This window comes from Podarcis raffonei, chromosome 10 (genome assembly GCF_027172205.1).
Source record: "Podarcis raffonei isolate rPodRaf1 chromosome 10, rPodRaf1.pri, whole genome shotgun sequence".
Taxonomy (NCBI): domain Eukaryota; kingdom Metazoa; phylum Chordata; class Lepidosauria; order Squamata; family Lacertidae; genus Podarcis; species Podarcis raffonei.
In genome coordinates, this window is record NC_070611.1 from 58,004,238 (window position 1) to 58,892,031 (window position 887,794).

General features: G+C 42.1%; 12 protein-coding genes, 1 long non-coding RNA gene and 1 other non-coding gene across 66 annotated transcripts; 8 read left to right on the plus strand and 6 right to left on the minus strand.

Moving 5' to 3' along the window:
* Positions 1–735: 735 nt before the first annotated feature.
* On the minus strand, positions 736–43,274 carry KDM5A (lysine demethylase 5A). 7 transcript variants are annotated; one of them, XM_053407135.1, is made up of 29 exons: positions 42,401–43,274; positions 39,501–39,578; positions 37,982–38,104; positions 36,022–36,192; positions 35,439–35,573; positions 30,619–30,724; positions 29,485–29,573; positions 27,841–27,999; positions 26,853–26,972; positions 25,119–25,277; positions 23,740–23,921; positions 22,709–22,871; positions 22,034–22,153; positions 20,044–20,238; positions 19,735–19,916; positions 19,383–19,507; positions 17,881–18,031; positions 16,481–16,595; positions 14,846–15,201; positions 13,719–13,857; positions 12,132–12,311; positions 11,426–11,587; positions 9,936–10,487; positions 8,702–8,845; positions 8,164–8,323; positions 7,636–7,856; positions 6,348–6,758; positions 3,313–3,375; positions 736–1,421 (listed from the first exon to the last, which is right to left on the minus strand). In XM_053407135.1, the coding sequence occupies exons 1-29, from the start codon at positions 42,575–42,577 to the stop codon at positions 1,209–1,211; spliced, it is 5,151 nt and encodes a 1,716-aa protein (XP_053263110.1). In that variant the 5' UTR covers positions 42,578–43,274; the 3' UTR covers positions 736–1,208. The 7 variants fall into 7 exon arrangements, 5 of the variants coding, with proteins under 5 accessions (XP_053263110.1, XP_053263109.1, XP_053263112.1 ...); XM_053407134.1 differs by having other exon boundaries at positions 16,481–16,598; XR_008332579.1 differs by lacking the exon at positions 3,313–3,375 and adding an exon at positions 5,793–6,010 and having other exon boundaries at positions 1,341–1,421; positions 16,481–16,598; positions 42,401–43,273.
* Positions 43,275–48,687: 5,413 nt separating this feature from the next.
* On the plus strand, positions 48,688–65,224 carry CCDC77 (coiled-coil domain containing 77). 3 transcript variants are annotated; one of them, XM_053407155.1, is made up of 12 exons: positions 48,688–48,954; positions 49,982–50,037; positions 50,945–51,161; positions 52,464–52,606; positions 53,566–53,662; positions 56,199–56,271; positions 56,402–56,496; positions 58,636–58,784; positions 59,720–60,242; positions 61,953–62,078; positions 62,203–62,355; positions 63,495–65,224. In XM_053407155.1, the coding sequence occupies exons 1-12, from the start codon at positions 48,703–48,705 to the stop codon at positions 63,639–63,641; spliced, it is 2,031 nt and encodes a 676-aa protein (XP_053263130.1). In that variant the 5' UTR covers positions 48,688–48,702; the 3' UTR covers positions 63,642–65,224. The 3 variants fall into 3 exon arrangements, with proteins under 3 accessions (XP_053263130.1, XP_053263131.1, XP_053263132.1); XM_053407156.1 differs by having other exon boundaries at positions 48,688–48,939; XM_053407157.1 differs by lacking the exon at positions 48,688–48,954 and adding an exon at positions 48,961–49,239.
* Positions 65,225–72,626: 7,402 nt separating this feature from the next.
* On the plus strand, positions 72,627–309,850 carry B4GALNT3 (beta-1,4-N-acetyl-galactosaminyltransferase 3). Of its 3 annotated transcripts, XR_008332580.1 has the most exons (21): positions 72,627–72,876; positions 120,477–120,580; positions 124,324–124,404; positions 129,022–129,117; positions 130,154–130,244; positions 131,399–131,499; positions 132,039–132,106; positions 133,704–133,782; positions 134,631–134,697; positions 135,185–135,328; positions 135,519–135,628; positions 136,906–137,006; positions 137,981–138,060; positions 138,905–139,910; positions 141,639–141,934; positions 143,663–143,816; positions 144,260–144,332; positions 145,238–145,391; positions 146,120–146,246; positions 146,773–147,690; positions 309,839–309,850. XR_008332580.1 is itself a non-coding variant. In XM_053407152.1 (20 exons), exons 1-20 carry the CDS (start codon positions 72,729–72,731, stop codon positions 146,876–146,878), a joined length of 3,186 nt encoding a protein of 1,061 aa, XP_053263127.1. In that variant the 5' UTR covers positions 72,627–72,728; the 3' UTR covers positions 146,879–148,416. The 3 variants fall into 3 exon arrangements, 2 of the variants coding, with proteins under 2 accessions (XP_053263127.1, XP_053263128.1); XM_053407152.1 differs by lacking the exon at positions 309,839–309,850 and having other exon boundaries at positions 146,773–148,416; XM_053407153.1 differs by lacking the exons at positions 72,627–72,876; positions 309,839–309,850 and adding an exon at positions 102,285–102,474 and having other exon boundaries at positions 146,773–148,416.
* On the minus strand, positions 150,040–201,029 carry NINJ2 (ninjurin 2). Of its 2 annotated transcripts, none has more exons than XM_053407164.1 (4): positions 200,770–201,029; positions 154,873–155,104; positions 151,632–151,812; positions 150,040–151,351 (listed from the first exon to the last, which is right to left on the minus strand). In XM_053407164.1, exons 1-3 carry the CDS (start codon positions 200,800–200,802, stop codon positions 151,643–151,645), a joined length of 435 nt encoding a protein of 144 aa, XP_053263139.1. In that variant the 5' UTR covers positions 200,803–201,029; the 3' UTR covers positions 150,040–151,351; positions 151,632–151,642. The 2 variants fall into 2 exon arrangements, with proteins under 2 accessions (XP_053263139.1, XP_053263140.1); XM_053407165.1 differs by having other exon boundaries at positions 151,621–151,812; positions 200,770–200,904.
* On the plus strand, positions 244,096–352,436 carry WNK1 (WNK lysine deficient protein kinase 1). Of its 21 annotated transcripts, none has more exons than XM_053407112.1 (32): positions 244,097–245,861; positions 279,376–279,548; positions 287,413–287,633; positions 289,404–289,561; positions 303,597–303,685; positions 304,756–304,975; positions 306,267–306,603; positions 309,280–309,467; positions 311,466–311,720; positions 313,091–314,299; positions 316,811–316,888; positions 318,746–318,889; positions 319,905–320,378; positions 321,669–321,944; positions 322,606–322,715; positions 323,455–323,617; positions 324,866–324,982; positions 325,845–325,991; positions 326,310–326,367; positions 326,527–326,664; positions 327,738–329,140; positions 331,395–331,478; positions 333,709–333,795; positions 335,267–335,336; positions 337,076–337,149; positions 337,729–338,372; positions 340,051–340,253; positions 342,284–342,463; positions 343,320–343,412; positions 346,455–346,496; positions 349,304–349,485; positions 349,643–352,436. In XM_053407112.1, the coding sequence occupies exons 1-32, from the start codon at positions 245,079–245,081 to the stop codon at positions 349,955–349,957; spliced, it is 8,715 nt and encodes a 2,904-aa protein (XP_053263087.1). In that variant the 5' UTR covers positions 244,097–245,078; the 3' UTR covers positions 349,958–352,436. The 21 variants fall into 21 exon arrangements, with proteins under 21 accessions (XP_053263091.1, XP_053263098.1, XP_053263087.1 ...); XM_053407113.1 differs by having other exon boundaries at positions 343,320–343,391; XM_053407116.1 differs by lacking the exon at positions 331,395–331,478 and having other exon boundaries at positions 244,096–245,861.
* A 1,040-nt stretch (positions 352,437–353,476) lies between these two features.
* On the minus strand, positions 353,477–371,155 carry RAD52 (RAD52 homolog, DNA repair protein). 2 transcript variants are annotated; one of them, XM_053407161.1, is made up of 12 exons: positions 370,891–371,155; positions 365,712–365,764; positions 364,808–364,909; positions 363,617–363,710; positions 361,263–361,330; positions 360,652–360,770; positions 360,480–360,555; positions 358,888–359,075; positions 357,116–357,249; positions 355,862–355,939; positions 354,610–354,819; positions 353,477–354,210 (listed from the first exon to the last, which is right to left on the minus strand). In XM_053407161.1, exons 2-12 carry the CDS (start codon positions 365,760–365,762, stop codon positions 354,149–354,151), a joined length of 1,182 nt encoding a protein of 393 aa, XP_053263136.1. In that variant the 5' UTR covers positions 365,763–365,764; positions 370,891–371,155; the 3' UTR covers positions 353,477–354,148. The 2 variants fall into 2 exon arrangements, with proteins under 2 accessions (XP_053263136.1, XP_053263137.1); XM_053407162.1 differs by lacking the exons at positions 365,712–365,764; positions 370,891–371,155 and having other exon boundaries at positions 364,800–364,905.
* A 113-nt stretch (positions 371,156–371,268) lies between these two features.
* Positions 371,269–534,887, plus strand: ERC1 (ELKS/RAB6-interacting/CAST family member 1). Of its 12 annotated transcripts, none has more exons than XM_053407141.1 (20): positions 371,269–371,345; positions 379,474–380,293; positions 392,042–392,458; positions 399,036–399,110; positions 399,582–399,737; positions 400,845–400,928; positions 403,238–403,405; positions 413,249–413,416; positions 416,463–416,600; positions 418,185–418,325; positions 420,960–421,100; positions 423,698–423,733; positions 426,605–426,798; positions 444,401–444,536; positions 449,852–449,983; positions 460,273–460,433; positions 488,860–489,004; positions 506,115–506,216; positions 515,571–515,759; positions 528,160–534,887. In XM_053407141.1, exons 2-20 carry the CDS (start codon positions 379,625–379,627, stop codon positions 528,295–528,297), a joined length of 3,390 nt encoding a protein of 1,129 aa, XP_053263116.1. In that variant the 5' UTR covers positions 371,269–371,345; positions 379,474–379,624; the 3' UTR covers positions 528,298–534,887. The 12 variants fall into 12 exon arrangements, with proteins under 12 accessions (XP_053263116.1, XP_053263123.1, XP_053263125.1 ...); XM_053407147.1 differs by lacking the exons at positions 371,269–371,345; positions 528,160–534,887 and adding exons at positions 371,499–371,752; positions 508,094–508,160 and having other exon boundaries at positions 515,571–515,676; XM_053407139.1 differs by lacking the exon at positions 371,269–371,345 and adding an exon at positions 371,501–371,752.
* An 8,518-nt stretch (positions 534,888–543,405) lies between these two features.
* Positions 543,406–668,779, plus strand: WNT5B (Wnt family member 5B). Of its 3 annotated transcripts, none has more exons than XM_053406540.1 (5): positions 543,406–543,691; positions 650,642–650,781; positions 651,976–652,223; positions 660,788–661,080; positions 668,204–668,779. In XM_053406540.1, exons 2-5 carry the CDS (start codon positions 650,651–650,653, stop codon positions 668,660–668,662), a joined length of 1,131 nt encoding a protein of 376 aa, XP_053262515.1. In that variant the 5' UTR covers positions 543,406–543,691; positions 650,642–650,650; the 3' UTR covers positions 668,663–668,779. The 3 variants fall into 3 exon arrangements, with proteins under 3 accessions (XP_053262515.1, XP_053262513.1, XP_053262516.1); XM_053406538.1 differs by lacking the exon at positions 543,406–543,691 and adding an exon at positions 573,939–573,975; XM_053406541.1 differs by lacking the exon at positions 543,406–543,691 and adding an exon at positions 650,216–650,320.
* Positions 619,365–623,621, minus strand: FBXL14 (F-box and leucine rich repeat protein 14). The gene has a single exon (XM_053406534.1). The coding sequence runs from the start codon at positions 622,872–622,874 to the stop codon at positions 621,672–621,674; it is 1,203 nt and encodes a 400-aa protein (XP_053262509.1). The 5' UTR covers positions 622,875–623,621; the 3' UTR covers positions 619,365–621,671.
* Positions 668,780–677,839: 9,060 nt separating the features above from the next.
* Positions 677,840–711,566, plus strand: ADIPOR2 (adiponectin receptor 2). 3 transcript variants are annotated; one of them, XM_053406542.1, is made up of 8 exons: positions 677,841–678,006; positions 691,788–692,023; positions 701,738–701,851; positions 702,928–703,099; positions 704,349–704,535; positions 704,965–705,152; positions 708,102–708,295; positions 708,945–711,566. In XM_053406542.1, exons 2-8 carry the CDS (start codon positions 691,856–691,858, stop codon positions 709,068–709,070), a joined length of 1,149 nt encoding a protein of 382 aa, XP_053262517.1. In that variant the 5' UTR covers positions 677,841–678,006; positions 691,788–691,855; the 3' UTR covers positions 709,071–711,566. The 3 variants fall into 3 exon arrangements, with proteins under 3 accessions (XP_053262519.1, XP_053262517.1, XP_053262518.1); XM_053406543.1 differs by lacking the exon at positions 677,841–678,006 and adding an exon at positions 681,154–681,304; XM_053406544.1 differs by lacking the exon at positions 708,102–708,295 and having other exon boundaries at positions 677,840–678,006.
* A 409-nt stretch (positions 711,567–711,975) lies between these two features.
* On the minus strand, positions 711,976–876,839 carry CACNA2D4 (calcium voltage-gated channel auxiliary subunit alpha2delta 4). Of its 3 annotated transcripts, XM_053406533.1 has the most exons (39): positions 876,712–876,839; positions 872,186–872,267; positions 861,244–861,360; positions 859,724–859,783; positions 856,281–856,443; positions 855,342–855,473; positions 853,070–853,130; positions 849,585–849,735; positions 845,662–845,736; positions 844,764–844,853; positions 842,069–842,182; positions 838,486–838,564; positions 837,565–837,698; positions 833,625–833,702; positions 832,105–832,185; positions 829,262–829,336; positions 827,334–827,420; positions 825,352–825,423; positions 818,364–818,425; positions 816,958–817,025; positions 816,262–816,307; positions 814,907–815,004; positions 812,459–812,552; positions 811,504–811,599; positions 802,002–802,129; positions 792,723–792,800; positions 745,196–745,257; positions 743,604–743,618; positions 739,418–739,462; positions 737,044–737,106; positions 735,995–736,065; positions 734,166–734,241; positions 730,723–730,775; positions 727,188–727,243; positions 725,926–725,946; positions 720,191–720,308; positions 716,083–716,195; positions 714,179–714,261; positions 711,976–713,683 (listed from the first exon to the last, which is right to left on the minus strand). In XM_053406533.1, exons 1-39 carry the CDS (start codon positions 876,837–876,839, stop codon positions 713,588–713,590), a joined length of 3,321 nt encoding a protein of 1,106 aa, XP_053262508.1. In that variant the 3' UTR covers positions 711,976–713,587. The 3 variants fall into 3 exon arrangements, with proteins under 3 accessions (XP_053262508.1, XP_053262507.1, XP_053262506.1); XM_053406531.1 differs by lacking the exons at positions 711,976–713,683; positions 714,179–714,261 and having other exon boundaries at positions 714,870–716,195; XM_053406532.1 differs by lacking the exons at positions 711,976–713,683; positions 714,179–714,261; positions 725,926–725,946 and having other exon boundaries at positions 714,869–716,195.
* On the plus strand, positions 751,897–782,015 carry LRTM2 (leucine rich repeats and transmembrane domains 2). 3 transcript variants are annotated; one of them, XM_053406536.1, is made up of 4 exons: positions 751,897–752,337; positions 774,677–774,830; positions 778,250–778,840; positions 781,332–782,015. In XM_053406536.1, the coding sequence occupies exons 2-4, from the start codon at positions 774,764–774,766 to the stop codon at positions 781,787–781,789; spliced, it is 1,116 nt and encodes a 371-aa protein (XP_053262511.1). In that variant the 5' UTR covers positions 751,897–752,337; positions 774,677–774,763; the 3' UTR covers positions 781,790–782,015. The 3 variants fall into 3 exon arrangements, with proteins under 3 accessions (XP_053262511.1, XP_053262510.1, XP_053262512.1); XM_053406535.1 differs by lacking the exon at positions 751,897–752,337 and adding an exon at positions 769,590–769,670; XM_053406537.1 differs by lacking the exon at positions 751,897–752,337 and adding an exon at positions 771,397–771,707.
* Positions 787,323–818,948, plus strand: LOC128422474 (uncharacterized). 2 transcript variants are annotated; one of them, XR_008332508.1, is made up of 3 exons: positions 787,323–787,797; positions 802,259–802,364; positions 818,820–818,948. It is a non-coding gene; the product is annotated as an uncharacterized LOC128422474 (long non-coding RNA). The 2 variants fall into 2 exon arrangements; XR_008332509.1 differs by lacking the exon at positions 818,820–818,948 and adding an exon at positions 804,554–805,638.
* LOC128422951 (small nucleolar RNA SNORA74) lies at positions 870,309–870,507 on the minus strand. The gene has a single exon (XR_008332630.1). It is a non-coding gene; the product is annotated as a small nucleolar RNA SNORA74 (small nucleolar RNA).
* Positions 876,840–887,794: the final 10,955 nt, after the last annotated feature.

Below are 887,794 nucleotides of genomic sequence, written 5' to 3' on the forward strand. Positions count from 1 at the left end.
CCTGCAGGCAGGTTTTTTCGTGTGTGTGTGTGAGCCTCTCTCTTTTTTCTGTGCTGCTGGTAACCGTGGTAAGTATAAAAACCAAAGAAAAATAATCTTTCTCTTTTTTTGTAGAACAAGTCAGTAGTCCGAGACATAGAAAAAAGTAAAAACCAGTCCTTTTTTAAAAATTGGTTTACTAAAACAATTGCCACCTGCTCCCCAAGTCGCCTCTCTTCCAGGAAAGCGGGGGCGGGGGGGAGAGAGAGATTGAGCCAGATTTGTAGCCAAGTGTAGGCCTTTAATCCATAGAAACCTAAAGGCGAGGAAGCAGGGCTGCAATCTGTAGACTGCATTTTTGGAAGTGTGATGCTGGGAATACTTGTGAGCTGACGTTTTTCACAGAAGCATGTCAGTGTGGAATCGTGAGGAAGCTGGACTACTCTCGGCCCCCATCTCCAACCCCATGCACTCGTGATACCTACCATACCAGCTGCACCTTGCTTCAGACAACTTAGTGACAGGGTGTCAAGCAAAGCCCAAGACAAGGGGAAATGGCCACCAGTGCAGAGAGGAGTGCTTTGCCAGGGAAACATACCCTCAGCTACATGTTAATTTATATGGTGAGCTTTCCCCAATGAGGGGAGGGACCACCAAAGGAAGGAGGGCAAACACAAAATCAAGGTCTGTTTCCAAGACCTATAGTTCCTTTGCCTTCTAACAACAAAACCAGGAGCTAATTTGTTTTTGCTTGTATTCCACCCACCCATCTCCCCCTGTGTGGTGCTCAACGCAAGTTCCTTGTCCACATAACATGGCCTAGGCACCTCTGCCCAATCAGCCCACCACTCAAGAGGCAAACTTGTGGGTTGCAGGATTCTCAACAATGACCCCCCATTTGAACCGTTGAGGCAAAGCAGCTTAATCCGTGGGCCTCATATCTGCTCAGCCTGAAGGTGGTATCTATGCTTAGCCTCTTTTTTTCTTAAAGGAAACATGGGAGTAAATACACTGGCTGGGACTTCCAACAGGGTGGTATCTGCATAGCTGGGTCAGTACCCCTGTGCCCATGACATCCCTTTTGCGTAAAGGAAGCCAGCTATATGGGGCCAGCTCCGCTATAGGGCCGTACGTCCGCAGAAGTGGAGCATTTCCAAGTGGCTACATTAGCTTCACGCCGCCATCTTAGTGTTCCATTTCCCTTACGTCCCAGTAAGACCAAGCGGCTGCTAACTCGTCTCCTTGAGGTCCTCCAAAGGTAGTTTGTAGCTCAGCAGGAAATGAGGAGGCGGTGCGTGTGTCGGACTGCCTGCCCCCTGCATCTGTTTCTTTGCACAGTTTATACAGATATAATCTTCACTCTCAGCCATTTCTGGCGAGACACCAACACAAACTTGATGAAACCACTCATCACAGCCGCCATCGCACTGCACCCAGTCTACCTGTAAGATACAATAGACACGTGTTAGTGACATCGCAACGGAAGAGAAACTCACGAAAGGTGACAGAATTCTCCAGCTTAGCATTACAGAAGCTGAGAAACTGGAGTACAAACCTATTCAGGTGTCATTAGAGAAGCAAGGGTTAATACATTCATTCTTTACCACCAAACCGGGCATCTTTGGAGGAGAGAACTGCATCTGGCCCCAGACCTTCAGCCTGTCCATTAGGAGCAGTGATAAGGATGCCAGAAACCAGCAGCAGATGCTACAGCACCTCATCAGTTGTTCCCAGGTAACTTCTGCTCAAGGGGACAGACTGAGGGGTGCAGAATACTTGGCTGGGAATTTACCAGGGAGGACGACTCCCTGGTTAATGCAACAGAAATGGGCAGGGAAAGCCTGTGAGAAGGAAAAGCCCCATTCTGTAGGATTTACCTGGAGACTTCATTTTTGAAACCAACATATCGCAGACACCTCCCATGGTTCAGATGTTTCAATTCTCATTCAAGTAACAAAGCAGGGTTTTCACAGCCTGCACCCAGAAGACTCAGAGATTCATACAACATCCTAGCTTGCATACAGTATGAGCATACATTACCTGCATAAACTTCATAACACAGAGGGGACTATGATTCCAGTAAGTGGGCAATTAGGCTCTTGCATTTCACCACCACGATACATGGCACTTTGCATAAAAAATAATCATGTGAAATGACGCGAGCACAATCCCAGTTCTTAAGATCACAAAGGCCAGGGACATAACACAGTGGGAATTAGCTGCTGCTGCTATACATTTAAGGCTCACTTTCTAGATAATTACAATGTCCATTTGTTCAATATACTCAATTTCTTCCTCGAGAACATACACACACACACACAAAGTATTTCCAGTATTAAGTTGTTCCTGACCAGAAACTGGCCCTTCCTGAAATCTGTGGTTTCAATGTCATGTACAGACAAAATTGGAAGTAAAAAAGTAAAGGGAGAGTCCACAGCTTTATGGCATAATATATGCATATATGAAGACATTCATGTTCAAGTCTGCAGCAAACCCAGACCTGGATAACTGCTGCCGGTCTAAGTAGCTGGGCCAAAGGTATCAGGCAACTTCATATATTCAACTCTACCATAGGTATCAAGTTGAAACAGACCATCATCCCCTAAATTAGTAGTTGGCTTGATTTTCAAGTAGTATCGGATTTTGTCCCCTAAATTAAGTGCACTCTACTTTAAAAGAATTTAAAATTTATTGACTATCTCAAAGTAGCCATAAACCCAATTCAATCATATTATTGTAAACCTTCTTAATTCAAGTCTATTCTAAACACAGTTTGCTTCCCCTTTTTGCTGTTCTGAGCCAAGCCTACTTTTTTGTTTCTAGCAATGCTTTAGTCACTGATCAAAGAATTCCTGCTTGTGTTTTTTTGCCCATATGTGGCAGAGGGTTAATGGCCACCATGCAGTGGCAGGAGCAAATAAAAGAGGAAGCGCAATGGGATGGAAGTGCTAAAATTATCAGTTAAACCGAAGGCAAGCATGCTGTCATCAAAAAGAGAAACACAAGCTTTGGTTCCCGACACTGAGCAGCATTTATTTCAGCAGTCAAAAGGATTTTAACTGAGCATCTGACCTTAATTCTACCCCAAAAGGTGAATGAAGTACAGTAAATTAAGATACTCCAACATTTGGACCCAATTCTCCCTCCTCTTGTCTCCAAGCAGAGCACTTCAAGAGTACTTGAGGAGGTGCTAATTCTGTGTCACTTCCTGCAATTGCTGGGGTGTCTTAGGGGTGCAGGGCTGTTGCCTCCAACCTGTCATGGTTGTTGGAACCGTCAGTGGGCAATTAAACATTTATTATCCATTATTTAATTCTGGATAAGGCCACTGACCTTGTTTGCGTTATGAGACCTGGCTGAGTAAGGCCTGGTTTTGGTCTCGTGCAAGTATCCAAACTGCAGTGGGGAGAGAGAAGTGTCAGTTATTGGTAAAGACAGTTATTGGTACCTTAGCTATGCATTAAGGTATGCGGTTCTTAGTTCATCGAATGCAAAATCTATTTCTGCAGTGCTGGAGGTTGGGCAGACCCATTATACTGGATAATTCAGCATACAAACCAAGGCCGGAGCTGACTTGAACTTCTTGGTCTCTGACAACCATGGGTCTACACCAATACCTGGCTCTGTTCATGCAACAGGGTAAGTTCTGGGATCCATGATCTGCCCTAGTCTGAAAGCCTATTAGGCAAGGTGGGTGACACCACTGCCAACTTGGAAGGCAGAGATCCCTCCCTCAGGTGCCCTCACTGAGGTAGTAAGGCCTTTTAGGCTGGTGTGCCACTGGATTCATGAAGCAAGCTGGATTCCGCAACTCTGGAGGATAAGCAACAGGGAATGGGTACCTGTCAATGGTCTGGCTGATGTGTACAACAGGTGGTTAACTTTAACCAGTGTTACTCCCAATAGCCTATTCATTGGCACTGTCTCCCTGGTTTAGGAAGTTGATGCACATGTCATTAACTCTTATTAATGACAAAACTGACCAATGGACACATCAGCCTTCCCTCTTTGCTGCCACTGTATCTGCAAAGCATCATCCAGTGGACCTGTTCCAAGTGGCAAATTGCACCCCAAAAATAATGTTTTCTAAAATGCCTGCCAATTTGACTTTTGGTCTAAATGGCACAGAGACTGTGATTGTGGCTTTTTGGTTGATTCCCATCTACAATGGGAGAAACAATCTCCTACAGGCCTTTTTAAGACTTCCTTGCAGCCTTTCAAAGCACTAGCCATGAGTCTTGGCGCCCCAGTTACAGAACTAATATTCATAGAATTGCTTGGCTATTGTGTTCATCCTTGAGAGAAACCCCAAAGGCCAGTAAGATGAGATTGCTCACCTCCCTGCCTCACCCCCACCAGCCCTTCTTACAGAATCCCATAATGCACACCCACTATGTATGAAACCACTGGGAGATATCAGGTGTAGGGATGGCATTAGGCATTATTCATGTACCGATCGCTATACTTTTTGTCCAATCCAGGTTCTGCAGAGTCTATGCCTGATGTCTGACCACTGATGATCAAAGTTAATTAAAGCCCTATCTAGATAAGACTAAGGTAGCAGGTAGGAAGATGGGGGCTTGAGCTTGGTCCTCAAGCTTGTAGCTTTGCTGCGGGCAGCAAACAACTCCACCTGTTCCAGCAACCTCAGATTCAGACTTAAGGAACCCTTCGTGTCTTCATAGCTTTGAGGCTGGAATGTCATAAAGTGGCAGGATGGAGTCCACACATTACTGTGCTCCAGCATCTGCATCAACTTTCTTATTACCTGGGTCCTTCTCCCTCTTCAAGACCATGGACTCTCCTTCACTGGAAGTTTTTAAAGCAGAGGTTGGATGGCCATCTGCAGGGAGTTGGACTAGATGACCCTCACGGTCCCATCCAACTCTACTATTTTATTATTCTTTGACCACCACTTTCCACAGGAGCAACCATTGGGTCTTAGAACAAGTGTGCCATCATAAGCAAAACAGTGCAAAACATTAGAATAAGAGAAATGTACAGAAACATTATTGATGGCTACTGTATGCCATAAAACTCTTTCTCCTATAGTTTGCCAGTGTTTAGCAGCCTCTTGGCACTGAAACGTTTATTTGTATTTTTTTGGACAAGTGCAAAGTGGGCAGGGCAAATATGAGTGGCAATATGTTTTAAACTGGTTTCTAAAAATATATATTAAGTTTATAAAAGAACAAATTAGCAAGGATGTTATACAATATTCTCTGACCTGAACTTGTGTGGATAGTGTGAGCGATCAGTCTAAAAAATAGGCAACTTAAAGCATCTTCATGGTGTGTTCCCTAGGTCTCTGCAGCTAAATTCTGCAGCAAACCCCTGGCTTTTGCAGCATATGGAAATTTCTGCAGCAGCTTATGCACTTGTGCAGGATTTACATTTTGAGGCGTGTGGCTTTTTTGCAAAAGGAAAGCTTTATTTTTCAACAAAGAACCACACAGCCAACAGCAATCTGCATTGTTCACCTGCACAAGAGCCCTCTGTTAGTGCATACCCTGTTTCCCCACCCCTGGGTAATTAAGTGCATTACTGCACATAGGCAACAGCTGGCATTGCCAACACACAAGTCAATCCTAGTTATGCGTGCACACACATGCAGAGCAGCTTTGTGGAATGTTCTCTGAACAGAAGCAGCACAAAACTGTGATGGAGTTTGAGTGTTGCTTCCAGGAGATTGCTCTTGCAGAGCTGAAAGTAGAGTCCAAAGTTGCTGCAAGTGGACCTGAAAAAAGGTCTCCAGGGCGGAAGAGATTTAATTTGCTATAATCCGATCAGTTCTAAAAGCTCTGCAGATTTACCTCCAGCAAGAAAAGTGGGGCAGTGCAGCATGTGGCTTCCCTCAACCTGCAGACTCATGGCTCACAGGCTTTATGCAAGAGCTTTTGGAAGATTAACTTTCCTAGACGAGGACCGCACGGCCAGCTTAGAGACTTTCACTTCGATACACACCAAGGCCTGGGAATACAGTTCTCTCTCAAGTCTGGAATTAACTCCTGGGTGTCAGTCAGCAGGTTTTCTAGAGTGCCAGCAGGGAAGGAAAGATGAGGAGATGGGAAAACTTATCAGATGGACGAACTATTTTCAGATTTACCCATTTCTCTACTGCATCTCTTAAACTGCATCTGTCAACAGTCAGAATCCAGTTAGCAAGACTGAATTCTGCTTCAGAACAGCCTAAGTCATACATGCACAAATGGTACACACGCATAAATTTCCTTGTTCATTATTATCAAGCATACATTTGTATGGTTTCTACCCTTTAAATAAAAATAAAATGACAGAATGCTAAGACAGCCTGAAATCTGAAGCAGGCTTGTACTGAGCTCTGAAAAGGTTCAGCCAAGGTGACCCACCTTGTCCTTGCAGGGCCTCTGGCAGTTCTGTGCAGCACATACTGCATTTTCATCATCAGACTCCTCAGCTCCTGACCAGTCATACTTGGAGGGGATATCCAAGATTTTCTTCTCCCTCTTTTTCTCTGTGCACTCTTTCACCAGCTCCACCTTGGCCGCAGCCGCCTTCTCACGCTTCTTCTTCCTCTCCTCCTCCTTGGCCAGTTTTTTGGCCAGTTTGTTCAGCTCCTTTGTCTTATCCATTGTCAGTTTTAGCTTCTTCTTCTTGGGTTTCTCCAACTTCTTCAGCTCTTTAGACTTCTGCTTCATTTCGCCAAAGAACTGCTCTGCTTTCTCTAGCTTGCGCTTCCGCTTCCGCTCAGAAGAGTCTCTTCCCCGCATTTTTAATGGCTTCTCGTCCATGCTGTCATCCTTAAAGAAAACATAGTTTGACAAAAGAAAGGTTAGGAAGACGGACATATCACAAAGCAAAGTCAAGGAACTAGGATTGTTTAAATCCTGTAGCGATTCCAGAGAGCGCAACACATACTGCTGTGATGCTACTTGGGTGACACTGTTCATTGCTGGAGTGGAGGCAAAGTGAAAACCCTTCATCCGCCCCACAACATTGGCCATTTCAGTCACCACTGGGAGAGCACAAAAGAGTGTATGTAATGCATATCAATAAGCAGAATGTGTGCACATATACACAGAGAGAGACAGGCTACATGACCCAGAAAGGCAGGTGCTGCAGTTCTAAGTTTTCTCAATCTTATACAGAAAATGACCAGTTGGTCCATCTAGCTCACACTGTGTACACCAGAGCTCAGGAACCAGTAGCCTTTGGATCCAGCCTGCAGCCTGCCTGCCTTCCCTCTACAACAGATAGGCTTAAATAAAAAGCTCTCACATACACATGACTGAGTTTGTTTTCCCTTGAGCCAAACTGCCTAGTAAGGAGGAGATTTTTGATGGGGTAGGGAAAGAGATGAAAAAGTGATGGGGGGGAATGAGGCTTTCCCTGCAGGACTGCAACCCTCAACATAGTAAAGATTCCCCACCCCTCCTCTAACTTAACTAGGCAGGGAAGAGAAGGTAGTTGCTGTTCTAGCCAATTTTGTTTCATCTCCTAGACCCAAAGCCACAGGCAGTCCTGCCTTCCTCAATGGATGTGGAAGAAACAGAGGGGAACCCTTAAGCAAGCATGTCTTGAAAAAGGACTTGGGGGAAGGAAAGAGATGGAAACTCTTCCTTTTGAAGGTAAGTTAAGGGAACTAAATGATTCTCAGTATGGAACATCCATCCTCACCTCCATAATATGTAGAAACCTATCCTCTGATGGTGGATGTGTTGCTTGCAAGATCCGCCAGATGTGCTGGGTCTCATCCAGAGAAACCTCTAGGAGATCTCCGATCATCATTAAATCTTCTAGCTGTGATTTGGCTCCAGGAGACAGCTCAAGCACAGGAGGTTCTAAACTGCGAGGTACCAGGGGGCTTTTGCGAGGCTGCTTCCTTGGGGTGTTGGAGCCTTTTAGAGAGAAGCAGAAAATGACACCAGACAAGTCAAAAGAGAATGGTTTAATTTTCCATTAACATAAAAATGATTAGAACAGACAAGACTTCAAATAAACATTTCAAATGCTGTATTTCTTAGTAGCGAATGGCAATTATTTCCCTTAATTATGGCAGACTGCAAAGTCTCTTGAATGATCAAACACAGCAGTGGAAGCTAGAATTATAGTTAATTACTCAAGAGCCACAAGGCACTCAAGTGTTACATGTTACTGTGAGGTCAGACAATCCCTTAGATGCCCCATATATATAGGAAATGTTACCTTGAGAGCAGCTTTTGGAAGCTGATGAGTATGCATGTTCAGCACAGAAGGAGGGGGCTGTCCACATGTGTGTTACAACTTCTTCAGATTTAATGGGAATTTCTTCATCACAAAACAAGTTGGGCTCCACACTGCTAGAGGATTTTACACTGGCATTGTCCTACGAGCAGAATGTAAGTGGGCATAAGCATAGAGTTATCTATTTTTGTGCCAACATATGTTAAGCTAGTGTGTTATAGGAACATGGGTTATGGTTTACTTTTTAACCACTGCAACAGATAGACAAGAGGGCCAATACCTCTCTCCAGATTTATGGGGACGGACAGTGCATTTCTGCTCATTTCCAGTCAGTTAATTCAAATGCAAACTCTGCAGTAAGATTAAAATCCATTACAAGCTTCACGACACATCTTGGATCACCTTGATGTGTCAAGCAACTTTTACAGCTGTGAATGTAAGCTACAGTAAATTGGCTGAAGTTTCATTGAAGAAATAAAACTGACATTAATGGCTCAAAGATTTTTACTGCAGTGCTGACCTTTATGTCATAGCCAAATCCTTCCCTGATGCCTTCATCTGAATCCGTCTCCTCGTCATCATAGTCTATAGTCTGTCGCGGAGATGACGACACACTACTCATTGCCCGGTTAAAGCCAGATTGCTGAAAACTAGTCAAGTGACCCTAAGGGGTAAAAAGTATTAGGAGTTTAAAACTAAGTTAATTTAGAAGAATTCAACAGGAGGTCTCCTTTGCTTTGCTCTGTGGATACAATTCAGATCCAGAAATGTAATCTTCACATCTAAATAAAATAGAGTATACTGTATTTTGGCAGAGAAAGGCAAAATATAAAAAGGAGTGAAGCAAACAGGAGGCAGGATACCAAAATGTGATTAGTAACTCTTCAAAGTAAAGCTATAATCCCATCAGTAAAACAATATGGGAAGTACACCTACATTCACCTGTCCTGATTGTCACATTTTACAATCTCTGGCTTTGCAGCCTATAAACCCCCTGCTGGTCAATGAATATACTTTATGTGATTAAAGAAAACGGATGTGATTTGGCCACTTAGCTACATTCGTAACAAACTTGAGTTTATTAAACTGTGAACCGACTCCTATTCAAACTGAACCTTATCACCTTATTTTGTAAGCCAGGGGTAGGTAACCTAAGGTCTGGGGGCCGGATGCGGCCCAATCGCCTTCTCAATCCAGCCCGTGGACAGTCCAGGAACCAGCGTGTTTTTACATGAGTAGAATGTGTCCTTTTATTTAAAATGCATCTTATTTGTGGGGCGTAGGAATTCGTTCATTTTTTTCTTTATTTTTTCAAAATATAGTCCGGCCCACAGCTGAAAAAGGTTGCTGACCCCTGCTGTAAGCCTTGTGACTTTATTTTTGTAACGCAAAAGAAAATATGATCAGCTGGAATTCCAGAGTAACTGGCCATTGTCTGAATGGTGCACTGCAGCTATGAAAACTGAATATACATTTTTATAAAGTTCTGTGCCTTATTTTTTTTTGTTGTTTTTGTGGAGGCCCTTATTGTGTATATCATTATAACCTTCACTTGTAGGCCCTACAAGACACCTAAGATTAAAAAAAATAATTCACCAGAAGCTTTGTTGCAGGAGATGGACTGCATTCAGATCAAACTAAGCGACAGTTCTTAATATGCAACAACTTTTCAAGTGTTCCCAGAAAGAAGCACTACATACCCCAGAGAAACAAACTACATCTTATGTATTGCTTAGGCCCCGCCTCACCCCTACCTGTAGGTCAGGGTTGGCTGCGGCCTTCTGTAGCTCTGCGCTGATAATTTTCTCTGTTTTCTCCCGGGCAGCCTGTTCCACCATACGTTGGCTCAACACAGAGAGCTTGGCCAATGCAGAGGACAGTTCATCTGTAGCCAGAGCTTGCCGTGCTCGGTCCTGCCAGCTCATAGCCCGCTCTGTCAAGCACTGGAGTGCCTCCCCCTCCGGCAGTCTGACCGGCAGCTTTTGCAAGGACACAAGCAGAGATAAGATGGTCTCAAGGCGGGGTCTTCGCGAACGCATGCAGAGTGGGCATAGGAACTTGACTTCTTTGGCAGGCCAGCTGGAGCCTTTCTTTTGGGAGCTGGTTTTGGGGAGGGGCACACAGGTGCTGTGAAACCAGTCTTTGCAGAGTTCGCACTGGAGCATGAACCCACTGGCTGTTTTGCGACAGATGCAGAACTTGATCTCCTCAATGCGGTCCACCATCATCATCTTTGCCAGGTTGGCTTCCCTGAGGGCATGCATGGCTTCAATCTCCTTCTGCTCACGGTCCTTGAAGACTGCCACCTATTGGACAGGGAGAAGAACAGGTGAAAACCCTTCACTCAGCTCAGCTGCTATACCCCATTTTCTTCCTTTAAGTGGGGAGCTGAGGAGGCAAAGAGGCCACAGCATCAAACTATGAATCAGAAGATCCCTTGTTTGAATCTCACCTCTGCCATGAACTAACTAGCTGGCCTTAGGCAAACTTTTCTCTCCATCTCTGGCACATTATTACTGAACACAAAAACTCATGTGAAGCACTATAGAAATATATCATTTTTAAATGTGCAGAAGAAGCTTCATCTTAATTTCCACAGAATTTCCTATGAACTTACGTTTACAGATTAGTCCAGTATTCAAAAGCAGTTCACATCTCTCCACATAATGAGGATTTACAGCATAATTATATCATTATCTTTATATGCAAATACATTTTATCATTCTTCCAAAATGCTTTCCATTTTTAATATAACTTTAAAAATTATGATTGAAAGCTTTCCATCTCAACACTGAAGAGACTTCCACTGAGCAAACAAGAACTATGTAGCATAGCTATTCTGTTTTATTTAATTTCAAAAAATTACAAACAACTACCTCTTTACCCGCCACCTAAAACTATATAGCAATGAGGCACGTTGCACCCTGGTTGGTAAGGCATTCCATTGGGTGACCAGGGAATGCCCTGGTCCTGGATGAGCTGGGCCTCAGGTCATGATCACAGCATGTGGAGAGGAGCCTACAAACGAAGGTAGACATTAAAATACCTAGAGTCCCAAGCCATTTAAGGCCTTAGTATCAACACTTTGTCCTGAGCCTGGAAACAAAAGGAGTGATCAAAAATTGGCCAAAATACCTGCCACAGGTAACAACACTCACAAGCATTTATTGTTCCATGAAGTTAGTATGTAAGGGCCCCCCATAGAAAAAATCAAACCTAGTGCAGTGCCATTATAGTTCCTTACCACAGTTGCAGTGTCTCTGGTCTCTTCTAGTCCATCCTCTAGCTCACTCAAGGACTCCAGGTCAAGCTCCTTCTCTTTCTCCTTCTCTATCAGCTCCTTGACTCTTTTTCGCCTGTTCTTACTGCTTCCATAAACACCAATGTCAGTTCGAGGGCTCAGAACCTGCAACCAAAAAGCAGACCAGTTATAAGATCACTCAGATTGAATGCTGCACAGAAAAATTTCAGACAAATTTCATTCGAAACCAGATTTAAATCAGAATTCACCAGTGGGCAAATTAAAATGATTTTGGTAAACAGTACTTAATTAGCAAGCTAAAACTTTTTTTGGGGGGGGATCAATTTCAGGCAAAGCAGACCCATTTTCCTAAAGAGAATACCTTTACATGGTACTGAAGTTCATGTATTTTCATCTCACATCTCACATGTGCAGATTTAATGCTTCTCAATCGGTTATGCATTAAGACACAGGAAAGTGTTATGGCTATAGCAGTGCCAAGCATCAGATAGAGATAGTCACTAACCTAAGGTTACCAGCCGTCCCCATTTCCCGGGGACAGTCCCCATACAAAATCCATTGAAGTTGAAAAGTGTCCCCGGATTCATTGAAAAAAAACTGGTAACCTTACACGAGCCTCAGTTAACCATTTGAAGGCAATGCTAAGGCCATTTCTACAGGCTCCAATACAAGATTACCCACAACTTACCTGCAAGAGTGTGTAGCTCGAGTTCTTCTTAAGGAACGTTCTGCCTGTTCGCTCTCTCCAGGCACGGGCTGCTGCTACCTGTGAGTCGACTTGCGGCAATGCCTCAAGGCGGACGGGTATCAGGCGGCCTTTTGCAGACAGATTCTCCAGCTGTTCTAAATATGCATAGTTGCTCCCATTCTAGGGGGTAAAGAATAATTCTCAGCTAAACATTCCCACCACCACAGTAAACTGAACTTTTGCCAACCTATGCAATCACAGGTGGATTTCAACACTGTTCAATTATATTAGGATAAAATGGGTAAGTGCAATAAAATCACATATGAGCATTAACACAGCATGACACAATAAGAGAATAAAATTACAACAGTAAAATAAAAGCAATTCACACTAATAGCCCTGAGAAAATAAAAGGGTCCATGTCTGCTGCCAAAAATACATTGGACGATGCCTTTTAGGAGAAATATTTACCCACCTAACCTGGCAATACTGACCACCATGGCAGTGGTTTCAGAGTTTCTTGCAGTGGTCTGTCCCATTACTTGCCACTTGATTTTTTTTAATGGAGAGGCCAGGGATTGAACATGGAACTTTCTCCATCCAACACAGGTGCTGTGTTGCTGCGCTATGGGCCCTACCCATAAAGTAGGAGAAGGCCCTAGGCAATCTTCCTTGGGATGAGTGTCCCGAGGCTGGGGTGCCAAAATTGAAAAGGCTCTTTCCTGCCAGACCTCAGAAGGCAGAAGCATTTGGAAAAGGGCCTCTAAGGATGACCTTAGTGTACTGGCAGGTTCATATGGAAGGAAGTGATCCCAAGCAGCCTATTACTCTACCAGCTCTCACCCATAAAACACACACATTTAATAATTTCCTACACATTTCAATAGTTTCCATAATTTACTCCAAAAGCAAATTTTATAATTTGTAAGTACATAATTTCAGAACACCTATCTGTAAATAACAAATGACTTCACTCTGCTTGTGAGGAACAAGTGAGCTTGTATGGGTGCATAAATATAAAATTGAAAACCTCTATAAAAGGACCTGTTCAATTTTTATTCAAGGAAACGCAGCTATAAGGCTAAGGCTGAGACATAAGGGGCAGGGTGGATGATGCCACATATTTAATTGGAGAAGGCTTCAGTATTCAAGTTGCTCCAACTGAGTAGTTGTCACCTGCAGTGACTATCCACCCTTACATTCTGAAGCCAGTTCAGAGAACTAAAAATGTCAGCTTTTATTCACAACTAAACACAATCACAACCAGGGAACAGAATCCCTACCATTCTTTGCTTAAAGAAATTTTACTGTTTTATTCTATTTTTGCTGTGTATTGCTTGCCGCCTTCAGCATCTCTATTTTTTATTTATTTTTATTTTTTATACAGTAAGTAAATATTAAGAAGACACTGCAACGCATTGCCAGGATGCATCAGGATTAAAAAGCATAGAAATGAATGGGACAATCAATAAATATCAGATTTCAAAATGAAAAAATGATGCTGTCTTTTCAAGGAAGGAAGCAAATGCCTGTTGGAAAGGATTTAAGGATATATATACCAGCTGCATTGCTTGCTGTGAACCATACCTGAATAGCCTCCACTTTGGATGTCCAGTCTCGCGCTCGCTGCAGGGCTTCTCTTAGTGCCAGCACATTGGGCAGGTAAGCAGGGATGTTCTTTGCTTCATTGACAATGCTCTCCAGAGCTGCTATGCTTTGCCGAGGCCTGGGGGTGCAGGGGGGCACAACCTAATTAGCACATGGTCTTGCTTTCTTATCAGTATACCTGAAGGAGCGTCTCCACCCCCATCGTTCAGCCTGGACACTGAGGTCCAGTGTTGAGGGCCTTCTGGCGGTTCCCTTGCTGTGAGAAGCCAAGTTACAGGGAACCAGGCAGAGGGCCTTCTCGGTAGTTGTACCCGCCCTGTGGAATGCCCTCCCACCAGATGTCAAAGAGAAAAACAACTATCAGACTTTTAGAAAACATCTGAAGGCAGCCCTGTTTAGGGAAGCTTTACATGTTTAGTAGACTATTGTATTTTAATATTCAGTTGGAAGCCACCCAGAGTGGCTGGGGAAACCCAGCCAGATGGGCAGAGTATAAATAAATTATCATCATCATCATCATCATCATCAAGTAAGTCCTAGCTACCATGTAGTCATTGCCTGAACAGCCATCACCCAAAACTAACCCCTTCTCTGTGGCAGTGCATTCTTCAGCGTTATTTCTCGGTAGTGGCGCCCTCCCTGTGGAACGCCCTCCCACCAGATGTCAAAGAGAACAACAACTACCAGACCTTTAGAAGACATCTGAAGGCAGCGCTGTTTAGGGAAGCTTTTAATGTTTGATGTATCACAGTATTTTAATATTCTTTTGGAAGCCGCCTATTATTATTATTATTATTATTATTATTATTATTATTATTATTATTTATTCCATTTTTAAGGCTGATAATGAAAACTGAATATCATCAACAGGATTCAAAGTGCAGTTTTAGCGAGACGCTCCCAAACTTATCTCTGAAGGACAGAATTAGAATGTGGTTTGGTTTCGTTTTTCGGCCATAAGGCAGGCACCGCTCCATAAACTTATTAGAGGAGTCAGTTCAGGTGTTGGGAGGCCAAGACTCGACTACAACTCATTGTGGCTTAAATGACACCGCAGTTCGGAGGTCCTGTAAACAGAGAACAGAATGACCAAGAGTAATACTCGCCTTGCTTGCAGGCAGACTTTAGCTTTCTCTTCCCACCTCTCGGAAACTGTGAGCAGCTCCTGCAATTCAGCCATGGCCTTCTCTACCGCATGGTGTGGGGCCAGCCCCACCCCTGAGTCAATCAGTTTCTTCATCACATCCAAGGTGACTCTCTGAGGATCTGAAAGGGTCACCCGCACCTCATCCAGCCAGCGTGCCTGCTGCAGCTCTTGCTTCAGGCGAGGCAATTCAGGAAGTTCCACATAGAGGCCAGTGCCCATGTCTATCAGCATCTGAAGCTTAGATGAGTCAGGGACCTCATCCATCATGGCCTCCTGAGCACGTTCATGAAACTCTTCAACGTCATCCAGCAGGTTCTAAGGGAGTGACAACAAGGTGCTCATTCACTACAGTGATGGCAACTGCCAGAGGGGTTGCAGACTCCGTAACTAGTTACTGGTATGTTTGGGATGAGCTGAACGTTCAGAACTATTGAGGTTCCAAGCAATGACAACTGATGTCAGGCAGAAAAAAAGCTACAATGAACAGTTTATTGCAAGAAATGCTGCCCAGAATAACTGACAAGGTAGAAAAAAGCGCTATTCTAAGTGCTTTGACACTTGCTTCTATCTGTTGTGTTAAACCTGAAACCCCTCCCCGTAAAACACTTTTCTTGACTATGACTACTGGAAGCAATCAAGTTCAGTCTTATTACTGTCCATGTTTTATTTTCCTGGGATGCTACAGTGTCCAGCTCACTGCTTCCCCCCTTTGAACAATTTGCTTCTCAAACCATGAGAAGAGCAAGCACTGCCAGGAAAACAATCTGCCTTTGTATCACTTTGGCTATATTTAGAGTACACAAAATGCAAATTATTTTTTGTTTAACATTAGGAAGATTTAAAGACCACAGAACTAAATGGAATAGTGTATTAAACACAGACCCCGGGTTGCATAATTTTCAAACTTAGATATGTTCATTAATTGATTATCTTGCAGAACGTTCATTTCAAACAGGAAATGGAAGCTCTAAATCAGAGGCAGCTGATTTCCAGATGAAGAGCCTGATCCAGCTCCCTTCCCCACAAACCCCACTGATTTTAGTGGCAGGAGGTAAAGAAAAAAAATAGAAAGTGCTAAGATTATTACAGTTCAGTGCCTTGATGGCAATCAAAATCACCACCTCATAAGATCAAACATCTGTTGAGCAGAGAGGGGTTGATAACACACCCATACTCCCTGCCACACACAGACACAGACACAGCTGAACTGCAAAGATCAGCTGAGGAGCAAGGGCTGCAGGCCTGCGCATGTCTGCATGTGCGGGATGAATACCCTTCAGTCACCTCCATTCTAAAGAGAACCAAAACTCAATCCAAGTACAGTGGTACCTCGGGTTAAGTACTTGATTCGTTCCGGAGGTCCGTACTTAACCTGAAACTGTTCTTAACCTGAAGCACCACTTTAGCTAATGGGGCCTCCTGCTGCTGCTGCTGGTGCCGCACCGCTGGAGCACAATTTCTGTTCTCATCCTGAAGCAAAGTTCTTAACCTGAAGCACTATTTCTGGGTTAGCGGAGTCTGTAACCTGAACTGTATGTAACCTGAAGTGTATGTAACCCGAGGTACCACTGTACAGCCTTCTCCAAAAACCCACCTTTACTTGCCGGGCCTGACTGATGACACAGGGAAGGCTAAACAGCTGCTGCACAAAAGCTTTCAGTTCTTCCACAGTCAGCTTGGTCCGTGTCCTTCCACTCTCTGGGGTCAGTCTACTATGGGGAAAGAAAAGAACCTTGTAAATCACATACACAGTTCCTGGACGGCAACAGAGTCAACAAACGGGCCAAGTTCAAGGTGTTGGTACTAGCATGTAAAGCCCTATACAGACCAGGACCAGTTGTTCTCTGGGGAAGTTTCTCCTGCAAATTCCAAACATCTCAGAAGCCCGCTCCGCAGTAATTTGGAGCAGGGCTTTTAATGTGGCTGCCCATTCTGTGGAACAGCATTCCTGTCAAGATGCAACAGGTGTCACTATCTGCACTTTTTAGCAACTTTTTTTGTTGCTGTTGTTCCAACAGGCTTTCCCAGCTGGATAAATAAGTCATTGCCATGAGTGTCTATTTTGTATCATTTTAGTTTTGTTTTAAATGTATTGGGTGTTTTGTGTTTAACTGTTTTTTATTCTTTTATTGCACATCGCCTTGAACCCATTGAGACAAAGGCAAATGTGATTAATAAATTAACAACAGCAACACATAGTAAATTTCCTCTGGTCACGTAAACAAATCTGTTACATAAAATAGAGGCTGTAGGGGAGTTTGAGGCCTTACCATCACATACTCTGAAAAATAGAGTTCAGATGTTAATTATGTAATAATTTAAAAGCTGTACAGCCCAATATTTTATCAAAATTAATAGTAGTGTAGATTTTCATGTAAAAATACAGAGTTAAAGTTTGCAAAAATCTCCACCAATTTTCACCTCACAACAAGCACAAATATTTAGGGACAACATTGCTCAATGCTGTCACCATCAACCTAACTTTTGAAGGTGAAGTAACCAGAGGAGGGCCTCCATCAGTGATTTTTATTAACATGCAAGTTCACATGGAGGAGAAAGGAGTCCTTCAGGATACCCATGTAAATATTAATTAGGTCTTTCTAGTTGCACCCAGAAGCAGCAAAATTCCTTCAGCGTGAGCAAAATATGATCAACACCAGTTTGGTCATTTTTGAACACATTATTTCCAATCTGAAATGTTTCACCAGTTCCCTAATTCTCTCGTCATTGCAAAAGTTTTCTACATGCATTCTCTAGGGGGTAGAATCCTTCTGATTTGACTTCTCTAAAAAACTTTCCAATTTCTCCCCCCTTCACGACCAAACTGTCTTTGGCACATCCCCCCAACCAACCACCAAACTTAATATATTCCATTTGAAAAGTGTCAATTCTGGCAAAGCATGCACAATTTATTTTGACAGTAGAATAAGCATTTTTGGGTTGCTGATTTATACAGTTACACCAAAAATCTACCTCCACCTTCCCTGGTCATACCTGTGCTTTTGTTTTTTGCTCAGAAGCAGTTGGGCCACTGAAGCACAAGTCTCTGCCTCTTTTACAGCATCTCTTAGCTTGCGGAAGAGGTCATTCTCTGGGTATTTCCTGTCTTCAGCATCCTCCAACATCACTCTCAGCTCAATCACATCTGCAAGAAATTAGCCAAGAGGCCATTTGCACATAAACACAAGCACAGCAAACTACTCCCCACACCCAACCACAAAGTCCCCAAGAACAGTAGACTGAACACATTCAAGTTATCATATGCATAGCTATCCATTCGTTATGAGCTATTTCCTACATCAAGAAAGTATTTGCTCCTCACTTTAGTCAAGATGCCTCAATTCATGGCAGTATTTTAGCCTTATTTCTGCAAAAAAATTGTCTGAAAGGCAGGCTGGCAATCCAATACTTCCACTAACTAATTAACCTTGACTATCTTGCCATATTGGCACTTTAAACAGAAGACTGTCTCACAAGGATGAGCACACTAGCTTGGTATCAGATATCCTGCACACATTGTGTAACACACCCATCACCTTGCTACATGGAATCAATGTTAAGTATTAAACCTTCTCAAGAACAGAAGAAGTTTCCAGGGTGATAGCCATCTGTTGTTTTTAAGAGTCAAACTACAAATTTAATTCTGAATTAGCCATCCCTTGCTGCAAATGTATGTCCCGCATGATCTAATGTTGAAAGCATTTGCTGCTTGATAAATGAGCAGCAGCTGATTGGCTGCTTCTGGGCAACTGGTCCATATATATATATATATATATATATATAATGAAACAGGAAGTCAAGCATGCAGTACTAAAAGCAACAAGTATTTCAGACGTCACAAGAAGTGACATTCCCAGCTGGAATGTCATATAAGCTTGCTTGGGTCATGTAAGCTTGCTCAGGTCAAATGCATACTGTCTCAATCTTATTTTGAAAGCAAGAAAACTATTCCCTCTCTGCAGGACATAGAGACACAGTGTAGAAATGTATGGAAGTAGCTTCACATACCAGCACAGCTTTTCTGACCCTGTAGCCCTTCTTTGTGTCACATTACAAGCTGTTCCTCTGAGCTCAGGGACACTTCCAAAGTATGTTTTAGTGTACATGGTTCTTCACTTGCCCCCATTTTGTATCTTCCCCACAAATCAGGCAGATTTGGCTGAGAGTGTGTGGCTGATGCAGTGAGCTTCATGGCTGAGTGGGGATTTCAAACTGATCCTAGCCAAACACGCTTAATTGCTATGCCACATTGGCTCTCTGGAACTCACTGTGTTAAATCATTTGCTGACTTAATTCAGTTCTATGTTGAACATTTCAGTATTTTTAGTTTTAAATACATGTTTACATGTCTTAGTGAAGTATTTTGTATAGCTTTCCCTGAACTTTATATATTGTTTTAGGATTTGGTTTTGCTCAAGCCCATCTCCCATTTGTGTTTCCAACCAATTGAAAATCTTCCTTAACAGATTCCAATAGGAAACAAAACTGCATCTAACCTTTCTTGTGGTTGAGGTTGGCCGACAGCGCATCTGTGACCCTGCTGACCCATGTATCATAGGACTGTGCTCTGACTTTCACTCCATACAACAAGGAAGGGAAGTCCTCTAGTGGATACCGGTATCTGGAGATAAACAAGGAAGAAGAACTTTCAAATGTACTGCAACTTTCAAGTGAGTAGAAGCAAAAAAAAGAAACGGGGAAGATAATAACATTATGTATTTGTCAGACTACTATGTACTGGATCTTTGAATAAGAGGGAACATTATTACTGTAAACATTTATCCTAGTTTAGAGGCAGAAAGTAAGGCAGTATACAAAAGGAAGCAGGATGGACTGGGAAGATAGTACCTTAAACATTTCTTCTGCATAGAGCATGAACACAAATCATTTGGATGATATAGGCATACAAGTCGTTCAGGGTTACAGGAACACGTAAGAGCAGACAGGAAACAGGTGGTCCTACAAGCTGCACACTGACGCTCATCATCTGGAACCAGCTCAAACACTTCCTCCTCTGACATCAGAACTCCCTAATGCAAAGAAAAAGCGACATCTAACAAAGATACTGGTCAGGGGAAGACCTTTTGTTTCCAAGGCCTCACACAATCTCTTTGTTCAGTCCCAAAGGGCATGAAAGCAGAGCTTCCCTGAACTCACCATCTGTATGACAGCCTCCCTTAAACGTGCCTCATCTTCTGTCATGAGAGTCATTTCTTTGCAGACCATGGCAGCCAGCCCCACATCCAAGCACTCTGGGTCTGCAGCCATCTTGAAAATTAGCTCCTCGTGAGAGAACACACAATGACGCCTCAGTCGCCGATAATGGCTGACACACTGCCGACCTATTGGAAGCTAGAAATGCGAGAAGCGAGATATCTGGTTTAGAACTATCCCCAGCTCATCTTGGGCTTCCACACTGGAGTTCATGAGAAAAACACGTTAAAATAGTCTCATTAAATGATATAGGCAATTATTATGAGCATTAAGTGTGTCACACTATCCAGGAGTAGGGTCTCCAGGGGCCTCGGTAAGCCAAGCTCTTTGGAGTCAACTTGGGGGACGGGATATGAGGGAATTGTTTGTGTGAGGTCTGGAACCCAAGGGCTTCATTTCACATGAAGCCAAAGGAGTCTCAAATAGCCTGTCTGAAATCAGCCTCTCCCCCAGAAACTCCAAGCCAACCACATAATTAGCTGGGAACAAAAAAAGATAAACAGCAATGGGGATGAGAAGCAAAAAAACAAGAGGAGTGAGACTTGAAAGTAAGTCTCTCAAGGGGATACCATCTCCTCATAATATCTGAGAAACCAAAGAAGCTGCAAGAGCCAACACATTTTAACAGAGGAAAATGATGTCAACATAGTAACAGAGTAAGATTTAGACTTACACTGCAAGACTTGAAGTATATCACCTAGTCTCCTGCCAAAAGTAATTATTTCAGCAAAAAAACAGGTGAGGCAACCTTAAAGATAAGATGTCCAAAAAAAGGAAATTTTGCCTCACTTGAATATGGAAAAAGTAGAAAATACAAAGGTTCTTTCAGAATGATCAACTTTGCATTATATTGCAACATTGCATTATACCAATTTTAATTTTCAAGCTCTGGTTCTATTAAAAAAGAAGGTGTCCAAATGCAGAGCAAACAGACAAAAGGACTTTCCAAAATATATAGTATATCCATTTCATGTTCTTCAGAGTGGTGAATAAAGGTTTGACTTTGTAAGTCAGTGGACGCTCAGGTTGCGAACGTGATCCATGCGGGATGCGTGGGTTGCGATTCAGCGCTTCTGTGCATGTGCAAAGCACGATTTAGCACTTCTGCGCATGCGCAACCGCCAAAACCCGGAAGTAACCCATTCCAGTACTTCCAGGTTTTGGCGGTCCACAACCTGAAAAACGCAACCTGAAGTGGCTATAACCTGAGGTATGACTGTACTGAACAAGTTTCAGTTTCCCCAATATGTGAGATTTAATTTCGAAAAAGACGATTACTACACAGAGCATGTCACAGCCTCTGGAAATTCTGCAATGTTTCAGCTTGCATCTAAGCTAGATAAAATACCCAGGCTTTGGACTGCAACAAGTGTTGTGCTTAAAATTGGTTTGATGCAAGGTATTTTGACCATTCAGCCTTATGTAACTTATCATCATAGCATGGTGTAATACAGTATGATATGCATAAATTATTCAAGGGGCTTATACGAGTGGACACAGAGGTAACAATAGTGTTGTGTCTTTTGCTCAATCAAAAAAAACACACAGACAATATGAGAAAATTTAAAAGCAAACCTTAAGCAATGTATCTAGATATGCTGGTTTAATAAAGTTTTAACGAGGTGTCTTAATACATGCCTGTCTAATGTAAACAGCATATTAGTATTTGGATACCAAACCACCATAGTTATTATAGTAAGTTGCTTGTTCCATACTAATGGCAAGAAGCAAATTGGAGAGCTGCCAAACCTTACCAGCAAAAAGCTAAATAGCCACAACTGTATTTTGCCCAATGTAGAGAAAACTGCACCTTGAGCTGTAACCAAAACAATAATCCTTTTCAGATGGGTACTACGTGGATGCCTTTTAATATATAGCACCAGACAGTGCCCAGATAAGAGGAAAAGCTAGGTTATGCCAGATGTATACAGACCCAGTCAGCAGTGCAGAAGTTCACAGCTTCAGCAAAATTGTATCCTTGATTAAATCCAGAATGATAGGCACGTGGAAAAGTCACAACAAATTCGCCAGCACACTGATTGGTCCGGTACACCTAGAGACAGTGAGAAGTGAGAGATTTTGGAAAGAAAGCATCATTATCGTATTCATCTTTCAGAAACAGAGATTAACATGGCTGGTAGTAACTACTAATTCATGCATGAACTATGCTATCACCTTTTCCCTTCTCAACCACTTCATAGAATCTACCAACTGATGCAGGCTGCAAAGAAACTGGTTTTTAAACCTCAATCTTTTTACATAAGGCTCTTGGGGCATATTGCCAAAGGAACATCTTTCCACTATCTACAAGTGAAATCACTAGTTGCCTAGATAAGGGTTAAAAGTGTTTAGAACACAATCTATACACAGAAGCTAGAAGGATGTCAGTGTTGATGGTGTTGATAGCTACGTAAGATTCTACTGGGAAACCTTCCTAGTCCAGTTCCTGGCACAGGTTTTTCAGACCTACCAAAGCAATCTCAGTTCATAATCAGGGCTGAAGCTGGATTGAAATGAATCTATAGACTGTTTAAAATGCTATTCCAAGTCATTCTGTGTGACACAAGACGAGTAACCTATACGCAGGTAAAGGTTCTGCAGAACTTACAGGCACACCATGCTCCATTAGCACATTGGGGTTCATGATGGTTACTAGCTGGTGCAGAAGGTCAGGTTGATTCTCAAATAGTTCCGGAGCAAGCTCTCGCATTACTTCCTCCAGCTGTTCTGCTGCATGGGAGGGCACTCCATACCACGTCTTTGGCTCCCCCCTAGCAAAACATATCATCCATTACCACAAAGAAAGCACATTCTAGCATGAGGCGTATTTTCCAACCCTAATCTACAAATAGGCCCAGTCTTCTAGAAGCAGAAGAAGTTTGCCAAGAATAAATTGAACTGGAAAACAAGATGCTTCAAGTCAAGGATGAGCTACTTATTTATAAGCCTGGTCTTCAGGTAATACACAAACAAGGAGGATGCTGAGCAATGGCAGGGAAACATATGATTGTTCAGAAATTGACTAAGGAAGTTCACAGACATTACTCTGGCCCGTCCTACATATTTGGAGTGTTTTGCAACTTAGACATATACCAACTTCTCTCATTAATAACTGTCTTTTCCCACTAAAGGTAAAGGTACCCCTGACCATAAGGTCCAGTCGCAGACGACTCTGGGGCTGCGCGCTCATCTCGCTCTATAGGCCAAGGGAGCTGCTGTTTGTCTGCAGACAGCTTCTGGGTCATGTGGCCAGAATGACTAAGCCACTTCTGGTGAACCAGAGCAGCGCACGGAAACGCCGTTTACGTTCCCGCCGGAGCGGTACCTATTTATCTACTTGCACTTGACGTGCTTTTGAACTGCTAGGTGGGTAGAGCTGGGACCAAACAACAGGAGCTCACCCCATCGTGGGGATACAAACTGCCAACCTTCCGATCGGCAAGCCCTAGGCTCTGTGGTTTAGACGACAGTGCCACCCGCGTCCCTTACTATGGGCCTTACTGGACACTCATTATTGTATTCAATGCTCTTCTCCCTTGAGCAGAGAACTTGTGTAACATTCTAGAAAAGATATGGCAAATAAGGGTGACACTACCTGGGCATGCACACCCACCCACCCAATGTGGCAGGAGTCCATACCAGTGAAGGTAGTTGATGGAATAACTCCAGTGATCCTCAATGTGCCAGCAGAAAGAAGAGAAGCACATTCCCACATAAAGCCAGGGCACCTTCATGCCAGAAATATCAGCATTGATGTGAGCAAGAACAGATTGTTCCAGCACTGGCATGTTGTTGAGGTTCCAACCAGAAAGGGCATACTCCTGCCAAAAGAACAAAGACGAGTTTGTAAAGGAACCGGACAGAAGACCATTAATATACCCTAACATAGGACAAGAGCCAGTTCTTTACACTCTCCTCCTAGACTGGCTATAATCCTCTGCCACATTCAGGCAGTAAATAAGGTTCTGCAGGTGCTTCACCATCCCTTGAACCCTGGGTTGGGGAAAGGAGGCTGGATGGGGTGGGGAGGCTGTAACTGATGGCAAACCTGACCTCCATCCCTTACACAGGTCAGCCCAACCTTCACTTACAACAGGGGTGAAGAAACTCTAGCCCATGGACCTAATTCGAATGGGCACAGGCCACAATTTGGCCCATGACACCATTTCCCCAAACCACATCCACCTGCCCCACATTTGGGGGCATATGTGACACCAGGTGTGGGGAAGACAAGGACATGGCTACAAAAGAACAATTGCTCCTTTGCAAGCAGGGTTCAATTGGAACTGACAGCAAGCCCCACTGTGACTGGATGCAGTAAGATGCTCCCCCTCTGAAGAGGAAGGTTTAAAAAAAACAGCTAAGGGCGTTTCAGCTAGAAAGAAAAAGTTTAAACACTCCCCTTCTGCCTCTTTACAACACCGATTACCACTTCTACTGGCATTGCTGCAAGAGGAGTCAGTGAAAGGTGTCATTTATCCCCCTACAACTTGTTGCTAAACCAGTAACAATAAAAGTGTTGGGGGGCTCTAAGTAAGTTGCCTAACATCCCACCCATCCTCGCCATTTATCAGATGGTGGAAGCACTCCTGGAACACACATGTACTGGCTGGTGCCTCCATGCTAGTGATAATGCATCCAACATGCATACATAAGGAATGAAGTCATTCATACAGCTACGCACACTCATTTGGACTAAGAACTCCACAGCACTCAGTGACACCAAAGGGCCACCACCCCCCCATAAGGAGCAGGGGCAGCATTGCTCGTTTGGCAATAATGAGAGGGTGCAAAGATCTGTTCAGCACCACTGCCAGCCTGCTGAGCTAAATCAGCAGCAGTGTGGCCTGGCCCCAAGCTTTCTGTCCACAATGCTAGTTGGGGCCAAGAGATATGAGAAAGAACTGTATGTTAAAACTGTTGCCTCTCAAAACTGAAATACCCCCAAATACATTAATCCTAATAACATGTAGAGTCAGCTTTCTAAAGTGCATGCAGATTGTGTATCCTAGCCACACCTCCTCTTCCGGCATCAGCTTTCGCCTGCCATCCTTTATAGGGAAACCACTTCCAAAGTCCTTGGATGAAATGTCGGCTCCATACTCCACAATTACATCCTCCTCAATGCTGCTCACAAGTCGCCAGAACTCCTTCTCCACCAACTCAGTGGGAACCATCTGAAAGCACAGAGGGAAGAGCTTTAAAACTAGCAGGTTACATGTCAATGGCATGGAGCAGCACTTACCGCCTCACTGGTGTTCAATGCTTTCCCAAACCCACATTTAAAGCCATTTTTCTCTCTAGACCAGAGCTGAGGAACTTGTGGTGTTCCGGTAGCTACTGGACTTCCATTTTCCCTAACCAGCACGGCCAAAGCACAGGGGAAATGGAAATTGTACTCCAACAACATCTGGAGTGCCAGGGTGTCCCCACACGGGGGGGGGGGTGCAGGTGCAGTGAAAGTGGGAGGAATCACACTTGAATGCTCCCCTTCTTCCCACTAGGGAAGCAAGGGTATGCATGTTAGAGAGAGAGAGAGAGAGAGAGAGAGAGCGCGCGCGCACCCACACAAGCACTCAGGCTAGGTTGTGAATTATAACAAATGCTGCTACTCTGCTCAAATTCTACATCTGGAGGAAACCAACCAGAGAGAATCAGTCACTGTGCTTGTTTTCTTGCAGCAACAGAGTGCTACTGCTACTTTTTTCACCACAGATCAAGGGTTCATAGGAAACAGAACGATAGGTGGGTGTTACAGATAATTTTTGTATGTTTTGTTCTATAACATTCTTGTTGGATCTGAATTTAAATAAATGATGACATCAGCATAAGAAAAGATCAATCATGATTAGGATTCATAATCCCTTTTATGATCTACCATTTTTCTAGCAACTAAAGCCAATTCATGAAAATAGCAAACAGTGGCGGGGGATAGAAGAAAGGACATACTGTATTTAAGCAAATCTAATGCACCACTGAATCTAACTCACACCTCAATTAGCAAAAACATGAAACCCAAAAAAGTATTTGCTTTGTCAAAGGTGTTTTTCAAGCTTGCAATCAAATCTAATGTGCCATCAAATAATGTGCACCATAATTTTCGCAATGTAATTTGGCCAAATAAGTGTGCATTACATTCGAGTAAATATGGTAGTTTAGTACTACTAAACATGCTTTGCATGTTGGAAGCCCCACATACCTAGAGAAGCAACAGGACTGGGAAAGAATTCTGTCTGGGGATCTGAGGAGAACCACTGACAGTTATAGAAGGTCATCTCTGGCCTAGATGGGTCAGTGGCCTTGTCAGTAAACAACAACCTTGCTATGGAGTGTTTATAAAAATACCTGAAAACATTTTTTCAAAATTGAAGACAAAATCCAACTCCTAATGCTGCCAGAATAAAAGCCCAACTGGATATTAAAGAGCTTGGCACCTGAACTGCATCCATTTTCCTTCCATTTTGAAATGCAAGGTTTTTACCATAGATGTAGAGAAGGAAAAAGGACTCCATTGGGGCTCTCTGGCCTCTAAAGCACATTCCCCCATTTTTGTCCCATGAACCCAATCTCTGAGATCTCTACAGAAGAGGACAGAATTCTAAATTCTGCAACATCAAAAATATAAAAAGAAATTTTTTAAAAAAACTATAAAATAGTTAACTAGCAAAGCTGTGTGGGCAAATCTGAACTGCCTATAGGTTTTCCAACTACTAGTGAGAACACTTTGACTGCAATATATATTACATACTTACGTGGACTGGCATGTTGAAGTAATCAGACTTGAAGTTATCTGCCATCTCACCAAAGCTCTGAAGGGTGTACTCTCGAACAGCCTGTTCAAATCCAAAGGCCTCACGTGGTTTGTTACATTCCTAGAAAAGAGGAAAAGTGTTATTTGGCATCACAGAAAGCAGTTTAATCAGAGCATCCTGCAAAAATGGAATGAAGTTCCTTCATTTAACTAAATTAAGAAAATATTAAGCTTTCATTTTTTTATCTCTCCAGGTAAGTTGACTTAGGCCAATAAGCGCATGCAGCAGTGTTGGTGGACAAGTGGACTTGCTTCCCAAAATACTGAGTATCTGTGCCTTTTGCAGTACAATGCTGTTGGGGAGAGAAAGACAAGGAAGAGAGCACAGCAAGCTGTACACAGCTCATCAGTGAACCTGGAATCCGACAAACATCTGGAGCAGGACCATTTGAAAGCAGGTTCCACTTCTCCATATTAATCTGTGTCTAACTCAGCTGTACAGGCAAGAACTCTGACAGAAGCTTGTTCAGCTGTTTTCTGGACTTAGGGCCTCTCCAAATATCATCAAGTCCCTACACAGAAACGCCTTCCAGATAGGAAGAATCATGAAAGATCACATATGACAGCTGCCCATGTCTCAGCAAGCCACAATTAACTGTAGCTACTACAAACTTCAAAACAGATGCATTTTCCTACTGTTAACGAAGAAGCCTTGTCTCCTGGACAAAATTCCTCAGAAGGGGTAAACCTTGGGTAGCTAGATGAAAAAGAAGACAGGATTCCTGAATCTCAACTAGTTGAACTGAAGAGGGAAGGTATTTCAGCAAGTGTAGCTCACATGCCAAGCTACAATTTCCAAAATTTCCTCTTCTATGCAACTAAAATGACACAGAAATCCTATCCTCTTTTCTTACCTGGCCACCTTAGTCGAACCACTAGTGTTTTGTTGCCTCAATGTTTCAAATACGCCAAAAACAAAAACAAAGTACCTCAGCAACGCATTTAGGGCATCTCCAGTCACCTTTGGGCACATCAGGCAAAGGGGGTATCAGGCAAAAAGTGTGGTAGCTGTCGTCACATCCATCACACAGCAACAATTTGTCCTCGTTGTTGCCCCGGCCACAGAACAGACAGACATATAGGTCAACCTATACAGGAAACAGCATCTTGAGTTTCATGTCTTCTATGCATAAGACAAACCTACCCAAATCCTTCATTACATCTAATGTAGCTGCATGCAGTGGCCTCCGCAAGAAGATTCTAAATAAGCCTCCAGTGGAAAGATGAAAGATGTCAATCATCATCCAAGGAAGCCATGGGCTCTTTACAGGGTTGGAATAGCATTTGCCGGGCACTGGCCAGCATGGGGAATCTCTGGTTGAGGAATTCATATTTATGCTTATTTTTTTCTGTATTTTCAAACTACAGTTAACAAAAGCAAATTAATGTATGACTTAAAAGGTAAAGGTAAAGGGAGCCCTGACCATTAGGTCCAGTCGTGACCGACTCTGGGGTTGCAGTGCTCATCTCGCTTTATTGGCCGAGGGAGCCGGTGTACAGCTTCTGGGTCATGTGGCCAGCATGACTAAGCCGCTTCTGGCGAACCAGAGCAGCGCACGGAAACGCCGTTTACCTTCCTGCCGGAGTGGTACCTATTTATCTACTTGCACTTTGACGTGCTTTCGAACTGCTAGGTTGGCAGGAGCAGGGACCGAGCAACAGGAGCTCACCCCGTCACAGGGATTCGAACCGCCGACCTTCTGATCAGGAAGTCCTAGGCTCAGCGGTTTAACCCACAGCGCCACCCGCGTCCAACGTATGACTTACCAATAACAAAATTCAGTGGTTAATACTACTATACACAACCCAATATTATTCCTGGGCTCACTGATTATAGCCAGGCACCTTTTTTGCATTTCCCCCTAAAAACCATCTATTCTCTCATTAAATATAATCCTCAGTTGTGTAGTATGTAAAGTTATGTAAAATTCAGCGATATCATCTCCCTAATACTAATTAACACGTTAGAGATGTCACATAATTAAGACTCATTAATTGACCCAAATTTTTCACATTCTGCTATTGGAACACTTGGAATGCATCAAGGTTACTCTGAAACCCAAACAAAATCTGGAGGGAGCTTTTTTTTAAACACCCATTGTACACATGCTTCTTCCATGAAATGCATAGACACAATAATGAGGATCTGGCAGCTCTCCAATTAGCACAGATTTTCTCTGTATAGGCAACTGCAAGCAGTCTTTCTTAAAGACAATGCATAAAGCCAGAAAGAGACTGAATAGCATTGCATAGTCTCAAAAACTAGTAGAGGTACTATTTGGTAACAAGTATCCAAGATGTTAACTGTGATCAAACAGAAAACGCCTTGAAATTTCAAATTTCTCATCTTGTAGACCTCTCTCATGAGGTTAATGCAAACAGTTCCAAACTGTAGCCTGAAGAAGAATTATACCTCTGCAACTACAGACTGGATTAGAAGTTGCTCTCAACCAAACTACAACACTACCAGCAATTTTAATAAAATGAAGGTGTTTTGCTTCCTTATCCCTTCATTCATCATTTCCCCAAGCCAGGTAAGAAGCAACATATCAGATGCTCAAGAGCAAACTTACAAAGTTGACAGAAAGGGCCCCTTTCCGCTGCCTCATCTGCATGCCGAAAGCCTCCGACCTAGTACCTTTCCGCCTTCGAGGTACTTCATCTAGAGAGAGAATGTTGTACTAGTTATAGTCTCTGCAAAGATTTCACAGGGTCAGTCTGGTGTCCTGAATGGAGCAGCAAGCGAAGCATGCTTAGCAGTAAACAAAGGAGTCATCACTTAACTGGGTTGCAATGGCACAACTAGCCACAGAATGTTTTCTCTATGGAATTGGGAAACTTGGTAGCATCTTAAGGGCCCAAACCTTTTGTGTTTAAGGTGAGCAAAATTTATCATGATAGCTGTAAAGCAGAACTTTAAAGCCTGTGAGCAATCTGTACCAAAGGAATGGAAACCAGAAGGACTTTGATATGATTCCTGAGACTTGGGTACCTCTTCAAGGCCACTAATCCTATCAACTCCATCACACATTCTTCTCTTACCTTCACAACCTTCATTCCAAAGTTCCCAGTTACAACCTATTTAAAACTGGAATGTGCACGAAACAAATTTTACCAGATGGAAGCATATAAATATATGCCTAACACCCCTTTTTTAAAAAGGGGGGAACACTGCTCAGGCATGCAAATGTGGAAGATCCATCTGGCCTGCATCTCACTAGCTCGTTAGCAGCATATCCACAATATGCACATTAGTAGGCTAGAAGGCTCACCTTCATTGAAATCCTTTCCCCCATAAACTTAACTAGGAATCACAGTGACATGTGAGATCTTTAAACTATATCATGTTCGATTATTTGTAAGGCACAAAGTTCCCTCGAGGTTTCAGCTAAGTACCACAGTAGTTTATTTCATGCTGGCTTCTCGTAGTACCAGTTTTAACAAATATATAAAACTCTGTTGCATCTGGAACTTACCAAAGGTTCTCAATGGGATGGGCATGCAGCTGCTATACAATTTTTGGAAATGCTCATGTCACCACCTTGCACCAGCAGCTAAATGATGAACCACCAGGCTCAAAACTCTATGTTGAAGAAGTTAACATACCTGTGATCCTCAGATGAAGGATGGTCATAGAAATTTAAAAAATAAAATAAAACAATAGCCTCGCTCCGCTTTAATTGCAGTGGCTCAAAGCTGCTGCTTACCTTCTTTTTCTTTTGCTCCCAAAGCCAATCCCATCATCTTTGGTCCTGCTCCAAAGATCTGGAGCTTCTTCAGTTCCGTGTTTCTACTCATCTCGCCTGCCTCTGCCTGAAAACAAGATCACATCAACTCACCATTAGTATTTACACAGAATGTAATTGCTCTCACAGTAGATGACCAGAGGAGTTATGGGGCTGGAGCTAACTCCTGCTCCACAGACATTGGTCTTTGCACAGTCACTGCCAAGAGCAGATACTTTGGAAGATAGTGTGGCATTTATCTCTACCATCATCATGTGTAACAAATTTCAGATAATCAATACAATTTACCTTGCTTGGAATGGCACCCAGCTGCAAAATGTCAAAAGCAGGAAGAAAATTAAAATTAGATGATATTTACTATCCCATTTCTACTAACTGACACCATCTGCTAATGCACTTTTTAAATCGTTTTGTAATGAAGAATAAAAACCTATCACATTAGTTATTAAAGGACAGTTCCAAAAATAAGGAACAAGAATAAGAGTTCATTATGCATATTCAATCTGCTTTGAGTTTTATAAAAATCAAGTGGTATATAAATTATAGGAAATAAATACTATTAAAATATAAAACTAAGTATTTGTCTTTGTTAATGAGATTGAGTCTTGCAGGCCTAGATGCTCTCCAGTACGTGTCTCGATTTTTGACACATGCAACATTTATCTATAACCATCATGCATCTTCTGCTACATTTCTAGTGTTTATTAAAACAGTCCAATCTGCTGTTCCTCAGAAATCCAGGAAAGGCTTTATCTTTCAACAGGCTTAAATCATTATTTTTTTCACATTTCCAAATTAAATTTTGTAACACTAAATAGTATATCTCATGTTCCTGTCAAGTTGTTTAAAATTCAAAAGGGACATGATTCTTAGTGAATGGAGATCACAGCAGTGCCTGAACAACGTAAGTCAATAAGTAGAAAGTGAGATGCAGTTTTAAAAAGAGATAGAGTGAGAGAGAAATTTCATTAAGGATTCTTCATTTTACATATCTTGCTTAACTTGTAAATGAGCAATTGCTAATTGCAATGTCTTCAACAATACTGTCTACCTCAAAGTTAGCCTTTAACAAAGCACTGTACGTTCCTTTTAACTGGGATCAGGTGATGGAGAGCATTAACTCGCACTCCCTAGACCTTCCCTTCTTACTCAACCACAGTTCAGGGATATGCTGGCACCAACATTTATTGCAATTAAGGCTAAGCAGATTCCATACTTTAAGGTTTCTTAAATCAGGATTTCTGGCTTGCTTAAGAAGTGGAACCCTTAACCAAAATTTTGGAAATGAACCCTGGTTAATGGGGGATTGTCTTTAAGGCCACACCTTCATCTCTCTTAACCATAGTTAAGCAGAAGAGATGATGGAGTGTACATGACCCTGAAAGCTTGTTCTTGGTCACATTTAAGAATGCCTTTGTTGTGCTATGCTGGCACTAAAATTGCGTTTTAGCTAGGTGAATCACAAATGACCTTGTTGGGAGCAAGCATCTCATTTGGAACATACACAATTGTAGCACCTGCCCCAATGTGGAGAGATTTTGTAGAAACCCTGTAAGGTTTCTGAAAATGGGGTTTTTGTCTTCTGAACAGTTCTATGCTAAGCTGTGGACTGAAAAAGCTGTACCAAGATTCCAATATAATTACAGAATAAACTGCTTTGAGTATTTCATAGGGTTTCCAAAATTGGTAAGAATGGCCCTGCCAATCTAAAGAACCAAAACAGGCCTATTCCATCCGCATCCAGATATATTTTATCCACATTTCAAGAGAAATACGCTTTGCTACAAACCACACTGCATTAAGAGCAGGGAAGTTGAAAAAGAAGATCAAGAATACTTTTAATGTTGGTCCGGAGGGAAGCATTTAAGCAGAGTCTGGGGAAAGCCACTCTACTCCACAAAAGTACACTATTGGGAATGGTCTAGCTAATTTACATATCCAATTCCAAAAAAACAAGATGAACCATGAGAATTGCTTTGGAAGACTCAAAAATAAATATGTTTCAACCTTCTTAAAGATTTGAAGGGAAAAAGAAACCAAATGTGATTATCCACACTCAGTTAACAAGACCAACAGTAGCAGTAGTAGTATTACTCAAGCATTTAAAGTACTTTATTCCATGTTTTGATTGCAGAAAACACATAGGGGATCCAGACTTTGTTGTGCTTAGAGGAAACTCACCAAAGTCAATGGGACTTAAATTAGTAATAACACTCAAGTCCCAAGTGATCTCAATGGGTCTGTTCTGAGCACAACTAAGTCTGGATTCAACCTAGGATTTGTTGCATAGTCAGATACCACCCAATGACCAAATCATACTCTGAGCAGACACACTGAAAAAAATCAACCAACATGAACCAAGTTCAGGGATTTCAGTGGGTCAACTCTGACTTGTATTGTATCCAAGTTAGAGCCAAGTTAGTCATGCCATTAATTTCAATGAGTCTACGTGGAGTATGACAAATGCTAGATATACTGTAGCCCTTTATTTTTCACTTCATACTGAGGGTTTTTCACGCTCACGGTTGAAATTATACATACAGGAATGCAATTCAGTTATTCTATCAAAACACTTAATTCTGGTAACTGTGGCTTATAAACCAAAATCAATTTTAAAGGGATGTCTTAATAAGATATTTCTGTTTTGACTGTCCAGACTCCTCCCCATCTTCATTTTTATTTTTCAGAATTTCACACTAGACTACACTTGAAGTCTTCAAGACCTAACTAATGTTATTTCATTTGAACTTTAAGAGACTTGTATACTATATATCTATGCAAAAACCATGATTACAAAACTACTAAGGACTAGTCAGAAAGATAGAAAACGTACTTTGAATGTATGTGCCTTCTACATACATTACATATTTTTTAAAATTACTGTTTCGGTAATCCTAATAAGCTTCACAAGGCCTCCCCTATTTGGCCTCCGAGGCCATTCTGGCCTCAACATCCACAGATAAATATGTAGTTGACTGTCAAGACTTGCAAAGCACAGGCAAAAATGTGTCACCAAATGTCCTTATGATGCCAGGTAACTGGCAGGTCAGCAGTCCCACTAACCAGTCAAATTTGGCCTGTGGGAATGGAGCAAAGAAAATAAGGATGGCCTACTGGCTTCATCCAGTTCTTCCACCTCTGTATTAACTTGATACTCTTAGGACACTTGATATTTGTGGAATATTTCTGTTGCGCTAGCACAACCCTCCCTATTCCCATACCTGCACCAGAGCAAGTAGAAAAGTGCAAGCAAAAACCAGACATACCAAATATACCTGGGAACCCTGCATAGCCAAGCTACGATGTACCAAGTGCAGGCATAGAGAGAAAACCCATCAAATTATTCCAAGTTCAGTCAAGAAACCATCTCCTCAATTATTATTTCAGCATCATTTAGCCTAAAAAATTAAACTATAATTGTCACTTCATACTTACTTGCAAATGTTAGAGGATTAACCAAAAAGCTAACTTTCCTTTAAAGCCAACTGACCAACCAGCAAAAAGCTACTAGAATGTTTTGTTCAATGAAGTACAGAACGTGTCTCTCCTTCCTGTTCAGTCTCCTTTTGCATAATCATTTATATCATCCTCAAATGTATCTGCAACTTAGTGTTTTTATGTTTTAAACTGAGCTATGGCCACCTCCCCTGTGAGCAATCACTCTTATGAGAGTTTTTGGTACCAGCAGAATGCTGATGCATATGGCTGGTGAGTTATAATTGTAGCAGATTTTTTTTTTAGTTGTTAAATGATGTAATGAAAATTTTAATTGTGCTTTGTTTTATATGCTGTGTTTTAACGTATTACATTCCCCACTTTAGGATTGCTGCTTCAGTGAAGAACAAGTAACAAATATTTTAATTAATTAATCAAAACATCAAGAATACTTACTTTAAACATACACAGAGTTTAACAATTAAAGAAAAAGACTGTCAATGCTAGGTTCAATTTTTCATATATTTATTTCACTCTGTTAAAAAAGAATTGGGCTTTTAAAGTAGCTTATATCATCACATGTTCTGGAAAAAAATACTCTTAACCTTCATGAAATAAAGTGGTTATATTAACTGAAATACTGAGAAATTTGAACAGAAGAAGTAGACAGTGCTTAGAAAGCCTTTACTGCTACAATCAATTTCTTCCCTTCAGTGTTAGGACTATTCTGAAGACTTCCGGCCACCACAACACACAAAAAGAAGGTTGTCTACAAATTAACTGAACCCAAGTTCCTACATAACTACTAGTTCTGCTGGTGTTAGTGTGCATCAGCCAATCTCCTCATACATACCAATACTAAGCATTTATACAGGACTTTTAAGTTTTCAAGAATACTCAAAACAAGCATTTCATTCATTCTTATAAACAATCCTGTAAGGTAGACCAGTTTATCACCTTTGTATTACAGCAAGTGGGGAGCTGAGGTTAAGAGATAATGGTTTGCTTAAGGCCACACGGCGAGGCCACAGTCCAAATGAAACCCAAGGAACTCCTCAGCTTAGCCACCAGCTCAAACGGATATAAAATTCAGAAGCTGGCATGAACACAAGTCTTTTTCCTCTTAACATAGTTGGCTTATTCAGTGAGAGAAACGTTAGTGAGGCCAGCACAATGTGAGTGTTTTTATCTAGCACGCTCACTTTTGATCTTTAAAAGGATGGCTTCCTCATGAGAAGTTTTGAGTGAGCCCCCACGGCCGGACAAAGGCTGTTGCATTTCCAATGCATCTGCACTGGTGCAAAGACTAAAGCACTCTGTCTACTGTGGCCAAGTGATCTGGGTACCTGGGACTTGACACGTCTGGTTCTCTTCAGCACAACGTTCACTCTTGTACCCTGCTTAGGGGGAGACTGGGCACCAATGCCGAGGTCCTCAACCTCCACTTTTTCCTTAAGGTCCAAGTTTTGCTTTTGGATGCCCTAAAGAATCAGAGCACAGAAGGACACCAGGTTGGTTGGATCTGGGATGGCAGACTCTGGTTTTCAAGATGAGCAGCACTACTGGGAGAAAGGGCTACCAACAATGACACACTGCATTACAAATGTCATCTGGACAGAGTCACCCACGAAAACTGAATAAAACTGATTTCTCAAGTGCTGCTGCCTAGCCAAGGAAAGATTCCTTCCCATGTTTGATTCTTTTCCAACAAAGTCCTCATCCTATCAAGGTTGACCTCAAGCATAAACAAAGAAGTAGATACCATCGCAAAACCAGATCACAGTATAATACATCTCTCTTGATCGTGATATAAGCAACTTGTTTCCATGAGGCAAATGCACAAGAGCACAAAACCTTGTGTTAGTATACAGTAGACAAGCAACATACTGTATCTCATATTACTCTCCTGCAAACAAAGCCATCTCTCACCATAAGGCTGACACCAGACTGGAAAAGCTCATATGGATATAAGATCCGTTCATAGTGTGACTTCAGCAGTGAGCCAGTTGCCTTTCCTGGTAAGTAACCAAGACGACTTGCAACTTTAGACCATTTCTTCTCTTTAGTGACCACTTCAAAGCCTCCTTTGCTGGCAACAATCTGAAATAAAAGTAAAACAGATTTTTATTTTTATTTTTAGAAAGCTACATACAAGTTTCTTAAAGCATACAGGTCACAGTCCAAATATAAAACTTCATCAGATCCTCTACTTAATAACAAGGGGATAGTTGTTCTGCAGAATCAAATTCATTTTTTGCTCCAAAAGCTTAATGCATAAAGACAATTTGGATGCCTGAAACCACACAAGAAGCAGTTCCCAAAGATGTTTGAAATAGCAGATACTCACTAACAGCAGCCAGAAACAGTTTGCTAACCTTGACTTTCCATCTTATGAAAAGCATTAATTTAACCTGCTGTTCAGTCCAGTTCAGAAGTCAGAAGAGCTGGAGATCAAGAATAGTGGCTATGCAGACACTCCCAGGAAAGAGTCTTAAGGCAACAGATCACTGCATGAGGTAAAACAGTCTGCTTCTTTCAAGTTGAAGGCGGCAGCCACAGCTATATTCAATTCTTAACTGATTCTTATCAATTTAGACCCTCAATGGCTCAATTAAACCAGTGTTTATTTGCCTTGAAGAAGATGCCATGAGAGTAATACAGTCAGCACCAGGCCCAGAGAGCCTTCCTCCAACACCATATTTCCTCCTCCCCTTAAATTGTCAAGTAAATTTGAACAGAATTACAAGGCAATTGTAAAATTCCCTTCCCTGGATATGTACAGCTTTCTACTTGTTCAAGTTCACATCTAACAAGCCACTGAGTTGTGAAATACTACTCAGCTCACTCAAAAGGGCCCATAGCTGTGCATGCCGCAAATCTGTGTTCTTCCTTCTTGGCATTCAGGGAGGTGACAAGGCACTTTTGAGAAGGCATTCAGCTGACAAATGAACTGCCATGAGACCAAAAGTGCTATTGCACAGTTGGAAGTCTCTGCACTACTACTATTATTACTAAACATTTTCTAAGCATTTCACAATTACTGAAAGACAAATCAATCTCTGTTCACAGACTCACAATCCAATAGTTAGAATACAGAAGGAAAAAAGGTAGGAGGGGGGAAGGAAAGCAGTTCCAACAAGTCCTTCACTAATTGATGAAAGGAATCAGGTTGTTCTGCCCCTTACCATGATGCCCTGAGAGGGAGGGATGCAGCCTCCCAGTGGCCCTTCACCCCCAGCTATGGCAGAAACCAGGCTGTTTCTATTGGTTTGCATTATACCAAGGTTGCAGGCTTTAAATAAGTTGTATGCTACGTGCAGCTTTGGAAAGGCAGGTTTAAAACATTTTATAAAAATAAACATTTAGTACCACAAGAGTTTAGCATGCTTTACAGGCACTTTTAAAACCCGCAACAATATTATTTAGCATTATTGTATTAATGATAGTTTTAAAATGTACTACTTGCTAGCAATTAAATCACAATTCACAGCTTTCTGCCATGATGCAATGCATATGCTATGAACTGGTATGGAAACACTAAGAAGCTGTGCAATGTGAACCCTATGTGCCTGAAAGTTACGTTCTAGTAGAGTAACCATATTAGTCTCCTGCAGCAAGACGCAACAAAGAGTCTTAAGACACTTTCAAATAATAAGAGTAATTTGCCTTGCTGGTATAGAAAGCTACTGCACCCAAAACTCCTTATTGCTTATGTACCCCGATAAAAATCCATGGACTTAATATGGAGGGAGGGGGAGTTATCAATGAACACACCATATTATTCAAGCCTTAAGCTAGTATATTTTATGATTCTCTATTACAGCAGGGAAAATGTGATTTTATGAGAAACCACTAACACCCTACCAAATGATTGTAGATTCACACTCACCTTGCTCAGTGAATAAAGATCCAGTATTTTTCTCTCCACGACTGGGATTTTTAATGTAGATCCTTGAAGTTCCCAAAATTTTGCCAGCTGATCTAAGAAGTCCAGCTTCACTCTAGTCATTGCCTATTAACAAAGCAAGGCAACAGATGGACGTCATACAAGTTAGGTATGAGAGAAGCACAATACCCAAGGAAAATAATGGCAGCATGCTCACAGTCAGCTCCTCTATTTTGAAAGTCTTCAAAACTTAGACCAGAATATGTCCTATCAGAACCAAGGCCATTTCAACAAATGACAAATCCGAATATAAGCCTTCTACATTCCTACAACTCTGGTGGAGACTTCTCCTTTAGCACTGGCAGATGTTTCTTGCACAGCAGAAGTCAAGAAAAAATATTAGGAATGAGGAGAAGAAACAGACGAATCCAAGTACAATGAAAAATACTACTTGAATGCAGATGCCTTGCATTTCCTCTTTTCAGAATTTTAAAAGTCTCTTGCAAGTTGCATGTATATCATTTAAGCATTTTCAAATCAAAATGCTGTGCAGTAAGAAATAAAGGTATCGATGTAAATTGAAGTTTAAAATATCAGAGTAATATCCTCATGGAAGAGTTTCATTCACTATCTGAAAGCTGAGGAGAGTCTACGTCTCACTAGACTATTATGCTGGTATTAAGCCTAATTTCAGCTCTAACCTATTTACTTGAAAACAAGTTCTACTAGAATCATTGAAACAAATCCTATTCAGGCATTCAAGCAAACACGCAAACTTTGCAAGGGACACGGGGCTGTGCAATGTCCCCTATATACAAGGACTGTCTGCTCCACCCCAATCTTCCTATAGTTGTCTAAATGTGTCTAGAATCCTCCTGAAACTCAAACTTCCCTATCATGAATAAGGTTCTAAATGTATTCAGCCAAACATGCTTACAATCCCCCTTCAAACCTACTGGAAAGATCAAAAGATTGGCTGGAGGGAGCAGGGAGGGACAGTGTGTGTGTAGATGTTAAGCAGTGAATGTACTCCCTACACAGTTTGTGCCCTCATGCATTCTTCTGAGCACCTGAATACGGTTATAGTTTCAGGAGATGTGTTTTAAACTGGTGTTGTAAGACATTTCCAGTAGGGTGTAAAGAGCTCCTGCAATGATGCATGGTAATAAAATGAAACATTGCTCATAGACACTTGAAGTTAAATTAATCAAATCATGTACCGTATTTTTTGCACCATAACACTCACTTTTTTACTCCTAGAAAGAAAGGGGAAATGTCTGTGCGTATTATGGAGGGAATGCCTACGGGTGGCATGCCTACGGATTTTCCTCCTCTAAAAACTACGTGCGTGTTATGGTCGGGTGCGTGTTATAGAGCGAAAAATACGGTAAATACAAATGATAGAAGGGTGAGATGCTCTAAACATTTCTTAAGACAATAACTTTGAACCTCATTATAAAAAAAAACAGGTCTAATGCTTTATGTAGGGGTACAGATTTATGCCAATGGTTGGGAAGCTCACCTCTAGTTCATTCAAACGCTGAACTCGTGGCGTGAAACGAAAACTTTGTACATCACAAGCAAAAGGAGGCTGCCAGTCCTAAAAAGAAAGGAGGGAATTTAGTTTCAAGATATAAGCCTTCAACGAATATCCAACACATCCCCATAGCTATTTCCCCGATATTTCATAAATACTGGATTTTTATTCTTACATGCAAGTTAAATCAATGCACACCTGAGAATATCTTCAGATGAATTAGAAAGTAAAAAGGCTTTTAAGAACAAAGTTAATTTATTTTAGAGCTGACAGAAAACAGTCAGAATGCTGGCATACTTGAGAATGTATCTGGCTTAAAAAGGCCCTAATTCTTCCAATGTCTATAGCCATGTGGGTCACTAATGTATACAAGCAGAAGCATAATCTGCAATCCAATAAAACCTTCACTCCTACAAAGAGATGTTGGCATGAGAGGAACACACAACTGAGGACAATATGCAAGGTAAACCCAAGGATTCATCATGTTGTAAACATGCTTAGACTCTGACTTCAGCAAATGCACTTCAATTTCTTGTCAGTACAGCAGTATGGCCTCACAAGTAACAAGTCCATAGAACACTTTACTTGCCTGTCTGCCTACATCTCTCTCTGCCAGTATGGCATGAGTCAACAACAGAAAAACCACTTGCCATAAACAATCAAATTACTACAAGCTTTTTTGTTTCAAAAACCTTTTAAGGCTAAACATGGAAATATCTATAAGGAAAGAGATAAAATCACTTGCAATGCAATATTTCAAAAACATTTAGAACAGCATACTGCTTAAAGCTTCTAATAATATCAAGCAAGCAAGTTATTCATTGCTGAATGAAGATTTAAATTATCTGCCAACGTAACCAGTTCACTATGCAGGTGCTGAGGCTGCTAGTAAGACTCAGAAGACATTTAAGCTCAACAGAATTTTGAGTTTTCATCTTAGGACCACAGCAGATACTACAAACAATCCAATGTATTTGATGTGGTCCTAAAATAGGCACCTACTTATAGAGCAACATGCCACAAGGCCAAGTAGGTGGATTCAAGAATAAAACAGAGGCAATAAAAAAACAAAGGCTACAAAACTTAATGGCACCTATTTTTCAGTATTTTAGTGAATGCTAAGAGTTGTTCCTGAAGTGCTTTTTAATCCTTATGCATTGCTACTACACTGTTTCAAAATTAAATGTTATGCTACTTTGCACTTGAGATTATACTCTAACTTGCAAGTAAAGTGCATTGCAAATGAATGCACAATGCTGAGATGCAAAATGATATCTTTTTAGCTGAACAACTTTGAAGCAATGTGCTCTTTTTAACAGTATGCAGTAGTAATCATCCATAATTGCAACTGAGGTTTGTCCTGAATAAAACCATGCTTTTTAAACACAATATAGTAATAGAACTGTAGCTTTTATTATCACTCATTCCCAATAAGGACTAAATGGGGCGCAACATTACTTCAGAATTCATTTCATTCAGTAACAGGTACCCAAAATATATTTAAAAATTAGTTAAAAGCCTATTGCCAGATCACTAGTACTCCAAAACCATCGCTCAATCCACTTTAGAAACCCCTCACTATTGTGAAATTAAAAAGAGAAACCCAAATACCCAACTCTTTTAGTGACAGACAGGGTGTCGACATCTTTTTCTGGCAACACTCCTTTTTCAGCACCTACCAAACTCAAGGTGCAAAAGCAATGCCAGGAAAAAAAGCAATTCTAATCATTGCTATTGCTTTTCCCTTTCTACAAGTTATTTGGGGCAGGGAGCTGAAAAACTGAGAATGAAAACTCCAGTACTTTAAACACGTCTTGGGATTAAAGGGAATGTGATGAGTAAAACCGTCTTTCATACACTGCCATGGAATATAAGTGGAATATTGTACATTGAAAATGCAGTAACAAAGATGGAAGACAGGATCTAGATTGACCTTGGATGGTGAAGGGGAATTAGCAACATTCAAAGCAGGATGCAGCAACTGGATCCCATTTCCCAAAGCCAGAAAAGGATTGTTCAAGGGGAGAACTAGGAACTTTTTTATGTAAAAAAATAATAATCACCCTTCATATGTTAAATTGATATTTTAGATTAGTGAAGCAATGTACTAGAGAAAAAATAAGGAGTGTAGGATGGATGACTTTGTTAAATTGGTATAGTGTTTTCTGCTACTACCAAGTTGCCTCCAGATAGACAAGCAAAAAGGCAATTTTACTAGATCAAGTTATGCAGGAACTGCACACAAATTTTTGATAGGGAATTTTATACACCTCAAAAGGCTTAGGGGCCCTTTACCCTAAAACTAACAAAAGTTAGTCTTTGTGGCCTAGGTCACTTGCTCTATGCAAAATGTAAACACGGTAACCCTCCCCCAAAGTGAAAGTAAGTATTCTTATTGTATTGATCATAGCTACTGTATCTTATATTGCTACAACATTGAATGGACCCTTAATCTTCTTCCTGTTTTCCTCCTTTTTTCTTGTATGCACCCACCCAGCTTTTGCTTTTTTGGAACATCGTTACGGAATTACAGAGTCAAAATTAAAAACAGGCAAGTATAACAAACAAAAATCAAGGAATCCAAAGGAGAAGTTGCCCCATCGTTAAGGAAGCACCATCCCTTGGGCACCTTTCACGGGCGAAGAAGCATCACAGACCGTGGCAGCTGGTGATGCGACCGGGCACGGGAGGCTGGGCCAGCGAGGAGATGAAAAGCCAGGGGAGCGACTGAAGGGGGGAAAGGGATCGGGGAGCGACTTCACGGGAAAGCCGAGATCCTGTTCCGAAGACCCAACGTGCCCCCACCTGCCCTTCCCACCACGGACCCCTTTCCAGGCCCTGAAGACCCACTTCCCCATCCCTCCTCCTCCTCCTTCCCCGGGTACCTTGGGAGGCCTGATCTTGCAGATGCCCGTTTTCTCGGCCAAGGGCCGGATGCGGCCGATGAAGCCGAGGGGGTCGCTGAACTCCTCCCAGCTGGGCTCGAAGACGGGGCATTCGGGCGGAGGCACGAACTCTGCCACGTAGTGAGACCCGCCAGGGCCGTCGTCGTCCCCCGACATGGCGGCGGCGGAGCCGTCGACGGTGATGATGCCGCCGCCTCAGGGCCGGGGAGGGAAGGGGCTTAGCTGCGGCGGCAGAGGAGGAGGCGGCAGGCGGGGAAGGAGTGAGAGAGGGAGGGCGAAGGGGGGAAGGCGAAGGGGAGGCAAAGAAGCTCAAAGAGGGGCCGGGGGGCGGAGGGACATCCCGGTGCCCATCGAGGAGGGGGCGCTGCTGCCCGCGAGCCCTGAGGCCCTCAGAAACAGGCGCCGGAGTCTCGCGGAGCCCGCGGCTGACGAGGCCTCCCGTTTGTTTTTGTTTCCCCCTTCGGGGGTTTGTTGTTTTTTCTTCTTCTTTCCTTTTCCTCCCCTTCTTGAGGCTCGCCGGAAGTGACGCGTCTGTTAAAAACCCTTTCTTGCGGAAGCGAGCCGTGTGAGAATATCCCTCCGCGAAGTAGTTTATGTTCAAAATAATTAGTACCGGCCTTCTCTACCTCGGGGCTTGAGCCGCTCCTCTCTTCGCGCGAAGCACCGGCTCGTATACCCGCCAAGTTCGCGAGTCGCCTCCTTTTGCTCCTGCAACGGGTCTAAACAGTAGGAGCAAGTTAGGCCGAGGCTCTTTTTTTCGGTTCGCGGAGGAATGTGCAGTGCGTTTTGTGTGATGAGGTTCACTTCGGCTAGAGAACTTCCGGTGCCGACTGTCCATGTACCCCATTCTCTCCGTGCGCGAACAGATTCTGCCCCGCCCCCCTCCGTGGAATCTTCGCAGAGCCCCGCCCGCCTCTACGAGCCTTAATGCGCTCCTTTCTCTCACCTTCCCCCCCCCCGCATCCACGGGCGGAAGCCGCCTCAGCTGCAGCTTCTCTCTTGACGTTTCGCTCCCCCACCCCGCGTTCGAAACGGCCCACCTGGACTCCACCCACTTACAGTTCCCACAGCAGCTGTCACTCTCAACATCTACCTTTCCTGCCCCGCCCTAACGGACGCCGCCGTCCGTTCTCGGTCGCCAGAGCAACCGTCCCTCCCCCCGAAGCGCCGCAGTTCCCTGACCCCCTCGGAGTCCCTCAGAGAACAATCCCTTGGGGGGCCTAGCTGTCTGTCTGAGGCGGTTTTAGCCATAGTGATTAATTAAAACGACTTTCCCAGTAAATAAACTTGCCAGCTAACCAGAAAAAAAGAAAACAAAAACCACGAGTTCAGTGTTTTAAAATCGTTTACCTGCCACTTTTCCTCCTGCTGGCTGCAGTTTGAAATATTTTTTTTAAAAACCTAGCCCTGACTCTCGCTGCCTTGCACCAGCTGATAAAATATATTTTTATTCCAGTAGGCAACAATTTTAAAAATTGCTTTTCTTTTTAAAACCTGCAAAGGTCATTTTTAAAATCATTGTTGCTTTTAAATGTATTTTTAACGTGTGTTTTTTAGGAGCATTATTCCGATTTTAAATTTTTGCAAGCCACCCTGAGGGATGTGTAATCACTAGAAGAGCAGGATAGATATAAATTAAAACAGGTTTCCCTGCCTACAACCATTTTAATCCTTGCAGCAATCTTTGCGAGGGCAGGATAGGATAGGCGGAGAAACAGCAGCCTACTTTGCAGGGCGTGAGGTTGCAGCACCCATGTTTGCTCAGAGAGATTCTGAGTAAAGAGATTTTAATCTGGATGCTGTACATCCACTGGCTCTCTACACATCAAGCCTTTCTCCCCCCAAAAAGATTGCTGGGAAGGTGCTGAGAATTGTAGCTCACCGAGTGGTAAATTACAGTTCCCAGGATTCTTATAGGGGTGCGTGTTTTGGCTGCCGTACTGCTCCTACTCTTTTTATGTCATGTTGGTGTGCAGAACTTCAGCCAGTGACTTTTTCATAACATGCATAATTGCATTATCCTCTTAAGGTCTTCTATTAATAGAACAATATCAGAGACTGGTTAAAAAAAATAACAACAAACCAATAGGGAAAAAATGGAGGTACTTTGTAATCTGTAGAGAATTGGGGCTCACCCCTCACAAACAAAGGCAAAAATTGGGTTGTTTGAAATTTAGACTCCATAATACAATACCATCCCTCGGCATCATCCCACAGCTTTTAGCTTAATTATAATTATAATCTTTTAATATCTTATAATATAATATTATAATATAATTATAATTTTTAATATGTTTTTTACTTTGTTACAATGATAATGTTTTGGTTTGGTTTTGTGTGGGGTTGTTTTGTTTTGTCTTTTGTTTACCTCTAAGAGCTTCTATTTACAATCAAGTGGTACATCCTTGCGTTGGGGTGAGGAGGGGGTATTATGCATGTCGGCTTGGGTGCCCGATGTTTGCATGCAAAGTGTGGACTTTGGGCACGTGTGTGTGAAAAAGCTTTGATGAGTGGAAGGTCACTCACTGCCTTCCAAAACCTGGAAACTGGAAGTGTTGAATAATAGGTAGATAACCTTATTTCAGGTTATTTCATATGGAATAAACTATGTACCCCTAGTTTTGTCATTAATCACCAACATCAACAAACTGTTGTAAACATGTATCGAAAGAAGAGAAAACAAACCAGCTATATGCGTATGATTGTTCAGTCTCTTCTATTTTGTGGACAAAAGGGTTACTAATCTGCTTTTTCCAGGCAGCTCCACAATAAAAGAGGGCGGGGACTGCTGTGATTCTGCTTTTGTCAAGGTCCTGAGCAAGAATTGGAAAGCGTATTTTCCATTCAATTTCATTATTTTATTTTAAGGATTTATAAAACGTCCTTCAAATATGTTTCTGGGGGACTTTCAAAAAACATAATAGCATCACAATAGAAATAACAGCAATTCATAAAGCAACAATTAGGACAACTAAACAAACACAGTATAAACCAATTGGGAAAATCCTGAGAAAATAAAAAGGTTGTTGTGTAATATAATATGGAAAGGTTGCCCTGTCTCACATTTATTCATTTTCATTTAATCTAAATTAATAACAAATGAATACCACCCCCCTGATTCTATGCTGACAGTTGCTAATAATGTTTAGGATTGCATTCTACTTGATTATGTACTGCAATAAATTCACAATTTATACCATTATGTAACCCCAGTGTTTACAGGAAGTTGGTTTGATGTGCTATGGCAAACTCTTGTCCACGATCCGTCTCACTGACTATTTGCCAGGTGGCAGGTGCTTGATGAGCCCCCTGTTTTCTTTTTACAGTCCCAGAAGGGCAAGAAAACCAGGAAATCAAGCCCTTCATGAGTTGTTATACATAGCTAGTAAGCTGAGCTTGATTTGGTTCATGTTTAGGCCAGAGCAAACTAATGTGTTCATTGCTTTTTAAAATATACTATACTTAACTCGATTCATGCCCATCCTTCAGCTGATTCCCTTTCAACAGCCATTTAACACCCATAAATCCTGCAGCTGAGGGTTTCCCCAACATATAGAATCAGTGCTAGGAAAAGCTTAGATTCCGCTCTGCGTCCTATAAATTAATGCTACTGACTTATTGGATCAGTAATTGATTTCCAACGCTATTCAGGATTATTCTGGGAACTTACAAACAGAACATGAATAGCCATTCCCTTGTTTGTGTGCAGCATCTGGTATTCAAGAAATATATTGCTTCTGAATATGGAGGTTTGATTATTTGTTAAATGTATATCACATCTTTCTTCCACGGACCCCAAGACAATATTTATAAAGCTTCCAGGCAGTCTCCTATCTGGACACTGACCAGTATCCATTTCTGCTTAGGGTTCAACACATCATGAATTAGTCTAATGCTATCTGCTGAACATAGGGACGTGGGTGGCGCTGTGGGTTAAACCACAGAGCCTAGGACTTGCTGAACAGAAGGTCAGTGGTTGGAATCCCTGCGATGGGGTGAGCTCCCCCGTTGCTAGGTCCCTGCTCCTGCCCACCTAACAGTTCGAAAGCATGTCAAAGTGAAAGTAGATAAATAGGTACCGCTCTGGCGGGAAAGTAAACGGCATTTCCGTGCGCTGCTCTGGCTTAGTCATGCCGGCCACATGACCCGGAAGCTGTACACCGGCTCCCTCAGCCAATAAAGCGAGATGAGTGCCGCAACCCCAGAGTTGGTCACGACTGGACCTAATGGTCAGGGGTCCCTTTATCTGCTGAACACCTGCTGACTTCCTGCTTGCCACACATCTAAACTAGTTCAAGGTTCTTGTCTTAATTTACAAAGCCCTTACCCTCTTGCACCCAGGATATCTTAAACACCACCTTTATATCCAGCCCAATTACTAAGATTGTTGGGGGAGTCTCTGTTGGTGGTCCCCCATGGCTCAGATACATAGCTCATCATAACTACTAAAAGTGCTATACAAATGAAATAAATAATGAATTGTTCACCTAAGAATATTTTCAGAATGCAACCGGTTTGGTATCTGGCAATGTTGTCATGGACTATTTGGATACAGAGGAATGGTGGGAGGAAGCAGCTGGGGAAGGCTCAGAGCCCAGGAAGTGGTGATAGGACAATGATGAGGGAGAAGGAAGTGTCAGAAGCTGAAGAGGTAGCAGGGCTTAGTGAGCAGACAGTGCTTATGGCAGAGAGAAGTCCAAAAGCAGACGCTAAAGCAAGTGGGATGAGGGAGGCCAAGAGGCAGAGATGAATCAGTCTGGTGAAGGTGCCAGGTGTCTCCCCATCTGCTACAACAAGCTCCCCTAGCTCCAGCCTGGTTACCCAGAGCCAAGAGAGGCATGAAGAGGATGACGGAGAAATTAGCGTCATACAGGCGCAGTCTCAGATTGCTTTGGGGAAACCCTGGAGACCCTTCAATCTCTGCAACTACTTCATAAGCGCACCTACCAAAGAAGAGCTGCTGTGCTTATTTGACCTAATACTCCTGTGCAGATCCTCCCCCCCCCCAATAAAGAGTTAACTGTACGTACTTTGTTGCTCACCAGGGCAAGATAAGCCAATCCTGGCCTTACTGCACTGGTACCAATTAGGATTTTTTTAAAGTACCACAATGTGTGTTGGAACAGTGTTTTGATAAATGGACTGTTGTCTACTTTTAAATTTACAGGATAGCCATGTTAGTCTGTTGTAGCAAAAAACTAGAGTATTGTGGCACCTTAAATACTTATAAATGTAAATGCAATAAACTTTCATGAACTATTTACCAGATGCCCAAAGATCCTGAATTGACAAGCATCAATACACATGAGGGAATTTAGAGGATTATTGTTTTAAGTATTATTGAAGGCTGTTTGATTTATAGTGATTTTACTATTTTTGTTGTTGTTCAGAGTGGTTTGGTAAGCAATGTAGTAAGCAAGCAATATAACAAACAAAGAGTTGTGGGGTGTGATCCCATCCACGCTTACAGCAAATACAATGGGGCTTATTTCTGAATATATATTTAAAAGGACTTCAGTTATAGACTAGCTGATTTATTCCTGCATTGCAGGGGGTTGGACTAGATGATCCTCAGGGTCCCTTCCAACTCTACAATTCTATGATTCTGTAACAGTCATCTACTCCAAAGTAAGCATGTACAGGATTGGAGCAAGGAACACAGTCGGATTTATTTCCAAGTAAATATGCACAGAATTGCAATGATAGCTGCAATCCTATGCACACCTCCCTAGGAATAAATACCATTAAACTCAGTGCCACTTTCTGCCGAGTAAGCTTATTAAAATTTGCAGTGTCATTGTCTTCCGGGGCACCAACCCTAGTTAAGTTTATTCAGAAGTAGATCCCACTGCATAACGCCTAAGAGTTAATGGATTTTTTTGCCTCTTAGTAAACATAGGAATGTGCTGTGCTTTTAAAAGTATCCCAAGGCTCTTAGTCAGGCATCCCCAACCTGCGGCCCTCCAGATGTTTTGGCCTACAACTCCCATGATCCCTAGCTAACAGGACCAGTGGTCAGGGATGATGGGAATTGTAGTCCAAAACATCTGGAGGGCCGGAGGTTGGGGGTTCCTGCTCTTAGTTGATGCTGCAAACTGATTAACAGGGCGACTTCTCTGGAAATAAACGACGTAGTAATTTATTACTCACTTAAATGGGGATTTAAGATACCAGAAAACGGTTTGCTTTGATTTATATTAATTCCCTCTTTGCTTTCGTTTTGGCGAAGGGTTTGCATTAACTTTTAACATGCCTCTATAAGCCTATCGCTGACTCATCGCATGTGCCGCTGCTTTCCTTTCTTCCCACGTTTGGGCTTCGTTTCCCCTTGTAAACGAGAGTTTAAAAGTATCGCTGGATGGCAAGAGAGCTGGGATTGGGCGAAAAGCTCCGACTCCGTTTCTTACAGCTCTTACGATTGGAGAATACTTGTAGGCGCAGAGGGGCCCTCGGCTTGGCTTTTTGGTTCGTCGGTTGAGAGGAGCACTAGCTGCGGCGCGAACGGGAGTGTTAGAGCGGTTAGTGTGTTTGGGGTGAGCGGCGGGGAGGCGCGGGATGGCCGAAGTGGGGCAGGAGCAGAGAGAGACACGATGCAAACTGCTTGCTCCGTGGGGCGGGTTCACGGTGCTTTGCTAGGACAGAAAGGAAGGGGCTCCTGTTTGATTTTCATCTTTAAAAGTTAAGTTGGGGGGCGTCTAATTCAGATGACTAGGAGAGTAAAGCTCCCCACCTATTATTATTACTATTACAGCGGGTTACAACCATTAAAACGCAATACTCAGAAGCAATGTAAAAGATCTTACAGCCACAGAAATCAGGTGGGTCCCCAAAAATATGCCCAAGCAGGCAAATATACAGGTTTACAGCCAGCCCTCCTAGATTATTTTGGGGTGTGGGGTTGGAGGCAACCAACGTGTTGTGTTGCCTAGCAATTTGGGCTTGGGGGGAGTTGGGTTTAAGTCCCTTTTTAGCTAAAAGTAATCCTGGACCAGTCACTGTCTCTGAGACCACTCAACCTCACAGCTGTTTCAGGGATAAAAAGCGGGGTGGGGTGGTAAAACGGTTTCACCAGCCCTAGGTACCTGCCTTGCTAGCATCTGCTCATAACAACTTGCCACAATTTAAGCCACCTGTCCGACAGTCATATTACTTTATTTCTCTCTACCCCTTCCCATGACATCCTTCCTGTTTTGACTATCCCTGCTACCTTTCCCATTGCGTAGCATACATTAGCCCCTGAAGAAAGGTAGGGGCCTTTTGGTTGAAATTCCTAGCTCTGTGTGATAGGATAAATGTAATAAATCATTTATATGTGCACTATCGTGTATGAAGCCTGTTACAAGTGCATAGTTTGCCATATCAGATTGAAAAATTGTTGGCTGCAGCATGGCTTGATTTAGCATGAATTTGGTTCTCAAACCACTTTCTTTGAGCACATGCATCTGTTTGTGAGGAAATAAAAATGGGCCACTAGAGAACCGTTAATACACTTTCTCTGAACCTTTGGCTTTATGCTTCCGTTACCAAAGAGTAAAAAAGGTATATTTGGCACTACTACAGGTGGTAGGAGTGAGCGACATGACTTCCTCTCCAAGAACACCCTCTGCCTCCAAAAGGTAAGTCAAGGATCTGACTGCTTGATTTCCTCTTCATTTGTATTAAATATTATTAATATCTTTTCTTGAAGACCATCTGCCATTCCACACTTAGAGGTAGAACATTGTATTGTAGCTTGGTACCTACCTACCCCTAAGACAGAGTTGTCCAACCTTTGTCGGTCCAAAGGCCACATTTCTAGTTGGCCAGCCCTTTAGGACTGCATAGGCCAAAAGCTGTGGCATAACCAAGGCTAAAGTGGGTGTGGGTACACCACTCTTGTGTACACACATGCAGACCACACACAACCAATTTTTGTCTTTGTGCTAATTTCCCCCTTTTTCCTTAAATGAGCAACACAAAGGAAAGTATCTGTACAGAGGACAAGGTGAGGAAATTCCCAAGAGCAGGTGGGAATTCAAATACCCTGAAATGCCCATGCATCTTTCAGGTGTTCCCTGCATGTATATGCTGATGCATGAGTGTGGTGAAGTGGAAGAGCCAATTTTGGATGTGGAACAATGCCAATTTTGACACCTTTGGATGTTTGGGTGTGCTTAGTCATGCCTTTGTCCAAAAAGGTTTCACAAAAGGTAGGGAAAAGGTACCTTCTTTAGGGGAAATTGAGTTTCTCAAAGATGGATCACTGAGGGTCCTCTCCCAAGGAGCAATAATACCACTCAGTTTTTGTCTAGTGGGAAAGAAAGTTTCAGAATCATTTCCAGGTGTTTCATTTTCCCCAAAGGGAGCCTGCCACAGCTTTTGAGAAACTGGAGGTGGGATAGATTAAATTCAGGTCTAGATTTTGTGACCTGTGTGAAACCGTTCTGTGTTTTTATGTTATTGCTAACTGCAAGAATTGAGGTTTGGTAGTCTTTATGACTTTGTAATAGAATTGTTCTTGTTATATTCAATCATGGTGTTCAGGTCAGCTGCCGGCCACGGCTCCCCCAAATCTCCTAGTTTCCCATCACCTCACCAGAATGATTGTACTCCTCTTCCTTCAATCAACGAACGTCTGGCCTTTCTCCGCCCTTCCCGGCAACTGCTGGAATACTACCGAAAGAAGATTGCAGACTTTGATGAAGAGCATGAGGAACTGGTCCAAAGGCTGGAGAAATATAAAGCATCACATGATGAGCAGGTATGGGAAAAGATGGGTGAATGGATCGGTTTATCTGGTGGTTGGCAAAGCCAGGTTTAGTATTTTGAATTAGGATTTAGTGTTTGCTGATGTGCTTTGTTACTTGGTTTGCAAAGAGAGTATTTGCCATCTTGGATTTTCTGGGAAATTCCAAGTGACGAGTGTTGGTCCATTTTGAAAATACAAAGAGGAGTAAATGTGAATGGAGTGGGGCCTGGCAGCAGCTGCCAGAGTTATCTATAGCTCTGGGAAGGACCCTTTAACTTAAGTATTGAGCACTGAAGTCTTTTTGCTGCTCAGTTTTAAAACTATAAACCTGGGTTTGAGTGTCAAACCCTTAAAAGGTAAAGGTAAAGGTACCCTTGCCCGTACGGGCCAGTCTTGACAGACTCTAGGGTTGTGCGCCCATCTCACTTAAGAGGCCGGGGGCCAGCGCTGTCCGGAGACACTTCCGGGTCACGTGGCCAGCGAGACAAAGCCGCATCTGGCGAGCCAGCGCAGCACACAGAAACGCCGTTTACCTTCCCGCCAGTAAGCGGTTCCTATTTATCTACTTGCACCCAGAGGTGCTTTCGAACTGCTAGGTTGGCAGGCGCTGGGACCGAGCAACCGGAGCGCACCCCACCGCGGGGATTCAAACCACCAATCTTTCGATCGGCAAGCCCTAGGCGCTGAGGCTTTTACCCACAGTGCCACCCGCGTCCCCGTCAAACCCTTAGCCTCATCCTAAATAAAATGAATTCTAATACGGCAACTATTAAACCAGTAGCTTATTTTATTGAAAACTAATATCAATCAAATATAGATGGGATGTAAGGGGTTGTGCCTAATGTAGGGTCAGAAAGGCAAAATGGGGATTTTGCTGGTGTCCTGCCAGTGCCGCTGCCCAGCAGCTTCTGTGACTGAACTGGCGGAGCTGGTGTTGGAGAATCCCAGAATGTTAGTTTTCAATAGTGGACCATCATATCATCCTGGAGTAACACAATAGTGGGGCACAATAGTGCCTTGTTGCCGTGGTCCCACTCCTACTTCCAGGGTCACTACCAGGACTAGCACTGGGAAACTTATGTGGCCTCATAGCAATTGTGCTGCTGGGTTCCACAGTGTTCTGTTCTGGTCTTTCGTACTATTTAATAGGTATATGAAACAGTTGCGAGTAGAAATCTGGGGGTTTGGAGCAAAGGTTATTTCATCAGTACAGTATTTGGTTCCCCGTGAGCAATGAAAAACCCTGTCTCTGCCCTACCTTTGCTGTAACGGCTAGGTGATCAATAACAATATGTTTCCCTTTCCCCCCTGCAGCACAAATTACAATGGGAAATGCGTCAGCGAGAAGAGGAAATCGCAGAGCTGCAGAAGGCTCTGAGTGACATGCAGGTTTTCCTCTTTCAGGAGAGGGAGCACGTCTTGCGCCTTTATGCTGAGAACGACAGGCTGAAAATCAGGTTTGTTAGGTGGGAAGAGTGAAAAAACAGCCTGCAGAACAGAGGGGAGCGGCATGTTTGTGCCATTTCTTTTTAAAGTGACAGGGATTGAGATACTTGCTGTTCTCTCCCGCATGAAGAGATCTACAGGGAAGAATGTGGTGCATGCTGCCTATCCTAAAGTAGATGTGCTGCTGTCCCATCCCCTCTGCTGCTGTCCTAGAGTCTCGGAAAAGGGCAAGCAAAATGATAAAGAGGTGGAGCAACTCCCACCCAAGGAAATGTTGCAGCATTTGGCACTTTTTAGTTTAGAGAAAAGACAAATAGGAGGTGACATGTTAGAAGTTTATAAAGTTACACATAGCATGGAGAAAGTGGATAGAAAAGAGTTTTTCACCCTGGACTCAGCTATACAGCTGCAAATAAAAGGTTTTTAAGTGTGTTGTAAAGTGCAATATACAAATGTGGCACTAGGTGGCGACAGTGCTCAGGTTCTGTTTGCAGGCTTCTCACAGGCAGCTGGTTGACCATGGTGAGAACAGAGTGCTTGACTAGATGGGCCATTGGCCTGTTACACCAGGCTGGAAGGGCTTCAGAGACTATTTCTTTCTTTTTTCCTGAACTACTGTGTTAGAATATGCAGAGCAGTTGGCAATCTGAGTCCTCATTTTGAGTAGGGAGGAGCTACTATATGCTCTGTCAATTCTTTGTGGAACAGATGCAACATTAGTGAGAAGAGAGAAAGAAATAGGATAGGGAAAACTTGGGGCCTTTCACTACACACTGTCTTAACGTAAGATCTTGTTCAGCAGCCAGATTCCACAGGAAAGAGAATTTCTCCAGTGTATGCAGACAGACAGGGGAGCTATCTATTCCCACTTCTTGGATGTTTCCTGGGCTTCCACTAGTTGGCCTTAGGGGTGCACCCACTAGTGCCTTTGGGAACAGAAATAAGTCACTGTCCTTTAAACTGATTTCAGAGAGCTGGAGGATAGAAAGAAGATCCAGCATCTTTTGGCTTTACTGGGAACAGACAGTGGCGAAGTTACCTATTTCTGCAAAGAACCACCTCACAAGGTAAGAGCACCTCTGTTAACCTACAAGACATTTTTATTTCAGGTTCTTTCTAAACTGTTCCATGTTGCCTCTGTGAGATATAAATTACATTAAAGGCATTGCCTTTGGTGGTTCACAAAGCATATTAAGACAATAAAGTACAGTAGGATGTGACATGTAAAGTAACAATAGTAAACCGTGACAGCAAAACCGTAAAGAATTGCAGCAATTTATAGTGAAATAGCTAGAGTAAATTTCTGGAGTGGAAATAACTATATGCCATGCTACACAATCCTGTGAATGTCTTCTCAGAAGTAAGCCCTGCTGAGTTCAGCCTGCTTCTGGGTAAGTGTGCAAAGGATTGCACTCTAAATCCCTAAGCAAAAGTAGGCTAACAGAACTATCCTTCTAAAATCTGTTAACTGTGGAATAGCCTTCACAAAGTAACCCATTAAGCAAAGCCTAATAAGTATATTGTGATACTGTAAAAGTTTCCATTGGTCAGAGCCCACTTTGTCAGATATCTAGCTCAACAGATCTGCGGTCTTTCCTTTTCTGAAATTGCTTATATGCTGTTATTCATTTCTTAATCTTCTGCTTTGCAAAAATTTAAGATAAAACAATGATAGCTGTAGTTATTCTGCCTATACCCACTTCAGGTATCTTAAAAATTGAAATTGATTAATAGGGATTAGGATCCTTAATTCCCTTAAGATGCATTTTGCTCATGGGATACTCCCATGGGGAGGTCATTTCTGACAGTTTCCCCCACATCCCCGGGTGCACTGTGAAAATCTTCTGCAGAAGGTTTAGAAATTGGTACTAGGGGCTGAAAGCCTGTCAGTAGGAACCCCCACTGCACTAAAGTTCTTCCTAAAAAGGGCAACTCAGGATCCAATCCAGGTTATGACTGTAGTTAATATTGTTGCTATTACAATGGTACCTCAAAACTCGAAAGGCTCCGTTCTCAAACGTTTTGGCTCCCGAACAACAATAAGCTGGCGGTAAGTGCTCCGATTTTCTAATGTTCCCTAGAACACTAATGTCTTACATGTGCAAAAACCTAGCTGTTGGCCAGTCGGAAGTCGCGCCTGGGAACTTGAATGGTCTTCCGGAATGGATTACGTTCCAGTTCCAAGGTACCACTGTCTTAAGAAGTAATTGGTGTGTGTGTGTGTGTGTGTGTGTGTAGGGAAGTTTTAATGTTTAATATTTTATTATTGTGTTATATCTGCTCAAAGCCGCCCAGAGTGGCTGGCTGGGGAAATCCAGTCAGTTGGGTGGGGTACTATTATTATTATTATTATTTATTAAAAGTGTGTGGACTTTATATCCCATACCACTAAATCCAGTGCCTTACATAGTTACAAATTCCAGTGGGTTGTCTTTAAAAAGCAACTGTTATCTCTGCAAAAACAGCTACTTAAAACAGTCTACGCAAATGATTTCAGCCAGCTGTCTACCATTATTCCGGAGGTTTGCTCATTTTTGATTTTGCCAGCAAGTATACAAAGATGAGAAAGACACTTGTAACAAGGGGCTTGGTGTCCAGTTTCCCGATTCTGAGCACATTTACTTGGTTACTTCCGCAAAAGGTTTTAGGAATGCTCAGGCCTAACAAGGACATGCTACTAGTGTGGGGGTTATAAGGTCAGAGCAAGAGCTACAACCCTGATCATTTGCATTTAACAGAAAAAGAAACTGACTCTGCAGGGCAGTAATGGTTTGCACATTCCTCCCAGGATGAAAAGACAGCACAATGGGTTGTAGCTCCACCTGTCTTCCAAAAGCAGGAAATGCATGCAACATTGTAGGAAGTAGGTGTGGCTTAGGCCTCCTCAACCCTAGTCAATGTTCTGTGTTTGTCTGAGCAACACGCCCCACACCAAAAAAAACCCCTTCTCCTTTCTGTCCCCCAACACTCCAGAGCACATCTGTGGAGCAGAAGGGAGAGAAAGGGAAAACTTCCGTTCTGTAAGCAGAAGCCTTTTCTGCGGCCAGATGGATATCATCCCCCTCTACCTAATTCTCTGCCTCTCTGAATTCTGTACATCTGAATGCATTCAGGAAGCTCTGACAGTGTTCACTTTGAAGCTGACAAGCACAAGACAAGATTGTAATTGTTTCAGCTGCCGTTCTGTGCTTCGCTTGTGACTTCATGGAGTACTACAGATGGGTGCATACAGACCCAGTCCTGTACATTGCAGTGCTAAGGGAGCAACGCTTAGGACCCAGAACACAATCTTGGTAATCGGGGGCAAGCTGACTCCTAATTCTGAAGCCCAACTCCAGCACCACCCATTTGGTGCTGTTGGGTGGCAGAACTAGATGAGACCTGTACACACAACATGGGTAGAAGTGCCCTTCTAGGAACTGGGCTGCTAGAGTAACGAAGCTGCAGGGAGAACCGAGCCACAAGTTCATGTTGCATTCTGGGATTCAGTCATGTGCCTGTTTTACTTTAAAATTCCTTTTCCTCTAAGGCTTTTTGCATTGTATTGCTTCCGAAGCCTATCTCAAAAGCAGAGCAGAAGATAAAGTATTTTTGTCCTTGCAGGCCACTATACCTCAAAAGCCAATCAAGGGCAGGGATTCACATGATCGAAGTGGCAAGCATACTTCAAAAGCAGGTAACTGAGAAGCTAAAAATTATCTCCATCAAAGACTGAAGAGAGAGGCTATTGTGGGCGTGGGGGGGACATCTAAATAAAGGAGTGACATAGCTTTTCTTTACCAATTTAACTTTTATTTCTGCTCTAGGTATAAAACACTGTGCCACAAAACCAGCAGAAAATGGAGAAAAACCAGAAAATGAGGATAGATACAAGAAAGATGAGCAAACACTCTTATTGCAGGTAAGTGGCTTTGTGCAGCCTGGGTGGACTTCTGTTGCTTTTAGATCTCTAAAACCAAATAGTTCTTCCGTGAAAAGTCAACTTTGCCAATGATGGGCATGATTTTATGCACATTGCCATCCATTGAAATCAGGGGAGCAAGTCAGTGATAATCCCCTGTACCAGGGGTCAGCAACCTTTTTCAGCCGTGGGCCGGTCCACCGTCCCTCAGACCATGTGGTGGTCCGGACTATATTTTGGAGAGAGAAAATGAACGAATTCCTATGCCCCACAAATAACCCAGAGATGCATTTTAAATAAAAGCACACATTCTACTCATGTAAAAACACCAGGCAGGCCCCACAAATAACCCAGAGATGCATTTTAAATAAAAGGATACATTCTACTCATGTAGAAAAACACTGATTCCCGGACCATCTGTGAGCCGGATTGAGAAGGCAGTTGGGCCGGATCTGGCCCCTAGGCCTTAGGTTGCCTACCCCTGCCCTGTACGATGGGCCATCCCCAGGGAGACAGAGACACCTTTGGGAGGTGAAAGGAAGAACTGCTCTGAACATTTCCTTTGACCCTGTGACCCTCCCCCAACTCTATTGTACTTACTGCAAAAAAAAAATGGTAAGCCAACTCAGGTGGGCTTTTAGCCCTTCCTGTTCATTTCGTGAAGTGGTCCTCCCAGAGCTTTGCTCCAAAGTCCTGTCCCAACAGTGCCACCAGGAGGAGAGGAGAGGAGAGGAAACATTCCTTCCATAAACTTTCTTCCATTAACTTATCTTAGAACGCTAGCCAACAAGAAGTATATCATTGCTTAATTTTATTCATTAAATTTGTATCCCAACCTTCCTCCCATAGGAGCCTAGGGCAGCAAACATCAGACTGTTAAAACAGCACAATTTAAAACAAATTATTAAAACATACTTAAAGCCATTCTAGAACACTAACCTTCCAGTGAGTTAAATGCAAAAGACTGCTTCCTGTGTTCGTGTTTTTGTTCCTGTTGTCAGTCAGTAAGGCATTCCTGTGGTGTTTGTTTTCAGGTATGTACTCTCAGGCATCTTAAAACAATACTGTAAATTTATTTGAGACCCTATTCTTTCTCTTTGCTTATGAACTCATCACACTCAATTAAACTTTGATCTTTGCTTTAAATGCTCAGAGCCAACAGTAAAAAGAGAGAGGCCACAATATTCAGAGAAGAGTTGTCTGTTTTGCATTGGACTTCAAAAAAATTAAATCTTTACTTAGGGTGGCTGATTGTGACAACACCCCCCCCACCCCACCTCCCCGAACTTGTAAACCAGTGTAGCTGATCTATTAGCAACTCATTCATATGGTGATGAATCAAGTGCATTTGAGGAAAAGGGAGGGAAATTGGGTAAATGGCTCCAGATCACTGGTTTGTCATATGACAATTGCAGTAATCGTAGTCAGTGAATAGCATGATCATTGAATTAGTAAAGGAACTTAAAAACAGAGTTCATTGATTTGGGTACTTAGCTGCCTTATTTCTCTTTCATTGTAGTGCTTGACTGCCCCAATCTATTTTACAATCTCTTAGCTTTCCAATTGGTTTCAGTATTGCTTTTATATTCCAAGATTGACAGTTTAGGTATGAAGGTATGAAGCTTTTTATTGTGCAAAACCTAGAGATTCAGAGTTATTTTTATAGCTGAATAAGGCTGCTTAAAGTTGCCTGTTAAAAAGCAATAACAAAAACCAAATCCAACATCAAATGCTACTCTTTTTTTCCTTTTTTGGTCTTTTAAAAATGCAATTGCAAGAACCTGACCCGGATTACTTTGCAAATGCATTTTTTTTACCAAATGACTCCCATAATGGTCTCACAACAGGAACAAAAAAAATAATATCCATGCTAGCTCTTTCTAAGGTCCATCTAGTTCAGCATCAAGTCTTCCATTGTGACAAAGAAAGAAATGACGAGAAAGTTCATAAGGAAGGTATGAAGCCATTTTCCTGCTATTCTCAAGCATCTAACTGCTCTGGACAGGTTTCAAAGAAGGTGGAAATCACACTTCTGAACATTACAGCTCCCAGTTATTCTTTGTGTATAGAACAATGTTAGCTGTTCTGCCAGAGGAAAACATAACAGAAAATTCTACCCGCTTTTCTGTACTTGTTTAGGTTGAAGCTCTTCAAGCTCAGCTAGAGGAACAGGCCAAGCTGTCCAAGGAACAAACTGAAGCATTGCTGGAGGACAGACGGATCCGAATAGAAGAGTCTCTGGTCCAGCATCAGAGGGACCAGGAGAAGATCAAGGAGCTTACTCAGAAGTAAGTGCAAGAAGAATGTGTCTTTGCTTTCAGTCTGAATACAAATCATTTTATTCATGGTATTTTACTTACATTTCTATCCCACCTTTTTTCATCGTGGAACCAATGGTGATGTACGTGTGGTTCTTAGGCAGTCGCCCACCTAGGTACTGACCAGACCCAGACCTACTTAGCTTCAGCAAGGTGGTCACTTCTTGTGCCTTCATAGCATATTGTGGGACCAATAAAAACAAACCTTACTGTGATGGACAGAAGTGCTGCTCAACTGTATTAAGACAGTGCATGGACCTCCTATTGGCGTTGATTTGATACTGTGTGAAGTCACAGGGTGCTTTGTGTCTCTCGTAGCAGGTATAAAGTGGCAAACATAACATGCGGTAGAAACCAGTCATACATTTGCACTGTCCTACTCCTTAGATATGAACTTGAGCTCATTATATGCATGCATACAGATAGCTCTTGTCAGTAGAGCGTCATATTTTTAATATGGTCCAGGGTTTGGGTCACCACTCAGGTATGGAAGAGAAGCATGGCTCTGGGTGCTGGCTTTAATTTGAGGGAGGGTTCACAGCTCAGTTGTAAGGCACATCCTTTGCATACAAAAAAGGTCCCAAGTTAGATAACCGGATCTCCAACTAAAGGAACTTGTGTATGGTAAGTCTGATGAGCTTCTGACAGTCAGAATAGACAGTATTGAACTAGATGAACAAATGACTCCAATATAAGGCATGGATCAAAGATTCTAATATAAGACAGCCTCATTATGTTGAGGTCCCTCACAGTGGTTTCATGTGGGTCCAAAGCCAGGGACAGCTGCCCGTTGACAAAGTGAATTGCACTGTCAAGCCATTGATCCCCACCCCGATTTGTAACTGGGATAATGGAAGAGCTGGGGAAGAAACTGGTGACCGGTTCATTGCCATTCCTCTCTCCAGTTACCACAAAGTTCAGAACTTGCTGCACGAGAGCACCAGAGATTTTCTCCAGATGAAGTTTGACGCACGGGCAAATGAGAAATCCTGGATGGCAGAGAAGGACATGCTGCTGAGGAAGCTGGACAAAAGAAAAGGAGCACCCAAGTGGAGCAGGATCCGGCGGGACAGCGGCCGAGGTCGGGAGGACATCAAGAGAAGGCAGGACGGTGGCCGAGTGTCGGAGGACATCAATAGAAGCCAAGACAGCGGCCAGCGAGACAGTGGCCAAGGTTCAGGAGACATCAGGAGAAGGCAGGACAGCGGCCAGCAAGGCATCAGTCCTGGGCGGTGGGACAGCAGCCCGGAACAGTGGGACAGCAGCCCGGAACACTGGGAAAGCAGCCCAGAGCGGTGGGACAGCAGCCCGTACCGGTATTCTATTGGCAGAGTTTCTCCTGGCAGGAGGAAAATGCAAGACAGAGGTGCCAAGCACGTTTCACGAGCAGAGCATGAATGCCGTAAACGGTACTGTGCAGAGATTAAGGTAACAGGGACTGCTATAACCTTACAGCGCTTTCTGAAGCTTCAAACATATATTACTATGAAATGTCAACATCCCCTGGTGCTGTGGCACATTGAGATGTAGCCCATTATTATTATTATTATTATTATTATTATTATTATTATTATTATTATTATTATGTTTTGTTTATACCACACCCTCCCCAGCCAAGACTGGGCTCAGGGCAGCTAACACCAGGTATAAAAACAATTGATTAAAATACAACTTAAAAACACAACATTAAAATGCAGCCTCATTTCAGTAGAAACGCAAATCAAAAACTTTTTGGGGATGAAAACGTCAAATCTTCACCAAGGCCAGCTATCCAGACTGGTCCTACGTGGGCCAGAAAAAAAGCCAGTCATTTCTTCTTTTTTAATTCCACGGCATCAAGAGTAGCTTTTTCCTCACCACAGGAAGATATTGTGCTCAAGGCCTGATTGTGAACTTCCCAGAGGCATCTGGTTGGCCACTAAGAGAACAGAAAGGTGGATTAGATTAGCCCTTGTTCTGATCTAGGCTGTTCATTTGGTGATGTAAAAGTTTGTATAAGATCTACATCCAGGTTGTTGATTGGGGCCGGTTATAGGGAACATACGTCTCCCTTGTTACAGCAGTTCCACTGGTGACTGGGTCTGTTTCCAGGCACAGTTCAAAGTGCTGGTTTTGACCTATAAAGCTCTGCCTATCTTGGGCCCAGGCTGTCTGAAACAACGTATTTCCTCATACAAACTTGCCCAGGTTTTGAGATCTTCAGGGGAGGCCCTTCTCTTGATCATGCCACCCCCACAGATATGCTTGGTAAGGATGCAGAAAAGGGCCTTCTTGGTGGCTGCTCCCATATTTTGGAACTCCCTCCCTAAAGAAGCTAGACTGGCTCTCTCCTTGCTGTCTTTCCACCAGCAGGTGAAGACTTTCTTGTTCCAAAAGGCATTTGGGAACTGATTGCTTTTAATGAAAGGGCTGGTCCTCTGCTGTTTTCATTGTAATTATTGGTATGTTTTTATAATTTTTATATATGTATCTAGTTTTAATTCTATTAATTTTTTTAAAATATTATGTTGTTAGCGGTTCTTATTTTTATCTGTAAGCTGCCTTACCATCAGGGAAAAAGGCAGAGTATAAATAAATTAATAATAATAATAATAATAATAATAATAATAATAATAATAATTCCTGACAGGTTAAGAGTGCCTCTTTCCTTCATTATCATTAGTAGTTCTGTAATTCATTCATTCCTTTATAGCATATCACTTGCCGCTGTTGTTGAAAGACTGAAAAAAATGGGTCTGTTTTAGTGTGCAGTGGAGGGGGAAAGGGGGTTAAGAATAGTCCTCAGACACACAAATAGTTATCTGTGTTCATTGTCCAGGCAACATACACACAACTCCGAACATAGTTCAGTTTGGTGCCCATTGTTCATTTGCTGCCCGTGCAAAGTTGACTTGTTGAATTCTAAAGTGTTGCAACTAGAGCATGTGAGCTAAAGTACTATTAGTGTCTCAAACCAGCTTAGATTTAAAACAAGCACAGGGTGGTCCTGCTAATGCCCTTCTTTGTCATAATAGAAGCCACTAATTATTCAGGGTGATCTAGTTGCCTTCTTAGTGCTGTTTAGGAAGCAAGTAGTTCTGCATAAGGCTTTACAGCATTTCATAAGCCAAGGTTTATATATATATGTCTCAATCACAGAGGCTACAGGAGCGATTAACGCAGGAACAGCGGCTATCAAACATGTTCCGAGAGCAGTGCGTTTCCCTGGAAGAGCAGCTGGCTAAGATTCGAGAGGAAGGAGATGTAGGACGAGAGATCTTCAAGGTAATGCCTTGCCCTGCTGCTGTCAAGCTTAGCAACCGCTTTGGCATGCTGTGATAGTCTCCTCCATCCTCTTTATTGCAAGAGTTATTCACGGGATCTGTAATCTTCTGTTTGCTTTCAAAAGGAACGCTCAGAAAAGATGGGGAAGCGCCTGCAGCTGATGACCCAGCGCTATGAGGCCTTGGAGAAACGGCGTTGCATGGAGGTGGAAGGCTTTAAGACAGACATCAAACAACTTCGGCAAAGTCTGAAGGAGGTAGAGCGACTGCTTTTCAAAGTAAGTGTTGTTATGACCAGGAGAAGGACAGGAGTGAGATCCACTAGGGTGGATCCTAGACACGTATAATAAACACTGTGAAAATCCTTTTTTTAAAAAACGTTTTGAAAAATATATTGAATTTGCCATAGCTCACTATCGCTATCTAGAGTCACATCTGTATAATGCACTTTACAACACTCTTAAAACGTTTTGTTTGCAGTTGTGTAGTTGAGTCCTAGGTAGAATTGATTTTGAATGTTCAGACAGAGAATTCCTCTGGTGCAATATTCAGTTCTGTTACAAGGAAGAAAAATAAACAAACACTAGCCCACAACTAAAAATCCTGCTAGCTGTGAATGGAGATGTTCAAAATTGATCTGGTATCCCTTTTGCTATAGTTTTGACTGGCCTTTTAATGAGTTTGTGGGACAGGGATTATTGGTTTGCTTTCGTTCTATTATGCATTTTGTGTTCTCATTTTTTATTTTTATGTTGTGACCCATCCAGTTTTTAAAAACAGATAGAAAAATGGGGTGAGGGGAAGGCTTGGATGGCCACAAACCTTTTTGCAACCCAACAGGGAGACCCACAAAAGCAGTCAAGAAAGCATTTTTGTAACCCTATAAGTTTTTTGAAAATGACGAATTGCAGGAAGGGACAGCAGTAGCCAACAGACCCCAGGATAGCCAAACCACAATCTAGAGCAGGCTTCCTCAAACTCAGCCCTACAGCTCCCATGAGCCCTAGCTAGCTGGACCAGTGGTCCGGGATGATGGGAATTGTAGTCTCCAAAACATCTGGAGTTTGAGGAAGCCTGATCTAGAGGATACCAGGTTGACTTAACCCTGCAATAGTCTAACCTGGAGATAACAAGAACAGAAATTACCACGGTGAGATCCAGCTTTTTTCGGGAAGCATTGTAGTTGCCATACTAGCTGAAGCTGGAAAAATGGTTCTCCGACTCAGTGTTGCTACTATTTTTTAAAGGACTCTTCTTCCTTTGCTAGACTAAGGTGGAAGATGCTTGTGTGGGACTATACAGGCATTTGATCCTGTCCATTATCTTCTTCATTTAGGGTGCCAATGCACCTTTTGAAAAATAATGGTCAAGTTGACTGAACCTTTATATATCCATCTGTTTTTGTTTCCCTCTCTAGGTGACGGCAACTGCGGGGCCAGAGCAAGACCTTGCAATTTTGCAGGAAGTTCGCCAGGGGAATAGGAGAACTAAAAAAATTCAAGGGGAATTGAAAAATTTAAAGTCAAAGATCTATGGGCTAGAAAATGAGCTCAGAGCCTGCTAATAAGAGACACGCCGGCCAACACCAGTGGCATGTAGATAAAGGCCATTGTTGCAACAGCTTTCTCGTATCTATATTTTGTGACACCACGTGGAGCTTACTGTGGCTCTAGGATGTAACTTTATACTCCAGGACTTAAGGAACCCATTAAACCTAATGTGAGGTTTGGAAGGAAACTCTCTTACTTTATTTTTATTTTTATTTTTTTACATGGGTTTAGAATTGGCTTCCTGCTTTTCTCAATGTCAGTTTATGCACAGATTGAGCTGGAGTCATTGGCTAACTTTTACGTTGCTCTTGCAGCTTGCAGGAATGTTTTCATCTGTTCTAAGAATGATGCAATATTCAGGCATCTCCAGAAACCAGCTCAAGTAGATCTCATACTATGTGTGTCAGTGGTTATTAAAAAGAGGGAAGCGACTTCCCTATGTCCCTCAGGAATTACTCTGTAATGGGTGGGTGACAGTTTGTTTGAAGAGAAGCCCTTGGTTACATCCACACTTGTGGGCAGTATTCAGCTAAATAGTTGCGCAAGCAGAACACCTTTTACTCACACAGTGGAACTCCACACACTTCCCGCGTATGTGCGTGCCCTACACAATCTCCAAATCTGCTCTGTTGTGTTGCCAGGGCAGGAAGAAAATTAAGAACCCCAAAGAATTTGCTTCCAAAGAAATGCGACTCGAGTCGGGTTGTACAAGTGCTGCTTTAGTTGTGGGTCTCGCTTAGGTTTTCTTACAGAATATCTTCTGCTGCAAGATAAACGCTTGAAGTGTTGTGAGGCAGCATCATTTGTCCCCTGCTATAGCATTAAACTTGACATTAATTTAACATTTCTCTTGGTAATTGTCACCAAGGCTTCCATTTCCTACGACCTCTGCAAGCCAAAATGCAAGTCTTAATACAAGCAATTGCTTGCCTTTGACCAATATCTCACACTTGGTTTCCATACTTTTTCCTAGAGGGAAGTGCTTTCCATGCAGGAAATATATAACCTTCCAAGTGATCCTATCTGAAGTCTTATCCCTTTTGAGGTTTCTGGTCTCCATTCTCTTGTGGCTTTGTGTGGGTACTCAAAACAGCCATATCACAGTGCTGCTAATGTGTAAACGCTAACGTGCACCTCCAGACAGAATTCACAACAAGAATCACTGCAGCTGGAAAGTCTGTTTGCGCCTCGTTGCTTTCTTTAAAGAAAGCCAGCAGTTACAGTAAGCAAGAAGCTGGGAATGCAAAACAGCAGGCAGGCAGATGGATTTTGGTTTTTCCCCCTTAGAAATCTGACACGGTAAGCAAGAGTAATGTAGATGAGACTGTTTGCACTGCAAATATTAAATGTGATGTGTTAGGTGCTCTTTGCCTGCACCGGTAACATAATAACATCAAAACTATATTGTCATCTGTCTTGAACTGGATTGTAATGATTTGGACATGCTTACACACAACAACACCTTGAGGATCTCTGAAGAGCAACATGCTGTACAGTAATTGAACATGCCTTAGCCGTGTCTCTTTGTATTTTGTACCTTCTGTGCTATACTTGTCGATTTATTCAAATTTTATAATAAAATTGGAGTTGAAACAGTTCTAATTAGATTAATTAAAAACACAGTTGTGTTATTCCTACAGGAATATTGGGGGGCAATCCAGTCAGATGGGTGGGGTAGAGAACCTGTGGCCCTCCAGATGTTGGACTCCAGGTCCTATCAGTCTCAGCCAGCATGGCCAATGGTAAGAGATTATGGAAGTTATAGTCCAGCAACATCTGGAGGGCTACAGGTTCTCATGTCTAAATTATTTTATGTGATCCTTCTCAAGTGCCTGGCAATCAAACCTGTAGGTTGCATGGCAAAGTCAATAAAAGATTGCACTAGCCAGTGTTGCCCAATTTCCTCCAAAACGTAGAGCCTATTCCCAGCTTTCCTTTCCCCCCGATTGCAGATCTTCCAAATCCGCTTGCTTGAAAGATGATACCAAGAATGCTTGTATATGATGAGATGAAGTCCTGAAATGCATTTGTACTTATGGTGGAAATAGAGATGACGAAAGGGGGGAACAGGGCAGCTACCATGAAATGAAAAGGCTAAGACTTCAAACATAAATTGGCTCACGCTCTGAACATATGTTGAGCCATTAGCGCAAGTGGATGTCCGTAGACAGCTGCCCCTAGGTGATTGGGATATGGGCATGTGCATCTAACTCTTAGCCATAAAGACGTGTGGAGAACTGAAGGCCAAATATATTAATTTCTATAATGCTGGAATATGGTAATATGTGAGTTTGACACTGGAGCGTCACCATATGAATGTGAAGATCACCATATCGGATCATGCTGGCATAGCATTACACAGCTTTTACGTCTTCAGTGGTTTCCTTACCACTTTCCAACATACATTTTAAAGATGCAAGTAGGGAAAAGTAATATAACTACCGCCACAGGAAGCTGCCTTATACAGAGCCAGACTTTCCATTCAGCGCAGTATTGGCTGCTCTGCCTGGGAGCAGAAGCTCCAGTGTCTCAGGGCTTGTTCACTGGAGATGCCAAGACTAAACCTGGAGCTTCTCCAGTCTCCCTTTCTGCAATGAACCCTTGCCTAAGGTCTCTATCCATAAAGTTAATCTGAACATAATTCCAGCCAATCCTTTATTACACACACACACACACACACCCTTTTATACATCTGCCCAGAGTTGCTGGGGCAACCTGGTCAGATGGATGGGGTATTATTGTTTTTATTATTATTCAGGCCACTCTTCTGAGTCTTTTATGATACTCTGCTTCAGGGATAAAACAAGTTAGCCCCAGAGCAAGGAGTAAAGTTTTTGAGAACATTCTCACTAGATCACTTCTGAAGTTTATAGATTCACACACACACATAATGTTTAGTATTGCTATATTTCTGTGTTTTTAGTTGTGCTAATGTGTATTTTTATGAATCTTATTGACATAAAATGTTATGATGGTCTGTGGACTGCAAATAAGGATTCGTGTTTTGTTGTTGTAACATAAAAAAGCACTAGGGGGCGCAGTTCCTCTGTTGTATTAAGTGGAGCAAAGGAACTGCTCTTTTTCTGCTTATTTATCCTATTACCGGACATAACGTGTATGCACAGTGTGATTTCATTTGTAACTATTTTTAAACGTGTGTGTCTCTTTAGGTTCCTTGCAAGGCTTTCTCTAAGTCTTCCTGGAGCTTTTGAGACAGATTTAATTCCTTTTGCCTTCCTACTGCAGCAGAACGCGGGTTGGCGAGGAAGTCGTGCTGCGCTTCCTGGTCTGGGAAGACTGTTCATCTTGACAGCAACTCTTGTTGCTCGCTGTCTGCGAGAGAGAGCAATCCAGGAGCCCATAATGCCCTGCTGGCCAATGTCCCATTTGTTTAAACTGCTGGATGGTTTTCTTATTGGGCCACAATGAAAGGAACTTCATATCAGCCCCCAAATCAGCACAACATTCGCCACTTTAGAAAACCCAGATGCATCTCCAGATGTTGCAAGAGCACACTTGGATACACAAACCAATCCCACTGCCTGTTTTAACACATCAAAGCTTCTGCTAGCTAGGATAGTAGGTAGGGAAGAATTGCAATGCATTCTCTATTACTTTATGCCAGGAAGATGGTACAAAAGCACTGCTGCAGTAATTTCTCTACATCCACATTCAGCTTCTGGAGTTATCTTCATGCTACGAAGTTGGAGTATCTTCAAATAGTACTTTTCCCTACTCTGTGCTCTATGGGGAAAGGGTGAGTGAACTTCTTCTGGAAGGAGCCTAGTACAACAACTTTATTAAAAAAATATTTATTTTTTTAACTTTTTATTTTTTAATAATTTTTTATTCAATACAAGTTAAAATACATACATAATCACAACAGAAGAAAATACAAAAGAGAAAAACAAATACATCTATCCAAGGAAAAGGAATTAGAGAATATTTTGTCTCTTTTCATATTTACAGTTATTTATACCTCTATAAAATGCTATTCATGATAACACGGTGAAATGAAATGTAAGGTATCAGAATAAAGAAAAAGGGAACAAAAAGAGAATAAAAAAGTAAGAAAAAAGGTCATATATGAAAAAAATTTTAAATTAGATAAGTACTCACAATAGTAAAGGTAAAGGTACCCCTGCCCGTACGGGCCAGTCTTGACAGACTCTAGGGTTGTGCGCCCATCTCACTTAAGAGGCCGGGGGCCAGCGCTGTCTGGAGACACTTTCCGGGTCACGTGGCCAGCGTGACAAAGCTGCATCTGGCGAGCCAGCGCAGCACACGGAAACGCCGTTTACCTTCCTGCCAGTAAGCGGTCCCTATTTATCTACTTGCACCCGGGGGTGCTTTCGAACTGCTAGGTTGGCAGGCGCTGGGACCGAACAACGGGAGCGCACCCCGCCGCGGGGATTCGAACCGCCGACCTTTCGATCGGCAAGCCCTAGGCGCTGAGGCTTTTACCCTATGTACTCACAATACATAGCCATTATTATTATTTATAATTATTATTAATAATAATATTTTATTATTAAGAAAATTAAACAGCTTCCATAAGGTTAAAGGTAAAGGACCCCTGAACGATTAAGTCCAATCAAAGGTGACTATGGGGTGCAGCACTCATTTCGCTTTCAGGCCAAGGGAGCTGGCGTTTGTCCACAGACAGCTTTCCGGCTCATGTGGCCAGCATGACTAAACCGCTTTTGGCACGATGGAACACCGTGATGGAAGCCAGAGCACACGGAAACACCGTTTACCTTCCTGCCGCAAGATTACCTATTTATCTACTTGCACTAGTGTGCTTTCGAACTGCTAGGTTGACAGGAGCTGGGGACAGAGCAATGGGAGCTCACCCCGTCATGCGGATTCGAACTGCCGACCTTCTGATCGGCATGCCCAGGAGGCTCAGTGGTTTAGACCATAACGCCACCCGCATCCTGCTACAACTTCCATAAAGCTGAGGCTGAAGGGGTTGTGCAGTACGTTAAAAAAGCCCTGCTGCATCAGACCAAAGTTCCATCTATTCCAATATCCTTTTCTTACTGTGGGCAACCAGATGACTATGAGAAGCCTTCAACCAGGACCCGAGTGCAAGAGCAATTTCCCCCACTTGCAGTTCCCAGCGACTGGTATTCAGAGGCAACTTGCCTCTGATGCCATCCATAGATGTTTTGACACAGAAGAAGGGGAAACAATGGGCAAGGAAGTTTATCCCTCTGGAGAAGGAGCAACGTGGGACTAGAGGACCTTCCTCCAATGGCTGCACTGAGACCGCATCACTCACGGCAGGCTGCCCTCTAGTTTCCTCACTAGCACAGCCACAACAGAGAGCCAGTATGGAGTAGTGGTTAGAACGTCAGACTAAGACCTGGGAGACCAGGGTTCAAATCCCCACTTGGCCATAAAGCTTACTGGGTGATAATGGGCCAGTCACCATCTCTCAGCCTAAGCAACCTCGGACAGTTTTTTTGAGGCCATGTATACCATCTTGGGGACGCGGGTGGCGCTGTGGGTAAAAGCCTCAGCGCCTAGGGCTTGCCGATCGAAAGGTCGACGGTTCGAATCCCCGCGGCGGGGTGCGCTCCCGTTGCTCGATCCCAGCGCCTGCCAACCTAGCAGTTTGAAAGCACCCCCGGGTGCAAGTAGATAAATAGGGACCGCTTACTAGCGGGAAGGTAAACGGCGTTTCCGTGTGCGGCTCTGGCTCACCAGAGCAGCGATGTCAGGCTGGCCACGTGACCCGGAAGTGTCTCCGGACAGCGCTGGCCCCCGGCCTCTTGAGTGAGATGGGCGCACAACCCTAGAGTCTGTCAAGACTGGCCCGTACGGGCAGGGGTACCTTTACCTTTACCTTTATACCATCTTGAGCAACTTGGAATAATAAATAAACCTGGAACAGATGTAAAGTGGGATAATTAGCCATTCAAGGAATAAAGCAGAATATATATCTAAATAAAATAAATAATAAATAAATATAGCGCCACGCTATTCACTTCCTTAGGTGTGGGCACCACTTTGCTCCTGTGAGTTTAGCATCTCAGTTCGAAACACAACCTGCTTTTAGAATACTTGAAGCACATGGCAAATGCAGCGCCTCATTTTGATAGCTGCCACTCCCCTGTTCTTTGAGTCCAGCTTTTATTAATGTTTCACTATGCCTGTTCCTAAAGCAGGGCTTTGCAGCCTTTGGTTTTCTGTCCCACAATCACATTTTAGTTCATGATACTCACAAAGCCAGGGAAGAAGCGCTGGGAACAAGGGTGAGGGGAGACCAGCAGACCTCCTGTTCACCAAGAGGCTGTTGTAGAGGCCAATGCATTCCATCTGCTGCCCCTGTGGATCCTACCACCCAAGGCAGTTGCCTCAGCCCTGCCTGAGTACAAAGTCCCTACATTCAAAGTCACCACATAAGGAGCTCATGAGACAGTGTGCCATGTCTTGGGAGGGAAGAAGAGAGCCTGAGACTGGCCCATCCTCAGTTTATATCCTGCTACTGCTGTGTGATCTGTGACGTCAGATCGCTAGTGGGTTTTTTCAGAGCTGTGTGGACAAGGCTTAACTTACAACTTGTTGCCAAGTAACATGTCCAGGATGAATGGGTTTAGGAGCCAGCATGTCCCCTCCTGCCCGTTCCAACTCCACCACTCCCCTAGAATGCCCACTTGGGGAAACTTACACTGGCATAAGATCTGCCAGTCCCAATGAGCGAGCTGAGCCCTAGCTCAGCTGGGATGGGGTAGTTACACTGGTACGTCCCAGCTAAGCCCGGATTTTGCCACCTGAGCCAAAGTTCCACCACAGCCTAAGTCTTTCAGCCTAATGGTTCTGAGCTCAAGATTACAGCCATAATCTCCGATCTTAGAAATACTTCACCAATAAGCTGCAGCATTTGTTTTAATTTGCCCCAATTTGTTTGCCTTGCTAATTTATACATTTTTGGGGGGGGGCTATATAAACAATTAAGTATATAACTGAGCTAATTACTACTACACTGTGGATGTGCCCATTGGTTGCACATTTTCAAACATGCAACTCTGTGTCTGCTGTAATGAGAACAGCCAAACCTCTATTCCTGCAAACAGACTTGGGTGCTTTAAAGCTTGGGAGAGCAAGTGCCTTGAAACCATACAGGTGGGCAGCATCCATGTCAACAAGCCATGATTATTGAAGACAATCAAATGATTGCATTTTAGTGTATTTCTTATAATTCAGGGATGTGAGGTTGACCTGGCTGCACCATGTCACCTCATTGACAGAACCCACATGATTTACATAGGAGACGTCACCAAATCCACCAGCAAATCACATTGAATCCATGGACTGAGCCATGAACATCATGAAGCCAGTGCCACCAGGAGCAGGTCTGTGGACCTGAGGTATGGATCCTCTGGATTTTTACTAGGGAGATCCACAAAATCTCTAATCACATCAGTAGCCACAGACTGCTCCACAAAAACCGCAGATCCGGTGATACAGGGCACCACAGGACACAGAGACATGAATCCAGAGCACAGATCCCTGTGAACCTGTTTATGTTTTATGTATCTTCCCCCCCTGCAAATGAAACCCATAAAACCAAGGATTTGACTAAGGCTTCGTGGGGATCCCTATGAAAATTCAGTGGATCCTCAAGGAATCTGTGCTTCCTATGACTCAGGTCATGGGCACAAATGGGATGGGATGGCTGCTGTTCTTGGATGACCACATATTAAAAAACCATGAGGATCCATGAGTCAACTTATTTTTGTGTCATGCACCAAAAGCCATAAAAGGTAAAGGTAAAGGGACCCCTGACCATTAGGTCCAGTTGTGACCAACTCTGGGGTTGCGGCGCTCATCTCGCTTTATTGGGCGAGGGAGCCGGCGTACAGCTTCCGGGTCATGTGGCCAGCATGACTAAGACGCTTCTCGTGAATCAGAGCAGCACACAGAAACGCCGTTTACCTTCCCGCCTATTTATCTACTTGCACTTGGATGTGCTTTCGAACTGCTAGGTTGGCAGGAGCTGGGACCGAGCAACAGGAGCTCACCCTGTCGCAGGGATTCGAACCGCCGACCTTCTGATCGGCAAGACCTAGGCTCTGTGGTTTAACCCACAGCACCACCCGGGTCCCTACCAAAAGCCGTAAGATCCTTGATTTTTACAGATCAGCCTGTGGAGACTGTTGTGACCTGTGATTTGGTTGTGGGGATAGTATCCCCTGTTTTGTTTGGTTTTGTTTTGATCACGTGCATTCAAGAAGTTGACTTGTAGACGACTAAATCCTCCTTAGAGAAGACTTACTGAAATCAGTGGTTGTGGCCAACTTTTAGGTCCAATGATGTCCATGAGTCAACTCCGAGTAGGACGTAGTTGGTTGGGTACAACCAGATCCGTGTTTGGGTTTGGTTCGATTTACTGCTTTCAAGGTATGGCGCGTCCTCATCCTGAGATTGGCACGAAGGAATCTCGTTGCCCTCAGCCGGTGGGTTGGGTCGGCTGGGGCGGACAGGTGCAGGAAGGGAAAGAAGAGCCTCTGTAACCAGAGGAGGAGACGCGCGGGCTGCCCTCGGAGATCCCTCCTCCCTGGAGAGACAGCGGGTGTGGGTGTTGCGTTTGCGGGGAAAGAGAGAGCGTGAATGAAAAGGGAGAAGACAAGCGGGCTCAGTGCCTGGAAAGGAAGGCGGGAGAGGAGGGCGACGAAAGGTGGGACGAGGCGACTGAGGAGGTGACTGTGGGGAGACAGAGCGCGCGGGAAGGGCCTGGACCGGCCACCCGAAGGAGAAGCGCGAAGGAAGGCACTGAGGAGAAGGTGGCTCCTGGGCTCAGGGAAGGCGGCGCGTCACAGGGCGAAGAGGCTCCCGCGGCGCCGCCGGAGACCTTACCGTCCGGGCAGCAGAGGGAGCAGGACCAGCCCCGTAGTAGTCCGTCCCCCCCGCCGCAACCGGACCTAGCGAGGGAGGGGCGACGACCGCAGCAGAAGTTGAGTTTGGGCGGCCCCGCGGCGGTGTGAGGCGACGCTGTTCCCGCCCGGCCGCGGGGAGGCGGCGGAGCGAGAAGCGGCGGCGGCGGCGGCGGGAGCAGCAGCATGGTCTTCCCCGGCGGCTTCGCCTGAGGCGGGATGAGGAGCCGCCCGTCGCAGCTGGGCAAGGTGCTGAGGAGGAGGTTCCGCCTCGTGCTGGTCTTCGGGGTGCTGGCCGTGGCGCTGTGCGCAGCCTACCTGGAGCTGGTGGTCTTGGCCGACGGCGGGGGACACCCCTTGAACCGCAGTGAGTGGAAAGGGGGTCGTTGGGGCTTAGGATTCCCACGCGAAGACTTCAGCCGAGTTTAAAGATCTTAGAAAACAGGCGGGCGTAACCGAGGCGAGAGTGTCTCTGAGCGTGTGCAGAGAGCCTTACCCCGCTCCTCGGGCCCAGGGGTTCCACTGGGGATTAGGGAGAAGGGAACGCGGCTTCCCAAGCAGATTCGGACTCAGGTGCCTCCCCCCCACAGTGCCTCACAGTGTCTGGTCTGATGGGGGCGCAGAGGGAGACAGGTGAGTGTAGGGGAGCAAGGCAGACCGCGCAGCTTCTGCCGACCTCACAATGCTGCTCACTCTGAGGCAGATATCCTGCACGTGCCAGAGCCGCTGTTTGTGAGTTGGTTAAGGGCGGAGAAGTTTCCTGATCTAGAACCTAAAGGCCTAGATTCATAGGATGAGAGGGTCAGGAGGGAAGCACACCTCAGTTGTGATCCCAGGCAGAAATGTCTGGCTACCTGGAGTGCTCATTCCAGAGATGGAGTCCTTCACCTCTCTGACTCAATGGAAAGGGAGTCCATCCTACTGCTCTTCTAGCCGGAGAGAAAAACCATAAGCAGGGGCGTTCTTAAGGGTTGGCCGCATGGCACCTTTTCACCCATGCGCTCCGTGGGCTACTCTTCCACTTCTTTGGGCCTTGGAGGAAGCCACTGGTGGGGTGTGAAAGGCAACAACAAAAAGCAAACTTTTTGAGTTTATGGTCCATGATCTGGGGGCTTGGGGTGTCACAAGGGATGGGAGGGCACCATCCAGGTCCTTGCCAAGGGAGCCAAGACATGCCTCTGACCATAAGGAATAGCCGTAGGGGAAGGTCCATGGTCAGTGTTAGAGTATCTACGGTACTTTCATAGAATCATAGAGTTGGAAGGGATCCTGAGGATCATCTAGTCCAACCCCCTGCAATGCAGGAATATGCAGCTGTCCCATACTGGGATCGAACCTGCAACCTTGGCATTATCAGTGCCACACTCTAACCAACTGAGCTATCCATGCTCAGGCTTTGGATGCAGAAGGTCCCAGGTCCATTCCTCCAACAGGGCTGGGACTGTCCTCTGCCTGCAACCCTGGAGAGCTGCTGCCAGCCAGTGTGGACAGTACTGAGCTTGATGGACCACTGGTCTGACTCAGTCTAAGGGTTAGGGTTAAGCTCTGGACGTCTTAACCAAGCCACTATCTCTCGACCTCTGCCCTCAGTATCTGTAATAGTGTGTTAATAGTGCAGACCAGTCCTATAGAGTTCTTGTAAGGGTTGAGGTAAAGGCTGTGTTCACATTACTGGCTAAAAATGCAGCTAAGTTGTTCCTTTCCTCAGTTTTGACCCAGCTTGTTATTTTTCTAAGAAATGACAGCATCAATAGCAGGATAGATATGGATTGTGACTAATGTCGTGTACACAGCGCTTCCCAAACTAGCAGTGGATGCAGAGTAAATAGGAGTGTGCACACAGCCAATGTATGTAAAATATTGAGCTCAGTAACTATGTAAATACTGGCGTTATTATATGTGCTGGAACATTGCCTTTAGTCCCCGGACTAACCCATTTGGACAGGACTTGCAAAATTAAGGCTGAAAACCCTATGCCCACTTATCTGGGAGTAAACCCCTTTGAATTCAGCAGGACTCCTGAGTAGAACATGTGTAGGATTGCGCTGTAAATTTAAAGATATCCTTGGGGTTAAAATGCACCTTTGGTGAATCTTTCCCCAAAGAAGCTGCCTAGAAATCATGGCCAGAGAGCATGCAATTAAAGACGCATCGAAGACACTGAGAACTGTAGCCAAAAACGTTTTGCCCAAGGTTGGAGTTGTCTTCTTGGGAGCCAAATGTGCCTTTGGCTAAGGCTAAGCCTTCCTCCAGAAAGGGGCTGTAATTAAAACCTGCCAACTGAAGACAAGAGATGAATCCTTTCTCATCAGGCAGTGTGAAATTAGTAGGTCCGGAAGAGGCACGTGTTGACAGTTTAGCCATAGGATATAGCAGAGCATGCAGGGGATGGTGATTACGATTTCAAACGTCCCACCACTCAGGACAACTACAGTAGAAGGATTTACTTACAGCTGGAATTGAAATGGGAGCATCCTATCTCCAAAGTAGGGGGAAATAGATAGTAATTTGCACCTATCTCTTTTTCTTATGTGCGCATCCAGAAATATGGGTGTACTCAAATCTGACAGAATATAGTTGATTGATTCATGTTTGGTTATTTCATTTCTATGCCGCTTAATATATTAACAGTATGAGAGTTGCACAGAAAACCGAAGCAGCAACAGAGAGCTTAGAGACAAAGTATTGCAAAAATACAGTTACATATAAAAATGTTACATTAATACAAAGTTACTAATATATATGTGTGTGTGTATTTTAAAAGTTGCTTCATCCTTTCACACAACCGCCCCTTTTCATGCATTGCAACCCTTTTAAAAATAGCAAAGCTAGTATCGTAAAACACTAGGGAGTAAGCCCATTGGACACAGTGGGACTTATTTCTGGGCAACTAATTACGTGTAGGATTGTTCTGCACAGCTGAACTCGGACAAATTTCTTTTCTCCATTGAAACAAGGTTGTCTGAAGGCCATAAAAGAGGGCACCATAAATTTGATAGATTCTGCTGCCTCTGGTGCACTTCAGACTATCTGCCAAAACCAGCTTGCTAGAAATCTGGTTATAATGTAAATTCATCATGCTTTAGACTTAGTCAGATGGCCTAAGGTGGATCCTAATGACAGTTTTCCTGGGTTTTTTCAATCTTCATCATGAAGAGGAAGAAAAAATGGTGGTGGCTTAATCGGAGCTTGTCCATACTGTTATTTAACGTGGGCCTTCCTGTATTGCCATTACCGTATTTTTCTGTCTATAAGACACCCCCTATTTTTGGAGGGGATACTATCCATGTATAAGACGAGCCCAGATTTTGAACATTATTTTAGAGTAAAAAAACATAGTCTTATACACGGAAAAGTACGGTAATTCTCTGTTGGATGTTCTCCTCCAAATCACTGCATTCTCACACCCATCCTTCAGTCTGGATTTTCTCATACCAGGGATACTATGGAAAGGAGAGGGTAAGACCATCTGGATTGAGGGAGGGGAAAATGTGGGAAGGCAGAGATTTGGAAAAGAACATTGTATGGACAGTGGAAAATTAATGGAGGTACAGGAAGCTTTTTGTCCACATTAAACAACAATATGGATGAGAGCTCAGTGATCCTGAGTTGAAACGTCAGATATTGAATTGCTCTAATGAATGGTTCACAGTGTATTTATATCGTAGGCCAACTCCACATTGCAAAAGTGGGTTGACTGAATGTGGATTAACATGTGGATTGCTCACAATATGTTTCATAAACCAGTAATTCAAATAATGAACCATGTACCTTTCATTCCGTGTTGCTTGATAAAGTCCTCTTACAATGGGGGGAAACTGGTGGACACAATTAACCCTTTTGCAGCTGATAAAGCAGACTGTAGTCCACAAAAGTTTAAACTGGTAATAAATTTGCAAAACGGTGCTCCCAGCTACCCTTTTGGCAATTGTAAAAATTTTACGTTTTTTGCACAGCTGTCAGCTTGTCTACCAGTTAAAACGAGAGCCAGTGTGGTGTAGTGGTTAAGAGCGGCGGACTTGTAATCTGGTGAACCAAGTTCAATTCCTTGCTCCTCCACATGCAGCTGCTGGGTGACCTTGGGCTAGTCACACTTCTCTGAAGTCTCGCAGCCTCACTCACCTCACAGAGTGTTTGTTGTGGAGGAGGAAGGGAAAGGAGATTGTGAGTCGCTTTGAGACTCCTTAAGGTTGTGATCAAGCAGGATATCAAATCCAAAATCCAAATCCATGAGTTTGTACTATTGGTTGTGGCATAAGAAGAGTGTGTGCTGTATTTATTTACATATTCACATTGCGTGGCAGCAGATAACCTTGTTGCATTTACATCAAAGGTTAGCAGCGAACTGTAGCTCAGTAGCAAGTGAGAAACGTATTACCAATTATCTAATCCAAAAAAGAAGGTGAAGGAGATTGAGGTTCTCCAAACATTTGAATACTGCACTGCATCCAGACTTCATCCAGACTGTGTGTGTATATGCAATAATGAAGATTGATTGTGCCTTGGTGAGAATGGGATTGAGGATTACTATTTCAGGCTCTATTAGGGTTATATAAGGGCAAACCATGATGGCTAAAAGAAAATCACAACCAAAATATGTTTTGGGAAATGTACACTTTTAAATTGTAATATGTTGTCCTCTAGGTACCTGACAAAAACTAGATGAAAATTAACGTCTGTGTTTAGTTTATGATTGAGAGGGGAGTTTTTTAGTGGCTTGTGGAGGTAAACTTTGAGACTGCCAGTGCTACCCTACTACCAATAAAAAAATCTATTTTGAGTTGTAGTAATGAAAAATAAATACATTTTTTTCATTTTGCCTTCCTAACTCAGTAAAATTTCCACCTTCTACAGGTACAGGCATGCTCTATGTTTGTTTTCTGTTAAAAAGAGCTGGTCTCAGGCTGAAGGAGACAGAGGATGTTAGGAGTGGAGTTCTTCCAGCGTTTTATTCATTCTCCTTTATTTTTGTTAAATCTTTCTTTATAGACTCCCAGGTGGAAAACCTAGTGACAACACATAATTGGGTACCAGCCAGCATTTATAGCATTGCCTTTGCTGATGCAATAGCCTCCTTCTGCGTCTGTTGTTCTGCATCCCAAAGGTAGATTTTTCTCCAGTAATTTTCCAGAGCTGGAAGTCAGTCTATAGATCATTATTTCCACCTCTGTTTGCAACAGAACACTCACTGTTTAACTTTCTCTGGAACGTACTTATGGCACATGGGATGTGTGGGATCCCAGCAGGCTCCCCCCCCCCCAAGCCTGGTGCTAGCATTCACAGCATTACTCTGGATTTATTACTCCTGTTAATGGAGGAATCCGAGGGCTCCCTTGGGCAAAAAACAAAGACACCAACCAGGACAATTTGGAGCAAAACAGCAGTCTGTAGGCTTGGCCTTTATTGGAAACTGTCGCGACAGGACTCCCACCCACAACAAGATGAAGCAAAATGGAAGCCCAGAACAAAAGAAGACCCCAACTTTTATTAGTTACTAATCCCCCAAACTACACCCCTAAGACTACATCACAACTACATCACAAAAAGGAGGGGTTGAGGGAGGAGTTGTGGAGGTAACCTGAGTATCTTGTCACCTGGCTGGTTCCTCCTTTCCCCCCTCCCCATGAGTACTTTCCAGGTGACAAAGGGGAGCTTGCAGTTTCCTGCCCCCAGAGGGAAGAGCTGATCATTGTCCTTTGTTCCAGTCCATGCTGAATCCACTCCTATATGCAAGTTTTTTGTGACCTTAATGGTCTTCTGCCTAGGACCATCAGGGTTGGCATAGCAACTGGGCAGGGCTCCTGTGTATGTGCTGGTATGCTCAAGGGATTATGGCTGACCTGTATCAAACCTTCCCCATTTTGTAGTCCTTCCTTCATGGAGTAAAATAAAAGTGGAACGATGCAGATCTGATGTATGGTTGATTTTCTATGAATTTATAACAGAAGCGTAGCGTATATAGTGTGTGAGTGTCAAGTTTGTACAAACTGAATGATTGGGGGGGGGGTTCCTGCGACACTCTGGATTATATTCTACTATGGCATTCCTACTTCCACTCACACAAACACCAAAAGACTGAAATACTTGCTTCTAATGGCTTTTGTAAGTGTTCTGCAACATCTGCAATGGGGTCAACTGATTACTGCTTCACATTTAACATTACTGAATAAGGAGAAGGAGCCCATTATGAATCGATAAACTATGTCAGAGGTCCATGATTATCAGAAACAAAATTCCATTCTTCCACCAAATGTGCCAGACCTCTAGCAAACATAGAGGACCCAAGGGAGAGGCGAAGTTGTGACTCATATGCACAAGACCAGTATCCAGCCAGTATCCATCTTTTAAAATTGGGTTTGCCACTAGGAAATACAGGCAAGGGAGCAGGCATCTGTTTCCCAGTGAGAAAAGATGGGTCTCTGTGCCAGGTTTGGGGAGCATGAGAACTGCCTACAGCCCGGGTGCAAGAGGGCATGTAAAGACTGCTGAATCAATTGCGATCGAAAGGCTGGGATTTTCAAAAAAGATCTGTATTTATCTGCCAAATTCCCTGCTTGATTTTTCAGTTTAAGATTGCTATCTCAAATATCTTTCTTCAGATCTATTTGCTTGTGTGAACTTGTCTTAATGAGTCTTGTAGATACACCTTCCTCCTATGCTTGGTCCTGGATGACTCAGCACTTCTGCTGGAGAAGGTTGGACTGTTTGTATACATATGGAAAAGTTCAAACTCTTAATGCAAGTGTAAGAAGCCTGGAAGAATTGCTACCTCCACCCATTAAACACATCAGATACTGCCGTCTGAGGAGTATTTTGAGGAGCCTGAAATGAATTTGGTCAAAAACAAGAAGCTCTTCTCATATGTTATATTACAGTTATATTTGCATTTAAAAAGCACACCTGCATTGAGCAAAAATGTATGTCTCCCTGACAAATCTGAGGAATTTCATCTGCACGACTGTCAGTGCTCAGAATGATTTGCAATAATCACTTGGCTTGTACTCAATCCTGTCAAACAGGTAATATTATTTGCATATTTCAGGATTAGGGATGGAGTGGGCAACCTGGCATTTGAACCTAGTAAGGCAGTAGTCACTAGATCCCCTGACTCATCCAAATAGTGCCTAATTTGGGCCTAATTGAAAAATGCCAAACATCTCTGTACAACTTTTGTCTTAATGATTGGAGACTTGGGGCCACTCCAAATTTCTTCATGGAAACTGAAGAACTGTTGTGTAATCTGCAATTAGATTGTCACATGTGATGGTTATGAGTTTAGGTACCTCACTACATGTTGATTAGCAGGAAAAATACAGTCCATCACAGTTTTTCTGCAACACCCCCCCCAATAAAATTGGTGCATATGCTTTTGTCACACATGGCAACCAATAGATATTGCCTGTTGTTGCCTATGCAGAAGTGCTTTCCATGTAGCCACTGTGTAGGGACATAATGGGAGACACCATGGTTGCAAAGGTTCTAGCTTCAATGTTCTCTCCCTGCTTGAACATAAAGTACCCCATACTCTCTAAGATTTATTTTAATCATTATTTACATCAGCATCAGTGTGAACATGGTGAAAGCAATCTAGGATTGTCTTTGTAGCCATCAAAACCAAGGAACAATGTGGGTTTACAAACCATGGTTAGGGGCAAGCCCTGATTAGCTTTTACCATGATTGTAATAGAGGGGAAAGGAAACATTTCGATGTGAAAGGGATATGGAAAGCCACATGCAAAATACATGCCTTTGTGTGCTTTAGGTTCCTTCTGTGCAGATTAACATCCTAGGAAACAATTGGAGGGTTGTGCGCCCATCCAAAGAGCCTCAGGGGTAAATGTGTTGTCAGCAAAATGACAGAAAAGAAAAGGGCCTCTGTCCAAACCTGCTCTCTTCCATCTTTCCACATCTTGTTTCCCTGCATTTTTTATAAGGTATGTGCTATATTTCTCTCTGGCCTGTGACACTCTATGAGTACTGCCAAACTTAAGCATAGTGGCAGCTCACCTACAATGCAGTCACACCCAGTATGCAAGTCAGTCTGTGGACTCTGTTATAAAGAAAACAAGAGCGCATCAGAAAGAGTGCTAATGACTCTTCTAAAGGACCCCGGGGGCTTTCTCACCCTCGAAGCAGAGCTTAATCACTGCTGACACTAAATGTTTTTATGAACTTACTTGCTAGCGCTTCCAGTACCCTAAGGTAAAATAGTTTACAGGCTTCACAAAGGCAGAGATAGCCTTTTCCTTTCCTTTCTAGGTCTTTGTCCTCATCTGTATCATCTCATATCCCCAGAGTATATTGTTATGAGTTTGGGGGGAGGCAGAGCCCCCATAATCTCTACAGTCAGTGGTTAGAATTTGAGCAAACTCATAAATTCTGGCCAGTTCTTCATCTATTTCCCACAATCCTTTCAGCTGCAAAGAGACATTTCGCTCTTTGCAGTCTAAAGGTAAATACAGTTTAAGGCAGTGGTTCTCAAACTTTTTTTCTCCTGGACCACACTTTCAGAATAAAATGTTGCTTGTGCTGTGATAGGAATTTTATGGTCTTAGATATATGGCAACGTTCATAACCACACGTACATAGATCAGCACAGGAAAGCCAACCTGGAACCATTTTGATTCCTAAACTGAGCAAATGTTTCTCTGCATGGTCAAAATGGAAAAGCCTCCCCATTGTCTCTTCCTTCACAAATCCTGTCTTAATCTGTGTTTGAATAAGGGTGTGAGCCTTATCATTACAAAAGACTGCCCAGGCTCCCCAAGAAATCCAATCAAGTAACCTGCCAGACAGGAAATAAACAAAGCGACAGGAGAAAACAACATGCAAATGTTCTGTTTTAGACCGCCTTATCTGAGGGGTGGTCTTAGGTTACACCCTTCTGTGATGAATGCATAATGTTTCTGGGGGTGGTCTTGATCTAGAGGATGGGAATTTCAAAAGTCTTTATAAGCCCTTGCACAGCATTTTTGGGGGTCCTCTTCCTCTCCTGCGTGTGAGGGGAGTACCCTGTTGCAACAGATCAATAAAGATCAAGCTTACTAGCTGCTTTGCTTCTCAATATTCTCTGGTTGACCTCTGTTATTTTCTCCTACCAATAGGAACCTATGTAAGGACTCTATATGGGCTCTTGGATACCCCATAAGGGAAAAGGGCATATTTTTATTTACAACAGTGCCATACCGAATTCTTTATTGGTAAGAAACACATTGGAAAACAGAGAAAGAAACAACAACTAGCCGTGCTTGATTTATAATGTAGAACACAATTGCTTTATAATATGATCGTGGGACACCCAGAAAGTATAAAACAATGCAGCTACATAAGAATGTGAATAAGCTCAGTTGGTTAGAGTATGGTGCTGATAAGGCCAAGGTTTTAGGTTTGATCCCCTCATGGGACAGCTGCATGTTGAACTAGATGATCCGCAGGGTCCCTTCCAACTTTACAATTCTATTATTTCTATGATTCCCAAAATATAGTTATAAATGAGTTAAGCCCTGTTCCCTACACACACACACACACACACTTTTCTGCTTGATGGGCCTGTGACAGCTACTTTACATTTTCATTGCTTACATGCAGTGGCCCTGTGCAATCTCTTTTATTTTAGTGTGCCTGTTTTGCAAGGGTCCCCTTCCAAACGCACAAAATCGTGGGTTGTTGTTTTTTCAATTTCAAGAAAATCCAACACGGACTAAAACTTTTGGCCTTTCACATCAGGGGGCGGGTCGCCTTAAATGTGCTTCATTGAGTTGCACCCAGCAAATGTGCACAGAGCTGCACCCAGCAGCCTTGTAGTACAGGTTGAATTACGATAGAACCCTCCCAGTAGCTACTAAAAGTGAACGAAGTGGAAGTACAGTAGTTCATTCACACAACCTGCTGTGGTAGCTGAGAGTGCAAAAACAAAAAAACAAAACCCCACTTGTGTAATATTTTTCAGGTCATATTATTTCCATCCACTCAAAGACAGTTTTAGGGTAGTACAACCGGTACTGTTGCACTGGGCACTGTCCTGCAAGGGGTGCCCCAAAATGCTGTAGAATGGACCACAAAATCCTCCTCCCCAATTTTTTTGCGTTACACAGGGTGCCACTGGAATTTGAGAACCTGAGGCATCTGATCAAGATTTGTATTTTAAAATGAGCTTAAAAAATATATATTTGTAAATGTTTGTATCTCTCATGCCAGGCAGAAACCATACTCTGGCAACTGTTTATCTTCTTGATCAAGGGCCCCCCTGATCTATAGCAGTGCCTCAGGGTTGTAAAAGGAAATTACAGGCTAGGAGCAAAAGGTCACACTGACCATACAAATTACAGAATAATCAAGTTGCAAAACACAATTAAGAGTTGGTAAATAGTAAGAATTATTGTGCCTCCCATTAGAGACTTGAGCCACATTTTCATAAGGTTAAAAGGGCAAATAGAAACAGCAGCTGGACTAGGCAAAGCAGCTCTCTGAAACTGCTTTGAATCTTTAGAGAACTTAGAATTTAGCTTAGCTTTTACTTAGTTCCCTTTCTTCTAAAAAACTATATATGTTATGAAATATATTGGCTTAAATGTAATTATGCAAAGGATTTAGAAAGTAAGAAATGTTAGATTCTTATTTCATAGAATCATAGAATCATAAAGTTGGAAGAGACCACAAGGGCCATCGAGTCCAAACCCCTGCCGAGCAGGAAACACCATCAGAGCACTCCTGACATAGGGTTGTCGAGTCTCTGCTTAAAGACCTCCAAAGAAGGAGATCTTTCATAGATGGTGTGTGAGGAGATGAACCCAAGATCTCTGTTTAAGATAAAATTAGAACCATTAGCCATCTGTTTTGCAGGGAATAGGGCAAGAGGGGCCAAAGGTTATCTGGTAATTAAGGTGCCTGGTCGAGGTAAATGTAAGATATATGACTACTTATTTGCCATTTATAAATAGAAGAAAATATAGCTCTCTGTCTCCCATAAAAGGTAATAGGAAATGGGTGTATCTTTTATGATTGGTTCTAGCAAACAGCCAATAGGAATTTCAACCAGGCTGATTGGACAGAGGCAGCCAAAGGAGGAGCAAGGGGGCTGGGCTGAGGGAATATAAGTGCTGGCCATCAGGGCTGAAAGGGCAGAGCTTTGGTAACCATATACCACTGTGTCTCTCATTTATTTGTCTGACAAATAAATTATTATTTTAATTTCTCTATTGCTGCGTTGAATATTTCATTCCAGCTAAGCGTTAACCACAAGCAGGGTGCTACAAACCCAAAGCCTGTCACTGCTCCACTTGTGGCCCTTTAACAAAGAGTAAACCCCATGACTCAGGGGAATTTGATGAATTAGTGCTTGCATGCTGCACACGTGACTGGGAACATCTCTGGAGAGCGATGATGTGTGTCAGGTTCACATTTATTTCCACAAGCAAGTTCAGGCAGGAGGATGGCATAGATTGGGTTGGTTTTTACTTACACTGCTGCTTTCACTCTAAGACTGAAGGCATGTGCAGGGCAAGGGTTGTCTGGGCATGTGAATGGGTGGGGATTAAAAAAAAAAACAGTGGTTGGTGTCCTCCCCCCCACCTTCTTACTTCCTGGTATTTATCATGGCTTTGTTTCCCACACTCTTAAATAAACAGCAAAAGTGCTTGTGGAGTTTTTATTTTGATGATTTACACAAGGTTTACCAAGACTCGGGGGGGGGCAGAATCAGAATTAATAGGATGAGGCTTTTAAAATTTTATTTGGCAAGCATTATGAATCAATGGCTCCAGGCAAAACTTGTCCTTGCTTTGTTCTCTCTGGAAAGTGAGAACAACCCAAAGGTTTTTTTTAATCAAGACTTACTTATTATATATTTTTATTTTATTCCATTTATATCCCACCTTTCCTCCAATGAGTTTGAGGAGGCTTCTATAGTTCTCCTCTTCCCCATTTTATCCTCACGCCAACCCTGTGAAATAAGTTAGGCTGAGAGGTGAGTGACTGGCCCTTTATCCAGGCATTTAACTCAGCATTGTAGAGTGGTGGCTAAACATAGCCATGTTCATGTAACTTGGTTTGAAGTGAAGCCCCTTCCAATACACCAGGCACCCCCAAACTTGGCCCTCCAGCTGTTTTGGGACTACAACTCCCATCATCCCTAGCTAAGAGGACCAGTGGTCAGGGATGACGGGAATTGTAGTTCCAAAACAGCTGGAGGGCCGAGTTTGGAGATTCCTGTAATACACCTTGAACACAGGATGTTGTGCCCACTGTGTGCACAGGTAAGACTAGCCCATAAACCTCCTCATACCCTCCAACATTTCTCTGATGAAAATAGGGACATCTTAAGGAAAAGCGGCATCAATTCAGAAACTGGGGCAGCTTCACCCAGTCAGATGGGCGGGGTATAAATAAATTAGTAGTAGTATTATTTCTGAAAATCCAGGACTGTCCCTGGCAAATAGGGACACTTGGAGGGTCTGATGCCTGAAATCCTCCTCACACATTATTTCAAATTGTGAGTAGATCATCTGGACCCCTCTTGTCTTTCTGCCTTATACAGTGGTACCTCGGGTTAAGTACTTAATTCGTTCTGGAGATCCGTTCTTAACCTGAAACTGTTCTTAACCTGAAGCACCACTTTAGCTCATGGGGCCTCCTGCTGCCGCTGCGCCGCTGGAGCACGATTTCTGTTCTCATCCTGAAGCAAAGTTCTTAACTTGAGGTACTGTTTCTGGGTTAGTGGAGTCTGTAACCTGAAGCGTCTGTAACCTGAAGCGTCTGTAAGCCGAGGTACCACTGTACTGAGGTCTTAGTCTACACAAAGGAATGACCTCTTATGGTAAGTAGTAAGCAGGGAACTGCCATGACATGAGGCAACCACATTGCTGAAACGTAAGTGGGGCCAGGGCTGATCAGTGCCTGCAGAGATGACTGCTCATCTACACTTTCTTAGGTTGCATGGCATGTATTAAGATAAAGAAAATGAATATTTGTTTGTTTTTATTATAAATATACTATAATAGGATCGCCTTTGGACTTCCATACCCAGTCCTGTGCTTTTTTAACTGTAGACTAGAAGAGCCATGGTTGAAATCACTGACAGGAAGTGCCTCAAAGTCTTTGTCTAGTGGGCTTCATTCCAGATTTCACACAGGCCAGCTTGAAGGCTCGGATCCTGCCAGCCCATTGGAATACTGTCTGCTTTGGCACTCCCTTGGGACTCTGTTTGCTGCCCAGATGCAACACTGTGCCTGGGGGAATAGAACAGAGTAGTTCTGGACAGCCAGATCCCATGTACGACAGCATCTTAGAAGCTCTGCAAAATTCCACAAAGGGGCCTTGTTCCAGACTTCCTACCACAGCAGAGCTCCAATGTGGTGCTCAGATGGATCAGTCCTTAAATAAATAATAGTCAAAGCAGGTGTGAATATGAATGAAACATGAAGAGACAGAGGTTAAAATTTATTAATGTCCATTGGGTGAAGCATCAGGCTGTGTGTGACAGAGCATTAAAAACAGTACGAGTAATTTTCTTGAAAAACATTGAGACCTTACATACGTTTGTAAGATTACTTACAGAAATGTCAGTTGGAGGCAGGAAAATGGCACCCCCATCTTCATCTTGCAAACTTGCGAAAGGATCTTCACATGATCTGCTTTTCAAGTTTTTATTTATTATTATTGATTGTCACAGTCCCAGGGGCCCATTCCCCTCGGTGGTCATCCAGCCATCTTTTGCTTTTTTCAGGCACAGACTGGCCTTCCTTCTCGATCTTACCAGAAGAGAGAAGACATGCTCTTCAAAGGGAGGGAGGGGGTGAAATAAATGAACCCACCTAGCACCCTTTGTTGTTGTTTAGTCATTTAGTCATGTCCGACTCTTCGTGACCCCATGAACCAGAGCATGCCAGGCACTCCTGTCTTCCACTGCCTCCCACAGTTTGGTGAAACTCATGCTGGTAGCTTCGAGAACACTGTCCAACCATCTCGACCTCTGTCGTCCCCTTCTCCTTGTGCCCTCCATCTTTCCCAACATCAGGGTCTTTTTCAGGGAGTCTTTTCTTGGGAGCACTCAGCAGTTACAATAACCTCATTTCCTGCCTTCCTAGGAGGCTTACAAGCAGTCGCCCACAGTCTGGATCTTAGCAACCCCTTCCCAGCTCCACATTTCCTCAGGTGTAGCTATCCTGGCTGGTTGGGCTCCTGCAATGAAGCAGCCCATTGACCTGCTTCTTTTCCACACCAGTGATTAGGCAGACAGCTGTATCTTCTGTTTCTGTTTCTTTTTAGGACAAATAAGGAGCTACAGCAGTACTGGATTAGTATGACTGCTGATAGCTTTTGAACTGAGTATGTGTCTGGGTTTTTTTTGAGAGTGGGGCACCTTTATTACAGGGGATGGAAAGATCAAGGCGAGGTCTTTATCGGCGATTCTTCCCAACGTGAAGAAGAACACACCATTCCTCCCCCTCCCATCGCCGGGGGGGGGGGGGAGAGACAGACAGAAATATATTTACATGCTTTTATTCCTGTCTTTCCAGCAGTACAGAGAAATCATGTCTGTACTCTCTCATCCCAACTGCAGAGAGAGAATAACTCCACCCATGTACTTCCAGTACAGGGTCATGTGCCACTCTGAGCTAACATCCGGTGCTCAGTGCACTGAATAGACTGTCCCTGGTTCCCACGGTACAGTCCCATAACATCAGCTTCCTGTTTACCATACCAGCCACCTGGAGCTCGCTTCTGCATTGCTCCTTTTTCGTAACATTGGATGTTGTTGTTAGAAGCTGCCTTGAGTTTTGGGGAGGCAGTATATAGATAATTGTTCTAAATACATGAAAAAATGAAAAAAAATGCTGTCATGTTCAATCAACCCCCTATCTCTTGACAGTTCACCTTGTTGCATGAAAGGCAGAGCAAGGAAATCCCATAATTACATGTAGTGCAGGCCAATCAGATATGATAACTTCTTGATGGAGTTGGATTGCCTGGGGCTTATCTGTACCCCCTGGGACTGCTAAGTCATCTTTCTGCAGGGTTGAATGAAGCCCATGTCACTTTTCAAAGTACAGTCATACCTTGGTTGTCGAACGCCCTGGAACTTGGACGTTTTGGCTCCCAAATGCCGCAAACCCGAAAGTGATCGTTCCGGTTTGGGAATGGTTTTTTTGAACCCGAACATCTGACAGGGCTTTTGCAGCTTCCGATGGGCTGCAGGAGCTTCCTGTAGCCAATCAGAAGCCTCACTTTGGTTTTCAAACATTTTGCAAGTCAAACAGACTTCCGAAACGGATTCTGTTCAACTTCCAAGATACGACTGTATTTAGGGAGAGGGGGTTATTGGTTTGTTTTGGTTTTGCTTTATTATGTATTTGGTATTTTCATTTGGTATTTTTATGTTGTGAACCATTATTTGGTACTCTTCAGATGAAAAGCAGCAGACAAATTAAATGAATAAAGTTTATAAACTTAATATTTGAGTATACTGACTGTGAAACTTGAATCAGAATATTTGTGCAGTGCAAAAAGTGTGACAAATCAAACATATATAGATAATAAACAGGTCAAGGAGTTAAAACTTCTTGTTGAAAGTACAGTATACTCAGTGCAAACCCAGGTTTGTTGCTGTGCAATGCTTAAAATGGCCCCAAGACCTGCTTCAGGCACAGAGAATGCAAGCTTGTTTCCTTACTTTGTGGTTGTGGAAGTAGGTTTATATTTAGCTGGGCAGTCTGTGGGCCTTGCGGGCGGCTCGAAAAAAGAAATAATCTCTCCCAATCATTACCTCACATTGCCTAGCTTCCCAGAGCATTTAAGCTGCCTGGGTGGAAAACTGGGTGATAAATTTAGATGAGATATTTCTTGCCAAGAGCCATGTATCTGACCTGGCCCGGCCTGGTAAGACAGAAAGGGAGAACGACATAAGATCTCCTCTCAGAAAGGAGCTCAAAGTTCTCCAAGCCTTCCATGTTTCCAAATGGAAAAAGAGAGTGCCTTTCTCAAGGACATTAAGAGTCCCATAGGAAAGCCCTTGGGAACAGATTACTGCAGTGGTAGCCTTGTGTTTATAGTGGAATGGCCAAGCTATATCTGTCTTGCATAGCATGGAGTAAATACCTTCTCCATTGAGCTCCCTAAGTATGCCAGCAGGCAGCTGATATGCTTATGTGTGGAATGCTATAGGGCTTTCCTGAAAGAAACCTGACACAGATATAAAGGCCTGCAGTGGCTGTCCTGAACTTCCAAATATTTGGGAGAGGGAAAATAAAATGTAAGGAATCCCAGAGAGCAAAGTACCTGGATTCCCTCCTTTCTAGCACACAGTAGCCTTGTTTGCATATCACTTTAAACCATAATTAAAAGCCTGCAACAAACCTTGGTTATAGCTCATGTTGTTGTTATTGTTTAGTCATTTAGTCGTGTCCGACTCTTTGTGACACCATGGACCAGAGCACGCCAGGCACTCCTGTCTTCCACTGCCTCCCGCAGTTTGGTCAAACTCATGCTGGTAGCTTCGAGAACACTGTCCAACCATCTTGTCCTCTGTCGTCCCCTTCTCCTTGTGCCCTCAGTCTTTCCCAACATCAGGGTCTTTTCCAGGGAGTCTTCTCTTCTCATGAGGTGGCCAAAGTATTGGAGCCTCAGCTTCAGGATCTGTCCTTCCAGTGAGCACTCAGGGCTGATTTCCTTAAGAATGGATAGGTTTGATCTTCTTGCAGTCCATGGGACTCTCAAGAGTCTCCTCCAGCACTATAATTCAAAAGCATCAATTCTTCGGATCTCCCATGAAACATGTAGTTTGACCCATGGCATAAATCTTGTTCTTATAGTTTTCACTTGCAGCTGTTTGGGAACACTAGTTTCTGCTCTGTCTCCTCCTCCATCTTGTCACTCAGTATGCATTTCCATATGGCATATGGGACCTGCTTAGTCTTGGGCATACCATATGAAACCCTTCCTACCAGCCATGTCTTATTATTGCCTGTCAAGTGCTTGACTGACACAGGCACACTCCTCCCCCCACCTCTTTCTCAGTCTCGGGCAAGGAGCACTTATCAAGCTCTTGATGGGTGCCAGATGTAACTAATGGGCTATGTTCAACTTTGTGGAGGTCTGTTGTACATATTTAAAACTTGAGTCCATTAACATTCGCCCTTGAACATATGCATGTGGACTCATCCCTGCTCTCCAATAACAGAGTTTACAGATGGTTTTTACTGTCCCTGATATTTTTTGCTACTTTAAATAATCCCTTTTTTGTTTGAAAGCCAGCTGTGCAGTCCTTTATGCGAGAGCCAAACTCGCTGATGGGTGCAAGTGCAAGGGTGTGGTCTACTAGTCAGAGCAAAGGGATGGATGCCAACACTCCCAGCAGTCTATATTTGGCTTGGCCAGCAATGCGTTGTGGGATTTTAAAGGAAGCCAGTTTACCTCACTCTGGCTGAGCAAGTTTTTTTGGGGGGGAAGTGTTTTTTTTTAAATAAATGTGTACTTGTTCATTCTTGGAAGATGCTGTGTTTTAATCTATGCTTAAAAAATGTGAAAGTTTCTTAAGCACAAGGGGACAGAATCAGTTGATGATGGACCGAAGAGATTCCACGTTAGACAGTAGGGAGCAGATGTTCTAAGACCCTCAACACTGTTGATAGTTTCTGGTTCCTCAACTTCAGTGGTTGAGAAATTACTCAAATATTAGCTGTGATGTCTGGAAAATATCTTTTAAAAAGCTACAGAATTTACCAGCTTCTTGGCCTTTATGAGCCTTCAGTCATACAACATGAAATGAAAACAATGAAAAACTCATTTTTCAAAGGTGCACATGTTTACCATGGAAACCTTTAAAGGTGGACTGCAATATGTGTAAGGATGTAAGAAGACAGGGATTTCCGTTACAACCTGCCATCATCACAGTTAGAACTGCTTCTGTTCTGCTGCAGTTCTGTTTCCAGCAAATACTGCACTGTTCATTTCATTGACTGCTATTTATCCTAATTTATGTTATGAATTTAATGCAATTAATGATGTAATTTTTTCTCACATCATTTCTTTTAGTGCAAAGACCATTCATTTCAATATTTGTTTTAGTGCAAAGAACATTCATTTTAATAATAACATCAAACATTAAAAATTTCCCTATACAGAGCGGCCTTCAGGTGTCTTGTAAAAGTCAGTTGTTTATTTCCTCGACATCTGACAGGAGTGCATTCCACAGGGTGGGTGCGGCTACTGAGAAGATCTTCTTCCTGGTTCCCTGTAATGAGGGAACCATTGCTCCTCTGCCTGGTTCACATTGAGGGAACTGCTACAAAGCCTCAGAGGTGGACCTCATTGTCCAGGCTGAACGATGGGGGCGGAGACACTCCTTCAGGTATACAGGGCTGAAACCATTTAGGGCTTTAAAGGTCAACACTAACACTTTGAATTGTGCTAGGAAACATACTGGGAGCCAATGTTGATTTTTAGGACTGGTGTTATATGGCCCTGGCAGCCATTCCCAGTCACCAGTCTGGCAGCCATATTCTGGAGTAGTTGATTTCTGAGTCACCTTCAAAGTAGAGCACATTACAGTAGTCCAAGTGCTAGATGCAATTGAAATGTGGGGAGTTACATTTTGTTTGTGGACTGGAAAGAACAGCAAGAGTGACGAATAGTTGGTACTGTACTTGCTGGATTCAGTTCCATTCCGGACATGGCACGAATAAGCATTGTTTCCACTTCCATTGGAATTCTCCAACATCCCTAGGGATGTGCCACCAAGCCCCAAACAATGGAGCTCTTTGAGTATGTGGATACGTTTTGTTGTTCAGACTCTATGTCACTTCATTTTTTGATAGCTTGTGGCATTTAAGATTTGTGCTTGTAAGAGACAACACAAGTGAACCACAAGGAAAAATACACACAACATCCTCTTAAAGATGCCAGTGAACAAAGAGTAGGAACTATAAGCAGAAAGAGGCAGAAAATCTGAAAAACCCAGTGTAGACATGACGTTGTTCATATGCATATTTCCACAGAAATGGTTCCTAAAACATTTCATTGGAGGCAAACATTACATACGAGCTAGTCCTTAAAGAAGTGTGCTACTTGTTGCTTTGCTAGACATGCATCTGTCTGGCCAGATAATAGCTTCTCCTTCCCAGTTGCAGCACCATGCAATTTTCATTCTAATTAACTAAGGAAAATCCTTTCATTTTCTTTGATGGAGACCAAGGGAGGAACCGTTAGGGTATTTATAACATGATGAAAAGACATAAAAATATCATTTTTCCAGTTTTCGTCCCAGACATTCTAATCTAAAACCAGAACCCTACAGTAGTTTTATACCATAATGATTTTTTAAAAAAACAAAAAACTACTGAAGTTCTGTTTGTTGCACTCCTTTGGAATACTCAAATCTGTGCTCCAGTGGCTGGGATTGTACTGTGGAGAAGCGCCTCCCACACTGCTGTGTATGTTTGTAATGGAAGTCTGAGGTGACCACAAGATTTGTCTTGTACCTGCAGCATTTGGAAGAAGCCTAATCTGTTTTGGATCTACTTGTGTCATTTCATTCAGATTCATTAAAGTGAGATTCTGATCTGTTACACACACTATAATGGGGAATCTAAAAACAGTGACAACTTTTTTCACATAAGTGGATGAAATTTCACATAAGTGGATGAAATTTGCAGGTAAAGGAGCACCCCTGTCCCAAAGTAAATTAATTAATCAGGCAAATGCATTTGGGGGTTTTCATGTAGAGAACCTTTCAATTGTTCGTTTGTTTAAAGAAAAGTCTTTCAGCTTAAAAAATAAAAAATTCTGAAGGAAGGATTTCCAACCCCTCATCTCTCAAGCTTTGGGTGCTTCTCCAGTCAGTCTGGTTTAATTTCTCAGAAAAAGAAAGTGGGTAATGCATTTAATTTTTTGGAAAAGCTGATACCAGAGAACAACTCAGAAGCTTAGGGGGTCTCTGATCCACCTTAAGATGCCTTGAGACACTTTGTCAACAGCACAATCCAGCTCAGCAATGTGAGATCATGACTCAAATCTGGCTCACCTTGCTCTTCGGGCTACACACTGAGCCCATGAACACCTCTAGTATTTCAAGGGAGCTTTAATCTTTGCAGTTGGGCACAGTAGAGAGAGTGGGGTAAAGCACAGTCAGAATTGCAAATGTATCTGTTTGGCTTTGTATTTTAAAATCCTTCATAATTGTCATAATTATTTGCAATTTATTTCTGCTCTTAGTCATAATAAAAAGTGAAAATCTTTCTCTTTGGACATTGGAGACATGACAAGGATGATGGTACCATTATGACATTTGCAATGTTCATTTCCGATTTCTTTATAAAGAAATCTGCCCTTTAGTATCTGTACATAATTTATAGTAAACACTTCCCTATGTTATCAACTTATGGTGTTTCTCTTCTACGTTTCCCCATTCTTCAGTGCTTGTTTGGATTATGTCTGCTGTGATCTGTTTGCATAAGAAGGCAAGCAATGAATAAGAAAACAGAAGTAGTAATTTTGCAGCTGTGTATACCAAAGTGAAATAACCTCCGGGAACCTTATTGTGCTTATGGTTTGCACAACCAGCCCAGCAAACTGACCTAGTGGGTGCAGTTTTCCAGTTCAAATACCACAACAGCCTGGCAGAGGCAGAAGGTCCACACGCAAGCTGCCTTTTGCATTGAATATGCTGAGCAATTGTAAGAAAAGTCTGCCTTGAAGGTAAACTTGCAAGATTAGCAGCTTTTCTTGTGAAAAGTCTCCAGCAAACACCTGTTCTCTTTTTGCTCTGTGTAGTCCACAGTTGCAGGAAAGACGACTTTCATGTACGGGCATTGATAGGTCTGAAACAGCAAGTAGCAAATGACCCATGATCATCTTGACTTGCCAACTTACTTGCTACTTCACAAAATCACATTTTATAAGAAGAGCACTGAGCATAATGACTTCTTTTTTTTATTTTTTTTTATTAAATATTTATTGGCATTTTCCAGAAACACACAACAGACACAAACAAGAAATAAACAAAACAAAAAAAAAAGAAACACAAAAATACATAATATTCAAAACTAAACAAAAAATAGAAAAAACACATAAAGTTTCTGATACTTATTATTCTTAACATTATTTCTCAGACCTCCTCACACCTCCCCTTCTTGTATTCCAATTTAAATTGTCAGTTCAGCAAGTCCTTAACTTATTTCTTTACCTTAACTTAAACATTTGTTCTAACATACTATTGTTTTACTTTACTTCTTTTTTCCATTTCCTCAATTTATTTTTAACAGCCTTATTTTCAATTAATTTAAAAAGAAAAAAAACCCAATTTTACCCTATTAAAATCACACATCAATACTTATACCCCATTAATTATTCTTAAACCTTTTTCCTAAAGTCGACCAAAATTTCCCTTCCACGATTTACCCAATTTCCTTACAACTAACAAAATATAAAAAAGCAAATTATCCTTATGTACCCTTTGGATTCCCAACCTCCACCCACCCTTTTCCCGGTTCCAGTCCCCAACCAATATCCATCAGTCTTTATGTTATTTATTTAGCCTGGTGATCTCACGTCCGAGGCCCTTATATCTCTCTCAGTTCCTTTCTGCCGGTCTCTTTGATAGTCCTTGATGTTAAGCCCCAAGTCTCGGAGGGGCTCCGGCCCAACAGAATCCATGTTGCTTCCAGCCAGTCCTCCATACTTAAAAGCAAAGCCTATGGGGTGCTCCAACTCTTGTTTCAAATTTCTTTCCGATCCAGATGTCCCCAAAGCTCCAGCTTTCACCTTCAACAAATTTGTAATCCTCAGGTCTTCAGATCTCCTCCAAAGGGGATCTCTCCATTTTCCAGACTCCCATTCAGACCAGGCTTTCCACATCCAATTTTTATTGTCCTTTTTTATCATCATGTCAGGCCTCATATTGTAACTCTCCTTTAACTCCTGCAAATCTCCTGCTCCTCCTTCATTTTCTTCAAAAACAACATATTGCTCCATCATGTCTACACTTTCAGTTTCATTTATTTGTTCAGTTGAATAGGCTTCCTGTTTCAAGTCCTTATCAGGCTCAAAACTGTTGTTTACTGTCCAGTGTAGTAGTGATACCTTTGTAGACAAAGCATTGTATTCATCTTGCAAGTTTCCCAAGAGAACGAGTGCTCTGTCCAATTCTGCTTGGATTTTACATACTCCAGCCATTTTTGTGATGTAGTGTCCCTATTACCCCTCTAGGGGGATTTTAGTTCCTTGATGTTCCTTTCAGCTCAAAACCAAAAGTCCAGTTATTTTGTATCAGCCCTCCTTATTTTCAACAAGTTATACCAAGTAAACCAGCAAAAACAGCAGAAACAGCAGAAACAAAGTTCTCTTTTTCCAGCTGACAACTAGCTGACTAACAGCTCACTTGACAGCTGTCAAAATCTTCAATGCAACAGGCTTTCTCATAGGACGTTCCCGGGTCTCGGGGGGGGGGTGAAATTTCAGCTCCCAAAATTCTTTTTATCCTCCAGTAAATCTTCTTATAGTGTCAAAACCGTGAAGTCAGGATCTTTCATTGAAAAACAAGAAACAGATTCTCTCGACCTTAGCTGCCCAGTCCTTTGCTTTAAATTGTTTACAAAGAGGGGGGGTGGACTTCCTTTTTAGCCCCTTCCCGCTCGTTCCAAATCCAAAATTAGAAATTTTTAAAGTTCCAATCTCCGTATTACTCACGGGTTTATGTTTTAGAGTCCAATCGGTCTTGGAAGAAGTTGGCGCTCTCTGTCAATGGCTTGCGGCTTCACTCCGTAGGCGAGGGAGTACTCTCAGCACCACGCCTCACCCTGCCTCCGTTCCGAAGCCTTTAAAAAGGCTCCGTCGCGGATTGGGGGGGCGCAAATGGTGCCCGCCGAGTCTCTGTGTTCACAGGCATCCGCGCCTGTGATTTTAAGGGTCTCCGCTTCGCCGCAGCGGCCAGACCCAGACGCTACGGAGCCGATTCCCTCCGGAGCTCGGAGGGAATCCGCCATTAAACAATGGCACCAACCCGGAAGTTGAGCATAATGACTTCTTATCTTATGCCAAAAGCAATGTGTCCAACTTCGTCTCATTTGACATTGAGACTTTGACTCTGAGTTGACTTATTGTTCTTGGCATGTTGACCAGCAAGTCTGATGGTATTTGAGACACATGGATGTATTAGTTCAACACATCACTAGCCCTGAGCAGTGAATTATAACCAAAAAAATCCAGCAGTAGAGCTGAATTTTCAGTTTCAGCTCAGATAATTCAGCACTATCAATTGTTTTAAGAAAAGGAAACAGCTGGAGTGTTTTACAAATCCACACTACATACAGGTTTTGTAGCCTCAAGTATGTTTTGTAGCCTCAAGTATGTTTTGTTTTCAAGAATGAAGATGGCTGGCATGAGAAAAATATTGCAAGAACAAATATTTATTGCATTGTTACTTAGCAGAATCTATGCACTGCTTGATTAAAGTAAAACCTCTAAGGAGTTTATAAGAATTAGTAAAATTTATTTGTTTGTGTATTGCTCATTGTTCACCATAAGGTCCCAGGGCAGGATACAGCCTTAAAACAACATTGAAAACAATTAAAAACAACTTACAACCATAAAAATAAGGTGTGATAAAATTATAAATAGAAGTTAAAAACAATTTAAAAGATAATTAAAATTAACAGAAGAAAGAATAAGACACATCAACATCAATGTTTCTGGATAGCCTTGCCTAAACAAAAATGTTTTAAGCAGGCACTGAAAAGAGTACAGTGAAGGCTATTTATTTTCCTTTATTACCATAGGAATGCAGAATGCTTGTGCATGTAAGGGACATTCCACCCATTAAATGTACTAGAAGTATTATATTTGAAGTGGTCACAAATGTGCCAAGGGGGGAAAAAAACATTTCTGGGGCCTGTGAATATGTAGCAAACTTGCTCACAGCATCATGCGTTTGGGCATGGCTCACAGCCTTTTCAGACCAGAATTTGGAACCTATAAAATTGCAATAAAACCAAATGAGGGTGGAGGGACCAACTGTTCTCTAGGTTTGACCATTTATGCATGCCAGACCATTAGTAAGAAGAGTTGCTGCCAAAATCCTCATGAGAAGTTCAGTCTGGAATAGTACCTTCATCATAATCACCACATTATAAGATGCTCCAACTGCGGTTTCTTTCAACTGGGGTGACTGTGGACCGTGGGCTATAAAGGGTTAATGAGAAATCTCAGCTCCTGAGGTTCTTTCTTTCACATTGTTGTCTGTAGGCAAAGTAGGTTGGTTGGTTGGTTGGTTGGTTGGTTGGTTGGTTGGTTGCTAGGTGTGTGCATAGTGTACTTCTGGCTGTAGTACCGTGAACATAGGCTTGGACTGTGGGCAAGTGAGCTGGCAACTTAGGAACCAGGGGCCATAGGGCTAAGTGAATAGTCAAAATCAAAGGGCAAGACAGGAGGCAGAACCAAGGCACAAATGAGGAGGCAAGTCCAAAGTGCTAGCCAGATGTTGAGACAGAGCGATGCAGAAATCACTTGTTGCTCAAGTACTACGGAGGATTTGGTGGGTGTGAAAGAAGTACTTTAAAATGTAATCTATCATGACACTTTCAGCATTTGGCTTCCATGTATGTCCATGAGTTCTAGTGTTAGGAAAGAGGGAGTAAAACTTGTCTATATCAACTTTCTCCACACCTTTCATAATTTTATAATTATGTGAGTGTGAGCTGTGAAAATAGGCTCTGAACCATGTCCCTGTTTGTCTGCAGGCTCAGACACTTGTTCAGCAATTCCCTTCATGTGCACTCCAAAGTGGGGTGGGGTGGGGAGTTAAAAAGTGCAAACTTGAATCTTGCAGGGGCAGGGAGTAAAAAACAAAACAAAACATTTTGCTCCAGTGTACTGAAACAAAAGTGTTGTGGATCTCATTGACTCTTAACATTGCTTTATCTGATTATAATTAGGCTGTACTAGGACCTGGGAAACCAGAGTTCGAATCCCCACTCAGCCATGATGATGCCCATTGGCTGACATTGGACCAGTCAGTATCTCTCAACCTATCTTACCTCCCAGGATTGTTGGGAAGATTAACATGGTGAGGGAGAGAAGTTTGCATGCCACCTTGATCTTCTTGCAGGAAAGGTGGGATATAAATGTAGTAATGAAATTAAACATAGACAGTAGGTGGCAGTAACAGGGCCTCTTCTGAGGTATTGCAAATGCTCTTAAATTCTAAAAAGTGTTGCTGGAATGGGAGCTGTGTTCAAATCTTGTATGACTTGGCTATGGCCAAGAACTCTCATTACCAGTGCAGTCAGTCAATGGTGAAGGGGACGATACCAGTATTAAGATGTTGTAAAGGCATTCAGGATATTGGGCTGTCAGTGGGAAGCAGGCAGAAGGACAACAAACTAAGCTTTAATGAAACAAGCCATGGTTTGCTTGGTCATCTGTGCGGCAACTCATGATTTGTTCTCGACAAACCACAGTTTATCATTGCGTGCAAACCTGGCCACTGTGTGCATCCATGTGGCTTTAAAAACAAAAACAAAAAAAGACTGGAATGCATTTATAGGAAAGATTGGGGGCCACAAACAATAAATCTAGTGTTCTGTGTAATATCTGAAAAGTATTGCAGTCTTCTTTCTCTGAAGGGAGGTGTGACCTTTTGCTGCTGAATGGGTACCTCTTGTTTGTTTTTTTAATAAGAAAAAAGAGTTTCACTCTAGGACGGTCTGGGTCCAGATGGTTAGATATCAAAGGTATGTGTAAGGGAATGTATTGTATGGTTGGTTGTTCTTGATATATTGTTAATCTGTTTTCCAGATACTACAGATAGTTTTCTTATAGTACAGCAGGACCCCTAGGCTGTTTAGGCTAGTTACTTCCTGGGTCAGACCACGGGACAGATGCCAATCTGTCAAACCTTGAATGTGACTTGTGTGACTTCGGGAGGGGTGGGGAGGTGAAGAGAGAGACTGACAACACTTTAATGGCTAAGTGAAAAATGTAGCTGCGTCTTGTGTTCACAATGGATTTATTGCAATGTAGAGATTAACAGTGGGATGTGGGTGGCGCTGTGGGTTAAACCACAGAGCCTAGGACTTGCTGATCAGAAGGTCGGCGGTTTGAATCCCCACGACGGGGTGAGCTTCCGTTGCTCGGTCCCAGCTCCTGCCCACCTAGCAGTTCGAAAGCACATCAAAGTGAATCATAGAATCATAGAGTTGGAAGAGACCACAAGGGCCATCGAGTCCAACCCCCTGCCAAGCAGGAAACACCATCAGAGCACTCCTGACATATGGTTGTCAAGCCTCTGCTTAAAGACCTCCAAAGAAGGAGACTCCACCACACTCCTTGGCAGCAAATTCCACTGTCGAACAGCTCTTACTGTCAGGAAGTTCTTCCTAATGTTTAGGTGGAATCTTCTTTCTTGTAGTTTGGATCCATTGCTCCGTGTCTGCTTCTCTGGAGCAGCAGAAAACAACCTTTCTCCCTCCTCTATGTGACATCCTTTTATATATTTGAACATGGCTATCATATCACCCCTTAACCTCCTCTTCTCCAGGCTAAACATGCCCAGCTCCCTTAGCCGTTCCTCATAAGGCATCATTTCCAGGCCTTTGACCATTTTGGTTGCCCTCCTCTGGACACGTTCCAGTTTGTCAGTGTCCTTCTTGAACTGTGGTGCCCAGAACTGGACACAGTACTCCAGGTGAGGTCTGACCAGAGCAGAATACAGTGGCACTATTACTTCCCTTGATCTAGATGCTATACTCCTATTGATGCCGCCCAGAATTGCATTGGCTTTTTTAGTGCAAGTAGATAAATAGGTACCACTCCGGCAGGAAGGTAAACGGCATTTCCGTGCACTGCTCTGGTTCGCCAGAAGCGGCTTAGTCCTGCTGGCCACATGACCTGGATGCTGTTTGCCAGCTCCCTCGGCCAATAAAGCGAGATGAGCGCCGCAACCCCAGAGTCGGTCACGACTGGACCTTTACCTTAGAGATTAACAGTAGAGATTTTAAGGAGGCTGTGATTTCCGACCTGTCCTCTTCTCAAACAGCGCTGTTTCCATCCTGCTACGATTTGGGTTCCACTAAAACCTATGTTACCTGTCCCACTGTCCACTACAGCCAAAACTAGTGTAATTAACTGCATAATTTCAGTGCATTTCAATGGAAGGGAAATGTGGAAAACAACACTATTATTTATGTAACAGTTGCCAACTAAAGAAGCAACTCTAGTGAATACTGCTTGTGTTCGCTTGCAGGATTTCTATTCCTGACCTCGGATGAACGTGCAAATTGCAGCAATTTCCATTTCCAGAGGAATTCTCCCACATCCTTAATTAACACTGTCCATTTAAATCTGCTGCTGAATCAGGAGACTCAATAGCTGCAGCCATTCCTACCGATTTCCCCCTCTGGTCCTGTTATCTGCCTCTGTTCCCCTGCTGCAGAATGCCTAAGGGTAAATGGTCCCAAACATTTCTGCAGAAAGTTTCAATTGGTCATTCAAATTTAGGGTGAAGCAGTGAGTCAGAATCTAGGAGAAGCAATCTAAGGTATAAACAGATAAGGAACATGTGTCACAGGACAGCACAGAGCTGAAAGTATTGCCTGCCAGCCTTAGAAGCATCCTCTTCCTGGTCCTTCATTTAACGTTTCTGGGAAGCTGCATAAATCAGGCTGATATGACACACATCTCCCAGTGAAAGCTGGAAGTGAGGGCAAGTCAGTGAAGTACATTTGCGTTTTTCCATATGACGAGCCAGCACTGAACTAGCTCAAGTGTGCCGAACTGGGTCCTGTATTTCGGTAGACTTAACTGTAATCAAACTGGAAAAACATGAGCTGCTACTGGCTGAGAACCAAACTAAGAAAGAAAGAAAAAGTCGTAATTGAGGTTTGATTCTCTGACTTCCAAATCAGCGCACATTGCATAATAGAATGCCGTTTCTACAAATGGATTGCTGCTTAATGAATCTCATTGCTGTTTTGGCCTTGCGCAGTTGAATGCTCTATCCAAACCTGATTAAGAAAATTTGAACTGAGATTTGAACACATTCTTTTAATTATGCAGTAGGTTGTAGACATGTGCATGCGTTCAACATAGATACCGTATTTTTTGCACCATAACACTCACTTTTTTCCTCCTAGAAAGTAAGGGGAAATGTCTGTGCGTGTTATGGAGCGAATGCCTACGGATGGCGGGGGGGATCTGCTGCAGTCGTGAGCAGAGGATCCATGGTTCCCCTTCCTTCCCTCCTCCGTGGCTTGCTTTGAAACAGCAAAGCAGGAGAAGAGCCGCTGAGTGGGGAGGAGAGAGGGACAGAACCTGTTTGCTTTAAAGGAGCAAAGCGGGAGAGGAGAGGAGCTGCTTACACGAGTGTAAGCGGCTCCTGTCCGGTTGGCTCCTTTAAAGCAAGCAGGCTCTCTGTCCCTCTCTCCTCCCCACTCAGCTGGCTAAATAGCAGCAAAGTTTTTCAGCGAGCCGGAGAGGAGGGAGAGAAGCAGAGCCTGCTTGCTTCTCCTCTTATACCCCTCTTCTGCATTATTAACAGCATCCTTCTCCACCCACCCCACACATGTTCCTTCTCCCCTTAAACCCCTCTCCTGCATTATTAGCAGCATCCTTCTCCACCCACCCCACGCATGTTCCTTCTCCCTTTAAACCCCTCTTCTGCATTATTAGCAGCATCCTTCACACACCCCACGCGTGTTCCTTGTCCCTTGAGTGCTTTTCCTTCCCTCCCCACTTAAAACGTGGTTACAAAGCATGGATCCACATGGATTCTCAGGATTTTTGTACTGGGTCACCCCAAATTCACCATCAGATCACGTAGCATGTCCATGGCTACATCTTGCACCAAAAAAATCACGCACCCACTGCACTGTTGCCTGGGGCCGCAGTGGTGCAAAAACGTGGTTACAAAGCATGGATCCACATGGATCCTCAGGATTTTTGCATTGGGCTACTCCAAACTCACTGTCAGATCACATGTCTGTGGCCACAGCATGAACCACAAAAATCATACATCCACTGTTTCGTTTAGAATATTTTTTTTCTTGTTTTCCTCCTCTAAAGACTATGTGCGTGTTATGGTCGTGTGCGTGTTATAGAGCGAAAAATACGGTACCTTTGTTTCTACTGAAAATTAGTAGATGAAATTAGCAAAGTCTTGCTGCTGTGTGTGTATTTGTTCCCCCTTCTTTTTGGAAAGTCAGTACATCAGGTCTACTGTCATGTGTGCTGTTAATTTGGAGGCCTAAGCCCCAGAAGGAAAAACCTAACAATGTGAACAATGCATATTGGGGCTGTCTTCTGTCAGTCAGTGCTGTAGGAAAGGGAGTAGCCTAGAAAGGTGTATGAGGACAGTTCCCACACCCAGTGGAACTGCAAACTACAGAGGAAACTGCTAAAGAAGGTAGACAGCTCAGCCATCAAAGGTATGCCTTCCATGCTGAGAGTTGCAACATTAAAGGATATGACTTATCCATTATATAAAGCATGGTTTTCCTCAATAAGGCCTTTTATCATTTCACCTGCAAACATATTGGAATGGGACACTGCCTGTAATTCCAGGATGTTTTTGACTCTGTACATTCTCTCTCTGAATATCCTTAGTTGCTCAAATATTCTGTGTTCTCCAGGTGTCTGCCAGTTCATCCTACCCTTCACTCAGCCCTGCCTCCTTCCCCCACCTTGCAAATCTGAACCAACCAGTTGAACAAGATCTCCTTAATAGCTTCACTTGCTCAACCAAGATGACCTTGTAGGGGCAACAACAAACCAGGAAGGAATGTCTGGGTGGCTGGTCAGTTCATGTGAAGTGACTGACTATAAATCTAGAATATGCCAATATGTAATGCTTTAAATTTGGTGCAACAGTGCCTGCATTGCAGTATCAAATTAGAATGGAAAGAATTCAAGGAAAGGAGGGATCAAAAGCTGCTGGTCTCCCGGAAGAGCTGATGGAGAGGCTGCCATATTATGTTTTCAGGTAATTGCTGTAGTGTTTGTCTGCAGGACAACAGTTATCTTTTCCTGAAATGTCCTGGAATGCTTGGTTGTTGTTGCTGACCAGTGTATAGGAAGACAAGAGAACTCTCACAAATTCTTCTGTACCCAAATTTGACTCTGTATAACATATAATCTGCATGCTATGTCCATCTTTTGAGGACACATTTTATCTGGTTTGTGGTGTCTGTGTTGCATGGTTTGTAACGTGAAATGACAGCTCCAGTTCTGCTGCCTAGTGGAAATAAATTTAGGTTTGTAATTTAGCTACCATCTGCAAGCTCAGCATCCACAATATCAATCAACCTGTGGTTATGTTGTTCTGGAGATTACAGTTATAGCAGGAACTTGACTATGTAACTAATGGAAATGAATGACTACTTCACACTAAATAACTTGACTAATGCAGTTCACTTCTCTGCTTTTTATGTTAAGCTCTGTTTAGGCCATTGTAATCTTAAAATGGATTTTCATGAATTACAACCTCACGCTGCCTAATTTCATAAGCTGCAAAATATTGTTTTTTAAAAATTCATCTTATCAGGGGGTCAATTTGTTTTCTCTAGGTAGCCAAGGATATGACGTTCCCCAGGTTAGCATATGTCATTAACATTTGCCCTCCTCAGGTATTTGTATAAGAACAAATTAATGGTGAACACAGAAAGCTGCATTATTGTACTTGAAGCAGCCTTTTGATGTTTGTGGAAGTCATTTTTGCAAGATGTGTTCTGTAAATTAAATATCTTCCTATATACATACCAATGTAAGGCTGTCGTCGCACAGCCCACTTTGGAAGATTTGTAGTGCTGTATCACAATCCTGGATTTGCATGAAGTCAGAGTGGGGGGAGGGGAGCAAAAGAGAAGGTAGGTCTTTTAAATGGTAATTTTAAGCAGCAGAGGTTGGAACAAACCAGGGGTGGAGGGACACAGAGAAGTTTTAAGGATATGGGTATGATCAAAGGACCCGTGAGGATACGAGGGGTTGAGTGTGGTGTATAATAGGTGGGAGGTTTGGTGGGGTATGCGAAGAACATGTGCCAGTACTGTTGTGATGTCATTGTCGCATCACAGTCAAAGCCTCCATTCCTTGCTAATCAATACTGATGGGCACAGAGGACTTTGTGCAGCCACATTCTACTTTGTAAAAACAGATAAAGAAATCAAGATTACAGTACTTGAAATTGTGAATAATGGAATCCTGTGAACATTTCTTGCCTCAAGCAAACCTTCTTCTGCTCTGTCCCTTCATTAGGTGGTGTCTCTGTATTTTCATTTTGCCATACACATCATGACATCTAGTTGCCTTAATAGGCAAAAGCCCTGCGTTGCACAAAGGAGAAGGGAACAATGGAGCAGCTGTTGAGCTGAGGCCTCTGCACTGCCTTTTTATGGAAATCTGTTCCATTATTTCCATAGGAACTCTTGGGGTTATTTTGGCATCCAAGACATTAGAAAGGACACTGAGCAGCTTTGTTAGACAAAGGCAGCCCTCCTGGTTGGCTCTGGCAAATACCTGTGTATCTTCCAGTGATAAGGTGGTTTCAAAAAGCACCCCCAAGCTATGCACCTGCTTTTTCAGAGGGAGTGCAATCCCGTGAACAGCTGGTCTTTCCCTTTAATTCCTGGACCTGGAAACCACCCAGCCAAAAGATGCAAGTATGATACATATCAGAGCATGAGACTCTTAATCTCTGGCTTGTGGGTTCGAGCCCCACATTGGGCAAAAGATTTCTGTGGTCCCTTCCAACTCTACAATTCTATGTAGAATAAAGTAGTAAATGCAAATTTCTCAATGTACAGTAAGCACTTTATTTTCAGAAAAGTGTCCATGGCACAGGAATGGTGCCAGATGTTGGAGAGGGTGCTTGGCATGGGGCATGGGGGGCCAGGACAGGGTGCAACTGAACTTGGCTGCTGTTCAGAAGTGACCCTACCACTGAAAAGCGTCTGGGGCTTGACGGGGAAGGCAGAGAATGGTGACATCCTGAGTCAGGCTGGTGAAAAGACTTTCTCTTCCCCTCAGGCCCCTGTTGGGTGCCTGAATGAACCAACTGCAGTCACTGGTTTCAGAAGTGAAGAGTTATGACAATAATTGCCACCATGGAGCCCTCTTCTTCTGTATTTATTGAGATTGTAGCTTTGTTGCAAAACGATGCATAGTGGACTTTGGCATTTAGATCTTAGAACTTCAGGTTTATAGGACACTTATAAATCTACAAAGCAGGGCCTGCCTGTCTGTGTTTAATTAATTCACACGTCTCTTCCAGAGTTGGGTCATCCTGTTTTACTGGCAGGAAACTGAGGCAGAGCAACACTGGTTTGCCCAAGACCACCTCTTTTGAATCAGTGACATGGGAGGCTTGGCTGAATTCTTCTTCTACCGACTGAGCCAACCAGCTCCCTTGTAGATTCACTGCCTTGAAATTAGGAATTGATATATGTAGTTGTAATAGCCTTGTGAACAGCAGGAGAGGAGAGATGACACCATATGCAGATTCTGCGTAAGAAACCCCCTGGGGCCTATTTCTGTGATGAAAGAGAAGTCCTGGCTTGCATACTCAGCTATTACTTTTCAGGTGCTAACACTGGTGGGAGGTTATTTTGCAGCCTTCTCTATTAACCATCTCTCTGTGTGGCATGAAAATCTTAGTGCTGTGCTTGGGTCATTGTCTGTGCCCTTATAACAAAGGCAGATCGCTTACTCGCTTGAGAAGAGGAGATGATGGGGAAATGAAGGACCTGGCGATCATTTATTTATGCCACAGTGTTGCATTTCCTTTTGACTCTTCCAGACTTTTAAAGTCTGTAGAGAAAGAGAGAGAAGTGATGATGTTTAAATAAAAATGGCTGAGAAACTTGAGAGGGGTGGCAGGAAAAGGGCTCCAGAAACGGGTCAGTAAGGCATGGGGTGTATATTGCTGTGGAAGTGTTGCAGCCTGGAGACACAGGCAATATAAATTAACATGTATTTGTATGTATTTATGCTCAAATTCTTTGCCTGCATTTCCTTCCAAAGACACTCTAAGCAGCTCACATCAAAAAATCTAGACTGTATGAATATGTCAAGGAAGATTTGGTTTGGTAAAGAAGTCCAGAAACAGGAGTAAAAGCAAGGGAGTTACTGCTGAGAATGGGAGAGGTTAGCTAGGCAGTTTTCTACACTGTGGCTAGGAAGGAAAATGTTTTTTGTGGTTTGTTGTTGTTGCTGTTATGAACTACTTCCAGTTGGGTTGATAACTTTTTATGGTAATGCTGTGCTTTACAGATTTCACAGCCTTCAATTATCCAGGCTTGCACAGTGAGTCTTTGCCTGCTATTAGGAATATCTCCCCTTTTCTACATCATTTGCAGATCCTTGGTCTCTGTCCATGTACCCAGGGATAGTCTTGGTCAGAGTTCCATTTCAGCTATATCTGACAAGACGTATGTCAGGAATGTTACGCCACTGGCTCCCCCAAAGCATGACGGACTTTCAAAGGGGGAACAGAAGAATTTTGGTTATATATAGTTATACCCCATGTCATTTACTCCTTTGTTTTCTTTTTTTTAAAAATAAATGTTTATTACAATTTTACAAAACAAAAGATTCATCATTTCAAAATGTATCATTTCCATACATAGAGCTCATATAGAAAACAAATACAACAGAAAAACAAAAATATATAGCAGAGAGAGAAAAAAAGAAAATTAATAAAAAATAAAAAATAAAAGCCCACTTTCTTAAATTTATAAAGTTCCATGCCCCTCTGTCTTGACCTCCTCACATCCCCCTTTTTTGTGTTCCTCTTTATTCCAGTCAAATTCAGCAAGTTCAAAACCTTATTTAAGCCATACTTAATTTTATATTCTTCTAATTATTATGTCCCAATTTTTCATTATTTTAGTCCATACCTCATCTTATATACTATGACATAATAATGTTCTGTTCATAACCCCCTATCCTTTTTAACATTCTTCTTTTCATTAACATTTAACCAAGTCACACAAACCCTGTTACCTTCACTTCCCACACATTTACTCCTTTGTTTTCATCCCAGTTGGGACTCGATATTGCATTTCCTCCTTGGAATGCTTTTCTGCTCCACATTCAGACCCCTTAAAAAGCTCTGTAGTAAGTATCATTGTGGGAAGGGCTGTGGCTCAGTGGCAGAGCATCTGTTCTGCATGCAGAAGGTGTGCCAGGTTCAATCCATGGCAAGTCCAGGTAGAGCTGGGAATCTTCCCTGTCTGAGAACCTGGACAGCCACTGCCAGTCAGTGCAAATAAAAAGGTAAAGGGACCCCTGACCATTAGGTCCAGTCGTGACTGACTCTGGGGTTGCGGCGCTCATCTTGCTTTATTGGCCGAGGGAGCCAGCGTACAGCTTCTGGGTCATGTGGCCAGCATGACTAAGCCGCTTCTGGCAAACCAGAGCAGCACACGGAAACGTCGTTTACCTTCCCGCCAGAGCGGTACCTATTTATCTACTTGCACTGGTGTGCTTTCGAACTGCTAGGTGGGCAGGAGCTGGGACCGAACAATGGGAGCTCACCCCGTTGCGGGGATTCGAACCGCTGACCTTCTGATCGGGAAGCCCTAGGCTCTGTGGTTTAACCCACAGCACCACCCGCGTCCCTTAGTCAGTGCAAATACTGAGGTATAAATGGACAAGTTCTCTGACTCAGTTGAAGGCAGTTTCCTAAGTATCACTTGGCCCTGCGTGGGAATTCTCAGCTGCTTTATACCTTTCCTCTGATGCGTAGTTGTTCCTTGGCTATCCCTGAAATAAGAGCCTTCCCATTATCACTGATGAAAAAGGCACAGTGATCTAAATATAAGCAACAATTTATTTCTGGTTGTTTGGCACTGCACAGGTTTTGAATCAAGAATGCTGACTATGGGACCCAGACATGCTCTCTGCTTATCTGTGGCAGCCACTGATGTACATTTCTAGAATGACAATTCCATTGTCTGGCAAGTGGGACTTCCTAGCTGCTCTAGAAAGCATTTCTTGGCAGGAGAATAAATTACAGTTGCCCATAGGAAACAATGGAGAAATTGAAGACTTTAGAAAAGCTATAACTGGGTAGCAGAAGAATGACACACACACCCCTCAGCCACCATAGGAAGATAAACAAGAAGTTCAGCTTCTTTCTAACCTAGGTCTTACTTTTCATGGGGGGGGAAATGAAATTTCTGCCGAGGGAGTGGTTTTTATGAGAGCACTGCAGTGTAGTCCAGTGGTGTTATCCCCACATGACACATTGGACAAGGGGATCACAACCGCCCCACATAACTGTGACATAAGTGGCAGGCAAATGAGATTGAGAACAAAATTGTCATAAGACTCTTTAGAAAAGGCTGTATGAATTGTCACTCTCTTGACACTTTGTTGAGGAAAGGTGTAATCATAGATCAACATCAGAGTACAAATGCTTCAAGTGATTTTTTTGCAAAGATTTGAAAGAACAGGTCAAGCAGTTAACTACTGGTTAATGAACAATACTGATTTCATCAAAGACTGTATTTGTTCATCTCTAAAGTACACTTTCAGGCAGCATATTGCAAATAATTTAGATGTACGTTTCTGATTATGGTTTTTGTCAGCGAAAATATTTGTGACTCAAAGAATTCATTATAAAAACCATGAATATACTCACTATTCCTTATAACAATCAGGATTGTTAAAAAGCACTTTAAAATGCTGCAGTAGGAGTAATACCTCTCCCGTGGTCAAAAAAAAAATAAATCCCTGGTGATTATTTCAGATACCCAGTGGGAAACGTTCCACAATATAAAATATATCTAGTTGCAACAAGCATCGCCTTGTTTGACACCTTCAGTCACCCTGCAAACTTAAAACCAGGACTCCCTGGAATGTACTGTGTACTGTTCCCAGGCAAATGGGAGCTTTGAGGGGATGGGATGATGTGTGGGCAATGGTCAAACCCCTCCTTCCTTGACAGCTCTGCAGCCCTGATACAGATCTGCCTGCCCATGGCTGCTATTACACATGAGCCTTTGACAATTCTTTTGGGGATTGTCAGAAAAGTAGTACTTTGCAGTGGTTCCATTCCTATCAGTAGGGATGGTTCCAAAGAGTAGCAGTGGGAGACTTTTCCTCGGCCCTGTGACATTTCTGCAGGTTTCAGTCTTGTCTCTCATGCTGTTCTAGATGTGGAGCCATCAGGAACAGTCCTTGTAGGATTGGGAGCAAAGTGCCATCAGGATGCTGATGACCCCCATCTGAATAGGGAGATGCAGCATAGGTGCTGAGCCATTGTCTGGAAGTGGTAGTGGGTTGGATGTGGGCCAATGAATTGCAACCGAATCCGGACAAGTTCTATGGTTGGATGGTTCTTCAATTCAGGATTTTGAAGAATGTCCTGTTTTAGATGGGGTTGCACTCCTCTCAAAGAAGCAGGCAACACAGCTTGGGAGTACTGTTCCGAGTCATCTTTGTCCCTGGAAACCCAGGTGGCTTCAGGGGCCCAGAATACTTATGCCCAACTGTAGCCATTCCTAGACTGTAATAGTCTAACTAGCTACCCATATTCAGTGAACCTCCAGATTGGACTATTGCAATGAGCTCTACATGGGGATACAGTTGAAAATGGTCCAGAGGTTAAAACCGGTGCAGAATTTGACAGCCAGGGCACTAATGGATGTTCCTGGTCACATGCATATAACACCAATTTCAAAAGAGTTGCATCGAATACCAGTGGTATTCTGGGTCATGTTGTGGGTGCACAAAGAGATATAGATGTCAGAGATGAAATGTATGAGTAAAAAGGATGCACTGAGCTATCATCAAACCTTTATTGCATTAGCATACAGCCATAGCAAGGTAAGACAAAAATGCTAGAGAGAAGCAACCTGATAAAACAGAATTCAAACGATATTACTGGCATTGTGACATTTAAATTACCCTAAAACAATAATATAAAAATTTAGTTGCCAGCGCCGGGAATCTAAAATGCAGATGTATATGAAACATATAATGGCCCCAAAATAGGCTCGGCACATTTGGTTAAAAAGGTAATACAAAGAATTAAAACAGGTCCAGGTCTGGGACACCCTACCCAGTCAGTGTAGCCCTAAGTTTCAAAGCCTGCACTATAAAGATTGCCACCCCACGTGAAATTTGGGGATTTGCGTCCACAAGAAGGAATTTCAAACAGTCTTCCTTAGATGTGATGGTGGGCGGGATCAAGAGGAGGAGCTTAGTTCTTATTAGCTCATAAATAGGGCAGTAGAAAAAGAAGTGTATGAAGTCCTCTACTTCATTCATTGTGCATGGACATAGACGCTGAGTAATGGGGGTCTTAAAGTAAATCCCCTGCAAGAAGGCCGTGGGTATAGAATGGAAACGGGCCATGGTAAACGCTCTTCTCAAATTGGGCTCCGTCAGGTCTATCAAGTAGTTGGCAAGTGATCTTACCACTTTCACTTTAGGGAGCCACTTGGAGAGGCGAGCTGTGGCGGACTGTGCCCGGTCCATGGCCTCGTCTCTTGTAAGAATCCAGGCCCGGATATTATGATGGTCCCAAGATGACAGCGTGTCAAGATCTGGGAGGGAGTAGCGTGCCGTGATGCACTGAGCTGGTTCAGATATAATGCTAAACCAACACAAATGTACAGGAATGTAGATCACAGTCATTTCACTCATCATGTACTCCTCCCGCTACTGTGAGCTGGACGATAGTGGTCCAAACCCAGCGTTCATGACTTGTCTCCGTTAGACAAGCCATGAGCTGTAAACCTGAGAACAAGCCTTGGCTGCAGCTCATAGTTTGACTATAGCAACACAAACCATAAGCCTGGGTTTGGACAACCTGCTACACCAAATCATGGCTTAGCTCAGTGCAGCAGCAAGATTAGAGGAGGAATAAAGCCACTGTGATCTCCTCTCTGGGAGTCTCCACACTTGTACTAAGCCATAGTTTGAGATGCTTGGGATGGACAACTGGTCAGCCACTTGCCCAGTCACCTGTAGCTAATACAGAAGAATTGCCTTTAAGCAACCAAGTGGGGAGCCAAATTAGTCTTCATTTTAAGCTGCAAATTATTAATATAGGTATGTGTAGTCAGGTGATTGGAATACAAACTGTTGTGGATTTATCTGTGAGGCTGGTTTACAGACATCATTAACTTTTTATGTGTACTAAACTATGGGACCGAGTTCTTGGATGTGTAAAAATAATCCAATCACATCCTTTGAGGTGAAGAAAGATGAATTCCTCTAGGAATCAAGAAGCAGTCTGCATCACTTTCTAAAAGCGGTAGACTTATGGGAGTTAGACGATTGTGCATTCTGCACTGAACATGATTGCATCTACTCTACTGCTAACCTGATTGGTAGTTATGTGCTATTAGCAATGGCACTTGAACTGATTGTTCTTTCCAAGAGCTTAATTTCAATTTGTTGGGCACTAACAATCAGTTGCTTTATTTTATTTTATTTTAATTTATATTTATTGAGGTTTTAACAATAAACTCAACAATAACAATAACAATAACAATAACAACAAAATCCACTACACACTACACAAATACAAAGAAGAAAAAATACGAAACAAGAAAGAAAGATGAACAATCAAACACGTACAAGAAAAAAAAAACAGCACATAAAATTAAACTTTCCAAAATGTCCTTTCATTAACTTGTTCCTTTGACTTCCTCTCGCCTCCCTTTTTGCATTCTATTTTAATTTGTTATTTTAGCAAATCCTTCTGATTTAACATTACCTGCTTTTTCATAATAATATATTACACACAATCTTAAAAACAACTTTTGCAAAAGTCAAATTGTTTAATACCAGTCTCTTTCTAAACTTCTTTAATTTTGCCGTATTTCTGTAAATAGTCTTTAAATTTCTTCCATTCTTCTTCCACCTTCTCTTCTCCCTGGTCTCGAATTCTGCTGGTCATTTCTGCCATTTCCATGTAGTCGATCATCTTCATCTGCCAATCTTCCCGGGTGGGTAAATCTTGTGTCTTCCAATGTTTTGCAATAAGTATTCTTGCTGCTGTCGTAGCATACATAAAGAAAGTTCTATCCTTCTTTGGCACCAATTGGCCGACCATGCCCAAGAGAAAGGCCTCTGGTTTTTTCAGAAAGGTATACTTAAATACCCTTTTAATTTCATTATAGATCATTTCCCAAAAGGCCTTGATCTTTGGGCATGTCCACCAAAGGTGAAAGAATGTACCTTCAGCCTCTTTACATTTCCAACATTTATTATCAGACAAGTGGTAGATTTTTGCTAGCTTGACTGGTGTCATGTACCATCTGTAAACCATTTTCATAATGTTCTCTCTTAAGGCATTTGTCAGAGGCTCAGGAGCAGAAGAGCAGGGGAGAGAGCAAATAGAGAGCGGAGGAGAGGAATCAGAGGGGAGCGTAGGGGAATATGACAGTGGACCGAGAGATTCCATGAGCTTCTCCAGCGAATCAGAAGATTCCCAGGAGGGGGCGCCTATGGTAAGGGCGAGGCGAGTCCCAGGGGGGACGATCCATAAACAAGGAACCAGAGGGGAGTCCCAAAGGAATAGCGGAGGATTAGGACCAGTTCCCCCACCAGAGCACAGTGGGGGGGAAGAGTCACGTGAGTCAGGACCAGCTTCTCCTCCATCGGGGAGTGGGGAAACGGAGGGAAGGCCAGGTCCAGCTAGCCTCCCCGAAAGGGGGAGCAGTGACACAAGTGTAACGGTCAGAAGGAAAGTGGGAGGCTGCGCGCGCGCGCCAAGTTCAAATGTGGAGGAGCGCGGGACAGCAGAAAACCCGGATTGGGAGCCAGGTCCTAAAGCCCGAAGGAGGGGGGGAGAAGAGTCGGCAGAATCAGCGTCAGAAGAATCTAGGAGGGCTGAGACTCCGACTAGCAGGAGGACCCAGAGAAAGAAGGAACAGAGGAAGAGGTGGAGTAAGGCTAGAATCTTAAGCTGGTGTCAGGGGGGAGGAGATTCAGATGGGACTTCTACGGTCTGATGCATAGACGTAGCGTTGCGCGCTGCGCGTCTGGAAATGAAACTGAACTTCAATAAAGACTTTTTAACTTGAGGAAGAAGCAGCGTTGGTCTTGTGTGAGCTGGGACCTTGGGCAGCGCTGACAGCATTGCATGCTGTAAATTTAATACCAGTGGTCCATAACTGTTCCCAGTCAGCCGCCATAATATTATGTCCAACATCCTGAGCCCACTTAATCATAGCTGATTTCACCGTCTCATCTTGAGTATTCCATTTCAACAGCAAGTTATACATTTTTGACAAATTTTTACTTTTGGAATCTAATAGCTGTGTTTCCAATTTTGATTTTTCCATCTGAAAACCAATTTTTTTATCCAAATTATAAACCTCCATTATTTGATAATAATGGAGGCAATCACGCACCTTACTCTTTAACTTTTCAAAACTCTGTAATTTCAACTTATCTCCTTCCTGTTCTAAAATTTCCCAATACTTCGGCCAATTGGCCTCCATATTGAGTTTTTTCAAAGCTTTTGCTTCCATTGGAGACAGCCACCTTGGGGTTTTGTTTTCCAGTAAGTCCTTATATCTTATCCAGACATTGAAGAGGGATTTTCTAACAATATGATTCTTGAATGCTCTGTGTACTTTGACCTTATCATACCACAGATATGCATGCCATCCGAATGCATTATTAAAACCTTCCAAATCCAAAACATCCGTATTTTCAAGCAGTAGCCATTCCCTCAGCCAGCAAAACGCAGCTGATTCATAGTAATAATAATAATAATAAATTTTATTTGTATCCCGCCCTCCCCAGCCGAAGCTGGGCTCAGGGCGGCTAACAACAATAAAACAATACAAAAGTACAACACAAACAACACTCTAAAATCATTCATTATAAAATTAATTATAAAATTAATAGTACAATTTAAAGTCCGGCAGGGCAAACCCACCCCTTTCTTTAGCATCAGTTAAAATCTTAAATTTTATTCGGGGTTTCTTGCCCTGCCAGACAAATCTTGAAATATCTTTCTGCCACTTCTTGAAACACTCCATCTTATCTATAATCTGCAATGCTTAAAACAGAAATAGCATTCTAGGCAATACATTCATCTTTATAACAGCAATTCGGCCCAGCAATGACAATTTCAAGTTCGACCAAACCTCTAAATCTCTTTTCGCCTCCGACCAACATTTTTCATAATTGTCTTTGTATAGGTTAACATTCTTTGCTGTCAAATTCACCCCTAGATATTTCACTTTCTTAACCAAAGTTAATCCTGTCTCTCTCTGGAATTTCTCTTTCTCACTGTCTGTTAAATTTTTCTCTAACACCTTAGTTTTCATTTTATTTAGTTTAAAACCAGCTACTATTCCAAACTCTTGAATTAATTCCAGTACTCTTTTTGTACTGGACTCTGGTTCCTGCAGTGTCAATACCAAATCATCTGCATATGCTTTCAATTTATACTGTTTTGCTCCCACCTGAATACCTTTAACCAATTGATCCCTTCTTATTATATTTAACAGGACCTCCAAAACAGATATAAAAAGCAATGGGGAGATTGGGCATCCTTGTCGTGTACCTTTCTCAATTTTAAATTCTTCTGTTACTACATTATTAACAATTAGCTTGGCCTTTTGCTCTGAGTAGATTGCACCTATACCATTCTCAAACCCCTGGCCAACCCCCATCCCTTGTAGATTTTTCTTCATAAAACTCCAAGAAATGTTGTCAAAGGGTTTCTCCGCGTCCACAAATATAAGAACAGCTTTAATATTAATGTCCTCTTGTAGTTTCTCCAAAATGTTTATGATGTTCCTTGTATTGTCAGACAAATGTCTGCCCGGGAGAAAGCCCGCTTGATCTTTATGAATTCCTTCAGCTAATACTTTTTTCAATCTTTTAGCCAAAATGTCTGCAAATATTTTGTAATCCACATTAAGTAGGGATATGGGGCGGTAGTTTTTAAGCTGTGTCTTTTCAGATTCTGTTTTTGGTATAAGTGTAATATAAGCTTCCTTCCACGACTCGGGTGCCCTTTTCCCATCCAGTATCTCATTGCAAACGTCCTTTAATGGTTGTATTATCCAATCCTTCAGTGATTTGTAGTACTTCGCGGACAAACCGTCCGGACCTGGTGACTTGCCCAATTGCATATTCTGAATGGCCGATTCTACTTCCTGATCCGTTATTTTATAGTTCAGCATTAATTTATTTTCTTGTGAAATTGTTGGTAGACCATTTAGTTTCAAAAAGCAATCAATGTCTATTTCTTTCTGCGGCTCCTGTGTATATAGCTGTTTAAAATACCTCTGGAAGCACTTTCTTATCTCTCCTGGGTTCTGTATGTTCTTTCCTTCCACTTCCAAGTTTGTTATGGTGTTCAATTTTTGTTTTGTTTTTTCAATTGCCAAGCCAACAGTTTCCCGCATTTATTTGCCGACTCAAAGGTTTTTTGTCTCATTTGTTTAATTTTCCACTCTATTTCTTGATTCATCAATTTCGTATACTGTACTTGGTATAACTTTATCTCTTTCAAAATCTCCTGTGATTTTGGATTCAATCTCAGTTTCTTTTCACCTTCTTTTATTTTTTCCAAGATTTTATCTTTTTTCTCATTTTGTAGTCTTTTCCTGATTGCGTTCTGCTGTATCAAAAATCCTCTCATAACAGCTTTACTTGTGTCCCATATTACTCTTTTCTCGACCGTTGTACTCAAATTTATCTCAAAATAGTCTCTCAGGGTTTTTTGGGCCTTTTTAATCATATCTTCATTTCTGAATAAAGAGTCATTCATTCTCCATCTAAAGGATCCAGTTGGCATTAATTTCAAATCCATCTTAACTGCATTATGGTCGGAGCAAGTTTTAGGACAAATTTCCACTTTCGTAATTTTCGGAGCCAGTCCTCTGGTTGCCCATATTTGATCAATCCTTGTCCATGTCAAACAAGCTCAGATATTGGTCTAATATGTTTTCACATATGAAATTGATTTTGATTTTCAGTGCATCTACTATGACTATCATTGGATATCACCCATTATTTATGATTATTGATAGCTGTATGTCGCCTGCACCAAAGTCCCTAGGCAACGTACAACATACAAAATAGGAAACACCATGAAATATAAATAAAGATGATCACATAAGAGCATAAGTAACCCACTCTTGTATTATTTAAAGCTCTACATAAAAAGCTTCCACATCTAAAATAACAACCCCAATTAACAGCACAGAAAATGATCAGCAGGATGAAGCTAATTGTAAAACCCTAAAAACTGTGCTACTGTTAAAACTACTAAAACTACTAAAATTTACTGAAATGCTTCAGGGGGCCACCACCATAAAGGCTTTCTCATTGCCACCCTTCACCCTTCCCATAGAGGGGGTACCCTGAGGCTTAAGGACATCGAATACTGGATCCTGGAAATGCAAAAACATGGATCAAGTCATGATCAAAGAGAATAATTTACTTTTACTCTTAAAACAGAAAAGTTCTTTCTGAAGACTTTTGTTAGGTTTTCTGGTTGTGCTGGAATTAAAGGCAAACTTCCCATAGGCATGCAGGGACTCTACTTAGTGGTTTTATCCTCATCCTCAAATTTAAACTGATGGTGCAGTTGGCTTTTTATAAAGCCAAAACACCAATAAAAGTTCACTAAACTTTTTTTTAATGCAGGTCAAACCACCTAATCTGCAACATGTGGGTCTGATTTTATATCTAGCTTTATTTATGTCTTTAAAAACAACTAGCTAGCTACCCCACTCCCCTTTTATTATTACAGTGGTACCTCAGGTTAAGTACTTAATTCGTTCCTGGGGTCTGTTCTTAACCTGAAACTGTTCTTAACCTGAAGCACCACTTTAGCTAATGGGGCCTCCTGCTGCTGCCGTGCCGCCGGAGCACAATTTCTGTTCTCACCCTGAAGCAAAGTTCTTAACCTGAAGCACTATTTCTGGGTTAGCGGAGTCTGTAACCTGAAGCGTATGTAACCTGAAGCGTATGTAACCCAAGGTACTACTGTATATGTTTTGGGACACGGTTGCTGATGGGACATAATTTTTTTCTTTTCTTTTTTGCATACATGTACATGAAATAAAAGAGCAAGCAAGAGATGGATGTTGGCAACATAATCTTGTGTATGGTGCAACATGGCCTAGATATTGCTGCACCATAAAATCTAATCAGGCTCCACAAACCCTGCTCTGTCTTCTCTTAATGTGCCAAGCTGGTGACTACAGGGACATACTGGGAAGGGAGCCAGTTTTAATTGCAGGATCAGGTGGAAAAATAAATATTCAGATAATCATGGCACCAGGTGTCTGACAAACACATCAATGGATTAATTGCTTCATCTGGTGCTGTTCTCTGCAGTTGTTTGGCTGAAATTGTATATAGCACTGCTGCTGTGTGTATGGTCAGATGCAGGGGTGGACCAACTGGACCACTGGCAGAGGGCCCAGGACCTCAGGGCAACACACAGTGCCTGGAACTGGACACCTCTCCCTTCCCAGTCTCTTTCCATTTTTTATATAAAAAAAGAAGAGTACGCCATTGGCACACCCACACAAAAAGCAAAACATGGCACTGCTGTGTTCTCAGCCAATGAGAGCGAGCAGAGCTGTTTTCAGCCAATGGGTGGGGACTCAGGACACGTGAGTTGTTTTGGTCAGCGGGTGATAGGATTCTATGCTGCTTGCCTAACTTCCTTCCCTGTGATTTCTTTCATCATAGAAACCAGGTTTTTTTGTTTTGTTGAGGCAGGTGCCTCCAATATTTATTTGTGTGTGTGTGTGCAAATATTAGTATTTCATGTGTATGTGGATCTTAAAGACACGCCCCCCCCCCGGCAAATTTCATGTATGCAGCAAAAATAAAGTCGATTTATTTTGCATTAAGAATCCACTATACAGTTACCTTTAAGGACTTAGGTATATAGTATGTCTGCTCAGCAGTAAGTTTTTTATGTTTAATGGAGCTTATTCCCAGTTAAATTAAATGGGGTATCAGGGTTGCAGTAATCAGACCAGATTAATATTGCTTGGAACTGTTTGGCAGGGTGGGGGGCAGAAAATATGGCCCTCCATAGAACATAGATGCATCACTGTTGTTAATGAAAGTAAAATTTGATGCCTACAATTCTTATGGGGAAACACCTCTTACTGTTACTTTTTGTAAGGATATTTATATATCTCCTGAAAAAGGAAAGGGGGATGCGGTAAAACTAGCAGCGCTGAACCATCTCTCTGCAGCAATATTTTGTGGACCTTTTTATTTTAACTATTATAAATAAAGGGTGTATTCTTTCTGATCTGGAATGTATGTGGAGTGGTGGATAGGGATTTCTGACTAAAAATAGTGACCCATTCCATGCAAAGCAGGCTATAGCGTGATTCCTACAGAGTCAGAGGTGATCTGCACGCAGTGCTACAGGGGGAAAACCAGACTTCTTGAAATTGTCTGGATAAGCTTTTACTAATTTACCCTGACTTGAATTTTCATAGGGAGTAACCTCCTTTATTACATATGTGAAATATGCTAACAAGGTAATAGATGTACGTACTCTAAACTACATTGGAAGAGAAATCAAATTAACAGAAGGTTATTAAAGGACTAATATACAATGATTACATAAACACCAAGCATTTATTTTGCAATGGAAAGATGTTCTATTATTTTGTGATACTCTTGTAACATTGCACTAGAAGTAAAAAAAAAAAGTGAATGAGATATATGTTAATTATATTTGCTCAGCTCTGCTTTTCTGGTACATTTCAGGGGCCTTCAAGGGAAAAATACTAGATTATAAATTGATAATATCTGACCCACTTTACCACTGTATGCATTGCATACACAGCATACATATAAAGTAGTTTGAAAGCACCCCACCTCAGAATCCTGGGAACTGAAATGTATACTTCGCAGAACTTTAGTTCCCAGCACCCTCAACAAACTATAGTTCCCAGGATTCTTTGGGGAGGTGCTTTAAAGGTATGGTGTGTATGCAGCCTTAGAATCAGCCGCATAAGAAATGCTCAAAGACTGAAGTCTCCTCTGGCGCTCACAGTCTGCAAATTCTTTTGGAAGGCATTCATCTCCACCCATTGATTTTTACACACTGGACCAGAAGGTTGCATATTCTTTTCCTGCCGTTCCCAGGAGCACATCTGGCTGGCATAATTCTGATCATACAGCAAAGGTGGCAGCATTTTGAGATCAAAGGCAAGCCTAAGAAGCTTGGAAGGAGTTGCTTTCCTTGAACTGGCTGTTCCCCTTCTGATATAATGAAATCTGATGCCAATAATTTATTTCATAATGCATAATTGGTATTCCACGCCTTCAACATGAATGTGATTTAGTTCATTCAGTTGGTTAGCATAAGAAGAGGCCTGTTGGATCAGACCAAAGGCTCATCTCTTCCAGCATCTTGGTTTTCTTTTCCCCAGGGGCCAACTAGATGCCTATGGGAAGCTTGCAGGCAGGACCAGAGTACAACAGCCCAGCAACTGACATACTGTCTCCAACAGGGGGCAGGCTAGAGCATTGCCATCATGGCTAGCAGCTCCTTGATAGCTTTATCCCCAGCTATTCATTGCTTCACATGGCCAGGAGTCCTAAAGTGATGGTCAGGGACTGGTTGGACGCAGGTTAAATAAGCGCTCTGAATTTTGTCATGCCCCTAGTCCCATGTCCAACTGTACTGTGTTGCTGGAAGAGAGTGGTCTTGGCTTGCCATAAAATGCCTGTACTGTAGTTTCAAGTTGTTTTAACCTATAATGTGGGTATCACAGTTCCCAAGCTTTAGACTCTCAATAATCTTTGTGCTTTTACATGGGATTAAGTCCCATGTAAACGATGAGGTGGGTTTGTAAGTAAATACACAGTGGATTTGTTTATATGGCACTTGATTATCTTTAACATATGGACAGCATTTTCTTATGCCTTATATAAAGGGGTGAGAAAACACTGCCAGCACGACGGCCATGTTCAGACCCTCCAAGCATCCCTATTTTCCAGGGACAGTCCTGGATTTAGAGAATGCATCCCAGTTTCTGATTTGGCACTGGAATGTCCCACTTTTCCTTAGGACGTCCCTATTTTCATTGGAGAAATGTTGGTGGGTATGGAGTTATCCAATCCCTGAGCCAAGGAGATAAGTAACTATGCAACTTTAGAAAACATCTGAAGGCAGTCCTGTATAGGTTTTTAATGTTTAATGTTTTATTCCTTTTTTATATATGTTGGAAGCTGCTCAGATTGGCTGGGGCAACTCAGTCAGATGGGCGGGGTATAGATATTATTATTATTATTATTATTCCAGTTACAGAAAGGTAGCCGTGTTGGTCTGCCATACTCAAAACAAACAAACAAACAAATTTCTTTCCAGTAGCACCTTAAAGACCAACTAAGTTAGTTCTTGGTATGAGCTTTCGTGTGCATGCACACTTCTTCAGATACACTGTATCTGAAGTGTATCTGAAGAAGTGTGCATGCACACGAAAGCTCATACCAAGAACTAACTTAGTTGGTCTTTAAGGTGCTACTGGAAAGAAATTTGTTTGTTTGTTTGTTTTTATTATTATTATTATTATTATTATTATTATTATTATTATTTAGGTCGTCCCTATTTTCATTAGAGAAATGTTGGAGGATATGCATGTTTACTTGTGGACAACCTGCCATGCAATGCATGACAGGGGTCCAAGGTCGAAAAGTGGGTGGAGCAAAGGATGTGACTCTTGTCTTTGCAGAGTAGGTCATGTTCCAGCCACACAAAAGCCTGAGTTTTCTAAAACAAACAAACAAACAAACAAACGACACACACCCCTCTCACTGAGATGTTATGACTGTTCAAGGACACAGTCCAGCCAGGCAAAGGCAATCTGAGGATAGTGCAGCTGCATTTAACCCTGAGGCAAAGAGGTTCCCCATTCCTAGCCTATAGGAATTGTTGGTGCTTCCATAATGATTGAATTGCCATTGTTTTTTTAACCTGAATGTTTATTTCCGCATTTTCCTTTTACCTTACAGGATATGGAAGCTGGAGTGAACTAGCTAAAGCTCTGAGGAACCAGGACAGCCCTATAGTGGATCCAAGCCTGCAGTTTTATCTGCCTCAGAAACCAGAAAATCTGGTAAGTTGAACTCATAAATCGTAATACATGCTCCAGATTTAAAAGCAAACGAATTCAAGTCTCGGGTTAGTGAAAAGAAATGGGGTTGCAAAATCAAGTTTCATCAGTGTACAGTCTCTGTACGTGTTTACAGTCTATGTTAATAGATAAGAACTGGATCCTGAATTGTTACACAAAGGTGTGGCTAAAATTATGCATTGCTTTTATTCCAAACAGTTTATGCCCCGCACACCTTAGACACCAGCTATGCTAATTACTCTCTTGGATACAATTGCAGTTGCAGAGGGCACTCTTTTAATAATTACAGATAATTATCAGGTATTTGCAGCAGGAACAAAAAGGGAGGCATTCTTTATGGCAGTCTATCCACTCCACCCCAATTACAGTAGGAACTCCCTGCCATTGCTGACTCACCTGACTGCTTTTCAAGAGCATTGGTAAGACCTGCCTATATGGGCTCAGTTTGTGTGATCATGGGAAGTCTAAAAAGGGTGGAGAAATCTCAATAAATTTTAGTAGGATGAATTCTTAATCTGCTCTGCAGAGAGTTGGTTTTTGGCATACTTTTATTACCTGCCCCTAACTTTTTATACCAAAATGAGTAATTCAATTCCTTAATCTTTTTATTGGAGCTCTGCATCGGGCAAAAGATTCCTGCATTGCAGGGAGTTGGAGTAGATGACCCTCATGGTCCCTTTCAATTCTACAATTCTGTGATCCTATGATTCTGTGATCGCTTTTTGCCACCTTAACTGTCAGAAAATGTACTGAAAGTAGCAAGAAGAAGGAGCACTTGGGTGTATTTGGCCCAAATACAAAGAGTACATGCCAGAAGAGAATAAACAGGATTCAGCAGCTTGATTTACCTCTCAGATTTTCATGGAAGACATATGGAGCATTCATTTTGTAGTCTAGACCAATGTAGTCCAGCCTTGTAGTTCAATAAAGCCTAGGGACCCAACTCCTATCACCCTCAGTGGCTTACCCAGTTGTCAGGGATAATGGGAGCTGCAGTCCCAACAACATCTGGGAACCCAGGATTGAAGAACATTGATCTTGGCTGCTCTGTCCATTTCTGAGTGACACATTTCCAGGAAGACGTTGACAAACTGGGGTGCTTACAGAGGAGACAACCTAGATGGTGAGGGCTTTCTGGAAACCAAGTCATAAAATAAATGACTGAAAGAGCACGTCATGTTTAAGCTAGGATATGAGATTAAAGGGAGGCATGATAGTTGTCTTCAAATATCTGCAGCGTTGTCCCATAGAAGATGGAGCAGATTTGTTCTCTGTTGCTGTAGTGGCAGGGAAGCAGGTTTCAGCTAAGATAAATTTTCTTTTTCTTTTTTCATAGATATTTATTGAGATTTTCAAAATATTACAAAATATAAAAAGAAATAAGAAAAATACAAAATGAAAAATACAAAATAAAAATAATTAAAAACAATTCCATCTTCATTTACTTAACTTTCATTTGCTTGTTTCCCGGACTTCCTCACCCCTCCCTTTTTTGTATTCCAATTCAATTTGTTAATTCAGCAAATCCTTTCCCACTTTATTTATCCTGATCTTTCATTACATTACCTTAATCTATTTTCATCATTATCTTATAAAAAAAACAACCTTAAAATTCAAAACTTAAATCTTATTTTTACTAACTTCTCATAACCATTGTATTCTTACCTAATCCTTTAAACATTTTTACTAAAGCCAAGCAATTTCCTTTCAAACATCCTTCTAACATTCATCAATTATATAAAACAATCCTAATAGCAAAATAAAGGAAATAAAACAATCCAATCTTCATCCAGCGTCCCTTCCTCCTGGTCCCGGGTTTTGTCAGTCCATTTTATCTCATTAAACTAGCACATTAACCTGGTAACCTTATATCCGAGGCCCTTAAGTCTCTTCCATGTCCCTTCCATGATTTTTCTTCATATTCTCCTTTCACTCATGTGAACTCCAACTTAATAATGTTTTTGTCCCTTTTCAACAAATCAGCCCCTTTTCCACAGTCCAGGCTGAACTCCATGTAGTATTTAAAAACATGTTTCAAAGTCCCTCCAAAATTGGGATCCCCCATAACTCCAAACCTCTCATGGCCCATTGCCAGACTCGGAAAGTCCATAGATCCCTGCTCAGGGGGGTCAATCCAACCCCCCATTTCCAAACCAGTCCAAACTTTATCTTTCCAAGTCTGATTTTTTCGAAGATAAATTGTAAAGTCCAAAGGCTCATGTTCCTGCAGGGCCGCAACTTCCTCCATCTCCGGCTCCATCTCTGGCTCCCAAGATTCAGCAGCGTCCTCTTCTTTCGTCTGTTCTGTCAGGGCAGACTCCTGGTTTGATTCCTGGGTAGACTCCATACCTTTTCCCACTGCCTGTTCCAAATTTCCCACTGCCTGCTTAAGATTTCCAACCAAGTCAGTCATCAAATTCGTTCTCTCATGTAATTCTTCCAGTAGGGCATTTGTTTTGTAAAAAGCACACAACAGCACTTCTGAATACATTGTCCTTCAAGGTCACCAGTCAATTCCCACGATTATAATCTGTAGCGGCTGAAAACTCCCTGGAAATAGTTACAATTTCAAGTCTCCCTCTAGGGGGAAAACTTCTATTGCAAATCCAACCACAAAGTTTCTTTTCTTTTTTTTGAGATACTTTGTCAATATTTGTTCCTTTAAAATGCGAAAGGAAACAGTGGAATCACAATGTTTCTCTTCTTTTAGCTATCTGTCAAAAGACTTCTGTCTCTGGTCAATGAGCTTCAAACGTCAGTCCTGACACCCGCTCCAGGGTCAGGACGGTGGAAAGTTACTTTACTTTAAGCTTACTTCTGCAGGTTTAAACAGTCCAAAGAAAAGCTCCCCCTTCTCCTCCTGCTACCGAAGGGGGGGTTCAACTATTTTAGATGATGAAATCCAGTCCTTTAATGGTGATTTTCAAGGCTCTAGTTTACTTTGTCTTTGCTTTTTTCAGTCTACAAAGAAACGGAAGGCTGACTTCCTGTTTAGACCTTCCCGTTTCAGTACCAAATTGAAATAAATTTTAAAGACCGATTCTTTTCTGTTCCCAATTCCTTATTTAAAGTCCAATTGTTCAAAGTTTGAGTACTCATGGGTAATTATTTTTAAAAGCCAAATTGTCCCAAGAAGAAGGCAGCGCTCTCCGGCAACGGCTATGCAGCTTCGCTCCACGGAAAGAGCAGTTGACTCACAGCACCGCGCCACTTCCCCCTCATCGTTTCAGAGCCCGTTAGTGGGTTCCTTTGCGGGTTGGGGGGGCACTAAGGGTGCCCGCCGAGTCCCACGGTCACAGGCTTCATCCGCCTGTGATTTTTAAAGGGTCCCCGCTTCGCCATAGCGGAAAGGACCCATTTCGCGCGGAGCTTGTCCCTCCAGTTCAGAGGGAGTCCGCCATTGCCGATGGCACCACCCCGGAAGTCCCCTCAGCTAAGATAAATTTTCTCCTCCTTCATTTTCTTTCTCATAGACACACCCACACACCATCCATCCATCCTGTCTGCCACACTTTTATCCAGTGGAAATTCAAGCTATTTTCTTCAGCAGTTAGACCAGGAGACTCTTCAGTCTGTGCAGTCCCCAATGCCCTCAGCATCTCTTTTATCTTTTGTTTTGAACAAGTTTTGATTTGCTTGTGCTCCACAAGCCACCAGTTGTCCACCTCTGAGACATATTCTAGCCAGCCACACAGACTTATTTTCTTGTTTTTCATTCTGTATAGGTTCAAAGCAGAGTTAACAGAAGAAGCAACAATAAGACAGATCCTGCAACTTTGATTAACTCTGTCACCTGGAGGCCTGAGGTTAGTGTTCAATATAAGGTCTTGCAACTGAATTAATAAACCCATTTAGGTAAGATGCATTTCATACATTTAGTCCGTGTTTATTCAGAAAATGCCCAAATTAGTTGGAATTAAAACTTAGTGAAGTTTTATTTATAAATATCCTCTGGATTGTGCTCCCAACAAAAGATCTAATATGCAAGCAGCCATTAAGCTGTTTGTTTACAGTGTTTGTAGGATATGAGAGATTAAATACATCATAATAAAAACTGTTAAACTTGTATAAAACTGAAAGTGTACAATTATGGCTCCTTGAACTCTGATATGCAACCCTTGAGCTGTCTGTGTCCATATGGTGAGGATGTAAGTGAGAGCCTTCTTGGTGGCTGCTCCCTTCCTTTCTAGAGAAGCTGGATTGGCTCCCTCCTTGTTGTACTCCTGCAAACATTTTTTTTATTCCAGCAAGCTCTGGGGAACCGACAGCTTTGACGGAAAGGGCTCTTGTGCTGTTTTTGTTTTACTATCTGTGTTTTAGTAGATATGTGGTTTTTTTACATTTCTTTAATTCCATAGATAGATTTGTTACTTTTTAGCAATAACTTTTTACATCTTTTATCTGTGTATATTTTATCTGTCTTTATTTTAATTTTTGTGAGCCACCTTGAGTCCTGGTTCTGGGTAAAAGGCTTAATAATAATAATAATACTTCTTGCCTGGGTGGAGGATAAAAAGGAGCGTGTCTAGAGAAAAGCCTAATGTACAAAGGTTAAATTCTCATCCATTACTTTGGCCACTTTTGTATCTAACCCCGTTCACCACTGGACTGTGGCTCTTGGCTCATAACGGTTTGGAAGTGTGCCTTATTGTCTTTGTTTAGTTATTTGGGCTTAAAGGCTTTCCATCTCATTTTTCTGGATTTGGTGAAGTTGTGTTGATAAAAGTTTGCAAAGCTATGGCAAATGCAGTTCAAAATGGCAAGTGGTTTTATTTCCACACACACCGACCTACAGTTTTGCTAATTCTGACAGAGACCCTTTGTAACCCAGATTCGTTTTACCAGTGATATCAGCTAACCTATATTGTCACTGATTTCTGTCAAATTTGGGGGGCAGGGTAACAGGGGCGGAGGAAGGGGGTGCAGTGGGGGCACACTGCCCCGGCTGTCTTCGCTGAGGGGGGTGACACTGGCACACCGCCCGCCCACGACTCCCAAGCCTACCCCAAGCTGTCGGGGGAAGTGGGGGAGCTGCGCCGCTTTGCCAGCGGCATTCCCCCCTTCCCCCTTCGTTTTGACCATTGGGGGAGGCTTTGGAATCACGGGCAGGTGGTGCGCCGAATGTCAGCCATGGGCGGCACTCCGTGCACCTGGGTGGCTATCGCATGCCTGGGAGGGCACCTTCCGCACCCCACACCCCTCAGCAGTGCGCCTGCCCTGGGCAGCGTGGGTATATGCTCTGCCGCTGCATGGTCATCTGAGGCAAATCAAAGGATTATGAACTGAACCCTGTTCTGTTCCTGAATTGATTTTTTTTTTTTTTTTTGTTCCTCAGATTAATTTACCGTTGAAACATAGCATTTTTGTGGATTAAGCATGAGAAATCCATACCACTTCACAAATTAATTACAGGGGGTATTCAAAACTTCTGTTGTATTGTCAGCATCTGCCTAAGCATGCTGTTGCGCTGTGGTTCCTGCGGCTGATAAAAGGGCCCAGAAAGAGGATTGGGGATGGTTTTATTTCTGCATGTAATAGAGCTAGTCTTCGTTTGAACAGAAGGTATGTGTTCCTGGCAATAAAAGGAGGTTTGCAACAACAAAGCATCTTTGACAGAAGAAGAGGTTTGGCATATTTCCCCCACATAGCAGTTTTTAAGAATGGAAAACCAGAACGGGGATTGGCCTTGAAAACCTGGTACTACGTCACTCATGAGGGTTGCAGTAGAACCCCATTTGTGTGGTGACTGTTTTTGCTCTTCTTTGTGCATCCAGGCCAGGGGTTAGCAACCTTTTCCAGCCGTGGGCCGGTCCACTGTCCCTCAGACCATGTGGTGGTCCGGACTATATTTTTTTGGGGGAAATGAATGAATTCCTATGCCCCACAAATAACCCAGAGATGCATTTTAAATAAAAGGACACATTCTACTCATGTAAAAACACGCTGATTCCCAGACCGTCCGCAGGCCGGATTGAGAAGGTGATTGGGCTGCATCCGGGTCCTGGGCCCTTGGTTGCCTACCCCTGATCCAGGCTGTGGTTCTGCCAAGCAAAAGTGCTCCTTATTACAGTGGTACCTCGGGTTACATACGCTTCAGGTTACAGACTCCACTAACCCAGAAATAGTACCTTGGGTTAAGAACTTTGCTTCAGCATGAGAACAGAAATCGCACAGCGGCAGCAGTGGGAGGCCCCATTAGCTAAAGTGGTGTCTCAGGTGAAGAACAGTTTCAGGTTAAGAACGGACCTCCAGAATGAATTAAGTTCTTAACCCGAAGTACCACTGTATTTGACCAGCAGCGGCAATTGTTAGAGAGCTCCCCCACCCTGTACTAAGGGAATTGAGTTTTCATGGTTGTTCAGTGTTCAAGAATGCAGGTGACTACAGGACAGTACAGACACATGTTGTTAAACTACAAGTCTTAAAGGTATTCTGGAACTGGCAGTCCTGAACTAGGATTTGTAATGGGGGTGCTACTGACTCTAGACAGTACTTGAAAGTGAACCATTTGCTTGTTGGAACAGGCAGTACCTGCAAGAATTGTTGACATTGCTGTCTTCTTTTTCACCTCCTCGCTGTACCTGAGAATAGAAGAGGTCCTTATTGCTGACATTTCTTAACAGATTTTTCACAAGTGCATAGTTTTGCATCTAAGTCATGACTATAGAATGACTATTAGCATTGGAAGTTTATCCAGGGAGGAGAAGCCTGGATGTTCAGTGGAGAAACACAAGAGTCCTATAGGCAAACCTGGGAGGGGGGGAATGTCATACGCAGCACCACAATGCCTCCATTCTTCTCTGGCTCAAACCTCCTTTTTGTCTAGTTTATCTTCACCTGCATTTACACATTCTTCAGATTGTGTGTAGCTGATCTGCCCCGGAGATACGGAACTGCCAAACAATAAAAAACAGAGCAAAGCTTTTTGTTTCCTTTATTTCTAGCAATTACAGACCCCTCTCCAAGGGGCTGCTTTCAATGCTGCATTTCTATATTTAGAGATTCGCAAGATGGCGACCAGAAAATGGCTGGTCCCGTGGAACTTGGGCATAGGGAGGAAGGCAGCCAAAGTGGTGTCCTCCAGATGTTGTTGTTGGACCCCGATTCCCATCATCCCAGTCAGCATGACCAGTGGTGCGGGATGGTGGGAGTTGGAGGTCCAACAATATCTAGAGGACACTTTGCTGTCTACACCATGACATAGGTCATTTTACAGCAACCGAGTCATCTTGCCTGATGCTAAGCAGTTTTGGGTGTGGTCAGTGCCTCTAAGGGTGACCACCTGGAATCCTTCCTTCCTTGAGGTTTCCTAGAGGAAAAGGACAAGGTATAAATGTAACACATAAACTATTTTTCTAGTTTGGGAATGGTTGCATCAGATGCACAAATGAGAGTGTTTGGATTTTTTGTATGGGGATCTTGAAATTTATTTTCTCGCTACTTCTCTTGTTTTATACTTTTTAATGGTTTTATGTTACTTTATTTATTTATTAAATTTTTATATTGCCCGTCACCCAAAGATCACAGGGCGATTTACAGTATATAAACACAAAAAAACTGCAGCATAAGAGCAACAACAAAAAGCAATATCCCCTTCCCTGTTTGTTTATTGCTGTAAACTGCTTTGTTGTTTTTTATGATATAGTGGTATAAGAATACATTTATAAATAAATAAAATATACCTTTTCAAAATATGGCTTAAGGAAGGTGTCCCAAGCTCTCTGTCCTCCCCTCGCCCCCATTCCTTTCTGTTTCAGCAACGTTTTGGCCTCTTATCTTTTCCTTGCCCTTAGTTCTCTTTTTCGAGGAACACGTCTGGCAGGAATAAATATTTGCTGTGTAGAAAGAGACAACCATTTTGCAGCCCGCGTGAGACTAGAGATTTATAGCCTCTCTTTGTTGTGCAAATCTGCTTCTCCCTATAAAGCTGTTTAGCCAGAAAGGGTTGGGCTGCAGGGTCTGATAACCTAGAATTCCATTTTAAAGTGAGTAGAAATCTCTAGGCCTCCAATGTGCAAGTCTAGTAATTCAAGTCAGCCAGCACTTCTGATAAAGTACGTGGAAAGACCTGTGCACACACCTGACTGTTAATACACCTGTTGAGTAAGCTTTAAATTAGGACTGTTGTCCAGCACTCATTTAGAATAGATCCCAGGCCTAGCTAGAGTTCTCTAAACCTTGGACAGGATAGTACTATGCAAAATTGGCAAGTGAAAGGCTTCATTCAATTTGGAACAGTTCTGGTTATTTCCATACTAAACCATAAAAAGCACCAGTCTCAGATGGGGAATACATTCCTCTTAAAAACCTTTGGCAAGTCAACATGCCCTCTTGCTATACCAGGTTGCAAATGAGTGGGTGTGCCATATGGGCACCAGATCATCTGGACTGTGATTAATAGGAGTATCTCCTTATGCTTGAAGTTCCAGGGCCAAGTCAACCTTCATGTCTTTGAGGACTGGTGCGGTGGCTCCGTGGAACAGCTGAGGAGGAACCTCCACTTTCCGCTGCATCCCCACGTGAGTCTTTTGTATCCTTGTGCCAAATGTAGGGTCCTCTTTTCTTAGGTTCTGCCCAGCTTCCTAACCAACTGTGAGTCAGTGGAGGTTGGTCCCGTATTGGCAAATAGGACACTGTCCCTCCAACCTCCTTCCACCTGCCTGCCTTCTTACCTACAACTTCTCGGGGTGTGGCTCCACCTACTTTTGGTCTCCCTGCCTTCCTCCCTACCTGTCCCAGTGGGCACCAGCCACTGCTGCTACAGTCAGCAGACGTTTGCTGCAAATGCTATATACACTTAGCTAGGAGTTATTCCCATTGAATTCACCGGGATTCATTCTGAGTAGGGTTTTGACTTGAAGAACCGCCAGCTTCATGGTTTGCTTGTTTGCATTGTGGAAGATACCCAGCCACTGAAATTTACCTCCAGAGAGTAGCTAGAAAGAGAAAAAGAGAGAGAGAGAGAGAGAGAGAGAGAGAGAGAGAGAGAGAGAGAGAGAAAATCTGTTTTAGCAAGGGCTTCACTGCAAATTCCTTCATGATCCTTGAGAAAGCTAAACTCCTACCACCCAACTGCAAAGGGAGAGGTAGGAGCACACTTTGCTCCAGAGTCACAAACAGGGTTTCACTGAACCCCCTGCTAACATGGAGCAAAAAAACCTTCAGTTGAGCAAGGCCTTCGATGCAACCCCCTTTGTGATCCTGGAGCAAGGTTCTTTGAAGGTGTGCTGGGAATGTGCCTTCAAAGAGGTTTGCTCCTGACATCATTGTGAGCGGTCCTACTCACCTGTCAGATTTGGCAGATGAGGGGTTGGGCTGATATAGGGGTAGGGCTGCATGTTTTTCATACTGACAAGGAAAACTCAAACCTGTAAAACACTCCAGGAAACGGAGAGCAAGGACCAACCCTGGGCCATTCCTTATTTCAGGTTACTCAGCCTTTGCTCTTCGTTTTCTGCTTCTGTGCTCCCTTCTCTACCTTCTCCCCATAGATGCTTCCCTGCCTCCAACCCAATTTCATAATTGCATACTTGCTTTTTCCCATTACACTTTCAGACACGGACTACCCTGAAGAAACTGGCGGCATCTCCAAAGTGGACAAACTATGGGCTGCGCATCTTTGGCTATTTGCATCCCTTCAGTGATGGTGAGGGAGAGACTGATATGGGCCCAGGTTGGAGGGAATCTGATGAAAACAGAAGGCTTTATTCCTGCACAAAACAACATTTTATGTTTTTTTATTTATTTCGGGTATTTATGCACGGTTTCCAGATATTAGAAGGAGGTCCATTCTTATTCGATGCTCATTTGAAAAGAAACTTATTGGGGTTTCTCACAGATGAGCAGTGGGGAGCCTGAGACCCTCCAGATGTTGCTAGACGCCAAACTCTCTTAAGCTGGAGTCAGCATAGAACCAATGGTCCAGGATGATGGGAGTTGTAGTCCAACAACATCTGGCAGACCATAGCTGCCTCCACCCCTGTAACAGAGAAAAGATGTGTGTCACTCCTTTACAAAATCTTTTCCCATACTGCTGTTTCAAAACGTGTATAGCATCTCAACAAGTTTTCCAGAATTATTAGTGATAGCTTGACCCTTTATAATAACCCATTTGATGCGAACAAGGGGGACTGTTTGCAGTTTGCTTTCAGATAGCCCAATGCTGTACTTAGAAGTCTCAGCAATAAGGGCTTCAAAGTGTAGCAACCCCTGATGTCACTAGGATGTCAGGTGACTGACAGGTGGGCATTCCAAGTGGCCTGCCAGGGTGGGGAGATAATGAACTGGCCTGCAGACTAGAAGAGCTTTGTCACTCCGGATATAGAGGTACTTAACAGACTTCTTGGCAACCTTGTAAAACTCCCATCCTTGGGGAGCAGCCTTTGCCAACCAAGTGCCCTCCAGATGTTGGACCAGAGCTTGCAGCTGGCTACGGCTAATGGGAGTTGTAGTCCAACAACCTGTGGTGGGCACCACATATAAATCCTGTTGGATAAATATATATATAACTAGATATTTCATCAGCAGTATGCATTCTAGTTCGTTGCAGTGCCCATGACTGGAGAGGAGAGTGCAACGAGAAACGAGTAGGTCAGGCAAAGAAGAGCACCTGGAACATTTCTTTCTGCTCTCATAGCACAAAACTAGAGGTTTAGGTGTCTACATTCTAGTTCTCTCCCCTTCCACCTTCAAAGGAGGGATTAAGGCTTGCCTTCTATTGGAGAAGAAAGCCATTCTCTCTTTGCCTCCCAAACAGAATTTCCTAATGTACCAGTTAATCCCAGGAATCTCTCTCTCTAGGTGAGTTTCAGTTTGCCATTTCTGCCGACGACAATGCAGAGTTCTGGCTGAGTCCAGGCGAGAGCACCTTGGACCTCCAGCTGCTGGCAAGTGTTGGCAAGGTACAGTACCTGGGGCCTGGTGGAGCAGCAGCGATTGGCACTGTAGCTAATGTGCAAGTCTATCAATGGTGTCACAATAGGCAATGAACTCCCTCGCAGGATATTGGACATCTACTGTTCTTTCAGCTGTGCTTTGCAACAGCTGGATGCTGCTCTGCCTCAAGGTTCAAGAATGACTAAAAATACCAATCAACAGCACTGGATCCACAGGAACATAAGGCGTGTCTGCTGGCCCATAAGGCTAATGACCCATCTATTCCAGCATCATGTTCTCACGGTGGCCGGCCAGATGTTTATGCGAAGCCTGCAAACTAGGCATGAGTACTCTGCCCACCTTGTGATTCCCAGCTCAGAGGCATATAATGCCTTTTGACAATGGAGGTAGAACATAGCCAACATATCCTTTAGTAAATTATTGAACACTTGCATTATTTAACTTGGGAAGGGCTCACAGCTGCTCAGTAAGCAAACAAGGAGTGTGTTGCAACTCCATCTGCATGAGGAATAACGTAAAGGGGACTTTTTCTGTCTTTGTACAGACTGGGAAGGAATGGACGGCACCTGGGGAGTTTGGGAAATTCAAGAGCCAGAAGTCGAGACCAGTGAAGTGAGTGAACTATTTAGCTGCTGCTTCTGTTTTGCCCAGCAGGCTGCAAGTCTACTCAGTTGTCACGGACCACCAAGGACCAACGCAGCCTCTTGCCCTTCATTAAACACGATCGGCATGCATTCTCTCATACTGATCTCCAAGTTTTTAAAAATACTGTTTTAGAACATTGCAACTTCAAGTGTGTGTGTGTAAGTTAAGGTTACCAGACATCCCCGTTTCCTGGGGACAGTCCCCAGATTTACAAACCAGTCCCCTCACAAAATCCATCCATTCTGACTGAAGTTGAAAAGTGTCCCTGGATTCATTGAAAAAAATCTGGTAACCTTCGTGTAAGTAAATTAAGCTTTCTCCTTATCAGTAGTATGCTGTGTGTCCTGCTTAAACCTTAAAATAACCTGAGAGTGCCTCCTGGTGGCTATTATCTGTATTTCCTAGAGACAAACTAATTTCTCTCTCTTACTTTTCTCTGATGAGATAAATTTCCCCTAAGATCTCAATAATCAAATGGCAACTATGGATTCAGTAAGTCAAAGTTGTCCATGTCTAGGCCGCAATAATCATTTGACAAACGTGCCATCTGAAAATTAGCCATCCACCCTGTCTTGTGTTGCTCCATTTCCCTGCTTTGAGGAACTGGAAGTTGTGGCTTCTGTAACTCTTGAGCTGCATGCACAGCACATGTTTGAAGCGCAGTCTCTTTTCTGTGCTCTGGGTGTTTCTTCTGCTTCTAAATAATCACACCCGCACCATACATGGCTTCCCCCACGAAAATATTGGGAACTGTAGTTTACCCTTCACAGAGCTGCAATTTCCAATACCCTTAACAAACTACAATTCCCAAGATTCTTTGGGGGAAGTCATGTGCTTTAAATGCATGGTGTGTACACCGTCCAAGGGGCTGAAGGCTCCACTGTGACTCTTACCCAGGCAGGTGCTCTTGTATACTGGTAGCCAGGGACTTCAGCTGTGGTTTTGAAGTTCCTGTCTGGATCACCATTTCCTTAGTTTCTGAGAGAGACAGGAGGGTATAGAACAGCCCAGGAAACTACCCAGGCAGCTGGTGTGGCAATCTCAACTCCTGAGGCAGGGATGGTTGGATCCAGTGACTCCATGGTTTATGGTTTCTAATCCTGCTGGACTCCATGGACTATGGTTTCTAATCCTGCTGCTCCTCCAAGGACACTTCAGGTTCTAGGTCTGGGCAGGACTGAACTCTGACACTCTGACAGTCTTTCAAATTGCACAGATTGACGCTGTCAGCAATGGCAGAAAGTATTCCCCATCTTCCATGGAGACTTTGCCATTAGATGAATTGACTTGTTCATTGCCTAATTTGAGCAAAGATGAAGGAAATCATAGAATCCAGTGGCTATATCCCTTAGCTGGAAGGAATAATTCATCAAAGGCTTAAATAGAACTCCAACCCAGTTTGAGTTCTTGGAAGACATCACTGTACAGAACCAATGGAATCCACCCCCTTTTGACCAAAGAATAGTAGTCCAAAGTGATGTGGCTACTTCAGTTTCCATGATTGCTTAAGTGGGGAAAGCTGTTCTGCCTTAATAGTGTTTCTTTGTCCACTTCTCTCTCGCAGGTTGTCTGCCACAAGCAAGTACTACTTTGAGGTGCTACACAAGCAAGATGACAAAGGAACAGACCATGTGGTAGTGGCAGTGAGTACTCAGGCTAGGGCTGCATTCTTATGGCACTTTATTTCATCATCCCAACATTTCCTTCCCAACTTATTTTTGCATTTTTATGTGATCTATCCCACATACTCAGAGAAGACCAATTAATTGATCGCTTGAAATGTCTGACATACTCCTGAGTGTTGCATTGTTGTTGCTGTTTTTAATTTAAGAAGACTAGAAAATCACGTACATCAGGCAGATGACAAATACTAAATTCGATTGAGCAACCAAAACAGTAACTGCAATGTATTCTTCCAGTACTATACATCTAATAATGCCAAAGGCACACACTAAGCTATCTCAGGAGCAAGGATTAAATTAAACAATGAGCAATGAGTGTTATTTTTGATATGCTCATCCCTTTTTCCCTGGATATTCCTCCTTTTAGAAAAGCCTCACTATCTTCACGCACAGTGTAATATATTAACAGGATCTGAAATTGGGAAAGGATTCCTTGACTTTGTAGATCACAATTGTATATTGTGTACCTTGGACCAGTCATGTATAAGTACAGAAGAGGTTAGGGCTCTTAATAGTTGTGCAGAAGAGGAAATTTTAGCAAAGGCAGCCTTTTCTACACAACTATTAAAGGTACAGAAGCCCCCATGCTGTCTCATTTCAGCCACCAGACCTGTATAGCAGTCCACCAGGGTAACAAATCTCCTGGCTTTTCTGCTTGCTAGAGATCTGTTGAACCACAATATGTAAGCAGTGGACTTTATATAGCTTGGCAAACTCCTAGTCGTGTGGATTTGTTGTAGACAGATCTCTCTTTCCTTTCCTAATTGTCAAATTTATAAACTTTGAATGCATCTGTCTTTCTCTTTCAGTGGAAGCTGAATGACCCAGAAACCAAGTTTGCTGTTATTGACTCTGAATCCCTCTCCCTTTATGCTAGTAAGTATCTTCCCCTCCTGCCCCCCAGGACTAATAAGGCTAAATGGGCTTTTTGTTGCTGTTAGTCTTCCTTCCTTCCTACCAACAGAAAAGCTTTGCCTCTAACCGCAGCACATCCTAGGCAGATGCAGAAATATTGCACTATACCCTTCACTTCATACCAGGTTTATTTCATAGGCTTTTGAGAGGCACTGAGCTTTGAGGGAGGGCAGAAAATAGCCTGGGAGGCTTGTGAAATGGGACTTGCATGTAATTTACTGAAATTTGGAATTCAGGTTGGGTTGCCAGATTAGCATTTAAAAATAAGGAGCACTTTGAGCTGTGAAATCCCTTGAAGCTTGTTAGCAGTATGTAACAGAATTGACAAGAGTTAGAGTTGCATGAAGAAGAATATATCCAGCTGTCCTAAGAAGGTAAATTATTCCTTCTTCCTTCCTTCCTACCCTTTCCCACTATTTCTCTCCCCACCCACCCTAATGTGCTTTAGATGAAACGCTTTTGAAAATGGACGAAGTTGGTCACATCCCGCAGACACTGGCTACGAATCCAAAACAGATTGTGTACAATCAGGGTGCAATGGAGCACTCAGCTGACATGCTCAAGCCTGACCCCCGGGACACCATTTATAAACGTAAGCATCTAGCTTGCTGCCAGAGCATAGGATTGCAGCCTTAGATGGCTTTGCTTGGGGCTGATCTAGAGCAGCTAGATACAAAAGAGAACAAGCTCCTATGTATTTAATGGTTAGTAGGAGCTCTCTCCCGACTGCTTTACGCCAATCTGCTTCTGTCATAGCCTCTCATTTATTTTCTGTTTCTCAGTGCCTCTCATAAGGAAGTCGCAGTTGCGCAAGATCCTTCCAGACTGCCCTTACAAACCAAGCTACCTGGTCAATGGATTCCCTCTGGAGCGCTATCAGGGGCTTCAGTTCGTAAGTCTTAATTCTCAACTCAAGTCTTTGCCCAGCTTGCAGCTGCCGCTAACACTGAAGCTTAGGTTAAAGTCTGGCTTTCCTTTTAGGAAGGTGTGTGTAGTTGTCCACAGTGGCATGTGATGTTAGTGGATCATCTAATCATGATCTATTGCTCCACTGTCATTTTGTGTGTGCTTGCATGAACTTTCTTTCAAAGTGGTAGCTGGATGTGAGCTCATGTGGTGATGCCCAAGCTCAGTAGATTGCCTCTGTTTTGCTTGCTCTGCTCCTCTAAGTTTGCCTCTGTTTTGCTTGCTCTGCTCCTCTAAGTTCAAACGTATCTTCTCCACTTATCTTGGGACCTTAGTAGGGAGCCGCTCAATTTTGGTTGCCACACATTTGATTGGCCGAACACCAATGGCATTCATTATTTCTCCAGTTTAGGAGCTAACTGGGATAACTTGCCACATTGAGTTTACACTTTCTTTTAACCAGTTCACCCAGATGAGAACATTCCTGTAACATGAAATAATGAATCTCTGTAGTGCAGAGCTTTCCAAACTTTTCATGTTGGTGACACACTTTTTAGACATGCATCATTTTGCCACACAGTAATTCAGTTTTACTAGCAAACCAGAAGTTAAACTAACCACTTTCCAGCCCCCCCCCGGAGGAGCGTGGGGCGTGTTCACATCACACACCTACACACTGCAGCCGACACACGCACATGTCGCGACACATAGTATGGAAAGCTCTGCTGTAGTGGATCAGTCAACATCTCAGACCTTAAATACCTTATGGGAAATGCAATTGATTATTTTGAGCAGTACTTGATGGTCATTTGAGTAGCATAGATGCTCAGTCACCCTGAAATTGCAGCTGCTGTCATGTGCTTCACTGTTTGTTTCTGTTACAGAAGAGTTAAACCCAGGGCTTTAAATGTTGTTCTTGTTAGCATATATCGGCTACCTTTTTCAAGCTCAAAAATAAGGAAAAGAGCTTCTAAATGTTTACAGGTGGTTATCTCTCCTCTTTCGTTTTGGAATAAGTGACTACAAAATCAATAGCACAACCGTTGTCCTTGATATGGAAAAACTAAGCATCTCTCTCAAAATTCTACACACGTACACAACAGTCAGTATAAATAAATCTGAGGCAAGTTTATTGATTTTGGGGCTAATAGACCTGAGCTGTGCTCTGAAAACTTTGGCTGTCCTTGATCACACAAAATAGTCCTGAAGTTTAGTTTTAGTACTGATATTTTTTGTGTGTGGACTCCTCCCCTCCCTTTCTAGGTCCATTTGTCATTTGTATATCCCAATGACTACACTCGTTTGACGCACATGGAGACACATAACAAGTGCTTTTACCAGGAAAATGAATATTTCCTGAACAGGTAAAGCCTTCCTTCTTGGTAACTGAACTCTGTTGCTTTGTCACTGGAAAGCAGGGGCTGAATTTTAGGAGAAAGGCATTTCTAAATAAAATATGTAAACTTTTTTTTTTGCTGTAGAAAGTCTTTTCAGTAACTTGGTTCCTGCTAAACATGATGGGATCTGAGGGTGCCGGGTGCCTTCAGAAAGTCAAAAGGAATAAAAGAATAAAGACTGCTTCACACCGGATTATTTCCTATGTGTTTTTCTACATGGAAGAGAGATCTGTATTGCCTTATGCAAGCAGAATCTAAAGCTGCTATTGTTGTTTGTTACAACCAATGTCCTGTTCACTGCCCTCACTTATTCAGTTAGCATTTATTATCTGTTTCTGTATCTAACATGGAGTCCATGGCAGCTTACAGTATATTTTTTGTTTCTGTCACTCAGTCCATGTAACTATATAAATCACCCTTCTTTTTATCTAAATATCTGGCTATCCAAATGCACTCGATACTCCCTACCCAGAATATTTGCTCGAAAGAGGGTTCACAGTTACCAGTATTGCAAGAAATATTTTTTAAGAAGCTGCAAGATACTTTTGGAACTGAAAAATAAGTAGGTTGCGTTGCCACCAGGTGGATTACAAGTGCAAGGAATGGGGATGTAGTAGGATTAAGGGCCAGTTTATATGATCAGCACATTAAAACACAAACTAGGTTGTGGAGATGAAGGGAACAGCCCAGACTTCTCTGTCATGTTACGTTTTCTATGGGCAGAGAGTTTTATCAAGGGAATAGCATAAGAATGCAACCTGCTACCTGCAGCCTGTAAGTAGTACAGTCCAAGCGGACTTTTACCACTTGATTCTACTGGTTGCATAAAATGACTCCCCTTAAGCAGAAGAGATGTTTAGCAGAGCAGAAATGTTGCATACTGGCTAAGCTTAAAGAGTGTGGCAATTGTAATGCTTGGGTTTGCTTTTTAACTCCTGCAGATTTGGATTCTCCAGGTATGTGAAAATGGACAAGCCAGAGGGGAGGAATTCAGTTTCTGAGGAAACAACTAAGTTGCCAGGTATGGAAAAACCTGGAAAAGTTGTTTTATGGTTGACTAATGAGTGATAAAGAAGAGAGAGACTGCAATGGGCACTGGTTTCATATCTACATCAAATGAGGAACAACCAGAATGGGAAACATGGCTGACTAAGATGCTTAGTTCATATGGAAGCATGTCCACCCCCCTGTTCAAAATGCAACAGTTATAGAATCATAGAATTGCAGAGCTGGAAGGGACCATGATGGTCATCTAGTCCAACCCCCTGCAATGCAGGAATCTTTTGCCCAATGTGGGGCTCAAACCCACAACCTTGAGATAAAGCGTCTCATGCCCTACCCACTGGGCTAAATGCATCAAAAGAGAAACTTGGGATGCCTTTATTTTTCACCTATAGGCCAGGGTATTGCTAAGTAGTTAAAGGACTTGGGGCACAGGTTCATGACACAAATTTGCATATGCTAAATTTTTATATATGGATGCCTCTGGAAATTAAGATGATGGATGACTGGATGGTCATTGCTCACCAGTATTGCACTATTCAGGCTGCATAAACACTGTACCTTTAAAGCACATGAATTCCCCCAAACAGTCATGGGAACTGTAGTTTGTTATAGGTGCTGCGAATGATAGCTCTGTGAGGGGGAAACACCAGTTCCCAGGATGCTTTGGGGGAGGCCATGTGCTTTAAATGTATGGTCTGTATGAAGCCCTGGTCACCATGTAAGTGTTGGGATTTTAGCTCCCACAAGCTGCCAGCTGCAGGATGTTGAGTTAAGAATTACTTCAAAATTAAGAAGAGAGAGCGAGAGAAAAACAACAACAACCAAGGCACAAGATATGTAATTGTGTTTGATCTTTGCAGGCTATGAAGGAGAAAATTTTGATGATGCTCAGTATGAAGACCCAGATGACATGCATCCTCCATTAAGCTCCTCCAGACCCAAAGTGAAAAGAGCTCCCATCCTGGCAGCGGAGTACGCCAATGTTTATGATTATTCCCCACTAAAGCCTCGGGCTCTCCTGTCAGTGGCTGGGAAAGGTACACAGAGCAAAGCTGCTAAAAAGCGGGTAATGACATTGGTCGACCAGACCAACAATAAAACCATCCCAGAAATAAATTCACCAGTAGGAAGGCTGTATCTGAACAGCAGAAACCAAGAGAACTCTCCTCACCGTGATAGAAGTGCCCATGAGTTGCCAGCTACCAAGAGGAAAGGAGGAGATGAGGGCATGCAGACTAACAAAAGGACCAAAGGGATTGGGGAACAAAATCCCATCAGTCGCAGGGATTCAGCTGGAAGGATCCCAAGAGAGACTTTGGGTTTTAATGCAAATGGAAATATGGACCTGTCATCATTAGAAACCACAAAAACAAGGAGGCAATCCCAGGTGCTTGACAAAGGAGCAGGGAAGGCAGCCCTCCAGGAACAGCCTGCTCATGAGGACCAATGGCTTAACCAAGTAGATTCGTATATAGCCCAGCACAAGGCAGCAGATGCTGCGAATGTCATTTTAGGAAGAGTGGATCTGGATCCCCAGCCACCTGTCAGGACTGATTCTGCCCAGCCAACAGTGCACAAGGTGGAGGATGAAGAAAAGGTGGTGGTGGTCGAGGAACAAGAGGAAGAAGAAGAGGAGGAGGTGGAAGGGGAGATAAATGAAGAAGAGGAGTTTCGTTACATGCCTGCATTTGACCAACTAGTGAACTGGCAGCAGACTTTCAGGGCAAGTAACTTGGACTTCCAGGTGCTGCGGACAGACTGGATTGACCTGAAGTGCAACACTTCAGGGAACCTGCTCTTAAAAGAGAAGGAAGCCCTTGAGGTCACTCATGCATTCCTAAAGAAGCTCAACCAGAAGAACAAAGGGTAAGCCAAAAGTCACCTTGCAGACTCTCTCTGGTCCTTATTAAGGCTGGCAACTCCTTGGGTCTGGATAGGTAGCTAAAAATGCTGTCAGATCTCATTGTGAAATGAGGACTGAGTCACTCTTCATCCTTAAAAGGGATGTTTGGATATGTTCTTCCGTAGTCTTGGGGAGCTAGGAACGAGCTCTGATTTCGTCTGGTCTTTATGTTTTGGCATTTTCACTGTCCTACTGAGTGCCACAGACTTAAACTTGGAACCTTTTTTTTAATTCACTGCATTTATATCACACCTTTTCATCCAAGGAGCTCAAAGTGGTGTACATGATTCTCTACCTCCTCATTTAATCCCCACAACAACCCTGTGAGGCCGAGAGGCAGAGACTGGCCCAAGGTCACCCATGACCAAGTGGGGATTTAAACCCTGGTCTCTCAGGCCCTAATCCGACGCTAACCACTACACCACTGAGCTATGATACCTTACTCTCTGCATCAACAGAGTCAATAGCTGGAGGGTGGAGTTACAAGGAGTTCAGTCCAGGGTGCTGACCTTCAGCTGCTTAGGGCTGGACCAGTCTCCCCTCAGCAGGTGCCCTCCAGATTCTACAGGGCCCCAGCTCTCATCATCCCTGACCCCCAGCCACATTGTCTGGCGCTGATGGAGTCAGACAACATCTAGAGGGAGTCAGTTTAGGGACAGCTGGGTAGACCTGGCCAATGCTTGGTCCTAGTCGCTTGACAAGCCCAGTGGTCTGTGGTCAGTATGGGATAGTTGCAAAGCAGGAAAGGGCTGAAAGGGGGCTGTCAACACTACAGGTTGGGAATCTGCGGTGGGCTTTGGGTCTGGACTGCTTGAAGACCACTGCAGGATATGAGGCAAGTTTGTTTGGGAGGTAGGAGTTGTCTTGCCTTGTTATGGAACTTGCCATTTTTATTTTAGTTTGGAAAGGGTTGGTGGCTGAACATAGTTGGGGGGGGGAACATTGGCATGGTGAAGGCATTAGTATCTGGCTGATCTCTTGCAGTGAAAACAAAAATTAGGCAAAGGGTAACAGTGCAAATGTTTTGCGCATCAGGCCTGTGGACCTGGTGCTTGGTCAGACACGGCCTAAGAACCTGGTGTGCAAACATGATGCTACATTAGAAAAGCCTGCTGGATCAGGCCAATGGCCCATCTAATGCAGCATCCTGTTCTCATACTGGCCAGCCAGTTGTGTGTGGGAAGCCTGCAAGCAGGATCTGAGCACAACAGCACTCTGCCGACCTGCAATTCCTCCACAAAGCTCAATACCACTTACGGAGAAGTACATCACCAAATAAATAACTCTGTATGTAGTTTCCAAAAATTCATTGTACAAGAAATTCAACACCTTCTTAAATGATATTTACAATACCAAAATAATACACAACTCAATATCTCTAAGCCAAACCCGCAATTCCTAGCAATTGGTGTTCAGAGGCATACTATCTCTGACATTGAGCATAGCCATCACGGTTAGTAGGCATACATAGGAAGACACAATTCCTTCGTATAATAGGAAGACACATTATACCAAGTCAGACCATTGCTCCATCCAGCTTAGTCTTGTCTGCATAGGCAGGGACTTCCCAAGTGTTCAAACTGGGAATGTTCCCAGACCATCCCTGGAGACGCCAGGGCTTGAACCTGGCACCTTCTGCATGCAACACATCTGCTCTGCCACTGAGCTGTGGCCCTTCATGCCAATTTCAGGCGATTCCAACTGCTGCGCATCGTCAATGTAGAGAAGCGGCAGGACCACCTGCGAGGCAGCCGCTACCTTCTGGAGCTGGAGCTGGTGGCACGGGACAAGCGCATTGTCCGTTTCTCAGAATACGTATTTGCACGGGACTGGCATGGTAGCAGCAGCGGTGAGGAGGAGGGTATTATGAAGGATCTGGCATGGGGCCGCCAGCGCCACTTGTTGGCCAGAAAAACTGAGCCAGCCCTGTGCTGGCCAGCAGGCTTTTCCTGGAACCATCGTGCCGTTGTCCACTTCATAGTGCCAGGTAAGGGGGATGTAATAGCTTTATGATCTTGTCAAAATAGCTGCAATGGAGAATGATGGGATTTTGACTTCTGCCACCTGTACTTCACCTGGTAGAGGTGCTATATCAGGGAGATGAAAAGTCTCAACCATAATTTCCCTCTGAGTTTGTATGCTATATCCTACATTATAGAACAGTATTTTTAGTTCCCATCTGGGACGCAGGTGGTGCTGTGGTCTAAACCACTGAGCTCCCATTGCTCTGTCCTAGCTCCTGCCAACCTAGCAGTTCAAAAGCATACCGGTGCAAGCAGATAAATAGGTACTGCTGTGACAAGAAGGTAAATGGTGTTTTCGTGTGCTCTTGGTTCCATCACGGTGTTCCATTGCACCAAAAGCAGTTTAGTCATGCTGGCCACATGACCTGGCAAGCTATCTGTGGACAAATGCTGGCTCCCTCGGCCCGAAAGCTAGATGAGCACCACAACCCCATAATTGCTTTTGACTGGACTTAAGCATCCAGGTGTTGTTTACCTTTTTTTTTTTACATTCCCATCTGGCAACCTTAATTTTTCTTCTTCTAACTCTCAGTGCCTGGTTAATGCTCCATGCTCTTTCTTATATTTCCGGAAGACACAGCATTTTGTTTCATGTATCTAAAATTGTCACATATCCTAAAATTCTCCTAGGACAAAATATCCATCTTAAGGTACTAAAACAGAATCGGTCGTCATATTTAGCTCCAGTTTTAGGTAACATCCGTCGAACTAAAGGATGTGTGATAAGTGTGTTTCACAGGAGCACAGAAAAGCCATAGGTGTGGGCTTGGGCTCTAAGAATCCAGCATCCTAAGAACTCCACATCTGTGTTGGTGTTTTGTTTTGCTTTGTTTTGGTTTTAAGTTATGCATGAAAGGAGCTAAGCAGAGGTTTTCCTCCAGAAAAATTCAAGGGATGGAATGTCTAGGTATTGAACCCCTCACAATCCTCATAACTATCGAAACCATATAATATATATGATTATTTGTGTGTGCATTTTTTTTTACCAAAATAAAGAGCAGGGTATCTATTGCAAAAGGAAGGAAATAGTGAAAACATGCTTAATTTGGACAATTTGTTTGTAGCTTTTGTCACAGAACTTGGGTTCCCTTAGCGCAGAATCAATTTGGATAATTATTTTGCACTCACAGCCCTAGGTTGATGCCACAGTGTCATTGAGCTATGCTATTTAGAGAATTCAATGATGAAGCATAGCAATTTTTCCCCTGATATTGGCCTAGATAGCCCACTAAAGATTCTGCCTATGGTTGGACAATACAAACTGGTCAGTGAAAGACTGATCCAGGAAAGCATACCTGCTTTCCTCTGAGCAAACTGCTTCATTCTCTTCACTGCGCCTCTTTGTTTACTGTATAGCAATAATGCTGTATATCTGTATTTGATAAATTAGTAAGCTCTTAAGCTGCCACAAGACTTCATATATTTTGCTGCAGCAGGCTGACATGGCTGCTCCTCTGGAAGCAGCTGCATTTGCATCTGTAGCTGAATAGGGATATGATGAGCAGCCTTATATTTAGTCAGACTCTATTCCATCTAGTCTCGTGTTAGAGGTGTCAGCAATTGCATATAGAGCCATGCCCCTGTTTACTAGAACAGGAAGCAAATTGTGTATGTGTGTGTCTTGCCCCCTTGGGACACAAAACCAACTCTGACCTCATTCTGTTTTTCTCTTTGTTCCCGGTGCCAAACAGTGAAAAACCAGGCACGTTGGGTGCTGCAGTTCATTTCTGACATGGAAGAGCTGTTCAGGGTTACTAAGGACCCCTATTTCAACGTCATCATCACAGACTACAGCAGTGACGATATGGATGTAGAAAAGGCTCTGAAAAAGTCCTCATTGCGCAGGTGAGGGCAGATTTATTGCATTTGCGAACAGGAACATGGGCCAGCATATTTGAAGCATATAAGGGACTGATGCAATAATAATAATAATCCTTACTCATAGAATCTTAGAGTTGGAAGGGACCTTGAGGGTCAACTAGTTCAACCCCCTACAATGCAGAAATCTCCACTAAAGCATCTATGCCAGATGGCCACCCAACCTCTGTTCTACTGTCAAACACCTCTTACCATATACTTCTGTTGTTGCAGCCTAGAATAGCATTAACTGGTTTTACTGCTGCATCAGCTTGTGGTCTACTACAACCCCTAGATCCTTTTCACACATACTATTGGAAAGCCAGGTGTCCCCCATCTTATATTTGTGCAGCTGATTCTTCCTGCCTAAGTGTAGAACCTTACAAAGCCTTACTTTGTCTGTAAAAATATAACCCATTTCTTGTCTTCAGGTACCAATATTTGCGGTTAACGGGGAACTTTCAGCGCTCCGCAGGCCTGCAAGCTGGGATAAACCTAGTGAAGGTGAGTGATAGCTGGCTAGGGCAGAAGCTGTGAACTACAACTCCCATCCCCCCTGACCATTGGCCATGCTGGCTGAAGGTAATGGGAGTTGTGGTCCAAAGTGTATGGAAGGCAGCAAGCTGGGGAAGGCTGAGCTAAAGCGCCTCAGCTCCTAAATGTTAGGTAGTTTCGGAATGATTTAAAGGGGTTTAATATAAGGTTTTCTTTGCTCTGGAGCTTTCTCTATGAAAACCAGCTCTGCAGCACTCAATTGGAGCAAATGTCAATCTGCAGAAAACCTGAATTGACATTTGTTCTGATGGAGTGCTAAAGAGTGGGTTAGCGGGGGGCAAAAATAATCAGCCTTGCCTGCTCTGACTCTCTACAGCAGCCTTTCTCAACCTTGGGTCCCCAGATGTTTTGGGACTACAACTCTCATCAACCCTAGCTAGCAAGACCAGAGCTCAGGGATGATGGGAGTTGTAGTCCAACAACATCTGGGGACCCAATGTTGAGAAACCCTGCTCTTGGGTTTCAGGTGGGATAATCCAAGCCTTATCTGGAGATGATAGGGATTGGGGCCTTCTGCAGGTAAGACAAGATGCTCTATGGCTGAATGAACATAAACCACATGGAAGTAGATGTAGGTTGAACATTTGGGTTCATCTTTCTAACTGAAAGAGTGGTTCATCCATAAAAAAAGTCTGCCTATAGTAGTGGAAACTCTTTACACACACACACAAAAATTCAGGTATCTGACAGGTTTGTTCTGCATATAAGAAGTTGTCTTGGAGCTGGAGGGTGTTGCATGATGTTGTGTGATGTTCACATCTTCCTTGAATGGGCGTTTCTGTGAGCCTTTCCCCACGTGCACGAGTGTACTGTGGATAACGACCTGACTGCTCCGTTTCTCTGCTTAATTACAGGATTTGCACAGCATCATTTTCCTGTGTGATCTTCACATCCATTTCCCATCAGGGATCATTGACTCCATTCGGAAGCACTGTGTGGAAGGGAAAATGGCCTTTGCACCTATGGTTATGAGGCTCCACTGTGGTGCATCCCCAAAATGGCCTGATGGTGAGGTGCTGCAGGGAGGTTTTTTGCATAAAACCCATATTCTTCTGGTCATCTTTCTTCCTCATTATCACAAACAGATTTTTCTACAGTTCATAGTTTAGCCTTGTAGAGATGGTTAAAACAGCGGGTTCATAACAGAGGGGGGAAGGTCTAGGACAGACAAGGAAAATATTCTGTATAGAAGGTTTGGTAAAATCTTTGTCAGCCCAAAGTCAGCAGTCCTTTCTGGGCAACTTCCCAGGGCCCATGTGCTAGTGGTGGCTTGGGGTGGAGAGAGGGAAAAGTGGGTGGGGAAAGGAATGTACAGTACTTTCCTTGGTTGGCTACTTTTTATGCATAATCATACATTCCTCTCTACCCTCCTTCCAGGCAAGTAGGAGGCAGTATCAGAATTCCAGGACATATTCCTGCCAGGCAAAACTATTCAGGGAGGGCGCAAAGCAGGGATCAGTGAGGGATGTGGCCTGGGGAGATTCATGAGGACTGCAGTTAGCCCTTCCACCCCCAAGTCCTGAAGTTCTTCACTCCGGCATCCTATTACTTCCCAATGAAGAGTGGTTGCAACTCATTAGGATGTGTGTGTGTGTGTAGAGGATTTTAGTTGGATCTTTCCCTATTAATCTGTTACATGTCTGGACCAGTGGGTGCCAAAAGTTAGTCTGAGAACTTTAATTTTTACTAATAAACCATGTAGATGTGGCTGATGCTTTTGTGTTTCGCTTTCATAGGCTACTGGGAAGTGAACGGCTTTGGCCTCCTGGGTATATACAAGTCAGATCTAGTTCGTGTTGGAGGCATGAACACCAGAGACTTTGGGGAAAAGTGGGGAGGAGAGGACTGGGAACTCCTGGACCGGTGAGTGACGATGTGCAGCAGCAACTGGCTTTGGGTTCTCTTCTCATAGGAACATAGGAAGCTGCCTTATACTGAATCAGACCATTGGTTCATCTAGCTCAGTAATGATGGATGAAGTCTAAGGGGGAAAGCACAATGTGGAACAACTAGCAAATAAAAGCAATTAACCAAACCGCTATTAAGCACTAAGTTTCATCCTCGTAAAAAACTTCCTCCTACACGCAAACAGAGCAATCTTACATATTCACTCACAAGTAAGTCCCATTGGTCCAATAAAAACCCACTGCCACTGAAGGGTCCCCCTTACTCTTAGTTGGAGGGGTAGTTTCCTGTGGCTGCCATTCCTGTCCCAACTTCTCACCCTCCGGATCACTTGCTTAATCAGTATTTAGAGTCCCGATCCTGATAAAGACCTGGCCCATGGTGCTTTAAAGATTCCCCCACCCTCCCAATCCAAGCTCCACAGAAGCAGGCAGTTCTAGTTAGCCTCTCATTCTAATCTCTCTCCTTCCCTCTCCTCCCACAGGATCTTTCAGGCTGGCCTGGAGGTGGAACGACTCTCTCTCAGAAACTTCTTCCACCATTTCCACTCCAAGCGGGGCATGTGGAACCGACGGCAGCTGAAGATGTGATGAACATTTGCACTTGCAGTGCAGACTTTATCCAGGCATGTCGAGGAGAAGATTCCAGTACTACAGAAGTCAGAATATGAATTTAGGCGTTATGAGAAAATAAGTTCAGGCGCAGAACTGAGAGCTTTAATCTTGTGAGAAAAATGAAAATGGGAAGAAAACGATCCTACCTCTAGTGTCTTACATCCACGACAGCGATCTTTTTAAGAGCACAAAACCAAACTTTCTCACCAGCATGTCACAGATGCACTTCTGGGAAGCAAAAAGCACACATAGGAAGCTGCCTTCCTCTACGTTAGACCAATTGGTCCATCTTAGCCCAGTATTGTCTGCACTGACTGGCAGCAGCTCTCCAGGGCTTCAAGCAGGAAACATTGTCTGCCCTACCTGGAAATGCCGCAGATTGAATACGGGACCTTCTGCATAAAAAGCAAGTGCTCTACCACCAAGCTATAACCCTTCCCCTTTCCTCTTCCTCTGCCTCAAAAGCCTCTTTTTGTGGTGCCTTCCTACTTCTTCCGAGGTTTTACTGAAATGCTTTCACTTCTTAGAAGCATCAGTAATGCCGCAGTTCTCTGGTCAACGGGTACAAATGAAAAGGAGTGCCTTCCACAGTGTGTTAGAAAGAGGAATATAGCCTCATTATGTGTAGTGTGAGTTGTTTTTAATGATGCTTCCTTTTTTGAGATACTTGAACAAAAACTGTGTCCTGAAATCCATGCCTTTGGACCAAAGTCACTCTGATATGTGGGCTGTGTCTGAATGTGCCTGTACATAAGCCCAGCCAGGACATACTAAAGGGGCCTAGCGGAGTCTTCTCCTCACTTAATGCATATTGTGCTCTGCTCAGGTACAGCAAAAAGAATTATGTTGAAGCCTTCACCTTGTGGCTTGCCTGCATCTGTATTTCTCAATAAGTGGCCTCTCTCTCTCTTACCATTAAGCTGAGTCAAAACCCTGTTAGGACTTGAGATAGGTTTTTGGCACAGAATTGTGTTTATCCTGACAGTCATATGAAATGGGGAAAACAGGGAACTGGAAATATGAACTTGAGACAACAACCCTTGAATAGCCTAGAACTCGAGAGATTAATGTACAGCAGAAATAAGGAAACTCTGGGCTCCCAGATGTTGTTGGGCTACAACTGCCTTCATCCCTACCTAGCAGGACCAGTGGTTAGGGATGATGGGAACTGTAGTCCAAAACAAGCTGGACACCCAAGTTTGGGAAACATTGATCCCTGACAACTGTCCATGCTGATCAGTTGGAATTCTAACAACATCTGAAGGGCCAAAGGTTCCCCATCCCTCATTTACAGTGCAATCCTGGGTATATATTTTAGAAGTCCCATTGAGTTAAATAGCTTTTATACACTGTCCTCCCACCCCTTCTATTTATTTTGTAGTTTTAATGTTGGTTTGTTTGTACTCTGATTTTAATGTGTTCCAAGCCACCCAGAGGCGGGGGAAATAATCTTTTTTGAAGGACAAGATATATTTTGTAAAATTAATTGATAAATTAAAGTTATGGTTTTGTTACTACGTTTTGGTACTGATTATGAATGAAGATCAGGTGTCCTTGCATCAGAAAATATGTAAGAAAATGAGCTATCTACGTTGCAGTTTTGGAAGGAGTGGGAAGAAGTTTTGCTAACTGGAAGCCTGACACCTTCAGGAAACAAACCAGTCCTTAAAGCAGGTCACACAAAATGGGTAACAGCTGTGTGTAAAATAAGGAGCTGAGTTGCAGGTGGGTTAAAGTGTGTGTGTTTATGTGTGCCAAATGATAATGGAAATGACATTTTCTGTCTCTGGAAACATATGTGTTTCCAGACTCCTTTCTTTTTTTAAGTCTTTCTTCACCCACTGTGGCCCCACCCCCATGCAGCATAAAATTATTATAGTTTTTCAAGCCTCAGTATGGAGCAGAGGAGGGGATGAGGCAAGGAAAGGAGGATGTGGGTTGGCCTGTGGGTCAGTGCTTCCCCCAACCCAATTTAAAAACAAAGTAAACCTCTTTTTTCAGAACTATTATTTAATCCTGTTTAAATGTGTGCAGATTTCATTGATTCAACAATATCTCTTTGACTTGGTGACACACAGATACATAAACATCAAAAGTTGGGTGTGTGGATCAGGATTGGGTTTTGCTATGAAGTCAAAGAAGGAAATTCTAAGGTCCTATCCTGAAAGGACTTACCTGTATGAATCTATTGTTTGTTTGTTTCAGTGTCATCAATGTCACCTTCACTGAAGTACCTCTACACCTTTTATAGCTTGTGTGAATATCTGAAATGTTCTTTCGTATATTTAAATTGAAATGTGTGCCTTATTGATGAGTCCCAAACCTTTTCTTACTTGCAAGAGGAAGCATAAGTGCCTCCGTTTACAAATACAGATTCCTTACAGAAAATGTGTGTGGTGTCTTTTTCTGACCCTCAAATGTCTGCCTACAAAGTGGACCAATCTAATGTGAAATTTTTGCATATGGGATCTGTCTCCTCTTCTGTATCTGGGTAGCTATGTACTATTCTATAAAAGGATATAAAAGAAAGATGTTTAGTGCTTAAGATTTTCATTCACAGTCTGCATTGAGTAATTTGATATACAGACCAAGCCACACCTTTGGATAAAATATACTTTAATAAATAAAGAGAAAGCAAATAGTTGGAATGTGCAAAAGATGCACCAGTTCTAAGTGGGATGACAAAATTGCAAGTCCTTTATAAAATATTGTAAGAGTGGCTAAGGACAGCATGGGAATAACTTTCAGAAGCAATGCACTGTTTACAAAAATCAAGGTTAACTTGTACAGCTTAAAATGCTTTGCATTACTATGCATAGTATTATTGCCACCAGCAGAGGTTTATAATGCAATTTATTTTTTGCCACATGCAAGCTGATGGTCTGTATTTCAACTATAATCCTAGTTTTATACCTTTTTTGTGTGTATACACAAACACAAAATACACTTTTAATTTTTATTTAAATAACAGAATTTGTATACAGCTCAATTGCAAAAAACTAAGCAGTTTTACATAACAATTTACACTCGTGGAGGAGCAGGACTAAGTACAATGAACGTCTGTGTGTGGAATTACCTCTCCTGCTTGGGCAAAACATAGAAACTATGGGAATCTTGGCTCCAGCAAAATAACAGGAGTTTCAGCTAGTTGCATCAGAGCCTCTGCACCACCACTGATTACTGGATCAGGGTAACATAATGCTCTTCATTTAATAATTGCATTTCTCAGTGTTTTAGTAGCTGGGGCAGACTCTTCTCTGAGCTAAAACTGGAGGTACACTTCTCATTCTTACTTTTAGGGTAAATAACTGTCCACCCTCTGAGGAGCCAACAACTTGTGCTCCTGTGTGAGTCACTATTTGGGACTGGTCATTCTGTTGCATCCCATCATTGAGAGCAGTTGATCCCATTACACAGCACAGAAACAAAGTCTCATCCGGAGACATGCATCCCACACTAATTCACTGCTCAGGTGGACGCAAAGCAAGAGCAATGAATCAAAAAGAAACACAGTGGGCAGCCTCTTCTCTGGGTGGATGCTGTGTGCTCATACAAGATGGCTTAGTCTGCAATGCTAACTCCACTCCCCTGGCAGCAAGCCCCACTGAATTCAACAGGACTGACTTCTTAGCAGTTGTGGTTAGGATTGCAGCCTTAAATCATTTTTTTCTCCTACTTTGCAAATCTGTCTTCATCTGACAACTTAGTGTCCTCTTGGACAAAATTTGAACTAGTGACCTAGCACCTGCCGCCTATCAATTGTGCTCATTTGTAATTCTCTTCCAATGTTTTATTTTGATACTGTTGTCCCTGTCGCTTACATTGACTGCTGCTGCCATTGATGGAGTACATCAAGTTGAATCACTGAGGGCTGCTCCTTTCCTGATGGGAGCTGGGAAGCTCTAGCTGAATGCAGTCCTCTGAATTGCAGAGGAATCTCATTACAGCCAGGGGCTGAGAACATTTTTCATACAGTCCCTTCTGGGGCAGAGACAGAGAAGGAACAAACTTTTTTTCATGTGTATGGTAGGCTAGTTTTTACACACACTCACACTCACTGAGGAAGGGTGCAGAGTAGGGCTAGTGGGTGATGTTAGCTGGGGAAGAGAGGAGTGTTCGGCTGAGGAAGAAGTCTAACTTTGGGAGAGTCCGAGAAAGGCCTGGAGGGCTGCATTTGGCTCTCTGGCCTGAAATTCCCCACTACTCCAGTACAGGAGACAAACATCATTATGGGTTGAGATGAGGAGAGGCTGCTGTCAAGATCAGCTGAAAAATTATTCACCTCTTCAGAGCTGTAAACATGTTGCAGAAGTAGCCCACAAGGAGCAACTGATGTAATTGCAATAGGGTTCACCCAGGCAGTTGTGTATCTTAAATGGATCATCAAGTCTGAGATCAATAAGACTATACGGAAAGGCATTCCAGCTATCTTCTACCATGTGCTCCAGCCTGCAAGGAAAAACAAGAGGCTCAGGCAGGTTGTGCATCTTACTGTTGATGGTGACAAGGATCAGACTCCTCTGCTGTGGAACTGTCTCCCTAGAGATAACCACCCTTTTCATATGGGGGGGGGGAGAGAGAAAGAGAGAAGAAAGAACTGCCATCATCCCACTTCATTACTTATGAACTGCCTAAGAATAATGATTGATGGAGTATCCTATGTCCAAATAGGCAAAAATGGATGGTGAGTGCTTCCAATCTGGAAGCATAAGACTCACTCTTTTCTTACCCTTCCAAGGCTTAGTAGATTCTCCGACCACCATAAATGCTAGGATAGAGACCCGTCTTCTGCACACCGAAAGCAGTAATGAAGATGTTGACGATGACTATGATGAAGACTAGGATTGTGGCGATGTTGTTGAGCAAATTCAGGCGCTGCTGCTTCGTCACATCATTCAGGTTCATCCGAGCTATGAAAAAGAAAAAACCAAGACAGAATTCAGAGAAAACTCTTCTGCTCACTACACTGCAGAAGGTGTGCTGCTGCCACCATTATTATTACTCTGTTAAATGTTTGATAGGCTTATATTTCCTTTCCTCCAATAATGTAAGGTCAGGAAACACAGTTTTACACACTATTCCTTTCCTTCCGTCTGGGAGGGCAGAGCCTAGATTGACTCCAGCTACAAAAGCCGAGGCTGCCAAACAGACACTTGGGCTGGGGTATCGTTGCTCTTATTGATATACTGGTGTGTGTGTGTGTGTGTGTGTGTGTGTGTGTGTGTGTGTGAGAGAGAGAGAGAGAGAGAGAGAGAGAGAGAGATCTTTGTGTAGTTTTTGATGTTTTATTTATGACTACTTTTGTTATGTTTGTGTTTATATGAATGTTTTCATGCCAGCTGCCATGAGCATGGTTTTAACTATGGAAAGGCAGCATACAAATAAAATGATGATGGTGATGAAACAATGCCTGGGTCAAACTCTTCCAGCGAGATTCTTATCTAAGTGTCATTTAAACCACAGATAGAATAGCTATGCTTCCCTTCTCTGCTCTGCAGCCTGGTGCAATGTTAGGATGTTGCCTGCCACCTTGAGTTGAAAATTTACTTATAAAAAAATAATCTGTGACCTAATTTTGCCCATGAGTACAGCTTTTTAGTCCTTTTCATATTTCCATGAGTTTTCTGCCTGAGTGCTGTGGTTTAGAGAAAAGGGTGGCTAATGTCCTTTAATGGTCGGTGTCCAGCTGTGCCAGCCACATCTTTCATTTGGAAAAAGCATGTTAAAGGCAAAGAATGGCCTGGGAGATGCCTCTCAACAGAAGCCAATGGCTAGGGGGGAAACTGGAGATTTCTCTGGAAGATAAGGAGAGCTAAAACCATTTTCTCCCACCCTAGCTCCAAGTGGGAAGCTGTAGTTTGGGAAGGATGGCAAGAGACATGGAAGCGGAGAGCTAGCCAAATCTAAAAAGGCTTGGACAAGGAGCTTTTAAGCATGGCTCTATGCCTGGAAAGAGCAAGGCAAAAGGTAGGTGTGGATAAGCCTTAAAATTGGCTACAACCCTCAGGTTTCCAGGGATCTCTCCCACAAAAGGAAGCTAAATCCTGCCCTTTCCTGATGCACAAGTATACACCTGAAAAGTCAAGCATGAGTGTGCCAAAAATGTTCTGGAAAGCATGTTTATTGTCCAGGTTACACTCTTCACAGAGTCAGGACTTGCTGCCAGCCTCGCTGAAACCTGTGCTCAGTGGCAAAAAGTGGTTTTCTTATAGCCTTCTCCAGCCTGGTGCCCATGCCCTGGTGTTTTGGACTACATCTCCCATTAGTTCTAGTGAGCTCAGCTGTATGATGCTGGGGCGGCTAGGAATTGTAGTCCAAGCCATCTAGTGGGCACCAAATTGAGGAAAACCTGCTGTGGTCTGTTGCTTTGTGCAATGCCTTAGATGCAGCCACCTCTTCAGTGTGGGCTAACTCTAAAACCAAAGGCAACCATCCAAAATGGCGAGGACCATTTTAATTTTTTAAAATAAAACAGACTACATCCAGCCTTTGAGAATCTGGTGCCCTCCAGCAGTTCTGGACTATAACTCCCATCAGTCCTAGCCAAGCTGGCAAAAGCTGAAGCAGATGACTATGAGACACATACCAGATATTTCCATTTTTAGATGGCTTTGGTTCTCTAGGGCAAGCCAGAGGCTGGAGGCCAACAGCAGCTGCGGATGCTGAGGAATGTTTGCGGTCAGGCCCCATAACGAGAGAAGAGATTCCATTGATGCAGCATTAGCTGTAGCCCAAGTTCACGACCCCTGCCATTCCTTTCAATGCCAAACTCACAAGCGGAGAAAGACAGGCCTGTGTTTATCATGTAAGTCTTATCATGTAAGGGGACAGTGGGGCTGACCCGGGGTCGGGCCAGACAGCTCTGGAGACTGTAGCCCTCTGTATATTAACTGTAGGGGCAGCAATGGAATGCGGGGGAGAAGGGAGGTGAAAGGGAGAAAGGGATGGGGGTTATAGCTGCAAATGATGGGGTTTAGGCAGGCGGGGATGGTAGAGACTGTGTAGGGCAGCTTGGGTAGAGCAGCCTTGTTTCCTACTTCAAAAAGGTGGCTCTCTATTCAAAAGCATCCTCTGAAGGACGGTCCAGTTGAAGGATGCAGAAACCTAAGAAGGGAGAGCAAGAGGGGCCTGGAAATTGTCCATTAACAGTGAGCACCCAGACAGCAAGCTAAGAAGGCACATAGGCCAGCAGGTCCCTATTGGTTCCCTATTTAAAATACAGTAATTATTTCTAAGTTTTCATCTATACATATAAATTATCATATGAATTTTATAAATTACCGTACTTTCATTGTAAATCAGTGCTCCTTAGCTGGTGACACATTTATTTCTCTTTTTGCCATCATGTTAAGTCGTTGCCCTAATCTGGAATGTCTCTGTGTGTGCTCAAACATTAAATGAGCATCCAACTTATTTCTTCCTAAGAGCTATTTTTTAAAGTCTTATGATTAAGAGCAACATTGGGCATTATGGAAATGAGATTCCTAACTGAGGCCTGTCAAATGGAGCATTCCTCAACACAGCCTTGAGAAAACTACATGGGTTCCTGGCCCTTACTTTTAATTCTAACTTTAAAATTACTTGCAAGATTAGATTACGCTCGCTATCTTATGAGCGTTTTTTAAAATTTATTTCTGGGGAGGTTAGATGACGTTGCATCAAAGTAAATGTTATCTTCACTTTCCAGGGCATTTCCCCACCACCCTCCTTACTGGGGGGCGGGGGGATAATCCCATATTTTGGGAGAGCAAGTTTGTTCAGCCAGGCAGATTTTCTACCACTGAACAGTCCCACCCCAGCTTCCAAATCACATGGCAATGTTTGAAATCTGGTAAATGACTCAAAGTAACACCTGAACTGCTCTGTCAAAAGCACTGGAGCACTGTGCTGTGTATCACTCTTTCCTCATATGATGATCCCTGGAATGAACTTTTGAAAAAAAGCAAAGAGGTCTGCAGAAAGAGACTTACCTATAATGATCAGGAGAATCCCAATGACAGTTTGGAAGAAGAGCGAAATGGTGATGAGAGCAGTCAGGACAGCATAATATTGGAAGGACGTCCCCTGCTCCAGCACTGCCTTCAGTTGCGCAGCGTTGGCCATGAAGAGCGCCACATCCAGCATGCTCTCAGCCACGCTTTTCTTGGTGGCGTAATGATTGATGTTGATGATGTTTTCCAACCTGGAGCCAGGAATGGATGGCTAGAGGAGGAGAAAGAGATTATCTTAAGAATGCAAAAGAGCCCTACTGGATCAAGCCAAATTCCCCTCTAGTCCAGCAGCCTGTTCTAAGTGCGGCCAACCAGATACCTGTGGGAAACAAGGAAGCAGGATTCAAGTAGAAGAGCACCAGGAAGTCCACAGGCAGGGCACAATCACACTCTCTCCCACTTGTGATCCCCAGCAGCTAGTGTTCAGAGGCATACTGCCTCCAACAGTGGAGGTACAGAATAGCCATCACATCCTGTAGACATTGCTAACCTTCTCCTCCATCAATTTGTATAATCCTTTTAAAAAAGCAGCAAGTTGGTGCCCATCATTAAAGATTCAGATCTTCAAATTCTACCATCTATTTTTAATAGTTATTACCTCCTGTTCTCATGGTGGCCATAGGGGGGAGCTCTGAGTAACCTCTAGTCTAGCAGCATTTGCCAGGAATGAATGGGCCAACTGCCCAACAGGATAGTACGGTAAATGTTGTTGAAAAGGAGCCAGAGCAAGATCATACTACCACTAAAGATAAACAAATATTTTGGGTACAGCCCAGAGAACCTCACTGGGTTTACTGCAACCACATTCAAATAGTCACTGCAGGTTAATTATTACCTAGCTGGAAAAGAGGTCACCCGCATGACGGCCAATTGCCTTTGCAGCTTCTTACTATCTTATGGACTGTTTTGGTGCTCAGAGCAAATACAATAAACAGCAAACTGCCATGCCGGATATTCATTAAAGGATGGCTTGCGCCAGAAACTAGGTGCAAAATGCAAGACCTGTGCTCCTTCACCCACCCTCCCTTATAGTTGCTTTTAACCATTTCTCCTTGCTTCTATCTTTTTAAGTATATATAATCCCCTTTTAATTACTAGCTTTATCCCTTACCTGCTTTAAGTCTTATGTGTTCAGTTTATCTGTACGTTTTATCTTATGCTGGTCTGTGGCCGAAATAAAGTTTGATACCGATTGAATAAACAGCAAACAACCCTACTTCCTTACATCCCTACAGCAGGTCTCCTTATTAGTTGTGGTTGTTGTTGCTTCATCGTTTCTCTCTCCAACAGCCATTTTATCCCCAGCACAAACTTCTTGAAAACCAAAGGCAGTACAGTCAATGGTCAGGGATAATGGGAGTTGCAGTCCAAAACATCTGGAGGGCACCAGATTGGAAAACACTGTGCTAAAAGGCAAGACTGAAATTTGTTCAGACATACCAGCTCAGCTTGCAAGGAATGTGAAGCCAAACAAAGAAAAGCACAGCTGCTTTACTCCCTGGACCCCAGAACCTGTTGCTGTAGCTAAGAAGCAGACCCTCTAAGTGTCCTTATTTTCCAGGGACAATCCTGGATTTACAGAAGCCGTCCTGGTTCCTGATTTGATTCTGGAATATCTCGCTTTTCCTTAGGACATCCCTATTTTCATCAGAGAAATTTTGAAGGGTATAGAATCATGTGGCCCCCGAGCCAAGGAGATAAGTAACTAGACAACCTTTAAATGTCACAGAAATAAACAACTATCTGACTTTTAGAAGACATCTTAAGGCAGCACTGTATAGGGAAGTTTTAAAATGTTTTATGTTTTATTATGTTTTTATGTATGTTGGAAGCCACCAAGACTGGCTGGTACAACCCAGTCAGATGGGCAGGGTATAAAGAAGAAAAGTATTATTAATTAAATAGGAAATCCCTATTTTCATTGGAGAAATAGGGTATGGAATGGGGTGCAGGTCAAGGAGCACCTCAAAACAACAGAACAAAAAAAGAGGGAGGAAACGCAGGGACTCAATAAAGAAAAAAAATATTTTTAAGATTTTAAAAAATAAACTAATGAAAATGTTGGATTGCATCCATTATGGGTTTTCGAAGGAATATTTGCAGAGACCTTTCATGGGCAGCAAAGGCCCTATGGCATAGGAGATACTGGTGGGCACCCATGGACATTGTGTGTGGGGTTTTGTTTGACCCTCTATCTGTTAGCCTTTAAGCCCCACAAGACTGCTACTTTTGCAGCAACTGACTAACATGACTACCCTTCTGGAAGCAGCTATCATAAACAAATATATATCATAGGTTGCTCATATCCCCTAGGTTACTGGGAGTGGAAACTGCTCGTGCTCACTTGCTCATCCCATGTTCAGAACAGAAATAAATCCAGTTAATACATCACTGCTGTTGTTTACAATCTGCAGATGATACGTGAAAATACGTAATTGATTACTCACCTCCCCATCCCATTTGTATTGTGTTTCCTTTGCAATGAAACCAGTGATGTGGAACAATGTAATGATAACATAATTAATTGCGCAAAATTTCACCATAGCAGTGAGACGAATAAAGGGTTTTTTTGTTGGAAGCCAAACTGCAGAGGAACAGAAACAGGGCAGCATATGACAAATATGGGGCAGGAAGGGAATCAATGCCTTCTTACATCCCTAGTTACCAGTGTCATTGCCCGCTTTGAGGTCTTTAGGCAGCGAGGGAAGAAACAAAAGGGCAACAGGAGAGCACGAGACAGAAAGACAGGGATCATGTGAATGATAAATAACCCTCTTTGAGAGTGTCTGCTGGCAGAGACTAGCTGTGGAGGCACTTTATTAAAAAGCCATTAATTCCAAGCAAGTTGCTGTGGGATTCCAAATAAAACGCAGAAAGACACCCAGGCAATTCACACACAGGGAACAAAAAAGGCATCGCATCCACTGGGTGCAGGAGTCCAGGCACTTTATGATTGTACAATCACACTGTTTTCTGAAGGCTAGAGATACAGAATTTGTTCAGCACTCACTGAGGTCACCACTAGAACTTGAGCCAAAAGGCAAGAGGAGAAGAAAGAAGGCAAAAACAGCCCCCTTTTTGCAAAAGCTTGTCCCTGTTTCTTAGCTTAACAGAAAAATGGGGAATCCATATTTCTAAAACACATCTGCCACTGAATGTCACCAAATCTTGATTTCCCCCCACAGCTTTATCTGCCACTAACCTGTATTTAAAATATACGAACACACACGTTTCAGAAATCTGACATGTTTTAGGATTTGCAACAAGAATTGATGTAAACCACATTAAGCATATTACGGAAAGCATATAAATACATATAAATTGATATACTCATTGGCATCAAGAAGGCCATTTACATCAGCAAGGTATTCACAACTGAGCTGTTCAAAAGCTCTGGGTTTGCCAATCTCAATGTTCAAAAGCCTCAAAGCCAAAATACTGTACTGTATTAACAGTCATGACATTTTAAAACATAATACATCTTCTGATATTCTCCTGCAATGCTTTCCATTTTCTGATACTTGGTTCTTTAACTGAAAGGTAAGATTTTTTAAAAATACGGTAGTTTAATCAGAATTTTACACTCCAATGAAAGTGCACTGCTAGTAAGCTAGTGTTAAATTCCAACTTTCAATCTTTCATCCTGTAAATGGCCCTGTATCAAGAAGTAATTCTTGACACATTTTTCATTCCCATGGCAACATATCACCTGTTGTTTACATAGCAGAAGGATGTGTCTAGCCACACCTGACCAGCAAGTCTAACACATAAACCCTCTTATTTAACCTCCAGTCTCGTAACAGATGCACACAGAGATCAGTTGTGCCCCAGACTGCTTAAATAAGGGCTGAGTCTGCGAAGTGGAGCAAATTTGAAGCTCTGCACCAAGAACAGGTGGTACAATCCAACTGCATTGACTGCATTCTGTTAACATTTCCACCCGTACCCATTTCCTGAAATATGTGTGCCAGTAACCTCCCACAAAGAGTTATTGCAAGTTAGGAAAATACCACACTTTTTCTTTATTTAACTCTTTATTAAATTTGTAGATCACTTCCCAGATGAAGTCCTCAGAGTGGTTCATAATAAAATAAATGTCTCAAATGATTTTAAACATTTATCATATAAACTAGTTTAAAACAACAATAAAATCCAAGGCAAAAATCAGTAACACTTCTCTAATTTAAAACATACCAACTAATACTTGTTCAGGGTAGATCCTGACTATGCAAAAAAACTCCCCAAAATGGCAATATTATTCACTAAGTGGTTTTCCTCCCCATGTTCTAAATGTGCAAAACTGAAGCTCAAATGTTAAAACTTCTCATTTTACTTGGGAGTCTTTTGTTTGAGATTTCACAAAGCTACACACTTCCCAGATGTGCTTTTTAAATGTTGTCCTCATGAAACTGGGCGGGGAGGCAAAGGGACAGAAGAGGCTGCCGATAGTGATCAAAGGGGAGACAAATATTTGTTTCCAAATCTGAGCTTAACAGACAACATTCAAACTGTTAATAGATGCGGTGCCGTGCTCCTGCTGACACATTCCCTTCCCAAGAAACAACATGGAATAAAGGACAAGAAGGAGATCTTGGCTTTGGCCCTGCAGCACACAACGTTTAAAGTGCAGGTAAATCACGGCAAAAGGATGCCGGTGGACAGCTTTATGGCTTCCCTGGAACACTTAAAAAGGCACACAGTCATTCCTTCAGAATCAAATGCCAATTAATTGCTTCTCATCCTTCCATCACACTCCCCTGATATTGTAATTGGGATTGCAGACAAATGTAAAAACAGCAAGTCTATTTATTTATTTTTAGCCTTCTAGGGAGTATTGGGGGTGTGCCATATCCAGGCGCCAACTTTAAGGAAGTCCCAAAGATGTCTTTCCCCTACCAAGGAACCTGCGTTTCACCAAAGGATGGAGACAGAACTGGGTAACAGCTGGGTTTTATAATTTATGATATGGAGGAGGAGGAGGAGGAGGAGGAGGAGGAGAAGAAGAAGAAGAGGAGGAGGAGGAGGAATTTGGATTTGATATCCCGCTTTATCACTACCCGAAGGAGTCTCAAAGCGGCTAACATTCTCCTTTCCCTTCCTCCCCCACATCAAACACTCTGTGAGGTGAGTGGGGCTGAGAGACTTCAAAGAAGTGTGACTGGCCCAAGGTCACCCAACAGCTGCATGTGGAGGAGCGGAGACGCGAACCTGGTTCACCAGATTACGAGACTACTGCTCTTAACCACTACACCACACTGGCATTGCATGCTCCTTCCCTGCAGTCCTGGGAGGGCAGCCTGAAATCTACACAGCACCCAGCAGAGCCTCGTTTCAGTGCCTTCAACCTCTTCCCCCTGTATCCCATCTTGCTTACCAGATGCAAACTCCATAGCTTCACCTTAGTCAATTTTTCTCCACCAACCCATCAGCTCTGTCTACCATCTAACCTGATGAGGAGTTCCTTGAACTCAAAGCTTGCACACTATTTTGTGACACTTCGTTTGGTCTAAAAAGAGGCTGCACCAGGTGACCACTCCAGGTGACTTCCTGATTTGCTGCACAAAGCTCACATGGTGGTTAGCCATTACTGATCAACCATTCTGATGTTACTGGGGTAGTTTAACAACAATGAGCATCCACCCTGCATTCATTCTGACTTGCTTGTGGGGTGTTTACACGTCTTACTGCTAGTCATTTGTTCATCCCACATTTTCTCTGCCACTTGCCAAACTACAACAAAATCAGCAGCATATCCTACACAAAGGTTTCATCTGGCTTTCCTTAGAGCTACAGCAGCAGCAAGCAACTGGGAAAGCTCATCAAATCCCAGTATTGCCATCTGGTTTAAATGCCTCTGGGATCACATTGTAATGGAAAAGTTTGCTCAAGCAAATGAAGGAAGCAGAAGGGCAGAGTTTGCAAGAAATATTCTACACCAACTGGTATCCTTTTCTCAATTATGCAGATCACTCATTGGGACAAATTTAAAACATGGCTGACTTGATGAAATGCCTTTAATGCTACCTTAATCTTTCATTGGAAAGATATATATTCAGCCTACAAGTTTTTTTAAAAAATATTTAAGGGTTTTCTAGAATCTAATATTTCCCCCTAGTTAATTTTATGCTCCTCTACCAGCTGATATTTTAGGTTTTCATTATTATATACATTTTAGTATTTTCCTTACATTTTTATCCTTACTATAAAGTACCCTGGGAATTTATTTTTGGTGAACAGCGTATAAATACTCAAAATAAATAAAAACACAAAAATAGGTTATTTGTCTGTACAGTGGTACCTTGGTTTAAGAACAGCTTAGTTTATGAACAACTTGGATTAAGAACGCTACAAACCTGGAAGTAGGGGTTTTGGTTTGTGAACTTTGCCTTGGAATAAGAACATGTTTCGCTTCCTGTTGAGTGTGTTCCATTTGTAAATTGAGTCCCCCGCTGCTATGGGAAAGCACGCCTTGGTTTAAGAATGCTTTGGTTTAAGAACGGACTTCTGGAACGGATTAAGTTCGTAAACCAAGGTACCACTGTATCTTCATTAGGCAAGTCTGTAATGTCAAGAGTAGGCGGTATCCAATGATGCCTCCCTGCTTGTGGAATAAGACCAGTGTCTGCCCATTCCGCCCTCCAAGTCTCTAACATGACCCCCAAATCTGATCAAAAGGGTTCTCCAACCTGCTGGAGCAGTTCTAAAGGGTGCTTGTGGGGCTACAGGTGGACAAAAAGAAGTGAGAAGCAGATGCCTGCTCGCGCAAAACTCTTAGGATAACTCTTGCTTTGATGCAACATCATCTAACCTCCACACATACAAATCAGAGTAAATGCTCATTAAATAGCCAACAGCCACCTAATCTCCCTGCAAACAAATCAGGGTGGAAGATCAATAAACAGGTCATCTGGAAGCACCCAGAGTTCACTTCTTAAGTTCCCTGCTAAAAAGAACAGTAGATTGCCAAGATGCAAGCTCCAGGAGGCTGCTGTGCATTGCCTCCTCCTGGCTGACCTAAACCTGACCTGGGTCAGCCACGACCATTAAAAACAGGACACTGACACTCTGTGAGAGCCCAGTATTCAGTGTGTTAGGTTTCAGCATGACCTGGCATGGAATGGGTGTGTGCAAAAGCACGCAAAGATTCATGTCCCAGATACTGTTGCAAATAACCTTGCTGGGTGGTGAGCAGGGGGAATCATCGGGGCGCTTCAGTGTTAATGCAGATTCAGATTCCTTTTTAATTTATATTTATACATTTCTGGATATGCTATAGCCTGCGATAACCAAGTATGCTCTTACAAAGACAACAGGTGCAATTGAGCCAAAATTAAGCACTTCTACATTCAACCGAGCTCAGTCAGAGAGTTAAGCATGTGCTTAACCCCTCGGAGTGTCATCAATGAGAAGCTCAGCGGTAAAGCGAATGCTTCGCATGCAGGAGGTGCCAATCCTGGCATTTCTAGTTAAACTGATCTCAGGAAGCGAAGTTGGGAAGGATTTATGCCTGAGACCAGGGAGCCACGGCCAGCTGGAGTGGACAGTGCACTGCAAGGCTAGGTAGGTCAGTGGCCTGGCTCAGTATAAGGTGGTTCCTATGCTTAACTATGAGAACCAGTTCTGCGTGGTGGTTAGAGTGTCAGACTAGGACCTGAGAGACAGAAGTTCAAATCCACACTTGGCCATGAAGCTCGTTGGGAGGCCTTGGGCCTCTCAGCCTAACCTACCTCAGAGGGTTGTTGTGAGGATGGGAAGAAGCGCGTGTGCCCCCTTGAGCTTCTTGGGGGGAAAGGGGGGCTGTAAACACAATAAGCAAGCAAGTCAAGTGGCCTGGAAAATTATGAGGGAGGACTGCAGCTTGGTGCCAGAACATCTGCTTCGCATGCAGAAGGTTCCATGTTCAAACGCCCACAAGTGGCAAGCTGGCATTGTTTTTAAAAGTGCTGGCACCCATCAACCATAGCCTTTCTCTGTGGGGATTCCTTCACCCACCCTCCGTGTCACACCTTTACCTTGGATATCATTCATCATGGATTGTCCAGAACAAATTTTTATCTCCAGCTACAATTGGCTGGGAGTAAAAACCAGGAGGTTTTCAACTTTCCTTTAGTAAATGGAAACATGTTATTGTGAGGGGTTACGTTTCCTGTCCCAACGGTGGTGGAAAACGCCTTTGGGCAGGATCATCGCCTGAGGCAGTGCCACAACAACAGGCCACAGTCCTCACTTAGGGCAGCCCAGCTGAACGTCGCTCACCTCAGCCTGCTAGCTGGTTCCCAAATGCTTGGTCTGCACCACAATGGGTGCTGCTATGTAGGCAACTCTCAAGGAGTGTGTCCGCCAGGAGAGCTGGTTGTGGTTTCAAACAGCGGGCAGGTTGCCATGCCAACCCCACACACTTGTTGCCAATAACGTTGTGGCCTACTTGAACCCATTCCACGGGCCGGTGTCTCATCTTGGGACATGCCATTGCATATATCGCACAAACAATGCTTCCATTTTACTTTAAAGGAACTCTTAAAAAGCTGCTTTTATTATTATTATTTACTACTTTAAGTGCATAGGCTATATATCTCCAAAATCCCACATGCTTCACTGGTTTGGATGTGGGCACTTTTCTAGCAGCACTTACAGTCCTTTAGGGTAAAGCCATTTCCCCTGTGCTGCGTCTACAGAGATGGTGTCTTAGTAACTAAGTCTCACCCACCCAAAATATGAATTAATCTCCTCAGCTGCTGTAAGTGGGGGTTCACCTCCAGGAGCGGCTAGGACAGGTTGCACACACTGGATAGCTCGCACTGTGAATAAAGGCAGATTAAGCGGAAACCTCAGCATAAGCAAAGAATGAGGACGACACATGCCTTTCGCGGCACAGTTATTTGAGACCAACCTGTCTCCCTGCTGTGGCCCACAAGAGACAACGCCAACTGTTCTTGAACGAGAGGAGCAGGCCTGCAAAAGTCTCAGAGGGGGGAGATTTCTTGTGGATGTGCACACACTCTCTCTCCCCCTTGTCCTTTGGCTGACATTGAAACACAATTCTGCTTCTCAGCTGTCTGGTTGCTTGGAACCTTCAGAAACTTTGCCTGTCAGATCAAGTGCACACTCCACAAAGCCTCCTCGAACTCTGCTACCTCCATATTTTTTTAAAAACCTACCATGTAGCACCTAGGAAAGCCTACCCTATTAAGGATGCTCCTCTTAATGCAGATCAAAGCAGACGTTGTGGTTTTAACACCAAGCTGGCCACCCCCACACCCCCACACCCCTTTGCTTAACTTCCAGCCTGATAAAGAGCTCTGGATATCTTGAAAGCTTGCTCACTATTTTGAGGAATTGGGGACATAGCCACACCGTAAGTTGAAATCACTCCTACACAACTTCTTAATAGTCATGGCCTCTCCAAAGAGTCCTGGGAACTGCAGTTTGTTAAGGGTGTTAGGAGAACAGGACAGTTAACCAAGCCCTTGTGTAGAGGAACATCAGACATAGATGTCAATGGGCAGTTGATTGGTTTGGTAGACACACAATGTACCGTATTGGCCTGAATATAAGCTGCACTTTCCCCCCAAATTCTGACTGTGAAAAATTAAAGTACGGCTTAAATTAGGGACCTTACCAAAACTGGCTTTTACAATATCACTGCTGAAAGAGACATACGGTAAAATGGAATGGGTGTCAGTGCCTGTGGAATTTTAAGGGAGCGGCTTATATTCAGGCCAATATGGTACATTGTCTTTTTTTCTTTTCCCCCCTTGAATTTTAAAGATGCGGCTTATATTCGGGTGCGGCTTATATTCAGGCTAATACGGCACATAATGGTCAGATGAATCATTATCACCCCCATATTGTTGATTGGGAATAACAAGTAGAAATGCGTAGGTGATGATGATGATGATGATGATGATGATGATGATGATTTGTGGACAAGCCCCAAATGATGTCATTGCCAGTGGGGCTGCTTGAGGATTTCATTCAGATTTCACTTTTAAGTGAAGCAGCCTGATTTGCAGTTCCTGGACTAATGTGTGGATTGGAGCACCATTGCCTTTTGGTTTTCACCCATCTCTGAATTTTGCAATTCAATTCCCAGCTCAAAAAAACAACAAAAAAACCCAAAATGCATATAAAATGTGCATTTTTGTTTTAGGATGGTATGAAAGTACATAATTTGGGCTAAACTGCATATCAAGTGTATTTTATAGTAAAATGAGTAAAACAGGTGCACATTTTGTGGGAAAACACAGTAAAAATAAGAATTTTAATGTGAATGGTTTTACAAATATTCTCAGATTGATACAGAAATAGGATGAAATGAATGAATATGTGTGAAACTGGCATTCACTTATAAATGAAAATGAGTGAAACTGATATCAGCTTGAACACTGATTGATATTGATTGATGATTAGTAATGATGAGAAGTAGTATTAAGAAGAAATATTTTTTCTCTTTGCTTGATGAGGCCCCATTTTCTTGATGTTAAAGTAACTTCAAATGAACATGAGCCTAAAAACTGCTTTGCAGAAGCTCTTGCCACTTGCTAATGCAGTTTCATATACAGTAGCTCCCAGGGGAAACCCTTTCCAAGATGAGAAGTGTCATGTGTACAAGGAGGATTACTTAGAATAATTATTTTAAAAACCAGGACACAGAAGCTCTATATATTTGACTCATTCCTATTTAGCAACCACAGCGGATTCCTCGCCAACAGTGCTTAAGGTAGGAAAAGAAATCAAATTAGAAAGACCCTGAAATTAAAAGTAGGTTAGCAGGAAGCGGAGGGGGAGGCATGTATTAAAAATGGAAGAGAAGTAGGGAAGTACAGGACAGGAATAAGCACATAATTATTCTTACAAATATAAAAGTGTAAAGGTTAACTAGTTTCCCAGGATTGCATGCTTATGCCCCAAAATACGAAGAGCCAAATCTAAGAAACATAAATGGCCTTTACATCTGAGGTTCAAGTAGTTCCCTTCTTACCCACAGTTATGATCCCAATTTGAAGAGCTTTTCTGTGAAATTTAGGTCCAAGATCAATGTTTCATCCAGAACAAAAGAGTAATGGATTTGTGCAGGAGAGAGCAGAAATTTGGGGGGTAGGTCCTTTTCTCATGCTTAGAGGACCCTGTGATGATCTAGTGACTACCTGTGACTATTAAGACGTCCTAGCATGTGATCTTGAGAACTACTTAAGAATATTTATTTTTAAAACCAGTTCTTTCAAAGAAGGAAGTAGCTTGAAAGCTACAATTTATCTATGGAAGTTGCTTGGCATGTTTTGACCACAACTTTTACCAAAATTACCAAAAAGGGCTGCTGCTGTTTCCATTGCCTCTGAATGCAGCCTGCCTCTAAATATAAGTTGCTGGGGCCCACAAGCGGGGAGAATGCTATTGCATTCAGGCTCCGCTTGCAAGCATCCCAGGAGGGGCAAAGGGTCTTGCCTTAGTTGCAGGGGGTTGGACTTGGGGTTCCCTTCCAAGCCTACAATTCAATGGCCTCAGAAGGTGGCAGGCTTTCATTCATGGGAGCTTTTTCAACAGAAGTTGGATGGCAACCTGTCATGGATTCTTCAGCCATGATTCCTACATTATGGGGGTTTGGATCAGATGACCTCTTGGGGTCTCTTCCATCTCTATGATTCTATGGTTGGCCACTGTGAGAACAGGGTAATAATAATAATAATAATAATAATAATAAAATTTATTTATACCCTGCCCTCCCCAGCCAAGACCGGGCTCAGGGCGGCTAACACCAGGTTTAAAACAATTAATTAAAATACAACTTAAAAACAAGATTAAAATACAACGCTAAAATGCAGCCTCATTTCAGTAGACACTCAAATCAAAAACTTTTTGAGAATGAAAAAGTCAAATCTTCACCAAGGCCAACTATCCAGACTGGTCCTACGTGGGCCAGAAAAAAGCCAGGGAAGTCCCCAAATAGGAGTTCCATCACAGAAGGAGAAAGGAAAAAAGCAAGAGGGGACTGACTAGATGGGATTTTGGCCTGCTGAAACAAGGCCTTTCTTATGCATTATGATGGTATCTTTATCAGGGGGAAATGAAGATACACGTAGCTTCTGGAGAAGGATGTTGCCTTTATGGCCTGTTTGTGGGATTCCCATATAGACATCTGATAGGCCTCTTTGTTTTATTCAGATGGGGTTTTTTGGGATGTTTTACATTCAATCCCTATACATAGTTACAGAAAAATAGACAATTCTTTAATGCCTTCTGCAAAAGTGGAACATTTCCTTGCTTGCAAAGATGTGACATAGAAATTATGGGCAGTTTGCCTAAAGATCTGTCATTCTGGTGGGCCCTTAATTGCTGCATTTGTGGCCACTGAGGCAAGATATGTCACACTTTTAATTATCTCTTTGGTTTGGACTACAGAAAATGTAATCAGCACTGCAGCCCCCTCACAAAGTTGCCAAACAATAATAGCTAGGGACCTGTATGAACCTGTTTTGCCTTTATTTTGTACTGTGAATACCTACTCCTGAAAATCCTCATAAACTTCAACTATTTCTAAGGTTGTTTTTTTAAGAGCACACACACACCAGTTGGTCAAATGAAATATATCCCTTTTACCTCTTTGGTGGGCAAATGTGAAAGTGAGAATGTCTCCAACGAAATGCATGGGCTTGCCCTGGAATGTACCTGTTGTCAAGCAGAGAGAGATATATGTTTCTTACATAACTGGAAAATCAAGATATACCCAGTGTATAAACTCTTGACCCATTCTGAAATGAGTGATGCTTTTCATGGCACTTGCACCATAGAAACCTTAATGCAATGCTCCCTGAACCATTTCTCAAGTTGCTGCCTGTCCACGTGATCTGCCTTGACAGGGAGATCGGCAAGAGGAATTATGTGAGGCAGGAGAATGGAACAATATATGGGCAGTCTTTTTCTTCAAGCAGCTGATATATTTTTTTAAACTCCACACTCAGACCAGCCCTACAATTAGTGCAGTGGCCCCCTCAGGCAGCGGTTGCTGGAGGTCGCAGCAAGTTGCTGGGGGAAGAAAACTGAGTGTGGTACACAGCCTGCCCTGCTAAGTTTGCTTGACGTTCTTCTGTATGTGGAATGTGTGTGCATGTGAGGCATGATGCAGTACAGATGTGGGCACCCACTTAAGCATGGTCGACTCGCATGTGATCACGTATACATATGGCACCATGAAATAAATAAATAAACAGAACCATACCAGGAAATGGTGGGAGAGAGATAGAGAGTCCGTGGGGCTCGCAAGAAGACACCCCCACCCAGAGCCCAAAGAGGACGTCTGTGAGGGCGGAGGACGCCCCAAAGAGATGGAGACACAGCGGGGCTTTGTTTGGGCTGCTCAGCCTCCCTGCCTAACAGCTGATGCATGGGGTAGCACAGCAGCAGCAGCATTCCTGCACGTCCTCCAGAATAACTCAGGAAGAGCAGATACAGAACATACTTCTACCATTGGGAGCACAGCAAGGAGTGTGCAATAGAGTCCAAGTCTGCTTTAAACTGATGGGCTTTAATCATAGTAGGATCAGCCTCTAACACCACTTGAAACATGAGACCTTAAGAACATAGGAAGAACCCTGCTGGATCAGGCCAAAGGTCCATCTGGTAAGTTCAACTTCCTGTTCTCATAGGGGCCAATCAGATGCCCATGGGAAGCCCCAAAGCAGGACCTGAGTGCAACTGGGCTCTCCACACTTGTGACTCCCACCAACCGACATTCAGCAGCATGCAGCCTCCAACAGCAGAAGCAGAACATGGCTAGCAGCCATTGATAGCCTCTCCCTCCAAAATTGATCTAACCCTCTTTTAAAGCCATCCAAGTTTGTGGCCACCATTGCCTCCTGTGGCAGTGAGTTCCACAGTTTACCTATGCACTGTGTGAAGAAGTACTTTCTTTTGTCTGTCCTTAATCTTCCAATATTCAGCTTCATTGGATGTCCTGGATTCTAGTGTTCTGCCAAGAGAAAAACTTTTCTCCGTCCACTTTTTATGCACCATGCGTAATTTAATATTCTTCCACCATGTCACTAACCTGCCTTTTCTGTCTTTAATATGCCCTTTTCCGTAAGCCTGTCTCTTTTTCTCCTTCTCACTCTTTCTTCTATCTTTGCCTTCTCTGTATTGTTCTCTTCCCCTTTCCATTATTCTATTGTATTCTTATTTCTAAAAGCAAACATATGGGCTATCCAGCAGGTGGTGCTGGGTGGTAAATCTACACTGAGCTTGCTCTCCGCCGCCCCCCCCCCCCGCTCTGAGTAATCTTTCCTAGTGCATTAATCATCTGCTCTCCATCCTTGTCGGCCTAATGCACCGGCAGATTTCCAGTGCATTATGGATTAGATGTGATAACGCCTAAAAGGGGTCATATGTTATCAGGATAATATATCCCACTCCTGCAAGAAACCACAAAAGTGCATTTGTGTAATTCAGAGGCAACCTGTATTATTATTAGGACTTGAAAGGATGGAGGTTAAGAGTTCAGAAACCAACAAAAAATGTTCATTTATATTTCCAGACACTTAATGCAACTTATTTAGAGCAAAGAACCGCAGCTTTATCAAGGACTGAGAGCTACCCTGCCCATATAAATACATACTCTAAAGAGGGCTCTTGGATGTGATCATTCTGTGCTGCATGAAAACCTATATTAGGATCCTAGCAGCACTAGAAAAGAAGAAACACAGGAAAACCAAGCCATGAAGAACATACAAGCAGCTTGAGGATCCCGCTTGAGGCAACAATGATCAAATTACACGCTGGATTGGGGCACATTAATGTGCTGGGAGAGGAGCTGGCATGTGCTTTGAAAAATTAAGCCACCATCTTGGATGTCTCCACCACTCCTCGTCCCTTGGAGCAACCGAGGGCAGATGCAGCACTGATACAAGAAATCAACCTTTTTTCATGTGGCAGCTTACTTTTGTAAGACAGCACTCAACTGTCTATTGCCACCAGACAGGTGCCTTCATTATACTGTACTCTTTTTGCTGTCTGCAAAACTTCCCCACATTTTTTGTTTAAGCAAGCCTACTAAGATATATAAAACATTGACACGGGTTTTAATCTGTTTTTAGTTTAGCACTGATTTTAATTGTCATTATTTGATTGTTTGAGTCTTTTGAACTGTTTTTACTGATAACCTGATTGTTTTGTTCCTTTTATAAATCACTTTTAGGTTTTTTAAAAAGAAATAATCATACAGTATATGAATTTCATGAAATAAATAAATATTTCCCCTTCATCCGAGTTCTGATACAGGAAGGCATAAAGCAGGCCAGTGAGGGTGGCAGCGTAGAAATCAGAGGTGTAGTCCAGAGAGGAGTTAGATAAAGAAGTCTGGAGGGCTGTAGTTATATACAGTGGTACCTCGGGTTAAGTACTTAATTCGTTCTGGAGGTCCGTTCTTAACCTGAAACTGTTCTTAACCTGAAGCACCACTTTAGCTAATGGGGCCTCCTACTGCTGCCGTGCCACCGGAGCACGATTTCTGTTCTCATCCTGAAGCAAAGTTCTTAACCCGAGGTACTATTTCTGGGTTAGCGGAATCTGTAACCTGAAGCGTATGTAACCTGAAGCGTATGTAACCCAAGGTACCACTGTACAGTACAAAGTATTGCAAAAATGACATGAATCTCCAGCACTCTCTCCTCCAAATGAAACCGGCCCTTGGGTCTTATTGATGCTCAAGGAAGTGAGGAGTATCAATTTTGGTTGATTATATGTATTGTGAGCTGCTTTTGAGGAACATTGTTTGTGGGGAAGTGGCATATAAATTCTAAGCGAATCTAGAAAGTGTGAGGGCTTGTCATCTGCCCAACTATTATTTGGAAATCTAGCCAAAGTTAAGCACTTTGGAGTTGGGATAACAGTCTGCTTAAATTTCATTTCCACTGAAATGCATGGGACTTTTAAAAAGTTATTTCTGTATCTAACTGATGAGGCAGTTGAAACGTCTTTTTTCGTCTTCTTCGGTTGAGCCAAAATGGACTTATGCGCATGCATTACGGAAAGTAACGCACAAAGGCTCATTACATTAGGGGAAATTGATTTGCAAAAAATGTATATATTAGGCAAAACTGCAAACAAACATGCATATTTGGAGATTTGCATTAAAATGCTAGTGAATTTTCTTGAGGACCTCAAAAGAAAATTGTGAGCTGATGTGGAAATGTGGAGAACTGTACTTAAAACTGGGACAATGAGAAACTGAGAGAAACCAAAGTAGATAGATTTCTCCATCCCTATACACCACTCTGCCCTCCAACAGAAGGACACAGCCAGGGGGTTCAGGAAAAAACCCTACTATCCCACACCAAACTGGGGCAGTAAGTCACTTCATTCATTGATCCTGCACAGCAGCTGTCTCTAGGGTTTCACACTGGAGACATTTCGAGACTCATCTGGAGATGTCATGAATTGAACCTGAGACCTTCTACATACAAATGACATGACTACCATTGAACAAGGGTTGGGCTCTATTCCCAAATTGCCTCTGTTCACCACAAGGAAAGGGAAGAACTACTTCCTCTCTAGAAAGTAGGGCAGTGAGAAATTGGGGCTGTCCTAGGATGACTTTGTATAACATGACTCTTCTAGTAAAGAATGTAGGCCCTGAGCATAAAATGCATGTCAGGCATAGGCAAAGTGGGCCCTCCAGATGTTTTGGGACTACAACTCCCATCATCCCAGACCACTGGTCCTGTTAGCTAGGGATGATGGGAGTTGTAGTCCCAAAACATCTGGAGGGCCAAGTTTGCCTATGCCTGGCATATGTGAACAGTGCAGTGGAAAGACACTGACTTCTGAAAAGCACTCAGCACAATTCACCCCACAGGAATGCAATCTCTGAGCATGATTCAGAGCCGTTACAGGAAAGCAATGCTGCATTGCAATGCTGATCCTCTCCACTTCCTTCACAATGGAAGTCCAGTGTTCTGATGTGCAAATGTATGAAATTAAGGCATGGTTTACTTCTGCAGGAGGGATGTGCTTATGTCTGAGGATCAATTCTGGATCTGCCTGAATCACTTAGCAAAGGGGAGGAGAGTCCAATTTGGACAGTGAAAGGAACAATAGGGGAGGGGTGCTGATCCTTCTCCCACATGTGGCTTACCTCTCTGCAGTATCAGTTTCTCTCTTATCACATCTGCACCATACACTTAAAGCACATTTAAAGTTCACGGCCAAGTTTGGCCACCACTGATTTAAAGCATGAACAAAGCAGAGTTGGGTTTAAGCAAATGGACCTGCTGTCACTACATCTAGTTTGGACCTGAAAGTCAAACAACCAGTCTGGCGAGTCACTCTGGGTGTTGCCAGAAGATGAAAGGAAATTGTTAAGGAAACTGCCTATCAGGAGTAAGTAACTGGCTGTGTGGTTGGCACCAAGCAACACATGGAGCCTGGGAAATGTGGGTGGGTGGTGCTTTTTCTTTTCTGGTTTTGTTTTACCTTCCCAAAACCAAAGAGCATTGACTGAGCGTTGCTTAGGAAGTAGGTCAAGAGGAAATCATCTCTCACTTCATATTCGTATCATTATTATTTTACATGAGCAAGGCAGTGTACTCCCCATCATTGCGGAGTGGAAACCGAAGACTGCTGATTCTTGGAAGGAAGTTTTGAAAAACAATGTGCACAGTCAAATATTGCCTCCAAGATGACATCCGGAGGCGGCGCGAAACAGCAATGGCGGTCCTCTTCAGTTGTTGAAGAGGGGCTCCGCGGAAAAGGGTCGTGCGCTGCGGCACAGCGACGACCCGTTTAGGAAAACCACGGGTAGAGTGAGCCCGTGGCCGTGGGATTCGGCGGGCACCAGGAGCGACCTCGGATACGCAGAAGGGACCCCGTAAGGGGCTCCGGAACGTGGAGGGGGTAGCGGTGCTGTGAATCCATCGCTCTTTCCGCGGAAGCGAAGCCGCGCGGCTGCTGCTGATGAGCGCTGACCTTTCTTCTTTGAACATTTGATTGGAAACAACAAACTCGTGAGTAAGAAATTTGAGGCTTTATTTGGACATCAAATTGGTGAATTTCGGCTGAAAGCGGGAGACGCTAAAAAGGAAGTCAGTCTTCCGTCCCTGTTTAAAGTACTGAGCAAAGTTTTTTTAAAGCGGAAGCGTTGAAAGGAGTTTAAAAGAAGTTGGAACTTACCCTGCAAGTTTGGATTTGATTGTGAGACTGTGCTATACCTCTCTATATTTTGTGGATTATAAAGTTATAAGCCCCAGCTCACGGGCTGCCTGGATACAAAGTAACATCAGACTGTGGCAACTGTGTATAGAGACATAAAGTTACATTGGGCTACTTTGCAGTTACAAAAAAGGAACTGTTGTTCACACCTTCGCAAAGAACCTTTATCATCTGCAGTTTAAAGTGAATTTAGAGGGTTTCCCCCCCTTATTTTGGATTTTACCATATTTGGGAATTAAATGGTGGAAACTTTTGGGGAGCTCCCCCTGCTGGATTGTGGAAATATAAACCTCTGAGAACTGCTGGTTGTTTTGGAAATCTTTTTGCCTGGATGATTGCTTTTCCCATGGGATTTACAATTTGACCTTGAAACCTAGACAGTTGTGGAATGAGTGTGGCAGGAAAAACAAGGGCTGCCAAGAAAGCAAAACAAACTGAACTATTGCAATCAACTTTGCCTGTGCAGCCACGTAGATCATCTGTTCCAATTGTGATAGGTCTGCAAGAAGGACAATTTAAACAGCCAGTTTTGGAGGATATGGCTGCAGGAGGATTAGACCCTATTTCTAAAGAAATATTGGATCAACTGGCAGCATTAAATAAGAAAGCTGATGAACAAGCGGCTAAATTTGACCAGGTTACAGCAACGATTAATAAGTTGACAGACCAAGTTGCTCAAAACACACAGGCGATAGGAAATTTTGAAAAGACTATATCAGAGAACCGAAAATTAGCTGAGGACGCAAACACGAAAGCAGACCAAAACAAAAAAAGGATTGAGGAATTAAGAGGGGAAGTAAGACCACTGAGTAGACAGGTCACTGAACAACAGGCCTATCTGTCTATGGCGGAGCTGAAAAACCGGGAAAGTAATCTTAGGATTAGAAATATTCCAGAACTAGAAAAGGAAGATTTGGCTGGCTTTTTGACTGCAGAAATATCCAAGTTCTGGGGTTTGGCAGAAGAGAAAGACTTCAAAATCGTCACCGCTTTTAGATTGGGAAGAGTGGCCAAGAAAGATAAACCAAGGGATTGCTTGATCATATTGAGATACAAGCAAGAAAAAGACAACATACTTGGCCTACATTTTAAAAACCCATTGGTGATACAGGGAAAGACAGCAGAAATCTTCAGAGACATACCAAAACAATTGTTGGACTTAAGAACTACATACAAGGATCTGGCAAGATTATTAAGAAACAACACAATCCCTTACAGGTGGGAATTCCCCCAAGGATTATCTTTTAATTTGAAAGGGAAGAAGGTGAGAATCAGAACAGCAGAAGAGCAAGAAAAATTCCTAAACGATCACGGGGAGGACCTTCGAAAAGGGACAGCAGGTACCTGGCCACCCCCCACGCCTGGTACAAAAGATCCACCTCCAGACATAGACGAGAAGGGAGACAACCCCATCGGCTAACAAGCTGATCCAGGATGTCTCTGCAGCTTTTTAGTTGGAATATCCATGGGGCAAATTCCCCTGAAAAAAGGAAAAGGATTTTTCACATTTTGAGGAAAGAACAACTAGACGTCATTTGTCTCCAGGAAACCCATGTGACTAGGCTCCACAGAAGAGTGCTAATAAACAAGCGACTAGGCCAAGAATTTATTTCATCAGCTAAAGAAAAGAAAAGGGGAGTCGTGATATATGCAAAGGAGAGCCTAGCACCAAAATTTGTGTTCAAAGATGAACAAGGAAGAATTTTGGCGATCGAAATACAATCACAAGGAGAAAAATTTTTGATAATTGGAATTTATGCACCAAATGAGGGGAAATCTGAATTTTATGGGAAGCTGCATGAGACAATGCTGGACCATATGGACTATAATAACATCATTCTGATGGGAGATATGAATGGGGTTGTCTCCACACACATGGATAAGTCACAAAATCAAAATGTGACTAAAGATGGCAGACTACCAAAGACTTTTTTTGAACTCACAGACAATATGGACTTGATTGATATCTGGAGGACAAAGAACCCCCTAGGTAGAGAGGGAACATTCTTTTCTGAGGCCCACCTATCCTGGACAAGAATCGACCAAATCTGGATATCTAGAGGACTGGCACCCAAGACCAAAAAAGTAGAGATCTGCCCTAAAACTTGCTCCGACCATAACCCCTTGAAAATGGACTTGAGACTTACACCAGCTGGATCCTTCAGATGGAGAATGAATGATGCATTGTTTAGAGACCAGGAGATAGTGAAGAAGGCCCAAAAGACGATGAAAGACTACTTTGAACTAAATTTGAACACTTCGGTGGAAAAAAAAACAATCTGGGACGCAAGCAAAGCTGTTATGAGAGGGTTTCTGATACAGCAGAATTCTATTAAGAAAAAACTCTGGAACGGTAAAAAGGACAAGATCTTGGAAAGGATAAAAGACGGAGAGAAAAAGTTGAGACTAAATCCAAAATCAAAAGAAGTTTTGAGAGAAATAAAATTCCATCAAGCACAATATGCAAAACTGATAAATCAAGAAGTTGAATGGAAAATCAAACAGATGAAACAAAGATCATTTGAATCGGCAAATAAATGTGGGAAGCTGCTATCATGGCAGCTGAAAAAGAGACAAAAACTGAACTTTGTTACCAATCTAGAGGTTGAAGGAGAATGTATTCAGAAACCAGAGGAAATTAGAAAGTGTTTCCAGAGATATTTTAAAAAATTGTTTTCCCAAGGACCCCAAGTGGAGACTGAAATAAATAAATTTTTAAAAAGCTATGGCCTACAAAAACTAACACAAGACAAACAAACTGACCTGAATTATAAAATAACCCAACAGGAAATCGAAAATGCCATTCAGAACATGCAACTAGGCAAATCCCCGGGCCCAGATGGACTTACCTCCAAATACTATAAGATATTGAAGGAATACCTGACTCAGCCATTGATGGAGGTATGTAATCAAATTATGGAAGGGAAGGGGGCACCAGAATCGTGGAAAGAGGCATTCATCACTTTGATACCAAAATTGGAATCTGAAAAGACTCAACTTAAGAACTACCGTCCCATCTCACTCCTAAACGTGGATTACAAGATTTTTGCTGACATTTTGGCAAATAGATTGAAAAAAGTCTTAAATGGAGTTATTCATAAAGACCAAGCAGGCTTTCTCCCTGGCAGGCATTTGTCAGATAATACTAGGAACATTGTTGACGTTCTGGAACTTCTACAGACAAATTTGAATACAAAAGCAGTTTTGATATTTATAGACGCGGAGAAGGCCTTTGACAATATATCTTGGAAATTTATGAAGAAGAATTTGGAAGGGATGGGAGTGGGAAGGGCGTTCCAAAATGGCATAGATGCAATATATTCAGAACAAAAGGCTAAATTGATAGTAAACAATGTGGTGACAGAAGAGTTTAAAATTGAAAAAGGAACACGACAGGGGTGCCCCCTATCACCCTTGCTATTTATTTCTGTCCTTGAGGTTTTGCTAAATTTGATCAGGAAGGATCAGCAGGTGGAAGGAATACAGGTCGGAGGAAAACAATATAAACTGAAGGCCTTTGCAGATGACTTGGTTTTGACATTACAGGAGCCGGTGTCCAGCACAAAAAGAGTATTGGAATTAATTTCTGAGTTTGGTCGGGTGGCGGGATTCAAGTTAAACAAACAAAAAACTAAGGTTTTGGCAAAAAACTTGACACCTTTAGAAATAGATGGGTTTCAGAAGGAAACAGAACTAAACGTTGTTAATAAAGTGAAATACCTGGGGGTCAACTTGACTGGGAAAAATTTGAATCTGTTTAAAGATAATTATGAAAAATGTTGGTCTGAAATTAAAAAGGATCTAGAAATCTGGTCAAGATTGAAACTTTCCTTGTTGGGAAGAATTGTAGCAGTAAAGATGAATGTATTGCCAAAAATGCTGTTTCTGTTCCAGACCCTACAGATCGTGGACAGAGTGGAATGTTTTGGAAAGTGGCAGAGGGACATTATGAAGTTTGTCTGGCAGGGCAAAAAGCCCCGAATAAAATTTAAAATATTAACAGATGCAAAGGAAAGAGGGGGTTTTGCCCTGCCGGACTTAAGGTTGTATTATGAAGCTGCATCCCTCTGCTGGCTGAAAGATTGGTTTTTGCTAGAAAACACTGATGTCCTAGATCTGGAAGGGTTCAACAATGCTTTTGGGTGGCATGCATATTTGTGGTACGACAAGGTAAAGTCTCATAAGTTGTTTAAAAACCATATTGTAAGGAAATCTCTGTTTTCTGTCTGGACTAAATACAAGGACTTATTTGAAAACAAGACTCCGAGGTGGTTATCACCGATGGAGGCTAAAGCCACAAAAATACTTAATATGGGGGGTGGCTGGGCAAAATACTGTGAAATAATAGAAAGAGTGGGTGACACTTGGAGGTTGCAGAGCTTTGAAAAATTGAAAGGGAAGGTGCGAGACTGGTTTCACTATGCCCAAATTTTAGAGATCTTTAAAAAAGATAAAAAAATTGGTTTCCAGGTGGAAAAATCAAAATTAGAACTAGAATTACTTGAACCTAAGACGAAAGTGCTTTCAAGAATGTACAACTTGCTGCTTAAATGGAATACTCAAGATGAGACAGTCAAATCAGCCATGATAAAATGGGCACAAGATATTGGATACAACATTATGTTTGAGGACTGGGAAAGGTTATGGACCACCGGTATAAAATTTACGGCATGTAGTGCCTTAAAGGAAAATATTATGAAAATGATGTACAGGTGGTACATGACCCCAGTCAAACTTGCAAAGATATACCATTTGTCTGATAATAAATGTTGGAAATGTAAGGAGGCTGAAGGAACTTTTTACCACCTCTGGTGGACATGCCCGAGGGTGAAGGCCTTCTGGGAAATGATTTATAACGAGTTGAAAAAGGTATTTAAGTATACCTTTCAGAAGAAACCAGAGGCCTTCCTCTTGGGCATTGTGGGCCAGAGGATACCTAAGAAAGACAGAACCTTCTTTCTATATGCAACGACTGCAGCAAGAATTCTCATAGCTAAATACTGGAAGGCACAGGAGCTACCCACACTGGAAGAATGGCACACACAACTGATGGACTATATGCAACTAGCCGAAATGACTGGCAGAATCCGAGACCTGGGAGAAGAGGCTGCGGAAGAGGATTGGAAAAAATTTAAGGACTATTTACAAAAACATTATAAGATATATGAATGTTAAAAATTTGCTAAGGTTTGAGGTAAATATGCTTCAGTATTGAAATTCGGAGTTGATAGAAACAAAGTTAATGATTGAGAAAAGTTTTAATTTCAGAGTGAATAATTAGATGAAAATACAAAAACACAGGAAACAAGGTATTAATTTGCTGTTTATATTTATTATAAAGAATGCAGGGATGGAGGAGATGGGGAAGTCCAGTGGATGATGAAAAAAAAAAAAAAAAAGACTTCGAAAAATGAATTTTTTCTTGTTTAATTTCTTTTTCTTTCTGTAAAACCGCTTTTGTTGTGTTATTGATGATGGATTTAGATTCTGGAAAAAAGCAATAAAAAAATTTATAAAAAAAAACAAGATGACATCTGCAAGCGATCTCCACTTTCAATTCCCCATTGCAAGTTTCCCCAGTAGTTAATTGAACAATTCAGGGGGGGGGGAATCTACCGCATGATGCACTTATTCCTATTACAGTGAAAGCCAAACTTTGTCATGCTCCTAGGATGCAGACCAATAACTGCCCTTTGCCAGTGGTGCTGGAGGAGTTACTGGAAACTCTTAAGGGCATCATCCATATGGAGCTGCAGTTTGCATCTGTTACTTTTCACTGAAACCAACAGCCCATTCCCATTGCCAAAATCCTTCATAGTGTGGACTGCTGGAAAGTACCCAGATCTTTGATTCACATTCCAGCAACATTTTTTTCTCCGAACACTGAAAAAAATCATGAGGGGAAAAGTTAGTTTTTGCATGTGATCACCTTGGCAATGGAAAATGGTTGCATTTCTCTCTCCCCCCCCCCTTTTTTTAAAAAAAAGACTAAAATGATTTGAGTTGTAGCTGTTTAAGAAGAAGATCTAATTTACTTAAGGTTGTAATTTGGAATATCTCTATTCGGAAAGACAATGATTTTTACACATGTGAAATTGGAGCAAACAACCCTCCAAGCGAAGTCTAGTTTCAGTAGCAGTAGCTCTTTCACCTTCAACTTAAATGTATTGTAGATGTAAATGAAAAACGTGGGGTTCTCCACATGTTGTTGGACTGACACCCATAGTGCCTGTTGATTGGCCATTCTGGCTGAGACTGATGGAAGTCCAGCAACATCTGGAGGCTGAGAGGTTCCACAACCTTGTCCTGCATCTTATACAAATATACATACATAGTGCCATGAGGGGGGGTTTTTTTTGGGGGGGAGTAGGCTGTATGCTGAGACCCATCTTTAGCAAAACAGCATATATGCTTAAAATTTAATATATCAGGTCTGGTGTATATACAGAATTCTGTTGCTAAGTCTATCATTTCCAGGTAGGGAGCTGATCTATGCATGCAAATTTGGATCACCTCCTTCCATGGAAGTGAATGGAGATCCGTACAGACACAAGAACTCTATGTGCATCAGAGAGCATGGCCACTCCCATGCACTCTTACTGTGAGACAAGTAAGTTCCATTGCACTCACAGGGCCTTACTACCCAGGCAGTGGCTTTGAACCAAAGCTCCATATCTATTCTGAGTCTGACCAACAGAACTCTGCCTCACCTTCTCATTGATTTCAGCACTGTGGGGCAGCTCTCTCTCTCTCTCTCTCTCTCTCTCTCTCTCTCTCTCTCTCTCTGTGTGTGTGTGTGTGTGTGTGTGTGTATCTCGGTGTGTTTATAATTTGGAAGAGGTAAGGCTATGTGAGTTGGCTAAAGGCTGAAGGCCTCTCTGAGGACCTGATGTGATTATAGGGCAGATCTGCTGCCTTCTAAGAGAGCCTGCTGACTGTTTGCATCCACTTACGCTCTGTTTCTATATTTGTAAATGAAGCAAGCATTGCAAAAACAGTGCAAGTCTTCAGTGCTCTCTCATCTAAAGGAGGCCAAGCCTGGGTAGCGCTGCCCGAGGAATTTGTCACCACTCGAGGAAGTGGGAAAGCAAGCAAGCAACAGAGTGAATCAATTAACTGTTAAGATCCTGCTGTCTAAAAACATGGATTCTGAAATATACTAAGAGTATATTTCATGCTCTTTATTGCAGCTTGTAAAACAGTGATTGAATTGCCCCCCCCCAAACCTCAGGCTTTTATATACATTATTTACACAATGAGTCCCGTCTGATTGGCTGATTCTGCTTCCCTCCTGGAGCCTGATTGGTCTTTTCCTGCAGGCCAATCAGTTGTTGCATTCTACGATCCTACCAGTCTAATAGGCTGATTAACTTCCTCCTGGAGCCTGATTGGTCTTCTCCTGAAAGCCAATCAGTTGTTGCATTCTAGGATCCTTCTTGTCTATTGTTCTAGGATCCAAGCTTAGTACATAACATACATAACATAACATAACATAACATAACATAACATAACATAACATAACATAACATAACATAACATAACATTTGTTGACCATCCTGCTAAAGTGCTTCCTCCTGCCATGTACAATGCATTCAGCTTCTCCTTGTTTTTCCCACAACATCCTTCACAGTCTTCACCATGGACCGATTTAACATGATTTGAATGTTTTAACAGCAAAGAAAGAGAAATGCCAACATTACTGCTGTCTCATTTTAATACATACATAGTCTAATGTTGCATGCTGCCCTGAACAGGATGTTCTAAAGCTCATAACCTTAATTCTCTCTTATATAACTTTAATCAACAGACAGACAGGTCACTGGAAGCATGAACTGGTTAAGTCAGAGATATGGACGAATATTGCAAAAGTATGAATACAATGAAGCACGAGTCTTTGTTTACTTCGCCTCTCATCATTCAAGCAACACTTTATTTCAAAGATGCATTTTGTACTCAGAAATGCTTAGAAAAATAAGGCCAGCTCTGTGTCCCATGGAACTGAAATTCAAACAACACCAATGCCCACACAGCTTTCCTTTTGACCCAGATTTCCCCATCCCCAGACAGCCCCTCTTATATGAGAGCAGTTGAATAGTGAGAATACAGCATTTCAATTTTAGATTTTAATGCTTCCTACTGCAATATGCACCACCATCATAATGATTATATGCATGCCATAAAAACACAAGTTTTTTGGACCAATTCCAGAAACTATCTAAACCAAACAGAGGGACAGAAAGAAGGGGCAGAGTACATATCTGGTGAAATGGTAACTATTCCTGAATGGCAAAGGGATTATCCTAGGAAAGGAGTAGCAACAGCTGAAGGGTAGCAAGGAGAGGAAAAAGATGCAATTAAACAGGAATTGGCAAAGAAACAACATACAGAAACTCCTGGCCTATTAAGCCTGGGTGTATGTCATTTCTTTTCAGATAATAAAGTAACTTTGTTTTAGCAAAAAATGGAAGAGAGGTTTAATTCAGTTTGCATTTAAAGGTGAACTGACCTAATTTACACTTTCCAAAATAAATACAGAAAATGAAACACAATCATCCTTTGAAATTCACACTTCTCCAAATTTTGAAATGCAATTTTCCAAGCAAGTAATATTTACCAAAAATATATATGCTAGGGTGTATATTAGTGAAAATCGCATGCTTCCTACTGCAATATATTATGGGGAATTGGTTTGCAAAAATGTGCCTATTAGGCAAAAATACCCAGAGAAATTTGAATTGAAACACTGGTGAATTTTCATGAAGATTAAAAAAAAATGACAAAACGTTTGTGGAGAATTGAGCATAAGACTGGAAAAATGAGAAACTGAAAGAAACTAAGATTGACAGGTTCCCTCATCCCTAGTACCGCAGGCACCATGCATGGCTATTTCTTCATCCCTGGCGTTTGCTTATCTCTCAGTCATAACTGTCGCAATCTTTGCAACTGGTAGTCGTGTGTTCATTTCAACAGTATTGTTGCCACACTGTTATTTCCTTGACCTGCTAAAACATGTGGCTGGTTTCTACTCAGAAGCATCAACGGAAATATAGTGCTGGAAGATCAAGGGAAGTAATAGTACCACCTTATTCTGCCTTGGTCAGCTCCCACCAGGGGTCTGCGCCCAGTTCTGGACACCACAGTTTAAGTAGGATATTGAGAAGCTGGAACATGTGCAGAGGAGGGCAACCAAGATGAAAAAGACTCTGGAAATGAAGCTTTATGAGGAATTGTTTAGCCTGGAGAAGAGAAGACTGGGAGGTGATATGATCAGGGCTATTTTCCCCAGCTGGAACTCAGTTCCGGCAGCTCTCAGGTGGACGCCATTGTCATTCTAAGAGAACAAGTGAGGTGTTCATGGTGAGTTCCGGCACCTCTTTTTCTAGAAAAATAGCAGTGGATATGATAGCCATTTTCAAATACCCGAAAGGCTATCCCAGGGAAGATGACGCAAGCTTGTTTTCTGCTGCTCCAGAAAGTAGGAACTGAACCAATGGATGAAAATTACAAAAAAGTACTGACTAAACATTAAGAAGAACTTTCTGATGGTAAAAGCTGCTTGACAGTGGAATGGTCTGCCTCAGAAGGTGGTGGACTCTCCTTCATTGGAGATCTCTAATAGAGGATGAATGGTCATCTGTCAAGGAGTCTTTCAGGGAGCTGGACTAGATGACCCTTGGGGTCCCTCCCAACACTATAATTCTGTGATCATGGGTAATATATGATTATTAATGAGATACCAGCCATATGATGAGAAAAGGGATGAACATTGTCAAAAGAGATGTCTCACCAAAAAAAAAATGAGGACACTGATTTGCATGAAGGTAATTTATGCAAATTTAGAAAGAATTAGTATAATTTAAATAAATAAAAAAGTACATCTCACTCTAACAGTGTGAGCAAGTAACCTGAGTGCTTTCTCTGTCGGCTGTCCAGGTTTCTCACTGTTAATTGATAACTTGAAGGCCCAATTACAGTGGTACCTCGGGATAAGAACTTAATTTGTTCTGGAGGTCCATTCTTAACCTGAAACTGTTCTTAACCTGAGGTACCACTTTAGCTAATGGTGCCTCCTGCCGCCACGCAATTTCTGTTCTCATCCTGAAGCAAAGTTCTTAACCCGAGGTACTATTTCTGGGTTAGCGGAGTCTGTAACCTGAAGCGTCTGTAACCCGAGGTATCACTGTACTCTCCCTTCTTAGGGTTCTTTATATTTCAATTTGACAGTCCTTAAAACAGAAGACATTTTCAAAACTGCACTGTCCTCTGATAGTCTTTCAAAATAGAGGGTCATATTCTGTAAAGTAGGGACCATGATCATCCTACATGAGAATAATATATATGGAGACATGACCATATAGCTGGGTAGGTGAGTGCCAATCCCACTCTCTCTGACCTGGTCACAGTTAGCTTTTGGCCCACTTTTCTCAGCCTTGCCCCATGTTTCTTTAAATCAGCCTTAAATCACTAGGAGAACAGCATGCTGGACCAGGTGAGCTTTTGGTTTGATCCATCAAGGCTTATGAGATTTTGTGGGCAGCAATCTGCATCATCGCCAAATGCATAAACTTATGAACACATTCAACTTTCCATCACACAGTCTAGGGAGTGTCCTTATATCATTACTGTCCAGTACAATTTCTATATATAGATATATATAATCAAGAAGCAAGGGGGAAACTTTGTTTACCTTAATACATTATTATTATTAACAAGATGACTTTTATTAATAATAACAATAAACCTCCACCATTCTAGATTCCTACAGAGATAAGGTACCCTGCCAGTCAGGAGGATATCTGTTTATTTAGCAGGATCTTTCCTGATCTTTTCCTCTGCCCTTGAACTTGGCAACATGCAGCCTTGTTTTTATAGGAACTCCTCAGGAAGGTTAAAACTATTAAAATGTATTCTGCAAGGGCCTTGCCTCAGATCACTCCAGCTGCTTTCAAACTATGAGCTGTCATAACAATTGGCATTTCCTACACCATTGTGTCCACTTGCCTGCTCGTGACTGTTCCAAAATTAACAAAATAATCTCCATCCCTACGACACGCACGCCTAATGCCCTGAATGCCAGCTTTACAAGATCTTGCAATACTTTACAGTGTATTTCACTGCGGATCTGAAATGTCTACTGTTCAGAGCCTACCTTGCTGCCAAGAGTAGCTTCCCACCTGGAGAAAATAAGCAGCTTCAGGGAAAAGGGATTTATTTTCCAGGAAGGAAGCATGGAGGGGATTATCTCCCACTCCTTGCATGCCTTGAACCTGTTTCCCACTCACTCTCACATGGCTTTTTAAAAATAATAATTTTAAAAGCAAAGACAAACATGAAATTGCACTCAGTGTAGTGAAGATAGCCCAGTTTACAGAATTTCTGCAAAGTGCACAGTGCTTGGATCCTCCCCAGTCTCCCTTTCATTTCACATCCCCGCCTGTCACAATGACAAGCCTTTTGCTTGTATAAAATGCTCTCAGGTCAAAACTGAGCATGCCGCTTCTCTCTGGCTCAACAGCAACACCATCATGTGTCTTTCCCTCCCTCTATATCCTTTCTACATTGATGGCTGCTGGAGCAACACCTTTCCCTGCAGCTGGCCAGAACAGTGAAGTCAGCTGCTTCTACCGGAGCCAGAACACTCCTTGTTTATACATTGTGAAAATGAGCCTGGAGGAAGAGCTTTAAAGTGACCCATTCAAATGAAAGCTCTCCCCACCCAAAGCGTAAATACCTGAGCTCACCACGAAGCTGGCCCAGTTCCTAGAGTTTCAAAAAATCCACTCTGTCAAGTAAAATCGCTACTGGCAGGGAGAAAGCAGTGCCCAAAAGACCACTAAGTCTTGGAGATCAGACTAGCCATTGGAGGGATATGTTGGATGGAATTAATTTGTACTAAGACAAGATCTGAAAGGGCTTGGTTCTGGCATAAAAGAAAAAGAAAGGCACAAGGGACAAATGCTTCTTTTTGGCATGACCAGAGTTCCTTTCAACTCACTGATCAGGTTCACACATAAGACAAAGCCATGGTTTATAAACCATGATTTAATTTAGTAAAGCAAGGTTTAATTTGATCATCCAAACTTGGCCTAGTGTCTTGACTATGGTTTCTTAACCATGAAAAAGCCACACTCCTAAACCATTGTTTGCTGCTTGTTTATAAACCTTGGTTTATGTAAAGCATGGCTTAGCATTATGTGCAAACCAAGCCATTAAAAAAGAAATCTATTATCATGCTGGGGAAATATTTCCAACAGAACCATTTTTCTCCAGGTTCTTACAAACGTTAACCTTTTTTTTTATCCTCTTGAACCACCATATTCCATACAAAACAGGCTGTGGAGGATCTGTTCTTTTGCCAGCACTCAAAACAGATTAATTTGAGAAAGACCTGTATAAACCCCATTAGTTCTTTAAGTGAGCAGGGAATCAGAAATTTAATTTTTTTCTTAAAGGCCTAATCCTCAAAACATTTCATTTGGAGTCCCAAGTAGTTTCTGTTTGGAGGAGCATGCTTAATCACCCTGAAGCCTGGCCTTCTAGTCTCAAACAGTACCACCCCACGGCCAGTAATTTCTTTTTGGTAAAGAAATCCTGCCATGGGCAAATGCTTCCTCACTTCGATGGAATGGGCTGTTCTCTCCACTTGTGATTCGCAGCAATTAGGGTGGGGTGCAAATAATAAAATTATTATTAAAATTATTATAAAAAACAGAGGCAGAGTAATGCAGGCAACTGATGGTATGTGGACAATTAATTGTGGCCTTCAATCTCATTGATTTAAATGGGCCTCAAAGTGCACTTAACCTACAGATTGCAGCTACCTATGTGGACGTTATTTTCACCACTTAGGTTACGTGCTGAGGATAACATCCCCATAATGCAATCAGCAGAAAGTTAAGCGTGCTTTAGTGCCTATTCATAATCATGGAGCTGAAGGGCACAGCTCCCTCTCTTATCCCTTCTGCGACTTTTGCTGCGTGTGGATCAAGCTGTCTTGTTTGCTATTTGGACTAACCTTTTAAAATATTGCTAAATAGGCCAGGGATCCTCATGGCTCGTACCTTCTCTCAGAGAGGCCCCAAAGCCGATGAGAAAAGAACCAACACAGGATAATGACGTATAGCGGTGGTGTGTTTTTTGTGGTTTTTTTTAAAGATAAAGATTAAAAAGATAGATAAACCAGGGCGGGCTGGAGAGGGGGGTGTTTGTGTCCTGCCCCTGATGTGTTTATTTTGCCTGTGTCAGCTGACCTTGTTTTTCTGAGCTGCCCCTTCATTCATGGTCTCTCTGCAGCTGTGCTGACTCATAGGCTTTCAGCAGAAAAATGGTGCCACTCAATGCAAAGGACCCAGGCATCACCAGCTCCCATTACAGCAGTTACATAGTGATGTCTCTTCTTCAGCTGCACAGTATCATGCTCTCCTTCTCAATGCCAGCTGAGTGGTGGAGCAGTGGTTCAACTGTTGGCCTGGGAGACCAGAATTCAAATCCTGCTTTGGCCAAGAAACATAAGGCTGGCCCAATACTAAATTAGCTTCTGCTATACACCAGTGGCAGGGAAGCTCAGGGTTCAAATGTGGCCCTCCACGTCTCTCTATGAGGGTTCTTCCCAGGCCAAATCCCTCCTCACACCTTACCCTTTCTCCCCACACCTTCCTTATTTCACACTCTCATTGTGTTGCCTGGCAGGAATGTGTTGCTGGACTGTGATTAAATCCTCTTGCTTGCCAGAATAGAGAGAAGGGTGTGTGCAGAGAACCCTCTGGCTTTTGTGTTGTGTTTTGTGAAGGCAGCTCTGTTTAGGGAAGCTTTTAATATCTGAAGGACTATTGTATTGTAGTATTTTGTTGGAAGCCGCCTAGAGTGGCTGGGGAAACCCAGCCAGATGGGCGGGGTAGAAATACGGTAATAAATTGTTGCTGTTGTTGCTGCTGCTGCTGTTCAAATATAGCTGTACAAAAAGTAAGTGTTGCATCTGTTGCCCCACCCATTTTCCCCTCTGGCCCCACCCACCGACAGAATGTGGTCCCTGGAAGGCTGTCCCCAGGAGTCCCCATGCCTGCCACAAATGTTTCCTTTAGGAAGTCCCACTGAACTCCATGGGACTTACTTCTGAGGAAAAACACAGAGGCTTGTGCTGAGAATTCATTTGCTCTTCTGCTGCTTATGGAGACATAGATAATGAAGAAGTTGTTCCTCCTGCCCCACAAGAATGCAGTCATGATGGAGCCTGTTGTCACAAGATTCTTCAGCCTGATTGTCACCCTGGAGGCTAAATTAATCCCTAGAATAAATCTATTAGCTTCGGTGGGAGTTACGGTACATAATGGGTGGCTTTAACTCCTGATGGTAAGCAACCTGCTTTATTCAAATTTCAAGACAACTCAACAAACAAATTTACTCAAATTTCAAACCAACCAACCCCTGGCAGTACAAAAGGTGCTTGATTCAAATTTCAAAGACACCAAGAAACAAACATTTTGAGATCTGTCCTGCACATTGTACAGAGAGATGGTTGCTTATGCATGGATTGGAACTGAAATCTGGCCTCAGGATTTTGGAAACGGTACTGGAAGACCAGACAAGAGACCTCTTTACTTTTAAAAAATATTTTATTTCGTTTTCACGAATAAGAAAAGTCCCAAAGAAAACCAGAATGCCACTAGGGACCATCTGTGGTCCCGGTCCCGGTTCCCCCCACCATCAAACAATACAGAACTTGATTTTCTCCTGCAAATATAACATTACTCTGTTTAGACTCTGACATACACAAAGTATTTCAGATTAAAAAGCAGCAGCTTCAAACTCAAGCTGTGCAAAGGACCATACAGAAAAGAGACTGCATTATCTATGCAATAAGCAGAATTACTGTCTTCATTGCCCTGGTCAGGGGAAACCGATGGGCTGCCTGGAGAGGTGGAGTCGTTCTGAAACCTGAGAGGACATAATCACCCTGGAAAGCTTTCAGTTTTCCAGGCCTCAAATGCCTCACCACTGGGGGCAGCAAAGCACAGATTTGGAGGCTCCAGTGGGAAAGAGAAGATAAATGTGAACTGTGTGCTTCACAACTGAAGTACAGTGGTACCTCGGGTTACATACGCTTCAGGTTACATACGCTTCAGGTTACAGACTCTGCTAACCCAGAAATAGTGCTTCAGGTTAAGAACTTTGCTTCAGGATAAGAACAGAAATCGTGCTCCGGTGGCACGGTGGCAGCGGGAGGCCCCATTAGCTAAAGTGGTGCTTCAGGTTAAGAAGAGTTTCAGGTTAAGAACAGACCTCCGCAACGAATTAAGTACTTAACCCAAGGTACCACTGTATTAAACAGGACCATCAAAAAAGGAGGGTCATAAATTCATGATCTGAAGTTACTTAGCTGTACCACTGCCTAGAACAGAGGTGAGACATCTGGTTCTCCAGATGTTGTTGGAATCCATCTCCCATCAGTTGCAGCCAACACTGTCAACAGTGAGGAGCAATGGGAGCTGTAGTTCAACAATATTTTGAGGCCCGACCTAGACAGTCCTGATAGCATATTGTAACACTCTTGCTGGATTATGTCCATGGTTGTATTAACTCTATAACAAAGGGAAGCCAAAGAATGCATCAGAGCTGAGCAGCAATGAGTAATAATTACATTGTCGGCCTTATTTCTGATTCCAAACTTCACATTAAATTATAGCTTCTACAATACAATTTGGTATGCATGAGAGGGGCAGAGCTATTTATATTTATTATTCACAGCTATAAGGGAAAATGCTGCATATGTTAGCAAATCATTACTTTCCATCATGCCTGCAGGTGGCGGTAAATAAATTTATAGCATAATTTCTAATCTTTGTCGGGCTTTTGAATAACCATCCTGGCTTTGCACTTCAAAATCTTACTTAGGGGGTCTTTCTATGAAACTTCTAACATGGTATCAGAAGTTTAGTTGAGTTTTAAATGGTTTTATCTTTTGGTTATGGCTCTAGGCACCACAGTCTTCTACAAAGTTTGTCAACAGCATTCCCTGTTGCAACTCCATTATTTTGCTCAGTAACAGAGCAACCACTTTGTCGGCAAAAGGTCCTAAATTCAATCCCCAGCATCTCTAGGTAGGGCTAAGTAAGCTCCTGCCAGTCCGTGTAGACAATACCGAGATGGATGGATAAATGGTCTGCCGCAGTAAAAGGCAGTTTCTTGCATTCCTACTCTATGTCTGTGCACACACCTACCCTTTTAAAAAGAAAAAAACATTTCAGCATGTCCAATTTCTTGGACAAAGCATGCTACAGTTGATTTACAACCAGAAGACTAGCCATTCAAGTTCCCAACAATGTGTTTCACAATTTATTTCCCTAGCCAATGACTGGCTGATGTGGAAGTATGTTGACAATGACTGCATGATGCAGTTGAGCAGTGACAGATAATTGCTCAGCAGCAGTACCATTAGCAAAATATAGCTCAATCAAAATGTCTGCATTCACTGTTGGTAGCCCACCAAGAGCATCCAAACAAAGACTTAAAATACTAAATTGCCCAAGTTCATTATTCTATCTAATCAAGCACTTGGAACAGCTTAATAAGCAATTGGCTCTAACTTAACAATGTCGAAGCTGAAGCCTTTTACAATTCTGAAGCATAGTTAAGAGAGTTTCCCACACCCTCCCATCATTGGCCTCAACTGATGGAAAGTTCAGCCTGATTAACGTAAGTAATAATCAGGTGTTGATGGTGACACCATCAGCTTCAGAGTGGAGATATCAAACAAACAAGAGTAGCACTGGCTGCTTAAAAAAGCAGGAGCAGCAGATAACTAAACCAGAGGCAAATACCAGAACGTTAGAGTTAGGGCCTGGAGAAAGATTTTGGTTTGGTCAAAACTACCAAATTCATGTTTCCTGAAACAATACAGGAACTGAAACACAGTTATCCTTTGAAAGTCACACTTCTCCAAATTTTGCAATGCAGTTCTCCAACCAAATAATGTCTACCAAAATGTGTGTAAAAAGGAAAACTGCATGAGAATGTACATATTAATTAAAAAAAATTAAAAGCATTATATTAGGGAAATTTGCATGCAAAAATGTGTCTATCAGGAGAAATGCACACTAAATTGCTGATGAATTATCGCGAGCACTTACTGGTATTTGTTTTTACGTGCAAAGGGATGCACAAATTTGGAGAACTGAATTTAAGATTGGAAAAATAAGCTGAGAGAAAATGTAACTGACAGATTTGCCTCTCATTGCACTGGGCACTGCCTCACTCCCTTGGCGAACAGAGGGTGAGGCTGGGCAGGGCAGTAGAGTGGCTACTTTACAGTCTTTTATCTGAAGTAGTCCTCTATCTGAAAGGCTGTCTGCTCCAAGTCTGGTTTAAAGATATAGACCCATAAGAAGGGAGGGCAGCAAGGAATCAGGAGCATGGAAGTAGTCCACTTGTACAGCAGACTGGACAGGCACACAGCTCACCTGGTCACTGTCCACACCATAGTAAGATGTACAGTATTGTGTTTCTATTTCAGTGATTCTCAATGGTGTGTGGAGCCACACTGGTGTGGCAGGAGTGTGACAGGAAGATTCAAGGACAGTCTCAGAATCATGTAAACGTTTCATTTGTGTTGATGAGGAGATAAGAGTTTGTCTCGAATTAGACCCAATATAAAGGAGATTACCTGGCAAAAGCAAGCTGACACCTCTCACTGAGTTTGTATACATACTTAAGGTACCTATGTAAGAGGCTTGTTTATAATCGTAAGTTGGGAATGAGTCATGGTCCTATGTAGCTGCATTGTTTTATGTTTTCTGGATGTCCCATGATCATATAATAAAGCGGTTGTGTTCTATGTTATAAATCAAACACTGCTAGGAGTTGTTTCTTTTTGTTTTCCAGTGAATTTCTTATCAATAAAAGTTTTGGTGTGGAGTGACTCAAGAGCAAAGTTTTATCCTGAAAGTGTGACCCAGAAAAAAAAGTTTGAGAACCACTGTTCCATGTAAATTACAGTGACTATTTACAAATTTCCATCTATATAAATTAGCACAAGCAACGTTTATGCAAATCTGTGTCCTATTTCTGATGATGCATTTCCTCATATCTGGCAATGGCTAAGTGGCCATCCTAGGGCTAGTGCAGAGCACAGTGGTGGCACATTCTGGATGGTGGCAAACTAGATGTTATGGAGCAGATAGAGGGGCAGGAAACAACATGGTACCATGGCAGTTCCACATCTACTATCGTGTCTAATTCTACCCGCAGGTAAGCTCTGGATTAAGTATCTCTCAACTCATACTCCTGGCTCATACACGATACCTCTCTATTTCTCTCTCTCTATATGCTCCAGTTCCTCCATGCAGAGTGACTATCTATAGGCTCCCTTTCTCCAATATGCAGAAAAATGTACCCCAGGGTAGTTATGATGAACGAGCAAAGGACAATTTAGAGGATAGGGGAGAAATATCACAGTTCAATTATACAACAAAGATAAAATTAGTGGCAACTTACAAAAAAATCCCTTCTGTGCATATTTTCATGCCCCAAGCTCTCTAGCATCACAATGTTAGGTTATTTGTGGAACACTTTCTAGCTCAGAGTACAGTCACAGCACTGTGTGAGTTTTGGAACAGACATAACTTTTGCTCCACATCTTAAATCACCATTATATTGGCAATATTATCTGGCCCTGGCTAAAGAGTTTGGACAAGTTTCAGATACCACCTGGATACGTTCCCTTCCACTTCTTTCTCCCCTTTCCTTTTGTACTTACAGGTTATACAGATGACCTTTAGCTGTCGAAGTGCCCTCAACTGCACGGAACCTTTTGCAGAATATCCTTCAATCCTCCAGTGCAGAGATGATAGGAGAACAACCCTTGCTGCCGAGTTATATGTGCTTATATGTTAAGTATACTTCTTTTACAAAATAATTAGGGCAGATATAACTCTGGAAAAGGGATGCTTACATAGTTGGATGAAAAAGATAGTATTTAATTTAAAAAATAAAAATGGAAGTCTTTTTAAGGGCTAGACAAGGATCGTGCACTGGAATGTTGCCCTAGGACACACTGAACCTCTAAAATCGTAGGGAAGGCACAGGAGGTGGAAACGTTCTGGTGGTGGTTAGTGATAACACAGCCATGACCCAATAGGCACCTACATCCACTACAAAAATACATTCTGTAGAGCACTTGCATTGGCAGTGGAGGTAGCAGTGGCAGATCTTGGGCTCTCAAATTTCAGTGGCACTCAGAGTGATGTTAAAATTCAGCACACACACACTCTTCACACGCTGCCTTCTACACCATTGTTGTGGCACCCCAGCAGTCGGCGCCCAGTGCAACCACACCAGTCACAATACCTTAAAACCGCCTCTGGAAGTGGTACGCAGTGCTTTTTCTTCTAGAAAAATAGGTGATGGTACTCACCATGAAGTTCTTACAGTAAGTGTCACACTTTTTAACAACAAAAAGAGGTGCCAATACTGCATACCCTTGAGTACCCCCTGAAGAGAGGAAAAAAGAACTGGTGGTACCTATGGGAAGAAGTGGAATATTATGAAGATGTCTGGATTCTTTAGAACAGCGATGACCATTCACCCTTAGTTGATAACTGAGTGTTTATGGGTCTTCCCTTAATCACACTTTTCAGTGCTTTCCCACTGTCACACTTTCCTAAAAACAGGAAGTCCAGGTTTTTTTGCTTTTATTCATTCTAACTACACACTTAAATTTCAGGCTGGTTGGAATCTCCTGCTAGATAGGCAGTCCCAAAGTCCCCTTCCCTACTTCTCCAGTGCTAGAGGCCCAGTTCAAATCCTTCCACCCCGGGATTGCTTTTAAAAGGTAACAGGAGATCTGATCATGGGCCTCCCAGGCCACATGCTCTTTGACCCTAAAAGGCCTTGCTTAAGTCTAACAGCAGAGGGGCAGGGCTTCATCAGTCAGCAACCTCAGTTGGTCACATTTCTAGGAAAACCACTAAAAGAGAGCAAAGGGCTCTGTTGCACTAGAAAGCATGCATTAGTTGGCCATTTCCGCACATGCCAACAAATGTGCTTTCAAGGTAAAGATTTTGTAACCACTCAGAAACCACTTAAAGTCACAGAAGCAGAAAAATGGAAGTCTCTTTCTTTGGTTACCAAACCAAACCCACTTTCTTGTCAGCGCCATGAAGGAAACGATGTGTGTGTGTATGTGTGTGTGTGTGTGTGTGTATCTGTTCAGTGCTTTCATCCTTCTCTCTCTCTCTTACTCTCTCTCTATATATATCTCTGCAGCCCTTTACATTCTGAATAAAGCCATGTGACAACAGGCCATGTGCATATTCTGCATCTAAATTTAGCAGCAAGAATAACTGGATTCTATGACTTCTATAAATTATGCTAATTATGCTAATCTGCCTGCAATTTGATTATTTTACATAGTCTATTGGTTAGCCATGGGGCATGGCAAAAACTATGCAAGACAATCAAGACTGGGCCACAGCTATTAGAAAAACCCACAAGCCATCCTTACCTCTGAGGTTGACAGTGCAATCCTATATAAAGCCTACTCAGAAGTAAGCCCCATTGAATTGTGTGGGATTTACTTCTTAGTAAGCAGCGGGTGGTGCTGTGGGTTAAACCACAGAGCCTAGGGCTTGCTGATCAGAAGGTTGCGGTTCGAATCCCCACAACGGGGTGAGCTCCTGTTGTTCGGTCCCAGCTCCTGCCCACCTAGCAGTTCGAAAGCACGTCAAAGTGCAAGTAGATAAATAGGTACCGCTCTGGCAGGAAGGTAAACGGCGTTTCCGTGCGATGCTCTGGTTCGCCAGAAGCGGCTTAGTCATGCTGGCCACATGACCCAGAAGCTGTACGCCGGCTCCCTCGGCCAATAAAGCGAGATGAGCGCCGCAACCCCAGAGTCGGTCATGACTGGACCTAATGATCAGGGGTCCCTTTACCTTTACCTTTAAGCAGCCTTAAACCAAATACAGGCGGCAACTATTTTGTGCGGGGATTCTGTTCTTGGCCCCTGTGTGTCTCAACACAGCACACACAAGCCCACCCTGTTACGACTCCGCTCTGCCCTTTTCCGGGTCTAAAATGATCTGTGCACCAGCGGTCATGCATTAACTGGACATGTGCAAAATAGTTATCACCTGTACTCACTTTTAAGCTGACTTTCACAGCCTTAGGGACTAGAAACATGCAGAAATTTGCAGGATGCTGAATTCTGAGCCTAGTACCAATTCTGAACCTAGTTCCAAGCCTGCCTTTTCTTTGAAACAAGAGTGATGAACCTGAATCCCCACCTGATGTCACTCCAATTCCCATCAGTACCAGCCAGCTTGGCCAGCAGCCAGGGATGATGGCAGCTCCAAACCAATAGCATTTGGTAGGCCCCATGTTCCCCATTCCCCCTTTAAATCATAATGCCAATTACTAGCTAATTACAAGGTGACTTACAAGTTAAGATTTCTGCTCTTGTGCATTACAAAATAGTGCAAAAGTGTGTTGATTCACAGAGTACATGTGGTGGTGTCTCAGTTTTAGCTGAAACCGTACTTCAGAGAGTTAAGTGGAAGTTAACAAAGTGTCTTGCTGCAGAAACTCTTCTTCCATGCTCAGGGTCAGCTCTAGACAACATACTGCTGAAGGCAGAGCAGCAAATGTCAACCACCCCCTCCACTAATCAAGGTGCACACAGTACCCAAGGCCAATCAAGTTATTTTGGCACATGGAAATAAATCCTGCATCTGCCTCTTTGCCATTCCCTGTCAGTAAAAATACAACTAAACATTTGTTGCCTTTTCATAATCATCTGTCTGAAGCGGAAACCTCCCTCTGCCTAATAGTAGAGCCAGCCCTGTCCATCATCGGCATATACTGCTATCTTTTGACACGCAAAGGAAGCTATTATCGTGGCTTGATTCTATGCAGTGTCTTGGCTCATATGTGTACAACACTGGCAAAGAGTCACCACCATGTGGGGCAGTGGGGTCCAAGGAAAGATGAGCAAGTTTGATGGCACTTGTTCTGTTGAACCGATGCACAAAGGCAGAACATCTATCATCGCATTGTAGGATGAGTCAAAGGGTGTCCTTTGATAGATAACTAAAAACGAATGCACAAATTTCCAGCCAGAAATTACAATCATACCCATCTGGATTCTTGCAAATAATACAATAGTTTCTAAACAGTTTGTGAAAACAGCTTTCAGCTGTTGTGCTCCTACAAACTAGTTGCTAAGCTTTTATTCAATAGACGGCAACGTTACTCACTTTGTGACCAGAAAAAGTCACTGCTTATTGATGAACAGGCTCACACACAACTACACAGGAAAATGAAAGCAACCACAAGATCAAACTAACAGGTGGAGTCTTAGCTCCAAGCAATATTTAACTCTACAATCGCCAATTACTACACAAGTTGTTATTTCCTAGAAGGTACTTCCAGTATGTCAAAATAGGGTACTTAAATCATAAATGTACACTTCCTAGTTCCTGAAACTGATTCGTTCAATTTTCACATCAGGGACACAGTAAGATAAAAGCAAAATGATGAACAGCAGGGCAGCACTGAGAATGTTGCCAAAGGCATCATGGCTTAAAAAGGGAAAGTGGACTACAAACACATTACTTACTTACTTACTTACTTACTTACTTACTTACTTACTTAAATAAATAAATAAATGCACAAACAAAGCACTCCATTTGTTTCACACAAGCTAAAACAACAACAACCAAAAAAGAACAATAAAAGGAAGAAACATCCAGGGTTGGTTTCAATTCTGCTTTGGCCATGGAGAGGAACAAATGCTTCCAATTAATGTCATTTCAAATTTCAGACAGACACTAGAGGTTTTGGTGTGATTGCATTTATGTCAGTTAACTGGCATCCATTGTAAACTTGATCAATAAATGTTATCTGTAGTAGCAGTAGAAGTAGTAGTACAATTTATGTTCAGCCTTTCTGCACCACTGAGCCTCTTGGGCTTGCGGATCAGAAGGTCGGCGGTTTGAATCCCTGCGATGGGGTAAGCACCCATTGCTCTGTCCCAGCTTCTGCCAACCTGGCAGTTCAAAAGCACACTAGTGCAGGTAGATAAATAGGTAGCGCTGCGGCGGGAAGGTAAACAGCATTTCCATGCGCTCTGGTTTCCGTCACAATGTTCTGTTGCGCCAGAAGCAGTTTGGTCCTGCTGGCCATATGACCCGGAAAGCTGTCTGTGGACAAATGCTGGCTCCCTTGGCCTGAAGCGAGATGAGCGCCACAACCCCATAGTTCCCTTGGATGGACTTAACCTTCCAGGGGTCCTTTACCTTATTACCTTTACCTAGTAGTACAATTTATATTCAGCCTTTCTGCACTTTCACTCTTCCGCAGGTGACTTACAGCATGCAAATAACTTAAAAATGAAATCACATAAAAATCATGCTATGGATTGGTGAAGATACAATAAGGAGAAGTGGCAGCAGGGCCAGGAAACTCTAGGGGTTGGCAGTGGACCCCTTGAAGGGGTGCGGACCTTGGCAGGTGCCTGATAACACCAGCTCCTGATGCTGGCCCTGCTAAGTGCAAAAAGCAAAGGTGTTTCTCTGTCCTTAGTTGGGTTAAAGGGAAAGCTGAAAGGTGCTTACTTCAAGCTCTGCTTTCAGCAGCGGTTGGCTGCACTACTGAGTTCCATATGACATCAAACATGAGTTCCATCGTGTTTGATGTTAGGTATAGGGAAGGTGGGTGTGGTTTGAGTAAATGGCCTTGCAGGCCAAACTGGAGCCCATGCTGGCCCAACTGTGGGTCAAGTGTTCCCCACTCCTGGGCTAAACAGAACAAATGGAAAGACAGATCATTTCATTCATTCATTTTTGTTTTTACTAAGCCGTCTTTATATTTTTCCCACATTACATCAGGGCTGAGGGAATGACTGGCTTGACTGGCCTGTGGGCCAGATCCGGACTACCAGACTTCTCCATCCAGCTTGCCAGGCCTCTCCTGTTAAGACACACCCATGCAAGTTCTCTGTCTGGCCAGCTCACTGTTTTTTTCTTTCTGAATACTGGGAAAAGCAGAGTCGTTTCTCAGCACCCGGTGATAGAAAGCAGGGAGTTGGTGATCCAGTAAGAACAGTTTGCAGCATTTCCTCTCTGTACACCGAGAGACAGGAGCTTCTCAGTGCACAGAGATGCAATTCAGTGAGAGAATAAGAGTGAGAAGGCGGAGGAGAAACAGAGGACAGGAAACAGTCTTTATTAAGTGTGTGTGTCAAGTGTGTCTGTGTGCTAAGTGTGTGTGTGCCTTTGTTAAGTGTGTGCATTTGCTGAGCCCCACCCACTTTTAGTTCAGACCAACCCACTATTGGAATGCAGCCCCCCCATAGCTTTCCAACCCAATAATGCAGCCCTTGGCCACCCCAAAAGAGCCTCTACCTCTGCATTACACAGACAAACATGCGTGGGCAAGATTGCTAGCTACACTTTGCCTGAAAGAGTCGCTTTTCTGCGTTTATTTGCAGGGAAATAAGCAAGGGCTCTTTTCTTCGTTCTCTCCCTTAGGGAGAGGTGGCAAGCCTCTAAATGCTGGCTTTTAAGTTGTTGAAGGAGGTGGTTGAGACATTGGGGGTTGGCCTGGGCCTTCCTCCAGTTTCTACTTCTCAGCTCTGTTTCCTCACAACATTTTCTGACTCACAGCTTCTTTCAATTCCAATTCAGGCTTCCTTGGAGGCAGCAATGCTTCAAAATACCAGTTGCTGTAAACCACAGGAGGGGAGAGTGCTCTTGTGCTCAAATCCTGCTGTCGGTTTCCCTCAGGGGTCTGGTTAGCTACTGTGAGAACAGGATGCTGGACTAGAGGGGCCATTGGTCTGATCCAGCAGGCTCTTCTTATATTCCTTCACATGAGGGTATTCAACAGGTTTCTGGGTCTGAGCTCTCATGCCCCAAAAAGTACTGAGCACCAATTTTTGGAACTATCCTTTGTGCCTTATGGATGTGATACCCAGGGGGTATTGTCCAACAGAAGACAGTCAGATCTGCTTAAAGACAAAGTGAATTAACTCAGATCTATTCAGGTCCAGCACCAGATTACAGGGGTTTCCCAGAATGATCCAGTTGATGAGGTGTCCCCACAATTGTCCTCTTTGCAGTGGCAGTGCCCTTTATTCCCTCTTCTCTGTCCCTGCCACCGTTACTTTGAAAAACAAACAGTTTTATTACCATTGCAACAGTGGCAGCAGCAGCTGCTTCTCTGCCACCTCTTCCGCATCTGGTCTCTGAGAAGGAATCAAAGAGGGGTCCTTCTTCAGAGACAGGTATTCTGTTGGAGCTGACCAGGAGAATGCCTGGGCTGCTGCCCAAATTTATTTTAAAGGCTTTTTAAAAAAGTATTTGTAGTTGCCATAGTAAATCACACAGTGCAGGCGTTTTCCCGATCACATTTGATTCAGTTCATGCTTTTTGAAACAATATGTGAACACAGCCATCTTTTAAAGTCATACTTCTCCAAATTTGGCAATGCAATTCCCCAACCAAGTAATGTGGACAAAAATGCACACACAAAAATAAAATGTGCATATTAATGAAAACATACAAAAACGTGTATATTAGAAGATAGTTGCATTGAAATATTGATGAATTTACATAATGACTTTTTTAAAAATTGCAGACTATGTTAAAATATGGATAACTGAATTGGGAAAATGCAGAAGTGAGAGAAGCTGAAACCGAGAATCACCATCCCTAGTGCTACATCTCCCCTCATTTCTGACACTAGAATGCTATAATATGAACAGTTTTAGGAATCCACAACAAATATTTTGAAAGCTCCCATCTTTTGGCATGTTAGCAAGTCATATATTTTTATGCACTGCCAATTATAGGAGGTCGCTTAAACAATGTTATCAGTATGCATGGCTAGAAAGACTAGGACAGGGAAATTAAAAAGGACTTCACAAGAAAAGGTGGGCTTAGAGGGGGGCAAGAGGGGTGAACATAAAAACCATGCTGGATTAAATTAAAGGCTTATCTAGTCTAGCATCCTATTTCTCACAGTGACCAACAAAATGCCTTAGTAGATCAGGGGTAACCAACACAGTTCCCTCCAGATGTAGACTACAACTCCAATAGTCCCTCATAATTGGTAACGCTGAGCGATGATGGGAGTTGTAGTCCAAAACATCTGGAGGGCACCATGTTGGCAATCTCTGATTTAGATGTTCTGATAGGGGCTTCAATGATTTGCCTGCTCTAGCTCCTTCAACCATTCCTTATAAGGCTTGGTTTCCAGACCCTTTGTCAACTTGGTTACCCTCCTCTGAACATGTTCTAGCTTGTCAACATCCTTCTTAAACTGTGGTGCCCAGAATCGGACACAGTATTCCAGGTGTGGTCGAACCAAGGCAGAATAGAGTGGTACTATTACTTCCTTTGAACTGGGCAGTAGACTTCCGTTGATGCAGCTTAGAAGAGCATTAGCTTTTTTTGCTGCTGTGTCACATAGTTGATTCATGTTCAACTTGCAGTCCACCAAGACCACTAGATCCTTTTCACATGTACTGCTAGTAAGCCAGGTGTCCCCCATCCTATATTTGTACATCTTGTTCTTCCTGCTTAAGTGCAGAACTTTACATTTCTATCTTTGTTATCTTGGGCCCAGCTCGTTAAAGTCATGTTGAAATCTGATTCTGTCTTCTGCAGCCTTAGCTACCCCTCCCAGTTTGGAATCATCTGCAGATTTGATGTGCACCCCCTCAATCCCTTTATCCGAGTTGTTTACAAAGATTTTGAACAACGGGCCCTGAAAAACTGGCCACGTTTTTCCAGGATGATGAGGAACCATTAATGAGTACTCTTTGGGTTTGGTCAGATTATTTATCCCTGTCTCTTTTTACATTAAGCTGCATAAAAATAATATTATTTCCTTGTGCTGCCTTAGTGTCCTTTCTCGTTCTGGGATTGCATTAACAAGGAAGAGTGGGTTATAACTATGGCAAATAAATAAACAAGATATAAAATACCTCAACATCTGTTAAGTCTTGCTGTGTGGTCAACTTTAAACTTTAAAAACTCTTAAAACTCAACTCTCTCCTTTGCTTTGGCGGGGTTTATTTTAAATAAAATGCAATCCATCTGCAATAAGCAGCCCATTCAAGAGACACCCGAGTTCTAGGAAGCGCCTCTCCTCAGCAAACAAATTCTGAGGAGCAAAAAAAGAGGAGCCTGAGAGGGCTGGATCAAGAGGTTTTGTTTCTCTAGGAACCCCAGGTAGGAATTTGGGTCCAGGGCTGTCTCGCTTCGGTCTTGCAGTGTTTATTTCTTTTTCCCCTCATGCCTCGGGTTGGGAACGTTTTCTAATCAAGCACAGAAGGGCTCTGTGAGGAAGGACAGAGAGAGATGGAATAACTTTTCCCAGCTTGTCAAACAGGCACGCTTGCCTCTCTCAAGAAAAGCTCTTTCTAAGCAGCTCTCCTTGTCTGGGACTCTCCTCCCTATCAGAAAAGCTTATCAGTCCTTTGATGGGCCCTGTTGGGATCTGGCTCCTGTGAACAGCCCAGAAAGTGACAGAGGGCATGAAGGAGGTGAGAGGAGATATATCCAGAAAGAGACTTCAAAGAAAGGCAGAGGGTGAAATAAAAAAGAGACAAAGAAGTGACTGACAAGCATTAGGCCTCACTCACCAGCCCCCAACCCCTCCTTGATATGCCCAAAATGGACTCACATGAAGGTTGATCATTTCTCCTTCCGATCCCATCTTTTCCCCCCCTTTTTTTCTTCCCAGGTTTTCTTTTCAATCCTCTCAGCCCGGACAAGAGACCAAGTCTCTGCAGCTTTCTGGAGTCTCCCAGTGCCTTTGCTGGGTGGGAGGGAAAGCACAGCTGCTGGAACAGACCTGCTATTCATCTGCATGATGTGGGACTCTGGCCTGGGCTTCTGCTTTTGAGGGCAGGGGGAGGAGGAGAGGAGAAGGGGTGGTGGTGGTGGAAAAAGTGGGCACACGGATCCTTTATTGTCTCTTAAGATGCTGAATGGCCCTCCTGTCATCATAGCCATGACTACATGTCTCCTTAGCTTCTGGGCCCAGCTGAGCCCTGTGAGGTCACTTGCACTGCGATGCCGTTGTGCACACAATGTACCAAGAGGCTCAAGGCACAGACCATGCCAGTTTTCGGCACACATCCTAAATGCCACCGGCTGTTACAGGCCCCTTGTGTGCAGATGGCTTCTATCACGTATGGCTGTTGACACAGTTACTGAGACTTTGTCACGCTCCTTGTTGACTAAAGGGGGGGGGGAAATGTCACATGTAGCTTATGAAGCCCTTTCCAGTCCATATGATTATATTTTGGGGCTATTTCCAACACACCCAAATTTGGTTTGGGCATTTGCAATTAGAGTCCCCAGGTGCCAAGCTGAGAGTCATAGCCAAGAATGCAGCTCTGCTAAAGTATCTCTTTAACGAACACTCTTCCACCACCTGCAGTAGGAAGAAGGGATTTAGTTTTGCCCCAGAGCAGGTGGTGAAAAGAGTAGCAGGCCAAGAGGCTCAACAGCAGAGTGTTTGAGCTTGGAGCTGCTGCTCATTGGAAAAGCACCTGCGGTGCATGCAGAGGGTCCTGGGTTCACTCTCCAGCAGCTCCAGGTAAGTCTCGGAAAGATCTGTCTGAAACCCTGGAAGTGCAGATTAGGCGATACAGAGCTAAACTGAACCTATGGTCTGACTCAATATAAGGCAGCTTCCCATGTTCCTAGGGATGCTTACATAATATATTCAAGTTGTGTACAATCTGTGTACCTGTGTACAAATTAGTTGAGCTGTACAAATCAACACGTGTACCTCCTTTCACACAAACACTCATCCGTGTGTATAGACAGCTTGCAGTTGTGTTCAGTGCAACATCTGAACAAGCTGACAGAGTCAGACCATTGGTCCACCTAGCCTAGTACTGATCTTTTCAGAGTCAAAAGCAGGTGTCTTTCCCCCAGCCTTGCTTCCTGAGCTTATTTTAACTGGAAATATCAAGACTACTTGCAAAGAAAGCATGGGTTCTCCCAAGGAGAGATGCAGCATCCTTTGCCACTTCAGTCCTTTTCAGGCATTGCATTTCCTGAATTTACAACCCCACACCTTCCAACACACAGTGTTTCCAGGGTGAAATGAACATAAAACACTCCAGCAAAATGTCAAGTGCAGCAACAGCAACAGCAGATAAAACAGCAGGCCTTATCTGAAAGCACAGCAAAACTACTTCCTCCACTAAAAATAGTATAGTCCAAAGCCTGGGGAAATGGTTGTGGTCAGGTGCTGAAATGACATCTAGGTACCAGGTGAACATCTCTGGGGATTGGACCCATTTTTTAGAAGTGGAGGCATGTTCTCAGGTTGACACCTCCATCCGTACTTGTCTTTTACATGATGGGGACATTTTTGTGAAAAGGCAATACTTCTACATGCGTAGCATATTGTTTATTTAGGATCATAGGAAGCTGCCTCATACCAACATGTTTGCACTACTTAGTATTAGCTACAGTGACCCGCATTGGTTTTCCATAATTCCAGACAGGGCCCTACCTGAAGGTGCCAGGAGTTGAACCTGGGAACTTTGCATGCAGAGCCTGTGATCCTTCGACTGAGCTGCAGCTTTTCTGATACTTTACTCACAATATTTTATATCCCAGGTGGCAAACATATATAGACTTATTGCGGTAAGCAATGGTTTACTGTGAACACATGGATAATTCCTGCTTCATGGTTTCCCACCAGCAAACTGGAGCAACAATCCTTGATTTAGCATTGCATCCAAACCGGGGATCATAGTTTGTTTTGCCAAAACAGACCATGTTTGATAAGCCAAGAACAAAGCTTGGCTTCAGATTGTGGTTTGTTTGGGGTGAAACGAATCATGATCCCCAGTGCAAACAGAACATTAAGCAAGGATCATGGTTTGTTGCTCCCACTTGAGAATGGGAATAATCTGCAAGGAGTTATCCACAAGCAGGTAATTATCTGCCGTTTCATAAGCCATTAATCGTAGTTTACCATGACATGCAAATACAGCCATAGAGAAATAAGATATTGCTATCATACATCAAAAGAAATCAATGTATTAAAATCAACAAGTCAAACGCTATTGGGGAAAATAACAATGAGAAATCTCTAGTAAAAACCCACACAGGACAATGGCTGCTGGAAAATATGGATCTTTGGTGAGCAATAATACAGTCAACCAAGTTTCCTTTCTTATGCAGAGTGTTTCATTGCCTTGGCACCACCACAAAAAAGCCCCTGTTCCTCATTCCCACCCAAAGTACTAAAAATTATGCTGAAGACACCCTCCCCCCATCTGCAGATTGATGTTTGTTCTGATTCAGCAGTAAACAGTGGGTTTTCCAGGGGAAAGCAGTGTGACAAAAGAAAAACCTCTTCAACCCATGCCTAGAAATTATTGGAGAAGCAGAAGAAATCATGAGACAAAAGTGTGGATGAGCTTTATCTCAAGGTCCTTGGAGGAAAAGTTGGGATATAAATATAACAAACCATCATCATCGCAAGCTCTGATGGAATAACAAAACAAAGCATGGTTACTAACTGCAGGGAGGGAGACTATGTAAGTGGGAGAGAATAAACTGGGGCACTGAGGACACACACCACACCACAAGAACTATGGAACTTCAACCATTTCTAATATGATGTTTTCCCTACATCAATAGTACTTCTGTGTAAGAGAAAGCATGCAAATCACATGTAGATCATTATGATCAACTACAAGCCATGAACAGTTAATGGCTGTTAATGCCTCTGTCCTCAATGATCCTTTCAGCAGCAATAGAAGGCTGCTCCTTTGCTCTTGAATGGGCAGTTGTTGCAGAAGGGGATGAGATAATTGCAGGTATTGGTGGTTAATTTTGCACAGATGGAGTGTTCTGCTTATTCCTTCCATGTGCTTAGATCAAGGGTGAGGAATCGTAGGCCCGGAGACAAAATGTGGCCCTCCAAGCATCTCTGTCTGCCTCTTTGGACTCTCAAGAGACCACTACTACTCCTGCACTCCCCAGGCCATATCCCTCATTGGTTCCTCTTTGTACTCTCCTTAAGTGCCTTTGCCTGGCTAGAATGTAGCCTTGAATTCTAAAAATGCCTTTTTCATGCCTAGATGGAAAAAAGAAAGATGTACAACTAATCTTTTGCACAAAGGTAACATGTGCATCCATTGCTTTGCCCAATTTGCTTCTAGCCCTGCTCACCACTGGCATGTGGCCCCCAGAACATTGCCTAGAAGGAAATTTGGCCCTCAGACCGAAAAGGGTTCCTCATCCTCGGCTTAGACCTGTTGGCTTCAGACTACCCAGGGTGCCTAACAGAATTCACTAGGAAATGAGCTATGCTGCTCTTGTAGAGATGGAGTGGTTTAGTGGTTGCTGCCTCATCCCAGGCATATAACTGGCTTGATGCCCTGGAAATTACACCCCATTATCATCATCATCATCATCATCCCACTCTTCGCTCTAAGGTCCCAACATTTACAACATTAAAACACAATATTGTATTTAATTTTTTTAGAAGACAACTCACAATAATATGTGTCCTAAAATATATCTACTTCCAGTGTCACAAACTTCAAGTAATGGTTATAAATGGTTATAAATAGACAAACTTGCAGTTAAAATGCGAAAACCAATAGCTGCTGAAGTCCTAAGATCCAAAATTCATAGGACAATAGAATGATGCATCACCATACCAAGGAAATTTGGACTTGTCAATCACCGGCACTTTTTTCTAGAAAAAAAGGGGGCTTTAACTTCCCCCCTCACCTCTACTACATTCTCCCCTTACCTCTCGTCCTCCTTTGCGAGAAGCAAAGCTACAGGGAACCAGGCAGAGGGCCTTCTCGGTAGTGGCGCCCGCCCTGTGGAATGCCCTTCCAGCAGATGTCAAAGAGATAAACAACTACCTGACATTCAGAAGACATCTTAAGGCAGCCCTGTTCAGGGAAGTTTTTAACGTGTGATATTTTACTGTATTTTTGGTTTTTATGGAAGCCGCCCAGAGTGGCTGGGGAGGCCCAGCCAGATGGGCGGGGTATAAATAATAAATTATTATTATTATTATTATTATTATTATTATCCTGTACACCCTGAGAGCTGTTCCGTGGCAGGCTGTTGCTCTGCTTGCTGTTTTTATTTTCTCCAAGCAGGTGGCAATGATGATAAAATAACGATTTCCAGAATAGCCACTTGGTTCCCCTGCCACAGCAGACGCAGAAAAACGGGTTGCAAAACTAAACTTGGTCACACATTTGGTGACAAAGGCTGTGAACCACGGAAGAAACAGCCACTGCAAACAAGCTTCTGCCCACAAAGAACATCCAGTTGAAGGTAGACTTAGGAAACTTAACAGAGGGTGGGGGGAAGAGAGGAAAGCGTGCCCTGCTGCAAAGATGAGAGTGTGCGCCATTGGTCCCTCCCTCCCTCCCTCCACTGCTATCACCAAACTTCCAATCCAGCCATGGAATCTCCCGCTGCAGCCTGCTCACCCTTCCATCTCTCTCGCCTCCCATCCACAGACTGGCGGCCATGCTGCTCCCGCTGTCCCAGGGTACCTGGACCAGGGTGACAGGGAGGCCCCCCAACCTTGCTCAGTCACCACCTCTTCCTCCTCACCAGTGCTATTTTGGTAGAAAGAGAGGTGCTGGAACTCACCATGAATGCCTCCTTTGTTCACTTATAATGGCAATGGCACCCACCTGAGAGGTGCCGGAATCTATGATGATAAATGTTAAAAGTGAAAATGAATTTTTAAAAAAAGTTAAAAAGAAAGAGATAGAGAGAGTTGGGTGCCGGAACCAAGTTCCAGAGAGTTCCAGCTGACAAAAAGCCCTGCTCCTTGCTGTGAACACCTTACGCCGTGGCCTGGCTTCCCCTCCCCCTCCCTCCCCCTCCCTGCTTGCTCCCTCCAGCACCATGGCTTCCCTGTTGCCTCCTGCTAGAGCAGCCTCAGCATAGCCCATGGGGAGGAGCAATGGCATGTCAGGGTTGGGTGTGTGAGAGAGGGGGAAGGAAGAGGAGAAGGGTTATTGTTTTGGGAATTGGTTCGTACCAAGACTCAGAGCCAGAAGTTGTTGTTCGGAACTACGCTCCGGCGCACTCCGAGTGAAAAAAAGCACCGTCAATCACCATATAAAAAGCAGTTGGGAACCACCGCTTTACAGTACCCAACATAAAAATGAAGTTATAATGACACTTATCTAACAGGAAAGGGAAAGAGAAAGAGAAAGATAATAAAGGATTTTGATGGTAATATTGTGTCACTGTAAGAGTCACGCTAGTTCAACACTGAGGTCAACTTCAGAAATATTTCATAATCTATGGCAATTTCCCTTTATTGCGTATGATTAACGTAGTTTACATTGGTTTTTATGGACACAGTAGATGCCAAACTGCAGCTGGTAAAGATTAAATGCTTATTCTACAACTGTAGCTGGGAAATATCAGTGCCTTGAAAATTCTAAATATTTTAACATTCAAAAATCCGTAAGAATTTAAAGACACCATAAAGTTAATGACTTAAGTCTTCCCCCATAATCTTTCTACATATTTTCTCATCCAGTTTTCAAACATTTAGGAAGGAACACAGAAAGCTGCCTTATACTGAGTCAGACCGCTGGTCCACATAGCTCAGTATTGGCTACACTGACTGAGGGCAGATTTCTATGATTTCAGACTGGGCTCTCTCCCAGACCTTCCTGGAGATGCTGCAGATAGGACCTGGGACCTTCTGCATATACTATCATATACTATATCCTATACTAAAATCCTGTAAACCAGGCTTCCTCAAACTCTGCCCTCCATATGTTTTTGGCCTACAACTCCCATGATCCTTAGCTAGCAGGACCAGTGGTCAGGGATGGTGGGAATTGTAGTCTCAAACCATCTGGAGGGCTGAGTTTGAGGAAGCCTGTTGTAAACAGTCATTCAGAGTGATGGTTTGTCTCTTGAAGAAACCAGAGGCCTTTCTCTTGGGCATGGTCGGCCAGGTGGTGTCAAAAAAGGATAGAACTTTCTTTATGTATGCTACAACAGCAGCAAGAATACTTATCACAAAGTACTGGAAGACGCAAAATTTACTCACTCTGGAAGAATGGCAGATGAAGATGATTGACTGCATGGGATTGGCAGAAATGACTGGCAGAATCCGTGACCAGGGAGAAGAGTCGGCGGAAGAAGATTGGAAGAAATTCAAGGACTATCTACAGAAATATTGTAAAATTAATGAATGTTGAATGATGTTGGATAGAAATCAAGGGGTTTTTAGCTGTAATGCTTAGAGATAAGGATTTGCTGAATAAATAATTTGAATTGGAATACAAGAAGGGGAGGTATGAGGAGGTCAGGGAAATATGTCATTGAAAACTAAGTATTGTGAATTTTATGTGTTTTTAAACTTTTTTCTTTTTTCTTTTTGTTTGTATAAAAATTGGAAACTTTAATAAATATCTTTAAAAAAAACCAGAGTGATGGTTTGTCTACTAGGTTCCCCCCTTATGCATTGAACCCTCCTCTCCACTAGGGGCACAATAGTACAGGTCATGTTTTTAATTTCTTATTGCAGCTTCAGGAGAGGAAACCCAAGAGCACTATCTGTGTTTACACAGCTTACAGCTGACTAGAAATGGGAAGTCATACAGTAGTATTTGAGGAGGGAGGAGGTTGTTGTAGATCTGTCCCCCTTCTGACTGTACCAAAACACTGCTGCCAACATGCATGGCTAGTTTGTTTACAGCCACTGTTTTCGCATGAGGAGGTGACTGCATAAGGTGCAAGGCTGTGAAGAAACATTGTATTTGAGAGTGGGAATGTGCATCATATACCATAATTAAGGAAAAGTCTGGCTGAGTGAATTGCTGGCCTTCAAAGAAAATCACTATTATCTTTTCTGGCTAAGAGTAAGAAAGGAAGCAGTACTATCTGAAACACTAGGTCATTTAAAGTTTTGTGGTTAAACCATAAATTCCACTAGGGAATCAGGAGGAAGTGAGGAATGGGTCAAGCTGAAATAAGGAGAGGGTAATAGATGCAGAGTCCAGCTTTAAATTAACAGCTAAAGATCATATGGTTAAGTGGCCCCCTCAATTCCTAGCTGAAATCTGCAGCTTTCTTTAGATTTTGTTTCTATCATGAAACAGAGTAAGCGAAGCCTGGGGAAATTAGAGGTAACTTTTGAACTGTGCCTTTCATCCACAGGTGAAGCTCTTCACAGACCAAAGTCTCATGCGACAACTTCTTATGTACTGTTTGTGCAAGCCCTGCTGCATCCAACCTGATATAGGACAGGTGGTGGCAGAGTTCGATCATGTACTTTAGGGTTGAAGTCTGGAGGCTCACAGCCCGGGGCGGGGGGCAAACAGCACCAAAGCCAAAGTTGTATTGGTTTTAGCCAATGGCCATTGCAAAGGCACACAAGACACCCCATGTGTAAAACTGGATTTTTGTTTAATGTAAATGATTTGGGGAACTTTTATGTTTTGATGGCTTGCATTTCCAGAAATGCCCATTTATTTTTGGAAATGCAAGCTGTCACAACTTAGAATGGTCAAGTTCCCCAAATCATTTAAATGTTTAAAATCCCCTGTTGTGGCTTTTAAAAAACCTACACTCATAGTGGGGCAGCCAAGACCTATTTTGTTCAGATCCTAGAGTTAGAGTCAGGGTTTATCTAGCAGTTTCTTATCTGACGCCCAATAGCATCCATAGAAAAGTACCTAAAATGTCGAGATAGTTAATTATTTACAAAGAACAAATCATTGTTGTATAATAGGGCAGTTTGAGTTAAGAAGTCATCCTATGGACAATAAAAATAATATTTCTAAGCATTACATATAGCTTCTAAATCATCTTTAATTGGAACCCTTTTCACCAATCCAGCCCCAAAATTCTAACATCCTAGAAAGCACTGCCGAATGCCTTAAAATAACAACTGAAACCCAAGAGGGGAGAGCTTCATTCTGAAATTGCTTTTCAACCTAACTTAGGGTATGAAGGCTGTTTCTGTTGGGTGTCTACAGTGCAATACTCACACTTTGTTCACTTACTTTCAGGGGACATCTGTGTGATGTGAGCAAAACTTCTCCACATGTTTAGCTTCCTCCCCACCCACCCCAGACCACAAACATTCCAACTTTTTTTGTTTTTTAAGATAGTGGAACAACTGCACAATTTTCCCCATTATAAATGGCCTATTGTGGAGCTCTTCCAAAGGCAGCTGGGTTAGTTATGGCCTGTATAGATAGCACAAGACATTTGTTTTTGGTGGTATGTCTCTCTCCTCCCTAGAAATCAACTCTGTAACTTTAACTCTTCTTTTTCCAGATAGCATTGCTTTTATACCAATTTCAGACTACTGGTCGATCTAGTTCAGCATGGCCGGCCCACCCATGAGGCCGACTGAGACAGCTGCCTCAGACAGTGGAATCCTAAGGGGCTGCACCCCACCTGCTCCTGCCCTGCCCCCAAGAGAAGCAAGGAGAAGTGGCAGTGGCAGATTCCAGCAAGATCTTGTGGAACTATCACAAGATCTTGCATAGTTCATGCAATATTTTGCTGCTGCTACAGCTTCTCCTCACTTCTCTCATAGCAGCAGGGCGCCCCACCTGCTCCCCTACTGCTACCACTGCCACCAGAAAAGCAAAGACAAGTGGCGGTGGCTTCTGGGTTCAAGCGAGATCTTGCGGATCTCTTGCGAGATCTCACCAGAACCCAGAAGCTGCAGCCGTGTGACTCCAGTGAGACTTCGGCAGGGCAGCATCTTCTTGTTTCCCCTCAGGCATCAAAACAGAATGAGCTACTCCTGCAAATCAGTATTGTCTACAATGACTGGCTGAGGCTCTCCATAGTTTCAGGGAGGGATCTTCCCCCAGCCCTACCTAGAGATGCTACAGATTGAACCTTGGACCTTTTGCATGAAAAGCAGATGCTCTCCCTCTCATCTATGGCCCTGCCGTTTTAGCATTGTTTTTTTGTCGGGGTTCAATAGCCTCTGCTTTTAGCAGTGTGCTAGTATGGCTGTGTGATATACCGGAAGGAAAATCATATAGAAGAGTTTCTAATATTTCATTGCTATGATTATGAATGTATTGCAATAGATCTATGGTGCTAAATGTTTAGGTTTAGCAAATTTTCGGATTTAATCAGAAATATATGTTACAACTGGGATATGTTATAAGACAGTCTCAAAGTGCATTAGAAGGGAGTAATGTAATGAGTTTGAGGCCTTTAATTAGCGTTTATATGTACAGACTGATTCAGAGTCTGAAGAATGTACTCAAGATCCATGTGTACGGGAATATGTGTGTGGACCTACTTCTGAGCCTCAGCAATTAGCATACGAAGAAGTAATTAACCTAGGTAAATGTCCTAAGTGTGTACCAGCCTTTAATCTTAGTCAATCAACAAGTGGTTGTTAGGTGAGCCTGGAGGGATTAATCATTAGTACTTCAAAGCATCAAAAGAAGTGGGTATTAAAATGCAAAGGAATAAAGGGGACTAATTTTTTTGAGGAAGAGCAGGATTAGGAGAGATGGTATTAGATTTATATACCACCCTTCATCATAAGATCTCAGGGCAGCTCACAAGATAAAAATACAAGGTAAATACACAAATAAATAGTTAAAATGAAAACAACAAAGCAATGCCCCCCCACCAGGGTACCAGGAAGTGGCGAAGGAACCACGTTTGTATGTACCCTGGAGACCAAGATAGTTCCTAGGTTTGTGGCCAAGAACCTTGCAATCTCGTGCACACCAGGGCAAAGATTGGGGTGGCTTGTAATGCTATTAAGCTATTTTATATTTTAAATTGTTTTAAAACTGTAATCCACTATTGGAAAATGTTGTATTTTGCACAGCAGCCAATAAATATATTAAATAAAAACTACATAAATTCCTGTTTCAAACTCCTCTGAACCCACTACCAAAAGCTGCTTTGATATATATCTTTCCCATTCTCTGATGCAGGCTACCTCCCTGCATTAGCAAAAGGCTTATTGTCATTGACTTAATAAGTGGGCTTTGGATCAGTCAAATAACTGGATGCAAAATGTGCATTTCACCTGCAGACATTTCCAGATCAGAGGTTTCCCTTAATTGGTTTTGACTGCTTCCTGTTTGTTCCTCACATCCTGCCATTGATACAAGAAAGCTTGCGCAATGTGTTCCGCTTTCACATAATTTGTAATATTAGTACCAGATATTTTATTTTTGAAGATGCCTTCAGTTGAACCTTTGTAGTGCTGGATGTGTGATTTTGGATCTTGGATCTAGATTTCCTATAGACCTAAGGTCACATATGGCTTTTACCACACTGTCATTTCATTGCCATAATTAGAAATAAATACAGGGTGAACCAGAAATGCAGTTTTGTTTCTTATGTCCTGGCTTCTTCATTTCCCATTATTGAACACGGCACCCATGAACAGCAGGTTTGCTTTAGGGTTGGTTGAAACCTTCGGTTTCCCCACACAATCTGGTACTTGCAATAATGCAAAAATGCAGTCCAGTCTCTGATCTGCACTTCCTCATTTGTTTCGCCCCGTGTGTTTGCACGTGGGAGTTAATACATCATTAAAGAGGTACAAAGCTTTCCACCATTAGACAGAACTCTCCCAGTGTCTCTGCTTTTGCCTTTGCCCTTCTAATTACTTCAAGAAGGGGAGGAGGGAAGGAGAAGCAGATGCTTTCTGTCTCTGTACAATCCTAGAGCTTTCATCTCAAGGACATCATCTCTTGTTCAGTAAGATGCGCATAAATGTGCATGAATGCAATGGTACCAAGTCCATCTTTTCTCCCTCTTAATACAAAACCCAACAGTGCTCCTGACAGTCCTCCCAAGAGGGAGAAGAGTGTGTGGACAGCTGATTTCATGAACATGGCACCTTCCAGATATTTTGGACAGCAACTGCCATCAAGCCTCGCCAGCACAGAAGGTGCCAGGTGGGTGACGGCTGTTGTGTAGGAACTGCATGGAGATTAGTAATAGAAAACAGAGGAGCAAACTGATGCTATGAATAATGAGGAGCGCTAGTGCAGACTCTGAAATTGAGCCGCCCCCTCCAATAATTGGGATCAACATGGGGTCATGGAAGGCTTAAAGCAGAGGTGGGAACCTTTGGGGCTTTTCTGTCCTACCCTTGCAGACCAACTTTGATAGGTGGGTGGGAGAACTCATCAGTCAATCACCTGGTGTCATTATGATGTCAGATGCCAAGCACTTAGGAACCACAGTGCAAGGGTCTTTTTCAGAGCTTTCTGCAAGGCAAGGATGAACGACTGAGTTCCCCACAGGGAACTAAGCAATATAGCCAGTCCAGCAGGCCTGAACTTCCCACTCATCAGCTGAAGTCATCCCTGCTTTATGTCAGAAATGGCTATGTGACTTAGTTTCCCACATTAGGTGTGACACCAGGTCGGTCTGCAGACTGGAAGTTCCCCACCCTTGGCTTAGAGGAGAATTTGGGAGATTTACAAGAAAGTTACTGTCTTTCTTCAAGAAGACAGAAGAGCAACCGGATTGGAATTTGCTTCATTGTGTTGAGGAGCTCAGGTGGAATTATCCCTTATGCACAAGTACACTGCATTTCATTTATTCTAAGGGCAGCCAGAAAGCCACTAAAAAGGGAAGGACCAGGCACATATTATGGTTGTTATCATGAAAATGACTTCCATTCACCCAGCAATATCAGTTTCACAATGTGATAGGGTTATGCAATATTCCTTTTACAGCACCACTGATTCAGGATTACAGCTTCAATGCCTTTGTTAAAATTTTCAAACATGGCGGTAGTCTTGAATATCTAACCTGGCTGTCATGAACAACTCCTTCCAATTCCCCAGACTGAGAGTCTGTGCACACACTACAGTTTAGTGTGCATCCAGTGTGCTTTGTATGCCGGGTTTTGCTTGTTAAAATATTGTGCATGCAGCATCAACCCAAATCCAGACATATCCTGTTTCCACAAGTTAGTGAGTTTCCCCCCACAAACCAGCAGTGTGTTAAGATTCCTGCTCTGTGATTGGAGTAATGGGATCGTTGTCTATCACATGACAGTATATGTTTTGACTCCAGAGTGGGAAGTGACGGAGACAGGATGTTTGTGTTACTGTGTTCCGTGAAGTGGGACTATTGTCCTTTGTTCTTTCTCTTTGCTGTCTGATGCTAGAGAGAGAGGGAGCCATGCAATGCTCCATGTGTGTTTATATGTAAATAAAGTAGATTAGCCAAAATGCTGAGTTGCTGAGGTCTGTCACGCAACTGCGAACTCTGCGGATCCCTGAGTGTGCTGATGTCCGTTGGCATCAGTCGCTGTGATGTTCGGGCAGAAGAAAGCTTTTGAAGCTCCCAAATGATCGACCAGGAGGGAGAGAACATGCCAGTCGGGCATGTGTCTCTGCCAGGGTCCTACTCGAGAGTAGGACAAGCTCCTGAAACATTGAAGCAAAACAAGTTTTTAAAAGTAAATAAATCCACTTATGCCAGTCTGCATACCCTTCAACATGTTGAGTCCCCAAACCAGAATGTGTGTCTCCCGTGTGAATCACATGGCTCACACAAGAACACAGAGCCCAAAAGATGCATTTTGGGGGGGGGCATGCTCTCACATGGGAAAAAATGGGGGAGGTCCTGTTTTTTCCAGGATACTTGCAGGGTATGCTGTGTGCAAATGAAAGTGCATGCAAACAGTACCTTTCTTGTTGTGGTGCTGCCCCACCATGGTGATGTCACAGTGGGTGTGTACCACAACAGAACATCCCATTTCCTTTCTGCCCCTTAGGACTGTCACTTAACTTAATTGTTCATTCACCACCATCTCCAATGTAACCTTAGCTTCTGCTTTATCAGCAGGGCTGGGGGTTAAACAGCTTCCTTTAAAAATCCACTATTTTCTGAAAGTTGGATATATTGGAAAACTTGTACTTAAAACAGTTTTACATTCTCACAATGGACCTCAGATTTTTGGAACTCAGGGTGGGTTGGTTAATAATGGGGGTGGGTGGGACACACTTTTTTTCAACCTACTGTTTTGAGGTGGGATACAGATGTAATAATAAGTAAAAGGGAGGTGGGATGCAGATACAGGAATAAATAAATAAAATAATAAACATTCCACAGCTGTTTATTTTATGTATGACTACACCATATTTCCCATCAAAGCAGCCCCCCAGACATTTAGCTCTTCTCCATTTTCTTCCCTTCTTGGGATCAAATTACAGCATTTGGGACATACATTTGAGGAATATTAGCAAGCCAAAGAGCATCTGCATGTATAATATATTGAATCTAAACTCAGGATTTAAGTTTCTGACTGGCAAAGCAGTTGTCAAAACAATACGCTTCTTTTAATTAGTCTTCAGGGAAGAGAAATGTTTTGGATCATTTTCTGTAGCACTGGGAATTGTTCAAGAGCAGTGGCCTGCAGTGATGTTTTCAACAAGGAAAAATAATAATCTTCTAATCCCCAAGTAAATAAGAGTAGTTTCAACTATCTGAGATGGTGGGTTTAGGCATGGCAAATGCTTTTGAAAACATCCTGTCATGAAATCTGTGTCCCACTTCACAACTTGCAGTGCAAACTTAACCATGTCTTCTTAGTACAGTAGTAAGTCCTATTGAATTTAGTGTGGCTTAGTCTCAGGTAAGTGGATTTAGGATTCCAGACTTACCTCCTCAAGGCTGATGCATACAAAATGGTCGCCATACAGAGACTGCTTTAAAATGCTCTCCTCAGTGGCTTCCTTTATGTTAGGGATGGGGTTTCTGTAGCCCTCTGGAAATTTTTGAACTCCCATCAGTCCCAGATACCATGGGTGATGGGGGTTGTAGTCTGGACTTACCAGGTACTAGAACCTGATGTGAAGGTTCAGGTTTTCTTTCCTAAAGGCAAGTCAGCAGCTGAGATTTTAATCCTATTCCTTCCTTTGACTATAATTTCATCCCAGGGACAAGAGTTGTCATTCCCCAGGCAGCCATTTTTTAAAATGCTGTCTCTGGAAAGGAAATGAACATGACATAATTTCCCTTCCCAGGAGGATGGCCCTGAGGTTTCAATTTGTGTAGCACCAGCATCCCACAGCAAGCTGAGCTTCTGGCTTGCTTTTAGTAAAAATACAAGGAAGATCACCAACTGCAGACCTTGTCTCATCCTGTATGTCCAGTACTGGACCTGCAGAAAGCCCAGGCATCCCTTGGAAACAGCAGTCTAACTGGTAACAATGAGGACACCTGGTCACTCTACGGGACAGCTACTTCCCACAGGGAACATTCCTAGCCTTTTCTCTTTATTCTAACATTTCAACCACCCACTGTTTCCAAATATTCTTCCAGGCTTTGGATATTTCTGTCATTGTGGGGGAGAGTAATTGGCAAGTGGGCACAATAAATATTGTTGAGAACCACTTTGTGAAATTTTTGTTTGAGAAGTGGTCCATAATATTTTTAATTAAGCAGCATTTTGGGGGGGGGACGGCAGAACCATATGGCAATAGCTATATTAATCACAGTGCTAATGGTAAACTGTAAAGTCACCTTTGTGTGCCCTTAAAAGTGGTACATGCATTTTATGCAGAATTGTTCCTTTTTATTTTTTTCATAATACTTGTATCTTACTTTCTAGATCCAAAAGGCTCTCAAAAGCACCTTACTGCTACAGGAAATGAATTACCTGTAGCTGTCAGTGCTTGGAATAAGCTAGTTTACAAAGTTCATAAAATTCGCCCAAAAATCTCTGAGCTGCTCCTGAAAGTGGTTCTCATAGCTGTTGAGTGAACTGAAAGTGAATTGATTTTGGGATAGATATTTGAATGATTTCTAGTTAACCTTCAACTTTATTCTCTTACATGTTGTCCTTACTCTATAGATTATTGGGGCCTTTAAGCTTAAATATAACAATTGTTGGGGGAAATAAATCAAACAATTCACATTCTGTTGTATGTGTGTTTTGATGTCTTCTTAACTTTATCATAGAATCAGAGAGTTGTATAGAAGGGACTACAAAGGTGATATAGTCCAACCCCTAGAAAAGCCTTCTTAAGTATATCACAGGTGTGGGGAACCTGTAGCCCTCCAGATGTTGCTGAACTACAACTCTGATAATCCCTGGTCACGGGCCATGCTTGCTATGGCTGATGGGATATGTAGTTCAGCAACACCTGGAGAGCCAAAGGTTCCCAACACCCAAGTATATTTCATACTTCAGCACAGCAGCTTGTAACATTCAGAATGAAAATATTTTTGATGAGGATCTTTGGATGCACTTGAATTGAACTGTGAACTAACCATGAACCAGTTCATTTTGTAAAGGGTTGAACTGAAACTAGTTCCTTTTAAGACATGTTCTACTTGAAGTAGAACAAATTTCTTTTAAAAATGAACTTTACAAACTTTGATATTGGCCTCAAAACTGTAGAATTAGCTCTTAAGAATGGCTTGCCAAAATACAGATTTACAGACATTTTGCAAGCATTGTAACTTATTAGAAAAGCGAGGGGAAAATATTTTGTGCAGTAAATGTGCTGGCATTGGTTATAAAATGTTTACTATGTTTTAAAAACATCTTTACTATACAAATTTTAAAGTAGATTTCGAATTGCACTTAATGTATTTATTATTGTTTAAACAGTTCATACTGTTGTGAACTGCTCTCAACAGTGTAAGATTTTGCAGTGTAAGATTATGGTGCTGGAGGAGACTCTTGAGAGTCCCATGGACTGCAAGAAGATCAAACCTCTCTATTCTGAAGGAAATCAGCCCAGAGTGCTCACTGGGAGGACAGATCCTGAAGCTGAGGCTCCAATACTTTGGCCACCTCATGAGAAGAAAAGACTCCCTGGAAAAGACCCTGGTATTGGGAAAGATTGAGGGCACAAGGAGAAGGGGACGACAGAAGACGAGATGGTTGGACAGTGTTCACAAAGCTACTAACATGAGTTTGACCAAACTGTGGGCAGCAGTGGAAGACAGGGGTGCCTGGCATGCTCTGGTCCATGGGGTCACAAAGAGTCAGACACGACTAAACGACTAAACAACAAGATTTTGCAGAGCACATTCATCAGATGCCTGGAATGTAATCCTAAATTGGCAGGCAAGGGAGCAAAGTAGAGTGAGATCAGAGGGAAAGGAAATTCAAAAACAGCAGACATGTATAACTATTTAAAAAGGAAGTAGTTATTTTGACAGTTGACAAGGGCAATGTTGGTCATATCACAAATAGCTTGGCTAATTAACACCTAAGGTATACATGTTTACTTTTATACATTGATTATTATTTTTAGTATATTTTAATCCTGTTTTTTAAAAGTATTTCTTATTGCTCTTATTATTGCATTCTGCTGTGAGATTTTAAAAAAGATGGACTGGATAAAGTCTAAATAAATAAGAGGCGTATCAATGAACACACCAAACGCTTCCATTAAAAGCTTGCTTAATAAGTGATCTTCCTAACTTGCCGAAAATCACTGGATGAAGTAGTCACTGAAAATGATGCTTTACATAATTCTTTTAAAGGTTATCTTCACTGATATAACTATAAGGTACTTAAAAGAGTGCTGTTGACTAGTACAGCAAATTGGTTGGGAGGCTGAGATGTGAACCAGGAAATTCCTGGTTCAGAGCTTCCCTATGTGATGTAGCTCTCTGGATAACCTTAGGCAAGACATTTGCTCTTAGCCCTCTTATCTATGATATTGGGATATTAATGATATTGCCCTACTAGTGCTCTTCTTCTAGAAAAAATAGGTGCCGGTACTGCAAACCCTTGAGTACCCCCAGAAAAAAACCCGCACTGGCCTTACATTGCCTGCTTGTTGTAATGACTGGGGTGATCAAGTATGTAATGTGCACAGGATACTCAAGTGCCATTTAAATTGTAGCCATTATTCTTGGAAGAATCTGTAGTCATGGCTAGTATGTCATTCTTGGTGGCACTGTATGCAAAGACTGACAGCAGCTTAGATTGAAAATGTGAGGGATGGCAGCATTCACAGTTGTAATTCTTGAAACTTTTAAGTGGCAGAATTTAATGGAGAGATGAAATATACATTGGTGGCAGACAGGAAATCTATTAGATCCAGACACTTCAGAGTCAATAGGAAAAAATATGATAATTGTGTTGAAATGCATTCTGCTTACGGGTTAATTCTGTTCTCGATGGTAGTCTACTGTGTGTGTGTGTGTGTGTGTGTGTGTGTACGGGTTGCTTAGCAACCAGTTAGAGTGCCATGATCTTTAGTGAGGTGGCACATGCTCTGATTGGCTGTGCAGTTCTAAGGCAGTTTTCCTCTGTATGTTTTAGTTTAATGTCTTCCTGCTCTGTACATAGCCCGGAGTAAGTACGACAAAACTCCTGTTTCTTTCTCCTCAAATTATATACTGTTTTTGTTCAGTTTTGCGCAATAAAGTGTTACTAGGATTTCATTTCTCTCTGGACTCCATCTGTATGATATCAGTGGCTTCCCTAACACACTGCAGGGTCTCCTTTATTAAAAAAATAATGCAGTGAGGAAGTCAGGCAAGTGTCAAAGTTCAAGCATTAACATTCCTGAAAATTGTGTTGCCACTCAGCAAAGTAGGGGTGGGGGAAGGGATGCAGGAAGGCAAAGCAAACCTGCAAGAGTCATCCAAACATCATATGAACCATATGAGAAAACATAACCCTTGTAAAACTTCCAGGTCAGGCCAGGCTCTTTAGCCAGAGCAATTCCACTCTTTCCTATTCTGTGATAGTGTGGATAGTGTCATTTTATAAGTGAGTCACTAGGTGGCACTGGAGTTAATTCTGTCTGGGAGGAGTCAGGTGTTTCCTGCATCTACAGTGGTACCTCAGGTTACATACACTTCAGGTTACAGACTCTGCTAACCCAGAAATAGTGCTTCAGGTTAAGAACTTTGCTTCAGGATGGGAACAGAAATTGTGCTCTGGCAGTGCGGCGGCAGCAGGAGGCCCCATTAGCTAAAGTGGTGCTTCAGGTTAAGAACAGTTTCAGACTAAGAACGGACCTCTGGAACGAATTAAGTACTTAACCTGAGGTACCACTGTATTCTGTTTTTCTTTGAGAGAGACAAAAAAGTTATTGTCTAGCTTCGTGACTGGTGAGTTCTCTAGGTCTACCACGGCAATTATACTCTAAAGACCTGCCTTGCCCTGTGACTCTTCCCTTCTGAGGGCCTGCAAAAGATCCCTCTGTGAATCCCTTCTCAGCTGACAATGCTTACTCTTGAGCCTTCAGGACAACAAACTAAAGTGAGGTTAGGAACCAGAGCAGGCTCCACAGGAATGGCCATATCGTGGCCTCTGTAAATAAAAGGAGCAGGGAGAGAAGCACCATAGTATCAAGTGTTCAGATGAGGTCATCCCTTGAAACTCTGCCAAACAACATTCCCTTCCAGATCTGTTGAGCCAGTGGACAAGTCTGCTATAAATGTATGTCTTCCAGAAAGGGTGTTTTAAATTAGGCTGTCAGCTGACTCAAGACTGTATTCCCCTCTGTTGTTATTCTGAAATGCCCTTGCATCTCCCATCCTCTCTGCCCACTATGTGAAAGGGGCTGCTGCCCCAGCAGCATATTAAACTGCTTTTCTGTGGGTTAGGGGCACCCAGGCACCATTTCCTAAATATCTGTATGTGATGCATGGCTTTTCAAGAGCTGCATCTTACATGAGAAAGAACACTTTTCTCAAGCAGGGCGCAAAGGAAAGAAAAGGCGTCCATTCATATGGTAATCCTCAGCGATCTTGCCTCCCCTTTGCTCTGTTTGCTTGTCTGAATTAAACAAGCATTGCTTCATCGGTTCCTGAAGTAAGTGTCAGATTGAGGTCGAAAGAGCTGCTGGAAAGCAGGACTGCTGAGGCTGGAGAGGTTGTTTATAGACCACCTAAGGTGACCCAAGCCGGCTCCCTCTTGTTTGTTTGTTTATTTTGTTTCCTTTGGCTTCGAGTGGTGTGGAAATGGAGTAGAAGGGCTACTACATTTCAAATGCTGGAAACTTTCAAGGACTCTGGGCTGGAACCCAGCATGGCTGCAAGTGTCGAAAGGCTGAATGTGACACTGGGGGCGCTCTGCCAAGGGTTTACTACTACTGTTGCAGATGGCGAGGTAAACATAAACTCAGATCCAAGAAGCTTGGACTTGGTTTATGTATAGCAGAGGAGGTGGTGACAGCAGACAATCTGGAGACCAATACAGAGATACAAAGAAAGAAAGAAAGAAAGAAAGAAAGAAAGAAAGAGTACTCCATGGTGAGGCCCAAAGCATGCCAGGGTGCTGGTAAGAACTACCTGGTGAAAGAAAGTCAGATCCACTCTCTGAGCTAACTTCAAGAAACATGGCTAAAGATACATACACTCCAGGTGGTGCCTTCAGACTACTACTATCCTGTGGGTGGGATGCTGGAGCTGTTTGCACAATTCAAGTGGAGTAAAGACAACCTGTTTGTTGAGCATTCATGCTGATTTCCTTGCATAGCTTCAGGCTTTATGGAGAATTTGTTCTGATTTGTTTGCAGGGCGGTTATATGCCAATGAGCATTTGTCCTGCATTCATTCTGATTTGCTTGCAGGTTGTTTAGGTGTCAGAACCCAGACAAAAATGTCAACAGGGCGAAACCAAAAAACAACAAGAGGAACAGGGACAGGGAAAATGGGAACTGTTCCCAGTAAACAGGGACTCCTGGGGCACATACGTAGACATGAATTTCAGTATTCCCATTAAAATATAGGTCAGAACCAAGATTCTTAACCTGGATGAGAAATAGGATTATGACCTAGAAGAGTGGAATAAAGCTCACAAGTTAAAGCAAGACAAGGGTACAATATCACATACAAGCTTTATTACTTAAAGGGGGGAGTTATGTCAGTTCAGATGAATCCATGGACAACCTCTGCTGGAACAGTGTCATGATTTCTGGCCACCATTTAAAGCTGTGTCTCTCAAGAGCATTCCTGGGAGTTAATTCACCTTAAAGCTCAGGAATTTGCAAATTGAACCCTTCTGTGCCAAATAGCTCTGAGTCAGTCCAACTGTGGGTAACAAACTGAATAGTAAATGAGATAATGCTAGTCATGATCTCTTTTCCAGTTATGAACAACATAATGCTTGATTTATTTCATCATGCTCAAATGTGGGACAGGGTGGGGGCATGGGAAGACTTTCCTGTCAGGATAATTATCTGTTCATCTCACATAGCTCCGTTGTTGCAACTCGTTTTTAAAAAAAATAAGATAAGATGTTTGCTTTTGTTGACCAATAAATATTAAATTACAAATTTTATCACAACAGTTTGTATTAAATGTTGCAGGGAGGTAAATTTAGATGAAACTTTCTAGTATGGACACAATCCAAGGAACTGCAAAGAAAGCTCCAAATGCCTTATGACTTTTTCCTTTTTCCAATTTCCCTGCAATTGTACAGATTACTTTTAAAGGGAATAATTAAAAATGCAGTTTGCTGCACTGTGTTTTCTAAGCATTGGTGGGGAGAGGAGGTGCTGCTGTTCTAAAGTTTTGCTAGACATGAACAAGTTCTTGGGCACAGCAAAAGGACTCCTCTGAATTTTGGCATGCAGCTGCAAATCCACCTGGGATGGTATAGTGCAGGAGTGGGCAACTTCAGGCTTGCAGAACCTACTTTATATTTTACTAGAATCCTGATATTCACCAACCAGAGCCAGATGTAAAAGGCATGCACTTAGAATCAAAAATACTATGAGCCCAGGAATTTATGTTAAGTGCCAGAACCAAACTGAGCTCATAGTCCTCCCCCACAAACCCCACTCCTGGTTATAGCCACCACCACCTGCTTTCTTCATCAGAAATACTTCATCCAGATCTCTTAATCAGAAATACTTGCCAGTCTTCTTTAATTTACCCAGATAATCTGCCAGTAGATCCTTATCTAACTTCTGCCCACCTGTAGTGTAGTAGTGGGTAAAATGAAATTAAGAATCAATGGAAATGTGTGGCCATGTTTTTTAAGTAGTGGGTAAAATGACGGACAAGGATAGGGAAGACGACCAAGAATGAAATCCCCATGCAGCCATGCAGTTCACTAGGGGATGATGCTGGCCTGGTCATAATATCTCTAGTGATGGACACCAAACCAGATGGCTTTAAGAGGACTTCAGATAAACTAAAGGAGGAAAAAGTTATCAGTGTCTATTAGCCATCTACTACCTTCACAGCAGTATGTCTCTGAATACCAGTTGCTGAAATTAACAAGTGGGGAGAGAACAGTTACACTCAATTCCTGTTTCTGGGTTTACCACAGGCATCTGGTTGGCCACTGTGAGAGGAAATGGGTTAGGGGTGGATATCTGGGGTAATAAACAATGGAGGAAAGGTTTTTGTAGTACACTGTTCTGCCAGGGACAAACATTTTGTTTTACTGTGTTGCAATCAGCAAATCTATCTACAATGACCCCAAGGAGGAGTTCATGGATTCCAAAAGTGGGCAATACTGATCTGGTACCTGCATGCCTGAATCATCATTGTCAGAAGAGTCTTCCTTTTAAATTTAATCACCTGATGTCATATTACTTTATCTGATATTGAAAGTGGCCTGCAGAGTGTGGGCTAGATTTGTATTTAGGCTTTAAGATATAGAGAGTTCTGTTTTCTAGTGTACGGGAAGATGCGCTTGAGCAGTTAAAGGAAAGGGCACTGGGGACTGTTTGGGATTATTGCATTAGAGACTATTGCTATTAGGAAGGAATCTGCCATGAGAGTATGACATACATAAAGGAGAAATCACTGGGGTAATTTGGAAAATGGCTGACAAATGCTTGTGGAATGCAGGGCTCTATTTGTTGAATAAGAGCTTTTGATGTTCCTTTCTCATGGCATCATAAAAGCTGTCAGTGCTCAGATTAGGTAACTTTCCTAAACCCAACGTCTGTCACCATCTACCAGATAAGGATCTTATGTTCCATGTATTGCGTTTCCTGTTTCTGCAGTTACATTGTTGTTCGGCTCATGACACTTTGACCACTATGCTCTAGTCTGTATGTAGGGAAAAGAGTAAGATAAACAATTTTTTTAAAAAATCTAATTGATTCAGTAATATTTTTTTTCACCCAGTGATGGAAAGGATATGAGGTGGGGTTGGGTGAAGCCTATCATAGTCTCTGACTGATGTCTACATTCACATAGAGAAGACCAAAGTGTCACAGGGGCAAGTGCCTCTCCCTTGTCTCCCATTTATCTGGTGAATTTTGTATGTTATTTATGCATTGTGATGCCAGCAAGTGTGCAAAAATAGCTGGGTAAAAAAATGAACAAAAGCCTTCAAGCTTCAGCCAAACAAACAAAATGGAGGAAAATGGCTGCTATGCCCTTTGGCTATGATTCTATTACTTTTGTCAGTATTACAAATGTCCTCCAGATAGACAGTGGTACCTTGGGTTAAGTACTTAATTCGTTCCGGAGGTCCATTCTTAGTCTGAAACTGTTCTTAACCTGAAGCACCACTTTAGCTAATGGGGCCTCCTGCTGCCACTGCACCGCCGCTGCACGATTTCTGTTCTCATCCTGAAGCAAAGTTCTTAACCCGAGGTACTATTTCTGGGTTAGCGGAGTCTGTAACCTGAAGCATATGTAACCTGAAGCTTATGTAACCCGAGGTACCACTGTACATGGATAGCTTTGGAGAGATGTGTTGTGTTAATTGTTGAATACAAAGGAGAGAAATTGGGGCAATGTCTTGGTGCATATACAAGTGTTTCACTGTGTACACATCATACATTTAAATAAAATACTTGGCTTCCACCTAAGAATTCTGGGAACTGTAGTTTACCCCTCACAGAGCTGCAATTCCCAGCACTCTTAACAAGGTAAAGTCCCCAGGATTCTTGGGGGGGTGTACTTAAATGTATGGTGTGTACATAGCCTTCATTTAGCTGACCACAGCTATTGATCTCTAGTTGTGTGTTTGTTTATTTGCGTACCTAGAAGAGACAAGAGACAAAAATCTAGTTTAACTCAGCCCTGCATGCCATTGCCCTGTTTACTCTTCTTAGCCTAGAATTCCTGCTAGGAATGATTGATTAGCAAATATAATTGACCGTGCCCCACCCCTAAATACTCCTCCAGGGTGACTTGCCCAGTTTTCTACATCTGCACTCCTCCTGCATTTCGGCAAACTCCATCCAACAATAGTAGAAGTTAAACTGTCTAAAACCCTGTCTAAGCCTTGTTGTTACTTCAGACTACTACAGCACAACTATCTTCTGCTTCCTATTCCTACTAACCATGAGCAGGACTGTCCACTTACGTAGTGGCTAAATTTGTTCAGGAATCTAGTGAACGGCTTTGTAAAAACTTTTTGGAAGTCCAAGCAGGTAACACCTACCAGATTGCTCCTATCTACATATTTGAGGCTTGACACTTGTAAAGAATTCTAAAATGTTGGCAGAAGCAACACTGATTTACCCTCAGGAAGACTTGTTCTGTGTGTTTTAACAGTTTGAGCTTTAACAGTGAATTTTACCAAATTATCTGGAATGGAAGCTAGGCTGACAGTTCTGTAATGGCATAACTTTGCCAACCATCCTGTGACATTGTGATCAGGGATCAGAGGGTTGCACCTCTGGTGTTACCTGCTCATTGTTGTTATTGCAAGCCTACTGCTGTAAATCTCAGTCAGACCTGGGTTCTCTCACGCACAAGGCTATAGAAAATGAATGAGATTAGCTCTAGGGGCTGAGAAGAGAGATAAAAAGAGATGAGATATTAGCACAGAAGATCTTTTTCCAGATTATCCTGCAGCGAAGCATAAATTGAAAAAAGATCAAAGTGGTTATGGAAAGGAGTGGTGCAGAAAATTAAAGGCTGGGATTCGTTCAACTTTTTTTCTTTGCTGATAGAGAGGAAAGGAATCAGGATGTAACCTGAAGCATCTGTAACCCGAGATACCACTTACAGAAAGGTAGCCGTGTTGGTCTGCCATAGTCAAAACAAAACTTTTTTTCCCTTCCAGTAGCACCTTAAAGACCAACTAAGTTAGTTCTTGGTATGAGCTTTCGTGTGCATGCACACTTCTTCAGATACACAGATACCGAGATACCACTGTATTTGAAGCCACCTGATATAATAATTCAGAGAAGCAGGTTTGAGCGTAGCCAGTTGCTTAAGGAGAGACTACCTAGGAACTCCATACTCTGGTCTCCTTGGAGGAAAAAGTAGGATAGAAATGTCATATTTGGTTATGAAGTACCATGCAGACAGATAGCAGTGGTGTATTTGTTTGCGTATTTCATTCATGCTGACATTTTTACATGTACAGTATTTGACAAGATGTTTGCCCTGCAGACAAGAATGAAACAGCCTTATTGTATTTGACATAATATTTTTTAAAAAATCATATTTGCTGTCAAATCCTTTAATGAGTAATCTCAGTACTGCTATTTGACAAGTGCAGTTGCTGAAAGCTGAACACTGAAATACAAAATCACTAGTTTTGGGGAAGTTGTTCAGAGATCGGGGCTCCATTTACAATTCTATGGCTTCACCCCAAAGTAAAGTGGTGCCCAACCTGGTGATAACAAGGGGTAACTTCAGCCCAAGATAGGAAAAGAGGAGATAGGGGAACACCTAACTACTTTAAATTAATCCAAATCTTCAGGGCCTGATGAGCTGCACTCACGGGTACTAAAGCAGGCATGTCCAACTCCCATGAGACTGCGATCTACTCCCACTATATATAAACTGTCAGTGATCTACCCATTGGAGGAAGGAAGATCCAAAGTTGTTGAGTTTCGTGCGGGGAGGCTTCACCAAAGTTGTTAAGCCTCTATTGAGGTGCATTCGCCAAAGTTGTTGAGCTTTTTTTGTTTTTTGTTTCATTTTTGGGTTGATCAATCAGGCTCACGCGATTGGCTAGGATTGGCCAGGGATGTCCCGCGATCAACCAGTAGATCGCAATCAGCAGGTTGGACATGCCTGTACTAGAGAGATTGCAAGCTTGGTGGATCAGGGGAATGCTGTAGATGTACAGTGGTACCTTGGGTTACATACGCTTCAGGTTACATATGCTTCAGGTTACAGACTCTGCTAACCCAGAAATAGTACCTTGGGTTAAGAACTTTGCTTCAGGATGAGAACAGAAATCGTGCAGCAGCGGCACAGCGGCAGAAGGCCGCATTAGCTAAAGTGGTGCTTCAGGTTAAGAACAGACCTCCAGTATGAATTAAGTTCTTAACCTGAGGTACCACTGAGGTATATTAATTTCAGTAAGGCTTTTGACAAAGTCCCCAATGATATTCTTGTGAAGAAGCTGGTAAAATGTGGCCTGGAAGAGGTAACTGTTAGGTGGATTTGTAGCTGCTTGAACCAAAAGACTTGGTCACTAATGATTCCTCTTCATCCTAGAAAAAAATGGCAAGTGGGGCATCTTTATAAACCACTTGGATGAAGAAATTTAGGGGATGCTCATCCAATTTCAGATGACACCAAACTGGGAGGGGTAGCTAATGCTGCAGAGACAGAATTGGAATTCAAAATGACCTGAACAGATTGGAGAACTGGGCTCAAGCTAATAAAATGAATTTCAATAGGGACAAATGTAAGGTTCTACACTGAAGCAGGAAGAACCAGCTGCACAAATATAAGATGAGGAACACCTGGCTTTCTAATAGTATGTGTGAAAATGATCTAGGGGTCTTGGTGGGCCACAAGCTTAACATGAATCAAAAGTGTGATGCAGCAGCAGCAAAAAAAAAAAAAAAAAGCTAATGCCATTCTAGGCTGCATGAACAGAAGTCTAATGTCCAGTTCAAGGGAAGTAATAGTACCACTCTATTCTGCCTTGCCATCTGCAGTATTGTGTCCAATTCTGGGCACCACAATTTACGAACGATATTGACAAGCTGGAACATGTGAAGAGGAAGGCAACCAAGATTATCGTGGGTCTGGAAACCAAGCCTTACGAGGAATGCTTGAAAAAAGGAGACTGAGAGGAGATATGATAGTCCTCTCCAAATATCTAAAGGGCTGTTACATGGAAGGTGGAGCAAGCTTTTTTTCTCCTGCTTCAGAGGGTAGGACCTGAACTAATGGGTTCAAGTTACAAGAAAGGAGAGTCTGACCAAATTTCAGGAAGAACTTTATGACATTTAGAGCTGTTCAACCGTGGAACGGCCTCCCTTGGAAAGTGGTGGACTCTCCTTCATTGGAGGTTTCTAAGCCATCTGTCATGGATGCATTAGTTGAGATCCCTACATTGCAGTTGGACTAGATGATCCTTGGGGTACCTTCCAACTGTACAATTCTATGATTTTATGAGTATGCATGTAGCAGGACCTCCCAATGCCCTTCTTGTCACATTAATCCCTTGCGTCACCCTCTGCCCCAAAGCCCACCTGACAAAGCACAAGTGGTAACAGTAAAAAGTGAGCATTGCAAAAGTCCCCATGCACAAATGTAAGCACTTGGGGGCGGGGCGGGGCGGGGGGAGTGTACAAATGTTATTTTCATCTTTGCCTACAAGAGGGAAGCTCTGTGGTGGGAGCACTATGTTATATGAGCTCTCCCTCCCCCCCGAATCTTTTCATATGAGCTCTAAGAATGGAAGTGGCCATAGTATGGGGATGAGGGCGGCAGTTGGGGTAGAAGGTCTGCTCTTCTGGCAAGTGTACTCCTTTTGCTTTTAAAACTGAACTCACCCACTGCTTCCTTCATTTTGCATGACTGGGTCAGTTTTGAGTGGATAAACACTCACAACTGCTGCCATCTGGTCTAGATAAGCCTTCAAAAAAAGGAAATGGCCAATTAAAGTTGTCCCCATCCTCCTCCCTGCTGATTTCTACAAGGGCAACAATGAGCTTAATATGGAGAAGGCTGACAGCCAGTGCCACTGCCCAGACTGGTTGTTAGTACAAAGACCGGCAGGTGAAGGCTGGCTGAAGGCAGATTGACTGTGTGGCAGTGCCACATTTACCCCACTGTCACCACTGTCTGCAATGTGGAAAAGAGGGGGGGAGGACATACAAACAAGTCTTGAATTGCAGGGTTGAATTGCCTTGTGGTGAATCTTTCATAACCTAGCCTAAGAGCCAGGATCCTTTCCATCTTCCATGCAGTTTGAGGAGATCTGTGCTGCAGATCTGCTCCATGAAAATGCCAGGAACACTTTTAAAACTACGCTCATTTTACTTTTCACAAATCTCGGGCATTAGTTTTTGCATCTCTGCTCCATTTCATTTGAAGTTAGGGAGAGGGAATCACATGGAGGGGTACTTTTAACATATTCAGAAAGGAAAATCCTGACATGTTGCCAATTAGTTTGCTTTTATCAAGAAAGAGCAGTTATATCATCATGACGTGGCAAAATTATTACAGCAAACTAAATGGAAATAATCAATGCAAAATTAAGCTCTGCTCTACTATGGGGTCAAATCAGGATAAAGCAGACTATACTGAAGGAAGTTGGGAGTTGTCTCTTCTGCAAGTATTGCCCTAGGGCCTAGGTAGGCAGTCTGAAAATTTTACAGGCAGAAAGTCTGAAATTCATTTCTATAGCTTCACATGTTCCTTACTTAGTGTTCCTTCCTGGTGTAATTTAGAGGCTTCTACATATCCCTGTGTTTGGCATCATGAATGAGTCTGTAAATGTGGGTTAAAACAAAGAGCTGCCTCACTCTTATATTGGTGAGTCACCAGTCCATGTATGCCAGTGTGAGACATCCTCGAAAGAACCTTTTGAGCTAATTCAGTATAAGTTCTGGAAGAGATACAACAAGAGAATTAAATTCTGCAATTCAAGATTTGACTTGTGAGTGGCAGAAATTTCCCAAGGACTCAGGCTAGGGATGGAGGAAAAAGTCGACACAGTTCACATTTAAAGGCAAAGCTACCTAATTTGCACCTTCTGAAAGAATACATGGACCAACACAGTCATCTTTTGAATTTGCTCAACTTCAAATTTTGCAATGCAGGTTTCCAGCTCAGTAATATAGTCATTTATTTTATTTCGTTCAATTTATATACCACTAGATTTGGGTGTGACCTCAAAGTAGTTTACAAAAAGATAAAACAATAAAATCAAGAAAAGATTATAGCTATACTTTAAAAATACAAAGGTTAAAATACTAAAACAAATTAAAATTACTTCAGCTTCCTAAGTATCTGGGTAGACTTTTCTAAACAAAAGTGTTTTTAGCGGGCATCAAAAAGTAATGTGTATGAGGGTATAGTGAGCATAAAAATGTATATATTAGTGAAAATAATATAAAATTTGTGTTGCATTAGGTGGCTTTGCTAAAATGTGGATATTGGGCAAAACTGCATACAAGCACGTGTATACTAAGAGAAATCTGAACTAAAATGAAGATAAATTTTCACATACACACATACATATACATATACAGCAGTCATTTTTTGACTGGTGTCCAAGGTACTTCCTAAAAATTCCAAATACAGTGGTACCTCGGGTTACATACGCTTCAGGTTACATACGCTTCAGGTTACAGAACTTTGCTTCAGGATGAGAACAGAAATCGTGCTCCGGCAGCGTGGCGGCAGCAGGAGGCCCCATTAGCTAAAGTGGTGCTTCAGGTTAAGAACAGTTTCAGGTTAAGTACGGACCTCCAGAACAAATTAAGTTCTTAACTCAAGGTACCACTGTATACCCACTGGCGACCACTGTTATCAGGCCCATGCAGAGGGTGGGGGGAAGCCGGGTACACTTACCCTGGACCTCAGAAGGCTAAGCTGGCCAGTGGGCCCTGCCAGGGCCTGGCTGCTTTTTTGTTTGAGTTTATAACTTTATTCTATCAAGACTCCTGCCCATTTATTCAAAAGTTACAATACAGCTTTGTTCACTGCCATATATTGTTCAGGTTCCTGAAGACCCCATGGATTTTGGAGCAGCAGCAAACATAGAGGGGAAGGGGTAGGTAAATACAGCATGGAGGTGGGTGGGTGGCGGTGTAAATTGCCCTCTCCCTGGTCATTAGATCAGTCATTTGATCAGCAGTGAGGGGGCAATAACACCCCACATCTGTTCTTCATGGAGCTATTGAGGAGGGGTGCTGTGTTTGTGTCTGCCTATGTGCATCTTGTGTTTGTGTGTGAGACTGGGAGAGAACATGCCTGTCTGTGATGACCATACTGACCATTGGCATGTGACTCCTGTATGATGAAGCCTCACACCCAAAAAAGGTAGCCACCCATGGACATTAACAAGCCAAGTCCACGACATGTGCAGTCTCATCCTTCATGTGTTTACTCAAAACTCAGTCCTATTATAGTCGATATAGCCGACTCCCAAGAACGGACACATAGGCTTCCTATCCTAATCTACAGTGAAGCACTATTACAATATAAATTATATATATCTGGAGCTTATGCATCATGTATATTTGTATTTTACATATTTAAATACAGCTTGGAAGATGATATCTGAACATAAGGAAAACCCATCAATGCCTTTTCACCCTGAACAGTCTGCTTCTCCTCTCAGTTACGCTGGATTTATGCTGGAACCAGCTGATAAGATTGACTCTGATTTATGCTGAGAAGTGAAAGGCAATTCAGTTGAGTGTGATGCTGCTGATCTACCAGTAGCAGTTGTAAAATTGCCTATGGTTACAGGATTATTTCTATGGAAACACTTGAGTTCAATCAGAGTTGCTTCCGAAATAAATGTCTCAAAAATAGGTGTTAGTACATTATTTAAAACACTTGCACAGTTTCTTGTCACCTGTGTTTTAAAACACACACACACACATATGCACACACTTCAGCCTAGAAACTTCACAATGGTCTGACTCAAGTGCTTGACAAGAACAAGAACTACATTGGAGAGGCCTGTGACTCTGGTGTTGAAATGTTTGCTAGCAATTAAATAATTTTAGCCACAAATTATTGCAGTTCTCAGTACACAGGAACCTAAGAAGCTTTCTTATAGTGTGTGGGCCATTGTTTCATCTAGTGCAGAACTGTCTACATTGACTGGCAGCTGATCTCCAGGTTTCTGGCCAGGAATCTTTTCCAGTCCTAACTGGAGATGCTGGGGATTGAACCTGGAGCTTTCTGCATAAAATCAGATGCTCCACCACTGAGCTATGGCCTTTCCTGTACTCACAAACACTGCAGTGTATACCATATGCAAGAAAAGCTTAGCTTGTGCAATGTTGACTTGGAGCTGTTTTGGCCCATTCTGAGCTGGTTGTGCCTATATGCACACGATGGCAGACTTAATTTGGCTTGTGGTATATCACGACAAAACATCTCAGTTGTACGGTAGCAATAGGGTGCCCAAAGGTGAAGCTGGAGCTAACTCAGCTCATAGCGGCACAGTCTTCTGAGCACTCAGTAGTTCTGTCAGAGGAACAAACTAGAAATTCTGGAAAAGTTGCTAGTTTAGCTTGTGGGTGTTTATATGTGCTCATGTCTTCTAGAAAATGTTTTCTGTCACAATGCAGTTAAAGCTCATTAAGGCTCTGAAAAGGGCTCTAAGGCCTAAGCATAAACAGCCAGAGGAATGGAAAAGGCCTGAATCAGGCCAATGGTCCATCTAGTCCAGCATCCTGTTCTCACAATGGCCAGTCAGATGCCTATGGAAAGCCTGCAAGTAGAAGCTGAGCACTCTCCCTTCCAGCTGTTTCCAGACACTGGTACTCAGAATAAGCATGCCACCTCTGACAGTGGAGATAATAATGGCTAGTAGCCTTATCGTTTATGAATTTGCTGTATCCTCTTTCAAAGCCATCCAGGTTAGCTATCTGAGTCTCAGGTGGCTCACAAGTCTAGGTAACAGGCTTCAGCTCAAATTATACAGGACAATGGCCTGTTTGTTTAATTCTGGGTCTACCACAATCACATACGAGGAAGACATTGTGGAGTCTGATTTTACAGCAAAATATGTATGCTGGGAGGGGCCTATGGACACTCCTTCATGTCCTTGTTGTTGATTCCACCCCCAGCGTTTTCCTTGCAGCTAGGCAAGCTTCCTACATAGCAGCCCAGCATATATATTGGGGGGGGGTTGACATCAGGCAAACAGGTGTGGTGGGATAGCCAGGTGCAAAAGAGGGTGGGGTCCTGCACCTTTAATAGTTCTGTAGAAGCAGGGATTTAAGCAGGTAAAGCTGTTGTTATGAAAACTACATCTGCTGAAATTCTTTACACACCTGTTAAAAACCAACCAACTAACCAACACACAGGTCTTCTACTCTCCACTCTGTGGCTAAGGAATATTTCAGTTCACACTAATAGATGTTCTGCCATCTCATGTAGTTTGAGCCAACCATCCCTGTTTGTTCCAGTGACCCCTATTAACCAGTGGCAGTTCCTGTTTTATGTAACCTGTCCCTGGAAAATTACTGTCCCTATTTTATTTTTGTTGGAGGGATGTCCTGTTAAATTTGTCAATGTAAGTTAAAGTGACCAGATAAAAATCAGACCGAGTTCCTGCACCTTTAATAGTTGTACTGAACAAAAGGAATTTTAGAAGCAGTGGCTTACGTGAGTAAGATACACACAATTACGTTTCCATTTCTACTTAATTATTATAGGTGCAAGAGTTCTGTCCTATTTTTCACACAAAGCCTTCATTAGGAGATGTACTTCCCTGATTATAATAGCAGCAGAAGATAAGAACCTGGTTACTGACAAATTTGCCAAGGTCTGTTCATACTCAGTAACAGAACCAGAAAATCCAGGAACAGCTGAACTTGGATACGTGTCCCTAGAGGCCTGGAGCTCTGTTACATGCATACCTTGGAAGACTCCATTGGAAAGCCCCACTGAACTGAGGCTGTACGAACCTTTAAAAAGCACTCTAAAGAACAATAAGAACTGTAGTTTGCTAAGGGTGCTGGAAATGGTAGGTCTGTGAAGAATAAGCTACAGTTCACAGGATTCTTTTGGGGGGAGGGATGGAATGTGCTTTAAATACATGGTGTCTGCACAGCCTAAGTGCAGCTTATTTTGAAATAAACATTTAATATGTTTTAGTATACTTTTACAATGTTTTGTGAACCACTCAAGAGGACTCATCAAAAATAAATAAGTAGAAAAAAGGTTGTCCATGTGTGTGTACGAAGTGTAAGGTTGTAGGTACTTGTTAGACTGTAAAGTATTATTATTATTATTATTATTGACAAAATTTCTAGACCGCCCTTCATCTAAGAATCACAAGAGTGGTTTACAATATAAAAACAAACAAATACACAGCATAGTAACAAACATAACAATAATAACCCCCTGGATTAAAAGGCCAAAGATTGTTTAATTAGCCAAAGGCCTGGGAAAAGGGGAATGTTTATGCCTGGCACCTAAATATATGTAACAAAGGTACCAGGCAAACCTCCTTGGGGATAGTGCTCTGCAAGCAGGGAATCTTCTCTGCTGCCTTCACTGCCACTAGGCTCAATGATGAGCCCTCACCAGCATTTGATTGCATTCAACTGGAGTTTTCCTCCACTCACGTTCAATTCGTCTCCCAGCTTGTTTCCTCACCATAAGCTCTGGACTATATCAGGGAGCCAAACGGGCTTCACTAAGCAGGACAGGGTGCTCAGGGTAGAATGTGTCAATAGCCAGAACTGTTTGGATGTTCCAGAGGTTAGCCAGGGTTTCGACAGGAGTGCCAATCATACCAGACTCTCGGATAGGCGTGTGTTCCCATTTTGTTTTGTATAGATTTGTCTGGTATGCAAAACACATACAAATATTCTGGCACTCATTGGGGTGCTAATTACATTTAATTGATTTTCTTCTGCTTAGACAGGCACACACGTTAAATAAGCTCTAGAGAAGTTCTGTGCCTTTAAGACTGTAGAGAAAAGAAAATTCAACAGCTGTGGTTCTCCCTTTTTCTGCAGCATAGTGACAGGAAAACATCACCATATTTATTTTTATGTTACTTTGTTAAGACTATTATCTCACTGTTTAGGGCCAAGCCCAAAAAAAGCAGTTTACAAAAGAAGCAGCTAGGATCAAAACATTAATACAATACTGCAACTATAAGAAGATTAGGCATTCTATGTAACATTTTGGGCTGATTCACACATACAGGCATGTTTATTATTCGGATGTCTGCAGCATCAAGTGATGACTTGCCTTTGTGCAGGACCTATGACAAATCAAACACACCCCAGACAGAACTTTCATATCACTTCAAATTCAGCCTCCTTCCATTGGACATCTCAATGTGGTCAAGGGATCCAAAGATTTTATCATGCATGTGCATGGTAAACTGGGCTTTTACAATAATAAAAGCCCTCAAGAGGGACTAGATCTAGACCCTTGCTTCAAAAGTGACATTTTCCCTATTTTTTTCTCTCACATCCTCACCACATCAGCTAATGCTTGCATTTATAAACTAGTTATTTACTCTGTTGCTTCTTTCCCATAATTTAAAAGCTGGATAGGATGCATGTTCTGACAAGTGACATTTTAAATTAAATTTATTTTAAAATCTGCACTAGCTGTTCGTATAGATGCAAGAGTTAACAGTATATATGACAGAGAGGTCTATGCTACAAGTATTGAATTGTTTATCAGCCATGTCTCTTCCAGAGAACTCTGTGAATGTGGTTCTAGGCAGGAGCAATCGTCAGCATCCTCAGATCTACTATTGCAAATAACAGGTGTCCTGGTAAAGTAATTAGTGACTCTCACTGGCCATGCTTGGACATCACTTTAAACCATAGGTTAGTGTGGTGAAAACAAGCCTAGGAAAGTCTTGGACTCATATGGCCTCTTACCTCTAGTGGGTATGTGAGGAGGAGATTGGAAAGTTTTGTGCCTATTTTTGATTAAGTCAGTTTTAACATTACACCCTAACTTTAAATTGAGTTAATCTTAACTCTGGGCCTGTGCTCAGGATGACTATTCCAACCCACCCCCAGGCAATTTAGCATCAACTAATCTGTGAGGGGGGAAACCCAGAAGAGAGGGAAGGAAATCTCAAGGCTCGACTTTCACCTCTCCTCACCAGACAATCTTCCACCAGCTGCCCTGTGGGAATGATCTTGATGTGTTACAGACATGTTAATTTTTAATAATAATAATAATAATAATAATAATAATAATAATAATAATGGTAATTGAATGTTACTTGTAACCATCTTGGTAGGTTTTACATCCTAAAAGGCGAGATATAAATATTGTTATATATAATGAGTCCAGAAGGTCTGAAGATGTAACACCATTTCTGGGCCAACTGCACTAATGCCAATGGTGTTTCTGAGCACAATTCAAAGTGTTGGTATTAACCTTTAAGACCTGAAGCCATTTGGGTCCAAGTTACCCAAAGGACTGCCTGCATATGAATGACCCTGTCTGTGATCTAAGATCTGTTTGAGGTCATGCCAAGGTCAGAAGACAAGATGGTGGCAGCTAAGCAGTAGTTGAACTCTCTTCCAGATTACATTTGATTGGCTCCTTCCATTCTGGCATTCTATAAGCCCTTATTAATTTATTATTGTCTTGTGAGTTTAGGTGATCTAATTCAGTTTCTCTCACTGTGTTATTTGTCAGTATTCACTCAATGCTTCTTATTCTGCCTGATAGTCTACTGTTTTTATTTCTCTCTATGCATTGCTTTGGGAGAGCCTGGCCTTGAAAAGGAACAAATAAATAACCTGAATAAATGGAATAAGGTGCAGAAGCCATACTCCCTTTTGCCTCTGGCTACCCTAAATTTATGGACACTTTGTGTCAGATTAGAATTTTGTTAGCATTAATAGCTACTGAATGGTTAGAAAAACATTGATATGTTATAAGGTAGTTAACACCTGCAGTGATTCCTGCCAGTTTTTACAGTCACATTTTCCTATTTTTCAAAAGTGCTGTTGTTTCACCTGTTTCTTTAGGCAGCGGGGGTGGGGAGTAATCCTAAAAGGGGAAACAGATTGACTTGATCTGAAAGGGAAAACAAATAAATCATGTATTCATAGATTTCTGAGCAATAAAACTTGCAAATTATTAAAACATGTTGTTAGAGCAAAAAAAAAGAGTGAAGGAATTGAATTTATTACAGCATCTTTAATCAATTTATCGCCTGATTTTGCTATTTTCCCTTTCCCATAATAATATCTTATTTGTGGGCAGTATTTATTTAAGTTATGAGACGAGGTGCTCAGAGCTTCCTAGAATAGCTGGAGAGCTTTAAAGTTGCAATGTTTTTAGAGGTACTTTAGAGAAGCCATCCTGCTTTCTGATTTAATCCCAGAATGTCCCACTTTTTCTTAGGATGTCCCTAAGAGAAATGTTGGATGGTATGGAGTTACCCAATTTCCGAGCCATCTGAAGGCAATCCTGCATAGGGAAGTTTTTAAAAAATGTTTTATTATTTTTTATATATGTTGGAAGCTGCCCAGTGTGGCTGGGGCAACCCAGTAAGATATGTGGGATATAAATAGTAAAATTATTGTGATGGAATGGGGTGTCCCTATTTTCATCTGAGAAATATTGAAGGGCATGTGAGCCTGGCAGAGGGAAAACAAGCCTCTAACAAATCATTTGACTTACCCTTTTTGCTAGTGTAACTTCCAATGGGTTTGGCATATTACTAAGCTGAAAGGAGTTTGGAATAGGAGTACCGGTAAGTCTCCCTTGCCCAAAGCATCCTTTTTTCAGGCTTTACACTAGTCTCAGATGAGAGTGCTTTGACTGAGCTGGAATGGAGGCATTATACCACTGTTATCTCTGGCTGAGCCAGGTTGAGGGAATTCAGTCAAGGCAGCCCCAGTTGATCCATTTATTCCCAATATATATTGGGTTCATATTGGTCCCTTTAAAAGTGCATCATTAAACAGTTATATTCTCCATTCCTTCATCTATTCTTTCCCTAATAGGGTTTTCCTTTCCCTGTGAATCTTGAGTATAGTGCAGCTGGAAAGTTAAAAGCTCTCTTCAACTTAAAATGGGAAAAGAGGTCTTGACAAATTTGAAAGAACAAGCATCCCACTCAGATACCTGAGGCAAATGAAAATCTAGAGCAAAAAGCTGTTTACAGCCCACACCCATGATTCCACAAGAAATATTCACTCTACAGACAAATACACCACAGGCATGAATGGGCATGAGGATTCTGTAAACTATCCAAATTGCAATTATTAACTGCTGTACAAAGGAAACAAGGAAGAATGCCAGTAAAGCTGCTGCTGTTGCCATTTTAAAATACAACGTAAGATGTAATGAAACAAATAGTTTTAATTTATCTCTGGTAAAGTTTTGTTTTTAAAGTGATTTGGCCACCATCAGCAGCTGCATATACTTTAAATAAATGTGTAATTTCTCAAGGGTGCTGGGAATTATTTCTTGTAAGTCCTTACTCCATGCCCACTGCCACATAACTACAGTCATACCTTGGAAGTCGAACAGAATCTGTTCTGGAAGTCCATTCGACTTCTGAAATGTTCAACTTCCAACGTGCAGCTTATGATTGGCTGCAGGAAGTCACACCTGACGTCCTGCTTCCAAAAGAATGTTTGAAAACTGGAACACTCACTTCCGGTTTTCGATCATTTGGGAGCCGAAACATACGAGTTCTAGGGCGTTCGAGAACTGAGGTACGACTGTACTGTTCTTCTATGTTTCCCTGGAGAGACAAAATCCCTATGAACTATAATGCCCTTACTTATTTAAATTGTCCTTCCACACAGCATCGTTTCCTAAATTACATGATTTATGGTCAAAAGCTTAGTGGTATATAAAACAACAGTGTCTCATATATTTTACATATTGATCTTGCATCTTTATTCTAGCTAAAGTCCTACCTTCCAATGGCTACACAAGCCTTAGTAACTAGAACCTTTTTGCTAAAATCTAAAAAATGCTGTGCCCCAAAACCACAGACTACAAGCCTCCTTCTATGTGGTTCGTTCAAATTAAATTCTGTTTTATGTGTAACTTTCAGCCTCAATGCTTCCTAGAAAGAGGTATTGCTGCTAGTATTTTATTCCTCCCTGTTCTCCTGCCAGCAATACAAAGATTTAATGATCTATTTGTAGACTTGTCAGGTATCACAAGATCTAAACTGTTACTGCAGGCTAGGGCCATTAGAGCTGTTCCAAATTATTCTTACAGCCCATCAGAGTTTAGAAAGCTTCAAGGGAAAGCAGTGGAAAAGTTACTTCCTCCTTTATGGAAATGGGGGCAGGGAGAAAGCCATTTCCACTTCCATTCATACATTCTTCTGCAATTACCATCCAGTTAGCACATGCACAAAGCCAATGAGGTGTAGTGGCTAGAGTGTTAGACTAAGACCTGGAAGACTAGGGTTCAAATCCTGGGTGACCTTGGGCCGTTCACAGTCTCCCAGCCTAACCTACCTCACAGGGTTGTTGAGAGGATAAAAATGGGGAGGGAGAACGATGTATACCACCTCGAGTTCTTTGGCAGGATATAAATGTAATAATAAATAAAATTCCTGGTGATTAGCACTATTGGCCAACATTAGGGAAGCAATTATTTCGGATTAATGGAACTTCCTTCTGAGTTCTGAGCAAGTATGCAAAGAATCAGGCCACACATTTTCAGGTCATAAGCTTGCTCATGCATGTTGCTCATATCTCTAAAAACAACATGGAAATAATTTCTACATGAGTTGGGAGATGGTGAGCATGTAGAAACAGAAAATATGTCTTTCAGATTTTAATGTGTTGGCAGATATGAGTTTGGGTTCAGAAGAGGCGTGACTGAACCATTAACCAGTTACAGCAACTATATTTCATTTCTGATCACGCTTCAGAAAATGCTTACAAATCAATAGTAAGCTTGGGGAAGGAAGAACCCCAAGGTGTGACAATGCCAAAATAATTTGTCTATGGATTTAAGGGTTACAGATCAGCATTGTGATAGCCTGAAGGTTTTTAGTATTTGTTTTACAAAATGTGTACACAGAGCTAACCTGTTAAAACTAGAATCCTAAACACCCTTGCTACAGAGTAAGCCTGATTAAACTCAATGAGGCTAACTTTCAACTGTATATCTCTAGGATTGCCTGGCACTGCCACTGCCTGGCACTGCCACAATCCCAAGCAGAGTTAGGTGCTCCTAAAACCACTGCTTTCAATGGGCTTAGGCATGTTCTCACCTCTCAAAAAGGTACAGGCTTGAATACAAAGGCTGGTCCTTGACTATGTAAAAGAGGTGACACACATGCAACAAAATATTATATCCTGAAAAAGCTGACAGATAAATCCTGTTTTTAAATTATCATTATCATAACTTCTTCTCAAAAACCACTGTCTCAATGTGATTTACACATAAGAAAAAACAGTTAAAAGCACAAAAAATGATGAGCTATGGTGGCTCCTTCAACAGGAATAATGCAGAAGAGGTGACACACGTGAACAAAATGTTATATTCTGAAAAAAGTTGCTATACTAGTGAATCCTGTTTTATTACCATTCATTTATTAATCTCCTTCTAAACCAATGCAATTTAAAAAGTTCAAAACACGAAAAAACCAATATAAAAACTGACCATCTTCAATTTATAGACTAATGGAATTCTTTGCCCTTATGAGTGTCTCTAATGCAGGGCTAGGGAACCTTTTCCAGCCCATGGATAGAACCTTCCTACATCCAACATATGGAGCCTGCTGGAGGACACGTGCCAGTTCTGAGTGGGGCCAAAGGCCAAAAAACATTGGTGAAGCAAGACCACATTCCAGTCATACAAAATTGTGCACACATAGACACCTTAGCATCCTCAAGAGGCGTTGTCACAGTTTAAAGACACTTTCCAGCTAAGCAAAAGCATGCAGTAGGACTAGGAATGGGTTTGGCTTAGGAAGAATCCTGGAAGGCCACATTTGTCCCCTGGGCCTGAGGCTCTCCCACCCCATCCTAAGGAGACGATCAATGGCTACTAGTCATGATGGTTATACTCTGCTTCCACAGGGGGAAGCCGTATCCTGAATACCAGTTGCTGGAAACCACAGGTGAGAGCTCTTGCGTTTGGGTCCTGCTTGCAGGTCTCCCACAGGCATCTGGGTGGTCAGTATGAGAACAGGACGACTGGAATAGATGGGCCGTTGGCTTAATCCAGCAAGCTCTTCATATGTTTGCCTCATATTACACAGAGCTGGTAAGTCTAGCAGCGACGCGGACTTATAAAAAATATTGGGGGGGCCCGGGAAAGCTCATGAATAATAAATAAGCTCATGAATATGCAAATAAAGTGGCGCCGCCTCCTCGTGAGCGAATAGGGGAGAGCGTGCTGCGCCTATTAATCAGCTCCAAAGGAAATTGGGTGGAGCTTTTGCTCGGGAGGGAGGGCAGGAGGCATGCAGCCCGCCCCCCCTGTGCATTTTGGGCTGGGGGAGGGGCGGCGATGGCGCTCTGCTGGAGGGGCGCCGGAGATTATTGGGGGGGCGGAGCCCCCCCAAACGAATTTTTGAGGGGGCTCGGGCCCCCTCAAGCCCCATGGAGTCGGCGCCTATGAGTCTAGGTGACTTTTAAGCACTTGCTTTCTTATTAATTGTCTATTCTTCTAGTCAGTGCACCAGTCATCGAAAGAAAGTTCTAGTCAATAGACATATAAAGAATAATCAATTGTGCTTCCTTGCATTCACAGCCAAGTGTTGTTGTTTTGTTTTGCAGTGCTCCTTAAGTCATTAGTATTTGGCTGAATCACACAGATTGAGTTCAGAACTTAATATTTTGGATGCAGCACAAAGTTTGCTGATTTTTAAAGCATGCTAGTGTTATGAAGAATTTAATCAGCACTGCAAAGCTGTTTAATATAATGTTAAAATGTTGCACATAATTAAAAGCTGGTTTTGAGTCAGTTCACAAAACAAAAGGCTTATTTACTCACAAAAGTCTAAGGGCTTCCTTGAGTTCATCGGGCTGCTCGTGAAGACAACAAAATATTTCTGAAAAAAAGAAGAAGAAACTTGGTATAGTTAAAACATTACACAAAGTGATATATGTTGTTTTCAAAAGCGTGAATTGGGTAGGTACACCTTTAAATATGCATGGAATGGAATTTCTCCCCCATCCCTAAAAAGCAACAACAAAACCAAAACCAGAATTGGGCCAAATATATGATAAGCAGCATCTAATTCAGAGGTCATCAGTCCTTGTGGAAAAGTGGACACACTTCAGATTTTGAGAGCGTGCTATGAGTGTCGTGCTATGAGTGTCGTGGGGGTGGGGACTGGCACAACACAAATGGCTGGGGGGGGCGTAGCATAAAACAGAACAAGAGAGATCAGTCATTGCTGCTCTCCCTTCACCCAGAAAACTGTAATGTTTACCACAGGAAGTTAGCCAAGTCTTGCTAGCCCTGATTTTGAAGATACAGCTGTTAAACAATACCTCTGTTTTCTTCAATGGCAGTCTTAAACTAAAGTCTGTTCTGTACCCACTTACCTAGGAGTAAGTCCTATTAAACACAAAACCTTACTTCTGAAGTAGTCGTGAATACCCCTACTGTACATTAACTCTACAGTGCAGTTAATTATTAATGAATGTTTGGACATCACCTTTTGCATCACAGGAGACATTAAGCTTCTTTGCAAAGTTTCCACATTTTGCATTTGCCATTTGGAGTGAAGATTCTTTAACATTCACCTGCACTTATTGTGTAGTAATACCTGCAGAAAATAACTGCTAGGGAGTTCCTGAACTCAGATGAATCCACTATAGGAATTAATGCATTGTTGTTGCTGGGAAAAAGGAGCAAAGTACAGAGATTCCAAGGACCACAAGAAAATAAGAGTGAAGCAGAAAAAGTTTCCAAAGAGGATGGGGATGGGGAGACCCTAGGTTTAGGATTTTCTGTGGCCTGGTGTTGAAATAGTTCGCTTATGAATCTAACTTCACTAATAAACTAGGCATGAGCAGCTAGGCTGGCTAATTTCACTGAAATTGTTTAGAAGGCTATCAGTACATTTTGTTTCATAACTTACTTTCTAGGAGGGCTATAGAATAAGGTCCTACCTATCTGAACTATATATTTAAAGCAGAAACAATCATGGTTTTCCCCAAAGAATCAGGGGGACTGTCATTGGTTCAGAAACCTCTGTTCTCCTCCAAGAGATAGAATTATCAAAATGGAATAACAGCCGGTCCCCCTTTCCAGGAAATTCTGGGAATGGTAGCTCTGTGAGTACAGTATAGGGGTCTCCTAATTCTCACTACCTTTAATAAACTACAGTTCCCATGATTCTTTGACGGAAACCATTACTATTTAAAGTGGTCTGATACTGGTTTAAATGTATAGTACGGATGGGCCCTAACTTTTTAAATTATTATTATTATAATTAAAGCTCAGATTCTGGGGCCCCTGCCTTCATGCAACAATGAAGGCAATGAAGGCCCATAGTTCCTGAGTTGCTGACCCCTGCTCAAATCAACCAATCAGTCCCCTCATAAAAATATTATAATTTTATTCAGAAGGTATTATGGGAGGAACACCAGTGAAATCTCCTGTGGAATGCCAATTCTGAAACTCAAATATTAATTAGGAGGATTGTTCCTGATTACACTAGGAAATTACATCAATTTCATTTGTAGCTTGCCACATGTGCTGATGGCTCAATTGCCCATTTCACTGTGTATAATTGCAGCAAGAAGCTGTTACTAGTCATGTTTTCCAGCCACATACACCATTAAAGACATACACATACATGGATTCATCCTGACTTAGGAAATTTCTCTTTTGTGAAGTGCAGGATATAAGCAGCTGCCTTGGGGCGCGGTTTACATGTTCTGCAAGGACTTTTTCTTCACTCACTATGTAACCTATGAGTTGGAGTAGTAGACAAATTCATGGAAGATAATATGGCTTTTAGCCATGGTGTCTCTGTTGGAAGCAATATCCCCGAATGTCAGTTGCTGGGAATCACAAATAGAGTGTGTGCTGTTGCCCTCAGGTTCTGCATTCATGTTTCCCATAGGCTCATAGAAATTTAATAAAATAATAATAATAATAATGGTTGGAATTGGAAATTGTTTCAGCTGGGCACTGGACTGAAGGGGGCACTGGCCTGCAACAGCAAGCTCCTCTTATGTTGTTAACTAAACCAACAGCCAACCAAAGCAAATCATTGGCCCGCTTAAGATGTACAGTGGTACTTCGGGTTACATACGCTTCATGTTACATACGCTTCAGGTTACAGGTTACGCTTCAGGTTACAGGCTAACCCAGAAATAGTGCTTCAGGTTAAGAACTTAGCTTCAGGATGAGAACAGAAATTGTGCTCCAGCGGCGCGGCGGCAGCAGGAGGCCCCATTAGCTAAAGTGGGGCTTCAGATTAAAAACAGTTTCAGGTTAAGTACGGACCTCTGGAACGAATTAAGTACCGTACTTAACCCGAGGTACCACTGTAAAACTAAACCATGTGAATAATCAGAAGTGAACTGGTTTCATCCTGACCATATTTTGAGTTCTATCTAGTTTCAATCCCTAACAATAAACCTCTCACTTAATTTAAATCAGAAAGTGGGTAAGTCTAACTGTTCACTGTGTTCCATGGAGCTTAATTCCAGGTAAATGTGAACAGAATTGCTTCCTAAACTAAAAAACCACGGACAGATTTAGCTTACTTTTAGGCTTTCTCACATAGCTCTCTAAAACCAGCGCCGGTGGCAAAATAAGAAGTACGAAACAATTCTCCTGAGAAGCTGGGCTGTATAAAATTAAGGAAGGTACTTGTTCTCATTTAAAGTTCACAGCTTCTGCTGGAAGTCCAAAGTAGGTGAGTTAAGCATGATGGGAAACTCCTTCGCTTCAGAAACAACCCACTGATAATGGCTCCTTTCCTCTCTCTCCCCATCTCCCTTTACTACGCAGTCTCCTCTGAGGCAGCGAACGGGGCGCGCGTGCGAGGGGAGAAAGCCTCCAAGTACTCTGTGAAAGGAAAACTACAACTCCCACAGTTCCCTCCAATTCCTCCTCAACCCTCTCTGCCTGCGGTGCATCACGGGACCTGTAGGCCGCGCCGCGGCGGGCCGCTTCTGAGGCACCCGCGAACTACATCCCCCAGGCAGCCGCGAAGGAGAAGCGGCGTTGACGCAGGCGCGGTGGAGTGCGGACGGAAAAAGGGGGGCGTGGCCTCCGAGGCTTGCTGTCTCTGTGGCTCCCTGTGAGTGAGAGTGTGCGTGTGTGTCGGTTTCGGGTACAGTCGCCATTTAGCGCGGCGAGTTCCCCGGGGCTGGGAGAGGTGGCAGCGGGGAGGCCCATCCCCCACTCCCCTCAGGAGCCGTGAGCGAAAGGAGGACGGGAAGGAGCTGAGGCGGACGGGCGGGACGAGCTCGGCTTCCCTTCTTCGATTATAATATTACGAATTTCTGCCTCCTTCCCACACCCCGCCTCTCAGGCCAGCCACTCTCGCAGCGTGAGGCGCGCGGTGGCCTCCTCCTCCTCCGGGTGAGAGGAGCGAACGAGGGAAGGAGGGGCGGCGACGGCGGCGGGAGTCCCGGCATCGTGTGAGGGGACGGAAGGCGACTCTCCGGCGGCGGCGGCGGCTGGCTCTCTGACTGGACCTGACTCGAAGCAAGGAGCGGGCGGCGGGGCGAGGCAGAGCGCGCGCGGCCCCGACAGGGAAGGGCCTCGGCCAGCCCCGCACCCCACCCCGTCGGCTCGGGGCCTGCCGTGGGCTCCCGCCCGGCTCCTTCTCCGCCCTTCTCCTGCGACCCCCCCCCGCTCCTCATCGGATCCCTCCTCATCTTCGCCGCTGTTTGCTGCTCCATGTCGGCCCCGCTGCTCGGCCCCCCGCTGCAGCAGGATGGATGCGGACACTGACCGCCTGCCGCCGCCGGCCCAGCCCGCTCTGCTTCCACAGCAGCAGCAGCAACAGCCGTCGCCGCTGCTGCCTTTCCTCCTCGCGGTGAGGAGCCTCCGGGAGCCTCCACTGCCGCCGCCGCCGCTTTCGCCGCGAGAGCAGCTCCTCGGCGCGCTCCCCGCCTTGCATTGACCCTCCTCGAGTCAGCTGCTGTTGCTGCTGCAGCAGCGGCGGCAGCTGCTGGTGCTGCTCCTTGCCGCCGCGGCTCCCGCGCCTTCGCCGCGCTTCCCTCCTCCTCCGGCACCATGTCGGGGGGCGCTTCGGAGACTCCCCGCTTCCTGGCTCCTCCGCCGCCCCCGCCCAAGAACGGCTCCAGCTCGGACAGCTCCGTTGGCGAGAAGCTGGGGGTCGCCGCCGCCGCCACCGCTACCGCCGGCACCGGGGACCCCGAAGGCTCGGAAGGCAGCGGGGCCCGCATCGAGGAGTATCGCCGACGCCGCCACACCATGGACAAGGACAGCCGTGGCGCGGCCGCCACCGAGCACCGCTTTTTCCGCCGGAGTGTCATTTGCGACTCGAATGCGACCGCTCTGGAGCTTCCGCGGCTGCAGCCCGCAGCGCCTCCCCCTCCTGCAGCCGCCCGAGGGAGCATCCCGCCCGTGCTGGGCTCGCCGCCGGAGTCTGTCATCCAGGCAGCATGTGCTTCTGTCACTGCTAGCCAGGCTCCCACGCTGCTCCTGCAGCAGGCACCCCCTCTGCCTCCACCCGCAGAGGGGCAGCCTGGTCAAGAGGCGTTGGTAACAAAGGACGTTGCCCCACTGCTGCTGTCCAAGGAGGATGGAATAGAGGTCACCCCACTGCCCCCTACCAGTACAGCGGGGACCACTGCCGTTTCTGCCCGGGATCTGCAAGAAGAGCGGACTAAACAGCAGGAAGATATTGAGGAGCTGGAGACCAAAGCTGTGGCCGTCTCCCCAGATGGCCGTTTTCTTAAGTTTGACATCGAGATTGGTAGAGGCTCCTTCAAGACTGTCTACAAGGGGCTGGACACGGAGACCACAGTGGAGGTTGCTTGGTGTGAGCTTCAGGTAATAGAAAGGTGTCAGCTTGCCTTCAGGGTTAGGGTAGACAGGCACTCACTCCCCTACTGCCAAATTGATAGTCCCAAAAGAATGGCTGTATTCCTGTGCGTGATCCATGGAAGATTACAGTTGATCCTGGCTATATATTAAGTAGTCTCATTTTTGTGTGTGCTGTAAAGGTGATCTGGGAAGCATTGGTTACTCTTAATGGCCTGGAACCAGGCTCATGATACTGGGCTCGTGGTTAAGTTCTCTTCTTACTAGCCACAAGCTGTAGCCAAGGTTTATTCTTGGCTACAGCTCAACCATGGGCCAGAGTTTGGATAACACACTAAATGAAACTTTGACTTAACTCTATGTGGTGTGACAATAAGGAGGACTGGGGAGAGGAGCACAGTGGCTATGAATTACTCTCTGGGAGTGTGTGGGCGTGGTAAACCATAGTTTAGTGTACTGGGTTGTGCAAATCACGCCAATATGTGAATCAGGCCTATATCTGCTAACATTACATGATAGTCTCAACTTAAGATGTTGGTATATACTTTGGTAGCTTCACTACTCAGGCTGTTGAGTTTTGGTTCACATCTGCAACCTGTCAAATGATAGCAAACCCTTTTTAAATTAAAAAGAAGTCAGTAGGGAATGGTTTTATATTGACTAGGGCTGAGTCCATTGTACAATGTGGTGATAAAATATTTGGAAAATGAGAATTCTGTGGAGCTGCAAAGGCACTAAGTTTAGCACCAACCCTGTTAAATTTGTGCAAAGCCTTCATATTTCTACTAACTGTATACCTCAGCTTGGTAATGATACTGCAGCATACATTGTTTATTATATGTTTGTGTATGTAACCCGAAGTAAAAAAATCTTTCTGATACGATATTTTCCCTGGAATAACTATCCAGAGATTTTCTTCTTGTTCCCTCTCCACATTTAATAAAAAATCCCAGTTAGAGTATGTTTGGCTGTGGCAATGTGTGTAGGGCAAATGTGTAATATCAAACAAACTGTGGTCATGCACTAGAGAACTGTGACTATTACAGTTCACCAGTGTACATTGCATGCTTGTAGGATTAACACTGCCTGTCACACTAGTGGTTTGCCCTGTCTGTTGTGAAGTGACTCTTAAAGTCTGTCTGCCTGACACATGTTAGGTCATGTTTAAAGTGAGGTAGAAATGTAAATTGGTATTGCTTCAGATATGTTTTATGGAATGGTAAGTGATTAAGGCTTCAATCCTAAGGGGTGCATTTGTGCGGATGGGAGGAGAGGGGAAGAATGATGGTGGTTCTACCACATTATTCTACTACAAACTGACAGACTCAAGCTGGCACTGTGGAAGTGAGGGTGGAGGGATGCTCTTGAGTTCCAATGGGTTTATCCAATTCTTTGTGCATGTAGTTCCATAGGTGCAATGGGATTTCTATTTCCTCTCTACTGTCCATACTCCCAAACTCTGCTCTGGAGGATGCCCCAATCCTCCACAGCTGATTTAGAGGATGTGGGGGGTGGGGTAAGGTCTGGAGGTGACAGGAGAAGAAGAGGAAACTCCATTGTGCACACAGAAGTCAGTTGCGCCATTGTAGCTGCAGCATTGGAAACAATGAAATGAAGAGGAGATAGAGATCTAAATGCACTCAGAAGTGGACTGAATTTCCCTCCAGTTTGCGGGCATGTCATAGGACTGGAAGGAATCTGAATTATTCAGGTCCAAATCATTTTCTAGCATGCTCCTTTTTGACAATACTGATGCTGACATCAGTTAGGCCAGGGCTTTGAAGGAGCTAGGACCATAGCATCGCCCCCTTTGTGAACCAGATGAGGGTCATATTGTATGTAGCTGTCTGTACATTGTCAGCTTTCTGGCTACCCCGTGTTTGTGCATACGGGTGCATGAATTGAAAGGATTGCAGTGTTCTTTGAGTGAGCTACTCGCACCATCTTTGTAGTTAGGCAAGTAGTAATTCCTTCTTGATAGGTCAGTAGCAGTATTCCACACCCAGTTAACAGACATGAGTGGTAAGTGGGTAGGCTGGCAATTTTGGTTTGTCATTTCTTGTACTCCACAATCATTTCACAGTAAAGACACCAATAATAGTTCATATGAATTGAGTCTTAAGAAAGAAGTTGTTGCATTGCGAGTTGAACAGTAAATGCATGAAAGGTGCTCATTCTGCTTGGGAAAAAAATCTGGGTTGAAAAATCAATGCTGATATTTTCCAGAGGCATAGGGTGCAGTCATATAATTTGCACTGCTCACCAGTGAAGTTGCTAGCTCCAGTATATGTTGAAAAAGTTTGTATGAACAGTGATATTAAAATATTTTAAATAAATATTAGATGCACTAAACTTCAGAAATGTACACCAGTGATCTCCAATTAGCAAAGTACTGTGGACTTTCAAAACCCAAAGCCATGAGCTCCTTACTTTTGAAAATTTTAATATCTCTGTGGTAGTTTTTTTTTTTTTAATGTAAATGGTGCCATGGACCTCCTAGGTGTGTTACACAGACCTCCTGGGGTATGTAGACCACCATTTGGGAACCACTGATGTAAACAATACAAGTTGCCTTTCAGAGAACATCTTGTTAAGTCTGGCAAACTGGGTAAAGATTCTTCAGTTTATATTGGTTTGTTTCAGGGTCAGCATTTGAAACAAACTCATGCTCACATGAGAATTCAAAGAACTTGGAAGTTTGTTGCAGGCAGAATAGACCAAATGCAGCAGTGAGGAAGATAAATTAACCCATGAACTAATTAATTTGACTCCCCTATACCAGTGAGGATGGCCAAATACAGACTCCCCTGAGGTTTCCCTTCCTATACTTAAATTTAAAACTTGAACTCTACTTGTAATGATTTCTTTTTTACATTTTATTTAAGTGCTTGCTTAAATTGAGACTATCAGCTTAGAAGTAGAAGCTCTGTAGTAAGATTGTGTGCTTTGGGAACAAATTGGTTTAAAGTCAGTCTGATGTTAGGGTTTGTCTGCACTAGTAAGTTGCCTGGTACTTATTGTGCTCTGCTTTGGCCTTAATCAAAATTGGAGCTTTTTATAGATTGAGGAAAACTTTCCTTTGAAGCAGGATTCAAGTGTGCAGCTTGACAACTGCACTGGAATAGCAGTTATGCCTGTTGATCACAGTGTAGTTTTGTGTGGGCCGGTTTGGGGTGCAGAACAACTTGTGGGGGTTGGATGTGCATCCAGTCCTTGAATTTATGCCAGGATGCACTTGCCCTTGAAGACTTTGAAAAACTAATGGTGAACCAAGTGTAAATGAGAATTTTAAAGTGTTGTCAGAAGTTTGTATTCTGGGTGAAATGAACTTTGAAGTGGTTGATTTTTGTTTGCCATCCTCAAGTACCTTTTGTTTGAATGCATTATGCTCTTTCTTCCATGGATTTTTTCTCATCTTGAGTCCTTAATAATGTAATAGCAAATTTATCTGATAAGTATCAATATGAAATTAGAACAGTATCATCACCATCATCATATTTGTATACTACCCTTCATCTGAAGATCAGAGTGGTTCACAACATAAAAGTACAAAATGAGAACACAAAATACATAATAAAACAAAAACAAACCAATAATCCCCCTCCCACAACCCAGTTAAACGGCCATAGAATGTTAATCACCTAAAGCCTGCTTATAGAGAAACATTTTCACCTGGCACCTAAAGATATGTAATGAAGGGAGAGCATTATATAAAACAGGGAGCCACCACAGAAAAGGCCTGTTCTTGTGTTGCCAACCTCCGGACCTTTCATGGAGGAGGCGCATGAAGAAGGGCCTTAGAAGATGATCATGGGGTCCAGGTTTGTTCATGCATACTGCCATGCTCATAAATTAACTGAAAAGGGGTGTAGAGAAACATCTCTTTGTAGGCAATGTTTTGGGGGTTTTTTATACAAGGTGTTTGCAGTTCTACATAGGCACTGTGTTGCCTGATGCAGTGAGATGCAACAGGCTTTTTGGTGAGATAGCTGTTGAAAGCAAAAAACTTTATGGAGTGCTCTATAGAAGTAGTCATAACATGGATATCCATGAAGTACTTTCAGCTCTCCAAGTAACTGTGCTTTCTTCTCGCTTTAAATACATTTCTTGCAATGTTGGTAGATCGTTACATTCGTATCCCACTTATCTGGGAGTAAGTAAGCCCAATTTAATTCAGTAGGACTTCTGAATAAACGTGGTTAGGTCTTCACTGTTAGTTTGTTAAATATGTTGTATTGTTTTAGTTAATTGGAATTTTAAAATATTATTTATTAATTTAATAAAATGAATTTCAAAATACAGTTGTGAAGCATGGTCTGATACATTATTTTATTTTATATACCTTATGCCCTGCCTTTTACTGTTAACTCCTTACAGAGGCAGCTTACCAAAACGTAAGAATAAATACATCAACTTATATCTGAAAAAATATCTTAATAATTAAGCAGCAATGTAAAATTCTGGAAAGATGCTGTTTATTTCTGTTTTATGTTGGAGTGGAGTCCCTAAGACGGTTGGATGGTGTCTTGTATGCCTCCTTCCTACAAGTCCTGCAGCCAAATTGGTGCTGATGTATTCCTCTGCTTTCCTGGGCAGCCCATACACACTGCCCAGGCTTACGCCCAGGGGAGGTCACTTCAGTGCTGCTAACTCAGTGGTTTGATTCCCCACCCCCCAAGTGCACTCCATTGTCTCTTTAGCAGACAGATGCCAATAACAACCTCACCTCTGTATTTAATGTACAGTGGTACCTCGGGTTAAGTACTTAATTCGTTCCAGAGGTCCGTTCTTAACCTGAAACTGTCCGTAACCTGAAGCACCACTTTAGCTAATGGGGCCTCCTGCTGCCGCCGCGCCACCGAAGCCCAATTTCTGTTCTTATCCTGAAGCAAAGTTCTTAACCTGAAGCACTATTGCTGGGTTAGTGGAGTGTGTAACCTGAAGCGTATGTAACCTGAAGCGTATGTAACCCGAGGTACCACTGTACTGTTGTTAACTAATAGACTGGGGTTTCCAAGATAACATATTTTGAGAAGGTTGTGGTACTACATTATATATTGAACTTGAGTACCATTACCACAATGTCCCTTCAGCATTTATAGAAGCCAGTGATTCTAATATAGAGTATGATGTGAATAGAGTTCTTCGTGTTTAGATAAGTGTTCTTGACTGTACAGGCAAGTGGAGAGCTTTGAGGCTTAATAGTAATCATGATTATTTATGAAACTTTTACTAAATTCCCAGTTTCAGTATTGTCTGTGTTTATGGCAAGGTATAAATATTTTGGAGAATGTAGGATTTGAGTAGTCTGCAATGGAAAGGCAGTGAAATCCTTATTTGCTGGGGTATGTATGTGTGTGGGAGGGGGGAAGTAGGTTAAGTGTGTTGCTATACTTCAAAATGCTTTGTTTCCAGTCTGAATCATCTTCCTCTGTTTTGAGTCAGCAGCTTGTTCCCTTAGCTTTGATGGATGCCAAAAACTGCTTCATGGACTCTTGTTCACTTCTGAAAGTTAATGCAAATATAATCATGCAAATAAAATATAAAATTATCATTAGGAGGGTAAAACCAACCTACCAATTATCCTATTGGTTTCTGATACAGAAACTAGATTTAAAAAATGTTTGTGTATATAGTGGTTTAAATTTTCACTGATTCGACAGTTGATTTTTCAGAACGTGTTCTTGAGTTTATAATAGCCTTCCTAGCTGAGATAGTATGGTTAATAGGCAGAAATCCTTTTTGCCTTCACTATATTTCTGTAGGGCAGAGGAAGTTAAGTATGCAATTGATTATTCATTCATGCAATTAAAGTGTTGGGTGTGGCCTGTGACCTCCAGTTAAGTCCCTCCTTCCTTTTCATTGAGTCAGTTCTGGGTGGGAATGCGGAGCAGATTCTTAATTCATATGTGCTGAAAGCACACCTGTGAAGTAATTAGCTCATTGTGCTAAGAAATGTTCTGGCATTGGATTGCTGTTGAGATTTCTGTTACTCACCAAGGCGCCAACCCTTTGTGTAGTATAATCTTGCACCATAAGAGGAAGTGTCATCTGTCTGATCAGTGGCAGGTTTATTCTAAGCATTTTTTCTTCCTCCACAAGTAGCCAGTACACTGCCTGCCCCTGAACTTTTCGTAACTGAAAGAAAGAACATGAAAGAGAGAAGAGGAAATAAGAACTAACAGAGAAGGATGGGAAAGAAGAAAGAAACAACCAACAGAGATTGGAAGAAAGACAGGAAATTTGGGGAAATGAAAGCACAGTGAGGGAGCAAGAATAATAGACATGCCTTAAAAATAATGGGGGATTAAAGAGGTCTCCCTTCTGAAACCAATAGCTGAGCATTGATTCCCTTCCCCCATAAAGCATAATGAAGACACTGAACCGACACAGTGAATTATAGTTTTGGTGAATAGGATTTGCCCTCTTTTACAAAATGGCTATTGTCCCTGTAAAATATGTTTAAGATTCTGTTTGCATTTACAGTCATGGTATATCAAAGGTTAATGGAGGATCTTCACAAAATGGCTGCTCAAAAACTGCAAAGTTGCTGCCTGTAACCCATGTATTATTTACAACATTGTCTGGAATAAGGTCCAAGACACAAATTTATTAATAACAATATATTTGCCTGTCCTTCTGATTGTCTGGAACCTTGTGCTTCTTGGCCTATATAGTTCACTCTGTGAGGGCTTCCAATCTGTTGGCATTAGTGGAGGGAGGCCTTGTCTCAGTCTGGGAATCTCTCTTGAGATGCTGCCTTTGATTAAATTGAAATTTCCAGAAGTCTGGCCATATGATGTAAATCTTCTTCAAGGATTAGTTCTATAGGATAGGTGAAGCTCAAAATTAATAGGAATCCTGGGAATTGTAGTAGGATACAACAGAGACCTGTCCTATGCTTCAGCTACTGTTAAAATTGATAAAAGAAAACAGACGTGTTGGAGAAGGGAGGACAAGGCGCCTGCACAAAGAGCTGAAAGAAGAGTTGGGGACTTATACTGTGATTTACTAAGTTGCCTGTTGAAAGAGAACAAGCTCTGCTACCAGGTCTAAGTTCTATTGAAGGACTGAGGGGAACTGTAGCTGCTGGAGACAGTTCTTGGACCACAGACTGCTGAACAATAAATCATACCACTATGTCTTTGGAAAGAGTTTCTTGCTGGCAATGACAAGCACAAAGTTTGTGTTTGTAGGGATATTCAGCTGGGGACCAAGAGGAAAAATAGGTTATACTGTTTTCTTTTAACCCATATATCCCATTCAGTCACATCAGTTACTAATCTTTAACATACATTTTAAAACTGAAGTTAAACCTAAACTTTTGCCCAAGACTAGTAGCACTTTGTACCAGAATGAAAAAAACATTAATCCAGGACTGCTGGTGAAAAACCAACTCCCATGCAGCCCTTGTAGCATCCAACAGTTCACTACCATCACCACCTACAGTGATACCTCGTGCACCAGCTCCCAACGCAATATTTGCAGATATGTTTAAGGGATTTCCCCCCCCCCCCAGAGGTTTGCAAATGAAATTGCTCAAAACGCCCAGTACCAGATAATCTGACCATCTTGAAACAAAATAAATTTTAACATGCTCAACATAATGTGAGAGCAGGCAGCATGGTACAACTGTGTAATCTTCTGCTCTGTTTTGTACTGGTATATACATATATATACAATATATATATTTAAGTAAATTTCATTATGAGTCAGTAAATGCATTTGACTAGTCAAGTAGTTTGTTCCAGAATACTATTAATATAAGCTTCATTTTCTATTTCGTTTCATATTTTCTCATCTATTTCTTTATAAGAAATTACCTAATTAAATCCCATATGCCCAATTCACAAAAACTTATTTCACACGTATTTTTTACATTGCACAAAATATGTCTAGCTGCACATTAGAACAAACCTTAACCAGTACCTTTCTAGTGAAATGTTCTGGAAATGTCAACTCACTTGGAAGGTGACATCTGAAAGCTAGTGGCACATAAGCAATACTTCACTTTGTTTAGCACTGTTATTCTAGAACTCTTCAAAGATTTATCTTACCAGGCACCCTCAGTACTCAACTACTTACTCCAAAAGTGTACTGCCTCTGTGATGACAGAATAGCTAAGCAACTGGCTGTATTTGGACATTCTGATGGACTATGGTTTATCATGATAGGAGTGAGTCTAGCCTCACACCTCTTCCAGTGCGGTAAAGGACTTTGGAAGATTTTCCTTCTGTTTTTGGTGCATGGCAACTTGCTGTGTCATCCAGACCTGACGAAAGAATGTTATGTCATTTCCCCCTTTCTGCTTTTTTGTAGTGATCGGAATGGACCGTGCCTTCAGGGACTAGTTCTTATTTAACTTATCATGCTGCTGTACCTAATTGTGCAGTATGTTAAACGCTGCTGCTTTGCATTTAAGTGCTTGCTACACATATATTGGACTTTTGTAATCTCTACAGCAACCCTTTCAGGGCAGTTTGGTTTTAAACCTAGGTTGAGGTTGAGAGAGTGGTTTAAGGTCACCTTCGGAATTCATGGCAGAAGCAAGATCTGACTCAGGAACTTCTTGATCTGTAGGTCAATCTCAGCCACTATGCTACTTATCCCCAAGCTCACTTTGTTTATGATGTAAGACAGATGTGAATTCAAGAGATAAATAGTTCAAAAATAGATGTTTGTTCTACATTGTGTGAGAATATGCATTACTATATTATCACACAAGATTACAGTGCTGTTCTAAATCACTATGTGTCCGTAGTAAATTGCATATGTCATTTGTTTCAATTTTCTTTGTACAGTGTTGTTGCTTTGGAAAGGTTGCAGTATGCCTAACTAGACCATGGAGTTAAAAAAAGATTTACCTGAAACTCAAAATCTCAAAGATCTCTAAGTTGGGAGATCTCTATGTGGAAAAACATGAACATTCAAGTTGCAATGTTTATTTTTAATATTAAGAAGTGTTAAAATTGTTTGTAAAACATGCTTTGTTAGGAGCAATGGAATTACCAATCAGCCTGGGGAAGAAATAGCCAAGTTAGCTTCCTTCTATGGAAATTTTTATTTAAGGAAGAATGTACCACATATCTTAATGTGGAAAAAATTCCTGACTATAGAAAGAATGTTCATCTACCCCCAAGTGTTTTTATTGACATTCTGATCAGTCTCCTTCAGGCTTGGAAATCAACTCTTGCGGTAGTTGTCTGCCCCAACCCTCCTCATTTGCCTTCTCTACACCATGTTCTGTTGGTACTTTTTGACCACTTCTTTCTACTGTACTGCTCTCTCTTCCTCCCACAGCATCCTTTCACTTCTGCAGATTGCCGAAGGGGGTGGCGGCAACTGCCATTTATGGAATGCTAATGTTGCCTATTCTTCACCTTGCCCGCAGCTTGCATGATGGAGTCTCTTGAATTATGGAGGCTGCAGATAAGGCTTTCTTGTTCTAGTCATATAATTCATTGATAGAAGGTTAGAAAGGAGATTGCCTTGTATCCAGTGTTCAGAATGTTTTTTGAAGACTATAGCCAACACACTCTTGCTTGTCCTTACTTAGCATTCAGAATGCACAATGGGTTGTCTTTGTCTCTTATCTAGAAAGGAGGCTGGGTAGTTAAAATCTCAACTCGCCACAGGTGACCAGGCTAGCGGTCAGCAGCAAGCATGATCTTATTTTAAAGTATTGCTGTTATGTAAACAGACTTTTGCTGAAACATGACTACTTTGTTTACACAGAATCTGAAAATAGACTGCAGAAGTTTAAGTAATGATTTGAATTTCCAAGACACAGCTGATCTTAATTGATTTAAATTATTTACTCTGTTGTAAATTGTGCATTACCTAAACAAGTGTCCAGTACTAACTGGTTGCCATAACAATCTTTTGAGAGAATATGCACCATAATGTTAAACCATGGTTTAATGCTATGTGGATGGATCTCATTGAGCTGAACAAAGCCCCTGGCTTTCATCCTCCCCTCTTCCCATGCAGCTGACTGGAAGAGAGTTGCCAATTACTTTGTTAACCTGACTTTCACCTTGAGTATGAACCAAACACGTAGTGTAAAACAAACAAACAAAATAAGCCAACTTCAAGCTATGGGTTATGAAGCTGACCTGTTAAACTGACCAGCTTTTACTTTAAACCAGGATACCTTGTTTGTTAGTAACACAGCCAAGATTCATGGAAACTGAAAGTAGTCTTTGCAGCTCTCCTGGCTATAGGGGTGAAGGTAACTGGAGCAGTGTGTGACCCTATTCCTTTCTTCAGGCCTGGTGAGACTTTTCCATGTACAGGCAGCCCCCCCCCCCCGGTTTACGTGTGTTCAATATGTGTGCAACCATACATCATGCTGAATCTAGAAGTGGCCCAAAAATGTCACTGAAATGCCACTAAACGTGCAGGCGTGGCGCAGAATGGGGTACTTGCAGGTTTTTTCAATGGGTTTCAATTATACAGTGGTACCTCGGGATACAGATGCTTCAGGTTACAGACGCTTCAGGTTACAGACTCCGCTAACCCAGAAATAGTACCTCGGGTTAAGAACTTTGCTTCAGGATGAGAACAGAAATCATGTGACGGCGGCAGCAGGAGGCCCCATTAGCTAAAGTGGTACCTCAGGTTAAGAACAGTTTCAGGTTAAGAACGGACCTCCAGAACCAATTAAGTTCTTAACCCAAGTTACCACTATACATGATTTCACCGATGTGCACGGTGGCTCAGAATGTTACCCGCGGGTGTAAACCGGGGGCTGCTTGTAATTCTAAACTATGGTTTAGCATTACTGTGTGTGTAACTGTAGCTTTCGTATCCTTGTGAGGACACTTCAGGAAGATCATTCATTTGAAAATAAGGGCCACCATCCAAACAGTAAAAGAGTCCAAGAATGTTATAAAAGCAAGGCTTATAATTTCTGGGTAAAAGCTGTTTTTCTGGATTAGATATAAAATGGCCATGTTGTTCAGCTGATATTCTATAAATACCAGAGGACTTGCTCCAGTAATAAGTACAATAAATGATATATTGTTCCACATTTATAAGGCTTTACCTCAGCAGTCAAATATTCTCCCTCATCCTGTTTTTTTCCTCCTGTGTGTCTGTTAGAAGATCATGGATTCAGTCTTAAGAGATGCATACAGTTTCAACATATTTGTGTATCAGCTCAGATTTCATCTAATTTTTTTAGAATCAACCCTTAATTGTGGTTGAAATGAAACTGAGTATAAGCAATTTTGACTTTTAAAAAAACACACACACCAAAATTATCCACTCTTAACACATCTTTAGTGCATGGTTGAACAGCTATACGGTGACAAAAAGTGTTAGGGAATGTGCTCTACACAAGGTCTTGTGTTTGAGTAGTCATTAAAAAAGTTAAGATCACAGCCATTTTGGAGATGTAACTATCAACCTTAGCAGGTGTCAGATGCAGGTCTAAAATGGTTAACGCAATCTATTTACTGTATACAAATGAAGCCTGTAGTCATGCATGTGCAACATAAAGTGAATTTGCAGTAATTATATCTGTGCTCACTTTTGTACCCCTGAATATAATGCCTGTTGTTTTGTTTTCATAGTTTGCCCGAAATTAAGAGTAGTTCTGAGTCATACTGAAGTAAAGCAAATTTATGTTACACAGTCTTGTCATCTATTGGGGGGGAGATATTTCCAAACTTGAAAGTTGGTTGCTATATTTCATGGAATACATTTGTGTTTATATTGCTTTGCATGTGGTTGAAATGAGTTGGTCTCCAGTGTAAATTGAGGATTGAGTTGTAATGCTGGTTAAGCCCTTCCTCCCGGATAAGTGAAAATAACTGATATTTTAATAGTATCTAGAATCATAGTTGGCAAATTTAAGGCAAAGCTGTCTCAATCAGAGTAGCAATGTGGGTAAATCTCTATGTAAACAGTTTATATAGAGAAAGTGATGCAAGGCAGCTGGTTTTCAGTGATGGCTATAGTTGTCATTCAGCTCACATTTAGAATGTACGTACAGTAATTGTAGCAATAGTGGATGCGGCAATGATGTGCAGAAGTAGTAAAACTAAACTTTGGCTCCTTGCAGTTCAGAAATTTTACAAGCTTTTATTTTAATTTTGCAAATTTAATATTGTGAAGGTCTGGTTCACATGTCGCTTTAACATGTTACTTAAGTTTAATTGTGGTTTAATAATAATAATAAATAATAAATTTTATTTGTATCCCACTCTCCCCAGCCAAAGCCAGGCTCAGAGCGGCTAACATCATATAAATAAGACAATATGCATAATACAATATACAATATGCAAATAAAATAACATTCAACAATCAGTAATATAAAATAATATTAAATATCAGCATTTCAAAATTAAACAGAAATCCACTCAACAATTACAATAAGTAATTTCTAAACTCCAATCAATAAAACAACAGCAAACCACAGTGCACAACATAATACAATACAAAATAAGAAGCAGAGACTGGAGGGTGGGGCAAGGCAGATGGAAGGAGGCCTTGCCTGATGGAGTCTCTCCCCTCACAGTTCTTCCTCCAGGCACAGCTTCCTTATGAAGAATCCCAGGACCAGGGGGTGGGGCAAGGCAGGTGGAAGGAGGCCTTGCCTGATGGAGTCTCTCCCCTCACAGTTCTTCCTCCAGGCACAGCTTCCTTATGAAGAATCCCAGGACCAGGGGGTGGGGCAAGGCAGGTGGAAGGAGGCCTTGCCTGATGGAGTCTCTCCCCTCACAGTTCTTCCTCCAGGCACAGCTTCCTTATGAAGAATCCCAGGACCAGGGGATGGGGCAAGGCAGGTGGAAGGAGGCCTTGCCTGATGGAGTCTCTCCCCTCACAGTTCTTCCTCCAGGCACAGCTTCCTTATGAAGAATCCCAGGGCCAGAGGGTGGGGCAAGGCAGATGGAAGGAGGCCTTGCCTGATGAAGTTTAAAGTTGAACGTGGTTCATGGTGTGAACATTATAGGAGCTCCACTCTTTTCCCTGCTCCTGCTTTCCTTCCAGGAGATATGCCATGTTTGGGTTTAGTGTTGCAGGCTCATGGTTTGTCTCTTTTCAAGCAAACCAAAAGCTTGTAACCACAGTTTGTTCTTGGCATAGTGCCTATGATTTGTTGGGAGCAGATTAACTATGAGCCTGGGTTTTACATAACTTGAAGCCAAACCATTGCTTGGCTCCTGCCAATGTGGCTCTAGTGGTGGAGGAGCAAAGTGCCTGTAATATTTGGTTTGTTTACCATATTCAAATCTAAAAGTTGTGGGAAGGCTAGAACATCAATAAACTGTATTAACTCCGTTACTCTGACTGTGGTAAAATACATCCGTCAACAGAGTAGCTCTAATTTTGTCAATGATTAGATATAGGGTTCATAGTCATTGATGCCTGCTGAAGGGGAGCCCCACCACTGCATGTTCCTTGCAGTGTTCTTCTTAGTGTTAAACATGTGTTGTTCATATCTTCATTTTAAAAAATGCTTTCCATCTGATCTGCAACACATAGCTTTGTTTCTTATCCTTTTTAAATGGCGGATTTCTTTTTTTTTTTAGGACTTGGGAACTCTTGGGATCTGCTTTGCTGATGGAATAAACTGTGTTTTAAACGCAGAATTGAAATTTAGGGAACAACTCGCACCTGCCAATTTGTATCAAATTAAGATCAAACCACAGTGAGCTATACTTAAGATAATCTCTCATGAAATTGGCTTGCTCTGAAATATAAGATGACATTTATTTTTTATCTCTGTTTCTTCAATGCAGAATATAAGTACAGTGCCATTCTATATCATATTTTGCTTATTGTTCTAGCTGTCCCTTTCCCAAGGATATATTAGAGCTTTAAAAAATATAGGTAAGTCATTAAAATGGTTAAGAGCTTGGAGGACCTTGTGAGGAAGAGCTTTTGGGTTGGCTTTTTAGCATAGAGAACAGCTTAGAGATTGGCGTGTTTATAAAACTCCAAATGGTTGTGAAAAGCAGAACTTTTTCTTCTTTTATTTGATCCAGCTTGCACGTAATGCTAAGCAATTGTTGAGTGCTACCTACACATGTTGGAATAAGCCTGCATTAAGCCAACCTCCCATCCGATACAGTCATACCTCATGTTACGTTCTTTCAGGTTACGTCCCGCGGCGACCCGGAAGTACCGGAAAGGGTTACTTCCGGGTTTCGCTGCTTTCGTACGCACAGAAGCACCAAATCGCGCCACACACCTGCGCAGATACGGCGCTTCAGATTGCGCTCTTTTCATGTTGCGAATGGGCCTCTGGAACGGATCCCGTTTGCAACCAGAGGTACCACTGTACTCATGTCTGGTTAGGAGAAAGACTTCTGAAAGCTTTAGTTTCACTTTCCACAAATCATGATTTGTGACTGCAGATGAACTTGAATTGTAGTTTAAACAAACTCTGGCCAGCTTCAAAGCAAGCCAATTTCAAAACATAGGTTATGAAAGCTCACTTATTTAGCTAACTAGAGTTTGGCTATGGGTTTACATGGGATTAAGATAAACAATATATATCACATATCCATCCTGTAAGCCTTTTCTTACTACTCTCAGACTTCGAATTATTGAATCACTTATTTTGAACCAGTTCCTGGTATTTGTGTGTAAATAATCAGTTTTGTATTTTAGGGCCAGAATGTTAAGGTTTGGGTTTGATTCATTTCAGAAAACAACCCTCTTAACAATATTTTATTTTATTTGGAATTTGGAATTGGATTCAGGTTTAGGTTTAGTTTTGCTTTAAATAATTTTTTGTGGATCAGCTAGTTACCTGCCACTTATGCCTATTGTCTATTTCAACTGTCTTACTACCTTTACAGTAAAGTCTCCAGGATTTTACATTGCCTTAAAATCAAGCTGGGGCATGTTCATTTGGATGAAAACTATATTCTGTGAGACATCATTAAACTTTCAGCCACTGTTAATGTGGCAGGTTTAACAGGACAGCCTTGATTCCTGGCCATTTTAAATTAAATGCATTTAACAGTGTTGCCAGTTAATGGTAACCTTGTAGTATGAGCTTGTGTTCTTGCCTGACCAATTGACCTGTGTTGCATTCTACCTACATTTCACTTCTGATCATCTTGCCCTGCTTTGTCAGCAAGCTGCTTTTGGCCCTGCTCTTTTGACCATAGTAAAACTTTGATTCTTGATCCTTGTTAGGACTGATAGCTCATAAATGATAAACCATAAATATTTCTATTAAAATCTGCAGTGCAGTCTGATTATCTTACGGATTTGAACATTTACACTTATGTAACCTTCATCTGTTAATAGCAGCTTTTTTGGTTTGTTTTCAGGTCTGATCATATTTTTAGGTCTTCTGAACAATTTTGTAAATATTAAGTATCCTCTGTTGATTGTTCTTACTTACATTTTAATATGGACATGTCTGTCAAAGGCTGACTACCTTCAACTTTACTTAAATTCAGTTTGGGATACCTCTGCTTGTGAGTTTGCAAAGAAGCATTGTACTAACACATACTGCCATTTATGTAGGCCTATAGATGCATGTGGCTTATTTTTAAGGCTGGTTTAAAATTATATTGAAATAATCTGTTTAACTTGGGCTGAAATGCACCCTGGTAAAGAGGCATGCAATCTGGTGTGAAAATGTAAAGGTATTAAATATATTGGGTGCTTACCAGCTGCTCATTCTTTATACCCTGATGGGGGAAAAGTTAATTTTGGAAGAAGAAATGCAATCAGATTTTGTATGTATCATAAAACTTCCTGTGCCATATTTAGTTCTTGACATTGCCCTTTGTGGTTTTAGGTGAGCAGCACGTTGTGGTATTTAGAACTATCTTTGCGGGGTAAAACCTTCATCTTGCTCACATTTGTTTGCTTACAGTTAACACACTAACCAATAGCATGCTGCAGTGGTTTGCACTGTGGAAATTGCTGAGGATGCATTAAGCATAGTTTCTAACTTCGGTGCTTTTCATTTTCATGTTGCCTCAGTTTACAGCCATTCTTCTTTGTGAAGCACTAGATCTTGAAGTGTTGGTATTTTTCTTTCTTTCACAGAATTTATTCAGTCCTCGCTTACTAATGAGGATATGAAAGCAGGATCTGATTAGCTTACTAACCTGTTTTTTTTAAAGTCTGGTTTCATATTATGGTTAATAAATAGAGATGGAACCACTGTTTCCCCATTTGGTTGTAGCAGAAACTGTAGTTCAGAGTTCTAACAGGATCTAATACAGGGGTGGGCAGACTTAAAGTCTGGTGGGATCTATTTTACTTGAACCTTAAGGGTTCTGCTCACCTCTGGCCTAATAGATACATTGGTTTCTGCATGTTCCCATGTTACCTATCCTACCTGAATAAAACAGACATTGTCTTTCAAGTTTTAAAAACACTTCTAAATCTTAAGATGAGAAGAAATCATATGTACCTCATAGAACTGGCTTGGCAATTATCTTGATGTTATGTTGAAGTAACTGTAGAAGCCAAGCAAAGTGAAGTGCTGTCTGTTTGACTTCAGAGCTGTAAACAAGTATGTGCATGAGCTTCTCTGAATAAGTATATTTGCTTTATACAGTGGTACCTCGGATTAAGAACTTAATTAGTTCTGAAGGTCCATTCTTAACCTGAGGTACCACTTTAGCTAAAGAGGCCTTCTGCTGCCGCGCGATTTCTGTTCTCATCCTGAAGCAAAGGGTTAGCGGAGTCTGTAACCCGAAGCATCTGTAACCCGAGGTACCACTGTACAGTACTCAATACAAGACTTGAAGATAAGTACAAAAAATGCACAGCATGCAGTAAACTTGCTCAGCTTGCTCACCTTCCCTTATTGCAGTTACAAAATTGCCCTGGGGGAAGTGGCTAAAATTGCTGTAGGTGAGTGTCTGAAATGAAAGTAAAATGTATGCAACTCTCTATCCTGTAGGTGATGGTTCTTTCAGAAATATGAAAATGAAACTTCCATTATCAGTTGTGTGTGTTATAATTACAGTTTTGACATATTAAATTCTAACCCAGAAGCTTCAGGGTTTCTCAAATGATTGAAAATAAACAGAAAAAACTATAGCAATATTTCTAGATGGTACTTCAGGAAAACTTCTGACAAACTTTTGAACAACTCAAATTACAGCATTTAAATGAGTCACTAGAGAGGCCAGCCCTTTGTTCAACCTTCATTCCACCTGTAGAAATAGATTAAGTATTTGCCATGTAAATGTTCGTTTTCAGGTTTCTACAAAGCAGGGAACAACCATAATATTTTTAATTAATTTAACAGGATTTATGTACCGCGTAATCATCAAAACTTCTATGCAATTTAGATAATTAATTCATTTTAAAGTTGCTATTATGAAATACTTTCTACTCATTTATTTAATAAAATTTGCATATCACTGGACTGCAGAAAAACAATCTTATCTCTGGGCTTCTATTCAGTAGATTCATAAAGGTCATGATATATAGATTTTGATATATGGCTGGATCTAGCTTCAATTTGGCCATGGCTTGCTCAGTGGCCTGTATGTTTTTCCAGTCTTGGTATATTTCCAGTCTGCTTTCTTTCCATACTTTCATCTTAAAATTTCTCAGTTGCCCTCAGAAATGGAAACTTTTAAAAAAAGTTTTCTTTAAAATTCTCTTTTATTCATTTTCATCTTTAAGCTGTTTAATGTGGTTGCATTAAGATACATCTTTGTTTACAAAAGAACATATGACATGCAACAATTACATAAAATTAAAATTAAACAACTATAAACACTCAGATAAACGTTAATAAATATATTAACAAAGTTATGTTGAAGTGTGTCTCTCAAAATTATTACAATTGGTACATATATGAAATGATATATAGTAATGTGTATTGCTTAGATTGCTGACCATAAGTAAAAGGTATTTTGTATCAATAAACAAACTAAACAATTGTCATCTAATAAAGATGCCAATGAAGAGGTTTTAGGTGAAAAAGATGGTTTATTGATCCTAGATTCCTAAGCATGCATTTATTACATAGGATTCTCCTCCATAAACTGTTTTTCTCATCTCTTTACCTATACATAATAGGTTTTTGATGTTTGTCTTAACTGAACAAGATATTAAACATGAAAGGAAATGGAATAGTAGTTTTGATTTTAAAAAGCTAAAGCAATTAGACAGGCTAATTTAGTCTTGTCGTAATGAGTTTGTAGGTGTTTGCTTGTGAACCAAGCAAAGGCCAGCTAACAAAATCTGAGACTGCTCTGTATAGACTTATTACAGAACATTCTTAAAGCCAGTTGACACATGCATGCCTGTCATTTTTAATCTCATCACTTGATTACTCAACACTTGATGGCATGATCCTTTAGATAATCATCACTGCCTATTTATATTTTATTGAAAACTTGTGATTTTAACTAATCTCCTAGTTTTATTGACTTTTTTCTTAGTCAACCTATGCTTCAGCATGGAGGAAGAGTGGGATTCAAAAATACAAAATACATTAATGAAGCAGAATATACACTGACCACTGAAAAGCCTTTTGTTTGAGGTGATATAAGGTGGTGGTTGATTTATGATTGCTCAGTCACATGCAAGGACAATGGTACCTTGGTTTTCAAGCATTATCCATTCCGGAAGTCCGTTCGACTTCCAAAATGTTTGAAAACCAATGCCTAGCTTCTGACTGGCTCAGGTGCCCTGGAAACAATAGCCGACAGCTGCATCGGACGTTCGGCTTCCCAAAAACATTTGAAAACTGGAACACTTACTTCTGGGTTTTCAGCATTCGGGAGCTGAAATGTTCAGGTACCAAGGTGTTTGAGAACCAAGGTTCCACTGTACTAGATTATACAGCTGTAAAGCCATTGAACATGAATGTGTTCAGTGCTCTATATTAGCTTGTTAAAAAACTATTCCCTATGTTAGCTTGTTAGCTTCTTGCTCTGTGTTAGCTTGTTAAGAGATTATGGGTTTTGTTTTTGTAAATTAATGGACTTAATTTAACTGCTCTGTGGCATTTTGTGTGTAAAATCTTTCCCCCCTGTCTTGTTGAGAGTTCTGCTTTCTACCTTGTTCTCTAAAACAAAGCAAAAAACACATTTCTACTTTGCCACTCTAAATAGACATAATTTCATCAGCTGTGACTGTTAATTTTGTTTCTTGTGGAAATTTAAATGGCATATGATTTTACTAAACACAATCAAGGTCTAAGGATTGGTGTGCAGTTTCACTGCTCAAAGGCTGTGGCTGTTACTTTGATAAAAATTAGAGACATCTGTTAGTCACAATGGTTCTGATACAGTTTTATTGGCAAACTATGAGGGAGGCTTAGTGCTGGAATGATGTAAGAATCCTTGGAAGAATCCTTGCTGGGGGGGAGAAAACTACTTTGATTCCTTAATCATGATCATGGGGTTCTGATTATGTAGCTCCCAAACCATTTAGAAGGCTTAGTGTTAACAGATCTAGGAATCTTTCCCCAATCCCATGAAGCATTTATGTAGTTGTAAAAGTCTTTTTAACAACATGGAAAAGCAGAACAGGAAGGAAACATTTTTAACAGTCATTAAAATAGTTTTAGTTTCTTCTAAAAACTGAACCAGGGGAGGGACAAGGCTTGAACTTCTATTTGGGCACATCAAGACTTGGCCTTTGGAACCTATTTTCAGTGCTCAGACAGGTGAAACAGTAGGGATGTCTCTGTATATTCCTAACACTTTGCTTACCACTTGTCACCACAAGCATTTCCCACATATCTGGCATTATCCAGACATCATTCCCAGGCCAAAGGATACAACCTGCAGTTAAGTTTGAGCTCCTGTTTCTGCCATTTCAGAATACTGGGAAGGAAGCAACAAAATCCATTGGTATGAAGGATAGTTTTAATTAGTGCCCAGTTCCTGGAAGGTGTCTTTCAACATCCCCATTCAAATAAACCTGTGTTAAGTCAAACTTACTTGGAGAAAAGGTTGGAAGCTTAGAAATTCCTGTTGGCTATGTTAATTCATTTTCGTTACATGCACCGTTGAACATAATGTGAAATTAAAAGTACCATAAAAAGTTAAGTGCCAGGTAACTCCACTGAAAACGGCCTTTAATGGGAGAACAAGCATGGTCCTAAATCTACTTGAATGGTTCTTAGAGGCAATTTTATGCAAGCAGAAAAAAAGGATTTTTGCTAGTGAAATCTGAAACATTTAAAAGTACAGAGGTACCTCGGTTTACAAACTTAATACGTTCTGGAAGTCCGTTCTTAAACCAAAACCGTTCTTAAACCGAGATGCGCTTTCCCTAATGAGGCCCCCTGCTGCCGGTGCCCTTCCACCGTTCGGATTCCATTCTTAGACCGAGGTAAAGTTCTCAAACCAAGACACTATTTCCGGTTTTGCAGAGTTTGTAAACCAAATTGTTCTTAAACCGGACTGTTCTTAAACCGAGGTACTACTGTAGTTGCTTGCACTACTCCTGACATTTAGTATCATATATTGGAAGGCTTAAAACTGTTCCTTTCAAATGATTTTACATATATATTAGGGTGTGAGGTTTTTGTTTCCTAAAGTTACTGCTGTATTTTATTATTCTGAATAAAAACATGGTAATTTCTTTTTGTGTGCTCTGTGATTAACTATGGAGTTCTATGTTAGTATGAATTCTGTGCATGGCGAGCATTTTTATTTTTAAATAAAATAAAAAAACCTGCAAGAAACAAAAATAGATGGCTTATGTGGCTTTAATATGTTGGATGCTGAAAATTTGTGGAATATCAACAGCTTTGGCTCCCTTTCTAGTTGCATTGAATTTGACCCAAATAAAAATAGCAGTGAGTAGACAAAGGGTGAAGGTTATTGGAAGAATTTTTTTATCAGTAATATTTTGGCATGGGCATTGCTCTGAACGATGTAGTAGCATACAATGAAAGTGCTTCACTTGTGATAGTGTGTTCTCCTAATTGTGTTGTGCCAGCACTAAAATTATATCATTAATGCAGTTCTTTTAGTCTGCATTTTTGTATGTATGTTTGTTACTCAATGAGCCCAAGCGATAGTGCTAGGGGAAAAAAAGTTAAAATATGAAAAGAAGTATTCTTGTGGTCATGACTAACAGTGATAATTCTGCTTTGGTTAGAGCTAGTGGGTTAAGGTTAAGCCTGTAAAAGTTTGGATTGCAATGGGGCATATAGGGAGGAAAAGCTGTTATATTTTGTTGTAGCTGCTTAGGGCTTTGTAGCTGATTGTAGCAGTCTTGTAAATAAGCCCATGAAAGTTACTTACATGTGGCAGGTGGGGAGGATAATTTCTAGCCAGGGTGGGGAGCTGGTTGAAGTGGGATGAAGAGCTCTGCCCCTTACACTTTTATGCATGGCAACCTGCTTGATTTCTATTCTGTATGTAGAGAAGTGATTTGCCAGCCTACTCACTCAGCTGTACAGTTCCTTGTCAGCTTATGGCTACTAGGCAAGTCTTAAATGTGCTGAAATATAAGGCTGGATTATAGTTAGGTACTTAATATATACTGAGCTCAATGTTCCCAGCTGAAGCTCTTTATTTTCTCATGGTGAGCAAACTGGCAGTATACCCTTTCGGAATAATTTTAAGTTAAATAAACCATAAGTACTATCTGAATTTGAAAATGTCTGTTGTGAAAATACAAAACTTTCCAGTTGAACTTGAAATAAGTCATAATTGTAACTCGGGCATTGAAAGCTGCTTGACAGTAGCGTGTTTCTTTTGACTAAATCCACTTTACAGATTTAATCCTGTTGCAGAAAGGATTTTAATGAGACTTCTGAAAATATAGTAAATGTAGCAAATTCTTTGAATAAAGTTGGAATATGCAAACAATGTTTTTGCAAATTCCATATTGCTGAAAAATCACTTGGCAGAGATCCCATAGGGTTCACTTTTTCATGAGGTGTGATATACAAATTTAATAATCGTAAACCTAACCTACATGCATTGGCTGTTATTGGCATTGGTTTGGCAGGTCTTGTGGCCAAACTTCCATCGTGGGGTGGATGTGATGCCAACTCACAGAAGGCACTGTACTGGAAGTGTAGATGACCACACCAAGTGATCCAAATCTTGTATTTTCTCCCTTCTCCCTGCTGGTGCTACTTTAAGTGGGTTGCTTCACATTACTGCATAATAGGGTGTGTCCTGGGTAGGAGTTGTATAGAAATTGTGATTATACACAAAACTCTGAGATTGTTGCTGCGGGCCATGTATTTTCAGTTTCTTGATAGGTAGACAAGCAGCGCTGTCTTATAGCTGCTGACACTGGGACTGGCTGTAGACTACCCTTTGCGGGAGTTAGAGGTAGTGTTAAGAGCGGCAATGATTCATTGTGTATTTATGGTGTGCTTTAGCTGGCATTAGTGGGATGTGATCACATATTCACAAATGGCCTTGTGGTGTTTTAACAATGGTTATAGCTGCTGCTTCTGCTACCACTAGTGTTTATTCAGTAAACATTTGTGGTAGAAATTGTGCATCACAAGTTGTGCTGTTAAAATATGACTACGTAGATGAAGTCAAGTAGTTTGAAGCCTACTGATGTCTTTTTATGTTTCTGGCAAGATGCCTTTGTGCATAGTGATAAAAAAATGCACATCTAACTGCCTAAGATGTGATTACAAAGCCACCTATGCTCCAAATTTTTCCAAAAGTTTTATTTCTAGGATATTAGCCATGGAGATCAGATTAGCTTCCCTAACATCGCATAGGACATTTGTTGTGAACTGCATGCCAACTTTTGCATTCCAGTGTTATGTAACACTTTATTGCTTTTTGAAGGAACTTAGAGGACTCGGTTGTGTAACCAGTGTTGTAGAGATTGGCATGGTAGCCGTTTGACCTTCACATATAACGTTTCTTTTAAAAGGTATGGGATTTGTTAGCCTCCTTCATAATAAATGCAAAAGCTGACCTCTAAAATAATATATCGTTTATTCCTTCTCGAAGTGATATATTTATATTATTTTGAAGTTGTAAAGGATTCTTCACTCTACTAACACATTCTTTTGCAGGATGGCTGATACTTTCCATCGTTCCTGGAAGAGGAAAATACAGATTCAGTCATCCTTTTGAATACTTATTGGGGAGCAGTGAACAGAATGAAAACTCATTAGCATTTAATACTTTGCTGCTTTATATCTGGCAATTTCAGTTTGTCTTTAAGAAGATATCAATGCGCAGTTCAGAATAGTAAACACAGTGTGTCTAGAAACTTCTTAATTCTTTGGAATTTCAGAATTCTTTTTATTTCATACGCAATATTCAGCATAAACTTTAATTATTTCTCTATTTCTTAGCATGTAATATACACAGCTTGGCTGTGACAACTAAACTGCAATTTGAAAGGCGGGCATTGTGGTTGTGGTAGGGCTGGTCATTTATATTTTAAAAGAGAAATGCTAATAGTGTTTGTTTTCATCTTCCCCATTTCTTCTCACATTGAGATTTGCAACTTCTCTATGTTGAATTATACCATCTTCAGAGATTCACAAAAGACTTAAGTGGGGCAGAAGGAAGGTAATAAGCAGTGTTAGAAATTAGCCAGGTGCATTTTGCTACTGGCGTGGGTCTAGTTGCGGCCACATGAAATCCATATTGTGATATTGGTTCCATAATTTTTGATCATGCATGCAGTATGCAAAAATCCCAGTGTGTTAAAAACTGTGAAGCTAGCCAATGCTTCTACTTAGCTCCATCCTTGTTTCAGACATTGTGACATAGCCATATATCACAATGTTGAAAACCAGGTATCACCCAGCCCCAATCTCTAGATGCCAGGTTGGTGACTGATATCTCCAGCTTTCTTAACCAGGTAAGCAGAAGAGCTTATTTATGCATTTATATCCCACCTTTTTCTCCAAGGAGTACATGGTTTTACCCCCCCCCCCCCATTTAATCTCTACAAAGAACCTGTGAGGTAGGTTTAGAGGCCCAAGGTAACTCAGTGAGCTTCATGACAGTGGGGTTTCAAATCCTGATTTCCCAGGTTTTAGTCCAGTACTCTGACCACTTCACCACACTGGCTTCCTAGAGTACTTCTGCTATGGGGAAGCTATATAAATTAAGTATAGAGAAGGATCTGAAATATTTTCTTTGAAGCTTGAATTTGTTTTATTCTGGATTATTTTATTTGATGTTTTAATGTGTTGTAAACAGCTTTGAGATTTTTCCCCTTTAAAATATTAAGTGGTATAGAAATGAAAATCATCATCATCACACCACTTTAAAAAAGGCACCTAGACATCCACTGTGGCAGCCATAACCTAGGTTTAAGTTTCTGTTTGGTGATTAGCTTATATATTTGAGTTCCTAACACTGGTAATAAGATGTAGGGACTTGATTATATAGGCTCCTTGAACCATGACAACCTACAGAGTTCTGGTTTTGAATCCTGAGAAATATCCTCCAAACTGTTCTCATTCAGGCTTTTGAAAAATAGAATGGCGCAAAACCAAGGACAACATGTGCCTTAAAATACAAAGTAATGAGAAACAGACTTCTCTGTTGGTAAGACTGTGTATGAATAACATCATAGGTATCTTGCTGTATGATGCATTTAGGTCATATTGTTCATCCTTAACGGTACTGACATTTCCTGGTCATTCTCTTGTTCTGTCCAGCATTCTTGCAGAATAACCAGTCTTTTACTTTGAATTCTCTTTCATCCTTACTGCACTTCATGTTTTCTTGTTTACACCCCATTCAGAAATATATAAAAATGCTACATGGCGCAATAATTAAATACTTCACAGATTCAAAACCATATCCTTTTGGCTTCCTTATCATTAGGCCTTATACACAATTACCACAGCAAACCTCTGAGTTATTCATAACACCAAATGTCTCTTTTGGTTATGCAAGCTAAAAAAATAATGCCTTTGGACACATTAATCCACTAATCCTTACAACCACCCTGTAGGGCATATCAGTATTTTTAAAAACTCAGTTTGGAAGGACAGGTGAAAATGTATAATCTGTTTTTACTTGAAAGTAGTCAAGACAATTTAAGAGATTTAGAAGCAGGAATACAAACACCGCAACCACCTAAACAAGTATTTATTTATTTATTTTATTTATGGATTTCTTCCTGTTAAATAACTTTGAGATCTTTCATAATAAAAACAACAACAATAAAAGCACATAAAAATAATTTCAAGCATTAAAAACAATATGACATCTGACATTGACTGAAATAAAACAGTAAAACCCACACTCAAAATCTAAAGCATACCAAATTGCAGCTTTCAGGCATAGGATATCGTACTGTGATGTAGAAAGAAGGCCTGGCAAGAATTAGGCTTTCAGGTGCTTCTTGAAGCATGAGAGAAATTGGTCTAGACCAGTCTCCCTAGAGAGTGGGTTCTGGAGCTGTTTTACAGCTGAAAACTGAATTCCACTAGCACAGGAAAATTCTAAATGGGATTCTCTTTGTTCCCTACATGCAAAGGGGTAAGCTTGTGCTGAGGCTCAGAGCTATCCAGTTAGTTTTTGCCTAGCTGTCAATTGATGGTAGCAGGCTGTGGGGGAAGAGGTGTTTCCAGTTCTTTTTAAAATGTTTATATTTTACTATGATGATTTCAGTTAAAAGAAATAAAGTGATACAGAAAAAGGGGGAAAGTGAGAGGGAGAAAAACAATAACAATGATACATTTAATAACACAAATATACAAAAAAAGAAGAAGCAATATACAATATTCCCATACATTCTTGTATAAATTGGTATAGTGTTATTGTCCTGGTGCTTATGTAAATGTTAATAGCCTAAGACATTATGTATAAACTCATTCCAAATTTTATCGTATTTATCCATACAGAGTCTGTGCCTGTAAGCAGTCTGTTCATAAATTGCGAGTGATGTCATATCATCTGTCCATTGATGGAAAGCTGTCATAACTTTATTTTTCCAATTCCTCAATATCAATCTCTTGGCCACCATTAGGGCACGGAAAATCCATTTCCATTGTCTCGTTGATAATTTCCATACTGCAGGTATATAGTTCAATAAAATATTCGCTGCTGAAAGATTTAACTTTCTGCACAGTCATAGTTACACAGTCCAGCAATTTCTCCCAAAACTTGTTAAGTAAAGAACACTGTACAAACGTGTTTCAGAGAGGCATTGTCCTTGCCACATCTCCAACACTGAACTGTCTTAGCTAACCCTTTTTTATACAACTGTAAAGGGGTCCAATAAACTCTAAATATTATTTTCTGTTGTATTAGTCTTAATTTTAAATCTAATGACACCTTAGGTATTGAAGCTAATACATTTTCTTAAAAAAATGTGCTACTTTAAAAATGTGCTCTGTGTGTGAGAGAGATGTCTATTATGTATTCTGGAAAGGTGCTTGCTATACATTTGAATATTTCATAATACATTGTGCCCAAATATTGCTAGATGGTTCCTGAGGTTAAGGAACAGGTTTCCGTCTGTGGTTGGATACAGCTGGACACTATTTGAATCAAGATGGTGGGCTGAAACTTTAAAAGCTGCACTGATTTTTTTGATTTCTTACAATTCCCAAGCAATGCCAGTTATGAGTAGTATATATTAATTGCTTAGTATGAATTATTCCAATATAAACAGTAGTTAGATCTTCACATGCAAGGCAAACTGTACCTATGAGACTAATTGGGACGTTGTTGAATTAGCCAGAAATTATAAACTTAAATCTAGAAGAAAAACATTGATTTAGAGTTCTAGTATGTTAGCTGGCATATTGCTTATATTTGAGTTACTCATAGGAGAGGAGAACTGAGCAGGCAAACTGGTGATAGTTATATGTATTACTAAAGGCTATATTTGAAGATGGTATTTTCCTAGGGCAGCTTCCTTGTAAAGAGGAAATGAATACAAACACAAAACTGAACATTGAACGGTGACCTTATCCAAAACTATGATAAGAACTGCATTTGCCCTGCACATGCTTCACTCACACTTCGGCTTTATGCATACAAGAGTTTGTAGTTGATTTCCTCAACTTGGTAGATTTTATACCCCAAAGTGTAAAATATAGGAGCTGTTGGCACTAGCTTCTTGGCCAAGGTTTCTTTTTGTTTGCCTTCCCTTGGAACACATTAGTCTTATGTAGCCCCAGGGAAGGTGCGAGTGCGGAAACCCCAACAGTTCTCTCAGACTGATGTTTGTTTCAGGAGTTGGCATGTGCTCCCTGGCCTGGGTTTCCTTGCTTCTGCAAGGAATAATATCTGACACTGACCTCCTTTTGGACTCTGTACAGTTCAGTAATATCTTTTTGAAAACCACCATCTTGTTCTGCTGTTCTTGGGTTCATGAATGCTAGAATTTTCTCCTAGGCAACTGCTCTATTCCTTCCAGTCCCCTGTGCTTATGAGCAATGTGCACAGGTGTTAAACATCTGATTGTTTGTTGCCTAGCTACAGTTACTATAGTTTGGAATCCCATTGTTTTAATTATACTTTTTTTTAAAGTGTGTCTTTGTGTAGTTGCTGAAAATGCCATAGTTTGTAAATTTAAGCACTTGCAGAATGGCCGGCATTTTAATTATTTTATCTACTCTTTATCGTTTCATGTAAACAAAAACAGAATTTTGAAGATATCAGTTGCTATGCACTTTCATTTCTCATAGTCTTTGTAATAGCTGTCCTTTATAAAATACCAGTGTTTTCATCTTAGAAAACTGTAATTGGAGACTGTGTACTGTATTATGCATGTGTGTGTGCTTTTAAAATTATCTTGCTCATTTAAAATTTATAAGCTCTCAAAGACAGTTTAACTCACCCATGTGAATTAAGATCAGCTAGAGAGACTTTGCTCTGGGTTGTCACCATCATCTGCAATGAGGATATCGTCTGTTAGAAATGTTCCCCCCCTGCAGTGACATACGTATTGTGACACTCCAAAGGGAGATTCACCAGGCTTGCTCCACTTAAAACCTTTAGGGGATTGGTTAAAAAACACAGCTGGAATTCAGAAAATATGATCAGTATTTATTTCTGGGACAAAAAATTGTCTTACTTTTGGAGCAACTATATTTCCTTAAAAACAGCAACACTTAAATGTGTTTGAAAAGTTATATTGATGACCCATAGTTGGCTTTGCTCATCCTCACTTCTATTTCCTATTCACCTTCATCTGCCCATGATGGCAAAGTCATTCAATTGACATCACTGCCCAGAGGGGGAGGGCAGATGTGTGTGAGCAGACTAGTGGCTGCTGACCCATCTTCCTTGTTTCCATTGCCTCTTGTTCTTTCCTGTTCAGAAGGAAATGGTGGATTAGCAGTCAGCAGTGATGAGGAGAGGAGGAGCAGGGTTAAAGACCCTGAAATGGAAGGCTTACTTCTGGGTTACGGACTTTGGAAGGTGCAAGGAATAGCTGACTCAGTGCCATGCCTGAATAACCTTGTTAGTGATAGGAGGATGCAAAGTGCCAACATGGACCTAGAGAGAGAGTTGTAGTATTCTAATTTACTAGTGGACACACAAGAGTGGTAGGAAAAATATTTTTTAGAAACAGCTCCTATAAAAACCATTGAGGGCAAGGGCTATGTAAGCATGATTCCTTCATGCTGCCCAGACATGTTGGTGACAGAGAGTGGTGCACAGGGATAAGGACCTTCTGGAGTTGGGGGGCAGTTTCATTCTACCCACTCCTTTATATAGTGAGGGTGGATGGGACACTAAAAGAAACACATGGTAGCCAAGTATGCAACTTGAACAATTGCTTTGTGGTTCTCTGCTTGTGAATAAAAAAAAATGAAATGTCCTCTGGGGAAATGGGTTGCTATTACCTGAATGTTCTATGAAGTTTCAGGGGCCTGTTTATTTGGATCTGGAGCTAAATGAAGTTGACCAAGTTATAAGTGAAGGTTCTTCTAATCTTGCAGCTAGATGGGAGAAATATTTGAAGGAAGTCCAGCTGCTGGCTTGGCAGTTGTATGAATGTTGTTTAATGTGTCTCCTTGATACTTTAAAAAGTTACATGCAGAAAGGAAAGGAAAGTTAAGCTTTGGAACAGACAACTAAGCATTTTTATTTGGATGAACTATCAATGTAATTCGGACTATGATATAATGGGTTTAGTGCTACACATTGGGCATCTCTAAGACTGAATGCTGATTCCAATGTTGAATACCTGTCAAGTATAAATTGCCAAGAAAGGCTAGTTGTGGTTTGAATGATTCTTTTATTTTCTGTCCACATTTAGTGCCCTTATATTACAGAAATGCAAGTCACATGCTGGGTAGTGTTGCATTTCTGTTGAAACAATGTCAAAACAATTTAATGTGGGTGGAAAGGAATGAACAAAGCTAGCAGACAAGGCTTCATGCATCTGTTTCAACTTGCTAGGAAGGCAATATTGTTGAAGGGGATGTGACGAGCCCTGGAGGTTTGCTATCAAGGAAATGCAGTGTTTATCCATTTTCTTTAGTATCCTTTGGGATTTCATTTATGATTTGTTCTAATTATCTCTTTATAACTGTGTTAAAATAAGTGCTATATAAGCCGTGGACCACTCTTAGTCAGTACACAGCAAAGCACATGTCATCTTAATATTGTGGGGCAATTAAATTGAAATTGATAAGCGGTAGAACATGGTTGAAGACTTCCACATGGTCATGCAGCTCATTTAAATGACCAGCCTGTGTGCTGTAGGGGTTTTGCCCTGATCGGTAAGGAACTATGTACTGTTAAAAAGGTTGTGTACCATCCCCAATCCCTGCTGAGCAGTAGCAAGATTCCAGGGGTTCCAGGCGGCTACCCAGAGTTGTGTTTCCTTAAACAGTATATTCTAATATATTGTCAGCTGCAGTGCAATTCACTCCTTTCCCAAATGACTTTGGAGCAAAGTTAGCATTTGACACACCCTGCAGAGAACAGGGAAAGCATCTTACCGTATTTTTCGCACCATAGGACGCACTTTTTCCCCTCCAAAAATGAAGGGGAAATGTGTGTGCGTCCTATGGTGCGAATGCAGGCTTTCGCTGAAGCCTGGAGAGCGAGAGGCATCGGTGCACACCGACCCCTCTCGCTCTCCAGGCTTCAGGAAGCTATCTGCAAGCCTTGCAAGCCCGGCGGGAGTTCCCGCGGGCTCACAAGGCTTGCGGGCAGCAGCCTGCAGCCCCGGCAAGTGTCCGCAAGCCTTGCGTGCCGGCGGGAGGTCCCGCCGAGCGCGTGAGGCTTGGGGCGGCAGCCTGTCACCCGAAGCACGGGGAGCCCCCCGGAGGGCTCTCCGTGCTTTGGGCGAGTGTCTGCAAGCCTTGCGCGCCCGGCAGGAGGTCCCAACGGGCGCGCGAGGCTTGGGGCGGCAGCCTGTCACCCGAAGCACGGGGAGCCCCCCCCCCAGGGCTCTCCGTGCTTGGGGCGACAGGCTGTAAGCCTTGCGCGCCCGGCGGGAGGTCCCGACGGGCGCGCGAGGCTTGGGGCGGCAGCCTGTCGCCCGAAGCACGGGGAGGCCTCCGGAGGGCTCTCCGTGCTTGGGGCGACAGGCTGCAAGCCTTGCGTGCCCGGCGGGAGGTCCCGACGGGCGCGCGAGGCTTGGGGCGGCAGCCTGTCGCCCGAAGCACGGGGAGGCCTCCGGAGGGCTCTCCGTGCTTGGGGCGACAGGCTGCAAGCCTTGTGTGCCCGGCGGGAGGTCCCGACGGGCGCGCGAGGCTTGGGGCGGCAGCCTGTCACCCGAAGCACGGGGAGCCCCCCGAGGGCTCTCCGTGCTTCGGGCGAGTGTCTGCAAGCCTTGTGCGCCCGGCGGGAGGTCCCGACGGGCGCGCGAGGCTTGGGGCGGCAGCCTGTCACCCGAAGCACGGGGAGCCCCCCGAGGGCTCTCCGTGCTTCGGGCGAGTGTCTGCAAGCCTTGCGCGCCCGTGGGAGGTCCCGACGGGCGGGCGAGGCTTGGGGCGGCAGCCTGTCACCCGAAGCACGGGGAGGCCTCCGGAGGGCTCTCCGTGCTTCGGGCGAGTGTCTGCAAGCCTTGCGCGCCCGGCGGGAGCTCCCGCCGGGCGCGCAAGACTTGGGGCGGCAGCCTGCACCCCGAAGCATGCGGAGCCCTCCGGAGGGCGCCCCGTGCTTCGGGCAGGTGTGCGCAAGGCTTGGGGCGGCAGCCGCGGCTGGGGGGGGGGAATAAATTTTTTTATTCATTTCCCCCCCCCAAAAAACGAGGTGCGCCCTATGGTCCGGTGCGTCCAATCGTGCGAAAAATACGGTAAGTCAAAAATTCCATGTTTACATCCAAAGGTTAAAGGCTTCCAGTAAGAAACATACTTAACTGGCCTGGTTTTGCTGTCTAGTCATCAGTAGTTCATTTTTTAAAATGTGTGCAAATGTGTTTGCTTTCTCATTTAAGTGTGTCTTTGAGGAATACTTGAAAATGTTACTGGGCTTACATATACTGCTTGTTGAATCCTTGCAATCTGAGAGAATTTGCAGAAGACCCAAAATATGTGGCTTACCAGTCAAGTCAGTTGCCCTGTTCCAAAAGTGTAATTTGCGGCACCAGCACTTCTAATAGCATGTTTTCTTCTGATTTTAGTGCAACAAAAGTGAGATAAATTCTTTTGTCATGCATATGTTTGTGAATTTTGGGAAAGGATGGTAGTAGATGAGTTTACAGTACAATCACATATTCCACACATTTAACTTACATAATTGAACACCTGCCAGTTAAAATTGCACAACTGGAATGTAATCAAGGTGGAGAGCTTAAAAGGATGTTCCAAGGGTTTGGGTATACACAATTTTTGTGTATATGCGGAACCCTTGGAACCAAAACCCTGTGTAAGATGTGGTTATATTGTATTCTGTTTGCCATTACAAATCTGTTGCAAAAGTACTTTTAAGAAGAGAATTGTGGTGGTGGTGAAATTCAGGCTTTTGAAAGTTCTGTATTTAAATTTCTCAGATTAGGTTACTCAGTGTTTCTAAATTTGTGGAACACAATTGCATGTGTTTCACTTTTAATCCAGGGTTTTCTTTACTTGTTTGGCATTCAGCATTGTTCAGATCACCAGCCATTTTGAATACCAGTGGCGGGAAACCACGGGTGCGCGGGGGGCGGGGTGCTCTTGTGCTTGGGTCCTGCTTACAGATTTCCTACAGGCAACTGGTTGGCCACTGTGAGAACAGGATGCTGGACTAGATGGGTCAATGGCCTGATCCAGCAGGTTCTTCATATGTTTTTCAAGTAGCATTGTTACATTGTTGTGGATTACTGAGGCATTCCCTTTATGCTTTGTGTGCGAGCACATTTGCTTAAATTCTTGAATAGCAAGACTCTGAATTCTAAGATAACATTCAGTATTTCATGCTAAAAAAGGACCTAACAATCAAAACTGTCAAAAGGGAAAAGAAAAGCAGCATTCAGTAGAAATACAAAAAAATATATGAATTGCATAAATTAGTATATAAAGCCCTTAACAATTTAGGACCAGTTTACCCACGAGATTGCCTTACCCTACATGTGCCCACTTGTCCTCTTCAATCGGCAGAATTGGCGTTACTACAGGTGCCATGTAGAACTCGTTTCACATTTGTAAGAACTTGGTCATTTAGTGTGGCCCTGCTTAAACTTTGGAACTCCCTACCTATTGAGATCAAGCACCTTCACTGTACTATTTTCAGTGCCTGCTAAAACCAAATTACCTCAACATCTGATTCACACAGTAGCACAGCAGAGGGAGGGAGGGAGGGAGACAAATTATTTTTGCTGCTGAGTGAGTGATTCAGGGGGTCTGCAGGGTAGTGCAGCAGCAAAAGATACATATTTTACAGTCGCGCTACCCTGCAAGGCCCCCTGAATCACCAGGCCAGGAAGGTGGAGATGTTAGGTGTCAAAGGTGGCGCTTTGACATCTCCATCTGGTCGCAAGAGGCCAGTTGCAAGTTGCAAAATGTGACTAGCGCCCAGCTGATTTCAAACCCTGGTCATATCTTACCCTGACTGGGCCTGATAGGAGTTGCAATGCTACAACATCTGGAGGGTCACCACAGTTGTCTGTTATTTCTTTTATCATCCTTCGATAGTGAGTAATTTCAAAGTAAGGATTCCTTTATAGGCTTATGAGTAGTCATGCATCATATTTTAAACCTTACAGAAACTAGAAATTAAAGTATTAAATGAGCAAGTTGTATTTTTAAACAAGGTTGGTCTGCAGTGGTTAAGTGTGCATATGTTTGTAGGCAAAGTCTGATAAGTTTGCCATAAATTCAAAAGTAAATTCTCCAGATGGGTTTTTAAGGAAGAAGATAATCAAACTGCATGAAGTTCTGTAAAAACCATACTTTTCTGGGAAGAAGTAGCTGCTACAAGTTTATCTGGTCACCTGAGGTGTCTTTCTCCTTACTGGTAAAATTTAGAATAGCACAAGTAGACACCACTGACTTTCTGCTGTGGAGATAAAGAATGGAAAACTGCAGTGATGTTACATCACATGTTGGCTGAGGAGGGGTGTGCACGTGGCTGGGCTCCTTCAGTCCTGTGTGTCGTAGCATCTAATCCTGCCCCCAGAGTCTGCATGTTTGTGGCCTTGCCTATATAATTAAGTTTGATTTGTTTTTGTTCCAGTTTTTCATATATGTTTTCTTGCCCCCATCTTTTAGGATCGGAAGCTGTCCAAATCGGAGAGGCAACGATTTAAGGAGGAGGCTGAAATGTTGAAAGGGCTTCAACATCCTAACATTGTTAGGTTCTATGATTCCTGGGAGTCTACTGTCAAGGGAAAGAAGTGTATTGTTCTGGTTACAGAGCTTATGACATCTGGCACATTGAAAACGTGAGTATAGGCTTGCCAGAGCCATACACTAATGATGAACATGGATATCAAAATTACCAAAAAATAAATGAAAGGTTTTTGGTTTTTTGGGCAAAAGTCTTGTAAAAGCCATTGGATATATATTTGGATATATTGACCATTTCTGAGAAGGAGGTTCAGAATGATAGCTACTGTGTACTCTTTGGGCTTTAAATTACGAAACCTCTCAACCCATTGTCAGTGCTGTACTGTGAAGGAAGAAATGTTAATAGGCTTTGAGGTCCTACTTTGGCAAGCCATATCATGTCTCCTGTACAGCAAATGCTTGAAATTCCAGGCAAAATAAGCAGCAAGGGAGTCCTCTAGTGGTCAGTGAAGCACTCTTTGCTCTTCTCTATATTTTGATTCAGAATAGAATTATATATCAAATAAACTATGGGGAAGGACCATAAATATAGCATCTGCCTTGTATGCCGAAGGTCCCAAATTCAATTCCTGGCATCTCCAGGTGGGGTTGGGAGAGAACCCTGCCTGAATCCCTAGAGTGCTGCTGCCAGTCAGTGTAGATAATACTGACCTAGATGGACCTATGCTCTGACTTGGTATAAGGCAGCTTCCTATTTTCATAAGTTCATGTAATATAATTAAGAAATTCTTACTTAATTAAACTGTTTTTAAAATTAGAATTCCTTAATGGCAACTAGTTTTTGTGTGGAGGTACTTTGTGAGGAAGAGTAGCTGTCAAGTTTGAAATCCTCTTAAATGAATGGAATCAGTGAGTTATGGAAAAGGACTGTAGATAAGCTAGTCAAAGTATCTCAACTTGAGTTCTTTCTGAGGTCTACTGATGCCCCAAAAAAGATTAGTTAAAAAGCGGTAAAAGGATCAGTTACCAGGTCTGCCAGATTCTTTTTCAGAAACTGTGGGTTTGGAGACCAGTTGCTATTTTCATGCCAGATTCTTGTATCTCAGCACTTTGATGAATCTCTCCTATTTCCCAAATCAAAGACAACAGGATTAATTGAATTCACCTGAGTTGTAGTCGAAACTTACTGGAATTAAGTTTAAATTGTGAGTGGTTTACTTCTGTCCAGGTACAGAAGCCTGTAATTAGTCTCTGTTGGCAACTTTTGTAGGCTTTATTATCGGCTTGTATGTGCAGTGACTGAGCACATGTAACCACCATTACAAAATATCTTATTTGAGCAACAGCTGTATCTGCTAGCATCTTCTAAAGCCCGCTTCCCCCTTTTCCCAAGCGAGCAAACCGTCAATCTTAGAAGTTATGGCTTAAAATAAACTTTAGTTAAACAAACCCTCCTTCATAAACCTGATTTAAATTGGCTAAAATTGACCAGAGATTAAGAATATAAGAAAAGCTCTGCTGGCTCAGACCACTGGCTGATCTAGTCTAGCATCCTGTTCTCACAGTGGCCCAACCAGATGCCCATGGGAAGCCTGCAAGCAGGACCCGAATGCAATAGCATTCTGTTCTCCTGTCAGCTATTACTACATTTCCTCTTTTGCATGCTTTCTTGATTTCCTTTTTCATCTCAGGATCTCCCCGAGCATTTAGATAAGGGAGGGTAATAGTATATACCCCATACTAAATTAGTCATGGGGCCCAGTATCACCACCCACAACAATTTTGTGGACAGGCCTGCCTCTTTTGGGATTTCTAGTTGGCTTGATTCAATGTCCTCTTTGATGTACAGAGTGAAACCATCTCCAGTACAACCTTCCCTGTCCTTACTATAGAGTCTATATCTGGAGATAACAATTTCCCATTACCTCCCTCCATTCCACGAGGTTCCCATTGTGCCCACTATATCAATGCTGTCTTTTAAGACCATGCACTCCAGTTTGTCCACCTTGGCTCAGAAGCTTCTAACATTAGCTTATAAAGATTTACATACAGTGTCCATCTTCAAGTGTCTTTGGCCTGGGGTGCTTTGGCCTCTCTGAATTGCTGACCTCTGCCCCTTTACCTAGTTCTACAGCTCCACAGTTTAAATTTTCATCATTTCCCCCCTCCCCCCAGCTTCATCTCAGGGGGCAGATTTGTTCCAATCACCTCCTGTTAGCACTTCCCCTGTAATCAGTTCAAAAGCTGCTATGCCGTCTTTTCTCTTTCATTGTCAGTGGTCTGCTTCCATTCTGGTTCAAGTGGAGTCCATACCTTTTGTACAGGCTTGGCTTGCTGCAAAATGTTCCCCAGTGCTTATCAAATCCAAACCCCTCTTCCCACAAACAGTGTATCATCCACACATTGGGATTTTTAGCCTGCACCACACTAGCAGGTCCTGTGTGTGGAACTGGTAGCATTTTGGAGAAAGCTACATTGAATGTCCTGGCTTTCAGCATCCTATCTAGCAACCTAAATTTTGTTTCCAGGACTTCGTGACTACATTTCCCCTATGTCACTGGTGCAAACATGCACCATAACCACTGACTTCTCCCTAGTACTAACCACCTGTCTAACTGTGGGCAGTGGGCAACACCTGCACCCTTTGCACCAGGTAGGCGGTTCACCATGCAATCTGTATGCCTATCATAATGGCAACCATCTATGCCCCTAATTATTGAATCACCCACAACCAGGATCCATCCACCTCCTAGAAAAATATCCTTGGCACAAGAGGATACCAGCTCATCCAAGGAATGGGTTCCTTCTAATGTATTATTTTCCTCTACCTCAGAGCAATGACCTCCTTCCCTGAGACCCTCAACCTCTCTGACAGCTGGGGAGCTTTCATTCTGGGAGTGGGCTGCATGTTAGATCTTCATGAGCCTAGAAGGCTGTTGCTGTGTTAGTCCTAGGAAATGATTTATTATTTTTGCAAGTTTTGATAAGGTAGTATTTATGTACAGAAGTTCAGGACAAATGGGAAAGTAGATGATACTCAGCATTTCAGAGGTGGCTAGAAATGGAAATGCATTTAGTTACAGCGAGTACTTAAAAGATTTACAAGGACACTTGGAAGTGACTAAAACATTTGAATTAAAAGCCACATGTCACCCACATAAATTGAATTACAGATGCTATTTCACTTCCTCTGATAGATTTCAGTGACCTGTAAGCTCATGTTCGTTTGCTGCAACATATGATACTAGTTTACCTGCCAATCTGTTTTAACAGAATTAGCCAGTACTGGTATGCACTGCTTTCAAATTCAGAACAGTGCTTTGGTTCATTGTTTCTTTCCCTGGGTGAAATGGGGGAAGGAGCATAACTGCAGAATGTCAACTCAGAATGAAAAGAAGTTTTTGTTGGAAAGTGAATGACAGCTATGATGTCACTGTAGCAACCACTTAGCTATTGAAACATTAAATGAAGGAGCTCAGCCAGGAAGCCTTGGTTACAGTGTAAACTTGCCTTTACTTGACTGATGGTAATTAAGCTAACAAATGAAAAGATTTTTATGTTCTCCTTGAGACCTTGATCCTGTCCAATGACAATATCTACACTAATTTTAAGAATTTTAGAAACGTATTTTTAGTTGGCATGTTCTGTATTGTGATTCTCTCCCCACTACCCTTTATCTAAATGTGAATGAGGTGTCAGTGCTTCCAGAAGCATTTTGCTCCTCCTTGAAAATCTGGTGGGAAAAGTTATTTTTGTGTGCCTTGACAAGCCCATTGTCCTGTGAACAAACCTCATTATACCCCAGTTAGCTTCCAGGAAAATAATTTAATTTCTTAGTTCAGCCTTTAGCAATACCCCTTCCCCCCATAAACCTTTCCTCTATATTAACAGGCTTCCTCCTTTCCATGTAATGTTCAGCGTTCAAAGGTTGCTTCCCATGTACCCCCCATGACAGGTGTTTGGGATTCTGTGACTAGCTTGGATGCCATTATTATATGATCTTACAATAGATGCTTATCGTGATTATTCCACAACAATTCAGTGCATGTTCTGATCTCTGCTTATCCACTTCATTGTAAGAGCATGTCTTGATAGAATAATTTGGACAGCTGCCAGTTCTGGATGATTGATACTAATCCCCATTGCTACAATTTCTGTAGTTCAAAAGGAGGGACTTTGAAATCACATTTCAAACATTAATCCTGGTGTGAAAACTGCCCTGTAAAAAGCATTTGAGAGATGTTTCAGAGGGAAATTGGAGTTCAGCTTGGAATAAGAGTTGAGAAGAGGAGGATATTAGAAGGAAAGTATGAGTATGAAGGGCTCATGGGAGACTGGGAGAGGAAACTGCTGGTGTACATGTTCTGATTTGATTTCTTGGCTGAGATACCCTTTGAGTATTTTGCTGCTCGCATAATATCACTCAGGTTTTTGTGCCCATTGCACAAGATACATCTTAAGAGAGGCAGTTTGGCTCAGCTATAGTGTCTTTGCTTACATTCTTGGCTCTTAAAACGTACTTGTCTGTTGCCAATTCTCTTCTCTTAAAGGCTTTGGGCCCCAACTTTCCCTGCCAGGGATGCTGACTTTTCAAATATTATCCTAAGCTGGTATCACTTCTGAAGTCTCTTGAAAATGGAGCTTTTAAGAGATAAGATAAGATAAGATAAGATAAATTTATTGTCATTGTCCATATATACACAGTATACACAACAACGAAAATCAAACACCCACCCAAAGACCGGGTTCACATACACATTTGCACGTATCTCCAACATTCTCATCCTATTCAGACATAATCTATAAAACATAACATAATCCAGAATATAACATAACCTATTTAAAGGCATAACATAACCTAAAACCTATCTCATTCCTTCCTACTTCCTGCTTGCTATTTCTTGCAACTGGCCCTAAGATCATTATTTAGTGCAATCAGAGCTCTTGGATAGAAACTATTCAGAAGGCGTGTGGTTCGTGTTTTCATTGTCCTATATCTTCTGCCCGAAGGCAACAGTTCAAAGAAGTTGTGAGCAGGATGGGTGGGATCTCTCAGGATATTGTGTGACTTCTTCAAAGTGCGAGACGTGAAGATCTCATCCAGGGTTGGTAGTTGGAGCCCAATAACATTCTGGGCAATTTTAATTATTCTCTGTAAAGCTTTTTTATCCGTTTCAGAGCTGCTCCCATACCACGATAATACACTATAGGTTAAGACACTCTCAATGGTACTGTGATAATAGGACAGAAGTAGGTGCTGAGATAGATTCAGTCCCCTGAGCATTCTCAGGAAATACAACCTCCCCTGCACCTTCCTCACAACCATATTAATATTTGCAGTCCATGAGAGGTCCTCAGAGATATAAATGCCCAGGTATTTAAAACTACCAACCCTCTCCACCTCCTCGCCATTTATGTGCAATGGTAAAAATACACTTTTCTTTCTCCTAAAGTCAATTATGAGTTCTTTGGTTTTTTTGGTGTTAAGCATAAGATTGTTTTCTTTACACCATTGAATTAACCCCTGTACTTCTTTCCTATAAGCAGTCTCATTGTTCTCACTAATGAGCCCCACCACCGTTGTATCATCCGCAAATTTGATGATTGTGTTGGACTTATACAGTGGGGTGCAATCAAATGTGTACAGGGAATAGAGAAAGGGACTTAGCACACATCCCTGAGGGGCTCCTGTGCTTAACACTAGAGTAGAAGAATAGTGAGGTCCCATTCTCACTGTCTGCGGCCTATCAGTCAGGAAATTCCTTACCCACAGACAGATCTTCTGATGTATACCCAAGTTGGTCATTTTAAGAAATAACCTGTCTGGCAGAATTGTATTGAAGGCAGAACTGTAGTCCACAAACAACAGCCTTGCGTAGGTTCCCTGTCGTTCTAGATGACTCAGTACAGTATGGACAGCGATGGAAATAGCATCATCAGTAGATCTGTTTCTTCTGTATGCAAACTGGAACGGGTCTAGAGTGGATGGAAGACCAGCCTTAATATGATCTAGCACCAATCTCTCAAAACATTTCATAACGACAGATGTTAGAGCTATTGGTCTATAGTCATTGAGAGATACCACCACTGACTGCTTGGGGACTGGCACTATAATCGATGTCTTCAGGCAGGTAGGGACAGAACCCTGCAACAGGGATAGGTTAAAAATGTCCGTAAATACCCCAGCTAATTCTGCAGCGCAGTCCCTAATAACCCGTCCCGTGATTCCATCCGGTCCAGCTGCCTTCCTAATGTTAATGCTCCGAAAGGCACGTTGTACGTCAGAGGTCTGTAATAAAAATGGTTGTCTATCAGTAGTAGTTTCTGATGATGTGCTGGTAGCCAATGCTGTAGTGACGGTAGTTCCAGTTCCCACCTCAAAGCGACTAAAAAATTGATTCAGTTGATCAGCCAGGTGCGCACTGCTACTGGCCAGTTCGTTTTGCAGGAAGTGTAACAGCTAGGTTTTAAGCAAAATTAATTGATGTAAAGCTAATTGCTTAAAAAGACAAAAAAAACCATTACAGCATGTACAGAAAACTGAATGGATACTTAAAATTATTTTATGAAAAAGAGAAACTGCTTTGAGGTAGTGAGTGTGCTTATTTTGCCTTCCTTTTGAAAAACATAAAGATGAAACAGGACGAAGGAAGAGTTTTCCTATGTGCTTTTCAAGACTTCAGGCAACTGATTAGAAAGTGGAGTAATTAGGAGGAAAGGAAAGAAAGGGGAATAATGATCTTCTAGGACAGGCATGTCCAACCAGTCAATTGCGATCTACTGGTCGACTGTGGGCTGTCCCTGGTCATTGTGGGATCGCAACCTGCCCCCCCCCGCAAGCCCAACAACTCTGATGAAGCCTCCTCAAAAAGAGCTCAACAACTCTTGCCACTGCCTCCCAAAGAAAGCTGACAATGGATAGATCACTGCCAGTTTTTTTTATACTGGGAGTAGATCGCAGTCACTTGGGAGTTGGGCATGCCTGTTCTAGCATACTGAGGGGATGAATTAAGAATGGCCAGCAGAGAAAGAAGAGTTGCCAAGGTCAGTAGAGAAAAAGCATGTGTGCGCACATGGATCCAGCAAAACAGATCTTCTTGAAATCGCATTTGTTGTTTCAGAGGTTATTTACTCCCTGCTCCCCTCAAAATCAAGTAACAGATCATGTCTGCCTTCATTGACTTTCAGAGCTACTATTGAGCAGCAACATAAATCTGAGGCGTCAATCCTTATGGAACCTCATAATTTGTGCATGGGATCACCTCAAGAGTATTGTCAAATCATATTCCACCTGTGTCACAGATGTGTTGTGTGATTTGATGGTAACTTTGTTGTCATGTTATGTAAAAATCATGAAGATACATGGGAATCTATGCCTTGGGCATGTTTTTGTGGTGCTGGCAAGCACTGCCACTGTGATTTTTACTGTACAACCTACTACTAAAAATGCTTTACTGGTGCAGGGGAACCTCATATAAAATCATGCACATTAAAAAAGATTTGTTTTAATTCTACTGAATCTCAACTTTTACCCAGAACCCAAAGAATATGAAAGAGAAGGAGTGTGTGCTTATGTGAGCATGTGCACATGCATGTATTTTCTGGAGAAGGGAGTTAAGGGAAAGCCCCAGAGGTGGGTTGCTCCTATACCACACACTCAAAATTTCAAATGTGCCCACAGGTTCAGAAAGATTGGTGGCCCCTGGATTCTAACTCATGAGCCAATCAGTTCAGTGTATTGATTTATATAAATGCTGCAGGTGTAGTTATTCTTTTTGTGAAGGAGCCCTGCTGTGCAGTTTCTATTACCTCTGAAAAGGAAGACTGGTTTTCAGTACTCCCAATACTTCTCTTTGCCCTATGTTCTTTTTCTGGAGGTGTGGAGTTTGGCTCATACGAAGCCTGCTTTTGTTACGAACTGTTTGTTTGATGGTTTGCAGTTCACTTGTGGCATTCCAACAGCATGGACTTCAAGATGAAGCTTGAAGCTTATTTTTATTCCTGTGGCTCTTTCCCTAGGTACTTAAAAAGGTTTAAAGTGATGAAAATCAAAGTACTGCGAAGCTGGTGCCGGCAAATACTGAAGGGTTTGCAGTTCTTGCACACGCGTACTCCTCCCATTATCCACCGTGACTTGAAGTGTGACAACATCTTTATTACTGGCCCCACAGGATCAGTCAAGATAGGAGACTTGGGTCTGGCAACCTTGAAGCGGGCTTCCTTTGCCAAGAGTGTGATAGGTAAGCATCTGGTTTGTTTTAGCAGTTCTTACTTGAAAATTTGCCTAATAGAATTTTCCAATTCTCACAAAGCAAAAAAAAGGAAATGAAAAAAGCTTAATCCCTGAAAATTCTGGAGTTTTAGGTCTCATAAAATATGGGTCCCTGATATTAGTATTCTCCTAAAGAATCTTCTCAAGGTGTGTAGGCTCATTCACCTAGCAGAACACTTGATAAAACCAAAGCATTTCCATCCTTTGAAATAACTGTTCTGAACTGGGATTAAGGGGAAGCACAGAGTTATACCTCTGCCTTATACCTAAAATTTCTGGGCTGCTGCATTTAAGTACCCTACAATAGCTTTGTCAGCTGGTCTGAAACTATGACCAGATAATTGGTTTTAACAGCTCTGTTCTGCTATTTGTTTTGTGAAGGATGCAAGCTAACAAGGGAAAAGATGGTCCTTTTTAGTCTGCATCTGCTAGTGTGTGTTTTTAGAATGCAATCTACAGCTATTTCTGAAGTTCTGTTTTCAGAAGTTGTAATACCTGATTTTAACAATACAAATTCACATTTGCAAATATCTTGGCCTTTGTGACAATGAAACATTTCCTGCTTTCCAGCCAGTCTAGAAACAATTAATGTTAGTGGAAAGGGGAGACTATTCAGTGGGAAATGACCAACTTCCTTAACATAGCAGTCTCTTTTCCATATGTTATGATCAACTTTCAATTGGAAAACTGCCATATTCTGACTTTTTTGAACAATTGAATTAGTATGCTCCCTTTCAGTTAAGGCTGGAACACCACTGAATAATGGGAAGATGGATAGGGAAGTAAAAAGTGATTGATTGGTAAATTTGCATACAATCTGGTTTGTTTGCAGGAAATAATTCTCTGCTTATTGGTAATTTCTGGCTCTTACATATCTCTAATTCATATAGTGCAGATTTCTGTGAAATGGAAGGGTGCATTGGTTTGATACATCAGGGATAATACACCTCCTACAAATTGATTTTAAAATTAGGATTTATTGAATCTCGCCCTCTGTGCCTATAACTCAATCTCTCTATATTTCTGAGTATTTTTGCCTGTAGGATGTCCCTCACTATTTCCTGTATCTGCAGTAGGCCTATAAAATGTACTGCAGGTGAAATGGTAAGTATGTAAAAAGGGCTCTGGTGAGTGGCCTTTTGAAAAATTAATTTTTAAGAAGCCTTTATTCATAAACACAGGGTTTTTCATTGCAAGGCTTTGTTTAAAGTGACACTAAACAGAAGTAAATGGAGTGTTACGGGTCAGAGACTAGCTGTGGACTCTTTCCAGTACTAATTTTTTACAGCAGAGGGCAGGCAGGGATGCTGAAACAAGCCTCATACCTCCTTTCTCACGAGGAAAGGTAAGTGTGTCTAACAAGTATTTGGTTTGTAGTCTAGCTAGTCTCTTACTTTATTTTTCTCCGTTTATCTTCAACCTGGGATTCAATCATATACCATTATGAGTAAAATCTTCATATGTTCCCCCCGATTCTGTTCCATTATAATATATATAAATATATATATATATAAACCTTTAACTGTTGGTTCCTCACTTCTTGCAAAGGCCTTGCAATGGAAGACCCATGGGATACGTTGATGAAACAGAGTGACTGAGGGTGTCCTCCCTCTTCTTTTTGCTTCCACTTCTTCTTTTCTCACAGGTCTACCCGTCTACTCCCTTCTGCGGTGAGTAACGCCAGCAGCCTCTGCTCGCTTTGAGACATTTAGAGTCTGAATCGTTCTTTTAATTTAAGGTACCCCAGAGTTCATGGCACCCGAGATGTATGAGGAGAAATACGATGAATCCGTTGATGTATATGCTTTTGGGATGTGTATGCTTGAGATGGCTACGTCTGAATATCCTTATTCTGAGTGTCAAAATGCTGCACAGATCTACCGTCGAGTGACCAGCGTAAGTCTCCTATAACCATCTACAATTGTAGAGCTCCTACCACAGCTAACAAAAGATGTCTTCCTTCAGTGGTAGAGGATGGGTAGCTTTGCAGGAGAGAAAAAGAAAAGAAAGCACACACTTGGGAAAATGTAGATGCTCTCTTTCCTAGCTCTACATGAAATGCAAGAGGTTGAACGCTACAAAAAGGAAGAGCCACAGCCCACACTTAAAGCTCAGGTAGAAATCAGTTCTTTAATCCTACTGTTCATTGGCATTCATTCAGGAAAAGTTGCGTAACCAGGTACTGTACCAAACTAAAATTGGATATTGGTGGAAATCTTTTGACCCTGTCAGTTTTTTCTTCATTACAAAACATTAACTTGAACATTAGCTCTTGATCTGAACAAATATGTTACAGAATGAAAGAATTATTATAGGCATGTGTTGCTTAACTAGGATTCTAAATACTTGTTTATACAAGCTGTAAGTAAAAGTTTAAAATACTTTTGCCCTACCATTCAAGGAAATAATATTTTCCGTTGGTTTCCAGTGGAAATATCCTTATTTCTGTTTCAAGTCTTAGCATGCTTGCACAAATATAGCTAAAGCTACCACCTTCATATGAGGGATAAACAGACTGGGGTAAGCTTGAGGTTTGTGGGGGTGCAAAAAATAAGTGGTGGGAAGAAGCTCCCCTCCCAAAAACAACACCCAGGGAGAATTCAGTGGCTATAAAAAGCATTAGTAAAATCCAAGATTGTAATGTAGCTGAGATTGAGCCCAGGTCCATGAAGATGGGGGAGGGCAGCTGGGTACACTTTCTCTGGGCCCTGGAGGGCTAAGCTGAGCAGGGGGGCAACCCAGGACCAGCTGCTTTTTTGTTTTTGAGTTTATAACTATAACAAGACTCCCACCCCAGACCTCAGATAAGCTCTGCATGGGGCTGGTTTCCACCCCATGTTCCCCCCCAAATTGTGGGGAACCAAAATGGAGAAAACTACCCACCACATAGAAGCCTCACTGATGTGCATCTGCATGACTCATTTTTCTAGACTTGCACTCCTTAGAACAGTGACTCGAGCAGAAATACCCAGGAGATGGCCTCCTTCAAGTGTGGCAAATTCATAGCCTTGCACATGAATAGGAAAGCTTTCCGAGTTCAGTAGCAAAGTGTGCCTCTCATATTCAGGGGGAAATAGTGTGTCTCCACAATTAAGAAACTTTGGGGAGAACTTAATGAAAATGGATGCGGGTTTCAGCCTGTGTTCAGTTCAGTTCAGTTCAATAAACAGTGCCTTTTGATAGTAACTCATAGTATTAAAAAATAATTTATGAAAGCACCAACCAGTGCCAGTTGAGATAATTCCTCTGGGAAGGGGCTTCCTCACTCAGTGAAGCAGCACCATCACAGGCAACAGATTTTTTTCCATTTCAGTCACAAAGGAGGTGGGAGTTAAGGCTAGCCAGCTGGTCTCACCTAGGCCTGGATGGGACATGCGCTCCTTTGCAAACAGAGCCTTTGAATTATTCTGGCCTTTTCTTCCTTGTTGGTGACTCCACTGCAGCTGCCTCCCTGAGCCACCTAGAGGATGTTGCATCCCCCACCCCCCAAACTCGTTCTCAAAAGTCCACCTTTTCTATGAAGCCTTTGGCACAACCACATTATCTGTGGAAGCTAAGCCTAAGTGCAAATGAATTGAATACATTTTTCTACTTCCTTCCTCTATTGTTTTGCTTGTGTAGGATTTTAAACTTTTTGGGCAGGGACCAGCTGTCTTTTTTCTCTGTAAAGCACCATTCGCACTGATGACACTGTGTGCAAGCCTACCTTTTAAAATAATAAACTGAATAGAATGCAGTGAACTTTATTCTTAAAGTTTCTGTTTGTATTTTTTCTTTTAGCTGATGTTCTGTAGTACTGAAATTTTAACTCTGAAATTTGGTGTCTCTTATGTTGGTGACTCCAGGCAGCAGTGAGCAGCATCTTGTTTTGATGGTGGGGTTGCCTAGGGGTTTGACTCCCCACCCCCTCCCCACCTTCATCCTAGAATGGAATTTCCCTTGTCACCCTCATCAGAGGGCTATGAAATGTGCACTAAAGTGGGATAAATTTGGACATACTGTGGGACCTTAGGGGGAAGGGTGGGTGATTAATAACAATAAGTGAGTGTGATTGTGCAGAGCAGAGGGAAAGCTTTGGTATACTGGGGCAAGTTAGAAAGAGGAAGATCAAGCCTTGTATGCAGGCCAAATTCGGTTCAGGGTGGCATACACATTGCAGATTTAGGCATACCGGTAACCCACAACATGAAGGGTCAAGTTAGAAAAGAGAATCAGAGTCTATAATCCATTTCATTTCACTTTTGCCTTTTAAATTCATTCATAGGAAATAGTGTTTCTGTAACGTTCCTGAAATAGGGAATGATTCTATTGGGTTTACAACTGAGCAGGGCAAAAAGCTATTAAAGTTCAGCAGAAACAGTTTAAGGGAAACCAACTTCATTATTCGCATGAGCTAAATAAAGAGAACCAAAAGCAAGACAAAACTACCAGTAATGCAGGTGCAGAAATCAGGATAGTTATTGTTTCCCCTTTACTTTGTCTTGCCTCTCTGCATGAGTTTGTATGTCAAACAGCAAAGATCTGAAGATCAGAAATCAGACTTGTAACTGTACAGGCAAAAGTAATTTATTTTAATCCTTTGTGAATACAGTGAGTAATACAACTTCCAAGCTACTTCAGAAGTATGCAGAGCTCCTGAGGCTAAAACGTTAGGTATGCTGGCCTCCTGTATTTCCATACAAATGTGTGTAAAAGATCCAGGTTGATTGCTAATCTCCCAGGGCTACACTAAATACTTAACCATGAATGGATACAAGTTGTTTTGGAGTTTGGTACTTGTTAAAGGACAAACTGTCCTTGAGTTTCCTGCATCTTTTTTAACCTTTCAAACCTCTGCATGGAAGCTGTTTTTCAACGTCATGCTAAACCATAGTTTAGCATGAAGTGAATGAGCCTAGGTGAGACTCCGTCTTGCATTCTCCTCTTCTGTCACTCAGCTGGGCAGAGGTTTGAAAGCTTTGGCTGTACTAGTTTGTTCCATCCAATCTGGTAAACATTAATGTTCCTTGAAACAAGTTGGCTTGTTTCAAACATCATAGTTCTCATTAAGCAGTTTGTTGATCTGGATGAAGTGACAAATAATGAAAAAGTGGAAGCATCTGTCTGCTCTCAGCTGTGTGGAGGAGGAGAGAGATCATGTATGTGTGAGACTAAGGCTCACCTAAGCTTGTTCGTGTCACTGAAGCTACAGTATAGTGTAGGAGTGTGGAATTTATGCCACTCCAAAGTAGCTGGACTGTCAACTCGCATCAGCCCAAGCTATTGTGGTTAATGGTAAAGGATGATGGGTGTTGTAGTCTAGCAATATCTGGAGTGCCACAGGCTCCCCCTGCCTGGTTCAGCACCATGTCCAAACTTGGCCTGAGTCTGTTATATGGGACTAGCATTTTTGTTTCATAGCTCTTCTGGTGATGCAGGTTTTTCTGTATTTCCTATAGGATTGTTTTGTACAATTCAGCATTAATTGGTTCAGTGACTTAGATATTGCCCAGAATTTCCATATAAGAGTGCTGATATCCACAATGTGTGGAAAATAAGGTAGATTCAGATAATTGGAGTGATTTCAGTGATTCCAAGGTTTAGTTAATTGTATGACGTTATCTTCAATTGTTCACATAGGCAATAGGTTTTATTTATGGGCAACTTAATATATACATAGAACCATAGAATCATATCTTAAAATAACACATCTGTCTTAAAATGTTAGGCTTTATGTTTAAGTTCTAGGATTCATTCATTAAGAACCTCGTTATTTGAGATTTTCATCCCAATATTATGGATGTTTGCTCAGGAGGAAATCCCATTAAGTTCAGGAAGACTCCAGTAACCACCTCACAGAACTAGTCCAGGAGGATACTGCTGTCGGTGGTATCAAAAAATTTCAACAGATTGAAAAGTAGGAGCCAGAGATGCATTCTCCTTGCCTTGTTCTTGGTACAGGTCATCAGGGCAACAGAGGCTGATTTAGTCACCAAACCAAGCCTGATTCCAGATAGAACTGGATCCAGATAGTTTGTATTCAAGGACTGCTTCTCCCCATATGAACCGACTCAAACCATGCTAACATCATCTGAAGCCCTTCTTCGTGTGCTTCTTCCATGAGAGGTCTGGAGGGTGGCAACACGAGGACAGGCCTTTTCTGCTGTGGCTCCCTGTTTGTGGAATGCTGTTCCCAGGAGGCTCATCTCGTGCCTTCTTTACTTACTTTTAGGTGCCAGATGAAAACCAGACCATTGACTGATTAAACAATCTATGGCCTTTTAAATGTTCTTGTGGAAGGGGGCATTAATGGGTTTGTTTTCTTTTTCTCGCTATGTATTTTGTGTAATCATTTTGTGTTTTTTGCTGTAAACTGCCCTATGATCTATGAAGGGTGGTATACAAATTAAAACAAAATGAACCAAATGAACAAACCATATGAATGAGGTCTATGGCAGTTTTAAACTATTTAAAGGTGGCCGAAACATGTTGAGTGTGTTTTGCTCCTGATGGTTCTTGAATCTGTACTATATAAAGAGACCATCTTATCTATTATACTATTGCACTTTGTTATTATAGTACTGAATTTTGCTACTGACCCATGTCCTCATTGAACTTAGGGCCAAGATAGTGATATTTAAATGTGTGAATGCATTTAACTTGCTGACTTCTCTCCACCTCCCATTTGTTGTTGTTTAGTTATTTAGTCGTGTCCGACTCTTCATGACCCCATGGACAAGAGCACGCCAGGCACTTCTGTCCTCCACTGCCTCCCGCAGTTTGGTCAAACTCATGCTGGTAGCTTCGAGAACACTGTCCAACCATCTTCGTCCTCTGTCGTCCCCTTCTCCTTGTGCCCTCAATCTTTCCCAACATCAGGGTCTTTTCCAGGGAGTCTTCTCTTCTCATGAGGTGGCCAAAGTATTGGAGCCTCAGCTTCACGATCTGCCCTTCCAGTGAGCACTCAGGGCTGATTTCCTTCAGAATGGAGAGGTTTGATCTTCTTGCAGTCCATGGGACTCTCAAGAGTCTCCTCCAGCACCATAATTCAAAAGCATCAATTCTTCGGCGACCAGCCTTCTTTATGGTCCAGCTCACCCCCTCCCATAAGATGCCATTAATGCCAATACCTGCTTCATCAGTACTGCAATGTTTGTGGGGAATAATTAAATCTCTCCTCCCCATACTCTGCAGTTGTGATCTCCCTGTGCCTTTAAAAACCTTTTTAAAAAGTTTGACTGTCATCATGAATTTAATGTTTTGTCTAGCTTGACTGTTGGCCATTTTTTTATACATGTTTGCCCATATAATGCCACTAATTGTCTAGGAATGAAACTGGGCTGAATATATTTAATCTGGTCTTTTAGAACGATGAGTTCCCACATGCGTTTTCCCCACTTAATGCAAACAGCTATCACAGATGAAACATTATAGATGGAGCTTCTGTATGACTGTACTTTCTACGGAGGAAGTTCACACATTTAACTGCAAGTCAACTGACAAGTCATCACAGGACTAGTTCATTTGCATTTTTAAAGTTTCTACCCCCTACGTTCAGTTCTAGCAATCAAAATAAGCTGTGAATCTGTCTCTTTAGTGGGGATTTATAAGGTAACATAGTGCATTTCATTCATCCAAGCAACACTTTAATGAAAGTATCTGCTGTAAAGTGTTGAAATAGGTATGGACTGTGGAGTCAAAGATGTGTAGGAGATCCTAAAATGGAACTATATTTGAGACTTGCCTGTCTCTACACTGCAGTGAAGGTAACCTCCCTCTGAACAAAATTACTGTAACCAATTCATAAACTGATTTGTGAATCCTCAGGGATCTGATGATGATTACTTGTTTGATTACTTGGATTTACTAGGCTAGGATATAATAACCCAAACACATCAGGAAAGTAATTTCAGATTCACTCCAGGGCCAGATCCACATTGCAGCCCTTTGCCTTTCTGAGGCAGCAGTGTGCTAGGATTAGTGCATTAGAAAGTGGGAGGATCTACAAGGCATTTGAAAGGTTGTCACCCCCACCCACCCTGAGGCCATGGAAGTGCCTGTGTGCATTTGGGTAGATGGCCATGCACAGACAGTGCACCATTTGTCTCGTCATGAGCAGTACAGGATCTGCATCCTGCTCTAGTCCCAGTGGTCCCTGAAGGGAACCCCAACCAAGGTTCACAATGTGAACTCACAGAGTATAATTCCCAGAATGGAACTGAAATGTCGAGAGAGAGAGGGAAGATGGGGGGTAGAGGCAGAGGCAGAGCCAGCTATCAGAGGAATTCAGTGCCTCCTTCATAAGCACTGTTCCACGTCATCACTGATCTTCCTTCCACCTTCCACTGTGTATTACACTGCCAGTTGACCCCACTCACTACTTCATCCTTCCCTGTTTGTCTCCTCTCATGCTTATGCCTAATTCCCCCTTTCACATACTGCCTCCAGCAGAGCAACAAGTTCAGCCCATCCTCTGCATATGTTTAAGGAAGTGCAATGACTAGCAGTGTTAATAAGTGAGAACTACATTGGATTTATGAAGATGCACATTGTGAAGTAACTCCACACATCCCCATCATAATACGACCATTCACTTGATAGGAATAAACTGGAGAACAAAACTTCCCAGACGTACACTGGAAAGTCAAAGATGGGGATGAAGGTGGGGAAAGGAGAGTCAAACTGGTTGTGCAGGATAAAAGCTGTTATGATGAAGACAGTACTGCAGTGCTGGTTCACAAAATGTGGACTATGGTGGTAAAATTCAGTATCTCTAAGGCATGGAAAGTATTCTGAGAAATCCTGAAATACTGTATTTTTCGCTCCATAAGATGCACTTTTTCCCTCCTAAAAAGTAAAGGGAAATGTGTGTGCGTCTTATGAAGCGAATGCAGGAGGGAGGCAGGCAGGAAAAGCCCCCGAAAGCTGCACACAAGCCAGTCAGTCCCTTCTCCCTCATTGTAGAAAAGCCCGCAGGAGCCACGTGCTCCTTAAAGGGTGTGCGGCTCCTGTGGGCTTTTGTGGGAGGTGGGGGAATTGCCATAGCCGCGCACAGCCTCTCTTGGTTGGAGAGGCTGCGCACGGCTAAAGAAGCCAAGACAGCGAGCGGGATGGATCCCGCTCGCTGTCTTGGCTTCTTTCCTCTTTGGGGCTGGGGGGGGGACCCGGGCTTCCCCCGGAAGCCCCAAGAAGCTCTGGGAGAAGCGGACAGGCTGCGCGCAGCCTATCCGTTGCTCTTTGGGGCTGGGGGTGGGGAAATAATATTTTTTCTTGATTTCCCCCTCTAAAAACTAGGTGCGCCTTATGGTCAGGTGCGCCTTATGGAGCGAAAAATACAGTAAAATGTGTTCATACCACTAAGTAGGGGTGAGTATTATGTGCATTACTAGGGCATAGCAAGCTGTAATACCGGTAAGAAAGAAAACCATAATTTGGATTGGATATTGGTATTTAAAATTGAAGTTTAGCTGGGCAAGCTGTAGAGTCAGGAATGAAGTGGTTAAGCATGGATTGGGTAACATAACAGAAATTTGCATTTCATAAGATGCATGGAGTAAATTAAATTACCTTGCATAGTATTGCCTCAGGGTTGGGAGGAAGGGGTTAACTTTGTTTTCCATTAGGATCATGAGTTCTTTTAACATTTCCTTTAACGGTTTGTAGCAGCCTACATCTAGCTCAAACCAGTACTGAAATAGCTTAGTAAAAAAGTAATGGAGATTTTTCAAAGTACCTTGCAGCTTGACTCTAGAGTTCATGGGCCAACATAATTAATGGCAAAGTCTAAAAGAAGATTAAAGCAATTAGAGTAAAATTCCTTTCAGACTCTATTGTTAATCCCCTTGTTTGGGGGAAATCCTAAATACCATTATCAGCTATCATAACTTTCTTAGCACTTCCATGTAGGAAACTGCATGTAAATTGTGCACAAATAGTTGTGTGTGATCTCACGGGAGGGCAGTAGCCACGGGTTGTGGCTTCCTGATGTGGATACACAGTGACACAGATGCATATTCAATTAACTACATGTGATCTGAATGTGATCTTGCATGAGTTTCTTGTATATCTAAAATTGGAAAAAGTTTCCAATCTTCTTACAATCCCTCCCCTCCCTTAGCAGTCCTGCTGGCACGGCCACTCTTCTATCTTTTCTATGAAACCTGCCACTGCTATGCACCAACATGGTATCTAGCAGATTGGTATCTTTTCAGTAGAAAGACTTGGATTGTTTTGTGGATGTTGTCATCTGAATACCAGTTAAAATGGGCATGTGATGAGTCAGTGTGGAAAAGCAATGTCATGTTTTGTCTTGCCCAGTAGCTTGGGAAGAACAAGGGGCTAAGAGTGTATTAAAGGTGCTCTCCAGCTTTGGCAGAGGTTGCTGATGTTCTCAGTTATATTCAGCATTCAAAATTAGCTGGGCCTTTTGCAACTGGATGGAGATGTCCAGGAGCCACCCTTGGCACCTAGCATCTCCACCTATCTGGGTGCAATCAGCTGGTCTGCAGGGGGGACAGCAGCAGCAAAAGACACTTGTCTTTTGCTGCAGCACTACCCCTGGCAAATACCTGATTCTCCCAGCAGCACAGCAGCAAAAGATGTGCCTTTTTTGCTGCTGAGTTGCTGGGCAAATCAGGTGTTTGGTGAGGTACTGTGCTACCCTGCAGACCCCCTTATTTGCCACGCAGCAAATAAAAATAAAATAAATTGCTGCCAGGTGAATCAGGTGTTTGGCGGGGCAGAGTGGTAACAAAAGACATATCTACCCTGCAGACCCCTGATCTGCCTGGCAGCATTTTTTAATTTTTGCTGCAGGGCTGCCTGGTCTGGTAGTGGGGCAGCCCCCTACCCCAGTGGTGTCTAGACATTTTGTTTTGGTGCCCACAACCTAGGTCCCAGGAGCCACATGGCTCCTAGCATTCATATCCCAGTTTCTAACAATGGTATTTTAGTGCTACATGTGGTTTCCTTGTAAAACTTTTCAACAGTCCATAAGATAACTGGCAAAAGAGCAAAATGTAGAGGCATAGGTAAATGCAGGGACATTGTTCCATTATTTGCTCCCAGTGCGGAGTAAAATTAGAAAATAGGTTGTGTGACTACTTATAAAAAGAATACAGTAATCTAGGTAGAAAGAGGAGTTCTGTACCTGCGTTTGACTAAGTAACATCCTAGTGGTGCTATCAGATTAATTAATATAATTGCTATAATGCCAGTCAAGTGGTTGTGCCTTAAATTATAAATTATAAATAGAATCATCAAGACACTTCAGTTTCAGCTACATTCTTTTTAATACTCTGCATGATAGAACAGGGAAGCTTGGACAGAGTCTATTCTGGGTTTTGCAAAAGAAGATGCCAATTTGCCTGAAATAGCAGGGAAGGACGAAATGGGAGGAGCCCTAAGAAGGCTTACCTGTTCCATGGCATTTATTATTGCTGTGTGTCAAGGGGCTTGGCCAGTGGAAAACAGAGTTCTGATTTCTACAGGCTGACACAGGATGAGGGAAGGCAAAACTGTAGAGAAGACTATGCTTCCTTCAAAGCTTTATCCCTGCTTTCCTTCTGCTGTGCGTTAAGTGTGGACTTTAACAGTCCATTCTCCTTTTGCGTGCACAAGTCTCTCAGCATATTTGCCTCTGAGTCTCCTAATGGATCTTTCCAAGAGAGATTTTTGCCCAGTGTTTGTCATCATAAATTCACACTGTTGTTGTTCTCACACAGACTGTGGTAAAGAGGTAAGAATTTCAGTTATACTAGCTTGCATTCATTTACGTCATATGATGGGAAATAGGGGGTCATGATGCTTCTGTAGAGAATTCTGTATAGATCTGTTCTATAACTACTTTCATGTGTTGGGTGCTATGCAGCGGCAGTCCTGACTTCAAAATATTAAGTATCTGGACTTAAGTATGGATGTAATGGTTTTGGTGCAAATTAATTGGAGAAACGACAGCTGAGACTCAGGTTCTGTGTGGATCTGGTTAGGAATTATGGTCTCCATGTGCGTGGAAAATAATGTCGGCACAATTACTCAGATAATGCCTGGAAATCTAGATATAGTACTAGGGTTTTCTAGGGCTTTCTGACTAGGATGAACAAACACACCAGCAAACTGTGCAGAAGAGGGGGCAAAGGAATACATCTAGTATCTTTGATATACTAGATGATATACTAGATATGGGTTCTTGAATAACTCTTCTCATACACAAGTGAAGGAGGCATGGGGCCCAACCATCACTATGCACAAAATGCAGGTTTGTCTCTGTAAGAATGAAAGGTAATCAAAAGTTTCAGTTAATGTAATTTAAGGGTGGTGCCTGTCTTGTGCGGTTGGAAGGAATAGGAATGTTTAAACGGGCTAATGTAAGTTAATTACACTTGACAAAGATATGGAGTATTAAGCACTCTTTATTTTGATAAGTGCTGTGTTAACCTATGCCACTTTAATACAGATACTATATTCTGGTGCTTGGTTGAGCAGTTAAGAATTTATTTTTGGCTCTGAAGTTGCTTTTCAGCATATCATTCACTTGCCATTTTGAACTGCTGTGAAAGAAAGCTTAGTGCAAATATATTAACCCAGTTTTCAACACAAGTAGTGTGAAAGAGAGCTATGCTCACTTGATTCTAAAATGCTTTAAAAATAGTTAACACAGAAAAATTTATGTAAGTGACAGATTAGGCTATAGTTTAAATTGGCATGTAATAGCAAGCAGGAACTTCTGCAAAAGGCAGCAAATACTTAATCCAGGGGATTGCCTTGAAAGGAGGAAATGTTGTAATTATCCAGTGTACCATTTAATGCACTTGGAAACTAATTGATGAAAGAGGAAGGTCTGATTCACTTCAGACTTCCTTCATCCTGTTCCATGAATGCTCACTCTGGTGACTTTGGTTTCATTGTCTTGCTTCTTAGCTACTACACTATATTAGCTCAAAGATAACACAGAGTTTTTCTGATTATCTTTTGTTATGATTGATTATCTTTTATATATGCAAAGCTGGTATGACTTCGAGAATGGAATAAAGTATTTACATTATTTGATACAAAACAATTGTATATCAGTGAAAGTGTATAGTACCAAATAGTAAACTTCTTAAACTGAAACATTAAGTTCAAAAGAGATATTAACTTAAAACAACAACTTGAAACTTCCGTGTTCATAGTCCTCTTTCAGTTGAAATATTAACTGTTCCAAACCATTCACTGGCCTTTATTGTAGTTAGTGAGTATACTTCTGTGTATGCTAATACAATACTGAGCATAGGTTCACAAAAATTATCAGCCCACAAGTTGTTACTAATCCTATGGTGGTCATTTAAGGTGTAAAATACAGTGGTACCTCGGGTTAAGTACTTAATTCGTTCCGGAGGTCCGTTCTTAACCTGAAACTTTTCTTAACCTGAAGCACCACTTTATATAATAGGGCCTCCTGCTGCCGCTGCGCCACCAGAGCACGATTTCTGTTCTCATCCTGAAGCAAAGTTTTAACCTGAAGCACTATTGCTGCGATAGCCGAGTCTGTAACCTGAAGCGTATGTAACCCGAGGTACCACTGTAGTAATAAACAAGCAACTTTATATTTGTCAATCCCAAACAAGTGCCATTGTTCTTGAGCTCTTATCATCCCTTACCATTGCCCTTGCTGACTGGGGCTAATGGGATTTGTAGTGGAAAACATCTGGAAGGCAGCTAGTTGGGGAAGGCTGATTTAAACCTTACCTGTCTAGTCACCTCGATACTACTCTGTAAGCAGCTCTTTTCACAGAATAAATAAGACCAAGTAGTTTGGAAGAATGTGCTAATAGATATCAGTGTGTCTCTTGCCTATAATAAGTCATCAAAGTTTGCACTACTAAGTCAACATTATCTAAATCATGCCCTGCTAGTAACTGGAAGGCATACTTCGTATTATATGCAGGTACAATGTGTTGTAGATAGGTGTGTTGACCAAATGTGATGTGTACTAGCTTATACATAACTAACACTGCTTCTCAATGTTAGCTTGACCCTCAAATGGCTTTGTGTACATGGCTGGAAGCCCTGAACAGTACAACATGTCCTTTACTTGCCCTCCCTCCCTTTGGTTTGTTTTTTAAATTGTTTTGGTGGACTTTTGAATTTGTATTGTAATCACTTCATGTGATCAGATCACAAGAAGGTAATTTGAATTCAAGACTTTTCCCTTGAATAGTTCTGCATGAAAATACATAGATCATAACTCTATGCAATTAAGTGTTCTAACTGATAAGGGCTGCCTGTCAGATTACTAACAGTTTTTTCCCCTTTTTGAGTTGTAGATTAAAATGTTTTATAAAAGTCTGTTATAACTTAGAACTGCAGCCTTTAATTAGGGATGCCTCATTAGTCAGTTAACATATATGTCTAAAAACAAGGGAAGTATCATTTTTATTCAAAATCATTTTGTTGTATTTGGTAGTTTTCCTTTAGTAGGTGGGCAACTGAAGAACAGGGTTTTGTTCTGTTTTTGCAATGCAATAAGAGCAGGGACTTTTCATCGAAATTCATACTTCTAAAAGAACAGGAACAATTCATCTGAGCCAACAGCCTTTGTTGATAAGGCACTAAAAGTGAGCTGGTAGGAGTAAATTTAATAGGGCAAAATGGTGACTAAAAGCCCCTTGGAATGCCAGTTAGACAGTAGCTTGTATTGTATCGCAGTTCATGATATCAACAGTTTTTTAACTTTTTACATGGCCCCCAAATTCCAAGTTGGTTACTACTACTCAGATAATTTTACTGCTCAAAGTGCCAATGTGGATTGAGGTTTCAATCACCTGTGAATAAATGTTTATTTAGGAAGAGTTCTGAGACTGTTAGGTTAGGTTATGTACAAAGGAACATGAAGCACAGGTCAAAGGGAGCATGCCATATAAATTAGGACCTTCTTATGTGTGTTCAGTTCTGGGTTTAATAAATATTAATCTTGTAAAACGCACACAGTCCTATCCTGTTCTGTCACACCTGTTTATCTGTCTCCCCACCACCACCACCACCTCAAAATCTTTGCACTGTGGCTTAATGGTAAATATAGGTTATGCCTAGTGAGAGGAAAATCTGTTAATATTAATTTTGTGCTTGTTTATGTACAGAAAGATAGGCCATGGTGAAGGTGAGACTGACCACTGGGTTTGACATAAGAGTAGTATGATCAGAAATCAGATCTTGGCCTGTTTGGATAAACCATACTAAAACTAACCACAGTTCCCTATTTGGAGGAAAAGACAAACTTGCAGCTGGTATAAAATGGAAATGGATGTGTCAGAGGAGGAGAGAGGAGGAAGAGCAGGCTTGTACATACTAAACCATGATTTAGTGTTGCATCATTTTGGGAATGAGAAAAGAAAGGATAGCGATGGATATAATAAATTTGGCAATGTATTTGAGAGAAAACAAAGTGAATCTCATTTTGCCAATTAGGACCAAGATAGATTCTGGGTAAGTTGGAAACCAGTGGTTACTTTAGAGAAAGAAATTATCTTAGCATGCCTTACTTAATTGTTGCAGACTTCTAGGAGAGAGGAGGGCAATATATTTGTGTATATATATATATATATGCTTGTTGGATTCTTTTCAGCATTCCTCTTTAAAAATGGATTTTTACGATTGCAGTAGCATTTAAAATATATAGTTTCAAAAATACAAGTAAAATAAGAAAAGTTGTTTTTTCATAATTAAGTCTGGAAGTTCATTTGATTAAAAGCTGACGTTTTCCACACTCAAATATAACTAATGCTTTGATCGTTGAATTGGAGAGAAATCATGAATCAAATCACCGTGGTATATCTTGTGAAGAATAAAACTGTCCATATGACACAAGCATTGTGCCTCTATAAGATTGAATGTCACCAGCCATGCTAAACTTCATTAGAGATTTAAATAGACATTTTTGTTACCATATTTTCTCACATATTCTTCTGTATTTCAGGGAGTCAAACCAGCAAGCTTTGATAAAGTTGCAATTCCTGAAGTAAAGGAAATCATTGAGGGATGCATCCGTCAAAACAAAGATGAAAGGTAAGTATTCATTCCATTTGGACGAGGCACTTCAGATATTCCATAGTGCACAATAAGAGTGGTGTGTACTCCTTGAACAGTCAGATAAAAATGATAAAGAAAGAGAAATCAAAAGGACTTTCGATTCCCTGTCTGTCAGTTCCATATAAAAAGATTATTCGAAGTATTCATTCTACAATAACATCCAGCTGTTCTTCCTTGTGCTAAGCGATACTTTCTCAGTCTTCAGACCCAAATGTCTCAAATTCATTAATTTTTCTTTCCACACGAAACATCTAAAAGGGGTTCTCCAATTATTATTATTGATAAATGTCGACAATAATTTTTTTCTAGCCCAATGTAACAACTTTTCCTCCAGTAACTTCAACAACCTTTCTTCCATATTGAAAAATTATAAATTGTTTCATCTTTGTTCACACAAAAGTCTCTACACTATGGTCATATGTTAAAATAATATTTGATATTTATTTATTGTATGTTTGTTAATTCAAACTCAGTTCTGTTATCTTCCGATCCTATTTTCTGTTGACCGTGATTTTCCTTCCTAATTTTATTTTGTAAGTTCTTTCCATATCTCACCAATATAGAAATAAAAACGAAGCTACGGGGAAACTAACAGAATATGAAAAGAGAGTAATAAGAGATAGTATAATGACTAAGGGATTGATTTCCCTTTTATACAAAACCCTTATTAAGATTTTGCCCTCAAAAACATTTTAAAAACTGATGGGAATTAATTTGGGATATAAACATTGAAGAGGATAACTGGAACAATTTATGGACAAAAGGACCATATAAATCTCCATCAGCAACTAAGGATTGATTGCTAAAAATTGTGCATGGATTGTATTTAGCATTCAGTATCAGTCATCCTTATTGTTTTTAAAAAGCAAGTCCCTTTAGAAATGGCATGGATATATAGAGTTTGTCTTAGAACAAGATTTAAATATTCCGTGGCATATGGGCAGCCCAATTGGAAAATGGAGGAATTGTTTGTGTATTGTACTATGTGATAACGTTCTCTTGTCTTTTCTATTCCCCTTTTATTATTTCCTTTCCGTTATGATCAGGTATGCTATCAAGGACCTTCTGAATCATGCATTCTTCCAGGAAGAAACTGGTGTGCGGGTAGAGCTAGCAGAAGAAGATGATGGAGAGAAAATTGCCATCAAGCTCTGGTTACGAATTGAAGACATTAAAAAACTTAAGGGCAAATATAAGGATAATGAAGCGATAGAATTTTCTTTCGACTTGGAGAGAGATGTCCCAGAAGATGTAGCACAAGAAATGGTATGTCATATAGATATGACAGATATTCCCACTTCCGCACCTATTTTGGCAGATTCCAGAGACATGGAATTGAACCCTGTCGCTGATTTTTTTTCTTTCATGATTTTGCTCACCCCAATGCAGCCCAATTAAACTTAATACAGTGGAAATAAATGGTGTCTTCTTGTTATGATGTCTTTCTCAGACAAGCCAGAATTCCATAGCTGTCTGAAAAACAGTAGCTGGGGAAAGCAGTCACACAATGTAAGGGGCTGAACTCTGCCACCCTTCTAATTTGAGCATACCTACAGAGGTAGCTTTGACTTTCATTTCCCCCTGCTCCCCCAATAGTTCCCTTGCATGCACATATTTTCAATAATGGATGAATCCCATATTTTTCTTAAGTAAAGAATAATCAGTGCACTTAAGAGTTACTCTGCTTCATGGGTAGCCCATGTGATACCCTTCAGATGTTGCTGAACATAAAACTTCCAAAAATCCTTGCTAGTATGGCCAGTGATCAGGGATGACGGTAGTTGTAGTCCAGCAGCACCTGGGGGCACATCATTGGCTACCCCTGCTCTAGATTATGTAGGTGCAGTGGATATTTGTTGAAACTTTATGATTTCCCAGAAGGATTAATTTGGGGGATTAACTACTACCATCCAGCTGTCAGTTCAATGATATTTTAACACCTCTTTCAAAAAAATTATATACTTTAGGGCACTTTTACCACATGGAGAAACACATCTGTCTATCTGCTCACTTTCCATTATAATTTTAAGCTGGATACAGTACTTACATTTTTACCCTCCAAGGCATAAAACACCACCAGAATCAGTTTTTGCAACAAGCTTCTCTCCAATAAATTAGAAGGGTGCAAATGTTGCTAGGTCTCATTCCTTAGCCAGTTCCAAACTAACGGTTGAGTACTTCTGAACAGAAGGTTGATGCAGCTGCTTTGACCTTGCAGCTGGGGTAGAAGACACTGTATCCATCTTTTCCTTTCAAGGTGATTGCACTGACTGCCATATAAATGGGAAGGCAGATGCACTTAGTAGTATATGTGCTATCCATTGCTTCATGTGAAGATATTATTTGGTTTATGATAGGATCTTATAATCTTTTTGCCTTGACTTTTTCCCAATAGTGCTCTTTCAGAAGACATGCATGAGCTTGCAATAGTTTAACTACTGCAACATGTATTAGCTGGAAATGGGCATTTGGGTTGGCGCGTTTGATGTATAATTATAGAAACTTTTATTTTGCTTTATCATTGTTTATCTGATGGCATGAATCATCCACTTTTCAGGTTGAGTCTGGGTATGTCTGTGAAGGGGATCACAAGACAATGGCCAAAGCTATAAAGGATAGAGTGTCCTTGATCAAGCGAAAGAGGGAGCAGCGTCAGTTGGTGAGAGAAGAACAGGAAAAAAGAAAGCAAGAAGAAGTCAGTCAGAAACAGCAGACAGAGCAGCAGTTACAAGCGGGCACTACCCAGCAAGGAACTAAACATGCTGCACCTGCCGCTGGTGTCACTGCCATCCCTGCTGCTTCAGCTTCGGTTTCCACACAAGTAGAGCCTGAGGAGCCAGAAGCCGATCAACATCAACAGCTGCAGTATCATCAACCTAGCATTTCTGTATTGTGTAAGTACATGCATCTTCTGACCTGTATTTTTGGACAGTTAAGTCAATACATAAAGCCCGGTGTGACTGAAACATGTCACTATACAATAAACTAGTCACCATCCTCCTGGGTCATCCACAAGCATTTATGATTTAGATAAACGTAAGTGGTTAAGATAGATGGCTCCACTGCTCTCTTGGTAGACCTCATCATATCAGCTGCTCCTTGAACATCTGAACAAGCAAGACCACCTTTAAGAAGCATACTTGCACTGAGGCTGATGCAGACAGTTCCCCAACCCAAGCTGCCCTTGCAACAGATGCAACCCCCCTTCCCTGGGAGAAATTTTCTTTTGCTCAGAATGGGAAGTGAAGTCACACACACACACACACACACACACACACACACCAGTCATCACTTTGCCTGCAGACTGCACCTTGGACTGACTTCGTGTAGATGTGTGACTGGTCCACTAACAGTGTTTACTCCAAACACTGAAGCTTGAGAGTCCTTGTAGATCTGTGTCTTGTGAATCAGCAGGATGCAACTATCACAACAGCAGTATACAAAGAGTTTAAACCCGGGTACAGAATGAGGATCCTGATGTAGCTCCAGATTTTGAGCAGACTTTCATTCCAGCTCCCATAGGTGGCTGATGTTGATCTTGACCTGAAGGTACTGTTCTTGGAAGAATTGTATAATGAAGGTGAGGGTGCTGATGACTTGGCCATGGTTTTGCTGCAGCCTGATTTCCACTTTCGATGGCTTTGAAGACAGCTCTCCTGACTAAAAAAAGCCAGAATGAGAGTGGCTGCTATCTGGAGCTTTATCTACAAGCAGAGAACCTTGACTTAGCCATGCAAGCATCAGCCCTATTGCACCCTAACCTGCCCATCAGGTTTATGTTCCATGTCCTGTCTTCCCTCTTTCTTCTCCTTCAGAACAGAAACTCTCATACAGGAGGAGGGGAAAGTACAGGAAATCCAAGTGTTGTGGGACTAACATGGGTAGTGATGGTGTTTCAGGCCACAGTGGTGCCCTCATGGTGGCGTTGTGCTTGGTGGGGTGGGATAGGGTAAAGTGGCAGTGAAGTCAGAAGAGCTCTGGGTTGGTGATGCTGGCATGCATGCACACCTGTGGGACTGCTGCAACCAAGTTAGAGAGCCTCTAACCTTGCTGGACTATTGTAGCAAGTTCACATTGCTGCCATCAGAAAAACACCACTGCCACACCACCCTTCCATCATGTGCCATTACTATGTTCAGGCATAGTTGAAGAGCCAAGCCTGAGACTATGTGATGCCTGTTGGAAAGCTATGGGGAGAAGTACCATTGAACATAAGACAAAGGGCCAGACAAAGGGACTTGGGTCAATAAATAAACATGGTACAGCTTGAAAAGGATTATGTTAAGGCCACCAGGGAAACACTGAAGATCCCTACAAGAATCACAAATAAAAGTTGATTGCAGAGGCATATGAGGAAGGGGGAGTTTAAGGGACTCTACCAAACAGTGGTCACATCAATGTGCTCTTCTGATGCTGAATTCAAGAGAGCCATGCCACTGTCCTAGAGAGGCAAGTGGCTTGGTAGAAATGCATAACAGACACACTAAATGAACAACTGGCAGCTCTGCAGCCACCTATCCAGTATTCTCACTGCCGGGATACATCCTACTGTATGTTAGCAGAATCACGCACAACCCTGATTGAACACAAATCTTCTCTGAGTCAATAGATCAGCCAAGGAAGACCCAAGAACTACTGTAGATGTATATGGACCAGCTGCTGTTCATTGCTCATTGTACATTGCACATTTGCTGTCGAAAGGATACTTGAGGTCAGGAACACCACTGCCTTGTAAGACCAGCTGAACTTTGAAATGATAACGGCTATGAAGATATGGGCCTTTCTGAAAACAGAGGCAGTCTGGTATTTGGCACATGATGTGGAAGACTAGGATGATCCTTTGGGATGTCTCATGAGATTAAGAAATGGTATAGGAGGAAATGTGGTGTCCAGAAAAAAACAAATGTTGACCCTGTACAAATTGGTCCTTAATGGGAGCTCATTGCATATCAGCAGATCATAACATCTATGGGCTGTAAAATCTTCAGAGACGCAATATGTTCTTTTGATTCCTCTCCTATCTGTATTTTGGTCCCTAAAAGCCAAATGTTTCAACCGTGTTGTATTCCAGTCTATGGATGGATGCCAAGGGCATGTTCATAGAGATGAACATTGGTATGTTCAGCCAATGTCACAATATGGCCATAACATTCTATGTTGTGAAGCATTGAATCTGGACTTCTTGATAATCTCTTCACTTTTAACAAGAACAGATTTGTTGCCATTTTGGGAGCAAAATGCAATCAGCATTATCTCTGTACTGTGGAAATAAAAGGTGTTATGGACAGGAGTTAGGGCTTCGGGTTTCTTGTACCTGTACCTGCTGCCTTCCTGAGGCACAACTTCGTTACTGCCATTGTCCTTGCTAACATACTCAATCTGAGCACAGTTTCTGTGATTTTGTGCTGTAGGATTTGGGGGAATTAGGAGGCATGTACTAGTGCTGCTGAGTGCTGCTGTCTCTACCTTAATTTTGTATAAATTTAAATGAATTCACAAGCAGTTCTGGAACTTTGACTCAGCATGAGTTCATGAGCAATTTAAAAACCACTTTTTTATGGTTTTTACAGCTGATGGCACCGTTGATAGTGGACAAGGATCATCTGTCTTTACTGAATCATGTGTGAGCAGCCAACAGACAGCTTCTTATGGTTCCCAGCACGAACAGACTATCCCAACAGTTCAACCCCCAGGATATGCAGCTCCTATTGTCCAGCCACAATCACAACAACCGGGAGGATATCAGACGTCTGGAGTGGTAAGGCCAAAGCCAAAGTAGTAGAGGGAATACTTGCTTGGAATTCCTTTATTTGTGTAGGCTTTTAAAAAAACTTGTAGTCTGAGGTTTGAATGGAAGTTCAGATATATTTTGTGTGGGTAAAACAACATACACAACAAAGTAAAAATCCTTTCTCTGATAGTTCTCCAGGCGAGAGAGAGGGTATCTCATAGAAAGGTATAAAGGCAGCAAAACTTGGGGTGGAAGCAGCAATAAAATTCCCTTTCACTTGCTGATTTTGCCTATAGAGGTATATGAAATTCTATTTAGCCTGCAATGCATAGTGTGTGAGGAAGTTTATAATTGAAAAGTTATGATGAGCTTTATGAAACAGCTGAGTGTGTTAAGAGAACATATTGTGCAAGATTTTAATTACAGCTACAGAAGGTAAGGATTCCTAACCGTTATAGAATGCTGCATGCGGACACTGCAGTTTTAAATGATCCCACTTCTGTTTTGCCATTTATTTATAGCTTGCATTGAATTGCTCATGGGCACAATTACCTTTCCCACTTCATGCGTTCATTTGTGTTACCCTTTATTTGGTACCCTTTTATGGTATGTTTTCAGAGCTGACCTTGGGGGTCTTCTAGAAAAACTCTTTTACTCAGATCTTTTTACAAACCTTGCTGCTTGTGTAAAGGCCATAAAAAGGAACTGTTCCTCAAATAACTTACCTATATCTGGAGGATGCAGCCTTTCTGGTTATTATGATGATATATTTCTGTAAATTACATTGGCAAGAGCTATCATAGAAGATAATTCCTCATTGGAGGAAAATTCTTGCCAGTTTTTACAAACAGAGCATCTTTCCATTCTGTTCAAATGCACATATGAAGTTTTGTGCCCTTTTAAACACATGATCAATCACAACTTTTAATACTTTTTTGAAAGTTTATTTGAGTTGAGTTCCATTGCTGCAGTTCAAGGACATGCCTTGGATCAATAACCCATTAAGCAATCTTCACATGCCTTGCTTCAAGGTTGAATAATCATGGCTAACACCAGGGGAATACACTAACAGTTCTTCTGAGCAGACCAGGTTTGGATGATGAATCGAAAACTTCCAGAAAAACTTCCATGCAGACTCTTCTGGAAGTTTCAGGTGTCAGTGCAGTTTCATTGGGAGAGAAGACTTCAAAAAAGACCGATCATTTTGGTTTTCCCCAAGAAGCTCTGGGGGAAAAATACAGAAGCGTGTTTGGGGGGGATGATGACCTGGCTGCTGGAGGAACTATTACATTTTAAAGCAGTAATTTAGGTGATACTTTGTTTACAATGAGAAAAATAAACCAATGACCTCTGGGGTATAGGCAGATTGCAGCAACTATCTTCTCTAATAAACTCCTCTCCTGGAAGATGGCCTAATTCTAATTTTAAGACAGCTGTCACAATTAAAGTCTTGCCTTGTTCCACAGTTTATGCTATGGTTGATTCCTGTTGTCTTGCAGTCCTTGACTGAATAAATAACTTAAGGTGGCCAGTCAAATCCTGTATTTAGGAAGCCAGTTCACTTTAGAATGAAATCTGGTGTCAGCAAAAATACTTGAAGACAGTAACACTAAATTTGGAAAGAAGAAAAACATCTTTGCACACACCAAGTTGCCAATTTCAAACCAACGTTCAAACCAATGTTCATTCCCTTTAGACTTCTAGAGGCTTTCTGTTAGGAAATGTATCGGTGCTGGGAACAGCTTAAACACATTTTTTATGGAACCAGGGTGACAAAAACATATGTCTACTTCCTGCATATATATAAACTATTTGACAGAAGTAATGGAATTTGACAGTCAAAATAGAACCTGCAGTCCTCTGAGGTGCTTATAATCCTCTTTATTGTACATGATGTCACTGTCAAGTTCCTTCATACCCTGTTTGTTCTGATCAGCATTGGCCCTTTGTCATGAATGTGTCTCCCTTAGTTCTAGCTCATTAGCCATGTGGTTTGTGTTCACTTCTTTTTGTTTCCTTCCTTAGCCTCAACGTGGCTGTAGCATGTCGGTTTGTCCTTCCCCTCTTTCTTTCCCTCCGCTGTCCCAAATCCCTCCCAGTGCTCCTTCTACTCCACCATCAGTGTTATGTGCACCTCTTTCTCCTTCTTACCTTCGGACTGCCCCTGAGGAAACTTTTGGTGAAAAGCTTTCCAAAGCCTTGGAGAATGTCCTGCCCATGCACACCGCCTCTCCACGCAGCAAGCGGCGTTCCAGCCTGCCTTCCCTCTTTCTCCACCCTGTATGTCACTGTATGCCTCCTGGCACATTGCAGATAAGTCACCACTAAATACATCCTGGCGACATTCTTCAAATTAGATAAGAGACAAAATGTGGACTGTGTTATCCTGTGCTTCTGGAAAGTTGATTCTTCCTCCTCCTCCAAAACCTAAGAGTTAATGTGCCTGAAGTTTCAGGGAAAAGCTGAAGTGCAGCATGCAGTTTAAACGAAATCTGCAAATTATATGGATTAGTTCTGATCTGATTTATACACTTTGATTTTGGGGCTACAGTTAATAATTCTTCAAATCATATGTATATGTAGCTGGCTAGAATCTGCCAGTGCCATTGAAAACCATCATGGGGCATCTGTGAATGCTTGCTGCCATTTAACAGGGGGGAAAGTTTCCAGCTCTGACCATTATGGAGAGTATAATGGCAGTATAAATCAAAGACGCAAATTGCTAGAAGCCTAGTTCTTCTGTTCTGCTCTTAATTTTTGTCCTGTGCTGCTTCCTTGTATACTACATTTCTCCGTTCCTTGTTCTTACTTCCAGAACTGATGCCAAAACTAATGTGACGGTCACTGCTTCCACTTGGGGATAATTGATTTCCTATTAATTTATTCTTGCTTTGATTGAAGTGATAAGTCATTAGAGCAGGAGAGGAAGATAGAATCACTTTCTACAGAACAGAAAAACACATTGCCTTCTATTCACAGAGGGTGTAGGACTAATCCTCACTCTGTACTGTTAATTGTGTCATATAAGAGTTTGCTCCTGCTTTTCCAGAATATAAATCAAAACTTTGGTGCAGTGGGAGAGAGAGATAAATAGTAAGTGGCATATAAGGGTGAAGTGGCATATAAGCTTTATACAGGAGTGCTATAATTGATCCCATTGATATTTGCTACAATCTTTTGTGCATGAATTAGGAGATTAGAAATCTCCTTGGTGATGCACTAAAATGTTCAACACTTAATTGATGGTACACATTTGAAAGGACAGTGAGTTTCTGAAGAAGTTAAATTTCTTGTTTTCCCCCAGATTCACAACAGAATCTTTTCCTTGAAAGGCAACTAATTTTGATAGGAAATAAAGGATGTGTTGAGAAATAACCATTTTCATTAAGGAAAGTTGTCCAAAGTTTTTTATATTGACAGGAGATGGGTGGAAAAGCAGCTTCTAACAAAAGCAAATACTCATATAGACACTGATTTCTGCCAAGGATGTATTTAATGGATATGTATAACCCTTCAAAGCATTTTACGTGTTGACCATGAACTAGGCGTAGCCATTCTATAAGGTTACTAAAGAGAGCTGCCTATTGAGCTGAACATGCTAATATGCTTCTATAACGTGTGAATTACTTGTCTTGTTCATGTCAATACAGCCTCAATCCATGGTGCATCCGTGTGGGGGAACCCCAACGTTCCCAGATTCCCAAGTATTTTTTCCAACCGTTCATGAACGGCCAGTGTCTTTCTCGCCACCACCCATCTGCCCTTCACGGGTGGCCATTTCTCAGCGACGCAAGAGCACTTCCATCCTTGAAGCCCAAACCTGCCACTTCCAGCCCTTGCTCAAGACTGGTCAGAGTTTTGTTCTCCCTGTTGGTAGTCCAGCCACTTGGACACCAGAGGGACTGGTGACAATGAGCAGCACAGCTGGGGAGCATATGCAGGCTAACCCTGGTTTTGACTCGGCTCAAGGGTTGAGTGATTACAGATCTGGACAAGCGCCTTCAAAGGATGCTACAAGCATGTTGACTCAAGAAGCAATGTATTTAGTGGGCATGCACTACCAGTCCCAGTTGCCAGAACACTATGATACAGTGCCCCAGAATCCCCAGGGGACTGAGCAACACTTACAGCAGGCTCCTGAACAGAGAAATTTGCAAGGCGGCCCCCCGCAGAGTTCTACTTTTGAATATCAAACTGGGCAGCCCTTTCTGGCAAGACAGATTCAGAACTTGAGACTGGATTCTGGAATGAATCCACCATCACCATTGTCTAGTATGTCAGCACCACTGAGTGCAGATGCCACACAAATGAATTTTCACCCAGTATTTGTTCCACATTCTGCACCTGCCATACTCACTCACAGTGGGGACGGTCGAGCAAGTTGTGTGTTTGAGTTCCATGTTCAAGCACCCAGTGCAACTGCAGGAGACAGTGCTGTCCTCTCACAGCGCGTTTATAGAAATCGTCGAGGCTCCACAGATTTTAACCAGGAGGAGTCCCCTCAGACAACCGTACAGCCTGGTCGTCTTCAGCCTGTAACGGAAGAGCAGTGCAGCTACCTAGGTTCCGAGTTCATGGTGCCTAGAGGCAGTTCTGTCTTACAGAGCTGGCCAGAAGGTAGCCCAGGATACTCCAGTGATTCATCACAGTTGACTTCCTCAGACACTGGTGACTTTCTTTCTCCTCCTCCCACTGGGGTATCTGCGTCGTATGGTTCAGGCTTGCCTCTGCCTGCTGCCCAGCTGACTCAGAAGGCATTTCAGGATTCACAGATCATCTTCCACTTCCCACAGGGAACTTCATCTCAACAGGCTTTCTCGGCACTGGCTTCATCAGGACCATCTACACTCTATCCTCAGGTTACAGGAACAAATGTTTCCAAATTACTTCGTTTTTCGTAAACCCCCCCCCCCCGCAACTTCATAGTGCAAAACTCCTTGTATTCCTTATCCTGTTTCGACCTTTCCTTAATCTCCTCACATCCCTGCAAATTACTGCAGTATTTGAGATTAGAACAGTATTGTGTGGTTGTTGAAGCTTCTGTGGTCCTAGCTTACTAGGTCAGCCCTCACTGTGATCAGTATATGTCGTATGTATTGATGGTTGTCGAAACCTTGTCGTGTGAGCCTGTTTAATATGGTAACAAGTGCTGGTCATTTAACAATGTTGAAAAAAATTCTTTTTTACTTATCTGATGCTCACTTGGATGCTCAGGTAAGAGAAACACAGACTGTTTCACAGCCTGAAGATGTGCTAGACTGGATGAAGTAATAACCGTTCTTTAAACACAAACCAAAGCAGTACCACTCTATATTCATACTGTGCCAAGTAGTGCCCTCCTTTCTTAACACATGCACTTTCTTGGTCTTATTGTAGGTTAGAGACACTGTGTTGTACAGAACTGATTAGAGTTGGAGGTTTTTCTGTCTTATTGTTGCAGAGGTCAACAAGTGTCAATCTCTAGGTCAAACCACCCTCCTGAGTGATGTGTGTTTTCTAACTGCCAACCATAGAGGGGTATTCATAAGCAGTAATAGCAGGAAGGTGTGAGAGTTTGGCTTATTCTGTCCTCACCATAAATAGGTAAGGGGACTGTCCAGCAAAATTATTGGCTGACCAGTTGGTGTGGTCTATGAAATAGATTTTGTGAGTCTTCAAAGCATTGCAAAAATGCACAAACCTGTTTGATTTGTAGGACAGAGACAAGGACAGAGACAATGATAGTGTGCTCCAAGGAAGACTTTATTACTCTATTTACAACTCCCTGGGAAAACTTGGTGTAACATTGAAGAAGGACTATTCTGCAGTCATAAAACTCCAATAGCCTGGTTCATACATTATGCTAAGCCATGGCTTGTTTAGCCAAAGCGTGGTTTGCTTGAATATCCAAACTCTCCAGAGCAGACCACAAGGTGAAGCTATAGTGGTGGTTGACTCACAAACGGTGGCTTGTTTTCTTCTAGAGTTTGACATATCTAAATCCACCAGTCTTGCCTCACTTGTAAACTGTTGCCTTCAGCCCTCGATTGTCAATATGAGGACAATAAGCTGACCTTCTTTACAGGTTTCATGAGATAATGTATGTCCAGTGTTTTAGTAAAGCACCATGCAAGTATTTAGTGTATTGGAAGTAAATGTTTTTTTCTGAAAACAAAACCTCACTTTTTACTGATAGCAGCATTTCAGTAACAGTAACAGTAGTGAAACTAGTGATGTGAAAGTTTTATTCCTTTACTCACTTTATATTGGTGACTTGTAACTTGTTGCTTTTTCTGGGTCCTAGTAGTCTCTTTTAGGAACAGTAGTCACATTTTTGGTGGGGGGACGAACAGTTTTTATTACTGAGACACGGGAATGCTGTATTTACAAGTTCCTTTGTGGATTTCCTTGGAGAAATCAGCAGAAGTTGAGAAATGTTTCTGTGGTGAAACTTGAATATAAACAGGCTAAATAGATTCCACAGAAGCACTTACTTCAGATCCAATCCTTACAGGATGAACCTCACAAGCTAAGTGAATACTCCCACCTCTCAAAATGACCCCACAGCTCTGTCCCATGTTTCCACCATACTACCAGCGTATATAGAACATGCTTGTTTGATAACAATCTGACACCATGCGTTCCTATAGGTTTGACTTGGCTAAATGAACTCCTCGGCTACCTGTTTTCTTTCAAATTCTTTGTGTAATTGTCCAAATATTGTATACCTTATTCAACCTTGTCACTGCAACATTACAAGCTTTAGCTCTGATTTTTCCACTTTGTACATACCATTTTTCCATTATATACTGAGATAAAGCCCAGAATGTGGTATACATTTCAGTATGCTGCAAATGTATTTTTCAAAAATGATCATTGCCATTCCAGTTTGGGTTGTTGGCTTTTCTTTTCTTTACATCCATTCATGATTATTGTGCCTTGCTTACTTATTAAAATTGGAAGTTCTTAGCTGGAAATCAAAATTCCAGGACAAGTCTTAGTTATGATGCTTATTAAGATGAATTAATATTGGCCTAGATTACATATTGTTTGTAAATGCAGATGTTTCATGGAGCTAAACCAAACTACAGCCCATTGTTTCCTCTTGTGCTAGCCTAGCCTGATGCAGATCTTTGACAAACTGCAGGAGGATGAGATTTGCATTGTAGAAATGCATCATGCAGAACTTAGACTTGCAACTTTTATTAGATGCTACAAAAATAATGCATTGTAAAACAATGCATTGCAATGACAGTACTTTGTTTGAAGCGTCCATATTGAATGCTGTTCTAATTCATTGGGGATGTTTAACTACAGGCCAGTGTTGTTCAGGTGCTTATTTTCAGTATAGAAGTTGGCAAAGAATCTGATTCTCTGTCTTTTTCCTTTAGGCGCAGATGAAAGGGCAGCCAACCTCAAATGCTTCATCAGTTGGCACATCATCCCAGCTAATGCAGCCAAGTCAACAGGTAATGATGAGCAACTGTTTTTCAAATATTTCTGTAGGTTGAGGATATTCAGTGCAGTTATTTTTTTGTAGTGCTTTCAGTGTTTGACTCAGTAGCAGGTTGGACTACTCTATGGCTCTCCAGTTGATGCTGGACTCCAGCTCCCATCACCATGAGCAAATACAGGCAATGGTCAGAGAAGATGGGAGTTGTAGTTCAACAACATCTAGAGGACAAGAAGTCAGCTACCTTGTTTCTAGGTAGGAAAGGTGGGTCATGGTTAAGTTAACATATACTAAAGTGAATTTTGTACATTTTTTTCTGATTCCTTTGAGGATTTGCTGTGGAATTTGTTTAAGATTTATATTTTTAAAATTTTACTTTTCTGCTTACAAGTTATAGGTGATTATCATTCCTTTGACTTTGCTTGATTTATTCTGTATGTTTTCCCCAGAAATGTGCCCAAAATAATATTTGGTGAAAGTTTGTTAATGTGTTGAAAATAATTAACTGTAGAAATCAGTCCCATTTAACAGTTAGCTTTCATCTTGCATGAGACAATTTCATGTGGTGTTCCTATGTAACCTTTCTCAAAAAGCTTTGCTCTGCATGCTAACTTTTCTAGTATTAGTATTTGGCAAGGTATAGATAGAATGTTCCTGGTTCCAGTGAACTATGATTTCAAAGAGTAAAAACAAGCAGTGAACTTGAGCTGTATCTCCTCTAAGCTCTGAGGGCCTTCTAGCTGCTCCCTTATTGCGAGAAGTGAGGTCTTCTTGGTAGTGGCACCCATCCTGTGGAACTTCCTCCCGTCAGATATCAAAGGGATAAATAATTATACGACCTTCCGTAGACACCTGAAGGCAGCCCTGTATCAGGAAACTTTTATTGTGTGGTGTTCCATTGTGTTTCTGTATATTCTGTTGGAAGCCACCAAGAGTCCAGAGTAGCTGGGGCAAGCCAGTTAGATGGGCAGGGTACGTTATTATTATTATTATTATTATTATTATTATTATTATTATTATTATTAATTCTTCCTATGTCTGGCTTCAGAACACACTGTTTACTGTGTTATTTGAACTGGGAAGTGGTGTTTCAAGATCTCCCTATGAACTTAGATTGCAAGACATGTTTGGTTTGGGTTTCCACAAGGCCTTAAATCACAGTTTTCTGGTTTGAGCTTCCTATTTTTTTAAGCCAAGTTCCAATGAAAGGATGAACTTCACCTTTGTCTGAGTGCCAGTTGTTGATTCCCCTCCCACCATGCACATGCTTGTATAGTGTCACCTCCCCGCCCCCGACCTTTAAGTAAAGGTAAAGGGACCCCTGACCATTAGGTCCAGTCGTGGCCGACTCTGGGGTTGTGGTGCTCATCTTGCTTTATTGGCCGAGGTAGCTGGCGTACAGCTTCCGGGTCATGTGGCCAGCATGACTAAGCCAGAGCAGCGCACGGAAATGCCGTTTACCTTCCCGCCAGAGCGGTACTTATTTATCTACTTGCACTTGATGTGCTTTCAAGCTGCTAGGTTGGCAGGAGCAGGGACCGTGCAACGGGAGCTCACCCCGTCACAGGGATTCAAACCGCCGACCTTCTGATCAGCAAGTCCTAGGCTCTGTGGTTTAACCCACAGCACCACCCACGTCCCTTGACCTTTAAGTAGGCTGTGCTTATTTTCAGTTGTTTCTCAGGAAGTTTGTGCTAACTCTACTTCAGTACTGTTGAACACCTTAAAACAAAATATTATCATTAGAATACACACATACACAGCAGGAATTCAGATATACCCAAGACAAGATCAACTGCTGCAAAATATTTCCAGATAAAAGGTGTTTTTGTCCAGTGTAAATAATCTGCTGTTGTTTTTTCTTCTATGACAGAGCACCCAGCCTTCAGCCTCTTCACAACAGACTGGGCAATACCAACTTCAGCAGCCTTCAGTTTCCAGTGGAGCTGCTCCATCACAGCCAGTTACACAGCAAGCACAAATAATGTCTGTGCCTCAGGTAGCAGCTGGGACACAGGTAAACTACAACTTGCTATCTCCTGGAAGGCTTCTGTCTGGACTACCTGAATTGTTTGCAGCTAAGCCCCCTTCATTTATGTGACAAAACAGGGTGTGTGTGTGTGTGTGTGTGTGTGTGTGTGTATATATCTAGTTGGAAATGTGTTGTCTGGAAGAGTACAATGAAAGTATTAGGATAAGGAAAATCAGTGTATTAAATGGGAAGACTTAATCCATCAACTTTTGTCATGGTCTAAAATGCAATGCCTGATTTTGAAAAAAGTTAGAAAACCTGTGTGTTGTTTGAGAGTGCATGCGTGTGTGCAGAGTTTTTGGGGTTTTTTAATCAGTGTAGGAGGTCAGTGGCTCAGTATCCCAACACTGAGTGCTCTTCAAGATGAGTCTCCTTTTTTCTCCACATCTCCCTCCTTCACTCTTTGCCCTAGAGGCTTTTTGCTGACTCCAGATTGGTCCTCTGGATGTATATACTTTTGAATCCCAGAATACTAAATTTTTGTGGCAATTTTGCTTAAGTTTGCTGAAAAATTTCCTGTTGCATTTCTCGCTCTGCTTTTTGGCACTAACAAGAGTATCTCTATATGTTGGTCGAGTGGCTTTTAATTCCCCCTGACCTCAGGCTCCTACACCCATATGAGGGTTATTAGAGGTGTGTTCCATATAAACTGATGCCATGCTATAATAATAATATATTACTACTACTACTACTACTACTATTATTATTATTACTACCCCACCCATCTGGCTGGGTGTCTTGACCTTGTTTCTCCATCCTGAAATTCTCCTTCGATAACAAGGATAATTTCTCCAAAATGTTAAAGATAGGCATCAAAAAAGGCCACCAAAAACTGCTAATTGGAAGTAACCCTCCCAGCCACTCTGTCAAATATATTCCTTCCCTGCTCCTGTTAAGTGTGGTGTAAACATTTCTCCCCTTTTCTTGGACTAATGCAATTAAAAGCTTGCTTCCTGCAACCTTTCTCCTTAAAGGTCTATCTTTTTCTTTACCTCCCCAGCTTCCTGTTTCCCAGCCAGTGCCGATCATCCAAGGTGAAACACAGTTACCTATGGCAGTGCCTTCCCTTCCTCAGCCTTCAGTTGCCCCTGTCATGCCCATTGGCTCTCATTTTCTCCCTATGGGCCCGCCCTTACAGACTCCCCTTCATCCACAGTTCTCAGTTTCTCAGATGCCCATAGCAACACCTCATGTGTCAGTGGCTCAGCCTGGTTTCCCAACTCTACCCATCTCCATGGCATCTGGTGTTAGCCAGCCATTGCTCACTTTGGCCACATCTGCTGCAGCAGCTGCTATTCCTGTGGGTTCAACTGTTGTCCCTAGCCAGCTTCCAACTCTTCTGCAGCCCGTGGCGCAGCTGTCCGGCCAGGTTCTCCCACAGCTTCTACAGCCATCTGTTCAGCCCATGGGATTGCCAGCCACACTTGGACAAACTGCTGAAGTACCACTTCCACCTACAGATGCTGTGTACCAGGTATTGTGGCAGTCAAGAAAGAGTCCCTCTCTTCTGCTCCTCTGGTGCTTTAGACACTGCTAAGATGTCCTGAAAAGTTACTTGCAGTCTTTGGAAGGAGAGGCCAAATGGTTTTTCAGTATACAAGGGAAAGTCCTGATTTCAAACCAAATTTGATTAGTAATGGTATTTTGTTTTTGCATTGGTAGTTTTACTGAGGAATGAATCGTAGAATTATAGAATTGGAAGGCACCCTGAGGCTCACCTAGTCCAACCCCCTGCAATGCAGGAACATGCAGGTGTCCCATATGGGGCTTGAACCTGCAACCTTGGTATTATCAATACCACACTCTAACCAACTGAGCTGGAAGAGTAATGTCGACTGACATGTAAATGACTGTCAGATCACTGAAGGGCCACAGTTTCCCCACTCAAATACCAGCGCAGGGTGGGGAGCCTGTAGCTCTCCTGAAGTTGTTGGACTACATCAGCCCCAGCCAGCAGGGCCAATGAGGTATGGGAGTTGCAATCAAGCAACATTTGGAAGCTACAGGTTCTCCATTCCACTACTACCTTATGCTTGGGTGTGATGAGGACATCTAGCAAATCAGGTGTTTCATCTCAGTTAATAGATTCAAGCTATGAAATTGCCAGGCTGCAGTGATAATTTGCTGGAGTGCTGGCCTGGCAGTTTTGACTGTCAGCTGGAGCACAGCATAAAAAGCTTAACAAGACTTAAATTGTGAAAGATGCGGAAGCACCATGATATACACATGGCAAGCAAACAAATTTCCAATGCTCCAATTTTAGGGAAACATATTGAACTTGTCTTCAGGAGACAGCACGACAAAAATAAATAACAAGTGAAACCTCTCTTTTTGTCTCTGGAAAGAGACTGGCAAGCAGGCATTAGAAGAGATGGAGCCCTGTTGCTCTGACTTGACTGGGGCCCAGTCATCTGACAGCTTCTTTGCAGACCTGGTAACTTGATGGAGCATTTATAGTTAACAGGACGGGGAGGACCTTTTTAGTACACAGGTTGCTTTAAGGTCCCTTTAGTTGTGTGGTGCACTGCTGTTCCAGAGTGCATGATGGCTTGGGATTTAACATTGACCCCAAGGCAGTAGGCTTTGTTCCTTTTTAAAATAAGGTACCCTGGAAGTTATGCAACAAATCTAAGGAGTTCATGGCAGGAGGGAGTTAAAAATCCTATGCAGCTTGCCTTGCTTTCCCCCCCTTCCTATCTGTTTCATGCTGTTTTCCCCTGAATTCCCCTAAATTACAATAACTTGGCTTCCTCATTTATCGCAGGGCTTCCCACCTCGGCTACCAGCACAATATACTGGAGACTCAAACATTGCTTCTTCTGTGGCCTCTGCTTGCCTCCCTTCTGCAGTACTATCCCCTCCCTTACCCACAGATGTACTGGCTCAGCCAGGCTATCTTGCTGCAATGGTACAGCCTTATATGGAGCAGAATGTTTTAGTTTCTTTGGGCAGTCTAGGCGGACAGGTTCAAGTGCCACAGCCTGCTTCCTGTTTAGCACAGCAGGTCTCATCTTCAGCTTCCCAGCAGACAGCATTAGAGGTAAATGGACTATGCATGTTGCTGTGTGTGTGCATTCTAAAAACTGAGTTTCAGGGCATGAATTTTGAATTCACTTCCATTTGGGGTAGCAAGATGAAGAATCATATGCTAATCGTCAAAATGAATTTCTCTTACAGCAGAATGTGATGCCAATGTGGAGACCTTGTTGCCCCTGGCTATGCTGTTGGGAAGTGAGTGGGCCTCCCAAGATGCAAAACACTTGCTAGCACTTCTCTTCTGGCTAGTAATGCCAATCGTTGTATTGAAGACATGCTATACTCAATAGTCACTGGAAAAAAATCTCTCCTCAAACGTGTTCCCTGCAGCCTTGCTGTAGCTGGGGGTGATTTGAATGGACTTTGCACTCTGCATTGGCTTCTCTGTTGCACATTCTGCTAGTAAGATTTCTGGTTGCATGGCAAGCTGTAGTGCCACCATCATGTAGTGAATAAAATGGTTGACTTTCACCAGGCAACTTGTTTCAAATTTGCACGAAAACCTCATTTGGGGTTAAAAATTTGAAATGTTTAGATGCTTTAAGATGTTCTAGAGAGAACAGTGTGCTTTCCAGCTTCTAGTTACCTAGATGGATGGACTGTGACGGGGCTGGAAAAAGAGCTCTTTAACAAGATGCATGAAGGGAATGCTTTATCTTTTGCAGAGTACTTCTGGAGTTACTCAAACAGCACCTGCAGAGACTCAACCACCAGCGCAGCAGCAGCAGCAGCAGCAGCCTTCGCAATCAACCCCATTGGTTTCCTCAATAGATAGGTAAATAGTAAATTATTGCTTTTCAACTTGGATATTTATCATTACAGACATGGTGCTTCTGTTAATCTGTTTCTGATTTGGGCGGACTCTTCGCATGTGAACTCTTAACATCTGCCCTCGACATCTAAGCTGGGGCATTGATCTTGTTTGACTCCAGTTCCATCATCCCTGACAATCAGCCATGCTGGCTGAGGCTGATGAGACCTCTGGAGGGTCACAAGTTACCCATTTCTAATTGTAGCTGATTACTCCTTTCCTGAATTACAGCAAGGCTGAACAGACGCTAGCTGTACCAGCCTCATAATGTCCCAACTTAAACTATACCTTACCTGTTGCAGCACCCTATTAAAAATGGGCTATGTCTTTCCTGAGACATAATGTATTATCCAATACATTATGAATATTTAAGGCAATGAAAAGTACTGTTTCCCCTGTTCAACCACAAATCCACAAACATACTGAGGATCACCTGAATGAAGACCACAGACTACTAGTGGTCCATAAACCACAGTTTGGAAACTCCTGATGAAATATACAAGAGAGGCATTTAATGACTAATTAAAAAACACATTTGAGCCCCATTTCACTAATGCAGATTTAATCATTTTATCAGCATGTAGTGGTAGAATTTTCTAAAGAGCAGTTTACTTACATTCCTTGATTTGCTGAGAGTGATACTGGGGGGGGGGGGTTACAGGTAAAAAATGGCTGATTTTTTCCCCTACTTGTTTTTCTGTAGTGCACATTCAGATGTTGCTTCAGGCTTAAGTGACTGCAATGAAAGTGTTCCAGCATCTAGTGGTAGACATGAAGGGAGGACAACGAAACGGCATTATCGGAAGTCAGTGCGCAGCCGCTCTCGGCATGAGAAGACTACACGTCCCAAACTGAGAATTCTTAATGTGAGTTTCTTTTGGTGATACTGCACTGTATAGTCCTGAACTATGGTTTAGTGTTACATCTGAATCAGTCCACTGTGTTTTAAAACATCTGTTTTAGTGCATAGTGGGGTGGTTCAGACATAACACTAAATCATAGTTTCAACTAACTCTCTTTATTAGAGTAGGCAAAAATCTTGGCTTTATGAAAGGGGAGGAGATTAGAAATGTTGCTTTTTAGTTAACAGCAAACTATGATTTGCTCAAACCAACATTATAAAGTATAGTTTGATCCAGGTTTGTAGGTAAGCTTTGGTTTGCTATTGAGTAGAATCTAAAGCTTCATATCTCACTTTGCATGCAGGGGAAGGGGAGGAGGGAGTGTATGAGCCAAGGGCTTGTCTCTGCCCCTCTTCATAACAACAAACCAAGGTTTCCCATTATATCTGAATTCAGTCACTGTTCTAAGCTCTTGACAAATTGTTCTCCTGTGCTGCTTTTTCTGTCCTAAATTCTAACATTGGGTTATACTATTGTGTGTCTGTGTCTGTGTGTGTGTGTGTGTTTGTTTGTTTAGCTTAAGCTGGCATATATTGAGGTGTGCAACTACCGTGTCGCCATCAAGCTTCCACCATATTTTAAGATTGTGTATGTATGTGTGTGAGGGGGGGTAGGGGGGGAAGAGAATGGCCTTATTCACACAGCACTAAACCATGGTTCATTTAACAAACTATGAGCTGTCACATAGACAATCAAACCGTTGCTTGTTTTTCCCAAGTTTACCTCCTTCTAGCTGCTCTCATACCTATCTAGCTTGGTGAGCATCTGGGGTGGAGAGGCCAGAAAAATCATGGTCAAGGAAGGTGGTTAGTTCACACATAACACAAAGCCATGTTTAAAAGAAACCAAGGTTTGCAAGTCAGTAACAAATCATGGTTTCAGATCCTGGTTTGCAGGCACTAAATGCACCATAGGTATACTACTGGCCTGTGTTTAATAAACCATGGCTTCATGTTATGTGTGAACCAGACTACTCTGTCCCCTTGTAATATATGGAATTTCACTTTTATGGAAGAAGACTGAATTCAACCCTCCATGCCCCTGAATGCCTTGTTCAGTCCCTTTATGGCTGTGGGCAAACCCCTGGTGGTTCTTGATAATTTCATATGCGTATTTTTCTGCCTCTCTATATTGCTCCCAGCCCATCTACAGCTATCATTCTCTTCCATTCTGTTTACTTCTCATCTTGAATAACAGAATTGTGTGTTCCAGGTTTCAAATAAAGGAGACCGTGTTGTGGAATGCCAGTTAGAAACGCACAATAGAAAAATGGTTACTTTCAAATTCGACTTGGACGGTGACAATCCAGAGGAAATAGCCTCTATCATGGTAAGCAGTTCAGATGGAAGCTTAATTCTGTGTTCAAATATTAGCTTCAGTAGCTTTATTTAATTGCTACTGAATTTGCTTTCTCCACAGTTTTCCACAGTTTGCTGGTTAACAAATGTCTGAAGTTGCTGCATGTAGGCTAGTACTTGCTTAAATCAAACAGTTGAATCAACATGAATCAACTTCTTTCTCAGAACTATCATTTCTTCAAGCAAACAATTGTCCAACTGTTCTGCACTCAAGGGCCATGATCCGGAAGCAGCAACTGGCTAGCCCAAAAGCAGAATGCATATTTTTATTTTGGGGGAAAATCACACCTCTAATATTTGTTTCCATAACTACTGTAACGTTTGGGAAATTATATACAAAGTATTTAGTCTGTCAAGTAACATAATGGAAGGCCCCCAGTAAACTCCATGATTACTGAGAATATAGCTGTTCATCCTCTGTTTAGATTGGTCATCCCTCCCTCTTGTTATCACTGCAAGAGATGTGGTCATTATTTCAGAAGACAGAAAGCATCATATGTGGCGAGTGTCTCTGTGACAAAAGCTGGGCATGGTTGAGCTCGCTATCTCACCAGTTTATTTTTTTATTTCATAAAATTTATACACCGCTTGATTGTAAAAGAGAGAGAGAGTGAGACGACTCCAAGTGATTTACAAAAAGTGTTCAAACTAGTACTTGTAGATTGGAAGGCCAGCTTTCCTTTTTAGGATAGGAGAGAAAGTGCAGCATCTGTAACTGCCATAGTGCTGCATAGTTTTCCTTTTGGTGCTTCCGCCTGAACTGCTGCTGTTGCTTGCTCAGGTGAGTGGAAGGTGACATGTCTGTACTTACCACAATTCCAAATTTCATGCAGGTGCAAAATGAATTCATCTTGGCAATGGAGAGAGATTCATTTGTAGAGCAGGTGCGTGACATCATAGAAAAGGCAGATGAAATGCTCAGCGAGGATGCAAGTGGGGAACCAGAAGGTGACCAGAGCATGGACAGTATGCATAACCAGGTAAGGGTTTATCTTACTGCCTGCACTCATGCCTTCTGCCACAAGGTCTATGCGTCTTTCTACTGCTCTTTCTTCCAACAAGCAGTCTTGGCAAAAGTTATCTATCAACTTGAGCTAAAGTCTTAATGATAAAGAAATTATGAAAGCCATGAAACGACTCCTCCTTGGCCGTGTAAGTGGAAGGGAGTTCACAAGCCCCAGAGTAGGTTTACCTAGAACTAAACCAGAATTTACCATTTCACCCAGACATGGCCATCAGTGTATTTAGTGGTCGAATGCTGGGATTATGCAGAAAAATAATCATTTCATTTGTTGCAGAAATTGGATGGAGACTTCAAACAGCCAGATCCTGTGTCTTCTATGCCACAAAGAATAGGTAAGGGCTATTGAATTCTCTTAACAATCTTCTATTGCTGGTTTGTATTCTAGGTGTAGAATAAGACAGTCATGGCATGATTCAGGACTGTGGTAGATTGTACATAGCTCAGTAGGAAATTGCACAACTGTAATCCTACATTTTTCTCTGTTACTTTAGGTGTTCCTCCTAACTCATTGACGCAGGTTGTCCATTCTGCTGGAAGACGGTTTATTGTCAGCCCTGTACCCGAAAGTAGGTTACGAGAACAGAGATTTTTCACTTCTATCCCATCAGAAAGTGAGCTGCTTGATATAGGTGAGTTAATCACCATTCCCAACACAGCCTGCTCTTACCACTAACAGAATGTGTGGATTTCAAGGAAACAGTTTTACAGGGCTTGTATCAATAATGAATTTATTATTTGTTTCTAAAGGCATGTCTCTCTCCATGTGTACCTACCTGTGTGTTGGGTTCATCTTCAGAGGCCCTTCTCAGTGTCTCCAGCCAAATGAACTGCAGCTGGTGGTTATGGGGGAGAGAATGTCCTTGCCTGGTGTCAGCTCCAGGCAAATGCATTTTTTAAAAAATAAAAAAATCCAGGCGGTTTAATTTGCTGTAGCTTTAACATGTTTTTATTTCATCTGACTCTTTTGTAATTTTTATGTTGGAATTTTGAATGGTTTTATTGTTTATTGTGAGCTGCATTGAGAACTTTATTGTAGGGTGGCTTGTAAATATTGTAAATCAAAGAAAGGGAACGATTGGCCTTCCAGCTGTTGTTAGACACCAACTCCCATCAGCCCCAGCTAACAGAGCCAAGGATGATGGGAGTTGTAGATCAGCTGCACCTGAAGGGCTGCAGTTTCCCCATCTTTGTGGTAAAAATATATAGGTAAAATGAAAGTAAACCTACCTTCTTTCTTTATTAGCATGGCATAAACTGTTGTCATCTATTTGAGTGTGCAGTACTGTGAAAGTTATAGTTAGAAATAGAAAATTAGGATTCCTAGTCATAAAGGGGTATCTAGCTGCCTCTTGCATCCATAAGCTATCTTGCATATATATGCTTGTTTCCAGTACTTTATAAGCCTCAGTGACTTGAATTTGTGGTGGTTCACCGTTGCTGAAACCTGTGGGAGCAGGGGAATCAGAAAAATAACTAATTGTGCCACAGTGTTCCTCCTTCCCCCAAGTTTCCTTTAGGTAGAAAATGAAGACGCAGTCAGTGCAAAAATCTTTTGCTATAGAAAGTACTTATGGCCTTTGATATCTTTCAGAAATCGAAGTTAGGCCCATTGATTTCAGTGGGGCTACTCTGAGTAAAACTTCGTTAACTACCACCCAGTAAGTTTCTGCAGAGAAGCTGACTTTGCCTCTCTTCCTTGCAGTTGCTGCTTCTCCATCTCATGGCCCTGGAATGAATCTCTCTCACTCTGCATCTTCACTCAGTCTGCAACAAGCTTTCTCTGAGCTCAAGCACGCTCAAACGACGGAAGGACCAAGCACAGCTCCCCCAGTTTTTAACCAGGCTGTGCCACCTTTTCCATGCCTAAGTTCAAGCATGAATGGGGGGCTGCCACCAACATCAGTGCCTGCTCCTTCTGCCTCGGTTCCTTCCACCACCGGTGTTTCTTTACCAGCAACTCAGTCAACAGAAAAAGTGACAGCAGGGCTTCCGTCGGGTGAAGAATTGCCAGGCTCCAGCTCTCCACCACCAGGGTTGCAGTCACAGTCAATTAGCGGAGTGCCTTCCAGCGTCAGTGCACCTTCTTCTTTGTCCACAACTGCATCCCAGGCGGCTTCTGCTGTTGGGGAAATTGTTCCTAGTGTTAGCACCCCTGCTTCTTTAACATTGCCACAAGCCGGAACGACAAGGCCTAGCATTACAATATCAGGAGTTGTGGCACCAACTGCGACATCTCAGCAGGTTGGTGCTGGCAGTGCTGCCACGGCCGATTCTCAAACATCGGTCCCTGTGTCTTCGGCACAGAGCGTGGTTTCGCAGTCTTCTCAGTTGAACACCAGCGGCTCTGTACCCAGCCTAGCTGAAATGGTGGTAGTTAGTGTGCTGCAGCCAAGGTCAAAAGCCGAACAGTCACCGGAAAAACCACAGCAAGTCAGCGGAGGTGGACTGCCAGCGCCTGTTTCTGTACCTATACCTTCTGCAGTAGCATCAAGCATAACTAGCTCCATCTCACAGCCACTACCCATCCCACCCACAGTTACCTCATCTAGCTTAGGTGCGGCAGCAGGCGCTGTCTCTACCCCAGTATTACCTGGCATTCTGCCATTGGCACAACCAGTAACGAATGTCCCTGCAGTCCAGCAGACTTTAATACATACTCAGCCTCAACCAGCTCCATTAGCCAATCAACCTCATACTCACTGCCTGGAAGGGGATGTTGACAGTCAACCCAAAGCACCCGGCATAGATGACATAAAGACTTTGGAAGAAAAACTCCGGTCCCTTTTCAGTGAGCATGGCGGTGTCGGAGCAGCTCACCCATCGGTATCCCTGGAGACATCACTGGTGGTGGAGACTACAGTTATGCCTGGCTTGCCAACCACTGCTGTTGCGCCCACAAAACCTGCAGCACCTGTTGCAAGTACCAGTATACCACCAGCCAGTTTGATTCTTGGTCCAACAGGCTTACCTATTGCGACTCCAGTAGCCACACCTGGGCAAGCAGGCACTCCAGTCACTTGTGTTACTACTACAACATGCAGTACAGCATCAGCAACAGCCAAATCAGGGACACCTCCTTCAAAGCCACCTCTTAGCAGGGCACCGGTAAGGAATCCAGTGGTTTTATGAATGCTTTTTAAAATATCCTAAGCTAGGAGCCTTCTAAGACTGACCTGGAACATTTAGTTACTCCTTCCATGGTCAGTTCTGTGCATTTAGTGCTTTAATTCAGCTGTTCTTCCCCACATTTGTTTGCATACCTCTTAAGTATTGGTGCTTGCCATGACCTCATTGTGTACAAAACAGGGAAGAAATAATGTATCACTAGCACCATGGGCTGTTTTCATTTCAATTCACATTCTGGGTGGCCAATAGCCATGGCAACTTCTTCAAATGCAAGGCAAACGTCTGACCAACATTGAGACAATTGTTGCAGTTTGCGGCTGAGCATCAATTTATTAAGATGTAACAAGAAACATGCATGTGGAGCGTGCATGTACACACATTGTTAGCTGTTTTTGGGTGGGCATATGAGACCTGTTTTGTGACATGTACATTCAGTAAATAGAGAAGATGTTAAGTGCCAAAGTATGTAGTAGGTTTTGTAGTCTGATGGCACACTTGCCATATTAACTGTAGTCCTATGATAAACATGGGTTGTGTCATCGATATAAATTCTACAGGGGAAACTACAGTTGGAAAAGATTTGTGGTGTTCACAGAAATTTCTTTCAGATTGTGTAGAGTCAATTGTTTCCTAAAACTGTCCAGTGTCAGAGTAGATAGCACTGACTTTCAGTTCATTCATGTTGCCAAAAAGTACTGTACACAGTGATTATTCCAGGCTGAAATTTGTACAGCTATGTGTTTTTAAGAGGGAGTTGAGAGAGTGTTCAGAGATCCCGCATCTTACCTTTTAAACTTTCATTTCTATTATTACATACGGAAGTCGTTGGAATGTTCTGTCTAACTTTGCTATGAGACTGATGTGCTTCATTCTACTGCCTTTTATCTAACAACTTTTTGGTAACTTAGCTGAGTTTTTCTTGCATTTTGCATGTTCAACCTTCTTTTAATAAAACACCCAGTAGACTGCTAGTTTACATGAATTCAACTAAACCCAAACATGCACCATCAGTCCATTTTTAGCTCCTTTTTACACTTTTGGTTGATCAGCCTTGCAAATAATTACAGTAACCGTAATCCACAAATACTTACTTTAGCTAGCCAGACCTTCTGAATGTACTTGTGCATCAAAGGATGGCTTGAGACATGCCATATTGCAAACTACTTGCATGGGAAGAGAGGTTTTTTCCTCTCAGTATAGCATGGTGTGTAAACAATAATACACATTCAGTAGTTTCTATCAAAATGGCTACAACAGATGCTTTGTTGTAGAATGGTAATAGGTTTCTAAGCATGAATGCCATAAGATTGTAATACTAGGCACTGTGGATTTCTGTAATGTTTGCTGTGCCTAACTATGTCTCATGAATCAGTATCTGAGATAACAGTGTTATCTTAAGAATTGTTTGGAGAAGACTGCTAAAAGTATTTTCCTCCACTTGGGGCTATATCACATACGACATTATTTTGTGCAGGGACCGCAATTAGTCTGCTGGAAAACTAGGTACAGTATTACGTGTTACAAAACAAAACAACTGCCACACGAGTTTACAAACTTCTGTGTAGAGTAGTTTTCATATAGGAAGGTAACATGAGTAGAAAAATGGTCCATGTATGAAATGAGTATAAAAGGCAACTCTGGCATTGACCTTTGAGAGCCTTTACCTGGTCTGGGTGGTATTCAGCTAAGTTTTACTCAGAGTAGACCTGTTGAAATTAGTTGCACCCTTAGTCACGTTCATTCAGTTTAATAGCTCTATGATTCTGTGAAAACTTGGCTGTGTATTGCCTTGTTTAAACTGCCCTTAAATACGGGGGTTGGTTGTGTTCCCTCTAATAGCTTTCGCTGCACTTTATGTTTACAGTCAAATAACCCAGATCCCACTATCAATCCAGTAGCAGGTAGGAGGGTAGGAAATCTGTACCAGGTGTTAGTGAGAGACAAGCAGTTGCCAGGGAGTGAGCAGAGAAGGGGCAACACTATAGAAATGGGAAGTCAGAAAAAGGTGGCAAAGCGTCCAAGTGCTGGACCATGTTTTAGCGTATCCCCATCTTCAGGGATAACATGCTACTTGTGGTGGTTGAGTCAAAGCACATTGTCTCAAAATTTGTTTCTATTTTGTTAATAGTACTCCTTCAGTATTAAAGCTTCTACAGCGAATTTTCTTTTTTCTATATGATGTTACAATCTTTTTCTTCTGTGACTGAACTTGAATTTTACCATCTATTCATAGGGGCCACTGGTAGGTTCTGAACTTCCAGCTGGCACTCCAGCCAGTGAGCAGCTGCCACCCTTTCCAGGACCTACACTAACTCAGGTGCTATATCTGCTTCTCTTTTTTTCCCTTTTCAAAGAGCATGTTTAAATTAAACTCTATTGCATGTTATTTCTTTCTACACTTTTTTTTACACCGAGTAACCTTTTCTTTTATAAAAATTGAAATGGTTTCTTCATTTGATACTCCTTTTTTCCTTTGAAGATTGCTGTGCCCCAGTGTGCAAGCCCCACAAAGAAATAAAAGCTGCTGAACTTCATGAGCACTAGTTTAAAGCTACTTGTACTTTCTTGGGGTCAGCACTGTAGACCCAAAACAGCTGGAGGGCCGAGTTTGAGGATGCCTGTTCTAAACTAACCTTAGCCACCTCATCAGTCAATGCTGCTATGATATTTTCATGGCTGGATATGTAAACAAACTCCTGAATAAATTATAGCAATTAAAGGTATATTTTTATACTTTTACTTAGGCCTCTCTTTCTGTTTTCATACTATTCCTTTATAACACAATGCTAACCATGCTTACGGGTGGCGCTGTGGGTTAAACCACAGAGCCTAGGACTTGCTGATCAGAAGGTCGGCAGTTCGAATCCCCATGACGGGGTGATCTCCCGTTGCTTGGTCCCTGCTCCTGCCAACCTAGCAGTTCGAAAGCACGTCAAAGTGCAAGTAGATAAATAGGTACCGCTCCAGCGGGAAGGTAAACAGCGTTTCCGTGCGCTGCTCTGGTTCGCCAGAAGCAGCTTAGTCATGCTGGCCACATGACCCGGAAGCTGTACGCCGGCTCCCTTGGCCAATTAAAGTGATATGAGCGCCGCAACCCCAGAGTCGGTCACGACTGGACCTAATGGTCAGGGGTCTCTTTACCTTTAACCATGCTTAAGATGTTGTAGGAAACGTAAGATGAGGCACACTTTGGGTAAGTGTAATGTCTCGCTTCCACAATGGCCTGTAATGGGTTTCATACCTATCTGGAGAGCAATTTCTAGGCTTTGTCCTACAAACATGATGGAAAGAAACATCTCAAAAATATTAGTCTGATATTATGTGGCATTGCATGCCTAATAGCAGATATTCTACTTCCGTCATAAATTGATTGAGGTATGGAGTCATCAATACAGAGTCATGTATGATTAGAGCCAGATTCTTACATTTTAGTACCTTGGGGAAACAAAATGAATCCATGGAGATGTTCTCCAAGGTCTGAAACAGAGGATGAAATGTAAAGGATGAAATTTAATGAATGCACATGAGCTGGTTCCTTTGATTCCTAGATTATTGGGTAGATAAAACAACTGTGTTTGCCTATGAAGGCTAAGGACTGGTTTATATGGAGGTTTATATTGAGGTGCCAAGACATGGATTGAACGGATTTGACTGTAGTTGACTTTTGCATTGGTCATATAATAACATCATGTAGCTTGTTTGCTTTCAACAGACATCTTCTGAGCAGTAAGGAGTGATTCTTTTGGAAACTTTGTAAATGACAGTGTGTTAAATGTTGGATGGGTAGAAAAATGTAGCCCAGAGTATTATGGGAATCTGACATCTCAACAGTCACCTGACTGGCTCAAGGATGCTTGTATTAAGGGTGGAATTCAACTAAGCTATACTCAGAGTAGACCAATTGAAATTAATGAACATGACTAATTTAGGTCCATTAATTTCAATGTTCTACTCTGAATAAAGCATAATTGAATACCATACAATGTGCCCATTTATTTTTCCTCTTATTTCCTGCCATATAGCTGTTGAAAACTGGAAATAACTGTTCTCTGAAAGTTTAGTGCACCTCAACTCTGGGTATATATATCATGTAAGCAGCAGTCCATTCTCAGTTCACTTTATACACCTAAAGTAGGCTGTTGGCTATAAACATTTATCCCAATAAAATAGTTTCCAAGGTGCCCACACAGGATTATTCTGAAGGAGGCTTTGTGTCTGTGTCTTAAGTGACTGAGGGCTGTGGGCTGTGGAATACACAAACACAGGAGTTCTGGACTCTTCACTAGGTTTCTTTAAAAACATGAAATTGATTAGCTTCCGAGAAGCTTGACTGCTGCATTGTATGTTGTTGTAAATGACATTATGGTGAAGTAAAGTCACATCATGAATGTTCTATGATTAAAAGATGATAATATTGTGGTCTTCTGCTTAATCATTGAATTTCTGATGTCACTTCAGAATTCTGTTGTAGAATTCAAAATAGTTTAGATGTTACACGTATAGCAAGGTTTAAAGGGGCAACAGCTAACTGTTCCTACTTCCTGCAGTCCCAGCAACCTCTGGAGGACTTGGATGCCCAGTTGAGAAGAGCCTTGAGTCCAGAAAATGTTCCAACAACATCAGCTCCTGCCGGTGTAAGTTTTACTGAACTAGTGACCAAAAAGTTCAATATGCCCATCTGCGTCTGCACTGCTTCTGTGTGATGGAAGCCTAGGGCAGAAGGGACATGTTTACCAAGGGCTTACAACTTGCAAGGTTCATTTCCAGGAGCTGGAGGGGTGAGCAGGAAGCAGTTGGTTTCATTTGGCCCACCACAAGCTCTGGAGTACAAGTATTTATGTGGCTAACGAGGGAAGCAGGATTTTTTGCTTAGAGATTGGGAGAGGCAGTCGTCTTTTGCAGCTATGATGAGTGGAGGCACCAGGGACAAAATAGATTATTGGCTTAGAACAAAGGTGTCATTGGTTTATTGCCTGTTTCCATACAGTTTGTTTTGTAGTATTTTAATTGTGGTTGAACCTGATTCTTGTGTTCTTTTTTTAAATGGAAAAGCAAGAGTGGTCAATGCGCTACCCTCCAGATATTGTTGGCTACAACTTGCATCAACCCCGGCTGTTGGCCATGCTGGCTGGGTCTGGTGAGAGTTGCCCTCCAGATTTTACTCAAATCAATCATGTTTACTACCCCTTCAGTATAAAATAGGCACCACATACCTTATTTTAGACTCCATTTATACATGTAGAGGTCTATGTATTCCTCCGTGTATGTGCAGGCCCTACATCATGCTATGCTCCTCATAATTACATACACCATTCTCTACTCTTTATATATACCGTATTTTTCGCACTATAAGACACATTTTTTCCCTCCTAAAAAGTTTTCTGTGTTGAAGTTTTTTGCGTGTGAAATAGTATTCAGTCATGTGAACCTCCACCTGCAGCCCAGACACAACTTTACCATCTCAGTGAGAACTAGCATTTTCTCCAACTATGAAAACAGGCAATGGAGTTGTATGGAAAACAAATTGTGTTATATGAAATATAAGGCCTGTACAGTGGAACCTTGGTTCTCGAACTTAATCCATTCAGGGAGTCCATTTGACTCCCGAAACCATTCAAAAAACAAGGTGTGGCTTCACGTTGACTGCAGGAGCTTCCTGCACTCAAGTGGAAGCTGCGTCGGATGTTCAGCTTCCAAAAAGCATTAAAAAACCAGAACACTTCTGGGTTTTCGGTGTTTGGGAGCCAAAACGTACGTGTACCAAGGCGTTCGAGAACCAAGGTACGACTGTTATTAGCAACAGCAAAGCTGTTTTTTCAGGGTTTCCCCTCCCCAACTTTAAGATGCTGTGGTGTGTGCAGAATCATTTGAAACAGGATGGCCTTGCATATGCTAATACTGGATTTGGGAAGGCTGCTTAAGGAGAGGCCTTGGCTTGCTACAGTGGATACTCGTCAGTGCTTTGCTTTGGTATCTGAAGCTTAAGAGAATTGATGTGATCCCATGAATAACTACGGGCAAATTAGTGCCCTGAATTTTTTTAAAAAGAAAAGGAAATTAGAATATTCTGGTGAACTTTATTTTGTTTGTTTGTGTTTTTCATAGCCTCTGCCATCAGTGGCTTCTACAACGGTTACTGGAATGGCATCTGCACCAGAACAGCCTACAAATACTGGTAAGAACCTTTTGGAATGAACAATGTCTGAACAAGAACACTTGGTGTCTGCTGTTTGTTATACTAGAGGTTTGTTCATGAATCCTGTGCAAAAGGATTATAATCTCAAAAATATTGGCTTTTGGAACTCTACCTCAAAACAAATGAATAATAATTAAAAAACACCCAAGTGATTATGTGGATAGTTTGACACAGGGTGAAAGTACGATTGCTCTTAAGCAGTGACTAAAAGGATCTGTAGGGTTCATTCTTTTCCCAGTAGCTTTTATGGGTAGCACATTCCCTTTTGCTCTTTAACAATGATTTGATTGTACTGTGGTCACTCAGGCATTGTAAATATTCAGGCTGTGCACCAGATTTGGCTGAAGCCTGAACTGAATTGGGCCAGTTAGGGAGGAGGGGAATCCCAAGTTGGTTAGAGGCAGCGCCAGACTGAGCCAGGTTGGGCTGCCTGGAACAATCTGGGGCTGTTAGGGAGTGGGGCATTTGTTGGGATGCAGGAGAGGCAGGGAGTCTGTTTCTCCAGCAAACTCCCCGCAGGGAATGTGCTGGGGAAGCTGACCCCTGAAGGATTGAATTCTCTGGTAAGCATCTAAAACAGTATTCATTTTGCAAGTCTCTCTTGCTGTTGTAATCTTACCTGATTTCCTCCAGCACACCAGCAGCTCCTTCTGCTGAAACCGAACAGGGATTTGCATTGCCATACAAGACCCTATAAAGAAAGTGCCTACTGCGCGGCCGGCTTCTGCCGCCTCCATCCACACTACTCATTGCTCCCATCATCAGCCTCAACAAGTTCCCTTCCTGCCTATCTTACCCTTTAAGCAAGCACCAAGCACATCCCATGGACGCTGCCGGGTCTTGGTTGTTCAGGCTTCTCCCACCTGTGCCATTCCTTGCTGCCACCCAGCTGTCCCTTGAGGCCTTTCAAGTGGAACACACTGCATCTTCCTTGCCAGCCTCTGCTTGTGCAGCACCTCTCAGATGGTGAGGGAAGTGAGCGCTGTGTCTCTTTCCCCACTCATGAACAGGAGGTTTCAGTCCCGCTGACTTTCGGGCCCTGCTCTGCCAGTGTGCTCCCTGTGGGAAAAGCTCTGGTGGAGCAGCTCCCAGCAGAATTAAATCCTGCCCTGGGATGAGGTAGGAGGAGATGCAGAGTTTGCTCCTTTCCTCTCCACTCCCCCAGTTGATTTGGGGCTAGATCTGGGCCTGGTGTTTCCCACATCAGCCCAGGTTTTTGGGGGGGACATGCACAGCCTTAGGAAATAGGTCATTGTTTTCCCATTGCAACTTTAGTTTTACACTAAAGTTATTTTCTCTTGTAAGAATTGCTTGCTCTTCTCTTCCAATAGGGCCTAATGAGAATATATTAGTAATTCCTTTAGGTTTCTCTTGGGTAGACAAGCAAAATTTCTGCGAGTAGAATCCTGTCATGTGTTGTCAAAGCCAATATGAAAATAATCAGTTTTTGTTAAGGAAATGTTCAAATGAGGTACCACATGCCTTTTTGTAGAAGGTGAATACTGCGTGTTCCCAAAACAAAGCCCCCACCTACCCCTGGTTAACTAGAAAAAAGTAAGATGACTTAACTGAAACTGTTAAAGCAGTTTTGTAACAGCTTCCTTTGATCTAATTAGAGGAACACATTTTTGATTGACTTTTCTCAGAGAATTTTGTTCACAAACACAGTGGGCAAAAAATTGAATTGCAAATCCTCTTCCCACTTTTCCCCATTTCAGATTCTCAGGATGCAGGAAGCTGTTCCACAACTACCACCTCAGGAGTTGCAGTTCTTAAGATGGGTCGTTTTCAGGTATTTTACAGCATTTTGTTGTGTCTACCCTAGAAACTGTGTGACTTTTATGGTTCTTATTTTATAGACAGGGAGCTGAGACTAGAACAATATTGTACAACTGTTATGGCTGCTCTGGCCCATCAGCATCTCAACAACACTCTTGCCCTTTAAGCATTACTAGCATTCTTCAAAAGATGCCCATCTTGTCTCATTATCCATTTTCTCCTTTCATCTTGTGACTGTGGTATTTGGTGTCAGCACCAGTTTTTATCAGAAAATGATCTAATGCAGTGGTTGGCTCCTTTTGGAGGGAGAACTGTTTAAAATTGTTCTGACTTTTTATGTAAAGCCTTGGCACAAACAACCCTTAGTTCCTGTGCCTTACTGTAACTGTAACTAAGCCTGTACATGTGAAGCAGATCCACATATTTTTCTGTTTAACCCTGCTTCCACTTTCTTTTCCTTTTTGTTCTGCATCCCCTGTGTCAAATTTCAGACAAAGCTGCTCAAGGCAGGAACCTATCCTCTTACACTGTGCAAAGTGCCACTCTGTAAAGGTGCTCTGGCTATAATACTGTATGTCTCTATTGTCTCTAGGTGTCAGTAGCTGTGGATGAGCAGAAAGAGAGTGGAAGTAAGCCCAGGCACTTCGACACAAGCAGCTCAGATTCCTCATCTTTGTCTAGCAGCAGCAGCCCTGAGAGTACTCTGGTGAAGCCAACCTCCAGTGGGATAGCCGAAGCCATTGCTGTTACCTCTGCAGATGTGGCGGATGGAGTTTTTTCACACACTTCCACAGCCAATTTGCAGCCAACCAAGGTTGGGCGTTTCCAGGTGACGACGACAGCAACAGACCAAGTGGGCCGGTTTTCTGTGTCTAAAACTCAAGATGAGGTGACCTGTGTGGAGAGAGAGGTTCCTGCAATAGTCCCTCTGGCTGTAAACTCTGAGCACGTTTCTTCTCCCATCAAAACTCCTAAACCAGGGCTTATCGCGAGAAGGCATTCTCTGCACCTGAATGGGCCATCGTCTGAGCTGGAAGCTGCCTTCCTGAGTGGTGCAGCTAAGGAGCAAGATGATGGCTCAAGGAGTCCAGACTCTCTCCATCCACCTGGGTCAAAGATCAGTCTTCCAGTTCAGAGCCTTAGCAACTCATTCAACTCTTCCTACATGAGCAGTGATAATGAGTCGGACATAGAAGATGAAGACTTGAAGTGTGAGCTGCGCCAATTGCGAGAGAAGTAAGTCCTCTTGCCCCCCACTGACTTTTTTAAGAGGACATAATGAGTAGAAGCAATACTTGATTGAAAGTTTTATCCCGTGTAGGGGGACTAAAAACAGTTATCTGCAGTCAACACTTGCAGGGAATTTGTATAGTGAGGTCTACAATATTCGTCCCCTGTTTTTCTAGTGGAATGAGTGCCTCCTTGCAATTAACATCTCCTTATTAATGGATAGGCAGCAGAGGTTGAGAAAATAGGGGCTTCTCTTAGAGTTCACAGCAGAGGCAAGATTTGAACTGGAGATGTCTGGGACACTGTTCAGTCTTAGGTGCTAAAAATGCATGAGCGGACTAGATGTCTAGCTCTTTAGTATTTTATGAGTGGACTAAAGTACAGAGCTCCCATGCTTCTGGCTTTCTTGCTTTAGCTAATTGGAGATTCAGGTGATTCAGTGTTGAGAATTTCATTCCTCCTGTGCTGCAGATGTGTGTGTGGGATTGTTACATGTCACATGTCTGTTTACATTCCAGCACTGATTGTTAGAGTCTCGTGAGAGGAAATTGAGATACGCTGTTTCCGCTCTGTATAGCTTTTGCTTTTGCAACTCTCTCTCCGAGGAAGACAGACAGAGAGGAGCCATGTTTTCTTTGTTCTGTTACGTTTGGTTTAATTTGCAATAAATTAGGCTTAGATGTTACTCCTCAAGGCTGAGCTTCTGTTTTGAACTCTGCTTGTCGTGTGCTCATGTCCCTGGATATGGACCACATCAGCGTGACAGGAGAGTGATGAATCCCAGGTGATGCTGCATTGTGGGGAGGCACCAGGCCTCGGCGTTCATAAAAGAATTAGAGAAACAGTTCCAAAACTGCCTGGGAAGAACCTCTGGGTTTCCAGGATACTGGATACAGTTGAGCCAAGAGAGAAAAATGGATCTGAAGCCAGGGGTGGGGATCTTGTGACCTTCCAGATGTTCTTGTACTCCAGTTCCTATCATCCCTGTCAACTGGCCATGCTGACCTGGGCTGATGAGCTTAGTGTATTATCTATTTATTTCTTTAAAAAAAACCAGACTCAGGGGAGGTTGCAGTGATCAAAACATAATGAAGCACAAGAAAATAAATCAACACAATGAAGTAAAGTATCAACCATCTGTCCATATATTAATATATAGGCCAAACCTTAACGTTCTTGAAACACATGGTGGTCCAAGGTTCCCCATTTCTGATCCAAAGGAACCAGGCTCATCTAGGATCAGTGAACTCCAGGAGTAGGCAGTTGGCAGGGGGAGAAAATGAAGGGCAGGGGAAGAGAATTTAACTACCAATGGTCCATGTGTTTTACAGTAAATGTCCACTTTTCCCACTTTCCTCTCCTCCCCACCCCCTTTATATAGCTATAAAATCCTTAGTACAACAGGAGAATGCTGGGGTGGATTTTTTCTCTCCCCTTTTCCTCCTGAAACTACTTGCTTCTCCCCCTTCACTAGCCTGTCCTGAACTGCCCTGCACTTTTGCATGCTGTTTGGAGCACTCCTCTGAGAGGGTGGTAATCCACTATCATACTGCGTGCAGCCCTAGTTGTATAGGATAATGCCTAGATAAATAGCTTCTAATCTGGGTTCACTTCTTGTCCATCCATTATTGGGATGATTTAGTGGTATGAAAAGTGACACATATTTCCTTTCCTGTTCATTTAGGCACCTTAAAGAGATCCAAGAGCTTCAAAGTCGCCAAAAGATGGAGATTGAACTGCTTTACACGAAACTGGGCAAGGTACCTCCAGCAGTAATCATCCCTCCTGCTGCTCCTCTGTCAGGCAGGCGAAGAAGACCCACTAAAGGAAAAGGCAGCAGGTCCAGCCGCAGCAGCTCCCAGGGTAACAAGAGCCCTCAAATTTTGGGTAAGACACTTTAGAAATGGCCATGGGTTGGGTAAGTTGGCTTTGTGTAGTGTCTTGTGACTTTTTGTTTAATATGGGCTGCTTAATATGGGCTCGACTGGCTACCATGAACTCTCCTGCTGCAAATTCTCCTTCCAACTGCCACTGATCTTTATCCCACTTCCTTCAAGGAGCTCAGAATAGTGCACATGATCGTTGCCTCTCTCTTCCTTTTGTAATGTAGATTAAGCTGAAAGCAGGTGGCTGGCTTTCTGTTTCATAGTGAGCTGTATGTCTCACTGGCAACTTGAACCAGGGGTGGGGATATTTTTGTGCTTGGCCAGCCAAATCCTTATTTCCCCACGCCTGGTGAGCCAAATTTGACAGGTGTGCGGGGTGCCTACCTCTCAATCACCTGACGTCACTATGATGCCATGTGACATTGCACTTTGAAGCCCTGCAAAGGACACTGCAGGGCTGTTGGAAAGTGTTTTGCAAACAGCCCAGTGCTGCTCTTTAAACCTGGGAAAACTGGAGCTTTAAGTAGCAGCTTGAGGCTCTTTGTAAAAGGGCTTTCCAACAGCCCTGCACTGTGCTTTGAAGCAGCATGCAGCAGGACTGAAGTCTCCACTCCTCAGCAGATGAGTGGAGACTTCCAATTCTGCTCTCTGCAGGGATCTCAGCAGGATTTAACTCCCCTCTCCATCAGCGGATGAGCAGAAAGTTAAATTCTTCTGCAGTTCCCTGTGGAGAACTGGTTTGTGCAGCTAACACAGAAGGCAACCCCATGCCCCCAACAATCATCTGGTGCCTCCCTGCCCATCAGTGTGGCAACAGCTGATTGGCGGGTGGGTGTGATTTTGAAGAAATAGCCTGCCTGGACAAATTGGGGGCCCTGTTGGACCAAGATATGCCTGCAGGTCAGAGGTTCCCCACCCCCAGAAACCCAGGTCTCCTCAGCTCACGTTCAGCTGTCTTTATCCACAACACCACTCAAGTGTTACGCAAAATGTAAGCACCAAAGTTGTATTCCATAGCCTTTTCACTGTGCGTTTTAGACTTTAGATAAAAACTCAAGAAGTGCTGAGGGATTGTATTGGGTAAAGCAAGGCTTCCTGGAGCATATTTCTGTGGGGTATGTGCAGTGAAGACATGCAGTTAAGGTGTTTATTGTTTACTGCCTTGTAGATTTTAATTTTAAGATATGGAATGTAAATATAACTAATTAGTCCTCTGTTACCGTACCCAGTAGAAACAGGTGGATGCTGAGTCTTAATTTGTGTGTATTGCCCTTGTTGACAGAGTATTCTTTCGATTGTTAGCCACAAGCAGCAGTGTAGCAGTCCTGTGAAAGCATTCCATTTTTTGGCCTGTGTTCATTTCTCCCATTAGCTGTTGCTGGTTTCAGCCTAGTTTAATAACTAAAGCAGGGGTAGGGAACCTCTGGCCCACAGGCCTAATCAGGCCTTGCATAGCCCCCCGTTTGGCCTACAAGGCCATTTCCCTCCATGCCATGCTGACCTACCGCACACACAACATAATCAGATGTGATGTCAGGTGAGGGGCAGGTAGAGCCATAAACTGCATTCCCAGTTGTCCATTGGCAAGGGAGATTTGCTGTCATGCATGGGAAGTTCTATTGGCTGATATATGGTAGTTTAAAGCCCTTTTTTTCTGCAGGAATTGTCTCTGTTGTAGTGTAGTGCAGCTTATCCCTGCAAAAAGCAGCAAAAAAAGTTACTGCCTGTCAACTGATGAGTGGCAACTTCAAGCCCACTGGATTGTATTTGCTACCATGTTTCCTGGTAGCACAGCTGGTCTCTGCAGAAAGCAGGCACCCACCAGTTAAAGTGGGCCACTGGAGTTGGGGTAACCCACAACTAGGCCCCCCCAGCTGGATCCAACTCCCTACCCCTGATCTAGAGTTCCCTTTTATGTGCCAGCAGAGGTCATCCTTAAGAAGTGAAATATGAACACTGTGCATTTGGGATGGGAAAACTTAAGTACCCATCATGTTGCCAGTGTCCTGATTTGCTTCCCTCTCTCCCTAGGCAATCTGTCTGCTCAGAGTGCACCTTCGGTCTTGCCCCAACAGCAGACCCTCCACCCTCCTGGCACTGTCCAAGAAACAGGACAGAACCATCTGTTACAGCCTCTGAAACCATCTCCTTCTAGTGAGAACCTCTACTCTGCCTTTACTAGTGATGGTGCCATTTCTGCGCCAGGCCAAGGTAAATGTTGTAGATTAGCAGCATGGAGAGAAACGTGACTGGGGGCTGAGGTGGGGGATTAAATATCCTGCTACATTTCAGATTATCTCCTTCATAGGATGAAGCTGTGAGGCCTGGGACACTTCGGCAAGTAAAATTAAGGATATGACAGTGAAGGTTGCCCTGTATGTTTTTGCACCTTCCACATCAAGGAGAGATGATGGAGGGGAAAAGCTTGAGGCAGATAGTGCAAAATGTCTCCCTGGATAAATTGGGAGCTTGTCAACTTTACTTGCACAAGTTAGAAGTTTATCATGGTCCCTGAGAGACCATATTTGAATTTGCAGTTTGCATGCATAACATACTCATTTCTGACACACACATTAATGGTGTGGGTGGAGTGGCAGTATGTTGCTTCAAGACAAGGAGGTGGGTATATCAATAAAAGAATAGAATATGCTACTGCTTCTTCTAAGTCACCTTCCTAATGAGAAGGGAGCTTCTGCTCATTCCTTTTTAACCATATGAGCCCTACTAACCTGTACCTCATGTGTCTTTCAAGTTGTGCCATGTATTATGTCAATGTGTGCATTGGCTGTTTTATATCACTTGTGGCATGCAACCCTGTTCCTGCTGGATTAACTATTGGAGGATAGCTCTGTTCCAGTTGAGGAAACAAACATGATTTTGAGAGTGGGGGTGGGGGACAGAAGAGTCCTGGCTCCTTGTGTCTTGCAAATGCTCCTCTACCGGTGAGGTTCTTTTCTCTAGTGCATTTCACCACCAGCTTAAAGAGTTTTCTAACATCTTGTAGTTGTGTTCTGTCTCTCTTCTCTTCTCCTTGTTCTTCCCCTCTTTTATTTTTGTTTTATCACAGGGTGTGTGAAGTTTAACTGTGCATCTGAGCGGGTGACATTCAAGCCTGTTGGCAGGAGGACCCGATTTCTGAGTACGCCCTGCTTGGCTCTTTGTGTGTAACACCTTTACTCCTTCCTCGTCTTTTTGTTTTCTGCTACTTGGATCTGTTGTCACATGCTGTCCATTCACATCTGCCTTCTTGTGTCTCTCCAACCCCAGGGCTTGGCTGAGTTGCTCTTAAGTATATCCTCCAGAAAGCTGTCTTAAAAAAATTATTGTGCTGCTCAGCCAAAAGACTACGATGATAGTGGCCTATGTTTTTCAAGTTTTAATGATGCTTTGGGTAGCAAACTCCTTTCCTCAGTTTATAGTCTTCCCTGTAGTAACTGCAGGGAAGGCCATGATGGAACCTTTCCTAGTGGTTCAGCTGGGGTTCTGTGCAGACCTGGGCCAGTTTGCATAACTCTGAAGAGGCACGGCCAGCTGTTTATTTGTTTGGGCTGAATGTGTATGTGGCAGTGACTGTCACACTGCTTCAACATGCATAGCAGCAATTCAGGGTTGAGGGCTGTGTCTATTGTTGAATTGGTGCTCATGATGGAACATTTCATAGAACTGTAGAGTTGGAAAGGTTCCCAAGGGTCATCTAGCTCAACCCCTTGCAGTGCAGGAATCTTAGCTAAAGCATCCATGGCAGATGTCTCCTGCTTTTCCACCAAAGGACTTGAAATCAAGACAACAGCCCAGGAAGCAGTGTGACTAGTATCTACTTTTGGAGCTATGGGCATTGTACCTTGTTGTTACTCCTGTTGGAGGGAATTGCTAGCTTTTTTTGCCACTTCACCCCACCAGCTCAATTCTTAGCAGAGGAAAATGTTTAAGGTCCCTGTCTCTTGACTAAAATAGGAACCTGGGAAGGGATTATTTGTATTAGCTCATGAGCTGCATAGCGATATGATCAGCTTAGCATATGGGTGCCTTATTCAGGTTTAGACATGCAAAACCTACTTCATGCTTCATCAGTTTTAGATAGAAGAGTGACTTGTGGGAATGTATTATTGAATGGGAAGGGCCAATGTTTGAGAAAGGGTATTCCTTCCCTCTTCCTGTGCTTTGGAAGGGAAATGTAATCCCTTAATAATTGGGATTAAGATGCTTCCAGCGTAAATATTTCTTGTGCAGCATCTCATGTGTTGCTTGGCACACTGTCCTTGCAGAGTATAAAAACATGTTCAGCCTGCTTTGCTGGAGCTGTGTATTGCACTTCTGAAATTAATGGCGTTTAAAGGACTATAAGGCACTTAACAGATAATATAGACCTAATAAACAGATTAAAATTGTAGCCAAAGGAATTGAGCTCTAAAAATAGCTGTTCTACATACATTTGATTGGGTCTGTCTCCAACCTCTACTGAACTAGGCAGGGCCATGGAAATAGGTGGAAATGGATGGGTCGGTTGTGCTGTGATTCTCCAGCAGTTTGACTTCACCCCTGGAGGCACACTCCATTGTCTCTCAAGACAGACAGATGCCAACAACATGTGTCTATTGAATTGTGTGCTTATGCTGCAGATAGAATACTATTTTCCTGGGTGTGCAAATTGTATTCTTCCCAGACTTAAAAAAACCAGCAGGATCTTGGGATCCTATTTTTGAAGAGCATCTGTCCATGTACACTGAGCAGCAGCTCAGCCACGCCAGGGATTTTTCTGTGCCTGTACCTAATGAGCCAAGCAGCAGATTCCAAGACAGCCTTGCACAAGGACAGCTACAATGAAAATCATAAGATGATAATATTTGATTTAAGAGAAGTTAAAAGAAACACCTTTTTAGGATTTGAAGTTGCAGCACTGCTTTAGCCTCATCGTCCTTGGTTTTTAGTTGCTTGGGGCAACTGGAGTGCATATTTGTTATTATTTAAAGTATTTATATCCTGCCTTTCAATCCATACGGATCTATAGGGTGGCTGGCCAGCACCCATCATAAAAACTCTTGCAGAACAACATGCAGCTCTTCTCCCCATCTCAGGCTTCTTAACTGGAAATCTCAATGTGGACAGTATAAGGCAGATCTGAAAGGATCTGCAAAAAATAGTGATAAAGCCAGGACTAAGAACTAGCTTCTCCCAGAAAATATTGAATTGCAATAAAAGATTAATAAGAGATCACGGAGTAGTCATCCTTTATTATTGTAGTGGATAATTAATAAATAGCAAAGATACGGCTAATCTTGCTGCACACTTGCTCTAGTTTTAATGTGGCTGTTGAACGGGAGGTACCTTTGTGAAGTAAGATCCATGATGGGGAGACAGAAAATGCTACTTTGGTCTCTGGAAGTAATGGCCTATGTGCAATACCCTCAGCTGCATCCCTCAGTTTATTGCAGCTGTCCTGTAAAACAAGGCAGCACTTGTGGAAGCACGGCTTGGCTTGATGCTCAGTTTGTTTACAGGTTTCTTGTTTTACTGGATTTTGACCCGACATCCTATCACAGATTCTGGGATGGTGGGAAAAGGTTTCTGTTAGAAGTTAGAAGACAGGGCAAATAACGGGTGGGTTTCTTGATAGCTGGAGAAGTGGAAGAGATTCAACAGGTATGTCCCTACCTCTGGTGGCACTGATGTTCTAGGAAATAGGGAATCAGAGAATGTCAGAATCGAACCATTATAATGTACTCTCAAAACTGCAGGAAGTTTTTATGCCATTCCTTTTTCAGTCAGAAGGAGAAATCTGATCAGCTGGGCATAAATTAAAGATTTAGTCCAGTGTTCAGTTCAAGATTTGGTTGACTTTCAGTTGAACTGGACTGAAACTTTGTTTCCTCCAATCAGTAAGAGTACCTGAACTGTTGTCTGAGACTCACTCAGTCTAACTCACCAAAACCTACTTAATATTGGATGAAATGATTAGGCCACAATCTTAATACATGTGAGAGATACAGGTGCATAAACTAAATGTGAATTTTGTTGCAGCTCCTCCAGTTGCCACTGCATGTCTTGCTAGAAAAGTCCTGAAAGAATCAAAAGCAGTGTCACCAAAGGACAGGGTCCTGTTGTATTCTCCCCTCTTTATAACCAGGCTATTTGTGCTGTTTGCTTGACACTAAATGTTTCTCACTGTTTCTCCCTAACAAAATGCTTTCTCTTTGTGCTTCAGGGAAGATGGTGAAAAAAGTCTGCCCTTGCAACCAGCTCTGTAGTAATTATTGCATTTTGGTTACTTCTGAACTCTGATTGCCAAGCTGCTGTGTTTAAGTTTTCCTCTGATCTCTGAAGCTTAACCTCCCTGAATCTGTCTTGAGCACAGCATCTGTCTCTGTGTCCCTTTCTAACTTGTTTCTGCACTAACACTGCAACAGGCCTGGCCACCTCACGACGGCAGTTCCTTGCTGGAATGGCATGTTTTGACTATCAGTCACCTGTGTCCTCCTTGCTGACGAGGAATGATGCCAAAGTGTGCATTAGCACAAGTAATTTGCAACATTTTGGGTCAGAAGGCAAAATCTCCCTCGTTCATGGGCTTTGTGTACAGTGATCATAGCGGAAGGGGTTTGCCCTAAGCACTGATCCAATTTCAAAAGGAGTTTCCATATCTTACTAAGAGGAAGGGCAAGGACCCAGATGTCCAGGAGAAAGTGTCATCATCGATGAAGAGTCAGTAAATGGGAGTGAAGCAAATTGGCAGCGTTAAGGTGGGGAAGGGGCAGCGGCGTGTGCAGTGATGTGACTCACAGGGCCAGTTAAGCCTCTGCATTTGTTTCGTTGTATGAAGAGCCGAAATAAGTTTCTGTAACGTTTGCTGTGACTGAGCAAGATTGGAGGGAGGTTTTTTCCCCATGGTCACTGACCTAAGTGCTCGTCAGACTCTTCTTGATGGCTGGTTCAGTAGATGAAGTGTCTCCAGAACTGGCTTCATAATAAACCAGACACAAGAATATTTTCAATACAGCTCACATTTAATATGACATTCCCTCTTATATTTTTGTTTTAGAGGGTTCCTGAGACAATCTGGTGCATTTTCAACAGCTTGTAAAGTAAAAAGCCAAACATTAACAGACCCCATCTATCACTTCTGGGTTGAAACTCTCTCCCCACCCCCAATTACTTAGAGATGCAAGCAGGGCAGAGTCTGGGCACTACACTTACCAACAAGAGCTGTGTTTTCTGGCCATCAGGAAGGGGCTGATGGATATGTGCTGCTCCCTGCATGAAATTGTAGTCAGGAGAATGCACTGATATTTTATTGGTACCATGTATCAAGATTCTTACCACCACCACCACTTTATAAAAATCTGTGTTGCCTGTTCCCTCTACTATTCTTCAGGTTGCTCATTTTTTTTACTTAGATGTGTGTTTGTGTTCCAGTTTCTCTCACACTACATGGCTGAATCTTGTTGCATCACAAGTATAGTTTCCTTTGCATGTAACACAGTTACGATCTTATTACTATTAACTCCGCATTCCTTCCTCTCACCTGGGCAGGATTCTTCCTCCTTCCTCTTCCCTGCATGTGGATGAGCACCACTCCCATCTTATTTAGTAGTTTTTTTGGGGGGGGGGGAACTGCTGCGTCTTTCACCACCTTGGCTAGTTTTATCCGCTTGTTTGTATTTCACAATGCAGTGGCACCTTGCTCAGTTGCTCTAACCAATTATAATGTTTTGAATTCTTGTCTAATCTGGCTTGGATTCAGGGAGGCCAATTTTATCCCAAAGAATCAAGGGTCCAGTTAAGTTGCCAGAACCTATGACTTTGCTTCTGACAGCAAGTTCTTGAGCAGTGGGAATGCATTATCAGAGTTTTTAGATTTGAGTCTTGTGCAGTGGGAACTCTTGGTTCCCTCTTTGACTTCTTTTAAAGCTTCGATTCCATTATTTTGACAGTCCCAGGAGCCAGCTGGGTGGAATTAATGTGCTATCTTCTACTGGTCTAATTGGTGTTTCCTAAGCTGTTTTTCATCAAGTTGTACCTTCACTCCTTGTGTTGAAATAGGAAGGCCTTTTCAGTGGACTTGAATTGTATTTCAGGCTTTCCCAGATGCACTTCTTGTGTACAGTCTTGAGCAATGCAATGGGCTCATTGGCTTCTATACATTGGAGACCGTGTCCTATCTCAGTGATCATGGTGCTTGTTACATAGCACATGTGGGGTTCTCAACACTCTTAAACTCTTGCATTTAGGTTGCTGCTTCCTGAATAACCATTTTGGACAAGTAAAAACAACTCTTTCACACCATTCCACTACAGATTTGCTATAGAATGGCCATCACAGCAGAAACTTGGATGCTTTGGATTTCCCTTCATTCTTAGAATTTGATCCTATCAGGTGCCATATTCTAAATTGAAACAGTTCCTTGCATTTTTCTTTGCAGAGCTGCATAAAGTTTAGTATGGTGTGAAACCCAAATGTGCAGGTTCTCCTGAAAGCTGCCATCTGAGTTGGAAGCACCAGGTGATGGTTTGCCGCTTCCTTTTGGCACTGTTGTGCTTGGACAGTAAGCCAGCAGGTTCAGGTACATTCACAAAGATGGAAGTACCTGCCAGTAGTACAATGTCTCGTTCCAATAACGAGTCCCTGGGGCTTCTTAGTTTCCATCTGCAGAGCAGAGCAGCTGTCCGTGCTGAGTGAGTGGGCAGAGTTGGCAGTAGAAGTAACTTGATATAATAGGTGCTTGTTGACAATGTAGAGGAACCCATTAATCATGGACCTGTCATTGATACCAAAAGCTAGTTCATTTCCCAGTGGAAAATGGCAACGTTGCAGACCACCCACTGATCTGGAAAATAACACACAATTACATGATTAACCTAATAGGAGTGAAACTGCTAGCTGAGCCCTAAATCCCTTCCTCTTCATTATGTCCTGGTACTGAATTGTAGAATTCATGTGCATGGCTTTTTAAACTCTTGCTTTCTCCTATTTTTCCATTGTAGCTATAGTTTTGATGGCCTTCAGGAGCTATCATACAGTCAGGTTTAAATGACAGCCATTGCTTTGCTCTTCTAGGGACCAGCAGTACAAACACTGTTGCGGGTACAGTGAACAGCCAGGCACCTCAGTCTCAGCCTCCTGCCTCTAGTCGAAAAGGGACCTTTACGGATGACCTGCACAAGCTAGTAGACAACTGGGCTCGCGATGCCATGAGCCTCTCTGGCAAGAAAGGAGGCAAGGGGCATGGCAATTATGAGGTAAGTACTTGCTTGGGGCATTATGTCTGGTCGTAGGCACTCGGCCGACTTACAAGTCATTCATGGAAGAAGCTGACACAATTCTGAGGGAGAATCCTCTGTTTTAACCTTGTTTGGCAACTCTGAAATAACCTCTTGGGTTGGGTTTTGTTTTTAGGGCCCAGGAATGGCAAGGAAGTTCTCCGCACCAGGTCAGCTCTGCATCTCGATGACGTCCTCCCTCGGTGCTACACCCATCTCTGCTGCGTCAGCTACCTCCCTAGGTCACTTCACAAAGGCCATGTGCCCCCCTCAGCCATACGGTTTCCCAGCAGTGCCCTTTGTAGCTCCCTGGAGCGGGACAGGTGGTCCAGCACCGCAGCCTTTAGGCCAGTTCCAGCCTGTAGGTGCCACCTCATTGCAAAGCTTCAACATCAGCAACTTGCAGAAATCCATCAGCAACCCCCCTGGCTCTAATCTGCGGACCACTTAATGAGGCCCTGGCATGCTGCTGGGTAGACTTGAGGGGGGAGATCGGGCCCTGAACCAACCACTAGGCTGCAGTGAACTGGCTATTAGCGCCCAAGGGGGGGGTGAACTTCCTCCTCTAACCATTGCTCTCTGCTCTCCGTAAGAAAAGCCCTCCATTTTGAATATGGGGAGAAGAGTGATCAGGATCTTCCACGATGGGACATGCTTCCTCTCGTCTGTGGCAAGTGTGTAAAGATGAAAGCTACCACATAAGCCAAGGGCTTCGTGCTGTAAAATTCATTTGGCTTAAGATGCTGAATCGACATGGGTTGAGACGGGAGAATTGTTGTTAGTTTTAGCATGAATCTTTAGTATGCCATTTGTCTTGCTCTGAGGAATTAAGCCGGGGGTGGGGGGAGCTGTCCATTATTTCCATGTCTCTTCCTTCCGTCAGACCATCACACCGAAGTTCCTGAGCTGATGGGGCACACAAGTGGACTTGCAGAACAGCCCGTGCTTTGACATAGGTCATTACTGCTTTAAGTAAAAGATATTAACAGCTTTGACTGCAGCATTAGAGCAATTTAAATTGTTTAGAAGACAAATTTTTTAAAAAGTTCCCTGCGGACATGTACTTACCATCAGTTTTGATGTGGAAACACTGTGATATATAAATGTTGTTGGACAACAGTAGTTTAAAAAAAATGAGTGGCATATAGAGGGTTAAACAGTTAAAAAGGAAAAAAAATGGGGGGAAAAGCTAGCTATATCCTGATACTTATTGGAGACACTTTAACTTTTTTTCCTTTGTATTTTCATTGTATTAGATAAATGTGAATGTATAATTGTATAAATTAATGTACTTGAATACTTGTCTGTTCTCCCAGTATGCTTGCTGGATATTTTAGTGCCTTGGACTTTTATTGCTTCTACAGTTAGCATCACCTTCCCAGCAGACTTTCGCCAGGCAGAGGGAGGTTATTTGGATATAGTCACTGGAATACCAAAGGCATAACACATTGGATGCTTATACTGTAATAGTGTCGAGAGTAGGTGTTGGAGGGGGAGCTATTGCAGCTTTTGTGTCGGAAGAGTAAAGCTATGGAGCGGTGGGGGGAACTGATGTGGCTGATGCGGCAGCAGTGAGGGATTTATGCAGAGGTGCTGAAGAGAATGAACACAGTGACCAGAGTAGAAGCTGGGTTGTTGAGAATAAGGGAAGTGGGGGGAAAAGAGGGACATCTCTGAAGGGGTACGCACCTACGGGTGGGTTGACTTTTAAGCTATAAAGGTTTTTTAGCAAGGGTAATGTATGTCAAGGGATTGGAGTGATCACTCTGGAGAGGGAGGGCGTTTGCTGGGATTTGCTCCCCCCTGCCCTGCCTGTCAATCCAATCCTGAAAGGCCAGGAACACATCTTCCTGGTGCAGCATCCATTGCTAAGGATGGATACACTTGAAACAGCCAGCATCAAAAACAACTTTTTCTTTCTATGTCTAAAGGACTTAAAACTGGTACCAGGACTGTAACTAACTGTGTTGCCTTTTAGTAGGTGTGCTATATCTCCTACTCGCCTTCCTCTTTCTAACTTAAAATACTGGTTTCCCCGATCAAATGAAATAACTGCAACCAACTAGTATTACTTTGCATTGCAGCAGCAGGCTGTGAAGTCAAAGTACTTCTGCTTTGGACTTGGAAGCAGCTTTACTGCTTGGTCTGGAAGTCTGTTTTCTCTTTCCCCACCCCCAGAAGTCCTCTAAAGTTAGCAAGGACATTTGTTCTTTCTGTATTTCTTTCACTCTTTCCTCAAACATATGCACAAGTCTTTCTTTCTTTTCCCTTCGCCTCAAGTTGAAGTTTACAGTGGTTTTGTCAGGCAGAGGTAGGATTTGGACCCGGTGGCTGAAAACAAAAGACGTAAGTCTAGGTGGCTGGGATTCAACAACTTTTCAGACTTAAAAAAAAGTCCTCACAGGTGTGATGGGAAATTCAAGGTGAGGTTGATGTGCAGAAAGCAGGAAGGAGCAATGGGTGAAAAGATGCCACCAAATGTTAGAAGATCTAGTCAGCTGAGTGTTGCACAAGGATAGTATTTTGGTTTAATATGTTTGAGGTCGAGTTTTCACTTAGTTATGCAAGTACTGGTTTTATTTACCATTGATTTCCCTCCTGTGGATGAAATAACTGAGGTCTAGAGGAATTAACTAATGCTACTGAACTGTTAAATTATTTTGTGTTATTACACTTTGAATACCTTTTTCCACAAGATCTGTTTCTGAATTACAGATGTTTTCTTTACATTATTTAACAATGTACACTGTAAAAAAAATAAAATAAAATGAATTCAAACCTTGGGCTTCCCTGGCCGTAGTTAATGGTATGTTTTGCACTAAATCCAGGCATTGCGCTTCCTGTATGATTGCGCTTTGTGCTGCAGTTTGTTACCTTCTTTGTAGATATTTAATGAAATCATTCAAATAAACCAAACCTGCTTTTGTTGAGCTGTGGTTTTTCATTTTCGAATGGCCTTGGTTCTTCCTGTGCCTGAAGCTTAACAATTGTTAGTGTGCTCTTGTTACTCCCACTAGCGTTACTGTTAACAGTCATTTGAGTTTGAAGGAGTGCAGGTGCCTTCAAACAAATATTTAAATAATACTTGAAAATTTATTATTTGGTTTCTGAGACTTATACTTTTTGAAAAGATCTTTCCACAGATAACACTTCCATAATAGAAATCTAAAATGGGCAATTTGGTAATAATCAATTTACACAGTAAGGTCGTGCCAGTAAACCACCTAAGATTGTTGATGTTGACCCATTAAGTGTTTTGTTGGCCTTGCCTCATTAAATTTAAATAATTTGCTTTTACCAAAACACACTGCAGAAAAAAGGATAGTCCTAATTACCCAGAAAAGTCCTCCAGCCACATATATAACTTATACAGTGGTGCCCCGCAAGACGGATGCCTCGCAAGACGAAAAACCCGCTAGACGAAAGGGTTTTCCATTTTTCGATGCGCTTCGCAAGACGAATTTCCCTATGGGCTTGCATTCTTGCGAGTCTTGCGATTTTTTTCGCTCCCCCCCCTTTTTCTAAGCCGCTAAGCCGCTAATAGCCTTTTAGCCGCTAAGCCACTAAGCCTTTAATAGCCGCTAAGCTGCTAAACCGCTAATAGCGCTAATCTGCTAAGCCGCTAATAGGGTTGCTTCGCAAGACGAAAAAACCGCTAGACGAAGAGACTCGCGGAACGGATTATTTTCGTCTTGCGAGGCACCACTGTAAGCTCTATATGCCAAAATACAGCATCTTTCCTATACTCTTCACTGGTTCTAAGGAGGAAGATTCAACCCAGGCAGCAACCATTTTGCACAGTGATTCCAGTTGTGGCCCACACAAGCGCCAGCAGAACATTCATAGGCCGCCCCATTCCGGGTCCAAAAGGACCCAGGCGTTAGCGGTCACACATCAATTGGATGCATGCAAAATGGCCGTCGCTTGTATATCAATTCTGAACCTCTTTAGTAAGCTTCGTGTCCAACTATTAGCCTCCAACATTTTTCTTTATTTGAAAGAGAACAAGGGAAAAATGATAAAAGTGTATGTGTGGCTGGCTCCAGTCTTCATACAGTGGGACATCAAATCTCACAGCTTTTCTGAATGAAAAGCTTTAATTTAACCACTTTAATAAGCAGGATTCACATTGCATAATTAGCACACTGGCATCCTAGCCTTAAAAAACTTTTCATTCCACAAAAGTAAATTACTATTACTGTTACACGAAACTTGTTTCAGAGTACATTTTTAAAATGCTGTTACATTCCTTCAGCTTTGGTTCTATTTTTTTCCTTAGGAAAGGGCAAATAGTACAAAAATAGTTTGCCTTGCTTTACAAGATGCAGCCTTGTTAAAATGGATTCCTTCCTATTACAATAAAGGGAGTTAAGAATAAAGTAATGTTTTGTATTTGGATATGGAGTTACATCTGTTAATCTTAACGGGGAAAAATACTGGTATTCTTTTCTGAAGATACAGTTGATGGAAAGCAATGTTTAAAACTTTCAAATTCTGAAAAATCATGAGCACAACCTTTTTCCTGTTGAGTGCTTCATATAGTAAGGTCTGAAGAATATTCTCCATTCTGAAACTTCAGAGTGCAAATTGCGTTCTGAAACCTGAACAGATAAAGCACCACAGTCAAGTCATTCATCTTCTGCTATGCAGGCTCCAGCCTTCTCTTCTTCATCCCTTGGCTCCTCGTGTATGGGCTGCACTCGGCTAAAACAGGAAACAATTGTATGTAGGAGAACTTTCTTTACAAGTCTCTTACACAACTGAGATATTACCTACTTTTGTCCTCTCTCTTCAAGAGACCATTGCTCCGAACAGTTTGCAAAGCCTGAACTTAGAACTGCATCTTAAAACACCTTTACTTCGACGCAAGTTGCAGCAATCTTGGAGGAGGCTTTGAGACCGAAAGCACCAAAAAAGTAACAAGAAATCTTTGACCGCTTGTTGCTGGGCACCGCAAGATTCAGAGGTAGCGTAGATGATTTGCAATTTGAGTGTGCTAAGCTAAAATAGATATACATGCTTGCCCCATTGTTGACAAACCACCACCCTATATTACCCACTTCTGCTGCTGTCTACATTTGCTTCTCCACCTCTTAAACGTACCTGGTATGTGAGGTCGAGGACTAGTAGAGGGATGCTGTGGTTTTGCATAGGGCCTCTGGTTATTTATCTTTTGTGGCGTTCTGCTGCGTGTCATAATGTCATACTGCCCACAAGGTGTGCCTGGGTTTTGGGCTGGCCCAGCTGCCGTGCTGTGACTGGTAACACTAAGGTCCGTGGCCTCCAAAGGTAAGTCCCAAAGCTCAGGGTCATCTGGAAGAAATTGAACATTAACAGTGAAGGGTCAGCTGCTGACCATTCCGTTCCACGTCTTGACTACGGCTGGATTAAAACTGTAACGGGGTGGAACTAGACATTGTGTCAGCAAACACGAAATCCCAAGCTTGGGTTTTGCAATGACATAGGAACACACCGGGGTGTGTGGGTGGGTGTGCTTGCTTCTTCTGTGTCCACTGATTTTGCCTTACAAAGGGCCTCCATCCGTTTCTCCTCTCAGATGGTGTTATGGAGGAAGGAGAATCTAGAAAAAGGATGCACATTTCTTCTTTGTGTGTCCTGTTGCCTGAAATGCTGCAAGAATGTGAACCAGCCACAGGCATTAAGTTACAGCAAGACTTACTAAAATGCACACTGTGTGGGGCTGTTTTTGGAAGCTGTAGTTCTTACAGAATGTGGCTACCAGTTGTTCATGGGAGCCAATGGATCAGAGTATGTAACACTGACTATATCAGCTGGTTCCTTTGGCATTTGGGGAGCTAAAGTGGTTATTATGTTTAAAGCTGTAAACGACTTGGGACCAGATAGTAAGATAAACTGCAGAGGCTCTTCCTGCAGATCTGCTGGTAAGGACTTCAAGTCTGGTGGGCACAAGAGATGGGGGGTTTTCAGTGGCAGACCAGTCCCCATGGATCTCCTCCCCAGAGGTGGTGCATTTTGTTTTCTGCTTTTGAACAGGTTTTAAAGACTTGGCTGTTGTAACTGAACAATCATAGGGACCACAAGGGTCATCTAGTCCAACCCCTGACAATGCAGGAATCTTTTGCCCAATGAGGTGCTCAAACCCATGACTCTGATATTAGGAGTCTCGTGCTCTACCAACTGAGCTATGTCGGTAGGTACCCCTGAATCAGAGAGTTGGAAGGGACCACAAGGGTCATCTAGTCCAACCCCTGACAATGCAGGAATGGGACTAGAACCCACGACCCTGAGATTCTTATTTGTGACCCACATTAATAGCATGTTTCCCTGAAAAGATGGTATAAAATACCTGAAAGTACCAACAACCCTCACCCACCTGCAAGGAACTCCTCTTCCACAGCTGGTTCCAGCTGTGCTGAAGTGCTGTGCTTAATAGCAGGAAGAGCACATGCTTCTGGACAAGATAAAAAAGAAGCTTAATGTTACTGAGATTAGTGGAAGAGTACATATTTCTCTGGATTTAGACTATTTGCATAGAAATAATGCATAAGCTGTCTTCCTAGGCTGATAGGGGGTGGGGAAGAGACAGGATAGTGGTGGTTTTGGGCTTTATCGATAATGGAACAAATAATATTCTTCACAAGAGCTGTCCCACATCATAATGACAAAAAAGGACTTGCCTAAATGACCCAGCATGAACAAGCTATTAATTTCCATTTCGTCCAAGGAATGCCAATTTATCTGAATTTGGCTCAATATGGAGAAAGATGGTTATTTCAACTATTAATAACAACAATTAATAAGGTGTTGTTATTAATATGCTCTAACCTAGCCTGGACCCAGACTGATATACCAGCTGCTCTCCCCATCTCTATCACAAATCTGACTGCTGCACTGTTCTCCCATCTTATTTGGGGCTTACAGATTAATTGGGCTTACAAACACCAACATTAAAACAAGTCCCTAATCTGACAATCACCTTATTAATGGGTTTTATTAATATTGCTACTTACTTTTATAGGTTGGGTCAAGGTACTATTTTTCAAAAATATATTAGGCCTGCCTGCTGATTATATAATTTTTTGTTGATTTGAGTTAACTGATGGATTAAATAATTATATCTACATTTTATGAAACCTTCAATAATAGGTGCCATTTTCACATGCTAAATGAAGTGAGATGTAACTACTTAACAAACAAAAGTTGACACCAGCATTGGAAGGAAATATCTTCTTTAACACATTCAGCGACATGGGACAGAAAAGTTTCTGCTGCCATTTATTTTGCCAGGAAAATTCAGTCTCTAAAAATGCAGCACCACATGAAAATTAATGAATGGCTAAAAAGCCAGTCAAATGAGATAGTTTCAAAAATGTAACCCAACCCCCCCTCAGATGCTAGTCAAAGCAGCAGCAGCAGCAGATTAAAGTTTGGGTTAAGCCCTCATTTTGACCGCTTTAAAGAGAGTCATATCCAGGGAAAACACACTTGTTTTACATCTCACTTTCAACTCTTACAGTGATACAGTTAACATGGCAGGAAAGAATTAGCCCTGTTACTTAGATACTTCATCTGCCCATTCTGAGCTTCTTTGCAGTGCAGCGGATGCAGATTCTAACTAGCATTTTACCTTGACCTCTAGGTTCACAAGCTGGAGTAGTTGACTGGATTTGCTGTTTCTTCTGCATCTGCTGTCTGAACTGCTGCTGAAGTTGTTTCTGCCGCAACTTCCGGTGGTATGTTGCATCACACAGCGAGACCTCACTACAAGAGAATACAGGAAGAGGGAATGTTACCACTAAATTCCCCATTTCATAACCATACTTGCTCAGAGTAGACAATATAACCAGGATGTGGGGTGGGGGGGTGACACTTTAGCATATATGGCAATAGCCAAGGGCTGTGTAACTACATTCACATGTAACTTGCATAATTTATTCAACTACAGACTTTCTCTTGCCTCAGATTTCCTATTCTGTCTACTTGCATGCATCCAGTGGTCCATAAAGCAATCCATAAAGGAAGAAGACTTTATCCTACAAGACTTGGCCTAAGGTTATACTAGGAGGTACTTCTCACAAACCAGTCTTTCTCCTGCCATCTCAGTGAATGAACACTAGTTTATAGTCTGCCCTGACTTTTAAAAAATTGTTCAGGGAAGAATTGAGATTAAACCTGCGGTCTGCAGATTGTACTCAAAGGAACTCTGAGCCAATCTTGCAGTTGTGTATCTGAAGGAAAATTTATTACTTCCATTGCTCTCAGGAACACATACCTGCATATACTAACCATTCTTGTACTCATAGCAGGCCTCATTCATTGGGGGGTCCTCCTAGCCCACCTTGGCAAAATCTTACTAAAGAGTTTAATTGCAGGTAGAAGTAGAAAAAACTGGTGGCTGTCTCCCTTCCAAGGTCCTTGATGTGTCAAGGACCACCTTCATTTAGAATGCAGATTGCAACATCAGGAAGTGATCTTCAACTCAGTACAAGCCAAGGTCTTTATTTCCTGAGCAAGGATACAGAAGCTGGCTTGGCTCCCGAGCACAAGATAGTTGCACAGACCTGGTACCCTGTTGCATTTCTTCAAAGAGTATGCTACTTCATGGGCTATTTAAGTCTCCAGTGTGCTGCACAGAGAAGTCACCTGTTCATCCCTGCACAGAATTTAAGTTTTTTGTATCTGTAGATGCAGCCTTTAGTCAAAGGGTGCTTCAATGTACGCTGCTAGCCAGAATCCTGATCTCTCTCCCTCCCTGGGCATTTGGAGCACTGCTTTGTTAAGCTCCTGGGTTAGAGACCACTGGATGGTGACAAGTTGGAAGAACAGAAAAAAAATTGCACACCTCCATTGAAGATTATTTTCCTTACTTGCCAGCTTTCTTCAGGTCTGGATTCTGGCATGGAAATTAGGCCATGGGTTAGGTGCCAATGTGCTTCTCTTATTCTCGCTCTGTTATCAGGGTCTGGTTTGAGGAAGGAAGTGGGAAGCATTTCCTAGCCCAACCCAATGTGTTCTTCTAGGGAAAAGAGCCTGCCTCCCAGTGGACAGGGAGGAAAGAATCTCAGTATTATGGACTACTGTCTGGCAAGAAACTAGAATTCATGAAGGTAAGCAAAATTCTCCATTTTTTGCTCTAGAATATACAAAGCATTAGCAATTAAGACTACAGTAAGTTCGCAATTTAAGCAGAGGTTATGTTCCAAGGAGTCAAAACACACTGTGTTAAATAGTGGGTGGGATTACCAAAGTCTTTTTTGCCCCAACCAGCCAGCCACTCTTTTTTTCATTGCTTTTATTTATTTTTGCCAAGCAAGTAAAGCTGAACAGGCACAAGTTAAATGTGCATAAGTTGCGGGCTTACTGTATAAGCTTATGTATCTAGTGTATTAGATCTCCAACCTGCTTTGCTGATCTTGTTCAGAAGTACTCAAAGAAGATTCTAACTGCTCAGTTTTGACAGGAGTCGCTGTAGAAAACTGCTGGTGGTCTTCACTTGTCTTCTTCAAGCAGCTATTGTATCTTGCCTTTTCTATAGCAGGCTCAAAATCCTGTCTTTTAGCATTGCTCAAATCAAAATCTGGAGGCATCTAGTAATAGGAATAAAACAAACAGCCTTTCAGTAGCTACAAAACTTCAGAATGTAATGGAAACATTTCACAGACTCATCTGTCATGTTGCCCAGGAGACAAATTGCTTTCCTGGAACACTTTGCCTGTTCACAACCAAGTTTTGACCTGGTGCTGTGAACTCAACCAATGTGGTTATTTCTCTAACTTAGTGGAGATTTGTCATGTTTAGTAATCAACACCAACTCTGTCAACATGTACTTTGTGGATCAGCTTTGTTTCCTTGCAATTCTTTGTCATGTTGATTTCCCCCCCTCTTAAAGCAACCTAGGTGTTATTTTAAAACAGATGTAGAAAGAACAAATGAAGAAAACTGCAGATTAATAGCCTGGGAGTGCTGTAGAAATCAGTAAACATGACAATTTCAGCCTGTCTGCAGCTTTCAATCCAGCACAGCCAAAAGCATACTCTGCCCTTTTGACGGAATGCCAATTTAGGTGACACACACTACGGGCTGCAGTCAGCAAGGAATACTGTAGATGTGTGAAGGATGGGTTGACCAGAATGCAGCAGCTTAAATGATGATTCACTGGGGTGGGGTGGTTGTAGAAGAGCCCAGTTAGTAATGATGACTGGAGATGAAGCTGTTTCGAGGCAAGAGAAGATAAGGACCTTTTTCTGAAAAAACGATATAACACCTAAGATAGATTTAATCAAATGGTTTAGAGAGCAATCCAAACCAGTAAGGCTTTATAGACTGGTAGGGCTACTACTGCATCTGCAAACCTCTTGGGCACATGCAACCAATCCAAGCCTCCTCTATCCCCAGCCCAAACAGGGCTCGGATTCATTTGTTGGCCATTCATACTTGTGAAAACAGGCTTAAGGGCATCTATCCTAAGAAAAATGCCTTTTGGCATTTCACTATTAAAAATAACGAATCCCCGGAAATCTGCTCAGAAAATAATTTAACAATGCTGCAAGACAAGCTAGTTATTTAGAAAGAGATCACTGTGAGGGGAGAAATGGTGCAATAAGAATTACAAGAAGATGGGGGCTGGACTATTCTATATAAAAAAAGAACAACATAGTAAGGTCTGATTTTCAGTGTTCATTGGAAGGTACTATAATTTTCTGCTTGCTCCTGAACACAGCTCTGACTGGAAAGTGAAAACACACACACACACACACGAAGCAGAAAAAGTGTAAGCAAAGACACACAGTAGAGATATGGTGCGTCAGAAAATAATCAGAAGAATTTTCAGCTGGAATATCCAGGCAATGAAATTACCTATTCAAGAAGAATGTACTGTTGCATGGCAGAATAAAGAATGGAGCCTTTCTTGTCTGTATTATCTATACTCAAAGCAGAATTTGGCATTTTTACTGCAGAATTCTTGTTTTTGGAAGTCCCAAGTAACACACCTGGCGAGGAAGCTTATTCACTGATCGCAAGTAGTCTTTGTCCAGGATGCAATTCCCAAGAGCATTACCAAAGCACCTGAGAAAGGACGAGAGTTAGTCGTCTTTTAGAACACAGTTCCCCTTTTTCATTGCTTTCAGGCAAGCAAAATGTCTTCTGTTGATTGCCACTTACTTCAGTGCCCTCTTCAGTCCATCTGTAACAGCTTCCTTCCTTGCTTTTTCTAGGGACAAGGCCTTAGACTTCAAGCCTTCACTTACTCCATAGCCAACATCTTCATGGTATGAGCCATCCTGCAATTTAAGAATATGCAAGAAAAAAATAAATGGCCATTTGGGTTTGACTATAGCCACCCTAATGAACCTTGGTTTGTGGCAAAAGCAGCTTAAGCAGGCACTGCAGTACATTCAGTTTTTCTGGAGTCTGCAGGGACTCAAGTGTCAATCAAACCTGAAATATTATGCTAGTTCAAAGTATTCCAATCTTCCGCCAGATACTGCCTAAAAAATGGAAACCAACAGCATTTGGATACATGCATTGCAGTTTAAGACTTGTCACTGTTTAAAAGCAAATGCGTAAGTCAGGATTTTTTCCTACAGTATCTTGTTTCATCTTAAAAAACAGGTGTGTGTTTTGACCAGTGACGGGTCTAATAAATATGCATTTTTGTTCGACAGGAAGTAACACCAACAGCCATATTGTTATGTACCTTTTGCATACTATTCACTTTACTTTCATGGCTCTGAAAAACCAGCACCACCTACATATCTCCCCACCCCATTTACCTTAAGTTGGACTTTCACAAAGGCACAGACCCCCACATAGAACTTGCCATTATTAAGATCCACAAAATCTGTGAAGAGCAGAAACAAAAAACAAAACATTTACTCTAACATAGGGAACCAAATGCTTGGTCTGCCTATTATTACTGTGTACTGGTAGCTAGGCAGTCATAAAGAGATGTAGGAGAAAATATAGGGAATTTAGAATATGGTCCCAACACTGTTGGCATGGATGCAAATGTTTGTCGAAGAAATTAACCAGAAAGGATACAGAGATATTTCCCAAGCAGAATGTTGGTTTCTGAACTAGAGGCTTCTGAGGATAATCAGATAAAAGAGTACATGGACCCGAAAATTACCCTTAAGACATTACTGGATATCATTATTGACCTTAGTGAACTGTGGGAATGCTGTGGACCCCATTTATTTTTATTTCAGCAAAGCATTTGACAAAGCTCATCATGATGTTTATTACCAGACTCGTTGAATGTGTACTGATAAATAATGCTGGATTCAGAGCTGGTTGGAAGCCATACTCAGAAGGGTGTTCATCAATGGCTTCTCATCAAACTGGATGAATGATTTGAGTGAGGTGATGTAGGGCTCTGGGACTCTTCAACATCTGATCAATGATTTAAATGAAGGTGTGGAGGGAATGCTACCCTATTTGCAGAAGACACAAAACTGGGATAGATCACTAATGCCTAAGCAAACAGGAGTATAATTCAGAATGAACTTGGTAGCTTTGGCCTAGCTCCCCATTCTTACAAGATGAAATTCAACAGAGGCAAATGCTAAGTCCTGCATTTGGGGGAGGTGGGGGAAACAAAAAAACGCAAATGGACAGAGAGTCACATTGAGTCAGCATGTAATAGTAATGCAGCAGAAAATAGTAATGCAGTTTTAGACTGCCTTAATCAAGTCATAACGTTTCCCATCAGCTTTTAAAAATATTTTTAAATCAAACAATTTCATTAGTAGTAATATTCTATGAGGAATTTCAGCTTCTGATAATCTGAATCACATTCAAGATGACAGAATCAGCTTCACTAGGAACTGGTCTTTATTTTGTAAATCTCTATGACTCTATCCTCTTGACGAACTGAATATGTGCTGAGAATTGATAATTAAACATATGTAGGTTCAGAGTATTCTCCAGGATATTTTATTTTTTTAATGCACAGAATGCTACCAATTTCTAGGAGGGGATTAAGGTTTTGTATGCAATGGAATGAAAAAGTGAGATATTCATTAGCAAAGCAGATAAGAGTAATGTCAGGGATGACAATAAGTTTCAAAATATGAAAGTGCAGACTGGATCTTTTTCCGAAATACTTTTTATGGGAAAATCTATCCCTACAGAAGGCAAGGTTATAATGAAGTATAACTTATAGCTTACAATATTGTGCTTTCGCTCCCTTTTGCCTTTCTGACAGCTCTGTAGTTTTTGTTACCTAATATCATTTCAGATCCTTAAGGTGATCTAGGTGAAGTTTTTGAGATGGGGGTTCTATTCTTCCAGTTGTTGTTACTGAGCTGAAAGACTTAAGTGTCTCCCCTCTGCCTTTTCCGTTCAACCTCCTGTTGCTAGGCCACAAACACAACAGATCTTTTGAGGATGAGACAGCTGCAGCCATAATTTTGGGAGACATTTCCCCCACCTGTACAGGATTGGAGTTTTCAGTTAATTTTATTTATTTAATTAATGAAAACTGTTAACTGCTAGGGCAAGGATTCTTTTTTCTATATGTATTCATTGTGTAACTGACAATACACTGAATTCTGAAATTTAGGGGGAAACCACTTCAATATGTTGTCAAGGTTACCCCATGCCAACTCATGCTGTGCCCCCCCCAACTGCCATGGAAAATTCTGCTTCCAGGTGGCATGTGAGAAGCACCCTTTCTCAAGATCTGGAAACTCATAATCATATTGTGTTGCATCTAGCAGAGGTGCTCTGTTCATGGAAAACTCTGATTTCATGAATGAATGGAATGAATGAAGATTTCATGAATGAATGGGGCAGGGCACAAGGTTCTCACCAGTTCTCATTTATGCTTTCCATGCCACTTCCCACATAACTCTTGGAGGGGGGGACCCCACTCCTCTAGAACAAGTTTTTGAGGAAAGCAGGAGCCGAAGGAGGAATCGGGGGGGGGGGGGAATGCTTTCTCCACTTTCTATTCATGAAAGCTGTTGCTAGATCAAAAGCTTCCTTACGTGGAACAATGCCATTATTTGCACCCAACCTCTTATTGTTTCATTCTGCTAGGATAGTCTTTTGCACAGGAACATTTTGTTAACTTATAGAACCTGCAGCATGAAGCAGCTGGAAGAAGCTTAAAATTGGTTCTCACCGACATTCTGCTGAGTGACAGAATGAGCCCAGCCATTGTAGCCAAACATTTCATTGGCCAGACTGATGACTCTGTGCCCTTCAATGTAGCAAACCTGAAAGTAGAAAGGACAAAAGTGACAAAAATCCTTCTTGGTCAGTCTTAATCTCATTAAATTATTGCAGAAGCGACATCTACTTGCAACATGGCTTCCAGGCACTGTGTCAGACCAAGAATCATCATATCAAAAGAAAATTGGAACACACAATATACCAGCACCTAGTATTTATAAGTGTGTTCCACGTTACAGTACCAAACAGCTAACCAAAATTAAAATTAATTGTTCTGAGTTTGAGATATTAAATTGATAAGAATTTATTACATTTTCAGCTGGAGAATGCTTGCACAAGGCCGTGGTATGGAGCACTTGCAAGGAGATGGGCAAGGAAGCATTAAGCATCATGTTCAAAATTCTAGGGTTTATGATTCAGTAGCATAGCACACAAGATTTTCAGCACATTTGTTTTGAAATTATGAAGGCTATTACATGTGAAAAGAATCCTACACCCCACGTCTACCCTGTACTGCACTTATTTCTTTAAATCCCTAGCCAGCAATGGGAGAGCGGCTTTGAGGAAAGGTAGTGGGCCAGGGCTGTCCCCCGCTCCAAACTGGAGAGCCAGAAAGTACTATCATTAACAAATGCTGATACCTCTGTGGACACCAGATTTGCCTCTGACTTGGAAGATTGCAGCATACAGCAAGCACCACTTGCAGATAACCCTACACCAGGTATGCCCACCAGGTTGATCACGATTTACTGGTAGATCCCTGGGAGGTTTTGGTAGATTGTGATTGAACACTGGATCCCTTTCCTTAGTATTGGTAAAATAGAATCCGGCCCCACCCCCTCCCTTTGAGTTTAGGCTTGCATTCTCAAAAACCGTGGCTTTCCTCCTCCCTAAAAAGCTGAACAACTTTGACCTGAACCCCCCCAAAACGGGGGTAGATCACTGCCAGTTTTTAATTCTGTGAGTAGATCACAGTCTCTTGGGGGTTGGCCACCCCTGCCCTACACTATGGTGCTCCTCCTGAGAAAGCAAGGGCGTAGGGAACTGCTGCCCAAAAGGATTCAGGGAAATATGCATTACCAACAGGCAATGGGTAATTTTCAATATCAAGTAAATAAAAACTGTGTACACACTTTTGTACCTTCTGTCCTCCTCCAGCTTGCCGGCTACTGATGTATTCTGGGCCCAATCTCTGTCGCAGGGCAGCCTGGACGGCCTGGTACTCATCTGCTGTATACTGACACTTGAGCAAACCACACACACAATCATGGAAAGATCTAGTATATTCATAACTAATTTCTCCCCCTTTCTTGCAACTGATTTAGTTCAATGAGTCCCATCCCCCACAAGAACTTTTAATCTAGTTATACTCTGAAAGCCATATCCAAAAGGAAATATTGTACCTCACAGGGTAGCTCCTTCATTATGATAATGCCATGAATTGTTTAAAATGGTAACTACTTTGTTGCATGAGTTCCCCCAAGTTCCCCTCTGAGCGCTCTTAAGTATAATTCAGCCAAATCAGAAAGAAATCTCAGCTGGCAGATATTTTCCCAATACTTGTCACCAAACACCAACTGAATTAAATAGTAATAATAACGCTTGCATTGTAGTGTGAGATAAACAACAGCAAAAAGAGTGCAAAGAAATATTAAGAGTATCCCAACAGATTTTGGATTTCCAGCTACTCTCTAGGGAAATGGTTTTTATACAAAAACAAATCTGCTTTCTGCTTTAAAAAGGAGCACTTTGTACCATATTTTGGATATGATCCATGTCTCTTCTGCCTATGTAGAGTTTAAACCAACTACAGTTCCCCAAATTTGGACGTAACAGGGAACTGTGGTTTATTTAAAAGAAGTATCTAACCGCTTCTCCATGCCCAGGGTAGGAAGCATAAGAAACCAAGGTTTGTGCAGATTCACTCACATACTTTGAAGCCATGGTTTCCCATTATGTCTCAACTGGGCTGTTATCTATAGTAGATTTTGCATTGAACCCCACCAGAAAATCTCACACAAATCTGAAGGTGATGGTAAACTGACCTGTCCAAACCACATACTGGAGTTAGCATTGCTGCTGCTGATTCCAGACATTCCTAAAAGAAAGTAATACGAACGTCAATATATATGACCAAAATAGAAACAGTTATTTACCAATTTTTAAATAGTCATATTAAAGACCGTATAGTTTGTAATAATCATATTAAGGTCCGTATAGTTAAAGCTATGGTTTTCCCAGTAGTGATGTATGGAAGTGAGAGCTGGACCATAAAGAAGGCTGATCGCTGAAGAACTGATGCTTTTGAATTATGGTGCTGGAGGAGACTCTTGAGAGTCCCATGGACTGCAAGAAGATCAAACCTCTCCATTCTGAAGGAAATCAGCCCTGAGTGCTCACTGGAAGGACAGATCCTGAAGCTGAGGCTCCAATACTTTGGCCACCTCATGAGAAGAGAAGACTCCCTGGAAAAGACCCTGATGTTGGGAAAGATGGAGGGCACAAGGAGAAGGGGATGACAGAGGACGAGATGGTTGGACAGTGTTCTCGAAGCTACCAGCGTGAGTTTGACCAAACTGCGGGAGGCAGTGGAAAACAGTAGTGCCTGGCATGCTCTGGTCCATGGGGTCACAAAGAGTCGGACACGACTAAACAACAACAATCCCATTGCAAGTAGGCAGGACAGGATACTCAGTAGCAGGAGTATCAAACAGATTTTGCTCTTACACCCTCCAAATGTTCTGTATGTGTCTAAATAGGAGTAAGGAGTAAGCGACAGCTATTCACTTCTACATGAGATGTGAATATAAGAAGGTATATGAGAGCATATATAAAGGGATAAATACACTCAGGGATACCCTTGAAACCTGTCTTTCTGTCTTGTTGCCATCCCATCTTAGATCCTGTCCCTCTTCTCAGCTCCAACCCCTATGCAGCTCTGCATCCTCTGCTGCTCAGCAGTTTCTGATGTTTAGCTGTGGGGGATCTAGGAAAGTCTGTAACCTCATATGCCTGCACTGCTCAGCAGGAAATAATTGTGCAGTGAGGGAAGAGTGGCATGGTTACGAGTTCAGCTCACGACAGAGTGAGTATACTCTCTTCCTCCATCAGCAGCTTGCTGTGTTTTCACACTGAGAGAACTCCCTTTCTCAGTGGCTATCAAGGCAGAATTATCCTGAAATTGTGTGAACTGGAGGTGAAAAGTGTGTAAATGAGTTCATTTCTGTGAATGTATGAGTGTGGATCTGTGTGGCTTTGGCTCTGCACTCCAATGGAAGGTTACCCATGAAGGAATGCAGTCTTTTGATTGAAAACAGTCAAAACCTCTGTACGTGTGTGTGTGTGTGTGTGTGTGTGTGTGTGAGAGAGAGAGAGAGAGAGAGAGAGAGAGAGAGAGAGAGAGAGACTGTAACAGGCATATATGCTCAAGTTTCCAAGAATCAGCAAAGGTTATCTGCTTTAAACATGAAAAGACTCAAGGTACAAGACTATAAGTAAGAAGACTGTCTGCTTCGTATAGATAAAGGAATTGGTTTAGTTATTGATACTGAAGAAATGGGGAAACACCTTTTTTGTACTACTTAGAAAATGCACTTTCTGTACCATTTAGTAATGCCTAACTACTAGTTTTTAAAACTGCTTGAAGTAACCCAATTGTACAGGTATTAAAACAGATATCATTAGTAGAAGTGAGAATGTAAAGAAAATCCCATATATTGAAGTAATTAACATTTTTAGAACATTATCACACAAAACCTAGTGATTTTCTTGTAACTCCTCAATGAAACTGAGCTGGAAGATTCAGAACAGACAAAATGAAGTACTTCACAAAAGCCATTGATGGCCACCAACCTGGATGGTTTTAAAAGCGGATTAGAAATATTAATGGATAAGGCTACCTGTGACCACTAACCCTAATTAATGTATGTGTGCTACCTGCAGTTGGAGGCAGTAATGCTGGAAAATGCAGGACGGGACTGCTGTTGTGCTTGTGGGCTTCCCATAGACATCTGGTTGGCCACTTTTGAGTACAGAATGCTTGGACCATATGGGTGACAGGATTGATCAAGCATGCTCTTCTTGTGTTCTCCTTTTTCTGCCAAGTGCTATTCTCTTAAACTTCAGCATTTTCCTCTCATCAATGACACATCACAGCTATCATTAGAATGTGCTAGCATTTTTAATTTTGGAAATGTCAACACCACTTCCTTAGTTTTTTGTTTTTACTACGAAATGTGCTTTTTTAGCATTCTGCAAGCTTTATTATTCCAAATGCAACAACTTTTCACAGACCACCTATGCTTTTTGTCAAAACTTTTTACCATATTAAATGACAGAAATACAGGTAAGATGTTAATTTTACTACAAAATTTTCCCATTCAGAATTATCATTATAAGTAACTTGTAACTTGTGTGCATTCAGCTTTCCATGCTTGGTAAAAATATTTTTTTTAATTAAAAAGGGGGCAGCCATTCAGGAAAAAAGGCTTTGGCAATCCCATCCACAACTGAACCCAGTATGTTCTGAGTATATGCAATTTGGCTTTACGCACCCTCCCTGGAATGTAACCCCTGCGTAAATCAAGAGTCACCTGTAATTTGGCCCATTCATTCAATTAGTGGCAAAAGAGGTTGATGACCCGCCACTTTAAATTGTAAATGGCTGAGATCCTGGCCTGTCATGCTTCACTTCCATCTCAAAGCATCCCTATGGGAAAACTGCTGATGAGGACCTATGGGTTACAAAATATTAAACAGACTGCAGAGGTAACCAGTGAGCTTCCAGCTTCAATTCAATATGCTGACATAATCACAGCTTGCTTTGTGGAGTAACTATCCCCATGAATCCCTATGTTGGCTGTAATCATTAGATCAAGCCTTACTCATATTCCCACTACAGCAAGTGAAACAATCAGCAACAAGGAGGAGTTTCTCTGCAACCACCCACAAGATTGGAAGAAATCCCAAAGATAGAACAAAACTATGTGCTGGCATACTGAACGTGTTTTATTATTTTATTTAAAATATGTAGTGCACCATTTCCCAAGGTGCCTTGCAATCAAAGTAAAGTCAAACACACTGCTTATCTATGGGTTGTCAGCTAGGATTAATATGATGACCTGGGAGGTTGAAGATTTTATTGGTAGGCTGTGGAAATTTTCCATGAAGCTTACCAAATCTGAATTGTTGTTATACTTCTGTATTATGTTGCTTTATATGTTTTTATTCTTACACAAAATGCTTTGATATAAGGAAAGTAGGTATACAATTGTGTTAAATAAATATATTCTGCAATAAGAAAAATTTAGCTGAGGATTTCCTACTGATGGGAACTTAAAAGCTCCTTGAATAATCACTTGGGTCATTTCCCAGAACTGACTAATAAAAGCTGTTGGCTGAAAATTTATGATGGAGTGCAGTATCTTTACACTTGCATTTCCAGTAGTCATTATTTCAGAAGTCACCAGTCTAACGGGAAACATGCTACTCTTTAAAGCAGAAGCCATCAGTTATATTACTTATGGGATAACCATAGCATTATTTTAAACAAAGGCAGTGTTGAAGCCATTAACTGAAAAGCTGTGTTCTCTTTTCCCCATAGCTCATGACTTGGTTCAATTCTGCCACTTGCACTGCTTTTCTAATATTTGGCTGTAGGTTTGGCTAATGTGGGTGAATCTTTTGCATGATAAGGTATGAGACTAACAAAACAATTGAAACTCTCAATCCACTGTGGTTCACCATCTTCCACCCCACTGCTGGCAGGGAAGTCACCCTGTTGAGAAGTGTTCCAATGTCCCTGCCCCCCAAAAAACAATATGCATAAGCTATCACCCACAACCAAGGGTGCCAACATGAATAAAATATGGGGGGGGCAGGTAAGCCCCACCCCACATAACTGATCACAAGACATTACAAACACACACCATTTGAATAGCAATGGCTATCAACTTGGGGGGCTAGCCCCCTCAAATATTTTGTTGGGGGTAGTGTCAAAGGGACCTCAGCCCTCTCCAGCAGAGGTAGCCAGCAGAAACCCATAAAATGTGAGGGCAATGGGCCAGATGCAGACCTCTTCGCTGCATCAGTCTGGGAGTGACAAAAACCACTCATACATCAACTCATCTCACACTCATTGCCAAGCATGCTCAGATAACATATCCGGTATTCTGTCTAACCACTTCTAATTGGAGTTAAACAAGGTAAAGGGACCCCTGACCATTAGGCCCAGTCGTGACCGACTCTGGGGTTGCGGTGCTCATCTCGCTTTACTGGCCGAGGGAGCCGGCGTACAGCATGTGGCCAGCATGACTAAGCCACTTCTGGCAAATTAGAGCAGCGCACGGAAACGCTGGAGTTAAACAAACCAAGTAATAATAATATACCACCATAAACTGTAGTAGTAGGAATACTACAGACTAGCTATGAGAATAATTAAGATTACATAATTCCCTCTTGGGAGGCTTCAGCTAAATGCATAGTTGTTGGCATCTGTCTGTCTGGAGAGACAATGGAGTGTGCCTCCAGGGATGAAGTCAAACCACTGCATTATGCATAAACACATAGCTGAGATAATTTCATAATGGTTGCAACCATATATAACTCTGGACATTCTCCCTACCACAAACCTACTTTTAAATTAGAGAGAGAGAGCTATATTCCTTATAGATCTGTGTTTTTAACATTGATTTATATGGTTGAGTTGCATATGTTTGTTAATCATTGTTGCAAACTTCGCTAGAGGGGAGGAACTTTAATTATAATTATGCTTAATTGTTTTTTAAATGATTTCCCTCCCCCGATGTTTTTAACTGTTCCTATTTTATCTGCAAGCCGCTTTGAGTCCCTGTCAGGGGGGAAAGGCGGGTTGTAAATAAATATACAATTTGAAAAAAACCGTATTTGCACTGACTTGCAGAGCAGGGTTACCTCTTAAGCCCCCTATCCCACAAACTCGCGGCGGAGCCGAATATTAATTGACCCCACCCTCAAAGGGGCCACATTTCCCGGGGCCCCGTGAGACGATTTTCCTCTCGGAAACCCCAACGAAGGTTCGCCCTGATCAACGCGGCGTTACCATTTCGGGCGCCTAAGACAGAAAGAAGGCACGAGAGCGAGCCTCTTACGGGGTGCCGGGAAGGGCAAAGGCGCGCATTGAAGGAGTCGGGGAGATCTAACACCCCCCCTTTTGTGTCAACTTGGTGACTTCCGCCCTCCAGTTACCTGCACGTGAACGGCGGGCAACGGCAGCCACCGCAGAACCTCCTCCCAGCGCCAAACCTTCAGTCAGGGGCGCCGCTACGGCAAGCGAACGAAGGCAAACTTCCCGCCCGCGGCGGGCGCGCTTGCGCAATACCTCGCCCTGAGGCCGTGGGAGGAGCCTCTACGTAGCGCGCCCGCGCGAGTCAGAATTGGAGCGGCGCCGCCAGTGGTGTGTGGCTGCGGCGAGGAGGGGGGGACAGGGGGGCAGACCAGGAATCTGGGACGTGTCTGGGAAGAGGTGGCGTGGATTGGCGAGGGGAGGCGGGAACGATTTTCAGCAGGCGAACGCCTATTGGCCAGGGGGAGGGACCGCCGCGCGACTAACGCGATTGGCTTCCGAATGGCTGGCAGGGAAGGTGGGCGGGGACACGAAGCGCTACGGAGAGCGGAGGGGCCAAGAAGAGGGTCGTGAGCGGGTGAGCTTGTGGTGGTTGGCGGGCGGAGGGAGGGAGGGAGGGGGGGGCGAGTGGGAAGGCTTGTAAGCGGAGCATGCTGGGTGTAGTACGAGTGAATCGATCGATCCCATCGATGGTCGCGTGAGGCGGGCGGGGCGGGCGTGTGAGGGAAGAAGAGGTCTTGAGCGTGTCGCGCGCGCCGGCGAAGAGCGAGGGGAGGCAGGGCTCGCGCCAGGGGAGAGGCGGGGCTTGGTGTTCGCCTCGCGCCGGGGGCGCGGGCGGGGAGCTGCTCGCTCGGGTGAGGAGGAGCCGGAGCGCCAGCCGTGAGGGGAGCAGCGGGCGGAGGAAGACCAGCCTGCTCGGTGCCGCCGCCGCCGCCACAGCAGCTGACAGACAGTGGCAGGGAGGCTCAGCCGACCCGGAGGCAGGTCAGAGAACTGGGCCTGTGTGCGGCGTGTGAGGTGAAGCCGACGGTGGTCGAGATGAGGGTCTCGACGAGGGTCTGTGTCGCTGAGGGAAGGGGGGAAGGTCGGGTGGGGCCTGCCCGCCTGGCTCTGCCGGGTGTGTGGTCATAGTTGGCACCCCTTGACCCGGGGCCTATCAGCTGCTCCACGGAAGCGGGAGGGAGAGGCCCGTCCCCTCCACACGAGCCGGGCATCCACGTTCCGGGAAAAGGTGCTCCATCCAGGATGCCTCCTCTTCCCCGCCCCCCACCCTAAACTGGCTCTGCCGAGGCTCCCTGCTGTGCTCAGAACCGTGGCCTCTCCCTCGACCCCACCCCGTTAGTATGAGGCGGCGGCGGGGAGGTGGACGAGCCCCACCTGTCAGCCTCGTCGGCAACAGCCAGTGAAATAATTTTTTTCTTTTGTTAGGGGGAGGATAGCAAAACGGATTTGCGGACATGGGCGCACCTATTGTTGCAGCTTCTCGCCCGGCGCTGCAGCCCTTTTGCACATCCTGACAGCTGATGCTACTCTTCGATAGGTGGCTTGATAAATGCACAGTGGATCATGTAGTCTCGTAGCCGTCTCTCTTATTCACTGCCTCATGTTAGCAACTGTTAACCTTGGGGTGGATGCGATCATCATCTTTTTCTGTGGCTTGGCAGTCCAGTAGTATAACAAGGTGCTCGCTTTTTGTTTCCTTGAGCGGGCTGATGGTTCAAATCATTGTAAGAATGGCAAGCAAGCAGCCTTCTTGAGGAATTTGGCATGCAATGCATCTAGGTACAGGACCTGAAAATCAAAAATCTCTGGTATGGTGGCAAATTTATCCTTTACTGGAATGGTGTACTAATAAAATATTTTCTGGAGCCTGTGCATAAGATGAGCAAGAGTTTTAAACAGTAGCTTATCTTTCATAATTCCATTTTGTCTTTAACTCTGATTGGATTGTGAAACTCTGCCTTGTTCTGGTAATTCCATCAAATATAATGGGATGGGGCTCATGCTGTGGAGGTAGCAGAAATAGATGGCATTTCCTTGCAGGGGTTGGGATTGGTGATCCCTAGTACAGTATCTTCAGTTTTGTTTTAAAAATTCTCAGATGGGTTGGGAAAGATCTGTTTTGAAGTATAGGAGTTGTTGCCATTGAAAATAGATTGGCTAGATGAATTGTTAACCTACCTCAGTATGTGGCAGTTTCACATATTTAGAAATATTCACCCTTGGTTAGGAAAGTGTATAGTCTGCAGGGTTTGTCCTAATCATCATATAATACAGTTTAAGAAGTATTGCCTAGAATTTGGCATAACTTGTCACTTGAGATCATTTTTGTGCTGTACATGAACTGCTTCTGAGTATTTTAAATGGACCATTTTAAAAAGAAGCAGAATTACAGTCAGTGCAATCTCAAAAGAGATTTCAACACTTTGATTTTGCACAATCTGAGTTAGATGTTGTCAATATAGCATGTTTCTCTGGTATAACTTAACTATTTAGAATAGTTTTTAGGGGGGAAATAGTGTGTTTCCTTTGGCAAACAACATTTTGATATTTTATTGATTTATTAATGGTTTGCTGAACAAAAAAAATTACTTTTGTATAGCACATAACATTTTTAAATTTAAATTCCAAAATGTTTACCTGTTGGTTTGATATGATTTCCTGCCCCTGCTTTTGAGTGATGAAGCCATAAATATTTTTACAACAAATCCATTTTTCTGTAAAGTTGTATTGATTGTATCTTGCAGAGAACATAAGAACATTACTAGTTTTGATTATTCATGATAGAAGACACTGTGGTGCCTAAACATTTCTAGAGGCTGAAGTCTAGAGTGCAAAAAATATTAGAGGTGTTAATTTTTTAAAATTAAGCATCCAATAAAATAATAATAGCATAGTGTTAAAAAGTCATCTACAGCAACAAACACGTTTAAAAATTTTTTAAAAGATAATAAACGGGCAAAACTGTTATATTCTGGACTTTGGGAGCCAGAGAAACCCATGTACAGAGTTCTGTCAGTACAGGGAGGGGTGGCTTATTTTCCCCCTCCTATGTCATAATGTCATTGGTGTTCCTCATCCTAAATGTGATTTTTGGTATATTAGTATTATACTGTTCATTCAGTTTGTATCTGCTAGGAATTGATAAAGGTACATGCACTGATAGCCTCTCCTGTACTGGTTTTGGTATTTTGTTATTTTTGTCTGGTTATTGCTTTGCAGGGATGTGCTTTGCTTTTAGGCATGTTCATCCATTACACAACACAGACTTGACTTCTCCACCCACAGCAATCCATTTTTTAAATAGTGAGTAAGAAGCAAGAATGCCTCTGGAAAGAAGAATCAAGTGACAGGTCTAGTTTGAATACGCCTTGCCTGATTGTGTTTAAGAACAAGCTGACAGTGGCATAATTAAGATGGTATTTTTGTGCACATCCTGAGAGCAAGCAAATACCAGTTTCAGGAGTTAGGAAAGTCAGAATCCATTTTCCAAGCATCATTAACTGCCCTAAGTTCATGTACCTAACATCTGATGGATAGTATAAGTCAGCCTTCACCAGCTGGGCTGGCTGGGGCCAACCAGAGTCGTCGAAAACATCTGGAGGGCATCACATTGGCAAAGGCTGATTTAAGGCAGGCATGTTATCTAGAGCTGATGCAAATGTGTACCTAGCTCCACTCCAGGAAGTGCACAGAACGTTTGAATAATGAGCACAAGACTGATTGTATTTTGTGATGCACTTTGAAGGAATTAGGATTTAATCCTTGCACAAACTCTGTAACTTAGGCCAGTCCTATCCACAATTGATTCTCATGTATAATCCAAAACTGTTGGGTGTGCAATGGGGCTAGGCCTCTCTAAATAGGATGGTAGCTTAGTGGTAGAGCACCTGGTTTTCATGTAGAGTGGTGCTCCAGGTTCAGTCCACAGCAGCACCCATCAATATCACCATCTGAAATCCTAGGGGGCCACTGCTAGTCCATGTAGACAATACTGATCTAGATAGATCAGCTGTATAAGGCAGCTTTGTCTGTTTCCTGTAGTTTGCATCTGAGATGAGCTTTTGACTGGAGACTGCTCCTCTACCAGCTCTGATTCTAATGATTTGATTTTGTTTCCTTAAAAAACTTACCCCAGTTGCATAGCATAAACGAGTGAAGTGTATGTGAAGGAGTGGGAAATCTGGGGAGAGCTGAAGAAAATCATACTGCTTGCAAGTAAGGTAAAGGGACCCCTGACTATTATGTCCAGTCGTGACCGACTCTGGGGTTGTGGCACTCATTTCGCTTTATTGGCCGAGGGAGCCGGCGTACAGCTTCCGGGTCATGTGGCCAGCATGACTAAGCCGCTTCTGGCAAACCAGAGCAGCGCACGGAAACGCTGTTTACCTTCCCGCTGGAGCGGTACCTGTTTATCTACTTGCACTCTGACGTGCTTTCGAACTGCTTGCAAGTAGTGTGGCTTTTAAAAGTGGGAATTATGCATGCATTTGAATGGAGCATTGAAAGAAGCTACTGCATGATGCCCACAGCAATTGCTCCAGGTTTAAAAGCATATAATAGGGGTAACCAGTGTGGTGTCCTCTAGCTGTTAGACTACAATACCCATTCATTCCTGATCATTGACCATGAAGCTTGGGGCTGATGGGGGTTGTAGTCTGACAATATCTGGAGGGCACCATGTTGGCTACTCCTGTATATTTTGGAAAATACTGATAGGGTCAGGTCACTAACATTTTGTTGTTGTTGTTCTTGCCAGTTTGCCCACAAGTCTCTTTCTAAAGATTAAAAGTTCCCAGCCATAACAGTCCCTGAATATCTTTGCTACCTATAAGTAGTAAATACAGTAAGTATTTGGTAAAGGTTTAGAAGGAAGACAAGTGAGATAGCTTCTGATTTCTTCTCATGAGGGAAAATAGAAAGCTTTGTGGGATCTTCTAATCTGATAATTTATTGAAGGTCAAGCTATTTTGCAGGGAAAAATGAGCTAAGCTTTGAGGAAAAATGGCTCTGTAGGTCTTACAGCAGGATTTCTTTCATCCAAAGGGCCTTGTGTCAGGGGTAACAAGCAAGAGATATTATGCTAGTTTCAGGTCACATTTCTGCTACTCTAAAGGAGGGCAAAGAACAAGCCATAAGTGGACATGGCCTTGTGAGTTCTGAGGACCAGAGAGGCCTGGAGGTATATATTTGGTCCCTATCATTGTCTTACAGTGGTAAGTTTATGTGTAGAACATCTATCAGCACACAGGCGGTTGCCAATCCATCTGCTTCCTCATATCAACCGTTGAAGAGTACTGTATATGATGTGAATCTGCTTTCTCTCAGAAACTACAAGGGTGGTTTATTTTTTTTAAAATGTTGTGACACCGTCTATATTTCTGACATTCAGAGTTGTTTTCTATGGTCTGTGGATACTAGGATTTGGAAGGACAGTTTAAAGGACCTGTTACCATGCCCTGGAATTTAAATAAGTGGTGTGCATTGCAAAGGTCACACTTGCATTTCTGTGCAGGAACTGTATCCTCTCACTTCCTAACACCTCTGTCAGGGTTGGCAGTTCCATGTCTGGCTGTAGTTCCATGTTTTTCTTCTCCATCTTTAAATATATTGTTAGGAGGGCAGAGATTCTTATGTTTCAGCTAGTTTACGTAGCAGTCTTGTAACTTCCAAACACTGTGTATACTTGGTAAAGTAGGGAGACCTGGAATGATGTGAACCAAAATGTAGCAACTCTATAAATGTTGCTGCAACATATATCCAAGGGAAGAATTAAAAAAACAACCAAAAAACCCTTCTTTAATTTAGTTTTGTGGATTTTAAGAAGTTGGTATGACCTCTCTTATTTTGTTTTATGGCAGTTGAAATATATACCGTAGCTGTGGTGACAAAGGTAAAAGTGATGTGGCTCAGTGGGGCTTAAGTCATGACTAGCTTGTCCCATTGATTTCAGTAACACTAACTTAGACCCCATTCTTCTACACACTTATCTGGATGTAAGCCCCATTGAACTCAATGGTATATTGAGACTTCATTCTGATCAGGCAGATAAAGACTTGCAATGGCAGTCTAAATCTGACCCAACAGAGATCCCAGTTTGGCCTGTGAGGCTGTTTTCCCCAACCCACACGTACCTCCTTTCATCTGTGATGTCCAGTGAGAAATGTGTGGAGGTGTGACTGCCAGTGTGTGACTGGAAACCTTAAAGTGTGCTTCAAATTGTGACATTGCTGATTTGCAGTGAGAGTAAGCCGGCTAGGTCAGTTGCACTGAGTTCCCCATGAGGAACTCAGAACTGTAGCCAGCCACTGCAGATTATTGGAGCTTGAACTGAACGCATTCCAGCCTACCTGTCACAGATGTTTGGCAGCGATGGGGACTGATTAAGATCTGGCCTGTTGAGCCAAAAGGGTTCCCCACCCCTCCCTGGTCTATATCCTTGCTGCATAGTTTTTGGTGGGTTTTTTTAGGGTTTTTTAAAAGAAAAGATTTGGAATTGTATTGCCTATTGTAATGGGTCAGTTTTACTGAATTGGGCCAATTCATTTAATCAGCCATCAAAATTTCATCCCTATTATATTACAAATCTGATGGGAGGACCTAAATGGTTGTCCCAGATTTTTTTTCTCCCCCCCTTTTTTTTTTTGCTATGGAATAATTTTTCATTCTCTCATGTAATTATATATTTAGGGATCCCACCCAACCCCCATTTCATCATGGCAGATGGTATGGCACCCACCACTCGTTTTGTTGCTGCTGTCAGGATGTGATTCATTTATTTTTTTGCCACTGATTTTAAAAATAGGATAGATTATGGAAATACTGAATTTCCTTTTTAAATTCCTTGAACAGTAGGAGCCTATGTGGCTTTTTGGGGTCTCCTGCTCTTTCCCCACATGCTTTCCCCCTCCCCACATCCTTGGTATAAAGCATGCACAACTCGAGTTTTACCACACAAAATCTGGGGAGGTATGGTGAACTTCCAGAGGAAGTTGGTGATGTCCTCAATTTTAGTGGAACACTGTGATACTGATAAATTTTTACTACTATTCTGAATACCTGGTAGTTTTCTTATTAATTGGTTTAACAGTCAGTCGTCAGTCTGTTTGTACCTAGAGACAATGCAATTAGTGTCATTCCTTTCTTCCCAGTCAACAGATGTTCTGACCTTGTGATGAACTCTTCCACACTTTTTCAGCCATCTTTCAACAAATGTCAGACATAATTCTTCACAGGAAAAAATAACTGATTTTGATGGTGGAAAGGGTCAGTATAGAGACCCTTGTCATCCAATTCTAGCATGCCACTCATCCATATCTTGTCTGCCAAAATCCATTTACCAACATAATTGTCCCTTTGCAGTCAGAGCATCCCCCGTGACTCCTAGCTCTTTCTAAGCTAAACCACTTTCCCATGTCCTATTTTTGGGATAGGGAGATCTCCAACCTATGAGCTGAATCAGGCCTACCAGCCCTCTCCATTTGGTTTGTGAGGTGTTTTAGGTGAGGCCACCCCATCAGGTGGCGGGCAGGTAAAGACATGGCTGGGCCGAAGTGGATTTGCAGTCACCACTGGTTAACTCATCAAGGGCACCAGCACAACACATTGGAAGCCCAAACAATCAGGGATTGCATAGCTCAGTGTGACCCATAGTTATCAAACTTAATTCACTGGGGGTTGTCCTACCTGCACTCTCAACCCCCCTTGCACCCCAAACTTATTTCCCCTACATCCTGCCTGCCTAAATGTCTGTCACCCATGTCTGCTTCTTAAGCAACCACCACCCATTCCACACCCTTCTCTGCCTGTCAGACATATGCACACCCCACACCTTTTTACCCTGGCTGCTAATTTAAGGGAGAGGCTAATGTCAAAGAATGCACTTGCAACTCTTGGTAGGTCAACCCTTTTCCCTTTTAAGAGCATTGCTTCCTTGCCTTGATGATGTTGTAATGACCAGTGTGGTAGGTGTGACTGCATTGGGAACCCCAGGGAATCTATTAAGATTCTGGGCATTATGTTTTATAGACCTGCTGAAGAGTAAGTCCATCCCACTTGTTATATTAAACACTAGATTTCCCTTCAACTAGCAGGGATACTGTTAACCTTTTTGCCTGTGACTGTTCATGGGCTCCTTTAGGCAGGAGGGCAGGTTATAAATTTAATTGATAACTAAAACCTGTAGTAAGGAAAGGGCATAGTTGGTATACCAATAAGCATTCCTTGCCACCAGAAGGATCTAGGAGTACCCCAAAACTATGCACCTGTTTTTTTGAAGAAACAGGTGCAGTTCTGTCCAGAACTGGTGAACTAGCAGACCTGGGAGCTGCTCACCCATCGATTCTCTCCTTCACCAGGATTCAGTCTGTTTGTTGGTCCTCATCCAGCTCACCATTGCATTCAGGTTACAGTCTCTCCTGAGGCATGACATGGTGTCCCAATTCTCCTAATGACCACTCCAGGAGGTTTCATATAGATATTAAAGAGCACTTGGGATAAGATGGTGCCCTGTAGCATTCCACCACGCAACTGCAAAGGGGCAAACACATAATTTGAGGCCTGAACATATTGTTGAGCATGAACAGAAAGGGCAATCAGAAGTACCGGAGAGACATTTTTCTATTTGCATGTTTGAATCTTCACAGAAAATAAGGAACCAACACTTGTTGGAGAATGGAAACTGAATATCTTTCTTTCTCTTACAGATGATGATCAGCTCCAGGAAACTATGTCTTCAGAAATGAAAGCTTGTACCTACTATAAACAGTGATCGGCCTTAAGTAGACTAGAAACTATAGTCAAGAAACTTCAGAGGAACTCGTCCTTACCTGGTTACCTTGCATCATAAATTCAATCATGTATGGAAGTGCTCGGTCAGTTGGTAAAATTGAGCCAAGTAGCCAGAGTCCTGGGCGTTCACCAAGGCTGCCACGATCGCCACGGCTGGGCCATCGTCGAACCAACAGCACAGGTGGCAGTTCTGGAAGTAGTACTGGGGGTGGCAGTGGCAAAACTCTTTCTATGGAAAATATCCAATCCTTAAATGCTGCCTATGCCACTTCAGGCCCTATGTACCTAAGTGACCATGAGAACGTGGGTGCAGACACGCCTAAAAGCACCATGACTCTTGGACGATCTGGGGGGCGTCTGCCTTACGGTGTTAGGATGACTGCTATGGGCAGCAGCCCCAACATTGCCAGTAGTGGGGTTGCCAGTGATACTATAGCATTTGGAGAGCATCATCTTCCTCCTGTCAGCATGGCATCCACAGTGCCTCATTCACTGCGCCAGGCGAGGGACAACACTATAATGGACCTGCAGACGCAGCTCAAGGAAGTGTTGCGGGAAAATGATTTACTACGCAAGGATGTAGAGGTGAAAGAAAGTAAACTTAGCTCCTCCATGAACAGTATCAAGACATTCTGGAGTCCTGAACTCAAGAAGGAAAGAGCCCTGAGGAAAGATGAGGCATCCAAAATAACTATTTGGAAAGAACAGTATCGAGTTGTACAGGAAGAAAACCAGGTTAGTAATCTAAAGAGAACTCTGCAAGGGAAGGGTAGATACAATTGTTTTAATGAATGTGTTTCAGAGAATTTCCCTTGGCAGTCTTGAACTTGAGACAAATTATTCTATTGATCTAGATTCAGTATATTCAGTTCCAAGTAGCACCATGGAACATGGAAAAGTGATTTTTCTGTTTCAGATTTTGTATCCACATTGCAGCTATGTTAACAGGCATGTTCAGAGTCCGTCTTGGGGGCCTAATCCGGGCCGTCGGTCTCAACGACTTCAACCTCATAAAAAAAAGCTCAACAACTTCAATCCTTAAAAAAGCTCAACAACTGTGGTTGGCCCTTTGGTCGGCCCTCATCTGGCCCTCTTTGAAAAAAGTTTGGACACCGCTGGCATAAGAGAACAGTGAAGTGGGGGGAGAGCATCCAGTCCTTTCCCATCAGTTCACTATTCCAGCTCAATCCAGTATAATTCTAGGATTCTTTGCGAGAGTTCTCTGTAAGGAAGTGAGCAGAAGATTTATATCTTTGTAACGTGGAAATTGTTGGATGTATTGGGTACTAGGAATAGTTAGAAACTTGCTCAGCAAATATTCCTGGAAGTTTGTCAAACTGTTGTGTGACATATGGTTGAATATTTAGACTCTAGATTTTAAGACTTATAAAATTATAAACAGTATGGAGAAACTGAAGAGAAACTATTCCCTTTCTCGCTGCATTTCAATTTGGTTAAATCCACTTGAATCCAGTGGCAGTAGACCCAACACATATCTAATGAAGTATTTCTTCATAATACACAATTTGGTTATAAAATTTGTTGCCGCAGGGTATATTTTTTAATACTAAGATGTACGTCTTGCAAATACTCCTTGCATGTTGTTAAGGTGTGTAGGGGACAGTTGATGAAAGATAGTCAGAGTTTCTTTTGACAAGGTCAAGGTCTTAAAATATTTTCAGAATAAAGCCTAGATTCATATTCAGTTTAATATATTTGTTTATGTAACCAAAGCAATTACCTTTCAAGTATCCTTCATGCACACAGGCTGGAAATACTCTTGGTGGTTTTTTACCAGGTGTAGATTGGAAATTTCTCCCTACTCTCACCTTTTATGTCAGCCTTCCAGGGTTTGTTGAAAGGTACCAGTGGCCCATTTCCCTGGCTGCTCCTCTGCATTCAAAAGCTTGTTACTAGAAGTGTACCCAACCTCACATGTCCCTACAAGATCTACCTCCCCTAATTCCACTTGGTTAAAATGAAAACTATTTTATATGAAAATTTGAAATCTCCTAAACATAATGGGTGATCCTTGCTTCCTCACAAGTGCCTTTGAAATTGTTATTTAAGATTTTCTAACTTAGTGTAAGGTTTTTTGTTTCTTTTTTATGCTATCTTTTCCCTCATGCCCATCCTTAATTTGAATTAATCTTTTGATTTTGAATCTAGGATTATTGTATACTTTTGACAACCAAATAATTTTTCATACTACATTATTCAACCGGGGGTGGAGGAAGTAAGGGGAAAACAGACAAGTTGTGGTAGCTGCCCCCTACCTGGCTAAAAATTAATCTGCAAGTGTTGGAGTTCTTGTCTGACAGGAGCTAGTGTTAATCAAGAGAATTGTGTCAGACCAGTTAGTCAGTCTCCACAATTGTTTGTCAAGAACCTAGGAGTAAGTGGTGTATTAAGGAAGGAGAGAGTGAATATAAACTGCAGGATAGTGTCTAGTTTCTTCATGTAGTTCCAAACTATGCATTCAGTATATCTGAAGAAGTGTACATGCACACGAAAGCTTATACCCAGAACAAACTTAGTTGGTCTCTAAGGAGCTACTGAACAATTTTTTAATTTTTTAATTTATTTTGTATGCATCAGAATTCTCTAGTTCACAGTTCAGATAAGGAAAGTACAGGGTGATATGCATTGTTGAGAACCAGTATGGTATAGTGGTTAGAGTGTCAGACTAGGACCGGAAAATCTAGTTTTCGAATCCTCTCTCATCCATGTAGCTCACTGGGTGACCGTTGGCCGGTTATACCCTCTCAGCTTAACCTACCTCACAAGGTTGTTGTGGGGGTTATATGAGGAGGGGGCAAACCATGTAAACCACTTGAGCTTCTTGGAGAAAATGCAATAAATTAATAAATAATGTTAGTCATACTTGGATTAGAACCATTAAAGCCAATGGACTTAAGTGCATTGATTTCAGTGGGTCTGCTCTAAGTATGACTTAGTTTGATATAACTCATAATACATGGATAAAGGGCAAAATCTAAAAGAATGATTTTACATTTTAAAAGGACTGTCCCTAGAATTAGTGAACATTTTGTGGTTGATTAGAATTTTGGCTGTGAAAGGCCAACATTTTTTTCAAATACTACTTTGGAATCTGTCTGAAATGACACCTCTTGAAATCTAAATACTGCAATAATTGGAATAAATAGGATGCTTTGGAACTTTGAAAGTGAATATTACTTTAAAAAATAGAATTGTCTTTGCATGTAAACATGTGATTGGTTTGTGGGTTTGTTTGTTTGTTTTTTCTTTGTTTGTTGGATCACTGAAAAGGTTTCTTACTTAATGAGAGGTGGGGGTATGGTGGCTTTCCTATATCCTATTTCTGTCATTCCTTACACCCATTCTAATTATTCATTTAAGTAAACTGCTAGAGCTTTATTTTCTGAGCCCACTATAATTACTACTATAATGGTAGGATGGTAGAACTGTAGTCCAAAAAATAAATGGCACTATTTAAAAGCAATGTGGAATATGTAATGAGATACACAAACCAGGCACGCTAATTAGTCCACCTCTAATTAACTTGTTTTATGCCATCTATATCAGTTGTCCGTTTGTATCCTTTAGAGTAAATCTGATCAACCTAAATTTTATTATAAACAGATTTTTCCACCTAGGGCTTTGGACTAGGGATTTCTTTGAACTAAGTTGCGAACACATTTCAGCCTATCAGTTAATCTGATAATTTAAAAAATATATCTTCAAGGCTTTTGGATAATATCTTGGCAGAAATGCAAGGAATAACTGAAGGACACATTCCAGATCTTAACTGGTTACTATACTTTTTTCCTCTTAGGTGTGCAAGGTTTGTGACTTTCTCAGTTCCAAACATGAGTGTACCAACAATATAAGCAAAAGTGAATATTCAGGGTCATTTTATATATGAGTTCAACCAGCTGATGGGCTGTGGGATCTGGGATGATGGGAGCCATAGCTCCAGGAACATCCCTATCCTAGAACCTTAGCAGGAACCTTGCCTCAGGACTTCATGGACAAGCACACAACACAACTCTGTTGCAATTGCTTTGTAGAATTTGCAGTGTGCAGACAGGTCTGTACCCTGAGTTCCTAGACCCTGCTTGCATAATAGCTCATTTTTTATTGTGAAAGGTATCTTAATCCATAGTTTCAAAGTTATGGGGTTCCTTTCACACCCTGTTTATTTAGGAAAATGGAATAACTGCGATTAGACTAAACAATCCTTGGGGTTACTTCCATCTCCACAGCTATGTAATTCTATGGATGAAGCATGTAAAGTGAGTACATTGAGGAGGGAGGAAATAGTTTCTGATGGGGAAGGTGGTTTCGTAAAGCTGTAACTCTACAGAACCACCACCTGGCTCATGAGTGGCCTCCATGGAGGACGTTTGAGGCTTCAGAATACCCCTTTCTGAACAGCTGCAGCCCAAGGTTTTAATTAGGTTGGCTGGTGTAGGGTAAAGACTCCATGGAGCCACAATTTGATTTGCATGCAGTTTACATTGACTATTTTGGGGAGCTAAGAACACCCCTTTGTGGACAGCAGCATGAGAGCCCGAAGTCTTTGTTTTATGAGTGTTCCCTATTCTGTACTTCGTCAGCATTTATAGTCAAAATAATGCAATTACTCATCATTAATAGAAACACTGCTTTCCGATAACAGTGGGATCCCCCTGGTAACATTCAAAATTAGCTCTCAAGGGTCAGTTCCAGGGATTGGAAAGCACTTGCTGGATGCAGGCTTCAGCTGGATTTCATCTAACCTTCTGGATCTCCTTCTTTGGGCTGGCCCAAAACATTTTGCTGCTTAACATGGGGACAAGATGGCACCTCCACTATTCCATAGAAAAAAGCCAACCCAACTGATGGCTGGATCTTACTTCAGCACTGGCATTATGAAAAGTGAACCTGAGGACAGTGGGCTTCCTTCAGGCCACAGAGCAGGCTGTATGGCATAGAGAGCTATGTTCTCCAGCACCTCACAGCTGCCTCCTTTTCCTCAGTATCTGCTGCCTGAGGCAGCCACCTCTGCCAAGTGGTAGGGGCAGTCCTGCCTTCCATCCCTCCATTATTTAGCAGAGAACATCTGAGATGGGAACAGACTTTAATGTTGTGCAAACTGTTGCACCTCCTTCCTCTACAAGAAGAGAGGGGAAATGTAAGCAGAGAGGTAGACGTTTATTTGCAAATACACAAAACATCATGTGTGGTTTTTGCAACTGCAAACATGCAGTTTATGGGATGCAGTTAAATTTTAAAGCTTGAGGCTTTGAAAGCAGGACTTTGCATTTCAACTGTACATTGAAGTTGTTTACATTCTCCTGGGATTACTGAGTAGTTCTTGTTTTTTCTGTCACGACAGATTAAAGTGTGTTGGAAAGCTTTTAAAAGTCTGTAGAGAAAATAGGTGAAATTTGAGTGGAATTACTTTGAATTAAATATTTGCTTCTGTTTCCATTGGATATAGCTTTGTGCATCTGTTAAGGGTCTGTATGTGGGTCTGGCCCCACCTACTATTGGCCCTCTGCCCAAAAATATTTCCACGCCCATGTCCTTGGTGTGTGGACTCTGCCCCCCACCCTTGCAAACTGAACTGTCTGCTGCTCATGCAGCAAGGTAGCTTTTCCTCTTGTTGTTGACTGACTTGTCTTTACTGATTAAATTGGCACATGATCAATTATCCAGGCAATAGATTCAGTCTTTGCACTCAAAATGTCAGTTTGATTTCATTAATGAACAGGGCACTGATATACTAAACGGTCTGGCTATATTAGAAGATTCAATTACCAGGGGTCCACAAGTTTTCGTTTTCTTAAAAGGTAAAGGGACCCCTGACCGTTAGGTCCAGTCGCGGACGACTCTGGGGTTGCGGCGCTCATCTCGCTTTACTGGCCAAGGGAGCCAGCGTACAGCTTCCGGGTCATGTGGCCAGCATGACTAAGCCGCTTCTGGCGAACCAGAGCAGCGCACAGAAACGCCATTTACTTTTCTTAAGAGGTAGCTATTACCAGCCTTTTCCTAAGTCTTTTGCATGTGACAGGCCTTGTTCTGCTTCTACCTTCTGTAAATTCCCAATGTGAAATGAAACAAGAGAAGGTCCCTTTCTTTGAGTTCTCTGACACAGAGGGATAAATAGGTACTGTACTTGTTTCACTCTTAGGAGCCTTTGCCGTAAGCCAGAAATGACATAATTCCTTTTTGTTTCTTCTCCGTTCCCCAGTGTTCATTGGAAGCATTGTGAGTTCTTGGCAACTTATAGAGAGCTCATGAAAAAGATCAGTAATACCATACAAGTTCCCCTGAATGTCAGCTAGCCTGAAAGTAACAGTCTTCCTCTGGTTTATATTGGCCAGTTGAAAGCAACTGAAAACAAGAATGGAAAGTTGTTTCCTGCAGAATGCCAACAAGGTGTTTGTTACATACCTTAGTTATGCAGTCTGCCACTAGTACCTTCTAGCAGAATGCAATGGACACCCTCTGGTTCCATTAGGAGTAGGGCAACTCAGTTGTTCTGTTGTTCTTGAATCTTGGATAATTTGTGCCCTGAATAATACTGAGAGGCATCGCCTGGAAATCTTTTGCAGATTTTATTTCTCTGTTGTCTAAAATACTGCGCACATGAGTATTGCCCTGTGTTAATGTCTCTCTCAGAAGTAGTCATACCTCGGGTTACAGACACTTCAGGCTGCGTTTTTTCAGGTTACAGACACGCCAAAACCCGGAAGTACCAGAACGGGATACTTCCGGGTTTTGGCGGTCATGCATGTGCAGAAGCACTAAATCGCAACCCGCGCATGCACAGATGCAGATGTGCCTCCCACACAATCTCTGCTGAGCAGTAGCAAGATTCCAAAACATTACACCCAAATAATGTCCCTCTTTGGTCCTCTCATAACTTCAGTGAGCTTGGATCCAAAGCAGCAGTCAGTCATGGCCCCCAACCTCTCAATGCAGCCTCCTCAGCCAGCATTGCATGGCATCTGCCCTTCAGCCCCCCACATGGAGCCTTCCCCACTTCCTGCTTCTCCTTCCCAGAAAACCCTTTGCCAAGCATCTCTTCCCCTTCTGTCTGCTCACCCGCCTTCTCCTTGCTATTCCAAGCCTAGTTTTAAGAGGTGATAATTTTCCTGTAACCTACGGCATTGCTCAGCATAACCTTGGCAACCTCCGTTGGCACAGACTCAAGGATTTCCATGTGATGAGCCACCAACACCTTTCATCATGCTTAATGGCTTCTATCCCAGGTGAGGCCCTGGCCTAGAAAGGAAGCTTAGCCTGTATTTTTCCACTGGCCTGGCATCTTCCCTTCAGTAGTCCAAAAATTGGCTACATCCTACCCTTTCATTAATTTATAACATTCACCAACTCTATCAGTTATAGGTGCCCTCTGTTACCACAGATCTGTAACAGTATTATAGTAGAGGGTGAAAAGTAGGGCATTTAGCCATAGAAGTTAGATTCAGGAATTTTATAACATTATAAAATTATAAAAGGTGTTAAAATAAGAAAATATCTCTTGATACAAGCATACATTTTTCAAGTGAATTTTTCCCATCTTTGTAACAGAATATTTCAACAGACCATTACATTTGTTTTCCTCACAGTTCTCATTTATTCTTTTATCAGTATTTAGTCTCTCACACTTCAAGCTAGCAGTTTGAAACATTAGAAGTTGAAGTGTTCAGACTTCAGCAGTGGCTGGAAAGCTTGGAGATTAAAGGAGGGGGGGAAATACAAATCCACCTCAGCCTTGGATGCCCTCTCTGTCCCTTTTGGTTTTAGTCTGGAATCCCAGCTACCTTATATTTAGAAAAGATAAGATAATTTGTTCCACCCCCAAACACTCCTTCAGAGTTCCCCCATCAGTATCTTTAGAACTTGATCTCATCACCTGCCATGAGGCTCATTCACTTGAGCCAGAGAAGGCAAACGGGATGCTGACCAGAACAAGGAAGGACAGAATCTGTGGCATCCTTGGTAGCTCTTGTGGGCTACATTTTCTTGTTTTTAAAGTGTAAAAACCTACTACAACAGCAGGCTAACATGGTTGTCATTTAGCAAATTACTTCTGTTTCCTTAATTCATTTAATATTTGTTTGTTGTTCTTACTATTTCTAAGCATGATTCTTATTTTTCTGTGTCATTGTGAACCAGGTGGTCAATAATGGACTAGAAATACCACCGATTTATCTATTTATTTGTGTTCTTTTTGATGCAAGGACCAAGTTGTTATCTCTCCCCCCGCACCCCAATGGTGCTGTCCTCCTTCAGTCTCTTGAAAGGAATAGCCTACAATTTTTTAAAGTAATAATGCAAGTAATAGGGATTTGTTAGATACAAAGTCTTTCAATCTTTTATGACTCTGATTAGTCTTCAGATCATGAACATCTGATTACACTTAATTTAATATGTAAGGCATCCCCCTCCCCCGGCTTATCAGTGGTGATTTGACAAGTTCCGTGCTGTGTCTTCATCTGGCATCTGTACCAGCAGACGGTCTTGTCAACATAATGCTACAAAGTGTCCATATGTTAGCATATTGGTAATCTCCTCAGGTGTACTCAGTCATAGATTTCCCTCCTCAGATACTGCTGATTAGCATTTTGTCAAAGTTCCATGTTTGTCATTGAACTATTGTTTGCCATCACTTCCCTTTATAGAGACTAGCCTGGATAAAAATAGATTTAAAAATATGATTTTTAACATTTTGTTTTGGATTTTTAAAACATCAATTATATTATCTTTCAAACTAGCCTTCATTTTAAAATGAAATATAAATGTACTACAATATAAATGTTTTAAAGTCTTCTCTCAGTCCCTTAAAACTGAATTGATGACATCTTATCAAACAAAGTTAAATCTTGTTTTCCAGGCAAGTAAATGAACCAGAAGTAAATATTTGGTGACTTTTGACATCAGGCATTCTCAATATGACAGGAGATCATACATTGTACAAAGGCATGGTCAGAACTTGTGGACATTTACTGGAGCTGAATGTTGGGGGAGATTCAGGATAGATAGAAGAAAGTACTTCTCCATACAGTGCATAGTTAAACTATGGAATTCGCTCCTATAGAAGGAAGCGATAGCCACCAACCTGGATGGCTTCAAAAGAGGATTAGACAAATTCATGAAGAACAGCCATGGTGGCTATGCTCTGCCTTGACAGCTGGAGGCAGTAATGCTTCTGAATACCAGTTGCTGGGAATTGCAGATGGGCAGAGTGCTGTTGCGCTCATCTCCAGTTTTCAGGCTTCCTACAGGCCTCTGGTGAGACTAGGATGCTGGACCAGTTGCGCCTTTGGCTTGATCCAGCAGGGTCCTGCATTCTTACAAAAGTTTCACAGATATATTGAGCTCAAAGAATTATATCTTCCAGAGCCAGTCCACTTGATGCAATCATTTAAGCAGCAATTATTTTAAGCACATTTGGTGGACTTGGCCCCAAATAAAGTTGATAAATCAACATTTTGAACCTCATGTACTATACATCCTTCTCAAATTGTAAGGAATATAATACCAGAAATACATTATTTTCTAAGCAATTTCTGCTGCTTTAACATCAGTTATCCACAGCACCAACACACATGTTGGACCATTACCTAGTAGATACATTTAAAACAATTTCTGTTCATTTCATATAAATGCCCTATGAAAGGATATAAGTTTGTACATTTTTATTTATTTATTTTTCTAAGAGTTATTGGGGAAATTTTTGTACTTACCTGATTTTTGCAATATAGTTCTCAGTTAAAAAAAACAAAAATGTATTTTTAAAACCCACATATTATAGAGTTAAACATGTTCATAAATGGTATTAATATTTATTAAATTTATTACCCACCCTTACCCACCCTTCACCAGCAGGTCCCCAAGCAGGTTACATCAATTTAAAATTCAGAATTAAAAACAATTAAAACAAATTATTCACAGGAATAGGGTTATGCAAATATGGGGGACCTGCTTCCTGCCTTGCAGGCCTTTTCCACCTGACCTAGGAGGACAGGGCCCTGACTGCCTGCACCTGCAAAAGCTGAGGCTGCTGAGGAGGCCAGTGACTATCTTGGCTGTGAGAACCTGTTTTAACTTATGTGTTTTTCAATACAGGGACTTTGTTGTTTTTAAACTGAAAGGTGTGGGATGTGCCCAATCACAGTGGTTCAAGGTAGGGTTGTGCCTCTGAAGACAGTTTGGAAACTTCAGCTGGTGCAAATTTGGTGACTGGGCTGCTCACTGGGGCATTTGTAGTTTTATGTTGCGAACCACCCTGTAATCTTCACATGAAGGGCAGTATACAAATTTAGTAAATAAAATAAAAATAAATAGAACAAGTTGCCTTTGCTTCCTCTTTCCTGCATCCTGTAGTTACACTCTGTGGGATGTATAGTGGTTGTATTTTCTATTCATGCACTGACGTGTATGCCCTTAAACCAAATTGAGTCATTTTCCTGAGCCTTACAAAATTGACAAATGTACTAGTAGCAGGCTACTTATATGCAGAATTTTTAATCCCTTTCCTTTTCTGCTGCCTTTGAGATAATTCAGCACAAGAACTTCTTTTAAATGTAAGTTGATTTGTGGGATTGCCAGATAGATTAAATCCTATTAAAATCATAGCTTTGCTTCTAAATGAAGCTTTCAAACACTACAGAAATAGCTCTTGTATTTCCATACAAATAACAGGTCTGATATCCCAGAGCAATTATAAAGTTAGAATGGCAATATGTGTTGGAGTTGGCACATTCTACATCAGCAAGGTACTGTTGGACACCTGACATTAGCTCCTTTGCTAGCTTTTTTGAGTGGGTGGAAACAGATTGTCAGCAGGGAATCCCTTTGGACAGACAGGTCTTTGCTTCCAATGTGCATTAAGCAGATTCTATTTTTTGAGAATGCAAACTGCTTTTAAGAGCAGATTAGCTAGATATTTTTAAAAGAAACTGAAGACTTTTTAGTGTTTCTACTTCATTGTAGTATGCTTTAGGCATCACCCTTCCTCTTCTACCCCAAATGCTATTAAAGAAGAAAAAAATGGCTGCTCCTGCTTAACCCGCTTTCCAGGTACACTTTTGACATGTTGGCTTCCATACAAGCCCATTTTTTCAGTCATGAGTATTCATTGCTGTTCTGCTGCTTGTTTTCTATCTATACCAATGGGTGAAGCTTCGTGGAACGTGTCCATTTTCATGCATTTTGTTTTCTGAGAAAATAATATGGATGTCTTGCACAAGGGTGATATTTACTTTGAAAGGCTGCAATCCTAAACCTTATTAAATTCAGTAGGACTTTCTTCTGAGTAGATATAGTTAGGATTGCAGTGTAAGGCTTGCACAAGGGCTCCAGCTTACTTTTTCTTTTTTTAATTAAAAGCCCAATATGTGTCAAGGCTGGAGTCAGATGCATGTCAGAATGAAGAGGCAGAGGCAGTTGTCAGTGAAGTTAGCTATTTATTCAAGGAAATAGTATGCAACTCAGAACACTTCCCAGCAGCTCTTGCCACCATAGAGCAGTTGCCAGGACTGACGGTTTTACCTCCCTCTGCACTGTTCTAAGTCTCCACCCCTAGATGTTGCACAAGCTGTCTCAAACTATGCCTACGCACCTCTGGTCACTGTTCTGTTCTTATTATCCTGTGTGTTCTTGGAGATCGGAGGGGAGGGGAGCTTGTTGCAGTAGGAGAGGGAGAGTCCCAGCATTCTTCAGCAAGCTCTTCACACACACACACACACACACACACACACACCTGCTTCAACCTCTGAGTCTGAACTGCTTCCTGCTACCGGCTCTCTTTGCTCACTAAACCCTGTTGCCCCTTCAACATCTGACACCTCCCCACAATCTTTTCCCTCTGACTTCTCTGTGTTTCACCACCAATCTTCTGGCTCTGAGCTGTCCTCTTCTGGGGTTTCCCTTTGGGGTTCCCCAGGTGGTACCTACCACCACTCTTCTTCATTCAGCCAGACCCTGACAATTTGTGTACTGTGATGAGGCTCCAAGGTAATCCAGTAGGGAGAGTGGATGGTTGGGTACAGCTGCCTGAAGGCATCACAGGCAGATTGAACAGCAGTGTTCAACTCTTGCTTGCCCATTTCTCCTGCTATGGAGCAAAAAAGACCTACAAGGAGAATTTTTTTTTGGTGTTTTGGCCCTGTGGTCTTACCTTCTCCTTCCCAATCCCCCTTTTCTTTTGTTATGTCTTTCTGTTAGACTTCTCTATTCCACAAGCTCAGAGCAGATTAGTGTAATTTTCCCCAATGCATTGCTCAGGTTGCTGAAGATTTAGAAAGGTGCTTTCATACAAAAAACATGGGATTAAATGTTATTTTTTTCTTTGTTTTATTAGCCTGTCTTTTCATCATATTTCAGTGTTTGGGGAAGCAATATGTTTGCTATGCAAAAGAGTTGGGCCCCTCATGTTGTTCATTTCTTTACAGTTCCATTTTTAACGTAGTGAATTCATGGATTTGGGTTTCTTATTTCCAGCATATGCAGATGACAATCCAAGCTCTTCAAGATGAGCTTAGGATCCAGAGGGACCTGAACCAGCTTTTCCAGCAAGACAGCAGCAGTCGATCCAGTGAGCACTTTGTGACAGAGCTTACAGAGGAGAACTTCCAACGGCTTCATGCAGAACATGAGCGCCAGGCCAAGGAACTTTTCTTGCTCCGCAAAACCTTGGAAGAAATGGAGCTGCGCATTGAGACACAAAAGCAGACCTTAAATGCTCGTGATGAGTCCATCAAAAAGTTGTTGGAAATGTTGCAGAGCAAGGGGCTGTCAGCAAAAGCAACAGAGGAGGATCATGAGCGGACTAGACGGTTGGCCGAGGCAGAGATGCATGTGCACCACTTGGAAACCTTGCTGGAGCAGAAGGAAAAGGAGAACAATTTGCTAAGGGAGGTGAGTTGGGATTCACCCATAGAGATTCTGTTCTACTGTCTAACCTTATTACTTGCAGTTCAGACTTCTCTCTTGTCAGCCCATGTTTACTTGAAATAATTAGCTCTTAATAGTTTTGATTTTAATTAATTTCTATTAAATTAATTTTTATTTTTTTAGAAAAATATTTTTATTAAAGGTTTTATTTGGTTACAAAAGTACATACATAGTCTCTATTTCCAGATCATAAAATCCTTTCTGCAGATTAGTTCTATTTGATGTGAGATGTTGACGTATACAGTATAAGCTTGGGGGGAAGGGTCTATTTAATTTAAAAGGATAAAAAAGGAAGAACAACAGACAATTTAAAATATTATGAAAATACACAGTAACATCAAAAAATTGCATTAATGCAAAGTTACTAATATATATATCAATTTCAGTTCATTTCCCTTCTGACACACCCTCCCTCTCAGCCTCCTGGTTCTCACCTGAGGGTCCAAACTCTCAGCTCACCCACAAGTGTCTCACAACAAGAAGAGTTCATGGAAACAGCAGGCATCACCCTAGTCTCTTACTCTAGACTTGCTTTTTCTAGGCAGTCCCAAGGTGAATGCTAATTCCTCAGGCTGCTCCCAGCTATGTCCCATTCAGCTGCACTCTCTTCACCCAATTCCAGGTGCAGCAGATTTATTGAGTGTCCCTGGGGTTCCAGTGGATGGGAAAAGAGCCCCCCCCTCCACTCACAACCCTTTCTTCACCCTATTTTGTATCCTACCTCTCCAGATGCTTTACTGCTCCATAGCAGGGCTTGCTAGTTCACTTTCCATCCTTGGCATAAGCTGTGTAATTAAAAATTATAATGGTTTTGGATGTTCCTTATGCCCCTCTGTTAAAGCATAAGGGGCATAAGCATAATGAAGCATAAGCATCATTACAATTGATGATGCTGTATAAAATGTATAGAAACTGGCAATTACTTAATTGCAGATTTGCTTTCTGTATATGTTAGGGGTGGCTGAGCTGTGACCCTCCAGAAGTTTTTGGATTCCCATTTCCCATCAGCCCCAGTCAATATGGCCAGTGGTTGGGAATGTTAGGAGTTGTAGTCTAGCTACACATAATTCCATTTGGACCAAAGTGTGCTCAGTACAAGATCCAGTATATTCTTCATGTTTGGATGTATGTGTGCAAACGACTTGGGTGTTTCTGGCAGTAATATAAAAATAGTAAAGCTCCTTCCACAACAGCTAGAAAGCTAACATTTGAAATGTTGGGCTTTGGAGATCCACACACTTCTAGACCTGGACTTCAGGAGAGTAGATTTGTAGTAGCACCCAAGAACATAAGTCTAGATCAGACATACATGGTTGGAACTTGGTCTTCATGTACCTTACAATCCTCTGATGGGGGAGGGAGAATCACCAGTGGCAGCCAGGAACTTGTGCTTGCAGAATGGCAAGCTGTATTTATTCTCTCTCTGTGTGTGTAAATACTACTTGTGTAACCATCTGAGGATGCTGCTATATATTAGTCCTGTGTGTTTGTGTGTAGTTTCATTACAAAGCTGTAAATGAGCATCTACCTGTGTATAGAAGAATAAGGAGAAATCTTGGCAGCAGTAATGGATGGTTGCTCTGCCATTTCCATGGAAACAGCCACTTTGCTATGAAGGTTATTTGAAGAAATCATTTGCTGCCTTGGTTGCATAGTCCAAAACACACTATTTAAAGTGAAGAAGTATTGCACTTTATAGTATTGTATTCTTTATAATTTTTTGATGTAAATAATTCATAAAGCAATAGCTAAATGTAGCTGAATAACTTTGGGCAATAAGCACTCCTGCTAAACAAAGAAGCGTAATATCGACTAGACAGTCACTGCCAGAAAGTAAGGTAGAAAGCGATGTGTGTGGTCTGATGAAGGAATAAAGGACTAGTTTGATACACTAGTGTTCACACATTCAGATTCAACTGAAAATTGAGCACAATAGAAAGTTTTTTTCATCCTAATATTTGTTAAACATAACTGTTGTTGTGTCCTATGATGCTCAGAGCTCCGCTGCATGCGTGCAAATTTTAGGTAGCTTGGTGAAGGAAATTTCAAGTAGGGCCTTTTGAGGAGGTATTGAAGGGTGGGTGGTAGGGACAATATATGAAGAAGGGCACTTCATATTAGCAGAATGCATGCACCTTGAATTAGACCCAGCAAACAGGTGGTCAGTACAACTGTCACAAAACCAAGCGGATGTTTCGTTGTTGCCTTGTGTGTCTCAGCAGCTGAGCTTCCATGACAGAAGTTCTGAACACTTTTCAAGGGCAGCACAGGCATTAATTAAATCTGCGGAAAACAATTATCAGTATATTAATGACACCACATTACTAACAATTTTGGAAGCTCCAAATAAATATTGAACTTATTTTAGTAAGTTTTCTCTTCCAGTTAACTCTTCTTTTGTGGGGGGTAGAGGGGGAGATACTTTGGTACAACCAGCATTAAGTCCAAAGAGCATCAGGTTTGTCTTTCCTGCACACATTTTCAGTGTCCAGAAGATGGTGGTGTATTTCCTACAGACTCCCACCTTGTTGCTGTTGTTATAGAGGAATAATGTTTGACCTTGCTTAAGGCAAATGCAGGTTTAGTGGGAAACTATCCTGTAGAATATGATTATATGCCCTCCAAATATGCCCTCCAAATATGCCCTCCAAATATTTCAATGATTACTTTTATAATAAGGATCTATTTAATTTTACTGGCTCTTCTTTGTTGCTTGAAATTCTTTTAGAAGCTGTTCTTCTCAAGACAATTAATTACACTTTTAATTAGAGCTTTAATTATGGCTTAGCTCCTTCAATGTGAAGTCTGTTATCAAATCACAGGATTTTAATCTAGATTTTCTTTGTTCTGCAGTGCACATAGGAACCTTTGGGTTAGCTAGAAGTTCCTCACACATGGAATTTTGCAGCCTGAAAACAGAGCCTATTAATTATATGGTAGATACCAAAGCCTTCCATTTTTTATTCTTCTTCAAGTTCGACATTATTGCTGCTTCCTTTACTCTGATTAATAAATACAGTACACATCATGAACTCCTATTTGCTCACATTCAGCCAAGCTTACTGAAATGGGATGAGGACATCTCAGTATTTGTTTATATGTATTTGAAATCTGTAGAAATTTTATATTGATAACCATTGTTAGATTGCCACGTAAGAAAGAAGGGACATCATGGAACTTCAATGCTTGTTCCAAGAATTTAAAAAGGAGATAGGGCTTTCTGAAATAAGGGGCATGATTAAATTGCTGTGGATTGGGTGCTTCCTGACATTCCTCTCTCCCTTAAAATAAGCTGCTATTTAGTCTCTTCAAGCTACCTGCAAATTGCTAAATTGAAATACTGTAATACTTGGAATTGAAATGCTGCAGCTGGAGGAGGAGAGGACAGAGGGTGAAGAAAGAGCTGTGAGTGGAGGGGGGTCTCTGGGAAACCCCCTGAGTTTGTTGGACCCTCCCTGAGGCTGAGAGGGAGGGTGTGCCAGAAGGAAAATGAACAGATACTGATTTGTATCTACATTAGTAACTTTGTATTAATGTAACATTTTTATATGTAACTGTGCATTTTGTAATATTTTGTTTAACTTCTCTGTTGTTGCTCCAGTTTTGTGTACACCAGAGATATTTTTAATATATTAAGTGGTATAGAAATTACATAATTGATATTATAATTGTTCTCTACTGAATGTAATGGCTTTGTTCATCTTACAGCAAGACTGGACCAAAAAGGGGTTTGGCAAAGTTTAGGATCATTGGTATAGTTGCTTTACACCTCTTACACCATTTGTTTTGACAGTCTAATTGACCTGTGAGCTGGAAAGAAAGATATAACTGATTTCAGAATAACTCCAGTTTAGCATAAAGCAAATTTTATTACTATTGCATTCCAAAAATATATTTTAACACTGTATCAAAAACTTAGTTTTACCTTAATCTTTTTAATGAAAACATTTGGATTAATCAGACTCCACATTTAAATACATAAATTACATTTATGTATAGATAGACATTTTTCAAATGACAATTGACCACTTGAACAGTAAAAGAAAAGCACTTTCAGAATTCCATCATTCTACAATATAATGCTGAGGACACATATATTCTCCAGCTACCGTCTTTCCCCGAAAGTAAGACATCCCCCGAAAATAAGACCTCCTTCCAGTTTTGCCTCTCGTTGTAATATAAGGTATCCCCCCCGAAAATAAGACCTCCCCAATAATAAGGCCTCCCCGGAATATAAGGCCCCCAAAACTACCGTAAGGCGTCTGACTCCTCTGGACCGTAGCAGCGGGCGCCACTGTGCAGCTCACTGATTGGCCGCAGCACAGCTGGAGCTGTTCAGGCAATGCGAGGTCTCTTTAAATCAGAGAGCCTTCGCCGCCGCCAGGACAAGCTGCCGCCTGCTGCTCGCTCTGCCCTGACGGAGTCTGGCTTACTCACGATTAGACAATAAATGTGTACCGTATTCTTCTTCATGGAAAAATAAGGCATCCCCTGAAAATAAGACCTAGCGCATCTTTGGGAGCAAAAATTTATATAAGACACTGTCTTATTTTCCGGGAAACAGGGTAACTACTAAAAGCTTTCAATGATGGCATTGCTGCCATGATTTGTTATCATCATTTCTACAGCAGATAGGACATCTGTCCATTTCTTTGTGTCTAGCTGAATAACCAGTGTGTGCTGAGCAACTCTTGAGTCTCTAGCTGTGTACAGCTGGGTATCTGGTTGTTTTGTTAGGGGCAAACAGAACTGCCATTGGGGAAAATATACATCCCACCAATTAGGCAAACCTTATTTGGCTATCAGCAAGCGCTGGAGGAGAAAACAGAAGGGAAAGCAAACAAATGAAAAAATGTCGACATGAAATGCTTGTGGTAAATAATGGAAGGGGTCCAATGTACCTCAGTAGTCTAGTAAGCATTTCCCCCAAAAAGAACACTGTAAATAAGAAATCAATGTTGCAAGATTGCACTATGAAAGTGTTTCTTCCTATATCAAGATAAAGCCACTAAGGTAAAATTTACTTCTGGAGTACATGAACCCCTGTAGTGTTATGTAAAGTTTGGAGGGTTTTTTAACACGCAGGAATGAACAGAAGCAGTATAAAAGCAGTATAAAAAGTTACTCCAGTGCTCTTGAAATGTTGTAGCCATACATACACAAAATGAAATTTATGGTACTGACAAAATGCTGAGTTATTTTCCACATCCTATTTTGAGAAGTTGCTGGGGAGAGAATTGACCCCATCTAGTCTGGGCTTTCAGTAGTTTCAGCATCTCATTCATTTCTTTAAGGATATGTCAGACTGCTGATAGGGCTTAAAAGTCAACACAAATCAGCTGGTGATAACTTCAAGACATGCTAGGATCAACTGCACTCTAGATTTTCCAATAAAATGTTTTCATACTGGAAACACTAGTTATTTCACAGTTACAAAATCTAACAATAAAAACAAAAGCCAAAATAAAGGAATGTAGCAGAACAGACAGATTACATGGAAGGGTGCTTCCTGATTCCTGCTGTTGCCAGGTTGGTGTCATGGGCGATCATAGGTGATGTCTTTTGCCACTGATGACATCTTCGTGTTCTGCTTCTGTTTGGAGACTCCTTTTAGTCATTGCAGGTAGCAAATGGGGGGGGGGGGCTTTGCTATGCTGCTCAGTTTGACCCAACTGCTGCAGGATTGCAGGCTAACAGGCCACATTCCTGCGCTTGCTAATAAATGTCACACGGCCCCTATAGAGCTAGTAGCTGGTGTGCTGCTCCCTAGCCATCTGTGGCAATGGTGCCAACAATAAGGTGTGTGGGCCTAGTTGCTAGAATTTCTGACACCTTGCACTGTCTTAATCCCTTGTTTCCTTAACTCCTGTGCATTATGTGTGGAAGCTAATTACAAAAAACTGAAGGAAATACAGTATAGTTGGCTTGTACTCTGTAAAATACAAAGAAGAATTGGTTCTCTGGCACCATGCAGCCTTGCATTCAGCTTTTTTATGCTAGAAGTGCTTATTCTGCGATACTTACAGAAATATAGGTGTTCACTTTTACACCCATTGCATGTTGACTGTTTTGATGAACAACCTAGTGAACGTTCTCTCATCCCTTGCTGTCTCTCTGGAGAAAGCTGTCGTCATCCGTAACTAGGTGGTTGCTACTCTGGGCGTGTAGGAGTATTATTGGCACAGATGCTTTATCAGCTTGTTAAGTACATACCAGATTGTTGCTGTTATTTATTAATCCTCTTTTTAAAAAGTATTTTTATCCTCCCACCAGAAGATAAAGTTTGAAAAGACCATATAAGGAATCATCTAGCTGAAAGGTATTGGGGTTTTTAAGTTGCTTCAGCTGCCTGCTGTTGAGTGTTAGTTGTTGGAAAGGCAGATGATTATAACCATTTCACTTGTGTGTAGATTTATTTCAGTGGACTGTAGATGTCTGTTGTTTGATGTGAAAGGTCATCCAAAATAGTTGGATAATGTTGCTCATACTCTTTTGAGTAAAGTCTGTTGTGCTTAGCCTTCTTGTATTTCTTTCTGTACAGGAAATGCATCGTCGTTTTGAAAATGCACCCGATTCTGCCAAGACTAAAGCTTTGCAGACTGTTATAGAGATGAAGGTAAGAATTCTACAGTTACATGAAAGAGGAGATGCCTATTCAGAGCAAAGGGCATAATATTTCTTGTTCTTTTGCTATTCGGGTTTTTAAATTTAACCATAAGCAGCACACTGTGGTATATTAAACCACAGACATTCATTGACTACACAGGAGATAGGATTTTTACAAAGATGTTAATGAGCAGAATGTGTTGAGGACCCCTGTCCTTTCCATCTCGCTTGAGAGCAAAGCTGCAACACCTTTTCATCCAACCAGATTACGGAAAATGCTCTTTGCTTTTCCTACTACTGCTGGAATATTTTCAGGGTGTTGGGGCTTCAAGTTTCAACACATGGAAGATTCTCCCTTCTTGTCTTTCTTCACTGACTGACAGTGTTCCTGTAGGAGGGCCTGTTTTTTGTTTTGCCATATTAGGGTGCTTTCACAATTTATGAAGAAGACTAATTTGCCCATTGTTCACTGTGTCTGAAGGATTCTAAGATCTCTTCCATGGAGCGTGGACTCCGAGATTTGGAAGAAGAGATCCAGATGCTGAAGTCAAATGGAGCCCTCAGTACAGAGGAACGAGAGGAGGAAATGAAACAAATGGAGGTGTATCGTAGCCATTCCAAATTCATGAAAAACAAGGTAATGAGTGAACACTATCTGTTAGGCAATGATATACTCCTCTAAGAAACTAATTAAACCAACTAATCACAAAGCAGATGAGGCGCTTGCATTCCACCCTCTCTACTAGTATATGTAGGTAAAGGTAAAGGGACCCCTGACCGTTAGGTCCAGTCGCGGACGACTCTGGGGTTGTGGCGCTCATCTCACTTTATGGCGGAGGGAGCTGACGTACAGTTTCCGGGTCATATGGCCAGCATGACTAAGCCGCTTCTGGCAAACCAGAGCAGCGCACAGAAACGCCGTTTACCTTCCCGCCAGAGGAAGCTTTTGACGGGCTTTTGAACGGCTAGGTTAGCAGGAGCAGGGACCGAGCAACGGGAGCTCACCCCGTTGCAGGGCTTCGAACCGCAGACCTTCTGATCAGCAAGCCCTAGGCTCTGTGGTTTAGACCACAGCGCCACCCGCGTCCTAGTAGTGTATATACACACACTCAAATGGTTGAAATGGAGTTCCCTCATGATAATGAAATACAGTTAACTCTTTTTCATAATTTGAGTAATGCTTTTCAAACAGTAGTAATTTTTATTTCATAAACTGATGCAGAAGCACTATCCAGTCTGTTCTTGGGGAAATTAATCACAATTAAGTGCAACACAAAAGGGCAGTAGACCTCAAAAGGGCTGATTATTATTTTTAAAGGAGATCCAGTTAGTGATCTACTGCATAATAATCAAATTAAAAACATTCTGCATAGTCGTCTTTCAAATTTATGTATTTTATTTTCAGCAGTGTTTGATACTTGGCTCTTTAAGCCAGTAATTTTTTTCTCAAATTGTTCTCAATTACAACAGTTTGTCTCATTACCAAAGAACCAGTGGTGTGTTCTAGATAATGACATGCCATCTTTGTTGTTATATGTGCAATATTTCCTGTATGCAGCTTAGGAAGAAGTGTTTTATTTTAGAGATCCTACATTTTTGCCAGGGTGGAGGGTTTGGCAAGTGTTGAATCTGCTGGCTGTTTTTTTGTGTGTTTTTTTGCTACGATTTGCCTCCGTGCAGACTGAGGACATTTGACAGGAAAACATTCTAATATAAAAGTAAGAGAATAATAATGTCGTGGCAGGTAGAGCAACTGAAGGAAGAGCTAAATGCCAAAGAGGCCCAAGGAGAGGAGCTGAAAAAGAGAGTGACTTCTCTCCAGACTGAGGTCTCTGCCGTAAGATTGACTTCTCTGTGTGCAGTGCCGCTTACTTGGGCTCTGCTGGCTTTCCGGGTAGCTTACTTTGCTTACCTTGCACTCTGCGGCTGTGAAAAGCACTATAACTAACTATAAATCTGCATCTGTCTTTAGCTTACTTATGGTTGATATAAGTAACATCACAATCTATAATCTACTTCAAACACCCAATTTTCATGACTTGGGCTAAGGTGTCATGCTATATTTTTAGATTCTTTCAAAGTGCTTCAGATGTGTCTGAGATGCATGTACTGAGCTCTTGAAAATGCACAATAAAATGTTATGACTTTGATTGTATTCCACACTATATTTTGTCAGGCTGTGTATTTTGATAAACATTGTGTGAGATTAGGAGCAGAAATGTAGACCTTGCTATGTCCTCATTTCCTGTCCTGCCTTGAAGTATGTGCTGCACATTTAATCTTAAAACATGTCTGGATTGCAAGTTTTTCGACTTGTTGATGTATTTGGCTTCAGTTTCTAGGATGAAATGAAATAATATCTCTATGATAGATTCAACAGAGAAAATATTTTTCTACATGAAAACTGAGCTGTGATCTTACCCTGATTACAGGAGATTGTTTCTCTATTTAAATAAATCTGATTTGAAGATTGTATAAATGCATACATTTTTTTTAATGGGCTACCATGGTGTACCAGTGTATGAAAATATTTTGCAGTTAATGAAAAAATAATGTAAGAGAACAGGGAGGGGACCCAACCCATTTTTGGCAAAAGTACACAGCTCCCAATGTCCCTCTAAATCTATGCTGTAGGGTCCCACAGGGGGCGAGGAAACACTTGAAAATTGCTTCCCTTCATGTTTTATTCATGGAAGTCTCACAGTCATCTGAGCGACACTGTTTACTACAATCTTAGGCCCTTGTACTAAAGTTAAAAGAATACAAGCTTTGCCTGCAGGTTCATAATCTAATACAGACAATGACCTGGATTTTACTTAACACTAAGTCATAGTTTGTTCAACAAATCATAGCTTGGTTTGCAAAGTTTGGTTTGTTTGCTAATTGCTCTTGTGTCATGCCTTTGGAGCTTGGTGAGTGTCTGAGGTGGCCAAACAAACCATGGTTAAGAAGGGTACTGGGTTCACATGCCATACCAATGGTTAAAACAAACCAAGCTTCATGAGCTGACAACAAACCATGGCTTCAGAACATGGTTAGTTGGTGGAAAACAAACCATAGTTCCACAGAACTAAATGACCATCTCTGTTTCCGTTGAGACATGGCAGGCACTCACTATCTGTGCTTTCTGGAAACAAATACATGTTTGGTTCATCCCTCTAGAAAAGTCTGTTGAAACAATCTCTGTTTGAAGTGTTGTTTTAAAAACGGTACAAATCTTCAGTTGTTTTTATACTGTTTGAAAAATTATCGTTAGGTTTTTATGATGTGTCTGTCAATTGCCTTGAGACATATGTAAACATGATTAATTAATTAATAGTTAAGCTGCTGGGCAGAGTATGGATGATCAAACAAATCATAACTAAATCATAGATTCTTCATGGTTTAAAGTTATGTGCAAACCAAACCTATAATTAATATAAATAATGTTTATAAGACAAAATGGGGGAGGAAGGGAGCCTTGCCATTACTATTGGAACAAAGGATTTATAATTTGCTGAAAGCACTCATACTCAAGAGTGATGTCAATATAGTTACTAGTTAATGTTTAAAGTACTACCTGGGAAATACATTGAAGTTCCCTCAATTTTTAAATGCATATTTTTTTCACATCTTTGCTAAAATATTTTCCTCAGTCATACATAATTGCAACACAGAGAAACACAGGTATTAAGTAGTAGGAATGTAGGCCAGAAACAAAATGATATTGGCAGTCTTCAACAAAGCAGAACAGCTCCTTTTTAAAATCAATGTTTTTTGCTTCTGCAATTCACTACCAAGTGCTTTAAAAAGCTTAGACAATAACTGATTGGCTTACTATTTGGCCTATTAGTTGTTCTTTCAGTTCTTGGTTCATCAGCAATTGTTGGGCCTCTGCCTGAAGTTGAATGTAGTAGTGGAATAATATGCATATTGGCTACAGTCCAGTTCTATTTTCATTTTACAACATTATTTTAAGACTGTACTTGCACAGGCGCATGCGCTCAGTGAAGTTTACTGTCCTTTCCGATTTCCTGAGCCAGCTTGGTGCCATGCCTTTGTGATAGCTGGAAATATTTCCGTAAATAGTTCTATTTCCTTTGACAGATTAATGTACAGTTTGATAACCTGTATTTTTCTCTTTGGTTCCTCCTTTAGATTGGTCAGGTGAAACAGGAACTGTCACGCAAAGACACAGAGCTGTTGGCCTTACAGACAAAATTGGAAACCCTCACAAACCAATTTTCCGATAGCAAGCAACACATTGATGTTCTCAAGGAGTCCCTCACAGCTAAAGAGCAGAGAGCTGCCATCCTGCAAACAGAGGTGAAGGGCACAATCTTGAATTATTGCTGTTTGTTAACTATAAGGGGGCCTTTTGAATTCAGGGATAAAATACAGAAATGTAATGCTATGGAGCTCTTGAACATGGTATGACAACTTTGCTCTGTTTAGAGAAGTCTAAGCCTGATTTCTGTGTATCAGAAATCAGAGTGTGACAGTTAAGTTTTTCACCTTAATTTCCGCTGTAACAACTGCTGCATTAAAGAGGTAAGTTAATTCCCCTTCTTATAAGCGCATAGAAAACTTAATGTTCAAGGATATCTTCAGGCACGTAGCAAATATATTTCTTTTACTTAACAGAACTTAAGCATTGGAGAAAAGGACATAAATGAGGTTAATAGCATAATAAACTTTATAAATTGCTGCTATTACAATTCTCAAATATTGATTATTGATGTTGAACTGAGAAACCCCAATTAGTTCATAATTGTCTGAATCGGCAAGGCTAAAATTGGGCAGCAAATAAAAGGTTAGCTGGACCTCCCAAAATGAAAGGGGCTCAAAGGAAGGGATATTTACTCCCAATTTTTCCTTTCTAACCTTTCACAATTATCAAAGATTTCACCATTTTGAATACTGTGGTGTCATCCACAAACTTGTGAAGTCCTGACTAGGTCATTTGTGAATACATAAGCCCGCAACTTATGCACATTTAACTTGTGCACATTCAGCTTTACATGCTTAGAATTTTTTTTAACGGAAAGCGGGCAGGAATCGGGGGGGGGAGGACTTTGGCAATCCCACCCACATTTGCACCCAATGTGTTTTGACTATACACAGTTTTGGCTTTAGGCATGATCCCCAGAACATAACCCCAGCATAAGTTATAAGCTTACCGTAAAAACCCCCCAAAATCCTGGTTCTGTTACAGCTCCTTGGAAAAACTCAGCTGCCACTCTCCAATGTGCCCATTTCCTGTTCTTTAACTAAATACAAATCCATAAAATATGTCCTGTTATCAGACTTGATTAACTGAGTCCCCAGTTGACAAGGGTTTGCTAAGCAGCTTCAGAGTCTATTTTCAAATCCTGGTAGAAAGTTATAGTTACAAACAGAAGGGAAAAGCTAGCATTCCAGTGGCTTTTAGTTTGGTTACATTATTGTTATCTGCTCGTATTGGTGCATTTGTATATATTTGTTATGCTTACAGCCTAAATGTATGTTCTGCAGACCATACTTTCTGAAAATAGCAGTCCTGTTCTATAGACCACACCTTCTGAAATGCATATATTTAAAGGTGTGATAACTTCTTAAAATGTTGAACTATGCAACTCCTTTTGTTCAATCACAATTAACATAGTCTGGAAGGTTTTCGAGTGTAAGCATATGGAGCTGTTTTGTATGAACACGTAGTTCATACAAACTACGTATTGCTTCTATTTGGATAAATAAATATGTTAGCCATAAGAGGGCGCCAGTGTATTGGTTATTATAACACAGTACTTCACATTAGTTCCTAATGTTCATCAGAATGAACTAACTAGTTAGTGGCAGATGTTTATATTAAGAGGAAGATGAAAAAGTATGGCATAATTTATATGAATATTTCAAGCTTCATCAGAAAGCCTTTTATTAGTGAGTATTTTCTTAACCATGCACAATAAAATTGGTGTTAACTTTGTGCACTGTATTAACAAAATTGTTGAGTGATATGGCTTCCTCAATAACTCTTCTATTTTGCATTTGTTACAGAAGAGTTGTTAAAAGTATAAACATTAGAGTGCTTCTATAAATTTTGTTTTATACCCTGTCTCAAAATACCACAATGCTTGCTTCATGTGGGATTACCGTATTTTTTGCACCATAACACTCACTTTTTTCCTCCTAGAAAGTAAGGGGAAATGTCTGTGCGTGTTATGGAGTGAATGCCTACGGATGGTGGGGGGATCTGCTGCAGTCGTGAGAGGATCCATGGTTCCCCTTCCTTCCCTCCTCTGTGGCTCGCTTTGAAAAAGCAAAGCAGGAGAAGAGCCACTGAGTGAGGAGGAGAGAGGGACAGAGACCCTGCTTGCTTTAAAGGAGCAAAGCGGGAGAGGAGAGGAGCCTTCTCCTCTTATACCCCTCTTCTGCATTATTAACAGCATCCTTCTCCACCCACCCCACGCATGTTCCTTGTCCCTTGAGTGCTTTTCCTTCCCTCCCCACTTAAAACGTGGTTACAAAGCATGGATCCACATGGATCCTCAGGATTTTTGCACTGGGTCACCCCAAATTCACCATCAGATCACATAGCATGTCCATGGCTACAGCTTGCACCCAAAAATATCATGCACCCACTGTTGCCTGGGGCCGCAGTGGTGCAAAAATGTGGTTACAAAGCATGGATTCACATGGATCCTCAGGATTTTTGCATTGGGCTACCCCAAACTCACTGTCAGATCACATGTCTGTGGCCACAGCATGAACCACAAAAATCATACATCCACTGTTTCGTTTAGAATATTTTTTTTCTTGTTTTCCTCCTCTAAAAACTATGTGCGTGTTATGGTCAGGTGCGTGTTATAGAGCGAAAAATACGGTAATTTGACTTGCAGTACTCAGTGCATTGCCCTTATAAATATTTGACTGACATAACCCTCAGTAATATTACAATAGACTGTTCTACTGGATTACAATTTAGCATCCTTTTCTGGATTGCTTTGGAGAGAAGGCAGGGCAATTTTTAGGCAATGCTTTACTGCAGGAGTGAGGAACTGGCAATCCACAGACCAGTCCTGTGCACAAAAACCTTTCAGACGCAATTGCCAACCTCTGAGCTCTCCGCCACTCTTCTCAGCCAATGGCAGGCCAGCAAAGATGTCCTCTTCTAAAACAGCTGCTTGGACCAGTAGTAGATAAAGCAGGTTAGAAGCACCTGTCTGAACCTTCCCATTTCCCAGTGCTTACAGTGCTCCATCCACCTCACCTTTCAGGTACTGCTTAAAATGTTGGTTCAAAGGCTTCTCTCCTCTTGCCTTTCCCATTTCCCCAGTGTAGTAAGTAGTAGTAAGTAGTAAGGACACCTGCAAAATGCAGTACAGTTATGAAACTTCTGTGAATGTGCTTGTTCAGTGTGCATCCTGTGTACTGAATTTCGTTTCTCTAAATTTAGTTGTGTGCACAGTGAAAACATTACAGAATATAATGGTAAGACTGCAAATGTTTCTGCTTCTATTAGCCTAGTTTTGTTAATGAGCTGAATGTATCGCTTCAGTGTCAATAAAACTGTACCCTGAAAGTTAGAAGGAAGTTAGAGCAGAAGAAAAGAATCTAACCCAAAACACCATCTGACAGTATTAACAAATGCTCATGTTAAATCATTTAAAAGAATAATCCATGTATACATTCACTGAACATTTTTTTTAGTCTGAAATGCAATAACATTGTAGCAGGACACTTTTTTTTTATTACTAGAGTGCATGAATAACAGATAGTATTAATAAGTGATGCATACTCTTTGCCAAGGAAACCAAATGTATGTGCTGTGTGTGTGTGTGTGTGTGTGTGTGTGCGCACGCACGCACGCACGCACACACACACAATATGCTGCTGAATGTGTTTAGTTTAATCAATCCGCAAGCAAGCAAGCTCTAGATTTTGCCAAAAGTTCCAATTACTGTAAGGACTGGAGTGAATGAAAATCAGAAAGTAGAAAGTCGAAGGTTCCCAATTTATAACACATTACCAGTAGACTGGTAGTTGGTATCAAATAGGAATTGTTTCCTAGTAGCCAAAACCCAGGGTTGACAGGTCTGGAGACTGAAAAAGGCCCAAAGAGCTGCTTTTGAGAAGTTATTTATTTTTTATATGGTTTTATATGTTCAGTAATAACCTGCCATGCATCAGCTTTCTTACTTCTTAAGCTCCATAATAGAAAAGTCATCACACAGGACAGTCACATTTTTTTTCAAAATGAAAGAATTGAATGTCTATTGAGCACATACCTAGTCTATAAGCCTATTTAAATTGTTATAGCAATAGTCATTCAGGGCATAGAACTGACCACAAGTCATACATGGTGGTATCCCAATCAATAATTTCATGGGGTCTGAAAATATAAAGAGGGGTCAGCTGTACACCATTGCTAAATGGTACCCCAGGATCCTGCCACCTTGATCTTTATTTATAAAGCTGTTGTAGGAACATTAATGTTGGGAGTTAGGAGGGAGAAGCCTCACTCTTGCCAGAATAACTCTCCAAATTCCAAGCTCTTTTAAAAATGATGTGCCTGTATCTTTCAGCCTTTTCTCTACAATTATGCAGGCATGAAATATTTGTTTCCTTCATTGAAAAGTGTAACATATTTGAGGCAACTGTTCTACTCTGATGCATGTAACAAATAACTGTGGGTTTTTAGTTTTTAGTAAAAGCATGAAGCTAGGGAGATAACCACTCTCTCTTTTTAATTGTCCACAGACATGTTGATATAAGAAATTTGCTTTAAAACTGTTCAGTTATTTTAAAGATGTACCATGGAAACCTGGTACATCTATCTTCTCTATTTAAAGCATCTGAATCCAAGGCTTGGCAGTTGACATCTGTAATACTGGGTCTGAAATGCAAAATGACCTTGTTTATCCTAAGGGCAGGTAGGTGGAGAGGATGTTGAGGTTAGTTTCAATATGTAAAGGAATCTTTATAAATAGTTGTAGAAACTTAAAATATTTTTGTAAATAAAGCAAAATAAAAAGCAACATTTATTTTGGAATAAAATGCTTCATCCATATACAATTTTATTACTATCCCACTGAGTCCTTTTGCTTGGCTCAGCGTTGGCAAGCTTATGGCTAATTCAGTCTCTTGAAATATGGGTCTCCACCACCACCGTAATGTCTAAGTTACTTGGTCCTTTGACCTTCCCTGTACCAACCCAGTGCCAAATGAGGAAATTTGTATGCAATAGAGAACTGAATCCAACACCCAAGAGGTTTGTTATTTACCTTGACTTTACTAAGCTATTTGAGGCTCTTGCCATGTAAGAATTTATATGTATTCCACATGATTTTCATATTTTCCAGTTCTGATCCTCTGTACACCTAGTATGGGAACAGTTTTCAGAGCCCTACTAGGAACATTTTGACATGCATTGCTTGTCTTATTGAAAACTCAGAGCACAGATTTATCAACAAATGTTTTTTGCCTGAAATAGTCGTTAGAGCACACAAAAAGGACAAAGTGAGACAAACAACAATCTGACTTTTCTCCTGAACTGAGCTCTCTAGTTGCCTGAACTGCAACAATGGCACATAAGCTTAGAGGTCAGAACAGACAGAACTCTGGGTTTAGTTTATTAATATTAGCTTATATGATTTCTCAATATTCTCACTTGAAGCACACCAGGATAGCGTTGAGGAGAGGGAGTTGGAATGCTGACTGGTGAGGAAACTGATTAATTGTGGGAGAGACAAACTAAATCAGCGAAGAGGGATGATCTCACAGCAGCTGTTGTGACCAGAGTGCTCTTTGTGGCCCTTTTTCAGGCATCCAGCCCCACAGCACCGGGGAAAGGAGCAGAAAGAGGGATATTGTCCTGGTCACACCCAGACCCATGAGGATGAGGGACTGGATTTTTAGTTCTTTATTGGCAAAGCACTCGGGTACATCAGCTCCTAAGGTGCATGGGATATGCACACCACTCGCCACTAACTTGCTGTCTAGGCAAGCTCCCTCCGTGGCCCTGTGCCCTGTCTCGGACAGTGGGAGCAGCAGCAGGGCCTCACCCCTCTCTGCTTTCTTAAGCCCCCTTGTCTGATGTGGTGCATGCAAACACCTGATGGCTCCTCCTTAATGGCAACTCCAACTGCTCTCATCCTTCATACCCCTCTTTGAGCATGGAGACAGCAGAGGGGCAAATGGAGGAGTTTGCAAAGGCCTGACTCTCCCTGGGGCTGTTGCTGGCTTTCCAGACTCTGAGACCTCCTGCAACTGCTTCTCCACATCCTTTCCCCTTGTGTCTTGCCACCCAGTCTCCTCCTCTGCTGGCGACTGCCTTACAGGTGGCTCCGAACCCCACAAATCACTGGCCCGTTTCCCTGGATCCTCTTCCTCCCCACTTGCCTCCTCTGCCCATTCCTCAGGTTCCTGCCCATCCCTGGCAGATATAAACAAACAGCTCTGTCCTTCCTTGGTCAGTGGAGGATCCTGGAGGAGTTCCATCAGCCATAAATATTTTTAGGCCATGCTGCTGCTCTGTAATTAAACATAAATCAATATCATAAAAGAAAGAAGGCCAGCTTTTGGTTAAAATAACTTTCCTAGTCAAAACTAGGAAGGCTGTTTCTTTGGAATAGCTTTTTGAGTACTGAGAAAGTTACACAATGACTTTGTTGAAGTTGGCACTAACCTGCTTGCCACAGAACTTGAGTGTTGGCATTCTGTGTGAGGCATCCATAAAATGTGTTGCTATGTATAAGCAAGTGCATAATTTCTGCCCGCAAGAACAGGGTTAACATGATGTCTCTGAGCCTTGCCAGGTCTTAACAAACTTTGCTGAAAGCACATTCTGTAGTTTCTAAGATGAGACCTCACACAAAAATAAAACCAGGAGTTTTAGCCACCCCAAATATTAAATCAAAGGGACTCACCAACTAGAAAGTAGTGGATTATATTGCCATTGCAGATATGGGTGTTTATTCATATACTTAAATTGACTTCTTTGTTTCGAATTAGGTATAAATTAAAATGCTGGTTTAGGGGGAGAGGGGAAATAATTCCTAACAATGGAAATGATTTTTTTCCTAGGATCCAAAGTATGCTTGATATAAAGTTCTGGGCATTCCCTCTGTATTGCACCAGGTGTCTCAAACCCGAGGCTCTGGTAGCAGGGCTCTGGCATCTAACTCCCTAGACACTAAGGGCAATTTGGAGATTAACTGTTGTTCTGCATCACAGCTGTTGCAGGTGGTTAGAGGGTGTGCTACAACTTTCAGGGCCAACAGTTCCAAGAAACCACAGGAGGGCAGAGTGTTCCATCCTGCTCACAGGCATCTGGGTGGCCACTATGGGAACAAGATGCTGGATTACATGGGCCCTTGGCCTGATCCAGGAGGCTTTCCTTATGTAAGTGACAGTGTTGCAAGTTGCCCAGCTTTCTTCATATGCCTGCTTTATTTACCATGGCTCCTTACTTTGAGCAACTCGTCACTCAGTGCTGGTTTGACTGCTGCAGAATGTCCAGAAGCCAGCATGGATGTGTAGGACAGCTGACACACCTTAATTTTTTAAATTATTTTTTGAGAAGATAAATGGTAGCTGTTAATCATGTTCCATTCTCCTGGACAGATGGTCCACCTTGATAGGTGAGTTTTTCAGGAAGCTGGATCAGCATCTTAATTTCTCAAGGCGTCAACCAACCTTGAGTGCCTTTGAAGTAGGTTTTTAAAAATCAGATATTACTTAGGTTTGGCCCTCAGACCAGCCTTCAGATCAGCTGGGAACAGGCTGAAGAATACGGTGGTGGAGAAATACATGTTTTTCATAGCCAGGAAAGAACCTGCTCTCCATTTGGGCAAATTGATTATTTGTAATTATGGCTGATGCCTCCTAATATTTATAACAAAGGAAGTTTTATTTCCAGACCTGGTCTCATTTCTTAAGGCAAATTTATGCTTGATTTGGCCAATTAGGATCCTTAAAAAAAAAAGGGAGGAACAGCTCATTAAACGAAAAACCTAGAGCATCAGCTGCAGTTAACTCATTGTCTGATTAAACAGCTTTTCTGTATTTTGAATTGACCAAGTTTCCTTTAACATCTTGAGCTTGCACAGAGGGAGCCAAAGATTCAGAATGCAGCCAGCTTACTCACCGTGACTGATGGCCTTGTAATGAATTCAGCTAATAAGCACCAAATCTGATACTGTCAAATAGGATTAACAGCCACGTTAGCTAGCTTGAACTGTTTCTGAAAGCCAAACCGATAAGGGTCAGTGGGTTTCTTTTGGGATCGTGAATGGCCTGGTGTTGTCACTCTTACTCTGCAGTGGTCTTCCAGGTTGTTCTTTTCTTTCTGGTGGCCATCTTGCCTAGTCGGAATTAGTGTTCAAACTGTTCTCATTCCTGCTACCATCCCCCCTTTGACTTTGGAACATACATAGGCTGAGAAAACGGAACAAAATATTCTGCAAATTATCAGAGCTGCTAGAGACTTTGTGAACTCTACATTATGTCACTTCAATTCTGCTGTTTGCTTTAATCGGTGTTCTCTAAAATGTCAACACAAACTTGGTGAGAGGGCATACTGAGTACTAGATAGGGATGCACAGTAGTGTCGTCTTTTTTTCCTTTTTTGTGGTGGGGTGTTGCATTTCCTTCTTGGACTTGATACAGTAATATCATTTGCCCACACTCATTCCATGCTAGCCTTGTCTCTCCCATTCATTTTTCCCACTGTCAAAATGCAACCTGCAAGCTTCTTGGATCAGGGACTTAGATTTTGCTTAGGTTGTAAAGCACTATGTACAGTGGTGGACACCTATGTGAATTTATGTGGGATTATGTTCTCTCGTGGTTTTTTTAATGATATTTTTTTAAAAAATAAAAAGCCTACTTGCCAGCTGCTTTGAGTGTTTAGAATTAATTTAGAGTAGAGTATTGAGGTCCATTATTAGTAATGGCATGTTCATTTATTAAAATCGTTGATGGCCATACTCCCCCCCCCCCGAATCCTAATACTTCAAACATCCCTTTCAGTATGAGTCTGACCCAGATGCTCACTCAGCTGTGGGGTTAGAACTTGTGTAATGTAGCAGCCTACAGAGATATCTATGTATCTATATAGATACACATTTTGCTGAACTTGTACAACAGCTTGCCACATAGGTGATGTTTGGAGAGACAAAAGGGAGGGAACATGTATTATTTATTTATTTATCTTTAATCTCCCAGGAAAATGTACACAGATCAAAGGGGGGCGGGAATCACAGGAGTTAAAGTTGTGAAACACAGAACACCAGGTGGTTCAAAAAACACAGGAGTAACAGTCTATGGAGCTGCTTCTCGCATTACCTTTTTTACACCAGGATATATACCATAGTGCAAGATATCTGTGTTTGGATTATGTTAATGGCATATTAACATTTTTTACCTCTTTTTTTACCTTTTTAATAGCATATTTAGATTTAAATTGCCAGCAAAATACAGGGAAGCATAGGACTTGTCCTTTTCAGATTAGCCTTTGAAAAGTGGCAGATTAAGCATACATTTACCAGGCCCAATGTATTCAAAGCTTGCATATATGTTGTATTTGGTAGTCCATGATGAAATACAAAAAGTTAGATGAAACATATCCCTAAAGCTATTTATTATTTATTATTATTATTATTTATTGTATTTCATGCCTGCCCTTCACCAGAAGGTTCCAGGGCAGGTTACAGATGATAAAAACACAATTAAAACAGTAAAAAAAACACCCCACCTATAAACCACAAATCAGTAATTCATACAACATGTTACAGAAAAGCCGCCTAAATCAGTTTTTCAATTTATAAAGACTAGGGTAAAGAGCTGTGTCTTCAGCTACCAACTGCTTAATCAACCAGATAACAGGTCAGCTATTTTATTGGAAAGTGGAAATCTGCCTTTTCAACTGCTTTCTTGTGTACTGCTTTTTTAATTTTAAAAATTGGTTCAGTGCTCTTACTATTTACTTTTACAGTTCAGCATCTACTTTCTACTATCAATTTAGCATTTTTGATGCAAGATTTATGTTTGATGGGAAGTAGAGAGAAATAAACTTGTGAGTTGAATCTGGTAATAGAGTTCAATTCTTTGTCAGCAGAGTTTTTCCTTTTTTAAAGGCTGTCTTGCTTGAAGGTAATCGGAAGTCTTGTTTCTTTTGACTGATTTCAGGTGGATGCTCTCCGGTTACGTCTAGAAGAGAAAGAGACCATGTTGAATAAAAAGACTAAGCAAATTCAGGAGATGGCTGAAGAGAAAGGAACTCAAGCTGGAGAGATTCATGATCTCAAAGATATGCTGGATGTGAAAGAACGCAAAGTGAATGTTCTTCAGAAAAAGGTAGGCCAGCCAGGTATACAAAGTTCTGCGCTCCAACTCTTTTTGTCCGAAAGTGGTAATACCGATAGCTACAAAAGTCGCATTTAGTGAGGATTGTGGTTCAGCGTTCTGTTGCAGTGGGAGGATTGGTAATGATAAACCTGAACAGAGTTTTATAATTAGCAGAAAAGCTAGACTGTGTTGCTCAAAAGATCTTTCACCGTGTTTCTAATGCTACATTAGTCTTTGCAATGACTGGAATGTTAAATCTCATATTTAACATTGTATTGTATTTAATATTGTATTGCGAGTGGTGGAGTCTGCATAAGTTCCTGGAACGACTGTGTGATTGATACGAACAAATAATAAGATAGTCAGGGAAGTGAGCGTTGGTGATTAAGCCTGTATGTCATACACTTGTGCAATCACACACCTGGGTTCTGTAACTATGCAGAACAATTTTTGGCTACATTCTAGATCTTTAGCTATGGAAGTGTTGGCCCATAACTCCTATTCTTGAGCCTCCCCCTCAATCTGGATGTGCCTGAAGGGGCAGGGTGAATACTTTCCTGCTCAGATCTGTCATAACCATCATGACTGGAGCAGATTTGAGAAGGTTGGTTTCTTTTTCCTCCTGGAAAAATGAGTCCTCATTATTAAGAATGCCTTTAGTTTACTCTCATTTCAAAATAGATTGGCTTTACCCAACATTTTTCTTTTTTGATAACTTAAGTTTCACACACTACAAATGATGACAATCAGTGCCATCTGGGTGAGGAGCACAAGTAGACTCATTCATGTGTGGCCAGAAGTTTGCATAACAGTAATATGACCCTTCCCAACTTGATGCCTTCCTTCTGTTTTAGACTGGAACTCCCAGCAGCTCAGAATGGCAGACTTTTGTGTATTACTCAGAACTTTATTGGTGTGCACCTTGAAGGGGTGGCAGTGGACTTTTCTGAGCCCCTGTAGAGAAGCACCTCTAATATTTAGAGTGGTGCAAAGCTGCTTGTAGGATGCATTCCCACAGTTGCTTGTGAATTTCTATGTCCATAGGCTGCTATTGACATAGGGTGCCATGCTTGTAAGGAACATCAATGTAAGCATTGGGCCAGATCAAATTGCATGCTGCCTCATAGAAGATGCTCTGTGGGAATGTATGATTTGGAGTGTCCCAAGGCTTTTTGTGGAGTGACCATCTTTATCTCAAAGCAGGCAGAACTTTGGAGAAGTCACCCATCTATCTTTATTCAATTTAATTACAAGATAGTTACAAAATGGCTACATTAAAAATGCTTAAACCCATCAATTTTCCATATTAATCCACACACAACATTCTTGCAGTAAAAGCAATTTTAAAGAAGTTTTTATTACAACTTTTGAACAATAAAATTAAAGTAATAGGTGAATGGCATCTACGCCTGGTGACATGTCAGTTTTTAATCTATAAGACCTGGAAGATTACTTTATATATATAGAGAGAGAGAGAGAGAGAGATTGATTCCATGCAGTTTGCACTAGTCAAAGTTAAAATGATCATTCTCTTCGCAGAAAAGAGCTCGGAATGGTCTTTAATATTCGTAATTCAGTGGACAGTGTAATATATGTGCTTTTAAAGGTTCAGTGCTTGTTATACTAGGATTGATGTCTCCCCCCTCACCCACCCTCTCTCCCAGCACACATAAACACTTATGTGTTTTTCAGCTTAATTTCCTGTATAAGATAAATTAAACGGGACAATAGTAGCTGGCTGGACATTCCTTGCATGAAATTAGCATAAAAGCCATCCTCTCAAGGGTTCCCCTGAGGTTTCATGTTACAGTGTATTTCTTGACTTTGTAACAAGTTACTGACTTGGAAAATGTAATTGAATGTTTGAATTAAAGCCTCTTTGAGAACCTGTGTTAAAGTTGTACAGCTTCCTGCTTGACTGACTTGCTGCTGCAGATGCCAGGATCATTCCCTTTCTATCTGGCTCCAAAGACACTTCAAATTAATTTTTATTCTCCCTTGGCAATATCTGTAATGTAGGCCATCTGATTAAAGATGTACAGCCTAAAGTAAATCTTGTTGAATTCACTGTAACTTAGTAACATGTGCATGTAGCTACAAATTAGCTACAAGTTGGTTAACTATTAACCTATTTTAATTAATAAATAAAATACTGCAGTATTTTATCAGGCTTAAGTGCCACACTTACATAACACACTGTGTTTACTGAAATACTGTTCATGGTGCTCTTGAAGCTGCAAGGATGATACTTGATGAGTTTGCAATTGATGTGTGTGCTGCAACCAGAGCAGATATTCATATAAACTTTTGAACACTTGATGCAGAGATGTGGAAGAATGGAAATGATTTGTAGTATAGATTAGAAGGGTAAATGCAATTTTATTAGCATATTTCCTTACGATACTGTATGTACAGATTTCTGCTAGGGGTGCCTACTTTGAATTGTTTTAAAATTTACTGGATGTCATTTTCTGTGTTCTTCTGAATGGTACATTGCCTTCCACACATATCTCAAGAGAATCATTCAATAATGCAGGGTAACATAAAAAATGATGGGGAACTAGAGAACTGGGAGCAGCACAGAGATTTAGAAGCATCCATGGAAGAAAGAGGTAGTCTCAGTGAATTAGGTGGGAAGGCACAGCTGACTGGGCTTCCATCCTAACATCAATTTTATATAAAATTGGCTATGTAAGCCTGGAACTTCCTTCATCCTCAGCTAATGATTTTCCAACTTAATCTCTAATATGCATTTTATTCTTATTAATATTACTATTAAATCATGATCTTGAATAAACAATTTACAAAACTTCTTGTAGCCCTATTAGCGATGTCAGTTGTTTACAGTTGTCTTTCAAGTACAACATAAATTTATTCCAGTCTTTCAAGAAATTCTGGTCCTGCTGGTTCTGAATTTTCCCAGTCAATTTTCCAATTTGGCATATTGACTGGGCACCTCTAGTAAGGAATAGAATGCTGTGCAATCTTTCTAAAAACATGTTGCCCATCTGTTTCATGTTAATCTGATTCTTTCATTGATCTTGCTTTATTTAAGATTGAGAATCTTCAGGAACAGTTAAGAGACAAGGAGAAACAGATGAGCAGTTTGAAAGAAAGGGTAAAATCCCTGCAGGCTGATACCACCAACACCGATACTGCCTTGACCACACTGGAGGAAGCACTTGCGGAGAAGGTGAATATGAAAGAAAGACGACCTTGTCTAAACCCTGCCCCCCCCCAAGCCACAACAATGTATTCTCCTTGTGAAGAGTTTGTCCTATCTCAGGCAGGAAGATCCCATTTTCATTGGATGCTATCAGTTTAGCTTAATCAGGTGCTGCAGTTTAAAACACTTCCGATTGCATTTGGTATGTGTATTAATCAAGCACATACTGACTTAAAATCTTCTGAAAACTGTTCAACTCTGAGCTTGGATATACGGCTTGAGAAATATATGAATTAGATAAGGAAGCTGGAAATGACTTCTAACCTGTGACGCTATGATAGTTGTGCAGCTCATCTGAGAGATGCTGTTTCTGTGTCATTTTTGAGATTCATAATAATAATAATAATAATAATAATAATAATAATAATAATAATAAATTTTTTATTTGTATCCCGCCCTCCCCAGCTGAGGCTGGGCTCAGAGCAGCTAACATCATAAAAACAACACAATATGCATAAAAACAGACATCAGTTAATTAAAATACATCTTAAAATTAATTCAGACAAGTTAAAATCTGGGCAGGTGGCAATTATCAGGTTGGAATTGAGAGTGGTTAGTTTCTGGCTGTAGTTTAGAATTAAACTGTAAGCTTGGTCCAGTGCTGCATTTGTTTATTGTAAATAATACAGCATGACAGCTTTATATTTTTAATCACTGTATGGCAACGGTTACCTCATAGTCACTTAGAGTGCTGGGCGGCGAAGTAAATTTTGCTGTGTGTTGAGTAACTTGTGTTTGCGAGCATCTCCTGGGCATAGTAAAATTATCCTTGCCACCTAGGAGGACACCACAGATCACAGGATTTCAGCATTGGTAGTCACCCCAAAATGAATTTATAAGTTTGCTTCTGAATTTAATCAGAGATTCTGTGTTTCAAAATGTCTTGCCTCTAATGTCTTTCCATATTTGTAGATTGCATTTTTGATTCTGGTCTATTTTATTTCTGATTAACAGCCCATATAGATTAGTGTAGCCGATGGGGTCCCTTCAGATGTTGCTAGTCTGTAGCTCTCATTATCCCTGACAATTAGCTACCCTGTCTGGGGCTGATGAGGGCTGGAGTCCAACAATATCTGGAGGATACTGTGTTGGCTACCCTGGCACTAGTGTCATCCTGGTGCAGCAATTGCACAAACTTCTTTATTTGGTGCTCTGCAGAAGTTCTATTGGGAGGGGGACAGTGATGACAAGGGATCTGTTTAGCTTTATACTGCATGCTTGTGAAAACTACATCAGAAGCAGCATTTCTGCTCTCTCACTTCTTCAATTTCTATGAAAGTGTTGTCTTTGTGACATGATTGGTGTAGATCTTGTTCTACCAGGGAAACGGTTTAGCGAAGACCTATCATGTGTTTAATTTGTATAACAACTATGTGAGTGAAAGGTTACAGAAATTTATTTAAGTCTGCAACACTATGTACCCTTGGGAACAAGACTCATTTGAGCTCAGTGGGGCTTGTGTCGATGAGTAAACATGCATAGACGTTCTCAGAATTAAGCATTTGTCCAGCCAAATGGATTTCTTTTGACAGAGTGCTCTGTTTTTGTCAGGAACGTACAATTGAGCGCCTGAAGGAGCAGCGCGACAGAGATGAGCGAGAAAAACAGGAGGAGATTGACAACTATAAAAAAGATGTTAAAGACCTGAAAGAGAAAGTCAGCGCCTTGCAAGGAGATCTTTCTGAGAAAGAGGTTAACCAATATATATTATAGGCATATAACATAAAGAATCTTCGTGTTAAGAAGGGTAGTTTTCTTGATTCTCTCAGCAATTTTATCCACTAAAAACTGAAATGTACAACACAGACATTCAAATGAATATGCATGGAAAATCAGATGAAGTTTAATATTGCTGATACCTAGAATGTGTTTGTTGATCTAGGAGTCTTGGTTGACCACAAACTTGACATGAGCCAACAGTGTGACGCGGCAGCTAAAAAAGCCAATGCAATTCTGGGCTGCATCAATAGGAGTATAGCATCTAGATCAAGGGAAGTAATAGTGCCACTGTATTCTGCTCTGGTCAGACCTCACCTGGAGTACTGTGTCCAGTTCTGGGCACCACAGTTCAAGAAGGACATTGACAAACTGGAACGTGTCCAGAGGAGGGCAACCAAAATGGTCAAAGGCCTGGAAACGATGCCTTATGAGGAACGGCTAAGGGAGCTGGGCATGTTTAGCCTGGAGAAGAGGAGGTTAAGGGGTGATATGATAGCCATGTTCAAATATATAAAAGGATGTCACATAGAGGAGGGAGAAAGGTTGTTTTCTGCTGCTCCAGAGAAGCGGACACGGAGCAATGGATCCAAACTACAAGAAAGAAGATTCCACCTAAACATTAGGAAGAACTTCCTGACAGTAAGAGCTGTTCGACAGTGGAATTTGCTGCCAAGGAGTGTGGTGGAGTCTCCTTCTTTGGAGGTCTTTAAGCAGAGGCTTGACAACCATATGTCAGGAGTGCTCTGATGGTGTTTCCTGCTTGGCAGGGGGTTGGACTCGATGGCCCTTGTGGTCTCTTCCAACTCTATGATTCTATGATTCTATGATTCTATGATATTGGTGAAAACTGCAATTTACGGCTTATTTTCAACATTTGACATTATCTTATTGCCTGGATTGGTCACTAGACATAGACATCAATGGATACTAAAACATTGAAAAATTTAATGTAACTGGGATTGAGCATAAGTGTGCCCGTCAGCAGAAAAGGGAAATTGGGGGTATTGGGAAACAGAACAGAGGGGGGAAACCTGAAACAGGTGATTGATGAGTGCAAATCCTCAGTGGGGACACATTTGCAATCATTGCCATGCTGACTAACTGCTGCTGGGGTATGTGTGTGTGTACATGCTGGAATTTTGAAGAGAAACACTTCGCACCATAACATTTTGTTGCAGGACCCTACTTATCATTGACACTTGAATGCTGCTTCTGGTCTTCCCATGCTGATACTTATAAATCCAAAATCGAAAACCAAGCATGAGGGAGATACATTGCCAACTTGGGTTAACTCAGAGATATGTACGTGTGTGTGTGTGTGTGTGTGTGTGTGTGTGTGTGTATAGATATGCAGATAGATAGATAGATAGATAGATAGATAGATAGATAGATAGATATGCATGCAGATAAATGTATAAATATAAAAATATAAATATAAATATACACATCCAAAAGAGACCCATCTAGTGGCATGGAACACTGAGAATTTGGGGTGGTGGTGAATAATTGGGGAAAACTGACAGCTGAATAGGAGGGGGAATAGAATGGAGCAGTTGAAACAGGAGAACAGAGCTACAAACCAATGATTGGGAGTGATGGGAGTTACAGTCCAACAACAACTGGAGGGCCACAGGTATCCTATCCCTGGACTACAGCAGTCTAGGAAGTGACTGTAGGCTACAATTGCACTTTTATTCAATTGAGAGAGAAAAAAAGTCAGATTTTATGAGTGGGGGAACAGTGAAGCTGAATTTGGGTGGGGGATGAGAGGGGAATGTTGTGATAAGTAAGTGAACAAAGCACAGCTATTCCATAGTAAATGGATGATGTGAAAGTAGTCTTTCTGTTTTATGCCCATAGACATTAATGGCAAAATTTAATAATGAAATGTAACTGGGATTGGGCATTGTCCCTTTCCCCATCCCCAAAAATAATAACCCAAATGGAGGGGGGGATGAAAGCAAGCCAGTGATTTCTGCACATGCTCAGTGGGCACAGAATGCTAACTGTAGGGGAGGAGGAATGGAATAGTAATAGCCGGACTCCTGAACAGAAGCACTGAAAAGGGGAAAGGGTGGAAGGGCTGAAGAGTATTGTGGTGCCTTAAAGGGTGGAATAAGAGTCCAGTTCAACAGATCATAATGTGCTTTTACACTTGGCATATGGATTAAATAAAAAAATAATGCAGTCAGCTGGAAATGAAATCTTGTTATGTAAAATGGAAATGGGAAAAAAAACCTCTGGCAATTGTGTTAAAAAAATCAATATATATACTTCATTGGTTTCTAAGGGCCCAAGACTCCTTGTTGTTTTTGATTCAGCATAGCTATCCCTTTTGGGACTGAGCTCAGTGACAGTGTGAAGTTAATAGCTGATTATTTTTCTTCAAATAAGACATAATTTCATCTAACACATTTAGAAGTACTCCCTTCCATTGAAAAAAAGAGGTTTTCATATATGATTCTTATAAGCCTCTAAAGAAATGTATTGATCCAGAGCAGAAAACAAAGTGTAATTGATATATAGACTGGGAACAAAATATTGGTGCTAGAGCTGAAAAGTATAGTTTTGTTCTTCATGCTGCTGCATGTGTTACCTTTGTTGTAGACTTCATTACTGGATTTGAAGGAGCATGCATCATCTTTAGCATCATCAGGACTGAAGAAAGACTCTAGGTTAAAGACATTAGAAATTGCCTTGGAACAGAAAAAGGAAGAATGCCTGAAACTAGACTCTCAGCTGAAAAAGGTAAACACTAGAAACCTTTATCCTTTCAAATGGAAATTGCTGGTCTTTCTCAGACTTACCCTTCTTTTTTATCATTCCCTGCAAATATCCTCCTGCAAATTTTAGATAATAAATTATTACTTTGGGATCAACAAAGCATTGTCGTTCAAAAAGAGTGTGTAGGATGATTGCATTAGTGATTGAGGTTCATTTCAAGCCACTTTTGCACACAGCAAGAAAGTGACAATAGAGAATACATGTGTGACTCATGTCCTTTTTCCATGTTTTTGGGCATAGTATGACATAGCTCACACATTTTCCCTTGATGAGATGAAGAGAGATGCCAGTTCTCTCACACATCATATCCAGAAGTTTGTATCTTCCTCTCCCTGTTTCCTTGTATCATGCAAAGCAATACAGAAAGTAAATAGACTGATAAATTCTGTCAGCAAAATTCTAATAACTAACTAGGAAAACATTAGTTATTTGAATGGCTGCAAAGGCATTTATAACAGAGCTAGTTCATAAAGTGTTGAGATGGGGAGGGGCTAAAATTCTACTGCAAAAGAGCATCTTAACAGGCATCAAAGTAATAAAACAGTTAAACTTCCTAAACTAAGGAGATGAGAGTTGTGGAATAAGGGAATGCATTCACATTGTAATTAAGTTAGGAAAAAAGCAGTTGAAATAACCATTAATTGGAGAAGAAGCATAGTGGAAGAGTAATCTTAATTAATAGAAAATATTTAATATTCATTTTTGCAGCTACTCACTGTGGAGATGCTTTTAAATATTTGTTTTCCGTTCCACAAGTCTTGGAATAAGTTTCATCTGAGATTTGTCTTCAGTTCTTAGTCCTGTTGTAAATCCTGTTTTAGTTTTTTAGTTTTTGAAGCATTTCCCATGCCTGGGCCTATTCCAGTTGCTTTAACAAAAAGAGATGCAAATAACCTGCTGGAGCTCTTCATGTACTCCTGGTCTGAAATGCAAACCTTTCCCCCGCTTTTGGCTACATGAAATAATTAATTACCATCAGAGAGGAACGGAGATCAGCCTGATTCTTTCCACCTGCCAGAGTCTTCCAGCAACTAAGTCTGCCTCACTTCCCACCAACCAGTAGAATGCCATTTTAAATGCCAGGGCACAGTGATTGTGAGAAGGAAAGAGACTGATTTGGCTCTACCGATGGATCAAAAACTTTGACTGTGCCCAGCCAGTAAATCTCAAATCTTTATGCACTAGCCATTTGGAGAGCGTTTGAGGTAAGATAGATTTCAGCCATTTGCTGGAATTGTCTTGGAGCCATTAGCAATAGTGATTGAGTTTCTCTTGGCCTGCTGTGATTCCCACAAAGTAAGCCACAAAGCATTCAGATGAAATTGTCAAGACAAGAATCTAAACTTCTGGAGATACTCAAACAAAAGCAAATGAAGCTGGCAGCAGTTATGGAAAGAAGAAACTCTCTAAAAAGGAGAAGCACCAGCAGATAAACTATGAAGAGTTTCAACATATCATCTTACAGTAGAATTGTGGGTGGTTGTAGTTGTTTTTTGCATTACGTTGTAAGCTTTCACATGGGGGGGGGGACAGATTTATAAAGCTTGCATGTTGGGGATAAATTTCTAGCCTGGTCTTCTCACTCACTAACTTTGTGCAGTCAGCATTCAGAGCTACTGATCATGTGTGTTACCTTTCATTGACAGATTAGCTGTTACATTTTATATTTATAGTGCAGAGAATATGTACTCAGTGCTAGATAGAGCACATGCAAGAGTTCCTAGATTCAATCCTTAGTATTCCCAGGTTTGGCTGCAATCCTGGAATGCTACTTTCAGTCATTGTAGACTGAGATACATGGACCAATAACCTCGCTCAAGATGTTACAACTTTCTGCGTTCAATGTCATTGTAGGAAGATTCATGTTCCACTATCACATTTGAAGTATGTCATGAGAGTGTTGCTCCCAGTGTATAGCTGCACTAGGTTTGCCTGGTCAATGAACCCTGTTGCTCTGTACGTTAAACGTTAATATGTGTATATGTTCTAAATACAGCTGTTGCAACATTGAAATATTCATACATTCAGATACTGAGTAGATCCATCAAGTTATCTTTTACAGCATTTTTGAGGTTTAGTACACTCGCATATTTAGGTTGCTGAACTTACTCAGTAGAGCTGGCATTTTTAAATTGAGTGGGGGGGACAAGCCCATCAGGAGGTGAAACCTTTCATCCTATATTTATTTAAATGTTCAATAAAATCATAGCTCGGTGCTGCCTTAGTCAGCTTAAGGCTTTTTTCTCTAAGGAGCTTTCCAGCTGTTAATTGGTTTAAGTATGTAATGTATTGTACAGCCAATGGTTATCCAGACTTCTGCTCACTACTCGAAAGAGACATATCCGAAGACTGAAGCAGAAAAATCCATTAAAGGGAAAATAAAGACTGGATTTGGTTAAAATCTCTACTTCAGATTAAATCCTAAATCTACAATCAGCTCCTTTTCTCCTACAATGAATGTCTCTACATCGTTCTGTAGATTGTTTGTGTTACATTTTTCTCTCTCTCTTGCACTGTTCCTTTCCCCAATTCTTCCCCTCTTTTCCTGTCTTTCTCCTTAGCATCCTGAAGTCTTATTGAGTCACCCATCCAAGCCAGTAAGTGTTATGACAAACTGGAAGGCCATAGCCAACCCCATTTGATTGTGCCGTTTCTGCATGTGTAGTCTCTTGTGTCTTTGTATTCCGTTCCCAGGAGACAGTGAAAAATTTCAAGGCTGTCATGCCTAGGTCAGACAATGGATGTGGACTTTCCTTGTTGCTTTGTTTTAGTTTTTTTATTTAATCAGCTTATAGTTTTGCTACCTTTCTGCTTCTCTGCTTAGTTGCTTTTCTAATCTGTATTTCTCAGATCCTATTTTTTATATGTCAAGTATAGCAGTGCTGTAACAAATTTGAAGGTGGTAGACTCTACTTCATTGAAGGTTTTTAAACAGAGGATCTGTCAGGGATTCTTCAGCTGTGATTCCTGCATTGCAGGGTATTGGAATAGATGACCTTTGGGGTCCTTTCCAACCCTACAATTCTATGTGTCTATGAAATCCAAAATCCTTGGGAGTGTATATTGCAGATCAGGAAACGTAACATGAGGGTGCTGGCATGCTTAATGAGCAGAGTTAAAGAAGCTATCAGAGGCAAGAAGAGTTCCTTCAAGAATTGGAAACCTTGCCCTAATGAAGAGAACAAAGGAACACAAACTTTGGCAAAATAAATGTGGGCAGACAGTAAGGGATGCTAAAAAATAATTTGCACAGCACAATGCTAAAAAGACTAAGATCATCAACAAGTTCTTTCAATATATTGGTAGCAGGAAACCATCCAGGGAGTAAGTTGGACTCTTGGATGTGTGCTAAAGGAGGGTAAGGAGATTGCTGAGAAGCTGAATTAATTATTTTTACCTGTCCTCACAGGGTAAGATATAGGGCAGATCCCAGTGCCTGAACTAACTTTTGCAGGAAGGGAGTCTGAGGAACTGAAGCAGATAGTGGTGATAAGAGATTAAGTTCTAGACTTAATATACAAAAAGAAAACTGACACACTACTGGGTCTGGAGGGCATCCACCTGAGAATTCAACTCAAATGTGAGAATGGTAATCCTATAACAAAAATATGTTGTGCCTCAGACCAGCCTTCTCCATACCTGAGGACTGGAAAGTTGCCAATGCGACACTAGTTTTTAAAAAGGAATTCAAGGAGGATCCTGGAAATTACAGACCAATAGGCTTAACTTTTTTGATAGGAAAACGTGGAAAATATTGTTAAAGATAAAATAACTAAGCATATAGAAGAACAAGCCTTGCTGAAGTGTAGGCAGCATGGTTTCTGCAAGGGCAAGTCTGGTTTCATAAACCTACCTTTAAGGGTGTCAGTAAGCATATAGATAGAGGTGATCCAGTTGACATAATGTACTTGGACTTTCAAAAAGCATTCAACAAGGTAACTGAACCAAGGCTTCTATGTAAATGTAACAGTCATGGAATACAATGAGAGGTCCTGTTGTGGATCAGGAACTGGTTAAGTAACAGAATAAAAGAGAGTAGGAATAAATGGACAGTTCTCTGAATGGAGTGATGTAGAAAGTGGAGCCCAGAAGAATCATCACTGAGACTTTAGGGGTGAACAGTGAGGTGGCCAAGCTTGTTGACAATACTGAATTGTTCAGTTGTTAAAACAAAAAGAGATTGTGAAGAGCTCCTGAAGGACCTCTCCAAATTGAGTGGGCAGTAAAATGGCAAATGCAGTTCACTGTAAACAATGTTAGAGTGGTGTATGCCAGGGTGAAAGAAAATCTTAATTTTATATATACGCTCATGGCTTCTAAACTGACAGTAACTGACCAAGAATGTGACCTTTGGATCCTCGTGGATAACTCTAAGTAGATGTTGACTCAGTGTGTGGCAGCTGTGAGAACAGCAAAGGGGGAAGTAGGGGAAGGCGCAAGTGGGCAAGTTGATATTAATTTCCATTGAGAGCAAAATTTATACATTAAAAAGGATAAGAGAAGAGAAACTGGTGTAGATAAAAACAATACATTGAATTTTAGATTATGGAAAGAAAATCACCCACATTTAGTTTATATTTCCCTTTTAATAGTAATAAGTAATTTGCAACAGATGTGAACAGACTTCAGGCTAGTGAAATCTACTTTGGGTTTTTTTAAATGTACAGCTTCACAGCCCTCCAGAGAAATTCCAAAGCCACTGTCCCCTACCCCAAGAGAAGTCAATAAATGCATGAGCTAGTAGCAAAAGATATGGGTTCGCATCTGTGATCAGTGATGAACGTAACTTGGTGACCTTGGGCCAGTCACTGCCAGGGCCTAGCCTCCCCAAGACAGTGATCATGTCCAAAGATAGACCTGTCCTCTAATGCCTGAAGCTTGCAACACTGGCAAGTGCCACTTCCAACTTTTTCCTGCTGTGAAAAAGTATCAAAACTCTGCTCTCCTCCCACTATCCTGCTCCACTGCATCATTTCTTAGGATCATTGGGAAGTGACAGATTGGGACAGGAGGCCTTCCTGGATTTTTTATTTTATTTTATCAGGTAGGTCATGAGTAACAGCAAAGGGTCTGGGGCTCAGTGGAGTGAGTTGCCTGACTGAGGTGTAGATTGCACATAGAGAGAAATGTTGATTAACAATAAGAAGGCAAGAAGTGGGAAAGGATGCCTGTCCCTCCCCATTAAGCCTGTGCATTTGAGATGATTCTTGGAATGTGCCCTGGTAAAGTTCCTGGCAAGAACATCTCAGTCATTGGCACTAGATAGAGAAGCAATAAGGTAAGAGATTCCAGGGTTAGCATGTTCTTCACAAGCTGACTGGTCAGAGTTGGATACAAGATGGTGGACTAGATGGAGCTTTGGTTTGATATAACAGGACTCTTGTGTCGTGTCTTGGGAACAGAATGTTTTCTGTTACAAATGTGAATATGGATACAAAGAATAACTCTTGGGATACTTTTTTGTGCAGGCTCATGAAGCAACATTGGAGGCTAGGGCCAGTCCAGAGATGAGTGACCGATTTCAGCAATTGGAAAGAGATGTGGCTCGCTACCGGGAAGAATCCAGTAAGGCTCAAGCTGAACTGGACCGTCTGCTAGAAATCCTGAAAGAGATGGAGAATGAGAAGAATGATAAAGACAAGAAGATAGCAGAACTAGAAAGGTGAGAAGGGTATGGGAGAGAAGCCCGTTATCAGGTTTTCAACTTGTTGCCATTCAAAATACGGCATTGGGGGAGTTTCTAAAAGTTAGTTAAGGGTTTTTGCTCCCCCCCCCTGCCCATTTCAAAAGGTATGCTGATGTTTCTGGGATCTCTTTTAAATAGTAGGAGCAAAAGTGCAATTGTAGGAAACGATGGTAGCTCAGTGAAGCTGGCTTTCATTTCATGTACTGTACATGCATACTTGAACCTGACAAATTTATATGATTTACTATAGTACAAGTACCACAGATAATACTAAGCATTTTTAATATGCAACTTGATGGGAGGACTAATTCTGCCTATATGAGAACATGTTCTGCAGCCATATGAAATTAAACAGGAGAATGCCACTTAGTAGCTTTGAAACAGGATTTCCACTTCTTATATTATTATTATTACATATTTATTTTCAACTCTCCTTTTTCCCTGACAAAGACTCAAGGCATCTTACAGCTAAAAATGCTCTTCTTGGCAATACTTTCTTAGTAATGTGGCTTCCCCAAGCCCATCTTTTTCTGTGGAGAGAAATTAGGTAGGACTTAATATCCCCACTAGATTTGAACAGCTAGCAGTTGGGTCACTGGAGAAGTCATGGGAACAACACCTCAGATGGAAAATGGAACAAAACTATTAGCCATTTATTAGGCTTTTAAAATTTCTCCTGAACTGCAGCTGTAAACTCTTAGTCTGTTTTAAAACAGTGACATACAATTATTATTTACAGTTTGACCAACAGTTGCCTTGAAAGGTACAATATGGAGGTTCATTTCTTGGCGGTGCATTAACTTTTCCTCTTTTGCCAGAATGGGTTTCCTTAACATTATTTCATATGGATTCAACTGCATTTTGTCAAGTGCCAGGAAAATCACATAGATTAAGACCACCACCTGAGTAGAATTTTCCTTGGTGAATATATTAATTCTTGAAACGCAGTAGCTGCTTGGCGTTCCCTCATTGCCCAAAATTTGTTCATCTGACTTAATATTTCAATGTTGAGTTAGATGTTGAATGTGTTTAATAGTTATGGGTGGCATTTGTATAAAGAAATCTTCTCAGAACTCCAGAAAATATAATTAAGAGAATTTATTGTAGGGAGAATTTACACATCTGTAAATACTTGGTGTTACTGCTCCACATTTTTATCTTCTTTGATATGCAGAATCTACTCAAAGGCGCCAAAACAATATTCTCAATTCATTAGGAACACACAGATAATTAATTTGCATGAAGCCTCTCAGTTGGATTACCAGTTCAAGTTTGTTACCTTGGATGGTATCTCTGCCTGTTTCATTGAAACAGTAGAGAGCTTTGAAAATCAATATTCATTATTTTTCAACGAAACTTTGAACATTTCCATGAATGGTGTTCTGTTGGCCACAGGGGAAAAATATGTCATTTCCTTTATTTTTGAATTCCAAAATGTCTGTTAGGACAGTTGAAATAGAATTGCAGAAGTTTTACATAATATTCTTGAAATTTAATTTGTCATTCTTATATAGATATCTCGCAAATTTAACTTTCTCCACCAGTATTTGATTTTGGTCCAATTTTGCATTTCTCTGTATCCTACCAACATGCATGTTTGGATGTTCCTTCAACCTCAAAATCTGTGCAGAATTCTCTATCACTGATGAAAATATTGTTACCTTCCTTATCATAGAGGTTTAAAACCTTGGAATAATATTTTGAGTTTTTCCTGTCATGTTTTTACATTTAAAATGTTTCTAAATCCCACCATCTTTCTTTTCAACTTCTTCCAAGGTCAGTCATTATGGAGAGCTTTGTTAGTCTTCTCTCAGAATTTCTGCTGTACTATAACTGTAAATGGATTGTTCATTTTTCTGAGTGTAACCTACAGTCTTGAAGGATGAATTCTCAATAGAGTTTATTACTCTCCAGTTGAAACTGAAGATAATATGGTTCCATTTCAAATTGGAGGAAACATGTACAGTATTTGAGATCTTCCTTTGTTACCACATTCTTCCAATCTGTAAGAGATAACAAGAAAAATCACTTTTTTAAAGCATAGTTGATTATTCTGAAACATATGTTTTTAATTTGTACAGGAGACACCACTAGATTAACTAACTAGCTGAGACACACCACATTTGTAGCATTAGCTTCCCCTGCAGCTTGTACTTATACACCTAGTACCTTACCATGGGGAAGTTGGCTGATAAAAATAGCTTTTCAAGCTGGAGCCAGGCTAGCGACTGCCTCTACATCAGGGAGCCACTCCATAAATGAGGGAAAAAGAAGAAATGAGTTGATGATGTTATAAAGGAGTTCTTCCATAGCTGCTTCCTAGAAATAAAATAAAATACAGTATATGGCAAAAAGAGTGATGGAAGCACTACATTGAAAGAGTGATGGAAGACCTACATTGGCTCCCAGTACATTTCTGGGCACAACTGAAGGTGACCCAGAAACTACAACTAATACAGAATGCGGCAGCTAGACTGGTGACTGGGAGTGGCTGCCGAGACCACATAACACCGGTCTTGAAAGACCTACACTGGCTCCCAGTACATTTCCGAGCACAATTCAAAGTGTTGGTGCTGACCTTTAAAACCCTAAACGGCCTTGGCCCAGTATACCTGAAGGAGTGTCTCCACCCCCATCGTTCTGCCCGGACACTGAGGTCCAGCGCCGAGGGCCTTCTGGTGGTTCCCTCGCTGCGAAAAGCAAAGTTACAGGGAACCAGGCAGAGAGCCTTCTCGGTAGTGGCACCTGCCCTGTGGAACACCCTCTCATCAGATGTCAAAGAAATAAACAACTATCAGACTTATAGAAGACATCTGAAGGCAGCCCTGTTTAAGGAAGCTTTTAATTTTTGATGAATCATTGTATTCTAATATTCTGCTGGAAGCCGCCCAGAGTGGCTAGGGAAGCCCAGCCAGATGGGCGGGGTATAAATAATAATTATTATTATTATTATTATTATTATTATTATTATTATTATTATTATTATTATTATTATATTATACACCACGTCATGCAATGCGTTGATCACATCACCACTCAATATTGAGGGAGCCTGGCCCTCTCCTTAAGAACTTCAAGGCCCCCAAAGTGCCTGCAATCCTGCAAGTGTTCCACTATGTTCAATGGGGCTACTCCCTGTTCAATGTGTTTAGGATTGCATCATCAGAGGCTGGTTCTTAGCTCTTTTTGAACAGGTGAAAACACTTCAATAGATTAAGTTGAAAAACAAATGAAGAACGCATCCAATTTGTGAATGGCTTTGTTTTTACGCAGTTCTGTTCACGTATCAAATGTCTGGCTTTCTAGTTCGTTTTACTAATTACTTGCTCTCTTTATGTATTGTCATCCCACAATCATCTAATGTTTCATTGATGTTTCTTTTGTGTTCTCCCTCTCTGTCTTTCCTGGTTCCCTTGGGTTGTTTTGTGCCTGTGTTTTTTTGGCCATGCCTTTTCTCAGAAGGCACGCTTCGCACAGAATATGCTCCCCCTACCAGGTGTCTGTCTCTCCACCCCAGCCTGTAGGGGGTTTTGTATGGGACTTTTTAGGAAAGTGAGTTTCTTACAAGGCTATTGTTTCTTGCTGGCGGAATGCTGCTTTCTGCTAACTGGCTGCAATTCTACTGGGGTTTGCTGTAGTCAGTGTGTATATGTCTGCCAATGTGCCACATTAATTGGATTTATGCAACATTTTTAGAACCTGGAATACAACTTAGAGCACTAGTTCTGCTGGTATCATATTATCAGCATTTTTGAATGACTTGTGTTTTGACCTCCTCTTCTTTTGGTCGTTGTATTTCGGTGAATTCCTTCACTATAGCTCCATTACTTTCAGAACATTTCAGTTTCAAGCTGTTTGGCTCAATTGTGCTTTCAAACCTATATAAAACCTGTTTGGTGTGTTTTTAAATTAGAATGAGAAAACTGAAAGATAACACACAACTCTGAAACTTCTTGCTTATTTATTTAAATATTTATTTAATTTGTCTTTGAAGGCACACTGCCCCCATAAGATGGTTTACAGCACCATTTATATATATATTTTCTAGTACAGCACAATCCAGCTGAACAGGAACTAAAATAAAAAATATATTTTATAGGGTTTTATTCTAATTAAAAGAAAAACACATAGTTGTGATAATACGCTGTGTCTCTTCATGGGGTATGGGGTCACCATTGAGTGAGCCCTTTTAACCCAACAGCTCTTGCTGGCAGGTCAGAGAACAGGGCCTTTGATACTGATCCCTACACAAATGCAGGCACATAAACCTGTATGAGCGTACTTTTCAATCTCTTCAGGGTGCCCATCATTCACCTTTCCTTAATAAGCTGTTTATAACTAGTTTTGGGCCCGGGTGCAAGTGAAGCCATGAGGGGTGGAGGGTGAACAGGCAGTTAAGATATAAAATAAGACACAAGGCACCAGTGCTGGGATCAGATAAGGCCACAACTTTATTGATTACAGATTTATGCAGGTTTGGCCATAGGCGTTGTGTATGTATCTTGTAATCAACCAGCCTGCCTGCTGGTTTATGGATAAGAAGTAGGGTTTGGCCACTGTCACGGGTCACCTATTGACATGCTTCATATCCAGAGACCCTCCGTCCCCCGATCACTAGTAAGGATACAGAGTCCTTTCTGCCCCTTTTGGGTATTTGGACAGGAAGCACCCCCCAGGCTCCCTTGGGGATACCCAAACCCCTGCCCAACTGGTCTAAGAATCCAACCCTCATCCGCCACATGAGATGGACCCAATACTGACTCTGCCCATGTAACTGTGACAAACTGCAGCTCCAGTGATGTTCTGTTCAGGGAATCCAGTGAAGACTGCTTGTCTTAAGCACACTGACTTAAATAGCCAGGGAGGGGACTGGAGGCAAGACTTTCCCAAAATAAACAGAATTTTTAAAATGCTAGTTTGAGGATTGTGTCATGTTTAAGCCATATGCTTAGCTCATATTGAAGTAGTGAAATGACCTGAAATTATTGAACTTCGCTCAAACTTTATTTAGAAATGCATCACTTCACCCTATGTACCATTTTCCTTCAATTTTGTAACACATTGTATCAAAGGTATACACTTAAAGTTTGGAGGCTGCTTCTCAACGTTGTAAGGAATGCGGGTAGCATGTGTGCTTGGAGGAAAATGTTGCTTGCAATAATGGTTGCATTATTTTGTAATTTGAGTTGCCTCATTCTAACTGATCTTGCTTGCTCAGGCCTGCTTTGTTTGGCGAAATTGCTTGCTGTTTTGTATTAAGTCAATTTCACTGATGTAGGTTTTTTAAAGGATGTTGCACATTTAAACAGTGTTTCCAAGCTGCTCTGCAATTCTAGGCATGTTCTAAATGTATAAAGCAACCAGCAGGGCTTTTGGCTAGTTGATGAACTGCCAGGTCACAAGCTTCCAGTGCCTGCTATATTTTTGTTGCCCGGTATTAAATTGGTATCAATACAAAGTCTTGTAGAAAACAAACTAGGTAATGTTTATTTTTTCTCTCTGAGGTCTTTGACATTTAACTGAATAAAGCACATCTCATCAGTCATTTCTGGCCCTGTCCTTGATGTTGGCAAATGAAAAAAGGACATTTCTACAGTGGAAAAATAAATTTGGTCATAAATAATCTGAAGTAGACGTTTCATTGTCCTTTCCTGACTTCTATACTTTCCTTACCCCAATCCCTCTGAGATATTAGAGTAAATTGTAAGTAGCTGCAGTGTAATACAGACCCAAAATCAGTAGGTTCTAAGCTGCTAACTTTTTTTGAAACACAGCTGTTTTAAAATCTGTTTTCTTGTTGTAAATGTATCTAAAGATGACAACTTGCAGTTGAAAGTTAACTTTCAGAGCAGCAGGTAACTTTTTAGCTGAATTGACTGGCATCATTAGTGGTGGTCTGTCAAGTATCAGATCCACTTTGTTTCTAATCACATTTCTTTTGAAGTGGCAGTCTTCAGTTTTTAGCAATTTGTATAGTTGGTATATTTAATCCATTGAAATGACTTTGAAATGAGGCAGTGCATCGATTTGAAAAAAATGTGCATTACACCCAAATCAACCTGATGGTTTTGGATATAACCTTTTTAAAGTAGCCTTAAACTGGCTTACAGTTATATGTAGCAGGAAGCTCTTGAGTAAAACTGAGTAAGAGAGCAAATAAGAATTTAACTTTTACTCAAGACATATTTTTGCTAGTAAGTCAAAATTCTGGTGGTCACTTCTGGATCCGAATATTTGTACTGCATTTCCTAGAGTACGTTTAAGATAGGTTACCACGACTGTTTCTTGAACATTTATATGTTATTTAGTGATCTGTTTCTCACATGCATGATTGTCTTGGACAGGAGGAACAGTATATTGTTCCTGATGAGGAAGAGCATGATCTGTGTTGAATGATTGTCCTAAATAGCCATAATTTTAGCTTGTAAAAACAACACAAAACTTTCTTTGCAACTTGCTAAATCAAGAAGATGAAGAATAATGCTGCTTTGATTTTGTCTGTCAATCTCATATTTATCAGTGAAATTGACCATAGATAACTCTGAAAACAGGGTGTTATAATTAAAGCAAAAAAGGCAATAATGAACTCCTGAGGCCCATGGCTATGCAGTAACCTCCAACAGGTAGTCTTTAGCATGCCTACCAGTCCATAGTGTTGGAGGGAACTGACTAGAAGTAGCGTGTTCATTATTGTTTTTTAGATTGCACCTCATTATATAGACTTAAAATATAGCTGACTTGACAGCAAGCTTGAAAATGTTCTTAGGTGTTTAAAGAGTTCATACAAAATGATAAGTAGTTCCTGGATTTTCTTAAAGTTTTATGAGCAGCACATGAAAGCTTGTGGTATATTGATTCGCTTAATTTTGGCCTTCTTGTTGAGATAAATTAAGATATTTTCTTGGAATAAATTTTAAATCTGAGAGGGAGGCAGCCTGAAGAAAATTGTCTGATTTCCCAGAACTGTCATCTTGCTAACATCTATGTTCCATAAAATATTCTCGCAAGCAGTAGACAGTTGCTTTCCAGTTTGATCCATGCAAACTTTGGCGTTTTCTTTACACTATTGCTCCAAGAAAGGAAACAAAATAATCAAAAAGAAGGCATTTTCTGGAGCACTCCTTATGTGTTGAATGGTGTAATCTAATTGGGTGGTTTGAACCGCCCTGAGACCTTCGGGTATAGGGCAGCATAGAAATTAAATAAATACAAAATTATAATTAATTCTTTTTGTTGCTGGGAAGTTTACCAGAATGGAGGATTTTGGTTGAAAAAGCCTTGCCTTTCTTTCTTGTCTTGCTTTCTGATGCTGTGCTGCTCCTTTGTCACTTTTCTTGATGTCTTAACTTTGGAGTGTATCCTCATTAACCTTTTCTCTAACTTTCTCTTTCACATTTCCTACCCTGGATTTGCTGCTTGGTTCAGCCTCACTTCAAGGTCAGTATATATTAATTTAAGGATTTTATTAGAGAGGTACATCTACAGCTGAGGTGGTGAAACACTGAAACTCAATTTTCTTCTGTAGAAGACGGGATCGCTCTATATAGGAGAGCTGGACTACAGAGTAGTTTATAGCACAAAACTTGGATGTGCTGGCAGTAGTTACTGTTGTTTGTTCAGACATTAGCAAATTCTTATCAAAATGATGAGCAGGGGAGAGTGGGACAGTCAGCACATTGGCTGGCTTCCTCTAGTCCTGCGCTGAGTATCTGCATTGTGGCCTCTGTGTCACCTCATCCAAGTTCAGATTCTCCATCTTCTGCCTGGTGAGGGAGAGGCCAATGAGGCGTGAGTACATTGTATCAACAGTGGCTATGGGCCATCTTGAATCCGTACTGTCTGCGTGTTGCCACATCTTTCAAGAATTCACTTGTTCTACACCTTATTGATTTATCTGTGTGCACGGGCAGACATTTTGACCTGACATTAAAACTTTAGTCAATTTTATCATTTTGAGCCAGTACCTGAAAATAAGAGAGTCCTGAGTGGTACTTCTCTTTGTAATTGGAAAATCAATTGAAAGGCCTACTATTAGAAGACCCAGGAGTTTTGGGCGTGCGTCTTAATCATTGTGTGTGTGTGTGTGTGTGTGTGTGTGTGTTTTATGTCTTCGATGCGAAGATTTAAATCTGCCCTATACTTACGGGTTGTGGCTGTTTGCAAAATAATCCCATTGTAAGAGAGTAATAAATTAGCTGATCAGTACACATATTTTTCAAATAAGGATTGTATAGGACATTGTTTTCAATGCTTATGCAAATATAGAGGGCTGCTTTGAGGGGGAAGTATACCATTTAGAGGCTAGTTTTGAACTTGTGCATACTTGTTTTATGTATGTTTGAACACTTGAAAATTTTTGAGTTTGCGGGATGCATTTCTAATTTAGGATATTATGGTGTGCTGTGCTGTTGTCAGAAAGAGCACTCTGGTTGTTATGCCAAAGTTACACATGTTTCTTTTTTGGAAGTTGCAAGAATAATCAAAAGGAAGTTATTAAAGTTCCAAAAATATTTGTATAACCAAACTTACAACAAAAGCCTGTGTTGAGCTATTGATCAGCATCCCCACTGGTAATAACTCCACTTACCCATATATAGAGGAGGATAAACTTGGGAAGCAAGAATAACAGTAACACTACCTGATTTCATCGCCTCTAGTGGGAGAAAAATTAAAAACACATTGTTACAGTAATTCATATCCTGAGTGTGCCATAGAACCCCAGAAAATTTAGCATGTGGCTTTATTAATGCCATATGGGGGAAGATGGTGAAACATGGAAGACAGGGCTGGCAAATCCCAGTGTTCTTCTAGCCAGGTATGTTTCCAGTCAGGTCTGAAATAGTTTGGAGCAAAAGACCATAAAGGATAATTAAAAAAAAAAAATCCAAGCAAAACAGTGCTTTAATTTCTAGTTGGGTAAGAAGCCAGCAGGAAAGAGATCTTATCGCATTTCACCAGCTAGACATGAGCAATACTGAACATATGTTCGCCCTAAAGGCATGTGCCAGAAGTTTGCAATGAAATGGCATAATTGTCAAGGAGTTTTATAAAAAAGGAAATGGTGTAAAGGCTCTAATTTAAAAAGTCATCTCTATTCTCCAGAGAAAAAATGTTCAGCTGGTTTTTCTAAGTACAAATAGTTGCAGTTTCTAACTCTGAAATGCATATAGCAGAATTAGAGTAACTTCTTATATCTTAAGGACAGCTACTGTACTGGCCTACTGATAATCAGCATTTGAAAGCCAAAGTCCTCTTAAATATTTTGATTTTTAGTTCATATTGCAGAAATGGTCTCCGTGTAACACTAATAAACTCACCATGCTGAGTTTATAATGAAATAATTGTCTTGCAGCTAACTGGCCAAGTAAGCAGTCTTGCACACATGTGCAAATGCACATATGCACAAATTTTTCACAAGGTTTGAATATTCTGGTTCTGTGCTATCCTCAAATTCAACTGCTTCATAAGTCTTCTACCAGCTCTTAAAACTGAGTTGTAAGAAGTGGGTCATTAAATTGGAAATTGGCCCCAAATTTTCTGCACATTTTCCAGGAGGTATGGGTCTTGCCATGACTGATTCCTCAACTCAAGCTATTCAGGCACATGTCACCTAGCATACTAAACACTTGGAAAGTAATAATTCAAAATATTTCAGCAAAGAGCAAAGTCTCTTTGATGTATGTATGTATGTATGTATGTATGTATGTATGTACGTACATACGTATGTACGTATGTAGGTATGTAACTGCTCAAAAGCTCAGGGGCAAAAAAGCCTTCACAGTTCTCCCCTCCACCATATTGGTAACAAGACCAGTGAGTGTAGTATGACCTCTTTGTCATTCTGCCATTACATCAATATATCACCATACCCCACCATCCACCCATGCCTGCATCCCATGGGTGGTAGTAAGCCTATTGAAATTAATGGACTGACCTTAGTCATGTTCATTAATTTCAGTGGGCTCACCCTGAGTGAATACTGTCCCATGTTTCTTTAGGAGAAGGGAAATGAGCCCTCATTCCTCCTCCCATCCAAAGACTTCCCCCTAAATGTCTGAAACAGGCCCCAGATTCACACTTGGAGGCATTTCCACAACTACATTTAAATATGCCAACTCTAAGAACATAGATATGTCAATTTGTTTCAGTACATGCCCATGTTGCCAACAGTTTATTAAAGTCTTCAAGTGCAAATCAATGATAAGATTATTGTATATACCCCATACCTTCTCTTATGTATCCTCTATTTCCTCACTCTGCCTCAAACTATTTTTAAAATATGTAATGGTAGGGGTTGACTGAGCCCCCTCTGGAAATAATAACAAATTAAACATACAAGCAAGACCAATAGCAGGGGTTGTGGATATATAGAGTACCATAACTGCTTTTCTCTTCAATCAGCTTATAGCACGATATTAATTGCCTTATATGTCTGTATCGGGTGGCCTTCCAAATATTGCATGGATCAGCCAGATATAGGACATACTTAGATGCATGCTTGTGCAGTCTTCAAATTCCAGCCAAAAGGTTAGCAGCATAGGACAACCTCAAATTCCACCCGTATATCCCAAACATTTTAGAACACTCATCTTGGGACAATATGAATTTTATTTCTATCTTTCTAGACTTTCTAAACAGTTCAGCAGTAGTTTAAAATGAAACATTCAGCCTACAACACTCACCCAAACACCATTACAAAGAGATGTTTAAGTCTTCTTCAAGTCATCATTAACCTGGCTTTTGACACTTGAGATGTATATTTGTAGGAACTACCTTATTTTAATAAGTTGTTTTAGACTGTTTTTAACATTGTGCAATATTGTATTTTAAGATAATGTTGTGTTTTAAATGTTGTAACTCACCTCGGGACCTTAGAGTGAAGGGTAGGTACTAAATTGTAATAATAATAATCAGCAGCATCAGTGAGGAACATTGTCGTATCTCCAGAGGAAGGATGTTCTGTACAGAGAAGGCCCTATCCTGTGTCACTATGTATCAGGTTATGCACATCAACACACCCACAAAAAGGACCTTCCACACAGAACATAGGGTTCAACCAAGCAGCTATAAAAGTATTCAGCTCAAAGTCATTTATTGTTTTACACGCTAAAGTTAACACCTTAAATTAGACCAAACAGCAAATGAGCAACCATTGCAATTCTAGTCTAGCAGTGGCATCCTGCACTAGCTGCAGCTTCTAGACTGTCTTCAAGGGTAGCCACATACAATGCAATACAATAGTTCAATCTACAGTGCAGTAGTACAGTATACAGAGTAGATTTCACATTCTTTATGTGCCCAAATGAGTATAATATTTGTACTATTATTTTAAAATCATTTTCAGATATTGTAGGGTTCAGCACACGTATGCACATTCATTCTCTCCCCGTGTTGTTGACTGCTCTCAATGCTTTTGAAAGCACCACATGGGAAATTATTTAGGGACAGGAGAGGTTGTTTTTTAGGGAAATTGATGGAGCACAGTGTTTTCATTTACCATTATGTAAAATGTTTAAATTACAATATATCGTCATGTTAACATATCCCAAAGTAAACAAATTATCCAGTGTGACATCATTAGAAAGATAATTGAGGTTATTATTCAAACTTAATTTATGTGCATCAGATTATTCCAGCAAATACAGCCTCCAGAGGGTGTTTTTTAAAAAAAGACTAATAACAAATGATTTATGTGCACCTATTAGTGACAAAGTAGACAGTCATTATATAGCTTATAGAGTCCCCCTACCCCACTATAAACCATGTATGTTTTATGGTTTACCAAAACTAAACCAAAATGAGTTCCAGTGAATAGCACTTACTTATTTATTTCATTTTATTTATTTTCTCGCATTTCAATCTCACTTTCCTTCCATCATGGAATCCAAGTTGATGTATGTGTGGTTCCCAAGAGGTCACCACCCAAGCAGTAACTCGACCCAGACCTGCTTGGCTTCCACAAGGTGGTGACCTCGTCTACCTTCAGACCTTCAGGAACTTGGGTTCCTGTTATCGATCTCTGTGCCACTAATGCAAGAGGAGCATTTGCCAGCTTTTGGGCCCATTTGCTATCTTTAGGCATTATTAAAAGAAGAGGTTGCACAAGTACTCTAACCCATCAGCAGAGAAATTGTATTGCTCTTTGTAGCACCACTTTGTAGTCTATCTCACTCAGGGGCACAAGTGCCTCTGTAGTTTTCTCTCCACTCAAGAAATGTGTAATGCAGCCACAAGTTCATACCTTTTACAAGGCATTATAAAAGTCTTCCACACTTACATGGGGTCAGCAAAGTATGTGACTGTAAGGGATTCATTGTCCCCCTCAGATGTTCTATGTTAGAGACTCCAGCAATGACTGGCCTACTGCCATTTGAACAGTGAAGAGGTGTGCTCTAGTGAACAAGGATTCAAACTGTGGGCAGAGGCACATATACAAACCCCTCTCCCAACACATCATGCCCTTCTCAGCCCTTGACTGCATAGTGAAGGTCTGTGGGAGACTTCTGCTTGCATTTTCTTGAGCATAGTCACACAGAGAAGTGTGAACAAACCCCACTGCAGACCCACATAACATGGGGGGGGCGGGAGAGGGAGAGCATATTGTGTAAATATGTTTGAGGTGCAGTTTGTGTGCACCTCCCTGTCCCCATCCATATTTGGAGGCTTTGCATGTTCAGGGAAATGCCTAAATAATTTTTTGCTTGATGAATTTCTCTTCTTATAGGGAGAGACTGTTCTGCTCACCCTGCATACTGATTCGCATATTTGTTAAGAGTGGAAATGCAGTCTTTTCCACACTGTTTAACACTGAAAAAACTGGGCTCTACTCTGTTGTGTTGCTTTGGTAGAAATTCAACCTAGCTTTCTGAATTGCTTTTGCTGGATTTAGGCCAACTCTTCCACAGGTTTTTTGGTTGTGATTTCTCACTGTTTAATTGCTTAAAAAATTGTCCAGTAGCACCTTAGAGACCAACTAAGTTGTCCTGGGTATAGGCTTTCGTGTGCATGTACACTTCTTCAGATACACGAAGTAGTGTATCTGAAGAAGTATGCATGCACACGAAAGCTTATACCCAGAACAACTTAGTTGGTCTCTAAGGTGCTACTGGGCAATTTTTTAATTTATTTATTTTGATTGTGTCAGACCAACACGGCTACCTACCTGAATGTTTAATTGCTTATCGAGCCTGCAGATGGGTTGGAACCTTCACCTTCCAGGAAGAGGATTTTAGCCTTTCCTTCCTGCCTCTTGAAGTAGGAACTGACCCAATACTGAGTGACCTGCTCATAATTACAATAAAAATTACCAAGGGAATGATTTCCTTATATATTCCCCAGTGGTCCTTCAGTGCTTGGTATGTTTTACTAGTATAGCTTTTTAATGTCCATATTTGATGTCCATTAATTTCAAAGAGTCTACTACTAACGCTTCTAAAAAAAATTATTCTAAATAATCCTTTAAAAATGAACCACATGTAGAACACATTTGTGTTTCTCAAATGGCTGGCCTCCCAAAGGAAGGAGTTTTTTTGGAAAGAATATGGAGGAAGGGACAGAAACAATTTGTCTAATTTTGGAAAAATAGTTAAGAATCAGGATTTTCCAAAGGATAGATTGTAACCCTTCTAGAATCATTAAAAGGGGAAGTGGGGAGTTGCAAATCCCTGATTACTGTAGAGAGTAGGTGCTGGGGGGAAGGTATAGGATCTGATTAGGTAGCCCCCAGGAAACTTTTCAGATGAAGATGTATAGACACAGAAACTCTAGTAAGTTTAGAAGATGATATAATTTTGTGAAGTTTGCAAAATACTGAGATTGAAATAATGAGAAAATAAGTACTGGGTAGAGTGGCAAGAATTAATCTGCTTCTTGAGCTTACCTACACCTTTGAACTCTCTTGAGACCTATTTTAATGGTTAGGTACAAAGTTGGCTTCTCCTATCCACCCATCTCAATTTTCAATTCTACTTCCCTTCCCCTTCCTCTATACTTATCTGTACATAGAATTTGTTTTTAAAACCTGGGTTTCCTGGTTTCAGGATATAAAATCCACCCACCCCTCTCTGAAAACCCATTTGGGGCTTCTTGCTGGCATACATACAACAGGCTAGTTATATTTTCATGACTTCTAGCAACAAGCACTGTTTTCATTGGCATTGGTTGCCTTGTCTTATAAATGCCATGGAAAAGTGAAGAGCAGTGTAAGAAAATGACGAGGACTTGTGGCAAGAAGCTCGCAAACAGAACTCCTAATGGACTGTTTGAACTTGCTAGCGTTCGTTTTAACAGTGCTACATTAACTCCTTTCAAAAGCATAATGATTTTTTTTAGCTGTTGAATTGTGTCTGAGGCATAAATGATGAGAGGAATTCATCTTCTCTTTAAATGACATCGCAGGTTGGGTCTGCTTCTTATTTACTTTATAGGGGGGTTGCCTTTAAAAATGCCTGTTTTAATTTATTTTAACATAAATATTGTATTTATAAAAAGCATCCAATTAATGCTTTAGACACTGTTGCCTGTTCTTCCCAAAAGATACAGGAATGATTCCAAAATGCCATTTAGCCCTGGCACTAATGTTGAAAGGGACTGCACAGGTAGCTTTTATCAGCTGAAAAGAAGCTTCTTGTTCAGAGGGACAGAACTTTTGCAGGCCACTCAGCTGAGTTTGCTCCCCCACTATTTCCCTGCTTCGCATGTTACCATAGAAATGGGCACTGTAGCAGTTAGTGCGTAGCCGCATATGCCCTGAAATGTGAGGTGATGTGCACCTCACATGTGTTACCTGTGATCTTTACAACTATTCAAGAGTAAGTCTAATATGTGGAAAGGAATCTTTAAGCACATTTTATTTGTAGCAGTTAATTTACTATTACAATACATTAGTGGTGTGGTGCATTAAAAAGTCTATAAACTGGAAAATAATGCAAATAAAAATGTATTGCAAGTTAACATATATACACATTTTGTAAAGAAGTAAAACCAAAGAACAGTGAACTATTGAAATAACAGTACAGTTGAACCTCGGGTTGCAGACGTAATCTGTGACAGAGGCACGTCCGCAACCTGCAGCGTTCACATCCTGAAGCGCTGCGTCTGCGCCAGCGTGATTTGGTGTTTCTGCGCATGCGCGAGCAGTGAAACCCGGAAGTAAACCGTTCCGGTACTTCCAGGTTTCCCACAGTCCGCAATCCGAAAACACATAACCTGAAGCGTCCATAACATGGGGTGTGACTGTATGAAACAATAGCTCTTATGACAATGAGTCAGAATTTGAGTCGTAACCTGCTCTCTAACCTCTAAAGGTGGCCATTCTCCCTGAGAGTGTGTGTTGCAAACTACTTAATCTAGATCATATATACTGAAATATAAACATTGGGATACATTGATTCTCTGGCCACATAGGAGTCTTTTTTAGGTGGAAAAAGAGTGTGATATAAATCTGACATTACACCTCCACTTTTCTTCCATAGATGGCATACTTGCAAAGAGAACGCTCCTCAGCCTCTTAAATGTCAAAAAGGCCTCTTAGGTTAACTGTTAGCAGAACAGATGGGATGCAGGCATGGCCTAATCTTCTTTGGGTCATCTACTGGAGCAAACAAGGTCAAAAGACTATCTAATCAAAGAGTATCCAAACGTCTAATATTCAACATAACTAAATAGTCATTCTTTGGCTAACAGTTTTAAAGCCTCTCTTATCTTAAAACAGCAGTTTGCTAAATTGCAGGCTACTGTTCTGTTTTGCTCATTCTTCATCTCGGGGGTGGGAGCCATTCAGAAAGCTTTTGCACGGTGGTTGAGCCACATAGTGCCCGAGTGTAGCACATAAGAGGAGCCTCTTACATTCCTACACAAGAGACAGGATGTCAAGGCCACTAAACACAATTCCTGGGGCCTCCCCTGTGGGAACAATAATATAAAAATAGATTCTGAATAACAATGCCAAGGTGAAACATCTTTGAGACACTGAGCATGTGCAAACCCCGCAACACTACCCACTACCAAGGAATTCTCCTTTGCCTTAACACTATGAATTCTGTGGGTTGAAGAATAGCTTGAGGCTCTGGAGACAACTTCTAAGTGTAAAACAGCACTAAAACATTTATTTCCATGCACCTTAAAAATTACAGCAGGGACTGAGCTTGAAATGTACATCTGACCATGCTTATTTAGTGGTGGTATTATTATCATCAACAACAAAAGATTTGCAGGCCACTTCATAATATAAAGGTAATCAAAGCGGTTTACAGAATCAAAACAATAACAATATCCTTCAAAAAAAAAAGTAAACAATTTCTTTAGATATACAGTTGTTCCATAAACGACTGGGTCACTGCTGTGCACAGAGTGGGCAAACAGTTCTCTTGTCTGGCTACTCCTCCACGCCAGAATACGCCTGGTCAGTTCAGGGTTTTGTATTCTGTGGCCATCATCGCCTTCCCTGCTAAGGCCTTTTTAGGGGAAAATGGCAACCCAAATACCATACATACACAAGAAAAGCCTGCTGCTGGATCAAGCCAGTGGCCCATCTAGCCCAGCATCCTGTTCTCACAGTGACCAACCAGATGCCCCTTTTGGGAAACCTGCAAGCAGGATCTGAGCACAGGAGCAGCCCTTTTCCTTCCTGCGGTTCCCAGCAACTGTCATTCAGAAGCATCACAGAGCAGAGCCATCCTGGCTGGTAGCCATTGGTAACAATCCTCTCCATGAATGTGTCTTGTCTTCTTATAAAGCCATGTGGATTGGTGCCCACACATTTTGTTTGGCCTGAGACATTTTTTCTGCCTGTGGCAACAGAGCATCCTAGAACTGCAGGACTGAAGGGACCCCAAGGGTCATCTAGCCCACATACCCCCCTGAAATGGAAGAAGGCAGCACACACATTCACTGGTTCCATGGACAGAGTCCAGCTGGAGGGGTGGCTGGGTTTTATTCTAGCTCCACCGACTCTGGGAGTTGATGTGATTTCAAAATTTGCAGAGAACAAAGTTAGGAAAAATGGGTTTTAAGTGCTTATTCTCACAATGTTAAGTAAATAAACCAGAAAATAACACTTGCAACTGTATCTTATTTTTCCTACTTTAATAATTTCAATGTGTGTGGGGGGGGGTTTGACAAAAAAAATCTGCACTGGGTACCACCTAGCTTTGCTATGCCACTGGGTCAACAACTCTGGGAAACGGGGGGGACGCCGCCGGAGGGATCTTTGCACCACGGTGCCGGATATTCTTAAGACGGCCCTGGAATTAACACTGTAGGCTTCATCTTAACATGTTCTCATCTTGTCTTTAAAAAAAGTCACCATAGTGCATATTCCGTTTTTGAACTCAAGTACAGCCTTGGGGCCAGTTCTAGAACGCCATTGTTTAATTTATTGTGTGCAGAAGTATTTCATTTCATAAGATTTTGTCGACTTTGGTCACTTAACCGAAAATGGGTTGCTGCAGTGAATAACTTGGCCAAATCTACGCCATTGCTGAAAATACAGAAGAATTGTTCTACCCTGCATTTCATAACTTCTGCTTTCAAATGTAGATTTGCACAAGCATTTGAATACTTGCTTTCCCCTTTACAGGCAAATTAAAGATCAGAATAAAAAGGTAGCAAATCTGAAGCATAAAGAACAAGTGGAGAAGAAAAAGAGTGCACAGATGCTAGAAGAAGCTAGACGGCGGGAAGACAATCTTAATGACAGTTCCCAGCAATTGCAGGTAACGTGAATCTGTATGTCTGACACAGGGCCATCTTCCTTGAGATTTCTGCCTCAGTTGCTTCCTCGCTTTCAGACTTATTCCTAATAAAGGAGTTGCTTTGTGATTAAAGGAGGAGCTTTACCCTCACAGCATTCTGAGATTCTGGAAGTGTGTGGCCTATTAAGCTTCAACAGTTTGATCCCTTTTATGGTAAGTGAGCAAATAGGACTTTGTTTCAGCCGTAAGTTACTGGAACAACATTATAAACTCGCCATCGATTTCAAGTTGGTTACAGAGTCTGGCTTCCGGTGCTTCTAAAGATCTTGCTTAATTGTTTTGAGATACTTGGACTTAGCTTTTGTTCAGTAAAGAAAACCTGAGAAGCACACATGTATCAGTAAGTATCCTTGGCGTTACAAAATTACGTTTCTGTTTATTTGGGCACGGATCATTTTCTTCAATTTCACACCTATTCACTGCATATTTCCCTCCATCTGTAAAGCCACTGACACAGTGCCATGTTGTCATAAGTGACTCCTCACGGAATATTTCACAGCATAAAGTAGGCATATTGTGACAGTCATCTGCAATACCAAGTTAATTTGCAATGGAAGCTGTGTTCTGATGAACATACTTTAGTTGAACAAAGTTCTCTGAGGGGTTAGCAGGTGAAATGTATTTACTGTTTTATTAATTTGAAACATGTTTTGTAGTAACAGAGTGATTCTCATTTCAAAGTGGACTATCCACATGGAATCATAGAATTGTAGAGGTGGAAGGGACCGAGGGTCATGTAGTCCAACCTCCTTCAGTGCAGGAATCCTGCCCACAGTCATTTCTGGGTGGGCTCAAACCAGCAACCTTCTGGTTAACAGAGATACATGGAGAGAGGGTGCAGGGAAAGGGAGACTGTGCAGTTTCTCAAGGCCCAGTACAGATTACATTCACTATACTATCTGGAGCCTGATTGTGGGAGGCAGGAAGGGAAAGAGGCATGGTTCTGGTGTGTACATGTGTAAATAACTCCTCAAGCATTAGGGAAGCTGTTGCAAGCTAACGTGGAACAGGTAGAAGATATAAGAAAGGCTGATGAACTGCTCATTATACCAGGACTTGTGCATCCATCATCCATAGCTTATACAAATTCCCAGTGTTCATTGGGCCTCTTGCCAATGTAGGTAAAGTGAAGAATTCAAGGGACATACTTTATAGGTCAGTTTTAAGTGTTGCTACTTGTAAGCTTTGCAAAGTAAGTGGAGATGTGGCTTTAAATGTCCTGCTCCATTTCAGCATTAATCTAATAATGGCCATATGCTTTACATATAGGTATGTAATGGCATTCAAATGTCAGTTTTCTCAAATATATAACAATTCACTTGAAGGTGAAATAAGTCCTCTTTGGTGGTCTTATTTTGGACATGTCTCTTCTCCATTTAGTAGCAGGTCCAGTTTAATTATATCAGTAGTTTAGTGTGAGTGTGTGAGTATGGGCATGTAGATATATATAGATATGTAATTTTAAAACATCAAATCAGCTTGCTCTGAATCCCATAAGGATGCAGTTAATCATAAAATCATATTTATTACAGTGACTAGGGGGATATTTGTCATGCCCTCAAGCTCAGTGAAGGAGCCAGCTTAGTCTCTGGCTCTGTACCACCACCTGGGGAATTGGAGCAGCCTCCTGATGCTGGTATTTCAGAGCCAACAGAATCTAAGGCTAGTGGCTCAGAATCCATGGAACCTGAGGCTGGTTGCCTAGAACCTGAGTTAGGACCCTCCCCTAAGCCTGACTTGTAAGAGAATCAAATGCTCCATATGCTACCACACCTCCCCAAAGATGCAGGGAGCAGGCCACCAGAGAAAGGTGAACCATTTTTTGTCTGCAGGGTTGGCTCTTTAAGACACACAGTCTTTAGTCCAAGAGCTTAGACCTTGGGAAAGGTGGCCCAGAGGAAGAGATTTGTAAGGCCTAAGTTCACTTCCAATGGTGAGCTAATAAAGTTGCTCACTCAGAATATTTTCGTTAAAATTCTGTCCCCACTCTTCTCCAGCAAGAATCCAGTCAGCTTATCCAACACAACTAGTTTTCCTTTATTCTCCTGGGAGCTAATTAGTTAAATAAAAAAGTAAGCACAGGGAGAAATAGATATACTGTAAGCAACCATTGCCGGTTTTGGGGTTAGTACACAGAAGCACCAATTTTAAATAATTTTGGCTTTTGTGGTTTTGGCTGGAATTAATAATTCATTATGTAGTGCTTAAAAATATGATCCCTATTTTCTTAAACTAGCCATCTGCAATCCAGCCAAATAAACAAGCTTCCAAGCTCTTACTGCACTGTCTGTAATAGGCATGTGGTTTGTCTCTTCCGAGTCAAATATCAAAGTGTTCATTTATACGGGAGTTTCTGATGATGGAAGCTTGACATTTGGAAAGAACAATAAGAGGATTGGAGGAATAAAACCAGCAATAATGACAATTAACTCAATTTACCTGGACTAAAAATGAACCAATTAAAATGGATTTATAATATTGTCCATCTTTAGTTCTCTTATAAGAGCTTTATACATGAGAGTTTGCTTCTCTAACAGGAAGATAAAAAACTAATCCCCTCTCTTTTTTCCTTCTCATGGCTTCTAGTAGGTACGTAGACAGTAGCATTTAGAATGAGATGTCACCTAATATGAATCAGTAGCTCATAATGCTTATCATAAATATGAGGCAAACTCCAATAGCCCCCCCTCTGGTTTTGAGTACAAAACAAGCTTCTTAATGTGCTTAATAATGTGCCTTTTAATTTTCATTTAATCCAAACCCAGATACCAATTAGGGTTCACAAAATGATCATACTGACTCCTTCTGTTCCCACATAGTCTATTGGCTGCAAGGAATAGAATCTGGCACTTTAAAAATCACTAGTCTTTCATCCAGAGTTGCATCTGAATTCTATGAAAAAATATGTGGGAGCTTCCTCCGCTGACATTGCCACTACCATTGAATAATCATAGGTTTCATTTTTAATAATAGGATGCAAAGAAAGTGGGACACGTTCTCAGGCTCTGTTAAGCAAGGTGCTCTTTGTTACTAAGAAAACATCATCCAGCATCATGAGTATGCATTGTACACCTTTCTCTTTGTTAGAGGCCAGTGTGGAACAGTCTTGGAATTGGAAGTTAGGGAAAATTTCATGTTCTACCCACCCACCCACCCACCTCCAAAAAGGCGTATCCTGGAAAAATAATGTATCACCAAGTTAAAACTTAGGCGCAGGAATGGCTTTTGTTTGGTGATGATTTATTAATAGTTGCTTGTTTTGCTATACACATCTGTTTTGTTTACTATCTGCATTTGCTTAGCCTTTTCAGATTCATTGAATGTTTATTTAAGTGATAATATATGAGTAACATTAATATTCAAAATATATTGCTACATTTCCATATTGATTACATTACAGTATTAAGATGGAATTGATTGTTGCACTACTTGATCATTTTCTGGATTTTCAGTAGAATTAGAGTGTCCCACAGAGTTAATACTTTTGAATAGGGAAACTTACTACATGTACTTGAATTGCAAATGCTTGCCGCTTATCTCAGATGAAAAACACAGCTATACCTCCATTATACTATGCTTCCTTCTATGCAGTTGCTCAGCTTTAACCAGACACACATTCTTCTATAGAGTAGAAGTGGAGACACCACTGAAGATTCTGAATATGACAGTCTGGATTCTGACATAACATAGACAACCTAATGAGTATTTTCCATGTCTGCTGCAATTAGAACTGCACACTATAATTTTCGAGGACTGTCTGTTGCAGACTGGGTAGGGTAATTCTAACTCTAAGCACCTGTAACAACATTAGAAGGGTTTAATCAACACTGCTTCAGAAGATATAGAAAGTAAGCACAATGTTCTTGATGCTGGAGTAGCCAGTGTATGAAGATCATCTTCTTTGTTGAGACGTTCACTTGAGTAGCATCTGGACAATTTTTCCTGTGTTAGATGATGTTGCTTTCTCCTTTTTCTCTATTCCACTATGTGTGTATTAGTACAAACATCAAGATTTTCCTGTCCTCTCATCACAACACAAGGCTTGTGTTCTTCTCTCATAAGTCAAGAACCTCTCTGTACAGAAAGAGTCTGAGAGAACTGTGTACATTTGGCAGTACTTGTAGTAGTTTGCTGAGGTGCACCATCCTCACGAATACAAGATCTTGCAAATATCATGACCATTTAAATATTTTTAGCGATTAACAAAGTGAATGGTGCCAAACCAGTCCTCTTTCCAGACAGACAGCACCACCATTCCTCAGAGTTGAAATGACAAATCAGAAACCGTGGGAGGATTCTTAGAGGATGCTAACTTGCTGCTGCTTTATTTCTTAGTGCTTATTAGTTGCTATATGATATGCTAGTTGTGAACTTCAGAGAAGCCTGGCAGACCCTTCCTGATAATCATACATTCATGGTGGATGAGATCAATGAAGTAGTGTGAAACTGGAAAGAAGACAATGTTCTGTCATTTAGTTGAACCTAAAACACTCCTTGGATAACAAGCAAGCAGTGGCAACTCATGTTTGTGTCTGAGTTACAGTTTCAGAAGCTGACAACATTCATATATTTGTGTAAAAACATTTCCTAGTCTATAGCCTAAAGATCTCTTGTTTTTGTACTAGATGTTTCAAACATTAAATAAGCATCTGATGTAGCATTTTGGTCTATGACAACATGGTTTACATATGTAAGAGATTTCATTCTGAAGAGAATCAGTTCCTAATGTTTCAAATACTGCTTATTTGACACTCTGGCCTTCGTCTTTCCATCTCACATAGACCCTTTGCCATGTTGATTTAATCGGATGGTGCTTTGTATCACTCTCCATATAGAAAAAAAAGGAGCTCTAGTCTCCAAGCAAATCACTAACTGCAAGTTGCACTCCTTCCAGTTTTCTATGCCTTGCCTGTCAGGTTGCGCGTGCCTGAGAAGAGATTCTGAATGCTTGCTGCTATACCACAACATCTGCGTACTAACCTGCTATGGAGCTGCATGTGAATCTGCATCTTTTGCACATAATCTGTCAACTGCTCTAGCTGTTCTTTACACAAACGGCACTTCTAGCACTGATCTCTTGGTTTGCTATCTTTCTCCTTTGCTGTGATGCTTACCTTCTCCAGCTCTGCCTTCACTTACAACTTCTCCCTTCCTCTATGCGAAGATTTGTGCTTGTGGAATTACATCACGGGAGAGTAACTTATGGTTGACGTAGCACTTGGCTTGCTGGCTTTTTAAATCCAAGCTACTTTATCTGGTCTCCTATCATTTTCCAGGACAGTCTGCATAAGAAGGATGATCGAATTGAGGAGCTAGAAGAGGCACTCAGGGAGAGTGTGCAAATAACGGCAGAGCGTGAAATGGTGTTAGCTCAAGAAGAATCAGCCAGGATACAGTCTGAAAAACAGGTCTGCGTAATTATAGTCACTGCTGTTGCTATCTAGGCAACATTGTTAGGTATTGTAACTTGATTTGTTTAGCATTGTATCAGAGAATCCTAAAGCCCTTGGTAGACTTTTTTATTTAGTTCATTTTCAAGTAATTTCCCACCAGATATTTTAAGCTTCTTTGAAATCTGAAAATGAATCCTCTAAATAGTGCCTTCAAGTTCCACTCAGTAAAATATACCAGTATGAGAACAGCTATCATTAAACAGGTTTTTGTATCTTGCATTTAAGCCCTTTTAGAAACATATTCTGATAACTGCTGCTTCCCTCACCCATAACCTCCCCTTTCCATTGAAACAATGCTGACATCAGAAAAAAGACTGAAGTCACTTTTTTCATTCTGAAGATTTTCTCAGCTAAATTCTTTAACATTTTAGTGCCTTTTGCACAATAGCCATAGACACTTTTTGAAAGTAAATAAAAGGATTTTGGATTCAAAATTATCAAAGATTCATACAAAGCAGTGGGTGAACTGGATAAAATCTAATATGAGATTATCTTTCTTTGAAAAGTAAGTATTGAAGAAACCTCATGTGGACTGTTTCTATATAACCACAATTGGTAGTGGAAAATTATTCCTTAATCTCTTTTGGGAAAACATTTCATCATTAGAAATGGCAGTGCTACTTATACTTATTTTAAAAGGATATTATTTTATTACCAATCTATGAGCTAGTTTCTTACTCAACATAGGGTGCTCAAAGCAGCATACAACAAAGAAAAAGAACAATAAAAGGAAACACCAAAAAAGTGATTAAATAAAATAACCATGTAGCAGAGAAAGCATGAACAGAATTGACAACAAAACCAAGCAGCTTAAAAACCAAACAATGGGAGAAGATCAAACAATATCGAAGGCATAAAGGAAAAGGGTGGTCCTTACCACTTGGCAAAAGGATAATAAAGAAGGAATCTGATGAGCCTTCTGAGGGAAGGGCGTTCCACAGTGAGTGTGCAACCAAGAAGACTCTGTCCTGCATTCCCACCAACCACAGCACAGCATAAGACAGCATCCTGTGTCAGTAATATTGGACTGATCTCTGCCACCTTGTTAAATATTGCACAAGACGAACTCAAGGTTGCCCATTTCTCCACATCAGATAGCGGCAGCCAATCTGACTCTTCTCAGGATGACTCATCTATTCATAGTTGATATAATTTCATGGTCTTCTGTCATGGTGGTGGTGATCATCACCATTTGTGCCCTTTCAACAGGCACTGTACAGCATATAACGAGTTTCTGTACATTAGAGCAATGAGCAACAACGTCCATGTGCTTCCATGTTACTTCAGCAGACATATGCAGCATTCTGCCGCGGCTTCCATGGCTGTCCTTCAGGATCTCACATGATGCAGCACCCTCCTCCTCTCTGCTGTTTCCACAAACCATTTTGATCTCAAGAGCTTGGAGTTCTGTGTTGGCCATTGCTCTTTTGGGGGATGGCACAAACAGCACAGGAACACTGTAGCACAGAAGGACTACCACTAGCATTTCAAGCGCTTGTGCTTTAAAATAGTGACTCGGACAGTTTGTGGAAAGGTACCCAAGCAAAAATATAATGTAGGACTTTCAAAACAGTGTTTGCTTCCTTCTGAAAGAGTACTAGAGCAGTTCTTCAGGGGAAACTGATAGTTTTGACAGCAATAAATACATAATTTCTTACTGGGGGGCGGGGGGGGCTATGCTCACTTCTGCGGTGACAAATTATATCAGAGGACAGATTTCCAAGGTGTGATGGCCAGTGTGCTAAGGCAACTGCTTCTTTTTTAGTGGTAAGTACTCAAGTACTCTCTGTTTTAAAAAATAATGCATGGTATTGACGTACCAATAGAGCAAATACTTTAATGTAACAGCAAGAGCAGGCAGTAAATGGTTTTCTTTATGCGCTTACTAGAGTGTTTCCCTCACTATTGATTCTCTAGTCCCTTGTCTCTATTGCGCCATATGTACTAGATTGCATTTCATCCACTAGTCAGGCTTAGTAAATGTTTCAGAATTTTTTTTTAGCACAGCAGGTGTAACATCATCTCATGGTTGCTCTTCAAGCACACTTGCACCACCACCATCACCTGCAATGAAATTCTCACATAGAACATAGGCAAGACTGTTCTTAACTATAGATTGTACTGTACAGCAGGGTTCATGTTTACATTGTCAAGTCAAGGTTCCTTGCCTGTAGATAAAGCTACAGATGGTGGGTACTCTCATTTTTGCCTTTCTCGGTCCAAACTCATGAAAGGTGGGTTCTAATGAAGCCATGCCCACAAATTATTATTATAATTCATATATGCAACAATGCGGGTGGCGCTGTGGGTTAAACCACAGAGCCTAGGGCTTGCCGATCAGAAGGTCAGCGGTTTGAATCCCCGCAACGGGGTGAGCTCCCATTGCTCGGTCCCTGCTCCTGCCAACCTAGCAGTTCAAAAGCAAGTCAAAGTGCAAGTAGATAAATAGGTACCGCTCCAGTGGGAAGGTAAACAGCATTTCTGTGTGCTGCTCTGGTTTGCCAGAAAGCAGCTTAGTCATGCTGGCCACATGACCCGGAAGCTGTACGCTGGCTCCCTCAGCCAGTAAAGCGAGATGAGCGCCCCAACCCTAGAGTCGTCCGCGACTCTAACGGTCAGGGTTCCCTTTACCTTTTTATTTGAGGCATGTTAAAGTTTTCCCTTTTGGGCTCCTAACAATTAGTAAATTATAATATATAATGAACAAATCTCTGACCTCTAGTCAGAGTAACACATTTTTCCAACTGATATGTTTGGTCCGGTGGTTGGGAAGACTTCCGATCCTGCCAACCATGGCAGGGGGAAATTGGTTAAAGGCTTACAAATATTCTAAACATTCTGCATATAATATAAAGCGGGGGGGGGGGGGGGTTATAAAGCATAATGTAAGAGTTAAAGATATCTGGGCTCTGCTGTCACCCACTTCACATTACAACTTGTTTGGTTTTGGCTGGAGAACGAATTTGGGAGATGTCCTTATTTCAGAATTAAAGGTGGTGGTGTAGTTTAATACGGTGCACTACAGCATAGTATGGCCTGAAGGATAGAAAAAAATGTAATTCCTTCCTTTGCAAGACATGGGCAGGGGGGTAGGGGAGAGCTGAATGGGGTGCAGAAGTGGGAGATAAGGGTTGGGATGTTAGGAAGGGGACTTGGGAGGAGTGGGCTGGGTGGATGAGAGTCAAGGAACTGGGGAAGGGTAAAGAAAGTGACGCGGGTGGCGCTGTGGTCTAAACCTCAGAGCCTAGGGCTTGCCGATCAGAAGGTTGACAGTTCAAATTCCCGCGACGGGGTGAGCTCCCGTTGTTCGGTCCCAGCTCCTGCCCACCTAGCAATTCAAAAGCACGTCAAGTGCAAGTAGATAAATAAGTACCACTCCGGCGGGAAGGTAAACGGCACTGCTCTGGTTCATTAGACGCAGCTTAGTCATGCTGGTGACATGACCCGGAAGCTGTACGCCAGCTCCCTCGGCCTATAGAGCAAGATGAGCGCGCAACCCCAGAGTCGTCCACGACTGGACCCAACGGTCAGGGGTACCTTTACCTTCTTGCAGTTTAATTGTGCAAGCACATAGATATTTTTTCCCCCAGTGTTTTGGAAGCCAGATCCCGCATCACCATAACCGGGCTGTTTTTATAAGTTATGGAGATAAGCCTCAGGTTAAGTTTTAAAGTATTTTTTAATAAGCTCCTTTATGATGGGCAGGCTATAAATATTATTATTATTATTTTACTTGTGCTGGAAATTATTTTCTTAAGATATTGTTACCATTTTCTTTCTCCAGCAAGGAAGAGGGTGGTGCTATCTTGGCTGTAGCCTGCATTAGTGCTTTGTTAAAGTGAGCCTTCTGTCTCGGGACATGAAGAATTGAGTGAAGTCTTTTGTTGTCACCTTTTCTGGATCTTTTTGTGTTACCCTCTCCTTTCTTAAAGCTTTGAGGGTTTGTTTGTTTTTAGATGGCAGGGGCTTTTGCTCTAAGCTATTTTTCTGGGCCTTGGAGCAAAGCTTAGAGTTTAAGCAGCCATCTTCTTTCCTTTGTGGCCATGCCTCCCATGTGTACATCTTTTCAAGCTGTTTTGGGGGAATTTCCTTAAAAAATAGGGATGGGTTGTAAGAGCAAAGTTGTGGTTCAGCTCTCCTCGATAAATATTCATATAATCACCTGTTTTCCCCTTTACATTTTTTTCTTCTTGAAAGTTTGTTGTGGAGCATTAGATAGGTGGGGAATGGGGCCTGTTGCCAGGAAGGGGAAGGGGCAGGTCTGGTAAGCACCAGCAAGAATCTCCTATCCTTGTGACCAATTTCGGATTCTAAGTGCTCTTGTTTCGTACCTCTGTAGCCAAGAGATCATATGGAGCAGAATACCAAAATGAACTCGGCTTAGATATAGCAGCAAGCAGTGACTAATGCAAGCCAGGACTCTCAAACCCCCTTCTTCGAGTAATGGTTTCAGTTGGAAGTTTGGGTGGCATGGGTCTGGACTGCAAACAAATCACAGTTAAGCTAAATCAATATTTAGTGTAGAGATGTGGATGACGATGTACTACAACTCCCATTATTGCTAACCGTTGGCCATGCTGCTTAAGCCTGGGAGGTGAGGAGAGTTGGGAGTCTGGCAACATCTGGAGGATCATAGGTTCCCTGTGTTTAGCCTTAATGCAGTCACTAGCACTGCTCAGTAATAGCTGTATCATGTTCTTTGTGTTGTAATTGCATCAAAAGTTTGCAAGTGAGGGGTTTGCTTGCTTGCTTGCTTGCTTTTAAGGATGCACTATTCCCATATTTTCACTGTAAGGGTTCTAATTTTTCCATGTGTTTAAAAGTTGTGTGAGAAACAGAAAATTGTGTGAGAAGCAAAAAGTGAAAATTGTGATGATGTGCACCTCTGTTTTTGTTTAGAGTCTGATGAATCCTTTAATGTATTAAAAGTGTTACCAGTCCTAGATTTGAATTGCTCTCTGCATGTTGGTACTACTTAAACTCTTTAATTGCTCTTTCTGATTTTAATTGCATGCTTTCCCCTCTTTCTTCAATTTACTGTTTTCCACCATTCTGCTTCTTGTTGCCTGTTGAAGCTATCAGATGAAAGAATGCACGAGACCAATCATTTAGACTGTAAATTGCTAAAGGTACGAAGAAGTCTCATTTCTGTTTACATTCCCCACTGTTCTGTCCAAAAATAATCTTTCTGCAAGCTAGCCCTGTGTAACCCTATGGCCTTGCTATCTTGACATCCCTGTTATTGTGACTGTTGGGAGGATATGTTGTGCTCTGATGCAGCAGCTTGGAGTGGCTCCAGTATTAAAATTCTACCTATCTCAAGCCATCAAAATGCAACTGAAATTGCTCTTGCATCAATTACGGCAAATGCTGTAACTTGAGCTTTCCATTGTTGAGGAGCCATCGCTAAGAATGACTCTTTATATTAATTTGCAGCCCAAACTTGTCACATAGATAGTAAATGGAAGACGATATGTAGGGTTAGTTTCAAAGGTTATGATGAGAAAATGAGGCCAGGGCTGAACACCAGAGCCTGTATAGCCTTTAAAAGTTTACAGCTGTGATATTAACTCTTGATTTTATCCATTATCAACTAAGATTTTGCCAAGTTGGGGCAGATCAGTTTCCAATGCAAATGAAGATTTTGTGTGATGTAGGTGTTGGAATAGGGCTTGGGAGACCAGGGTTCAAATCAGCCATGAAACTCATTGGGTAACCTTGGGCCAGTTGTCTCTCAGGCTAACCTACCTCACAGGGTCATTTACCTTTTTACCTTTTGTGAGGATAAAATGGGGAGGAAAAGAAACATGTGCAGTATTCCTTCTTTAGCTCCTTGGAGGAAATTTGGGATATAAATGTGATAAATAAAATGAATTAACAAAAAGCCAAGCAATTTAGAAAAGTGAGCATGGGATAGCGGTGGCAGCTCTTGCTCCTTTGTCCTTTCACAGGAACATAGGTCAGTGCCTTCTACCAACCAGGTCTTAATATGCATCCATCTAAACCAATATTGGCTACTGTGACATCACCTGCTACCTGTCTCTTTTAATTGGGAATGCCAAGGAATGAACCTGGGATGTTCTGCTGGTGAAATATGTGCTCTACCAAAGAGCAATGTCCCCTTCCCTAAAAGCATGGAGCAAGGCAGTTCCTAAAGCCTCTCCTGCATCCAGTGACTGTTCTGAATGCTAGTGGGGGAAATGGGGAGACCCCTCCCATTCAAGAATTCTGAATAAACAGAAGGGGCTTACCTTCTCTTCTTTGGAAGCCGTTTAAGCTGAGTTACTTCCTTATTGGAAATTGGCAAAATGAGCCAAAACATACTAGAAAACGGGGTTCAATACCTGGAATCAGCTTGCTTTTTTAAAGCAGGGATTCACTTTTGGAATACAGTACTGTGGCTTGACACATTTCTATTTTTCCAGTGCATTTTTACCAAGCATTTCTGAAGTTTGTACCCAGGAGCTAATGCAAGTTAATAGTGGGAAATGTTTTGAAGCTTTCCAGTGGGCTTTCAATTCGCCAGTTAAACTCGCCCACAAGTCAGGCAATCTACTTCATGTTGAGCTGCCATCTTCACACAGAGAAGTGATTATAACTTAAGTAAACATTTCACTGTTAAAGAGTAAAATAAGCTGCTGCTTTAGCCACAGGGCAGCTTCATCAAACTAGTGGTCCAGATGCCGGAAGGGATTGAAAACAGGTCTCCTACTGGTTACAATGTTTGGTGCCAATATGTAGGCCCTTGCAAAAGCCAGACATTCAGTTGTTTAGTTCCTCGTTTTCCCATGGCCTGGTTCAAATATCTCGTGGATTAGAAGACCACAGAACAACTCCTTTTCCTTCTCAGGAACACTTCTCCCATGCCAGCAAGGCTCTGTTTGTTATTTGCATGGCTTCCTTCATTTTTCTAGCACTCTTAACAAGCTACAGCTGCTAGTTCTCCTCTTCAGGTCTGGCAACTTAGGCAGAGTTGAAGAATGGTTTCCTCTTTTTATTCAGAAAAGGAATTTAGCTCCTTTATGGTTCACATAGGAGCAAGGGCATTCATATTGTCATATTATCCCACTCTGAAGTTTGCATTGATGGCATACTTCTCTGTGCATGAGAGAGTCTGTTTTAAAAAATGACCTATTTCTCCTTAAATAAAAAAAGATCTAATTATAAAGGAAATTGCCTTATTTGCCCTATTTAGATATTCTTTATTAGATATTCTGTATTTTATTCCATGTGTAGGCAGACATAATTTCTGTATCAACCAAATTATCACTTTGATCTTTCCATCCTGTGTTAATGAAATGTGAATTTCTCAGTGAATATTTCCTTCCTTATGAAGGACCTTCTCTTTGCCAAGTGATGGCCCATTAAACCTTAGGTCTGCCTAAATCACTTGTTCGTTCCTTGTACATTACTTCCAGCAGAGTGAATGTTCTGTGATGGGTCCTGGACCCTGGACCACATATATTTTGATGGTAAAAGACCAAACTGGTCATACTGTACTTCATGTACGTTAGAAAGGGTGAAACCTGAGGTAAAAGCTCTCATATCATGTATGTCTTGGTGATACATTCTGTATTACTGAAGTAAGGCACTTCTTTACTAAGCACCATGACCAGGAAGTATGCTTGTTTTAACATTTCCTTTTTATACCTTTTGTACATTTTACTTTATTGCTTTCTGCATGCCACTATTTTGCTGCTGAATGCCAGTCCTCCTCTCTCTATATTGTTTCCTATTTTTCTCTATGTTAATACTCCCAACGCCCTGTACTCTGGGGAAAATACAAAAAGTATTTCAGCTTCTGATTGGCTCTAGAGTGCCGTGCAGTGATCCATAAAATCAAAATTCTTTGGTCTAGTGTTACAAATATTTGCCTTCTGGTGTCTTTTCAACCATTGCTGATGCTTGAGCTGCTGTTATTTCTCTTACACAATCCAGTCAAGGAAGTGGGAGATATTGTACTGGGATTAGGCCACTCACTTGCTTATAATTTAATATTGGTAATAGAGCATCAATTAGCTAGAAATATTTGTGCTTATGGAAGGTGTTTTTCTTTTTTTCTTTTTTTAAAAAACCAACCCCTGCAGATTCTCTTTTCTGATTAAAACTGCTTGTCTGGTGTGTGTGTAGACACACACACACACTGTAGTTGACAGTCCAGTATATTTGCATTTTGAACTTATATGGTCAAAACACCTTAACCAATTTCCCTCCCCCTTCTTTCATTTGAATGTCACTTTAATTGTATTGTTCAAAATGTCTAATAAGAAACTTAAATATACCTTTTAAAATTGACTGAAGTTCTGCTCTGAATTACTCCTAATACTCTAGCCCAGGGTGGCCCACCTTTTCATAACAAGTGGGCCACAAGAGTCCTTCAACACAGAACCCACGGGCCACACACTGCCTTGCCACATGCAGGGTGGGGAGTGCAAGGCCATACTTTGATACAGAAACATACACAACCCTCTTGCTGCTTTCCCAAAGCCAGTAAGCGAGGCACTGAGCTTTTTGAAGAAGGCACTAGAGCGCTCTCGCCTCCTTCCCAAAGCTGGGAAAGCTCTAATTAGGCTTCGGAGAGGAGGCTGGAAGACTCTAGGACCCTGTCAGAGCCCTCATGCCTCCTTCTCAAAGCCCAGCACCTTGCTTACTCAAGGCAGCACAATAGCTGCAAGGAGGTGGGGCATCAAATGTTGCCAGGGACTGCTAAAAAAGGCCTCTAAAGGGTGTTGGACCATCCTGCTCTAGCCTGTCCCTGCTATTGCCCCAAGGTACCGAGTTACTATATGATCCTACAAGTGTTGACTGGAAGGAGCTGGAGAGTCCTGGGGTAACACAGGCATTGGTTTCTTTGTCTTGGTTCACACATCACATTAGTTAAAAACTATAGTTAAATGTGAATACGAAATGTACTAGTTCACACTACTGAAAATTATTGCTCCTCTCTTCCTCTGCCCTTACTGCTGCGACACTGCCAGGAAATAAACCAGAATCTGGCAAGTAGTAATGTCCAAACCTAGTCTTATGGTTTGTTTCTCTTCAAACCAACTGTGAGCTGTTACCAAGGTTTGTTCTTGGCTTACTTGTTCTTCAATAGTGATGTGGAAACTGGGTGTTCTGTATCTTAGGACAGAAGCAGTTGAAAACAAACGTATTGGCTGTAATATTTGACAGCATCTAAAGCATCCTAACACTTCCTTAGAAATACTGGACCTTCAGTGAAACTATAATCCTTTTTCCTTTTTCCTTTTTTGTTTCTCTGTAAAGATTTATTAGCTTGTGATTTTAAGGAAACCATCTGGATGTGCTGGGCACTTCACATAATGTACTTCTTCGCTGTGCTATGCAACTTGGGCAATTAAAGTACATATTTGATCCCCAGCTCCAGTTTGTACTTTCTGTCTCCAAACGAGATTCAGCTTTGTGTTCTACTTGGAAAGAATTCTCAGTAATTTATGGACACCTCCCTCCATCCCCCCCCAAAAAAGCTGTTCTGTTTTTCTTTTAAGAATTTTTTTTCTCAACTTGCAGAATGTCATTTGTTTTGGGGGACAAAGAGATTAAGGCAACACATCATGTAAAGGAATATATCAATATCTTCTGTACCTATAATTAAATAATACTATTAATATTGGACTTTGGGAGGAAGTTTGTTTTTGTGCTGCCCCAAAGTAATGCTGCTTTTAGTACAGGTAAGCAGGGTGTTAGTAACAGAGCTCTAGCTTTGAAGGCAGAAACTGGTTTATCAAATGGTACATAATAACTTCTACTTCAGCTATTCATGTGACTTAGACAAATCATGAGGAAAAGGGTTCTGTTCAAGTTCTTGTAATACATACTGAAAAGTTACTTGATGTATGCTGTCTTGTGATGTTTATTGCAATATTGTGATAATGTTGAAATTAAGAATTATTGGTCTATAGTTATATTTTTTGTGATGTACAACTAAACAGCAACAACAAAATGTGTAAATTCTCATACAAGCATAAAGACAGAACACAAATACTCACTACCAGCGCAGCTTAAGTTACAAGATGTGCTTGTCTCTACTTTGTAATAACAACATTAATTTTAGATCAAAACATGGAGTAGAACTCAAATTCAGGGAAATAGTAAATGCAAGGCTGAATGGATCACTTGAGAGATCCCCCCCAATTATTAAGTAGCTCTGGTGCATTGCAAAGATTATTATTTTTTAATTGCATGCATTCTGCTTCCTCTTTTTTCATTCACAAACTCCTTAGGTGGAAGAGTTGATGATGGCTATGGAGAAAGTAAAACAAGAGCTGGAATCTATGAAAGCAAAGCTGTCCTCTACCCAACAATCTCTGGCTGAGAAGGAAACCCACTTGACCAACTTGCGGGCTGAGAGGAGGAAACATTTGGAGGAGGTCCTGGAGATGAAGTATGTTGTAATATTTCTTTCAGGCCTTTACTCTGTCTTCCAGGTCTTATATAAAATTCTGTTTGAAAGTGTTCCTTTATCACAGGAGTCATTGCTTCTTTTCTCCACTTTAAAAGAATGGATGGTGTAGTCTAAATGTGAAATGTTTAGGAATATAGGAGAATCTTACAGAAACCTGGCTTCCTCCTCCCACCCCAGCCACCGCCATCACATAACACCTCATGCATTCAAGTGCATTCCTATAAATGGATTTTACTATTTGTATTGGCACTCAGGCACGTATGCACACCCCAGCCCCCAGCCCCCAGATTACAGTGGAAGATACTTGAATTAAATTATCAAATTGACGTGGAGACAAGGTAAATGCATTTAAGGCACAAACTCTAATTAGGAGGAGTGATGGGTTTTTGTGAATGGGGACGAACACCATATTGCAGCTAAGGAAGGAGAGAATGTAAGGTTCTATTGGATTTTCCATTTTAAATTTGCCCGTTAATTCCTAAATACTTATAAGCAAGTTCCACTGATTTACTTGGAAGTGAGTACTTAGCAGTCTTCAGAGAGGCAGTTATCTATTTAGAGCTGCATTGGCAAGCGCTGCCAGCAGATCATTAGAGGCACTTTTAGTTGTTTAGCCATCCCTGAAGAGAAGGAACATTTTTATTGGCAGAGTTAACAGTGATTTTGGTTTTGCAAGCCATTATTTATATTCAGCTTTCCTGTTAACATCATTGCCTTTTATTTTATTTTAGGGGTGGTGGGAGAGGGAGAGAAATTAAGATAGAAAAGAACAGTTTGTGCACCATGGAAAAAAGGTTTGGGGGCCTTAGAGATGGAGCATGAATTACTTTATATTATGAATATTATATTCAGCAACCTGATACCTGGCACTAGGACACTAAGAGTCTGCTTTTCTTTAAAAGTTTTTTTAATAACAAAGTACTGTTGCACTATAAATTTGCCTGCTTTGAGAGCTGGTTTGTGAGGGGGAAGGGGAGAGTAACTCCTAATGCAGGAATCCAAAGCAACATGAGATATGTCTTATAATCAGTCCTCTAGCAATGTATTTGTCTGCCAAACTGCTCTGCCAAACCTTCTCATTAAAATGTATACATATATGCATGCTGTGTTGTATATCCTGGAATGTTTTTGAACTTGGAGCTTTAGAGCATTCACTAAAACCATGTCTCTTCATTGAAAACCTGTTGTTAACTAGTTAGTTACTGTTGGGAAATAGCTGAAACTAAAAACTAAGTCTCAACACTTCCCAAAGCCTAAGCCAAAAACATCTCAGAAACGTTTAAATATTTCAGTCTGGGCTGGTACTCATTGTGGGTGCAACTGAACGTGGTTCTGTCGGTGAGAAATTATAAATGTGTGTTTTTCTGTTTCTTGGCTCTTTGCACTAGAATGTATTAAAAATGTTATGTATTTGAATGAGCAATAGCTATGGATGAGTTAGTTTCCTAACCTATACCAGTGAGAATGACACATTAAATACACTTACTGGGTTTCAACTTGATTCTTGTGTAGTATGGAAGTTTAGAGTAATCAGAGGTGCAGTTTGCTGGGGTGTTGCAGTCCATAAAAAAACACTTCTCTGACTTTGGGGTAGAAGGGTTGGCGTGGGTGTCAAGAACTGGCAGAACGCTGATGAGTGTGCACCAGGGGAAGGGGAGCTGGAGTCCAACTTGGGAGAGGGGGGCAGTGGTTTGTAGGGACCTGTACCAGCCAGGAGGCAATAGTCAGAGGAAGGGTCAGCCTCAGAGCTGGAGGGTGGAACACAGGATGGGTAATAACAACAACAACTATTATTATTATTATTTATACCCCGCCCTCCCCAGCCAAGACCGGGCTCAGGACGGCTAACAACCAATAATAAAAACAAGTTGATTAAAATACAATTTAAAAGATTAAGATACAACATTAAAACAATTATGGGACAATCGCTTCATAGGAGGAGAAAGGAAAAGAAAGAGGGGGAGGGAATCAAACTGATTCTGAGCCAAAGGCCAGGTGGAACAACTCTGTCCTACAGGCCCTGCGGAAAGATATCAGATCCCGCAGGGCCCTGGTCTCAAGAGACAGAGCATTCCACCAGGCCGGAGCCAGTGTTGAGAAGGCCCTGGCTCTGGTTGAGGCTAATCTAACTTCCTTAGGGCCCGGGAGCTCTAGGGTGTTGCTATATATGGACCTTACGGTCCTCTGTGGGGCATACCAGGAGAGGTGGTCCCTTAGGTACGAGGGTTCTAGGCCGTGAAGGGCTTTAAAAGTAAAAACCAGCACCTTAAATCTGACCCTGTACTCCACTGGGAGCCAATGCAGCTGTAAAAGCCATGGGTGAATATGCTCCCATGGCAGAGACCCCATGAGGCGCCTCGCTGCAGCATTCTGCACCCACTGGAGTTTCTGGGACAGCTTCAAGGGCAGCCCCATGTAGAGCGAATTACAGTAGTCAAGCCTGGAGGTGACCATCGCATGGATCACTGTGGCCAGGTTGGGGCAGGAAAGGTAAGGGACCAACTGCTTGATGCGGCGAAGGTGGAAAAATGTCGCCTTGGCTGTGGTTGGTAGAGAGAAGAGGAGGAAGAGACAAGTCAGGCAAATGAAGGGTCAGGTGCTCTCCCATCCTTTCCTGCACCACTGTCTCCCAGAACCAGAAGGTAATTGAAAAGTGATCAGCAGAGGAGGTTTCCATGCAGGTGCAGTCTCTGGCTGCATGCACATAGCCCGTCAGGGAAAGGTATATAAATTGGTGAAGGGGGAGTGGTCTCCTGTTGCTGCAACCGCTCCATAGAGCCTGGACCTGGGAATAACTGCCTAGCCATTAGATTGGTGTGTGTAGATAACCAGAGCTGGAGAAGCGATTCTAAGTGTTATCTTTGACAGTAAATAGTCATGTGCATTCCTTTGGCTGGGAAGCACCCTTGACAGTGGGTGGGAAGAATATATGTTTGGCTTCTTTTAATCAACCTTGAGCAAGAAGATAAAAATGCTGTATGGGTAGGGAATAAATGAATCAATTTTGTTTCAAACTAAAATTGGTAGTGGGTCTAGAATAACGGGTGAGGCTGTAATTGTTCTTGATGCAGTTACTTACACCCACCCTTCATTCTGGGGCCAGTGCTTAACTTGTAATTACTTTTAGTTTACCGCTTCCGCCCGCCCTGTACATAGGACCTCCTGGGTTAGTTTCTACCTGTCTCTTCGTTGTTATGGCTGGTTTCTTCATATGTTCCTTGTAAATTATTGTTCCCCTCTGTGCAAAAGGTGCAGTTTCTGCATTTTCTTTCAGACTGGGGGTCAAGAGATTGCATGTTTTTCTTGCTTGGTGGGAGAGACAAGCAGTCCCTTCTCCTGGCAAAGCTACAGATTCTTGTCCCTGCCTAATTGCTCCAGTGGGAAGCACCATCCAGTGGGATTGCTGACCAGCAATCAGAGAGTAAAGAAAGTAAGCATGGTGAATGGGTGGCTACTCATTAAGCCTTCCCCACTGTACCACAAGTATGATTTTTCATTGGTTGGAAAGGTACTGCCCCTTAAATTCACATCAACTTGTGTAGGTCATTTTTTGTATGTTGATTTGAAGAGATTCTGAATTACACTGTAGGAATGGGAAGTACTGCATACCTTTTGAAATAGATCTGAGTAGCCACAAGTGCCCACAGTACTCCAGTAACCACAACCACATTTGATTACATCAAAGCTTTTCTTGTTCATGCAAGTTAACCTGTAAAAGTCAGAAAATATATTGTCCACTTGCTCTTTGCACTTTTGCCTGCATTTCAAATCACTTCTTTTCTTGGAGTTACTTCTGTTCTCTTTGTTTTTACATTTCAAGCCTCTAGCTGCTGGATAGCTCGCTCAGTAGAACATGAGGCTCTGACTCTCATGGTTGTGTCTTTGAACCCCATGTTGGAAAAATGATTCCTGCATTGCAGGGATTGGGCTAGATGACCATGGCGGTCATTTCCAACTCTATGATCCTAAGCATTTTTTAATTTTTATTTTGCTGTCTAGAAATAATTTTAATACTTCACAAATGAAGACTTGGTCAATAAGGTATAAGTCTTAGCAAATGGATGGTTTGCACAGTTGCCAGTCTCTGTATCTTTATACTTTGCATATTATACTTTGCATACTAAGAGGATTACCATTTTAAAACATAGAAACTTTCACTTCTGATACATTATTTCTCAGTTTTAAAGAACTATGAAATACTGTATTGAAAACCCCAACTTTGTTCACACATTGCTTAATTTGAGAAGTGAATGCTGATGTGTGGTTTTCCCAGTTTAACACTTGCCTTTTGAAGCTACTTGCTGTTGCATTTCTCCAACAAAAAATTAATCATTAGAGTTCCATGCTGTTGAGATTCGGACATTATGAAATTGTTGGTGTTTTGTAATTAAAAAAAATAAAATACAATTGTATGCAACAGTGGCCCTGTTTACACATAACACTATGCCAAACTATGGCTTAGTGTGAATGTGTGGGCTTCTGAGAAGGAGACTGAGACTTCTTTGTTCGTCCCTGGTTCTTTTAGTTTTGTGCGACATGGCAGCTAAGCCATGGGTTGACTTGGTATGTTGTCTGAATGTGGGCTTGTGGTTACAGTCTCTGCTCCTTAACTGTGAGCTGTATCCCAGGTTTGTTCTTGGCTACAGCTTGTAGTTAAGGAGCAGAGATCTTTGCCACAAGCTCAGGTTTGGATGACATGCCAAGCCAAACCTTGGCTCAGCTGCCTTGCCATGCTGAGTTAACTTGCAAGCTCTTCTACAGGGGGCAGCATGATTGTGAGGTCCTGGTAAAAACATATTTTGGCTTGCCTTGTTGTACAAATCAGGCCAGTGACAATTTAACCAGCTATTATTATAGTTTAGGGCAGCTGCGCTGTGAATATGAAACTATGTAGCGTTAATGGTAAATATGGAGATGTGATTTTTAAATAAAGTGCCTGTAAATAAGACCTCCTTTCATCAACCTGGACAGATTTCTCTCCAACACATTTTTCTTTAGCTGTTAGTAATGTGTACATATTTAATCCAGATCATTTGTTTTTGTACTCCACCTAGTCCCCCCCCCAAAAAAAGATTTCTGTTCCAAGCAGCTCTCAAATACTAAACTCTTGAGTACTGTGGCTCACAGTTACGTTATACTACACTTCATGATAAAAATCTCTGTATCTCATTATGTTTTGAACTCCATGGTCCCTGAGAATAGTCCTATAGAGAGAATGCACTATACTATCTAAATGAGCCATGACAGGCTTGGGAGCAAGACCAACGGCTGAAAAAGTGCACCAGGTGGTGTTAAAGGGGTTTGTTCCACTCAGTAATTGCTCAGGCTGTTAATGTTGTAGGGAGGAGTGGGGAAAGGAGGTTCTTTCTGCCAATCACTTCCTGAGGATTTAACTACACTATATTCTTGTTTCCATACCATTTCAGGGGAGTCTCTCTCTCTCTCTCTCTCTCTCTCCCTCCCTCTCTCTCTCTCTCCCTCTCTCTCTCTCTCTCTCTCTCTCTCTCTTCCCCCCCTCTCTCTCTCCCGCCCTCTCTCTCTCTCTCTCTCTCTCTCCCTCTCTCTCTCTCTCTCTCCCTCTCCCTCTCTCTCTCTCCCGCTCTCCTTTCCCTCCCAGTCTCCTTTCAGGATCTATTTTCTACAAGGGTGTACATGAACAGTGGGGCGGTGCTGTTAAAACTGGGTTCTCACTTTAGAGCAATGCTGGAAAAAGCTGGCACATCAATTCCAGTCGCAGGTTGTTGAGAATAAAACCCCTCTTATAATGTTTTAATCTAGTTAAAAACTATAAATATTTAAAGTGGGATGGAGGACCCTAGTCAGGAAACATTTTAACCAGAACAGATGTCTGCATTCCAGTCAGGTTTATACAACTTCAGGGTCATTTTTCCTCTCATATTATTAGATTATAAAATGCTTACAGAAATCTACTTGAAAAATCCCATCTGCTTGGGAGCATTTATTTTTGCATTAGAGTGCTAGGATACTACGTTTGGTACTGTTGCTGGAGGTCTGAAGAGTTCACTCTGGGTGGGCACATGTTCTCCTCTTTATGCCAACCTTCGTATAGAAAGGAGCTTTTGGGAAAAAGTGATTCATTTGGGAGGCTGAAACTGTATTTGCATATACATTTTTAAACCTCAGCAATCAACCAGGTTCTTCCTTTTGCTTTACCTATTTCAGCTCAATCCTGAATAGTTACCTTCTCTAGCAGCTGGGTCATACCTCTTCTTCCCTTTCTCCCGCCCCCACCCAAGATGTGGAATATAAATTTTGCCTTTTAGCTGACAGAGGGAGGATGAGGATTGGGAAAGGGCAGGTCCAATTTCTGGAAAATAGTCCAGATACCTGTGCTCCAGTTAGGGGTGCCGTTTACCATCTTTGTCTGGTTTATTGGCTATGGCTGTATCTGAATCAGTTTATCTTGAACACAGTTGTCCATTCATTGGTAACCTCAAGACTGGATTACTGCAGTGCGCTCTGTAGGACTGTCCTTAGCCTAGTCCAGAAGTTAGATTGTTGATGTGGGCAGATGGCCCCAAACAACTGGGGTCCAGGATACACTTACATGCCACCTTGTTCACTGAGGGCTTGCGGAGTGCTGTTAGCCGTCTTACGTTGCTCTTTTGTTTATGGAGGGAAGGAAGCAACATCTACTTATTCTTCTCTCCAGTGCTTTTTTTTTAAAATGTTTACGGGTACTCTCATTTTGACTCAAGAAAATCCCAATTTTATAGTTCAAATCAGGAAAAATAAATACAGTAAATGGACAAAAGTACAAAGATTCACAAAATGTTTAGGGGTATCCTGCATACTCCCAGGGAAAAAACTGCTTCTTTCCATCCTCAGCCCCAATCATACAGGCAGCTGTACAAAGGTAAGAGACATACCTGTAGCTCTGCCAACTTTTGGCACTGGCTTCACCCACATTTTGCCTCTAGTTTCATGCACCACAGTATGCGGCCCCTGTAAGATGGCCCACAGGCTAAGGTGGCCCTCAGGCTCAATAGGGGTCCCCACACTTGTGCAAATTGTAAGCAAGGTCAGTTACATTTATAGTTTCTTCATCCTTCTCTCTCCTTTTGTGAAATTTCCTGACTCTTACATACCAGTCAGTCCAGTTTATTAAAGGGGGAGGACTATAAGTCACTTTTGATTTCTATCTGCATATGTTGTTAAGATGAATCAAATAAATTCACCTCCATTTCAAAGCTGTGTTCATTTATTCAATCTAAGATCAACACTTTATTTCCACAGATGTCATGTACAGATGCCTGTAATCATTACTGGCAAAATAAATAATTCGTCCCTTTAATTTGCAACTTTGGGGATCTTCATGGACCTTGTTTGGTTTCACCAAACTATGCATGTTTTGCTTTCTTTTGAAATAAAAAGCATCACCAGTTCCTCAGGGTGTCATTTCCCCGTTCATAAATGTTCATAGCAAAACATTGATGCATATAAATCATGTTAGTTTACTGCATATTTCATTAAGTATAGTCACTCTGTTGTTTAATAGAAGTTCCAAGTTAGAATAGTATTCTATCTTACTGCTCTATGTTGTGGATTTTATGTACTGTGAACAATAGTATCTTTGAGCAGTTCTAAATCCTACCCAGAAGACATTAACTTAGTTAAAAATGTAAAGAGGGAAATCCCAGCGGTTGTTCTGCTCATATAGTGCCCTGTGATATGTAAGTCATCATTATTTTTAAAGGGGTAATGTGACTTGGAGACGAGAATGAGGAGTTTATATACCATGTGCACTTTCAGAGTTCATTCCAAATTATTTTGTGAGTTAGACATTCTTTCTGGTGTTAATGTAGAAGTTCATTAGCTTTTGTTTGGGTTATTAAGGGTGTGTTGTGTACTATAATACTTTATGGTAGGTTGCATAACACAGCTGGGAAGATTAGACTGGCTTGCTACAAACTCCAATGCATTTTGCATGAAAATACAGTTTTATGAGCAGCAGCAGCAGCATGACAAGGCAAACATTAAAATATCATGCATGAGGGGGGAAATTAGAAACTCTACTTTTCAATGTATCTACTAGTCCAGTTTCCATTTTAGTAAAAAATACAGATTTATAATTTACAGTTTGCATTCTTTAAAATTGTAAATTGTGAAACTTAGTTTTTATGCAAGATAGCATCTTGTTGAGGAGTTGGTACTTTATTAGGGATCCAATATTTTATGGCTTCCTCCCCACCACAATCATCTCGAATTGCTGCACATTTGTTCAACTGCAGAAAGATGCATGGACCTTGTGAAGTATCAAGAAGGAAGTATCCTATTACAGGTTTCTATCCTGTGGCTTGTTGTATCTGCCCTTTCAGTGTCCCTCAGACTTAACCTCTGACTCTGCCAGCAGATACCTTGAAGCTAAGCAACCAGAGCAGCAGGAGGAAGTACTATGCTGACCTTGCAGCCTTTGGCTGCTAGAATTGGAAGCTATTGTTTGAGTCTAGACTGCACAGAGAGATACTTGGGCAGTTGTTTGCTGGAATGATTTGTAAATATTTATGGCTGAAAACTGTTGATACTACTTTTTCCAAAATATCTACACTGTGTTTGGGTTTTATAGGATCTTTTGTTTATGAATCAATTTGTTCTGAGAGGAACCTTGAAGTGAATACTAGTTAGGCAGAAAACCAACAAGCCATTTGCCTCATTCCTGGAATTATATGCTTCACTAACTCTTAAAAGCTTTGAAGTTTTTGGATTTCTATTTTATGAATGGCTGGGAGGAATTCATAGAATCATAGAATCATAGAGTTGGAAAAGACCACAAGGGCCATTGAGTCCAACCCCCTGCCAAGCAGGAAACACCATCAGAGCACTCCTGACATATGGTTGTCAAGCCTCTGCTTAAAGACCTCCAAAGAAGGAGACTCCACCACACTCCTTGGCAGCAAATTCCACTGTCAAACAGCTCTTACTGTCAGGAAGTTTTTCCTAATGTTTAGGTGGAATCTTCTTCATTCATTCATTCTGTTTCTGTTTTTTAAAAACTATAGAGTTTCTCAACTATCTCTTTCTTTGGATTGTGATTGAATTGGTTTATACAAAGATTTTTGTGTCATATTTACTTCTTTGTAGAATGCTTTGTAAGTTTTCAGCTTCAGTTTTATACATATATGGCTGCTTCCTATTTTGGAATGTCAAGTGTGCAAATTTAGCCTTGAAATTTAGCCTTCCAGACACTTGGCAGTAACAATTCCCAAGTTGATACCTGCTACTCCAAACAGCAGACAGAGAATGGCATAGTCTAAGTAACTGATGTAAAACCACAATGCTGTTGGGTATGACTCATAGTTCCTCGCCCTGCCCTAACCCTCCCTTCAGTTTAGCACCACAGAACTAAACAAACCATGGAGTAAACTGTTATCTGGACATGGTCTAGGAAACATATTCATCATTCCACTCATTTTTAATAAGCTTGAATATTAGCTCTTTGTTCCAAAGAGCAATAATCCTGTTTAGGAAGTATCATCCTAACTTTTCAATTCTGTTCTGTTCTGTTTTTTTTTACTTTTCTCCAAGCATGTTTTGTGCTGTATAATTCTTCTCCTTGTGCAGTAAAAATACTGAGGCTTATTGCTCATTTTGTTTGTAGACATGAATAGTTAAGATTGTCTAAAATCTTTTGCTCTGAATAGAGACCAGCAGTCTGCTATGTTTTCACAGAGGTGGTCTTGAGTACCTCCATTCTTTGGGTTGAGTTAGACATTACTGATGATCTTGAATTGAAAGATGCAGAAAGAGAAGCCTTCGGCTGATGGCATATTCATTTGAACTGCAAACAAAGCATACTAATCTGGGGACCTTGGCTTTGAAAAAATGTAGGCTGGTTTGCACTATAATTTCATAGCCTTTATGTCAAATGAAGCATGGCACAAACTGGCAAAAATCTATAGTGTTCTGAATGCAGACTGCTCTGTAATTCCCAGCCCACAAGATCCCAATGAAGGATGTAAATATAATACACATAATTTGAATTAATCAGAACTATATTCAAAATACAATAATTAAGCCTTTAATTGCCTACAAAGGAACAATTATGGTTTTGTCAGAGGGACACCAAGCAAGGCTTCTCTAAAGCACATGGGGAAATCAACAGCATGGGGTAAAAAAGAATGGAAGCGTAAGCTCCATCCTGCAGGTAAAGCTCAAAATCAGCAGTATTTAATGTAGAGCTGGAAGTCTTCTTCTGGAAGATTAAAGGTTGTTTGGTATAGAGCTACCAAATATATTTGGTTTGCATTTGTCCAAAAATGAAGTAGCCTGCCAATACTAATAATCGGTTAACTCTCTATTTACAGCGCAAATCACTTCAAGACACTTCACTCCAAGGCTTCACTTTAGTGGTCTTATAGCTTCTTTACAACATGGAATGTGTGACTAATATTTCTGCAATGGGAGAAATGGAATGTATAGTGATGTTTCCAAAGCTGTTTGGTCTGTTGCACTGTCTTCAGATGTTGTTTTGCTTGCTTTTTACCCTTGGAAGAAATTATAAGGTCAAAGAATCCCTTATGTAAATAGATGTAGCTCCATTGCTTGAATTTGACTTAATATTCTTGTTCATATAAGTGTGCTAATGCACCTGAAATATGGACTAAACTAAGATCAAGTCCTGCTTTATGTCCAACCCAGGTATACTGATACCCTGCAACTGCAGAGGGGGAAAAACTAATTCAGAGAGTTCTGTGTATTTTTTTTCATCTAAGAGTATTCATTTCATATTGTGTGTATCAAAAACAAGCCTTTTATAGTACATGATTTTTTATATATAAATATAATATATATATAAATAATATAAAATTTTTATATATATATATAAAACACTTTTTAGTCTTAACTATTTCTCATTTCTCCAAGTGGGTCTCCAAGTCTTGGTTAAAAGTTGTATTTTAAGAAGAATAGGTCAAAATCTATATGCGGAGATCACCCACACTGCCAGGGTGCTTGCTAGTACCACCTGCAGTGTCTAGGAAAGGTATCAGTAAATACCCCTCAAAAATCCACAATGCATGAGAGTCTGTTTATTCTTCCTGCTCAGTTCATCTTTACACTGGCTTGGCCACTCTTACATTGAACCCCTCCCCCCTTAATTAGGGCCATATTTCATTAGATACCAGAATTGGATACCCACCTTCCCTTCCGCTCTGAACAGAGAGATGCAAATAACTTACCTTTGTGAGCAAGCATGGCTGTGGCTAATATATGCCTCTTTTCTGTCGATGGGTGGGGCATGCCCACACCATTCTGGTTCCCCTGCTTCTTTTTCCGCTCTTGAAGTGAGATCCATTGTATTTTGTACAATACCTATGTCACAGGATTTGATATGAGATGGTTTGGTATAACAGTGTTCAAAATACCACAAGAATACTGATATTGTGGGAGCAGAATTACATTTGTTGTAATGTGAAACACTCAAGTTCTCCTAGATTAGTGGCTTCAGCAAAGTGTTGTAGATTTGGGTAAAGCTGCCAAATTTTTTGGAACAATGGAAGTTGACTGGCTAGAATGCACTTGTATACACTATTGGTTTTGATTCTGGCAGCAACCATTTGATGGATTTGTGATTATTTCTGTTTTAATATATATACATACTATCATTATTGTAGTTAACACCATCTATAAATTCTCATGGATCATATTCTGACCTTTTATTCTGTTGTAGCTTGAAAATGAAGGCTTCCACCTTCCCAAGAAAACAAAATGCTTTAGGGCAGAGTGTTTCACTGTAGCATGCAGCTCTTTGTTTTGCTTTGAAGCCGACAGGGTGCATTGCTCCTCTGCGTTTATTATAGCCAGTCTTTAAATTATAGCCCTCTCTTTTGAAGAAATGGAGTAGGGGAGTGTGAAAAAATAGGGTGATATTCTGGTAGTTCACAAATAAAAATGTGGGAAAGATATACTAATATGCAAAGTTAACTTTAGAGCAGAGTATAATTATTGATGAAGAAAGGAAAGAGGTTGAAACACATATTCAGAGCATTTAAGTAAGAAGTTATGATGGCCATTTGACTAGTCAGATGAGGAGCAGAGGAACAAACATCCAGGAGCTTTCCCTTCATCCAGTCTTCTGCCCCACCAAGGTGCCCGAGTTAGCCATATCAGTTCCCAATTGGGTCCACACATCTTGCTTTTGAATTACAGGTCAATTTCTCATGCAGGACTTGATCCCAGTTAATCACACTGATCTGGTTTGCATCACTGAGACACGGGTGGAAGAAGGAGCTGGTGTCTGTTTTGTACAGTTATGTCTACCAGGTTTCTCAGTGGTGTAGCAGCATAGACCAAGTGGTCAGGGAAGAGGGGTTGCCATTGTCTGTCATGAGCCCTTGCCAGGTGGCCTGTTCAACAGTCTACTAGAAATGAATAATTGCAGATATATTGTATCAGCAGCAGTACTGGTCTGCAGGCAGGAAGGAGAGAAAATAATAACTCTGCAGGAGCAGGAAGCCTAGTAGAATGGTCAGCCCCTCAAAGATTAATGGATCCTGGTGGATTTCTCCTGACTGAGGTGACAGGAGCTTCCAAGGGATAAGGCTGTGGTTCTGCCAACATCCTGGCCAATCTGTAGAATACAGAGGGCCCAGGTAATGGAGCCAACCTCTTTTAAGCATCCTCTTCCTTCTTGCAGAGCTCAGAAAACTCCTTGGTTCACTGGGGAGCTGGAAGCAATGAAATGAAAGGGAAAACAGCTAAAATTATGGTGGAGAAAGACTCACAAGTCTTTCTGGATGCAACTAAGACCTCATATTAAGCCTATTATGTATGTGGCAATGATAATGTCACAAAAAGTCTTACTTGTCCACTATTATTGTGTCTGCACCGTACTGTCCATTGAAGCTGTTTCATGTTGTGAGTGGCCTATTACACATTGGCCCTTGGAATGGGGACCAGTAGCATATATGTGCAGGAAGAATAGACCAAAAAAACCAACAACAAAAAACTTGGCAGCTAAACATTTCAGAAGTTTAGGAATACTTTGTTTTCCTCTCTCATTCTCTTGTGACTGAAGTTCCTGGATTTGGGCACCAGAAATATCGAAAAGGAGCAGGACCAAATTTCCCCCCAGAAAAAGCAAATAATACATCTTTGGAATCTGATTACCCGTTTTCAGTTACATCTTGGTGGAGCTGGCAGGCTGGAGTCAGGTTGACAACTCTGTTAGTAGCAATAGTGTTTTGAAAAAACTCCCATCAAAATCTAGTACAGTTGGCAAGAAACTTATGCCTGTTCTGCATTTCCCATTTTACTTAATTTCGTTTCTAGATTTTCAGTAATGTCCAGCTATTCTACTTCAATCCACTCTTCATCCTGTGAGTGATAAACTAACTGGTTCCTTTTGTAAATGTACAGGAATGTGCATGCTTGCTAGTTTTTTTTGTTTCTTTCTTTAAAAAAAAGCTTGTTTTAAGTAACAGTTCTTTTCTGATTTTCACAATTTTAGCCATCTTATAACAATGATTTACTTGTTTGTTTGGAAGATTTATATCCCACCTTTTGACTATAAGCGCCCACAGGCAGATCTTGGATTATTCCTCTCACTTAATTTTGAATAAATATTTTAAAAAGCACTAGGCACTGTGCAGTATATGATCTCTACACAAAAATACTCAAGTAAAAAACCAGCAGGAAAAAAGGAGCAGATGTAGAAAACAACAAAAGTTACACAATGCACAGCAAAAACGAACAAGCCTATAGGCTGCTCAGAAGAGTCAGGATTTACCCTGGCACCTGAATTCTTTGGGTAGGCTCTCCTCCTAGCAGCAACGTCTATGATTATAATGGAGTATATAGGGTGGCAATCTCCAGGTCTCAAGCCACCAATGATTTCATTTTCCTGTTCTAGTTCTAAAACTTAAAGCTCCCTAATGCCATTTTTAAAAAATGCCCTTTCCCACTGTGCCCCCCTCATTGTGGTGGCTGCATAAATGCTATGTGTTAGTCACCCTCTACCCTAACTGGCTTGATTGGCCTGATCAAAGCAGGCAATTGGGTGTAGAGGGTTAAACAGTGCCCATCTGTTCTGGATTTGCTGTTGCTGGAGGAGGCAGAAGAGCCAGGAATTAGTGAGTGGCTTAGTCTTTTTTCTCACCATTGGCAGCTGACAGAAATGCTGATGAGGTGATAATGAACTAAAAAGTCTGCCCCTTTGGCTGGGTGGGAAGGGAACCCAGACAGTGGGCAAGTCTCACTCTTGGCCTTGCCAAGATTTCCCCCTTTTTAATAGAATTTATCTAAGGCAAAAGTTAACAGGTATACTTTCCTGGATGCAGTCAGAAATGTAACTTGCCACCAACAGATACTTGAGGAAATGCATGAAAATATATATCCACTGTGTTCTGCATCCATCAGCTGGAGTTACCAGACAGCTTGATCAAGCGGAGGCAATGAGGGAAGTGAGGTCAGCATGTGTGTTTATAAAAGGCAGATGCATAATGTTACTTTAACTACTGAATATATTTTGCAGAGCATACAGTTTACGTTATCTGGATTTTCTGGAAGTAGTTGCAAGCAGTCCTTAATCTTTACATCCAATTGCCCCACATTTCCAATTTAATTTGCTGCGTTTCTACTGCTACTAACTTTTTCATGTTTACTTAGGCCACAGCATACTAGGTGATGTGTGAAAAAATTGTGGTTAACATTGGCGATGTCGTTCCCTCAAAACCATTTGGCTCTTTTCCTGTTGTGTAATTTTCTGCAGCCTCAAATCCTAGCACTTTAGATAACTCCTAAGAGGTACTCTGTGTGTGTACACTTAGATTTGTATCCTACACAGCCTTCAAGGAGCTGAGGGTCGCTTATAAGAGGTTATTGGATTTTATCTTCATAACAACCATGATAGGCTAGACGGAGATAGTGGTTTGCCAAAGGCCACCCAGTGAGTTCAGTGGCTCAACAGAGCTTTGACCCCGGGTTTTCCAAGTCGCAGCACTAATCATTGCATCATGCAGTATGACTCTGAATACCAGATGCCAGAGAGGACTCTTGTCTTCATGCCCTGCTTATAAGCTTTTTGGAGACACCATAGTTGGAATCAGTGAGATAGCCTAGATGGACCCATAGTAACTTAGGTCCAGGGTACCTTAAGCGCCACCATACCCTGTACATCCCAGTTATAGTGAAGTAGCGTTATTAGCGGTCTTCCATAGAAGCACAACTTATATCAATTAGAAGTTGTGCGGTATTGTGGGCCCAACTCTGTAGAACTCCCTCCCACTGGAATGCAGACAGGCACCATCTGTTGAGTTTCTGGTGTCTGTTTTTTGAGGTTTAATTTATGTTTTAAATTTTGTGCATTGTGCGTTTTTATTGTTGTAAGCTGCTTTGTGACCTAGATGTTTGAAAATCAGAATATAAAATTTTAAAGCGCATGAAAATAAAACACCTACTGGCCTATGGTAAACAGTCTTATATAACTCTTTAATTTTTTTGATTAGACAGTCATTTTAATGGTTTTCTTTTACTGTTCTTATGCTGTTTTATATTTTATATATTGTTGTATACTACCGTGTTATACTGTGTGAACTGGTGGTGTATAAATACTTTTATTTTATTATTTTAAAAAAAATAGCTCTGGTTGCTAAGATATGCAGCATAGTATTTTGATCATCTGTCTACTTCTCCTGGCAGTCTACTTCAGCCATGAAATCGTTAATGCCTGCACTTTGTTTTGGACATATTAGCTTCATTTTCCCCATCCCCTGTCACTTGATCTTTACTATGTTAATATGCTGCTTTGCTTCACATTAATCCCAAAATGTGGGATTAATGCTTGCACACTTTCATTTGTATGATTGTTGGTACGGTTTTCATCATAATAGCTTTATGACTGTCTGACTGACTGCCCAAAATGGAGGCTATTGATGTCCCCCTGTTGTTGACAATGAAGCCACATGGGAGACTTGCACATTACAGTATATGCATTTATTCCCCAGATGGCAAAAGCGGGCTTCCCAAATAGCAATATACAGTATAAGACCATGGAGCTGTCATCTGAAGAAGGCAGCTTTCATCTTCAGATTATGTCTTAACTGGTGTTTGACCCAAAAGAGTTGTCCGTATCCGGCACACATTTCTCTCTCCTTTCCAGTGCAAGGTAGATATGCAGTAAGCCAGTGAGGCCTGACTTGGGAAAGTAAGGAAAACTACATATTTAAGAAGAAGAATTAAGGAAAAACAGATGACTCTTAATTAAAAGTATTTGTCAGCACTCCAAGAGTTTATTTCGAAGAATATTGCCAAGCTTTCAGAGCCCCTTCATATTTTGCTTCCCGTGACATATTTCAAGGAAACCAAAGTGTGTTTTTAAACTTGATTATAGGTTAGAGAATGCCAAGTAATTATCTGCCCAGAAATCGCTTTTCTTTCTCTTCTGTTTTTTTTATAACTATGCGTGAGAGGAAAGTTTGGTCAGAGTTGCCGGTATAATTAACCATTTCAGTCTGGCCAAGTTTCTATTCACAAAACATTAGATTTCATCTTCAGTTGATTGCCCTCAGAGGGTACAGGATTGCATGTGTGGGCATGCTTTGCTTTGCATGTGTGTGTGTGTGTGTAGTTCTGGGCTCTCAGGGTGGCTTCTTGGAGTTCATTGAAACAGATGCTGTTATGACAAGTTTCTTAGTATTGCACTTCATTGTGAGTTGGCCCAGAACCCTGATCATTTGTATTTAAATTTTTATTTATTCATGTATTCATATAATATATGATATTTATTCATGTATTGGGACATATAGCCTGCTCTAGGCTATTAGGTTTAGTGAAAAACAAGCTAAAATATCCAGTAGCTGAACAAGCCCCACCCCACACCTATGTAGAATATTACGCAGTTCCCCCAATGTTTATCAAGACGTTAGAGCAGGCATAGCCAAACTTGGCCCTCCAGGTGTTTTGGGACTACAATACCCATCATCCCTGACCACTGGTCCTGTTAGCTAGGGATGATGGGAGGTGTAGTCCCAAAACAGCTGGAGGGCCAAGTTTGGCCATGCCTGCGTTAGAGGAACGAATCCCAGCAATACATGTATCTTTCCCATCGTTACATAACTTCATTGTAACACAGCCATTCCAAGCCAATCATACGGGCTATTCAGACATTACGTTTACCCAGAGCCGTAGCTGGGTGATCTTGTGCCCTTGGCAGAACCATCCAGATTGCGCCCCCTAGCCACGGACAAATTAGCTCTTATTTCTGCCTCTCCTCCAATCCTCCACCCATTCAATTCACCCTCTATTTAAAACCTTTTCTTATGAGGCAATGATCGATATTTTTATTTATAGACATATTTATGGACATATTTTTTAGCCGATTTTGCAGCGGGGGGGGGCGGACCTTGCCTGCAACCCTAGTGGGGGCCCACCTCACCACTCCCTAGCTCCGGCCCTGCTTTTAGCCCTGGGATTCCACAAGGGGGCAGATCTGGAAGCAGGCCATTCCCCGAATTATGTTCCTAGAGATTTGATCTTATTGACCCTCTTATGCATTTGTTTCTGTGCACCTTTGCAAAAGAGCATCTTCATTGCTTTTTAGTGCTCAGCCAATCCTGTTAATCGGTAACTGATTATCCTCCCAACGACTAGTTGAGACAGTGGGAAATAAAAATGCTGTTAAGTTGGTTGGAGGTACTGCCAAAGACCTCCAGCAGAGATTGAAACCTATTGGAGTAAGTGTTCTCTGATAATGCACAGCTAGTAGTCTGTCACAGGGGGGCAGGGGCGGGGATTATTCAAGCATTTAAAATGCAGCCATTAAGACACTGAGGTGAGAAAACTGAGTGGATGTTACACTTTCATATTTGTCTGTCAACGTTCTTAACTCTGCAGGATGATTTGTGATTTTGCAGGCTATGACATGAGGAAGGAAGGACCAGTTAATCCTTTAACAATCTCTCAATCTCTCTCTCTCTCATATATATATATATATATATATATATATATATATATATATATATATATATAAATATACTGCTTGGTTGTAGAAAAGACCTCAAAGCGGTTTACAAAAAAAAAGATAAAACAATAAAATCATTCCTTTAAAAATGTACAGCCATAATTTTAAAAATACAAAAAGTTTAAACCACAACAGAATAAACTAAAAATAAACAATAAAACGCATACAAATGTTCTAAACATCTGGGTAGGCGCATATGGGGTAAAGCGATATTGTGGGTAAAAGCCTATGATAAAGCCTCTTGCTAAAGGCTTTATATACCAATAGTAGCACCTTAAACTCATCCTAGTAGCAAATCTGCAACCAGTGCAGACCTCTGAACACAGGTGTTCTATGCTGACAAGGTCTCATTCCTGTCAGCTATCATGTACTAACTGCAACTTCCTGATCAAGCACAAGAGAAGCCACATGTAGATTGCACTGTAGTAGTCCAATCTTGAAGTAACCTGTGCATGAACTACTGTGGTCAGGCTCCCCCAGTCCAGGAATGGCCGTAGCTGTGGAACCAGTTGCAGTTGATAAAAGGCACTTGTAGCCACTGAGGCTACCTGAGCCACCATTGAAAGAGCTGAATCAAGAAACACCCTCAACTGTAAACCTGCTCCTTCAGGGGGTGTGCAGCCCCATCCAGTGTAGGCAGTTTGCAAGTTTCTCAGAAACAGGAGCTACTCACCCACACTGCCTCCATCCTGCCACGATTCAAGCTCAGCTTGTTTTTCCCCATCCATTTCACCACAACATCCAGGCAGTGGCCCAGAGACTACACAGCCTCTCCTGATTCAGATGTTACGGAGAAATAGAGCAGAGTGTCATCAGCATACTGATGGCACCTAGCTCCGAAACTTCCAGTGACTACTTCAAATTGCCTCATGTAGATATTAAATAGGCCTGGAGATAAGATAGTCCCCATTGCAACTTTCTGGACTCGGTCCTGAAGGTAAAACTGGAACCACTATAATACCATTCTGTGAGAGCAGAATGCTGGAACTGATGAGCCTTTGGTCAGATACAGCTGGGCTACTCTTTTGTTATGTTGTTGTGATGATACAATGGAGAGAGGAAGAACAACATATGCTCATTAGAAGTAAGGCAAGACATAGATGTAATAAATATAAGAAAAGCTGTGAGCATGTACCAGTATCTCTGAGTTTTTAGATATAGAATATGGATTGTGGTAGCAAAAGATGCTGAACAGATTTGGAAAACAGATTTGGACTGGATCCTGCATAATCATATCATATAGTAGACTTCTGGCAGTGGATACTAGAATGTTTCACGAAAACAAGGTACAACACTGAAGGAAAACGGATATATAGGCCCCTGGAAAATAACTTGTATTTCATTAGGAATGTGCATTACATTCAGGTGCAGAGATTCAAGCAAGCTGATTTGGGATCATCAGTAGCTGCCAAAGTTTCTTACAGAAATGCAGTTATCTGTATGAGAAAGGCATTGGTATTGGAATGAATATTGATTAAAAATTGCTATTTTGATTCATTGGCATTCTTTCTACATCATACACCAACCATTCTGTTTCTCCATAACTGCTCAGTATTTTCCTTGCCACAAATATTAAAATTTCAAAATTAGCTCTACAGCTCAAAAGGCTATTCAGTTTATTGTTTCTGTCATTGAAAAGGACTTACCACAACACATCTTATGTTCTCTTGGGGGGGGGGATATCAGTACAGTTGCAGGCTTAAAGAGATTTGGAAAACATAGGACTGGAGCCTGCATAATCATATCATAAAAGTAGAGTTCTGGCAAGACAATCAAATGATAATGAATTCAGCTATTTCATGTTTTTCAGTTAAGGGAATCTAACTGTTCTGTACTGTGGTTGGAATCACCTACCCCACAACATACTTTTTCCAACATACCACCTTATTTTGAAAGCCTTTCCACTCCGGTTGAAAAAATATAATGATTGTTAAGTCAACTATTGATTATTGTTAATAGAACTGGAGCTCTGGAATGCTAATACTTGAAAAGCAACTCCCTTATTTGATAGACAGTAGAGAAAACATGCCAAAGTTTCCAAATGACTAATTTTCTTGTAGAAATGGCCTTCATTAAAAAAAAAAACCCCAAAAAACTCTGTGGAAATGTCTTAGGAATTCCAAGGGGAGATAAGAGTAAAACTTGAGATGCAGGTATCTTAATCCTATGATCCAAGTAGCCAGCATCAGTGAAATATCTGTCAGAACTTACAAAAATCCCAACCAATCTCTTTTATGATATTGTAGTTGAAACAATATTAAATTGCTAATGCAAGTTTATTCCCTGGCCACAACTGCTTTGTTAACTGCTACTGTTCATGGAACTACTTGTTGTTGTTTGTTGTTTAGTCATTTAGTCGTGTCCGACTCTTCGTGATCCCATGGACCAGAGCATGCCAGGCACTCCTGTCTTCCACTGCCTCCCGCAGTTTGGTCAAACTCATGTTGGTAACTTCAAGAACACTATCCAACCATCTCGTCCTCTGTCGTCCCCTTCTCCTTGTGCCCTCCATCTTTCCCAACATCAGGGTCTTTTCCAGGGAGTCTTCTCTTCTCATGAGGTGGCCATAGTATTGGAGCCTCAGCTTCAGGATCTGTCCTTCCAGTGAGCACTCAGGGCTGATTTCCTTAAGAATGGATAGGTTTGATCTTCTTGCAGTCCATGAGACTCTCAAGAGTCTCCTCCAGCACCATAATTCAAAAGCATCAATTCTTTGCCGATCAGCCTAAATCCGAGGCAAGATTGAGGATCCTCCAAATTCCCTTATACAGTGGTACCTTGGGTTAAGTACTTAATTCGTTCTGGAGGTCTGTTCTTAACCTGAAACTGTTCTTAACCTGAAGCACCACTTTAGCTAATGGGGCCTGCTGCTGCTGCCACGCCGCCGCTACACGATTTCTGTTCTCATCCTGAAGCAAAGTTCTTAACCCGAGGTACTATTTCTGGTTAGCGGAGTCTGTAACCTGAAGCGTCTGTAACCTGAAGCGTATGTACCCTGAAGTACCACTGTACAACAGATAATGGGGTAATGTTAAACAAATAAATAGCTGCATTAGTGTTTTGTATTGTCTCATTTTTTAATGTTAAATATTTGTACAGCTCATGCATTTCTTCATCCAGTGCTTCCTGCAGTTGGACTCCCAACAAGGAATTAATAGTTCTCAGATATTATTTGAGACTGAAAAGACAACCATGTCACCCTTCTGCTTGTCCTGTTCCTTGTCAACCAGCCTTGTGCTTTTTATTAGTGCAAACCCGGAAACTCTTTTTGAAACCATTGGCAAATATTTATGAATGGGTCATTTTCCGGTTGAAGAACCTTTTCTTCGTCATATTCGACATTTTTTTTATAGCCACTTTTTTTTAAAGAGGATTAATCCACATTAATTTATACTTAGACAGTTTTAATTCATGCAGAACAGTTTTTAAAAATTGCTAAGAATTAGACTCTTTAAGTGTTTTGCAAGTGGCCCATAAAATAGTTTCCAGCTTCCTTGATACGGAGGAGTCGCCCATCAAGGCTAGAGATACAAGTGTATTAAGACTGTCTTGATCTGATAAGCTTTCCAAGGAACAAGAGTTGCAAAGCCACATGCTGAGTCCCACAATCTCTGTAAATCACAGCTGCTATATTTAAAATGTTATGTTAGATTCGAATTAAACATGGTTGTGAGGTGGGGAAAATGGATAAAATCTAATGTAGACCTAATTAAAGTTTTAATTAGTGAGCTACTCCCCTGATATTGCAATGTATAGGATGTATCTCCAGCTACAGCGATTATGAAATAGTATGCGTAGGTGAAATTCTGTTTTATGGTTTTTCACTTAAGTGAAAAAGAAGGTTTTTCTTCTGTTAAAGATATCGTATGTGTCTGAGTTCATGGGAAAGAGCACCATCTTAAATGGAAATAAAGTGTTGTTTTTCAAAACTCAGTAGCCATGAGGGTGTGGGTTGGGCAGGAACTTTATCTCTTTTCTACCAAAAGTAACTAGCTTTTCATTTTGTATATTTTGTGTCCTTCTGAAACACTGTTCCATATTAAAACCACAGAAGTTCCATAGTAAACATTCAAGTTGGTTTATAAATAAAAATATACAATGTAATGAATACTTTAAAATGTGGATGGGAATACATGAGCCAAGAAAGTGCAGTTCTAATCTTGAACTTGCAGAACAAGGTAAGGTAAGCCAAATAAAGAACAACGAATTGTATCCAGTGCTGAGCTAGTAGAGATCTACTGGTGCAGCAAGACGTGTGTTTCCTTCCCCCCTGCACCCCCTATAATCTGCCCTGGAGGAGCCCCTAACCCCCAAGAGCTGAGTTTGAGGGTCCACAAAGGGAACAGGAAAGAAAGAAGTTCTGTTGCACTCACAGAAGTCCCTAGCATTGGATACATCCCATTGCCTGAAAAATCAATTCCCAAAGAAATTGTTGGGGAGCAAAACTTTGGTAAAAAGTTATGAGAAACTATATTTAATAATGCTGACAGTCTTGTGTAAAAGCATCTGACTCCTTGTGCTCTATAGTTTAATCCATCAACTCTGAAAAATGGCAGCCATGGTGTCATGAGAATGCACTCAATCTCTGTTGCGATGACAAAAGAAATGGATATTTAAGTAACACTTTTATACTGATTACAGGAGGCAAACCAATAAATACTGTATGATACAGCATGTTTATGAACAAATAACAATTAATGTACCAGTAACAAACAACAGTGGTTGCATTCAGACATCATATTCCATATCCTTCAAAATATGGCTGGAGTACTCCCTTCTCTCATACACTCAGCTTAATATAATATTTTCATTAATATAATATAAATTAATGACTAGATAAAGAAATAATATTAAATATAATATCTGCATTGGGTGTTTGTTTTAGGAGCCCAGTAGCATTGGAACTGAGGTTAAACACAGTCTGAGGTGTATAAATACATTGGCCAGTCTTCATTTGCTAGCACCAATGGAGACTTCTTCACCTTCTTAGAGGGACATAAGTAGGACACAGCTTAAAGGTCAGGACGTGAATAAAACCAGAGAAAGGTTTAACTGCAAGCACTTTCTGCTGAAGGGGGATGTGGTGGGAAAAGTCTTCCGCCCTGTGCTAAAAGGAATTACCTCATTTTGAGATTTGGATGCTTGGAGAGCAGCAGGATCAATAACTCCAGTTGGGGCATTGTGTTGATCTCCTCCTGATTCCTGAACCGCTTTACATTTCCCATGTCGGGAACCCAGACGTTTTTGGTAACAATTCCTTCCTGTTGCTTGCATGGTTCTGCTAGAAAGGCAAGAATTCTCTCTAAACTGTGGAGTTGGAGTCTCTCTGGGGTGCTTTAACTAAATAAAAGCTCAGTGTCTACAGGCCATCAGTCTTATTCTGTCCCTCATTCACCACTCCCATCACCCACCCACCCTCAAACTAATCAACCTGGCACTGAGCGCTTTGAAATGTTTACTGAGAAAACAGTTCTGTTTTGACAGACAGCAATTACAGCACCTGGGCTTAAAGCAGATTTTACAGCTCTTTTGGGGATGCTTTATGAATAGTCACCGTGAGGTCGGTGCAGATTTGTGCAAACAAGCTTTGAGGCAGAAATGGAGCCCCATTCTCTTAGCTACACACAACGCTTTATCTCACACACATCCCTTCTGGGAGAATCCTCATTTTCTCAGAATAACTGGAACCATCTTAAAGCTACTCCATACTCTCCATGTAAAGAGAACCTGTAATAGGAAACAACCTTAGGCTACCCTGCATCTGGGTGGTTTTGTTTTGTTTTTAACCACTTTTTTGGACTAAAACCTATTTTGACTCTGACATAACTCCTAAAATGTAAATTCTGTAATAATCTTGTTGCCTAATCAGTTTTACATGTTGAATCTGAAAGGTAGATTGAGGTATGCAGAAGCTTTTATAAAAACTGTTTTTTATTGTAAGCAGTTGCTTGCCCAGGCTCCCTGTCAATTCTAGGATTTGCCCTGTTTTTGTTCTACACAGTTGTTACAGAGGGAGTCTATTAGCCATAACAATTAAATGAACCTCCATATGCCAAGACAGTGTAACTCTGAATACTTGGGGCAAGCAGCAGAAGAGGGCTGTTGCCTCAATGCCAAGTTTGAGGGCTTATTTATGCATCTGACTGACTGCTAATGGAAACTGGATGTTGGAAGAGATGGATTATTGGTCTGAACCAGCAGGCCTTTTTATATTCCTCTGAAGGAGTTTTTTTAATTTGATTTTGTTTAAGGCTATTTATAGAAGGGCTGCACTTTCTCAGTCTTCTGTCCCACACAGGTTATCTGAAAATTTGGCTCCTGTCATTAAAAGCCTTCTCAGTCGTTTCCCCCCTCGCTACATTTGCTTCATTTCTTAAAATGTTTCCAGCTTTGGAAAGCTTGGGTTTCAAAATCTTCCGTCTCCCAGCTGCATTTCAGTGTTTGTCATAATGTTCACAGTTTTTTGTCATAAGATCATTCAGGTTATCTTTATTGCCCCTCTGAACTTCATTCTTGGTTTCAAGAATTTGTTAACTCTATTTTTAAGTTAGCCTCAGAGTTTTTCCACGGTGATGTCCAGGACAGAAAATGTCAACGGCAGATCTCTGTGAAAAGGTGTCTGTTTCTGTCAAGCAGTTACTGCTTTTCTCCCCTCAGCTCGACCCCTGCTTTGAGCATGCATTGGCCTCTGTCTGTGTCTTCAGGAAGGAGAAGGGCTTTGGCTTATATTTGAGAACACTGTTCTCTCTAAGGAACTTGGCAGTTCTGGAACCACATGAAAGTTATTAGCATCAATCCCCTAGGTAGGGTTTGTGGTGAACTTTGACTGCTGTAGTGACTTCTGTATTACAACAAAGGCAACATTTTTGTAGCATGCTTCTAATCTTTGATAGTTGAGAAGAGGAGCAGAGACCACATGCTGCTGCTTTTAACATCCCTGTCAGTTGCTGGTTACAACTAACCTACAAAGGCTATAAAATATGTGAAATATTTGCCTCAAACTGTGCCACCTACAATAAAGGGGTGGTACATTCATGAAATTTGTTTAGGGTTTCATTAAAATTACGTTAAGGTTAACCCCCACTTTAAACAAAGTAGGGGAGAAACATTCCACATCCAACATACTGAGGGGATTTAAAGGCCCCCAATATACTCTCGGTGTAAATAACTACTATATGTGCTATGTACTATATGCAGCAATTAAGATGAGATGTAACCCCAAATAGTATTGTAGGGGTTTTATTCATATATGAAGTTGATTTTCAGTTTGGGGGATGGAATCATCAGGGCTCTGAGACCCCATTGGGCATCATTATCAACTGCATAAATAATCTCTGTACTATAAACAGTAATCTCTTAATACAGTTTTATGTTTACATTAAACTGGAATCATTATCCAATGCATTGCATTTGAATCAGCTTATAAGTAAGGTGTTTTGGGTCTATCATTTTTGCAAGCATAAGGAAGTTGAACTAGCAAGCCTAGACTTAGCTAAAAGGTAAAGGACCCCATTCAGTAATTATTATTGTCCTTCTGTGGCTTTGAACGATATGCAGCGTTGGTCAGCATTGATAGCAATCACTTAGCAAAGAATTGTGAAATATAGCCTTTGTGAAAAATATAATGGTTTGTGTAATGATCAAAAACCTGGGTTACTGTCAAAATATGTTCCTGTATTGATTTATTGGTGATAGAGATTAGTCTTAAAAAGTCAAATTCATAGCAGCTTTGTGATCTGTGCAGCCAGAGCATTCCTTATTCTTAAATTAGTATAAAAAACATACCAGTCTCTTTAATGGGGAAAATAACAGATCTAGAACAGGGAGAACATCGAGTATGTTAAGAAGTTTACTCCGTCACCTTGGGGCCACCGTAGTTACCTCTGAAACTGAAATTCAGCAGCTCACTGGTGAGCAGAGGCCAGCAACAAGAAGCACGGGCAGGGCTGAGATCTATTGTTTCTAAGTGGTTGCAGGGCTGTCCAGGTGTCCTGATTTAAAAGCTGCTCCTTGAGACAGGAAATTGTATCTTGTTCTGAGGTTTACTGTAATAAAGTACATAGTCCTGAGGGATGGCGCTGCTGGGTCCATGAATCACTTTATGGGCAGGCTGCTCTGACCTCGGCCCAGTGATTTATTCATATCATTCCGCAGCAGGAATGGGAGAAATGTGACCAGCAAATGGTCTTGCTCCATGGATGAGCCTTTAACTAGGAGACCAATATATATCCTTGAAGCCAGATCCAAGATGCCTTTGCAGTATGCCTTGGCAATCTGTTAACAGGGGAATTCCTCAGATTTCCTGAATGTGCTTTGTGATCTGTCGAGATCTGAATGGTTTGCTTAAAAAAAGTTAAGGCTACAGACTGCTGTAAACACACTTAACTAGGGAGTTAAGCCTTAGGACTTATTTCTTAGTTAACTTACACAGGGTTGTATTGTTAGAGAAAAATCAGTACATTTCAAGTGCAGGGCTCCCAGTAATTCACTCTCAACTGTTTTGTACAAGTCGAATAATGTGATGGTAGAGTTCTGATAGTAGAATAAATCTGCAGCTCATAGAACTTACAGTTGTCAGTGATAGGATAAGGACTTAAATCGGGGTAGGCAACCTAAGGCCTGTGGCCAGGAATCAGCATGTTTTTACATGAGTAGAATGTGTGCTTTTATTTAAAATGCATCTCTGGGCTATTTGTGGGGCATAGGAATTCATTCATATATTTTTTTTCAAAATATAGTCCAGCCCACCACATGGTCTGAGGGACGGTGGACCGGCCCATGGCTGAAGAACGTTGCTGACCACTGACTTAAATTATTAAAATAATTTACACATTGAAAAACCTGTCCAAAACTGCAAACCTAGTGTTTATTCATTAGTCATCTGTTGATGACAGCAACTTTGAGTGATTACTTACACCTGTGAAACTGCTGTCACAGATCAAATATTATAGACGGAGCTTTCATATTCCTTAACTAGCACCAGCTGAAACACATTGCTTTCAGTGACAGCAGTTGATACTTTCAACTGCTAATCATCAGGTGGCAAAATATCATCAAATGGCATGTATCCATGTGTGGATCTGCGCAGATTAATATAAGAATAGACAGTAACTTTTCAAGTGCAATATGCATGACATGATAGCTTTCTGTGTGTGGCTGGGCTATGTGTACACTCGTTATCTTTTCCTGCCAATTCCAGCATGTTTTCCCTCCCTTTCTTTTGTGCTTGTCAAATTCCTAGTTCATAGTTGGTATCATACACCCCAAGATTAACATTCTTTTAATTATACAAAGCTATTTACAGTTACATTCATACATACAACAAGCCTAGGATAATGACTTTCATATTGGGTTACATATTGGTCTGAGAGGACAAGCTAATGCTTTTTTGCCATATACCTGTCTTAAGATCTAGAGTGCGTTATAGCTGTAAATCAGGGATGGCCAAACTGTGTGGCTCTCCAAATGTTCTTGGACTACAACTCCTATGATTCTTGGCCACATTGGCTAACACCATCATGAGGGCCACAGGTTAGCTAATCTTGCTATAAATAATTTCAAGTATAAAACCAGTAAAGGAATATCACATTTGAACCAGCATCCTTTAGTTAAATACTGTGGAAGGTAGTACTTAGGAAGAGAACTACTGTACAGTACCAGCTGACAGCTTGCATGTTTATATCGTGGAAATAGGAGCAATCTTTTTTTAAAAAAAATGACAAAGGTTGGCCTGAATCATTAGACACTGTGTTGGGGATATAGTAACTAAGGTGCTGGGGTGGCGATTAAGGCATTCATTATCTCTTGTCTTAGCCCTGAGCAGTGATTCTATAGTCTGAGAATCTTGAAAGAAGAATGAGGATCAAAACATTGTAACTATGGGAAAGCAAATATTGATTTATTTTATATTATACAGAATTTCTATAGAGATGTTGAGAATAAAAGCTGAGTCATGTGACCACATCATTACCTTTATTGTGGGGAATTTTTCTACTTAAGGCCTAGCTGCATATTGTACCAGTGGGAGGGGGAGTAGTTTGAAATGTATTGAGTTCACACCTTGAACTAAGGACTGATTGCAAACTTCTACACAGACTATTTGGGTTTATATTATCCATTTAGAATGCAGGTAGAGATGGATAATTTGCAATTTGGAGTGGTCTCCCAGGCCTGGCTCCTTTTTTTGACAGCCCCTTCAGCAAAGCATCCTCCAGTGGCCTCTCTTCTGTGTCATGGGGACACAGAATACCACTCTTGGTCATTGCATTGATCTAGCAGCTTGGCATTCATATGACAATCATTTTTAAAAGCATGATTTTAAAGGGGGACTTGGGGCAGGTGGCAGTAATAAACTTAAAAACTTGACCAGGTACAATTAGATGTTGTTGAATGTACGTGCAATTAAGCCATTCTCCTGTTCTTTTTCAGGCAAGAAGCCCTTCTAGCTGCCATTAGTGAAAAAGATGCCAATATTGCTCTGCTGGAGCTGTCGTCCTCCAAGAAAAAAACCCAAGATGAAGTAGCTGCACTTAAACGAGAGAAAGACCGCTTGGTGCAACAGCTGAAGCAACAGGTACGAGAATATTGTTTGATTCAATATGTGAGTCTGCCATGCAATTTGCAGCTTGCCTTAGGCAAATCCCCTCAGCTACTACCTACTTCCTCACATGTCATGCCTGCCCCAAACTGAAAGCTACTACAGCACTTTAATATTTTTTTCCAGCTATGAAGGCTGACTCTCTTACTTTCTCAAAAAGAGAAAACACCAAAGGTTAAAGGCAACCAGTTTCTGGTGGGTTTAGGAATCTGTCCTATAAAATAGTTACGTACAAGACTGAAGTAAGAACTACACATTAAAAATCGTTGATCATTTTATTTTTCTATGATATGGAACAAGTGCCTGGAGTCCACATGGGCTGCATGAGGACTAATAAACTGAAAGCTAAACCCAAATAAGACAGAGCTGCTCTGTGTGGATGGCCTGTCAGTCCAGACAAAGTAGCATTGATCTTGTTCTGGATGGAATCTCAGCCCATGTTACAGCTTGGGTTGGATTAAAATGGGTCTAGATAAGCAGTTTATTCCATGTGTGCCTGGGACTAAATAGGAGCACCTTGTCTGTAAGTGACAGCTTAGCTTCCATGGAGGAATAAGAAAGTGCTTATTACCTGTAGTAAGTCTCGGAACATCAGAAACCCAGCCTTATTTTCTGTAAGAAGTCCCACAAGTTATTTTGAGAGAGTTATAGGCATGCAGGCCTATTATTAAGATGCTATCCTAGATTAGTAGATAACAAAGCTTATTGTCAGAAAAATTCATGTACAACTTATGAGACATATGCTCTCCTCCTCCTTTTTCTAGCTAACACAAACATGTTTGAAGGAAAATTGATACTTCTGAAAAGCTATAGGAGTCACTTAAACTATTCTTGGTGATTTTTAGCAAAGTAATTCATTTGCCAGATAGTTAGCAGCAACTCCCATCTTTGGACAGCCACTTTTGGGCCCCCAGCCATCACCACCACCACCACCATTTACTTCACTTTCACTCCTATTACAACTAAATTACTCTGTTGCCAAAGGCAGCAAATTGGAGCCAAAAAGCCTTTCCACCAAAGGTTTCTTCTGAAGCACCGGTACTCTGGTAGCAGTGGTTTTTCACTTAACATTTAATATTGAAATAAAATGTTTAATGTTTGCTCAATTAAGTTCTTTTTCCGATAGTTAAAACCAACATTAAAACAGGTCAGAAATCAACTTTACAGTTTTTGTAATATTCAGCTTTACTGGAAGAGTAATAAATACTGTCACTTTGCAGCAAGATGGCCATTCACCAACAAAAGGGTTTGATACACAGACTTTAATGTAAAATACATATTTTCATTTCACCATGCTGATAAAATGCTTCTTGGCATTTGACATTTGACATCCATCCTCAACAATATGAGGAGAGGAAAGAATTCTAGTGTTATGAGAATCTATGATCCTGCAGGCTTGATGCAAAAACCCAAGTAAAAGCCTTGAGAGTATTTTCCTATCATGAGCTTCTTAGGTTTTTATCCTGAAGAATGTGAGATTTGTAACTCTCACAGAAAATACTTTTTAATAAACAGGTGTCTCCTGAAAACCTCCTTTTATGTGGTGTTTTTGGCTGCCCTTCTATCAGTTGAATAACCTGTTCAGCATAGCATTATAGTTCCATTTTTATAGACTGAAGAACAGTTAAAATCCAAATCATATATGTAGTAGGTAACTTTCTAAACCCCTTAAAGCATTTTGTAACCATCAGTATCATTCTACTTAATACATTCCACTTGAGATGTGGCCAACAGAGAAACAGACCAGACAAGAAAGGAGGAGGAGTGGCGTTATATGTCAGGGATGTGTATACCTGTGAAGAGATCCAAGATTTAGAACCTCAAAGCCAAAGTGAGAGCATTTGGGTCAAAATTAAGGGAGAGAAGAATAACAGTGACCTCATTGTGGGAGTTTACTATAGATCCCCAAGCCAAACGGAGGGCATAGATGATGCCTTCCTGGAACAGATGGCCAAGCATGCAAAAGGAAGGGAGATAGTAGTAATGGGGGACTTCAATTACCCGGATATTTGTTGGATGTCAAACTCAGCCAAGAGCATAAGGTCAAACAGATTCCTCACTGGCCTTGCAGACAACTTCATTGTCCAGAAAGTGGGAGAAGCAACAAGAGGAACAGCCATTTTAGATCTGGTCCTAACCAATGTTGATGACCTGGTTAGTGGGGTAGAAGTGGAAGGATCATTAGGCGCGAGTGATCATGCTCTTCTGAAGTTTACTATACAGCGGAAAGGAGCAGCCAAGCATACTAGGACTCAATTTCTTGACTTTAAGAAAGCCGACTTCATAAAACTTAGGGAAGTGCTGGGTGAGATCCCATGGACAGTAATACTAAAAGGAAAGGGAGTTCATGATGGCTGGGAGTTTGTTAAGAGAGAGATAGTAAAAGCACAACTTCAGGCAATACCAATGAGACGGAAACATGGAAGGTGCCTAAAGAAGCCAGGGTGGCTATCTAAAGAACTTTTAACTGAGTTAAGATTAAAAAAGGATGTGTACAAAAAATGGAAAAGGGGGGAAACCACCAAAGAGGAATTCAAACAAATAGCCAGCACATGTAGACACAAAGTCAGAAAAGCTAAAGCACAGAATGAACTCGGGCTTGCTAGAGAGGTTAAAAGCAACAAAAAAGACTTTTATGGGTATGTTCGTAGCAAAAGGAAGAACAAAGAAACAGTGGGGTCACTCAGAGGAGAAGATGGTGAAATGCAAACAGGGGACACAGAAAGGGCTGAACTCCTCAATGCCTTCTTTGCCTCAGTCTTCTCCGATAAAGAAAACAATGCCCGACCTGAAGAATTTGGAGCAAATGATTCAGCAGAGGAAACACAGCCCAGAATAACTAAAGAGATAGTACAAGAATACTTGGCTAATTTAGATGTATTCAGGTCTCCAGGGCCAGATGAACTGCATCCAAGAGTATTAAAAGAACTGGCAGATGTGATTTCAGAACCACTGGCAGTCATCTTTGAGAATTCCTGGAGAACAGGCGAAGTCCCGGCAGACTGGAGGAGGGCAAATGTTGTCCCTATTTTCAAAAAGGGGAAAAGAGAGGACCCAAATAATTACCGCCCAGTCAGTCTGACATCAATACCAGGGAAGATTCTGGAGCAGATCATTAAGCAAACAGTCTGTGAGCACCTAGAAAGGAATGCTGTGATCACCAATAGTCAGCATGGATTTCTGAAAAATAAGTCATGTCAGACTAACCTGATCTCGTTTTTTGACAGAATTACAAGCCTGGTAGATGAAGGGAACGCAGTGGATGTAGTCTACCTTGATTTCAGCAAGGCATTTGACAAGGTGCCCCATGATATTCTTGTAAAGAAGCTGGTAAAATGCGGTCTTGACTATGCTACCACTCAGTGGATTTGTAACTGGCTGACTGACCGAACCTAAAGGGTGCTCATCAATGGTTCCTCTTCATCCTGGAGAAGAGTGACTAGTGGGGTGCCACAGGGTTCTGTCTTGGGCCCGGTCTTATTCAACATCTTTATCAACGACTTGGATGATGGACTCAAGGGCATCCTGATCAAATTTGCAGATGACACCAAACTGGGAGGGGTGGCTAACACCCCAGAGGACAGGATCACACTTCAAAACGACCTTGACAGATTAGAGAACTGGGCCAAAACAAACAAGATGAATTTTAACAGGGAGAAATGTAAAGTATTGCACTTGGGCAAAAAAAGAGAGAGGCACAAATACAAGATGGGTGACACCTGGCTTGAGAGCAGTACATGTGAAAAGGATCTAGGAGTCTTGGTTGACCACAAACTTGACATGAGCCAACAGTGTGATGCGGCAGCTAAGAAAGCCAATGCAATTCTGGGCTGCATCAATAGGAGTATAGCATCTAGATCAAGGGAAGTAATAGTGCCACTGTATTCTGCTCTGGTCAGACCTCACCTAGAGTACTGTGTCCAGTTCTGGGCACCACAGTTCAAGAAGGACACTGACAAACTGGAACGTGTCCAGAGGAGGGCAACCAAAATGTTTAGCCTGGAGAAGAGGAGGTTAAGGGGTGATATGATAGCCATGTTCAAATATATAAAAGGATGTCACATAGAGGAGGGAGAAAGGTTGTTTTCTGCTGCTCCAGAGAAGCGGACACGGAGCAATGGTTCCAAACTACAAGAAAGAAGATTCCACCTAAACATTAGGAAGAACTTCCTGACAGTAAGAGCTGTTCGACAGTGGAATTTGCTGCCAAGGAGTGTGGTGGAGTCTCCTTCTTTGGAGGTCTTTAAGCAGAGGCTTGACAACCATATGTCAGGAGTGCTCTGATGGTGTTTCCTGCTTGGCAGGGGGTTGGACTCGATGGCCCTTGTGGTCTCTTCCAACTCTATGATTCTATGATTCTAACAGCAATGGGGACAGGACAAGCTCTGTCTCATTTTCTAACCACCATGAAAGCAACAACTGAAGACATCTGTCTATGGAGGACCAACACAATATATTTTGTTGCACAAGGCAAAGTACAAGATGGCACCCCTTTCAATTCCATGTACAAAAGCCAAGCGGGCTTGCAATTGGCTCTTACATCAACACTGGTGACAGGATAACATCCTCCACCAGACCAGAAGCAGCAGACCAGATTAGAAGGCCCAAGAGACAGGCCACTTGGCAACAGAGTTATTAAATAGTTTGGCAGAAATAAAAACCCGAGTTCAAGTTTTTCATCTGGCAGCGTGGGCTAGGACAGCATCTAGATTGCTCTCTCAAATCCAGCTCTTTGACATCTAATTTATCTTACAACTTAGCGTAGAATAAAGTTCACAAAGAAGTCAACTGGAGTTTTCCAGAAACTCTTTAGCCACACTAACCTTTGGGTTAGAGTACGGAAGCAAAATTACTCTTTGAAAATGCTTCACAACTTCTATCCCAGATGAATGGTAAGTAGCCAGTGTAACATCAACATTTTCAGAATTAGTTCTGTGAAATGTAGACTTCTTGTTATAACTTCTGTTACCCAATAAGTAGGTAGGTTCCATGTTGGAGATTCAGTTTTGCTGTGTAAAGGGGAGTTCATGCCTCATGAATCTGTTAATCTCTCCCCGGCAACCCCTAAGGAAATAAGGCAACCATGGATGAGAGCATATCATCTCAGAAACTGGTTAAAATATTAAGAGCCAAGAGTATTCATTAATTAAATAAATAATAAAAATTAATGAGTAAAACAATGTATTTCTCAAACTATGAACAATATAAAGTGTGGATCATGAACGAACTGTTAATTTTTGCGAAAAAACACAACAAAACTAGAAAACTCAGTTTGGTAGCAGCAGAAAGAAATTAACTCATAACATGACTAGCCTGTGCAAGAGTGTTTCAGTCATCAGAATGCATACAAAAAGTTTGATTGAACAACTTAGATTCAGCAACTAAATAATGACTACCTATTTTGTAGCATTCTGTGATGATTCCTTCAGTTTCCCTATTTGCATTCCTCACACAGTATCAGATTCCCACCCACTCAACTAGCAAATTGGTTACTGTTAAAGAGAAGGGAAGAGTTTTGGCAAAGACATTCTGGTTCTTTAATTTCTCTGTGTGCTTGTGTTTAACTTTGGATGAGGAGAAGTATTTCAGAAAGAGGATATGGTATTAGTGTTGTTTTAATTTAAAGTTCTTAGTCTTTTAGTAGCAGGAATGGGTTTTAATATAGAGACAAATTCATAGCAAAATGCTTAGCATTGACCAGGCCATTCCAGTAAACTGAGCTGCCTGTTCCAGATTGACTTTCAGTGTTCATGCTGTATTTCCTGTATCACTGAAAGGATGAAGTGCAACTGTCACCATATATTCTGGCCACAGTTTAACTACCCCCTCCCAGTAATTTTTCTTAACTGGTTCCTGGTGCCATACTGGTTGTGGGGGCTCTATTTGGAGTTGGGAGGCTGAGTAGCATAGCTTCTGGAAAGCAGTACCGTTTAACAAAGTCCAGATGTGCTGATGAGTGCAAGCTGGTACACTTGGATTAGAAGTTATAGTTGAGCCCTGCTATATGTGTGGTGAGGCACTCATTGTGGAATTAATGTAAATCTAAATAACTTGGCCTGCTTACGTACAGTTTATCTACCAGATATGTGTCACAACATAGTTCTCAAATCATTAGATGCTGATTATAGTTTATCACCATGTAAAGTGCTGGTCTGCAGCTTAGCTTTGTGAGTAGAAGCCATGGGGAGATAGATTTTCCTGTGATGTCTTTAGTGCTTTAGATTTCTGAGGTTTCCCAGCAGAAGCTCTTCAAGACAAAAGCTGTCACTTGCCCCTATCTGCCTGCTAGTTGATATTTAAAGAATTCTTGTAGCAGTGAGGCAAGCCTTTCTTAGGAAGGGATGTGGAACACAAGCACACTGATGAATCAACCCCAATGGATGTGTTTGGGGCAATAATAATATATAATAATAATAATAATTTATTATTTATACCCTGCCCATCTGGCTGGGTTTCCCCAGCCACTCTGGGCAGCTTCCAACACAAGGATTGAGCACCCATAGCTTGAGGACATCTGGACCTCCCCAAAGATTATATTGCTTACTCCAGATTTCAAATGATGGAACTTCTCATAAGCAATATTAGCATAGGTTCCAAACATAATCCCAAATATGAACAATGGCAATGGAAAATAAGAAAATAACTGCACTGTTTTTAGGCAGGTGGCAATTGACCTTATAGGGGGAGATGGTCTGGCTTCAGAAAACAGTCTCCAACTCAAAAGAGCTTCACCAAAAAGAACATCAACTCTCTGCTGCCAATAAGGTTTTCCTGTCTCATATTTGACTTGTGAGCACCACCTGTGCTCTCTTAGTCTATGTTTTCACACCATTAACTTTAAGTCTTTTTTAAAAAGTTTTTTTTTAAAAAAAAAAGTCAACAAAGTTACAGACAGGACAGCTGGAAGTAACTGTATCAATGACCGGGGATGACCTATTTTTCAACAGTTGAACCAATCATTACATATAGCCACTGTCTAAACTAGTGGTTATTTTCCTATAGAGCAGTGTGCTGTGGCACCCTGGGGTGCTTTGAATGATGGTTGGGGTGCTGCAGGCAATACTGGCTTTTGCCCTCTTTCCTTCCCTCCCTCCTTTGATGCCCTCTCACATCTCTGCCTCCCAAATGCTTGCACAGCTGTTTGTTGCAGCAGCCCTGACTGCAAGCTCCACAGGTGAATGTTGCCTCTGGGGCTGGCCAGGGGTTGCTGGTTGCCAGGAACCGAGGTAACCTCAGAGTAAGCAAGCAAGGAGGTGAGGGAGCCCAGCCAGCCAGTCCTCCAGCCCTTGATGTTGGGAATGGACAGACAAGTCCCAGGCCCCTATGGGACCGTGTGAAGAAGTATCTCTTTGGGGTGGGGGTGGGGGGTAGATCACAGACCAGGGACTGCAGCAGTAGCTGCCCAGAGGACTCCCAAGGAGAGGGGGCTGAGGGAACACTCCACAATGGAGGGTGTTTGAACAAGGGTGAGAGGCTGCCAGCTCTGCAGGAAAGGGGTGACATAACTAGGCTCCTGAGCCCCACAGGGGTGCCACAGAAAGAATGTAGTGGACTCAAAAAGGTTGAAAACCTATGCTCTCTAGAGGTTTCTTTTTTTAACCCATTCATCTCTGTGATTTCAGATTATTTTAGCTGCTGTGCTTTGTTTTTGTTTGACTGGCTTTTAATTCCCGCCCCCCAAATCTGATAAATATATAATAAGTAATGAAAATTATGTATAGCATTTGAGTGACCAATTCTCAATAGTTCTTACAACAATCATGTAAATGAGGTTAGTATTATTCCCTCATTTGCAGGTGTGCTGAGACAGAAAATATACTGGTTTGTCTTAAGGTCAATTAGTTAGTTCATGGTAGAGGTGATATTTGAATCACAGACTTCCAGATTCACAATTTATTTTGCTATTATGCTTACATTGCCATATAAACAATAGACAGTCAATTAGTAGGCAAAAAAGTGTAACATTAACATTTAGTCCAATTTTTCAGTCTGTTGCCTTGCATTGTCACCATCACAATGAAATTCTTTTCTTAGATGATGCAGACAGAACTTTAAATGTGAGGGTTGCCTTTCCAAAGTATGTTAATCTCCCCCACATGTTGGAGCTGTGGTTGCTTCTACCCTGAATTCATTCTTGTGGCTAGCAAAATGAGATCATAGAATCAGCACAATTCTGAATCTCCAAAAGACTAAAAGAGATTAATTAAGTTAGTACAGAGGATATAGCAGAATTCACATGAAAACTAGGTGCTTTCATTGTTTCTGTACAAAGTTTAGCGTTACCTATTTACTTAAACTTTTTATGCTTGTTTGTTTGTTTGTTTGTAGTGTCTTGAAGGAATGTGTCTGGGGTGTTTTGTAGATTTTTAAAAATAGTTTATTTTATGTACTGTCCAGCTCTGGTATTGGTACTGATGTAGAGTGGGCTATAAATCTAAATAAATAAGTATATATCAGATTGCTGTCTTCCCTACCCTCTGACTGCCCAGTCTCATACAGAATCTATCCTCTTTATATTTCGTGCTGAAATCAGAATCTTACATTTCTGCCAACTTCTGAAGTTAAAACTGTTTTTTTAAAAAATAAATAAATAAAAATCCTTATATGTATGCATAGTTAAAATGGGAAGGCTGTGCTCTGTGTGGAAGCAATAAGTAGCATGAGGTTTTTAAAAATCCATGTTGCCCATTTCTGCATCCCAAAAGGAAGCAGATTGGGTTTCAACAAGTTGTGCTTGACTGGAGATTGAAGAATCCATTGTCTGGGAGTCCTAGGGAAATCTGGATTCAGATCAGCTCCCTTTTAACCATCTGTTCCATCTTTCTCCTCCATTATTTCCAGATGTTTAAACTACTACAAAATTCTGATATAACTTTTGTTTCCTCTTCCACTCTCTATAATCAAACCTGACGTCCTTCCCATTATAGGTCTTCTGCCTTTTATGATACTGTGGGGATTTTATAAACTTTTGGCTTTCCTGATCCTTCTCAGGACCCCCAGTTACTAGTAAATCAGCCAAGACTTCTGGCCTTTTTCTGTTAGCTCCTTCATTCCTACCTCTTCTTGTGCTTCTGTCTATGATTTGTGATACTCCTTCAGCTGGCTTGCTGGCCTTAGAATGACACTATCATCAAGGACATAAGACATAAGGCTGAGTACGGTAAATGATTTAGGTTTTTCTTGTTCAGGGGAGGTTGTTCACCACACACACGCACCAGATACACTGGGCAGTTCTAATCAGAGAATGCTTCAACACTATTTTCCATGTCCTTTGCTTGTATATGCTGTCAGTGTTGTATAAAAGCCAGTCCCAAGGGTTCCATCACACCTGAGTGTCACACTAAGAAATTTAATCCAAATTGGTATGGCTCTCAATCATATCTGTGCGACAGAGTAAAATAAGGGAAATCTGGGACACAATTTGGTCTGGGAGATAAAAATTGTAGCTTGCCTCAGGTACTAGCACTAAGGGTCCTTCTATATGGGGATTTTCTTCTTGCCCTACCTATGGTAATGATGGGCATTAGGAAGGGGTATAGAGTATACAGTATACAGTATATCTTAGGTATACAGTACTGTAATAGCTTTCCCCTTGCTTCCCTCTCAGACTCAAACTAAGATATGTATTCAGGAAAGAGGTGGGCAAGGGTGAAGGGAATGCCTGAGAACAAGTGACTTTCAGAAGACCACATATCCTCTCCACAAAATGTTACGGACAATTAACTGGTATAGAATAAATAAGGTAAAGGTACCCCTGCCCGTACGGGCCAGTCGTGACTAACTCTGGGGCTGTGCGCCCATCTCGCTTAAGAGGCCGGGGGCCAGCGCCGTCCGAGGACACTTCCGGGTCATGTGGCCAGCGTGACGAAGCTGCTCTGGCGAGCCAGCACCAGCGCAGCACACGGAAACGCCGTTTACCTTCCCGCTAGAAAGCGGTACCTATTTATCTACTTGCACTTAAGGGTGCTTTCGAACTGCTAGGTGGGCAGGAGCTGGGACCGAACGACGGGAGCTCACCCTGCCACGGGGATTCAAACCGCCAACCATGCGATCGGCAAGTCCTAGGCGCTGAGGTTTTACCCACAGCGCCACCCGCGCCCCCTAGAATAAATAAGAGATTGGCACTAAATGAAAGTCATTTACCAGTACAAATGTCTACAAGACATTTACTAGTCATCTACTGTTCAAATTGTATGGTAACCCTTTTATTATATACAAGTGACAGAGAAGGTGGCCGGGAATTATCTGTGCCTCTTTGTGTGACTATATATACGGTCACCATGTAAATGGACACTGAGCCAATGAACAAGATATGTTAATAGTATAGATGAGGAGTGGAGAACCTGTTGGACCCCAACTCCCATCAAGCCCAGCCAGCACAGCCAGTGGTCCAAGATGATGGGAGTTGTAGTTGAACAACATCTGGAGGGCCACAGGTTCCTCATCCCTGGTGTAATTTAGCTAAGCTATTTTGTTTGTAGCCTTCCCTCAGTAATTGTATGAAAAGAGGAATTTTCTGCCAGTTTGTGTCTTGTGTGTGTATGTTGTTCACAACATTATGTGTGTATGTTGTTCGCAACATTAAGAAAATACCTTTAAAATTTAAGGACATGTGCAAGCATATGTACTTCCAATTTGTAAAGCCACTGTTGAAGGGTACTTGTCATGTGCAACTGTGTCTACTCGGATCCAGCTTAGGGAAACCTGTTCCTATGTGTTTGAGGCAGAAGCTGGCTGTGCATGGTGTATATTTCTAAAAGTTGTGGTGTAAAAAGCTCACGTGTGTGTGTGTGTGTGTGTGTGTGTGTGTGTGTGTGTGTTTTACGTACCAAGCAAATGTGAAACACAATAAAATTGCAAGCAGTGCTTTTTTGAAAAAAGTGGACAGCCCACCTGAAGTATTTGGGAGACTGGTGTGAATGATATCATGATTCTGAATCACTGATAAATACACATGAGTCAAAAGCACAGTGAAGACAGTGAAAAGCTGTGCTCACTCTGCACACGAGACCATCACTAGTTGTCTTTCTAAGGTAGATCTGTAAGCACCCAATTTAATATGGCTGCCGCCGCCTTGCTTGCTACTCCAGAAATTAGGTTTACTGTGTTACTCCAGAAAATATTGTGAAGGCACTTGGCAATGCTAAGGGAAGAAGTGAGGGAGGACTGTACTCTTCCTCCTCCTCCTCCTCCTCCTCCTCTTCTTCTTCTTCTTCTTCTTCTTCTTCAGCCAACTTTGATTATTACTCTGCCAAAAGTAATAGCAGGCTCAAATAGTTTTGTTTCTTTAAATAATGTTGCTATCAGCAGTGTTTATATGATGCAGACACAGGCGCATTCATGTGTGCACCCAGAACTGTTCCTAGCCTCTTGCAGACAGCCTGTGTTAAGCTGACACTGAGCAGTCCCCATCACTTTAGAATCCAGGAATTTACATCTATTGGTAAGCATTTTTTTCCCTTCCTAGGAACAGTTCCTAGAATTGGGATGGCGGGCTGGGAGGGGGATGATAATATTTTCAGCCTACATATAAACCCTTTGAAGGTGCAAGCAGATTTCTGGGTCATATGGTAACACACACAAACAAAAGCTCTGGTGAATCTGTGAGTGTTGATCACCTTAGATTTGCTGCCATTTCAGGCAGTTCAATAGCTACTGAAAGAATTCCTAGCTGCCTAAAAGAAGGTTGTATAGCTGCAATTATTGTCAAAACAATGAGATGGCAGTGTGTGTGTGCCCTCTTACTGGAATCTGAATAATTCACCCACAAATAGATGAAAGGAGAGCCAGGCACCATCTTTTTTGGTGCAATAGAAGTGGTGATATAAAATTGTAATTGTTTGAAACCACTTCATTGAGCTTTTATGATAAATTTCTTTTCACATTGCCTTTGAGAAACTATTACTTTGTCCAGTGTTGCTAATGACATTGCCATTAGAGAAACTAGACTGCCCTTGAAGCTTCAACTATTGGACGTTTAAATTGCACTTTTCAAGTTTGCAAAACTGGAATGAAACCCTTCATAACTTCCATGAACTGGAATGTTGGTTAATGTGATTCTATTTTACAAATATTAGGGACGCGGGTGGCGCTGTGGGTTAAACCACAGAGCCTAGGACTTGCCGATCAGAAGGTCGGTGGTTTGAATCCCCATGACGGGGTGAGCTCCCGTTGCTCGGTCCCAGCTCCTGCCAACCTAGCAGTTCGAAAGCACGTCAAAGTGCAAGTAGATAAATAGGTACCGCTCCGGTGGGAAGGTAAACGGCGTTTCCGTGCGCTGCTCTGGTTCGCCAGAAGTGGCTTAGTCATGCTGGCCACATGACCCGGAAGCTGTATGCCGGCTCCCTCGGCCAATAAAGCGAGATAAGCGACACAACCCCAGAGTCGGTCACAACTGGACCTAATGGTCAGGGGTCCCTTTACCTTTATTTTACAAATGGATGGTAAATCTTGACCTAAACCAAACTTGTGGTGCTCTGAACCAAATGTACATGTATTTTGCCTGTAAGGTATTTAATAAACCCACTGTTTTTGTAGTCACAAGAAGCAAAACTTAAGGGCTCATCCAGGCTTCCTTTTGTGCCATTTTTCTAGACATCTCCAGATTTTAAAGTTGCCTGGAAAGCTCAGCACCAAAGAAAGTCTGGATGAGCCCTAGGTTCTTGGGACAGTCCAGTCCACACATAGCTCATCAGCTGCATGGATGATAAACTGTGTTTGAAGTGGCTTGTTCCAAACTGTGCAGAGGAAGGAACACTCTTCCATCAGGCCTAGAGGCAGTTCCAGCTGATAGTCCCTGTTCGGCTAGTTAACATCTGTTGTTGATGAGACAAAACCAGGGTTAGGGAAATTGGTATATAGGCTGGAAACAGCTTTGGTGGATAAGCACGCCAGAATGGATCACAGGGTGATGGGTGCAGCACCTGATTTAGGGTGGTGCAGGTGATCCCCCCCCCCGGGGACCGAGCCAAGGGAGTGCAAAATACTACTACTAACATTTTTTTTAATACCCTATGTTTCTATGGGTACCTACTGAGAAGATCCATTTAAAAAGCACCTGTACCAAAACTAAGAAATATTTGGAGGGGGGCACCAAACGTTTGTTCTTGCTTAGGGCACTATATTACCAAAGTCTGCACCTGGATGGGTGAAAACTAAAAGCCTTGTACATAAATTGTATTGTACATAATTTGGAAGCACAATGTTCCTAGTATGTATATGAAGCTAATTATATTTCGTAAGCTGCGTTACGGAGGATTTGCCTTGTAAGGCAGCCTGTAAGTACTTCAAATAAATAAATAGAAATAAATAAATAAACTATCCAGTGGAGGTGTAATTGAACTGAGATTTATATATTTTAATCATGAATTCCCCAGCTCCCTTCAGTACCTTAGCACAGATGATATTCCTTAGGTGCCTATTAAGCAATTACTATAAATTTTTGTTCTCTTCTTACATTATTGCTTTACCTCATATTAGATGTAAATTTAGATACACGGCTGTGTAGCTGCAGCAATGACCCATATTTTTGTATATGCTGCCTATCACTGAAGTATGTTTGACAGCTGAACTGTATCTTATAACTTCTACCTGAGAGTTGAGCTTGTACTTTTCAGTATAGTTGGCAGAATAACTCATGTTTTCGATCCAAATTGCCTATTTTCATTAAAGTAATTTACTTAGTGCTAGAAAATCCAGATGAGGAAATTGAAATTATAGACAACTTTACTGACACATCATTAATTTTATTTCTGTTTAGATCTTCTTGCCATGTGTCTTTTAGAGACCCTTACTTCAGCAGTTTATTTTAAAAAAGAAGACAAGAAAGCATCCTAGCAATTTTACAAGGTTTAAAATGTGATATTATGTGCATAAAACCAACAAAGACTTATCCTGCTATAAAACATAGGCAGTGGTAGCAGCTGCCCACTGCTGCTGCTAGGGTGAAGGACAGGGCAAGGCATCTAACAGCAGGTGGAGCTAGGGTCACAGTAGGCAAAACACAGGTGGCACATAGGCAGGCTTCATACATAGGGAGAAGAAGTCGACAAGGGGTGAAGGGGATAGAAATAGTCAGGGTAGAGACTGGGAGGGAGAATAAACAGGTTAAGAAGGGTTAGGGGGAAGCAAGCAATGTTAGAGGCTGAGTGGAGGCAGAAAGAGAGTAAGGCGTGCTGCCCTGCAAAAAAAAATGAAGTAATTTTTTCCACAGTGTAGAAACCAAATCATCTTATCATGGTTCTCTGCCCCTGCTGCTTCTGCTGCTTCCCATCTAAAGTGGCGTGTTGGCTAAGCTCCTGTCTCTCGGAACAGAACGGCAGGAGCAATGTGAGACGGTGAAAGCATTCTGAATGAATTCTGAATATTCCAGGGTCACCAGTCAGAGTAAACTTGAGGAAAGTGCTTTAAAGTTTTGTGTGCTGTGGATTATTGCTGGGTGTTGGTCTGGAATAAGACAGTTTGTGCACATTGTGGCAAATAATACTGTCCTGATTGACTGGGTGTTTCCAATTTCAAGGCAATAATGCAATTTGGAGAATGGGTGAGTTTTGTCACCCTTTCTGAACTTTTTTCCCCAATAAGAAATTGCTTGGAAAAATGCATTGAGTGGAGATCTAGGGGGTTGCTGTCTGAGATGGCACAGTACAGTTTATAAAAATAAGTAACATCTGGTTTCTCAAAACAATCACGAATTTTAGGTATCCTTGTAACTTTTATTTTCCATTGTAACATTATTATTGACCAGTTAGCATAAATTAATAAAACAGCAAATACTCCATTCAAAGTTATATATTGCTTCTTTCCTTTGTTTATAAATATATTTGTGTGTCAGTCTTTGGATTCTAGGTTTGGAGACTGAAATTAACTTGATGTTTGTGTCATGCCACAAGCTGAGACTTCCAGTAAAATAGTTCTCATGTTTCCTTATAGTGTTCTGGAGCCCTCTTGAACAGTTTTCTAAACAATGATGGCCATAATTATTTCCCACATCACCATTCCAGTCACATATTTTGCAAGAGCATGAAATATCACATTCCTACATTTAATGTAAAGTCGCTTGGGCTTTTTCCCAGCTGCATCTGTTTTAAAAGAATTGCTCATGGCTAACCCCTTTGGAGATGTGTGGTGTGTGATTTTGGACATTATACCACCACATCTAAGAGTTTAAGGCAAAAGGTAGGGCAGGTGTTTTTTCCAGCTCTGTAAACAAGGACTGAAGTCTGAGAATGTTTATCACAGTGCTGTTTTTATTTCACAATGGTTAAGTGGCTGGTGATGCAACAAGCTGTAATTCAAGATCAAAAGAACACATCACTTCTGATGATTACTATGTTAGACTCCAGGAGCCTTCACAATAGACGCATACAGTGGTACCTTGGTTTTCAAACAGCTTAGTTCTCAAACTACTTGGAACCCAAACACTTCAAACCCGGAAATGAGTGTTCCGGTTTTCAAACTTTTTTCAGAAGCCGAACATGCTCCGATTTGAGTGCACAGTTACGTTTTGAGCAAGCAGCTTGGCCCCAGCAGCGACTACCGCTGCTTCCTTCCCTTCCCTTTACTCTGCTGGGAGTTGGGCGGCTCCTCGGAATGTAAGTGACTCCGGAGTAGGGAGACTAGGAAGTTGGCGACTCTCCCCCAGCGCGCAGAGAGGCGGTGTTTGTGGGGAGCGTGGGGGGGAGAACTATGCTGGGCAGGTTGACCTTCCCACCCCCTCGCCTTTCCTCCCTTCCTCCCCCCATCCCAAGCCCGACCCCAAGCGAGGTCCAGCTGAGGCAGTGTGGGTGCCGCATTCCCAAGTGAGGTTTTGGGGCACTCACACTGCACACAGGCTCCAGCCTGCCCAGCTCAGCGTCCAGTGGCTAGGAGCACAGCCGAGAGCAGCCACTTCCTCCTCCTTTCCACACTCCACTGCTGTTGCTGCTGCATCCTGGTGCCGCTATGCCAGGGACGCGCAGGCAGCGCTGCCCCAACCGGCTCACGGCTGCTGCTTTGTCATGCTGCCCAAAGTGGAGATAGAAGCCCTGGGACTCGCCAGGGTGAATGGGGAACGTGGGCAGATGCCGGAAAGCATGCAGCCCCTTCCCACATCCAGTTAGCCACCTCCTTCCCCACCCCCACGTGCGCTCCTGAGTTCAGCACCACTCCCTAGCAACTGCCATTTAGATGTGGCATCTTTACTCCCTGATATCAGATCTTAGTCCTAGGATTTGGTGTCCTGCCTCTTCATCCCGCCCCCACGTTCAGCCAGTGTCCCTCCACCCAACAAACAAACAAACAAACAAACACTTCCTGTCAGAAAACCCTGGACTTTATTCCTCCCACTTGGGGGGTTCTGGCCTGTTAGCAGCCTCTTGTCCTTATTAGCTGCCCTTTCCATTCTGCTTCCTCTTTGTGAAGTCATTCACCCTCCAGGGCTTCTTCTAGCCTTACATACATTTCAAATACCTTTTAAAAGTCTTAACATCTTGGTGACTTGTCACAAGGCCTACAAAAAAGGGATCCATCTCCATATGCTTATATTCTGTTTTGCTTATTTTACCTTTGAGCATCTCTTGTGTCGAACTGGAAAGAGTCTTAAAAGTTTGGAAGTTGTGGGGAATTGACTTAATAGAATACTAGGCCTTGGGTTGTATTTGTGTTCCTGATTCAATATTACTGTCATCTTTTTTTTAAATTAAATAAAAAACAATATTACTGTCATCTTAATTTTTTTCCTGATCATACATTTATTACACATCCTCTGTACCAACAAGTCTAAACCTACCTAATCCCACCAAGCAGGTTTCATCAATAAAGTGATAGGAAAGGTAATTTTAGTAGTAGTATTATAATACTACCATATTCTTATAGTTTAATATTTTATCAGTTATTTGCTTTTAGCAGATATGTCGAATGGCTTGTCCATACGAAAATGGTTTTTCCCTTAAATCACTTGAAATTGGAATTAGATATTATTTTATATGATTATCTGTATATAATAGGAAATTTATACTCCAGTTCTCTTGTTATATTTAATACATTGTGTAAATCTCTTTTATAAATAAAACCCTGAAAACTCAGTATTCTTATGTCTCTTTTGCAGACTCAAAATCGCATGAAATTGATGGCAGATAACTATGAGGATGATCACCTCAAATCGTCATCTCATTCCAACCAAACTAACCATAAACCCTCCCCAGATCAGGTAAGAACCCTGCTCTTTTTCTTTTTACAGTGATCCTCTACTGGTGTGTACTGATTTGTATATCTAAGACCAGAAGCAGCTTTTCCAAAAGGGAATTAAAAGAATTAGCTTGTTCTGATTTATGACATGGATTTCCTCGCTCTGGTATAAAATTGGAATTCCTGTTAGCAAATCATTAGATTTCATTATTTCAGAAGGACTGGTCTAGCAGAGGTTTGTTGGCATATCATTCCTAGTGTAACTCAAGTGAACAGTTATTTCAGATTGCTTCTTTCTATGGAGACCTGTGTGCTCAAATCTGTGGCCTTTTTTGCTTGTTTGTAAGGGTGGCTGCATCCATGCGAGGAAATCCCAGCCTGTGCGCTAAATGATCATAGGCTGTTCCTGTACATGCTCAATGAAGCTTGTCCTAAAAGAGAATCAATTTACCATTTCCTATGCACAATTTAACTTCAGATGTCGCTGGCTGAACTGAGACGTGCTTGGAAACTAACAAGATGCTTAGCAAAACCCATATTCAGTGCAAGAGGACCTCCTAACTAGAAAACTCTCGCCAGTATTGCAGCATTCACCAACTTAGTTAGAAATAATAATAACCCTTATCTGGTTACCATCTAGCTTGATAAGGTGAATACCTCACACATCTGCACCCTCTTGTAATTCTAAAACCAGCATAGAGGTATCCCATTTATATAAAAGTATGACTATGTTGTGCAATGATTATGGGGAGAAATGAAAAATGTAAGTGTGTTGAAAAATGCTTGAAATTGCCCACTGATGCAAAAATTATACTTCAGCCACTTCCAAAGGTGATATTAAAGGGGAGGGGAGCTTAGGGAAGCTTGGTATGTTGTGTGTGCTTTCCTTTGAAGGACACAAAGAACAAAAACAAAGGAAAGGTCACTCGTAATTTTTCTCTCCCCACCACTTTCTATCATTCTAAGCTTTAAAATTAGAATCCAAGGGTCATCTAGTCCAACCCCCTTCAATGCAGGAATCACAACTAAAGCATCCCTGACAGGTGGCCATCCAACCTCTGTTTAAAAACCACCAGGGAAGGAGAGTCCACCACCTTCCGAGGGAGTCAGTTCCATTATTGAACAGCTCTTACTGTCAGAAATTTCTTCCTAACATTTAGTCAGAATCGCCTTTCTTATAACTTGAATCCATTGGTTCAGCTCCTAACCTCTGCAGCAGAGGAAAACAAGCTTGCTCCATCTTCCATGTGACAGCCCTTAAGATATTTAAGAAGGTATTTATTTCAAAGTACAGCCACCAAAGGAATCATTGTATCCTGCTTTATTTATTTATTTGCCAAGGGGACGTGTTTCTAAAACCTGCAGTAGGGAACTGAGAGTCCTGCCTGAAAGCCATTTGAGGCTATCAGTAGTTGGAAACTTTCAAGCTACTATTTGGAGATGTCAGACATAAAATTTCTCATGATGGAGCAGCATTGATGTTGCAGATTAAAACAATGCTCTGCAGTTCTGACTTTCCTGGGGAATAAAAGGATATTTGTTTTGCATACTGAAAGGAGGCGAAGGGGCATTTCCTTTATGTGAAATATGATTGCAGCAGAAAGTAGTGATCATATGAGATGAAGGCAAACTGTCAGATGTAGAGAAGTTCAGCCACAATTACCAATTAGATGTGCCTTCAGCATATTTTAATGTTCAGAAATTAACTAAATCACCTAAGAATGCTTATAGTGATTCAGGGTATTTGAAGATAGCAGAGTAGAAGATACAAGGAATTAGTGGCTATTTTTTCTCCCACTAGAACGTTTTTCTTTTGTGTGGTTTAAATACTAATCGAGTCTTTATTTCATTCCCATGCTGCTCTGGGGCTTTTCCCCCTTGTCTTCTCTCAACCAATAGGATGAGGAGGAGGGTATTTGGGCATAGCCAATCAGATGCTCTTAGTTCAGCCATTTTGTTCAGAACGGTGAGAATCAGCTTTCTTTACCAGTAGAAAAGTTTCCCATGGTCACTCTTGCATCTTGCTTCTGTGTGATTCATGAGGTTTGGGTGTCTTTCCTTTCCCTTTCTAATGTGGTCTCTGCATGTAAATGTTTTCCTACTTATTTGTATTTTTTAATTTTTTTTAATCTGTTAACTTGTTACTGTTTTGTGTCGTTGTGAGAATACACTCCCAGAGCATGTGGTTGGATTTATATGCAAGCAGCAGCATGATTCATGTTGTAAGAGGGAATGTCGCCATTATACTTTAACAGTACAGTTTAACCATGGTAGCTAATATTTGCAATTAGAAAAAACTTTTGCTATAAAGCTGAACAATCCAGAGGTTCTCTTTTTAAAAGTAACAAATCACTCAAATCACTTTTCTGCAGGATTTGAGCACGATGAACCATGCTGCTGATATTGCTGCAAGATTGTTGGGTGCCCCCAGTTACCTACAATGTTTGATAAAGAAAATGAGGATTTGGGGAAGATTAATAGTAACTTAAGGGAAGAAATAGCTTTTCCATTTATTGTCTTGTTAAATATATTGTTGCATTGATCAGATCCTTCGTTCTAAGTCAATTATGTAGGAAACCCACAGCAATTGTGATAGGGCCAAAGTTTTAATTTTACAACCTGAGAGTTGAATTGGCACTCCCTTTATTTGGGAGGGGGGAATGATTTAATTCATGCTCATTAGTGATCTCACGCCCCTTTGGAGTCTTTCTTTGCCATGTCTTTGTGTTTGTGTATGGTGTTAAAACTATTCAACATGATGGTGAAGAGTAAGTATCATGCTGAAGAATGCCAGGGAGCTGGGTGAGCTGAGAGGTAAGTTAATGAGGGGGAAGAAGAATTAGCTTAGAAGGCAGGAGCAGTTCAGACTCATTTACATGGTAAAATGAAAATCCTGTGGCAGATGTTGATTAAAGGAACTTCCATTTAAACACTGCATGTACAAAGAGGATAAAATTGAGGAAACATATGTGCTTCTCTGTCAACAAAGTGTTCGCTCCTGTTACTTTGGAAGACAAGAACTGACACAACAGATAAAAGGGTAATGACATCACTGGGGCTTTAGTGGTTGTTTGCAACTTATTTGGTGTGGTATAACTCTTACATTTTAAATCTTAATAAGAGAGGCAAAGGGTAGGACATGAAGATGCAAGAAAAAGGAAGAGAATATGAATATTGGAATGGACAAGAGAGAAGATGGAACATCGGATCCATTATTGAAGTGTGAAAGTTGAAATCTTTAGCTCTTTAGTATACAGTACTGATACAAAGTGTGTTGTGCCTTTGCTATGTGTATTGTTTGTACGAAGTTTTGTCAATGGGCCCTTGTATTTGGTCAGCTTTCCAGTGCCTTGCTGTAGTCAGTATATAGTCAGAGAAGGTCAAATGCTCTAGAGTGAAAAGGACTTGCTCTGTCAACCTGAGACACCCAAGGTGAGCTTCCTTACCTGTGGCTGCAAGTAGTTAATAAACCGTGATGCTGTATCTTCAGTCCAGAGATATATGTGTACACCATAGGAGTCAAGTCAAACCTTACCATAATAGTTCCTGATGTACTTCCTATTTCAGGAGGAAGTACCAGCTGATGTTGAACGGCTGAGCCTGTACTAGTAAGAAACCCCTTAGCTCTTAGGTCCTGCAGAGGCCCATCTGGGGGTTGCTGCTCAATCCTGTCATCTCTCTTTGTGGTTACCATTTTTGTTATACTCCATGTGAGTAACTCATATCCCAAGTGTTCCCTGCCTAGGGCCTTGCCCTCCTCCCTCTTATGCCTAGTTATATTCCTACTTAGGGCCTTCATTCTTCCAACTTTTTCGCCATCAACCACACAGAAGCCTCTTGCTCCCTTCAACAAGTCCCCCCAACCTCATTCTCCATACCAACCACTTAGGCTTGGTACCACCATTCAAAAAAATCAGAATTTACCTTTTATGTAATAATGCTCATTTAGTTATAGTCAACTAAAATTTCCTGGCACTTTGAAGTCTGAATGAACATGAAAAGCCCTTAACACAATGTGTTAAGTAAAAAGGGTTTTGGTTTTTTTAATTGAATTATGTCTATCACTCAAGGACAAGTTACAGGTAGGTAACCGTGTTGGTCTGCCATAGTCAAAACAAAATAAAACAATTCCTTCCAGTAGCACCTTGGAGACCAACTAAGTTTGTTATTGGTATGAGCTTTCGTGTGCATGCACACTTCTTCAGATACTTCTTCTTCAGTGTATCAGAAGAAGTGTGCACACAAAAGCTCATACCAATAACAAACTTAGTTGGTCTCTAAGGTGCTACTGGAAGGAATTTTTTTTATTTTGTTTTGACTCAAGGACAAGAACAAATAGTGTCGTCGTCGTCGTTCCCCAAAAATAATAATAACTAGCAGTATGTTCAGAGGTTTTGAGTCTTAATCCCAACACACTAATCTTGACTAATCTTTGGATGCAAACTCAGGAAATTTAACAAAGGTTTTATTACTTGTATTTGGTCCATACCAATACAGTTGTAAAATGTAGCTCTCACCTTTACTATCTTGCTCATCATAATGGTCAGCTTGTGGAAAAATAGGCACTGAAAGCCACCATGATCTTTGTGTGAAGAAAAAACTGAATAATAATTGTGTCTATGGTAGTGAGCCTTAAATAAAACTGAAAATGCAGTCTATTGGATTACTAAAAGGCATCATCATGAAAATTTACCTGGTTTTGTTTTAAAAAATGTTAAAACTATCGCTAACACAGAAAAAAGGCTTTAACACAGTATCTGACACATCTTAGAAGAACTGAGTCCCAGACTTTGTGGTTCATAACACATTGAACAATATGAAGCCACCTCATTACTGTCATCAAGGGATTCCTCTCCTGCAGTCATATCCAAAAATGACTTTGTTGAAAAGCCATATTAGTTTACTGCCAGTTTCCAAAACATTTTGACAGTGGAGAAAATGCTGACACATAAAAAACATTTGATGTTCCCATGATCTGCCCTTCAGTCTGTATAGGGCAGTTTTGTTTTGCTTCACTTAGGCAGGTGCCAAACCACTTTTGAGATCAGGCCACTTTCAGAGAAGTGGAGCAAAAGGCAGGGGGCACGGTAATAGTAGTCTTGTTCTAGTTCTAGTCCCAGTTTAAATTTCAGTCATCTTGGAAATTCTTTAAAATTATGGTGTCTGAATTCAGCCAAGTGCACATTCAGTTTTCCATCTTCATCAAAGCATCTCAGTCATAAAACATTGTTCCACTGTTCTGAATTTGGTTGTGAAGATCAGAAACATTTTGTAAGTAGACTGCCAGTTGTGGCAGTTCTGTGATGTGGACAGATATCTATAGAAGAGTACATTAATTCACATTTTTTTTAAAAAAATGTGATGATATAATGCAAGCTTTTTCATAGTCTCTTTGGAAGCTGTTTCTGGGAGTGTCGTTAGAGAAAGCAGTGTTCATTCTTTTGTATCTTTCCCCAGGTTTTTTTTTTCCTCCCCCAAAGTTTGGCTAGTTCCCAAGGTGAAGGCGGTGAGCTCTGGAAATCATTAATCCATGGGATTTGTTCATGGTGTATTAAAATTTCAGAAAGAATTTGCTTTATAAATATGATTTCCTGATTGACTCTGGCAGAAATGAAACCAGAAGAGATGGGACTGTCAATGCAGCCAAAATTCCTTACAGTGGTTTCTGTTGAAACGTTATGGGCAGGGAGGAAAAGTCATCTGGGGAAGTGACTGTTGTTGATTTTGAACCTCTTGTTGAGGTTCTGCAGTGGATTCTTCCAAAAGATTCAGAACTTGCAATGGAAATTGATCGTAGTTTTTAAGGATGTTCTTGTGTTTTCCTTTCCCCCTGTGAATAGGGAGAATCAATATAGCTATTAGAGATTCCTTTCCCAGGATCCATGCCCAGTCCAGCCCACATTTTGACTGTTTGTACCAGGTGTTGGGGCACAAGGGACAGATTGTGATTCTGTTGGTGTTCTGTTTTGACAGTTTATCTGCCTGGCCTGATGGAGACTGTCTCAGATTTGGAGTTGAGGGGCCCCTGGCTTGCTGTCTTGGGAACCTCAATATTTTCTTTTCTTTTTTCTTTTTTTTATTAAGGATTTTCTTGTTTTACAGAAGTGTAGTGCCTCGTATTTTTTCTTCTTCTTCAATATTCACATCAAGGTTTCCTGGTTTGAGACAATGTAGGATTTTGACTGCCACAAAAGCCATCAGGCTATAACAAAATGTCATTGGCACAACCAAAACTATGTGTTAACCAGGCAGAAATGTGGGTTTGACTGTAGGGGATTTTTTATCAAGTGGTCAGACCACTTCATATTGAGGTTTTGACTTTCAGCACCCATTTTCCTCTTTGGGGGTGGTTAGACCTATTAAGATAGTCTGCTGTCAGAAGCTTATGATGCCTGAAGGATTCCAGATTGCCATGGGGAGTTTATTGTTGCCATGACTGACACTCCTGTAGAAGTTTTGCTCACTCTTTGGGGTACAAAGAAATCTCTGGTCACCTGCTTTTAATTAGTCTTAGTCTTTAACTGTATTGTTTTTATTCTTACTTTATTGTAGTGTATTTGAGCAATCTTTTTTTCTGATGGAAGTTAGTCAAAGTGAATTTTTTGTTCCTCGATCCAACCTGCATTTTAATAGGGTTAATAAATACTACTAGTTGGCCCAGTGTTCAGCATTGCAGTGAAAATAACCATTTAGTATTGAGCCAACTTCTGTTTATGGTTTTTAAATAAATTCACTCGGTACATTGTGCCGATACATTTTCAAATGCACTTTTTACATCATGTTTGGCAGGTTTTATTGTGCTTTAAATGAGTTAAACTGGACATTGAATGAATACCACTAGCTTGGGCAAAGACAGGGATGGCCAGAATATCTCTTGTTAATACAGAAAGGCTGTTTTAGAAAATATTCCCATACCTTGGATAAGCTGTAGAAAGCATTCAGGTTGCACAGAGACTTGCAACCCAGCTCATCAGTCCTGTCCAGCTCTGCCTTTCTGCTTGGCAGGTGCTTTTTGCATCCTCTTAAGATAAGCTCTGCAATTGCGGGAAGCACTGTGACTCTTGCTAAGTGGCCAGCTCAAATTAGATGTGGGAGAAACATAGAGATAAGCACGGTACTTACTGGTGGAGTTAATGCATCCCAAGGGAAAGAAATGAACTCCTCTGTGAGCTTTACTATTCTCCAAGAGGGCAGGATCAGCCCTTTACAAAATAAGCAGCAGTAATCAAATTAGGATGCTTTCAGCAAGTGGCTTATCCATGGATAAAATGATCTTGTTTCCAACTTAATGGGTCCTGTTCCCATAATTTAGATAGTTTATACTAAAGGAAAAGGGGTCAGTATCATCATACAGGACTAGCATTATACAGTACAGAGTGGCATCAGAAAGGAACTAGTTCAGCAAGCATTCATATTCAGTTGGATAATGATAATGCTACTATTTCAAAGGATACTGTTAGTTTCCTTTCTACCTAAAGATGACCAGAAGACATGTCTACTGTATTAGAACATGCAGCCTTAACATACATAATCTTTTATAGGTATCTCTGTGGAAAGAATACTGTATTCTCAACCAAACAATGCTTCATCCTAGTTCTACATTCTTGACCTTTGTTTCCCTATTTTAAAAGTGAATTCTAAATTTTATATCAACCCAAGAGGGGCCAACACTGGTCTCAGCCCTAATCTGATGTATGCTTTTGAGAATTTAGAACTGGTAAAAAGAATTATACAACTGTCAAACCCATGACTGTAGAACTTTTCCAGTCAGCCACCCGTTTGTATGAATTTTAGGTGTGCTAAATCATGTTTGAGGTAAATCAGCTGCTTCAAACAAAGGGAAAGGCATGTAATACATTTCTGGAGTGAAGGGTGAAGATTTTTCACTTCCTTCCCTGTCCCATTCAGAGGTCAGGCTCCTTAAAATCCTGTGTCATGCAAAAATTACACATTTGTAACTGGGAAAAGATGGGCCTGGATGATAGGCAAAAACTGATGTGCATAGTGAAGGGATGATAAAGATTCTTGGGATAAGAATGTCTTTTTGAATGCATTCTGTTGTAAACACAAGAAAATAAACATTACCAGACCACACCGTATATTGCTTTCAAGTTACCAGTTCCAGCACTCAAGTAAATTGAGAACTGGGCTTCCATATAGGGCTTCCATGGGGGCGGGGGTTAAATTACAGGAGCTTTAACAATGGGTGTACAACAAAAAACACTTGCATTTTGCAGCGAACTTTAAAGAAGAATGGTGTTGCTAATGAATTGTTTCTCCTTTGTTCTTATCTTGCTGGGTGGGACATAGTTTTACTTATCAGTTATACTGCAGGCCTGCTAACTTGAGGGGTTTTTGAGAAGTCTTGTAGGATAGCCAATATTACTACTATTGTCTGCAGCCAACCACAAGCATTGTGTCAAATCAAGTCATCCTCAACATCTTTCCAGTCCTGTAGCTCTTACAGTCTTACAGCATTGCCTTTTTAATTTTAAATTCCCTGTAACAGAAGTAATATTCCATGCTGTTTCTTTTTACAGTGCTAAAATGTTAATCCTAATGTGCTATAAACAGGGTTCTACAGTCTTACTGGGGAAGGGATTTTGACACCACTAATCTGTAGCTTTCAGCTCCTCCTATTGCACGACCATTAATCCATTCAAAGAGTGTTGGAAACATAGCAAAGGAGCCAGAACAGTTGTGTATGCAGGACAATGTTGAAAGTAGTCCCAGCACCTGTTTCTGTTGACTGGGAGATTATCACACTTCTTTGTTCATTAGCAGAGTTAGAGGGTATGGTTGGAAAGATACCTTATGCCTGCTGACAAGCAGAAGGTGCAACCACAGATTTTGCCTGGATGTGGACATTTTGACAGCTAAAACTTCACCACAGGAACCATTGCTGATGCAGGCCTGGTACCTTGTTTTTGTTGTTAGAGATTCTCTTTCTTATTCCTCAGTGTTTAATTGGTTGTAATCAACAGAATGTTCACACTCTCAATTTTCCATTCTCCAATTATTACTTTCAAATCCCTGTGCTCTTTTAGAAGGAAGCACATGATATAATTAAATAAATCTGCAAAACATTTTAAATTAGTATTTAAATGTATAGCAGAGAAACTTTTTTCTTGAAATCTGTTAATTTGCTTAGGGGGGCCCTTTCAAGTGAAACAAACAGAATTCTATGCAACTCTTCTCATGACTGGATTCACACGTTCTCTTCTCATCTCCCCTACCCCACCATGCAATTTTTACGTAGAGAGAATTTGGTTACTCCTCTTAGCTTTCCTCCAGTTTTCTATGTTATAATTAAGTAAATGTCCCATTTGCTTACGTATTTGTCAGATTATGATTGACTTGCATTCTTTTATTTTAGGTAATCCAGCCCCTTTTAGACCTTGATCAGAATCGCAGCAAGTTGAAGTTGTATATTGGACATTTGACAGCCCTGTGCCATGACCGGGACCCCCTGATTCTCCGTGGACTCACTCCGCCTGCTTCCTACCACCAGGATGACAACCATGCAGCTTGGGAGAAGGAGCTGCAGAAGATGACTCTGGAGCAGGTAAAGCAACAATATGGGGCTATTTTGTTCAGATGATAAAGGGTGTATTAAATTGTACATGATGCAGAGAAAGTGGATAGAAGTACATTTTCTTCTTCTTCCATAGCACCAGAACCTGGGATCATACAGTGAAGCTGAATGTCGGGAGGTTTGGGATGGACACTTGCTCATACAGTGTCCAGTTAGAAAATTAGCTTTCACAAGAAGTCACCAAACTGGACAGCTTTAAAAGGGGGCTTAAACAGATTCATGGAGGATAAGACTACCTGTGGCTACTAGCCATATATAGCCATACCAAGACATAATGTGTCTGAATGCCAGTCACTGGGTAACAGCAGCAGGAGGAGGGGCCTACTGTCCCCCTTGTCTTGTTTCTGGGCTTCCCAAAGGTATATTGTTGGTCACTGTGGAAAATGGGATTCTGTAGTCTGATGTAGCAGGACTCCTCTTAAGTTCAGGCTTCCAGCAACCCTGCCATGCCTTCTTCTAGGATAGTATAAACTATGAAATTCAAGTTGGTCATCTCTTTCTCTCCTTCCGATTCTAGTTTTTCTTTTCCAAATGATATTTAATATTTTGTGGCTCCTAATAACTACTGATCACACTCAGTCCTCATTGGGATGTTGGGGGACTGTCACCTTTGAGAGTTTTGTTGGGATTGGAATTATTATTTGTTTTGCACTTCTGCAGAACCTGAGGTTCCTGAAAGTATGTTAATGCTTCTTCTTGGTTCTTAGCTGCGCTCTTTTGGCTCCAATACTGCCAGTATGGGGACACCAAGTCCAGTATGAAGCAGATGAAAGCCTGTCTCTGATTTTTCCTAACACGTTTTGTCTTTTAACGAGACAATAATAACTTATTATTTCCCTCTTGTTGAAACATTCAGAATCTTTAAATTTTTCAATTTAGAATTCAGACTTCTAGTTGATGTTTGTATTTAAAGAATAGCAGAGCAACAACGGAACAGCAGCAATAGCAGTAAAAACTTGACACGTGGAAAATCATCAAGGCTGATTTACCCACTGAATTTTCAAGGTAGAAGTTTCTGCATATCTGAACCAAAGAAAATGTAATGGTTTGATTCAGATGTAACGCTAAGCTATGATTTAATGTTGTATGCATGACCTTTGTAGACTCCTCCTTTCCCTCCTCCAGTGCAGCCCTAAGGAGAAGAGGGGGGAATTTCCCTTCTCTTTTCAGTTAACCACAGTTTAAAGTCCAAATCCTAAACTGGTAAATATTAGCTTATTTATTTAGCCACAGTTTGGATTTGGACATAACGCTAAATTTTGGTTAGAGTTTTTTTAAAATGAAAATAAATGAAAGCTTCCAATCGCCACCTGCTGCACCAGAGGAGGGGAGGGGGCATCTGATAAAAATAATTTAGCATTATGTCTGAATGAGACAATCAAATGAAAATAAAAACACACGGCTTGCTGTCTTCCAAGATGGATACTGGAGATCTCTAGAATCTTGACTATTAAAATGTTACGAGAAAATATCCCCTTGAATTATCTGGAATGAGATTTTGTATTTCTTTGCCTTGATTACACACTAAGTGGGAGGGATTGGTGTTACACATATCGGGGCTGCTTTGAAGATATTTTGCTTGACATGATGTTATGCTTGATTTCACTGCTTGAAATTTACTCTAATATCTACTAATTTTTTGTAGCTGGTTGACCTGGAGTTGTGCTTGTGTTGTTTAAATAAAGCATAGTTATGCTCCTATATTGCTGTATAGGCTACAATCCAACAGAAATCTAGACATTCTTAAACTCACTGAGATTGGTGGATTTAAGCACACCTAGTTCTGTGTTGTTTGGATTGTGGCCAAAATGGCACAATTTCCTGATGTTTTTATGGATGAATGATTTGGAAAAGGTGGCCATTTGTTTGGGTCTTGAAGTATGGACATAAGTCCTAAACTTAGCCACACACATAATGTACTTTGCTGCTAGAAATGTCATACTTTGATTTTTCTTTCTTCCTCCTCCTGATAATTGCTAGGCAACTAAGTATTTAGCTCACCAGGGAGCATAGATCTGATTTTTAAATTTCCTTTAGCAAGTTACAAACATGAAAGTCAATTTCACCCCCACATTCTTTTTACTTTAACTCATTACCTTGAAGCTCCTGACCTGGTTTGGTACCTCTTCAGAGTTACTGTTTACACAAAGCTCTCATTATTCTAGCCCCTCATTTTGCTTACTAAAACAGCTGGAGTAGATTAAGTGCCTAGCCAAGAGTGCAAATGCACTGAAGTATTTGTCGTGTGTGTTTCTGTATTGCTCACATTGGAACAGACATATATAAATAGATGTTTTACTTGTATACTTGGAAATAACATTTTATGTGCCCTCTTTCACATCATAATCATTGCCCAGTTTTCACTCTTCTCAGGCAAAGCACTTGTTTAATTCTGTTAATTCTTCCATTACTTATATCGTACAGCAAAATCTCTGTCCCATAGTATCTCCAGCCTTTCTACTAATACTCATTTCTATCCCAAACATTGACCCCTCTTCTTTGTGTAGTCATTCAATTTATCATCCTTTCCCTTGTCAGCCTGTGCAGTAGTACCTTTCATCAGTTCTTGCTGCTATCTTCATCGAAACTGAATTCCTTATCTAATTTTCTTCCACTCTGCCTCACTGGCTTTGTTTGCAACGAGATGAAATGCTTAAATCATTGTATCCAAATTAACCTGTTGTACATTTTACTGAAATTAAATTATTGTACCAAAGGAAATTTAACTAAGTTTATTTCATCCGTGAGCTTGAGACTTTTTCTTTCATGATTCACACTATTATATGCAAACCGGGAATATATCCAGTACTCGTGTACCACCAAAAAGGCATAAACTACTGGACATTAATTCTCTACCAACAGCAATAACCTGGTTTCTATAGCCTGGTGTGTTTTTGTTTCTCTCTCCCTCTTACACACACACATATCTTTCCTGGTTTTCATCTTTTCTGATGTTTTGTTTTTTTTTTATAATATTTTTATTGAACAATTTTTTATATAACAGAAACAAAACATACATGAACAAACATTCAACAGTAATAAAACATAAAACAAGTACCATTTCATAACCCAATTTCTAAAACCTTACTTCCTCGACCTCCTCTTACTTCCCGTTTCTGTATTCCAAAATCTTACAGTTATTCAGCGAAATCTTGCCTTATTTTATTATAAATTTATGCTAATCACCCTTATTCTCTTTGTCATAACCATTAGTGATAGTAACCATTTGTTTTAATCCAACATCATTCTAACTGTCTCCAATTTTATAATATTTCTTTAAATAGTCCTTGAACTTTTTCCATTCTTCTTCCGCCGCTTCTCTTCCCTGGTCTCGGATTCTGCTCGTCATCTCTGCCAAGCTCATATAGTCCATCACCTTCATCTGCCATTCTTCCAGTGTGGGTAGATCCTGTGTCTTCCAGTACTTTGCAATAAGTATTCTAGCTGCTGTTGTAGCATACATGAAAAAAGTTGTATCTATCTTTAACACCCCCTGGCCGACAATACCCAAGAGAAAGGCCTCTGGTTTCTTGGGGAAAGTATATTTAAATACCTTTTTCAGTTCGTTATAAATCATTTCCCAGAATGCCTTCATCTTCGGGCACGTCCACCAGAGGTGAAAGAATGTACCTTCCTTTTCTTTACATTTCCAACATTTATTATCAGGCGAGTGATAGATCTTTGCAAGCTTGACTGGGGTTATGTACCACCTATAAATCATTTTCATTATATTTTCTCTTAAGGCGTTACACGCCGTAAATTTCAACCCGGTGGTCCACAACTTTTCCCAATCAGCAAACATGATGTTATGACCAATGTCCTGAGCCCATTTAATCATACTTGATTTTACCATTTCATCTTGTGTATTCCATTTCAGCAGCAGATCATACATTTTTGACAAATTCTTAGTACTGGATTCTAACAGTTCAGTCTCTAATTTTGATTTTTCCACCTGGAAGCCTATTTTTCTGTCTAGTTTAAACACTTCATTTATTTGGTGATAATGTAACCAATCTCTCACCTTCCCTTTTAATTTTTCAAAACTCTGCAATCTCAGTTTGTCCCCTTCCTTTTCCAAGATTTCCCAATATCTTGGCCATTTCGACTCCATATTTAGCTTTTTAACTGCCTTAGCTTCCATTGGTGATAACCATCTTGGAGTCTTATTTTCCAGCAAGTCCTTATATTTAACCCAGACATTCAACAGTGCTTTTCTGACAATATGGTTTTTGAAACTTTTATGCGCTTTAACCTTGTCATACCACAAATATGCATGCCACCCAAAAATATTGTTAAATCCTTCCAAATCCAAAATGTCTGTTTTCAAGAAGCAGCCATTCTTTTAGCCAGCAGAAAGCTGCCGCTTCATAGTACAATTTAAAGTCTGGCAGGGCAAACCCCCCTCTTTCCTTTGAATCCGTTAATATCTTAAATTTTATTCTGGGCTTCTTGCCCTGCCAGACAAATTTAGATATATCTTTCTGCCACTTCTTGAAACAGTCCATTTTATCCATTATTTGTAATGTTTGAAACAAAAACAACATTCTTGGCAAAACATTCATTTTTATAACTGCAATTCGACCTAACAAGGAAAGTTTCAAGTTTGACCATATTTCTAGATCTTTTTTCACTTCTGTCCAAGTTTTTTCATAATTGTCTTTAAATAAATTCACATTCTTAGCTGTCATATTCACACCCAAATATTTCACTTTTTTAGCCACAGTCAACCCCGTCTCATTCTGAAACCTTTCTTTTTCAATCTGTGTTAGATTTTTCTCCAATACCTTAGTCTTTAACTTATTCAATTTAAATCCTGCCAATTGACCAAACTCTTGGATTATTTCCAAAACTCTTTTCGTGCTAGCTTCTGGCTCATGTAATGTAAGCACCAGGTCATCTGCAAATGCTCTCAATTTGTATTGTTTGACTCCGACCTGAATGCCTTTAACCAACTGGTCCCTCCTGATCATATTAAGCAAAACCTCAAGGACCGATATAAAAAGTAATGGGGAAATAGGGCACCCCTGTCGTGTCCCTTTTTCAATCTTAAACTCTTCTGTTACAACATTATTTACAATTAATTTTGCTTTCTGTTCAGAATATATTGCACCTATACCATTTTCAAACCCTTGACCTACCCCCATCCCCCGGAGGTTCTTCAACATAAAACTCCAAGAAATGTTGTCAAAGGCTTTCTCGGCATCCACAAATATCAAAACAGCCTTAGTGTTTATATTCACTTCCAACTTCTCCAAAATGTCAATTACATTCCTTACATTGTCCGACAAATGCCTTTTCGGGAGAAAGCCCGCTTGGTCCCCATGAATCTCCTCCATCAAAACTCTTTTCAGTCTCTTTGCTAAAACATCAGCAAAGATTTTGTAATCCACATTTAGTAGGGAGATGGGTCGGTAGTTCTTAAGTTGGGTCTTTTCAGTCTCTGTCTTTGGTATAAGTGTAATGTAGGCCTCTCTCCACGTATCGGGTGCCCTTTTCCCCTTCATGATCTCATTACAGACTTCCTTCAAAGGTTGTATAAGTCCTTCCTTCAAAACTTTGTAATATTTGGAAGTCAGTCCATCTGGTCCAGGTGATTTGCCCAACGTCATGTTTTGAATGGCATCTTCTATTTCCTGTATTGATATCTCCTGATTCAAAATTGTCTTACTTTCCTGCGAAATCTTTTTCAGCCCATTTTTCTCGAGGAATTGTTGTATATCTGTTTCATTCTGCGGCCCTTGTGTATACAATCGTCTAAAGTAGTTCTGAAAACAATTCCTAATTTCTACTGGGTTACATATGTTCTTTCCTTCCACTTCTAAGTTTGTTACCGTGTTGAGTTTTTGTCTCTTCTTTATTTGCCAAGCCAATAACTTGCCACATTTGTCTGCAGATTCAAAAGACTTCTGTCTCATTTGTTTAATTTTCCATTCTATTTCTTGATTCATCAGTTCCATATATTGTGTTTGGTACAATTTAATTTCTCTTAGAATCTCTTGCGATTTTGGCTTCAATCTTAATTTCCTTTCCCCTTCTTTTATCTTATCCAGAATTTTCTCCTTCCTCTCATTTTGCTTTCTTCTCTTTAATGTATTTTGTTGTATCAAAAACCCTCTCATCACGGCTTTGCTTGCGTCCCATACTATTCTTTTTTCTACTTTAGTCCTTAGATTAATTTCAAAATAATCTTTCAGGGTTTTTTGGGCCTTTTTACAGATCTCCTCGTCTCTAAATAAGGTGTCATTCATTCTCCATCTGAAAGAGCCAGTTGTTGTTTGCTTCATCACCATCTTTACTGCATTATGGTCGGAGAGAGTTTTTGGGCAGATTTCCACTTTCTTTATATTCGACGCCATACCGCTAGTCACCCAAATTTGGTCGATCCTAGTCCATGTCATTTTGGCTTCAGAAAAGAAGGTTCCCTCTCTCTCTAGTGGGTGTTTTGTTCTCCAAATGTCAATCAAATCCATATTGTCAGTCATTTCAAAAAAAGTTTTTGGTAGTCTTCCATCTTTTGTGACTACCTGTCTTTGTGCTTTGTCCATATTTGTTGAAACTACTCCATTCATGTCTCCCATCATAATCAGTTTATAGTCCATATAGTCCATTAAAGTCTCATGCAACTTCTTAAAGAATTCTGTTTTCCCTTCATTTGGTGCATACACCCCCACTATCAGAAATTTTTCTCCTTGAAATTGAATTTCAATTGCCAAATATCTTCCTTGGTCATCTTTAAAGATTTGTTTCGGCTGCAAATTTTCCTTTACGTAGATCACCACTCCTCTCTTTTTTACTTTATCTGAAGATATAAATTCTTGTCCCAGTCTCTTATTTGTTAACAATTTTCTATGTGCTCTTGTCACATGGGTCTCTTGTAGACAAATCAAGTCCAAATGATCTTTCTTTAAAGCATGAAATATATTTTTTCTTTTTCGGGGGTTGTTTAGACCATTACAATTCCAAGTTAGAAGTTGCAAAGCCATGATGGGGTTATTTAATTCCTCCTACAGCTCCCAATTGTTGTTCGTCCTTTGTCGGTGGTTCTGTGTCTTTGTCTAATCTTGAAGGATGTCCTTCTCCTGGATGGGTCTCTTTCTGTAGGTCTTCTTCGTGTTCTCCCAAGAACTTGTCTTTATCGCTCACTGTTTTTATTCTTCTTTTCTTGCCTTTGTATTTAAAAGACAAGCCTTGGGGAAACTCCCACCTGAATAGTATGTAGTTCCTCTTCAGTAGTGTCACCAAATCCTTATAAGGACCTCTTGCATCCAAGATACTTTTAGGGATGTCTTTAAAAATCTCAATATAAGAATCCTCAATCCAAAGGGTTGTTTGATAATGCAGGTTCAATATTTTATCCCTCTCTTCTTTGGATCTTAGAGTTATCAAGCAGTCTCTGGGTCTATTCTTCTTCTGCCTTGTTCCCAACCTAAATGCACTCTCAATTTTGAGCTCTTCTTCTTTCAAATCTTGCTTCCAAAAGTCAGAAAACTCTTTTGTCAAATAATCCACCAAGTTGTCTCCTTCTTTTTCCGGCACAAGTCTAATCCTTAGGTTTTTCTCCTTGCGTTGCATATCCTGCATTGAAAGTGTCAGATCATACTCATCCAATTTCCTGTACACCGGTGGAAGTTTCCCTTCAACAGCAGTGGCAATTTCCTTAGCTTCTTCGGCTATCTTTCGCGTTGTAGATGAATCTTCCAATAGTTTCCCAATTGCCTCTGCATTAGAGTTCACTTTATTTCCAAGGTCAGTTATACTTTTTGTATTCAGATCAATTTTCCCAGAGATTTCTTCAATTTTCTTATTTGTTTCAGCACCTTGCTTCTTTAATTCCTCTAAAGAATCACTTATTTTTCCCAAGGCCTTTGTAAACGCATCTTCTGAAGACATTGTTTTCACTCTTGCCTTTGTTGCAGCTGCAGTTCCCGGGGCCCCTGATACAGAGGCCCTTCTTTGCATAGAAGAGTCCACTTTGTATTGTCTACCAGATCTCAAAGTTGTTTCTTGTGGATCTTCTTTCTGTTTACTATCTGCCATAACAAAGTCTTTCGTTCAAGGTCATTCCCACAGTCTTAAACTGTCAACAATAAAAAGTTCTCAGGTTTTAAATTCCACTTAGTTCCTGAAGCTGACCAAATCCTCTAGAGGGCGCAAAATCAGTTTCTGAAATTTAAATTGTTCCCACACTTCCAAAAAGCAAAAGCCCTCCAAGTCCCTTACTTTGTAAAAGATCCAAATTAAAAGTGTCCTGCAAATGACTTACTATGTAACCAAATACGATGTTTCAAGTTGAGAGTAACCAAAGTCTATATGTCAGTTACTTCTAACCTTATTTATAGCAACCGTCCTTAGCCGGTGTCTTTCCTCCGGCAGTCCGACCCCCAGGTAGATAAGCAGCGGTAATCAGTTCAATCTCCTTTAAATTGGGCAGGAAATCCCTTTAAAGCCTTCTTCCCCCCCTCCCCTGCCTTTTGGGGGGGAGTTCTTTACTTGGTGTTGGGTTTCTTAGCTCATAAAAGCTCCTGTCAGAAGTTACAGCTTCACTGTCTTTCGCTTTAATCTTGCTGCAGGACGGTAAGCAGACTTCCTTTTTAGTACTTATCCGTCTCGGTGCCCAAATTCATTAATTTTGACGTCCAATTTGTAATGCAAACTCAATCCTACTCACGGAAAGTTGCTCTCTTTTAGTCCAAAATCTTCGGAAGAAGTCAGCGCTCTCCGCTGATGGCGACGCGGCTTCGCTTCGCAGGCTGGGTGAAAGCGACTCTCAGCACCACTCCACGCACCCCTCCGCTGATCTATAGCCTTTAAAAAGGCTATTTCACAACGTCGGGGGGGGGCAAAGGTGCCCGCCGAGTCTCCGGTTCACAGGCTACGCGCCTGTGACTTTTAAGGGTCTTTGCTCCGCCGTGAGCAACAAGACCCGAACCCGCGAAGCAGATCTCTCCCGGAGCTCCGGGAGAAATCCGCCATTCAGCGCTGGCGCTAACCCGGAAGTCTTCATCTTTTCTGATGTTTGAACTTTTCTCCTTGCACTTTTAACTTTAAAACAATTTTCAAAAAAAAAAAAAAAAAAAAGAGAGGGAAAGCACTTCAGCAGCCAAATTCCAAAAGGCCAGTAGAAGCAAGTCCAATAATTTGAAGGAAGAAAAGGTCTCTGAAGATAAATGTGTCTGAAATACAATCCCATGCATGAAGTGGATTTCGGATTTGTTTCTGTCTTCACTTATTGATTTGAAATAGTCCATGCTGTCCTCTATTGAATCCCTAAGGCAAAAAGATCCCCCCATCAAATTGCACCCACAGCTGATTCCTTCTTACTTAAAAAAAAAAAAAAAAAAAACCAACTGTAATCAGCTGTCAGCACCCATGTGACAAAACATTGGGCTGAGAGCGAGTATTATCCTGTAAATTCCCCTGGATCTCTCAGAAGTTTTGTTTGTTTGTTACCACTTATAAACCACTTAATATTTCAAAAAAATTGCAAGTGTTGCACTATCTAGAAACCAAGCATTATATCATTAAACAAAAACACAATCTACCACCATCCTACCATGGTTTCCTCATGACTTGGGCTTCAATAATAGTTACGTTCTCAAATAGTTGAACTTCGTCACTGAGGGGAAATCATCGTAGGGAGAATTGTGATTTTGCATGATTTTGTTTAGGAAAGGGGAACTGCTTCTCATTAAATGTTGACAAATGTTCAGACATGGGTATGATTCATAGACACAACGGTTTCTTCAAAAAGTAATTACAATATTCACATCTGTCTCTAAGGAAATACCTCTGTATAGCAAGACTCCCAATCCATCTCTGGGTTTTGAGTCTCTCCTCAAAGGTAACAGTAATATGTTATAGAGCTTGACCTTATATTTTCATGCCTCCTCAGACATAGATGTGGCTCATAAGGATATTCCCCTCACATCATGGTTACATTTCTAGGGAGGGACAGATCTTTCCCTGTTCACTAATGCTTCTGTGTGTGACTTTTGCCCCATATCCCATTCTTCCTGTCTTCAGATTTCTCATGGAGAATTTATATAATTAATTTCTGAAACAGCACATGCACAGGTTTCCTCTTAGTGCAGATTTCTATTGATTCAGATTAGTCTTCCACCCCATTCAGTTTGCCTTTGAATACTATATTACATTTGTACACTTACAGGAGATCATTTTCCTCTTTAAGTATATATTACCAAGTTGCCCAAATGTTTTCTTCCCGTTGTAGCAGCAGTAAGCAGTGAGTTCAGGATTGGTTGCTTTTCTTCCTAGGAGGGGGGAATGGGGGAGGTATTGATGGTGGATCGTCGCTGCTGGTCTTAAATGCTTACATGGCTTATATTCATGTAAAAGTCTCCAATGCTTTTTGCTCAAAAAGGGGGGTGGGGGAGCTGTCTGACCTGTGTGATAACGTTGCTGTAATTATTAAGATACATTAATAAACTGCACAATCATGGGGGAGGTGCAGTGGGTAATTAGCTTGTCACCATTAATTCATCTGGCTTCCATCTCTTAGATGCTATTTTGTGCTTGTCTTTGGTTGGAGGATCTCTGCATTCTAGCATTAAAAAGTAGATCCCACAATTCTGAAGTCAGTCCACTCTGCTTTAAAGTACATAGTACTTGCATACCAATTAATAATAAAGTGCATACCATGCTTGTGGAAGATAAGAGAGATATTGGGAGTGAGATCAGAAATTCTTTGCAGGATTTTAAATGACCAGCCACGGGGTAGCCTATTTATGTATATAATAGATGTAAATATATGATAATTGTTTTAATTCTATTAATATTTAATTTTTTTAAATTACTGTCCGCCCCTGTGTTTTTAGTTGTTTTTATTTTATTTGTAAGCTGCCTTACAAATAAGGGAGGGGAAATAGTGGAGTATAAATAAATATATAATATATTATTTTTAAAATATGCACTGAGCCTTAGGAAACAGAGGTATTGGTGCAGGGGGAGCCCCTTTGGCTACTTTTAGTTAAGATGCATTACAATTAAGCATTATGCTGACCATTTTTTGACTTCTTTTGAAATATGGGTTTAGAGAAGAATGCCGCTTAATCTGTTGAAGATACCTTGGGTTAACTACCCACCAAAAGTGCACAGAGTGCCACCATCCTATGCAGGATGAAGATGTCACATAGATCACAGCTATGCTGCTAGCTTGAAACAATGTGGTTTATTTTTTCCTGTGATATATGCTAAGAACCTGTCAGCACCTATACTCTCAAATTACCTCTTAACTATCTCTTGTCCTTGGTCATTTACACAAACCAGCATACGTGGAATTCTCATCATAGCTTGGAGTGAGGAAGGAAACCAGGGCTCTCAGTCATGTCTCCCCAGTCTATTGGTAGACTCAGGTGGAATCTAGACACATATAAAAAATGCTGTGAAAATGCTTTTTTCAAAAAACATTTTGAAAAATATATCGAATTTGCCATAAGCTCACCATCGCCATTTAGTTCACATTTGTATAATGCACTTAAAACATGTGCAGCTATATAGCTGAGTCCTCTGTAGATTTACACATGCAGACATCTCATCATTCTTCCCTCAAATGTTGAAAGCTACCTTTTTGTTCTCTTTACTTGCATCTTATCTAGCACACATTTGGAATCTGCACATGGCAATTTTCTTTCTGGCAGGATTGTTTGTATTGAATTAAAATTGCAGAGTGAGGTTAACTACTACCTTTTAAAAATAAATAGCCTGGGAGATGGTAGTGGCCATACAGTAATGTGGTAGGAACTAGGAACCCAAGGATATTTTGTGAAGGTAACTTTTTGTGGGCAATACGTTAAGAACTTTTCCCCTTTATACATTGGGTTCCCCCCCCCCTTTTAATCCTCCTCTCCATCTCTCTATACCTCTCCAATTTTCTTTTGCTTCTTAATTTAGCATCAAGGTCTTTACTCAGACATGCAAAGGGATGATGAAAACTAGGTGGTTTTTTTGTAGTGCTGTAAATCAGCTTGTGGACCTTTATTGTGGAAAGGTACGGTAAAAAGGAGGGGATGCTTGTTTATGCATTAATAGATGTCTTTTCAAATGTTCTAAAACATTCCATCCAAGGTGCCCCTACAGGTGCAACTGCTCTGAGCAAATAAAATGTTATTCAGCAACTATGCTGTCCATTTTTTTATCTCCTGTGTGCTTGCATGAATCTTCACTGGAAAGCAACACCTGTCAATATGGTTGCCCCAGGCCAGGCATTATATTTTGCGTGTGGTTGTGTCTATAGGGATCCCCTGTTTGGTATACATTTGGAGGACAGACTAAGGACTAATTGCTGGTGTGACATTTTAATACACAAACATGTGTTTACTTAATTCTGTCCTTTTTCTTTTCTTTTTTGCAGCTTCACAATGAGCTGGAAAAAGGTGAGAGGGACAGTGCAGAGCTACAAGAGTTTGCCAACGCCATTCTACAGCAGATAGCCGATCACTGCCCTGACATCCTGGAGCAAGTTGTCAATGCACTTGAAGAGTCATCATGACCGAAGCCAGTGCTAGCCCCCTAGCAGCAGCAGCATGCCTGGGGGCCAAGCCCGGTCAGTCCAAGGAGTCATGAGGATGCAGAATTGTGTGAAAGTGGGGAGGGGGAGAAAACAAAAACTTTTGGTGCACCTTTTTATAAAAAGAAACAAATGAACCTATCTCCGCTCTTCCAGTTTATAGATACTGATTCATGTCTGCATTCATCCTCTCACTGCCTTTCTTCTTTGGAATATGCCTCCCAGTTACTTTTCCTGTTGGCTTTGGGATACGTCTGCTCAGAAATTTACTGAGTTCAGTAAGCATGGAAGTGGCAATATATTGGACACAGGTAGTTCTGGTGATCCTTGAAGTGGTGGCAGGAGAACACTTGCCTTGATTTTATTTTTTTCAGTTAGTAGAAATCTTTGGCCTACCTTCCTTTATGGGGGAAGTTGAGTGTGTTCTGATAGTGGCCCACAGTTGGCCAGCATTGATTTAGCTAGCTCAAGGTATGCTGCCTATGTCTGCACAGGAGTTTTATCCTAAAAGCGGAAGCTGTTACAAGGAGATTGTGGGTGGTGAGGAGAATCCCTTGTTCTCTTTGGTAACTTCAATTAAGTAAGAATGGGAAACATGTTTTCTCTGGTTTTCTGCCTATTGTAAGCCTTGTTTTTGTTTACCAAAACAGCTACGAAATGCATGTGGCTGTTGGGGAAAGGTCCTCTTACCTGAAAACCTGGAGAGCCCCTGCCAGTCAACACTACTAAGCTAGATGGCAGCTTCCTGTGTTTTCTTTAGCCAAGTTTCTTGCTCTTCTGGCAAATTTTAGTACCTTTTCTACATAGCTTTGCATTCTCATGTGAAGGGTGCTCTCTTTATGCATTACTTCTCATTTTATCTATTTCTGATTTCTTAGGGGTTTACTTTATAAGCTATGCCCAGCTCCAAGAGTACTAGATATGGTCGCCCCTACTGCTGTATCTTCTATAACACTCACCAAAGATTGAGTAAACCCAAAATAGTTTCTCTAAATGGCATCCTCTTAATATATCCAAATTCACAGGCTCATAAATAGGAATCTGGCTATTCACGTGTTTTGCACTAATTGTGAAAATACAGTTTTAATCCGGGCAGCATTTTATGCATAGTGTCATTCTTCAGGCATTCACAAGAACAGAATTCTGGTATCAGGTTATTTCTTCCTGAGAGGAACTGTTTTTGATGTTTATTCTTGCAGATTTCAGGATTAATAGAACCTTTTGGAGCAAACATAGAAGAAAGAGTTAGGATTCTGAACTTAAAGAAATAAGAGAAAAGATCACTGTTCCTTACAACGCTTTCCTAACTCGTTTACCTCTATAATGATTGCCCAAATCACCATGCTTGGCTTTTCCAGCTTAAGCAATTTACACATGGATAGGCCCATGCATTCAAAGTTTAGAAAGCAGACACTCTCTCAAAGCCTTTTTCTTTTCCCCTTCAACAGTATCCCCACTCCACCAGTGCAACTTTCCAGTTTGGCAACCCAGACCCTAAGACATTATTTTCTATATAGCAAGGAATAATTTTCTATAAAGTTACTGTTCAGTCATTAACATCTTCAACCCATGGACATTGAACCAGCCCCAGTATCCCCAATCAGGAGCCTCTCTGACTGAATCAAGAGTCCTCTAGGCACTCTATGAATCCTTTATTACTACTTTTTATACACATAGTTTCTGCCTTTGAAAATGAAAGGATGCAGTCACTTCTTCAAGATGCTCCATTTCTTCCTTTCATTCTCATGCAGGAGAAGGAACCTGGGGATACCTCAGAAAGGAGATACAGTATGAGATTGGTTTGGAATGGCAAACAGTGTTTCTCATGTGGATTTTCTGATGAGGAATTCACATTGCTGTCTTAGTTAGCACCTTCAGGACTTTGGAGATCCGGAGTGGTAGTTTTAGAGCTGATGGCATTAATAGCCTGAGGCTGATGCTTTTTCTCAGAAAGGCGGGCGGGGGAGAGACTTGAATGTTCTCAAGGTTGAAATTGCCTTTACCGGAAGGCATGTAGACAGTGACTGTACATACCATTGAGCCATGCCTCATACCAGAACCGCGCCTTTGCCCCCATTGTTTTGAGTCAGCACATTTTGATAGGAGCTGTTGTTTTGAAATCTCCCTTATAGCCTTTTCTTCTTCATCCCTAATTACTCACTGTAGGGATTTAATGCTGCCTGTAAAACCATCTCAGCCTTCAGGCCTAACATCTTCCCACCACCACCACTCCCAGGCTATCCTATTAAGTTATATGGCCGCGTCTCCAGCTGCCCTTGTTCCCTGCTGTAAAACAATCCACTCTCTCTGTGGGGGAAGCTATGGAATTTTCCTTATCAGCGGTTGAAATGACTTCTGCTTGTAAACCTCTTACTCAGATGCTCTTTGATAGTGGCTTTGGGGGCAGGGGTGTTGCTGAAATTTCGGGAGTGGAGATGGAGATAGTTGCTTGTGGTTGATACTTCATCCCCATGTGCTTCTGGCACTGTGCATAAATCGCATAAATTGCAGGTCTCCATGCTAGTATTTTTGGAGCCTTTAACTCAGCTGCCACCATGTGGCTGTGCTACTATAGACACAGGAGCTGCTTAAGCAGAGAGATGCCATTCCCAAGGCAGTGTGTACAGGGCCCACCAAAATGAAATTGGGATAAAGCCCATTGTTTACACTCCACTCTACTCACAGCATGTGCTCCAGGGGAGGAGGGGATTTGTGAAACAGAGCCAGTTCCCACACTGGCCATTTGGTTTCTGTCACCCAGCAGCACACCTGCTGTTTGAACCCCTCCCTCTCCAAGCCCAAGTCTGGAGTATGCATCTCTTTCAACTCCTCTCTTATCCCACCACCAAGCACACAACTTTCCCACCCCATTCCATGTGCTCAGAGTCCTGTCACCCTAATGCCTGATCTAAGCTCCCAGTAAAAAAAATGATTGAATCCCTCAGTAAAGTGCTGAGAGAGAGAAAGAGAGAGAACAAACAAGATCTTATCTTGGAACAATGACCTGACTTTATCAGCAGTGTGCCATTGCAGATAATCTCCTTGATGCCATTTGGATAGAGGTCCTGTCTCTCTGCATTTCTCTAGGAACTGTGGAGCCTTAAATGCAAGGTGTTGGCCATGAATTGTTGTTGAACCTGGCCTGCTTCAACTTGCTTCCTTTAACAGAAGAGTGCAAAATAGTTGACTGCCTTGTGGATCTGGTTAACATTGTTAACGTTTTATGAGATACAAAATGCACAGATCCAAAAGGGTTATATGTGGCAATCTGACTGCCACTACACTATCACAGCTCTGAAAGATTTTCGTATCTACCATATCTGAAATGAGTGAGATCTACCACTTGTGTCCAGAAAATACAGCTCTGGACAGTTGTGCTAGAGACGTATCCTCACCTTCCTTGTTATTCAGTCCAGCTTTCAGAAATAGCCTCTTATCAGGAGATTCTAAAATCTCTTGTTTTACACTAGCAATGGCCATATACTTTTGTTGCCAGGTTATAACAAGGCTTGGTTGTATTTAAGGAATGTGATGTTGCTTTTTCAAGCTATAAAGATGCTAATATGTAAAAGGTGGTTATAAACTTCAGGAACCCCCTATAGAGGGAGTAGTGGAGCAGTTTGTCTTAAATTTGGTGCAGTCATTAAAACTCCCTGGACAATCCAGGTAATTTCTTGACATCCTAACTGGACTGCTTAATGCTCCCAAGGAATCCAGATTCTGCTTCCAATCCTATCAAATCCAGGTGTTTAAAAATAATAAAATAAATGGCACTTCAGACTCTGAATTGTACAGTGACACTAGCTACTAATGTTCAAAGAATTAATAAGAGACACATCTTAGTGAAATGTTTTTTTCATGTTTGGGGTCTGCTATGATGATTGCCTTTTGATATTGCTTTCACTTAAAAAAAATGCCAAACTCTAAAAATCCAAAACCGAACGAAATTGTTAGAGTGTGTGCTATCATATAACATTGTATTTGGGTCTTCTCAGTGTATTTTAGAAGATCACTGTGAAATATGTAGCATGGGAGTTTTAGGCATCTGTTTTCTCTATTCTAACATTCAGGGAGCATTCTGTTTTGGAAAATTCTTATATCTGAAACACTAAGTTAATGGAACACTGATTTCCTCCTATCTCACACCTCTGTGCTAGCAACCTAGCATGGGTTTGTGGAGTGACCTGAGTAAAAATGTCAAAACAGTTGGAGCTAGAAGGTGCTACTTCGGAGAACTAAGCAGTAATAGTCATGGAAAACAGTTCTTGATTTAATAACACTGCCCCTAGTGGTGGGAGTGGAATTGGGAAGTCAGGCAATTGGTGGCTGAGAGCTGCCAGAATTGACAAGACAAAACTCTTCTCATGCCAATCACTCAGTCTTGTCAGTGCAGCAGGTGCTGTTTTTATAATACAATATTTTTAAACTTTTTTCCATTTGTAGAGGAAAGCCGTTATCCTTCTGAACAAAATGGCTGTGTCTGTTGACCTTTTTTTAAAAAGAAAATAAAAGCATTTCCAAACTTTTTAGTGTCAAAAGCGTAAACATAAGAATACTGACTTTTTTCAGTGTGTGTGGCGAGTGCTGTAACCCTGTCATCATTGGTATTTCCCCTTTCCTTTTTCAGGGGTATATTTTTTATTTTTTATTTTCCTGTTTTGTTCTCTGCTTGTCAATTATTGTCTGTGTGGTCCTCTGGCTGGGACAATTACCGACAATGTGTGTCTGTTGTCCAGTTTTAAATAAAAAAAAGATAGAAGTAGAAATGAAAAAAGTTGTGTATTAAAAATATAAAAAATTAAATGTATCATCCAAAGGAATTCAAAATATGAAAAGGCAAAGTTCTGGACAACTCCTCCCAGTTTTATAAGGAAATGGATTTTTTTAGGATCAAGGTACCTTTCAATTGCCTTTGACAGACCAAGGAAGACCAAACCAGTGTGGCCTTCTTAGCAATGTTATTAACTCCTGATTTTATCCCTCTCCCAATACTGTAATGTATGGATGACCTTTCAAAAACAGGAAGGGGCAGCATTAGAAACAACTTTTTCCATTGATATCTCTGGGGCTTTAATACTGCAAATTTAAATAGAAGGGATGCATTGCAGCATTTTTGCACACTCTTTTAGTCTCTATTTTTTACACACAAACTACTTAGTATTTCTTAATGCACCTTCATTTATGTCAGTCCCAGTTTATTTGTGTGTGGTTATTTTGTATGTACCCACTTTTGACAATGTGCATTCAGAATCTTACAACAAAGGGCTTGCCATTCTTTTCTGCACCAGTGGGATGGAAACTTTTGAATTTACTTTTAAAGGGTATGGCCAACATAAATCTGCATATCATAAATACTGTTGCTACTAGCCATATCTTAATTTATTTTACATGAATGTACCTTTTTTAAAAATCCTGGTAAATTTGGGGGATATCAGTAACCCTTTCAGTTTGAGGTTACCAATGTTCCTGTGCTGCTGTCTATTTAATTCATTGTCCATTGCTGCAGCAGAAGTAAAAGTTGAGAATGCTGGGATACATTTTTGTTAATATGGGATATAATTATTAAGCCAAGCTTAATTGATATTCTTCCTTAAATTTGTTTTTTAGCCATCTTTCATGGCTAAATCATTTCTCTCAATCATTTCACCTAGTAAATCTGGGTTTCCCAAATCTGGGTCTCCAGTTGTTTTTGAACTACAACTCTCATAATCCCTAGCTAGCAGGACCAGTGGTCAGGGATGATGGAAAATGTAGTCCAGAAACAGCTGGAAGCCAAAGTTTGGGAAACCCTGCTGAGTGAACCCAGGATTTGGCTTAATACTGATTTCAGTGGGCACCTCCTAAATACAAATAGTTCACAGGTGTTGCTTTGCTCAGCTAGTCTTCTGTCCTTCAGTGATATTTGGTATGCTAGATCTAAGCATATTTATGCATATCAAAAGTTCGTGTTCTTCTTTAGGTTCCATGTAAGTAAATGGAGTTGTATCCAGAAGACGTTATTATCAACTGGCATAACTTAAAGCTGATGTAACATCATGTTCATTCATCCCTGCCAGGACAGTATTGCTACTTCCCTCTCATTTACCTCATGCTGAATTTAGATCACCAGGATCCGTTTTAACAAATTTTTCGTGAAGGCAGCACAGCGGGCTGTCAAAGGGAGTGAAAAATTGTAGGATGTTCTCAACACACACACACACACACACACACAACCCTCTCACGCATACACTACAGAAAGTGATCTTTTACTACTTGGAAAGTGATGTGTTGCACTTTAACAGAGGAGGAGATGAGCTTTGCATATATAGTCTGGCATACTTTGAGTTCCTTCTGGAAGGAGCAGCAGCGGGAGATAATAGATGTCTGTGATGCAAGTGCGCACGCTGCCTTCAACATGTATGTGTTTTATTGATGGAGTCATGTTACTGACAGGATAATGAATTGCAAAGAAATTGTGTTATATATTCAACTTTGCCTTGATAATATAAACACTTTTGTTCAGTTTTTTTTCTTTCCTTTTTTTTTATTCACAAACTAAGTTCATGAGGAAATTATAAAATTATTTAAAAATGGTGCTGTCTGCTTGTTGTTTTTAATTGCCTTTTAACCTTCCTCTTGCCACACTTCCTTCCGTACCCTCATGTATAGTTGCTACACTGACTCCAAAGCATAAGATCATAAGAAGAGCCTGCTGGATATGTAGCCCAGTATCCTGTTCTCACAGCGGTCAGCCGGATACCAATCGAAGCCCGCATTCAGGACATGAACACAACAGCACTCTCCTTCTGATGCCCAGCAACTGGTGTGCAGAGGCATATTGCCTCCAGCAGTGGAGATAGAGCATAGTTGTCACAGGTAGTAGCTGTTGATAACCTTATTGGTTAAATTGTCTTGTCTAATCCAAGGGTGTGTTGTGTTTCTATGGAACTGTCAAAGGAGGGAATTGCAGCATTTGAGGACATGAACATCTCTTGGTACTGTCACAGTTGTCACACGACACATATTTAAAGTTCTTCTGGTTAACCATAGAGCTCCATAATTATTTTTCTTCCTTTTTTTGATGCTGGTTGGACCTCTACTTCCCTGTCCCCATATCTAGAAAAGTCCCAAGGTACTTTTCCCCCTTTTAGTACAATGGAAGAGATGCTCAGGATGGCATATCCAGTATACATGCAGAAGTATATAAAGGTTTGGTTTTCTTTCACTGTACTCCCAACCATCCATGCTACAATGCCCTGCCATGTGGTACAAAGCATCCTGCTCTTCTCCCCCCTCGCCCTCAAAAACACACACAAAAAAACTCTCCAGCAATGTTCTGCCATTTCAGGTTCATTTCTTCTTATTTTTAAATTCATTCTACTTTGATTATTGTGCATTTCACATCTTTGCATTCAAGGAAATTGCGTAAGGGCTTTGTTTTGGGTTTTTTTCTGATTCAGTAAACCAGAAAATTATTATGTCCTGATCTAAATAATTTGTCCATTCATTTAAATTGTAAAAAACAGTAAGTAGCAGATTTTAAGAAAAGAAAACTAGCAAAACTGGCTTTTCACCATACAAGACAGTTTTTTTGCTTTCCTTGCTTAGAGCTGCATTCTTTCTCATGGCAAGTCCTATAATGCACCACTGCTGAATACCCATCAGGTTCATCTGCTAGCCTGGAAATTCCAGTGCCAGCCCATTTCTACTTGCAACAAGACACATTTGGGGGCTTCTTTAGAACTGGGACTCCAACAAAATTGCTCTGCATCTGATTCTCCAGCACTCCCTGCAGTTTTAGCATCCAGGGCAATTGATCAATGTGAGCAGCAGTGCAGACTTTAAATCTCTGCTGTAGTTTGTATTAGGAGATAATGACCTTAGCCTTAGAAGTTCATGTATGCTTATGCCAAGGATGAAGAACCTGAGGCCCTCCAGGTCACGCTGAACTTCAGCCCCAGATAGCATTGCCAGTCATCAGAGATGCTGGGATTTGTAATTCAACAGCATCTGGGGGGCCACAGGCTCCCCGTCTCAGCTTTATAGGATTTTAATACCAATTTTTGTCAATAAAGCATGGGAAATGGCCTTAGGGGCTCAAAGAATCCTGCTGGAAACAGATCTATTGCCTTAATTCAATATCTTTTAGATTTATTCTGCAGATAGAGATCTCTGGGCTCATATCAGACCAGGGCTTGCTATGTTATCTCATAATTAATACCTCAGTTAGCTGGACAAAACTGTAAGTTAAATATAATGTTACATCTGAATGTGTCATTCAGAAAGCATGGGGGTTGCAGTTTTCAGTGGTATGCCCTTTCTGAACTCCTGAGCTGCTGAGGTTCAAGAGTCACAAATTCAGGAAGTGGTCAAAGCGTAACTTCATAAATGCCAAGGATTCTCTCCCTAGAACAGATGCCTGAGTCACTACTTAGAGGGTCTGTAACAATAACATTGCTTATGCTAAACAGCAAAGGTGCCAAATCTCTTTCATGTATTATCAGGTTACCATTTATGTGCCGGGCAGTAAAAAGAGCGCAAGATGTCCTGGGTTGAAACATCTGTGCCTAAAAAGGGGGGAAAGGAAACAGGCATGAGAATAACAGTGATTGAGTCTCTGGTATACACTCTAGTTGAATTTCTAATATTATGTTCTCCCCCTGCCTGCCTCTCTGTGTCAGACCCTCAGGAGTCCTCAGGCCACACCCCTTCACAATACCTTTTTGTCTTGCTGGAATGTGCCTTTGAACTGTGGTGATGTCTTTTTTGCATAGAGGATGGAAAAATTGTGAGGTGGTGGGGGAGAGAACCTCTGGCTTTTGTATTTCTGGAGCTTACTGTACAAAGGTAAGAGTCACATCCATCACTCTGCCCACATTTGCCTCAGGTCAGACCCACAGCCAACATGCAGCCCTTTGACGGTTGCTCATGAGGAAAAACAAAAGGTTCCCTACCATCACCAATGTTTTCTGTTATATCATCGAATCCAGGCATAGGCAAACTCGCTCTCCAGATGTTTTGGGACTACAACTCCCATCATCCCTAGCTAACAGGACCCAAAACATCTGGAGGGCTGAGTTTGCCTATGCCTGATCTAGTCTGCTCTCACCATGGGGGAAAATGGGAGAGCAGGTTAAGAAAAGTCTGCTGGATCAGGCCAATGGACCATCTAGTTCAGCATCCTGTTCTCACTGTGGCTACCCCTGATGCCTTTGGAAAACTTGCAAGCAGGACCCCAAGCTGTAGTTCCCAGAAACCACTATTTAGAAGCATTACTGTCTCCTACTGTAGAGGCAGAGCATAGCCCCCATCATCTGTTAAGGGGTTTCTGCACCACCTTTCAACATCCAGTTTCAGCACAGTTTACAAAAAAAATACAGTAACCAAAAAAAGCATGCAATTGAAATCTCAAAGGGCAATGAAAAGCAGCACTAAAAATCACAATATCAAAACAATTCAAAAGCCTCCCTGGAAGAATAAGAAGGTGTTTGCCTAGCATTGAAAAGATGAGCATTCCAAGTGCCTGACGAGAAATCCAGTGTCAGGTATCATCAGATGAATATCAGTGTACAGGCAGGCTGGTGCAGGAGCAGGCATTTCTTCAGGAACCAGCAGCCCCAATTCATGTAGGCCTTTATAGAAAAGCCACCAGCACCTTGAACTGGAAACTGATCAGAGGCCAGTGCCTCTTAGAGCAGTCATTGTGGCGTGGGGGGCATTTAAAGAGGCAATACAATTTATCCCCATCCTCCTTAACCACGGATGACACAACAGTGCTGTGTTGGTTTCTTTTAATTCACAGGAGTCCTTATCTAGTATTTCTATGCTAAGAGGCACTGCAGCATTATCTCCAATGACATCATGATGGATAGCAACCTGCATATCTCACAGTTATTCATTAAGCTTGGAAATATAACCCAATGACTTAAAAGTACATTCTAGCAAAGCAATAGCAAGTTTCTTTGAGACAAGCCATTATCGCTGACATTGCAACTGCTTTCAGGCACAATTCTTGTACTATGGAGGACGGAGAGAAACCACACCTTTTTATGTTTCTGTCACATCACCCATTTATTTGTGCTTGCTTCATTTGGCAATAATATCTGTGGGCCTTAGCCTATGAGTTTGGCGTTGGAAAAAAGCAAGTGTTATAAAATGATGTGTGTGGGTTTTGGTTTTTTTTAATGGTATAATAAACACACATCTAGGTGGCATATACTGGAAAAGCAGCAAGGAACTGCCAGTCTTTGCTGCCATCTCATAGTAAATGAATGGTACCATGATAGGGGTTGCTTGCTTACCCTGCTCTAGTTGCCAGGAGCATGTTAATAGCAATGGATGCTGAATTTAGAGCTCCACTTTTATGCCATGAATTCATTATTGTGTCCAAGAGCCTGGGGAAGCAAAGTAGCAATGATTTGTGAAATCCGTGTCCATGTGTAGGTTAGTTTCTGCAGACACCATTCAGCTCCGAGTGTACATGCCAGTTACACATTTTGGGGAGCCTTCAGACAACATACTATCAGTGAACTCCTCTTCCCTGTTCCCCCACTAGCCCATAACAATATATTTTGCTCACTGGCTATACTGGTCACTCTGTAAATGGCACCATATATATAGTTAAGCAGTATTAAAACATAATAAATATGTAAACTGTAGAAACAGAGCACTTAAAGGGCACAAAAGAATCAGCAACGTTTAATTCAAGACCAGATCAGCCTATAGTCACGATATAACAATATATGAGAGCTAGTGTGGTGTCAGGAAGTGAGAGCTGGACCATAAAGAAGGTTGATCGCTGAAGAATTGATGCTTTTGAATTCTGGTGCTGAAGGAGACTCTTGAGAGTCCCATGGACTGCAAGAAGATCAAACGTATCCATTCTTAAGGAAATCAGCCCTGAGTGCTCACTGGAAGGACAGATCGTGAAGCTGAGGCTCCAATACTTTGGGCACCTCATGAGAAGAGTAGACTCCCTGGAAAAGACCCTAATGTTGGGAAAGATGGAGGGCACAAGGAGAAGGGGACGACAGAGGGCGAGATGGTTGGACAGTGTTCTCGAAGCTACAAACATGAGTCTGACCAAACTGCGGGAGGCAGTGGAAGACAGGAGTGCCTGGCGTGCTCTGGTCCATGGGGTCACGAAGAGTCGGACACGACTAAACAACAACAGTGTGGTGTCATGGTCCGAATGCTGCACCAAGACTAGAGAGACTCGCTTTGGAAAGGTGATGCGAGAGCTCTAGGACCTTGGCAGAGCCTCACTCCTCCTTCCTAAAGCCCCTGCTTCCCTTAACCTGGCTTTAGGAAGGTACCATGATTTTAGCCTCACACACGGCACAATATTGCCAAGGTCCGCCACTGCCCGGTTTCTTCACATTTGTACAACTTAATGTGTGGCTCAGTTTCATTGGGGGGGAAACATTGCGACTGATATGAAAAGTTATCTTGTGTTTCAGTCTTCATGCAAGCAAGTTAACTCTTGATGTTGTGGTCATCCAGTGGCAAACATGCATGTGTAAATTGAGCCAAAGTTGCCTAATCTTCATAAAAAAAGAAAAGAGAAAAAAAAATGATGCTTTGGAGTGCTTCCCAAAAACATGCAGTTTACATAAGCACCTCAGAAAAGCCACACTGAATCAAACAGAGGTCCATCATACAGGCCATATTCCTGTTGTAATAGTGGACAACCAGATGCCTATGAGAAGCCCACAAACAGGACTTGAGTGCAATAGCACTCTCTCAACTTGTGATTCCCAACAACTAGTATTCAGACACACACTGCCTCCAACAGTGTAGGTAATACACAGACATCATGGTTAGTAGCCACTGACCGCCTCATTCTCTATGAATTTGTATAAACTCATTTTAAAGCAGTCCAAGTTGATGGCCACTATCTCTTGTGGGAGCAAATTCCAGATTTTAACTCTGCACTTGTAAATGTAACATGTAAATGATAAGTATGCTTGAATGGACGTTTGCAAACATCTGTTTGTTGCGTTTACACTTTACATTTGTAGCTGTAGATTTAAAATCTCCTAAGGGTATACTTAACAGTGTAGTGTGTGACCATGTTTTTCCCCTTTACCAAGATTATCTTCATGTTGGAAAAACATTACATCTGTAGTAGCTCTTGGTTACCAATGGAATGTGTACAGTAAATGTTAATGCCAGCTAGTTTGGTCTATGTCTGAACTAGTAGCTGATGCTTCAAAGATAAGGTTGCTTAATGCTTTCAGTCATAACTTCACAAAACTGGTGGACTTCACTTCAACTCTTTAGGCTGCAATTTTCCCTTCTTATGTGCTTGCTAACATTCTGGATTTTTTTAGCAAGCCCTGGAGGCTATTTCTACAACCCAAGTCTAACAGTGTTTGTGTATCAGCTGTAGCCATCCTTGTGGAGATGAGATGACCTAAGCTTAGATTAATGCTGGAAGACCAGGCCTGTGGCCTAAATCCTTGTGTGCAGGTTGAAGGAAAGGACATAACAGAATGTGGGAGGGGGTATATGTAAAAATGAAACAGAACAAAACTACGAATAAAGATGTTTCATGTTAAACTTAGCAATTTTTAAATATGTTCTTCGGTGTAAGTCTCTTGGAGACCTGTTAGGTGACAAGTTACTAATAATTTTAAATGAATGAATGAATGAATGAACGAACGAATAAATAAATAAATAAATAAATGATAGATGTTATGTTAAGTAGGAAAGGTGGGGTTGAAGGGGTCATGCAACAACAGTTTGGCAATATTAGTTGAGGTAAAGAGAGGGGATTAATTGGGTGGAAATGGGTTTCAGGGGATTACTAGCTCTATTTAAATTCATTCCAAAATTCAGTATACAGCGAAATTGTTTTTACTGTTCCTCTAATAAACACTCTAATCTGGTGTTAGCCCTGGATAACGGTCAGAGAACTCCATGGTTAAATGGTCTGAGCACGTGATATAGCAAGGTAAACTGAACATCCACATCACATGTTTAAAACACATGGCTTCCCCCAAAGAATCCTAGGAACTGTAGGGTGCTAGGAACTGTATCCCTGTGAGGGTTGGCCTACAGTTCCCAGGATTCCTTGGGGGAAGCCATGACTGTTAAAGTGGTTTAAGTGTGCCCTAAATGCATGGCATGGATGTGACTAATCTTTGCCAACCAAGTGACGGTTTGGACTGCAACTCCCATCAGTCACAGCAGTCTAAAACATCTGAAGGGCACCAATTTGGCACAGGCTGCAGTAAGACTGGTGAGTGATCTCAACTCAATAGTTGCCAAGTTTGTTCTCTTCAGGCTGCAGAGTGGGGAGGGCTAGACTGCCCCTTTCTCTTTTCTGCCTGGAGGGAGGCTAAAACTTCCTTTCTAATGCCAGAGACCTTCTTCAAATGGAACTACTCTTGCCTTTATAACGAACCAGTGTGAAGACTGAGTGACTCCCTCAAAGGGACACCTGTTGACTCAGGTTTTCCCCTTACGTGTGCAGAAAAGGACAAAGGAAAGGTTGTTCAGACAAGCTTACATTTTTAACACTGAATGAACCTTATCACCAGCCCCTATTCCCTTTGCGGCTTGTTTACAGCCAGCTTATTTCGGGACTGGCTGTGTAGTCTGCCATTGAAGTGTAATAATTATTCTTAAAGCTAAAAATTGCACCAAGCAAGTCTTGAATGTCTGCCCACTTTGGGAATTAGGGACACTCTCTGCATGCTGATACACTTATTGCCGTTCAGTGGTGTGTTTTGGCTATGACTTTATTTGCCTTATTGTAACTGTGGAGATAATCAAGACAGACTGTTTACACAGCAACCCAGCGTTCACCAGAAGACTGCTGGATTGAGTCTCAGAAGGATCTCGCTGCTAGCAGAATTGCCAAAGTGGTATTTTCTCTGTGTTCAAAACTCAAGAGAAAGGGAAACCTTTGTGCTGTGGTTCTATTTTTTAATAATAATAATAATAATAATAATAATAATAATAATAATAATAGAAACGTCTGTTTTGGCAACTGCTGTGTTCCCAACCCTAGTGGGCCTTGGAGCATAAGCAAGATATTGTGGGGAACGGCCTTAGCTCAATGGTAAAGCATCTGCTTTGCAGGCACATTGTCCCAGATTCAGTCCTCAACATTTCCAGATAGGACTATGCATATCTCCTGTCTGAAGCATTGGGAAGCTGCTGCCAGTCAGTGTAGACTTTGTATAAAGAGCTTCCTAGGCACCTCTTCCGTGCAACAAGGTGAGCGGGACTGGGGGAGACTGCAGACAAGTTGGGAGTCAGACCCCTGAACTGCCAACTGAGGCCCAAAGATGTGCAGAAATTTGAAACCATCTTGGCAGCAGATAATTTGGGGAGATGGGGTTCAAAAGCTATTGCTGTGTTCTTAAGTGACTAATCAAAGACAAAAAAGGATGTTCACCTAGTTTATATGAGGCTCATTCAGAGGAAGGATATAGCAAGTCCTTTGCATCATGGTACCTTCAGATCTTTGTGTGTGTTAGTATATTGTCCCACACAGTTGCTTTGTACTAAAATGCCATACCTCAACAGCAGGAAACTCCCATGCAGAAATACCTTCAGCATCTGCTTCTCTGAGCTCATTTGAATATTGGCAGAATTAGCTTTCACTCTTGGGAAGTTATTAAGGGGAAACAGCTTGGATGGGCATTAATTTTCAGTATGTATAGCAGGCTAAGACCCAACTTTCATAGTCAAGATATAGGGGTGAACCTCCCCCTCTTCTTCTTTTCTCCTCCCACCCCACCTTTCTTTCTGTGCATGGCAGCCATTTTGTGCTGGCACCCATGACACATATCTATATATTAGCATGTTGAAAACAACAATACGCACACCAAAAAAGTCTCTCTCTGGCTCTGTTAGGAATTGAAAACGAAACCTAGAGGGGCTACCAAGCACTGAGTGCTATTTAATATCTAAATAGCTCTTCCAGCTTTCTGTTATTTGTTACTGCAAGCAGACTACACAGTTCATTCCCATTTGTATCAAGGTAAGGCCGAGAGTTAGGCCTCATGTGTGCCATACCATACATTTAAAGACTGGCCACTTTAAACAAACAAGGCTTCGCCCAATGCATCATGGGAGCTGTAGTTCATTAAGGGTTTATTTCCCTCACAGAGCTCTGTTCTCAGAGTTCCCTGAGAACAGGGACTGACTGTCAAATCGCCCTGGAAAACATAGCTCTGTGAGGGGAATATTGGGGCCTCCTAACAGCTCCCAGCACCCTTAAGAAACTTTGGTTCCCAGGATTCTTTGGGGGAAGCCATGACAGTTAATGTGGTATAATAGAGGTCAAGCTTCCCAAAGGAGACACCATGAGCTGAAGGTTTAGGCAAGGCCTCAGACTATCACCTCTGTTGGTGCTTAAGGAAGTGAAGAGCAGAGCACAAAGGTATGTCGTTTTTCATTTCTTTCGTTGTGTTAATGGTATATTCTGTGGTGCGGTGGGGGCGTGCTAGGAGAAATTCTCTGGGCCCAATTTATCGCTTCTGTGGTGGGCATGAGGTGCCAAGGAGGTTTTGCTCAGTGGGTGGGGAGGTGCGTTAGCAAGGCCTACATTCCTGCTCTTGAATATGTTCCGTTTTTATACACCCCAAGTACACTTGTAAAAGCACTTGGTTTGTGTGTTTATTTCTTTCTAAATCCCAGTTGCTGGAGCACTGTTACCAACACAGGGCAGTTGTCCTTTTTTCTTTTGAATTAGAGGGATTTGCGGCTTTAGCTTGCATAGTAGTACACAGGGCCATTTAATTGTTTATATTGACAATAGGTGTTCGTTGTGTGGAGCCAGTTAGCTGATTGTGTAAAGCCAGAGAGCTGTCTTTAGACACAGTGACCAGACCTGCACCCTCTCCCACAATATTAGAACTTGGGGGGGGGGGTCATCCCAGTTACACTGATAGACAAAGTAAAGCACATGAAGGTTATTACTGTAAGAGGGGGCGGCAAGCAAGGTGGTTAGAAAAAAATAACATAAGAGCCTGTTGGATCAGGCCATTGCCCCACCTAGTCCAGCACCCGGTTCACCCAGTGATGAGCCAGATGCCTGGGGAAAACCAGAAAGCAGGACCCCAGCACAAGAGCATGCTCTTTTTCTGTGGCTTCCATCAATTGATGTCTCTGACCATGGAGGAAGAACATAACGGAAAATGGCTCTATATTAGCTACAATGATTATATGAAGCTCCCATGTTTAGAGGCAGTATACTATTGAATTCCAGTTGCTAGGGGAATTCCAGTTGCTGGGTAGGTTATTGCCTTCTTGCCCCGCTTCTGAGCTTCTGGGTCTGGATGCTTGACTAGATGAGTTCTTAGTCTGATGCAAGAGGGCTACTGTTATAGCCTGAGGAATGCTCAGGTGCAGTCAGGGCTTCCCATACAAATTTGTTTGGCCACTGTGGGTACAAAGTGCTGGATTGGATGGGGTTTGGGTCTGATCCACCAGTTCTCTTAGGTGCTTAGAGTGGGAGGCTGCTTTCCCCCACCATTCCTGAAAGACACTGCAGCCGTTGTTGTTGTTTTACCCCATCTTTATTGCAGGGAGTTCAAACCGGTGATGACTCAAGGGACTGGATACCACATGTTGGGATTCACAAGTGGGAAGAGTGGTGTTGCACTTGCGTCTTGCTTGTAGGCTTCCCAGAGGCATCTAGTTGACCCCTATGAGAGCAGGATGCTGGACTGACTAGATGGGTTATCGGTCTCACTTGTGTAAAAATGATGACAGATAAACATTCTAGGCAGAGCTCTCAGATCGTTTGACATCACCTTGCATCGGAAGCAGAAAATGTAATGGGTTTGGTATTGAATAGTGGGAAACTGAACTGATGTATTACCAATGATATTGGAAGGCTTGCATCTGCTTTGCATGCAAAAGGTCCCCAGTTCTCCTGGTAAGACTGGGAATGTCTCCAGTCAGAAAACTTGGAGAGTGGCTGCTGGTCAACATAAATAATGTTGAGCTACATAGACCCAAGAGTCTGACTTGAACTTTATTTCTGTTACCGAGTGCTGTTTCCCTCCTCAAATGCTGAGCAGGCCTGTATCTCTATCTGTGTCAGGGTTGGAGTCAGGTGTAGGTCAGCAACAAAACAATAAATCACCCGAGGGCAGTGACGTTAACTCTTTATTCAAGGAAGCAAACTGCAGCCCGTGCCTACTGGTCTCAGTAGCCCTTTCCAGGCGGTCTTGCCCCAATGAAGTAGTTGTGAGGACTGAAGGTCCTCACTTTCTCTGTGCCCACTAGGACTTCTCCCCTCCAGGGTCTTTCCTACATGGTCTCTGGCTGTGTCTGTGAACAAGCACCTTCTACTCTGCCCATTTCATTTCTCTGTGGATTCTAGGAGACCAGGGTGGAGAGGAGCTGGTCACCGCAGGAGGGGGAGACTCCCAGGCTTCTTCATCAGCTTGCCTCTCCTGGCCCCACTCCTCCCTAGTCCCTGCGTTGTCCTCTGAGTCTAAACTATCACAGCCTCTTCCTGTTCACTAAACCATGTCACCTCTTCTGCTGCGGATGCCTCATCCTCCCAGTCTGCTTCTTCTCCCTCTATCCACTCATTGTTGTCCCACCACCAATGCCTGGGCTCTGAGCCTTCTTCCCCTCGGGTTCCCTGGCTGGTGCCTCCCACCACTCCTCTGCATCCAGCCAGTCCATGACACTGTACAACATTGCAAAATGGAGCAGAACAAGAGGAAAACTCATTTTGGGTACCTCAAGGTGACTAAAGTGAACTGAGGTTGGAGACTGCTTTGTCATCTATTTATTTGTATTGGATGCAGTAGAGCAATGGAGAGAAATCAATGACACCACTTCCCACCTCTTTTCCTTTTTAAGTTTTCGTTGTTGTCAAGACACCTTGTTCACTGTATTTCGGTTTGACACTGCTTACTTTTCCGAGCATGTTTAGGCGTGACATTAGTGTACAGTATTTGAGAATTATGTCACGGCAGAATGTGTTACAGTCTGCAGCTGTGCAGTTAAGCGTCTGGCTGAATTGTTTGGGTATGTATTTAAATTAGCGTGCACTTTCCAAAGAAATATCCCCACTGAAGCCAGCCAACCAGATCTAATTTCAGTGTTTGTCAGCTTTGGCTGCTCATAGTACTTCTGACAGTGCTTATATAAATACTGTGCTTTTCATAGGGAAAGGTCGGTGGATACGTTTCAATAGAATGGTGTGAGACAAAACGGATCCAAACATGACTATCGCAGGCCAATTGTCCTCAGCAAACCCAGCTCAGGGAGAACAAATGGCTGGTGGTTTAATTCTTTGTTGACAAACCATGTACTTGCAATAGCTCCAAAGGTGCACATAATGCACACACAGGCTTCTGGTGACTATTTTCTGGTGACCCTGCCCTAGCTTGTGCTCTGAACTGGACTGTTGGGGCAACAGCATAACCACGCCTCCACCCAAATTTAAGTACTCACGTCTGATGGGTCATGTACAAGCAACACGTGACTTCTCCTACACAGAAGTTGTCACTGTGCCTGCCACTTTAAACCCCTCCTAGTCTTGGGGGACAGCAGGGGAAGCATCTTGCCCATCCTCCAGCCCCAGCTCCTGCTCCTACTCCCCCAAACTCTTCCTCATAATTCAGCCTTGGCACAAAACCCCATAAATCACTTCCTCCTTCCGCTGCACCAGCCTCTGGCTCCGCTGCCTCCACCACACGATTCTCAGAGCCCTGCCCGTCCCTGACACCAACACCTGACCATTTCAAAGGAGAGTTGCGCCTTGATCCTCACGCTCTTGGGTGTTTGCTGAAAGGCTTTTACCTCCTGAGACAGAGACTCAAGGACACCTCCTGGAGCCTGAGGACACCTCCATAGGCTAACCTGGGGGCAGCAGCTGGTACTGGCAATCTGCTTGCTGTTTAACTTTTCTACAGTGTCCCAGAGTAATGGGTGCTCCAGGGCATGACTGGACAATCAACTCAGTGATACCTTGGGCCAAGTAGGTACTGGGTTGAAGGTCCCAGTTACTGATGCCACCTCTGCCTATCAGGGAGTAAAGATTATACTGTCAACAAGAAGCCACAGTCAATCTGTATTCCCAGGGTTCACTGCCATCTACATCTCTTAGTCTATGGCAGGCATGGCCAAACTTGGCCTTCCAGCTGTTTTGGAACTACAATTCCCATCACCCCTGACCTCTGGTCCTGTTAGCTAGGGATGATGGGAGTTGTAGTCCCAAAACAGCTGGAGGGCCAAGTTTGGCCATGCCTGGTCTATGGGAATCAAGTGCAGTGAAACACATTTACTGTATATCCGACTCGGGGCTGAGTTTCACCATCTTGAGGTCCTGGAGCAATCTGCCAATGCATGTAAGCATTTTTATTTTATTTTTAAGATGAGAATATTGATGCTGATTGCCACAGAGCTGCTTCTATGCCTGGTGAAGTGGGTTTTGTTCTTACAAAGACCTAAAAAACCCAAAGCAGTGCTAGTTTGTAAATGAAGAAGCACAAGTGAGCACATTAGGAGAAAATGTGGAGAGACAGGGCTGTGTTTGCATGTCTGCTGGAGATGGGATGCCTTTCCCACTTAATGCGGGAAGGTGTAAGCAGCACCAGTTGTTTTTGTTTACCTTTGGAGGCTTTCAGGTAAGCTTGAGATTTGCAACAAAGACAACTAAAAGCCTGAATTTGCATTTAATCCTAAAGCCAACATTCTACCTGATTCAGACCATGAACTGGGAGAGTGTGTTTGTCTTTTCTTTTCTTTTGGCTTTGATTTCTTACAAGTTTGTTGTCATTTATAAGGATTTACAGGAGACCACAATGTTTGATAAGACAATTGGCAATAAACATGTGACAGTGACACACCTGTCTGGGAAATGGGACAAGATTCTGAAGCAGAGAAAGGGGGAGAGAGTTTTTTTAGCATTTTCATTTGCTTCATGTATCCATCACAGCGTCCAAAGCATCTTTTGAATTTTTAATTATAGAAGTCTAAATGAATCACCACCATGAGTACAATTTTGTTATGCCATTTTAAAAAATGCAAGCGATTGTCTCAGTTTTACACAGCTGAGTTTGGCCTTTGAGACAATGCACTGCTATCTCCCATGGGTGTGAACACACACCACTTAAACTTTCCAACGAAAGGAACATAGCCATTTCTGGATAGTGTATGTGCAGTGCCAGGTTATGCATATTTTCTAAGATGTAAATTCCACTATACTCAATTGGACTTACTACCTAGTAAGTGTGTTTAGGATTGCAACTGATGTAAACAAAATCTGCTCCTTTTCCCTTATGGGGTATCCAAGAGCCCATATAGAGTCCTTAAGTGGGTTCCCTATCGGTAGGAGAAAATAACAGAGGCCAACCAAAGAATATTGAGAAGCAAAACAGCTAGTAAGCCTGATCTTTATTAAACTGTTGCAGCAGGGTCCTCACTCACCACATGCAGGAGGGAGGAGGAATCCAGAAAAATGGTGTGCAAGCCCTTATAAAGACTTTTGAAATTGTCCACCCTGTAGCCCAAGACCACCCCCCGAAACATCATACTTTCATCACAGAAGGAGGCGGTCTGCAACAGAAATCCTGTCTGTCAGGATTCGTGGCAATAGCCAGTGATAGCTTACTTGGGCAGCCTGGCCATTCTTTTGTGATGGTAAATACTATAATTCCTGAATCCAGGTCACAGGCTCACCCTTAAAGTAATGTTGTCCACCTTTCCAGCGATACAGCCAATGTGCTGAAAGACATTAATTCAGCTTTGAATGCTCAATAATCTGATTTGTACATGAAACATGTAATAATAATAATAATAATAATAATTTATTATTTATACCCCGCCCATCTGGCTGGGTTTCCCTAGCCACTCTGGGCGGCTTCCAAATGAATATTAAAAACAATACAGCGTCAGACATTAAAAACTTCCCTAAACAGGGCCACCTTCAGTTGTCTTTTAAAAGTAAAATACAGTCATACCTCAGGTTACAGCCGCTTCAGGTTGCGTTTTTTCGGGTTGCGAACGCTGCGGGTTGCGTGATCCCACACGGATCACATTCGCAACCCAAGCGTCCACTGTAGTTGTTTATTGCCTTGACATCTGCTGGGGGGCGTTCCACAGGGCAGGCGCCACTACCGAGAAGGCCTTCTGCCTGGTTCCCTGTAACCTCACTTCTCACACCGAGGGAACCGCCAGAAGGCCCTCGAAGCTGGACCTCAGTGTCTGGGTTGGATGATGGGGGTGGAGACGCTCCTTCAGGTATACAGGACCGAGGCCGTTTAAAGCTTTAAAGGTCAGCACCAAGACTTTGAATTGTGCTTGGAAACGTACTGGGAGCCAATGAAGATCTTTCAGGACCAGTGTTATATGGTCTCGGCGGCCACTCCCAGTCACCAATCTAGCTGCTGCATTCTGGATTAATTGCAGTTTCCGAGTCACCTTCAAAGGTAGCCCCACATAGAATGAAGTTTAGACATTGTGCAGCCTAACTCCAGGTACAAAAGAGAACCATGTATCCTAGCCTAAGCTCCTTGGGAAAATTATCAAAATTGTGCCTAGCATTCAAATGTTGATGAAGAATCCACCTTGGAAACACATGCTGAGTTTCACAATCATATCTTGAGAGGCAGTTGAAAGTATGCTCAAATGGGCAAAGTAATGCCAAAGCAACGTTTTATGGTGCACCATCTTGATTCAGAATGGTGTCTGACATACAAATGTCAATGAAGACCACTGTCCCACCTCTTGAAACCTCATGCCAAGTTTGGTCACAATATCTCAAGAGGCAGCCAAATCCATAGAGAAGAGTTGGATAGGCAGACAGACAAATAATTTACCAAAATGCAGTAGATAAAAAGAGCCTGCTGGATCAGGCCAGTGGCCCATCTAGTCCAGCATTCTGTTCTCACAGGGACCAACTAGATGCATGTAGGAAGCCAAAAAGCAAGACCTAACCACAACAGCATTCTACCCACTTGTGATTCCAAAAAACTGGTATTCAGGTACATACTACCTCCAACTGTGGAGGTAGAACACAAGTGAACACATGATGTTCTTCCCTCCTTCCACTAATTTATCTTCACAACACCTTTGTTTTTGGAAATGCTGTGTCTAGTTGGAATAAGTCTAGTTTTTCTCCTGGGACACTAGTGCAATGCAGAGACAGCTCTTGCAGTGAACCCTCTGCCCTAAGGATGGGAAACCTGTATCCCTCCAGATGTTGTTGGACTGCACATTCCACCATTGTGGACCAGACCATTGGCTGTGCTGGCTGGGGCAGATGGGAGCTGGAGTGCAGCAACATCTGGAGGGCCACAGGTTCCCCTTCCTTGCTCTTCACCACAAGGTTAAAGTGTGTGTGGTGCAGGGTCTGAATTGGTTGAAATGCCACATCTCCAAATAAGTGAATGTGCCCTTACTAGTAAGCTAACCCCTCTGTTACTCAACAGCTGCCTTCCTCCATGCCTCTTCATGACTGTGAGCCAGCCATCTGCCCTGCTTTAGCTTATTCTGAACAATTTTTTGCAAACTCAGGGTTTTCCTGTAAACTGTGTGCAGCTATTAATTTGTTTGCACGTCTATACATTACAGGCATGTTTCTTAGAAACCAGCATGTCTGTGGGATATAATTACTGTGCTTTGCATTTGGTTCGAGTTCTAAATGTGGGAACATTTATTTTCTTCTGAGTAGAGGATGTATAATGACATGCATTGTTTTTATGGGCATGTGCGTTACTTTGCTAAGTTACTCATGAGGAGGTAAGCTAAGAGTTGTACTGACTCTCCCAAGCAAGTGCTAATAAAAGCAGTTGCTCATACACCACTCCAAACTGTAGGTACTGTAGCTCCTTAAATGTCGGCTATTCTAGAAATAATGAAAATATATTTTTTGGAGGTGGATGTGACATGTTCACTCTTTTAGTATCTAAAATAGCCCATTTCAGTTGATTTGTTCTCTTCCTGTACACAATGGGCCGACTGTATTCTGTCTCCCACCTCTTCCTCCTCACCGTCCATCACTGTTGCCCCTGCATGTAGTAGCAACCTGACTATCCATGCTAGCAACTAAGTAATTTAATCCAAAAAGTTGGACAAGTCTTAACATGCAAAAAACTTCACTCTTTTCTAGCCTGTAACTACCCATGGATTGACTGAGGTGGGATTTGTAGCTGCACCCAGGAACATAATATCTATGATTATATAATGCCATCTGCATTGTTTAATGTTGATACATAATCTATAAGCATACATCTGGCACCACTGTAGGATGAGAAGGTGTGGTTTATAGATCACACACAGACCTTCAAATTAGGGTTCAGCATTGGAACTCCTGTCCCAAATGAGTTATTCAGTGACCTCCCCAGTGGTTCTGTTTCTATCTCCTTCCCTTACTCTACAGATCTAGACCAGCAACCAAGTCTCCTTAATTCACCCACTCAATTCCTTTCCTTTATTGCAACATGCATTTGTACCAGCAATAGCAAGAACAAGCTGTTGCTAAATACTAAATGTTCTGTTCAGGTTCAGACTCTAATAGAGTGTCCTACCTATGAACACAGGATAATCCCTACTGGATCAGATCAAAGGCCCCTCTAGTTCAGCATTGGCAGAACATGAAGACAACAGCCATTTCCTGTTGCGGTTCCCCACAAGCTGGTACTCGGGACATACTGCCTCTGATCTGGAGGTAGTATACAACCATAATATACTGTTTATAAAGCTCAATGTAACATAGATGGCACTACATGAATAAAGAAATAACCATGGATAGTTGCTACTGACAGCCTTATCCTCCATGATATCTTCCTTCTTCTTTATATACATAAAAATGTAAAGCTGCCATCTCACAACCCCCAGTGTGGTGTAGTGGTTAAGAGCAGTAGTCTTGCAATCTGGGGAACCGGGTTCGCGTCTCCGCTCCTCCACATGCAGCAGCTGGGTGACCTTGGGCCAGTCACACTTCTCTGAAGTCTCTCAGCCCCACTCACCTCACAGAGTGTTTGTTGTGGGGGAGGAAGGGAAAGGAGAATGTTAGCCGCTTTGAGACTCCTGAAGGGGAGTGATAAAGCGGGATATCAAATCCAAACTCTTCTTCTTCATTGGAGGATTTGTAATGACTTACTTCAATCCTGAATTTGCATGAACTCAGGGTTGGGAAGGGGAGCAGATGAGAAGGCAGATTTTAAAATGGTAGTTTTATACAATAGCATGCCCCACCTTACTCCTCTTTTTCTAAACTAAAGAGGATGACCTTTTTCAGACTGAGTCCCAAATTATGGGGGCCCTTGAAGGCATCTCAGAAACATTTTTGCATCACAGAATCACAACAGGGGATCCATGGGGTTTGTCAGTTTGTTTGTTTTTTAAACTCATCCTGTTCTTCTCATTAAACATGCCAACTCTTGAATTTGGTGATACCTTGCTTGATTTATGGTATTCGTTCTAGCTAAGCTTCTGTTATTGTGGTTTTGAGTAATCCCCAATGTTCTGGAAAGAGCTGACCCTCTTGACTTTCCCGCATTCTTAACTCCAGATCATTTACAAACAAGTTGGAGAGCACTGGTCTCAAAACAGATCCTTGGGGGACCTCACTGTTTATAACCCTCCATTATGAGAACTGTCCATTTGTTCCTACTCTCTACTTCCTGTTCTTTAACCAGTTATTGATCCATAAGAGGACCTCTTCTGTTATCCTATGATTGTTTGCTCAGGTGTCTTTGGAGAAAGACTTTGTCAAAAGCTTTTTTGAAAGCCCAAGTAAACAGTGCTTACTGAATCCCCGCTATCCACATGCTCATCCAAAGCCTAGTGAGACAGGAACGACCTTTTCAGAAGCCTTGTTGAGACTTCTTCAGCAAAACTTGTTCTTCCATATTCTTGATCATTTTTTAAATAAGGCTTTCCAACAATTTATCTAGAACAAACATTAAACTAAGCAGCCTATAATTTCCTGGATATCTATCTATCTATATCTATCTATCATCTATCTATCATCTATCTATCATCTATCTATCTATCTATCTATCTATCTATCTATCTATCTATCTATCTATATCTATCCATCTATCTATCCATCTATGTGAGAACATGAGAACAGGTCTGTATTATGTATTTATGTGAAATAAGAAGCTGCATAATTGCAAGTGCGGCAAAGAAGAACAGCAGTATGTTTGCTCACTTCCCAGTTCTCTTGGCAGAGACCAATCTTAGGGACCAGTTACATATTTTTGTTAGCAGATCAGCAATTCCACATTTAAAAACACTCAGATGGATAGCATCTGGAAGCAGTGATTTGTTCATAAGAATTTTATCTCTTGTCACAACTATTTGTATCAGTTCTTCAGACTCCCTTTCTTTAGAAGTCAACTCAAGCACAGTATTTCGCCTACATTTTTTGCAGTGAAGACTAACAAAATTATTCATTTGGTTGCTCTGCAGTCTTCTTTTCTTACTTTAGCACACTTTTAATTCCCTTACCGTCCAGTGGTCAACCATCTTCCTATCCTTCTGAAGCCTTTAAATATATCTTTTTGTTATTCTTAATTATTTTAGCAATACACTCCTGTAATAATACCAATAGCAATGCCTATAGCAATGACAATGACAATACATTAATAATTCGGTATTATTATTTGCATCCCATTTGCATTTTTTGTCAGCTTGTATTACTTTTATCAAAGTCTATGTTCCTTTTTGTTCTCCTCATTGTAACCAAACTTCCATATTCTGAAAGAAGCCTTCTTGTCTCTAATCTATTAGCTTCCTTGACTCTGCTCATTAACCATGCTGGCATTCTCTTGGACTTAGTGGTACATTTTCTGATCTGGGGGTATCCAAACCAGCTGAGCTTTTATTATTGTGATTTTGAATAACATTAAGTGGTTCTGGAGACAGCTAACCTTCTTGAATTTCCCTTTCAACTTCCTTTATACTGATCTGTCATAGGATTTTGTTTTTGTTTTTTTAAAGAAATACTATATTTTGAAGTAAAAAATTTTGGGCCAACTCTACTAAAATCATACGCACTGTTGTTTTCCACATTATAAGAACATAAAGGTAAAGGTACCCCTGCCCGTACGGGCCAGTCTTGACAGACTCTAGGGTTGTGCGCTCATCTCACTCTAGAGGCCGGGAGCCAGCGCTGTCCGCAGACACTTCCGGGTCACGTGGCCAGCGTGACAAGCTGCATCTGGTGAGCCAGCGCAGCACATGGAACGCCGTTTACCTTTCCGCTGGTAAGCGGTCCCTATTTATCTACTTGCACCCGGGGGTGCTTTCGAACTGCTAGGTTGGCAGGCGCTGGGACCGAGCGATGGGAGCGCACCCCGCCGCGGGGATTCGAACCGCCGACCATGCGATCGGCAAGTCCTAGGTGCTGAGGTTTTACCCACAGCGTAGATTTATCTAATTCCTAGTCTATGCGTGAGTATGTGTGAGTTGCCCATTATTCCAACACTCTTTTTGAGGCTTCTCTGATTTCATCTCAAGAACACCCTGAGCATTTGGGGGAATAGAGCGACAGCAGATCCCCATTAATCAAATTGAAAATTTTTTAAAATGTTGATGTTAATAGAACTGAACTTTCATTTCAGAAGGAAAGCACCCTAGATAACTGCTGTAGCATAGTGGTTAAAGACTAGGCTGTGAATCAGGAAGTCCTCGGTTCAAATCTTGCCTCTGCTAGGAAATAATTAGCTGGCCTTAAGGCAAGCCATTTTTTACATCAATCCCCTCACCCCAGTAGAAGCTGGTCAGTTTGGGAGAAAAAGGCACTGCCCCACCAACCTCAGTCTGCTCTCAGCTAGTCATCATGTGGCTGCCTTCTTACACCCTGCCCATGGAGTGGCACTGCCTGTCAGCTTCCTGCTCCTCCATATTCCTTGTAGAACTCATCAGGGGCATTGGGGCAAACCTGGAATTAATTGACTTTGCCTGTTATTTGACTCTGGCACCATCTACTGTTGGCCTCCCTGCCTTCTGCCCTGCCAGTCCCAAAGAGCACCAGCCACCAGCGCCACTGCTTCCTCCCTGTTTGCAGTATGAGGGATAATACTGAATTGCCTTACAGCGTTGTTTATAAGGATTTCAATGAGATAATGCATGTTAATTACTTTGAACCCTCGCAAGTGCTGTACAGATGTTAAGTATTATTATTATTATTATAGGTTCTATTCAACTAAGTTCTTCTCAGGGTGGACCCACTGAAATAAGTGAACCTAAGTTAGCAATAAAATTAAAAATTTCCTTCCGGTAGCACCTTAGAGACCAACTAAGTTTGTTATTGGTATGAGTTTTTGTGTGCATGCACACTTCTTCAGATACACTGAAGAAGTATCTGAAGAAGTGTGCATGCACACGAAAGCTCATACCAATAACAAACTTACCGTAGTTGGTCTCTAAGGTGCTACTGGAAGGATTTTTAAAATTTTGTTTCAACTACAGCAGACCAACACAGCTACCTGTAACTAAGTTAGCAATGCCCATTAACTTCAGTGGGTTTTCTTTGAGTAAGCCTAGTGTTAGATGCAACCCTGTTTATTACACATTTGGGGAGAAAATCATTGCAACAACACCCAGTATATTAAGAAACAAAAGCATGGTGTTAGTGGTTAGTGCTGGACCAAGGACCTGCCCTGCCCAGCCATGAAACTCATTTGCGTGGCCTTGGGCTAGTCAGTCTCTCAGCCTAACCTACCTCAAAGGGTTGTTGTGCGGATAAAATGGGGAGGAATATGGCCATATACACCATCTTGAGCATATTGGAGAAAAGATGAGATATAAATGCAATGAATACGTAGTAGAGTATCTTTATATATCTATATATATAAAAACATAGAACATGGATTCAAGTATGATTAGGATCTACTTTTGCAGTTGATGAGCTAAATGTACACTGTGTGTGCAGTCTTGTGTGCTTAAACAGATAGACCTTGTCTTTTTAATTTTTTTTAATGTGATTCTTCTTCCTGCATCCAGCTTGTCTTTTGGGGACACAGAATTGCAGTGGAAAGGGGTGGGACAGCACAAGGATTACCTTTGTTTGGAGGGGGAGCTGGGAGCCCAGTTTATAAGCACAAGAGCACACACAGTCTGGCCAACAGACCCTCAAGCTCAGGAAAAGTCAAAGGTCAGTTTGGAAAGTGATTTATCGCCAGCCATTCACTCATGGTTTCTGAGAACTGAGTAAAAGGAATAGGGCAGAGAGGGAGAAGGATATGAATCAGAGGAAGAAATGAGGACACAGATCACTTCTGTGTGCTGTTTAACTTTACAGGACTTACCCCCACAACACACACACTTAATGACAGCAATAAAAACTGGGACCAGCCTATGGCACCCACTAAGACTGTATTATGGCATGCCAGCCATCTTAAGTTGGTTAAAGAATCTGATAAAAGCCTAGATCAAGGGGTCTTAGCCATTTGTGTGCCCAGCCCCCTTGGCCAAACAAAAGCAGAAACAATACTCCCTTTCTATACACAAAGCCTCACAAGAGCCTATCAAGCTGCCTTCTGTCAAGTCAGACTTTTGGTCTAGGTAGCCAAGCTCTGCCTACTCTGTATAGCAGTGGTTCTTCAAAGCCTTGGGTGGAGGTCTCTCCCCTGCAACAGTTCAACCTAGTGCCTTCCACATGCAGGGTATCTTCCGTTACTGAACTATCCGTCTCATCTACTGAAGGTGGGTGGCAATGCATTAACCACCAAGGCCGCATTTAGATAGGTTGCATACAGCGGGGACCTTCTGAATGTTGTTGGACTCAGCCCCACTCAAGATGTTAAATGGTCAAGGATGATGGGAATTGTAGTCCAGCAACAATTTGGAAGGCTGCAACTTCGCCATCTCTGGGTTACACTCTCTTTTGCCCCATATCTTCTTAGCCCTAGCCACCATGCATTGGTATTGGTATTGTAAGCCTGCAATTTATGCGCATTTAACATTCAGCTTTATGTGCTCGGCAATTTATTACTTTTTTTAAAGAAGTGAGCAGAAAGGGGGGGCATCTGGGGAGAAAGACTTTGGCAATCCCACCTGCCATTACACCCAATGTGTTTTGACTAGAAGTGATTTTCGCTTTAGGCACAATCCCCGGAGTGTAACCCCTGCGTAAGCTGCGGGCTTACTGCAATGTGTGTGTGTGTCCCCTGTACTGCTTCCAAAAATGCCTAGGCTTTGGCAGGTCTTCAGGGGAATGGAATTCCTCGGTTGGTGGCTACCTGCCAAAGAAGGCTCTCTGCTCATCCTTGTGGTCTTGATTTGGTAAGCTGAAGAGGGCATCCCCAGTCACTCTTAAAGGTCACAGTGGAGTGTCAGAAAGATAAGGGCAGCCTCTTGGGTATGCTGGACCCAGGCCATTTAGGGCTTTGAATGTCATCCCTAACATCTTGGATTGGGTCCAGAAAGGGATAGGGAGCCTTTGGTCTCTCATTCTGTTTTACGTACAGTGTTTAACTTATCCCTACAGTCCCAAGCATTGGTAACTTCAGAGCACTCTCGTCACTTATCAGTCTTTGCCCAACCATGAGATATATAGTACATCTGCCTATACAGCATACACTTAAAGCGCCCCCGCAAACGTTGAGAACTTTAGTTTACCCTCCACAAAGCTGCAATTCCCAGCACCCTTAACAATCTACACCTCCCAGGATTCTTGGGGGGCTGGATGTACTTTACATGTGCTTTAAAAGTATGGTGTGCAAACGGCCTCATCAGGAAAAACAGGTTATATGATGTGATGTGTACTTTGAGCAGTGTGAAAGAGTGTTTTAGATACTTATGCACAATTAACTCATGGAATTCATTGTCACAAGAGGTGACAGCCACTAGCTTAGACGGATTTAAAAAGGCAGTAGACAAATTCCCCATTAATGACTACTTATCATAGAATTGTAGTGTGGGAAGGGACCACAAGGATCATCTAGTTCAACCCCCTGCAATGCAGCAATCTTTCACTGAGTCTCATGCTCTACCACCTTGCTACCTCCAGGAGGCAGCTTGCTTCCAAATTATCAATTGTTGGGGGGACAACAAAGGGTAGATGCTGTTGCCCTTATGCTTTACCTGTGGACTTCCTGATTGGCCACTGTGGGAAACAGGACTAGGGAGGGCTTTGGGCTGATCCAGCTGGGCTCTTCTTATGTTTAGCATTTTTTTTCACTTCCATTTTGCTGCAAAAATATACCAAACTGACAGCGTGGGAAGCTGCCATTCAGCCTTTCTTGTGTACAGCTTGGTTATAGAAGCACTCCTGGTGGGAGCCTTAAAATAACCTCAGAAATCCAGCAGTGTAAGGACTTCTGTCTTGGATTTTGGGCCAAGTGTTGTGTGTTGTCAAGATAAATTCTGCCACTGCGTGGATAAAACCATATCTCCACACTTTTATACCTTGCTTTTTATACTACAGTTACTGCATCACTTGTTGAATTTCCTTCATTAGCTCATTCTTTTCATTTCAGTTGTCAAGGGACCAAAATATTTCCTTTCTGTTTTGCTGAGGAACGGGGGAATGCCACATATTAACTGGCAGACTCTACAGACTTTCTAGTAAGCAGAGGATGTGTGGCTTCACAGTTATAACAGAGATGGGGAACCTGGTGCCCTCTAGATGCTGCTGGACTGTAACTGCCATCATCCTTGATCAATGGCCATGCAATGTCTTGGGGGGTATAAATTTGCTTTTCTCTGTGTTAGAGTGCTTGGCTTTGACTTGTGAAGAAGGGTGAGTTTGAAGCTCTGTTCAGTCATGATGCTGACTAGCTGATTTGGGTCAAGTTACCCCATTCATCCAAAACTACCTGACACGGTGATTTACTTAAACATTGAGCCCTTGGAGAAAAGACAAGGTAAAACTAACAAATACACACACAGGCCTGGTATAACACTAACCCATAGTTTGTTTAACAAACCATAAGTTAACAGCAAGTTGTCCCACAGACAATTTTTCCAAAGCTTTTTTGCTTTGCAACTGCTTTTGCCTACTGCCTTTGACGTTTGTTTGTTTGTTTTTTTAAAATATTTTTATTAAACAGTTTTTATAATCACACAAACAATACATAATACATAACAACAACAAATACATAAACAAACAATAACAAACATAAAAACAAAAAAAGAAAAAGGAAAACAAGTACCATTTCATATCCTAATTTCTTAAACCTTTCTTCCTCGACTTCCTCATGCCTCCCTTTTCTGTATTCCAAATTCTGATCAATTACTCAGCAAATCTTCCCTTATTTTACTTTAAATTTAAGCTAATCTTCCTTATTCTCCTTGTCTTAACCATTGCTAATAGTAACCATTTACTTTCCAATCCAACATCATTCTAACTTTCATTAAATTTTGTAATATTTCTTTAAATAGTCCTTAAACTTTTTCCATTCTTCTTCCGCTGCTTCTCTTCCCTGGTTTCGGATTCTGCTCGTCATTTCTGCCAAGCCCATGTAGTCAATCACCTTCATCTGCCATTCTTCCAGTGTGGGTAAATCTTGTGTCTTCCAGTACTTTGCAATGAGTATTCTAGCTGCTGTTGTAGCATACATAAAGAAAGTTATATCCGTCTTTAACACCCCTTGGCCGACAATGCCCAAGAGAAAGGCCTCTGGTTTCTTAGTGAAGGTATATTTAAATACCTTTTTAAGTTCATTATAGATCATTTCCCAGAATGCCTTAATCTTCAGGCACGTCCACCAAAGGTGAAAAAATGTACCTTCCTTTTCTTTACATTTCCAACATTTATTATCAGGCAAATGGTAAATCTTTGCAAGCTTGACTGGGGTTATGTACCACCTATAAATCATTTTCATAATATTTTCTCTTAAGGCATTACATGCCGTGAATTTCATCCCGGTGGTCCACAACTTTTCCCAGTCAGCAAACAAAATATTATGACCAATGTCCTGAGCCCATTTAATCATAGTTGATTTAACCGTTTCATCTTGTGTATTCCATTTCAGCAGCAAATTGTACATTTTTGACAGATTCTTAGTACTGGATTCTAACAATTCAGTCTCCAATTTTGATTTTTCCACCTGGAAGCCAATTTTACTGTCCAATTTAAACACTTCATTTATTTGGTGATAGTGCAACCAGTCTCTCCTGCCTTTGACGTTTGTTGGGTGTCTGAGATGAGGTGGTCAGACAAACCATGGTTAAGGAAGGGTTCAAGATTCATATATGATGAAATGCCATAGTTAAAACAAAGAAAGATTCATAAATCAATAAATCAATAAATCATGTCTTCGGGTCATGGGTTGTTGGCAGTAAACTAACCACAATGAAGCTGCTAAGCAGGGTTTACACATAACACTGAGCCACAGTTTAATAAACCATAGTTTATTAAATCATTATTTAGTGAAGTAGGGTAGAGACATATTTAATAGGTAAAATAGAGGTGTATGGTAACATTCCTTCTTCCTTTCCTATAGTCCTTAATGAAATACTGGAGAATTCCTGTCTCAGTTATGTCAGTTATCAAAATTGCTTGCTATCAAAATTCATTGTATGTTCCCTGCTTAGTATCATGGTAATGTATCTCTAAATCTAGAGAGCTCCACTTTACACAAATGTTTGCTTATCCAAATGTTTGGAATATTCTCAAGGGCCATTTGGATAAACGATTCTGTATTTGTAATTGCTTGATTAAGGCTAAGCCCAAAGAAAATAGAAACCCAGTTCTCTGGATTCTACAAGAGCCATACATTCTTGGCAACGTCACAAGGAGGCTGTTTGGCAATTCTGCCTAGTCTTCCCTTTCTTTAGATAAACATGGATGGAAGGGCAGGACAAAACTCCTGCACTAGACAGAGCACATCCTGTTATCTGAATGGTTTGTGAAGTCATGTAGCCAAAGAAAGGGACCTCATCTCATTGGTAAACCACATCTTTTGCACATATGGGAACCCAGATTCAATCTCCACTTCAAATAATGTCAAGTAAAAGGGTCAGGAAATATCTCTATCTAAGACTTTGGAGAGCCATTGATATTCAGAATATACAATAGACATGTAATTTTATTTTTCACAGCTGTTGGTTTTACTTATATTTTGATAATTTTTTAGGCTAACTGGTTTTTAACATTCAAGTTTATGACTATTTTAATTAACGTTTTATAGTAAACAATTTAGAGGTTATAATTGATTAAGTGGTAACTAAATCCAGTTAAATAAATAAATAAAAAATAGATGGACTCTTCTAAGGCAAGAATAGCAAATACGATGCCTTCCCGATGTTTTTGAATGACAACTCTCATCAGCCAGCACACAAATGCACGTAACACCATCAGCATGTATACAACCATCATTTGGGGAAGGGCTGTAGCTCAGTAACAGCTGAGTTTTGCATGAAGAAGGTCCTAATTTAAATTCCCAGCATTTCCAGATAGGGTTGGGAGAGAATCTTCTCTGAAATCCTGGACAGCCACTGCCAGGCAAAGAATACTGGGCTAGGTGAACAAATAGGAAGCTGCCTTATATCAGATTAGGTTCTCTTCTTTCCTTGATTCCACTCCACAACACCAGTTATTTCCAAGAACTGCTTGGAAATTAAACTTCCCCACCGCACCCCACAGGTACACACATGCAGAAGACCCCTACTTGGGAACAAGAGAGGGAGTCATATGGAGGGTAGCAGCCATATTATATTATACATACCTTTATATTTTCTATGTAAGATTATTGCAGTGCCCTGGGTCCTGGCATGCAATCAATGTGAACTAAATGAACTAAGCCTTTGGGATGCTGCGTGTCAGCTTGATGGACTGTTTCCTCCAGGTGCAGAAAGATCCTACTGCAGAGCTGATGAATGCCTGATAAAAGGCAGAGAAAAGTCTCCATCACTAGAAATGTGGTTAAATATTCTGAAGAATTGTACTAGTTTAGTTTGAGTAACTCACACTATGGGTTGAATTCAAAGCAGTGCTAATGAGTCAATGTAAGCATTTTTACTTTCCTAGTGGAATGATCCTCATTCTCCGTCCCACCCCATCCCATCAGACTTCAGAATTGCCACCTCAAATGTTCCAGAATCATTTCAAATGAAGGAATTGTAAAACCACACACACACAAACATGCCTGCTTGAATTCTGCCCATTATAATCCAGCAGGATGACAAAAGTTTTTAACCTTAGCTTGATCATGCCCACTGTGCTCTCAAGTCTTTGGGTAATGAGATGTGTGCTTTTAAATTTTCTTTACACATCTGGAGAGGGTCCTTTTTGCTCCTCATAGCTATGGTCTTGCAACCATCAAATGCTTGGTTTATAACTTGTACATCAAGATTAATTTAAGTTGTATCAATGGGGGAAAGCGTATGGTTTTTTTGTGTGTGCACTGATTAAAAGAATGCTGGCCTGTCCCAAATAACCTCAGTGTCTCATCACTGATGTTTCCCAGAACTGAGGCCAGACAGTTTGTCTTTCATTATGTAGTATTGTCTAAGAAACATTGTTTAACTGATATCGGATGGGAAACTGCAATGGTTCTGAGTGTTGTGCCTAGGGCATGGAAATTCCCATTAACCAAAGCAGTTCAAATTATATATAGCTAGTAAGATCTGTAGGTTACACAGCCCATCTTTCTCCTTGACTCCATCCCCCAAGGGTCAGCGAGGAAATCTCGTTGTGGAGAGTACACCACTTCAGCTCCAGTTCCAAGAGCGAAGGACCACCCGTTCTACTACATCAGCAAACAAGATACCTCTGGCACTTAAAAAAGCATTAGTGTTAGGAACTGTCAGTCAGAATCCCACCCTTTTGTAGTCTGTCCTACATATTCAGGTCACATGACCTTTTCTGCTCTGGGGAGGCTGACTGGTTCCCATGGGGTGGGGGGAGGAAGAAACTGGAAATGGGTTGTTTGCCAATTCAGATAAGGACCAGTTCTAATTGTTGATGGTGGTTTTTTTTAAAAAAAAATCAGCAACATGGTGGTAATTTAAAAGAGGCCTTCACTTTGTGTACATTTGCTGTGATGGAGTGAAGGGCTTTCTCTTCCACTCCCCCATCCCCCAAATTCTTCAATTTTGGAAAACTTTTCCATTCTTGGAAAGAACTAAACTAAGGAGGGGGACTTGTGTCTCTCCCATTGTTGCTGGACTCAAATCCCATCATCCCTCAGCCACAGGGTCAATGGTCAGGGCTGAAGGAAGTCAAAGTCCAACAATGCTTGGAGTCTACCTATTCCCCAGTCCCTATCTAAATTATTCTCAACCTTTCCACACCTTGATGTTGCCATTTCCCAAAGTAGGAAATGGGGTATGTAGGAGAGTGAATGTGCTATTTTACAGCTGAACGAGTAAATCTGTCAATTTCTGTTTCTCTCAGTTTCTGATTTTTCCATTCTTAAATTCAGTTCTCCACATTTTCAGATCCGTTTGTAATTTATTGTTATTTTTATTGTAATTATTCATAAGTTTTGAATAGATTTTATGTACGTAGATAGCTTTTATTTTATTAATGTTTAATTGTTTATTTAATTGTTGTTTTTTCTATGTTTTTAGTGATTCTTGTTTTTATCTGTAAACTGTCTTGAGTCTTATAAGGGAAAAAGGCAGGGTATAAATAAATATAGAATGATTATAATTTTTTTAAAAAGCCATCATGAAAATTCAACAGCATTTTAGTGTAAATTTCTCCTAAGCTATATGTTACTGTATACAGTTTTGCCTAAGGTAATTTATTTATATATAACTTTTACAAATATATCCATTTTTGTGCACATTACTTAGCTAAATAACTGTATCGTACTGCAAAATTTGGAGAAGGGGGAATTTCAAAGGATAGCTGTGTTTTGGTTCACATATCGTTCTGGAAAGAGCGAATCAGGTAGGTTTGCTTTTAAATGCAAACTTAATTGACTTTTCCCCCTCATCCCTAACTGGGGCTCCTGTTTTCTCCCCACTCCTGTAGGTCAGCTGTAGTGTTCTGCAACAAGTGCAATGTAGCCTTGGGTCAAAATAGTTTCCCTTCCGCTACAGTAAAAGGTAGCTGTATATCAGGTGTTGGGCCCTCCAAATGTTGCTGAACTAGAACTCCCATCAGTTGCAGCAAGCATGGCCCGTGGCTAGGGAGAATGGGAGTTGTAGTTCCCAAACACCTGCTCTATGTGCTACATGACTAGAAGATAGGGTTTTCAGTACTATAAGAAGTTCAAAGTTCTGTCATACATGAATCTACTCCTGGTCCCCCCCCAAAAAAAATCTATCTTAATTTCAGGAGCCTAATTTGAATGGAAGAAGGGGTTGGAGTTGGAAAACCTTGCCAATCTGCTGAGAAGCACGCAGAAATTGACTGGTAGATCCCAATCTCTCTTCTGTCCACCCCTGTTCCACTGCTACTGGCAGCCACTCTGCAAGGTCTCTAGCAGAGACCTTTTTTAGCAGCCTATTAATCAGAGATTCTTTTAACTAGATCTGCTGGGATTGAGCCTGGAACCTTGTGCATGCAAAGTGTGTGCTTTACCATAAGCCAGGGAGAGAAACCAGGGACATGCTGCAATATTACACACACATTTCCTGAGAATCACCTCCAGTGCAAGGTTTAAAGAAAACTGATATTGCAAGAACGGGATCCCTTCTGGCCCCAACCCACCCACCCACCCAGCCAGCCAGCCTCCAGAATTGTTTAGCCTTCTTGACATCTCTATCCAGGGTGTTCAGCAGGAGTTAACATCGTCCTCTGAAAACAATCTGATGCTATGTACTCTTTAAGCCATGTGCCACTACTAGCACATGGACCTTAGAACTGTAGAGTTGGAAGGGATCTTTGGGGATCATCTAGTCCATGTAGAGACTGGGGATCCTTTGCTATAATTATTGGTCAACCACATTCCAGGCCCACCCAGGTCACAAGGCAAAGTTCACACTCTTTCCCCACTTTTGTTGTTTCCTGGTTTCGCTTTTACAGCCCATATGGGATTAGCTCTATGTTCCTGATGTGCTTGGGCTATCATTTCAGGAAGAATCCTATTCAAAGAACTGATAGCTGACTGGGTAGTCTAAGGGCACCAGCTGTCTACTCTGCCTACTATTCCTCAGTTGAATCAAAAGTTTTAAACTTTCTCTGTGTCTACAGAAAATGTTTTGTTAAGTTAGATTTGAACAAGCATGTGCATAAGCTTCAGATACTCTCAGGTTGCTTCAGGCCTGCTCTCGATGAATGCTCATCCTGATCCGCTTGCAAAATTTGAGTGATATATGTCTCCTATTTATTAAGCATTCATTCTGATTTGTTTGTGGGGATGTTGTTGTTGTTGTTGGTATATACCATCCTATACCCACATTTACACTTTCCAGTGCATTTCCCCATCACTTTCTGTATGGCAAAAGTTCATTAAAAAAAAAAGTGCTGAACCTCCTTCAATGCCAGTAAATTTTAGCTGTGCAATTAGAGCCCCAATGCAAAAAACAGTAACAGTTTGGAAGCAGCCTCAGTAGCTTGCCCAGATGCTGTTACACTGTCATCTTAGGCTGAGTAAGTCCATTGCACATTACAAAAGATGTGAAAGTTTGCATTGACATGGAATGCTTTACGGTGGCTGCAATGCCTTTTGACTGGAGTGCATTCTTTTTTGCAATGCCTTTTGACTGCAGTGTAAATTATCCCATATTACACACAGTCCCTCCACCTAACTTGGCACAGTGCAACTCTTAGTCTACAGCAGTGTAATGATGATGGAGGCTATTGCCAACACAGCTGCAGAGTTCTGTGTTAAAAGGACATCACCGCTTGCAATGCCATTGCAGTTTCATGGCTCTTGATTATGTGCCTGTGCAGTGCCCTATCCTACACTAGGCTGTTTAAATTGGCTGTGGAAACCCTGGCAAGAGATCTTGCTTCATAACGTGAGCTCAGTGTGCTTTGGCAGTGAAAAAAGTGGTGGAAAAGAAAAGCAAATTGATAGAGGATAAGTCTATGAATGGCCAAGATTGGGCGTCTGGCAAGACCTGCTTTTCAGCAAGTGGGTGAGGGATAGCAAAAGGCAGGTTGAGGTTGGTAGAAAGCATCCCGTTTGTCTTCATGGACGAGCCTCTAGTGCTGGTTGGCTACTGTGGGAAACAGGATGCTGGACTGGAATATGGAACTTTTGTTGTTGATCTACAAGTCCCATCCACCCCAGTAGGTATGGCCAATCTCTCTGCATTCCTGTGTTGCATCCCTGTATTAGGCTGCTCTGGCAGTGCTCATCTTCTGTTCCCCAGCTTGCAGCATGGCTAATCTCAATACATTCAGTACTCAATACATGTATTAGGTCATTCTATCTAATGTTTAACTTCAGCATGCCACGTCTACCTAAATTGTTTCTCGGCCAATCCTCAGAAAGCATGACAAATCTTTGGTCATCCTCTTCTTTCCTCAATCTTTTGAAAGTATTTGTAGACCCTTGAGGTATTGTGCTCCATCCTCCTTAATCTTTTTGTCCCAGACCTAAAAACAAGATTTAAAATATATATACTTAGTGGAAGCACACAAACAAATTCAAACATTTGGTGATCATGCGAACAAGCTGTCTTATCTCATGGATAGCCCCTTTGCTGTTACCCTGACAGCTGTGACTCAGCAGTGTAGGCCATTTTGGGGGTGAGTGAAACATAGGTTGTTGAGGTCCCCATCCCTAATGAAAATAGTCTCCAACCACTGTCAAATCACATCTGTCTCCATTGACTGATCCATAAAAATCACAGACCTGCTGCTTTGCAACACTTTTCACAGCTTAAAATCATGGATCCAAGGTACAGGTCCTCATGGATCCTCATATTTTTGTACAAGGCATCACCACAATTCAGGACAGTTTCAGGGTACACAAAATAAAGTACTTCTTTGCCCAACACACAGTTAAAACTATGGAATTCACTACCAGAAGAAGCAGTGATGGCCACGAACTTGGATGGTTTTAAAAGAGGATAAGGTACATTCATGAAGGAGAAGACTATCAATGGCTACTAACCCTGATGGCTATGGAGGCAGTAATCCTTCTGAATACCAGTTGCCAGAAACAACAGGAGGGGAGAGTGCTGTTGCGCATAGGTCCTACTTGTGTGCTCCCAAAGGCGTCTGGCTGGCCACCATGAGAACAGGATGCTGGAGAGAGTGCTGACTTGGCAACCAGGGTTCAATCCCCACTCAGCCATGAATCTCACTTGGTGACCACAGGCTAGTCACTGCCTCTCAGCCTAACCTACCTCACAAGGTTGTTGTGAAGATAAAATGGGGAAGAGACATATGTATGCCACCTTGAGCTCCTTGGAGGATATAAATGTAAATCTTCATCATCATCCTGCAGACTCTTCTTATGCTGAAAAGTACAATCAGTATAGATGTGATTTGTCTTATGTATAAATTATGAAGAGGATCTGCACCTTGGATGACTGTAAACTGTAATCCGATGGTGTTTTTGTGGGGGGACTTCATGTAAAATCATGCAAATTCAAGAGGATCCATTTTAATTCACTGCAGCTGAAAAGCAAAGTGTGTGCGCTGACAACTTTGTTTCGTTCTATTATCTGTGGGGTTGAATGACTTGGAGGAGGTAGGGGCAGATGCACCAGAGGAGCAAGTGCCTACAGCACTTTCTCAAAATTCCAGATGTGCCTGTGGGTCCAGAAAGCTTGGCAACTGCACACAGTTCTTAAAACTACATGATATTTTGCCCTACATGGAACTTGGCAATGTTTAGCCAAGCTGCAACAGGCCCATGAACAAAGTTCCCCTCGCAGATGCCTGGGAGCCAAAGTGTTAAGTTTCTGCAGACATGCATGGAGACCAACATCCCATCTCATAAAACACATTTACCTTGGGGTGAGAAAACCTGGCACCAAACACTCGCTCCAGCCAGTGCAAAGCTGAGGCAATGTTTCCCTCTAATTAGCTGGTATTTGCTATAATAGCTATTATGTTTCTGGTTATAAAGTCCTGAGGACAATGGCTCCTTCTTTCTTTACCCAAGGGTTGGGGGGGGATGAAGGAAAATCTGGGTTACTATTCCCCCCCACTGATTCCCCCCTCCCTTTTGCTGTATCACAAAAGATAGGAGGTTCTGCCGAAGAGGGGACAAGGATGGAAAACATGTTAGGTTATGAAGGAAACTAGACAAAGCCTTCAATTCTCTTCATTTTTTATTGAATCACTAGTATTGAGGGTGACCCATTTCTCAAAAAATATCACACAATCAGCAGTTCTACCTTGAGCAAGAAGTGAGGCTTGGAACCCAGACAGCGTTTGAGTTGAGAGACAGATGGGAGAAAATATCTATTAGCTATCTAATATCCAGTCTCCTTGATCAGTGCTCTTGACGATGATGGGTTGTATCCAACTAACGTTCACTCAGAATAGGCCAATTGAAAGGAATGAACTAAAGTTGTGTCTATTAATTTCACTGTATCTACTCGTAAGTATGAGTAGCCTTAAATGCAACCTGGTTATAGAAAATAATTAATAAATTGTCTTCCGTATATGTGGTGTCTTATACCAGGGAAAGCAAAAATGGACAGGTCTCCCTGCCTTCAGGGAGCTTGCAAACTAAAATAAGCAATGGGGAAAGAGATAGAAGAACAGGAAGTTAAGGGCAGGGAAGGAAGGAAGTGGACAAATGACATCATATGTGCTTAAACCAGGGCTGGAGAACCTGTGGCTCTCCAATGATAATTGGACTGCCATTCCCTTCACTCTTAAATAGTAACCACTGGCTTGGAGTCCAGCAACGTCTGGAAAGCCAAACGTTCCCACTCTTGATATAGTGGATATTATTGGACTTCAGCTGGAAAGGCTGGGATTAAATTCCAGTTCAGCCATAATACTCAAAGGGTTGCCTTGGGCAAGCCACTATATCTGAGCCCAACCTACCTCGCAAGTTTGTTGTGAGGATAAAATGGGACAACCCCATGTTTGTTATCCTGAACGACTTGGAGGATAGAAATCAGCACTGGCCCAAGACATTTTGCTACCTGAGGTGAAGGACAGGATGGCATCCCCATTTTATGTACAGAAACCAACTACTGGCAGCTGCATCTTACTTAAATCATTGGCAGCTGCAACCTTTGCCACACCTGAGGGCAGCAGGGTAGTTTAGAGGGTCCTGGACAGGCCATGGGGCACACACAGTTCTGTCCTCCAAAGAGGAATTGGCCTTGGAGCTGCCACTGCTGCTTCCCCCATCGTCTGCTGCCTGAGGTGTTCACTTCATTCTGCCTAACAGTAGAGCCGGCCCTGATGGAAATCCATATCAATAAATGTTATTGCAACACATGCAAGCATGTAGCTTCCAGTTCCAGCACAATTAGAACAGAAAGTAATTTTATTTGCAGTGCCCCCTAATTGCATTAAAAGTTGAAACTAATTACATCTCTCCTTAATTACAAATTATAAAATAAAGAAGGCGTTTAAAATCTGCACAGCCAATTGTAACAATAACAATGGTATGTAAACTTGCCAGCAACAATTAGAACACCCTTCTGCCTCAGGAGGCTGAGATCACCAAGAACAGTTTTCACCCTGGAAACGCTTGGCATCAAGTCTTGAGGTCTGTTTCTAGCTTATAACATGGCTAAAGAACAACAAAAATCTGAACTTGAATGCATGGCAGAGCTGCTGCATGACGGGTGGGGAACCTGTGGCCTTTCAGATGTTTGACTACAACTCCCATCATCCCTGAGCATTAGCCAAGTTGCCTGGGACTGAAGACAGTTGTAGTCCAACAACTTCTTGAAGGGCCACAGATTCCCCACCCTTCTGCTATGCACGAAGGCTGGTATTAGGCAGTACAGAACTGGTCCAACTTCGCTAGAACACTCTTGAAGAGTTTTGGAGAAAAGAAAGGGGAACAGTAAAATGGGCAGAAAGAGAAATATACTGTTGTCAAACTCTAGCCACAAGGATGGCATATTTGTTTTGAATAAGTTAGTGATTCTTGGATTTTGGAAAGACATTCTGGAGAAGATCAGGGATACTACTTGCCTACATTCATAATCTAAAAACTTCTTTTAAAATGTTGGAAGAAGACTGCAAACTGATAACACATGTCTGTTAATTCCAGCTAGAATCTGAATTGCAACTTTCTGGACATTTTCTGCTGTTAGGTCTATGTTGGATAGGCTTGGATCTGGACAATATCCTTGTTGACAAAACATGTCGGAAGACTGAAAGAAGGAACAAACAAATCCAAGTTTATTAAAAGATTTTATTCATCCCTTACTGGGATGCTAATTTTCAAGGTGATATATGGGGGCATGGGGGCTGTTTTCACATCTGTAAATATCTATAAGTATAATTCTCTTTTTAAGTCTTGGACACTATAATATAAGAATAGCCTTGCTGGATCAGGCCATCTAGCCCATCCTCTTGTTCTCACAGTGGTCAGCCAGATGCCCATGGGAACCTTCAAGTAGGACCTGAGTGAATCATTTACACACTTTTCATAATAATAAAGAAAGATGAATTGGAAATTCAGGTATAGATAGGGAACAAACATAAATATAACCTCTTCCCATATGTTCGCATGCTGGTAGTGCTCCTGTTGTGACCCACCTTGGATCAGGCTGTGACCCAACCCGCCAATTGAAGACCAGTAGCCTATAGGGATGATTTGATTATCATGATGGCCTGAGGTTTTGATATATGCACAATAAATATATTTTTCTGTTGAATTTGACACCTGGTTGCCTCTTTAAGACCTGAGAGGCTGGTATCAAATTATGGAACCCGTGTGCTTTTTATGTGTAACCTCCTCAGGAACTATCGACACAGAGGAACAGATGTGGAGGCAAGGGCAGGGTTGGCTAGCCGTATTTGTTAATCACTGCACTTGAGCATAGATTGTTGTTTTCACTATGTAAATCCTGGCACCACTAGAGTTCGGCATCCTGCCCAGTGTTTGGTGTTCTTCCCTTTCATGCATTTTACTATAATTTCAGTGTGTGTGTGTGTGTGTGTGTGTGTGTGTGTGTGTGTATTAATCAGGGGAGTTCCCTCTCCAAACTCTTCTTGCTTTATGGAAATGTTTCACAGTACATGTGCCAGAATGCAGACGCCCAAGCTAGGTCTTGAAAAGCAGATTACTATTGTCAGAGAGACAATAAAATGAACGGATCAGCTCGTCAGCTGCCCAGTGTATTGCCTCATTGCTTCCATGTGCTACTCTTTTGGTATTCATGTTGGCTCTTATGTGTACGTTCTTGAGGCATAGATTGAAATTATTTGTCTAGAGTCCAGCACTGTATGCCTTATACTGGTGGATTTCTAGATATAGCCGCAGTATGTCTCTGATAATTTACCAGAAAGCAAGTGCTACTAATTCAATAGTACACTTTCCTGCAGGTGTTCTTAGGACAGCATTCTTCTTGTCACACACATGAGGAAGGGAACAGATACTTCCCAGTCAGCACAAGAGGATAGACGGATCAGTGTCCCCTAATCAAAGATACGTGTATTTGTTTGTGTATGTGTATTGGAATTCCAGTTCCATATTCAGGCAACATATCTGAACTACAGAACTGGAACCAGTGCAATTTGACTGGAGCAATTTGCAAGTATTGGTGCAACTGCGGTTCCATGCAGTTTGGCTGGTGCTTCTCCTTTAAATTTGGCAATCCCTGCTTCAGGCAGTGTCATGTTTCTTTCCCCAGCAAAGGGGAATGTTAAGTCCTAGGGTATCGATGGTGGGCAAAATCCTCTTGGGACACTTTTGATGAGTGTTTGTGGCACCAGCATCATGTGAGATCAATAATGCTTGTTGGAGTGACGAGAAAACAAATACAATTCCTATCCACCATCTAGGTAAGTTGAAGTACTTGGATGAAAACTGATACAGTGCCACAGGAGTCACTGCCAGGAATTCAAGCTGCAAAACACATGAACGTCCATAGAAAAGAATGCTAGTGTCAAAATTCACACTCACAATACAGTGGGGAACACATGGGCAGGAGTGCAAGGAAACATCTGCTTCTACTACAGTGGGGCCCACACATGGTAATAGATGTGCTCTGCTTATATTTTACAAGCTTACTTAAAGATAGTCATTTATACCAGACAAAAAATCAGTGGCAAGTGAGATCTGAACAGAAATGCACAGCATTCAGACTGATGCCACTGACAATCTTATCCATAAGTGAGGTAAGGCTCATTAAACTCAGGGGTACTAATTTCTGATTGAGGCTGCAAGAGTTAGCTGGCATAGCACAACTAAGTCATTTAACTTTGCTTAATGGAGACCACACAAGGGGAGAGTACTCTTGTACTCAGATTCTGCTTTTGGGTTTCCCATAGGCAATGGGTTTCCCAGTGGTTGGCCACTGTGAGAACAGGACACGGGACTGAATGGGACATTGGCCTGATCCCACAGGATCTTCTTATGTTTATGTTCTTAATATTAGGTTGACAATTAGGCATTAAAATTCCTGCTCCATTATCATTGTAGTTCCTCATTTGTAGGCAGGTAGGCCTTCCACCTAAAATATTTGTATTACAATCCCAGCTTCAAAATGGGCAATTCCTTTGCTAGGGACACTGCTTGACTGCGTTAAACACTAGGGATACTGGAGTGCTTGTGTTTATCCTCAATTACTGCTGTAATGAGTAGCTAACGTATTTATTCTGTGTATGTTTAAGCTTTGATTGAATTGCCACAGACATTTCATTGCCATTTGACGCCATTGCATACAATCCTATCCACCGCCCACACATCTCCATGTCAACTTATAGGTAATATCCACAAAAGCTTATGCCACAATAAATTCATACGTCTTTGGTTAGCATCTGTTTGTTTCTGGAGACAATGAAAGAGTGCGCCTTCAGGGATAAAGTCAAACCATTGGAGAGTTACAGCACCTGCTGTGGCTGTAGAAACAGATATGAGAAAGACATGGTTTGTTGCAGCTGGGGCAGATGAAGGCGTCCAGTTGTGTTGATGCAGCTGTACCATGGCGTTTCTTCTTTCTGTGCTCCTTTATGGTGCCACAAAAACACTGTCACCATCTGCTAGAGCCCCATTTTTCCATTCCCATCTTATCCCATCCCAGATCATGGATTCCTGGTTCCTGAAACAGTTGAAGCCTCCCGTCAGTTTTTAAGAGCCTGCATATCTGCTTCTGTGAAGTGAATAATGTTGGACTGCAGATGCCTGCTTTTCCAATGGAGTTGAAGGCACTGCAAAGCTCTACAGCTCTACTGCCCATGTGTGTGTGTGCATGGGCAGCGGAAGAGCAGTTCATCTGCCTTTTGCTCCTCTGAAGCAGCTGAGTCTACAACAGGGAGGAACAAGGGGTGAAAGGCACTGAGTGTCAACTTTTAGCATGTGTCTGCATCAAGGGACTCATATGGGGGGCGGTGGTGGTGGTGAGATGTGTCCTGGTGATGGATTGGATAGTATGTTAGTGGAAGGGACAAGTGGTGGGGTCAGGTGGTAGTGGGGAACTCAGTGGTGTTGAGAGTGTGCTAGTTTAATCGGTTGGGGAGGAAAGAATGTCAAGTATATATGAGAACAGGAGCAAGCTCCAGGCTCGGGGGAATCTTGGAGAGTGGGGAATGAGGCAGCAGGAAGAGGGGCTGTTCCACGGAAGGAGAGGATGAGAGAGAAGATTAGTAGGGAAGACTGGGGAGAGCGAAGGGGTCAGGGCTTTAATGAAAAGGAAGGTCTATGAAGTTCCTCACGGGACAGCAGTGTCGCCACGCCAGCAAGAAGGGTGGCAATCTAAAGTGGATGAGACAGGATGACAGCGAGGGCTATATACACGGTGTGTGTCGCGAGGGGGGTTGCCCCGGGGTGGTGCCCATCGCCGGCGCTGCTGCCGCGCGGGGCGGGTAGGAGGGGGTGCTTGGGAGGGAGGGAGAGGCGGGCGCGGGGCGTGGGGGGAGGCGGGGCGGAGGTTGCTGCCTGAGCCCCCGGGATCGGTTCGGCTCGCCTTGCTCCGACCCTTTGCACTACGGTCGGCGCCGTCTTGCTGCTGCTACTGTCGCCGCTGTAGTCAAAACTCCTACCGGCCTAAAAGTTGTCTGGTGCAAAATCCCTTCTGCAGCAGCAGCCCGAAAGAAAGCGAGAGCGCCAGCCAGCCAGCCGCCCGCCGCGGGCAGGAGGAAGGGAGGGAGCGTCGGCGACGGTGGATGCCTATTGCCCCTGTTGCTGCTGCAGCCGGCCGGCCAGCCAGAAGCGCGCGAGCGGAGAGGGGCGCATCCAGCCCGTTGGAGAGGAGCGCGGGGGCGCGTCCCCGGTGGCTTCCGAGCTGACCTTGCCTGGCCCGGCGCCTTCCGCGCTGCCAAAGGGCGACTCACCTGCTGCCTGCGCAGCGCCGGGACTAACTCGAGCGGGGCGAGGAGAACACCCACTCGCACACACACTCCGAGAGGCAAACTAGCCGCAGCCATCGACGTCGCGGGGCTGGAAAGCGCAGAGATGCAGGTAGGGGGCGCCCCTCGCAGGGCGAGCGCCGGAGGGCCCGGGCAGGCGCTCTTGTCACCGCCGGGGCGCCGGAGGGGGGAAGAAGGAAGGAGCCCCGAGCGAAGAGCCCCGGCGCCTGGCCTCCCTGACTGGGAGTTGTGGGGAGGGAAGTGTGCGCGCCTTGCTATTTTTCGCTGAAACAAAGTTCCCTCTCCCTCAGAACCCGCCTTCACGCGTTCTTGCCCCTACGGAGACGCAAACACGTGTCCCGCCTCCCCTGGGCCAGGACCGGGGTGAAGCGCCTCGCCGCCGCGGCCGGACAAGGAGCGGGTTTGCGGCGGAGGGCGGGCTTCGCGCCGGCTGTGGCTCTTGGCGCGCTGGCCGGGGGTCCCATTGGACTCGGCGGGACTTCACTCCTGCGGAGACGCCTTGAAAAGCTGGTCCGGGTTGGTGTCTCGGCCCGGGCCGGAATTTAGCCCTGCTTCAAGCGGAGGAGGAGAGTTCTCCCTTTTTTGAGTAGCGGGGAAAGAGCGTCTTGGCGAGCGGGCACAGCGCGCTTCTGTTGCCGAGGGCTGGTCGCCACACTGGTGGGACTTGCTCGAAGAAGGGTGCGTAACCTGTGCCCCTCCAGATGTTGTTGGGCTCCAACGCCCATCGGCCCCAGCAGCGTAGCCAATGATCAGGAATGATTATTGGCAGCTGCAGTCCAGCATCCTTATGGAGGGTGACAGAATCCCCACCAACTAAACTAGGGGAAGTTTTTGCAAGAGGGAGGGTGCATCTGCCTGACAGTCTGGCAGGTTTGAGCTCCAGCAACATCTATTCTTTTAAGGCAGCACTTTCCCTTGAGAATAGCTCCACTGAACTCAGGAGGGTTTACAGTGCTGTCTTAACCCTGTCTACTCCTGGGGTGACTAGGATTGCAGTCTCAAGTCTGTAGGAAACTTACACAGGAGCAGTCTCCAAATCCTGCTTTTGTTGACGGGTTTCAGGGATTGCTGGTGGATGGGGAGGACTGGGGAAGCTTCCAAGCAAGAAAACAAATCGGATTGCAATGTTGAGAGTGAGGAAAATAACCTTTCTCTTCACTCACAGCCTTTGGAGTATTCATCCACCAAAGGAAAACCAACTTTCTCGTACCTTGTTTTACAGCCTCCAGCTGTCTTTTGCCCTGGTACATTTACTGGTCTTGGGTGCTTTGCCATCCTGTCAGGTAGAGGATAGCTGAGTGAGCTCTCGGACTACTCTGCTGCTGCTGGGGCATCCCTTCAGCCTGTCTGGTGGAGCCCCAGACTCCGGGGTGAACAGTTTGCCCTGCACAGCCCCATCCCAATGCAGGGCACTTTGGGTGGTCGCTGAGCACTTTACAGTACTTTTAACGAGGTGGAGACTGAGTGCCTCATGGGTAGGTAGGAGCTGCTCACAACCTCGGGAGGGCAGCTGCTGTTTTCTTCAGAACCTGTAAGGGATGCTTGTGGCACTGATCCTCTCAAGACACTGTGGAAGGAAGGTGCTTTTAAGTCTCTCTTTAAATTACTCTTCTCTCATCACCTGTACTTTATGGCCTGTCATTGGCAAGATAACCTTGGAAAGTGAGGCTCTCAATTTGTTTGTAATGAAATCTCAGAGGCGGAGTTCAGCTCCTAAAGCCTTTGGCAACCTGGTGTCTTCTAGATGTTTTGGACTGCAAAGGGGCAGGTGAGAGTCATGGTCCAAAGCAGCTGCTGAACCAGCTGCTGGATGCATTTGATGAGAGATTATGCTTGTCTTTGTGCCCTGTTTGTGGGTGTATGAGAGGCATCTGTGTGGACTAGATGAGCCTTTGCTCAGATCTTGCCAAGCAATTTACTGTTTTCTTTAAATGTATGATGTTCACACACTGGAAGTCAAACTGAGCTAGAGGAGACAGTAACCCCTTGGCATGTCTTGGTTAAAAGGCTCTTGGGTGACATGACTGAGAGAGTACTCTGTGTGAGGCCTAGGAGAAGTCCTGCCAGCTGGGGGGTTCTATTCTGCTTTGGTCAGACTCCACCTGGAATATTGTGTCCAGGTATGAGCACCACAATTTAAGAATATTAACAAGCTGGAATGTATGCAGAGGAGGGTGAGGCTGACCAAGGTGATAACAGGGACTGGGAACCAAGCCTTATGAGGAACTGTTGAGGGACCTGGGCATGTTTAGCCTGGAGAAGAGGAGATATGGCTATCTTCCAATATCAGAAGGGCTGGAAGATGGAGCAAGCTTGTTCAGAGGCTAGGACCCAAACCAATAGCTTCAAATTACATGAAAGAATATTGTGACTGAACATCAGGAGGAGCTTTGATCATAAGAGCTGTTCAACAGTGGAACAGACTCCCTTGGAAGGTAGGGGACTCACCTTCCAAGGAGGTTTTTAAGCAGATCTTGGATGGCCATCTGTCATGGATGCTTTAGTTGAGATTCCTGGATTGCAGGGGGTGGGGCTAGATGACCCTCAAGGTCTCTGTCAACTCTACAATTTCAATGTCTCAGTTGCCTCTGTTGAAGACAGTTCCATTTGTTAACAGGTAGTGGCCACATGAAGCCAGGGCCGATGACACTGTTCTTGAAGCCAACTTTAGCTCATCAAGTTTTAACAAGATCTGGAGTCCTGCCTCTTTTTAGAGCTTAAAAGGAGCAGCCAAAAGTGAGGGAATTGATTCAGGATGGGGATCTTTTGATCAGGAAAATGGCGCAAGGGGAAAGGTTAAGCACGCTCTTTTCCCCAGTTCCACTACCACAATCTAACCTTTCCACTGTAGTCACAGCTGTTTTTGAACTTTAAGAAATATGCTGGGAGTTCCAGTCACAGTTATCCTGCATCATGCGTAGTTTGGTCCTAATCCATTGTGTTGCAAAAGGGAAATGCATCTGTTCGTAGTGCTGGCCACATGTAAAGTGTACCACAGTAACTCAACCACACAAGACTAAGTGGATGTTGACTGTAAATCTGACTGGGGTTCAATATATACCTCTATTATTGTCCTGTATTTACCATTATTATGTTCAAGTGATATTATTATTGTTTATTAAATTTACATTCTCTAGGTGGCTTATAGAAGGTCAGACTATGGGACATGTGGCTTAACAATGCAAGTTCTCATACTCCCAACATACTGCTGTTCTTTTTTGCCACACTTGTACTTACGTAGCTTCTTATTTCACACAGATACATAATGCAGACATATTAACACCTAGTCTCATAGATGATAGATAGATAGATATAGCACATGCATACATACATGTACACACGTGTGTGTATTTTATATCTATAATCTGCCTAGACAGGTGTATTTGTATTCTTGACTAATTGACCTAATTATAAACCATGTGGTTAACGCTCCATGTGGGAATGTAACTATTCTTGACGCATCTATGTGCTGCAGGTGGAATCAACTTTCCTAAATAGGAATAACAAGTACCCTTGATTTGTTACTGAAGTTATTGGGGTGGTACACGATATTAGGGTCTTCATATCTCTCCCACTTACGCTCCTGATCCATGTATACTCTTGCCTACAAAAAGCTCACACAATAATAAACCAGTTGAACCTAGTACTCATTGAGGCGACAAACCTGTGTTTATGCTGTTCCAGTTTGGACTGCGAGTCTCTGAATGCTCCTCTATACAAAAATAGTTCTCTGCACATAGGAGACCAGTTGAGGTAGAACCCTTCCACCAGACCTTTTTCTTTGAGAGCCAATGTGGTGTAGTGGTTAAGAGCGGTAGTCACGTTATCTGGGGAACTGGGTTCGCTTCCCCGCTCCTCCACATGCAGCTGCTGGGTGACCTTGGGCCAGTCACACTTCTCTGAAGTCTCTCAGCCCCACTCACCTCACAGAGTGTTTGTTGTGGGGGAGGAAGGGAAAGGAGAATGTTAGCTGCTTTGAGACCCCTTTGGGTAGTGAAAGGCGGGATATCAAATCCAAACTCCTCTTCTTCTTCTTCTTCTTCTTCTTCTTCTTCTTCTTCTTCTTCTTCTTCTTCTTGCTGTGTGGATTTTTTATATGGAGGAGGGTTTAATCCTATGAGGCTAGAACTGCAGCCTATAATGGTGCAAGTCCAGAAAACACGCTGCTTTACCATTTCACAGACAACTTGGCCTAAACCCCTTTAAGTTGCCACCCTATTATTTATCTTGCATCTGTGTCTAGCCCTAGTCTTTTGCATCTTCAATGCTCCTGGCCTGCAGTCTGTTTTGTTCTCTTATAGTTGATGGCAGGCCAGTGTGTGTGGTGAGGGGAACTTTGTACATCTGTTGAGGGTGTGTCCTTGGTAGTTATGTAAAGTCTAGATGACCAGCAATTATAGAAGATGGGAGGTGGAATCTTCTAGTTTCAGCGAGGTGCACTGTGAATGGTAAAAGACAAAGTCAGGTGGTGACTTTTACAGCAAGGGGAAAACTTCACTGGAAAGCTTCTGAGATCCTGTTCTCCCTGAGGGGTACCTTTGTCTAGTTGTCTTCACCAGCACCCTTCCAGACACCTATCCTGGCCTCTGTGTGTTGCAAAGCCAGTTACATGAAAAAGGTATGGAGCTGCTTTGGTTGTGGGATGCATTCTGGAAATTCACTGGTTTCAACCAAAAACACACTGCAAACTACTGGAATGAATTGACTATTCCAAATTTGGGCTTTTAAAATATCCATACTGCAGGTTAAATACTTGTAAAATTACTTTTACCTCTAAGCAGTGGGTGTGTGGCAGTGACATGGTCTGGTGTGCTGATAATGTGTTCTGTGGAATCATACAGCAGTGCTTTCAATATCATGATAAAATGAACATTTTCTACAAGTACAGATGTTTGGCACAATAGTTGTGCAGTACTCAACCATTTGTTTAACATAATCCAGATTCCAGGCATGATTTTTACAGGTTCTGTCTGTAGATTTTATTCTTGTTTATGAATGAAATCCCAGCTCTTTTGTATTTTTTTCGATTCCAATAAATACTCACACATGCCAAATCTGACCCAGGGCAACTTGTACCTTAAGGTAGGATAAAATGAGACCAAGTAGCCTGTGACCTGTCCACATATTCTTCTGTTTGATTAAGGTTGTATAATACTTAAGATAACTCCTGGCATAAAAATGTGGCAATGTGTGCATCTTGCATTTCTCTGGCCCTGGGATTTGCCCTTCCCTTTTCACTTTCTATTTCAGGTGTGCCATTTTAGCATTCAAAGTGCACCTCTGCATTGTCCAACTCCAACTTACTGAATTGTGTGTATGTTCATAGATACCTTTTCTGTTTAACTTTTACATTTGTTCGGATTCCCATGCAATGAGCAGCCTTATTTTCAGGGAGGGGGGTTTGAAATAGGGTTGAATAGGTGATTAGCACAAGTTGCATAATGCATATTCAGCAGGGAAATCTTAGTGGGGCTTACTTATCTCAGGTAAGTATGCATAGGATTGCCACTTAAGTGACAGCTCCTCAAATTTCAGGCTGTGAAGGAAAAAGGAAGATAACCTTGCTTCTTTTCAACACTTTAAATATACTGTCAATGGTCCTAATCCAGTAACCTATATGTGGAATGGCTGAGCCTGTGTACCTACAACCTGACTGGAAAGTAAAGAAAAGCTGAATTCTTGCCAACCAACTTTTGGGTGGGAAAGTAGGAGTTGAATCCAGGCCCCTGCACTCTCTCCTCAACAGGTGATTTGCAGAATCCCAGCATTGTTTACTGGGCTACACACACATTTCTGGCTCCTTTGTTGGGTTTGGGAATATACTCAGTTGCATTTTAATTCTCCATTCAGCCAGGAAAATATGTGTAGGAACTTGTCTATCATTCCAGCGAAGATAGGGCTAATCATTCTGATAAACACTTCCAAGTAGCTTTGTGGGACAGATCACACTCCCAGGCTGCCAGTTGCCAGTTTTGAATATCATATGTATTTCTCATCAGTGCATACATATGCTCTGTGCATATATATCAGTTTATGTAGTTCATGTCAAACTAAGGTGGGTTTCTTTTTCAATAACCAAGGGGCTAAGCGGCAAAAAGAGAGAGAAAGCAAAGCTGTACGTAGAGAAATTTAAGAATTTGGTACTGAGAAAATTAATGTGATTTTAAAAGGGGGAAAAAGTATGTGGAACATGGAAGTAAATGTGCCAACAATTAATGAAAGCAGGTTTTCATTTCTTCTGTCGAAGAAATTGGAATAGTATATGAAGAGGGAAACTTTGTGAGATCCAAGTGCCAATTCAGAGTAGGAGGCAGAATTGGACAGGCAGCCTGGCCTTACTCCAGCCCCAGATTTCCTGCGTTCCCAGGCTTCATCTCTTATGCTTCTGTGCCCAAGGGTATCAGAAAGAGATTCCTCTCTATTAGGAAGGAGTGCCTGCCTTCTTAGTTCATCTAGTAGTAGATGTAATACTATACAGCACATCTCCTTTGGCTGTCTTCAGACTTGCTCTGTGTTTCCATTTTGTGATATTAACCCTTAACAGTGATGTAGTTTTAAAGGTTTTGTGTACTCTTCCTCCTCTTCTTTCTTTTGGTATTCTCTGCACTTTTGACACCCCCTCCACCCGCATTGGTTTGAGATGGTCTAAGCCACCTACTATGCACAGTAATTCCAGTTTCTGATTTTGCAAGGTGTGGGGTTTTCAAAATCAGACGGTTGTACTGTCTTATATTAGGCCAGGTCATGATAATGTTTCTGGTGAAAAACACTGATTTAAGGGGGGGAAATCAAATCTGCACTTTGCTTTTCACATGCTGTGTGCACTATCTGTGTGTTTCCCCTTAATGCATTGCTTTTGTTGCCAGGACATTGTATTTTCCAACTATACAAGGAACAATGGCCACTATCCCACCAATGTTAAACTTTTGTAATTCCCATTAATATCAACAGGGAAATTACTTCAAATGGTTGAGATTTATTTAATTGACTAAACTGCACCCAACTTTTAAAACTGGAACAATGTTATATTTTTCAATCCAATAATACATTCATCAAATATTGAACACCCTTTCTGAACACCCATGCTAACAGGTCCCCACTAGCTGCTTATTAGTGACTGGTTTTAAGGTCTTGCTATTTACATATAAAGCCATAAACAACTCTCAACCAGGTTACCGGAGGCAGTGACTTCCCCTCCATTGTCTGGCAAGGACATTTTTCAGGTTCCATTGGTTGATCTTAATCTTGCCATGACTCATTGACTTGTGACACAGAAATGGGCTTTTTCAGTGATGGCCCCAATATTATGGAATGCATTGCATGCTGAAATTTGAGAGACCCCCCCCATCTATACTGGCATTCTGTGACCTATTGAAGATGTATCTGTTTTATATAGGTATTCCCTTGATCTCTTGACCTGAATCTCCTGTTTTAATTACTGTACTGTGCTGTTTGAATGGAATTGTTATATTGTATATTTTCATTGTGAATGGTTACATTTTATTGTATGTATGTAATGGGGTTTTATATTTGTTAAATGCTTAGAAGCCTATTTTGGTTTTAGTGGAATATAAATAAATGAAATAATGATGATGATGATGATGATGATGATGATGATGATATGATGTATGATTGGGGTGTCATAAATATCAACACGATATTGGTTGCAGTGCAATAACACACTTTACTAAGCATGACCTCCTACATTGTCTTCATCATCTCCTCTGATAGCAGGGTTAGGAAAGGGGAAGGTTCTGTGAACTACGATAAGGCATCAGCCTTAAGTGCATATAATCTTTCAGAGAGTCTCTGTGATGCCAACACTCATTGTTTGCTTGGACTTCCACAGCTGATTTAACATTGGCAATGGGGGGGGGGACTTTTTAGTTGTTTTATAATGCCACTTACTGTTTTCTTCTATGCTAAATAATGCCACTATTATTTCAGTTAAGATGGGAAGGGGGACAAGAAAAAAAAACCAGCAACTGATATGAAAGCCATATTGTGGAAGCTGCCTAGAGTGGTTGGGGCAACCCAGTCAGATGGGCGGGGTACAAATAATAAATTTGTTTGTTTGTTTGTTGTTGTTGTTATGCCCAATAGCAGTGAATTAGGCTTAACCAGACACTGAAGGGCATTGGCTGCCACAGTCCTGTGTCCCCTCAATATGTTGGAGAAGGATCATAGCTCAGTGAGAGAGCAGAGGTTTCCACACTCTCTCTGCCCCCCAGACCACTTGCAAATTGGTAAGGGTCTTGCTATACTACTTAATGAGTTTTCTGCCTATTGCTTAGCAGTTGTACTGTTTTTTTAATTATATGGAATTCAAACTCTAACACAATAAAATGCAATAAGAAACAAAAGGATTTAAATTTAATACAATTTAAAAATCCTTCTAGAGGTGCATTTCCCCTTGATATGTTCTTCCTTTACTCTTGCTTCATCTTTGTTACTATTTTCTTGATCATTTATTAATTTGTGTTTTTTTCAATCTCCCTTCTTCAACCACAAATCCATTTTTAGACGTTGACTATTATTATTATTAGCTAACAGCTCCCACTTTTGAGTCACTCCATCTTGCGTTCACTCTCTCAGCTTCTTCCCCTTCTCGCTGCTTCCTTCATTTCCATATATTGACTCCCCACTCCTTTCAAGTGCCCTGTCAGACTCTTTCCCCCTCTTTTGACCTTCCACATCTTGCTGCCAGCCACAGCTGTATTCCTCTGAGAAAGACAGAGCCTTCTCCCTACATCACTTCTGGTCAGTCCTGGCCAGGTTCTAAGACTGAAGAAGAAGCCCCTGTGCCCCCCATTCTTCACACACATTTCTCACATGCACATAGCTCCGCCACTCCTCAGAGTTGCTTCTGTGAACCACCTGCATGAAACTGGTGGACCATGGACCACACTTTGGGATTGGTAGAGCATATGCCTTGCATGCAGGAAATCCCACATTCGTAACCTTCCCTGTCTTCTGACTTAGAACCGGAACAGAACATAGCACTGCTGTTGGCTTCTTCCTTTGCAGCCTCAGTGTTGCCTTTGTAGAACTCAGCACGGTTGAGGATGGGAACAAGCAGTTGGGTCTGCCTTTCAGAACCTGTCATTGGTTCTGGCGCCACCTACTGTAGGCCCCTCTGTCAGCCCCAGGGGCCACCTGTGCCACTGCACAGTCTTTGCTACTTGATTCACACATCTTGGCTGTCTGGCTAAGCCCGAATAGGTGCCAACACTCTTCCTTCTTGCCTGTTTACCTGTCTAAATTTAAGCTCTTCAGTCGGTATTCTGTGTCCCTGGTTGACATGTGGTCAGGCTCAAGTTGTGGTTCTGGCTGCTGCAGCTGCTGCTGCTGCTGAAGCATTTCCTGGCCTGTTGTGGGCTGACCTTGGTTGGTTGCTCACAGCTTTCCTCCAACAGATATAACTTAGATTGCTTCCCCTGAGGATTTCGGCAAGCCTGTTCTCCCACTCTTATTTAGGCTCAGTTTACCTTTTACAAAAGGAGAAAATAAACCCTTGACAGTGCAAAGGAAATACTAAACAGTTATCTGCCTCCAATTTGTGCTCTTTCTTTCTCTCTCTCTCTGTATGTGTGCCTAAACAAATACATCACAGTGGGACCTGGAATCATCCCACATACCATTTGAGATCTATGGCAACTTGTGAACCAAGTCTGATGATTCCAAAAGAGACCTTGAGAAAATTCTCAAAGGGAGTAATGTTCCTTTTTTTCATGATCCACCACCAGCACTTAAGAGCTGAGGCTTGGCAGCTGTTTGACTCTGTGCCTATCATTTTGTAACTTGAGATTTTGTTTCCTTGTGCTGATTGTAGCTTTTGAGTTTAGTGGGCAAACCTTTACTGCTACTTCAAGGAAAATGTAAATGTTTCTCTGCTTAGATCTTCTGTTTCCTGGAGAACACAGCAAATATGTGTTTCTATTACTGCAGTCTGCCATGTGGGATAAGCTGTTTGATGCCTAGTCTGGTGTTGTGGTTAATGCTATGAATTGGCAATGAAGGCTAAAGCTGCTGGGAGTTGGACTCTAGTGACATCCGTGGAGAGCCACATGTTCCCCCACCCTGCCTAACAATAATTCTGTAAGGTAAGAGAGTATTCATGTCACTATATTGCAAATGGGTAGACTGAGGCTGAGAGAGTTACTTGCCTAAGGCCGCTAGTGAATTAATTGCAGAGGCAAGCTTCTAACTGGGACAAACTGGGACTTTCTGATTCACAACTCAGTCTCTTAACCATCATGCTACACCAGCTCACAACTATTAATAGGTGTCTACTCCTCCATGTATTTGTCTGATCCTCTTATCAAGTCTTCTGTGCTTGTGGCTGTCGCAATATCTTGCGGGGGGGAAAGTCCATAAAAGAATTTTGGATCCTCTTTAGAGCAGGGGTGGAGAAACTTTTTCAACTCGAGGACCACATCCCTTTGTTGGCAACATGCCAGGGGCCAGTGGTGGGTGGTGTCAGAGGAAAGAGTGGGTGAAGCAATGGCTGTGACTCTTACTTTGTATAGTAGACCTCTTTTTAGCCATGCAAATGCCATTGGTTTCTGTATCATCACACACATCTCTTCATCCAGGCAAGCAGGAGTCATTATTGCTGTTCAGGCACATATTCCAGTTGGGCAAAAGCTCTTAAGGAAGGCACAGGGAACAGCCAGGAAGCGAAGTGGCCTGGGCAGAATCCCAAGAACTGGATTGAGAGGCCTGGCCCTTGATCCTGAAGTTCCTCACTCCTCTTGTTTTAGAAAAAACCCTGGGTTGGGTACCCAGGAACAGTTTTTTAAAATAGAGAAATCCTCTGAAACTCTTTGGAAAGTTTTCTGCACTGGAGCCAAAGCTAATAGCAGAGCACTAGTGTTAGGATTATTAGGGTGTTAGTGTGAAAGTGTCACACTCAACCAGGTTCCTATGCCATGTTGTGGCATTAGGATGGAATCCTACTGAAGTCATGCTGTATATACGGTATGTATTGCATGGTGTGCATTTCAGGATAGCATAACAACCACTTCGAAGAAAGGATTAACACCCATGGAGCACGTTGTACCTCCAGATGCAGACACTACTACCAAAAGTTCTAGTGACAAATTTAGTTTCTTGAGATGATAAGTTGTAGGGTGTCCATGGTGCACATAATGATGTTAGTTTTGCTTTATATGTTTGGGTTTTTTTGTTCTGGGGGAGGGACCATAGCTCAATGGTACATATGCACTTTGTATATAGAAGGTCCCAGATTCAATCCCTGGCATGTCCCAGTTAACAGGTCTGGGAAAGATCTATTTCTGGCTGACACCTTGGAGAATCGCTATTGATCAGATTAGATAATACTGAACTCAACTGACCAATTGTGTAACACAGTGTAAAGCAGCTTAATTTGCTCCCTTCCTTCTCATTGTCATTTATGTTATGACACCGAAACCTGTTTCTTGTCTAGTCATATGGTTGTAAGGCAGGCAGTATACCTGCAACATCTAATGTAATCAGAGCAGTTCCACATGCTATAGTTGCTGTGGGAAGCACCTGTACTGTACAGTGTTTGCTGCAGAAAACATGTAAAATGTGGCCATCATATGCATTTGCACACTTATCTCAAAATCACTGTGTATGTGTATCGGAACCTCAAATGGGGGCAGCTTTAGATGTTACAATTGCTCTGTAAAACATTGGTGCAATGTTGGTGTTTCCTGCAGTTGCACACATGCAAGATTTGAGCATTACACACCCACCCACACAAAATTGCCAGGGAACTTTGAGTACACAGGAACTGACTGACTTGGATTTGTTGCTGTATAACATGTGAAGAAGGCCTAAATATTTAGGGGGGAAGAAAAATACCTGTTATCATTGTTTTAGATATGGACCTGTCTAATTGTGCCCTGTATGCTGAGATGTACCAGCTTCCTCTTCCCAGTTTTTCAGTGAGTTTCTATTTGACAAATACTATCTCCCATGGGCATAGCCAAAGGGGGCAGGAAGGGGCAGCCCCCCAAATAAATAAAAATCAATAAAGTACTTAACTAAATGAGGTTCTGCCCACCTGTAACATAAAGCCTGCCCCCTAACAAAAATCCTGGTTACACCCACGCTATATCCCACAGTAGCTCACGTCAATTAAAATAAAAGAATGTCAGGCCCTGCTCTCAGATAGGTTTACAAGCTAAGAAGACAAGACACAAAAGGGAAGGAGAGTGAGGGGAATAGGTATTTAATTTAATTTAAATATTTAGAAACCACACTTCCATATAAAATATTACAACACAGAAATGGAGATCAGTTTGACAAAGCCAGAACAACATAGTAAACTGCAAGCAGGCATTTTTATCCAATCTGGACTGGACTGGTATTTCCTTGCTAATGTTTTTGATTGGGTAAAGGTGATGCAACTATCTTGTGGCCCTTATCCTTTTGGCCAGTGGTAAAATGTCTTTCTTTTTGCCTTGGAAGTCCCAGAATAATTGGAATTGAGTGGGTTGGGGTTTTGGTTGGCAGGGATGGGAAAGTCAAGAACCCTTCAAACTGCTTTTTCTCTTGCTGATAACTGAGGCCAGGCAGGCGTTTCCTTTCCCAGAGCCAGATTTTCATATAGTTTTCCCCAAAGTTCACCATGAAAACTACTGTCTCAAGAGCCAAAAAGCTAGCATCTTGACCTCCAGATGCCAGAAATCCCCCAAAGCAATGTCATGTCCAGGTTTAGTTGGACCTAAGCAAATGTTCAATTTAAGAGTGGCTTTGGATGTTAAGAAATGCCACCTGCTATATGTGAAATCCTGTCTCTATTCAACTGGCAGCACTTAACGATCACATTTTGAAGGGGAAGTTGTACAAGAGCACTTGTGCAGGCCGTGCTTGTACAACGTAAGTTCCTCTTCAAATGTTTCAAAAAGTGCTGCCAGCCAATTCAGAAGACACTAGACATCTAGCTGGCAGCACATCTGGAGTTCTCTGAGTGTCATAATGTTGTTTGTGTACTGCTGCAGTATTGCAGCTGAAGTGGATATCTAGTCAATTGTACCACAGCCTGATGATTGTCATCTTGTGGCAACATGAAGATGGGGTTCTGCATGTTTATTTTAATGTTTTGATGAAATTGTTTTATTGTGTATTTAATTATGTGGGGTTTTTTGTAATCGGTTGTATACTTGTGAACCGCTTAGAAACCACCTTGGCAATTAATTGTTATATGAGTGAGTGAATGAATGAATGAAGTAATGTCGGCAATGACAAGAATCCTTCATTTTGTTGCAGAGCAAATCTGCAAGGCATATAAGCAAATAACTGCATCTGTAACCTGACTCCATCAGTCAGTTACTCTAAACTCATTTAGGGAACAGAAACTTCTGACCTTTATGTGTTCAATCAAAACTAACAACACCAGGTGAAATTTCAGGTACCATATACTTACAACAAGAGATTTGGATCAAGTATTACTTGACTAGAATAGTAATGTTGGGTCCTAAGCAAGGTTCCTATGGGGAAGATGGTGGGGCTTAAAAAGGTACAATTAAGCAGATAGGAAGTGAGAAAAATGTGCCATACACTGCAGTTGAGTGATTCTGCGTCAGGGTTGTATTATTCCAAAACTGCTGAACGTTTGCTTGCCTCGCTGTTGGTCTCATGTGTGATTTGGGCACTTGACTTATAGCCCTGAATGCTGTTACAGTGGTACCTTGGGTTAAGTACTTAATTCGTTCAGGAGGTCCGTTCTTAACCTGAAACTGTTCTTAACCTGAAGCATCACTTTAGCTAATGGGGCCTCCTGCTGCTGCCGCGCCACCGGAACACAATTTCTGTTCTTAGCCTGAAGCAAAGTTCTTAACCTGAGGTACTATTTCTGGGTTAGTGGAGTCTGTAACCTGAAGCGTATGTAACCCAAGGTACCACTGTAGTTCAAAAGCCTCACTTTTTGTCTTACAAGTTGCTATGCCTGCCTGCAAATAAGAACTTAGGGTGACATGTGCAATGCTGCACAAAATTAAGGTGTTAGAATTGCATGGCAGAGATGCTACTTGGAATTAGCCATTTTTTATAAGATCCATGTCCTGGTCATTTGTCACTAGACTACTGCAGTCTTCTGCTCTGTAATCCACCATTGTTTCACCTTGCCCACCCCCCTCAGACCCAACATTGGCTTCTTCTGTCCACTCCCAGATCAGGCACAAGCTTTTCATATTTACCTTCAAAACCCTCCACAGACATGCAACCCGATCCTTATCTCTTAGCTATTGTGTGCTGCTGACACATCCCTGCCTGTGACCTTTACTTTTCCAGTTTCATGGCTCTCACTTATCCAGAGGTTTCCTGCTCCCTGAAAAATGTTTCTGCCTTGCCACTCTGTATGCCAGGAACTCCCTCCAAATCCCTCTTAAGAACTCACCTGTGCTGCAAAGCCTTTGGAACAAGCCCCTAGTTCCAATACCCTGAAGTCACAATTTAAGTAAACATATATTCTTCCCCTATTTATCCCTACCTCCATTTCCCTCTGTTGTTTCCCTGTTTTCACATTATGAGCCTCTTGAGGACAGGGACCTGCCAAGTCTGTCCTTTTACAAAGCACCATGGTGCAATGTGAATGAGTAGGGTTGTCATATTCCCAAAACTGAAAATCCGGACAAAGTTGTTGAGCTTTAATAAAATTAAGTGCTTTCACTCTGTTCCCCTCACTCTCACCCCTTCCCATGATGTTTGTACAGTTATTGAGCTTGTGGAACCTTGAGCATGAGGAACCTTGAGCCCCCCCCCCAAATGTTGCTGAGCTCCAATTCCCATCAGCCCTGGCAAGCATGGTCAATGACCAGGGATGATGGAAATTGTTGCCCAGCAACATCCAGAGGGCAAAATGTTTCCCACACCTGATGATAAACTGTGCATAGCTACTGCTGCTGTCAAGGCAGGACTTCAGGGCAGAGGTCCAGGGCCCCACTTTGCAGAATGGGTAGGCAGGCCACCAAGTGCAGCTTACCACATGTTGAAGTAAGTAAATACAGATTTTCATTTGTATCATGTCTCATCTATTTTCAGTGCCAGGGCTTCACCCTGGAACATGTGAAGTCACCATGAGTGAATATGTATTGCTGAGCAGGTTCAGAGTTCATTTCCTTTACCATTGAGCAACTGTAGAGAGCCTCGACGCATCCAGGGTTACAGTGGTATTTCCAGGTAGAAACCCTGAGCATCACTTTTGGAACATAAGCCTTCTCCTTTAGGGCTCATCCACACTTTCGTTTGTCTTGTCATTTCTAGGCATGGGTCTGATAGGTTTTTATTTTCTCCTGTCACTTCTCCCTGGAAAACTTGCTGGTTACTGCTGAATCAGAACAAATGTCATTTGGGATTCTGTGGATTGATGCAGTAAACAGCAGGTTTTCCCGGGGAAAGCAGCGAGAGAAAAGGAAAAACCTATTGGACCTGTTCCTAGAAATAACAGGAGAAGCAGAAGTGTGGACAAGCCCTACATTTCAAAATTAAGCCTCGGGCCAGGTCCAGTTTTATTCTTAAAAAGCCTCCTGCAGGTTCTCTTCATACAACCCAAAAAGACTGAAAACTCTGTAAGTGAGCTCTGGTCTCAGTTTTCATCAGCTTTATAATCTTATCAACTTTAAAAACAAAACCAGATGATTAGCCAATTTATTTAAATTCCTTGCTAAGAGTTGCTCAACCTGCTGTGCCTCTCACTGCACTTTGGGAAGGCTGTCCAGAGCTAAATATAGCGGAGCTTTCTCTGGACTGCAGTGTGGGTCAACATGTCACTCAGTAAAATTTACATGGAAAGTAAGGTGGGCAGCCAGCTCTTATTTTCAGCCTTAGGATTGTGTATGCTGGTAAGTCAGCTCTCCCCAGATTTCATATTTAGACCAGCAGCTTATTTTTTCAAGGGAGACTTCCAAGCCTTGTATGTCTCAACACACACAATATTTACTGTCACTAACTATGAAATATATAAACTGTTGGATTTCCTTTCCACCACTACTTTAACACTCATATCCACAAGCCAAATTAAAAGTGGTGGGACAGATAGTTAAAATGCATGTCTGCCCCGTTCATAAATAGATAGTATGGAGAGGTCTGCTCTTTATGTAAAACTCATCCTCCCCTTCTCTCACGGTACTTTGTGTCGCTTGGTTGCTTTAAACCATGTTTCCCCAACATGATACCCTCTAGAAAACGCCAGCCCAAGAAATTTTGGCACTATTTCCTCCTGCCAGGGAAGAAGGGGTCAGGGTAGATCTACATCATGAACAAAGGGAGAGGGGGAGAAAAATAGGATCAACAATGGGATCTGTTGCCCAGGGTGGACCCTGTCGCCTGAGATAGTCTTCTCACCTCACCTCATGAGCTGATTTTCCCCAAACCACATGCACCTGCTCCACATCTGATATAAACATTAGTGTGAGCACACGAGCACGTGGGTTTGTCCAAAAGGCTCATGGTTTGTTCTGGAGACCTAAAGCACAAATCCACATTCTGGTGACACACTAAACCAAACATGGCTTAGCCCAGAGTAGAGCAAAATGTCTGACCAGGGGCAAAGCAGCCATGATATCCTCTTCAGGAGTCCCTATACTGGCATGTTCAAACTAAGCCATGGTTTCACTTAGTGTGACATGCGATCCAGGTCACACTATCCCACTTCTCCTAGTTTTTTACAAGGTTTGTAAGCAAGCAAGCAAATGGGGGAACTTCTGCCATTTCTACTTTCCAGTGAATATATTCTTTTCAAAATTCTCAATTGTATAGACCAATTCATTAAGAATAAATTTGTTACCCATGTCTGCTAAATGAAACCTCTCTGTTCAGAGACCGTATATTTCCAAATGCTAGTTGCTGGAGACCAACAACAAAGGTTGCCCATTGTCTTCATGCTTTGTCTTCCAGGGCATCTGGTTGGCAATTAGCTGGAAACAGAATGCTAACTAGATGGACCTATGATCAGATCTAGTGGAGCATTTCTTTCATTTTTGCTGTCCAAAGTTTAAATCGGGTTCAATGGCCATTTTGAATTGCCCACCAAGTTGGATGGCATTAAAAGGGGGTTCAGCAAGTTCATGGAGGATAAGACTATCAATGACTGCTAGTTATGATGGCTGTGTACTATACCTCCAATATCAGAGGTAGAATGCTTCTGAATACCTGTTGCTGTGAATCACAAGTAGGGAGAGTGCTGTTGTGCTCAAGTCCTGCTTGTGAGCTTCCCATAGGCCTCTGCTTGGTCACTATGAGAACAGGATTCTGTACTATCTGGGCCTTATGTACCCTTTATCGCACTGATGGGAAGCTGTCATGAGAACCTCAGTCTGGTGCTTCCTGGGTGGTTCATGGTGATCTAGCAGTTTGAGATCTACTGACACCCTTGAAAGTGATGAATTTCAGAAGTATCAGACTGAACTGGAAAGGATCAAGGGAGAATTAATATGTGTGCTGGGTGGGGAGACTCTTTATCTCTTGGTAAAGCTGTGGGAATAAGAAATCTCCTTTAGAGAAGGAGGAATGTTGTTTGGACTGACATACTTGGAGTTACCTAATTTAGATGAAACTTGAGACACTAAAGATATGGGGGACATGAAACTGGACCTTACACTCCCATCCAAACAATCTACTTACGGTAACTGTAAAGCCATGCAAATTGTGCCATCTCTTAATATTGTTGATAGGTTTGTTCTTAAATAATATTAGCTGGTACTTGTGCTAGAGATTTCGTCTAATTTTAATTCAGTTTTCAAACCAAGGCAGAGTTTCTCAGACTTTTCAAAGTTGTTATTTGTTTTATTTTATTTAATAATATTTTTATATGGCTTACGTTAAAAGAAATCTTGAAGTGGTTTACAAAAGAAACAGTTTGCAGAAGTGTTACTGGTGACCCTCCCTCCCCTGGATTTTTTTTTCAGCCACATATCCTGAAACTTGAAAATATAGTGATTGCCTGTTAAAAATTACTGCATATCTAGAAAGTCAATAGGTAACTTAAGAATAATACTGTAATTTGGTTTACTATACATATTATATTTGAAGTTTAATTCTGTGTGAAAATAAACTTTTTGACCTGGCACACAGCTGGGCGTGTTTCTTGTGATTTCTCCACAAAAACACCACCCTAGCCTGCAACCTGCTTTGGGTCACAACCCACTGATTGATAATCTCTGAATTCAGGACTAGAAAGGCTATGTTGGTAGAATAACCCTATCTGGATCATGGACAAGTTTTAAATCCCCAAATGCCTTAAATATGATTGCTAAACCACACCTTGACAGATGGACTCAGAACAGTTGCTCAGATCTCAAAACCATACTGTGCCAACCTCCAGTGAAGAAAGATGCCTGCACAAAATGTCAGCTGAATGAAGGTTAGAAAAACTCAGCTTAATTACAAATAGTTTGAATGCATCAGTAGGTATGAAGGAATCTGCTTTGTTCTCTCATGCAGCAGCCTCTGGCTTATAAAGGGATGTGATGCTGCCCAGGCAAGTTCTATGGATGTGTGGCTTGCTGGTTCCACAAGAGGCAGACTCCTATCATCTGCTTTAGCTTTGATTCCTTACATTCTAAATTGTGCTGAAGAAGACTTAATCATTACTGAGGCATGAGCATTCAAGGTGGGCAACCTGTGGTCCTCCAGATGTTGATGGACTCCCGTCAGTCCCAGGCAGCATGGATGCTGTTCAGTGATGATGGGAGTTGTAATCCAACAACATCCAGAGGGCCACAGGTACCCAACCCATGACTTAGGGACTCTTGTTCTGATTCATCAGCAGTGCTGACTCCAGGTTTTGGAAGACCGCTGGGCAAGGTGCCCTCAACAAGCTCCCCTCTTCTCCAAGGCATCACTGCCCATTCATTTGCCTTCTGCCTCTGGACCCAATCTGAATAGTTGTCCTGGGAAAAGTGGGTGGAGGTTTCTCCGTCTCCATTGGCTTGGTTACAGAAGAGGGCAGATGAACAGGCAGCAACAGCAAGGGGCAGGAGTTGCAGGGCCAAGAGGCACCAGAGGGTGTCAGTGTGCCCCCAGCAGGGATGTTCGCTTTAACATGTGCCGTACAGTGCCTATCTGTGATGCTGACCCTGTCCAGTGAGAGAATTCCTTATATCTTTAGTCCAAGGGTAGCTAAAACATTAGGACCACAATAGAAATGGACAAACTGCAGCCTATCTATTACATTAGAACTTGTGCTATGTGTAACCAATGAGTTGCTTGCCAATTAATAAGCTGTATGGAGTATGATTCATGTTTGTTTTTACACAGCACCGTTTTTGGTTTCTTAGCGACTTCAGCGTTCATACTCCATGGTCAACCCATTATCAACAGGGTGCCTTTCAGCCCTGAGTTATACCGTATTTGGGTAATGCAGTACCATGTATGGAATAATTTGAGAGAATGTATGTCCAAGTGTGAGTGCAGCTCATTGTACAGCTTGGGAATCACTGCTGGGTTTTGTTCTCTTGACTCATTGTGTTTCTTTCGTCACTCATCATCTAAGTCAGGGTGGAAGGGCTACCCAGTCTACGTAAAAGCTTCCAAGGAATGCCCATGAGCCTGCAGGAAGTGGCTTTGTGCCGCTTGGGTGGGTGACTCAGCTGGCGGTGGCTTTTACCCCCCTGTGTTAATACTGACTCAGCATCCCTTTGTGGAATTATATAGACCCTGTGCTGCTGGAGCCCTCCCTTTCAAATAGTAAATAAAACTAGGGATCAGGGCAATTAAAATTCCAAGGGTGTTTTGTGACCTGGCCAGATTCCAAGATGAATTATAGCTCTAAATGCTTTCTAAAGCTTTTAACAAGATAATAGTTTGGGGAGGGGAATCTTTTTGTACTGCATTGTTCTGCACTGTGTGACTGCTACCATTTGACATCCCAGCAAGCAGCAATAAATAAAAGTGTCCTCTGTAATATGAGAGCAGTTTTGAAATTGGTTATTTGCAGGCTTTGTGATATCTATATGGACAGTATGATCAAGACGTCAAGGTGTTTGCGTGTGGTTAATATTCTTAGAATTCAATGTTGAGCAATCAAAATCCTTGGTGCCTGGAACTGACATAGGTGAAATATGATTTTTCTGGTTCAGTTTTGTTCTTCTGGCTGTGTGTTTTATATTCTTGTGTGTCAACCACTCTGTGGTTTTCTAAATTAAGAGCAGTGATGATCTAATAAATAAAATAGACCCCCATTGTCAAACGACTGGTGGGGGGGGGGAGGATTCTGTATTGCAGCCTTGGCCAGCAGGTGATCTCCAACTATTTAGGACTACAACTCCCATCAGCCTCAAGAAGCATTGGTGCCCTGCAGAGCTTGGTGAAGTCTGCTGTAGTGAGTAAAAAGAGAACCTATTCTCTACTGCTTATGCAGAGAACATGGGATTGCCACACTTATAATTCAGGAGTGTATACAGTGGTGCCTCGGGTTGCATACGCTTCAGGTTACATACGCTTCAGGTTACAGAGTCCGCTAACCCAGAAATAGTACCTCAGGTTATGAACTTTGTTTCAGGATGAGAACAGAAATCATGCTCTGGCAGCACGGCGGCAGCAGGAGGCCCCATTAGCTAAAGTGGTTCTTCAGGTTAAGAACAGTTTCAGGTTAAGAATGGACCTCCGGAACAAATTAAGTTCTTAACCTGAGGTACCACTGTACTGCTAAGTGGAATGTCACATAGGTTTTTTCTAGTAAACACTTTGTAATGGATCTATGTTCTATGGGAAGTATACCTCTGGGGCTTAAACCATTGATTGCTAAAGGCTGCAACTGAACCTCATCAGCTAAGCGAAACCCTATTTTCGTATGTACTGTTTTTGAGTCTTCCTTCTGCTCTTAGGGTGTAGATATGTAAGTCAGCAATGCAAATTAAAATGAACTTGAATATTTTGCAAAAAATCTTAAAGTAAAGCTTTTTTAAAAACATTTTTTAAAATGGATTGATTTCAACCTTGCTGCCAGTTTAATGCCACACAATAGATCTATTTTATCAGAAGTGCATTTTTAATCTCTCCCTCCTCCCTCATAATTTGTTCTGTTGAGTTGTACATGTCTATTGTGTTATTAAACTCTCCCTTTGGTTATTATCAACATAATATTACATGTTGTTTTTAAATTTATTTCATTTATATCCCACCTTTCCTCCAAGAGCCTCAAGGCCACCTGGCATGGTGGAAGGGCGGGAGAATAAATAAATAAATTGCATGAAGAAACCGCATGCTCTTTCAAATGTTAAAAAACCACCTAAATTTTGCACATGAAGTAAAACTCAAGATACAGCAGGGATTCCTGTTTTCAGTGCTGACTTTCCCTCTCCAGGCTCCTCAGCCACAGGCTCAGGTAACACATGCACACTAAAGATATCCCAAAGCATTGTTGTAGAGCCCCCACTTCTCTCTATCTATCTATCTATCTATCTATCTATCTATCTATCTATCTATCACCTAACTATCTATTTAGTTTTATTTATTAAATTTGTATACCACCCTTCATCCATAGATCTCAGGGCAGTTCACAATGTAAAATGCAATATAAAAAAATTAAATACATGATGAAAATAAAAACCACAAACCGATAAACCTCCCTCTCCCCCACCATCTTTATACATTTATATAAAAATGTGTACCTTCTTTGTTTGTTTTATCTCAAGGTGGTTTTGGGGAAAATGTTAATTCACAGTTACATTTCTGGGATAGTGAAGGGGAAATTGTTTGTAAGCACTTCTGAACTGTCCTTGCCATCTCTAACCTCTTTAACACTCACTTTAAAACAACTGCAGCACCAAACTATATACAGGGTTCCCTGGCCTTGATGTATCAAATGTTCCTGCGGGCATCAACAGAAAGACCAAATCACATTATTATTTTTTAGAAAAGTAGTTATCATGAGGAGCACTGTCACTTTGATTTAATAGCATTTTGCCTAAAGGATTCCAGCATGGTTTGCCAACATATATTCAAAAGAGGCCATTAAGCTGCTCAGATGTCTGAAGTCCTAATAACGACAGTAATCTTAGTCCTATCACTTTACTGGCAAGACACTGTCTCAAACTCTGTCAGTCATTTCTAGCATGTTTGTAGATACACTGCTGACCACAGGCATACAACGACTTCCAAATGGCAGCTGATTTTTAGCAGAGGTCTTGTTTTGAATCATTTCCACACCTCCCGCCTCCTGATGGGAAGGAGCCACCAAAATATTTCAGTGTGTTCAAACTGCAGTAAATTTGTCAGCACAGATCTGAATATAATTTCTATGTAGGTGATAATAGGTCACTGTGGTCTGGAATGTTCTGGACAGATGCAAGTTGAATCTGCTTCAGGGTTGCTAAACCATAATAAACACCAGTGTCCTTGGAAAGAAAGTGAAGTAGAATGCTCTCCACAATGCAGTTTAGGAAAAACTTTGCAAGGCAAAATATAATTACCACTGCAGGCATTTGGCCTTCCTAATGATCACTCCTCTCCACTCATCCCAGCCATGAAAACTGACTCTAGTTCTCATGACCGCAGGCGGTCAAGTGTCCTTATTTCTCTTCTGAATGAGAGAGACCACTTCCTAGCTTCATTCTGTAGCCCTGATTCAGGTCTGACTCAGAGAGGAAGCTGAGGCACCAGTTAAGTCAACTACATCATCACTTCCCCTACCGCCCCCTTAAGTTTAACTTGGCTACTTAGCAAGATCTTGACTTGAGGCAGCCAATTAAAGCAAGATAACAAAAGAGCAACGCACAGTGATGGCAGAGTTGGTTGGGTTCTGTTGTTATTTTCTTTAATAATTGGGTCTTGGGTTGAACATCTCTCAAATGTAAAACCTTCACAGAATTGGCAATGACTGTATAGTTTAAAAGTCTCTGTTTGGCCAGTGCTGACTACACGCTTACACAATTATCCCTGGCCTGGAAAAAGATCTAAACCACAATGGCTAAGTATAGAGGTTTCTAAAATATCTTCATATATACAGTGCCTGAATACACAAACACAACCAGCCTCTCTTCTGCCTACAAGAGCAATATTTTCCATAGGATTCATATTGACATAGGTTTTGCCCCTGCAGTCCTGCTTATCTACAAAAATAAAGCCTCTACCATTGCATGCCTGTCCTGAACCCCACATCATCTCTGTCTGAAACCCAATATAAGCAGTGGGTGGCTTCTGCCAACCCCATCTAAGGTGTAAAAACAAGCGCTTTCCTCCTCCCTGGTTCAGTAACTTTTAACAGGGGCTCATTTAAAGATAATATATAGTAGCTTCAAAACACCATAGTCTGAAAATACAAATAATAGGATTCACACATCAAGATTTCAGAGAATCAAAATAGAATTCATCAGAAACAAATGTATCTCAGTGTTGCAGTTGATTGCAGGCTGAATGCAAGTCAGCAGTGTGACGTAGCTGCAAAATGAGCTAATGCTATTCTGGACTGCATTAAGGATGGTAATAAAGGTGATCAGGGATGTGGGAAAGACGTTTTGTAAGGAAAAGCTGAAGGAATTGGGTATGTTGAGCCTGGAAAAAGAAGACCAAGGAAAAAGAAATGGGGGAATCTTGGTTTTGGTCAACTGAAAAATACCGAAGACCTGGATTCTAAAGACCTGTTCTTTCAATTTTAAATAAGAACATGTTACTAGCCCCTCTCGTCTCCATTTGAAATGTTTGCAACTAAATGTCAAAATAGAAGAATCCTGTTGTAACTTTTTTTCAGACTTTAAATTCAGTGGGTTGCATCCAGACTCATCCAGAGTAAAGTTGAATTTATGTTCCATTAAAATTAATGGAACAAGTTTCAGTCCTGATGTAAGTCCCGTTGATTATGTTGAGATCTTAGTGCAACTTACTTGGGCTGCAACCCTTGCCATGCCTACTCAGAAATATGTCCCACTGAATTCAGTGGTGCTTACTCTCAGCTAAGTAGGGTTAGAATTTCAGCCTAAGTCTAGATTCAACCCAATATATTTAAAATTAAGCATCTCTGTGAAAACATGCCTCCCCACCCCCCTTAATTTACTCCAGTTGCAGAATCTGAATGGTCTGACTGCAACAACTTTTTAAACAACTTTTTAAAAATGCTGAATTCCAGACCTGGCAGGTTATATTTTGTAATGAAAACTGAGCTCCTTTAGACCTCTGCTACTTTCCTGCATGTTTAGTTCTGCGAAAGTACAGATGGGTCCTTTGAGGTTTGTTTGTGGTGAGACACACATCCCTAAGTGCATAACGTAATTCGGCTGGATCTTGGCCAAGGGTGGAGATGGCATATGATTAGATCTCTGGATAACTGTCAGAGACTGGAGTTAACCTGAGCGGTGAGTCCCTTAGCTGCAAACAAGCTCAAACCTCCATTCACCTAGCAAGAGCTGTGCTGCACATGAGCAGCTTGCGTGCCCGTATCGTTTCTCTTGCACTATGCCTTTTGCACAAATGGACACGTAACCTTTTCCAAAGCTTGTGGTTTTGCAAGCAGCACTTTGTGTGTGCATGTCTGAATGAGCGAGATGCATAACATACTGTATTAAGCACAGAGAATAGCATCTTGGCCCATCGGCAGTTCCCATACTGTGGGAGTGGTGATCTGAATTCAAGCCCAGGTTGTGTGCCTTAAGGAGCAACACCTGGGTTTATGCTTGAGCTGTGAGTTTTCCCACAGATGTAGGTGGTACTTGGATGTCTCTCCTCTCTGTGCTATTATGGTGCTTCCCTCAGGAATGCTATGGCCATGGGTTATAAATACTGGCATCAAGTCAGGACAGGGGAAATCCACCCAGGTTTTGGATAATGAGGCCTTCTTCTCCCTCTTTGTGGGGCCCGCAGACATCTATGTATGTTTTTGTGGTTGACAGAGCTCTGAATATGGGAACTTCTGTTTTCCTCAGTAAGGAGCAAGCCTGCTGTGAGCAATGGCTCACATAAATACAGTATTTATTTACTAAGTTTTACATTATTTATGGGGGAGATCTGAACTCTGCCTCAGCATCAGTCCCCATCTGTAATATCTAATAAATAATCAAACAAACCTAAGAAATAAATAAGTTAAAAAATATTTTAAAATGTGTTGGGGAGGGTGGGTTTATTGGCTGTTTTTTATTATTATGTATTTTTTGTTTTTATATTATGATTTTATGTTGTAACCACCCTGAGACCTGCAGGTACAGGGCGGTATACAAATCTAACAAATCTTACAGGGTTGTGGTAAGGATTACAATTAGATAATACATGTGTAGCGTTTTGAACATTTGAAAGTGCTCCTATCATCATCAGCATCATGCCTGTCTTCCTGACTATATTTTGTTGTCTCTTCCAATGTTGGCTTTTTTGTTATATCCAGTCATTCTTCCACTTGACTTACTAGCAAGCTGGATTCTGCAGAGTGAACACCATCAGGGTTTGAAAAGCAAGTAAACTTCAGAGCCAGCCTGATAACATTTTGGGGTTGGTTTGTTTTTTGCTAGTGACCGCAACCTTGGACTAGCCAGGCTCTACCTTGGCTCTCTGCCCATTTCCTTTCCCCATGACTTTATCTCCATGCCAAGAACAGCTGTACCTGCTAAGTATTTGCATGTCAAGATGCTGTTAAAACTCCAGGAACAGCCCAGTTAAAAATCTGGCAACCCTCACTTCAGCCAGTGGCCTCTTTAAACTGGAGCTCTGACTTCTGCTCACTGGAGATAGAGAAGTGAGGCAGTTGAAGCTAGGATGCTCCATTTCTCAGCTGCAGTGAAGGAGGGTTCTTGCTGAATCTGTTTAAAAGCAGCACAGATCAAAACACAAAGAGGGGATAGAAAGGGAGGAGAAGAGCACTAAGCGCCTCCCATTCTCTCCTGATAATCCTTTAAAAATAATTGCAGCCCCAAACTTCTGGCCTCCAGCAAATTTTCCACTCCATTAGAGGCTTTTGTGAAACTGGGGAAAGAAACCCGCAGACTTGCATATTGTGGTGTTGCCTGAAACTTCCAGCTGGGATTTTTTTCCATCAAAAGGGGATTTTAGTAAAACCATTATAAGGGGCTTAGCCACAGAAAAGCATCTGAGCTGTGAGACAGGGGTAGATTAGCATCAATGGGCTTGTCTTTTGGCACTGCAGACAAGGGAAGCTGCCCATGTGAATTCCCTATACTGTAGTGGGTTGCCTTCTTGCCAGGTGAGTGACTGGGGTGCACTGACATGCATATCCTGCAATGGAAGGGAACTAAGAGTGTGTGATGGTTCAGACAGGTTTCCTGGTCATGGGACAGAAGCCATTCCCTTCTGGACCCTGTTTTAACGCCCTGAGTAAAAATAACAGGACACTTGCACCACACTGATACGTATATATTGCTGGGAGTTTGAGTGCTTATTCAAATCATGGGTAGGAATGTTAATTAACTGTTGAATTTAAACCATCCTAAATAAAGTTAGGTCTTCAATGGGAACACCAAGTTCCCTTCTAATGTTACCTATGCAGATCAATAAAAAAATTGCATAACACGCAAATTTGCAGTATGCTTTTTTCCTGTTGTTTTAATGCATGCCCTTCTAAAATGTGTTTGGGGGTTATTGGCTTGTTGTTGTTTTTATTTTGTTTATATATTTCGTGGTTTTATATTCTGATTTTATTCTGTGAACTGCCCTGAAACCTGTGGGTATAGGGCGGTATATAAATTCAATAAATAAATAAAATGTGTGGGATTCTAGGTCTGGTGTTTTATGGTTAGTTTCTTAAAAAAAGAACCATAACTCTGATGTCAATTTATATATGGAAACTAGAGCGAAGGCTGCACTGGATGCTGTAAACAGCCATGAATGTCCAGCAGTACTCTAGACTAGTCTCCCTTTAATGCTGATTGCCCCGAGATATAGAGCTATAGCTGGATCTTCTGGAAGAAGAAACTAAATCAGATTTAACACCCAATTGCTACATGGAAAGCACAACCACACAGTAAGACACTTCCTGAGTTCCTGTTCCAACAGTGCTCATGAGAATGTACTCTGTCATTTTGGAAATATGCTATTAAAGTGTTTTATATATTTGGAGCTCTATAGTAACTTGCTAGGCTTTTAGGCCATTTCATGTTTTGGATAATGTAGGTTTGCCCAAGGTTAGGGAAAGTGTGGCCCTCCATGATGTTGTTGGACTACAGCTCCCATCATCCCTGACTGTTGCGTCTGGAGATTTATCTCTCTTTCTGGATAGTATTAACAAAACCTTACAAAGCTCTCATACGTAGATTTATTGACGATAATCAAGGCACATGTAGAAATATTATTCACATTCCAATAGGCTGTTCTGTGGCTCTGAATGAAGATGGTTAGAAGCTTTTTATGAAGTTCTCTGTGGAGCTCACGAAGTGAGTTCACCCTTCTTCTTGGGTTTGCCATAACTAGACTGCCACAAGATTACAAAGAAGTAAGGGAGATATTTTCCTGCTCTCTGGCAAAGCCAATAAAAAGTAGAATATTGCTGTGCCTACATTTCCCAACCTGCCTTGGGGTCTAAAAAGGGGCAGCATTGTTATTCCTTCTACCTAATACTAATACACACATTTGCTATCACTAAATAACTGAACTCTGTGGGGGCAGACCACTGATCACTGTCTGTCCTGGCTGGGGCTGATGGTTGTGGGTGCCCAACAACATCTGGAGGACCACAGATTCCCTCCCCGTGCTCTCACCTATGAATTATCATTTCTCAATAACAATTAGTCTTTGCCACAATGCGTTGTACTATTTTTGCTGTAATATATTGTGGCTACCAAATTATAGAAGCAGTTATAATGCCAGAAATCCTTTTATAGCCTTATGGCATTTTCCTTTAAGTCAGGGGTGGGGAACCTGTGGCTCTCTACACTACAGCTCCCATCATTCCAGGCTGTTACCCATGCTAGATGTGAGTCCCAACAGCATCTGGTTCCCCAGCCCTGTTTTAAATTAACCTAGCTTCTCAGGTATGCACATAGCTGAGCTGAACTGGTAATGTAGGCAGTGTGACTTTTATGCATGTGTGGCATAAAATAAAAGGTATGCTGTCTGAAAGCCCAGGGGATTAAAACCTTGCTGTAAGGAAAGCCAGCGTTTACATGCATTTGTCCCCCACTCCCGCTGGCAGAGGTTGAACCGGGAGGAGCCTGAGGTTTTCCTTTTTGGCAGCTAATCTCTTGCAGGTGTGGTTTACAGACATATGTATGAAAGGGAAATATGCCATCTTTGGTATTAGGAAGGCTGTGTTAGAGCAGCAAAATGTTAGGGTCCTGCACTCTGTTCCAGGCACTGCTTCAAACAGTATGACTTTAGGTTAGTCTCTCTGCTTCTCTGGCCTTGTGCTTAGGATGGTGCTACCCTGATTTGTAATGTGCTTTTAAAAGCCAGAAAGGGAAAGGATTAGATGGATAATACTAATGCATTGCTAAAGGCTATCCTCCTTGTAGTTCTGCTTTGTTGGAGAAGCTAGGTTAAAGGCACTTCAATGCTGCCTTCCCCAACTTGGTGCCCTCCAGATTTATTGAACTAACTACATGCAACTTTAGCAGCTCCATTAGCCAGCATGGCCCATGGTCAAGAATGATGGAAGTCCAACATCTGAAGGGCACCCAGTTGGGGAAGGCTGCTTTAGTGACATTTAGTCAAATGTCCTGTATACCAAACTGCAACCACAGTGGTGTTATTTGATTGTCATGTTAATGTTTTAGTGTAGCTGTTATGATATTCTAAACACTGTACTGTCTTCTTTAGTATCATGTCACATGGTCTGTGACTGAGCATTGGTATTCAGCCAAGTTAAGTGGTTTGCTCCCTCTTCTGTCTCTGACATCATAGGAACTACATGGGACATGATTGGTATGGCTCAGTTTCCATGGAATGTTGTGTATAATTTCCTACAGTTGCTCCTAAAGGCACTTTAATTCTCATTTAAAGGAAGGCGCTTGATGTGGGTGGATTCCAAATGTGATTTTTCCCAGAGCGGAGGCAGTTTGTGTGTTTGTGTGATGAGAAGTAACTCACTGGTCCAGTGTGGATGCAGCATTGTTGTCTCCCTTGTAAACCAGAGTTTGCGAAGCCAGACATGATCACCCAGGTCTGCATACTCTGCCCCTCACATACCAGCCTTAGTGTGGGAATCCTGTCTTGTTTTAAGCTGGTTTTCCATTACATCTGAAAATTTGAAGCTTTGGTTTCATGTTGATTAACTAATCGGGATTTTATGTCAGGATCTGCTGTGTTTTTTGAAGCCAGCAATGTGTACATGCAACCAGCGTGGCCTCCTGAAGTTGCTGGACTCCAACTCCCATCATTCCTGACTGTTGTTACCTACTGGCTGAGCCAATGGGAGTTTGAGTCCTACAACATCGGATGGGCCACTGGTTTCCCAGCCCTGCTGCATGCTGTGCCCAGATGTGCACACATCAGATTCAGTCTACAACTGAAGGTATTCTCAGAGACAAATGTTTATATCAGGGATAGAGGATGTGTGGGCTTCTAGATGCTGTTGGACTCCAGCTCCCATCAGTCCCAGCCAGGAAGAACAAGTCAGGGATGATGGGAGGCTGTAGTGTGACAGTGTCAGAAGGGCCACAGGTTCCCTAGCCTTGGTTTATACAGTGAAAGCTCTTTTAATTTTTTACTCAACAGGTCAGGGGTGAGGAACTGGCAATCCTTCACAACAATCAAAATCTGTAACCACTGAAGTATATTTATGAGATTTTATAAATATATTGCTTTTTAAAACCTTACAAATGATGCTCCTGAGGAATAAGAACAAGTAGTCTGCAAATGGGTGGGGGGTACTGACCTCCCCTACCTAGTACCCTAAAATGATGCTGTTGCTTCCTTGCAAGAACTAGAAAGTGTGCTGTGATGGTGGCATAGATTCACTCCAAGCCAGAACCCTCTTTTTGGCTGTCATGCTTTAAAAACCTAATGCTGCAATCATAGATATGAGCTGGTCAGGATATAATAAATCACTATGAACTCAACGGGCTTAATTCTGAGTGGGCGTGGTTAGCCAGGCTGTTTTTACACGTGACGCCAAAAGCGCGTTTTAGTCTGGAATGAATCGCTTGTGAGGATGGTTGGTGCGCCGCGGGGAAAAAAGAGTCGAGAGTGCCGTTAAAAACAAACCACAACAAACAAACAAACAAACAAACAAACAGAAAACGGTACATTCTCGCCAACGCGGGCTTTTACCGCCTTCGAGAGAAACCTATTTCAAGCGTCACTTGTGAAACCGGGCCCCCAAGCGCGGCTTGTGTCGCCGGCCCCCAAACGGCGGGCAATGCTGCCGCCTACTGGCAAGGAAGGATCCCTGTAGCGGGGAGCTCGGTCTTCGCCAGCCGCGAGAGGGGCTGCTGAACGCAAAATTCCCGAAGTTGCCTCTGGCTGCAAACCACGAGGCAGGGGGGCGAAAGCAGAGCGAGTCGGCCGGAGCGGGAAACGGGATGCTCGGCTGGCCTGCCGGGGAGGCTGGGCTAATACTTTCTCCGCTTCGCCCTGCTTTTGATCCTCTTTCAGTTTAGTTCCTGTGCATATTGCGCTCCATGCCCGGGCTGCGCGCGCCTTCCATGCAGAGCCTTCTCCTTTACAGGCTAGCGGACAATGGCATTCTCTCTCTCCCCTGTGTTTTGGAAGGTCATTGTACGTAGCGCGGTTAAAGCGGTGCCTGGGGAGTTCTGCGCTGGCCCTGAACTCCGGGCAGGGATCGGGAAATTCAGAGGGAAGACTCGCGTTTCCCAAGTGGGTAGGTGTGTCTCCCGCGGCCTCATTGACGCAGGCTGTGTGAGACCAGAGACCAACGCAGACTTTATGGCTTTAACACCAAGCTATCATTTCCCCCGCTTCTCCACCCACCCTTGCTTTGGTTTAACATGCAGCCTCATGAATTAAAATAGTTTTCAGTTAATAATCTGCCTTTTAAATAAATCAGATTAGCACATTACCCAAAACTCAATACATGTGCCTTTTTGATACCCTGAAAGATGACTTAGAATTTAAAAAACAAAAGCTTCAATTTGTTATGCTGTAATGAAATGTCATGGAGACCCACCAAGTAAAAATTGACCATCACTGACAGAAATTGGCCCTGACTGATTACCGGTAATTAGCAGCAGCCCCAGTTATTTCCATAAGACTTCCAGCATGCAAAAATGACCTACTGTTTTAATCTCTAGCCTCAAAAACAACCTCATGAGATAAATCAAGGGGGTGAGAGGCCTTTTTTTCACAGCCAGAAGGGGAAACACAACCCTTTATGCTCAGTGCTACACTACTCTTCACATCCTGTGTTAGGGGTTACAGCTGCTGCTACTGCACAGAGAAGCCAAGAGGATATCTGGGGCACCAATGCTTTTAGAGAACCACAGAGTCTGAGAGATGGTAAAGGGGAGACTGGAGCACCCAGCTCTTTGAAATGCAAGCAGCTGTGCACGAACCAAGAGTTGTTCCAAAGCACCTATTGCGAGAGCATAAAAGACAGTGGGTTGCCAATCTTTATGGGCCAGCGGGCATATTTGAGAAAGTACTGTGGGTGCTAGTCACTAAATGGTTGCTGGGATGTGTGTGTGACGAATAAAAAACGGATGCCACATCTAAAAGAGCAGAAAAGAGGCAGGACTACAAGCAGCCACCCCATCAACGAGAAAGCCAACTACATCAGCCTGTGTTGCTCTGTCTCACACAGAGACAAGTTATTTGCACCTCTGTTCAGAACAGATGGGACGGAGGGTGTCCAATTCTGGCACCCAGTGAAATGTGGCCATATTTAAGAGGGCTTGTTCAACATAGGAGAGGCTGGGCCAGTACAGACAGGAACTGCACAGGAAGAGCAAATGGTCTAATGATTTGTGGATGGGGGTGGGCATTTTCTGTGCACCATACCTAAGGGCTGTCCTACCACCCATCTGACCAGATGAGTCTTTAGGTAATCAAACATATAAAGACCAGTTCCTGTGTTCTGTCATGCCTATCATTAGCAAGAGATAGAATCCATGGTGGAGATTGGCAGCTAGGAGGAGGCTTATTTTAGAATGGCTTCCATTATATTATGTGTGGGCTAAAGTAAATGGTGTTGCAGTCAGCAGGACTTGTACTGCCTTTCCCAGCTGAAACACATTGACAGCAATGTTTTCTGGAGATAGGACTTTTATTTTGTATTTCTTGTTAGAGCAAGGAACCTCAGGCTTGGGGGCCAAATGCAGCCCTCCAAACCTGTCCCTCAGAACTCTCTCAAGGCCACACTTTGCATTCCAAATGTTTTGCTTCATGGGAAACATATAAATGGGTCATTTCACCCTGTTAATGCCCTGTGCTTTTTCTCAATGGAGGTCAGAGAGGGATGTGTGAAAGTGTATAGAAACTAACCTATTGTATAAAGACAAAATGTTCACATGTTGCGCCACACACGTTTGTCTCTGGTCCCACCAACCACTGGCAGATGGCTCTCAGAAGAGAATATGGCCCTCAGGTTAAAAAAGTTTTCCCATCCCTAGATTAGACCAAGGATAGCAACAATTCTTCTTCTTATTCTTCGGTGATCACTCATAGCCGAGTAAGATTGTCTTCCATAAACACAGTTTTATCAATGAGTCTGTAAGTGACTGTGGAGGCCAATTCTGGACCCACACGTCCTTCCACAGTGGGGACATTGGTTCCTGGGCAGGAGTTGATCACAGGGTGGATTTGCCAAGTGTGCCTTCCTCTTAGCACATTTCTCCCTTGCGTCCTGAGTTCGAGTGTATTCAAAGTCCATGACACCTTTGGTAAAGGCTGTTCTCCAACTGGAGCGCTCGCAGGCCAGTGTCTCCCAGTTGTCAGTGTTTATACAACATTTTTTTAGATATGTCACAAGTAGGTCTGTGCTTGCCTTGATCCTGCAAGCTGACTTGTTCCTTCTCTCCACAATAATATACTTTTAGGGAACGGGAAAGTGGAGCTAGGGAGTTCTTCAGCAGAGCATTTTTTCCCCACCAGAGACAAGGGCTACCAGTCCTAGAATCTCCAGTAAGAAATAGATGCATTACATACTATTTCTGCTGGAGATTCTAGAACAGGTAGCTTCAGTCCTCACCAGGAAAGGACTCTCAGCTGAAAGAATTCTCCATTGCCTTTGCATTCTCCAAAGGTAATTTATTGGGCTGGGGGCAACCTGGAAAGGGGAAGCTGGTGGTGGGGGAGGTATGTTCATTGTGAGTTTCTTTGAGTCTCTTTTAAATGCTTGATTAGAACTTTCACAAAAGCGCAATTCCTAAGGGAGCAATGCTTATGCATTCCTAGCAAAATATGTTGGTCTGGATGGATGTTGCTATCTGCTTTGTCGGGAGTGTCTGGCTTTGGATATTTGTGACTGGAAATGGATTCTGAACTCTGCCCATGCACAGCTAATTATGGAAATAATAGAGAGTGAAGGGATGTCATCCCAGAGTCTGGGCTGGGGTGCCTGGAAATACTTTATTTCCATTTATCGAGTGAAGCCAGCTGGTGCCCTGTGCGCATGTGCAATTATAAGAACTCCACAACAATTAGGCTCCGGCTTTTGAATGAGCGGCTTGGGGGCTGTAGTCCATAAATCACTCAGCCCATTTCTCAGCTGCGCCCTTCCTGTCAATATCTGTTACCAGTGACTGTTACCACCTGCTATCCTTCTTGAGCTTGCCTTCTGCTGTTGCCCTTCTATGCCATCTTCCTTCTGTAAACATGTCCTATTAGGATTTGTTTTAAGAAGTTTTGGATTCAGCACATTATAAGTCCTTCCTAGGCTCCTGTATCATATGCATATTCTCTCTCTCTAAATTTTGGAATTTAAAAACTGAAGAGAACAATAGAGATTGTCTTCTCTACTTGGAGCTAGAATTCGTTGTGGTCCTGCCCTATGAGAGAAAAAGTTAAATTGAGATTACAATTTCACAAACATTGACTAGAGAACTGGGCCAGTTCTGCCATAAGGCAAAGTGTGACCTGCCTTAGGTGGCAATACTGGAATATCTTTAAAGGTTAGAAATGACCCATTATTTAGTTTAGAATTACGGTATATTGTTACCACCTTGGGGGTATCACTTATCTGCCTCAGGAATCACAATGTATCATGAATCAGGGGCACAACTCCAGAGCAGAGATGAAGCCTTGGATTAGAACTGCACCAAAGTATGTAGTTTGGGGGAATGTAGTTTACATGAGAAAGGTGAAACCTTTTATTCCACTAACTTTTAAAATCTTCAGATCAGTTGGACTGTTGGGGTGCAGTTGGTCTACAGTGTGCAGCCTTCATGAGACTTTGTTGTAGTAAAGGCTTTTGGCTCAGTTGTTTTAACTGTGTATCCTAGACCTTGGAGGGAGAGAGAGAGAGAGAGAGAGAGAGAGAGAGAGAGAGAGAGAGAGAGAGAGAGACTATTGGGAAAAAGATAAAAACACATTTTGAGATTATTCCATTTAGGAGCATAAGAAGCTACCTAGCTCAGTAGAATATACAACATTCACTGTCAGCCGTTCTCCAGAATTTCAGGACAGGATTTTTCCCCACCCCTATTTGGATATTCCAGGGAATGAACCTAGGTTCTTTTGCATCCAAAACATGTGCTACAGCCCTCCCTTTTGTTCCAGCCACCAACAGTGGCTGTTCTTAAATGCAAAGTACACTCTTTTTCAGGTACCAATTTATTAGAATGTTTTCCCCTTTTAGCACTTTCCCCAGGAAATATATATAGAACTGTTGATCAAATCAGTGTGAAATCTTAACAAAGCTATTTTAGGCTTTTTGCATTGGGTCTTGTTTTTACCAACTAGATTTGATTTAATTTAATTGGGGAGGGGAAAGGCATTAGCTACATTGCAGAACAAATGTGGGAGAAATCTAACTCCTTGTAAAAAATACTGAAACCTCACCTCTGTCTCCCACCCCACCCCCTCCATGCAGCTTTTAAGGCTAGAGAATTTGACAGGAAGGACTCTGGCTGGACACTGCAGGGAAGCATTATGCAATCATGCCAGCAGCTTTGGCACAGCGCCTAGAAGACATCCTTAGGGGTCTTCAAACATAGCCTTAGCTATTCCAGTAGAGTTATCGATTATCTTTTCTTAACAGACAGCAGTATGAAAGAGCAGCTGCCTATAGAAGTGGGCTTTGCTGAAGGGAGGGAGGCAGGAAAAACACAAAGGCCCCACTTTGCTGGAACCAGACTGTGCCTGTTCCTGAGAGCAGCAGATTTTGCAGAACACATTCCTTTGAAATGCTAGCATTGAGGTGCATTGACTTCTATTTTCAAATCTTCACCCCCCTCCTTTCCCAAATGCCTCCAACTTGAGGCAAGCACGTGCCTCCTTAACTCCTCACTGCCTATCTAGTTCATCATGAAACACGAAGAAACTCTGTGCACACTGCAGTCTCTTTGCCTGTATAATCACAGGAGGGGTGTCCAAAAGAAAGCAATGTCTGCATGAAGCAATCCATCCCCCCACCCCGTTTTAGACATATAGAAAAATATAGTGTGAACCAGCATTCTCCAATTGCTTGGAGTTTTGCTATCTACCACCTGCATGGAGGTAATAATAATACATAGCATTTAGATTAACACTTTAGTGTAGGTTAAATGCTTTGAATACTTCCTCCAAGTAATCCTTACAACTACTCTATAAAGTAGCTATATTATTCCCATATTGCAGATGCAGAGTGGATCAGGGCTGAGCAGTTGTGGTTTGCTTAAGGCTACTTCATGGCTGCAGCAGTAGTTGAACTGAGGGTTTCCCAATGCACACTCTTATCCTTTACACTGCACCCGCTCTCAGGTTTAGGTAAGTGAAGACATTTTGGGGCTCACTCCATCTAACCTTATGGCTACATGCTTTACAAGGCAATTTACCTTGGAATCCCAACCAACCAAATGGGAGTTTTACACAGCATCAGTGCTCAGACATGCTTCCTTGACTTCCCAGCCCCAAACTGCAGCAGTTTCCGCTTTTTCTGGGCATCAGACAATGCAGAAGTATTTCAGCTTGGAGCAGGTCAATATAAAAGGTTTCTAATTTTTGTTCCTATACTCCACCCCGTACAGCCAAACCGAGTTAACTTTGGAATTCTGCGTTGCCTCACATGTCCGTTTAGTTGCCGCAGCTGGAGGGCAAATTTTCTCCCTTATTCAATTAGGAAATAATATAGTGAGAGCTTGTTTTCATCCTGGTTGGGGGAAGGTCAAGGAAAAATACAATACTTTGCAGTAAAATCACATATGGTGGGGGCTGAGATCGTACTCTCTGACACCCTCTAAGAGCATGTGCGAAAGTAGCATTATTACAGCTATAATAACTGTTCTTTTTTAAAGTATTTTTCCAAGAAAGAAAAACAAATGCAGTTCTTTGTTGTGGAATACTATTTGTAAACTGGATGCATAATTGGTTCACAAATTAAATAAAATTATGAACTATGGCTACAATCTACCGGTATATGCTTTCCTGGGAGTAAGCTCCATTAATAACAGTGGGACTCACTTCTGAATAAACATGTATAGGATAGTGATGTAAAGGTAGAAGCTTTTTCACCACAAATCATTTCAGATTTTTAGCTCAGTTTGCAATGCCAAATCTTCTAGTTCTTTGGTAGGTGTTTCCTTGAATATATAGTCATATCTGTTCCTTATACTACCTTGTGTCATAGCACATTGTAAAGGCTACCACGTTGTTCAAAATCATGTTGGGAGCTGCTAAATTTTGCATTTCCCTTTTGACATTTAGATTTGTAACCTTATCCTGCAACACTGCACTTTAGAAAAACTCATAGGATTACTTCCATAGACTCAAAGAGAACGCAGTGCTAATAGAAGTACATGACACACTTTTGGAGGTAGTGATGGGACCTCCCCCTGTGGTGTCATGCTCAGGAAAGCGACTGATACCTGAAGTAGCAAGACATCTCTCCAAAATCCTGGTGCAGCACTTGGTTCTTTTGGTCACTGTAGTGCTTCTGCAAATAAATAAAAAAAACCTTCCTCCCTGCTGCTTTTCAGGAAAGAGCATCAGTGGTGGAGCATCTGCTTTGCATGCAGAAGGTAGCTATGCTTGGTAAAGAGACTTGTAGGCCACATTATACAATAATGTTTCTCCTTAATGGGATGTGGAGAGCTTGTGCATGGGTGTTCAACAACTCTGGACAACACAGCCACAGCCTCCATTGGAAGGACTTTCTTCCCTGCCAGCCAACAAGCTTGGCAAGTGGGAACCTGCTGGTTAAGTGCTCATCTTCCACTCATTCAGAATTTCTTACTGAATTGACAGCCTGGTGGCCCAATAAGCAACCACCACTTTCATAAAGAGATACTCTTGTTATGCACAAAGGAGAGAGATCCTTTGGTTTTAGCCTACAGTTTATCTGTCCCTGTTGAGGAAGACTTCTGCTCCAGGTCTGGTGGCGGAGCTTCATGCTCCGGCACCGGGGGGGGGCAGAGAGCAGGCAGGGGCGGGGCTGGCGCATGACCTGGGGGCGTGGTGCACTGCCCACAGGGGCATGGCGTGCGTCCTGGGGGCATGGCATGTAGCATGGTTCAGGGGGGCAGCCGTGATGGCACCCCACCGGGATCACGCTGCCGGGGGCAGTTCACTCCCCCTGCACTCCTATTCCTCTGCCAGTGTCTAGGTCCACTGAATATGTCATATGAAGGAGAGAACACTAGGACAGGCCACAAAGCTCTCTGACTGACTTCTGGCAAGGAAATTCAAGCAGAAATTGTGCTCCTTTTGGCTTTCAGCAGGGCCTACCCTTCTGGGTAAATAACGAACCAGTCCTTACTTGAAGAGATGTTTTGCTCCCAGGCCAGCTTTCTGACAGGGGCATAATCTGCCATCCCACTCAAGAAGCATGCTCCTCTCTACTGCCAAATTGAAGGAGAATCCAGTTTGGATGCCAGGAAGGATGTAACCCCTGAACTAATCCTGGAAAGGGAACAATATCAAGCATGGGAGTTCCCATTTTTGGCTGCCATCAGATCTATTTTATGGAGGTAGCTCTGTAGCATGCCAAAGCCCAGAGCAACAATTTTGGGCAACACTATTTCAGTTCCAATATTAACATGCAAAATGACAGGTGGAGCCGAGCAGGAGGGAAGCACAGAGCTCTCTTTCTCAAACAGACCTGCTTTCTTTTTCTGCTTGATGATTGAGGTTAAGTCTCTTCACCCAGAGTTTTTTCAGCTGAGAAAACAGGTGCTAAAGCATCTGGAAAAGTGGATTAATCAGCCCAGGAGTGATACTCTCTTTAATTGGGTAATGACCCTCCTATCACAAGAAGCAGAAAGCTTTTTCCTTTCAAACTTCCATTAACAGATCTACTGCCACTCCAACAACCTATGTAATTTTGGAAGGGGAATTGCTTCTACTGAGAAACTACCTGACGCTGGCCTGGTTCATAAGCAACAGGCCACCGTCTGTGTTTACTTCTTGGTGCTTGAAATGGTGTTTAAGTGTCATAAGGAGCCAACATTACAAGTCAGGTTGCAGAGAGAGGTTATTTTGTTTGTTTGCTTGTTTTGTTTTACTATGCTCCGACGCCTCCAGTGGGTAAAACGAGTCTTGCATTGCAGGAGGTTGGACTCAATGACCCTTGTGGTCCATTCCAACTCTACAATTCAATGATTCTTTGAAGTCTGAGGAGTTGCTCAGGAGAAATGGCCTTCCTTTCCTGGCACAGCTTCTCTGTGCTTGGCTTCTCCCCCCGCAGCTGGTACTGCAACAAAACACACTGCTGTTGAGCTGCTCTTTTCCGTCCCAAACCTGCCTGGAAGTCAAGCCTAAAAGCAAGACAAGGCTCATCTGTGATTGCTTGGCAGTACACAATGACATTCTGAAGCCCCTCACAAAATGGCATCCAGTAGTATCTGGAACCCACAGACACTAAGACAATAGTGCAAGAACTGTAAAAAGCAAACTAAAAGGGTTCTCTGGTATGTCTCCCATTTTCCCGCCTTTTTTACTTCAGGAATGTTACTGGTGGCAAGAGTGGTTGTTGCCCTAGCCTGCCTTTCCTTCTGATTGCCTCAGTGAGGCAGAGCAGGCATATGGAAGGGTGGCTGTCATCTGTCCCTCCTTTCCTGAGGGAGCAGCCCTCCTTCCCCTTAAGAGTATATACAAAGGCCTAATAGCAGCACTGAGGCCTAACAAGTTTGGTAAACAAGGTGCTAACAGTACTGTTGGCAAGTTAAAGGAAGCTCCTGGAAAGTCCCTCTGCCACCTCGTGGAGTGTGAAAAAGTAGCATAAGCCCCTTGTGGAATCAGCAGTCCCTTGTGGTAGTGCATAAAATGGCTGCTTTAAATTAAGTGTAGCCAGAGACACTGATATGAAAAGCTGCTTTTATTCCTAAGAAGCTCGTGTCTCTTACTTGAGGGACGCTAGAGAACATAGCTGAAATCTCATTGCAATACTAGATGGAGAGGAAGGGCAGCCCTGGTTCTTTTTTCTGCAGGGAAACCAGTTCCCCCTTTTGTGAGGTGCAGCATTGGAATGGGACAGAAAAGTCCCAGTTTTTCAGGGAAAGCAAAATGGTAGACAAGAGCAGCTCTCTAGAGGAAGCAATTCTCTCATTTCAATTTATGAGGCACAGGGCTGGTGTGTTGCAAGAGCCAGGCAGCATCACCAAGGCATGGCCTTGAGGTAAGAATAAAATGGAGAGGGGTGGCAACTGAACTCCCTCCCCTCTTAAGCAGCTGCCTGTCTTTTCTTCTGCAAGTAGGAAGTGGCACTGTTGCTCTGGGGCTTGAGACATTGGAAACAGTCCCATAAGGGTTTCTCTCCATATGCAAGCTTTCCAGCTGGTGGAAAGGTTACCACTCCTTGCCAGGTGTTTCGAAAGTTGAACGTGGGAGGCTGCCTTGTGCTGAGTCAGATCATTGCTCCATCTGACTCAGTGTTGTCTATGCTGTTTGCCAGGGGTCTCTTCCAGACCTGCCTGGAGATGCTGGGGAGAGATCCTGGGACCTTCTATATCTAGGGCAGCTGTTCTGCCACTGAGCTACAGCTCTTCCTAAAAAGACAGCTGGGCATTTTTGTGTGTGTTCATGCATGTGCGCACACAATCTGGCACAAAAACAAGTTTGGGCAATGCCCTCATACTTCCCTGAATACTAGCACTTCTGATCACCAGTTTACTGAATGGTAGAGTACAACTCAGGAGTCTATAGATCTTCTGAAAGTTAGATCAAATACAGGCCTGACAAGAAGAGAATTACCTCGCATTTATCACCAGAAGTTTCAGAGAACCAAAAAGTTGTCCCTGAGAAAAGAGATATCACACATGGGCACAACTTGAGGTAGCAGTACCTTATTTCATCAAGGGGGTCTCTTTGTCAAATTTCCTACCCTCCTCCCTCAGAAACAGAGAGCAGTGGACTGTCTGGTGAATAAAATCAGAGTTGTAGAACTTCCTCCTGTGGAGTAGACGCTTCCTCACCCCAAGCATAGAAGGGACAGAGCAGGACAGACAAGTTCAATTCTGAGTGAGGATTTTCCCACCTTTTATCTGAAGTCATTATACAGTAAGCCCACAATTTATATGCCTTTGGGTTGTACACATCCAGCTTTATGAGCATGGCAAAAAATAGAAAAGGGCGGGGTTCTGGGAACTCAATGTTTTGACTATACACAATTTTGGCTTTAGGCGCAATCCCCGGAACATAACCCCTATGTAAATTTGGGCTGATTGCAATAGGATGAGGAGCTTGCTTCTGTTTAGAGAGCTGATTTCTCTCCCTCTCAATGACTTCTGAAGTCATTGAGGCATTTCCAAAAGCAGTAGCAGAAAGCCAGTTAGATTCTCCAGGTGGGTGCAGTTTAAATGAGTAAGTAAGTAAGAAATGGGACGTAGGTGGCACTGTGGTCTAAACCACTAAGCCTAGGGCTTGCCGATCAGAAGGTCGGCAGTTTGAATCCCCGCAACGGGGTGAGCACCCATTGTTCGGTCCCTGCTCCTGCCAACCTAGCAGTTTGAAAGCATGTCAAAGTGCAAGTAGATAAATTGGTACCGCTCCAGCGGGAAGATAAACGGCGTTTCTGTGCGCTGCTCTGGTTCGCCAGAAGTGGCTTAGTCATGCTGGCCACATGACCCGGAAGCTGTCTGCGGACAAACGCTGGCTCCCTTGGCCAGTAAAGCGAGAGGAGCACCGCAACCCCTGAGTCGTCCGCAACTGGACCTAACAGTCAGGGGTCCCTTTATCTTTAAGTAAGAATTGCGCTTGAGTAGTTTGGATGGCCTCCCAGAAGGTCATGTAGTTGCACTGATTAGTTGTCCGTAAGAATGATATAAATTGGCTAAAGTTTCTGCCTGTGGGCAGTGGATATAAGTTTAGATGGACTACCCTTGTCTGCTTCCACCTTTGCAACTGATAGCGTGAGGTTTAATGCCATTATGGTGGCATTAGTTGGTTCTCTGTCTTCCAGGTCTTATTATTATTTGGCTTAAAGACCTATTGGAATGTACACCTCAAAATTCAGTTCCTTGTAAGGTTTGTGTTTATGTTGTTTGTTTTTCCTTGTAAAGCTGTGGTTTCTGCCCATTGGCATAGATATGCTCTTGGATACTATGTTTTTTTCTACCTGCAGTTTGGCAGCAGATGGGGTCAGGCCAAATGTATCAATTGCAGCATATGGCCATTTCACAGTCTAATAGGAATTATCCATTGCTAAGTGAGCTTGGTTTGGGCCATTAAATAATTCAAAGAAATGGGTAGCTCAAAGTCACTATTGAAGCTTGCAATCACACCTGGTTTCGCTAGTACATACAGATGAATCCTATAGAACTAGATCAAGTCCACCGTCACCCAGGAATAAGGAAGGACACAAGCTCAATGCCCAATAGGGACCCCTTGGCCTATACAAAATGTTCCCTTGCCCCAAACTCCTAGTCTGCCTGGAAAAATCTTTCACTATTGGGGTGCAGGGGAGAACTTTCCAGAAGCGGGGTTGAGTACACATTGCCTAGCATATAATGCCTAGGCTTGGCATCTCCTCCAAAGGGGTATGACAGCCCTCTCCATGCATAGAGCATCTATCTTGGCTGCCATAGATCCAACACACCACTAAAAGCCTCCATGACGCGCTCAGTGGGTGAACCCTCCATTTTCATGTGACATTTGCCAAATTATCTTTCCATTGAAGGGTCCTGCAACAAGTATTACAAAGTGTTTTCTCTCTCTCTGTTTTGGGAATATTGCTATTGGATAGCCCTTTGTTGTCTGCTGAACTCCCTTGACTTGGGAATGGAAGCTTTGTTACCAAGTGTTGTTCTGGTCAGCAGACCCCCCCCCCCCGTATTAGTACAACCAATCATGGAGGGTGGTTCATATCATCTTCTGTGCTATTTACCACAAATTTTCAATAAAGGACACTGTTGAGGTTTCCTGTCACTCCATATTATTCTTTACTACTATTCTGCTGGCAACAAATGTAATCTGCCAATGGCCTTTTGTTTGTAGGAATTTTCTATGGTTAAGTCAAGTCCCGAAACTAGAAGGTTCCTCCTCATCAGGAAGGACAGGTTTTTTCTGATTGGCACTGCCTTCTTCTTGAACAGGCGTTAATCCTCTGCTCCCTGCTGACCAGAACATGACTCCAACTTTTTGTTCTCCCCTGGTCAACTGGTATTTTGTATCTAGTTATTTAATGCCTTTTTAAAATTATCCATTACTCTGGGTGAGTTGGATAATGGCTTCACAACCAGCACAAGAGTCAACCAGTCAGCTTTGTGCACAGCCACCTTTTATTGGAAACGGGGGAAACTTGTGGCTCCAGTATGTGGGAGTTTCGTCTAATAATAATAAAAAGGGGAATGAAGGGAGCACATGCTGTGCAAATGAGAGGTGTCTGTACATATCCAGGTTTTCAGAACAGAATGCAGTTTGTTTGGCTTCAGATATTCGCATATATTATTCCAGCCAAAGCTAGAAGGTACCAACCATTCTCTTACCAAAAGTTGTCCTTTATCTTGGCAGACATAAATTCACTCAGCCATAACTGACTAGTTGTCCTTGTATAAATCCTTCCTATTTGTCACTGGAAACAGACCATGTTCATGTTGGAACTACTGGTGCAAATGGAGGCCTATGGCACATAATGGAAGGTTTAAATTGCTCTGTAGAAGAGTGAAGTATAGATGGTTAAGAAAACAAAAACAAACCCACAATAGCTAATGTTCTTAATGTTCTGAATCCCAGGAAAATTTTAGTTTCAGCTCTGGTTTTTCAAAACTTGCTACCAGTCTCTTGCACCAAAGCAAGGTATTAGGGAACTTGTGTCCATTACATAACACAGATTCCACTATCACTGCTTACCAGTCAAGCTTTCTTATTTTAATAGTGTTCATTGCCTCTTCAGCCATGAACATATTATAAATTATAAAAAGAAAAGGCAAAAGTAGGAATAAACATAGAAACAGACCTTACACCTCCCTCCAAGTAAAAGAAGATGGATGTAGTGTCAGGCTCAATTAGATCCAATTGTGCTGGCTTTTGCCAACGAGAACAATGCCGCTTGTGTGACGAACTCCCAGCAGCAAGCATGAAATATTTTAAATAAAAGCAGCAATAGCCATCTAGGTGCTAGCTTCCTCTTGAGGGCACAGTGGAGGTCCAGTAAAACCTTACTCTGAACAGGAAATGCAAGGATGGCCTCCTCCCAACCCCAGGCAGAAATTTAATCTTGTTCCTTTCCATGTGTTAGAACATGAATGTATTTCAGTGTTGAAGGAGAAACTGATGTTGCCAGTTCCACTGTAGCTGAGGAAGTGCCTGTCTTTCTGCTGTAGTTGTTTTATGGACAGTTTACCTGGGGTACTATTAGCAGAGAAGCCAACTAGTAGAGAGGAGTTTGAATGGAAGAGAGTAGCCTGCAGCAGCCCTGGAAGTGCTTGAAATGCAAATGTACAGGAACTCCAGACCATCCCCCACCCCCGCCCTCCACATGGAGGAAAAGCAGCTTAAATACAGCCAGGCCTGGAGAGGAATGTTAAAAAGAGGGAAAGAACCACCCCTCCTCCCTTCCATAGGGACCCTCACACAGCAAGATTCAGTATGCATGACTGAACAAGCAAGCAAGGACAGCTCCTCTTTTAACTTTCCTGAACAATGGCTGCTGCTCCTTCCACCATTTCACATTCTCTCTACCCCCCCTTTAATAAGAAAAGAAGGGGAGAAAGCCATGCTGCATGACTTAGAAAGAAAAAGCTTTGTTTTATGCTCGATAAGCACTGCTTAACCCCCCACTACAGTTTTGAAAAATCCTCAGTAGAAGTTTTTGCAAAACTGTCAGACCAAAAGTCACAGATGAGTACAAAAGGGGGGGGGACCTTCCCACCCCAAGGCTATTTTTAACATCCCAAGTTTGGCTTTCACTTTATTTTCAAGACTTGGATGATTTGCATGGTTTCATCCTTTTGCCATCCAAGTTTCTAGTTATCCAGATTCACTTGATATTTAATGCAGCAACTATTGCCTCTGTTGAAAATGAAAAACCAAACATTGCTGTACTGTTCTCAGCATCTGTAAAAAAAAAACTTATTAAAACTCTAGTAGCAATAGTGATTTGCCCAACACTGAACTATTACTGGACAGGTTCAATTACATATTACATGTAGACAGACTAGGATAAGCTAGGACTAACAGATCCTTCCAAATGGAACCAATTGCTCAGTTGTGAACTTCTAATTCTGAAGTTGTTTAGCCTCCTGTACTAGAAGGACAAAGCATTCCAACTCCTTTGATTCACTGGACCAAATTGCTTACTGACTGCTTACTGACAGAGGAGACAGGGCAAGAGCTCTGCGATGTGTCTCTTCTCACAACTTTTGATCAAATATACCTGCCTTTTAAAAAGACAAAGACAACACAGATACAACTTTTTTTTTCAAAAACATACTTCATATTTCCTCTTTTATTATATAAATATCAGTTTAACCTTTTACTGTAAGAATATAAAATGTTTTAAGAGGATCTTTATTTTATACAAATTCACAAACAGTACATTTATTCCATGGTGGGGTTATGTGTCTGGGCTTGTCTGAATTCCATTACCTGCAACTGTGGAGGATTTGAAAATCTGCTCAACTGCCCCTTCTTCCCCCATCATTTTTGCTTTCTTCAAAGCTGACTTATTTCTCCTTTTAAAGACAAGTAGTCAAGAAGTGGCTTTAATTTAATGAGAGAAGAGAAACAATAAATGAAACCAACTTTTCCCATTCATGTTACAACTACAAGTCAGTCCACTCTGCTCTTCTTTCTACTTCCATATAGGAAGCTTCTTACTTGACCTAGGTAATTTGAGAGAAGGGGAGGTGGGGATTTGCATAATATATATATTTAAAGAAACACTGTTTCTATTTCACATCTCTTTTAACCATAGCCCAATCATAAGTTTGGATGTTTACATGTTACACCTTTTTGTGCTAGAAGAGTAGAAATGCAAGAGCATCGTTGGGTCCCCAGAACCTTAGTCAGAGAGGGAGAGGCACAAAGATGATGTGTATGTGGGACACAGGGGGAAAGAAACCCCAACCAGCCGAGCCCCTTGCAATCATAAACCCAAGAGATTATCTTTCCAGTCTAGGCACAAAATATTTCAGTCTCTTATCTTTCTTATAAAAACTCCTGGGGGACGGGGGTTGAGAACAAAAACAAAACAAAACCCCAAAACCCGAGGTAGCCAAACATTTATATAGAGAATATATTAAGCAGTAAAAGTGTACTTAAAAATCCACAAGAACAGCCACTTCAAATGTCTTTCAAAATGAGACTATGTATGAAGATGAATACTGAAGAGAAGAGAATGAATAAAAAAAAGCTGAGCTCACCCACAAGACTTTTCAGGGAAGGGAAGCTTTGTAGAGTAGTTTTGTTTGTTATGTGTTTCTAAATAAAAGACAGTCACAGTATTTCTAGTGAAAAGTACAAGTGAAGATTAATTCCATCGTTCATACACCCTCAATTCTCCAAATGGAAAAGATGTGTGGTTGGATATGTTGTTAAAAGTATATATTATCCCAAGCTACACACACACACAAAAAGGAGGGGAAAGATGGAGTAAGGAGGGAGAGAGAGGCGGTGGGGGGGGGGAGAATTATAAAATGTTGAACAAAGGTGACTTCAACCTCTAGACTGAGACTGCAATCTTATGCACATTTACCTGGGAGTACAGCCTACTGAAAACAGTGAGATTTACTTCAAAGTAAATATGCATAGGATTGTACTGTTAACTGGCAGCAAAGCAAAAATGGTGATAGGGTTGGTTGGATACAGCATAAAATGAGTCCAAGGGAGAAATACTGTGTTTGATGTCTCCTCCCCGTTTTCTGCAAGCAACAGTGAGAAGTATGAGTGCACTTCAGTTGACACTCCATTTATAGTGCTGTGTCAAAGAAACATCACCTGCTCAGGAGGGAAGTCTAAAAAGCATGGCTGTTTCTAGCCTCAAGCACAAGGTGGGGGGCAGGAAGAGAAAAATAGAAGTATTATGGCCCAGAAGAGGTAGTATGATAGGGCTGGGAAAGACTCCTGCCTGAGTTTCTGGAGAGCTGCTACTAGTCAGTGTGGATAATACTGAATGAGATGGATCAATGGACTGACTTGGTATAAGGCAGCTTTCTATGTTCCTGTGATATCTATAGCTTGTCTACATACCATATAAAGAAAGGGGTGGATGACTACAAAAAGCAAACTAGGAACGGGTGAACAAGCAATAATGGAAAAGAAGTAGGAAAGAAAGAGACTTATGCATGCTCAATAAAGAGCCGGTCTGCAGTAAATAACAACAATGGCGGGCTAGGTTTTCTTCTTCCATCCCTAGTGCAGAAGGGGGGTGGGGGGTGGAATCAGATTTGGAGAAAGGGGCTGTATTCATCCCCAGTGCATAAAAGATTGAGAAGCTGCATTCCCAATAGAAAAAGGTAAGGACAGTGATACTGTATCCATCCACAGTGAAGGCTGATATAAGAGTGCAGTTGTCTCCCACTGGTGCAGGGGAGGGAATTATGAAAGAATGGTGGGTTTTCCCTCTTTCCCACCTCCATTGCTATGGCAGGTAACTGAGGGGGTAGACAGGCAAGTACTGAAGATACTTTTCCCCCACCCTCCAGGTTTGGAGTCATATTTCCCCCACCTCTTCCACTGCAGCAGTCAGTTGTTGAGTCCCTCCAGAGGGGTGGGGATTTCCAGGTGTCCCCTCCTCTCACCTGACTTTCTCGCTCTCAGTCATTTGCCAAAGTCCCAGGTTGAGCACCTTGAGGCAGGGCAGTTGAGTGATACGCTCCAGGCCCCGTTTAGTTATGCGGGTGCAACCATAGAGGTCAATGCCTGTGAGCTGACTGAGGTGCTCTGCGATGAGCTCCAGGCCCTTGTCGGTGATGCGGACGCATTGGCCAATGTTGAGAGTGCGCAGTCCGTGCATCTGGCGCACCATACGGTTGATGCCCTCGTCGCTGATGTGACAAGAGCAAAGGGAGAGTGAGCGCAACCCATCCAAACCCTGTGCAATATAGGCCAGGCTTTGGTCTCCCACTTTGTCACAGAAGGAGACGTCCAAGCCTGAAAGACGCAAGCTGCCCATTGCCAGATGCATGATGCCCGTGTCACTGATATTGTCACAGGAACGCAGGTTCAGGGTGCGCAGGCTGCTCATGTGTGACAGGTGCAGTAGCCCTGCGTCTGAGATCCCCCCACAAAAGCTGAGGTTGAGCTGGCGCAGCCGAGTGAGACCCCGCGCCAGATGCTTGAGCGAGAGGTCGCTGAGCTTCTGGCAGTCCTGCAACGTGAGCTGCTCCAGGCCCAGGCAGCCCTCTGCCGCACTCCGGGTCATGCCTGCCAGGTGCCCAATGCCCACATCAGAAAGGTGGCGGCAGGAACGCAGGTTGAGGCTCTTGAGGCGCTGCAGGCCCCAGGCGATAAGCAGGAGGCCGGTGTTGGTGATGTTGCTGCAGCCGCCCAGCTCCAGCACCTCAAGACCCTTTAGGTACTGGGCAATGCGGCCCAGGCTGCTGTCGGTGATCTGCTTGCACAGGCTTAGGTTCAGGGCCCTCAGCGAGCTGATTTCTGCCACGAAGGCGTGGCCCAGCCCGTTGTCGGTGAGGTTGTAGCAGCCGCTCAGGTTGAGGCTCTCAATCTCCGCCATGCCCTGAATCACGTAGCTGAGGCTGCGCCGCAGTGATAGGATCTGCACCCTCCGGATCCCCCTGGCCGCCAGGCTGGGGAAGAGCGATGGGTTGGCACGGCGCAGGTGCAGCTTGGCCTCTACGCCCCGCCACACTGAGCGGTGGTAGGCGGCGTCCCTCCAGGCCGTGCACACCTGCGCCACCCGGCCCTTGTCCCGCACCTCCAGGTACCCGAAGATCATGGCCAGCAGCTCCGGGAACAGGCACGAGATGTGCGTCTCCATCGCCCGGGCCCGGCTCGACTCCGACACGCAGCCACCCGGGCCCGGCGGCGGAGCCCGCCGCTCCCGCCGGGGCCCTGACGCGGCTAAGGCTGCTCGACCCAGCCTCCGGGCCGCTGCCGCTGCTTGGCAGGTCTTCGGGGGGCTCTCCTCGCCGCCGCTGGCTGCGCGCTCTCTTTCTCGGCGGCCGCTTCCGGCTCGGGCCTCACATCGCCACCGCCAGGGCAGGCGAGGCGGGCGGCTCGGCCTCTGCTGCTCCGCCGAAGGAAGCTGGGCTGCGAGCCCGGCCTCTGGCGCGCAACTGCCCTCGTCCGTCCCCGCCTCTATCCGCGCCAAACCAGGCAGGCCGCGTTGCCGCCTCGCGTCTTTCCTGGGGCGGCCCCGCGCCGCATCGCGCTCAGTCCCGCGGGCGCTTTCTCTTCCCCGAGCGCCGCCGCCGCCGCCGCCGCCTCCTCTTCCTCCTTTGTCTCCCAGCCGCCGCTCAGGCAGACCCCGCCGGCGCGAGCGAGGGAAGGGCAGCCCGCTGCCGAGCTCTTCCTCCTGCCGCCCTCGCCGCCGCCGCTCTCGGGAGACCCGCCTCCCGCCTCGTTCGGCTCGGCAGGCTCCGACTCGCGCGCTCCCTCGCTCACTTGCTCGCTGGCTGCCAGGCCCCGGCACCGCGCTCAGGCCGGGCGGGGGAGGGGACTGGGCAGGAGGAGGAGGAGGCTGCTGCTGCTGGGCCGGGCCGGGCTCTGCTGCGCCACACCTCCCCGCGCCGCCTGCGCAGTGGTACGATCCGGAACACTCGGAGCCGTCGCCTTGGCAACACCCCCCTTCTCTTCTCTTCCCTCCCTCCTCCCGGCAAGCCGGGAGGGTTAACCCTCGCGGCGCCGCTCTCCATCGAGCCAGGCTCCACGGGCCTTTCGCAGAGCGTGGAGTGGCTCTCCCGGGACTACAGTGCGGCGTGGGGCCGGCCAGGGGTTGACCCCAAGAATAGTTTAGCAGCTGGGAGGGGGAATCCTACCTGCTGCTCTCGCCGCAGCGCCGTGGGTGCGCTAAGGTTAGGGTATGGAGCGTCGCCGTTGCACGCGAGAGAGACTTCGCTGAAAGGGCAGGTGTTAAATCAAGAGTGGGGAGAAGGGGAGTCTAAGCTCCCTTCCCTCCCTCACTTGGGGCTGCCTGGAGATGGGCGAGAAAGGGTTATTTTAGTAAGGCTAAAAACTTTTTTGGGGGGGGATACCCCAAACTGCTCTTTACGCCTCACCCTCGACTCAAAGCAGTATTGTTTATTCTTGGTTAGCTTTAAATTTAAAAGAAAATATTGGGTACAACCCCTATTAAAAAAATAAAGTTTAAGGTATTTAATTAATTAAGCTGTTATTCTGCGTCACACAAACCTTTGCAGTGGTCTTTCAATAAAAATAACACACAAATCATATATTGTTTATGAACAATGCAGTCTTTTCTATATGTCTACTTGGAAGTAAGTCTCCTTGGGTTCAAGGGGGCTTTACTCCCATTGTAAGTAGGTATGGAGTTGCAACCAAAATAAATGAGAAAGCATGTATCTAAGCTGTTACTTTGAAGACGTGAGTGGCACTAAATATTTGTTTCACAGGGGGCAGCTGTGGATAAAAATTCACGGTTAGACGGTTAATATAAATATGAGGGGAAATAATGCCGTTTAAATAACTGCTGCTTTCAGCCTTACATGGACTTGTTGAAAGTAAGGGACTTGCTTTGGTGTTTGACTTGCCAGATATCTCTAGACCCAAACTCCAATATTATCTGGCTCTAGACTTTTATGAGCAGGCAAATGGCCCAAACCCAGATAGCTTAGGTAAAATTCAGACTTCTTCTTCTTGAGGTGTGGATTTTACTAAACTTTGACAACCTGTTTGTGCCCTTATATCCTCTAAACATCACATTCCACATAATAACATTCCACACAGTAGTACAATAGCTCTAGCAAGAAGTTCCTCCCCATTCTAAGCTCTGCAATGTCAGCTCAGGCATTTTTGTGTATGTCGGTAATACTTTTCAACAAGGACAAAATGCAGATTTTTTCTTTCTTTAAAACACATTGCGGATATAGCCTCTCATTAAAGATATTTCCATGTGTGACTGCTGCTGATACTAAACTGCTGTGGGGAATATCCCATTCATTGGTGGGTTCATATCAACAACCATTTGCCAAGTGGTAACTTACCATGGGGTCCAAATAATGACTTGGATATCTGCTCATCTGCACTGGCCTGACAAATAGGGAGGAAAACCTCACCACAAAAACTACATCTCATCAGAAAGCAGGAGTGCTAAGAAACTCCATGAATGATGTCCCAATGAAGCGATACTGAAAGCAAAAATGTTGGTTTGCATTACTCAAAGCTACCCAAATAACATTTCAAGAAAAAGTACTTACCACTTTTCTCAATGGTTCAACATTAGAAAATGCAAGTTGACCTGCAACAAACTGTTGTACTGTATTGTTTAAAGGGAGTGTTCCTTTGCAGAGTTCCAGTCAGTTACCTAGCCATGTCCTCCAGGATGCTCCTATCTCTCTCCCCACCTCCTTTTTCCAGCTGACACTCAGTTCTGTGCCTATTGAGAATGCTCAATTCCCATTGGACTGTTTGTAGGTGAGGGTGGGTGGATTGTACTGCTGCAGCCTTCTGAGGCACCACTGATGCTCTTATTTCTCAGAGATGCCATTTTTGCTTTGTTTCTATTAGAACACGCCACATTAGTTCACTGCCTGGGTCCAACTGACTGAGAAGTTCTTCTGCAGAAGCTCTACATCTCTTGCACAGCTCCCATGAGTTTTAATGGGGTGCACACAAGATATCTTCCTGATAGATTGCGAGCGCTGAGTAGAGTAGGTATTAACTGTAGTCAGCAACATCTCTTTAAAATTATGTAATCACTTATCCCTTTGGGTTTCATAGCATTACCTGTGTATCTATGGTTGTTATAAAACATAAACTTTTGTAAGGCTATGAACCTGCTACAGCACATTTTAAACTTTCTATTTTAAGAAATACTCATGAGTCTTGACTAAATAAAATTATTCCCTAATCCTTCTAAGGTTATTCCAAAAGGAAGGCTTAATACAGATATAATTGTGGTATGAGTAGAGTTGTGTTTCAGAGCACTTATGAGGAATGAACTTAAATTCTGAATTATATCTGCTTAGGATCACATTAGGAAGACAGGAGTGCCTGGCATGCTCTGGTCCATGGGGTCACGAAGAGTTGGACACGACTAAACGACTAAACAACAAACAACAAGGATCACATTTGATGGCAGTGTCTTAAGTATTAGCTTACAGTGGTACCTCGGGTTACAGACGCTTCAGGTTACAGACTCCGCTAACCCAGAAATAGTACCTTGGGTTAAGAACTTTGCTTCAGGATGAAAACAGAAATCATGCAGCAGCAGCGCGGTGGCAGCGGGAGGCCCCATAAGCTAAAGTGGTGCTTCAGGTTAAGAACAGTTTCAGGTTAAGAACGGACCTCTGGAACGAATTAAGTTCTTAACCCGAGGTACCACTGTATTAGTGAAAGAGACTCTGTAAGTTGGTTACTGAAGTTTTTCTTAGGACTTTGAGACAGCAGTCCTCAGAAAATGGATAACATCTGCATAATACCAATTTGCTGAAAGTCCCACCTCAGAATCCTTTGTTTGGCTGGATCCTAAATGTACTAGGAATCCTGTTTGTTACATTCACTCTAGCATATCTGCCTGCTTGTAACACCATTATTTCTGAGCAATAGCTAGCTTTGTATGTTGTTTTGGAATTGTATGCAGCTCTCTATCTTTGGTGACATTGATTTTCACTGGGGTTGGATCAGTATAAATAGAAGAATGCAATTCTATATAAAGGAGAAATATTCCATGTAAACTGGCACACTTGAATTTAAGCATGCTTTAAAGTCAAGGCTGTAGGAATAAACCAATTTAAATGCTTCTATACTGTGTAAAGTTGGGATTTTACCCTCAGGCTGTGATTTTACCACTTGGGTTTGGAATTGAGCCATGGAGGTTAGGCGGAGGGACAGTTTGGGTAGAGCTGATTTATGGAATGCATGCTTTATGAGAGCTCTGAATTTAGATCAACTTGGGTGCACCCTAATGCCACTGTTCAGTACAAAAAAGGTAGTGATGGGATAACTTCACTCATTGCTCAGGATTGGCATTGCATTAATGTTACTCATTACTGGCACAAGATCAAGGGACTTGAGCAAGTCAGGCTGAACGAGGGCCAACAAAATCTTTATGTTGGACTAGTGCGTGTTGCTTCTTTACAAATGGTGTGCGTGCTTTACCTACCATACCCTATATTTTCATCTGTTGGTAAGCTTGATTGCTGGCAGTAGTTGTATTAAGAAGAAGCCATGGATAACTTCTAAAGGCATTAAATTATTTTAAATGGCTTTTTAATGGGAAAAAAACATTTCTATTGGTATGTACATCAGGTAGGGCTAGAAAAATGTATTATATTAGAACCTTGGGGCTGTAAGCCTCATCTCTGCGTATCTACATATTCTCAGTAGATTTATTGATATCAAAGAAGCAAAATAATGGGTGAAACCGAAGTGCATCGTGTCAAAGAAACCCTTGGGACAGGGAGTAGATATAAAAATCCCCAGTATAACAAGCAAGTGAGTCATTCTATATGCTAAATGGAACGTTGAAAAACTGCACTCCCTTATATGTATCTCATGGGAGATAAGGGAGCAGTCCTAACCCATGATCTCTTCTGCTACTTTGCATGTTAGAATTTGGCAGAGGTGTCTCCTTACCTTATTCTGCTGGGGGCAGTGGGTCTTTTGCTGCCAAAGGTACAGTCTGCTTTGGAGCTACCACCAGCATGAATAATAATGGTCAGTGAAAACCCAAGCAAAGAGGTCTGTTGGTGCCTCCTGAATAGGAGTAATTTTCAAAAACAGAGAGTGGATACAGGCAGCTCTTAACAGTAATCTATCCTGATATACACTGAATAGTCCTGCTGCGTGCTGAAGAAAACTTAACCCATCTTCTTATGTTTTGCTATTACTCTTATTTTTATTGTGAGTTTCCACAACTTCCATCAAGAAGCAACAGCTTTTGTATAGTGGTCAACTTTGTGAGCTGCTGGACATTTTAAATTTCCAGAATGTCCCAACATAGTGTTGCTCAGGGCATTATGGAAAAATTAAATTGCTGACACTGGTCCTCAAGGCCAACTGAAAACAATCTCATACTCTCTCTCAACTCCTCTGGTTCTCCATGCAATGCACCAATAAGTCGGGGCTCTTTACAGGTCTCCTAGCCTTGGCTGTTACCACCTTCTGGAACCAGCCCTGGCTTCATCCCTTCCCTTCAACAGCTTGTCTTTCTGTTCAGTGCTGCTGGTGAACAACAAATATAATACAGTGCTGTATGACCCCATTTGACCAAATGCCTGCATTGCATTTAAATCATTCAGGGGACCAGAAATTTGAATAAATGGATTCTGTAATGTATCAAGGGTGGTGATGGTTTCACTCAATATTATGCCAGACTCAATTATGTCTACTGAAAAGAAGTAGGGTAGTTTTAAGTCCACATGATAAGAACTAGGATGGCATTCCAGCCTGACTTGAGCACTGGGATTCTATTTCTGTGGTGTCACAATGACCTGGCCAGTGTTCTGCAACCTTGGGTACAAAGATGTTGTTGGACTACCATTTCCATCATCCCTGACCATTGACTAAACTGGCTGGGGATGATGGGAGTTGTAGTCCAACTATGTCTGGGAACCTAAGGTTGAGGAACACTGAACTAGAAATACAGGACAGAATTTGGGATGATGACTAAGGTTCAGGTGCCAATCTTTTATGGGACACAATGCTAGCTGCTTACAAGATAGCAGACAATAATTGTCTCTCTCTTTACCAATGCTTATCTCAAGCAAGGAGTAGAATGCACTCTCGTTTCTGGGTTTCTGGGTTTCAGCCTTTGCCCTTTAATTCTATGCTCTCTCCATGAAAAAGAGAGCAATTTTCATAGGAAAGCTGGCTGGTGGGAAAAGAATTTAATCGCTCTCCACACTGCTGCTCGAATAAAATTTGGAGCCTCCCAAATCTGCTATTTTTTAAAAGAAAGGTTGGTTGAAAGTAACAGGCATTTGCAACTTTGGAAGACTAACCCCAGTGTATGGATTCATATATATCTTGGTCTTGTGTTTACCATATGTTTAATAGGAATAAGGAAAAATGATCTGTAATAGGATTTTGTTTTATCCAAATAGCAGCTGTTTGCAATTTTTCTGAGCTTCCAAAAAGTCAGAAGACAGATGGGGCAGTCAAAATGTACATTATCAGTGCAGTTTATCACGGAGACAAACATTTTGAATGCCATGCTCATCATGACCTGAGCAGCATTTTCTAGGCTCCAGGCAAACCAGTTGTATTAGCCCTCATCCCATTAGAGACACACTAAACAATGTAATAAAAATCATATTAGTTCTGAAATTGTTAGATTTGAGGGGATCAGATAGTCACTATGGCTTTATGACTGTGCCTGGCCTCCTAGGTTGTAAATCTGCAGTAAGAAGCGTAGTCTGCAGTCTTTGAGAATTTGAGTCTCAAGCCTCCTAAGAGGGGTCTACAAACGTTAGCTGGGCTTAGCCAATTGTAGCTAGCAGAGCTCACCTTTCCCACTCCCACTTGGTGTGCCTTTCATTTTTACCTGATGTCCTGGGAAATAATTTTATAGGAGAGAGGCAGCTGGCAAAGTCTTTGGCTTTGTTCAGACAAATCGCTGGCGCTTACTGACTTTTGGGCCCTGTGTGAATGAGCCTGGAATATGTCTTAGACGCAAGTGCTCATTTTCCCCCATGAGTGCTTCAGTTCCCTCCTGTCCTGGTTTGTGACAAACCATAGTTGCTCATTACATCTGAACATAAACTATGGTTTAGGGTTTGTAAACCAGATTATGCCAGGGCCAAGCCTGTATGTCTGGGATGGAGAACCTGTGGCCCTCCAGAGGTGGTTGGACTTTCTCTCCCATCAGCTCAATGCCTGGATAACGGTCAGGCATGATGGGAGTTGAAGTCCAGCACCTGGAGGTCCATAGGCTCTATTTTCTTGTTGCATGTTATGGTAGGATCTCCTTCCAACTCATGACATTGATGCTGTCACAGCAAGGCACCGTTTTGAAAGAGACATGCTCTCCTTTCCTCTATTGATGATGACCCCCCCCCCAAATTGCTCTGTTCACTATCTAGCCCATTGAAGAGTTCTGGAGAACTCAAAATCTTGCACACTATGTTGTGATATTTTGGTTGACCTAATAAAGACATTGCCCTAGTAGGGATTTTGAAAGAATTTTGTTATTCCCATGGTGGGAATATGCAGTAGGCTTTTCCTTCTGGTTGCAGAATTAAAATTTCTGGTCACCAACACTTGTATTTGTGGGCCCCTGCCTCCTAGGTAACGTGAGGAATCAGATGAGTGCATGGAAAGGATGGTTCTGTTCTAAAATTGGTTGTAACTGGTTTCTGTAAATCTTATAAGATTTAATTATGTCTGGACAGTGAATAGATGCATTGGTAGAAATACGTTCACTAAAATTACCGTATTTTTCCGTGTATAAGACTGTTTCCCCTCAGTTTTTTTAAGTTTAAAATTGGGGGTTGTTTTATACACGGAATATTTAAAATATTTATTTCTCAATTTTGGGTGCAAAAAATTGGGGTCGTCTTATACATGGGGGCGTCTTATAGACGGAAAAATACGGTATATCCAAAACTCTGCATTGTTACCTCCATGGCAAGAGGCTTCTTTAATTCTTTGAAAAGTTGTGTCTTGAATACATATATTCTACCCTCAAAACTCTTTACCGAGAGTTTATTTCATATACCATAAATGTTTTTGGTAGTAATAGCTATACACAGAACTGAAGGTCTAAGTGGTAAATTGCATTTCACACAAATATTGTAATGTTTTTCACCTACTTGGGAGCTGTTAATCCAGTTTCCTGGAATAACCACTGATATTCCAACCCCCTGGGTAGTTTCCAGATGATAAAGTTGTTTGTTCTTTCCCCCATCCAAATTACATTGATGTTCAAAGGGAATGGGACATTATTTATTGGCAGCTATTTGAGGGAATCAACTTAGTTTAGATTTGAGTAATTCAGGCTGAGTGTATAATGCCTTCACACATACTCTGTTATACTACTTGTGTGGCCATAATGAGGTAATCAGATAGTCACTTCATTTAGGTTCCAAGATATAAACACATTATTAATATCAATGGAATTAGTCCTAAGCAAGTGGTTTTAGTGTATGGACACACTTAGAGTTGCAATACTGCCCCTACTTACCTGGAAACAAGTCCCATTAAATCGTGTGAGGCTTACCTTTGAGTAGACACACATTAGTCTCACTGTTAAGTGCCTTACAATGTATTTTCAGAACCGTATTTTATTTTATTTATCACTTCACTTCATTGTCCCATTGGGTCTTAGAAAGGACATGGAAATATCCACAGCCAGCATTCATGTATTAATATGTAAAATCAACATTCAGAGACACTTGTGTTGGACTCCTTTCCTGTCTTAAAATTGTTGACTTGTATTTGTCAAAGTAAATGGTTATGCAGCTACTAGTGGTGTGTATGGCTTCATGTGGCCATGCACCAGGATCCCTACACAGTTGTGTTCATTTTTCACATATAGCTGTTTTCATATCAATTGAAAACCTAACTGGTGGTGCAACCCAACTGAAGTGAAATACTTTTGTAAACAATCTATGTGGGAGAGCTACGCATGTGATATGCAGTGATCCTATGCATGTTTTCTCAGAAGTAAGTCTTACTTAGTTTAGTGGAGCTTACTCCCTATTAAATATGCATAGGATTGCAGCCTACACTGAAAGAAATGGGACACAGGAATACTTAATTTTGGCTGTCTTCTGCCTGTAGTGAGTAAGCTGAATTCTTCCTATCGCTGTTTGTCTCTCAAACCATTTTTATTCCTAAAGAAATCTGGGAGAAGGAAGGTATCCTACTTAATGGAATTGAAATTAACTTCCTAGCTGCAGTTAATGTCTGCCAATAGGGCTATTAGCTGCTTGATTTCCAGGGAAATGATGATATTGTGTCTACTGAACTGTACAAAAGTAAACTTTACAGTTTCTAATCTCCCGCCCCCCATGTCCCCTGTTAACTCCAACTTAACAACAGCTTCAGATGATCCTTAGTAAAAAAAATAAAATCATTTTAATTGTTTTTCCCCCTCCCACCATCCTGTTCCACCCCCCAATCTAAAACATTTATTTATTTAATCACTTCTAGGCCGCCTTTTAAGGCACCCCTGTCCCCAGGCATCTTACATAAAATCACCATAAAATACCACATTTCAGTAAAAACACCTATTTAAAATACCAATATAAAACAATATGCAGACCAGCAGTAAACCATTATGGATTAGCTAAAACAGTTTCAGACAATTTCAAGTCATCATTGCCACAACTCTTTTAAGAAATGCAATCTGAAATAAGCGGGTTTCGAAGTCTGCTCTGTTAGAACTGTATTCGCATCCCTTGGGAGGGGATTCCACAAACATGGAGCCATACCCAAGCTAAAAAATCTAAATCTCCCACCTCTTGCTTCCCACAAAATGCCCTAGTGGGGGTTATTGGATGGGCTACCAGGGAGGCAGACTGCTGGGGGCGTTGGTGGAAAGAGACAAGAAACTTTCCTCCCATGAACTTGCTTAAGGTAATTTATATTGGGGGTGATTTTTCCTTTGCCAGCAGCTCCCAAGTGTGCCATTGGTCAGAAGAGCGCTTCCCAGAGACACATTGCAGCTGGCATGGGGAGGGAAAGGAAGCAGTCCTTCACATTGGAAGAGCCTTATACTGTCATAGGGGCGCGGGTGGTGCTGTGGGTAAAACCTCAGTGCCTAGGACTTGCCGATCATATGGTCGGCGGTTCAAATCCCCGCAGCGGGGTGAGCTCCCGTCTTTTGGTCCCAGCTCCTGCCCACCTAGCAGTTTGAAAGCACCCCCGGGTAGATAAATAGGTACCGCTTTCTAGCGGGAAGGTAAACAGTGTTTCCGTGTGCTGCGCTGGTGCTGGCTCGCCAGAGCAGCTTTGTCACGCTGGCCACGTTACCCGGAAGTGTCTCCGGACAGCGCTGGCCCCCGGCCTCTTGAGTGAGATGGGCGCACAACCTTAGAGTCGGACATGACTGGCCCGTACAGGCAGGGGTACCTTTACCTTTATACTGAGTCTTACCTGCTGGCTGGCAGTGGCTCTCTAGGGTTTCAGCCAAGGGACATTCTCAAACCAATTTGGATATGCCAGCTTGGGACCGTTTGCATGCAAAACAGATGCTCTACAGTCCTTCTATCAACATTTTAAAGTTGGTTTATCTTAGGATCCAAGCCCTTGCAAACTAACCATTGAGAAGGACTACATATGTAGTGAGCCCTGCTGTATCTCTGCTCCTAACAACCAGACTCATAACCTATCAAACACCAGCCATGCCTCTCTAACTGCTGTCCATGCCTCTCAGAAGGTCAGTGCGTCTGTCTGTGACCTCTCCTGCCACTACTGCTGCAATATTTATGAGGATGATGAATCTCTGTTTGGGACAATTCATCTGAGTCTCTGCTCTACAGTGGATAAATTAATCTGCCAAAATGTCGGCTTATAATTGAGAAGAGTTTACTTAGGCTAATAAGTTCTCTCTCTCTCTCTCTCTCTCTCTCTCTCTCTCCCTCTCCCTCTCCCTCTCCCCCCCTCTGTCACACACACACACACACACACACACACACACACACACACACCCTACTACACCTCCAACAACTTTTTATAGGATCCAGTAACAAGATTTTAATGTTTTGATATTGCTTTGTGCAGCATGAATTCTGTACCACAAACAAAATAAATAAAAGCGGCAAACTACACAAGAAATTCTAGGTTTTTGTGAGTGGAATGTATTGCACAAATAGAATTGGCTTACAAAACTTGTGAACTCAGAACCTGTATTCCCTTGTAATTTTTTTTTTAAGGAAATGTGTGTGACCCTGAGTATGTGAAAAATGATTTCACATCTGAAACCAGGCACCTTGAAAAATGTTGTTGTTGTTGCTGCTGCTGCTGCTGTTATGTTAGTAGCATTAAACTGTTATAATGATGCATTAAGATGTATTCTTCCTGTTGCTGCTTTTGGCTCATTTATGTGGGAAGGTGGCATACAAATTAAAATAATAAATAAATGATGGAGGAGTTATATCCCACACTTCTAGTTGAAATACACTGGTCAGCGCAACCTACAACATATACAAGAAGAATGTCATAAAAACAATCTAAAACAATTAGAGAGAGAGAGGATTAGTGATCGAAAAAACTTGGGGAGGGATTCTGCCTCATAAGATAAAAGTCTGCTGGATTAGAAAGGACAAAATGCACCTGAGCACATGTAAAATGTCTTGCATGAAACATTTTACATATGCTCAGGTGCTCTGTGGACACACACAAATATTGCACCACATAAAACTCGGGAAATAACAATAAAATCTCAGAATAGATTGTTATTGATCAGGCAGATGAGATTCTGGCTTTGCCTAAGAGCCTAGCTTGTACTTGGTGGGTCTGTCTACAATACTGAGTTCTATACAGTACAGTGACTTAGCAGGAGGGTGAATGGCATCTCTACCACAGCAGGAAAGGTGGAGGTGACAAATGGATTAAACTACTGTATCTTCATCCTAGGGAAGTGCAACTTTCCATCCAGACTTGTCTCAGTCGTACCTTTGGTTATAAAGAGACATAGTGGCAAAGAGAGATGCACTGTCCCTGTTCCCCTGTCACAATGGGATCTCACCCAAAGGAAAGAGCAGGCAAAGCGATTCTAAGGTAGGATTTTTGTGATACTATAAAATAAATAAATCAGAAGCTCCTGCAATACATGCAGTTCTTTTTTAACTATTAACTCTGCCTTTCTGGAACTGTGCCACCAGTATATTTTCAGCGATTAGATCACGTTCTAAAATTGGCAATGCACTAAAATTTGACAGAATCCTGTCTCCTGCCCTATAAATATCCACTCCAAAGTCATATCTCTTAGGAAAGCTTGAGAGAGAGAGAGAGAGAGAGAGAGAGAGAGAGAGAGAGAGAGAGAGCGCGCCACTTGATGATGATGCTATGGAAGCTTGCTGTGCAAATTGGGGTCCTGGTTAGAGCCCAGGGTGAGAGAAGAACAAATAGAAACTCCAGAGAGAAAAGATGCCAAATAGAATTGTCAACAAGCCAGAGTCCTTGGCCAAGAGCAGCTCTTTTAAGTAATAGTCCAGAGACTCTCGAGATACGGTCGACTGTACCTTTACAAAATGCGCAAGCTATATTTTCTGCTGTTTCTACTGTGTATGAAAATATTTTGGAGGGGAAAATATTTCATGGAAACCTGGCTCTTTGACCTTTAGGTGTGGAAAGAGTTTAGCAGATGGATGCCAGCATGGTGTCCAAAAAAATGCCATCGCTGTCTGTAAGCATTTATTTTAGGGAGTGTGGTAGACATGGGTAGAATAACTGACTGTTATGGAAAGGAGGGGGCACCTAACCTATTCAACCTTACTCTGCAGGCAGGAACATTCCTGATGTCTCAGTATGGATTTGGTGCAGTGTTAGCCCCTTTGCCCCTTCTCCAAAAGTCTTACTTGGAAACAATATGATGCACCGGATGCATTTCCAGCAAGACATGTTGTCATTGTATGTTCTTCTCCTGCTCCCTAGTCAACAGGGCTGTCACCAGACATCTTGGGGCCCTTAGCACTGTGTCATCAGTGGGGGCCCACACCCAACACACCCCAACACACACACACATCCCCTCATTGTGATCATTCTTTCTTCTTCTGCCTCTGCAGCATCATGTACCATGCCTGCCAAGCCCCCAAGCAGCCCCAGCTGTAACAAAACATGTCTCTCCCTTATTGGTCTCTACGGCCACAGCAGGCGCTGTAACCTTCCAACAGTTTGACATCACCCCCAAAGGTTCACCATTCTGTTGTCTTTCAAGACAGAAGGATGCCAGTCAAAGATAAGAAATATGCAGCTGTTAAATTTCTACCTGTCATGCAGCTGTTGAAGGCATAGAATCTCTATGACGCCAATCCTGAAAGAGTAGCCATGCTAGTCCTTTGCAACAATGCCAGCTTACTTGTCTTGTGGCTTTTTGAAGTTTTAACTGGTTTATCGTGGCATGAGCTTTTGTGTTCTTGAGCTCACTATGGGCCCATCCACACGTAAGTTTGTCCTGTGATTTCAGCTGCTATTTGGCTTGCTAAGGAAAATCTACATATGAACAAGGTTCCACATTTCCCCTGGTTTAATTTCACCATCACCTATCTTTTCCTATACTTTGGATACTTATCATGGTAGCTTCAGCCCATGGCCCACGGCTCTTCCTTTTTTAGTACAAAGTTGTTCTCTCTCCCATTGTACGTGTCAGCCTCTCAAATGTTTTTAAATGGCTCATGCTGAGTTTTGTCACTTTCAGGCCTTTTGACCTTGTCCACCTCACTTAGCTCCCCTGTCTTTTACATGCCTTGTGAGTAAAAGAAAACACAGATAATATTTGCCCACTGTTCATAAAACACTTTTAAGTCAGCGTATGGAAGGCATTATATAAGTGTTAAGTATTTTTATGACGGGTTTATTACAGTCCATCTTCTCTGGCCCCGACATGTCTGAGCCAGGTAACATTGCCAGCATTTTTTTAGTTGTTTTTGCTTTCTTTTTCTCCTCCTTCTCCTCTTCAACTGATCTTAGCCATCTTGCTTTTCACTCTGTTGCCTTTGCTTTCTGCTTTTCTGGCTGTGCACCCCAGAGACAGCTGTCAGAAAACTGCTGAAGACCATCAGGTATATCTTGGCATTTCCTGCTGCACAGCCTCTGACCTTAATGACAGCAATCCCTGCAACAGTGCTAGGCTACAGAAAGCCCGAGAAAGCAATAGAACAAGGCAGTGCTTAGATCACTGGGAAAGGCAGTATGAAAGTGGTACTGTCTGGTGGAAAGGTTGGGGCCTCAGCAATGGCAGAGGAAGCCTCTCTGGCACCCAAGGCGGGGCACTGAGGAGCGGGGTGAACCGCCCTGCGGTGCCCACAGTGCCCGCACGGACTGCACATGCACGGCACCCGTACGGACAGTGCTTGAGCAACAGCCCGTATGGACGCCACACACGTGCCCTCGGCTGCTCTATGGCTGCGGGAGGGAGGCAGCAGGCCATCTTGTCACCCCCCCGGGTGGCACCCTGGGCGCACCGCCCCCCTTCAAACACCCCTGGGCCTCAGAGTCTTTCAGGAGAGCAGCTGCTGCATGCTTCAGGTTGCAATCCCTGTTCACAAGGGAGGAGGCCTGCAGAACAAGGGTACATGACTTGTCTCAAAGAATCCTGGTACAGTCATACCTCGGGTTGAAGTAGCTTTGGGATGAGTATTTTCGGGTTGCGCTCTGCGGTGACCCGGAAGTAACGGAGCGTGTTACTTCCGGGTTTCGCCACTCGCGCATGCGCAGACGGTCAAAATTACGTCACGCCCATGCGCGGAAACAGCGAATTGCAACCCGCAAATGCGGGTTGCGTTCGCTTCAGGATGCGAACGGGGCTCCAGAAAGGATCCCGTTTGCATCCAAAAGTACTACTGTGACTAGATTGTGAAGAGTGCTGGGAATTATAGCTCTGAGGGGCAAGCTACAGTTCCCAGGATTCTTTGCAGGGAATCCATATCCATTTAATGTATGGTGTGCATATAGCCTAAGTAAGCTCTATTGAACTTTGGAAACATGCATAATATTAGGGAGCAACTGGGACCCGGTTCTCCCCATGGTTTAAAACACATTAATAGGAAATGCACCCATACCAAATAATTTTATTTATTGATTTCGCAAAATTGATATATTGTTCGATTGTAAGAAAACCTCAAAGCAGTTTACAAATATGATCAAATTTGGGCCATAGAACGGGTGGTGGGGTAGCCTCTCCCCTGCCACCAATGCTGTTTCTGAAATTTAAATCTTCCTTGGTAGAGGAAACTACCCTTTTGTTCCACAGGGGAGGAAATAACAGCTACCATTTCCCAAAGATAGTAGACTGTTCATGTAGGAAAGAGCAAAGCAAGAGAAGCTGGCAGGAAAATTATAGTACTTCACCATAGCTCCCTAGAGTAGTAAATGGGTTATTAAAATCATACCCAGATATGGAGGTAGTAGAATATATTTCTCATATTCTTACTTGATTTTTGAAAGTTAATAATTCTATAGTCTAGGTGGGATATGGACTGTGCTAATCTTCAATCCAAACATGGCTAGAGAAGCCACTACATGGAGCATGATTCTTGGTACAAGCTTTAAAGCATTCTCAATTTAATGGTTTCATTATTTGTCCTTTTACTTGAATTAAAATTACAATCACGCACATTGTGGGAGACAAGTTTAAAAACAGATGACAATAAGGAGGAAAAATGGCAGCTGTTGGAATACCGCCACTCAAGTGTTCTCTAGATTACATCTTTCGGGGTTAGAGGGGGCACGCTAATAATTAATTTTAATTTTTATATTTAAATCCTTGTTATATTCATATTGTCTTTTGTATTTCTGATATATATTTTTATGATCTGTGATATTGTGTGTGTTGACGCTGGTCTGTGACCGTATTAATAAATTCATTCATTCATCTTTCGGGGTGTCCCCCTCCCCTTTATGGTTCTATTCATTTCTTTAGTTGCCTAATAAAACCTTACCTGCAGCAAATCCTTTATCTAAGGTCATAAATGCAATCAGTAAAAGAACTTATCTTGGAGAAGGATCACTTTCAGATTTTAATTGGGTTACAGCTGTCTGTAACAAACAAAACCCTGGTGCTGGGATCATACTGATGAATCTCTTGTATTCTCTGAGTCCTTTGCTGCTGGCTTCCAAAAGAAATGAGAGTTTGGAATGGAATAGGGGCACAACTGCTCTGACTCGCTATGGTCATTCCTATGTTCCTAAGCTTCTGGCAGCCAATCCTAAACACTTGCGCTGGCATGTCTTCCTGCATTTGTCTTGTAATATCCAGTGCCAAAAAAGTGATTTTGAAAAAATGTTATTAGTCAATCAGATGTTTCTAGTGAAACACAAGGCTATTATTATTTTTGCTGATCCGTGAACCCCTTGTTTAACTTCATATCCTTCAGCCCAACTTCTGTGGAGACCAAGTACTTGCAAGAGCATTTGCTGTTAATTCTGTTTCCATTTCTGCCCTCCCCTCTTCCTGCTGTCTCTCCCTACTGCCAAATGTTAAATTGTAAGCTTCTAGTGGGCTGAGACCTTTTTCTCTTTGTGCTACCATGTGAAAACCACTCAACTGTTGTGTATATCAGTGGCACTACAATGGTACACATCCTTCATCATCTAGGATTAGAGCAGCAATACCTCTCTGTGCCTTGCGTTTAAACATCAGTAGCTTTTTTCCATATTAAATGATAATAAAACATTCAATATTGAATAAGAAACTTTGCATCAACATTTTCTGTCCAAGACTTCAGTCTTTTTAATTCATTAAAAGTTACAGTACCACACTGCCAGGAGGTACTGTTGTTCTGTGTTAACATATTTTGAAAAGCTGGATGTGTTATTATTATTATTATTATTATTAAATTTTTGAATTATATTATTTAATTTTTGAATTGCTGCCTATGAGGCATCTGGAAGTGATTTGCAATATAATGAAAACATATAAAGCATTTACATTCAGCCACTCATCCAAGGCAAAAAAAAGTATTCATCTTTATCTCAGGAAACAGGTGTATAGCTTTTCTTTACATGGCTGTGAAATAGGGTAGGGAATCTCATGCCCAGGGGCAATGGGTGGGGCAAATGCAGTCTCCCATGCCTCCTTATCTGGTCCTTTAGACTCTCTCCAGAGTCCAGACCATATACTTCTCACTGGCCCTACTTTGTGCCTCCTGAGTGATTTTTCTTGGTTGGAATGTGTTCTTGAACTGTGATAATGGCTCTTGCTTGCCTGGATGGAAAATAGAGAGGAGTATGGAATCCTCTAGCTTTTGCGTGGTTGGAACATGGCACACGCTACAAAGATAAGAGAATCACATCCATTGCTCTGAACACTTTTGCTTCTGATCCCACCCACCACTGCCATGCGTTCCCCAGGTTTCTCATGAGCAAATGTGCCCCTAAAGGTAAAGGTAAAGGGACTCCTGACTGTTAAGTCCAGTCGTGAACGACTCTGGGGTTGTGGTGCTCATCTCGTTTTACTGGCTGAGGGAGCCGACGTTTGTTCGCAGACAGCTTCCAGGTCATGTGGCCAGCATGACTAAGCCACTTCTGGCGAACCAGAGCAGCACACGGAAACACCGTTTACCTTCCCGCCAGAGTGGTACCTATTTATCTACTTGCACTTTGATGTGCTTTCGAACTGCTAGGTTGGCAGGAGCAGGGACCGAGCAACGGGAGCTCACCCTGTTGCGGAGATTCAAACCGGTGACCTTCTGATCGGCAAGCCCTAGGCTCTGTGGTTTAGACCACAGCGCCACCCTTGTCTACATGTGGCCCTGCCTTGAGCTATAAAGGGTTCCCCACACCTCATGTAAGACACATTTCCTTCAGCTGGAGAATAACACTCAAGAGTCTGATGAACCAGACAATAGCCTGTTTCCAACCCAGACCTGAAATGTTGCTCCATTGCTCCAGATAGCAACCCCAGCTTTCAAGAAACCCTTTACATTTCTTCTGGCCACTCTCCAGTTCAGAGAAGAAAGATGGATGGAGCAGGAGACACCACTTTCATATGGTGGCTATTTGAGTGCAGCAGGAAACAAAGAGGAGTCCCCAGAATGAGTCAATGTGTAGACCAGGGGTCAGCAACCTTTTTCAGCCGTGGGCTGGTCCACTGTCCCTCAGACCATGTGGTGGGCCGGACTATATTTTTTGGGGGGGGAAATGAACAAATTCCTATGCCCCACAAATAACCCAGAGATGCATTTTAAATAAAAACACACATTCTGCTCATGTAAAAACACCAGGCAGGCGCCACAAATAACTAGGAGATGCATTTTAAAAGCACACATTCTACTCATGTAAAAACATGCTGATTCCCAGACCGTCTGTGGGCCGGATTTAGAAGGCGATTGGGCCACATCCGGCCCACAGGCCTTATGTTGCCTACTCCTGGTGTAGACCCAGAAACCTTCCACTCATGGAAAAAAAGATTAAGAGGAGAGGTTTTCCGGCTAGGTGCAGCATGCGAGGAACTCTTGTTTGCAACCTGTCGTGCAAGCGCTTTTCAGTTTATTGCTCCATCTATGTTATCCTTGGTATCAGTGCTGAATTCTTCACTGATGTCACAGAAGGGCAGGGCACATAATCTGTCTCCTTTGGAGGGAGAAGATAAGAGGGAACACAATCAGACTTTGGATAAAAGGAACTTGTAATGAAAGGCTTGTGAAAATAAAATAGAATAAAATAGTAGCTTCAGGGCAAATAGCTGCTTGGGTTTGTGTTTGCATTTGCATATGTGCATGAGTGTTGTGATTTAGGGTTATGTTTAGAGTAGACCCACTGAAATAACTGAGATGACTAAAGTGCCATTGATTTCACTGGATGCATGACAAGGGGCCCTGCGGCATCTGATTTCTTTCCTTAGGGCCTGTAAGACAGAGTTGTTCCACCTGGCCTTTGGCTTAGAATCAGTTTGATTCCCTCCCCCTCTTTCTTTTTCCTTTCTCCTTCTGTGATGAGGCTGCATCCTAATGTTTTAATGTTGTATTTTAATCTTGTTTTTTAAATTGTATTTTAATCAACTTGTTTTTATTACTGGTTGTTAGCTGCCCTGAGCCCGGTCTTGGCTGCGGAGGGCGGGGTATAAATAAAATGTTGTTGTTGTTGTTGTTGTTGTTGTTGTTGTTGTTACAAGGGCTGTGTACACAAGACATTTTATTCTCAAAACAAAGAAGACTGAGTCCTAGGGGTTTTTCCCCCTGTAGTCCGCACACAATCTAGATCTACAGTAGTGCATTTTTTTGCCTCTGAAGAGTCCTTCTTGAAAAACGTGTTCTATGTGGAAAATAAAATCTCATTGCAGATTGATTCTACATTACCCGGAGTATGTCCACTTGAAAACAGACAAAAACAGATGCAGGTGATCCCAGCAATTGGGGGGGGGGGCCAAGGTGGTATCCACATCTTTCCAACAGCTAGACCTGTACCAAGATTGCAATCACCACTTCTTTCTTAACTAGGATGGGGGCTGGGACAAAATGGCATGGGAACCCTAATCAAGGGGAGGGTTTTCAAACATGTATCAAGTAACCACACCCACCCTTGTGGACTGCAGGATCTAGAATCATTCTAGATTGAAACCAACATGTTGAGGATGAGTGTGAACCATTTTAGACTGAAAAATACCACATTCTTGTGCTACAAACAGAGTGAACATAGCCTAAGTCTGGATCCAACCCATAGCCTTTTTTACATCTTCCCAGATGAAAGAATGTTTGGGAGCCCTATATGTTGGCAGGGATTGGTGGTGGTGTCACTCACTTCAGCCCCCAGTTCCTCCTCTGAAAAAACAGAGGTTTAAGTGAGTCCAGTGGTGGTGTTTAAAGACAAATCATTAAAATATTTCAGACTGGACTGAGACATCTGCACTCTTCAATTTCTATGGCTCTGCTCTGAGCTCTCTTTTTTTAATTATTATTAACTCCCAAAGGTTCAGTCACATAAATACCACGTTAAGAGGCTTAATGAAATACAGTAGTACCTCGGGTTAAGAACTCAATTCATTCTGGAAGTCCGTTCTTAACCTGAAACTGTTCTTAAACTGAGGTACCACTTTAGCTAATGGGGCTTCCCGCTGCCGCTGGCACACAATTTCTGTTCTGATCCTGAAGCAAAGTTCTTAACCTGAGGTACTATTTCTAGGTTAGCTGAGTCTGTAACCTGAAGCATCTGTAACCTGAAGCGTCTGTAACCCAAGGTACCACTGTACTGTACTTCAGTCTTAGGTTCTCAGCCAGAAATAACCACAAGAGAATTGGTGCACCATGAGAGGAATTCCTGTTTGCACTCTGTTGTACCATCATCCTATGGTTTATTGCTCCCTCCATGTTGTCATTGGTTTCAGTCCCTGAATTCTTCACTGATGTCAAAGATGGGCAGGGCATATCATCTGTCTCCCTTGGGCAAAGAAGATAGAGGGAATACAATCAGACTTTGGACAAAGGGAACTAGTGAAGAAACACATGTAGCATGATTCAAAAATTCAAACAGCAGCCTCAAGGCAAATAGCAACTTTGGTGTGTGTACATTTGCATATGTACATGTGATTGTCAGTGGTGAAAATGGCAAAGGGAGGAATTAAAACCATCCCCTCATGCCATGAACCCAATCCTGATTGGGGTCCTCTGTGAGTATTCCAAGTTAAAAGAATACTCTGAGTCACAAAATTAAACAAAATGTGACTAACATGACATCTAGTTCATTCCAAAGAAGTTAGTTATACTGGAGTCTTTGGAGAGATTCAATCCTATGCATGCTTGTCCTGAAGCAAACTCCAGTTAATGAAGTCAGTGAAGATCCAAAGGTTCAGGCTGTAAGGCTACTTTGGAAGTAAGCACCATTGGACACAAGACTTTCTTCTGAGGAAACCTACACAAGAGAGGGCATTCTAAGACAGGGGTAGTCAATGTGGACTCCCTGTCTACAACTCCCATATACCTTGGCCATTGGCCATGCTGGCTGGGTGTGATGGAAGTTATGGTCCACAACATTTGAAGGCAGCATGTTCTACTTCTGAACTACGTAATTTATTGATAGGTCTCTTTAAGGCAGGCTTCCTCAACCTCGGCCCTCCAGATGTTTTGAGACTACAATTCCCATCCCTGACCACTGGTCCTGCTAGCTAGGGATCATGGGAGTTATAGGCCAAAACATCTGGAGGGCTGAGGTTGAGGAAGCCTGCTTTAAGGTTATAAGAGGATGAATGGAGGCTTCTTTGTTTGTGGCAGGTGGCAGGCTCAAGGCTGGGACAGGAGTTCTGGGTGACATTATGACCTCCAAGAGGTTGTTCTATGTGTAGAACCAAGGCCTTTATTTAGACTGGAACCCTTGAATAAGTGCCATCAATATTTGCCAGGATTGTTATAAGGTGAAGCAAGGCAAGGTTAAGTCATCACCTGCAGGGAAAGAACAGCTAAACAATGTCACTTACTATTGACAGAACTGTAACCTGACTATTTACATATTTATTCAGCTATATGTCTTGCTGACTCCATTGAGGCAGGCACAAAAGAAAATGTGCATAGGATTGCTGCAAGGATTGTAGCCCCATATCAAGGGCTCTTTAAATGTCTCGTAAGGAACTTGTGCTCAGCACCTCATTATTTTCCCAGTATAGTTTCCCCTTTCAAACCATGAACTGGAGCTCAATGTACATCATTTAGGCTCAAAGTCCTCAGTGTTGAAGGGTCCCTGCTCCTGAACAAGATGTTTACAGTTTTGCAGATCTCCCAAACTCTTTCTTGTGGTCCAAGAAGGCTCCCTTGTGTCCAGCATCCAGAAACCAGATTCTAACCCAATGTGCCTCTGAATGTACACATGCATGTAGATTCCTATACCTGGGACCGGCTGGCAATGCTTTTCAGTGACGTTGCCCCATCTCTGTGCCGATTCGGCATTTATTATGGAAAAACCATCCATCCGCACGCAACTTCCTTCCTCTCTAGACAGGCAGGCAGAATTTTCCATTCTACCCATCACTTCTTTTTAAGAAAAGAAGAAATCTTAACAGAAATACACCGTTCCCCTCCTCCAGCACACATATGTAACAAACAAGGTTGGAGAGCTGGAAGAGGTACGGTATATAAGATGGGGATAATGTAGCCCTGTTTTTGTCAGATGCAGATCCTGCTGTGCCTAGATAGTGTGCTTTCCTTTCCTTCGGAGAGCCAATCATACAAGGTATTTTTTGTCCCAAGGCTCATTCTGGGGCTGGCAGGTCTCACATCTGCCTGCCAGGTGTAACAGGCCATCAGGAACAGCAGGTACATCACATATAAGGCAGTGCAGCAAGCACATCTTTGGTGCAAACAAACACAGCAGCTTTGCTGTAGCAGCTTATAGGAATCTGAAAATAAAAATGCTTCAGCGGCCCCTGAACTCTTGAGCTTTGGTGATTGATGATCGCTGCTGGTGTTTACGAGGATATCTATGAAACGTAGTTGCTTGCATACCTTGGATCGTAAACCGATCGGTTGCAGACCAAGAATCCTGGAGAGGGAAGCTGGTTGGGGGAGAAAGAAGGGAACGTTTTGGGACCCAAATTATTGCAACAGAACTTTGGCCCCAGGGCTGAGCTACATCTGTGACATCTTTCTGGAGGAACCTGGTGTGTAGAGACCGTATATATGTATGTATGTATGTATGTATGTATGTGTGATGATGACCCAGCCTATAATCAGCATGATGGAGCAGGGATGCTATTTAAGATGAACAGGAGGAACCACTGATCTCATTCCTGGGAACCAAAAGACTGCTCCTAAACACCAAGGTCAAACTACACTTAAAAACCTAATAGCAGCCTCACGTGTGTGTATGTGCCAGTGTGCTTGCATGCAATTTAGATCTGCACTGCTGTGCTGGGGAAAGGGGAAATTAACCCTTTCCACTTAGTGTTGTTTCCCGATTGGAATCCCTTTCCCACAGCTATGACTTGCTCCATGGAGCGAAATATACAGGTCTCAATACGATATGTGTGTGTGTTGCCCTGCAGGGAAAATAGCGGCTTCATGAGCTTTAAAGAGGAAAAGGACACAGTGAAAAGGTTGCAAAAATTCCTCAAGCACTGTGGTCCTGATTAAAATTAAGAGCAGTGTGGTGTTAGAATTAGTGGTCAGAATCCTCGGCAAACTGAAGCGCATTGGGTGACCTTGGCCAGTCGCTGCCTCTCAGCTTAACCTACCTCAACAGGGTTGTTGTGAGGATTAAAGGAGGAGGGGAGGACCTCGAGCTCCTTGGAAGAAAGGTGGGATATAACTGAAATAAACAAATAAAATTCATCTCCTGTGATTGCTAGTAATACTGGAGAGCTGTGGCCCTTATTTGCCCTTGGTCAGACAATGTGATTTGTATGACTTGTAGGCATCATCTTCAGCCTCTCTTTTCAGAAATGAAGGACTAGGGTGGCCATGGGTCCTACTTTACAGAAGACAGTCTTTTATTTCAAGGTGTCCTCTATTCAAGCAGCGTGGAATTGGATCTACCTATACTTCAAGGTAGTTGTAGCCGAGACAGATGTCATATATCCTTCTGCAATGTCTTTGCAGCACAGCATTCTCACAGTTTAAACAAGGAAAGAGTTGCCTTTGGGGGTTTAATCTGAAATGAGGTTTACTTGTGTCAGGTTTTGGGAAATTTTTCTATGTCTGTGTTTCCCCTGGAATTTGTGCATGAGGCTTGGGGAGGTTCAGGCTTTCGGGGTCTGCTTTGTTTTTTTACTAGAACCCTGAAATCCACATGGATGTTTGATCTATAGACTCATTCCCAAAGCAAGAACATAAACAACAACAATAAAAAAATACTGTGCCTCACCTGTAAAATATCAGTTTCAGCAAATTGTCCTTTTCAAACTGGTGTTTCATCTGATGGCTCATTCCCAAAGTAAGTCATCACTTGATTCCACAGTCATCATTCATAACTATGAGCCAACAATAAGACTCAGCAGCAGCACCCGTTTTCTGTGCTGCAGATGAGCTGTGAAGATGAGGGTGCCTTTGAGCATATGCAAAGTGCAATGCCACCCAAGAACCACAACTTGTGCCCATGTGTGTAAGATGGGGCAGCTTCCGGATTCTCAGGCAAACTTGAGCCCCAAAACCTCTCATTGTAGAAATGAAGCACAGGATCTGTACCAGTTTTAGAGACTGGAAGGGAGTATTAGGAAGTGATGCAACAGAATCTCTAGCCACGGCTTGCCTGTGGGTTTGAGGATCTGATGTTTGGACAAGAGGAGAGCCTTTGAAGTTTTGCCTGAAGTTTCCTGAGCCGGCTCTCTCCCCCTCCATAAAGCCATTAGGCTCTGCTGGTGCCAGCCCTATCTCTTGCTCCATCTTGGCTGCTTTCCCCCACCCTCACTTACATACACAAACCTCCTGCCCTAGGGGTTGGAAGGAGGGGCAGGACCGTGAGTGAGCGGGGTTATTACAGGGAGTCCTTTTGAAGAGGAGGTTTATTTTCGGGAGGAATTGAGGGGGAGCTGTTAGTCCCCTGCCATAGAGGCCAGGTCATTTCCGGGAAGGCTCTGCATGACAAAGGAAGGAGGTTTCACTCCCTTTGATCTGCCTTCGCCGGACCATGAGCTGCACACCTGCTAGCGAGCCGCCACCATGCTCTCTGGAAGGGGAGCAGAAGTGCCTCTGGGGCGCCCCCTGATGGGCTAATACCAAATGCCTTGGAGCCATCCCTTGGGGCTGAGTTAAGCCCCACCCCGCAACGATACTCCATCATTGTCTTCATCGGCTGCCTCTTTATAATGTGTGAAGCCCTCTCATTCCTAATCAGACTATCTAACCGGGTTTTATCAGTTCTCTCTCTCTCTCTCTCTGACAGTGCATTTCCCAAACCCTGCCAATAACTAGAGATACCTGGGATTGACCCTGCATGCATTTGGCTGCAACCCCTCCTCCTCCAATATTCACACAGTGCATTCAGAAGTTAGGTCCCATTGAGTTTAGTGGGATTTACTCTGTGGTAGGTAAGCATAGGATTGCAGCCACATCTGAGTAGGAAAAGAAGGGTTTGCCCCCTCTTCCCTACTCGTTCAGTGTACTAATCTGAGCAATTGGTGTGCTTGCATTATCTCCCACAATCAGAAAGTGCGCCAGTGAGCACACCTGTTGTCTTACAAGGCAGGGATGGGAAGCCTGTGACCCTTCAGATCAGCCTTGCTCAACCTGGTGCGCTTCAGATGTTTTGGACTGCAAATCCCATCAGCCTCAGTCAGTATGGCTAACTGTCAGGGATTATGAGAATTGTAGTCCAACAACATTAGGTGGTCCACAGGTTTTCTATGCCTGATTTCAGGGAGAGTAATGGGTGTGGTGCACTTTAAAGGTCTGTGTAAATTTCCTGCTATGGCAGCAGCACTAAAGGGCTGTAGGCTCCAGTAAAGAGTTCGCATTCAAAGCTCAGTATGGACACAGTCATGCACCATCCCTAAACTAAGTATGAATTCCAGTGTTGAAAGTGACATGGCCATTGAGTGCCCCGTATCCATGTCTCTGCTGGTGGAGCTGAGCTCTTTTGATGAGTTACAGCCAAATTAGTGGATTGCCCTAATTTGGGTTTGAGCTGACTTAAAATGTCACAAATGATCCTGTGAAACCTGCTTCCCCCCACCCCCCATGCAGCTTCCATAAGAGTAGTCATGCTAAAATAGCTAAAATAGTGAAGTATCGTGGCATCTTAAAAACTAAAAATTTATTGTGGCTGAAGCTTTTGTGGGCTAGAGTCCACTTCACCAAATGCATGCTAAAGTGAACTCTAGGCTACAGAAGTTTACACTATAATAAATTCGTTAATTTTTAAGGTGCCACAAATCTTCAGGTACTTCTGAAGAGATGTGATGATTTACAAAACCTTTGAACACAGTTTTCTAAATGAGTCATTTTCCACAATAGTCAGAAAGCCCATTTTTAAATATAATCTATCTATCTATCATCTATCTATCTATCTATCTATCTATCTGCAGAATTTGTGTTACTCTTGACACAATAAATCTGTTGATAATTAAGGTGACCTAAGCCCCTTTGTTTTGTTTTTACAAATCTTCAGATACTTCTGAAAGGGCAGAAATGATTTACAAAACTTTCAAACACAACTCTCAAAGTGGATGATTTGCCAAGATAGTCAGAAGGCATGTGCTGTTGTTTTTAAATATATGCAGAAATTGTGTTACTCTTGACACAAAGGGTAAGAGATAACAGGAGCAGTAACACAATCTTATGCGGCCTTCTTGACAAAAGGATGTTCCTTCCAGTATGAACGAAAGGGGGGTGGGGTGGAGGACCATGAAAGAGATCTCCTCTCCACCTCCACCCTCCAGTTAATTTTTAAACAAGAGTTGGCTCATACTTTCCTGGAAGTTTTGCCTATTGACTTGAAGAACCTACCCATCCCCCCTTGGCTAATCTGGTTGTGCATGGTAGCAAGGGAAGAACACTCTGCAGGTGTTCAGACATTCTCCTCTTTATTATGAACTAATTAATTGTGCTGACGTTAAAATATCTTCCAGGGATGATCCTTTGCCCCCAAATTAAGCCTTGCCAATGGGATCTCTTTGAAAGGAAGTGAGCAAGTTTTCTAGCGATCTGGTCTGGAAAGATGATATCATTCCAGCCTCCTTCTCCATGTGTGTGTTTTGGGATGGAGTTGATGATTAGCCATGAGAGGAGCAGGGGAAGTTTCTCTGTTCTCTCCCCCCCCCCCATTTTAGTGTACTGCTCTTCTTGTTTCTCCTCCTCCTCCTTTACCTCCCTTTTTCTCTGCGGGAGGTCAGGCCTGCTCCAAATGATCCGCATCACACAATCCAAGAGATGGGATGCCTCAAAGCACTTTGGCACACAAATGCAAGGCTCCACCTCAGCATCCCTTGCAACCACTGCAAAAAGAAGCCTGGGTGCAATTTCTAGATTGCATATTGTCAAGCCAGGTGCGCCACTGTCTAAGTATGTTGCCATGCCAAGCAACTGCATGAGTTGCTTTTGTGTAATCTGGTCAGCAGCCCTTGTAGGATTTAAACTGAGCCAGGGCTCACCCCCAGAGTCTCCTTTCACCACTGTGATATGCCTAGTAATAGTAAGCTGGAGACGAAGACCTTTCCAGGAAGATAAAAGGCTTTGAGAATGCCAGGTGGTACTAGATCTGCCTCGTATCCATTTCTCCATCTTCTGGAACTGTGTTAACCATTGCACTGTTCACTAAGAGGAACTTAGCTCAAATCTGCTTCCCTCCGGGGGGTTAACCACCTGAGGGATGAGCAGCCCTAAGTGCTCTTAACCATTTTAGCCTCAAGGAACAAGAAAATACAGAGTTAAGGAGGAAGAATTATGTGTAAGTCAAAAGCTGGCACAGCTAACATTTCAGCACCTGCGTCCAAAAAGGGATGTTGTGTAACTTGAAAGCTTGCTGCAAGACCAGCCGGAAAGTATGCCTTGATTTGAAGGGCCCCCGTTAACCTCCCCACCTTTTCACACTTTGCTCATTTTTAACTAGTACCAGACCTCTCCTTTTTTGTCGCTACTTCCCCTCCCCGCCCTGCCCTTTGATGCATGCCCTGCTTTATGAATCATCCCGCCAGCCCTCCAGAGGAATTCCCTCACTTGCTTTGTGTCTCTCTCTAGTCCTCCTAGCCAAGAAGTGAATGCCTCTGAGCATGTGCAGTCTGTAAGTGGAATATACTGCCACGGTTCGTGCCACCCACCGACCTCTCCCATCTCCGTGGGTGGGTGGAGATGCAGAAGGGTGGGCGGCCTGGGAGAAGATCTCCGGCGCGTCTCCAAGCCCAGCAGGTCTCCAGAGACGCCCTGCGCGGTGGCTGGGGAGAGGGGGCGGCGGAGAGCAAGCGAGCGGCCAGCCTCCCTGCTGCTGCTGCGGAGATCCCTCCTTCCCTCCCACCTCGCCGGAGCTGCTGCGCCCCCTCCCTCCCTCCTCCTCTCTCGGGCTGACTCCCCTCCTTTTCATTCCCTTCCCTTCCTTGTCTTGCAGGGAGCCCTGATGTGTCTCAGCCTAGCCGGGCAAAGACGCGGGAGTCGCGGGAAGCGCACCATGCCCGGGACGCGGCTGATCCTCAGCCTGACTCTCCTCTGCGGCTGCACGCAGCTTCTGGTCGAGGCCAGCTCCTGGTGGTGAGTGAGACCCAACGGGCGATGCCCGACTTACTTTTTCTCCCCTTTGTCCTGTGTTTGCGTATTTTTTGGAGGGGCCCCCGAGGAATGGTGAGGGAAGAATCCGGGCACGAAAAGGGACGCCTTCTCTCTCCAACATCACCAGCACCTCCGCACTCAATCCCCGGGGACGGATAACGCACGTGGAGTTTCCTCCTGGCCTTAGAGGCTGTGTTGGGGACTTGGGATTTTGGGGAAGTCGTTTAACTGCCCCTCCCGTTCCTGCTTTTAACAGCATCTTTTGCAGACTCTTCAGTTCGCCACTCGGAAGACACCCAGTGCGCGCGTTGGGAGCAGTGTGTGTTGCTGGCGCCTTGTCTTTTCTGCAGCAAAAATCTCTTTTTCGAAAAAGCCCCTTTGAAAGTACTTCTGATAAGTAAGGGGAACGGACTGAAAAAGCACATTTTCCCCTCTCAACAGATGCGACTAACTAGCTACGCTTCCCTCTCTTGGCTTTTTCGTTTTCTCCTTTGCGTCCATCGTTGTCCTGCCCGGACTAAGTGACACCCTCAGTTCCGAGCGCATCTCCTGGAAGTTAGTTCCGTTGTAACCAGTAGGAGTTTTTACTTCCAAGGACTTAAAAATTGCCAGCATTTGTGGATAACTCGCTTGAAAGGGCGGCAGGGTCTATGTTGTGACTTTCTGTCACTTTCTGGGCAGCGCCTGGCACTCTTCCGTTATTAAACCAAAAGTCCACATGGAGACTGTTTTTTTTCCAAAGCTCGGAGCAAGGCAGGCATTTCCTGATGAGAGACCCTAAACTGGTGTTTGGTGGGGTGTGTGTGTGTGCTGTCGGTTCCTGATCAGTTGTAGGAAACTGTTGGTTCTCCCATTTAATTAATTCCAGAAGTGTGGCTGTGTTAGTTTATGCATCCGATGTAGGAGGCTGATGCCTTATAAAGGGGGGGGGGCTAGTTAGCTACTTTGAATCCTCTTCCCCAATTAGGGAAGTCTCTGCCACTTGGCTCTTAAGAGGTTTCTTTGTGAGTTCCCCAAGCAGGGTCTCCCCCTTCCAGCCCTGTCCACATTCTGTTGGAAAGACAAAGCCTCAAAAGCCAAACTGTGGCTGCAAGAGACAGACAGGACAGAGAGAGACAGAGAGTTGGCCTGAGATTGGATTGATTGATTCATCATGGTGTTGGTTTCTCATTCCAGGTCATTGGCTATGAACCCAATCCAGAGACCTGAGATGTACATCATTGGCGCCCAGCCTGTGTGCAGCCAGCTGCCAGGGCTTTCCCCGGGGCAGAGGAAGCTTTGCCAACTTTACCAAGAGCACATGGTGTACATTGGTGAGGGGGCCAAGAACGCCATCAAGGAGTGCCAGTACCAGTTCCGGCAGAGACGGTGGAATTGCAGCACAGTGGACAACACGTCTGTGTTCGGCAGGGTCATGAGCATAGGTAAGTGAGGGTCCAGGATGGAAAGGGTGGGGTGGTGGTTCTAAGGATCATGGAAGGTGTGATGGAGGTGAGAAGGTGTGGACTAGGAGGCGTAAAGAGCAACACCTGGGGAAAATGGGGCTCCCAAGAGCAGAGGTATCTAGAACAAGAGTGATGGATGGGAAACCTGCAATCCTTCATAGGTTGCTGGACTCCAGTCCCCATCAGCCAGCACAGTCCAGTGTTCAAGGATGATGGGGAGTTCAGGAATCCACCTAGTACTCATGGGAAAATGTGGCATGATCTTTTAGAGTAACCAAATGAAACTTGTAACACACGGCATGATAAAAGTCTGTCATTTCATCAGGACAAGTTATTTGTTGTTTACTGCTACAATAATTGTTTTCTCAAAATTTATCTTCTGTACCATGAAAATAAATAAAAACTTTTTTTAAAAAAAAGGATGATGGGGAGTTGTAGTCTGACAACAACTGGAGGGTCACAGACTCCCCATCATTGCATTAAGAGGCTGGGTAAAGCAGTAGAAGTGATTGGGGTCCACCATTAAGACTAGAGCTATTTTGAGGATATCATTACCTGAGAATATGGAAGTAGGAAGGCGATTTGCACACGGGTGCAAGCATGGTGCACCAACGAGAAGAGAGATGGGTTGTAGGTGGCATGAGTATCACATGCAGAATGGAGCAAATGGTGTTAAAAAGTGATGGGAAAGCCAGATTGTATGAGAGAGGCAGGGGAGCAGGTGGAAAGTAAAGGGGAGCCAGCTAGCTTCCAGGTCGCACTGGTTGGAGAAAGGAAAGGAGATAAGATTAATGCCAAGGGGAAATGGTTGTGGGTGGTTTGTAGAGCCAGGGAAACCTGCATGGAAGAAAAGGGTGTGATTTCATATAGTGCTTGATCAAGTGTTTGAGGAGTAGCAAAGATTTAGTGATAGATACAGTACTTGCAAAGACCAATCAATCCTTAATTCTGCTGTGCCCGATTTAAAGTCTTCCCCTCCCTCTTTCAAAGTATCTAAGCATAACAGATCTCTTGCCTCAGGCTTCACTATTAAAGAAAGCCCTAAAACGGGCTTCCTCAACCTCGGCCCTCCAGATGTTTTGAGACTACAATTTCCACCATCCCTGACCACTGGTCCTGCTAGCTAGGGATCATGGGAGTTGTAGGCCAAAAACATCTGGAGGGCTGAGGTTGAGGAAGCCTGCCCTAAAGCATTGATCAAAGATATACCTTGAGTTACAGCTCACTACCTTTTTGAATACAAAGGACAAATGGACTGAACCGAAACTGTGAGTCATTGAAACTTGTCTCTAACACCCTGCTGGTCAATGTCTCATGTACTAGAAGTGTTAAAACGTTTTCTGATTAGAGATGGTATTGTCTGAAATGACTAAAACATTTGCATTGGAAAACCTCCCTTGTTTCCTCTAACTACACAGAGCAGCTACCTTTGCATTCTGCCTGATGAAAAGTTATGTGAAGCTTAAAGAGTGACATGCTAGAAATCAGTCCCACAAGAAAGGAACCCACTGCCAGTCAGGGCTTCCAATTGTGTGATACATGTCCTTTATGTACTGCACAGATGTGCAGTATAGGCACTGTTTTGGAAATGGCCTTGTGGAAAGTGGACCTATGCGTCACTTGCTGTCTTACTGGTCACAGTATTAAAAATCAGATGCACTCAAAAGTGTCCAGAACACATAAGCTCTGCAGTCAAACAACTGACCTCTCATTCTAAATGTGTTGGGGAAATGCACTCTGTACATTGCTCAGAGTCACTGTTACTGGATGTGCTTATCGTTATCATTGAAACTGGTTCCATGATTAAGCTCTGGCTGTATCTACACTATTGGGAGGGGTTCTAGAACTTCCCTGGGTATGTTATTCAGTTATCCACCTGTTTGGAGGGTCAACACACATCTGGAACTTGGGGAGGAGAAGCAGGTTGGAGGTTCCTGCAGAACAGCAGTGTTTGGGTCCCATGCTGTGGAATACTCTTGCAGCAGAGATTTGGCTGGCATCTTCCTTGTTTTTGACTTTCTGGCGTCTCTCAAAGACGCTGTTTAAGCATAGAGGTATTTGCAGCTGTTTACGTTTTATTTTTGATCAGCCAGTCACCTTAATGATTATCTGCATGTTTTAAAATGGTCTTTTAAGTTTTTATGTTGTACACCAACCTGATATCTTATAATATGGCAGTATAGAAAAAGCTTTTATAAACAAATAATGCAAGTGAAGTCTGCAACCCACTGATCTCCCTTCCTTTAGTTTTCTCTCTCTTTTGTCGGATTACTCAGATAGGGAAGCCTTATTTGGAAATTCCACTTCATTGTCTTACAAAACCCACAGACAACTTGTGCCCTACTTGCCTTCTCTCATCTCCAAAATATGACATGCAGTCCTTTTGCTTCATGGGGCAAGGAAGGAGGGGAGGCTGAGGAATCACTTTGCTTTCTTTCTCCATCAGTGGAATCCTGGAACCTGCCCACCATGAGAATATGGGGCATCTCCAGGGTGCCATCTGCCCTGCAGTAAAGAGGTTCATTGACAGGCCATTTCAATACTTGAACTGAGGTGTGAGGTGGAGACATTGTTCCAAACCCTTTTGAAATGCAACCCTCCGCTGGCAAGAAATGGGGAAATCCGGGCTCAGGTTTGATGTGTCCACTGTGAGGATAATAAAGGAAAGGTGTTAAAAACTACAGCCTCCTTTTCTCAGGGTTTTCCCAGAGCTGGAAAAGGCCCCTTGCAAGGCAGCAATATATTCCTTCAGAAATTTTCCTTAACATTCAGCGGAATTGAAGTATGTTTTGAGAAAAGGTGGCTGTAGCCTTTAGAGTATTTCTCACTGATAAACCTCCTCTTTGTAATCAGTTTCCTGGTTTAGGATACCTACATTTGATTGGATGGCTCTCATTGGTTAATTAAACATCAGCAATAATGGGCCATGTTTTAATTTTGAGGATATTTTAGGAAAATGCCAGTTATCTTACAATATCTTTCATTGTTCCCCAATAATTAATAATTAGACTGAAATCCTATAGCAGGGAATAAGCCCTATTAAGCTCAAAGGGAATCACTTCTGCTCTGTGTAGATGTGAGCAGTTAATCACTTACATCCACATTCCCTTCCAGACAATGAGCTGAAAGTGGATTAAATTCACAACAAAAATGTAGCCAACCCCATAAAACAATGCAACAATATTATAACCTACACACACACACTTTTTGATTAAAATAATATTTAATGAGTGTGTGTGTATGTATCTGTTTTTCAGTCCTCTTAGCATCTGTAATTTAAATTCAAAATCTACAATGGCTAGGCCACAGATTACAGTGAAACTTCTTGCTGTACTTTCTATTCCCCACAGGGACATTTACAAGTGAATGTTATAAATGTTTACTCTGAAGCAAGTCCCCACTGAGTTCTGTGATTACAGCATACCTAAGATGTTTTCAGAGTCTCTTGTCTCTAATCCCATTGGAGATAAGTAGATCTAAGCGTATGATCCTAAGTGCATTTGCTTGGGGATAACTTAAGAGTGAGGCAACAGGGACCAAATGGGCATCAGAGGTCATCTATATTGTCAGTTATTCAAATAACATTAGGTTACACAATGTTTTCCTTTAAGTTTCCATAGCTCAGTGGTACAACATCTGCTTCACATGCAGAAGGTTCCAGGTTCAATCCCTGGCACCTGAAATATCCCCTGTCTGTGGCCCCGGAGAGCAGCTCTCAGTCAGTGAAGACAATACTGAACTAGAGAGTTGATAGTGTTGAGAGACAATCTCGTGCAGTAGTTAGCATGTTCAACTAGAACTTGGGAGACCAGGGTTCAGATGTTCAGCTGTGAAGCTGGCTAGGTGAGCTTAGGCCATTCACTGCCTCTTAGCCTAACCTTACCTCTCAGTGTTGTGGATGAAATGGAGATATGGGGAGGGAGAGGCAACATGGTTACCTTGAGCTCTTTGAGGGAAAGGTGGGATACAAAAGTGTAATAATAAACAAACAACAATGAAACACGTTTACAATAAATTATACATAAGATTATTGATTAGTTTTATTAATTAAAAATATTTATATACTGATTTTCTCTTGAAATGTCCCAGCTGGTTTACAATAAAAAGTTCCTCATTATTTAATCATAAAAAATACAATAATGCAATTTGATCAGCAGAAACTCTGACTGGCTGAAACAATTCATATACTTCCTGTAAGCTACATGGGATATATGTGCATAGCAGCCAATGCTGATTACCTAGGAATCCGCATAGCAGACTGGGGATTTTTCCAGCAAAATGAAGGTGTGTGTGTGGCTGGTACTGTCCATATAAGCCTTATGTAAATTAATGCATGCACATGGGTTTTGCAAGCCATTCTTGTATCACAATAGAATCTTGCAAAACCCCTGTGTGTGTGAGTATATATGTATTTACATACAGTACTTATACGATGTCCTACAACAAGTTCTCAGGGTGGCTCAGGCCAAGAAGTAAAACAATTAATAATTCAATAACGGTTGAAAGCAAAGAAGTATAAATACAGCATAAAAAACAGTCATGGAGGATAAGACCAGCTTAAAGTTAGGACTGATTAAAAGACCTGATGAAAATGAAAAGGTATTTGGCTGGTGCCAAAATATCACCAGCGCCAGTGCCTGGTGAGCTTCCTTGAGGAGGGCATTACAGTGGTACCTCGGGTTAAGTACTTAATTCGTTCCGGAGGTCCGTTCTTAACCTGAAACTGTTCTTAACCTGAAGCACCACTTTAGCTAATGGGGCCTCCTGCTGCTGCTGCGCCGCCGGAGCACGATTTCTGTTCTCATCCTGAAGCAAAGTTCTTAACCCGAGGTACTATTTCTGGGTTAGCGGAGTCTGTAACCTGAAGCGTATGTAACCTGAAGCATATGTAACCCGAGGTACCACTGTACTTAGCTGGAGTGGCATCAGGGAAAAGGCCCATTGCCACCTTCGATGTCTCACTCAGAAGGGAGTTCTTGGGAAAAGCACATCTGAAGAAGACACTTCCAGAGGAGCACATTCTTTTGCATGCCTCCTCTAGAGATGGTGCGTGAACTAAGGTGCATAATTCTCTGTGGTGAAAATTCTTCTTTAAGAGCTTCCACGTGATTACATGCACCAGGAGTGGGGAACCTTTTTTAGTTGTTGTTGAGGGCCACATTCCTTAGGTCAGAACTTTCTAAGCTCTGCATGTTGTTGACACACTTTTTAGACATGCATCATTTCGCGACACAGTAATTCAGTTTTACTAGGAAAGCGGAGGTTAGATTAATCCCTTTCCAGCCCTGGGAGGAGTGTGGGGAGCATTTGTGTGACACACCTACATGCTGCAGCCGATACATTAACATGTCACAACACACAGTTTGAAAAGCTCTGCCTTAGGAGTTAATTTGTCAGGGGCCTGAGCCGCATTGCCATTTGTGAACTGGACTGAAACCAGCAGTGGTTGGGTACTGAGTAAAAAATGAGTTGGGAAACACTTTCTGCCCTCTATTTTCTCACTCTCTGCTACCCACTTTCCCCACTCTTTTCTTCCTCACCCAGCAGGCTACTGGGGAATTCTTGCCAGACCCAAAGGTCTGAACTGATCTCCTACAGCGGAGTTTTGAAATTAAGTCGAGGGCCGCAATTAACCGAAGGATTGCGGGTTGCCCACCTGTGACATATACTCCGCTTGAATGTTGCACCTTGCTTAGCTGCTCAAAGAACTTAAAACAGTAAGGAGAGCCCTGCTGTATCTGACCCAAAGCCTGACATTTTCTGTTCAGCACTTTTCTTTCCAGCAGTAGCATTCTGGGGAGCTGACAAAGTAGGATATGAAGGCAACAGCACTTCCCTCTTGGTTATTCCTGAGAATCTGGTAGTTACGAACACACTGCCTCTTTGTGGCTAATAGCCGTGATAGGAACTCTTTCAAATCCCTGAACAATTTCAGTGTTTATTTTACTTCCAAATATCCCGCAGGACATATTTCTTCCCTTTGCCTTCTTGAGGCGGCTGAGAATGAAGCAGAATGGTAGGAGCCACAGTAAAAATGTGACGTGAATACTTACAATTTAGCGTGATTCAGCCACTGCAGGAGGTCTCTTTCAACCAGGGCTGTGTAGTGCCAATAACTGAGCAGATCCATACACACCCTGGCTTATATGGAGCCCAGCCTGTCCTTTGTTGTATCCAAAGCACGGAGTCAATAAGAGGTCCCAAGGGAAGTCAACTCAAAGGAACAAGGATGAGAGGATGTCTGATGAAGTAAAGGAATCATAAACCATCTGTCTCCCTGCTGTCATTTCTACCCAAAGATACCAAAACCTTGAGTAATCATAAGGCATATCAGAGGGGAGGAGTGACACATTCTCACTCCTTTTAAGATCAGCAAATTCAAACAACAACACACAGCTACAGTGGTTGTTCTGTCCATAGCAACAGCAAAATCCCAATATGGTGCATTCTAGGGTGCATTCTTGGGCTCCAGTACACATACAGAATTATGCACAAGCTGAGATTGCTCCCGTACACAGATAGTGATTCACACACAAAACTTTCCCTAACATTCATCCAGAGCAGCTCCTGCTCATACGGAGCTCTGTGCACAAACACATAACTTTGGATCTGAATGCTAGTGTCAATATTGAGTAATACTATTATTGTGGGATATTTGCCAACTGGTTTCCTGTTGGAACTGGCAGGAGACGGGGAAGTTAGGATTTGGGGCGAAAATGGGCATGGCGGGGTCAGATCTGGGTGTCAGATGTGTGTTTAAACCCAGATCTGCCACAAATCACATGGACAATGGGCTGTGTGTGTGTGTGTGTGTGTGTGTGTGTGTGTGAGAGAGAGAGAGAGAGAGAGAGAGAGAGAGAGAGAGAGACCAGATTGAAGGAGCAAGTGTTGCATGAGGGTGGGAGCTGGTTGTTACCCTCTCCTGTGGCATACAAGCTTGGTTCATTTTTCACCACTAGTTTCAGAACCCCCAGGGGGCAGAAAAAAAGCCTGGGGAGAGGGACTAGGGGGATGTAAATATATGGGTTGGTGTGGGGGAGACTTCAGTGTGGCTAGAGTGGTGGATTCAGAGACAGACCCAGGCTCAATCCCCCACCCCTTGAGCTATGAAGTTTGGCCTATATTTCAGTCTAACCTAACTCACAGGGAGAGGGATGAGAGTACTGTAAGATCGTACTGGAGGAAGGATCTGGACAAAATATATACTAAGCTGGACCGAATCCCTTCCCGCTTACTTTCTGTGTGATTTTCACAGATGCACGTAAGCAAATGGTTCTATTGTTGTAAGTTCATGTGGTTTAGCCCCAAAGGAGCCTGGCCAACCTTCTGGTCTTAGAGTAAGATGGAGGGTGGGACTTATCATTATCTATAAAGGTTGTCTGTGGAATTGTCTGGAAAGAGGGGAGAGGACTCAGTGAGAACATAACAAGAGCCCTGCCAGATCAGAGCAAAAGCCTATCTAGTCAAGCATCCTGTTCTTACTGTGGCTAGACAAGTGTGTGTGGGAAGCCCACAAGCAGGACTTGAGTGCAGCAACACTCTAATTTGTGATTCCCAGCAACTGGTAGAAGAGCATAAGAAGAGGCTGCTGAATCGGGGCAAAGACATCTAATCCCAACACTCTTCTCACAGTGGAAAACGAATCAAGGGGCCCTCCAGACATCCTTTTTATTGCTCATTCATGATTATTTATGCTCAGGATGGTATCAGGGCAGTTATACACAACCCTATTTTCAATACTGCAAAAGCTTTGTGGCAGACATACAGCTTCATTTCCAGTTGGTGCATAGCTTCTTGCTGAAATCCTGTAACTTCTCATACCACAAATGTTCCAGGGTTTTGTTGTGGTTGTGTTTTAGTACAAGAGAGTGCCCCTTCAGACGGCAATCATGTGGTAACGTTGGAGAAGCATTGCAGAACAACTAATAAAGTGGAATAACTTGTAGACAGTCCAGTATAAATCCACCACCAATTTACTGTTATTTTATCAATGGCATATTACAGAATACACCTGCAAAACAGAAAAAGGCACTGGTCCAGAGGTGCCCCAAAAGAAACTTGACAGTCCTTATATCAGCTAAGGTAGAAATTAATTTTGGGTGGTGTGCTATGCAAATAGTCAACAGAACCCAAATTGAGTTATTTTACCTAGCAGTTGGGGGGATTTTCCTTCAAAGAATAGTCTCATCTTCAGTTGGTACAAAACTGAACTTACATATGTTTTCTCAGAACACCTACGGGTATAGGGTAGTATATAAATAAAATAAAAAAGTAAGCCCTACTACATACGGTACATACAGTGGGACGTACTCCCAGGTAATTGTGTATGATTGCAGATGCACTGAAGGGGTTGGAACTAATAACTGTTGTAGGCGATTCCCACACTGAACTTACTCCCATGGAGGGATGATGGCCTGGACAATGAAATGTGTGAGCAATACAGAACTGCAGAAGCTTGCGTTGCAGTATAAATCCCTAGACCCTCAGTGCCTCTATTAACTGAGATTTATGTATTTTTGTAACCTTCCCATTTTCTACGCCAGGTAGCCGAGAGACTGCATTCACTTACGCTGTTAGCGCTGCAGGGGTGGTGAATGCCATCAGCCGTGCCTGCCGTGAAGGGGAGCTTTCCACCTGCGGTTGCAGCCGGACAGCCCGGCCGAAGGACCTGCCCCGAGACTGGCTTTGGGGCGGATGCGGGGACAATGTGGAATATGGCTACCGTTTCGCCAAGGAATTTGTGGATGCCAGGGAGAGGGAGAGGAACTATGCCAAGGGATCCGAGGAGCAGGCCCGCACACTCATGAACCTACAGAACAACGAGGCCGGCCGCAGAGTAAGATCCTTTTTTAGCACTTTCTCTTTGGGGAAGAGGCAAGTTTAGATTGTAACCAGTGTGTTGCATTCTTAACAATGAGACCAGTTTATAAGACCCAACAGTTTATCTGAACCTAATAATAAATGTAAGTAAACAAACCAAAAGCACACGGTTCAAGCACCTGAATGCTACTTATTACACTGCCTTTTCCAGTGATCGTGGAACCATTCCTACCTGTCATGCATGCATATCATTAATAATAATTCGTAAGAAGTGGCAAATATTTATGTCCCACTCCTCTAAAAGGACCTAGAAAAATGTGCAAAAAATCGAAAAAAAAATATGTGTTCCTTGGACACTGAGAATTCTACAGCTAGGGTTGTCCCCTTTTTGTGTGAGAGAGACCTTCTCTGCTTTAACAGCTGCATGGCAGGCAACAGAAGTTCAACAGATGAAGCTTTTCTCCTGGCATGGAGATGGTAAGGTGCCACCTGTTAGGAACATAGGAAGCTGCTATACATTAAGTCAGACCATGGCTCCATCTAGCCCAGTATTGTCTTCACCGACTGGCAGCGGCTCTCCAGGGTTTCAGGCAAGGGTCTTTCATACCTGTACCTGGTGTTGCTGGGGTTGGAACCTGGAACATTTTGCATGTAAAGGAGATGCTCTCCCACTGAACTATATTCCTTCTCCTGGGGTAAGGGGAATTTCTGTTGTGAGATGCAATTGCCAACATGTGAATAACTGCAGTTGGATCAGGAGACCTGAACACAGGGCACAAACTCTTATGAGTTGGAAATGTGACACAAATTAACTCAGAGAATAGAGGGGCCAGGTCTGTTGAATGAAGGCTGTGTATGTGTATCTTCAGGGCTCATGTATCCAATTTCATCTTCTGATTCATGTTTTCCTGATGCAAGGAAACCATTTTCTGAGTGCAGTTATTTGGCTGAGAACATGTGTAATATTTTATTTTTAAAAATACATTTTAAAGAAAACATATAAAATCTGCTTCTCAGTTTAAAACCTTCTTGGAGCAAACTTCTCAGGCTGATAGCATTCTTTCACCCCCACCCTAGCTAGTGCGTTAATTGCAATAATGAATGATATGTGGAATGCAGTTGCACAAATGACACATGAAGATACGGACTTGTCAGGCTGTCGCTCCACCTAGCCCATTAACATCACTAGTGATGAGTGACTAACTGCCTGTGCCATTTTTGCTATTAATGTTGCTGCTTCTGTTTTTTAAAGATTCTAGCTGTGTTCTGTTTAATTGTCTCTACACAAGTGAATTTGCCCCCCCCCTCTGTTCTTCCTGGATTGGAGACCAGGTCTTACTGCATGGGGCACCCTTGATCGCTAGGGAGCATCTGAGCACTTTCTTTCCCCCTTTCTTGGTGTCTGCAACTCAAGTGATGGAGAACGAATTCTGCCCCACTTCAGTTCTCAGGAAGAGCCATAAGGGGGTGGGAATGGAACTGAATTTGCTTCAGTTTTCGACACAGTCCTGACCCCATCGCCGCTCCACTGCACTCTTGAATTTTTTAGGGCCCCAAACTTTTAGCTTTATTGCCTGTTGTTTGTTTGTCTTTGACGGTTATCTTAGCCTGCCCTTTCCTTCCATCTGTCTCTTTCTCCACTTGGTCTCTCCTTATCTGCCTCCCTTTGGCAGCCCTGCCACGTTGTTTACCCGTTCAACATGTAGTAGACCTCAATCATCAGCCACTCCATCCAGTGCCAAGCAAGGGTGAGAGGAGGCTTGGCTAATTAACCACATAGGAATTAGCCCGTTGATTCCCTTTACATCCCACTTCTTTACAAGGGAAGAATCAGTAAGGAATTTGAGGTGGAGGCCGAAGAGGAACAGATTTTAAACAAATTCCACTTGCAGATTGAGTCCAGTTGGTCTATGTTTCAGGTCCAGACATCTTAGCTTCCTCTGGAAACTTGTACTCTTCACATTGTTTACATAGCTGAGTCAAAATCTTTCTTCAAATGGTCCAGCTCATAGCTACCTGCATTTCAGCAAAGAAGATACATGAGGAAACCATTTCTTTCTTAGCGCCAAATATCCCCCTTTAATGTAGGCATACTGAGTTGTGCCGGCATCACTTTGAAGCAAGTGCTATTCATCACAGTTAGATTGGTATCCAGGTAATCAATTTAGGATTGCCTGATATAAATAGCAATTGTTTGTCTTTAGAAGAGAGCTTCCATGCCACATCTGGCTCTCAAGCCATGTTTTGATTGATTAGACTGCCATGCAGCTCTTGGAGGGAGCTCTTGTTTAAAATTATCATTAGGTCCAATTAGCTAGGACAGAGATCAGAATCCGCTTATTCTTAAAATTGGCTCCCATGGGCTTTTTGTACATGACTGAGGAAGGCTGTCATTTAAAGAGACAGTCTGCCACCATTACATCTGGTTTGGCCTCTAGATAATGGAAGTAGAATACAGAATTAGGGTTTCTGTCTCACAAACTTCATGGAAAGCAACTTCAAATTCCATAATATCACTCACTTTGGACCTGAGACTGAGGCTCAACCAGCCAAGTCTTATTCAGTGTACATTGGCATTGAGATGGTTTTCACAATCTCAGTCTGGTCATACAGCATGGTTACTGGCACTGCTAGGGAGCCTCACCTTCCCACCTTCCACTGTAAGCGAACTGTGTGCTATTCTTATGTGTGTTTTCCTGCAGCCATCTGCAAAAATGCACATATTTGGGCATGATGTGGAAGTTAAACCTCACACTTGCCTCTTTGCTGTGGCTTTCATTTTATACTATGGTTCTAGCAGACTCACCTGCCCCTAAAACTCCATATGCTCAGAGTATATAGAGAGCTCATTCTGAAACAGAACAATAGTAAAATATATGCTAGACCTCAATAGATGAGGCCCTCCATAAACATTTGCAGCCATATGGCAAGGCTTTCACATTTGTTGAAGCAGCAAGGCCCAAATTAACCTTTAATCCTGCATGGTGGTTCTCCTCAGCTGCCAATTCCCCCTCTTCTATCCCCCCAGTCTCTTTCATTTGCACATTAGTTATTATTATCTTCCTTTTTTATTATAATAAAAAATGCTGAAATCTTACACATTTTTCAGTTAAGTACTGAAGGATGCTATTGTTGATTAGGGTGTGGTGGCGGTGTGTGGGATTACACTTTAATTTTCCTATATGGGAAAAAGGAAGCGTGGCTTCTTCTCTTTTCCTGATAATGACGATTAATTAAAGTCCTCCCTCCAAAGGTACCCGGGGCTTAAGCCTTCCTGGAATTGACATCCTTGGCTTTTGCTACAGAAGCTCCTCATCATCTCACATGTGCAGGGGCTGTTTGTGGTTGTACAGTTCAAGGGAGTGTCATTCTGCACATGCTTAAAGGCACTGAGTTAATGAATTAATCAAATTACTTTTCTTAGTAGTATCTGTCTGTCTATCTATCTATCATCTATCTATCTATCTATCTATCTATCTATCTATCTATCTATCATCTATCTATCATCTATCTAACGAAGGCTCTTTGCAATGCTTAATTAATAGCAAGATAAACAAAAGGACATTGAAATAACAAACAACAAAGGACACCACTGCAGTATGAACAGAAAAACAGAATCCATAATTGCCACCAAACTCCTGCATTCCCCCCAGGCCCTCTGGAAAAGATGAATTTTAACAGTGCAGTAAAAACAGAATAGTGATGGAGGCAGGCAAGCTTCTTTGGGGATAGCATTCCGAAAAAAGGTGCTAGAACCAAAAAGGCCCTGTTTCTAGTGCTCAAACCTACCAAACTTTAGAAAGCGAAGGGTTACGTAACAAAACCTCAAGTGTTGACTTGAGCATTCAAGAAATTTGTCCTTTGCGGGAGGACGAGGAGATTTGTATGCTGGTTCTAGACTGTTGAAGGCTTTTAAAGTGAGAACCAGCACCTCAAATTAGGCGTACAGATGAATGTTGTAATTTTGAAACCACAACAACATTGGAAATTGGTTTCACGACAAAGCTATGGTGAGACCTTCCTCAAATGACACCCTGAATGTAAAAAGGCAGGAGGAGAATATGCTTAGGTTTCCTGGCTCTGATACAGTTGTTGGACTGAACTCAACATAAAATAAAAAATCCAGAAGTATAGCAGAATATTTAGAAAGGAAAGAAAGTTGTTCTAATGCTTTCTTAAGCCAGGAGGCTCATCTCCAAGGCCTATCAATATTTCTTTATATAGCAAAAGAACGCTTTCCAGGCTTGCAAAGCCAGAGTGCTCTGCTGCTGTGCAGCCTTTTGGATGTTCTTTTTTGTGCACAGATATTAGTTCCAAACCCACTTGGATTGGGCCCCAAATGCTTTATCTGCATCACTCACCTATAATCAGAAATTGGCTTGAAGACTGTTTCCATCATCATGGTTCTCTCCATGATGGACTTATCCCACCATAGTTAAGTGGAGCAGATCATAATTTTGCCAGAGAGAGATTGTTTCAGGATGTCTCTGATACTGGCTGAGTTCTCCTCTTTCCTGAGGGAGATTTTTTTTTAAAGACTCCATGGTATTCACTCACATTTGGATTGACGTCAAATTTTTTTTGTTTTAAAAAGCTGTCATAAAGACTCAAAGTTGAAATACAGATTTTTAAAAGATGCATGGCTACCATGAGGGTAATAGATTTTATTAAGCAGTAAGCATCCAGCAGCTCACCATGAATCTCTCATCTCTGATCTAACACCAGGCAGACACATTGAATTTTGTAACATGCCTCGTAGGGTTTGAGGGGCGGGAGTGTTGTATTAAAACAGACAATTCTGTGGTTCAGGTACTTTATTTCTTTGAAGGTGCTGCTTCACGCATCAGCCTTCCAATTAGGTATACATAAATTATTGGTGCAAACAAAACTGTATACAGTGGTACCTCAGGTTACATACGCTTCAGGTTACAGACGCTTCAGGTTACAGACGCTTCAGGTTACAGACTCCGCTAACCCAGAAATAGTACCTCAAGTTAAGAACTTTGCTTCAGGATGAGAACAGAAATCATGCTCTGGTGGCGCGGTGGCAGCGGGAGGCCCCATTAGCTAAAGTGGTGCTTCAAGTTAAGAACAGTTTCAGGTTAAGAACGGACCTCCGGAAAAAATTAAGTACTTAACCCAAGGTACCACTGGAATGTATTTATAGCAGACCTTTCTTTCACGATGGTGATGCCTCACGGTAGCCTATGCAGGATTTCCAGGGGTTTTCTCATCTAGTCACTGACCATAAATCTTTGGGGAAAGGTATGTGCTTTAAATCTATGGTCTGTATACGACCTTAGTTTCAGCAGGGTTGTTGTACCATGTACATTCAGAGTACTAAAATGCCTACTAATGGATCCTCTGTGTTATTTAACCATTTGTGGCACATTCATAGCTGGGAGGGAAAGGACCAAGGCATCTTTGTCTGATTACTTGGAGGCATTTTTAACTCACCACAGGTGATCAAGCCGGTGGCTCTTTTCAAGCTTCATGTGCATCATTATCACTTTTCTATATAGGGATATTTTTAATCTACTGAAACTTCCTATCTTGGTCAATTTGGTTTTTCATAGGAGTTGATTTAACTTTATTCTCAGGTTGGCTTTGTAGGTACAGAATTATCTCAAGGCCATTGTACAGATTACATAGCGGCAAACCTGGGTTTGCACAGTGTATGCTTGATAGAATTGACTCAGATTAATGTATCTGTACATTTTCCTAAATGTATTATTTGTCTCTCTCACACATTACATTTTTAGATGCATGGTGTTTTTTATTATATTAAAAAACCATTACACTAAAAATGTAATGATGAAGAATATACAGTGGGGGAAATCTCTCCTCGTTTAGGTCATTGGCTCTGAAGTCCACATTTTTCACAGCAGACTTCAGTTTCAGAGGCATCCAACTTGTGACAGGCATTTTCAGATATTGGAAAACAAATTTCAGTCAACGTGCTTGCATTCAATTCTAAACCTTGTCTTAACAGCAACTCACACGACATTCTGTAGCCACTGTTACAAAATTCATGGACTGTTATACTCGTTACCAGCTTTTCAAAGCTAGAAAAAAGGAATTCAGTAATGGGAAAATGGGAGTAGACAAGTGACTGACCACCAGGTGGCGAACAAGATGCAAATACATAGTTGCTGCATTCATGCGCTTGTTGGCTTGTGGTGTATATTCTATCTCTCCAACACCACCCTGGCTAAACTAGACATAAAGGTCGCATGATGCAACTTGGGTTGTGCCAACTTCCTGTAAAAGTATGTTCCCTCACCCACACACAATCCCATTGTTTGTTCCCTGCTGTTTTACTCCGAGTGGGAGTTGCATCCATTATCTGACAAACATCCATCCGAGAAAAACAACAACAACATGTGGGCAGTTTAAAGCCCTTACAATGCTGCTTACAAGGAATATAAAAATATAATGCACATAATCATATAATACAATCTCACCATTACATTGAATAACCTTTTTACACGGCAACATAATCTAGTGGCAAGACCAGCACCATGCCATTAAAATTAGCTAAAACACTTTAAAGCAATTTGGGGTTCAGTTGGGTGGGTGCACCAAAAAACCTTTAAGAGAAAGTAACTTGAAATAAATGGACCTTCAGAGCCTGTTTGAAGGTCTGTATTGGGGGAGATGTGCACACACAACAGTCCTTGGGAGGGCCAGCAATGAAAAGGCCCTGTCTCAGGTACCTGCCAACCCAATTGATCTTACAGGTGGATCTATGAGTATAATTTCCATAGGTGATCTTGGGGTCTGAGCATTTCTTGTAAGTTGCTCTGATAAGACTTGGATACACTCTTCCAGGTAACAGAAAATGGACAGGGAGCCACCATGCTTTAAAGTGTTAGATTAGGTTTAGGAAGATGCAGGTTCAAATGCCCATATAGCTGTGATGTTCATTATATCAACCTACCTTACTGGACTGCTGTGAGAATGGGCGCAGTATAAGAAAATAATACTTGATGATGATGATGATGATGATGATGATGATGTAAGCCCAGTGAGGCTTGCTTCTGTGCATAAGGTTGCACCAGTTACTGCTTATGTTGTGCCAGATTTTAGTGCTGCTTGAACACTTTGTCTGACCCCACCTTACCTTCTTCCTTCCGTAGGCAGTGTACAAGTTGGCTGATGTCTCCTGTAAGTGCCATGGTGTCTCAGGTTCCTGCAGCCTCAAGACCTGTTGGCTGCAGCTGGCTGACTTCCGCAAAGTGGGAGACCTCCTGAAGGAGAAGTACGACAGCGCCGCCGCCATGAGGATCAGCCGCAAGGGCAAGCTGGAGCTAGTGAACAACCGCTTCAATTCGCCTACTCCAGAGGACTTGGTGTACGTCGACCCCAGCCCCGATTACTGCCTGCGCAACGAAACCACAGGCTCCCTGGGCACCAAGGGCCGGCTCTGTAATAAGACCTCGGAGGGTATGGACGGCTGTGAGCTGATGTGCTGTGGCCGAGGCTACGACCAGTTCAAGAGTGTGCAGGTCGAGCGTTGCCACTGCAAGTTTCACTGGTGCTGTTACGTCAAGTGTAAAAAGTGCACAGAGATTGTCGATCAGTACGTCTGTAAATGAAGGGCCCACAAGAGCTACAAATCTATATTATATAAATCTATATAAATCTATTTTATATATTTGTATAAATAAATAGATGGTGATGACGATAATAATTAAAGACATTTATTTAAGAGACTTTTAAAAATCTAAAATGTTTCCATTAGAACAGCTAGATAGTTGGGCTGCTCCTTTGCTATTTAATAGGGGAGCAAAGCGGGGCGGGAGGGGGGAGGTATTTGTTTGCTGGTTCCCTCCCAACCGTGACACAATGCATCCAGGATAAAAGGGATTCTTGAGGGTCCTCGAAAAGGATCTGCCTACAGCTCCTTTATCACAAAAGTAGGAGGATGGGACATGTTCCCATTCACCTTGGGTGTGTTCTGTGCCTTTTTTGACACAGCCAAAGGAGTGCCCTCCACGCTCAGGTCGATTTCCAAAAGGACTGTGTGTCATTTTCTGCTTCTTGTCAAAACACACTGTGGGATTCCAAACTACAAGGCAAATTACCTGTTTTAGATATGGGAAGAATGATTCAAAAGGCAGTGTCCGTGCCTGCTGTGGTTGATGTGTGGATTGAAGACAGACTGTTGCACAATGGCAGATGGTCCCCCTGCATCAAGCGGGGGAAGGAAAACATTACCTTTGACCTAGAAGTGCTGCTTTACCCCTGTATATCCTGACAGAAACTCCGGCATCTGATTCTCCTGCATTTTGTGGAATGAAGAAGGGCGGCAGCGGAAGTGGAGGGGGCTCTGCTGAAGCTTTGGAAAGGCAAAACTGTCAGAAGTGGCTTTGCTGGTTGGTGGATTTTCTCTTCTGTGGAAAAAGAATTGTGTGGTGTATTGATCTAACCTCAGGATACATGACAGCTGGTGACTGATCTCTTGGGACTACTTGGATTGTTTTGGGAAAGGGGCTTATTCGGCGTGTCTCTGGACTTGAGAGAAAAACAGACATGATTCAACACAAAGGATTCGACAAACACAGCACCTCAGTCTCTACGTGGACTCAGATGGTCATGGGTGTCACAAGGGCTTTTTCATCCCCCTTGCCTCTGACCTAGATGTACAGTTTCTCTTTTAACATTAAATATCCCTTGTTCTTGCCCTCTCCCCTTGTTTTTGTGAGCACATTTGTTTTGTGTTGCTGCTAATGCATTTCACAGCACAGGGACTTTCTGCCAAGTTGGACTCCTTCCTGGTTTAAAACTTTTATTGCAGTCAGACCCAATTCTTGTGTTATTTTTTGATATGGTCAAGTCACCAAGAGGTGACATTTCGAAAGAATTATGTCTGTTGCTGGAAGACCGTTTGATTTGTACACTTCCTTGTGTGCTGAGAGCTGGTTTTCACCATCCCAATGACGAGGGTCATATTGCATTCTGCAAGTTATCTTGTTACCATTGACTGGCAACAATGTAGCAAGTGCAAGTCATAAGCCAAAAGAAGAATCAAATATTTCCTTAAAACTATTGTCATTGGTTCTGAAATACCGCATTAGGAAGTTCAGGGGAAATTCTGGAACATTACTCCATTCTTTTCTCATATCCACAGATTGGCTAGACTGGATGAAAATGGGCCAGAGCCATTTTTTGTTAAGGCAGAAGTGTGTAGGGAGGATGCCTTAGAAAAACCTAATTGGGGAGGTGAGCAGCTGTATTTTTGCATCAGAGTAAAGAGAATGATGTGGGACGCGGGTGGCGCTGTGGGTAAAACCTCAGTGCCTAGGACTTGCCGATCGTATGGTCGGCGGTTCGAATTCCCACAGCGGGGTGAGCTCCCGTCTTTCGGTCCCAGCTCCTGCCCACCTAGCAGTTCGAAAGCACCCCTAAGTGCAAGTAGATAAATAGGTACCGCTTTATAGCGGGAAGGTAAACGGCGTTTCCGTGTGCTGCGCTGGTGCTGGCTCGCGAGAGCAGCTTCGTCACGCTGGCCATGTGACCCGGAAGTGTCTCCGGAGAGCGCTGGCCCCCGGCCTCTTAAGTGAGATGGGCGCACAACCCTAGAGTCAGACACGACTGGCCCATACGGGCAGGGGTACCTTTACCTTTAAAGAGAATAATAGGTGATAATTGCAATAGCCTCCCCCACCCCATCCTGCAAACACAAAAACCTAATCTGCTGCAATTAGTAAACCAGCAGAACTAGGTGAGAACCTTTCTCCATGAAATCTAGTTTTCCATATGCAAGGGTTGTTGTTGTTGGTATAGAGGAGTACAGACCTTAAAAGCCTACATGTATAGAAGCTATCACAAATGCACTCCACATGTGCTGCTTGCAGGCAGCTTGGGTGGTATCCTCTTGGTATCAGTGATGCTGTGTTTGTCAAGATGGCAATAGAGCAGGGTGAGGGGACTAGGTTGAGGAGAGCTCCAAGGCAGTGGCAGACCTGCAGGCATGAGGGTGCCAACCCCAACCTTGCCACCACCACCACATCCTGCCCCATCCTTGTCCAAAGGAGCATTACATGGCTGCCATGAGGATGTTGTTGCTTCCACCCCATGAGTCACTGCTGGGCTTTGTGAGTACAGTGGTACCTCGGGTTAAGAACTTTGCTTCAGGATGAGAACAGAAATCGCACAACGGCGGGGCAGCGGGAGGCCCCATTAGCTAAAGTGGTACCTCAGGTTAAGAACAGTTTCAGATTAAGAACAGGCCTCCGGAACGAATTAAGTTCTTAACCAGAGGTACCACTGTACTGTATTAAGCTTGACTCAGCTGCAGGAAAGTTCTGTTTTCTAAAGGCCATGAATCCTGCATGTAGTTTGTCAGTATGACAAACACACATGTGAGTCTGTTTTGCCATGTTTACACATAGCAAGTAGCTTGAGGCGGACAGGGGCAAAGAGAAATTTTACATCCAATGAAATACATATTTACATTTGTCACAGGCAATAACATATATGTTGGATCCATACAATTTCCTTATGCTCCCTTGGAAAGGGATCACTCTTATCTGCTCTGCATGCAGAAGATCTCAGGTTCAGTCTTTGGTATCTCCAGGTAGAGGAGGTCAGGTTGCAGGTGATTTGATTTTTTTTTTTTTGCCTTTGACCATTGAAAGCTGCTGCTAGCCAGAGTAGACAGACCTGGGCTCAATGAAGGCCTGGTTCCTATGTTCTATATTGGAACATTTGCCATGCATGAAATCTTCCCGAGCCTGACTTTAGGCTCAATTAGAGTTCTTTCCCCCCCAATTAAGCACTAATTATCAAGTATATGTAGTCATCCTACGCCTGATAGCCACCCCGTGGAATACAGGGTCATGAGCAATTGTTGTTTTCTTAACTTCCTTGCCAGTGAGCGATGGATGGAAAATGTTTGTTTTTTCAGTACCTACAGGGGTCATTTGTACTTGAGCAATAGTCAGAAGGCCCAGCCAAAAACTGGAAACAATTACTGACAATATTATTTGCAATACTTGCTTTTTAAAACAACAACTTTTATATTTTTAAAAAACAAATTGCCAATAGAAATAAGCAAGAGCCCTGTAAACTAGAGCTCTGTAAAATACAACTCAGGATTTTTACAAGCTCTGTTTTTCTCCAAACATTTTTAGTCATATTTTTTTTTACCATTTCTGCTACTAAAGTTGTCAGCAATGCATATATTTCATAGGCAACAGATTTGAAGGGTCCAGAATATATAAGAGGAAGAGCATTCTGCTTGCAAATTAACTTGCTTTAAAAATACTGTTCAGTTTTTAAAAATAATATTTTAGGGTTTTAAACAAATCATTAATCCATACATTTGTTGGCATCCCAGAGAGCTATTTCTTGGAATACACCAAATGACCCAGATTTATGTTCTTTTTATATAAAATCCAAAGCCAAAGGTACAATAATTCAAAGTGATGAAAGCTGTTTTCCACCCATGGAAAAACTGAGAGGATAATGGCCTGATCTAGCTCCCTTAATAACAAACCAGTAATTGGAACGATCCCCAAATCCCATGAAATCTGTGCGCTACAGATGCTTGGAATACAGTATCCTTTTTTTCTAAAAAAGAAAAACAGTGTTTTGGCTGCCTGAAAGGTGTTTCCTTCCTTCATATCTCTAACCTTTTATTGTGCAATGACTGCATACTGGCTTGTTTCACACACAACACTAAGCCAAACCATGGGTAAGAATGAATATACAGGTGTGCAGATGCTATCAGTGAAAATTCTGCTGCTTTACTCCTTTCTTATTCCTGCCTGCTGCTCTACTTGAACTAAACATGCTTGGCTTAGCATTACATCTGAATCCAGTCATGTCATCTGTCAGTGTTACATGTGAACTAGGGCACTGTATATTTGTTCTGAGGTCTAGGCTCTTTCTAGATTTTTGGTACAAAGTGATATTTAGATAGGCTGGACGATTATGCCCCCGTCTCTCATTCTGGGATATAAAGAAAATCCCTGGAAATTTTGGAGCACAGGAGAGGAGAATGATCTGGAGAATTGTTATCCTTGGGATAGCATACTGTATTCCCATTTCAACCACTAAGAAAACAGCAAGGTGTCTCCTGATAAACCCAGTTTTTTGTATTTCTTAATGGAAAGCGTGAGAAATGCTCAGAGAAATTGAAAGGAGTTTCCAATATCTGCTAAAAATGGTATTATTCTTTAAAATGTTATGGATACCCATCTTTCCTCCAAAAAGGACTGGCATTTTCCTTGACAATAACTAGGCTAAACACAGTGACTTGCCCAACAACAGTCTGTAAGCTTGATAGCAGGCAAGATCTGAACAGAGATTTTCCATATCCAGCCTGAAAGTCTAGACACTGTATTACACGTTACATGCTATCTAAATTGCAGTAAGATAGAAAAGACCAGGAGGCACTGTAAAGAACATAGTGTTGACACAATCTGTATCCATAGGGCCTACACTCGAAAAGTACACATGGATGGGACAAAGGTGAAATGTGAGGGGGAAGGCTTTGATGAAGGACTACCAATGATGGGGGTGGGTGTTGAAAGTTTTAACAGGTAGTACAAGGTGGGTTGATCAGAAAAGACTTTGTAAATGAAAAGGTTTTGAAGGGTTTAAAAGAGAGGTGGGACTGGTATTTGTTACTGCACTGCAAAGAAGGGGGAAAGGTGCTTGAAACCAGAGGAGGCCATATAGCTAAGAGGAACAGGTAATTTCTCAAATGGTTGGATAGATAGTTGTAGATTTTAAATAGTGCTCTGGAGTATACCCAGTAAGGCAGAATTGCATATGACTAAGTAAGAAGTTTTGAGTTTTTGCACCAAACCAGTCTCTGCTGCTCATACAACAATGGCTGACCATCTTTGCCTATTTGTACCTCACATTCTATATATTGAATTGGGGGCAAGGCATTTCTAAACTGTTTATTCCACTGTTGTGAAATGTCACACTATATGCAGACTTATTTGGGATTGCTAGGGGCATGCTGCCAAGGCTGGGGCCCTCTGGCAAGTAATTCCATGCGGAACCCACCATGGGTTTGATAGTGAAGGTCTGCAGTGGGGAAGTCTCCTGCACTTGAGGCTTCCATGATGTCTAGAACCCATATAATGCAAGGTTCTAGATCTCCATGAGTTCCCACTGCAAATCTTCACCCTCAAACTCATGGAGGGCTCTACATGGAATAAAGGTGATCCATCCCAGTGCGTTCCCTTGCATGTTTCTTTACAGGCAAGTGCAGTAAGTACAGAAATAGGGCTTCAGGGGCAGGTACCCCTGAGTAAATACCCCAGGCTCAAATGGGAAAAGTGCTGAGGGAATTATTTGCTTGTAAATCATCTTCCATTTGCCATTATTATCATCCCCTGGCTGTGAGAATGATATATACTGGATAGACCTATGTTCAGGGCTGTCTCAAATCAATTTGGTATCACAAACATCTGCTCTGGATTGCACTACCTGTGAAGTTTGCTCTCCCAAACCCTTGGACTGTTCCAGATGATGTGGTACATTCTTTTGTGACACTCAGCTGCATTCCTGTCCCAGTGACTGCTTGGCTTGCTTGAGCAACCCAGTCAATTCTGGCTCATTTTTATTCAATTTTGGTTTGTTTGTTTGTTTTGGCCTTTTTCTGCTTGCACTGAAAGATCTTGAGCATGTGGAAGATTGGTTTGCCAAACTTCTGATGTAGAAGCTCCAGCTTTATTGTAATACAATAATACTAACACTATAATATAAGTGTACACCTTATACCTTTAAAACACATTCAAAGCACATTGTCCTTCAAAAAATTATGGGCACTGTAGTTTGCTAATGGTTGCAGGGAATTGTAGCTCTGAGGGGTAAACTACAATGCCCAGAATTCTTTGAGAAAAAGAAGGCACTTTGAATGTGCTATAAACTGTGTACACAGTATTTGTTCAAACTTAATAAACGCATATCCTATATATTTAAGATAATGCTATAAAAATGTGTGATCATAGATTTATTTTGTTATTTGATTCCCCACCCAGTGTCATCAGTGAAACTGTATGTTGAGAGATACAGAGCAGGAAAAAGGAGCTACTCTTTAACACAGTGTATGGTTGGACTATAGAATTCACTACTGCAAGATGTAGTGATAGCCACTAATTTGGATGAATTTAGAAGAGGATTAGACAAATTAATGGAGGAAAGGGCAACCACTAGCCACTATGTTGTAATACCTCCAGTATCTGATGCAGTATGCCTTTAAATGCTAGCTGCTGGGGATCATGGGAGATGGTTAGCACATTAATTTCTTGCTTGCAGGCTTACCAAGAGTCATCTACTTTGGAACTGTCAGACCAGACCAGAAAGGCTTTTGGGGCGATGCATTTTAGCATAGGGAGCTGCCCTATCCTGAGTCAGACCATTTGCATACATAGCTCAGTAGTGTCTACAGCGAATGGCAGCAGCTCTCCAGAGTTTTAGAGTGCGGTCTTTTCCAGACCTACCTGGATTCTGTATGCAAAGCAGATGCTTCACTGCTGAGCTGTGGCCTATTACATTATTTAATCCAATACATTACAATATAAATTCAAGACTTAAATCATATAAATATCACACACACATGAAGGCAAGTCTTCAGTTTCTGAATAAGTACCTAAGAGAGTCCCTTTGCTGGAGGTCAGATGTATCAGCTGCCTCTCAAAGTCCCAGTTTGCCATTGGAACCTCACAATCAGGCCACAAAGGCAAGACTGCCCTCCCACTGTTGTTGTTTTTCTATAAAAACAGGACATATTCATTCCTGAAATGCCAAAAAACCATTTTTGTTTTAAAGAGCACAGTATTTAAATCCAATTTTATGTTACTATATGAGGTATGATGAATCATGTTTACTAAATCTTTGTGGTTTGCATGGCTTGGCAGGAATGAGGACAACGGCTGTAGAATTCTAAGCATGTTGTCTCATTAGGAAGTACCATTCAATGTAGGGAGATTTAGGATACTTCCAGATGGGGTCTTTATATTGCAAACAGGTCATTCAGATCTGATTGTTTTGTGTGCATAATTTGCATGTTAGCTTCAATGCATTTCCTTTTTTCAGTCATGGTATTTGTTGGTATTCTGCTGTTTGCCATCCACATTAATGAACTGAACTTGATGGGGTTGGTTTCCCCACCCCACCCCCATAGCTACTCCTTCTCCATCTTTCACTGCCTTCTTCCAGTCTGGGAATGTATTTTGTACCCATGTGCACACCTTTAAAAACAAACAAACAAAACTAGTGAAAGTGCAGAGAATCAGAATTACCAGTCCTTCATTATTTTTACAATAGGCAAAATGGAGTTTTATGCTTTTGGGAGGGGTTGGGGAAGGGATATCAATTTCCATCACTTCGCGCGTGCCCCTTTTCTTAATATACTGAGGTTTTGGGCAAGAGTGATATAGCTATATTCCTCCAGTAATTTGGTAGAGGCATGTGAAAATACTGTATTTAAAATGTGCAATAGGCTCATTGAACAGCACAAGTACACATTCCGTCACCCAAAAAAACCACAGCAGCTTTGAAATACTGAAACAAGAGGTCTTATGCAAGCAATATCGGTACTAAATATAGATATTTTAAATTTTTGTGAAGTAATTCCCCATATGTAGTGTGTGGATGAAGAGCAAGGTTGCTGAAATTTGGATGTGGCAATCAGTGGAAATTGGTCTCATTTGGTCTTGGGACTGCCTGTCTGAAAGCATAATTACTGCCTGGTAAGGATTACAACCTTCCAGTGCAACATTACACATATCTACTCTTGACACGCTCAAGGTCGCTCACAGCATGTGCAGTTTTGCACCTTAATCTCACATCATTGCAACATCCACAGTTGGGCAATACTATTTACTGGGACAAAACAAAAAATATTGACGACGGTGTGGCAAACTTTTGAGTCAGTCCTCCAGAACTCTTCACTGGGCAAAGTTATGACACAAAGCAGAGAAGTGTGTGTGCCTGATGACAAGTTCTGGAGGACTCGGAAGGTTGCGATACTTTTGTGACATTTTGGCTACTCCCCCACAAAGCATCGCTCAGCTGATTTGGAAGGGGCCGCCAATAGGGCTACCTTTGCTTTTTATATTCTTTAAACCCCAGCATTGTCATGACTGCAAGGAAAAAGTGGGAGTCTCCTGCTGCTGCTCTAAACAACATTTCCTTGGGAAAGAAAGTAATAAAATTAAACACAAGCTTTGGCAACCATGTACATTACTGGCCTCAAGCTATATACATACTCTACAGTGATATACACCCTTTTCTTATCAAGGAGGATATATTATACAGTAATAGGGACCAGTATTGCCACTTTCCCCTTCATCTCTCGCTGCCCTGAGGTCCTTCCCACTCCTCCTTTTGGAACCTCGCCGCCTTCCTCGTACTTTGAAATCAACAAACCGCGTGAGCGCGCCGTTGAAAAACAACCGCCGCCTGAGCAACGGCCCCGCGCGACCCCGCTCCTTCCGTAAGCAGCGCTCACCCATTACGCACTTTGCGCCGCGGCCGCCGAGCCAGAACTAACGCCTGGCGCGAAAGGACGCTTTAAGAGCCCGCGACCTACTTTCCTACCAATGCGGAGGCGGCGCCTTCGGTTTCGGCAGGGTCACGCGCTCAAGCCGCCCGCCTCCGGGAAAACTACACGTCCCAGGGTGCCCTTGGGCTGAGCCTCCCCGCCCCTCCTCCCCCGAGCACGTCCTCCCGGCGTGGCTGACGCCTGCGCGTCCTTCGATTACGACGCTCCGCCGCCCATTGGCTCGCCGAGGCTCTTGCGATGATGACGCGCTCCGGGGCAAAGGGGAGGCGACGGGAGAGCTGAAAGAGGTGGCGAGTGAAGGCGGAGGGGGCGGGATTCCCGGAGGCGCCGGCGGCACCGTGGGGACTCCCTCCCTCCGACCCCCCTCAGCGCCGGACACAGCTGGGCCGCGGAGTGAAGGCGCGTCCGGTAAGCCGGGCTGAGGGGCTGGGGGGCTCCGGGCTGGGGCGCCCCCTGAGGAGCGGGCGGCGGGGCCTCGGCCGGCTTCGCTGCCGGCTGACATAGGCCGCGGGGTGGGGGGGTGCGACCTCCGACCTCCTCGCTCAGGGCCTCCTTAGGCCGCGGGGGTCGTGGTGCTCGCGGGGCGCTCTCTGCCGGTTGACCTCGATTTCCTGCACTCGAGCCCCTCCTCTTGGGCGCTGCTGCTGACCTTGGGCAAGTCACTTATCGCCTCTTCTCCCACCCCGGGAGCTGTAGTGATAAGTGGCTGCGAACGCCTTTCGGCCTCTCGCGAAACGCCCAAGAGTTTTACTTTTTAAACAAATAAATGACCAACTCTCTTGAGTGTTGTATCCTGTAGCTAATACACCTGTATAGTTTGAGTCTTTGGGTATACTGAAGTAATGGAATTATTAATTAACAAGCAAACGGTGGTATTTTTAAAAAAGGCTTTTCTGCCGCCCTAAAGACGCAAAACCAGCGAAGTTTTGTGGCACCTTTTTAAAGGGCTCACGAATTTTATTACGGTGTGTGGTTTTGTGGCCTCTGGTTGATATCTCTGGAAGTTTAAGACGAAAAGAAAGAACTTAAAAACCAAGCAACTCCCTTCCCACTCCTACCCCCCCTCAAAGTAACCAAGGTTATCATCCTTAACACACTGCCCTTTGGGCAGCCTGGCTTACTTCTGAGTAAACATGGACCTGCCCTTGGTTTTCCTCACACATTTGGGTAGTCTTAATTGTTAATCATCACTTTAGGAGATGGCTCCTGCTTCCCAAATGGTGACAACACTTGAGGTGAAAAGCACTGGTCATGTTTTTGTAAACTGCTTCACAGCTGTTAGCAGAATTTGAGGAAATGAAGTGTTAAGTAGTTTTGAGGACTTCCATTTCAATAAACATGCAGAGGGCTACTTGTGAATCTCAACATTTCTATTGAGAATGTCAGTTGTCTGGGTATTTTGTACTGTACACTAGGAGTAAACTTGGACAAGAAAAAGAAACTGATAAAATACTGATGTGAGAAAATACAAGTACAATCAGAGAACTATTTTACTCTGGTGGAGAGTGTGCTAGGCTTAAAATGTAACTATTGTGGACAAGGCTTGGTATCAACAATTTTGTACTTACTTGTGTCTGTTGGCAGAAGGTACAGCTTACACATTTTTGAAATATTTGTAAATGACAACTGTTCGCATGTATTTTATATTTGGAAATACTGCTTTACTCAGAAATCTTAACACACCTGGCCTTTTGTAAAATTGGTACTGCAATATTTTCTTGAGAATGTGCAAAACTAATGTTCAAAGCCTATGCACTCCTTGGAGTAAGTGTAATTGAACTTAACATGAATAAGTATGTGTATCATAAATAAGAGGTTAATCTACCTAGTTATGGAATCTTGAGCAGATTATAGAATAGTAACTTTTTGGCTGCAGTGGCAAAAAAAATAACGACGGTTTGGCACAGCAGAGACCAAGGCTACAATTGTTTTCAGAAACTCAGAGCAGTGTACAACCAACTTCACCAAAACAAAATAAAACAATATTTAAAACTTCTATATTCTCATATATGAAACATAGTGTATTTGAAAAGTACAGTGTCACTCAAAGGATTGACAAAACAGAAGTTAAATAATGTCCTTGCAGTGGCTTGCAACATTGTTCTGGTGGCTTTTGTTACAAACAGTTAACCTTTTTGGTGGCTTGTATCCATCACTGCTGTTTGTTGAATTAAATCTTAGTGGCTCATAGAAAGGCCCAAAAGTGGCCCTGACTTCAACAGTCCTTGCATTCACATATAGGTTTAGGATTCTCCCAAAGTGGGCATCTAATTATTTATAGCTTTGTTACCAAGAAACATATTCCTTGTTTATAAAGAAACTGCATAAAGGGTAACTTCGCATCTTAACACAAAAGTAGTGGCAGGAAGTATGAGTGACTCATGTCTCCCCTCTTCTCACACTTTTTGAGTAAGTAGACTTATTATTTCTCCTATCATGCGATGCACAGCTCCACAGTAGCAGTACACAAGTTTGATTGCATAGGAAGTTGTCACTTGTGTAAAAACATAAAAACCTATCCTAAGTTGTTTACAAACCACTCTGTTAATAAGGCTAAGTGACTGTATTCTGTTCTTAGTGGAAATCATATCAGCATATCAATGAGAGCCAAAATTTTAACAGGATTAATGGAACAGCAAAAAATTGGTTTACGATGAGTAGTTAAATCAGGACCAAAATATATATACTGAGCAATATTGTGAACTTTCTTTACCATAAAGACTGGAGCTCAGAAGAGCCACTGCCAGTCAGTGTGAACAGTACTGAGCTAGGTGGGTCAATGGTCTGACTCTGTATAAGGTAGCTTCCTGTATTCACAAGTCATGTGAATTATTTTTGTGTCATGTTTTCACTTACCTGCCATGTAATACTCAGTGTCTAATGCGGCTGATAGGTAACAAACCACCTTTGATCTTAATCTTATGTTCCCAGTTTCTCCTAGGGGCGAAGAGAACTAGAAGTCACCTGCTTCCTGGCAGGTTTTCATTTGTCTTAGAAGGAATATATTCTCTCATCTTTGGCTGCTCCTTAAGAAGCACGGGGCCTTTTCTTTATCCAGTTTAGCTAACACATCTCTTTCCATCCCTGTTTAATACCAGAGTAGCACTGCTGCAGATCCTTTCAACTAGGATGCTTGCATGGCCTGATCTCTTTTTCCAATGGCAGACCTCTCTTACTACTGAGAGGGAGCTCCAAAAACATCCTTTGGCATTTTTCAGAGACTATAAGATTGCACCATATGTGTTACATATGTTTATTCACTGCTCAGACTGTTAAGACTTACAGCTGAGAGATTTCATCATGTGTTCCTTGGTCAACAGTTTGACTCAAATGACAGAGTTGTTGAGTCAATCAGATGACCTACATTCTGCTGACCTGAAAAGGTGTGGAAGTGAAAAGAGAATAAATATTAAGTATTTTTAGTGAGAAAGTGAAATATTGCTAAGGATTATTATATAAGGATTCTTATTAATACCTATATCCCTGTTCACATAGAGGGCAGGCACCCCAAGGGCTGTATAATTATTATTTTTATTATTACTCACCCTTCACCAGCAGTAGATCTCCCAGTCCACCTATGCAGAGGGATGAAGGTGATCTTCCCTGGTAAGTCACCACATTGCAGGGAGTGGAGCAGGGGAGGCTTTGGGCTTGCTAGATACAAAGCCCTCCAGGTCTCCCAGCAAGCTCCCAGAACACAGGAAAAGTAAGTGAGGCCTGACTCTAATGTATTATTTCAGTCCCATTGGGAGCAGTGGGAGAGAAAATCCATAAAAAGTGGCTTCAAAGTTAAGAAGGGACCCCCTCTCTCCTGTATACACACACACATTGTGCCATGCTGGTATGTGCTGGGCACAGCTTTTGATTGGGCAGCTTTTTCACCTTCACATCTTCCCCTTCTGCCTCTCCTGCACTCCCTTTGCTCTGCTCATTCATTGTTAAGCAGTAACTTGTGTATGCATAGCCAGGGGAAGGGAGTGCTATTACACAAGAGTGTCTGGAACACTTTGCCACCAGTATTGAAGACTCTTTGGGACAAATTTTAGGTGAAACGGTTGTTGACTTTAGTTACATAAAGCACTCGAAATGAGCTTGCCGAGCACTATTTAAAAAGCTTGCTTACCAATGTGTACAGTGCACAGGACTTCTGCCTGTGTGTTGCCTCCATTTTTAAAGAGGTGTTTACATTTCTCTTTGGAAATAAATCCTCACCCGTTTTAAAAAGTAGTAGTCCATATTGGCCAGTTGGCATAAAGTATTCCACTAAGAAATTGCAACTCAGCTATTACTTGTTGCATGTTTATGGATCCAAGGCTGTTCGGTCTGAGTTCTAGCCCCTTCTCTGCATTCTGAGATGTCTTGAGTACTTTGTTTCTGAAGGTGCCCAGCCTGCCATGTCCACCTCTTAGTTAACTTGGATGTTTCAGAGTTGAAATTAAAGATCTAATAAATGTTTAAGTTAAAATAAAATGATTTTGCTTTTGCCAGCCTACAGTCCTACATAAACAATAGGTGGAAACACATAGTTCAGTTGTATGCATGTTTATCTGTAAACACCTGGTCTTTGAGCATTTTTGCATTGGAAAACTTACTCCTGTTTCACTGTCATGGGATTGTTGTTAGAATGATAATTAAGGGGTGCTGCTAACAGCAGAGAACTCTGCCAGAACTAGTAGGCCTCAAATAAATATTGGTCTCTCCTCCTCTGCCCCCTCCCCCTTGCTGAACCACTGGCAAGGAATTATATTGTACTAATATGAAAAGTCAGATGAAACCACTATATTTTTCTACCCTAGGTAAGTAAAGGAAGTGGATCGTGCTGCTGGGCATTCCCTGAAATTTAGGCAATGTGGTGTAGTTGTTAGAGGGCAGTCCTGCATCCATCACTGCCTCATTTCACTCATCCTACCTCATGTGGGTAGTATGGGCATGCATGGGTCATCCCTCTAAAATGGATGTAGAAGTATTGTCCTTAGAACAGCCCATCTTAAAATTCACAAAGACTACGGTCTATGTTTCTAAATACAGCTCTGAAAGGAGACTCACTTCTCTGCAAAAATACCCTCTGTATTTAGGTAAGGACATATTCCCACCACACTACTCTTTGCTGTTTTGCTTTGACTACTCTAAAGTATTAAAATATACTTGAATACTGGAACATCACTTGACTATATTTACAAAGTCATGCAACAGATATAGATACCTTCTCTTCCTCAATCAATCCTGTTGGTCAGGTTCTACCTGTGTCCTTAGAGCTGGGTGAGCAAAATAAGATGTCCATAGATATTCAACTGAGTAATTTTCAGATATGGATATTATATATTTGGTTGGCTAAGGCTTACAAGGAAGCATATTTTGGATTAAGTAAGCCCACATTGTACAACTAAGTAACCAGTTTTACAACAATGTCACTTTTAATTACTGTATAGCACTGTGGTGGTGTAATTAAAGTAAACAAATATAATAAAGAATTGTTGGGTACATGCATACAGCACGTTCAGTTTGAAGTGTAGACCTATTAAAGGAGCTGTGATATTTAATGGGCATGCCGTATGCAAATTGAGATTAAACTTGTCCAGTATATTGTAGGGGAAAAACAGCTTGGCAGCCAGTGCAGTTTTGCTGTAGGTGGAGTTTTGGCTTTTATCTCCTGAAGGATCTGGGCATGGGTTGGTAATCTCTTCCATGATGAATGCCAAGCTCAGTTTTCCCTGAACTGGGTTAAAGTGCAACATCTTGCCTGTATCTGTTCGTCAAGATAGCAGGGGTAAGAAACTCTGAAAGTTCTACTTGCTAGGATTGTGTAGCATATAATAGATGAAACACTTGTGTTTCATGTTACCCTTATGTCTTGTTTTATTGGAGTTTAATATTCAGTCTGTGGTTTAATTTCTTAAACTGTAGTCCTTTGTATTTACCATGAAATAATTTTTGTTGAAATTGGTATAATTTACTTCTCAGTAAATGTGGATAGGGTATGATTGTTAAATGTTTTACCTAACAGTGCAAACTGCAGGGTGGGTTTGGTAGCATTGTGGATCTTATTCATTTATGAAATCTTATTTGTATACTTCAAATATTTAAAAGTTTTGAATTGCCAGAGAGAATTCTGGTATTTTGGCCTTTTGGGTGATGTGGTGTAGGATAGTGGCATTTTCTCCTTCTCCAGCATGATTTTTCTTATTCATTACACCAAAAGCTACACTACTACTGAATATCTAAGCCTCAGCACTTGTAATGCACATCCATTTATGTAGTATGTAGACAGCCTTTGACTTATTTGTATATCCATCAAGGCCATTAAATGTTCAGTAGGGAGTAAACATGATTCTGTAGTGCTCTGACCTGGTTCAACTATCCTTAGTTTTCTTTATTCAACAATCTGAAATGCTTTGCCTTGCATAGTTAAATACACATTGGATTCTGACATATATTAATTCTATGCAGAGTCATAGTAGGACAGAACTACGAACATTCTGTGGTTACACAGACTTTTGAAGCCTATTCCAGGAGTGTCTCTGTAGATTTTATGTATGGTTTGTAATATGGGATTTGTAAATAGTATTTATATGGTAATTGGGCTGTGCTCTCAGTTGCATTTCTTGAAAAACGGGTAGGGAAATTAATAGGGAATGGCTTACTCAGTTGTTTCTTCTGAGCCATAACAACAACAACAACAACAACAACAACAACAACAACAACAACAACTTCATTATTTCTACCCCAGCCAACTCTTGGCGGCTATATCTGCGATACGTCCCATACTTTGATTGCCTAGCTTTATAAATTGCATGCCACTGGCATGCAATCTAAATTCTTCTAAATTCTAAACTTCTAAATTCTGGCATTTTGCTTGTCTCCCTTAGTGGTCACAATCTCTCATCTGCTTTACATGTAAATGTACATGATTGGATGTATGCATCTTTGAGTTGGTCTGATGGACTAGCAAATGGATTTTAAGAGCCCTGTGCTACTTGAAGAGCATAGACAACTGCCAAGGACTTACTACCCACAAAATGCTCAAGCTTTCTTAGAGTACAAATGATAATTGTCAATATCATAGTTCTATTTTTTATGATAATATTATTTCTTGGAACTCATTGAGCCAAGTTGTAATCTGTGCATTAAGGCCAATGTGTACCCGTGTAAAAAGCCACCTTGTCTTTTTGTGTGTGTGTCCTCTGTAGCAAAATGCTGCTCTAAAAAAGGAAATGAGACAATGTTGCATTCTTAAGGGTTGACTTTACTCTGGCTTATGTGGTACTTCAGGCTCTATTATTCTGAAAATAGTCACGTTTGTCAACAGTTCAAACATGGCTGTGACCAGAGTGCTATTCTTAACCTTGACTGTCTCTTGACAAATACTTTTCCTTCAAACTTCTGCTCACATAATCATATCTGAATGGAGTAAATCTTTATATTTGTTTTATGCTTAAATTAGAGTTATTACAATGTTAATTATAGACTGCTGTGCATTTGTCATGGAAAATGTTTATGCCACAGGTTTTGATCGAAAGGTAAATGTTGTGCCATGACCGTGTTATGTCTGCTCTGGTACTTAAATGAAATAGGTTTTGTGTTTAGCTACAGAGAGAAGTAATACAGAACTGCAACCACTCTTAATTGTAAATCTCAACATTTATCAATCATGTAGTTAAATGTCATCCAATGGATAGCATGAGTTCAAGTACAACAACATCCCCCCCCACCCCCGTATTTGCGTCAGCACAGAACTATTGGCATACTGAAACAGGAGTTTGGGTTGGGAAGCAAAGAAAAGTCGACAGGATTTGGGATTTGATACCAGACAGCCAGAGCAGTGCTGAAGGCTAGAGGAGTGATTCAAAATTATAGTTCTTTTGTGTTTTTATGATTATAACTTTGACAGCCTATATTGACTCTTGCTGCAAATATTTGTACTAGAAGGCTAGGAGGGATATATTTTGATAGATACACAATGAACTATCTTTCACTGTGACCGCAAACATTTATATACACAAAACAAGAGAGCCTGAAACTTCTGAGGTGGAGGTTTTCAACCTTTTTGAGTCCACTGCTCCCTTAACCAACTACATGCTTTCTGTGGGGCTCAAGAGCCCAGTTATGTCACCCCTTGCTTGCAGAGCTGGCAGCCTCTCACCCTTTTTTGAATACCCTCCCTTGTGGAGTGTTCCCTCCGCCACCTCCCCTCTCTTTGGGAGACCTCTGAGCAACTGCTGTCACAGTCCCTAGTCTGTGAGCTGCCCCCCCCCCGCCCCAAAGAGATTATAGCCAGGGCTACTGCAATAAACAGTTGTGCAAGCCTTTGGGAGGCAGAGATGTGAGGGGGCATCAGGAGGGAGGGAAGGAAAGGGGGGCAGAGACCAGTGTTGCTGCGGCACCCCGACCATCATTCAAAGCACCCCAGGGTGCCACGGCACACTGGTTGAAAACCACTGCTCTGAGGGATATTGTCAGGCCATGCCTGTGAATCTTCCATTGGTGTCATTGCTCACAGCCATGCCATATTTGTGTTGCCTAAAGTGTTGTTGTTTTTTAAGTGCACCAATTGATTCTTATCTTGATCTGGAATGTGTATATGGGATTAATGTTCAGATAGCATCACTTAATATATTTTCAAGAATGCCCTTCTTCAACTGTAACATTATATTAGAATGACATTATATGGTTCACCCTGTACCAATGGACATGACTTCTACTAATATTAACTTGTGTATTTATCTTTGTGATTCAGCCCTCTTCCATACAAGATTCTAATTGTCTGAGAAATCTATTATATAAACCACATATCTTATCTCTTGTGTAACTCTACTGCATAAAAAGTACAAAGGGCAGACCTTTTGCAACTCTGAATTTGCAAACCCAAGTTATAACTAAAATTAGCACATGACCTCACACTTGTAAGCAGAGCAAACACAGGTCTATATACGATTCCACATGAAAAAGTTACTAGTCTATAATGGCTACATTGCTGGACAGTCACACCCCTTAATTGCTGTATATGTCTGAACCAGTTCTTCAAGGTCTGTTGTTGCATACTCTGAAGTTGCTCTGGTTGCATCACTGTGGTATTAAGATAGCTAGTTAGTTGAGTTTTAAGATGCTTATACTCTCTTCCCCTAATGGTCAATAATGGCAGTAACTGTTACCAGAAAGTAGGGAACAGGAAAGCATTTTTGGAACACTTTTCAATGCACATTCCTTCTACCAATCATACAAACTTGTGGAAAGGTGAGCTGGTGTTTTTCTAGCCTTGTGTTTCAGTTAACATGGGTGATGTAATCTCACTTATCTGCTGCTACAATCCTTGGTTGTATAACTTAAAATGACTGTAGCACACGGAAGAGCATTTCCATGACCAAAGGTGCATATGTGCTTCTAGTGCTAAAGGTTAAATATTGTATGCACCTCTGTTTACTGCTGACATTATCTGGCAGAAAGGTAATAGCTAACAAGAAAGCCCTGAAATGGAACGCTGAAGGTTTTGGATCCAAAGTTCTGCAGATCTCCAAGAGATCCTCAGCTACACCAGCCCTGGTGCTGTCATAGTGAAACTCGACCCACCTTCCACCCTGGCCAGTGTGAGTTGACAGTGCTTGAGATAGTGTGCGTGTGTGTGTGTGTGTGAAAGAGAGAGAGAGACAGACAGACACACACGCGCACACGCGCACACACACGCGCACACACACACACACACACACCATACACTACTAAGAACTGTTCTGTAAATAATCTCCTGGCTCTCAAAAGAAACCTCAAACACGAATTATAGAGTTGGAAGGAACCCCCAAAATAATCTAGTTCAACCCCCTACAATGCAGAAATCCTGCCCATAGCCATCCCTGGGTGGTTAACAGCCAGGCACACTGACTGTCCATATTGCCATTGCATTTTATCAGAGGCCATGTTGTATGCAAGTTCTGTGTTGGAGACAACTCTGGAATTTTACTAGTCCCTGGACACCTTTATTTTTGTCTGTTAATACTTTGTTGTCTGCCTAGGCAATTTGCTGTTTGAAAAACTCAGCTATTGTGTTTATCAGCAGTTTACAGGTAACAAAAAGCAGCTGTTGGGGACACATATTCTGTCTGCTGGAGTCTTGGTATTGCTGATATCTCTTTGTTAGCAAAGTGTTACTTTCCCCATTGACAAAAAGGAACTGTACACATTCTCATTGTTACATTGAAAGTGACCTCAGATGGGCTCCTCTCCATAAAGCAGAAAGACCTAGGAATGCTTGGTATTAGTATGTCCGGCATTAAAGTTTCCCCCAGGAGACGGGACTTTATTTGCAGAAGAAAGGTTGATGGTTGTTGTTTTTATATAAAATAGTTAAGCATCTTGGTGAATTGCATGATTCTCTAAGGGCTCTCTGCTTTTTGAATGTAGTGCATGATGCCGCTTTTATTAGTGCTCTAGTTACAGTAATGTCCTATTGTTAGAGCATTTGAACATTTCATGTAGGAATAAAATTAGAAATGCTTTGGAAAAAGCTCTTTAGACTTAGGTTATTAGGTTGCCATAAACAGAAAAACTTCCACCCACCCAGAACACTCTTGCCCTCATAGAGTATGTGTACGTACGTTTGTGTATATAATCAGGCAACCACAGTGTTAAAATCTTGAAATACATGGTTAGTGTATTCTTCTTTGGGCTTTTTAGTTTTTCTTTTGGTTTTTTAGCTTTTCACAGAAAGCTTCATGATGTAGGTAACTGTAGTTCACTTTTCATAAATCCCATTGCTGTTGGGACATGTACCTGGGATTCTAGATTTGGTTTTAAGGATGTGTGAGCTGCCTAAATCATGGTGGTCTCCATGCTCTTCTAAGAGTAAGAGTAGGCATTGTAAATAGAAATTGCACAATGCTTTTATGGCATAGTGGGGAAATAAAGTGTGAAAAATCTGGTTGTGTAATTTAGAGATAATTGCCAGCTTCTACTGTGTTAGCAACTAACTTTATGGGAGTCTCTCTTTGGAATTAGCAGTGTTCGAAACTCCCACTGTTCTAGGCGCATTTTACGACAAGGAATTTCATTAGCGTGTGCAGTTTCTGAGCTTTGGGCACAGTACTGCACCTAAGATTTCAGATTAAATTTGTAGAGTGGAAGGAAAGGAGGACCTTTTTCTGCCTCCCTACTTCCTCTGAAAACTGGAGAAGAGACCCTTTTAAGAATATTAGAGGGGCAGGCAGGGGAAGCATGGCTTTGTTACTGCAGTCTTCAGATGAGGACTAGACCATGTGAAAAATGAATATAAGATTTTAGCTGAAGATAATTAATTTTCAGCTTTGTATTCTTGTTATAAAAAAGGGCGCCTAGACATTCCGTTGCTGTGCACATAACCTAGGTTTAATGTGCCATTTTAGCTTCTAGCTTTCATATCTCAGTTTCTAACACTGGGAATTAGTTGTGTGTAACCCCAACACTCTCCGTTCCCTTCTAAAATGGACTGGCAAACACCTGCCTACTATAGCCAGTTTTTAAAAATGGCTCACACCCTCCTTGAGGGTCATAGGCCTGTCTCATGCAGTGCCTGGCCTACAGCTCTATAGCCTAACTGACAGTGTGGAGCATCCCTGACCCTGTGTCTCCTTGAAATTATGACCCAAAATGGCAAACCCATTTGGAGTCGAGCCCACCGCCCATGGCAGGAGCTGCTGTCATAGTATGACAGGCCCTGGACCACTCCCCAATCCCAGAGCTGCATTCATTCAGCCTGCAGTTAAACACTACCGTATTTTTCGCCCTATTGGACGCACCGGCCCATAGGACGCACCTAGTTTTCATGGGGGGAAATCAAGGAAAAAAATATGATTCCCCCCCCCCCGCAGCTCTGGGAGCAGCGGACAGGCTGCACGCAGCCTGTGCGCTACTCCAAGAGCTTCTCCCTGCTTTTGCGGGAGGTGGCGGAATTCCCCCAGCTCCCGCAAAAGGCCACAGGAGCCGTGCGCGACTCCTACGGGCTTTTCGACCAGGAGGGAGAAGGGACTGAAATGGCCAGTCAGTCCCTTCTCCCTCCTCGGGGAAAAGCCCCCAAGAGCGGCGCGCTCTTCAAAGGGTGCGCGGCTCCTGCGGGCTTTTCTACGAGGTGGGGGAATTCCCCCACCTCCTAGAAAAGCCAGCAGAAGCCGGGAGCCCCTTTAAAGAGCGCACGGCTTTTGCGGGAGGTGGGGGAATTCCCCCATCTCCCGCAAAAGCCCACAGGAGGGAGAAGGGACAGACTCGGCCAGTCAGTCCCTTCTCCCTCCTCGGGGAAAAGCCCCCAAGAGCGGCGCGCTCTTTAAAGGCTGTGCGGCTCCTACAGGCTTTTCTACGAGGTGGGGGAATTCCCCCACCACCTAGAAAAGCCAGCAGAAGCCGGGAGCCCCTTTAAAGAGCGCGCGACTTTTGCCTGCTTTTGCGGGAGGTGGGGGAATTATGCAAAAGCCCTCAAAGCCGGGTTGGAGAGTAGCGGGAAGGCGTCGCTCACCTTCCCGCTGCCCCCAATCTCTGGGGCAGGCGATGGGGGAAGCGCTGCTTTCCCCACCGCCAGCCTCAAAGCCGGGTCGGAGAGTAGCTGGAAGGCGTCGCTCGCCTTCCCGCTGCCCCCCATCCTCTGGGGCAGGCGATGGGGGAAGCGCTGCTTTCCCCACCGCCAGCCTCAAAGCCAGGTCAGGGAGCAGCGCTAAGGCGTCGCGCGCCTTCCCGCTGCCCCCCATCCTCTGGGGCAGGCCTCAAAGCCAGGTCGGGGAGCAGCGCTAAGGCGTCGCGCACTTTCCCGCTGCCCCCCATCCTCTGGGGCTGGCGATGGAGGAGGCGCTGCTTTCCCCCACTGCCAGCCTCAAAGAGCAGACTCTCCTGGCTTCAGCAGAAGCAATGCAAAGCCTCCGGAGCGCAGGCTTCGGCGGCTTCGCGTTGCTATCGCTGAAGCCAAGGAGCCTGCATTCGCCCCATAAGACGCACACACATTTTCCCTTCATTTTTGGAGGGGGGAAAGTGTGTTTTATAGGGCAAAAAATACGGTAATCTCCACTACAAACAGCACACTCTTACCTGCAGCTGGATGATGCACAGATAACATTTAGTCAATATACAGGGTGAGTCCTTTAAAAGAGGGCCCGTGGATACAGAGTACACATGTTCCACGAGGTCTCTTTTAAAAGACTCACCCTGTATAATTGAGGTCTGATATAGTGGGGTGTCTGTTAATCTGCCATTTAAAAAGATAATTGATTAAATTTGCATATAAGCGAAACCTCAAGAGCCATAAGATTTGAGAGAAAACTTAAAATACAAAAGCTGTCCATCAGTGTAAAAGGCCTTTTTCTGTATTTAGTTTTTTATTCCAGTATGTTAATACAGCAAGTCTGCAATGTACATACATTCAGCTTTATGTATGACATGGCAGAAAGGGGGCAGGGTTTCAGGAATAATGGCTTTGGCAATCCCACTTGCTACTGAACCCAATGGATTTTGACTATAGGCAATTTTGGCTTTAGGTGTGATCCCCAGATCATAGCCCCCATATAAATTGCAGGCTTACTGTACACCAGAACAACCTTGAACAATGATTAGGTGTCTTCCCTGACTCATCATTAAAATTGCCCTGCCTGATTAATCAGTTAAAGCTTCTTACTAATTAAAGCTTGAAGATTAGTTACAAGCTATAAAGTCTCTGCAAAACCTTTGTCTTCCATTTGTGACATGCACATACAATACAGAAGTGGAGACCATTCAAGATAATTGTTTAAGCTTATGTCAGCTGAGTACAAGATTTTCCTATCAAAATGATGACATTTACAAGTATTTCTGGCTAGTCTTTGGTAGTCTTCACTCCCTTTAGGAGGCTTATAAGACACATTCTTTGGTGTGTTGACAGAACCTTGTGCTATAACCTCTGGTCTTGTGATCATGCTTAACTGAGAACCAAATGTCAAGATAGGGTTTGCAGTGAACAGTATCCACATTGTTTTGCAGTGGATTGGTGCTACATATTAAAAAGTTCTGTATTTAAATTGAATCATGGAATTGGTAATTTTTACCTTTCATAACATCACAGATGCTCCTCTAAAGCTTATTTACTTCAGTCCTAGGGAAAAGCGAATTCTCCATGATTGGCTTTCAGCATCTTCAAAAGTGACTATAAGTTGGATGTTAACATAATTATAGGCTGGCATATTTATTAATGACAGTTTTGTTTCCTTTTTCAGGACTAGCCAATCTGTCATCACTTCTTGCCGGAGAAAATAAGAACCTTTCTTGAGAAGACCCTGGTCTCATGAACGAATCAACGGATCTCGGGAATGGCAGCATTCTGGAGCCAGCACTACGGCTCAGGAAGGGACACATGCCCGATCCTGCTGGGCAGGAAAGCCTTGATAGTGACCAATCCAGTGAGCAGGGGCCCCTCCTAGTGGAGCCACCTGAATCTTCTGAACTGGAAAAGGTAAATAATAATTGGTACTCAGAAATCTAGCCAGGGAGTTGCATCAAACCTCCTTGAACAACTTAGGGATAAGTTAACAATTATAGGGGTATGGTTCTTATCAGAGAAGGCAATTCCACAGTGTCCAAGACCCAGGCCATTAAGGGATTTTAAAAACAACTACACCCCAGCATCTTGAATTTATCCCAGAAATGAAGAGATAACTAGTGGTTCTGTTACTGTGTGTGTCAAATATGCTTCATGTTGGAGAATCTTGACAAGTCTTACCACTGTGTACTGGAGCAACTGAAGTTCTTGAACTGTCTCCAGGGACAACCCTGCACAAGAATCTCAAAAGAAGGTGAACTGATTACCAGGACTTATAATAAGTTGTAAGGGTTTTGAGAGAGGGCCACAATCAGTCTACCTCCAAAGTTGCTGTAAAGTCCTCTGTCACAGGCAGCTACCTAGGAATCCAAGAGGATTGTTGGATCCAAGAGTGTTTGGTTTGGCCTTATACCTGGCCCATGCTATTATGTTGTCTTCCTCCTTCCTCCTTGAAAATTTATCTGCACTGCTTCCTTTCTTCACTTTGCCACTGTATAATCACTTTGTGCCAGCACAGGCCCCACCCAGAATAAATGGCACATGTACAGTGATGCTAGCTGCTGCTGATCCTTCCCATAGAGACTTGAGGTGAATGGGATAGTCTGTGATAGTAAGGCAAGCTTGTGGGAGGTGGGTCTGAAGTGGCCCTCTAATTCTCCCAATTGATCTTGCCTATCCAGCTTCAAGACAGAAATCTTAACCGTAAAGCATTATGAGTATTAACAGTGTTGTGACAATGCTAGACCTGTTTCCTTTGAAGTGTCTGTTGGGGAGGGCACATCATGGTGATGAAAAGCTCTTGTATCAGAATTTGTTAGCAGCACCTTTTTGTTAATTCCAACAATTGGCATTTTTTCTGTTAATGTTCAGGCACTTAACAAAACACTCTTGAAAAAGGAAATGTCAGTTATTCACATTGCGTGTCTAAGCACTGTGAAATGCATTTGTATTTGGTACTGCTTGTGTGTTCAGTTTCCTTTTCTATGGAGAAATAGTTTGGCAAGTTTTTATTCTGAAGTCTGTCATACTCAGCATGTTTACTTAAAATACGTTTTGAAATCAGCAAGACTTCCTCTTTTAAAGCTGAGTGACGCTTATTGGACCACCTTTACCCTACCTTGTGTCTGTTTCCCTCTGACGGAGGAAAGCACATCTTTTCCACAGTGGTATTGAAGTACTTCTCCAAGAAAGAAAGCCTGTGGGGTGCCAGGTGATAATTCAGACTGTCTTCAGGCATGCAAATGATAGTTGGATTATTTATTGTACACATTTTTATTTTCACTGTGGTGGGTGTAAACCTTTGCTAACCTAGTGCCCCCTTGACGTTTTGCCCAGTCAGCATGCTGGCTGGGGCTAATGGGAAATTTAGTCCTAAATGTATGGAGGGCACCAGGTTGGCAGAAGTTGCTCTAGTGAATATTCACATTTTCTTAAGCGTTGGTGCTTTTTTCTGCCCTGTGCCGGACTGTCTGGCCTCCTTCATGGCATTTATCTTCCTTTGCCCTTTGCTATTTGAATGGTTGGAGTGTCTTTGTTCTCCCTGCTGTTCTTCAGTCACTGATATCTCCTAAAGAAATGGTTCTCACTGTGACTTTGTTAAACTGACACAATCAAATGCATGTGACTTTTATCACCTGATGAATGGGCTTTTTATGTACAGCCCTGAAAACCTGCACTTGACTCTCTCCCTTTTTTCTATAATCCTCCAATGACAGAGAGGGAACAAAAGGCTGTTTTCTTCACATTTCCCCCCTAGCTCCCACAGCCCTCTGCTCTTGATTGATGGTGGTTTTTGTCTAAAAGTTCCTGCATCTGTGGTGCTCTGTGCACTTGCAGTGTGTGGCCTAGAAGCGTGTCTGTGAAATTTTGGGTCCTTTGCTCTGAAGCATTTGGTACTGTGCAGAGGATAATGAAGCGCAGCACTTGACTCTTCAGTCAGTGGAAGGCTTCTTCATGGCAGATACCCAGCTGGAACATTTGTCAAGCAGCCAGGGCCTCCATGACTCTTGAATTCAGTTGTTTGACCTTTGGGAAAGAATCCATTAGTAAGCCTACTTTGAAAGTGAAAAAACTGTGCTCAAGCATAGTAAAAATGGGAAGGAAAAGAATAGAAACCAAATAAAAAATACTGACATGAATACTTAAGAACAAGGGATTTAGAGTTCATCCTTAAGGAAAGGCATTGGAAACCTGTTGCTTTCTTTTGCATCCTGGTGTGGAAGAGGCAGCTCAAACTGCTGTATGCCATTACATTCTTTGTTTGTTTGTTTATTACAACTATTTCTTTTAACTTGTTTTTAGCTCTTTGTGCTTTTACTATCTAGTTTTGTGTTTTTATATTGCTATAAACCGCCGTGATACATTTTTATGGTACAGTGACATATAAACATTTTTATTAAAAAATAAATAATAAAATGTAAGAGACAAGGCATGGCAGCTACTCATCTTTGCACCTTATTAAGGTTTTGTATTTCTGTAAATAACATGCTCAGACAATCCTTCTTTCCCTGCCTCTACACTACATCCCACAATCTCTCAATTGCCATGTTTTCTACTTTTTTTGGTTATGATAGGACAACTTCTCCACTTTTAGATCCTGCTTTTGCATTGTTTTAATATAGTGGTTTTGGAAAGTAAACGCTTAGAATTGTCTCAGTGTCTTGGATACAGCAAAGGCAAGTTCCATATATGCCCTTGGTATTTTTTTCTCTTGTTTCTGCTTCTCCTCTGTGTTTTCTTTTACCCAATGAGTGATGAGCTATTGCTGCCTTCATAGCAACAAATATTACTTTCTAGGATTCCCTCCTCTCTGAACTTTAAAAATAATTTTTAAAGGCCAGTATCTGAAAGGTAATCATGTGTGGACACAAGGCATGGTTCTGCCAATTTATTGGCCTCTTGAGGGAAGAGGCAGCCATTTTAGAAGTAAACAGGAACTTACTCTATAGAGGTCGGTGGCGTTTTGTTTTTTTAAAAAATATTTTCATTAAGTTTTCACATAATACATCTTAAAAAAACAGGCAGGTGGAGATTTGGTGGATACCCTTTTGTCATTATTTTTACCAGGTTTGCTATGCACTGTCCTGGACTTTTTCATTTAACATAGAAAGTTGTGTAGTGTGGTGTTGCTTGTGTAGCTTAGTCTAAATTGGCAACTGATCTTTTGCAACTGGATGGAGATGTCCAGGAGCCACACTTGGTGCTTAGCATCTCCAGCTGCCTGGCTGCAGTCAGCTCGTCTGCCGGGCACAGCGCAGCAAAAAATGCATCTTTTTTGTGCTGCCTGGTGAATCAGGTGTTTGGAAGGATAATGCAGTAGCAAAAGACATGTCTTTTGCTGCTGCACTACCCTGCAGACCCCCTGATTCTCTTGGCAACTCCCCCCCTCCGCAGCGGGGAAAAAAGGCAGCTAGACATTTTGTGTTGGTGCCCACAACCTAGGTCCCAGGAGCCACATGGTTCCTAGCATTCCTATCCCAGCTTCCAACTGCTGCTCATCAGTTGCTTTTATAAACCATAACTTGTTGAGATCCTAGTTCGATTGTAGGAGAAAGACAAGAAGGCATTGGGTTCATTTACTCCTGCAATGTAAGAGAGGTTACACTGCATCAAGCAAATAGATCACATTTCCATTTTCTGGCAGCAGGTAGAAGGGGGAGCTAGCAAAGGTATTTTGGCAATTACTGGTGGTGAAAGCAGGGTTTTCTGGAGCAGTATAATTTCTTATGTATCTTGTTTCCATTTAGCATGCTTCATAAGCCTGTTTTCTCTCCCTTCCCCCATATTTCCCCCGCCCTTTGCATATGAAGTGTTGCTTTACTTAGCAAGTCAAATTCCAGGCAGCCTGTCACTCTCATGCACAGCTGCTTTTGGTATTAGCATATGGACAAAAGAGGTGGGGAAGAGCCTTCTTGGGCAGGTGCTGTTCTTCAGTCTGCCCAGTGTCAGAATGCCCTAGTCATTTCCCAGATAAGATGCATACACAGCCATCTCTTGCATTGCTGTTGAACACCAGCAAACAGATTTGCTGTGACCTGAAATATGTGTGAACACGCAGGAAGAAAGAATTCTTTGCAGCAAAGGAGCTCTTTAATATGCCTGCTTAAGCCCAGACACAAATTATCATAAAGCTTGTGATTTGTAGGCTTTAAGAAGAAAAAGGAAAGAAAACCTGAAATATGTAATAATCTCTCCCATGATCAGAGAACAGTTCTGATTCCTGTTAACACATTCCAGAGGGGTAGTGGAGTTTCATGGCTGCCAATGAAAAGCTTATGCCACAATCAATCTTTTAGCCTTTAGGTTACCTCACGAGTTGTATCTTGCAGACATCATATTTTGATCAGTAGATCCATTGTCCTTTTTCTTCATGAGACAGATCCCTCATGACTTCTGTTAAGTTGCATTTATAACTGAAGAAGACCAGTTAATGTGTGATATACTAATACAAGGGCTCTAACTTCATTCTGTCTCACAATTACCCCCCTCAATGTCTAGCACCTGCCTTTGTCTGTACTAAGCGGCTATTTATTCTTTTATATATTTATACATAACCTGCCTTTTTCCTGACAGGACTCAAGGCGGCTTATAGATAAAAATTAGAACCACTAAAAACATTGAAAAAATAATGATAAAACAACAAAACCTTGATAGAATTAAAACTACATACGTATATAAAATATATTAAAACCATACCAATAATTACAATAAAAACAGCACTGCACCAGCCCTTTCATTAAAAGCAGTCAGTTTCCAAATGCCTCTTGGAAAAAGAAAGTCTTCACCTGTCGGTGGAAGGACAAGAAGCAGGGAGCCTGTCTAGCTTATTTTATAAGGAGTATGTGTACACTCCAGTCATGTCAGTTCTCTCCTCTTCCCCATTTCTTACAAAGGGTTTCTGGACTCTCATAACAACTCTTATCCTCATTTCATCCCTCTCTACTCTTTTTGTTATGCCTTATCTTTTCCATTATTTTTCATCTTGTTTGAATTCTGAATGCCTTTGTCCTGAAGGCAGGGTGTTCTTCTGAGCGATGTTAGTGCTTAGTCCCATGATGGCTGTTGTCATGGGCAGTTTTTTTATACTAATGGGAGTAGAGTTGTGTCCTCAGTCATGCCATGTGTGGGGAAGCTATCTTGATTGGTATGGTAATGCCCACTAACTACTAGAGTATCATTTACACCCACACCCACACCCTTTTCTACAAATCCTAAGCGTTCTTTTAACTGTTAAACTTTGCCTGACTTGTACCGACCTTTCCCCATGAGTTTATTTCTCCAAAAAAGCAGTGAGACTTAGTTGATCTTCTGCAACTTGCAGCATTTAAAAGACTTAATAGTTGAAGGTCAGTATAGATCACTGTGACCTTGAACACCAGTTCTGAAGACAAAATGGCTACACTCTGCATTTGACTTCAGAATAGCAATTAACTGCATCCAGTTGGTCTGCTTGCAGAGTGACATGTTGCCCACTTCACCTCTATTGTGATGAGGCTGCAGAGTCCCTGGAACCAAACATGCCCATGTAGCCATTTGGCAGCCAATCAAAATATCCTTGTGATCAATTAGATGAACAGCTTCCTTCCAGAGTCACATTGCTGCAAGATACTGCAATCTCTGTTGTAGGCTTGAAATGTTTCGCTTTGCTTCTCTTCCCCTCTTCCCGATGAACCGCATTGCAATAATTTATCTGCAAATGCAGTATTTGGGGAAGAGAACATGGGTGACCTGTCTGTTCCTGACTTTACTATTTGTACACTTAAACAACCTACCTCTCTCGTTTTTGCCTAATAATTGCTTTCTGTGGCTGAAAGGAAGGAACATGTATCTGTTAGGTATTGCCATAAAGACCAATGTGAGTTTCTGTACTATAAATATCCCCAGATTAATAGGTCCCCAGATAATATGTCCCCAGACAAACTATGGAGTAGCTGGCTTAACATTATGCTCAAAGTAGTGCTTGTGGCTTTATGCTTTTCAAACAAACCAGCCTAAGGCCAATGTTTGTTCTAGGCTTCCTGACTATGTTTTTTTGAAGAGAAACAAATCACAAGTGCTGGTTCAGATCCAACACTAAGCCAGCCTTCCAGCGGCCTGTTTCTCCACTCATAAGGGAGGAATGAGGTGGAAGAGCTTGAGCTAGGTACACCGGCACAAAGTATGAGCATGTTATGATCAAGACAGACAAACTCCACTTGGCTTAGCAACATGTGTGAATACGACCAGTATGGTCCAGTTTCAAAAACTAACTGAAGCCAGTAGAGAAGAGGTGAAATCCTCCACAATTGAGGTTATGGGCTAGGTGTTCAGAAACTAGAAAAACTGTGGGGGAAGGGATACTCTGCTGGCCGAACTTGAAACCTAGGGATAGGTTATTAAACTTGGTTGTAAAAGGGTGCATCCTTGGTAGACAAGCTCATTGCAGTCTACAAACTGTGTTAAAGGGCTTTAATATACTTGTGGGGAGTTACTGTTTTAACAAATGTTGACAGCTAGATCCAAGTGCGTAGAGCAAAAGAACCATCTGAATCTTTAATGATGTGAATTGCTGTAGCTGCTATTCAGGCAGGTTTTCATGCAGAGTATGTGGAACCATGCTTCCATTATAGTATAGAAAACTGCTTGCTTTGCTTGCTTGCTTAGGTCCTCTTTTTGTTGTCAGATCTAGTATAGTGAGACCCAAAGTTTGTTCATTATTGAAAGTGTACAAGGAATCTCCTTTCTTTGAAAGCTCTTTCTGGGTTTTAACTGTTTTGAAGTAGATATATGTTTAAGTAAAATTGCAAGCCTAAACAGCTTCCTTAGCTGTGAATGAGGGGAAGTGGAAAAGGCTCAGGAATTGTAGGCAGGGCAAATAAACACACCCTGTCCTTTCATCTCTGCTACACTGCCTTGCATATTTTAACCAGGAAGATGCCTCTTTGTTTGATGGCAGCAATCCATTCAGTTTATCACATACAACTTTTGTAGAATAACTGGCTGCAGTTTTAGGCAGCACAATGGACTCAAGTTCGTATATTTGTATTTTCTGTTAAATTCTGAATTTTCTCAGTAAGCAGTGTGCTTGAATAAGTGTGTGCCAAGTATTCTAGAGTTGCATATACATTCTGATGGGTCATTAGTGACTTTCGAGTGGGTCTCTTAACCAATATAAAGCCTTACGTGGAGGTGAGTTCTAGCATGCGTAAGTGATGATGTATGGATGCTGGTGTGCTGCTTTAGTGTGAGCATCTTTGAATAGTACAGAACCTGTAAGCTGGGTTAGTGACCTACTCCAGTGACCATCTTAAGACCTGCTTGAGTCACTTACGTAGCTTCTCTGTTCATTCTTGCAGGAAACAAAGGGAAGGAACTGTACCCTTTTCATTTATGTTTGAACTGTTGCTTTCTCCCAGATCTCTTTTAAAACCAAAAGCAATATATTGACAGATGGGAAGATTGCCAAACTGGTGAGAAGGAGAGAAAGTAAACTCACTAAGAATTGATCTGCCTCTTTTCTCTATTCTTCCTCTTTACCTCCACCACCCCATCTCTTGATTTTTAACCTAGCAGCTTGGCTGTGTTGCAGGTAGGTGTTTATTGTGGAAGAACAGATCCTGCTAAGATCACCTTTGGTGAACATTTGTATGTACTTTCAATGATCTCGGATTAAATTATTTTGAATTATAGGATTTTGTATTGGTGATTCTGAATTCTCAATGGACTCAGGTCCTTCTGGCAGGATTCATAAGCATCTGATAGTCCAGTGTAAGAATGGAATGCTGGGCTACATAAGCCTTTGGATTGATCCAGTAGTGCTCTTCCTATGTTGATTAACTTGATTTTTTTTTATAGTGAAAGCATAGTTAGCAAAGTTTTCTCTGAACATTTAGTAAGAAACATTCTTAACACTGTGTCGGAGCAAAACAGTGCTTAAGTGTCTAATCCATATTAAATAACATTGGGAAAATAACTAAGGATTTGTTTTCATTTATGATAGTCAATCTGAAATAAATTATTTGCTCCCTTAAAAAACCTTAGTATATATAGGGCTTTACCTTTGACTGTCCTTTAAAGTGCATGGTGCTTCTATACAGTATAGGTAGGATTTTGATCTTGCACTACACTATTGTAAAACTACATTAACGGGCAGAAGATGCATAAATGACTGGAAAAGGAACTCTTTCTGTGCCAGCCTCAATGTGAGCCCCCTCAATTAAAAGTTACTAATGTTGGCTGGTACAGATGAGAATTGACTAAGTTTCCTGGGTCATTGAAGAGGCTCTTAAATGTTGGAAAGGGACTATCCAATGCTCATATGATTTGCCTATAGAAAGTTCCATTTTTAGTGACCAGCATTTCCATTTAAAGACCACATTATTAGACTGGGAAAGGCATCTGCCTGAGACTCTAGGGAACCCCTGATAGTTGGGGTAGACAGCACTGGGCCCAGTGGCCCAGTTAAGTCTACTGCAGCTTCATGTGCAATCTTACATTTAGGCAATTGTAAGATGTTTGGGAGGAAAGCAAAGAACAATAAAAAAGAGAATCAGTTTAACATTGAGTTTGCCTGACACTGATTCTTCCTAAAACATTGTTGTAGCTAATAACTGGATTCTCATAAGCAAAGGCATGCAAATTGTGTTTGTTTAACAGTTCTTTTCTATTAAATAGGTTGGTGATTGACATAATCTGTGCAAGGGCAACAAACTGCAAAATGCATTCATGCTGTGTTAACCGCATCTTATTTCACATTGAAAGAAAGGAAAAAGCATGATCAAATTCAGAGTTTTGTCTATCTTTCTAAAAGGGAGTAATAGAATCATAGAATTATAGAGTTAGAAGGGACCCAGAGGGTCATCTATTCTAACCCCCAGCAATGTAGGAATCTCAACTAATGCATCTATGACAGACGACATTCCAACCTCTGCTTAAAAACCTCCAATGAAGGAGAGTCCACCACCTTCTGAGGGAGTCTCTTCCACTGTCACACAGCTCTTACCATCAGAAAGTTCTTCCTGATGTTTATTCAGAATCTCCTTTCTTGTAACTTGAAGCTATTGGTTTGGGTCCTAGTCTCCAGAAGAGACAACAAGCTTGGAAGATGGCTGTTACATCTCCTCTCAGTCTCCTCTTATCCAGGCTAAACATACCCACTTCCCTCAACTGTTCCTCATCAGGCTCGGTTTCCAGATCCTTTGTCATCTTGGTTACCCTCCTTTGCACACGTTTCAGCTTGTCAATATCCTTCTTAAACTGTGCTGTCGAGAACTGGACACAGTACTCCAGGTGTGGTCTAACCAAGGCAAAATAGAGTGGAACTATTATTTCCCTTGATTGGGAAATAATAGGCTGTTGATGCAGCCTAGAATAGCATGAGCCTTTTTTGCTACTGCATCACAAAGTGGCAGTTATACCTAATAGTCTCTTCCCTTCCATAGCACAAATTGGGGACCACCAACTCCATTGCATTTTGCTCAACAGCATTGGCTAGAGAACCTAATTCTGGAGTATGCAGCTAGAGGACATGTTTCTTTTGAACATTCAACACTTGTGTGCTTATCTGGCTTCATATTTGATAGAATTCTGTGTTAAGTCACTGAAAGCAAAACTTGTTTTTGCTTGTTATTCAATTCTTTTATGTTTCAGAGTTCTGATCATGTTGGCAGCGATGATGCAGCTCATGAGGATGAAGGATTTATGGGGATGCTGCCTCTCCAAGCTCACCATGCCATGGAGAGGATGGAAGAGTTTGTATGTAAGGTAAGAGGCTGCAAAGCAAGTGCCCATCATGCTCTGGTGTGCTTCACACAGCTGTTGGGTCCTTTGGCTAGCAGTGCATGCACTTCTGGCAACAAAGAGCCAAGTCACAGTGGGTGGCCGTCAAGGAGTTCTGTTGTCTTGGCTGATGCTGCCACTGTGCGTGTTGGGATCTTGCGCTTCCAGTAATTGGATGAATTAGAAAGTTTAGCACGATAGGGATTACACGTTGAAATGTAGGATTAAACATGATGGTACAACTGTTGAGCCTCTTTTTTGAAACATCTGTGGAAGTCCAAGCAGAATAATGCCCTCTGCTTCTAGTGTTTCTGGGTCAGAGAACTTTAATTTACAAGGTCACCTTTTTCCACACACTCTCTTTCAGGCCTTTGCAAATCTTTGTTTGGAGATTACCATTTGTCTCCCTTGTGTAGCAGCCTCATTGTGTCCACCGTCCCAAGTGAAAAAAGCCAGTTCTATTGAAATGCCACCCTGGACAAATTCATTGTGAGCTGTGTAAATATTACTGGTCTTGACTTTCCTTGGCTAATTTTAAAGGGAAATAGTTTATGCTGGTGTCTGGCTCTAACGTCAGAATCAGAACAGAGAATATTATTTTTACCTTGTTTTGCTGCTATCTTTTCATAATTGGAAGGATGACCTTGGAAATGCAGGATTTATTAAAAAAAATTCTACAAATATATGAACCCCAACTTTAATGAAGCTCCATTGCTACCATCTTTCTTTTTTCCACCTATCACTGAAGTCACAGAATATTTGACTTTGGGTGATTCATATTTTAGAATGGCAAACATGCTCCCAAACTTTCATGGAGGGGTGCTTTGGATTGGCTTTTCTTTGCCTTCATGTGGTACACTACAGGGAGCAGTTTTTTCAGTTTCCTGAAACTTCATACTAATTTCAAAATTATTTGTGGTGGTAAAGGTGCTGTGGATTTTGTGGAAGAGTGCAGTGGCTGAACTATTCTCTATACTGCTTTTTCCATTTGAAATTTAATGTGTATTTCCTTGGGAAACTGCCACAGGAGGACTAACACAACCCCTCCTTACTCCCTTTAGGTGTGGGAGGGCAGATGGCGCGTCATCCCCTTTGACGTCTTGCCCGACTGGCTGAAGGACAACGATTACCTGTTGCATGGGCACCGCCCACCCATGCCCTCTTTCCGGGCTTGCTTCAAAAGCATTTTCAGAATACACACAGAGACCGGCAATATCTGGACACACCTACTAGGTATTGACTTGGATGTAAATGTCATATGAATTTATCTTTTATAACTAATAACTGAGTTAAGAAGCAAAGACAATAGACTTTGGAACTTACTGCTGATCCAATAGCAAGAGCAAGATTGCCTGGAGCACATCTGACAGGACTCTACAGGATATGTTGGGCAAGAGTTTGGGGTGAATTATACTTGCATAGATGGATCCTGGACAAAGGGTTGCATTGGGTTGCAGTGACTTTCCCCTTCAGTAATCTTACTAAATGCCTGTTCGGTAGAATAACTTCTCTTTGTTCAGCACCAACTAACTTGGTTTGAATTACTCAGATGTGCAAATTCCCCCTTTTCTGTTTGTGTTGTACTCCCCTCACCGATAATGTTGAGGATGCTCAGATTGACTTGGCAGATCTACATGAATCCTCTTCCTGTTGTCCAGAAAGATAATTCAGATTTCTGCTCCAACACTGCTGTTCACTAATAGCTTTTAGGAAGAAAATGTAAACACTTTGGTATGCATGTGCTGCTGTGAGTCAAGACCTTGGTCCAAGGCTTCAACCTGGGACATCTGAATTGCAATGCTGCAGAAAAATTGTGTGCTTTGTACTTCTGTGTGGCTTTCTCACTGCAGCATTGCCCTTGAAATAAGCTTAATTGCCTGTGCTTACTGGACCTTTCCTGGTTCTTGGGACTAATGATGAAACAGGCCTCAAATTAGCTTCAGTTGGCATTGCAGTGACCATATTCTGTTTGGCTCATTGGGGAGGACAGAACTAGAGCTAAGCTTGCATACTTTAAACATTATTGTCAGCAATTGTTTTGCTTGGCAGAACATTTAGGTTGGAATAAACCTAAAGCCCTTTGGTTCATTGATTGGTCATATTTGTGCCAGCCCAACTTCTGTATGCTACACCACCCTGCCTCATAATACTTGGGAGAAATAATGCAGACAAACAGGAGATTGAATCTGTTTCCAGCTTTATATCAGGCCACCCATTCCACCATGTTCCACTCCATGCACAACACACTAAACCATATTTTAACATGATGTGCATAATGTGGCCAGGGATTTCCGAAAGCTGTTCAAAGTATATGTAGTACCTCACTCAATGATTTGCAATTGTTAAGTCGAATGATCTACAGAAATGTGACAGATGACATTTCTCAAGTGTACTGAATTTGCTGTGATGCTTTTTTGGGGTTCTCCCGCTACACATGCACAAACTTCGGCAGGTCTTGTAACATTTATTTTTCTTTGTTTAGGTTGTGTGTTCTTTCTGTGTCTGGGCATCTTTTACATGTTCCGGCCAAACATGTCCTTTGTAGCACCTGTACAAGAGAAGGTAGTGGTTGGAGTGTTCTTCTTGGGAGCCATTCTCTGCCTCTCCTTCTCATGGCTCTTCCACACAGTTTACTGCCATTCAGAAGGTGTCTCAAGACTATTCTCCAAGTAAGTATTGTAGTGGTTCAGTGTGACTTCAGAGCCGGAAAATGTATGTGAAGCACTATGAAAATTGTCAGTGTATAAATGCTTAGCTGTTGGATCCAGGCTGAGAAACTGGAATTTGCCTAAGAGCTCTACTTCAGCCATTGATAGGCTGCCCATATTCCTGACATTGTGGTTAGCAGGCCAAGATTAAAGAATTTAGATCAGAGCTCTTCTCCTAAGGTTTGTCTGCCTTTGCTAATATTTTGAAGTTGCTGTTTAGGGGTGGTCACAGTAGGAACCTTATTAGCCACAGAAGTCTTGCACCAGAAGCTGGACAATGATGCAACTACGCTAGGCTTGTTGGGTGCTGTGGAGGCTGTGCAATCAGTGAGCAGGCTATTTCATGTGACCTTCCTGAAACAACTTTCCCACTCTCTTCCCTTGCCTTAGACTGGACTACTCTGGCATCGCCCTTCTCATTATGGGCAGTTTTGTCCCATGGCTCTACTACTCCTTCTATTGCAACCCTCAGCCCTGCTTCATCTACTTGATTGTCATCTGTGTCCTGGGCATCACAGCCATTATAGTTTCCCAATGGGACAGGTTTGCAACCCCCCAGTATCGAGCAGTACGAGCAGGTAAGACTCAAAGGATCACTTTTAAAATGCTTTCCTCCACATGAAGGGATTTGGTCTGAAATTTTATTCCAAATTGGAACAAAGTGCTGAACTTACTTATGCATGGTGCTATTTTTTAAAATGTAACTGTGAACGGAGTGTGCGCGCGCTCATAGATTAAAAGTTTGACACTCCTAATCTGCCAGTCATATTTGCATAATGTCAGGTTCTAGAGAGGTAGCCATATCTGTCTGCAACAAAACTTCTTTAATGTTCCATATTCAGATTTATAGCGACACAAGTTTTTGTGAGTTAAAGTCGCCGTCCATGATGTATTGCCTTCCATTAGCCATGCTTATGGCGTATTTGTGTACAGACAGATATACAGTGGTACCTCCATTCCGGAGGCCCGTTCACAACATGAAAGGTCCGCAACCTGAAGCGCTGTATCTGTGCAGGTGCGCAGCGCAATTTGGCGTTTGTGCGCATGCACGAAGTGCGATTTAGCTACTGCGCATGCATGAGCGGTGAAACCCGGAAGTAACCCTTTCTGGTACTTCCGGGTTGCTGTGGGACACAACCTGAGAAAACGTAACATGAAGCAAATGTAACATGAGGTATGACTGTACATACAGCAAAATGTAGTCCCCAAACAGGCCTTGAAAAGTTTACACTCTTCATTCTTTATGTGTACAGAGAATCCACTAGTTGTGGATAGTTAGTACTTCATGCACCTTATACATGGGCATCCCTTCATGGATACATAATAAATTGGTTGGTATTTAGATGCCACAAGATTCCTTTTGCCTGCATCATGTGTGTTTTAATTTGCACTGTTCTCCCCCTCCCCCCTTTTTTTGTATGATTAACTTGTAGTACTCATGTGACATCTTGTTTGGATGACAATAAGTTAAGGATTCTGGCTGTAAATGCCAAGTCTGTCCAATGAACACAATTTGTGAAAATGACTCATCAGCTTAGCTGGATGCCATCTTTCATAATGGCTCTAAATTCTGGCTAAGTCTGAGGAAGCTAGAAAGTCAGGCAGGAGGATTATTTAGGATAAGGTATTGTTTAAAATCAAAACCCTAAATGCATCTTCTAGTGCAGTAGTTTCCAAATTTTGTCTTGAGGGAAGTGAAAGAAAAAGAATCTCCTAAGGACGAAAAACATCTGCCTGCAGGGAAGCTGTTTGCTGTTACAGACATACACACATTCAGCATTTTATTTGTATGCCACCTTTCCGTAGTTTAAACCATGCTTAAGGCAGCTTACAACATGAAAAAAATAATACATAATTACATAGCAAAAGTAATTTTCAACCATAAATAAAATTTCAAAAAGTACACATCCAAATTGAACATTTCCACATAGATCATAAGATCTAAAATAAGATGCAAAAAATTATATCAATAACAGCAACACACACCCCTCCAAACAAAACACGCTAAACAACGCCCCAGCCCAACAGTCTGTTCAGTCGCCTCAGTTTTTGTAGCTGGAGTCAGGGCCCTGCCTTCCCCGGCCAGGTGGAAAAAAGGCCAGAAAGACAAGGACTCCTAGCCAAGATGCTTATTCCACCGCTCCGGCCGGCCTGCCTTCCTTTCCATTCCATCTTTACAGGAGGATGGAGACTTTGTTCTGTCCATCTCTGCTTTGGGAAATGATTAGGTTTTTCTGATACTCCAGTGCAGAGGATGCTACTTGCTGAATCTCTACAAAAATTGCTACCCTGGGCTTTGTCTCCTTCCATTTGGGAGGCATACTTGGAACAGTAACTCCTGTAGCAGTGCATGGCAAGGACTCCTCCGAGGGAAGGTGAAATTCTTGCATGTGTGCATGCACACGCACACAGAATGTGAATGTAGTCATGAATTCAGGGGGGAAAGTCTCATTTGCCTGCTGGAAGTTTGAAGAATTTGTTCTAGAATATTTCTGTACCTTCCAGGAAGGTGTAAATTTATACAGAGGACCAGGAGATGAAATATATAGCAATTGAAACTTAGTACAGTGGTACCTCTGTTTACGAACTTAATTTGTTCCGAAGGTCCGTTCTTAACCAGAAACCATTCTTAACCTGAGGTACCACTTTAGCTAATGGGGCCTCCTGCTGCTGCTGTTCTCATCCTGAGGTAAAGTTCTTAACCCGAGGTACTACTTCCGGGTTAGCGGAGTCTGTAACCCAAAGTTTGTAACCTGAGGTACCACTGTACTGGGAATACTATTTTGCAAATATTGAAGGTTTTAATTATCGTGAACTGTCAGTTCAATCTGTGGGCTGGAGCAGACAAAACACCTTTGAAGTTTATTCTTCCACGACTGATGTAAGTGCTGCACTTTTTTGGTCAGTAAGTGGTACATGAAGGCCAAAGTTTCTTTCTGCCACTCACAGCCCACTGGCAGGGAGTTTTTATTTCAAGGCTTGTGCTACAGTCTCTAGTGTACTTAGAAAGCTAGAGGTATATTAACATATTTCTACAACAAAAAGAATTTTGTCTAATTAAAGAAATTATAGTTGGTTGATTGCAATTTTAAATGATCTGCATAATAAAAGTCACTTGAATAAAATGATGACTTTGGAATGGAAAAGCATACTTTCTTTATCTAGTATTTAAGTGGTGTGTGTGTGTGCGTGTATGAACACACACACATGTATGTGCTGCAGCAGGCATAGTATTGAAGGAGAATATGCCTCCTGGTTGCAACAGAAGAGAGAATGCCTCTTCTAAAATGACATTTAGCACTATGATTAGAAGTACATAGAAATTATAATTTTTTAAAAAATGTGTTCCCAGATTGATCAGGGGCTCCTCTCTAGTTGACCAAATGGGTTGTGGCCCTAAAAACCAACCACCCAAGTAATCTTCCTGCTCTGCTTTGGGATCCTGAGCTTTGGCAGTTTGCCCTCATCTCTGCCACTGCTTCTCTTGTGTCCAAGGCTGAATCTGTCCCACTTCCCTTATCTCCTAGGAGTGTTTCTGGCTCTGGGCCTTAGTGGGGTCATCCCCACCCTGCACTTTGTCATCACGGAAGGGCTCCTCAAGGCTGCCACAATGGGGCAGATAGGCTGGCTGGCTCTCATGGCCTGCCTGTATATCACTGGCGCTGCACTGTATGCTGCTCGCATCCCGGAGAGGTTCTTCCCGGGCAAGTGTGACATCTGGGTAAGTATGGCTAATAGATGGCAGGCACATAATAGGGAGGGTGAGAGGCATTAATGCCATCCCTACTGCATATCTGCAGTGATGGATCACTGTGGTCTGTGGCCGAGCTGTATAAAGACACAGTTTTATAAATGCCTCTTACTGCTCAGTTCTGGGCTAAAATGGAGCCCTGCTGTGCAACTGCTAACTTTAAAACCCTGTGAAACTCTGCAACCTTCTCTTGGTAGGCATTACAAGAATGAAAAATATTTGCACTGTATCTGCCTTGGCATATCTGGCTCGCAAGAGAGGGAATGGTGCACAGCTGCAAAAATACAACCATTCTGATACAGCGCTGTTAATGTTCTGTCTTTGTTTGTTTATGTGTATGCGAGCATGTATCTTTTCCTCTAGCCAGTTATGCCAAGGTGACTGGGGCTGGGTGGGTTTAAATTGGCACCTCTTGGTGCTTGCATAGCCTGTTCACACAGAGAAACAAACAATGGATTCCTAGGAAGCAAGAGGGCTTATTCTTTGGCTGGTTGATACTTCACAATCTCTACTTACTAGCCAGTACCACCTGTGATGCCCTCCTCTGGTGACTGTTCTGGAAAATGGGAGTCTCCATTACCTAAGGTGAAACGGTGTTCTGTTTTTCTCTCTCCCATAGTTCCACTCCCACCAGCTGTTTCATGTGTTTGTAGTGGCTGGTGCATTTGCACACTTCCATGGAGTTTCAAACCTTCAGGAGTTCCGCTTCACAGTTGGCGGAGGCTGCTCAGAGGACGAGATGTAGTAAAACTGACCGCTTGTCCAAGTTCGTAACCAAAAAAGCAGAACAGTTGGAGCAGTCAGTCTACACCTGACCCAGGATGGTGTAGAAGCTTCGCAGGGATTCTAACTAAAACTTGGAAGAGAAATTCATACCTCAAGCATTGGAGTGAATTGATTCTGAAGACCTGGAAGTTCTTAAACCCTAATTTATTCCTGGGGTCTACAGACTAAGCTACAGAAAGCCCTTTCTTAATCAGCTTCTGTTCAATGCCATATTTATTTGTAGAAAAACAAGAGGGGTTGTCATGGGGAGATGGCTTAGCATTTTTTTTTCTTTTTTAAAATCTAGCTTGATTAAGATTTGTATCTTGTTCAGGTAAGTTGATTTTTAGATGCTCTTTTGGGAGGAAAAATGTAAATAAGATTTCTAACATTCTGTTTAATTGAAAAGTTTATATAAATGTTTTAAAATTGTGTGGGAGGGGAGGGTTTTTTGTATAGATTGCAACATGCAAGTACCACACACTGTTTCAAGTTTGCACGAACCCTTTTAAGTGCAAGAGGGCCAGGTGAAACCCCTGCAGCATCTGGTTCTACAGATTCTTCCTAATGTTTGGGGATATACTGGACAGCTAGACCCAGCAGGATCAGTCTGCACACAAGGGTTCAGGGTAAGCAAGTGTGGACAACCTTAAATCGGGCTGACGCTTGGGCCCCTGTACGTTCAGAAGGCAAAGGCAGGAGACATTGTGCAGCTGAGCTCTGCTCCCTTGGCAGGGCGTGCCTTCTAAGATCTCTGCCATTTTGTGGATAGTCTTTAGGTGGTCTTTCTTTCCACCAGCCTTTTGCTGTGTTGGGATTTGATGGCTTAAGGCACAATATGGTATGTATCTCGGCCTCTTTGGCAGTGGGGTCTCTTGTCAGTGTTTCACCATTCAGTTGGGCCTGCTATCCTTTTTTATCCAAGTGCAATTGTTAGTGTCAGGCATCTGCCTTCTAGTTGAGAGACAGTAGGATAAGATGGTCTGCAGGGAGTGAGGAGGAACATATGAAAAAGCAGCCTAGACTAGCTGTTAATTCATTCTAGAGTATGTTGTGTGCTGCTGAACAACAGTAGCACTAAGGTTGCCCGGTATTAAATTCCACCAAGCTCCACTTGGCTGCAATGTAACACTGCCGATCCTTCTTGCTTCCTTCTGGTATATAAGACAACGCTGCGCACTGGGCTTTTTTCTTTCTTTAAAAAGAAGAGCAGCTTGCAGAATCTGCTTGGATATTACATTTTTGCCTCTCCTCAAAAGAGTGCTTGGTACCCAAGAGAACCTTGTTGTCTCTTTAAAAACTTCCCCAGATAGCTTAACTGCTTGTGGGGTAGCTGTACATTCTGAGAAGGGCAAATTATCACTAAGCAGAACACTCAGTCAGGCAAGAAGTGTAGTTGCTGTTTTCTCCTGCTAGGCTGGTGAGGCATGTCAGAGATGGAGAGAAATGTTTTGACACAGTGTAGAATTTGTGTTGTTGAATACTCACAGTGGGGGCAGTTCCTTTGGCCCATAGTATAATTAACTACAAGTGTTGGGAGATGATAGAATTTGTCACATGTTAAACTGCTCTTTTGATTATTAGAAGGAGGTTGGTCTTTCTGTCTTTTCTCTCTCCCGCCCTCAAAACAGAACCTTAGTGTTTAGACCTACAAGAGGTGCTTAACGGGTGCTTGTAGGCAACTTCAGATGTGTATATCCTGGGTAGGATCCTGATGTGCTGAATGCAGATAGGCCAGAATGGCACCCTAACACTTCTGATTGTTCAATCCCATACTAAAAAAACAGAACAGTATTAATTGAACCCCTTTAATGGAACAGGAAGGCCAGTAATGATTTAACCTTCCCAGTGGTAAATGTAGCCATCTGGAAGAAGGATGGCTTGCCTGATGGGGTAAGTGCTAATACATATCAGACTCAGATCTACTTATCTGAAAAGCATTTTTTTTGAGAGAGAGAGAGAGAGAGGGGTGGTAGGCTGCTTCTGTATTAGCAGCAGAAATAGCACCTCCCCATTCTAGATCATCCTATGCTCACTCCCGGAAAGGGTTTCTCACAACCTGGTCCTACAGCACACAACCTGTACAAAAACACACCCTCCACTTATTCTACCCCTTTGGTCTCTGTTTAGGACATTTTTTTTGTGTCCCAATAAGAAAAACTGCTTAGCTGTGCACTTTTCCGTGGTGCTTGCTGAGACTTCTTCCCAGGTTGGCACCTGAATGCCTTACTCTCAGCAATCGGAGGTTCGCTTGCTTCCTTTGTGTGTGCAGGTTTTCAGTGTAGTATAGTTCAGAGTTACAGCTTTCTTTTCCCATTAACTAGTGGCCTTGTTCAGTATTTTCTTTTTTAAAAAATTGCTTACTGTTGGAGGCGACAAAGCACATCTTGGACTTTGAAGATTGGGGTCTCCGGGCAATGGGATCTCATTACTTGTTGTATTCTTAACTTCTAATAAAAAGAGCAAATGCAATGGAGGCTTGATGGGTGTTGTCTTTTTGGTCTCGTTCATGATCATGTAAGAACTGGATGGACGTATAGAAAAGTATGGATGGGAATGTGGCCTGGAAATACAGAAATTGGTTTGTGTTACATTTAATGGTGAAAGCTGTTCTTCCATGTTTTTGAACCAAGAGTAGAGAACCATAACCCTTCCTGATGTTTGGGGTTTTTTTACACTTTTTTCTCAACACACCATGCGCTCATATATTAAGGTCAGTTTGACAATGTGAAGCTTTTACACTATACTGGAATATTGTAAATACATCTAAGCACATTTCTTGTGAATGTAAGTGTGGGTCCATTTTCAGCATGATTCCAGTATGACCTGCGATGGGATTTTGTGGCATATTGTGTATGACAACCAAGAAAGACATGAAACAAAAATATAATGAAAATGTCATATTTTAAAAAGAGGCCAAATGTCAAACACATATTACAAAAACAAAAGCAAAAGTTCAACAACTTCTGTACTGTCACAAATCTCTCTTGGGGATTTGAGAGTAGGACTTTCTTATTGAAATGCTAGTCATGTCAAGGAAATACATACCAGCAGTCCTGTAATATGGCTTCCTTCCTTTGCTTGCTTTCTCCATTTCTGAGGTCTTAAGGTCTTGGCTATCCAACCATCAGCCCACGCCTGGCACATAAACTACTGGGATCTAGAAACAAAAACTTGGTGTGGTGAAAATTTTGCCCATAGTTTCGTTCATAAGGCAAAATGGCTTTCAAAAGTTGAGAGAAATTTCACATTGTATTAGCACAGCTCTGAGGGGTTACTTTCTTCCCTGAAAACTGATAAAGATTGTATTATACAGCTGGTGCATCCATGAAGCCGTCAGCATGTCTGGCAAAATAATATTGCAGCATACAGTAGGAACTGGAAGGTGACAGTCATATTTCCTGTGCATCTGTAGACTTCCCAAAAGTGTCTGCTTTTAAACATTTGCGTCTAACAAAGCTAATGTGCACACTTAGCCTCGCCATGTTTAATTTTGTAACCTATGTAATTTTGTAACCTATGCAAGGGAGTTATGGCTAAACTCCTTGTCCAGCGATGTGAAGCTGAGGGAACTTGAGAGGTGTGGACAGAAGGAATATTTCTAAGGCTAGAGTTTAAGTTTGCCTTAATAACACAGAAACATAGGTAGAAACATTATTCCTTTTAGCTCAGTACTGTCTACACTGGCTGGTAGTAGCCATCCAAGTTTTCAGATGAAATTCTCAACCTGCAACCACTTCCCATAATGCATCATGCCTCTTGAAATAGAACACATGGAGCTATTTTCACATCAAGCTGATAAATCTAATCATTGTCTGAATCAGCTATTTTAGACGAAAGCTCTGTGTAGCCTTAGAAGAGCTTAAATGTCTGCAGTAGGCAGAGTTGCAGGAACTCCTTGCCGGATACAGGAATCCCTGCCAAAGCCTGGCTTGGCAATATTGTTCTCCAGTTCCTTGACAATAGAAATGAATCTCTGTTGATGACCATTATGTTTTTTAAGAAGGTGATATTCCTGCCTCTCCTGCAGAGCTGCCCAGGTGTCTGTTAAGTTAAAAGGGGATTATGAGATGCTTCTCTTTAGCAGATAGTACTGACTGTTCCCATTTTGCAGCTAGGGTAAGTTATAGGTTAAGTCCATCCATTTGGCAAATGCCATCCACTGTTCCAGGCCTTTCCCCCACCAGTGTAAACTTTTCCATGCTGCTAAGGCAGGGAGGGTAAGCTGTGAGATCACACAGCTTGGTGAGCCTGTTGGTCCAGAGCCATAGGTGCCCCACCCTCAGTTGCAAGCTCCTTGAAGAAAGGAAGCCCCACTTCCAAACACAGCACAGCTAGCAAGTTCCTTGGGGGATGCAGCCGAAGAAGTTCCTGAGCCTCTGTGGCATTGTCCACATGCTCTGGCATGCAGCAGTTGTCTTAAGTGCCCAAGTAGCATGGTCCTCAAAATAGAGCATTTGCCTTTCTGGTCCAAAATAAGGACTTTGATGGGCCTTGTCACCGCAAGAGAACAGCTGTGGTTCCCAGAGGAAGGAAGAGCAGGGCTAATGAGGCAGAAATCTCTGCCGCTCCTCCACAGTCCTGGGCGTTTTCCTGAAAAACAAAGCAAGTATGTGGTCAGCAAGTAGAATTTAGAGGGCAGCAAAAATTAAAGCCTAGTTTCATTTTAACTTGGGCCAAATGATTGAAACTTTTTTTGCAATGGGGATGGCCAAATCCACCTCCCGATAACAATCGATCCATTCATAGGGTTGGCAGGATAAACTGTGTCCGTGCAGAATGTGCGTGCTAATGAGTGCCTACCACATGGCAAGGAACCCAATGCACTTGGCTGTATGTATAACGTGTGCACAGGCTTGCTGCATACATCACATCAAACACACACTGATGGACAGGTGGGGGCACTGTGCCCTATTTTTAGGGCCTCCACATAGGCAAACAAGTGAGGCAGCCTTCTGGTGGTTAAAAATGAATCTATGGACTGACATTTCAAAACCCAGCCTATTTTATTTAGGCCAGCACATTATCATGGCTGCTGTGGGGCAGAGCCTACTTTGTCAAATGCAACAATTCCTCAACCCGCCTTACCTCAGGATGGAATGCATGGCAGGTATCTGGTCGCCGCCTCAGCTTCTGGGAGCGCATCCTGTCACATTTCACTGACGCATTATGTGCAGTGCTGTTAAGGTTAATAGCAGTTTGGGGAAATGGTGAAAATCAGAAACAATCCCATTTATGGAGGAGCTGTGTTGTCCCAGAATTCCAGTTTACAACTAGGCTGTACAAGTCATAAGATGTATTCCCATAGAGGTGCCCTTGATTATGAAGCTACTGCAAGGCCTCTACTCACATGGAATGTCATGCACTCATTCTAGCATAAAGGGTGCTGTCACAGGCAGGACATTTCTCAAAATACTTATGCTACACCTGGTAAGTAAAGGTAACGGTAAAGGGATCCTTGACCATAAGGTCCAGCCGTGGCAGATTCTGGGGTTGCAGTGCTCATCTCGCTTTAATGGCTGAGGGAGCCAGCGTACAGCTTCCGGGTAATGTGGCCAGCATGACTAACCAGAGCAGCACACGGAAACGCCGTTTACCTTCCCGCCAGAGTGGTACCTATATATCTACTTGCACTTTGACGTGCTTTCGAACGGCTAGGTTGGCAGGAGCAGGGTCCGAGCAATGGGAGCTCACCCCATTGTGGTTGATTCGAACCGCCGACCTTCTGATCTGCAAGTCCTGGGCTCTGTGGTTTAACCCACAGCGCCACCCACGTCCCTACACCTGGTAAGTAGGTGGGCTCAATTAACATCAGCTAGGATTTTTGAGCATAGTTTAATCTGAACACTGCTTAAATTCTATTGAAACTAGTGGAGTTAATTTCCCTATTGATTTCAACATGATTTTAGTTGGAATGGAGCCATCATGGGTGGCTGCAGAACCAAGCAGCAGCTTTCAAGGCTAGTGTTCACACTTAATGAGCAAGGTCCACTCCAGGAGCAGTTAGCCAGGGGTAAGACCTACTGGAAACAATGGACATAAGTTAGTCACAACCACCTTGAGCAAAATTAGGGCAACAATCTACATATTTTTTCCAGCACTGTTGCTGCAGAGGTAAAATTTGTCTACTGAAGGAGAAACTTACTGTTATATTAAATGTGTCTTCATAGTTTCATGTGTATGCCTTTAAAAGAAGTTCTTCCTTGCAAGTTTTTTAAATAACCACTCTTTCCCCCACAAACATACACTCCACTGCCCCAATGTAAATATCCCTGAAGCCTGTTGGTGTCCTATGCATCTATGCCATGGTTCTGTTCCAGAACAAGAGTCCCTTCAACTGTAAAAAGCAAACACGTGCCCACATGGGAAGAAGTAGCTCCCGTAAAAAGCAGTTTCACCCTGGCATTTTGGAGCTGCAATGCACAACATCTTTCTGTACCATTCACTGGCTTACAGCAAATAAGTCCATTGGTCCACCTCACACAGTATTAATGTATTATGGTACACAAAGCACATGGTCCACCATTGACCTAGGACTCCTTCCTTAATTAGGCTTCTATTTTGCAAATGCTAATGAAACCAACAGCATCTTCATCTACACAGAACTGTGTGGGGACATACTTCAGAGTGAAGACTATTTTCAGGTTCTAAAGAGAGTTTAAAAACTAAATAGCAAGTCTGATTTCTCTTTCCATCTTATGCCTGGTACCCCTGTGCTTTTTCTTTCCACCTCCTTTCCAGCAATTGAGGAGGTATCTAGAAAAATGCACACAATCAATCCATATAGCACTTACCAAACAACAGTACGCAATCATAATTAGCAGCACATTAACTTGCCATTGCTTTTGCCATGCTTTCCATTAGAACGTGTGCTAAATTCTTCCCACCCCAAAGAACTACTAAAGCAAACCCTCTGCATCAATTCACTGTTGGAAAACTGTAAACCACAAGAACTGTACAGCCCAGTACAACTTCTACTAGCAGAAAGATATATTTCACTTCTTTAGGTTGCAGTAGGACAGGTGGAAAGTTGCTGCAGTCACATACAGCATCCACAACCAGGAGCAAGAGATTGCTGTTGGTAATTTGCTGCACCACAAACATCCTGTAAGGGCGAGAAGATCCCCCCACCCCAAGAGACTATGGTCAGAACAGAAGGTTATAGAATACTCCCCTTGCCCCTTCCTCAGGGTTTTTTTTCCAGCTGGAACTCAGTTCCGGCACCTCTCAGGTGGGTGCCATTGCCATTCTGAGATAACAAGGGAGGTGAGTTCCAACACTTCTTTTTCTAAAAAAAATAGCACTGCCCTTCCCTTCCCTTCCCTTCCCTTCCCTTCCCACCACCACAAACAAGCACATGGTTCAAGCAATAGGAAACAGCAAGAATTAAAGCAAATGGGAAGGGGGTAGAGGAAAAGATATTTAGTTAATAAATGGGAATACTATTAGGGAATATTCAGAACTGAATTGAAGACTGCCACTTTCAATTACACAAATACAATTTTATTGCATTGGAGGCAGAATGGTTGAGAAACTTGAGGTGTGGGTTATAAAGCACGGACAAAACCTTGTGTACTGCGGACTGATCTGTTAATACTGTAGTGCAGCTCTTGTGTAAATGGATTGATATGGTACTTGACTCTGGATGGGAATGTAGCATCTACATACATCGTGTGTGTGTGTGTGTATCCATGCACAATTCAGAGGTTGTAGGTTTTTGAGTGTCCATCTTCAATGTACTCTGCATTATAAGCATAGTGCTCATGCATGGAAGGGCCTGCAGAAGAACTAATTATGTATGTATTGAAGCACATTGACTTAAGTACACCACAGTTATGTGTGCCAAGGCAGGATTGCAGATTCAGAGTGTGTGTTCAAGCCAGTGTAAATGTATGTACAGGACTGACCTGTGTATTAAAGTGTATGTATTAAACCCTATACAGCTATGCATGGGAGCCACATTCAAAGAATGACTATAAAGTCCCATGTGTCCTGACTTTCATGCAAGTGGCCCAATACTGAGGGATCAGCTGGTGACATGGACACTCTGCTCACATGACACTGAGGCTACAACATTCTGTGTCTGCTCCCTTCTCTAGCTATGAATACAGTGCAGCATTTGGACCGCGAGCTTGAATTCTCATTTATTGTATATGTGTCATTTTCATAGTTACTATTATTTTCTGACAACATAAAGTGTTCATGTTCAAGTAAAATGGAAAATGCATCCTAAGCATGCCTACAGCCAGAAAAACCAATAGTCCTCTTCTGCCCTCTGCTGGGAGACTATGAGTGGTGTGTACTTAGCTAAAAGCGAAAAGTTCCATCTTAATATTTAGCACCTGAGTTTTAGTTCTTAGATGATCTCCTGTGGGCTTGTGGAGACTTTATTCAGTTGGGTACCATGTCTGAGTTAATGGAATCATTTAAAAGCTGCATAATAATAATAATAATAATAATAATAATAATAATAATAATAAAAATACATGCTTCATGGGCATAATCTTAGGGCTGGTCCAAATGTTACATTTGAGTGATAAGCTTATCCTTCAGCAACACTCCCTACAGAAGTGGCAACATCTAGAACAGTAGTTCTCAAACTCCACCCCCCAGTCCACTTGAAATTTGCTGAGGGTCTTGGGGAACCACTTAATGATATTTCTACCTGCTGTAGCAGTTGTAATTCCACAGAATTCAATTTGTAATACAATATTAAGAAAATAAAGGAAGTGATAACAATGCAATTAAAAATTGACACAAAACTAAATGCAAAGGATGTATGATTTCCCATCTTCAGCCACAAACACCTTGAGAACCACTTGTGGTCCACAGACCACACTTCAGGAACCCCTGATCTGGAAGCTTCCTACCTGCTTCAACCACCCAAGTGAATGAAGCATCCACCTCCCAGCACCATAATTCCCAATGGTGTTAGTGTGGGATGCTGCAATAAGAAGCTTTTAGATATTAGAGCTGTGAACATTACATGAAAATACTAATGTCCGAATTAGTCCTTAGCTTCCTTATAATAATCATGTAAGGTAGATCAGTTAGGGGGCAGGAGGGGAGAGAGAGAGAGAGAACAATTTTTTGTAGATCACTTGCTGAGTTCATGGCTGAGCTAAGAAATTGTCCCATGTGCTTTAACCATTATGCTTATACCAACCATCATAGGAATTGCTTCAGAAGCTATCTGGTATTAGTAGCTACACAAGAGAGACATGTGTTGCTAAGAGCAAGGCTGAGCTTATTTGCACAAAACAAAGTATTCAAATCTAATTTGCTCCTAGTATGGTGTACCTGCAACCAATGCCCTGAGAGAAGGGCTTTTTTTCGGTTGGAACTCACCAGAACTCAGTTTCAGCACTGCTCAGGTGGGTACTATTGCCATTATAAGAGAACAAGGGAGGAATTCATGGTGAGTTCTGGCACCTCTTTTTCTAGAAAAATAGCACTGCTTGACAGTATAAATGAGAGAGGAGAAAAGATCATGCCTAAGGCAGGGCTGACAGTTCTCAAACTCACTATAGCCAGACTTGAGTCTGTCTGTTTTTTGGAAACAGCATCAAATGCTCAGATATTCTGGTGCCAGTATTCAGTGTTTAGGCACACTGAGTTGTTTAATGTTGGCAAAGTAGAGTTCTTACAGGTAAACATGCCTCTCAGCCCTTGCATGCAGTTTAGAATGAGTGATGTAAGTTCTCTAAATGAGGGACAATCTCACATGGGAAAACACTCTATGGAGAGCTTTGTGTGAAAAGAAGATTGCCTTGAAAAGAAATGGATGTTGAACAGAATTAACTTATCTGTGGGCCCTTATGGATATGAATTATTTGGAACAGGAATGTTCTACACTGAAGCAAATGCCCTAACATATAAAGAAAAAAACAGAAAAAACATGATCATGTTCAGTTTTGCCTATCTTTCTAAAGGGAATTCACAGAACCACAGAATTGTAGAGTTGGAAGGGACCTCAAGGATCATCTAGTCCAACCCCCTGCAATGCAGGAATCTCAGCTAAAGCATCCATGGCAGATGATCATCTAGATAAAGGTAAAGGACCCCTGACAGTTAAGTCCAGTTGGGTGCTGGTTGTGGTGCTCATCTCGCTTTACTGGCCGAGGGAGCCGACGTTTGTTTGCAGATAGTTTTTCTGGGTCATGTGGCCAGCATGACTAAGCCGCTTCTGGCGAAACCAGAGCAGCGCACGGAAACACCATTTACCTTCCCGCCAGAGCGGTACCTATTTATCTACTTGCACTCTGACGTGCTTTCGAACTGCTAGGTTGGCAGTAGCTGGGACTGAACAACGGGAGCTCACCCCATCGTGGGGATTCGAACCACCAACCTTCTGATCGGCAAGCCCAAGGCTCAGTGGTTCACACCACAGCATCACCCGTGTCCTCTGTTTAAAAACCTCTGAGGAAGGAGAGTTCACCACCTTCCAAAGGAGTCCATTCTACTGTCAAGCAGCTCTTACTGCCAGAAAGTTCTTCCTGATATTTAGATGGAATCTCTTGTAATTTGAATCCATTGGTTTGGGTTCTACCCTCCAGAGCAAACAAGTTTGCTCCAACTTCCAATATTCCTTTAGATATTTGAAGATGGCTATCATCTCTTCTCCCAGTCTCCTTTTCCCCAGGCTAAACATACCCAGCTCCATCAACCATTCCTCATAAGGTTGGTTTCCAGACCCTCACAAGGTCTGGTTTCCAGTGAAGAGTGTGGCTGAGGAGAGTTCTAAGGACCAGATAGAGAGACTTGGAGGGCAAAATGTGGTTCTGGGTCTGAGGTCCCCCACCTGTGCACTAGGCAAAGAGTGTGTTCAAGGCAGACCTTGGTACCTGGCAGGTTCATGCAGAAGGAAGTGGTTTGTGAGGGACCTGGGTCCTAAGCAATTGTCACTACAATTGTTACTAACGGACACCTGAATTGAGGTTGGAATAGTTCATAGTTGCAGACAATTCAGAAGAAATTGTGGAACATAAGAGGCATTGCAAGGATAACAAGGGACAGTTAGTTTGCTTGGAGATCAGACTAACCAGGGACAATTGAGAGGAACAGGTAGGAGAAAAGGAAGAAAGAGAGCACATTTCTTACTTCTGACAGTCTCCGCATTCAATAATCCCATTGGTCTCTTTGATGGCAGGTTCATATACAAACACTGGGTATTCTGTGTCACATGGCTGTAGCATGTCGTGCTTCTTGTGCTTGTGAGCTGAGATGGGGAAAAAGAGGCTGAGTGAGAAAATCAGGTGAAGGAAACAAATGAGGTGTGGAAAAAAGAAGCGGAAAGATGTTGACCCAAAAACGAAGATTACTGGCAGCCACTAGGTGGTGTGGGAGACTCAGTGAATGAGGATGCCCTAGAAGCATGAATATGGCCACCCTTCAGCCAATGGTCGGATTATGTAGCTATCAGTCTGACAGGCTGTTTACTGCTAGAAAGTCAAAACACACAAACAAGTGGGAAACCACTTGCAGTTAGTTCATGGTTAGAATCAAACCAGCTGGCCAATACATTACTAGGTGGCTCATATGGGGGAAACAGGAAGGCTTTTTACTAACGACAGTGACTGCGTGAAATATAGCGGGCTGAGCTGGGCTAGTACAGCACCAATCTTTAGTAACTGCAGCTAAATACCTAAGAAGGAAGCTTTACTAGAAAGAAAGTCCACTACCCAGCTCCCACTAGCCAACACAGGAACTGACTACTTGCAGTGGAAAGATCTACATTTTGGAGACCCTGAAGCTTGAACTGTTATGGGGGCCCTTCGGCATCAGCAACAAAGTCTGAGTAACCACTGTTATCTTCTTCAATGGGGTTGTTCCATGACAGATCACCAAATCTTTACAACACCTGTGCTACTGACTTTCAGACTTTGGAATTGTTGAAATATATACAAAAAAATAATAATCACTTTTGAAGTTTTTGGAAAGCTGAAATCCAAAACATTTAAGAAAGCATAAATATTGTTATGTTATTAACTGAGTATACAAAACTATTTTAATTGTATTGCATGTCAACATTTTTAACATTTAGGTGCATTATTTATTTATTTTAAAGAAACACCAGGTGTCATTGTGATATTTTGAAGGACAATGTATGATGTTTAGATTTGAGGATAGCTGAGATAATGCATGGATATGTTTGCACAGAAAAAATAATAATGACCTGCCAGATAGTCAGGGAGTGGGTGAACTGGTTGGTTACCAATAACAGCAGAAGTTTGCATTTGATAAAACTAACTGTGGGGCTGCTGTTCTTCAAACAGAGAAATGCCTAAAATGCTGTTGGACATTTGCATCACACTGGCCTGAGGGAGAAAAGCTGTGCTGGCATTTATTCTCTAGTGCGATGACGACAACTCAGAGACGCAAAGATATTGCAAATGTCACACAAACACGTATAGAGTCTGTGTCACTCATTGGGAGTTGAAACAGTGACAAATATCCAAAAGACACGCCCTTTCCTAGTTTGTTCTATCCATTTTTATCTCCCTGCCCTTCAAGGAGCTCAGGATCCTGTTATCATCACAACTCCCTTCTCAGGTAGGTAAAACCTGTGAACTCTTGGAATTGGAATCAAGCAGGTGATTGAGCCTGTCCAACACTCTAACCACACTGGCTCTCTCACAAATCTCTGACTGTAGCTTTTGTGAAAACTGCAGTGCTCTAATCTGGATACAAAGCTTGCAACACCATTGCACACAAAATGAAGACTTGTGTAGCCCATCTGTCAAGCACCAGTGAAGCGGGGAGAGAGAACGGGACTCGCCTTTCCTTGTTGCTTCCTGCTGGGAAGTGAGTATCAGAGCTCCCATTGCTTTGTCACAATGGCACCTGTCCTTCCTGAGGGGTTTGCAAGTGACTGAATCTCTGCTTCAGTGAAACCATCCCTGACAATCTGATTCCTCCCATTGCTTTTCTTTGCCTGTAATGTTGTTCACCAAGTTTCCCTCAATGTAACTATGCAGCAGATTCCCTGTTCTAATCTTTCAACTATGAAGGAAGCAGCAGGCTATTTTAACACAACCTCCCTCAACTGGGATTAAAACCGAAATAAATTTATGCCAGATGGTGCAATGAGTATTGTAAACAACACCTATTTGTTTTCCTAGGTCCTATTAAGTTTCCATGCTGTATAGCAAGGATTTGTCCAGTCCTGCATATGTCACCCTGATGTTTTGCATTACCCCTCTGCCCTAAATTGGTTGTCCTGTCTAAGGTCTTCTAGATAAGATTCAAACCTGGAACCCCTCAGCTCACCAACTCCCTAGAAACTAATAAAGGCAGCTGATTAGACAGCTTGTCTACAATGTGACAAAATGTAGGTGGAGAGGAGTCTTAACCACAGTGCAACCCTGATTGGGTGAGCCAGATTTAGCATCTGTATAGATAGACCCCATATTTAGCACTCAATATATTTTCTAGGTTTCTCTTCTATTGCAGTGCACCTTACTAAAACCTAGAAATTACCCAACATGGAAAATATGTGGCCTATCCAGGATGCAAAACTGAGTTACAGCCGTGAAGTTACATGTCCACAACCAGCTCACTTTACATATCCAAACTTTGACTCTCCCTCTCCTCAAGGTAGAACTGCATTAGTGTAATGTATGGAAGGGAAGAGCCACAGCATGCTTTCCATCTTCTTATTGTGTTTCATTCACAAATAACATTTGCTCTTGGAGCCACAGAGATTCATTCTGTTCAAACTCCCTTTTGTCTCTCTTAAACCACACTTTAACTGGATCGGAAGTAAATTTCCTCATACTCCAAACAGTTCCTTGGACACAGAGCAATAACAGCAATAAATTGAGCCTGAGGAGAGGGAACAAATTCAGTCAGCTACAACAGGGCAGAACACAGTGAAGCCACTGCTACATTTGGGGCAGGGCATTTCCCCCCCTCTCATCCCCCAGTTTCATTCCACAGATGAGCATGAATTAACACCTGAGCAGCATCGGCAAAAGGGAGCAAAATGTCACTGCCATCCTGATATTTGCAGTCACATTGATCCGGAAAAATAACAACAGAGATAGGTTTTAAATTGCTGGCATTTCACTGTCAGCAGGGTAGCCCAAAGATATATTTTTATAGGCCAAGCAGCCGTCCATGTGACCAGAGATCGGCACCTCTGCACCATTTTATGATATTGCAAAGGGCCTTGAGTTTCTGTATCTCTGCTTTCCTAAGTCATATATTATTAAATATACAAGATCACTGAGTGGTTTACATAAAACACAGTAAAATTATATGAAATCTCTCTCACAGATTGCTAGATGTTACTGCACGTGCACAGGACAGCTGCTCCCCAGCGGGGGCTGGTGTCTATTGGGATAGGCAGGCCGTAAGGCATGGATGCCAACAGTAGGAGGAGCCAGAGCTGATGATAGGCAGAACTAATTCTAGTTTAACCCCAATGCTCCTCCATAGAAGGGCAACAGTGGCACTTCTAAGAAACTGGCAGGCAGGGCCAGCCCCTAGACTGGTTGTAAGAAAGAAGGCAGTTGGGAGCTGGTTGCGGTTGGTAGGGCAGTGCCCTATTGGCCTAATAGTTCAGCGCCCATTGCCTTCGGAAGCAATCTGTGCTCCCTTCTCTGTCTTCCAGCCCTCATGGGTAGGGTAGGTTGGGGAAATAACTAAACCCCCAAATATTACTCTCCACCAGTTACTCCTATGCCGCTGTCCTACTTCCCCAATTCCTCCGAGGCTTATAATCCACCAGCAAGAGTCTGGAGGATTGGAGCCTCTTAGCCCCACCATTTATTTATTTATTTATTTGTTTGTTTGTTTGTTTGTTTGTTTGTTTGTTTGTTTGAATTTATATACCGCCGTCTCAGGGCAGTTCACCCTTACCTACCTGTAGCCCATCCTGGCTGATTACTGGCTGGGCTACTCATGAGCAAGCAACCAGTTTAACAACGTCTTCTCCACAGGAGCTTTAGCAACTGCTGATGTTTGGAATTTGGGAAGGAAATAATACCTCTTGACAGGATATCATAGAGAAGGTTTTTTCTCTCCTTGCCTAAGGGCAGGCTGGTGCTCAGCTGACCTGGGAAGTACCCTCACATGCCCCAGCTCTTACATGTTGAAGCTTTAGTGACATATTGGAACATGGGAAGTTACTGGACTATCTAGCTCAGTATTGTCTACACTGATTGGCAGCAGCTCCTCAGGGTTTCAGGCAGAAGCTATTTTCAGCCCTCCCTGGGAAATAAGGATTGAACTTGGTGTCTTCTTCATGCAAAGCAGATGCTACACCACTAAGCTATGGCCCATCCCCTGTTGTTGGGTTTACTGGTAGCTAATCATGATGACAAATGGTGTAAACGATGCAAAGAGTTTTAATATTTATCTTGGTTAGCTATATCTTATTGACATAAGGGCAGCTCCCATATTTCTTAGTTCTATAGACAAGCCATTTATCAGCCAGCCTTTGTCTGAATGGTGGAGGGGGAATAAAGGGCTAGAGCTGCTTATTCAGCCAACCTGTAATCATATCTGCTTCTCTAACATAAATAAATTATGAGAAAGTTGAATGAACTTATTTATTGAAGTTGCTCTAGCCATCAGAACCTGACTATCTGCAGTTGTCTGAATAATACAGTTTTGCTGGATTTCCAGTTGAGTGATTACCACCTGTCCTCATGCAATTCTGCAAACAGGCTGAAGTTTCTTTCTGATAGATTCTTGCCCACCTCTAGCTAATTATCTCTACTTGCATTTTGTACCTACTGAGAATGCAAGAATGTCCTCTCATCTTTCTTTCTGAGCTCCATATTTGACCTGGATCCTCTGATTATTATGGATCCTTTTAGAGCAACCATAGTCCATGGGAGCTCTGGTTGGGGCTCAACTAAGGTTACCTCCCTTCCTGCATGATGCAACCACCACCATGTCTTTTCTCTTGCACGAGTGGCACCTCCCTAGTCCACCCTTCCTCCTTTCTTCATCATCCTGCTATTGTTGGGTTTACTGGTAGCATGCTAATTATCATGCAAACACTTAGGCCTGGCCTGATTCAATTACCACTCATGAACAATTGAACAGAGGAAATAACTCCTTGAAGTTCTTACTCCACCTCTAGACCTTGGGATACCAAGCATTATTTGAGACATCAGGCACCAACTCCAGAAGTAGCACCTATTGGTCTGGCCTAGTATGACAGATAGCAAGATCAGATTGTAGATTAAAAGCACCATAGGAAGGCCTATGCATTTGTATAATGTGTAAATGTACTGAGAATGAAATGGGGGGAAGGGAGGGGGGTAGAATAGAAGATGGAATGCTGATAAACCTTGCAACTTTTCAAATACTAATTTGTTCCTTTATAATGGACCAAGCTTGTTGTAAAATATCATTAATATTGAAGGGCAAGATTTGCAAATATCAATATAAGATTCACTTTAGCAGTGTACAACAGAATTCTCCACCCATTGCCTATTTCCCAGTAAGAACTGCTGCCATGCAACCTTAGTTCATTTCAGCAAGGCTTATATGGGTGAACCCACATGCTTTGCACAAGCTGCTGTTGTTTGCACATATTGGCACATCCCTAGAGCTGCTGTACATCTTTATATTCAAGGTTACAGCTGGACCAGCAAGCGCAGAAACTTGCAGTGAAGTATGCCAATCACAAAGTGAGTGGTAGCCCAATAATTAAACAAGTAGTGATATCTCTGTTTTCAACTAGGCAGTCGCAGCTAATTCCTGAACAGCTGTGAAGTGGGAAAGGAATTGCCCCCAGTTTTCTGGGCAAATCTGCTTGGGTGTTCTCCTGTTTCCAGAAAATGGAGATCTTTTTGCTGCACTATAATGATTCTACTTACCATGATGGAAAACAGCCTTGGCTATATAGGTTGCATGGCATAACATGTGATGCAGATGAATCCATGATGATGATCACAAGATGGTGGCAGAATTCCATGGTGAAGACACATGAACAGGAAGAATGGGAAATGAAGAAAGAAAGAGGAAGAATGACATGGTGGTGAAATGAAGAAATAGTTGTACACAATAGTAACAATGAGCGTGAGACTACTCCTTAAAATTCACCTGCCTTTACAGTTAACTAAACTGCTGTTTAGAAATATGTTTTATTGTCTTATATCCTTCTTTCCTTCACATAAGCCTATGTGAAGTGAATGTGATTTGCTTAAAAATACTAGAATACTTGACACTGAAAGCTTTGGCCTGCACACTCCTAAATGTTTAGGAGCAGGCAATGCTTTCAGAAACAAGTACAATATTGGAAGTACACCCTGGACTAGAGAGAGAGACAGCTATTCTATCTGGTTAAAATATGTGTAAGCAACATAATGTATGTAACCAGCATATTACTGTTGCCAAACCCTAGCAGGCAGTACCATAAGTAACATTTGCTGTATGAGATTGTCCTTTTGAAATGATTTCTGCCATTTATTATTATTTTTAAATGAAACGTATTAAGAATTAATTATATTTAAAAAGTTCTTTTTTTTTTTCTTTCTTTCTTTCTTTCTTTCTTTCTTTCTTTCTTTTACAAAAGACTGCCTGTGTTTTTCTACTTTTAGCTTACATTGCTGTTGTGTTTCAAAAATTATTTCCAAGATACGGAGGACTGGAATGGAAAGAATAAAGTTTCGTAATTTTAACAGCTCATAGACAAAGCGACACTTGCTCAGAGCGCATGTGATCCACAGACCACAAGTGACCCACATTGCTGTTTTAGACACTGTACCGCAGGCTTTTAGGGGGTCTTAGCACTGACACCCTTCCCTGCACGTTCCAAGCAAAGTGCATGTAGATGAAAGAACTGGCCCACTGCTTCAGCAAATAGTTGTTAGTAGTCTTCCATCCACCTCATGGGATACCCCAACACAGACCACATATATGAGCCTACACAGTTGACAGTGTTATTAAACCTTGCCAGTATATTCCAGGGTGTCTCAATAAAGGTGAAATGGAAGCTGGCGAATAGATTCTCAGTGCCAACAGGGTGACAATGTCTCTGGATTGTGCTAAATTGCATTCGTATGTGTGATTCCTTCATCCAAGCCCAGTGGCTGCAAAATTTGTGTGCTGTGAGCTGGCTGCATTCCCACATACTCACCATCTGCCAAATTGTCTGTGTGCCAGAAGCCAGATATGTTGAACTCCAGAAAGAATCTGTCAAAAGATTGGGGGGGGGGGAGAAAAAGATGTATTTTACGCTAGCCTGGAAGGGCAAAGGTGTTACGCAGGCAGACAGTCCCTGTGATTTGCTCTACTCTGAGCTGTTAGTCTGTAGGAACAGCCTAGAACTTGCCTTGCTGTTTCTTTTTAGTTCATACCTGAGCCAGTTACTTTAAATCTCCCTTTGTTACTTTTCAGAATGGTTAATTGTGCCTTAATCCTACAATAAATTACTAGCAATTCCTGTGGCAAGGCTGTCATTAACACTGTGCTCCTTGTGGCTGGGAGGGAAATATACTCGGTCACCTTGAAAGCCATCTGCTCCACAACGGTGGATGCTGGTATTCAGTGCCCAGCAACAGCTGTGGAGTGTGCCTAGCAAGTTAATCTCTATGAAGAATCTTGGAACATGGCCCTTGTCTCAAGTTCAAAGGTGTTTGAATCTAACACTCCAGTCTCTGCCTAGTGTAATCATTGATCTCCACTGTACTACCAAGGAGGCGCTGCTGGTAGTCCCTTCATTGAGTACTTTCTAAGGTGGGGGGCACAACACACAGTAAAGCCTTCTTGGTGGTGGCTTCCCATTTATGCAACTCCTTCCCACTGCATGTTTGGTTGTCTTCCACTTTCTGTTTATTCACATGGCAGCTTAAAACATTATCTATTGTTATAGGCTTACAAAACATAGCAGCGGAAGCCTTGTTTGTTAAGCTCTACTGCGCTGCTGACTTTTAAATGTTGTTTAATGGTATTTTATGGTTATATTTTTGTTCAGTTTATTTTTAACAGCCATTTGCTGGGTGTGTTTATTTATTTTTTAATGTGCTGACAACCATTCCAAGTTCTACATGAGGCGGAGCATGGTATCTACAATGTATGTTGGAAAACTGCTTGTTCTCTATATATTTGGACGCCTTAATATATCATAACCAAATTAAGCATGATCAAAGGCCAGGTTTTAACCTATGTTTGTATGCAATTGGGCCTCATTTTGAATCAAGATGGAAAACCAAACCTTTCAAAGGTGCACTGTGTTAGCCACTGATCACAAAATGACGCCGATTTTTTGGGTTTCTGAAAACTTCCGAGCAATGCTGGGTATGAGGTTGTTAGTAACAAATTTATTAACAATAAAATATCAAATGTACTCCTGAATCTGCCTTTCTTCCTGAAGCCCCACCTCCCACAATGTGTCACCTTGGCAGAGATGGCAAGTTAGGTCTACTCTATTAACATATTTTCCTAATAGGAACAGGATTATCCCCCCCTTTTATGTTTTCAACAGAGCAAATTATTCTAGTTCATTAGAATTTGAGAAGGGAAGGTAAGCCTGATACTTGTTGATTTACATCCATGTAGATACTCACAGATACTTTGTTGATTTACATCCACGTAGTAGAACATAAAAGTGTTAATGTTCGTGACATTGGCTCACTAACACACAAAACTCTTCTCCAGGGAAAAATGTATCATTGCTGGGCAAGCAAGTGCCTGTGCCTGCCTTCTTCTGTTTATGATATCAGAGTTCCTGCTCCCCAGTGCAGCTTCTTTCCCACGCTTAACAGCCTTAATAAGCAGGTTTGCATATTATGGACCTCCACTTGAAATCAGGAACTCTGGACCCCTTTACTGGCCCTGTTATATATGTTGTACTGCTACGATTTTGTACAAATCGGTTCCCCATGTTTTTGCAACTGGAAGGTGGAAATAACTAAACTGCCTACTTGATAATGCTGCTGGAAGCCTCTTGGGTACCACAGGAATGAAGGCATGACACAAATGCCTCTGCTTCATACGATGGCAGGATTTTTCCTCTTAGAGCTCTAATGCACTAATCCCATGTGTGTGATGCCTGCAAATCACATGGCTTGTATGCACAAGCCATTCTCCTTCTTCATGTAGTCTTTATCTCGAACTGGAGAATTTCCAAGGTCAGCACAAGCAGCAGACTCCACCCAAGAAAAAGATGCAGAAACATGGTAGCATCTTCTGTGGTGTGCGTGTGTTTGTGTGTGTGTGTTTCCTGTGCTTCTTGTATTTGTGCTACAAAGCATTGAACCAGAAGTGAAGGAGGCTCACATGCAGATATTCTCTTACTAAAATAGGGCCCAGATGTTTTATTAAACAGGCCCAGTGGCACAATTTTGTCTCTGTTAATGTGACTCATCTGACACTTCCATGCTATGAAGCGAAATCTCCCTTTTACCTGATTATTCCATTGTGATGCACTGGCTTTGGTACTCATTGCTACAACAGGGGTGGGAGTTAAAGACATTTCTACAACGCAAATCTGTATTGGATTTACTGGCATTGTCTCACCAAAATAATTCTGGAAGTTATCTTGCTGGGAACTCTGTAAATGACTCCTAACCTTTCAAAGAATTATAGTTCCCTAGGGAGAGGGAATGTCTATTAAAACAAGTTTGTGGCTGCAGACACACTAAACCATTTGCTGCACAAAAATGTAGTTTTTCTCAGTCTGGAATGGTTCATGCTTATGCTCAACATGCTGCTTTCAACACCTGGGATAGCTCAGTCAGTAGAGCATGAGACTCTCAATCTCAGGATTGTGGGATCAGGCTCCATGTTAGGCAAAAGATTCCAGCATTGTAGGGGGTTGGACTAGATGATCCTCGTGGTTCCTTCCAACCCTACATTTCTATGATTCTAGATTGATTTAATTTCCTGCTGGCCACTAGGGTAGATGTGGTTACTTGGTACACATCTGAAAACCCTCCATGCCCTTTCCTCCCTGCATATGTCCCAGATGAATGAAGAAGCACTGATTGCGATTTTGGTATACCCCCACTCACAACATCATTGGAAATATGTGCATACATATACATGCACATACTGTGCGTCTTCCTCATCAGGCATACCACCATCTGTTTTCAAATGGGCACACTGTGGGGTAATGCAAAATCAGTATGCAAGGAACTTTTATCTTCTGAATGAAACTGGTTTCTCAATATGTGCTTTTCAGGGGCCAGAAGTATGCAATACATGGTCCATATTGTGTGCGGACTACATAGAAAAAACAAGTACTCATTCTCCATTGATTTTAGAATAACATGTCGTATGTAAGTAGCCTGACTGTAGAAATAGGTGTGTCCTAAATTTCATGGACCTGGAAATCCACTGATGTCTCTCAATTCTACATTTTAGAATAACAGGACTATCTATATAGTGACTGCAACTTCTCCAGTTTGTGCTTCTAAAAGTTAGGACTGTCAATTGCTTCAGGACTGTTTTGAATATTTTCTTGTTTATTCGCTATTATAGTCACATACCAGAATTTTAAAAAATGCTTGTGCCAGTAACATCAAGCCCCACCAATTTAAATTTCCTCATACCTATTAACAAACACAAGCATTAGTTTATTAATACACTGATGTAAATGTACTAAAGCTTGCAGTTATAGTTTCTACTTCTAATGATATTTCCCTCCAGAACTCCAAAATGTTTGTACTCACATGAGGAAGTCAGTTATCAGCCACTTTAGTGCTCCCAATAAGGCATAAACTGGCTGTTGAAAAAGAAGAAAGCCAAAGAAGAGGAGTATTTTACAGAGCCCACAATTCCAGAAGCCAATTTACAAATTAGGAGGCAGATTCTAAGAAGCAGCAATATGCATACAAGTCAGCCTACTACCAATAATAATTCTGAACCTCATCTTTGGAAAGGTCGGAAAGCTTATCGGGAATTCGCATGAGTCTTTGAAGACATAATTACTTAACTGGCTCTCTTCAACCGTAATAGCCTAAAGAGCTTGTAGAAAGAAAGAGCTAAAGCTATTTGTGCGACTAAAACTTTAGAAAACATTTTTGTTCTAACGGTGGAAAATAAATTGTGTTTCCATTTCAAACTGTAAGCAAAAGCAAAACACCACACAAACCTTGTTAGTAGGAGTGCCTAATGCAATAAGGCTTCTAGCATATAAACTGGTAGGTGCTACACAATGCAGAACAATTTTAATATTAGGGGATTTCTAGTCCTCATGATAATGCTGAAAATGTGGGTAGTCTCATCTGAAGGATTTAGGCAATTCTGCTTTGGAGCAAAGGTCTTATTTTTCTTTTGTGGGAATATGACATATGAGGTATATTTGTATATCTTAATTCTAATATCATTCTCAACTACAGTGTTGTATGAACTCAAAGCTATATCTGAGTAGAAACCTAATAAGGTCAAAGGTTCAGTCTGTATTTTTTGTTCTCTCCATTAGTGCTTTCTTCTTATAAACAACAATGGTGACGTTTCCAGGGATTACTTTTTTGTTTCATCCTGTCAGGCGAGCTAGTTTCCAAACAGCAGGGAGAGGGAGCCTGTGGCCCTCCAGATATTGGACTGGAGAAGACAGGGGATTTTAGCTGTTATATTTCCAGTTTCTTCTCATGACCATCACTCCAACTCCCCCCCCCCTTTTAAATGTCTGCTCATCTCCAGCTCTCCTCGCAGTTTGTTTATTTATATGATTTATGAGTTAATTTCCATGCTTTTATACATGCTCAAAGCAACATTCAAAACATTTCTTAAAGCACCTAATTAAAGTTATATAAACAAACAGACATGATAGAGTGAGACTCATAAAATGATGAATGAATTAATGATGAAAGCTATTGGACTGATATCCTTGTCTTTTGACAAAAAGGTACCAAAACATAATTTTAAAAGAAACGATGAGTTATTCAACCAAATTAGGTAAGCCTCATTTGCATAGTTTTATTGTATGTTTTGAATTTGAATGTTTTAGTTTTAGAATATGGAGGGTTTTCTGCAGCATTTTAAGATCCCTTTGGCCAAGTGCTTGTCAGGTGGAGTGGCAAGATCAGAAGAGCAAGGATGGGCTAGATGAACCTTAACAGGAACCATGGTCAAGTATTTTGCTGCTCTAACCAGACACAAGCCTCTCTAGGAAACTTTAATAAGTAGTAGGACCCCTCCAGATGGGTGGGTTTTTTTGGGGGGGCTATATTCTGTACTATGCCATTGACACAATAATACTGCATTAGTGGTGGGCTTATACTGGACCATCTACACATCATTCTGCTTTATTACTGGTTCTCTAATGCTTCCCCAGTGTTACCAAACATTACTGCTATCTGGATGAGCACTCTTGCACTGTAGTGCAGCAAAAGCGAGACACCCCGGAACACTTGTACTGTATTATTAAAAAGTTACAGAATTTCAATAGGAAACTATGGGGCATGCACCAACAGGGAATGAAGCAGTATTTCCATCCCAAAACCTTTACCATAAACAGTATTGTAAATGGTATCATGCATATCACCACCCCAATACAATGAGAAGCAGAAATAATTCTGGATGCACAATAAAAAAGATGTCTGAAGAAGCCTTTAGGCTTTGCCATATGATCAATTCTGACATTTTGATGCTTAAGAAAGGCTTGCCTTTACTGGGTTTCTTAGTTTTACTTGCTGGTGACAAGCTAAACCACTGCCTACCATATTCAAGGTGCCAGGTTCAGGACCTGTGGTGAGATTATATTGTTTTTACTCAGAGTTGAAAAAGCACTACATTTTCACATATCCACCCATCTCTCCTTCAAAGGACAAGGCTAAATCTCCTAAAGGACTAGAGCTAACATGGGTGATAAAAAGCCTTTTGATTTGCAGTACCAGTCCAACTGTAATTAGTGAGTGTTTCCCTATTTAGTTAATACAAATTTAATTATGTAATGCCAGACATAACTACTTAGTTAATCCAACTCTAACGAACAAATCCTATTCTGATCAATTAAAGGTGCCACAACCTGAAACTTTCCTGGCACAGAACTAGTAGACAGCAACGATTTCATATAGCCAAAATTGGCCCCAGAGTGCTCCAATGCAGGATTAATTCAGAGTTCATTTTGATTACTGGTGAAAGATGCAGCAGGCATAAATTGAGATGGGGGGAAAAAGAAAAGGAAGGAAAAGTTCAGCAACTTTCCATCCCTAGAATGCATTGTCTCTGGTATCTTCCATCTTTTCCAAATTACCGTAATACACATGTACTGCTATTTGGTCAACACATGTAGCATGAAACAGATCCCATGATCAATTGCAGAATGATGGGTCAATTTTTACCTGTGCCTTTCCCCATTGAATTTTGGAATTGTTTTGCTTGGTCTGCTGACTCCAGCTAAATGCATATGTGAAACAGAGTGGAAATTACTTACTTTGGGAAAGGAAAATTGGAGACGGCTAATTGGTTGCAGGATCAGAAATATATTCTCACTATGCAAGTGCCACATTTTTCTGAGCACACAGGCTGTAGGTGAAGGACAAAAAGTGGCAATGGGAATGTTTCCCTGTGGTGTCCAGCTCTTTTGTGAAACCTTGAGGGTCCCTTCTCACAGAATAGACTTGGATGTTTAAAAAAACACTGGACTTGGATGTTTAAAAAAATGACCACCAAAAGGGTTTTAATCATCATCTTTGTTGTGACACCAGCAAAAAGATATTAGTGAAAAACCAGGAAATCTCCTGTCCTGTAATAAACAATTAAAATCCCCTTCCCAGTCTGCCTTCACTGGCGTCATCAGGTAAGTCACGTAATTGTGTCCAGCCCCCACAATCAGAGTACATGGAGAAGAGGACATGAGGGCAGACGTGCCTTGGCTTCTTCTTCTGTCCTTGCATAGTCCTCAAATAAGAGCACAGGAAAAGCAATCAGGCTTGTAGCAAAGACAAGGATGATAAGCACGATTCTGCCCTCTGTGTAATCAGCAGGGGAAGCAAAGGCACTTCTGCCCTCACAGCACTCTCTCCTGCACCCCATGCCCGGCAATGATGGTGAGGCATGGGATGGTCTCACCCTGGAGCAGAATGACTTAAAGAACTGGACCAATGTTGCTCTAATATATTTTATTCCATGTTTTATGTATTATGTAGAAACACTTACAGATACTTACACTGAGAAGAGGGCGCGCACCACTATGGTGGTGGTGGGGCATTTTACACATGGCTTGGTAATCGTACATTTTCACCCTGCAAAAAAAAACAAAAAACTGACAAGTGTGCCAATGTGTTCAACACACCAGCTTAGCCCAAGAGTCCACCAGTCTGCCTAGCCCACTACTGTGCACTCTGATTGTACAGTGGTGCAACGGAACACTGTGGCGCCAGAAGCAGTTTAGTCATGCTGGCCACGACTTGGAAACGCCGGCTCCTTCGGCCTGAAGCGAGATGAGCGCCACAGTCCATAGTCGCCTTTGACTGGACTTAACTGTCCAGGGGTCCTTTACCTTTTTTAATTCTGACTGAAGGTGACTTTCAAAGGTCTAGCAGTTGTTTTGCCCAGGTCTGCTATGCGAGATTTTTAGTGGACATGCCAGGAACTGCACCTGAGATTTTCTGTATGCAAAACATGTGCTCTGTCACATGCCCTTTGCTCAACATAGCTGCAGACACATTCATTTGTCCTGCATGAATTCTAGCCTGGATCTGTCTTCACACAGGGAACAGCCATATATCATCATCCCAATAATTTAGTTTAGTTTGTGCTTAGCATTGGATGTTTCACAACAAGATCTACTCCCATACAGTGTTTGATTGACTATGTGGTATCTGACGAAGAAACTTCTTACTGATGTCACAATATGCCCCTACCCTATGAAAACTTTGTATGTGATTTACTCGAGTTACCTCAGCTGCTATTTTTACTCATGCCAAGGTCCTGAAAGCTGCTTCTGACAACTAGAAACATCATAGCAACTATTCCCAGCCAGCTGCAAAGCCCAACAGCTGCATTTCTTCCCCACAGCCAGGTCCAAACTGGACAGGTTTGTGCTCTTCCAGACACATCTGGCTGGGCTCTCAGATTTCTTTATGCCATTTGTGTCTGACTCTGCATCCCTCTGTATGCTACATCAGCAACATGGGAACTGCTTCGGAACACATGGACATAGGAAACTCCTTTACACCGTGTCAGATCATTTTACTCATCATTGTCTGCACTGACTGGCAACAGCTCTCCAGAGTTTTACACATAAGTTTTCACCAGAGAAGCCAGGGGTTTAACCTAGAACCTTTGCATATGAAACATGTGCTCTACCGATGAGCTGCAGATAATGTTTGAAAGCCTGTGCCCTGTACTATGCTGTACAGGGAAACATCGGATGGGAATAGCAAACACAGTTAGCTTTGCTCACATGGTTCTGGGCTCCCATGCTGTTCTGGTAACATGTAAGGGCCTCCAAGTCAGGAACATAAACAGCCTAGATGAAGCCACATGAAATTGTATTGCTACACAGTAATGTAATGTTACTTCTGACATTTAAAAAAGGATATGTGCCTGTATTTTTGTGTATTTGTTTGTTTGTCATCTTTCAACATGCATTCTTAGAACACAAGCAGGGAAATGAAAATAGGTAACATTTTGCATTCGTTCACATTGTGCACAAACTGTGTGACAGTGGATATAATCAGGAGTGATTCCTGTTACCGCAGCAATGCTTTTTTTGGCTGCTACAATCATAGAATCAGTACTGGCTGCACCCATTATTATGCAGTTCACACATAACATTTGCCCATGTGAGCATGTACCTGGAGATGCTTGAATCTTTCTATGGATAACAAATGTGAACAAGTCCTAACAACTGAGGCAATGTTCCACACCCCACTGTCTTCATTCTCTTTTTTAATGTTTAGCTGTGATAATTCTCAATGGGGATAAGGCATTTTGCTTCAACCAGGCTCTTCTCTGAAAGGAAAGCAATACAGAGGAGATAGTAATACTTACTGTTTGAACATTCCCATGCTTATAAGCTGGGTCATAACAGAGCCATCCACTTCTCCCAAAAATTTGCTGGTCTGCAAGCACAGGGAGATAAAGAGAGAGAAAAGCAGAAACTATAGATAAACCTCCTCAGCTTTTTATCAGTCCAGCTAATCCATTCCCACTACGAGTTTGAAATCCTATACTTAATATTGCCACTATCATAAAACAAGCCCTTTAAGCAGGCAGTGCTCTGCTATGTCCTCAGGCTGTTTAGCAAAGAGGGGTTTAGAGAAGTGTGTGGTGCCATGGTCAATAAAAATGAAATGCAAATCTTAGCTCAGCCATGCACTCACCAGGTGGCCTTAGACAAGTCATCATTTCTCAGCTTATCATATATACTATGGGGATAGTAATACAGTACAGGCGTACTATATGGTATGTTGTTGTAAGGATGAAGCAGTGCCCGCTATCCATGAAGACAGTGGGTTCCGACGAGATCTTGATGAGATCTCACAAGGTTTTGTTGAGATCTTGCTGGAAGCTGCCACTGCTGCTTCTCCGCCACTGGCAGTGGTTGGCGGGGTGAGCAGGGTGCCTGCAATGGGTGCCACCTCTTGGACTTCTGCTGCCTTAGGCTGCTGCCTCAACCCACCTCATGGGCAAGCCGGCCCTGGCTGGAATGTAGCCTATTGTGCAAGAGTCACTTTCATTGCTGCACCCACTATTACCTCTAGGCCTGTCCAATGCTGGCATGCAGCTTCTAGAAAGTTGAGCATGAGGTAATGTAGCCTGGCTTAAAAGAAGATAAAACTCAACCCTGAGTTCCTTACTGGAAAGGTAGGGTGCAATTATAGTTAATAAATATAATTATCTTGGGAGATTCACAAATTTGCACGAAGTCTGAAAAGTGATCAGTGCACATATTCATTGTTCTTTTGGGGGAATACCTGAAGTCCCCTTGCTTAAGCCTTAACAAAAGAAATCTGCAGACTTGTCCAATTTGCTCCTCCTTGCCCCCCAGCTCTATAAATAGGCCTCTACTTTATAAGTAAGCACAGAAAACTTTTTACCTGTTTGGAGGCTTTGGAAACAAGTATGAATCCATTATTATCGATGAGAAAGCAGTTCAGATTCTGAAGAGAAAAAAAGAATGAGGAAGGAATTTCAGCTATAGAGAAGACAATATTGCCTAGTATGAAAGCTTCTGCCTTACCCTGTGAGCTGCTATGATTCTGCTCCCACAGTTCTAGTGGTCTTATGTAAGGCATTACCATTAACTCTGCCTCCGGTTTGCTCCCACCACTGGCTTTTGAATCCATGTACACACAATGTTACCCACAACAGAAAGCTAACCACTTAGAGATTTCTAAACTTAATTTTATTGTTTTACAATCAAGCAGTATATAAATTTTGTTAAATAAATCAGATAAATCCTGTAGTTTCCTGAGAAATACGACTGTTTGATGTGTTTCCCCATAGACTGCCATTAATCTGAAAGGAAACTTACGCCACATTCGTTTTGCAATTAAGTTGAGCTGTGTACACTTGAGACATCTATTATTATTATTTATTAAATTTGCATATCGCCATATACCCACAGATCTCAGGGCAATTACAATATAAAAAGCACAAAATACATACCAAAAACTAAAAGCAGCCCAATAATCTCCCCCTATTGTACATGCACAGATGACAGTCATGAACAGGAGCTTGGGGAAGTGCTATTGGGCCAGGTCTTCACGTTGGGTGAAGAAATCCCTGTACCCTCTCTGGTGTGTGTGTGCCTGGGGAAATGTCCTTTCTGTGCTTTAAGCTGCTAATGTGTACATCACCTAAGACTCTCTGATGTTTTGTTATTTCTATGCTTGCTTACAAGTTTCCTGAATTTGATATCAGAGTACTGGTTGTACTTTTGCACTACTATTGCAGGCTTACACTCCATACTGTTTTCCCCCAAAAGTAAAGCATATTTGGGGGCTCATGCGAGGCTATCCCAGAATCCTGTTCCATTTGGCTTCATAGAGCTCATGCAGTTCTGTCCAGACTCTGTAGCATTCTTTGTAGCATCTTTGGGGCAAAGTAAACACAGCGGTGTACTGCAAGGTACAAGTCAAGTAACTCATTAAAAAAGCAACTGCAGGCTAGAGAAATGAAGTAGATGTTTTTCTGGAACTCTCTAGCTTTCTCCATATTCCAGCACATGTTTGCAATTTGGTCTCAGGTTCCTTTGCCCCTTTGAAATCCAGCTTGCACTTCTGGGAGTTCTTGGTCCACATACTCCTTAAGCCTGAATGAACACTATATTCACATGCTTATCTTCATAATTAGTCATAGCTGTGGTTCTCACAATGTTTTCATAACAATTAATTAAACCTAATGACACTCTCAATACACAATTGATATTTGGGAATAATTTGGGGTACTGCAATTCTGTAAGCTTTCTAAATGGATTCTAGAATTATTATGAAAGTCAAAGTCCTTCCAGTCCACATAAAACCCTCAAGAGGTTTTCACGTGCCATTTTTCAGAGTCACATTGTCTTATCAGAAACTTCAAAGATGTATTTTTAAGGCTTCTTGCCTTGAGTGCTGGTCTGTAACTGAGGAAACAAGAGGTTCAGATCCTTGTTTAGCTAGGAAGTTTGCTAGGTAACCCTGGGCCAGTCCCCCCCCCCATTCTAACATACCTTGGAGACTAAAAGAGAATGAACCATATGCACCTTTGCATTTCTTGAGGAAAGAATGGGCTAAGAATGCAATAAAAACGAATGCCTCCCCCCCTCACATTTTAAACAGCTCTGATATTGTTGTTGTTTAGTCGTTTAGTCGTGTCCGACTCTTCGTGACCCCATGGACCAGAGCACGCCAGGCACTCCTGTCTTCATTAGGCTGATTAGTGGTCAATAAATAATTTACATATATAGAGCCACCTGGGTTCAAATTCTGGCTAGGGACCAAACTGGACATGATGAGGCTGTACTTTAGCCACATCCCTACTTCATGGGGGTCTATCATTTACATGGGAAAAACATGTGTAGAGGAAAGTGGAAACCTGATCTCCCTGCCCATCTTATCTCTCTGCGCTCTTCCGCTTTACTCAATTTGTCCAGCTCATGTCTGGTGTCAAAAATGAACTAGGAGAAAACTGCTTAAAGCATAGACCACAGGAAGTTTTTCTCTCTCCCCTTTTGCAAGGAATAGACCCACCCACTTTATTTCTGACGGTTGCCCTACCATATCTGGTTTGGATCTCAGGCAAAGAGAATGGCCCTCAGCAATGAACCATCTCTTTCCCCCATCTGTAAAAAAACAAAAACTAGCCAAGCAAATAAAAAGCAACAGGGGAATAATAATGATCCTGAATCACAGAACCCTCAAGTTACATTTCCTCAATTATAGATCTGAACAATTTTTTTAAAAAATTAAAATAAAACTAGCAACTTACGTCATTCTGACAGTTCAAAGGACACAGACCATCCACATCACTGCACTGGAATACAAGAGGAGGAGTTAAATAGTGTCTCACTTTAGACTGCATTTACCTGGGCATCATTAGGTATTTTTACAGGAGTAAGGAGCAGGCATGTCTAATTCAGGCAATATTTGCACATCATATGCTGGTGTGTTACATCCCCTTCAGCTTTCTCCACAAGAAGGATCATTTTAAGTAAGCCTATGAAAGAAGTGTCCCAGTGGTCTTTTCAGCTCAGCTTCCTAGAGTGGCAGTTGTTCTTTATGTGAATGTGGTTATGCTGTATTTTATCTTAAACTGGATTAAGCTACTTCACCATGCCTTGTTCACCATGACTTTTCTGAAATGTTTCCAACTGAGACATACATATGCAGATGTACAAGCAACATGAGCCTAGGAATTTGGAACAAATACCACTCCCTGGTGCTTGCTTCTTATGTGTTAGATACATGTTTGTTGCTTCATATGCTGTGTTCAGTGTGGAATGATGACTATTTGGTGCAAAGCAAATTTCAGTGTAGGTAAACATGACAGAACCAGATGCCCTTGATAGTAATAGTAAAGATTGTTACACAATGGAGAAAGCAGTGACAATGTTGGCTGCCTCTGGTTTTCTGGTAACAGTTTGACAAATGATATATGAACATTGTATAGTGTCCTCAGGCACTGTCCATTTGCTTCAGTTGGAGATCTGCAGTGAACCAAAGTTGACATGTGTCACAGCACTGAACCTAACAATACATGGGGGGTTAAATGGTGGGTAAGAAAATATTGTTGGTGCCTGTGGGTTTCATAATTATCATTCATTCTGTGCTTACTGATTTGTCCAGTACAATTCTTCCATGTGTGTTTCCTGCCATGCGTTGGATGATCAATCTGTTGTTGGAAATTACTGGAGGAATATGTTGTGAAGGGTTGCGTAAACTGTGAGTTTTATGTTGGTTGGAAGATTTTAGCATGCTACACATTAGTTTGTTATTACCTTATCTTATGGTTATTATGGGTATGGATATTGCATGTTTATGTATTTCTTAATGTGAATCTTCTGAAAGTCGGCTTCTTGTCCATGTATGTATTTAGATGTATTTGGATTTTTGGTATTGCAAACTGCTTCAAGATCTGTGGATACTAAGCAGTCTATAAAAAGGTAAAGGTAAAGGATCCCTAACGCTAAGTCCAGTCGCGAACGACTCTGGGGTTGCGGCTCATCTCATCGGCAGTAAAGCTCATCTCGCTTTACTGGCCAAGGGAGTTGGCGTTTGTCCGCAGACAGTTTTTCCGGGTCATGTGGCCAGCATGACTAAGCCACTTCTGGCGAGACCAGAGCAGCGCACGGACCTAAATCAGGGGTGGGGAACCTTCAAACTGAGAGGCCTCCCAGTGAAGGAAATTTGGAACATGAATCAATTTTTCAAAAAAACCAAACACCCAAAACCATGCCCATCTGCCAATCAACTGATGTCACTCCAGCTGCTGGGCAGGGGTGGGGGTGGGGGGTTGATTCTATGTTAGCTGTTCCCCTGCTATCAAATAGTATGCACAGCAGAAGCAACAGGTTTTAGCCCTCTCTCACCAGCTGATAAGCAGGGATTAAATCCTGCTCAGTTTGGCTGCATGAATCAATTCCCCTTCTGGGAAGAACCACATGCAACCAATGCACAGCATGGGGCTGTTTGAAAGTCCCTTTGCAAGCAGCTCCGCACTGTTCTTTGAACCTCCTTTGCACACATATACAAAGAAACAGGTTTTAACTCCTGTTCATCAGGGATAAAAAGGTAAAGGGACCCCTGACCATTAGGTCCAGTTGTGGACGACTCATTGCAGCGCTCATCTGGAGGGGGTTAAATCCTGCTCAGCTTGGCTGCATACACCAAGATCCCCTGCTGGGAATAGATGCACATGACCAAAGTGCAACATGGAGCTGTTTGACAGCCCCTTTGCAAGCAGCCCCACTCTGTTCTTTGAACCCCCAGTTTTTGAACGTTTAAAGAGCAGCTCAGGGCTGCTTAAAAGAGGGCTTTCAATCAGCTTATGCTGCCCTTTGAAGTCCCAACAACTGGGGCTATCACAGTGACATCAGGCTTGACAGGAGGATGGTTCTGCCAAATTGTCAAATCTGGCCAGCAGAGGTGGGGAAATAATATCTGCCTGTCAGCTACAAAAGGTTCCATATTCCTGCACTAAATAAATAGATCTGTCTTTTTCACTTTTCTATTCTTTTTTTTAAACAGAGGACTGTTATTATCTAAGATGTGTTGCACAAGGGAGAAGCTGATGAAAATGTTGTATTTTTATTAAAGAACAACAATAATTGAAGAAATCATGGAGCTTCTTAATGTGGATCAGCCATTTTTTTAAAACATGCACATTAGCCCAGGAATCACATGCCTGCTCTGTGGCTAATGGAACAGATTGGGAAAATCTGTCAATAAAAGTACTGCCAAAGGCGCCCTATTGCTGTCAATCAAACCAGCAAGTGTGAAGACACATAGATGATTGAGTGATAATCACTGGGATTTAATGGGAGAGCTCCATTTTCTTTCTTTTGACCCAATTAAGACATAGAGGAAAGGGAGTGTCTGACAGTGTCTATCTCCCCAAAGCTGCTTACTCTTCCATCAGGAGGCCAAATCCCAGTTAAAATATATTTTATTAGTAAATGAGCAGTGTCCCCCAATTTTACAGAAGGGACACCAAAAAAGAAATAGATTGAATTTTTCTTATATGAATTGCTATATAAACCAGGAACACTGAAATATCCACAGAAGTATTTATTGTTATGAGTTTGCGTGGTCAGGTGGAGTCCCCCAAACCTTGGGTGGCCCCCATGTGGAAACCATGGTGCCTCATTTCCAAAATGAAACATGGGTAAGCACCTGGAACCTCACACCGCTTGGAGATTGAGGTGTTGTGCAGCTCTATTGTAGAAGCCTGGGAGAGGGTAGAAGTAGCAACCCCTTAAAAAAAATAGCAGGCTATTTAAAGGTGGGGAAAATAGCCCTGTCAGCTCTGGTTCATTGTGCCTGTGGCAAAGATTCTGCCATATGTTTCTATTAAATATAGACATTTTCTTGATTTGTACTGGATAAAATAAGCTGTCATCCTGACTGTAACTTTCTTTATTGCCTTGTCATTGTGCATTAGAGCAAGAGGTTATGGCACCCAGACAGCTAATTTGAGATGTAGATTCAACTCAGCACCAACTGAATCCCATTCTTTGATTAAGCTGCACAATCCTGTCAGACAGGAATGCAAATATTTCCTGGAGACAAGAACTGATTGTGATAATCAGATTCCCACTAGTCTGTTTACCCTTCCAGGGCCCACCTGCATATTAATTAAGCTGGTAGGCTGTAGAAATTCCATTAAACGCTTCTGATTGGCTTTGCATCATATGGAGTGTCATATCTATCACAAAGACAAAATCATCTTTTTTTTTCCATATTAAGAAAAGAGGTGTAGGCTGACATCCTGAAAGGGAGGCAGGGGTTGGGGTGGGCAAATTCTTTTTCACTTAAAAAAAAATCTTCTCCACCTGGTCTTCTGGAAGCAATGCCTACTCTCCACAGGCAACTAAGCTGATTAGTTGTGCCCCAGCCTCCACTGGCACAAAAGAGCAACCAGATGGAATACATTCTGGAGAAACAGATCAGTATTCTGTTCTTAGAAGCCATGTCTTAGAAAGTGGGCTAAATCCCTAGCTCTGGAAAGATCAAACTTCACCTGATGATGCAGCAACAAGGCTAGTAACTATTGTGAACTTATTTGCAAAGTTGTTTAGAAGTTGCACAGGACTGAATCAGACCGTGAGCTCAACTGCATCAAAATCAAGGCTTTGTAACTCTAGCTGTTGCTCTAGGGCTGCTGGGGTGGAAAAGCTTAAAATGTACTTATTTGTGAAATATGTTAAAGCTCATCAGCCTCTGATGACTTCATAGGTATCAAGCCATTTCTGAACCTTCAAACTTTTCCCATTATATGACTCAGACTCTTTAGTGCTTCTTGGCAACTTGCTTTGGTTTGTCTGCAATACTCTACACATAAATGTATTCAACCCAACTCCTGACACACAAATGACACATGACTATCAACGTTTTATGAAGCACACACAGGAAGGGGCTTCTGGGAAATCTCTTGGCCTTCAAAGCTCCTTACTTACATCAGTGTCATTGGGCTGGAAGATGGTAAATGGAACCATTGACACGCAGATCATTGCAGAACATGGAAGGGAAGTGGAAAGAGGAGAGAAAATGTCCATTAGTAACTCCTTATTGAACCATTATTGACTGCCAGTGAACCAAGAGAAGGCTTCTTACACATGAATGGGTGCTGGAAACAGAGCCGGAAATGTGAGCAAGTTTCTTTTCAGCACCCTCAATCATCACTTTCTCATTCCCAGCTAAACTTTGTATAGTGTATAATAATGTATAACTGCACACATGTAAGGAGGCTGATAATGCCAAGTTCTTAAACTGAACTACTTATTTATAACACTTCTCCCTTTGGGAATGAAGTTTTAGCCTCCATTTATTCTCAACTAGACAGTCATCTTTTGGGCCGGGGGGTGGGGTGGATCTAGTTCTCAATGTGCACCTTTCCCTCAAATGTCTGTGATTATGGGATGAATGTGGTTGTTGTGGTTAATTTAATTTTTCCTGCATTCACCTTAAGGTCCCAGGGTGTGTTACAACAACCTAAAATACAACATTAAAAACAGTTTAAAATGACTTACAATCACAAACATGGGGTGGGTCCTAAAAATATAGATCTCAGGTGTCAAATGCCAGTGTATAAAAGGGAGTTCCACAACAGGGGCTGCCACAGAGAATGTCCTTTCCCAGGCTACCACCATTCCAAGCTTATGGGGCAACGAAACTATCAAGAGGGGCCCCTCTTCCTATATTAACACCCAATAGGATCTATAGGAAAGGAAGCAGTCTTCAGGTATTTGGGGATTTAAACACTGGTGTGGGCATGTTAAATTAAGCCCTGAAGTGAACTGGCAGCAAATGCAACCAGTAGTACAGAAAGCGCTTACAACCACAGTACTATTAGAGTGTATCAACAACACCCTTTCAAATTCAGCCTTAAGAAAATAGTTTGAGGCAGAACGAATGGCCATCTAGATTAGGGGTAGACAACCTAAGGCCCGGGGGCCGGATGAGGCCCAATCATCTTCTAAATCTGGCTCGCAGACGGTATGGGAATCAGCATGTTTTTACATGAGTAGAATGTGTCCTTTTATTTAAAATGCATCTCTAGGTTATTTGTGGGGCATAGGAATTTGTTCATTTCCCCCTCCAAAATATAGTCCAGCCCCCCCATGGTGGACCGGCCCACGGCTGAAAAAGGTTGCTGACCCCTGATCTAGACTAAGCAGAGACAGCATGACGGAGTGCAGTGCAATCAGGATGGCAGAGGGGAGTCGGTAAACTTTCTGCCTAAAACGAAACAAGATTTTGAAGGGCTGAATCGGTACAAACATAATTCCACAATTAAATGTGTCAGCTGCAGTGGATTTAATGCCATGCCAGGCTTGTGACGTTCTGTTAACATGACGTTCTGAGAACAGACTGGCAGCTGATGCAGCATTGAAGTTGTCAAAGGATTAGCAAAACGTGTCATTTAAAAACTAATCTATTGCACCAATCTGTTTAATACACATTTTACAAAGGATTTTGTGGAAATGTGGCAAGTAAAACATCACCATATATCACCTTCTGTTTTTGCACTATACTTCAGCATTCTTACCTGCTGTGTAGCCATCCAAAACTTACGCTGAAGAAATTCTAGTTTAATTTGCACACCCACAGCTATGGGGAAACAAAACAAGGAGATTGGAGGGAGAGAGGTGGAGAGAGAGGGAGAGGGAGAGGGAGAGAGAGAGATATGTTAGGGAAAGAAACTAAATATTTCCATGCAGTCACCAGAAGAAATCACACCATTTCCAAGTGTAAATGACAGGTAAATGCTGAGTCAGAACATAAAGTGAGAGTCAGGGGTTTAACAAGGTGATGCAAACGGAAGCATCAACTGCTGTGCTGAAGTACAGACACCTGCCTCCCACTAAACACTACCAAGATACAACAGGCTGCCAAAACACTTTCCCCTTTGGTTGCTGCAGATTATAAAAGCCATCTGATATAATCATGATTCAAAAGTGCAATATAGGAAGACTCTTAGGCTGAAAACAGAAAATACAGGAATTCTTAAAGAGAGCTGAAAGTGGCAGGAGACAGGTATTGCTTCCCAAGTTCTCTACATGTGTTTTGTTTGTTCCAAAGAAGCCTTTAGTCCAAAGGCTTTTGGAAAATGTATAAAAACTCTGCAAAATCTTTTTACCAGAGGCAAAAGTACACAGTAGGAGCAGTGCTTGCATTTTCAAATTACCTTCAGTTCTTGGAGCGGGGAATCTGTCTCGTCTGTTGTCTGCCTAAAGTCATCTCGTGTGCTCATGGCAGAGGTAAGATCTGAAACTGAGATCTTGGTTCACAGGTAAGTCCCCTGGCCTTCATGCCACACTAGCCTCTTTACTCTTGGAATCTGATGCTGGAATGCAGCTTTGAAAGCGTGAAAACCACAGAGGAAAGAGTTCTGTGCTATGCATACATTGAACCTGGCAGCCAGCATCAGGGGCAGAGTACATCATTTTTGCTCTTGGAGCCATGGTGTCAGTGTCCTTCATGTCATGTTTCTACTGCTGGTACATCTTAGAGCATTCTTATAATAAAATGAATCTGACTGCTGTGGAATAAGGAAGGGAATTATTTCCTACAGCTGCCTTCTCCCTGAATTCCTGAACATGCACAACCAGACAAGACACAAGATTCATCTGGGTCCAAGTTGTAAAGATGTAATGGAAGTAGAAAAGTTGAGACTGAATTTTTCTCTGGCATTATTGGCTAAATATTCATTGAGTTACACTGAAGAGGCAGCAATGAGGATCTTTACAGAATAATAAAAGGCAGGTTTCAGCCTGAGTGCTAAGCAGGAGCCAGCAAAAAAACACCACAAGCCTGGCCCCATGGGAAAGAATTGAGGAGCCTGGCTGGAGGTGAGAATAACCATGAGTATGTCTCCTGTCACTTTTACAGTGCAAATCTATACATTTTTACAGCCACTTTTACAGTGCAAATCTATACATCCTGTGTTTCCTCAAAACACAGGAAGATAGAGAACTCCTTTGTACCTAATTCATCAAATTGACCACTTAACTCAGAATTGTCTACTCTGACTAGTAGTGAATCTCCATGTTATCATGGATCAAGATTGTACCTGATCCTTATTTTTTTAATTGAATTTTTTTGTGGCAATTCTTGTAATAATACAAATAAAATGACATTAAAATAAAAGAATAAAATAAAAGGGAGATTTAGAATACGGAAGGGGGAAGTAGGTTGAGGTATCTTGACCATTTAAACTGGAAAGGCATCCACAGCAGTGACCAGAGGAGGAATGACCACTGAGAGGAGCACAGATAAAAGAAATACCATGGGGCATCTGCAGCAGCACAACCAGATGTCTTCATCTGCCCCAGCTGCAACAAAACACGTCTCTCCCATATTGATCTCTACAGCCACAGCAGGCAATGTAAGCTTCCAACAGTTTGACTTCATCCCCAAAAGTGCACTCCTACATTGTCTTCTGAAACAGACGGATTGCCAACAACAATTCTACTACTATAGATCCATCCTCAGGGATCTATCACACCCCCAGTGGGCCTTATTCCCAGGTAAATATGCACAGGACTGCAGCCTATGTCACTCCTGTGCCATTTCTCTTTTTTGACCCAGTATTAGTGAGGTGGATTGCAAAGGTGAAAAATGTAAGACAAAAGACAGCCCAGTCTAAAATTATCAGCAGTTGCTATGCTGGAGGGGTAGGATTTATTTATCCCCACTCTTTAATGGAGTGGGCTCACGTAACTCTTTCAGTAGTACAGTAAGGAAATTATCAAGTCTAAAAAAAGTAAAATTAAAATAAAACATTAACTTTAAAAATAGGCTTCAAGATGGCACAGGTATTTTGGTACAGGAAGGAGTATATTATTCACCAGTGAAATCGTAGAAACAATAGGTGCATGCAACACAGCAAAAATATTCAAAACAGCAGTGCTTATTGCTGTGGAGTTGCTTGTAAAAGGAATAATTACATTTCTCCAGGACCTGGTTCTAAACATTTTGAGGGCTGGGATACCGCAATCACCACCACCCTCCTCCTCCAATTTTACTAGTTCCTGAGCACTTACCCATGAAAAACCCATATTATTTGGTAAGGACCTGCAACTAATATCCCTCTGGTGCTATTTGATGGGAAAACATCATAGGCTGTAAATGAGGCTGTTTGCAGATTTGGTTTAAAAGACATTCTGCCTTTGTACACAGGGTAAATTCCCTGTTATCCCTTGAAACCATTCAAGTGAGAACCATTTCCTTTATCACAACTAGATCATATCACTGGCCTGCAGCTTTCTTACAACTTTTGAGTGGATAATGCCAGAACAACAAACCTTGGAAGAACATGAAAGTACTAAGCATTTCATGTTTTCACCAGAAGAAATCTAAATCCTGGCAGATTGTGCAAAGGGAATGAAAAACATGGCAAAGAAGAATCTGTTTTCCATCTGTCCTACAGAATACACAAGTAAATCCCACTGCATTTAGTAATTAGCAGGAGGGTCAATACAATACAGTTATGTCAAAAGTGAAGATTACTAAGTAGTTAATATGCTTCATATCAACAAATGGAGAAGGTAGATAAATGGTGTGGGGGGGGGCAGGGAAGTTTGTGTGCGAGTGGAGTGGGAGTAGGAAGCAAGCCAAAGTTCAGGGCTAGCCATGTAGTACATTCTTGTACAGCAATTTGTACTCAAGCTACCGATACCAGATATGGCACTTGTCACTGTTCGGGCTGCATGCATTTATGCATAGGGTGCATGTGTAAGAGCATAGGAAAAACCATGCTGAATCACAGTGACAAACCAAATGCCAATGAGAAACCTGCAAGCCAAAGCTGAGTGCAACAGCATTCTCCCCACCTGTGATTCCCAGCAATTGGTAGTCCAACGGCCTCTAACAGTAAACTTTCCTTGGATTAAAAAGCAACTTACCATGTGGAAAGGAAGGCAGGAAGAAAGAAAGGAAGGTGTGTTCTTACACAGCAAAAAGCCCGTTTCAGTACACCAAACTAGCTACATGGATCCTAACCTATATTATACTGTATTAGTTCTCTATCACTTGCAGCTTGTCCTTCAAAAACATGCAGAAATGGAAGGGACGCATCTTCTTTCCTAGTCACAATTTTACGTAATTTAAAAGGGACACATTACATAATTTAAAAGGGTATCTCTACCCAGGCAGAAATGTTTGTGAGAGAAGGCCTCAGACCAGGGATATCCTGCTAGCAGCTTGTGGGCCAGATCAATCCCCAAAAACAGTTTGGAACTTGACAGCTCTATGTAACTTAAATGACGACACAGGGTAACCTTTGCCAAGGGTTGTAAGGAAAATGTTTTCAAAAGGTGTGAGTCCGAGAAATTGACATTTAAGTTCTCTGACTCACATTTTCTGAATTTATTTCAATAAATGCTTCAGTAAAACATCTGCCCATATGTACTTCTTGAACAGCAAGATTAACATATGAGAAATGTGGGCAGGTAGGATATGGCCTTTTTCATTGTGGCATGACAACTGTAGAACGCCTGTTCAGGGGAGATGCCAACTGTCTCCATCACTGCCCAGAATCTGTCAGGCACCAAAGGATGTGCATTTCAGTTGGCCTTTGGGGGTATATTGATTTATCTATGTAAATATAAAAGCTTGTTAGCCTAGCATCAATGCTTATGACCAAGAAGGAGGGTCACCACTCCTAGATCTTTCTTTGGTGGCAGAGTAAACCAATAATTTTGGAAAGGAAGATTTCATTACATGTCCCCTAATCTGAGTAGGTTTCAGTTGGGACGTTTTGGAACATAGTAGGCTAATGGGAGCCAGTTCTTGGAACCACCTTCACATACAATGGTTTTGTAATCTTGGACCCTATTACTGCAACCCATTTTTTCATGCCATCAGGATCTTGTCCATTGTCTCACTGGTTTCAGACTACAGGAAGGAAGGAAGGAAGGAAGGAAGGAAGGAAGGAAGGAAGGAAGGAAGTTCTGTTGTGCAGTTCCATCTCGACAGAGACAGAGACAGAGACAGAGACAGACAGAGACAGAAAGATGGCTCCTTTGCACCATAATGGCTAAGAAAACTCATCCCAGGTACTGTAAGTTAACTGACAATGATAACACATACAAATCCCTCAAAATCTGAACCCATTATGCCTTCTCGAAGGACTGCAAAAATTAGTTACTTAGCCTGGCTTTTAATAGCCAGTGCTAAGCCTATTCACAGGGGACGCGGGTGGTGCTGTGGGTTAAACCACAGGGCCTAGGATTTGCCGATCGGAAGGTCAGCAGTTCGAATCCCTGCGATGGGGTGAGCTCCCGTTGCTCAGTCCCAGCTCCTGCCAACCTAGCAGTTCGAAAGCATCTCAAAGTGCGAGTAGATAAATAGATACCGCTCTGGCGGGAAGGTAAACAGCATTTCCATGTGCTGCTCTGGTTCGCCAGAAGCAGCTTAGTCATGCTGGCCACATGACCCGGAAGCTGTTCGCCAGCTCCCTTGGCCAATAAAGCGAGATGAGTGCCGCAACCCCAGAGTCAGCCACGACTGGACCTAATGGTCAGGGGTCCCTTTACCTTTAAGCCTATTCACACTGCACATAGTTAAACTTCAAAATTTGCTGCCACAAGATATAGAAATGGCCTCCAGTATGAATGGCTTTGAAAAGGGATTAGACAAATTGCTGAAGACTAAGACTATCAATTACTACTAGACATGATGACTATGCATGACCTCCAGTATTAAAGGTATTAGACCTCTGAAGCAGTGTTCTAGTTGCTAGGGATCATGGGGAGGAGAGTGCTGTTGTGCTATTGTCCTGCCTGTGGAACCACAGGTATCTGGTTGCGCACTGTGAGAACAGAGTACTGGAAGTGATAGGCCTTTGGTCTGATCCAGCACAGCTTTTCTTATGTTCTTATGGCAGTGGTAATTTAAATTTTATTGGGTGTTTTCTACTGTATTGTTACCCATCGTGAACCTTGGGATGCAGCAGGATAAAAACTGAACTTAATGAAGGCTTGCTGCAGAATGTTTTTCTAATTTTACTAAGCGTGGCAGACCTGAGACAACTCTTTGAAAATAATTTTCACTTTGTCCATGCTGCAAACTCTATTCCTTTCTACCTGGTTCAATACACTCCTGTCTTCATTATTCTGCCATGACAGTTGGTTTGCCTTAAAAAAAAGGCATCATTTCATAAAGGAGGACCTGAGAGTAACCAGAAAGAGACCTCTTTTGATCTATTTTATCCTTTTAGTAAGTGAAAAATGTCTGCCCATCAAGTGCTTGTCCTATTGTTGCTGAATGTCTAAGAGCCATTATACTTAAAAAGTAACTTCAGAACAGTCTAAAAATAATTAAAAATGGAAGTAAAGCAAATACAATCTAAAAAAAGGAGAGGTGACATTGGAGGGAATGCAGTTAGAGTAGATAGGATGAAGGGTAATTCTTGCTGGACTAAGCTTTGGGGAGGGAAATCGAGGGCAGAAGAAAGATGTTTGACAGAAATGAAAAATTGCAGGAAACAAAAAAGGACATAATATGAAAGATTTCATAGAGGTAGCTGAGCAGGTCCTCCTGGACTGATACCCAATCTACACATTATGCAGACTGAGGTGACTGACTAGGGATGGAGGAATTATAGCAGGGTGTTTGTACAGGAATCATATTTCTTCATATTGTGTAGCTCAGCTCTCAGTCTCATCCCTATCTAGGGATGCTGGGGATTGAACCTGGAGCCTTTTGCATCCAAACAGATGCTCTACCACTGAACTATGACCCTTCCACCATAGGCTACTCTTTCTGCCAAGCTGTTGTAGCTGCTAGCTCTTTATCCAGAGTCAGGTTTCAGTCCATCTTGGAGACATAAACTGTATTTTCTCCTTTCTGCTTTCCAGGTTGCCAAAGAGCCTGGGTGCTGTCTTCCACTCTGGCCCCTTAACCCCCTACTCTGTGCCTATTCCAAACCCTATTGAAAAACTAGCAGGCAGGCAGCCAACTCCTTCACTTTTCACTGTGTTTTTTATTGTGCACAATTAGTCTTCTTTCTTCCCCATACCTCCCACTGCTTCATAACAAGGGGAAGAAAGGAAGGAGGATGCTTAAATCCCTCCTGATTATCTGCTCCTGCTTCTCAAAAAGGGGTGAAGGGAGTTCAAGCAATACAAAAGCACCTGCTGTTTCCCAAGGAGAAGATGAGGGTAATTCTGAGCTTTCAAGCTCCTGACAGACTCTAAGACTGTAGATGTTTTGAGAGTAGATTCTGCTTGCTTGTCTGGGTCGGCTCCTTCTCACTGGGTGAGCCTGTGTGTCTGAATGTGCATGCATGCTCCTCTCTCTCTCTCTCTCTCTCTCTCTCTCTCTCTCTGTGTGTGTGTGTGTGTGTGCACTGCTGCTGTCATCACAGATGTACCCCCAGCTGTCACTCCACCCTGCTCCGTCTCTTCCTCTCTCTTTCTCTCTTCTCTCTCCTCCCCACTTGGCGCTTTCTCGATTATTCAGCTGACTGCCGTCCCTATTGCACACAGCTATCTCCCCTTTACTCCACTGCTGCACTTCCGATGGTTCCAGAGTCTTGGCATCATGCAGGGCGAAGGGGGATGATGCCGAGCGGCGCTTTACGAGCGCTTGCCTGCCTGCCTGCACATCACTTGCACAGAAACGTTGGGATACCCACAACAGGGTTTGGCAACTCTAAAGAGACTCCATCCCAGCCAGCAGAGAACTGTAAGTAGCGGATCTTGTCTCTGTGGTACCATCTGACCGCTGGGAAAATTGCTTCCACTTGTCTGCCCTTTGCCATTCTGTCCAGAGGGTATTCACTGATTTAGGGAGGGATTTACGAGGCTGATGGATCAATCTCCCTCACTTTCTGTGTGCATGAAAAGGCAATTCTGAGGGAGAACACAAATGACCAAAGCCACGTCGTTTGATTGACAGAGTGGCAGGTGATGATGAGTCCAGTGCGGATAGTTGTGGGTAATCAAAGTCAGATGCAGAGGGCTGGAAGAAATAGTGCCTGCCAGCCAGCGATAAGGCATAACGCTTCCTCAGTGGCAAAGATAGTTATAGCCTCAGAGAATAGGCACTGTGAGGGTCAGTAGTTTGGATTGCCGTTGCTTATGCCTACCCCAGCCCCCTGAATACTGGATCTTCTTGCATCCCCATCAAGAACAATTTCATATGGAAACTTGCCCAGAAATAGAGGGGTGGAGGGAGGAGAGAAGTACCACTTTAACTAGTCACAGTTTTATAGGCACAATTTCTAGACTGAGTTGCTTCTTTAAAAGAAAGAAAGAAAGCTGGGCAAAAAGAAGATACGGACAAGGAATACAAAGGAAGAAAAAACGAGTATGTTTGTGGACTAAGAGCTTGTCCATAGAAAGTTCAGATGCCAGCAAAGAAGATTTTAATGTGATAAGGCACTTTCTCTTGGATTTGTTTTTTTGTGCCCCTGTTCCACTGATGCACCGCATGAGAATCATGCTACAAAACATGAACCAAGAGATGCCGTGCTGCAAGAGGAGCCAAAAATAGTTGTCTCATCCCTTCCCCCCTCCCACTGCTGCCCTGGAGGCTGGTCCCAGAGATCAGTGAACCTTTGTGAAGGTGTCATGCTGGTGGAAGCAGGGGGAGGAAAAGGGCACAGGCTACCTTTTTGTAGTTTTTGATACATAGGAAGGATTTACTCAGAAGAAAGCAGGAGGCACTGAGAGGAAAAGCAGGGAGAAAAAGGGGGGAGGGGAGGGCTTTCTAATCATTTCCTCTGTGTGTGTCCGCCTGTGTGTGTGTGTGTGTGTGTGCGCACACAAACAAGATCAGAGAAATGTGTGTGCTGAATGAGACAGAGCGCACACATGCATCTCTTATTCACAGCAGCCTGCCACAATGCATCCATTTCATTGCCTGTCTTTATTTATTTTAAAATTAAAGTAGGAATTGTTTGGACCTCAGCTGATTTCTAGACCTACTTACCATGCAGTGTATGGAAATGTTGTTCTATGGTATTGCAGTTTGGCATAATAATGATAATAATAATAATAATAATAATAATAATAATAATAATAATAATAATGTTTTAGACCCTCACCCATTGACAGCCTCATTTTATATCTATCTATCTATCTATCTATCTATCTATCTATCTATCTATCTATCTATCATCTATCTATCTATCTATCTATCTATCTATCTATCAACCAATCAGAACAACCCTGTTAGGTAGGCCAGTATTATGATAGCCATGTTATGTGAGGTGGACGATAAGGTTAAGAGGTGGACGATAAGGTTAAGAGATAGTGGCCTCTTTTAATGGGCTCATATTTCAGATTGAAACGGGGGTTTCCAAGCTTATATATTACCCTCTTCACCACCAGTAAAAGGCTGGAAAGTCAATAGTGGGTGGAGCCAGAGCCAATTAATTCTAGTTTTGTCTCCATCTTTCTCTCTGCTGAGTTTATCGAGGGCAACACTGAGATTAAGGAGGAGGCAGCCAACAGGAAATGCTACCCACTGGATTGGTTTTAAGTAAAAAGGCAAGTGGTTGAGGGCAGACTAAGGTTGGTGGGGCACTACCCTGTTTGCCACAAGGAACAAGCCCCTCCATTGTTTACCATGCCACCTTTCAAAAATCTGGATCTGAACTTTCCCCATACTTTGAGAGAGTTCTGGCAATGGGTTCTGTCCCGTTTTAGCCATAAATCTAGTCGCAAACAGGGTCAGTATATCTTACCCTCAAATAATTCTCTGCAACTTGTGAATTTCAGAAAAAAACCCTAGGAGTTGGTTCAAAGCTGGGGAAGCAGGGACAGATGCTGTCCAAGGTGCTGTTATACAATAGAAAGGGGGATACTTTGCACACTTTAGAACACATGGACAGATTTGTCACAAAGGTCAGAAAACTAGGGGCTCCTCCTCTTTTGTCTGCTGAGGTCATTCCAGAAGCAGAGACCACTTTGCTCTGGAGCTTTGCTGCTAGGGTCCATTTTGTAAGACTGGATTGTTCTGCAACTGCCGAGAATGAACAATGTTTGCTAGTGGATTATTTCAAGTGAGTGAAGGGCCCGAGGGAATTGTATCCCAGATTGACATTATTGCAGACACTATAAGCAGTCACCATTCTACCCAAGGCAGTTAAAATAAATCCAGATAAAGGATCTGCATGGAGGAAAGCCCAAACAATTTGGTCGTCTCCTAGTAGCATACACTCACTTTCACTCTGAAAACTGCCTGCCTACTAGTGCACTGAATTAGGATTTATGATTCCTTAATAATAAGATGTCTCCCTTTCAATATTTCAAACCTCCATTAAGTTATTTTCTAAGCCTTCTGCAGCACTCAGATACTGTGGTAGGAGGTGTGAACATGTCAAAACTCAAACATGGAATGGTGGGTGATGTCTAGATGAAAGCATATGGTATATGATGACAGTACTGAGGGAAGAGAGGAAGTCAGTTATCGCATGTGTGAAGATGTAATAACCACATCAGCACCAAGCAGCCCCTCTGTTCCCCGAAGGCTAACATAAATGAGGCCCTCTTTTGCTTATTTTGGTACCAGGGTGCAAATTCTTTTCCTGGGTACAATTTGTCCTGCTACAGTCTCTCCATTGCAGCCAGAGTCCTAAATTGCCCTCAGTAGCACCCACCAGAAACTTAGTGGTGAAGATATAACTCCACCTGCAAAATCCTACGCATGTTTACTGAGAAGTAGTTGGGTTCCCAAGTAAGTGTGTACAGGATTGCAGCCTAAGTCTCTTAAAAGTAGACAAATCCTTCAGGACTGGCAAAGTGGGAGCATCCACAAGCATTTTATATACTTCAATCTTGTGGAGTCTCAAAATATGAGACTTGGATACATTGGCCAGTTCACAAAGCATTAGGAATATAGGATACTGCCTTACATTGAGTCTAACCATTGGGTCCATCTAGCAAAGCACTGTCTGCACTGACTGGCAGTAGTTCTCCAGCATTTCAGGCAGGGAGCTCCCGCAGCAATATGTAGAGATGCTGGGAGTTGAACCCAGGGGTATTTTCCATGCAAATCATGCACCACTGAGTCATGGCACTTCCCCTGAAGGCATGGGCTGTGAGGAAAGAGGATCCATTCTGATGAGCCATATGGCAGCATTTCAAAGCACTTCCCACTTCCCTGATGGTCTCTTAATTGTCCTTCTGAAGCAGTTGGCTTTAGTGTGTATCACATGGGTTCTGCACAGGCATCTCAAGGAACACTCTGGGGGGCTAGAATGTCCCCTGTGGAACCTGCTGGAGATGCTTAAGGCTTCTTCCGAGTTGTGGCATGCAGTGTGCTTATACCACAGCGGTTAATCAAGTGAAGCAAATTCATGAAGCTAATTGAGGCAGAAAGAAGAATAAGCAAAAGTCCTTTTCAGAGTTCAGTATAAATATAGTGCAATTTAAGGAGGAGGGTGAGCCTTCCTCTGGGAACTTTGCTAGCAGCTGTAAATGCAGATTTAAAAAACCCCTTAGGAATGAAAAGTGGCTGCCATATTATTGTTGACATCTTTTGCTATTCCATATCTTGATGTCTGTGGTGCTGACTTTATGCGCAGAAGCCCCCACAAAACACAGAGGCAGCTATCCAGCTTCTAACAGACTTCAAGTCTGAAGTGTGGCCCTTCACTATTCGCTCACTCTTCCCAAACTGCCTTTCTCCTTGGCTGGCAAAATGGCTCACAGCTTTTCATATGCTGATAACTCTGATCAGATGGGAGACAGGAAAAGTGAGGCCAATTGGACTAGGGTGAAGCATACTGGAATTAAGGATTGATAAACTAGAAAGCTTTCAAAGTGTCAAGATTCTCATTGTGAAGTTCTGCTCCCAGAAATGAAAGTGCCATATGTAACAAAGAACCATTTGGGCCTTTTTCTCTTGTAATTTTTGGTAGGAAAAAAATTGTACAGCTGCCCCTCAAATATGCAGAAGCCATGTTTCCTTTTAATGATGCAGTTCTGCTTACAGGGATATTTAAATTGCAACTCTGTCATTGGAAAATGCTATGTTTAACACACAACCCTGCTAGCACACTCACCAGATTTATGAATGCTTTGTGGAACACAACTGTTTCCCAGCCACCGCACCAATATCTGCACCATTTTAGAGTGTTTAATTATCAAGAATTTAATTGCTCCCATATGGCCTCACTCAAATGTGTGAGCTTTTATCTCTTTTTCAAAAAGGTGAATACCAGCTCCTTCCTCATAGCCCTACCATTCTGTGGCCATTTGCTTTAAAAAATTGATTATATTTATTTTCATGGGAGGTTGATGCTATCTTTCTCCAGTGCTATGATTCTGTGTTGACTGGGATTCCCTTCCTTCTCTCCCCCAAAATCTTCCTGGCAGCAAGTCTTCCGAGTATGCATGATGTAGGATTAGTGACTAGCACTTTGGCATCATGATGTTTATGCATATACTGAGGACAATTTTGTTTAAGAAAGCTTTATGTGACCCAGTCACTTATCAAACATTAAGTTTAGATCTGTAAAAATTGTTGTATTGTTTTTAGACTCTAGGAATTGTTGTATTGCTTTAGAGTTTGTGGAAATGGTTTTATTGGGGTTTTTTTTTAGAACTAGCAGGTTTTGTATGTGTTGCATTTCATTTTTATCTTGTTGTATGCCACTTTGATGACTTTAGGCTGTGAAGCACTTCGTGAAGTTGTAAAATAAATAAATAAATCTAATACACATTTCGGAAAGTTGTTTGTTTGTATCTGGACATCTGTCAAGATATCACAACCAAATTTTGCATGGTAGTTCCTGAGACCAAGGAGAAGGTTTTCTTCTATGTTTGGATACAATTGGATCAAGATAACAGACTGAATTTTTCAGAACTGCATTATTTTAACCACCAGTTTAAGAACTGCTATGATTGTTTGCTTTCTTGGAGTTCCCAAGCTACAAGATATGAGGTTGCAGGTAATAAATAATGGCCTATCACTTGACTGTTTTGGGGTAGGGGCTAGAGATAATACAGCACTATGGAAAAACTCTAAAGGTTTTTGTGGCCTATTGCATCATGCTTTGCACTGTTTTAAACTAGCATAAACAATAGGCTGTACACATCAACAGTTTTCTTGTGATTGCACAGCATGGGTTCTGTAGTCTAAAGGCAGATAAGTGCTTTGCTTGGGAGAATGAAAACGGATTGGTGTGAAAAAACTAAAATGTCACAATAATTGTTTGTTTGGTGCAAGAAAGTGGTCAAAATATTTCAAGAATCCATGTAAATAGACGTGAGAAATTTGAAAGAATATGGATATATTTAATGCTCTTTTGTTTAAGGATAAGTGGATTCCTCATAAGTACTATGTCATATTTCAGAATGGCTGCCCGAGTTTCAAATCAGAATTCAGAAGCAATGCAGTAAGAATATTTGTTGGGAATGGGGGTTGGAAGTCTTGTTTTTCCCAAGGCTCATATTGGGTCACCACCACTTTCTGATTCATATTCCCTTTCTTGCTGTGATGACTTATGGTACATAATAAATATTCATTTGTTCTCTGATTTAAAAACCACACTTTCATATCTACCACAGAAAGGGTCCACACATAGCCACATGCCATTTCTACTCCTATCTATGCCATCTCATTCTGCCATCTATGCCTTTCTGTTCTGGCACAGCAGTCAGTGTTCTTTATGTATTGCACCGCACACTGGAGATATGCTAGCATGAAATGCCACATGCATAATGGGAACAGGTTATATGAAGCTTTTCTGACTCTGGAATTGCTTGGCCCCCTGTATGATTTAATAAGAACAGGCAGGTGTTGTCATGGAAATCTGCTTATTTGCCTCCAAGCTCAGACACAGTGCCAGAAGTCGCAGCAGGAGTTTTCTAAACAACAAATGTGCCACAGGGCAAAGGTGTGGTCTAGTAGACTGAACACCAGGCAACAAAAATGAAGAGATAAAGCATTTTAATCTAAAATCTTATATCAAAGTTGAAGCCCAGATTTAGGCACTGCTTGAACCGCCTCTCCCTTTTCTCACACTGCTCATACAGTACTTTAAATCTGTCCTTGTCTTCATGAACAATAAGTGTACTCCTGATGTACATTTGAAGACCAATTTCCTGCAATGCACCCCGTGGCAGACCTACCACCACTATCTGGATGCGGTCTCAGTGGGGCAGGTGTAGCATGCCTTGTCAAAGGAACCCAAAATTCCAATCCCCAGGGGGTTGGACTAGATGACCCTTGGTGTACCTTCCAATCCTACAATTTCTGTACTCCCACACACAAAGGTAGCTATGTTACTTACACAGTTACTTAAAGAAAATTTTTGAATTGCAGCTAGTGCAAGTCCTATAAGCTGGGGTCATATTACTTTTTATATTCTATGCAGTCAAGAGCAAAAGACTGTGATAAATAAATGTTGAATCGTAGCAATACAAGTGAGACTGAAATTTTCATCCATTGCAACTTTCCAGCACTTGTCAGTTCTAACATTCCCACTCAGTTTTGGGAGCTGAAAAAAATTCTGCAAAGTCATGGAATAAGATGGGCTGAAGTCATGGCACAGAAATCTCCCTGTCTTCCCCTACTCCACCTCAGACATCCAGCCAAAAAACAGAACATCGTATTTTAAACATTTGTTGGTCCAAAAAATGTTTCATCTCACTTGCTTTACATTGCTCAAATAATTTTATCTAAAATAGAAGAAAGCACCAGTAAATGGTAGACCGTTACTTTCAGAGTTCCTGAGGCTTATTTCTTCTCATAGGTGTCATAATCTAAAAGCCACAATTAAAAGTCATTTCACCACATTCTTCCTATTCCCCCCCACTCCGTTTTTGTTACACATAGCATTAAACTAAAGAAAAGCCTCTTAGCATTTGCAGAGCTGAGAATTTAGTACAATTATGTGGGGAAATGATATAACCAGAGCTAGGGTTCCCAAGCGACAGCCCTTTCTCCTAACTGCAACATGCAACGCCACCTCATGCCCCAAAGGAAGAAATGTGGGAAGGAATTGCATGTGCTCAAAGTCTCCCAAATAAATTCATGGGCAAATATAGAGAGTGTGCTGTGCAAAGAAAGCTGATCTCTCCATCACTTCTGCTGACCTCAGAATGGACACAAACCTTCTGTCAAGGGGCTAAACAAGGGGGGATTAAATCCCTGAGCCACTACTGACTACACGATTAACCTCTGCAGAAAATTAAAGTGCCTATGGAGAAGACCTTTTCCTCTGCAGCTGAGAGAGACAAAAATTGGGATTTGGATTAAAATTGGCAAGGCTGGTGATAAGCTGCCACCCACATGCAACTGTTCCTGGCTAGAACTGAAAACGGTTTCTTCAATCTCATATGGAATCCCTCACCCTGATTCACATTGGGTATTATTTTTTTCTCCATATTAGGGATGGAGAGAATTGTATTTCTCTGCACTGAACAGGAAGGCAAGCAGTAACTTGTCCAACTCAGCTGCCTCTGTTCTACTAAACAATATATACATGTGCTCTATGCTAGCGCTTAGAATTACTGCTGTCCTGTTATTCTGGGTTTCAGTCACAACAGAATCTGTTATTCCCAATCTGACTCACCCACCATTCATCACAGCACACTGGATTAGTCCTTTTTGCCCTGGTAAATGCTTCTTTATCACAATTACTCTTCAGGAGCTGTGATGGCCACCATTTTGAAAAAGCCTGGGAATCTCTGGAATCGGAATCCCTTTATCTTGAAAAAGAGTTTCAGATGACAAACAGTTGTAACCAGCCTTTTATATGCCATGGGGAGTATGTTTCAGCAGGCTACTTCTTGGAGACAGTTTAGATAACAGTGGAAGAAGAGGATGCCTCCAGACTGACACTATTGTGGACTGGGATTTAAACGCATACCGGGAACTTTAGGCTTGTTGTATTAAAGTGATTAAGCCATTCTGTTGCCCTAGTGCAAGAAATCCACTTTTAAAAAAGAATGCACTGAAATGCAGAGTGAACAAATTATTAATAGGAAGATGTATAAACACTGCGTAAAGAAATGATGATGAATGCAGGATGAAGGCTCATTGTCACACACTGTTCTCAAGAACAAATAAGAATAAAAGGTCAATAAAGACAGGTTATAATCTAATTTCCATGCAAGCTTTGTACAAGCAAATCAAGATGAAAACTCAATAAACAAGTAACCTGGAGGAGCTCAGAGTGAAACAAGAAGACTTCAAATGGACACTGATTTTCAACCTAAGTCTGGAAGACTCTCAAGACTCCACATTGCAACTGATCTGACTTATTTTTCTGATCTTAGATACCTCCAACATTTCCTCATCACTGTTCTGGTTGGCTTTCAAGGAGGGAATGACAAGTCTTGAATGGCAAGATTTTGTAAATCAGTAGTAAGGCACTGTGGGAAGGATTAGTGCCATTTCTGTTGTCTTTTTGGCACCAACTGAAGTCTTTCCTCTTTCGACAAACCTTTTAAGTGAAAATGTTTCCTGGTCTCCATCTGCATTGGAATTGCTTTTAGGTATTTTTAGACATTTGAACTGTTTTATCACCTCAGTGTTTCTCACCACGGGCTCCTCTGGGAAGAAGGGTAGGATATAAATTAATTTTTAAAACAAACAATAGAGAGAGGGAAGCAGACACAAAAAACATCAGCTGCCCTCTCTTGCCCCAGGTGGTCTGTTTATAGTTTGCTTGGTTTTGAGTGTATTGCTTTTAATGTATTAATTGCAATTCATTAATATTTTGAGCCATTCTGAGGACTTCACTAAAACACGATCAATAATCCACCCAGTCAGTTACTCAGTTATTCAATAATCCATATGATGACCATGGAATTGCAATTGCTTAGGGAGAGTTAAATATTGGAGGTGTCAGGCTGAACACTCAAAACAGAGGCCCTAAAAATGAATTGCCATGTCAAATCTTAAATCATTTGTATTCTACTTTCCACTTCTTTAAACCTGACCCTTAATGCCAAAGGGTTATAGAGTGGCACAAACCAAGAGTTAATACGCAATCATATGTTCCACAACTGAGAGCTGGCGCTAAAAAAGTCTCAGAGTGAGCTCTGGCTCAAATTATGGCATGAACTTAGATGTAATTTTTAGAAGACTGTAGAAATGCTTGATATGGTGAGGATTGTCATTTCTAATTAAATGCTTTAGCGCAATGGTTTACTGAGCTAATGATGATGTTCATGCTTAACATGAGCATATGGACTGTTAATTCAAAGGTAGAACGGATCAGAAACTTCCTTCCTTCAAGCATTCCCCTGGGAGCGGAACTGGGAATGCAACTCACAACAAACAGTTTCTCTGGCAGATTCTGCATCTTCATTCATTTGGAAGAACATCTGGGAATGACTTATAGCTTTGTTGAAAGCATCACAAGAGATTTTTCCATGGATTCTGGCTAGTTCATAGGTAGGTTTTGCCATCACACTCACCAACAGTGTTGTCACCTGCATGGCTCTGCCAGGGCCAGCACAATGCTCCTAGGGGGGCCCAATTGATGGTGGGAAAGGGGAGGGGAGGAATGGTGGACTCTTCCAGGACATGTGGACTCTTGCCGCTGCTCAAGTATACTGGGTGCTTAACACTGGGCCTGATCTCATCACTGGCTTGTTGCTTGAGTATTGCCAACAGCACTGATATAGTGCATTAAAGTGCTTCAGCTATATTTTCTCAGCAGTCTTTCCAATAACCCTGTAAGGTAAACCAGTACGGTTATCCACATATTACAAATAAGGGCTGAGAAAATGGTGCCTCACTTAAGGCCACCTAGAGAGTTTGAGGCTGAGGTGAGTTTTGAACTAGGGACTTCCTGGCTTGGAGCTCATATTAAGTGGCCCATTTCCAAAAATAGGAAGGTAACATTTATTTATTTAAAAGTCTAGTCTCATTTCCAATGCCTCAGTCTTGGGACACTTTACAATTTAATGAGCATTAATACACTTTGTTTAAGGATAATTTTTTAAGAGTAGCCTGGTTTTATAAGAATACTTATTAAGTTATAAATTGCCTCCAGCCTGAAGGACAGGAAAGGAAGCTAGACATTAAAGCTTATCAGTTTTCATTTAAATACCTATTAGCTTTAAATTGTAAACTGCCCAAAGCTTGAGGGACAAGTGAGGAGGCTGGACATTGTTGTTGTTGTTTAGTCATTTAGTCGTGTCCGACTCTTTGTGACCCCATGGACCAGAGCACGCCAGGCACTTCTGTCCTCCACTGCCTCCCGCAGTTTGATCAAACTCATGCTGGTAGCTTCAAGAACACCATCCAACCATCTCATCCTCTGTCGTCCCCTTCTCCTTGTGCCCTCCATCTTTCCCAACATCAGGGTCTTTTCCAGGGAGTCTTCTCTTCTCATGAGGTGGCCAAAGTCTTGGAGCCTCAGCTTCAGGATCTGTCCTTCCAGTGAGCACTCAGGGCTGATTTCCTTCAGAATGGATACGTTTGATCTTCTTGCAGTCCATGGGACTCTCAAGAGTCTCCTCCAGCACCATAATTCAAAAGCATCAATTCTTCGGCGATCAGCCTTCTTTATGGTCCAGCTCTCACTTCCATACATCACTACTGGGAAAACCATAGCTTTAACTATACGGACCTTTGTTGGCAAGGTGATGTCTCTACTTTTTAAGATGCTGTCTAGAGGCTGGACGTTAATAAACCTTAAATAGTCCCCCCAAATAGCTCATATTAAACAATACTAGTGGGTACTACATCATGTTGCTTTGCCTATTCATGAGGTATTACACCTATCATTGGAACAGGTTAGGGTAAGACCACATGAATGGAATGGCCTTGCCCAGAAACAAGGTAATCAAAGTATTTCAGTGATGCTTTTCAAAATACAAGCCAAGCAGCAACTTCACAGAGCCCAGTATTATGGAAAACAAATTCTGCATTAGCACTAGAACTGTCACGGTGACTGCTACGCTTCCCCAGCAAGCAACTGATGCAACTAAGCCAGGCCTGCATAACTTATGATCCACCATGCCAAATGGAACCCACCATTCATGTATCCTTTAATGCGAGATGATGTACTTAGGGTTGCTGCACCCCAGCCACCCAAATTTGGAAAGCCTAACTTGCACATTATGCAAACTGCTAGCTAATTATGCAAAGCTAGCACATTCACTTAGCATTTTCCTCTAATAGTTGTGCATTTGCTCCTGGCACATACCGCAAAAACTGGGGAAGTTGGCTCATGCCATGAAAGAGTGGTGTTTCTCATTTGTTCTGCCTCCATTTCCTTTCTGAGTCTGAGAGCCCAACAAATTCTGCTGGGGACAGACATGGCAGGCTTGTGCGTCCTACTGTTCCCTGCTTCTGCTGCTTCAACAGTACATGCACCTGCTCCTCAGTCATGCAAAAGGAGAAAATGTGACCATTTTAGCTTATTCACTGCCCTCTTAAACCATGACCCTTCTGCAGTTATGCACCAAAAACAAAGTCATCTCTCTTTAGGAACCATCCAGACTTCCTTTGGTGCCACATTTCTAAGCACAGGTCCACTTTTTAAAGCTCTATGTCAGAGCGTGTTTTTTTTTTTGGGGGGGGGAGCACTTTCCCTGTAAAAACCTACTCTTTACTGCTAAATCAGAACAAACAGTAATCCACAGATAACCTGAATTGCCTTTTGTTCTGATTCAGCATTAAATGGCAAGTTTTCCTGGGAAAAGCAATGGGTCGGGGCGGGGGGGAGTGCTCAGATAGGAAGCATTAAAGAGAAAACCTGTACCTAGAAAGTGTGGGGCAAAAACTAAGTGTGGATGAGCCCTGTGTTTGTAAAGCATAGCCTTGGTCAGGAGGAAATCTGATGGCTTCATAATTAGCAGAGTAAAATGTTGGTAATAATTGCATACACCTGTAGTACGGAGTAACAGATTTCAGCCAGCCTTCAAAATAATTACAAACCAGATACTTTGACTTGGATTTTAAAATGAACTTTGTACCTCTTTTCTAGTTGTCCATCCATATCCCAATCATTCCACCAACTGTGCCACATGCAACGCATCCCACAAGCTCCACCAGAGAAACATATATCATACAAGCAAGAGACGTGTGAATCTTAACCCTATCACAAAGGTTTTAAAGCATCCTTGGCCATATTCTTTAGACTGGACCACAATATAAAACACTGCACGGGTCAATGGGGACGGGGACCAGACTATATTACTTATTTCCACACACTTGAAACATTGAAAGTGTAGCACATAAATCTGGAAGGGGCATGGAGAAGCCTAACACATTGGACTGATTCCTTGTAGGAAATTTTGGCCCACAAGGACGCCACTACCTATTGAACAGTCCCACCTTTCTCAACCAAAATCTCTATCTTCCCCAACTTGGTGCCCTCCATGTGTTCTGGACTACAACACGCATCAGCCTCAATCAGTACAGTCAATGGTCAGAGATGTAGAAAGGGATACTGAGTAGTTTTAATTACGGGAATATATTGCTACTCTAGGAGAATTTTATTTCAAATCACATTGTTTTCCACCATGATTCAGCTCTGCTTCCCCACTGGTCAATTGATGTCTATCACAACAGTAACAACAAGAACAACAAGAACAACAACTTATTATTTATGCCTCACCCATCTGGCTGGGTTTCCCCAGCCACTCTGGGCAGCTCCCAACAGAATATTATTAATAAACAACAACAACAAAACATCAAACATTTAAAACTTCCCTAAACAGTAGTTTCCCCTTGCTGGCTGCAAGGCAGGAGAGAACATTATTCTTATTAAACAATTGGACAGAATGCTATCTGCACATTTCCTCCTCTTTGGAATGACAAGGATATGTTATATTTAAAAAATGAGAGAGAGGGCTCTAGACAAGCTGATGTCCTAAACTAGCACCAGATAGCACACATAGAATCTAGAAAAAACAAAGCCAATATGCAGGCTACACTGCTATTCTAAATGCAGTGTCATGTGACAACGTGACTTTCTACTGCTTCAATTGAATATTTTCCAGCTTCTAATGGATGTAGAAAATAAGTAACCATAAAACAAGGAATCGTTGAAATCAAACATTTTAAGATTAAAAGACAGATTATCATTTTTGGCAGCATTTGTCAGGGCAGACCTCTAACTGCAGCATAGACAAATTTATTCATAAGCCACTTACTCGACAAGAGTGGGTTATTATTTTTTAGCTAGGCATTATGTTTTAACATTTTTGTTATGTGACCACAATGGTTTGGTCTGGGCATCCTAAAAAAACACTCTCCTCTAGATTACTGCCCACCACAGTGATAACCCTAAGATGAAAAACAGACCCCACTTTTAATGTGTGCATATCTAATACAATATTGTTATGTTCATCATATCTATCAAGACTGCATTTTCTCTCTTTCACCTTCTCTTTCTCCACCTTTCTCTACCTCTCTCTTTCTTATCTCCAAAAGATGTGCTTAATACACCTGGCATGTCCCATCTTTGCTCAGGCAGGGTCTCCAACTGGACCATGATCCAATAATCGAATACCAATGCTTAGACACAGTTAATGCTGTTGGGCAGTTGCCAATGGCCTGAGCCCTCAGGACGACTGTTTACCTAGCCACTGACTAAAAATGCTGTCTATAGCCACTTGAACTCAACACTCCTCTGAGTGGCTTCATTTTAATTTCCCCACAATGTCTCTGAAGCCCTGACATAACATTGCTCCAGAGTTGAGGTGGATAAAGCCTGGTTCTTTGTCAGTGTCCATCATGTTTCCACCTCAATCTGTAATTCTTTAAAACTTCTTTAAAATGTGTATTGTTTTTAATGTCTATTTTCCCCCAAGATACATTTTTGTGTGTATTTTACCCTAAAATATTCCTTTTTACATCAAAAGATTTATTTTTAATACATTTATTGGTATGTTTTTGAACCAAGAATTCTATTGCAAACTTCAGAGAAGTTTGAAAATGTCTGTATATGCATCGGAGGAGGAAAGGGAAAGAGAAAGAGAGAATATGACTGGGAGTTAATCGCCTTAAAGCATCCTCTATCATTTGCCAACTCTTCAGCAGAATTCTTAAAAGGCTACAGCAACTGAGAAAGACTTTAGTGTCACTGATGTGTGTGAATAAGCTCTCAAGCACTCTGTGATATTGGCAGATGCTCCAGTCCTTATGAGCTACATTTCTCTAGTCTAACAGACATACACTCGGCACCCTTGTCAAATTCCGTTTACTGCTGTAATTCTGGAGGCTAATATAATGCCACTTTGGACACAGAGCTCCTGGTTATCTGGTTATCTTTTGTTGTTTCTGTTGGCATCCGTCAGTCTCAAGAGACAATGGAGTATGTCACTGGAAGTGAAGTCAAATTGCTGTGTTAGCAGCAGCTAAGTGACCTCCTTGCAAGCCTGGGCAATGTGTATGATGGCCCTGGACCCACCTCTCGGCCTTGCTGATGTGGTCCAAAGGCAATCAGAGCAATACGTTTGGCATCAGCTAGGCTGCAGGAGATGCCAGAAATTGTACAAGGTGCCATCCAACTGTTTTAGAGACTCCACTCTGGATTTGTGTAGGGTTTACTCCTCAGCCTTTTCTTCTCCTAAAGATATCCCACAAGACAGAAGCCACCTTTTTGACAGTTGGACCCACTATTGGTCTTGTCCACTCAAACTGCTGGAAGCTGTCTTTGCATGCAGGGGGAGTCCCTAACTCACCAAGGGTTTGAGACCCATCAGCTACCCTCACCTGGTTTAGCCAGCCAGTCAAAGCGATTTCCCGAGGTGTGGCTGCTGTTGCACACTGACAGCTTCTAGGAGCTACAGGTGAAAGATGAGTGCAAGAGTGGCTATGTTTCATGCCTGTTTTATCTATGAGGCATTATTCATTTTGTGTTACACACCCACGTGTGTGTGTGTGTATCAAACTGGCTTGCGCTTCCAGCTTGTGTGGAAATCCCTGAAGGTTTATAGGCTCACTGGATCAGACAATGGGAGAGATTTACCCAATGGAGATATTGCAAGGGCACAAAAGGTTAAAAACTGTAAAATATTTTAAATATGTTTATTTTTAATAATTGAAAATGGAACACTAACACAGAGAACAAAGTTTACTTGCAAAACTAGAAGCAGTAGAGGTCAGTAATGTACCTGAGAATGATCGATGACTCTAGGAATTCATGAAGGACACAAATGTGAACAGTTATTAGCTAGGGTACCCACAGCACCCAACCTAACATTTTGAATAGCTCTAATATCTAAAATTGTTGAGACTGAGTGGAAGGGAGTGGAGTTGACTTTTTAATACACTTGGCAGCCAAAATTCAAATATGCTGTGCTATGACAAACCACAGGTCAAAGTGATCTGACCATTTTTATATTCAGGAAAGAGGAATCCAGAGAGAGAGTCCAGAGACTAGATATGATGAAGCACAGAAACTAGAATAAGTGAAGATTATGATATCAGTGTTGACAAATATAGACATTACATTGTACTGATAGAAATATGTGGAGGAAAGTTTGTGCATGTGTTATAAACACATATGTTTGCAAACAGGCATGGATTATATAGAGAGCCTGCTGACATGCACACATTGAAAGCACATTTTGTAAAGGATAATACAATTAAGATAATGAAAAACCTATCTCAATTGCTAACATGAATCTTCATGAGGGTTTAAAATGCATATTAGGACAGCAGATCTATTTGTTTAAACCCAGGGCTCCACCCCACGCCACTACTGGGCTCCACACACACCTATGCCCACACAGATAAATCTAAGCCGAGTTGCCTGGTTCATTTACTCAGAAATAAATCCCATTTCTTTTAAGGGAGGGTACTTCTACATAAGATGTTTATGATTTCAGTCTTGCACTGTACCTAACTTTTTCCAGATTGATACCCTGTGTCTGTTCAGGGACATGTGACTACACACTTAAATGTCACTGCACAGTAATACTTAACTACATGCTCAACCGTTTGAGATAGCAAAACAGGTTAGGGCTTTAAAGCCACAATCCCATGTTTTGGAGTGTGTAGTTCATGCTGCCAGGGGCGTCTATTTGTATGTTTATTTGTGGGTTTGTTTTTTTTTTAAAAAAAAGACTGCTGTTATTTTCTGTGATGTTTATAATTATTTTGCTCTCCCTTTTTGCTTATATTTTATATATCACCTTGAGACATATATGTGGAAGGTGATAAATAAATAACAGCAGCAGCAGCGTTAGCCTTGATTTATCAGAACCTAATATCTAATCTAGACATTCAAATTCCAATGAGGGTCAGATGTACTTTACCACATGCTCTGCGTGGTTTAATCTGAAAACCCACACCAGCGAAAGCAGGAACATAGGAAGCTGCCTTATAGTGATTCAGACCATTGGTCCATCTAACTCAATACTATATACCAGGCACGTCCAACAGGTAGATTGTGATCTACCGGTAGATCACCGGACGTCTGTGGTAGATCACTGGTAGATCACTGGCTCCCCTCAAAGAAGCTCAACAACCTTGGCTCCCCTAAAAAACAGGGCTTTCCTTCCTAAAAAAAGAAGCTCAACAACTTTGACCTGAACCCCCCAAAATGGGGTTGATCACTGTCAGTTTTTAACTCTGTGAGTAGATCGAAATCTCTTGGGAGTTGGCCACCCCTGCTATATACACTAAGACTTGGAAACACCAAGGATTGAACATGGCACCTTCTGCTTGCAAAGGAGATGCTCTACCACTGAACCACAGTCCTTCCCCAAAGGGAGAGGAGAATTATGAAGAGTAGCAGTCCTTTTCAAACCCAAGACCCACCTTTAACTGAAACTTACAGCATGGGACCCAGTTCTCTAAGCATACATATTCGTCTTCCTGTGCTTGCTTCTCATTTGCCAGGTATCAGGAAAGTATAGAAAAGGAAACCTTGGTAAATGCAATATGCATTGTAAATGCAACCAAGGTGTACCTGCTACAATCCTCTTTTATGCATTGTCCCCCACTTTTCCTTACAAAAATCCCATACAGAAAAAAAATGGTGGTTATGATTCTGCTGTGACCCACCCGAGATCAAGTTGCTCATGACACACTTGTGGGTCCCTCATGACCCACAAACCGAAGAGCAGTGGTACAGAGGATGCTTTAGGGTGAGGACTAGAATTGCTACCTCTCATTTTTTCTCTGACAATGGATCTGTTCCTTTTAACTCATGGGGAGTGAACATGGTGCCCTCCCATTAGCCCTGACCATTGGCCATGCTGGCTGGGGCTAATGAGACTTTAAATGCAACATCATCTGGAGGGTATCATGTCAGCTACCCCAACTTGCCTTCAGTTTGTGAGATGAGTAGGAATTCAACAGACACAGTTTCCCTCACTGATCTAGAAAATGGGTGTGCTTGTTGAATTTCTCTCTCTCATACTATTGTTAAGAGCACAAAGACTCTAGGTTTCTGGAAAGAAACAACTAAAATAATTAAAGGTATTTTTCTTCCAATAGATACATTTTGATGAGGCGTCTGAATGATGTTGGTAAAACAAGAATATTAAATAGATCTTAAACTCCCAAACCACAGCACAATTACTTCTCAGACGAATAAAAAATAATAATATTGATTATATTTTGCCTGATTTTACCCTTCTGAGAGCTACAATTCCAAGCACCTTAGCAACTACAGTTCCCAGGATTCTTTGGTGAAAATCATGTACTTTAAAAGTGCTTTAAATATATGGTGAGGATGTGATCTATTAACTCTACATGCAGACCTTTTCAAAGTAGTATAATAATAGTAATCATGAGTGATAGATGAAATTGATGATGGATGTGTAAGAGTCTATTAATTAAAATAAGGGAATATTATCATTCCCAAATGACTGCTAATTATGTATAATGCGTTCCAGAAAATGTTTCTGTTGTAGTTAATCTTGATGTTGAAATAGATCTTAACATTTTATTTTTTTAAAAAGGTAGCCTCTTTCAGGAAAAAGTTTCTTAAAAGGGGATGGTACTCAAATTGGTCAAATCCTCTAATCTAGAAGCACACACAGGAATGCCCACACATATGGAAAGAGGGAGGGAGGGAAGAGAAAGAATGTGATGACTTTTGTGGTGATTCAAAGGTATAGGAAATGCACTTTGCACATGCTCAGAAGCAACTCCTTTGCTGTTATTTCTTCATAGATTTCCATCTAGGTCATGGCATTGAACACAGATTTCAGGGTTCAGCGGCTGGGGGGGCAGCTAAAGCTCTCCACGTGGCTTAATTTGAGCCAAGATTCATCAGACTTTAGCTCTGGAACCCGTATTTAATGCTAGTACACAGCCTTGGGGCATATGAAGTAAGAACAGTGCCTCAGTAAACATGCAAAATGCCTTTTCTTTAATTCTTGCACATCACCTTTTTTTGTTTTTTGTTTTTGCACTTGACTGATAAATATTAGCTGTGTGAACTGACATTCCAAAGAAAAACATTGTGTTCAAGGTGTTGTGTGGGTAATAGGAAGGATGCAACCGAGATGTGTGATCTGTGATAGCCCATTCACACAGACAAGCCACCACGATGCCATGAGAAATGTGGATATGTGCAAACCAGCCCTAAGTAAGAACAACAGGCAATTTACATAGGAGTCAGGGAAAGAGTTTTGAGGTTAAAGACTGGCATGGCTCCCAGGCAAGCTCAAGTGCTTCTTTTTTCTTTCTTTTTTTAAGAAATATGTTTTCTGCCCTCACGTCCTCAGCACAATCAGGTAGCAGCATTGTTAAGTTGTCCTTTTGAAAGGTGTACGTCTCTTTGGTTGTACTTGAGCCCAGCCGTACAGGTGGATTGTTGATAACATCAGAGCAGCAGCTGTAGAGCAAAACCAGGCTGAGCGATGGGGGTGGGAATGAGAGAGGCAAAGAGAGTGGCAGGCAGTTCCTAATACCTCAGGGAGGGAAGGACAGGATCATTCCACAACAGGATTTGAAACTGATCAACTCTCCAGCCCAGCCATCCAGCGCAGCCTGCTAAGTCTCTGTGGCTGTCAGCTTAACTCTGCTGCTGGTTCCTGTGGGGTAGGGGAGTTAAATAGGACACAGACTCGGAGAGGAGCAAACCTCTTTGCTGGGAGTCAAGGAGGCAGAGAAAGAGAGGAAAGAAGGTGGAATTTGGCCAGAGCCCAGGCTGATAAGCAGAGCATCTCCAGGTAAGTGCTCCTGCTGTGTCTTGGCAAAAAGGGGGAGAGGGAAGGAATATATCCAGAGGATGCTCCAGCAGCTGGTTAAAAGCACTGGGGTGGGAGCCCTGAGCTCTGGCAGGCGCAAAGGGGTTTGAGGCTTTCCCTTTTGCAAGGAAGTGCAAGGAGAGATTCCAACTCTCTCTCTCTTTTTTGGAATGTGGTTTGTGTGTGTGTTTTGTGGGGTGTGGGGGCAGGCAGATATTTTGTAAACGCTCTTAATATCTTTCACCTCGGCATCCTCGTGTCAGATTATCTCTCTCAACAGCTTTCACGAATCACACCAAATCCTCTCGCCCTCTGTGCTGTGTGATTTTAAGAGCCTTTGGGAGGATTTGATTGCCCATCAAAATAAATGAATGAGGGGAGGGAGGAGGAAAGGAAAATGATGGACACGGACTGAGCTTCGGGCATATTATACAAATCTAAAAATAAAGCCAAAAGGGAGACATAACATTTTCCAAGAGCAGGCGGGGAGGAACTGGGAAAAGAGGGAGGAGGGAGGAGAAGCCGGATTTTAGTGGGCATTCTCGCCCTTTCTGAGCCAATAGTGGGTGGGCTGCAAAGCTTCCCCCTGAATAAATCTGAAAAAGCAGCAGGAGGAGCGGTAAATGACGCTTCCCAGAAACAGTGACCCCTCCTGCCCCTGCCTTTGGTAGCTAAAGGGCAGGGGGAGAACCTGTTGTCATGGTGGCTCATTATAATCACCAGGGGATAAAACTGATTATCATGGGGGTTTCTAATTAGGATGCTCACCTCCTCTGACATACAGACACTTCCTTTAGATTAAAATGTAATTCCTGCACCCCCCCATACCTCTGCTTTCATTTGTTTGCTCTTCAGCTGCTGCAAAATTAAATCTGTATAAACCACCAGCACTCTCCCCTCAAAATTGGAGATGGGAACTCCTGTTGCAGGCATCTCCCCCGCTTTGTCACCCAGAAGGGATGAGGAGGAAGGGAAGCTTAGCAGCACAAAAGAGCTCCAAGCATGTCCCTAGGGGCATGACTGTATGCATTTTATGTATTTATTTTCTCCCAATGGGTTCTGAAGCCCTGATTTCAGTGCAGCACCACAGCTGACTACACAGAAATTGGTAGGCTAGGCAATACATTTGCGGTTCACCAGGTCTAGTCTTCCAACTTCTTCCTAATGCTGGGGACATGTGAAGTAGCCTTGGATTGAATAAAGTAATCCTAGCACTGGTTCACACAAGCCTGTGCATGTGCATGTCTTGATCATAGCTGTCAACTTTCCCCTTTTCTTGAGAGGAATCCTATTCGGAATAAGGGAATTCCCCTTAAAAAAAGGAAAACGTTGACAGCTATGTTCATACACCTGAAAATCAGATGACTATCTGAACTAATTAACAGCATTGTATATGAAGTGGCATGAAAGGTCTGTGATGTTAAACCTTCAACAGCCCAAGTCACGCATGCATGTCATCACTTGATGCTGTGGTCATCAGATGGTGAGCATAGGAAATGTATACCACCAGACCGCTCTCCATCTATCTCATTGTCATTTACACTTACTGGCCACAAGGTTCCAGAGAGGAGTCTTTCACAGTCCCACCTGGAAATGCCAGGGTTTGAACCTGGAACCTTTTACATGCAAAGCATATGCTCTACCACTGAACTGCACTGTGAACCAGCTTCTAGGGTGTCTCTAAGCACATGAAGAATGGCTTCCTCTCGCCAGTGAGAAGTTACACACATCTGGGATTAGAGGCGGGATGTTCAGGTCAGAAGATTTAGCTTCTGAACAGGCTTAAAACTGGCACTGGGATTTCTCTTGTTGCAAACTAACTGAGGCAACCATGACTCTATACAATGTATTTCTACTACATTTAGCCATGATGGTACCATTTAGTAATTGGGAATGTTTATATGTCTTAGGGGTGTGTGGGCATCGGACAGCATTTGCAGTGGGGAAAGTGGGGTGATGATTAGGAGGATGTCCTCAACCTAGCTAGCAAGGAACCTCCAACAAGCAGTTCCATGTGTGATTTATTAGTACTGCTCTGAACTTAACACACACAGGAAAAATGTAAAGCAGGCACAGGGAGGATTCAAGAGTTTCCTAGAGGGAGCAATGTTTTTCCCCACAGAGCAGAAGAGGGATTGCATCGAATCAGTACTGCCAGACATGGAGTGGAAAGAGGCTACTTCAGGCCTTTTTGTGCAAGTTCCTCCATAATTGTTTCTTGTTTGTTGCACATAATCTGCACATCTTCCCTCAAGTTTATTCTTTTGTTGTAGCAACATTGCATTTTTTCTGCTATCAAAACTGCAATATTTCGTAAATGCAATTCATTGCACTTTATGTGTGGCGACAAGGAATGTTGGACACACAAATTGGATATCATTTGTTATGTGATTAGTAATTAATGATGCAATTTAAACCCCTCCCATCTACCTTTTTGCATTTCTCTGCTAAAAAACTCCAGTACACCTGCACTGATATAGCCAATTTCAAAGCAATGAACAATCCTTGTTCATTATCTAATATTTTCTGATTAAGGTCCATTAAAATGTGGTTTTCTTATATCTATGGGTTGGCAGAGTTCTTTCAGCCTTTTTTCTACACTCCCCTGCCAGCCACCTCATCTCATCTTTTTGGCCTTCCCCTTCACCAGCAGTTGAGAAGCACTTCCAAGATGGCACCATGCCTACTCTGAGCATTCAGATTTCCCAGAAAAATTGCTCCAACTTCCCTACACATACCTAGCAGAATTTTGGAGATGCTTTTCCCTCTGCCAATCCTCAGTGAGCAGATTTTATTTTATTTATTTTTTATTTTAAAAAATTTACTAAAGATGTCTCACCTTGCCTGATAGTAAAGCCAGTTAATTTCAGTGAGGTTTCTCCCAGACCTATATATGATTCTGTTAAACCCCTGATAGCCATGTGCTCTTTTGTTCTGCTTTTACCTTCTAGATTCGTCAGACTGCTGTTCATTCCTGCAAGAAAGTGTGCCAGCCTGGCTGGCAGGCACAAGACACCACAGGGAAAACAGTAACCATCATGCTGTCTCTGAGTGGAGGCTACTGGTGGAGCAACAGGCTTTCCCTGAGATGGAGAAAAACTAGCTGTAAGTACTGCCCAGGTTGTTTGCTAAGCAGGAGGCTGTCCCCTATTTCTCCAGTGAGGGGGAAGGGAGAGTGTTTTTATTTCAATAGTGAGTGTAGTGCTCAGATTTCCCCCCCTACGAATGACAAGAAGTGTAATGCCAAAGGAAGAAGCAACGGTGCTTTCACATGTTGCAGATAATAATAATAAGTGGTTACAGGTTGTGATTTGAACAGGCTTGAGAGTGGTAAAAGAGTGGGTACCAACTTGCTCTTAATACCTGAAGGATGCCCAATATGCAAAGGAACCTTTATCACCTCCCACAGTCAGTCCTGTATATGTTGGTATGACAACAACCCACAAAAGTTAATATTTTTGCCCTCTTAAAAATATAACACCCATTATTTTGCAGTACAGAGAAGGCCAAACACTCACAGGGAAAAATTAATGATGTGAGGACCTGTGATGCACATCTCAAAACCATTTCAGTTCATGACAGTCATGTCATACGTTGACCAGGCTATTCAATTGTCATAGTCACATTGCAAAGGACTATACTTAAATTTTAAGTTGCTCTTTCCTATGTTACAGACCACATTAACTATATTCACAAGCTTTACAAATGTCAAAGTCCAGATGGTGTCATTTGTGAAGCAGCCTATATTGGCCCAATTCCATTAAACTACTCATTGCGGTGATTCTTACAGTATGAGGTTCAAGAAGTTGAGTTAAGTCATACACTAAGGAAAAAAGTGGAAGCAGTGGTATGTTGATGTGTTTCGTGTAATACTTGCATGAACATACCAACATTTCTTTCCCACTAATAGTTTCCAAAAGAGCTCACATTGTTTGTCTTCTCAGTGAACAATCCCTGCTGGGGCATTAGCTCCAGAGTTTAAAAAAATGTGGATATGACAAAGCAGGAACAACAGAAGTTTAAGATAGGCTAACAGCACAAACCTATGCAGACCTACTTAAAAGTCCCATTAAGTTCAGAGGGAACTATTCCTGGATAAGCAAGTATAGGACTTCAGTCTAAGTGTACTCCAGTGGAACCACCAAGCCATCTCTGCAGTGAGTTATGAAGAGAGTTATTTTTGTTAATGAGGATACATGCAGCTAAGCTAGGCAGGGGGTATAGACTCACACCAAAAAGAAAGACAAGGGGTCAGAACACAAGATGCCGGTGATATTTACAGAGGAAATTATTTCCTTTTGCCTAAGAGCCTTGCCTTTGTTATACACCCTTGCTTCCTAGATTGCCATTATAAATTATTTACTCTAAACGCCACTGAGCCCAGACCTAATCTTATATTCTTGGATCATCTTACTACAGTCCTGAACATCTCACAAAGTAACATTACCTTTTCTTGACATAAGATCATACAGTATGCTGAATATTTCACTTAGACTATTGTTTAGTAGTTAATGCTACTTTTCATGAGACAAAAAATTCCTACCTGCTCTGCTGAGCATTCACAGGCACACTGCCTTTTGAGACCTGAGTAACCATACCTGTATCCCTAACTAACCACACCATGACCTTACATTTTTGTCTAGTAGATATTGTTGGAGTTTCCTTCAGGAAGACATGTAACATTGTTGCCCTGCCTCTCTCAGCCATCATTATAGTAGTAGAGTTGTGGTGTAAATAAAAATTCTCAGGAAATTATGCACCCAAATGTCTGGTAGGGGTAGCAGTACTAATGGTGGTTTCCCAGAGGTGCTCAACTAGGGGTTAGAGCAGAAAGGATGGCATTTGCTAAAACAGGCATAGAAGAGTGTCACCTATATAGCCTTACCTGATACATTCTCACCTTTCCCTGTACACAAAGCAGCTAAATGTGCTCTCATCATCACAGATATCACTGTATAATTAATATGGTACTTCAGTCAAGCATCCAAGAAAAGCAAGATCACTTGCACAATTCATGTCACTTTCCCTTCCCTCTTGTTCTTTCAAGCATCATCCTACATCCATAGAATGAGATACTCTGAGTGGAATTAAATACCTCTAGACAGAGAATACCAACTCTGGTGCCAACAGGATCTTTTTTCTGGGTTCATGGCATCCATTGTAACATCTATGCTATTGACCCTGGTCTTTTCTTAGTAGAAAGGCTGCTGTGAGGCCACAGAACACCCCCAATCCTCACCGCCTATTGCTTAACTTTCATTAGGAGAGTTGGGGTAGAAACTTGAATCAGCATGTGCTGGACCTGTATAGATGTCAATTCACTTAACTGAGAGGAAGAAACTTATTAAGAATCCTTCAGATTACAGACTTTGTTTGGAACCTGAAATGGTTCAACAAATACCACATTACTTAATACCAAAGACTGTGTGGGAAACAGGTATAAAATTTGGATTTAGCCCTTGAATTAGGTATCAGTATTCAGGTCCATATGCATATTCATTGGTTTTGGAGTTAACCCAAATCCAAAATGTATGATGTGCTTAGAAAATGAAAGCAGTTTGCAATGCTTTTTTTCAACTGTAGATCAAGGGCTGCTGACTTTGGGAACATTTATTCACCTTTAAGTTATTTAAATCAGGTAAAACCATCTAGTTTCAAGATTCTTTCATTCCACGGAGGGAAGCAGATGGAAGGGCATTTTCTTTGGGGGAACACACCTTTCAAACCTATTGCCTGCTTTACTTCATCCTTTGAGTGCTTTTTTGTTGACCTTCAGAAAATTGTGCAAGGTTTCTCTTTTCAGGCTTCATTATTTAGGTCTTAGATATGTAGCATGGATTTTAGTAGTTCATGTGTAACCAGGGTCTTTGGACACTGGCTGCAAAATGCTAAATACCTTAAAATTTGTACTGGGGTCAAAATCATCTCTGTCCACCACAAATCCTGTTATTAAGAAAACACAATGAATTGATAATTTGCTTTCTAAGTAACAACTTAAAGGTGTCCAATTAAATATTATCAAAACTATTCTGATAATTTAGAAAGAGTTAGCAATTTTCTATTCTAGCTCTGAGTTGTTCTTCCATCACGTTTGGCTTTATTGTATCTATTATATTGAAGTACACTGGAATCAGACAGCAAAGCCCTCTGGGAATATGCTGACCTTTCTCCCCCACCATACTGAAGAATGTTTATTCCTTAGCCCTGCTAGCTCATAAAAGGCTAAAAGGAAGTTCACACTGTGGGAATCCATCTGGCGGTACAAGGATTCATACATGAGGAAGCTCACTTGGTTATCAGTCTAATCACAGACTATTAAGAGAACTGAGACTATTAAGAAGCTATCCTATATAGGGTCATGCCAACTGGGCATCAAGCCACAAGGTAGATTCTTCTCACTAGACATGAGAAGACATTCTGCATCTGGCTGCAAAGGAAGGCAAAAATCTTAAGTGAAACTGTGCATACAGTCTACCAATGATGATGTTTTAATACATGTTCTTTCTCCCTCTTTTCTTTTGCAGTGCTTGCCTGTTGGCTTTCATTCTGTGCAGCAGAGTCCCTCATTGCTTGTCCCTCCCTTTGCAAATGCAACAGCGGTACTCTAGAGGTGGACTGCAGTGGCTTGGGCCTTTCATCCATCCCCTTGGACATTCCTACAAATACCAGGACCTTCCTTTTCCTCAACAACCAACTCAGCATTTTGCCAGAACAAACTTTTTCCAATTTCTCTGCCCTCCAGAGACTGGATCTTTCCAACAACTTCTTAGACCAACTTCCTGAGAACATTTTCAGAGATCTAGTAAACCTCACTGAACTACAGCTGAGGAACAACAGCATCAGGAGCCTGGATAAAGATCTTCTGCAGAACACTGTTCTTCTGCGTCAGCTGGACCTCTCCATCAATGGGCTTGCTCAAATCCCATCAGGCATCTTTGATGACCTGCCCTCTCTCCGTTGGCTTTCCCTTAGGTCAAATCGCCTGCAGAATTTGGACAGGGTGACCTTTGAGCCTTTAGTTAGCCTGCGACAGTTGCAAGTGGGGGACAACCCCTGGGAATGTGACTGCAACCTGAGAGATTTCAAATACTGGATGGAATGGTTCTCTTACAGAGGTAGGTACCACTGAGAGAAGTCCAAATCTCATTATTGAAGGTTATTCACACCTTGTCTTTCCTGGCTATAAAGGGCTGAAAAGGAGCAGCTAGACAGAAAAGAGAGAGAAGTTGGATTGATCAGGCTGACCTAAATACTAATTCTCAGATATGGAGAATGGTCACTATGCATCATAATCCTGTCGTATTATGTTACAAAGTCGCATGTTGTAGTTGGAGTTGCAGGTTATCTTCTCATCCAAATTTCTCTTTGCAAATGCTGACAGTTGTCCAAACTTTCAGAAGAGGATATAATTGAAGGGATCAAGATGAGGAAGGGGTCAAGCCCATCTGATCATTTTGGAGTTTCCGAATTCACTGGCTGCAAATCACTACACTGGGAAAAAGATCAGGGGAGCGTGTAGTTGCTAGAATGCAAAATGAATTACAGAATGCATTCAGATATTTTCCTTGATAAGGCAATTTCACTGGTGCTAAACACCAAACGAATCAGAGGGAAGGTCAGTGGTCGTATTGCGCAGTTTGGATTTTGACCTTAGTACTACCAATTATGTGCAAGATTCCCACAGTGGACTTTGACCTCTGCTCTCTCAATGGGGATTTCACTGTTTCAATAGAGCCAGTGCCCAGGCAACCATAATTTGATATCTAATTCTCCCATCTGGGTGAAAAATGGCTCAGAAGCATATATGTCAATGATGAGGTGTTAATTAACAGTAACCTTTGAGTCAATTAACTGTAGTATGTTGTTATTACTGATGGAAAATGTTAAATATTTCTAACTGCTGAAACACTATAACCTGAGCTAAAAGCAAGAGCTTTAATTGTTGGCTACCCTTTTTGATACAGGCGAGTTCCCCTCTCTCTCTCTCTCTCTCTCTCTCTCTCTCTCTCTTACTAATGTCATTGATTGTTGTTCAAATTCTTTTTCCAATTCACCTTGTGAGTCTGATTTTGGGCCAAGGGCAAGTTAAACATTGTTATAAAGTGTTAGTAGACAGAAAAAAGCAGCAGCAATGCATAGGACATTCTTCTTACATTGTGTTGAAACAGAAAGCAATAAAGGGCTAAAGGTAGCAGGATCTCTTAGGGTAGCAATCAATATCTGTTTTGCTGATGGATACAGAGGACTCTTGTTTAGCCACACATTATTTAGGCGACTCTAATCTACTAGAAGTTGCAGCCTATGAAAGCTTCTGAGTTTCATGGACAAAATCTCAGTGACATCAGTTATGCACTACCAACACTGCTGGTGGTTATAAGGTTGTGGAAAAAGAATAGCTAAGCTGGTGTTTTTCAGCATAATCCACAAAGACAATTATCCCCATAACTTGAGACTGTCTTGCGTCTCACACTTGTCACCTAGAAAAATGTTTCCAAACAGAATGTTCTTTGTGTAACACATTTCTTGACTCAAAATGGCCAAATGCTTAGTTAAAGAAGGGGTGTGCGTGTGGCTTTGTTGATGGCATCTGTCTGTCTAAAGAGACAATGGAATGAGCCCCTGGGGGTGAAGTCAAACTGCTGCACTAGCAGCACCTAAGTGACCTTCCTGGGGTGCAAGCTTAGGCAGTGTGTATGGAGGTACTGGGCCTCACTGATGTGGTCCAAAGGAGAGCAGAGCACCAACTTGGCTGCAGGAGATGTCAGAAGAAGAAGAAGAGAAGAGTTTGGATTTGATATCCCGCCTTTCACTCCCTTTAAGGAGTCTCAAAGCGGCTAACATTCTCCTTTCCCTTCCTCCCCCACAACAAACACTCTGTGAGGTGAGTGGGGCTGAGAGACTTCAAAGAAGTGTGACTGGCCCAAGGTCACCCAGCAGCTGCATGTGGAGGAGCGGAGACGTGAACCCAGTTCCCCAGATTGCGAGACTACCGCTCTTAACCACTACACCACGCTGGCTCTCAGAGGTGTACAAGGTGCCATCCAACCATTTTAGGAATTCCACACTGGATTTGTAGGGTTTACTCTTTAGCTTTTTCTTCTCCCGAAGATATCCCACAAGGCAGCAGAGGCTTAGGATCACAGTTTTACTTCTAGATGGGCTATCTTCCTGGGTTGATGAGTTCCCATCTGCCCCTCACTTCCCTCTACAGCACATACAGAAACTGCCTTCTTGATCATTGGTTCCACTATTGGTCTCATCCGCTTCGGAGTCTGTCTTTGCATGCAGGGGGAGTCCCTAACTCACCAAGGCTTTGAAATCCATCAGCTACCCCCACTTGGGGTGTTAGGGGAGGGGTACTACCATCATGCTCCTTCTGGGGTAGTTTGTCCACCTTTGGTCTCCAACCTGCACTCAGCTCTCACCTGCAGCTCCTAGAAACTCTCAGCATATGACAGAAGCTAAACCCCGGGAAGAGGGAACGATCCCTGTGTATTTAAGTGCTCAGCCACAGCAGCTGCATTGAAATGAATTATTGGTCTGAGCATGATGTGATCTGATACCAAAATAAGGTACTGAATGTGCTTCTTTTTTCTTATGGCACAGGAGGAAAGATAGACCAACTGGCATGTACACTGCCTAAGGAGCTACGGGGGAAAGATATGCGCATGGTGCCCATGGAGATGTTTAACTACTGTTCCCAGCTGGAGGATGAGAACAGCTCTACTGTACTGGACAATATTGGTCCTCCTTGCAGTAAGGGAGCCCCGACTGCTCCCAAGCCTAAAACAACAACTCCTGAAGCAGAAGAGGATCCCAGTGTGGGTTGCCCCCAGAAACAAAGATACCGGCCTGTCAGTGTGCGCCGAGCCATTGGCACAGTCATCATAGCTGGGGTGGTTTGTGGCATCGTGTGTATTATGATGGTAGTGGCAGCAGCATATGGCTGTATCTATGCATCTCTCATGGCTAAGTACCATCGGGAGCTGAAGAAGAGGCAGCCATTAATGGGTGACACAGAAGGTGAACATGAGGAACAAAAGCAGATTTCCTCTGTGGCATGAATACCTTATTGGAAATTAGTGGCAGAGGAGAACAGGATATGAGAGGCCTATGGCTTGGGCCTTTCCACATCTTCCAAGACATACAGATGGACTGTGCTGCTGTTCCATTCATCCAATTAGTAAAACATGCTTCTGGGTTCAGAACACCTGGCTCTGGGTTCAAGTCCCTCTCACTTGCCTCTGTCCTCATGTACTTCCAAGTGAATAAACTGTAGTCAGACCTCAAGTGCTTATCATTTTTCCTCTTTGCACAAGACTCCCCACAGATGCTCATTTATGGGGAAGTTCAACCAACCCAGCACTATCTTGCCTCTGCTTCAGTTCCTGACTCCTTCAGAAACTCCCATACCACCACAGAATCTTTTACCAACAAAACAAGCAGCCAAAGGCACTAAGACAACTCCTGTGAAAGTGTCTAAACGTCACAGGTTGGGTCACTGATATTACTGCATGACAATCTACTCCTTCCCATTAGCTGTATATTCAGAAAAACCCAGTTCACAGCCAGCCCAGAACTGATGAAAGGCCTGTAACTGAGTGCACAATATCCACAGGGAATTTGACTTTCCTGTTTTTAACATTACAAAGGAATTAATATCCTTTTACATAAAAAATACGCATTGCGTATACTCACTCTGTTGTGTAGTCTAGTCTACACAACAAAGGGTGCAGACAAATAAAAATATTAACATAGGCTGATCACCCACATATATACACAGACTTATTCATATACACACCTCTTTCCTTTGCATACCATCTGTAGATTACTATTTGTAGAGCGCTATAAAGTGTGCCAGCCACTGCCTGATATGGATGATAATTTATGATCCCTGCAATGAAGGACATTAAAAAGTATTTGAAGAAGAAGCAAAGGTGAAATAAAGGAAGGATGGGTCGTGACTATTAAAACGAGAGTTACTTTGGGAAGGCTAATGTGTATCCTCCAAAAGGGAAAACATTTTTTCTGGGATATTAGAGAATTAATCTGAAAGGCTCTTATAGTCTTTGTGGCAGAAGTGGGTCTCTGGAAGGGATTTAAGAGGAGAACAGCCTTTCTGATCTCCTTAGAAAGAGTATTTTGAGGACTTGGGTAGTGGTGGGGAGGAGTATGGAAGTGGTTTTATGGAAACAATACACACTGTAGGTCATAACCAGAATCATTAATGTGACTATATGCAATGTAACACAGTGTGGGTCAGATGGGGAGAATTGGACAAAATGATTTAGAGCCATGAATAAGACATCAAGGAGTATCAGTGTAAAATGTAGAGAGAGGAGATGCTGTTCAGGGTCAATGTTGGTCAGCTCTTCATGCAAACACTCTACTGATATAGGCATGTATGAATGACGCTGGTGCATATGTAAGCAGCCATGCAAGAGTCCTACTCAAAAACAGGGAGAGTAGCATTAATATTCTCTGCAGCATCCATGCATATAATACACACATACATTCAAGGAACACACAGATGCATACATGGGCACAAGCACATACATGTGCACATACACACTGAACACACATGAATTCTTATGCAGGGTATCCTTCCCAAGCTCAAAGCATATTACATTAGCCTCATTTCTTTTCAAACTGATGGCAGGGAGGAGGGAACCAACATAAGGACTCATTTTATATCACTGAAAGTGGGATAAAGTGCTGTCTCCAGGGGAGAGCACATATTGCCATGGTAACCTGCTCTAGCCCGTCACAGCGGGTATTCCTGGGATAGGAAGATGACACGAGAGGTCGTGCAGCCGCAGTTTTTGTGGATACTGTGATCCTTGCAGTCATGAAAAAAAATTGGCAGCTGGCCCAGATTCCAAGGTATCTCTCTAGCAACTCAGGAGCAGAGCCCAACAATCACCTTAGTTGGGCATGGAGCAGGTCTTCAGAATTCTTCCTTCTTTTGTCGTATTCTTATGCCTTTCAATGAGCTCAAGTTCTTACTTTAACTGTTGCTGCTGGTTTGAGTAGAAGCAATGCTTACTTTCCTTTAATTCATCCCTAAATCTCCTGTCAGCAAACAAGAACACTGTGAAGGACTCAAGATTACATCTTGGGAGAAGTAATTCAACCCTCTACCATCCTATTAGCAAAGAACTACCACATCCCAAAAGAGGGAATAACCTTCAGACAGAGAGGCGTGGCAGGAAAAAAATTCTCATGGAACATTAGAGAGGAGACAGTGGAAAATGAGATTCATTCATTTATTAAATTTGTATCTCCTACCTTTCCTCTCAAAGGAGCCCAGGGCAGCAAACATCAAAATGGTAAAACAACACAATTTCAAGTGGTATCCAAACGGTGAATATAGCTATGGCATCTAATTTTAAGATCTGTGCAGAAGGTCAGCATCAAGGTAAGAGGCAAATTCCAAGAATGGAGGATAGACTCTTTCTCTCATTACGTACCATGTATGTATTGTGGTCCCTCAAAGTGTGCAACTCCAATTCCGCTTTATCCCAGAATGATGGGCAAAACTAGGCTACTAAAGACTCTAGCTAATGTATGTATGTATGCCTGTATTGCTCCTACTGCATATATACCCAACAAACTAGCACTGGCACTCTGCCTGCTAGATATACAATTTCAACCTTACTGTCTCTATAATCTTCCCAAAGGAACGTACCTCTGTAACATACATACTGGACAGCACAATTATACTTGAAATTGGATTTTTGTCAGAGCTGTATATTTATAGATCTCTATTTTACTTCTAAGAAATAATTATGACATGATTGCACAGAACAAATGATGTGTGCATGTGTGTTTAGAGGATGAGAAGAATTGAGGAGCGCAAATTAGGTGTGGGGGGGAATCCCCTTCCTCTTCCATTCCCTATTCTCACCTTTGGCAGGTTTCCCTTTGTTGCCAATTACATTTTCTGTTTTCCATGTTGTGAGTTTAATTACAACTTTAAACTTTATTCCAATTTATCATTTGATATGGCATAGGGTTGGCCCTGATACTTCCACATTTAGAAATCCACATCTGAAAAGGGGAAGTAAGTGAAGGGACAAAGTAAGCGTTTGTTGAGAAAAGTAAGGGTGTTGGATGGATAATGTTGGTCCCAAAGACACTGGAGTACTTGGGTAGTAAAATGGGCTGTTGAGAATGCAATAAGCCAATATAGGAAGTGTCCTCTTTCAAGCTACTGGGAAACTGTGCCTTCAGCTGTAATCAGAAGGTCTGGAATGATCTTGTTACATCATTTAGAATTCTTGAACTAGGGTTGAGGAAACTCTATGAAGTCTCAGAAAATATGCAAAATGTCGTGCATCCCAACATCTTCCATTCATATAAAACCACAATATATACCTGTTGAAAACACAGAGATTTAGACCATCTGATTCTTATATGGCTGCTACAAGTATATACTCTGGCTGTGGGCAGTATAAATAATCAAAAGAAGAAAGGGTTTGGATCTACCAATTTCATAATACTTATTCCATTTGAAAAAGAGGTTCACTTGTATAACATTTCAGAACTGCTGTTCAAGTGAACTGAGAAGATGAATATCTTAGCAATAGGGCCCTTCAGCAGAATCAGTATACTCTTTCTACTGGTTAGAGATCAGCATGCATACCTGTACTAAACTACCTATGTATAAGACCAAAATACTATCAGAAGTATATGCATGTGTAACTGTTATGCTGAGATTATTCGGGAGTTTAGCGATATGCCATCAGTGTTAAAATTTGTATATACAAGACCACAGGGCACTTCACAAATGGCACAAATAATGCCTATTAATGTGCCACTTGAAAACTCTCTTACTATAGGATCTAACATAGGGAATAGCCCTAATACTCCATAACTTTCAAACTATCCAGCTATTAATTTTAATAACCAGACTGATGTTTGTTTCTCTGTAGGTATGAGTAGGCCTGGTTTTGAAAACACATGCCAAAGTGCCACCACTGAAAATGAAGCAGCATAGCTCTCCTGTGGGCTTGACTGGTGCTGATCAAAACAGATTGGAAGATAATTAGAAATGAGAAAGGGATGCAGTGCAAACATTCATAATGCATGCACCTGTTAACATCACTGCAGAAATCCAGCATACAAGAGGTTTAAGTAAAAATTTCTACATCACTTGTGAAAACTCCCTTAGTATGCTCCAGGCTATTAGGTGCAGCCAGCAGCTGACAGCTAAGGAGAGACTACCCTTTAAAAAAAATGTTGGCAAAAAGCCATAATGAAGGACAACCTAATTCCTTTAGTAAAGGTGGATTTGGACAAGACTGTGCTTTCCTGTGCTGGTAGGTCAATACAGCAACCAAGGAAAGTTTAGCTCCTGGTACAGTCACACTATCCCAAGAAAACAAGAGGTAGGCACAGTTCCTCGGGGTGGGGGTCTTGAAAGGAGGACAGATGGCACATACAATCCTTTTTTTCTGTTAGAATTTAAGGGAGAACCAGTTTTTAAAAAGCAGCTGAAGGTATATTATATTTCTGGCTTGTTGTTTTAGAAGAATAATAAAGAATGTATTTTCCTATGCAACTCATGCCTTACGTTTGGTTTGTGGAAATAACCTACTGCTCTGCAAATTTTCTGCAAGAATGAATGAGTGCAAGAGATTCTCTAACATAAAGGGGAAATACTCAAATACACAAAGAAACAGAAGGGACCAGAAGTGAAGCTAAGGCAATTGTTTAATTTGGGTTGGATCACACTTCTACGAATCTTGCACCAAGGGGAGTTGCCAGGTTAGTTTGCTGGAGCAACAACAAAATTCTTGTGGCATTTAAAAGACTAACAAATGCATTGTGGCATATGTTTTCACTAAGTTCATTTTATGAGATATATGATTATCCTCAGTTGGCAGACAAACTCATCAAGCATGAATGCGTGTGTACACACACACACACACACACACACACACACACCCTAACTAATGATAAACATGCCTATGATGAAGCAGACTCTACTCCATGAAAGCTCACACAATAAAAGTCTTTAAAGTGCCACAAAACTCTTACGCTATGCAACTTTTACAGCTCCTTGGATCTGCATCCCCGTCAACTGGTGAACTGTGCATGCACTAGCTGGCTTGTACTCCAGAATTCTTCAGACCTACTCAAGCTGCATCCAAGCAAGATCCTGTTATGCACTGACCATGTGCTGGGGGCAAGGAACTAACTCACCAGGAAATGCTCATACAGTAGCAAAACAGGGTGCCACATGGCCTCTGCAGCAGAAACTGTGCAGGCTAGCCCATAAAAACCTATCCTTGCTCCTGGACGTTTAATACCTTACAAGCTCTCTTCATACCTCTTACAACCTTAGATTGGTAAGAAACGCATACACAGACTGTATCCACTGCCCCTGACTGGCTAGGGAGCACTGTGCAAATTATGCTTTCACACCTCTCCCTTCCAGCATGCGATATTGCTCCTTTCCCCTCCTTTTTTTTTGGTCTCTTTCATCATCATAATCTCTCTCTCTTGCCTCTCCATGAGCAGCTGCTCTTCAGATATTCCTTTCTCTGATCTTCTCAACTGTCACTTCTCAACTGTCATAGACGATCCCAAGCCCCCACATTCCATCTGCCTTCTAACAAGGTAGCTCTCCTCCACAAGCAGGGGCTTTTCTCTGGCCATTCTTTCTCTTGACACAAATCCAGGTCATCTGAGAAGGAGAGGCACAGCGGAGCCTTTGCGCCAGATCCAAATTTAGATGCCGGTTTGGCTCTAAATGACTTAGCCTTTAAGGGTATTGTAAGCCAAGGGTGTGATGTAAATGAAGAAAACTACGTGTATTTGATGAGGAATTGAAAATATGTTCCTTCAGACACACGCTCCCTAATGTGAAGAACTTGAATCGTTTCCAGAACTTTGTGGAAGTAGTACATAAACCCTACCAGGAGGGTGCTTGGCACAGGACAGCTCTACTTTGCTCTCCATTTCATTGCATGTCAGACTGTACAGGCTGCTGAAGCCTTTGCCAGCAGGAATGAAGACATATAGAAGCCAGAAAGAGCAATTCAGCTCAATTTCCAAAAGGAGGAAAGTAAGGGCTGTACACTCTCTTTCCATTTCCCTATCAGTCTGCTGTCATTTCCCTATCTTCTGACCATAACTCTGTGGGGAGGGGCTATGTCCCATGTTCAGTCATTGGCATTTCTAGTTAAAAGGCTCTTGGGTAACTGGTGATGGAAATTCATATTGTGAGGAGTACACTTCCCAGCTCCCACTGAAGTCAGCAGTTTTTACATTATGCAATGGTATCGTAAGATAGCATGGGTTGGGTTTTTGAGTGGAAATGAGGAGAGGGTTTCAAAGAGGGAACAGAACTAATAACTATGCCCAGGGCTCACTTGCACTACCATGATTCACATTTCAATACAAATCACTGCAAAATTATTCCGCTATTGTAGTAGTTTGTGCAGTTATTAGAATCCAGAAAGCCAGATATGCCCATCACAAAGGCGCAAAGGGAAAAGCTATAAACTGACTGCAAATTAGATCCACAGATCATGCAATTTCCAAGGCAATGCACAAAACCCCTAGTATCCAGATGCTTATGTAAGAACTCTACATCCATGATTTTTTGAAAATGTTAGGCGTGAATGTGACCAACAGCTATATCATGCAGATACACTAATCAGAGAGAATACATGAATTTGTTACTTTGAACCTGTCTCAGAGACATAATACAAATCTGAATACACCTAATCTCTGGATATGGTCTTCCAAGTGCTTGACAACCCTCCTGTTTTTGTACTCCCAGGCAAGCAGCGAAAACAGGTCTTCGCAGTCCCTGGTGTGCTCTTGGGCTTTATTCAGTGCAGGGATTTACAAGTTGTAGACACTTGGCCCTGGCACAGGGCATACTTTTATCTTTAAACCAGATTAGGACAGGACAGTGATTCAAACAGAACTCCTTCAAACAGAGGACTGTCATCTGTAGATTGCCCTCTACAAAAGATTGCCCTCTGTAAAACAAGACACATACATGGTCACTCTATTTCTGAATACCAGAAATACTACTAATACTGCTTTTGGGGTAAGATGCTTGAGAGGGTGATGGCAGTCCAGTTGCAGACACTCTTGGAAGAAACTGATTATCTTGACCCATTTCATTTTGGGTTCAGGCTCAGTTTGGGACAGAATCTGTCTTGGTCACCCTGATAGGGGTCTTTATTCAGGAGAGGGACAGAGGGGAAGTGTGACCCTGTTGCTTTTTCTTGATCTCTCAGATGTTTTTGATACTATTGAGCACAATATTCTCCTGGGTAGCTGCACCGGGCTCTGCCTAACATGGGGGGAGCCGTATGTGTGGTGGTTACCCAGATCTATGCCCTCAAACATGCCAGGAGCCCAATATGTTCACAATTCCACCAAGAATTCATAGTTGTGTCAACTTATGCTACTGAAGTGGGCTCCCTTCACAGAGGAACTATGCACACACATGTGTACACACATTTCAGTAGGGTTGGAGCCATGCATGAGTTAATACCAGTGAAAAGAAGGAGAGGAAATTAAAAGTGAAAAGTTGAAAGCCTAGCACATGACTCTTCCTCTATCACATCTGTGAATCCTGGAGCGTGAGAATAATTGTCTGAAATGAGTCAGACCAAAGGCACAAGGAAACAGTTGCTATAGCAACCCCCCTCGCTGCTCTAATTCTGCGTAGAATTAAAACGTTATCAAATTATTTAGGAGAAAAGGGGGGCAGCTCAAAATCTATGGGCACCCCTCTCAAAATGTCCTGCGGTGTTGTGAGCCTCCTCTAGGACAAAGCCACGGGCTCTTTTCCCTTCAAGCACAACAGCAGAAGTAATGCAAAGACAAACCAGTAAGGAGAGCATTGGATAGATAACTCTGAGCTCAACAGCGTCAGCTGTATGAGAGATTAAACCAACTCCTCGGCTGCAATTTCAAATCTGGAATGGGATTCAAGCCAGCAGATTGGAGATGTGGAATATTTCCTTGGGAAATCCACAAGTATCAGCAAGGCATTTCCAGTAAAACTCTCACACTGGCACAACCCCATCCCAGATGAGCTCAAAGCACAGGAATGAGGCACAGCATAGAAACTCTAAAACAGCATATTCCTCCTTTAATGAACTCCTACTTAGGCTTTTCCCTATATGGTGGGATAAACAAACCAACATAATGTGTTTGTGTTTAACTTTGTGTTTAAAAGGAAATTATTGTGAAACTTCTAATACAGCTTTCTGTATAAATATCTGTGCTTAAGCTTGAACTACCACAGCTACCTACAATGCCTCCACGTCTACTTTCCCAACAGTTAACTTAAATGGAGGGAACAGAAACGGTAAAGCCAAAAGGCTGCTCAGCACCTGGTCTTTGCTGGAATTCAGCCCTGTTGTCGTGTATTTGCAGTTAGTTAACCTAACTATCCCACAAGGCTATGTCTGCACGAATGGCTCCCAATGGAGAATGTAGTGAGAAGAAGGGTTGCAACAAGCCCTTTAAATTGGGACCAGTGGATTTTCTGCACTTGTGCCAAATGCACAGAACCTGCACAATGGCTTGTGAATATGAAGCAGGCCTTCTGACTTTTTCTTCCGTTCTGTACCTCTTTGTGCTGTGTCACAAGCTACTTTGAAACATTGTCAGGTACTGTGCAAGGGAAAATAAGCCAGAAACTCCTCTGTGTGCATGTAGCTCACGAGACTGATGGTTGTCTTCAACTTATTGAGTGATTAAAAAAGACCCTTTGATGCAAACAGAGAGGTGGTTTGGGGAACAGCAAAATACAGTGCGTTAGAACTCCTTTGTATTGGGAAGGGCAGATCCATCTATGAAGTACTTTGGAGTTTTAAGCCATGGCATGCAGATCATGGTCCTATACGAAGCAGCAACCAAAATCAACTATTTAAAGTACACGGACACATACACAAACTGGAGTTTGTTCATGTTTGGAATTATGATTAGATTCCAAGCAAATAACTCACTTGAGGAGAAGGTCACACAATAAGAGAGACATCATATATACACAGACCAGGGAGACAGCAGAACTCCCGCACAGATTCCAGCAGTTTCACTGGGACTTTAAATCTGTCAACAGCTGCAATGTAACTACAGCAGTTTCTCCCTAGTGAAGCATAATGCCTCAGGTTATTGACTCACATGAGAGAACAGTCAGTAACGTTATCTAGAGTGGGGTTAGGAATTCCTCATATTATACAGATTTATGCTTGTCATATGTAGAGAGCTGATTTAGCCAGCGAGAGACTCTAGACTTATACCTCTGGAGACAAAATAGCCCCAATTAAACCATAATTAATAATTATGTCTTAGTTAATGTTTGCTCAGTGATCAAAAGCTGTTAGGTACATTACAGTAGCAAATAGGCTTCCTAATTCACTGGGAAAGATATGGTTTAGACTGCAGAAGCTCCCTTCATGTGGTTTCCACCTAAAAAAGGCCACAGCCTAAACTGAGCTAGCAGTACAGAAAAACACTCAGTATTCAGGAACATACAGAGGCAAAGATGACATATTTGTCTTTTATATTCTGTCCAGAACATAACCAGAAGCAAATATTTTGCTGCTTATTGCTAATAAAAAATTGATATTTAATGCTCTGCCCCTTCTTGACCACCCTGATCCTTAAGCTTCTATATCTGGTTCTAGCCCACTTTTTACATGGTCCTAAGCAAAGTGTAAGATTTCTCCAGAGGTCTCTGTTCACATCCTTTGGCTTCCTTCTTCCCTCAACTCCATGCTTCTGTTCTTACAAAGAAATGCATCTAAGGCTGCATTAGTATCATGAGTTCACATATGCTCATAATGCAACTCCCTTCTTTGAATGCTACAAATACAAAACAAACCAGCAAAACATATGACCGATTGTTCATTTGACTTTTAGCAATTTTCTGAAATGTCACTATCAGCCAATACCTTTTCCTCCAGCCACCTCGCAGCACTCACTCTCCATTCTCTCCAAAACACCTGTCTCTCCACACAATTCTCTCCTGAACTCACCACTCACTGCTACCCTTACAAAACCTCAGACATCAGTTAAACCACTTCAAGGACATGAAGAAGTTACATGAATGCCCCCAAACTACACATTGTACATCCTTAAAAGACTAAGCCATCACAGATTTACAAGCATTGAGAGCTTTTAACATGACTAAGCTGAACAGTCTTAGGTTTCAATTTTTGTTCTGAAAACTGCCCATTTGATAAGGTGTGGAGATCATTCATGGAAAACCCAATTGCCATTTGTTCAGATTGAGTGGTAAACAGTGGGTTTTCCAAGGGAAAGCAGAGAGCCTATCTATCTACCTACTTACCTACCTAGTGCTATTTTTCTAGAAAAATAGGTGCCAGAACTCACCATGAACACCTCCCTTGTTGTCTTACAATGGCAATGGAGGCCACCTGAGAGGTGCCAGACCTGAGTTCCAGAGAGTTCCAGCTGAAAAAAAACCCTGATTCTATCTATCTATCTATCTATCTATCTATCTATCTATCATCTACACACTGCTTGAACACAGACCTAAAAATCTCAGACCTGTGCCTAGAAAGTGTGACATGAAAGGAAGTGTGGGTGAGCCCGGAACCTTTAACTGAAAAAGCAAACAGGTGAGGCTTTAGAGGCTGCTTCCCAGTCCTTCTGCCACAGAATTGTACAGCTTCCCCAGGTATGCCCCTTTAGGGCATTTGCAGGAACTCTATAGTCCTGAAAATTAGCAGACTTTTTTGGTGAGTGGGCATGTGCAGAAAAAGTGGCAAGAAACAGATATGATGTTTTGCCAAACACAAAAATGACAATAACTCTATACATGTGACTTTGTCTAAGGCCTAGTTTTAAATAGACGGATTTCAGACAATAAATTCTGTGACAAGTGATGGGTCACCTACCAGTTTGCAAAAGAGACAATTTCATACTAAATGAAGTGTTTCCCTATCCTTAACCTCGACCCTATGCCTCAAGTGTATTGAAACAAGTTCCTACCTGCAGCAATTGCCGTCTTCCCACCTACAGTCACAGCCACAGAAGTGCTCACAGTTACCGCCTCAGGCAGACCTCCTTCTGTCAAGACATAAATGAAGCAAATTTAGTACCTGACCCTGTATCCCTAAGGAAGAGGGTCTCAGAACTGACACTCACAAATCAAGCACAAAACTGCAGTACAGAGAAGGCTGAGGTTTAATCTACACAAACAGCAGAAACCTGTGTCAAGACTCCAGGCTGCAGGTGGAGATTCACCTGAGTGATTGCTCCTTCAAAGATTAAAAAGTCCCTACACATGTCTAAGATGTCACAGAGACATCTCCATAATGTGTGTGTGTGTTTATTAACTCAAAATACTTATAGGCTGACTTTCCAGGCAACTGTGGCTTGCAACAATAAAAATGGCAAAATATCGACAGTACAACCATAAAGCCATCAGATCCGTCCCAAGAAAACAGCCAATAAAAATACTGAACCAGCAAATTAAAACACTTTCCACAGCAATAAAAAAATAAATTAATCCAGGTGTAGAAATGTTTTTCATGAGGAAGCATTCATTCATGTTTGCCCATCCTTGTAATCTGAAATGGTACAGCCGAGATACAGCTTTAATACTACAGCCGCTGTTTGTCTGAACTGAGTCTCTTAAAATCCTCAGAAGCTGCTCTGTGCATTACTGATCAAGAAATAACAAGACCTCGTCACCCTTAATTAGTATAACAGGATTGCTTAGTTTTCAAAAATAGGGAGCTACAATCATATCTGAATTTTTCAAACCAATAAAGATTCCAAACAGCATGTTAAAGAAGGATGTGAAGAACTGGGAATGTGCTCCCATTCAGAAAGTAGCATAGAGAAGATTCTCTGTGATAGCAACTAAAACATCTGTTTCCACATTTATATACAGTGAACTGTCAAATTGCCTATGGAAGTTTATAAGCAAAAGGCATCATGAATCGCTTGATATATTCATCCTATTTCCTGCTATGGGACCCCAAATATCCTCAGCAGGAAACTATGGACAGTGTGAACTATGTTCCTAATGAAATTTCACAGTCATAAATACCACAGGCTTTAGCGGAGAGGGATGTCTATAGGCCCAAGTGGTTGCTAGGGACAACCATGGAATGTTCATTCAAGTGGCTGCCGCTCCTAGCAAATGCAGTTAAGGCCTGTAGACTTCTGGTAGTAGCAGGTACATTTCTATGATATGCATGACCCATGAGCAGCCCTGCCACCAAATGATTCCATGTGAATGTCTTGCCTTGTTACAAAAAAGGACTGCTGCAATTGTGGCATGTGGCATACATGTGGTATGCATGCAGTGTGGCATACATGTGGTATGCATGCAGTGTGGTATGCATGCAGTGCATACATGTGGTATGCATACATGTGGTATGCATGCAGTTCTGATTCACTCACACTACTTCCTACAGGCAAATACAAGCAAGCTGGAGGTTGTTCACATTGACGTATTACCCTGGCAGGGCTACATGCATGAGCTAACCCAGTAAGACAACTTAAAATGCTCCATAGTTTCTCCTGTCACACTGACAAAATGTTAATTAGTCAAGATTTCAGTCCATTTATTCAGTGGTTAGATTAATTCAGCCTGGAATAAAAATGTTAGTTAATATTCAGTTTATCAACAGAGCGTCAGGCGTTTTTGATATTTGAAATATGTGTGACCTACCAAAGGAGCAGATAGGATTAACTGGCCCTGTAAGGGGTGATGGCTGAATTCTGAAAGAACTGTTTTGACAGCCCTAAAGGTCATTTAATTTTGGATTAATCCAATATTTTAAAGGAATTTATGGTCTCTCATTTGGGACAGGTGTTGCACAGCCACTTTTATCACAAAAGAAGACTACCACGCCAGTGAAATACTGGTACCCCAGAAGGTAATCACCGCATTGTTGCATGCCACCACAATCCCTGAGCATTGTGAAATTGCAGGAGTTCCAGGTGTTTACCCAGGGTTCAGTTTCCTCAGAATGAGAGTCAGTGGAGACCGCGGTATCTTTAGGATTTATTATTTATTTACACATATATACAACTTGAGCCTACACTGGAGAGGCTCACAGCATTAACATCAAGCATGTCTCTTCTTCACAGGCTTCAGCCTGCAGCCTGCTTATTGCTCAGCTCTCACACACCCCTCTGACAATTGTCCTTCCAACCAACTGCCAGGTGAAGTAGAGGGGCTCATCCATTTGTTCTCTGGCACAGAGCCACTTCATTTGTTACCTTAATGGCCCATACTTAAGGGGCCATCACCTTGCCAAAAAGCTGGCCTGGCTATTCCAGCAATTGATTCCTTGCTGGATCCAAGAATTAGAAGGGGACTCAGGCATAAAGTCTAACCCCCTGTGCCCCAAAATCACAATAGTAGATTAGAACCTATTCTCTCAAAGAACAGATAGAGTGGACAACCTAATACTAGACAGTACTGTTTCACATGGTGTCTTCACAGGCAAACTTGTTTACATTTCTTTGTGCTTTACAACTGTTCCATTTTCTGTGTTAACAGGGACATTCTGAAGGTCAGGATTTCTGGTCACATCACACACAAACACGTTTTTATTCCTTCACAGTATATTGCCTTACGGAATGTTCTGCCCCAACATAAGGGTTTTCCTTTCTCTTCCCCCACAGTTCCAGAACTTGTCATTTGCTTTTTATTCTTGGCTCCATCACCAGTGCCCAATGTGTCCTGAACATGACTTTGCAGCTTCATTCATTTTTAGCCTCAAGTCTTTGTGCAGATTGAAACAAACAACAAAAAACCTACAACAACCCTGAAATTAAGTTGATTTGTGGAAGGGCATTGCACAGACCTAAGGGAGCACTTGTTCAATTCAAGGACTCTCCTTCTGGATAGCATTCATATGCCTCAACCATTATCCTTGTGGCATTCAAAAATCCTCTCTCTCACACTCATACACTTCAGTGTGTTTTGGGGACAGACAAAGGACACCAAAACCCTCCAGCAGAATGCCACGTGACTTCCTGCAGTGTTATACGTATAGATACAGCACAAACCCTAAGGAAATGAGAGCTTTTAGTTCACTTGCTGGACACAGCACTAATTCCAACTTCTGACCTTACCTTTTGCATGTTACAGCTCCGGGGGGAAATGATCTAATAAGAATAGCATGACATTCTCCCTCCCCACAGGCATATGCATTCTAATATCATGTTCATTACCACATGGAGCAGGAGACAAATGTACTCCTGCAACCTCAAAAACCAGCTTGTCCCTGACACACAGTCTGGAAAGAGATTGAAGTGGTTTGAAGGAGTCCACAGATGTCTATGTGACATCTGAAGGCAGCCCTGTTTTGGGAAGCTTTTAATCCCCCCCCCCGGGTATTTTTGTTGGAAGCCACCCAAAGTGGCTGGGGCAACCCAGTCAGATGGGCGGGATATAAGAAATAAATTATTAGTAGCATTAGCATTAGTATTATTAGTGTTCATACATGTTTCTTTTATCCTAATGCAAATTCTAGTCAAGCATGTCCGGCAGCTTGAACTGAAAAAACATAAAAAGCCCTGCAAAATTTGTTTACTAAGGTGAAATTCGGATATGCTACACACCCGCTTCTACGGCCTCGGTCCTGTATACCTGAAGGAGCGTCTCCACCCCCATCGTTCAGCCCGGACACTGAGATCCAGCGCCGAGGGCCTTCTGGCGGTTCCCTCATTGCGAGAAGTGAGGCTACAGGGAACCAGACAGAGGGCCTTCTCGGTAGTGGCGCCCGCCCTGTGGAACGCCCTCCCATCAGATGTCAAAGAGATAAATAATTACCTGACATTCAGAAGACATCTTAAGGCAGCCCTGTTCAGGGAAGTTTTTAATATGTAACGCTGTACTGTTTTTAACACTGATTGGGAGCCGCCCAGAGTGGCTGGGGAAACTCAGCCAGATGGGCGGGGTATAAATAATAAATTATTATTATTATTATTATACCCACAACTTCCTCTTGCTTCTCATCAACCCACTCCCACATGGGTTTAATTTCTACATCTAGTTATTAACATTAAAAGGTGTCCTATGCACTTATTTCCAAATCATCTGGGGAGGCATTTGCATAAATTGGCCTTTGTATAGGGTTGGGAGATCCTGTGGTCAATATTATGAAATGGGCCCAGAGACTAGTCATACCTACACTGATTTTAAGTTCTGCTAAAGAATGAGTGTGTGAGAGAGATTTTGGACAGCCCCAAATATCTGTCACCCAAGGTCAAAGCACACCTGCATGAGTTCATTAAACATTTGGTTTGTGTATAAAGTAGGGTCAGTACTGTATCACTAAATGGAGCACATAGTGAAACCCCATCTCCCACCCCACCTTACTTACTAACTGTAACTTAGGGTGGGGAACCTATTTCAGCCTGAGGGCCACATGCCTTTGTGGACAACATTCTGAGGGCTACATGCCAGTGGTGGGCAAGGGTAAGAGGCAAAAGAGCTAGGAGAAACCAATGTAAATTTTATGTCTGCAATGTAAGTTAATTTCAATACACACACACCTTTCTGTATCCTCCATCCGGACAGGCCAGAGACATTATAAGGATTCAAGGGCACATTCCAGACAGGCAAAAAGACAGGGTGCAATGAAAGGTGCAGCCTAGGAAGAGGGGGTTCAAACAAGAGCCAGATGGAGATGTCACAAGGATTGCATGTGCCTCATGTCTGATGTTCCCCACCCCTGTCCTAACTTACCTCAGAAGCGAGCCAGCTGATGAAAAGTGTTCAAGTAGCAAAGTATGGGGAAGTGGGCAGATTTTGTTCCCCTTCCCCATTATATTCAGCTTTATAATGAAACCAGCAAGCAAATAAATATATCTGGTTTGTCCCTCAATTCCACTACAGAAAATGTGAGCAGAGCCTCTGTCGTTTATTGCCATTTCAAGGAAATCAAAGCTGTTACCCTGAAGTACTTTTTCTGTGGCAAAGTTTAAGCTAAAAACTAAGTAGGTTTGAGGTAGCAGCAATGCTGAAAACAGATACCAGGTGCTGTGGGGATTTAATTACGCTATGGCATCACCTGAGATCTTATAAGGGCTTTGAGAATGTCAGGGAGTAAGAAAACATGAGGTCAGCAACTGCTAAAGCAGGGGGTAAAGAACCTATGTTGGACTTCAACTCCCATAAGCCCCAGGCAACATAACCAATAGTCAGGGATGATGGGAGCTGTGGTCTAACAACATCTTGAGGCCCACAGTTTAGCCACTTTAAAGGCGCAAGAGCCACAAAAGCCAAAGCAAGGCTTCTGGTGGCCAGATAATAAGGCTTCCTGGAAAGAGTGGAGTAAAGGTAAGTGTGGATAAGCCCTTGGGGAAGGGAACAGATGAAACAGCAGAGATAAAAGGCATAGAAGTTGAAGGAAAAATAGAGAGAGGAGGCCCAAGTGCAAACATTGTTCATGAGGAAACCTTCATTTCCAGGTCCTGGTCCCTTGCAAAAGAGCTACCCAAAATAACACGTTAGAACAAGGGAACATTAATTTTTGGAGGTGTTTATATCATATGGAGTGTGTGGTGGGAATAAAAGTGCCTCCTCCCATTCTGGTTATATATTCTTTCTCTTAAATCATAGCTGGGGTAAACAGAGTTGGCAAATGTTTGATTTAAAAATTACCAGTCTGGAAATGCTGGTAAGAGCCAGGCTAGGACTTGCAACACATAGAGTGAAAGCTGGCATCATTAGTATGCCCATTATACAACATTAATACAGCTAATCAGTGGAACCTGATTATGATCAGGGGCTAGAAGAGCCTGACAGATCAAGGGTGGAGCCTGACAGGAACTGGGTTGGGTCAACAGGAAATAATATTTAAAAAACAAGGAAACAAGCAAACATTGTCTAGCCTTCTATTGTTTATTAGTATTTCTGCCCCAAGGCTTCCAGAGCAGAGCTTTACTAATTGCAGCAGTTCTATAAAGGATAGCTGACAGATATAGGAAGCGCAAAGGGGAAAACAAGGAAGGAGGGAAGGGCTGAGCTTCTTTATCTCCATTTCACTCACCACCACATTCACATCCTGGTTCACATTCTTTTTCCCAGTCTTGTTTTCTTTGCTCAACTGCTGTCTTCTCTACCCACCCACCCTCCCACTACAATGCCAAAAAAAGCTTTGCAGCTAAAGCATTGTGCATTGTGATGACAGTGCCTGAATGCAGAAGAGGGTTGAGCAAAAGTACATAGTGGTTTCCAGACCACATAGATTCCCCCCATTCTTTTGTGGTAGTTGTCATTGCTGTTCATTGACATCATCTATTCCTCCCCGCCCTCCACAGAAGTGATTCCATGAGAACACTTTCTGAAACTTTACTTTGCACTAAAACAGTGAACCCTGAAGTCAGAAAAAGCATTGGCTGATGAATATGCCCCTCCAACTACAGGTGTTTTCATTCAGTGATAACCAGACCCGGAAGGAGAAAGGGAAGAGGAGAGGCTTTCTACTGGCAACTTCCCATGTATAACCTTGGAGCAAACACATGTCAAATCTTTAACTGATTGATACACTGGAATGTGTAGTTCCTCTTCACAAAGCTGAGAGTCCCCCCTTGTATTCTTCCATTACCTTAGTGTAATTTTGACTCACCTGCTGTGTGATTAATGAAAGCATATGGCACAAATTTCCCTCAGAGCTCTTCTGCACTGGGCTAATTTTGGCTGCCTTAAAGTACCCTTCTGTATGTCATTTTTCATGGTGAGCGAATCCTGCATCACTACACCGCTGCGGCAAAAGGGTGAGATTTGATGATGACCAACACAGCCTTCATTTAGCAAGTGAGATGAAATGTACACCACCCAGCTTGTGAGCAAAATAATGAAAGCCCCATTCTCATCAAAACAAAGTAATAACCTCATCTCATCTCTGCAACATGCTGACAGCTATTCAAATTATTGCAATGATTAATAGGTCTGACCACCTGTCTGACATGCATACAAGTGTTCTCATGGGGGTAGGATAGTGCTGACTGCCCCCACCTTTTTGGTGTCCAACCTTCATGAGTTCCAAGGGTGTCTCTGCTCTGAGGCCTCAGTACATATAACAGAACATTCATCAACATCCTAAGCGCAATCTGCTCTTCCTTGTTTTTGTTGCAGGTTGCACTGTTGAAACCTACAAATGTAGATCCCTGTGCTGGCAGGACTTTAGAATATATGGAGGTTAAGGGGCAGCAACAAGTCAGTCTCCCATCAACAAGACATTGTTAGAGATGCATGAGCTGCAAAAAGAACTCAATCCTTATACCAGATTAATGTACACAAAGCACTCCACTGCCGCCACCTTCCCTGCCCATCCCTGGACCCATAAACTTTACAGGAGAAGTGGGGTGGAAACTGATGTGAACATTGTCATTTGCCCATGAGGGGTGTCTGGAAGCGTAGTTCTAGTCCAGGCACCCCCAAACTCTACCCTCCAGATGTTTTGGGACTACAATTCCCATCATCCCTGACCACTAGCCCTGTTAGCTAGTTGTAGTCCCAAAACATCTGGAGGGCTGAGTTTGGGGGTGCCTGTTCTACTCCATTGTCTGTGTGACAAATGGATGCTTGGAGTGTCCATGCTACCACCTCTGCCACTGTTCCCTGTCCTTCCACCCAGGTAAGGTTTGTGTTGGGCTTGGGCAGGAAAAGATGGCCAGTGTTTGAGGGTTGGGTCATGCAGTCCTTATTCATAATCTGTTAGTGGGCGACATCAAGCGGGACCTCGCCCTGCCTGACCTACTTATGAGGAAGCAACAAAGGTGTTCACTTTTGTAAACACCCTTATTCAAGTCCACACAACATCCTTTGTTTGCACAAGGCTATAAATCCTTCACAAATACCTAAACTCCAGCTTTGCCTTTAAGTTATCCCCTCTTGCCCCTCTCTTTGAGATGCCTTCAATTGTCCCAAGACAGTAGCATCCTGAAGGCATTCAAATAATGAACAAAGGGGGGGGGACTTTATGCAGTCCTGTCAGGAGCCACCTATGCTCCTGCACCTTGAGCCTGACAAGAATGGAAGCACAAGGAGGCAACACACTCTGAAAGACAGACCTTGGTGCTCGTACGTTTTGGCTCCCAAACACCAAAAACCTTCAGGTTTTCGAACATTTTTCAGAAGCCAGACGTCTGACAGGGCTTCCGCTTGAGTGCAGGAAGCTACTGCAGCCAATTGGAAGCCACACCTTGGTTTTCAAACGTTTCGGAAGTCGAACGGACTTCCGGAACAAATTCTGTTCGAGAACCAAGGTACGACTGTACCTGCCAAAACGCCATCACCAGAGGCACGGTACCCTTCGGCAGCCAAGGCCACCTCCCTCTTAGTCCTACTCAGTAGGGGGTAAGCACTAACATATGCTCTGGATAAGGGCCCATCTCAGCTCCAGGCAGAGATGGGGCATGATACTTACTGATGCAATAGCTCTGTGAAGACATTTCCCTTGCTGAACCCAGTTGAGGCCTTCTTCTTCAGAACCTGCACCTACTGCTTAGAACCGACTGGACCACTCCTTGGCTTGTCCCATACTCCTTCCTCAGAACCTGAGACTCCTTGCTCTGTCAGTAACTGTTCCTGCTGCTTCCTACACCACTCAGAATTTCACAGCTAGAAGTATCCCTGCATTTGATTTATGCAGATTCCTTTGAAGGTCTGCATAGAGTTAGTGCACTTTCCCCCCATACTTTCTGGTTATATGAATTGGACCAAACAGACATATAATTGTATATATATAGGCCCTATGTACGCTTTCAGATAAACATATATGAGTTGGGTGTGGGGCTTACCACTGTGGTACCCATCACAGGTTCAGTATACATCGCTGAAAAGTTTTAAAAAGCCATTGAGACTTTTTTACTCATTCCTTTGCATCATTAACAGAGGGAATAAAACATTCAGAAAAGATTTGTGGGCTTTTCCTGTGTTTTATAGCCATCTCAGCAGTTATTTTAAAACAACATTTCAAGTTCCAGGTCTTCCAGGTGACCACAAAAAAGAGAGCTAGAGCTGAATATTTATATACACTATTAACTTTGGATCCAACCTTGTGTGCTCTAGGAGTAAATCCCATTGGTAACAATGGCCAATTAAAATATGTTTGAATGGCTACAAAAACAAAAGGACTGTGCCTCCAGTGTGTGCTTGCTGTTTTTCTGCTGGTGGGCTAAAGCAAGGGTTGAAAATATCCTAATTTTCTACTCATTCACTTGAGCTAAGAAGCTGCCTACTGACTGATTTGGCTTCAATTGTATTACAACACATGAATTACGCAGAGTTACCTGAAGGGTCTTCAAAAGGAATGCTATAAATGAAGCTTCCTGGGGGATGTTCAGCTGCTCGGCGGTACCAAAGTGGGAAGTGGTCCATGGTGAAGATGCTCTCCTTATCTTCACGGGTCAAGAACTTCCTGGAAGAAGAAAAGCAAAGCATCTCTTTTTTCCCCTCATCTGAAAGGCCTACTATTGTACTTCAGAATGTTTTTCAGAGCATTATGAACATATTTTTAAAAATTTTATCCAGTTCTCATCTTCCACAGCCCATTAAACTACATCAAATGCAGCTGTTTTTAACCAAATAAAAACCAGCAGGCCAGCAGCACAAGCGAGAGGACTGGCAGAGCAAGCAAGCAAGCAAGAGGACAGGTAGGTGACGCAAGTGGGCCTTCCTATATCCTCCCTATCATTGCTGCCACCACCACCACCCACCTGCCAGCTTCCTTGTTGTTTGCATGCATGCACAACAGGGCCAAGGAAGCCCAGGGTCCAAGTGAGTGAGTGGGGTTGAGAGTTGGCAAGGGGATAGGTGGGGTTAGTGAGCAATGCAGACAAGGGCAGCAGCCCTGTGTGTGTGTGTGTGTGTGTGTGTGTGTGTGTATGACTTTTCTTTGACAAGTGGGGTCAAACAAATGTTGGCAACAGTGAAGAAAGTGAACCAAACTTCTGTATCAGTCTTCAACAACTCCACATTCCAGGTAGTACTGAAGGAAGACAGAATGTGAATTGTCATGTGCTGTTTCAGAGCCCTTCCTCCTTTAATTTAGTGACAAAATCAATGTTTTTACTCTTACAGTTTTTTGAATCAATGCTACCCACAACTGGAATCACCAAGGAAAGAGAGAAACCATGCACTTTAGGCAATACACAGGAGTCAAAATGACCCTGCAAAATTCTGTTAAAAGTTATTAGTTACTTGTCATACCTACAGGTGAGCTTAGCCTAGGACCTGTCCTCTTCATTTTGTGCAAGCAATTGAAATTACAAAACATGTCTAATTTAGGCCCATTCATTTTAATTGATAATAGACAAATCACTCACATCCCTTTACATTACCACAAATTGCATTGAGGTCAATAGAATTCTACAGATTTAAAAACCCTTTACAAACCTGAAGGAGGAGAGGGGTTGTTGTTTTTGAAATAAAGCAAAACTATCTATTTCCCCCTCCCCCCCCACCCATTCCTATTATTTTGTGCAAAACTCACCAATCCAACCTTTAGGGTCACTGAGACCCCAAGTGCATCTGCCAGTGTTTACAAGCAACCTATACCCCCACTTCAGCAAGTGGCCAGATTTAATGGCAACTTTCAGTCAATATCTTTGCAAAATGTGTTGTTAAAGGTTGCTCTCAACACTTCCAGGACACAGTGTCACTGGCCTCCTTCAAAATAATCAATGTAGTCCTCAGATTTTATTATCTGCTTCAATGCTGAACTACCAATGTGAGAAACAAGGTTGCCTTGTGCACAGCCTGTATAATAAGTTTACCAATACTCTCCCCAATGCTTTGTGCCATGTGAGAACATAGCAGTGGGTGAATTACTAGCACCTTTCAAACGAAGATTCCCAATGAGACAGTATATGCCTTCCAAACTCACTAACTGGAATATAATTTTGGCTGTGCTGCAATGGGCACAACAGGGTCAGAAGAACTACACCCAGTTTATTCACCCAAGTTTCAGCAATACATGCCTGGTTGGCTCCCTCATCCTTGATCAAACCATGAATGAACATAGTCTTATTAAGTAACAGCACCACCTGGTCAGATGGCTTGGCAAGAGAGCAACCAGATAGAGAGAGGGTCATAAGAGGAGATGGCCTGCAAACATCCATATCCACTTCTTCACATATGACTTGCCCTCTACCCAGTGCTGTATCTCCTACTGACCATAATCACAGGGATATAGGGGAACCCTTATTATATTTTCCTCTGTTCTGTCCACTCAAACATCCTGCATGCTTCCATTTTTCTTATTCTGTTGGCTGATCTCCCCACCTCGTTTAATCCTCAATTTGTTAGGGTTAGCTGATGACTCTGTTCAGTGGAGCCACTTCCCTACAAACCTTTACATATGGTAAGTGGCCCTTTGCTGTCCTCTCCCTTTAGCTGTTCCTTGGGTCCATTCGACTAACATGAGGTATGATATTGCTGATGATGAATTGAAACAGTGATTTCCACTTTCACAGTTTAGTCTCTTAAGGGTAATGGACCCAGCTCAGTGGTAGAGCATCGGCTCTGCAAGCACAAGGTCCCAGGTTCAATTCCTGGCATCTCCAGGTAGATGTGGGAATGTCACGACTGGAAACCCTGCCAGTCAGTGTAGTCAGTACTGAGCTAGATGGACCAATCATCTGACTCGGTATAAGGCAGCTTCCTATGTTCCTAATGCATTTGCCCTATGCACAGTTACCTGGGAATAAGCCTCCCTTAAACAACATGTGGTTATTTCTGGGTAAACATGCATAGGATTGCCCTGCTAGCCTTTTATGCTACACTAGCTCCTATTCATCTTCTGTTACTGTTTTCACCACACTGCCTCCCCTTCCACCCCCAGAAACAGCATGCCTAATGAGCCACCGCAACTATAACAGGAGTAGCTACAGGGTGAAACAAACCACATCGACGATGTATGTCATGTCTTGCTTTAAAGGACCCTGAAGCATTTTTTTAAAAAACACACCAAACAAACTGTATACTGGTACAAGTGTGACTTTATCACCCATTACAGAACCACTGCAGAGAGGTACAGAGCTATTCTTTTACAGCTCACAGCTACACTATGCAAACACTTTAGGACATATAAATTGTGCCTACCTGGGGAGATTTAGAGAGGGACACGTTAAGCTCTCAGGCAGGTCTTTGGCTGTGTAAAAAGGTTTATTTCCACATTTTCCCCATAAAGAGCCCTCTGCTATTTTAAAAGCACACAAAGCAATCAAGAAAGGAGATTGGAACAAAATGTCCAAAACATTTTGCTTCAGTAAAATGCTGATATGTGAACATATAGCAGAAACTCTTTTATCAAATACTGAGTTACAAAAGCTGTTGGGTATCCAGGATACTAATGTTTATTATATGCATTGAAGTTCCAATTATCTGTACCTCCGGCTGTCTGAGAGTTCCTCCAGATGACCTGTTTATTGAGCATTCATCCTGATTTGCTTGCACAAAGCTTACACAAAGGTTAAACTATGTCCAGTCTTTATTGAGCATTTGTTATGAGGAGGTCACATGACAATTAGCATTCATTTTGAATTCATTCTGATTTGTCTCCATTGTCATTCTATATATTTCCATTAATATTTCATTTATCCCACACACTTTAGTGCATTTTCCTCATTGCAAAAAAGTAATTTTATTAAAAAGTAGATTTGTTGCACCATTGCATCAGAGCACTTTAATTGCACAAACCTAAATCTCTGGTATGCACTTAAATCTCTCTTACAAAATATTGACAGTGATTTGTATGTTTGTAAGCCCTTGAAAAGATAATGACTTGAATGCTAAGCATGTATATTTGAGGACAGTATTCCATATTTAGAACACAATGGAAAAGGTCCTGTCTCTGACAGCCAACCCACCCAGCTTCTGAAAGTAGGGAACCCTGAGAAGGGCTTCAGCTGCAATCAGGAAACAGTATTTCATGGAAGAGGTTACCACATCCTTTTTTTAAAAAAAGTGGTGATGCCAAAGAATAAACCTGGGACCTTCTGAATGCAAAGTGTGTGTTCTATTACTGAGTTTTGATCTGATACTTGGATCCCAGGCCTTTTAGGAGTACACACACACACACCAACATTAGATGGCCTACATGGAACATCATCTCAGTTTCAGATGGTGCAATTAACTCAGGCTTGACAAGTACATTGATTATTGCACCAACTTGGGAGCCTTAGAAGAAGAACATGCTTAATAGGACAAAACTAATAGTTTCAGTCTTGCAATTCACAGTACCAAGCACCTGATATTTCTTTGAGTGTTACCTGTTTCCAGAATGAACAGAAATCGGACATTAATGATTCTGTAATACTCACTCTGCTTTTCCATGCGGGATCAGATTATACAATGGATCCTTATTAAACATCACATTAGCAAATATCTTACTAGGTAGTATGGTGCACATTAAACTTTGGCCCAAAGGAGGTGGTAGTATCAAGAGTGCCTCCCTGTGACTCATGTGCAACATATTTTAAAGATAAAATTGCTTACATCTGCTTGGCCCTTGACTCGACTATTAGATGAGTCCCAAGAGGAGTCCAAAACACTGTCCAGTCCTGCTGTGTTGGATGAGTTAATAAGGCTGTGGACAAAGTGCTTGGTTTGGTGTGGGACACCACCTATATTCTTGCCCCTCATGGAGAATAAAAAGTAAGAGGAAGGGACAACTGGCTGGGCTAGGGAGGTGATTACTGCCTCCTTGAGAGAGTGGTCTCTGCCTGCTAAAAGGAAGCAGTGGTAGGTCTTAGGAAACCCTTCCTGGATTCAGAAAACCTAAGTAATTACTACCAGACTAATTTCCTCTTCTTGGGCAAGGTCCTTGAGTGGCTGCAGGACAGAACCAGGCTCTCTTGGATGACCTGCATGACCTCTGTTGGGAGAGACAGGGAGAGTGTGTCCCCGTTAATTCTCTTTGAATTCTCAGAGACTTTTGATACCACAGACCATCGTATTCTTCTGGAGCAGCTGACTGAGTTCAGAGTGGGCAGCTCTACTTGCGATGTTTCCAGTCCTACTTGGATGATTATTTTCAGAGGGTGGTGTTGGGGGAATATTGTTTGGTCCCGTGCAGCCTTTAGTGCAGAGTTCACCAAGGTTCAAGGTTCACTTCTATATGAAACCACTGAGTGGGATTATCCAGAATTTTGCAGTACGATAGCTATTTCTGTCTGAGGACCATCAACACAGCAAATTTCCCTAATCCAAAAAAACAAACCAGCACGTAGGCAGTTGTGCACACTGGGATGCAATGTGGTGCAGGGCAGGCTGAAGTTTGGCTAGAGTCTGCTGCATATAGGAGACACATGGGGATGCACATGAGTTTCCACATTATTAGATGTGGTCCGTTGTTCTCTGCCTACTGCTGGTGCAGTAATTCTTATTTCTGCATTTAGATTGTGCCCACCCAGCAACAGCCCAAGCAAGTGGATTAGACTAAAAGTAAAGCTTTTTTGGAAAATGGTAAACCTAGCAAAAATAAAATAAAATAAAACCAACCACTGCATATATCTCATTTGGTACTAGACCTCAGTCTACCAGAATCTAAGCCCCTTGGGCTGAAAGTCCAAATTGTAATACTTTTGCCCCACCAGATGGAGCTGTTGTCCGCACCAAAACAGCCGGGTTGTTCACGTGCAATGTGTAAAGGGTAAGAATGCAGACAAGATGATTAGTTGTTTTTCAGTTCAACAGGGCTGAATTGGAGTTAAGCCTGACACACACAGACAAAACCAAAGCATGGAGGTTGCATCAAGTGCTGCTTTGCAGAGCATGCTCCACTGTACAAGACATTTGTAAATTCTTGCAGTGTAGATGTGTAGATTTTTCGCCTCACCATTGGTAACCATTGCCCAAAAGCAAGCCATTGAAATGGGAGCAGTGGAAACTCCTTGTATCCACCTGGCAAATAGATAAATGCAAACTGATTGCCACAAAGGAGTACCCTCCATGCAGTTGCATTCTGAGTGGCAAGCACACTGCTTATTCAGGTTCCATTTATCTACACATACACATGCCCTAGAGAGATAACATAATTAATCACCCTGCTAGATCAGACCAATAGCCCATCTAGACCAGCTTCCTGCTCTCATAGTGGCCTAACAGATGCCTAGAAGCAAGACCTTAGTGTAACAGCACTTTCCTCCTGTGGGTTCCAGGAATTGGTTTTCAGAAGCATACTGCCATGGACCATGCAGGCAGAGCATAGCCATCCTGGCTAATTGCCATTTATAGCCTTATCCTCCATGAATATGTCTAAATAAAGTCTAACCCTCATTTCAAGCTATCCACGTTGCTGGCCATCACTGCCCACCTCCAGTGGGATTGAATTCTATAGGTTAACTATGTGCTGTGTCTTCCCACATTCAGCTTCAATGGATGGCTTTGAGTTCTAGTGTTATAAGAGGGAGAAAAATTGTTCACTTTCTCTGAAACATGCATAATTTTATATGCTTCTATCATGTTGCCTCTTACTCGCCTTTTCTCTAAACTAAAAAGTCCCAAGTGTTGTAATTTTTGCTCATGGAGATGTGCACTGCTGCCACATATGTGCCTCCTGAGCAGGTTCTTTCTTCTGATTTTTTAAAAAAACGTATCAGGATATTGAGCAAGGCCACTAAATTCCACGTGCATAAATTTAGAAGAGTAAAGGCACTGCAAAGAGGGACACCTCCTATCCCAGCCAGGATGTCTGGTCATTTCATGTGAGAGCAGCTGTAGCAATATCTGTTACCCGAGGCATCCGGTTACTAACAACTGCACCATGCATGTACTAACAGATATTGCCACAAGCAAGTGGAAGGGATCTGGTTATGAGAGTATCATAGCAGCAGCAGGTGTCACATGTTAGCTCAGGAAGGTAGTGTTACTCCAGACAATGGATGTAGCAAGAACACACTGAGAGGCTACACTGTGCATCCTTTCACTAAGGGAACAAGGCTGGCGATTTGAACCAACAGGTTGCCAATTATTTCCTTGTGGCCTTTGGCAAAACATTATTTGGGGGGGAAAGACTGATGCTGAAAATAAAGCATGCCTGGAAGACATGCTCTTGGACACAAAGACTCAGTTTCCCTTGTTCTCAGAGTCAAGTGCTCCCGTGGTCCCTATTCACCAGGTATAATACCTATTTTCTGCTTCCAAATCACTGCCCTTGTTTGCCCTGTGTTGCCTTTCAGAGTGGCCTTTAAAAGTATTTGTTAGCGGGCAGCATTGCAATTCTTCAAGCGTTAGCATCTTTCCCAGTGTATCTAGATGTGGGGACAGAGGCATCTTGACTCTAACCACGCCTGCATGTAAATGAGCACAGACAGCAATGTGTCTTGTAAACTACAGGGTGTCAATGACAACTGTATTTTTGAACTGTTAAGCAGGATACGTTGTAGGAGAAGGGAAAACCAGGTTCACATCCCTCTCCAGCTATGAAACTATGAAATGGGTAGCCCTGGACCAGTCACCATATTATAATAGTGTTAGCTGGGATCTTGGAGGCCATGTAGCCCAAACCCCTGCTCTGTGCAGGTTCTGAAATGGAAGATGCAAGTCACAGCTGACCACCTATAAGGCAACAACCTCGGGCAGCAGGATCCACAGGGGTCTCCAAGGAACGCATCACCTGCCACTGCAGCAGCAGTAGCAACAATAGCTGCAACACAATCCTTGGAGGCCAGATCTTATGCCTCCTCAGCAGCACTCCCACACCACCTCTACAGTGGCCTCTCAGTGAATAGGAGGCTCTGCTGGTCTCCTCTCACCCCTAGGAAGGAAACGTTGGGGGATGTCCTCTGGGTCTTCTGGGTTATGCACCCACCCAGTATAATTCAGAGCAGACCCCTTTTCCTCCCACGACTGCCTTTGATTCCCACTTCAAAAGTCTGCTAATATTGATTTACTTCCCCCCTTGTTTCTGGTGTAGATCTTCACTCACCCCATTTTCCCTGGCCAAGGTGTGTGTGCCATTTTGAGGTTCCTCTCAGGTGCCAAAATATCTTAGGCCAGCCCTGATGCAAGTACAGAGACACTGACAGATGGCCAGTCAACCTCTGCTTGAACACCCCCAGTGAAGGACGGTCCACCGCTACATGACACAATTTGTTCCAAAGTCATATACGGGTTTATCTTGCTTCCCTGCAATTTCCAGCATCTACCTATTAGTTCTAGTCCTGCCTTCCAAAGCAACGGAGAACAAGCCTGCTCCATCTTCCACGTGACAGTCCTTCAGATATTTGAAGAGAGTATCTATCCTGTCTCCCCTAATTCTTCCACTCTCCGGGCTAAACAGGACACAGTACACCAAACTATCGGCCTGACCATCTACTAAACTGGACACAGTACACCAGACTTATCAGTGCATCTCCCTTCACAGGGGTTTACACTTCACAGCTAACTTTACAGGGTTATTTCTAGGGTAAATAAGGGAGCAACCTCTTATGCTGCCTGGGATAGTAGGATAGAAATATAACAACAACAGGCAAGTATATCTCCCACACCCACACACATATCTGCTACTGCAGACTAAATAAAGACAGAAGTTGGAGGACCACCTTCAACAATGTGAAAAGACCTTTAAGCACTGACTTTTGGAGGGCAAAGTGGGATGTTACACATATACAGAGTGTCTTTATTTTTGTCTGTGAGATGACAGAAGGTATGCAGCTGTGTAGAGCAAAGATTAACATATAAAGTGCTGCTCTGAACAGAGGTAGACTCATCCTGGCGCTCTGAAATGGCTATGCTAACATAGCCTTGGCTTTGGATTGAGGGAGGAGCCACAAGTGTGGCTCTCATTTGCTCTCATTCCTCGCATTAGGGGAACCCACCCGTCTGGTGTTTTATTGTGGGTGTATTCTGCAACAATAGTGCATTAGTGCTGGATTTATTCTGCTTTCTTTTAATTGAGGGGCTATAGTACAACAAAAGTGGGACAAAAACTTCCCAGAACATTTGTGGTTTGAAAAGTTATGAGGTTTCAGCAGGAGGTTACAGGATATGCACTGACTGGGAATGAAGCAGTATTGACCGCCCCAAAACAGTTGAAACTTCAAACAGTATTAAAAGTGGAATTGTGTATGTCTGCACTGATAGCAACATGAGCACAAATAAACATGAATATGCAATAAAAAGAACATCTAGCGTAGCCCTAGGTAGGGATACCCATGTGAAAGCCCAACCATTGGTTGGATCAAGACAAGCGTGTTTGTCAGCCCACACAATTTCCTGTGCACTGCAGAGGGGGATGAGAAGGAGTCCTAATGTTTGAAACAGGCTTTGGGGCCAAGCAATAGCCAGCCCTGAATCAAAATAAAGCCTGAGCCTTTGGGGGACATTTACACATTTCAAAAGTGATCTCAGATTAGTCTGAAGGGGAAGGCAAGGGTTCCTGAGACTGGTTTTGTAATAAGTAAAATCAACAAACACGCAGCAAAGTGGGTTTTAGGTTGGCTCCTGATTTTCCAACCATCTGCTGCTAGATTCTCTAGATCAATGTATAATGTTTGCTGGTTTTATGCATCCTGAAATCAAACCCAAAAGCCATGTGGTAAGTCAATATAAGGAAACTATCAGTTTGTAAATTGATACCCTTTGGATTTCAGTATTTGCAAAAGATTAAGTAGCAGGGTTTCACAATGACAGAAGGAGTTGTTGAGAGGAAAGGAATGGTTATTATACTTCCTGTGCATTTGCTGAATGATCACTCCAAGTACATTCATTCTGATTTCAGTCGTCCTAAGCTACACTGAGGGGCAATGGAGGAGGAATGTTTCCGAGATATGCATCCGGAGGACTCACCTGTTAGAAAGTTTCTCAGTTCCAACATAGAGAGCACTCCTCATAAGACCAGCCCGAGTTCCCATAAAGGCCATATCCACCCCTCCTTCAGCCTCACTGTTGGATGTAGTTGCACAGAAAGAGAGAGACAAAGATATATAGCATTAGGTTTCTGCAGAACCAGTTCAATATACTTTGCACCAAACAACCTGAGGTTAGTGAGGCATAGAATACAGGCTTTGCATACAAAAGACCCTAGGTTCAGTTCCCACCATCTCCAGGAAGAGCTGGGAAAGGCTGTTCTCTGAAGGCCTGGAGAGTAGCTGCCAGTTAGTGCAGACAATACTGTGCTGGATGGACTCAGCATAAGGCAGTTTCCAATGTTCCTATGTGATAACCGCACACATGTCACCACCATCACCACTTTCCAGTGTTACAGAGGGTGATGAGATTCTATTCTTGGCCTGCGGAACTGCAGCCTTCATATTTTCTTTCTGTAAGAAATCATTCCCTATGAGGAAAGGCTAACTCTCCACCCCCATCATTCAGCCTGTTCACTGAGGTCCAGCCCCAAAGGCCTGTTGGCAGTTTCCTCATTCCAAGAAGTGAAGTTACAGAGAACCAGGCAGAGGGCCTTCTCAGTAGTGGCACCCGGCCTGTGGAATGTCCTCCCATCAAATGTCAAACAGATAAATAACTACATAATTTTCTGAAGACATCTGAAGGCAGCCCTGTATCGGGAAGTTTTTAATGTTTGATGTTTTGCTGTGCTTTTATTATGCTGGAAACTGCCCAGGGTGGCTGGGGCAACCCAGTCAGATAGGTGGGGTATAAGATAATAATAATAATAATAATAATAATAATAATAATAATAATAGGCCCCACATAGAGCACATTAAAGTAGTCTAGCCTGGATTCAGCAAGAACATGTTTAGATGTGGCAAAACCTGCCTTAAATTATGAAGCATGCACTTACTCAGACAGGTTGAGTGCTAATGTTGTCCAGTAGGCTTCCATGGGTGCTGTTACTACAGCATCAAACAGCACCTCTTGAACTAATTCTTCATCGCCTGGGCATGAGAGTGAAGAGAGAGAAAGGAGAAAGACCAAGTGCAAAGACTAAGTAAGGTTTTATGACGCTTTGAATACCTTATTTTGTTATATGTGTGTACATTTATCGACCCTAATGCATGGTTTGCATGCATGGTCTTTTCCTAATTTATTCTAGGATCTACGAATCTATATTTATTCACCATTTGTAGAATTTCGTACAAAGCACCCGCAAACTATCTCATATATTAACATTTCCCAAATAGAAAAATCTCTTTTTTCATATTAATGTTGGTACCCTAAACAAATTTGCTAAGAAGGAGCACTGATTTCTTTACGAAGATCTGCATCCAGATAAATATGTTTTGACCATCAGCCTTAATTAAAATTTTGATTTAAGAATCTATATTTTTTAAACCTGCAGTCTCTAGATACTGCTAAAATGCAAGTTTTTTTTCCTGAGGAGAGTAGCAAGTTGCAGAGTGTCTTCACCTCTCAGCAAGAGTGCTAATGCTCAGTTCTTTCCATTTCTCAATTTTCTAGTCTTAAGTTTAGTTACCTCTTTCTTTTTAAAATCTTTTTCAGTCACACAAAGTAAGTCACACAAAACAATACAATAAAATAAAAATAATTCAAATACGAGAAAGTAATGCAGTACAGCTAAAAGAGACTTATTTAGCTCTTCACATTTTGCAGCAATTTTTACAATCATCATGAAAATTCACCATCATTTTAATGAAAAATTCTCCTTAAAACACATTTTTATATGCAGTTTTGATTAACATAGACATTTTTGCAAACAATCTCCACTAATATAATGCATTTTATATTTTATTTTCACTAATATATTCATTTTTAATGCACACTTTCTCCCAATATATGCATGTTTAAAAACCGCAAGATTCTGTTAGCATATTAAGAAAGTATAAATTTGATAGATTTGGCTTTATAATTCTAATTTAGAATTCCACACCATCTAAAGTGTCCCTGTCTGGCTCAAACAAACAGGTGGCTTAACCCAGAGTAACTTTCTTCTTGTTAATGTGGCATATTTACCTCTCAAGTCCTTTATTCAAGCCTCTGGAGAGAGGTTTGCTCTCCAGAACACCCTTGCCTAGAAAAGGCGGGCTACTGGGCTGATAGGTTGAAGCTAGATGAAGAAATCATAACTTAGTGGTACAGGTTCTGTCTTCCATACAGAGGGTTCTGGGTTCAATCCCTGGCATCTCCAAGTAGGTCTACCTAAGACCCTGGAAACCCACTGCCAGTGAGCACACACAGTACTGAGTTAGATGGACCATTGGTCTGACTCAGTATGAGGCAGCTTCCTATGTTCCTATGAAGGAGGCAGATGTGACAGTGGGAGACAAAGGTTAAGTTAATACATAAAGAGAGACAGATACATTAATAGTTGCTAGCAATCAAAGTCATGATAGCCGAAAGCTCAACTTTCATTTTCAGTGAGCAGCATGCCTCTGACTAACCGAACAAAGCTGGGAGATTAATGAGAAGAGGTGGATGTCACCATCTGCCTAGGCATGGGCTGAACCTGCCAGTTCCAATTTGCAGTTAATTTGAAAACCAAGGCAGGGTCAGAATTAATTATGAGTAGGCAGTGGTGCCATGCTGATTACATCGTCAGCATACAGTGGGGGCACATAGACCTCACAGCATGTTGTACCCTGGACAGCAGGAATCCTCAGGTGAGACAGAAAAGGGGGGAATGTGGAAGAAGACGTCGCAGGACTGTGGCTCTCCATCATACAAGGATTTTGGATGTGGCACACAGGTTAAACATCTTGACTGCCCCAGTGCTTCATTCATGCTTAATGCTTTTGTACTCCACTTCTGCAATTATGGGATCTGACCTCTTTTGAATAGCGACAATGTCACACACAGATGAAGTAACTTGCTATCATACTTAGGGATGGTGGAGAAATTAATTTCATTTTGCATTTAAAAGCAAACCTACCTAATCAACGCATTCTGAAATAATACATGAACCATCCTTTAAAATTCACACTTTTGCAAATGTTGCAGTGCATTTCTCCAGTCACGAATACTGTAGCCATATACTGTAGTGTGCATAAAAATGCACTTATTAATAAAAATAATATACAAAAATGCATCATATTATGTAAACTTGCTTTGTAAAAGTGTATACTAAGGCAAAATTGCATACAAAAATGTGTTCCATAAGAATGTTTATGAATCTTCATGAGGACTTTTTAAAAAAATGCAAATCTGGAGACCTGAACTTAAGAGCGGAAAAACGAGAAACTGAGAGAAACCGAAATTGGCAGATTCTCCCATCCCTAATCATAATAAAGCTTCTCGTTAGGATGTATTCCAGGAGTAATATTTCAGAACTCACATTCCAGGTCAGCTTCTTCTCCTGTGAGAAAACGGATCACGGCTTCTAACTGACTCAGCTTCCTGTGATCTGGATCAATATCTGTAATGCAATAAATCCTAGAAAGAAAGAGACAAAAAATGTGATTCAGAAGTTCCTTTGGACAACTTTTCTGCACTCATAAGAGGTGTCCTGGCAAATCTGCATGCTTGGGATGGAGCTCAAACCTCAGTTGGAACAACTCCCATGATCTCTGATCTCCAGTATATACTTAAGAAATGAAGACAGTTGCCATGGCTAAGACCTGTCAGCTCCGGACCCAAATGTCCACTACTCACAGTAATGGAGACCCTAGGCCCTAGGGCATGGGTAGGCAAACTAAGGCTCAGGGGCTGGATTCGGCCCAATCGCCTTCTAAATCTGGCCCGCAGACGATCCAGGAATCAGAATGTTCTTACATGAGTAGAATGTGCCCTTTTATTTAAAATGCATCTTTGGGTTATTTGTGGGGCACAGGAATTTGTTCACATTTCCCCCCCAAAATCTAGTCGTCCCCCACAAGGTCTGAGTGACAGTGGACCAGCCCTCTGCTGAAAAAGTTTGCTGACCCCTGCCCTAGGGCATGTTCTGTGACTGAAAAATTGGTCCAGAAAGTAACATCAAAACCATCCTTTGCACCCATATCAGTGCATCAGGAACAAAGAAGGTTACTTGGTTTCTAGGTCTATGCACTTGCTCAAGATGCACCACTGCATAGATATCTGGAAGCAAAGACAAGACCTTGAATCAAATTGGTCCAAAAATATAGCTCCGCACTTCAGCTACAAATTATATCCATGCTAAGTGGGTGCAGTTCAACAATCAATCATTTGAGGATATCAGTGATGGAGCTGGATTAGGGCTACTGTAGAGAATGTTTTGATAAGAATAAAAGATTCCCGAGAAAACGTAGTTCTAATTTAAGGGGGGGTGGAGTTGTGCAGTTTGTTTATTTAGCATCTAGGAAAGTTAGGCTCCTCACAAAAAGTTTAAAATAACACAGTGCAGTTATTTCATGGGATCCACATTGTTCCTCAGGATACAGACTTACATAAACAAATGTTGCTGCCTGAAGACAGGGCATTGGTTCATACAGGGCAGCAGGCAAAAATAATTCCTTTTCTCCAACACTGCTAAGATCCTTTAACTGGAGATTCCAGGGACTGAACACAAGACCTTCTGCATGCAAAAATGTCATCTGCCACTGAGCTTTGGCCCCTTAGATGCCAGGACCATGTTTTCTCAAGGCCTTCCATGTAAAGTCCCCAAAGCCAAGCAGCAGCTCATTCGTCTCCTGCCCAGGTCCCCCCCAAATTAGAAGAATTCCTGCCACTTACCATTCATTGGCTAAAGTCAAGTCTGGCTGCAGCAGATCATGTAAACCTGAAACCAAAAAGCAAATGGTGCAATAAAGACTCATTTATTCACAGTCTTATGAATTCCTCTGTATGTTCAACATGTTGTTGTATCCCGTGTTTCCCCCAGGAATTGAAATGGGAGGGTGAATTTTCAGGGGGTGAAGATGAGACCTCTAGACCTCAGTGAATGTGAGCTCAGGCTGTGGGGGTGTTTAAATTATTTTCCCTCTTTAGATCACAACATGTTTCCTGTTTATAGGTCACCCTGTTTGAATCACATGGTTTAGATGTGTTATAAAACCATGGGTTCTAAAATTCCACATTCTGAGAAAGGGGCGTGGCCCAGGAAAGGTCCTGGGGGTCAGACAGAGAGTCCAGGAAGACCATATCCCACTCCCAGGCCTGAAGTTCCTCACTAGAGGTACATATGAACCAGTTTTTATTTGGTTAAATTGGGGAATGTGTTCCCATAATATGTATTTCGGGGATTTAATTAATAGGCTTCTATTGCCAAGCTCCTGATTCAAACAGGGAAACAAATACTTAGGAGATGTGGCAGTATTGTGTGGCAAAGGAAAGAACAGTTTGAGATATGAACCCAGCTGTGTTAAAACAAGGCAATGTTCCATCAGTTCTCCCTGTGATTGCTTGATGAAACTATGCCATTCATCCTACCTTCTTCCACTGAAGTGTCCCCAAGCAGGATGTATTCACCATGCCCTCGCGATAGAACGACTCCCAGACTGTGGATTAAGAGATGAAAGAGAAAATGTTTTCCAGCAAGGAGACTTGCAAAGGCCTGTATTGGTGTGGTGGAGCTACTACTGGAATAAACACCAACTTACTTGCACTGAAAATTTCTCCTCATTTACACATTGCTGAATTAACATTCTAAAATGTCAAACTTGGATTTTGATAGCGTAAGTTGAATGCTGCCATGAAAAACTGATTTTTAAGTAGTGAATCATCACTTAAATTGAACTCTCATTACTGAAACATACATTGTGAAATTCCAAATTACAGGAATGCAACCAACCAGTAAAAGAACTCTAAGGCTAGAAAGGACCTGAGAATGAACTAAGACCTTAAAAATAACAGCATATGGTGCAGCCCTTCTAGGAATGTAGCACTTTGGGACGTCATTGGGAGAATATATGACCAAGTGGGGCCAGCAACAAAGTGTTGCAGGATAGAGTAGTCCTGCTCAAGCCAGCCACCCACCCCCATTTCCAGGATACTCTATTTCATAACCTACCCAGTTTTCCATCCCTACTCCCCACCTTAGGTCAGTTAGTATTTTGTGGCCACTGGTCACACCCACTCTTCATTGGGCTATTTCCAATCCTTAACGCTTAAAAAAATATATGTTTTGTACTTCTCCAAACTTTGATGGTTTCCCCAAGCCTGCAGCTGCCTCCCTCTGGTGTGTGGATGATGCCAGTTTGACTGCAATCAGAGTTGGATGTATGTATTTATGTTCTCCTTTATCAAAGTCCTGCTGTTCATTGAAATATATGAAGTGTTCTTCTCTCTGAGGCCCAGGCTTTCATTTTAAATACAGGGAGAGCATGTTATCTTCCACCTATATTTGGTATAGTCCAGGAAGAGCTATAGTACATGATATATCTGAATACGTAATTCGGCCCTAAAGCAGGTCTTCCTCAGATTAACCTCACTATTGAGACTACTGTGTGCTTAATTAAAAGCAATCTAGATGTCTCCACAAGTGAGCCAAGACAAATGGTCTGACTGTGCGGATGTCTCCCACCTTCTAGCCTATATAAACATAGCCAATGCTTATTAAAATGAGATGTGCTGTAGATGAAGTCCACCCAGATATCAAGTGCTGCATTTTAGATGCCCCTTTCTTTTATTCCAGAGGTGCAGAGGTAAGTTGTAGTCACTTTTTAAAGTTATTAAATTAGTATAAATCAGAGGTGGGAAACCGGGGACCCTCCAGATGTGGTTGGATCAACCCCCATGGGCATAGCCAGTGGTCAGGGACAGTGGGAGTTGCAGTGCAGCAACATCTGGAAAGCCACATGTTTCCAACCCTTGCTCTAAGGGACCAGCCCACTCACCTAAAGGGTGTGCCGCTGATATCAGTAAAGAAATAGTCATTAGTGAGGAAGAGAACCCGTTTCTGGAAAAGAAGAGAGAGAGAGAAATCACAACCAGAAGTGTAGTTTTGTCTCTTAAATGTGACCACTGGTCATGTCCAAATAGCGGCTGCATTTCAACAAGGGTAGTCAGGATCTCTCCAAAGGTCCTGCTCCGTCACCTAAAGAGTGTTGCCTTCTTATTGGAGGAATTTAGAAGCAGGATTATTTTATTGGGTGTTGCTTTTTTGGAACACCAGACAGGAGTCATTCCATACATGCATTAAAGAATCTTAAGACAAGGACAACCCCCTGGTTAAAGAAAACTTAAGTCATATGGATTAGAAGTGATTAATTAATTTGGTATACCTAAATTGAAAAACAAAAACAACTGAATAGTATTGAAGAAAAACACAAACATATTTCACTTTTTTTTAGGTGATGCACCAACAGGTCGCAGCAGGTAGCATCTGAGAAGCACTTCTCCCACTGTCACAACACTAGAATTGCTGAAAGTTGGAAGATTCAGGACAGAAAAAAATAAAGTACATTGAAGGGATTGTGACAGTTTAGGTCATGAGACTTTTTTTTTATAAGATATTTATTGAAATTTTCCACTTTAATACATTAAAAAATCAAAAATCAAAAAACAAAAAAAGTTAAAAACACATAAAGTTTACAATCCTTATTTTTATATAACATATTTCCCTGACCTCCCCACACCTCCCCTTCTTATATTCCAATTCAAATTGTTAGTTCAACAAGTTCTTATCCCCAATTTTTGACCTTTTTCTATTTAGTTCATTTTAAAAAAAGCCAATTTTACCTTATAAACATCAATATTTATATATCAATACTCATTCTTAAAACCTCTTTCTAAAGTCGACCCAAATTCCCTTCCACGACTTCCCCAATTTTCATACGAATAGCAAAACAGAGTAAAAGCAAAAACAGATTGTAATTATGCACCCTTTGGATCCCCAGACTCCACCCCCCCTTTCCCGGTTTCAATCCCCAACAAATGTCCATCAGTCTTAATCTACTATCAGCCTGGAGATCTCACGTCCGAGGCTCTTAATTCTCTCTCAATTCCTCTCTGCCGGTTTTTTTGGTAGTCCTTAATATTAAACACCAGATCTCGGAGAAGCTCTAGCCGATTGGGATCCATGTTTCTTCCAGCCAGACCTCCATACTTAAAAGTGGAGTCCGAATCTTGTTTCTTACTCCTTTCAAGTCCAAATGTCCCCAAAGCTCCAACTTCCATCTTAATCAGATTTGTAATCCTTGGATCTTCAGATCTCCACATAAGGAGATCTCTCCGTTCTTCAATCTCCAATTCAAACCAGATTTTCAACATCAAGTTCTTATTTTCCTTTGTAGCCATCATGTCAGGCCTCAGGCTCTCCTTTGTCATCTGCAGCATTACAGCTCCTCCTTCCTTTTCCTCAGGAACAACATATATCTCTTTCTCCACACTCTCAAAGTCCTCAAGTTTCTCTTCTTGTCCAGCTGCATGGACTTCCTGAGTCAAGTCCTTATCAAATTCAATGAGTTTATTTACTGTTAAATCCAGAGTTGCAACATTGGTAGCCAAAACATCAATTTGGCCTTGTAACTTTCCCAAGAGAACAAAAACTCTGTCCAATTTAGCATGTATTTTCCCTCCTTCAGCCATTCTTGTAATGTCCCAAAACCCCCTTTAGAGGGATTTTGGTTACTTAAAATTCCTTCCAGTTCAAATCCAAAAGTCAAGTTAGTTTGTATCAATTCTTCCTTGTTTTCAACAAATTATAACCAAATTGTAACAAATATAACCAGCAGAGACAACAGAAACAAAGTTCTCTTTTTCAGTCTTGACAGCTAATTTGGCAGCTTTCAAACTCTTCAATACCTCTTCAACAGGCTCTCTCGTGGATCCCTCCCGGGTCCGGGGGGGTGGCACTTCAGCTCCCAAAATTAGCTCTTATCCTCCAGTAAAATTACTTATACTGCGAAATCGTGAAATTAATGTCTTTTGCCCAATAAACAAGAAAAAATTCTCTCGACCTTAGTTAGCTGATCCTTGCTTTACATTATTTACAAGACGGGGAGATGGACTTCCTGTTTGCGCCTTCCCCGATCATGCCTAATTCAAAAAAAAATTTCTTTGTAAATCCAATTTCCGTACTACTCACGGGTTGTTGCTTTTAATGTCCAATTGTTCACAAGAAGAATTCAGCGCTCTCCGACCATGGCATGCGGCTTCACTCCGCAGGAGAAGCAGTCGACTCTCAGCACCGCGCCGCTCACCCCATCTCCCGTTCCGAAGCCTTTAAAAAGGCTCCTTCGCGGGTCGGGGGGGCGCAAATGGTGCCCGCCGAGTCACCAAGTTCACAGGCTTTACCGCCTGTGATTTCTGAGGGTCCCCGCGTCGGCAAGACCCAACTCCTGCGGAGCCGATTCCCTCCAGAGCTCGGAGGGAATCCGCCATTAGCCGATGGCACTAACCCGGAAGTTAGGTCATGAGACTTAAGATCTACTTTGGGAGAGAAGCAGAATCCTTCCAGTAGATCTCATTGCAGCAGTGACTCTGATGAGTTATTAAATCCATATAACCTTGCTCCAGGACCAGAGGCATCCACACCAACTGCCATGGGAAGCCCTCAGACCTCCAGTTAAGGAGCCCTGCGTCAAATGCTTGCCCCTTTGCTAACTCGCAGGTTGATGTTATTGCGGGGCCCTTTCCAAGTAAGATTATCTGTGACAGTGAGGTCTCAAACCTGTTGCCAGCTTGCTCAGACTTCTCTTGCAGGTGCACACTAGCGACACAATATGTACTGGAGGCACACAGGATTAGAATGCAAAGACTAGCAACAGCAAAATCAATGGGCAGATTGCTCCAGCCCTGCTTCAGTACACCTCAAGTGTTGCAAAACCCTCCAAAGAGCCTTATCTGTGCCAGACCTGCCATAACTCAACAGATGGGCTAGATGGAGTTACCAAAGGGATTGGAGACATGGGAGAGAAGGTAGCAGAGCAGCAGGATCAGAGTCTCTGTCCTTGTAGCTCACTTCCACTATCACTGCAGTCACATGAGACTGTCTCTCTCTCCTCTCTCTCCACCATTGCCCCTCCTCCTGCCCGTTAAGCACTAATCCTCAGTGTACTGGAAATCCATCTGGCACAATGACAGCAGGCATCGAGGGGGATCGAGGCAGAACTGCCCATGCATCACAAAGATAGATTGCTGGCTGCCAGCTGAGCATTTCAAAAATATCTTGGCTGACTTCATTAACTGGCCAAGCATGGACAGCCCAACAGCCCTGAAGGTTTGTGTGTTGGCTGCCCAGAATCAGGTGGCTTTCCTATGTTCAGCCTGCAGGGCAGGGCAAGAAAGATGCCCACCTCAACGTATAACTGTGAAAGATTCAAGGCTTCCCTCTGTGTGTCCGATTCTTATTCCTTTTATTGCATTTGGGTCACTTTTAATATTTTACTCTGGGATTCCTACCCTGCCATAAAAACATAGTGGTCCATCACTTTTTACAAAACACCTCACAGTGACTTACAAAATATTAACATACAGAACTTACCAAACACTTAAAATCCATTAACAGAGAATAAAGCATAAGAATAATAAAAGTGTTCAGCCACCCATAAGCATAAAAAGGACAAATTCTAGTCCACTAAAACCAGGCAAGAATCATTCCACATTAGCATACACTTGTGAAGTGTAATAGATGCCAGGATTGAAACAGGGCTTTCCCACCTCATTCCTGCAGCCCCTTCCAGCTCCTGAAAAGCCACTTGGTAATTCCTCTGGCATAGTGTGGGATGCGTATGTGTTCGGGGTGGGGGTGAATCCCAAAATGAGACACACACCCTTTAGGAAAGTGGAAGTGCCTTCTTTTCACACAAGGGGCTGCCTTGTGTGTTCAGTGTGTTCAGGTCAGTATTTCTTAGCCTAGTCTCCTACCTCACAAGGTTATTGCAAAGATAAAATAGGACAGGAAGAGAAGTCATTATATTTAAAGTAAGAGAAAACAGTAAAAAAAAAAGTAGGGAAATGAGAGAAAATGAAAAATGACTGATAAAAATAGGCACTATTAAACATTTTGTATTAAGAAATATCCATTTGAATTGCTGAGAGAAAATTATACTGCAGTTTTATTTTAAGGGGAGGGGGAGTAAGTAATAAAAGATTTGCTTTTTAAAAGCATTTCTGAGTAACTCTTCTGCCAGACACCAAAAGTGACATGACACTCTCAACTATAGCAGGACATGATACAGTGCAGGGGTGCCTATGAAAGAAACGGATAAAACTTGATTTCATCAGATTTTCCCCACTCTGCCAGTTTCCTTTTCCCTGTTGTTTTTGTCTGAGTACTGATGTTAACTGGTAAAGTACATGAACTCTATATCACGCACACAGATTTACACAAAGGAGTCTTGCAATCTCAATTCCAATATTTAATTAATAAACGCTAAGGGATAAGTGAACTATTTTGTGTAACTTGAAAGTCGACTGAAAGTCTGTGAGCACAGAACAAGGGCAAGCGAAGGCTGAAGTTAATGTGTGTGTGTGGAAAAGGAAGAAGGTCAGAAAAGGCATGGAATAAGGAGCTCCCATGGGACCTTTCTTTGCTAACCTTTAAAATGCTTTTTCACTGTGCTCTGAGAGAAAGAGAAAAATATACAGTTAGCTAATTGAATTTATGGCGGATCCAAAAGCTGAAAGAATTGCATTGCCAACCTGCATAAGAAAAATGTATAGGAGCTATAAAAAGGCTAGTAAAACTGGGTAAAGACAATTGGCCTATTATTATTATTATTATTATTATTATTATTATTATTATTATTATTATTTCCCACCTTTCCCCCCCAATGAGCTCAAGGTGGCATACATTGCTCTTCCCCCTCCTCATTTAATCCCCACAACAACCCTGTGAGGAAAGTTAGGCTGAGAGGCACTAACTGGCCCAAGGTCATCCAGTGAGCTTTGTGGCTGAGTGAGGATTTGCACCCTGGTCTCCCAGGTCCTGGTCTGACACTTTAACCACTGCACTTAGCTTTCAGGAGAGTTGAAGGTATCTTAAACAATGGTTGATGTATGGACTGCCTCCACAGCAGATCTCAGGTCATAAGAATATTAATATGGTGATAAATGTTCTGTCAAGAGGTTTAACCAGAGGTGGCAGTAGGGCACACACACCCGTCAAAAAAGCATGTGTGTGGCAATGGTGGACATTGGGCCTGTAAATTCCAGCAGTGCCCTGTGTGACGCACCCACCAACCTCTTGCCTTCCATTGTTCATCATTGTTGTGGCACCCAGATTAAGGGAAGCAATAGTACTGCCACTCTATTCTGTCTTGGTCAGACCACACCTGGAATACTATGTACAATTCTGGGCGCCACAATTTAAGAAGGATACTGACAAGTTGGAATGTGTGCAGAGGATGGCATCCAAGATGACAAAGGGTCTGGAAACCAAGCCTGATGAGGAACAATTGAGGGAAGTGGGTATGTTTGGCCTGGATATGAGGAGACTGAGAGGAGATATGACAGCCATCTTCAAATATTTAAAGGGCTGTCACACAGAAGATGGAGCAAGCTTGATTTTTCTTGTTCCGGAGGGAAGGACTCAAACCAATGGCTTCAAGTTAAAAGAAAGGAGATTCCAACTATATGTATTTCTGACAGTAAGAGCTATTTGACAGTGGAACAGATTCCCTGAGGAGGTTGTGGACTCTCCTTCATTGGAGATTTTTAAGTAGAGGTAGGATGGCCATCTGTCATCTGCAGGGGGTTGGAGTAGATGACTCTTGGGGTCCCTTCCAACTCTACAGTTCTAGGATTCTATAACATTAGCTCAATATTTTTGACACTGACTGGCAGCGGCTCTCATGAATTATAATGTTCTGTATTTATGCGTCTGTAATAATTTAGTATAATCATGTTATGTAATGTAAATTACAGTCTATCTCAAGGTTAAAATGGGCAGAAAAGGGCGAAAGAAACATGCAGGCCGCTGGAAAAAAAAATATTCAAAACAAAATCCATAATAAGACAGAAAACTCTAAGGAGCAATAACAGGAAAAGACATGATGGTAGGTAAGGGATAACTAATTAGGTTCCTCTAAAATGTCATAAGGCAATTAGAAATGAAACATTGTATTGCACCCAGGGAGCTTCATGACAAATAACTACAGCAATACAAATTTGCAAGAAATGATTCAATTTCACACAAAAACTGCGGTTCTGCCTCCTGAATAATTCTAAGTAGGATTTGAAAGAAGTATTGCAAAGAACAAAATTATGTTAATTAGTAAAGTAATGTAAAGCTGGAAACACCCTCAAAAGTTCACTTAGTTTGACTGCCCTGCACTGGAGCAGAATATGGTTTCCTCTTATGGCTCCCATTTCCCTGGGGTGATAATGTTATGCAGGTCCTTTGTCAGCAGAAAACAGAAGGAGGGCCATGGTAAATTTTTCATTAGCAAATTTTGAAATTTATGTAAGTGATGCACAGATACAGAGTCAAAAGAAATCAAACTGCATAATATTGTGTAGTGACTGAAGGGCCTGTTACGTAGAAGCTTGAAGACACAGGCCCTGGCAGATCTCGTTTGTGTGTGCATAGCAACATGTCAGGGCAGACTGGGACACATGACTTTTCAAAAACAGCCATTGTTGCTTCTTTGTCCCAGTAACCCTGGGAGCATAATGCAATCTTATTTGCTCCCAATTCTTGCTCAGTAACATTTTGGTTGGTTGGTAAAGACTGTGGCTATAGGATTCATTTTAGGTAAATCTTCAGGGATTTTTTTAAAAAAAGAGTTTAAATGTGTGACTTTTATTTATTTATTTTTTAAAAAATTCTTGTTTTGAACTGTACATTTATTGCTACATTTATGATTTTATGTGAATTTGCTTTAATTCTGTGCAATTGTTCCAAATGCAGGGTACCAAAACAAGAAATTATATACTCACCCCTTTATCTACAGGCACCTTCACATCCATTGAGAGGTCACCTGTTTCTCCATTGATCATTGCTGTTCGTAGCTGCAGAAGGGAACAGATTTGAATTAGTGCCTCCAAGTATAGCAGATTTGCAGAGATAAATGATTGGACAAGAGGAAAGAAAAGGGTTATAGAAAGGAATTTATAAGTAATTCAGATCAGGGGTTGCTGAAAAAGTTTAAAACAGGGATGCAGAAAAGGGAGGCATGGGGAAGTGGTTGAAATTGGGTACATGAAAAAATTCATGAAATTATACATGTTTATATGTTTGTTTGTTTGTGTTTGTTGTTTGTAATGTCTTTTAATATATGTTGAAAAACCAATAAAATTTTTTTTAAAAAAATGAATTAGTGCCTCCAGTCAGGACTGTGGTCATCTACTTTAAAATGGCCTGCAATAGGCAGGAGTCTTTGACATAAGCTTTTCTTTTCTCCCCCTTTTAGAAGCACATCTTTAGCTAAGCATAGCGGACAGCAGGTTAGGATGAGATAATTTCATTGATCACAGTCATCCTGGGATGCAATTATCACTTTACAACATCTGATTACTTCAATTAAGCATGGGATCTGTATCCATCAGGGCTGATTCATACTTTAAGCAGCAGTTGTGTTTGCCAAGTGCACTGCTGTCTGCTGTGAACAGGTGAAGGGGACACAAGCCTTGATGTACTTTTTTGCCAAAAGACCTTCTCTGATCACACATTTTAACACGAGCACCTTATTATATATCAAGACTGTTCATCTACCAAGCCCAGAAATCTCTATTCTGAATGTGGGTGGCAATCTAACACCAAACGCATATATTCTTTTACTGGAGAGGCCAGGGACCCAACTTCTAACCCAAGTAAAGGACTTTGGCCTGGCTTATTCTCAAGAGTATATACTCAAATATACTAAGATATGAACTAAATCTCGATTTCGGATCTTTTCAGGTATCCTTTGCATGCTACCACTTTCGGAGGTTATCCACACATCATCATCATTATTAGAATTAGAATTAATATACCGCTCTATACCTGGAGGTCTCAGGGCAGTTCACAGAACAAAATCAAAATATAAAAGCACAAAATATATAATCAAAACAAAAACAACAACCCAATAACTCCCCCCCCCCATTTTTTTTTAAAAGGACATAGGATGTCAATCAAATAAAACAAAGGCCTGGTTCAAAAGGAACACTTTTTCCTGGTGCCTAAAGGTGTATAATTAAGGCGCCTGGCAAACTTCCCTAGAGAGGACATTCCCACTCTTTCCAGGCATAGGTCCACACTTTAAAGTTCCATGCCCAAGCATTGGGGTTTTTTGCTCCAGAGCTTTCCCTGCAAAAACCTACTCTTTAGGGCTCAATCGGGGCAAACAGTTTGGGTTTTCTGCAGATTGCCATTTGCTCCAATTGAGCTTTAAAGAGCGGGTTTTCGCTGGGAAAACTCATGAGCAAATATAGGGTGCTTGGACATGGATCTTTAAAGAGCAAACTGTGTCTGGAAACAGCAGAGGAAAGTAAGTGTGGAGAAGCCCTTAGTCTAGCGACTAAAAGAAACCTGGCCTTTTAGTTGTTGTGCACCACAGCGATGGAATCACCCCACCCTGCAGCCCCTGCAATGGGCTCACCTGGCCCAATCTTTTGTTTTATTCTAATGCACTGTAAAGGCTTTCCTCTTTCCAAAGGCATTTGTGAACATAGGAGCATAAGAAGCCACCTTATACCAAGTCAGACCATTGGTGCAACAAGCTCAGTATTGTCTACATTGATTGCAAGCAGCTCTTCAGTGGTCTTACAGGGAAGATTCCCAGGCCTACCTGGAGATGTCAGGTATTGAACCTTCTGCATGCAATTCAGATGCCCTACCACTCAGCTACAGCCTTCCCCAGTAGTTTTACTGTGACCTGCTAAGAACCCACTTTGGTGGGAGCTGAAGGAGCATGCTCTGAAATCCCAGTTTAGACACTTACAGTTTCATCCACGTCTTCCCATTCCACCTCAGAAAGATCAACACTGTTGTAGTTTGGTTTGGGCTTTAGCTTCTTCCCTTCTTTATACTGCAGTTGAGAAGTGAGACAGAAAACATTCCTGAATTGCTCTGCTGCTTAACAACCCTGAAATATACTCTTTTCAGTTTTAGAGAAAAGGTGTATTTCTGCTAGGTGATTAGATAATAGATAATTAGGCACATGTCTCTATTCCCTAAAGTATATCCAATCACGTTTATTTTTGCACAAGGAATGGTCGCTCAGTTGGTGTGAAGGACCCAGGCATTTTTCTTCCATCTAGCCCGTATCTTTTGGGAAAGTCACCTTTGCCCATCATTCAAACCACAACACACACAACCCCACAACCCTAAGCTGCAACTCTCGTCCAATAGAATGCAGTCATTACCCTTAAGGCTAAAAAGCAGAAAGGAAGCACCTTCTTGCCGGTAAGAAGTTCAAGGGTTTGAAGGACTTCATTTGTTTCACATTTGTAATGAACTCGCCTGCTTTGCAATTCCCAGATTAATACAGACAACAGCACTTCAGTTTTTGCACATCTACAAATTTTGCAATATAACTTTTGTCTCCCCTCCCCTCTCCAAAATGCATATTAAAATATGGACTCTTTTAGGTTGAAATGCATATACAAATGTGTATTTTGAGCTAAATTAGATATCAAAAAATGTGAAACTTTCTGCAGTAATAGTAATAATAATAATAATAATAATAATAATAATAATAATAATAATATGTTCAAACAGACTTACACAGTAAGCCCACAATTTATGCACATTTAACTTCTGCACATTCAGCTTTACACTGGTTGGGGGGGCAAGGTTCTGGGGAAAATGACTTTGGCAACACAACCCTATGTGGGATTGAACACTATGTATTTTGACTATACACAATTTGACTTTAGGCAATCTACGGAATGTAAGCCCTGTGTAAGTTGTGGGCTTACTGTAAATGAACACATGTAAAACTGACATGGGCCAGAAATAGACTGACCTGTCCATCCCTATCTGGCCCCATTTACTGCCCAGAGAAGTAGCAGTTGCAGGAAGATTGCTTCCTCCCCTCCTTGACAAAAAGAATGCTTGACTCAAAATGCTAGTTGCCCTGAGGTTTCAGAGCAGGAAGGAAGCATAATTTGGTCTCATTGATCAGTCAGAGGACTGAGCTTTGGTGTTTGGTGTTCGTGTGTATGAGTTTGAGGTTGTCCTATTAAATTATTATTAATAATTATTAACCACCTTCTGGCAGTCCCCTTACTGTGAGAAGTGAGGTTATAGGGAACCAGGCAGAGGGCCTTCTTGGTGGTGGCGCCCGCCCTGTGGAATGCCCTCCCACCAGATGTCAAGGAAATAAACAACTATCTGACTTTTAGAAGACATCTAAAGGCAGCCCTGTTTAGGGACGTTTTTAATGTTTGAAGTTTTATTCTGTTTAATATTCTTGTGGGAGCCACCCAGAGTGGCTGGGGAAACCCAGCCAGATGGGCGGCGTATAAATGATAAATAGTTTTATTATTATTATTACTATTATTATTATTACTATTACAACCTGTTGCAAGATGCCTCGAGAACCACAGGAATGAAAGGCAGGGTACAGAGCTTCAAAATAAAATAAATCAATTATGAATGCAGTGTGGAGTGTGGCTGTGTGGCCATGACATCACTAGTGATGGGAGATAAGATTTTTTTTCTCCCCATTGTAAACATGCCATTTTGTGCAGTTACTTTTATTTGAATAGACAGCCACCACTCTCACGTTCCAAACTTGAACTCAGAGACAGCAAGGAATGATGGTTGTAGCACAGTAGTCCCCAAGCTAAGAATGGTGTTGTTTGGGATGATATCACATTGCACTGGATCATGTGAACCAGGTCTTGGTGTTTCTGGGTCACTTACCAATGGCCGGAGGTCCGGGTGAGACAAAATGTAGCCATTGTTCGTGTTCAGAAAGGCGTATCCATGGACACCCAGCTTTAAACCAAAAGTATGATAACAATTAACTTCATCAACATCCAAGCCCCTGATGCAGTGTCGGCATGAGTGAAGTACTTATGCATGCCAACATCCAAGGCCTTTAACTGAAGAAATGCATGGATAATATTGATGAACTGACAGTGAAAGTAATGGAAACAGGCAAAATTTGAAAATGCACCAATTAGGAACATGGGAAGCTGCCTTGCACCCGGTCAGGTTATCTGTTCATGTAGCCCAGTGTTATCTAGGCTTACTGGCAGTGGCTCTCAGCAGTCTCAAGCAGATGTGTTCCCCATCACGCACAACCTGCTTTTGTTTTTGTTTTTCAAAGAAACTGGAGGGTGCCAGGAACTGAATCTGCATGCAAAACATGTGCTCTGCTGCTTAGCTATGGTCCTCCAGGGAACCATAAACAGAACTGAATGCATTAAATTTCACCTGGCAATTCAATCATATCCTGTTTCAGTCCCCAAATACTTTAATGTTCTTACAATATGTCAAAAGAGTGTGATGAAGTATCAGATACATGCAAGTATGCACTCACTCACATATTCATGCACAAATGAATCTCTGGGGTTGCACCATATTTTCTACTTCAATTACACAGGAGTTGTGCACATTTAGACTGACACACAAACCAAGCCCTTAAAAAATGTCTTTAGATACAGAACTGATATTTTCATCTGATAGTTGCAGACCTTCCTTACTATAAAATAGGAGCAGGGAACATTTTCTCTGTAGAGGGCCACGTTCCCTAAGAAGTAATCTGTTAGGGGCCAGATACCAGTAGTGGGTGGGGCCAGACAGCGACAGGCGTTCCCTTTCTTCTCTCTTTGCCTCTGCCATCTCTTTCCCCCCTTCCTTGCTACATGATATTAGACCAAAGACCACAGGTTTCACACCCCTGCTATAAATGGTGGCAGGGAGCAGGAAAGAAGGTTGCTACTTATCCTTATTTTACTGAAAAGGATTTAAGTTAGTAACTACCTACATTTCCTACCAGGTCCCTCATTCAGTTATTTAGTGTCCCCAGAATAGTGTAACCTAAGAATGGAAGAACTGCCTTTAAGAATCAGATGAAAGTCCATGTAGCCCAGCAGTCTGTTTCCAACAATGACCAGTCAGATATCATTAAGGAGCTCTTAAGCAAGGTATACAGGGCTGCGGGTGGCGCTGTGGGTTAAACCACAAAGCCTAGGACTTGCTGATCAGAAGGTTGGCGGTTCGAATCCCCGCGACGGGAGGAGCTCCAGTTGCTCGGTCCCTGCTCTTGCCAACCTAGCAGTTCAAAAGCACGTCAAAGTGCAAGTAGATAAATAGGTAAATAGGTAAATAGTGGGAAGGTAAACGGCGTTTCCATGCGCTGCTCTGGTTCGCCAGAAGCGGCTTTTTCATGCTGGCCACATGACCCGGAAGCTGTACACTGGCTCCCTCGGCCAATAAAGCGAGATGAGTGCCGCAACCCCAGAGTCGGCCACAACTGGACCTATTGGTCAGGGGTCCCTTTAACTTTAAGCAAGGCATGAACTATCCATTGCTAGCTCTTGGTCCTTGGGTTCAGGGTTATATTGTCTCTGTGTACAGAGGTTCCATTTATGTACTATTATGCCCTCCTAGAGAGGTCACTTCGGTGCTGATAATGCAGCGATTTGACTTAACCCCTGGAGGTGCACTCTATTGCCTCTTGAGACAGCCAGGTGCCAACAACAAATTATGTGCACCCCAGTTCTTAGTTCTTAGTTAAGAATTCCCACAAATTCTACCATGTATCTGGTTTGGGCTTCTTTTGGACGGAGATTACAGGGGACATATGGCAATCTGTACTTTCTGCATTTATTTACAAATATACATTCCAAGCAACAATGGAGATTCAAAACTTAAACACCCCAACTGATGTTCCAAAAGCTCACTGCTCTGCAATTAGATTTCAGGGAAGCAGGGGAGTGAAAAGAGTGTGACTTGCTCTCAGCCTGACATTGTCTGCTCTTTCTTCCAATACAGACCTGGATCACTGCATTCTTTAGGGGAGAAGGGACCCAGAATAGTTGCTGGGAGCTCAGCAGTTTTTCCATAACTATTCATAAGTCCAAATCTCTGTCCAGATATGCCTCGGGGAATCTACACCAGATATGCCTCGGGGAATCTACAACTTAGAATCACTAAGTTAGAAGGGACTCCAAGAGGCCATCTTGACCACTCCAATTTCATAACAATACCAACAGCACTTTCAGTTCTCTAAGTGTTGGTCCTTATGTAGCAAAAATGGAATAGTCCATGCATAAGAGGGAGGTTTCAAAAGGATTAGGATAACCCCAAGGTCTGCAGAAGTAAAAATTTTTTTAGAAAATAACATTGATTCTATTCCCGCAAAACAACAAATGCAATCTAGTGAAGACTGAATGTGCTCAGTGGCCTGGAATGTTGATCAATTGTTGGGGTGGGAAAGAGAGAAATGGGTGGGAGAGAGTATGGAATGGTGAATTATCAAATCATCACTAACTGACAGGAACAGCAAAAAGGAACACTCCAACTAAAACATTTTGTTGCAGGTCCTACTTGTAACAGCTAATAGCTTTTGACAGAGTTAATCTCCATGAATTTTCCTAATCTATCTAAACTAGTGACCGTCTCAACAACTTGTGGCAGCGCTGCCTGTGAACAGATGCAGTACTCCGTAGGGTGGCTTTGTTATCAATATCAGGACATTCTTTTGAGACTGCCAAAACTGTGTGACAACAGCTGGACTGTATTAGCTTGATTCTTACCTTGTATCGTGGAGCCAACTTAAGGAGTTCTCTCAAAGGAACATCTGAGCCTACCACACCCAGGAGAATGCCATGAGATCTCTGTAAAATAAGAAGAAATTAAAATTGACAACATGCTACTCCATTCTCCTTGGGTTAATTATCATTTCCCCCATCCCCACCATCTGGTCTTGCAGAGTTGCTGTTCATTTGTGTGACAAAGCATACAGACCGTGGTGATGAAACAAGGAAAGGCAGACTGGATTAACCAGTAAACTCCCTATGGTATAATGCAGAAGACCAGGTGGATGAGAGTTAGAAATGCAGCAGGAACAACAGCTCAGTGGTACCACACATGCAGAAGGTCTCAGGTTCAATATTTAAGGTCCCAGGTTCAATACTTGGCATCTTCACTCAGAAAGATCAGGCATCAGGTAATTGGAAATACCTCTCTGTCCAAGACCCTGGACAGTTGCAACCAGTCAAAGTAGACAATACTAGATGGGCAAATAGTCTGACAAGGTATATGGCAACCTCCTAAGTTACCTATATAGCTTTGCTGCTTCCTCCCTCGCCCATTTCCACCAAAGAAAATTTGTTTCCATCCAACTTCTCATTTGTTTTGATTTTTAGATTTCTGTTCTCTTAACCAACAAGACTGCTGGTCAATGGACAGAGTTTAGTGCACCAGTGCAATACCCCCGAGAACAAGCAAAAAAGGGAATAGCCATCTCATTGTTGATCAACTAGTCAGAGTTATACTGCCTCTGAACAATGAGATTTCATTCTTGGCTGTCAAGACTAATATCAAATAACAGGCCTATCCTCCATGAATATATCTAGTCAATTTAAAAAGTCATGGTAGCAACCATTGAAACATCCTGTAGCAAATATCTTTCTGGTCCCCATATTAGAACAGATACTTATTTATTTTACTGACAGCACAAGCCCCGTGCTTGTTTACTTAGACTTAAGTTCCACTGTTCAATGGTGCATAGTCCTAGGTAAGTGTACATAGAATTGCAGCATTGCAGTGTAATCCTGGGCCCACTTACCCATATGTAAGTCCCACATACACTGTAAGAAAAACCTATTCTGCTAAGGAGAGGAAGAAGACATTGCTCTCCGCATTGCACCATCTGCCCTGGATAACAGAAGTCATCTAGAGCACGGGACAGCAGACTTCAGGTTTGTTGGCCCCCCCCTTTTTTTTACACAATAAGTCCAAGATCTACCTACCAACATATACCCTGTGGCAGCCATTTTGTGATTGGTGCTCCTTGTACTTGTACTCCTCCGACCTCCTTCCCAAAGCCAGGCAAGCGCTTACTGAACTTTTGGAAGGGGATAGGAGGGCTCCAGCACCCCACCAGAGCCTCATGCCTCCTTCCCAAAGCTCAGCTTAAGCTAGTGCCATGAGGGCTGCAGGGAGGGTGACAAAAAGCCTCACACAGGACGGCATATTATGAAGATCTGCCACTGCATTAGCCTTCTCTCTGCTTTCACACTGAGAGGTATCTTCCTGAGAGCATCATGCTTACCGTTTCATTCTTCTTGCTGAAAACTGGCATAGCCACTGTTGTCATGAGCAAGAGGCTTTGGGCTTGAGATGCAAAGAGCTATCAGATAGAAAACAAGTAGCATATTAGCAAGTGGGGCAGCAGTAAGATCATAAGGGGAATCAGCCACCACTGGAAATGCAGCAGAAAAAGTGTGCTGAAAAGCACACTTATAAAAAAAAAAAGCCTAAGGAATGCTAGAAAAATAGTCCATTTAGAAGAGGGTGAAAAAGGTGCCTTATCAAAGATGGCAGGGAGTATCCAAAACAGTGGAAAGTAATATTTACTAGTGTCGACGCTTATGCATGTCCAGGTTAACATGGCATCACCTGAGGCACAAAGACATAGCCAAAGCACATGATAATCATAGGTGCATGAACAATATATACAATGTATTCTAAAAATATATAGATAAATGAATGCAGGTGATACCATGGGGATACATGGAAACCAGGGGAGAGAAGCAGAGCACAGAGGGCCTACCCAAATGTGAGAAATTTACATTTGGAATACCAGAACCTCAAATAAACGGGAATGGCGATCGCACAAGGATAAACTGACATGGCACTATACAGAAGACAGTGAATTTGGATAATTGGAAGGTTGAAACAGATAATGTAGGGTGTGTGCGCATGAAATGATTACAGTATAAAACACTAAACATAGACATCACAAATAAAACACAGACACACACATGGTATCTATTCTCAGAAGAAGCAACCCATTTGGCCTGGTACAGCTGTTCCCCTTTAGCAAAGTCAAGAAGTGGTCTATTATCACCATTTCACAGCATGGGGGTCCTTGAGAGCCAACCAATCAAACCAGCAGCCAGATAAACCAAATGCTGAATTTTTTTAATCAGTTGGCTGACATTTATTTTGGAAAAATTATGCAGCAGAAATAAGCATAGTTTAAACATGCTGCAGTACATGGTATATGTATATATGTGTGTGTATATATATATACATGTATATATATACACAAACTATCTATCTATCTATCTATCTATCTATCTATCTATCTATATATATATACACACACTATAGATAGATAGATTATAGATGATATAGTGTGTGTGTATAGTATATATCAGAAATGAAATGAAATGAATGAAACGAAATAAAGAGACTTCCTGTACATAATCTCAAACAATCAATGTTTCTCAGACTATGGAGAGCCTTTTGTAAGTATTCACATCACCTCAAATACATTATCCATGTAATCCTGACTCTGCTATTTTAAGGTGGGACAGTCTTAATATAGATGACTCGTGCAAGGCTGTCCAGTGAGTTTGTAGTCAAGTGGAGATTTGTACCAGAGACTTCCAGCCCATGGGCCATGCTCTGAAGTTCTACTCTACAACAGCACATCACAACCTCACAAATACATCCAGAGCTATCCATATCCTTCCCATGCTGTACGGCTCTATCGCTGCTGTACAGCCAACTTTTCCCCACCGTGGATGTATGGTTTAGTTACAGCTAGATAAACTAGTACAGAACATGTACTAATGACACCCAGAGAAATAGTTGGTGTTCACAGAACACAAGGCAGATTGTTACCTCCTCAGATTGTGGCAGCTAGCAAGAGATGTGGGTGACAAATGAATGTACACATTAATGAATGGACAAACAAACGAACACACAAACTAATGATACATACAGTAAGCAGCAGAGACAAATGCAAGCAAGAAATGTAAGCGGTGCAAACTAATAACCCAGGAGCAAAACGATTCTGAAACAGTCCAAAGCAAAGACTGATAAAAAACAATGCAAGTTGCACAGCTGACAACTTGCAGCATACAGTAGGTTTGGCAAAACAAACTACCACTAAAACTTCATGTCCAATCTCAGATTAGAGAATAAATAGCTATGCACCTTTTTAGTGACAGCTCTGGGTTTGACAGGGACCCTGTGCCCTCTAGTTGGCCTCCTCCCCTCCTCCAGCGGTGGGCCCATCTGGCAATTGTGGGCATGTGTGGACAGCAGCAGCACATGAAGATGTGCTCCAACTAGTGTCAGATCCCTGTCTTTAGTCATCATTTCTGGGCCAATCTAGACCTGGTGGTACATGCATTTTTGTATTTAATGTGCATTTTAAGTATTTAATTCAAGAATCTGCTACTGAGGGGTCAGATAATTATCAGGATCACAGTGGGCAGGAAGGAGGAGTTTCACCCTTTCCTCCCTTGCTTTTCGCACTGGGGGGGGGGGAATTGCCTTCAGAGGAGTGATTCTAACTGCAGCAGGGGAAGAAGGGGTTAAGTGTTCCATTCCCAGCTGCTGTGATCCTGACAGATATCACCCTGTTCCAAGAAGATATGTTATTTTCTGAAAGCTAGCATGCTAAATGCATTTAATATCACATCTACTTTAGCCCTTCATTCCCCACAATGCTTCCACTATAGCACTACTCCATGGGATTGTAATACATGAGCAAGGTGGTACAGCTCTGAGCAGTGGGCTGGGGAGGAAAAAGTAGAGGATCTATACTGGGGCCTAGTGTGGCACTGGGGATCTGGCAACTGCCCAAGGATGTCGTAAGCAGATGCCTTATATGGGAATTGAGGCAACATGTACAAAGCACATAAACATGGCCACATCATCCTTTTTTGTTTTCTAGCGGCCACCAAGAAGAACGTCAACTCTGATCTATTAGTGGGGTTCACACTAAAGTGTTACGGCACACACTTTGCATCAGTAGGCATATACTTATGACCAAGCAGCAGAAATATATCAGTGATGGGGAATCCTTTACAGCTCAAGGGCCTCACTCCTGAGGAGAAACATCTAAATGCATCCTGAATTTCTTTTTGTGCAAAATTTGAGTGGGAACTCTACTTTTTGGTCACAGAAGTCCCCACTGCCAAAGAGACAAGGTACTATTCAATTACAGGGCCAGATTGTCTCTTTGGTAGCAGAAACTTGCAGCAAAGCAAAAAACGAATCTCTGTTTCTATGTGTTGTTCCTCTACTCCTCAAACTTAGTCTTGCTTTGGATCTTGGACTAAGTCATTAAGGACAATACTTGACACCTTAATGTATGTCAGCTCCTCTGTGTGACAGATAACAGACTACAGCACTGAAGCCCCACTGGGCTGGAGGCTGAGTGACCCATTTCCTGAGCTGAAAAGCTAATCTCTTTTCCTGTTGATAATCTTTTATAAAGTGTCTCTGCAGAGTTCACAGAGGACAGAAATACCACTTAAGTCAAGGGTGCGGGACCTCCAGCCCACAGACTTAATTAGCCCCATATGGCCTGTGAAGCCTGGCCCTTGACCAAGTCATGCCTAGCCACCCTCCACCTGATGTCATATGATGTCAGTTGTGGGGCAGGTAAATATGTGTTAAAAGATTAATTATAGCAGACTACTGGATCCTTTCTGAGCCAAAAGGGGGTTTGCAGCCACCACTGGTCAGCAGTGCCTACAAAACACCATGCACAGTGCTTTGCAAGCCCCAATCTGATAATCAAGGCTTGCAATGAATGAACTGAGCAGGCAAAAAATTGTGTTATCAGTTGATCGGCAGATGTACAGCTCTGCTCACTTGTCAAACCTGGCCCATGCAGGGTGAGGGACATTGGGATCTGACCCATTCACCAGATTCAGTTCTCCATTCCTGATGTAAGTCATGCTATGCCTGGATCACCATGGAATTTCAAGGATATCACATAGAAGCAAAAAGCAGCTAAATGACATCTATAGAATCTTTTCAAAAGGCAGTAATGATAATAATCAGCTGCTGCTACTAACTACTTCCAACTTATATATGTATTTTATGTTGTAAACTGCCCTGTTGGATGAAGGGTGGTATATAAATTTAATAAATAATAATAATAATTCAGAAAACAACTCTAAGAGACCTTTGTCTCTCACCCACCTTAAAGCTTACCAGCTTGAAGCTTTTCTCAAAACACTTACCGCACTGTCCATGTAGGCTTCAGTCCATATGATGTCATGATCGTGGTTGATAACCATTGGTCGACTGAGTACATGCAAGTATTCCATTACATTTTCCTGGACATCAGCCAAAGTTGATATCTGTGTGTAGTACCCTAACACAAATGATAAGTATTCCCGCCCCCAGTAAGACAGTTAGCTTCCTTGAATTCCATTTCTGAATCTGTATTCTACTGATTGGAGTTTGGAGTGGTTGCTTCAGACTCCAAAACAGGTTTTACTACATATAAACATGGCAAAATCCTATTTGCTTGTGTGCACTGAAGTCTAGCACAAGCTGGAGAACATTGCAGAAAATCCAATGAAGGGTAGGACATGCATTTTTAAAAGAAATTGAAATAGGTACAACTTCTTGTTTGATTGCATCAAAAGTTACCAATCTGAAGATGCCCCTTCATGTTCTTTCCTCTATCGTTCTTAATCCTAGTGATGGGGAATTTGTGATCCTCCAGCTGTTGTTGGACTTACAATTCCCAGCACCCCTGATCTTGGACCATGCTGGCTCAGGTTGATAAAAGTTCAAATCCAACATAATCTGGAGGGTCACAGGTTCTCCATTCTTGCTTTACCCCATGCCTCCTAAGGTCCTTCATCCCATATATCCTAGCCAAACTCTATACAGTATCTAAGTTGAGTACAATTTAAGAAGCAAAAAATCCCAGCCCCCCTTTATATTTGACTCAATCCTTCTCACAATTCTAAGGCACTTGGCAACACAGGCTAAGTAGTAGACATATCTCGGAATCCATTCTGTCTACTGCAGCAGCTTTGGAGCTCTTCAGACTCAAACTAGGCTTGTAGGTTATACAAAGGCCAAGGTCTAAGAATGGATGGCTGCAGTTTGCTTATGATAAATGACTTGCAGCAAAGGATGTTATTTACCTTTGTTGTTACATGCTATCCATTTCACATTCTGTGCAAAGCTGACTTCCCTCCCGATAAGATATGTAAAAACCCGTACCTGTGAAACAAAAATGCAGACGTTGGAATTAAATGTAAAATAGCCTATTTGTCTGACATTCAGTAGAAATACCTTTTCTAGATCTCACAGCTGTAAAGTGGAATGGGAAAGATATGCAGTATTGTACGTTTTGTATACTGACATTATGCAATAGAGTTCTCTTGGTAAAAGTATGTGAAAAAGAGTTCCTGCTAGTAAAAATATCATTTTAGACCTATTTTGGAAAGATCAAGGGTAAAAAGCAAAGGTAAACAGTACTTATGGGAGATCTTAACATCCTTCTACCAACAAATACATCAGTTGAAGGAGTATCATATTTTCCCACCAAACAATAATGCAGCCTTGCTGTGAAATGCTATTATACCCACATACTAGAGTTTGCTATTTGGAAAACAGTTGTAAGTGATGTCACAAGTGACAAACCCATGGGTAGGCACACTAAGGGCCAGGGGCCAGATCCGGCCCAATTGCCTTCTAAATCTGGCCTGTGGATAGTTCGGGAATCAGCGTGTTTTTACATGCGTAGAATGTGTGCTTTTATTTAAAATGCATCTCTGAGTTATTTGTGGGGCCTGCCTGGTGTTTTTACATGAGTAGAATGTGTGCTTTTATTTAAAATGCATCTCTGGATTATTTGTGGGGCATAGGAATTTGTTCATATTTTTTTTCAAAATATAGTCTGGCCCTCTACAAGGTCTGAGGGACAGTGGACCGGCCCCCTGCTGAAAAAGTTTGCTGACCCCTGAACAAACCCAATGCTCAGACTATTTTGAAATGTTAAAGTAATGAATTTCCCCCCAGTTATAGGATGTTATCAAATTAACACATCTTGCCAGTGCAAAGATTTCCACTTACACAATGGAACTCCACTCTAATCTACTCCGGCGCACCCCCCCCCAAAAATATAATAATCTTGTGACGCTCTGGAACAGGTTTAGGGAGGAAGAGTCGGTGGAGAAGAGGGCAAGGAAGTTCCTCTGCACCAGCAGAAATCCTTGAGCTGATGGCTGTTGCTCCGCCATGACCTCCCTGCCAATTTGGATACAATAAAGGAACTGGAGGCCCCTCGACTGTCCTCGGGTCCAGTATTGGACCACTTTGACTGGATATCCCCAGCCGATGTGGACAGACTCCTCCAAGCTGGAAAGCCCACCACCTGTCCTCTTGACCCGTGCCCGTCTTGGCTGATTAGAGCGTGTCCAGACGAGGTGCGGGCCCCCCTGGGTGATATCATCAATTTGTCCCTTGGCACCGGGATATTCCCAGGGGAACTGAAGGAGGCAGTGGTGCGTCCGCTCTTAAAGAAAACATCATTAGATCCTTTAGATCTATCCAATTACCGCCCGGTTTCGAATCTTCCATTCCTGGGTAAGGTGATTGAGAGAGCGGTTGCTGAACAGCTTGGTAGGTTTCTGGATGAAACATCGGCTCTCGATCCATTCCAGTCTGGCTTCTGCGCTGGTCATGGGACCGAGACGGCTCTGGTCGCCCTAACAGATGATCTCCGCAGGCAGCTGGATCGAGGCAGATTGGGGCTGCTGATTCTTCTAGACCTGTCAGCAGCCTTCGACATGGTCGATCACGAACTCCTGGACCACCGCCTTGCCAACGTGGGGATCCAGGGCACAGTCCTTCAATGGCTGCGCTCGTTTCTCTCTGGTCGGGGACAGAGGGTGGCGCTTGGGGGGGAATTGTCATCGCGCCACTCCTTGGTGTGTGGAGTGCCTCAGGGTGCGATTCTCTCCCCGATGCTTTTTAACATCTTTATGCGCCCCCTCGCCCAGCTTGTCCAGAGTTTTGGGCTGGGTTGCCATCAGTATGCCGATGACACCCAACTCTATCTGTTGATGGACGGCCATCCTGACTCGGCCCCAGATACACTGACCAGATGTCTGGAAGCTGTGGCTGGATGGTTACATGGGAGCCGGTTGAAGTTAAATCCTTCGAAGACAGAGGTCCTCTGGCTGGGACGGAGCGATATGGGATTGAGGGGGCAACTCCCATCTCTTGCGGGGGTGCAATTAGTGCCAGCATCGTCCGTTAAGAGTTTGGGTGTAATCTTCGATACCTCCCTCTCTATGGAGGCGCAGATTACAGCTATAACAAAGGCGGCATTTTTTCATCTCTGCCAAGCTAAGCAGTTGGCTCCTTATCTCTCTCACCCTGACCTAGCCACTGTGATCCACGCGACGGTCACCTCCAGACTGGATTATTGTAACTCGCTCTACGTGGGGCTGCCCTTGAGACTGACCCAGAAACTCCAGCGGGTGCAGAATGCCACGGCGAGACTCCTTATGGGGTCTTTGCTGCGAGATCATATTCATCCGGTACTATACCAGCTGCACTGGCTCCCGGTGGAGTACAGGATCAGGTTTAAGGTGCTGGTTTTAACCTTTAAAGCCCTATACGGCCTAGGACCCTCGTACCTACGGGACCGCCTCTCCTGGTATGTCCCACAGAGAAATTTACGGTCTGCAAATAAAAACATCCTAAAGATCCCAGGCCACAGAGAGGTTAGGCTGGCCTCAACTAGAGCCAGGGCTTTCTCGGCCGCGGCTCCAATCTGGTGGAACACTCTGTCACAAGAGACTAGGGCCCTGCGGGACCTGACATCTTTCCGCAGGGCCTGCAAGACAGAGCTGTTCCATCAGGCCTTTGGTCAGGGCGCAGCCTGACCCCCTCCTCTGGCAATCTGCACAGAATTTTGCTTGATGGTTGCCATTAATTTGATTTTAATTTGATTTTAATTAATTTTATAATGAATGTTTTTAGAATGTTGGACTATTTTGATTGTTGTTAGCCGCCCTGAGCCCAGCTTCGGCTGGGGAGGGCGGGATATAAATAAAATTTATTATTATTATTATTATTATTATTATTATTATTATTATTATTATTATTGGACATGTTACTTGGATACTGTTCATAGACACTGAGCACTTCCTACTTTACTACTCTAATTTTTATAAGCAGTAGTTGTAATAATATTGTTACTATTGTTTACTACAGGGGTCTGAAACCTCAGGCTCTGGGAAAGCGCCTTTTGCCAGGTTCTTAGAACTCTTCTCATGCCATACCCCTCACTGGTCCTACTTTACACCCTGAGCACTTTCACCTGGCTGGAATGTGTCCTTGAACTCTTGACTGCCTGGATGGAGAATACGGAACAGTGTGTGGATGTGTATAGAAACTAGCTCCCTGCACTAAGGTAAAATTTACATTTGGTGCTCCACCCATTTTTGCCTCTAGCGCCACCCATCATTGGCATGTGGCTCTTGGAAGGTTGCCCAGAAAAATGCAGCCCTCAGGATGAAAAAGCTTCCCCACCCTTGATTTATTATCACTTACCCAGGAGTAACTCCCATCAAATTCAGTGGGGCCTACATGTATAGAATTGCATTGCTGGTTAACACCATGTGCTACTCAGTACCTGGTTAGCAGCTCCTGATTCATTCCACACCAATCTGTCCTCTTTACTCTTTAACATTCAGCACTTAGGAAACAAACCTTACGATCGGGCCAGTTGAACTTTTCAAAGACATATTCGTAATCTTCCATAGCTCCATCAGTGATCAGCATGATGGCTTGGTTACAAAGACCTCCTTGACCAGCATTTCTGAACTGGAAACAGAATGGAAACAATAGTGATAATAATTATCTGACTGGTACAAATGGGGATTAAATGAGTTTACTTGAAAGGTTCAGGGTTAGGAATACGGGTCCATCTAACACAGTATCGTTTACTGACAGCAAATGACAGCGTCTCCCCAGCCCTACCTGGAGATGCCAGGGATTGAGCATGTGACCTTTTGCAAGAGCTATAGCCCTCCCACATCATTTAAATTATGGCCTTATTTAAAAGCCCTTAATTACGACCTAGGGGAAACTCTGATCAATTACAGCAAGAGTCTGCTCAGAAGCAGAACCTTAGTAAGAATCCTCATTATTCAGAATGCATTTCCAAGGGATCTAGATCTTAATTTCTAAAATAAGAAATGCTGTTATTTAAGTTTTATGAGAAGCCAGGCATTTGTCTTAAAAACCTTTTAACCAACCTTCTTGTGGTGAGAGGAACACACTTTGCACATGCCCTGAGGCACACTTTGTGGTTATTTCATATGAAGCAGGCATTTGCTCCGGTATGGACAATAAATCCTGGGATGCAGCATTGGTAAACCCTCGCTTGAATGAAACGCTGGTCCAGAGTATCATATTGTTACTAATTTGTTGTGCTGTGCATAATCCACATGCCTTTTCTCAAAGTTGTGCTTCTATTGGGTGGTGGTGGAGGGTTCAGTTTAAAGTGAAACACAATTATTTTGTGCCTATGGAAATCTAGGAGCTCCCCAAATTTCACCTACCCTAAATTTGAATAAATTGTGGCTTTTAGTGGATTTTCAGCTCACTAGCACCACCATCATTATCAACATTGGACTGTTTTTTGTCCATTCCCTGATACAGTTTCTCAGTAGTACAACTATGCTGCTTGGCACTAATGAGATTTAATCATCATGGCATATCTATTTCTAGCTGAAGCACCACTTGGTAGGGTTACACATATGATGGTTTGGATGAATCCTATTATTCTGGTGCAAAGCAGAGCAATTGCATCTCATTCTCGTTCCTTAAAATGTCTCCAGTCTAACCCTTTCCACCTCTTCTGTCATTTGAAAAGCAGACTCAATCAGTCATTCTGTACTCTCAAACCATTGAATAATTGGCATGATGCTGAAATATGAAGGACAAAGTTCTGATTAAATGCAACACCTAACTCAATGGCATCATCGCCAAGGAAACAGATTGGGGTCACCTGTTCTCATGGGAGCTAACAATCTCATGATTTACTTTCTAATACTACAGACCACAGCTATAACCCAACAGTGGAACAGACTTCCTCAGAAGGTGTGGACTCCCCTTCACTGGAGGTTTTTTTATGTAGAGGTTGGATGGTCATCTGTCATGGATGCTTTAGCTGAGATTCCTGTATTGCAGGGGGTTGGACTAGAACATGGGTTGGCAAACTAAGGCCCGTGGGCTAGATCAGGCCCAATCGCCTTCTAGATCCGGCCCGCAGATGGTCTAGGAATTCAGGCAGCCAGCATAGCGTGTGCGCGATGGTTTTTGTGACTCAGCCAGGCTTGGGGGTCAAAAGTGAGCCAGGCGGCTGCTCGAGACAAGCCCCATCTCTATCCGTTACGCACACGCAGCAATCTTTTCTTCGGGGGGGAGAGGGAAAAGGACCCACAGTTCAGATTTCCACCATGGAGCTGCCAGCAACTTACCTCAGGAAGGGCAGTTGCGGCGGCAGAGGCTCAGAGGCGCCTCAGGAGCGACGCCTGCCAGAGGAAGTGGGGAGTGCCTGGGCGGCTGCACTCCGAAACAATTGTGCACTCTGCTGGGGAGGCCGCTTGTTAGCTACAGGGTGTGAGCCATGGAAAGGAAAACAGCTGCCTCTACCTCGTCTTCCCTCACGCAGGGAAAAGAACGTTTTTGCTTGAGTGGCGCCAGCCTGACTTAGCGTTGCCAACAGCTTTTCTCTTCACCCACGCATGCGCACACACTCTCCAGGGCTGGCAGGAATGGCGCGCTTACCTCAACCCCCCAGCCCACATCCCACCTTACTAGATAAATAATAACTGTCAACGCGTAAAACGCAAAGAAAGCAGCGTGGGTGTATGAGGGAACACCCCCTCCCCCCAAAAAATCACATTTGTGCAATGTTGGGGTTGGTCCAAATAAGGGTTTTTGCCAAAAATGTCCGTCATAATCATGACAACATATAGTCTGGCCTCCCACAAGGTCTGAGGGACAGTAGACCGGCCCCCTGCTGAAAAATTTGCTGACCCCTGGACTAGAAGATCCTCAGGATCCATTCCAGGTCTACAATTCTACTATCCTTCTTTGTCATAACAACATCACAATTTCATTGCAGTCTGGAGTCAAACACTTAATAAATGTGTGTGTGTGTGCCTACGTTCCTAAAATAACACTGTCCAAATATGTTGACATCATATTCTCTTGCTGTAATTTTAGCCAACATGCCCATCAGCAGCTTTTGGTGCTGTCACAGAGGGTTTTTGTCACTGTTATCTGGAGAACTTCCTTCTCCTCCAGTGCATTGCCATAATTGCCACAGTGCTGCAGGACATGGAATGAAGGCAGCATGGGGGGGGGGGACCTTTATCCCCACAACATTTCTTACCTCCCTCAGGATTCTGAAGGATTCTGTCAAGGCTTTATTCACTGTCCCAACTCCTTTTGCTTGCAACTCATCCACCAGCTGCTTGAAGTGCTAAGCAAAGAAGCAAGAAAGGTATTCTCATAGCATTAGACAGTTTAGTCTTCTTCAACCTGGTGCCCTCCAAATATTGTTGGACTACAACTCCCAACCACCCTGATCATAGGCCATACTAGATGGGGCTGATGGGAACTGTAGTCTTGGGATGGAAAAATCTGCCTAATTTGGTTCTTGTAGTTTCTCATGCTTCCAATCTTAAATACAGTTCTCTGTGTTTCTGCAGCAATTTGTGAATTCCATACTTTAAAATTCTTATGAAAATTCTTCAACATTTTAGTGTTAATTTCTCCTAATAGACACATTTTAGTGTGCAGTTTCAACTAATGCATACATTTTTGCAAAAGATATAATCCTAACACGTATATGGTGTATATGTGTGTGTTATTTTCACAAATATGTTCATTTTGAGCAACAAATTCCCCTCATATATGCATTTTTGTAAACATTGTTTGGTTTGAGAACTGCATAGCAAAATTCAGTGCGAATTATGAAGGATAGCTATGTTTCGATTCTCATATTGTTTCAGACACTGCAAATTTGATAAATTCAGCTTTAAATGTGTACTGAATTGAATTTCTTTTCCATGCCTATTGCAGTTCAAAACATCTGGATTTTGCCACCAGGTTGAGATAAAGAATAATGCACAATCATTATTTATTATTATTAAATTTATATACTGCTTAATATTTAAAACAGTCTCTAAGCGGTTTATAAAGTAGAAAATTTAAAATTATTACACACATACACACCAGTTCACACTCAATAATGCGCCTAAATATGTCCCTAGAAATCCAGTACTTACCTCTCTGTTATCTCTGTCTGCTTGAACCAGGATCCCCTTGAAACAGGATTCAACATAATGAACATAATCATTGTACTGTAAAGGCAAAAAGGAGGGGGGCAGAGTGACTAGAAGAAAAGGAATCTTCCTTAGAGAGTTACAAAGGTTTCAGGAGATATTGTTATGTATAAAGAACAACCATCACGGCTTTTGAAAGCATACATTTTAAAATGCAAGATTCCACAAAATACCTCCCCATGCTCTTTGGAAACAAATCAAGGCATAGATTCACACTAGACATTCCCTCACTAAAATGCCAGCAATATGTGTAATTGAAGAAGTGGATAGCCTGTTGCATTCCACAAGTAAAATCCTTACCTGAATTTTTAAGTTCTTGGTTTGCTCATACTCCATCCCCCACCCTCACAAGACTGAGCCAAGTCCAGCAAAGCTTTGGCAGGCAACGCTTGCTAGGCCTGATGGGAGTTGTAGTACAGCAACATCTGAAGGGCCAAAGGTTCTGCACCACGGCTTTAAAGTGACACAAAACTCTGCTGGTTTTGCTGCAACAACAGAGTACTATGGCTATCCCTCTGGAGACTGTAAAAATAAGATGCTGCCCATATGGTGCCAGAATTATTCAGGCAACATTTCCTGCCCTCTTTCTTGATTTTCTTCAGTGTTTCCCTTTGTTCACTGCTTATTAGACAGCAACTCCCACACCTGCTTTAAAGGCCAAGGCATTTAATTACTGCACAAGCCATTATGGCACTTGAACTCAGTTCATCACAAAAGCTTCTGCCATAATAACATGTGTTAAGTCAGGGGTCTGCAACCTGCGGCTCCGGAGCCACATGTGGCTCTTTTACACCTTTGCCACGGCTCTGGGGCGGATACTAGCGAGGGGAGGAGGCGCATTGTGCGCCCCAACACTCCCCACTGTGGCGGGCACTGTACTGGCTGTGACGTCGCATGGGGGCGATGCGTGCGTTAGTCACGCACCGTCCCGACGTCACCTTCCCGCCCGCTGGCAGCGGCGCACATGCTTTAAATGTCACAATGGTTTTGCGGCTCCCAGGTTTTTTTTCTTTGGAAACGGGTCCAAGTGGCTCTTTTTGTCTTAAAGGTTGCAGACCCCTGTGTTAAGTCCTTAAAGTGCCAAATGAGAGACTCGAATTGCCACTTCATGTGCAATTTACTATGGCCCACTGGGATCTTGTTTCCTATGAAAAGCAACATACAACATAGATAGATATAGAGCAGGCATAGGCAAACTCGGTTCTCCAGATGTTTTGAGCCTACAATTCCCATCATCCCTGACAACTGGTCCTGTTAGCTAGGGATTATGGGAGCTGTAGTCCCAAAACATCTGGAGGGCTGAGTTTACCTATGCCTGATACTTTATAGAGATATATAGATATACAGTAAATGATAAAGACAGCATATGTGTTCTAGGCAGTATTTAGTACAGTGGTACCTCGGGTTAAGTACTTAATTTGTTCCGGAGGTCTGTACTTAACCTGAAACTGTTCTTAACCTGAAGCACCACTTTAGCTAATGGGGCCTCCTGTTGCTGCTGCGCCACCGGAGCCCAATTTCTGTTCTCATCCTGAAGCAAAGTTCTTAACCTGAAGCAATATTTCTGGGTTAGCAGAGTCTGTAACCTGAAGCGTATCACTGTACTAAAATTTAAATACCTCACCCTTCATTAATAACAGCTTACAATGAAAATAGATATTATGAACAGGGCAAACACAATATTGTAATAACCACACACGTCTAAACTGAAGAGAGGGCATGTCAGTTTCCCAGGGTGGACACAGGGACGATTTGCTGCAGATAGCTTTGTCTCAAAGCAAGCTACTTATGTAACAAATAAGGATATTTCTGCAAAGTGGCTTACTTAAGGACAGAGATTTGTAGCCTCTCTTGTGTTTTTCCTCAGCAAAAAAGAATAAAATAAAAGTAGGCAAAGGATTGCATCAGCCGTGACCATCAATCTGAGGTTGACTACCCAAAGGGTTTAAATACATGCTCCAGCTGGTATAAAAACCCACAGGCTTTCAGCTACATTCTAAAGACATGGCACTTTGCTTTTCCCTGTACACAGAGTGGGTGCATTTTGCCAGAGCACCTGATCAAGTGGCAGTGTTAACTCCCTGACAAAGTCCGCAAATCGGGATTATGTTTGCAGCCTTTGACACCCTAGATACCTCAGCTGTCCTGCAGTAACCCTAGGTGGTGGTGTTTAGAAGGGACTCCTTTTACTGCTGCAGCTAAAAGGAGAGACAGTCAGCCCTGGTTGGGGATAGGGAGAAATTGACTTTGGCTCACATTGTAATGCAAAGCTGCCTAGTTTGTACTTTCTGAAATAATATGTGAACTGAAACAGTTATTCTTCCAAATTCACATTTCTCCAAATTTTGTCATGCAGGTTTCAAACCATATAATGGGGACAAAACATTAATGTGAGGAGAAAGTATGCATACATTTGTGGAAAAATGACATAGGAGATGCATTATATTAGAGAAATTCGCTTGCAAAATGGTACAAATTTGCGGGCGGGGGGATGTATACATGTTGTCTTCCCTTGCTAATGGACTGGATGAGAGCCAAGAAATTGAAAGCTCATTCTAAATAAGACTGATGCCCTGTCAGTGGGTGGTTTAGTTACAGGCTAAATTACAGTGAGAGGCCAGAAACTACTCAGGGGCATGGTAGCGGGGAGCAGAGAGATGAACTGGTGAGTGTGGCTGGCCTTCAGACACAATTGTGGGTATCCTTTCCTCTCCCATTCCAGGTCTGTCTCTCTCTCTCTCTCTCCACCCCTGAGCTCACCCAAATGACCAGTTAGCCATTTAGTCAGTTATTTTTGGACAGCGGAGAATGTGATTCTTCTGTTGTCTTTTAATCCTATGAAAACTGCTCTTGAGAATAAATACTCTGCCCGAGCAAGTTCAAAGTCTTAATCTGATCGCAGCAAGGACTATTTTTAACAGCTGTCTTCAGTTTCTGGTACTGATAACTGAGACTAAAGATGACTTTAAGTAAATACTTCTAAACAATTTCTGTCTTGCAACAAAAGCAAGACTTGAAAAAAATTTGTTGAAACTAGGGACATATCTGGGCATAGCATTCTTTGCAAAAAAAGGGGGGGGGAGCAAGCAAAGCAATCAAGAAAGTCCCTTTCATGAAGCATAAGGGCAATCTTAAAATTTCATGTGATTATATTTTTGTAAGAAAGTGAAAGTATCCAGGTATAGCCTTCCCTAGAGTATACCACAGACATGAGTGGTCCACAGGTTGGACGGAGCAGGTCCTGCTTCATATCTAACAGAGAGAAAGGTCATGGGGCAATTTCTCTAGCCTCTTCTAACCAATCAGTGAATGGCGGTTGGGAACACAAATTGAAATGGCTGGGAGCTAGATGTTTTGATCTTTGTGAATTCCTAAAGGAACTAACCTGATCCACACCTCCTGGGATAATGTGTAACCCTAACCATGTTTACTCAAAAGCAAGTCCTCCTGAATTCAATTAAACTTACTGCCAGGTAAGTAGGGGGCAGTATTGCGGTCTTACTTATCAAGTGGTTTTTACCCTTTCTTAACAGTCTGAAATAGATACTGGTTCAAAAAAAAAAAAAGCATTTAGAAATGCCAGTTTCAATAAAAAAAGAGATTTATAAATATATATTTTGAGAGAAAATACATGTAGAAATATGGATTTAAACATGAAGTTTTGTGCATCTTAAAAGTCTGGAGAGTAGTGCAGAAGCAGGATGGAACAGGCAAACGCAGGCAAATAGCAGCAAAAGGGACATGGGCCAGAAATAGATTGATCTGCTCATCCAATGCCAACCCAGAGCTCTTTCTCAAACTAAAATCTAGTTCCATTGCCTCCAAGGGAGAGGGTGTTTACAAATGAGGAAGGAGTTTGTACTCACGGCAATAATATTAACAAAGTCATTCTCTCCCAGCGTGTCCAAAATTGTGACAATGGTGTGTTTGGCAATAGACAGGAGCAAACCCTTCATGCTCCCACTGATGTCCACCACAATGACAATATCTTTGGGTGATGTAGCAGCCTGGATGTACCTTGAGAGGAACAAGAAAGGGAAGCAGTAAATATCAAGTAAGTGTGCAAGAGTAGCACTAGTGGGAGGTTCCTGGACCATATCAGAGAACACATGATCCAAGCCAGAAGAAGTGATCTGAATGTATGGTAGAATCAGAAGAATGTATTGATTCCTTTCCTATTATTAATAATAATAACAATTTATTATTTGTACCCCGCCCATCTGGCTGGGTTTCCCCAGCAACTCTGGGCGGCTTCCAACAAAGATTAAAAATATATGAAAATGTCACACATTAAAAACTTCCCTGAACAGCGCTGCCTTCAGATGTCTTCTAAATGTCAGGTAGTTGTTTATCTCTTTGACATCTGATGGGAGGGCATTCCACAGGGCGGGCGCCACTACTGAGAAGGCCCTCTGCCTGGTTCCCTGTAGCTTCACTTCTCATAGTGAGGGAACCACCAGAAGGCCCTCGGCGCTGGACCTCAGCATCCGGGAAGAAGAATGGGGGTGGAGACACTCCTTTAGGTAAACTGGGCCGAGGCTGTTTAGGGCTTTAAAGGTCAACACCAACACTTTGAATTGTGCTCAGAAACGTACGGGGAGCCAATGTAGGTCTTTCAAGACCGGTGTTATGTGGTCTCGGCGGCCGCCCCTAGTCACCAGTCTAGCTGCCACATTCTGAATTAGTTGTAGTTTCAGGGTCACCCCACGTAGAGCGCATTGCAGTAGTCCAAGCGGGAGATAACTAGAGCATTTATGATTATTATTTGATGCAATTCTGGGCTGCATCAATAGGAGTATAGCATCTAGATCAAGGGAAGTAATAGTGCCACTGTATTCTGCTCTGGTTAGACCTCACCTGGAGTACTGTGTCCAGTTCTGGGCACCACAGTTCAAGAAGGACACTGACAAACTGGAACGTGTCCAGAGGAGGGCAACCAAAATGGTCAAAGGCCTGGAAACGATGCCTTATGAGGAACGGCTAAGGGAGCTGGGCATGTTTAGCCTGGAGAAGAGGAGGTTAAGGGGTGATATGATAGCTATGTTCAAATATATAAAAGGATGTCACATAGAGGAGGGAGAAAGGTTGTTTTCTGCTGCTCCAGAGAAGCAGACATGGAGCAATGGATCCAAACTACAAGAAAGAAGATTCCACCTAAACATTAGGAAGAACTTCCTGACAGTAAGAGCTGTTTGACAGTGGAATTTGCTGCCAAGGAGTGTGGTGGAGTCTCCTTCTTTGGAGGTCTTTAAGCAGAGGCTTGACAACCATATGTCAGGAGTGCTCTGATGGTGTTTCCTGCTTGGCAGGGGGTTGGACTCGATGGCCCTTGTGGTCTCTTCCAACTCTATGATTCTATGATTTAGCGTGGTGATCTAAGGATGCATCCTCCAAATACACCTGCAGTGTGTGTCTTCAGGACCCATCATATTTCTGTCACTGTAATTTGTTTTAACTGTTTTTAATACAGAACTTTTCGATTGTTGTAGTCGGCCTGGGACCTGCTGAAGGGCAAGTAACAACAACCAAACAACAACAGTAATAACACCCTGCCTTAGGAAAGGTGGTGCATAGATTCTAACAAACCCAACAACAATTTTAAAAGAACAGATTAAAGCATTTGGGGCTTCTTAATTTAGAGAAATGACCAAGAAGGATAGGATTATGCAAGGTGCGGAGGAAGTGACAGACATAACTTTTCCTCCCTCCCTCATAATATAAGAACTTGTGCTAAATTCAGAATAAATGAAAGAACATATTTCTTCACAACCCACATCTTTAATTTATGGACATCGCTGCAACAAGAAGGGGTGACAGCCACCAGTTTAGCTGTTTTTAAAGGAGGATTAGGCAAATTTATGCAGGGTAGGTCTGTCAGCAGCCACTCATTACACAGACAGTATGCCAGTTACTAGGAAGCAACAGCTATTGCTTTCAAGCTCTGCTTGTGAGCTTTCCAGTAGCATCTGCTTAACCTCACATTCCCCAATCTGGCACTCTATGGATATTTTGGACTAACGTCCATCACCCTTCATCAGCATGGCTGTGCTCGCTAGTGCTGATGACAATCACACTCCAACACATCTGGAAGACATTTGGTTGGGAATGTTTTTAACCATTGTGGAAGAGAGGATGCTAGACTGCTTGGGCCTCTTGTTCTTTTGATCGATCGCATTTTTAAAGTATTGGTTTTTAAAAAACATTTATAAACCACCCTTCACCTGTAATGATATCCGTGTGGAATACAACACATAAAATCACATAATGCACTATAATAAAACCATAAGACCCCTTCCAATAAAAAAGGAGCAGTGAAAAACCCAGAGCAGGATCAACTTCACACCTAAACCACAAAAATGCCTGAGCAAACAGGCAGCTCTTAACTTGGTGCCAAAATGGTGAAAGTGACAATGCAACCCGGTGTTCAAAACTCCTATTGTTCTAGGTGCATTTTGCGACAGGGAATTTCGTTAGCGCAAGTAGTTTCTGAACTCTGGGCGCAGTACTGCACCTAAGATTTCAGATTAAAACTGCTAAGTGGAAGGAAAGGAGGACCTTTTTCTGCCTCCCCATTTCCAGCCATTCTCTGAAGACTGGAGAAGAGACCCTTTTATGATGATGATGATGATGATGATGATGATGATGATGATGATGATAATAATTTATTTCTACCCCACCCATCTGGCTGGGTTTCCCCAGCCACTCTGGGTGGCTTCCAACAGAAGGTTAAAAATACATTAAAACATCAGTCATTAAAAACTTCCCTAAAAAGGGAAGAATACTAAGAATATTAGGGGGTGGGCAGGGGAAGGACGAGACCATGTGAAAAATGAACATACTATTTTAGCTGCAGTTTGTTCATTCAGCTTTGTATTCTTGTTATAAAAAAGCGTGCCTAGACATTCCATTGTTGCACCCATAACCTAGGTGTAAGGTGCCATTTAGCTCCTAGCTTTCGTATCTCAGTTTCTAACACTGTGCCAACCACACTTCTAAAGAAAGGGTGTTCCACAGGGAGGGTGCCACTACTGAAAAGCCTTGCTCTATGTAATCACCACATGATGTACCCCACTCAATGGCGTAATAGAGGGAATAGTCACAGGTAGATGATATAGGGAGAGGCAAATCTTCATATGTGTATACATAAACACTTGCCTTGACTGTTAGGGAGCAATTTTAGCATTCCCTTTGGAGACAGTGACATGAAGGAGAAGCTAAAACTGAATAGAGAAAGTGCCACTGATAGTATCTAGAACAAATCTCAGAGGGAAGCAAAAGTTGGAAGGAAGAATAAACTTTGGGTCCCTCCAAATCAAACACAGGAGTATGAAATCTTTTCAAAATCTCTCACCAGCCTCGATTTCGGCAGTCGAAGGAGAGGACCCCATTTTCATCTGGTGTCCATTTTATTCCTGTAGAGACATCAAAACAATTTTGCTGTGGATCTGGCACACACAGGAATACAAGCAGCCCTATTACGTAAGCATCAGAACCTTAACTAGGCCCTTTCCCAGCATTACAATATTATAACCGTTGCTTTTTCTGGGATTTCTCTACACAGTGAAGCAAAACACAATCCAAAAACCTTGAACTCTCTATCAATTGTGCAGAGATCATAACTGCAAAGCAAACCAATACTGTACTCTGAGGCTGCAATCCTGTGCATATTTACTTTGGAATAAGCCTCATTGACACAAATGTATGAGACAGAGGGTCATCAGTCATGGGCAGGCTCCTAATTTAATTAAATTCATCATTATTACTGTGTACTCACCCTGCCTGAACTGCAGGGAATGGGCACAAACAAGACAATTTATTTTGTCCCATTCATTTTGACTAGTTTATAGGTTTCTCCCATGGACAACATGAATATTGTGGGTGGTGTTGGTAGACCAGTTGATGACTTTTGTGCCTGTTGTAGCAGTTGTAAAAGGCTGTGCTAGATGTTGTAATTGAATTTTTCAGACCACCTAAACAAAACTTGCACATCACCAGTGGTCCAAAGAACACAGTTCGGGAACCCCTGATTTAGATGTAATATCTACATTTTATGAGTGTTTTCCAAGTTTGGTGGGACCAACTTCCAAGTCAATATGCATAGGGGATCACACCCTAAGGATGCTTAAAATTGGCTATGTGGGATGTGAGACACATAGCAGTCAAGTACAACATTCCTAGAGTGAACATGCTAGTGGATGCTTTGTACCAGCCAGGAGTCTAACTTCCTGTTTCCTCCTGAGCTGTGACAAATTTCCTCTGCATGTGACTTGAGGCCATATGTGTGTGAGAGAGGCCTAATCTGGGCAAGGGAGCACAGCTCCTTCCTTTTGCTCTTCTCCATTTTTGCTTTTCCATGTGTTAGCAGAGGTGACGGCCTGTCTGCAATCACTTAGGAACTAACTCCCTTATGGGATAGTTCCACATGTGTCTGCAATCACTTAGGAACTAACTCCCTTATGGGATAGTTCCACATGCAAACCTTGGTTTGCATACGTCTTAGTTTGCATACGTTTTGGATTACAAACGTGTCAAATCTGGAAGTGCATGTCCCAGTTTGCAACCTTTTTTTGGATTACAACCCTTTTTTTTATTACGAACAAATTTTTTTGGGAAGCCCCATGGGCAAAAGTGCTCCTTGGGTTACAACCTGTTTTGGTTTACAAACAGACCTCCGGAACGGATTATGGTTGTAAACCAAGGTACCACTGTATATAGTTTGCCTTCAGGGATCCAACTGTGAACTGAATGATTGTGAGTAAACTACTTTTATATTGACTTTAATAAGACTGTCGTGTCTGTTCTTTTTAAGAGGGACTCAAACGAGCTTGCAACAAGCAAACCACTGTGTATTAAAAAGGGGGATGCACTCTGCTAAGTAAAGGGACTTCCTAATGCAAGTTGGGAATGATATTATTAAACAAGATATCCTCTCCTGCCTCCCTGAACATTCCCACAGGCTGGTGTATTGTAGCATCTCTGAACTGATTTTGGTTTAGTGTACTCCTTTTCTTTGAATAATTAAGGGCCAAACTATATGTTATGGTCTGCCCCTGGAGGGCACACATTTTCTTTCAGAAATGGCATGCTAGGTATGGGCAAATGTTTCAGTTTTTGTTTCTCCCAGTTTCTCATTTTCCCAATCTTACGCTTAGTACTTCACATTTCCATATGTTTATGAATCCCACATTTCTCTGCAATTTTGCCTAATACACACAATTTTACAGAGTGATTTCCCAAAATATAACATTTTAAAATATGTTATTTTCCCTAATACATGCATTTTAATGCATACTTTCCCCTAATACATACATTTTTGTACATATTACTTGGCTGTAATGGAAGGGTTCATGTATTGTTTCGGAAAATGTGAACGCCTTTAAATGCAAACTGAACTGAACACCCTCCAAATCCCTATTGCAAGTACACAGTCTTTCAGCAAGATCAGAACCTGGTGTGGAGGGTAGGAAGGCTTTAGCCCTTGCTCCTTATTGTGGTTGCAATCCAAATCTGGGGCTGTGAGCTCACATCTTTTATTTTCATGGGGGTAAAGCTTCATTCAATCCATGTGCAGTTAAGCCTGAAACCTTTCTAAGAAAAGGCCAGATAGGCATGAAGATTTTTACCTGGATAGAGTCTGAAGAATCCTGTAGAGCTGCCAAAGTATTGCCAAGTGAGAGTTGGATCTCTTTCAAAATTGTCCACAAAAACAGCATTCAGTGCTTCAGACATATAAACCCCATTCAAAATATCAGGGTCTGTGACAAAAAGAGGGAATAAGGGAACAATAGTAAGAAAGGGGAAGAAAGAATGAGAAGGAATAAAAACAAACAAACCTATAGAGGATACAGATGCACCAGCGTCCTCCACCAACAATATCTAGCCAAACTTCCCTCTTCTTTCTTGAGGACTAAAAGCCTAACAAATATCAATGTATCAAGATGCCTTATTCTAAGTACATCTAACATTAAACTAACTGTTCCAATATTTTCAATGAGTGGCACCTGTTTTCCTCGGGCTTAGCTGTAGGTCTTTCCTTGCCCAGGTTCCGGACAAAATCTAACCAAAGAGATGGTACTGATGAAACTCAGCTAACTAGGGACAAACTGCAGGTTACTCTGAGAGAACTATAATTGATCTCCCCATTCTTAATCAATTTTATTTTTGTTTTTTTTGCCAAGTTCAGGTGTATGTGTGTTCATGCTAAATAACTTGAACAGTAAAACAACACAATGATTGGGGATGCTTAACAATTCCCTTCCTGTATCCAAATCACCCCTTCAAGCAGTTTTTGCTCAGGGAAGGGGAAGAGCCTGTTAAAGGTCTGCCCTCCTACCCGCCTTCATTCCTTCCGTTTTTGAATCCAGGCACCCAGTTGGTTATTTTATTACTCACCCACATACGTGGGTCACAAGGATTCATATTTTCCTCCCACAAAACATACCTAACATGCAAGTCTAAGGTCAATCTTTTTGTCTCTTCCTAGAGTTGCCAGCTAAATTTTAATAGTTCATCTCTGGCTCTATTGCTGCCTTACCAGTAGAATAAACACAGAAATACTCTACCTTTGTTGTAAACATTAGTTGGAAGCTGTATGTCACTTAATGTTGTGTTCACCAGCAGGTTATTGAAGTGCTCATTTGGTTCCAGAATGAATTCATCACCAAGCTCCACATAATTATCTTTATCATCCTTTTCGTTAATGAGAACGGCATTGTAATAATTAATCTGGGGATGAAGAAAAAATAGAGAGACAGTATATTAGATTTCAGTACCTAAATATCACGATGGCATGACCTCAGTCACCTCAGACACACATTCATTTATACCTTAATAAACCCCCCCCACAAGGCTTTACATCACAAAATCACACTAATCCACAATCTTCTGGTGTAAAAGCAAAAAATAAAATAAAAATGCGCAAAACACCTGTTCACCTGAGGCAAACTTGCAACAGTCCTGAGCCAATCCAAGGATTCCAACTCGACCAAATTCCAAGATTCTAGATTTCTAACTCCAATTAAGCTTCTGGATTTTACTTCTGGTTACGTCAGTGTGCGTGTCGTATTCAGTATGCTGTATGTATGTATATGTAGAATGTGAGTGCAGTGTATGCTGTATACGCATATGTGTCATTTATCTAGAGTGGCCACACCCAACATTGGCATGTGGCCTCCAGAGACTAGGCCAGAGAGGGAATGTGGCCCTCGGGCTGACAAAAAGTCCTACCCCCCCAGCCTAAGGCAATATGAGCAACTTTCTACTGTTAAAAAAATTAATGTTTCACTGATATTAAACAAAGACCCAGATACAACATTCATCAGTCTTTCCCAGAAGTGACTGGATATTGCATATGGATTCAAAAGTACATTTCTGGGATTTTTTGGCTGTTATGCTTTGTTGTCATTCAAGGATGAGATAAGCTAGACTGCCGAATATAAACCCCTTCTATATAAACCATTAGGGACGCGGGTGGCACTGTGGGTAAAACCTCAGTGCCTAGGACTTGCCGATCGTATGGTCGGCGGTTCGAATCCCCGTGGCGGGGTGAGCTCCCGTCGTTCGGTCCCAGCTCCTGCCCACCTAGCAGTTCGAAAGCACCCTTAAGTGCAAGTAGATAAATAGGTACCGCTTTATAGCGGGAAGGTAATGGCGTTTCCGTGCGCTGCACTGATGCAGGCTCGCCAGAGCAGCTTTGTCACGCTGGCCACGTGACCCGGAAGTGTCTGCGGACAGCGCTGGCTCCCGGCCTCTTAAGCGAGATGAGCACGCAACCCCAGAGTCGGTCACGACTGGCCCGTATGGGCAGGGGTACCTTTACCTTTACCTTTATATAAACCATTAAAGGTACAGAAACCCTACGCCTTCTTTGAACTTATGATAAAGGAATAAGCTGCACATCTCCTGCCTGTGCTGCACATTCCATGCAGGCACTGGATTTTCCACTGACCTACATTCTCAGGCTCACTTTATATTCTGCTGGGTTTAACACTGATGAATTTGTCAAACATACAGCTGAATTTCAATCCTCTAGACTGCCTCGGCAACACAAAATGTCTAAGTAATTGGCAGTTTTGCTAACTGGCTGCCTGCAGATGCAAGGTGGCATACTGGGAGATCATTAGATGCCAAAGTTTGAGTAGCAAGGATATTGATAATTGGGATGAATGATGAACTGTATACATTTGTATGCCCTCTTAAAAGTGACCTCTGCTCTGGCTTCCTGCCTAGACTCTCCATATAGTCCACATACACCTTGATAGTCTTTGATAGCTAACTGAATCCTCTATTTGTATTGCATTGACTTAAATGCTGAATTAGGGAGTGAGGTCTGCATCAAGGCAACTAAACTCAAAGGCCTGCTTAATGCCCCTCTTTTTTTAAAAAATAAACAAACATAAATCTGCTGCCTTGACAACTGAGCACAGAGAGACCTTGGGTTGATATCATATAAATCTGTTTAATACAGGAAAAATATGAATAATGATAAATGCCAGAAATGTTCACAAGCAAGTCTGTCCTATGTGATTTGAAAATGCTCTGTTACTTAAGCTCCTGTGGAAAAGATTTGTGGAATTAATTAAGCTACAACGCTGATTTAATCACCTTATTTTGAGATGCATCCCTGTGAGGTAGTAGGTTTCTGCTGAACTCTGGATTGTTTACAGCATTGCTTGTAGCAAAGCACATTATTTTACAGTTCTGGAAATCATATTCTATGCCTATAATTGGAAGACTGGGTTGAATATCTTTTAGATCTGCCCATTAAACAATGAATCATGTTCTACAGGAGAGATAAATCAGGAGAAACTTAATGCAATTTGGCAATCGTTACGAGAATTATTCTCTAATTGATTAGTATTTGGCTGGAGGAAAAGGTTCCCCTTCCCTTTAATGTTTCCTCATCACTTCCTCATCAAAAATCTGTCCATTAGCCAACCAACATATTCTACTGGGAAATGCTGACTGGGTGAAGGAATGAGGATGTGGAGTCTTGCTAAACTGGGAGATATCAAAACTGTTTTCTCTCTGTACTACTGAAAGTTGGGCTAATCTCCTGTCAATTTTCATTAATTTCCATTAAAGTATTAATACCAAAGTGCTGCCTTGTATACATCTGGTGCAGGAGCTTAGGGCAAAAATATTTCAGGACCCGATACTAGCTGCATACTACAGGTGGAAGTTGTATGCAGGCAAAAAAAAAAAGGTAAATAAGGGAGCAGGGGTTGCTGAATGTTATGTGCATATGGATGTTTACAAGTCACCCTTGCCCAGCCCAGCAAAGTAAGACCTACCAGAGTAAATGGGACCTATGATATGACAAGTATATTTGCACAGTATTGCATCTTTATGGAGAAGGACCATCAAATTCATAGCTTCCACATGACAATTTAAGACCAACCCACACTGCGTGGCAATACCATTCACTTTTGTGTGCCTTTGCAGAAAAGGCTGGCTAGTGATTTCTGGCAAATGTGGCAAGGCATCCAGTGGCACCCAAACTATGGTTGCTTGGGGCTCTGAAGAAATGTTACAAATGCCTCACTCAGTGCCTTCTTCCACAAGGGGCAATACTAGAAAACCACCAATATATGGCTGGTTGGTAACGCGTTTTCACCTGCACTATAATTAAGACCTCATTTTGAATGCCATAACACTTTCACCAGTGATTTCCACAAGTTAATAGGATGTTTAGAATTTCAGTCCAGAGAGTTTTAGCAGGCTCACAACAAGTGGAGCAGGCATCCAGTGGAGAAAACTGCACTCCTAGGATAGCCAACGTGGTGCCCTCCAGATGTTGAGGCAAGGCAATGTCTAGGAATGTGATATGTCCAGCTCCCCCTGTCTGAGGCGCTCATGTGAATGAATGTTTCTCCATATGAAGAAATTCTCTCTGCATACAGATGTAAATGTCAGGGATGGTTCAAGGCCTAGCCTTCTTCCGAGATCTATGTTTTTGCGTGTGGAGGAATTTGGAACAAACACTTGCAATAAATGCATGACTTACATCCAATGAGGAATTGAACTCGTGATACAGATCTGCATCTTCTGCTGCCTCAACCAAACGCTGTAAAATAAATAATAAAATGTGAAGTGACGCTCAAGACTTTTCCAAAGTATTACTCAAAGGGAGGAAAACAAATCTAAAATACAGCAATGAAGTTTAGGAGAACCGCATTTTCCCCCAAGGGAGGTTTCTATGTCTTTCACAGTTGGATGTCACATTCAGCTTTATCCAAAGTGGAGATGTGGTGGTGAGAAAAACATCACCTGTTGATTTTCTGTCTGTCATAAGGTGTCTAAAAACATAGCACGCCTGTCAGATGGAGAGGGCGGGAGTGGAGAAACCATAGTAACCCTACTCTTGGTCTCCATATCTTGCCTAACCCAAAAGAAAGTGCTGAAGGAGTGTGTGTTTTTAATGTATTTTTATTAAAGATTTTCTTGATTTACAAAGGTATGTGCAATGTCTCCCTCTCATATTTTTCCCCCCATGTAACTTTTTTTTTTTTTGCAGGAGTGTTTTAAAGATCAATGGACATCCTTCCTGCTACAAGGTTAAATTTAGCTGGTTATATTCACAGTCTTTCCTAGCCAGCTCCAACAGTTCCCCGGACAGCCTTTCAGGCTATTAAGCACAATCTTTATGGGGGGGGGGGGAAATGTAGCAGAGAAGCAACGGGGGGGGGGGGGAATGCACATTTCTTTTTGGAACAGAACCCAGAGGAAAAACAACCATGCAGTCCTTCATCTACTAAGTCTACAAAGATGAAGACAAGAGGGCTGTTACCACGGTCACAAAACCAATGAACCAAGAACAGTCTGCCTGGGTTTATTAAAGCAGGATCAAATAGCCATTTATAAACCTTGCCAACAGCACCAACTAAGCCAGAACAGTATTTTTATTTTTATTTTGTAACTGCATAGGTAATCCACATATTTCAGTTGAAAAGAAGTTATACACACAGATAGCCACACAAAAATGGGTGCTTCAATAAATAAATATAGACAACTATGGGGCAAAACTACAAATAGCATGAGAGAGCTATGTTTTCTTTAAAAAAATATTATTTATTCACTTTCTTACCCACCCTTCACCATAAATTCCAGAGCAGGTTACAACAACTGAAACAGGGACCTTCTACATGCAAAACACATGCTCTGCTTGCTACAGCGTCTTTCTTCTGGAAGGCGACTAAAGAAATCTGTTCCTACATGTTTATTTATTAAGTACCATGTACACTATCTGCTCGCCGCACCCTGCAGCTTTGAGGTGTGCAACAAGTTTAACTGAGAAAACGATAAAAATGAAAGATTTGAATAGGTCAGGCTAGACAAGAAGTTGTTGGACTACAATTTCCCATCATCCCTGACCATAAGTCACGCTGACCATGAGTCACGATGGGAGTCTACCAAAATCTGGCAAATGCTATACTGCCTACCCCTGGATTGGAGGATTATCTGTTTTTATTACTTTTGTTTCTTTTCCTTTTTCACTCTTGCCTGGGGAGGAATTTGAATATTTACCTCAACAGCTTCTACTTTTCTCCCCAACATGCTTTGCATCTCTTCAGAGAACTTCTTCACCAGCTCCAAGCCATCCACCTCTTTGATCTTCAGAGTTGGTTCCACATCTTTATACTTCTATTAAAAGCAAAATGAAAACAAAGGACTCAGTTTCTCAAGGAATGTGATGAGTCGATTATCACTGAGCTTGGTTACCACAGCTAGTGTGTGGTTGAGATTTCCAAAAAGTATAGTCTGGATTGAGTAAAATAGCTTGTGACTCAAGAGAATTAAAAATGCTCTAAATAAAAGAATTCACCTGAGGTGCAAACATGACCTAAAAAAAAAAAGTGCCAAAGTGCCTGAGAACAAACTCCACAACAGACCTACTGAAGTAAATGCATGGCCTAAGTAACTTGAAAGCCACAAATAATTTATGTTTATTGCAATTACTTGCTGACATAAATTATGTGCTCAAAAGTAAAAGTTAGATTTTCAAAAATTGGATATTGGGTGCATCTGAATATCACAGGGCAGTTTACAATATAAAAACACAAAAATACATGATATAATAACAAATAAAAACAATAACCCCTCCACCCCCACAGTTTAAAAGGCATAGATTGCTTAATTAGCCAAAAGCCTGACAGAAAATGGATGTTTTAGCCTGGAGCCTAAAGATATGTAACAAAGGTGCCAAGCAAGCCTCCCTAGCTGCTGCATTCTGCACCAGCTACTGGAACGACTTCAAAGGTCACCTCACATAGATTACACTGCAGCAGCTTCTCAAGACTGCCAGTACATGGATCACCATGGCCAGGCTATTCCTGTTAAGGATGACAACAGCTAGTACAACAGCAAAAGCTAGGAAGAGATGCTCCTTACCATGGAGGCTATGTGATGGATCACTGTTGGTTATGGGAGCATCCCTAGACTATATGCCTGCTTTTTCAAAGGGAATGCAACCCCCTCTCAGAACAGGCAGCTCATCTAATTCCCAGACCTAGGAACGGCCTACCCACAATGCCTCTGTCTGTATCTGTCAGGATGCAGCCACTTACTGTATCATCTCACCACTGCCTCCAGGTACTGCTCTAGAATCTGCACAACCATTCCTGATTCAGATGACATAGAGAAATAGAGATGGAATGCTGGGTGTCATCAGCGTACTGGTTGTACTTCACTCTAAATCTCCTAATGATTATTCCTAACAGTTTCATATATGTGTTGAACAGTGCTGAGGACAGGATGGAATGATCCAGTAAAACTGTTATGGTGCTGAGGAAGAGCTTCTCAATGCTACTCTCTGGAAAAGGCCATGAAGGTAGAAGTGGAACCACCATATTACTGTGGCTCCAACTCCAAATCTACATATACAGTGGTACCTCGGGTTAAGTACTTAATTTGTTCCGGAGTTCCGTTCTTAACCTGAAGCTGTTCTTAACCTGAAGCACCACTTTAGCTAGTGGGGCCTCCAGCTGCCGCTGTGCCACCACTGCATGATTTCTGTTCTCATCCTGAAGCAAAGTTCTTAACCCGAGGTACTATTTCTGGGTTAGCGGAGTCTGTAACCTGAAGCATATGTAACCCAAGGTACCACTGTACTGTAGTCAATGCAATGGTATCAAAAAACCACTGGGAGATGAAGGAGAATTAACAGGGTTGCATTTCCCCTGTCCTTCTCCAGATAACTGTCAGGGTGATTTGGCCTCAAACCAGGTCTGCACCTAGATGAGAGTGGGTCCAGATAATCAGCTTCATCCAAGTGTTCCTCATGGTTAGTTGACAGAATCTATCCACTGCAATGTCATCACACACATGAAAAACCAGCCACAAAATGCTCTAATGGGCTTCCACACCAGTGGGCACTGCAGAAGTACACCAGGTTATTTTTGCTTATCAGATTTTCCATGATAAGGGGAAAGCCAGATTACATGTAAAAAAAATAAATGTGGTGTTGCCACTTTGGTGATGTCATCAGGCAGATGTAGTGAAAAACTTGCATGCACCACTAATTTCAAAATAAATTCTCATCTGGAAGCACTTCTAATGTTAAAGAATATTTAAGAATTTTGCAGGCTCTCTATATATGGACAATTATATTACCTGTAATGATAATTTGGAGGAATAAGATGAGCAATCAAAGATCCTGCCATTATAAAGGCTCATTCATTCATTAGAGAAAACTGTGGAGCATATGTGGGGTAAGAAATGCCTGGAGGGTGGAAAGGGAGGAGGCAGCCAGACAGAAATAGAATCATATCAACCCCCTAGTAGGCATGCATAGAAGCTGCCAGCTTTGCTTGGTGTGATTAGCAATGCAAGGGCTTTGCAGGATTAAATACAGCCTCTGCATCCATGCTGATACTAGTGGAGCAGGGAAGAGGAGAGGGTGATCACAAAGGTTAGCCTGGTAACACTGCAAAGGAGAGGTGTGCATGGACCAGAGACAGAAGGCCTAGGGGTTAATGGGAAAGTTCATGGTACTCATCACCACACATCATCTGCTGCCTAATCCACTTGATTCAGCAGCACAATTTTGCTGACAAATATGCTCAGCTCTGCTACTCTAAGAGTTTTAATTGTGCTCCTCCCCTGTGAGATCAGGAAATCCCACGTAGGAACGCACAGCCGGATGAGAATCTCTTGTGTGCCTTCTGCATAGAAATGTCTGTCTGTCTGTCTGTCTTTCTAGATCAAATATTAACAACCCCAGAATTCATTAACAATAATGACACCAGAGTGATTCAGGATGGAACAGGCATGAAGATAAATAAGCAGCAAGACTTTTGTATCTTACAAGCTTTCATTCTCTTCTATAAGGGTGTGTCATCCAGATGTACATAATACATTCTGTGGTAGGCTCACAATAGAACAGTGCCCACCACATTTTGTTCAGGCAAACACACAAAAAAAAGAAAAACTCAGACCTGAGGCTTGCTGGATGACCTTGGGGTACCTACTGTTTCTCAGCCTAACCCACCTCACAGGATTGTTGTGAAGATACAATGCGAAGTGGGAGAACCAAGTATACCACACATATATGGGCCTTGCTATTGTTTACTTGTTCACCATATTCGGGGCCAGGGAGGAATTTTCTGCAAGCAAACTGGCCAGCTTGCAAGTTTTCACTTACCTCATAGCAACCGTCACAATTTTGGAGCAGATCCTTAGTTGTGGGGGTACCCTGTTAAAGGGTCCAGGATTGGTGACACTGTCCAGGAGTCCTCAAAGGGACTGTTGGGCCAATATACCTCTCCCAATGGTGATCTGTGTGGGGTTGTGGGACCTAATCCATGTCGGGGTCGACTCCCCAGCACAGGGTCAACCCCTCTCAGTTCTGATCAGCAGAATGCAGGGTGTTTGATGCTGGATACATGCCCAATGCCTTAGCCAAACCTACCCTTTCCTGTAATCTATAAAGTTGTGGCCTAATTCAACCCAGTATGTTTCCTCTGCCCATTCTTTCAGTTGTCCCTGCACCGCCTGTGGGCACCATGCGCTTGTGACAGCAATTATACCTTTAATAGCCGACCTAGATTGATGTCTGTGGGCTCAGACTACTTTTCACAGCTTCTGGCTTCTTACTACTATATTTTGGAAAAGTCACAGTTCATCTGCTATCTCCATGCTTAAGTTATAAAGTGTGGATGCAAGCGGAGAGAAGCTAAAGCAGAAGCTAGGTCTACATCAAATGTTTCACTTCAAGTGAAAGTTGTGTCATAAATCGAAATAGTTCCCTCCGATCCCCACAGGAACCCTACTCTCTTTAACTTAAGTTCCATGCATCATTATACTAGCTGTCCTTCACTTTATATGTGATTATATAATTCAGACATAGATTTAAATAACTTGGTTTGCTATCAAATTTAGTTTGGGCCTGAGAAACAGCTTAGCAACAGAGAACCTGGTTCAGTACTCTGTTGCACATTCTTGGGTCAAATTCAATTTCTTGAGGATGGAAACATCATACTGGGCTCCGTGGGAAAAGAGACGAGTTGGTGCTGCACGAAACATCTTATTGGTTTCTCTGTCAGCTCCTCTGATAGTTATAGCAGTAAATGGATTTGTTATAAAACAGAAAAATGATTTGTTGCTTGCAGCATCCAACTCTGATGTTCACAGAGAAATGAGGACAAGTGCAAAGAATGATATATGCTACTTTCCCCAAACCACCTAAGTGGGATGCCTCATTCCCATGATGAAATTTAGTAGCAAGACAATGGCAGAGAAAGTGAGTGATTAGCTTAGGAAAGGTGGTTTGACAGAGCAATATTTCCACCTAAAGCTTTCCCCTCCAAGCAATAATAGACACAACTGCAGCACTGGAAGATTTTGACAGGACTCACGTTCTCTGCAGCATTGATTCATACACAAGTGGTATGCCATCCTCCAGAAAGCTGCACACTCATATGCCTTCTCCAGAGTATATTGCATCAAAGGGCAAACAACCCTTGTGGGACATTTAAAGCCATTACAACACTGAGTCAAAATAGAACCATTTTTATACAGTGTTATAGACTCATAGAAGAGGCAGCAAAGAGAAATTGTTTCCTCCCTCAAAGAGGGCATGTGTTGCGGTGCGACCTGGCAACCAAACCCTATGTTGTGGGAGGGTACAATTGGATAGCCACAACACCCCGTTGGTAGGTCCCTCAATACTGGGTTTAATCAGGCCAATGGGATGCTAGCCAAACAGATTGAGGGACCTATATATGCCCATGTACGTGACCCTGAGCTTCCTCTTTGGGCCAGTGCATCGGAACACCCGCCCACCTCTCCCTATATTTAGGGCTTGCGCTTGACCTTGCTATGCCGTCGTGTGTCGTCTGTCGTTGGGACAGGGGCACAGCAGGAATTTTCCCCACTTGGCTGATTGGCTGTTGCCATTTGGGTTTCGCCTGCCGCATAGCAAATCGTCACAACTTGTAAGGTTGCGGATAGGCTCTGGTTCAGGTGATAGGGATGGGGGAACGCTCTCGTCATCCCTATGAGAAGGGTATTCTGTTAAAGGAATCCAGGGACTCAATGGTTTGGTCAACCCTGAGAGGGGTTGTGCCTGTGCCTGAGTCCAGGGGGACATCTGGATGGTGGACTAGCCTGACCCTGGCTTTCCGTTGTTCCAGGTGTTCACCCTAGGCTGACCTATGCTGGTGCCCTGGGTCAGCGCTACCTGCCACGGTGCAGGGAGCTAGTCGAACCAGAGCCTATGCAACCACTCACTTGATGTAATCAATAAAGTCGTGGCCTAAATTCTGCCAAAAACCAAACCAAAGTTTGAGTCTTGTCTGAATTTATTTAAGGGGGAGATCAAAAGGTCTAAACACGCAAAAGAAACATCCTTAAAAGCAACAGCAAAAGGATAAAGTTCTGCCTCCTTGGGTGCACCAGGTTTAATTGAGAACAGGAGATATAGAATAAGAGCTATAGGACTTCGAGTCCACACAAATCCCAACAGGCATCTGCGGATTTCATGGGGGAAACTAATGATCTATGTAAGGAATGAAATACCAAGAACCATTTGTCAGACAAGTCCTACAGGAAAGCCACAAGAATTCATTTCTCACTTCATAGGAAAAAGGTACACTTCCAATGAAGATGAGTTAGCACCTTTGGCACTGGTTAGCACTGTAACATCAACAGTGCTCCAAACATCCAGTCAATAAAATCTATGGTTGTGCTGAAATGGGTGGGTGTGTTTCATTAAATTGATCACACCCATTAACCCACTTACCCATTTCAGCAATATTGAGAAAGGATGACTTAGAATCAGGGGAAAAAAGTTCCCTCATTCAGTTCCCTCACCACTCTGATTTGGATTAGTGGTGTCATCATACAGGCAGCAACTGCATCACAGCAAACCCAGAAGTGACCCAAAAAAGTCATTAAAAATCACAAAAAGGGGCAGGTTGGGGGCAGAACAGGGTGTTTGCAGGCTTTTTCACTGGGTGTACGCAATTTCACGCAAGTGTGCAATGACCCAAAATGCGACCCCTTCACAAACCAGGAGTTGCCTGTATAGCTTGTTTGCCTATAAGGCACTGTGATGTCATCAAACTGACTACCAATTACTAGAAAGCATAGGATGGGACAAGTGGAAAACCTACTTGCAGGTTTCCCACAGGCATCTGGTTGGCCGTTGTGAGAACAGGATGGGCCATGGGCCTGATCCGGGAGGCTCTTCTGTTTTTATTGTATGATTTCTTATTGGCTGGATCAGAGGGCAAGCAAGAATAATAATTCTATTTTAAAAACAAGCACTAGAGCAGCTGCCAAGAGGGGACAAGATTTACATACTGCTTGATTGTCAGAAAAGCTCTAAAGCATTTTACAAAAATGTAAAATAAAATATAAAAAATTCTTAGTTATTTAAAAATATTCCAAAGATGATTTAAATCAACAATAACTAAAAAGAGATAAAAACACATGTTACTTCTCCATATCTTGAAAGGGTTGCCTATTAAAATTAAAATGTTTTAAAGAGGTGCTGAAAATAATACAGTGAAAGCACCTGCCTGATGTCAATAGGCAGGGCGTTCCAAAGTACAGGTGCTGCCACACTATGAGTGCAGAATGAATGTTATGTGGCATGCATAATAGGGTCGATTTCGCAGATCAAAGCAGTCAAGTGCACATATACGGGATAAGATCATCCTGCAAGTAAACTAGTCCAAGATCTTAAGGGTTCTAGATACTAATAATAACACCCAGTGCTTTTTTTCTAGAAAAATGGGTGCCAGTACTCACCATGAAATTATTACACGTACTACACTTTTTAACAAAAACAAAAAAGAAAGAAAGGTGCTGGTACTGCATACCCTTGAGTACCCCCTGGGGGAAAGGCACTGATAACACCTTGAACTTGGCCTGATATCAAATGATATCTTGGCCTGATATCAAATGAAAAAACCTTGAACTTGGCCTGATATCAAATGAGCAACCAGTGCAAATGTCTTAGCAGAGGTGTTACATGCTAAACAGACCTGGATAAACAGAACTGAGTGTCATCAGTGTACTTGCCCCAAACCTGCCAGGAGATCAAAAAACACTCTCCCAGCACTAGTCTCTGGACTCGGTCCTGTTGGGAGGATCAGAACCACTGTAATAGTGCTCCCAATTCCCATTCCACAGAGCCAGTCAAAGAAGATTACTATGGTCAGCGGTATCGAAAGAGAAGCAGGAGCAAGGTTGCACCCTCCTTGTTCCACTTTCCTGTAATGGTCATCCATCAGGGTGACCAAGGGTGACTCAGTCATATGGCCAGGTCTGAACCCAGATTGGAAAGGATCTAAATAATCCATGTCATCCAAGAATGCTTGCAGCTCCCCACCAAACTCTGTCTACCACCCTCAGAAGCCCTGTGACTCTGACCTTGTTGGCTGAGGTACTCCTGAAAACTTGCCAACAAAAAGTCAGTTCAGCCATCATAAAATCTACCAAAAGAAGCACAATAAGAGACATGAAGCTAATTTAGGAATGGCAAAAGGGCGTAAAGAAAAAGCAGATTTCAAAGGTTGTCAAACCATCCATTTCCTGGATTGTGTGTTTGGTTTCTCTTCTGCATTCCAGCCCACATTAATGAGTGTTGATGTTGGAAATGTCATGATGCTAATTACTTTTGTATCTGGTGCCACTGTGGAGCTGCCCAGATGTACTGGTCAAGATTAACATCCTGACTTGGCATAAATTAAATTTTGATTCAGTTATCATTACAATCTTATGCATGTTTCCTCGGAAGTCCCACAGAGCTCAATGGGACTTTCTCCTTAGTAAGCATGTTTAGGATTGCAGCCTCAGACTACCTATTGTAAAGCATATTGGTCGTCATAAAGATAGATTACTCTTATTAAACTCTTAGTAGTCGCTAAGAATACCTTTGCCAAGCAATTAAAAACTTGAGCTATAACAGGGAATGTACAATAGATGTGTTTTATTCTTCTTAATGAGGAAATTAACCAATGTCATTGAAATGAAAAATGGTATTACTGCTGGGGACAATATCTGTATGTATGTGTGTGTGTGTGTGTGTGTGTGTGCGCGCACGCGCGCATACACACACACCCCAAGCTCACCACACAGTATTATTATTATTATTATTATTATTATTATTATTAACATCAGGATTAACTACAGGAAATGAAAACTGAACACATTCCAGTAAGGATTAAAACAGCTCACCAATTAAACATACAGTCTACAGAAAAATAAACTATAATAATGATACACTTCTACTGAAGCAGATATAACAGGCATATGTTGTATTATTGAAGGCAATTTCATTTACAGGCAAATTAGTGCATATGGCCTGCATGAAGGGAAGTGCCAATCACTTGCCCAATCCTTCTTTGCTCTTTATTTTTTGTTCTTATGCCCTCTCTTCCTGTACCATCACACCTGTCAGGGAACTGACATCGGAGCCAGAGGCGGAGGCAAGGCTCCCAAGCGATGCTGGAGAAGGGCCCAGCAGGGAGAGAGGCAGCTCATCGGCTGGGGAAGGAAATCAGCGTAACACCAGGGATAAAGGGGGGCAGATGGGGCAGATGGGGGAGACCAGCGGGAAGAGCACGGGTCCTCCGCTACCCACACCCACCCTGCGCAGGAGACTTCCGCGCAGGGAAAGTAGGCGTAGACTTGGCGTCAAAGAACTTCTTTGCTGGAAGAAGTTCAAGAAACGCCCACTGATGGATTCTGCTAGCGACTGAAACAGCCACGAAGTGAAGGGCTGTCCAGCCAGAAAAGGTTTAACCAGACAACCTAGCCAGGAGTGGTGGCAACTTACGCACGAGCAGCCCCTATAACCATTACAACACCACATAGCAATTACCTATTCTCTGTCTTGGGGTGGGGGAGAATAAACAGTCCATAGAAGGTATAGGAAAGTGTGAGATGGAAAAATACCAAATCATGTCACACCAGCAAATAATATTTATTAGTCTATGCATAGGATCTTTGATAACCTGTTGCAAAACTGCAAAATACTATGGAATATGACCAACCAAAACATTGTTTGTTCAGAAAAACCACAACTGCTATTTTTAAACCACATATGCTATACAACAGACATTAGTGCCATTATACACTGCTGGTGTGTATGCTCCCATTCTAGTGCTGAGCAGGATATTAATTTCTCAGCACACTCTCAGAGAAGCACAGCACTGCCCCACCCTGCTGCCAAAATGCTTCCAGAACAGTGACAATGACAGACAGATTGGACAATATTTTCATCTCCCAGCAGTGTAACACTGTCAAGTACAGTACTGACATGGACAGCTGACTACCGTTAAAAAACATGGTAGGATTTTCTAAAATATGCTCCACATGAGACAACACATTTTTTACTGTCACATGTGAAAACCACCTAAAACAGTGAAACAGAACCTGTGGCCTCTCGTATGTTATTGAACAGGTCTCCTCAACATCAGCCAGCACAGTCAAGAATAATGAGAGTTCTAGGCTAACAAGTTTTACACAGCCATAGATTCCCCATGCCTGTATCGAAAAGAATCTGCACAATCCCAAATGAATCAGGCTATCTATCTTGTATAGTTACCATAGTAACGAAAGGAGCCCATTCCAACTCTCAGAGGTTTTGTGAAATGAGTTGCTTCTCTGCCCATAAAACCTCTTTCCCTGAGCATGTGGTCAAAAGCATGCCTGCCTAAAGGCCAGGATGATAATTTGTCAGGTTATACTTTGCTGAAAGCTATGTGTATTGGGGCAACAGCGGAGATTGGGGGGCAGGCGATAACTGTGTAATATTGATGCAAGCAGCATGACAGCAAAAATGTTACTAAGAGAAGCCAAAGAAAGAGCACAAGGCAAACACCAATACTTCACTGGGGAAAGACTACAGCTTTGGGAACTTTTTGTTTATTTAATTTTGCTAGGTGCTTGTTCCACATACTTTTCTTATCCCAAGTACTGCTCTATCTTAATAATTGGCCCCAAGAAAATGTTGTATGGCTAAACAGTACGAAACTGCTGAGGTGAGCTAGTCAACAGTGGAATGCAGGTGCCCCCCTTCTCTTGGAGGTGTTGTTAGAATAAAAGAGTAGCCTGCTGGATCAGGCCAGTGGCCTATCTAATCCAGCATCCTAACCAGATACTGTGGAAAACCTGCAATCAGGACCTGAGTACAAGAGCACTCTCTCCTTCTATGGTTTCCAGCAACCAGGGGCGTAGCTAGCTGCTCCAGCAAATGGAGGGCAATCTACCGAGGGGGGCGTGGTAACAAGCTGCCCACAGAGTCCGCCTGGCAGATGCAAGCCCCATGCTGCCGTTTTGGGCATCACAGGGCCCCGAGCCACTGTGTCACTCCCAGGAGAGACGCGTGGCTCAGGTAAGTGTGCCATTTTGTCACCCCCTCAGGGATGACACCCTGGGCAGATCACATCCCCCACACCTCCCTTCCTACGCCCCTGCCAGCAACAGGTATTTAGAAGCATTGTTGTCTCCAACTGTGGAGGCAGAGCTTAGCCATCATGGCTAACAGCCATTGATAGCCCTCTCGTCCATGAATTTCTCTAATTCTTTTTAGAAGACTTCTACATTGGTGGCCATAACTGCCTCCTGTGGTTAAATATGCACTGCATGAAGAAGTATTTTCGTTTATCTTTCCTGAATCTTCCAGCATTCAACTTCATTGGATGTCCACATGTTGTGGTGTTATGATGGCGGGAGAAAAAGCATTTTTATATTCACAAGCTTTTGAAACTTTGAGATTACTGTACTATAAGATGCTGCAGTACACCATCTTGAATATCCCAAAGAAATGTAAGGTGTGCATGTTTAAAATAAATATCAGAACAAACATTAGCTTATGAAGCCTAAATAAGTATCCTAAATAAGCTTTATCTGAAATATGTTTTTAAAGAGGGGGGGAGAGATTATATTTGCACAAAAGATTATAATGAAGGATGTTTGCACTTCTATTAAAAGTATAGGTGGCCTATATACCACTTACCTTTTGTAATAAAAGAGAGCCAGAATACTTTGTGACTATGTAATATAAGTCCCCACCAAAGGCATCAGCCCAGGACTTCACTCTATATATGGGGAAGAAAAAAAGGAGTCAGTTAATTCCATGTTTGGCAGCCAGATGAGCAATTATGATGCATCTGGTCACTTCAAATGCTGCTATTTCCCTATGTCAATGTTGACTTCAGATTTTTGAGGGGCCCTTGGGCTAGATTCCCTCATTGGGAATTGCTCTACCCTCTCCCTGTGAGTCCTAGGTGGGAGCTGCTTCTCCTTCCTGCTCTAGTCACTATTTGGAGAGGGGCATGTGAACCAAGCAGGAAGAGCAAGTTGGAGGAATATGACCAGGGGGTTCTAGGGTTCAGCACTGGGGGCCTTGATGCAGTGTGGATCTTGATAGGTACCCAACAATACGGGCAGCCCCTCCTGATAACAGCCCTGCCTTTCTGCCAATACAAAGCAGGAGCTCAGAACGAACTGTATTCTCTTATATATAATTTTAAATAATTTAACAAGCAACTGACTATAGGACTAACGTTCCACATGTCTAGTAAGCAGGGTGGTTTTGCTGCTTGCTTGGATTAATTAAGTCAAGTTGTCTCCACACCAGGAATGGGCAGCCTGTTGCTTTCTTGATGTTATTGGACTCCAACTCCTGCTAGTCCTAGCTGGACTACAGGGAGTTGGATTACTGATGTGTAAAGCAGGGTTGAGGAACCTCCACATGTTGTTGGATTACAAGGGGCAGAAAAGCAGCAGTTCAGAAGAGTTGGTGACCAGAGGTTCTATGCACATCAGCCACCATGGTAACGGTTAAGGGAGATAGCTATGAAACTTAATCGCTTTGCCATATTTCCATTTTGTTGAGTAATAACTGGATGAAATCAATGAAGTTTAAACAGGAGAAACCCACAACGTATGACTTGTGTTACATGGCTGCAATCCTGTGCATAGTTAAGCTTCTTAAATCCCTTTACTTCGGTAGTTTTTAAACAGCCTTACTGTAGGATTGCAGCCAAAAATTTTGAAACCTCCATTTCTGAGGCTAGGTTGTGTTCCTGTGTAATATTTATCCTTGGAGGCATAAAGTTGTTCTTTGTTTAAACAGTCCCATGACACTGTACTGTGAATTGTTTATTTCCTTCCAGCAACATATGTCAGCACTCATATAAGATGTGAGGGGAAAGTGCTTATTTTCTTACAAGATTGTTATCAATTGTACATTTACTGTAGGTCCTTGGAACAGCGTATTGTGAACAGTGCAAGGTTTGGTTTCTTCCTGATGTGTTTGTAATGTAAATCAAAGAGCAAGGGGGCTTCCATATTTACACCTCAAAGTGTGCATGGCAAAGATAAAGAGGGCCAAAACCCTTTTAACACGTCATAAACATGCTTTAGATATAATTAGGGCACATTCACATTTGAAAACACTGCAAGGATCGCATATAGTTTGGGCCTAGGTGAGGTATAACTATGAACATCTGGGTCTTCCAAGGGCCTACACAGATTATTTTTCACCTGTGCTTGATGGGAACATTTCTGATGTTCTGGTGGTTCCAGAGCAGTGGAGGCTGGATCTTAGGGTGAATGGCGCACAGGCCCGCCGACCTTAGTCTGCTCTCAGTCAGTTCCCACCTTCCAGCCTTCCTATTTACAACCAGCCTAGGAGTGTATGTGTTTATCAGTTTCCTACTCCGTAGTCTCAAGTGTTGCCCCTTGAAGAATTCAGCAGGGAGGATGGTAGGGCAGGTTTTTTTCAGCCAGAACTTGCCAGAACTCTCAAGTGGGCACCATTGCCATTATAAGAGAACAAGGAAGGTGTTCACGGTGAGTTCCGGCACCTCTTTTTCTGGAAAAATAGCACTAGAGGATGGGAACCAAAAACTAATGAGTCAGCTCTGCCTGTTATTGGCTCTAGCTTTACCTCCTGTTGACGTCCCTGCCTTCTGCCCTACCATTCCCATTGGGCACTAGCCACCACTATTTGAGAGTATGAAAGAAACAAAGCAGGAAAGGAATATAAGGAGCCAGCTCTCCAAGCTAGGGCTATGAATGAGGTCACTTTCTTGTTTTGACCTGGCTGAAGCCTTTTGCCACCATGTACGAAAAATGTCATTTGTGAAGCAACCTGAGGGTACCAGTACTTCTGCCTTATATATACATAAATAGGTAGTTGTTTGTAAAATTCTATGGGCAGAGATAAGAAGCACCTGTTTATAATCCCTCTTCTTCCCATTCCCTTCCCCACCTCAGTCTATTTCTCTGCATTCTATCACGCAACTTCCTTCCCACTATGTGCCACTTGCATTTTCTCTTTTTTCGGTAATGTTTGTCAACTGGGAAAAAAGAGGGTATAAAATTTTCATATGCCTATTTATATGTATAGATGCGAATTTAGAATTAATTACTGTGAGTAAAAAACACAGTCATCTTCTGTGGATGACTGTGGTCACATTGTGGTAGTGGGCTTACAACAACATAACTTAGGTGCCTGCTCACTCTGCTGTCCAGGTGTCAACGGCTGCTGGACAACTGAATAATAATAATAATAATAATAATAATAATAATAATAATAATATTTGTACCCCACCCACCTGACTACCCAGCATATACAGTAACATAATAAAACATCAAACATTAAAAACTTCCCTATACAGGGCTGCCTTCAGATGTCTTCTAAAGACTGTATAGTCACTAACTTTGATGGCTACTTGTGCTCCTTTGACCAGACAGCCCTTCAAACAGAAAACTCCTTCAAATTAAGCAAAGGATGGAAAACTCAGGCCAAGGGACTGAATGTGGCCTTCTAAGCGTCTTTCTCTGGCCCTTGAGACTCTCGCTAGGCCATGCCCCACATTCGTCCTCCCCCTCCCCCTCCCCTCTTTCTTTTGCCTAGCTGGAATATGTCCTTGAACAACAACAAAATCTGTTTCTTGCCTGAAGAGATTATGTTGAAATTTCTGACTTGCATGAGGTTAGACTATAGCCTATTGTACAAAGAGAAGAGTTGCATTAATCGCTCTACACACTTTGTACACCTGGCCTTGCCTACAACCAACATCCAGTGGCCCCTGAAAATGTTTCCCAGCCCCTGAAATAGAAGACAGACCTTGAAATATAGGGGTGCTGTTTGTAAAGCAAGACACATGTCCACCCTGTGCCTCTAGAGTCCTGTAATGCCACCTGCTTTTCATTTTTTCTCCTCATTGCTACAAGGGAGGGAAGGCTCGGGTTGTGTGGCTAGGCCCAGAAAAAGACAGAAGTGAAGAGCTTTCCAGTATGGGCTTCCCAAAACGGCTGAAATTGCTTCAGGACCCTTTCAGACAACCTCACTCACCAACCCCCTCACCTTCAGCCAACCAGCTATAACTAGGCCAGAGTGGCGGTGGGAAGGGAGAAGCTCTGATCAATGGTGCTCATTTTAAACCCGCTAATTAAGGCAGGGCTGCATCATATTTATTTGCCTTAGGCCTTGGGGTGCCGGCTTCATTGTGACATTATGCTCCAGCATTCACAACCACCCTTCTAGCTTTATAAATTTCAGGAAAGGAAAGAAAGGCGCAGCAACAATTGGCAATGCACTGTGGAAGCCTTTAGGAAAACGAGGGTTTAAGGCATACTCTAGTAAACCAAGTAGGGTTGGGAGCTGTTAGATATTTTACCTGCCCACTGTACCCTCAGGTTCAGTATCAGGTATTTGCTTGAATAATGGCTGCAAGCCTCACCAAGTCTACTCAGAAGTAAGTCCCATTGACTTCAGTGGCGCTTACTCACAGGTATGTGGGGTTAGGATTTCTACCTCAATCAAATATGGTGACTGGGGGCAGCGGGGGGAGGGGAGGTTATATTTATTTCTGTTCATCACACAAGCTGACCTGTAAAGTCTTTCCCCTGATCTGCCATGCTGCACTCTCTGAGCCACACCTGATTCTTAGCAGAGGTGGGATTTTTTTATTTTTAAAAAAATAACATCTCAGCTTGTCCCTCATCCTGAGGCAGGATGACTTTACACAGAGCACCCATAACCCCCTCCCTCCCTTATTTTGGCACACTAAGAGCAGTTATAGATGCTACAGCCCTATACCCAAAAGGGAGGATGTGCAGGATGTGTGTACATCCAAAGCCGGCACACATTCCCTACACTCCTTCATTTCTAGAATATTCTTGCACCAGACTACCATTTTTAATAAGGAATTGGTGATTTCAAGTGAGTAAATGGAAAAACTCCTAAAATAAAAGTACTTTTTTGAGAAGGCTACAGAAGTAAGATGCATGCCGGTAGGCCAGTCATGCCGAACACCAGATTCAGGATGACCATATTTAACCTGCACTACACTTGTACATTGCATTCATATCAAGCAGCATAAGAAGTGGCAGGATAGGAGTATTTTTGTTCTTGAAAGGAAAGAGAAGGCCTACCTATGAGATGGTGCATTAAACAGCAACAGAGGTAGCTTGGGCAGACAGCAAAGGGCTAAGTAACACAAACAAGCAAAAGGGAAGGCCACTTACGTTTCGAGTGGTATCTTTGTCTGAGACCTGGTGAAGGGCAGGAGGCAGGCAAGTGAGAGAAAAAGCCACAGGAGGCCACCTGGCAGCATCCTCCACACCAAAACTATCAGCAGCGAGATCAATTGCATAGACCGAGGGCTCCTTGACCTTGTTTCCTTCCCTTAGGATGGTCCTCCTGGCATCAGGTAGGCAGTCCCCAGCATGGTGTTCTGCTGGGGTAAGGGTGGGAGAGCGAAATACGGGGAACACCTAAGCCTTCATCCTATCGTAATTGTGTTGTGGCATCGCTTCTCTTCCCCACCCCTCTCCAAACAGGCTACAGCTCCCTGAAGGAACTGGCACCTGAATCTGCTGGGTTCAAGTCAGATGGGGCGACTCAGAGAGATCCACCACCCCATGGCTGCGAAGGGCAATAGTGAACATCCAACTTCTGTGCCCTGCAGGAATGGCAGACTGAGGGGAACTCTGGAAACAGCAGAAGCAGCAGTATCTACGTAATCCACTGCCGGCCCTTTAATCCCCTCGTAGAGCAGCAACAGCAGCAGATTTAGGGAACTGGAGTGGGATAAAATCAGCTAGGATTACTCTGATTTCCGAAGACAGGCATCAGTCTGTCCAATCAGAGCTTGGAACAGCCAACTCCAAGCCCACAGCATCACGACTTCAGAAATAAAAAAAGCCTCCTGCCCTTTGATCCCCGCAGAGCATTTTTCATGATATCATAGAGGGCATCAGCATATTTGTCTACCATATTTCCTGCTCTGCCCTCCAAATCAAATTTAGTTCTTTGTTTCTGGCTCCTTCTCCTTGTTAGTACCTTAGTTTAGTTTATTAAATTTCTTAGATGCCTTTTTGAATTAAAAAAATCCAATTGTGTCTTACAGCAATTAAAATATACAAAAGCTATATATATTCTGAACTAACAAACCTGTTCTTTGTGAAAGCTATGCAGCCCTAATGGGATCAAAGGAAAGAATTTAGAACATGGGGCGGAAACTGATCTCGGCTGTCTGTCATATCAGAATTTTCAGTGGCATATTATTTTGTAAATTATAGTTATCTAGATTCCAATCTAGAGATGCACATTCATGGGCAACTGTTCAGGGACTGTATGGCAGTGCTGGGTGGGTCCAGATGTAAAAGTGGGCAGAGTGATGCATGTGACCATGTGACTTGCATTGCTGAGGAGTAGGCAAAGCTCAAGCCAAAAAGTCAGTAGTTTCTACAACACACATCTCTACAACCTGGTAAACGGAAGACAACATCACAGTTCAATAACGTATTTTAGTCAGGCCAAAGAATTCAAGATCAATGTGGAGTATGGTTGATGGCCTGGTGCAGGACAGAATCCTAAGGGGCAGGAAGGAAGGTGTGAAGGACTATTTTTTGCTCCCAGGGTTCAGATTCCCGAGCTAACTGGCTTAATTCTCATACCTTGCAAGGTCAGGTTACAGTAATGACACTCCATGGATACCAAAAAAGTAGAGTACTGTTCTCACCCATTTCCAGCTGGCAATGAAGTGCAGGGGTAGCAAAATGTTAGAGCAGGGGTGTCAAACGCAAATTCATCGGGGGACGCATCAGCAGTTTGGTCACCCTCAAAGGGCCGGTTGTATCTATAGGACTCAATATGCGCTCAATATAAAAACAAGTGAAGGTTTCCTGAATGCATGTAAAGTGGAGGTTTCCTGTGTAGAACGGCCGGCGCCGCTAGAGGGCAGACGTTCTCTAGCTTGTAGGCTGCCGCGCATGCGCTGAAGAGGCGGCTTTCTTGTGTCAAAAAAAAAAAGTGAGAATAAAAGGTGAAGGCTGGCAGCCGGCGGCGGCTACACGGGCCACATGACGAGGTCTGGCGGGCCGGATTCGGCCCGCGGACCTTGTGTTTGACACCCATGTGTTAGAGTATTAGCTTCCATGTAAAGAAATTAACACCCTTGGTAGATGAAGGCTAGAAACCATGGCAGGTGACATTTCGGTCAGCTCTTAGAAGAATAAATATATACCAGTATGTCCCAGGTGTATACAAAGGACACTGTTAGATTCTAGTCCAGTGTGCAACACAAAGCTTCCCTAAATCTGTTGGGTCTCTTCCTGATACCTCAAGGCTCACTAGGTCTTTGCAAAGGCCTTTAAGACAGTGTCTTCAGAGCACAGGAAAGGGTGCATATTATAGAAAGGGCCTGGGGCCCTCATCACTTCATCTTGAGGGTTTTAATGGGGGGGCAGGTGTCAGTCAGCAACTGATCTATGCCATGCAGGTTGAAATGTTTCAAAAGTTCATTGTATTCAGGTCACTCTGGGCAATGGCATGCATATGCCCCGTATAACCCTAATTGCACAGCACATCTATGGGAACATCCAGGGCCTCAGCGAGACCCACAGCCTTCAAAGTTAGGTCAGGCTTTTCTACTCTCAAAGGTTCTGAATGATACTCTCTGATCATTCTTGTTTCTGTTGGCTTTTAATTTTGTATTTTGGTTAAAGGGAAAATATGGTAAAATATAAGGATAATTCCCTGGATGTTTGAGGCAAGTACTCTTTGGTGATAGAATCCCAGCAGAGATTTAAAATCACAAAACATGCAGCAAAGTAAAGCATAGAAATATAGACTGTTTGACCTTTTAAACATCCCCTTCTAAGTTTCGTCCAAAGTTTCTGAAATATACTCAGTCGAGAGTGGATTTCATGCTCTTTATTCAGCTCACAGTGGTGAGGAGGAGTGGAAGTTCCCCCAGGATGTCTGCTTTATATACATTATTTACATAATGGGCCCCATGTGTTTGGTTAATTCCGGGATTCTCCTGTAGGCCAATCAGGTTGTGAATTCACTTCCACCTGGAGCTGGATTGGGTGGCTCCTGCGGACCAATCATATTGCTGCATTGTTCTAGGACCAATCAGACTGCTGCATTCTGAATCCTATTGTTCTAGGACCAATCAGACTGCTGCATTTTGGATCCTATTCAACTCAGTACATAATAGTTTCCCACTTCCCTTAGCATAGAAAGAGACCACACGTTTGGTAAGTTAACAAATGATTTACTTACTCTTCAAAGGTCAGATTCATGTGCTTTTCCATAGAGCAGGAAGAAATGGCAGGCAGCATAACTTGGTTTCAAAATGGTAAATGCTTCTAAATTATTTTTATAGCAAGACAAAGATGGCTTGCTAAAGCCATACAATCTATACTTGGAGCATCCAGCTTAGACATCCTTGCTGGTACGGTTCACATAGTGGAAAGGATGGTGGAAAACAAAGAATTTGGTAGTCCTTCCTCCCAAGGTAAGGGTGTGTGACCTAACTAAGCCTCGTTGGACAGCTTACTCTATGCTCTTAAACCCTTCATTCATGAAATAGAGTTAAGCATGTTGGTTATATGAGGCTGATTTATCCCAGTTTTATTATTTCAGTTCTTAACCACTGAGTAGATGTACACACTCCCTGTCTGTCACTTCCTTTGATCTTGCTGTCTGATGCAGACCACTATCAGAACTGCTTTTTTTGTGGGCTCAGCCTCACCAGGCCTCAACATATGCAACTAGCCCAGTTTCCAAATCATTTAAGTCTTCTGATTTCATAAGGCTGTTAGCCTAAAATGCTGTCAGCTTTTAAAGTGACACGACTCCACATTTTGCTGCTTCTGCAATAGACTAATGTGATTACACTTCTGTTGTTTGAAGGAGAATTGCTATTCTGTGCTGTCTCTGTGGTTGCACAAAAGACAGGATTCATGTTGCTTACTAGTCCCTTGCTCATGCACTCATTTACAGTCCAGAGAAAATTAATTTTGAAAAATGGTTGTTGCTGCTTTGTACTTTGAAGGTGTCTGAAAGGCTGAATGGAAGAGTAATGGTTCACAGCAGGAGGCTGAGTTAGTGGGAAGCATCAAGGGAGTCGCAATAGTCATCAGTGTGAAATCCCTCATTTAAGTTCGTCATCAGTCTTTTGGAAGGGAAAAGGAAAATGCCTGTTAATGAAATTCAAACATGAGAAGAACTGAAAACATCATGCATAACAACAGAGAACAGGAAATATAATACAAAAGGATTTAGGATATGATTAATCTAAATGTATGCATGTCTAAGTATCTCTGAAATTATCAGTCTGAGTACCTCTGAAACAAAGGAAACTCCAGCTGACTGCAGGTAAAAATGAAAATAATTTCTGTACAATGGCATATGTATTAATTAGTTTGTTAGTGTGGCTTGAGGAGATTCAGGGGCTCTGTAGTGACAGCTTCTAAAATCCTCTCCTTAAAGAGGGAAATTATTTCACTAACTGAGAACCTCCTCGTGTTGCCTAACACCACTGACCCAGGAAGTCAATCACACTTAGGAATGATTCACACATTACTTTATTTGAGGGACGCAGGTGGCGCTGTGGGTTAAACCACAGAGCCTAGGACTTGCCGATCAGAAGGTCGGCGGTTCGAATCCCTGCGACGGGGTGAGCTCCCATTGCTCGGTCCCAGCTCCTGCCAACCTAGCAGTTCGAAAGCACGTCAAAGTGCAAGTAGATAAATAGGTACCGGTCCAGCGGGAAGGTAAACGACGTTTTCGTGTGCTGCTCTGGTTCGCCAGAAGCGGCTTAGTCATGTACGCCCTTAGAAGCTGTACGCCGGCTCCCTCGGCCAATAAAGTGAGATGAGTGCCGCAACCCCAGAGTCGGTCACAACTGGACCCAATGGTCAGGGGTCCCTTTACCCTTTACCTTTATGTAAACACAAGGAGGTATAGACTTGGGCATCACAGACATATACTCATTAGAAAAGCAGGATTGGCTATGCCTTTCTGAGGGAAGTAACACATGGCAGACCCAAAGTTGCTACCTAAAGTAGTCACCATGGGTCATGTGTTTTCTCCATTCTTGCATAGTTTTACTTACCCTGCCTATGTGTGGCATTGTCATGTTTCCTAGTCTCTGTTCCCCATCATTGGCTGTTTGCTGATGGCAGGCTTGCAGATGGGGCAAGACGGGAGTCTGTGATGAGGAATAAGGATTGGGAAATGCATAATCTGACAATGTTATAGGAAGGGTAGGTAAAACAGGTTCATATCTGCAAGAGGGACACTGACAATAATAAACTCACACTTACCACCACATGCTATGTAATGTGTAAAGGTGCTCTTAGCAGTCATGAAGCAAAACCAACAGGACACAATAGTGATCGAAATTTCCAAGGATTAAAGCCATGTCCAGTGGCAGACTACAGAGAATGCAAGATACGTAGAGCAGGGATGGCAAACCGATGGCCCTCAAAATCCAAAAACTATTGGAAGGCCACAGGTTCTCCATCCCTGCTCCACACATCTCTGATCCAACTCCCGGTAGTCCAGCTCCCATCATCCCATGTTGTCTGGGTTTGGCAGGTAACAAACTTGCCTACTTGAAATGAAGCTCTCAATCTCAGGATCATGGGTTTGAGCCCCACATTGGGCGAAAGATTCCTGCATTGCAAGGGGTTGGACTGGATGATCCTAGTGGTCCTTTCCAACTCTACAATTCTATGATTCTATGCCGCCACACTAAACAATCAAGTTCTTACAAAGAATTGGTAGTGCCAATTCTGCCTATTGAAGCGGTCAAGTGGGCACATATGGGGTAAAGCAATGTCGTAGGTAGACTGGTCCCAAGTTGTTAAGGGTTTGATATACTAATAGTAACACCTTGAACTTGGCCCAGTAGCAAATCAGCAACCAGTGCAGATCTCAGAGCACTGGTGTTTTGTGCTGACGAGAACTCACTCCTGTTAGCAATCATGCTGCTGCATTCTGCACTAACTGCTGCGTTCAGATCTAGTGTGAGGTAAGCCCAACATAGAATGCATTGCAGCAATCCAGTCTTGAAGTAACCAACACATGAACTACTGTGGCAAGGTTTCCCGGTCCAGGAATGCCATAGCTATCAAGCCAGTTGCAGTGAGTAAAAGGTACTCCTAGCCACAGAGTCTAACCCACAGTGCCCCTGTCTTGCTTTCCTTTCAGTTAATACTTGCATGAGTCAACACTTCTTCCCTCCTGAATCAAGAGTCTTGTGCACTCTTAAAACCAACTGTATTGGACAGACCAAAATGCTTTCTCCTGACCTGAGAAGTTTTTCCTCTCAAGACCTCCTATGTCTTGTCACCAAATTCTAGCTGGGAGTCTCTTCATAGTCTTAAATGCCACCTCTCTGATACATTCTGCCTCCTTATGAACCTTTACAGGTTTGCTTCAAGGGAGCATGCTTAGAATTGTCACAATTTGATTTCAACAAACTGAATTAAAAGCCTTACCCATAAGAGCAAATGACATACAGTATAGCAATTTGTGGGCTGTGAGGGCTGGTTTTGACCCACTGCATCCATTATGACCATTTATTTATTTTTTTGCAAGTTTTGGGGGAAGAAAACAGGAAATGAAATAATAGTAGTAAAACAAGATATATTTACCATAACATATAACTTACTATTTTAAAACTCTTGGCTCATTTTTTTTAATTGTTGTTTTCTGATGACTGTATGATTTTCCTCCGATTTATGAAACAAGCTTCTGTGAATTCATACCAATTAATACCCATTGGTAGGTGCTTCCCCCACTATCATCTAAATTTAGATTTGCTTAAGCAGTCCAGGATAAGGCAAGCATTTTCTCACCCGAAGCATTTTCAGCTGAGGATAGCCATTGTTATTCTTAGCAGCAGCATCAGGATGCCCAGAGAGCAAAAAGCGGGAGGGGGAGGGGAAAACACCAAGCACAGATCTGAGAGAGTAAAGCAGCATTTTCCATCATTAACAGAATTTTTAATATTTTTTTTTAATAGAGCAGATGTTTCATTTTTCTCTCTCCCTTTTTGTAGGGTAAATGTCAGCTTCCTCCCTGCTTTCCCCCATCACATGCTGTTAGACAGATTCCCTCCTCTCCCTCCCTGCTGAATCATTTGCTCCCCTTATCTAACAGCCATGCAAAGTGCTAAACCTAATCTTTTCACTTCACGTCAACATAACTAAAAAAGAATTTGATTGCTAAGGGAGAATGCATTAAAAAAAGAACGTAAGGGAAAGAGATTAAGATTCACTATATGGTAGTAAGATAGATCCTGGGACAGAGAGAATGAAATTGTGTTTACTTAGTGTTTCTGGGCCTGGTATCAGGGCAAGTGAGGAGCATTTTGTGTCATGGAACAGCCGTATTGGGCAGCATCTAAATGTTGTCAATAAGATGATTAATAAATAAACAATGTATTATGATTTATGTTTACTCCTATGGAGAGATGCTTCTGCGATTTTCTGCTTCAGCATCCATCTGCCTCAGCAGCAATCTTATGTACGCTTACTCGGAAGTAAGCCCCATTGAACACACATGCTGAAGAAGCATTCATCTGTGATCAAGTTCCAGGAGTCTCTCCCCTCAATTACCAAGGTACTTTTGCATTGACTATGCACGACTTTTCTTGTCTCGTGTGCAGCTGTGAGAGCTGAAGATGTGGAAGTTGAAAAATGAGGAAGCTAAACATGTTAGGGGGGGTATGTGTTTATTAAGCACTTAAATGACAAGCAATGGGGGACTGCCGGGTTAGCGCCATCGGCTAATGGCGGATTCCCTCCAAGCTCCGGAGGGAATCGGCTCCGCAGGATCCGGGTCTTGCCGCTGCGGCGACGCGGGGACCCTCAGAAATCACAGGCGCTGAAGCCTGTGAACCTGGTGACTCGGCGGGCACCATTTGCGCCCCCCCGACCCGCGAAGGAGCCTTTTTAAAGGCTTCGGAAAGGGAGATGGGGTGAGCGGCGCGGTGCTGAGAGTCGACTGCTTCTCCTGCGGAGTGAAGCCGCATGCCATGGTCGGAGAGCGCTGACTTCTTCTTGTGAACAATTGGACTCTAAAAGCAACAACCCGTGAGTAATACAGAAATTGGATTTGTAAAGGAAAATTTTTTTTGAATTAGGCACGATCGGGGAAGGCGCAAACAGGAAGTCTGTCTCCCCATCATAAATAATCTAAAGCAAGGACTAGCTAACTAAGGTCGAGAGAATTTCTTCTTCTTTATTGGGTAAAGGACATTAATTTCACGATTTGGCAGTATAAGTAATTTTACAGGAGGATAAGAGCTAATTTTGAGAGCTGAAGTGCCGCCACCCCGGACCCGGGAGTGATCCGCAAGAGAGCCTGTTGAGGAGATATAGAAGAGTTTGACAGCTGTCAAATTAGCTGTCAAGAAGGAAAAAGAGAACTTTGTTTCTGCTGTCTCTGCTGGATATATTTGCTACAATTTGGTTATATTTTGTTGAAAACAAGGAAGAACTGATACAAACTAACTTGATTTTTGGATTTGAACCGGAAGGAAGATAAAGGAACCAAAATCCCTCTAGAGGGGATTTTGGGACATTACAATAATGGCTGAAGGAGGAAAAATTCAAGCTAAATTGGACAGAGTGTTTCTTCTCTTGGGAAAGTTACAAGGCCAAATTGATGTTTTGGCTACAAATGTTGCAACTCTGGACTTAACAGTAAACAAATTCATTGAATTTGATAAGGACTTGACTCATGAAGTTCATGCAGCTGGACAAGAAGAGAAACTTGAAAGATTTGAGAGTGTGCAGAAAGAGATATATGTTGTTTCTGAGGAAAAGGAAGGAGGAGATGTAATGTTGCAGATGACAAAGGAGAGCCAGAGGCCTGACATGATGGCTACAAAGGAAAATAAGTACTGGATGATGAAAATCTGTTTTGATTTGAAGATTGAAGAATGGAGAGATCTCCCTATGTGGAGATCTGAAGACCTATGGATTACAAATTTGATTATGGTGGAAGTTGGAGCTTTTGGGACATTTGGACTTAAAAGGAGTAAGAAACAAGATTCGGGCTCCACTTTTAAGTATGGAGGTCTGGCTGGAAGAAATATGGACCCTATTGGGACAGAGCTTCTCCGAGATCTGGTGTTTAATATTAAGGACTACCAAAAAAACCGGCAGAGAGGAATTGAGAGAGAATTAAGAGCCTCGGACGTGAGGTCTCCAGGCTGATAGTAGACTAAGACTGATGGACATTTGTTGGGGATTGAAACCGGGAAAGGGGGGGTGGGGAATCCAAAGGGTGCATAATTATAATCTTTTTTTAATTTTGTTTTGTTATTAGTATGAAAATTGGGGAATTCGTGGAAGGGAATTTGGGTCGACTTTAGAAAAAAGTTTTAAGAATGAGCACTGATGTTTAAATACTGATGTTTATAAGTTAAAATTGGTTTTTCTAAAATGAATTAAATATAAAAAGGTCAAAAATTGGGGACAAGAACTTGTTGAATTAACAATTTGAATTGGAATATAAGAAGGGGAGGTGTGGGGAAGTCAGGGAAATATGTTATTGAAAATAAGGATTGAAAATTTTATGTGTTTTTAACTTTTTTTGTTTTTTCTTTTGTTTTGATTTTTTAATGTATAAAGGTGGAAAAACTCAATAAATATCTTTTTTTAAAAAAATTAAATGACAAGCAATGCCAGGGACAGTGCATAAGGGTGCGGTGCACTCAGTTTCCATACCTAGCACAAACTGCCCAATACTAAAACCCCTCCTTCTTTAGGGCCAGAATCTCCTCTTTTTCACCTTTATCTTCCTGTTTGATTTCATCCTTGTAAATACAGTTGAAGTATCACTGTGTCTTTTATCAATTTCTGATGAGTCAGATACTGACTTTTTATGTAAACCACTTGTAATTTTTCTCTTAGTAGCTGCTCATCTGATAACCTCACAGGGCTGGAAGGAGTCCTTTGGTTGTCTTTAAATATTTTGTTCAATAATGTAATATTTATTATCACTTATGATAAATTGTATTCTAAAAGAAGGGTATCTTGGGGTAGAGCTAAACCTGTGGATTTTGCCTCTATTTGGTGACCATTTGCTACTTGTATGATAGGTCAATTATGGGGATGGCAAGTCCCAATGAAATATATCTTTATTTTGTATTAATAACATTAGTTTAGTTTTTTCCTGTATCAGGTTCTGGATCACTGTGTAGTCTCTTGAGAATGTTCTTTATTTTGAGCTAACAGCTGTGAACCCAGCGGGAGTGTTACACTTCTTTTATCTTATTTTTTAAATTTTTATTTCATATTTCTTACTGAACTATTTTAACTTCATGATAAAGTTTTGATTTTTTTAAAAGCAATCTTTTACCCTATGTTCCTTCTTCTACAGACAATGCAAAACAGTTAGTCTGGAGTCCCAACTCAGAGAATAGTGGCATTTTATAATGGATGTAAAGATAGAAGTTTTCTGTCTCCACAGATAGTCAGGTCCTGCTTTTACTTTTGAGCCTAACACTTGCACTTATGAGCCTATTGATGTCAGCACTATGCGGACAAGGCTCACAGCAGTGTTCCTGTAATTTGGCGACCTTGCAAAGGATTTGACCTTGCTCCTCAAAGCTATGGAGTGCACACTCTCAGCACAATCAGTGTTCAATATTTCATCAATGAAAATATATTTACAATATATTTACAATTTTCCTCCCCCAACATGAGGGAAAGAGAGAGAACTTCAGCTAGGTATCAGAGGCAGAGGAGATCCAGTTAAGTGAGCCAGTCCAGGTAACTATTAACACTTTATTAATCCCTTTGGGCTTTACTCACTAGACTCCTCTGACTTCCAATCAGAGCTTTCAAATTGACCAGATCAATCATAAGTCTGGACTGAGTTTGAAATAGACTATCTAGAAACCCTCCGAGAAACTTAATTGGCTGGCAACTTGATTTGGCAGGACAATACAAAATACTCTGGCAGAAGGAAAAAGAGCACCCTACTCATTGCAGAACACACTGAACGCAACTGCCAATCTGACTGACTTCCCTTTGACTCCACTAAGTCACCTTCCCGAAGAAGTAACTTCTGCAGAGTATTTTTCTGCTTGGTGCTGTAGAATTCATCCCCACAGAGCAATAGATTTGTCTCATTCAACGGTATTGTTCAGACAATCATTAGACCAGCATATATTTCAGTATATCTATTATACCAGTGAGCTCACTGTACTAGAGAGCTGCAGGTTGGTGACCTGATCAGTATTGCCAAGTCTCCTAAAATCTCTATCTGTTGCTCACTGGCCTTTAGTTTGTC

What these genes read in the sequence shown, in the direction of transcription:
- FBXL14 (XM_053406534.1), bottom strand. Translation starts at nt 622,874, where the DNA reads ATGGAGACGCACATCTCGTGCCTGTTCCCGGAGCTGCTGGCCATGATC.
- ERC1 (XM_053407141.1), top strand. Translation starts at nt 379,625, where the DNA reads ATGTATGGAAGTGCTCGGTCAGTTGGTAAAATTGAGCCAAGTAGCCAG. An exon ending in TTGTACAGGAAGAAAACCAG is followed by an intron (nt 380,294 to 392,041) that starts GTTAGTAATCTA and finishes TCTTATTTCCAG; the next exon opens with CATATGCAGATGACAATCCA. An exon ending in TAGACTCTCAGCTGAAAAAG is followed by an intron (nt 421,101 to 423,697) that starts GTAAACACTAGA and finishes CTTTCTCCTTAG; the next exon opens with CATCCTGAAGTCTTATTGAG.
- ADIPOR2 (XM_053406542.1), top strand. Translation starts at nt 691,856, where the DNA reads ATGAACGAATCAACGGATCTCGGGAATGGCAGCATTCTGGAGCCAGCA. An exon ending in GTCTCAAGACTATTCTCCAA is followed by an intron (nt 704,536 to 704,964) that starts GTAAGTATTGTA and finishes CCCTTGCCTTAG; the next exon opens with ACTGGACTACTCTGGCATCG. An exon ending in CGGGCAAGTGTGACATCTGG is followed by an intron (nt 708,296 to 708,944) that starts GTAAGTATGGCT and finishes TCTCTCCCATAG; the next exon opens with TTCCACTCCCACCAGCTGTT.
- NINJ2 (XM_053407164.1), bottom strand. Translation starts at nt 200,802, where the DNA reads ATGGGATCGGAAGGAGAAATGATCAACCTTCAT. An exon ending in GAGAAATGATCAACCTTCAT is followed by an intron (nt 155,105 to 200,769) that starts GTGAGTCCATTT and finishes CTCCTCCTCTAG; the next exon opens with CCATCCATTCCTGGCTCCAG. An exon ending in GATTCTCCTGATCATTATAG is followed by an intron (nt 151,813 to 154,872) that starts GTAAGTCTCTTT and finishes TCTTTTTCATAG; the next exon opens with CTCGGATGAACCTGAATGAT.
- CCDC77 (XM_053407155.1), top strand. Translation starts at nt 48,703, where the DNA reads ATGTGCCGCTGCTTTCCTTTCTTCCCACGTTTGGGCTTCGTTTCCCCT. An exon ending in GCAAAGAACCACCTCACAAG is followed by an intron (nt 53,663 to 56,198) that starts GTAAGAGCACCT and finishes TTGTCCTTGCAG; the next exon opens with GCCACTATACCTCAAAAGCC. An exon ending in TAGGACGAGAGATCTTCAAG is followed by an intron (nt 62,079 to 62,202) that starts GTAATGCCTTGC and finishes TGCTTTCAAAAG; the next exon opens with GAACGCTCAGAAAAGATGGG.
- WNK1 (XM_053407112.1), top strand. Translation starts at nt 245,079, where the DNA reads ATGTCGGGGGGCGCTTCGGAGACTCCCCGCTTCCTGGCTCCTCCGCCG. An exon ending in TTGCTTGGTGTGAGCTTCAG is followed by an intron (nt 245,862 to 279,375) that starts GTAATAGAAAGG and finishes CCCATCTTTTAG; the next exon opens with GATCGGAAGCTGTCCAAATC. An exon ending in CATCTACACTCTATCCTCAG is followed by an intron (nt 314,300 to 316,810) that starts GTTACAGGAACA and finishes TTTTTCCTTTAG; the next exon opens with GCGCAGATGAAAGGGCAGCC.
- CACNA2D4 (XM_053406533.1), bottom strand. Translation starts at nt 876,839, where the DNA reads ATGCAATTGATCTCGCTGCTGATAGTTTTGGTGTGGAGGATGCTGCCA. An exon ending in GCTCTCTTTTATTACAAAAG is followed by an intron (nt 861,361 to 872,185) that starts GTAAGTGGTATA and finishes TGCTTTTAATAG; the next exon opens with AAGTATAAAGATGTGGAACC. An exon ending in ACCCGGACCTCCGGCCATTG is followed by an intron (nt 827,421 to 829,261) that starts GTAAGTGACCCA and finishes TCTCAACTGCAG; the next exon opens with TATAAAGAAGGGAAGAAGCT.
- RAD52 (XM_053407161.1), bottom strand. Translation starts at nt 365,762, where the DNA reads ATGTCTGGAATCAGCAGCAGCAATGCTAACTCCAGTATGTGGTTTGGA. An exon ending in TGAATAAGCTTCCTCGCCAG is followed by an intron (nt 359,076 to 360,479) that starts GTGTGTTACTTG and finishes TCCTATTACTAG; the next exon opens with ATGCCTCCAGATTTTGATTT. An exon ending in TCCTCGACCTCACATACCAG is followed by an intron (nt 354,211 to 354,609) that starts GTACGTTTAAGA and finishes TTCCTGTTTTAG; the next exon opens with CCGAGTGCAGCCCATACACG.
- KDM5A (XM_053407134.1), bottom strand. Translation starts at nt 42,577, where the DNA reads ATGTCGGGGGACGACGACGGCCCTGGCGGGTCTCACTACGTGGCAGAG. An exon ending in GGGCCCTTTCTGTCAACTTT is followed by an intron (nt 28,000 to 29,484) that starts GTAAGTTTGCTC and finishes TTTCCTGTATAG; the next exon opens with GTTGACCTATATGTCTGTCT. An exon ending in CGAGCTACACACTCTTGCAG is followed by an intron (nt 11,588 to 12,131) that starts GTAAGTTGTGGG and finishes TTTTGGTTGCAG; the next exon opens with GTTCTGAGCCCTCGAACTGA.
- B4GALNT3 (XM_053407152.1), top strand. Translation starts at nt 72,729, where the DNA reads ATGAGGAGCCGCCCGTCGCAGCTGGGCAAGGTGCTGAGGAGGAGGTTC. An exon ending in CCGGGACACCATTTATAAAC is followed by an intron (nt 135,329 to 135,518) that starts GTAAGCATCTAG and finishes TCTGTTTCTCAG; the next exon opens with TGCCTCTCATAAGGAAGTCG. An exon ending in TGTCCACTTCATAGTGCCAG is followed by an intron (nt 141,935 to 143,662) that starts GTAAGGGGGATG and finishes GGTGCCAAACAG; the next exon opens with TGAAAAACCAGGCACGTTGG.
- LRTM2 (XM_053406535.1), top strand. Translation starts at nt 769,605, where the DNA reads ATGACACACTTGTGGGTCCCTCATGACCCACAAACCGAAGAGCAGTGG. An exon ending in GAGATGGAGAAAAACTAGCT is followed by an intron (nt 774,831 to 778,249) that starts GTAAGTACTGCC and finishes TTTCTTTTGCAG; the next exon opens with TGCTTGCCTGTTGGCTTTCA. An exon ending in GGAATGGTTCTCTTACAGAG is followed by an intron (nt 778,841 to 781,331) that starts GTAGGTACCACT and finishes CTTATGGCACAG; the next exon opens with GAGGAAAGATAGACCAACTG.
- WNT5B (XM_053406538.1), top strand. Translation starts at nt 573,952, where the DNA reads ATGACAGCGAGGGCTATATACACG. An exon ending in CAGCGAGGGCTATATACACG is followed by an intron (nt 573,976 to 650,641) that starts GTGTGTGTCGCG and finishes CTTGTCTTGCAG; the next exon opens with GGAGCCCTGATGTGTCTCAG. An exon ending in ACAACGAGGCCGGCCGCAGA is followed by an intron (nt 661,081 to 668,203) that starts GTAAGATCCTTT and finishes TTCCTTCCGTAG; the next exon opens with GCAGTGTACAAGTTGGCTGA.